The sequence below is a fragment of the Anas platyrhynchos genome, chromosome 2 (genome assembly GCF_047663525.1).
Source record: "Anas platyrhynchos isolate ZD024472 breed Pekin duck chromosome 2, IASCAAS_PekinDuck_T2T, whole genome shotgun sequence".
Lineage (NCBI taxonomy): Eukaryota > Metazoa > Chordata > Aves > Anseriformes > Anatidae > Anas > Anas platyrhynchos.
The window spans coordinates 100,683,855-101,588,657 of record NC_092588.1 but is presented as its reverse complement, the minus strand read 5'-3'; the positions used below and the strand labels follow the sequence as shown (position 1 = coordinate 101,588,657).

Genomic DNA, 904,803 nt, shown 5'->3' with positions numbered 1-904,803 from the left:
TCTAATCAGCCTTTACTAAGCATGATCCTGCCTTAAAGCTGTATAAAAACTAACTTCAAGCTACTTAAGCTTTACATTGCCCTTTTCATCCATTAAACATAGGAGCATAGCCATTATCCTGCCACTGATTCTTGGTGACCATTGTATACATAAGAAGAGCAAAACTGAGAAATCAAAATTCACCACCTTAGCAAAACTAGTAGATGGCTGCCATTTAGCAGTTCAGGTTTTACTCTTTACTCAGATTAAGTTTTTATGCTGGGTTCATCTCCAACTGAGCCAGATGTCACGTAAGTACTTCTTTGCTACAACTAGTTAGTATTGATTAAATTCTGTTGGACAAAGATTGTTTTTCATTGGCAGAGACTGCTGCTCAGATAATACAGCACAGCATTTCTAGATGCTGGACCCGTTTATGACCACATGATATCCTCATACCTCGCTCACACGACTTCTTGTTATGGATTACTTGCTTTGTAGGAACTCAGTACTCCATTACTGATTTTGACACACACAGAGTGTCTATAAAACACACTGAGCTAATGCTGTCTAATATCTCTTACTACATTTTGCCTTACACAGATGGGATTGCTCATATCTCAGCTGAACGCTGTGCTTATGCATAGCAGTAGGTACTTGTCTAAGATGTAGGTGCTAGTTCTTGAGGCTCTGTCAACAGAGTGCTTTCTTTAAACAGCTCTCGGGCACAACTTGCCTTTTTCTTACATGCTATATTCTTCCTGGCAGCCCAGATCTGAACATTTCAGAAAGGCCATGACAGACTTTCTCCTAAAAGATCACCAAGGATTATAATTGCTGGGCAATTACCTGGGACAGGCCAAGAGTTATTCCTGCTCCAGCAGGACTGCAACCCTTATAGCTACCAAAAGTCCTCCGTGCCAGGAGGGGTATGATGTTATGCAACAGCCTGAACTCCATCCTTGTTTCACCCTGGGTGTCCAGATGATCTTCTTTGATTGGGTACAGAATTACTAGAGCATTCACCCAGTTTGACCAAAAGAATTCTAGCCCTTCGGCTCCAATCACTTGCGTGGCCTAATTTTTGCCATTTCACCTAATTGTTTTATATGTAGATATACACTGGTTTGACAGTCCTCCCTGTTAAGTTCATTTTCTTCCACCTGGATTCTCTTCCAGGAGAAATGCTAACCAGCTTCACAGTAGAAGGAGGTTAAATATTAGCATCCTTAGCAGAAAAGATGCGCAGTGATTGCCAAGCATTATTCTACATGGGCAAACATATTACATATTCCTTCCTGCATAAAGCCCATAAATAATCCTAGTTAGAAACCAAGTATTTTTTGATATGTATCTACTTAAAACAAAACAAAACACCACCAACAAAAACAACCTAATTCATAAAACACATTCAATAGTAATGCAAAGGCTGAACCTGTATCCCAACAGGTTGTTCTGTCAGCAATGAAATGATTTAGATCAGCACCTCAGTAGCTTCTTTGATGTCCAGCAAAGGACATCATACTGAGGCTTTGTTTTACACACCAGGACAGTACGGACTGCGAGTCCCTCCCCTCTTCCTAGCTATCTTTCACAACACCTAAAAGAACTTGATATGTTTGAGACTCCCCCATCTAGCATGTATGAGAGGTCTCAACCAGTTCATGGTGTGCATGTAGTCAAATGCTCATACAAAGTAATTATAAGTTTTACTTTCTTAGTAACCTCGTCTGAAAGAGAAAGATAGTGGTCATGTCTATGAGAAAAATCAGGGGTCTACAGCATCGCTGCAACAATGAATCCAGAAAAACGGACCCCAAAGAGTCAGAGCACCAACACCAGACTGATTTGGCTTAACATACACTTACCTTTAATTTCAGCTGATGATTTCTTCTGGAAGGGGCAAAGTGAGAAAATATCTCTAGTTACAGTAGCTGTTTTGGAAGGTGTTCAGAAGAGGATTAATTTCTGATAAGGAGTGGCCAAGTTAATCTTTCACACTGACAGCACTTCTGTATTACTGACCAGACAACTACTCCTGTGCTTACAGACATGCTTTAATGCTGGGCTAGAAGAGGGCCAATGGGAGGCCTTTCTGCTCTTGAAGATTCTGAGGAGGTTCTGAAGATAAGTGTTCAAAAGGTGAATGAATTCATGCTGAAAGGGAACGTTTGTGGTTTTGCTCTGTAGCTGATTCCTGATCTTGTGATCCCACCCCTTCCTCCAAGCTAGCCCAGGTATTCACCTGGTCCTTTGGTAATTGAGTTGAGCTCATTAATCCAGCAGAGTCACCCTCTGTTCTTGCTGGGTTAATTTTCTACTGAGCAGAACTGGGGTCAAACCAACACCTCCCGGTGATACACTAGAGAGAGAGGTGAAATCACTTGGACAGCAAGAAGGGAAATAGTGAGATGACTGCTTTACAGGGCAATTAACCCTGTTAGACCAGTTCAGACTCCTCAAGATACCTCTCCCAGACTGAACAGGAACAGGATCAAGAGCAGGATGAGCAGGAAGAACACACCAAGCCAAAACTGTTGCATACTCAGTAGGGTGGTGAAGATGAGATTGCCACTGCCGCCTGCATCCAGGCCCTGGAAAATTTTTGAAGATGCCAAATACTCAATTGTTCTGGCCTCTCTCTCACCAAAGGTTCCCAAACAAATCATTAGCAATTTACGTTTATCTCAGCACTGGCCCACCACTGAGTAGCAGGCCTGTTTTAACTACGTTGGAGGGAACAGAAGAGTTCATCGGCCACGGTCACTTGGCTGATAAACGGCTCCACAGTAACAGAGGGCTGAATTAACAGATGAAGGCAGATGGGTTTATGGAATGGGGAGGGACTGGGAGAGAGGTTATGTTGAGTGAGCAGAAGGATTGGAATAACATCAACCAAAAATGGGCCAGCATGTTAAGCCATATGTCTCCTCTAAACATTTTTTCTGCTCTTGTTGTTTGATTGTTACAATACTTTATAACTAGCCGTTGTTCTGTTCTGAGACTTTTTTTCTTTGTTGGCAATGCTTCAAACAAGCAATGCCACCACCACTCCATTTTGTGTCAGGTGAACATCTTTTTTTTTTCCTACATACATGTAGAATTACAGCAATATGAACACAGCTGTAGTATGGACAGGCCCAGGGCCACACTCGGGAGTTCTGCAGTGTCATATCCACCTCCCCGTGCAAATACTGTGAGGATAAGTCTGGCATGGGTTCTGCTGCCACTGTCTTGCCTCATTTGTCAATCTATCCCACTAATAAAAGGAAAAGAAGTGGATATGCACTTAAACAACATATTCTTTCCAATCGCAGACAAAAGAACCTACTTTGAAATATCTTCATCACTCAGGACAGATGCTCTGAATTAATACTCAATATTCTGCAACATTTTTTGACAGTCTTTGATATCAGCCATGCCAGGTTTAAACGTCAGTGGCCAGTTATAAAATGCCAGCTTGATTCCACACCCCGAAGCTGGCAGAAATAAACTAAACTGTCTGCTGCTTTAAGGCCTAATTTTTCCACAGCAAAAACATCAGCTTTCTTAATAAACTGTTAATTTGCTGAATGGGAGAAAAGGACAGCAAGAAGACTAAGTCAGTGAGATGCAATGCCTCTCCCAAAGTAGTGCTGTAGTTGTTTATAGTCTGCCTCCCTAGCATCCAGGCGCAGCCATCTGGCTGTTTCCAATTTTCTCTGCTAACACTCCCGTTTGAGTTTGCATTCGGCATGTCCAGTGCCCCAACAAGGCCTTACTTACCGAAGCTGTTGCTGGCCCTGCAGCATTAGCTGCTCCTCCTGGCCTCACGTGCTGCCTGCCCTCCTGGCTGAAGCCTGCCTGCTTCTCCAGCACTGCGGTACCAGGTCTTGCTTGCCATTGCTCTGCCCACTCGTCGAGTTCATCATCTGCCTTTAGATGCTTACACGTCTTCCAATCTCTAGTTACAACCAAGACAAGACACACGAGCAATTCTTGCAATAGCAAAATCCCTGATGTTTGAAAACATAGGTTTTGTTTGTTTGTTTGTTTGTTTGTTTTTCTTTTTTTATTTTTATTTTTTTTCCTTTCTTTAGTTGCATGTATTACAGCAGGGATGTTTGTTAGGCCTAGCAAGCACTCAGCAGTTTTAAGTTTAGAGGTCAGCCTGAAAAAATCCCAAGCAGTGCACTTCTGCTCAGTGATAAGCACAACTACATGCTTTTAGCAGTTTGACTTTGTCTTAGCAGCACATTAGCAATCTTAGTAAAAGCTAATGACTATGAGAAAGCAGCTAAATTACACCTGTACCTAAAATAGATGTGTATGGCATGTTCAGCTGAAAAATACATCATAATGGGAGAAACACCAGGTCTGCTGCATGTACATGACTGCAGTACAAGCCCACAATCTTCTCATGAAAACACGAGAAACAGCAGCAAAAGTTAGGCCTCATTAATTCAGTACGACTTGAATTACACCTGGGATTTCCTTCTCTATTTATGTTGGGCATCTTTAAAGCCTATCAGTTCTCTGAAGCACAGCACAGTAAAAGCTCACAGTCATGACTCCAGTTCACATCTACAGCAAAGTGTAAGAGAATCCCCTCCTTGCCCAGCAGCTTTACCTCCAGCCCCAGACCAGGGAATCAGAGAGGGTTCACTTTTGGCTCACACAGTACTAGCAGAGAAGATTCTCTGTGGGGAACTCAGCAAATGAGCTGTTAATAACACACCAGCCTTGCAATTCAGCTGTATTGTCTCTGCAAAGCTAACGGGAGTAAAAAGCAATAAAAACTGTTTTGACACAGTTGTTAGCAGATGTGACTGACTACACACACAGTTCTGTTGAGTCAGTAGGAGTTACAGACATTACATCCTAGATCTGAACCATGGAGAGCTGGAAGTGGAAGAGGCAGGGACAGAATTTTGAACAAAACATACAAGAGTGGCCAAATTCCCCTGGGTGAGCCACGTGTTTGGGGATTTAGGATTTAGTTCTCAGAGTCCCATAAGTCAGTCCAAGCAGTGCACCAGTGTCTCTACAAATTACCAAGAGGCCTATGAAGAGTCACTGGTCATAATAGCAATACATAGCGGCCCTTCATACTGTGTAGTTGTAAAAGGACTGTTCCCAGGCTTTGTCTTCCCTTCCTTTCCTGTTTACATTTTCCATAAAGAGAAGAACTCGTCTCAAGCTTGATTCCCTCTTCCACATCACCATTCCCTTTTGTGAGAGTAAAGTCAATTGCATCATAGCAAAGTCTGAATGCAGAGGGAAAATGGCATCTGGTGGGAAAAGGAGACTAGATCCATAAATGACATTAGAGGACAAGTGACATGTGAGCAGAATGTTGCAAGGAGCACTGAACACCCAGAGCTTGAGTAAATTCATTAAAATGTTATTCTGTATCTGATATTATCTAGACTTAAAAGCATTTTAATCTGCATTTGAAATGAGTATTATCCTTGCAGGGCCAAATCCTGAATTCTTACACTACTGCATATCCAGAAGAATCCGCTACTGAGACCAGAATCTGTCCATAATTATTATAAAAACAAATCAGTATCAAAGTTCAGCATTACCTTGCTTTAGATAATATCCACCTGGGAACAGATTCTTGATTCCTCTGTGAGCTCTCATTTTAGTGCTGTTGCCCTTCCCAGCTGAGTAATAAACTTCTGTTTTCAATTTTAATATTTGAGATAAGCTGTAAGTAACAACTAACATTTCTTAAATGTTTTTAATATTTTTTAAAGCCTAGAAAAATTCAATTCCATGTCATTAATATCTCCCAGGCTCTGCACTTCAGAGCAGGGATAAGGAAGTAGTTGAAAGGAGGATGTCTGGCCTCAGTATAATCCAATGATTTTCAATAGAGCTTGTACATGTCTGTCCGTAGATGGATTAGCGTTGTGTACATAATCAACATATTTAAAGAAGAGGTAGCAAATAGAGTTTCCACAGTTACCCAGAGCTGTCTGGATAGTGTCTATGTAGACCCAAATTCCTAGTGGACTTCATGAACTCGCTCACCTTTGTTCTGTATCAAAACTCTCTCGGGTGGCACACGTATGTTCTCAGCTGTGGTTTAGTACACCAGTAATTTCTCCTACAGTTGCTCAGACACAATCCAATGGCCAAGAGCACATGTTTTCCAGGTTATAAACTCATGTTCCTTGCTGCCAGTGCAAGTTTCTGCTCCCAAAAAGCCAGGGGAAGCTAATGGGAACAACTTTTCCTGGTAAAACCTGCCAGGGGGATATAATTTCTTTGCCCAGCTGATTAAATCCTATGCCTGACTGACAGAAAGCTACAGTATTCCTCTTAGAAAATGGCTTCTACCAAAAATAACACACTACCAAAAATAAAGCTAACAATGCAACATCCTTTTTGTTCCTAAAGTTAGCTGAGACACCCTGCCTGAGTTCAGGCACTTCTGGGTAATAGTGCAAGAGCCTTAGGACAAGAGTTATTTTTACTGTAGCTACTTTAAATAGTGTGGTGATATATTTAGTTATACTGTACTATACTGTTTAAAGTTACATTCTTTTAAAATAGCCTCTGCAGTAACAAGCTCCCTGTTTTAGAAGGAAAACTGAGTTAAACTTAGCATTCAGTATTTATATAAATCTAATGTTTTATTACAGTATGTACTCTACATCCAGTTATTCTTCTCTCAAATTTCTAGTTTGTTTGATCAAACTGTTTCCAATGATTTTCAGCTTTTATACAAAATTATGATTTCTGACAACTATGACAAATCAAAATGAGCCAATTAAAAACAATCAGGAATACAGAAAGGGAAAGAAAAAATATAATGTCTTGCTGAAGAATTCCATAATGATTTTGGCCAGTACCCAGTACCAATAATAGAATTATTATCTTTGTGTAGCACCATAAAAGATATTGAAATTTAGCTCCCATAGGGAAAATGACTGTTTCACCCATCATTGGAATACAGACGAAGATGCTGCAAGCAGAAGACTGCTGTCTAGTGACCAGGCTGCAACTCCAGATACTTGGAGTCAGGTTCTGGCTCTGTCAGACTTCCTGCATAGCCTTGGGTAAATACTTTAATCTACCTGCTCTGTCTGTTCCTTATGTGTAAAATTGAAAATATTGCTTTACCCAGGGAAATGTCACTAAGCAATAAACCAGAAAGGATTGTGAGAATGTCAGGTCATATGCATGTTATGAACAGTGGGATCATGGACGTGTTTGGACAGACAGAGCAAGGTACAGACTGAAGTGCACTACAACAGAGAAAATGAACATTTTAAGGGTATTAATAAGCTAAAAAATGCAAGTAGTTTTGCAGAACAGACTGAGCCTCTTGCTTTTCAAGGTCTTAAAATGAACAACAAATTATTTGTAGGTAGAAACCAATCTGTAGGCCTAATTCTTCATGCTTTAATCAGTTCCGAAACAATTCAATACCGAAGAGTCTTTTAACTTTCCAGTATTAAGGTAAGAAAATATGAAATATCACAGGAAAAATATTGTTTCATGACTTCTCATAATATTTCCAAGTATCTCTTTGAAGAAAAAAAAAATGACAGACACAAGGTGCAGAATTGTAATCCGACAATGTGTCAATTACTCTTCTCTGTTCTCCAGAGGCAGACCTTTTGTCAGATAACTAGGTAATTCTGATTTCACTGTCCTAAAACTTCTTTATTTATTGGAGTTACTCGAGATATGCCTGCTTGTATCAGAGGACAAGAACAGGCAATAAATAGAAATTATTCAGGGGGAAGTGAGGAATCAAGTTTGGGCTATCCAGCCCCTGTTTTCTATTGCAGTGTATGAGCTCTTTCAATTGACATAGACATACAAATATCAAAAAGCCTCAGACGTAGAAACAGGCAGAAGAACCACTGATAGAGAGACCTGATATTGATCTGAAAGTTTCCAGGTTGTTTTTGTACTGGACAGAGGACAACTACTGCAGCCTCACTACAACACGAATGTTGAACAAAGTGACAGAATTATTTCCTTCTGTTGGGTATGTTGTTGCCAAATAAAAACCTGAGAGTCCTGCAGAAGGATGACTGCTCATAGTGAAGCAACATATCAGTGGAAGAGCATTTATTTCCTTGGCACTTTGAGTTGTACATTATTTTTTTTTTAATAATCGGTCCTGAAGTTATGAATGTTGATTCATAATGTTTGCTCAGTAGTGATTTGTGATTATCATCTATGTGGAAAATACAGGCAGAGAGGATCAGAGCGAAAGGCCAGCTACCCAGGTGTCTGTTTTCTGTCTGTTGTCAGGAGCAGGTATGCAAAAAGAACAGATCAAAAAGGGTAAACAGGAAGTGCAAATCATTACTCTCCATGACAGATATACGATTTCATAGGTTATTTACGTTTGTATAAAAATGCTGAAGTCTCTACGTAGATGTGCTTATTTCCTTTTAATCCAGTCTCTGCAAGTACATGCATCCTTCCTGTGTGGACAGGTGCATTGCCACAATTCCCTTCTTTCAGACATTCTCCTAATGTTTCATGGAGAAGATAAAACATAATCAAGGTCCCACCCAAACGTGCTTTCCTGATATTCCCCTAGAAGAGTACAGAAGAAAGAGTTTCTGTAGAGAATAGCTAAAAACACGTCAGATTCTTGTCTTTCTTTCTATCACAGAATTCCTGTCTCTAAGACAGGATCCCAGAGAGCTTCTAACAGGGAAAGCTCTACAGCAAGGATGGAATAGAACCAAACCAGGAATCACTTGGATTTAGGGGATGTTCTGGACATCAGAAAACATTAGCAGAGCAGGGCCCAGTAGCTGAGCTATTTCTAGGAGACGACGGAAAGGGGGAGAGGGAGAAAACCCTGTCAGTACAATCCTGCTCAATGTAATGCACCGCATTCTGAACAGAAACTTCTACATGTAGCGAGTTATTTTTCAATTTGCCCATGTGTATATGCACTATCTTTTCTTAGCTTAGGAAATTAGGGAAAATACCTCCAATCTTTGAAGTGCCGTTTAACATACAGGAATTATGTTATGCACATGTTCTTCCTAAACAGTTATTCTATGTAATCCATTGTTGTCATTACTACCCAATCTGCTGTGTCTCATAATACTCTCCTAATCAGGAAGTGTCCTATTTTATGACTAATCCACCAGAGATATCTGGAAGTGCTTTCTCTGAAGTACACTTTTTTTCAAATCTTTTTCTCAAAACTGTTTTTAAAGTGTATCAGAATTTAAAATAAATAAGTAAATAAAGAAAGATATGGAACTGAACAAAACTTTAGATTCAAGACCAACTTTTTCAAGGCTATTTTTGCATGGCTTGAAGTCTTATTTTGGTTTACGATGTATGGTTTGTATTACGCCATCTTCGATTACTTCAACACGTGCTCCACAACTTTCATAATGGATTATGAAGATATGTGTTAATGAAGTGGGGAAACTGGAAGCATTTCATTGTATTTAAACATTGGGATTTTGAAAATTTTGATCCTAAAGAAAAAATCTAGGTCTGGTATAAGCTTATTGTTCAATAGCTTAATTTTAAAAAATATATATGTTTTTTGCCCTTATGTGTGGACTAATAATCAGGCCAAAAGTACTACATCTAAACATATGCTGTTAAAGAAAATTAGAATATGGAACACTAATATTTTATTGATTATTGGTCCTCTTTTTATATTGTCTCCTTGATTATATCAAATTGTGGCTACAGCTCAAACATCAGTATGTTTCAACAGGCTTGAAAATTTGAATTCTTTGACTCCCTGGACAATTTATTGCCAGAACCGAGATCACAGTAAAGGATGCCACTGCCATTTCCTACTTGAATATTGATACAGTTCTTGAACTTGACCTGTTCTTCTAGAAAACAAACTAAACAAAGTTAGCAATTGCTCTTTGTAAGAACTGTCCTTGAAAAATAGCTATCATGCAAAGGCAGTGACAGTAGAACAGCTGAGGAAATGGAAAATGTTATAATGAGGGTAGGATGTTTCTCTCTCAACTTTCTATAGACCTTTTGCCAGCAAGAACTTTATTTTTTAAGCAGTCCCTGTTATTGACCCACTCAAGAACACGTCAATTCATCTCAGCAATGAAAGGTAATTGAGAGGAATGCAGTATTCATGATCGTGGGAAAAAACTTTGAGAGCCATAGGTACAGAGCAGCAGGAGCAGTTTCTCAGGCTGTATGAGAAAAGTGTTCAAGCAATCCTATTCACTGCTTGGAAAGACAGCATACTTTTATAGGATCAAGAAGCAACGAGTCAAGAGCACACTGAAATACCTAGTGCATCATACTGTCATTGAGTCTTCTGACCCAGTGATATATGCTGCTGTGTGCACTCCAGAATTTCCTCTAGTACCATATTGTTTTAAATGAGTTAGTTGTGAAATACTGAATGGGTGTCACTGACATTCAATCTGAGCAAAATAACAGCTTTGATGAGTCCTGTAACCACCATTTTCCTCCTGAGCATTCCCTCTGTAGATCCCAACTTTTAAACAGTACAAATGTTATTCTGAGTGGGGACTTTTCATAGTTTAGCATGGGGTGGGGTAGGGGGGGGAATACATGAAAGACAAGAAAAATTCAATGTCAAAAAAGTATGGAGCTTCAGGTGGAAAATGGGGAGTGTATTAGCACTGAAAGGTATTGTCATCTCAAATATCTTAAGTGCAATGCACAGCCACCAGAAGCAGCTGAGACTTTAGTCAAAACCAGTCCAGGAACACAATAAAATCTGGGCACACTCAGGTGTAGGCATGTGAGTTCTGTAAGGAGCAGATTTTAAACAGTTTGCTACTCAGCTGCACATATGGACTAGAAAGCAGACCCATATAACAGCAAGGCACAGTGGGTCCCAAATGCAGTGCACTCTGCTCATGTTTTCTCACCCTGTGGTACTTAAAGGTATGTGCAGATGCACAGCCAGCTATTCAGTCAGTCCAGTGTCTGATAGGATATGAACAGAATATCCTACTAATAGCCAAAATTATGCTTCAAAATTCATTAGAGTATTTCAGGAGCACAGGTGAGGAAATGTGCATTGCAGAGCAGTGGAGCCGTGATAGTGTCACCTCTATGAAAAACTCTGTTAAGCCAGTTGAAATTATGTACCTGTCTCAATTTCTTTTATATTTACCTTTGTATCAAAGATAAGTATAAGCAAGCCAGAAGTAAACAATTGAATCAAAGAACTTAAGCAAGTAAGGATTTCTACAAGCAGACAGCTATTCAGTGAGTTTGCTTGAAAACATTTCAAGAAAACCAGATATTTTAAGTGCAAATTCTGCAAGAATCCCCTCCCTTTACAATGTCTCAGGATGAACACCCTCACATGGAAAAGCTCTGCACTCCCTTGCCAATTAGTTTTGCATTTGCACCACCTCTGGACTATTTCTGCAACAGCATTTTCTTTCCCTGGCCACTTTGAAATATTCTGTCTGCAGAAGTCTATGCTGCAGTCCCACCTTTACAAAGAGAGAATAAGGAAAAAAAAGTTTCAAACTTGCACTCCTAAAGGTAGAAGATCACTTTAGGTATAGTATCATCCTAAAGTGTCCCAGATTCAAATTCAGGAAAAAAAAAAAAAAAAAAAAGGAAGAACCAAGGAGCATTAGAAGGAAAAACACCAAAGGGAAAATCATGTCCACATATATTTTTAAATCAATCCCTTAGTTGGAAGATAGCCCTTAAGAAGGATTCAAGCCAGATCTTTGTCAATTTGTCAGCTTCCAATAACATGGACAAGTAAGCCTCAACAGGAGCTAGCAGCAAATGAGGATATAACCTACTAACATAGTTGTCAGCAAATTTAATAGAACTTTCTCGACCCTCAAGTTAACATGTGGGGTAAGGAAGAAGAGAGATGTTTGGAAACACGTGCTGTTGCCCTTCTGTCAGTTAATCAACTGGGAATGATTAGATTTACTTTCTTAATAGGACAGTGGATCACACCAGAAACCCGTGCCTTCCTCGAATGGCACTCCAGTAAGAAGTAGGCAGGTGGTTTGAGCTCTGTGTACCCTACAAGTCTGACCTGGGAGCAATCTCTCCCCAACACCAGGTTCTGCCATCTTTCAAAACAAGAAAAACTGTCACAACTCCACCCGTGCTGATGTAACACCAAGGTATGCTGTCTGATCTCTTAGACCTTCCTGGCACTTTTAAGTATTTTTGTCTCTTTTCCTATCACAAAAGGAATTGTCTAGGTGTGAGCTGGGTCCAAAGCTTTCTAATTCTTGCTTTGATATATGTTAGCCTAAATTAAACACCCCCAAAATGTAATGCTAAGGTTTCAGCATTTCAGTAGCTGTTTAGGGTTGCATAAGTGAGCATTTCCTACGAAGATACCAGTTAGTACAAGCCCTCTCCGGCTGGATAAACTGGAACAGAGATTCAGAGAATAGTGTTAGCCATCCCACAGCCTTAAGATAATGGATAGCTGTGAGGTGAGGGCAAACAACAGTAATGTGAAGTTTGGTTAGCAGCTCAGACAGTTAAAGTCTCCTTCCTGTAAATGACTGTGCTGAGGCTCACATCATAGCCAAGGTCGTGCAGAAAGTTGGCGGAGCAGTTGGAATTAGAGCCCAGCAGTTCTAATTCTCTAATTCCCCAGAGATGTCATTTTCCTCAGACAATATTTCAACTCAGACAGCTGAAAACTTCTGAAAATATTGCCTATTCTCTTCAAGACAAGAGCCAGACAAGTATTTCCTCCTTTCCCTGCCTCTTCCTTCAGCACATACCATCTCAAAATGTGGAGATTTAGTTCTAGCTTGCAACGTAGTATTTCAAGAGGTTGTAAAATGGTCTTAATAAAAGCAAATCCTACACCAGTTTAGTGGGACAAGTCCTTCATTGATGCCAGTGGTATTGCTGATGTGATTGAGTGGGATTTAGCCCAGTGCAGATGCACTGAAGAACAGCACTGCTACAGCAGCTGGGACTTGAAAACACCACTGAAATGGATAACAAATATAGAAAACTTCCAGGTTTGCACTTGCTTTTCAAAAACAAAACAAACAAATAAAAACACTGCCAGTCCCTTTGGGAGTTTTTAATGTCCTAGTGTTACATTTTTAACACACTAACATTTGTTTTAATGTTAATTGGTTCATTGGAGCCAATGTATACAGTTCTTAATTCTGCTAGTGAAGGATATACACATCATATAGACCCCATCAGTATTTGTTAGTTTGCTCACTAGATTATACAGGGCGTAAGATTTTGTCCCTTATGTAGCTTCATTTAATGGAAGTGCGATTTTCTTCCACCAATCGTAGTACTGACATGTAAAAATAATGAATCATATGACTACTTTAATACATTTGTCATAACATATACTATAACCACTCAGCCAGTTTGTCAGAGAAAATCATACAAACAGCCTATTGAAAGCCTCCAGTAGCTTCTACTATTATTAGCTAGAAAAAAATCCCAAGCTTTATTTAAGTGATTTTCCACAATAAGTCTCCCTCCTTGTCATCGTCAAAGACTTAATCTCAGCTTCTTCATCCTTTATCTCAGCTCTTCAGGAAACAGCCCTGGAATTTGCTTTCAAATTTGCTTACCAGAGAGAAGGACTTTTGTCCTTCCCTTCTTCCTCTTGAAAAGCTATCACACATGACAGTACAGTGTACCACAGTTTGAGGACACTGAAGCACTAAATCAGGGCTCTATCAAATGCAAACTAAATAACTAGGGATGTCAGTAGCTGCTTTGCAAACCCAAAGCATGCGGAGTGTTTTGTATGAGGAACTGGGCACAGATTTGGGATCTCCTGCTCAGATTTGCCCTTGCTCAAGTTTGGCATGGTGCTCAGCACTGCAACAGGAGAGGACTGCCCAGACCCACCCAGCTCCAAGCTGGAGTAACACGAGGTCTGCTGAGTCACTGCAAAATGCCTTTGGAGCACAGACCTTTTGCATCACGTCTTGGTATGTCCAGATTGTTTAGAGCACATGCAGAGCAGATCCCACTCTGTCTGCAGAGGCTAAGCAGATGGACTAGCATTTAGTTTAATCTGGTTTAGACAGCCTTGACTCAGAGCGCAGTATTTGGGGCACGAGGCTAAATGTATTCAGGTACAGCACTAGCTGATAAATGCAGCAGGTAAGTTTTGTCCATACGTCATCAAGAATGAATTCAGCTCTTGAGCAAATGTCTTTCAAAACCCACAAACAAACAAACAAACAAACACCAACATCCATAACAAGACAAATCACAAATATTGCGGTATGCTCTCGAAGCATGGGAAGGTATTCCCATCCTTCTGGGAATCCTAAGACATTTCAAAAACATTTTTATTAAACATAACTGAAGACAGCATAACTCATGGGATACATGAGAAGGCAATGCATGGTTTCAGGATAAAACAGTTGTAGGCACAAGCAAGCTAGGTTATACGTAGCAGCTCCTATAGTACATGGTTAGAAGAAAAATGCAATTTGTGAGCCAGGTTGTTTTCTCAGGGTCTTAAGGGTGGGGTATCTGACAAGCCAAATATTTCCAGTCCTAGCATTTAATTTCAGATCTATGTCCCATCACATCTGTCTCTTGAGAATTTGATAAACTTTAATCCATTTGCCCACACCATACCAAACTGTGTGAGCAAGCACCTGCTGTGTGAAGGGATATGGATTACTTCAGCTAGTGACACCTACAAGTGCAGACAGCTTTGACCACCACATTCGAAGTGCAGACAGCCTGAAAGTATCAGGTCTTCAGTAGTCCCAGAACCTCTTCACAAAATGCCACAGCTACTCCATCCCCAGAGGGAACACAAGATACCAGGCTTTTGTGTAAGCACACCTCTGGACTGCAGTGTGGGAGCCGAACTGCCCTTCCCACCTGGGAAAGGCTCCTCAGGATCACCATAAAAACAACACGTATGCAGCCTTCTGGGAAATAATGGCATTAGGGCCTCCATCCCACTGCAGTACAGGATAAATCAATGGAGACATGTATGAGAATAGCGTTCTAAGCTCTGGATGGGGAACTCTGCTGAGGTTTATGCCTGAATAAGTCTGGATGCAGCCTTAACACTATAAGGTCTATTGTTCCTTACAGCAGTTCAAGTGAGTTTTGCTGCTTGCTGCCTACAGAAAGTGTACAAACGTGAAAGAGCCACGGGTAATCTGTTTTGACAAGAGCTGCTGTAACAAGTCACAAGTTCTTCTCACACCTCTGAGCCACACCAATAGCTCCAGGATAAATATTTTTCAGAGCACTAAGATACAGCCTGCATCTCTGCAGTGCTAGCTACCTTTTAGATTCAAGGATATTTACTGTCCCTCTTTGGGCCAATTGCTATTTTTGAAGCCTCTTGTCTCTGAAAACCTCCTCACGGTCAAATACAGAAGTAGGACGTGCAGCCACTGTAAGACAGATACTGTCCCTGTCATAGATATGTCTGTACTTGCACATTTGGCAGGCATTCTGTTGAAATAGTACTAAATGCAGTGTGATGCCCCAACTTTTTGGCCTATTCCTATAGGAACCCTACTGCAGCTTCTCGATGGATGTGGCATCACATCTGATTTCAATGGGACTGATACTCAGTTTTTTGGAATGGCACCAACCAGCTGAAAAGTGGTGTCTTTTCATTCTAGCAATTTACAAAGTGTTGTTCTTTAAAACAACATTGTGAGAACTTTGTTTCAAGACCACTAGTGATTCTGCATATCCTGTGAGATACTTTCAAGGATTCCTTTCATCTGAGCATGAAAACATGCAACACTCAATACAAAACACAGGTACTGAGACAGACACTTCTCGAAATAGAAGCCGTCTGAAAGAACCACCCACCATTTTAATCGCTTGCAGATGATACATCATGCTATTTCCTTCTTTAGGCAAAATATTCTCATCATTTAGCCTTACCTCCCATATATTACAGATATTTGCAATGCTACTTCATTGCCTGTGATGAGTCTTACAAGTCTCCCTGCAAGCCTACTAGGTGGTAACGAAAATCATCCCACTTAGCTGCATGGAAAGGTGGGATTAGGTATTTCCCTCCTTGGCATCACTTACATAGGTTGGATGGCAGGGGGAGGAAAATGTGTAGTTTAGATAATCAGTAGATTAGGTTCTCGCCTCCATTAGCCTAGCACTATCTTCTATTACCTGTGGCAGATTTGTAGCAGGTATGGAATGGTCCAGTGATTTTTAACAATACATATCATTAACTTGGGACAGATTCATACAGCTAGATCTCACCACTGATTAAAAATGTAGCAGCAGTAAGTGTTGTTTGATTAAGCATACAAGCACAAGGTTAAAGAAGCACATTAGTTTAACCGCCGTTTGATCACTCATTACTGTAATCTTGTTTTCTTCTATGGCATGAGGCTTTGTTTCTGGTCATGTCTAAAAATATGCAACCCCAAAAGCATTGCTTCCTGGAACGAGTACAGCTATGCAAGGCAGTGACCTTTTTGTGGCTTTCACAGCACTGACAGTAGCTGTGAGCTTCCAAGGGCTCTTTTTTTGTAGTTCAGGAACTCCAATTCAGCTGTTAAGTACAAGAGGTTGATTAATAAAAAACATAGGATTTCCATGCATACTTATGCAATTGGTTTGGGGAACTTTTACGCCAGAAGTTGTTTCATAAGAGAAGAGAGATTTATTCTGACATTTGCAGTTATCAGTGGGAACTAAGTGATAGGGTGTGCTGGTTCAGCACTCAGTTGTGTTGAATCTTCTCCTTTTGGGGGATGAAGTAAGAGACTTGATCGCTGGGCTGAGTTGAGAACTGCCATTAGAAAGGTGTCCTTTTCTGGGTGGCAGTAAAGAATGGAACAGACAACTACTTTTTCTACAATATAAAGAATACAACTTATACAATATAAAGAAATACAATTTAAACTGTTACAAAAAGTCTTCATATTTCTCCACTCTCTCCCAAGCACATTTTCATTTTATGAACACTTTTGTTCTAAGCACCAAAGATGATGCCAATATAAAGAACTGCACTTGAGAACAGCAAAGATGGGGAGCAACTGTGCTGACCCAGCCCTCAGGACAAAATACACAAAACTAGCAATGCAAAAGAATAAAGCAGTTCAAAATCAGGAGAAATTTGGCAGGATGAGTAATTTTACCAAGAAATCCAGAAAACTCATTTGGAAGACTACCATGATGCTTTGTGCATGTTGGGCCAGCTCTGCAAGTGGTTCATTGATTTTAACAGAATTAATGATAAATATTAGCCAAGAAACTGTCTTCTTACTTTGATTTAAATAGAAGAATCAAAGAAATTGATCTTGGTTCAGATGCAGACTTCGTAGGATACATCACAGCATTACAGACAATGCAGACCAAAACCTATTTTCAAGAACAGTTAATTGCATTTAAGAGTCACATTTGAAAAAAAATTAGTTATTCAGGAAATTGTTTTTATTGAAAAAGGAAATATTTAAGAAGAAATTTAATAAATTTAAGAAATGTACCCCATTCAAACGGGAACATTTCTGCATGTCACCCTTTTCCTGAAGTAATTCATACATTATCTGTAGAAGAAGATATTGCAACCTGTAAGAAGCTATCCTGTACTTCTGACATCACCCAGGCATGCTGGGAACATGTATATTCTGTTACGATCCTGAGAACTAACACATTGGGACAAACAAGATCTACCTAGCCCTGTCCCTTGTTTTTCAACAGTGGCAGATGCTCAGGCATTTTCCTTTCTGAAGGCATTTCCTGATATTAGTAGAAGAGCTTGATGTCAGACATAAGGACACATTCCCTACTGACTCTCTTCTATCCACCCATGACCAAATCTTTACCACATTCAGTGAGAAAGCTGAAAATTTTCACATCCCACATATGGAAGTAATTCTCTAGCAACCCTGAAGAACCTTCTCCATACTTTTTCTAACAATGGTCTTCTCAGAGAGGGAGTCAAGATCTGCACACAGTCTGCAGGCACACTTCAAATTGGTAGCACAATGTTTGCTCAGTTTGTTCTCACAGCTCATTTCCTATCCATTCCTAACAACTGATTTTTAATATTTTTTTTTGACTGCTTCTGATGGTTCCAGAAAAGTCTCCAGGGAAATACCTGAGCAGTATTTCTCTTGCAATACCAATTCTATAAGGATTTCTTCCTTCTGTTCTACTGTCTTCCTTATCCGAATAAAGCATTAGATGTCAAAAATTTTTGTGCCTGATCATGAGCCCCAACCTTTTGATTTTTGAACTATAGACTTACATATATTTTGATATCTCCTTAGAGCATAGGAGGGGCCCTGAGAGGAAAGGATTCAGTAGGAGATCTAGCCTCCATTTCAAACTGAGTTGCTGCCAGGAGAAGCAAAGTACAAGAGAAACAGGAAAACTAATAGCCTCTCAGACTGCTTACAGCTGTTCTGAGTGGTACAAGTTCCTTGTCCATCTCCCATGCAATAGTGCTGAAGGTAGTTTCAAATAATTCACTTGCCAATGAAACAGATGAGGAACACTCACATGGTCAGTTAAGTCCACATGTGCTGAGCTAGGCCTCTACATGTATTTTAAGATCTTTAAGCATCTCACTTGACCTCCTGCATAGCAGGCCACAGGACTTCATTGAATTACTTCATGTTTGAATTAATCTTTCATTCATTCTTCACTTAAAAATGCCTGACAACAGAATTGACAACAGTAGTTGAAAGGTAACTGCCTGGTATCAAAGACATTCAGAATCAGAAGTCATTCAGCTTCTACTGCTGCTGCTATTTGTCATGCTCTTGTTCACCAGATTGAAGAGCCTTCTAAGCCTAGGTTTGGTTCCTGTTAACTTTTGCTGGGCCAAAGACACTAAGCTCCAGGACTCTTACCATGATTTTTACTTTCTAGGACTTCAACTGCCAGTTCCTTAGCATCCTTTGGAAGGGCATCCTAGGTTTTGACATGCTTGAATGGCAGGAACACCCTTGCCAGCATAGCAGTTGCAGCATAGCAGTTGCTCTATCCTCACTGAATAGTCCTTGGTTTTATTGTTATTTTCCAGGCAAGCTGAAGAAGCTCTTTTGATAGCAGCAGCTGAAACTTGTATTCAGCTGGTTGAGCTTGCCTCACACCCTGCACAGCACCAGGTCCTAAGTCATTACTTCATGGGTTGCTGCATCCTTTTGTCCAGCCAGGTCCCCTGTTCAGTGCTAGCTCTCCAAGATTAGATCAGGGTCATCTAATCCAACAACTGGCCTCTAATGACTGATAACTCATTCCTAGCAAGGACTATGAGATCCAGGCAAACACTTAGCCATATTTTCATAGAGTACTTGCCAGACTTCCATCAGTTTCCAGCTTGGTGACTGCCAGGCCTGATGTCTACTCTTGCCAGCTTTGCTGAACTACATGGCTGGTAGGCCAAGCCTCATCCTCCTGCTGTTCACTGTGGAGAGCCAGAGAAATAAACATCTTCATTCTCCCACTGTAAGACTATTTAAAATGATTTCTAAGTGTCATTAAGCAATAACAAGTAGAAATTTTAAGATACATACACTGGAATAATAATAGTGGATAGAAATAAATCGCATTTTAAAATTCTCTTGAGGACAGCTCTGCAGCCTTCAAAAGCAGCTAGATTAACCACAGGAGAACAATTTTCATAAGTGCTACTAAAGAGAATGATTAAGTTGCCAGTTTGTTTTAATCCCAGTAGAAGTTTAGCAAGACTTTCATAACAAAGTGAACTACACGTTATTTCAATTTTACTAGATTTCTATAAAAATTATACTGAAGCACTTGAATAAGCTTAAGAGGTTTCAGCATGAAGTTCCCTGTAGTGCTAGGCTAGATGCAGACATGATGCTCTAAGGTGATTCAGTCCTGGGGAAAGAATATAAAGGTTTACAGTAGCTATAAGCTTGGTCAAATAGCAATTTGACCTAAACCTGAAGATGAAATTTTTAAGCATATTATTGGAAATTAATACATTTATCAAATGTAGATCTTTTTTATCTGAAAAGTGCCCAAGGTGATAGGAAAGTCTGTTCAGAAATACCATCCATTTTACTAAAAAGAATGGATGACAGTGAGATACATGAAAAGGAATTGGAGTTCAGTTTACAGTTTGCTCATAAGAGGTCATCACAAGCACCAGAAGTACAGCTATGATACACGATCACTTCACAGAAGCGCTGCTGGCTCTGAGCGCCATGAATTGCTCTAGCAGACTGCCTCTATTACAAAAGCCATCTATAGAGATTTACTGAACACAGCTCTTCACATGAATGATTTAAAGCCTTGCGATCATCTGCAGTTAAAAAGAACAAGCCTGCTCTTATCAGAAAGCCTTATCTGCTTCTCTAGTTTTCAGTCAGTCAAAATTTAACACAAGCTAAAACAGCAATTGAAAAATGGTAAGCATTGACTGATGTTGAGCAAGTTGGACAGCAGCAATACATCCTTGAGGACAATATACATCATCACAGGTTTCAGACAGCAGGCAGTGGTCAGGGAGAGGGGCACGTATTAGTGACCTCCTTGAGCTAAAGCATGCAGTAACAGCTCACACCCACAAGGCAGAAGCGAGCCCCTCCCAGGAGGAGGAGAGGCTGTGTTTGCGGGTAAAGTGGCTTTCAGGGTGAGGTTCTTTGTTGCTGTTTTGTACAGAAACACAGAATCACAGAATTGTCTAGGTTGGAAGAGACCTCAAGATCATCGAGTCCAACCTCTGACCTAACACTAACAAGTCCTCCGCTTTAAATAGTTACTATCCTGTTTCCAGTACCTGCATTTCTCACTAGACTGAAGAGTTTCAGCCTTTCCAAAAGTTTGTTTCTTGAAGTCATGAGATAGTAAGAAATATCCTTTTCACTTATAGGGAATGTGAACTCTGATTACAGGACAGGAACCCATAGGTGCAAAATGCTGCAGAGCAAATAAAGACCAGTCTTTCCCTTACTGTGAGAAAAAAACTTTGAGGGCCTGAAAAACTAGTTATCAGCAATTTGTCTTTCATTAAAATATAAATTATATCTTTAAAAAGATTTTCTGAATTAATGGAAAAAAAAATACTTGTACATTTAAAGTGATTGTAGCTCATTTAATCAATCCTCATCACTACCAAAATTCAAATAACCTAGGAAGTGATCTAACTACTTATCACAAAGATTTGTTGTTATTTAAGATGCAACCCAGAAGCCCCAGAGGTATGTCTCCCAAGAGACCTAAGCCCCCTCACCAACCAGTACATTTATAACAATCGACAACAATCTTGCCCAAATAATTTGATTTTTAAACACTCTAAGACAAGCAACATGGCATGCAACCTCATTATGAGCACTGGCATGAAGTATTACTGGTAACCACTCTAAGGAAGACATTATCAAGGGTTGTGAACCAATTGACAAGTGGTGCTCACTATTCATTATGTCTATTACTTGTCAAATGTTGATAATGCCTTCCATGAGAACCCCACCATGGCATACCGCAAGTTTTTCGATTCTACCTACAATTTTCCTAATATTCAGATAGTGAGAGATTTTTAAATTAGGGTATTTTCTCTGTAATTGATACATTAATAATTTAAGTGAATCAGTCAGGGCGACTGGAGCAAACAGGTCAACAAGAAGTCTATGCAACTCAGGCAAACTTTTGGGACTGTAAACTAAGACACAGCTCAACAGAAAGGGGAAGGATGGCCTAGCACTACAGCTCCTCACTCAATCAGCAAATTCCTTCTGATGCCTCCTAGAACCACCTCAGAAATTTCACCTTCATTTACAGCTACCTTGTTCTATTTACAGGCTTTAGTTAAAATTGATCCTAAAACTCTAGAGAAAGTCACACAAGTGATTTTTTTTAAATGCATATGCTCACACAGATATCGATCTGAAAGCCTGACCAACTTTCTTGGCTATGACTCACATTTGTCACTTCAGTCCAGTGCAGAATTCAGAGTTATACTTGCATGCCTTAATTCTGATGCTTCTTCACCTCGAGTAGTAGAAAAAAAAAAAAAAACAAAAAACAAAAAAACTAGTGATAGCACTGGATTTTAAGTAACATGATCGGTGAGAAAAAACCTTTAAGATCAAATGCAAAACAGGATACAGCACAAGTCTAGCAACCAAGACAGGTCAGTCCTGAAAAATTCAACCCCCAGAAGGTGTCTAACCCAAGAGGATCTGAGGCTTCTTGCAGAAATCCACGGGTATTTCAGCAGCAAGGCTGATGCCTTTCATAAAACACCCAGAGGGTTTAGCACTGACCCTGCAAACAGGTTCCTTTGACTTTTTTCTGGCAGCACTTCCAGCCACCTTGACCCAAGCTGCAGCTTAGCAGTACTGGCAAAGAGGGGATGGGGACAGGGGAGCAGCCCATTCCTCCTAAGGAAGCTGCATTGCTGTGCAGTGAGAAGTGCAGAGTCCCAGGGCCAGAAAGAGAGCCTGTGACAGTGGGTTGGGTGCACTGAGCTCTGAGAAGACCCGTGCAGCAGCCTCAGCCAGGATTGTGCTTTACCAATTAACATTTTAGAGCAAAGTAGTTCTGGGAGCTGGGATTGAAACCAAGGCTGCTCGGTGGGTGTCATAATCAAGGGATTAGTCATAACTTCTCACTTGTATTTCCCTCCCACTAGCACCTCTCTCCCTACCTTTCACAAGGGAGAGAAGCAGCTTTTGGAGAAGGGAGAGCTGTGGCTATGATTACTTAGGGACTGCCAGCCAGTTAAGATAAGCAAAGCACCCAAGCTGCAGGATGTGGGGCTCAGCTCTGCACTTAACGTCCTGACGGGTACCTCCAGGTCAAGCAGAATAGTTTTAGCTGGAAGGGCCCTACCCAGATCATGGAGTCCAACCATCAGATTACGTCAGGGCTGACCCAAAATTAAAGCTTATCATCAGGAGCATTATTCAAATGCTTCTTAAACACAGACATGCACAGGGCATCAACCACCTCTCTAGGAAGCTTGTTCCAGTGTCTAACTGCCTTCTCAGTAAATATTTTTTTTCTAACACCTAGTCTGAACCTACCCTGGCGCAGCTTTGAGCCATTCCCACATATTTTAGCATCAGTTACCAGGGAGAAGAGATCAGCAGCTCCTCCATTTTCCCTCCCCAGGACGCTGTAAGAAAGCAATGTAGTCAGTCCTCAAGCTCCTTTTCGCCAAGCTTGACAAACCCCATGTTCTCTACCTCTCCTCATAGGACATGCCTTCCAGCTTTTTGGCCCTCCTCTGGACATATTCAAGTATCTAACAGCTTTTTTTTTTTTTAATTGTGGAGCCCAGAACTGCACACAATACTCCAGGTGAGGCCACACCAGTGCTAAAAAAAATGGGAGAAACCACTTCTTTTGACCAGCCGGCTGTGTTTAATGCACCCCAGTTCAAAGTGGAGCCATGGAAGTCAAAATGCACCAATTTTACACAAATCAGAGTCTTGGGAGGTTGTTGCTGACTGGAAACTCGCCAATATTATTCCACTTTAACAAGTCTGTAATTCCAAGGGTCTTCTCTCATTCTCTTCTTGTAGTTTAATTTTAGTACCTGGAAAAATTATGGAGATTATCCTGGGTGCCATCGAAAGGCACTTAAAGGGTAATGCAATCATAGAACCAGCCAAGATGGTTTCATGAAAGTCCTGGCTCACTAATTTGATATCCTTATGAGATCACCTGCTTAGCAGATAAAGGAATAGCAGTGAAACTTTTTTTCCCCCCCTGCATTTTAGCAAGAGTTTTAATACTGTCACTCACAGCCTTCTCCCAGATAAATTGTCCCATTGAGATGAACAGATGAAAGGGTTGTGAAATATTGAAATAGTCTGCCCAGGGAAGTGGTTGAGTCACCATCCCTGGAGGTCTTCGAAAGATGTGTTAATGTAGAGCTTAGTGACATGGTGTAATGGTGGGCTTGGCAGTGCTAGGTTAAAGGTTGGACTACATAATCTTAGATCTTTCCAGCCTAAATGATTTCAATTCTATGTTCCTCTCCATTTTTGAGAAGCTGGTCCTTAATCCTGGCTAAAAGAAAACAATATTGTGCATAATTGTCAAACTAAGTCAAAGATGGACAGCCTCCCAGTGTTAATCTTGGTGCCTAACATGCAAATAGGAGGTGGCAATCTGCCTGCCTTGCACAGTCAGTAAACCTCAGTCTGCCACATTAATTTGTCATCCATCTACCAGGCTAGCAAAGGTTTTGTGTTCAAGAGCAGGAAGAATCTTCCTTTTCCCTTCTAAAGGAGCATGAATTAAAGATCAAGGTTGTATCCTCTGGGTTTTATTTCTTCTGTGAAAGACCATATTAGGCTTCATCAAATAGACTTATGATGACCTTGTGAAATAATGACCAAAGCTCTCCAATTGCCTTACCAGCAGATGTAGAACAAATGCACAGACAGTGCCCCTATTTACTTAGCAGCATGAGATGAAATTGGTAACAGCAAAAAGTTTAATAGGAGAAAATGAATTTATTTGCATTTTATGAAGTAGAAGCGCACAGTTTGATTCAAAAGAGATCCAGAACTTTTAATCAGCTATCAAAGGGATCATGGGCAATAATCCCCAGGATTTTTCTATTAAAATAAATGGAATATCAAAGTATTGGCAAATAAAGCATTCACAAATATCGTCAGGAGTTGGAAATTATTAATTTTAAAAACAAAGGTAAATGATCCATTTACATGACTTGAGTACTTCTCTTAAGAGTACTTCTTATCCACAAGTGTACCTGGCATAAGAAACAGCCGCAAGTCTTTGAGAATAAAAACTAGACCCTTGGAACACAGAATAAACTCTGGAAGTACCATAATGAACAGCTGAAAGAAAGGAATGAGGCATTACATACATAAAGACCAAAAGGCATTTATTTTCTCCCTTCCTAAAGCCTAACTTGGCCTCCAGGTAAAACAGAATTGCCATGGCCTATCAGAGATGTAGGTAGCCTCACAAAGTCTATGTAGGTGAAGCATGTGTGACTAGCTGGACAACAGCTCATGATATGCAACGTAAAAAAGCTTGTTTTAAAAATAGCTTCTAAACCTCCTTGCAGCTCACCTTTAAGTAGATTTAAAGTCTATTTAAAAAACCTACTGAGTGCATCCCCTGCATGTATGTAATGTATTTCCAAGGTGACGAAAAAATACACTGCCTTCTTCCAGCCCATCTTCTCCAGTCCCATTAAATCATCTGAGAATTTTACTTCAGTAGAATTTCACAGGGACAAAAGTTTAGGAAAGATTAGTTTAGGAAAGCATGCCATTTCTCCATGCCAACTAACCTGGACAGCTTTATTCTGTACTTGACGCTATAGATATATACTTACATATACAGTTTATATCTGTGTTGCTAACTCTTACAGTCTACATGTCCTTAATATTTGCATTTTTATTAAAGCCACAGCTCTTGCTGTGAAAATATCCTCTTTGTTCCTAATATTTTTTCTCCCTTATCTGCAGGAGGGACAAGACGAATATGACTTGAGGTCTGAAACCCAAATTAAGACAAAACCAGGATGGGGAGAAAATGTGTATATTTTTAAAATCACTCATGACTTCTGGAGCTGACTCAGTTTCACAAGTGCTTGATTTAGCAGTACTTTGACAGTCCCATTTCATTTTCACTATCTGAAAGGAAGAGAGGCTTATGAGCCTTTTGGAGTTGAAAAAGATTTCCTGGGAGCGTTTCTTTCCCTGTCAACTCTGGACATTGTGTTTTGTCAGAAAAACACATCTTCCCTTGCCCCAAACACTAGCTTGATCCTTACAGAAACATAGGTTGGTAAGGAACAAACACCAGAGCTCTTTCTGACCCAGCTGCCATCTTCCTCTCCTACCCAGCCCCTGTTCCCAGGACTTCTTGATTTCTGTACCCTTTCTAAGAAAAACAAGATGGGCATTTGCAGCCTGCTGAAAAGCACTCAGACCACTTCCAGATGTTTCCCTGCAAGAAGCATTTATATTTTCTCCCTTGAGTAAGCTCTTACATTACCCACATTGGATGTCCCTCAGTGTTGAGGAGGACACTAAGGGATGCCCTCTCTACCAACACAGAATACTTTAACCCATCAGCATGCCCTTGAGATGCTAAGGGAACAACTTAACTAGCTGAGTTAGTTCTCACTGCAGCTGTGGAGCTGCACAAAGTGAGCAAGGATAACACAAATAAGCTGTATCGGGTTTATGTGGCAAGGGCTTGGTAGCAGAGGGTTGCAGGGGTGGCTTCTGTGAGGAGTCCAGAAGCTGCCCCACGTCAGAAAGAGCCAGTTCCAGCTGGATCCAAAAAAGACCTGCCACTGCCCAGAGCCAAGCCAGTGAGTGATGTTGTTTGCACTTCCGTGAGAGCAGATTTAAGAAAGGGAAAAACTATGCTACAGCAGCTGGTGTTCTGTTAGTTATATGCAATAAGTTATATTAATCTCCCTATGCTGAGTCTGTTTTGCCCATGATGACAGTTGTTGAGTGATCTCCCTGTCCTTATCTCAACCCTTGGGCCGTTCTTGTATTTTCTCCCCCTCTCCCTTTGAGGAGGGGGAGTTCAGCTGCCCAGCTGAGTAAAACCACCACAGAAGCTTAGCCTGAAGCAGCTCCACCAAAACCTGTCTACAATGCTGCTTAATATGGCAGAGAAATAAGGCCCCAGATGCTAGTTTTGCACAAGTTATACAAATAAATTCAGCTGGGATAATTTTTTGCTCCACAAGATACTATATAGGATGTAGCACATCTGATCTGTAATGGTACCTCTGGCTGCTAATACAGTTGCTTCATTAAGGAAAACAAGTTAAAATTTAAAGAGCCCTGAATATCAAATAAGATAAATGAATCCAAGTCAGAGTTGCTTTTACTATTGAACTCCGGGCAGAGACTCATTTCTGTAATACAATGAAAAATATAGTGCAGTGTTGTAGCATCCATGTGCCTTTCACTTATACAAAATAGGTATGCATACAGCTCGCTTCCTGGTGGGCTCTATTTGCTTCTTCCAAGTAGAAGAATATTCTTAAATCATGTAACAGTTATTTCAAACTAAAATATCCCCCCACCCCCAATTTCACAGGAATCAGTACCATAATCCATAGGTATAGCAAGATCACTATTTTGGGGAGGTGGGTTGTCCTACAGTAAGTATCTAGGTAGATAGAGAATATCCAGCAAGACTCAGTGATGCCCATAGAGGGGTGACCTCTTGAGAAGATTGATACTTAGGGGTTAGGGTCTCTGCCAGCACTTCTAAATCACACATTTTCTTTGTTGCATCCATAAGCATCTGCTCGTTCCTGATCACACCACTCAAGAGGGAAGCCTTTTCCCTTCCCAAAGATTAAAGCATGTTGAATTATTCTTTGAAATCTTTTTTATTTATTCATTTTGAAGTCCCTCCTCTACAAACACATTTGCCAATTTCCTTTCATCTTGGCTGAGTACATCTTAAATGATAAGTAGAGCAGAAGACCAAATCTGCTGCTTCAGAATATTCAGTTATTAACAATAATAAAGTAAGACCTATCTGGGGTGACAGCCAAAAGCTAGCAGGTTCTTCTCCCCAAGTCAAAACAAATTGCTCTAAGTTAAGTGTTCCAAAAGCCCAGAGATATTTTGCCCTTTTCCACCAGATTCAAGCACTAAAGAGATTGATTTTAGGGTTCCCCACCTACTCTATGTTTTGATCCTGGTGTGTCTGTGTCCTCTTCAATTTTATTTTTAAAGTGTTGCTATTATCAGCTCTCCTGGGTATAAAGCTAGCCACATTCATGTCTGTGAAGCTGGCATTTTAGTGACAAGGGGGGTTGTGGCAAAGTGGATTTTGAAACACAATTTTAGTAAAAGTTCTTCTTTGCTTTCGTAGATTTCACAGCAAGGTAGAGCTTGCCTGCTTAGAAATATTCTGTTAAAGCCAAGAAATCATACAATCCCCCTCAGTAATTACTACAAATGCACCATAAGAGCCAACAAGTAGTAATTTAAGTTGGTGTCATTTTCCAATTGTGCTATCACTCTAGAATAGTGGGTTTTGAAATTACAATGAGATGTTTTGTCACAAATAAAATACATGTATTCTCTGTCTGGTGGATAGAAATCCAACATTGCACTAGTTGACTAACAGCTTTAGTGTTAGAAGTTTGGGCAGACCCTATACATCAGGCTTCCTCCCCTGCTGCATGGTATAGATGTGCTAATGAGTGTTGTGATTCAGAGGCCTCTCCCACACTACCACTCTGCTTTATCTGTACTTTCCCTGTCCTCCCAACTTTGGAAGGCTAAATTTTGGGAAACTCTAATCTTGTGCTAAAGAGCTTGGCCAGCACGGAGGAGAACAGTACCCCTGTTGAAGGTAACTGCCCTATGGAAAGAAATCCCTCCGTTTTCCAGACACACGGAAATCATACTTAACATTAAAAAACCTCAGTTGAAAAGAAGAAGGACATTTATTTTACTTTAGTATAAAGCTTAACAAAACTGTTCACTGAGTTTAGGTAGATACCCACAGAGAAATTATGAACTACATTGGGGCAAGTATAAGAGAGAAAAGCTGCTTATCAAAGTTGAATGAAATGCCTAACCAATTTGATACTTGGCTGTAAAAATGGGACCAAAGTTACATTCTAGCTCCAGACTGTTCAAATGCAAAACTTTGTCTGGGAAGTGGTTTTTAATATATGGTTTAGAAAGTAATAAACTGATTTTATTATTTACCTAAAGACTGTTAGGACAGATCTAAAACATCATAGCAGTCATATCAACTTACGGATGAAAGAACATCTAGTGTAAGCATCCTTTAAACAAGGACTGCACACTGACTTTTCAAGTACAAGATATACTTCTGCTTTTCCTTTCCTGCGTAACCTGGGTCAGGTATTGCTTATATATAATGTTGAGAAATGCTTCAGTGGGAGGCAGAGGATTCAATCCCTCCTGTTTGATGAGATTTGTTGTCAGAATACCTGGGACTATATCTTGCATGTTGATGCAAGTCCAGTAAAAAAAAAAACCAGTACTTCATTCTCATGTTAGTTTCTACTTTCATGAACTGTATTTTTAAAGAAACACGAAGTGCTGTATTAGGCATATGCAAATAACTCACACTGAGAATTTTCTGGTAATACTGTAATGTGTAAACCTACTACTACAGCACTATTTGCTGGGAAAGTCTCAGGTGATTTGAGGGGGGGGGAAATATTGTTGAGTTTTTTGATCTTCAAAACTGATCTTTTGATCTCTTCAGTAGGTCTGATGAACAAGCAGCAGAAAGAATCTGTTCAGTGTAGTATCTCCCTACTGTAGATTGATAGGTCCAATTGCATTGTAAAATTAAGCATGCACATTAAGATGCCAGACTTAACTGCGTGAATGAGCTGGACACATCCCATTGTGATGCCCCTACTCTTGGCAAAAGGCAGGGCAGACAGATGAGGCAACAGTATTTTTGATGGCCACAGCAAGCCTACCATCTGAGAGGCCTCGCAATGGAAGTACATCAAAGGACTTGGAGCTGCAAGGAAAGCTAAAGGCATTCTCCCTAGAAACTAGGAAGATGTACTGAAGAATCAAGAATCATCACCAAAAAGCTTCAATGAAGAAACTGAATATTACAGTATAAATGGGGTTTCTATTCTTCTACTTTTATATTGATCACCTGTAAAGCACACAAAACTCAAGTATTACTGAAATTTGCCAGAGGTTCTGATGTCTCTAAGATTATTTCACAGCAAACTAATGTCTAAAGATACAACTTAAGAACTTTCCTAATTCAGAACCACAGATGACGCCTACCTGAAAACATGAATGAGAACTAAAGCTATGCAAGTAGAATATGCATCTACTATGGTATAACATACAGATATAGTTCCATGTAAATTTCTACCAGTGCCAGTTGCTACATAAAGATGTTAACAGTCTAATATCCCTTTAAAAGGCGATTTTATAAACAAAGACTGCTTGATGTGATTTCTGCTATTTGTATAAACATCTGTATATTGACTAGATCTCCAAAACTCATCTTCTGTAACATAATAGCTATGTGCTCAGCATCATGAATGAAGTCCGTGCATGTTTTACAAGGCTCTTTAGAAATTACACCTAAAACCAGTTAAACCTAAATGAAAATAGACGGGGAAAATCATATCTCAGCCCAGCAGACAATGGCATATCAATTGCCAGGTAAGTGTTTGTACCTTGTCTAGTTTCACAGGAGCACAATTTCAGAAGGTGGAGGCAGATTCTGTAAAGACCTTTGTAGCCACATGACTTTCTGGAGCCCTTATCCTCTTGACAGAAGACCCTGCTGATGAAAAAGCAGCTACTGCTTTACTGAAACAAAGAGCTATGCGTATAGTCAAAGTTATAGCCTTAGGGAAGTCCTCCAAGAGCATCCCAAGTTGTACCACCACAGTCCTGACACTAGCAAATGCTAAAGTGACCTCAGTTCCACACAAGGGATAAATATTCTTAATTAGCACCTGCACTGTATGATCACCATTAACAGCTAAGCCAGAGTTATTTCTCCAAGTCATCCCTGCTGTGCAATCTAGATGTCACCATCTCTTTCAGATCAAGTCCCTGAGATGCCACCAGTGGAGTGTAGCCTACACTTACAGACGGTTTCAGACTAATCACTCTCGGAGGCTTGTCTGTGGTTCAATGTATTTGCCTGACTTCTCTATTTGTAGACTGCAGTTAAGTGTTTTGAAATGTTTTGATTGTGGCCTGCTCATGTCAGTGTTTACAGGGCTAGACCACAAATGTATTACAGAGAAGAAACAACCCCACAATCCATTTCTACTACCTTTAGGCAGAAAAAACAGAGATCAAGAGATGTCTGGGCTTGCTGCTAATCATGAAGCAACCTGTTTCTTGTTTCTGTATAGAAAGAGCAAGCTGTTCATCTTAGGGCCAGAGACTGACTTCTGAACTCTCTTCATGACCATCACAAACTTTCTGCACCACCTCAGGCAGCTCACTTGTGTCTTTCCATGCCTGAGTGTGCTCAGGAGTAAAATGAGATTTGAAATCCATGCTACTCCCTTTCTGACAAGGGTAGGAAGATATGCCCACAGAAAGCACAGAGCAACAGTTAACACCTCTGGAAGCACATACTTAAACTCAATGAGTACAGCCTGTCCCCTTAGAGTATTTCAAGTTAATACACATCTTGCTCTGCAAAATACACATCTTGCTCTGCAAGATGTAAGTTACTCTGCAAGTATTCCTGAGAAGTTAGCTTTACAAGACACCCATGGCTAGCAAGAAATGGATAGATAATAGATCACTTGTAGAAGGTTACAAAATAAGGCTACATAAAACAGAAAAGCACACCTTGTAGGAAAATCCTGCCTGCAGCAAGGTCTCTAGCACAGTTCAACCTTCAGTTGCAGACCAGGTTCTTAAAAGCTATTACATCCCATTTCAGTGCTCAGATTACAGTTTACTACAGCCTGGGTGGTACGAGTTTGAGATGATCTACAGACATTTAGTGTTTTTAATCTATTCAGAAACAAATATCAACACAGGAGGCACTGTTGCCTGCTTCTGACATATAAACTGGAGTCATCTTTGAAACAGTAAAGTGATTTCATGAAAGTACTCAAGCTAGATTCTTTTAGCTTCATTTAATTCTATTATTTAGATCTCCTTTCACTGTATTACCACACTGAACAATCACCTGCACTAAGTTATCTTTTACAATAGTAATTTCCTAAGTTTGTTTTTAAAGACAGGTTTCTCAACTGAATTCAGAGGAAAGCAGGCTGGCCCTATGTCCCAATTTAATTGTAGTTCTTTTAAATTAGTACTTGAAGATGCAGCTATGAAATTAATAAATCCAGAAATTCATGAAATAACTTTAGGCTCTCCAAAAAACAGCATGAATGATTCATTGCTTTAGTTGAACTACTTACCATCAGCTCAAACCAAAAAAAAATAAAAAATAAAAATAAATGAAGACAGCAGCTGGTACTTTAAAATCTTAAAAAATGCAGAAGAGAAGGCAGCATTTGGTCTCTTGGGAAAGAAACTTAACTGTAGTGTTCCCTCCCTTAAGGATTCAACTTCTAAAACCAAGAACAAGAAAACATATACTCTTCTGGGAATGTCTAACTCCACATTCTTTTGATAAGGCAAGCTTTTTACTTCATTTTGGTTAAACTGGGGAGTTAAAAAAAATCACACATTGCATTTTCACTCTAGTACTTTAAAATTCAGTCTGTAGGTTCAAAGAAGGGAAAGCAATAACTAAATCTTCTAGGATCTTTCAGAATAGAATTTATCATAAAGTTACTAAATAGATACTCAATACCCAAGCAGTTTAAGGCAGAAAAATGGAGCCTGTAAAACCACCAAGAAGCCTATGTAGACTATCACACAAACAAAACCATTTTTCTCCTAGTGAGCCTGAAGCAGACTATCGTTGTAGCTATCCTTTCTACTGACGAACAACTCGGGGGATCCAGTGCTCCTAGGATGCAACACCCATCCCAGTGCACTAACTGCTCACATGACTGGACACAATTTTTTATCCCAGTCAAGAAAGCTTTTACCACTGAAAAGAGATTTGTAGTCTGAGTAAAACAAACAAACAAAAACACTATTTGCACCTTTTTGTTACTTTAAAAGAGAATGAGTGTTAATATATCACAGAATCACAGAATTGTCTAGGTTGAAAGAGACCTCCAAGATCATCTAGTCCAACCTCTGACCTAACACTAACAAGTCCTCCACTAAACCCTATCACTAAGCTCTACATCTAAATGTCTTTTAAAGACCTCCAGGGATGGTGACTCTACCACTTCCCTGGGCAGCCCATTCCAATGCCTCACAACCATCTCAGTAAAGCTCTTACTAATATCCAACCTAAACCTCCCCTGGCACAACTTCAACTCGCTCCCCCTCATCCACCTCACTACAGCCTCCTTTAATATACTTATAAAGAGCGATAAGGTCACCCCTGAGCCTCCTTTTCTCCAGGCTGAACAAACCCAGCTCCCTCAGCCACTCCTTGTAGGATTTGTTCTCCAGACCCCTCACCAGCTTCATCGCCCTTCTCTGGACTCGCTCGAGCACCTCAATGAAAGACTAGTCAAGTGCAGCAGTGGGAGTGGAGAAAGAAAAAAGAAATGTGTAACTGACTGTGATCAAATAATTATAAGAGCTACGGCCGTAGGACCAGCCAAAAATTCGGAGCCCGTGTGCCGTGGTAGCACCGGGTCAATGCCGTGACTCGGATTCGAACCGAGGTTGCTGCGGCCACAACGCAGAGTACTAACCACTATACGATCACGGCATGCTACCGGGGCTCTAATGTACTTCCTTCCTGTCCTTCTTTATAAGGAGTTGGAATACCTAAGTCTGTAGCAGGCTTCAATTAATAGTCCAAAGGAAGAGGTAAAATTTAACTAAAAGTTGTAGGAGATATAAGAGACACAAGAATTTAAAATTCAGGAAAACGAGTTAGTAAGTAACCACTTCTAATTAAGAGTTTTGTATCAAATATTAGAGCTTCATACCTTTGGGGCACAACAACCCCAAGCAGAGCTACAGGCTGGGAGATGAGTGGTTGGAGAGCTGCCAGGCAGAGAAGGACCTGGGAGTGATGGTGGACAGTCGGCTGAATATGAGCCAGCAGTGTGCTCAGGTGGCCAAGAAGGCCAACAGCATCCTGGCTTGTATCAGAAACAGTGTGGCCAGCAGGGCTAGGGAAGTGATTGTCCCCTGTACTCGGCTCTGGTGAGACCACACCTCAAATACTGTGTTCAGTTTTGGGCCCCTCGCTACAAGAAGGACATTGAGGTGCTTGAGCGAGTCCAGAGAAGGGCTGTGAAGCTGGTGAGGGGCCTGGAGAACAAGTCCTATGAGGAGCGGCTGAGGGAGCTGGGCTTGTTCAGCCTGGAGAAGAGGAGGCTCAGGGGTGACCTTATCGCTCTTTATAAGTACATTAAAGGAGGCTGTAGAGAGGTGGGGATTGATAGGGTTTAGTGGAGGACTTGTTAGTGTTAGGCCAAGGTTGGACTAGATGATCTTGGAGGTCTCTTCCAACCTAGATGATTCTGTGATTCCTATCTATATTTATTCTAGTCCTTTCATAGAAAAGGGCTTTTTTTATTAATGAGACTAAGCAACTATAATGAAGTTACATAAACCATTTACACACATTTAGAAGGAGATCAGAAGCCATCAGTTGTTTAGTCCAGTTCTACCCTACTTTGTACTCAAATCCTATTGCATCTGGTCTGTCACTTGGCCATATTTGATAGTTCATAAATAGGCACTTGTTTCTGAAATTGTTGCTTGTATACTAGACCTGGTTACTTTGCTCAGATGCCTCTTAAGGGAAGAGCTAAGAGGAAAGGAGGTGAACACCTTGAAAAACTGTCTGCTTCAGCGAACAGACCAAATCCAGAAGTTAATTAAGACTTCAAAGATCTCTTCTTGTCCAAAGCTTCATATCCTCATTGAAGCTGATAGGGGATTCACACCAAAACACAAAGACTGAGATGAAACCTATTTACTGCCCTATACAAAGGCTTGATGCAAAACTTCGAAGACATCAGAATACAAGCCCAGTTGACCCACCAGTCACTCAGGTACTAACTGCACAGACACCTATTTTGGCTCAGGCAAAAACTCCTTCTCACCCTGATTAACATAATGCAGATATACACAGCTATGGGTGAACCCAAGATCCAAGCAGGGACTTGGTGACACATCTCCAACCTACTCACACACTTATAGGTATGCTGAGCATTCTTGCAGCAAGAAGGAGGATGAACCAGGAGCTGAGGGCATCCATAGTGAGCATGATTACAGAGCCAGGACTCGAGAGTAGTCCCCAGGCCTGCCCGGGACACATGGCCAAAGGCCAAAAGTCACAGCCTGGGCTTAAATGGAGCTCCTAGATCAATGGGCAGAGGTCATCAGGGAGGCCCATACCCCAGTGGAGCTGGTCAAGCCCACTGACACTGACTGGTGCCCTCAAGGCCCTGCATACAGTCATTCTGAATTTGTTTTCTCTCTGTTTCTCTTACTCTTGTTCTTGTATTAATTCTCATTGTCCTCTATCTCAGTCATCTCTTTTAATATATCATCTTCCTACAGAAATTGTTTGATTATCCTTCTCCCTGCTCTCTAAACTCTTTCCAACTCTATATCCTCCTGAGATGGAGGGAGAGCAGGATTTCACATGGTATTCTGGAGACAGATACATTGCAAATTTGTACAAAACATAATTATTGTCTGATGTTTTGTTCTCCAGTTCTAATAATTTGAGAACATTTGGATTTTGGTATTTTAGTCATTAGTGTACACTGAGCTGTCATTTTGATAGGTCTGTTGAAACCGCAGCAACACTCTAAATAATATTAGTCCACAACCCTTTTTATTAATGCATAAAGCAATGATTGTTTTGCTTTCCTTGGCATTGAATTCCCTTTGCCTTTCCTTGCTGAGTTGGACGGTATTTTGAGGTTCTCCTGCTTGTCCTCCCAGCTAGCCCTCATCTCCACTGCCTTGGCTCATTCAGGGTCCCTAGCAAAATGGGTTCCCTGGCTATCCATTCCCCCTTTCAGGCCATAAGATATATCTGCCTTTCATACCACTAAGGCTAGAAGGGACCTCTTGGTAAGCACGTTTGGTAAGACAGTTGCAAGAAGCTCCATGACCTGACTCCCAGCACCACAATCAAGCTCTGCTGTCGGTCTGGTAACAAGGGATGCAGTGGGGACAGGAGTGATGGGGCACAGAACGGGTACAGATGGGAGGGTGTTCATAAAAGGCCATAGTTTCTTTGCTCCTTACTGGATTAATCCATCTCTGGATTGTCACTGTTTCAGCAGAAGTGATGTAGTGAGGTATAGGAAGAGAGGTATAGAAAGGAGACATTTTTGAGCTCTGGTATATATAGCACAAGTCTGTAGGAACTGTTGCCTTCTATTACCCCAGCAGCAATTTTCCTGGAGCAGGGAAAGTGAGGAGCTTGAGGGCTATATAATTCCCAGGATATAATACATACATGCATACATACATCCTTACTCAAGCATTTTAAGTTTAGCTTTAGGCTTTACCCTGGAGTAGGCCTGTTCCACATTTCCCATTCCTATCTTTTTTTTTTCTTTTTCTTTTTTTTTTTCTTTTTTTTTTTCTTTTTCTTTTTCTTTTTCTTTTTCTTTTTCTTTTTCTTTTTCTTTTTCTTTTTCTTTTTCTTTTTCTTTTTCTTTTTCTTTTTCTTTTTCTTTTTCTTTTTCTTTTTTTTTTTCCCCCCCCATTTGCCTGTTTGTTTCAATCCCTGCTTTCACAGATCGGTCTCTGCTGTGTTATCTAACAGACATTTACAAGTTCTGGCTCATGTGGGCAGCCCACCCTCTCCTCCAGGTATCAGTGTGAGGGCACGAGGCCTCCCCTCTGAGCTTTCAAGTCTCCTCTTCCAGCTCTGAATTCACCCAGGGACAGGCCCCCAGCAGCAACAAAACACCCACAGCCTCAGCACCCAGTCATTTCAGTTGTCCTTGCAGTGCTCTAGGCTGTTAGTGCTGCTTTAGGCATTATGCTCATCCTCCACAGGTTTCCCATGTCTTTGAAGGCAGGCATAAGCAAGAGAACATTCCCCTACAGCTCTCATTTGTTCTTGGGCTTCTTGGAGCTTTAATTCCTTTGTCTGGGTCAGCCCGTTTTCCTTCTCAGCCCCAGCAAACAGTCTGCTGAATGCTTTCTTTTCACCACAGGTTGCACAACGCCTGCCCTGTTCAGCACACGTAGTCCCCAAGCAGACTGCAGGCTACAGCTGCCCAGCTACAAACCCTGTAATTTACAATTTGCAGTCAAGCACACTGCCAGGCAACAGAGAAAATATCACGTTACCCCTCGGCCCCCAGAACGCCCAGCATAGCAGAAAAAGAAATATCCCTTCCTTACAAGAAGGCCCACAAAAACTTTGTTAGCTCTTCTTGTCTTCTCTAAGAAAGTCACTGCATAAGATTATTGATTGCGCTGCAGAAGTACGCATGCTGGCATGGCTGGCAGCAGCTAAGCCGAGGTACCCAAAGACCTTCTAGGTATGTGGAGCATTTCTTTTACTCATGTTTAGTGCATGAAAAGTTTGCAGGCAAAAAATTAATAAAATAAAATAATAAAATAAAATAAAATAAAATAAAATAAAATAAAATAAAATAAAATAAAATAAAATAAAATAAAATAAAATAAAATAATAAAATAAAATAAAATAAAATAAAATAAAAGTTTGCATCCGTCAACTACAGCCAAGCAAAACAGTATTGCCAGGAGCAGATCTTACACATGGAGAGTAGAAAGCTGTTTTACTACATTGCCCATAATCATGCTTCTCAGCTGATCCTATCAAAGCACTAGAAAGTGATGTTCATAATGTGAAGAGATATAGAATGGAAACAAGCAAAGAGTCATAGGCTGAAGAAAGATAATGTTAATATGCTCCTGCTCACCTAGCTCTCAGCTAGTGAACTCCTGCCATGAGGATGATCTGGCTGTTCTTTTCCTTAACAGATAATCACTGAAACCTCTCTTTACATGTCATCTATTTCCCAATCCTGGCAATGCTGATTTATTTTTTTTAATAGTTCATATGCTCATACAACAGGATTTATTTACTCTCTTTCAAAAGCTACTTCAGGATGAAGAAGTCATATAGAACTTCAGTCTCCATTATCTTCTATTAATTTATTTCCTTTTTTCCAATTTGTATATCTTGCACCAATGACACATCCTTCACATCACTTCTTTAGCCCTTTTGCCAGAGCAAAATGCTATAGGTATCAGATGCTTTCAATATAAGGGATTTTAAAGGACTTTATTCTAAAAAATGTCTTAGGTATTTAAAATTATGTTTTCCTCTTTCATAAACTACCTGACAGTTAAGCAACATTTCTCTAGTAGTAGAAGGCAGCTACTAGTACTGTTGCAGATCTGGTTTTGCTTTTCTACTCAGAAATTGCAGTATTAGGAGAAGGACTGGAAACATCCACTGTTGTAATTACATTCATTATCAGGAACAATGTCTTTGATGAATTAAATAAATCTTTTCTTTTAAACACAAAATCACCCAAATATCATCCATCTGTTTGAGAGACTGCACTGCAGTTTTCCTCTCTGAGATGACACCTTTTGGTCAGGCATTGTAACTTTTATCTTTGCTGCCCCATAAGCGATATTCTCCTTTGTTGACAGCATTCCTGAATAGCTGAGAAATGGCTTTATGTGCATTGTATAGGCAGCCAACATCAGCAGTACCCACAACAAGAACGGAGAGGGCAATGTTCAAAGACCCGATTGTAGGCAGGGCTTATGAACACAATTTCTACCTACATGTCATCATGTTCATGACAAAGGCTAAAGAAGACACCAAAAAGACAAATCATTCCCTCCATAAGCAGGTTTTATATCATATATGCAGCTGTAATGTAAAATAGTTCCTGGGAATAGAGAAAAAGTAGCCTATGCTGCGACATCCTCCAGACCTTCCTTCTCTATTCTTTGCTGCTGCTGCTCTGTCTCTTCAGTATGGAAGCTCAGTTGCAAGATGGTGCAGAGGAGCAGAGAACAAGATGTACAAGAGCATCCTCTTTATTTACTGCGAAAGAGTAAGGTGCTACCATCCCCGAGGAGCTTAATGTCTTCAGTGACAGATGCCCAAGCAGTAGACATCAGCTCTCAACACATTACCTCTGAACAAACAACCAGGTGGTTATTTCACTGACAGCTTATGTTCATCTCTGTTGTTCATTTGCTGAGTAAGCTGTCAGAAATACAGCCCTCTGATGCTGTGAGCCATGCCAAGTCAGTATAGTCTTGTGCTCTAACGTGAAAGAGAGAGGAAGTATTTTCTTGGTCTTCTCTTTCAGAAAAATATTCTTATTTTACTCTATTCCATAAATATTTCAGAGATGTGCAGGCCAGTTTATGTGCTTAAAACCTATGGAGCTGCAGGACTCATCACATCAGGCACGAAGGTCAGGCTACAATCAGTTGCAGGCAGCTGTTTGCTTGATATGGAGGTAGGCATGAGTGGCTCTGTGCACAGGTATCAGGAGAGAAAAGTAACAGAGCAGAGGCTGCACAGACTGCTGAGAGACCTTACTGCTTTTTTAAACCAAGATTGCTGCTTGGTAACTAAGTTAGCTGGCATTTTCTGTAGGGCTGTGTTTCAGCTAAGGACAGAAACATCCTAGTTTGTGATAAATTAAGCATATTTGATTCAGACAAAAGACAGGCTTGCAACTTCCAGCCTGGATGGCAGGCATTTGCCTTCTAATGTCCCTCCCAAAGTAAAATCTCCTATGTAATTCCAAGCAAATCACCTCACCTACACCCTTTCTTCATCTCCTACCCGCTAAACCGTAACCACACCTGCCTCTTCCTATCACAAAGCGCCCCTGCAATCCCTGATGTGTTTTTTGTGCTTATTGGGCCCCACCTAAAATGCTTTTTAAAAGCACAATGATTTTTAAGTTCTCTGACAAAAGGCCAGGAAATGCTAAATTACTGCTTCTAATTAAAGACCAATTTATAAATGTGTTATTTGGAATTGTGAGCATGTGCAGTTCCATTCCTCAACCTATTAACCTACATTATTAATAAAAGCATGCAATGCCATGGCAACTGGCTGTGAGAACAACAGTGCTAACCAGTAAAACAGGGATGCATGTGTGCATGTATGAATGTGAATATATGTATTTAATGCTGGAGATTAAGTGTCATCAGTAATGGTACGGGGTAATTTGGTAACTAGGTTCTCATTATTTACTTAAAATCATACAAAATTCTATAAAATGTACAAGTACAAAATCAATAAATTCCAATGCTTAGGGAATCAGCCATTTCCTTCAACAAAAGACCCTGTAATGGTTTCACATCCCTTCCCTCACCCTTTTAAGCAATGAGACAGTTTGCCAGGGTGGAACATGATGCCCAGCACAGCATTTTCCTTGGTGACTGATACACTTTGAAGGGGACTTCCACCAGCTCCTATGCACTTGCTATGTATTTGTATTTGCCTTGATGCTGTGGTAAAGTTTATCTGGAAGAAAGCCAGTAGGAGATGTGTGAGGGAAGGGTCTGTGCTCCGTGCCCTGATCTTCTGAGTCTGGAAGGTCCTTTCTGTATAAATCCAATCAGCGGGAACATTGACATTCCTCTTCTGTGCAAACGCAGAGGCATTTCTTCTGTCTCCCACTCCGGTTAAGCTGGAGTGAGCGTGTTTTCAGCCAGCAGCGATACACAGAGGGACACCTACTTAAAAAATCTCCGTGTGGTTTTGAGCTGCTCCTAAGCCACTTAGGGTTCATGGCCTGTGCTCTTAGCCTTCACTGTTCTGAGAAGGATATAGCCCGCATGAGGCCGGAGTGATAAGAGCACAGACTAGCTCATTCAGCAGTGTCCTCGCACTCCCTCCACCAGCGTGAAGCAGCTCATACATCACTGCAAGCAATGGTGATGAGGAGAGTGAACACCTCCTCAGCATCTCAATTTGTCCCATGCACCGAGGAAGGATGCAAGGCTGCAGCTTGAGCAGGATCACATGGATGAGGATTATTTGTAGTTCACTGCAGCATGAAAACCTGGAGAGGTATGCCAAGGATTTTCATATTGCTGATTACTTTTCAATTGAAATGCTGATTTCTTTTCCATCTCTCTCTCCTGGGAAGGATCGGAATACCCCTAAAAAGCAGTATAGTGACACCCCTTCAGACCAGAGACTTCTTACTTATTCCCCAGATCAAGTACAGCATGATCAATTGTATCTTGCAAACATGAATGTTTCCAGGCCTATCCATAATAGTCTTCATGCTCCTCCAATTCTTGTCCTACAGGGATGCAACGTACAAAATTTTGCAATGCACATTATGGAGAAGGAACATTTCACTACTTAAAATGGGAAGGTAGTCCCCAGTTTCTCCAGAACTTGTCAAACATTAACATTTTTTAATGCACACTGTCATGAGCTCAATTCAAAATGGCAGCCTCAAAAACTAAATTTTATATTCAACTACCATGTTTAAAGCTCATTAAGTCAATTTTTCTGTCTATTCTCTTCTATTTTGTAGATCCAGGTACTTTCAATAGAGACATTTGAAGATGTTTTCCCCTTCTGCCTCCCCGCTGCCACAGTTCATAAGTTTTGAGAGTTTTGATGCAGTGGTAAATGGGTGGCATTACAGACCACTGAGAAAATATAGTTTAGCTTCTATTTTACTCAGAAATAACCTGATCTTCAAAAGATATTAAACTGTGACACATGCTTTTCATTCCTGCTACAGAAGCCTTCTGCATAACACTAAGCAAGGCATCTGATCGCCCTGTCCCTTCTCTGTATAAGTATGTCCCTTCCTACTCTGTGATGTTCTCTTGGGCATGGGCTGTGACAGCACCTAGCTCTCTTCTCAGCTAGGTTCTGAGCAGGTCCCCACACCCAGTTAGGAACACACAAAGTTACACGACACCTAAGAGCAAACCCAATAATAATCTGTCACAAACAGAAAACATGCCCCCTTATCCTTCACCATTCAATTGACTGCTCCATACAAAACATTCTTTGACATGGACACACTCAGCCCACCTGCCCTCTTGTAGTAGGGAGGCTATTGCACCACTTTGTGTAAAATAAGTTGTCTTGAGCAGATTTAACACAAGCAGATGCAATTACCTACAGAAAATCTTGCCCACCGATCTGTTAGATATGAAGGTGAAGAAGGTCCCCTCCCTTGCATGTCAGTCTGCACAGATGTGCTCATGTTTTCACATCCAGCTTTGCTGAATTTAGAGAGGCTCCTTGCCTGGACAGGGCCACCCCACAAAGATCTCACTGCAGAATCAAGAGCCAAATTCATGGAGAAATCCAAACAGCAGATTCTTGCATGGGTGAGGCATGGAGGATGAGATGAGGAGTGTGGAAGTGTCTCCACACCCATTTCTTGCACAGGGATGAAATACAAAGAATTGTTTTCACTTGGGATTACTGTTAAATACACACAACTGCTTTGACTATTTAATTTCTGTGCAAGGAACAACTGGAACTGTCAAAAAGGATTAACAGAAGTGGGTAAAAACTGAATTGCCTCCAAGAGAAAGGTTCTCAGACAAAACCATTTTTCTGTAGGTAGTTAAAGAAACCATTAAGACCATGACCTACAGAGTTTCCAAGCTACATTGTTATGCCCTGAATGTACAGTCTGCCCTGGCACAGGTCACGCTGTCTTTTGAGGGAGGTCAGGATAGTTGGTTTGTTCCCCAGGGGCAGCTCCAGATGCCAGTGTGAGGCCCTAAGGGCTGGAGTGTCTGCTAGTAAACCCTGCTGGTCTTCACCAGACAGTGACTCACGGGTTTTGTCTGGCAAAAAGAAAAAAGAGGAGTCTGGTTTTATGCTTTGGAATTGCATACCCTGGCCAAGTGGTTTCCTTAACTGTGCCTGCGTGGGGCTGACACTCAGCAGACACATGTTCTATCATATATGCTATTGAGCTACAGCCAACTCGGTCCCACCACTCAAATCCAGCTCACTTGCTGAGTATATGTTATATCTCAACATCCATGTGTTTAACCACTGGTGCTACTGAGGCATATAAACATGAATTCTCACTAGCAGGGAAGCTGCCAATGCAGAGCGTAGGAACAGAAAAGGGATGTGCAGGCTACGACAGGTAAGAGACTATTTTACCTACAAGACACTGCAGGTACAAGAAGATTGCAAGACCAGTTGCAGTCCCTGCACAGCAAAGCTGGTCAGCAACAGACAGAAGTACCATACAGACATCTCCAAACTAGCTGCTGTCACATACCCTGTATTTATACTAACTTGTTTTGGCAGCATGGTCCTTTATTTTGCCTGATGCACAGGGCTTAAAGGAAGGGACTCGACATGAATACATTTCCACATACGGGGTTGCTCTGACTCTTCCTTATGGATATACCAAGCAAGTTGTCTTTGTGGAAAGTACATTTGCAAAACTACATTACATTTCACCAGTCTTACAATCTAGCAAATGAGAGCTGATGGTAGTTCTCAGCAGCCTGCCTTCCAACCAGAAGTGAAATAATAGCACATCTCAAGTGTTTCAAAAGGAAAACGATGCCTTTTACTAGTGACCGTGTACTCTAAGATGAGTGCTGCTTTGATTTTCCAGAAAAAGAAGGAACTATGAGATGGTTGCAGTCATTTTGTTTTCTGAAATGAGACTTGTCATGGTATTAAGCAGTACACCTGGTAGCAAATGATAACTGGATCAAGTCCTAAAAAAGACACTAATTTTAGAGTGTCATTGTCATGGTTTAAACTAAGAATTGCCACGAAACCAGGTGTCCAGAAATACCAGCTGGGAGAGGAGGAGGAGGAAAGTGTGCGTCGTGCCCAGTTTAAGCCCATAGCGTCAGGCTTTAAAATTAGGACACAAATGAGGGTGAAGACACATAACACTGTAAGATATCAATACTGGTGCTGCATTTATCCAAAGGGAAGTCATTGCAGATTCACATAAAGGTAGGAGGTTCAACTTTGGGACTTGGGCTGATGCTATGACAATAGACTGGACCACAGATTTTCCTTGGACAAGCCAGCTGCGTGCTCCTTTTCTTAAAGCCACACCTGTAAACAAAGATGCTACTTCTCTGACTCAGAGTTTGAGGATAGGGACAGGGATTTTTGCACACATCAGACTTAAAGTCTCAGGGAGAAAGAGCCAGGAGGGTGACACAGGTCTGAGCTGAAGTGACTAAGGATGGGGAGAGGGAACTCGCCACTGCATTGAACATAAATGACGTGGCTTCCAGGAAAAGGGGGAAGCTTGCCAGGGCTGTACTTAAACAGGTGGCTTAAAAACACCATCTGTGATTTCAACTGCCAGTGCTGAACCAGAATGAACTGCCTTTTGGGAGTGTATGAAGATTAAAAGCTGTTTATGATGCTCTGGGACTACGATAGCAAAGATCAGCCAAGACACTTTTCGACCTTTTCTGCACATCAGTTATGCTTTGTTGCTGTGTCACCGAGCTGCGTCACAGGGAAAGGCAGCAGTTGTAACAAAGGTGTTGTCATAGCACCAAGCATTGCAAAACCGGTGGCCTAAGGGTATAAAAGAGGTGGGATTTGAAGAAGGAAGTAATACGTTTTATTACCCAAGTGGGGTAAAGTTGTGGAAGTGGAGCAAAAAGCAGACAAACTTCCAAACACTGAATTCCACAGCAGAGGTCATCCGTCAGAGCCCCCAGGGCTATGAAAATCGTGTGGCAGGACAGGGCTGTGACACAAACTGCACTTTTATGGCCATGGCAGCAAAACCGAGGACAGCCGGTCAGGACTGTTGATTTGCATGACCAACAACACGATCATTTCTCTAAAAGCAGTTGTAAATGAAGGACACAGCTCAAACTGGTGGAAGTCCTTCGCTTTGAGCACAAGAGGCTTTGAACACAGCCTCTGAGAAAGCAGATGTTGCACTGGGGGGGCTCTGTTGAAACTAATAATGACTTTGCAATGAGTTTAGTAGCTGTGCATAAAACCAATCTAATAGAACACATCACATCTAATTAGATTTTCAGACTCTCGTGTATTCTGTGAAAGTCTCCATCTTTTTAATCATTAAGGGCCACATGTCGGAGGACAATTCAGGTGAGAAGGGTATTTCAGGTAGGGGAAAGATGAGTTCTCCCAGCTGGGGCTAAGAAGGTGGGCTTGAAGACAGCTGTATTTTGAAAAAGTTCCTAATGAATTGAAAGGGATGAGATTTCAATCGCCTGCCCCTCGTGCAAGGTTTCATATGAAATGAAGGGAGGTGGGAGCGAAATAATAAAACCCACACACAGCATTAAGGACCATGGTGCAAACACTGAAAGTGTTATTAACCTGTTAACCAAACATGCAGGCTCTCATACAAGTGTCTAAGCCAAGGGAACAAAGTAATTTACCTAATTAAAACCTGAAACTTGACAACTTTTTACTTTCTTGAAAGCCATGAGCGCTCACAGCACCTCATGCTGTTTCAGTAGCTAAATTGCCTCAGGACATAAAAAGCTTTAAAAAAAACACAGGCAGGATAGCTTTGAAATTTTAAGCTGCCCCTATAAAATAAGAACAAAGCAGATGTAAAACAACACATTTCTGCAGCTTTTAATTTCATTTTCTTTTTTTTTTTTTCTTTTTTTTTTTCAGAAAAACTGGAGCAACGTTTGGCTCTCCTTCTTTGTACAGTCCCCCGAAATCCTAAACTGTGTGACATGGAAATTTATGTTTCTTCAGGCCTGCTCTTTTATACAAAGCCTCTAGCATTGCCCAGTTAAGGCTGACTGACACTTTGCATTATAGGACACAGTTGCTTCTGGCTTTGCCAAACATTATCCATTTGGAGTGATACCGCCTCTGCTGAATGTTTGCCGCAGGTTGATTATCTTTAATAATAAATTTAAAAAATAAATTAAAAAAAAATAAAAAATCAGTCAAAATGGTTCATCTGTTTCTAAAGAAAATACTGAAAGAAATACTGGTTTGGGCATCAGAGGAATACAACTTGGGTATATTTTTTTCTTTGAAATGCTAAGGTGACTTGCTATTTTGAAACAGAAAATTGAAGTTTGGCAGGGAGAGCTTTTGAGTCAGGCAAAGAAGAAAACCTGGCCAGGTTTCAGACATAGAGAAAATAACATTTCAGAAGTTCAAATTGCTAAAAATTACACTCCTGACTGAACATGCAGTGCCCCCGCATACAGCCAAGCTGCCCAAGTGCCATCCTGCTGGAGGATTACTTGGGTAAAAGCGGCCTTTCCCGTAAGCCCAAGCTGGCGTGGAGGCAAGCAGTGGAGCGGAGCCCAGGCGCGCTGGGAGCCGGTGGCCGGGGTCCCAGGAGCTGGGAGGAGGGAGCCATCTGGTTCAAACGCAGATAACAAACCCCATCAGGTGGGAAGTGGAGGAGGGTACTAAAATAAGGAGTGAAATAAGGACTAGGAAAGACAAGCCACCGTTTAAAGCAAGGTGGAGAACGAGACAGGAGGTCTAGGAGGCACAGCAGGTCTGTGTGGCGGCAGATTTCTGGCAGAGGAAAGGGAAGGAGATTAGAGCTGAAACTGCACTGAGACTGGGGCTAATGGCAAAGGGAACGAGAGATTAGGACTCAAACAAGTCATTAGTTTTCTGTTGCTGATAATTTAACCGAGTTTGGATGGATTTTCTCAGGGACTGTGATGGATGTGCTACCTCCTGACAAATCTCAGGTCTCTGCTCCAGAAAGCAGGCTTGCAGCAGCCGGACAAAATGCCTGTAGCATCTTCACCGAGTATCATTTGGGTCTGTTTTTGCTACATTGTCAGCAGGTTTATTGCGACCCTGGAGGATAATGCTTTCAAAGCATGTTAAGACTCCCCGGCTATGTTCCTCTGTCCATTTGCAAGGTGTACCAACCATTTGATGTTTTATATTCCTATCATAGGTTATTAAAGGCAAGGACTGTTTTTGGTCACATGCTGAAAGTCAAGTATGAAAAGTCCCATCTCTGGGTTTCTAGGTGCTACTGTAATAAAATGTCTTTGTAATGTACCCATGTTTCTTGTCATTCTGCTCATTTTAAGGTTAAGGTGTGGCAACAAGGCCACGTGCTAACCCCTTCTGGGCACTGATTACCATGAAGATTTATTGCACCACGATTTGTAACTATTTTTTTCCATCTTCCAGCACCACTTTCAGGCAAGATTTGCCCACTAACAGATTTCATACACCACTCATATTTTAGTTTACTTTGACTTTTTCAGAAGTTTGTCCATCCTGCTCTTTAACAGCACAACCAGCCATAGAAGTTGCACTGGGGAAGTCAGCGAAGCACTTTTCATGCCCCATACAAACTGTTCTGTAACTACACTTCTCACTCCACAGAACCTTTTAAAAGGTTTAAACTTCTTAAGCAGACAAGTGGCTCGCTCTTCACCAATACACAATAGCATGAGGTCAACACAACACTTTTGATCTCATGCTGGAGAAACGTGGATTGATTTCTGGGAACGCCTTCAAGCCACGGCGCAAAGTTTTCCTGAAGTCTCATCAAATGATTTATTGCACTGACGCACCCAGCTCGTTAAAACTTGTTCCTCCATCTTTGAGAAAGAGGACCCTTTACTGTTAAATTTATATCTAATAGTTTCATCCCACCTACAGAAGGCCTATATTTTATTCAGTGCAAGAGAATCTCCTTTTAAGTTTTGATGATTACTGAAAAAAAGAGCCAGAGAACTCAGTGTTAATAGGCAAAACGTGTGGTCAAGCACAGAATCTGAAGTCATATGGCCGACATATGACGATTTCTGCCAGGAGTGCAGTGTGGTGTTTTTGTAGGTTGGTTTTAAATGCCTTTGTTTTCTTCATCCCTAAAACCTCTGGCATTTTCATGGGAAAAAATACAAAAATAAAAATAATATGTTACCTGTAGACATGATATCGTCACTTTAGAGACCCTGAGACTACCTAACTAGCAGCTTCTCTCGTCTCAAGTCCATTCATCCAATGAGTTTTTGACACTATTCTGTACTCACTTTAAACAACTTTACATAAAACGACCTTCCTGTCACTGTTTGTTCCCTTCAGACCATTTCAGGTTTTAATAAAGACATACTTCAACAAAATGCATCAGATAGAGGCTTGAGGGTACAAATGTTTAAGGACAGAACAGATTAAAATGAAAAGCCAGAACTCCAGGATGAGCAGATATAGAAAAAAAGGAGTAATATGCCAAATTTTCAGAAAACAGAGCTCGATAGCACAGTTCCCAGGTACCTTTGGGCAATTTCTCAACCTGAAGAAGAAGTTGCTTCCCAGCCACAGACTTCCAGGAAATTAAAATAAAATAAGCTGTTGGTTTATTTTTCTACAAGGGCTCCTGTAGAATAAATATGCCCCCAGTCTGCAGAAAGAAGCATAGAATAACATAGAAGTGCATCCCTTTGGCTCTTGGTGCCATGTGTTACAATGCTCTGCTAAATATAACACCTTCCACATCCACATGGGACAAAGATTATCTACTAGGTGACAGTCAGCAGTCAGCAGGCAGCCATCAGTATCCATCCCTCATTAACACCTTCTAAACAATTGGCCCAGAGGAATATGTATTTTCAAGGCCATTAAAATCTTAAAAACTATGCAAAGGATTAACATCAGGATAGAGCTGAGACTGAAATTAGTGACCTACTGAGGGGAAGGTGCAGCGTGTGGCTGTTCTTCACTCCCTTCACTCCCTGGTGGGGACACCGGGGATAAGGTGGCATTATTGGCATGGGAGATGAGGAAAGAAGTTGAAGAGGAAACTAAAGTGAAACCCACAGGAATTTGGGCTGCATGAAGTATACAGCTGACAGAATTGCTTGTTTTTCAACTCAGGACAATGAAACTCTTCTCCATGTCTTCCAAGTGTAAAAAACTAGCCTGGAATGAGGTGTTCATGGGCAGATGTGCACCATACGTGAATGTGCAACTTACAGAGGCAGGGTGTGCTAGAAATCTCTCTGAAGATCAGAAAGTATTTGCTCTGGTTTTGGTACTTGTCTCTCATTAGCAACATTGGGCTAAAAGAAACAGTAGTCTGTCTAAATCCTGCTCCTAAAGATCTCAAACTAATCTGAACTAAGAAAATTCAATCCTCTCAAATCCTCCTGATGCCATTCATAACCAAGAAATCAGGTCCTGAGGAGGGATGCTATACAAGATAGCCAAAGTCATTAAATAAGATTACCCTGGTGCCTGCTTTATGAACTCTTGTCTTTCATCAGCTTCATTAATATTGTCCTGGCTTGTCTCCCTTGTAGACAAGCTATTTTTCAGGGATAAAAGAAGTAGATTATTTATTGACTGATCTCCACATTTATTTTTGCCATTCACGTATTTTCAAAAGCAGCTGTTTCAGCATGATAACACAAAGAAAAAAAAATCTCTTTCTCCACCCCTGCCCCATCAAATGTGACCACATCTTTGGATCTTCTTAAGTCATTTCTGAAATAAGGTAATAATGAACTCCAGTCACCAGCTAGGGGAGACTAAACAAAATCCCCAGCCAGGTGCAAGGCTTTGCTTCAGTAATTTTTACACTGTAAGAAAAGGTGTACCAGACAGTCACTCTCAATCCCATAATACTTTCTTAACTGAGCTCTACCTCCTCCTGGCCAAATGTCTGGGTAATCACAATCCATAGTCTCTGGTGAAACATACACTTCTCATTACCAAGATTTTGTTAGGATTTTCTTAAACTGTTTGGAGGTTTCAGTCATAAACGTGCACTAGCGGATCAGAGTGACACTTTGCCAGACTCATGAATTAGACCATACATTAGCTTTTTTATTCCAGTGCTGCAGTCACCTGGTATAAGGTTTTCAAGAGGGATATTATTAAGAACTGCTACACAAGTCCCAAATATTTTGTGGTACTGCAGTGCTGTATAATAGCACATTCAAGTTAGGGACACATATGGTATTTTTATTACACGTGGCTAAATGGGCTACTTGAAACAACCAGCCTTCTGCCTTACAACCTTCCCTGCTGCTGAGTAGTATGTCAGCAAGGGTAACAACACAGGAGATGTTTGTCTCTCTTACTCTCAATGCTCTCTGTTCTTCTTCACAGTCAAAACGTCCTCATTCCTTTATCTATATGGGATTAAGCAGAGGATAAGTTACTCCTGCAAAAGTATGAGAGTTTGATCCCACTGATCACCTTCCTCCACCTAGTAGTTGTGATTAATTTCTACATAAAAACTGTTAAGCAAGATAAGTTTCAGTTCTCATAACATTGTTCTAGTCCATCTGTCAGAAAATACCCAGGACTTCCAAAACTCAAGTGCATAAAAATATATATATATATGTCTGGTAATGTTTGTTATATACTCCTTACCCTTACCCCATAGAATTTATAGGCCCATAGGAGACCGAAACCTGAAGATAACCATTACAATAATTTTTTTCTCCACTTTAGAAAAAAACAAATAATGCTACTCCCTTTTTATAATTTTCTGATCATTCCCCAAAATCTCCATGACTTTGCAATTGGCACTAGCCCAGTAAGTTCATCAACCAATTCCCTTAAATCACCATTTTTTTTTTAACTTATTTTATTTTTATTTTTTTGGCTGACATTGAAGTTCATAGACTCTTACTCAGCTCTGTTTGCTACTATGGTGTGACAAATTCAAGTCATCGATTCAGAAAAAGGAGCTCCTCCTCTGCAAAGACCATCCACTTCCTTCAATATTTGACATATAGCTTAGTTCTTCTTGCATTGTAATTAGTGCATGACTTGTACAGCAGTGGTAGAGCAGTGAAGGAAGTGAATCAGTTTTCAATGCCTAGAATCCTTTGGAACATCTTATCCAGATACAACTTTCTGAAATATCTCTGACCAGCTCTTGTAAAACAGTATCCAGGTTCTTTACCATCAATGTCTCCTAAAAATTTTCCAATGGAAAGAATGACTCTCGGTGGTGAATTTAAGTTGGCTAGCAGGTTTAAAAATCCATGAATTACCTTCTGCCAGTTCTTTAGAAGTATTCCAAGGGACACAGATTTATTAACATTGATCTACACGTACTCCAGACATGATCGTGTAACATGCAGATACAGATTATTGATGGCAGTGATGGCTCAACTGCAGAGGAAAATCTACAGTGATGACCAGCGCAAATGCATATTGGAAATTATGGTCCTGAATTAGAACAAGATTTTGAAATGTTCATAATTTGACTGTTTATGGATATCCTGTGTTTAAATGGGAGAACATTAAAATAGTGTATTTAGACTGTAAACACATAGGTCACACACTATGGTGCTGGAAGTCAGGTGAACAGTCAGCTGATGGGCTGGGCTCAAAGTGTTTTAGTAAAGGGTGTTACATTAGGCTGGCAGCCAGTCACAAGTGAGGTTTCCCAGGGCTGAATTTTGGGGCCAGTTCTCTTCTCTTTGGGGCCATGTCCTGGGGCGCATCAGGCACAGCACTGCTAGCCTGTCAAGGGAAGGGATTGTCCCCGTCTACTCTCTGCTGTGTGGCCTCACCTCAAATATTGTGTGTAGCTTTGGGCACCACAACATATGAAAGGCATAAAACTATTAAAGGGCTACAATGATGGTGAGGGGCCTAGAGGTCAAGACGTATGAGGAGCAGCAGAGGTCCCTTGGTTTGCTCAGCCCCGAGCAGAGCAGGCTGAGGGGAGGCCTCATGGCGGCCTGCAGCTCCCTCACGAGGGGAGCGGAGGGGCAGGCGCTGAGCTCTGCTCTCTGGGGACAGCGACAGGACCCGAGGGAATGGCATGGAGCTGGGACAGGGGAGGGTCAGGCTGGGGGTTAGGGAAAGGGTCTGCACCCAGAGGGTGGTCGGGCACTGGGACAGTGAAGTGGCAGTTCCCCAAGGAAGTAGTCATGGCACCGAGCCTGCTGGAGTTTAAGAAGCATTTGGACAACCCTTTCAGGCATAGGGTTTGATTTTTAGGTGTTCGTGTGTGGAGGCAGGAGTTGGACCCAATGATCCTTGTGGATCCCTTCCAACTTGGGATATTCTATGATTCTGTGATAATACTCTAGATCGCTTTGCTTAAAAAAGCAGTGCAACCAAGGTGCACCCCTGCTGGGCGCAAAGTCCATGCAAAAGCCAAGAAGCAGCAGGCACTCTTTCTGAGAATAGACCATGAATGGTAAAGCAGGATATACCCAAGTGTGTGAGCTCAGGCACGAATGCCAGGCTGTCACTGCACTTCTGCATTAATGTTTGTAAATAAGGAGAATCCTAGTAGATGCAAAATGTCCCTAATGGCAGCTGTGTGCATGCAAATTCTCTGCTGCTTTGCATTGTCAGCCTTGTTCTGGTATCTGAGGAAATGCCCAAATCCGTCTTCTGTGATTGCTGTGGCTGTCCTTGGCACAGGGCAGGATGGTGGCTTTTGGCTAGCCTTATTATGAACCTAAAAGCACATGCAACATAAGGCCAGCTTCTTTTGGCTCCTGCTATTCCAACAGGTCATGGAACTGAGAGCTCCTCCCCACCCAAAGATAACGCATCTCCCTCCTGCTCTGCCTGGAGACAGTGATGAGGAGGCAAGTACAGGGTCACAAGTGCTTGTTGCATGAATTTGGATAAATCGCTTAATTCCTTCCCCTTTCCTCCCTCTCCTCTTTCTTCCCCAAATGCTTTAACAGCTATAATTAGGACAGTGTCAGTGGGAAGTGGAAGGCTTAACGTCTTAGCACCATCTTGACATAGGCCAAGTGCTGTTACTTTGATGCCAAAAACCCACAAAAGAATAGCAGCTCAGGGTTAAAAAAAAAAAAAAAAAAAAAAAAAAAAAAAAAAAGACACAAAATATAGTACACTGTAAAACACTGTTCTAAAAGCTATATACTTTGGGAGTTCTTCTTTCTCCTCTGGCACAGCCCTGCCATATAAACTAACTTCATGTCTCAGTCTTATTAGAGTAGGGGCCAGATAAACTAAAGAAATTGTTTCAGAAGCACTGATTTACTAGTATCACCACTGTTCCGGTGCTCTCCTCTAATGCACCAAGGCTTGTGTTGCACCTATTTAAATTACACTTTGATCACTGAGGGTCCTGAATGAAAAGTGACGACAGACATTCACAAACAGCAGCTTCACAGTATTGTGGTTTGTGGGAAAAAAAAAAAAAAAAAAAAGGAAAAAAAAAGTCTTTAATGTTACTGTTTTCTTCTGCAGCTTGTAATAAATTTACTTACTTATATTAAAGTATATAGTATAAAATAAAAGTAAAATATATAATAAAGTAACTAAGTGCATGCTAATGTTAGTATTATAGCCTCTGAAATGCAACCTCTGTACTGACTTCTCATATCTACATCTTCACCTGATTTTTTCCCCTTCTGTTGTTTCATCCTGGACATCCTGTGACATCCTATCATAGCAGACAAGTAGCTCATCTGCCCTATTACCCCCTCTCTTTTCTGCCCATGACAGTATAAGCCATAAGCTATTTGGCTTTTCTTTTCCATTTGGTAGTAGTAAGAGTCCTGGAAGCTGAAGCTTGGTCTAGAAAGCATATTTCTTAACATTCGCGGATTGGCCACTGAGTGAACTGAAAACGCTGCTGCGTAAGGCTCTTCAGAAGTGTAAGGCTCACGTGCATCTCCAGAGGTGCAGCCAGATGACTTGATTCTTCTGTTCTTATTTTGCATGTAAATTTGCCATGACCATGCTACAACACAAATGGTACAAAAGCTAATCTGAGAGCCTCTGGTTTAAATCAGGCCGGTTTGTTTAGGGCCGGGCGCATAACTGTGACATTCCTACATGCCCTGAGGCCTGCAGGACACACACACTGCAGACTATTTTCCCAATTTGTCCAAGGAGCAATGTCAGTTACAGCTGAAAAATCCCATCTCTATGATTCACTGTAGCACAGTGGCTAGCCAGCACTGCATGCAACGCGGAGTTTAATTAACACAGTCCAAAACGCAGTGTGGATTAAACTGGTGGAGCTGTAGTTTTGACCTTAGTGTCTGACCCTTTTCTTTAGCCACAACAAAATGAACAGAGCTGCCTTAGAAAGAGGATAGCAAATATATTTGTAAGCATAAGAATTGGCTCATTTTCCCCCTCCTCCACCGACTCCTGCAAACACAGCCCGACTGTGAAGTCCATCGTGAAATCCTCATGTGCTGCACTCTGGGAAGGGAGTGACGGGAGAACATCCTTTTCATTTCCTAAATTAAAAGCAGCAATTGAATCAGCCCCCACTCAGCATCACCGCTGCCCCGCATAGCGTGTGACCGAGCTGGATGCGTCTAAACAATAGGCCCATACAGATGATTCACAATCATTGCCTGGCTGAGTTGGGATCTGTCTTCTCAGCACCTGCTGCAGCTGAAGCCCCCATCTGTGCTCCCCAGAGAGCTATGACATATTCGTACTTAATGTGCTTGGTGTCATTGCACTTCCTGAGCTCTTGTTTCGTACCAATGAAAGAGAATTTGGGTACGAGAGGGGTGGTGGGAGGGAAGAGGCTCACAAAAACTCATGCACACAAAGAGCATGGGTTTTAATTAGAAAACGGGTCGGGGGCACTGACACTGTGGGCAAACACTTAGTGCAGTGCAGAAGTAATTGGGTGCACAAATCCCTGTTGTTAACAGACTCTTCAGCACCTATTATCCCCAGTGCTGCACAAAAAAAAAAAAAATAAAAAAAAAAAAAATGCGGATCCCATGCTCATGAAAGGGGCTGGAAAGCTTCATTTTCACTTCTCTCCATTCAGGCTCATTGGGTGACAGGGAGGAAAGAAGGACTGGGACCAGAGTATGGGTCCCCCTTCAACCATCCCTTCCCCACTCCCTCTCTCCACTTACCACTCCATCCTCTGCTCCAAATAAAATCGCTTGCTCCTACCAGAACGCGAGCTTATTTTGTTACAGGTCTGTCATATCTTTTGCTGTGTTTATCCCCCCACTGCTATCACTTTGTTATTATAGGTTTCATCGTTCTCAGTCGTTACTACAGCTGTACCCCCAGGCTGTGCTGACAGGTAGGAGGAGGAAGCCTTGTTTCATTTCTCTGCATGTGCAGCTTGCTTACAAATCAAGCCCTAACGTTAGGTGACCACTCTGTGCTGGATATGCAAAAAAAAAAACAGTATTTTCAGAATTTTCAAACGCAGCTTCCCTAATATTTCTAGCTCAGGACCTCTTAACTGCTTTTCAAAAGCAGCTGGGAGGGTCAGTCTTGGTATATTATAACCTGAAATTGAGGGTAGCTGCAAGTATAAGGTGTACACGTTTTAAAATTGCATTCATAGCACTGAAAATGGTATGGTGTAAATGAAGTTATCAGCTACCAGATGTCACTTTCTGTCACCCTTATTCACAGTGAGTGAGCCAAACCCCCAAATTAGGACCTCTCCTATGCTTTGACAGTTCTGCTCTTTCTGTTCTACCAGTACAAATCAGGAGCAACTCCCCCGAGGATGTGAGACAATACCAGCTTCCAGGAGATCAAACATGGATGCAAATGGCATTCTGCATTCACATGATTAAATTCCACATCTCCCCCAGTAGTTTAAATAAATTTTCCCTATGTTTTACCAAAAAGTATATAAAATCCCATTTTATTTTTTTATTTTCTTTCAAATTTAGATCATGGAAGTTAAGTGTCTGCGTCTGCAAGTAGGCATGAAAATGAGTGCCCTGCTTTCTGTCTTCAGCTTGCAATTTTAGAAAGAATAATAAAATCTGTCTGCTCACCCAGGATCTGCTCCACCACCCGCTGAAACACACACAGCAACTTTTTCTTTCCTGTCAGTAAGCCCTTACTCAGCTCCTGTTGCACCTAAGGTCAGGTGGCACACTTGGAAATAATAAGGGATTCCTGAAATTCACAGGGATTGTCACTGGGAGAGTCAGGAGGAAAGCTCAACAGACTGGTCTGCCAGCTCTTTGTCTCAGCATCACAGAGCAGCACCGTGGTGTGTGTAAGGGTGTGAAAGCTCTCATTTACGTTGTTCTGCTCTTTGGTTTTAAGTTATTTATTTATTCTGCAAGCAACTCTTCTTTCCTAGGCTAAGAACGGGAATCCCATAAAAGAGACAACCTACCATCTAGGAAAGAACTGGCTGCAAAATATTCCCCAAACTGCAGAGATGCTCTGTGTAAGAGTATCTTAAGTGTGTACGGCACTAAATTCTGTAAACTGTTGAACTGAGCGCTGCTAACAAACACCCTTCCCAACTCAGCAAACACAACTAGGGCTGGAAATTGTAGCAGAGGCTGTCACAACAAGCTGCAGCGGTTGCTCACAGCTGTGTGGGGAGCGCCAGCTACACTGCAGTGCATGGGCACCCTCGCCTCGTGTGTGGGGCTGTTGTCCCAGCATGAAGTATTCCTTCTTGATTCACTTGCAGACTGCATTACTTCCACAGTACTTCAAGAAAAGCTGAGTTCATGCTATCAATTACATTTTCAAAGCCACTCTGTGTTATTTGAGAGAAGGGCTAAGCACGTAATGCAAAACCACAGAAGTGCTTTTTGGCATTCTTTAATTTAGGAAGAAATGGCTAAACTAATTTAAGGTTGTTGTAGCCATCTTCAGACTGAATTTCATCCCAGGGAAAAATTATTGTTATGTGCCTTTTGAAAAAAAAAAAAAAAAAAAAAAAAGGCTAATTCTAAAAAGCTAAGCTGACCTTCATCAGAAGTAATAGTCACTGTAACACCGTCATTCTGCCAACAGCACACACAGAAGGGAGATGCCTAGTGACTAGAACACAGAAATAGGGAAGCTGGACAATTCACTCAGCCCTTTTTTTCTGCTATTGGCTTATTATTTGGCCTCAGGCAAGTCCAGGGAAGTTAGCAGAAGAATTTTCTTTAGCTTTATTTTCTTTGAAAAAGGTTTTTAAACACCCTCTATGCATGCTCATCTGACCCATCTATAAAACTAAGATGCTAAATACTCACAGAAATCAATTGATTAATCTTTGAAAAACACTTTCTAACCCTTTGGCAAGGTTGTTTGGTGATTGTTGTATATATTAAGTGATATATATGGAAATATAGATATTGATATCTACATATATAGGCATTCTTCTCCCCGAAATATATCCAGGTAAATAATTTATGTCGCTTTTTAAAAGCTTATATGCTTTCATTAATAAAAAAGTAATCCTTTAAGCAAACTTTTATCTACAGGGCCATTTTAAAGCTACATGGGGACAACATAAAAGACAGCACAAAAGACAACTTTGTCATCTCTCAGTGGGTCAGTTCCATAACCACTCTAAACTGCCCCCAGCAAAAAAATTAGTTTCATCCCCTTCCCTAGGATGCGTGTCTTTCTGCATGCACCCTTCTGCCGGCAGTAATGCCTCTGCACCTTGAAACCTCCCTTTTTCTTTTTCCCGTCCCTGCGATGTTTTGCAGCCAGATCTGCTCCTCTGCCTGTTCTTGTAGCTATGTAGTGGCAGCAGTGCTGGGGCTGGCACAAAAGGGAGTCAGAAATGTGTGGTTGGGGTGGCAGCAGGAGCCTTTCCCAGGACAGCAACGTGCCATGAAAGGTACAGCTCCACATCAACCCTATGCCAGCCTCCATCTCCTGTGGTGGCTTTGGGTCTAGGAGAGAGGTTGTGCCCCATAGCACGGGGGATCTGGAGTCTCCAAAATGATATACCAACCATTTTGCAGCCCTCCTCTGCTCACCAGCTTCTGAGCAGTACCAGGTCTGCCTGCCAGCTCTGAGGCAGCCCAGTCCCCATTTCCCTACAGCGCGTGGGAGCTTTCAGCATTACGATGTGAAATCCATCTCCGAGTACAAATACCACATGGAGGAACGGCAACATGAGACGAGTGTAAAAGCTGTCTGTGCTGAGAGCCCAAATACACACACAAGCCTTAATAATACAGATTCAAAAAGTAAAATAAAAATGGCTCATTTTGCCAGACAGATGAAGAAGAACAGTTATCCTGGAAGCATGTGCTTTATTTATAGTAGCAGGTAACATCTCTGAGGACTGCCAAATACCGAGCAGAAAACAACTCAGTGCAGCATGACTGTTAATAAGAAATTTTAACTCTTAGTTGGTCACTTCACCCAGATTCCTTCGCTTCTCCTGTCAAAACAGCAGAGCAAAGCATGCTGACAGCTTCCATAAATAGCAGAGATTTAAATAATTCATCAGCAGGCAAACGGGATGCACATTTATAGAGAATTTGAGCATCTCCCTCGCTAGCTTTTAGAGCCCGAGTTAGCTGAATGCATTTCCTTGTAGGCATCAGTCAGCTCCAACATAAAAGAGAAATACAAGAGCACAAAATCAAAGGGAGTAGTTTTGTCTGGGGTTTTACACAAGGGATCAGAACTTTCCTGATTCTTAAGACTGACTTTGGCAATGACTAAACTTCGTGTTTGCACAATGCAGATAACTGCATTTCTCACTCGAATCGCCTGCCTGCGTATTGAAAGAGTGAAAGGTATTTAAAGCGGGAAAATGGCTTTTCCTGGGGCTTTGGATGCTTACATACACTGCTGAGATGTCAATGACATTCACGAACCACCCCTCAAGTGACAGCTAACCCTGCGGGTGCCTGGGGGTGTGTTATAGCACTGCCATATCCTATCTGTAAAAGCCTCCTGTAAATAAGGTACTTTTGCTGAGGGAAGAAGCACGGCAAAGTGTGGGGACTCCCATGCCAGCATGTGATGTTGATCCAGAAGACCAAAAAGCAGGAGAGTGAACGATGGCAGTAACACGGCTAGGCTGCTTCCAAGACCAAGTCAGTTTGTTGTTCAGCAGTGGCTCAGATGTCTTTACACAGTACCACTTCCCATGTGTTTGTACCAGTCTGAATGCCCACGGCACTTGGTCACTGGGTATCTGGTACCCATCTAGGCCTTATAAAGATCCACAAAATACCATGGATCTGCCTCTTGCAACCACCAGGCTGAGGCCAGGGGTGTGCTGGTCTCCCTGCACTACCGAGGGTGCATGCAGAGGACAGCACCTTGTCCTTCCTAATTTAGGACATACACCCAAGAGATGTAGACCAAATATTTTAGACAGAGGAAGGTTTTGATCCGAGGTCTCCTATATAGGTGGATGTGCTAGCTAGAAACCTGCTAGGTACATGGAGAAGATGCAACGCTGGCTTGTCTTCTGGCCAACTGCTGGGATAAAGCTTGCTCAGAGACCCCTGACTTTCACTCAGGTGGAGCTAGTTGTCTACAGAGAACAAAAGAAAACATATGCTGCAATCCTAGGTTGTACAGGGACCTAAATATCCTCTACAACATGCAGTTGAGCAGAACAGGCTCCACATAAAAAAAACAATTCCAAGAACATAAAAATCCCCCTCGTAAATTAGTGAGCCTAACATCCAGCATAGCCCTCAGACACACACAAATACGTAGGAATCACTGTGGCTTTGCTTGTGCTTAACATTAAGCAAATGCTTTTCTAGACTGGGGACTAAATCTTCCTCTTCCAAACAAACAACGCCATGGCAATTAATATAAACCTAAAAGAAATATAGGGTACAAGATTGGTCATTTCAACAAAATAACCCTACTATCTGAAAGTGAACGCCTGAATATTCAAGAAAAATGAGAGGAGCAGAATGTGCGTTCGCATCGAGAAAATCTATTACTTATTTAGTAGCAAATGCATTAAGGAGATCATCACAAACAGTACTGCTGCCAAGTACTATTAAGAAGCTGTGCATTGAGTCAGGCTGCTCCTCATAATTTATTAAATGAATGCCTCTTTCTTCATTCCAGTGAAGATTGGTTCCTGAGATGGTGATGTTAAGAACGATCGGGTAAATTGTTTTCTGCAGGACAGTTTTCCAAACAGCCATGATTTCTATTTGCTTCTCACGCTGGGGAAACCAGAGCCTGATGTGACACAGTCCCCGTGGGGCTGGCCGCCCTGCAGCACGGCGGCCCCAAGCTCCTCTGCTGGGTGCCGCAGGAGCTGTAACCTTTTCCAGAAAGGCCAGATGATGTGCTGGCTTGCCTCCTGGCTGGCACTGCCACCTCTCTGGAGGCTGGGGACTCCCAGGGAGCATCTTTTCCAACCCAGGTTCATTCAGGTGCACAGCACAGCCCAAGGTCCCCCCACCAAACCCAGAGAAGGCAGCAGTGTCTCTCTCTATCCCACAGCTGATTTCCTTCTGAGTTTTTCTTCTGGTTATCCAGAACATAAGTCAACCAGCTACTCGACACTGCACTGGCACAGGAGTTGCTGCAGCTGCATACAGATGCAGATACTAATAATTTGGGGTGTTTTGACTTTGAAGTCTCACTTCAAATTTCTCCTGTTTAAAAACAAACAGACAAACAAACAAACAAACAAAAAACTTCTAAGCACTGTGATTTTTCCATCTGGATGGCAACATCCAATCTTGGAGCAACTTTTGTAGAAATTTTCTGGAAATTCAAATCTAGGCTTTCACCATTTTATCTTATCCCAGCCCCTTCCTGTGCAACACGCTCAACAAGCAGGTGGATTTTGGGATGACTCTTAATGTTTTGGTAGTTCCACAAACAAACACAATGCATGAAAAGCAAGCTACACTAAGCACAGTGCCCCCATACCAAGGCATTAAAGCATGAGCAGGTAGAGGGAGCTAGCAGGAGCATGGGTTGCCTCAGTGCAGAGGCCATTGCCTGTATGGCCTTGGTGATGAACTTGCTCCTCACCTCGTGAGGATTGCTACAAGACCATGAGAGAGAACCTTGTACCCCTGCTGTGTATTTTACTGGGATAACACTGGAAACATTGGTTATAGAAATCCTCATAGAAATACACTAATTAGCACATTCACATGCACGATTTCGGTTTTCTTCCTTGAAAAATACATTTTTGCTTTTCTGGCACAAAACACACCACAATAAATTATAAACCAGAGATTCAGAGAGCCACGTTATTTCCATGTCTTTGCACATCTAAAAGTCTGACAACAAAATTCTCTAAGAGCAAGGATGTCTTTTTCATTTTTTGTCCCCCAGTTCCTACCCCTCCTTTCATCCTTCCGAAGAAGGTCAATTTTTCATGCACGCCATACAACTGGCTGAGTTGTTTTCATTTTGCATTTCTGAGTTTTCATGATGCTGGCACCTGTGGGAAAAGTTCACTGAATCTGGATAAGAGATAAGGGATCTACCTTGGTGTATTGAAAGAGCACTGGCTGGAAGCTACATTTTGTTTTTCCTTTTTTCCGTTTTTTAAATATAGAACAAAACCTCAGTGGAGACCTAAGACTTGAAAATATTACTGCATGAATGAGGGGAGCAGAGACAAAAGGGTACGTTCAATACTCTCACGCATCTTACATCTTCTCTGAGCAGGGTAAGAGGAAAGGGCTAAGAGGCAAATCTTTCTTTTTGGATGATTTCCTCTAGGAAAATAAAGCTTGGGTTTAAATGAAGAATTTTGAAAGCATCCCCAAAATGGACACAGCAGAAAGACCATCCTGGACATTTACAATAAAATCATAAGTATTTTCTTTTCTCATTAGCAAGCATAAGTATCTTCAAGAAGAGGAGCAGCTGGAGGCCTGTTGGCAGACTGTGATAGATGGAGTTCACGTATGTCTACCTATTGGGAAACCTGTATAATTGTCTGAAGCACCAACCACATTTGCTTTCAAGACTTTTGTGAGTCAGATAACCTCTGCAGAAGCAATTCTAGCTCTGCCAATTGGTCAGAAATAACATGTGAATCTCAGATGAGTTCATCTTTCCCACCTTATTCTCCACTTAAAGAAGTTCCCAGAACCCTTGCTGGTATTGACAATATGATGTTTGTCTTTGAATCTCTTAGAAGAAGAAAAAAAACAAAAACACTTAGCATCTCCCTATGTCACCTGTCCTGTTCCTCACCAACGTACATGTAATAAGCTGCTGTTTCACCTTCCTTTTACTTGTCTTTGGCAACACTAGATTTTTTTTTGTCAAGCTGGACTACAGGCATATGTAAGAGCATAGAATAAATGTTCAAAAAGTTAACTCTGACATTTTCCTAAGAGGATCTGGAATGAACATAAATAATCTGTTGGATGCTTCAGTTGTCATAAACTGTTCAAAAAAAAGTTAAGTCAGAAGAAGTAATTTAAAACAAAAGAAATGAAATAGGCAACTGGAGAATATAAGTGAAATTTGCAGTGCAGCCTATATCTGTGAAGACACTTTCCTGATTATTTTAATGCACTTAAGACTGTTTTGTGATAAAATTCTGAAGTAGTTTATCTCATTAACTTCTCTCAACTTCTGCCTTCCTCCCATGACTATCGACGATAGAACCCCAGGGGTTCTCCCAGACACAGGGCTGTTTGGATCTTTTTGCTATTAAATAAGACTAGGAGCTAGACTGTGAGTTAGACCATGGTAGGATATAGGCTCAAATGCTACCTGGACTCTGTGCTTCAATCATGCTGGCACAGAGGAGGCTATATCTGCACTGGGGCAAGCAGAGACAGAGTGGGTGCTCCTTGTTCTGCTTCCCTGAGCCACTGTTCTGCAAAAGGAAGGCTGTACCAACAGTGCCTTCCTTATTAACGCAATCTATCTCTCCAAAGAAAAAAGGATGTCAAAATGAAAAACAGTCAAGCCAAACCAGATAAGTAGTAAAAATGATGCAGGAGCAAAATGAAATTCCCTGGGAAATGCCAGCTCCTATTAATTGTAGTAATAAACTCAAATTTAAAGAGGCAAAGCAGAAAAATATGCAGTTTTTAGTTTAAGTTTTTGTCCCATAGGAGCTGAAATAATTTGAAGGCTAGAGATAGCCATCACTGCTTCATCACAACATAGCTCCCAGCTTTGGAATGATTAAATCCCAGAATTAAAGCGAGCATTTACTAGACTAAATAAAATCCTGTCAAACCTGATTTCCACAGCTGGATTACATCTTTTTAGCATACAGCAAGACAGTCAAGATTAGCCAAAGACTTTCAGAGAGGAAGTCCACCTAAAATAACCTTTCCTTCATTATCAGGCCTAATCTTACAGAGCTGAATCGTGTCTTTGTCGCAGCTGAAATCCCAGAATAGTTCTACACGTAGGACCCAAATGTTAGCTCCTTATCTCCACCTCAGATGAGCTGCAGGCAACCAGGAAGCAGTTTCACCGCCTGTATTAATCTTTGCAGTACAGAACCTGCTGAAATTTCCCATACAACAGGTCAATATTTACCCAGAGCTGTGCCTAGGGTGACGACGACCTTGCCTTCAAGTGGGAACTCACCCCTGCTACTGCAGAAGGTAAAGAAATGGAAGATGGGAGCTTTTCCTCCCTGCAGTGCCACAGGCTGCTTAGCTTTCATACAGCTGGGTAGTTTTGCTGAGGACTTCCTACCTGTGCTCACAGCTAGTGCTGGTGAACCAGCCATGTAATGGAGGGACTGGAGCAGGTTCTCAGTAGTAACCTCATTTACCTCTGACCTTCGTTTCAGAGCAAATCAGATCTCTCTTTTTTTTTTTTTTTTTTTTTTTTCCTCAGAAAATGCTCACAGGCTCCCTTCAACTCTTGCCAGTTTAATTACACCTTTAATAATTCAGTCAGCAGTTGCTTAATCTTCCTAGTTAAATTATTAAGTAGAAGAGTGAAAGAAATGCACACGTGAGCCCGTGAGGAGGAGTGCTCTAGGAATGCACCAAGGGCTGGGCACACACACAGGGCTTCCCTCTCATCCCCCCTGCCCTTATCTTTTTACCTCTTATTTACACTTTCTGTCATCTTTCTGAATAAAAATTTGGGTGGCCTTCTGACTTGCCCAGTAAACTGCGTGTCTTTTTGTGTGCTGACTGGAAGTGTCAGGTCGCAAACACACCTCAAGGCAAGGCCTCAGAACAAGTAAAGGTATGGTAGGAGCTGGGGAAGGGTGCAAGGACCTCAAGCTTCAGTGGAAGTAAAGGTAAGGGTTTCATACAACAGCGAAAGATGAAGAAGAAAAATCCTTATTAGAAGAAAGTATGGGAAGAGGGAACATCTAATGAATGGCTCAGGGATGTGAGAATAGTGACATAAAGCTGGTAGTTTCACCGAGACAAAGGAATGTGAAAAGCAAGAGGGAGCACGGCTGTGGGGTTATACACAAAACGGCAGAGAGAAAGTAAAGTGGCACTTCTTAATGATCTAATTAGTCATCCTTACTGAAGCTTTCTTTCAGCTGCTAAATTTTGCATATATGCCCCCCATATTGATCCACAGTTCTGGTTATGAGCTAGTGACAAGGTCAGCCACTGTGAAGGAATTTCTGAACGAGGCAATGAAGTAATTAATTTCAGTTAGAGAACTTGTTTAGCCCATAACAGTTCTTAATATTTTAAGGCTATTTTCCCCCACTTAGAAGAATATATGGAGTATGTGTGAATAAGTAATAGCAAAAAAATAAATCTTACCCCTCAAGGAAACTGGTGGGCTAATTAAAGAACTTCTCATATACTGATACAATATTGAAAAGCGAATTAATTACTAAACGTGGCTTTGTGCCGGGTTTAGAAGACTGGTGCATAAACTAATTGCAAAGTATTGCAGCCAGATACACTGCATGGCAAGCAAATCGAAATCGTGCTGGTCAGTGTGGGATACAAAGTCCACAGCTGGTGGTGGTCCACAACGACCAGTCCACATTCTCCTTGCACGACCCTGTGAGATCAACGTGCCCAGGAGATCTCAGCAATTACGACAAGATCTCTGCTTTCCCTGTAGAGTACCAGCACTCGGCACACTCCAGCTGTTCCCTTCCCTTCCCCCCCATGCACATTTCCATACTGCTGCTTTTCTGATAATCCCCTATGGCCTTGGGACTTCCTCTGTAGCTAAAATAAGACATAAAGCCATATTAGTCTCTGCATGATGAGCGATGCATCAGACCTGCACTTCTAGATGCTGCGGCTGTCTTTTCCAGCTGATCAGAAACTGCAAAATTTGGATACACGTGTCTTTTGGCGAGTAAATGGAGGGAGGATCTCCCTCAGCACGAGTGCTTCAGTTGTTATTAGCGCTGTGTATTGTTCCCACCGGAGCTGTGCAGACACAAAGCATTCTTTTGTAGGAGCTGAATCTCACAAAAGCACTATGTCCTTTTCTTTAAAGGAAAATACAAACTGGAAAGAAAAAATCAAAAGCCCCCCCTTCCTCCCCCCACCCCCCCGGAATGCATCTGACTAAAGGCTCTGCTTAAATGACTTCTACAACATCAGAAACATGGAAGAATCAAAATGGTTTTGGTCTATGAAGGTTTCTGGTGAGGAAACTGAGTGAGAGGGTGGCAGAGATTATTAATTCATAGACAACTGCAAATGGGAGGCTTCGTATACATTATGGCAGCACAGCTCTGCTGAAAAAGGTACAGAGAGTCCTCCACTTTTATTGACTATCCTGGGGTCTGAATTTGGACCAAGCTGTTCACCAGTTCTTGAGCTTTGGCTCGGTATGTTGCTTTACTGGAAGAAGACTGAGGAAGAGATCAGGAATTTTGCCAGTAAAGGACTTCAAACCTAAAATGGAAGAAATCTGAGAATACAGCTTAACCTCTGCCCTGTGTGAATTCTTTTATTGCTAAATCTGGAGGGACAATAATCTTGGTATTTCAACCCAGCAGCAGGTCAGCTGGAAACATGGAATCAAGCTTACCCTCATGTATGTTGCTTAGACCAATGAGTTTACCAAAGGTGAAATTAGCCCCAAGGCTTTACACAGAAAATTAGAGGAGGGTACCAAGAAAGTTGGGCTGTATAAAATCAAAGATATTCTTTTAAGAGAGGTGTCCAACAGTTTGCATTTCCATAAACTTTCAGATGGGGAAAGAAGTGATTAGGTTGGGAAATCACGAGGAATGCCAAAGCTACACATATTTTGGCAGTGGGGTAAGCAGCACAGGGAAGTCAGCATGACCAAATTATTATGCAAATTTCTAAATATTCTGGCTCTGCAGAAGGAATTGCCTCGTGGTTGTAGTCCAGGGAAGCAGAGTACCAAGGAGTCCAGCGCAAACAGTTAGGTGGCATTTCCTGCAGCAGAAACAAGACCAAAAATTGCTGCCTGGCCCCTCAAACATTCCCCATGCTTCTGTCACATTTAATTCATGCAAGAACTATGGGACGCTTCAACTAGCTGAAATGTAAAAATTTCAGCTCCACATCCACTTCAGTAAGGGCAGAAAAAGTGTGTAAGGGAGAACTGCTTCCTGCTGCACGCCATTGGAACTTGGCACAGATCCACGAATCTGTACAGTGTGTGTAATTCATGACAGCTTTGGATGTTGGTGGTTTGTGGGAAGCAAAGTGGTGCTGCAAGCTTCAACTGCTAGGACCTGTCCCTGCTCCCTTCTGCCTTCTCAGGTCCTGGGGAGGTCAGACAGCCCAAGCGTCCTCTGAGCACTGGGTATGGCAGGATCTGTCCCTTAGCACTGAGTGGCCACGGTGAGTGGCACAGTCAGGAAAACACACAGGCCACACACAGTCACAAATCTGCTGCAGCTGACTGCATACAGCCAAACCAAGATGTGGTTTGTGCCATTGCCATGAGGCTTCGTACTTGCTGTTTCCCAGCATTCGGGGGAACGACTGTTTTCTACCATGATTTCTCCGAGACTGTCTGTGTAGAGCTGCTGTTAGTGCTTCTGTCCGTGCAGTCCTGAGAGATGGAAGAGATGCTGTTCTGCAATGGGCACACCACACCTGTGGCAGGAGCATGTAGAGCCTCAGCAACAAGCTAAACACGACTATTCCTATTTAGGTCCCTAAGCATGACTATTCCTATTTAGGACCCTTCCAGCTTTTCTCAGAAGCAGGAGTACGTACCAGTGCCAAATGGTCAGCATGTTGAAAACAAGCGTTGCAAGCAATGCAACAGTTAGTGTAAGGTTGACTTCGGGCTTTTCTCTTCATGATGCCCGTGTCTGCATTCTGGTGGCCTTAAGAACATAGGTGGTTTAGGAAAAAAAAAGAAAAAAAAAAAGAAAAAAAAAAAAAGATTTCTGAAAAATTGCTCCATGGGGGAAATTGATATTATCCCCATTCTGTAGATGGAAAAGAGGCACAGATAGATGGAGGCAATTTTCTCCAGTTATTGGCAACATATCCACTACGGACCATGGCTCATGGGAACTTCTTCAGGGAAGATAATCAGAGGTGAAATGTTAATGTCTGTGACTTGAAACTATGGATTTTACTGTTGAACTAGGAGCCTTGTAACTCATATTCTTCTTGTAGCTTTTTCTTCTGCTTGCAGTTTGCACTGTTAATAAGAATTAGTTGTGGTCATGATTAACACTGACTGCATACATGAAAGAGGAATTTCGTTGGGACATAGATACAGAATACACAGAAAAAGGACCCTGCCTGGCAATGCTCTCTGCATCTTTGAATTCAGCAAGGACCTTTTATCTTTTTATTTTTCAACTCCACAGGTTGGACCTTTCATGAACGCCCAGCAAAATACATTTATCACTTGTCATCACTTTTCCAATTCAGCTTTAGCTATGGAAAAAAAAAAAAAAAAAAAGAATCTTGCTTAAAGCCTCAGATTCTCCTTTGTGTTTCTCAGATCCTAATGTGGCTATAAGATCTGTCAAAGATGGATACAGAGTCCTTTTTTCCCTCCTTCATGTGCTATGCTCCTGAAACAGATAAATTTTTTGAAAAATCTTGTTAACAAAGCTAATATCTATGCTCTTGGGAAGATACAGTCATTAAACTGGGGTCATTACACCATCAATAAACTGGAAATAATTAAATTACTTTTGATCAAGACTACCTATTCTCAATCGGTTGCCTGTTGAATCAGATAAACAGTCGTATAACCTAAGCAACAGATTCAGGGATCCCAGCATCTGCCACATCAGCTGGATGAGGCAGATACACTCCGGTGATCTGAAAGCAACATGCATCTCTTTCATCAAAAAGAAAAGGGTAAAAATGATTGCAAATTCTTTTCCTTTATATTTTTCAGCACCAAGTGTTTCAGAGGAAGAATGTTGTCTTAGAGTAGTGATCTAAACCAATTCTTTGCACATTGGTGTTGCTGGTTTTGCTGGTAAATAATCTTTTTTTTTTTTTTTCCAATCAATTTAACCACTTGTGTTCTTTTTTATTATTATTTTTTATTTTTTCTCTAATTAGATAAAAGGTCTTCTATATTGCAGATAAAGAATGCACATTATTCCTGGATGAAAGGAATCTAATCTATGGATGAGATATATTTTACTTCTAGGATTACACTTATTTTTAGATATCATACAGTTAATTCCTGAGGACAGATTCTGCTGTTGCTGTCCAGATGAGTTAGACTCTTATAAATAATCCCACTGAACGGAATGGGCCCTCTTGTAGGATAAGACACTCTTGTACAGAAGAGAAGTGATTGACTTTGGTTCTTGGATGCTGCCTGAAAAAGCTGTGCTGCTTTTAATCCCCTTCTCAAACAAAAGGAGAAAAAAGGAGGAATCGTTTGGAAATAAACCAGATTTTCGGCATATCTGAAAAGCTCTGGATAAAGGCCCTTATGGGCCTATACAAATAAATGTATCTTTGCAGCAGCTTAGTTGATCAAAAACACAAACCTAGCTAGATTAATCCCCACTGCAGGTGATAATTGTTATTATTACCTAACCTGTGACACAGCAGAGCATACAAGAAGCTGATAATTGGCAAATTGCTTCAGTTCCTTCCTTTGCCACTGACTGAGGGGGCAATTTCGAGGAAGTCACTTGCTCTTTCTGCACCTCCATTTGCCACCTCTCAAGAGGGATCGATGCCATTTAGCAGCCAATACAAAATGGAAAGTGATTCATGATGTAGGAGTGCGATTTGCTGTTCCATCCATTTCCACAGCTCCACCATCTATTTCCACGGTGCCACACGCACGAGTACTTTGCAGGTACTCACCCAGCTGCACAACAGAGGTATGTGTCTTGCAACAAATCCTCCTGTACTCTTCATATTACACAGATAGCAACAGCACGCCTCTTACTTCTACATACTTGCCAATAACTGTACCTTCTTGGTCTTCAACCCTGAACTCTGAATAAAGTCCCTCAGTTTCCTCTCTCCATTCCTTTTTTAGAGCATCTTTGTGGTAAATTATTCTGTGCTGGACATCAACCTCTGAGAAGGAGTGATTTGGGGTTAGAGAAATGTCTCAACACCCCCCCAAACTCCTAAAAGATTACATCCTTCATTCGTAACTGACATTATCCAAAGGACTATGGCAGAATTGGACTCAATGGGCTTGGTCAATTTATCACGGTGGGTGTTGGCAACTGATAGGCTTAATTTTGACCTCCTTGATTTCAATAAAAATGCTTTCATGATTTCATTAAGTGTAGCACAACAGCTGTGTGCTTTAGAGCACGTGTCTCTCTGTCACTTGTAATTACAATTTCTCTTAAAAGAAAACCCCTGAACTCAATGGCTTCTTGAACAAGATATCATTTGTCCTATTTAAAAGTGACAGGATTAAATAAAATATCTTTAATTGGGCTAAATCCTAATGTTATTCTTCAGAAAAAAAAAACTTAAATGTTTTCCCTGATTTGATAATAACTGAGTAGGGACAGTAAAGACAAATGAGCAGGAGCTTCAGAACTCAATATACTTAGAATGAACTTTTCCTACAGGGCCAGCCTGTCCATTTTGAGCCTTAAGCTGTATATTACAGCACCTTTAAGAACACCATCCTTTGTATTTAATATTAATCTGAGATTATAAAATGAAACATCCACCTCTCCTACAGCCTGCTCAAAATCCTTAGTTTTATTGGAAATATTTCACATAATATGCTCTAGAACTACACCATATTGGAAAATAGAGCTGTAAACCATGTTGCTAGACAAGCTGATGAGCCTGTGTGACAGGGCTGGGAGTAGAAACAGCATTAGTATACCATGGGAATAGATGTAAAGGCTATGTCAGCTCTGTACGTAGGGAATGATTGTCCTTCCTACAGCATGACATACACACTGCATTTAATGTACATTTTTACTCTTCAGCCTCGTGAGCTGTTTCCTGCATTTAGGACACATAAAGAATTAATCAAGCTTATGTTTGAGACACAGCAGACAGAACATTTCCATATTCTTGTGCAGCAAAAAGAACACCTATAAAGTACAATAATTTTCAGAACCACTTTCTATAGAATCTGTGCCATTTTGTGAAACAAACGGAAACAGACAAGTGCTTGTGTATCTGGATAATCAGAATATACTAAGTATATCCCTAATTTTCAAAATCATAGGATTGCTTTAGAAAGTACAACACAAGAAAATGAGTATACAGGATTGATCAGTTGCCTGATGATTTTTGAAATTTTGACTTTGTCCCACCTCCTTAGAATCAAGAAAACTGCCTTATTAAAAAATAAAAATGTGAAATCTCTGTCAAATATTATAAGCTGGCAACTTCACCAAGGCTTTCGTTTTAAATACGTATATTGTCCTTAACCAGGGAAAACTGAAAGATACTTGAATTTCTTTCAAACACCAAGTGACCAGACTCAGTTTAGTACACTCATCAAATGCAATCTTAGCTTTCAGTTGTAAAGTCAATCCTGTTGGTACCCAGCAGTAGTTTCACATGTATATGCTCTGAATTAACACATACACGTATATATACTTGCATATATCCATATGTACAGGGTTTCATTATTTGTCATCAAATACAGTAATGCATTGGGCCAAATTCTGCCTTGAATTACACTCCACTGTCATGAGCAGAATTGCCTAGGAATATACCTAGGCTAGGTATAGCTTACTTCCTTCTGGTCCCTTCCATTGATTTTCCTTCCATTTGGCTCCATTCTTGAAGTTTTTGGCAGTTTAAGTTAGGCAAATTATCTGGAAACAGCTTGTATTTACTGATGCTTATTCCCTATATAAACTAGACAATGCAGTCATGTAAAGTGAAAGAAGGAGTTTTGTTAATATCTCATTTATTTAAGTGCTAATTAACAAGTTCTAAAGATACAGACACCTGTATCTTTAGACACTCATGTGCTTCCAAAACATTTTGAACTTCTGATGGAGACCACAATCCTCTATTCTGTTCTGAGCAACTATTATTCACTTAAGGACCACATCATTTTAATTCTCTTTCCAATGTGTCTCCTTATGTCCCTAAAAGTTTAAGGCAGCAATACCTTGAGATTCATTGGAATAACTATTATTTGTGTGACTTTTTAGCTGTACAAATAAAATGCCAACTAACTGAATACACCAGGTGTACAGAGGAACAGAATTCAGAAAGCTGTCTGTAATTAAGAGGTGGAAAAAAGAGCTCCACTATCCTGCTAGGGGAACACGATAGGTAAAACTTCAATTTCAAATCAATCACCCAAAGCAAAGAGCAGAAATACATAAGTATACACAAAAGCCCGTGCATTAATTCTCAGTATACATCTAATGTAATTCAGTCAGAACAATGAACCACAGTAGATTAGCCTGTGTCCCATAAAAACTATCATATTTTCCTTTGTACCTAGCAAACCTACTTGCAGATCTTTTACTTATACAATTGCAAATCTCTTAAACCTGATTTTGACTATTTCGTATCTCACGAGTGAATCTTTGGCTTTTGTTTTCTACCTAGAAGAAACCTACACTCCTCTGCCACCTAGTGTTTCAAGTATGTTGTGTGTCTGCCTCCAGCTCTTGCTGGCATAGTGTGTTCTACACTAAATCGAAAATTTCGTATTTAAATAGGAAATTGAAGAGAAACTTGGTTTATCAATCAGTACAGATAATGTAATTCAACCCAGCCAGAGATCACTGTTCCCTCTCTAGATCTTAGTATGATGCAAACTCGTTTAGCAATTTGCATCCTTGTATTTTTGGACATCACACAATCTTCCTCATTCTTCCTATAATTTAAAATAAAATATTTTTCACATAAAATGCTTGTAGCAAAAACCACTATAATCACATATAACGTGTATTTAATCATATTAAATTTTCAGGCAAAAAATGAATGTCTTTTTTCAGTGATATTCCTAAATCAGACAATTTTTAATCTGAATTTAAATTGATTCCAGGATAACTATTTGTAACATCCAGCTTGCTTTTCCTTAGTTTACATTGTTTTGAAAATATCTGCATATATATATTAGCACGATTGCAATTTATGTTTTTCAAAATACCTTATAGCAACTTTCATCTGCAAATGTAAGCACCGTACATTTTAGATCACAAGTTTAACATGAGTCACACCCAAAGAAAATACCAGCAAAATCTGCATATCTTAATTTGGATAAAAATACTCTGGCAACAGATTCTATTGCATATAAGCAGAGTTTATTTCAAGCAACATATTATGCCACGTTTTACGGGAATTTGGGATTTTTTAAAAGAGAAATAGGGGTTTGTATGTCAGTGTTTGTAGAGCTACGCTATGGAAGTAGCTTTTTCTTTGCTCCTCCTGTTTTGAAGAAAATATATTAAATATATATAGACTTATATATATATTAAAAATATATAGACTCTTCTGACTCTCACTGAAGATAATTTATTTCTGGGAAAATTAATGGGTACTGCATCAATTATATATGTATGAATCTCCAATATTTATCTATTTTTTCCTTTAGAGACCATGAATACCAGACATTTTAATGACTTTTTTTCCCACATTACTCAGAAACCACCATGAAACACTATCAAGCAACTCACGCTGTGTGGATTGCATGAAGGCAGTGCTACCATGAGCAGTATGGCTGTGAAATGAATCATTACCCAACTGTGACCCTGCAAGTACCTTAATATGTCTAAGTGCTGGCACAGCCTAACTTCACTCATGTTTCATAAGAACATCTTCACTGATTCACAGATACTGTAAGTCGATAAATGTATGCTCTGTACTGCCGATTATAATTATTACTCCATTAGTGGAAACCACGTCCTCTCTCGTGTTTGGAGATAAAGAAATATATATGTAAATAATATCCCTGTGTGTCTGAGAAATTAACCCATGTCTCTCAACATCACAAGATATTTTTGCTTATTTCTCCACAGTCATTGTCAAAACCATACATGTATATATAAAGGGACTAAGACAGTACTGTATAATTGGTCCTACGCAGACAAAAAAATAAAAGAAAAAACATTCTCCCTAAAATACATAGACACCTTTCCCTTGGAACAGCAGTGTATCAGCTTGGCTAATCTCACCTCCAATATGTCAGTCTTATCCTTTCCAACTCTGGCAAAAGCAAGCCTTCCACTCTGCATCCTGCTTGCCACTTTTTATTGACTTCAGTTCTGACTAAGAAGTGAGAAACAGATAGGACTGGGACAAATCCTGTTTGGACAAATAGAAAAGGACTTACGTTGTTTTCTTGGATACTGTCAACTGCATTGCCTCAATTTATACTTCTCAACATTCATTATTTCGATCGACTATGGAAGACATATAACATCACAGCTAACATCTGTTCCTACTTTCCTGCCAAAACATGGAATACAAAGTGAGGAAAGAAGCGAAGCCTGTCAGCACACACTAGCCCAGGCATAATTTTAAATAGGTTCAGCCATGCTCAAGTGAAGGCTATTCAGGAAAGCGTGGTCCTGCCTCTCCTTCTGCTTTCCTACCCCCTACATTGATAGTTTTCAGACCCTGACACAAGCTAAGCTACAGGGAGCCAATAAAAAATAAACCAGAGAAAACCACTGAATAATTTTTTTATCAGCATAGATTCACAAAACAGGGAAGTGGAGCTGTAGAGGGTCAAATAGGTGACTAACTAAAAGTAATCGTAACCTCTAATGCTAATGGTTTACAACTGGGTGGCTAAAACCAAAGTGTAAACACACAGCCACCTGCTGTGGCTGCAGCACTGAAGTGAGTACCCACGGACAGCAGAGGGCAGAGCTATCCCCACTCCGCAGAGAACACAGGACAGGAGGAAGTCAGGCTGTTCTTCGCAGTTTTCCAAGCACACGTTACTGGGAATGGCTGCAAATAACCAGCTTTGACCCTCATAAAATTTACAGGTTTCCAATCGTTAGATCTCAGTTTTCTACTTCACTCAATGAATCACAGTGATTTCGTGGGGGAGGTGGGGTGAGTGTGGAAGTTTTTCTTTAAAATAGGTTGTTTTGTATCTTGACAACAGAGAGAATAACCTTTGGTGTGGTACCAAAAGATTACATAAAGACCACTCGTAGAACACTGTTTTACTCAAAAACAGAAACGAGTATCTCAAGCAGCAGCATTGTGGAGAGATCCAGGCAGATCTATTATGAGACGTGGAAGTTACCAAATAACTGCACTTTTGCTCAGAAATATCCTCTGTATGTAATCAGCATTGGTTTAAAAGTGTTTTGTTTTTGTTGTTGTTGATATTTTAAGACCAGCAGCCCAGAAAGCAGATTTCTCTAGGAAACTTTATGTACTTTATTTTACATCCATGAATTTTTTTCCTTTGTTAGGAAAAAAAAAAAAAAAAAAAGGTTTTTACAAAACCAGCATATGTTAACATACAAAGTATTCACTGTACTGAATGCAGATATCCAAATCCAATATAGGTTCTCTTTCATTGTTGACTGCTATGGTGTATCACTGAACAGTATTTCCCACTGCATGCTATAGAACAGCACCGTGTGACATAAAACGTGATTTGAGCAGACTTCCCAAAAGTTCATATGTTTTTTCATATCAGCATTGATTAAACAAAACAAGGAAAACATTCTTGAAAAACATGAGCTTTCTCACTGTTAATTTTGAGTAAACCACGACGGACGCTTCCTGGCTCTTTCGATGATCCGCTTGCCTTCATCTTTTTCTGTGGGCTTTTCTCCCTCATATAAGACTACAGTCTCTACAGTAGGAGCATTAAATGGTCCTCCTTCCTTTTTACCCATTTCCTTCCGAATCTGCCGAGTTTCTGCTTTGACCTGTGCGTAACAATGGCCACACAGGACATGCTTCTCTTTCAAGTTTCCACACTCAGGGCAAACATCTATGTTTCTCTAGAAAAAAAAAAGAAAAAAAAGAAAAATGAAAAATAGGAAATTTTACAATCTGAACAACAAAAAATAAACAGGGAGCAATCACAAGCGATTAATAAATATGAAATGAAATACCAGGAAAATTTAATTGCCTTTTCAGAATTTATTATTTTATCCAAAGTCCTTTTTTCAGCAATGTATGGCTGTATCAGATGCTTGCTACTAAAAATAGCCCATGAAGTCAGTATGTAAATCATTATGCCCATTGACATTTGGAAGAATAAAGACCTATCAAGCCATTGAGATGCACAGAAGATATAGCTATTTCCACCTATGGCAGCCATATAGCTAGCATCCACATTTCGTTGATTTGCGCCTAAAGTGTCACCTTTTATTTAACCACAGGCTGCTGTCACACAGGGTGACTGTACGTTACAAAGTATTTTTAAAGTAATGATGTCTTTTAAACTTATTTATAAACAGAGTGAAGAAAGTTTTCTGGAAGTTGTACTGGCCATTATGATCCTCTCAAGTGAGATTATATATGCTGTATATGAGCATGAGGGGACGTGCAAAGGATTCTGTAAGTGAGGTTAAAAATCACAGGCATGAATCACACTCCAGCACGTTTGTTCACCGTTAATCAAATCACTTGCACCGCATACGGCGGGAAGCACGCGTGAAGTTGCCGACTACCTTTATTTTGATGAGATTTGTGGGATTTCTCCGCCTGCAGCGGTTCACCTCGATGGTACGCCGCTTCTTGGGCGCCGCCATCCACAGGATGCTGCCCAAGAGGCCCTCGCTGCCTTCTCCGGGGCCTTCTACTGGCTCGGGGAGACACGCGGGCCCTTGGACAGCTAGAGCTGGCCCTGAATGTCAGAGATCAGAGAATCATGAAGGCTGTGAAGGATCTCCGAGGTTATCTGCTCCAGCCATGCCCCTGCCACCACTGCCACCCACTGACCACGTCCCCAGGCACCACCTCCAGCCTCTCCCTGAGCACCCCCAGGGCCGCTGCCCCCCCTCACCCCCCAGCTCCCTGGGCAGCCCGCCCCAGCGCCTGGCTGCTCTTTCTGACAGGACCCATCTCCCCACCGCCCACCTGCCCCCCCGGGCCCTCCCCCGGCCCCCTCACTCACCCCAGTGCGGCGCGGGCGCCACGGCTCGCAGCAGGCGGCCCCAGCAGCGCCGCAGCAGCCCGCCGAGCCCCAGCAGCGGAGCCGCCATGTTGACTCAGGAGCCAGGCGGGGAAGACTCTCGCGCCGCTGAGCCTGCTGGGAAAGCGAGTGCGGAGAGCGCGTCCCGGCGTAACAACGGCGGGGGACGGGACTACAAGACCCAGCATGCCCTGCGGCCGCCAGCGCGCTGCTGCAGGACTTCAACTCCCGGTGTGCCTCGCGGCGAGGCTCCGCCAATCAGCGCTGCCGCCGGCGGGGCGGGCGGGCGGAGAGCGCTTGCGCAGAAGCGAGCGGGCGGCGGGGGAGCTGAGGGGCTGGCCCCAAGATGGCGGAGCGCGGATACAGCTTCTCCCTCACCACCTTCAGGTGCCCCGCGGGACGGGACGGGGCCGCCGGGAGGGGACGGGGGGGGACAGGAGGGGGCAGGAGGGGACGGCAGCACCGGGGGGGCGGCCGGGAGGGGCAGCGGGCCTCGGCGGGCGGGGGAGGGCCGCGGCCGGGCTTTGCAGAGTCATGGGGGGGGCCGGGGCCTGGGCTTCGGGTGGGCGCGGGGAAGGGGCCGCTGCGCTCCCTGCTCGCTCCGATGGGGCCGGTAGCGAGGATTCTGTGTCCGTGTGGAGGAGATACCAACTGCCTGCGCTGTCCCTCGGTTGGGTGTTTCGTGTCCTGAGAATATTTTAGTTTGCAATAGGTTTTTAAATGTTCTCCTAAAATTGTAAATGTTTTGATTCTGGTACGGGAAACTATTCTTCTCTTCCACTGGTATTTTGTGAGGGAGGAGCTGGAGTTACTGCTGTCACCTACATGTACACAGCGTATGAATAACTACACTGATTATCACATGCTTTGTTTTTCCTATCTCCTCCAGCCATAGAAGTGCATCTCCCTGCATTTTGCTCGTTCATTTACTAAAGCAGCAGTGTCAGAAACGTTGTCAAAATTGTTTGTCCAAAAAGTGACTGGCGCTGCGCTGTCCTCTTCCATAGAGATGGAGCTTGCACCCCATTTTGGAGGAGTTAACTTTAACATCTTGATGCCTGCCGCTCTGTTGAGATGGTTCTGCATCTGTTAGCAGAACAGCGTGGGGCGTTAAAGCAAGATGCAGGAATGCCTGGAGATGGAAGAGGAACTGTTTCCATCTTGTGCCATTGACCTGTGCCGTGCTCATCAGTGAAAGTGAATAGCCATGGTTTGCTTGTACCTTTCAGCGGTGAATGCTGCTGTCTTGAAAACTATTGCAAACCATATGTATAATGCCATGTCAGTGGAAGTTCGTGACATGCTGTGAAGATTCCCCCACCAAGTGAGAAACTTGGGTAAAGTGGTACAGAGTTGAAGAACTGCATTGCAATCAGTGCTTCCCATCCAGGACACGTTAGTTTTTATTGGGGTTGTAAGCAGGTGCTGTGCAAGTATCGCAGTAGCACCACATGGCAATCTTTTAAAAGGATCTGCCTCGTTCTTTTTAATGAATCTCCAGATTTTTTATTTATTTATTTTTAATTATGATTACAGTATGGAGATGCTAGGTGTGAAGAGGTTAAAAAAGAAAGTTGACATCAGATCACTGCAGGAAGTATTTGAGCCTGTTGGAATCATGGTATTTATTGCATTTTGCCTTTTAGTCCTTCTGGGAAACTTGTCCAGATTGAATATGCTTTGGCTGCCGTGGCTGCAGGAGCTCCATCGGTTGGGATTAAAGGTACGTTGAGAACATAACTACATTAGTGAATGGTTCTATCATAAAGAAGGGCAACGTATTGCTCCATTCTAGAAGAAGATTGCTAGGGTGATATTGGGCAGACACAACTGGTAGAAATAAACATCTTCGATTTGGAGTGTTCCTTAAGTAAATAACTCCAGCTGTGTATATATATAGATACTACACGTAAAGTTACTTCAACTGCTCAGTTATTACTACGTGCTTTAGAATCATTAAAATGGGATTATGGGAGCTGTGATTATTCAAAAAGCTGCTGATTATTCAAAACGGGAAATAATATGTTGGGTGGGTTCCTTAAATAGTCTCTGCTTATCACGATTGTAGACTTGAAAGATTTTTTTTAAAGGGAGATGCAAAATTATTTGTTGCAACAAACCTGTTCTGTGCTTCAACTGCTTTTTATAATTTTAGTTTAATATGGAAAAAATCTTGTGTTTTTTTTTTTCTAGCTGCAAATGGAGTGGTGTTGGCAACTGAGAAGAAGCAGAAATCCATCCTTTATGATGAAAGGAGCGTTCACAAAGTAGAACCAATTACCAAACATATAGGTTTAGTGTATAGCGGTATGGGTCCAGATTACAGGTATATAAAAAAAAAAAATTGCTTGGTCATCATTTAGATACGTTTCTCTAAGTGTATAGCATAATATTATGTTGTGTTACACTGTGTATGAAATTTACTTTCTATTTAAGGTTACTATATGAATTTCCTTGGCAAATACACTTATATCTAAAAAATGAATGTGGAATGAATAGCAATGTAATTCAACCTTAGTTTCAATTGAAGTACTTCAGAGATTACCCAGTTGATAAAGATAACCCAATATGATCTATGTTTTCGTACATGGGTTTTATGTCAGATGTGTAATTCCTTAGCATAATATTTATTATGATTTTTCAGTTCTAATTGTAACAAAGAGTTGGATTTTTTGATATAATAATTTTGTCTTTGTTTTTAGAGTACTTGTGCACAGAGCCCGGAAGCTGGCCCAGCAATATTACTTGGTTTATCACGAGCCCATTCCAACAGCTCAGCTAGTACAAAGAATTGCTTCTGTGATGCAGGAATATACACAGTCTGGGTAAGTGGTTCTCTGGAGTTTGGTTAGAAAGATTGGGTTGTTTTGCTGGAGAATGCTCACAGAAAGTGTGTGAGTGGGAGGAGCACTAACAGACTGAGTGAGATAGTCATCGTATCTTGAACACAGGCATACTGACTAGTCAGTCATGATCACAGCTCTGGGTTGTTGGGAGGCCCGTGGGGGAAGGTTAACGCATCCAGTTGGTGTTCACTGAGTAAAATTACAAATTTTATGTGCCAACTGTCAGGCATTTATTGTTGTATTTTATTTTTTTTTCCTGTAGAGGTGTTCGCCCATTTGGTGTATCACTGCTAATATGTGGCTGGAATGAGGGGCGGCCCTATTTATTTCAGTCAGATCCGTCTGTAAGTATCTAACATCTGTAAAGTCTACTATTCTTATATGACATCTAGAACTTTGTATGTGCTTATGAAATACTTTCTGTGATGAGAAGAATGTGGAACAGGAAGAATAGATTCCTTATCCCAATTTCAGGAGTTGTGAAGTAGAATCATTCTTAAGTGTTGGGGTCAAGCCTGGAATTCTGGCCACTGTGCCAAAGGAAATAGAGGAATGTAGGAAGTGGGTACCATCTGTTCATTCTAGGTCTCCGTGTTCTGAACTGCATGAGGAATAGCAGCAGTTTCTGAAAGAGATCACCATCCCTTTTCATCCTTTCCCACCTAAGTAAGTTTATTTACTGGGTTAGAACATTTCAAATAAAATTTACCCTTTGATGCCTCCGAGTTGTAACACTTTACATCAAAATAAAAAAAGGTTGCTCTAGTGATGCTTGATAAGTTTCAGAAATTTGAGCTGTTACATTATGTTAAATGTAAAAAGCAAAATGCAGTTACCTTGTGTAATCATCTTGATTGAAGCATAGAGCTCTTGATGGTCTTTGTGCAATAGGAGAGAATAGGAGTGATGGCTAAATAACATACTAGTAAGGTAGATAAACCAGATGCAAACAAGTTCACATTATTTAGTCTTTAAAAAAAAAAAAAAAAACAAAAAACAATGGGTGAGCCTAAGGAAAGAACTGACTGCTCATGCTCAAGTGTGAGCATATGTTTTTGTTCAAGGAATCCCAAATCAAACTATGCGAAGACCTTACTAAGTCCATCTTTCAAAGCAGTGTGGAAGGATGAAAATAGGTGGGACTCTATACAAATGTTTTATACATTTTCATAGTATGTTTCCATATCAAATTTGTCTGAATGTGACCTAAAGTAATGTCATATATTGTCATAACATCCAATATTTTCATAATTGCTTCTCTTTCTTTTACCAAGTAGTCAAATGTGTTTTTGATTGAGTTACAGAGAACAATTCAATGGATTTGTTGTTTTTACAGGGAGCTTATTTTGCTTGGAAAGCAACAGCAATGGGAAAAAATTATGTCAATGGGAAAACATTCCTTGAGAAAAGGTAATATATTTGATACTTTAAAAAGATACTATCTGTTTTGTTCATATTCCAGGTAAAACAGATGAACCAAAAAAAACATACTTTTAAAATATCAGAACAAAGTTTTAAAGTATTTAAGATGCGATGCTTCTAATTTCCTTATTTAAATATGCACGTGAAATTTTCTTTGTGTAAACTTTTGTGTGTATAATAAAATAATCCACTGCAGAAAACAGAATACTAGCATATTTGCAGAACAAGTAGTGAAATAGATTAACCTTCAAAATCATTATTTGTAAAAATAATTACAAATCTTCAAAAATAATAATTAATATATATAAAAATAATAATTACAAACCTTCAAAATCATTATTTGTAATTTTTAAAATAACAGTATTTTCAAATACTATTTGCATGAAAAATTTAGCAATCTTTGGATTTTTAGAGGCTTACTGTCCCATGGTGAAATACATCATGATCTTTTTACAGATACAACGAAGATTTGGAGCTTGAAGATGCCATTCATACAGCTATCTTAACACTAAAGGTTAGCAAAATAGTTAAGAAACGTGTTTCTTACTGTTATGACATCACTGCTGTGATTCACTGAACTGTATTTCCTTTCACAGGAGAGCTTTGAAGGGCAAATGACAGAAGACAACATTGAAGTTGGCATCTGTAACGAAGCTGGTTTTAGGAGGCTAACTCCAACTGAGGTTAAGGACTACTTGGCTGCAATAGCCTAGTAGGAACCAAGCAAGACTGTGTGAATTCACACAAAGGTCTTTTTAATTTTGGCTCCTTAAATGTTTTTGTTTGCAGTTTTTGCATACTTATTTCTACATGGTTTGTCTGGACAGATTTTTTTAAATATCATGGGTACAAATGCAAGGATCCTAATATTGTAATACACGGAATCTTATTACAGGTAATTCTTTCCCTTGATATATGGAATATTTGTACACAAAATACTGTACAAAATGTAAATGATCACTCAGAAAGATTGAAGAATAAAATTTGAAGGCCACTGTTCTGGGGGAAGGTGTCTGTGTGTCTTTTTAATCATAGTTTATGAACATAAAGATGAGGTTTTGATATCTTTATCACTGAGGAAACAGAATTCTCCACATACTAGCCATCATGAACTGGTATTAGACCTTCTTTTAAACAACTTTTAAATTCTGAGTGAACAAAAGAATTTTTTTCACTGTGGAGTTGTTTTGAATTCTAAGTAACTTCTGAAAATGGGTTGTTCCAATGTAAAAGCTTGTGTACTTTTACAAAGATGCATAACAGTCTTCCATGTGGGGTATAAAACGTGATCCACTTGAACAGCTCTGCTCTTGAGCCTCTAGAATTGTCTTGGTCTTTATGTCTCTCTCTTTTTCTTTTTTTTTTTTTTTTTTTAACTTGGGTAATTTCCATGACCATAGACATGAGATTTTTTCAATCTTGAAATACTGTTAGAAATAATGGAAGCAAATGCTACTGACTGAATGCTAAATGCAGTTACCAGCATCAGTAAAAAAAACAAATAGTATGTACAAGGCAAAATAAGAATATGTAATAATTTATCCCTTGAATTGTGCTGAAGTATATTTCGGCTTGCAAGATAACGAAAGATGCAGCAATGAAAAAAGCACTTAATTTATGCACGGCTACTTTTAAAAGTACAGAACTAGATGCTTGAGTGTTATTTGTGGGTGTACATACAGATAAATTTTTTACATGCTTCATGTCTGTAAGGTTATGTAGAAATGAAAAAACATAAGAGGATAAATATATATGCTTTTTTTTAAAGCAGAAATCTGGTCTGGAGCCATTCAGCAGTTACTGGTAATGAAATGGAAGCTGGGTCAGTCTGCTTCTATGTCAGGCTAATCACATACGGGAGCAGCCTGGCAGGTTAAATGTTAGCCAGCCATTAACCAATGAAGAAAATAAAAAAATATGAGTTAGTCTGCAGAACGTGACGTATAAGCTAATTGATCTGTCCCGTGTTGATGTTATGTTATCATTAGGCAAATAATTTCTGAAGCATGCCATGAATTAAGTTTTATTTCATAATGTTAGAAATAAAAACTATGTACAAATGGTTCCTTTTTTTTTTTTTTTTTTTTTTAAACTCTGAAAACCAATCTGTGCTCTGGTTATTCTTCTTAGAGATAGTGGGCAGCTAGTCAGAACTGGAACTGGAGATTTTATATTGCTAGATTCTTAATTTAGGTTTCCGTAATAATTCAGAAAAGCAGAATGCTACTTCAATATTTATATGCCTTTGGTCAATTTAGTGCTATATGAATATTTAAAGGAGTTTTGTATGTGAAAAAATTGAGTTAGGTACCTCACCAAATGGCTAGCATGAACTGAACTAGTTTAGATGCTCTCCTCTTAAGCAGTTTGAGATAAAGTCAATCATGTTATCTCACTCCCAAGATAGTGATAATGAACGGGGCAAACTTTTTTTTTTTTTTTTGACGGGGAGAGGGGGGTAAATCATATCATTGAACAACTCTCTATAGAATCTCAATTTTGTAGGTGGTGAAGAGATGTGAAAAGCAGGTGTCTTCATCTCTTCCCATGGTTTAATGATTAAAATGTAGTAGCTGATGGAGAGGTGGCTCTTGGTGGAGCCTGGAAGAGCACAATACCCAGTATTACCTTAGCTCAGAAGTGGGGGTTTCTAAGAAACAACCACAGACTGCTGGCTTTTAGTTGAAAGGAATGCTGTTTAAGTTAGGATAAACCTCTCAAATCTCAAATGCTAGTAATTTTATCACTATCTGTGCAATTTTATCACCAAACTTGTGCTCTGAGTAAGGAAAACACTGTCTTTGGGACATTTGCTAATTGGTATAGAAATAATGGGTGGTTTTTGCCCGCTTCCTGCTGTCCCATTAGAACAGGCAAACGGGAATGTTGTGGGTTTAAATTCCCATCTTTTATGGGCCAATACTATAGAGAATGATGGTTTTTACCCGGTTCAGAAATAAGCCCTAAAGTTCTCTGATACACGAGTCCTGAGAGAATCAAGGTTCATGGGACTGTGTAATTGGAAAGAACAGGTTTAACATTTTGACTCTGCGTTATTTGCAGTGCTAGCTATTTCGTGTGTGTGTTAGGCATACAGATGTTGATATTATTGCTGGTGGTGTGATTGGGAGAGGTTTTGTTTCTGACAGCTTAATCCTATGTTGAAGAAAATCATTGTCATTCTCAGATGATTACGCTTACAGAACAGTGACTAAATTTTATCTGTTACTTGAGAACCTTTAAAAAAGAGAGGTCAAGGGGGAGTAGAGTGGACAAAATTCATTAATAAGATGACAAAATGTTATTTGAAAGCTTCGGAGCGCCTCAACCACAACCTTTAGGGGGGTAAACGCCACAACCCGGCCGCGGCGAGGCGGGTGCCGCGGCTGTCCCCGCCCGGCCGCCCCGGGGGAGGCGCGCTGGGGCCGGGCCGAGCCGTGCCACGCCGGGCCGGGCCGTGCCGGGCCGCCTCCTGCCGCCGCCCGGGGGAAGGCTGCGGCCGCCGGGCCGTGAGTAGGGGCTGCGGGCGGCCGGGGGGGCGCGGGGCGGCGAGCAGGGAGCGCCCCGGGGCTGGCGGGGGGGACGCGGGGCCCCGCCGCGATGAGGGGCCGGGGGCAGCGCTGCCCGCGCTCAAGATGGCGGCGCCACCGCCCCGGCGCCGCCCTCACGTGATGGCGGCGGGGGCTGCCGGGGGGCGCCCTCAAATGGCGACCGCCCGAGGGGGCGGCTGTGCCCCAAAAGCTGCAGGGGTAGCCGCGTTTCGTCGATTTTATTTTTTCGTTTAAGAACTTGTCAGCTTCGCCTTGAGCACTGAGAAATTTGTAGAAGTTGCAGCTGCTGTGGTGAGCGCTTACAGCTCCTGCAAAGCTCGTAGCTGCTGTGGTGAGAGGTCCTGAGGGAGCATCTGTGGGGTATTACTAAGGACAAACTGGTGGCAGTAGCTTCCCGCTGAAGGCAAGCATACAAATAACTGCTATTACTGTAATAAATGCAAAACATAAAACACCCAGGGATGTGGCCTATTGCTGCCAGTGCAGGACAGGGTGAGTAGGGAGCACCCCACGCCCCTGCCTGCCCTCAGAGGCAGTTTGGTGCAGGTCAGACCTTCGCCAGTGTGGCTGTTTGAGTCTCAGAGCTTGTCCTGTTTGTTAAGAATCGGGTGAGGATTTCAGATGCAACAGCTAGTAAATTCTTTGCAAAACCACGTGTGGTGTTGTGCCAGCTGGCCGTGCAAGAGCAGGTGGTTAGCAGTGGAGGTACCTTCACAGTGGTGCCGAAGCATTACTGACAGAACTGTGGGTTTCGTGCTCTTACCTGGTAGCCCTGAAGGTGCAATTTTAGGACACTGGGAAGAAAATATATTGCAGTGACGCATGAGAGGTGCATCAGGGAAGTGCTGAAGGAAAAACTCTGCCTTGTAGTGCCCACAAGTTCTGTCTGCATATAATGGCTGCAGAGAGCAAGAGGTGATCGAAGCAAAAGTCCCAGAAGGCATGAGATATATTTAATTTCTACATAAGTGACTCAGAGCCAAAGGTGAGGCAGAGTGCTGTCCTGGCAGTAATAGGAAAAAGATTCACTTTAGGCAGTGAAGGGATTAAAAACTGAACCTGCCTGGTTGGGATTTTGGGGGGAAGGACAGAGTTAAATGGTGTTTTCTGACCCTGAACAGAGTCATTAGGTCACATTGAAAGACCTTATACACTTTGACAAGAAAGGGAAGAGTTTGGTGCTATTAATTACTGAATGAGCCAGTAGGACTTCATAGTAACTGTATTTTAATTGTGCATAATACAAGTGTGATTTACACTTCATTATAAAGCCAGATTCCAAAGCAGTAATGGCAGAGCCTTTAATAGGAGCCAGGCTGCATCCTCGTTTTCATCTGAAGTCTCTGTCTTGCCTTTTAATACCAGGTTACTTCAAAGTGCAGTTTAGGTAAAAAATACTGGCACGTGTGCTAATACTTGGAGTTGTAATGAGAAAGGATTAATTTCAGTCTTCGTAGTGGCAATTACTGCATGTCTTTAAAAAATGGATTTTTTGCTGTGGCGTTTAATTCTACATTTTTGAAATAATTAAGCAATTCCTATAGTTATCCTTAGGAAGATGTACTGAGTAGCGCTGATGGGACAGGAATTAATTTATCTGATACTACACAATAAATCTCTGCTAGAGCTAGAGAACAGAAATTTCCAGATCCTGCTGGCTCTGGAATTATCATAGACTATCCTGAGTTGGAAGGGACCCTTAAGGATCATCAAGTCCAATTATAAATTATAGTTTGTCATGATGCTGTGTAACATTGAAGTTTTGCCAGAGGGTTGCTAGTGGCTCATTCAGGGGATTGCGTAGTGTAAGCTGGAAGTTGGAGAGGATAGAGGTGTGCTACTCAGAATTGTAAAATACAATGGGCATCGTATATACTATGTAAAATACTAGCGGACAGCAGTCTTAGAAAGTCTGTAAGCCCGGTAGCTTCTTATTATAGTGGTAACTGTTGTGTGAGGGAGAGAAAAGATCTGCTTATGCCATTAACCAGATTTCTAATTTTGCTCTGAATGGCAAGATCTGCAAATTAACTTTGAGAGCTGAGATCTCTTTAAGTGGCTCTGATGTGAGGGGAAAGAAATATGATCTTGCAAGGTGTCTGTGGAGACTTGAGTGCTGCTGTTCTTCCTTGCTGAGAACTGAAAACTTAGTTTGAATCCCCAGAGGTGAAGGCAAGGAACTGAATGCTTTGGTGGGATGTGGGTGGAGGTTCCTGATGCTTGTGCTTCAGGGTAGGTGTAGCTGTTGCACTAAACCTACTGCTAAGTAGGTTTACTGTTGCAAAGACCTCTTGATTATGTGTATTCTTAATCATGCCCTAACAGTCTTCTCTTTTGCTTTCATCTGATAGGAATAATGTTTCCAACATGTCTGTGCAGACTCTGCTTTGTGAAAGAATTGCTGTTGCCAAAGAATTGATCAAGAGAGCAGAAGCCCTTTCCAAGTCCCAGAAAAGGAGAATAGAAGGTGGGGCAAAACTCTGTGGCAAACTGAAGGCTGAGTTAAACTTCTTACACAAGGTGGAGGCAGGGAAGGTGGCCGTTAAGGAATCCCATCTGCAGAGTACAAACCTTACCCATCTCGAAGCCATTATCCAGTCAGCAGAGAACCTGGAGGATGTTGTCAGTGTCCTCCATGTCTTTGCTTACGAGGACAGGTTTGGAGACAAACAGACGCTGGTGGTAGATGTTGTTGCAAATGGAGGTCACACGTGGGTGAAAGCCATCGGTCGGAAGGCCGAAGCCCTGCACAACATCTGGCTGGGGAGGGGCCAGTATGGTGACAAAAGTGTCATTGAGCAAGCAGAGGACTTCCTGCAGGCGAGCCATCAGCAGCCAGTGGAGTACAGCAATCCCCACATAATATTTGCCTTCTACAACAGTGTGTCCAGTCCTATGGCAGAGAGACTCAAGGAGATGGGAATATCTGTGCGAGGAGACATTGTGGCTGTGAACTCGCTGGCAGAGCCATCTACAGAAAACCAGCACCTAAGTGCCAGTGAATCAGATGAAGAAGACCTTGAACCCCTGCAGGTGACCAGAGTAGACCGGGAGAATTTGGTGGCCAGCATTGCTTTTCCTACTCAGATCAAAGTGAATGTGTGCAATAGAGTTAACTTGGACATCACTACCTTGATAACCTACGTCTCTGCTCTCAGTTATGGTGGCTGCTACTTCGTCTTCAAAGAAAAAGTGCTAACAGAGCAAGCGGCTCAAGAAAGGAGGGAGAGAGTTCTGCCTCAGCTGGAGGAGTTCATGCAAGGGAAAGAGCTCTTTGCATGTGAATCTGCTGTCAGAGATTTTCAGTCCATCTTGGAAACGCTGGGAGGACCTGGGGAGAAAGAGCGAGCTGCACTGCTCGTTAAAAAAATTAATGTGGTGCCAGATCAGCCATCTGACCGTGCCTTAGGACTAGTGGCTAGTTCAAAAATCAACAGCCGTTCTCTGACCATTTTTGGGACAGGAGACGCTTTAAAAGCCATCACCATGACTGCAAACAGTGGTTTTGTGAGGGCAGCAGCTAACCAAGGTGTCAAGTTCAGTGTTTTTGTGCATCAGCCTAGAGCATTGACAGAAAGCAAAGAAGCTTTTGCCACACCTTTACCAAAGAGCTGCCCACCTGACAATTGACTGAGTCATTAATTAATTAATTGACTAAGTCATTAAAGGAGTTGGTCCCTGAATATTGCAGAGGCTGCAGCGGAGGCATTTGGAGAAACAGAAGAGGCCACACATATATCAGTGAAAACGATAACTGTAGCAGTGGAAGGGTTCCCCAAGGGATTTGCAATATCGTTACTCAATTCTTGTTTGTTTTTTTTGTTCAGCTGGCTGTTAATTTATTTGCTAATGTAATGAGATTTCAGTGAAAATCATCGACTGTCTTACAGTATATTAATTGTATCCATCCTATTAAAAAAAAATCGATTAAAGCACGGTTGCCTTTATTGTTTTTGTCCTCTTTGGAGAGAATAAAGTGAGCACCTTAAATGGACTTCTGACTTTGTGGAACATGTATCTTTTATTTCGCTGGTCCTATTCAGCTGAATTCTTTATTGACTCAGAGGTATCTCGTGTAGAGATTGAGCCCTATAGAAGAGAGAAGCTTTTTAACTGCTGTTATAACTACTGGTTTTACTCAAAGTGTAGAATACATAACATTGTCTTTTCTTTTTTTTTTTTTCTAGGAGAGAATTTCCAGTGTTGTCTTTTTGTGTGCTGTAATGGCAGCATCATCTTTGTTAATAATTTGCCTCAGGTTCCCAGTGGAAAATACTGAGATGTCAGAGTGAACCCCTTGGCCCTGAGCTATACATTTTATCAGGTCAGTGAAAGAGGCCTACTGAATATTTTATAGACTGTTGTCCAACAAGACAGCTTTATTGTGCAGCATACAGTTCAGACAAAGAATGTTCTCTCACCCATTCAGTCTAAACCTCTTTCAGCAACAAGAAATGGCTGCAGGGCAGCCCATGGCCATAGTTTTTGCCTGTCTCTTGCCATCTCCAGTAATCTGGTGTGCTCTGGCACTGCTGTATATGAGTGGCATACCAGCAAAACTTCTGTCTGCTTCTTCCAGTCAAGCTAGTTTGATTGTTAAGGACCAAGAGTATACTTTTGTGGATATGACTCTTGCTGCGGTCTGTTTTCACAATGAATGTAGGAAATGTCACCTGTATCTGCATACTGTGCATCTTTAACTGGAACTTTCTGTATTGCGGAGGGCATTTTACAGGTGTTCAGCTTCACCTGCCCCTTGTTTCAGCCAGGCACTGAGGTAATTCAGGGTTTTAGTTAACTTGTGTGAAACTGGATTTTATTTTTTTGCTCTTTCAGTACCTAGTCTTCTGCCTGCCAATTTCACAGGTATCCCTTGGTGAGTTCTAACAAAGCATCTAGCTTTTTCCTCTACTCTGATGCTGTGTGACAAAACCTAACCACAGGATAGATGACCAAATGTATCTTTTAATTTGCCTGGAAGTTCTGAAGGGAATGGAGGACCAACGCAGTGAAACAATGTAAGTAGTACAATACTTTGCCTGTGCGAGGGAAGTGCAGGTCTACCTTTGTAGCTAACAGCACAAGTTTCGTTGTGCAGGAAGTTAGGGAGATAATACTTTGGCATGGTGCAATGCATTTATTACAGCGATATAAATGACTGGCAAGAAAGGTGCATTTTTGTGCCGTATGTACTCTTATTCTGGGCACCATTCTACTGAAGGAGGTGTGAGAATAGAAGTGGGAGAGGCCATCTGGTGCATATCAAAGGAGCACGTGTCTCAGAAGCGTTCTGTTTGGTATTAGAAGTCCGGAAAGAAGGTACAAGAAACTTGATGAGTAATTTATGAACAATAAATTTCTTTTTGTTTGCAGCTCAGAGCTTTTAGAGCTAAGGCCCCAACAGACAGTTTGGTATTTGTCAAGGATTAACCTGTTTTACAGTTTTACAGGATACGCTTAAAGCTAACTACATGGCATCGGTGCACTCCTGCATGACAGACAATTCATTATGTTTTTAAAAAACTAATCCTTTGAGTTGTTTAAATCATTCCTAAATTGCTTGCAGCCTTCCTACCCGTGGTGATGAAGGTTTTGGACAAGTAAATATGGGAAAGATGATTCCCATATTTAATGGGAATTATCCCTGTCGTGCCTCTAAGAACTGAGTTTCCACTATTTTTTTTTCCATATCCGGTTCAACATTCACGAGTATCCTCTTGGGCACCCTCTAAAAAGTTTTTTCCAAACCTCAAATTTATGTCCTGATGGAGAGGGAGGGCAGAGACCTGTATTTGTACCAGGCAGGAGACCCGGAGGAGGTGCTGCAAAGCAAGTAACCTTTGTATTGCCTAGATGAGAAGCGAGTAGCACTGCTTGCTGCAGTTCTTCGCTGCTGGCTGACTGGTTTTGTGCCAGCATTAAGTGCAACTCTTTAAAAGTTGCTGTATGTGGAGCCATCGTGTGGTGATTTTCTTCATTACCAGTCATTTTTCCCTGCTTAATCAATACCGTATTTATTTTAGAATCAGTTTTCTTTCTCTTACCAATTTCTGCCTGCCATCTGATCAGCATTTTAAGAATCTAGAAATTATACGTGCAATGCTAAGTGACCTGAGGTATTTTTAATTGTTATTTTGTGTCTCCATGCTGCATGGTGCCAAGTTCAGAATGTGGGCTTTATATTTTTTGTATTTCTGCCTTCAGAAGTGTTCTGGCCTATTGGTCAGACAGAGTTGCAATGCCAGAAGACTCTAAGAATTGCTTTATAAGGTGAACCCTGACACTGAATGCTGTTTTGGGGCCAAAATGTGTTTTGACTAATATTTGGTGTATTTTTTTTATTGTTTTCTAAGGTACTGGTGATCGGCATATGCTAAAGGTTAACCGTGTTTCAGTTTGTTTTGTTTAAAGAGCTTCTGTTTAATTTTACAAACAGGGAATTAGAGGTTGGACTCTCCTTAGTTACAACCTTACAAATAAGTGAATAGAAGACACCAAATTATGTTTGAAAATGAGCTTAAAAAAAAAAAAAAAAAAAACAGGAAATCTGGGACTGCTCATTGTTCCTTCCAATATCACACACTGTGTTGTCTACACACCAGGCACTCAAGGGTATGGAGGCTTCTCACTTGTTGCAGTGCTTTTTTTGTTTGTTTGTTTTTCCATGAATTTTTTCAGCTCTAAGCTCCTTAGCAAAGAAAGATTCCTAAACAGTTTCAGAGAAACTTATTCTTCTGGCACTTTTACTTTTTTTTTTTTTTTTTTTTTTCCCATTGTAATTCTCATTCTTTGTATGGTTCTGAAGTCTCTGAGGAGAGCCAGCATCTCTGTTCTGTGCAGCACTCAGCCTGCTCTCTTGGCTCAACAGTAAGAATACCAAACAAGAAATTCTGCAATTGATATCAGGCAGTAGAATATGCATGGATATTATACGAGAAACTAATTGGTAAGGTAATTAAAAATACATTCATGTTTCCAATTTATGTTGTAATCCACGGTTTTATCAGAAGTAAACCTTTGGATGCATCTGTGTGTGTTCAAAATTTGCAGATAAATGGCTTGTTTGTCATTGTACCTGCAAGCCATGAAATCCCTCAAAAATAGTTTTGGGTGTTGTGTAAAAGTATTCTAAGGTACAATAATGGGCTGAAGAAAGTCTTGTTTTTAAACTGTCTCCTTCCACAGATGATGCCTTCAGCAGACTTAAAACAGCCTGCTGAAACCTTCTGGAGCCTGTCTGAAAAAACACTTTCACAATCCTGTTCCTAATTCCTGTACATTTGGTCACAACAGCAATAAAGCAAGAAAAAACAAGCAACAGTTGATTGAAATAAGTTTGAGAGGAGACCTAGGAAATTGCCCTACAATCAATCTCTTTCTTGCTTTCTTTCTCTCTCTCTCACTTTGTGTCACTTTCTTAACAAGGAAAGGACATACAATAATAACAAAGCATGCATTTGCACTGACATTTTTATTTCATATTATTATGCAAGCAAAACAGCACAGGTCAACCGTGATCTAATTAAACTGTTAAAGTAAGCAAGAATTTGATGTGATTCTTGGACCGAAGGCTGTGGATGCTATTTACCAACAAGCTGCGGTTTTAAAAACTGCAGTGAGTTCTGCCCTGTCGTCCAGCTTGCTGCAGGCACTGTGTGTTCTTCAGTGGTGATGTCAACTCTGCACGTAAGTGTGGCTGTTGCTTTTCCATCAGGATTTAATGTTGCAGATTATTCTAGAGTAAAAACAAGAATGGTCAATATAAAACTACTCCAGTGTGTGACAGAACAGCTTGGAACTGTGACTTTGGGGCTTTGCCAATTGTTTATTTTGAACACTGTGGAACTTAAGATTGTTCCTTCATAAACTACTGTGTTTACTAAAGAATGAACAAAACCTTCCTCAAGAGTTCATTGTGCAGAAGATTCTTCTATTTAAAAGACCATTATGTCTAGTCCTAGAGGAGCAAGTAATATTTGATAGTACTATTAAGCACAAGTGCTTGATAGTGTTTTTTATGTGAGGTACTTCACAATCATTTAATGAAGTGTGTGAGGTCTCAGCACTGTACTGTTGGTAATGGTAGTGATGGTTTACAGAGAGCTCAGGAAGTTCTGCCCCAGTGCTTCCTTGTTATGTTTCTGGTAGTAGAGCTGACTAATTTCAAGGATTGCTCCGTTTTCTGAAATCACGGTGGATGTGATTTCTATACCTTCAAATTTTCTTAACATAGGTGTCATCCAAAATGCTGTTGAAGTTAAGTGGGAGAAACACAGCAAAAGCATTTCAAAGGGAATGTTTTCAAGGGAAAAGACATTCAAAAGATGAAGCAGCTGATGTGAACAACAGTAAAGGAATATGGAAGGTTAAGTCAGTGTCAGATCATCTCAGTTGCAAAAGGAAAAACATAGAAATTAGGAAGAGTGGGGGGAAAAGTAAATCTTTGGAGTGCCTGCTTCCACATTCTGTGCCCTGCCGTGAGCTCTGGAGAAACTCTTGGTGGCTCTGAGGGACAAATTGCAGAGCCTTCAGATGTAACGCTCTTGGAGATAATGACAGAACCTGTGCTGGTTTGTAGTCACCAAATTTCTGACTCTTCTTCAGGTTTCTCTCCTATAGGGGATAGTTTGGCCCATCTTTGCAGAGCTGAGGTTCACCAGAATAAGATCTTACTGAATCAGATCACAGGACATTCTAACAGAGAAACTCAACCATATATTTTTTCCATGTTAGAAATGCATTTTTAAGCCAGTGTTGGCCTAATCCACAAGAGCAACCTCTTTCATAAAGAGGGCAGGTGAAACCTCACTTTACATACACCTGTTAAATGCAGTCATACCTAATAACAAAAATTGTCTTAAGGATTCTAGCCTTCCTCTGCCATTACTAGCAATCTACATGTATTCATGTTTTGGAAGAAGAAAAGCAGAAGTTGCTAGATTTCTGGCATGCTAGAGACCCTTTCAGAAATAAACTACAAGGAAAAGCACTATTATTTTTTTTTTAGTACTCCTGTTATTGCAGGAAAGGTAGGAGTGCTGGAGGAACAAAACTAAATGAGATAACAATAGCATGAGAACAATCAAAGATGAAATGGGCCTTACTGGATATTTCAGTGGTTGACTCCTGGGTTGGTTCTTGGCTTGGCTCCACACTTGGGTTAGGGGTAGATTCAGTACCGGGCTCTCCACTCATCTCCCAAGTGTCCTGTTCACCTTCTTGCACTCCAGTGTTCCCGGTTTGCTCCATGCCTTCCTCCTTGTATGGGTCTCTGCTGTAGTCCAGGGGGAGCTCAGTGCTTGGTTGCACGCTGGGATCTCTGCTCTGCTCCACAGTCGTTTCCCCAAGCACAGGGGTAACAGGGGTACCTACAAATAAAAGGAATTCACATGGGTGAGGAGAACTGTGAGAAGGCAAATTACTTCTAGGGTTATCTAAACATGTACATAGTTGCTCTTCTGGATCAGAGATGCCAAGCAGGAGTTGGGGGAGGGAAATAAATGTGGGAATAAATCCACTCCGGAATTTGAATCTCTTTTCAAATTTACAAAGATTGATCTGCCAACGTTTGACTCACCTTGTGCCATTAGCAGGTCAACCAGAATCAGAGCCAGCAGTGCTGGAAGGATTGTCATCTTCAGGGTGGTTTCCTAAAGGATGCGTTGAGCACGAAGATTTGGAGCAAAGCTCAAAGTACCTGGCCAACAGAAAGCCAGCCCTGGGTATTTAAAGGCAAGCCCACACCTCCGTGCAGTTCGGTGTCTTCCTGAAAATAGCACGTTTCAAAAAAAAAAAAATCCAAATTGCATTCTTAAAATGAATTTAGGACCTGTCAGGGAGCGCAATCAGTCAATTCCTTGCTGCAGGGAGAGATAACCTTTATTGCAAGCCGTGACGGACACTGCGGGCTGCGAGGTGGGGCGGGGGTGGCCAAGGCCCCAGACCGCAGTCACACCACCAGTGGTGTCGCTGCCTGCTGCTGGCCAGGCTGGTTCCTCCAGGCACTTGGTCCGGCTGGTTTTCAGTGAAGACCTGCAAAAATCCTTTGATATGACACTTGACAAATTGAATGTGCCTCACGGTAACAGGTGAAAGGTGGAGTGTGACTGGAAACTGTGCAGCTGGCTTCTGTGACTAAGGGCGTAACAGCAGCATTTCTGTGTTAAGGCTGGATGAGTGTTTTCATTGGAAAGCCTTCCTTTTTGTTGTTCAGAGCTTGTGTGTCCGTGCATGTGTGTATCCAGCCTACAATATTTCAGGGAGTATCTTGGCTCAAAAGGTTTGGGCAGAATGAGACAAATCCCCAGGGAGGAGCCAGCTCTTTTGTGTGGTTTAATCAGTGGAGCATGGGCACTGCTCCAATGATACTGAAAGTCCATTGCTGATGCTGAGAAGATTCTCTGTTTGTGTGTGTATACAGATCCTCATGGCCTTCCCCATCCTTCCTCACCACCAACCAGGGGAAATGGGTCATGGCAAGATGCTTCGAGGTAGTGGGGGCTGTAACAAGGTCAGTAGTGCTTCGGTGTCTGCTAGGCAGCAGCAGACCTCAGGCCCATGTGGTCACCCTTCTGTGGTAGATAAAGGATTGTAGGCCTGGCTCTGTATTTTACATTCATACAAGTGAGTGGTATAATTAAAACTAGCAATTCTACAGTAATTAGAAGAATTAGGTTAGTGTCAAATCAATGTAAAGGAATTCAGAATCTGGCTCTTCAAGATTCTTTTTTTTTTTTTTTTCTACTTCCATGATTTCACTTGTTTAATATTGCATCAACTTAGTTTTTCAGCACTGTGTTTCTTTCAAGTTGCTTCCACCTCTAGGGTTTGCCTGAGGCATTATTCTTCTAATCAGGCTTCTTATGGTGCAACAGAAAGATACTTTTTTTTCTTTTTCTTGACGTGAAAAAGAAAAGCTAATGCCCATGAACACCTACAGATACATGGCTGCTGTAAGTTTCTCTTGTGTTGCTACTTTTAATTAAAGGTTGATGTGTAATGTTTTTTATTAAATGTGAGTGGAAGAATTTGTCGAAGACTCGTCCGTAAGAGGAAATAGAATGATGCACAGGTCAGAAATCTACAGATAATTGTCTGTAATTAGCAGGATTACTCAGTATAGATTATGAACCTTTCCTCCACCCACCCCACCAAATGCTTTTCTAACAGAGTTGCCTTCAAGAGCTGGTGGACGTGCTTTTTGTGGAGGAAAAGCAAACGTGACACACATTCTTTTATTCCTACTGCATTATCACTGCGCAAGGAAAGGAGAATTCTCATGTTATTGCCACAGCAGACTTCAAAATTGTTTTGAAACTATTTTTCTTATGGCGAGTGAAATCAAATGCTTAAGCAGAAAGGAAGGCTACTTTCCCAAGGCTCATTTAGCAAAGGTTCCCATCTTGCTCTTCTCCAATCTTTACTGCATAATTATTACAGCTTTTAACAAATTGAAAGAGGTGATTTTAAGCATTTTTAGATAGGGTTGCAGTTAGTTGTTTGTCGGTAGACAGAGTTCAATTCACTGGTTGCTCGCTACTGCCAGTCATGTTACAACTCATTAAGCAGGAATTACAAAAAGTAGTAATCAAACGGTAAATTTTGAGTAGGATTTCTTGCTGTTTTTTTCTGAGGACTAATATGGGTCTTGTCACCATTCAACATCTTTAACTGTGTGAAAGTAAATGCAGTTAATGTTACTGAAAGAATCTGCAAATGAGATGAGATTTCTTAAGAGCAAATAACGTTGAGGACACAACTTAGAGGCATATTGCATTTAGCTGTTTTTTTTTCCAAATGCCCTTATCCATCAGGGCAGAGCCTGCACAGCCTTTCTGGGTATCCTGCTCCAATGTGAGACTGTCCTCACGGTGCAAAAAGTGGTGAAAACTTCCTTATATTCAATCTGAGTCTCCCACATTTTAGCTTGTGCCTGTTGTCTCTTTTCTTCTCACCGGTTACCGCTGTCAAGCCTGTCTGTGTTGTCTTGATTACCTCGATACACACTTGGGAAGTGAGAGAGCATTGGTTGGAGGCTGCTGACTTGAGTGTTTATGTATATAACATGAAGACTTACTCTTACTTTTCCATGGACAGCAGTTTGTGGCCACCTTAGCAAACAGGACGCTAGGCAGGGTGGATCACCACATATTCACTGGTATCCTTTGCTGAACTAGCATAGAAGGCGAAAATGTTGGTCAAAATTTGGGTGTCTGAAACTGCTGCAGAGCATTTAAAACCAAATGTATGTGGTATTTTCATTACTGTGTGAATAACAGGCAAACTCTGATTATTATTATTTTTAAGGTGTTGCAGAATATCTTTTAGGCATAAAACCTACTTTTTTAGGTTTTGGGGATCTTACCAAAGGAGACCATCTGGGAAGCTGATTAATTTACAGAAGTAGACTCGGTGCTAAAGACCTGTGAGGTTGCACAATGCAAGATAGAAACTGCTCTTTCAAAAACAAGCTGTTTTGTTAGCAGCAAGGACCAGATTTTCTGGAAAGGTGAAGGATGCTAAGAGTATTTCATTCTTTTCTTGTGAGCTGAGGGTTGTAAGTGCCCTAGGGCATATTGTGTCAGATATAACTATTTATGATCTGGGAAAAAGGATATGTGGTAGTGTCCCTTCAGGTACTTTATTTGCATTTTGCAAATAGGTTTTCTTTTTCATGGAGTTTAACTTGGGAGAAAAGGAAAACCACAGATTCTGTTTCTTCATTTTAATTCCCCAAGAAGACAAATGAATTTTGTAAACTAATGAGTTTTTATTTTTGCTTTGGTTTGTCAATAAGGCAGATCTTGGCCTTTTCTGGAGAATCTAGGAAAAAAATAGTCTTTTTTTTTTTTTTTTTTTTTTTTTTTTTTTTTTTGCATTTAGATAAGGATAGGCTGAGCTACATATCTGAAGCTCTAAATATAACTGCGTGGAATAATGCTGTATGTGCTGTGCTTCACACCAGAGTTTCAGCACTACTTGGGTCTCAACCACTTCTCTCCAGAAGTCCAGTACAATTTATGAAGGTGAATAAGTTTATCGGACTTCACAGATGGGGATGCTGAAGCATAGGCAAGACTGAATGAAAGATACCTTGCTGCTTCCCATGTCTCTAAATAAATGTCTCCATAGAAAGTATTTATCTTCCTTTTCCAAGAGATATTTAGAAAAAAAAAAAAAGAAAAGCCATGAAGAGAAGGTGAAGGAGGTTACGAGAGAGAAAGATGAGATGTTATGGAAAGTTCAGATACCTGTGGTAGGTCGGAAGGAATTGGTGGTTTGGGCATGTTCTCTTTGTAGGCCGCATGTACGTTTTGATGTAGAATCACTCAGGAATGGCAAAGTTGAAACAGGTTCTGCTGTCCTCACTTGAGCCCTAAGCAAATTTGAGGCCCTCTTTTATGACAGGGAGGGTAAAGAAAATCTGTTACTGTATAATTTATCCACAGACAGCCCTTTCTTCCAGCCCTCATTTGGCCCAAGCCTCACGTTTGTTCCTGGTCACTGTAGGCATTACTTGGGTTGTCTCATTCTCTCCAATATCTTTAAGTGCTTTGGGAATCTGTTTACATTTTCAGCCCTGGTGAGACCTGATGACAGGGATTGGCATGAGCTTGTAATGGAAAACTGAATGAAATGATTGAGACATTAACCCATGATGGCCAGCAGCAAGGCCGAGAGTTGATCTTTGCAGAAGAGCTGTCAGAAGTCACCTGTCTCATGTGTCTTCACTTCTAGAGATACTTAGGGCTGACTTTGACGTCAATACCCAGTGGAATTAGCGGCCGTATTCTTGAGTGTACTTAAGTTGTCCTTGGCATAGGGCCCAAGAGTTGTTGTTTATGGAAAGCAAAAATGGGAGCTTTAGCTTTGTTTGCACATTGTGCTTCTTGAGGACTGCTGACTATTGCTCCATAGGAGTTAGATATAAATGTTTTGAGACAAGTTTTATTTTTTTTTCCTCTAATGTAGATGCAGTCATCTTCCACTTAAAGCAAGCATTGTGTGATGAGAGGAAATGAGCAATACTGGATACATAAAGCCAGAAGTCCACTGTGTAAGGAGAATATCCAGCTGCTCAAATAAGGCAGCTTTAGGCCACTTCAGTGTGTAGAAGAGACTAATCTGATTCTGACATATTTCAGTGATCATCTCCTAAGTGTAGTTTTTGCCACTTCCAAAGAGAATTGTGTGCTATCTATTTAACAACCAGGTACTGAAACACCTTGTCATTAGGTAACATACCTGCATGTAATGTAGTGTTACAAGGTGAATGTAACAAAAATACTATAGTTAAATAAGAGGTAGCTTCAATAAACCTGTGGGAATAGAGAAAAGGGTTTATATCTTGCCTTTTCTGCTTAGTCTCTCACAGAATCACAGAAAGGCAGAGGATGGAAGGCACCTCTGGAAGTCATCAGTTCCAACTGTTCCCCCCTGGAGGTCATCAGTTCCCCCCTGTTCAAGCAGGGCCACCTAGAGCAGGTTGCCCAGGGCCACTGGGCACTCCAGGTGTAACCTAATCAGTGCTGAACAGAGGGGAAGGGTCTCCCTTAACCTGATGTCAGCCCTCCTCCTGATGCACCCAAGGTACTATTAGCCTTCTTTGTGGCAAGGGCATGCTCCGGGCTCACACAGTCAGTCAAAAGCCACTACGTCCTGTCTTTAATGCATTGTCCAATAAGGAAAATGTCTGGAAAGCTAGAAACTGAATATCATCCTAAAATAAAGTCTGAGCAGGTGTTCTAGGATTTACCCATAAATGCAATAAATTTAATATATAATTTATATAATACAAATATACATTTTATATAATATAAGTATAATATTTTTACCTATAAAATAAATACAAAGTAAGGAAAACAAACCTCATTAAAAAAATGCTGTAGCAAAGTGTTAGAAACTTCATGGAAAGATAGCCTCAGGGATAAAGATATTCAGAAGAACTGCAGTTATTAGAAGAGAGCATAATAAAAGCACAGCAAACAGCTGTCCTAATAAGGAGCAATGAGATACTTAAAAGACCTTAAAAAGGGGGGGGGGGGGGGGGGGCGGGGAGAGAAAGTAATCATAGAAAACAGGGAAGCAAAACTGCATGGCTCAAAAATACGGAAAAAAAAAACAAGTAGAGATAAATAAGAATGTGGTAAAGTGGAAGCAGTATGAAGCTGTGTAGCCTTTGCTCTGTAGAAGGCTTCCACCTTTTTCTTAATCACTATACTTTGGATTTGCTACTTATTACAACACAGGCTGAAAGAGTGGAGAAAAACAGAAGACCAAGCACCTGATTCTTCACTTGTAATACTTTTTATTGGGAGTACTCCAGTTTTGACTATTTAAGCAAATTAATATTTATATATTTATTGTATTTAGGATATACGTTTGAATTCTTAGAGCTGAACTGATATAAAAGTCTTTACAGATGCTCCTGTTTCATTGTGAGAAGTGTGGCTTAATAAAGGTTAAATGAGATTAAATTGAGAATTACTTGGAATAAGCCTGTATAAAAATAATAAAACATCATTCAGTCAGCTTACCGAAGAAAACAGAAAAGTTGCTCAAACAACTTGATATCACCCCAAAATCCAATTCTCTTTAATTTGTCTGCATAAGGACAACTTGGCAGTAATTAGTCCAAATGGCAGTCATAATGGCAGTTCTAGGCCAGACACAATAATTCTGTCTCAGAAGAGCCCCTGTGTGGGGTTTGGCAGCACCAGACAGTTCTGCATTGCAGGTTTATGGCTCAGAGGTGCACTTGGAGCTTCCCCCCTAAGCCTCATAGTTTTAGTGGAAACTCTCATGCCAAACCAGCAAGAGCTGGCAGGAAGGTATAAGCCCGCAAAGCAGACATGCAGTTTGCAGTGGTATCCTGCTGGGGAAAGACAGACAAATATGATTACCATCAATTTAGCAGTGTGTTTAGTAGCAGGGTGTTTTTCTTGCATTTATCGATGTGATAATTTCCATGCTTATCTCTGCGTTCTTGTTCCAACACCATGATGTCCTTTCTGCTCTTCCCTTGTGTGTGTATTTCCCTCATCACTGTTTAATAAATGTGTATTTGTCACTTTAGTGGCAAAGGACAGTTTTAGTCTCCTTTCCACTGAGACTTGTCTAAAAGAAGTCAGGAGGGAGGGTGCTCACCTGAACTTTGCCAGGATGGAGTGGATAGAAATATTTTATCTATAAAACTTCAGGCTGTCAGCTTTCTGCCAGAGGGCAAAGATGCTTACTCAGAGATAAAGTGCCCCTACTCAACCTTTGAGATCTTCTGCTTACTAAGCAGCATATTTGACCCTGTAATGTCACGGCTTCCCATGGCCTCTGGGAGCCTTTCTGAAACGGAGTGCATGGTGTAGGGATCTATATACAGAGAAGCAGGTGCCATGGTAGCACAGGTACCAGAGCTTGCCTACTCTGTAAAAGATATTTCAGTATAGTATCTTAATTTCAGCAGGTTCTGAGGAAATGGGAAAACACTCTACAGAGGCACCTCAGATCTTCAGCAGTCATGGAGAACACATCTCTCACTCCAGCAAACGTGGAAGATGCAAAATGCAAAATGGTTTTCTAATTATCTTCTCTTGCTTTTTCAAAATGCTTCAAGTTTCTCTAACTATTCATCATTTTTAAATTTTGTTTGGGAAATTAAGTGGCAGCAATATAAATACAGCACAGCAACATTGCCTGTGAGTATATCACTTGTTTACACGAAAGAGAACAAACAGAAATGTTGCTCAAAATCCTCTGTATGATTTAAAAATGGCTTGTGAGTAGCATAATAAAGTCACAGATTTCATATACATGTTCATATATTCATAAATCTTGTACAAGAGAAGTGCTTTATTAGGTATTGCTTTCCCTTTTCTTTTAGGATTCAATACTACTGTAGCTCATAGAAGCCATATTATCAACTTCAAATAAGAGGAGCTGTGAGAAATGCCAGAGCTTATATTTCCTGCACTCTTTAATCTTATAAGAGCAAAGAAGTCATCTTCTTCCCCTTCTGGAACATTCCTGTTGAGGTACATATCGCATGGGTTCTTTCAGCATTTTGGGTTCCCTGTGGATATTGTTTTGGCACGTGCCTTTGTTCCAGCTTCGTTGTTGGTATCGCTGTTGGTAAGTTTTCCAAGACAACAGCCACTGAGCACAGCAGCTGTCAGATCAAGCAAGAGGGTGGAGGACATTTCAATAAAGAAGTCAATGATGCCTTCTTTTGGGAAGTTTACCAAAATGGCCATGCTGAGGCAGCAACAGTGCTGAGGTCTACCTATTTCACCCTGTATTTGGTCTAGTTTATCATAAGGGTTTCAGTGGGATTGCTGTTACTTTTTCCTGTTTTAAAAGTAGGTAATGGTTATGTCAGTCTTGACTGTGCAAATGCTTTTTGTTGCCGTTTGTCCACAGTCAGTAAAGAGGTGGATTGTAGAGGTAATAAATTTCACTCTCTTTTATCTGGCTTCCTTTTGGGATTGAGATGTTTTCATTTTCTGTGTGGAGCCAGTTGAGTTTTCAGGTGGAACACTTTCCCATTGGAAAATATTAATTTGCCAGCACTGAAACATTCAACATTGTTGAATGTTTCTAGCAAAACATTTGACAGAAGCCAGGGAGGGAGGCTGTGCGGCCCACGTGGCTTCCTACCAGCCTGCAGGCCCTGGGCTCCCTGGAAAGGCCTAAACAAACAGATAACCCACTGCTGATTTACAGCCTTGAGTTCCTGATTGTCCTGGCAAATCCTGGGGCTAAAGAAACAGCCCTGCGTGCGGGGAGTAGGAAAGGCTGGCTTGTTCAGCCTAGCAGATAAAGACCAGGAGATGCCCTGTGTGCCACTCACGAACCCTTACACATCAGGGTGGGTAACTGCCACGCTTGGAGAAGAGACGTTTTAGGTGTTGACACAGACAAAAAGCTTTGAGTACATTTAGACGTGGACAAGAGAAAAGGAGGAGAATTAGCAAGACCTTTCAAGGGGGAGTAGCGATCCAGGAGAACAAATGGCTTTTAAGATGGAATGTGATAGGTGTATGAAAGGGATTATGTGGTCTGATTGGGATAACCGGGGGCTGGATGCAATCATCCAGAAATATCTCTTCTAGGTATATCTCTTGAGATTATTTTTTATTTCACTCTGGAGACATAGCGGGCTGGGGAAAAATGAGTGTTTCAGAACTACTACTTCTTGCAATTTTTACTACTTATGTCCTGTGTTCAAATGATTTCCCTTTGTCCTCATTCTGCCCACAGAGGAAGAGAAATGGAGTTTTCACAGAGGCAGGATAACATTTTACAGCCTGATTTAAACTCCACTGACACACCAGGAAAGGGTTTGCCTCTCTCAGGCTCTTCTTATTCTCCATTGGTTGTTTGTACTTCACAGTGCAAGGCCAGGAACAGAAATAATGTGCAGCATAACCTCTCTCTAGGTGGTTAATACCCATAGGTAATCCTCCACATACCATCTTTCTTTAGGCTCTACTGACGCTTTTCTTATATGTATGTTTTAAGCTGTGGTTATGCAGGTACTTTTAAAATCCCAACATAAATCCACAATGCTGTGAATACGTCTCAGCACAGCCCTTGACTGACTGCTTGTTCCCACCCTGTAACTTTTGCCTTTGTGATGTTTGTGTGGCTATGCAGTCAGACCAGCCAGGGAACTATCCTGCTGAAAAGCAACTCAGACCATACAGGTTGTTTTCTGCTGGATGTTTCCCATCCTGGCTTGTTGTGCAGCTGTGTGAATGCCCAAAGGGAAAGGATAGGAATTACTGTAGGACGGCAGAGGTGTGGAGAAGGCTGGGCTATGCTGTTAGCAGCAAGCTGGCTTTGCCTCATGGCTTTAAAAGCAACTGAGCTGCGATGAAGATCGAGGCAGGCAAAGCAGAAGGGATGACAGAAATGGAGGAAGGGTTCACCTTTCTTTCCCCTGTCAGCAAGGAGCTATTTGTAACTCAAGGTGCTGACTCTCACCGGGGGACGGGAAACTCCAACTCCACGCAGTGAGCCTGCTACTTTACAGCTGTTGTGATCTGTGGCTAAGCAGAGAGGCACTGTTAGCCCCGCAATCTGGATTTCTGTTGAGAAAAAGCATTAAAGGCCATTAAGCATTGCAGAAGAAATATTCTTTGACTTAAAAGTAGGTGTCAGATGATTGGATAGGAAAGCTGTGGTTATCTGCTCCTTTTCTTGGGTCCAGAAACTGAGCCCCTGTAATGAGGCATTTGTCTAATGTAGGTATAAGTGCTTTATAAGAAAATCCATATGGATACTGCTGTGTGTGTGGTGCTGAAAGAGTTAAGAGGAAACTGTCTTCATCTCTGCTCAGCCTAGCAGCACCTAGTTCAAAAGATAAAAGCACCCCTCAGCGTGAACAGGCTGTGAAATGTATTTGAAAATAAATTCTTTAATGCCAATTGTCATTACGAATTTATTTTCAAATACGTTTTGCAGTTTGCTCATGCTGAGAGGTCCTTTTATCTTTGGAACTTCCAGACGGTGGGGCTGAACAAAATAGGTAGCTTTTCTCTTAAATAAAGTGGAAAATATTGGAGCAAGATTATATCTGTCACAGATTATAATATTTATATGTATTTCTCATCAAGCTCAAATTCCCCAGGGACTTTCAGATTCACATGAGGTCTCTGAGTCCTAGGTTTTGTGTCTGGCTATGCAATTGCTTTAATGGAATACTGTGCTGTTTGCATTTGCCATACTGACACGCTGTTCCACTTGGTCACATACATAAAAGATGGTCGAAAGCTTTTTATAAGGATGATTCTTTAGGTAATGCGTTGAGTCAATGTGTCATGGCTCAGCCCTGACATTTAGGTTCAAACTGGGCAGTCCTGGCTATGTCTGTTAGGACTTTTAAGCAAGCTATCAGTTAGGAATTAAGTACTATAGCTAGCTATAACATAACTCTCAGACGTGGAATGTAGTTTTGTAGATTTTCCCTATTTTTACGTTTTTTTGAAAAGTATTAATAGCTTAACATACTTAAAATCCTATGAATCCTGTCCATGTTGAAAAGTTATGAATTTTTCTTTTTCCCTTTTTTCTTCCCCAGAATTGCCAGAGGATACATAAAATTCCAAACGTTTTCAGCAATTTTGTAGAACAAGAGAATACTGAAGCAAAAGATGCTTGCATCATTGGCTTCTAGAGGGCCCCAGCCTAGCTGCTTCACCTGGTTCGTGGACATTGGTGAGAGTACTGGGATCCCCCGTGAAGTCATATCAAATTGGTTTAACTCTTAGATTTTTTTTTTCTTGCAGCTCCTTGGAAAGACTTCCTTGTCTATACATGAACCTGTGCTTTTTGGGCCAAAAGCATGGATACCATCCTAGTTTTACTGAATCTGTTCTTTGCATGGCTAAATGGGAGTTTGTCATATAATTTTCCAAAATTATGATTAAAGAAAATTCTTGAAACTTGAGATATTTGTTGGGAAATATCCATGAATAAGAAAAAAACAAAGGGTCATAAGGACTTCAGGATCTGACTCGTTGACAGGTCATGGTTTTGTGTTAATGGCACCAATGTTTGAGTGGAAATAGACATTTGTCTTGGGCAAACAGGACTGATTAGGCACTATTATTTCTTATCTATCAACAAATTCTTTATAAATGTCACTTTTTATACAATATCATGTGGTAGGAATTATAACACCATTCCTTCAGTACTTTTCATATTATGTTGTATTTTTTAAAAAAATACCAATTTTTTTTTCCTGTGAAAATATACCTACAATAAGATTGGTTCAGCATTTCAGAGTGAAGTCTGCCATATACCTATAACAGTCCAATGAAGAATTTTCTTCTGATTTCTGATACTGTGCTGACTTCTAGAGATGACAACTGTGGAAACCATTTTGGAATCAGGATTGAAGGTTTAGATGTAGTCCTTTTTGGGTGGCTTTAATCACAACTGGCAATTCTATTAGAGTTCTAAAAGTCTGATTTAAATCTCCAGAGAGTGTCCTTTGAAATAATCCCACATTTTTGGTTTCATGAAGTGTTTCCTGAACACAGACACTGTTGTGAAACTCAGGGTTTGGTCTGATAGTACATTCGTAAGCAAATGCAAGTGCTCCCAAAAGGAACAGTCCTGCTTCCAGTTTCCCACCATTGCAAGCATTTTCTAAACCTTCCTTAGAGCAAAGCCATCTGATCCTCTATTGAGATAATTCAGGGAACTGAACAGAGAAGACTGGCAGTGCCAGCAAAGTGGAAGGAGCACATGGGTCAGACATGGAGACAGTAACTGCTGGACAGGGTAGCTGCCAGCCATGAAGTTGCTGTAGCTGCACTATCAAATTGGATGCTCCATCAAGCAAATATAACCAAAGGGTAGGTTTCAGGATAAGATGGTTTTCTTGCTCTTGTTGATTTGCTTTCAACACCATAGATTTGTTGTTTGCATAAAGTTGTCCATTAAAAACCACTGCTCTAGATCAGAGGCCTTGCATCTAGAAAACACAGTTTTCAGTGGCATTCTGGAGGCAAATTCTGTAATTAATATACATATAAAGGAAAAATGTCCTGGTGATATGCTGGGACACTTGTAGTTATTATCTGATGTTATAAGCTGAGGATTTATCCAAAGTAGTGGAGACTTTCAGCCCTTTCCCTTTCAGGTTGATGTGAAACTGTTTTGTCTCTTTTTTTGAGTCTCCAGTTCACTCCCTGTTTAGATCTCCTGAAAGTGCCCAAATTCCACTCTTTATTCTTACTGTTACATTCTTTTTGAAAGACCATCTCATGGATATTTTGGAAAAACTATGTAATGTGAACCAGTTGAATTTTATAATCAAGTCAGAGATGCACTGATATGTCTTTTGTATCCCCCAGCAGATCTCCAGCTTTCTGTTGTCCTGCTCTACCCAGCTGAGTCAACAAGGAATGAGGAGTCTCTAACCAACAAAGAGGACATTATAGCAATAGACTAGTGGGGACCAAGAGATGTGGTGGTAATGATTTTGGAAGTACAACAGCAGAAATTAAGAAAGTGAGTGTGACGAGGACAATAGGGGAGTGAGAGCCCACCCAGGGCAGATGTGGGAATGGACATCCCCGTTAGCCATAGGGAAATAGGAGGATATGAAGAGATAAGGAAGGAATAAAAACCTATCCCCTGACATGTGTTCTCACAGCTAGTGGGAACCATGCAAGGAATAAGGCACAGCTTAACAGCTCTTCTTACAGCTAACAGGGACTATGAAAGGGAAAGCAATCCTATTTTTTTTTTTTTTTCCCAGCAAAAACCTCGTACTCTATTGAATTGGGTATTTCTGGATGTGACAGAATGGAATGCATTTATATCTCTCAGGAACAATGATAATAAAATCCTGAGTGAAAACAATTTAATGAATATGGTATGGGATTTTTCTATGTCAGTGCCCTGCGATTTGTGGGGAAGGGCCCTGAAGGAATGTAGCACACTAGCTTCCCAGAGGGGTGATGTGGGATGGCTATTACTTTTGAAAGCCTTGTTTCCTTGTTTCTTATCGCAAACTTGGTTTAGTCAGAGGTAGGAGTTACCAGCAGAGACGACGACTAAATGGTAAGAATTGCTGTGATTCCTGTCGTAAGATGTGAGTTTCAAGCATTAACAGCAAATGGGTGGGCCTGGGACACAGATAACAGCAGATGTCCTGAGAGAGCCACTGCATACAGTCCTTTCAAATTTTCTCTGTGGGACAGTTGACTCATGCGCATTTACTTTGTTTTGAATAGGAATTTTCTTTTAAAACACTGTGTCATGGAGCTTGTCAAATGGTTAAAATTGTTATTCCTTTGGAGGGAGCCAACTGCATCTAGGCTTGCATCCCAGGCAGGCATGCACAAGTGCATGAGGATTTTAGCCCAAAGCCCTGGTGAAGGGTGGGAGAGTTGTGCAATTCTTTTCCAAGAAAACATGAACACAGAGGCTTATTAAAGATAAATCAGTGTGGGGGAGAAATTTAGGAAGGAACTAAAAACCTTTTTGGTTGCTCAAAAAGAAGCGTGGGCCAGCAGGTCAAGGGAGGTGATTCCTCCTCTCTAGTCCAGCCTTGTGAGACCCCATCTGGAGCACTGCCTTCAGCTCTGGGGCCCCCAGCACAAGAAGAGCATGGTGTAAGGAGTCCAGAGGAGGGCCACAAGGATGATCAGAGGGCTGGAGCACCTCTCCTGTGAAGACAGGCTAAGGGAGTTGGGGTTGTTCAGTTAGGAACTTGGCTCATAGTTCCCTGTCTATTTTTTCTAGTGCTGGAAATTGTGGGGATGTCCTAACCCAAACACTGACTTCTGCATAAGCCTGGAGGTGCTGTTCCAGTGGGCGCCTTTTTATGCCCCTTTCTGTGACTGTGGCCACAGCTGAAGGTCTGTGCCTGTCTGCAGAGAGCACCGATTTGTTCCCAGGAAGCCTGCCCCCTATTCCCAGCTTTCTGTCTGTTCTGCTGCTTGGCATTAAGCAGCTCACTTTTCCTTCTGTTTTCCCTCATGCCCTTTATGCATCTGTCTCTGTATGCCAATTCTGTTGGGACTGGCCCTGTTTCTTTCGATGCGACTGCAGAGCGCCAAGGGCAAGGAGGCATCTGGCTTCAGCTGGGGCTTTTTGGGTCACTGATTCCCAAACTGAGGTATGAGGGCCAGCAAGTAAGTCTGGGAGCTCACTGTAGATGGTCAGCAGATCTCCTTGGCCTCACATCAAAATCCTCAAAATTTGACAGGGCTGATTGCTATTTGCTAAATGGCAGGAAAAAAAAAACAGAGAATAGCTGGTCTAGGTGAATGCTGTCTTTTGGGCAGTAACAACATTAGAAGGCAAAGGCTTGGACTATTAATCTGAAAGAACAATGTATGATTTTCTGATCAGGCATGTACAGCTTTTGTCAGATCCTTCATTACAGTGTCTGTAGTTGCTAAATTTGAACTGTTTACTTTAAATTGGATTATTTTTTCCATTTAAACAAAAGGCACAATTGCTTTCATTCCCCAAAGCCAAACCCTCAAAAATCTGACTCCTTTTCAGGCCACGAAGCAGTATGGATTATTATTACTATTATTTTATTTTCAGCAAAACTCAGTTTTGCTTGCATTCCTGTTCTATTGTGAACTAATGAATTCCTCTCTGGCCATGATAGCAATCTGTAGCCATAGTCTTACAGATGTATTTGCACTGGGGTATTAAACTCTGTCTGTATTAAAGGAAAATCTTCGTTGAAACAGGTTTCTGCCCGAAAAGGTTATTCTCCTTAAGAAATGTAAATTATTCAAAGATGCAGTTTCAGTTTCTAGCAGTCCCACCTGCCATTCAGGAAGTGTCTGTTTTCAGAAGGAATTCCTAAGGGGGAGGAAATTCCCCACAGATTAGGGAGGACTTTTTTGTATAAGACTATTTTGATTTGTATAAGAGACTAACAGGATATTTTTCATGTCACTGGAGAACTTCCAGCTGAATAGATATTTTTCTTTTGGGGCTGCTTAACTTGAAGGCATTCTTGTCCCGAAGTAGAGTTCCCAGGAATTGTCACCACTAAGGCTATTTCTTAATGGTGTAACTTTCCCAAACTTGCATTTAGAAAGCAAGAAAAATGAAAAATCATAAGCTAGAGTAAACCCTCACTTACTCCTGTGCTTGGGACATCCATTAACTTAAATATGCAAATTAAAAAGTAAGGACACAGTTCAGCTCCCGTTAGCTGTAGCAGGTCTGTGGGGCAGATGCTGTTGGTCATGCTGCCCAAAGCCCAGGTCCCCACAGTGTATGTGGTAGTAGGACTGCTGCGCTGTGAGAGCACGTAGAGGCTTCCTCTCTGCTCAGTTTTTCTATCTGAAAACACCTTCCAAATGCATTGGGAAAAAAAAGAAAACAAAACAGTTTAGACTTTGGGAAATACGCTTCAATCAAAATCCAGAAGAGGGAGCCCTCCATCAAAATAAGGCTCTGATCTGGACCATGACCAAGATTCACAGAAGTTTCCACTTTCTCTTCCACCTGCTTATAAATCACTCACTGGAATTTCTAGCCTGTCTGCCTATTATTTAAAGACTAACAGCTCACAGTTCCTAGCTTTAAACAATATCATTCAATAGCTGACATGCATGTGTGAGATTTTTTAAAGCTCTGGCTGGACATATCAGATCTGGAACTTGGTCCCTATAAAAGAAGGGATTCCATTATCCTGCAAGGCAAAACATCTTTTTGTCCCATGCTCTGCTTATTGTAAACCAAGCCCTGACTTTGTCTCAGTGCAAAGCTTTCCTTTGCTTTAAGGAAGCCTGCAGTCATCAGCCTTGTTCCTGCTTTGCTGAAGCCAGGGAAGTTTGATGGAAAGCGTGGGCCCTTTAGGATAACACGCTGTGTTTATTGCAGGAATCTCCTTCAGATCCACAGCACAGGTATTAGCTCTGAGCAAGATCAATCTATAAAGCTGTGCAGCCAAATGACCTTTTTGGATATAGCGTATGCTATTTGTAACGTGTTCTGTGCTTATTTAACTTACCCATGCAGCCCCAAAAGTCCAGAAGTGCTTATTACCTTAGTTGCATCAATTTCCAGCTGCTGAATTTTTGGCACTGAGCTGATATTTTGACACTTGAATAACTGTAGGGTTTACTGCTTGTACTGTCACCCTAGGTGTACTGGAAAAGTTAGAGAAGGTTTTGGGTCCATCTATCTGGTAACCAATAAAAAGTCCTCTGTCACTGGTGTTTCTAGTTGTTTTGTTTGTTTGTTTTGTTTTGTTTTTCCGCTTGATGGGGGTCTCATATTTGGGGTATGAGGTTCATATGCCTCCTGCCCTTTCACTTAGCTGAAGGATATTCTAATAATAATAAAAAATCCTCAGTCAAAAACTAAGGCAAACAGGCTCTCGCTTTCTTATCTCAAATACGTTTTCAGTCCCTTCTGTCCCTTTCCACTGCCTCCCATAGTCCAGGGTAAAATCTAGCTGTCAAAATCCCTTTGGGGCTTATTTTGTAAACAGCTAGGTATAGCTGAGAGCAGCTCCAGGGTTTGTATAATTCTCTCATATTACTGCAGTGCTCCTCCAGACTTGATCCCAGTGTGACTTTAAGGCACGAATTTTGCTTAGGAGTAAATCCCTTTAGCTTTCTCTTGAATAATACTGAGAGAAGATGTGATGGTGACACTGCCCAATAGGACAGGATCGGAGGAAACAGCACCAGGAGGTGATTAGGCAGGAACAAGAGGAACCATGACTGTGGATTCAGTGGCTAAACTCTATTTTACAGAGGCCCTAGACAACTTTGTTCTTCCTCCTTTTCCTCCTCCTTTTTTTTTTTTATTTTTTTTATTTTTTTTTTTTCCCCAGCATGAGTTTGAGTGAAGCATGCAGCTTTTCATATACCTTCCCAGAGTTGTTACTCTGGACTATGTCCTCATTTTAATTTGTCCCTTGATGTACATTTGAATTAATACCACTCAGCGCTGGATAGCCCTTCTAGTCATAGCTATAAAGTGAAATTTATTGATATAGTATACGTTATGTGGAAAAATCTAATTAAAATTAAGGAATCATCTGGGTTCTTGGAAATTAAGCTTTCAATGTATTTGTTACCCTGTATAATCTCTGTGTGGTGAATGCTAGCTGCCAGTGTTTTATGCTTACGCAGTACTTGTACATGCTGTATTGAAGAAGATGCTAAGGTAAGCATATTTAAAGCACAGTATGTGTGTTTCCTTGAGCTAGAAATATGCATGTGTTTTATTTCAGAGCTGTGTGCTGTGATCATCCGTTTTGGAAAAGCCTTCTGAGTATATTTTGAGGATGGCAGGCACTGTGGCTAATTGGGTAAGTTATGGCCATCCTGAGGTCTGTATGTTATCCGTGGGAAGGCAGAAGTGGAAAAGTTACTTTTCTTGTCCCCCTGCCAAAACACAAGGTTAGACAGGCAAATTGCCTTCCCCTTGGGTGTAAGTGCTGGAAGGTGAGATCAGGCTGTCAGATTACTTTCTGTTGGAAGGTGAAACTATATTGGTAAATTAGATACATTCCTGCTGCTGGAAGGAGGGCTTGAGTGGGAACACCAGCACCCCGACCCTGTGTTTCTGCTGGGTATGCTTGCTGCCAGCCAGCAGGTAGATGGACAGTGGACAATGTAAGGGGTTACAAGTAGAGCTCTGCCTTCCAGGCTAGAGCAGCATAATAAGAAAGGCCACGAATCCAATACTTCCACGCTGACATTTGTTTTTTTAATAAAGCACAGTGTAATTAAAAAAGACTCTAAATCAAATCAGTTCTATAACAGAGCTCACGGGATGACTGCAGTTAATGCCCTTAAAATAACCCAGTAATAAATGAAAAAGTCTCCTACTGCCCAAAGACAACCAGTTAACTTCCTTTTATGAAACTGTAGGTCTTTTTATTAGGCTACAAAACTGTTTCAAACAAATGAAAACCAAATGTGTAAAAAAATGTGTTTTTTTTTTTTCTTTAAATTCTCATACCAAAATAGCATAAGCCATAGGGTTCTTGAAGCAAAGATCTGCCTCAGTCTCTCCCACAGGCTGGCTTATGCTTTTGAGAGTGAATACAGGGCGCGTCTATTGAGCAAAGCGCTGCGTTGCTCTGTTAGATAGAGGATCTATACAGGAACTGTACTGGAGAGATTAAGAAGCCATTCAGCAGAGAACTATTCAGAGTAGCGAACCCCGAGATATGCAAGGCATTATGCAACTCAGATTGGCACATGTTGTGTTCTTCAGCCCAAAATAGTTGCTATTGTGGAGACAGCCTATTTTAATATTCACACGCAAAAGCTTTCAACATGTACTGAACCTATGCCCTGTCTTGTAATAGTATTCATTCTGGTGCTAAACAGACATGAAGCCAAAAACAGCCCTGCTATAAATGAGTGCATCTCCTATTGAGATCAATAAGAATTGCACTTGCTTACACCAGGGCTGAATTTTTGCCTATAAATTACAAACAGTTCCACTGTGGATGGAAAAAGTATTAACCTTCTGTGAACATAAACTCGGTGTGTCATCTGTAGGGTTTTACTTTTCAATGATCACTTCCTAACTGGAGAACAATTACATTTCAAGTGGGAAATGTTTTAGTAACAGATCTCTGCGTACCACCTGAACATGCTTATGTCTTGGACTGAGTGAAAACAATTTGTGTGTAATGGCTGCAGTCTAGGCACTTAGGTCTTGAATTTTGATAAGCTCCTTGGAAAGACTTCAGGCCGGGCTGTTTTGGTCAAGAGAGAGCAGTAAGTGAGACTTCAATAAGGCATGCTATTATGTGGAACAAACTTTAATAAGCAAAATACATGCCTTGCTCTATTGTGTGTATCGGAGTCTTGTCTGGTGAGTTGCTGAAGCTTCCCATTGAACACTACCTCATCTGGCTCAAGTTTCGGTCAAAGGATAAATTCCTGCTCATGTGTTTACCTCAACTTGCAGAACGTACATGATGCTGAGACCCATGAAGGTACATAAGTTGTCTTATCTCCCTGTGAAGTGAAGAAGATTCAGGCTCCTGAATGCTTCATCTGAGCCTCACTGAATTTTGTAACTGGCACAAGTTAAGTTACAAACTTTTAAATTTCCCTCTACATCACTACTGCCTGTGAAATTTCTTGCCCTGTGTTTTATGGGCAGAGAGCTCTTGGAGGATGAATAGCCATGGAAATTTCAGAGGAAACCATCTCATTTGTTAAAGGTATCAGGCAACAGTCACACAGAGAGTGAATGGTCCAGAGAAACTTTTCTTTTGCTCCTCATGCTACAAATGTAACAAGCATTGCAAGGTCTATGGCAAAAGCAAGCTGACACACAGAAGATAATGTACTATCTTGAAAATGAGAGTAATTAGAGAACAAAATACTGCATTAGATAAAGAAAAAAGATCTTGAAGTTAAATTGTGTAGAACAATGCGTATCTTTCAGAGGTTACTCACAGATCCTTAATTTGAAATGTTTTCTGAATATTAAGTGCTTAATTGTGCTCAAGTAAGCACCCTCAATACAGTTGCTTCTTAGAATCAGAAGAAGTATAGATTATATATTTCACCTTGTTTTCTATGAAATGATGTATGACATTTGGTCAAATGCATTGTGCTCTCAGGATAAATTATAAAGTACTTAAATGTATTTCATTACACATTATACTTCATCTTCAGGCAAAAATGTGTTTTGTCAAAATATTGATTTGTATTATCAGGGCACGTTGTATAAAATCCAAGACTGAATTTCATTTCAGGAAACTGTGCAATTTGTCTAACCATTCCAAGGAAAAAGGACATCAAATACATATGAGGAACTGTGCTGGTGAAATGAATTTTAATCATGTTTATCATCCTTCCAGATACACTGTACAATGGGATTTGATAAATTTCACTCCCTAGACCTCAGTCTGATCGCTGATGAGATAGGAATGTTACAACGTCCCAGTGGCATCGAGCTGGATTCCTGTTCTTAATAGGGTGCTGATAATATAGACACTGGTAATTTATCTGTTACTTAAGAAAAATTAAATCAGATTCCATGAAAGAAGGCCAACCAAATAAATGAATATAGGTGAGAATTAATGCAAACATATGGAAAATATAAGAAGTGTCTAGAGTTTTTTAAGGACTAATGTAAGTATTTGAAGGATTGTTTTTTTCTTTCTATCTTGTTAAAATTGAGAGTCATGAAACATGGAGCTTTTTTTTTTTTTTTTTTTTTTTTTCCCCCTGCAGATATTCGATGTGACCTTGGGAAAGTTGAATGGGGATTATTCTGCCCTGGAAGGCAATGGACTGCATTCTTCAAATAGAGGCAGACTGAAACCGCATCCTTCCTGTACTTCCCTTCTCTTCACTTGTAAAAAGAGGCATTCCTGCCTCCTTGGGGTGCAGCAAAGCTAAATCACCTGGTATTTGCAAATATTCCAGTATCAAAAAATAGCTTCTGCTTGCATCAAGAGCAAGTGCTTTGCTCTGGCTGTGGGTTACCCACCAGAGGGCAACATCACTCTCACACATAAAAATGATACATACACTACTTGATCCAATACTTGCTGAAAGCAAGAGGAATCTTTGCTTTGGCCTTTAAAGCCCTGTAAAAATGCTGATTTTTTACTATATTTCAGTATTAGCCTTGAAATGAAATGGCGGAGTGTTAGCGCTCCCAGGGTACTGTTGGCAGCTAGCCTAAGAAAAAAAGCTTCAAGACCTTCTAGTACTGGCCAGAAACACAATAGCAGTTTTTATTTTGTTTGCAGCTGATACAGTGCTAATATCCTTAACAGCTGTGATTATCTGTAGTGCTTTGACTGTTGCATGACTTTGGTTAACTTTCATCACTTTCATCTATTTATTTGATATGCAACCCAAGGGTTTTTGAGGTGCATGATATAGGATATGGAAAAGAAAGATGTGTAGTGGATCTTGACCTCAAGGAAGTCAGTGGCATCATTTTCTTTAATTTTCATGAGATCAGGACCCTGCCTGAGCTTTCCTCTAAAGGCTCTGGCTGTCAGGGTCCTGTGGGTACTAGGATACCTTACTGGCCCTGATCAGCTTCTCCTAGAAGCTCTGTCCATGGGCCCAGGAGCCCCATTTCATCTCTAAGCTATGCTGTGAGCATATGTATCTCTGACCTTGCCTTCAGACAGGCCCACTTTGGAGTCCTGTCTCCAGTTCTGCCTCTGGCCCTTGTCTGCTAGAGGGCCCTTGGACCCAGATGATTATTTTGGATTGTTCAGGGCTGTAGATGGGACCCATTGTCATCACCATCCAGCTCTGTGCTGTGTTCAGACCCTGTGGGACTGCACCCTGCAGGCGGAGGCATGGCCTGTGCTGGGTCACCCAGGGCTCCTGGCTCATCCTTATGTGCACAGCTCTGCTTGTTCCACTCCCCGATGCTACCCCTGCAGCAACAGAATTTATGTCCTGTGAGAAATCCCCGATGAGAAATTCAGTCAAATTTTTAGAGCATTAAGAGTGAAGCACGGGGGTGTAATAAATCTTTGCAGGATCACAGGTCTCTGTCATGTAAAAATGTGTAAACCTGAAAATAGAAATGTTTGTACACAGCTTAACCGATTGACAGTGCAGGTCTTGGACCCATAAGAAGCCTGCTTTTAAGATATCCAGATCTACTGAAGAAAATTTTAGTCCTCAGCCTTTCAGAGAACAACTTAAATTTTTAAAAAGAACTATAGAGGTAAAAAAAATAGAGTTCAAAAAAATATCCAAACAATCCCACTACCTTTACCATGCATGGAATTTGGGGAATTGGGTGTCTTTTAAACTAATTTCAACATTTATTGTAGTTTAATTCCTGATATTTGGATGCCTGCAATTAGCCAGATTCTGGAGATGACAGAGTGGTATTTTTTGTTCATTGTGAACCAAAAATGGAAAACCTCAGTCAGTTTTCTATTCAGCTTTCCCCTCCAAGCACTGAAACAACAAACACATAGAAACAGTGGTATGTAAATTTGAGATTCTCTTGGTGGGGTAACGGCACTCCACAGAATACTTATCTGTATTATAGTGTCACGAAGGTTGGAAAAGACCTCCAAGATCGTCTAGTTCAACTGTCCCCCGACCTCCACTATCACCCACTAAACCATGTCCCTAAGCACCATGTTGAACCTTTCCTTGAACACCCCCAGGGACAGTGACACCACCGTTTCCCTGGGTGACCCATTCCAATGCCTGACTGCTCTTTCTGAGAAGAAATGTCTCCTCATTTCTAACGTGAATGTCCACTGGTGCAACTTGAGGCCATTCCCTCTGGTCCTATCACTAGTTACCTGTGAGAAGAGGCCGAACCCCAGCTCCCCACACCTTCCTTTCAGGTAGCTGTAGAGAGCAATGAGGTCTTCCCTGAGCATCCTCTTCCCCAGGCTAAACAACCCCAGTTCCCTCAGCCGCTCCTCATAGGACTTGTGCTCCAGGCCCTTCACCAGCTTCATAGGCCTGCTCTGGACACATACCAGGGCCTCCATGTCCTTCTTGTAGTGAGGGTCCCAAAGCTGAACACAGTACTTGAGGCACAGCCAGACGAGAGCTGAAAACAGGGGTATGATCACCTCCCCGGTCCTGCTGGCTGCACTATTCCTGATACAAGCCAGGATGCCACTGACCTTCTTGGCCACATGGGCACACTGCCAGCTCGTGTTCAGGTGATCATTAACCAACACCCCCAGATCCTTTTCCTCTGCACAGCTTTCCAGCCACTCTGCCCCAAGCCTCTAGTGCTGCATGGGGTTGTTTTGGCCAAAGTGCAGGACCCAGCACTTAGCTATGTTGAACCTCACCCCATTGGCCTCTACCCTTCAATTTAACCTGTCCAGGTCCCTCTGCAGGGCCTTCCTACCCTCCGGCAGATCGCCACTCCCCCCCTAACTTGGTGTCATCTGCAAACTTGCTGAGGGTGCACTCAATTCCCTCATCCAAGTAATCAATAAAGATATGAAAGAGGATGGACCCCAACACCAACCCCTGGGGAACACCATCATGACCGGTTGCCAGCTGGATTTCACTCTGTTCACCACCACTCTCCGGGCCTGGTCATCCAGCCAGCTTTTAACCCAGCAAAGCATGTACCTGTCCAAGCCATGGGCTGCCAGCTTCTCCAGGAGAATACTGTGGGAGACTGTGTCAAAGGCCTTGCTGAAGTCTACGTAGACTACATCCACAGCCTTTCCCTCATCCATCAGGTGGGTCACCCAGTCATAGAAGGAGATGAGGTTGGTCAGGCAGGACTTGCCTTTCATGAACCCATGCTGGCTGGACCTGATTCCCCGGTTGTCCTGCACATGCTGTGTGACAGCAGCAAGTGCATTGAATTGTGTATTGTCTCCCTTTTCTCTAATTTTTGTTTAAGAAACAATACCCTTAGGTTGACTTGGAATTCCTTTTGTATGTTGTTAATACAAGATGTGACTACATACATTAAAAAGTTCTGGACTGAGTAGATGGTAACTTCTTTGTAAGCCTGTGGGTCGTGTATCCCATCGGTGACAGGGAAGGGCTTTGTGGAATTTGGGTGTTTTTCTGGATGATCCCTGCACAGGGATAAAAATAAATAAATAAATAAAAAGCTTTGGTTTTTTTGAGTTGCAATGGGAGAAGTCATTTTTTTGTTAGTTGTAGGGAGAGATTGTCCAGCCCCAAATGGGAACAGCAGCATTTAACAGGAACTTCACTGTAAAATGCCTGAGGTTTGTCTGCTTGGCATAAATAACACTTCTTCCAGATTAAGGATATGTAAGGGGGCAACAGATTTTGTGTGGAAAATCTGAGGAGAAAACAGGGAAACTCAGATGTGGGACTGATAGGTATAACTACATTTAAAGTCCCCACTAGCACAGTCCTCGTGAGCACAGTGGGATCTATCAGCCCGGGTCTGGGAGCAGGATTTGCCCTGTGAGGGAGGAGACAGTGGGTGTGCTTGTACTGCAATACCAGGAGGGTATTGGGTGGCCTACCATCACTGCCAAATTAAGATGAGTGTAACAACCTGTGTGGGATCTTGGGGTAACACAGCCAAGACTTCTGGAATTAGCTATGAGTGCAGTCTATTTTGTCTGAGGGACTGTACTGTATCCCTTTGATGTGACTGTATAAATAACAGGCAAGGCTACTAAAAAGAGATACTCTTTCTCTTCCTTCCAGCAGATACATCTCTAAGGCGGTGCTAATACCTCAGTTATTTAGCTATATTTGGCTGCATAACTTTGAAAGAGTCTTTCAGCAAGGAAGGTGTTATTTATTGCTATACTTAGGGTCGTACCTATAGACACATGCAGGTCCATAGTGCTTTACAGCTTGGATGTTCAGTGAGTAAAGAGGAGAGTCACCGTGCCAGGAGCACTCCTGGTAACTGCTGTGGCAAGTGGAGCAAAGCTTGGGGTTGGGAAGGGAGCAGGAGATCAAGGTACCAAAATCAGAGAATCACAGAATGGCTTGGGTTGGAAAGGACATTTAGGATCATCCAGTTCCAACCCCCCTGCCTTGGTCAGGGACACCTCCCACCAGACCAGGTTACCCAAAGCCCCATCCAGCCTGGCCTTGAACACCACCAGGGATGGGGCACCCACAGCTTCTCTGGGCAACCTGTGCCAGTGCCTCACCACCCTCACAGTAAAGAATTTCTTCTTTGTATTTAAACTAAACCTACTCTCTTTCAGTTTAAAACCATTCCCCCTTGTCCTATCACTACACACCCTTAGAGTCCCTCTCCTGCTGTCTTGCCAGCCCCTTTCAGGCTGCTCTAAGGCCTCCCTGGGGCCTTCTCTTCTCCAGGCTGAACAATCCCAGCTCCCTCAGCCTGATTCATAGGAGAGATGCTCCAGCCCCTTGATCATCTTTGTGGCCCTCCTCATTCTAATACATCCATGTCCTTCTTGTGCTGGGCACCCCAGAGCTCTCACAGTCCCCACAGTACTCCCGGTGAGGTCTCAGGAGGGCAGAGTGGAGGGGGAGAATCGTCTCCCTCAACCTGCTGGCCACACTTCTTTTGAAGCAACTCAGGTTGGCTTTCTGGGCTGCAAGCGCATATTGCCAGCTCAAGTTGTGTTTCTCATCAATCCTTCTCCTTGGGGCTGCTCTCAACCCATTCTTTGCCCAGCCTTGGGTATTCATGCTTGGGATTGCCCCAGCCCAGATGCAGGACCTTGCACTTGGCTTTGCTGAACCTCATGAGGTTTGTGCAGGCCCACCTTTCAGTCCTGTTCAGGTCCCCCTGGATGGCATCCCTTCCCTCCAGCGTGTCGACTGTACCTCATGGCTTGCTTGGTGTCTTCAGCAAACTTGCTGTGGTACACTCAATCCTACTGCATAGCTGCAGTTTAGTAAGATAACAAAGTTGACAGCTTACAATATACTTAATGAAATGGGGTTGCTTCCTCCTTGAAGCACACATGCTGTGGCTCCTGCTGCTTTTCCCTTTACACCTTCCTCCCCAGTTCTGATAGTGGCTCAGTGCTGGTCGGAGAGGATGATGCTCTTCCCCAGGACACTGCCTTTCATTGCCATTTTCCCTCTCTTCCCCATTGCCTATTATGCTCTTCTCATGCAGTGTTAATGTACAAGATGGTGATTCTGGAATGACTTAGCAGAGGCTGCACTGCCTGTTTTATCAATAAACTATTGCTGATGTGGCAGGAACTAATGCAATCACATTGATTTATAAATTGTACTAACACTTCCAGCTGATGCCATAAATCAGTGGATTTTACTCTTTTTTTTTTTTTTTTTTTTTTTTTTTAAACCAGGTTTACACATTTCCTATTGTAAACTTTTTCATGCATTGTTGAGTAGCACGTATGGAATAACTTCTAGTCGACTGTCTCTGATCTCATAGAGCCCATCAAGCACAGACTGAAAGCTCCCAATTTAAAACAAAAGTGCCTTCAAAGTAAGGTCTCTAACCCTCACAGATGGATTAATTCATGGAAATGTTTTTTTTTTTTTAAAGTAATATTTTACAGGAAGGTAGGTATATTTTTCCAGTATATTTAATTGTCAAAGATGTTTTTAGTGAAAACGAGCTCTTGCCATTACTAATGAATAAGGCAGCTGAAATTCCACTATATCCACTGCCTAAGTTAAAGTTCAGTTTCTAAAAGGTTTATGGCAGTAATAGAGTGCAAAGTGTTTCTGAAAATTGTAGAAGGGGTAGAAGAGAGTAAATTTTCTGGCATGCCCGTCTATGGAGAAGTTGTAAATGTATCAGGGGTAAACAAAAACAACCAACCAAAAAAATGGTAATAAGGACAACTGTTTTCTGCTTGTGAAGGTGTTGCTATCCTAAAAATACCACACTAATGTCTCATGCTACTAAGGCTCTCTGTCAGTATTTTGTATAATTGATGTCTGAAAAATGTAAGAGGCTTTCTGGTTGTGATACCCAGAACACAAACCAGCACAGAACCCAATCACAATCCTTAGTTCTCTGGAGTGAAAACCTGTCAGTAAAATGATTTTTCTGAACTTAATGCTGTCAATTAAAGTAAGCACTATCAGCTGTATCATACCTACTTGGTATTTCTGTTGTATGTAGGTGTCCATCATACAGGACTGTTGTGCTCAACTATCTACAGTGGTCAAGTCTGTCTGGCCTAACACATGGATTTCCTTTAATCAATTCTATCTAAATGAGAGCACTAGCTCCTTCCTCAGTATGTTTTTATAAACCACATTTTTTCACTTTCCCATTAGGAGATTGTTTCCAGCAAGTGTTGATAGTATCAGTGAGGTTGTAGTTACGCTCATAAATGAGCAAGTCTTTCTTGTCTGTCTGCTTTTTTTTTTTTTTTTTTCTTGCTTGCTTGCTTTCTTGCTTTCCTGCTTTACTGTAGAGGTTGGCATCATGCAGATATAGGCAGTGAAAATATTTTATACTCTTTTTGCATTTTTGATGTCTTAACTAATAAGTCTCAAAACCATGATTTTTGCACCTGTTCTTTTCTGTTACTTTTGTCTTTTGTTTAGTTGAATGGGCTAATATGTCCAGAGGAAGGATGATATCCTTCCTTTTTCATAAAATCATTCAACCTTATTGCTCCTTTCTAGTTTGTAGGTGATTCTTCAGGTATTTCTGCCTTGAGTCTTCTTCTGCTAACAGTACAGAAATGGTTTCCAAGAAGTTTAGATTAATGTTTTCTGCTTCAGTGTCTGTCTAAGTTTCCTAGTATTTTCTATAGTCTGAAGAATGTAGAAATTTCACCTAGAGGCAAGTGACAGAATGCTAATACATATTGTCAAAAACATTGTTTCAGTACTCAGATTCTCATACGCCATTCTGGATTGCTGTAGGATAGAGCCCAGGGCAGAAAAAAAATACAGATCTCAAGTAAGGCACTGGGGGAGAAGGAAAGAGGAGGGGAAAGAGAGGGGGGAAAGGAAGAAGGAAAGAGATGAAGAAAGAAACTTTCTTTTGGAGTGGCAGCTCCTGAGGCAGCTTGAATAATATTTGAGATAGAAATAGATTTCTATCTCAAATTTCTATTTTCAGTGTGGTAAAATAAGTCTGTGCTAAAATTAATCTGTGAAGAATCAAATCATTTATTATAAAACTTATTAGGCTTTTCATGAATTTTGAATAAATATACTTGTGTTTTTTCAAATAATCTAAAAAAACAAAGATGTGGATGGAAAATGTCCACAGAGTTGGTTCATATTTCCAGAAGGATATCAGTGATATTAATTATGAGGTTTAGTGTTGCTTTGCAACTAACATACTTCTGTAGTTCCTGTAGTCAGGCATGTAAATTATTTGTAACATGTGGATGGAATTTACAGTTTATTGCTATGCTTGATTGTCAGTCTTTAATTCTAATTAAAGCCATTTCAAACAATCAGCAACACCAACATTTTCCCTGATATGAGGAACAATTTTTCTGGGCATCGGATGTTTCTGAAACAGCATTTCTCAAATACATATTATTCTCACATTTTGTTGGGCCAAAGCCTTGGACCTTAAGAACCCCAGATTTTGGGTGTGTTGGCAGTTGAAATTCTGTTGTGCACACAAGGCTTGTTTGTACTTTTTCAGGCTATTTCCTATTTGCTGCACAAATCTTCTATACTTTAGACCCTGCTACTGAAGATATATCAGTGGAGGTACCTGATTCAATTAACTTACGCAGAGGATTTAACTTTCAGCAAAGTATAGTTCTTTTAATTATATTTTTTTTTTATTTGTTTCTCTCTGGGGTTCCTATCATACTGCCTGCTTAAATATGTCCTGTCATTTCATAGTTGATGGGAAGGTAAAACCTAATGTAGAGTTAAACTGGCCAAGCTCTTCTGTAAAGTTTTTTCCTTGCCAGAGCACTCTGTTTCCAGACACTTCACACTTCATAGCCATTGAAAAATGCAGCTTTTTGACAGCCGAGTGGGTAGAAAGTCCATAAATGTGAATGTGTCTGCATGCTGTTGGGCTCCCTGCCTTTTACAGTACTCACGTGCAGTGTGTTGCATATAAACTGGACTGCAGAGCAGGCTATACTGCCTTGCTGCAAGGAAAGCAGGACATCAGGGCCCTTCTTTTGCTCTGTGGCTCCTTTCCCCACCAGCAAGCACCCTGTGTGCCCATGTAGAGAGGCTACATGGTGCTAAGCCCACCGTACTGCTGAACTCTGCTGCGCCCCGTGGGCTTTGCCTTCGACTCTTCCTGTGTTTGCCTGTCTGCCCTTACACCTGCTCAGCACACCGTGTAGTCTGCACACAGTAAACTAAAGCAGCACAACTTCCAGTGTCCTTTATTGTGAGTTTAGCCTTGAGTGCATACAGAAGAGTATGACTCCCAGCAAGGTGAGATGAGAAAGAAGTCTGCAACCTGACAGGACATTACAGCTGGGCTGAACTCATCGCCTTGTGGTGAAGTGGAGGGGTGAGGATGTAATTCTTGTTTGTAATATACAGATATGAGTGTATTGCTCCCTTCCCAAACTGGGTGTGTATTTTGATCTCCAGAACTTTTTTTTTTTTTTTTTTCCTTTCACAGCAGCAGAGATTGGTTCAGTGTTATGCAAAGTTGAGGGGAAAACAAACAATGTAGCATGCATGGTTTGAGGCATAGTTGGAGCTTTAAAACATCTGTGTGCAGAACTTCCACTGCAGTCAGACCTATCTGAATGGCTGGAGCCCTTCTTTGGAAAAAAAAAAAAAATCTCTCTTAAAAATGCTGGCAGTAGAGGTAGGTGTTGCCCATTATTTGCTGCTGAAGCACCTCTGCAGTTTGCATTAGGAGGACATTTACAAGGACCAAGAGGCAAGATGTACACGAGAAAATTGACACCCAAGCAAAGAATAACTATTGCGTTTTGAAGCTTGCAGAGGAACAAGTGTTAGATAAATGCATATGACAAACAGACCCTGTTTGATCTCTCTAAGAAGATTTGACAAGTCAGACACACAGGAGCCATAAATTACCTGTAATGGCAAAAATTACATCAGTTATAACCTTTTAAGCAGTTGTGCCTCATACAGCATCAATTCAGCGATATCAATCTAAGGAGAACCAATCTCTCTATACATATTTCCCTTGTAATATACAGCTACAAGAGTAAGCTGTGTCTGATTTTCATAAGACGTGATAATAATCTAACCATTCTAGGCTCCATACCGCAAACCTGTACTGATAACTAGCTCAGACTCTAACTGATAAACATATTAGGCCAGGAAAACCATTTTTTACTTTGAAAAAGGAATGGGGGTAGGATTGAGATGTCATATTTTAGGGGATTGCATAAGGGAGATTCCCGTAATCAGTCATCAGGCTGTTCAAAGGCAGAGGCTGTGGGGCTAGAGGGGCTGGGCACTGCAGAGCAGCCTGCAGAGCTCTGCCATTTTTGTACCTGGAAGATCACCTGTGCCTTTTCTCTAGAGGATTTCCCTCTTGCAGTCACCTTTGCTTTGGCACCTTGCTTGCGACCAATGTGCTGACCTGTGGCACCCAAGGAGCTGGCTGGTGCAGGGCAGAGCTGCATATGGCACCTATAAAGGCAGGGCCCGACAGCACAGGTCCTGTAGCAAAAACCTCTGGTAGGGGCCTGCTTCTCTGCCTCTCCTAATGGAAGAGCTCGATTTCCCCCAGAGCAGCACATAGGAAAGACTATTTCCACCCTCTCCACAGCCTTTCTTTTGCTCATGTGGTTGCTCTTGGGGGCCAAAGGAGATGCTTCCCACCCTGCTCTCCCTTTCCTGTGCCTGTCCCATTTACGGGGTGTCTCAGCATGGGATAGAAGCGATTTGGCAATCCACGGGGTGAAGACGAGCCTGCCGGCCCTGCAGAGAGGGCTTCTGGTGCCACGGTGGCTTGGAGCATCTCTTTTTAGCTCAATGATCATTTTTATTTGCTTTTGATGACTGTTTGTTACTTTTGTCCTGAACACTGAAATTCTTGCAAGGCCATTTTCCCAGAAACTTCCCCAATGAGCTGAATCATAGTGGGGAAAGCCACAGTGTTTATTTTTTTTCCTCAAAATTAATTTGTTTACACGGTAAGGAAAGTTCTGTTCACAATGCCTTTTTGGGTAGAAAAGAAGGGAAATACACGCTGATTCTAAGAAATTTAAAGCCTTGCTTTCAGCAGGCTAACCACTTCTCCCAGCAGCCAGCCTGGGTGCTGGTGAGCTCCCACACCGCCTCTGACTGGTGCTGCCCAGGCAGCTGGTACCTCCCTCACATGCTACTAATGGCCCATGCTACCAGGATCCTGAAAAAGACATGGGCAGGGGCATTGCTCCTCAGCAGTTATTGCTTCCACATGTGTGTAACTGGCTTAAAAATCACCTGCTGTGTCCCAGCAGCCCTGTTCTCATTTCTATCTCCCTCACAGCCGTTAGCTGGGCCCTTCAGGTGCAGCTGTCCGTGCTGGTGAGGCCAGGGCTGCTCCATGCTGGCCCCCCATGGCCCCACCACAGGGCCCAGCTGAGTCCCTCAGCCACAGGTGGGCTCCTCACAGACAGCAGAGCTCAGCAAGGGCCAAACACTGCCCGGCAGTGAGAAAAGGAGTGCGAGAAGCAGCCCTGCAAGCAGCCAGGGCAGGAGGTGCTCCAGGCACGCAGCAGATCTTGCCCTGCAGCCCCTGGAGAGCCCAGGGTGTGAGGAGGAAGGGGCGGCACAGAGGAGCTGCTGGGTGTGACCGCAGCCCCGCTCCCCAGCCCTGTGCTGAGGTAATGCCAGTGGCCATGCTGCCTTCTGTGGGGGTGAGACTGAGTATGGGGGATCGGGGACGGGAAGTGTTGGGGTTGCATGGGGTTGGCCAGCGCTGCTGTTGGGGTGGGGAGTCTGCAGCAGTCTTTACTCCTAGGGTGTCCCTTGAGGGTCAGGGTTGAGGTGATTCTGGGGGAGAAACAGCTGCCTGGGCTGTAGTTGAGGTGATTAAAGGGAAACTTCCTCTGTTTTTCAGTCTGCAGGGACCCCAAACTGACACACATGCAACAGGCCTGCTTCACCCGAGGGGTACCCCGCAGTGTCCTGGATGCGTGGCTTTGAAAAACTAACATGGCTTGCTGCAATCTCACTGGCTCTGCTGCCACAAACTTGATGAGATGCAATTTTTAGGCCTGTCCTGTGGCCTGGCCTCGTAGCTTTTTGGCAAAGGAGAATTTGGGCCTGTGATTTCTTAGGAGGGTCCAACCCCTTGAGTGTGTAATATGTGGCCAATGCTAGAAAGGGAGAGGGGAGAAATAAGGTAGTCAGAAATAAGGAAGCGCAGGTAGTTTCATAGACTGAATTAGGCTGTTTGCAAACCTGATAAAATTTTACCTGCATTTCAGATTGTGGTTGGCTGGAGACTGAAGAGGAAAGCACTTTATTATTAAAGGTATGGTTGTACTTTTAATCTGGTCAGCACTGCATGTAGAAATCTTGGTCACATCTGCTTGTACCTTATCTGGCTGCTGATGAGGAGGTCAGATAAATGATTCACATCATTGTAGCTGAGAAAGGAGGCTTCAGTACACATTAGGAGGTATACAGTACATGTTAATTTCTCTCTGTCACTAGTGAAAGATATGAAGAGAGCTTGTACTGAACAGAGTGAATTTGATTGTCTCATACATGTCTGTGTAAGCTATTGTAAACATGGCGCCAGTAGCCGCCATTAAACTTTTTCAATGTGAAACAAAATGCATAAGGATATCTTAGGTTTCTTGAAGAAATATGCCCAAAGCATGTGTCTGCCTTCCCCTTCAAAGAAAATTCTGGGGCCTCTGTGCAGCTGCCTCTAGACCTAGAAGCACAGCAGCAATCTCAAAAGCTCTGACAAATTTCATGAGAGCAGTTGCATGTGGAGAGGGGATGTTATGGTTGGTAACTACCTGGCTGTGTCCTACTTGGCTAATTGGGGTGCAAAGGGGTGCAGACTAGCTGGAGTGTGTCCTGCCTCTTGCTGGCAGTAGTATCACGAGGGCAGGTGGTGAAGTTTGGGAGAAGGTCCAAGTCTGTAGGAAACAAAGCTTTGTTCTTTCTACTGCTGTTATGAAACAGCTTTTATTTTCCTCAGTGACTTAGAAAATGGCTTCTTTTTTTTTTTTTTTTAATTTTTAGCAGCACCCATTGTATTGCAGTTTGTGGATGGCGAAGGTCAGGGTTCTGTGATGCTCTTGTGTGTTTGGCTGCCCTTAGTTCTTTTCTTTTGAACTCATCGCGACATGCACCAGCAGTCTCTATATTTCCTGATACAAATGGATGCAACAGTTCATCTTTAGAGTAAATATCACTTATTTTATTAGCAATAATAAAAGCCTTGAATCTTTCACTAGGAAATTTTTTTTGAGTTACCAGAAAACTGAACTCTTGCTACCCCAGAAATTTGAGCCTAGGGAGTTCAGTGGTTAGTATATGACTACTCTAGGGGAACAAAAGGTACCTTTCCAATTAAAGTTAATAGAGGGATAACTTCAGACACACAAAAGGAAAAAAAGACACCTATAAGTCATGGTGAGTTCAAAAGGAAAGAATTAAGGTAGACACACAAAGCATCATGGGAAGTGCTATTCAAGCTACCATGTCAAAAAGGCTGATTAACAGCAGTTCCAAGTCTACCTGATCACCAGGGAGTCTTACTGATAAAAATTATTTCCCCTCCAGAGAGAAGAATCTCCCTGAACTGAACAAATGTGTCACTTTTGAATACGGATTCATGAAAAGGCAGAGAAGGAGAAGAAAAAAAGAATAAAGGTAGGCATTCACCAAAAGATCTGAAATTTGTAACTTGTGACTGTTTATCAGTCTTTAAGTTCTGAATGAAACTGCAAGTCATACGTCAGTGAATGGGATTCAGATCATTAGCTTTGCATTTCTTTTTTTCTTTAAAAGTGGCTGTTTGCAGATAAAATTTGCCAGAGTTGGTTGTAATTGCAATCAGGGAAATCTAATGGCTTTGTTTGATGTGCTGCTTAGACCTTTCAGGCTGTAAGGCTTCTGAGGAGTCTTTTAAAGATATTGATTAAATTCTGGAGTTACTCTGTGCAATTCAGTACTGTGCTGTGTGTAGAAGTCGGACTAGATGAGTGTAATGGTGAATTCTGGACATGAAATTTTTTCAAGTCACTAATAAATTACTTTTTCCTTATTTTATTTCTGTTTTTAACACAACTGTACAGTTAAGTGTTTAAAAAAAAAAAAAAAAGATTTAGCTACTGGAATATCTTTTGGTGAGCATGATGTTATACAAATGCCAGGATTTCTTTCACTTTACCTGAATCTGTAATTTGACATTTGATAATTCTCATGTATGCTTACATGATATTTTGGAGGGAATCCTCTTTGAATTGCCTTTTTATGTTTGAGTAGCTCTCAGTCTCCTGTATACCTGTGGTTTGTTCTTCCGTTTGTGGTGATGTGGAATGGGTTAGAGAAGAGGATTGCCACGGATGCTGGTCAATATGATTGGTCAGATGCAGTCCAAGATGAAAATGTAGGCACGTGAGATATGTTAGGTAGGGTGGTGGTTCAAGAAATAAAGTGAACAGTGTTTGAGATACTTTCTCTAAGCTACCACAGCAGACATGTTTTAGATGTGTCTAATGCTTTGGTGTTAACTGATGAAAGTTAGGAAAAGTTTTGCAATTAATATAGTAAGCTCTGCTGGACTGCAGCAGCCTGTTTGAGATAGACCAGGGATAACAGAAACAGGAGCAGTGGGTTCTTTGGCTGCAGCTGGACAGTCCAGGCTGTGCTATCTGGGCAGAGGTGGGATGACTTTGTGAATTTCAGCCAGTTGTGAGGAGCTTCATAGTGTATGAAAAATAAATTCATGCTGTTCACCTGCAAAATGGAGGCAGAAGGGGTCTTTAAGTAGCATACAGGGACCTGCTAATGAGCAATATTCTCTCTGGTAAGGTGAAATAAAGATTTTGCCTAGATGGCTGTATATTCTAGATGAAATATTGCCCTCAGAGAAACCACTAAGAGTTTTTCCTCTCTTTTGTCTTGCTCAGCATTTTGAAAACCAATGGGTAGTGAGTTTCACACTACAGTTGTGATATTTCATGAAACACAAGTTCTAAAATTGTTCATGTTATTATATTTTTGTAAATTTATTATTAAATATTACTTGTTATTACTTGTGTTCTCATATTTCTTTTTACTTGAAGTATTATGTGCTGCTATTACTAGTGTTCAAATGTTAGAGTGGGCTTTTGTTAGCTCATTTCCTGACTGTGTTGTTCTTAACACCTCTGAGAGCTGTAGAATATGAACTTTTTCATTCAATCTTTCAGCATCTTGTAATTTATCCGTAATGACACTGTAAAAATGCAGAATGATCGAAGTGTATTACAAATTTCTCCTAAAATGTGTTTATACGTATAGAAATATGTGCACCTGTATAAAGGATTAAATTCAATAACATTTATGTATTATACTTCGTTATGCATCATATTATATGGAAGATTTAATTAAAACCTAAGAAAATTTATGTAGAGAGTTAAAAAGTGTGAGTATGTTCAAATAGATACTGCATGCAATTATCTGAGAGATTTGTTTAATCTCTGTAAGTACTTGCTTTTGTCCATCCAAATGAGTTGAGTTTAGTATTTAGCAACAGAAAAGGAAGATCATTGTGATTTTTCTTCATTTGACTGTAGAATGCTGCCACCTGGAAAGCAATTTATATGCTTTAAGTTCATAATTACTAGGCAAGTTACTCAAAAGGGATCTATTCTGTTTCTGTTTATTTCCACTCTTGGTATTGATGTGTTTTTTGAATGGGAATTGGTTATCCTTTGGGAGGAGGAGAGAGCAGTCTCTTTGCATCCAGTGTGAGTACATCCCTGTAGCAAGCTCTAGCTCAGTAAGAGCTTGGATACATCACTGGGCTCTCCATCATTCAGCTGCATGACTGGGGCCCCACAGCAGTCTGGAGACTCCTCTGTTGTTTGTCTGCTCTTTATTAAGAGAGCATTGTAGGCCTATGGTGCTTGTTGGCTTTCATGAAGAAGTCTCTGTCATTGCTCTAGTAAGCAATTTTAAAATGTGAGAGTGTTTTGGGGATTCTGTTTGAAGGAAAATGACAAGCACATTTAGTAAATCAGAGTGTTTGCTTTTTTTTTTTTTTGGCGGATGAGCTGACAGTATGCCTCAAATGTAATTGATTATTGGATGACTTAACATCAGTAATTTCAGCACGGTGTAATATGTTTGACATCATTCTTAAACACATTGTAAGGTGGGAATAGTTTCTGCTGGATGAAGAATTACTACAATAGGAAGAGGTTAGGAGAAGATAGGTTGACTTTAAAGGAAAAATTGCTTTTTGGTGGAGTAAAACTTGCTCTGTTTGTTATTTGCTCTAAAATGTCATTGGTTTCCTCCCCCTGAAAATTTCTGTTCTCAGGAGTTTCCCAACTGGAGAGTTTTTATTCTTACAAAAACAGATTTACTTCTTAACACATTTAATTTCCATCTTTTTCTCTTGAACCTTACAATTAAAGATACCGTTTTAACTTCTCTGTATCACTATAGGTGAATCTGCACCTTTCCTGGTGGGGAGATCCCCACCGGCCCTTGCACCTTCCTGGATTCTGCATTGTCTTCCCTCAATGCAGAAAGGCTTTTGCTAGAAATAATCAGTGTCTTTGTCATTTAGATTTTGTTCTATCAAATTAATTTGCTGTTCTGTTATTTTTATGCACAAACTTGGCCATACCATCATCCATGCTGCTTCTAAAATGTGGACTATCTATCTGTGAATGTATGGCAGCTCTGTTCTTTGTCCCACTGAAGTCTTTCTTGTTATATTCACCTCCACTGAGCTATGTTTAGGGAAACTTGCTGTTGGTGTCCCACAGAAGAGGCAATGTAATTATGCTGGTTGTACACTCAGCATCTCCTCCCAGCTTGAGTTTACCCAGCTGTCTCTTTCACTCCTTGGAGCAGAGATGAGGCTTTCTCATAGATCTGAAAGTTATTTAGGGCAGGTTGTACCTAATGCTCAGAATAATCGATTTGTTAATTATGTTCTGGGGAGCTCACCCTGGGGAAGTGCTTCTTCCCAAGTCTCTAATCAAGGATGTGCTGATGACACAAAGCTGGGACTCGTCAGCATGAAAGGGGGTTGGGATCATGCACAGAATGAGGGCTACAACTGGGATCAAACTAATGAGCACAGAGGATAATGTCGTGCATTTGGGGGCTATTACTGACACCTGCTGCTTGAAGCTGGGAGGTCTGGGAATGACCGAGAAACACTCATGAGCTGACTCAGCTGTGAAGATGTGCAAGAGGTGAATGCAATCCTAGGATGTCTCTGGAACAGTATGTCCAGATAGGGAAATACTACTGACATCATACAGTGTTCATTAATGAGACCTTGTTTAAGACCCTGTGTATGGTTTTCATTAGTATTCGAGACAGATGACCTGAAACTGAAGCTTGCCTAGCCAAGGGTATTGGGATAATCAGGGGAATGGATGGGTGGTTTTACAAGCAAAGGCTAGAAAAAGTAGGCTTGCTTGACTTAGCAAGGGAAAACCTGGGAGCATGTGTGTGTATAGATATATATTTTTCTCTAAATACATCATGGCAGAAAGTAACTTTTTATACTGAAGGCCTGTGTTGGCAGAGGAACAGAGGGGCATAAACTGGCGAGGACTGCGTATAGGTTAGGGTTAAGAAATGAGGTTTTGACTATGAAAGCAGTCAAACTCTGAACAGACACTGCATGGGAGCAGTGGGGGGTGCAAGATGTAGCAGAAGTGAAGATGAAACTCAGTAAGTTTATAAAAGATTATCTAGAGCAAAGCTGCTCCTGGGAGCCAGGGATCAGACTCTGAGCCAGGTGATCATCCTAGGTTTATGGTTGTTATGGCCTGCAGATGTCATTTTTTTTTATTTGCACACATTTCAAAAATACTGTAACAAGTATGTCTCAAATAGGATTCAAACATAGACATCCTAAGTTTTAGTGTCACTTAAAATAGACTTATGGGGGTGTGTTTCGTTAACAGGAAAGTAGGCTTATATCCAATCAAAATTGGGATACCAGTTGTGGTTTACTTCATTGTTTTGCAAAAAATGCCATTTTCTGGAGAAACTTTTTTTTTTCCTCAAGATACACGTATTTAGAGAGTCTATTTGCACTTGAATAATTACTTGCAGATAGCAGGATGTGTTTGTAACTCTGGTTACCTCCCAACAGCAAACAAATTTTCCATCCTTATCTTGATGTGGGGTTTGAAGCAGCTGCTTTTTAAATCATATTAGCTTAGCTTACTGAACTCCACTGAAACTCTGCGTTTCTAAAATTGCGCCATAGGTGTTAAAATGTTTCTATTCAAACCATCCCTGCGTGCTAATTCACTCAGTTGAATTGGTTTGGTTAAATAAAGCTGTTTTTATTACTGACATACGTTTCCAGCCCTTTGAATATCATCCACCATCTGATAGGAGCTAAATAAAAACTACTGAAAAAAATCTGTTGAACAACAAACTTTTTTCAAAAAAAAAAATTCCTCATGATTTATATATTTGTCTAAAACAAACTGCTGGGTTTATCTATATAAGGCTCTAACTCCTCTTAAATAAAGGATGAATAGTGTTGACTTCACTGTTGGACCAATCTCTTGCAAGTGAAAGGAGATTGGGATGCAAGACACTTTCCAGCTACTTCTATCAGAGGACCTAATGAAAGGAGAAAACCATAATAAGAGCCATAAAAATATTCTCCTCCCATGCGCTCTAAAAGGACGAGTTTGGCATTTGATGGGATGCCAATGTGCTGCAAGTGTTGACTGCTGTTCTTTAAAGCCTTATAAAGAAACAAAACTAACAAAAGACACTACAGACAATATTGCAGCAACGAGTGTTTCTTGGATGTCAAACACCCTCCAGCCCACAGCACTTTGATCTCAGGAACAAACCATAAAGAACAAATAGAGTAATTTTTCTTACGTGCTAACATTTAACAGCGAGGTTGACGAACTTCTGGAAAACCAGCATAATGGGCATGCCTTTTCCATTTGTTAAATTGTTTTGACAAGGGCATATTTCATTTAAAGAGGCTGTTTTCTATTCCTTCCCTTTTTGGTCGCTGAAAAAAATAAGAGGAACCAATATAGAACTTCACAGCACAGATCAGCTCACCTTCCATGTGAGCCAAGTGGGAAAAAAAACATCGCTTAAATGCTCTTTTTTGAGGGCTTGGAACAGGGAAGTGAGAGAGGAGTGCATAGACAGCGTAGCAAGGTATTTGTGAGCTTTGGCTCGGCCAGCCTGTTCATTGAAAGCCTCCGTTTCCATTAAACAAGCCAAAGAAAATGTATAAAATACATTAATACACGCTGTATGTGTTAGGGATGGGAGCAGCGGCTTAGAGACTATCAAAACCCCTCTGATGCACTGCTGGAACTAGACACGAGCGCCTGGGGGCCTCCACCGTGCCCAGTCAGTATTTACCAGCCAGAAAAGAGGTGCTGCTTTTACGCTGTCATGTCTCTGCCCTTTCATGTTTCATTAGGAATTGAAACCTCCAGGGAGGAGAGGGTTTCCTCCTGCATTGCCAGTCCATCTACCTCTGCAGCGTGCTGCCACGCTCCCCCAGTCCCTGCTCTTTTCCCTCTTTGTGGGCTTAGGGCTTTGGTCTGCTTGGTAGGCATATAGGCTTTTGGTTAGCTAAAACTCAGGCTCTATTCACATATGCTTCTGAGATTCATTTTGCTAGCATCTCTCTGTCTTCCTAGGCACTAAATGTGTTTTTTTTTCAGGGGTAGAGCAAGAGACTCTGGGAGTTTTGCCTTCTTGAAGCTACAAGTTCCAATTTTGACAGGATTTAGCTGAAGCCTTTCACTGTGAAGAGACGCTGATCTGCACGACTCATAGTGGAAAACCTTAGCTTGTCCAGGGCTTGTCTGCTGTGTCTGAGTGGGTGCTGGCAGTCTCTGGGTGTTAGGGTCCAGGTTTGCCCCACTGATTTCATTCTTTCCCCCGCTCTGCAGTGTAATGTCTGTGTTTTAGCAGCTCTGTGAGAGACCCATCTCTAACTTCAGGTAGACCTTACCTTTTGCCTGAGAGATCCAATCCTCTCCACGTTATGCAGGCGAATTAATCAACCAATTTCTGCTCTCAGTGTTTTCTTTTTGAGAGAAGATGATGACCAAAGCCATTGCTGAGAGATGACTGTATCCTGAGCCTTTTCTTGGGCAGAATCCACCCCCTTGCTGGCAGAAATGCAAGGATCCACCAGTACTTGATTTGAAGCCCTTGTTCAGCTATGCTCTGCATTAAAAATGAAGTTCAAGTTGCCGAATAGATGCCTGTTGGATTTTCTCCTGGCCATTTGCAGAAGGAGGAGTATTTATACTACCCAACTTCAGGCACCTGACATAGGCTAAGGGCTGCTTCTGGATCTGTTTGTGCTGCTGGACAGGGATACTGGCTGCAGCTTGTGCGAGGTCACAGAACTGTAGGGGTTGGAAAGGACCTCCAGAGATCATCGGGTCAATCCCCTGCCAAAGCAGGTTCCTTAGAGCAGGCTGCCCGGGTTGGCGTCCAGATGGGCCTTGAATATCTCCAGAGGAGACTCCACAACCTCCCTGGGCAGCCTGTCCCAGTGTTCCGTCACCCTCACCGTGAAGAAGATCTTCCACGTGTTGGTGCCGAACTCCCTGGGCTCCATTTTGTGGCCACTGCCCCTTGTCCTGTACCCACAAACCACTGAAAAGAGGTTGGCCAAATCCCTCTGTCTCCCACACCTTAGGTGTTTATACACATTGATAAGATCCTCTCTCAGTCTTCTTTTCTCCATGCTGAACAGAGCCAGGTTTCTCAGCCTTTCATCACAGGGAAGATGCTCCATGCCCCATATCAGCTTTGTGGCCCTCCGCTGGACTCTTTCCAGGAGATCCCTGTCTTTCTTGTACCAGGAGCCCAGAACTGGACACAGTACTCCGGGTGAGGCCTGACCAGGGCAGAGTAGAAGGGGAGGATCACCCCTCTTGATCTGCTGGCCACACTCCTTTTAATGCACGCCAGGATCCCGTTAGTCCTCTTGGCCACAAGGGCACAGTGCTGGCTCATGGTCAACTTGTCGTCCACCAGGATGCCCAGGTCCTTCTCCTCAGAGCTCCTCTCCATCAGGTCGTCCCCCAGCCTGTACTGATACTTCGGGTTGTTCCTTCCCAGGTGCAGGACTCTACACTTGCTCTTATTAAATCTCATTTGGTTTCTTCCTGCCCATCTCTACAGCCTGTCTAGGTCTCGCTGAATGGCAGCACAGCCTTCTGGCATGTCAGCCACTCCTCCCAGCTTTGTGTTATTGGTGTACTTGCTGAGGGCAGACACTATTCCCTCATCAAGGTCGTCGATGAAGATGTTGAACAAGACTGGACCCAGCACCGACCCCTGGGGAACACCGCTAATCACAGGCCTCCAGCCAGACTCTGCTCCACCGATCACCACCCTCTGAGCTCGGCCAGTCAGCCAGTTCTCAACCCACCTTGCTGTCCACTCCTCTATTACAGAATCACACAGAATCACAGAATTTCTAGGTTGGAAGAGACCTCAAGATCATCGAGTCTAACCTCTGACCTAATGCTAACAGTCCCCACTAAACCATATCCCTAAGCTCTACATCTAAACATCTTTTAAAGACTTCCAGGGATGGTGACTCCACCACTTCCCTGGGCAGCCTGTTCCAATGTCTAACAACCCTTTCGGTAAAGAAGTTCTTCCTAAGATCCAACCTAAAACTCCCCTGGCGCAACTTAAGCCCGTTCCCCCTCGTCCTGTCACCAGGCACATGGGAGAATAGACCAACCCCCACCTCGCTACAGCCTCCTTTAAGGTATCTGTAGAGAGCAATACGGTCGCCCCTGAGCCTCCTTTTCTCCAGGCTGAACAAGCCCAGCTCCCTCAGCCGCTCCTTGTAGGACTTGTTCTCCAGGCCCCTCACCAGCTTCGTTGCCCTTCTCTGGACCCGCTCAAGCACCTCGATGTCCTTCTTGTAGCGAGGGGCCCAAAACTGAACACAGTACTCGAGGTGCGGCCTCACCAGAGCCGAGTACAGGGGGACGATCACCTCCCTAGCCCTGCTGGTCACACTGTTTCTGATACAAGCCAGGATGCCGTTGGCCTTCTTGGCCACCTGAGCACACTGCTGGCTCATATTCAGCCGACTATCAACCATCACTCCCAGGTCGTTCTCTGCCTGGCAGCTCTCCAACCATTCATCTCCCAGCCTGTAGCTCTGCTTGGGGTTATTGCGCCCCAGGTGCAGGACCCAGCGCTTGGCCTTGTTGAACTTCATGCAGTTGACCTCAGCCCATCAGTGCAGCCTATCCAGATCCTCCTGCAGAGCTTTCCTATCCCACACTTCTTCAGCTTTTCTATCAGGATGTCATGGAAGACAGTATCAAAAGCCTTGCTAAAGTCAAGGTAGATGATGCTCACTGCTCTCCCCCCATCTACCCAGCTGGTGGTGTTACATCTCATTCAGATCCATGAGCAGAACTGTGATCCGCTTCATGCAAAACAAGCCATTCTGCAAAGATTTTGTACTTACAAGGTGTAAGGTAGCAGGGCTAACTCTCCCCAGTTTGGCATACCCTTTCACTTGTATTGTAAAACTTAATTACAAGTGGTTGGACGCTTGCAGTTGCACGTCTGCAGTTGCACATTTTGATGCAAGTGTTTTACCATTCCTGACTTGTTCTGCCTAGGGGAAGTGGTGGCTGATGTGGGAAAAAAAGAAGGTTCTGCTGGAGGCAAAGCTGCTCAAAAGACTTTTTTTTTTTTTTTTTTTCTGACTGCTGAAACTGCTTTCTGTCTCATGGCAGATGATCTCAATGGAGCGCAACATCTGCACACGAACCTCCTACCTTCCATTTCTTATGCAAACAGAGTACCAAAAGGACTGGTTAGGAAACAAATACTAAAAATACCCATAGTTAATTTCCTCTTAAGCTTTGACTTGACATAGCTTTTGGGCAAGTAAAGAGAAATTATGCATAACATGATGAATTTCTTGATTTTTTTTTTTTTTTAATGTGAATGACTGAAATAGTTTCTGGAAATCACTTAAGGCTTCCATAGTTACTACATCAATTGAAATCCCGCCACTCCAGTCCAAGGGACCTAAACTCTATCAGAAAGTCAATTTTGCTTAACGATTTGTCCTGTGGCTTCTTTCCAGAAGGGAGTGTTTTATGGCTTCTTTAAGATTTTCCAGCGTGACTCTTCAGCGGATGTGGAAGCAAGCTGAAGCCTGTGAAACTTCACCTCAGCTGTGTTACTGTGCAGAAAGGTATAGGCTTAACTTCACCTTTAGGCGCAGAACTGGTACGCACAGGTAATGAGCAGGAGGCATGGGTGGCATGGAAAAGTTATTGAGGGAACATTCACAGTCTGACGTGATGTCTGCTGCTGCTCTGGGTGCACCGCCTCTGCCTGGGAAGCCATGCCTTTACCATCACCTCTCCACCTCAGCACCCTCAGCAAGTTTGGGGATGACACCAAGCCCTGTGGTGTGGTTATGGCACTGGTGGGAAGGGATGTCCTCAAGAGGGACCTGGAGAGGTGGGCCTGGGTGAACAACGTGCTTGAACAGCAACAAAGCTGAGTCCAAGGCCCTAAGGCTGGGTCAGGGCAATTTCAAACACAAATACAGGTTGGGTGATAGAGAGCAGTCCTGTGGGGATGGACTTGGTGGTACTGGGGGATCAAAAGCTCCACATGTGCTTGCAGCTCAGAAGGCCAAGTGCTGCATCAACAGCAGCATGGCCAGCAGGTTGAGGGAGGGGGTTGTCCCCTCTGCTCTGCTCTTGTGAGACCCCACCTGGAGCCCTGAGTTCAGCTCTGGGACCCCCGTGGAAGAAGGACATGGACCCTCATGGAGGGTCCAGAGGAGAGCCATAAAAATTACTAAATTTCTGAAGCACCTCTCCTATGAAGAAAGGGTAAGAAGGTTGGGTTCTTTAGCCTAGAGATAAGCAGGCTCCAGGAAGACCTTACAGAGACCTTCCAGTACCTTAAGGGGGCCTACAGGAAAGCTGGGAAGGGACTCTTTGTCAGGGAGTGTAGTGATAGGACAAGGAGCAATGGTTTTAAACTAAAAAAGGGGAAAATTGGATAAGATATTAAGAAGAAAATCTTTACTGAGAGTACAGTGAGGCCCTGGCACAGGTTGCCCGGAGAAGCTGTGGATGCCCCATCCCTGGAGGTGTTCAGGGCCAGGCTGGATGGGGCTTTGGGCAACCATTTTGTATGCAGCTCCCTGGGTGACAGCTCGGCCTTTCCCCCCTGTGGTCACAAGTCTCTTCCCTACACGTTTTCTCCGAGAGGCAGGTCAGCAGCGTGCTGAGCCCTGTGCAGTGGGCTCAGGTACAGATTTGCTGACTACTTTCCTGACAAAAGGCCTCCAGGCCCTGCATGGAGGAGCTGTGGGTAACAGCCATGGGCCATGCAGAAGGCTTTAATTAGGATCATTGCTGCTCGAGTGTCTGTCTTCTTCAAAACACGAGAATTTCTTCATAATACAATTTTAACTTTTGATGTTGTGGGTTTGTAATTCTTGTTTTGGGGAAAATCTTTTTACTGTGGTGTTTTTTTGGTCTCTCTGTATCTGTTTTAACAGCGTGTGCATTACTGGAGACTACTTTTTTCTCCTAGTGAGCACGCTTAACTGTGTGTTAACGTAACAGTCACAAACAGGCAGCACAACTGTGTTCTTTCCCAGTAGGTTTTCCCCAAAATTTTGTGTATGTGCTCTCCAGGAACACGAGTCTTTCCTACAGAACGCGGGCCAACCAAACTTGAACTGATGGGGCCTTTGCAGGTTTAGCATCCTGCTGTCATTGTGCATTGTGGAAAGTCTCCGTTCCTCCAGAGGTTCTTGACAGCTGAGATTGGGATCTTACCTGATGGTGGTTGGCCCGAAGCAACTGAGACATGATAACATTCATTTCTCTGCTTTTCTTCAATATCTGTACCACTGTTCTCAGAGAGACTATAGTACCCTTAGGCTTCAGAAGCACCAGCAAGCAGATTGCTCTGCAGTACAGAAATGGACTTGTTTTCTTCTCCAGACACAAAATTTGACTGTTTCAGTTTGTCCAGATGTTCTTGTGAGTGCCCGAAAATGTATTATTTTGTGTTCACAATTGAGACTCTGATTTCTGAAAGAGCTCACTGATTTGGTAACCTCATTTGGGACTGGCAACGTTAAACTGGATTCAGAGTTGTGCAAAGCCTTGGGCTCGTGCAGCATTTTTAGGGGATTCTGGACGTGCAGTTTGCTAGACCAGGGTGAAATGCCTTTTTGGTGGGGAGCTGTAGCTTATCGTTTTGAACTTGTTGGTTGGTAGTCATGTTGCTCTCTCCAGGGTGTTAGGATCATGAGGATTCTTCCTTAACTGCCTGTCCTGACAGCACGAGAAAAGGGTAAGTCATGCTATCGATGCCTGTGCTGCTTTCTGCCTTCACAGTGGAGGTGCTAGGTGCACACTGTGCCACATGCAAGCCCTGTTGCAAAGGAGGAAACTAAAATAAAGAGGGGCCACATAACTTCTTTCAACAGGAGTGAAGAGACCTTAAGCTGCAGAGTAAGTCTTGCTTTATGACTGAAATTGTGCCTTTTTCCCTAGAATTATTTTCCATACTAGCTGATGAAACTGAAAGGAAGAAGAAGAAAAAAACTACATGTCATTTTGAGCAAAGCCATAGCAAAAAATCTGATTGTCCACTTGCAGGTAGGCCTGTAGGTATTATTTGGCAGGGCATGTGAGTTGTGGTTTCTTCTAGATAAACATCATTTATGGGTACCCTCAGCTGCAGCCAGCATCACAGGCACAGCACCTCCATGGCTTCCCACGGGGAAATACCCTTCCCTTGGAGGAGAGGCACAGGTCAAGCCTGCAGTCTGCCTTCCTACACCTCCTGTAAAACATGGGTTATTCGTGCGTTCTGCGTTTTGTCTGTCTTATCTCTGACTGCAAATACCTCAGGACAGGAATCCGTCTGTGCATGAGGCCTCCGCAGGGTTTCTAGTTGCTCCTGTATTACCGAGAGTAACGATACAGGTCCCACAGAGTGACAGTAGTTACCTTGAAAAGTGACTCTTAAAAAAAACAAAACAAAAAAAAAAAACAACACCAGACTAGCTAAATTGCTGTGAACTCCTGATTTGCTTGGCTGAATTTTGGCACGCTCCAAGGAAGAACAGCATTTCAAGCTCCAAAAATGAGGCACCTCCTCTGCCTCTGGTATAGCACCGTGAAGAGGAAGAACAGGCAGAACTTTCCCTTGCCCCGTATCTTTTTACATCAGCCTTGCTTTGTATCCTTCCCCTGATTTTGGAAAGGCGAGCGTGCCAAATCCTGTTGCAGGTGATGGTTTCTGCTCGCTGTGGGGACCGTGAGCATCCGCAGCCCTTGCAGCTGGAGCTCTGCATAGCGGGGTGTGGAGGGAGCGGTCTGGGGGCAGAACAATGCGGTGTCCCAGCGAAGTGCCACAGTCAGCCTGAGCATAACTTCCCGTGTCAGGAAGGGAGAGCAAGAAAAAAGCGAGAGGCGTTCTAATAAAAGCACTAGCACAGTGAAGATTCTTTTTTTTTTTTCCTTAGAAAGAATCTTTAAAAGTTCTCTCTTTTTTTTTTTCTTTTCTTCCCTTTTTCCTTTCCCCTGTCTGCATTATCGGCTCCCTACCTGCTGTGCCTGTCTCTCTCTCTGTCTGATACCTTCAATATGCATTGCAACTTCTGTCTCCTCCTTTGTTCGCATTAGCAGGACGGGTCTTTCTAGACGAAGGAGAGGAGACCTTTCGCTGGCCTACATATCAAATGATTTCTCACCCTGCGAATGGTGGAGGAGGCAATCCAAATCCCCTGGCTCTGAATCCCTTTCCTTTCTCTGGGCTCGTGCTTGGCAGCAGGGATGGGGTGCTGCTGGCTGTGCTGCCGTGTGCTGCTTGATAGCTGCAGACAAATTCAGGAAGCGATCCGAATCCTGTACGACTTCTTTTATCCCCAGAGGGACTTCCTGCTACGGAAACAATTAGGGTGGCTTTTGTTGCCTTTGGGCTAAGGGGAGGGCTGCTGTCAGGTTATTATTTCCATTGGCGTCTAACAAACGGGTCCCTTAAGATGTCACGCTCCCAGTGGCTTGTGACAAAGCCCGAAGTGAGCAGACTTCCCCGGGGAACGACGAGCCAGCCACCACCACGGGGCCACCACTCGCCTCAGAGCTGCTGCTCTCTCTGCCGTCACAGCGTTCTTAAAAATGAAAATCATTTTGGGCACAGGCTCAGGAGCATCAGAGGATGGGATTGGAGAGGCCGCCCGAGGGACTCGGTCTCTGATGCTCTGCTCTGATCTCTGCCAGCAAATGGCTGCTGCTCTGACCAGGCAGACAGAGGTGGAGGGGCCGTCACCGAAACTTTAAAGCACTGCTGGTGGAGGTGTGCAAACTGCAGAATCAAAAGCATTAATGGCAGCTTGGGTGTTTGTTTATTTAGCCTGAGGATCAAATCAGGCAATTGCGAGAGTAGAGCAGTAGTATAAAATTGAGTGGCCTGTTGTGACTGTGTTCTGGGGAAAACCCGTGTGCTTCAGCATTAAAGGAGGGAAGGTGAAAGTGATCCTTCCCACCTGCCTGTGCTGCGAGACAGAAACTTGGCTCAGCCTTCTGCTTGAAGCAGGGGTGGGAAATGTGCTTGAAGATCTAATTGTGACTCTGGCCAAAGAGGGAGGAGGACGCAGGGAGCTGCAGCGGTATCAAGATTTCAGGCTTCAAAATCAAATGAAATATGTTCAGGAGCAGCATAAAAAAATAATATCAGATCTAGCTATCAAGTGTGCCAGTGTCATAAGACCTTAATAAACAGAAGTTTAGTGCCCTTAATGTTATGGTGGATCATTTCCAAAAGGCTGGCCTGTGTTTGAATTATGCATGTCCTCCAAGCTCAGGGACAATCACAACCAGGATTTGAACCTCTGTAAAGAGGTCTCCCAGGCCTCGGGTGTGGATCCTTTCCACTCCTACAAGGATCTGTTCCATTGCAGTGGTTGGGTAGAGGTTGAGGGAGGATAAACTCAAGCTTTTCTTTGAGTTACACCCAAACCCTCTGAATTGGGGTGCGGACTGTCACGGGATGCTTCCAATTTCTCACTGAAATAGCATTAACTCCTGTCATATCACCAAGGGCCATAGAACAAATGCATCCACAGAATTTAACGCTATTTGTTGACAACATTGCACAGAAAACAGATGCAGAAGACCCGTGCAAACCCAAGGACAGTGTTGCTTTGGCAGGGAGAGTGTAGTCTGAGGCCAACAGTGAATTCTTGCAAGGGAGAACTGAGTGCTGTAGCCGTGTAATAGGTGGAAGAGAAGAGTATAAATCACAGGATAAAAGAACTGCAGTAAAGAATGCTCCTTGTCCCAAAAGTGTTGTGCAGTTGTGCTCCCTCCTAGGATTTATAAACTATTTCAGTATTTATTTTTATTTTTATTTTTATTTATTATTTTTTTGTGTAGAACCTTTCAACAGCCCTCAGTTCTCCGGATCAACTGCTCAAGGGAGAATTGCAAGCACGCACCCAACTGAGCTTGGCTCAAACAGGCACACAGAAGGGGCAAAAGCCTCAGAGTTTGCAACCAGGTTGTGCTCATGAAGGGCATCATGATCACAGCTTGCACTATTTTATCATTTAGGTGGGCATTTTATTCCTAATTAACTTCTGTCAGGAGTTTGCTCCTTGTAACCCACCTGGGTTACCTGAAGTGCTCATGACATTGATCCGCAGATGAGTAATATTGCCTTTTTTTAATTTTAGCAAATTCTGCCATCGAATCTGCACTGATGCTCTGTCATCCTGGTTTTGTGGTGCTGAAGCACAAACACTGGTGGTGGCTGGGCTCCTGTTACAAGTGGAGAGAGCCAGGCTATGCCGTGGTCATGGCTGAAGGAGGAAAATCAGCTTGTGTGATGGCATGAAATACCTGGAAGGACTTGGCAGGCAAGCTGGGACTCTCATTTGTCATTGTGCCATAAGACCCAACAGAGCAGAAAGTGCATTTGTCCTCAGGTATTTGGAGGCACTCTTCTTCTCCATCATCCCTGAAGTTGAGACTGGCTTGTGCTTGGGCCCTTTTTCTATGGTAATGGAAAATGGTGTTTGTCTTAATGACTTAGACGAGGAAAAATTAATCTAACTGTTTCCCAAATAACCAACATATGTTGAAGGTAGGTTCAAGTCAATTCCATCTCTATTCAGATATGGTAGGCTGCTGTTAGCACGCATTGCTGTGGAATGAGGGATACAAATATCTGGGAAACTGTGTTCCTAAAACTTACAAACTATTGAACTGAGCTAGGTTAAACCCCCCCAAACCTGTGGGTGCCAGCACTGGAGCCTCGGGTGTTAGTGGGCTTTAACCAGCATTCTTGGACTTATTCATCCAAGGCACCGGATCAGCACTTTCTTTGTTCTTTTTTTTTTTTTTTTTCTTTTTTCTTTTTTCTTTTTTCTTTTCTTCTGGCTTTCCTTCTTAATTTCTACAACTTCCTAAGAAAGTTGAACCAGTGGAAAGTGCTAACCACTGAGAGGAAAACTTAACAGGTAAATTCCTGAGAAGGATGAGATGGATTATAGCACTACTTATATAAAAGGGGAAAAAAAGAAAACAACAAAAAAAAACCACAAACCCCTCCAAATGAAACCAATTGCTTTCAGAATGAAAATGCAATGCAATGCTCTTCTCTTAGACTTGCCCTCGGTGATTTGCTGATGAAGACTCATGCAGTAGTCAGTGCTTCAACCTAAATTTAAACAATTTTTCCTCAGTGTGGGAAAGATGAAAGTGTGTTTCTGGTTTGTAAATAGCAGTGGAAAAGCTACAGCGTTTTTGTTGCTGAATTTGTATTTTAATTAGAAAGGGCTTTATGGAATTAAAAGAAAGAGTTTTGGAGAAAAGTTTAATTATTTTTAAGGTTTTATGTCTTTTTTATGGAAAAAAAGGATCTGATTATGAAAATGTGTTCTCCTGGTAGTTTATTTTTTTAATATGATGTTTTAGTTTTAAATGGGATTTTTTTTTTTTTTTTTTTAATGAAACTGGTAATTTAAAATCAGGGCATTTTTCTTTTTCTGGGAGGGAGGTTCTTCAAATCCTGATTGCTGTATTTATTTATTATAAAACACTTTCACTTTAAAAGGATGGCATTTCTCCCTTTGCTTCTCTTGAAACGTTTCGGATATTACAGTGATTGGGATCAAAAAAATGCGTAGCAAAGAAACAAAACCTGTTGTCTTAGCTATTGCTCTGTTATCGGGGTCAGTTCCAAAACCTGTGCTAACCTTACTAATTCCTGTCTGCGATGGAGGGAACAACCTCATAGAGGAGAGTGCTTAAAACCACAGAGGATATAGCACTTATGCTGTGGAGGGTATTTTCCTTAAACATGTTTGTAAAGGAAAATTGTGTTTGGTAGCCTTGCTTTCTGTCCTCCAGGGAGTTCTTAAACACTTTAGGGTATTGTCATGGGAAAAACAACAGCAGCAAGTACTTTCTAGGTAGATATCATCTGGATTTACATGTGTTGTTCTCTGTGAGCACTATGACTTCTGGTTAAGAAGGTACTCTGAAAACTGAGAATCTGTTTGAAAATTATTTTTTGTACACCATATTTCTTCATTTTTAAAATTAGGACAATAACACATCCCTGTTTATGATGAGAAAAGCAAGAGGATGGACATCAGTGACCAACAAAGCCACAAACATTCCAATGACCGTGATATTATAGAAGTAATTGGGGAGTGCTGCACCTAGCTGCTAGTGACCTAAAAGACTGAATGAAACTAGGGGGAAAACATGGTTTATTTAAAATACAGTGTGGGAGGGTTTGTCTCCCTAAGCATGGGGAGGTACCTTCCTGTGTTGCTCGTTTCGTTAAGAGTAACACCAACCTTCCAACCATGAGTTTTGGTGAAGAATTAGCTTTCCTGTTGGTAAAGGCAGACCAGAAGTGCTTGTGTTGCCCAGCGAGCAAGGGCAAGAGCTTGTGAAGGGTCTGCATGGCCCATTTTTGGGAGGGGAATGTACAGGAGTAGATTAAGCAGGTCTTTGAGGAGCTCAGGATGGAGTTTAAATTTATCTTCTGTCACATAAGCTGAGTCTTTCAAGTATTTTTTTTTTTCCTCTGCAGAGACAAACTTGTCCGAAGGGAGAATGGTGTAACTTTCTCTCTCATACTTTTGGCCTGTTCTAGTCCAGTAGATGTTTTGATCTTGTGTTTTACATAAGACATAAAATATTGAATTAGCATTTTTGCAATTATTTTCCTAAAAGAAAACCAGTTACTTCTCAAGGAAATACTTGCATTTTCTTTGCTATGGCTCAATTGGCTGCCGTTATTACAGGGAAGTCAAACCAGATGGGGCTGGAGCCCTCATCTGCTTCCACTAAGGCTGACATGGACTTAATGTTGGAGTATAGCTTTGATGACAATCTGAATGGGAACTCGGAGACTGTATTTCAGGGTTTGAAGGCTTCAGCACTGATGGAGCCTTAAACTAGGTGGTTTTGTAATTTGAGATTTGAATTGTTCTCTAGAGCTGCATGAGACCAATAAAGTGTTGTAGATAAAATGAATTTAGCTGACAGATATGCAACATGTGCAATATATTTTTATTATTTCTTTACGAAGGTAAAGCCAAATGCTGAAATCTTTATTCATTTGTGTCTCCGTTCGTACTCAGACTAAACTCCCATTGGCTCTTGCCTGTCTCTTATTCACTGAAATCGGTGGAAATTTATCTCCATAAAGACCGTAGGATGTGATCCACTTTGCCTCAGCCTCGTGGGCCGGCATCACTCGGATTTCCATCATAATGCTGTCACGGAGACACGACAGCTGCAGGAGCAACGCGGCCTTACTGGGAGCACAGATGCGCTGTGGTGTTAGCCTGCGCATCAGCATTGCTCCTATTTTAACAGCATCGCCACTGATGGGTTCTGCAGCTATTACTGTATGGAGATTTTTATAAAATTAACTTTCTGGTTGCATTGTAAGTTGTGGTTTTGCTGCTGACTTGCTGGGTTACATTGGTCCTATCACGTTATCTAGTTTTGATCCTGTTTCTTTTCTCATCCATGTTTAGTTTTCAGACACTATTCTGAATTTCACTTTTTTTTCATTTTTTTCTCAGTGGTTCCTTGATTTGTATGGAGATGAAATAACGCACCTATGTGTTCTGCTCAGTGTTTCAGCCAGTTCTGAGTAATTTGTTTCTGTATTTCATAGCAAGAGCTACAAGTGTCTTGTTATACCAGACACAAGACGTGGAAGCAATGTTGGGCATGCAGGTACCATTTGTTCTTTGGCAGTCTCTTGCATCTTGGTATTCACTTCTGAGGGAATTGTCCACTGATATTCCTAGCACAGTCAAGTGCAAACCTAGATGTTGGAAGATTAATTATTTTCCAATACTTAATATGACTTACCTTTTTTATTTCCTAGAGCTTCCTATGTTGTAATGACCAACCAATGATCGTTGGTGCAACCAACAACCCAACACAGTGCACTAATTGTCTAATGAAGTAAAACTCCTCCCTCCGTTTCCTCCAGTTTGATGCTGCACTTCCACTGCAGTACTATCAAAGCATTTTTGCAAATGTATTTTTCATCTCTCACAGTCACATAAGATTGCTGGATGTTGTGGGATTCCTGCTTGTTTTCACTGGTGGAAAAACAGCGTAAAAAAACAGTACACTTCTTTACTTAGGAAAAAAAAAAAAAGATTTGGATCTTCACGTGAAATGCTATTTTTTTTAACAAGACAAAATTACAATTTGACCAGTTTCATTACAGATGATCAAACAGAGCTGCAAACACAATTTTCAGATTAACATCCATTACAGCGTGAAGTATTCAGTGGCCGCCTTTGCCAAGAGCTGCCCAGAACCTAATTATTCATCATTAAACTGCAGCCTGAAGACACAAAACCAGACCAGGGGTCTGCCGTACACCACTGCTGTACATGCACATCATAAAGCAGAGGCTTGGATCCACGGGGGACTCGGGGCTAGGTTTCTGCTTCCTCCTCGTCATGCAGAATGCCCGGCGATTAAAACGTATCAGATGTTCATGGAGCAGGGCCTCCAGCTTCTTCTGGTCACTTGCTGCCCACCTTGCTCTCCTTAGTCCCACCACTCTGGTGCTGTGAAATTTTCTGCAGCAGCTTTGGCAGGACAGATGGAAAATGCTCCTGAGAGGCAGGAGCTGTGGGGATGAGCTTCCCCTCTCGGCAGGGTAAGGTTTAACTCCCGTCCCCTCACGTGCTACGTGTCTTCCAGATTCACTGCTCTGGGATGCTGTTGCCGCCACCAGGTACCAGGGAAATCATCTAGTAGAAGCTCAAGGGCCTGGAGGAAATAAAGAAGGTAAATATGTGCAAACCGATGCCTCTGCTACTTGACCCGACCCAAGGACAGCTCACCAGTTCCCAGTTATGCCCAGCGCCCCTACATTTTACTGGAATTGATCCCTCATGGTGGGAAACGTGAGAATGTGTTAGGCTTTTCTTCCTCTCAAGGATGGTATGTGATGAATGTGAAATAAGCACAGAAATTAAAACACTTAACTACTCTGTAAGATCACATTCAGTAAGCCTTTAAACTAATCACAGTTCGAAACAGTAATGCCTGGAGCCAAAACAATTGAGTTTAAAGCAACAAGGCAAACCCGCAATACCAACTCCTATCAAGATGTTGAGCCTATATTTGCTTTTTGTTTGCTTTCCCTCCTCTTTAAGCCTTAATTTTCAGTGAAGGCTGTGGAATAGGGCCAAGTAACATGGAGAAACCTATACACTGCTACAAAAATGAATTCAGTAGTGGAGAGAAAAATACCCTGAACTGTTCAGTGCCTCTGCTAGATGGTCGTGGTCCCTGCTGTTACTGTGGGGGTGGTAGGCTGCAAAATTTCATCTCTCCATTTTTTTTCCGTCCTAGCATAAAGACTGAAATTCACCAGTTTCTTTCTTCTGTCATCTTTTCTTTTTGATAAAGTGGGAGAAAATACGAACTCTTTCACCTTTTTATAGCCGCTGCTTTCTTTCTTTTGAGTATTGTATTGCCTTTTTCAGAATTATCTCCTTTCCTTTAAATGGTAGAAGTTTGATTATAACAGCCCAACAAGATTTCCCAGCCAGTGGACCAGGGGCTAGAGACCTACATGCCCTTTTCATTTCAAAAACTGTCAATATCTTCACAACCCAAAAAGGCTTTCAACTTTTCTTTCCTCCTTTTTTTACTTATTTAATTCGGTAAAATGAGCTCCAGAAATTTCTCCCACCATCTCTCTTGCCAAACATACATGTATGTAGGTAAATGAGTGTGACTATGGGTTTTCAACTGCATGCAGCCCTCTTGGAAAGTTTGTGTTTCTTCTCCCATTCATCCCTTTTACAAAAAAAAGAGATGATGGCTCTCTTCCTCACTGCATTATCCTGCTGTGCCCAGCGGGTGGTGGCTGGTTCCTCTTAGGGACTTTTGATTTTTGGGAATCCAACTCAAAATGACATTGGAGGGTCTGGTCATAAAAGACAGGTCCTCAGCCTTACTTGAAACTCATCCTTCTGTATGTGCATCCTCTAGCCTGTGGCTCTCATCAGGGCTGGTGGCTAGGACTGAAGATGAATTTGGCCCCACTGGAACCAGTTGCCTGGTACTCCATTCCCACAGTGCTTTTAAGTGATACCTCTGTTTATGTGGAAGGTGTTGTAGTCCCCCACAGGGTGAAAATACCTTTCACTTCTTACTAGGGTTGTGTCCAAGAAAGGGGTGGAGGATTAAGCATACAGTTCCCACTAGCAGCAATAAGCTCTGGCAAACTGGGGAGCCAGCAGGCTCCTGTAACCCTCAGGATTAAACCCTAGGGGCTTGCTTACATACTGGATACTGGTTTCTGGCCTGGTTCGCAAAGATTGTTGTCCTGGCACGCATTCATGTGAGTCTCTGACAATGCTCAAGGGTGCTAGATGAAGAACTACATGACTCAGTCTCAAAATCATAGTTGCTTTCAAGGTAAGAAGCCAAACCTTTGCTTTTCTGTTGTCAGCAGTAGATCCTTTTTCCTTCTTTTTAAACATAAACTTGCCAATCGAAAGGTAAAGTCAAGCTAAGCAAAAGAGCGTGCATACTTGTTGCTGATGTGAATTGAGCAGGAAATTGATGCAATAGGTGGAAAGACCTTTATTAAGAGCGAAAGACGCTTTTGGAAAGTTTTTCCCATTTTCCAGTATGCTTTAAAAGGAAATTGAAATTCTGACTCTCCTGGCGAAAGGCGAGGAGAGGCTTGGCGTAATTATGTTGGACAGGTTATGTTCCAGGTAAACTTGAGCTGTTCCAGTGACGTTATGTGGTTTGCATCCCTCAGAAAACCTGAATGCAGCACGGTTAGAAAAGGAAATCAGGATCAGGAAATTGCGGGTGGGCATACAGCGTTCAGCAGTAGCTGCCGCTTGTGCCTTGCTCAGTAGCCTGAAAGTTATCTCTGTGCATAACTTGTAGTGCTTTCCTTGCACTGATAGCTCAAAAATCTTGCTCTTCACCGCCGTGCCCGCAGCTGGGGGGCGATGACTGGCTGTGGGAGCGTTCCCCGCTCATTTGGGAGCCAACAAAGCAGGTGAGATGAGTTAGGTTAGAAAGTGTTCCCTGCTTTGCTCCTCGCTGAGCATGCCTGTTTCCATTCCTTTCCCTGATTTTATTTTTTTGGATTGTCTATAAAAGATTGACCTTCCACTCTTTCAAGTGTTCTTGCCATTAGATATAAAGCATATGTATTGGCATCAAAACCGCCGTGCGTGGAATGAAAATTACTGGCAGCTCTTGAAAGGCGCTCTGCGCATGAAAGCCTAATTGTGTGTTGGACAGTGGCGATAGTAAAAAATAATCTCGGCTACTCGCGGTGTAAATCAATGACCTTCACTTCTGTGAGTGCTCACATTGATACCGAGGTTGTCAAGTGCTAAGCCGAGCTGAAACCCTATATTGTGTGAAAACAAAGGTGCACGCCAACACTTGGTGCCAACAAACAGCATGCCCTCAGCGAGGGCGAATTAGGAGGCTGAAGAGGAGATTAGCAGGTTAAGGTGCAAGGGTAAGGGCTTGTCCATGGGAGCAAGGATGGATTGCTACAGTCCTGAAGCCAATAGTTTGCTAAGATGCAGGTTTTTTTCATCTGAAAGGCTTGAGGAATTCCCTTGCTAACCAGAGTATCTGAAAACATCTCCGTCCAATTTCCACGAGATGGAAATGCTTTTAAGACACAAGCGTGAGAAGCGGGGCCAAATGCAGTATCCAGGTAATTGATGACAGAGCCATTGACTTCCATGGAGTTTCCCTTGGGTTTCTGTAACGCTGCAACAAGCAGGACCGATCCCTCACCTACTACTACACTTTGAACACAGTCAAGGGGGCTGCGTCAGGGAGGTGCCGGCAGCGTGCAGGCAGCATGCACCCAAGAACTCTTGCCCTCATCCTGCCTCTGCAGACAAGCCTGTGTGCAGATGCAGCAGTGGAGCAGCTGTTTGGGTAGGGCTGAGCGTGGGGAGAGGGTTAGACTGGCATTGCTGTGCAGACAAGTGCTGTACGGAGTTGGTCCAGTAAATAGAGTGACAGACCCAGTGCAGCGAAAGCCACGTTCACTTCTGTATGTTTGTGTGCTCCCTGCTACTAATGAGAGCTTGCCTACTGCTGTTTGAGAGGTGCTGACAGACGGCTCTGCAAGCTGAACTCCTGTGCTTCCAAGTCACCCCATAGTGCTTCAAACAACAACAACAACAAAAAACCAACACGGGAGGGAAGAAGTACTAATCCAGGAGACCCTCTGCACCCCTCAGCTGTTCACCCCTCTTCTGAGAGCTGAGGTAAGCCCGGTAATTAGCAGCATCGATACCGTGGGCTTTGCAGGGCTGGCGTCTGTCCCCCCAGAAGGCTGGTGACACGCGTTGGCTTGCGCCCCACGTGCTGCTCTTCCCACCAGCGAAGCAGAGGCAGAGAATGGGTGGCCTTGTTGGTGCCTGGGCTCGTCTGAGGGACACAGACGTGGTAGAGTATGCAGCTCACGGACAACAAAATAGTGTTTTCTACAGCAATAATGAATGGGAGGGAAACTCAGGAGGCCGTCAGCTCCAGGTGAGGAGCTCTGGGCTCACTGCTACACATAAAGAAGCATGAGAGCTACCAGCCCTCTGCACTGTCAAATCACCTGTGATTTAGTTTCTTTTGCACCACCGTAGGCCCAGATTGCTGCGGATCTAAACCAGTGAGAAATGGCTCAAGGCCGAAGTCAATTTGGTTTTAAAGTTTCTTCTGCCAAACTTCGTCCCTCAAAGCTTGTTCCTGGAGTTGTACGAAGTTTCGTTTTATTACGGTACGTTTCCCCCTCCATCCCCAAATTGGCGACCGCTTATGTGAATTTTGGCAGGGGACGACTGATCCTTCACACTCAGCCTGTAATTTACAGCTACGTTTGGTTTTACATAATGTACAATTTCAACTTTGTCTAACATTTCTTCATGTATTGCGGAAGACTTTCAGGTTTTATTAAACTGGCATATATAAATTGATTTTCCAGCTGGATGCAGCCACTTGGCAGACTCCGCACATTCTAACTACATATGAGCTAAATTACACACTCTAATAGTGTGTTTGAATTACTTTATGTGCGACGTAGAGTTGCAGGAGCATGTGGCTGTCTCCCAGTGCTTTGCCTAACAAGAGCTTAGCTCCTAGCTGAAGGAGCAGTAACGGAGACAGATACAAACATTTCAATAAAAGAACAAGCAGGCAGTGCCTTTCGCTGAGGGCGATTCTTGCTCATTTGCAGTTGCTGAGAAGAGGTATTACTGTCTCCCCATGGCACAAAGAAGTGTTATTTAAGGCAAGTCAAGGTCTGCAAATTGGCCAGCTGAGTTAGAGGGCTTTATGGAGATGAGGAAGAGTAGAGCTAAACCGGGACACCTTCAGTATCAATGGCATTTCTTGCACAGACAAGCCCACAACTGTTTCAGGACCAAATTCTGGAAAAGTTGAGCATATTTTGTGGATTTCCTCTTCGCTAAAATGGGTCAAGGTGCCAAGCAAGACACCATTCAGCTCCAGTGTGCTTGCTTCCCAATTTTGCCACTTGTGCTCATTGGGAGCAGGCACTAATCCCCATGTAGCCTCACGTTTGTATGAGTCTTTGTAAAGGACCAGGATAGACCTTAATCTCAACCCACTTAACTAAAAATAAGGACTGGGAAGGGTGCTGTGTTGGATGTTTGCTCATTGAAGACAGGTGGATGCTTTCAGTCTGCAGTGAGCCGAAGTGTGCGTGGCCTGAGATTTACAGCGGAGTTTTGAGTTTGAAAAGTCACTTGGTGTTACTTGCATGCTGCCTGGAATACTTGGCTTGTCACAGGTGCTAGCCACTAGAGCCGGCAATTTTTTATGATGTTTGCTTTGCCAGAAAGCTCCAAATACCACTGTCCTGTTCCAGGATGGTGGTTTCAACTTGGTGATGGGTATTTCTGCTTCATAATGGCAGTAGCCCTGCTTTCAGGGTGCTTTTTGGGAAAGTAACTACTGAGGGGCACGCTCGTTCTGCTAGAGGCAGCTCCTGAGGTTGCCCAGGCTGCTGATGGATAAAGACCTCGGAAAGTGGGACTGAGCTGGAGTCACCTACCTGGGGCTTTGTATTTTTTCCCTTGAAAAAGTTTGACTTTGCATCATAAACAATGTCACAGCCTCAAAGTCTTTGTAAAGTCGAATCTGGGGGTTTGAGTCTCTTTTGTGTTGAGACAGTGCAGGTACTTAGTGTCAGGCCGAGATTTCTCTAATGCACGTCCTCCTCTCCTACAAAAGGTGGCAGAAAGGAAAGCAGCACTGTAAGGTTGCCACCAATAATCTTTTAATTCATCAGATACTTGAATTTTACTGGGGAGGAACGTGTTTCCTGATTTCCCGAGGGGCAGAATTAGCGTGAAATTCTGCCGCTGCCCCTCAGCGCTCTGATTTTGTAGCTGTTGCTCCTGTGGAAGTTGCTCCAGGTGTCAATTGTGCTATTTATTTACCACATGGATAAACACATAGCAAGCATTATATCACTTTATTAAGCCAGTAATATCTAAGAGCTTTGTCATATGACATGGTATAAACAATAAATCATACGATCATTGCAGTTATTCTGTATGTCAAGTCTTATTTCTATGTCCCGGGCAGAATGAAGTGCTTCGTACAGTTCTCTTGTTATGTCTTTACGCCTCCTCTGTTGTTATTAATAGGCGGTGTGCCTGGCTGTTCTGCCAGGGAAGGCAACGTGGGGTACATCGGGGGCTCAGGTAAGAGAATCAGAAAGAAATGGCTCAGTTCTTACGTGGTAGCGTGGTATCATGCATTGCTGAGGTCCTCATCCAAGACTTGTTGGGGTAAGTGATTACCTGTAGATAAATTCACAGAGCTAAAAGCATGCTGTATGGCTCCAAACTACGTATTTCAGGCATATCTTGTAAAAAAATAAAATAAATAATGAACCAAAAAAAAAAAAAAAAAAAAAACAACCCACCAACCAACCAAAAAAAAAAACAAAAACACCACCAACAAAACAACAAAAAGGAATATATATATATATATATTTGCCAGCAGCATCTCTCCCTGTTTTGTGTCTGGATGTGTCTGGCTGTTTGGCCAACGGAGAAAGTATGATTGTGTAAATCCTTACATGGCTGGTGCTGCAGTTACTCTGAGTAATCTCAAGCTCATCCCTCCAATCAGTGCGTGGTTCTGGAGTGAAGGAGTGGGCAGGTAGGAGCACTCTGCTGCAGTGTTGAACCAACCTGAGGCTGCTCACAAGACAAGATTTGCCTGAGTGTGTGCCAGGACCGTAAGAGGTACAGATTAGTGCTCAGAAGAGTTTTTCTGTTGCCTTCTCTTACGTCTGTGTGGAGCAGCTGTGGCGAGAAGGAAAGGGAAAGCTGCTCTTAGAGAACCATTTCCTGCCTGAACCTAAAACTGAGATTGCCTGTGCAGTCTTGCAAGCTGAAGGAAAGCAAGAACCACAGTATCTAGTGTGTAGATCTCGTTCGGGTGCTACAGTACTTGTTCCCTAATTCAGGCCGCTCTTTTCTTTGCAAATCATTCAGAAAGACATCCTGTTTTCTGCGGAGCTCTGCCAGACGGCCGGGGGAATGTGATTCAACCTCTGCTTTGTTTGCAGACTACCCGTTCCATCTGCTAGTTGTTTGGTGTTTGTGATGAGTGGTTTGTGGCCTAAATTGCATAAAGTCTTGTTCTTAGCAGGAATGAATCTATACACAGCTATGCTTCTTTTCTTTTTTTTTTTTTCTTCCCCTCTTCAAACAAAGTCTGGCAGATTGTTTTGCTTCCAGTTCTTGATTGGTTGCCTGAATTTTTTGAAGAAGAGAATAATAACCAGTGAGTAGCAGAGAATAATATATGAATGCAGTTGTTTTCCGAATAAAATCATCATTCAAGGAATTTTTATCATAAAGAGAAGGGAGCATGGTAGCATTGGGTAGCTAATATCCATAAAGCATCAGGATAGCATGGCTTTCCTGCAGCCAGCAGCATATCTAGCCTTTATTTCCATGAGGCATGGCTTTATCCCTCCCTTTCCGTGGGGTCTGGCAGCTCTGGACCAGGCAGTCTGAAGGGTAGGAGTTCAGCTATCAGGAGGTGAGTGCAAAGTGCAAGCTTTTTGCTATGGATGGGCAGAAAAAAGAGCAGAAGTTCTGTCCAGTTGTGGTTACAAGCGGATGGGAAGCCCACTCTGAAATACGTTCAGGAGCAGCAGCTTGCCCGCTGCAAGAGGAGGAGGAGGACAGTGAGAGGACAAAGCCCCTTTGGTGAGATGCCCTCGCAGGCAGATGGCACAGGTTTTGCCATCCTCCACGAGTACGGGCACGTTACCTACGGGCTGTGGGCTGGGAACAGGCATGTGGGAGCACTGAAGGTCACATCTGCCCAGCTTTATTCCTAGCCCATGCCCTGCTTCCCCTCCTCTGCTCCTGGCCCCGCATCAGGGTGCCTGGTGCCTGCTGCAGCGCGGTGCAGATCAGAGTGAGCACTGCGAGAGGAAGAACTCGATGTTTACTAATGCCCGATTAAACCATATGCTTGGGATCTCCTCTGGGACTGCAGATGGACCTTTCTGCACGGTAACCTCCCCTCGGGCTTGCAGGTAACGCTGAATTTCATCGCGCTTCGTGCACGGAGCCGCAGAGGCAGAGCCCCTAGAGGGTGCTGACAGCCTGCCTTGCGCAGCGCGCCGAGCTGACCTTAGCATCCCTCGCAGATCTGCGCCCTGCATCGCTCGCCATCCTGAAACTGGACAGCTGGCATCTTGCCCCCAGCTGCGGGCTGCCACCCGGAGAGGTGGAGGGTCGTGTTTTGGGGGAACGACGGGGAGAGCCCCCTTCCTACAGCGCCATGGGTCGGTGGCAAACCTGAGGTGGGCGACAAGTCTGTGCCCAGCCCCAGCTGGCCGGGACTCCATTTCCAAGACCCTGATGCCTGTGCCAGGCTGTGAGCCACACTTCAACACGAGGAGAGCTGGAAAGAGGAGAGGGGAAGACGTCGGGCACCCCATAAGGCTGTCACGCTGGCTCAGCAGTGCCGGGACGTGCAGAGCAGCTGCCAGCGCCCTCAGAGGATTTGCTGCTCCAGGGGACTTCCCGGCAGAAGCCGGGTTGCAAAAGTCTTTGAGGGTTTTCTCATCGAGGCTTTTTAAGAGGAAAAAAAAAATAAATAAAAAATACCGTCGTAGATCAAACACTGTGTCTCACTTCTCCCACACTGTTTATAAAGGGAAGGAGAAGCACAGGAAATGGGCAAACACACATTAATCCCTTCCTGCCAAAATTTCTGTTAGAAAAACGTCTGGGTCTCCTACCTTTACTAGGAGGCTGTTTGGCTGCTTGGCGGGATTGATTTGATGCATTGATTCTATTATGGCAGAGCTTGCAAAGAGTGAAAGAACATGAAATATAGCTCCCTGAAGAGCAGGTTTCTTGGTCAAGAAGGATTCTTACAGACTAGCAGCAGGCTAGTGTGCTAGCAAGTATGCTAAATAAAAGCAGATACCAATCATAAACAATTACATATGTGCTTAAAAATTCTCCTTCTGACATCTTTACATTTGCTGGTAGAAGTCACCTTATGAATATCAGCAGATGAATTATTCTATATGGGTAAGGAGTTGAAAAAGCAAAGGACATCTCACTTTTTCCTTTAACCTTGGGGAGTGGAAAAGATCTGGCGCTCGCATCTCTTTTGAGAATACAGTCCCTGCACGGGAAAAACCTGTACGCAGGGGAAGGCTTCTGAGTGCATCTAAATAACAGGCATATCAATGAAACGCCATACTTTGGCTGGACGATAACCTGAGGATAAATCATACGGCGTGCTGCTTACCCTCAGATTTACGCTGAGCTGTGAATCTGCTCTGCTGGGAAGTTTGTGCAGAGGAACCAAGGCAGAAGTCCGTCTGCCTCATCCATCTGTATAAGCAGAGCTAAACGGCCGGTCTGAAATCTACCATGGGAACGAGGCAGCTTTTGATTTTCGGGCTAGGTGGAGAGCCTCCCTGTTTATTTGTTTGCCATCAGAACTAATATCCTGTAGCCACCCAAATATTCGTTTTGAATATATTTTGTTATGAACGTAAGCCCCTTTCTGTGATGAACACCCTCTTGCGAGTGGTCTGGCTTTTTGAGGAGGTATTAATTTTTCCTACGTAGCTAAGTAGTTCTGCTGCATAGCTTTCAGCCTGCGGTTTGATTGCGAGCTTTCTTCTTTGAATATTCATTATGTGTCTTGGCCATCTAAACATACAGCCTGGTATTGTTTCTGGCTGCTGATCGTGTGACTCAGATTTTTAAAGAGTAGATGGATAATTGGCAAGTAACAAACTTTCAATACAGATTAATCATCCTGGCATCATGGAAAATGCGGGATTCTCAAGGATTTCCAGAAATACCTACTGGCTATATGAATATTCTGAAATAATGAATAGTATTACTCACAGCCAACTGGAGCTTGGCAATCATGACTGCAGAATATTTTTGGATAAGGTTTATGCCTGTTTGTTTTTTGCCGTTCAGCGAGAACAAGTGCTATCACTTCCTACCCCGTGATTAACGCGGTGTTGCCAAACCCTATGATTTTTATCGTAAGTCTCGTGATACTTTGCGTTTTCTCCATAACTTCCCATTCCCAAAGAGGTTTAATTAGGTGAGAGTCTCAGTTTTCATTTCTACAGGAGTAAGTTTCTGCTCCTCAGACTGCGAAGAAGCTTGAAAATATGACCCAAGGGCATCCTAAAGACAGCCACAAAAACCCATAAAAAATAAAAATTAACATAATTTATTTAATTTTTTTTGGTCTCACGGTTTTCAGATAGTTTGTCAAACGTGGTTTTGGAATATGTAGGGATGGGACAACGCTGAGCAAACCTTCCCCTTTCCCTCCCTCAGTGTGAACCGCGTTTCCTTCACAGGGGAAGGCCGCGTCGCTTGTTGTGCTGCTGAGGTGAGCTCGCACAGGCAGCGTTCGGAGCACTCCCCAGCCACCTGTACAGTTAGCTCAACCTAACTGCGATCTGAACACATTTTTTACTTCATGTTATTTTGCTCAGAGGTCAAATTCCTTGGTTCCCAAGCGCAATGAAACCCATTACACGCGGTGCTATTACAAGGCGACCCTCCCTGCGGCCTGAAACAGGAGACACGCTGCCGGCTCAGGATAACCTGCCATGAACAGTAAAAAGTGAAGGCTTGCATGACGAACCCAGGGCAATGTGTGCGAGTGTGCACGCCGCCATAGGAACAATTTTGAGTCACAGAGCAGAGGAGATCCTCAGGCTTTCGCAGCTGATGCTCCTTGAGTGCTCCCGGACGTCCCTCTCATCCCGCTTTTTTTTTTTTTTACTCGGTCCTGCACAAACCAGCCTCGGTTTCCGTGAATGTACCTGCTGTTTGTAAGGATTTCCAATAGGAAAAGTACATACGCTGCTAGGGTAAATAGCGTATAGCTGATGGGTTGTTCAGGCTGTTTGATTAGGGTTTCTCAGAGCTGGCTGAAAAGCAGGATTTCCAGTTTGTGAGGATTTTTTTTTTTTGAGAAATTTGACTTTGGTCCAATTGGTCTGAAAACTTTTTTTTTTTTTTTAATTTCCTATGAACTGAAAAAAATGTGCTCTGGAGACATTGGCAAGGGGTGTCTGATGTGGCGGTGAGGAGAAGGCCGGTCTGATCTTCAGCCTCTCCCCCTCAGCGCCGTCCTGGCCTGCTGCCGAGCCATAACCCCAGTGTCCCTGTCACAGCAGCCCAGGCACTGCTGCCCTTCCTCCTCCTGCCCCTCCATCCTCACCTGGGCTTCACGTTTGCTGGAGGACGTGAAGGGGGCCATCCCAAAACAGAAAATTGGCTACCTGGCCTCTCTGGGACTGGTGGCCACGGAAAGGGGGCAGCGCCCGAGCAGCGGAGGCGGACAGCTCGGCCCTGGCCTTGGGAAGATGTTTTAGCACAGATGAGGCATTTCTTCACTCCCCAAGGCACTTTCTGAGAAAAGCAATGATGAAATGAATGCTACAGCTCGTGTTTATTCTTAACCTGAAGGAGACTCCTGTCTGCTGGGTTTTGGAGCAAGCCTTTTGCTGGTAGGGTGTGATTAAAATGGCTAATGAACAAAGGGGAGTGATTTTGTCCTAGAGCACAAGGCTGGCAAGGGGTCTGGCTAAAGTAAATGTGAAGGGCGCGCATATTTATTGCTCTGACCTGCACCTCTGCTCTGACCTGCGTGACACTTTCTGCCTCCAGCCTCTCCCTTAAACTTGTGAGAAGTTTTCATCCTGATCTGGCTATTGCAGCTGAAGTGTGAAAGGGGAAAAAAAAATGCCAGCAAAAGAAAGGCACCATAAAATAGCCTATAGTGGATGGAAATTAAAGATAAGGAGAGCTACGAGGGACTCTCTGTTGGGACACACGTTGCGCTGAGAGGGCGTTCACAAGGAGGAATGATAACAAGGAGGAGGACACATCTCCTGCACACGTGGGCAGCCAGAGAGCTTTCTGCTCGGCACAGCAAGGAGTGCTGTGTGCTGCAGGCCTCCTGCCAGGCTGCCCTGGGACCAGGCTGCTTTGCCCTCCAACACAGTGGGGCTGGGAGATGAGGGAAAATGGAGTTCCCACTCCCCCTGAGCCTGGTGGCACCACGCGACAGCCACCTTCACACCGGCATGCACGTGGCTGCGTCCTCGCTTGATGAGTCAGGAAATCCTCCCGTGTCCTCCGTGCATAACCTAAAAAAAAAAAAAAAAAAAAAGTGCTGATTTAAGGTCTTTTTTGGATTTGACGGGAGTGTTTGGGAGGTTTCTTTCCAGTCAAAACAAAACAAAAAACCCAAACCGCACTGCCAGATGCTACGCTGCTGGTATATCATAAAAGAAAGCCAGCAGTAATTTTGTCACAGATGCATATGGGACAGGGCTGGTGGAGGCAGGCTGAGGAATCAGAGGCTTCAAAGCGGCCGGGAAGCGGGCCATGCAATAAGCGTATTTTTAATTCGATTAGAGCTGTGTAAAAACCTGAACTTGTATCAACAGAAAGCCTGCAGCCTTCTCCTCCTGATCGGGGACAAAGAGCAGCTTTTAAATAGGAGATGTTGAAAGTTGCTGGCCCGATCTTCTGTGTCCCATGCATCTACCAGGGTGACTCATGGAAGCTGCGGTTCTCGTGATCTGCTCTCCTCCAGGGCTGGCGCTCCCCGTTCAGATGACTCTTTCCATCAGGAGCTGCGGGAGTCCAGAATAAAAAGAATACTGTGGCGCGCTGTGGAAAATGTGCTCAAGCCCAAGAGCCAAAGAGGAAAGGGAAGGGGGGGCTCGCAGCACTTGAATTACCGCTCCCGGGAGACAATGGGACTAAGACGATGACTGGAAAATGTGGCTGAGAAGAGGCGCTGTGATTTTTGTTATGACCACTTTTCGTGATTCGGGTTAGCACATCCTGGAGCTAAGAATTGTACTTTTTTTTTGTGATGGGAAATCAAAAACTTCTGACAAAATCAAAACTTTCTCATGGCAAGTACGTTTGGCAGAATTCACATTTGTGTTAGCAAAAGCAGTAATGTTTCAGTGGGCTTTCTGATCTCTTCTGCTTCCCATATTTAGCCCTGTTTCAAGTGGGACTGAGCATGGGGTGCAGTTGCTACATCTGAAGCTACACTTCTGTAGATGCCTAATTAACCAGTTTGATCAGCTGTCACCGAGCTTTTCTCCGCAGATGTACTCGCCATTCTTTTCGAAAATGTTGCTTTAAAAGTATTAGTTCCCAGGAGGCCGAACGATAATAATAGCACAAGATTTAGAGCGATGACATCTGGTGTCCCTTCCCTTCCCTCTAGCTGGAGTCCTGAGCCCGCATACTTGGCAGCCCCACGCAGCAAGCCAGAAGAGGTCCGGTGCAACAGCTCTGCAAGACTTCCAGGCTTTTGTGTGCGAGCTCCCGTGCTGAAATGTGTAACTTGAGCGCTTGGTGAGCACAACAAAGCTTGTTCTGGAGCTGCATGCTTTCTGGAGCGAGGTGTAGACAGTGTGTAAAAATAGGCCCCTTTATGAGTTCCTGGTCTAGTGGACTTGTTAAAATTATTAACAGGGTGTCCGCCGTGCTGTACCTCTCTGCTTTGTCTGTGGGACAAGCTAGCTCTTGTCAAGCCGTGTGGGATCTAGTCGTTTTCCATAAGCCCCAGCTCAGAAGCTGTGTGGGAGTCTCCAGTCTCATTTGGGAAAACAAATAGTGGCCATCATGGAGATATTCGTGAATGTAGCTCAGATGAGCTTGAAGATGCAGAGCATTTAAAATATTTCCCTTTCTCTGCCCTGCAGGCGCTAGTGGGAAGGTGAGGAGAGCCTTTCTGTGCCGGGTGGCACAAAGTCCACGGACTACAGCGTCGTGTGCCTTGTCCTCGCGGCACCTTCCGTGAATGGTGTGCTGTGGAAAGTGGAGTTTTGATACAGAATCAGGTGCTCGTGTGGGGAAAAACAGGCAACCTATGAAGTACCTTGCTTAGCCACAGTAAGCAATGTGCAATCCAGCCTTTGCTAAAGGTTGCCAACTCTCCGTGTTACCATGTTGACCTTTTTCTTAGGAAATTTATTGTGTCAGGTGTTACAAGCAAGCAGAATCTGCTATGTGCTGTCCCAAAACATCTCTGATAGAGAGGAGGCTGTCCTACAAGCATAGGATGCTACCAATGCTACCCTTTGTACGATTATTCTGTCATCCTCCCAGTCTAAGGTTAAATTTTCCTATTTGACATAGTGCTAGAGCTTCCTAGAGCTTCTTCAGGAGCTTTCTAAAATGCCAAGGAGGAAGTGCCCGTGGTGCATGTAGCACTGAAAACACAAAATGACCGACTCAGTCATTTGGCTCTTGGCCCAAGAGCAGCCTCCACTGAGGGAAGACTCAGATTTCCCTGTGCAGAGAAGGCAGTCAGGGCAAAGCAGATCATTTGCATTGACTGACTGGTATCTGAGTGACTAGGAACATGGGCTGAAATGGCAGGTCGCTCATTTTATAGATGTATAGATTACTTAATTAGTGTAAATAAGTAGTAGCCTTTTAGTATTTTCTCTCTGCTGCACAGAGCAACAATGAAGAACAGAAACATATGGATGACAGGCAAAACATAAAAGAAATGTGAAGTGCCTTGTAAGAGACTGAGTTATTTTTGTCCTTTTAAAGGAAAGAAGAATGATTTCTAGAGTTGTAAGGTTGGAGATTTGTTTTTGGGTCTTTGTGCTTTAGCTGTGGCTCTTATTTGGACCACAAAACTCCTAAGCAAAGAGTGAAAGGCTACCACAGGAATAAAGGTAATGAAAAGTGAAGAGCAGACGTATTTCCTAGGCTTTGTTTCACATCAATTAGTGGTTAAAACTTGGAAAACTTGCTTATCGTTTCCACTTCTTCAACTCACACTGAACATCCTCAAGCTCTCAAAATTCTTTGTAGATAAATTAGGGCACATCTAAATTAACCACGCAGCTATTTCTAACAAGGAAAAGTTCAGGAGTTCAATACAAGTGAGGGGAATTGGGAAGCCACACTGGGAAGACACATTGGCAGCTTGAGAGTCCAAAACGAAAGCTTGATGAGGTGCGAATGTTCCAGGCACTGGGATGGACCCAGAGCCCCCATATTTTGGTGGCAAAAAATACAGGGGCTCTGTGTATGGGTGTTACATGGGGTGAGGTGCCTACACGCACGCGATCCCACACATCACCAGGAAGGATGCAGAGTCGTGACTCGCTCAGCAAAAAATGAACTACGTGACCAGCAGCAAAGCTCAGTGAGTTCCCTCTGCCCTTCCCCTCTTAGGCGAGTTTCCACGTTTTGGGGAGGAAAGGAAAAAGAATAGCTAATTACCTTGCAGGGTTCATTCTGCAGTTGAGAATGGAAATCCCATTTGTATGGGAGCTTGGCACTGGGAGAGCAGAGGATGCAAAGGGGGCTGAAACGCAGCTCTGATGTTTGGCTGGTCTTGATTCAAAACCTGTGAGGGCGGGATGCAGTCATTCAGGTCTTTATTTCTGTTGCTTGCAGGGGAAAAATGATTCGGGCCCAGAGCCCACAGGAGTCCCACAGGAACAGGGCTGCCTCCTGCTACCTCCCCTCTGTCACCCACAGCTGCTCTTTCACACCTCTCTGCTCACTCTGAGCCCTTTTCTGGAGGGAATCTGCTGGAGTCTGCTCAAGGAGCGTTAGACTTTTTTTCCTCGTGCTTGGAGAGCAGGGGCAAAAATAATCAGATTACTGATTTTCGTTCTTTCCCTGGTCCCAGAGAGAGGCTTTCCTCATGATCTCTGCTCCGGGGACGAGGGGAGCCCGGCCGTGGCTCCTTCTGGTGGTGGTCCTGGCCCAGCACCTGCTGAGCACCGTCAGAGGAGCGCTGTGTGGGGACTGGTCTGCACGTGGCCGCCTAGGGACGCAGGGAACCCAGCCACCAAGTTAACTGCTGTTTGAGCACTTCAATTCACACGTTCGACAGTCCTGAAAAGTACAGATACAGCCTCTGTTCCAAGCTGTCCCTTTTTGTGGCAGGTAATTTAATTTCTTCCTGGAGGGACCTACGTTCAGATGATGAAAAGCCTTTGTCTTTGCATGGGGCTGTGTGAGATGGCAGCAGATGAAATCTCCCAGAATCAAAGAAAACATGACCACCAACTAGGTCCAAGTTACCATCCTTTGGATTTCCGTACAGACTGCAGCTGTCCTGCTGGTGCCCTTTCCAAAATCAAAGCCCACAGCTCCGACAGCCAGTTAGCAGGACTACAGCTGCCTCTTGGAGAGGAGTGAAACAAGCTGGCACGAGTTATCTTGCCTTCTCTCAATGGAAAGTTACGTTTTCCTTCTATGACAGCATCCACTTGGGATACTAAAATAACTTGCCAGGGCTTAATTAAGCTTCCACTTCCTTATTGGGAATAGATGATGGTACAGAATGATCGAGATCTGCCCAATGCAAATAAGCAAGTAGGCAGGGGATACGAACCAAGAATCCTCACTCCTAATCCCATCCCCCCAGGCTAATATCAGACGACCCCAATTCACCTGGATGTGCAAGCAGACTCCTGTGGTGGACTGACATTTATTCAGGGACAGAGGCCTAAGGAAAGCTAACTGAAACGCTTTACATCTTGTTTTCTCAGTAGTAGCCTTCCTAAAAAAATATATTGAAGATGATCCCCAAAATTGTTTTTGTAATTTTCTCTCCCAGATTCTTTCTTTTTTTTTAATCAAACAAGTAATTTTTTTTTTATTTATTTCCTTTTGATTCATGCATATAGCATTCCAAGTGTAATCTCCAAGGAGCTGATGTTTTCAGGCAAACCTGTCTATCTGTAGAAAAAGTCTTACGTATAACTCGTCTGTTACATACTTGGCTTTTACAGAACTGTCTCATCACTGAAGTTGGTAGTGTTCCTTTTGATACGCATCAGGACATGTTCTGCCAAGTTGAAGTGGCCCTGAAATAGTGATTTTGTGGAGCTAAGCAGGTGATCACACACTTGTATCGAGGCTACATGTGACTTCCTAAATTGTGAGAATCACGAGACTCCTGAGCTGAACATGAGGGGAACTAAACAATGGAAACTGGGTTTGCTCTGGGTATGGGGAACTGGTTATGTTTTGGGGTAGAAAAGATAAATATGGAGATAGGTGAGCTTGCAACAGCAGCATTTATGTTAAATGAAATCACTCAAACCAGGCCATTTGGTCTTCCCTCTCTCTTTCAATAATAGTAATAGTAATAATAATAATAACAACAACAATAACAATAATAATAATAATAATTCAATGCTATTTTAGCAGAGGCCCTGACTAGAAATGCATTGCAGGCTGCTAGTTTTTAAAATAAATGTGTGTGTGTGTATTTAATGTTAGCATTTTAAAGCTTGACTGTCCTCTGTGTGCTATTTTGTTCCAAAACCTCTAGAATAACACAAAATACAGAGAGTGAGGTGTATGTTCAGGCTGCTGATGAAATAGTTCTGTGTTGGAGTGAGCCTAATTTCTTGCTGAATTAAGAAATTCAGCTGTCAAAAGCTAATGAATTTGTATACTTTTCTGAAGACGAACTGCAACTCAAATAGCAATGTAGTCAGGTCGCTTTGCTGAACATGATTTTCATTTCTCCTAAGTGGTTTCCCTGAGCTGGGCGTCACTACAGGTGAGAAATTTTCATCTTGCCAGGGGATCTTTCCAGTGTATTATATCAGACAAGAATTTGGGTAGCAGTAACATGAACCCTACAAGTTAAGTCCTATATTTCTTTTTGCAGTGCTGTTACTTGGTAGCAAATCAGTATTGAATATATTAAATGTTGAGCATTTAGAGGACTAATTGCCTTCTGATTAGGGTGTAGGACTAAAAGGTAGAAGTCAGCGATGATGCCCTGGGCTCAGCGATTTGCTCAGAAAGCTGCCGTTGTTTTTTAGAATTTACAGCCCAGCATTTATTGGCTTCACCACTTGTGTCTGGACTTTTTGGAGTGTGGGAACTTGGGATCCAATTCTGATACCACCACCCTGTTCAGTGGATGCCAAAGGAAGGTGAAGTGCCTTAAACCTTCCTGCTTTCTGTGCATCGAGCACAGGCTGACGTGGGAGGACCTGTCTCAGGTTGGGATTTACAGACCTGCAGCCTGAGTTCAGCATTTGTGCTGTTCCTTCCTGAAATGGAGGCAAAGTCTTTGTTTGTTTGTTTCTTTGTTTGTTAATGTCTGTTTTAAATAGAGCAGGAACTTCAGCTGGTTCCACCTTCTCACCCTTTCGTATAAGTCAGCAGTGGTTGGGTGTCTAACTCCAGGTGTGTGCGGAGGGGACAGGCACATAAGAAAGCTTAGAAATGGGGCAAAAATGCCATCGTGGATGGACTTGGGAAATCTGTGGTCTAGACATGGGCTTGAATGCCCAGCCTACTGTCTCTGGGTGAGTAAACCCAGAATGGGTGCTTTGCCTCATCTGTGGGTCTGGTTTTAACCTGAGCATGCCTCTGCTTCGTATCTTTAAGATTTGGAAGCTTCTATACCTAAAACATATGAATAATGGATATGGTTTAAGCCAGACCTTCATGAAGTTACTGTAAAGATACTTGTGAGTTTGCGCAGGCCTTGGTGAAGCTCTTGTAAATAATTGCAAAAGCACTCTAGGGTCTTTCTGGTGAAATGTGCTATAGCCATAGTGGGCATCTAAAATACTGATTCTAATAAAAAATCCGTCCTAAATTTTGATGTGCAGCCTATTTTATTACTGGTAAGAAAACAATTGCATGAACTTAATCAAAATAGCATGCAAAACAGGAAGATACAACGGCGCTGTCTGCTTTCAGAGCTGTACTGGTGGTCAAGGTGTCTACAAACTGTGCTTGTGTCTATGGGAACTCGTGCAGCCCCTTACTGAAGCTGTCGCTTTCTTTAGGTCAGACCCAGCTGCTCCTGCTTCTCCCTGAGACCCGCGCTCTCTGGCGCTGGGGTGCTCGATGGTCCCAGTCCCATCGTTCCTCGCCTCACTGCTGCCAAGCAGTTTTCTTCACTGAGGGCATCACACAGCAGAAACACGAGGAGATATTTCCTCAGATCAAATAATACTAATAAAAATAAACAGGAGAGAGTGGCTTTCCACCCAGTGAGAGCTGTTAGGAGGCACTTCGCAAACACGTGCAGAGACGGTCTGTGGTCGGGGAAGCTCGGGAGTAGGCATAGCCAGAAAGAGGAACACAGTTTGGAAGAAAAATCAAGAAAATGTGGGACATGCAAACAGCATTTGCTTTCTTTTAGCTGCTTTAGTGCTGTATGCTGAGACTTTGTCTTGAATTTTTACATGTGTTAGCACCTGCAGAGGCTGACTGGAAGCTTTCCGGGTACACCAGGGACTGGGGAGGGAAGGGTTACCTCAGGTTGAGAAAAAAATGCGGTATTTCTTTTTATTGCATCCTGCTGTATCAAAAATATCTTTGAATTCTTCTGGTTTCTTATTGTCTGTTTAGATCATACACAGCACCCATTGTATGTTCTAACCAGTCTTAATTCTTTGCAAATGTTCAGCCCCACAACTGCCTGTGTTTCCAGTCCCACTGTCATAAAAGCAATTGACTTCATAGGGTTATTATGCATTTGCCTAATTATTGATATTTCTCTCCACCGTATGATGCTAATTTAACTTTTACTTTTTCCATCTTGGATTTATTCCTTGTAAACTTTTTTTTTTTTTTTGTCCTGGCAGCATGTTGGCTTGGGCTCCAAGTATCAAATTTAACTGTGACAGGGTCTCTATTCAATTCCAGAGTTATTTTCCATTCTTTATTTTCCTCAGTATTGACATGGGACACAGTTCCAATAAACAGTTCGTATAGCATAGTATCTCTGACTGCATGTGCATTTCTGCAAGCTTTTTTTTTTTTTTTTCCATCTCTGCCTATATTCCCATATGCAGAAATTGTATTTGTGGGATATTTAGTAATATATCTCTCATAAACCAAATTTTCCTCAGTTTATTGCTCACTGGTTGCACAATTGGTCTTTATTAAAAAAACTCCTAGTTGTTTTTTTTTAAAAAAACATTCTGTGCACCTCACCCTCAGTTATTTTTACTACGTGACCTTGCATAATGAAACCCCTCCAGTACCTCAGATAAATAGCAATGTGCAACTGTTCAACTTCCAGAAGGGTGTTGGGAGATTTAATGCACTAGCTTTGGGATATGCAAACAGCCCTGCTTAGCTGAAAGATAAGATGGCCCAAATAATTCAAAGATAAGGCAAGACAAAAGGGAGGTTCTTACCAGAAACATACGGTTGTGAATAAAACAGAGTGGATTTGGGGAGTTGTTTTTAAATCTGCTACCTAGAAAATTCTGCTTGTGGCGAAACTACAGGGCTTTTAGTCTGCTTGCACAAATACATGAATACATGTGAGCATTAGAGTCATCTGAACGTTTGCACTTGATATGCGCAGTAGCCATCACTAAGGTTTGCCCAGGCTCTGAAATTCACGTTTTCAGGAGCTTGTAAATTCAGGGTCCAGTCCCATAAATGTAAAATTGAGTGTTGCATGTTAAAATTTTGTGTTTTGAAGGGACGCAACTGGTGGTAGAACCCTGTGGTGGACCTCTGCACAGGGATTGGAGAAAGGGGAGTGAGCATCCAAAGCTGGAGTCAAGAATTTCTGCTGAACGCTCTCGCTTTCGCACTTACATCATTTACTCGCTGCTTTTGAAGAAGGGAAAAAAGCCCTGGTAAAAATACAAGCCTGTTCATGAACAATTCATAAATAGAGAAGGGAGGTAATACCTTATATTATTATATAAGTGACACCAAATAATTTGTTCCATCCAGATTTTTTTCCAGCAACATGCTTAACTCAGTTGAATTGCATTTCCTGACATTTAATGGCACACTGAGTAATTTCTGGTATATACATTTAACCAGGAAAAACAGGAAATTCACCTCTATGGAGAAAGCTAACAAAAGACCTGTGTGTTGTGACAAAGTTAAAACTGCAGTAGGAACTTTAACATATTCATTTCCTGGTTTCTTGTTATACATGTATTAATTATGCATCCTTTGCCCACCATTAATTGAAGCCCAAGGCTTTCACAACAGGTGTGTGAAGTTAGGCTCATGTCCTTGTCAGACAGGCAAGGCTCAATTAAATAGTCTGATTTTTCAGAAATGCTGGATAGACTTCAGCTCTCCTTTGCTGAAAAGCTGCACTTTCAGAAATCACATCGTAGGTATTGAGTTTAATTTCCCGAATGGCAGATGGTTTTAAACACTGCAACTGGAGGGGAAAAAAAAAAAAAGTTGGTTGAGGTTATTTTGTGGGAAGAGAATATGCTGCTTTTCTTGGGTTTATTGATGCATCTGTGGTCAATGTGGTAGCAGATCTCTGTGCATGGCTACCTTTATGTGCTTCAGAGATGGGGAAGCCATGGGGGCAACAAGTTAGCGATAAAATAACTTTTTCCTTTGGCAGTTTTTGTGTCTGACTGCTCTCAGGCAGTGATGCAGCATATGGGGTGTAGCCCCTCCAGAGTGAGATTTGATTATTGGGTTTGATTTTTATTTTTATTGTATACGACATTGTGAAAATATTTATCATTCACCCAGTCCCTAGGCTTCATGGCAATGAGCTACACCTGGGCCATCAGGCAGGTCATCGCCAAATCCCCACGAAACATCTCCCAGATTGTTTTCTTGGGGTTTTCTCTGCACATAGTAGCTGTGTGCGTTGTAAAATCAGCGGTCCACAACAGCAGGAATGATTTGTGACTTCTGCTGTACAACCTCAAAGGACTTGCCTTTATGTGAAGGGCTGGTGTTACCCGCTGGTGTTGCTGCATACCTATGGCTTCAAAGGCCAGGATGTTACCAGGCAGACAATGAGGAACCTGTACCCAAGAATTGCTCTGTGAAATAGAGAGAAGAGGTCAAAAAACATATCCTCAGCCATCAATAGCTAAAAAAAAAGGCGCTCTGATGTGCTGATAGCATTCATGAGGCAGACACTGAACAGCCTTTGCCGCTGGCTGCAGCACAGCATGCTCAGTAAAATACGATGAATTCAGTGCTCTCAGGAAATGGTACAGATACCACGAGATTCGAGCAAAACAAAAGCTGTGCTAAACAAAATCATTAAACTAAGTGGTACAAGTTCAAATGGGTCTCAGCTGTTCCTGTCTCAGGGTGGAAGTGCAGAGATTTTTAAGCACTGGGAGAGTGAAATCCTCAAGCAGCACTTTGATACTACTGATACTGTGGCAAGAAAGCAAAGTTGTCTTTCCGTCACTCATGATAAATGTTTGAAAGGAATTGTGTAACAGAGATGGAGTGATCCTGGATTTACTTCGTTGGTTGGTTGGTGGTTTTTTTTTGAAATGTGTTCTCAGCTTCCCTCAAAGGATGCTGAAATGAAATTTGGGCACTTCCTCCTTGTTAAGATGTCACATTGTAGGAATATTTAAAGAGTTGCCTTGGTTGGGCTTACCAAGGGCCATACTTTTTTTCTCTCCAAGGCATAACTCTTGAAGCCATTTCACATTCCTCTGAAGTATGGTCAAAGACAGAGGTGGGAAATGGCAGGTCACTCCTGGTGATGCTGGGGAACCTCTCAGGTTCTTGGCTACACAACTCACCCTAGCACTCCGAAGTGGTCAGGCGTGTGGCCAGGTCATGTGGAGAGGAGCTACAGAGATAATTTTGGACTTACTTCTTAGTATGGGATACTGTCAGTGTCCAGTACCTGTGTCCAAGTGCTTTCACTCCCCAGATCTGCTTCTGCAAGGAGCTGGTGCATTGGTGGTTTTGCCCCGTAGGTGGTAGGGGCACTGTGTGAGTTATGCTGCCCCCAAAAGGAGTCTCCCGTGTCTTTGTGGGCAGATACGGGGTTGCTTGTGATTCCAGGAGACTGGATGGGATCATAGGTGTTTAGTAAGTCTAAGAATGGGGTGAAGATTTTCATCAAATTACTACAAAAAAAGTCACTGTTGTTTCTCTTTTTTTTTCTTAGTCCACCTATGCCTATGTTGTCAAATGAAAGTTAAATAGTGTATATTTTTTAAAGTCAGAGGACTGATGTGCTAGAATCAGTAGAATGGGGTTCAGTAAAAGAAAGGAGTGATTAATAACTACCTAGAAAAAAGCAAGCATTTGATCTGTAGAAAAAGAGTGGGTCATGCAGATGGAATTGAAAGCAGTGAGTATTTTTACACAAACTAAAATGATAGACTTGAGTTATCCACACAGTACTTGATTAAACTAATTAGAAATCCCAGCAGAATCATGATTCTTTATGTTGGTTTGTATTATTGAGAGTATTGCTTGTACTACAGTCATCCATTTTCCCTGTCTGCAAAAATTGCCAATTTTGGAGCAGCATGACTCTTTTAAAAGGATATATAGCAGAGAAATAGTAAAGAGTGAAAACTAGAGCGACAGCTTTGAAGGAAAGAACTAGAAAAATGATCAAAACCAGGCAAGATTCGGTGTGGGGAATGGAAGTCAAAGAGGAGACATGCAAATACCTCCTAAAACAGGAATGAGCGTGCTAGGCAGGGCTAGGACTCAGTTGTTCATCTCAGCTAATGAGGGTAAAAGACATTATTCAACTCTTGGTCAGGGATGGTGTGGCTGTAACAAGCCAAATTCACAATGCTTTCCATGGTGTTGGCAGAGTTGTCCCCATTGCACTTACCAGCAAGTTTTGGGCAGGGAAGGGGAAGGAGGTGCAGAGGAGCCAGAGCTGGGGATTTCCAGTAGCAGCGGACAGGGAAATTAGGAAATATCAAATGAGATTTAAAATACTCTTCCCAAATTCAGTTCCAGGTGACTCCTCTGTTAAGACGTGCCCTCTCTTCTAATACATGTAAAATGTCACGTCCTAAAACATGGCGATGAACAGGCATCGTTGCCCATAGACAAAGTCTGTGCTGGGTTATTATTACATCTTTTCCTTTCAGCCTCGTGGACCCAAGCTAAACCTTCTGACTGCAGCACTTCAGCTGGGTTGAGATGCTCTCTCTTTCCTCCTGTTCCTTTGTTCTCCTTCTCTTCTTTGTTTCAATAAAAGCTACTGCAGCATACGCATATCAAAAACCTGAAAGTTGTCTGGCACTTCAGATCAAGGAAGGGATTCAAATTCACTGCCTCAGGATATATGTCAAGTCACTGCGCTTATCTTGCTCTTATATTACTGACTTTCTAGTTTTCACTGGGGATAGCTTTCTGGTCTTAACTTATTGGCGTTCAAGCCACGAGCAAGAGAAGACAGTGGAGGATAGCACCTCTGTGCACAAATTGGGCAGGGTCCCCTCCTTCCCCTGAGAAAGGAGATGGGGAGCCCTGGGAGGTAAGAGTGAAACTGGGCCAAGTGTCTGCCTGGAAGCAGTAGGCTATTATTATTATTATTATTATTATTATTATTATTATTATTATTATTATTATTATTATTATTATTATCGTCATCATCATCATCATTATTTCTTCTACATGGTGTTATAAATGAGGGATACTGTAGATTCCTTTAAATGACTGCTGAAACCAACAGCAAGAAGAGCACAGGTCAAAGTGTGAGAGTGTGCTGATACCACCACTTCCCAAGAGTTAATTTTTCTGCACACACATAAGGACATTATATGATTTCCACCATTTATTCCTGCAGTCCACAGGGTTATATTTTTAGTCTCTTTCTCAGGAAGAAACGCTGAAAAGTTTTTAGAGCCCCTTTGGAAAACCTAGAAGAACAGAATAATGTAGGATACATCTAAATCCAGCCCACCTTTAGGAAGAGAAATTAATGTTCTAAAAATCCTGCTACCAACCCATCAAAACATCTCGGCTAACAAAATATTTAACCAGACATACTGCTTGCTGAGGGGGTATGCGTGTCTGTGCTTACAGTGTGATTCGGGTCTGGTTGGCAGCAGAGGGCAGGCAGCTGTTTTGGGCCTGGTGTGTATTTTTATATGTATATACATGTATGTAGGCTGCGGGAGATTCCACCTGTATCTGCCTGCAAGCCTGCAATGTTAGCTTTCCTGAGTGGATTTATCGTTAAGGTGTGCTTATATAATTATATGGATAAATTATATGGAAGAATTAAAAGAAAGAGAAAACCCCATAAAAGTGATACAGAAGTGAGGTTTCATGAGATGTTGTAGTATTTTTCTGTCTGTAAAAGACCGAATTCTGGATTTTGGGGGTAAAATACTGTTAAAAGTCTGGAGTTGGAAGTTAGGAGACTTCTGACCCTGCCACGATCTCTCTGTGACACCCTGCACAACTCCTGTTACCTTTCTGCCTCTGTTTCTCCATTTATAAATTGCTTCCTGCTCTGTGTCATATGAACTAGTTCATGCCTGGGCAGTTTTGAACATTAAACACTCTTAAAAATGCCAAGCAGTATTATACAATAATGCCTTTTTTCCTGGTGTGGTGAAGCCAGTGTCTGTTCTCTAATTTGACATCAGGAAGGACCAAAGTACTCGAGGGCTTGGTTTAGAAAAAGATGTGGGGGAAGAAGGAAGGTGAGGCAAGCGGTGGAGAAACACCCTTTAATTGGCATGTCTTAACATGGTGGAAAGCCAAATCTGACCTTAAGTGAGATAACAAGGCTCAAATACAGCAGGCAAACCTAAAAGTTTGTTTCAGAAGCTTTGGTAACAGTGCACCTCCCTGAGGAGTCAGGCACGGTTCCTAGGTTTGCCAGGTCCCACTGCAGAAGTACAGCTAAATGCACCAGCAGTCCCCTGGATGTTGGCCCTATGAGCCGTGACCTGCTAAGGGTTTGTGCCATGTGCCTTCCCCAGGAGATTTTATTGTGTCAGAAAAAAGGCAAGGTTCTCTTGGGCATGTTTGAGAAGAAAACGCTATCTGTGTTATTGTAGGAGTTACAAAGATCACGTAGATATAATAAACAAGAAAGGATCTCGAGGCATATTTTCATCCTTTCAGTTTAAAACGGCGGCAACATCTGTTCAGAAATACCTGACCTGGACTGGCAGAGTAAGCTGAGTACATCTGGGACTGTAAACATATACACACATGTCTTTTATATGTGAAAACACAACAGGTTAAGTTCCCTGGCTCAAGGTGGAAGGGGTTATGACAAGACAGCGGCCTAGAGGGAGTAACTGAGAGAGTGGTGGGTGAAGCACTTCGAAGGTCAAGGCTGAAAGGTTGAACCTCATGCAGTAAAAAAAGGGCAGTGAAGGAAGGTATTTGAAGAGACTGCTTACATTTAGGGTAACAGGCGAAGAAGAAAATGCTTAAGTGTTTCCAACTCTTTACCAGGCAAGAGAAGTTGAAGTTGTGGCTGTCAGGTGAGAAACTGCTGAAGGTCTAGATAGATGAGAGAAATAAATCTGATTTTAGTATTACAAGAGGAATAACAAGAAGATTCGAGGTGCTGGAAACACGCTGACACATTACTGGCCCAGATTAACAGAAAACTGCAGGTGAAAAGGGGAGGAGCCGGGAACCTTCCTGGTACTTAAGCGGGGCTTTGCTTTTGGTCTTGCTAAATTTGGGGCTGACAGTGAGATGACAAAGATGGGAATGCACAATAGCTCTAGAGATGAGGAAACGTGCTTGAACGTTTTAAGGCTGTTGAAATAGATGAAACTTGAGATTACTTGAAGTAGCCACTGGTTTACTGTGTCTTGCTTCAGGAAATGACCAACAGGAGGAAATAGCCAGGCCTAAGTAAATAGAGCAAATGAGAGCACAAGGGAAAATATGGAACTTCAGGCCCGAATGTAATGTGTGAGAAGCTATTTTGAAGGAAGAAAGTTTAATTTGACCCTAACCCAAACCATCTGTGCCGGTCTTTACTTTCACTACTGTTATCTCTGATCAGAGCATACTATCGCAACATTAAATTTCGGGATCCGAATCAAAAGTTCAATTAACGCTGACTTCACATTCTGTGTAATCACTGAAATTCCAGGTTTTTATCTTCACCTGTGTATACATCCTCCCTTCCCCCTCTGCAGACCCAAGCCGTGTGTGCATACCTGGCGGATTTCCATCCACAGGATTCAAATAAATTTTGGCTTGTTTTGCTTTCCTTGCTGTTACCAGACACTGGTTAGGCAGCGTTGCTAAAAGGTCAGCCCTTGCTGCTCTCCAGCTTTGAGAAAGAGGAGTAAATAACGCATCTTCAGCCCAGAATCAGCTGTGACAGGGGTGGCCGGAGCTGGGCAGAGTGACTCTGCTTGCATGCTGAGTAACAAATCTGTTGCTGCATTGAGCAAGAAGTCGTCTATCCATGTTCAGGAGACATTTTCCAGTCACAAACTTGTCACAGGCAGGCATGGGTACCCTTTGTAGATACCACCAGCTGGTTAAAAGCTGGGAGATAGGTGGGACATCTGGTGCCCACCTAGACCTGATGGGACTGCAAAGAGGTGCTACTTCTAGCTCTGATTCTGTACGGCATATCTGGATAGCACAAAGAGCTTCTCTGGGCATTTTTCTGTGCTCTTTGGACTCTGAGACAAGTCTCAAAGCTTCTGAACACCCCAGCCACCATCTTCAGGGGTCTTCTAATATTGTGGTAATACAAAACTCCTTGCCTAATGGTGCCATGGTAAATGAGAAAGATATTCAATGCAGGACTGCTGATAGAGTCAGATAAGCTCTTAACCACAACCATTATACTCATCTTGTACTGAAGTGCTACAGGCCTTGGGAAGTTCTGGGTCAGAAAAGCTCCTGGTACCATCTTCCTCCTGGGTAAGTCTGAAGTTTGTGAAGCCAGATGGAGACACCTTGCTCTTCTATCTCCTGCTTGTTCCATTGTCTTGGAAATCCTGCAAGCAGCAACCCATGCCGAAGTAACCTCTGCCAAGCACTGCTTTCACTAGTGTTGGCCTCCTCTGTAGTCATACTGGCATATCCTCCATCAAAAACCATTTTTCAGAGGATTTGGAAGCATAATCATTCAAAGTTGATAGCTAGGCTGCTGTCTCAGTGGGTTCTCAGTCGCAGTCCTTCACCAGAGCGTCAAGCAGCTTTTCTGGGCAGATTTGTTCTCTGGCACGTAATTTAATAGGTTCATGTTTCTGCACTGTTTGGACATGTGTTCAGCAGAACATGAGGCAGATTTGCCAGTTTAACACAGCCACAGCTTGCCGTGTCACACTACCTTTTGAGAGCACGTCAGCAGGGTCGTGCAGATAGAGCAGTGAGGGGGACGTCAGGTTGCTTTATATTCCCAGCTCTTGCGGCTGCCCTGCTGCATGACTCTATAAAATCACTTCAGTTTCTACTGCCGCTCTATCCATTTGTCTTCCTCGCCCATGGTGCCTGTCAGGCTTCATGCAGTTGTACAGCATCCTGCATCGCGGCTGGTCTTAGTACCTTGGCCAGAACCTCAAAGTCCCCGTGATAAATAACAGTCCTCTGTTATTTGAACAGGAGATAGAAGAGAAGCCTGCAAAGCAATTTTGAAGTGGAACACTGCAAATGTAGGTACAGCCCAGAAGCCATCCTCTCTTGCCTGTGCCATCTTCCTCTGTCATCTGCTCCGAGTGCATCAGGTCCCCTCTGCTTTTCATGGGCCTCTTCTGCCCCCATGCCCTTGTGATAGCCGATTTAAAGCCTGTCCCCTGAAATTTGGCAGAGGGAGCAGAGCTGTAACTCTAAAGTGGCTAGCTCTTGGTTACTGCATCTTTGCTGCTGAAGGGCAGGGAACGTTCTTAAATTGTGGTGTGTCTTTCCTATCTTGTTTTGAAAGAGGTAAAACACTCTCTTACTGTGATTTGCTTTGGTGAAGAGTTTTGTTTCATCCTACTCACTTCTGTGTGCTTGCTTTCTTCAGCCAAAATGCAACACACTTGTTTTTTTGATAAGGTTGAGCAACGTGTTTGCAAACAGCTTCTGCAGATAGGGAGATCTCCCTGCAGCACCTTCCGGATTAAGGTATCGTCATCTCCTTGTTTGTCTTCCTTTGCTTTGTAAGAGTGAAGGATTTTAATGTTTATGATAGATGTTTATTTAACTTCCAAGAAATGAGCAGAACATGGCAGAGAGATGAACCAAGCACGGTCCTCGAGGAGGCCCTTGAGCAGGAATGAAAGCCCAGCCTCACAGAAGGGGCAGCAGTTTGAGATTAAAAGCTCCCACTGGGCACCACTTGTACTGTTCTCCGGCTGAACTGCGAATAGTAGCTTCAGAGTGCAAACTTCTAACGCGGAGAGTGCAGTACAGCTTGCCCATTTGTTCATGCCTCATCTTTTCCCTAGTTCCCTGTTCCTGGTTTCTGAGCACTCTCTGTGGGTTGGGTGTAGCGGAGCACTTTTTTGTGCGTCTTGCAGAACAGGGTGCAGCACCAGGAAGGTTTAGGTGCTGAAACAGCCCAGCCACTACAGTAGTTGAATGCTCTGAGATCGGGAATGGTTTTTAGAACTGTTTGCTTCATTCAAAGTCCAAGGAAATCAATTGGAAGGTTTAACTCATGTTTGTTCAGGCACTCTGACAACAACCTTTTTTCCCCCCATCATTTCCCCTTCTGTCAGCTCTGTCTGGAACATGGGGCTCTGTCCCCACGTAACACCAACTGCAATAAATAAGTGGAGAAACTATTCACACTTCACACGTGAGAATGTGCCCTCATTTTACAGCCCATCTATCAAACATACACATACTCCAGCTTGAGTATGAATGCAGACCAGGAGGATTTATGATCCCAACTCCCTGAACACAGTTTTAATAAGTGCTACTACAAATATTGCAATAATATAATACATCTTAATGTGTTGGAATGCAGTCCTTGGGGGTCTGTGGGCACTTAACAAACCCAGCCCAAATAACTAAAGCCAATGCTTTAATAAAGCAGCTAGAAAGCCTTGGACTGAGAGCATCTAACAGTGCTCGAACTCAGAATTCAGACAGAAATGGTTTGTCGGTTTAGGGTTCTAGAGAAGCTGTTCACAGGTGGACAAACGTGCGCGGAGGTGGAAGCTGTTCCAGCCACGCAGAAGGTAAAGGGATACAGAAGTTTTGGCAGAAAGGACGTGGCTCCCCTTTATCACTTGCCATTTTCAGGAGTAAAGTTCTGTTGAGTGAAGCAGTTACAAGTAGATGGCGAGGACATCTATAAGAGATGCAGTTGTGTTTTATTTATTTTTTTCTTAGTATTATAGCTGAGAAGTGCATCCATGCATCACACAGATGATGATTTGGATAGAAAGCACCCTCTTGGGAACCTCTGCTCCATCGTATGGCAAAGGCATGCCTGCTCCGTGGCACCAGCCAAATTCAAGACTCAGAGGCTCAGCACTCTGGGTCTCCAGTATCGTTCATCTTCGTCAGCAAAAGGAAGATGAAAACAAGTTTCTAGGGTCTTCAGGGCTGAGTGAGGACACCTCTGAGCAGGTCAGGAAGTAGAAATTTTGACTTGTGGTATTTAAAGCATTTGTGCTTGTCTCAGATTGGTACTGAAAGGTCTTAGAAACAGTAAAACAAAAACTATGAAATGCCAGACTATGAAAACATTTTAGGGAGGTTGCTGAGACATTTTATTTTCGTAACCAAAACATTGCACTAGATCCTGATTGATATTTCCAAAAATACCAGTAATAAGGAAATGGAACTGAAACAGTCAATACAAGAAAAACTGAACCCGTATATTGCAATTGGATTTAAATTATTTCAAATTTTAAATTGTTTCAAATTTCCTCTGTCCCCACCCCCACCAAAATCTACATTCCTTTGGTGAGAAAGTTTCCAGTGGAAAACTGATGAACTGCGGTTGCATCTCTTCAGTGTAGGCTCTTGCTCCTGAGTGATGGGATTGTAAGCTGTCCCATCACGGCTTTCCCTCCGAGCTCCACCACACCTTAGGAAAGCTGTCCTGTCAAAAAGGAGGAGGTGATAAAATGTCATTCCTGTTGGGAAGGCTGTTAAAACTCTAAGGCACTTTTACAGGACTTTGAAGAGATTCAGTGAATATTATTTTGTCCCGTACTTGGAAGCATGCATACACAGAAGTTGGTCAAACTGACGGTAACCTCTCTTCATGTGTCAGGGAACACCAGAGGGCTATAAAGCTGCACAGTGTGGAAAATTCAATTCTAGCAGAAATTACATGGGTATAGTCGGCAACACCAGTGAGATTGGACACTCACCAAAATATTAGAAAAACAAGTGACCACAAACCACAGAGAATTCTCAGACCCACAGCACACCAAAAACGCTGTGAAGCAGAATTTATTAAAGCCATACGCTCTTGGATATGAATAAAGTGCATGACTATTTTGAAGACCTTTTAGTACTTCTGGCTTTTTATAGGAAATCAGGCCGAACAAGCCTACATTGGGCTTGCCTGAACACATCCTGATGATGTAGGTCTATGTCTCCCAGCTGAAGGGAGCAGAAAGGGTCCACAGAAGTCAGTAGGGTCTGGAGAACCGGGAGGGGTGCTGAGGTAAGAAAGGATGCTCTGGTGTTACACATACTCACGTGTACTCACTAAGAGCCAGGATCTGTGACTACTCGTGTTTTTCCTGGTGTTGTGGGTCATTTGTGTGCACCAACTGCTCAGCAGCAGGAAAGGTCTCCTGCACTGCTTCCCTCACTGCCAAGCATCAGCGTCCTGTCCAGAGTGAATTGTATGAGAAGAGCACCCCTCTGCCCTGGCCTCTGGCCTCTGCTCCTCACTGTTCTCTCCTGATGAGACCCAGGCTCGTTTCATTTTCCTTTCACTCATTGCACGCCCACTTGCCTCAGCACTCCGCCAGCGGTACGTGATGTGCTGCACCGTGGCTGCTGGCTGTAGCGGGGCTCCGAGCCACGCTGTTGTCCTGGCTCTACGTGTAGGATCTCAGCCTCTCGCTCCCTCTCCCCCCAGCGTGTTTTCAGATGCTGTGGTCTGAAGTAGCAGCCGTGGCTTCCAGATTTGGAGCGAGGAGATTGGAATCATGTGTGTGTGCCTGGCTGGGAGAAGAGGCTTTGCTTTGTATGCCACTGAGCACAGCCCTCCCTGGCTCCTGCAAACAGGCAGCAAGAAGCACAGGCTCCCTTTCCTTGGAAAAGTGCCTCGCTGCAAATGAGCAATGGCTAAAGGTGTCCGCTCTTAACGAACCACCTAAACGTGCATATTCCAACCAGGGCTGTTTGCAGTATTTGTGTAATGGCAAATACAGCCCAGCTCATCCCAAAAGTAGTGTGCCTCTTCCTAAGAGAAAGGGTCAGGGTTGTGGTATTGCAAAGCTTCCCTGTCCTTCCATATGAATGTGCTACACAGGGTCGGGGGAAAGGGAGGATGTTTTTAAAAGGCATTGTTGGATGCACTTTTGGAAGAGGCCTCAAACCTGTCTGTGCAATCGGGGTGGGACAATGGAGAGCTGTGTGGGCAGTGCAGTGCGGCATAGCCTTGCCTTTATTAGCTTGTTAACTGCTGAAAAATCCATCTCAGCGTGGTGTGTGTGACAAAAGGCACAGGAATCACCGATTCTGTGGCTTGTGTTGTGGGTCATCCCAGCTCAATGATCATAACGTGCTTCCATGGTCTGTAACTCCCAATTCTGCAACTGCTGCATCCTGTGGCCATGGAGCTTTGCTAAGGCTTCTCGACAGAATGTTGTGGGCTATCCCATGGCCTTGCTCATAATGTTTCTGCCTCACAGCCTGATTGCCATTGCCGTGGTTGTGGTGTTTCAGTCAAGAATCCGCCTGTTTAGAGTTTTATAAAACTGGAAGAAAAATTCACTGAGGTTAAAGGTGGCAGACAAAACCTGGGGAATTAATTTTTATATCTTCTTATGCCTGAGGTATGCTTAATGCTTATTAGAATCATCTGCAGCCTATTTAAGCAAGGGTTTCTCTGCTTATCCTAGTTTTTTATTCTGGGTGGTGTCTGCAGAAGGAGGATGATTAAGTGGTAGAAACTGGGAAAGCAGTATCTTGGTTTGGGTGTGCTGAAAAAGATTTTCCAAGTACAGGCACCGGGCCAAGTGATATTGCATGAGTTTTGATTTCAATGCTCTGTGTCTGCCTAGGATAAGTGAAAGGCATGTCTTAAGCACTTCTAAATAAATAAATGTCATTTAGGTATGCTGTTGCCACCCTCAAAAACTTTCCAGTGCTTCACTTTGCAATTAGATGTTATCTAAACTTCCCTGCACTTAATATAGAGAATACTTAAGCAACCCGTGAATAATGAAGTATCGTTATTTAGTTGCCTCGGGCAATTGAAAAAAAAAAAAAGTTAGAGGTGGCTGTTGTAGTACAACGGCTGCTATATCTTAGTGAAATAACTTGTCATTATTACAAGCCTTTGCTGAGGTCAGGGAGCAGATACTTCCACTCCTGAGCATACAAGATCAGGAGTTTCAAAAATGAATCATAAGATCGATTTTAAAATAGTGGCATTTTAAAAAGAATGTATTTTCTTTATGTCAGATACTGTGTTTGGAGCCCTCAGATACCACGTTTTCAGGACTTTTCTGCATTTACCAGTACTAGAAACTTCTTTTGAAATTGAAAGCGAGATCTTCATGTAACAAAACAACCTCGGGAGTCAGGGCTTTCTGGAGAACCTCATGCATCTCAGGAATCACTCAGTGATCTGCAGCAGTGGCCAGAAGCACTCAGGACCTCAAAATCCTTTCAGTCCAATAAAACCTGTCAGTGGCTCCATGCAGTAAGTAAAGCCATCGGCCTCATCTGTGGACAGATGGCATGACACAAGGGGGCCTGCGAGTGATCAAACAGCTTTGTCCTCTCTGCTGCTGCGCCACGGGTGAGGGATGGTTCAGCGAGGTGTGGAGGTGTGTTAGCAGCAATGCGAGGTACCCAGCACAGGCACAGCAGATATATGGCATCAGGCATGCTCTGTGTTTTCTGTGAAGGGGTGAAGAAGAGACTGGGCATGGAGGGAGGCAGCCAGCACTCCCCCTGTCAGTGCAGATGCAGGCTTTTGGAGCTCAACAAATGGTTGCTTAGCTCCAGTTGTTTAGTCTGGACTGTGCTCTTCACTGCATGTTCTGGTTAGTTAAACCACATTGAAAACAAGTTTTTCCCTTCAGCATGGCAATTGAGAGTGAAAACCACTGATTTATTATCCCATCTCCTCATCCCTACAAGATGGTTTGATTATAAGAGGCCATAGCAGTTAGTCTTCCTAAATCCCCATAGCTTGTACAAATATCAGTGTTCCTACAGGCTACCATCTAACTTGACAACATGTTTGCTTAAGTGAAATAGACCTAATTTCATATTTGTGAAATGAAAGAGGTTATATATTGTAAAAAGAAATGAACGTGGCAATGGCAAACAGGTTCATGAGCACATTTATTTCCTGAACTGGTAGGTGTCTGCCAATGGCTGTTGTACTTAATCATTCCTCTTTTGATTCTGACCTCATCCGACGGTGGGAGTTGTTTCACCAATGTCTCATATACCTGCTTCTCGGAGTGTCTGGGCATGCTTCTTTCCTCCTGTGTCACCAGAAGATACCTGACTGATCTTTTTGAGAGTGTGGCTGCATGGCGGATACCCAATCGTAGTTACCTTAAAGGCTGCTGATAAAAAGGGAATGCGTGCTGCTTCTAGTAATTTGGTAAGGAGGTTGTCCTCTGTAGGGAGGACAGAGTGAACATTTGAGCTGATGCCCAAAAAAGACAGGCAAGGCTTTCCTTGGAAAGTAGGGTATGGCTTATTAGAGCACAGGCTTTCCTTCAGTTCCTCTAGTTTGGCTAACCTTTTAGGGCTCCCTATCAAAAAGCCAAAGATATGCTGAGGCAAGTTTCATGGGGAATATATCAACAAAATGTTGAGCTTTCAGAACACTGAAAAATAAATTGAGGGCTTATAAATTACACAGAATGAATTATAGTATACTGGAAATGTCAGGAAACCGCATTGCTTTCATTATGTTTTTGTTACAGGATCCTCAAGTTTTCCCAATCAACAGCTAACCTTCAGAACCATTTTATTACCTACATATAAATTCTGGATTGCTTCTATGCAATTCCAATCTGGAAACTACTTATGATATCTAGGGGAAAAACTGTTGAAAAATTTGAAGTTTTATGAAGAGCGAATACTCAATACTTGTCTCCGCCCTGGCCCATGTACTTTTGCATTTGGGATTTCTGTCTCAACACGGTTGAGGTGGAACTGCTGTCAGTTTGTGCTGTGGTAGAGCTACGATAGACTGGTTACAAGAACAAGTTAGGGCACCATCAGATTTTTGGAACCTACAGCCTAAGCCCAGCCTGTGGGGCTCCCTCAAAGGTAAAAGTCAGAAGGGCTTGAGAAAAAGGTTTGTTTCGAGCTCAGTCTTCTGACACCTACACAGCCCACGATACTCGAAACCACACAGCTTAAGGGTATCTCATATTCTGCTTGTGCTCAAACACTTGACAACACGAAAGTTGCCAGGAGAGAGCTCCAGCACTGATGTTTATGGTCCTCAGTCCAAGCATTTGGGTAGGGCTATGGAGAACTCTCCTGGGGAAGTTGCATCAAGGTGATGGATTGAGACGTAGAGATTAGGCAAAACAGGATGCTTGAAACCTAGCCTAGTAAAGGCCAGACAGGATTTGAACTTTAAACAAATGGTTCTCATTTTCTCTCAGTAACTTAAATTTACACATAATCTGGACAGAGTCAGAAATATCTTCCTAAAATATTCTTCCTTTTGGCAGGGTGCTGTCTTCTGAACCTTGTTTTCTTCTTTACATCTTCAGAAACATGATCTGGGAGGGAAGACTTGTAACCGAAGTTCTCCACTGCTGGTATTAATAACAAAAAGCCCGACGCGTAGCCTCTCCAACTCCCACCCGCCTCTGACAGGATCAGGCCCTAACACGGCTTAGAGACAGATGTTCTAGGAAGTCTCAAGTTGCTTAATATTATTTGTTCACACATCCCAGCTGATGCTAAATCTTGTTAGGGAGGTGTTAAATGTCTGAAGACGACAGAGGCACTATCCATTCCCAGAATGAGTCACCAGGACGGGAGAGCTGAGTCCAACTATTACCACCCGCCAGGGCTTCCGAGACTTCCCCCCATGACTCCCCCTTTCTTCATTTTAATGGCGATATTAATTCCATTCCCATGAATTGGAATTTGGACACAATCCTTGATTTTCTTATGACATATTAATAGCAAAATTGGAAAGGCACGGGATTTAAAACAAAATCTGGTTCATGATCATAAATGTATCAAACAAAACTCTTAATTTTTTCTGAAAGGGAAAGAGTTAGTTTATTTCCTAATTTAAAAAAAAATAATAATAATTCTCTGAAAAGGATATGACAACTCCTTGCACACAAAGAAGTGGTTGTGCATGGAGAGCTTAAGACACTTTCCGAATTGCATGTACCTTCCCTGAGGAAAGGGTACCGAATTTGTTTATTCTCCTCACTTTGCAATGGGGAGGCAGAAGTACAGAGGCGAAGAAACTTGTCCATTGTCAGCTGTGGCCAGGCATAAGGCCAAGCAGTCCTGATTTCCAGGCTCTGCTTTAACCTAACAAATAGACTCTAATTCTTCCTCCCTCCCTCTCTCCCTCAGCTGTGTCCATAGTGGTTCTGCTGTCTCCCTCCATGCAACCTCCTTCTCAGGTCTACAGACGTAGCCCAAAGTCCCTGCGGTGCTGTGCATGAGGAGCAGCATGCTGTATGGCTTCCTGGTGCAGAAACTAACAGGGAAACGCCGTTCTCCCTGGCCTCAGCCATGCGCACACATGGTGCGCAGCCCCGCTGAAACCCATTTAATGTGTTTAATATGCATCATCCATGACTTATAGGTTGGATGCAGGAAAAGAAAAACAAAACATCACTGTAAAACAAACTATGATTTCAGAGAGTTGCTGAAAACGAAAAGCAGGAACAGGCACCAGGGATCTTTCAACAAATGTAATTTAAAGAGCTCACTTTCAGCTCTCTGGGCACTTTGACAAGCATTTAGTGGGATTCAAGCAACTACTGAGTAGTAACGGGCAGCTGTCTGTGCAGCAGGGCCATGTTGGGGTGGGAGGGAGCAGGACTGAGCCATGGGGCCTGTGGGGACCCCAGGCCACAGAGTGTACAGCCGGCCGCCTACTGTGGCTTTTGTGAGCTGGGGAAGCGAATGCCCTCCTCAGTGATGGGTCTGATAGCAAAGCTGCCCTCGGCGAGCCAACAGCATGCCGCTTCCAAGGCTGGGGATGACACTGAGGGACTCCAGGCAGCTGAAGTGCCGGAGAAAGTGGGGACGGGGAGGCAGGGCCCAGCTGACAGGACAGAGCAGCTTGGTGAGGGCTGAGGTTCGCCCAGAGCTGCGAGGTTTCTGTCAGCTGCTCCTTCCTTCCCGGAAGGCTGCTGCTTTCTTCGTGAAAACTGTCATTGAAAGTGAAAACTGTCCAACCCACATCTTTGTTTGCCTCCCTTGCAGAGCCAGTGGTTATGCTGGGCTGGCCTTCCTTCTCCTTCTTAGCCCTCACAGCATCAACAGGGGAGATCTTACCATTTGTAGGCTCTGCGTGGCCTGTGTTTCCACCTACCTCCACAAATAGTCCTTCAAAACCGTCATTGAATAAAAATACAATTAGCTTTGATGGGCCAAAGCAGGGTCATCTATAGAAGGCTGCGCAGAGTTATGTCTGGTTTTGAGAATCTCAAAGGACGGCGACCCCACAGCTCCTCCGGGCAGCCTGTCCCAGTGCTCAGTCACCTCCATGTATCAGGTGCTGCCAGGTACATCTCTATTTTCTCCACAGTGTGAGCTATGCAAATGCTGTTACGGATTTTCCTAGGATTGTGTTCTTTGATGGCATAGGGACTGTCCCTCTATATGTCTTGATAGCTGATACCCCCTCACCCTCATCTCTGCTCTGCCAAGTCCGTGTTGTGCATTTTTGGCCCACCTGGGGGTAGAATGGACAGCACTAAATTTTGTCACAGTATAATTATACAATTATACGAGATATGTGATTGTGATATGCACATGGGATAGATACATGATTTTTGATGTATTTTTTTCTTCCTATAGAGATTTGATGTGGCATGTTCAGACAGCAGTGGCTTTTGACTGGCTATGCTTAGTTCCCCCACCTGCTTTTAATGTTTGTGTCATAAACAAGCTTGAAGTTTTTGCCAAAGATTATTTACGTCTCCTAATGGCTCTGAATTTTCTTAGGAGAAAACTGTTCTCCTTCATTATCTGAGTAGTAGGAGAACCAGATGGCGTTGGGTGATAATCAAGATCCTTAGCAAGTAAACTTTGTCAACAAAGAGATCAAATGGTTTATGCCACTGGCTGAACGAGGCCGTTTCCTAGTAAACTGAAGCTCGCTTTCCTCTTTCTGTTGTGCTTAGAAGTGGGCTCGGTGGTGTAAATCTTACTGCAGAGCTCAGCCACCCCATTCTTGGCTCCACCTGGCCCCTCCGGCTGCTGGTACGGAGCAGCTTCCCTTCCCTGCCTCCCCAAGGCAGGAAGCACCCCCACACACCGATCCACTCCCTGAGTTATTTCCCGAGATAGGGATCCTTCCCACCATTCGGGAGGAGCTACGGCTTTTAGGAATGGGCCGGGAGTGCCAAAAAACACCCACTCAGCCAGCCGGCAGGAGAGCTTGGCCGCATCGCCTCCAAGCGCCGTTGGGGTGGGCAGGCGGGAGGGTTTGTGCCAGCACCGTGATCGCATGAGGCACGGCCTCCTGGGGTATCGGCCAGCTGAGGTCAGTGCCTTGCAAATAAAAGGAAAAAAAAAAGATTTCTGTGAGCCAAACCCGAGCTTGGCTGAGTCTGAATTTGACTCCATCTCTGCGTGGGACACAGCCTCGCCAGGCCGAGTGGTGTAACAGTGGGATTTTGCTAAGAGGGATGGTAGTCCTTGCCTTGCTGTGTTGCCTTTGCATTTCTCTGCTTGTACCCTGGCATCACCCCCTAGGTCCGAGGGAATCCTCATTCAGAAGCTGCAACACGTAGAGGTAGAGTGGGCGTAGGTTAAATGATGTTTGGCAGCTTTTTTCCTGATGTGGTATGTAAAGCAGCTCTGCAGTACTGCTGCTTTTGTACTGCTTTCCACTAGGCGAAGGCCTGACCTCTTCACATTTGAAAATAAATGCCCATGGGTGATGGATATGAAGATGTGGGGCACCAAGCAGTGTGGGCAGGGGCAGGAGAGCTCTTCCTGGGCTCGTATCTCCAGTACCGACGCAGGGCAGGTTAAGTTTGTTTTACCCAAAGGCAGATCACCTGCACCCATGTCCAAGAAAGAGCTTAGTTTTTATCCATTACTTTTGGCCCTTCTAATTCAAAGGAGCCATATCCTTTTAAGAAGGTGCTGAGTAGATGAGGAGTATTTTAATGACCCAGAGAACAAGATGAAATTGGCCCAAAGACCTTGTTCAAAACTTGCTGTGAACTTGGGCCTGGCCAGAAGCATGGGGACTGACGTCTTGAGGCTGCTGTGCAGCTAAGTGTTGTTTGTTTTCTGACAAGGAGGGTCAAAATCAGAACATTCTGGGGGACATTACCAGGAGAAGCATGTGCTACAAACAGCGGATCACTTACTTAGTACCAAAGCTGTACAGAAGAGACTTTGAATGACTCAGAAGACAAACTGAGCTCCCTGCCCATGAAAATAGGTATGGGCATGGCTCTCCTAGATACGTAAATTAACTCAGCGGGAGAATACATGCCATGGGGATTGGATGCATGTATGTGCATACATCAAGATATTTAAAGAGACACGACAGATTCTCGCTGTGTACAACATACTGCATGTGGATTATCATTAAAGTGTCATTTCCTGAAAATAATGCTTGTGTGGGATGTTCTGAAAATACATTAAAGTTTATAGCCATATATTAGATGGAATATGTTAAGTATTTTCCTTCGTAGGACATGAGCTAATCAGTGTCAGATTTGTAAGTTTTCCATTGTTTAATTCGCTTAAATAATCATCAGCATATATTGATTTTATGTATGTAAGGTTTGCAGTAACATCTCTTACACTGGCTAAGAAATAAGCTCTGCAATCAAAATACAAAATACACCAGGATAGTTTATGCAAAAAATAAACATTTTTTTTAAAATGGATGAATTAATTCAATTTAATTTCATGTATCAAAAACATCAAACTCTTCCCCTGCAATCTGTAAGCCAAAATCCCTTTGCATGTGGAATTTTAATGGTGGATAAGTACAGATACTGAATAACTCTGAAAAAAAGTGTAACATGAAAAAAATGAGAAAAAGGAAAAAAGTTTGAAATATTTGCTGTGAGTTACTACTTTGTTACTTCACCTGGTTTGTCATGCTTGGTAATGTTACCTTTAGTGCTCACTCCAGCTTTAGCACCAGTGCTTAGATCAAGTAATGGCGTGGAGGATGCGGGTTGTTCGAAGAAGTATCTTTCTTTTACCATAAAAGAGGAAATCAGCTCTGGGGTGATTTCTGCACATTGCAAAGTTGGCTTTGGTTTCCTCTTTAAGAAGGAAGGAGACCCATTAGTGATAGCCCAAAGAAGAAAAATCACGGATGTTCAGAGGCCTGGAAAGCATGACCTCCTGGGGAAAGATGGAAAGGTTTGTGTTTGTTTAGTCTAAAGAGAAGTCTGGGAGAGCCTTCAAGGCTTACCAAGAGCTTCAAGGTATAACAGCCTTCAAGTACATTAAGAGTTGCTCCAGAAGAGGATGGGATTAAAGAGCTGTCTGTGTCCTCTCTGGGCAGTGCAAGAAGTGGTGGCTTCCACTGAGGCAAGTGCAGATTTGTGCTTATGGCCTGGGAGGAGGCACCAGTGCTGGGGTCACTATCTCTCTGGTTCAACTATATGACCTCTTAACATCCTGTTCTTAAAAAAAATTCCTCTTTTTTAAATCCTGATTTTTTTAAAAATTCTGTTAGGGAAGTAAGAGGGGAATGTACCCACAGAAATCCTTACCTGTGTGTTGTGCAGCATTACGATCTCATGCATCTGCTCCCTATTTTAAGGTTTTTGGCCCTGAACATACTCCGGACGCAAAGATAAAAACTAAACTGTAAGTGTGATCTACAAGGCTGTACTAGGAACTGACATTCAGGCACTGTTAAGTACGGATTAAAGCAGGTGAAGATGGGAACAGTGAGCAGAGTGGAGGTGGAAGGGGCAGAAGCCTGCCTGGGGAGAAAGGTTAGGAGGAGTGAAACGGTGCTGATGTCTTCTCTGGGGGAGTAAGGAAGATCAATTTTCTGCAGATTGCAGGGTAACAGGGAGAGCAGGAGGAGTGCAGCCAGGAAGGGCAGGGAGGAAGGTGTGACATTAGGGTGAGTGAAAGAGAACAGAGACACGGGCCCGGCTGTCAGTAGCGGTGGAGGGAAGGGGTCCACTTTTGTTAGGTTAACTGGGAAAGACCGGAGCAGAACAAGAGACAGAATGTAAGGAAGGAAGGAGGAATCCAAGTGAGCACAGCGACTGCAGGAGAGATTAACATAAGCTGTCATGGAGAGGGGGTAACTAGAGAGAACAAAGGAGATGTTTTGTGTTCACCGTGTTTATGGAAGTGTCGGGACTTCCAAGAGCATACGTCAGTAGCCAGAGAGCTGCATGAGCCTTAACAGAGTGGGAGCCTTGTCAAGATGAGATGCCCATGCACACAAGCATGTGATTGTTTGTTTTAACTGAAATGTAGAGAAATACTTTTCATGAGCTAATTCTGACCCAAGTCTGCTTTTGCATTAGCGCTGTGCCTTGTAGCACGCGGTCAGATATTGGCTGTGCCAGACCAAGCAAAGGGACTGCGTTGTCTGTTAATTAATTATTTTCCCCCTGCCTTCATTGATAGATTTCAGAAGATTTATAACGTACCTTTTACCCGTGGCCCGAAGTTCAGCTTGCTGAGGAAACACGAGCCCGCAGAGTAATGGAATCCGCAGCCTAACCCCAACAAAGCGTTTGTTTATAAATAGGAAGAGAATAGCCTAATAACAAGAGGCAGATGTTGAACATCTTGATTCATTTCAAATGTACTCGGTCTAACTCAATGAGCCCAAAGGCAGGCTGCAGTGGACAAGCACGGCTTTATTTTTATCCTAGTGGGTCACATTAAAATATATGTTGTGTTTTCTGCAGCTCGCGAGCTGACTTCGGAACGGTTTGAACAAATTTTGGAGAGAAACTTTCAGGATTGATTGTTAAAACTATTTAATCATATCCTGATTTTCATGATTATTGTTTGTTTAATATTTTAAACTTTCTGCGTATTAAAATCCTCTGGAGTGCCTTGGGGTTTGTTGGTTTGTTGATTATATTACACATAGTTTCTCCACCACCATCCCTATTAAAGGCAGTGTTACAACATCATAAATAGTTGAGTTTTTATATTGTCAGTGGTTTTGGTGACGGCAATTTAAAAATATTCTGAAGTGTTCTTTTTCTGCTTGGCCATGTGTACTCTTTCAGTGCTGTTCGTACACAAATAAACAATTGGGATAATGCTGTAAAGTTATTTTTGAACTGCTGCCTGAGCTTGAAAAAGCTCAATGCACAAAGCTCACCGAGGTGGATGGAAACTTTCCAACATATTTCAGTGAGCTTTGGATCAGGCTGCTGAGCACAGTGCCATTTTCAAAGCCCTTTATATTTTTTTTAACATATTGTAATGGGCAATGTTTACTGAACTTATCTAAGGTTTCCAGTGATTAATATACATTAGCTTCAACGTGTTTTGACTGGCTGATGATTAGGTATCACAGGGCAGTTTCTTAGGGTTTTTTTATTCTGCACTTCACAGCCATTACACAACACTGCTCCAGCTGTCCCAGTGTCCAGATGTTGGCTGTAAAGCTCTCTGAATTTAATATCGCATGCAATCCCCCCTTTTTTTATTATTATTTTTCCCCAAACTGGTTGAAGTCGCAACGTCTGTGTTAGCTCTGTTTTCTTACAAGGACTGTTTTGAGGCACCTATTACTCCAGTGTGGTTTGGAAGGAGCTCAGATTTCATCAAAACCTGCGCACAATCACTCCGTTTGTTTGAAGCTATCTTTCAGATTCAAGGTGAAGGAGCCTCCTCAACGTGCATGATGCGCTCTGTTCCTGCTTTGGCTCCAGACCCTTACTTTGCTGTGTTTCAAGTCTGGCATCCATGCCATGGTTCCTAGGTAATTTTTGCATTGCTAGACAAACACCCCCTGCAAATCTGCTTGGGACCCCATGGAGGAAAGATATTGTCTTTGTTTTAACAAATTCTGTCATGTTAGGGCAAATGATTTCTTCCACTTTTTTTTTTTTTCTTTTCTTTTTTTCTCCCCCAGTTTATGCAGATCCTTTCTGTGATTTCCTCTACGCTTGATTTCGCATGCCTGTAATGGCTGCCAGTTGAGCATCTCAGAGCCCATTCCAGGTGTTAATCTTCACAACTGCTCTGTAAATTAGGCAGGTCTCCTTACCCCCTTTTTGGCCCTCATTTGAAAATTAAGGAAGGGATTGATGTGCGCTTATGAAAGCCTGTGGCAAGAAAAGCCACTTCTTCCTTTCAGGTAGCATTTTGTAACCATACTTGCAAGCTGTTTGCTGAAAAGTGTATCTGTTTGGGAGAAAAGCAGTTAATTGTCCCCAGATATTTGACAAGGCTTTTTGGTGTTGGCAAGGGGCATGTACTTGCAGTCACTGTATACCACTTATTGCTTTGCAAGTCTCTTGAGAGCTCAAAGAGGGTTGAAAAATGTTGCTAATTCCTCTAATCTTTCAGCACAGAGTCAAGATGGGGCATGAAGTATGCCATTCATGGGATACTTGAGCAATATGATTGGCGAATGGGGAGTCCTAGCAGCAGGTACAACATTTTAAACACGCGCTGCCAGAACACAGGCTTTTAAAAAGCATTTCTCCTCACCCTCACCTCAATGTTTGCCACACTGCAGATAGCTTTTCTAATTGTAATAAGTCACAACAGGGCATGCCTTGTTGGGCCATAATCATACTTCTCAGGCTGCTGATAGCACTCCTCCTTCGGGTTCGTGGCTGGCGTACACCCGAGGAGTGCAATTATGGTACAACAATGATTGCCCTGTTGTGCCTTATTATGCAAGCGAGGCACTGAGGCAAGTGTTTGTGTGTGTGCACATGCAGAGACGGAGTACATCTGAGCAGGTCCTTACCAGATAATTAGCAAACTTGCATTAACCCTATCCCAGTGTTTCTTTAATTCAGATGTTTCTATGATAGCTGCCATTTTATCCTACTTGCCAGCTAGCTAGATCCCAGAAAGCCCACCAGGGGCTCCCTATTCCTCTACCTTTTCCCATTTTTAAAATTTTTGTTTTGTTTTAGCATGAATTTGACCTTGAGACATGGGTAGCATCCTGCCAGCCTTGGGGTAGGAGGATGCCCATTCATAAAGGGCACGTAAATCACATCCTGTGCTGGTGAGACGTCTCCTCGCACCAGGTGGAATCAGGAAGGTTTGAGCTGTCCTTTTGTGTCCCTGGTGGCCAATAAGGCCATGTATACCCAGATCCCCAGCAAACGTACCTTGATAGTGCCAGTAACCACAACAGGTCTCGAGAAGTGTCTCTGGCTCTGCTGAGATCCAGACCAGGAGAGCCAAGACCTTATTTCACAGAAATCCTACTTTTTGATGGGTGGACCTGAACCAAGAGCATGAAAATGAAATGCGGCAATTCTACCCAACCCTTAAGCCATCCAGTCCTCTTTAAAACTTTTCTTCTTTTTTCTTTAGATTTAGGAGTATTTCGACACACAGAATATGTAATGTATTCATGACATACAGAAGTGTGATGTACAGCAAGTGATACCCTTCTCCTGAAGTAATGTCTGCAGCAGTGGGCAGAAGGACGTGCCGGGATCAGCACACACTCATTTGTCACTGCAATTTGGGGTTGAGGAAGCTTCTTAAACAAAAGACAGGAAAGACACATTTCTCTCATTTTTCTAGGATTATGCTCTCAGTTTCATAAGTCATAAGAACGGAATGAGTTCTATGATCCACATGTTTTTTTGGAAGACCTCTTCCAACACCGAGGAGTTTTAATTGCAGATGTTGTTAAGATGTCATTTTTAACGGCCTTATGAAAAAGCTCTGCCATTTCCACATTCTTGAGCTTTGAGCAGCGTGCATTCTTCAGCTGCTCAGCAACAACAGCCCGTCCCCCTCGCTCCCGAAGATGCTGAGGATGGGAACGCTCTATCTTCACAGATGAGCTAGTGTTTGTCGCTGCGGCATGGCACGTACCCAACACGCGGGGCTGTAAATTTTCCTTTGGGTGCAGCTTTGCGAGAGCTGGTCACAAGTGAGATTCTGTGAAAGCCGACACAGCGTTCCCTGAGATTACAGGTCGCGAGGCTGGGGTCAGTGTTAGGGCCACAAACATAAGGTGTTTGAGCTAAAAATATTTTATGGCATCTGCCAAAATGGTGAGATTTTCCATATTTGCTGCTGTGTTCGGCTCTTGTAACGGTTACAGAGGATCTTGGCTCCCTCTTTGTCCTCCCTTGATAGCAAAAGTTAATCACTTGCACATGGACTCCCTTGAAAAAAATATGTAATGTTTACTTGTTTTCCTCTTTTGTGTTAAATTTAATTTCCTCTGCTCCTACCATTTCTCTGTGCTGCAGAGCTATTGTTCATTGGGCTATAACACACAGCTGTTTTTTTTATTTCCCCTCAAAACAAGCAATGCCATTCATTTATTTTGGAAAGGCCACTCTTTTATGTCCAAAGACAGAGGATCTGCCCCGATCCCCGCAGCTCTGCTGGATTCCCTCAGTTTCAGTCAAGAGGAGTAAACTTCGAAGAGAGCGAAAATAATAGCGTGGAGCTGCATGGGTGTTACACCTGTAAGCCATTACGGCAGAGGTACAGAAGGAGCAGGGTCTGGGATGCCAGATTCACTTAGCACCACTTTTATATTCACGGGAAACAGGCTTGTGACCTGGTTTGGCTCTTGGGATTTACATCCAGCTGCAGAAAACTACCAGAAGGGACCCTTGAGATGGGAAGATTCCATCATTTTGGCCTGACTGGTGCTGATCTTGGCTGCTTGGTGGCAGCCCAAGAAAGAGATATATGGCATCCCTGTACCCCCATCAATCCCAAAGAAGCCCTCCTGTGACTAGGGCACCCTCAGGAGCCCAGTTTCAGCCTGCCTCTTTCACTCCAGGTGCTGCCAGCAGGTAGGATTCCCCCTGACTTCCTTCTAATTCCCTAATGAGCTGTTTCAAGATGTTTTGTCTCTTCCCAACTGTGTTTGGTGGTGAGGCATCTCTCCAGTTCTTCAAGGACAAGCACCTCCTGTCTACATGGTTTTCATTCCCACTGACTGGATTTCAGGGCTCAGTCTGGCATTCACTCTTCAGGATGGTCTCTTAAAAGAAATCTCTCTCTATCACATATACATCCTCATCAAATTAGTCTCCCCTCCCCTCTGGATCTGTATGCCAACCCTGCTGCTTTGATGTTACAGCACTGAGGAATTTATAAGACATGGTATTTTTTCCCAGCAAGAAAACACGAGCAAACCATCTATTATGATAATTACTGAAACTGATTTACATCTTGTGAAAAGATTAGGCAGCTGCTGCTGCTGCCTTGGAAATGTCCCGTAATAATATCAAACTTCAGGCCTAAGGAGAAGTACAGAAAGGCAGCTTGCAAACCTCTGGATGTGTATCTTTGGATAAGTCTCCGTGGATTTGCTGATAAGGCTGTCCCTGGAAGGATTCTCGCTTCTGGTTGTCTCACCAGGCAGAGGGAATTTCCCCTCTTTGCAGTTGTGCTTCCAGTGAGCTTTGGAATTTAGTAGGACTTGGAGAACGACAACTAGTGAAAAATTAGATTCAGACACAAGTAACATTTCAGCTGGTTTTACAGCATTAGCCAACAAGTCACACTGAGAGCTCTTCCACAAACAAATCTGGAAAGTGTGGTTTCAGATAAAAGTCTGTCTAATGGGGTCTTTCAGCATTTCCTCTTCTCTCTCCCCCAGCTTTTGGAACCTCATCTTGCAGACACATTTATGCAAATAAATAGCTTCACATGCGTAATCTTCTACCACGGTGTAAATCCTGGAAGCATCTTGAACCCCTGCCAATGGAAATTAACGTGAGTTTTGTCTTTGGCTCCAGTTGGTGTGCAAGGACAGCTCAGGTTCATAGTTTGCTTTCTCCTCCTCTGTTTAGATACCTCTCGAGTAAGGTGTATGTAGAGGTGGGTGAAGTATGCAAAACGTTTGGCGCCCATTGGTGTTAAAATTCTGAGGTTTGTTCCAGTATCGGGAGTCCATCAGGGTTCAAAGGATAGCATGAAAATATATCTGGACTATTAAAGTATCACCAACCTGCACTATTATGCATGTAGCAAACTTACTAGTTTGCTCCCCACTGCTACGATCCCTGCTGGTTAAAACCAAGATCCTTGGTTCCAAAACCTCCATCCTTGGAGGCGAAAATGAGCAACATGCCTTTAGTAATTTTGAACACCTCTAAACTGAAGGCAGTGGAAAAGCAGAATGAATTTTCCGTGAGCAAAAAGAGGTAAATTAATCAAATACTTCACTGTATGTATTGCTTACTGTGCAGTGATGCTTAACGGGGATGTCATAACTCAAAGTAGTTTGTCCTCTGTTCTTATAACGGATCAAGAGAGGGCTATGGACATGGATACCTGCCGTAAAGTTTTTATTTCAACACACTTAAAATGCTTATGCCAGTACACAAGTATTACTTGGTGAAAAAAAAAAAAAATAAAAGACTGGCTGTAGGTAGCATTTGGCTGAAGGCAGTGGCTAGTGCCCTGAAGGTCTCTTCCACACCCTCAATCTCCACGAGCAGTTTCTGACCTCGCAGAGGCTCCTGGAGCTGCCGCAGAGCTGCAGAGCACAGCCTAACGTAGATTATCAGCATTACTTGACTTGTTTGCTTAGGAGCTCACTGGCACCAGGTTTTCCCTGATGGCTGCTAGGATCTGTGTGGAAAAGCCCTACAGGATGTAATAGGAATCTATGCAGAAACATTAAGAGGCCCTATTTAAACCGGTCTGAAACCTGTAGAGTTTAATAGAGAGTAATATCCTTTCTATTGTTGTTTTTAACTGTCCTATATAATTCTATATTAAATTCTTGAGAAAGGCTGTAATTCTCTATTAAATTCTTTCAGGCTTTTCCACAAGGGTTCAGTAACATTTTTCATCCTTCCCAGAAGTCAATCACTTCAAGCTGCCAGCCATCTGCACACATCATGCGTACACGCACGTAGGGACGTGTGCTGCTCCTCGGGAGCCCCTCATTGGGGTCAGCTTCACTTCCCCAGCAAGTGAGAGCCTTAGCAGCTCCCTGCAAGCACCCAGTCCCACGGGGAGCATTGTACGCTCATATTCTGGGTCAAAAGTAGCCTTTCTGGGCAGGCCGTGCCGGGATGGAGCCTCTGTGTCTGTCCCCAGCCATGGTGTGAAGGCGGCAGGTCGCTGCCCAGCACCGTCAGCGCGCCCCGTGGGGCCACGTGCGCTCTCACCAGGAGGAGTCCTCTGGGGGGGAAGCAGGAGCACGCTGGCAGGAGGCGAGCAGCCGAGAGCGGCAGTCGAGCAGCAGCTCCAGCTGAGCTGCCTGGCGCACGCGAATTAATCTCCCCCTTTTAAAACGTTCACACGCTGATCTGATTTTGACTGCTGCCTTCACCCAGGCGGCTTTACAGCCCCGTGTGGTTTCAGGGGAAATTCCGACGGCACTTTCGCTGCAGATTCCTGTTATCCCAGCGCTGGCACTGAGACCACCTGATGTGCACGGTATGTTTGTTTATCGTGCTGATACCCTGAGAAGGTCGTTGGCAGTCTGTTCCCTGCTCTTTGGATACATATGCCGCCGCAATCGCTCTGCTCAGTGTGCAGCATGCAGGAAATGTAAAGTTCAGTAAACAAAACAAACACGATTGGTGAATCGGAGAATATTTTCTTCTTCCTCCCGGACTGCAGCATTACTCCCGTGCGGTGGGTGTAAAAGGGCTCTGGAGCAGGAGCACATCTGCAGTTTGGCTCTGGGGCCTCTGCCCTCTTTGGTTTTGTGCTCCTGCATATGGAGCTGAGGAAGGGAAATGCTCCTCTGGTGTGTGAAAGTTGACCACGAGGTGTTCGTCACCAGAGCCTGCAGCTTGGCAGCTCACCCCTTCCCTGGTTAGATGGCACAGCCACGTAGGTCCATTTATTTGGGGTGCGGGAACATTGTGCCATGGCACAGCAGTCCCAAGCTCTGGGGCAACCAGGGAACCTACAAGCCTACAAGCTGGCCGTGCAGCACCCAGGTGTGGTCAGGAGGAGTACACCATGAGCTTCTTAGTTCACTCACCCATCACCAGAGCCCAGGTGGTGATGCTGAAGTGTGCAAGGGAAAGCTCATCATCTCTTTCTGCATGCCAAGAGGCTGGACTCAGCAAGCCAGGCCCTGGTCTGTGAACTCTTTTAATGTCTGGATGTCCAAATCGAAGTGTGTGAGTAACAGTGGATAAATAAAAATGGATGGGTATTTGTATATCTATAAATAAATAGGGCATTATATATGGGCTCGTGTATTGAGCTGTCGATGCGTAGCCATCTGCTGGTTTCGTGCCTGCCGGAGCTGGAGAGTGAAGTACATGAGATATGGAGCAGCTGGGAATACACACACTGAGATACACTTATCAAGCCCCCTGACAGCTATGCGGGAGAAATTCCCATACCTGCGGAGTGCGAATGTCTTGAAATTTGGGGGAGCAAGGAACGGAGCACCAAAGTTAACCCATCGGGAAGTGCTGCTCCAGCAGTGGTGAAAGTCTGTGGTGACTCCGGTAAAATTAATGGAGCTGCAGTAATGCAAAACTGTTGTGAGATCGGCATCAGGCACTTTGCTTTTCTAGGAGATATTAATCAAAGTTTTGACCTTTTCCCTGGGAAGTTTTATTTCTTTTTAACTCTGTCCATAGGGTTACCAGATGTGCGGTGTTACTGGGACTCTCTTAGCTGTGCGAGGCATTCTTGGGGTCCCAGCTGATTTCTGCAACTGGGGTCCTTCCTGATCTCAATAAAACACTGGGATTTCCCAAGGGCTTTCCTGGCCATCACCTCCATCCTAGCAGCACGTCTCTGTGGCCGAGCATGTCTTCTGCTCCTCTAGGACCCTCAAACCCCAGCTGCCTGTCAGCTGAGAGCCTGGGACCGTCATATTGCTGCCTCTGAGGTGGAAAGGTGTGCACTGTGACAGCGGGAACACAGCAGCAAAAACAGCTTCAAGCCTGACATGCTGGGGAAAATGTCTTCGTGCTTGCTTGTGGGCTCTCACAGCAGGGGCAGCCCGAGTACACTGACTGGCAAAAGGGTAAAGAAAAGAACCCGAAAACTCAGCAGAAGCAAAGCTAGTTGGGTAAGAAATCAGGTAGGACTGGGAAGCTAAGGGTAAAAGGAAACACAAATTGTATTGGGGGGGTGTGTGTCACTTTCTCTGCAGAGGTAGGGTAAGATTGGAAACAAATGATCATTTATAGAATTGGTCTGAAATGGCAACACAGGCTTAAAAGTTAAGTCCAGGATCTTCTGGCAAATCAAGGGAGCTGATCTTTGGGCTTGATAGGAGGCTCGGACCGGGAATGTTTGGCGTGATTTAGCATTTCCTAATAAAAGCTCACAGTGCCTGGCATAGCATCCTGCTCTTGTTGAAGCAGCAGTGGGATTTTTAATGAGTGAGTGTTCAAGGAAGTGCTTTAATGTCCTCTTCAAAAAGCAGCCGCTCGTGGATCAGCACTCCTTCACACCCTGCACAGGACCGTATTGCCTTGAGCAGAGCGTGCTGCTTGGCCGCCCCAGAGCAGTGAGCAGAGACCAATGAGCTGTGGCTCGGTCACAGACCTGGGCCTCGTTTCCTTCCCCCTGGGGTCTAGCAGAAACTAAGGACCTCCTGGCCCTTGACGTTAAATAAAATACAAAAATTAGGCCCGGAGGACAACTTCAGCAGCCACCTTTGCCAGCTCCTGGAACCTTCTTTCTTCCAGCTGTGTTTAGTTGTGTATTTTCCTGATGTGCAAGCGGTGGCTGTTGGGGCAGAGCACTCTGAGCCCTGCCAATGCCATGTGCCACCGCAGCCCATGGGTGCTCAGGTGTGTCAAGCAGATGCTGCTGGCACCAGACTTTGTCCCCTCACGTTGCCAACCTGATTCTCCTGAGTCGTGGCTTGACAGCCTGACGTGCTGGGACATAAGCCTGCTTTTCTGAATCATGTGCTGTAGGCTGAGGCTCGGCCCATGTCCCCTGGCCTTGGTTTTATTTGCTCTCTTTTTGCTGGATGTCTTCTCTCTGCAGTTGCCTTTTGCCTTGCCATCCTGGCTTTGTAGCCACGGGTATTCCAGTGCAACCTGGATGTTGCCTCTTGCCCTTATTTTATGTAGCTACTTGACAGCAGGGTAAAATCCATTTGTGCTCTGATCCCAGGTCCTTCGCGTTTTTGTGACAAGCGGGCTGCTGGACCTCCCTCTGATCCCTTTCCCTGCACTGCTCCTTCTCTGGGCCGCACGCAGGGAGCAATCATGCTTCCCCGGCCCTTCAGTCAGTGCTCAGTAGCTATCTAGTCCTTGGCAAAATGCCTCACGTTGGCATGTGATGGTCCACGCTGCCTGATAAACAACATGCTTCTGTCTTCTGTGTCTCTGACATCAATCTCTGGGCTGTCTCTGCTGCTGATGTTACTTTCGCAGGCACCCACAGGAAGATGCATTGCGCTCGAATTCCCTTTTGGCACCGAACTACATGGTTACTGCTGCAGGGCACGGTGGTGGGTGGCAGAGCAGAGTGTGTTGGGTTGTGACCCCCCCATACACTACAGTATCAGCTCCCTGAGCTTGTCACTTGCCCTTGTGCCCTACAGAGGGTCTTCTTCATGGGGGTGGGAGCAGAAATCTGCTGCAAACATTTAGCCTGAGTTACTGACAGTGAAAACCTGCCTTTCAGCACTTCTCCACATTTGTGATTATGGTTTTTTGTAGCTTTTTATTTTATTCTATTTTTTTGTAAGCTGTAGAGTTTGAAAATTACAAATTATGCCTTTGTAGTCCAAATTCTGTTTTCATGAACAGCATGCAGCAGACTTTTTTGGATCACCTCACATGGGACTCCAGGTGTGAAACACGTACCAGTCCCATGAGATAATTCCCAATCTTCTGGGCTGACTGCCAGTCCCCCCGAGGCAGTGTTACTTTTCCCAATTCAGCTGGAAGTGTGGGGTTACATCTGTGAGTTGCTTCATGACATCTGATCAGCCCTGGGATTTGCCTCTGTTGTGTCCTCTGGAAAGAAGCAAAGATGTCCCAGTGGGCAGCAGCTTTGACCCCCAGTGGAGAAATGCCTTGAGGCTGTTCTCAGAGAAGGTTTCTGGGAGGGTGTTTCTGGGGGTGTTGATGGATTCTTAGTCAAAGGCGTTGTGGACACACGCATGGCTCCTAGGTCTTGGTCCAAACCCCACGCAGCAGTTCCCTGTGCTGCTGACATCAGGACAGTCCCTGCTTACCATTACTAGTAAGTTTCCCCAGTGATGCAGTTCTCCATCTACTCTGATTCTACTGCTGCCTGGAGGCTCCTGGTGCATTGTGCCACCTCTGGAAAGACGGCTGCCTATTTCTCTATCCCAGGGCTTCTCTCACAACCCCTGCTCTGGTGGTTTCTTTAATGCTTTCCGGTTTCTTGGGATGTTTTGGTATCATAATCTTGAATTGCGTCTCTGTTGTCAGCTCCTTCTGTAATAGCAGTGTCATTAGTTACAGCCTCGGTGGCTGGGAGTCCCTCTAATGAATGGTTCAGTTTACCCAGCAGGCTGGGTTGGTGCCAGAGGTATTTGTGTCCAGCCAAAGGTACTTGTCTGCTTGCCAGAAGGTACAGTGGAGGCTGTCAGGAGAGCCTCGCTAACTAACACCTTACATCTCGGTTCACTCTTTGGCATCGCTAGCAAGGAATGCTTTTGCCCCAAAGACCCTGTGGAGTACATTTATAGTGACACTGGTTTTCAAACTGTGTAATGGTGCGTGTCTGGCATACCTGAAGTCTTCCTTGTCACTGCTGGGCTGGAAGGCACAGTGGGGATAAAGACATAGCTTTGCTAGCTCTTTCTTCAGAGACTCCGTCATGGATAATGGAGCTCCACATTTCAGCAGGTTCAGGTTGCCAACAGGGATCTGTTTTTAACCTTAGTTTATTCAAGGTGTGTGTCCTTGACATGCATCTGTATATCCAGTGCCTCCCTTTCATGCTGACAACATCTGGCATCAAACTACACTCCTGCCCAAGGCTTGTCCTGTTCCACATACAACTCTTTCTGCAAGCCCCACGGGATAACATCTCCCGCTTGGTGGCTTTCTCACCACAGCCAGAATTCCCCCAATGACCTTTCAGTGGTTTCCCTGTGCACGACTAAGGTGTAGTGATATGCCCTCAGTCAGCTATATTGTCACTTTTCCACACTTTTAGGATTGCATTGCAGCTGATTCTACTTTCCAGCTGGAATCAGATGGGTTGAACAGCACGCTTGCAAATATGGAAAGTTAAACACTTAGCGACCTCCTTCTACAACATGTGCATACTGATGATCTGCAACATCTGCTAAGATCTTGCTACTATCATCAGCAAAGCTCCTAACAGTATACCTACCCAGAAAACGAGAGGATGGCTACTTAAAGGTTGCAGAAGAAATAATACCAGTGATGACATGGACATACAAAATTCAGCATAAGTGAACACAAGGAGAGCAGTGGCTTGTACAGCCCCTTGGAGGTCAGTACTAAGTATGTTTGCGTAGCTAGCAAAACTAGAGCTGGCATGAAATCATAAATTGCCATACACAACCTACAAAGGCATCTCTATTATTATTATTATTATTATTAGTAGTAGTAGTAGTAGTAGTAGTAGTAGAGACAGACAGTAATTTGCTCTTTTTTTTTCTCTCTTTTTTTTTCCCCTTCCCTATGGTAGCAGGTTACCCTTAAAACCTTCTTTGGATTGGTTATTTCCTATTTCTTCCATCTGCCCTTGCTAGCTGGAAGTATTTCTTTGGAGTAGAGGCTTTTTCCTCAATAGTCTCCTTGGGGTACTTGAATCTCATGTTTCACAGAAAACCACAGGTTTCATGAGGGGATCCAGGTTCACGTGTGGATACCATTATTCTCAGTCTGTAATAAAAGTATATTTTCCCTCCTTGCTTTGAGGAAAAAGATTGGTTGGAGGGGGATGAGAGAGGACCACTGTCTTTACATAGCCTCATTTCTCCTGGGGTGAGAGCCTGCTAATGCCCTTCCCAGCTGCCACAGGGCTCTCAGGATGGTTCACGACAGCAGTGTCTCACTTGTGTCTTGTTCCTTTTCAGTAAGGGGATGGTCAGATGCTTTCCTTTCTCTTTCTTACCTTCCAAGATCCACCCTGTGTACAGTTCCTGGTTCAATTCAATCCTTGGTAACTCTTCTTCACAGCTTGAACACTGATATCTGTCTAGAAATTCAGCTCTGTCTCTCCATGCTACCTGCTTGCCTCCTATTCATGTTCTGTGTCATTTAGCTTGAAAACAAACATTTTTATTTGCTATTAGACTTGCTGAAATAACCACTGCCACAATATTTAATATACTTTATTTATGGTAGGAATCTAGAGAGAATTAAAAACATACCAAAGAAAAACAATTGGAATTTACCAAACTCTGTGGCTTTGATAAAGCTTTTCTCTGAAAAATATTATCTGCAATATGTAAAATGAAATAAGCTTTTATTAAAACAATTGATCAGGGAAATGCTAGGCCTGTGGCTAGCATTTTAGTTGAATGGACAGTCTGATTTTCTGGCACTGCCTCTGGCCCCTTCTCTTCCTCACTCCAGATGCTCTCCTCCAGCCTTCAGGAGGGTTGTGACCATCTTGCTGAAACACCAGCTCCCTGCACCCTCTCTGCATCATTGATGGGAAGGAGAGGAGAGGAGAGGAGAGGAGAGGAGAGGAGAGGAGAGGAGAGGAGAGGAGAGGAGAGGAGAGGAGAGGAGAGGAGAGGAGAGGAGAGGAGAGGAGAGGAGAGGAGAGGAGAGGAGAGGAGAGGAGAGGAGAGGAGAGGAGAGGAGAGGAGAGGAGAGGAGAGGAGAGGAGAGGAGAGGAGAGGAGAGGAGAGGAGAGGAGAGGAGAGGAGAGGAGAGGAGAGGAGAGGAAAACCTTATAATCCTATGACATATTCAGCTTTGATACGTGTTCTTGATGCTGAGAGACGTGTAAAACCCACAAATCTTTTCTGTTTCAGCTGTTTGTCACAATAACTCCTGCATAGGCTTTCTGTAGAAATGATCAGTGAAACCCTAAGTCCCCTGAAGTCAACCGGAAAGCTCTTGTTTTCCTGGCTGGCAGAGGGCAACAACACTAGCACAGCTGTGGCAGTGACCCATTTCAGTTTTTTCCTTGTGTATGTTACAGCACTGAATGTAGATTAATTTTTAGTCCATGTTCAGTCCCTTCCAATATATTATTGTTAAATATACAGTATCCGATTATCCTGAGTGCACGATAACTGCAAGTAGAATGGCATTAACTGCTCTAAATGAAAGTAATTTGATAGCTAATTACACAGGAGGGAAATGAACAAACCCCGAGTTAGCTAGAAATAGCTAAAAAGCAGGTATTTTGGATGGATTTAGATATAGAATTTTGCTTGACACAACAATGCATCATCCTGCGTTTATAGCCTGTGTTATAAGAGTATAGCTGGCTGGGGGAAAATTAGCCTCCAAATTCATAATTTCCACTTTAATTATACTTTAGATTGATATTGTTCCTTGGAGTTTGGGGGTTTAGGGTGATTTTTCTGGGACAATCTGAAGGAAACAAACTTCATCTGTAGAAAGGTCATCCTTTATTCAGACACTTGGATAAAGACCCACCTAGAGAATCATTTGATTGTTTTAGCCTTTATTCTGACTGCGTTTCTTGCTTTTGGGATACAAGCATCCTTCATAGCTTATACTAAAATGGTAGTAAGTAACTGGCCCACGTGGGGTCAAGTTTAGTGAGTAGACACGAGTACAGATTTGGGACTTAGCCGTCCTTTGGCCTGGACCACTAAAAGCATTTTCCGTAGTGGGCGAATTGTTAATGTGGAAGTTCCTCAGTGACCAAAACACTGAAGACGTAGCCACTTTGTCACAATGTCTCGATATGGATCCAAATTCACGTTTGCAAGGACACTGGGTGAGCCAAGGCTGCTCATCCCCAGGGCCAGGCAATAACATGGCCGCCCCGGCCTCTCCCCTCAGAGCTCCTGGTCGCCATGCCACCGCCGCAAGCACTGCATTGGCCTGCACTGCCCGTGTTTTTTTGGGGATGGGGAGCTTTATCAAGCATTGGTGTGGACGGGCCCATTGCACTTTTTGTTGGGTCCCTGATGGTTTTTACGCCGTCATCTCAGACTCGTTGGATCTGATGGAAAAAGCTTTGACTGACACATTGTCAGAGCAGGCGCTGGACCGGATCTGCTCTCGTGCTGATTATCATATTGGTGTGAAACTTGACTTCCTTGGAGTTACTCTGGAGTAGCAGCAGCATAATTGAAAGTGGAATCAGCCATCAGAGCTGCCTTTATTCCTCCAGCTGAGGAGAAGTGAGTTATCAGTGTGAACATTTGAATGTGAATGAAGCTGAAGAGATGGAATTCTGTAGCCAAAGGCAGCAGCGAAACGCCTCCGCCAGAGTTTAACACAGGCTGGCGATTCTCTTTTATTCCTAAATTCAATACCGAGGAGGAGTACACCCTGTCACTTAGTGTATAAAATCACAATTAATGTGGGATAATGGTCTTTTAACGGGGAACCCTGTAGAACTGATTTATATCTCATAAAATATTACATTAAATGCTTCTCTTTCTTCTGACTCTTCTGTTGTATTTTCCCCTCCTGCCTGTGTTTTAAATGCAACTCTGCTGCTTGTGTCATGCTTGCACAGACATGCAGGACAATGGAGGCAATGTAGGAAAAGGAGAATTTGGGCAAAACATAGCCATTTTGCAGGGACTGTGATCCTGTTGATGGAGCTCATCATTTCCTATTTGCTACCAGCTTTTAAAGAAAAGTAGTACAGTGAGGGATGGAGGACAAAAGATAAAGAAACAACCTGTGATCTCCCAGTCATTTGCTTGCTCTTTCCTTCTTTCTTTGACAGATACAGGATTAAAACCCCAGTGTCACAAACTCTTGCGATAGCTATTAGAGACCCAGTCTGTGGTTGTTAGACCTGTGAAATCCCACCAAACATGAGGCAGCCAAACAACGTGCAGCAGTAAGTCAGCAGGACCAACTGGATTGAAAGGGATGGCAAAAGCAGCAGCTCATTATTTACCTACCTCCGCATCATCTACATAGGTCCACAAAGGGATTCTGACATTTGGTGCAATGCAAATGTGTATCTAAGTGGAGTGTGTATTTGCTCCAGTTGTAAGGAGAATTTAATCTAATAGCGTATTCACTGGTAATTGAAGGTAGCAACCTGGAATTCTTACCCGTGTCTTTGGTAAGGATTAAGTGGCGGAGGCTTTTGCATTCAGGTGTGCAGTAAAATCAGTCTATGGAGGACAATCCGCTTCTGTCAAATACTATCCGGCAATCAGAGAGAGAGCTTGTTTCAGTCTTGAGTTGTTCTTGTACATCGTTCCGTTTCAAGAAGTCTGGAAAATATAGGCAGAATTTCTCACTGAAATAAACTGGCACAACTCCACTGACTTAAGACGAAGCTACCCCAGTTTGAGCCATGTAAGGATTTAGCCTGTGGTGAAATTCTGTACTGGATTTTTTTTTTCTTTCTTTCTCCAAATACTCCACAAGATGTTCTGGTTTTACAACAGTTACTCGATGCAATATGACATTGGACAGGTTGGAAATTAGGAGAAATTTCTTCTCAGAAAGTGTTTAGGCATTGGAAGGGGTTGCCCAGGGAGGTGTTGAAGTCACCGTCCCAGGGGGTGTTCAAGGAAAGGTTGGATGTGGTGCTTAGGGACATGGTTTAGTGGGTAATACTGGTTGGACCAGATGATCTTGGAGGTCTTTTCCGACTCTAATGATTCTGTGATTCTATGGCATAAAGGAGATATAAAAAGTAGAGTTGATCAGTTGATCAGTTGATGTTGGCTTGCACCCTGCCCAATACAGCAAAGCAGGAGGGTCAAGGAAATTCAGCTATTGAAATGTCAATGCTTTCTCATATGGGTTATACCAAAACACATCTGTCTGTGTATTTTGGGGGGATGCTCCAAAACCTGGTTAATGCTGCTGGCTCTGCCTTTATCAGATATGAAATAATACTTATTTGTTAATAAAACCCTTATTGGATAATAGCTGTAGACACAATGAATTGGTATTTAAAAGTATTGCTCCTCTGTAAAGAAGGATATGTGCATTTAGGAGCAGGAGCTGCATGTCAAAGAACAGGAGCTCTGATGACTCTGTTGTTAAATGGAAATCATGTCCCATTTTAACTTTCCTGTTCAGCTTTAAAGGAATGAACAAATCAAACTGAATTTTGATCTAAATAAATGAGAATCCCAGCTGAGAGAGTTAAACAAATTCCTCCCAGGCCTTTCTAGACAGGATCAAGGCCATCCAACATTCTCCTGGTTCTTCAGACGTGAATATTCACAGCTCTTAGAGATCTTTAGAGATCTTGCTGTGTATGTGCATATGGACATATGTGTTTTGACATTACGAATAGAAAGGGGAAATAGAGCAATATAACTTGATGTGAAACTCAGTTGCAAGGAGGAAGGGACGACACTGCTTCAGGATTTTTTTTTCTCCTCCAGCAGCCAGTATATCGTAGTTGAAATCAAAACCCTACAGCAAACTCCCTGAAGGAAGCAGCATAATAAATAGGTCTTTAAGGTCCTTTCTGAATGACATGGAAAGAATGCCCTTCTCTTTCCCCCCCTCCCTACCCAAGGTAGAATTGGAAAATGATTCTCCACGTAGAGAGATACGTGATCTGCGCTCATGGCAGCAAATGAGAATGCCAGCTGCTGTTTCACCCTATCTCGCACCCCTGCCCTGCTCCCACCTCCCCACCGTCACTCTGACAGCAGTTTCATGCTTTATTTCAGGCTTACTGTTTGAATAATGATAATACGTCTTGCACTCCTGTAGTGTCTTCCATCTGAGGACTACAAAGCGTTTTCACAAACGTTAGCTCTATAGGGGTTCATTCTGCAGTGTGCTAAAGATGATCACAGAGTGGACCTAAAGTCATATAATCACACAGTTGATTATTTACCCCTTGCAAATCTGTGTTATCTACATCCATATCCATCCCAGAACAAAAACAATGTGACTATCTTTATAAGGTACGGTGCATATATGCATGTGTAATGCATAGAACAGAATTCAAAGGAAAACTTAATGTGGTGATCCCAAGAGGAGGAGACCGATCATATTTATTAACTCCCTACTTTACTATGAAAAATGGAAAATAGTATGAATGATATTTGTGCTTCATTATCTAAGACAAGTTTGCATGAGTTCCACCAGGAAATGTTATCCTCTCTACAGCTGGAATTAAAATTTCTGTGGCCTTGATGCAAAGTACCAGGTCAATTCAACCCTGAATTGTATGACACAGGAGAGGTTGAACATGCACCCTTGAAGCGAGGTCCTCTGTATTCTTGGAAAGTTTGGGATTCCTCATCTGAGCTATGCAGCTTGCAGTTCCCATCTAATCTAAACTGCATGTGAAGGGTTTTGTTGTGTTTTCCTGTTATTTTCATGCAGGGTAAGGCCAAATTCTGCCCTTTTTGCTGTTGATAAGCAAATTTTACTACTTGCAGTTCCCATAAACAAATATGAGTCTGCTTGTTATCTTTACCTCCCAAAGCCTCAAGTTTTTGCTGGAAAATTCCAGAACTGGGCTTTTACTAATCAATTGCAGTACTTCTTTTACATCAGCATAACAGGATCTCTCATGGTATGTCAGAATTTTAATTTCTTCTGCCTCCATCTCAGTACAAAAGGAGCTGAATAGAAATGAGAAATAGGCTAGCCAGACATTTTAGAACTCAAATTTAAACAGAGACTTGAGGTGGAAACAAAAATATATAACCCAGCAGCATATTTTTTATTTTATTTTTTTTTTTACAGCTTAGCTCTTGACTCACTTGACCATGTCACTTAGGTCAGGGTTTTTCAAAAGAATTGATGAATTTTGGCTCTCTCCATGTTTAGTGCCCTAATGAAAACTCACCAAACCTAATTTTCATTACCACTGCTCAAGGTTATTGTATGCTCAACAGCCATAACTGGGCACTGTGTTTTGACAAGCACCTGTGCTCACTTAGTCACCTATGTAAAGCCCAGGTAATGCACATCATCCTTAGGGTATCCCACGTATCTTGATCCCTGGAAGTCTTTAAAAGACATTTAGATGTAGAGCTTAGGGATATGGTTTAGTGGGAACTGTTAGTGTTAGGTCAGAGGTTGGACTCGATGACCTTGAGGTCTCTTCCAACCTAGAAATTCTGTGATTCTGTGATTCCTTAAGGGAAAGATCAGTTCCCTAATGAGTTCTGCCATTGTGTGTGTTTGGAGAATGTGCACTTTGCTTGGATTGTTGACCTGTATTTTGTTAGGATCATTGGTGAAAGTTTTCTGGAGAAAGCAGACACAAAAATTGTATTACAGTAAGCCAGCCCTTTTGAAATATTTGAGAGGTCTTAGAAGAGAGAGTCAATGGCCCTACAGCCTGGCGTTCAGCCTGGCATTGCAGATTGATCAGAGGAGGGAGTCCTGGATCCTCAGGAGATGGCAGCATGACTCAGAGGAAGTGCTTTCACAACTGCAGAACTGAGGGACCTGCAGGAGTGCTGGAAGCTTGACCACAACGTGCCCCAGAAGTGATAATTTTCCAGACAGAAGAAGATGCATGTAGATTATTTTCTGCTTTCAAATCCATTTCCTTAAAAGTTTTTTCTTTCGATGTCCTTTTACTTTTAGGGTGATGGCTGTGCCATGTTATGCCTGTGATCGCAGTAGGCCAGTAGCCACAGGGACCTGGATTTGTTCTGCCCTTACAGAGGGCACCACACCCAGATCCCAGTCTAGGAGGGAAAGCATTCCTACCCCAGGGGTCTGGGAGAGGGTGAGGTAAACAGGCAAAAGGGAAAAGGAACAGAGCTTCAGCTAGCCTGTAACCACACAAATCCATAACCAATGATATATAGGACATTGCTATGCTGAAATGGAAAGCTTTTTTAGATGGGTGATCGAAACAGGATTGGTACCCGGGGTTGACACTATGAGACAAGGACATCCCAGTGACCTGCTGTCTGCATTTGTCAAAACCCTTTTTAATTTGTGGGTCTGTCTGTTGATTGAATTCTGCGTGCTTTCTGTTCTCCAAAAAGCAGCTCCCAAAATAAGGCAAAAAATGCCCTCCAGAGTTAGCACTACATCTCTGTTGGCCCAGCCAGGAAAACCATTTTAGGCTTCTCTCCACTGGACTTTAGTTAGCCTAACCTACCTTCCCAGTGCTGTTGTTTGTGACTGCTGCCAGGAAAACAGGTCACAATGAAACATGGGGAAGTCCTAGAGCATGGCTTAAACTTAGACCAAACTGGGATTTCTTTCTTCAAAAAAGTCAGTAGTCCTTTTCAAAAAAGTGGACAAATTTTCATAGAAACTTCTGACTTGGAAACATGTCTTGTGGCCCCGTGGCTCTTAAAAACACCTGCCTGGGATGTGCTCCAGCTGTTCCTCTCCCAACGCTTGCCTCCAGCCATTTCTCATTTGTGGACCTACAGAAAGTTTCCCAGGTAGGCATGAGCCCTGTACAGTTTCCACTAAGCCTGGTGACGGGCTTCCAAAAACCATATTCATTTCATGCAGATGTTCTCCATTTTTTTCCACGCTTTGTACACATCCACAGGTTCATTCTCCCCTGTGCAGGAATCATCCTCTCCCTCCCCTCTGTGTTTGGACAGTGCACAAGGCAGGGTGCTTTGCAGCATTGCAGTTTTCCTAGGAGGACTTTGGTGGGTTCCTCTCCTCTGTGCCAGGGCTTCGGGGGCTACCCTCTGGCTGTCTGAGCCCTGCTGATTTCAGTGGGAGGTGGGAATGCCCTGCACCTTTTCCGAAAAGACACGGAACATCCCCCTGGCGAAGGATATCGAGAAACATGTGCTTTTTACCATTGCAAAATGGTCCAAAATTAGCCTTTAAAAGCCCTAAATTACCACAGTAAGCCAAGGAATTTGCATTTGTAAAGTACATGCCCGAGGTGCAGAACACATTAACAAAATACACAAATAAACAAAGCTGTTCAAAACCAAATGCAATTATACATTCAGGGCAAGGTGCCATGGAAATCCACGTCAATTGTGCACGTATGTTTGAAGGAAACGTTTGGCCCCGAGTCCAAACTGTTTTGTTTCCCCCTTAGGGAAAATATACCAGAAAATATTGCTGCTATTTTGCTGTTTACAAAGTAGCAGTCGCTAAGGAAATGAATGGTTTGAAATGCTTTTGCACTGGACATGCCTGGTGTGCAGAGTGCACATCTGAGAACTGCTTTTTTTTTTTTTTTTTTTTTTTTTTCCTGAGAGATGCGTGCTTGAGTGCACACCTCTGTCTGTGGCCATGCTGAGAGCTGTTGCGTGTGCAAGGAGGATGCCAGCAGGCACAGTGAGGTTATTTAGGTGCTGAATCTCCCATTTCCACACACACCCTTCCAACCCACTCGGGCATTTAGGGGGATACAACACATCTGTGCAACTATGATGTGAAGATATCCATCACCCACCTCTTTGTTGTGGCACTTCTAAAATCCCCAGAAGTTAGTGATGGTGCAAGAACGTTGTAATGATGGGGAATTTCATTTTAGTTATCTTCCCTAGCATCCTGGAAGCTGTCCTCTGGACATGTGTGACCTTGGAGCAGACTCATTTCTCAGATATATGTCCCTATACACCATGGTTGGCTTTGATTCGGGCACAGCTCAGCCACTCGTGACATTTTCCATCGCTGTCGAGCTTTTCCAGCAGGAGTGTGGGGCCTTCCTGAAGGTAATGGAAAAATGAAACTTTCACAGCCCCTGCATGATGTAGAGGAGAATTAACTCCTCTAGAAGAATGGTCTCCAGATTTCTTCAGAGCTGTGACACGAGGCCTGAATCAGATCTCTGAATCTCTCTCACGTTTCTTAACCACACAGCAGCTTTCCAGCTGCTGTTCAATTGCACTTCTCCCTGGGGAAGGAGCAGGCAGGTTTCTGGCCTGGAAACCTGTTAGAAGCGTACTGCAACTGCTGAATTGAGGATATGTGCCCACAAGTTACAACAAACCTGGGCCCAGGACTGCAGTGTTGCACAGTATTTGTTTTTATTTGTGTATCTGCTTCCTGAAACCAAAACATTCAATTTTTAAATTGTGAGAAAGAGTTTTTTTGGTCAATAGCTTAAGAAGTAAAGAAATGGGGAAGGAATGGCTGCTTAGGTTTTTTAAAGAGCCACTGAGGTTTCAGAGCTCTTGCGGTTCGTGGGGTTAATTTTCAAACTGAGGCCTTTGGAAATAAAACAGCTTCCTCATAAAATTTTGAAATTTGGAAGCTGCCATTCTCTGGAGTTTTTAGGGAACTTAGTATATTAAGGTGTTTTACCACTAATATTTCTCCGCAGTGACCACGCCGCCCTATGACAAGGACCTTGAGGTGACAGTGGGGCGTACCAGTTCCCCCCACAACTAAAGGCCAGGGGGTCAGAGAAAGTGCTTTAGTTGCTCGTTTATCCCTTCTGTTTTGTGAGGAGCAAGTTGCTTTAAGCCAGCCCCGCTCAGCCCAAAGCCCTGTTCAGACACGAGAGTCATATCTCACTGATCCAGCGACTCCCAGCTCGCAGCAGCTCTGCCTTACACCGCTGCCTCGTGCCTACGGAATGAATCGCCTGGGCTCACGCCGCTTTGACAGCAAGCTTAAAGCAGCTCAGCAAGTCAGAGTGAGCCTTACTGTGCGAGGGCACGCGGGGTCTGAGCTGCTAAACTTCGGGCCATGCAGCTCAGCATAATTGTGCTCTTTCTCTTTGCAATTCCTCAAACGGGTTGCTTATGTATACGTTTCTCTCTCTATCTGACTAATAAGATTTTTCAAGGCTCAAAAGGCACGCAGCCTTGAAAGAAATCCTTTCTTAGTTGCTTAACAAAGATATGGCTGGATTTTCTGCAGTGGATGTGGGTAGCTGTCACATTAACCTCTGCAACTGTCGTCAGGATTGTGGGCTTATTCTAGAGGAGGGCAGAGAAAAATAAAGCTTTGCCCCTTTCAGAACAGTGCTCGTCTGAAGACAGAGTGAAATGTTAACATTACAGCCAGCGATGTTTGTAAGGCTTAGGGGCTTTTTCACCTAGGAGGGCCTCTCAGCTGATATCATCTTTGTTTCACCTGGAGGAAAAAGAGAGGCGGGAGGCGCAGTGCTGCGGTATGAACCTCACCTCCCCAGGCTGGGACCCAGCCGCGCTCAGGGCTGCGCTTCCCCCCTGCACAGCCCCCGGCGTGGTTACGGGTCATTTCCTCCCGTCTGGGGTCAGGTACACCAGCAGAAATAATCCACCAGATCGTACTGCAAGGCCTGGGTCCTCCCCGGAGACCTGCTGGGATCCCGCAGAGGCAGCGCTTCTGATGAAAGGCAGCAGCGGTCCCCACACTCGCTGCATGTCACCAGCCCCCTCGGTGAAAAAGGTGTATGAAATAAAGCTTTAAGGCTGTGTTGTTCCTGCAGAATCCCGTTGTGTGTTGCTGGTTCTGTCCCAGAAGGAAGCTATTTCTAATGGGCAAAGGTTTGTTCCTATGTGGAAAAGAAAAATGCTGTCTTTGGCGGTGTGAGCACCATTGCCACTGCTGGAGTAAGGGCTTGTAATAGTGGTTAATATTTAAAAGACAATTTTTTTGTTGAATATCAGTGCAAAACCATTCCTTTCTTCTTCACTGGAAACTGCTACAAGAAACTAAATATGTGTTAGTCCTTAAACATGCACGAAATGGGAGTGAAAAGTCTCAGAAGCCAGCCCAAAGCCTGTTTGCCCCAGTGCCAGGACCATGTCTCCTGAAGCTTCAGTTGTAGCTTTTGTTGTAGCACAGCTTGCGGATCTGCAGAATAATAAACTCAGAGATAACAAGCCACCCTTATCCCAGCTTTGAACAGGAGCAGCAGATGCTGACAGTGCTCACCAGCGCCTGGTGCTGATCCGGACTTCTTACATTTCGAGCTTTACCCACATTCAGCCTACCAAGGGGGGATCATCACAAAGCCACACTGCTGAGATCTACCTTGCAAACGGTGCTTAAGACTGAGAATCAGACATACACAGGGCCTACTAAGTTAAGTTAATGCTAGTGGTCTGGAAAGGCAAAAAGAAGGCTAAACTCTCCATCTTTAACCCTATCCTTCAGACCCTACGTCTTCTGCCCTTGGTAGGGAACATTTGTAGTGATTTTGAGGATCCCTGGTAATTTGGGAGCTGTTTGTTAACTCTTTTTACCCAGTCTGGGCTTGCTGATAAAGCATATGCGATAATCTCTACAATTAATGAGTTAATGGCAAATACTCAGGGCAAGAATCTCAAATGCATTAGAGATTTCTATTAATTTTGATTTCCTGCTCTTTGAAGGGTGAGGGAGTAGAGAGACTGCTTCGGCTACTCCCTAATATTTAATCTTAAAAATTTTGGGGGGTTACAAATACTGGCACAAAATGTATTTAATCAGAATACAAACAATACTCTGGTTTCTCTTCAGATCGTATGAATACTGTAATTTTTTTTCCTCTCTACCAAGAATGCGTCTTAGCAGTTTCTTACAAGCAAAATGACAGTGCAGGCACAATGTAATAATTGATCATGTAGAAGACTTTGGAAACTGTTTCTCTTCACAGATATTGTCCTTTTTTAAGCCCTGCGGTATCTGCTTTGTATATTGAAGCCAGGAAGTGCAACTTTCTTTCTCTCCATCTCTCGGTATGCTGAGGGCAGACGTTCAGCTGTGGTCACAAGGGATGGATTGATCCAAAGAGGCCTGTGACATTTCACACCGACTGGAAATGTGCTGCAGTCTCCCTCTGCATGCTTTGCATCATCATTACTCAGTGGATCATGACTCTGCGGGCCATACAGCTCAGCACTGTGAAAGCCTTAAAATTTCCAGTCTATTCCAGTCAATGCAGAGTGTTCCCAGTGTGCCTTCACCTCCCTCTTATAGCCCCAGACATCTCCGTTATTGGCATCTTTGCCCTTATGGCCTTTCTGCAGCCTAAATGTCAGGAAACTCCTCTGTATTTTCTCTTTCTTTCTCTCTTTTTTTTTTTTTTTCCCTTTTCCAACATTTCCCTGTCTTTCGAGGTACGGCCCTGTGTTCCCTGCTGACCCCTCTCAGCATGGCCTTCAGCTCCTGCAGGGAGCTGCGCTCTGCCTTTGTGCAGCCCCTGCACGCGGCGCCCAGGATGTCAGGATGTGCTCGGAGGAGCAGCTCTCTCTTCCCTCCGGAGTTTTGCTGCCCTCCTCAGAATTCTTTCCAGCTCCTTGGGTCTTTCAGGTAATGACATGCCCAGAAATTAAGCCTGCATTCCAGCGTCTGAAATCAAGCTTCTGGTGACTCAACCCAAAACGGCTTTGGTCTGTTTCACTACTGTATTACTCTTTACTGCGTGTCCAATTTGCTGCACGCTATTACTATTAAATCTCTGTTGACATTACTGCTTTCCAGGTTTCTCCCTCCCATTGTGTGACTATTTCCCATCTGGGCTTTTCTCATGTGGGAAATATTCACGCAAATTCAAGACTTCAGCAGAGCTTCCCAGCTGCATTAGGCATTTCACCAATAAATCACTGTTTCCTGTGGAAGAAGAGAAAACTGACTGAAACGGCCTTTCAAATCCCACATGCAGCGATAGCTCACCCTTCCCTATTCCCTTACTCCCAAATCCTGTGTAATGTCACCAGCAAAAATTTAAATAGAAAATTGAATCAGGCAGGATTTCAGGGAGGATTCGAAGTTTCAGCGCTAACAGTTGGCGAGGATCCACACACTACCTCTGAAAGACATTAGAAGGCTAGCTACAAAAACAACGCTGAGTTTGTTTCTGCTGTGTTAACTCAAGGTTATGATCTGCTGTGCAGCCACCAGGATCATTTCCCTGTTTCTTACGCTTTGGGAAGGTGGTGCTATAATTTAATGTTGTTTAGATGTGTTGGAGCTGATTTAGACACCTGGCCTCCCTGCAGCGTAACTACAGGTGATAAGAGGTGCTCAGGAGTGACAACCCTTTCCCGGTTGGGTACAAGACCTGGAACCCTACTGAAAACTGAGCAGTTCCCACAGGACGTTGCTGATCTTACCCCAGCCCCGATTATAAAGGGAGAATATATCATCTGGAGTCCCTCTGTGTCACCAGCAACGACGTAAAGATGGCCAAGCTCGTTCAAACCCATCTAGCCCAGTGCTCTATCCCCAGCAGTGACCCCGAGAAGGCAAGGGTGAGAGCAGGGCAAGCACATTTGATAATTTTTTTCTTTCAGCCTCCATCTATTTTCAGCTCAGGGGATTTCCTGGCCCTGAAGAGGCTTCTCTATTTTTGTAACCCAGGGGATTTCTATTTCAAGCACTTGTCCACTTTCCCCTCAAGCCTACTTAGACTTTTTGCATCCACGCAGCTCTTTGGTAAAAGCTCTACAGAGTCTCTAACTGCTGAGTGAAAAAGTACTTCTCCATGTGGCAAACCTGGCTCTGGCTAACTTCACCTGGTTCTTGTCTTGGAAGAGGCAGTGAGCCATCGCTCACCATCCAGCCACTCCCTCCCACTCTGGATTTTACAGACCTTCATCATACCCCCACCAAATGCAGGCAGAAGAATCTTTTGACTGCTCGGTGATTCCCCATATGAAAGTCATTTCATACATTTGATTGTTCAGGTTTCCTTCCCTTGAATTCCTCTTCCAGTTCAAGTTGAGCACAGTACTGAAAATAAGGGGGAATAAAGGAGCCACACACCGGCACAGTGAGGTTTCCTGGTTTGCTTTTTGTTCATTTTCCAGACATTTTCACTGGCTTGGGCTGCCTTTGGATCAGCTACGCAGATCATTTCAGCTCCATGTGCTGACAACAACGTGCATCAGCCTGTGTTGCAGGAGAACAGAAAGTTGTGCTGGCTGGTCACCGCTGGAATAAAGTGTCTTAGCAATAGATCAGATCTAAGATGTGAGATTGCAGATACGATTCAAACCAGTTCCTGGATTTCTTAGCTAGAGGAATAGCTGTAAACTAAGCAATTCCGAGGGCTTAAGCCCTGGCTTGAGTTCAGTCACTGGCACTGTTCTTCATGTGCTGCTGGGCATGAGTTTGGCCTGCACCAACCTGCCCTCTCCCAGGCAGCTCCTGAGCATGCATCAAGACTTAGCACGGGCCAGGGGTGGTTCCCAAAGCAGTCTGGCTGCAACTCCAGTGCTGCAGGAGCTTTCCTCTGTGACATTTAGAGGATACAAGAAATCAATATGATGAACACAGGCAGGCCGTGCCAGCTGGGCTCAGATCCAGGGAGTGGGCCCTGGCCATAGCTAGAAGCTTCCTTCTAGGGACGCAGCCGTGCAGCCCCACAGCAGCGAGGCCAAAATCTAGGCTGGGTGTGGAGATAGCTAGGTTTGGCCGTGGGGTGCCCGGGGGCCTGTACTAGCATTGGTCATGCTTTGTGTGTTTTGGGGTAACACTGAACTTCTGTCACTAGAGCTTTCCACCTTCCACTTCCCTCGAGCATTCAAAACTGGAGATGATTGATTTATTCTAGATGAGCAGATGTATACTTTTATATCACTTCAGGACACAAAAGGGTCCATGCTGGGGGCAGATGTTGATTTAACTCATTTGGTTGCTAACCCATTTTAGGGAAATCCATATCAAAGCTGCATGGAAAGCAGTCCTGAGTGCTGATTGCTTATGACTGTGAAGAAACCCTATCCATGTACTTTTTGCAGGCAAACACAGCTTGGATGTAGTGAGGTGCAAACCTTCAGTGTTTGCCTCAGAGGTGTGTTACTCCAAAGCATTTCAGCTGTTTTAGCTGTTGTTGCCACTGCCATGCTCCCTTTGCTGATCTACCCTAATGTATTTCCCCTCTCTCCATTGCAGAAGCACCAGCAGCATAAAAACAAATTTCCATTAAAATTTTTTTACCATCTGGGGTAACAAATAATACATAAGGTAACTGTAGTGGAAAGCGATGAGGGACAGGAAGTTTCTCATTTATTGCAGTTAATTTACACTGCGCACCAAGAGCATTTACATGCAGTTAATGCACTGTTGGCAGCGTTCCCCTGTTGTTTGTGTGGATCTTTCATACAGCAACAGGGAGAAGGGAGCATTTGAACAGATAAAAGAAATTAGGCACTGGGAGCAGAGGTTCAGGTGTATGAAAAAAAAACAAAAAAACAAAAAAAAAACAACTTCAAGTGCTGGCAGAGACTGAAATAAAGTCTTCTGGAGGAGGATCACATTGGATGTTTTGTGAAGAGTTGTTTTTATAAAAACTGTTGAAATAATGACCAGATTATTTATGGTTACCAGTTTAGTGAGGGGAGGCCAACATTCCCAGAAAATGATTTGTTTGCTTTAGTCATCAGTCATTTATTTTATAGCTGTAATGTACAAAGAAGCTAAAAGTATGTTAAATACCTAAAATCAAGGACTCAGGAGCTGGGAAATGCCAAAATTATGGTTACTGATTGAAAACATGGATAAAATGGGAAGATTTGGAAGTGGCGGAGGCAGCACATGCTGGGGGAGCAGTAAGAAGTGGGTGTTTCATCCTCAGGTAAAGTGGTGCTTGCCTTTCTACAGCTTTAAAATGTTAGTAAATAATCCACAGACACTTTTGTTAGCCTGAGTCTGAAAAAGACGTCCTTTTATATGAGTACTTGAACAATGAAATCTGGAGACTACCGAAGGAGAGGAAATGCCTCTCTCGTGTCGATTCTACCTGGAAGAGGTGCTGCACAGTTCCCCGTTATCTTTAGACCTTTGCCACGGTCCCAGAAGCCACGGCCTCTCATCATCACGGCCTCTCGGTCCTCCTTTTCCAAGGGGCTGGAGTTCTTGTCCTTATCCGTTTCACTCATCCCCAGTAAACTGCTGGCTGTGTCTGTATTCCCCAGACATATCCCTGGCTACACAGCAGAGCATTTCTTGGAGATGCTGTTACGAGTTACAGAGCACGTTGCCTGACTAGTCTGGTCAGGCTGTGATTTTCCTGATCCTTCCTGTCCCGGGGCTTTTTTTTTTTTTCCTCTGCTCTACCCGATGCTCTGAGCAACACCTATTTCCTGATGATGTCTATCAAGCTCTTATGGATAGCTGAAAGCAGCCAGTCCTAGTTCTCCTTTTCTGAAAGTCACCAGTGTCCTCAACACTCTTGTCCATACATGTTTAATATCTTGTCTGAAGCCTTTCAGGACCAGAAAAAAAATTAAGTCATACAAATTAGGGAAAGAAATTGATTTACGTGAGGAAAAATAATTGGTTTCATTCAGTGATACGTGAAACCTTGTGTTCCCAAAGTAAGGACTGGTTTATGCAAAGGCATTCGCCTGCAGGAAGCTGAATTTGTAGACTACAAAGGCAGGGAACACCTTGTGCTGAGACGATGTGGCAGGACTGGGAACAACGTACGCACCAAGGAGGCCGTGACACTAGTCTTTCTTGTCTGTAGGGGAAAAAGAAGGAAAAAAAATAGCTTTTTTTTTTTTTTTTCTTCTATCTGAGAAGAAAAAAAGAGATTGTGTGGTGCATGAAGAAATGTAGTGTCCTGTAAGGACACTTACTGACCTTACAAGGTTGAAAGCAAACTCTTCTCCTGCCAAAGCTTCGTCTCATTCAGGTCTGGTGTTGCTGTGAAGGTCAGTACACTAAGGTGTAGACGCTATCTGGAGGAGAAGTGCTCACATAGCCTTTGCTGGAGCGGCAGGTCCAGTGCACGGACAGCCAGAGTGGCAGCACGAAGCAGACAGGTTACGATGCATCCCCCAGTGAGAAGCTGTGCAGGGCACAAAGCCCAGCTCCACTTGCAGTCCCAGCGGCTCCTAAATCATGCAGACGTGTCTGGTACTTTCCGTCTCCATCTCTTGGATGACTTCTAGTGATCAGGTACCCTGACATGCTGCACTCAGCAACGTGCCTGCACAGGTGAATGGTGGTTTTGGGGCCAATTTATTTGATCATCATAGGAGTGAAGTTCTTTGTTCTTTCCTTTCCATTCTTTCTGTTTGATCATCTGTTCACTCTGTGGAAGCCAAATGGGCTCTGAAACATAAAGTTAACTTCATTTGCAAGGAGGATCTTAGCTGCAAGGTGTAGCATATCCAGCCTTATGCATTTACAAATTATAACTCAAATTTGTTTACTATGATTAACTTATTTTAAAATCACATTTTTTTTAAAAAATAATACCTTTTGAACAACTTTTTATTTTTTTATTTTTATTTTTTTTTCTTTTTTTTTTCTTTTTTTTTTCTTTTTTTTTTCTTTTTTTTTTTCCAGGCCTTAGGTTCATGTTTTCAGACTTGTCTCTGCAGGCACCGAAGCTACTTTCTCTTTTAATGAAAGCTGAGACTTTCACATAATCACACAACTCCAGAACCTGGAGCTCAGAACAAAACAAACACTAATTAGAATTATGAGAACTGGCAGTGCTGAGAAGGCAAGGTCTTCAAAATGCCTTCTTGTCTCTACTAGCAAAACCTTTCACTTGCTGGATTCAGCTAAAACTAGTCATTCTTCACCCAGATGATCATTTAAATTACACCGAGACAGCTGGAATGGGATGCATAGAGTGGCTGATGGTGGGATATGGATATGGGGATGCAGAAATTAACTGGTGGTGGGATGTGGACATGGGCACTGTTACTGTGCTGGTGGCTGTTCTGTTTCCCTGTCACCCTCCACAGCCCCAAGAGCACAAATGTATCCTTGTGCCTGGGGATGGGCAGAAGGGGAAGTAAGCTTTGACTTAGACTAGAGCAATTCTGGTCTGTAATGTAATTTATCCTGATACTTTCTAAAATAGTCTGGTCCATACTTTCATCCACTTGAAAGAGAACACTCAGACTAAGCCATCAGATACCTTGGAGAGTTTTAGAAAAAGTTTACATGTACTTTTTCACTCTTTGTTGCTTTTTCTGACTTTTGTGTTGCTGACATACTTATAAACTGCAGTCCAGATCTGGATAACTCTTGGGCTAAATACTGTGCTGGCGTATAACAAATACATACTCTGAGGAAATGTCCGTGGAAAGAAGGTGATCACCCACTAGGATAAAGGCTGATCACCCATTGTCCTTAGTCTTCTAGAAACCCTTACCTGTACCCTTAGAAAAGTCACACAGTTGGTTATCCAATTATGCTTCTCTGACCTTCTCTAGTTGTCTAAAATATTTGAAGAAAACAGAAAGAAAAAAAATCTTATTTAAAAATCTAGGCTTATTCAAATGCAGTTTTGTTTCAGCCCAGACTACTTAGAGCATTTGCAGAGTTAATTCTAGGATTTCACCCGTGTTCAGAGGTGCAGCAGATCAGTGGAGACTGATCTGTGGAGTGTTCAGAGACGTGATTATTGATAAAAACCTGTATCCTGCACTACAACTGTTTTTCACAAGTGACACAATTAGAGCTTTTTGTCTTAGAAAGGAAAGAGTGTGATAAATTTGTTAGATTCTCAGTTGAGCCTCTGCAAATATCTCTAGGGGGATATTCCACAGCACAGGAACAGTCCTTCATTGTGTGTTTATGCAGGGTTTATGTCTGATAAATTAATTGAGTCACAGGTGGTAAATGTGATTATCAGTCACTGTCCTATTTATCTCCTATAGTGGTACTAATGTGTCTGCCAGCGTAGCTTTTCTCTCAGTTTCAGAGGCAGCAAGTAAAGGGCTGTGAGCATTTAAAAATACGCATATGTGTATATATATAAATGCACATACATGTGTGTGCGTGTGTATACATGCAAACATATAAAATACATATACCTAAAGCTTTTCAAGGTTTCTCTTATAAAGCTTGAATAATTGGCGATCCTGGCCAGCTTTTATGGAGTCTTCCCAAGACTAAAACACGTGTGGAAAGTCCTGGGATTGCCAATCTCAAAATGTAAGTTCACCTCCTCTTCCTGCGTGCACCCATAGGTGCAGTGTCCCCCCCAGCCCCTGTGCCCCTCGCTTTGTTTTCCGGCCCTGGCCCCACGGAGCGGGTGCCGTCCTCGATCCCGCATCGGGCCCCGGGCGTACATTCCTCCGGAGGCACGGAGTTCCAAACCTTTTTTAGAAAGACCCAGCTTGTAGCTCTTCCAGCTGTAAATACACGATAGATGGATACCAGGCACCTGTTGCCTAATTCCCTGCCAAGTTTTTCGATTTTAAATTGCATTAGATACTTGTTCGGGGGAATCTCGGTAACTTATTAGCTGTCGAATGTGTGGGAAAGCACCGGCCATGTATGGGAATGGCAGAAAGCTGCTTTCCGAGGTATCAGAGAAAAGCAACAGCCACACGCTTTCAGTCTAAGTATGAAGCACCATCTGGTCTTAATTACTGTTGAGGAACGTACGTATATCATGCATGGAAATTATATCCATCAGAGGAAATTCCTTCCAGTCATATACCAGTGTAATTCAACTGGATCCAAGGGGGTTGCTCCAGAGTCACCTGTAACGACGAGCAGAGCCTGGTCTGTCAGCTAACTGCTGTGGCCCTGTGTAAGGAAGAACACACAATAAAAGTACATAGCATAAAGTTAAACTGGCTTTTGCCGAGCTTATACCTTAGCAGGAAAACAGGAATGAAACAGGGACAGGGACATCAGGGAAATACTTCAAAAATAGGTAACTGTCTGAAATGATCACTTGAACTCTTAGGCAAAGTTACAAATATTTGCTGTTCGCATTTTAGTTGTGTCTGTAGGTCTCGGCTGAGAAAGACAACTGTGAGATCCCTGTGTTTCTGCAATGCCCATTGCAGGATCCCCATACCAATGAGCGACATTTAAAAACCTCTGTGGATGGCCAGTATGCAAAGGAAAAATGCAAGATGGAAGTCAGAGGAGCTACAGCTTGCCTTGAATAAAGCTTTTCAAATCAGACCCCATGCTTCTTAAATAATAATCCTTTTAGAAACACTTGTATTTTGCCCTCTCTTGCACAGTTGTTCTGTTTCATTTGTGTGCTCTGATAAAAGCAAGGATACTTGTTTGTGTCCTGTAGTGAAGATGAGAACTAATTTGCATGCTGTACACTTTACATATAATAGTGCAAATATGTGCATATTTTTTTAATTAGTCGATCTGACAAACTCAGTCTGCAGTGTGAACCTTTGCAATTTTCCTCATGGACACAGGGACTTTTCTACTGCTGTATTACTGCAATTGGTACAGCTACCAAAAGCTTATAAGACTAATTCTTCTGCCACTGTAGCTCGCTGCGATATACAAGAAACCACACACAATCTTCCACTTGTTTCTTCCTTGTGTTTTTGTCTGTGGCTGAACATGCTTAACTGCTGTTAAAATCCCTCTGTCATGCTCCAAGAGTGTTTTCTAACTGCTTGCCTAAATCAAATCAGTTATTTTCGGTTTCCTAAAAACAATCTGTTTAATCACTTGATGCCCTGCATACTTCTAATCTATGCAAAGTTGGCATACAGGCCACCTGCAGGCAATGCCAGCTTTGATTAGCCACCGCGGAATCCCAAAGAGATTTCCCCGATCCATGGCTATGTTTATATTTCACAGTAACAAACCACACTTTGCGCGTTATTTATAAATCCTTTTTCCAAACGGACAATATTTCCAACATCTTCCTGTACTGCCTTAGCTGCAACCTATTTGCTAACCCAGTAGTTTGACAGATGAACACTGTGTCATCTTCACCAGTCAAAATAAAGCACGTAGAGCTGGTGCTTGAGGGTAAGTTCCCCTTGCCTCTACTTCTCAGAGATGTGACACGACTTTTGCAGTGTTTTTCATGTTGGAAAAAGTAATCTTTTGTTTTATATCTGTAGCATGGAGTTGGGCAGGAGGAATTCTAGAGGCTAGTCTTGTTTTAGTGTTGTAGCTAGTATGAGATACAGGTATTCCTTCTAGTCTTAAAAGGCTGCTCCACTTGTAAAAAATAAAAAGTCATCTAGTTCCTTACCATCAACACATCATAAAGTGCCATAGGATAAGGGACACTCTTGCTGTAGGTACAAGTCAGCGCTCAGTAGAAATGCCAAAGCCTCAACCTGTAGGTGAATATTTAACTTCTCAGTCGTCTTCATAGCAGTCTCAATGCAGCCTCCCTTTCCCTGTGTTAACTAGCAGCCAAGTACATTTTTGGTCTTTCCCTTCCAATAAGCAATACTGATAGTGTGTTGCTTACTGGCCTTGTCTCTCCCTAAGGAGATCTGAGAAACTGGCATGATCTCTACCATGCTTTCTACCAAATATGATGGTTCTTGAACCTCGCCAGGACTCCATCCCCCATACTTCATTGTGATGCTGGAAGTTGGTTTTGTTCTCCTAAATATATCCATGCATCTTAAAGAAGGCAAAGGTATAAATTATATCCAAATGAGCCTTCCAGTGAACAAAGCCTTGTATGTGGCTTTATTTCAACAAAGTACTTCGTGCAAACAGTAGAGGGGTTCCCAAGGGTTCCCATGAATTTGTGAAGGCAGTCCGTGAGGCAGCTTTGAGCCTTTTTACCCATATTTTTACTATCTGTTCCTGAGCTGACTTTCCCATCATCTCTAATGCTTTGTTTAGCAGAAACCTGACAGAATGGGATGTCCCAGTAAGCATAATTCCTTTTGAATGTTGCATGGATTACTATCCTCCCACAGGGGTGGCTAGCAGCGTTCTGCATCTCACTGTGAATCAACCACCTTCTGCAGTGATGCCCGAGACCTACATCTTGCTGTAAAGAAGGGACTGTAAATGGGAAAATCCTACACATTGTGGGTTTTGGACTTCTGTATCAAACAAGCTGGGATTGTGACAGAAGACTGTCTTGTCCTTGGGGTCATTTCTACCTGCCACCAGGTAAATAAAAAAAAAATATATATTAATTAAAAAAAAAAAGACCAGGTCCCTTCAAAAAAATCCATAAATCTCATTTAAAGGTCTTTCTGCAAATAGTTTGAGATGAGTAACACTTCAAAACTTGCAACTAGCTAGAACTGGTCATCTTCTGAAGTTTACATGCTACATTTTACCCGAGAGGTAGAGGGCAATCCATAGTTCATCCCAGGCATCTAGCCTCTCTCCTCTGGCCACAGAGGTAGGGAAGATTGACTGTGGAAGATGCCAGGGAGAAAATTTCTGTGCAAATTTCCCTTCTCAGGCACTGTTGTTGGACAACTGCTACTATGGAAACTCTTTCCACAGACTGGAATATTTGTCCTTCAAATGGTTGGCTTTGCCAATTTTACAATCCAAGTTAATCATGAACTGTAATTTTAGAAAAATAATTTATACCAAATCCTATTGACTTTTGTCCCTAAGCTACATTGTATTCCAAAAATCAGGCAGTTGGAAAAATACAATAAGTCAAAAAAAAAAAAAAAAAGGATAAGTTAATGAGAAGAAAATGTATACACTTGTTGTATTTATGGTACAAAACATTGCATGGTAACTGATTTCTATTACTGCAAAAGGAATCTATAACCGTGTTAACTGCACTTAGCATATGTTTAATTTCTTAATTCTCTTTTCACTTATGGCATGCTTCAATGCCTAACCTGTGATTTTCCCTTAAATATGGTATGTATTATGGAAAAATTAGGACGTTTACTCTGGAAACTGTGAGTGTTTTGTTTCAGCAATGAAGAGCCCCTTTTTTCCTGTCCCATACAACTCTTGGTTGTATCCAGGACAGGTTATATCCATCTGGAGTCTTTGCTTCTCCTAGCAGAAATTAAAGGGTGAATTTTTATTAAAGGGGAATTTATTTATTTATATGAATATGGTATTTCTAATGATATGGCATCTGCTGGGCCTTTTAATCTTCCTGAGAAAATGCAAAACTGACTGTGCTAACAAAGAATGCAAGTTATCTTTGGTAATGAGTTGAAATATCTACTGCTCAAATTCCAGGTTTCCTTTGATTTATCAATGTCACATTTCACATTAAGGCACCCCACTGTCCATTTTCTTCATTTCCTTTCTAATTGCAGCTACTCGCTCAGCTCGGTAATGTGTACTTGCGCCTTTTTTGAAGTCTTGTTTTCAGTTTATTCAGCTAAATGCAAGAGTAACACGATGGCTAACCTTTCTGATAGCATAGTAGTACAAAAAGCTTTCTTCTTCGTCTTGCAGTTGTGGATCGGTGCTGAAAAGATGGTTTATTGCTGCGCATGGTAAAAAGGGCCGAACTTTATTTCTCTTGTTGTTCTTACATGAATATCTTCCTAGCTAGTAATTGTAGCAATAAAAGTGACATACGAACAACCATGGGAACAGCCAAGCAATGCGTTCATTCAGGGAGGCTTATATAGGCTAAAAATTGGACTGGGACGTGAACGTTATGAACTGATAAAATCACTTGGGCTACAAAGCAATTTTTTTACATTTTTAGAAGTTGTTTTATTTAATGTTTATAATTAATCTGAGGTCTAGTAATCAAGCCCAATGTTTCATCTCTGTAAGGAGAGCACAAGCTGCTTACCTATGCCCATTGGAACCACCCTTACACGATGTATGGAAACATCTTGATAAACAAAGCACACGTGTTTCTTTGATGCCTAACCATGTTCCTCAGAAATAAAGTGGTGGCTCTATATAAGATTCTTAAATGATATGTATGGAAACAAGCTGTTCCATAAGCAGGGTAAGTAATGAAAGCTGGTTTCCTTAAGATTTGTGCTCTTTGTCCTCAAATCCTCAAAGTCAGCTCCTTCTGAGTTTACTGTAACAGTGACTCATCTATTGCGGATACTATTAGAAGCAGGTCAGGGCTTACAGAAACCCATGTTCCTACAGTATGGCATGGCAATGTTTGTTACATCTGTGCAGGAAATTTCTACTTAATCATCCTACATGCAGAACCGGGTAGGATTATTGAAAACCAGAAGAATACAACCCCCTTTTTTCATTACCTGCAGCAGGTAACTGCCAAGCTGGCAAAGTTGATCACATTCACTGTGTGGTCTGCAGAATGCAAAACCTTTGTAGGTTGCTGAGAGGGCAGCCATGAGAAGACATAATAAGAAGTGGGAGGCCAGACATCCATTGTCTTTGAAATTGGTGCATTTCTTTGTTTGGCAATACCAGATTCTTAGCAAAACACCAGAAAGACAGTAAATGAGACTGTTTCTGTATCCAGAGAACTTGTGTTTGGTGATGTCAAGTGTCCAAAGCAGTTACTCCAAGCTCAGGCACACCTCACATCATGCTTCGTTTCCCCGATCCTTGGGCTCCAGCACTTACCTGGAAGATCTGCAGCTCTTATAGCTCTTGTGCAGGTGGATAGTGGGTATATAGAGGGAGAAAACTGGCGAAGATGAGCCTGCTGAGGAGTGCTGCGTCTTCTGTCCATTCTGTGCTCGAGCAATTTGATGTCATGGGATTTCCATATCATGTAATTACTGCTGACTTACACCGAGGGGCTAGGTCGCAGCTGGGCTCCGTGTTGTAACTGGCAATATGCCTTAGATGCAGATGCGTCTAGTCATAGATGTACATAAAGATTCACGGTCTTTAAAAGATCAAGTTAGAAGACCTCTGATGAAATGAGTCTCAGTGAAATTCATAGCAAAAGACATGGAAAGAGTGGAAAGGAAAAAAAGAAGGGGAGCTAAGGAGAGGAACACTGGGTTTTGTAGTGCTTAGTTTTCAGGAGCTCATCCTCTCCAGGACTGTTGTCCTTTCGGGAACAGGACGAATTAGGTTGTGATCACAAGCAGCCCCTGCTGTGAGCAGGCAGCGTGTTTGGAGCTTTCCCCAAGGAAAAAGAGAGGGTGCAGGCAGCTGCCCATCTCGAGAGAGCTTATTCAGAGACACTGGGTGCCATATGAGCCAGGCTACAGAGCCTGAAATCTTTCTCTTCTCGGAGACACCGAACCACTTTCTTTTGAAACTGAAGGAGAGATGCTCCCACAGCCACCCAAGGGCCCTGCCTGTCAGCGTCCCTCGCAGGCACAGCACTCACCTACCAGCAGGACATGGCAGGTGACCACCTCCCCTGCTGCCCAGGTGAGCCCAGCAAGGCAGGCACAAGGAAATTGTGGGGCCCAGCCAGGCACAGACCTGAGTTGTGCACCCAGCTGCTCTCCTCTGGCTTCACAGCTACTATGGAGGCTGAGCAAAAGTGCAGTTTTAAGGAGCAAGCCTGGGTTTAAAACTCAGGACTGAGGGACCCGTAGACTGAGATAGCGGCTGAGCACACCTGCAGACACTGCCTATATTAGGTCTAATCCTAATCCTAATTTCTGTCTTGGCACAACTCTTTCTTCTCTGGCTATGGGAAGAGAAAGAACAACTTGCTTATCAAAACCATGGTCAGACTTGATACTGGCTTGATAGCGGTAAGAGTGTGGGCCAGGCTCACCTGGCTGTTGCAGCTGAAGTAGCACAGGACCAGGAGAGGCTGCAAATGTGTCTGCTGGGAAGCAGGAGGAGAAAAGGAGGTGCTCTTTAGCCATGTTAGAGACAAGTCTTCCCTGTCGTTTCTTCTCTTTCTTTCTCCATTTATTCTTCCTTGTCTGGAGTTGCTGTTCCTCTGGGGAAAATGAGGAAATACTAACGGATGTCTGAGATCTCGTCTCACATCATGTCTCCTCATGTTGCCCTCTCAGTAACACTAATAATGAGTCTGGCCTCAACACCCCATTTATTTCCAGCTCGCACTCCTGTCTCTATTAGTTTTCCCTTGATGACTTTGTGTGTGTTTCCAGAGCACCTAGCAAATGGTCCACAGATCCTGATTACGGCTCTGTGCACTAACTCATTAATAACAGCAGTACTCAGAAGAAATGAGTGTATTAATCAAATATTTTAAAAGCTGCCGATCCACATCTCTGGGTTTCCTGGTGTGTTTTATCCTTCATGTGTCTGGTTTTTAGATTGCTTTCTTTTATGATAGAAACTACCTTTACTTAGCATGTTACCCACTGCCAAGAATGGCACTGACACTAAACAAATAAGTAATAATCTGTAGTCTTGATTAATACCCTATGGTAATAAAAATAAATAATACACTTAGCAGTTTACAAATTCTGGCTGCCAGATGGTTTCTTCTGCCATTGCTGATCTCTTTGTGATCTTTGACATTATATACGTCCCACAAAGTTTGTGTGTGCATCGTTACGTCTTTGCTTTTCAGCTGCTGTTGGCATAAGAATGAAATAACCAAAAGTTTCTGAGTGTTTGTCTAATAAAACAGGGGATCATGAGAATGACCTGAATGCATGGGGGATTTATCATGTGACTCCAAGAAAACATGTTGGACTATTTGTAACTAATATATAAATATTTGAATTACCACTTCTGTCATCTTTTAAAATCTTCAAATTAATAAAAATCACAAGGTATTTTAGGCTTCCCTAAAACAAAAAGGTTTTTTTTCATTGGCAACCTTAATCTACATGAAATTTTCAAGCATTTGTAAAGTCCAAAGGTCCTGAAGTTTTTGAGCTAGGTTATGGTTTACTAAAACAATAAGGGACACTATGGGAAAGTTGATTTTTTAATTCGCCACAATCTGCATTTTTTTAGTTTGTTTGTTTTTAAATCCTGGACTGGAAATGATACAAATTTGCAAATTCTCCCTGTGAAATACAAAAATGTGTGCTCTTTTTCAAGAATATAAATGAAAATTTGTTTTTTGACAAATATTTTGATTAACTAACTAGTATCATACAAATCAACAAGACAGGCTTCACAGGAGTAGCTCATTCATTTCTGGTTAGAAATTATTTTAAAAACACAGAGGTAAGAAAAGCAGCATATTCAAGGAGAACACCTAGAATAATGAGAGAAAGAGATGAAGAAAGAGGAAGGAAACTAAAATCCATAACTGAAGGAAAAACGTATTTAACACCTAAACATATGTGTGCATATAAAAATGTACCATACAAAATGCTTAGTTTTAGGAACTAAATAAAAATTGTTGACGTTTTTCACCTGAAGGAATGTGCAAAAGATGCGAGACCTTGTAACCCAGCTGGCTCCTCTCTGTCTGGGAGGCGAGCTGGTTGGGATGTCGGTGAATAATGGAGTTGGTGCACGGAGCTGAGATTGGCTATGGTGTTGCCCCATCAGTGAGGTCTTCAAAAGATAACCGGGCTGGTTGAAGCCCAAGGGTCTGCTGGTCAGATCCATCTGTCTTCCATTTTTTTGTGATGGTTTTCTCCAGTAAGAATCTTTTTGTTTTTCTTTCTGCTTCCTTACATTTCCTGGAATGAGACATCTCTTAGGATGCAGTGCTCCGAAGTGAATATGCTGATTGTGCACAGATAAACATATGGTGAAATGCAAAGCTGACTGCATGCTGCTAACTGAAACTTACTCTGCTTGGCCAACACTTGACTCATGTCAAAGGGCTTGTGGGCCTCCAAGGAAGCTAAAAAAGGAATTGAATTGTGAGAATACAAAATAGAGGAAAGATACTCTTTCATGTCAGTATTTATTCAGTGTTAGGAAGACATTCCTCCTAGAGAAAGAGACCACTCTGTCCTTGCCTACTGGGGCTCTTTCACGTTCATCTGACGGTCTAAGTACAACAGCCTGTGGAGATTGGACACTGGTATTCTATGGTATAATCTGGTAATCTCCAAATTCCTATGATACACCAAACCTAACACATCTGTACAATACGGATTCATAGCACATGTTAAAGCGCAAAATAAAGTTCCTTGGAAGAAGATTTTTGTATAGTGGCACCTGTAGATTGTTGAGCCAGCAACAAGAGGCTGAGTAACATAAACTTGCCTTTGAAAACATCTTTCATCACAATAAAAATGAGTTTTGATTCAGCCTTTTTTTATCCCTTTATCGTGTGCCATTGAGGTATCACTAAGGGAAGAAGTTTGATTGTATAAACATGCCTATATATTTCAGAATCAAATAAGAGTTAAATTCATTTTGAGTAGAAACTTTTTATGGATCTTAATCAGTCAACAGGTACAGCATCCCATGAGTTAGGTGCCCAACACAGTATCTGAGATGTAATGTCCAATTCATTAATTATCCTTAGGTTGTCATTAGTTCTTAGACGTACATTGAAAAATTAATTTAAATTTGTTTGGACAAATTTTTGGTAGTTGCTAGGTATTTTGCAATAACATCTTTATTTACAGAAGAGTTATGTATTTCTATGCTTCATTTACTTTCTTTTAGAAAAAAATAGCTTTAATGCCAACAAATCAGTAATGATATGCACACAATATGAAAAGGTAGTTCAAAAAGAAAACCAAACCAATAACAGTGAATATTTTTGCTTTAGGAATAGAGGGGAAAATAACATGGAAAATATTACTAGTTCATTATGTAGTTTGTGATCCTGTGAAAGCAGGGCAAATTTTGGGGAAGGAAATATTAATAGCACATGGAGAAAGAAGCACTCTTGTATGGCGAGGGAATACGGAACCTGTTCATTGTGTGAAGTACTCCCATTTACCCAAAGAGAAAGGGCACACCTAAGGACCTTCATCCCTCCATAGCCCTGTCAGAAATCTGTGCCTGGGGCTGCCTGGAAGCCATAATCTGAAGAACAGTGCGCCAGGAGGGCCCACTCATCTCACATTTGCCATCTACAGAGAGCTCGGCTTCTGAGCCACCACTAAGCCAGAGGGTTGGTTTCACTGGGAAAAAAGACAGTATGGTCTCTGGGAGTAGCATACAAAACAGCAGTGAGGTGCATGCTTGCTCTTTTTCAGCAACAAAATGCAGAAGACCGTGACATGAACAGGAAATCCAGGAGCCCTGCTGTCAGCTGACAGGCAGACCCAGGATGAGTTCAGTGGATGCTTGGCTCAGTCACTTACACCAGTTAAGAACATAACCCAAGAGGCATAAAATGAATGAATCAGTCCTCAGTGAATTATTATCCTCTGGAAGTTTTTCTGCATTTCAGAATTGGATACGGCAGTTAAACACACAGGCTTTGGTTCTTTTCTGCCCTGAGGAGCTGAAATAAGATGGAAAATGATGACAGAGCAGGGCAGTCTCAGCCACAGTGTTTTTGATGTTGTTGTTTTGGTGGTGGTGTTTTTTTGAAAAGCAGAGGAGACTGACTCAATACATGTAATACTGAGAGGATGACAGACTCTGCTTCTTTGGCACCTGGGAACTCCTTCTTGAGCCTTCTGTTGTTGTTCTGGTCTGGTAGCAGTCTACACACACTCTGTATGGGTAAAAATGACAAGATGATGTATAGGCACTAGAAGATCAAATTTTAAAGTTCTTTACAATTTTGGGGGTGGTAGTGGCCCCAGCAAAATTTCTTACAGTTAATTCAGGAAATAATTCTACAAAAAGGTTATTGTATTGTAAGAATACGTTTTGTAGTACAGAACAAAACAGATCAAAACCACATAGTACAGACAGAAGCTTACAAAACATTGTGAAAATAATACTCTAAATGAATTTCAGGTCTCATGCTTCATGGATTCGTTTGTGGCAGTGAGTTGCATGTGTTACTTCGGTGGTGTCCTTCATTTGAGGTTCTGTGTGCCTGTGGCTGTACCTGTGAATAATGAAATTGCTGCTGCTGCAGAGATCCTTCATCCTCTGTGGTGAGCATTTCCGTTTCCTATCGCAGGGCAGGTATGATCATGAAAAGGCTAAGAATGGTAATCAATTCTAAGCTCTCCTTTAGGAGAAGGTTCATTGAGCCTTAGTGCAAAACAATCTGGGCAGGACTTGGAAGAGCCAATGAAAAATGTGCAAAAATTGGCTTTGCTTAGATACTGCAGTACAATGTGCCTTGCAAATGCACCCCGTTCTCTGCGTACATCTGCGAGGAGGAGAATGAGGCTGTTCTTCAGATACTTAATGGCACATTTACTGGTGACTCAGATATCCCATGCTGAAGTGCCAGTCATTGATAACTGCCATGGAGAAGACCCAGGACAAGGTGAAACTCTGGTGTCACTTCATATGTATCAGGTGAAATGTAATTGTTTTTTTGTTGCGAAACTCCAATTTGTAAATCAGCTTTGACCCCATCTTAAGTCCTCCCAACTTCATCTCCGTTGTTTTGTCTTAATTTTTATTTCTTCAGCACCTCATTTAGGTCATGAAAGATTTGTATGGTGACTATTTGGAGAAGGTGTAGGAAAGTGTTGGCTGGAGGGAGAGCAGCAAACACTGCTCTCCAGGTCCCAGCCTGACCGGGACGTGACCCCTTTGTGCTTTGCTGTGTTTTTGTTTTTGATTTCAGAAAGTTTTGATGATGGCGTTGTTCAGGAAACAGAGCAGAAAAGCATTGTTTTCCCAGATTATCTCTTCAGATGCACTCCTGAAGTATATTGCTTGGTCCGACTGCAGATCAACCACAAATGCTAAAGCAAATAATACTGTGGGAGCCTGAAAGTGTAAATGCCATTCAGAGTACTCACAGATACTTTGATGTGGGCACTCGCTTTGTACTTCCTGCGTTTTTTAACTCTAAATATAGTTTGGGCAGATCTCTGTGCCATTAAATTACAGCGTATAAATTCTGTGCACCTGATGATTTGGTTGGTACTGTACCATAACTTAGGCCACTAGTACCTACAACAAAGGCATGGATTTGGGAGGATTCACATGTCAAATGCATATGTGGATCGCAAAGGAGTTTGAACCTCCAGGATCCGTTTGTTTGGTTATAGAGAAAGGTACTACCCAGTAATCCACACCTTCAAACTCAAAGAAGTTAAGCACTTGATGTGTGATTTTGAGTCTGGCACATCTGCAACTTGAGCCAATGTGAGAGACTTTTTATGGTAGAGAAGCTATGGATAAAGGAGTGGGAAATGCCTTGTTTTAGGGATATTATTATGCCTTTGTAGTGGAGGAATTGGAAACATTTGCCTTTCCTCATCCTGTACCATTTTCTTCATCTCTGCTGAGCTAGTTAAAAATCAGATTGGAGACCTATTTGTGCAACAAAAAGGATGATATCTAAGAGGTTATTAATAACATATGTGCACCAATTCTTGACATGTTCTTGCCAGCACTACAGTATTCACTAATATCTCCCATAACTTAGGCATTATTCTTTCTTTTTCTCTCTCTGAGGGAACAGTTTCTTTTCTTATTTCATGCACCATGAATATTTATCATCCACATACTTATTTCTTCCTTTTGGCAACCCTCTTTCAAAGTTGCACCAGCCAGATGGATTGGGAAGGTCTTTAAAAATACTGTGCAGGACATATGAAAATTAAAAAATCCATAGCACAAAGACCATGCCAAAGCCTTCCAAAGCCTTCCTTTTTGATTTGGTTAGTTTTGTCTTACTTACCACTTACATGAAAGCAAGAATAAAGCTTGTGTGGAAAATGGATGAGTACTGTTCCAGACTCCGAAAATCCTAGGAAATACCTAGAGCAATATGTGGAAGACCTATAGGTGGTCTTTTAAAAATCATGTGCAGTGTTCTTGAATAAAGCATGGCTGATGGTTTGGTGGGAACGTAGTTTGAAGCAGGGTGTGAAGCAAGGCAATAGCCTTGGAGACAGTCCCTCACAAACAGCAAGGCAACACAGAGGTAGGAGAAGACAGCCACAGTCCCCAGGCAGGGAAAAAATCAGAAGTAGACTCAATGTGTAGAAAACAATGTAGAACATGAAGAAAAACTTTTTGTGAAAGAAGAGAGGAAAGTAAGGGCACAGTGGATGCCCCAACATAAGGAATTTGGTGTAAGTTGCTATAAAATAGAATGCACTTCCTCTGCTTTGCGTTCTTTGCATTTATTATTATTAATAATAATGTTATTAATGTTATTATTATTATTATTATTATTATTATTATTATTATTATTATTATTATTATTATTATTATTATTATTATTATTATTATTATTATTATTATTATTACTGAGTGCCTTCACTGGCCAGCTTCAGCGGTGACTCTTCCTTTTTATTGTAATAACCAGAGAACAGCAGTTAAACACACTGTTCATTACTTCATTGGTTTCCATCAAACCCTCTCACAGTCATCTTGCCTTAGGTATGAAAAATTGTCCCCCATCGAATCCCTCTTTGTCTGGAAGCCGCTCCATATTTCTGACCATCCTCAGCGTCCTTTGTTTACTGGCTCCTTTTCTGAGGTTGTGGAGGGACATGGAGAGGACAGGACAGACAGACTAGCACTGCATTCTGTGTTATGAATATTCAGGGCTATATTGATTTCCTTTATTCCTTTCCTATACTTCCCAATTATTGAGAGGTCAATTAGACCCTCACCTCTTCCAGTAACGATGAAGAAAAGATTTTGTCTGAGTCAAAAAGAAACATGCCAAAACCCAAACCCCCAAAATACAAGCCATGAAAATCTATTGCTTTGATTCTGGAAAAAATATTATGTGTTCAAAACCATGCATCTACTTCCTACAAAGCTGTTACTTCACATCCATTTTCTTGAAAAGAAAAAATAAATAATAATAATAATAAAAAAAAACACAGCAGGGTCTTGAATTAATTAAATAGCATTATGTCAGCAGTGCAAGGGAAAGAGGCTTAACAAGAAGGAGAGGAGAATCTGACACAGAACTTACCACATTAGATGTCTACTTTGTCCACGGGAGACTTGGACAGAAATTAAAGTACCTGTATGGCAGCTAATAATAAAGGATAGATTTCATAGCAGTGGAAATGGGCCCAAACTATTTAGTTCCTAATGTTTCATGGACAGTTTGGATGTAGGTTTTTGGCTCAGGTGTGGTTTGGAACAGTTTCCAGCTTTGGCTTTTTTCTTGTGCTTCAAGGCATTTGGGTTCTATTTTGCTATAGGTTTGGTAGAAATGCATGTACTACAAGGACAAGCAAAATGTGTTTATGTGTATATATATATTGTAAATAATGAAAAATGGATGGTGACCTTACATTCATAGCAAAGATCTCAAAGTATATACCCCATATTTTTTCCTGAGCTACAAAAGTATAATAGTTTCCTCTCCCTCTAAGGAAGGACACGGAAGAAAGCAGTCCCAGTAAATATATAGTACTTCATAAAACTTCCCTAACTTTTTTTTTTTCCTTTTCCTTTATAAAACCATGCATCTTTTATGAAATCTGTAACAATGAAGAGAAAGTACTTTGGTTCATATTATTTATACTGAAAAAGTGTTTGTAATCATTCTGCATTAGGCAAGTATCTTTTCCTATGGCATCTTTGAAAAATTCTGTTCTTCTTGCTACTTACCCCAAAACTGCTGCAAGTCTGTTTCCCAGGAGACACAACACAGTCCAGATTGATGGGTTGTCTTCTGGGATGCAGAGTGCAGAACGTAACCTCTGATGGAGCTTTCCCAGATCCGCAGTCTGGAACCTCAGAATCTCTTCTCATGGACTGAAGTCTTTATCTGTTAGTTAAGAAGCAGCAGAGAGAAGCAAATATGCATTCCCCTCATTAAGGTGAGAGATGGGATGAGTGGGATGAAGAAAGAGCCACAGCATCTGTAGATCTTCTCCTGGGTTGGAAGCTGTTCAAACATCAGTGTTTTGAAGGTGTCAAGATCACCCCTGAATATATTCTTACTCTCCCAAACTATATAAATAGAATAGAAATCTGATACTCTGTTCCCAGTAGTAAAAATGAGATGTGGAGTATGTGCTGGACAGTCAGGGGCATGTGCTTTTATCTGTGTATGTGTGAGTGTGAGAGAGAGAAGAAGAGGGAAACTTAGTCTTCTTCCCTTCAGAAAGATGACCATGATTAGAGATGACCATGTGGACAGAGGGGAGAGGGTGCCCATGTGATCCCTTATTCCTTCATTATCCTCCCTCCCAATAATCAAATATCCACCACAATATCTTCAACAGCCCCATCCCTTCTAATCCCCATTCTCAGCTTCCAAATTCTCTTCCATCTAAGCCCTGATCCATCTTCAAATCTCCTCCTAGATCTCCCATTCCTCCACATATGGAAACCTTCTCTGAATCTGCAGATTTGCACCTAGACACCTCCTAGGCAGATGCTGTAGTCCTCTTGTTGCATCCTGTGCTTGCTTTTTCTCTTCTTGTTGTGGTGATTTCTATAAGCTGAATACCAGTTGAACAGATTAAAAAAAAAAAAAAAAAAAAAAGGAGACAACAGGGACATGCAGAATAAAATATATGTGCTGTATGTAGTTCAGTGTTGTGAAAAATGGCTTCCTCCTCATGGGGCTCGAATTTGCATCCAACATCTGCTAGGCTACTTAGCTCTTCAGTGGACACCGCATCATTGCTGCACTGAAAAGGCTATCTCAGCATAAAAATAGGGCTATCTTAGAGGGATGCTTGTCCAATATTTCTCTGTCCTTTCTGGCAGTCTGCAGCCTGGCACTTTTTGAGCTAGAGGTTAGGTCTGTATCTTCCTGTTTAATAGGTCCTTGTGGACTTCTGTTACTTTGTTTAATTGCATTTTAAAACCCTTTGATATTTTAACCCATAGAGCGCGCTGTGGGAGGAAGATCCACAGTTTATCCTAAGCTCAAAGGCCTCTTCAGCGAGGTGTGCAGATGTGGTCTCCATCATGACACTGCAGCTGAAATGGTGATGAACGAATAAAGTTGAAGCTGAGTGCAGTTCTGGCAATTTGTGGGCCAAGCTGTGGACTATGAAATAAGACTCAGAGGATATAGGGCTGGTAAGTGATGGAATAGCTGTCAAAGGAGAGACACAGGTCACAGTCCTTTATTAAAAAAATTATCCTGTAGCTTACTGTGCTGTCTCCCAGCTACACTCAGCTGACTCCAAAAGCTAGTTGTTGAAGGAAATAAAATATTTCTCTTCCCAAAAAGTAAGGCTGGGAAAAGTAAATGTCAGCCCATGTCTCAAAAAGCTCCTCTCTGGTGGGGTAATGGAGTCCTGCAGCCATATAAGTTCCTTCGTAAAAAATGGTATAAAAGGAACTTTTGTCAGTCGCTAGGAGAATGTATCTGCCTCATCAAACACTGGTGAAGCTAATAAAAAAGGTGGGGTGGGGGTGTGCTGGAATTCCTCAAGAATCCCTACAAATATTTGTTATATTGCATTTCAGATGAATCCCTTTTAAAGTTCCCTGCTTGACCGCCCAGAGCATTTCTGTCCTCTAGCCCCTCAAATAATGGTTCAAATATGAAACTCAGACCTTGAGAGTCCTTTTTTTTTTTTTTCTTTTTTTTTTTTTCCTGAAGGAAAATGTGAAGACAAACAACTGCCTAGGATAAGCTTCTTCTTATCTTCATCTTGTAAAACTCCTCCAGGAAAGCTAATTAGAATATGTAAGACAGGGGAAAGAAGCACCAGAAAAGGAAAGGAAAAAGAGGCCTTGAAACCCACAGGCAGTCAGCGAGGAAAGTCCTGGCCTTTACAGTTCCTGTCGACAGCTGGAGAAGTCTGGAAAAGGTTTCAGAGTGAAATCTGTGTCTCAGTGATTCATTGCTCCGAGGGGAGGTTTAGCAGCACCGGCAGCTGGGCGGGCCCAGCCTCCCCGTGCCCAGGACAGAGCCGGTGGCCTGGTGGCGGCAGGACAGTGCTCCAGGATCGTGGTCTTTCCCAGGGGACAGACCTGGGCCTTAGGCACCCAGACTTCTCCACAAAAAAGATCTCCCTCAGCGGGCCACAGCCCCGTGCTGCACCTACCCCTGACGTGGCTCCCGGAGCTGGCGTCCATGCGGCGGCAGCTGGGAATCGTGGCATGCAGTGACAGCAGAGGGCTGCTGATAGAACCAAAAGGGTTTTTATTATTTTTATTGCTGTCAGCGATACGGTAATAATAGCAGTAAGTGGGCCCTACCCCAGGACGTTTCTGCGTGCAGTGGATGGCTTTTGGTTGAGTTTCCTGACTGGCAATGTGGTGAGGTGGAATTGCGCTGTGACCTGATTTCCAACTGCACCTTAGAAAGCTCAGGTGGATGTAATATATTTGTACTGGTGATTGGTGATAAGGGTTGGTGCTTTTTGAAAATCGTCTTCCTGCAAGGGAGATCCTGGAAGAAGTCACCCCAATTCTCCCTTGGGTGCCTGAGAGCCCCCTGGCACTGTGGACCTCATAAGGGAGGGCACAGAGGTAGGCCTCAATGGACTGATCCCCAGGGAGGATCACTCAGGATCATTCCTTTATCTCATGAGGTCTGCCCCCAAAATTCGAAGCATGTTTATTTTAAAACAAGACATGGAAAGAATATTTTCCCTTTGATCTACCTGCCAGGATCTTGCTCCCAGAGTTTGCTTCTCTCCTGCGAGTGCTGCTGATGTGCAGGACAGCTGAAGTAGGAGGTGTGAACTTGGGCAAGCCACTAATATTGTGGTGCTTCTGTTTTCCCTCTTGTAAAAAAGGCCGTAGCAATCCTTACCTGACTTACAGTGCATTGAGGGGCTTATTATTTGCTGCAGACTTTGAAATCCTTCGCAACCTGGTGCTATCCCATATCACTTCTGTGTATTGTAAGGAAAGTGGAGTGAAGTGCTGATCTTGGTTACCATCTGCTGAATCAATAACAAGCCTTCATTTCACTTTTTTTTTTTTTTTTTTTTTTTACCTTCAAGCCAGCTGACGTTCCTGCAGTGCTCTGTGTATCCCTCTTTTACTTTTCAGCTTTAAAATTTTCCATTTTAGGTCATCCCTTATAATCTCTCCTTTAGCCCATACTCAGTCCAAATGTGCCGAGCCCCCTCCAGTTCCATCAGCTCTGTGCCTTGCCCATTAATTACCGCTGTGGAGCTTGTCAGATGGCTCTGAGAAACTCCCAGCCCTAGCGATGCTGTGCCGTAGCCCCTTGCCTAGCCCAGCAGTAACATCCGTGAAGAATTCCCCTTTGCTAGTGAGCCATGGTGACCTCTTCTTCCTGAAGCCATGCTGGCTATTTTCAGTTAATCTGTGCTTTTCCAAATGTTCTCCCTTTTGACTCCTAAAAGAGTTTCAAAGGCTTTTGCTCACAACTCATGTCAAGCTGACTAGTGTGTAGTTTCCTACCATGTCTCTATAGGTTCACTTTTAAAGTTATGGCATTATGCATTAGTCATACTCCTTTTCCTCAGAGACCTCTCCTGAACTCAGTAAACTTAGGAAAACATCCACCAAAGTCTCTCCAGTTCCTACTGCTACTCTGTTCAGTGTCCTCTGATGTCCTTGGCACCAGAGAGCCAAAACCTGGTCCTGTGGAAGATCCTGGGCACATGCCGCATCCTCACTGCACCCCTGGAGTTCAGAGAGTAAGTCCAGAGGTGCCAGAGAAGCTATTTTGTCTTTGCACAACTGTTTGCACAACCTCAAAGTCTGTCCCAATAATGCTTGAAATAGTTTTTAATATTACTTGCAAGAGCAGCCTCAGGAGAGGTGCTGTAATTTACTATAGACCTTGTACATCTTCAACTATATCTCAAAGCGAAAGTTAAATATCAGTTCCTGAGTAGGACTCCTATGTTGCATTTTCTGTCCAAGTAATTCATTTGCCGTCTTCTTTTGCAATATTCATATTCCTGATGGTGTGAATTCTGTCCTTTGTTGATATAAAAAAAAAAAAAAAAGAGAAAAGAAAAAAAATTGTCCCCTGATATCAGTGTTAGGCAGAGGTTGCTTAATTTCTCTACATTTGCACTTTTCTGTAGCTTGTTGCCAGAATCATCATGAATTTCCTTAGTTTATTACATGTGGTTTTGAAATAATTGCCTTTCCTATGATATTCAGCTTTACACTACTAACTAGTTCTCCCACCCTTCATTCAAGTGTACTTTCTGCATAAGATTTTCATACCAACATCTTCACCTATCTTGGTATTTACATTCTTGTTCTTATAAACAGGCATTTATATTCTGTGAAATATATTTGTTCCAAATATTTTCATATCTAAATTTAATTAATAAATGAGCATATGAAGCAATAAAAATGGAAATGCGCTTATAAAATTTATAGTCATGCACGATGTTTGGAAGAATGCATTTTATTTTTAGGATCAACAGGAGAAATTAAGAGAAGCAGAATGTACAACTGTAGAGACCAATGATGCAAAATGATGTTCAAGGTGTAGTTTTTTGTTTGTTTGTTTGGTTTTTTTACTAACAGATTAGCAAGGGAGCATACAGGTTATTTGAGGAGAAAAGATTTTCCATTCATACTGTAAAAACCTCTTTTTATTGTGTAACATAGATTTAAAAAATCTTCATATAAGTGCTTATAGTACTTCAGAATTTGACAAAAGGCCAGTATTTTCCTGACTAGGTATTAGAGTAGTCTTAGGTCTTCTGGATCTGCCTTCATGTGATTGTCTGGGAATGAGGGGATGCTTAGGAACTTTACCTGTAATCCGTCCCAAAATATTTTTTAGCAGGAAATTTTCTGAAATTATTCCTTCTCTCTGTTCCTTCTGTTTATCTTTCATTATTCCAGTAATGATAGCATGGTCTTTGAGGACTTTCTCTATTTTTGGATGCATTTCTGTACAGCTAGGTGGTTGGCAAAGACAGGATGTTTGTCTTTTTTTGCTTCTGTTTTTGGTAAAAGTCAGTGTGAGTTCAAGGGCAGACTGAACATGTTCTTGGAAGAGAAACCCAGTGAGGATTATTAATACACAGGCACCTCATCTTAATCAAGAACTTCTGAGCTCCAAATAGTTGGAGAGTAGGAGATTACTAATGGGAAGTTTCATATACGCTTGTCTCATTCTTTCTCTTCCCTAAGCATCCATCCAACTACCACAGTTGCAGAGAGCGTTGCGTGTTCAATGGGCCTTTGCTGTGACGTGTTATGTCTTGCTGTCTTTCCTCCAATGCAAAGATGTTTTAATGACACAACATGGATTTGGTTTTACCTGGTAATTGCTCCCCAGCTAGGGGAGCAATTCAGGTACCTGGCAGTGTATTAGATGTCACCAAATTGTTCAGGACATTTGGACAGGGCTGGCAAATGTAATGTATGTCCTCTTCTAAAAGACAGCCTGTCGCAGAGGATCTCAGTAGACCTGTGTCCTTCTGGAGAGGCAGTAAGAGACCAAGAGGGACACCCTAGGGTGCCTAAGATGATGTGATGCAATTGTTTAGGCACTCGAATCTCACCTAGGGCTGGCTGTTCAGGCACTGAGAGTAGTTTAAAAAAAATGTGCTCCCTAAAAGGTGGCGTTTACCCGGTGTGTTTTAGACATGCATCTTAAGATGAGGTGACTCACCCAGTTCCTAAGTCATTCTTTCACATTTCTTGTTAGGGGAAACAGAAGGCTCCCAGATAACTAGCTAGCTTTCCAAAGTTACAGGACATGAGTATGACACACCATTGCTTTTGTCTTCTTTCCATGTCAAATCTGTTAAGAAAAAAAGAAACAAGGATCTGATCTCAAGCCAGGCTCATACATTGTCTTCCTGCTGTGGTTGTCCCAGCTGAGCTGCTCGTGTGATACCCTTTCACTCTTCTGTTAAAATGTGCAGGTGTGAAATCCCACCAGATAGCACCTGTCATTGGAAAATGCTTGCTTTGGCAGCATGTGTAGCCAGTACACTCGCTGAGTCTTTCCCAAAAACATTGAATTTGAACTCTGCTCCAGGGTCCTGCAGGCAGTGATATGTACTCGTATTTATTAAGCTGACTTCTGTGTTAAGTCAGCGTCTCCTTCAAAATTCCCTGTATATATATATATATTCAGAAGAGATTTTTCCTCCCTCTTTTCAGAAGCTGAATGGAGACAAATAATAGAACAGAGACCTTAAAGCACTTCTAATGCACTGCACGCTACCCACAGCCACCTCTTCAATTAAAGTTAGATCTGCTTCTGGATTGTATCCTTATGTGGAGTTCCAGTTTCCAAATCCTCCTTTCAGAGACTCCCTGAACCTGGGATGGTCGCATTTTCTGCTGCTAACCGTTCCAAATTCGCCATCTGGCACTTCTCAGCGCTGGAGAGTGAAGATAGTTGTCAGTAGCAATGCAAATCATTGTTGTTTTGTTAAACTAACCTATAGTACATCCCTTCTTTTTCTCTTGCTTCCAGAGGGTATAAATAATAATGTTTAAAAATGAATAAACACACATGCAAAGACATTTAATATCTCAACCACATTCCAAAGTTCTTGCTCAGGTTTTTCATTCACTTCCTGTGCCAATAAAACTCCAACTGAAGCGAGCATGATTTTGGTAGACTAAAAGTCGAGTAAAATTTGCACAAGAAATCTGGCAGAAATTTGCAACAGCAGCACTGGCGATTTGGTTTAGAATGCTTATTAAAAGTTTATGGATAAGGAAATCTGAAATGACATTTGTGGCTTGGAAAAAATGTCTGTTTTGAGGACTTGGCTTCCCCAAACCCCACCCTGCTTCATTCTCTCTCTCTCGCTGTATAATTATTAATGCTTAAGAATGAAATTCTGAAAATCTTCTCGCATCTGCCACCTCTTACAACAGGAATAAGAAATCTACCTCTGGAAGAATAGTAAATTATCACACAAGGAGCCTTGTAAGTAAGACACACAAGGAGCCTTGCAGCATCTTTGCTTTTAGTCATTCAAATTGATGAGTGGGCTGTTGTATTAATTGCTCGGTTTAATTGAACAGCAGTCACTTTGAACACTGGGTTTGTACACTCCCCTCCTCAGCAATGCTGTTCAGGAAAATTTGTTGAGTATGGGCTCGGTCACCAAGTGCCCATTCAAGGCTGTATTTAGCACCTGTGGGATCCTGCTGCCTGTGACACTGTGAATTAGCGTGATGAGAAGCTGTGGAGCGGTGGAGCTGCCACCCTCTGTCCCCTGGGACTGTCGCTGTGCAAAGTTTTGATCTCCTCCTACCTAACAGGCAAATGAGATCATTTCTTCAGATACGAGCCTTTGTTAATTATTAGCAGAGATATTTTTTTAAAAAATGAAATAACAAAACGTAATCTTGAAGAAGGGAGCACCGTAACTGCCACAGAAGCAGTTAAGGATCTGTCTGGAGATCTTTGAAATTTCCTGTTAGTGGGATTTCCACGCTGATACAATCTAACACTTTTTGGGGACTGTGTACTTCTGTTCTGCCAAGATATCCAAATTATCAATCTCTTGATGATAATATTCATGATACTCAAGCAGACCAGAAAGAGCACTAAAATGGAATTCAATTTAACCATTTCCACTTTATTAGTTCTAAAGTTGCTGATAAATTATCCAGGTGCAGTATATCCTCTCATTATCTTGTTTTGTTTAGAAACACTCCATCCTGCTGTCACATACTGCTGTGTGTGTGGTTTTCTCTTTCTACCTTTTCAGGTAGAAAAAGGGCTGGGTCTCATCCTGACCAAAGGTACACCACTATAAATACAGAGCCCTGCTGTTTGCTTGCTATTACATGGCTCTAGTTTGCACCAATACAAATCCCGGCAGCATCTGAAAGTTTGCATGGAGAATATTTTTCCTGCTGGACAGTGTATTGGCTGGTCTAATTCAGCAGAGTTCCCACAGAGGTGCTGCCCGTGGCTTCACCTGCCCTCGTGCTGGTTCTGTGGAAGACCTGGGTGAGTTTTCTGCTACAATCCTGGTGTACCTGTGCACAACTGATCACTGCAGCTCGGCCATGGTCAAGACCCAAATTCCCGCACCCCAACTTGTCCTCTGATGACATTCCTGCTAATGAAGGGTGGATGTGGCAGACTGCCCTCCTCCTGCACCTCTGCCCCATCCTCTCCCCACCTCCCAAAAGGAAAACCTTTAGAGGGAATACAACAAAAAGCACCGGAGACACAGAGAGACAGAGAGTGCCTGCGGTTCAACAGCACCAAACTAATCTGTCAACAAAATCTCATTACAGTAATACACAGTAAGGCTTTCATTGTCCTACTGAGGCAAGCCCATCCTTGCCCTGCATTGTTTTTCTACCAGAACCATTTTCCCTGATCCCACCACCTCTTTCCTTGTGCTGGATGGTCGCAGCCTCTCCCTGTCCACTTGGGGAGGGGCAGACCCCAAGCTTGGCTCTGACGGGTTTATGGCTCTAGCCAGAAAAGTGGAGTGAAGCAAAGGTTAACTACTCTGGTGGTTTTCGGAGCTGGGTCTGGTGCACATGTTGCTCTCAGCTTTTGTTTGCCTACCTCTCAGTGCTGAGTAATACCCGAAGTTTCATGTCACTGCAGCTACAAGACTTAGTACCTGCCCTTGCAGCTTCAGACCACAAGGTACAGACTGACTGACGACTGGTGAAGGAAAGGATTCGGTTGCTTTTCAGTGACATAATATCTTTGGCACCAAATACATTCTCTATTTCACACTGTCACACATCTTACAAAAAAATGAGTGTTAGGCTCTGTGAAAGCAAATGTCTGCAGCAGAAGATCTTGAAGCTCACAGGAGAACTTTCCCCGCCTGTAAGGAGCCCTGGTCATTGCTTTGTAGGGCAATAACTAGGCAAACACTGCAAGGGAAACATCCAGGGGGGCTGCACAGTCTTCTGAGGGTGAGCTACGTGAATTATTGAGACCAAAAGTACAAGTGATGAGCTGAAGGATTTCTCCCCTTGTTTGCAATTCACACTGACTCTCTGATATCTAATAGGGTGTGGGTTTTGTTTTTTTTTTTTCCCACTGAGAAAAGCCTGTTCTCATTTACAGTTAAAAAAATGTTATATTTTCAAGTCTAGTAAACAATAAAAAGCAATGAGGTGAACAATTCAAATAAGTTAATTTGGCACATCACGCTTGCCATCCAAATGACATTTGAGGAGGAAGGCAAGAAATGAATGAAAATAGAAGCTGTTTTGTTGTCAGGCTGAACAGCTACCTCCTAACCACTTTTGTACAGACTTTAATCCTAAAAAGAATACATGTTCTGATCATGCCATTAAGTATAAGAATGTTTTAAACTTCTATTTCTTGCATTTTGCTTCTACAAAATACGTGAATTCACTATTCAGTTGAAGGTTTATAAATTGGGTTTATGAAAGAGGTAACGATTTTTGAATCTTGTATTACCTAATTGTTAAAGGCAGTCCAAGGTATTGCTAAACATGTCTGAAGCCACAAGTAAAGTTGTTTTTATGTCTGTCCCTTTGGAGAGGTAGACTGACTTGGTTTTAAGACTGAACTGTACAGAAAAACCTGTCTTCACAACTGAGATTTGGATAGACATTTTCCCTTTTTGTTTTGCTGCTGTTGTCTTAAGTTATGTATAGATTTTTTTGTCAAAAAAACAAAGAAACAAACAAATAAAAAAAACTCCTCTGGATCTTGCAATACAAACAAAAGAGCCGAAAGGATGTTGAGATTGACATATTGTGATTTATTCTTGCCTGCCATTCATAATTTTGTATTCTTACTGGCTCATCTGTGAAGATAATATGTTAATGTATTTTAAGATGATTGCCACATAAGCTGAAGGTGTACACACTTATTTATTTGGCTTTTAATGCAAGGGTATGAAAGCTAGGATGCTGCTGAGATACGATGTCAAAGCTGTACCTGGAAGAAACTAGTGCAGACTGAACTTGGCCCAGTTTCCTGTTTTATTGAAACCAGACACCTTTGCAGCATTTAGCTCTCAAACCTGCAGTGCTTCACCCAAGACGTGACCTCGGGAGCTGCTGTCACCCAGGGCATGATATGGGAGGGCGCCCCAGTGGCTGCAACCACAGCAGTGCAGAAATGGTGGGCTTGGTGCAGAGGTCTCGCTCCTGGTGTAATATATAAGGATATTTAACTTGATGGGCTGGGTTAACCTCAAGCAGGGCCAGACTTGAGTCTACATTACTCTGGAAAGTGAGGGATGTGCCCAGGCACACCTTTTGAGGCAGATTAGCACCAAACCCTTTTCAGGCCATGGGAGACGCCTCAACCTCCCAGTGCTGGAGCTGCACAGGGTCTGGGAGGCATCTCCATGGGGCAGAGCTTCCCTCCTGGCACTGCCAAGGGTAAAACAGAGCAGGGGAAGGCAGTGGCCCAATTTGGCTTCCCCCAGCTGCCATATGGTGCCTGGATGACCGTGTCCAGCTGCCGCAAATTAAGGCTGTCCCTAGGCCTCAGACTGCTGGAGGCTGTGCTGGAGCTGGGCAGGACATCAAAGGAGCAGCTCCGACCGACATCTCAGCAGTACTCTGTAAGGCCACTCTGCCAGGGCCTCTGTAGTTAGCTTGGGATGTGCATGGTTGGATGCAACAGAGGTCTCCAATGCCCAGCTGAACTTCTGAGGCTCAACAAATTGTTGGTTGGCTTTCTTATTCCCTCATCTGTTCCAGCTTTCTGTCCTCACCTGTCTCTGGAAATAGATGCTTTCCCTTACCACAGAAAGCAGCTTTTAGATATCTTGGTTTGCCAACGGAAACTGCTACAAGGCAGTCTGCTCTGATGGGATTTTCTTGTCAGGGTTTGGCCCTTCTGTGTTGCCAGTTCCTCCCTTTCCCCTCTGTGAGCAGTGGGAGGACTCATAGGCAGCTGCCACCTGAGCAAGGCCTCCTGTGTACTGGCGGCGTTTTTCAGATAGAGGAGGGTGTAAGATAACTGGTTTGTGAGCTGTTCTGGTTGCTGTGTCTAGAAGCACAGGTTACATGGATCCTGTGCCTACAGTGATACAAATACACTGAGGCAGAGTTAAAATTCCTTGTCAGAGCCATGGAGTAATCACAGGAAAAGTAGCATTTGAGGGAAAGAAGATTTGTATAAAATGTGATCATGTATGGCCTGAAAGCAATCTCTGCAATGGGAAATCAGAGCACAGGACTACAAGAAAGCTGCTTTTCGGAGGACATAGTTCTAATTCCTAGAAGGGATTATTGATGAAACTTTCTATATCCCTGCCCTGTTGTGCCTTGAAAGCCACTCACCCTCTGTGTAACAGTATAGAAGTCTAACATATACCCTAAATGTTGTCTTTAAACCTGAGACAGTTGTCCCACTGTGTAGTATAGATCAAGTAGTCAGGGTTTTGTACACTGTATTTCAATAGAAGGAAGCATTTAAGGGGAAAACAGTAACATGAAACATAGCTTGAGACACCAGGGCCAGTGGGATGGAGGCTTAGATGTATTTATTTAAGTTTCAGATATTGTGTGCAAGATGGGAGATGACAGTAAATAGTTCACAAAACTTTGTGAAAAACTGAGTATTTCAGACACAAAGTCATACATATTATATTTTTCAACCTTTGCACTCTTTGTGAAAGCATTCTTTGTACGTCTTGTACCTCTAAAACACTTAAAGTCTTCCCCAACCAAAACATCTTTTAGCCCTTCCTTATCAGATGCTATAATACTAAGGTGAATTTCACCCTTGTTGGTCAAGACTTCCGTTTCCAAAAGTGCTTCTTTATCTTCTTATTTGTTCTGCTTCCTCTGGCTGAGTTGCTCTGAGGGAGGAAAAAAAAAATCCTTTTTATGGGTTACATTACTTATGCAGCAGGCATGAAACTGCAAACACCTGGTAGAGTTTCCCTTGTGTGAGCTGCAGCCTACCTCAGAGTGCTCTGCAAACATCTGAAACTCATTCTGTGCATCTCAAAGGCCCTCTCCATCACTGATTGAATATTTTTATGAGATTCATTATGGAACAGCTGTGATTGATACTGGTGATCACACAATGGAGGCTATTAATGTTTGAGATGTGGTCACTGTCATCTAGAAGACTAATTATTAAATTAAGGTAAATACAACATATACCCCTATTCTACACGTATTATGCCTGCTCTTGGCAAGTAACATCTGGATGAGGTGATGCTTGCTGTAGGCATGGGGGTGGCTGGAGTATTGGCTCAGAAGGATGTTAATTTTGGCTGGTGAACTGAGAAGTAAAATATCTGAAAGAATTGCTAAATTAGTATCACATTTAAAATAGCTAACCAAGAACTGAATGGACAACAGAATATTTTATGACTGGGCTGGTGCCTTTCTGTGCGTATCTTGATGCATTTCTGTTCAGTACCAGGGAAACCCCAAAATTTCCCCATGTCAAGTAGTCTGCAGTAACTGTGGCATCATCTCAGGCTTGGAAATTCCATACCACTGTCACTATGGAAAATAATGAGGTTTTTAGATGTACCGTGAATGTCTTTTTCATGGATGGAAATCCTGCACAAATTCAGACCTGGCACAAGTACCTACAGAGCTGTGTGTGTGTTTGTACGCCTGTATGTAGCATTGTGTCTATGCACAAAGTGTGTGTGTGCTTGTGCATGAATGTATGTACATACTCCACAACCCATTTTGATTGAATGAGATTGTCACACGAGCAGCATTAAGGAAGCTTATCTTCACTTGGGGAGAATCAGCAAGCGAGCTACTTCATAACTTAAAAATTATCTCTGGGACCTGGAGCCCGGCCACGAGCAGCTGAATGCTGCTAGACATAACAACTGATTCACATGAGGGGCACTCTCTGGCAGTTGCACCCTTTGAAGGAGCCTGTGCCCTCGATCAAAAACGCATGTGGGAAACAGAAAACAAGTAACTTAAACCTTTTCTTGCTGGCTTGCACCGTCAGTAGTTCTTGGTATTTAGTCTCAGTTCTTCATAAATACTATGGTTTGCGTAAGGTTTATATACTAACCAAGAAAAACTCAGCAGAGTCACATGCTGTTTAAACTACTTCATTGATCACAAACTGGCTGTAGAGTAGGGGTCTGAAAATCACCACCATGGCGAGCTTTATTGCTACAGCCCATATCGTGCTTCACAGTATTTCCCATTTAAAAGAAACTTGTCCAGGTTGTTTCATCTCAATGGAATTATGTTGTTTTATACCTGAAGGATCATATGTCCCAACGTAGAACAGAGGACAGAAATGCCTTTTTAATTTTGGCTGCTTTGATCCTTTGTTGATAGTTTTCCTCCAATCTTTTTTCAGTTTAATGAAGTGGATACAGTTAAAAGACTACAATACAAACCCAGAAGTTATTAAAAGGGAAAACAACTACCTTTTATTCACTTTTTTATAGGCAGACTCTGCTTGTCTTCTTGTTTCCTGTATTTTTTGTTCTTAAAAGTCAAGGGCAAGAAGATCTGTAGTCATAAAAACACAGAGGGATTCTTTACTTTGTATCTTGCTAAGAAATAATAAATCAAAAAGATTATTTCTAGCTTTACTGTTTCTACAAGTGGCCAAATTCTCCTTTCAGTTATACCTGAACTGTGGGTGACTGTGTTGAATTTGGTGCTGCTCACTGGTAGAGATGAGAATTTAGCTTGTATTTTATAAATGAATGAAGTATTTTACCAGGTTCTCCTTTTCTTCCTGTGTGAGTCAGTTACACAATCCATTCAGAGACTCGCTCCAGCTGGGACTTTACACAGTAATCCACAGTACTCATATGCCAATCTCAAGTTTATACTAGAAAGAATCTTTAAACAGTTATAAGTTCAACAAAACAGAAATTCAGGGTTCAGTGTCAGAGAATTAATCTTTCTCCAGATGTAACAAAATCTGCTCATCGTAGATGATCTCAGTTTATGCAGCTGAAAACTGCATTTCTTTAAAGTGGAACTATGCTTAAATTTTATATTTGGCTAAATTAAGGATCCAGTCCTTGATATCTCTTTCCTGACATAGCCACACTACCAGAGGTGACTACAACTCAACATATGGAGTTTCTCCAATGTAGGCAAAGCCCAATTATGGCAAGGTTGAGTGGTTATTTGACATTTATATAAGGTACGCATACCCTTAGGTATGGAAAATTATCATTATTTTCAGATGGGAAATACCTGGCAGACTACTGAAGGAAGTCTGTGAGACCCTTTCTTGCACAGCGCAACATTCAGCTTTGTGTTTCACATTTCTAGCAAGCGTGAGTGTTAGAAGACAAACTGTGAGAGAAAAAACATGGCATGCTGCTTCTGTGTGGTTTTTAAACACATGCTGTGCTTCATTCTGTGCATTCTGCAGTGCTTAAAATTTGCAAATTTCTTTTATATAGGCAAATCAAGCTATCAGCATTTGAAAATTTTATGGTAAGGGCCTAGTCATGTCGGCAAGCATACTCTGCATGCGGAGTTGTTCATATTGTGTTCTTAATATCCTAAGTATTTCTTCTGGGCTTCATTATCTCCAAGGCTTTTCTAACATCCTAGAATAATGTAGTCCTAAACGGAGGTTGGGTATGTTATTTTCATTAGCAGTTCTCTGCTGGGACCTTGGAGGAGATGATGAACAGCTGCTGAAGAAAGGCCAGTGGTGCATTGTCTCCTACCACTCGTGCATAAGCAGCTGCGGCCAGCTAGCCAAGCACAGTTTCCAGCTTAGTCATCCACCCTAGTGGAAGTACTGGTGTTAGCACCTTCTAATGTTTTGAGGTACAACTTGAAGAACCTTGTTTTTTTGCTCAACCTTGAAAAAAAATGTTGTTCTTGTACCCTGAAGTCCTAACGAAAGTGGGACTTGGCTGGCCAAAAACAGAGGTCCACCTCTGAAAGCCTCTGTTTTTGCATGGTAGTATCTCATTAATATCACCATGATTCTTGTTTGCAGATGGCTTTGGAAAAGTTGTGAGTGAATTAGAAATGCAAACTGTGTGCAAAGAAAGGACAAGAGAGAGGTGGCCTGAAGGCTGTCCCAAGGACTCATCCTGACAGGTAGGAAGCAGGGCTGCAATCCCGTGCTGCATTTCCAGCACAACTTTATCTGAACTCACCTCCACTTCTCCAGATAAAGAATGTGATATTGCCCCTGCATTTTCCAACCGTACTTCCCAGGAAATCCAGGCTGTGCTTCCAGAACCTTCAGATCTGAGTGTGCACATTTTCTAACATAATTACGTTTCAGAGTTGATTGCTTAAAGTACCTGCGATGAGATCACATCCATAGCAAACGGACAGGGAGAACTTACTTGCTTTTTATCATAGCAACCAGATGCTTGAAAAGAGTTCTCTTTCAGCCATCCTTTCAAAAATCCTACATGATCTCATACATTTGTGTCCCTTCAACTTAGCTGCGTGCTTTTTAACATGTTTCATTTATTTTTATCTTGTAGTATATGATTCAAAGGGAAAAGCAGCACGGAGCAGCTGCAGATAACCTAGTGAGGCCTGATGGCATGCACTGCAGTATACCTCAAAGGGTCTTGTTGAGTTTGAAGTGAGATTCACCCTCCTTGCAGCAGAGATGAAATTCAGTTACCACAAAACCTTCTCTTCGTTCCAGTGGACCTAAGATAAGGATGCCCAGAGTTAAGCATGCAAATCAGCTTTATCCAAAGCCTGAACTTAAGAGAAGATGACTCAGGGAGAAGCGAAGGCGAGTGCATACCAGCACGTATGAAAATTTTGATAGCATCAGTCCAGATTTTTGCTCTAGCTTTCTGTGTTTTCTCTAGTTCTAAAGGGAAGAGCGATGCTGCTTCCATAAGTGTATTTATTTTGTCCTACAGCGTAAGAGTGTACTGGATTCTTTAGGTGAATATTCCCAACACAGCAGTACATCCCATACTGCTGCTGAAATAACAAAACCTAAAAATATGACCAATACCAATGACCAATTTCCACCCCATATTTAAAGGAAAGAGAATTGGTGCTATTTTGTTATTGGTTTTGATCCTTTTTTTTTTTTTTTTTTTTTTTTTTTTTTTTTTTTTAAATCTGAAGGAGCTGAGGATACCTAAATAACATTTCTTTTTCTGCATTTACTTGTACGTGGGTAGTCAGCCAGAGACTGCCACAGATAAAATTCCTCTCATGCTCTCTCTATTGAGTCTTCATTGTAAAAGACATGACGTACTATAGAAAAAGACAGAAATCACATGTAAGTGTGTATATGCACAAATACATTGTATTATGTGCAGTGCAGTAAGTTTAGCACTGGAATTTAAAAGGTGAGTCTGCCTGTCTGTTATTCTAGTCTTCTGCTGGTGTCACTCCTCTGTGACGTCTTGCGATTTGGAGAAGCATCCATTATTTATTTTAATTCCCCCAAGTGGCATGAGGCCCCAGGTATCCAATACATATCATCAGGCCCTGCAGTGAGTATGGAATTGCTAATTTTGGTGTAGTCTCACTTGTTAGCTGTTACGAGAGCAAGAATTGGCTGAACATTTCACAAAGGTTGGGGCTGGTCTTCAAAACATGGGATGCAGTGGTACTGCTGTCTCTATTTTTCTGATGATAAAAGGAGGGCAGGATTAAAATCAACAACAACAACAACAAAAACAATTAAAGGCATGTCCTAATTTGGGACACCGAGCTTCAAGAGCACTTGAAGGGCATCCTTATCTGGACTTGCCAGCCTGCTCAGAGAATGATGGGCTCTCCCACGGAGGGATTCATCAGGTCTGTGTAAGGTGTCGATCCTAGGAAGAGATGAAGGGATGCACTTCAAGTACAAATTTCTCTCCATAGACTATGAAGGGAGCAAGGGAGCAAGGACCAGTAGCTCAAAGCTGAGGTCCCAGGTCAGCTGAGGTGAACTCTTGGGAGTCTAATGTTTGCAATGCTGAAATGAAGACTCCAGTTCTTTCTGGATAGTTTTTTGGATATTGTACTAGATTCAGGTAGCGGTGTTTCATTATATACAAAGTTTGTTATAATAAATACATAAAAGTTTATCACATTGTTTATTAGATAGATACACAGATTTTGCAACCATACATACAATGTTGTATACAGACAGTGAAACATAAAGGCATTTCTGAAAAAATGAAGGACAACTAATGCAGAGCAGAACTATGCTGCTCTTAAATTGAACTTTAGATGTTCTTCAAAAGGATTTTATAAGGAGCAGGTAGAGTTTCATGTTAACCATTTGGGAAAACACTGCTAAGATCTTTATTACTGGCTAGTTTCAGGAACTTACTGAATATAAACCTAGGAATGTCTGTACAGCAATAGGATGGCTACAGTTTTATATCAGTATGTATAAATATTTTTAGTGCCTGTGCATTTATTACTAGTGGTGTCGCTTTTTAAAGACATGAAATTTAATTCTGCTTCCTCTTCTTTGATTCACTTTACAAGTGGTCTACTCAAATAATGGCCTACATAGGTTATGGACAGCTAGTCGAGCAACTGACCAGAAGATTATCTGATTTCTTGACTGGCGCATACTGCTGGCAGTTCTCTCCATGTCCAGAGATCTTTTTGCAGTAATTGTTAATCAGTCACTTACTTTCTGCAGTAGATTGGATTGCAGTCCTTGTTCCTGTGTGATTGAAGACTCCTCAACTTTTGGACAACAGAAGGATAGAATTGCAGCTATTGCTGCTTTACCCAAGGCATTGTTACTTGATTTGTTGGTTGTGGTGTTTTTGCATTTTTTTTTCTTTTTCTTTCTTTTTTTCGTCTTTTTTTTTTTCTTTTTTTTTTTTTCTTTGTTTACCAACAAACATGCGCTCCTGCTGAGTGGGCTGTATGTAGTTCTTCTTATACAACCTGTTGGTTGAGTGAACTCACTCAGCTAATCAATAAGTCTGTTCTGATTGCAATTTATTCTTTCACAAGGAAGAAGGGAAGTAACTGGACAGTGGAGGGGTGATGCTTCCTGTTATACCTCAGATGAGGAGGCACATCTGAAAGAACTTTGAAAGCAAATAACTTTGTGAAGAAGTGAAGAAGTGTTTCCTTTCCCCTCCTGCTCCTCTCTGCTTTCCTGGTAAACTGAAAGTGGAAATGATGGTACTGGTGTGTCTCAAAAACAATCTTAGTGACTCTAACTTAACAACAGAGAAGTGTAACTTAAAGAGAAATAAACACTTAGCTGTATCCTCAGCAACTATCTTCCACCACACCAGTCCAAGTGCTACCTTCAAGTCTGTTATGCTTCAGTTTCTTGCTCCCTTTTATTCCCAAATTATCTCCTTCAGGCGTAGACATAAGATTTATTCCAGCTCTGCCCTTTGTTCAGCCTTTTAAAGAAAATTAAGTAGATTCCATATAACTTTGAGGAAAATATTTCTTACCATCGTTTCAGAAGGATAGCCAGTGTTGTGTTTCCAATCTGGTTTGTTTACTTCAAAATAATTTGAGAGAATATGTCGAAGCCTCTTTAGTCAACGTTGATCTGTTAAAATGCAAAACCACTTTTTTTCTTTTTTTTTTAGAGCTAGTGTAAGCATTAATTTAGTGCTTTGTGGGACAGTTGCGAAGATGCAGGCAGTACTTCTGAGGTTGCCTACAGAATAATCTAAATCTTGGGGAAGTTCACTCAGACCTAAGAATTAGCTGTTCATTTATGACCAAGTGAATTATAGATAGATCCTTCTAAAACTCTTGGTTCGACTTCAAATATCTTTTATCAGGAATCTAGAAACTCTTGCCATTACTGTGCCATTAATAGGAATAACTCTTTTATAGAGTTAAAGGAACAATCAATTAAAAATACCGTTTTCAAGTATTTAGATGAAAGTATTATAACACTCCATAGGTTTAAAGCACACTGAAGAAAACGCTGAGTTCTTTGAATACCAAAACAAGTTTTCTATGCTAATGGTCTTCCTACCTGAAGTGTGTAACATCTCTACTTTGCTGTAACTGGTGATAAAGAGAATTAATACTTAACAAAGGGATTTGTTAATTTGTGTTGTCCAAACAGAGATGACAAAGCTGACATTCTTAAATTATTTATCAATACATGAGGATTTTTAAATTATTAATTAATTTAAAAGTAGCTGTCTGCTGCATTGATTAAGCAAGGCAAAAGCAAAGTCCTTCCCTTGGATCCAAACGAGAGCAGAATTACTGAAGGTACTTGATGTTGCTCTCTTCTACAGTGCTCATCAGTTGCATTGAGTGGGACAAGCTCTATGAGCAAATCGGTAACAGTGAGAGCTCTTAAAATTGGTTTAACATCTGTTATAGCTAAGAGTTGGAAAACTACTCATTTAAAGAGGGGAAGAAGTCAGAGCTGAGACCTAGGACAGGAGAACACAATTCTGCTCTCAGGTCTTCAAGACTTTCTACAAAGTTTACAAACATTGTATGTATGGCTAGTGGGATCTTTCAAAATCCATTGACTTTAAACAAAAAATAAAAATAACTAGTCTTTTTGATGATCACAGTGGGCTATTGAGCTGGCTTTGTATCATCAGAGCACTACTACAAGTTAAAACGTCATCCATGGGAAACAGAAAGTGCTCATTTAGAAATCATTTTCCCTTATAGAAATCTTAGGCTGTAACCTTAAATGCATTTGTATTAACAAAGATGATAAAATAATACAATAAGAGACCTTTTCTTCTCCAGAATTCTCAGAGTAATAAAAAGAACAGTGGGCAAAAGTGCTTTAAATATATTAACATTTTTTTTAACTCTGCAAGCCTTTGTTCTCAAGAAAGAAAACTGCTGTTTCACTTCCCTGAAGCCATTGGTAATATGATGCAAAAACATCAGAGAAAATCTAATCCAAGATAGGTGCAGTCCCCAAGGGAACATGCTCTTCTTTGTTTTATATTTCCATTGGAAATCTGGGAGATTTTGCATGCAAACATCTTATTTCATGGGGCTGCTTCTCAAATTGAGAGATTAAATCTAGCACAGTATAAAGGGCTTTTCAATAAAGTGGGTTGCACAGTCTTCTGTTTACAGAAAATTGATGCATCATCTGATATGTCTGAAATTGCTAACTTCTGTTTCAGTAAAGCTGAAGGAATTTCAACCAGCCCATTATCTAATCAAGAAAAATATTCCCTTAGCATCTTGTCTTAAGGTAGCTGGCTGGCAAGCAGCGTTTGGACTACTATAGATCACGATTCATTACAGCTGCAAAATGGACTGATTTTCTTGGGAAAGTCATATTTGCAGAACTATCCATCATCCACAAAGTGTTCACAAACGCCTCGAAAGGTACAAAACAGCTATTAAATCCTAACTTCATTTTGGTTTTTCTTCCCCCCTCATTTCGTACACCACCAGAATTTAAATATTTAAGGTAAATGATCGTTATTGTCGGGTGAACGCTGACGGAGCTCACTGCAGTAACGACACTCAGTATGAGCCATAGTCGATTTCCCTGTCCTTGGAGCTTTATGGGCCCCCCGTGCCCCTGACATTTCCTGTTATTAACATACCTTGCAGGCACGCAGAGCTCGTGGCCCAGTGTTGAGCCCAGCACCTGGAGCAGGAGGCTGTCCTTGGCCAGCGAGGCATGGTGTGACCCACCAGGGAGACCCATGCCATGTAACACGTCCCCAGGTGGGCATGCCTCACCAGCTCTGCACACTATGGACAACCCCTTGTTGTTCCCTTGGCTGCTTTCAGACAAGTGACGTTATTTAAAACATGAGCCACAAAAACATTTCAGAGTGAGGAACAGAGAGCTAGATGAAAGCTAGAGAAAGCATGGTTGAAAAGTAGGGCAGGTGGCAGTGAGGGTCATGGCCCAGCGCCTTTACAGCTCTAGGACAGCAAGCGTTGACATACTGCATTTCATAAGAAAGCCATGAAAGCTTTAATTAACAATGGTGACCTTTTCTGTGGTTCTTTCCATGAGTAGATCTCCAAGGGCTTCACTAATGAATTAACAAGAAGAGTGCACATCTCTTGAGTTCCCATCCACCCCTCCCACCACTTCTTCCTTCCTCTCCATTCCTCCCTGCCATGCTCTTGTGGAGAAGAGCAGGTCTCATGTGCTTTCAGGGCAGGACTGTTGAATTTCTCCCGAGCCTGGATGAGGCTTCACCATTCTCCGAGGCAAGATAGGGGATATTTTTCTGAATCTAGCTTTATGAAATGTAAGCTGATACCTGATCGCAGAAGGCGTAGTGAGAAGTGCATCCGAAGCAGAATCTTCTACTAAGTATCTTAGGCTAACATTTTCATCTCAAGATTACTTACATAAAAAAGTATATTTCTTGGTGTCCTGGTTTCAGTTAGGACAGTTAATTTACCTCCTAGTTAGGGTAGGTAAATTAACCTAGGTAGGGTGCTATGTTTTGGATTAGGCTGAGAAGAGTGCTGATGACATGCTGATGGTTTAATTGTTGCAGAGCAGTGCTCACACCAAGCCAAGGACATTTCAGCTTCTCGCTCTGTCCTGCCAGCGGGCAGGCTGGGGGTACAGCAAGAGCTGGGAGGGGACAGACCCAGAGCAGCTGACCCAAACTGGCCAGAGGGGTATTCCACACCTTATGGGGTCATGCTGAACAATATATAGGGGTGGCTAGCCAGGGTGGGGGGCTGGACTGCTCGGGGTTAGGCTGGGCATCGGTCAGCGGGTGGTGAGCAATTGCATTGTGCATCACTTGTTTCGTACACATTATTAGTAGTAGTACTATTATCATCATTATTGTTATTATTATTATTGTTATTATTGTTTTTTCTGTCTTAATAAACTGTCTTTATCTCAACTCACAGGCTTCACTTTCCCGTTTCTCTTCCCCATCCCAGAGAGGGAATGGGGAGGGTGAGTGAACGGCTGTGTGGTGTTTAGCTGCCAGCCGGGTTAAACCACAACATTTGGCAGAGGAGGCAATTCATACATGGACTTAGAATTGAGACTTTATATTTAGACTGATATTTGTATTAATCGTCAAAAAAGGGAATTGCAAATTTCTGTGATTTTGACCAATTGTTATTTTGTGTGTTACAGCAGCACCTCTAGGTCCCAAACTGGCACTAAGGCCTTAATGTACGAGGCACATCACAAATATACAACAGGAGATAAGCCCTTCCCGGATGAGTTTCTGAGCTAAGCAGATATATCAAGGTAAAAGGAGCACATGATTATACCTCATGTGCAAGAGAGGGCCAGGTCACCTAGCTGACAATCCACATCTGACTCACACTGCTTCCTTGCTCAGGAGGATGTTTGTTTTCAGCTAACAAGCCATTACTTCTGCTAGCTGTACCATAGGAAAACTACTGAATGCAGCAGAAAAAAGTTAGTTGCATAAAAGCAATTAGAGCTAATGACAGAGACAAGAGCAGGCTGGGAGTGGGTGCCCCGTGCCCTGCCCCTTCTGCACAAGTCATGACTGCTGGGGGGGACAGGAAAAACATCTGAAGATGCATGTAATGTGAGGGGTTTTAGGCATCCATTCAGGTAAATGCCCAAAATCTGGGGAAACAGCTTCAGACCTTGCTCCCATCTGAGCAGGGAATGGAGAAAAACCTGCACTCGGGAAGTCCTCTCTGCCAACTGCTCCTCTGGGGCCAACAGCGGTGAGGGACTTTAGGCTGTCTTCCCCTTGCCAGCAGCCTTGGCAGCCCCTTTCCCAACCCACTGGGAGCTATCGAGGCTTCATTCTCTGAAGGAGAAGGTCAAAGTCGTGTCTTTTTCAGTGCAACACCACCGGTACTTCTGAAAAGTTTAACCCGTCAAAGGATTTCTGTGTAAATAAATGGATACTGGACGCATTTTGGCAGATGGTCTACTTGCGTGCAGTGGGGGATGAGGGGTTAGGAATTGATTACTGCCTAAGATCCTCGTCAGCTCCACTGGCAGCATCATCCAGACCTTGAAACCAGTGTCATGTACTACCCAGCAAGGACAAACTTCGATTTTATTCAACTGAAAATCTTTGCTGAAGGAGATCTGAAGTAGAGGCTTAACCAGTTGTTGTTGGACATCATGGCAAACTGAGGCAAGGTGAGGAGAGGAAACCTCAGGTGTGTCCCTCACTGGCAGGTCCCCGTTTCAGAGACTGCTAAATCAGGGCATTTATTTTGAATTCTTCCTGCCTTTTTTTTTTTTTTTTGGTGAAAGTGTCAGATATAAGGGCGGGCTGTGACCACCTCCTCCACCTCTCACGCTGTGGGGTTTGATCCTGGAAGGAGGTGGAAGGGATGCATGACGAGCTGCCCTGGAGCCAGTCCCTGCCACGAGGAGTCTCCCTCATTGAAGGGGAGGTAGTGCCGGAGGCTGGAAATTCAGGATAAGATAGGAATGGAAGCCCGCAGCTGGGGAGCAGAGGGTAGAGATTACTTTTTTATTATTTTATTTTAAACACATGTATTAATCATGGCTCGAAGCAGGGATGGCAATGGGAAACTGCAGCTGGAAAGGGTAAGGCAGGAGGAGGAGATGATTTTTATTTCAGACATAAATTATGTATTAATTGTGGCATGAAGGAGGGGTCAGTGTGGGAAACTGTAGCATGGGGAGGACAAAAAGGAAAGATGATTTCAATTGCAAGTATATTTATTAAAGCATAACTCAAAACAGGGACTGGGTGGGAATCTGCAGCTGGAAATCATAGGGCAGAGGGAAATATTGCTTTGGGGGGGCATTATTTTAAACACATGAATTAAGTCCTTAGCTCAAAGCAGGCATGAGGGTGGGAATCTGCAGCGTGAGGACGGCGACTTGAGGGAAGAGGGTCTTCGTGCTTCTGCAGGCATGCTCAGGGCCGGTGAGTGATGCTGAACTGATCTTCCCAGAGCCGAAACTTCCCAGAGCTGCTCCCCACGGTGGGCAGCTGAGGTTCCCCAGCCTTTTCCCGGCAGCCATCTCTGCCTGACAGAGGCAGACGTGCCTACGTGACCAGTGAGCGAGGCAGCTGGCTCCAGAGGCTGTTTGCTGCTCAGCGCAGCAAGTTTTGCTCAGTTTTGTGTCCGTACAGTCTTCCCGTGGGGTGGCAGCAGTGTGGGCTGCTGTGGCCCATCTACTTTTCCCTTGTCCTGTGGGCAGCTGTCACCCCACACCACCGTGGTGGGTCCCCATCACTAGTGGTGGTGATGCCTGATCTCCAGGCCATGCGCTTGATCTGCAGGAGCTGCTGAGGTGCAGGCAGGCTGCCGGGGCCAGCTGGGAGAAGGGCTGTGTGCTGAGTGTGCCAGCTCGTGTCTGGGCAGCAGGAACAGTCATTCCCCAGGAATTAGCCTAAAGGAGCTGACTGGCATGTTTTGGAAAGGCGTTCTTCTGGAGAAGGAGGATCCTTGTTGCAAACGGTGCATGACAGTGGTAAGAAGGAGAGTGCTGATCCCATGGAAATGTCACAAAAGCACTACTGCCAATTCATATTCACATATCCTAAAGAAATCAGGCCTTTTCTGAGCTCTGAAGTCATGTCTCTGGCCAGTATGGTTTGTGTTACAGTCCTGAGAAGGAACACTGCAGCTTCCACAGGTTGATGTATATGAGAGCCACTAAACACCGTGGTTTTCCTCAGTGTCATTACAAAACCACCCATACCAAGTAACTTTTCCCTAACAAATCGTGAAGACTGCTTTATTATTGTATTGTACAGTTAGCTTTAGGGATTGTTTCTTTGCTCCAAAGAGTAAAACATACAGAAACATTCGATTCTAGGCTCTGCTTCACGAGCCTTTCATGAGGCACACCAGCACCTGTACCCCTCCTGGCTCTATAAATCATGCCACTGTAGCTGTGATGAGGATTTCTTTTGAAATTCCCACAACTGCAAGCCCTCTTCATGCCTACTGGGTCAGCGTGCACATATTTGTGCACATATGTGTATTATATAAGTAAGATTTCGATCCATAGAAGTGCACTGCTTCCCAGGGCCTAGTGCATTCAGAAAAAGTCACTCCAGAAGGGGATTCAAAGCGCCTGAACCATATGATAGAAAACTCTCTGGTAGGCTCCAGAGCCTTTTGGTGGCTACATCTGGCACATGCTTGTGATGATGCTAAACAATCAAGGAGATGGGAGTTCTTACCGCTTTGTTGGACGATATTTTAATGCTGTGCTCATCTGTTGTACCTAATTTTATATTACACATAATTATCTAGCACTAACTTATGAGCTGCAATTGAGAAATCTTTCAGAAGGTTTAGTGTTAGCCTAGTTTTGGCATTGAGTAGTTGTTGTACTTGAGGTACAGAAGTTTTGAGTTAAGTCTGCCTTGGTACGTGCTGGTTGAAAACACTCTGAAGAGAGACAATAAAAGATCAGTTTTCTTAGTGAAATAACATATCTTTGCTGCTTTTGGGGGGATAAATGGAGTTGATATCTGTCTCTCTCTGTGTCTGCTAGATATCAGTTTGCTCAAATCCTGGTTCTTGGGCTCATTCTTTGCCTGTGTAAGTCCTTGAGCTTGAAGGAGGATGAACCATCCACCATTTTGGGGCAAGGTGCTGTCTAAATTGGTCCGATGCACAGCCCTTGGTCCCATGTCAGTCACCTTCAGAAGCTCATCTTTTCTTTTTCCATCTCACTGAGCATGGGGGACTCAGACAACTTCGTAAACCGGGGATGTGGCAAAAGCCTTGCTGTATCTCAGAGTACTGGAATCCCTGTTGGAAGCTTCAAAGTCTTCCCAGAACACAATGAACACATGAACACAAAACTGTGTTAGTCCAAATTTTTGAAGCTATTTTATATCTTGAGATTCAGTAGGAGTGGCCAGAAGTGATAAACTGTCCCTTATCCTTATCTTTCCTTGTTGGGAAAGGAAAGGAAAGGAAAGGAAAGGAAAGGAAAGGAAAGGAAAGGAAAGGAAAGGAAAGGAAAGGAAAGGAAAGGAAAGGAAAGGAAAGGAAAGGAAAGGAAAGGAAAGGAAAGGAAAGGAAAGGAAAGGAAAGGAAAGGAAAGGAAAGGAAAGGAAAGGAAAGGAAAGGAAAGGAAAGGAAAGGAAAGGAAAGGAAAGGAAAGGAAAGGAACGGAACTACGGTTCCTTGTTATTTTAGGTTTCAACTATAAACTATTGCCTCTCTTTGTAAAGTGAAACAAACAGGAAAAAAATTACTATCTCATTTTAGTTGGGAATGTGTCAGCTGTGAAAACTCAAGAAAATCAGACAGGTACTGCTTGAATTTCAAACCTTAGTAATAGGTAACTGTTGCAGATTCTCTAGTATTACTTACTCTCTGAGTGTTGTTTGGAGATGTTTTGGGGGTGGTTCCTTGCTCGTTCATATGTTCTGTGTAGCTGAGTAAGGATGCTTCTGGTTCATAAGTTTTATTACCCATGACACTTAAGAGAGAAATTTAAAGGGGATGTATTTTCACTTGTGAGTCCATGGTATCTGGTGTTTAGAAGACAGTTCAAACAGCTGGATTTGGCTCAATTCAGCAAATGCCCATATGGGACAGATAAGTAAGTCAACTGCAGCTGAAATAGATACCAACCACTTTGGGGTTGGAAATAATGTTCTTACCCTTCGAAAAAAAAAATATGAGAAATTGTAAAAAAATAATCTTACATCAAACTAAGATGAAAAATCTCAAATATTGTATTTGATCACTCAGAATGTTCAAATCAAAATTTGTGTTGTTGCTGTTACAGATTAATATACATTTTGAAAAGCCATTTTACACCGAAAAGGGTAGTCTTCCTTTAAAAGTATCGACACACATTTTTATAACTTCAAAACTTTTTTCCAAATTTTGTCACATTGAGAAGTTTTCAAAGCCAATCTCTTTTTCCATAAAACATTGACATTTATGTTAATAAATGTGTATTTGCTAATTAAAAAATAAATCCAAAATTCCTAGTAGGCAGTGCTTTCTTAAATTCATATTTTGAAAGTGCTCAGGATGCTAAACTAAAGAGACAGCTCTTCTGGATTTAAGTTTTATTTCTTGGCACTTTAATAGCTTTTCTCTGTAAAAGCAAGCACTTACAATGAATGCTACATCTTTCTCCTGAATTACATTTACCTTCAGTTCTTTTCCCATTTCCAGGTTAGAACTCCAAGCTAAAACATTTTTCTCTTTTGTAAGACAGCAGGCATTGCACAAATATACAATGTGACCTGTGTTATCCCTTCAAGAAACAATGAACCTTTAGCTCTTGGAAGCTAAGTCAGGACACAACATGCAATTTACACCTTCTTAAATCTTCCCTTGGTTCTCTTTATCATCCTTTCTCAGTTCAGTCATGTTATGTGTCAAATCTCCCTGTTCCCCAGGATCTCAGGCTTTGAAGCCTTACTGTCCTCCAGTTCCTGCTTCTGCAGTACGCATCCTCAAACCTTTGCTGATCACGCTCTCTATTTAATACTTCCCTGGGGCTTCAGACTGCCTATTGATAGTTTCTCTTTCAAATCCTCTTCTCTGCTTCTGCTGCATTTCTCTCAAGCTTGAATTCATTTGTGCCTAATATTTTAGATGTGTAAGGAACCAGAGCCTAACCTTTTTAGACGAAGGTAGTTATGTAAAACAATGCTCAGACCGTAAGGAAAGCAAATCACAGTAAAAATTGCATTCAGCCACCTTCCCCAAACTGAAGTATTACAGCTTTGCAGCGTTGTCTAGCTAAGGAGTATACATGAAAACTAGGCTTCCAAATAGTAGTAAGTCTCAGACCAACAAACAACATTAGACATGGGAAATAACGAGGAAGATGAAGCATGCAGTTCTGAAGTGTTAGCAGTGCAAACATTTCTTTCATGGTGATGCTAACAGGCAAAGAACCCTGGAGAGAGTGCGCTGTGAGCATAATGCAAAGCTCGTGTAGGACTAATACACTAAAATCTTAGCTTCCTATCCCCAGAATTGCACAAGGCCAGCACTGTGCTTATCGCCTCTGTATCTCACAGAAGTTTGCCAGATTGCCAGCGCAAACAGCAACACAGGAAAAGCTAGGTGTACACAAGAAACTCTTGGTGTACGTCCAAACAAAAGATGGAATCCAGGGCAAAGAAGCATGAATGTTAATAATCGTGCCAGAGATCCTTTCTTCAAGGCTAATAGTTCAGTAACCTCCTTTGATGTATGACTTGAATATATCACAGCATCTGTGTGCCTCCAGCACCTCCCCTAATGCATGACTGCAGCCAGAATTAATTAGTAAGCAGGAGTGGGAAGGAGCAAATGACCCTGTATGATGCAGATCAGTTTGTTCTTACTGGTAATGCACCACTACCAATAATCAAAGAAGAATTTTAATAAAGCACACATAGCGGCTAGTTCCTGTGGTAGACTTCACGCCCTATAGCCTTTAATTATTCATCTCTATGAACAACAAAACCCAGAGATGCCTAAGGTACTGGACAAATCCCTTGACCTGCTCAGACAAGAGATGAATGTCCATTGGATTCATTCTTCTATTTACCAGTCATTTTCATTACTCCAAATCTAATTAATTTTGTTTGCACCGAGGGATAGTGCTATCCCGCAAGTGATCACATCAGCAGTGCAGGGAATTCAGCTGGGTTTAATCTAAATGGTTTCAGGGGAGTAGTTTGATTTTTCTTGCCCTGCTAGAATTAGCAAAAGCTGAAATGTAAGAAACTTTGCCCACCCTCAGCTACAAGCTCTGCAACCATGAGCTGAGATGTGAAATCAAGTTCTTGGTGCATGGTGCATTTTCTGCCTGTAACCAAGTTTGGTTCACAGTCTGAGAGACAAAAAATAAATAAAAAATCCTCTCTACTGTTTCACAATTTTCGTACTCTGACAATCAGAAATATATCCAACACAGAGAGAAGACAGTTGGAAGGGAAAGGCATTCTTCCTGTCTTGCCCTTAGGATCCTTTGCGTTAGCCCCAGCGATGTTCTGTGGGGACATCAGGTGTCCTCCTCCCTCACCTCACCATAGTTCCTTTTCCTTTTTTTTTTTTTTCCATGCTATCCCATTGCTTTAACTCTGCGATGCATGTAGCTGGCATACCACATCTATTTGTAAGGTATATCGATACCTACTGTTTACCTATAATTGTCTAGGAAGGATTCCCAAGTCTAACATTATAAATACAAAATAAATACAATAATTTACAAATACAAATAATTACAAATAAGGAATAAATACAAAAATCCTTAGTCCATCTACAGTCTTTGGATATATCATAAATGATAACAATAATAACAAAAGCAATGACTCCTAACAATTATATAAAGTCACTTTTGTGCTCAGAAAATATTCCACATTTAATGTTCTGCCTATTTAATCTTTGTGTGATTAGCAAGATTGCTGTGGACCACATTTATATAAGTGGAATCACCACCATGTAGAGGTGAACACGAAAACAACTAAGTTCTCTTCAAGTCCGTTTTTCGAGTCCAAAGCGCACTAAGGTAAAAAACATTTGAGGTCAAAACTATCACTGAAGTAATAAAACTAATCCCCCAAGCTAAACTCAGTGACTCAAGTCAGTGGGGTTATACAGGGGTGAGTTTGGCCCATTATTTTTTAATTGTTTCCAAATGTGCCTCTGCCCAGTGAACTGTGCTGATAAAAAGAAGGGATTCTCATGAACTCGTCAGGCAACATCGACATCCACGGCAGTGCACAACTGTGTCTACTGGTGAAACCTCAGCTCTGTGTCTCCAGAAGTAGAAACATGTACAGGTAGAAGGCTGACCTAGAGGGAATATCTGAACACAAGACGCTGGCCAGAGAGTGGTGTTGCAATCACATGGCAGATCCCAGGATTGCCGTGGAGTGGCCACAGGGCACAGCCAGGTTAGCTCTCTCACCTTTCTTGCCAGCCTTGTTTGGCCCAACAGCCTTCAGAGCTGGGATTGCACCAGAAAGGATGCAGTAGTCCTCATCAGTCCTAACCTGAGTCTGACAACCTCAGACAGCCCTTCTATGAATGTCTGTGGGGCAGAGAGAAAATGCCTGGCTGCGTGCATGCCACATTTTAGGCAAATGGAACAGAAACAGAAGTGATTGTTTTGTTCCAACTAAATGTAATTCCTGGTCCCACAGGTCTCTGAAATGCTCTTCTGATTCTGCAAGCTCTTGCACGTTTTGAAATCCTGTACGCCTAAGTAAGAATGGACATTTTTCTCCCAGAATGCAGACTTTCATACTGGTAAAGAGGAGATAGGCAGATACGATATCAAGTTAGTCTGTTAAGAACACACTGTCGTTAGGTGATTTTTTGGCAGAATTGGTCCCTAATCTTCCCAGAGAATTAGGGGAAGGTGATCAGCTTATTTCTTGAATCTTTTTAGTTGCCTCTCGTGAAGATGGGCCCAACGCTTGCCTTTTTCCAGTGCTTAGGAACCTTCCTTCATCACCATGGCCTTTCAAAGATGACAGGCAACAGCCCTCACGGTGACTTCCACCAGCTCCCTCAGCACCCCTGAATACATCCCCCTTTCATCTGTTGGACTTGTGCACGCCCTGGCTGTATCTTCTGCTCCTGCAGGGAATCCTTCATCCCACAGGCTTTGCTGTGCTGGAAAATGGGAGGCTTGCAGGCACACCTTGCACCTGGGAACTGAGGGAAAGCATTCCTCAGTTTGTAGGTCTGGTTCCTTCCTATTGGTGACTCTCACCACCTGGTAAGTGCTGCTGGCATTTTGCCTCCCGTCTGACCTGGACAAATAGGTTTCCTTTCTAAGGGTGGGAGAGCATTTCATCTCCTGAGTTACAGCACATAACTCTTTGTTTCCCTTCCACTTCTTCAAAATTGCTGTAACGTCACAGCACCTGCATCTTATTTCCTCCCACTTTGGGATACTGGCGGGGTACTTTTCAGCAGCAGCACCCCTAGCCACACACATAGCCACTTCGCCAGCTCATGATTGAATTCTGTTGTCTCTTTCATAACAAAGATGCAGGTTTTGAAAAGAATGATACAGAAATTTCATTCAAAGTTCTTCAATACTTCTGACTAGACTGCAAACAGAGAAAGACGTGTCCTATTTAATCTTTGTGTGATTAGCAAGATTGCTGTGGACCACATTTATATAAGTGGAATCACCACCATGTAGAGGTGAACACGAAAACAACTAAGTTCTCTTCAAGTCCGTTTTTTGAGTCCAAAGCACACTAAAGAAAAAAACATTTGAGGTCAAAACTATCACTGAAGTAATAAAATTAATCCCCCAAGCTAAACTCAGTGACTCAAGTCAGTGGGGTTATACGGGGGAGAGTTTGGTCCACACAACTGCTGTCTTAACTAACCTTCTGTCATGATCTTCCAGAATATTGAAATTGCTGTCCTGACCCAATACCATGTAAGAAAATCATCCTTTTATCTCCAGCACACTTCAGTGTTACTAGTTTTGGTAGTCAGAGCAGCAAAGACCTGCATAAAAGCAAACAAACAAACAAAAATAAAGCTTTATTCTCCCAGCTTGGATCTCTACTCTCTTTAGTATTACAGAATTTCTAGGTTGGAAGAGACCTCAAGATCTTCGAGTCCAACCTCTGACCTAACACTAACAGTCCCCACTAAACCATATCCCTAAGCTCTACATCTAAATGTCTTTTAAAGACTTCCAGGGATGGTGACTCCACCACTTCCCTGGGCAGCCTGTTCCAATGTCTAACAACCCTTTCGGTAAAGAAGTTCTTCCTAAGATCCAACCTAAAACTCCCCTGGTGCAACTTAAGCCCGTTCCCCCTCGTCCTGTCACCAGGCACGTGGGAGAATAGACCAACCCCCACCTCTCTACAGCCTCCTTTGAGGTACCTGTAGAGAGCGATAAGGTCGCCCCTGAGCCTCCTTTTCTCCAGGCTGAACAAGCCCAGCTCCCTCAGCCGCTCCTTGTAGGACTTGTTCTCCAGGCCCCTCACCAGCTTCGTTGCCCTTCTCTGGACCCGCTCAAGCACCTCGATGTCCTTCTTGTAGCGAGGGGCCCAAAACTGAACACAGTACTCGAGGTGTGGCCTCACCAGAGCCGAGTACAGGGGGACAATCACCTCCCTAGCCCTGCTGGCCACACTGCTTCTTATGCAAGCCAGGATGCCGTTGGCCTTCTTGGCCACCTGAGCACACTGCTGGCTCATATTCAGCCGATTGTCCACCATCACTCCCAGGTCCTTCTCAGCCTGGCAGCTCTCCAACCACTCATCTCCCAGCCTGTAGCTCTGCTTGGGGTTATTGCGCCCCAGGTGCAGGACCCAGCACTTGGCCTTGTTGAACTTCATGCAGTTGACCTCAGCCCATCGGTGTAGCCTATCCAGATCCTCCTGCAGAGCTTTCCTACCCTCGAGCAGATCGACACACGCACCTAACTTGGTGTCATCTGCAAACTTATTGAGGGTGCACTCAATGCCCTTGTCCAGATCATTGATGAAGATATTAAAGAGGACCGGCCCCAGCACCAAACCCTGGGGAATGCCACTAGTGACTAGTTTCATCAGGAGTGAAAGTAGTGACTAGTTTCATCAGGAGTATGATACAGCACACAGTCTCATCTCTGCTACCTGTTTCCCAAGTGTAAATGGTCAAAGAATTATGAGCACATTCAAATGGCAGCGTTCTTGGCCAGCATGCATGGAAGTGGCATCACACCTGCAGTTCATCAGATGTATTGAGAAAAAAAAAAAGATCCTAAAGGTAGGAATAAAACATGGAAGAGCTGCTTTGCTGTGAAAACTGGTTCTACAGAAACAAAATACCTGTGTGAGCTCCTGAGCCCATCTGGCTTTAAGGTCTTTAACTCCACAGTCAGGAAGGGAGTGGACCATGGTGTAAACTATATTTCTTTATCTATATTTATATGTGGAGCCATGGAGTGGACTGGCAGGTATCCAGCACAGGTGACTGGAATCCTGTAAGCAAAAAAGTGCTTTTTTGTTTGTTTGTTTGTTTGTTTTTCTTTTGTTTTTACCTGCTACATCATCTCTTTTCCCAGTTGGAGTTAAAAAAACAAACAAACAAACAAACAAAGTCATTGCTTACTCATGTATTTTTATTTCTTCTCTTTCTTTTTTTTTTTTTTTAACATTTGCCTAGTTCTGTTGTGCTCAGGAGACAGACTATGAAACCCAACTTAGCACCGTAGCAACATCAGTTAGAATGAAAAAACACTCATTCCGTCACATTGGAGTTGCAGCTAAAATGCTAAGAGACCAAGAAGTAGCAAGGTAGAAAAAGGCAGTTCTGAACATACACAGGCTTGGGGGGCTGTTGTATGTGGGGAACTGTTTCTGTCCCGTCACTTTTCAGAGCAGAATATCCCCAAATCAATCACCATTATAATGCAATTCACATTACTCAACATTTTATTTTTCTTTCTGACTATGGTTTTCAGTGCGTATTCATTAACTCATGTCCATAAAAGCAATAATAACCAATTTAGGATCTCAGATGAGATTTGAGTAAACATTTGTATTATCTGCAAATTGGTGTTAACACTTATTTACTTCAGACAAAGTCAGGAATAACTGACAATTTCAATCAGAATCAGGCAGTCTGGATCAGGTGTTGGGACATATATAGCCTGATTCCTTTCAAGTATTTCTTCAGTAAACATTACAACCACTAGGTACAGCCTACATTCATCATAAAAGACTCGGGACATGTTTACATGAGGCGCTGGAGCATGTTACTCCTTAGGGAAGAAGACCCAGATGTAGCCCAGCCACCCATTTGGTAACTGAGGGGAGAACAGGCTGAGGACAGCAGCCCCCAGTTGGCCTTCCCGTACTCACTCAGGACAATCCCACCACCACCAGGCCCCAGGAACATTGCAGACCCTCCAACCGACCCATCCTGTGGACCCAGCACAGCACCCCAGAGGATGCCAGGCCCTCTCCTTTCCACACCTCACCCTTGGGGATCAGGGCAGAGGTGATGCCACCTGCTCATGCTCCAGGGGTGGCGTAAATGGGACAGGAAAGGAGGGCTCACACAACCCATGAAACTCAACAGTTTTTTATTGATTGTGGCTCCATTGGCTGTGTGCAAGGTACTGGCATGTTTGACCCCTCTCCACTACTGTTGGGCCCCAGGGCGGCTCCACTTGCAAGCAGCAGTGCGGTAGTGGAGAAGCCCATCCCTGCAGGGACAATTGCCACTGAGGCCAAATGGAAAAGGATGCCAGGCACAGTATGAAGAGGGAGCTGGAGACCCCACAGATCCCCGTGCCCCAGGGGCAGGCATTCTCTCTGGCAAACCAGGGGATCCATCCCCCGGAAGGGGCTCCCAGCACCCCCGTCCATCCTCCTCCTCCAAAACTGGGGCTGCTCTCAGGCCATCGGCCCCAGCTACCAGCACTGCCATGTTTTGGTCACCATGGGACAGTGTCAGAATCACTTTGCCATGGCCTCCTGATGTCACAGTTGCTGCCATTCCTTCCAAGCCCTATAAATAGGGGGACCCTGCGGCCAGACCGTCAGTCGCTGAGCGGCTAGGGCCAGAGCTAGAGAGGAGTTGGTGGAGGCCCAGAGAAGAGAGATTTTATTTTCCTAGAGCTAGGCAAATAATTTATCTTCCATTGAGGAAGAATGAATCCTCCTCCCCTAAAGAAGATGCGGCTCATGGGGAGGAGATCTGTGGTAGAGCCAATGGAAGTGGACACCACTGACGGTGACGTGGAGCCCATGGAGGTGGATCCACATCCAGATGAAGAACAACCAATGGAAGTGGATCCACCTCCATCAGGGCAGGCTGGGCACCACACCATCGTGCATAGCCTGCCTCTGAAGAGACGGCATATTAACATTCACAGGAGCGCTAGGGGCTCTCCATATCCCACCAGACGGCGCGCTCCGCAGAGCCATTGACTGCAAGGCACTTACCATCAGCCGGGAGAGCCCCGAGTCCATTAACATCTCATGGACTCCCAGGTAACATCTGCCTCCTGGCAACTCTTCAAGCCAAAGCTTGGAGGATCCCTCCTTTGCCATCCCCCACTCCAGCACTTCCCAAAGAGCTGCCATCTCCTCTGCGCTGTGCCCTGAGGAAGAGGAGAGGACAGGGACTGGCGTCCTCTGAGCTGCTGCACCAGGGTCAACAGGAGGAGTCTGTCCGACAGCCCGCAGGCTCCTTGGGACCTCCGGGTGGTGCCACAGAAGCGAGAGAGGCAGCTGTTCCTCTGGAGAAGCAGAAGACGTCCCTTCCAACAGGAGGAAGAAGTGCTGGACTTTGGCGCTGAGGTCCAGTGTAGATGCTTCCTTAGGACTCTTTGTCGGGAGTGGGAAATAAAGAGTTCTAAATAACTATACAAAATAATAATAAAAAAAAAAATAAAAAAGCAAAAGCAACCAAGAGTAAAAGCAAACCAGTGTGTGTCTCCCTCTCTTTTTTGGAACTTTGGAGTTTGGTTGTGCTTTCCTGTTTCCCCTTCAGGTCTCCCCAGTACAGGGAACACATTGCCATGTGTCGCAAGGGCCCAGCCCAGGTCCTCAAAGCCGGGGAGATGCCCAGGCACACAGCATCCGTGGGCAAGCTGAGGGACCTGCCTTTGGTCGACATTAACCAAAAAGGGCTTGAGGGAGGGAGAGATGGGGGGACTCACCTGGGTGTTGACTATAGGAGCCTACTGGGAGCGTAGGAGAAGAATATGCACTCAGTGAAAAGATGAGCGGCAGCAGGCCCATGCTGGAGGATGGACAACTCGCAGCTAGGCAAAGGAGAAGGCTCATCCCCGTGAGGGTGCCCAGGCATGGAAGCCGTGCCCTTAGTCTGCGGGGTCTCCATCCTCTCCAGTTTATCCCGAGGTGACTGAGCTTGACAGAATATAACCTGCAGAACTGTCAACCTGTCCTTTACACGTGGTCCACACCAGAGGCCTTCACAAAAAGGCAGGAGTTGAAGGAAGCAAAGAAGCCAAGAATTAGTCAGTATGTCCTCCTGCTGCATCTCTGCAAGCTGTGAAAGCAAAACCCTGGACCCAGCCATGAAAATGGGGTGTTGGGATCACCTGCAACCATGGCAACACATGCACATCAAGCCGACAACAGAAACACCAAGACAACCAACTTAGTTTTTCTTAGTTCAACGGCAGTCTGCACAACTTCTTGGCACGTTGCTTGTAATTTAGTTACTGTACGGGAAACAGAAACACCTCCCTTTCCTCTTTGCCTGATGTTAGGCTCTGAACCTTTCCCCAGTCCTCGAGGTGCATAGGAATCAGTTGATGGTGGCGGACAGAAACCTATGCACAGGTGCCACTTCCCCGTCAGCCCTCCTCCCACCAAGACCTCCCTTGCAGAGGTCAAATCTGTCCTAACCACTTATCTAGAGGCTTGGTTGATCTCCAGCTCGTCTGTCTGCAGGGCCATGGAGAGCCTGTCTTCCTCTTCAGCCACCCATTTGGTAACTGAGGGGAGAACAGGCTGAGGACAGCAGCCCCCAGTTGGCCTTCCCGTACTCACTCAGGACAATCCCACCACCACCAGGCCCCAGGAACATTGCAGACCCTCCAACCGACCCATCCTGTGGACCCAGCACAGCACCCCAGAGGATGCCAGGCCCTCTCCTTTCCACACCTCACCCTTGGGGATCAGGGCAGAGGTGATGCCACCTGCTCATGCTCCAGGGGTGGCGTAAATGGGACAGGAAAGGAGGGCTCACACAACCCATGAAACTCAACAGTTTTTTATTGATTGTGGCTCCATTGGCTGTGTGCAAGGTACTGGCATGTTTGACCCCTCTCCACTACTGTTGGGCCCCAGGGCGGCTCCACTTGCAAGCAGCAGTGCGGTAGTGGAGAAGCCCATCCCTGCAGGGACAATTGCCACTGAGGCCAAATGGAAAAGGATGCCAGGCACAGTATGAAGAGGGAGCTGGAGACCCCACAGATCCCCGTGCCCCAGGGGCAGGCATTCTCTCTGGCAAACCAGGGGATCCATCCCCCGGAAGGGGCTCCCAGCACCCCCGTCCATCCTCCTCCTCCAAAACTGGGGCTGCTCTCAGGCCATCGGCCCCAGCTACCAGCACTGCCATGTTTTGGTCACCATGGGACAGTGTCAGAATCACTTTGCCATGGCCTCCTGATGTCACAGTTGCTGCCATTCCTTCCAAGCCCTATAAATAGGGGGACCCTGCGGCCAGACCGTCAGTCGCTGAGCGGCTAGGGCCAGAGCTAGAGAGGAGTTGGTGGAGGCCCAGAGAAGAGAGATTTTATTTTCCTAGAGCTAGGCAAATAATTTATCTTCCATTGAGGAAGAATGAATCCTCCTCCCCTAAAGAAGATGCGGCTCATGGGGAGGAGATCTGTGGTAGAGCCAATGGAAGTGGACACCACTGACGGTGACGTGGAGCCCATGGAGGTGGATCCACATCCAGATGAAGAACAACCAATGGAAGTGGATCCACCTCCATCAGGGCAGGCTGGGCACCACACCATCGTGCATAGCCTGCCTCTGAAGAGACGGCATATTAACATTCACAGGAGCGCTAGGGGCTCTCCATATCCCACCAGACGGCGCGCTCCGCAGAGCCATTGACTGCAAGGCACTTACCATCAGCCGGGAGAGCCCCGAGTCCATTAACATCTCATGGACTCCCAGGTAACATCTGCCTCCTGGCAACTCTTCAAGCCAAAGCTTGGAGGATCCCTCCTTTGCCATCCCCCACTCCAGCACTTCCCAAAGAGCTGCCATCTCCTCTGCGCTGTGCCCTGAGGAAGAGGAGAGGACAGGGACTGGCGTCCTCTGAGCTGCTGCACCAGGGTCAACAGGAGGAGTCTGTCCGACAGCCCGCAGGCTCCTTGGGACCTCCGGGTGGTGCCACAGAAGCGAGAGAGGCAGCTGTTCCTCTGGAGAAGCAGAAGACGTCCCTTCCAACAGGAGGAAGAAGTGCTGGACTTTGGCGCTGAGGTCCAGTGTAGATGCTTCCTTAGGACTCTTTGTCGGGAGTGGGAAATAAAGAGTTCTAAATAACTATACAAAATAATAATAAAAAAAAAAATAAAAAAGCAAAAGCAACCAAGAGTAAAAGCAAACCAGTGTGTGTCTCCCTCTCTTTTTTGGAACTTTGGAGTTTGGTTGTGCTTTCCTGTTTCCCCTTCAGGTCTCCCCAGTACAGGGAACACATTGCCATGTGTCGCAAGGGCCCAGCCCAGGTCCTCAAAGCCGGGGAGATGCCCAGGCACACAGCATCCGTGGGCAAGCTGAGGGACCTGCCTTTGGTCGACATTAACCAAAAAGGGCTTGAGGGAGGGAGAGATGGGGGGACTCACCTGGGTGTTGACTATAGGAGCCTACTGGGAGCGTAGGAGAAGAATATGCACTCAGTGAAAAGATGAGCGGCAGCAGGCCCATGCTGGAAGATGGACAACTCGCAGCTAGGCAAAGGAGAAGGCTCATCCCCGTGAGGGTGCCCAGGCATGGAAGCCGTGCCCTTAGTCTGCGGGGTCTCCATCCTCTCCAGTTTATCCCGAGGTGACTGAGCTTGACAGAATATAACCTGCAGAACTGTCAACCTGTCCTTTACACGTGGTCCACACCAGAGGCCTTCACAAAAAGGCAGGAGTTGAAGGAAGCAAAGAAGCCAAGAATTAGTCAGTATGTCCTCCTGCTGCATCTCTGCAAGCTGTGAAAGCAAAACCCTGGACCCAGCCATGAAAATGGGGTGTTGGGATCACCTGCAACCATGGCAACACATGCACATCAAGCCGACAACAGAAACACCAAGACAACCAACTTAGTTTTTCTTAGTTCAACAGCAGTCTGCACAACTTCTTGGCACGTTGCTTGTAATTTAGTTACTGTACGGGAAACAGAAACACCTCCCTTTCCTCTTTGCCTGATGTTAGGCTCTGAACCTTTCCCCAGTCCTCGAGGTGCATAGGAATCAGTTGATGGTGGCAGACAGAAACCTATGCACAGGTGCCACTTCCCCGTCAGCTCTTCTCCCTATTGATTGTGTCTCCCTTGTCCTCCATCGGGATTTTGGTCCACTTTGCCCCCTCTCATGGACCACAGCAACTCCACCTGCAGACATATGAGCATCTAGGCAGTAGTGGAGATCCCCCGATCCTCCTGGGACTTACATGTTTTCTCACCATTAAGAATGCTGTAGGGGTTTAAGATGTGTGTGTTTTTAATGGCATTTTTAAGTGTATCCTTTAAAAGGGTAATGTTTTGAAAGCCTGTACCCTATCTTCTGAAAGTCATTCAATTTGGGAGGGGGGGTCACAAACTCCAGTGATAGAGAAAGACCTCCCTGTTGTCACTTCTATTTGTTGTCCAGTGCTCTCTAAATGCCTCACAGCCTCTGCAAGAAAAATTTGGCTGAATTTCAATTGAAATAAAAACGAGAATGTGCTTGTGGTTCCAGGGAATCTGCACTGAACATTGTTGAGTACATTTAAGAGAAAGATCTGTGATAGATATATTACCTGTGGCATTGCCCTCAAAATGCCAGCCTTCTCTCAAATAACTGTGGCAGTAGATATTCACACCTTCCTCACCTTTATGCTATCATTTATGACTTCAAGTTGTTATGCTACTGCAGTGGTAAAACATGGTTAACCATTATTTTTCCTTGCAATCAGAGCAGTTGATTCAGGAATTTTATCCCTCTAATATTGGTCCAGCTGGTTAATAAGTCTAGATTAATTTTATGAAATCTCTGTAGCAACTTGGCCATGCAGGTCCTGAGCAAAGGTCCAGTCCCTTGAGGCAGCTTTCACTGGTGCTGGCTGGGACCAGCAGCCCCCACTCTCTGCTCTGTTTTTCATTTGAGTTCTGTGCTGAGCTCAAGCATAGCTCTGTGAAACAAGGATGCTGAGGTGTCCCAGCTATTTTACTGTATGGACATGAGTCAACTGGTGCATAGGCAGGAAGCCTGCACTGAGATTGTATGCAGGGCTGCAGGCACAGGGAAAATCAGATTTACATCAAAAGCAGACTGAGACCAGGTTCAGCCTTGACTGCATGAGTCCAGTTTTACTGTGTGGCTATCACAGGGTTGTACTGTATGTGTATGCATGAAATGCCTGAGGTCCTTTCATGTTGGCTATTTTGGCCCTGTTCGGGTTCATGAGTTTTTTAAGTAGCTTGTGATGAGAGCTATGCATGCCACTGAATGCTGTCTTATGAGTACAATACATAGAGTTGTCAGTACCTAAGTGAATGTTTTTTACAGTGTTGGGGTAAAACTTGGAAGCCAAAAGTAATGTATTGACTATCAACTTCTCTTGCCTTTGTTAGTGGTACAGAGCAAATGTAAAGACCTAACAGGGGAAAGTGTAGTAGCATTGATACTGATTCCAGATGTTCTGCTAAAAGGTGCTATTTATGAGAGGATATTATTGGGAACAGTCCTGACCTAATACCTAAAGGATTACACTAACTATACACTACACACACACGCTCACATGTATACATACACATTCCCACCAGCAATGTGAGACTTACATAAGTCTGGAAGGACAAAGTGAAAAACAGTGGATCGGTGAAAACGTAATTGTAAAACTGTCTCTCTTCAGGTTTAAAGTAGAAATTTAAAGACTTAGGTTTCCCCACTAGAAGTACCTCAAATTTCCAAAACAACTCTGAGCATTTCTTGGTTCTTATCAAAATTAGTTGAGATAAGATCAGAACCTCAAGCTCAGTTCTCTTCAGTCTACAGATTAGAAAAGCTGAGTTTATCTGAAAGTCTCTATCCAATCTGCAAAACCAAGCTGGATATTGCAAAACTTGTGAAGTTGCATCTAGGGCTTGAAAGAGAATTATTTCAAGAACAGATGCTGTGCTAGTGCTTGGACACCTCCAATTCTAATGCCAAGTGAAGAAAAAAATGAAAATGGAGAGAAAAATTGGAAGTGGAGATAAACATTTTCCAAACCCTGAATGAGATTTGCTCAAATTCTAGGTGAGCTCCAGACTGAGCAGAATCTGCAGAATTCAAATGTAATCAAAACCACAGCATCCATTTTTAGTAGATGGGGAACAAATGAAAATGATTTAAAGACTAGAGGTGAGAAAGATAAAGAAAACCCTGACAAAACAGAACCACGTGGCCTTTTCACTTCCCTATTCCATACATCCATCTCCTTATTAGATATGGGAACAAAAGTGTGCCTGATGCTTTTCAGCAATGTCTCTAAACTAAATTTCTCTTAGAATCCTGTCTAAGACACACTCCATGTGTGTCTGGACTGCCTGCACAGCCCTCATTAAAGAATGCATTTTTTTTCTGAACAGCTTGTACCTATTCACATGTCATAGGATAATCTTCCAATTACCCTGGAATGAGAGTGAAACAATGTTAGGAGATGCCCAGTCTCAAACTGAATCTCAAAGAATTTGGAGATTAAATAGAGAAATTGAAGGATGTGTGTTTCAGATCAATCCTCGTGTATTAAAGAATGTGTTTGTTTTAATTGCAACTTGAATACAGCATCACCTTTTCTAATAGGGAAGCAATTAAACCTTCAGATATGTCAATTAGCTACTGATGGGTTGATTTCCTGTTTGTAAGTGTACTATTAGAGAGTCATATGGCTCTGGAAAGTTTCAAGACTGCTGTCTGGGACTTTTTGCACTTCAGGGACATTTCTTGCAGACATTAAATCCCTGCTTGATTCCTGATCATTAAATATCAGCTAAAGTCCAGGAGTGGAGGAGAACTCCAGGCTTGAAACCAGCAAAACTACAGAAAGTGAGCTGCTACCTCATTATGATCATAGAGTCAATAAAGTCACCTGATGGCAGATTTAGAGGAACTCATTAGGAGATGGAATTTGGTTGTGCAGACAAGCTGCTGTGATTCTGGAACCAGGCCCTTTCATTAAAGGTCTTCAAATAGGTACAAGGCAGAGGGAGGGGAAGCCTGCAGGGCACTTCAGCTGAGGAGCATGGCAGTAAGGATTCTATATGCGTCTAGCCTTCTGAGTTGCATAGCAAAGGAGGTAAGCTCTTAGGTGAGGTTTAAGCAAAAATAAATGTAAAAGGAATTTAATATACCTATATCCCCTTAAAAGTGATACTTTGTAATTCTGACTTGGAGTGCAAGCTATGACATCCAACAAGAATGCAATGCAACAGACCTTTTATTACTCAATCTCTATGTAAATTTACTTAGTTCTCCTTCTTGGATTTTTTTTTTTTTTTTTAAGCATAATTGAATTAATCTGAGTCGAAACAAACCCAAAGCTTTTCTTGTGCCAATCCATTTTTCCTTTGTTTCTCTAGTCTGATTGCTGTAAATGCAAACATCTTGTACCCTGACTGTAATCAGTGTGCTCTGTTCCTGCAGCACTCGGCTTTACCTTAGAAAGGTGAAAAGATGAAGCTCCTACAGAGCACAGGTCTAAGGTACAAAAGTTGTACAGATGTCCTGTAAAGCCAGCTTATAGCAGGAGAAATGCTGTTGTGTAAGCAATGTGCACGCTGGTGCATTGTGCATAGAGAAGTAGAAATAGGTGCTATAGTTTTGAGCCAGAGAAAAAACCACCACTAACGATTCTCTTTCTGGGAATCACCGATGTAGCAAAAGTCTAGCTGTAATGAAAGAGAATAAAGCTCAGGAATTCTTCCACTGTAGATGCTGCAATTTTGGTTACTGTGAACTTAGAAAGAAAGTGAATGGAGGGGCGTAGCTTAATTATAAGAGGTCTCACTGTGGTTAGTTTAAAATCTTGGATACAGTGTAGGGTACTTTTTCTCCCAGCCATCTCTCTGGAATTAAGGAAGGCCAGGAGTGTTCTGGATAATCCCCCCAAAAGCACACAGTCAGTGCTGTATATATTTGAGACTTGCTTTTATTTATTTATTTATTTATTATTTATTTATTTTTTATTAAGTGTAAAAATGTTTAGCATAAAACTTTGTTCAACAGTATTGTGATAGAAAGAAGCACTAATCAAGCTAGCTCTGTTAGTGAGATGGGGGCTTGGAAACAGCAAGCAAATAACAGATTGTTAATGAACCACTGACTAATTTGAAGTGATCGCCAATTCCAGCCCTGCTTAATAAATAAATAAATAAATAAATAAATAGAAACCTGGAGAAAGAAAGTATGCATCTTTTTATGCACTGGAAGCTCAGCCCAACTCAGAACTGCCTCATACTGTGTTTGCTGTAACTGACCTGGCTCTGTGAGCATTTCCAAAGCCACGTTTCTAGAAAATACAGCCTGTGTTTAGCTTATGGCCATGAATATGTAAAGGTCTTTACTCGTGTGTTATTTGTCTGCCATGCTCCTGTGCCTGTGCCTGGCTGTCCAAATCCGAACAAGCAGCCTAGTCTTCCTTTTTGCACTGAATGAAGCCAGCAGGAAGTTTCTTGCAAAAGTTCATTCAAAATGTTAAAAAAGCTCCCTCTGCACTGCTTGCGTGTTTGCTTTTCAGGGGTAGCCTCGTGAACCAGCCTCACACTTTCCTTTATGCTTACTTTTTTCTCATTTGTGTCACTGCAGCACCTTGCTGTCCAAATTGTGGTCTAGATCCACTGTGCTGCAAGTGCTGCAGAAACGTAAAACAGGCAGCCAGCCTCTGCCCCAGAGGGCTTCTGATAATATAATCAAAATACAAGACCAGTGACCACAGATGGACAAGGGTAAGGGAATAACAAGATCATACTGGGGGGTGCTTTCCATGTGCCTGTAAGCTAACCATTTTCAAGTTTTTGGCAAAGGAGAATTTTAATAAGGGATTCAAAGGAGGATAACAGTTGGTTTTATGAATGCACATGCAGGCTCTTCTCAAGCCTGAGGGGCAGCAAGGGAGAAAGCACAAAAGATGCTTGTTGGAAAATTTAACAAATTGATCAATTGAAGCTGGCATCTGGGGCTGACTGATGCTGGGCATTTATATTTTGATAGTGAATAAAAAGTGACAAGTTGGGAGTAAGCCATGAAGGGCTTTGCAAGTTAAGAGAGTCACAATAAGCTTGATGTCCCAGAGGAAAAAGGAATCATTGAAAGCGTTCAAAGATAATGGGTATAGTCAGAACAACAGGCCAGGAAAATGATTTATATAGCTGGGGCCTGAAATGAACAGGGCAAGAGTGCTTTTGTCAGGGCCAGAGAAAAGGGCATTGCGCTAATCAAGAGGAGCGGCAGGACAAGAACTTTCACAGTAAGTAGAGACAATAAAGACTATTGTTTAGAGAGAGAGTGTGGAAATATGATGCGCGCTGAATAGGAACACAGACGGGAGGTTCAGCAAGGAGACGGGATCTCGTGTTTCTGCATGTGAACATCCATGGCTGGAAGTGGTGTTGCTCGCCACGATCACAGATGAAGATAAGGGAGAGAACTGAGAAACATCAAGGTCTTTCAGTCACCCGAAGTGTGACAGCCAGAGACAGGCCAGCTCCCATTTGGGTGGAAGGAGACACATCTGGCATACACTGAGATGGAGCAGGTCTCTGAAACTGTGTTATGGACTTTGTGATCAGTTTGCTTGGATGTATGAGGCTATCCACAGACAACGCATAGAAGTGGAAGACAAGTGAATCTAGTGGAATGCCTAATGACAGCAGGAGAATGGAAAATGCCCTGAGGAAAAGGGCAAGGGCATATGAAGAAAGGAGGGGAGTTCAAGATGAGTCTAGCTGATAGTCTTAGTGACAGTGGCAGTGACAGGAGGGTGAAGTTCGAGTAGAAGTACTGAGATTTAGGTAAGGAGGTGCCATTATGGCTTCTGCAAGGTGCAAGGAGAGGAGAGCACAGTGGGGTAGCCAGAAGGTAGGGGCATAAGAGAGAGCACATAGGGTAGAACCAGAAGGACTGTAAAGTGCATCTTCAGCCTGCTTACAGAGGAAAGAGGTATGAGGTGGAAATTATAGATGTAAGTGAGGTGAAAGGTGGGAGATCTCAGATAGGAGAAGGAACAAGGCATATTTGTAACATGAAGAGGGAGAGAAACCAAATGAGAATGAGAGGTGAAGGAAGGAGGAAGGGAGCAGATAAGGGGAAACGCTGACACTGGAATAAAGGGTAAGATGAGGTCACTGTGACAAGCAAAAGGTCAGCAAGAAAGAATGTTAAACAAAATATCTGATTTTTAAATATATCTTACAGGCTATTTGTGGGAAATGCATCTGGGAATTGGATATCCACAAGAATTTGCCCTGAAGATCTGCTTTGAAGACCTAAGCACAGGCAGTCAAGGGACAAAAGTATAGACAAATAAGACGTGCTAATGGAAGCAGCTCAGTTTTCATCACAGGTTTCTAAAGCAGGACATTTGAAAAGAAAACTACATCTTTTGACAGAGGAAGAAAGAAAATAAAGTTTTGAAGGCATATGTGTTTCTGGGCTTGCACTGACCTACTTCAAAGGTAGAATACCATTGGAGACTGCAGAACCATAAATAAGTGAGTTCATTTTTAATCAGAATAATACTTAATATTGTGTTCACAGTGACATTATATTCTTTACTCATGTGTCTTCATGTTTTGGATTTTGGAATCTCAAGGACATCATGATCTGATTCTTGCTCAAAGTGAGATCTCATTCAATTACTTCTACAACTTGCTTCAGCAGAAAAATCCTGAAAATCCGACAGAAAAAAAAAAAAAAAAAAAAGCAATGTTCTAAAAATAAAATATTTTCCAGGTGCCTACCTGTTTCAAAAACCTTCTGACAAAGTGCTAATGACACCCTGATGAAATTCTGCCTTTTTTCCAAACATCTTGCCTGCCCAGGGAGCCAGGTCTCCAGGACCTCTTGCTCTGTGAGAGCATTTATATGTTGAAAGGGAGGCAGGAGACTCAGGGCTTAGCCTTCCATATTTCATCTAGGTCTGAAAGCACCAGTTTTGCATATCTTCAAATAGTTTTCTTTTCCCTCTTTGGGAGACTTACGATGTTTACTCAAAAGTGAAATTAATTATTTTTCCCCAGCACTTCTGAACATGTTGTGGAACACAAATACCAGCTTTCAAACAGCATAAAACAGAGGAGAAAAATCAACACATGCCTTTCAGTCATTAAGAAACAGTATGAAATGAGACAAGTCTTTCTTGCACATTGTCAAATGTGTGCATTTTGGGGAAAATTTCAGTAAATTAATGAATGCGTTGAATTCACATTAAAACTTCCATTGAACAGTGCTTGTATTGCAATACTTAACAAATGTTGCCTGTGTTATATGGAGCAGAAGAAAATTAGCTGCAGTTTGGGGTGAGGAGAATATATAATTTGATACTGGCAGTGCTTCCCAAGGAATGTTACAGACACTGGATTTGTAATTTTTTTGACTGGATTTAAGGATGAATCAATTGATCAGGACAAGTGGCCCTATTAAAATCACAATTTAATGTTTTATCTTTACAGATCACATTATGTTATGTGGTCTTAAAAACAGATGATACTTTTAAAGAGAATGCTTTCTCTCTAAACTAGGGCTACGGAAAGATACAGAAAAAAATGCTTACTGACAAGGTAAACTACACTGAAATGGGTGTATTTGAGGGATATTAAGAACAGAGATTGAGGTCAATCCTGTAAACGCAGATAGGTAAGGCAGCTGTGTTGGACCCCTCCTGCAGAGTAACAGCTTCAAGTGGCAGTCACCATTAGTAAGTTGATTTGTATTTCATGGGACAAAAGGGTAAGAGTAAGGTATTGGGACAACACCCTGCTGTTACTACAGTAGAGGTATCCTATGCTATAAGAAATCATAATTTTGCATTACTTATGAGTTAAATGGATCCAGGACAAAAAGGTCAAGCAATCTCTTTGTTCCTCTCCAGTTCTACAAATGAAGTTAAAGTGAAGTTTACCATATACATTTATATTATTTATTTATTTTAGGGTAAACTAGTATGTTCTGATCCTAAACAAAACTAATTTCTAAGTAGCCTAGAAAGGCTACTTTAGCTTCTGAAATAAATTCTGTAGAAAGGAGGTCATTGGAAGGGCAACATCATGGAGATGGAAACAGCTTGAGAACCACCGAGAGCATGCAGCATCTCTTCCCAGCATCCCCATTTGCTACATGGAAATCACAATGTGCTGCCTATTATCCATCTGCAACCATCTTCAAATGTGTTGGCACCTAACGTAATAGGACCTTGCCCCAAATACTCACTTCTGCTGCCTTCACAATGGTTTCTGCCATGGCTGAACATCTTTTCTAAGCTGCCTTGTTAAGTCAGAGTGTATATTTGTGATGTATTCCTTAATGTTGAAATGCTTTGGAAAGAGATTTAGGAAATGCTTCTAGTTTTTGGATGTTTACCAACAACCAAAACAGTAAGCACTGTGATGTTTAGCATGTGTGTATAATTGTGACATTGCTCAGCTTTAATAACAGTGTGTGACAACAATTTTGTATTTGAATAAAATAGCACAACTGCACAAATATCTCAATGCTATTTACTGCAGGTTGACACCACCGTGCCATAAAGGTCTTTTTCCTTCCTCGTATGAAGTCAAAACTTCCAAAATTACAATAAGGACCATTTTTCTAGTATACTTTTTTCCTTTCACGAAAATCACAGCATTTCATTCTTCAGGAAATGTAAAAACAGTGTTTTCCTCAGATATACAAGCAGGAACAATGTTTGCCTATCTGTATGCTTTCAGGTTGTTGTTTCTGTGTATATAATGTGATTAACTGACTCTCTTTATTTCTCCAAACAGGACTGCAGTTTTTAAATTGGTCCGGAAATCAGAAAAGAAGCCAAAAAAAAAAAAAAAAAAAAAAAAAAAAGACAAGGAAATGAAGTGAAATGAAGGGAAAAAAGCAAGATGGAAATATATAGAATAGGGGAAAAAAAAGGAAAAAAAAAAAAAAACACCAGATCCTTCTTCTGGAGTAAAAATCCTGTCAGCTGATATAGTTTTCATAGGAAAAACTGGTAGGAATAATATACCAATATATATATGATTAGAGGAACTGTGAATCATACATAATTAAATGAAAGCTAAATTACCAGGCAAAATGGTGTGCTATCTAACTGTTCGCAGGGATCTTAAAGAAATATTGTCTCTGTAGTATGAGTTTAAGTTTTTATATCTACAAGGCTTCAGCTTATCATAAAAACTGATGGATGCATCAAAGAGTGTAGGAGCAAAGATAAAATGGATTAATTGTGTTTTGCAGTTGTAGCAAGCTGCAGTGTAACCTATAGCAAAAGACTGAGTGCCAGTCTGTTGCAAAGTGATGCAAACTCTAAGAGATCTTGGTGAAACTCCATGACACCTGCAATAACACCCAAATAGCATAATCATAACTATTTATTAGGTTATAAGTGCACATTTTTGGCCTTGTGCAAAAGCTTCCATGATGTCAACAGTGTTAACTGTTTTCTGTGTGGAATAAAATGTGAATTATAAAGTATAAATTATAAAGTTTTGACAGTATAGAAAGAAAGATACCTTGATGAGAAAAGGTATTTCTTTTTCGCAGTTTATGTAGACCTAGAGATTCTCTGGGAACAGGAAGAAAAAAAGAACTAAAGTTCCCTGGGACTTTAGTACAACCTTCTTTCCTGTTCACTAATCTTCAGCTTTTACTTCTAACATTGATTGTGCCAAAAGTGGTTTTCTCTTCAACAGAAATAACATTATTTTACTCCCTCTACATCAAAACTTCTAGTGTTTTTTAAGATGTAGCTAGGAGTTCATCAACAGTCAGCTTGGGACCTTATTATGGCATTCATTGAGGAAAATAGTAATTCAGATTTGTATTAACAAAGTTTTTTTCTAGAGTCTCCAAATTGGAAGGCATTTCCAGTATGTGGGAAGATCAAAATACCTTGGAGGAAGGACCACGTGAGTGGTTTTGAGAAGAAGGATAGTAGTAAAGGGATGAAACTTAAGACTAGAAAATGTTCATTTGGGGACTAATAACTAGGATTTTTGCCCCAGGCCAGTAGCTTGTGACTTGGCAACAACTGTGGAAAAAGGCTGATGGATATATGGCTACACCAGTAACATGTCATCCCAATTGCAGCAGTAAGGCATTTCCAGTAGAGATAGAGAACTCATAATAGCGTTGTGTAAGGTGTGAGCAAGAGCCAGCTAGAATTACTCTGTGTGTAGTTGTGTCGTCCCATATTAGGAAACATTAACTGAATCTAGAACAAGTTAAAAAAAAGAGCTCATAGGATGATCTGGGAGTGGCGCGTTTGATGGAAGAGATGAAAGTGGAGCAGACTGGCAAAGCAGAGTCTGGGAGTATGTAATTCTATGGGTAGGGAGGATAAAGAGCAGGTGGGGAAAGCACTGTTTCAGCATTATTCAGGTCAATGTCGGTACAAAAACAAGGGAATAGACCTGGCCACAAATATATCTGTATTAAAAATTAGAAGGTTTTCATGGAATCATAGAGTCATCAGGGTTGGAAAAGACCTCCCAGATCATCTGTTCCAACCATCCTCCTAGCACCAATATTACCCACTAAACCATGTCCCTAAGCACCAATGTCATATGGCATTGAGTAACAGTTGTAAAAACAGAACATCTTGTGGAGTATTTGGAGGGAAAAAAAAAAAAGAATTTTTCCAGTACAGAATTTCACCACAGGCTAAATCCTTACATGGCTCAAACTGGGGTAGCTTCGTCTTAAGACAGTGGAGTTGTGCCAGTTTATTTCAGTGAGAAATTCTGCCTGTTTTTTCCAGACTTCTTGAAACAGAACGATGTACAAGAACAACTCAAGACTGAAACAAGCTCTCTCTGATTGCCGGATAGTATTTGACAGAAGCGGATTGTCCTCCATAGACTGATTTTACTGCACTCCTGAATGCAAGAGCCTCAGCCATTTAATCCTTACCAAAGACACGGGTAAGAATTCCAGGTTGCTACCTTCAATTACCAGTGAATACGCTATTAGATTAAATTCTCCTTACAACTGGAGCAAATACACACTCCACTTAGATACACATTTGCATTGCACCAAATGTCAGAATCCCTTTGTGGACCTATGTAGATGATGCGGAGGTAGGTAAATAATGAGCTGCTGCTTTTGCCATCCCTTTCAATCCAGTTGGTCCTGCTGACTTACTGCTGCACGTTGTTTGACTGCCTCATGTTTGGTGGGATTTTACAGGTCTAACAACCACAGACTGGGTCTCTAATAGCTATCGCAAGAGTTTGTGACACTGGGGTTTTACAATCAGAGTGGTGAAGAACTAGAATGTCTTTCCTGCAGCAGTTTTTAGAGGCAAATAATATAGCTAGTTTTACAGTAAGTGTGGGATAAGTTCTGGGAAGCTTGTGAAGAGGTTCTGGAGGAAAAAAAAAAAAAGTAATTGCTTTTGTTTTGATAAGAATCAAAATGTTCTTAACGTATTGTTGGTTGGTTGAGAACATAAGGTTTTGGACTTAATTGATCAGAAGCTCTCTTTCAGTCTGTTTTTGCATAAATATAACAAAAAACGCTTTTATAAATACATCAACACAAAAAGGAGGACAAAGGAGAATCTCCATCCTTTTCTGGATGCGGGGGGAAACTTAGTTACAAGAGATGAGGAAAAGGTGGAGGTACTCAATGCCTTCTTTGCCTCAGTCTTTAGCGGCAATACCGGTTGTTCTCTGGATACCCAGTACCCTGAGCTGGTGGAAGGGGATGGGGAGCAGGATGTGGCCCTCACCATCCACGAAGAACTGGTTGGTGACCTGCTACGGCACTTGGATGTGCACAAGTCGATGGGGCCGGATGGGATCCACCCAAGGGTACTGAGAGAACTGGCAGAGGTGCTGGCCAAGTCACTATCCATCATTTATCAGCAGTCCTGGCTATCGGGTGAGGTCCCAGCTGACTGGCAGCTAGTGAATGTGACGCCCATCTACAAGAAGGGCCGGAGGGCTGACCCGGGGAACTACAGGCCTGTCAGTTTGACCTCAGTACCAGGGAAGCTCATGGAGCAGATCCTCTTGGGAGTCATCACGTGGCACTTGAAGGGCAAGCAGGCGATCAGGCCCAGTCAGCATGGGTTTATGGAAGGCAGATCCTGCTTGACGAACCTGATCTCCTTCTATGACAAAGTGACGCGCTGGGTGGACGAGGGAAAGGCTGTGGATGTGGTCTACCTTGACTTCAGCAAGGCTTTTGACACCGTCTTCCACAGCATTCTCCTCAAGAAACTGGCTGCTCTTGGCTTGGACTGGCGCACGCTTCGTTGGGTTAGAAACTGGCTGGATAGCCGGGCCCAAAGAGTCGTGGTAAATGGAGTCAAGTCCAGTTGGAGGCCAGTCACTAGTGGCGTCCCCCAGGGCTCGGTGCTGGGGCCGGTCCTCTTTAATATCTTCATCGATGATCTGGACGAGGGCATTGAGTGCACCCTCAGTAAGTTTGCAGATGACACCAAGCTAGGTGCATGTGTCGATCTGCTCAAGGGTAGGAAGGCTCTGCAGGAGGATCTGGATAGGCTACACCGATGGGCTGAGGTCAACTGCATGAAGTTTAACAAGGCCAAGTGCCGGGTCCTGCACCTGGGGCGCAATAACCCCAAGCAGAGCTACAGGCTGGGAGATGAGTGGTTGGAAAGCTGCCAGGCAGAGAAGGACCTGGGAGTGATGGTGGACAATCGGCTGAATATGAGGCAGCAGTGTGCTCAGGTGGCCAAGAAGGCCAACGGCATCCTGGCTTGTATCAGAAACAGCGTGACCAGCAGGGCTAGGGAGGTGATCGTCCCCCTGTACTCGGCTCTGGTGAGGCCGCACCTCGAGTACTGTGTTCAGTTTTGGGCCCCTCGCTACAAGAAGGACATGGAGGTGCTTGAGCGGGTCCAAAGAAGGGCGACGAAGCTGGTGAGGGGCCTGGAGAACAAGTCCTACGAGGAGCGGCTGAGGGAGCTGGGCTTGTTCAGCCTGGAGAAAAGGAGGCTCAGGGGCGACCTTATTGCTGTCTACAGATACCTTAAAGGAGGCTGTAGAGAGGTGGGGGTTGGCCTGTTCTCCCACGTGCCTGGTGACAGGACGAGGGGGAACGGGCTAAAGTTGCGCCAGGGGAGTTTTAGGTTAGATGTTAGGAAGAGCTTCTTTACCGAAAGGGTTGTGAGGCACTGGAACAGGCTGCCCAGGGAGGTGGTGGAGTCACCATCCCTGGAAGTCTTCAAAAGACGTTTAGATGTAGAGCTTAGGGATATGGTTTAGTGGGGACTGTTAGTGTTAGGTTAGAGGTTGGACTCGATGATCTTGAGGTCTCTTCCAACCTAGAAATTCTGTGATTCTGTGAAATATAAATATTTATTTGCATAATATTTATCTGTATAATATAAATATTACGTTTATGTAATTTCTCAGTACAGCACTGAGATATTCACTCCTCATGGTCAAAGACATGGTCATAGAAAATTGTAAAAATGGAAGAGAAGAATGCTGAGACAAAAAGAATGCTACACTTTGAGGAGCTGCTTTTATGTTGTATTAAGAATTAGTTTATTGTTCCAGAAAATTTGTATAATAAAATTTGGCCCTTCAAGCACAAATATATAACTCTTAATTTTTTCCTTCTTTATGATCTTACGTGGGAGACAACCTGACTGTCTCCCAAGTATTACAACAGCAGAATACTAAATGCTAAATTTAGGTAGCAACATTTTGATCCCACTCTTTCCTACAGTATTTCTGGTAAGCCAAGTCAGCCTAGTAACCTAAAAAGCATAAAGTACCCTTTCAAAGGTGCTTCTCTGTATTGCTCTTCAGCACATCCATTTTGGACACTCTTCCACTAGTATAAAGCACAGTGAAAGCCAATGTAACAGTGCCTGTAAGTTAGTCTCTGGTGTGGGAGTTGTAAGAGTGTGAAAGAAGTTGTTAAATACCTTCTTTCCCTCCCCGCCCTTAATGGTCACTGAAATGTGCTTAAATTTTATTTTATTTTTTAAGCTGTTGCTGTTATGATAATATTTTATAAAGCCTCTTTTCTTTTTCTTTTCTCTAAACCTAAATTTTGGACCTATTCTAAATTAACAGTGTCCCTTTGACATTCATGGGATTTACAGGCATGCATGGAGGGAAAATACATCCTTTTGCTGGATTTGAGTCAGGAGGATCCCAGAGGCATATACTGTACTTCTGAATTTCCTTCTGCTTTTCATGACTGTAATTCTTGTGTCCTCTTTTGCATACATAATTGATTAATCTGTATTTTTAAAGGTTTAATACATTTCCTCTTTTTAATCTGGAGCCACACGATTTCATTTTCATTATACTCCCAAGGTCTCTGACTTCTGTTTTTGATTTGCCCGCCCTGTCATCTGTAGGAACAAATTAAAGAGAAAATAACACTTTTGGATTATTGGGATAAAGAGATAATAATACAAGCAGCAAAGAAAAAAAGGGGAATTATATGGAAATTCAAAGATATAGACATGGATTCCCTGAAACAGGAGTGGGGAGATTTAAATTACACATTGTTGTGCCAGTATCTCTCTTGAGCTGCAAGGGAAGAAAAAACATATTTCCACCAGTGCCCTGTGGTCACAGTTCCCACTGGGGACAGCTGAATCCAGGATCCCACAGAATTCCCACTGATGGAGGTCAATCAACAAATTCCTCAGATTCCCTGGCTGTACCTCCCTACCTTTTTAAGGCTTAAGGGAAGATCCATTAAGAGACTTAAGGGCTTTTCAGGTACTTAAGTGTTTCCAGGCATGTGCTGATCTATGTAGACATTGTGGTGTCCTTTGCATCCTCCACTTTCACCCCTATGACACATTTGCAGGGAAGCATGACATTTTTGCCCTGGATCATGACCCACAAAGCCTCTCTAATCAGACTGCTCAACTTGCATATTGCATGGCTGAGCACCCCAAAGCTCTTTATGGAATATGCCTCTGGCAAATCCTGATATCCTTGGTATGGAGAAAATGCTGTTTTTGTGCCTTGACCCTCTCCTGGTGAATTCTCAACCTGTGGGTTTCTGCTCTCGCAGATCACCATGAACCCAGGTATTGAACCTAGCTGGTTCAATAGACCTGGCCTAGTATTTTTCTAGGTTTCGTACCCCACTATGAAAATAAAAATAAATGAAAATAAAAGGAATGAAGTGTGAGTGAAGAGAGATGGGGCATTTTCTTCATCTTCTCATGAGTGTACTATGAGTCAGATTGCAGAGAATCAAATTCAGCACTAGCCAAGATGCATTTTTACTTCTAACTCACAGTAATACTTAAAAGTGTAGATTTGCAGTGACTTACAAGTTCCAGAAAATTCAAACAAAAATGCATTAACAGGAGGACTATGTGTAGTCTCAATAGACATGTAACAATGGTGTTAAGTCATCGCAACTGGCTTAGGTGGCTGACTGTTTGAACTCTATACCCCATGCAAGCCTTGGACAGTCCTTCAGCCTGCATCTTTCCTCACGTCTTAAAGCTGAGAGGAGCAGCCACTCCGAACTACTGCCCTGAGAAGCTCGTCTGGCCAAAGGTGTAATGACCTCCTCCTTCCTCTCTTTTCCTGTTTACCTGCCCTCGGTCTCTGTGACTGGGCACTGAGCAATTGGGAATTAGCTCATTTCCTTCCCCCCCTCCTTAAGGTTGCTTAATTATTATTTCTATTGTGTTTGCACCTTCCTTCTACCTTCTGAAAACATGCTGGTACAATTTTATGTGGGACATCATTAAACATACTGAATACACAATCTTCTTATCAGAACTGTAACTGTCATCACTCAACAAATATCATACAAAAGCAAAATGTGATACCAGAACAGTGATGGTGGAAGAGGAGCTTCAAACATCTGTTCCCAGTGGGAATTTTAGCAGGGGACTAAGGAGGGTGACTGTGTGCTTGCCTAGTTTGTTAAGGTGCTGGTAGTCCTTTTTTTTTCTTTTTTTTTTTTTTTCTTTTTTTTTCCCCTTTTATCTTGGCAATACCAAGTTGCAAACCTCTCTTATTGGTTGATATTTTGAGTGTGATTAGCAGTTCGCAGGATTGAGATGGCCAGGTGGTTAATTGGGATTGACTTGTCTCAACACAGGAGTGAGTCCTGCTTCCTGGCCCAAGGATGAATGAAATATTTTCCCTTTGGATCATTAAATGATGCATCAAGACAGGGCCAGGAGGAGGGAAGAGTTCCTATTTTCCTGATTCATGGAGGGAAGCCTTTTGTTTTGCTTTGTTCCTTTCTCAGCCCCTGTTAAGCTCACAGTCCTTCACCACTGTGGCCTACCCTCTTCAGGCGAAAAGAGTGATATACCCATCCAATACCCAACCAATACTACTGGGTGAGAAGTGGTCATCCTCCCCTTCTCTTCCTGGTGCTGCTCATACATTCATCCAATGACTTCTAAAAGCAAACGTATTGTAGTCATTGGTAGGTAAGCAGGGAGTAGGACATAGTATGATCTGGGATACTGAGGTGGCACACCAGCGTAAATGCATGTAGTGTGTCTGGCTTTATCTTATCTCCCTGTCAAGGTGTGTGAAAGGAATTAATCAGTAATTTGTACTGTCACCAATGCTGTCTGGCCTGTTAGCCAAACTGCTGAGCTTGAGAAGAGAGACACTAACGTAAATGGGCTTTGTTTTATGCATCAAGCTCAACTAATAAAGACATTGGTGTTTTCCTAACATGGATCTATTTTAACTGTTCAGCTGCAAATACACTTGCTGCCTCCAAGGCAGTTTAAAATAGTTCCAAGAACTTCTTCACATTTCTCAAGCAGATTATCAAGTTACAAATATTACATCATCAACAAAAAGTCTCTTTGGCTGACCACTCTGCTAAACCCAGTCAGATTTTGCTACGTAGGCATTTCTGAGTGTCGTGCATGCTCTGCTAGCTCATGTTCTCAGAGACTTTGTAATTCACCATTGCACAACTCGGGGGTTGAATCCTGGAAAAGTTCTTTTCAGTAGTTTTTCCCAAGTCCACCTAAGTGCGCCTGCTTCAGTGCTGGCATCCATCTGACTTCTGTGGTCTTCTGGAGGACAGCTGGTGTTTTTTGCTGGATATCTTCCATTTCTTTCTTATCTAAATGTTGAAGGAATATGATCCCAGCTTTGAAAGAAAAACAAATGATTGCTTAGTCACTTTGGAGGTGAAGGGGGGGAAGGGGGAGGATTCCCATCTTCTTTTGCCTGACTTGAGCTGTCATTAACAAAAGCGGATGCTAGTCTGATGATGATTAAGAAAAAGATTTTTTGAAGGCCAGGCTATAAGCTCCATGTGAAGTCACCGTACATCCTCACACAGGCTAAAAACGAGCAGCTGTTTTTCTGCTGCATCTGAAGAGGTTGAGGAGGGATGTGAGAGGAGTGTTGCACGCACTGCCCAGTTATTGGCCTCAGTAGGTCACCTCGTGTAGGTGCTGTCACCAATGGTTCCTGGGCAGACCAGCAGCATGATATTGTCCACCTGCAACAAAGGAGGCTCTGAGTAACAAAACTTCATAGGATGGTGGCATAACATTATTTTCCATTCAAGACATGATACACCATTAAATGTTTTGTACTGATCTCATTAATTCTCTATTACAATAATTCCTCTTGAGTTTGCACCCCCAAAAAGTTTGTCAAATATATATATTTTTTAATATGCTGTTCGCTGTTTTGACGATATGGAACTTGCTATAGGAAAAAAAAAAAAGGTGTCTTTATATACATATATTTTAAATTAACATGGGGAAGAAAATATTTTTGCAAGCAGATCAGCTTCAGAGTGGTTCCACCAGGCTCTATCCTCCTTTTAGAGATGAACCCCAGTTGATTTAGGGTGGGATGCTTTCATTTCTTGGGGAAATCACGCAAGATTCCTCAACTAAATTTGAAAAATGGTTTCTGTTGCATCTCACTATTTCCATTGAAAAGTTATCCTAATTGAATCAGTTTACCTTTTGAAACATTAATTCAATTAAAAAGGTCTAGTGTTGCCAACAAAACAGAAAAATGCTTTTTTAATGTACAGCGGAAATCAATTATCCAGTATCTGTGGATATAACTGAAAGAATATTATTATAGTTTTCATTTTGTTTTCTTGGGGGGAAGAAAGACTAATTGTTTTTTAAATGAAATGTTAAGTAGTGTAGTTTACCAAGAAGTATAACCACAGACTGGTTTGATGTGTGTTGCACAGCTGGAATTAGAAACACACACAAAAAGAAACAGAAAAAAAAAAAAGAAAAGAAACCACAGAGCTATTAAGCTGAGACAGTAAAGTAACAGCAAAATTGGCCTGGCTTTTCTTTTTCCACTTAAAGATATTATTCACTTGGATAAACAGTATAGTCTTCACAAATAAATAAGCTTAATTTTTTAACAACAACAAAACAAAAATAAAGAAACAGAAGAAGGAAATACAAAAAAAAAAAAACTAAACCAAACAAAAGAGCAAGAACATAGGGATCATTAAGTATGTGATTTCAAACAAAAATGCTGTTAATTAAGGGCAACGCCCAGCAGCAGGAATCTGGGAAAGAGGTTGAAACAAGAAACAAATATCATGTCCTTCAAGTTTAATTAATTTCTTTGGACAATATCCAAATATGCAGGGAAAAAAAAAAAAAAAAAAAAAAAAAAAAAAAAAAGGAACATAAAATAGCCAAAGGAAGAAAAATATTAGAAGCAAGAGTTCCTGAAATTTGAAACAGCAGCATTTACAGAAATGCAAAAACTAGTATGTGTTGTCCTCCTGAAAAGCTATAACTATAACATGAGAGGTTAAGAAAATGAAGTTAAAACTCTGCTGTGTTTAACCAAATGGGCTCTTTCAAAGTGTTTGTAGCAGCTGTGCCATGGCTGCTGCTGCTTCATGCGGCACAAAGGCATTTCATGGCAGAACACTCAGAAAAGTGGTTCCTTCTTGTAGAAAATACATGTTTCTCCCACGCATTTTAGTTGCCTGGGTCATCACTGTCTGCAGCCCTGACCATACCCCCAGCAAGGCTCTTCCCATCAGTTCAGCAATGCCCACAAGTCTGTTTGTAGCTGGAAATGGGACCAATGTAACCTGAGAGCAGTAGCACAGTGAAGTGCCCCTGGCAGAGCAAATCCCTGCCAGGTCTTATGGAAAAAAAACAAAGGCAAAATAAATGAGTCAAAGCAAAAGAATATGCATTACCTTCCCACTGCATTGGCTATTCTTTCTTTCTTTCTTTCTTTCTTTCTTTCTTTCTTTCTTTCTTTCTTTCTTTCTTTCTTTCTCTCTCTCTCTCTCTCTCTCTCTCTCTTTCTCTCTTTCTTTGTTTCTCTCTTTCTCTCTTTCTTTCTTTCTCTCTTTCTCTCTTTCTCTCTTTCTTTCTCTCTTTCTTTCTCTCTCTCTCTCTTTCTCTCTTTCTCTCTTTCTCTCTTTCTTTCTCTCTCTCTCTCTCTCTCTTTCTCTCTTTCTCTCTTTCTCTCTTTCTCTCTTTCTCTCTTTCTTTCTCTCTCTCTCTTTCTCTCTTTCTCTCTTTCTCTCTTTCTCTCTTCCTCTCTTTCTCTCTTTCTCTCTTTCTTTCTCTCTCTCTCTTTCTCTCTCTCTCTCACTCTTTTTCTCTTTCTTTCTTTCTCTCTCTCTTTCTCTCTTTCTGTTTCCAAATATCAGTCTTCCAGTTCTTCATGTATTAGCCTACCTCTCCAACCCATATTCATCCTACAGCTATATCGCATGAAAATGAGCCAACCATGGACTAATGTGTTTCTAACCTTTTTTTTTTTTTTTTTTTTTAACATTTCCTGAGTTTTCCAACCAGATGTCCAGATGTCTGACTCCCTTCCACTCCTGTGCCTTCTCTCTTCCTTCCACCCTTAACACTTTCCATCACTCCCTAATGAATCCCTCCCATCACCAGGCAACTTCCCTATCTCTGCTTGGAGCTGAATTTCCTTGTCTGGCCCCAGCAGCCCTGTTACTCCCCACAAGGTTTTAAGAGCTTTTCCCACTGTGAGAGAAGAGGCAAAGCCTGACAGGGTAGTAAGCAGCCAAAGGTTGGAAAATAAATGGGTTCACACATTCCAGGTGTATCAGTGGTGCTGCAGACTCCAGGAGCAAGGAAAGGGACAGGTAGTGTGAACAGACACAGGAAACTTGTTTACGCCAAGCACTCATGGGACTGACAAAGATCAGTGTCTTAATGGAAGTGGGTTTTCTATAAACACTGAACGGATTCCTACTGAGTGTCCTGTATGGATATTTTGGGCAGAATTGCATTATGCCTATTAAAATATTTATAAAAAGGCAAAAATCTTTTCAAAATACATCTTTTAAGGATGTAAAAAGAGTGGCTTGGATGATTATGGCACTGTATTCTGTTCTAATTGTGGGCAACCATCCCTTGGATAGATTAACTACATAAATGTTGGCTCAATCTGCAAATAGCTCAGGACACAAAATGAGCAGCCAGCCTGGTCATCACCCCTCCGAGGTGCTCCCTGTCTCCTGTGGGACTTAAGGATACTCAGCTTTAAAGGATCATTTGACCAAAAACATTAAGTGCTGGTAATGAGGAAACATGAATGAAAATAGAATTGTCTTGCCCTTAAAAAAATTGTAGCTTGATAGTTGCTCTGAAGAACATTAACCAGATTTTAAGTGTTTATTTGTATTTATTATTGTGCGGTCTAAGAGGGGAATTAAGCGTCTGAATAATGACGTGTTTACATTTTAAAGAACATCCTAACGGTCATATTCCTTCCTCTGCAGAAATGCTTGCAGACTTCTGAAGAAGATATTTGTTTATCTGTGTTGTTTATTGATCTACTGTCTGGCTAATACACCACTTGAGAAGATTCTGAGCCAAATGTACCACTAATGTAAGCAGCAAATGCAATGACATCGAAATCGGTTGTGAGTCTGGCCCTCTGAGTTTACTCATGAAAAAACATTAACTTTACAATGACCGGTCAAAACATATACATTTATTTTAGTTCAAGCCTCTCACTGAAACCAGATTTACACTGAGATAATTTCAGTGAGTTCAGCAGAATTGCTCTGAATGTGCTCTAGGGTGATGAAAACCAAGCATACCTGTTTTTAAAGAGTTCCTCCTAAACTCCAACACGTCAGAGAATAAAAAAATGTTCTCCTTTTTTTTTTTTTTTTTTTTTTTTTCTGTTGTTTATGTTGGGAAGTGAAACTAGAGCAGCCTATTTATCCCAAAGTTCTCCTGGTTTGTACGTACTCATACAATTAGAGAAATTCAAAGTTCTGAGCTCTATAACGGAGAGATCAGGCTTTTTTGGTCAGATGACAAAGAAAATTTTAAAACTTGTTCACAAAGATTAAAGCTGATGCTCCCAAAGCCAGTTTGGGTATTTAGATGTTTACCTTACACTAAAATTAACAAGATTTACTTGTCTAAATACTCTATCTTTGAAAAATTTAACTCTTCAAACACTTACAATTTTTTCCCTAAATCTGGGCTGTGGCCTACCCACAAACACATAAGAAGTCTCCCCAGTGTCAGAGCCAGTTCACGGACTGGAAACCCTGCATATTTGTTCATGTGCAAATGTGAGCCTACGTATGTATATGTTTGAAATTTCAATAACAGATGTAGCATTTTTATACGATAAGAAAAACCTTAGCAAATGATGTGAGAAGGTGGGTGTCAGTCAGGTGGTTTCCTTTACCTACATTTCAAAGGCAATCCATTTGAAATATGATGAAAGGTGGACCATGTCCATCCTGACACTGTTTCAAAAGCTTTTCCCTACCCTGTCTTTAAATAGCAAGAGGGAGATGGAGCTTTCAGAGCAGTCCTTGTATCAAAGGTCGGTATTGTGAAGAAGGATAACATTGTTTCAGAGAAATACATATTTATTTTTCTTGGCAGCCCATTGGTTGTCATCAGGGTTGCTTTGGTGGAAATATTTTTTTTTAATTAAGAGAAAGAAATTGTGAATTTTTCAGCCTTTTGAAAGGTGAGGCAAGGTAAGGTCAGCATTGAAATAGACATAATGGAGTAAGTTTGATGTAGTAAGTGTTATCTTTTAGTTTCATGACTACTGTGTCCAGCAGAGTGGTACTCTGGTCTCAGTTGTACACTAGAGAAATAACTCCAGAAATAAGAAAGAATGAGATTTTGTTGTATGAGTCCCATAGTTCTGCATTCTTTATCAGTGAAAAATATATATATATAAATATATATATATTATATATATATATATTATATTATATATATAAAATATAATATATATATATATTTACATAATTTATATATGTATATATTATATATATATAAATATATATGTGTATATATATATATATTTTTTTTTTTTTCATGTATTTCAGACAAAATTAAGAAAATCACTACAGGTCTGTTGTACAAGCCAGAACATGCTCGGGCATTTCTGATGTTCTGGAAAACAAAACAAACAAACAAAACCAAACATGCACACAATTATGCCCTGTAGAAAGGAAGGTTTTCTCAGCCCGTGAAATGGATCCTAAGTAGAAGCAGCTTCACCAGTGATCTGGGAGTAAGTGCAGGGGAACCTGATGAAGGCACAGATCCATGTGTGTGCCTTCCAGCTCACCACAAAGTCCTCTGTGGGTTTTTCCACAGAAGGGTTTCTCACTCACTTCTGGAGCTTCCAGAGCCACTCTAAGGAGCGGGTTGTTTTGTGTGTTGATCAGGCAGGTAGTGAAGAAGCGTGGGTTGCTTTTTGTCTTGGGTTTTGCAGATAAAATGTAGCTCTGTGTTTTTGTCTTTTCCAATATGGTTAGGAGGGTTGGTTGTCTCCTCTGGCATGCGAGGTTGGGGCCTGGAGGAAGGCCAGCTGGCTGCGGTGCCATCCAGATAAGAGTGCGTTGCTGTTAATAACACGGGGAAAACAATCAGAAGTTATGGTAGGGATAATATCTGCCGCTTTGGAAGGGCGTGTACCTGCCATTTATTACTCACATTCACAGTTCTGGTTAGCTTTCCACTTCTTGCTGGATAGCTGGAATCCAGCTGTAATTGAGAAGGACACTTTTCCTCACATTTATCTGTGCTTACCTTTTCTCCAAAGCAGACCTCATTCCTGTGATTCATGCCTTTATCACCTCCAGACTCACTGCTGCCTCACCCACCCTCACCACGGCTCCATCTCAGATGCATTTGGAAGCTAGCTTGAAAGGCAGGGACCTGCTTGCAGCTGGCCTGTCTTGCTCTGGGCACACGGTGCTGGCACTGGCTTTGGTTTGTGAAGCCCACAGTGTCCTGAGGCTGGCTCCCATCCCCTGCCAAGCGTCAGGAGCAGCCTTCCTGCTGATGCTAGCCCGGGTAAGAGAGGGAGCCACCAGCAGAGCCCAGGGAGGCAGGCCCCTCAGTAAGCCCCTTGCATTTCTGCCAGCCCACGAGGCTCACAATGGCCTCATACAAGCTGGGTAGCAAAATTCATCTCTCTGTATGCTTCATAAAGAGGTGAGTCCTTGTCCTTCCCTGGAGGATAGGCTGCTGTTCTGATTTTTTGCTATTTGGGACACAGGAAGAGTTGCTGCTGGTCTGCCTCTGTACTTCAATCTGTGCTGTTCAAAACTCAGGGTCTGGAGAAGCTGCAGCCTCCTTTTGTTACCACACATCTAAATAGATTTTCAAAAGATAGCAGACCAAATACAGGACCACTTTTTGAAGTCTTTATTTGGCTTTTCTTGCTGAGGGTAGCTTTCTCATTGATGTCTCCCAGACTTAGGCAGTAAAAGACAGAGAGGCAACTGGATAAGGGCTGCAGAATATGGCCCACTGATCTTAGCCCTGGCAGAAGGAGCAGAACACACCAATCAATCACAGTTTGATACCTGGCCTTATAAAAAGCTTACTGGAATATTATGTATAAATGTATAATGCATCTGTGACTCTGAAGCCAAGGCATTTTCTCCCTGTTCCATGGAAATTGCCTGGGTTAGACCGTAAAGATATGCTTCTTTTTGTGTGGTACATAAAGAATATCAATACCAAAAGAATTTATGTATGATCCAAGAAATTTTTAATAAACTGTGTGTTCTCTGTCCATTGCTTCTGTTCTTTATGAATAGATATAAGGAGTGATAAAATTTCATCTAAGATCATACACCAAAGGTGGATTGCTAGCTGTCTGTAACCTCCTTGAGCAGGCTGAGCTCTGGAAGAAGGAGCTTGTAATGGTTTGATATAGTGAGTGATATTAGACTGCTCATATATCAGGGCTCAGCACACCCTCTTATACAACCCAACATGGCAGAACAAATTAATCATGCTTTGGCTGCTAAATGGGATTTGGGGGGCATAACTATAAATTAAGCTTTCCGGCACTCCACTTCAGAACAATTCCTCCTCCACATTGCTCATAAGTCATACCTTTCCCGAGCGCCATGCAACTGAGTGAACCCTGTTCGTTGTCATATTGCACACAAACTTTGGAGGTCTGCTGTGATGGTTGGATGTTTTCTGTTTATTTTTCATTGCTTGTGCTTCTCTTCCCTTCCCGGTATGGAGATGGCAGGTAGGAGCTCGCAGCTCAGCTGTTGGAACAGAAGTCAGCAAGGATTGTTTCTCAGCATTGCGTTACCCCAGTTTCCTGTACAAACAAGGCTCACCATAGGAGGCTCCAGGGTGTCTGAGGAATGATGTTATTATTGTGGTTATCACCTCTGAGCATTAGGCAGGTTTTTCATTTGCACTGAGCTGAAGAATCTCATGTTCCTTGGGTTTCTTCAGGAAGCAGGTATAGAAGACAAGGGACGGGATTGTTTTGCTTGCAGTAGTCTATACTGCTGAGGAGGCTTCATGAGCAGGGTTCCTTTTATGTTATCATAGTAGAAGTATTATATGGGAGGCTTTTATCAGGCAAAGGTGAAGAGGGCAGATGCAGAAGTCAGAGACGAGGTCACTGGCAGCCAGGAAGGAAGCACAGATGGAAGAAAGCACTTCTCAGGGAGCTGCAATGTCAGGGCCCAGGTGGGATTTGTCTCACCAGGCAGCACTGGGGCAGCTGAATGCCTGCGCCTGACCTCCTCCAGTGACTTCCTCGCAGACAGCAAGATGAATCAGCCCTGGGTTTCCAGAGGTTGATTCATCTCCCCTGTCTTAGTCACCTGCTCTAGGAGGGGTGAATCACCATGCAAGGACTGTCAAGGGTGTCCAGATGAGAAGGTTCAAACTGGAGAATGAGCTTTTAGCCTCTTAAAGTGGAGTAGACATGAAGTCTGCTCATAACTGTGAGTGAGGAAGGAGCTCTTCTGAACACAGGCCTGCACTGACCAAAGTTTATCTGTTTAGGTGAAAGAGACAGCATCATGGCTGCAAATTCTCCATAAAGCTCTTGTCTGCTCATCATTTCTTTACTTTCCTGTTTTCCATAAATTAGCTGATCTTATCTAAGCCTGGGACATGGTGTTGGTAGTCTTGAAGTTGTATATGGTGAAGGATGAGCTGTGCTCTCTGTCTATGATCTTGGGATCTTACTACTGCCTTCTGCATATGAATTTCTTCTGCTTTATCTATTTACAAAAATGGAAAGGACCCATCAGCCTTCTTAAATTCACTTGTGCAGTGTCCTCAGACATCCAATTCTTTGCTCAAGTATCCTATATCACATGGGTTTTTGTGCATTCTTATTAATCTCAAACTCTAGACCCCAGAATCATGTGAGCATTGGCTATCATTCTGCTTTAGCCATGTCTTCTCTGCCTTTACAGCTGCAAAGCAAAAGTTGCAAGCCTAGAACAGTTTCAATTTTTACAGCATATCCTTCACTAAGAAACCCTGGCCAAATTGAATAAGCAGAAGGAACTGTAGAGATTTCAGCTGTATTTCGTACTGTGTGCATCATTCACACAACATATCCAGAAAGCTACCTAAAATGAAAGCAGTTTAGATCCCATTTGTGCTCATATTAAATAAGGTTTTGAAAAGTGGCAGACATCTGATTTCCAAACCTAGCCTAATAGTTCAACTAACTCTAATGGTAATTGGAAGAAAAATATAAGGCAGAATAAATTTGACAGGGTAAAATAATAGATCAAGGAAAAGAGAAAAGAATCATCCATCTGCACCATAGATGGTGTAGTATTTTATTGTAGTATTTTGAAAGCTTACGGTGAACATAGGATGGATACCATTTATAGTTTTTGGCATTCTTCCTTTGGATTGTGTAAAACTGTTTTGCTTGCTTAACACTAAATGCATGTAAAATGAATACCTGGAAACAATTTTTGGTGTCTTGGTATTTTTTCTAGTCTGTTTGTCTTATTTTTAATAGCTTATTTTTCACTTTGAGATATTTTGCAAGCTTGCTTTTTCTCTATAGCTATTTGTGGTGGTTCCTTGAACTGAAGATGATAATCATAAAACCATGGTTGGTCTCCACTGCAAAATGTTCTAGTGCCTTTGAAGGGGCATTGGTCTTACTGTGCTGGGTAAACGTACAGATCTTGAAATGATATTTCCAACCTAAAAACTGTAATTCTTCTGATTTTTTTTTTCAAAACTTGTGTTTGGTTTTGTCTTACTGGCTTGAAATGCAAGGCTATATATTATAGCACATCTTACATTGTTTTCCTTGTGTTCTCTTGGTTGGCCAATTGCTGGGCTGTGTCAGTACCATTAACAAGTTAGCACCAGCCAGCAATGTTTGTTCAAGTAAAATTTCACAGGCTTTTTGTTTGCTTGAGCACTACAGGACTGTCCTGGTTTCAGTTAGGACAGAGTTAATCTTCCTCCTAGTAGCTGGTAGGGTGCTATGTTTTGGATTAGGCTGAGAAGAGTGCTGATAACACCCCGATGTTTTAATTGTTGCAGAGCAGTGCTTACACCAAGCCAAGGACGTTTCAGCTTCTCACTCTGTCCTGCCAGCGGGCAGGCTGCGGGTGCAGCATGAGCTGGGAGGGGACAGACCCAGGACAGCTGACCCAAACTGGCCAAAGGGATGTCCCATACCATCTGGGGTCATGCTGAGCAATATATAGGGGTGGCTAGCCGGGGGGAGGGGGCCGGACTGCTCGGGGTTAGGCTGGGCATCGGTCAGCGGGTGGTGAGCAATTGCATTGTGCATCACTTGTTTGTACACATTATTAATAGTAGTACTACTATCATCATTATTGTTATTATTATTATTGTTATTATTATTTTCCTGTCTTAATAAACTGTCTTTATCTCAATTCACGGGCTTCACTTTCCCGTTTCTCTCCCCCACCCCATAGAGGGAATGGGGAGGGTGAGCAAACAGCTGTGTGGTGTTTAGCTGCCGGCCGGGTTAAACCAAAACAAGGACTGAAACCTTTTAGGTTCAAGCAAAATAACACACAGTTCTTCCAATTTATTAGGTAGCTCTCAGATTTTCTTGCCAACAGTTGACAAATTAGATGCCTGTTGACAAAGTGTCATAATTTCATAAGACAAATGCTCCTTTACTTTTTATTTTCCAAATAGCTTCCTTAGGATGAAATGCTGCGAACATACCAAACATTGACATTTACTTTAAGCATGGGGGTAACTCCAGTAAATTCAATTGAATTAGCTGCATTCCCTCATGCCCATCCAAACCCATGGCAAAAATTCCACTGACTTCAGTGCTATGGAGTGAAATCTGGACGGGCTTAGGAAGCAGGATTCTTATTTGACAAAAAAAAAAAAAAAAAAAGTTGCTAAGGCAAAATGTCATTTATGCTTTAATTTAAGACCTACAGGCACATGTGTGTCCCTGGCTGCTGAAGGACATTGAAAACTGCTGGGAAGCTCAGTGATTGTTAGCTTCCACCTGGCACTGGGTTTGACTTCAGAGTGCCAGGGGTTCGGATCACAGCCGGACCAGAGTAGGAGAAGGCAGGTTTTGCACTGTGGGACTCCTCTCCAAACTTCCACGGAAGACTTCTGTGAATTTGTGTGATGAAAGGTAGGAAGATCACAGTCTTTTCTTCCCCAAATATCTGCAGGTTTCTCAGCCTTTCTTTTGTGCCTTTGCTTGCTAGGTCCTAGGAAGAAACAAAGCTTGCTTATCTCACTTTGTGTAACTAGCTAGGTGTAATATTGAAAACTTAAGTTTTTCAGACCAGGGCCTTAAATTTAGACAGAGGGAGCTCAACTTTACTGTATTTTCTATCATCAGCTGTTTTGTGATTAATACGTTTTTTTAAAAAAAGTAGTACCAGAGAACTAAGTATAAGGCTATTTTCAAAAAGAGGGAGCATGTTTCAAGTTCAGAACAGCCAGTTCCTCCCAGGTTCTTGTGAATGTTCTTCATTGCAGGAGAGGAAAAGGGAGGGCTCAAATTGGCTGATGCAAATGATCAGCAAGGGAAAATAACTATAGGAAAGATGAGAGGCTATAAAAGGATTTTTGTATGTGTGCGTGCATACATATTTGTGCATGTAACTGCTCTGTCGTTAACAAGAGCTCTGCACACTGCTGGGCCTCACACCAGCAGCAGCTTGGTCTCTGTGAACATTTGACCACCTTTCTGTTGAATTAACCAAATACAGGTACGCTGGCTGCAGGCGAACAGAAAATCTCTCATCTGGTATAAATTCCGACTGTTCAAGCTTGTTAGCATTTCATGATGTACTAACTTTTTACCAACAGAACAGCCTTATGTTGTTGCGTGGCATTGTTCATCCATTACTAGAAGCTGTAAAGCTAGATTTGCTGTATTTCTGGACTGTCGCCGGATTTGGAGCATGATGCCAGGGTTAAGGGTGGGAGCAGAGTCACCGACAATCCCTCCAAAGTATCACCTGGTGCAATATGTGTGCATTTATTTGATCCAGTTGGGGGGGTGCGCAGCTCAGTGCCTTGTTCACAACAGGACTCAGCCAGCAAGTGGTGCAGACAGATAGATGTGAGACTGAGAGATTAAGAGAGGTAGATATAGATAGATAGATCACATGAGGTCTTGGTGGATGAGAAATTCATTCCTTAGATTCACTAATCCCAGATGTCACCTGTCTAGATATCATCAAATATGTTGCGCTGCATCTTTCTGTAGGGACAAATGTCCATCGAGGACAGATTAAGGCCAGTAAACCAGCTAGATTCCTGACGTGATTTGAGTTTGCACCCAGGTGGCCAGAGAGGATAAACCAGCACTTCCCAGGGATGTCTGAAAGCACATGGAAAGCTAACTAACATACAGACACTACTGTCACGCTTTACGCAGGACAACCTTAACTGGGGATACTACTGTAGTGGTAAAGCATTAAAACTATGAAAAAGATACTCAGAAATGCTCATTAAGTGGTCTCATTGTGCATACGTAGGGCCAAGATTAAATTGCTTAGGAGCCGTTTATCTGTTTTTCCTGTTGCCATTAAGAAAAAGCAAATGAATCCCTTGTATGTTTGTTTGAACTATGACAGTGGGTATCAACTAGCTATTAAAATAATTGTTTAAGAACCTGATGAAAAGTCTGAAGACTGCAAGATTTCTGTGGTATTTGAGAATGCTTTAACTCTAAAATATGGGCTAGTAGATTTAAAGCTTAGGGAAAAACCTAGTCATTTCTTTGGGGAGTGCCTGAATGCCATGTTTCACCTCAGAATGCATATTTCCAACTCACTGCATCAACAGCTGGAAAAAAAAAAAAAAAGACATTTTGATGGATCCTTTATATATATGATATTTCCCACCATGACAGACACAACTGTGCTAGGTAATGTTAAAGTAGGATTGGATATACTAGGAAAACTGTCTTCTTTTTTTCTGATTATTTCATTCAAGGAACCGGGTTAAATTCTGCCAGCAGAAGAATCTCTATAAACTCCATGCCCTGTAGAAGGGCTTGTGACTACACCTTGCAAAATACTGCCAAACCCTTGTACGTGAAGTTCAGCATCTCACTCAGTCAGGAGAGAAGCTGAGACAATTCTCTCTCGAGAGGTCGAAACTATTCCAGATCATTTAAAGGGGATGTTAATGATGATCTAGCTAATTATAACAACCTAAATATCAGCACCATTAGCAATTTCATTTCTTATTATAGCATGGCAAAAAGGAGATAAACAGATTATTTATGCTTGTTCTGAGTGGAATTTTATTATTTTGGTGTCTTTATTGGAAGCAGCCTGTTAGACTCTGCTTTTCCCTGTATGCTTCCTACCTGATAATTAGTATGTAGAGTTTCTTTTAAATAGCAAACATATGAGACTCCCTCTGCTTGTTTACTTGATATGTTTACACTCATATAAACCAAAGTGTCCCCCTCCCCCCCCCCCCAAAAAAAAAAAAAGGTTTAAATTTATTGGAAGAAAACTTGCTTCTTATGAAATCAATGTTCATAATAATGACGTGGTTTAATGCAACTATATATTAAATTAGAGAGGGTAAAAGTATCTTAAACAAAAGTTTATACTTAAAAACTGGAGAGCTCAGGCTTTCTCTATAGCCAGCCCACAAGTATAGAAAATCTTGCAGAAATTAATGCATTTTTGGTCCATGTGTAAACCACACATCGTTGCGTTACTTTTCCTTCAGTAATCACAGCAAAGTTAAAATAAATAAAGAAGAGGTTATCTTTATGTATTTAAGATGGAAAGTGAGTAAAAATATCATTATATCACAAATATCACTTGATCTGTTTGATTTTATTGCAAGACATTCAAACCTAGTGATGGGTATGGTATAAATAGCTAGCTAGATTACTTAGATTAAATAGTCAAAGAAAGGACGGTGGATGAGAGATGATCTGCTGGAGTAGAAAGATAATCCTGATCACAAGGGATCAGTCCCTCTTCCACTGAAATCTAGCAAGATTATGTCCCCCCAAAATTTGTTGACATCCATGTATCAGCTCTATATCCTACTTTAGGCCACGCACCCTTCCCTGTATCCCCAGCTTCTCCTCCTGCAGACTTGGAGGATTTTCTCCTGCTACCACCTCATACCTCTGTTCTTCTTCCACCAGCTATCTCTTGAGACCTCTGTGCTGTGCTAGACAGCCATGCAACATTTTGCAAGGTGTGCAGCCAAGTTCTCTTGAGATAGAATCAGCGTCTGCCCCTCCACTCCCCCTTGTGAAGAAGCTGTAGGCCGTGATGAGGTCCCCACCTCAGCCTTCTGTTTTCCAGGCTGAACAGGCCCAGTGACCTCAGCCATTCCTCGAACATCTTCCCCTCTAGGCCCTTCACCATTTTTGTTGTCCTCCTCTGCACACTCCCCAACAGTTTCATGTCCTTTTCATACTGTGGTGCCCAGAGCTGCACACAGTACTTGAGGTGAGGCTGCACCAGCACCAAATACAGTGGGACAATCCCTTCCCTCAACTGATTAGTGATGCCGTGCTTGATGCACCCCAGGATATGGTTGGCCTTCCTGGCTGCCAGGGCACACTGCTGGCTCATATTCACTTTGCTGTCAGCCACAACCCCCAGATCTCTCTCTGCAGGGCTGCTCTCCAGCGTCTCATCGCCCAGTCTGTATGTATAGCCAGGGTTGCCCCATCCCAGGTACAGGACCCAGCACTTGCTCTTGTTAAACTTCATGTGGCTGGTGATTGCCCAGCTCTCCAATCTGTCCAGATGGATATTGCTTTATGGATATTGCAAAAATGACCAGAAATCAGTGCTATGTCTCCATACTTCAGTACTTCGCCTGTGTTCCCTGAGATCATTGCAGGGAGACCTTGAGAAGGCACAGTAGATGTGCCCATTTCATAGGATTTATTCCAATAGGGTATTTTCTTGGTGTCCAAAAAAAAAAAAAAAAGTAACTGTCTTGATAGTTTTGTCTGCAAGGGGGTGACATTTAACCTGGATAACAAGAAGCAGCAGCTGAGGGTCTGGCTGCCAATGGGGAGGTGGGTGCCAGTGCTTCAAATTTTTTTTGTGTGTGTATAATGGGGGGGAGCCCAAGGGGTAGCGGGTACCAGGAATACAGAAGATGGCAATCTCTGGAGACCAAATGCTCACTGGCATTGGAGAGAAAGTGGAGGGTGGTGCTGCTGGTGGCGCTAAGACCAGCTCTTGGTGTGACCTAATGTCAGGTCTCTTGCATTGCAACTGGTGTTGGCAGGTTACCTGCAGCTAAAGGGGAACATGAGCACACAGCCTATTATTTTCAAGGCATAGTCAGAGAAGAAGTGGGGAAATAAGGCAGACTGAAGAAATGCACTAAGATTGTGCGTGATACAAGTTTTGGCAGAAATGTCCTGTGGCTGTGGCATCTTCTGTCAGAGAGATGGGTTTGGGCACTGACCATTACAGCAGACATTACAGGTCTGCTGTAAGAGCCAGTGCCCATTTGCAGGGAAATAAAATAGACAAGTCTCACAGTTCAGGCAGTTGGAGGGGCAGTCCATATGTGTAGAAAAATCAATGCATTTTGTTAATATATACTTTTTGTTTTGCTGTTGCCTCTTTAAAGTTCGATTCCTCTGAAGCAGACATGAAAGATTTTAAGAAAGGCAACTCCCTCAACAGAGCTGCCCATTTTCATTTTGTTTAGCTGAAGGGTCTTGGATGCTCTAAGCTTCTGTTACGTGCTTCATTGTCAAGGTGTTGAAACATTTACAATACATTTCAAATGGCAAATGTCACCCTCTCTCCTTCATTTTTTATTTTCTGCTTGGCCTGACCACTCAGACAGGCACAGGCAGAAACCTTCGTTGTTTTTTTTCTGTGTTTCTCTGACTTTCACTGCTCAGAAATACATCAGAAGTTTTTTTTTTTTCTTTTTTCTTTTTTTTCCCCTCCATATAAACAGAGCTCAAAGCATTGTAACTGCTCTTTAGTTTTTAAAATTTCTTGACTGTCTTAATTTTGATAGGATTTGATTGTAATGAAAGGGGTTCGTTTGTTTGTTCACATCAGAAATGTGTGCCTTAAATGGAGCTGGTGTGAATCAGAAATTAAAAAAACAAAACAAAACCATCACCACCAAAAACCAACCCTATGAAATATAATTTTATGATATAACAAGATGTCCACACTCCCAGGAAACAGGAAGTTCTTTTTTTCAGAAGTCCAAGAGGGCCATACTGATCTGAAGGGCTGTCCTCAACTTTAAAATCATAGCCCTGTTCAGACATTTTTCTTTCTATTAACAAAATTAGTATCTTAAGTCCATCAATACTGAATTATAATTGGTTTGATAAGCAGATTAATTTGTGTCTTTTATAAAGTAACACCTTGTATGTAAGTTAATTTCCCCTATCACTTTTGAAGACTTTCACTATCCAAACTGAAAAAAAAGTTTGAGGAAAAAAAAAAAACCTGCAACAATATAAAATAGGCAGTACAGAGAAAAGGAAAAAAGGGAACTATGATCTGAAGGAATCATATAGCTCTTAAACTGACCTCTAAAGTGACTAGAGGTTTACCTGAACACCCTCCTGTTTATAAATGTATATTTAAACCAAAACGTCCTCAATGCCATACAGCTATAGCAGTATGATGAGGCAGCTAACAATATACCAGGACTCAAAAAGGAAGTCCTGTGAGATGAAAAAGGTGGAAGAGAGTCAGCTCTTGGTGTCTGTCTTCAGATTCTGCTGTTGCACATGCAGGGCCATGATTTGCCCCTTGGTTCATGGTCAGATCTCTGGCTATGGCATCATGGTGCTGGGCTCTCAGACTGCTGCCCTCTCCATGCCATGATCCCCCCAGTGCCCAGGAGCCAGGTTTGGGGGATCTGCTGGCCCTGGAGTGTGAGGCGGGTCAGAGGACGTGCACCTCTCCCTTGCTGTGGGGGTGTCTAGCTGCTGTGTGTCTGTCCTCAAAGCCAGGGTACTCCCAGCACCGTGAAGTGGGCTCACAAACCAGGATGCCTGGCACAGCTGGGGCTTGAGGCACCCCTGAATTACAGGCATCTCTCCAAAGCTATCTTTCCTCACCCAGAGAACATTTCCAGGTGAAAGCAAAGCAAAACAAAACAACAGGAAATTCAGACACGTGGTGGTGGCCTTTGGGTCAGATAAGATTGCCTTCTCTTGGTTTGTGCCTTTTCGACAGCAATGTGAAGGGAAGCTTCATCAAACGCACAGCGTCAAAGGCTGGTCGTTCATTTTTGGGGAGCGAATGCGCCTGTCTTGGAGCTCTGCTGATTTTTGTGGGACGTGCTTGGGGCAGTCCTAGCTCGGGTACCTTGCTGAATCACATCGGTAACTATCTCTGCTCGGCGCTGTTGCCAGCCAGGTTATGAACAAAGGTGCCTATGAAGTATTTGACATTGTGATGGCAACAACTTAAATATATACATTTTTCCTTGGCCCCGCCTTTGGCTTGATGGAAAATGGCTGTGGAAATGGCTCGTTTATGTTTTCTGAGACTTTTATTTTAGCACCGGGGGAGCGGTTTGCAGCCGAGGTGTCGCTCCCGAAGGAGGGGGACGAGGGGAAGGAGTAAGCCCGGTGCTCTTTTAGGCTTCCCCTGCAGCTGCCGTGCCTGAGGCCGGGAGGAGCTGTGGGCACCGCTGCCACCCTTCCTGCCCCTCCGTCTGGTCCCACAAAAATCGCTGTTTTTAGGTCAAGTCGCTCGGCTTCGGCGAAACTTTGCCTTCAAGCCCCCCGCTCCTCTCAGCCTGCAGCCCACCGGGGAGGGGGGGGGGGCGCGTTTTGCTCCCCCAAATCCTCGCTTTTGGGGCCGGGGGGGGGGGGGAGGAAGAGGTGCAGCTGGGGACGAAGGGCGAGCTGGAGGATGAAGGAGGAGGAAGAGGAGGAGGAGGGGGGTGAGGAGGGGGCCGCCCCGGGGGGGGGCCCGGCGTCGCCCCGCGCTGCCTCCCGGCTGTGGGCGGGCTGTCGCCGCCTTCGGGCCGGGCCGGGGGGATGGCGGCGGGGGGAGGAGGAGGAGGAGGAGGAGGAGGAGGAGGAAGGGGGAGCGGGGGTGTCATGCCGAGAGGGCGCCTCGCAGCCCGCCAGGCCGCGGCCCGACCCGCACCCCGGGGCGCCGCCCCCGGCAGCGCCGCCGCTTCGGGGAGCCCGCCCGGCCCCGTCCCGGCCCCATCCCAGCCCCGTCCCACCCCGATCCCACCCCAGCCCGGCCGAGGGGCGGCGGGGAGGGGAGAGCAGGGAGACGGAGGGAGGAGGGGGGGGAAAGTTTAGCGGAGGGCGCTGAGGAGTAGGGAGCGTCCCGGAGCGGAGCCTTTCCCCTGCTCCGAGGCAGGGGGCAGCGCTGGGAGGAGGAGGAGGAGGAGGAGGAGGAGGAGGAGGAGAAGGGAGGAGGGGGCGGCGTTGGCGCTGCAACATCTGTAAAACTTGGCGGCGAGCAGAGGCGAGGGACAACTTTTCCGACACGTGAGTACCGCGGCGCCCCGCTTTTATTTCCCTCCTCGGCGGCCGCGCCGAGACAAAACAGCGCCGGGGGGGTCGCGACGGGACCGAGGGGTGTCCCCCTGTGTGTGCCCCCCCCCCCCCTCCCCGGGCTGCTGGGTGCGAGGCGGCGGCTTTTTCTTTTTCCCTCTTCTTTTTGCTTCTTTTTCTTTCCCCCCCTCCCCGCCTCCTCCGCTCTTTCCCTCGGAGCGGCTCGCCGATGCCAGCCCGTCACTCAGGCTGGGAGCTGGGCTTGCCAGAGCCCCGCAAAAACCCCAAAAAAGTGCGGGGAGGCGGGCAGGGGGCGAGCCAGCACCCAGCGCACCCCCACACCCCCCCCACATTCCCCCCGCCGCCTCCCCTGCCCGCTACCACCCTTTGGGGGGGGGGGAGACCCCGACCCCCTTCACCCATGGGTGCTGTGGGGTCGTGGGCGGCAGGTTCGTCCCCCATATGGGGCGGCGAGCTCTTTGTTCGCCGGGCTCCAAGCCCCCCTCGCCGCCCCCCGACCCCTTTCCCCTTCCCCCCCCCCCCTCCCCCCCAGACTCAGGGCCCGGGGGGGTCCGGTCCCGAAATGGCTGGCGCTGGGGTGTGCGTGTGTGTGGGGAAACTTTAACGGGGAATAAAGGGGATGAAATGGGGTCGGGGGCGCTGTCACAGCCCGAGGGGCGAGGGGAAGCTGCGTCCCGCCCCGGTGTGTGTGGGGTTTGTGGGTTTTTGTTTTTTTGTGGGGTGTGTTTGGGGTGGGCGCCCCGCGGGGGCTTGGGGGGGTGGAAAGTTAAAGTCAGGGAGGAAAAGTTAAAGTAAAACTTGGGAGGAAAGTGGATGCTCGGCGCTTCCAGGGAGCCCTCAAGCCGGGCCCTTGACACACAATTCCTGTTCCTCCCCGCCAGCTCGCCCGCCGCCGTGCCCACTCCCAAACCCTCACACACCACGTGAAGAGAAAAGGTAAAAGGACCCCCCTACACACCCCCCACCTCCACCCCCCATATATTTTATTTATTTTTTTTAACCCTCTGGTGCATAGTTTTGATCCGGTCCTTTGGGTACAGCGTCCGTGGCCTTCTGCCAGTTTGTATGTAGATATATTTATGTAAAACATTTTCTCTCAGCTCCTTGCCAGCTGTTCCACATTTTCCAGCTGCCACTTCAGTTTGCAATGATGGGCTGTACGGATCTCAGAGAGCCTTTTAGTCAAAGGTACGGATAGCTGTCCACTTGATATACAGTGTCACGTTTTCGAGGCTACTTAACTAGAGGAGCATTGGCTGGCCGTCCACAGCGAAATGCTGGTCGCCGCCGCGCTCCGGCTACTTCCCGCTTGATTTGCAAGGCTCAATAAACGTGATTTTTTAAGCTTCGACGTGCATACTTCGTTTCTTTTGTGCGTGCTGCGGCAAAACTTGGAAGTGGAGTTTCTCCGAGGCCCTGAGATAATGCGGCTAATTAAATTAACAAACGTTTTTCAGAGGGCACCGCTGCCCCCTCTTTCTGCGCGCGCTGCGGGTACCTGTTCTGAAAGCGCTGAAGTCAGCAGAATAGTGAGAAATCAGCAAGTTTGTCCTCCCTCCGTGTTACAAAACTGCTTTTGGTGCTGTGCAAGGTTACGTAGTGAAATCTGCAGGAACTAGCCTTAAGTAGTTTGAATATTTGTGCAATTGCATTGTAATTTGGAAAGGTGCCTCACTGATTGATTCCTATAATTATTTCATTTAGGTCCTTTATTAAAAATTAATGATGATCTGACACTTTCTTAATTACGTATGTCACGATTATTTTGAAGGAAGACGAATGCTGTGTTTTAAAAGTAAAGTAACCTTAAAATGTGAAAATTGCCGTGACCACACCACTGCGTTTCAGCTGAGGAAATATATAGCCAAAGTAATGGTGAATGAGCCTAACAATGTAAACTGTAGGCAGCCTCCTGAGAGTCTGTTTATACAATGAAGCTTTGGGTTTAACTAGCTAGTATGTAAATACTATCAGCCTGGTGTATAGCCCAATTTTAAAAACATAAATAATAGTAACTATGAGAGAAGGCTGCATGAAGGGGGAGGACTATTTCTTTTAAAAGCGGGATTATGTGATTTTGAATGAGTAAGAGGAATGAGTAAGAAGTGTGCTCCCTTAGTGTACGCACACTCTTTCTCTTTTAAGCAGAAGTGGAAGTAAAACTATGGCTTAAGGTGCCTGAATGAATGCACAGTTGCGTTCAGATAATTGCACATGCTTTTCAGTATGACATGCTGTTTTCCAAGGCATTTCTGCGGAAGTACTACAAAACAAAGACATCACCTGCATTTTCCTGCCTAAGTGGAGTAATGTTTTTGGCTTGAGAACGCGTGCAGTGGCCAAGACAGCGTTTACGGCTATAAGTAATCTTCAGCTGTGAAAGGTACATTGTGTATTTTCAAACACAAAAACATTTTGTAACTGAGAAATTAAAGTATTGATCGTTGTAAATCATTTCTGTTTGTTTTGGAGTTGGTGCTAGAGGAACCAAATTGTTAAAGTTTTGAGGTGGAATTTGTTCATCTCGCGGATTACTTATTTTTTTAATTTATTTATTTCTAACGTGATAAATGTGGGCGTTTGATACCCACCCTCAAAAGTTTCAGTTACACTTCCTGCCTCGTTTTTGGGAAGGCTATTTCATTACCTGCACTCTGCAGTGTGTTTGAATTTCATCCTGTGTATTCAAGCAAGGAATGGCATGTTTTTGTGTTGCAGAGTGTTAGTGAAAAGTTAGTCATCTTTGCCAGATAAATAAGGAATCTGATGGTTATTAAAGCAGGATTTATTTGGAGTTATGGAAGGAAGCAGTTTAATGATCAGTGTTGCATGCACTCAGCTATATAGAGACAGTAATGTACAAAGAAAAAGCAGACTTGAAGGAAGAGTGAATCAATGAGTCATGAAATCCTCAGGAAAACCTTAGTAATGGAATGTTAATGCTTTTAGACTATAGTAGATTATCTTAAAAGTCAGACTTTTCTTCTTTATGCAATTGTTGTAAATCCCTAGCTAAAGAATACTTTGAAGAAGGCTTTAGTTTTTCTGGCACTCATATTCTGTAGTCATTCTGATTGTTTTGGAAGATTCAGGAAATTTTCTGCCAACTTGCAGTTAGGCAATTAAAATGCTAAAATGGCTACAGAGGAAGCTTTTTATTCAACAAAAGGTTCAGCTGTAATAATGATTTCAAGTTGTCTTTTAAGCATAGGTTTTATAGACATCCTCCCTTTAGACTTTGTCATTTTTATAAGGCAATTGATTTGTTATACTTTAAAATCAAATAAAATGAGACAGAATAAACAAAAATAGGGCATGGGTGCTGTTGCAAACTTTTCAAGTTCTTTCAGTGTATTTTTCATCTTTACTTTTATTTGATAGGTCTGTGAAATAGAGCTGTAGACTGGCAAAGACTTTAAATGAAATTTCACACTTTGATGATTTTTTTTTAACTTTGATATATTGACAGCAAAAGGAGCTGCAAAGCTTTTATATAACTTGAGCAGTAACGCCAAGCAGCAGTCAAACGTCTCTATGCATTTGTGTTTAACTGCAGAAGAAAAACATGTCCATGGGCAGTAGAGGGTTCTTATCAACTCCCTAATCCCAGATCCCAGCAAACCTTGAGGGCATGCCTCAGATCTTGCTGAAATCATTGTAGACTCTCACAGTTTGCAGATTAAATATGCTATGTGTTCCTGGCTCCAACAACAGTTTTATGAGCTCACTAAGCTTCCTGTTTTAAGATCCTTTTCTGAAGTTTTTAGGAGCTGCTAAAGGCGATGCTGTCTAGGGCAAGTGGTACTTGTTAATTTAGAGACACTTTAGATATTTCATTCTGTCTGTAAAAATAGCCAAAATTGCTATTTCCAAATTGGAAGGCGAGTTACGCTGAAAAAAGAGCCCCTTTAAAGAGTGATTCTGTTGTTTTAATGTGTTTGTCAGTACACAAGGTTACAAAGTTTATGTGAGGCTTGATTTGTTTTATGGGGGCTTGACTTTGACTAGGCCCTTTAGATCGAGACTTCTCCTGTTGTAATTCTAAGCACAGCATAGCTTTTAGTACATAATTTCTGAGCCTCTTTTAACCAATTGTATTTGTAGCAGCTCATTAAACATACCTTTGAAGTTCTTATTCTCCTTTAAGTGTCAAAGAAGGGAAAATGTATTCTGCCAGTGGTGAATTTCAGTGAGTCGGGTAGTTAACCCTGGGATTTGTTGACCCTTAAGAAGGAAGGGTGGGTGTTGCACCTCGCATTCTGGGTCTTGCCTTGTTTCCTAGTTCTGAAAGAGTTAACTCTTATATCTCACTCCCTGTAATCATGTTTATGCATTTGGTGTAATAGTTTTAATTAAAAAGGAAAATACTTATTGTCCAACAACATGTGTCATGTTATTCCCAGGAGAACTTGAGCCAATTTTGTGCTTAAAGGTTATTCAATGAATGAAATTTTGAAAGCCCATTTGTCAAGGTGCTGCGCGGTTTCTGTTAGTTTTCAGCCCCCAAATTCATTGTCTGCATGGCCCAGTCATTAGTCATCAGTGTATTAGTGCTGCCTTCAGGCAATGCTGCCCAGCACTTCTTCACACCATTATAGCTCTAAAAGTGTACTCTGCCGACTTGTAGAATTACCGCTCTGATTTCCGCTTGGCTGGGTCTGAGGTAAGTCCCCTCCCTACCTTCCAGCTCACTCTAATCCCTGCTTTCTTTTAAGGCTGCTTTCTGCGGAGATCTAGGGGAAAACTTTCTTAAAGATTGCCCTGGCATCACACTGTGGTTTTGTTGTGGTGTACGCCGTACATATAAATTGTACCTGCATTACCTTGAAAGCGAATTAAATTGGCTGCTGATCTGAAGAGTTGGTTTGTCTCTCTCTTTAAGAACAAAAAAAGAAACAAGACAGTACATTGATCTTTAAAAATGCTTGCAATAACATCTAGATTGCAACAAGGGACAAACTAATTGGGAGAGAACACATTTGTCTCCTAATAGTTGCTGGGTATCAGAACTGGTAAGATTGGAATCCACTAACCAGAGATCTGGTGGAATAATTTTGTTAGCTGAAGTTGTCACTGTTCTGTCAGTTGTTTTCCTTCCTTTTTTTTCCTTTTTTTTTTTTTTCTTTTTTTTTCCTTCACTGATTACCAAGACCAATAATCCCTTTTTAAAATGATGCTCAAAATGCTGCTGTGTGTTTTTGGTACCTGCTGGTTAGGTTAGGGCTGACAGACCCAACTAACCTTTCAGTGGTTCAAGAAGTGAGCTTCCCCTCAGCAGCGTTTGCTGCTTTGTACGAAATTCTGTTTTCTTTATATACAAATCTGTTAATGTCAAGCAAATCAACTGTGTGTAAAGAGTACTTCATCCAGCTGCTGAGAGAATGAAGCCTTCATTAAATAAGATGTATGAATACCTGAAACCGAATAGTCAGAAACACAGATCGAGTTAGTGTCGCTTCAGTACAATGTCTGCTGTTCTGAACTGCCTGCATTAAAATGAAATCCTAGCACTACCGATTCATAACTAGCAGGGCATGTGGTCTGGTGTGGTTTTCCTTATCTTTTCAAGTCACTATGGATTTTTTTCTTGGAAAATCAGACAGCTGGATAATGCTGTGATTACACGATTCGAACAGGGATAGTGGGTTTTGAAGCAGTTTGTACTGCAGCAGTTCAGAGTTGTGCTGTTGTATTTTGTCAAGGTAAAAAAAAAAAAAACCTTGAAGGAATCATGATACAGTTTTACTGCTACTATGAGACAGGTGTAAAACCTAAAATAAACTGTAAAAGCTGAAGATAAAGTTTTATAAAGTACCTTTCACACTTGAAGTCCTTCTCGGCTGTGCGGAGCTTTCCTTGCTCCTTTTACTTGTGAAAACATCTGTCTTGGGTTAGAACATGAAATTCTGGATCGAGGCATCCCGTAACCTGAAAGTGTGCTGAGCAGATAAATGGGATTCCAGGAGTGGGAATGGTGATCAAAACATGGCGCTTTCAAGAACGTTCTACTCGAGTCCTTTAATCTCGTTTTAAAATGCTAATTGTAAAATACCGGATACAGTCTTTTCTTCTTTCATTTGCATATCATAAGTTGAAAACAGAAGGCACATCTCTGCAATAGCTGTATATTAAATATGTTCTTCCTTGAGCTTAGTTCCTGTATAGATTGACATTGATATATAGGTCTAGTTTTGATTCTAAAGAAACTTTCATCTGTTGGGATTGATGACATAAAGCAAAAAGTGGGAAGAAAATGGTCGCGCCACTGGAATTCACGGTTAGCTTTAGCTCTCAAAATTAGAATATTTGGCATTTTTCTGTGGCAGTTGTAGCGACTTCTTATTTGAAGAACTAAATAAATGATAATGTAAAGCACAGCCATTACAAATGTTTGTAATTTTGCTTTACCAGGTTGTTTGTTGAAATACCAGCAAGAGGGGAAAGTAGAAAGCCTTGTATACCCTCAGCATAAATGTTTCTGGTGCTAATAACAGTATCAGTGCAGGAAGTCATAGGGTTCGTTATCAACACAGCAAGACTTGCTGATTGTCTTCCTCTGGGCACATTCCTGCCCCTTCAAATCTTGAGCATACGAATGCTCTAAATCAGGTTTCATAAAACAAGCGTTTTACAGAAGGAAGTCACTATGCTAATATTTAAGTTTGTTTTGGATTTAGTGCTACTGAATTCCTGAAGAAAAATATGGGCAAAAAGTGAATGTAGACTTAAAGTAAGTATTCAAACTTCCCTACTGCTGCTACAAACAGTCCACAGGAGATTATTCCTCCACGTTAATTCTTTCACAGGTAATCTTATTTTGACATAATTATTAGAGCTTTTCCTGTTCTACAGCTTGAAGCACAAGGGCATGCAGGATTGCAAAACAAGCTTACTCTGAATTTTCTACCAATATTAGTTTAATTGGGCAGGAGTTGTGATTTGTAAAGGGTAAGCGTATTGCTGTTTTTAACATCCTCCCTCTCCTCCCATAGTATATACTTTTCAAGTCTCCAAATCAGTAAGTATGTGGCACTTCCTATTTTTTAAGAAATAAAATTTGTTTTATTTTCTGTGATTAGATGGTTTGTAAGAGAGTCGAAGTTAAAATGAGAAATAGAAAGAATCCTAAGACAATCTGATTAAAGTAAATATTTAGATGCAGTGTTAACAGCATAGTTTGTTTTGTTTGGGTATGGGTCTTTCACTGTAAAGTTCAGTTACTAAATCTAAAGAGTCTTGGATAATGGCTGGATTATAAATTTTAACCTCAGAGGACGTATCAGCTCTGAAATGAAAAGCCACTAAAATTTATTGTAAGTTGTAGCTCAGTAACCCCTCAGCTTTGTGCTGCTTGTCCCCAGACAGCAACTTCTGTGAGGGATGGAGAGAGGGGCTGTTAGGAGTCGGGCAGTTTGACCCAAATCCCACAGTCCTGTTATCCATTACATTCTGTTTCTTCCTGGGTAAGAAACTATGAATCACTGCTTTCCATGTGGAAAGCTGTTTTATTTAGATACAGGCTTTAATCTGTTGAAGTAATAGTAAAAACATTTAATTGGAGTTACACTTAACAGCAAGATAAATACCATAGCAGGAGCAGAGATAATCTACTTGCAGGAGTATGTGGGTGATGTGTATGAAGTGCAGCCGAGGTGCTGCCTCAGTAGAAATTGTCACTCTCATCTTTGCTGATCCTGCTGTATGTGGGCATGTTTTAAATATTTTTTTGTAACTTTTGGCAATTCAGTTTATCTGCACCAGAAAGATGTAAGCAAATGTAATTCCTCTGGAGTCAAGCAATTATTACACTTGATCAGTAGTTCAATGTACTCCATAGAATAATTTCTCACTTAGGATCTTAATCACGAGGATGATAATAGTACTGCTTTGCCTAGCTGATTGCCTTTGTGTTTGTGATCCTGCATTATTGTTGCCACAAGCTATTTAACCTATCAGGAACAGATCAGATCATCATTAACCAGGCTTTAGGTCTAGTTGTTTTTCAGTCTTTATGGGGGAAAGAAATCAAAGGAAAGCAACCCACAGGAAAAGACAGCAGATAGTAATGAATTTGGAAAGATTGTATTAATACATATGGTGCCCTATAACTTGGGGTATTTTTTAATTTCAAGCAACAAATCTGCCTATCTGATCCAATCATTTTGTTTTGTCTCTTTTTCTAATTTTACTTTGCATTTCAAAACAGATTTAGAAGTATGCAGTTCGCAACTAGCGCATTTATAAATCATGCATGTAAATTATACAGAGATAAGTATTGTGAAGTATAAGGCACCTTTTTTTTTTTTCCCCCAATATATTAGTGATTTGATGTATTTTTATTCTTAGTGGTTATAAGACATTTTTTTGCCAATAAGACTTAAGTTTTTGCTTGGTTTGTATCAGTCTTAGTCTCATTGTGACCAGCTGGCTCAACAGGGACGAATCTGCATGAAATTCGCCCAGGAGTAGTTAATGGGGTTTGCAGAGTTCTGACTGAGCTTACAAAGAACTGAGGAAAGATGAAACTAGTTAGAAAACATATAGCATGTAGATTAGTTCCTATAGCTGTTATAAAAATGGTTTGGTGTACCAGGAGGAGGTCAGTGTTGCAACTGGAATATATTTTTGAAAATACCTGAGCACTACTCATGTATTTTTCGGTGAGTGCTGTCAGGGGTAACTTTGGCAGTGCAGCTTTGCCAGCAGGTTTGATGAAGAGCAATGCTGAAATCGAGGTGGGTTTTAGAAGTTGAATGTACCTGAATCAAGCATGTATAATTCAGCGTGAAACAGCTCCTGTATAATAGCATAGAATTGTCTCACGAAAATTTTGCATTTGAATGTGTCTGAACAAGACAGATTTTTTTTTTTTATCCTTAAATAATCCCAAGGAACAGTGTAACTGGTTTTGATAAAATTGATAAAGGGTCCTTTATGGTTGAGAGAGACTGTAATTTCCTGATTGTTCTTCGTGCCTCCACTTGTGTTTTTCACTTTCCTACAGTTGTGCTGTTCAAGATGTGTTGTATCCCCAAAGACTGCTTCCAGTAGTGTGGATCAAAGTAGTACCTATGAACACCCTAAATACCCAGAGCCATTTCTGAAAAATTAAACATGCTATGTTTGCTTGCACGCTGATTGGGGCACTCTGGTTGCTGATAGCAATCAGTCTGAACTTCCCTACTGCTGATGTAATGATGATGAATGCTGTGACACTGCTATTTCAGACAGCTCTTCTCAGCGGATGCAAACCACTTGTTAATGAATTGAATACAACTACAGCAGCTTCAAATGAAACTGGGAAAGGCTTTTTTTTTTTTTTTATGCATTAAAAGATACCTCCTCGAAAACGTACCTAATAAAGGCAGAAGGTTTAAGTTTGCAAGAAACATAACCCATTCTAAGAAGCAAACTGTCAGTTTTTGATTTTGGTTCCTGACAGCTCACAGTGAAGCAGGTATTCTTGTGGAAGTCAGTGAGACTATTTGCATGAATAAAGATGGGCGTGATCTGGTCCTTTAAAACTAATTCAATATAAAAACAATGATCTAAAAAGTAATTCAGAGAGGAAAAGGAGTGCAGAGCTGAAGATTTCTTGTAAAACTGACGTTTATGTTCAGAAAGGGTCACGTTTCCTGCTCTTCTGGGGACAGGGCTGCTCCACTGCTTTCAGTTAGTTGGCATTGTGAGTAAGTGAACAGAGAGATTCCCCCCCCCCCCAGTGTACTAATATGATTATTTTTACTACTGCAAGGCACAGTTTTATGACCAGCATACGTAAGGACCGGAAATTATATCATTTCAAATTGCTTGAAAGATTTTTTTTTTGTTTGAAATACACTGCCAACATATTGCCATTTGCTGATGCTCCTTTTAAAAGAGACAGTTTTCCTTGTGTAACTAAGCTTGTCCCTAAATTTTTCTGCAATTTAACATGTGTCTGTGAAAGTTTACATTTATGATTCAGAAAGAAGAGACACACCTGCAGGCAGGTTGCTGTTTTGAGAGGGATTAGGTCGAAAATGGGGGTCTGGAATTAATTGTGCAGGGGGTTCAGGCTTTAGGGATATTACAAAAGATTCAAGCATGGTTGAATGGGAAAAAGCCATGAATGTTTGCTTTCAGGAAGGAATGTTTATCCTTCTATTTACCTATGAAAGTTCAGACTTTCACCCATATACTGTTATAGCATTTTCTTGCCATTCATATGCACATGGAGATGCTGGATAGCTGACAGAAACTAGCTTTCTGTTTTTTTTTGAATGCGGAGCTCGTTCTTGCAGAAGAGATATATATTGTCTCAGGCCTGGGGGCAGGATCTGGGAAGTCACTGACCCACATGCTGGGAGAGCCATGTACACGATAAAGCAAACCCCATCGTATTCTAATGTGGGGATGACGTCAGGCTGGCCGATTTTAGGAGTGCTTTTTGGTAGGGATTAGTGGCCAGTAGAAATGAATCTTCATGTTGTCCTGGACCTTTTATTTTTTTCTCTTTTTCTTTTGCAGATGACAATTCTCATATGTTGGTACAACTTGTGAGAGAAAATAAAAAACAGCCAAAATTACAGAGAATAATTCTAGAAGAACTGTGTGTCTGGTTTGTGTTTTCAACCTGGGCTTAAGTTTGTGTTCATGGAAAAAAAAAAGATATTTTTTTTCGGGCACCATATTGGTTTCCAGTTGTCTGCTTCCATATCAGACGTGCTTGGCAAAACACCCCAAAACGCTTGCCTTCTATCGTTAGTCCTGCAATCTCCCTGGTTTTTCTGCCTTCTGCAGCCATGCTTATCACCACGTAGCTGATGCAGCGCTGATGGAGCTGCTGGAGTTCTTGCAGATGCCCTTGGACCACGCGCGTGGGTTGGGAGCAGAGGGAAGAAGGCACAGGAGGGAACACCTGCAGCCATCGACTAGTGATGCAGAGTGGGACTGAGCAAGAAAGTTTACTTTTGTGATGCTCTCTCTTCAGTGCTGACATTAATAAAACAGCCTCCTATATGTAAACTCAGCAGACATGAACCAGAACAGGTACCAAGAGCAGATGTTTATATTAGCACATAGCCAATTCTGCAATTTTCTGTCCAAAATTCCACTTCAGCTGCTACTTCAGACCTGCATGCTGCACCATTGTCCACGGTAGGTAGCGTACAGCAGGAAGGTGATAGAGAGTGTTAGGAAATACAGGATTACATCTCCTAGTCGTCTCTGCATTAAAACAAACAAAAAATTAAGGAATGGATGGATGCCTCTCTGGGCAGCCACATGTTGCTCTTGAATTACAGATGATCCAAGGGTGCATTTTAGGAGATTAAAGCGGTGTTACTTTCTTACTGTACCTTTGTGTCTGTCCTATTCTGGGCAGCACTAGGATCAGGTTGTAGCGGAGGCACTGTCCTGCCGTGGTGGAGAGGGGAAGGAGGTGGAGATATGTGTTTCTTGCTCCTATCTGCCCAGACATTGGTGTTTCAGGAGGTGGTGGACTGCCATAGACACCTGTCAGCATTTTCATGGCCTTTGCCCACGTGTTTCATGCCACTCTGCTGGCCTTGTGAAGTGGGGTGCAGTATGTGGCGTCTTCCTTTTTAGCTGAGGAGCGGCTACAATTGTCTCCTTTCATGACTGTTAGCCAAAGACACAGGCTTGGGGACTGAGGACAGAAGAAAATGAGGGAAAAATTCTGCAGCTTCCCCCTCTGAGCTCTCACACAGCCAAACTCATTGATGTAAATGAAAACGCTGCCTCAATAGATGACTTGGCCCTTAGAATGCCAAACAGATGAAAAATAGCCACAACTGGAAATGTATAGCTTTCAAAACTCCTTCAGAGAAAGCCTTGAAATTTGTTCTTTTTCAAGAATATGACGTAACTCAAATGGCAGTAGTCAGAGCACACTGAAGGACTAGCTTGTGCACTGGCTAGAGAATGGGCAGTGGCAGATTTTGAAGCTCATGTGGCCAAGGCTGTGCAGAGAAAACCAGCATGTTCTGGGCTGCATGAGTTGCAAAGCTTGGCAGCAGTGCTAGCTTCTCCTGGTCTCTGCCATCACAAGGCACTGAGAAGTGCAATGTGAATGAAAATTGACCGAAGCTGTGAATGCTTTTGCATAGGGTCTGCAAAGGGAAAGAGGGAGAAAGCATATGAGAAATGTGGAAAGGTCCTCTTTACAAAGCTTGTGTGAGATCTCACCTCAAGGTTTGAGCATTGTTGGGTACAAGTGAGGGGTGATTTGAGTATTGTTAGATCTCTCCGGCTTCGTATTTGAAGACACCTGACATCCCCTTCATGTACCGTGTTCTGTTACAAGTCATTTCTCAGGTCACAATAATATTTACTGCACTTTAACAGGTAGGTCTTGAAAGTACTCTTGAGTGTGTTCTGTCCAGGCAGACAAAGCTCCGTTATGCTTAGTTTTTAGCCAGGGAGAAACTGGAGGGGGAAAAATGCCTTGCCGAAGGGTAGACCAGTAGGTCAGTGGCAGGGAGGCTCTGGTATCTAGTCCAGTTCTTTAGCTGTGTTGCCTAGCTGAATAATGATTCATTTAGTGATTGGGCTCCTCTTTGATCCCTACTGTATAACAATGAGGCTTTGGAGTGTTTTATTGTGCTATTAAAAAGAACTCCTACCAGGGAGGTGGGAAAGGGGAAGGTTTACTAGACAGCTGTGTTTGTGATGAATTGGCTTTGTAGCCTTTTTTTTTTTTTTTGCCTTTTTTTTTTTTTTTTCTTCCCGGACTGTCAGAATTGGGGAAACAGGTTGCTAATGTAATTACACTTCATTATAGTTCAGTTTGTGGCTTGTTTTGAAGCCTTTGTTACTTGAATTTGTTTAAATCTTGTTCTAGAACAGCACAATTTACTTCCATCTTGGACCTGCTTAGCTAACGACTGCAGTGCTGTTTGGAGCTGGAAACGTGCTCTTTAATTTATTACTGATTTTTGTTGTTGTTGGATAGGATCTTGTCCAAAGTACCCCAGCACAAGCACTTCAGCTCTAAGCATGGTGTGTGCTAAATACCAGTTATTGGTGGAAAGCTCACATGGATGGCTTGGTGTGCATCGAGTGAGCGGTCTCGGTGGCCTGGTGAGGCTGCACAAGAAGTTGTGCCATTTGGGATGCTTGTGGGCTTTTTAGGTTTACGTCATGAGTATAAAACCTCTGAGAAGAAGGTGAAGTGATCTGAGGGGTATAAAATGAACGTGTCGCTGGAGATGGCCCTGAGAGGAGTCAGGGAAGGCAGAATAATCAGACAGGCCCCTCTGCAGGGCTTTCCATTTTCAGAGTTTTCATGCGAAGGAAAGTGATCTCATTAGCTGCCACTAGCAATAATATTTGCCTTTCCCTGTGGTTTTCAGGGTGTTGCTCCAATGCACTTTTGTTTGAGTTAGATTTCTGAACAAACAAAATGAGAGATGTTTACACAAGTAGGACAAGGTGTAGAGATAGACAGGATAATTCTTACTGCTTTGTGTTCAGATAGTGTGAATGTTGAAATTTAAATATTTGGCTTCTATAGTCAACATGAATGTCTGTCTGATTTCTTTTGCATTGTTCCAAAGTGCTGTGGACATAGGAGAAAAATACTGGCTTTTTTCCCCTGGGTCCATTAAAACCCTAGAGGCTTGAAAAAAAAAAAAGACCTATCCATCAAGCAGTGTATAGGTTTGTGATGCTGATTCTCTTTAAAGGCAAACATACTTGCGTTTAGTGTTAGCTTTTCCTTGAATTCCTCAGGAATTCATGCATGCAAACCTGATTTGATGAGCAACCAGAAACGTCCTCTGGCCTGCTAACACACTTGTGCTGCAGGCTCTTCTTCAGTTGAGAAGTGTGACGGGTTTGGGGCTAAGCTTTCCGATGGTCCTTAAAGCGTACAACTCTCTTGTTTCATTCAGGTATTAGGACAAGGAGAGCTGAAGTAATGAGAAGTCACCATGGAGGCGCAGTCCCATAGCTCTACCACAACGGAGAAGAAAAAAGTGGAGAATTCCATCGTGAAATGCTCCAGTCGAACAGATGTCAGTGAGAAGGCTGTTGCCTCCAGCACAACTTCCAATGGTGAGTAACAGCAGGGATTTACTAGAAGCCAAACCTACGGTAATTTTATGTTCACTACATTCCTTGTGAATTGAGCGTTTGCACCTGGATTGGTGTTTGTTCTAAGGAAAGGCTAAAGAAAACAAACGGGGGGGGTGGTAATGGAAAAGTGGTAGGACACAATAAGGCCTGTTTTGGCATCAGGCATGGTCTTTTTTCTTCCAGATGTTCTAATTTGAGATGTAAATGTGCAAAGTTATTTATTATAGGAAGTTCCTGTTTTCGGCGTTTTGGAAATTGTCTTGATTAGCCTGGCAGGGTTTGTGAGCGCTTTGTGTTTTACCATTGAAATCTCTTACACTAGTTGGATAATTAGTTAATACAAAAGAGACAGAAGTAGCCCTGTCAAAATTAGTGGCTAAGGGCTTTTGTCTTCTCTTCTTCTTTCACAAATAAACTTGCTCCTCCCAAAGTGCTGCCCCACCTCCCCAGAGTTCTTTAATGGCCAGCAAGAAACCATCAGGCTACGAGCATATCCTCCCATGAGTTCACTTCAAAGTTGTGAATGCACAACTTGTTGATTTGCAAAAATGGAGTAGTTTACTTAATTCTCCACAGAGATTACCTCACTTGACAATTTTACGTATTCTCTGCTTCTCCAGAGAGTGTGTGAGAGCAAGCCCAGCCCTTTCATTGTTCAGTTTAAGAGGGCCAAGTGTATTGGTCTCTGCTAACACTAAACTCCCTTTGCAAGCTAAGAAAAAAAAAAACTGCTTGAAGAACTGCAGGCAGAGTTTGGCCCTATGGTTTTTGGGTAGCTGCAGATGAGCTATTATTTGGTGTTTGGTTGGTTGGTTTGTTTCCAAATAAGTCCAGTAATTGCTACAAATGGAAAATGGCTTTCTGCATATTTTGGAGACCTGGTGGATCCCTGGCAAAATGTTTTCTGTCCACCCTTTCTGCTTCTGTCATGCTCACTCCGATATCTGGTCTTGTCCAGGTCAGTTTCTCACTTCAGTAACTTGAAGAAAGGTTTGTGCTTTCTCAGAGAGCCATCTGTCTCCAACTTGTGTAAAGCAGAAAATCCACGAATCCTCCAGCCATACTAGGGGAGGAATCTCTGTGGGTCAGTAAAAATTAGATGGCACATGTCCCAGCATCCTTCTATGTGAACTGGACTTCAGATTCAAAGCAAACTCAGCACCTGCTGACCTAATAGTTCAAGTTGATCCCCAGGAGAATACAGAAACTTTTGAACAGCTATGGAAAAAGTTGCATCAGTTTTCTAAGGCAGATGAAATTAGATCCTCAGCTGGTGTAAGTCATCATGGATCCATTGCTGTCAATAGAATTACAGAGGTTCACATTAGCTGAAGAGATCCCCATTGTGTTGTGTTTTTTTTTTTTTTTTCAATAATAGGATTTTCCACATTGGCCCAACTTCTCAAACAGATGCACACTTACACACATACACATATTCTTCCATGTGTTGAGGGGCTTGTGCTCAAACTCAATATTGGCACACGTCTCTTGACTGTTTGGGCTAGCTTTAGCAGTATCATCAAATGTTTCAATTAGAGGGCCACAAGTAAAGCCTTCAGGATGTTTTTGCCTAATTCTGACATTTGGTTTACTAAAACCATTTGGTCAAATCATTTTTTCTCTGTTCTACCCATCAGCTTATTGGGAGTTATAAGTTTGTATCTACCTGCTGCATCTGCATGGTGTATTACTGCATGTCAGTGTCATCAAACTCCCAGGAGCTGAAAAGATTCTAGGTCTAATAAATAACTAGAAAATTTTGTCACTGTAATTTTCTCCCGTTAATGGATGGAGATGTTAATGTGGTACACATCCTGGGGCCTAAGCCTGTGTTTGTTAAGGTAGTAACCTCTTACTTTCAGTGGATAAAGGTTCGTCTTCTTGCAAGAGTCTTTTTATACTGGAAGTCACCAGGACCTCCAAGGTCTGGGTTTCTAATCTGCCTTCATGTGTAACTAAGCAAAAAAAATTCAGAGGTACAGGGTTAGGCTTCACAGGGATAAAAATTCCTTCCTGGAGATGAAGAATTTTCTCTTGGTCTAAAGGTTTCATGGAGCATGTACCAAAACAAAATCTACTACCAAAACTTTAGGAATTTAAGCATGAGTTTTACTGTTGCAGTGTTTTAAAGTTTTGCTTCTTGCAGATGTGATTGTCATGATAATAAATTTTGGTTACAAAGAACCAATTTGCATGAGACCTGAGCTTGCATCCCATTTGCATCTTTTGTTCTTAATGCTGGAATGAGTATTACTACAGAAACATCATCAGTTGATACAAGACACCACTCCTACAAAACTTGCAGGTTTTGTTGATTCAGTGCCTGCTTTTTGCAGGGGGCTGTGGTTATGTTAAATTGTTGTGATTTGCATTTGAATGCTCTCTTAAACAAGGTAAGATACCTTTAAAAATAACAGAGAAACAGAATCAACCTTGCTGTCTTTGTCAGGAGACTCTGCTGTGCTTGCAGAGCGACATCTGCCTATCATACCAATGTCACCTTGTAAACATGTCTAATATCAGTGTTTCTCTTTCTGGACAACACATTAATTAGTGAAGTTTGCAGGGTAACATGTACTTGAGTGACAGCTGTCTGAGAGACAGCTCTGCTGTTTTCTGAAATAGCCAGAACTCGGCTCATAAATAAGTTGAAAGCTATTAGTTATGTTTTTTTTTTTTTTTTTTTTTTTTATGAAAAGCTTGCAATTGTGAAAAAGCATACATTAATGACAAAGAAAATACCATTATTTCAACAGTTCCCCAAAGTGGGTAACACACCCAGTAGTAGAAACTATTTTAAAATGAATGCTGGGTGTGGAAACCTTTTAAATCTTACCATGTGCAAACTGGGTACTGAAGAGCCTGCTTCAAGACCTATGTGCAAGGTAAAGGAGGTGGGGAAGGTGAAGTGGAAGGGGAGCTGGTGTTAACCCTAACTCTGCAACGAAAGGTATGAGTCTGGACTTGGGGATGCCCCTCACAAGGCAATAGCTGCCCAGTGGGCTCCAGCAACAAGCAAGCATGGCCAGAGTTTGTTAGCCACTTTTGCTGAGTTACTGTGCCTACTTAATGCAAAAAGATTTCTGCTGCACTCACCTATCCACAAGCTCTTACTCTATCGCTAAGATGCTTGCACTGTGTTAGATAAGGGCCTGCCAGCATTTCCATTATCAACCCTTAATTTCAGGGATTTATAACTAAGCCATTAAAATGTGCTCCAGGCCCAAACATGCGGGGAAGGTCTTAGTGCTGGAGCAAATTAAAACTTCTTTTAAAACACGTGTGATCAAAAAAAATATTAAAAAAACAATAATCATAATTTGTAAAAACAAAAAAATCTTCGGTGCACTCTGATGCCTGGTGGGACTTTGTAATTTGGAACCTCTCTTACTTTGTTTTGAATTTGTCTTTGCAGGCTTTTGATCTTTTCTACTGGGTGCTTCATTTAGTGTATCTCAACCAAACTGCACATGGTTTGCTAGGATGTATTTCTCTGCAAATTTCGTTTCCTCCTTCTTTGTTTGACTGCTATGTTTAGTTGCTGCTAGGGGAAAAAAGGTGAAGAAAACTGCTAACTGAGCTGCTTATTCACAGAAGGCTGCATGAGTAAAACTTTTTGCTAGGGTATAAGATAAGCTTACTCTGTTGAGTGATTTGGTAGCCTCAGACTGATCTGCTTTGGTAAAGTAACAGATAAATACGTTTTTTTATGTCCTGACCACATCACTGGTATCATATGGGAATAACGAGGCTGGGGTCTTGGTCTGCCTTGCTGCCCTGGTGCAGTGCAGTGCAGTCAGGCCTTCTCTTTTTGTGCATGCATCCCTGCCATGATTCATGATTGCAGTGATAGTCTTGGGGCATCAGAAATGGTAAGACCCTGTTCCCTGCAATGTCTGTGCGTGGATTTAGGTCATCATCCTGAAAACTGCTGCATGCACAGAAAGGTTTTCAAGTGGTGCATGGAGCGGCTTTCTGAAGAGAAGTGTATCTCTGAATATGTTCAAGTTAGCTTTACGCTCCCCTCGGGGAGCCTTCGGCTAATAGTGCAGGTCATGAAACCTGTGTTGCTGGACCTCTGTTGGATCATGTGGCACTTCCTGTAACGTTAGGTAATCCTAAGGTTAAAAAGCAGCCTTCAGGCGAACGCTTTCAGCATTGCAGGGATGTGCACGGGGAGCTGCCTTGTGCTGAAGTGTGTCGAGTGCTGACACGGGCAGGTTCGGTCTCGGCTGCTCGTACACGCCTGATCAGCAGCACACCAGGGTGAGAGCAGTGCAGTCAGGTCTTGAGCTCCTCTCCAGCAACTTCTCAAACAACTGCCTTGCTTTGGGCATGGGAATAGCCCCACTGGGCCCAGTGTGGGTATTTGCATGCTTACAGTTAGGCAGCAGCTTTAATGCTGTCCTGGGCTGGCCACCTCAGTGCTCCGCTCTGCTCTGCTTTGTGGGTGAACCAGATTTATTGCTGCAATACATCCTAAGAGGTGTTGACCAAAAAAAAAAACCCTACGCAAACCCAACACAGCCCTTATCTACATGCAATATATTTTTTTCACTGAATCTGCAGTATAGATACAACTGATTATTCATTTTATTTTCTGAAAAGTACAGGGAATTACTGTGCAGGGTGAATTAATGCTTTTACGGGGCAAACCTGTGCTCTGCAGCATTGCTTGGAGAACGTTAGGAGATTTTAATACTGTGTTTAGCCTTGAATTATTTGCTACTTGGCTTGTGAGTTTTGTCAGTGACTAAAATGTTTTCCACTTTTGCACATTTTGACTCGAAACTGATTTTTTTAAAGTTGCCATAGAACAATGAAGTTATTGTATAGGGACTCCTTCAGCGTCTGACAGGCAAGCACTTATTTTCAGTTTGATGTGTTTTGTCTAGTTTTTGACCCGTGAGCTCGTTCCAGTGTAATCTGATATTTCTTATTAACCTATTACTCTGCCTTAGAAAAAAAGCTAATTATAAACGTATGTAGGTTGTGGACTTGACTACCTTTATCAGAATCAGATAGTTATTGAGAACATGCTTTAAAGTGATAGAAAGCAGAAATTATTATCTTAATGATGATGTAACTTAAAACCAAGCTTGATAGATGAATAAATGAGAGGAAGTTCATTCGTCCACTTTGATTCTTTTAGAAGAAGAGCCAGCTTCATCCAAGTCTCTTTTTTTCCTTTTTCCTAATAGTTCTTTCAGGATTGAATGAGGAGAGTATGCGGCAGCCTACAACTCCATAGGAATCACATTTCCTGTTTAAACTTTCAGTTGGTTACCAGTCCTGCTGCTTGCTTTCAAGCTCACCATAAAGTAGGTGTTAATCATAATGCCCATTCGTGGCCCCCTAGCTGGATTGATGTGCTCAGGGTCCTGTTGAGAGGTCAGGGTTCAAAAGAGATTGTTGGGTATCAAGAAACGTTGCCTGTGCTATTTTAGCGGCCTGCAAATTGAGTCCCAGAATGATTATATGAGACCTGATTCCGCACAGCGATCAGGAGATCCCCTCCTCCTCTGCTGGAATCAAAGGGAGCTGAGAGGCCCCACTTGCTTCTCGTTTTCAGGTGAGGGAGGAAACAACAGCTTTTAGTATTAGATATTGGAAGCGACAGTCTCTGGTGTGTAAGTTTCTCTGAGATCTTTTCTTTTTTTTTTTTCAGCAGGACAGATATTCCAAGTAGCTCCCGCCTGTAATGGTGACACATGGTACCATGAAAAGTAAGGGTAGAATAGTTACATCCAGTGGTATCAAACAGTCATGGGAGAGACCTGAACGTAAAAGATTTTGTGCATACTTCTGTTCTAATAATTGCAGCCAGATCCTATGAGAATAACCTCAAAGACGGTACCTATCCTTGGGGAGCGTAAGCTCTCCTGGTGCTTGGGAGTATCACAAGCAAAAGTAGTTGAGGTTGTAATTAAGTGTGGGCTGTGTGTCTTGGTATATTGTAATCTGATGTGAGTAGCTGATTAAATGCGTGTTCATTCAGAGCAGTGCACCCGTGGTCCTTTATGCTTACTAATAAAATTTCAGTCATCAAGTTAGGGTTTGTCGTTGACTGTAATAACTCATTCTGCCTGATGCTATTTTCCAGCGTTGTTCCTCAGCGAGCCAGCCCTACCGGTATCCCGCTCTAAACAAAATGATCTGCAAGTGCAATACAATATTGCTTCATTAATTCTGCAGAGATTTCCCTCCTGTTTTCCCCCCTTCTTTCCCCTCCCTATAGTGGTTAATAGCATAAGGGATATTAAATGTCAATCCCGCTGTATCCCTTTGCAAGTTCCAGAAAGAGATGATTGAGTGGCTTATCCTTGCAATCACTGTAATCAGTAAGTAATGACTTAACATCCTGCTGGATAACACGAGGTGGAATTGGCAGAAAACATTAGTTAGCAGTACAGTCTTGCCACCTGAACAGGGTGGGGGTTAAATTTAGTGAATTATATACTGGGAACGTTTTTTTTTTTTTTTTTTTTTTTTTCTTGAGAGAAAAAAACACCCAACAACGACAAAAAAATCGCAGCACCCAACAACCATGTTACAGTTGTACCTGGGTTGTGAAATAGAGTAATATGACAACGAAAAGGCTCAAAAAGGGTCTCTGCAGTATGGCAGTGGTGCTTGCTTTGCAGGAGCCAAGCACTCCCATCAGACCTGAAAAAATTCGCAAGCCCCAGCACTCGCAAGCCCCAGCACTAGGCTGGGGAGCAACCCAGCTGTTAGGTTTGTAGTAGGAAAAGGGCTGCCGGCAGCTGCAGCCACGGTGGTGGCGTTAGCCTTGCAGGAAAAGGCTTGCTGCTGTTAAGTGCTGGTCTCTGGGGACGACATCCTGCAGGAAAAGGGGGCTCCGGATGACCCCGCTGTATCCAAAAGCACTGCACCTTCCTCCCGGCTGCTGGCAGGGGTGGCAGGCACAAGGGGGTGGCAGGCACACGCGTGCCAGGCGGCTGGGGGTGGTGGGAAGGGCCCAGGAGAAAGAAAAGCAGAAACCCTTTGCCTCCTGAAAGTTTTCCTGGGCTCTGAAAAGAGACCAAACTTGGGAATCTGAGAGTGAAGGAGCAATGTGGCAAAGATCTTCAAGTAAATAAAGAGATTTAAAAAAAATCCTTCTAATTGACTTAAAACCAGGCAACCCCTCTGGCAGGCACAGTATTTGCTGTACAGTTTGAGCTGTGTAAATTAAGGCAATTGAAGTAATTAAATTACTTAACAGGTTTTTAAATGGCATTCATCTTTTCTTTTCTAGATGTTTTCTATTTCATATCTGTCTCCAGTTAAAAGGAAACAATCAGGCGTCAGTGTTGCATTAGATTAAGTTCCTGCTCTGTATGTTTCTGTTTACTTTTTTTTGATTTGTTTTGTTTTTAAGATACAGAACTTCAGCTTCTGCTTACATACAAATGGTTACTAAGTACGTATGCCAGTAAGTGGGAGAACTAAGCTTAGGGTACGGTATGTGACTATGTAAAGGAGGTACTGCATTAAAACTGCATTCTCCGTCTTCTTTCCAAGTCCTATCTCATTATTTTGGGGTGGGGGGGAGGGAGATGCATGCTTCTTCCATCCCAGCTAAGAGGGACTGAGATGGATTTTATTACTTTCTTATTATCTTATTTCCCATTAAATGTCTGTGCCTTTGATGTATATATACTGCAAGTGGTCACAATTTAATTTGCAGATTCTGTGTTTGTTTGTGAGGCTGGCAGCTGAGAAGAATGTTGGCTTACTTGTAGATGTGATCTGGCCCTACTGATGCATGCATATTTCAAGTGTGCAGAGGCACTTTGAAAAAGAGAAGGCTACAGGAAATACTGTTTTTTGTTCAGATGATTTTAAAATATGACTTGTAAGGCTTTAGGGAACAGGTTTTCAAAAAGCAGTTCCTAATCTTCTGCCTGCTATCAGCCGGAGCCTTGCTACACGGGAGCTGCGTGTGCACATTCTTTGCACATGCCAACCACTTAAAATCTGCTTGCTTCCATTCATGTGGTACGACTTGCCGTGCATGTAACAACCGTCCCGCTTTCAGCCGTGTTGTAAATGCAAAAGCTAAAGTCCCGTGTATGCAACGCTTCAATGTATGTCTGGGTATACCAAACTGAGGGGATTTTTCCGTTTTACTGAACAGAATGGATTTGTAGTGATGGGGTTTTTCCTAACATGAGATGCTAAATTACTAGAACTTAAGCAGGTATTATAAATTGCGTGCCTCTCTCTCCCCATCGTGTACTTGCTTTTCTGTTCTTTTCCAGCATAGGGGTTCATACATAACAACAGAGGATTTTGCAGAAAAGTTGCTTCTGGTCCTGACTGCTAGCATTTTTCCCTCCTTGGTGTCTCTCTTTTCGTTCCTTCTTTCTCTCCTTTTTCTTCTCTTTTTTTTTTTTTTTTTTTTTTTTTTATTCTTTCTTTCTTTCTTTCTTCCTTTTAGTTTTCAGAAAGTTGAGTTCCATCCCAATTATTAAATCTTCGGAGACCATTCCCACATGGTTCTGTAAATGGTAGCTTCATCCTGAGTTCTTTCATCTCTTTTCCTGCTCTCCTGGCTTGACAGTTGAAAAGGTCTGACTGTGCCACACAATGGTTTGATTGGTTTCTCTAGGGGAGGCTTTACCCTGCCTCATCATTCGCCAGGCAGGTGGACCAGAAAGTCTCTTGATTCTTTTGTTGCCTCTCAAAGTCCGAGGTCTTTGACTGAATAAATCCTCCGTCATGGGATAATTTGCTAAAAGGAGACTGAAAGATGTGAGAGAAAAGCCTCACTACTTGGGTGCTGAATTAATGAAATAACTGGGCCTTAGAGTTTGCAATTGAAAAATCACCAGGAATGCAATGGGTGGAGACAGACTGCAGAATGCAAGGCTGTTGCTTCCCCGTAATAAACTATGAGAGCTTTAAATGATATTGCTAAATACGCCGGCTCGCCTGGCAGCCTCTGGTTATTTGCATTTGTAGCCCCATTCTGCAGGGGAAGCCCGGGCCGAATAAAAGGCGTTTTGGTGCAGCCTCTAGTTAGTCATTAGATTATTACAAGGGGCCGGGAAGAATTCCATATGACAGAACTAGGGTTGAGTTAACACAGGACGAAAAGTAATTTACAGATAGGCTGTCCTCAGCCATCTTCGTAGACTCTGATAAGGTTTCATTTCAGAATGGATAGGCGACATTTCCACTTACGGGCCCATTCTGCGACACCTGTGATAACAGCTTCTGGATCCTAATTGAAATTGGTTTCAAAATGGATTTTCACTTTTCTCTGTCTGTGGAAAATATTGAATGGACTCAGAGCTGCCACAGAGAATCCCAGACCTTGGAAAATGGAGCAAGAAGCCAGGATCATCTTTCATAACTGTGTCGATGATATGACAGTTTTGTTATCTGTCTTATTAATGAAATCATTGATCACCTGATGAGGGAGATAATAAACTACATTTTGCTGCCGTTCAGGAAGCTCAATTAGATTTTTTTTTGAAAATACGGAAAAGGGGGAAGCCAAACCAAAACAATGAAGTGACAATTTTAAGGTCTATTTACAACTTCTCCTTTGCAGAAGATTTTCAGACAGAAGAAGTCCCCGAGACTGTAAAATGCTGACTGCATCTTGAGCTTATTTAAAGTAGAAAGGAGGAAAGAAAGCCTGGTACTTGTGCTAAGACTTAGTTATTGGTTTTTTGTTTTTAACAAACTGCACTGAGTAAATAACACTTAAGTCGTAGTAAGTGCCATGGAAACTCAGATGAAGTGAGAAACAATGGAGCTCGATTTTAGCTGAAGTGGGATTAGCGAGCGAACGCCCTGAATGCCCTGCCGTGGACAAAGGCCGCCGCTCAGGGCAGCAAATGCTTGCCGGGAGGATGGTTCTCCTGAAAATGATTTCTCCTTTAAATATGGATGTCAGTCTCTAGGCGTCAGAGCCGCTCGGGCATCTTGGAAAAATAAGTTCCTTTCTGTCTGTTTTGTGCTAATGGACTTCAGAGGATTTTTAAACGCGAGCAGAAGTACTAAGTTGCCTGCTTGGGACAAAGCGGGCAGGCTTAGGAAATAAAATCGGGAAGGATTTTGCGATAACGTTGTTTCCCTGTTTATTTTCTAATTATTAGGGAAAGGGGTAAATCTGCTGTTTGTGCTCGGTTGCTCTGGAATGTGCGCTGTGTTCCTTGAGGAAGGTAGGAAGGGCGAGTTTTTCTGAAGAGGGATGCCGGTGACTTCTCATATTTCACTCTGAATTGTATCCTAGGTGTCTCTTCAGCCTCTCTGCTAGCGTGGGTCAATCTAGCCCCCTTTTTAAGCTTGAAAGAGGAGCTCTGATCAAAGGCTTTAATGATGTCACTGATCTCTGGTGATTGATTAGGAACAGAAGTTCTGGAGCATTTTGCATGTCCGCCTTTTCCTTATCACTTCAAATCCATTAGTGCCTGCCCATTAGAGTAGCTTTCAATCAGGGGGAAAGAAAGGCAACAAAAAAACCCCACGTGCTTATATACGTGTGTGTGTGTGTATATATATATATATATGTATATATACTCCTGGTGTGTATGTACATATAAAGAAAAATAATAGTAGAGCTGACAGGGTTCATTGTCTGAGCTACAAATTTATTTTTCTTTAATGTAAAGGGAAACATTTTTTATTGGTCTGTGTTGAAACAAGAAGGTATTTATTAATTGCTAAACTTAGGCATAATTCTCCCCTGCTCTTCTGCAGCAGCTCTAAATTCATATACATGTAGGTCCCTGTCTACAGTGGGTTTTTGGCAGCTTTACCTTCATTTACTATAGTTTACCCAGAGCAGAATCAGGCCCATGCTTTTTATGTCTTTGCTGTGCTGCGATGTACTTTAAGATCCAGTGTGTGTGCCAGTTGCTCAGAGATACTGTTAATTAGAGATTTAAAAATAAATATTTTACATGTACATCTCTTGGAAGTTCAGAGTTAGCCAAAATGTATGCTAAGCTGTTTGAAAGATTAAAAAAAAAGTCTTTCACTCTATGGGAAGAAGGGTCCTCTGGCTGTCAGCTGTGGGAGAGGTTGTGAAATTGTTTTTTCTCCTGTAAGTAAGGGTGGTGTGTGTGAGCAAGTGATGCAGGATGGAGTGTGAAGGGTTTGGATGTGCCTTCACCGTGGCATGGACGAGGAAAACGGGTAGTGTGAAGCAGGAGTCTGTTCCTGAATATCCTGCTTTTAACAGCATATTGTGATTTAAATGAAGAACTTAAAAACTCTGCACAGGCTTTAAAAATCTTGAGTTAATTAATTATTCTGGTAAATTGAAGCTCTCAATATGTAGGATAATTCAAAAATGTTAATGTTATTTTCATGTATCTCTTTTCCCCTTTCTTTTCTGAGAGGTTGGTTCATTTTTTTTCTCCCTCTCTCAAATCTCCTCCGCTCTCTCTTCTACTGTTGTGCATTTCACACCAGGAGATGACAAGTCTTGTGATTGCAGCAGAGGCAATTGAAAGAAAATAAAAAGAGAGTTCTTTTTCTCTGGTGCTGGCCCATGAACATACCGTAAAAATTGGATTAGACACACCTAGAGTTGGGATTGATTGCATCTTGAATGGGAAATTAGAACATCTGAAAAATTCCTTTTTGGATGGAACAGAAGCACAAGAAGGAAAAGTTGGATGGAAACCAGAGAAGAACTGTAAATCACTATTAAAGTTACTTCCTATGGTTTACCATTGGCTGTCAAAGAAAATTGCCTCAGGCTTGTTTATAGCTAATTCCCTCTATAGAAAACTTCAATTTGTGGACTGGCCTCTGAACGGGATTGATAACTCTGTTTATAGACCAGGATGGGTATCTAAAGATAACAGATAATGCAAATGAGCCCTTTTTTGATAAGCCAGGGAAGCAATTATGGATACAACTTGGTTGATGGATTCCAGAGTGCCTTTTCGCAGATTATAGATTTTTTTTTTTTTTTTTTGCATTATACTTCTCTGAGCAGTGTTGGAAAAACAAAATCAAAGTCACTCGAATAGAACTAAGAAGATGGAGCGGTTGATATGGCCAGCTTTCCTGCTACTTGCAAACACGGTGAATCAGATTAAAATATAAACAGGCAGTCCTCAGCCTTCTCTGGAAGAAATATGATTTGATAAAACGTGCATTTAATATTCAATTTACAGTTTCACCCAAAGTGTGTAAACCTAGGTGTCCCATGGGAGTTCACAGCCCACTCCGGATTTAATTCGGATAAAGTGGTCCATGTAAGCGGACCTTCTGGTTTCAAATCTGTATTGCTCCTCAAGGGGAGAAGCACAGAGGCTTGACCCTGTGAGTTGTTCAGTGTCTCCTGGGAAGTTCTCAGCACCTTTAATGATGAAGCCTTTAATCCTGGGGTGCCTGCTGGCTGCAAGGCGCAGGCTCAGAAAGCAATCTTGCTGAGTGGCACCTTCCTCTCTCTGAGCTCCGTGGGTTTTCTGACTTGAAGTGACTGGGAAGCTGCTGCTTCTCCCAGTGGCATTGCTGTGTGAGGTCAGGGCAAGTCTCCTTCTCCGGACCACTGGAGGAAGGCGATCGTGTGCTTTGCTGAGAAGATATTGTGGGGGAAAAGTCCATGGGCAGGTATAAGGGTGAGTGCTCTGGATGGAGGTACAGCAGCAGATGACTCTCAGTTTATTTATTTTTTTAACTCTTTCAGTAGAAGTCTACGCATGAGAAGAAGCTGTACTGTGGAAATTATGTAACTTCAGCAAGTGTTACTTCGATGTATTCTCAGAAAACAGAGAGCAGCAGGATATGGACATCCAAAGTAGCTTTTCCTTACTGCCAAACAGTAAGGAAAACACCCTCTGAAGGTTAAGAGGCAACCACTTTTGAAGTTATGGTTCAGAACAGGGAGCGTGAATTGCAGAATCCCAAGTGAGATACAGATGAGAGAGCCTTAATCCTATAAAAGTCATGGCAAGGTGCATTCATAATCATAATTTAATATTGTTCGTTAGTGTTAAAACTGGCTTTATTTCATTTAGGGCCCCAATCCAAAACTCACTGAAAAACTGAAAGGATTTTTAGCAAGTTTAACTGATTCAAGCTTTAAATATTCAGTCTTATTTGTAGCTTTCCAGTTTCCTTACTCAAGCAAATGTATTTCATATGGTTCGCTTCAGTCGATGTTCTGGGCTCCTGACACCCTTTATTGGTGAACTATAATCTCCATCTCTGGTATAAAACGCAGTCTTGGCAATATTTTTTCTTCTAAAGATGTCTTATTTGAAAGTTCTTCTTTGTGATCAGAAAAAGAGAAAACAGTCTAATTGGATGAGTTAGTTACTATTCAGTTGTAATAATTAAAAATGACTCACTGTAATATTTTAGATTTCAGGAATTTGGTAGGGTACGAGCTTTGTGTCTATCATGAAGTCAGGGACATAACTGCCATCGACTTCCATGGGAGCAGCAGAAAGATGGCAGAAGTGAGCTGTAAGGGATTTTTTTTTTTTTAATATTTAAACAGTCACAAGATGCTGTAAAGCTCATCAGTTTTTCACAGTCGCTTTCAGTAATGGTTCACACCTTTCACTGGAAAACAAAATTGAAACCAGCATAATTTTGCTTACAGAAATACCAAACTTCTAAGCTGTTCCTTAAATCCCCTTTTCAAGATGGGTGTGTGATGAATTATTTCTTATCTTCAGAGACTTTTGGCTGAAGAATTAGAATGGATGTTGTCATCTTTCAAACACAGTGACAGCTACAAGATCACAGTACCTCTGCCAAAAAAACCTACTTATGGTATTCTCCCATGGCACTGGAATCCCCTAGTGGATTTTTCCCAACTTCATTCTCAGCATTCATCCAAAGCAAAGTCAGTGCCATGTTTTCCAAGTATTGGCCAAGGGAAAATATTTACAGTAGGTTGCCTTTCATATTTTCAATTTGATGTGGGTGAGCATCGTCTTTTGATGGTCCCTCTCCCTGAGCTTAAAATGTCTGCTCTGAGACTCTAGTTTGTTTCCTGAGACGATGATAGAGGTTAACATTGCATATATAAGAATGGGAACAATTTAAAAGTTCTGTTCTCAGCTTTGACCACGTTTTTTTTTTTTTTTTTTTGATAGTTCAGAGGATAGGGGGACGTAGGTTAGTTTCACTGCTTACATTTCCAAAGATGCTTTTCTTCAGCCATCTAACTTCAGCCAACTAACTAAAGTGGATTTCACTTTACAGCTTTCATACAATTTTTCTGTGACACTGGAAAAACTTTTTTTTTTCTCTGAGAAATAACTTAGGTATGAAAGATACTGAAACATCACAAATAATGCAAGTATTTTAAGGCACTGTGGTTTATTGCTACATTTATCTTCAAGGCTCAAAACAGATAATGAAATGAAGTCTACTTTAAAAATAAATAAATAAATACATAAAAATATATATAAAAGTGAATGCCATCTGTTACGAAAATATTAACAAATTCCACCAGGTGTTTCGCAAGAAATGCAGAGATACAGAAAGAGTGAAAGAAAAGGAGAAAAGCAGAAAAGAAAGAAAAAGGAAGGACAGAAAGAAAAGCAAGAAAGTAAGAGTTCTGTGCTCTTCTGTGCTGTTCTCATTTAAACATTTTTTAAATGATTGTTTTGGTTGTCATGATCACAGCATGTCTGATTTTTGAAAGATTAAGAACCTGTCAAAAACCAGTAGTTTAGCATTACTAGATGGAAGTCACTATTTTTCATTGGACTGGTACTTCATCTGCAGAAGTCTAAGAGCTTGTATATAGGTGCAGTGCAGTTGATACAGAGTATTTTTTCACTAATTTTCTCAATGAATCTCCAAAAAACAGTTCTATTTTAAACTCCCTAACTATAGTGGAGAAGTTACCTGTTACCTTCCAAGATCTGCAGACTTTTTGGGAAGTGAAGGCAGAACCTTGGCCCCAAGGGATAATAGAGCACAACATGGGCAATGTTTGATGGCTTTTTGCAGTCCTCATAAGCGCAGATCTTGTGCGTGGTCTGGCTATATGCAGTGCTGCATTTTACAGATGCTTCTGGATTTCCAAGGAATTTTGGCTGCTGTGGAAACCAAATCCTTGGCAGTCTGGTTGTGAGAGACCCCTGTCTTGCAGGATTAAACTTATTTTAACATGGAACATACCTAAACAATGAGAAATTTAGGCGATGGGGTGGGGAAAGTTTTTATCCTTATTTTGTTGGATTTATACTTTGCCTTAACAGTAAAGAGAACAGGAAAATTGCTTTTCCTTGGCTTTGTTGGCGGAGTTGCAGAGGGTAGCAGTGTGTATATCTCAAGCTATCGAGCTGTAATTGAAACGGAGAACATTTAGATCTTAGCAGCAGTTAATTCTTCAAAATGTAAAGAGTCCTTGAAGTTAGGTGGATGTTAACTAAAGTAAACACAAGCCATAAAGAGGTATGAAATGACCTCACTGAGAATCTGTTTCCCAGCTTGCTGTCCCTGCAGGTTGTACAGTTCTCTTTCCCCAGCTCTGGAGATCAGGCGGAGACAATTTCCGAGCTGAAAAAGCGAGGCACAGAAATAAAAATGTGCAGATGTTGCAGGCAGAATGGTAACATTGCTCCTTCATCTATTCCCTTCTAGGTAGGTGCAAGCAGTCCAAACTTCCTGTAAAGAGGTTAGTGAAGAGTTGGGAATTGGCTTGTGAGACTGCTACCATGTGAGCCCAATGATACCAGTTTATTTCAAGGAGTGGAAGGAAAGGAGAAGCTAGAAGGAGGTGGAAAGGAAAAAAGAGATTACACTTTACAGTGCTTTCTTTAAACTTTTTTTTTCTTTTTACCTTTTTACTTAAAAAAGTATCTTGTACAAGAGTGTTTTCATATTCTCAGAAGGCTTCTATTCATAAACACTTGTTTTTGTTTCAGTGCTACAGATGCCTGGCAGTGACATACGATGAAAAGGGGACCATGTAAGCAGGGGAAAGGAGGAGGATATTTTACATTTCAGGGTTTAGGAGTGTTATGCTCAGGAAATAAAAAATTAGCAAGCACTTATAGGTGTCTGTTCTTTCCCATTCTTTATTAAAATGCGTATGATGTGGATCAAATGACTTTATTCAGCGCTTAGCATTTCAGCTACCTTGAAATGGGAGACTGCAGGCAGTTGGATAAATACGTTGGAAAGCTGCCCAGTTTTACTACTGCTTATATAAGCTTGCCTGTATGCTCTGGGGAATCCTGTTTTGTTACATGTCACATCAGGATGAGTATCCCTAGTTTCCCTTTAGCTCTGGGATGCCAGAAGTAGATGAGTGGTGGGAGTGATGATGATGGTTGTCCCACTCTCTCCATTTTGGGGTAACAAAAGACCGTCATTAGGGACTTTGGCCAAATCAGGGTGCTACCCCTCTTTGCTTTGCTGTCATCTGAAAATAACACGTGATGTATATTACTCGTGATAAGTAGTTATGGTCGAGTTATAAATTATTCTGAAATTGCCATGTTTTTGGAGTTGCCTAAATGATAATTAAAGCAACTTATTGTGAAGCTGGTATAATTAAGGATGTGTAAACGACTCCTTTATTAGACTGCTTTTTTATCGTGTTTCAAGAAACAAGGCATCACAGCTTGTTTATATGCTGGTATTTTATCTCTGCAGATGTATGTGCAGCCCTCAGCTGTGCTACATTTAAGATTGGATTTGAGGTCTGGTTCTTCCCTCGGTTGGGTAGCTGTTCATGTCAGACGAAAATGCCTGAGAGTTTCACGCTTCAGATATTAGTATTGTAAATTCACCGGTGTGGTAAAGGAGACGGCTTTGAAATCTTTAAGCAGATTCTTTTTTTGTCCTTGTCAATGATACTGGCACGGGGATACATCTGTTTGTGGAGGCTGACCATTTACAGTATGAATGCACATGCAAATTCCTCACTGGACCCTGCAGATGAGCACATGTGGGATATACCTGCATCTGCTCCAACTTACCGCTACATCCTTCTGCTTGGGTTCTCCACCAGGAGAACCACGAAGCCATGTTTTCTTAAGTCTGTACCAGTAAGTAGCAATCTAGCTTCCTTATCTGCTGGCCTAATTTTGGGTCAAAAATTGCTGTTGGCTTGGCAATAAACCCTTGCAACTGGGTACTGCGTGATGATGCTGGTTACTTGCACTTTACAGTGCTCGTTGAGGGTTGGAATGCTCTGAGGACTCCTCTGAGGCTTGGAGTGATGAGGACAATGCATTTTATGCCATGTTTCAGAGTAAAACATAATCTTTTAGGGTATTTGTGATCTGTAGAGGCATTTAAGATGAAGGTCCTCTCATGCAGAGCAAAGAGTAGAGCAGACTCTGTTGAAGGTAGTGTGAAGAGGAGGCTGAGAAGCAGGTTGGATGATGACAGCGGTCACTGAGTTGAGGTGACATGAATCAGCTAGTATGGCTGTACAGAAGTTGCTATGGTTCTTAATTCCTTGCTGTCTCTCCAACTGGTAGCGTCTATTCTTCCCTGAGAAGTCCCTTTTGTTCTTTGCCTGAAACCCACTAAGCTGGGTGGAGAACATTTCATTGTGTTGCATATTCTGAACTGTCCCCAATCCAGCCTTTTACTCTAAAATTAACTTCAAACAGTGCTTGCTTGAAGATAATGACCTAACCTAAAAATCCCAAATCCACATAGTGTATAGTCCTCTTTGGATGCTGACAGGTATTCTGGAATCATTTGCGTGTATGCATGTAGGTAGGACTGGGACGTTGTTATGTAAAATGTCCATTTAAGAATAGATTTCTAGCTTGGTGAAACTTTGAGGAAAATCTTCTTACTTCTTTTCATTGCAGATGTAAAAAGAGATTTGTCTTTCTTGATTTACAGTGTTGAGTTAGAATAAAGTGGCAGGTGTCATTCTGCCAGTGCAGACCCATGCATTCAGAAGTGTTAGTTCATATGGTTTTTGCATATGCCCTGGGAGTTGCTGTTAAGTCAATATTTACTTTTCAGGGAGTAAATGTCAAAGTTGTGTCTGTGCTACTGCTGCCTCAATGAAAGAGTTATTTGCTGTGTCACCAAGCATCCTACAGAGCAGATTCCTGGAGTTTTAGAAGTGTTGTGATTAGGAGCTTATGGTAAGTAGCTGGAAACAAAAAAGGTGTTCTTCAGCAACTCTATATGACTTTCCAGATCATCTATTTACAGTATTTTAGGCAGTGGCTCTCTCAGGCTTCACAAGCAGCTTGTAAGTGCTTCTCCTTTACAGTCTTCAATAGCATCAACGAAGGCATATGTCAATTGGCATCACTGAAATTTTGGTTAGAAATATTATATTTTTTTATTATTTATATTTTGTAGGAGGAGGACAACAGGGGAGAGAGTTCAGTCAAAGACTTTGAAGCTGTCTTAGCAGCCTTTACACGTAGACTACTCTTGGTGTAGTTGGGGTTCCCTCCCAGCAGAAAAGCGGTGGGCTTAGCTGAAGATAATAAAGGTCTGATAGGAGGTAGGATGTATTAGACAAAAGGTTGCAACATGGGCTTGTCTGAATGTTGAATCATATCATATATCATAGAATGTTTTGGGTTGGAAGGGACCTTAAAGGCCATCCAATTCCAACCCCTGCCATGGGCAGGGACACCTCCCACCAGACCAGGTTGCCGAAAGCCCCATCCAGCCTGGCTTTGAGCACCTCCAGGGATGGGGCATCCACAACTCCCTGGCAACCTGTTTACTCTGAAGAAATCTCTAAAAATGCACTTTTGTGTCAGATCACTGTTCCCTTCCCAGGGGAACCCAACAGTGCAGTGTTGGTGCGGATAAGATCTCTAATGGTGGAAGGAGGCAATCTGTGGGTGCAAATGTGTGTTGCAGTAGCACGTTAGCCCTGGGCACACCTACAGTGTGTTTGTGCATAAATGCATCTTTTCTTCCTTGCTTGCTTCCCACAGAATGTGGCCACCACTTCACAAGGCTGTGGGAGGGAAGCTGGTGGTTATGCAGTATTTAACCTCTGACTGCAGTTAGTGGGAAGCTTAAAAGCCTTCTGGGAAAGAGGCTGGAGTGTGAGGCTGCCCACATCTTCTCCCTCAGCCTATAAAGCCAGGTGAAGCATGAACTCTTTGGAAGCTGGAGACTTCTGTGGAGTTTATAGCCTGATTCTGCAGTGTACTAAGGTGAGTGTCTTTCTAATGGGTCTTGACTGAACCCACAGGAGAACAGGAGCAATAGACCCACAGAAACGATGCTACCCGAGTTTTGCATTTTCCTCTTTTCCACTGAAGAAATCAGCGGGGAGAAGCATGTCTTTTAGTGACTGCTGAATATAAGCAATTAGAAGTCATTCAACATTTAGACTAGCTTAAATAGGTTGCACTGTATGTTCTCATTTATTAAGCGTTCCTGCTCTCCTGTGCCTTTGTCTTTGTGCCTGGTGTCTTTGTTCAACGTCTCTCACCAGTTTCATGTATGAACACTTGGTATTAGATCATAGAAGCACAGAATGGCTTGGCTTGGAAGGTTCCCTAAAGATTATTCAATTCCAACCCCCTGCCATGGGCAGGGACACCTCCCACCAGACCAGGCTGCCAAAGGCCCCATCCAGCCTGGCTTTAAACACCTCCAGGGATGGGGCATCCACAGCTTCTCTGGGCAACCTGTGCCAGTGCCTCACCACCTTCATTGTGAAGGATTTCTTTCTTATATCTGACCTAAACCTACATGATTTTTTTTGAGTTTTAAACTGTTACCACTTGTCTTCTCTCCTCAACTCCACTCTACAACCCCGACTTTCTTAGCCTTTCTTCATAGGAGAGGTGCTCCTCTGAATAATGAGCACATGGGCCTCCATTCTGAATGCCTTGGTGCTCCACAGAAACTGGCTGCCATGCAAACCCCTTCTGCACTCCAGCTATGAAACAACTGATTAGAAAGTTTGGATTTTCTCCTTAGCTTGCATTTAATTTAGTTGGATTTTGCATGGAGTGAGAATTATTAGTCTACAGGTGATGCATAACAAAAAACTTAGATAATTCAAACAACACGGCTTGTGCAAACACTTAACACATTGAAATACAGTTAAGCAAAGGATCTAGTAAAGATCAACCAGTCCGTACTTTGGTCATGGCACACCAACCACGCTTTTTTGCATAAATGTGAGTATATTTTTTCTACTTTGTAGATCATGTAACAAAAGGGTAACAGATGAATCTAATAAATATTCCAGCAAGTGCTTTCATGTGCTGTTTACTGTAAAATAAAATTAAAACTTGGAGCATATGTTAGTTTTTCAGGGAAATAGGTTTCTAAAAAAAAGAATGAGGAACACCTCAAAGGCTAGATGTTAGCATTTATATGTACCAAAGAAAATTTTTAACAGACAAAAAAAATATCTGGATTTGCACTTCAGAAATGGCATTGTCTTCATCCAGTTCATAAATGTGAAGCTGAGGTGAAACTACATGGTTAAACTGTGATGTGACAAAGGCAATGTATAACCTCTTTAAAGTCTATATAAATCAAACCTTTAACCTGCTGCCTTTAAAAGGGAATGCCTAGAGGATGCTTTTGTATAACACTTTTTTTTTGTATTCCATTTAAATGTAGATTTTTAAGGCCTTTAGTATAGTGGTGCATCTTTTGCAATGAAATGTTAATCAGGACTCTTTTGTAGCAACTTGGTTGGAAGATAAAATATTTAGTGCCGTTGTATATTGAACCCACATTCCCTATATACACACATGCTATTCCCCTTCCCCCATTCCCTCTCCTCCTTCCTGCTTTTTTTTTTTTTTTTATTCCCATCAGAGTTGTGAGGAATTATTCTAGTTATTATTTGGAGAGCTGACCTGTTCTTTCCATTACTAATAACCTAAGTTGCTTACGTTTCTGGCAGACTGCTGCTAGAGAAGTGTAGGATCTTGTAGTTGGGTGAGTAATTGTCGATTATTCCCTTTTCCTCATTAGCCCTGTATTTCAGAATACAAAACAATGATTATAGAAAGTAAATTTTATTCTATTAACATCACATCATAGTGAGCTTAAGTTGATTTCCTCTGGTGTAATGGGTCAGAGTTTGGTCCAAGATTAATAATTGTTTCACAGAAGTCAGATTTTGTTTGATTTTTACTTTTTGTCAGATCCTTCTTGTTGATTTATTGATTTTTCTCGATTATTTTCTTGATTACTTTGATTTTGTATACTTGGTAGAAGCCATAAGGATAATATAATGATTGTAATGCTAGATTGAGTTAAACAGAGCTTTCCACAAAGCATTAGACTTCACAGTCCATGTATGATTGTCCTTGACTGTAAGGCTTTACTTCAGCTGTGTCTCTAGTGGACCAGTTTCATTTTTGTAAAGAAACATGAAGAAAGAACTTGAAAGCGGTCAGGAGTTGATCTGTCATGGAGTGGCAACGTGGGATTAAGGCATAGGGTCCGTTTTCAGAGGAGTCCAAAGCACAAATTTGGACTGAGGGGGTGAGAGAAGCCAGGAAGACTGTTCAGCATTCTTGCATTGGCAGGCATTTAGCATGGGATTATGCTCTGCTTTGTCTAAACTCTGCTTCCACAGAAATCAGTGAGAGCATGAACAGAGCTGCATCAGTGCATGCAGCCTGATGATCCTTCTTTCCAGCTCAGCAGTGACCACTGTACTGGAAATACTCATGTGTTCATTGTTTCCTCCTTTTTAGCATACATACAGAAAGAAAAAAAAAACAAAACCACAGGGACTTTGGTAAATACTTTGACTCCTTCCCAAACTTCATCTGTTAGGCTTTTATCCTGAGCATAACGCTCTCTTCTCAACTGCCCCAAACTATTCGTTATAGCTGGATGGTACTGTGCAAATACAAACCAAGCTGAATGTTCAAAATCTAAAGACAGATTGTGTCATTATACCTTATTGCATGTAACACACTCCAGAACACAGATACCTCACCTCCTCTGGGGGGATGGTGAAGTTTCAAGTATTCCATTTTGGAAAATGGTGCCACGTTCTGTCAGTCTCATGGCAATGCTATATTACATAGGCAAGTTCAGACTAAAATAATGTCAGGTGTTCCAGTTCTGTATTTAGCAGGGGGCTAGCTTAAATATTTTTTTCCTGATGTCTTTGCCAGTCGCTCTTCCAATTCTTCAGGAGTCACTACAGCGCGAGGAAAAACAGTTTTTGGACTACTCACCCTCCCAAAAGAATCACTTTCATAAAGAACGAACAGGCTGAACAGAATGAACAGTCCATTTCTGTATGGATTTCAGATTTTATTTTATCTTGGTGAGTCCCGAGATTTTGCAAGAATCGACATTCAACAGTTGTGTGAGGAGGAGGTGTCTCTCACTCCATTTCACTGAGAATTTTACTGGGAGGTATGGACTGAATTTCTTCCACTTGATATATTACAGTGCAGCTACAGCTCCATTTGTCAGTGACAAAGTATTTTTAATGATATTTTCTTAGTTTTGTACCAAGGAGTTGGTGTTCAGACCTAAAACCAAAGTAGCGGGCAGTAACCTGTGAGAGCTGAAATAAAGCAGGCAGTGCTGTTACATAAAGGTGCAGTAAGAACCATCCTGTTAGGATACAGTAAAGGTCATGCTAGATGCTAACAGTGAATTCCTGGCATTACCAGGCTACTTCAGATTGGGTTAGCATCTAAATAATGGAATAGCATGCCCGAGGAAGGCTTTTGCTATAAAGAAAGTAATTTTTGTTCATGAAACTTCATGCTAAGAAGCGCTGCAGTCACCAGTCAGTGGCAAGGACATAACAACATGCATTGATCTTGAGCCAGACAAGGAGAGGAGGAAACTCCTTTTCCAGAATGATGCTCCCTGAGACTCCTGGATCAGTGCTGTGTGTGTGTTGCTTCACTGGATGACTCCTCTTGGTGTGCATTGGTTTTCAGGGAGATTGTGAAGAAGTTTTCCATGTTTAGCTCATAGCACTTTGCACGGTGCACCCTTTGGAAATGCTTTCTGGGAACCTCCCTGAGATTATTTGAGCACAAGGTGGGATCCTTAAATTTTTTAAAAGCCGTCGTGATTTGCTCTGGCTGTAATCAGCTCCACCCGGCCTTTCAGTCACTGAGCAGAGCATTACAGAGCCTGTAAATGCTGTTCCCTAATTGCTTCTGAGCAATAAAAGGAACTCTTACACTAGCCAGATCTTTTTAAAAAATTGCTGTTAAATATTAAGCTGTCTTTTATGGTTTAAATGAGGCAGCCTTGTTCTGCAGGGAGCAAGAACTGGGGACCAAACCATTTGCAATCTGAGTCTGATCAACTTGCTATCAGGCTGGACTTTATTCTTCCTGGGTATGTTATTTTTGTCCGTAAAGGGAGGATTATGTATCCAACAGCTTCTATGCTTCCTACATGCTTGAAAGAAGAGTTTGACATACGTGGGGCTCCCTTAACATATGTGTTTAAGGGGGTACCTCGATGTGCCTGTGGCCCATTGATGTCCATGTCCTGCTTCCCTGAGCATTTTGCTTTTCCTCAGGAGCCAGCTATCAGACAAGGGTGCCTACACGAGGGGGGTGCTCCTCAGGCTCTCAGCGTCCCCTGCCTTGAGGTGCACGGTGTGGTGCACTGCCTCTGAGGCAGGTTGTGGGGCTGAGGCCACATCCACCACCTCGTTTGGTGCTGCCTGCCCTTCACAGCCCCTGCCAGAGGCATGGCTCCATCCTGGGCTGTGAGGACTGGGCTGCAGGATTTTGGGAAATGGACTAAGTGGTGGAGTAAGGCTGGTAAGGAAACAAGGAAACTTGGGAATATAGGGTATGGGAAATGACAGCTGGATTGAAAAAAGTGAGGAGGAACTGTTTTGAAACTGGCAATGGGTAGAAGGTACAAAGAGCTGAAAGAGCTACAAATAAGTGATAGATGAGATGCCTAGTAGAAAAAGAGCAAATGGGTGGGGAAAGACAGACAGGAGCTTACAAAAAAAAGAAAAAAAAAAAAGATGAACATGTGAGCATTTTCTTGAAAAAGAGGATATCTGTGGTGACTCACAAGTGAAATATAAAAGTAGAGTAACAGAAATGAGGTTAGAAAGAACCAGAAAATCCCCAGCCATGTGTACACATTCAGAAGACACCTATATCTGAAGGAGGAGGTAAGGATGAAACAGGAGACAACTTATGACAAACCAACCACCATATCCTTAAGCATACTGAGCCCCGGCTTCTAGCCCCATTCTTGCTGCTTCTCTACCTCGCTGGGCTTCATTCTGATTAATGAAGTAATTTAATATGGTGTGTGGAAAAGAGAGCGTTTTTACACCTATAGAGAGAGTGATGTCACGTGTTTTGGTTAGGATGGCAAGAGTTACAAAAATAATCTGCCTGAGTGTTTTAAGTTGGAAGCGATGATGAGATCACAGCTTGAGTTGAAATGCAAACATTCTGCTGAAGCAACCTCATGCATAAGAAGTGGCCTGTAGAAGTTCTTTTCTTTTTTTTTTTTTTTTTTTTTTTTCTTCTTCTTTCTTTCTTAAGGAAGCCAAACAAACCTGAAACAAAAATAACCTCTCCCCCGGATTTTTTTACGAGGCTGTTCGGGCAGGCCCCAGCCGATGACTCTCACGACAGGAAACCTCAGTTTGCAAGTATTTTGAGAGTCACCAGGGTTCTCATTATCCTAAGTCTACAAGTGATGATTGGTGTAGTGTGTAGTGGTAAACATGGATGTACAGCAGCATTTACAAAAACAGCATAAATCAACTGGTGTCGGCTTTTTGGTGGCAGAGTTCCCAGCGGAGTTGCCCAGCAGAGAATTGCAGGAGATTTAACTAGTGCAGAAGGATGTGCTGCAGGGGGGAGAGATAAGGCTGCCTGAGTATGAGGAAAAGGAAAAACAGCATGGCTTGCTGAATTTGCCAGAGTTCAGAACCATGACTGACAGGGGCACAAGATGGGCTGGGTGCTGAAGAAAGTGGGCTGCTGTTTCCATTCTTTAGTATAGTTCTTTAGGTTTCCACAGGTTCATTAAATTTCTTTTTTACCCTGTGTTTTAGGTCTGGTATGTCTGGGTCTTCTCACTAGCCATTTGTTTGTGTTGATGTGGCAAGACTGGCCTTCTCTATTTTTTTCCCCTACTTTTACCTCCTCTTTTCTTCCCTTCCCTTCTAAGTTTTCTCCAGTTTCATTTTGTCCATCATCTGGTCAGGAGATCAGAAGCATTTTGAAGCATCTCTTTGCCAGTTTCCTGTTGTTTTCACCTCTTGTTTGCTCTCATTTTTTTCCCCTCACATGCTCCTTGCAATTTTTCCATTCTCTCTCATTTCCCTTTTCATTTTTTTCAGTTCACCCCATTTAAAATTCTGCCCTCTGCTTCTGAAGCTTTACTCTCTCTGCTACAACCGTCCCAATTTTTGCTTGTGGAGCTGTCCTGCACGATTTTCCTTGTATCTCAACCTGGCTGCTTATCTTCATTTGCTGCTTTGGCAGCCTAACCTTACTTGGTTTCAGCAGTACCTGTCTCTGATGTTTTATTCACTGCTTGATATAATTGGAGCAGAATTTACTACCTTCTGTAGTAAATGAGGCGAAGGAGTCATATTCCTGGAGCTTTCTAGAGCTATTCTCCAGCTCTGTTTTATTTACAGAAATGGGAATTCCAGTTTTCTTCACGTGAGTTAGAGATCTATCAAGGATTCCCTTTTTCTGTGCCCTATATAAGTATGTTTTAGTTTCCAAGGACAATGAGCACTAAATTCACAAAGTGACCCCAAGTCACTGCAGGATGGAGGGAATGAAATGGAGGACATTACTAGTACTTTTTTTCTTTTTAAAAAAAAAAAAAAAAAAGGTAAAGAACCTACATCAGACCTTCCTCCTGTTCATTCACCATTCCCAAATCCTTTATGCAACTGGCAGAATGAGAACTCCTTTATTATATGTCTCTGTTCAAAAAATTGCTTGGGACAAGATAAGGTGATGAATGGATGCCTCAGGGCTCTGATGAAAAGCTATATTTACTTTTTAAAAAAGTCTTCCTATTTAATGAAAAACAGACACCATACTAGACTGAGCATGCCCTCAAGATATGCCAGTGTACACAAAACACAGAAAAATCTGTGAATCACATCGCATAAATGGTTGCAGATACTGGCACTGCAGTTCTTCACAGGCACATGACAGTGATGTTTACAAGCTGTAGGCATTGTGCAGATTCAAATTAAGTTTAGAAATGAATGTGATATAGATTTTATTGTTGCTACATTTGCAGTAAGTAAACTGGATGCATTGGTATCTTGTATTCATATATTGGTAGTGTTTGTCCAAATAAAACTGTTTCTCTTTTTATATACATTTACTTCAATTCCAAGTGCTGATATTAAGATAAGTGAATTTCTTAAAAGAAGTTTTGCTAAGGCTTGTGAGACTTTGATTACTCCCATAGAAACTGGTCAGCAGTTCCGAGGTCCTGTGATCATGACATTGAAATGTCCACAATCTGACCCGTGGCAAAGATGCTTCAAAGTCTGGCATATGTGCAGAGTATATTTAAAGGTACAAGGAAAGATTGTTTTGTCATTGTCATTTCCCTTACCGATAGTCTGCCTGATGTCCCGTTCTCATTGCCATTTATTTTGATGTGCTAATTGGTTGCTGTTTTTCAGAGGAAGCTGACAGGGAAATCTTGAATTCCTTTCCCAGAAGTGTTCTCCTTGTAAGTTGGGAAAAGCTAACAGAAATATCCCGAAATAACACAAATATTTCCACCAAGACCACGTCCAGGTGTGGAGTAGCTTTTCTCTCTCCCTTTGCCACCATCCTGGGTACCGGTACAGGCTAAGTCAACAGGGAAAATGCTACATCCCAGGAAACAATCCAAGATAGGAATGTGACCGATAGAAGAGTTTATCTTACTGCAAGCCAACATTGTCTACTGGTACAGCAAGGACAAGCGTCGTATCGAAGTGAAAGCCCAAGGCGGTGGGCAGAAATGTGTGCTACTGAACAGGGATGTAGCTGCTGTGTGCCTTCTGTGCAGAGCTGGTAGCAAGGATGGGGGCTGTGTGGTTTATAAACAGGAGTGATAGAGAACAAACATGTCATGATTCATAAACTGCTACCACCAGATTCCTTCAGTGTGATGATAAATAATACAGTGTCGTTAACTAAAATGTATGTGAGTCTAAATGATTTATTTTCTGTGGTATAAAGCTTCAGGAGGAGGTCAGAGATGGTGTCCGTGTTCTCCTGCTTCTACAAATGATGGACCAACTCTGCAGTAAAAGGCCAGTCCTTACTCTAATGTACAAAACACAGAGACAGTTTCTCCTGACTGAAACTGGAATATTTTTGGAGAGATCATACTGTGGTGTTCGGAGTACTTTTAGAGACAGCAAAGTTCTTCCTGTTTCAGCTTGCTGAAAGGGAAACTATTTCCCTTTAGTTTTAAACTTCAGGTTCTTCCCACAGCTACCCTCCGTAGCCTGGACTGAAGTATGTGTAAGGAGAACAATCTTCAGGTTTCAGGGCAAAAAGGGGAGTAATGGCATGCATAATGCTAGATGAGTATTTGGTATTTGGCTATTTGTACACAGTAGCATGCCTTTGGGAGGCAGGGGAGCTGAAGACGTTGGTGGAAGTTCAGTGGAATTCCTTGAAATCCTGTAACTATTTCATAATATTTCATAAACTTTTGTAGACAGAACTGCATGTATAGTTTGGATCTCATGTGTTGTCTATCTGTACTCAACATTATGATATGGATGATAGTGATTTCTCCATCCTGAAGTGTATAAAAGATGTGGGATTGTACACTGTCCTTTACAAAACTCCTAAGGAGAATACAGTACCTCTGTGTGTGGCAACTTGAATGTAAGCTGTATTTAAATGGGTTAGCTGTATTTAAATGGACAGGTCTGTAAATATTTTGTTAGTCCATACCAGATTATTTCCAGGAAAAACAGCTGACCAGCTGTACCCTCACTGCTGCTTTGCTGACTGGCCACATAATGACAGCTCCTGCTTGCTTGAGGCTGCTCGAATGCATTAGGAAAAGCTACAAGATACGTATAATTATTTTCTTCTGGGCAGGTAATTTTTGCAGTTCCTGTCATGACATCTTGTGTAAACATTTAGCATGTTAGATTGTAAGTTGACGTAATGATTATGTTCTGACCAACCTCGTAAAAAGTTGGATGTTCCCTGCTGTTATTTCCCTTTGAAATGAATGATTTCTGGGGATGTGAATACTTCTGTGTTTTTTAATGCTCTGAGGCAGCTCTTTGGCATGTCTAAATCAGATATATATCCTTTGGCTGTTGCCTGGATGGTGCTTACAGTGTCAGGCACAAGACTGGCTGAAAATACCTACTTTTAGAGGGTGCACGTTTTGTTTTCACCCAAGGAGGTGGGAGAGTTCTGTAACTGAAAGAATTAACAACGCAGATGTTAAATGAAGAGGTGTAATATTGAACAGATAAAGATAGGTGTTTTGTTTTGTTTTTTTTTCAATGTTTAAGATGTTCTTTCAAATGGAGATCTAACTGGATGATGCTGTTTTACTTTGGCATATGTTAATGGCTGCCCTGAACCCTCGTATGCTCCTGTGCAAGGAGAGATTTAATGGTGCATAATCAACTTTTCCAGATGCTTAACAGTGCAAAGCCTTTGACAATTTGTACAGGAAAGGTATAAAGTGAAACATTTGGATTTTGGATGCAACAACTCCATCTGACTTGATATAAATTGAGGCAAGAGCAGTTGACTTTACATGTAGACTGTTCTGAACTAATGTTGACCCAGTGTATCAAATGAGGATGTGTCAGAATCAAACACACAAGGTCATTCAGAGTAAATGCTGGTCTTAAAGCATTGCATTTGGAGCAATGTTTCTTTTTGCTTTTTAGCTTGCCATAAAGTATGGGCCTAGTTTAATACCATTTTTACTGCCACAACAAAGAAGAATTTTTGACTGCAAAGGCAACTGGAGCTTCAAAGATTGAGTGTTTTGAGTGGGATTCTGACCAGCTACAACTGCTAGGGTCCAGTTTCAGTTCTGCCACTAATAGTGTAACCTCTCCATGTTCGTGTGGACCACTCTAAAATCTGAACTCTGGGGACTGTATGATGCTGCTAGTGTCCTACAGAAATATGCTCTGGAGCAGATTGTCCCTGTCTTACTGGGGAAACCATGAGGTCTTGCAGAAAATATGGTGCTGTTCATGAGGGATCCTCAGCACTGATATTTTCCTATAGAAAGGATGGATCTTTATCCCTCACTGTTAAAGTGAGCTTTATTACTACGTGTACTTTCTCTATCCACAAGCAGCTGACATGACAGTCATGACACTAAAATAATATTCTCCAATTTATTTTTTTTCCTCTTTCTATGCTGGGAAGGGAAAGGACATGAAGCAGAAACAACAGGAAGAAAAAAGAGGGAATTGATGGAGTAGTACCAGTTAAAACTCTTCCTTTCTAAGTTCTGTTCCTATGCTAGTCCAAGTTGCAGTATCATGAGGGGGAGTATTATATGTATTCTAGCCTAGCTGTAGTTTCTTGCTTATTGGCATGCTTCAGGAATGCTAGGAGTATTTTGATTTTATTTTTTTCTCCTTGTTGCTCAATTTCATTCACAAGAACTTCACATTTTTGCAGTTACTACTCATACTTCAAAGAAGTAGCACTTCAAAGTGATGTCCTTATGGATACTGTGGCACCAAACTTTCTCTTCCTCAAATTTTGTCTCTCTGATTCTAAGAAGTGTTCATCTGCTAATGAGGGATGGCTGTCAGGGGCTTTACAGAAGTCCTCTGTTGAACCCTGCCTCCCTCCTCTCTTGCCATCTGAGTTACAACTTCTAAGAAGAGCTTACAAGCAATGATGTGGTTTGGATCCTGAGAGCTAATCAAGGCCAGCAGCCTAGGAACTGCACAGATCTGTTTTCTGTTACTGGATGGTAGTGTCTTTATTCATAGAATCATAGAATGGTTTGGACTGGATGGGACAAAAAGATCACCCATTTCCACCCCCCTGGGACACCTCCCACCAGACCAGGTTGTCCAAAGCCCCATCCAGCCTGGCCTTGAGCACCTCCAGGGATGGGGCACCCACAGCTTCTCTGGGCAACCTGTGCCAGTGCCTCACCACGCTCTGAGTAAACAATTTCTTCATTATATCTTATCTGAACCTACCCGTTTTTAGTTTAAAGTCATTCCCCCTTGTCCTATCACTACACTCCCTGACAGAGTCCCTCCCCAGCTTTCCTGTAGGCCCCCTTTAGGTACTGTCAGGCCACTCCAAGGCCTCCCCGGAGCCTTCTCTTCTCCAGCCTGAACAACCCCAACTCCTTCAGCCTGTCCTCACAGGAGAGATGCTCCAGCCCTCTGACCGTCCTTGTGGCTCTCTGGCTTCAGTCTAACAGGACTGTGTTCTTCTTGTGCTGGGAGCTGAACACAGTGCTGCAGGTGGCGTTTTGCAAAGGCAGAGCAGAGGAGGAGAATCACCTCCCTCAGGTTGGCTTTCTGGGCTGCAAGTGCTTATTGCTGGTTTACGCTGAGTTTCTGATCAGCCACTATTCCCAAATCTTTCTCTTCAGAGTTGCTCTCATCCCATTCTAGGCCCAGCCTGTATTCATGATTGGGGTTGTCCCAGCCCAGGTACAGGACCTTGCACTTGGCCTTGCTGAACCTCATGAGGTTCCACACTGATCTCCACTTGGACACCGAGCCATTGACGGCAGCTCTCTGAGTGTGTCCATCTGGACAATTCCTTACTCACCGTGTTCCATCCATCAAATCCATATCCCTCCAATATAGAGACAAGGATATCATGAGGGACAGTACAGCAGTAGCTGTTCAGATATTTCCAGAACTGAGCTCAAGAAAAACACAAGTGGTTTGGCCAGTAAGGGCTCTTCCAAATGGCTTGCTGTGTGGACACAACTCAGCTGCTTTTCTTACCATCACAGATGTACTTGTGGTCATCTATTTTGAAAGAAATATTATATGGACAAGACCTCTGATTTAAAAGGCTGAGAGTCAAGTCAGTGATGACGTCTGTGGTGTGCAGTTGTGTGCAAGCCTGGTAAGACTGACCTTGTTTATTTGTATCTCTTCTGAGATGGAAGAAACATAGTTTGGTTTGTAGCCTGCCAAGAGATGTATGGTACCCATGAAGAAAAGCTGCTGTTGTGGTGTTTCTGTGTGCAGTGACGTCTGGGCAGCTTGGCCATGGGAAGAGGAAATGTGGGCAAAGGCTGGGACCGTGTGCTTTGTGCTGCTTTCTTGGATGGGTGGGTGGATGGATGGATGGATGGGTGAAAAGGTTGTTAATGAGAGCTTTAGGCTTGTCATTATTTAGTGTGTGCCTTTTGCTGGGAAAATTTGATGCTTTGGCAAAAGTCATTGTGATCGGTGTAGTAGCAACTGTGGAAATACCAGAGTGGGAGGCTTTCAGAGGGCAGTACAGTATTGATGCCAAGCTGTGATAACAAAGGTCTGTGTTAAGATTAGATAAATTGCTGCGGTCCATAGTCTTACACCACAGCCTCTCTTGCCATGCTGTTAGCAGAGCCCAATTAGTATCAAATAACTAGCCTGTCAGAGTTGGGTGGATACGTTAGACCTTTTTGTTCAAAATTACTGGCTTGTAGTTGTTGTTTTGACTGTTCCCAAACTCATTGCTCTGTTTGTACACAGTTGTCACCAACATGATGTTGGATGCCATCACCATGGCGTATTTTTCTCTAGCATGCATAGCTTTTAGAGTTTATTTGTAGAGCATTTCCAGCACCAGCCCAGGTACAGATTTGTCTTCCCCAGCACCCTTTTTGTGTTTTATCTCAGGTTTGTGCTGCCCTTAAAGGCCAGTTCCACATGCGCAGCTTGGTAGCCCATGGGATCAGCTAGGATTTCCATTTTGCTGTGTCACCCCACCCCCATCTTGGGGTTTTCATATAGTGGGTAGCATTCTTGTGCCTATATTTGCATAAGCTGTCCCCAGATCCTGCTATCTCTCTAGATCTCTGTTAGCTCTCATTCACTATCGGATTTCCGCTAGCTGTGTTTATCTTTAATACTCGCATGCTTTAGTTTCTGGAGTAGCTTTTGCACATTTTTTTGATGCAGATTTCTGATGTTTTTAGCATCGGTGTGCAAAACGGACAAATAGCATTAGTAGCAGCAATCTGGACTTTTGCATAGCTGCTGATATGCATGGTCAGATTTACTATTGTATTTGAAACCAAGCTGAGGAGGTTGTGAAGGAAATGAAACCCTTTAGAGCCAGCTGGGGGAGCGGATGGACAATGTTGTTATTTTGGAAGCATGAAAACCTGTGATATTAGGCTTGTTAGCATAGCTTAAAATCACTACAAACTTTTATTTCTGAATTACTTTCTGGCCTTCAGGATGGAAGAAGAAGGGGTGATAGGGCAGTGGGAAGGAATTATTTGCTCTCATGCTAGCTTTTCATATTTTACTCAACAGTGACTTTTTGATGAGGAAAAAAAGGCGAGAAAAAAAGGGGTGGTGAATAAAAGAGAAAAAGTGGAATAAGGAGAAAGGTGGGAAAGTAAGGAGCTTGGAGGGGAAAAGGTAACACAGGTATTCTTCTCAAGTTAAATTCATAGTCTTTGTAAAGTACTTTTGTGCTAGACACAGAGTTCCTCAAATGGTTTCATAAAAATGAACAAATTCTCACAATTTTATGTAAGGCTTTTTTACCTGCTTTTTTAGCTCATAAGAAGCCATTCCGTTCATGCATATGGTTAGAGAAATGATTTCCTATTTGAAATACACATGTTCAATCTACATTAAAAGCAGGAAAAGTTTTGTTGTTGTTAGTTCTCATAGAATCCTTGATATGTTTACTAACAGGAAGAAATGTAACTCCATTTTAAAGAAAAAATAGATGCAAGCCATATGTACTGCGCACGGAAGGAAGCATCTAAAATCTGGTTTGAGTAAAGAACTGTTCTGTGATCTCTTTGTAGAGCTGAAGGGAGAAGTATTTTTTTTGTTAACAACTCCCTCGTCCCAATTTTGCTCTGTGCTTGATTTTCTCTCCAGATTTGTTAGCTGTTAAGGGACGCTAGCAGTTTTTTAAAACTTATTATCTCTCGATGGTAAATACAACTTCCCCCAACTTTGAAATGAAACACTTTGGCAATGCAAGTTAAAATTCAAATTGGTTAAAAAATAAACATATACCAGCTACACTCAAATGCCTGGGAAGTTTTCATGAATCACTAAGGTTATCCTTTGCCTTCTTTACAAACACCCACATGTACTCATTCACGGCAGTTCTTTCACAATTCTGTCCTCCAGCAGTGAGCTGTTTCAAAGCCATCTGAAGTCAAATTCTGCAAGTAAATAAATCTAAAGTTTTTCTCCCACTTCTCATTTCTACCTGTGTTTCTTTGACATGGAAATTGTCCAGACCATGTAAGAAGAAAGACGGGATGTGATTTAATTATTCCACAGCTTTAATAACTTATCTGGGAACAGTGACAATTAATTGTACTGTACAGTTCATCAATCTTCGCTGATCCTGGATTAAAAAAAATGAAAGTGTTCTTGTCAAGATAGGGAGCATGTGCTTTTTCTTCTCCAGGTGATCACTAGCAGTACTACAAAGTCCCCAGTCAGCTAATGCTTCCTTAAGAAGGAAATCCTTAAGACTACAAGTTTTTGCTGCAGTAAAGGCAACGTTAACAATGTAAAGCAAATGAAAGGAAACTGAAGAACCCACTGGAAACAGGTAGCCAGGATTCCCACTGTTCCTAATGCCCTATGAAAGACACCCCCACCTCTGTCTGTATTCCTGTGCTAGCTCAGAGTTTGATGCCAAGAACAATGGGGGAAAATGTGTTTGATTAAATACAGGTTGTAGAGTGGGAGAACCATCAGAGGGGAAAAGGGGATGACAGAGAAAATATCTGGGGGGGGGGGGGGGGGAAAGAAAGGCAGGGGAAAGGAGCCCAGCTCAGTATGCTGGGATTAGGTGGGAACTTGGAGGTAGACATGGGAAATCATCAGGAACAGGGTATGCTGGCTGGTGTATGTGACTGAAGGTTAAGGAAAAGACATTGAGAGAGAAGTTGGGAACAGCTGAGCAAGAACGCTAGCAGTTCCACCTCGCAAGGAACAGGATGGAGACAGGATGGATAGCTGAGACTGCGGCTAACATCTATTGTCAGATATAACGAGTCTGAGATAAGAGGTTTTTGGAAAGGAGTGTGGGTGCAGCAAAAAGGACTGGGATGAGGAGATATTAGTAGGAACAATGCAGCATTTTAGAAAGAACAAGATGAAAGATGGAGCAGCAGAAGTACACTTCAGTGGAAGAAGAAGAAAGTTTGTTCTCACTACAGCAACCTTCTTCAAAGGCTAAGGTGGAATTCAGTATGCAAAATTTGCAGTTATCAGCAAATGTCTGTGAACCTGTGGTGAAATATTCATGTTCTCCTGCCCTAGATGTCCTAGGGTATAACTTACTACTGCTACAGGGCATTTTGTCTGATTGCTTCAAAGGGGTCAGTGGGTTGAATTGGAAGCACCCATTTCTTATGGCTGCCACATTCTGCATTCCATTCAGCTTTCTTTTGTTTTTTTTTTTTTTTTTTTTTTTTTTTTTGTTTACACTATATGAAGCCACATACAAGACATTAAAATATTATTATTTATATCACAAAGTCATGGTAAATGCTCTGAAAACGGTTCTCAGGTTCTTAAACTGAGTACCTGCAATTAGGGACATTAAGTGGGTAGTTTGTGTATGTGATGAATGATACCATCTCTCTACCTCACAGGACCATGGTAAAATACATTCTGTTAATGCTCATGAAGCATGCCAATAGTATTGTGATGAGCACTAAAAGCCCGGAAAGAAATGAGTAATTTTATCTGGAGATCTGGATTGCAATGAAGTGCAGTAAATGAAGCAGAGGGGCCACAGGTTGAACTCTGAGAAGAGAACTAAACATGTGCTGTCCACCCCATGAAGCAGGGCTTCTGTAGAATAAAAACAATATGTAACTTTGTATGCATCTTGAAATAGATGTTAATTATGAACATGACGGTCCACAAGCCACCTTAATTTTGCCATGTCTTAAGGGCTAGATGCTGGGTTCAAATGATGATCCTTCCTGTTACATTAGTGTTCTAATAGCAATATGTGTGCATGTATATGCAAAGCTTGGCAAACACTGTCATAATTCTGTTTTACAAACAGTTGTGGCAAAAATACATACTTACTCTCAAGTCATTACAAGTAAAACATTCCAATTTGGGAAAAGGGAGGATAAATTAAGGGCTTACTGCCCTTAAATGTAGATAGTTGCACTCATGTGATAGATCTTCCTGGGTAGTACTCCTCAGATGAGTGGTTCCAGGACTGAGTCTTTGGTGATTAAGCAGTTCTGGCTGATTTTCTCTGTCCCTCCAAGTGCTGGTATCCCACCGTTCTGCCATGCTGTTGACATTCTGTGTACATTGCCTAATGATTTAGAAATCCCCTCACATTCCATTAAAATTGTAATTACTTACCTCAGTAATGAGACAACTTGCTGGGCATAGGCATTTTATTGGTTTAAGGTGCAATTTGTTCCCTGTTTCCTTTGGGCCCACTCCTGCCGTTGTTTCCTGCTTGTAACTTCCATTGAAGTGAATAGTGGTTTTGTCTTCTGGAGGAGTTGAGGAAAAGGCCCTTTTTGCCTGTAAACCCAACTTCTGCTGTCAAAGTCTAACGTTTCTACAACTGCACTCCTCTTCTATGAAGATGGCTCTGTTCACTCCTGGGTCACGTTTTTAATTGTTAGACTTTATGAAGACTGTACATGTATAGTTTTTCTAATTTCCAGTTTGTGACAGGTTTTATGGCCAGTCTAGCAAAAACAAGGTATAGTCAATCACCATTTTCCTGCCTACGTATTTGTGAGCGGGTGGTAAGTTGGGTGTATGAAAGCATTCCTGTGTATTCCTTCTCAGTGACTGACTGAAACTTGGAAGACAACTGCCTGGTCCTCAGAAGAATCCTCATTTACTTGCAAACAGTGTAGACCTCTTAATCATTCAGATAGTGCCTTAGTGCGCAGCACTGCATGTGAATTTTAGCACATCGGGGTGCTGTAAGTTGGAAGATTTATTCTGGAAATTTTCTGAGTCACATCCCTTAGCAGCACAAAAGCAGCTTGGAGTGGGAATGGGCTTACTTGGGGATTTCCTCCAGGGCATGGCTTTCTGTCTTGATTCTCTGATGTCTAGTAAGGCGCTGGTTCTGATCACAGATTTTTCTTCTGATGGGACGTTTATTGCACCTTGCTCCTTGGATGCTTTCTTGTATGATAAACATAAATCTCTCTGTGAAGATGGTGTTGGAGGGGCTGGTAACAGCATTTCCTCCACCTGTCTGTTGTCTTTTTTTTTTTTTTTTTTTTTTTGTAATTATTTAGTACAGAAACTCCTGACTCACAGTCAAAAATGGTTTTATTTAGCTTTATTTCCTCAGGAGGTTAGGGTAAAGAAGGTAGTGGTGTAGAAGGAGATGGTTACATATTGGAGGAGATGGTTATATTTTAACATGGTTAAAAAAATCTTTCAATGAGGGCATTTGCAATTGAGTGCTGAGAAGAGAACTGGGTACTGACATGGTGTTGTGAATGCGGAGTCAGATGTAACAGGATGAAGTATACATGTATGTTAGTGGCATCTGTTTACATAACTTCTTCAGGCATTTGTATATTTTGTTTCCACTTTAATTTGAGGCTTCAACAAGCTTTGTCTCCGAGACAGTCTTTCAAAACTTAATTTCCCAGAATTTCCCAGCAAAACGGCAAGTTTCATCTTGTTTTGACACAGAATTGTAACTTGAAAATAGGCCCCATTGGCTCATAAGCTTCACTAACATCAGCAAGTCTCTCAGTGATCAGGATTGAGTCTCGGAGTGGAAACAACCTGAAAGCTTCCCTGGGCTTTATGCACGGTGCTTTCTCACAGGACTCTTAATTTTCCTGTGCCCAATGGATTCTGTAGTTATCCTTGTGAACCACAGTTTATGTCATGTGGGTTCATGATGGGACAACTCTGAGTAAAGGCTGAACATCTCTACATAAGGTGTCTGAGATGGTATACGGTAATTTTTTTATGTAAACCAAAGGGTTATAGTTTTTGTAGCCCTTGTTTGTATGGGATACAAACAAGTGTTTGCCCCAATGAGAGGAAATTGCCCTGGATGGAGAGTTTAAAATTTCAAAATGTATTAGATAAAAAGAAACAAATGGAAGGCTTCATGTGTTTGGGGAGATGAATTGCATTCCTGCTGCTTGCTTGATCGGCAGCTAGTTGTAAAAACATACTGATACTATGCTTTGAAAAGCCAGTGAGCAAATGCAGGCCACAGCAGAGAGCTCAGTTCAACAGTTTCTGAAATTATATAGACACCGCTGATTTGTGTCTGTTAGATTGCTGGTTCAAGGCTTTGGTTAATATCAAAAGTAGTGCATGTACTTTGATGTTAACACCCTTTAATGTCCAAGTTTACATCTTTGTTTCCGTGATTTTTGAAGATAAGACCCGAAAGAAAGGGAAGTATGCAGTTCAGTGAAGCTGACAGTGGTAACCTTACTGCTCTGGAAAAGGTTTTTTTAGTCTTAAGAAGGGAGGTGCAACAAGCAAGCCAGATATGTATTCTGCTAGGAGAAGACTGTGGACTGTCAATCTTTTTGCCATGAAAAAATTGTATTTTCTAATGGGAATTTGTTCTTTACATCTAGCCCGTTTTGATGTTACAATTCTGGTACATCTAAAAAGACTAATTGCATTTTGTAGGATATCATCTGCAAATTTTTCTGCCTTAAAACAAAAAATGGCTGTGGCATGGCTGATGATGCCATGAGTAACAGCAGAAGTAACATTAGGTGTTTAGGTTATGGATTATCTTTTGCTATTTTTGCTTTCACAAGGCTTGTAGTAAAACAGGCCCAAACAATGAGATTAAAATGAAAATATTATAATTAATCTTAAAGGTTTGGCAGTTTGATATGAAATATATCTGTATCATAGTTCCAAAAGACACTAGTTGCTCTGTAAAGGGGGCAAAAAAAACCTTATTGGCAAGATGGACCTTATGTCCTGTACTGGAGAAGAAAGAGAACTACTACTTTGAAAGAAAAAAAAAACAATCTTTGAATATTTAGCAGGCTGGAGAACACTGGTAGATCAAGTCCATTTTTATTACTCAGTTTTTCAGGAAGCTTAAGCCATCATTCAGAACTTAAGGTAGCTTAGATGCGTAGAGGGGGACACTGGCAAAATTTCTCTGCTAATGGTACAACAGGCAGGAGAGTTGGATAGTGTAAATCCAAAGTCAGAGTCAGGGCAAAGAACGTTTGAAAGATTGACTTTTTATTGTTTTCCTGTTTTTTGTTTTTTTTTTTTTTTCTCATATTTTTTTCTTCTTTCTGTAGAGGGATGTGGTAAATACTTATTAGTCAACAGTTCTGTATTTGTGGACAAGTTGTGTAAATTGTGGACACCCATTTTACGTAACAGAAGTGGGAGTCATGCTATGTTTTGAAGAATCGGAACATTTAATATATGGTATGATGTAAGGCAGCTTTGTGCTGACTCTTCAGTATATTTCGTCTTCAGATCTAACTGGATCTTTTTGTATATATATACCAAATGGACTTTGTATCTTTCCATGTTTCTCGTGACTATTTGCTCTGTAGGAATACTATTTCTCTTATGAAATTATGGTCCATCAGCATTTTATCAATTTTGTGAGTGAAGAAAGCAAAGTTGTGAGAAATGAAGTGACTTATGGAAGACCAGGGAGAGATCTGAAGAACAGAGGGATCTTCAAACCCAGACTCCAATGTGAATTCTCCCATGAAAATTTTACTTGCGTAAGAACTGAAGGTTCAGTCATGACTGCTAGTGCTGATTCTCCTGTACTTAGAAAAAGTCTGTGGCCCTTTTAGAAATAGTTAAAATTCTTAGTGGTAAATTTGAGGCAGTCTTTTTTTTTTTTTTTTAATCCTTTCCCCTCTTTTTTTCTTCCCTCCCACTTTTTTTTTTTTTTTTTTTTTTTAATAGGCTCTTTTCAATAAAATCCATTTTTCTTGTTAGAATACTTTCTCAACTGGAATGAATCCTTCCTGGCTACAATTCCACATTCTTTCTCAGTACACAGAGGTGATGATACCCTGGGCAGGAGACAGTTGAGGTCTTTTTTGCTTGTTTGTAAATCATAGAATCACTCAGGTTGGAAAAGACCTCTAAGATCATCTATGCCAACCTTTAATCTAGTACTGAAGTCCACCACTAAACCATGCTACTAGGTTCTACATGTGCATGTTTATTGAAGACCTCCGGGGATGGTGACTCAAAATAGTCAAAGTGAATTAAGTTTTCAGGTGGTTCCCTTCTTCTCCAGCCTTTAACCCATAAAAACTGTGTTTATTTTGGTGGGGGGCGGGGAGGAGGGAATGAAACGTAGTTTGTTTATTTTTGTATGAAATGAGTGTTGCCTGAAAATCCAAGTGGCCAACAATAATAAGGAAACAATGAAATCCCCTTTTGCCAGATTGTTTTGGTGCCTTCATCCATGCACATAATTAACAAGTTAAGAAATCTTAACCTGCCATGGCTAGTGTAATAGGAAGAGAGGGTGACGTTTTACTAAAAAATGTTTGGAAACGTTTTGAAGGTATGACTATTATTATGACTTAACTGCCTGATTTCAGGTGTCCATTGCATGATGATAAATGGAAAAACAGAATATTGCTTAAGATAGTTACAAGCATTTAAATAACTACAAGCATTTAAATAAATGCAATTAGATTGTTAAAAGCTTGCAGAAATATCCCAATGTCTTAAAATCTGTTACAGAACATTAAGGTTAGAAAGATCGAGGCAGATGTAGTCAGAAAAGTGAAATCTCAAAAAATGTTCTGTTCATCTCTGGAACTCAACAGAAAACATTAACGATTAGCATAATTTTTTACCTACAAAGCGATCTCTATCCTTTTTTGCCTAGTCAACATGCACCAGTCCTTGGGGCTCCATCTTTTTCTTTTCAGCTGGTGGTAGTATACTTGGTAACTGGGATTTGAAGACTGTAACTCTGTGAGGTAGTATGGCAGCATGCATCTCTGCCACAACTTGTGCATCCTGCACGATGGAGAAAACAGAAGAATGGTGTGAAGAGAAAGAGTTTGGCCTCTGGGAAGGTGCATCACTTTTTAAGGTGTAAGGAGAGGCTTTTATTGAAAGGAGGGAGGTACCTCCATGGTATAGGCAAGGAAGGCAGTCTGTGAACTTTTATACTTACTGCACCTATCTGCTAGGTAAAGAGATGGTTTCAGGTTTGTGGTTTTCTCAAGGATACCAGATTCTTGGGGAGAAACAGTGTAGATAAAAGGAGTATACGACAATTTCTGTGGATTAGTAGCTCTGCAGTTTTTAACTAATGGACTAATGACTAGAAGAACATTCAAAGCATATTCAAATCCTTTGGTTTGCAGGACTTCAGTGTTTTCTGAGGAGTTTTTTTCTTTGTTTTTTTTTTGCATCCTTAGCTATAATTCTTGCATTTGTTGTTCAGCATTCTTCCCCTCCTGAACAGTTTAAACTTCTGATGAGGGTTGTGAAAAGCTCATTTCTGTGTTCCGGTAGTCACCATGCCTGTGTGTGTGCTTGTGCAACAACATCCATGTATCATCCAGAGCTTCTTCTAGAATCAGCTGGATTTTGTGAAATGTAGGGTGTGGCTGAATTTGTGTGTGCACGTGTACATACATACGTGTGTATACCTGTATATATATCTATAGATATCTGTATACCTTTGCACACAAAAAAATGTATATATCATTTTAATCTGAGACCTTGATGAAGTCATTGTTCTCAGCTGTGATTGCAGCTACTGCAAATCAGGGCAGAGTAACCTCTAACATATTTTTAAACAGCTGGTATGCTTCAGAGGCCAGAAGTACAGGGATATTGTGGAAACACTGACTCTTACTGCAACTGTGCAAAAGGATGCAGCAATAAATAAATAAATTTCGCAAGGAAATAGGTGATATCTGCCATCTAAACTGAAGTGTTGTCATGGCTCTGGGTTGTTACAAACTGCTTAGTGACTGGATAGTGATTGCATTTAGCAGTTTGAACCCATATGAGGGAAAAAAAAAAGGAAAGAAATACTAACTTTGTATGCAAAACGCTAATTACAGTAACTTTTATATTCTGTTGCTGCTGAGGTGTATGGCCTGTAGGTGTTAGAAATGGAGATGGTGTACCAAGGGGGGGTTATAACTCCTCTGTCACTATTTTGCTTTTTTTTTTCCTGGCTTCTAAGCATGGCTAATCTAATTTACGTCAGGCTACAAACGGCTTTGTAAAACAGCTTTAAGGCCCGGTGTTGCTGCTGGCTTGGTAGAAAGTGACAGCACCACAGAATATGTCCCCCAGTGTCTACGAGTGAAACGAGGCGGTTACCCTCAGATAGGCATAAACGCACTATTAGATGGTTGAGAAATACATTTTTCCCCCCTAAAACCCTCCTGGGAATTTATTGTAGCGCCTTTGATGTAACTAATTAGCCCGCTCAAAGTAAGCAGTGACTAACAGCCTAATAACGGGCTAATGGAAGGAACTTCATAACGTTTTCAAATCAGGATGCTTTGGAGTGTCTTGCAAGAGGCTGAGGAGCTTTTCCCCGATGAGAAATGGTTGCCAATAGTCAGATCCTGATGTCTGCAGTCGTTTTTCTCTCTATCTGAGACCCCGGTTCTTTGAAGAGGCTAGATGTCAGAGCGGAGCACTAGTCCCAGAGACATTCTGAAAGTGCTAAGTTTGGTTTCAGCCCCCATCATCAGACTTGGAGCAAAGAGTTTGGGGCTGTTACACAGCAACTTGTAGGCTTTGCTGAATTTTGTACGGTGGAACACTTTACAAAAGGGGAAATGAAAAAGTCAGGTTGTTTTTGCAAGAGGTCCTTTTTTTTTTTTTTTTTTTTTTTCCCTAGTGTGAGTTTCTCAGTCCTTAAGTAGCAAAATCAAAACATTAAATGTACTCCACCAAGGAGGGGAAATGTTTTTGCCTACTTTCTGGTCCTGTGAATTTACAATGAGAAATGATATATCTAAGTGTTAATTTTGCCAGTTAATTCTCCCTTCAAATGTCTTCTATTCCTGCATTCTATTCTTTTTACCGTGTTAACAAACATCTCCAAGACATTTCCCACTTGCCCAATAGCCTGCGCAGTGCTGATGCCGGACCTGAGTCCCTCTTGCTCTACTTGCACGAATAGTTTCACCGAATCCCTGGGCTTATGGTGTGAGTAAAGCAAGTAGGATTTGGCCTTGTAGGCCCCACGAAGGTAAACTTAAAAGCTCACCACCTGCTCGATACCTGGGTGCAGGGTTTAGTGTTTCTTCCGCAGCAGCCGATGTCGTCACTAACACCTAAACCAGAGCATCGGGGGCTGCGCTCGCGAGCGGTGTTAAGTATCACTGCAATAATCCACTGTCTGTAATGGGAGAAACACGTAGCACTGAATTTGGGAAGGGAGAAAATGGCTTTCAGCTGTTTTGGTTTAAATTGTTTGTTTTTGTTATTTTAAAGCCTGGGTGGAAATAGGCTGGGAGACAGCTTGTTGAGAAAGGAGGCTCCCATTTCTTTGGGGGCCTGACCCTGCAAGTTGCTGAGGATTGGTGCCTCCGTTAGCTCCACCGAGGCTTGCAGCCCAGCAGGCTGGGGCTCCATGCTGCAGAGGCTCAGGCTGTGTGTACGGACTGGCTGGCCGCTCACCTGAGCGACTCTAGGCAAGCTTGGCCAACAGGATACTGCGGGAATCTGGCTCAGCAGACAGCTTCAGCAGCTTGATCCAAGGTCACTGAAGTTAGTGGGATGGCTTGAGTATCAGGTCAGTAAACACATTCCCAGATGTTGCTCTTTTTTTACTTATTTATTTTTTTCCCCATGCCCTGCAAAATATTGTTGCCTTGCTCGGCAAGATGTTGGGTCAGGGGCAAGGCAGCCCAGCCCTGCCTTCTGCCTTCCTCGTCTGCGTTTTGAGGGGAAGAATCCTGGGACTGACAAAGAGGTTTCCACAGCGCCCTGTGCCTTTGTGTGTATAGGTAGCCCTGTGTTCCTGAAGTAGGATTTCTCATTTTGAATGAGACTTTTGCCATCTGTCTCTAGATTTGATGCTAGGGTTTGGAGAAACAGACTCCCAGTTATATCTGAATTCTATAACTGAATTCTAAGATGCTTTGTACAGTTAGCAACTTCCCCAGCAGTCCTGGGGAAGAGTTACGTGCACGGCTGGAAAACTCTGCGAGCCGTGGTTCAGGTGGTAGAAATGCACCGCTAAGGCAGTGGTGGAGCAGCGTTAGCTGTGTAAAGGCCCATTTGGGTCAGCGGGAGCTCTGCCACTGATCCAGAGGAGTGCAGGATCAGGCTCAGTTTTGGAAGTCATAGAAACTGTGTCCTGGCTTTCTCTTGCATGGAGAAAAGGACTGAATTGAGTTGTGCTGTATGTGCAGGTAGAATGAATATACATATCACTTGTATAAAATAGCAGGGGGTGGAGTATTATGTAAGTATTTTCAGGATTGGGTCCGTAGGCAGTTCTACTTAGTCTCGCTGATAAATCGTTTTTCTTACAGTGAGAGTTAAAGATTTTGTTTAAAAACAAAAGAATATAACAGGTCTCTGGAAACAAACAAAAATTCAGAGAAAAGAGCTGTGTATTTGTATTCCAAAGGTCACAATTCAGTTTCTGGAAAATACTATACATATGGTAATGGAAAAATAACTAAGCTGAAAATCCATTACGAACGGGAGTATAAATCTATACATTTTCAGTGGTGAGCTCAGATAGTGTATGCTATTTATAATAAAAGTCTTGTATAAGGTATGCTTAAGCATTGCAAAGAAGGTAAGTACTGTACTTGTTATCTAACAGATTTTGTAGCCTCTCGTATGGTTGGGCTCTATTTTTAAAAGCGATTATGAACATTGTGCTTCGTATCTGCGTTAGCCTTTCCAGAGCGCGTGCTTCATGTGCAATTGCTCCAAATGCAGGGAAATAACAAACTTGGTGCTCAATTTAAACTACTGTACCCACCCAAACCAAAACTTTGGTTACAACACAGGCTTTTAAAGGCAGGCACAATCCTGCAGATGCATTTCCTACTGCTTTGCTCTTAAGGTGACCAGAAAGTAGTGATCAATGGATGTATGCAAGAAGCTGCACATGCCCATGTCCTAATGAGCTTGGCAATTGCTCTACTATATTATTCCAAGAAAGAAAATAACAGGTCTCAAAAACTTAGATCTTCTTAAACGTGGGGGAAATTGCTTTCTTAGTAGATACCTATTTTATTAAGAATTTAAGTAGTCAATCTCTTTTGCATCCCCCTCCCCCCTGCCTTCTGGTTCACAGCAACCTAAAATGCTACTTTTCTGGGAACGGCTGATATTCTGACTTCAGTTTTGTAATTTAATGATGGAGAGTTTCCTTAGTAAACCAAATTTAGAGTACTAGAATGCTTATCTTATATCCAGACCTTGAACATAAAAGGCATTTTATACCAGCAATTGTTCATTTAATGAGCAATTGCAGAGTGCAGGACGGTTAAGGGATTGAGCTATATGCACCATTATTGCAAGAAGTATTCCGAAATACCAGAAATAGGACGTAAGCTCTGATCAGGGGGACTGTGAGCACAATTACCTTCTTTTCAAATCCTTCTGTGACACTGCGGGAGGAAAAAGGACTTTGAAACTTGAAAGGAAAGAGCTTGCTTTCAACCTCAAAAGCTAGGAGGAAAGGGCTCTGAAATTTGCTCAGTATTCCCAATTCACCATTAGCCTGTTTCTTCCTTTAGCCTCAAGGCATTCTCCGCTTTTTGAAAAGATGTTAAGAAATTCAGTCACAATAGAGAGCCTAGTTTTGAACATGTTTCACTCGGTCCATTGAGGTCTGGTCTTCAGCCTTTGTGTGGGGTGAATTGAGCTGAGCAGCAAGCTGGTTGGGGAGAGGTGAATGAGCAGTCTCTGTGCAGTCACAAATTCTGGCAAAGAAAAGATTACCCTCTCCTTTATTTTACAATATGCATTCCTGTACAATCCTGCTAGTGGCAATATGCGGAGCTGAGCTTGTGCTTAGGTCAACATGGAGCACTTGGTTTATAGCAACTCTTGTTAAGTTTGTCTTGTAATTGAAGCTGCTGTTGACCTTGCTTGGAGACCATTTGTAAAACCGTTTATTTAGCATAAACTGAAATAATAAACCCTCCTTCTCTTAGGCCGATTGTGATAGGGTGACATTAGTTTGATTTAATGATTAGCCGCCTGACCCCTCAGCTAGAGAGAGCTGCTTGAATAGGGAGAGTTCACTAGGAAGCACACAGGAAGAATACTAATGAGCTTGTTAAATTTAGCATGGCACCAACCACTTTTAATTCCTCTAATGGGAGAAGCACTGCCTCTGAGAGAGAGGGAGGGAGACAGGGAGAGGGGGGGGAAAGGCAGAGAGAGAGAGAGAAAAAGAGAGGGAGGAATGTCCACAGCCTGGTAGCCAGAGAATTTTGGTCAAGAGAAGAGCTTGGAGAGCCTGTAAGCCAGGGTCTTTTGGACTGCGTTGTAAGTATGTTGCCTCTTCTCTTACCCAGGTGCAGCGTGCCGGCAGGTTGCTCGTGCGGCAGCAACGCTGCTACCTGCCAGTCGCCTGCAGGAAGGCGGTGGGGAACTTGGCGCAGGGACAGATTTAACCGGACCGGTGATGTGTCCTTTAAGCCGGGGTATCTTTAAAGAGTGCTGGGAGTGATTTTCAGCAGGGTATATCAAGTAGATTTCAACTTTTTTTTTTTTTTTTTTTTATATATATAGTTGCTGATTCTACGAGGTTTAAAATAAAGAAGTGTTGACTTTGTCTCTTGAGGTCTGTGAAACTGTGATAAAAGGAAAGAAGTTAACGTGGGAAGAAAGTTTAATGGAGTTTTGTGCTTGATTGTGGTTTGCACTGCTTTTTAATTTGCTGGGTAAATTAGCTGAACAGCCAGAAGTGCGTTTGCTCAGACACACTGTCCAGTGCGAGCTGTTCTGTTGATTAAATGAGGTAGGTGCTCCTTGGTGCTAAACACTTCTAATAAAAACCGCTTCAGATCATAATAGCCGGACTAAATCGGGTATTTCTGAGTGGATGGGAGAATCTTGAATTAATGCAGTCGTTCCAGACTGGGTGCCTGTAACACGTGTCTCTGGCTCCTAGCTCACAGGGCATACATGAAGAAAGGGAGGCTTATGCAGATTGCTTTGGAGGCCTGATTACTCTCTGCCCCCACCCCAGTCTGTCTCTTCTACCTGCAGAAGGCAGGACGAACAGTGCTGAAGTTGGTGGGCACCCACCAGTAGGAAGCAGGTGGAGATGAGGGAGAATTGGTCCTGTTCACTGTAATTTGTCTTTGCAACATTTTAGTAAATCAGATGTTTCTTTTGACCCTAAAGCAGGCTATTCCTAAATCGTGAGAAGAGGAGTAACAGCCATTGTGTGTTTGGCTGTGAGGAACCTTTGGCAGATGCTGCCAGGGAAGTGGGCTGTTTGCTTACATTTTTGCTATAGAGTCCCACTTGTTGCCATGGTGGACAGTATGTTTCCGTCAATAATTTGGCCCGGTGCAGCTTGTCTGCACTCACTCTAAAACTTGATAGAACAATTCGGCTGAAACAGAACAAGATCAGACAGCTTTCGCCCTTTGGCTCACTGAAGTGGCTCTGGGAGACGAGGCAGAATTATTGCCGGAGAAGTTTCCCCCTCGGTGTAAGCAGGGGGCTTTTCCAAACCTCTCGGCTGTTTGTGTTCTGGAGCGCAGTGATTGTCAAGCCCCCTCATCTGCCCCCTATCCAAAGCAGCTCTGTGGGGTGGAGCGGGAAGTAAATGCTTAGCAAAATGTTTGTCTGTTGAAATTCCATATTATTGCAAAAAAAAAAAAAATCATGTTTACTTTTTAAAAAAAATCTGCATGAAGTTTTATGTGGTGGGCAGAATACAAAACTGCTTGACTTTAACAGCAAGCGGCATTAATTTCATGACAGAGAGAGATGGTTGATACAGAGGAAAAAATGCTATTTTTCTTTTGTTTACTTTTTTTTTTTCTTGAGGAACCAGAAAAAAAAGGGAAAACTTATTAAAGCGAAACACATTTTTTCTTTAGTTTCAAAGTTAGTGAAAGTAGGTTTTGAATTTCATTCAGCAGTTTAAAAAATCGTTCCATACCAGTCCCCAGTACCTTGATTCATGACACATGCGTGTTTTGAGAAGGAAAGAATAAAACTGAAGCCTGAAGACAGGCATGAGCTTCTTGTTGTATTCCAGGATGGCAGTTTTAACAAATATTATCTTTATATGGAAGAGTAAAAGAACTGAAATCCTATCTGATCCTCAGATTGATTATACAGCCACACAAATCACTTTGGCTCTCTGCTTTCCATACCGTGGTAGCACAGGTTAGCTCGCTCTGCTTAAGGGTCTGTCAGGATTTCAAATAGAGTGTAATCCCCTATTTTTACAAGAGTTTACATCTCATCAGTGAAAGTTCACTCTAGGTTGAAATTTAACATAAAAGACTCCAGCTAGAGAGAAACGTGATGGAAAATGTGACTTTGGTTGGGGTGATTTATTTTTTATTTTTCAGTTATACAAGCAGTTTTCTAAAAACCTCATATAAGTTTTAAAGTTTTAGAGGACTGCAAAAGGGAGTCTAACTAAAAACAGCTTTGGTGTAAAAAGTGGAAACCTTAAACCCTGCTAATCCAGAGCAGGGACCAGTGCCTGTGCATATTAATAAAAAATAGAAAAGGGCAAAGGGTTTAAACTCTACAGCGTTGTTGTCTGTTTCTATTAACTCTTTCTCCTCAGACCAATCCGGGAAGCGCTCTGTATGGAGAATTACCGCTGGCTGTTAAAAGAATTCAGTCCCTGGAAGATGCTGATAAGTCAGCAGACCCTGCTTGCTGTAATACCTGGAGATAGAAAAATAATTAAGCGCTCAATAGGCTACACTGCTGGGTTTTGTTGTTGTCCCTACTTTGGAGGAGAGGGGGCAGGGAAATGCCTGGAGAGCACGGCATTAAAAGTAATGGCGTAGCTAGTTTGTGCGTATAATGCGCCAAATTCAACTCCGGGTATCTAATACGCATGGAGCCTGTTTGTAATCTAATTTATATGAAAGCAAATAGGTTGAGTTACGCTGGTGGTGAACTTGTGAGAGTAGGCGCATGGTGAATTGCCTGCTGGTGCCTTTGCTGTTTGAATGAGTGCAGCAGGGCAAGTTGTAAGTAAAAATGTGGCCCTGACCTCAAATATTCTGGCCTCTGACAACTGAGGTGAAATCTTGGCACTGCTGTAAACAACCCTGCTTTGCCTGTTGGTTGTAGGATAAGTGTACCTGAGCTGCGTTTATTTCCTAAGGGTATTGTATTTTCCTTTCCAGTTACCTTTTTGCACCCAGTGTTTAATCTGAGATTCTTAATATACTTTTGAACAACTTTTGATGCTAAGAGTATTTATAAGTATTTCTTCAAGACACACTGGTATATGCCGACACATACAAGGTGGTTTGTAGAGCAAGGCTGTACCTGGAACATGGGATCTGCCAGAATCCAGCCAGCAGTTGTGCACTGGTTTAGAGAAATGTCTGTTTTAATGAAACAATAATACAACTACGGGGGGTGTTTACAGTAGATATTTGTGCAGCTAAGAAAACTCTTCTGGTACATGTAAAGTACACCTGGGAAGCCACATGTGCCTTCTGAGGGGAAGAACCCCTTGGTGTGGTTTTTAGAGGGTATGTGTGGCCCACAGGGGTTGCAGCTCATAGGGAAGCCCAGGTTTGGTTAAACACCCAGCTGTGAGGCAAGGCAGGCCAGTGGATCCATCATCAGAAGGCCATAGGGCCCTTCACAGCAGGCAAAAAGGCTTCAGAGGGAGATGCTGGAGACGAGCAGGTGAAGAGCCGTGGCCTGATGGACATGTGGAGAGGAGGCCTGCAGATACTTCTGCCTTCCCATGCTAAAATGCACACATGCGATATCATAGGCCTAAGGGGTCGTCCAGACTGAGGCTTGGGCTCCACCCTCCTCACTCTTTCATTTTCCCCCTTTTTCACTGAATTTTTTTTAATTTGTGGATATGGGAGTAAGGACAGAGGGTGTGTGCTCCACCATCCTCCACACATGTCCCTGTGGTGGCACTGCCGGAGCAGTTGTCCCCAGTTGTGCCTGCCTTACGCCGCTGATGCTGGATTTTGGGCAATTTTACCCATTTCCTTGTTGCCCACCTTGCCTCTCATCACTAATGACCTTTCTTTAAGGCTCCAGACTCCCACAAAAGCAAGCCTCTGAAGGACTGGAGCAGCGCTGCAGAGCAGCAGTGGGTGGCGAGGTTTGATTTAGGCTCAGCTAGCGGGGTTCATCTTCTGCTGTTTGTGACAAATTGTTTTCTTCCTCCCCATCAGGCAGGCAAAACTTCCAGTCTCCTTGTCCCAGTGGCAAAAAAAATACAGCAAGTCTGTGTCTGTTCTTGCAGGATTGATAGCCCCGCTGGTAAATGCATCAGTGCATGGGTGACGATGATCTACCGCCCAAGAGCCGAGCTGGTGTGCTCGGCCCGTACCCACAGCATCCCTCACAGCCCGGCGTGCGCCGACGGCCACTAACTTGTGCCCCGGCGTTTCGAGCGATGGTGGTGGCGGGGAGAACTTTTTATTTTATTTGCTAAAAATGGACTAAAAGTCTCTCACTCTTTCTGCTCTCTCTCTCTCTTCTTTGGTATTTTTTTCCAGAGGATGAAAGTCCTGGACAGACCTATCACAGAGAGAGAAGGAACGCAATCACAATGCAGCCACAAGGTGGGCAAGGCCTCAGCAAGATCAGTGAAGAGCCTTCAACATCTAGCGAGGAAAGGGCCTCATTAATAAAGAAGGAGATCCATGGATCTATATCGCACCTTCCTGAACCTTCTGTACCTTATCGTGGGACATTGTTTACTATGGACCCCAGAAATGGTTACATGGATCCTCATTACCGTGAGTATTTGCTGCAGATTTGTTTCGGGGAGCAAGGCTGGAAGGCTGTTGAGGCTGTCAAATTGAGTGTCATTTTATTTGTCACATTGCATCGTCCCCGGAGCCAGTTCCTTTGTCTGTCTTAGGGTTGAGGTAAATGTGTTCTGTTTTTTTTTTTCTGTCTCAAGTTAAAAGCAGGGAGCAGTTGCATGGCAGCTCAAAATTAGCACAGGCCACTGCAAAGCAACTTCCACAGGATATATCATCTGTTGCTAATCCTCCTCAATGATCCAGTGCTGCGTTTGCTCCACCCCCTTCATACACGAAGAAAAAAAAGCCTCATTAAAGAAAGCAGAGAAGGAAAATGAAACAGCCCTCAGAGGTCTTTTTTTTTTTTTTTTTTTTTTTTTTTTTTTTTGAAACAATGTTGAAGTGCAGTATTAAGAGCAGAAAGGGAGAAAGGACTGTACCTTGTACAATAAGAATTTGGGGGGTGATTGGAAACTACATTGCTGCTTTTATTGTTTGCTTTTATTATTTTTAAGGATTCACTTTTTCACAAGCATGCAGGCTAATAGGGTAGTTTTGTCATTTTCTTTCCCAGCTATAGTCCCCTGAAGTTGTACAGGGAAAAAAAAGGCAAATGTTTTCAACTTCTGAATTCCTGCTCAGGCATTAATAAAAAAGTAAGAAATTAACTGACACTTGAACACAGATGTGGAATGGATTTATCCACAGGCAAAATGTGAGGGAGTTAAGCAATTTTTTTTCATCTGCTTTTAGTTTTTTTTTTTTAAACAGCAAAAAATCATTTAGTTGTGTAGTAATGAAGTACATCTTGAGGTGTCAAGGCTTGTGCCTTTTGATTATAGATTTATCACCTAGTCAGGATACAGATTTGCCATTTAACCTTCCAGTCTCCAGTTCCAGATGATAGGTTTAAGACCCACAAAGAGGGGCCAGTCTGTGTTGTTTTTTTTTTCCTTCACATCATTCAGAAATTTTAGTGTTTTAAGGCAAAAGGTCATTAGCCAGACGACTGATTAGTGAGGACAGCTGATTAGTGCATGTTTTTTTGCTAAAGAAAGTGCCAGGGATAAAAGCTAATTTTATCCCTTCATTAGTTGGGCTAGCAGCAAAGGGGAATGTTCACTCATCAGGGTGCAGATCAAAGTATGTCTCGCGCAACCTTAAGTCTCACCGACCTCCTTTTTTTTTAAAAAAAAAAAAAAAAAAGAGCCTGATTGTTAATAAGAACGAAGGCATTATGAGAAAACGAACATTTGCTGTCTTTGTAGTCTAGATCAGTATTTAGGGAAAAAGTTTGCAGCGAAGCTTTTCAGCTCTCTTCCAATGTACACACTCTGTTTCTGCACACTGTCCTCTTCTCTCGCTCTTACGCAGCCCTGTTCGAACCCTGGAGGGGAGTTACTCATCCTTCTGCCTGGAAGGGTGTGCAGCAGCACGCTAGTGGCAGACTTGCCTGCCAGAGAAGCGTGGATGTGCAGAGCAGAGTACTGCTCGCAGTCAGCAGCACACAGAAATACAAACTTGCAGATAGGAGACACCAACTGCAGCGTACAGCTTTGAGGATTTGTTAACGCAGACCCCAAGTCTCGCTCAAAAACAAAAGTCCTGTTAGGGAAGCAAATCACTTCTGTGTGTAGGCACTACAGCTGGAAGGAAAGGAAGCATACAACTGCCCGCCCCACCCTGAGCCCCAAACAACCGAACAACAAACCTTATGATAAATTTAGTGATTGTCATTTTGACCATCTGACCAGCTGCTAACTAACCTCTTAAATCTGGATCAAAGTGTCTCTGATACTACTAAAGATTCAGACTGAGGAGTAGGGTCCACCCAGTCAGAATGAGCCTGGGTGGTTTGGGCTTGGTTTATTTTGCTTTCTGTTATTAAATTTGCCTCTTTTGACTGGAGTTCCCAAGACTTGATGTAGCTGCTATGTCTATATTGTGACCAGTAACGTGAGCTAGTTAGGATGTGTGGACTGCTAGGGAAGCATTGATGTCAGAAGTTGAGGGAACAGCATAAGTTACATATAGTGATAGAGAAACAAGTGATGAGTTAACTTTAAATGAACAACAAGATCCTAAAGCAGAAGTCTAAGCCAGAAAAATATCAGATGGGCAGACCCACTTCACTGCTGCTGTAGTGAATTGCTGGGTTTTACTCACTGATTTATAAAATCCCTCAAGCTATTAATGTCATATAAAGAGCCATCATGCTTTTATTTACCTTTAATAGATGTGATACAGAAAGACAACTAAAGAGACAAATGTCTAGCTAGATTTATAGGGAAGCAGACAGGCTTACTGAAATTTTCATAGTAGTTGTATCATTTATATATGTAAGACATGCTTTCATCGAAGTGGTGACAGTATTCAGGCTGACACTTACAGTGGGCCATATGAACAAGGCTGAATAATGTAATCATATCCCAGTCCCACTGTAGCAACAGGTGAGGAACCAGCGAAGCTATTGTTCTTTTCCTTAGTTTCTTGCCAGTTTTCCTGGGCATATGGATAGAAAATACTGTTTTAATTCTCCATAGCTGGGTATGTAAACACTCACAGTAATTCCTTAGTTTCCCTGTGGTTGGAAAATATAGACTCTTCAAGATGCCTAATTTGTGCTTCTATATATACCCACTTTGTATTTAAAAGTGTGGGCAGGCTTCCTGTAACACAGGAAGAGGGAAAATAATTTTTTTTTTTTTTGAAGAAGGACATCTGTATATTTTTATGGCAAGAAAAGAAAAAGAGCATTTAAGTCAATTGTGTGTGGAACGCATGTCTGCTCCAGGAGCTGCAGTTATTAGAAACAACTTGAATGCCTTGCATTTCTACATGTAAATATGCGTGTCTCTGTGTATGTGCGCTGCAGGATTTTCTGTTGTTATAATTTTTTTCCTAATTAAAATGACTGATGTTGTAAACGTTGGAAATAATAGTTACCATATATGTGGAATAAATACCTCATCGAGGGGGAGTTAGCTCTCCTGCAGAGTGTGGGTGGGGAGGATGGTTGTGTTTCAAGTGGACCAGCTTTTCAAACAGCTGGGATGAAACATGCTATGGAGCTGGCGGCCCTTGTGCACCGCCAAAGAGCTCCTCAACTGTTTAGCAACCAAGGATGAGAGAGCGGCCTCGTGCTCAGTCCAGAGACCTCTGTCCTCCCAGAAATAAAAACAAAAACACATCCAGGCCTAAAACAGATATTTTTGTTTTCAGTTATTTTGTCATTGTTATGATTTTCTCAAGCATCAATTAAACACTGGTCACTAAGGATGTTTTTTAAAACTTTTTTCTTTCTGTTTAAAAGCTTTAGAGGAGATGACAAAAATGCTGGGGTTTCCGTTCATATGTTACAGCTTTTCTTTACTGAGGAGAGCAGCATTACTGAGCTTGAGCGTGGATTTTTGCAGTGTTTCTTAAATGGATTGAAAAAAAAAGTGTTTCTCAAACACTGATTATGGTGGTAGTTTGAGCCCCTTGTTAAAGTAAATTCTGTCTCCAGAGGTGGGGCTGAGGCAGGGATAGCAACTTCCTTTTGTTATTCTCTCCCCAATTTTAATTCCCACGCAGATTTATGGCAGTGCTAAGACTGCCTGTCTCACAAGTCATTCCTCATGGAAAAAATGAATCATTCCTGATGTAAACACTTTGATTTAAAACATACTGCTGGTATTCTTCCCTGCGTTTCACAGCTCATCTGAAAGAATTGTTAGTTCCTAATTAGTAAAGCCTGAAGAATTATCTTAAGCAAAAAGCAGTGACAGTTCAGTTGGCTCTGATCTAAAAATTCATATACACAGGAATGGCCCTGGCAGGATTCTTTCTGGTACGTCCCTTCAGCTCAGCGGTTGCACTGAACATAGCTGAAAGCAGGATCTCACCCTGCTTCTTTTCTTTTTTTTTCTTTTTTTTCTTTTTTTTTTTAACAGGGATTTATTCTGCTGGTTTTGAAGCTTCTGTATCTATCTGGGGAAGCGGGAACTGCTTATTGCACATTTCATAGGATTAGCCCTCCAAATGCATTGATTGCCCTCAGTTCCCACCAAATGTGTCTGGACTTGTGCTTTGCAGGGATCATGTCCTCATAACTGCCCCCCTTAGATTCCCCGGTGTTAGTGTCATCTCAAAATCAATTTGCAACACGAACAAAAGACCAAAGCAAGGAAAATAACAGTGCTAGTTCACTAGGTGCACTTGATCATTTACTTGCTTGTTGTTTTAATTCCCCTTAGAAGAATTCCCCTTCCTTCATCTTCCCCATAGAAAAGGAGGGAGAAATATAATAAAAAGGAGATCAGACTGTTTCTACAAATGGTAAGTGGAAACACTGCATTAAAATGCAATAATAAAAAAGCAGTGACTTTACATGGTGGTGTGGCTTGCACTGTGATGGTCATCTGTGTGTGGCTCATTGGATGGTAAGAGCTGTCCAAGCTGCCACCACCAAATGAACTCATGGAGGGGGGGTCCCTTTCTGGGTTGGGGGATGGGGTGGTGGCTGGTGGCCTCTTTTGTCCTCTCCCTGAAACGTTTTGGGCCTCCAGTGGGACAGCCGAGAGCCTTTAGGTTAGTCCCATGGCAGGCACTTTTCTTAGCACACCTCTAGGTTCCCTGCGTCACCGCGTGGTGGTGGCCAGGGACAGCTCTTTACAGCCATTTTCTCCCCCAGCCCTGTTGGAGAGCGGTAGGTGAGTGTCAGTGAGGAATCCTTGCAGAGATTTAGGGCCAGAGTCTTTAAAGACATTTAGGGGCTCTTCAATTTCAGCACGAGGTTAGCCTCTTAAATACCTCTAAAAGTCTGGGTCCTACTTGTTCAACCCTTTCTGCAGCAGTATTTGGAGGAGGGGCATAAGCATTGTAGTAACAAAACTATCCTCTGACAGTGATTTATGGAGTGGTTTCTAAATGTTGTCAAGTAGGGGTTGTTGGAAAAAAAGTTAAAGCATCTAATAAAATTCACAGGGAAGAAAACTCTGGTACAAAAGTGAATGTCAGCTGAGCAACCAAAAAGTTGGTCTTAATGAAAAGAAAATTAGCGTCTTTGCATGAAAGCTTTTGGAAAAAAAATCTAAAATTTAATAGCTTATTTTAATGGCCTCCAACAGAAAGATCTTACTGCTTTCAAAATCAAGCTTAGTGTCAGAGACACCTTCAGTTTGAAATTTTGGAAGGAGCAGCAGACCTCTTGAGCTTAACAGCTACTTGTAAATGGAAAGCTGTTCTGCAGGATGTCTCCCAAGCCTCTCTAGTCATGTTTGAGAAGTTCTGCTCCCTGTAAATACTCCTGCCTATTTCTCCTGAGTCCTGTGGAAGAAGCATGGACTCTTTAGAGCCCTGGAGTAGCTGCCCCTGCTTGCTCCTCTCATTTGGAAGTTACAATTGCACTGAAAAGATTTACAGCTAGAAGTGGCACATAAAAACGTCCTTTTTCTACCTGATTTTCTTTCTCCTCAGCATGAGACTGCAGAACTGCCAATACTTGAAAGGCCTTGAAATGTAATGTAGCTGATAAATTGAAGGGTGATCTTTCTGGCTTTTTGCTTTGATTTAGCTTAAAGTTTAGGTTAGTATTCAAAGATACGTATTTACCGTTTTTTATCTTGTCATTACAATTAGTATTAAATTTAACTGGAAACTACAGGGCATGATCTGGAGAGAGGTGATCCTGTTTGGGCAAAAGGTAGAATAGGATATTTCTTACGACTAATTCTGTTGGACTTAATGTAAAAAATGTCCCGAGGATCAAATTTTCAAAAAGGAAAAAAAAAGTATTTTGTCCTTTTATTGCACCTAAGAGAATGTGACTACTGAGCACTGCTGCGTGTGGAGCCGTCCGAGGACCAGATTGGTTCTGTTAATCTCTTTCATTGGGTTGTTTTAAGAGAATGTGTTTTTTTTTTTGTTTTGTTTTATTTTTTTTTTTGAGAATAAATGCAAAAACACTCACTTCCTCCACAGATTTGATTTGGTTTGTCAGGTGAGGCATTTTTAGATGCTTTACAGTGTGTATTTGTTGTATACTGCCTTCATGGAAGGAGACAGAGTACATTGCTCAGAGCTATAGAATCATAGCTAGGAACTCTGAAAACCAGCCAAGAAATAATGTAATCCATCTCTTTAGCCTCAAGGCGGATCAGCTATCCCTAAATCAGGAGAGAATGAAAAGCTTCTTAAAAGTTGCCGTGTCCCTTGATACATGGACGTTCCTGTCTCTAAGAGTCTTGTCACAAGGTCTGTAGTGGGTTTGGACTGATCTTGTTTCCCTACATGGTAACTTCTATGCATCAGCAGCTGAATGGGGAAAAAAGAAAAACAACAAAACAAAAACATTTGGAAGCCCTAAAACTGAGTTGAAAAAAATATCAAAACAAAATAAAAAACGGTGAGGTTTCCTCTTCAGAGATTTGCTAATGCAAGAATGTTGAGAGTTGTGGTATTTGCCATTGCCGTGTACTCTGGAAAAAAAAAAAAATAAATCCCAAAGCCTGATGCAGAATTGTTGTGCTCATTACTGCCATGACAACAGGCAAGATAATTAGCTTTCTCTTTTTATTTCTTATCAGCGATCTTTCTTGTGACGTTTTTGAGGATTCATAGTGCTAGGGTTTAGCCAAGTATGACAGGTATGTAGAGAACTAGTGGCCAAAGGAAGATATGCATCATCTGTTTCAAAACTTGAAGCATCCCATAATGCCTGAGGTTGCTGTCTGTCAGTCATCTTTTTCTGAATATTCTGTCCTCCAAATGTTTCTCAGCCAAGGATACATGGTTTGAAAAGTAGCCTGTTGGATGTGGCTGCCTAGAGCCTTAAAAAACGTTAGCCAGAACTCATCCCTGTGCAGCTTTTGGTGTCGGATGCCTTACCTGTATCTGTAAGGGGCTCTGTGGCTGCAACAACTTGAGTCCTTGTGGGAAAGCATGGGGGACATCTTAACCAGGTGCTGGTTCATGATTACGAGTCCTTGTATTTTTTGTGATTATGGCTTTCATTGAGAACTGAAGCAGGTTTTCCTGAGTTGATGAGTGTGAGTCTTGTACTTGTTAACCTCTGTGAAGCATCTTACATTGCCAGGAAGACAGTTCACTTGCACTAGTGGTCTTCCATCTGGTCAATGCAATAGAGGGAGTTCAATTACCTAAGCAGAGGTTTCAAGTGCTATTTAATGTCTGAAAGGATTGTAGTTGGTCTGTCTGCCACCCTGTAAAGCTACTGGTCTCCATCTACGTCTGACATCATATCCATTAATTCTGTATAAAAGTCTCAGATAGAGTAGAGGTCTCAGATGGCCTTATGTGTTTGTGTAGGTAGCCGGATCCTCATAGGTGTTGTATATGGGAATTTAAATCAACGTGTCCAAATGTACAAAATAAACATTCAAGTTCAATTCCTTTTTATTCCCATCTCCCCTGCCATAGCCCTGTTTTCATGAAGAAATCTGTAGCAACGATTAAATTGTGGGGTATCTTAACAACCACAGGGTGCCCCTCTGTCACAGTCCCTTGGGGTAATCTCATTATGCCCTCAGTGCTTGTCAGAGTGAGATCGGCATTTGCACCATCATTCTCTGCTTCAACCCTGGATTTGGGGAGAGCAAGTAACTCTGTTAAGAGATTATCAGAGGAGAGCTACAGTGATGGTGAAGGGGCTGGAGGGGAAGACATATGAGGAGCGGCTGAGGTCCCTTGGTTTGCTCATCCCAGAGCAGAGCAGGCTGAGGGGAGGCCTCATGGCAGCCTGCAGCTCCCTCACGAGGGGCAGGCGCTGAGCTCTGCTCTCTGGGGACAGCGACAGGACCCAAGAGAACGGCATGGAGCTGGGACAGGGGAGGGTCAGGCTGGGGGTTAGGGAAAGGTGCTGCACCCAGAGGGTGGTCGGGCACTGGGACAGGCTCCCCAGGGAAGCGGTCATGGCACTGAGCCAGACAGAGTTCAAGAAGCGTTTGCACAATGCTCTCAAGACACACGATTTGATATTTTTATTTTTTTTTTGAGTGGTCCTTTGGGGACCCAGGAGTTGGACTCTATGATACTTGTGGGTCCCTTCCAATTCGGATATTCTTTGATGCTATGCTGCTGCCTCTAGGACCAGAGGAAAACACGGATGTGTGGGCGCTGAAGGATGGTGTCCCAGAGCATGCCTCAGGCAGTGGGCACACTGTGGACCTGCCCTCCCCATGGCACCATCTTGGCCAGGGAGGTTTTAAACAGCAGTGTAGTTCCTATTGACATGGCACGAGTTCAAGATTGTCCTATGGAAGTCTCACAGCACCAGCTGTGGCCTCCTGTTGGGCTCCAGGACCGAACAGGCCTTTGGTTTTAAGATAGTGTAAATGCTTTGGTTGTTGAATGATTTTCAGGACTGCTAGTGGTACAGCTCAATTTCTGTTTATTGAGTTAAGTAGGAGGAAAGGCTTCCTCTTATTCACACCTAGCAACCCAATTAGCTTCCTCTTAGCCTGTTTTTTGGGTAGTTGGCATGGTACTTTTTAAGCTCTTACTAAAGCAGAGCTTAAATTACTTACAACTGGGACCCTTGAGCTGGCTCATTCAGTGCATTTGGAGATCACTGCAGAAACACTTACCCTTTCGATCAAATTTATAGTGGTTACCATTTTTTGTTTGTGATGATATAACTTACAGCCAAGGCAGCAATCACCAGTGTGGGAAACCAGGACTGCACCAAGTATCGGGGTATTTGTAGCTGTGTTTTAAAAGAGCATAGCTTCTGTAATACAATGTGGTCGTTGGCATGCAACGTGGTGGTGTTGTCCACAGCAGCATAAAAGAGAGTACTGGCATGGAAGTGTTTGTGTATGTACAGGTTTGTACTCTGTCTTCATACTTCCTTTTAAAAATGAGTAGTCACTTTGCAAACAACAACAAAGAAAAAACCAACAGGAGCAAGAGAACGTTTTATATTGTCTTTCAGAATTTGTCTTAGTGAGTTTTTGGAGTTCAGCACAGCTCCCTAGATAATGGAATCTCTTTTCAATCTCAATTATGCATGTTTCCTGCTTCACACTGAATAAGGTAGAACAGAGGGTCCCCCATTGTTCCTTCTGTTTTCCCTTTCACATTTCAATGCTGCCCTGAGCCATCGGTTTTCCCAAACAGCCAAACGGCGCTGATCCAGAACCCAGTGAATTCAATGAATCAACAGCTGCTGGCTTCAATGAACTTTGTAATAATTCCCAGTTGCCTTATAGTCTCCTCTTTCATCTTACCTGCTCCTCATGCTAGTTGTAATTTAAAATCATAATTCCCAAGGATCCGTGTTACCATTTCGCAAATGAAGAGCTGAACATTGATATTCCTCTATCTAGAGTCCCCTGTTGAAGTAGCTTATGGTAACAAGCCAAAAGTAATGGCATATGACATACTTTGAAATAAATGGCTGATTATGGTAACAGCTGAGTGTAACACCAAGTGTTGAAGCAAATAACTAATGAGGTAGAATGTGTTGAAATAAATTTCATTCTGGTATGTCACACTCTTGGGTGTAAAGAGGTGCTGCATTTGATTTGTATGTTTTTTTGCCAACCTGCCTGCAGATACAACTGTTGAAAGCCTCCAGCTATGGACTTGAATTCTGTTAGACGTTGTTGCTGAAATGAAATCAGGTTATTTGTATGAATAAGATTTGTTGGATCAAGGCCTGTGTTATGTAGAAACAGTGGCTGCTCACTTTACTGGGATGGACCAGCATGGTACGGTGATAGCAGGCTGTTGGCACCAGTGCCATATTTCATGCTGGATGATATTTGAGTTGGCATCAACACAAGTGAGCTATAGTGCTTTTGACAATAAAATCGGTGCCAGACAACAAAAAACAACATTCATTGCTGCTGTGACAGGAATGGATTTTCGTTTTCTTTTCACTGGAAGGGAGAAGAGGAATGCTGGTCATTATATCACTGGCTAATCATGGAGCTGCCCAATACTTGGGATGTTTGACTTGGGGAAGCTCATAAATGCCTCTACTTTGCCAGAGACCAGCAGTGACCACAGCCTGTGCTTATTTGCACTCTTACAGATTTTCAGTTTTTCTTGATTTGTCAACTTGAGTACAGAAAATTTAAATAAGCTTACAGGGAAATAAAGCCATCTGGAGGAAGCCCCTAATGAATAAAGACTGAAGACCTGATCTGGCTTTGTCTGCTCCCACGGAAAAAATTGCAAAGGCTGGATGAAACCCAAAATGTTGGCCTGTGAAAGTGTTTCTCTGTTCTTGTGGGGAAATGGCACATCTCTTTAAGGAAGATAATTACTTTCCGTGTACATCACAGATTGTAACACAAATCCTACTTTTAGTCGTGTCTTCCATGCTTCTGTGCTTTCTAAACCAGCTTAAACCAGAAAGGCAGGTGGAGGATGTGCTGCTGTAGTGGTACTTCCCATAGGTGTTACTTTTTGTGTGTCTGTCACTCCGAAAGGGTGATCTGTATGGGAGGGTAGGGCATCCTGTGCCTGTGTCCTGGCCAGCCTCCACCTCTAGGATTTGCTCGTAGACTGTGCCATCATGTGAGGCTCTCCTGGGCATACAGGATCCTGCTGGACCAGAAGGGCATAGGCCAGTGCTGCTGAGGCCATGCTTGAAGGCTGGTAAAATGCAAAATCACCCTGTTGTATCCTAAAGGCATCGCAGAGGCCACCCCTTTAAGAGGTGACATATACACAGATAGACCTTGCTGAGGCTACACAAGGCACTGGCACAGTCCCCTGCGGAAGGCAGCCCTCCGAGGCTGCTCTGCTGGCTGCTGAGAAGTGACCACTGTATTTGCTTAGGGAGGCTGGTGCCGGCCTCACATTGCTCTGTGGTTCTGAAGCACAATACCTTGCTGTGGGGATGTGGGTAGGAAGAAATCTTCATATGGATGGGAAGAAGTCTTCAACTTTCCTTTCCTTCTGAGCATGCAGTGCAGCATGGCCACAGGCCAAGCTAATTTGGCAACATGGGCGATAGGTCTTGGCTCCAGAAAATGCTGTGGTCCACTCAATGTTTTCTATAATGTCTTTTTAATTAGCATTCAAACACTATAATTTGTTCCTCTTTTTCTTTTCTTTTTTTTTTTTTTCTACAATCTTTGCATATCTGGGTGTAATAATAAGAGGAAACACATCCAGCCCGGTAGTTTGATGCGGAGTCTGGCTATTTACATGGCTGGTTGAATTCTTCCAGCTGTGATTTCCCAGGAAGCTTCAAAAGCAAAAGGTGCTTTCTCTTTCTTGCTTCCATCCTTCTGCGTAGCACTTCCGTGAGCCTCACCTAACTGCAACTAATGACACCCTTTTATGTTGTCAGTGCAGGGAACTGGGAGGTGCTGCTGACAATGTCCTGTTCAGCCCAGTTATGCTTGGCTTCTTGTTCTTCTGACAGTGCAGTGTGCACAGAAGAAAAGGACTTCAAAACTGGTTTAGAACTGATTGAGCGCAAGAGTGGGAAATTAGGGGTGGGAGCTGTAGCAGCTTTCCTCCTCTGCCCAGCCTTTTTAGGACCCTGGTGACTTATATATTATGGCTCATAGCTATCGGAATAAAATCTGAGGACAACTCTCTGCACACATCTTCGCTCCCTGTAACTGCTTGATGCCTCCTGGAAGTACGTGCCACCAAGCAGGGGCAGTGTGCTTTCCAGGCTGTCGCTGTTTGCAAACTGAAACGCTGGCTCTTGGCATTCCTGGTCAAGTCATAGCCCTATGTGTAAGCCGGTATATACTTTGTGTATGCCTGCATCTCAGGTAGGAAAGCTGCTATTTGACATGAACTGGCCAACTCTTTGTTTTCACCTGGGGTGAATCCGGCATCGTTACAGGATGCTGGACAGGGATATTATAGGATATTTGTGTGTACTATAGGATGTGTGCATGCTCTGCAGTAATTTAGTGTCTTTTTTTTCTGAGGCTTGTTGCTTCCTGGTTATTTTCCTGCCTGTTTTTGTAATGTGATCTTTCATATACTTATGTATTATGAAGCTTTTTGTTTTTTAAGCTATCTCTGATATGCAGCTTTCATATCTTGGCTCCCAGCAACGTTGAACCTCATTGTAAAGTCCCTTCGTGTAAAAGCCATCTAGTTATAACTCTCAAAAAATAAGAGGCTTGTCTCCTGAGGACAGCTCCATATTGCGGGCGGAGTATAATCCTTAACATTGTTTTTTTTGCTTTCAAATAGCTGGGGACAGTGAGTCAAGGAGTGAGAACTCCCTTTGTTTCATGTAGTGTGCGTTGCAGGGAAAGAATGTAACAGAGCAGAAAATGAAGAAAGACATAAAAGAATCTCAGCTCAAGGAGGTCAGATCCATCACAGGCTTAGCGTTGCCTTCAAAGATGCCTGGGACAGGTGGCAGTTCAAGACAATCAGAGGAGAAGCATCCGCTAGCGCTGAGATAAGGGATTCTTGCAGAATCCTGCTATCTGGTCCCAGTTTGCTTTGATGTAACTCTGCTAGAGAAGACTTCTGGGAGCAGGCTACCGCTTCCCTCAGTGATAGGCTGCTGTTGTTCAGCCTTTTAAGGTCTCATTACAGTGGTCCTTGAGGATTAATCCTCTTTAAGGTTTACATGGGAATGGTTTTGTCTGAAGGCCCAGCCAGGGACCTTGGTACCACCTGTACAAAGCATTATTGCATTCTTTCGGTCTATTTTTTTTTTTCTTTTAGAGTGGCTCATATTTAACAGTATTTGACAGAAAGTAAAACCAAACATCTCGCCTTTTTTGCTTCCCTCTTTGGCTATTACTGAGTTTTTGTTGAGCACAGCTTGAGCAGCCCCGTGCAGACATTGAACCATTAGCAGTAAATTGTCAGCTTCCGGTTACTCTACTTAGCCTGCTGCTTTTGGCAGTTTTCCTTTTTCTTCTCTTCTCTTTCCCCTGCCCCCTTTTTTTCCTCCGTAAAGAAGGGAAGTGATGACATTTGGCTTCAGAGTCGGAAATCATCCCATTGCTGTTTTACTCGTGTGCCTGAACTAGCGGGTTTTGCTTTAATGCCATTTTGCTCAGGGAAGAGAGTTCAGGTTATGGCATTGTTGTAAATCATCAGTGGTAATTTATTAAAATAGACTCATCTGCACATACAAAGGTTTGTTTATGGTAAGAAGCATTTGCCTTGTTCTTCAAGGGGCAAACCGTGCTTCCAGTGAAATAGCAGCAGTGCAATAACAAATGTGGGAATCGTGTCCTGTAGTTTGTGATGCAATAGGAAGCAAGCATTTTCCAGCTCCTTGATGTATTTTGTTGTTGGTACAGTTTCCACGTAACTCTTCATTATATATCTGCATCTTGAAGATGGAAAAAAGGCACGCAGCTGCAGTTCCAAACAAAGTGGCATATTACTCTGAACTGGGTTTCTTTCTTCAGTATTGTTCCTTGTTTCCCTAACTCAGGAAGGTGTTGCAGAGTCCACGTGATGTTATGAGACTCAGATGCTGGCTGAGTAAAGGGATGATGAAGGTTCGTGTTGGATAAGTGAAAACAGTGACCTTGACACAGGGGTAAAAGTGAACTTTCTGATCTGAGGGCAGTGAATAGCTTAAGGGATTCATCTCCACTTCACCATACAAGTCCTTAAGTTTAAGTTTCCTGAACTTGTATTAAGCAGCTTGATGGCCTTAATTCAAATTATGGAAGCTGGTTGTATATTGTATTTTATACAAACAAGCAAACAAAAAAGAATTCTAACTAAAAAAATTCAGCAGTATCTGCGAATTGAATCCTTTTGAGGTAAAATAAGGTGTGCCTTGTTGTTGCCTATGGAGTACTTGGTCAATGGTTATGTGGTGATTTTACTTTAAAAAGAAAGCAAAAGAGCGCCTTCACAAGTATTCTGGGTTGTTTTTCAAGTGTTCTGTTTGGAAGTTATGTGGTATGCTGAAATGTGCTTGTAATGCACATATAGCATATTAGTTTTCTTTACATATAAAAATATTATGGGAAACCCTATAGCTAATGCTGGCTATATAAAACTGTATGATTCTGTTATTAGCATATATATGGCTATGACCTTCATACACTTACATTTCCAAACTGCACATAATTTAAGAGTAATGCACATATTTAATTTTTACTGTATTTGTGAAGGTTGTTAAATTCTGCCCATACGAATTGTTTCCCTAATAGCTAATTCGGAGAGAGTGGGAGGATGGGAGAAGCAGAAACTAAGGGGGGTGAAAAAAAAGATTAAATAAAGTAAAGGCAATAAAAAATGTCATGATGTGAGGTGCTGTAGATCCCTTCAAGAAGACCTGTCTTCCAAAGAAATACAGGCAAATTCTTGGCAGCCTAAATTTATACACACAGACACACCTGTCTGATTTATGTATACACATGCTCTCAAGGGCTCTAGCCATAGTTTTGATACATGTATTGAATATGTATATAAATAGAATAATCTATGCTTGCCGTCTTCAAGATGCAAATATTTTGAATAATGTGTTGTTAAATTGCCTCCTCCTTTAACTTCACATTAGAGCTAGTTGTCAGCAAGTTGGACTTTTATAGTACTATTCCGTAGGTTGCTGATGCATTTCTGACTTCATAAAATACAGGGAATGTGAGAACTCTTCTTCCCCAACCCCCATGACAAATGCATGAAAATTGCCAGTTGTAAGTATTTAATTGAATTTAATGGCTTTTGTATAATTTCAGTGTAAGGTGCCATTATCAAGCATCTTTTCAAACTGAAAGTCAACGCTGTGGTTTAACAGCAGTTTGTATTACAGCACACGGTTCTTAAGTGTGTTTCAGGTGGAAAAATGTGCTCGGCTACACCAAGCCAGACTGTGAGCAGCTCTGCAAACAGCCCTTGCTCCTTTGCTTTCCCATCTGAAACACAAATGGCCTGGATGGGATGAAGGGGAGAGACTCAGCTTTTCAGGCAGTGTGATGGGAATTTGGTGCTCCTGTCCAAGGACTCAGCTGCATTGTCTGTAGCGAGGCAGCAAGCGGTCTTCTGGGCTGTAATGCTAACTACTCTGCTTGTCTTTTTCCAGGCTCTAAGGAATAGTGCCTCTTGGAGACAGAGAAGTAAAGTGTCCAACTCTCACACTGTTAGCAAATGTTACCATGGTATATGTACAAATACGAGGATCAGTATTTTCTAAATAACAAAAGTACCTAGCAATCAGTGAGGCTCAGCCATCCTGGAAGTTCATACCATAAAGTTCAACCATTCTTTCATTGTGAGAGGAAAACAATATATGAAGATGGAAAAACAAAACCAAACCAAACCTAAAAAAAACCCACGCAACAGGTTTTCACTGTTACATAAACCAAAAATATGGTAATTGATTTTGCTCAATAGGAGAACAGGCGTGGAAAACATAACTCTTGAAAATGAAGTTTCCAGAAAGTTATAATCAGCTATAAAAATAGAGTTTTGTAAGTCTTTATATAAATCTGCTACAGCAGGTGCTACTAAAAATCTGTGTCTATATAAATATATAGGTGTGTGTATATGTGTATATGCTTATATATATGCATATATATTTATATTACAAATTTCTTTAGGGCTTTAAGCATCTGATTAGCCAAAAAGTTTTCAATGGTAGGGAATTCTGTACTTTATATTAGTCGTAGTGGCATGTTATGTTTTTTATTAGTGAGGAATAAAACTGTGATCGAAGGTGATCTCAGGCTACTGCGTGTGGAACAGACTAAGAGGTGTTCAGAGTAGGTCTTACGTTTACACCATATTGTCTGTGTCAGAGTTTAGGAAGTACTTAACCAATCTGAAAAAGAAAACCAAAGGAAAAAAAGTAGTAACTGTATGTGTATATTAAGCATTTTCATATGTATATGGCATTCAGAAGCAGAGCACTGTCGTTAGCAAATAAAAATTTCTTTCAGAAGTGGCCATAACAGCTTTAGATACCAACGCTGCAAGAAGTAGTTTCTACTCAAAATATCTATTAAACATGATACAATCTGTGAGAACTGCAAGTATTTACTATTTAAATTGTTTCAGTGAATTTTAGTTACCAACTGTTGTGTTGAACGCTTAGTATAGATTCAAATTACATTTCCAAGAGTTTGAAGAGGCAAAAATAAAATGGATGAATTTCCAAGTTGTCTGTCTTCCGAACCTTTTAGGCTCTCCTTGTATGTAATTCCTTTTTCTTTGGTCTTCCTTTTCCACCAACCTCTTCAATTTTTTTCCTTATTTTCTATGAAATATTGTGCACACTCCTTTCCTTTCCAGTCTTAGTTTCATTCATGCCTGAATGGGCTACCTCTTTCCTGACTTCTCTGTATACTTTTCTTCCTGGCCCCAGGTTAAAGCCACATGAGATTTACTTCTCTTGTGTTCGTGCTGTAAGAAGAAAACCTCTTCTTACAACAAGGTCTTACAACAACTTAGGTCACTCTTATGTACAGAAGTACACGGAAGATCCTGTCCTGAGCTCACACATTCTGCAAAGCTTTCCTGGTTGGGAAAATAACAGCATGGCCTGTAAGACATAGCAAGGACCTGAATTGTGGCAGAGCAGAATCAAAATATTCAGGAATCTCTTGACAGGGTTTGGGCACTGAACAGGAGTCAGCTTAGTTCCTCAGTATCTATCCAAGCGCTGACTGCAGCTTAGGAGGAACATACAGGTCTTTGACAGAGGTGGCTAACAGGGCTTTTCCTTGATTTGGGTGGTGCAGCCTGGAACAGTGGGGTCTGGCCTTGGCCACGCAGGTGGGCAGAGCTTGTTCAGAGATGCTAAGGGTCTCATCCCGTGAAGTGCACAAACTGATCACAGAGCTGTTAGGGAAGCAGCCCTTCCCCACCAAAACCAGCTGAAGCCTTTCCGAGTATGTTCAGGATTAGATCTTACAATGTTCTAAAAGCAAGAGAGGAGATGAAGTACTTCTTAAAAATAGCTCAATTAGAAGTGATGCCAAAGTGATTTTAGTCCATTGTCTGTTTTCATTATTTCTTGGTACATACCCTGTTTTAACAAGGTGTAGTTTTGGGGAAAAGAAGGAAAGTAAATCTTTCCATCTGCTCAAGAAAGCAGTTTTCTAAGATATTAAAGGATTTGTTAAACATCATTCTTCGTAAATAAAGTCAATACACAGCTAGTAGTGGGGAATGTTTTCATTGTTGACCCACATTATTTTTCAAAAAATGAAGCAAAACTCCAGGAGTTGATTAAAAGAGGCTTCATGTCATGTGTTCCATATGAAATGCTATTTTTCTCTCCAAAAAGTATGCACAGATCCGTTTCATATTTGTAGCAACTGACAAGTGGAGAGGTTGAGATTTGCTGGAGATCTCCAAGGAAGTTTGTGGCAAAGCCACAAACAAAAATCTTTGTCTAATGTGCTAAGCCCATGCCTTACTAATTAACTAGAAAGACTTTCATGAAAGTGGATTCAAATCTCTGTTCCTAGCCTGGTTTTCAGTTTGGTTATTATTATTTTTTTTAACCCTTCATTTTATAGACACTCTTAAAAAGCCTTTTTACTGGTCATGATTTTTTCACACGAAGCTGTTTAAAACCTGAGGTTGGGCCAATAATTTGATAGTTAATGACTGTTTAGGCTGTAAGCATTGCTACGGGAGCCATGCAGAGTCAAACTACAGCTTGATGCAGCAAAGTAAATCTCTTCATTTTCAGAAGTGCCAAGCACTGAGAAGTTGTAGTGTTTTTTTTTTGTTGTTTTTTTTTTTTTTTTTTGAAAGCTCTTCAAGGCTTTGTAATTTAGAAATGAAGAATGCTTTCTTCAACATTGCTGAATGTCTACTGCATTCCTAGTAAGCTGAATATTTCTGAAGATTTCACTCTTAGAGTTTAACTTTGAGGTCTTTTTTTCTGAAAATCTTGGCCTCAACTTCCCGACTTGAATTTGAATATTTTTCTTCATGTGTATTTTGCCTGTATTCAAGGTGAAAGCAGGCTACGCTGCAATGAATGTGGTTGTTTTTGCTATGTAATGAAAGTGCAGGTGTTGTCAGGTGTGTAGTGAATGCAGCAGGTCTCAGAGGAGCAATTCTCAGCCTTGCCAGCTCTACTCACACCTATATATTAACATGATGACACATTTTCCCTGTTTATTGGAAAAAAAAAGTGTTTGAAAAATACTAACTCCTCCTTTCAGTACATTGGCATCTCTCAGCATTTACTCATATCATTGTATTCCACCAACAGCAGGTTGTTACAAGAAATGTCTTGAAGTTAAGCATCTCCTTAATTGTTGTCCTTAACAAGATTGATGTCCGTAATAGGGTGCATTTACGTATTGAGGCAGGACCTTCGGGTACCCCAACTGGGGAAAAGAGGAGTTTGTGTGGAGAGAGCAGTGCAGGGACCTCACGGGAAATTCCTGAAACGCTCACTTTAATAACCAGTTACAGTCACTAAGTGACAACAGTGGAGTTAACCTGTCTCATGGTTTACATAATGGTTTATATAATCCCAGCATTTATAAACAAGAAAATCAGTGGTTAAGGTGGTCATAAATCTTACATTACCCACACGGTAAATAGGCACATTATTCTTACCAACTTTAAATTACCTTAACTCGACCCCTAGTAACTGATAGTCGAAACTTTCATTTTTGGAGTAGAAAATCTGCTAAACTCAAAGTATTGGTTTGAAAACACCACACTCTGCTTATCTTAGCTGTAATGTCAAAATATGAAGAACTACACAAATATCTTACATGAAAGAGTAATAAATTAGTGTGTTATGCTAAGCACTTAATAAGGATATTATTCCTTAAAACCCTAATTATGAGCCATTGACTATGCATTAAATTTTAACAAAATTTATACAAGTCTGTTATAAACACTTCCCTTTGAATATTTGCTTTCAGATAAAATTAGGAAATGGAGAATATGCACCTTGAAGCATAAGTTTGATAACAATGTAACTGTAAAATCCCATCAGTTTAGGCCTCTGTTAAAGTTTCAAGTATGGGGGGAAGGTCTATTCATGGGTACCTGGTGAGGATAATGTACACATGTTCATTACAGAGAGAAATTTATGTCCATAGCCACTCCTTTCTTTGCTTGAGAATCGCTACGGTTTTGGAAGCAATGCCTTAGCTAGGTACGCTTCTGTCACCAGGCAATGTTAAACAGACTTTTGAAACAAATTATATTTGGAATAGGCAGTTTGGACTAACTTCAGGTGGAGTAAATCTTTCAGGGTATCCCTGGCGTTCTCCAAAATCAGATACCTATGCTATGTCTTTTGCAGGGGTCCTTTTTGTTAGGAAACACTTGGAAAGCAAACGTCTTCCAAGGTGACAGAAGTTCAGCTCAGACTTGAGCTTTGGCAAAGCTTTCGGAGAAGCAAATGCCATGAAGGAAGATCTTTCCCTTCCAAAAGACCCATCTGTTTTGCAGTTAAAGGAGGGTCCCACTATGACAGTAAATCAGTTGATCTCGAGTGCCATATTCCCACACACTGAATGAAGTGGTCTCTGAAGTAACTAGTGCTTGAGCCCACCGAGGCTTTACTGCTGCTGCTAAGCCAACATTTCAAACCACAGCAGTAATTTAACTGAATGTTAAGGAAATGGGTATTTATATATGTACCACGAAGCACAAAAGGTAGGTAATGGCAAGGTTGCGGTATCTCCTGGTTCCTTTCCAAAGGTGATGGTTAGTGAAGGCACTTAGGCACCAAGAAATGTTTATTCTTGATAAAATAGGGCAGGTAGCGTCGTGTTTACTGTCTGCTCATTTGCAGCAATTGCAATATGATATTTTAATTACGGGGAGTCTGTGTACATTATAACATCCATAAGCAGCAGGCATCAAGCAATGCTCCTGATTTTCTTGCCCTCTTTTGTTAGCGCTCTTGCTCAGAAAGAATAAAGGGAAAAAAAGAAAACAAACCTTCATTACAACCCTTCAAGAAGAGCCTGGGAAGGGTATAATGAGCAGTACTGCGCTGATATGTTTTAATAAATATTAGTTTACTGCATACCACAACAGAGAGCAAATACATGCAATTACTTGCAAATTTCTTCAGTGTTTGTACTTATAAATCTCTGCCTAAATCTTCCCAGCTGGGAGTTAGGCTAGTCTTTCTGCTGTGGAAGCAGGGCTTTGTTCTCATGTTCAGTTTCAGCTCAGTCTGGAATAATTCAGAAACGTATTAGATAGATTGCTGCTCCCAAAAGGCATAATGAAATAACCTTCACTCCCAGCCTTAGGGAAATAAGCACACAATCAGGGTTTGGGCAGATTTCTCGATTAAACAAAGAACTAACTGTGCACAAATTGCTCCATAACAATTTGTAAAGAGTCCACTTTATAAATTTCTTGCAGATGTAAAGCTGATATTTTTTAATCAGAATGGCAGGGCTGTTAAAGTCAAAATGTCTTCAACGTTTTCCCTTTGCTCCGTAATTAGTATCAGAAATATTTAGATTTAAAATGGGACTGGTAACACATCCTGGGTTATTTTTAATTTGTTTTTGGGAGTCAATGAAATGTGATGTCAAACCCAAGCTAAAATCTCCACTTAATACGTACAGTGAACTTAATCCATCTGGAATGGATTCAGGATAACTTTGTGCTGTCAATTTTTATTTTGTTTAATTTCATATGGTGTTCAGCAAAGGAATGAAAAGTTATTGCATTTAATGTTGTTGTGACTTAAGGTGTTCTACGGTCAAATTATTCAATAAATCAAAATCAGGCTCTGGCTGTAGCTGCTAAATGTTGTTTAGAATAGGATATTTAGGAGATTTTTAGCAGCTTTCCATCGATTGAACAAGACACGTGTCATGCAAAAAGCATGCAGTGTTTTGATGAATTGATGTATTAGATGGCAAGTCTAGGGACCCAGTAAACAGAACTTCTTATTTTACCGGCCTTTGTTTTTAACTGGAGAGCTTCTGTTGTAAAACAAAATACCACTCAAGTATCATTCTGATGCCTTAGTGCTTGTCTCTGACCCATGCCCTTACCCTCTGAAATCTCCCGACATTTAAAAATATGTACCTATTTTGTACACATTAGTTTGCCACTGATTACCTTATTGTTCAGCTAATTAGATGGTTCTGAGTCCTGCTCGCACCTAATTGTAAGAGGATATTGCTGCTGTTTGTGAAGAATGGCAGAGAGTCTCTGAATGCCCTTTCCTTGAAACATCACAACAGCTCCTTGGGCTTGTCTCCACGTCTCTGGCTCTGGTTCTCTTTCTGCTCTATCCAGATACCAGAGCTGAAATCAGTAGAGCTGCAGCCCCATAACAGAAAGCAGGCCCCTCTCTTTCCTATGTCGCACTGGAGAGGGGCTGCTGCGTGTGTATCAGCATAGCTATCATCAGACACTGATAGGTCCAGTTTCTACAAGCTTAATGTTCAGTTTCAGATTAAAGAGACATGATTTAAAAAACAACAAAAAAAAGGAGCTTTCCTCAAAACATATGCACTTACTTGCCATAAAGCATGCTGCTTTCTAAATAGCTGTAGTTTGCGTCGTACTCAGCCTGCTGCTGCCTGGGCCAGCCCTGGGAGACCAGCGGTGTCTGCAGGCCAGAGAGCTGCTCCTGCAAAACTGTGGCTGAACTTACAGGATGTTTGGTGTTCTCACACAGAACATCGTCTCCTGGAAGTCCTGAGCACTGACAGTAAGTTATGGATTGGGCGGATTATAACCTGGAGGCTCTCTGCACTATTTTACCCTTTGTGGGTAACATACAGACCCAACTGGCCTGATAGCACCTATCCCTTTCAAAGGAAATGTGAGAGACGTAAGCAGGAAGCCTAAAACCTCTTCCTGGACACACTTAGGCTCCAATTCTGTTATTAATTTATAGCTGTGCAAGCTTAGCTGTGGTTTGGGTGCATATTACAAATGGGGAGATAAAATGCATGTATACATTCTTGCTGAAGACTGGACTTCATATACTTCTGCTTAAGTGCTTAGCACACACGCTCACCTTGTGTACTTCAATGTCTAACCTTGTGTGTCAAACATAATAGAAAAATACCAAAATAGGTTCAGGAGGGAGGAGTGCTAGAGCTGCTCATTGTAAAAGGAAACAGTGAAATGGTAACCGGCATCTTGAGCTAAAGAGGAAAAAGAGGCAACTGAATTTACTGGGAGTCATCTTATCTTTTACTCTGCTTCGTGTTTGACAGGACCTTCTGACAGCTTTTACCCATCAAGCAGATATGAAACACTGTTCAAACTACTTATATTCTGATAGCTGAACCCAGGGTTAGGAAATGAACTTTCAGTTATAGTGGACGTTTAATTAAATACAGTGTCGTCCTGCCAATAGAGAACTAGCAATTGCTTGAGGTGCTCTGCTTTTACACTAGAGAATCTGCAGTGGCATGTTGAACAGGAAGGCCCAGCTTGGTTTTCTTTTAAAATTGCATTTAAATGTACACTAGATACACATTCATCACTTTAATCTAAACTCTACTGTAAATTAACATGTATAGCCTCTGAGATCATACACTTTCACAGAAGTACTCTAATGAAACTTGGCAGCTTTCGCCCAGTAACATCATTTGTTCCATTCACTAGCAAAAGCAGACCTCAAACAAGTCAAAACTGTTTTCAGTAATGAGTTCCATTATTTTTCTTTATGTTTTTGGAGTCTCAAAAGCCTCCTGTCCTGTGTCTTTATTTTACAATAATTCAAAAAAGCATGACAAGCCTGCAGCTGTATCAAAGGAAAGCTTTCTTATGTAAGATCCTGAGATGTTTGTCATTTACAGTAACCAAGTGTAGGACTTCAATTAGCCTGAGTGACTTGTCAGTAAGGAAGCTTTCTTCTCACAACTGGTACATTAGCTGCTTGATGTTCACAGATGCTGTTACAAGTAAAGCTGCCTGTCGCGTGGATGATTCAGTTGTAGTCTTTTGCATCCTCGGTGATACTCACGTGACGCTGACTTGAAAGTCAGGTGCTAAAGCTAGCTAATAAATGTAAGGGTTTTGTCTGAATTCACCATTTCTGTTGGCCTCGTGTAAAAGTGCATGCTATATATCGTAGATGTACCACTAAGTCCAGGCTGGTGAATGACTTAGTTACAACCATCTGTTATCAAGCAAAGGATGTGACTGCTCAGTTTTCAGGGTGGGGGGAAGGAGGGGAGAGGTATGAAAATTGGCATTCTGTATTGCTCCTCTGTAAGGGAAAACCAACATAATCCACTTTTAGCTGTCTTAACATATAACAATGGCAGAAAAAGAAAATGATATAGGAAGGACCCATGCGTGCAGCCTAAAAAGTCTGTGTGTTTGGGGGAAGTTACAGCAAAATTTCCATGCAGTTGATCTGTTGCATGAGCGGTGATGTTTGCTGTGGTTGCAGTTTGCTCGTCATCCTGTTTAAATGAAGGATAACCCAATTTATTCAGAAACAAACCATTCCTTTGCAGAGGCTTCAGTTCAGAGTTAACGTCTCTCAGCTCAGAGATCTGTCCTGAACTTGCAAGGAAGTGAGGAAGAGAGAATGGGCTGCTTCACTGCAACTTGGGTCACTTAATTTATACAGATATAGCATTTCTGCTGAAGAGGGTATTGAAAGAAATACTTTAGATCTATCCTGTACCTAACTGCTCTGCTTAATTGTGTAGGTGCCACTAAGGAATAAGAGACATTTGAAATTTCATATTTTCAAGCAAGTTATTTTTCTTTTATTCTGATGACTGTATATCATGTCTATAATTCTATGAATTGTAGTGGCAAGGGAGAGAACGACAGTTCTAGTATATATGTCTTCCTCTTGAAAAATATGACCTGATTCAACAGATGACTTGATGACCTACTGAAGTCTTCCGCAGAAGTCAGTGTTGGTCTGCAAATAATCAATAGGTCAGCTGATAGGTTTCAGTATGTCTCTATGGATTAACCTCATCGTGTCTTCTGGATCTATTCTGATGAGTTATTCAGTTCCAAGTTTTTGGAAGCAGGATCAAATGCCTCAGAGGAGGAGGGAATTTGTCTTAATAATAGTCCTTTGTTTATTAAATACTTCTTTGTGTGTGTATAAGTTCTTGAGTAATCAAGGAAAAAAAAAACAAACAGAACCTTAGTAGAACCGTGCTGATGTGATCTTGGATTTACAGCATGGTTGGCGTTCCCACCAATTAATCCATGTTGCCTAATAGAGCTGTGTTATAGACTAGTTAGAAAGACAGGAGAAGATACAAAGCCCCTCAGTAGAACTGAAAGCGTCTTTCTCATAGCAGAAGAAGAGGAATGTCCGTTCCACTTTCCAACTATTTCAGACTTGGATTGTTTCTGTTCCTATTTGTTTTTCTTTTTTTTTTTTTTCTTCTTGGCTTCTGCTCACTTTGTGCTTTATTTCTGTCAGACCTTTTTCCTTCTCTTTTCATACAGCGTCTGTGCAGCATACTTAGATACTGATTAATGGGAACCCTGACTCAGAACACCTGGCTGCAACGAGCCCTTCATTTAACAGTGGATAAACCAGCAGACTTTAGGGCAAAGAATGCATGTACCTCATTCTGGTGATCAAGTTTAAACAACAATCTCTTATATTCAGCCCCCCATCTAGGGAAAAATTGATAATGTTTGCGCATTTATTGTCAGCTGCTTTCAGCATGGCTCTCTGCAGTGTCCCATGGGTTATATTGATGTGTCTCTTTTTGTCTTCATTCTCCGTGATCCAGAATCCATGGGTAGCTCCCTCCTCCTTTTGTGAAAGAAGCTGAAGATGCCCCACGTGTTTTTTCTGGCTCTACCTGTGTTTAGTTGTTTCCGCATGGAAATCAGAACCAACTTCTTGATGCTGGGCATACCTCAGCTGCCCACATTTCTGTTGCTTTAGACATGTATGTGTATGTCTAGTATTGCAAGGCTTTCATTACGTGGTCTTTTTTTTCTTTTTGTTACTTTTTTTCCTTTCTCCTTATAGAGAAGCTATGGTTGGAAGATCAAGGCTAAGAATTATGATGAACATAGTGAAGGGAGAGCAAGCTTGGTGTGACCGGTGTAAGAAGTTACCTTGAGTTTTCTATTAGGCAATGGTGGGAGTTGGAAGTGTGCAGAGAGCAGTCCAGGACACACAGACACCTTCATTAAGATGGAGTGAATTAGTCCTGCAGGTACTTTGGTCTTTGACTTTTTTTGTCAGTATATTAAAAACACGTTCGACTGACCAAACACTAAACTTTTGGATGGGTAAACTTAGGTGTGAGTCTTCTCATCCAAGTGCCTCGTCTAAGACACATGTAAAGCAGATGTAAATACCCTTAAAGAAACAGAACACCCATGCTGGGGAAGAAATGTGTCAGCATTCCAGATGGCAGTCTTGTCCCTAACCTCTCAGATGCCCATTGTGTATAAGCTGTTCTCCCAGTTTATGGTTCACATTTTGCTAGACTAAGTTTTCTTGTGGAGCCCTTTTTGTATCTAGTTCCACATTCGCTGTAAGTAATAAGGAATTCCGTCTGTGTTCAAGCTTTTATTTCACTAAAATTTTCACTTTAAACTCTTCTTGCAATGAATTCTACTGCACTGTATTGAGCATGCATTTTTTTGGTCCTTTTCTGTAGCTCTTCCCCAAAAGTTTTGAAAACCTCATAGTTTCTGTCCACAGTCTGGACATTTCCTATGGCTGTGTTTGCTTCCACTGTATGTATAGCCATGATTCCTGCTGCCTCTTGCAGGGTCACACCGTTGTCATTTTGTAAGTGCCTTCTTGAAGGATTGTTTCTGCTCTCACCAGCAGATCTGAGGCTTGTTACCTTTGGTACTTTGTTTTGTTTTCCTTCTAGGAGTTGAATTCTAGTCTGGTTTGGTCTAGTCTGCTTTCAGAAAGGCAAATTCTGTTTTTGTAAGTTTTTGTAAGTATTAATCATAGGGTGTTTTTGGAGCATCTTATCTCAAATTAACTATTCTCCTCTAAACCTGCATGTTTAATTCACCTGTCTCAAACCATCAAGAAGTTAATGTAAATCCTTTCCCTCTTATGAAGTTGTTATATCAGGTAGTATCTCTCAGAAGTTTCTTAAGTTTCAGTAGTCCTTACATTTCTGTAGTACAGTTGTGTACTTGCACTTTTTCACACATCTGTCAACTATAAAACATAGCCAATTCTTCTGACCTAGCAATAGTTAACTTTGGCCATAAATATATGTCAGGGTGCTTCTAGCATGACTGCTAGTCAGTGGTTAGGTAATCAGCCATGTACCATGATGCAGCATTCAGGTAAAATTCATTTGCAGTTGGGAATTTGAACACAATGGATGTTCTCCAGGATGTCTTGGGAACAACAGGAATTGTCAGGAAAGGTGTTTGGAGAAAAAAAAAAAAACACACAAACAAACCAAAAAAAACCACCACCTGATAGCAAAAGCAGGCAGAAAATAGCAAAAATAGGCAGAAGTGATGCCTGCCCAATAGCCTCTAGAGAGCAGAGAGGATCCCTGGTGAATGAATGAATTTGGAGAATTTGGCCTTGGCTTCTAGGGGAGGATTGTAGTGCTACAGTGTTGGGAGGAAAGATGGATAGAATAAAGTGGGTGTGAAAAAACAAGGCTAAAACCGGTCCTCTGCATCGAGGAACCCAAGGACTTCTTAATGTCAGTAGGTCTTTTCCTATATCCAGCAGACAAATAAATGACAGAAGACAACAGGAGAGGAAGTGGCCTGATGTACTCTGTAACAGAAAAATATCATATGAAGAATGATAGTAGGTTTCAAAATGTATCATAGGTATCAAAAGGGGCTCTTGAAAGGAACTGTCATTGAACTTGGAGATGGGAGCAGAAGTCTTGGTTTGGTAAGAAACAACTTGGTGGATGCACTGAGACAGCAGTCTGCATGACCATAGTGAAGTGATCGGTGTATCTGTAGTCCCAGCTACCTTTATAGATGTTTTTTCTCAATAAAACATCCATTTAATTTTAGAAGCATGGAGTCTTCTTAGTCTAGCTGACATCACCTTTTAGAATATAGCATGATACAGCTGTTCAGCATGGAAAATCGGATGCAGCTGGTTGGCTTGAAATGAATTTATTCTGAACAGAAAATAAGAATGTTTTTATTGGTGAATGATGGACAGCATGTACACTATACCCTAGCTAAGTATACACAGCTTATCAGATCCGTCTGGAATAATGATAATGGTTATATATATTAAACAAACAAACAAACAAACAAAAGTGTACCAGAAGCATTAGTAACTGTCAGGGCCTGAATCTATACTTCTCTTTAAATAATCTTGCTGAAAGGATATATATTTTTTTCTTTTTCCCTTTCTGTGCTTGTACTCTTAATTGAATGAAAAATTAATTCATGCAAGATGGCAGGGCAGCAACAAAATATATAACTGATTCTGAAGGTAAGATATTTGAAGCAAAATAAATTATTGCTAAGAAATTCAAACCCTGAAGGAGGGATTGAAGAGATGCGAGGATAACTTTGGTTTATGTGGCTGTTGTAGGGTTCTGTCAGCCAAGCCCAAAGTGACAAGTTGTTGACTCAAAAGGCTGTGCAGGAATGTTAAATGGTTATCGTTATTTAATACTTAAGCTCTATTAAGTGACAGACTCTTCTTTACATCTTCAAAACACTTTTCAAGCACGCACTGGTTTGCAAGGCTGGAGGCTGGCCCTTCTTACAGGCGGGCCTCGAGGTCTTAAATCCTGCAATGGAGCTGAGCTGGGGATGGGGGGAAGTTACCAAGGGTTTCTGTACAGATTGATCTCCGCTCTTTGTGGCACAGAGCTGGTTTCAAGTAGGCTGGTTTACTCTGGGGGTCACGGGCTGGTGAGAAGCCCCTTTTTACCTGTGATGACTGAGGACTGCTCATTTAGAAAGCCTGTATGAAGCTGTCAGTGTGAAAGCTAAACAAACAGCTCCTGGGCCCCCACAGGGTAATCCTGCAACTTTAATGCAGGTTAGGAGAAACCTAAAACCCCTTCATTCCAGGGGCCAGGACTGAGTTATGTTTCAGTGTTGGTGTTCACCCTGAGTAAAGGCCGTTCTCTTATTTTCATCTTTTGTTGGGAGCTTCGCCGTTCTTACTAAACAGTGAAAAGAGCACATTTTCTAATGGTCTTTGTTAGTACAAAAAATTATCTGTCATTAATGGTGCTGTTTTGATTTGATAGTGTTTGAGTAATATATAAAAACATACATGTATTTGGAAATCGAAGGTGAAAGTATACCCCTCTTGAAGTCAAAGGCAGCTTCCCCCTGCATACACATGCACGTTCACTTTTAGGGAACTATGACTTCTGGAAATCTATGACTTGTGTACTCTGCTGAGGAGCCTAATTTTAGGCCCTTCTCTTTCTGTCTTGGCTCTAATTATTGTCTATTGCTTTCTCTTAAATTCGGTCACTCCTTTGAGCTCTGTGGAGCATTCTGACTAGTTTTGCTTGCTTTGTTTTGCAGCTAACTTTCAAATTGCAGTAATCTGTTTTACGTTACGTGATTGTTTCAGCTTAGAATATCTCCACCGCACAATTCACGTGCTTTATAATTAAGAAACGATTGTAATGAAAAACCAGATCCAAACAATGAAAGGCAAGGACAAGACTTGATCACATGTCTAGGGAAAAACCAGCAACAACCCAAACCTCACCATATTAAAGCTCTAATTTTTTTCATCTGTTCAGTTCATTGTTTTGATCATCGGATGTTCTTCTTTCCGAACTTGTTTTGCCAATGATACAGTAAAATATTTATGCTTCAAATGTGCTTTGGAGAAACTAGTTTTTGCATCACCTGTGAAACCATTTCTTAGACCTCTCCTAACATCCTTTGCTGCCCCTTTATGCTGGAAGAAGAAAATGTTAGCTCGGCAGAAATCAGCATGAGAATGTAAGACAGTTAAGGTACATTAAAGTCTTTTATAGTCATAAATTCAGAATTTTTCACTTAAAGGGCTTGCATTTTTTATGAATAGATACTTGGTATATAAAAGTGGAATACATTCAGCACACTATGAAAAATATCTTTGTTAAGAAAGAAGGAGTCAGGCTGCTAGAAAATACCCGTAATACTAGGAAAATATCAAATTATGTGACAGTAGTTGCACATTTTTGAAGCATGACCAAATAACATATCACTCGAAGCATTTCCCTACCCTCTTGTTGTTTTTTCCCCCCTGGAACTCAGAGGAAATGGATACTACACACCCACCCATTCACAAAAATCCTGGCGGGGAGCCAGCTTCCCTCTCTCTTCATCTGTGAGCCAAGCTCCAGTCTCCGTTCCCCTTCTCCTTTCTTACTCCTCTTTGCAGTTGCTGCCTGACAGATTTGTACCTATTTCAGCAACAAATGAGCTCTATAAGACCCTCTCACAGAAGTCTCCTGATAGTGCTCATTATCCACACAGATCCTATTCCCCTATGTTTCCAAAAACTTGCATTTTTGCAGGCCTCTGGCTGGTTGCATTTTTTTTTTTTCTTTTTTCTTCTTTTTAGCTGTTATTTTATTTCCCGATTCTCCTTCAAATTTCTGCATGTTCTTGTCTGTCATTTCAAAGTGTCTGTGTTGGCATAAGCTGCTGCCAACAAGTGCGGGGAAAAAAGAAAGTTCAAAAGCCCTTGCACACATCCGTATGCCAGATCTTTGCCAATACCTCTTCCCCAGCTGGTTTGGCAGCAGAAGCAGTACCTGTTATGGCGGCAGCGGCGGCTGCAGCCGCTCCAGATGCTGTGGCTGGAGCGGTGTGGCAGGATTTAAACACACAGTGCAGCACGCATCTGTGCCAGTGCCTCGGGGTTTGAGGCTGAAACTGTCAAATGAAAAACAGTGTGTACCGAATTGTCCCCATAGTAATTCTCAGCTGCTTGGGGAATGTGGATTCTGGATCATGGCCAAACTCACGATATTTTTTTTTTTTTTTTCCATGTTGGGGCTAACACCGCATGAAGAGTCGCTGGGATATTAAATAGAGAACATTGGCTGGAAAAGCTCTTCCCGGCAGACACCTTTATATTTTATTTTATTGGCTGGAAACTCCCTGGCTTGCTTTAGTCTTGAGTCTGCTAAGGGATGGCAAGGCCTGAGCCTCCACAGCTCCACAGGAGGGTGGATGTGTCCGTATATGACAACGAATGCCTAACACAGCCGTGCCCTGCGCTAGGTGCTGGCTCTGCTCGTGGCTGCCCTGTAAATGATGAGGAGTCATCATTGGAGTGTTAGTGTAGCATCCTGCCACAACAGGGCTTATTCCCACTTACCTTCAGGCTGTGGGGTCAGCACAGAGCCTGTGAGTCTCTCAGGTGGTGTGGCTCTGGTTGGTGCTGGTACTTGTGCCCACCGGTGCCCAGCTCGGGTGCTGATGCCCCGCGTGGTGGACTCTGTGCAGACTGCCCCAGCTCCAGGCTCACTGCCTGGGTAAACAGGCCAGGACTGTGGCTGTGAATCCAAATTCTGTATTAGCATGGCTCTGCTGTTGCTGGTTCCTGGAGGCTTTGCCATTTCTGGGCTGAGGGAGCATACCAGGTCTTCTTAATGTGACTTGCTTGTGGGAGACTCAGCTCCCAGTTCTCAGGAGGTCTTCTCCATCCAGAGGTGTCCATATATGTCGGTCACATCTCGTTTGTGCACATGAAGTCTTGGCAGGCTCCATACATGTAGCAAATGCCCCTGGTCCTGGTAGAGGTGCTTTCCTTAAAGAACTGCGCACACACAACAGCACTTAACCAACCTGAAGCAACCTTATCAAGCTTCTTCGCGTGTCAGGCCTCCATCAGGCTCCCTGATTGCTTTTAGGGTCTGGTGTGTGCTTTGCTGGGTTTGTGTAAGCAGGATGAGTAAACTGGCTTCTGAGTCAGACAACCTCAGAGCACATAGAGCTGGTCGGCAGTGCAAACCATTTGTGTCCCATTAACGCAGCTCTTGTTACAGCGTGGTCCTCAGGCTCCTCCTCACCCACCAGCTCAACACGCGGGAACAAGGAGCTTCCTTGTGCTCAGGGTGCAGAGCGTCGAGCCAGAGATCGCTCTCTGCTGCCGTCACGTGCACAGGACAAACACCATCCGCCCCGAGCCAAGTGCTTCAGTTAAGAAAGACCTTAATTGCGGATTACTTACAGAGGGTTTGCTGACCCCCCTCCTTCCCCCCCCCCCCCCCCCCCATTATGCCCTTCTTGGAAAGGGGGAGAGGAGGGAGCTCGAGACTTGTTTTCTCTCCAAGCCTGTGTTTGAAAAGGAGAGTCTCCCTTGGTTTTTTTCTTTTTCAAAAAGCAAATGCTATGCCAAATTTGTAATCAGATACAAATAGGAACGAATGCCAGAAGTGAAGGCAGCCAAAGGGAGCTTTTCATCTTGAGAACTGCTTTCCCACCTGGCCAAAAAGTCCCTGCATGTGCCTGGCACGATGGTTCAGCCCTCCCTGAGTCTCCCAAAAGGGCCTGCCTAGTGCTCAAGTGTTTACCCTGAAATCCATTCAGTCCTGGTTCTTGCCTCACTTTGGCCTTCCCAAAATCTTTCAGATGAGAGGGAACAAAAGGCGTGTACCTCTTGTCATGAGGATTTACATGCCACTTCTGCCTAAAAAGCAACTTACAGCCCGAGCACTCTAGGAAGTGGCTTCGCAGATTTCCATCAGAACAGACCAGCCTTCTGTGTGACGGAGGAGGTGGTAGATGCTGCTCCTTTTGAAACATCTTCTGTTGGTCTCATCTTCCACTGTGCCTCATCACAGGATTGTTCACTGTGTCACAGTTTAAGGTCTGGTGTTGGCAACTGTCTCTGTCGTGGGTTCACCCCCAAGTTCTAACCGTGATGTACAAAGGAATCTACAGGCCTGCTAAAAACAGCTTTCTGGCTTCCACCTGCTTTAACAATTCGGGGCTGTTCAGCAAATTGTGGAGTTCCATTTCAGTGAAAGGAAGAAAATGCTAAATATACTTGTCGCTACTTTATAGCCTTGGTCATGTTTGCACATGAGAAAGGGGCAAGCCCCTCTTAATTGCTCTTGGCCTGCACTGAAAGGCAACTTGTGCCACCATTATCGTAAACATCAGTGAAGTATTGCCATCTCATTTTGACTAATGAGAATATGTCACCAAGAAGAATCTAAGAGCGCAGACTATTGTTGATGCCAGTTGTTCACATTCTGCTATCAAGAAAGCTGCTGAACTCAAGCATGATTGAGAGTCTCTCAAGGATGACCCTGGGCTTGGGCATCAAGTAAGAGGTCATTTTTTTCCAAAGACATGTCACCCCAAGTTAAACACTTGGAAAAGACAAGCCCTGGTGATCTCTCATGGATCTAAACCAGAGATCTGGATTTCTTCAGTGCATGCTTTTTCTGTGTTTCACTCTTTTAAAGTACATTCAGAAGATGTTTACACGAGTTATTGTCTTTAGCTCATTTGAGGTTTTTACTGCTGCAGTATGGGTAGATGAAATGAAACTAATTAGAGACTGCTCAAGTAAAGAATATAGTAGAAGTAAAACTTGCAGAGAAAGATGGGCTGATGGGATTTTCCTGTGTTCCTAGGATTCTTCTCTATACTTGTGGTTTAGAGAATGGGGGATTTCCTTATCTCTGAACTGACTCTTCCAAAAAGCTTGTCCATTTGTGGCAAGAGGGTAAACTAAATCTGGAGGGAAAGCTGTAGTCAGTTGGTTGATGTCTGAGATGGAACTTAGTTTAGCTCTGGCACCTTTGAACCATCAACTCAAAAAAAAATGTGTTATTTGGGTAGGCATAACTTCTTACAGAAGCTGAGATCATTCAGAAATAAAATTCAGTATGTGTCAGTTAAATACCTAGTCAGGCCAGTGCATCTTTTCCTTGTTTCAGCTGATCAAACAGAAGGAAGAATATGATGCGTACGTGCAAGCTATTCTTATTTTGCTATCATCAATAATATATAGAATAAATACATGAAAAAAGGGAATAGGGAATGTTGTTGTCTGTTTTGTAGCTTACAGTTATTCCTACCAAAGATTCTGTAAAAACAATGGATAGGCAGTTTTCAGCTAGTAGCTGAAAGTGCGAGGGAACAAAAAACTGCAAGAGAAAACTGTGGAATGCTGTAAAAAAAAAAAGTTCTATGGAAATGGTCTGTTTCAAGTTGAAGATTGGGGAATGTCATAAACAATAAATTATTTTTTTCCCTTTTGTATTAGAGAAGCCTCGGGCCATAAGCATCTTGAAATAAATGGATTTTTTTTTTTTACCCCTTTGAATGGATCAGAGTTGCTTGAAAAAATCGTATTGTTTGTACATAACCCACAAGAGCAGCAGGGTTTAGATTCCTATTTTTAGCATCCACAAGTTAACCAACTTGGTACGCTGGGAAATCCCCAACTCCTGGCACCTAAAGGTTAATATTATCAGCTCTCCAAGAACTGGTTTAGAAGATATTTTAGTTCCATTAGCTCAGCTTGTGTTATCAGTTGTAATAATAATAGTAAATTTATTGCCTGTATTATCATAGCCCCTCAAAGAAATGGATAAGACTGTTATTTTCTCTAGTTCATGCGGAAACTTAGGGGGTTTTATTTCCACTTTAAACCTAAATTCAGCTGTTCCACTATAATGCTCAGAAAGGATCTTTCTACCTCTCATTTTTTAATAAACAATCCTCAAAAACACAGATTATAGCCTTAAAGCACAATGTAGAAGAATACTCAACCCTTGACAGAGAGGACAAATAATACCCTTTGTACAGGAAGCATCTATTTAGACAAATAAAAATTATTGCTATGTGTGTTTTGCAATTCTGGTATTGACCTGTACAAAAAAAGTTGAAGATAGCCACGGTTAAAACATACAGATTTTAACGCCTCATGATACTGTTTGGAAAAAGGATGTTCTGTCCTGACATCACCAAGTACCTAACTGCTCAAGATCATAATTTGGTGTATATGAGCATGCAAAACATACATACCTGTTTGATGATCCTGTACCAACATGTGTGCTCATGTGTGTTTGTGTTGGCTCTTTTTGTTTGCTCACAGGTTATGAAACCCGGGGCTTTCTCATTTTCCAGCTTTTCTCTGCAGCCACAACAGCTGGAAACATACGTGTGTTGTTTTTTTTTTTTTTTTTTTTTTTAAAAAAAAAAGAAGGCTGAGATTCTTTCTTAGTGACATGATTAAAAAGGCTGGAGCCTTAAGAAAAAAAAAAGGAAAAGAAAAACAAGAATGATGATAAAATCACAAGAACTACATTGAAATTAATGATAAAACTCTCATTGACTTAGTGGGACCTGAGTTTCACCCTGAGTATGTAAATGACTGGAAATTACGTTTTCAGTCTCTACAAGACTGAAGTTGCAGTTGCTTGGGTGTCCTACCATTCATGTCCATACTTCACAATAGTCGATTTACAATCCCATTAACAGTAGTCCTATCTATTCCTTTCCTCTTGATGTGACCATTTGAGTAACTTCAGTGCTCTCATGGCTTGTGAACACTTAGCTCCCAGCTACGTGCCCTCAGGCCCTACTGACAAATTTTCGGAAGGATTTTTAGATTTTAGTTGGTTGGTTTTGCCTGAGGATGTATCTAAGAGAGTCCGAGCAGTCCGTAGTTCACTCTTTAAGGGTGTGCTAAAGCTGTGGAGATAGCATTGGTTGTGCCTTACCAGTGATGCCCAGAACGTGCGGCCTACGGCGCTGGCTTTTTCCTTCCTCCTCCTTTCCTGACTGCTTCTTGGGTCTGAGAGTACGTGGGGAGCTCTTGAGGAGATTGAAAATCTCTGTGCAGTTTTTCCAGAAAGAAAGAGCTTAGTGCTTTGTCTGGCAAGGCGCATTGTTGATGAAACAACTTTCCCTCTTTTCTACGGGCCTCTGCCCTGGCCAATTTAACAACTGGGTTAAATACTGAGAGAGGTGGGGTAACCTTGCCATTGGTAAGGGGAAAAATTTGATTCCATTTGTAGAGCCAAATATGCCAAAGCATAGTACCAAAGCAGCACTGCTTTTCCAGTTTAGCAGGTTTAGCTTATATTATTGGATTGCTACTGAGTTAACTGTGCCACAGCTCACCCAGGGCTGGCAAGGAACATTTTGGGTTTTCTCTCTGTGCCCGTGCAGCCGCGGCGATAGTCATCGGGGGCTTTCAGCCCTGCGGATAATCTCCTCGGGGTTATCATTTACTTACAAACAGACGTGTGAAGTATTTGTGGAAAGGCTTTTGAAGCCCAGTTCCACATGGATGCTGCCGGGGCTGCCGACCGGGCCGTGTTGACACAGGGGCAGAGGATTTCTCTGCCCGGTGTGGTTCTCCTCAAGTGCTAGTATTCTGTGGCTAAACTGTTTGCCTTTCTAATGAAGTGAACTGTTTGTTTGAAATATGTGGTAGAAGGTATTTAAACAGAGACTAAAGTAAACTTTCGGGCTGTTCAAATAAGCCATGCATATCTGGTTTGTGAAGTGAAGGAAAACAATTTGGCTGCAGCTTACCTCTGGGAAGGGCAGTTAGGGGCTGTTTGAATAACAAACTGCGCTGAAGCGGATGTTGCTGCAACCTCTCGCAGCCCTTTGCGATGGCTGCTGCTCATGCAGGCATGCCTCGGGATGTTGCCTCGATGGAGAATTTGAAATTATTGTCATTATTTAAAACGGGGATTTATTCATTAGCTGTGAAAACTTGGGTACATTTATATTTGATTAAAACCATCCCAATTAGACAATGGACTGTTGAGAGCCAACATATGCTATTGCCTTTATAACGTCATTAGTAACCCAGAGTCCCCACTTTGAAATAAGATCGTGCCCAAGTACGCAGACATCTGTTTCTGCCTAGCCAGATGGAGGTCAGAAACATAACTTAAACTGCTAATCCTCATTGTGGAGAGGGGAACAGGAATCTGAGGAAGGTAGTAACAAATGAACTTGGATCCTGCTTCTGGCAAGGCACGAGGTATCAATGGCTGATACAATGCCTGGAACATGCACTGCATAGATCTTGTAATAAGTTTCTGCCTAACCGCAAGCACGAGTTCAGAGAGCAGAGGAGGGCTGGGAGAAGTGATACTTTCTGTGGTTACAGCACTCGAGTTCGTCTCGGAGAACCTTGCTGCTATTCCTGACGCTGCCACGGTTTTGTCTAATGGGACTGTTAGTCAGCTAATACAGAATGCTGCTCAACAATGACTGGCAAAATGGAGATCTTGATCATAGCAAATGCTTTTCGCCCCCTACTGTAGCACAAAACAATTAAAACCAGTCATGTGGGGAGTTCAGGAGCAGAGATTTCCAGCGCTATCCAACAGGGACCATATGTTTCCATCCATCATTTATATTTTTTGGTGAAGAAGAAAGCTCCAAGTTGGTTGGCACTACAATGCTCCATCCTCTGGCATTGTTCACCCATGCATTCTCCTCAGGAATAAGAGTAATCACAACACTTCAGACTCCTTCAGTTCAGCGTAGAGATTAAAACAAACAAAAAGTCCTTATGCTCCCGGAGTGCAATAAATATGCTAGAATTTCAATAGGATCCAAACAAGCAACAATGGTAGCATTAAGAGCTGGCGAACCCTTTGATGTTATTGACCAGAAAAGGACTGCTGTCGTCTCTGTCACGAACATTTAAACTTTTGACCTCCAACCTTTGAGTCAAACAGCTTTTCCATATGGAGTGTTACTATACCTCTCCAAGTGCCACTGCATTTAGTAGAGCATCAAACACTTCACTGGCGGGAAACCGATGCTTAATGTGTTGGAAAAACTCCAAGACTGCCAAGGGGTGTGACTGAGCAGAGCTGTCTCTTCTTCTGCTGAAGGGTAAATGAAGTCCCCGGTGAAGTCCCCCGTTTTCCTGTAGCCAGACTGCACTGAGATGCAGAAGGGAGGACTGCTGCTCGGTGGGCAGGGCACACACATCTCAGTTATTTTTATTACCGCCGTGTGCTTGATGTTAGCCGCAGACCAAAGCCCTGTTTTGGGCAGTGTGCTGCACAGCCACGGAACTGAAAAATTTGCTCTTACAGGCTTGGGAAGTCTTCCTACTCGTGCCTCTTAGAGCTGCAGAGGCCCCGCAGGAGGCAGCAGAGCAGCCTGCTGGCGTCCCATGGCTCAGGCACTGCTCTTGGCGAGGCTCTGGCTGAATGTAAGGGGAAGGGCTTTGCAGCCGTCTTAGCTCTGAGGCCAGGACTGCACAGAGCACGAGAGGCCAAACTGGCTCACACCAGAAGTCTGACATCCGTTCCAAGCAGTGACCAGAAGCAGATGCCCAGGCATTTCTGTAGGAACAGGGCAGGTGGTTCTCCTCCCCTTGCACCCCCAAGTACTCTCCCAACTCCCAGTCACTTGCAGTCCAGGAATTTCCTGGCCTGGAAGTGGTTTCTACATATTTGGACCCCTACTGCATTTCTCTTCTGTGAGTTTCCCCACGTTCCCTTGAGGCCATTGAAATGCCCAGAATCCGTAGCCTCCCGTGGCTGCTGGCAGGGTGGCAGGGAATGGTGGGCTGTCTGCCTGATCCTCATTTGGCTGTCTTTCCCCTCCACTGGCTCTTGGTGTCTCCTAATATCATCCTTGGCTTCTCCTGAAGGATGTAAGGATGAGAATAAAAAGCAGTGACTTCCTCTGCAGTGCTCCCTCACTGCATGGCAGTGCAGAACAGTCCCTTCTCACTCCTCTCACATTTGTGGGGTTGTGGTCCACCTACCTCTACTTTTTTCTCATCTTGTCCCTTAAAAAACAATCTGAAGAACACTGATGTCCATAGGCAGGTAATGTAGCTTTGCTTCTAGTCAGCCTGGACTAAGGCAGGAGAAGACAATGTTGCTATAATCATCTATGTTAGTGACAAAAAGCTCAGTTATGGGCTGGGGCCCTATAGCAGCAAGTACCGTAGGCACAAAATGCAAAGGTGGAGACTCCTGTGAGGAATTTGAACATGCTTGTGTGCTTTTGCTGTGTAGAAAGATCTTTGCGAATGTTGAGGGCTGTTTTGCCCACTATGATATTTGTATGCTTCTGCCTGCTCACATCTGGCTTCTTCCACATTCCCTTTTCTCTCTTTAATGGCACCATTCATCCTCCCTGCTGAGACTGCTCACGCAGTCCCAGCAGTGAGGTGTGTGTGAGCTGGACACGGGCCAGGCAGGAGAGCTCAGGAGATGTGAGTGAATGGATGTGACCCGGCACAGCGTGAAGCTGTGGGTACGACTTCACGAGGAACTTGCCGTGCCTTGTGGAGACAAAAGCCCTATGGTGGGGAAAAGGAAACTGGGAGGAAAGCTGTCTGCGGACAATATCCTCACAGTAATCCAGCAAAAAGCACAATTCTATGTAAAGCTGTTTGGTAATCCTCTGTTTGTATATTAGGAAATTATTAGAAGTTGTCTGTACACAGGAAAACAAACCTAAAACAATCACGAGCAAAACCCAAAAGAGATTTGTAAAGAATGAGCAGTTTTGAGCAATTAAACTATTATTTTTAAGGAATTAAATAATGAGTAGACAGAACATGGTAGGTTTAATTCTCTCGTTTCAGCTCTTAATTACCACTTTTCATTGAACTGTCAGAGTGCTTCACAAAGGACATCTTTGCTAACAGTGACCAGACTGAGGCACAGACAAGGGGCGTAATTTGACTAAGGCCCTTTTCAATAAAAATATTTGCCTTGTGAAGCTTGGCTTGAAAAACTAACACAGATTGGCTTGAATATTGACAATATGACATTCTCAAAAATAGCCTGAGTGAGCGCTTAGGATAGATGTCAATATGGCAAATTAAGGGAACTTGCCTTACTTTCCATCTTCTGTAATGATCTGAAACAAAAAGTACCCAGCATAAAAATGAAATACGTGGCAGAAACTCTCGAAGAAGCTGAGGGGGAACATGAGGGAGCAAGGACGAAGAACACAACTCCAACTGAAGTGTTTAGCAATGTCAAGAAGTAACAAGCAGGAGCCAGTTTCTGCCTTTACTTGGCTTGAGCAGTGCCGATTTCCCCATCAGTCCCCTAGAAATTGTGGTATAGGTTGCTACCACATCACAAAGGTACTGTAGCACAGTGGGAAGATGGAAGATAATGGTACATGAGAATGTGTGTGGAAACACACACCCCTGCTGGAGAGAGAAATTTGCAGAAATAGGTTATTTGGCTCACAAAATTCTAAGACTTCTTCCTCCTGAACAATGTCATGTCAGCCTACATGAAGGCCTGATGCCCTAAAGTGCAGGAGTGATAACTATGTAGCTCTCCCAAACTGGAAGGAACCCAGGGAGCAAAACCAAGTGACTGTGATTAATTTAGATTATGGACATAAAGATTAAAGAATGCAATAAATGTATATTACTGAGTGGCCTGAGAGCACGTGCAATAGCTATCTACTCATCTGCAAGAGCTTGAAGAGTGTAAACACCGCAGAAGGAGAGTAATTGCTTAGGATGGTACAGAAAGAAGCAAAATAATTATGAGTATTTGGATGAATTTAAAAAAAAATCAAGTTGAACAGCAGGGAAAAAAAAGTCTCGCCGAGACTTCATCTGATTGTGCATCCCATAGAATCTGAACTCTTTTAATATCTAAAAATAGACCTAATTGATCTAATTATACTTTTCACTCTCTAATTCCTATCATGCCATAAATTACTCATCAAAGCTGCTAAGTATAACCTGTTCGTAAGTCTTTCACCCTGTGGTCCAGAACCTCAGCTGCTGGAAAGCTGTTTAGCCACAATGATTTGCATCGTGCTGTTCTGATACCCAACTGTTCACAATTTGACCTTTGAAGTAGCTTTTAGGCTTGATTTTGCTACACAGAAGAACGCACACATCTCCAAAGCGTTACCTAAACAAGTAATGTTTTCACACTGACTCCCAGCGTTCTTTTACCAACTTCTAAAAATGTCACCAAAGCTTGTTTAATTACCCAACCGTTCTTTATTCGCTTCCATGTCAAATCAGCAGCATACAGGGATGTTTCTGGAATTTTTCAAGGCTTTACCTTTCTGTTATCTCTCCGTAGCCACATTTATATCTGCATCTTGCACATATCTGTAATCACTATGTTAATACATGTGGCTGACAGCAGGGTGCTCAGATACTTTCCTTGACCAGTGCTGAGCCATAGATAATAACCAAGCTGCTGTATGGCAGCTCATCACTCCCACTGGTCAGGGAGCCCCTGTTCAACCTCTGCTTGGGGTTAGTTTTGAGTTGTGAGCTTTCTCCTTAGCTCTCTTCCGTGTAGATCAGGATTTATTTCTTTTAAAATCTTTCCATTTCCTTAGTTTCCACTTTGCAGCCCTCCTTCAACCACTGAAATTGTACGTTACAGGAATGTGTATGCACGTGTACCTATGTACAAAAGTGTTTGTGTGTAAACGTACAGACATAGAAAAATGTTTGTGTATATACAGCAGTTTTGCGTACAGTTATTTGTTCCCCTTAGAGGAGAGGATGCTGAGGATTGTACGCACATGTAATCAAAGGTGGGAAGCATTCCTGAGCATCAGGATTAAACTCCCTGCCTGAGGCGGTCGAGTTAAACGAGGGTGCTTGTGTTGCTTTCCGTAACTCTGGTGGGGCTGATGTGTAGCTGCAGAGGATGCATTGATGTGCGGTAGCACAAGAAGTTAGGGAGAACAACAGCAAAACAGAAAGCATGTTGCAAGGCAGAAGATAAATTATTTTTTCACTGAGGAGAGTCCATTTGAGGTAATGGAGGGAGGGATTTCTTTTGTCAGTTTCCTGGCAGAAGACAATTTGTCATTTTCTTGTGGAGACCACGTTATTAAGTTTGTTAAGAAACGCTGCATGGGATCCAGAGGTTATGAAAAAGATGAGCTGTGCTGTACCCAGAGCCAGCTGCATGAGATGAAACATTTTCCCTCCAAGTAACTTGGTAACGAGGCCAAGATGTCTCGTCATTGTCTTTTTCCTGAAAGCATGGGCCAATGCACAGATGCTGGCTGTATACGACTTGCTAATGTTCGTGAGGGTTTTCTGAGGTTGCTTATAGGCTGAAGCAGCCAGTGCCGCTTGCTAGGAGGACAGCGCTATTGAGGTGGGCTATTCCTGGTGTATTTCTACCCATCTGCTGTTTGTCCTTGGGGAAACTGTGTCAGGGTGCCTTGATTTTCCTTTGCTGAAAAACGTTTTCCCGGGGGGAGCTGTGGGGCAGCGCTTCTGCTAGGCAGTGCTGCGGGCACCCTGCTCAGCTGGGCAGGAACACAACCACTGCCTGATCAGGGCAGCACTCACGGCCCTTTGATTACCCGTGAATCCATCCCAGTCACAGTGGACACAGTCACTTCTAAGTCACTGGCCTGTGATGAACCACAATTTATATTTTTAGAGGATGTGAGAATCTTGAGTTCACGGTGTTTTGTAGAAGTAGCGTATTTCTTACTCTAGAAGCCTGTCTCTTACTACTTTTTCTTTTTTTTTTTTTTTTTTTTTTTTTTTTCTCTTGAGCAAAGGGTGCGCTGAAGTGAGCTGAATGGACTTGAGGAAGTTTATTTAGTATTCCAGAGAAAAGGCCTGCTTCTCAGACAGCAGAGTTGTGGTGACAGGGGGGAATAATAAGGCATTCAAACTGAAATCAATCCAGCAGCTCTTTAGCCAATACCTGCAGCAAATTTGGCATATTAAAGACCTCTTGGTGCCAGCTGATGAAATCATTTCCAGCCACTTTTCTTCCACCACACAGATAACTGCTCCTCCTTCAAGCGTCTGGCACGATGGTTGTTGTGGAACTACTGAAAACAATAAAACATGTTCCCACAAGGTGTTTAAGTTTACAACCTGAAAAGGGGTAAAGTGGATGCCAAGGATCCCAGTTGCCCTGAAGTCTTCATTTTCAGCTTTGCAAAGGTAGACATTATTTTTTCAGCTGTAACAAGAGGCACAGAGCTGGAGCTGTGTTCTGGTTTGTGAGGTTTGGGCTGGAACTCCTGTGGTTTATATTTAATATCAATCTATGGGTTCAGCAAACAGAAGCAGAGGATAGGGAGGGAATTCTGTTCATTGTTATTAAATACAGACACGTAGAAGGGACAGGGTCTGATTGAAAACTGTGTTTTTCAATGAAAAATGTACACCTACTACATGTTAGCACAATTAACGTGTGGTGTTTCTGAAATTAGAGAGAACTTACCAATTAAAAATTATTTCTCTCCTTTTCCCTCTGTCCGCTTGTAGTTTAACCCATTTATTTGTCTCGTTGTGGTTTTGCCGTGGCTTTTTCTTCTTTGTTTTCCCCTACTTAAAAGCTCATTCTCTGTAAAGTCAGGCAGCGAGTGGTCCCATTCATGTCAACACTACAGTCTCCGCGCTGGAAGTGTGCACGCACCCCCAGATGCAGAAAAGCCTCCTGAGATAACTGGCCGTAGCACATCTGTGGATCAGCCTGCAAATAAGCTGTGCTTCAGATGGCAACCAGCACCGCTGGAGCAGCAACCCCAGTCACCATGGGGAGACTCTTCAAAGTGCACGGAGTTAAGTGCATGCATTACCGTGTGGATGTGGCTCAGTCATTTGTCTTCCTGATTAAAGCCTTTGTATAAGCATAAGTAGAGAGCATAACTCACTCTGGGTTGAAGGAAAACTAAAAAAGTCCCCCAAAGACAGCAGGACATGCTCTTACTGAGCCCTAATGCAAGCTGTAATTAAAAAAAAAAAAAAAAAAAAAGCTTGGCAAAAAAATATTACCCGATTCTTGCCATAAAACCTGGCAATCCCATTAAGTTCAGATCAGTTGAAGCAAATGTGCGTGAAGAAACAGTGGTGCCCCTAGGGACTCTGCAAACCTGAATATTAGAAAACTCCCATCTGGTGATCAGCTTATGAACCAAAGGAAGTGTAGAAATTTGCTGGCAAACTCTTCAAAACTCTTCTGCGTATTGAAAAGACATTAGTGGAGAGGCTATATTTTGCTTGGTATTGTTTCTATTACATCTGGTATGAGATCTTGGTACCACTGAGTTCAGCATCAAAACCCAAATGAATTTTAGTGGGGAGAAGATTTCACCTCAAACGAGGTTACATCTCAGATGCAGTTTTGCACCTGGCTTAGTTCTGGCATGTAATTTGGTGATCTGATCGTTCTGATGACAACTGTGCTAAAACACAACCAGCGCTTCCTGTCCCGTGCTTGAATCCCGTGTTTGCTTGTGCCATGATCTCGCAGCACAGGTGCAGACGTTGGGGCTGCACTGAGTGCGTTCAAGCTGATCCAGGCCTTTTCTACAGTAGTAAATGTTTTCTCAACGTGCTGAGAAATGCAGTCTGTCATTTCAGCAGCCATCCTCCTCAAGGGTTTGGCAAGGATCACAAGGTGCTTGAGTAGACCGGTTAGCTGAGGGCAACCTGTTTTACATGCCTTGCCATGCCAGCAAAGCCCAACTCCGCAAATTTAGCCATCCCCTAACTGAATAAGGCTCATTTGAGAGACTATGGCATCAACAGAAAGATTATCTGTAACATCAGTGAGTTTTGTGGCAGCCTGACCTCTTCAGCATTGTCCCAGGGTGTTGCATACCATCCCTAGGTGGGTTTAAGGAAAGGTTGGACGTGGTGCTTAGGGACACGGTTTAGTGGTGATAGTGGTGGTAGGCAGCAGTTGGACCTAATGAACATGGAGGTCCTTTCCAACCTTAATGATTCTGTGCTTTGAGCCAGTGTGAATGATCTGCCCTTCCACCGGGTCTTGCACTGAGTCACTGCTGGCTGGCTGCTGCATCTCTTCAGACGTCTGTTCAGATGTATTCTTCAGCACCAAGGAACATACACGCCCATCATTTTTCCTAGTTTCTTTCCCTTGATGCTGCAGAGGAGCCATAGGTTGCTGACTTTCAGAGAACAAGTGGAGATGTCTTCTTTCTTTCCTGTATAGGAGTGATTGTAATTTGAGGGAGATGATCCTATTCACTTTCTTTAAGAAGGTAAGAAAGATTCTTGAAGAAGTAAAAAGGCAAGTTTTGCACAACAAAAAGTCAGCATAAATAGACATATTTCCCAGAAAGTCTTGCCACGTTAAAATGGATTGGTTTGCAGCATTTCAGACAGTTGTATCTCCCATTTTGTTTTAAAGAGGCTCTGTTCACTGTGTAGGAGACAGAAGAGCGTCTGAAGGAAGCTTGCAGGAGCAGGCAGCAGAGAATTCAGGAGAAGGCAACAGATACCATGTTCAGCAATATGCAAGGAATGTGTTTTAAGTGTATTTCCAGTACCTTGGCATGTCCTTAAGAGCTCTTGAAAATAGTGAGAGTTAAACACAGAATCGGATACTTCTCCTGAATGGGAGCCGAGGGCTCCAAATAGACAGGCAGCATCTGTCCATCCTGCCTCCTGTGCTGCATGCTTACGTCAGGGAGTCTCTGCAAGGATGTAAGGGTTTCTTGCAGGATTTGTCCAGGAATTCGTAGTTGCCTTTGGATGTCTATAAGAAAGCTGCCTGGCAGATGCTGTGCTAGTCTGCATCTCAGCCAGAATTTTTAAGAAATTGCAAATGGCAATAAATAATTTCCTTAGCAGGATAGGAAGGTTCCTATTTGTTAAGTGTGAGAGCTTTGCTCCTCCAGCTTTAAATGGGAAACATGTAAATGTCTTTGTAGTCAGAGCAGGCTTTTGCACTGAGTTACCCCTGGTTTTGTAAACAGGTAGAGTACCCTGATCAGCAAAGAGTTGGGTAGGTGCAGTTTCAATTCCAACCCGTGAGTAGTCTGACTTGCTCTTTGCTCAGCTACTGCACAAACAGTAGTGCCAGGATGTGCTCTAGTATTCCAGTGGTGGTGCCCTTAATGAAGCAGTTTGCTGTGTGGCATATGAAATATTTAATGGGAAGCTGGCTGGGGCTTGTATTAGTGCTTTGCAGACTTCTTAATACGTGTTTCCATGTACATGCCTGTCAAGCAATTGCATTTTTATGGAGTTTCAGGTGAACTCCAAGCGAAGCCCTAGATGATGGGTGTGTTTGCAGGTCTCTGATGCAAGAGGCTTTCCATGTAAATATTCAACGCTCTTAAAAATTGAGTGGTTTTGGCCTCTCCAAGCTTGTAGTATTCCCTGCTTTCCTCTGTGCGGAGGGCTTACAGAAACATGGCAGGATCTGAATTCCCTCCATAAAACTGACTCCACTGGTTCTGCACATTATTCTCCCTGTCTCCCATTTAGCGCGTTAGTTTGCTGACAGTAGAGTACACAGCACTTAGCAGCTGGTTTGCGGAACCATCAGTCAGGAAATTATATGATAAATAGGAGGTAGCTGGGTTTAGTGGCACTTTATTCTGCTCCAGCAGTTTTAGCCTGACTTTGGAAAAGTCATCATGTGGTTTTTCTTAAGGGTTGCAACAGGAGATGGCTACAGTGTAGTAACTTATTACACATACACTTGAGTTATGATGTTCCCCAGCTGTATTGCTCATGTGTAAATAATAAACGGTGAGATGGGTAATTATGTTGGGTTTTGATATGCAGCTCTGCTCGGTCGGTGCAGGGCCGATGGAGACAGCTCCCTGTGCCGTGATGGAGTACGGCTGCTTCCCAGATGGAAACTGCAAACAAGATGCAACCAAGATATACAAAGGATCTTAATGTGAGAGGACTCGGAAAGGTGTTCCTGGAGATTTATGTCCCATGTGTTCAATACAACTTGTTGGTGCTCTGCGCGGCACCGGCCCTGCAGAGGGGAATACCATTTTTGAGTCATTTAAAGCGCATTCTCTCTTCGCCAGATAGGGGATGATAGATGATCGCGTTCAGCTCCAGCGCTGGCCCTCCGGAGGGTTAAATGGCCTTTCCCTGCATATCTCGGGGGTAGGTGCTCAGCGTGGGGCAGCCTCGGCCGGCTGGGACCCATCCTGCCTGAGATGGAGCAGAGAGGTACACTCAGACACATCTCTTGTTCCCCTTTTCCCATGTACACATTGCTGGCTGGTAAAGAATGCATTTCGTGAGGTGGAAGCAAGCATCCTTCATTCAGACGACAGCTCTGTGCTCGCCAGGCTCTCCGGTTATCCCTGACCCTCTGCTCCTCCCGCTGAAGTCCAGTTTGTGTAGCAGAACTGGACTGAAAGCTGCCATGAGGTCAGGTTCCCGGCTCCCATTAGTAAGCCACAATTATTTTTCATTTCTGGTGCTAAGCCCTGAGTCAGTGCGTGGCAGAAATGTGCTGTGGCTGATTGCACGCTAGCTGATGTTTCACAAAAACAAGCCCTGAAACTGGGCAGGCAATTTCAAATGTTTCCAGACTTCCCTGAAATATTGGAAATATTTCCTCACAATGTACGTGATTTTCCCTTCATCTCCTGTGTTTCTTCCCTGAGGGCCATGATTTTTGTTACTCTAGTTTTTCCTTCCCTCTTCAAAACAATAACAAATCAAACCAACTTTAGACAAATGCCAAGGGAAAAATCCTTTTTTTTTTATTTTTATTTTTTACCATCACTAGTTGGCGTGAGGCAACTGTTTCCATAGATAACATAATATAAGAAGAGGATTACATTTTGATGAATAGGAAAGGCAGCACATACGAAGAGAAGATACCTTAAGAGTCAGCAGGCAAAACTGAAGCAGGCTTGGTTTTACACCGAGTGCATAATTAAAGATTTTTTCTTTCTAGAAGCATTTTAGTAAATCCATGACATGACCTAATGTCTGTACTTGTCAGCTTTTAGTGTCGGATAAACACATGACCTCATCCCGAGTGGCAATCAGGTAATAATTGGGCAGGATCTGTTTGCTCTGTGCCACTGGAGAGGCTCAGCACTTCTCGGGGAGCTGTTTGAGTTTCGTGCACTTGGGATGCAGCCGGGGATGGCACGGGCTGACCCACAGCCTCTGTGCATGCCAGTGACAGAGGTGCTCGTCCACAACCAGGAGGCGATCCCACCGCAGGCGTGGTGGGGAGATGTGGGGTGGGCTTGTGCTCGGCCCCTTGACAAGAGCCCCAGCGGGAGGTGGGGGCGAGCAGGGGCAGCCCAGGCGCATTCCCCCTTTTGTCAACCTGGTCGCTGGGGCTCTCTGGAAGCAGTAGGGAGCGGATTCGTGGCAGCTGCGAGCCCCGTCCTTGGAGGGAACGGGGCAGGGGAGTACGGCAGCTGAGGGTCTCCGGGTCTGCAGCCACAGGGACAAAGCAAGCACTCGTCCTTTCTAAGAGTGGTGTATGTAACAAACCCCTTGTCCTTAGGCAGATTCCTCCTGATGTGTCTGTCTGTCCGTGCGATGCGATTAAGCATCTCCAGTACGGTGTTGCTCCATTGCATTTCCTTCTTAACTTCACTGTCTGATTTACTCCAGATTGTCGTTTCTCAGCAGGCTGATTCAGTTTTTCTTTCCGTTGTAGGACTGTGCACATCTCTGAGGGTATACATTTTTATTGTATTGTGTTCTCTGCCTTCCCTTTTCTTCCTGGGATATATGTTCTTGTTTTAATAAAAAATAAATAAATCAGGAATGCTTATGAAAGGCTTGATGGTCCTTTTGATCTGACACTTCACATATGGGCACATAATTATTTATTAAAGATTTCTTTATGTCCCTTTCCATTTAAGCTATAAAAAGAGAATACTGAAATTAGTAAGTAGATACTCATGCAAATACAGTGGGCCAAACATTCAGACAGACCTGACTGACTGCAGCAGGAAAGCAAAATTCGACCTGTAAGTTTTAGAGCTGTTGGCACACATTTTAACTATCTTTTCCGTTTTGATCAATGCTGTTTCTAAAGAGTCAACGGAGATACTCAGATCTGGGAACCTCGCTTGTTTTTTTCAGATCCGCCTCACCTCTTTCCAGCATTCCACCCTCCTGTGCCAATTGATGCGAGACATCATGAGGGACGCTACCATTACGAACCATCTCCCATTCCTCCTCTGCATGTGTGAGTATTCAGTATTTCCCCTCTGCTTCAGCTGACTGGGCTACCTTGAAGAATGGGCAAGTACGTGAATCTTTGCCATGCTTAAAACTGTGCACCTGGAGCACTTTGCCAGTGTAGCCGAAGAGAGAGATTTACTTTTAGAAAGCATAGAGGGTGTCTGTTTATAAAGCAAAACCAGGCTGGTGCCTGAGGAATTCCTGTTCTGGTAGGTGGCTGGCAAGTGTTACCTATATATTTTGCTGACATTTATTCTGTGTGCTGTTGTTCTATAAATACTAAATTAAAAAGTGCCGAACCCTGTGAAACACAGCCAGGCAAAACATGTATTTTGTCTGGATTAGGCTTGGGATTCTTCATAGCTAAAATTCCCTCTTGTGCCAAAGGTTCTTTTTCCAGTGAATGCTATGAAGCATAATGAAATTTTTGGTAAATTTTCATAGTCCCTGTTGTGTGCACGCACAGGCAATCGGTTGATTGATGGGAATGTCACCCAAACAAAATGGCAAATGTGATAGAGCACATGGTTTACACAAAGATAAAAGAAATGAATACCAGTGATAACATGCATTAGAAAAGGGTGGTAGTGGTGAAATCCTGTAGAAATAAATATTATCTTATTCTATATGTGGAGACAGATATCAGCGTTGCAGAATAAAACAGTTGTGTCCAGAAATCTGCTATATACCATTAAAAATGAAGCTGAAAAGCAAGGCTTAGTACTTTGCTAAAAGGCTTGATATATACATTTAATCATATCTACTAATCACCTCTCATACTGAGAAAATAAAAGAAGAAAAGCACAAGTAATACTTTGAAGAATAATGTGAGTTGTTTAGATGGCAGATTGCTTTGCTATGGCTATTAGTTACAGCTGTGTAATTACATATATGCAGAAGAAAAATGAAGTTGTTTTAAAACAAGTCCTCCTCTGTGAGCAGAATTAATTGATATTAACAATCCTAACTACATGCCCAAGTACACACACAATATTTTACTAACAGTTTTTTTGGATCAGTCTTCTATTACTGAATTGTAATTTTAGAGCAGATTTGCCTGGAGGTAAGTAATAAATCTGTGTTGCAGTCTTCTTGGGCATTAGAGGAAAAGTGGGTATTTATAGAAGGGGAGAGTGCAGAAACTTGTGATTTATTCCTGAGTTCCTCTGATGCATCAGTATCTCCACCGCTGTCAAACACGTTATAAAGTATACTCAAATACACATTTAAATTTGCTGCTAAAAACATTGTAAACTGCAGGAGGCAGGCTCATACAAAGTCATTACGGTCATCCCAGATTTTGCAGTGTATATGAACATTTTGACTAGATGTTTCTTGGCACTTTTTTCCACTGTTTTCAAAGCAGAAGGAAATAACCTGTGGCTGGGAGCTCAGGAAAGGGTACTGCTCCTTCTGAAGCTAATGAGAAATTTGTCTTCAATGTGAGCAAGACCATGGTAGGAAGTCCTAGGAAGCAATTCCTGTGTTGTTGCAAACAAGGGTACCGGTTCCATGGCTTGCCAGAGCAAGGGCAGCAGGCCTGAGCCTGGTCGGCTGGTGAATTAGATCCAAAGTGGATCACTGATGTGTTTTAACTTACATTAGCAGAGGGACTTCTTCCAAAATCTGAGCACCAGCTGTGAGCCTCCACCGAGTCTCCTAATCCCATGCTGTATGGGATCCTGTCTGGCCCCATGATGCACCCGTGGGCAGGGGCTTTTGTGTGGGTACCTCGCATCCGCTGCTTTGGGTGACTATGGGAAATGGGGAGTAACATCTATACTGACAGAGTGCCAGGGTTCCCGTAAGAGCTCCTAAAGACGTTGCCTCCTTTGGAGTTCGGTGGTGCTCCCCTCTGGCGCCGCGCTCGGTTGCAGGGATCAGAGCAGTGAGTCACACACGCCCCATGTCCCGCTACCCCGCCGGCCCTGCCTCGGAGCCCTGACTCAGCCGGGCCCTGCAGAGGCTTGTAAGAGACCAGGAGATCTTAACGCTGTGCCGTATGGCTGCAGGCAGTCGCTTTGCAAACATGCTCTGATATTGGCCCAAGCTCTACGCTGAAAGTTTCCTTGATATTGGCCATTTATTTTTCCATAACCTCCTGTCAATTCTTCTGCTCATTTAGTTTGTGCCACAGTTAAAATGATGAGCTCTAATAGACCCCTGGGCCATTATGGTCAGTGTAATTAAATGTAAATTCACAATTACGCAACTTAAAAAGAAAAAAAAAGTGTGTTGACTCCAAGAGCTTCTTCGTAGGTTCTAAGGTTTCTCATGCTTTAGCAGGTTTCAGGAATATGTTTTAATGGTTGTATGTGAAAGACGCCAACAGTTTTCTTGTGAGTTTTACAGACCCTGGTGAAAGTATCACTTAGGAGTGTTAGATTTGGGATCTTTTGGAACAATTGTTTGCAATGCAGTCCTAATGTCGTAGGAAGGAAGGAAGGAAGGAAGGAAGGAAGGAAGGAAGGAAGGAAGGAAGAAGAAACGAACAAGAGAAGCAGATACGAGAAAATATTTGAGAATTCTGAGAGAAAATGGCTAGAGCAACAGTGAGGATACGTTTACCCACAGTTTCATCAATGACTTCATTGCATGAGTAGTTTTTCTCCTTGGCTTCATAGCACCTTCAGATGTGGAAAAATAAAAAATATAAAAATAAAAAAGCAAAAGAATTGGAATAATTCCAATTATCCAAGCTCCTAGAAATGTGTTCCAGAACCTGTCAAGCCTTAGTGAAATTAGTTAGGAATAATACAAGTGCAGAAAAAATGTGGAGGGGGCCTTGACCACATGATATCTACAACATATGCGCATAGTTTTGAACAGTGGCCAAATCAAAAAAAAAACAAAAAAAAAAAACAAGGGGAGGAATTTTTAAGGTGTTACAGGTCTCTTATGTACATCCAGCTCTAAAGATATGCTCATATTTACATGTATGATTTTTGTAGTTTAATTGCTGATGGGCAAAACTATATCCCAAATTTCACCCTGGAGCCAAATTTTATAACTGAGTTATAAACCCCTAAAGCAGGGGTTTATGTTTATGATAGAATTGCTGACAGATGCTTATGTATACTAGGACTAGCAGGCATTGCTGTAATTATGCTATCGTATCCTATCATTAAAGATTTCAATTGAAAGAGGTTTATAAATTGCTCTTCTTCTTAGATAAACCACCCTACATTAAGGCATCAACGATATGGTGCAGAATTAAATTAAAATCTCATAAAATGAAATATGTTCTGTATTAGCTGTTTGACACTTAATTTGCCTCTGAATGAGTAGAGGAAATCACAAATTAACCTGCCTTTGTTTTTCCAACCATGGCTTATTAGGTGTTAGAACAACTGCAATTACAGACCAATAATAACCCCCAACCCTTATGAATATGTACTGAAATATGTCACTTTGTGTTACCAAAACCTGTTTGTTAGGACTGCTTAGTTATCCTGGAATTTCCACAGTACATCCTTGGTTTATACTTCAGGGAAGACGTATGAAACTTCAGTCGTTCTTTAGCAGCAACATATGAACACTGTAATTGGATCCAGAGCATGTGTTTTCCTATTTTTTTTTTTTTTTTCAAATTCAAGGCATGAATCTTAGTTTTCAAGATATTTCCAGTAAACTGTAATTCAGTTTTACTACTTTTCATTGAACTAGCAAGATAAATTACTTGTTAAATATCATATGATTAAAACATACCAAAAGAAGCATGGCTTTAATAATCCCACTGCTTGTTTTGGTTTCCTTTGTTGTTGCTTTTGTCTAGCTCTTTCTTAATTTTCAAAATTGATTTCTGAAGTCAGGTACTAAAGCAGAAACTGAAGCTAAGCTCATTTTTAGTCCTTGACATTTGCCAGGCCATCCAATAGAGAGAGACCCCTTCTCCAAGTAGTGTCCAGTGATTCAAAATCATGCTGCTGCTGAGGGTATTTGAACATAAATTAATACTTTGAGCATGCTACTTTTTTGTTTTTATTTTTCACTCCTTAGGAGCCAAGTCATAAATTTGCTGTTAGCTAGCTCTTAGTCATCTGATATCTTTGTTGGAATGAGTCGTTAGCAGTGAGCAGAGCAGAATAACAGCATCTCGACTATTTGTATGACAACACAAATGTAAATAGCTTTATAGTGCCACAATTTTAAAAATTCGGCTTAGCCAGGATGAGAGTTTTGTTAATTAGAAAGAGAAGGCTCCAAAGGCAAAGACTAACTTCTGCTCACAGATTTAACTGCAGTGCTTTAAGAAATTAGTTTCTGTGGTCACTCATCCCCACATCTTTAGGGCGCTGTGTTAACAGGTTTCTCCTGATCTGCTTATTACAGAGTTGGGTTGGATGGCCTTTACTCAGACCTGAGGTAGTATTGCCAGGTACCACTTGTGGCTGTGAAGAAAGTCTGGCCCACAGAGGTGAGGCAGGGGACGTTTGCAAAGTGGCAATGTCTGGAATGGCTCCAGAGTGCCTGTGCACGTCCTCAGGGTGGTTAATGGGCATGTTGTAGGAGGCTAGTACAAAGTTAAAGTTTCAGGGCTGAACATACCGCAGGAACCATGCGTGTTCCCAAACGTTCGTCCACTTAGTCTTCATCTCTCTTTCTCTTGCCATACCATTTTCTGTTAGCCCTGGGCTGTGAGTAAGGGAGCGTGAGCAAGGAAATCCAAATGAAAGTGAGCCGATGTTACTGCACGCTCACAGCCAGGAGGAAGCTGCAAGTTAAAGCTGCTGTCTTGTAACTTCCTTGAATCAGCAATACTCCAGGCTCCTTTTTTCTAGTTGCTGATTGAGGCTTGCAGGGATCCAAGTTTGGCAGTCAAAAGCTCCGAAATTACGCACATGCAGATAATTATGCATGTGCCTAGCAGTAATCCCTTGAACAGATATTTTGAACTGCGTGAATGCACCGGCACTAAAACAAAGCATGTGTTCTGTTTGCAGTCAGCTTCAAGTTCATAAAAAGAGAGTCTGATCCTGGATATGTTATTTCATATCTAATTTATACAGACATCAGTTACACAAGGGTGAAAAAGAAAGAAAAGTCAGGCCCAGGCACTTAGCTTTCATCACCCCCTGATTTTGCAGTAAAATGGGGGATGTCCAAATATGAGAAGAGCAAAGCGTTGGCCTTGCAAATTGTCCTTGATGTTGAGAGAAACTGCTTGCTATACGGTTCATAGGACATTTTCCTAACCTTATCACAGATATTTTGATTTTAACCTTATACTTTCTTTCCTAAACTCTTACTTCTTTTAAAAATCTTAGTGTTTTAACCTCCTAAATCTTCTACCTGCCACTTTATCTCAGTGTACCTCTAAGCCAGAGACTTGACCAGGAGCTTCTCAGTTTGTCGGAGGATTCATTGACTCTCTTACAGTGGGAAGGAGAGCCCCAGCCAGTGTGAAAAACATCACTGGCTGAATTGGCTTTAATTACTTTAAGACTTGGAAGAAGTTTTATGGTTTAGCCTGTAGCCATTGAAGAATAAAGGCTGGGAAGATCTTAGGACATGAAAAGATGACAGTAGTTATAATCTTTCCAAAATCATCCATGAAAGCATTTTCTGTAAGCAGGGAGAAATCTTGAATAGGAAGCACCCCAAGAAACCTGTCCCTGGAAGTGGGTAAGGTGCAGCACCAACTTAAGCAGTTAATATCCAAGGACATGGTTACCGCAGGCATTTGAGAAGGAAGCGCTGTGGTCCAGTGTCTTGGTAAGCTTATTTGATTTTAGTTTATGCCATGGATATGCACATCGTAGGCTCTGTAGGCAACACGCATGCCTCTTGGTGACAAAGCGGTGTGCTGATGGTAATTCGTAGAAGTAAAATAGCAGGGTTGGATGCCCATGTGTAATCATCAGGAGTTTTCATTTCAGTGCCAGACCTTTTAAAAATCGGGGAAGAGGAGGCCTGAGTCTAGGCCAGAATTGTGCTCTTTCATGCAGTATGTAGTGTTGCATCATTTAAAATAGTGAATCAGTGTTCTGTTCAGCTGGTACTACTTGTTTAGTAATATTTACCATAAGACTTTCAGATCATAAATTCTCCTTTGCAAGCACACTTGCAGAGCAGCTTCAGAAGCAGACCGTGTTTTTAAAAAGTATCTGAAACTGGGCAAAGTTTGGAAAACACATGATTCTTTGTTTGGTGGCATATACTGAAGGGTGGAAAAAAATTGGTAGCTGCTACTGTTAACATTTGTGATTCTAAAAGCTGGAAGAAAAAAAAATGTGCGTGCATTAAAACAGGGAAATATTTTTGAATGTAGCTGTTTTACATAAATTATTTTACATTGATTTGGTTAGGTAAGCTCTAGTCTAAAGTTTCTGCACATTCCATTGAAGTCTTTACATTTCTCCTGGCTTTCCTTCCTTCTAGAAAAAACAGACAGTATTGAGAAAATAGTATCTTATTTAAAAGATCTTTTATGCTGGCAAATAAATTGTAGATCAAATGAGGATTCATCGCTAAAAATCATCCCCATTTTTAGCAAGCACATTTACATGAAAGCCAACAGAATTGCCTCTAACTGCACCAGATTAAATTTGGTTCACATCATTCATCTGTTTCTGTTGCGGATAATACTTTGTGACATAATCATTTTCTCTGGAGTAGCTAATTGTAATGCCAAGGAACTACAGATTTATAAAGGAGAAACAATAGCGGCAGATAAATATTGCTTTAACAGAGAGTCTTTGTTCTTATACAGTGAGCTTGATTTCAGGATGGCTGGGGAAGTTATAGCAATTGAAACGCGAGGAAAATTTTGGTGAGGCTTTTAATATAGAAGGAAAATCTAGACCTTGTAAAATGCAATGATTTGTTTTGTTAAAAACTGTTTTGTAGAAACTTTCCCCCAAATTTCTATTCATCTCTTGTGTTAAGAAAAAAATGACAACAACAAAAGACATAAACACAGACCTCATCTTTTTCTTTCTCCCTGCCTTTTCCTGCTGTTATCACAAGCTCTCAGAGGCTGTCTGGTGCCCTGACAGCCACCCTATAAAGCCACATGCACAAGTGGGGTTCACCTCGTATTCTTTCGTGCTTCACGGAGAGCCAAAGATGCTAGAGAAACAGCAGTCCCCAGATGTATGAGAAAGGCATGCCTTCACCAGTGGGCTGCTGGCTGACCACCATTCACGATACAGTCACTCGGTAGCAACAACAGCTTGCAGGACAGATCCTGGCATGATGTAAAGGGAGGAAAGAGAGGGGAGATCCTTTGGTGGTCGCTGTATTAAGTACACCTGAAAGGCTGGTTGGCACAGGTTCATCTGGGGGGACCTGAATCCAGTTGAAAGGGATTCTTAGAGTGGTTTGCATGGATTATGGTGCTGAAGAGAAACAGCTTCTAGTTTTATCAGCATTAAGGTATGTATTACCACTGGACAGCAGTGCCACTTGGCTGTTTTACCCCATCTAGGCTGTTAACAACACTTAGACGAATTCCCGGCTGCCAGTGAGAAGTGGTTCCCTAAGGCAGGCTTTCAAACCAGCATAAATTAAGAGCTGATGGAAGCAAAATGAATGGCCACCAAAGTCATGCCTCAGGACACCTTCTTGCGTGTAACATTTTGCTGTAGACTGAGGAATAACTAGGCATGGCTTCGAGCATTTAGGATGCTCCCTGGGTGCGTGTATCTGTACAAGTGTGCACATTTGTGTGCATGTGCATGCGCCCTCTTCATATAATAGGGTGAGTGTCTTTTCTTGGGTTTATTATCATGGACTTGGCCTGAGTTATTTTTGATTTTTACAGTTAAAACTAGTGGAAGGATCTATTCAGAGTCTGAGAAAGATGGAAAATAAGAGGGAAAACATGAACAAAACAAGTAGGAAAAATATTCATGCACAGAACCACAGAGGATGCAAATCAGTGGGTCATTGTCTTAATTTATCATTTAACCAAAAAATGCACAGAATAGCTGCAATACCAGAGTTTTTGCTACTCGAAATTTATATTATCTCATTCTGTTATCAGCTGCAAAGAATGCAAGCTCTAAATATAGTGCACATTCAGAGGCTCCGAGCCTGTGGTTTCTTGGACAAAATTCCTGTGTTCTTTGTGCTGTAGTCAGCAGTATTAGTCGAGTGAGCAGATATTGACTGTGGTATTCACGTGCAGTGAACCAGAAGCAAGCCAACTCTATAGAGGCTGCTGTCAAACTTGTTGCAGTGGCCTGTGAGGTACTGGACTGTGACAGACTCCTTTTTTTTCAGTACAATTCTTCCACTCATGTTAAATCTTGCTTCAAAGAGAACTGAAATGTTACAGTCTTAGCGTTCTTTCTTTCTTTTTTTCTCTTTTTTTGCTTTCTTTTTTTTTTTTAAGTGTAGTGGTGAGATTTCTGTGTTATGAATTGGAAGCCCCTAAAGTGAGAGTAGGTATAAACTGGAAGAAATGTGAGCATTGAGTATGTCTGCAGTGTAGGAGCACAGAGCATCTTCATCGTACTCTCACACAGTTCTTCCCCAACTTGGCTTCTCTCCTCCCCCTACAAAGGCATCACGGCCTATAATCTTGGAGTATGGATTGAATTTAGTTCTGAATTTTTCAGAAAAAAAAGAAAAGGCAGAAATTAAATACCACCTTGCTTCTACCACCCTTCACTCAACCCAGTTTATTATTTATATGCATGTATGTGACCATATTTGTTTGCATATTTGTAACAGAAAACAGAACAACAACAGAAAGCTGTTGTTGATCGTGCTTCTGAGATGTAAGAGACTAAACTAGCTACCCCTTGCATATTCTGTATTATATGATGCATAAATTAAAAAAAAGGACCTTAATTCTACCCGTAGGAATGTGCTCAATAGGTATTTTGTCTGTGTGCCTCAGGGTAGACTGGGCCAACGTTTGTGACTGATTTTATCGATTAATAGAGGAAGTGATTCAAAGAAAACTGTCATGCAGTTTGATTTTTGCTCTTAGGATGGTTTACATGACCAAAGGAAGACTTGGGACTTTCTTTTAGAAGATGCTTTTCATTGAAGCTGGGGCCTATGTACTTGCTATTAAAAACTAGGCAAGGATCTGTTGCGTAAGCCCTTCAAGCATTGAAGCTGTAGGTCTGATCCTGCAGTAGGTTATGGCTGCATTTATAGTTGGCTTTGTAAGGATGTTGGTAAGTTTCTGGAGACCCCGCAAAGGTTAGACACAGAGGCAAAACATCCTGAAGAAATGAACCAGGAATACGTTTCTTCTCAAGGAATGAACTGACCTGTCTTCTCTTGAAAGCATTATTTATAGGGTGCTGTGACCACTGGTGTTAAGGATCAACAGAAAATTAGGGAGTATTTCACATGAGAGAGAATTTCTAAACATATCAGATTTAAGTGGCTATCTCTTTAAAGATACACATCTTTCTGTCCCGCATCTCCTGCTGAAATTCAGCCTAGATTTATCATGGCTTTTTCTCTGGCCTGTGTAAGAAAAGATTGATGGTCTAGTCCAGTTTATAGAGGCCACCAACACAAATAGCCCCATTTAACAACATTGTAGACAGATTTGGTGGGGAGGGCAGGAGCTGTATGACCAGGAGCAATCAGGTGTTCTCAGCTTCACTGTGGAAGCTCCCTATCAGCGTACATCATCAAGACAGTACCGGGAAAGCTTGCAAAGCTGGTCTCTGCCTTGGTTTGCTGTACTCCTTCCGTGAACATCAGGCTTTTCTAGGAACTATGTTTCTACTCCGATCATTAGATTGAATTGTGAAGGTGCAGAGGTAGCAGATGTGTAGGTTGTCCTGCTGGTGCAGCTGTGTCCCACATAGGCCAGTTTGTTCTTTTTGGGGTTTTCATCTGCAGCCATTGCTAGCTGTTGTGTTTAGGGAATTAATAATGATTCCAGCACTTAGATACTGCATGCATGTCAAAGACTTCAAACCTGAACTTACTACTTCTACTACTACTGCCAAAACATTCATTTGCTTTACACTTACTTAATGCTTGTTTTTCACATATTTTCCCCCTATAGCCCCCGTAGAAGTGGTGCTCCCACCCATTTGGGGTTTTTGAGGTTTTTAAAAGATACAGCTTGGCTCAAGGAATGCTTTTTAAACTCCAGTTCTGCACACAAATAAAGCAAGAACTGCAGTGTGAAGTCTTTGTCCCTTGCTTCTTCTGACGGCTATGGTATTCCAGTCATTATACATTCAACATTGGTGAGAACCGACTTGTAGTGCAGATTATGTAGCATCACAATGGCTTTCAATGCCTGCAAGATCAAATAAAGAAACTGGCCCATGTAAGAGAAAACTTCTTAGCCTGACATGAGAACTGAGTATTTTCCCACTCTGATTTGGTTGCACCCCAGCCGGTCCCCACAGCTGGACCTTTGGTACCGGAGTGGAAAATACAGCAAGCAACTGTTGGCAGAATTTCTTTCTTCCCCCTCATAGCTTAGATTTTTCAGCCTTCACCTTTGCTATACATCGTGCTTCACAGAGCTGTGCATTCTGCTGCCCTCGTGGATGTTGGTGCTGATCTTTTGCTTGTCTGGTGTTTGTGGTGGTGCTCGGAGGCAGAGAGAATGCTGTCCCCTGGTTTCCTGATAAGCAATGCTCACAGAGAGCTGAGAAGCAGCTGTGTTTTCAGTGACTCCTTGACTTCCAGTCCTCAGTGCAGCATATACGTGCACATGGTACTGACACTGAGTTAGCAATAAAGAGTAATGCTCTCAAAATGACTCCCCCCCCTCCCCCCCGCCTTGTCCAAATTAGCTGCCATGGATTGATGTGGAGTGGGACGAGTCATGTCTGAAATTGCCCTCTGTATTTTATGCAGACAGTAATTTCTGTACATCCTTGTAATTGTTTTTGCTGCAGGTGGTACTGTTAGGTGAGAAATTCTAGCTGGTGTGCTCTACGTTCAGTAGTAGTGGCCAATCCTTGTGAATATCAATTTTGGGCTGTCTGGTAATGTTAGTACAGAAACGAGAAGCAAATCCTGCCACACCTCAACAGGAATGATTAATGCTGAACCTTTGCATCACTGTTTCTGTTAAGGTTGTGGTCCTTTAAAGTTAGAATTTGTCAAATGTTCCCTTCACAAGCAAATGTTGGTAGCAAGTGCAATATGACAGACAGGTCACCAAATGTGTATTTTATTGTTATCAGCTTGCTTTTGTTTTAAGCAGTTGAGATCTGATTTCAGCATGTATAATTAGAATTGAAGGAAAGTTTTCTTCCTTTCTCTTCCCCAAATCTCATTTTTGTGATGTTGTGGACATGACTTAAAATAGGAGCATGAAACGAAAGCTGAGGGGTTTGGTTTGCTTTATTTATTTATAGTTTGGAAAAAGAATGTTTCTTGCATCACAAAACAGCCTTTGAAGGGGGTGTTCATATGAGGTAATGTGAGAGGCTTTTCAGGTATTTTAAGGGGCTGAAGAATTCCTGCTTTCTGCTGTCTTAGCGGAAGGAGTTAAGGGAAGAAGAGAAGCACAAATTCGCTGAAACAATAGTAAGCGTGACATTCTCAAGTGCTGGGCAGAGAGGGCTTATGGCAGTGAAGGAAATAAATGAGGAGAGAGGTACTTGTAAGTACTCTAAAAGCTTAGTTCTCTAAAAATTTCAAAACACTAAATTAGGGGAGTAATAACCCATTAGTTGGAAATGATGTTTTTAAGAGAGCAGAGTACTTGTGAAATTTAAGTATCAGTTGATTTCAAAGTCTAATTTTATTGTCACCAATCCCACCCATGCCAAGAAAAACTTCCCAAGCATACCACAGGAGCGTTGGTGAGGCTGACACCAGGCTCGCCCTCTTCTTTCTGGTCAGGCGATCCCCTGGCAGGTACAGGAATCTGGTCTTCAGACTGTCAGAGTAGATCCCAAGGAGCAATAAAGTCTTTCCTCAGAGGGTGCACATGGGCAGGAGCAGTGTTTGCGTGCTGGCTGCGTCCTGGTCCCATCTGTGAACAGCAAAAAGATGAATGAGGAGGAGTTGCAGAAAGCATTTCAGCTCTCTTCTTAGCTCCCTACCGTTTGGATGTTCTTTCCCCAGTCACGCATACATGTACATATGTGCGCCTTCTCCTCTGCACATAACAACTTCAAGGATATTTTGTAAAAGACCTTCAGGCATTTTCTGAGTGTTTTTGAACCACTGCGCCATTCACCGGTGTATTTGCTTGGATAGAGGTCTTCTTTGATGAGGTTTTTGTCATGCGCACCCACTGAAGTTTCAGTGTACTCAAGCATTAGAAAAGCCACTATTTGAGCGTCTTTGTTTTCTTTGTTGAGCTGTTTATTTTGCTTTCTTCCCACACAGTTCCCTGGCCTCGCTCTGACAACTGCTTTTCTGCATGAATTACATTCCTCGGGGCCGCAAGTCTCCTAATTCTTCCAGTCGATTTGATTCCTGCCTGTGTGATTAGTCCTCTGCTCCAGCATAGAGTTGGTCTTTGCCAAGCAAACTGCTTGCTAAGTGCCTTTAACATGAAGACCTAACTACATTTTTTAACCTCATTAGTGCGTAGGGCACTGCTTCATTCCGGCTTAATAACATGGCCACTATTGAATCATCACTTGCTCTAAAACAGGTTACAAAAAGGTTACCTAAGTTGTCTGGTTTTCTTTTCATATGACTGTGCTTTTTCTGGGTAACAGTCAGTCTCTTTCAGCACATGTCCAGTTTTAGCTTGGAAGTCCCTCTTGGAAAGGAAACCCATCAGTTCTGTTCAGTCAGATTTGTGATGCTGAAAAATTTTGTCTTTGAATCTTCAAAAGATTTCTGGCACCTATTTGGAAACAGCGAATCTAATGCAACTGTAAGAAAATGTGATTTGGGCAGAAAAGGAAAAGAGGCTTTGGGGGAGCTGATAAAATTCCCCCATTTGTTTCACCTTTGGAGTTACAAAGTTTGGAGTTACATCTTTGGAGTTACATCTTCACCAGTTTAAATGCAGACTTCTCACTATAAGGCTGGATTTACAGCCATGCAGCCGCAGTCTGCGCTGGTTCGCTTTGTCTCACAGGACCAATTTTTAGCTGAACATATCGTCACTGAAATTTAGATTTCAGTTGCAATTGCCTGTAAACTTGAATGGAAAAGATATTCCTGGACTTGAAAATGTTGTAAATAGACTAAAAAAAGAAAAGTTTCCTAAGAAGACAGCGTCACCAGGGAAGCGGGTAAAGAAAAGAGGCACTGGGTCACATGCCACTTGTGATGGTGCATTTGTGCAGTTGCATAGCACAGCCACTCAGAGGGTGAGACTTCATGATTAATGGTGTTTATTCTTGACAGAAGCCTCCTTTATTTATCTGCAATACAGTTTAGTGATTTTATCAGTCACCTGAATGAAAAATATTCAGTCATACCAATATTGCAGTGTAAATTGAGTAGAGTCACTTTTTATTATATCTTTCAGCCTTATCATCTGCACAGTAATTTTCTAGCAGGGGTTTGATATAGAAAGGCTGGATTTAGCTGTACTTGACACAAAGCCTCTTCAATTTCCCCTAAAAGTTCAGGCTACTCTTAGAAATGCGTATAAATATATATATAAAACCCTCTTATCCAAGCAATTTCAGGATTTGAAAGAATAAAGATAAAATGCACAAACCTGGATGTGAGAAATGTTGTTAATGTGAAAACATCTAATAGCTCTGAAGCCACTGGTGAAATGCTTTGCAGTGTTTAAGCTTGTGGCTTACTGCAGTTCTTTTTGCATGGCTACGTAGTCCGACTTTCTTCTAATCAATCATCATCCAACTCCAATCAGCATACAGGCAGAGCCTATCGCTCATCCTGGGTGTAATTTCAGAGTTGAAGACTATAATGGCCACATACAGCACATTAGTCACTGCGATAACAGCTAGTGGCACTCCTGAGGAAGGGGGAGGATGGGGGAGAGGGAGAATAAAATTCTTCTCATTCTCACAGTGCATTAGTGAAATAGGAGCAAATGTTAAACAAATGTTTATTCAATTAGCTGACTTAACAGCATTAAGTGTGAGAAAGCTTCTGACACTCCTTTGACCTGCTGTTTTGCGGGAGGAGAGGAAGGGGAAAGGGAAAGAAGAAAGGGGTAGCAGAATGCAGGCAGGATTTATATATATGCCCGCATGCTCCTGTGATGGTGCCTCTGTGGTTAAACACTTCAAGAGATGGCAGGCCCTGCCTGTAACCAGGAGGAAGCTAAAATTTGAATAGCAAATGAGACCACCTCTAGAGCATCAAAAGCGAATCGCAGAGCATGGAAGTTTGCGGTAGGAATGCAGTTGGTAATTTCACTGTCCGATCTGTTATTAATAACAACAGATAATTAATTAGAATGCTGTAGACCTTTTAGACTTTCCTGCTGCACTTTGCGCTACCACATGAAAAAGCAGTGGTATATTGGAGGTCCATGGCAGTCTCTCGTCTAAGCAACACATTTTCTGAGCTTATTTGAATAACATTTGCTTGGAATGTGAGTCTGTTACATATTTTCAGTCAGAAGTTGTGCATCAAATGTAGCTTTGATAGTTATCCTTGGTGTATTAGTGGCCACAAGTCATTAGACTCGGAACCAGCCGAAGATGGGGGAGGAAGAACGTACCAACACTGAGGCTGTGCTGTGCTGTGTAGATACAGGATCTTATTCTATTTATGGTTCACAGAACTCAGTACGAGCTGCGTGAGGTAAGACAATTCCTTGGTAAGGCTCTACCAGAAGCAAGGAATGGAAATCCCAGCTGGCCAAACCTGGCAAGCATTACTTTTATTGATTGTTTGCATTGCTGTAATGTCCAACAGCTCTGTGCAGGGTCAGCACTCTGTGGAGTGAGTGCTGTGCAAATACAAGGAGCTCGACGAAGACCTCACAGCCAATATGTTTTGGCAAATGAACTCTAGTGAGTCTTAATGTGTGTGAAAGCAAGTTAACGGTGAGATTATCGTTATGTGAGAGTGAGAATATGAAGCCCAAGCTTGACTTGGAGAGACATTGAGAAGACAGTACAGGGTTTTATGTGCATTTTGAAATAAATAAAAAACATAGTATCTGCATACACTTTTTAGGAACACACGAAAAGACTCCAAACCAGCACTTGTGCAGTGAAGAAATGAATATGCTCAGTGGCATCTGAAGCAGCAGTTGCTTACTGTACAGGTGTTAATTTGGGATGAAAGTTATCAGTGTTACAGCTTGACCTTATGTAAACAAAATGTTAAAAATATTAAATAATTGAGTGAATATACACTCTTTTTTACGGTATAAACATCTCTTGAGTGAGTCTACAAACTGATGGTTGGGTTATTTATGAAGTATTGCAGGTAGCAGAGAAAGTAAGTAAAAAGCTGGATCTGCATTGAGGCAGTCCATCAATTGAAAATAAGGAATGCAGTCACTGACTAAGGATTTGGTGTGTTGATTAATGTAGCCAATTTTTAACTGTAACTACATAATGTTAAGACTTCCCAAATAAGGAAAGGCGAACCGGAGTAATATGCTTTTGCTGTGGGTCATCAGCTGGTTGTCTTGCATGATTTCCTGCACCACAAACATTTCTTGTGCAGTCACTTGTATCTTTTTCTGTGCAATAATACATTTTAACTTTATGAGGGAAAAACATTCTGATCTAACCCAAAGTAAGGGTGTTTGTATGTTTTATGAATTTGCATTCCAGAACTGCACCTGTTTTGTAAGATGCTGTCCTTGCCACAGTGAGAAAATATTCATAGCATAGTATCTATTGGTCTGACCTTGTAGACACCAAGCACTTCCTGAGCACTTTGCCACAGTTTTACATCTGGGCAAACAGCTGAAGAGCAAGTGAGCAAACTCGTCAAAGGTGGCAGATAAGTGATGGAACACAGAACAGGGCCTGTGTACTTCAAATCCTGGTCTAGTTGCTTTTATACGTAAGCTACATAGGCACCAACCTATTCATGATTGATATGTGCATGTATGTACTGAACGGAGGGTTACTAGCACATGTATTTCTGTGACTTGCTTCCTCATACTGACTATAGGGCCAGCGTGAATCTAGGAGAAAAAGCAAGCAAAATATTGACCAGTCTTGGAACATGAAAAGAAGTATAGAAAATCAAGGTTCTTTCTCGTATTAGGAGTTGCCATGTTGCCAGGAGCTCTTTCACGTGAAGAGCGTTCTGGCATTTCCATATATTCAATTAACTCGAATTCTTTAAACATTCTAAATCATTTGCTTAGCTGTCCTGATTTCAAGAATGCCGTGCAGCTTGCAAATTCAGTTAGAAGTGCAAGGAGAAAAGGAGCTGTGGAATTGCATTTTAAAAATAGGCAGTGCTGTCCTCACTGTCCTTGTATTGAAGTCAGTGGAAGGTTTTCTGGTGGCTGTCAGGGCAGCAGAATTAGGTCAGCACTTTGTGCTTATGAAAAGTATATTCCCAATCACTTCAGGATTTTATTAATGGAAATCAGTGGACAGTTTCTCATTGATTCTGGTTTATATAGTATTGAACCCTACAATAACAACTAAAGATTTTGAGAAGCAGAATGATTGTTTGACTCATGATTTTCCCATATCATTTTGGTGTACAATTAGTTGCATGAGTCTGATTTATCAAGGATGTACAACCATGAATATGCTTGTAACAGTGAGGAGTAATTTGGTCATTTGGGCTAATCACAACTATTAGAATTGTTCTCACTTGTATTTTCAGGGTCAAGCCTTACTATTTTGGAACTCAGCTTTCTTAATATGATAAGTTTTTACTAGCCAGTTGTTGACTGCTGGTGCAAAATGGTCAGTCTGTACAAATAGTTATGGTATTAAACATGCATAATCATTTGACATGGGAAGTATTACCAAAGGGATTTAGCTATGTGCTTTAAAATAGGACTATTCACCTAACAAGAAAAGTACTTACTGCTATTTCATCTTCCAGGGTCTACTAGAAATAAAAGTGTTAACATGTTTGGGGGCATCCATCAGGAGATTATTTGAGATTAAAAAAAAAAAAAAGGTAAAAAAGAAAAGAATCACAGACAGTTTAATGAGTTCAACATTTTTCAATTCTTCAAGCAGGACTGAATTGAACAGATATCAGAGAAACAGCATGGATATCATTGGTATGAGAGTTATGCCATCAATGCTTGCTCCAGCATTGAATAACGTACTGCTAAATGATTAAATATCGAGGTTTGAACTTTGACACTTTCATAATATAACAAGATGGATGAAAAGGCAATAATAAATTAGGTTATGTTACAATATTTCATCCCACTTCGTTGACAAGCTTTGTTCTGTGAGATAGATTATTGTTCCATCTGTAACCTCAGCTCAGTGTCATATTTACAATGTTATAGTTAAGGATCACTTGCTGTTTTCAATATAAATGTATTTTTCAACAGATTCATAAAAGAGCCATTTAAAAATTTATCAGGACAAAACTTGGCATTAAAATTTGCAGTCCTGGAGTTATAGTTTCCTCTAAAATCAGGAAATGCTTAAATCACCATGATTTTTTTTAAGATAGGTTATGCTTAGAAGAGGTTTTTACCTAAGCACAGCTTAAAGCAATTTGGAAACCATTTGTGACAGATCACCTCTCTAACACCAAACCAACCTCAAAATTTTGATCCAGACTTTCCTGTGACACAGACCTTTGCGGCCATCCTGAGTGGCCTTAAATCTGCTTCCAGGAAACGCTGCTATTTTAGTGCTTTCTGTGACAATCATGGAGGTTGTCACATGTCATGTGTTTGGGCCCACTGTACTTCTCACAGTTGCAGGAGATGCCAAACCAGGGACCATGTGTACTATATTGATATCTTGGCACATTTTAGAGCAGTTCCAGCTCTCCAAAGCAAAGAAAACCAATGTGGGGATCCTGAGGCCACTGAAGGGCCTGAATTGCCTTGAACAGCCTCACGTAGGACCTCCACCCACAGCCATGCACTCAGAAGTGCTTTTTAAGCTCAGCCCAGGGCCCCCAGTCCCTGTCTGAGTCCTGCTGTAGGTGTGCCTGTCTCTGGCCCTGCTCCTGGGTGGGCTGGGGCCTGCTCACAAGGTTCCTGTTCTCCCAGACCCCTCATATCTATGATGCAGTGTGTCTCCAGTCCTGTCTTTGGCCCTCCTTCTGCACCTCTGGATGGGGTTCATCACTTTGCCAGGATTCCAACTGCTGATTATTCCTGCGATCAGCACCTGGCTTGGCTCACCCGGCCCAAATCTGGTGGGACTGAGTGCATTGCCTGTGTCTGGGTTATCCAGGGCTCCTGGCTTGCCTTCTCTTAGGGACAGCTGCCTCTTGCTGCTCCTTGAACTATTCCTGCCACTGGAGTAGTTCAGAAAGGTGGGAGGACAAGTGCAAGTTTGTAGGGAAAACAAGGCTGGGTAGGGAATGCTCTGCAGCTTCTCTAAATGGACATCTGGAGCTAAGATGGCAACTCTTACCTCACCCCACTGCACCAGTGGTGGGAGACAGACAGAGACTGGAAATTATTCTCCTGAATCCTGTCCATTTGGCACTGAGCGGGTGGGGTGGCTGAAGGACCGTGTATGAAGTCAAGAAATTCCATGCTTGCTTACCTGTCTGTAGATTTTTGCCGCTACTCTGTTCATAGCCAGAGAGCAGTATGTCACTTGCCTGAGTGGGCATCTTATTTCTACCAAAGAAAGGAGTAGCATTTCCACTTGAATTTGAAGCATCTGATCTTCTTCACTGAAAACTGATCGAATGCTTATGTACCAAAAGCAACTTAAAGTGTGTTGTATGAGAAGCCCCTGCTCTCACTTACTGTTGATACAAAACATACGTGATCATTTCAGGATGATGCCAGGTAGTGATATTTTGAAATAGGTGTAACTGGCTCATGCTTGCCACATCAGCTTTCAGAATGCCATAATTCTCCTTCTCCAATTCAGAAAGGGTTACACGGGCTGAAAAGGGAATTGCACTTTGCTCAGTTTTTGTGATGGCTGAATTCCAAAGCTTCTGCTGGTTGGTCTCTGTGTGAAGAGTTTCTCCACTGCAGCTGTAAGCAACAGAACAAAATGACACACCAGTTTTATGAATAATAACTGAATTCTTGCTTATAGCTCACCTGTAGTTCAGCAGTGGCCAGAGAAAGTATTAAAAAAAGAAAGTGGCTTCACCCGTTTTGTGATTTATCATGCATCTGATTCCGTTTGCAGCTGCTGAACTTGTGTGACCATGTAAGTTTTTAAGACTCTGCAGGCACCTCCGTAACATTCATCAAGGAAAGTGTCATGACTAATAGGAAAAAATATACCTGCCTCCTTGTACACTGAGCTCACTGCCTCGGCATGCACGTGCCAGTCTCCTGCTGAGTGGTTGAGACTCTCCAGAGCATCAGAGTCTGGACAAGGGGAAGTTGGCAGACTGGAGATGGGTAGGTGGTGCTGTGTTAGGTACAGCAGTTGCGTGTCATTCACAGCATTTTGACATGTTCGTGATGAAAAGGAAGGCAGTCTGGCCAGAAAGAAGCAGACACCTACATAGCCAGCCCTGCTTTCTGCTGCTTCTCTGTCCTGGCTCTGTCCTCTCCCAGCTCCTGGTGCTCCCTCAGGCTCCTCACTGGCAGGGTGGTGTGAGAAGCTGCAAAGTCTGTGACTTAGTGTAAGCACTGCTCTGCAACAACTAAAACATCGGCATTATTCTCAGCCAAAATCCCGATCACAGCACCATACTAGCTACTACGAGGAAAATTAACTCTGTTATTTCTCTTCCTTTTCTGTCCCGTTAAACTGTCTTCATCTCAACCCATGAGTTTTAACTTTTTTTCCCCCCCATTCTCTCCCTGACCCTACTTGGAGTGGGGGGGTGAGCAAATGTCTGTGTGGTGCTGAGCTGCCTGCAAACCACGGCATTCTCTTATACTTCAGGAGTGTAGGTGTAATCAAGGTTATTGAGGATTAGAATAAAATCAGCCTAATGTCAGAAACCTGGGGACCTCTGTCTTCACATAACTGTTCAAACTATCTTAGGTGTTCTATTAAATTTTAGTTGAGTTTGCAGGAGCTGTGGGTGCAGACACAAAGGTCCTGATCTGGAGGAAATCTTTGTGCCCTAAGTGTGCTGCTGAACAGGAAAACCCCTGTGTACGAGAAGATGCAGAGAATTCCTGCCTCCTCGTGGTTTACAAACGAGGCATAAAATGTCAAGCAGTATCTCTGAAAACGAACCTGCCTTTTCTCATGCTGAAGGCTTGTTGTGTCCCGTGGCATGGCCTCAGACCCAAGGCAGAGCACCATTTGCCAGGGCCAGTGATGAACTGCATGTGCAATAAAAATGTTGGGGGAGGAGTGCCACTCACATCTGGAGATGTGATTTGCTTGTCACTGACAGAGCTAGTCCTGGGCTGTAGTATTTGTTATTTACACAGGACAAAAGTCAATCTTTACTGGTATGTGAAGAGGCTGCAACATAAGATCAGATGCTGCACTGGAAAACAACAGCTAAGAGTAAGCACGTTCGGCTGCACCCTTTCTAAAAGTCATATTTTAGTTTGAAGGAGGGAGTTAAACAGTTAAAAAGTTGTCCATGCTAAAGTTTACCATGAAGGGGAAGGAGAAGAAGGGATTTTCCATTTATTGGAAGAAATCAGGAGGGCTCAGACAGCAGGAGCTGAGAGCAGATGAAGGCAGAGGGAAAATGGGACAGTAGGAAAGGAGTGTCTGGAAACGCAAAGGAGTGAGAAAAGCACAGGCTGGAATTGAGCGGAGAAGTTAGCAGCAAGTTAAAATCAGATACTGGAGAGAAGATTAATAAACATCGGAGTCCAGAGCTGGGAATTTTATGTGGAATCTGATGACTCCTTCTTTCTGCCTCCGCTAATACAGCGGTTGTGCCTGCTGCTGATTGATGCTACCCAGATGGGTGTCCTTTCTGCAGCATCCTCAGACACCAGGCACGCGGAGGAGAGGAGGGAGAGGAAGAGGCAGGGCAGAGGAGGAGAGAAGCAGTTGAGTCCCAGTGTCCTTGAATGGCTCCCACTGGGTCTGAAGGGAGAGGCTGACAGCCTGGCTCTTCATCTCGCTCCCGCTGCAGTGGCTGGCTGTTGGCCAGTTGGAGAGCGAATCGCTGAGGATAACACAGACTCGCAGCCTTCTTGCAAAAGCTGTTTAACAGTTTTCTGTTCGATATGCACCAGATAACACCAGGGCTCCTGCTTGCCAGCACTCTTGTTTGGGTTTCGAGCTCTAAGTTTATGCGACACTAGAAGAAATGATTTGTAAAGTGACATTGTGAGCTTCCAAACTCGGTTTCTTTGTTAGACGTGTATCGAATTTGCCATACTACTGCGTTTTCCTCACTGCCGGGATGGGAAATTCACCCTGTAATGTGATATCCAGCTGTGGTATTTTCGCTTCCTACTTTGCCATGAGTTTCAAGGCTCCTGCATTCCACCCTTGGCCTGGCAGGGAACCACAAGACAGCTAATGCTTCATGGCTGCTTGGGTTTCACAATACCAACCAGAGCAAAGCTGTGTTTCCACCAAAGCTGTGTTTCCAAAACACTGACGAATCAAAAGCACGCAGAGAAAAGGTGCTGCGAGGGAAGGGGATGCCTGTTTTGCACCATGGTGGGAAACTGCTCCTGGTTTCTGCTGCTAAGTGCATTTTAAACACGATGGATGGCGAGTGACTGGACTTCTCGTGGGTGCTTTGCCTGGGTGCCAAAGGAGTGATTGCTCTGATGCCTGCTGCTAGCACACCGCCAATGCAGCCCTGTAACAAACGTTGGAGCAGGGGAGGTATTTTCATACGTGGAAGGCTTACCTTGCAAAAAGCCTTGCAAGGGCAAGAAACACACGGAAGCCAAATAAGGAAGGGAAAGGGGGAAGAGGGAGAAAAGCACAACAGGAAAGGTCTTTATTCCCCAGATTTTATGAGCCCTTGTGGATTTTGTTGCAGGGAAACTGGTATCCTGTTCGGAATGCATAACTTTGATCTCTGTCCCATTCATAGGTTAGTGTTTCCAAGCCGATAGCAGAGCAGAATTGGCTCCCATGTAAGATTATGTTCTGTTGGCCTTTTAGGTGATGACAACTATCTCCATTGATCGCGGTGCGTGTATGTTAAAAGAAAAAAAAATACATTTCTTGCTTTATTATTCTTTGTAAGCCAGCAGCATCAAAGGAACAGGCTGCCCTTGCTGCTCTCACAGCTGCTGCCTGTGTCTGTGTTGTATATATGCTAAATTAATTGGAAAAATAGGGACAAAAAGACATTTAGTTCGGGTCAACCAGTTGGACTAGAGCAAATACATGACAGGCTTAATTATTGTCTTTTGCCAAAGAGCAGGTTGGCAAGGGCAGGCACTCCAACCCCTTCTGATGAAATTTGGACTTCTTCCAGTGCCTTTGGAGCCTGGATGCTGTGAGAGGAGGGTCTTCACTCTGAGTCCTGACGCTGCCATACCGTCAGGGTGTGATGGTGGAGAAGGTTACAGCAAGTTTCTTGTCTTTTGTCAGCTGCGAACTCAACATTCAGCCTTGCTCCATCACAGCTTCGTACACGCGGCCTGAGAAGGCAACACAGCTCTCCCTTCGTATGGGTGATGCATTTATTTACTGTTGTCTTGTTAAAGGCATCAGTCTTTGGTGCCAGGCTAAAAGCAAACACATACAGCAGTCTTTGTTCCTTTGCCACCAAGTTTTCAGTAGCTTTTGTGGGAAGGGACATCAACAAAATTGCTCTAAAGGGCTCAGCTGTCTTAATGGCTTTTTTGAGTTTTCTGAAATTATTTCTGTACAGACATTCAATCTTGCACTTTCAGGAAGGGTAAGCTGGCAAATCAAGGGAGTGGGTGCAGTGTAGCTCAAAACTTTCTTTCCAATAGACATGGTCATGAAGACGTAAGTGATTCAGCATCTCAGTATGTCTTCCGTATTACAGCAGTAATTAATATCTGGTATACAGGGTGCATATTTCACACTAATTAAAGCGATTATCTACTAAACTCTACAGAGAAAGGGTATTGAGGGATGTAAAGATTATACTATATATACATGTAAGCTTGTGTTAAAACTGGCCAGAGAAACATTGCTAATAATAAGTACAGAGAAGAATCCATTTCCTTTCCTTTCTCTTGCCAGGCAGTTGAATTTGGTGGAAGTTACTACATGTGCAAGCCAGTTGTTATTTTTTCAAGAGATAAATGTGTTACCTTTAAACTGTTTTTGTTTATCATATAGATAACCTGGCTGTTTTTTTGTTTGTTTTTCTTTCTTCCTTTTGCCTTCCAGGCCTTCTGCCTTATCTAGTAGCCCAACGTATTCAGACCTTCCGTTCATTAGAATTTCCCCGCACAGAAATCCCGCTGCAGCTTCGGAGTCTCCCTTCAGCACTCCTCACCCCTACATTAATCCGTACATGGACTATATCCGCTCCCTGCACAGCAGCCCGTCCCTCTCCATGATCTCGGCAGCACGTGGACTCAGCCCGACAGACGGTGGGTTAAGACAGCCTTCCTGTTTTCTGTCATTGTAGCAACTAAAGTTATATTAATCTTGTCAACATTTTTCCCCCTCATTCAAAGCAGCTTCAGCAGGTTTGTCAGACATATTCATTATGTCATAAATGTTTCAATACTTCATCAGCCTATCATGGCTCATTTGTACATTTCACAAATGTTGAAACTTCAGAAAAAAAAAAAAAAAGCCTTGCCTCATTCAAAATTTAAGCTGGAAGGATGGTGTGTGTCTTGTGACATCTTTTGTTTGTGGAGCTGACCCTGGGTGTGATTTTGATCTTTGAAGAAACCCTGTGCATCTTCAGTGATTTGAGCCACATTATTAATGAGTGCACATCAGTGTAGTGCCATGGAGTTCAAGTGCAAAGGCTTGTTAATTAACACAGTATTTTTCAGTTATGTAAACCATGTATTGATTTGGTATATTTAGTCAATAGTTTTGATTAAAGTTCTGTAGATTTATTTCCATTTACCCTAGCCCAAAGATATGAGACTGAAATAAAAGAGGTGGACAGCACACTTGAAATGTTGATGCTTTAGGTCTTGGTGGGACCACGGCTATTACTGTCCAGGTTTTTTGGGTTTAAGTGAACCTCCACAATAGGTCTTGTAACTATTCTGGCACATTTCCTATTCATTTCAATTGGAATATTGGTGAAGTGAGCAATGAATATAGTTGCACATGGTCTCAGTCTCATTAACAGTAGGTATTTCAATAACAAGGTAAGTAGTTTGACATTTCAAAATTGTAGTATTTGCTGAAGAGAGCTGAAATATAACACACTAGCAAACAAATATGTAGTGAAGATAATTAAACTGTTATTTTGACTATGGAAAAGATGTGCCCACTGTATGCAGAAACTTACCAGAGTTAAACTGCCTTTAGGTGAATTTGAAAAATGAGCAGTGCACCCTATCCAAATGGATAACTAATTAGTCCTCACTTATAAGAACATATACCTTTACAGTTAATCCATTAGTTATGGGCACATATTCTTATGAGAATAAATTTTAATGACCTAGTGTCTGTCAAGTTATACGGCATTCACATAGGGCTTTTCTAGCAGGACTTTGGATGTTGTATGAATCCTCCCTAATTCCACCCTTTTTATTTCAGCACAGCTATTTTCTTTTTTAACTTTGAAACATATGTATTTTGAAGTAACAATTTGGATGTGCAAAGATACATATTTTGACTCAGGGAGCTTTGGAACATTTGATTTGGGATAAACATAATATATCTATAATGTTATGGCATATTTCAAGAAAATTCTTGCAGTGTATATTTGTTCTTTCTTAAAGCTAATATGCAGAATACTTTGCTATCTTTTCTTTAGTAGCCTTCAGAATCACATTCATGCAGAATTTCATTGATACTAAGGTACCTCCAATTGCACATACCAAGAAAGGAAGGAAGGAAACCACCTATCACACTAATGTAGAACATTATCCCTTTGTAAGTTCTTAGTCTCAGGTACGTGGTGCTTACTTCACTTGCATAGGTGTAGGCATATAGTGCCACCCAAATACTCTGGGGTATCTGGCTATCTATCACCCAGCACTCTAGAAAGGCAGAGATCTCCTAGAGGTGTTTTGTCATATTCTTCAGGCCAGCAGTAATCTCTGAAACTCTAGAGCGTTTCATGGTAGAATTCAGTTTCAGATTCTGGCAACTAATTTTAAGTGTCTACAGTACAGAACCCTACCTGTGATATTGGTGTGCTATTTTGCCATTATAGTGCAGTGAGATCTACATAATGCAGTCAGTGAAACCTTAGGAAACTATTCAGCTAACCCAAATATAGGTGCTAATATTTTACTAGCTGAATCTGGAGCTCAGTCATAACTAGTGCTAAGACTCACATGTCTACAAATTAGGTTTCTGGTGTTGGATGAGGTCTGTGGAATATCTTACCTTGCCTCCAGCTGCCACCTCAGAAAGGTAGTTTTCTCCTTTAAGGCTTGCTTCATGTCTGCCAGCCTGGGATATCCAGGGGCTTTCAAATGGCATGAGACATTAAGGTGTGCAAGACACAGGCTTGATGCATTACTGCTCATGCCTTGAGCTTTGGTCACTGACTTTATACACAAATACAGCCTTTCATAAGTACAAGTTAAATGTACTAGGTAAAGCTTTTTTTCATCATTTTTTAAACAATTGCATGTTAGTTCACATTTTCTCTAGGTTTATGACTCATCTCTGATGACTTATTGCAGCCCAGGTGTTGTGTGGCAATGCCTGAAAATATAGTAAATTAATGAAGGCATTAAAGATATTCTAATAAAGCAACATACTTATTGAAAATCTGTTAAATCTGTTCTCTGGCATCCATAGGTTGTCATCAGGTCAGTCAGACAATAAAATGGCTTTTTTTCAGGTGTAGGTTACAGGAATCAGATAGTCCAGATCATGGTTTGGGCACTGCAATGAAAATTTAAAATCCTATGATGTAAAAGGGGGACATGCACATAAAGTGCTGATAACACGATGGACATCATGGCTTAAGTCATATAGCATTTGAAATTTGACAACTTGTAAGTTGTTACTATTCTTCTGAAAGTCATAGCGAGATTTCTCTTGCTACTCTTAATTGCTTTAGGCCAGTTAAATAATTAGGTCAGTGTACTATTGGGCTAAGTCTGTTGTCTTACAAATCAGGGGATGGCCAGGAGCCAAAACAATTCGTAACACAACTAAGAGCAGTTTCACATTTACTACGGGTCTTGCCAGCTGTAATTAATGACTGCCACAGCAGCGGTGATGGTAGTGTCATGTCATGTACCGTGTCACTTCACCTTGCCCAGCAGAGCCAGTGGGCTGGGGATGGACAAGGATTCCTCGGAATAACACGAGTGTTCAAGGCAGGGTTAAGGACTGAACCCACTGTTGCTGGTGTGTGTCAAGCTGAGAGCTCGAACAAAGCTCAGCAATGCCCACAAATGCAGAAGCACAGAAGCAGATGCCTCCTCCTGTAAGAAGGCAGGAGCAAAGCTGAAGCTACCCAGGGATAAACAGGAGAAAATTCAGTGCTGTGGGCCTTCCCGTTTACCCTTCATTTACCCTTCATGCAATACATCATTTAGTAGGCTAATTTTTTATGTTTGAAGAAGGTAGTAAGAAATGATCTTTAAAGAGCACCAGAGCATTTCTCAGCATATGGAACATTTAGTAATGCAATTATGAGCTTGCTATGTGTTCTGCAGCAGTTCATTTTAACGTTTGCAGCCAATGTTATTGTTAGTTAACCCAGACACTTATGTCAGAAAGCTCAGGAAGTATGTTAAGTGTGTCTGGAAAGATATGGTGGTTGCCTACTACTGTAAAACTTTAAAATCGGTGATTCAGGGTGAGTTACTCGTCTTTTGGAATTTGGTCTGAATGTTTTTCTTGCTATTTCACAGAAAATGATGGTGGTTGAAGTAGATTATATTTAATTAAAAAAACAAATTTGTAATTTGGAAAAATAATTTGTAATTTGGAAAAATATAACAACAACCTTTAATTTATCTCAGTTTATTTTCTTATACCATTTCGGTTCCTGTTCAGTATACTTAGATTTTTTTGAATCTTCCCTGAAAATTGGTTGTATTTGACATAACTTCAAGACTATTTTCTTCAGTTCTCTTGGGTAAAAATAAAGGCAGGTGATGCACTTTAGAAATGTGGTTGCCGAATAAACATGCTGTATTTTCCTCTGTTTAGTATAAATGTTGATTATTTGCTTCTGAGGTTTGTATTTGGGATCCAATTCTCTAATGTAAACATAAATTATATTTTTAGTAGTACTATGTAAGTAAGAATATTCAGGTAAGTTAATAAAACACAGAATTGCAGCTTGAAATTCTGTTTCCAGGATTCTTTTTTCAGGATTCAGTTACTGGGATCAAAGAAATGTCTCACTAAATAATAATAATAATAATAATAATAATAATAATAATAATAATAATAATAATAATAATAAACATTTGTGGTGTAGCTTCTGAAGCTAAGGAGCTTTAAGTTCTTTAGGCTAACTGATGGGCTGATGTACCAGCTTCTGGTGAGCAGAGTGTAAGGAAATTTTAGCTGTTTTGCAAGTGGCAGAAGTAGAGAGTAGAGATGAAGTCTGCTCCCCTCAGTTTGCATAGCAAGCCAGAGTAAGAATCAAGAATGGAGCCCAGCTCATTTTGTGATCACTTCAGTACTTCTCATACAAGCCCATGAAATGACCCTGTTCTTACTGTAGCATTTGGAGCCTGCTGAAACGAGATAATACTAAAATGACATGGATTTTTGTGTTTATCTATAGTTGCCCATTAGTTGATAGGACTCTTGAAAACTTCAGGGGAACAGAAAGCTCACACATTATTTTTACAGGAGAGAAAGGCTAACATAAGTGACTATCAGAGGACTGCATCACTCATCACTTACGGGTAGTAGAGCCCATTTTGTCTGTGCTTCTGACTCTGCAAACATGCTTATAAGTCAAGTACATGTATATATGAACTTTGTAGGATGGGATGGCCACGTTCATTGACTTCAGTCTGTCCTCCAAAAAAAAAACAACCAACCAACCCACCCCTGTTCATGGATGGCAAGTATTTGTCCTGAAAGCATGCTTTGTCCTTGTTTACTCCTAAACTTTTATGCAAACTGTCACTGTGAGTGAGAGTCTGAGAAGACCAGAGGTCTTAGAATAGTAGAATCATAGAATGGGTTGGGTTGGAAGGGACCTCAAAGATCACCCAGTTCCAACCCCCCAGCCATGGGAAGGGATGCCACCCACTAGATCAGGTTGGCCAAGGCCCCATCCAGCCTGGCCTTGAACACCTCCAGGGATGGGGTATCCACAGCTCCTCTGGGCAACCAGTTCTAGTGCCTCACTATCCTTACAGTGAAGAATTTCCTCCTAATGTCTAGTTTAAATCTATTCTCTTTTAAAGACCATTCCCCCTTGTCCTATCATTATCTACCCAAGTAAAGAGTCCTTCTCTATCTTCTTTATAAGACCTCTCTAAGTATTGCAAGGTCACAATGAGTTCTCCACGGAGCCTTCTCTTCTCCAGGCTGAACATCCCCAGGTCTCTCAGCCTTTCACCATAAGAGAGGTGTTCCAGCTCTCTGAGCATCGTTTTAGCCTTCCTCTGGATCCCTTCTCTGGCCTTCTGAGTAAGACACTCCAGAAATCTGAATGGTTATGGAAGTTGAGCCACGTTGTTACCTTAGTGATGGATTCCTTTGGGCCAGGGGTGAGGTAAATGAGAAAAAAGCTCTAGGAAGGTTTTCCTGCATGTGGTTAGCTTTTTATGGAATGAAATAAATCGTACTAGTTTCCATTGCTGTCAGCCTGTCACTTTTTGAATCACTTAATAATATAAAAAAAATGAGATCACTGTGCTCATTAATACTTTATGCTTGCTGTTTTTGAATGGTGTCTTTGCAGTATCATTGGTTGAAATACATTGACCAGTAGTGCTTACTGCAGATGTTGCATTACATTAAAAAAATAAACAAGCTGTTTTAATAGCCAGAGAAACCAGAAATGTGATAAAACTTTCCTTTTTGTTTATCTTACGTCATTAACGCTGCTTTTTATGTTGTGTTTTTAGCTCCACATGCTGGCGTCAGTCCAGCTGAATATTATCATCAGATGGCTCTGTTGGCAGGCCAGCGCAGCCCGTATGCAGACATCATTCCTTCAGCTGCCACTGCTGGAGCCGGTGCTCTTCACATGGAATATCTTCATGCCATGGATAGTAAGTGACATTTTCTAGAAATACAGTCCTGCGAAAGGAACCCCATTGTCATTCCTGGTCTGACCCAAAAGGTCTCCACGCAGATAAAGAAGTGGGAGTCAACACAAGTCTCTTCATGAGGCTGGAAGACCTAAGCATTGATTGCCAGATGTACAGAGGTTATATTGAGTCTGAAAGTGAACTATGAAAGAAAGTAGGGAGAGGAACAGGACTGCTCCTGAAAGTAGGTTATACATTTTATTTCCAGCAGGGCTTGAGTGCTTTTGAAAATGTCCTTTTCTATTCACAATCAGTAACTCACTTTCATCGTTAGGGTGAGTATTTCCCCTGATGAGCTCTCTGTTAATAAAAGGTTTATGTCTGTTTTTCCATTAGGAGAGCATGTTCCCCTCCTTTTTAGAGAATGGTAGGCATGCCTACAAGTTGTAGGCATAGGCATCACAGACTTTGATACTGCTTCTAAGGTGAAGCAGGTTGCTGAATTCTTAAGGATCCTGTCTTAGTTTTCCCTAGTATTAAGAACATTCTTTACCCACTTCAGCATCTTTCAGACCTTTAACATATCTCCCTTTCTCTGGCGAAGGAAGAAAAGAGAGCAGACCATTCCCAACTGTTCACTGTTGCTTCTTTTGATCAGCTTGAAAGGTAATGCAGAGTACTCCCCTCTAGTCAGAAGATGTTTGTATGCTTATTGAGATGAACGTTGTTTCTTCCAGAAGGGAGGTAAAAGGCGGTAACAAAAGACAAGCACTGTTGACTCTTGCTTGGTAGTACAGAGCAATGCAATAACACTAGACCGCCTTATTGTCCCACAGCTTTTTTAGATCTTTGTTATTATGTGGTTTCTTCTTACCCGTGTCCCACTGTTGGCTGCATGCCATAGCTGCTGATCCCCAGGAGCGTGGGAGTTGGGAGGTTCACTTCTGGAACAAGTGGGAATATAGGTAGCTACCCCTGCAAAACACACTCCTGGGAGTGTGAAATATTTGACTGCCCAGTGATCTTTACAAGAATCAGGCAAGACAGATCACTGTGGAACTGGGAAGGCAAACAATTTCCATTTTGTTACCTTGATAATGAAGGGTTTTTTAATTCAGTTTCTGTTATCAGTCTCATATCGCACTGGCAGTGTGCACAGGGATTTCACAGTAATGTAAAATACCTTGGATGCATTTGAGGAACATAATAAAACCAAACAAGGAGTATGAAACAGGAATTAATGTGCATGTTTCAGTGCTTGAAAGCTTATGAATTTGATACTTCCTAATTTGGATTTTGAGAGGGGTATGGAAAGATGAGGTACACTGTTTATACAATTAGTGCATATTAATAATAGCTTGCAGAACGGAAATTCTGTTGTGGTAGCAGTTCAGGTAATGTAAATCTTCTGCTGTGTTCCAGTTGCGAGGAAAAATCCCTAGCTTGTGTAAATGGATGTGACTTCATTGAAGTAAAGGGATATTTTGTACTTGCAATTTTTCAGTTCCTATTGGGAGAGTTTCCAAATGCACACAGATAGAAGTTCCTAACCATGTATTTAGCTGCAGACGTGATGGAATGTGCCTGTTCAGTCTATAGGAAGATGGATACCTAGGTGTATGATAGAAAACCTAAGAAAATCAGAAGGCACTGCAGCACTCATACCAATAATGGCATATGCACAAAGGACCTTCTTGTGCGAGTAGAGATTATATATGCTGTAATCTACATAGAATTACAGTTTTTGCATCCCAAGCATATTATCACTTCTTATTTAAGGGGAAGTGTATTGACCTTTGCCCGTAACTTCATCCCATTCATAAAATGTACCTAAACACTAGCTCTAATAAGGATGTTTGCTGTCACCAGCTTTAGCAGCTATGTATTTGAAATGTGCTCTTTAATTTATTTTGTGTTTGTTTTTAAAAATTAAAATCACACATTTGAGATTCATTATAGCGGCAACTTTTCAATTAGGGATTATTTCAGAGTTAAAGACAAAAAATGTGTAACAATATTATGCAAATGGGTTATTTTTAAACAGTAAATAGAGAATTAAAATAAGAACGAATCCTACTAAGGTCACTCAGCTCACCTTCTGTATTTGATGAGAATGTGTTTAGTCAGGCAATAGCTGCTTTTATCTAAATAGAGTATGAAGTTACCCTTTTACTTTGTAAAAACTAATTAAAACTATCTTAACTTGCATGGGTAAAGAGTAAATTAATTGTCATTAAATAAGAATCTGAATGTCCTATCATTCATCATGCTAAAGAAAACCCCTTTCTTCTTTGTCAGAATTTTACATTAGAAAAGAGAACAAAACAATTAGCAGGAAGCCAATATTAAGGCTTTTTTTTTTTTTAAAAAAAAAAAAACAAAACCAAAAAAAAGCAACACAATAAGAATGCCCATGTTTTTCATTTAATAGCTGAGTACAGTGATCAATGCAAAGCAATGTCATTTGTTTGCATCTTTCTTCTTAAGGGTTTATATAGTGATCTTAAAAGTGCTCTTTCACCTTTGCCCAGTCTCGTCAAAGGAAACAGAAGAGATTGGTAGTTTGCTTCATTATCTGCTATCAAATTCTGAGTGAGTTAACTCAAAGACTGCTGCTCATTTATTCCACACAGCAACCAATAGATACAAGCAAGACATTGTTCTTATTTTGTCAAGCAAGTCTGTCTCCTAACTGTGTGCTTATGCAGCACCTAGCACAGTAATCTGGCATCTTTACCCTGTCCTGTAATGTGAATAATAATGCCCACAGTTGTGGATGATATGAGCAAGAGGAGGGTTAATCAGAAACTTAAATGTTGCCCAAGGAGGAAGAAACTTCTTGAAGCTCTAAACTTCACCGCCCGTGAACGTTTTAGTATGTTGTGGGAGAGTAAGGCCAAATTCCTGTATGCTTGATTGGCATGTTTCCTCATCCTCTCACGTGTGGCATGAAAAGTGGACCAGAAAGTTCTTTGTTGTTTATAATGCTTGTCTGCCGCTTTGTCAGCCAAAATCCCTCACCAAGTCTTCCCATCATCTTGCTTGATCTTACGGGGTCAGATATGTTACCTTTAATTATAACATCAAAGTAACCAGGAGAGTAGCTGGAGAACTAGCTGTTGCTATTGACAGTAGCAACAACTGTAATTCATTATTGTGGCTGGAATGATATTGTATGCAAAACCTGTCTTTTAATCACTTACATAATTCTAAAAATCACGTGACTTTTGGGGTTGATGTCTGCATATTTCTTTTGGAGAATCAATTGTACTCTGCTTTTGAATTGTGTTTAGTGGAATAATGGAACCATAGAATAATTCAGGTTGGAAAAGATCTCTCAGATCATCTAGTCCAACATTTAAGGTTGGCAAGCACGTTCCCTGAAGTTTCTAGGTTCACCTCCAATCAGTATTAATATCCTCATTCTGATAAACTTCTGCCTGTGCTCACCCAGAATAGGAGATTTTCCCTTTTCAGAAGCCATTCAGCATTGGCCTCCCCCTTTTGACATTACAGACACTGATAGCAGCCCCGTTGATGTAACGAAGTAGGTTTACCTGAGGACCTATATGAGGAGCTTTGGATTTAGGCTTGCTTGATTCCTGATATTCAACTACATCTGGAGAATGAATGCAGAATAGAAAATACATTCATTTTCCACTTGCACTGACAAGTGTTAGAGCATTTTGGAAACAAAGACAAAATTCATGACAGACTTTCATGAAGTGAAAACAAAGTTTGCACATATTTGAGCAGAAACCAAAAGGAAAAGAAAGAAAAAAGAATGCTTTAACTAAAAACAAAACAAAACAACAAAAAAAAACCACCACACAACACCAAACTTCCATGTTCACAACTTTCAATAGAAACTAATGCCTTGGATGGGTTCAAAGAAATTTGATTTAAAGGGATGGAATAAAACAGGTTTGATGAAGTTTGATTTAGAGGGATGGAATAAATGATACATGTCTGAAGATTGCCTTATAAATGATTAAGTAATGCTAAAAACTTCAACTCAGAAATCAAATTCATGGGCAAATTTGCTGGATGGCATATTCCATTTTTGAAATTTATGATGGAGATAGATATCTGTTATTTTAGAATTGATCTCCACCCCAGGAATAAGATCTTTTCTTCTGACACCTGCTGGGTTTTCTGTTGGCACATTGTAGTCTTTACTATCTGCTACTGGCCTTTTTTTTACTATAATGTCTGCTCCAAAAGGGTGACATTCCTAAACAAATCTTCACTGTCAGCTTACATTTACATGCTTTGCCAAAGCTGATTTTTTTTCAGTGCTTGCACAGAGGTAAATGGATTTTTAGTGAATCACTAGTCCTGCATTTTTTGGTTTTAAAGCATTTTATAAAGAGTGCGGAATGTAATGCTTCAGTGGGAGAATACAGTGCGCAAACATCTCAAATTGCTAAATAAATATTGAAGTGTTTGTGTTTAAAATAAACGCCTGGGCAAGGCTGAAGAGTTTGTCTTAGTAGTCAGAGTAACTTACAAATTGTGATCTATTCCTTTTTATAGTAATAGACTGAGTAAGAATGATGTTATACTAAATGAATGGTTTAGCAAACATTCTGCAGGGTAATGAATGGACAGCTCATGCTGAAGACTTTTTAAGAATGTAAAATCTAATTAAACCATGGAATCTGAAAAAAAAAAAACAAAACAGTAATTCCATTTAATTGTATTTTCCGCGTTGAAAGTTGTGGCCTCCCCTGAAGTGAATCCCCTTCTCCCACTGTCAGATTCTGCAGAGCTCTTGCATGGCCTTGGCTGTGGTTCCTGCTGTGAAGCAGGAATGTCCTCCTGTGTGTAGGGGACTGCTCACCCTTGGAAAACTGGCCCCATCCCAGGTAGATGGAGGGTGCTGGCAAATATGCCCATCTAGGTGGGGCTAGAAATGGGCACTGCCTGGAGGAGAAGAGGAAGCCCCAAGCTGCTGGATGGTGTGGCTGAAGTCTGGGCTCTCTGCAGCCAATGCCCAGCACTTCTCTGGTAGCTGGAAAAGACCTCTCTCTTTGTCACTGCCCACAGATCTCATGCATCTCCCACAGTGCAGGGGACAGGCATGCCCTGGCACAGGGCCTGGAGTAGCCCTGTGATGAGGTGAGGGGTGGGCTGGCTGCTGGTAGCAGCTGGGAGGCAACGGGGAGGTTTCATGAGCATTGGGAGCAGCACTTAGAAGAGCCATGGCATGACTTAGACAAGGGGTGAAGCAGATGGGCTCAGTCCAGAAAATGCAGGAGGAGGACAGAAGTCATTGCGGTTTTTGAGGATCCATGGAGAGCATGAATTTCACTCCTGGGTGATCTGCTGAGGGTGACTGTGCTTCTCTCCAAGATTGTAAGAGCTTTCAACAGTTGTTGGTGATGCTTGCTCAGACCCCTCTGAGGTATGGGCTGGAGTACTGATGAGTTCAGCTGAGTGCTGCTGGCACAGAAAATAGTGGCTTATCAGAGAAGAAGCAAAACCCGGCTGTTGTCTCCTGCTTTTATTGCCTAGTCTAGCTTCAAATGAAAGATGTTCAGTTGTTAGTGTTCTTAGTAACTGCTCTGCTTTTTTGATCAAACCTATGCACCCCCTCTCTAGTTAGATTCAGTATCCATCAAGCCACATTTTGCAGGCTCCTAGCAACTTTCCCAAGTAAGTAGCAAACCCTTTGTAGTTGTATAGATTCAAAACTGCACGTCAGATCCATCATCACATTTGAAACTGCTCAAACAGTGACATCTGTAGAGCACAATGACTCTAGACTTAAATACAGCAATTTAATGAGGTCTTGTCCCCTTCTGAGTATGCCTGTTGCCTCCTTGCTGGCCTGATGAGGTCTGTGCTAGAGGGTTCGCATCAGTGTTCACATAACCACAAATGGTTCCTGTCATACACAACACACCATTGGGATAGTTGGTAATAGATGCTGCTGTGGTAATGGTGCTTGAACAACATCTCACTTCACTGGTCAGCCAGTGTCTGTCAGGTCTTGTCCCCTTTGCTTTCTGCTTAGCCAGGAACACCTGTACTTAAGCCACCCCCTTGTAAAACAGCGATAACAGAGTTTATTCACCTATAAAACACTCAAGTTGTATCCTCAGCTGAGGCAAATTACATTACCCCTACTGACTTCAGAGGAGTTGTTCTAATTTATGCTGGCTGAACAGTCAGCAGATGAGTAGTGGATGAAAGATATAAGTGCAAAGTATTGCTATTTTTGTCTTACCATAGCATGTATCTTTAGTTTCCTTATTAAATACATTGCAGCTTCTTATAGCTGCTGATCGGCATTGGGTTTTATTTTGGCACAAATAAAGCATTTCAGCCTTTGAAAGATATGGAGCACGGTACTAAGAAAATAGCAAGCAGATGCAGTACGATAGCAAGCTTGTAAGAAGGAGATAAAAAGGATTACATAAAGTGTAGTAGATTTAGGAAGAAATAAATGACTATGTCTAAGTTTAAAATGATGAATCAAGACTGGGGATATTCATTGAAAGGCTGAACACTATGGACTCTCATGCATAGAAGGAAAAACAATACAAAACAATGTATCAGCCAGATGCCAAAGAGAATTGACACCCACGTTGGCAGTTGAGGCAAAACTCAGCACATATTAGGAAAAGGACTACAGGCAGAGATCTGATCACACAAGCACAGCTGTAATAAAGTGGCAGCTTTTACTACCAGATAAAAATCTTGGATAGCATGTACAGAGGGAAGGGCAACCCACTCAGATGTGTAAGGAAAGTGTAATGGCAGACTGTAATCCAGCTGTGTCCTGGAAATTGGACTAATTGCAGTCCATTAGGCTGGTTAAAGTTAGGCACATAAATGTAAATAGCCCACTGAAAAGTTGTCCCGAGCACCAAGAGATGAGCAAGAATCAAGAAAAGCAGACCCATAATGGAGGCTTGTGGCCCATTGTTAATTACAAGCAAGTTACAGATGAAGTCAAGGAGTCTGGGAGAAGTAGCTGTAACACAGGCATTAAACCAAAGACCTGCATGACCCTGGCTGTCAGGATTGTTAGGACTCAGTCCTTTACTGCAGGTTAAAGGGATTAAAAAGGTAGAAGCTGCAGTACTGTTACAGGAAATAGTTCAATACACAGCAGGGAGGCTAATTCTCTCTTCAGTTTCAACTGAGATGGAAAATAATTAAATAAGGGGAAGAAATTTAAGGTGATCTATCTTCTGTCAGGACTGCAGATCATTGGTTGATGGTAAAGGTAAAATAGACCAGAAGAAGCAGAGATTTTCAAAGCAGCACAGAGAATTTAGAAATGTAGTACATATTTGTTTAAATGGTATCTGTATGGTTGCCTTCTCTTTACTGTTTTGAAAAGTTTAGTCTTTAGTTCTAAGGAAATCTGGCAATCTGTGGGCCCCTCTGCACCCCAGCACAAGAATATGGGATCCTGGACAAATTCAAATAAAGCCTACTGTTTATCAATCTAATGCCCTGAATGCCAATTTGACTTCTGTTGGTAGAGCTGGCCTTTACAGTGTTTTTTCAGTACTGATTTTTAGTTTTGCATCAAGTATCGCAGCACTACTGTCAACAAAGGAAATGCTGCCACTTCATTTCTACACTGTATTTTACAAGTTTAGCTTTGACTGTATGTATTAAATGATGCGGGTTTGGGTTTGCTGGTAGCCCAGATCTGAACCACTGTCTCATTGCTTGTGGTTGAATTAATGATGTGAATGTCTAAGAAGCCATCAGATTCATAAATCACCAGAAATGAGAGGGATAACTCATAAAAGTCTTTTCCTTTTGTTTAGCAATTTATCATTTTGCTTGCACATTAATAAACAGAGCTCCCCTGAGGTAAGCCACAGGAAGATAGATTTTTCATCCTAATTTTCCTCAATCGTAGCCAGTAGATCACGAGTGGAGAGAGTGGGCTTGTCACAGCATGTTGGTGTCTTGTGACTCCCTCTACCCATCACTGATAAAAAATAAATGCGATTAAGTACCCCGGTGGATAATTATTTGTGTTTACATAACAGGCGCCAGGTTTCCGAGTCCGAGATTGTCAGCTAGACCAAGCCGAAAGCGTACGTTGTCCATATCCCCCCTATCTGATCACAGCTTTGACCTTCAGACCATGATACGGACATCTCCAAATTCCTTGGTCACAATTCTCAATAATTCTCGTAGCAGTTCCTCAGCCAGTGGTTCTTATGGCCACTTATCTGCAAGTGCAATAAGGTAAGAACAGCATTTTCTATGTATATTGTGTATTCTTGTGTATGTCATACACACACACACAGGCACACACAAGTGTGAATGTACACTCACATCTTAAGTAGCCGTTCTGTTTTGTGTATACTTGTACTTTACAGTTTCTATACTGTATGTTCACTAGAGCTTAATTTAAAGTATAAAATACTTTTTTTCTTGCTCAGAAAGGTAACTACAAGGGACATTTTGGCATATTATTATCCAGTGTATGTGTGTGTCTACTCAGGAATCTGTATTCAGAAAAGTCCTAGGATAGGCTTGTGACTTAAGCCACTTGTGCTCTTCTGTTCATAGATATATCTGAGTGAAATGTTCATACATTACAATCATCAGACAGTAAAGCACAGACACACAGTGCTGTTCAATTAAAATGTTTCGCTAGAATTTCTTGATATCCATGATATCCATGCTCAAGTTTTTTCATATGTTAGTTTGTATATTGAAAGATTAGACTTTCTGTGGCTGAATTATCTTTTCTTTTTTTTTTTTTTTCCTACCAAGGAAGTGCTGTTATCATCCAGTATCATCAGAAATGCTGTGATTTTCACTTGGCCACTTCACTTGCATGTGCAAAAAAAGAGCCAAAAATGCTTGTTCTGAAGGCAGATCAGAGTAGAGGCAGGGAGAAACTGTACTGTTTAGGGAGAAAGGAAAGGGAAGCAAACAGCACAGGGAGATGGAACAAAAGCCGGAGTGCCAGAAAAAGGGAGTGGAAGAAAATGAAAAGCAGCATAAAAATGGAGATGCAACTGCAGAACATTCTTGTACGTGTGACACTGCTATATCTTAACTGAGAAAAGTTCCTTTGGTATTCAAAAAATAAAAAAATAAAAGTCCCCCACCTCTCCAAAGTCTCAGAAAATATTGGTTTTGCATTTGTGGCACTCGAACAAAGAGTGCTGCTGGTCCCTGGCTTAAAAGCAACCTCCACCTTCAATTTGCATTGAGGGAAAGGAGCAAGTCCCCACAGCAATTTCTTGAGGTCTAAAAAAAAACATTTTTTGGCAAGGCTCAAACATGCCTTTCCAGCAAAAATGACACACTTAAAACTTCAAAAAGTGGCTATGGGAATTTGCACTGTTGGAGAAAATGGGGCATGCAACTGGTGTGTTGGAAACCATGAGCCTGCCAAACTTTGAAAGTGACAGCACTGTAAATATTTGGTATTAGCATAAGTGCTGTCATGTTTTTTTTTTAAGCACTTCTTTTAAATAGTCATGTTCCATAGCTCTGATGTACTTGAATAGCTGTGTAGTATTTCACAGGTATGATATCATAGCTCTGCAATACAACTCTACAATCTTTGTAACCACAGCCCCAATTACCAAGCTCCCTAATGTGGAATATGATTTATATCAGTAGCTGGCAGCAGTTTTGGACCACATCTGTTAAATATATCTACTGTATGGAGGTGTACTATCCCCACTGTCGTTAAGATGGGATGGCACTTCAATTACTAACCTCCTTTTCCATTGCTTGTAACTTTGATTAAGCAAATAGTGCATGAAAGTTGGCATACTCTCTATGCTGGAGTAAGTCTTCCCTCCTTTTACTCTTCCCCCACAGATGGAAATGATTGCTCTATGTTTTTGACACATCAGATCACAGACATAAGGGCCATACCTGCCAAGCCAGAGTCAGATGAATAGTTTTGCTGAAGGCAGTTGTAGAACTTATGTGCAGAGACTGAGTAAGGAAGGGTGCACCCACTGGTACAATGGGTCTTATGAACTGGTGTCACTGGGGACAAGGCTTGTGCAACTGAGCCTGTGGTTGGCTGAAACTTTCAGCACTCCCTGGTTATACTTTCCAGGCATGCATAATACAAAATTTCACACAATTTTGAATTAATAATTTATTTTTTTTTTAACGAGAGTATGTTAATCATGAAAAGTTGTAAACATATCACTCCATTCTTTCCCTCTTTGAAAGGAGGGAAAGGGAGAGAGAGCTAGCTCTTTTCCCAGCATTGAAACTCACCTCTGTTGATGCCTTTTAACTTCTCTCATGTAAACCTGTCTGCAAAAGAGTTACGCTAAAATAAACAGTGACATAAGGTATTCAACCCAGGCCACATTTCATTGCTTTAATAAATTCCAAGACTAAATAACAACAGAGCTATCAGTAAAACTTCATTTATTGCAGTTCACTGTCTTGTAAATAATGCATTCAGCACAAGAACTGCTGTACTGAATCAAATCATAGGTTCATCCTGTTTAATATCCTGTCTGCAGCAGTGATCAAAATGTAGAAAAAAACTTTTCCTAGTGTAAAATCCCAGCTTCTGGAAACTTGCAGGTAAATCTCGTAGGAGTTACAGCAAGAAAAGGGTATAGTTCAGCTCTGAACACGGAATTCCAAGATAGGAAGGATTTGGATTTTAGGCAATGTCAGTATTGTTAACTTTATTTAACATTACACAGTCCTTCTAGATCTTGTTTCCAATTACTTTTAACTGAGCCCAAATAATTTACGCTTGGCAGCATTTTTTCATGGCAGATGACTATCTAAAGCTGAGTATTTAAAAAAAAAAAGAAACACACACAAAAAACACACACAGAAAAATTCTTAATTTCTCAGAATGACGTTAGGGGAAACCAGACTTTCCTGTACATAGTAAAAGAGCTCTTGCTAGCATTTCTCTGAGAAGCTAAAATTTGTGAGGAAAGTCACCTAGATGCTATAGATACAGTCTTTGCTGTTCCTGAGAGCTTGTCCCATTCAGCCAGTGATAAGCCTTTAAGAGATTTCAATTAGCATGTGTTAAATAGATGTTTACTAAGAATTCAGCGTGTTTCAGCCCAGGGCCCACAGAAAGGAAGGAGGACTTTTCCCTGCAGCTGCAGCTCCTGTTAATCTGCTGCTACCTCCTTGGGAAGCTTGTGGAGGCAAAGCTGTCTGCCCAACCATAACAGCCTTCCTTCCTTGAATGTGAAAAAGAAAGCAGTCTTCAGAGGAAACAGGTGCCAGACCAGGAACTGTCAAGGCTAAGCACACTGAGACAAAATGCTTCCAATAGCTCAAAGAAAGATTACACTAGACGAGAGAAAAAGCTGCAAAATAAGGCATGCAGAAGCCAGTCATTAACGAGAATGAAGGTACTGCCCCCTTGTGATTGTGCATTGATACCATCTTTAATTTTAGGGTTGCACGGTGTTTTTTCACAGGATCTCTGCCTACTTCAGTGCACCAGCTGAGCCACCTCCCTGGATCAGTCAGAGCTGCGGGACTCTCCCTCAGCTGCCTCAGGCAGCTGTAGAAGAGAAGGGAGCATCTTAACCGGGTTATATGCTGCATGGAGAGTGGGCTCTACTCTTGCAACAAAATCCTAGCGTGACACAGGGCAAACTGAACTAGTCAGAAATGACCACCAGGGTCATGTCATACAGTTTCTTTTCTGGAGGCTGAAACTTTGCAAAATTTAATTTTGCAAAGAAGCTGAGTGCTCACAGCCATGGCTTGAAGCTACTGACAGCTATTTTGAAAATTTCATGTGCTGTGTCATGTTAATTAACCCAGGAGATCAGGCCTCCATGTCTGAAATTGGGCAACCGCATTGAGTGGCACTTCTTACCTTAGTCTGTCTTTGATTCATGTGCCTGTGCAAATCGAGTCCTTCCCCTTCACCTCAGAGGGAGGCTGAAAGCATTAATGTTTTGTGAAGTACTTAGATTCTGCGGTGATGAGCACAGTAGAGAAGCTCAGGAGGGTATCAGTAATTATGTATTCACAGAAGGTTTAAATACAGTGGAAAGAAGGCCCATGGGCAATACCCTGGGCAAGGAGAAGAAAAATATCAGTGTTTTTCAATGAAGAATATTGTGCATCTTGTGCCTGAACGAGGTAAGCATCCTGAAGGGGGAAAAAAAGGCGCATGGTCACGTAATTAAAGACCGATGAGTGAGAACAAGAGGGTACGGGCAGGTTAGTTCTGGTATGTTTGATTTTGTAGGCTCAATGCTTTTCCAATCTATTTTTGCAGAGATGCTACTTGTATTAAGAAAGTATCTCCAGGACCTGATTGGTATTTTCATTGGCTAAAAAAAAAAAGGTGCATCCTTTGGCTAAATGATTACATCCTGTGTTTCACACAGCTTTTCAGCCTAGGACCCTCTGTATGAGCACTGTGGGATGTTGAGGGTGAAGCCAAATAAAAGGAGACATTTTGGGCTGTGGTTTTACAGAGACCAGCACGAGAGGCCTCTGGTCCTTGACATGGGTACTACTGCAGCTTGAATAATAAATAATAATAGTTTAGCACAATCCAGATAGGGCTCGACTTGGCGGGCGCTTTGTCATTGTCAGCTGGCAGCATAATGCTGTATCCTGACTACTGGCTGAGTACTTGAAAAGAAGATGTCGCTCCTGCTGACAGCTAATAGTGGATCTCCTTTAGCACACCAGGTAGAGCTTCTACTTTGTGCATTTGAAAACACCTGGTTTAGGTCTCAGCTGGGAAAGATTATGCAGAAAGTAGGCGTATGAAACAGCATCAAATGAGGATAATCCTTCATTTGACATTTACTCATTTGGTTACCTGCCTCAGTCCTGCAGTGCAGCACCCCTGCTATTAATCTTTTGTCAGGATGTACTTACATGTTATATCTGCTACCTGTGACAATTATTAGACTTTGCACTTCACTAGCACTTCTTTTTTGAGAGGCAGCATGGCCTTGCGTGATTATAGCTGGGGTAATCACTTCCCATAATATTAAGAGTACCAATTCAAAACCTTTACAAAAGATTAGCTGGTCTTTAATAAACACAGGAGGTTGGGACTTCATGTTCTGTATGATCTGAAATTCAGAACCTCTGTTATTCTTCCAGTCCCTTAACAGCCCTACAATACCAAATCTACAATTCTCAGAAAATGGGCCAAACTCCCTGTCAGCTACAAACTGTTTAAGTCAGGAGCAGTTCCACCTACTAGAAGAGATTTTCTTATGGTTTATGCAGATATAACTGAGAATACACCACGGCCATCTCATAACATGCTAAAAATCAGTTTCTTATGAGCACAGGAACCCTTTGGGATTTCCTCCAAGGTCTGAAAGAAACTGAAAAAGCACAGCAACACTTTTTTTTTTTTTTTTTCTCCTGGACTCTGCCCCTGCATCCCTGATGTTGTGAGAACAGGAAGGAGAGATTAACACAGTGTGGTTAATTATAGCCAGATACTGGTTGTTCTGGCTCCAATCACTTTGATCTGAAGCTGGACACGAGAGGAATGGCGTTGATGCATTTGCCAAGAGCACTAGAAAGAGAGAGCCAGGTTTGTAGGGAAAGCTTAGGTAGCAGTGGATTAGTATCACCGAGGAAGACACAAGACTGTTTCTGCAAGCAGGTATTGGATTATCAATGATTTCCTCATCTCATAGAAGCTTCTTGTGTGGAGCATTTGTGGTAGAGTACCCGTAATGAGTTAGTACCCTCCTCTCTGAGCTGCTTTACAGCTAGAGACGAGTGACCACGTATTAATTTCTACAGTTGCTCTTTGCAAACACAAAGAGAAAAGTGAAGAGAAACATAGAACCAGACTTAAGACGTATTGAAAGTATATATATATATATATATATATATATATATATATGTATATTATTTATTTATTTTTTTTGCATAAGAAAGTAAAAGTAACTCCAGAAGGGAGCCCAAAAATTCTGACTATGCACTGTATAAAAAAAAGCAAAGAGTATCGTATTATTGGCTGTAAATTATCCAATTTTTGAATTTAACAGAATGTCTTGTAATTATAAGACAGGGAGTCCTCATGTTCTCAGTCTTCACTCTTTTTTCAATATTTTGTACATTCTTATTATGTTTCCTTTTATTCATCTCCTTTCTGAGGCAAATGATTGTTTTGAGTCTGCTCTTTGGAGAGCTCTGGCATTGTCATTTCTGCCGGTACTCTCTGAAACAGTCTCCCTCTACTACATGCAATAATATTACAGAAAAGGATCAGCAATATAAACGTACTATGGTTTTCTGTATTCTGTATCCCATTCTGCTTGCCTTAATGTGTTTTTTACGCAGTTTCATGTTGAGAGAATCTTCATTCCTCTTTTGAATTCTGCACTGGCCTTCGTGAGTTAGCTCAGTTGGCTTACAGACAGTGTATCAATAGTTCAGACTTACCCCTTCAATATCAATATACATCTGGCTGTCGGTGTTGCCCATTCATCTAGCGTACTTGACTCTAAAGATACTTCTTAGTTTTTCACCATACTGCTCAAAATAATTTTGTCAGAGGCAGCTTTTGTTTTTTCATTGCTTACATCCTCTGCCAGATTGTTGACAATTACACTGAAAACAAAAAATGCCATATGAGAATTCATATCTAACTTTTAGTAAAAAAAAAAAAAAAAAAAAAAAGCTTAATTCTTATCTTTGATTTCACTTTTAGATTTTAAGTTCTAAGTATGTGTTTTGAGTATTTATTAAATGTGTGTAAAAGGGCACAATCAGATGCTGCTTAACAAAGTGAATCTTATAATGGACATGTTTAGAGCAGAATGGGTAGAACAGATATATTTGGCAATGTTTTGCAAGAAGCTTTGTTTGATAGGATGTACCAGATAGAAAATTGTGTTATTTCTGTTGGAATTAAAGGTGGTTTGCCATTTTGTTATCACTCTTATTGGGGTCTAAGTGAGACACAAAACTGATTTGAGTGAAAGCATTTCTTGCATCAAAAGGTCTCTTGATAATAGCATGTCGTATGTTGTAAATGAAGGCATAGTTGCAGTTCAGATGGAGTCAAATTCAGACCAGGTGTAACCCCACCAAAACTGTCTCTATTGTAACTAGGCACATGTCACATATGGGCAGCACAGGGCTTTATTCTCTGTGGTCTTGAACCATGTATAGTTAATCTACAGAAAAGAATGTAACGCTCTATCATGCCATAATAGCTTCATTTTATACCCTCTTTCAAGAAGTTTGAATGGCAAGGAAGTGCCACAAAGTGAATAGAAATGAAATTCTTCAGTGTTACGGAAAGTTGCATCTAATTCAGGCCCTGTTGAAATGGAATTCTGCAGCTGGCCTCCTGTAGAAAGCACAGACAGAATGCAGGATGGAGACGTTCAGGGAGATTGTTCTGGAGATCACCTGCATCTTGCATTGGGAAGTGGTAGGTGATTTTCACCACACATAAACACAGTATGGCAAGATCTCTGCCTTCAGAAAGCACATAATGTAAGAAGTCAAGCAAAATAAAGAAATACAGAATATACAGGTGCATGCTGCGTACACATTTAAATGTACAGATAAACATATATACAAGTGTGATTACATATTTACGTACATGTGCCTGTAGATGCGTATACCACAGATCCTGTAATTAAAAGGCATTTTGAAGCAACTTGCTCCAGATCAATTTGGTGTTACTAGAGTTTAAATCTTTAGACAAGGCACTGGATCCAATGCAGTATTAATTACAGGAAAGTTCTGTATGTAAGAAAACTGTGCTGGGGTTTAACACAGAGCTCACTTAATTTTCAGACCCTAAAAACAAGAATTAATTAGCACTTTCCATGTAATTAATGATACCAGCTTCAGAAACAAAAAAATGCTTAGCCATGAATTTAATTTAAAATGATGTTTACCAGAAATGTCATGGGTTTGCACGGAACAAACACAGATGAATTGTGCAAGATACTTTTAATACAAAGCCCATTTAGGATGCTAAGGATTCCTAGACAGGAATATCACAGTTAGGAGGACAAAACTGTCAATTCTGTCTGAGCATATAAGGTTAATCAGGTTCTGTTGCTCTCCGAAACTATTCCATTTTACTCTGGCATCTGGCAATGTATTCATGAAGAAAAAATTCACCTAGCCGAGCAGATAAAACAGAATAGATAATATGGTAAGCTGAAGAGAAAGTACAAACCACAGAGTCTGTTAATTTTAAACTGGTAATGGAAAAGTGAGAAAAGAGGCAACGATGCATGCGAGTTAAATACAATTGTAAAATGATGACTATTATCTGACAGAAGCTGAAAAAGTAGTATAATATATACTGTGCTTTATTAGATACAGGATACATCTCTACAAATTCAGTTAGATGACTTGTCTCTAAGTTAGTGATTTTTAATAAAATATGTCAATATTACAAATGCAGGGGGATATTCGTGAAACCTAGTCACTTCTGAAAAATGTGTTCAGTGCATTTCAAGTTTCATACCTGCCTTTAGGATCATGCCACATATCTGGTTTCATGGTCACAGCTTTATTTTGTTTTCCTCTGTACTTCAGTGATAGGCCATAAAACCAACTGATTAATCATCTGCATTGTCTACTCAAACATCAGTGCTGCCATTTAGAAAGCAGAGAGAAAAGAACAGAATTGAAAGTAAATTCTGTTTTCTGTAAATTCTGTAATTCTTTCTTAGTTATAAAAATGTTGTGCATATTGGAGGCAAAATGCTTCACACAGAGGTGCATTTTTAAAGTCTCCCATCCTGGTTTTGGTTTCCATTCGGTTTCCATTTTACGTCTAGGATATTTCAAGCAGGAAGAATTTCACAAATCTTTTCAAGGCTATGTGGTTCCTGAGTGCGTTGTCACTCCTGTGACCTGAACAATTTGTCAATATAAAGTCTTGCGGGTTGTTTCCATCAGGAGGAGAAGTAGATGACAGGGTTGGAAATTTCTTTTTATTTGCTCCCGTTTGTTTACAGAGAAGGTACATGTGTTCCTGTTCCTGCAAACCTCAAACTTCAGGAGGTGGTTTTCTTACATGATGTTCCTGGCTTCTTCTCATCCAGTTCCTGTCCAAGGAGAACTCATCTTCTGTACCTCTTTTGGGGTCAGGGAATGAGTCTGTCCGGCTAACCATCTACAGCTTTCCACATCTGACTGTGCAGTGTTCCTGGCCGCACATTGCAGATAATGCGTAGTTCCATCAAAAGAGATGCATAAACTTCAGTGTCTGAAGTCAGCTTATACAGATCTGCTTAGCACCCATGGTTCATCTCCAGCCACTCTTTACTTACATCCCATGCTTTGGGCAGTGGCTCATGCAAGTCAGTTTACTGTGGGATGAATGAAGCTACTTACATTAGTCCTTTTAAAAAAAGAGTCTTTGCGCATGTGAAAGCCATCACATTAATGTAATTATGATTTGTATTATGACTTAGTTCAACAACAATTTCTGTGTCTGTAGGGCCTAGGTTTTAGGACAGCACTTCAGGACTCTCTAATGTTGGTCTAATTTCAGCAGTGCTTAAGAGTTATTAGGGATGCTTTCCTGAAAAGTAGCTTGTTACATTTGTTTTATGGGAAGGGTGCTTGTTTGCCCCTCAAGAACATTCATAAGCAATAAAGAAGGACTTTAGGAATACAAATTAAAAACTAAAGGTGAATTCCTGACCTGCAGAGGTTAAAAATTCAGTGAGTCCAGGTGCTCATGCAACATTTATTGGTGGGTTACTGCACCCTGGTTTCTTAGTTTCACTTACAGTGGGCTTCATACAACTCTTAAGGGAGAGTAAGACAAAATAGTCACATTTTTACCTACTTGAGCATAAGCTAGAAGAAGCCATGACGATACCTGATGAAGGTAAGCTAATACCTGATGATCAGCTTTATTCAATATGAAGTCAATCCCCTTAACAAATTACCTCTCTCTTTGTGAACTGAGATCCTTTTAGGAGTGGCTTGGATCATTTGGTTTTCTTTGTGTCAGTAGCTGATGGCAAGAGGAAATGATAGAGGCTACAGAGTACGCTGAGAGCTCCAAGGCTTCTCTGCCAGGAAGGTCCCATGTACCCCCTTGCAGAGCAGTAAGCTCCTTCCCCCGTGAAGTGAGCACTTGTGTTGCACTCGTGTCTTGCAGAGCTGTGTGTGTTCCATGTTGTTTGTGAGGATAGGAAAGCCATCACGACACGGGGAAACTTTCGTGATACAATGCAACTATACTCAGAGTTTTTACAAGATTAGGATCTCTCCCGCAGAGGAGATCCTTTTGCGTCAGCCTGTCCACTTAGGCACACCTATGCAATGTATAGGAAAGAAGGAATTTTTCGTGACTTTGAATTCACAGCTGTTTTGCGGTAAATTCTGCAGCTGTGACCAGAAACTGGACGACCTTGTTAGTAGGACAGCCACAAAGTAGCCACAAAGTTTGGTTTTGATTATAACGTCTGTTTTTCTTCTTCTTGAAGTCAGTTCCTTAAAATTTGATGTGCTCATGTAATTGCAATGTAGTTCACTGCCCTGCTTTACCTCCGGTGAAGGGAGTTTGAGACGTTGCAGAGGAGAAGAGAAAGAGAGAGACAGACTGACAGACAGACACGGAAGCCCACAGTATGGAAAAATAAATGACATCACTGATGGGCTATTCTGTCATTAAATATGAGTTATTGAATATTTAAGTAGAAGTATTACACATTTTTTTTCTAACCCTTACCCCCCATAAAACTCAACAACTAAAAAAATAACCTTCATGTAGTTTACTAGTGGTCTTACAAACATTCATCTTTTCCTTATCTTCCTCTCCTCCTTTGTTAAAAAAAAAAAAGTCTGTAACAGAATTACAAATCAGAATCTCTCTAGTGGTATAGATTTTCTTTCTTAAGTAGATGGAAGAAACAGATTCATAATTCACTTACATTTCTGTGAATCCAAGATGTTTCGGAAATGACTGTTGTTTTGGAAATTGTGAAAGATCGGGGCAGCCATTTTGCACTCTTTTGGCATCTGGCCTTGAAAGTGTTGAGCACCCCACATCTGAACTGCAGCCCCTTGAAGGTATCTTCAAAGAAGCATGAAGCAAACTGAGGTCTCTGAAGTCACTCATCACTTTTTCAAAAAATGGTTGTGGTTTTCACTAGATGTGGTATCGTATCTCTCAAAATCACTACTTGCAGGCCTTGTTTACCACCTCTGAGTATGAACTTTAGGCAGTCACTGAGTGACAGCGTTGCCATATAGCTGCAAATCTAAGCAAACATGGCTAGAAGGGCTGGTGAAGGCCTGATGGTGCCACGGCCCGTCCTTCCTGTTGATTCTGGTCTCCTGACCAGAAAACAGCATGGGGCCATCAAGACAGCACACGGCTGTCGGTCAAGGCTGAGGGATCTCCAAGAGGTCTCAGGGGAGTCTGGGCTACAAAGATGCTATATGTACCTTGTATTCAAGAGTTATTGGACAAAGTGCTTTAAAAACTTTGGGAAGGAGAGGAGAAATCCAGGTCTCCCTTCCCAACAGAGTGCTCTGTGCCAGCAGTGTTTAAGTTTTGGTTTCTTTTTCTTCTTTTTGGCTCACAATATGAACTTTATTGTCGAGCAGCCTGAATGGTTTCTGAAAGGCAGAGAAAGACCTGACGCCTTCTGTTCCTTAAGATCTTTCTGATCTTTTTAGATCAGAAAAATTGGCCAAGTTGCTCAATGACAGCATCTCGCCTAAGGGTGACATTAAACTGAGGCAGGTCATTTTGCCTTATGAAGAGCTCTCCAGAACCAGTTGGAGAGAATTATTTGAAGGCAGCTGTCTGAGATATTTAGGAAATACCCTGGTGCCTGAACTGTTATCACCATTTCCAAGTACTCTTCCTCAGACGTTCTGGCTAGTTGCTACCCTATTTGTCTGCTCCCTCGTGATCTCCTTTTTGTTTCAGTCTGAGGGGTGTGAAGTTTGGAAAGAATGTAAAGTAAGTTACGAGGCTCCATAGGAAAATCCTAGTACCTCAGTCTCAGCCCTGTGCTGTTGGGTACTGGGCAAAAGAAAGATACTAAAGAAATAAGGATTCTTCCTCCTTTCCTCAGCACATCTGTGCATGTGTTTCTCAGTGCATCTGCTGCTGGTGTCATTGTTTTCCAGTAAGAGCCCCTAGCTAAGATAATGTCTGGACAAAAGTCAGAAATGCCTGGCTTAGCATCCTTCTGGAGGCTCCATGTGGTGTTAGAGAAGATGTAAAGAAAAAGGGCATCTCTGTGGGGTAAAATGTATCCTTTTGATGGAAGCCATGTGTATTTATGTACAAAGGAATAACAAATATACTTACTTAACTTTTAAGCTCTTGCACTGTACTGCTGCAAGGCATGTCACTGCAGGCCAGTGAGACTGTCTTCTATATTTGTTAAAGTGGAGCTGCTCTCGTCTTTTAGTTAAAAAGATGTTTTGCCATTGGAGGCATCATCTCTTTTTGTATTGCTCTCTGTGGGGTAGAGAATGCAAAGCAGGAATAACTGACTAAAAATACACTGTTGGCACAGCAGTCGTTCCCCATCTTTGGAGGGACAGAGGCAAGAATATTGCCAAACTCCAGTAAATATATATGAGGTGCATTAAGTGCAAATTGTGTGCACACATCTTGGGGCTCCTACAGTATTTTCTCCTTCTCAGGGCCAAAGGTTCCTCTTCACCATCCAACTTCCTGAGTCCTTATCACTGGCACCGTAACAACCCCCTACTGAGCTAAAAATAAATTCGTATCACAGCGGTACCTCCTGCCCCTCCTGAACTGTTTGGGAGTGATCTCCTGTGCTCTGGATAGGTTAAATGGATAGGTTCCTGGAGAAGAGGAGGCTGAGGGATAGGTTCCTGGAGAAGAGGAGGCTGAGGGGAGACCTCATCGCAGTCTACAACTTCCTCGTAAGGGGGTGTCGAGAGGCAGGAGACCTTTTCTCCATTAACACCAGCGACAGGACCCGCGGGAACGGGGTTAAGCTGAGGCAGGGGAAGTTTAGGCTTGACATCAGGAGGAAGTTCTTCACAGAGAGAGTGGTTGCACACTGGAACAGGCTCCCCAGGGAAGTGGTCACTGCACCGAGCCTGACTGAATTTAAGAACAGATTGGACTGTGCGCTTAGTCACATGGTCTGAACTTTTGGGTAGACCTGTGCGGTGTCAAGAGTTGGACTTGATGATCCTTAAGGGTCCCTTCCAACTCAGGATATTCTATTCTATGATTCTATGAAAAATTAATGTTAGGTGCAGGTGCTCATGTATCTGTATTCACAGAGCTGATAGGCAGGATCTACGCTCAAGGCAGTCATGTCTTGTGGATGAATCCTAAATTTGTCTTTTTACTGTGTAGGATTTGGAGAATATTGGCGAGCTTGTGAACTGGGACTTGCAAAGCTAGGTATTGCTGTGCATGTTTAAACACCTAGAAAGCAAATAATAATAATAATAATAATAATACTGTGTTTCTAAGGGTGGTACATACTTGGAGCTCCAAATGAAATGAGACCACTTATTTTTTCTTTTAAACTGATTCAGCTAAGGAGTGAAAATGTCCTAGGTACTAACTGCTCACAAAGAAATAAAATACTTCATCCAAATTGTTTGCACGTTGTATTTGTTGATCTCAGGATTCGATAGCATCTTCAGGATGGTGCCGTCTACTGTTTAAAGTACACAAGATTAACTCACAGTGTATGTAGCAGGATAGAGGTAGGGATATAGTAAAGAGGCATCGTTTCAGCCTCATGTATGACATTGTAATTGTATGTTTTTTAATGAACAGACCAGGGTAGTTACACTTAGTAATGTTTGTTACTAAAAAGGAAAATGGGTGTTAAATCATTGTGTTCTTTGATGAATGGCTTGTACACTGAAGAATAAATTGAACAAACTGGCATAGAGCTCAGTGAACATGAAATCAGCTATTAGAAGAAAGCTGTGAACAAATTCTGAGCCTGATATGCATCTTTTGATTAATGTCCTATCAATCATCCATAGTGGCTACCTTAGCTAAGTCGTGCTGTAATCATTCATGGTTGCTTACAGGAACACTAGCAGGGACTATAGAGCTGCAATAACTGAATATTATTACTGATTTCTCCCTAACTCTTGCTGTGAACAATTACTGTTTTCACTCCGTTTCTGCCTCCCTTTATTAAAAAGAATACAATGCAAAATGAAAAGAGAGTTCCTCAAAGACCAGTAAAATTCTCCCAGGGTATTCTTAATGATATTCTGTCCTAAATGGGCAAACTATTGTAATGCACAGTTCTCACCAGGAATAATAGTAATGTAATCACATTGAAGCTGTCTCTTTATGGATTGGAGTCAAACAGACAAAATGTATAGTCAGATTAATGAACACAGAATTTCTGTAGAAGTATTACTTAAAATGGTTGAAATGATTTCAGCTCTTTTTGTATCACAATATTTTCATTTAATACACTTAACAGTAACAGCAATTAAGACTTGAGACTGTAAATTTGGATTAAATCCACGCTTTTGACATTAGAAGAAGCCTTGATTATTAAAAGGTATTACGCCTGCACCTCTTTCTTTTAAGACTTGATGTTTTAAATTTGTAGGGGTCTTTTGAACTGATCTTTTTTAAAGAAAAAAAAATCAATTAATACCCTGTTTATTCCTTTTTTTTTTTTTTCTATGGTTATAAGTTATTGGAAAATATTTACAGGAGAATCTCATATTTCTGTGGGTGAAGATTTAGCTCTGTACCATTTATTTTTTAAGTATGACACGAAGAATGCTTTGGCAGTACCCACAAAATAGTTCCTTAGATGGCAGTGTAATTTCCTCCAAAGTCACTGTAGTCTGGGAAATACAGTGAAGTAATGAAGTGATGACAGGTATTAACATGCATAATGGGCTTTAATAGACATTTAATGTTGTTTAACTGGAAGAAGAAGAAGTGCTTTCCCATTGGAATATTTCTACATTGAAACTCATTGATCACCAATTTCAGAGGGGAAAGGTTAATCCATCAGTTTCTGTAACCAAACGGCGCTGATGGAAATTCTTTAGGTGACATTCTGGATGAACTGAGCTTTCCATCTTTGCAAACAAAAGAGTGATATGACAAGTACGGTGTTCAGAACACATTTAACCAATTGATTTTCTCTCCTCTTGTAATAAGATCTAGAGACATATGAAAGAGCGTAGCATGAGCCAAGATTAAAGGAACTGCTTCATACAGGCGAACATAGGGGAACTGCATTATCAATAAAAGTACTATAAAGCATGTAGGCACCCATTCTTTTTCTTTATATAAAGTTTGTTATTGCAATAAATAGCTGTTATTGAACTGCTTGCCTTTTATTTCAGTTTTTCTGAATTTTATTTTACTCAGCTTTCTGTGGTTTTGTGGTAAATGTTAGGAAAAGATGTTATGTTTTGTTATGGTATCATTTTTGTGCTCACTAGTAAATCCAGACCAACTCTGGGTTTAAGAGCTGGATTTATCAGTCTTTGGGGCACAAGGAAAGACATGAGGGGAGGGAGGGACCTGACTTCAATTAATGTAAAACATCAAATATTTTTAAGGTTTTAATCTGTACAGTTCCATACAGTAATGACCCTCATCATTTTCCTTCCTTTTCCCTCCTTTTTCTCCCAAATTCAGCCCTGCTCTGAGTTTCACATACCCTCCTACACCAGTATCCCTCCAGCAAATGCATCAGCAAATTATAAGTCGTCAGCAAACCCTGGGTTCAGCCTTTGGACACAGCCCTCCTCTCATCCATCCTGCTCCAACTTTTCCTACCCAGAGACCTATCCCCGGCATCCCCAGTGTCCTGAACCCTGTCCAGGTCAGCTCTGGGCCTTCTGAGTCCACACAGGTGAGAGACAACAAAAGAAACCTTTGCACCCCAATAATTTAAAAATGAAAAAAATGAATCAAATCACGTTGTCTTGTTGGCAATTAATCACCACTGTCACGGAGACCCTTCGATAACAGTTTTCTTGCAGCTATAGCATTTGCAGTCCTGTTATTATAAATCACAGGCATATACGCAGTGTTCCTGATTGGTAGCATGCCTTTTAGTCCTCATAAATATTTCAGTGTGCTGCAGCGGCTTCTCATTCCAACCTGTCTTTCCTGAGTCAGACAACTTAATACAGGTAGGGAACAGAGAAGGGGAAAAAACACACTGAAACACTTAATGATTTAGAACTTAGCATCTTCACCTCAAAATCATGTTGACTGGCATACCTCTGGACACAGAGACACATTCTGCCATTCAGAATGGGTGTGAGTACAGAGCAGCTCAAAGATTGTACGGAGGTTTGAAGTTTCTTTTTTTTTTTTTTTTTCTCTGCTTTATGCAAAATTGGACTTGGTGGGTTGGGATTAGTCATTTCAGTGAGCAAAGCTGTGTTCTCAAAAGCTGGAGATGTGCAGCAGGGAATCAGGCCCATAATGTGCATGGTTCTTGTTTTGTTTTGTTTTGTTTTGTTTTATTAACTCATGTGTTTTGTTTCCAGATGACTTGGGATAGGTTATTTATCAGTCTGGGAGCTGTTTATCTTCTGGCTAGCTTTTACAAATGCAGAAGCAGAATATACTGCTGTGGGAAGCATATTGATTTTTTGTGGGGTCTGTGCAAGTTCAGATATCTCTAAAAGATCTCTGGATTTCTACAAGATCCATTTGCAGGTGTAGATAACGGTGTTCAGTCTAGCACAGCAAGAGGGAAAACAAGATTCCGGCCTGTTTATGTCAGCGTTAGTTTTGCTGTTGACTTTAGAGAATCCAGGGCTTCATCTAGGATTTTTCAGCAGAGACATTCACGCTTGTGTTCAATTTTCCTCCCTATCCATCACTGTAAGGGAAACACAATAAAAGAGCTGAGATGTTGCATACAGACATGAAGTGGGGAAACTTTTCCTCCAAGTGTAAAAAAAATCATCTTCTCATGTTTATTCTAACTAGTGCATAGTGATTTCGCTTTTCAAAGTTGCCTTTCTGAAGTCATCATTATGTGGAAAATCAAGTCCTTCCTACCCCTCCCTGGCCCGCCAAAAACAGCATTGGTTTGTAGCAAGGAATTACATCAAATGCTCTCCTTCCTGTTCCCTCCCTGCTCCATTACAAGGTTGAGTGATGCAGCTCTTCCACAAGTTAATGCTATGTAATTGAAACACAATGTAATTGCATATCCAGTATAATTAACAGTGTAGCTTCTCCAAATAAAGTTGCTGAGCAGATGCTGCATATTTCTGTTGGGAGCTACATATTTATCACAGTCTAATTTTGTCTTTTTTGGGGAAAAAAAAAAACAACAAAAACAACACAACGCACCAACTGCCCGCAGCAGAACAAACCCACAAGCGAGTCTGCAGTGAGCAGCACTGGAGATCCAATGCACAACAAGCGCTCCAAGATAAAGCCCGATGAGGACCTCCCCAGCCCGGGCGCAGGAAGCGTGCAGGTATGGCCTTCAGCTTACAGTCATCAGCCTTTTTTTCTCACTGCTGGAGTGAAAACACACCTTTCCCCTGTTTTTAGTCCTCCTGCCCTCCTCAGAGCCTTCATCTCGTACACACACACAGCTCATGGTAGCAAGGGACTGAGTACAGGATTAAACCCGAGCAGCGAGGCCTTACTTTGCTACAGAATGAGGGCAGAGAGGAAGGAGGCTGAGGGAGAAGCATCTCTGTTGGTTCACTGAGTGCTCAACCCTCCGTTCTCCACAGAAAAGAGAACCAAAGACATTTGGGTCTTTATTCAGGATGGGATTTCCTTTTGGCAAAAATATTTATGCCACATGGACTTTTAAAGGATCGTAGCACCGAGCTGCTTTGAGGCCTTGTTGCCAGCCTGCAGTCGGCTTGCTACGCTTTCCTTACTGGTTGATGCCGCTGGTTTTAGTAAAGTGACTTGTAATTTACAGTGACGAAAGGCGGGTCAGTGAATCAGCGACTTGATCTTGTGAGAGAATCCATGAAAACATATAAAAGAAGATCCATCTAAATCCCTCAGCAGGGTTGAAATGGAGAAATAGCATGAGTTCATAACCCGAACCGAACGTTTACGTCAATGTCCTACTCTCACCCTGAGCCAGCACAAGCTGGGAGAGGGATTCACTTTGAGGAACTGAAGGTGGAGAATCAAAACCCAAAATTAAATGCTGTCTTTCCCTGCTTAGCCCTTTCATGCACATATTATGGACAAGAAAGGACTGACAAGAGGCCTGAAAATTACAAGTCTATTCTTGGAAAGACTTTTATGTGCAAAACTGTCACCGCACTAGCAATGCAAACACACTTTGGATAACTGGTGATGCGATTTATGTCCAACTGTAGTAGTAAAGACAAATTCCAGTTAATTCAACTATATTAAATAATGTCTTTTTCATTACTACTACTTGTGTATAATTAGGGCAAGTGTGCAAATATAGAGCTGCATAAATACAGGGAAAAGGAAGCAGGCCTTTACAATTTGATTTTAACTGACAAGTGAATGGGTTTTATTTTTTAGAAATTCTCTGTAGTTAATATTTCTGGGGAAGAAAAATACATTTTACACATACAGCTGACACATGGTTTTGGTTTACCAGGCCTGTTTTGAGCTTTTATATTTCGTAAAGCAGAATAACAGGGTGAACTGAGGGTATAATAATCTGTTTCCCCCTACTCTGTCATTCTTTCAATGCAGAAGTAATTCACTTCTCCTCCTCCATTTCAGAATTTCCTCTCTCCTCTCCTTATGCCTGTTTTTTTCTTCTCTCCAGGAACAGCCAGAAGGAATGACCCTGGTAAAGGAGGAAGGGGACAAAGATGAAAGCAAACAGGAGCCTGAAGTGGTCTATGAGACAAACTGCCATTGGGAAGGCTGTTCCCGGGAGTTTGACACGCAGGAACAGCTAGTGCATGTAAGTTAATGGTATTCAGGAACCGGGTTTTAAAACTATGTGACCTTTTTCATGGGGGTCAGGTTCTCTGACCCTGTGCTGAGTCAAGTTTCTTAGCTAACAGCGCTGCAAACTGGAGAGGGGTTTATGAGTTTCTGAGAATAAAGAAAACTCTGAGCCACAGTGCTTGACCTGTTCAGTCAGCTAAAGCTTAGTGTAAAATTCAATAAAGTCTTCAATAGAGATTGTAATGGCTCTGATCCTGTAAGCCAGCAAACGCTATTTTGAGTTAGAGACTTTGATAGTTATTGAGTAATAGTAAGCTGGACATGAATTATTATTAACCTTTAGCCAAGTTTGATTTTTTTCCCCAAAAGGGACTGTAACAGTAGAAATGGGCGAGTGGAGTTCTTCCCCTTCCCTAAGGGTTTGCAGCTTTTTTGTATCAATTTACTGTTCTGTGAAAACTGAATTGGATTATTTGGCTAAATACATAGAGACAGAGTTAGTTCAGTCCTTTTAGCAAAAGCAAACTGTAGGGTTCACTATTTATGCAACCATATTAGCTGTATCTGTCTTGTTTTTTCTTCCCCTCCATTTGCTGAAGGAAATTATTAGTATTTTTTAATATTGTAAGCTAGAAAATGAACCACCAAAATTCAGAATGTAACCTACCAAGTACAATACACCCACCATTTCCAACCACTTAGCTAGGAGCACCTCTTAAATGTCAATGAGCTTATCTAAATACTCTGAAAAAAAAAGGAATTCATAGTACAATTTAGAGAGGACCTTCTTCAGCAAATGATCAGTGTGTCAGAATCATATTTATTGTAGAAAAGTGTTTAATACTTTCCTGGAGATCGTGCAAAATCTGTTACATAATATGGCCAATAGTACTGAAATAACATGTTGAAAACTGTACTTTTCACCACAAATTGAAAAAAAAATAAAAATCAACCACCATATATTTCCAAACACTATGCAAAATGTTAGATTGATGCTGCAAAGCTGACTTCAGTAAATCAATGCCAGCTTTCACTTGCTGTAGTGTGACAGTCTGGTGGTGATGGAAATTATTCATCAAGTATTCAGTTTCTTATTTTTTATTGTTGGTAGTATTAGTAGCAGTAGTGACAGTAACAATAGCAATAATAATAAATTAAAGAATATCATGAACTGAACTAATGGCAAATATGTGGCCTTTTGGGGGGAATTCTTTAGACAGTTTTTATGCAAAAAGTATCCTAACATTTTGATAGGACAAAATGAAATGCGAGGAGTGGACCTTTTAATGTTTTATTATCTTTTTGGGAAGAAATTCCATATGAAAGGCTGCTGCAAAGGGTTGGACACATTTGAAAGATCAAGTGTCGGTCTTGCAATTGATTCTATGCAAACAGACTGATTGACATCATCTGGTGCTGTGCACAGGCCTGATCTTTATATCTGCTCATAATTGTAAGGCTAAGGCTTTATGATGCCTGGAAAACTGTTCTTAATATTCAGAAATGATCCCAGCAATGATGATAAATAATTTACACCAAAATATATGAAATAAAAGAGAAATTCAGAATAAAGGTGCCCTTGGAAATGAAAAAAAAAGGAAGAGGATTTTTTGAAGTTGCAGATACAAAATTTAATTGAATTCCACTGTGCTTTTTACCTAATAGCTAAAGTTTTATAGCTGCAGGTAAATTAAAGTAGGATTGTTATTTAAAAAAAAAAAAAGTGTTGTTTCTAGTGTGTTTTTCATAGCAAATCTGACAGTATTATAAAGGTCAACAGCAAGAATTCTCTAAGAAAATATATTTCCTATGGTTTTGCATGATGGCAACATCTGAAGTGGGTTTCTCCAGCTATAAACACAGGCAGAGGAAAAAAACAACAAAACAAAACCAAAAAAAAACAGGTTTCTGTGATAAAAGGAGTTCTTTTTGGCAGATTTACATATGTTATGGCATTTAAGATTATGAGGCACAACTCCCGACTTGAGACCCTGAAGACAATAGGATCATCATCCTCGTCACAACCATCACATTCAAGTAGCTCAAATCACACCGCCAGAGTCAGCGTGACTCAGTGATGGGGCCCGGCTTTGTGATTTCTTTTGCTGCTCTGGCAGCAGCCTGCTGTGTGGACTTGAGCGAGTTATCTCTGTCCAGAATTGCAAAAGGGCTCGAGACATCTAACTCTGTTTGAAAGGCTGGCCCTGCTCTGTCTCCCTCACGTTTTGTCAGCCCTTGATTGTCGCAGCCCCTTGATGCACACCTGCAGCAGCGCTGGAAATGAAGTCTGGATCTCAGTAGGGCTTCGTGGCAGAGCAGCCCCAGCTTTGCTTAAGTGTGCGGTTCTGGAAGAAAGTGTTAAGTCCCCGAGCAGTGGTTCAGTCCCTGAAAATCTTCCCACTGCTGGGGCTCATGGCCTTGTACCCAAGTACTTGTGGGTAAATCTGAGCAGATGCAAATAGCCATGGCTGCACGTTCCTCTTTGCGCTGAGCTTCTGATGTGGTGTATGCACGTGTACACCTGTGTTAGGCACAGAGAATGTGCCTCTGGTATGAGTACGTCTGTACTCAGTAATACTTACACTGCAGTAGCAGCTGGAAGCCTCGTCAAGCCCAGAGTCGTGTGGTACTCGATGCTGCTCAAATGCAAGGGAAGGAATGGCCTGGTTGTGGGCATTGGGTTGTCTTCACACTGTGATTCCAGGGAGGTGTATGTCAGGCTCTTCAATGCTGACTGGAGGTACCTGAGCTGGCTTGTGTACAGGTAGGCATGTAGCTAGGATCGTGCTATGCTTCCCAGCAGGTTCAGGGCTTTGCAGGATAATAGATACCAACCTTCACATCTTGCAGCAGGGCTCTTCTGCGTTGCCTGTGAGTGCTTTCTGACTTGCTGGCAGACTTGTCAGAGCATCAGTTAGTTGCTCCAGCAGAGACTGAAGTGGGGTTTGAAGTTAGATGCTGGACTGCCACCTGGGACATCAAAAACATGGGTAACTTTCCTGTTTTGTTAATTCTACTGAGGAGTTGTAGTCACCAAGACAGGGGCACCTGGAATAGATGAAGGCAATAAAAGGTTTAAATTGCCCTGGCAAGACTCATTCAAATGACATCTGTCAGCATCCCTGTATTCCCTGACACTCAGTGGAGATGATCTGTGTGAGCAGAGAGCTACAGCCATGTGGTCAGAAGTTGGGTGGCTTCCTGCATGTGATAGAGCACTACGTTGTATCGTGTACATACACCTTCTTGACTAAGGGTAGTCAAGTGAACTGTGAGAGAAACCAAGTGAGCTATGTAGACATTTCCAAAGGATTGCAAGAGAACCCTTTCCTGTCACCCACTCCAAAATTTGTATATTTTATGTGGAAGTATTCACAGCGTCCTTTCACCTGTACAACTGTAGCTCTCTCTTTTTCCAGCTTCTCCCTTTTCTCGGAGGAATAAGGCTACTCTTCATAGCCATGAATGTTTAGTAGGGAATCAGACCCCAAACCTCCCATGGTGCAGAACAGATTGTTGTTGCCCAAGTTTTGCTTCCAAAAGAATCAAAATTTTAGAGGAACTGCAGTGTTGAGGGAAAAGATGGAAGCCTAATTCTAGCTGCTTATTTTGTTTGTTAAAGGGTTGGGTACATTAGAATGAATTCCAGTCCCACTAGGTAGAGTGGAGCTCAGGGCATCCTTTCCTTGATACACAGTGCACACAGCTCACATTATCGGTATCATTACTCCCGTCATGTACAGGGTGAATCCACAAGCACATACGCTTGTATTTTGAAAGAAGTAAATATGGGTTTCCAGTCTTTCTGTCACATGAGGACATCATTATTACCTTTCCGGAAATTGTAGAACCTGATTTACTCTGAAAGCAAGGATAGGTGAATCAGATCCTAGCCATGTCTGCATTGCATAGTGATGTGTAATATGGCATATGTGAAACAGTAAATACAAACATACTTGTGTCTGAATATGTAGTACAGCTTTACAGCAGAAATTGCGGTCTTGGGCACAATTGTCAGCATACACTGGCATTTTTCTGCTTTATTTTCTGTGGTGAATTCCAGCTGTTATTAGTGTAAAATGTGGGCGCTGGTGAAAGTGTGTTTAGGCCTCAAGAGACAATGTTTTCTGACTGAATTTATGAACAGAACCTGTGCTGCTATGAATAAATAACTGAAAAGCTACATAAAAGAATTGTTATTGACCCACCCAGAAGGCTTTGACACCGTAATGATTTTGGTGTGGGAGCTCTTATTTCCAAGCGATACGTGCCACTTAGAATTCAGTGTGGTTAAATTTTCATGATACATACACCAAACGGCAAGGTGTTAAACCATTCACATGCCCTGCCTTATTTATAGTACCCATCCATCCTTTTTTTTTTTTTTTTCCTTTTTCCTCTTACAGTTAATAGAAAGATTCATGATTCTTCATGGTTGTCTATCTAGTGTCTGACAGTACCGACTGCCCTGCTAAAGCAAGTCACTATCTATAATTGATATCCTTCTATGGAATAGGGTACCGGCTGCAATTGAAGGGTTTGGCTGAAAGCTCTTAAATCCTGACAAGTTCTGCCCTTGTTCTGGTTCAGTCGCTGAGCTGCACAGCTGGGATCCGAGGGTTATTTGAACTTGGTGCAAAAGGGGTGCGTGTGTTTCACATTAGCAAATCACAAAGTCGGAGAGCAGCATTAGAGCCGCTGCTGTGGTCGCCTGCCAGGTCGTCTTATTTACATTGCATTGCGCTCCTGTAAAGATTGCTCACATTGCCGTTTGAACATGTGTGTTATGGATTTCTTTCTTTTCTTTCTTCTTATTAAAAAAAAAAAAAAAATCTTATTTATTTTAAAGCATCAGTTTGCTGCTGGGGTCTTTATCATTCAGCTGTTTAATTAATTTCTCTGCCCAGCGAGATATTATAATTGGGCTTAGCTGAGCTCAAGTTTGTTTTAAATATGTGATAAATGCACTTGAGCGCCCAGAAGCTAATAAGATATTGTATATTTTTATAAATCTGCTTTTTGTTGCAGTTTGTCTTTTTTTTTTTTTTTTTTCCCCAGAAATCAGTTTAGAATAAAATATTGCAAAAGGGTTAGACACTAAAGATAAAAGTTTGTTTAAGAAAATTATCCTTCAAGGAAATGACTGAAGTTATTGTTAAATATTAATACAATGGCAATCAGAAAAACGCAGTCCTGCCTATTTCTCATCCCCCTTGCTGTGTAGCCTTGATGATAATTATTTTTTTATTCAAAAACATGCTTGAAGAACTGCAGAGCTATTTTTTGTTAGTGTTTTCTCCTTAATTGTGCAGCAATAAAATTCTCTCATTGTTGTTATATTTGATTAGATGAGATCAAAAAGCCCTAAACTGACAGCGATGGTTTACACTCAGGATTTCATTTGCTGAGTTCTTCCTGCCTTTCTTCCAAGCCCTGGTGACTGAAGCACTCTCCTGGCAATCCCTGGGGCAGTCACTCTAATGCTCTGCCAGCCTCTCCTATTGCACCTCAGCCCCAATGAAAGTTTCTTGTCTTTCTCAGGTACCCATAGTAATCACAATGTGCTGAAGATACCCAGAAGAACCATTTTGAGAGGTTCTCTGAGTTGAGTTTCTGACAGTTTTTACCCTCTGCTTCTCCATAAAACCCAGGCTGTGTCCACAGGCTAGCTCAGCTCAGGTTTTCATGGAATCATAGCATGGTTTGGGTTGTAAGGGACCTTAAAGACCATCTAACTCCACCACTTCTGCCATGGGCAGGTATGCCACTCACTAGATCAGGTTGCCCAGGTCCTCATCCAGCCTGGCCTTGAACACCTCCAGGGATGGGGCATCCACAGCTTCTCTGGGCAACCTGTGCCAGGGCCTCACCACCCTCTGAGTGAATAATTTCCTCCTAACATCTAATCTAAATCTCCTCTCTTTTAGTTTAAAACCATTTCCCCTGTCCTGTCATTGTTTGAACAAAATTTGTTCTCCATCTTTTTTTTATGTTTTGCAGCATCTGTAATGATTTGGGGTGCCCTCATCACCTCGAAACACTGAAAAATGTGTTTGACTGGGAGATGGGGAGCACACTGCTCTCTGAGAGACCAGACCCTTTAGGAGCACGTCATTTTGTAGACCCGTAAATAGGGACACCTAAAGTCAATAGACTTTCGAAACCCTCCCTCATACTGCCCTTGGCTTCTTCCTCAGCTCCTCTCTCATCGGAGAAGGGCAGGTAAGGACTGGAGGGAGTTTCGCCTCTCTACACTAAAAAGGATCCAACTGCACTAAGGGAATAAGCCACTCCTTGAGATGAGAGCAGCTCCCCTGAGTAATAGCTGCAGTGACAGAGCCGTAAATGAACGGGAGAGTCACGCTTTGCCTACCCCTGAGCAGACAATGATGTGGTGCCGTTCACATTTGTGTGGGCAGGCATCTATACCTTGAAGTAGGCAATTACAAACAGCTGCCCCAGAAGGCATTAGCTATTTCTTTTCTCTTGGCTCTGGAGGTATGCTTGCAGCTCCCCATGGTACAGGTGAAGTTCACAATCCAAACGGGCTGTAGTGGCAACATCCCAGTTGCCACGTGAATTTGAATATGTGCTGGGATTTTTTATTATTATTAATATTATAATTCACAGAGGCTGTTTTCAGTGCATTTCCATTATGGTTTTATTTGGTCCTAGTGCAGTAACACAGATGCTTCATCCCGTTCAGAGTCTCATTGTGTGTGACGATGGCAGCCACTGCCCTGAAAGGTTCAGAAATGTTTCCTTTAAATTGAAAAGAGTAAGAAATAGATAAGGACATGAAATCCATTATAGTAATCTTTTTTTTTTTTTTTTTTCCCCTGACAAAAGGAGAATGTTTTACGTACAACAGCAAAGGTTTTTTGGTGGCGGTTTTATTCTATTTCATCTTACTGTTTTTTTTTTTTTTTTCTTTGCGGAGTCTGGACCCTCCCCTGTATTTGGAGAAGCAATGCTGTGTGCAAAAAAAAAAAATAAAATTCTTCGAGTGATACAAGCCCAGGGCTTGGACTGAAGGCTGGGACAATTTTGGGAAGGCAGAGAGCTGCTTTAAGGGCCAGCAAATACCATGCAAAGTTTTTCTTCAGCTTGTGTATCCCCTCAGTGTGTTTGATCTTTGTAGCTATGAGGGAGGAAGGGAGAGGAGAGAGAGGGAGAAGAGATTACACAGCAAAAGTAAATAATTGTGAGAAAGATCTGTACAGAAGTTTGTAGTGAATGTTTAATGTTTAGATTGCAAAATCTCCTCCTTGCTGTCCATTTAAAGGCCAAGTTGTAATTAAGATGCCACCTTACTGTGCTGGGTTATAGGCAGCTGAACCTGCAGCTTTAACATGTGCCAGAACAGTGGCATTTGTGGCCCAGCGGTTCATTACATCCCATCCCAAAGCTAATAAAGCTGATCTCTGCCCCTAAGTGCGTGTTCACTCTCTCTGGGTTTCCACATGGGTATCTAACACAGCCTCGTTGTCCTGAAGGATGTCTTTAACCCCCTATCAGAGGTAACCATGTCAGTGCTGGGGGGGTCTAAGGTTAAATCACCACAGACCGACCTCGCTGCTGTTTTCTCTGTGCTCCGTGGCGCACCAGTAGCCTCCAGGGTCCAACACAATCCCCGCTTGCCTTCCCAGCACATCCCCGCTCCGCACCACTGGCGTGATGCCCTCTGCCTTCCAGCGGTGTTAAAAGCCAGTGCGGCTGCCCTCTGAAGGGATCTCATTTGTTCTGGGCTTGCCCTGAAGGCCAGCTGTGCTTTGGCTGGGGTCCTCTCGAGCACTCCAGCATCAGCAGTTCCCCTACCTAGAGTCTGGCTTTTGATGAATCACAGAGGAGAAGGAAAAAAAAAAAAAAAGTGGGGATTTTTTTTTGATAGAGAAAGGTTTACAAAAAAATAAATCCACCCTAATCTGTGAAGTATTAAGAGGGGATTTAGAGAGAGAAATGTAATCATTTTTTTATATTTTAATTCCTCTGTAATTAGCATTTCTTTCACAGCATTAGGAAAACTTGTTGTTAGTCTGCTGCTGCTATGGCTACTGTTCGTGTGAATTGCCAAAGTCATTGTCTCTGAATTGGTGTCCCTGACAGAGATGGCCATGTAGTTGAAGTAACACTTCCTCCTGGCTGCTGTGGGTAGGGACTGAGCAGTGCTCCTGTGCCCGGGGAGGTTACTGCAGCCTTTGGGATTGAACTCAGAACCAGCAGGCACTTTAATGTGAAGGCCGCGCATGACAGCGAGCAAGGCCTGGTGGCTCTGTGTGGTTTCAGTCACAAAACACTTTTCAGATGGTCTGTGGACATACCCATTTATTTAGTGTTTATTTGCCCTGACAGCTGAGCTAGTGAGCTCCTCCAGGTTAGTGATGTTCCATGGGTGGCTCCCAGTTTTTTGGGGCAGTGTAGGATAAGAAGCTGGCAGCTGAGTCCCAGGGGAGACTGTGCTGCCTGAGTGATGAAGGCACAGACAGAAGCAAAGCTGCAAAGTGAGCTGGTTCTTCAGCTCTTGACTCTGGGTGGCGTATCGTGTAGAAGAGAGGAAACAGAAATCGTAGCCTGCTGCTTTTGCTGCCTGGGAGCTGCAGGGAAGGTTGGACTTGTGCACTGACAGATACCGTTCAGCCCTGTCCAAAGGTAAAGCATATTCCCCTGGACAGAGCTGCCATTTCTGTGCAGGTTTTTCCTGCTGTGCTACTGCTGACCAAGTGATTTGCTGTTATGTAGCTTATGGTGGCGAACCAGTGGAACATCTACAGCAAGCTTCCTGGAGGCCTCTGTTCTGCATGATGTGTTTCTGCACTGCTTTTATCACCCACCTCAAGAAGAGTAGGATTTTATCTTCATATCTTTGTCACAAGTGCCATGTTCTCCCCTCTTAGCCACCCATATTGTACCCAAAATGTTTTGCCCATGGAAACCTGGTGCCTGGAAGAGCTGAAATCCATGAGTGCAGGCACAGCTATTGCATGTGGAAGCTATTGCAGGTGGACATGCAGACAGAAGTGGCAGACCAGCATGTGCAAGTGAAGGCAGGGCTGGGCAATCTGCATACAGGCTCAAGTGTGGATTCTGCATTTGGTTTTGAGGGCTGGGCTGTGTGGATTCATTTTTGCAGCCTCTTTTGCTTGTGTAACCTCTTACTGAAAAAAAAAAAAAAAGAGCATACAAGTCTTTTATCATGGTTAACCAAATTTAATGTTTTTCAGTGGTCAAACTTTCATGTGAGTGTGACTTTTCTTCAATGTGCCTAATCTATAAAATGAATGGGTGGTGTTTTGGTCAGGAGTGGGTCCTCTGGTGGCTTGCACTGTAGGTATGAGGTCTGCCTATGCCATTCTTGCGTGTATCGCAGGGCTGAGATGCTGCAGTTCTCTGTGAGATAAAGTAGTCAAGCTGAAAATGAAACAAAGCTCTAACTGTATCCCTCCTTGTGTTTAGCAGAGATAAACTACAGTGGAGTCTCAGTGCTGCTCCGTTTGGCTTCTGGCAGCAGCTTTAATTGGTAAAATGCAGATTTTTTTTTTGATCAAGAGAGGATTATTCTTGTTATCAGTCTGGAGCATCTTATTTCAAGATGAAAAGACTTTGCTGAATTACAGATGCCAACATTTTTACAAAGCACTTTGGCGATTGACATCTCAAAGAGAAAGTATGATTTATTAGCCTATAATGGCTAACACTGAGCACTGGGCTAGGTCCCACTGATTTGTAAAATTGCTTAATATGAATTGCCTTTTTGTGTAATTCAAGCCCCTGGTTTTTCAAATAAACTTAGAATATAAATTGTATGAAATGTTACATATCTGGAAAGGGAAAAGAGGAATGGGGCTGTGTGGCTAAAAGAAAAGAAAAAGAGAGAGAAGAGAAAGAAAGAAAAGGAAGGAAGGAAAGAAAGAAAGAAGAGGAAAAAAGAGAGAAAGAAAGAAAAAGAAAGACCTACTTCTAAATCCGTCTTGGTGGTGCTTTTTTACAGTAGTTTGGTTGATATGTTGGCAGGGTAAAGATTAATAACAAGCCTTGTCGCTATCAGTACCTGCTTGTCGATTCTCTGTAACAGGGCTGTCTGTTCAGCATGGAAATTATTGATTAAATAAAAATTGCTATTAGATTGTGATGTGATCCATAATCACAAACAATGGTGGACATTCCTCTTTCAGATCCCAAGCCATGCATCAAGTTTTTCCTCGCAGTAATTTATATTGTGCTGACACTCGCACCCATTAGGCTTTTATCCTTTCCTACATGTGTCAAGAAAGCACTAAAAGAAAGAACAGCAGCAGCACAGCGCCAGGTAGGAACTCTCTAAATTTTCGGAGAGAAGCACAGTGTAGCTAAGCCCATCCTTTGCTCCTAGTTAGCACCTTACCCCAGCAGTGGGCAATATCCCTTGAATTCAGGGACCTTTTTCTGAGTGTTTTCAGTGAGAGCAAGTGCTTGCTCCACAAGTATTTGTACATAAAATGCTCACTGCCTCTTTTTGCTTCTGTTAATCCCTTGGCACTGGTTTTGTTTATGATCTTTGTTTAAGGTGCACCCATGTCAGGATGATGTGGAAGGGGGGTACAGCCCAAGAGATGAAATACTTTTTGTTTGTTTTTTAATATTCTGGAGTGTCAAGGACAAACGAGTTTCTGATATTTATTTAGTTCTGATGCTTCCTAATTCGAGGAATTCGGGATCAGAGGGCTTCATTTAAGACTGCGTCACTTTAGGCCGAGTTAATTAAAAAGATAAAATCTCACTCTTCTTTTCCCAGCACATGTGAGCACAGTACCAACTTTCTGCCTCCTGTAAGAGACTTTGTCTCAAACTAGTGGAAACTTAGTCAAGATTTTTTTTCAGAGTTTGGCCATTTATAGGAATTATGCTCACACAGCTTCTCTACCACTTTTTCTCAAAAGTCCTTAAAAATGAATGCAGCAAAACTGGCCAAACCCATCTTGCCTGGCTACGAGGGAGAGACATTTCTGTAGCTCTGAACTGCAGATTGCTGCTAGTTCCTACCAGAACTAGGCAGAAATACTAAAAGAGTTTTGTAGCTCTGTACATGAGCTGAGAATATAGCAGTTTAAAATATTATGGGTACATGGTATTGTGTTTTTTTTTCTTACTGTAATTTTTTTTAAAAGTTAGTAGAGTTAAGGCTTTATCCCCTTCACTGTTATCAGTGCTGATTACTATACTATGTATATTTCTGTATTTCGTTAATGTTGAGACATCTTTTGCACGTCTTTCTTGTGGGTAAAGCATTTCTAATACTGCCACAGACAACCAAGAAAATCCTACCTGCAGTATTTGACAGTTTGCCACATTACACTCAGCCTAAAGAGCATTTAACAATAACCTTAGCTTGCTTCATTATGCGGGGCACAGACAAAGTTTTCAGGCTTGGTCACTGTCACTTAAATCAAGAGACCACTTCATTCTGCAAAGCTGGAGCATGTGCCTTGCACACCTCGCCTCTGGTGCAGCCACTTTCTCTGTGTGGATCAGAGCCAAGGGATTACCAGCCAGGAAATTAATTGCCAAGGGGATTCCGACACTTACGGTTAGTAAAAAAAAAAAAAAGAAAAAAGCCTGAACAAAGAAGTGTGGTTTATATCACACTCTGAAGGCGCCAGGCACTAGCTCAGATAGGTTTTGGATGAGGGAGAGTTGCAAAGTTGCAGGCTTCTCGCTGAGGCTGCCCTTTGGTTTTCTCCTGCAGACTTGGGGGCTTGACTGCCAGCGCAGGTCTTCCCCTTCAAATGGCGCCAGCTTGGTACATGGAAGATGAGATGGATCTTTGAGATAAACCAGACTGTTTAGGATTGATTTTTAGTTACCAGAAGCACCTGTTAAGTTCACTGCGAGTAAATTAAAGTTGGTGTGCGGAATGCAGGACAGACAGAAAATTGGCTTCGGCTCTTTCCTAAGTGTGTTAGGTGATACCGCCTTGTTCTACTATAAGCTCCTACTCAGTTTTCATTCCAGTTGCTCCAACATAGGGCTGTAGTCTGGCTACAACACAGTGCCTGTGGTACGTACAAGAGAATAGAAAATGTTATCCCATGGCACAAGAGAGGTAAATGAATATCAAGGAAAACCAACTTCTAACATATGATAGAGACCTGTGCTAACCCTGACTCTGCTGCGATGTGGCTGGGATGCCCAAGCCTAACAAGGGTGTGAAAGATAAATTCTAAATGGATGTTCAATGGACAAAAGCCAAGGGGGGTCTCAGAGGAGCAATAAACTGTTGTGCATGCCGAAGTTTGTTAGAAATGTTTCGTAGAGATACTAGAAAGGAAGAGCCCCAAATATCTCCTCCAATTGTTGTGATGTCATGGCTGCAACACAGTGCTGCTTGTTACCCACTGATGCATTAATTCTGCCAGCATTTCCTCTGTGATGAAACAAACAGTAAAACATGCATTACCTAGTGAAGATTTTGATAACGCTTATCACTGCCAGAATTTTTCTTTCTAGATTCTGTGAAAAGTGTTGGGTGTTTTTAAGTCACTGTATTCCCAGCTTTCTCAAAGTTTTTTTTTGATGCATTTAATCGTGAAAAGTGGATCAGGCATTATCTCCTAATCTAACCCGCAGCTTTCTTAGATTATATATAAGGAGACATCTCTGTGTATTTGTTGAAATAAATCCCTCTATTCAAGACTGCCTCTCTGCAAACAAAGTATTGATATTTTTATTGTATAGGCAATTTGAATGTGTTCATGCAGTAAGCACAGAGCTCTCAAAAATAATAAAATTAAAAAGACTTACTGATTTACACAGGTAAGTTCCGCTGAGAAGTATATTTTCTTTCATTTCAAGTGTATCAGTGTTAGTTATGCTGTAATCAAAGTATTAAGAGCAGAAGAAAGTGTGTGGTTTTACAAAATCTGGTCCAATATTTTTTCTAAACGAATTTCATACTGTTCAGCAAGTCCTGTCTACTTAGTCTGCTTAGTGTTACTAGCTGTATGTTTAATACACCCTGAGGAGTAGAGTCCATTTAACTGTCTGACATTTACCTTGCTATTCCACCCCATTAGGAGCACAGTCTTTTCCATTAAAAAAAAAAATATATATAGTTTTGTTGTTTTTTGTTTTTGTAAGGGATCAAGTATTTTGCAAATCCTTCTGTGTAGATGGATGACCCACTGTACCAGACTGGGAGTTTGCAAGTCTTCAAAATCTTATTAAAATGATACTTTTTGACTTTTCCTTATTCTGTCTTGCTATACCCTTTCATAGATTTATAAGTTGGCTCATGAGATTAAGTGGTTTGTCTCTGCTAATACAGAATGATATAAAACTGCTATATTGCATGCTAACATTTTAACTCAAAGAGCCTGTTGGTACTAACCTGCTTGCAGCCCATTTCCAAAACTGGGCACTGAAAGGCAGTATAAATTTTAACAGATTTTTGTTATTAAAGCCATACAATTTCTGTAAAATAGCTCTGGCTTTATATATTCATTTTGTGTACTACAGTTCTTGGGATATTTTGCTGGGTTCTTTTTTACTTGCATTTCTTTCTGCTCTAGGCATCTTTACTATTGAGCATTTATTTCTTGGCTCCACCAGTCTGGTCTGGAATGTAAAGGTTAGAAATCTCTTCCCATTTTATTTTCTTGTTAACATGCCCTATTTTAAAGGAAAATGTTATTACTTTGAGCATAGTTTGAACCCGCTGCTCAATAACTAAGTATAAGAGCTGCTAAAGCCCCACTCCTGCAGAGAGCTCAGTGTGGTTGGACCCATTCGACTTTAACAGGCTCTGAGCCCCCATAAGAGCCCATGTGAGCAGAGCAGCTCACAGAATCGAGATCTCATCTCAGCTAGGAGCAATGGCTGGAATTTATCAAAGCCAAACAATACAGGGGGAGAATAGTTAATTTCAGGTTTAATATATACAGCAGGTCTGATTTCCATTGAAGTCAGATGAGTTATGGTGGCAGGAAGGAGGCCTATAGACTTTCGTCTTCTGCAGCAATGTGGGAAAACATCTGAAGTATGTAGTACTTCTACCTCGTGTGCTGATGTGCCTCTTGCAAAACTGAGCTGGCATTTTCCTTCTTCATGCCATTTGCAAATACGATGAAATATTGTAGTGTAATGCTTCTTATGGTGACTTCCTTCTGCAGTGTGCTAGCAGCAGGGCTTTCTATGCCAGTAAGAAAAGCCCAGATTTAGGCTTTTAAGTGTGTTACACTAACACCTGTACTAGTGCAAAGAACTGAGGTGTTTATGTAGACATATATATATATATATATTTAAGGTAAGTCCTGTTTTTCTTGTGTGTTTTTGTTAAAGAGTGCACACAGCTGTGTGTGAGTTCAGGACTGTAACGAAGGAAGTCAGCCATTACTCACATTGGATACTGCCTGTGAGGAAGTTCCAATGTGAGGGTTTTAAACTTGGTTTTCGTGGAAATTCTCTAGCAGTTGCATGCAAAATCAATTTTTATCCCTAAATGCAAAGATCATGAAGCAGAAAATTTTGAACTTGAGCCTCAGGTAGTTTTCTGTCCTCCCATATTCAGTCACTTGCAGAAGGTAACAGGCAGCGTATTTTCTATGCAGCATTCACAGATAATGTGAGACCTGCTGAAGGGTAGGTTTTCAGTTTTTACCTTCTTCCCCATCCAACTGCAGGAAAAACTCTGCCCTTGTTCGTACACTACTGTTTTGACTAGATTGAGAGAGGAATGTGTAACTGATGTCTGGGGGAGCGTGGAGCTCCTCTCTTGTAAGGCTGCAGCAGGAGGAGGCTTTGTGCCTCCCAGCAGTCATGCCACAGAGCTGTTTCCTGAAGGCAGGAATTGTTCTTGCGTCTCACCCTGTAGCATTTGGGTCTGTAGCCAGCTCACAGCCTGTGGGGAGAGCTCATGTGCATGTGTGACAGAGAGAAAAAAGGCAGGGAAAGAATGAAGGAAAGCAGGCAGAACAGGCTGAAGATCATCAGTGCAGGGCTAGGTATAGGACTTGGAAGCAGACCACCTTCTGTCACTGCTGCATTGTAAAGGCCAACAGCAGTCACATCACTTGGTCAGCAGTGGGTTTTAAATCTTTTAGCAAGTGGCCTTTCTTTAGACTCTTCTTCCAGCCCTATCCTTATGAGCCCAGCTTGAATGCTCCTTCATTACTGCAGAGTTTCTCCCTCTTCCCTCTTCTTTTCTCTTTGCTAGTCTGTCTTGAGTCTCTTGGTTTATGCTGCAGGCACCAAATTAACCTAATTTGTATCATATGAACTTTACACCAAAGACGGGTAACTCTTAAATGTGGATGCAATCTGGGGACCTAAATGGTAAGAGCATAAGAAATATAAAGTAAAACTGAGCCAAACAGGGGTATGTTAAATCATTGTTCTTAAAGTGGTTTCTGCAATATCTAAACTCTCGTTGAAGGTGAAGTTTGTAATGGGGTTCTACCTTTAAGGCTGCCTTATCCAAAAGGGATGACCCTGCAGCAAAAGGCTTTCTTTTGCCCAGGTCTTGTAGCTTAGCCATTACACGTTCAGCACAGCTCTGTACCTGTGCAGGCAAACGTGCACAAGGAGAACCACGAAAGATGCTGGAGCTAGTGGAAGATGGAGGAGAGTCGTTCGCACAGCGGGGTGGAGCACGTAATACAGAAAATTGATCACCAGGGAGCACTGTGGTGGAAGCAACCAAGAGGGCAGCCAGAGTAGAAAAGTAATGCACACAGTGGATGGGTTAGGGCAGAGTGGTTGGGAGAAATGCCATGGGCAGACAGCTTGCAGCTGGCCCCTTTTACCCTTGTAGGAGCAGTGGGGATGTCTCTTCTTCCCTATGCCCCAAGTCATCCTCACAGTCATCCTGTAACATCTTTCTTCCCTTCAACAGCAGTTCTCAGGAGAGGAGGGCATAACCTTGGAAGGCAGAGACATAACCATAGCATCCCTGTTGGAGGACAGCTGACTTGAGCACCTGCTTCATGGTTTCTGCTTTCCGTGCATTCACTTCTCTGCCACAGCTCTCTCACGCGGATGCAACTAGCCCTGTCCTTCCACATGTCACAGAGAGAGAGGGGGGGACTTTTTTTTTGGTTCATTAACATCACAAAATATGGAAGCTGTGATACCCTGTTTAAAGTAGGGCAAATGCAAGACAGAGCATCAGTGCTGGAGGAACTTGCAAGGCCTAGTTATCAGCAGCATGTTCTGAAAAATTACTTCCATATACTTGGAAAAAAGAATAAAGAAAGCATGAATTCCTCTAACATGCCAGTTTCACCTATTAACCTCCCAGCTACTAATACAAGAATGCAACTTTCAAGAAAGCGATGGCACTTGATTTTTAGACAGAGTTATGGAAGGCAACATCAGAGAAGAAACAAAGCTGAGAGTCATCAAAGCATCTTTCCTACTGCTGTAAAAGTGGAATGATTAATATCCACGACATTTATGTTGATGTTCTGGCAGAATCTCATTTATTAAATTTTCAGTTTTAGGAAATAAAGATGCAGTTTTTGCCCATTGCTTTACAGCTGCATGCTTTTACACAGGAAATCAAGAGAGAGCTGTAAAACATTGCCCTTGATGGAGCTGCATGTTACTGCTAACAGACTTAACTGTGCCGTATATGTGAATATATGTGTATTAAATGAAACAAGAACAAGATGTGATGTTATTGGGAAAGAATCCTCACAATATCCCATAAGTTCCATTCCCTCCACAAAATATCTAAAAGCCTACCAAAAAGCTGTCCAAAACCTGGAAACATAGACACAGCCTAAGAGAGCTGGTTCTCAGCCTGACGAGCAAGCTCTGTTTTCTCTGCTGGTATTATAGCATATCCATACTGTATAACTACTACATCAGAGATTAAAAGAAGGTCATGCTGTATTACGAACCGCTGCCTTTATTTTTAGGATTAGATAACTTTTCTCTTCTTTTCCTCCCCACTGATTCTCTTTATGTCCTAAGGGCAGATCCTTTCTCTTGGGTCAGGAATGTAATAAGGCAGGTTTTCCTCTCTCCAGGATATTGTGTCTGTCTCACTGTGTTTAAATTGCCACAGAAAGCTCTTCTGAGCAAAATACAGTATTTTCTTTGTACAGGAGCCAACGATTGACGTATCCTTGGGGACTTCTCTGTCTTTAGCATTTAAACATACAAGTTGGATATGTTTAACCTATTGATAGGCAACAGAGACAACTACAGAATTTATTGCAGGAGAACAAAAGGAGAAGCAGAATGAAAACATTTTTTTATTTATTTTTTAACTAGTGGATTGAGAACTTTTGTTGCTGTTGTTAGTGTAGAGAAATGAAGAAAAATAATCAGACCTATATTTTCAGCTGAAACAGGGAGGCGAGAAGAAAACAGTCCTGCTGGGTTTTGTCCTTTGAATTAGCATATTCCTATCTGTTAGTAATACAGCGTCACATTTAGAGAACAAGAGTTCTCCAGGCCCGTGTGTAAGATCCTGCAGCATCTGGAGTCAAAAAATGACTCTTACAAAAGGAGTAGTAAACTTGTAGAAAACTGCACAAAATGCAATTTTTTATTAATTTTTAGTAGTTTGACTTATTAATTTTTAGTAGTTTGACTGCTCTCATTCCTTCTGCATTCCTGGCTTCCAAAGTTAAATAGCCCATGAGACAAGAACAACCACTTTCTGTGTCTTGCCCTGACCCCAGATCTTTAATACATTTTAAAATATGGCTGTAGACCTTGTCTTCCCAGTGGCAGCTGTGCTAGCCAAAGACAGCTGTTGGCCCCAACTGTTTGTTGCATCTCCAATAGACGCATGGTTCCCCTGTCTGTCCTTCATGTAGGAATGCTCCTTCAGACATCGCAGTCAGAATGAGCCATATTAGCCCAAGCCATTCGGACCAAGGTGAATCAGGAATTTATGAGCTGTTGAGGCACTGAAGTTGGATGTGCAGCAACTTCTTCCTAGGGAAAGGTGATGAGCTGCTATGGGGCAGAAGATGTTGTGCTTCCCCACTGTAAGCATTCAGCACCAGCATCTTTTCCTGGGGCAGAATACGTAAGTTGGGAAGACAACATATTTTCCTTCTACATAGCATTATACTCCACACCTGTGTGGAAACGTGGTGCTGGGTGAAAAAAGAGAGATAAAAGTTTGCTTGGTTGAGGTGGAGAGGTTCCTGATGGGCTGTCCAAATAATTTTGTAGTGTAGGCAGCCACCTTTGAATACAGATGTGCAAGATGGGAACCATCTCTCAATCTCCTTTCCCCACTTACCTTTTTTTTCTTACTGTTTCCGTCCTTTCTTCCACCTATTGGTTTCTGTGCTGTCTTTTTCTAGCGCCTGGCATCCCCTTCCATCTACTTCTGCAGGCTGTCTTAAGTTATAAATCATCATTATTTTTCAGTTGATTCAGGCTTCTAATTTTGATCCCTCTCTTTCTTCACTGACTGCTGTTGCCAGTTCTCAAGGGACAGAGACAGGAATCCAGAGCAGCACAGGAATAAATGAGCTTCAAGTGTGAATTCAGCTGCAATGCTGGCTGACGCCTAATTTTTCCTTGCAATTATGTATTAGGTCACATACAAAGAGTTCATATATTAAGTCTGTTAAACTGTGTAAGTTATATTCCCTATTTTCCACATCCTTTGCAACTCTCTGAAATAACGCCTTTTTGACTGAAACTTCTTTTATTTGGTGAGTTGATTATTTTTCTTAATGGAATGAATAAAACCTTTCTAGTCATGCTGGAGTTATAAACACTTGTGCCACATATTTAGTTGTACTATTAAATAAGTCGCACTCCTCTCTCATATGTAATCCCAAAATATCTGACTGCTGACCTGTGGTCTGCCACTAGTCCACATCGAGGTTGACATTCATGACCAAATCTTGGGGGAGAGCAGGGGGCTTCATTTGTTTGTAGTGGAAAACTTTTAAAATTAATTATTGAGGTTGAATGACAAGATCAAACACCGCTGAGTGAGGAGTTCAGTGTGTGTGCAGACACAGTGTTTAGTCCATTCATTATACACAGAGGAAATTGCTGGGCAGTGCTTTAAAGATCCAGCTGATTTTAACTGTGGGTATTGCGTTTCAGCAAAGGTGTCAAGATTGTCAAGGCACTGAGCTGCTTTGGGCCAGATCGGGGGACTGTATAAATTGTCATGTTGCTAATTAGCATTAGTAAATATCTGTCACTAGAGTATTTCTTAAATCTTCTATAAAGTATGCAAGACAGCTGCAAGGACTCTAGTGGAATATGCGTCCAAAGGAAAGGAAGCAGGAGTGGAGATAGTTATCTGAGCTTTTCCACAGGCATGTGCCTATGCAGAAACGCTGAGTTCTTCATGTATAACTATGGCTTTGACTTGGCTTTAGGAACTGAAAGCGGCTTAGGCACTTATGCCACCGTAAGGCTTTAAAGCAGCTTAAGTGCTTCTTCTGTCTTAGGAACTAAAAATGACTTAAATACTTATGCCACCCTAAGGACACAAGGTCAAAAGCATACTCTTGTGGTTGTTTAACCTGGTTGTGTCTGCAAATGATCTTTAGTAGGGGAAGGACAGAAGGGATCCATACCTATTTTCCAGCAGATAAGAGGAAATTAAAATGCATGCATTGTTCTAACAGAGTGTCACAGAGGTTAGCAAGAGACTCGATTGCAGTGATTGGAATGTGTCTGAACAGTCTGCTGGGGATTTCACTCTACAGAGATGCAGTTTTTTTGCCTCCTCACAATGGGATTTCTATTGTTGCAAGGTATTTCCTGCCTCACCAGGACCTCCTTTATACCCTGACTTCTTTACAAAGCTTTTGTCTGTCCATCTTGCCATGGATCATGGAGTTAATCTTTATCGAGATGTTAATGAGATGGTAGGGAGGCCTGGCTGATGTCATCTCTTAGTTGCCTGACTACCTAAAATGGTATCGAGGAGCAGTGATGAGCCGTGGATTGCATCCCTGGGGAGCAGGCAAGCATGGGTACTTGCTTAAGTGCTGCCCTGTCACTTTGCTGAATGATGATGCTCTTTTTACAACTGCTCATCCATCTCAGGAAGCTGTGTGGGTCGAGGACCTCAACAGTATGCATACTGCTCAGGAAGGAGCAGCTACTTTCAGTGGGAATCAGAAATCTAAATACTTCAGTGCATGTAGTTTAGGTTTTACTTTTCCTGAGCCTTAAGTCTCCATCTCTAGTGTGGCTGCAGTAGCAGATACTATTTCCCAAGGTTTGTTGTTAGGAGAGAGAAATTAACAAGTATGAGGCCTTCAGGTGCTTTGTAAATGGTCTCAAGTAACTATCCAAAGAGAAAGAGCGATCTGTACTTACATCTACACAGGGTTAGGGAAGTCTGAATGCTGTTATGCCAGGTCTGGTTAGCTCTGGTGTACTTCGTACTGTTCTGGCCAAGGAGGTGAGCTCTGGCCTAGAAGAGGTGAAGAGCAGGGCTGGGCGGACTGCTGAGGTGGGACAGGATAGCACAGTCCTGGAAGCAGCAATGACGAACATAGGCACAGAGTGACAGGCACAACGCGGGGACTTCCACACCTCGAGCCAAAGCAAGGTAGGAGACCAGGAGCAAGGACTTGGTCATCCTAGCGAAGACCAGAGGGCACCAGTTCATTTAATCCAGCAAGTGAAGGCAGAGAGGAGAGTGTAGTCTGTAGATTACTTGGGGGTGAGCTATGAAGAGAAATAAATACCATGCAGGGACGTAGCTGTTTAAGCTGAAGGGTAGCTTTGGCACAAGAACAAATGAGTATAAATTGGCCGCGAATAAATCGAAGCTAGAAATGAGTTGCTAACCAGCAGAGGAGTGAGTTCCTAGAGCAGCTTTCCACTGGGGACAGAGGGAGCAGAGTACCAGCACAGAAGATGAAGCTTGCTGGGTTCATGAACAGGATTGCACACAGTGGAGCTTGCCATAGCAGGGTGGGCTTGATGACCAGGAAGCCCCCTCCTGTTTCTAACTGTACAAATCTCCATCCCCTCTGCAAAACATGTAAATAGGAGTGTTCCCTGCGGGACCGACAGGTCAGGGACAACTAATCCCCTTCCAAACCAGCCTCAGAGCCGCTGAGTCTGTTAGTGCTGGACACAGTCTCTGCGTATTTCCCCTGTGCAGCTTGAGGGCTCTGCGGCTCCCTCATGCAGCTGCAGGATGAACTGTGTTTACCAGCTGTCCCACTGCAGTGCTTCTTCACAGTTCACTCTTCATTTCCTACGTACCAAAGGCAGCAGCTCTGCTGGTTTGAGGGCTTTTCTTTGGCAGCACAGTTCAGGGGAAGATGGTAGATGTGCTGGAAGATGCTTTAAGTGCTTCTTCTGCTTAAAGCCAGTAGTGAGGTTTAGCGAGGAGCTATTTTATTTAGCACCTCCTTTTTAGTTTTTAAAATACAGGGGAATAACTGAGAGGCTAAAAAAGCCTAAAATTGTCATTGTATAATTGAAATTAGAGCAATTTTTGACAATGCTGATATGATGCCTTCTTACTCAATTTACCAATGTAGCGTGGTCCCTTCCTAGTTTTTTCCTAGTGTATTCTGGGGTAGCGTGTTCAGGGTAGAAAGCAGCATTGCCCATTTTTTTCTGCTTTATCCCTCAAATGACACTTCCTTTTCAGATGTAATCTCAGTTGCAGGTGACAATCACTCTTTTTCTGTTGTTCCAGCTCATTCCACTGGTGTGAAGGACAGGCTTTCCTGCTGCTGTTTGACTACTGTGACAGCACATGCGGCCTTTGTTTATGTATTGAATAACTAACGGTACCAGGCAGTCAACTTGGATATGCTTATACATTGCCTTTATTCTAAAAATGAAACCACATAGCGGAGGGAAGCGAAGCACTAAGATTATTACAGGTCCCACTTCCAATTTCATCTCATTATCTGCTGCAATATGGAGTTACATGCAGCGTGTGCATTGATCGTGTAAGAAAATGTATTTTCCAGCGTGTTCCCTTTTAAAATAGTGTTTATTACTGTGTAAGCATTTATGCTTCCAGAATGATGCAGGTTGTGCTTCCAGATGCCAGTTTTTGGAGCTTCCTCAGCAGAGATGTCACACCAAGTTCAGCCTTAATTTCAATATATCTGTTGGCTTTTTCTTGCTCTGGAATTGAAATCTACCTCAGAGCTTCCTTCTACAAAGCTAGGGCACTCTAAAACCAAAATCAGTGTAGAGGTCAGCTCCCTCTGTTCACCTTGTAGCCAAATGTTAATAGCAGCGTTCTTTAAATAAAAACAGCAAGGACAGACTGAGGTTTGGTAAAAAGCATTGAAATGGCATGAAAGTGACTGGAATTCTGCAAATGATCCCTGTTTAGCAGCTTTTAGAGCTGTATGCAGTGGGATATAGCTACTAGAATACCAGCCTTTAGCAGGGCTTTTTTTTTTTTTTTTCAGGTCAGAAATTCTTAATAGTTTTGAGCTGGTGCTTCAGAGCCTTATATTAGCAAGTCTGACACTAGGGAGTAATATCGTTGGCTTTCATGCGCCTATTTACTGTCATAAGGATTACCAATGTAAGTAAAACTTGCAGGTTTGGGTCTACAAAATTAAAAGAGAATCCTTTTCAAAGCCTGAAACTGCATCAAAATTCAATTTTACCAAGAAAAAAAAATCCTTCTGATCTAGTCCCTGGAATGTGACATTTCATGGGTGTAATAAGGTTACAAACAGATTATAAATTGAAACCCTATAAATCCTTATTGTACTGTACCAAAGCTTCTGCTTTGCATAATACTCTTATTCCTGACTGTTCTTTGTTTTACAAGCTCAAAACTATTCATTCCCTCTCATAATAGAGAACTGGGGAGTCAAAAACACCATGCAAAATCCAAAGGTAATTATCTGAGTCAAAGAACCTGAATGCCACAGTTCACAAACTTCTGAACTTTTCTAATTGCTGTTGTTTGCACAGGGAGACCTCCCCCTTCCTTTAAATGTGTTTTAAATATTGAACACTGTTTTCTGCCAGATTACAATCATTAAAAAAAATCCCAGTACTGTAGATTTAGTACCTGTTTTATCGGTATAGTACTTCCTAGGTGTCCGTAGCAGATGGCCGATCAGTTTTCCAGTCACACCTTGGGTGCGCAAGGGCATTTGAATCTGGCCCTACGCAGTCAGGGTAACAAAGGCAGTTCTTACCTGAGAGCACTGCTGAGTTCTGCTGTTGTCCTCATACTTGTGCTCATTTCATGTGTAGTAAGGCTCTTCTTCCAGACCAGCCTTCGGCTATTCAGATGCTTCTGTAGGTCTGCTAAAACATTGCCCCGCTGCGAAAAGCAATTGAGAGGTTTGGTCAGACAAAAAGCAGCGGAGGTCATGTGAGAGCTATAGAAATTACCCAGATTAGCAGATGATGTAATGAGCTCATTTCTTCTGGGCTTTACCTGAAGGTGAGGATCCTCAGAGGGGTTAAATGAGAACAAGATGGCTTTGCAGGCAAGCCCTCAGAGGCCTCTTGGAGCATCAGTGCAGCAAGCAGGAACAGTGCAAAGAGGGGATTGATTGTAGCAAGAGTAGAGGGAACAGGAAAGGAGTGACAAGGTAAGAGAGCAGAGCAGGTGACTATGGAGTGACACAGTTACACAGTGAAGTGAAGGTGATCACAAGATGCTTGACAGATGAGACAGTGCAGCGATGTACAGAGGTGGATGATTCAGTCATGATCCTGGGTGAGCTTTTTCAGCAGCTGCAGTGAGCCTGGACAGGAGAAGGGATGAGGAAAGGAGCAGCTTGCCCATGAGAAAGGATAGATTTAAAGGATGCTCACACTGAGAAAGGCTACATTTCTGGAGGCAAGGTGCAAGCTCATTTGGAGAGACAAAAAGTGTCCTAAAGAGAATGTCTCTGAAAGAGCATCCACAGTGTGTGTGTCCACCCAGGACAGGTAAAGAGGACTGCTGTTGTGAACTGATTGAACCAGTTCTGAAGATTTTCTATCAAATAGAAAGACTTGTCTTATCCACCCGATTTTATATTATATATCTCTTAGCCATGTAGGTTTAACCAAACAGCTCACAGTCTGTAGTATTTACAGGAAGGAGTGGCCAAGAATGTATTAAGTTTTGCCCCTTTACTTCTTTTTCTTTCAAGCAAGAAGAGCACACTTTAACCTAATTTTAGTGTTCTGGTTCTATTTCACAACGCTGGGCATCTGTACGTGTTTGGTACAGGCATGCGTAATGCAAAGGGACTACGGAGACAGGCATTTGAAACATAAACCCCTGCAGATTACATGCTGTACTTTGTCCAGCACATCTGTTCTGTTCATACACTCTGTGCACCATCAGAAACTTTAAGAAATAATAATAAAGTTTCAGAAAGAGAAAAGAGCAGTCATCTTTTACAGGCAACGCACATGTGTTTGCCATGGGGATGCTGTATAATTCCGAACATAAGTGATTTTATTTGGTTTTCTGATTGTTTTCAGGACCTTAGAAAAGATTGGGATTACCTTTCTTTCTGTTCCAGTATGAACTACTGAGTTTCTGTATGGCTGGCTTTTTCTGCGAGCTACTTATGGAGCTGATACTGATTTCATCTCTGTGCTACGATCATGTATAAAACTCTGGAAGGAGCTTTTCTCATATTCTAATGAAAATAATCACATTTGCTGAGAAATGCAGCCATCTAGTGGCACAGATAAAATGTTGTGGTAGAAAACAGCAATGATGAACTCTATGAGGCAGCATTTTTCAAAGAGACTTTGGGAGGACGAGTCAGGTAGCTCCTGTTGAAATTCCAGCCTTTGTGCACCTTTGAAAGTCCTGCTGTCGGATGCTTTTGTTGTTTTCTGAAGTTGTGCAAAAAAAAATTAAACAGTTATACCTTAATAACTTGAGGTTGGCCTTTGTTCACCCATCTGTTTCTGCTCAGAATCTCAATCAGCGAGAATTAAATCTGTATTTAAATACTCTGCCAAACTGGATCGTGATGAAGGTAACAGAGCAAGCTATTTTTCTGAAAAAGTAAAAAGGTACACAGCCCTGGGCTGACTCTGGATCTGCTCACATAGATTACACTGACCACAAACATGACATGTGCATGAGTGTCAGCAGGCCCAGGGTAGTTGTTCTCAGAGGCTTTCAGGTAGGTCATGCTTCACAATGGCAAAAGCTGGCTTGATGGATGCTTCTGTGCTCAGAGTTTTTAGTTACTGGACTACGTAGGGTTTTGTTTTCCCCACCACAATCTATACACTAAGCCAATACTAAAAGAAAACAGGTAATAAGGGAGTGAGTTAAAAGATTTGATGGAAACTTGGTTTAACAATGGTGTTGATTTTTGAGGTTGGAGGACGTCTTTTTAAAGGCTTGATTTTGTAATCCTTGTTTGTGTTGAGTGGCACTTAAGGCTTCCCTCATCCAAGAAACCATTACTCAATGTGAATCATGTAAGTGGTGCTGTGCATGAGATTATCCAGGACCCATTTAACAGCCTGTGTCCCTGAGGCCTGATCCCAAGCCTGTTGACGTCAGTAGAAATGAATTCATGGGCCTTAGTGGACTTCCAGTGTGATGTGTAATTTAAACCCTGTGTTCTCTTTGGAGTACTGACAATCTTACTTTTTTGGCACCTCAAGATCTCAGTTCACACCTGAGCCTCTGGTCCTCTTTCAATGTAAATTAGCAGTAAGGCCGATGATGAAGTTACATTTCTATTAATCTGTGATCTATCTTCTACCCAAACAGCATATAAACAATGACCATATACATGGTGAGAAGAAAGAGTTTGTGTGCCGATGGCTGGACTGTTCCCGGGAGCAGAAACCATTCAAAGCCCAGTATATGCTGGTGGTCCACATGAGGAGACATACAGGGGAAAAGCCACACAAATGCACTGTGAGTAAAGGGCTCTGGGCTTTGAAAGGGAAGCTGAGGCTATACAGGGAGCAGAACAGCATAGATGCTGCATGTCCTGACCTCTTGTCCACCAGGCATCTACTGGGGAAGAGATTGCTATGTCTGCTTCATTATCCAGCTGGCCCAGATGATAAGAAGTTCAGGAGAGGGGATTCACTGGATAATTTGGCCCATTCTTCAGATTTAGAGAGCAAAAAAGCCCCAGGGGCAATATTACACAGGGCTCAATTTGCTTAATTATTTAAAAGCACTTTCTCTTACAAAGCTACATCTGGGTATTATTGCTGGCCACCAGTCTCCTAGTGATTTTGCAGTGGATTTCTGTCTTAGATGAAGTATGCAAATACTGTCCTCTCCTATAAGAGAAGATTTACATAGTGCTGGAGGCATTTTAACTTGAGATATGATGGATTTTGCAGGGGTAAATTTAAAATCCAAGAAATCAAAACAAAACTAAATTGCGCAAGGTTATAAAGGCTTGGAAAGTTTCTAAACTTTTATAGGTCAGCTTTTACCATTTCTTGCAAGTCCAAATATTAAAATTAATCCAGACTTTTCTTACTTCTTGTCTGCAGTTTGAAGGGTGTACGAAGGCCTACTCCAGACTAGAAAACTTGAAAACGCACTTGAGATCTCACACTGGAGAGAAACCATATGTGTGTGAACACGAAGGCTGCAACAAAGCCTTCTCCAATGCATCCGACAGGGCCAAGCACCAAAACAGGACTCATTCCAATGAGGTAAGTAAACACGGCTTACCAAAAATAATAATAATAAAAAAATCCTGAGTCAAAAAGATCTGCAATGTAGTCATAGCAACTTATTACACAGGATAGACATAGAAATCTTAGCAACCTGAAGGGGATAAGTATTAGACAGCTCTTACCAGCACAATCATCTTAGTGTCACAGGGATCTAAAGAATCTATAGGTCATTTTATTAAGTGTGAGGGAATGGAGGGTAGAAGGGAGGCGAGTCTAAGTATGTGTATTAACCAGGGAAGTGTTTGAAGCTGACTTGCTGTGATCATTTTTCCCTCTGGAGCTCTCTGGGCTCATTCAGCCCCTAGAGCATGTCCTCTTGCCTTGTTGTGTGCTGACATCTGGTGGCTGTCGAGCCACAGCTCTTGCTCGGGGAGGAAAGGAGCTGCAGCCTCTTGCACTCCTCACCACTTCCAGCAGAGCAGGAGCAAAGACTGCGCAGCCAGGCTCCGCAGCATCTTGCAAAGTCCTTTGCAGCAGCTGCTGACAGGTAGCAGCAGAGAAGTCTGCAGAGGCTGGAAAATTTGGGTTGCCATAGAAGTTCTGAGTTATGCATTTTCCCTCTTCCCTGGGCTATTTCACTCTTTCTTTCTATTCTGAAAAGACCTCACAGAGCAGGGATGCAGTGGAGGGAATTTGTTCTTTTCCAGAGAAACTCACTGTGGCAGTCACAGCCATCTCACCAACTCTCAGTGTAACACCTCTGTGTGTTTCCTGTTAGCGCTGACCCCTTTTTATGAGTCGCACCATCTTGGTGCTTTGTCCCTGTTCCTTTTGCCCCATTTCAGGTTACGCAAGTTACATCATATTAATCTCATATCTTGGGGGAGTTCAGTCTCTGCTGATCTCCTGTGACAACGTGACATGCTGGGTGGATGTGAGAGAGGCTGTGGATGTGGTCTACCTTGACTGCAGTAAGGCTTTTGACACCATTTCCCACAGCATTCTCAAGAAACTGTCTGCTCTTGGCTTGGACTGGTGCACGCTTCATTGGGTTAGAAACTGGCTGGATAGCCGGGCCCAAAGAGTCGTGGTAAATGGAGTCAAATCCAGTTGGAGGCCAGTCACTAGTGGCGTCCCCCAGGGCTCGGTGCTGGGGCCGGTCCTCTTTAATATCTTCATCGATGATCTGGATGAGGGGATCGAGAGCACCCTCAGTAAGTTTGCAGATGACACCAAGTTAGGTGCGTGTGTTGGTCTGCTCGAGGGCAGGAAGGCTCTGCAGGAGGATCTGGATAGGCTGCACCGATGGGCTGAGGTCAACTGCATGAAGTTCAACATGGCCAAGTGCCAGGTCCTGCACCTGGGGCACAACAACCCCAAGCAGAGCTACAGGCTGGGAGATGAATGGTTGGAGAGCTGCCAGGCAGAGAAGGACCTGGGAGTGATGGTTGATAGTCGGCTGAATATGAGCCAGCAGTGTGCTCAGGTGGCCAAGAAGGCCAACGGCATCCTGGCTTGTATCAGAAACAGTGTGACCAGCAGGGCTAGGGAGGTGATCGTCCCCCTGTACTCGGCTCTGGTGAGGCCGCACCTCGAGTGCTGTGTTCAATTTTGGGCCCCTCGCTACAAGAAGGACATCGAGGTGCTTGAGCGGGTCCAGAGAAGGGTGACGAAGCTGGTGAGGGGCCTGGAGAACAAGTCCTACGAGGAGCGGCTGAGGGAGCTGGGGTTGTTCAGCCTGGAGAAAAGGAGGCTCAGGGGCGACCTTATTGCTCTCTACAGATTCCTCAAAGGAGGCTGTAGCGAGGTGGGGGTTGGTCTATTCTCCCATGTGTCTAGTGACAGGACGAGGGGGAATGGGCTAAAGTTGCGCCGGGGAGGTTTAAGTTGGATGTTAGGAAAAACTTCTTTACTGAAAGGGTTGTTAGGCACTGGAATGGACTGCCCGGGTAACTGGTCGAGTCACCATCCCTGGAGGTCTTTAAAAGACATTTAGATGTAGAGCTTAGGGATAGGGTTTAGTGGAGGACTGGTTAGTGCTAGGTCAGAGGTTGGACTTGGTGATCTTGGAGGTCTCTTCCAGCCTAGGTGATTCTGTGATTCTGCTTGACCTGTCCCGTATTATGCCTTCACCTTCAGGCTAAATCAGAAAGCTCTAGCAAGGCAGGACATATCTCCACGCTGACTGTATGGTTCTGAAACCACACCAGCTGCATTCATTTTCACGGCAAAATCCTTCTCTAGCTTTCTGTCAGGCCTGTCACAAATGGGCTGGCAGAATCTAGGAGCATTCATCTTGTTACAGTGCCGTGGTCCCTGCAGCATCCCTTGAGTCTCAAGGAAAGCAGAGAGCATTGCACATACCTGAACCTGCCCTGTCCTTAGAGCATGTGGCCTCAGCAGCCTAACAACTACACTGAAGCCCAGCAGCTACTTTGTGTATTGTCACCAATATAGAAAATACAGACAGATGTTCACCAAAGTCTTGCCCATATCTGACTTCCATTTTGTGCACTGTCTGAACCAATCTGTTTGTTGTCTAACAGCAGTTGATGAATAAGATCCTCACAAACTTGCAGACATGCTGCCTGTTGTTTCATGTCAAGCAGTAAGTCACCAAGAAAGGTTATCTATTGCACATCATTTCTGGTAGGTGCAGCAGCAAGGACAATTGAAAAATTCCCTTCACTGTTATTGGGCTAACATCTTAGGCAATGTATACTGATATAGGGCCTGCCGTGAATGCCACTGGAAAGCATCGACCCAATTCAGCACTTCCTCACAGTCCTGTTTTGATTGTAAGTAACCTATCAGCAGATTTAAAAGCAGCTCAGATATCTTGATGAAGATCTGTCATAACCATAAGAGAGCTAGCTGATGTATGCTTCCATAGCATCTTGAGAAAACCTGCCTCAGTAGCTCAGCATCAACTCTACATTACTAACAATTGACATTTTTGCTCCCATTCAAGTCAATGGGAGTTTTTTTCCACTGACGTCAGTGGAAGCAGGCTCAGGCCATAGATAGCTATTAAGAAGCCACATTTGTCAAAGTCTCCCTAGTGCCATGTATAAACAGACAGAAAACCCCTTTAAGGAACTCTGCATGAGGATCTCTTTTTTTCTTGAGGGTTAGTGTAAATAAGACTAAAAATAGTAGTTTCTTGGAAACAATTCAGTAATAAAAGTGAGTGAATGATACTTTGTTTCCCGAGGCAATTAGAGTGTTTAGGAAGGGCTCAACTCTTCCTTTCTAATCCTCTCATAATATAAGAACAAAGAAAGTCTTGGTGAGATTACAAGACAGTACATTTACTTTTCTCCACATTGCTTACTGAAAAAGTGAAATTCATAGACAAAGGAAGCTAGTTTTAAATAAAGTGAGTGATTAGTTATGCTAGTAGCAATAATATTACTATTGAATATATTGATGCAGTGTGAAAATGCTTGTGGAATTGAGTCCTGTGCTTTGACATTTAAACTAGTGATCTGACGGGGCCAAGAAAGGAGTTCTTCCTCAGATACTCCTGCTTGAACAAATGTCCCAACATCTTCTGAAGGGGATTGTTTGCCTCTGTGTACTGCAAACAGGATATCGAACTGCTGAGAGCAATGGACAGGATTCAAAGTTGGGCCAGTCTTCATAAATTCATAAATTGCCATAGCTCTCTTGGCTCTGCTGCTGTGGTAAGTCAAAGCTGTGCCAGTTCGTATCATGTGAGGCTCTGCCCTCTGTAAGCTGTGCAGCATTAATGAGTACCTTCAAAACCAGGGGGAATCAATAGGTTTGACTAGATGCAGTCACTCTAGAGACCATAAATTAGATAACAAATTCACTGTGAAAGTGTAGAACTGTAGCACCAGCTGTGCTCCGAGGAGTTCTTCAGGAGTCCCATATGGAATTAAATCTAATTTAAGTGTTTTTTCCTGGCTTGGCAGAAACCGTATGTTTGCAAGATCCCAGGCTGCACAAAGCGCTACACAGACCCCAGTTCTCTCCGGAAACACGTGAAGACCGTGCATGGCCCGGAGGCACATGTCACCAAGAAGCAGCGGGGAGATATCCACCCGAGGCCTCCGCCACCCAGAGACCCAGGCAGCCACTCTCAGACACGATCACCGGGCCAGCAGACTCAGGGTGCAATTGGAGAGCAGAAGGACCTCAGCAACACTACCTCAAAGCGCGAAGAATGCCTCCAAGTGAAAGCGGTCAAGGCAGAAAAACCAATGGTATGCAATACACCGTGCCATTCCCTTTGTCCTTTCTCTCTTTGTAACAGCTTAATAATCCCTTTATGAAATGCTCAAACCCATAAACTCTAGCTCACAAGGTTGGGTTTTGTGAGGTTTTCCTTTTCGTTTACATTGTAAAATGTTTTTAAAGCCTAAGAAATAGCAAATAAAAAGATTACATCTAGTCTGTGCAATATGCAGTAAGTGCAGTGCTGGCAACTCTCACAATAATTGTTTCTCTTAAAACTCCATCTTCTGGAATCAGCATATTATGAGAAAATCATAGCTTTCATTTTAAAAAGGCAGTTTTTTTCCACTCTCCTGTTTACAGAAGACAGTTAGAGAATGTGAATGCTGCAGGCTCAAAACCAGAGCACAAATAAAACTCAGTTCAAAATACTACAGTGATAATGTTGACAATGGTAACTATGGAGAACCTGGAGAAAGAATCAGATTTTACGGGCTTGAGGTTGTCAAGTCTTAACAAACTGTATCAAACTGCAAACGGGATAAGGTGAATATCTTTAACAGCAGGAAGAGATATTTTGATAATATTTGATCTCTGTTATGATGTGGCCTCTTATGTTAATGTGATATTTAATCTAACTTGACCAAATTAGTCTAATTTAAGTAAATTAAATTGAATTAGTAGTTGAATGTTGAAAGGACCGTATTGCTCTTCTTAGAGCTTCTGGGTAATATTTATTCCATTTTCTGACATGCTAAATTAAATTAAGAAGCTCTTCTTTCATCTGCCTGCATTCTGTGGACCATCTTGTCCACAATGGTTAAAACTAGTAAAGGCAGTCCCTCCATCCTTTTCCATGTCTGGGTCCACAATTCATCTGGATCAACCCTTGGGCACTACACCTATGAGGCCTCCAAAAGCTGCTCATATGGTTAACCTTCGTGCTGTAATTCAAAATGATTACTCACTGAAATACAAGTTACTGCTATGTTGTGCCAAAGGCTTATGCCCAAACGGTGGAATATTAATCCCGAACTCATAAACTTACAAGAACACAGAGTTAACTCCCTGTGAAGTCCCAAGGAGACCCTCTGCTCTCTTTGGTGATAGCTACCTTAGATTACAAAGGAACAAAACCCATTCACCTCTTGCCTAGTTACCTAAATCCATAGCATTATTGAGGTATATTGAGCTGTTGAATATAGATGGTTTCAATATGAATAAAACTTGCGTCAGAGGGATATTAGTTCTGATTACTTGCATAGTGTTTGATATTTCTCACTGAAAAGTATCTTCTAAAAACAATCCTGTGTTTCCTGTTTTTTACTGCATATATGAATTGAGATATGCTTTCTGTTTTTTAACTAATCCGATGTCTTTTCTGTCTAATGCTCTTAAATGTCTTGTTCTAACTTCCTAAGGACAGTGGGTAATAAGGTGAGGGCATTTAAACTTTTCTGCTGTTTTTCTTATTGCAACATTATTTATGTCTTTATTTTATCCTTCTGCCTGTTGTCCAATCATTCATTTATTTAGTAATGTGCAATCCATCAAACTCATTCCCAAATGTAATGTGCTGTGAGCATTTTGCAACACTTGACATGTGAAAAATCTGACTTATATTGGTGAAATGTCTTCAGAAATGTCTTTGAACCTTCCCCTCTAGATGAAATAGGTTTTTTTGCTTTTTTTTTCTTTTTCTTGTTGCACACCTAGAAGTATATGTTTCCCATAATGCTGTTCTTACTTCTGTAGCCTACCTCACTGTGATCTTGACACGTGGCTACAAGAACAAGCTTCTAACCATTAGTGCTCTTCTTCCATATGGCACGGAGCTATTGTCCAGAAGCGTAAGCTCTCTTCTGTGTAATAACAGTTGCTTCTATTCTTGTCACCAAATCTGCCATGGCCAGCATTTGGAAATCAACTTGCTCAGTGTGGCCTCGTAAATTCTAAGTATCATCGTTCAAGTTAGAAATAATAAAATACTTATTGCATCTGAATGGACTCCTCAGGGGCATATGAAACTAGAGTATTGCCATGCCTCTCTGTCTTCATTCACTGATGTTAAAAGAGAGAGCCGTCACTGCTACCTCAGAAATGCTAGCTAGCATTTTTTGGTAAGAGTATTCATAAAAATCACAGGCTGGTCAAAAACAAAACAAAATAAAGCAACAAAAAAAAGCTGAAAAACATTAAATATTAACATGAAACTGTTCTTGGGAGCGAAATAGTAACTGCATGCATAGATTTGTGGTCACAGTGATACAAGCTACAGTAAGATGCTGCTTCCAGAGACTTCTGTCTGTCTTGCTGTCTGTTTTGTTTGTCAGTCTATTTGCCTTAGTATTTCAGTTTGTTAGAGGAATTTTCCCATTCTTTTACAAGAACCTTATGAGTATAAAAAATAAATCAAGCTTGTACTTCCCCAGGAATCCTTCTACATCAGCAGGGAACACTGTTAAGAAAGAAGAAACTATTGCAGCAGATTTATATTCCCATAGATAGCAGGCTGTACTGTGTACTTAGAAGATTCTAATGAAACAAAGGATTTGATTCTGTGGATCATCACCTTCTTGATACAGGGCAGAGATGAAATAATTTAGAGCATGCTGCTAGGGTCCTTCAGGACGCTGATAATATGATACAGTATTTTTGCACTGATGCTCTGTCCCTGTTTTATTACACGCCAACATTTCTGGCCAACCACTGCTTGTAACAATGAGCCTTAAGCTTGGAAAATACTTACGTTCTTTAGCCACAAGTCTAATTAAAAAAAAAAAAAAAGGCAAAAAACAAATTCCAGTGCTGTTGGAATCTTGTTTGTTTGTTTGCTGCAAGCCTAGCTTTGCAAATTAGACCTCATAACGTGGCTGAATTATGATCTGGTTTATTGACCTGCAGTTTCCATTGGGAACAGTGCATACCCAAAACATGAGTATGCATACATGCATGCTCATGAATGGTATGAAGTGATATAATTCCCAATTATGGGAATAACTGACATAAATGGCTCATGTTGATATAATATATACTGTCAGCAAGATATTAAAGTGGATTTTAGTCTCAAGTTTTGCAATGGCATTCATTGCAGTTAAAGTCAGTATTCTAGAAAGCCTCCTAATGAACGACTGCTGTCATCATTTAATGCTAAACTTTTCTTTACATTTGGTATTCTTTGGCTCCATTCAGATACACATTTGTTGCAAGTACCCTGTTAACACTGTCTGCTTAATCCCCACGTTCTTGTGTTTCTTCTTGCACTCCAACAGACATCTCAGCCAAGCCCTGGTGGTCAGTCTACATGCAGCAGCGAACAGTCCCCCATCAGCAACTATTCCAACAATGGGATCGAGCTTACTCTGACCGGTGGCGGTAGTGTAGGAGACCTCAGTGTCATCGATGAAACCCCAATCATGGACTCTACCATTTCCACAGCCACCACAGCACTTGGCTTACAGGCCAGGAGGAATATGACAGGGACCAAATGGATGGAGCAAGTGAAATTCGAAAGGTTGAAACAAGTTAACGGAGTGCTTCCAAGACTGAACCCCGTTCCACCTTCCAAAGCCCCGACCTTGCCGCCTCTCATAGGAAATGGTGAGATTCATGTAATGGGAGCGATAACTCTTTCTGTCCTTAAATTTCTTGGTTGCTATCTCAATCTTGCAGCCTTTGTAAAAGACTAGCACAGTTTATGAAATTCAGAAGCTGTGAGAATAATCCGTAAATTGATCACTTTTTGTTTATCCCCTCGTTACAAGTCCTGCTACCAACCCTGAGGGACGACCGATAGTCCCATGTTTTATAGAAGGGGAGACCAGCAGGAGAGCCATGTATCACATGTGAAATATTCTCTACAGTTAAAGGTTTGGACCTAAGATCAGCATAATCCTGTCTTATTTTTAGGCAAGGCAGATGAATTAAATGTCTACCAGTTCATTGTATGGAATTCTTGCAGACAAAACCTTAAAAAGACGCTCTTTGTGCGCATGCACTGGACTGCCCTTTAAACTGCTTCCACACATACAAGTAATCATATGTACAGATACTACTGCTACTAAAGGGAAATATGCATGAATGGGAGCAAGGTGACCCTGAAGATCCATAGCTGTTTTTGTATGAGCTGGTGCTCGTTGCTAAAACATATGTCCCTGCTGCCTCTACATTGCCTGTGACATACCTGTAGGTTTCTGCTTTCTACCCAGCAATGACTGCCCAGGTTTTCTGAAACACATTCAGTCAGAAAAAAACTATGTAAAATTAAGAAATGCATTCTGTTTACTTAAAAACAAAACAAAACAAGGAAACCAGCAAAGATGTTTTGCAGTTGTTAGGAGTTATTTCAAGAACATTTCAAGAAGTCTTAGAAATGACCTTGAATAGCCTCCAATTTGTATATTTTGCCATTCCATGCAAATGCCTGTTCAATTATATTTTGCCTATAAAAAGCTGTCTTACAAATGTGTCCTTCTGGCACATCAGTCAGCATAGTTGCACTGCAAGCCAGAGGACTACACCAGCTGATGACAGTTTGTGGCTATGGCCTATAAATTTTGTGCTGGGATTCACACTGAAATGTTACCATTGAGTCTCTAAATTAGCTTTTAACCTAAGGACACAGTTTTTATCCCTACTTCTTTCAATAAAGATCACTGCTATGATGATGTAGACATTCCCTCTGTACTCCCCTTACTTCTTTACTGGGTGTTTTCTGTACCAGTTTTGGGGTAATGCCTGTTTGTTTAACTGTGAATTTTGCCCCCAGGTACCCAATCAAACAGCAGCTGCAGTGTCGGAGGATCCATGACTATTCTGCCGAACAGGAACGAACTTTCAAGTACGGACATCACTGTGTTGAACATGCTGAACAGGAGGGACAGCAATACGAGCACAATCAGTTCAGCCTACTTGAGCAGCCGCAGGTCCTCTGGAATCTCACCTTGCTTCTCCAGCCGGAGGTCCAGCGATGCCTCGCAGGCTGAGGGAAGACCACAGAATGTGAGTGTTGCGGACTCGTATGACCCCATCTCGACGGATGCCTCCCGGCGCTCCAGTGAAGCGAGCCAGTGTGATGACCTACCAAGCCTTCTCAGCCTCACCCCGGCCCAGCAATACAGGCTGAAAGCTAAATATGCAGCAGCTACTGGTGGACCCCCACCAACTCCACTGCCTAACATGGAGAGGATGAGCCTCAAAACAAGGATGGCACTCTTGGGTGACTGCAGGGAATCCGGAGTATCTCCCCTGCCTCCAGTGAATGCCCCTCGAAGATGTAGTGATGGTGGGGCAAATGGTTACAGCAGGAGGCATTTTTTGTCTCATGATGCTCTAGGAAATGGGACAAGGAGAGCCAGTGATCCACTAAGAATGGTCTCCGATAACCTCTCTGTCCCTAGAGTCCAGCGTTTCAACAGCCTTAACAGCTTTAACCCTCCTGCTTTGCCTCCATCCATGGAAAAGCGCAACCTCGTTCTGCAGAATTATACCCGTTCTGAGGGTGGCATCTTCCGTGGCTTCAGCTCCCCCTGTCCTCCGAGCATCAGTGAGAACGTCGCCCTGGAGGCTGCTACCATGGAAGCGGGTGGCAGTTTGAATGATGAGGATCTGCTGCCAGATGATGTGGTTCAGTATCTGAATTCCCAGAACCAGGGCATGTACGACCACCTGTTGAATAATGTCCTAGACAGCAACAAAATGCATCACGGCGCAGTGTTAGGAAATAACAATCCCAACAACTTTGACCAAGCCCCTCCAACGAGCAGTCAACCTGCCAGCTCCGAGGCGGACAAGAGCGACTTGCCCATTCAGTGGAATGAAGTAAGCTCAGGAAGTTCTGACTTATCTCCTTCAAAACTGAAATGTGGTCAGCGCTCAGCAGTGCAGCAGACTCGGGCCTTCGGACTGTATAACAATATGATGGTTCAGCAGCAGAACCCGGAGAGAAGCAACGTGGCCCAGCAAAACGGCTATCAGAACCTGATGGAAAACAACGCTTCCTATGGTTTACAGCAGAACACGGTCCTTGGCAGCGGAGCCAGTAATTCTTTCGGCATGCAGCTCAGTAAGCCTTACAGTGAAAGCATCAGCAGGCAACCAATGATTTCTGGGGCAATGGACAATTCCTGTGGCATGGCAATTCAAGGGCAGAAGCTGAGAAGCGGCACCATGCCAGTGAATGGGAACCAGCAAAACTTTGGACATCCCATGGCTTCCAGTGATCAAGCCACCAGTATGGCAAATGGATTGCACAACAGGAATATAATGGAGCAGGAATATTTGCAAAGCCAACCAGTTGGAGATGGAATTCATTACCAGGGAGTCAATCAATCTGATCAGATGATGCTAGGGCAGGTTAGTCCTACCTCACAAAGCAGCCTTTATCAAGGGCCACAGAGTTGTCCGCCGGTATCTCACACCATTGGTAGCCAGCCTTCAGGTTCGTTGGTGTCCAAGAGTTATCAACCATGTGCCAATTACAGTGGCAACAGACGGCAAAATGCATTGAGGAACAACCTGACACAACAGCAAGGACATGTAAGTGATGGCAACCAGACGTACAGGGTAAACACCGTTAAGATGGAGATGCAAGGTCAATCACAGCAGTTCTGCTCTAACATGCAGAATTACTCTGGTCAGTTATATGACCAAACCACGGGCTTTAGCCACCAAGCTATGAAAACAGGTTCTTTCTTTGTTTCAGAAGCTAACTGCCTGCTGCAGGGGACTGATACTGCAAACTCATCCGAGCTTCTTTCCCCGGGGGCTAACCAAGTATCAAGCACAGTTGACAGCCTTGACAACAACAGCCTAGAGGGTGTGCAGATTGATTTTGATGCTATCATAGATGATGGGGACCATGTCAGCTTAATTTCAGGAGCCTTGAGCCCGAGCATCATTCAGAATCTCTCCCGCAATTCCTCACGCCTCACCACTCCCCGAGCGTCTCTTACATTCCCAGCTATGCCCGTAAGCACAACCAACATGGCTATTGGGGACATGAGTTCTTTGTTGACCTCACTTGCAGAAGAAAGCAAGTTTCTTGCTGTTATGCAATAGACATGAAAAACAAAAACAAAACAAAAAAAACCTTTGGAGATAACAGATGAAAAAAGACTCATATTTTTTAGTTGTGTATGTATTTTAGCAATCTCATCTCACCTAAATGGGATGTGTTTCAAGTATATTCCTTTTATGGAATAAGGACTCTGAAAACCCTAAAGTGTTCTAGGGAGAAACTGTCTTCCATTTCAGTTTTGAATCAGTATTGCTACACCCATTCCCCCACCTCTCTCTCGCCTCTCTCTCTTGCTCCCTTTTTGAATGTCTGTACGCTTCCTTTTTCTTTTTTTTTTTTAACTGTAAACCAATGTAAAAGTGTGATGTGCATGTTTTTGTTTTGTTTCTTTATTTTTTTAAAGAAAGATCTGATGAAACGACTTAATTTTCTGTTCCACAAAAGAAACTTGACTTTTTAAACTGTTGCAATTTCTCCCCTATACATATAGGCACAAAATAACCTGGCACAATGTAAAGTGAACATGAAGTGAGGAAATCCCCTCCGGATGCATTGGATACATCACACTGAGGTGGACAAACAATTTAGACATGCACTGCCATGGTACCCCTGAGCTGTAGTTTGAGGAGCACATGAAATATGAGGTTCAAGCAAATAAGAAATTTAAAACCATCAGCCCTTTGATCCCTAGCAAATGTTTAAGGTTTTTGTAAACACGCATATAGATAGATGTCACTGCCTCGCACAATGATACTCAGATTGTGTCGTGTGCGCTTAACCCATTTCAGAGGAGGGAGAGGACCAGAAAGCTATTCTTAGTACAACTCTTTCTTTCTTTTTTTTTTTTTTTTTTTTTTAAATCTTTCTCTTTTTTAAATGACTGGATAGTAAAATTACACGCCTGTTCTGTATTTTGGGTAGTCTGTAATCCCTTCTTTGCACACTACATTGGTGGAGAGATGTTCAGGATCTCATCATGGATTATTTCATATAATGAAATAATGAAACTCCAGTATTCCATGCTGGGAGTTCTTTTTTGTTTGTTGGTTTGTTTTTAAATACAAATTGTTGAAACATAATGTACTGAGCCGCTAGTTCTCATTCGTAGCAGCTATTCCTTTGCCAAAAGAATTGTCTTGTACATCGCTTCTAGCACATACAGCTTCATAGATGGATCATGTGTTTTAAAATAAGTAAATGTCCATTGACATAATACACAGTTACAGCTTCAAAGGCATCGTGGTCTTGGCATGTAAAACCAACAGAAAAATAATAGCCCTGTTCTCAGACTAGCCAAGTAAGTCAAAGTGATTACAAGCAATCTGATAATCTTGAATATTTTTCCAGTGTATCCAGGCCTTTCAAAATTAGAAGATTTAAACTGCCATTAAAAATAGCAAAGAAACAAGCTGAACGGCAAGTTTGTCTGGTAACTCATCAAAACTTAAAAATACCAAACCAGTTGTCTACACTTGGTGAAAGTAATGTGCATTTCACTTTGAGTCAGTGCCTATGCTCAGCTAAACCAGCAAACATTGGACTTAATGCCCTGTGGTCGTGAAGTTATTCCCTGATAAAGGTGGATGGAATTTGCTCTGTGACAGCCATCTCTAGTAGCACTTTTTTATCTGTGTTGTGCCCCTGAGTTGTGCCACCGTGCTCCTGAGTAAATAGGTTGGGATGGAGGACCTGGACAAGAGCAAGGTTTAAATTCACCCATTGCTAGAAGCTGCACTGAAGTCCAGCCCTCACAGTCTTCTCAGTTAAGACCTCATATTTAAATCCTGCTAGGGGATGCAAATGGTGCTGGCACTTACATTCATGGATCTGGTGTATGTAGGGAGTTGTAGACTTATAATGAGGAAGGGTATTTTGGTCTGTTTTGGACTACAGATACCTATTAGCCTGGTCAGAATTAGGAATAGCACCTGAAGGTGACACCTACAGCCTAGAAGGCCGTAGTACTCATTTTTTGACTGGAAAGAAAGGGTAAAATGCCAGTTTGTTCAGGGCATAGAATTTGAGAAATGTGTAGGAATGCAACCTAAGTGAAGCTGTCTGATAACGTAGATTTATTAACAGCTGTTAAAATCAGAGGAAGAAGCTGTAAATCAGAAAGAAAACATCATGGAAATCTAGTGCTGGAACCGTATTTGGGCTTATCACAGCATGTACTAAAAGTGAGCTGGAATGTCAGCGATCAATACAAATAAATAAAAAAAATCCCTCGATATTCTACAACTTTTATCAGCAGTCCACTCCTGTCTTTCTCCATATCTTTGGCAAGGATTTCTTCCCTTATCTGCATTATGAACGTGTATACCTTCCCTCTGTGCTCTTTGCCCATTGCTGGTTCCCCTCGTGACCTTCCTGCCCATCATCAGCTTGGACGGCCCTTCTGTAGAGGTCCCCAGCCTGCAACTGGGAATGGGGCAGAGCTCAGCATGGCAAATGGTTGTTTGGCTGGAGGGGTGCTTCAGCAGCCACATTTTACCTTGCAGCACACACCCCTGCTGAGAAACAGCATTATAGACATTAGGAAAGGCTGTGCTCTCATCAGCTGGAAGTATTTCAGATGGTTCTCGGTAACCAATCGCTGGCTGTTTATTAAGCCATCAATTACATGTTTATAAACAATTTCAACAAGGAGACTTATGACTGGGAGTAGGTGGCTTGGGAGAGAAGCCTTTTATTGTTATAGAGCCAATACATTAAAAAAGAAAACTTTTTTTTTTTTTTTTTTTTAAACTCAATTTTCCAGTTCATAATTGTATTTACTAGTGCAGTTGAAGCTGGGAAGCTATTAACACATGTGATCCATCAGAGCTTAGAAGGATCCATTCCCATTGCTTAGGGCTAAAAGGGATTGTTTGAGTAGCTAATTTGCCTTCCTGGATTTGACAAACCTTTGTCACTCACTTACCCCTGTCTCTGGCCAACAGTGTGTCTTGGCCTAAACCACACGTTCCAGAAAGACATCCAGTTTTCATTTGGAGATGTCAAAGAAACAGAGACTCCACCATATCCCCAGAGAGTTTGTACAAATGCTTTATCATTTTCACCGTAAGCATATGTGCCACTTTTCATATGTAAAGGTATCACTTCTCAGCTTATAGTATCTTCTCGTGCTTTTCTGTTTGATGCTGAAGATGTTGTTTTGATACTTGAGCAGGTATCAATACATCCTAGGCCAGCTATCTTGGGTTTTGGTTTTGTTTTGATAGAGTAGACTGAGAGAGCCTGGCACTATTAGGTTTGAGACCAGTTTTAAGTCGTTAACCACCTTCTGGATGTGTGTTAGTCTGGAGGAAGTCTCACTGACATCACGCTCAGGTTTACTAGCACAGTTCTACTACTCTTCTTCCAGTTACAGAGCTGGAGCTTGCCTTTATGTGTCTGGCACATCAAGTGGCATTACCATGGCAGTTAGAAGCCCACCACTCACCTAGAAAATGCAGATTTTCACTCTTGTTTTTTTTTTGGGGGGGGGTGGGGGATTTTTCCTATTTTTTAAAGCATTACAGTGGGCACAGACTGACTTGAAATCCCCCTTTCTTCTAATAGCTATGTGGGGATCTTCCAGATCCATTACTCTTGGCCTTGGGCACATCCACCTCACTCACATTTTTCCAGGCATTTTTGCTTTCCACAAAGTGGGAGCCACCAGGGAGAGCTCATCTATAAGGAAAGGTATTTTTGCAGAGAAGTCAGTGGGCTTCCAGAGCAGGTTTGCTGGTAAGTACGATGGCCTAGTGCATCCACACAGCAGATAATGTTATTCTCTCCTAGGAGAACGGTCCCAAATGGTACGTGCATTAAAATGCTGGCTTGCTTTCTTGCTTCCAGTCATTCTTCCCTCCCCTCCCTCTCTCGATGAAATGGCCTGTCGGCTCGCCCACACGCGTTGCGCAATGGCTCGCCCTTCTGAACAGCAGTGTTTATATTCTCGCAATGTATGTGCCTTATTTTGTGTTATCTTCTAACAGAGAGGGACCAAGATACGTTGCCAAATTTTCACAAGGAGGCTGTACTCTCTATTCAGCTAATAGCACATACCACTGTTAATAGTGTCTGAAGTGTCTTGTAAACCTCTGGTATCACGTGTTATTGTCCTTGGATTGATAGAACGTCTTCTATTGAAAAGTTACTGTTGTCAGTTCTGCAGATGTGTAACATAAAAATGTGTTTCTTTTTCACTTTTTTTTTTAGTTCTTTTTTTTTTTTTATAAAGCTTGTAATCCTTTTTTTAAAAAAAAAATCTGTAAATACATTTACGTACAGTAGGAATAGTGTTCGGCTGTAACAGGCCTTAGTGGTCTTCATTTGATAAACCTGCAGTTATGATCTGATGTTTCTCGAGCCTTAGGTTGATCTGAAGGGTCTGTAGCACTGTGTACATATAAACTGTACTTCTGCTTTCAGAACCACTTAGCTCTTTTGTAACAAAGAAAAAAATGTTTCTTACAATGTCAATAAAAACACAAAAGCCTTTGTACTTAAGTTCTTAGCTTTCAGCTTTTAAAATATCTCCTTGGGGGAGGGAGTTAGTTTTTAATTTCACTGGAGAGCCTGGTTGCAATCAGTGCATGTATCGGTTCCACTGATGTCCGCTCGGTTTTCTGTTTGTGCTTCCCAGATGATTGCTTCATTTCATTCACATTTTAAAAACCGACGGGGAATCAAAACAGGGCGTTTACCTACCCTTTAAAGAAAAATGGCTGTGGGGGTGCCGGACACAGCAACACATGAAACTACAGTGTCGCACAGATAGATACAATTTTTGAAAGGAGGGGAGGAACCAACCTGGTTAACCCTCCACCACAGGAGAAAGCATTTCAGAGGTCAAACCCACACTGCGTTAGACTCTGTCCTGCTATACTGGGGCTGCATTTTCTTACCTCATTCACCAAGCGTCTCTCCCAAAGGCTCGGCCACCCACAAAGCAGCACAGGGCAGGGGAAGAGATGCTGATGTGGCTGGGTTCGTCTGTACATGGCCACTGTGGTGGATCGTTGGGTGGCCTGCATGTCTTCTTCAAAGCTGGGATTTTGGACAGATTTAGTGAGTGTTACTGTTGAGGGTAGCAGTCATGGGCTTGTACATAGCACACATGCACAGAGAGTGAGATCAAGTTAGCTGGGGCAAAAGCTATAGAAGTTGTGAGGGAAGCTTTGTTTTAATGTGACTGAGCCATTCTCATTTCAAGACTTCTCTTTCAGTTACTGTATCTTGGCAAGACCTGGTCTGGTCCACTCAGTGTGCAGCATCCTGCCTTGGCCTAAATACTTCAACCATTTTTGCGGTAAAGGCATGTATCCGTAAATATTTGTTTTTATTTCATGTTAACTTCCCCTCCCCCCCACATACACTGTTTGGCCATTATTAAGCTTTTGTAATTTAGTACAGAGCTTAAAGTTTGGGAGGGAGAAAGGGCAGCAAGGAGAGGTGTTGCATGTCCAGCTGAGAGGCAAGAGAGACAGGAGAGGCCTCACAGCAGGAGTAGCTGTTCAAAGAGACCTTGTGGCAGGACAGGGGGTTGGTGGTGGCCTCCTCTGATGTTCTACCACCCAAAATCCTCCCAGAGTGTGGTGGTGACTCTCCCCACCAGCATGGTTGGCTGGCACGGTGGGTGCTGTGGTGCTCACAGCTGCCAGCCCCCTGAGGCCTGCTGCCCTGCGGCAGAGGGAGGCAAGCCTCAGATAAGGACATGACGGAGCAGTCAAGGGCTCTGTGCTGACTGCAGGGGTAAGCATGGTGTTTCTGAGCCTGACCAGTCCCCTGTTGACAGCAGCTCTTTGTGAAAACATCATTCAGGCCTGCCTTGTGCTGGCCATTGAGCAGAAGGGCAGCTGACAGCACCTACCAGCCCTTCAGCTGCTCAAGTGGAAGCCCAAGCAGAAGACCTGAATGGTCCAGCCCTGTGCACAACATCCATCAGTCTGACCCACTTGGAGATGAGGGCCTCTCACATCTGACACACTAAACAGTAAAGATGTGCCCGTGCAGGCACAGGAAGAGCTGTGACTTGATATGATACAGCTCGGCGTCATGCCAAGTCCTTGGGAAACCAGGAAATAGCAGGGCAGTCTTGGTTTGTAACATCCAAAATTAGTGGATGCTTTTGACCTTCAGTTAGTCTGTGTTTTGGTGCCAAAGCTGTAAATTAATTAATTGAATTCATTAAACTAGTTTCTTACTTCAGAGGGGCACGTACCCGAGAGAACTGCTGTTTGAAAAGCCTGTGAAGTACTATGGAGATACATGGCACCGAGCAGCAAGGCAGGAAAAAAAACATCCTAAACAGACGATGTGAATTTAATACACCCAAACGCCAAACACAAGGGCAACACAAAAACTGCTGATGGCAATAATACAAAGAGCTGAGACCTGCCTTGGTAGGGGATGGACCAGGGCAGGAGAGCACAGGGAGGGCTGAAGGTGCTGCTGAGGTTACCAGGCTGGCTGTGAGCCATGGCACCATAGGGCAGGCTAATGTCATTTTTTCCTTTCTCAATGTTTGTGGGCTCGACTGTGCAATCTTCATACAGTTTTTTGAAGGGGGGATAATGGGAAGGAGACTGCTTGTTCTCTGCATGCTGAAACACAAGCTATTTGTGTTAGGAACATAGCTTTGTTACATGATTAGTGCAATGGGAGCCCCTAGGCACCACTTCCCAGTACAAACAACCAATAATAATAATAACTCATGCTAAAATTGTTTGCTATTTAACAACCTGGGCCTCTTTCCACCCAGGGAAGCACATAACCCATTTGTGTTTCCACTGCCCTTGTTCCCACTGCCTCCGCCCGTTTTCCCTCTCTGACTTCGGACTGGCCCAGCAGCTCTCCCAGGCAAAATGGAGTGGGTTTGGGCCAGGCAGAAGGAAGAACGGGCACTTGATAGGAACGCTTGCACCCAGTGCCTGCCTGCACAGATGCCTCATGGCCCCGATAAGCCTGCACACAGATGCACCACTAGCCTCGTGCCTGAGACGATGCTGTGTCGTGTCTCGCCGAGCGTGGCAGCGGCACAGTTGGAGCCAGGAGTGGTGGGCAGATCAGATGGGAATGAACCGTAAACAGGATCAGTTCCCGGGGGCTGGCTGAGCTGCTCCAGCCTTTGCCAGCAGCACCAGGATCTCTGTCAGGTCTGTGGGGCTGTCGCTAAGCCACCCTGCTCTACAGAAAAACATTGCTAATGTTCCCACGACCAGAGCAAGACAGAAGAGACAAATAACTTGGACAGCAACATGAAACAGTGGCAAAAATCTGGAAGGCAGAGCAGGAGAGAATAAAAAAACACGAGGGTGGAAAGCTATGTAGTGATCAAAAAGAGCCCCAGATGGATATGAGCTGAGAAAAGGCCAGAGATAGAAATAGCAGTGCTAATTATCCAAGCTGAACGACCACATTGCCACTGTACCTGTGCACTCTCCACCATCCTTGGAGTCCCTGTGCTAGTGACAGGGAGCTGCCAGAGCTGACTGTACAGGAGGCACCACGGGAGATGTGTGTACCTCCCTGTCCTCTCTGGCTGCACCTCTGCTGCTGGAAGATGTCCCACTTCTGCAACATGAGCAGAGAGCCTTATCCAGCCCTCCCAGGCCATAGGAAGAACTCCATGTGCTGGTCTTGCCTTGAGGCAGTTTGGCTTGGAAGACCTATGGCACATCCCACAGGGCTGGAGGGTCACGGCAATGCTTTCATGGGCCAAAGGCTTCATCTGCCTGAAGGGCTGCACCTCAGGCTTGTGCTTGGCTGAGCGTGAAGCCAAGCAGCAGTGGCACTTGTGGTGGCCACACCACGGTGGTGGGGTGGGCCGTGCCACGCTGTTTGACTCACCTGCACTGCACTGCATGCAAGAGATACGGCGGGGTTTGAGTGGCCTTCCTTTAAAAAGAGACCGTGATGGCATGAGGAGCCACTGATGGGCGGAGGAAGAGGGCTGCAGTCCCAGCAGCACGCTTGCCCAGTGCTGAGACAGGTGGATGGGCCTGTGATAAGTCCAGCAGCCCAGCCCTGGTGCAGGGCCCAGAGGAGGAAGCAGCCAGGTGCTGCCTGCTGCAGCCCAGTGAGGACCCATTCTCATGGGTACAGGGAAATCCTCCTTTCTTCTCCTGACCCCAAGATTTTTCCAGCAGGTTATGACTTTTGGCCTCCTCACCTGCGCTGTGTCTCTCACATTCATCACTACCTGGAGGCTCATCATCCAGGGGAAGATAGCAGTGGGGCAGCAGAAAATGCAGGTTTGCAGGGCTGCTGCAGATGGCAGGGTGTTTTCCTCCCACCAACAGTGAAAGTCAAGCTCTCCTTTGTAGTTCCCCTGGGAGAAACAACACAGCCAGTCCTCCAGGGCCGCTTTCTTCTCTCCACATCACCTTGGAGCAAGAAAACTCCCACTGCTGCCCCAGCCGGGAAGTGCTGTCCTCCAGGGCACCAGCACTGGGGCCGTGCCATGCTGCTGTTGTTCCTTTTGCTTCTAAATTTGAGCAGCTTGTGTCCCTCTGCAGCCTGCCGTGCAGCGTCCCCACCCCTGGCACGCCACTTGGCCTCTCTGCAGGCTGCTGGCTGCCCGGGGCTGGTGGCATGGCCCTTCACACCTTCCCCCATCCAGCCCTTTTCCTGCCTCAGATTTCTTTCCCTTCTCAAGGCTGGCCTGTGGCATAGAGGGAAAACAACAACAACAACAAAACAACAAAAACATTTCATGCTGTTTTTTCGCTCCATGGCTGCTCCCCTGGAGATTGCTGCTGTTTTCTCCAAATTACAAGAAGCAGCTAAAACGCTCAAAGCTGTGCAAAGCCGAGCCACACAATTAGGAGGCAGCAATGCCTTTTTCAGCTCTGTGGGGTGCAGTCTTGAACCAGCATAGCACTTCTTGCTTACCTTCACGTCCTGAAACAGCTTGGGTTTCAACCAGCTCCTCACCCGAGCGCTGCTTGGCTCTGGTTCAGCTGGAGCATCAGCAGAGAAGGCGAGGGCTCAGCACCGGCCAGCAAAGTGCTGCCGGGAATCCTCCTCTGCTGGCTGGCTGTGTGCTGCACCTCAAACTGGAGAGAATCAAAAACCCAGCGCTGTTCCCAGTCTGCCCCAGACAGCGTCATTTTTTAAGTACTGGTGCCACTGCAGCGTGTTTGCTGATCATGAGTATTTGGTCAAAGTCTTCTTTCTGGTAAATGCTGGGCCACCGCAGCCAAAACATCAGATTTAGAGGAGACAATACAAACAAAAAGGCTACAAAAAGGCTCTATGGTGTAGAGCCACACAATGCACTCAGCTAAAAGGGGAGCAACCCCATTTCAAATCGAGAGCACCTGTGAAAGCTGCTCACATCCAAGCCAGCTTTTCCTCCTTTGTCCAGTGCCTACCAAATCATTTTTGCAATTGAGGAGGGCTCTGGAAAGAGCACCTGGGACCCTCATTGTGCAGGTGGGCCTCATGTCCTCACCAGCAGCACAGCTGGGCCAAGGGTTGCCTTGCTCTCCTTGGGGCTGGAAACCCCACGGCTCTGACTCAGCTCTGGGAAGGAGGGAAAGGAAAACCTCCCTGCAAGGCAAACAAATGGCAAAAACAAAACTCGGAGTGAGATGGGCCAGCTGCCTCCTGGGAAAGGCCCTGGCTGGCAGGAAGCAGCATGGGATCACCCCGTCCCTATGTCCTAACCCTGTGAGCACCCATGGGGAGTGGGACATGCAGCTGTCAGGGGAGGACAACTACTGCACGATGCAGCAGTGCCGCATTTGCTTGGTTTTGCATGTGCGCTTCCAGCATGCAGCGTCTTTCCATCTTGAATTAACCCTGTTCCAGTATTTCCTGCTCCTCTTCAAGGGCCCAGCAGCAATCCATCTCCCCCTAGATGTGTGCAGTCCCCTGGGCCCTGTCACCGCCCCGGGCACGTCTCTCTGCCCGTGCACCAGCTTGGCACATGGCTTTGGCCATAGCTCCAGGTGAGCGCTGGCTGTTCAGCGTGCATTTCTCTTGGTCCCTGCTGTTGCTCATCCACCCTTGCTGCTGGGGACTTGTTCAGCTCCTGCACTAGTCCCTTGTCCAGGCAAAGCAAGGTGTCATTCACAAACCTGCAGCAGGAAAAAGCTGTCTTTGAGGCCGAGGTCTTCTCAGTGGTTCAGTGCTGCCCCTCTGTGGGAGTCCTGGCTTACTGTGCGGTGCCGTCCTGGCTGCCGAGCCAAAGCCACCCACTGCCCTGCTCCTGCCCGGTGGGCTCAGCTCTGGAGCACTGACCCCCTGCCTCCCCACGGCTGAGAAGTGGGAAAATGCAGGTTACTGGTGTGCTTGTTGCTCTCTCTCCAGCCCCATTTCCAGCCCATACCCAAGACCCTTCACCCAGCTGCACTGTCTATGGGTGTGAGACCTCTTTGGCCTCTACCACCCCCATTCTTTTAGATGTCCCAAAACTAGGCAAAACCCTGTTTTGGAGGAGCATTGGACAGGGAGATGCAAGGGTCTGACAGGGCACGTGAACATTACTTTGCCTTGCCTTTGCCCCTTCCCACTGGGAGAATTGGCACGAGTGAATGAGGCAGTCCCCATCAGCACTATGGCCAGGAGGCATCCGGTAGATACACAGCGGCATCTTGCAGATACTCTAAGTAGCAGCTGGGGATGGAAAGCGAGGAAAAGCACGGTTTTGTCCTGGAAGGAAGGTCGGATGACTGCAATTCCCTGGGCTGGCTTCTGGCCAGCAGAGGAGGTAATGAATAATGCCCACTCGATGTCAAGTAGCAGGAGGAGAGGGTCATCTTCCTGCCTGCTCCCAGCCCAGCACGATGGTGGCATTGCTACTGGTGCAGAGGGCAGAAATGCCATCAGCATGGTCTGCATCTCCTTGCTCAGCCTCATGGCTCTGCCCTCAGAGGCAAACCACCAGCCACAGCCAATTCAGCCTGTGAAAACTGGTGGGACGGCAGCCCAGAGACGTGTGGAGTTTTCCATGGTCAGTTATTGTGCTGGCATGGCCAGGAGCTGCTATTATTAGATGGCATATGAATCACTCACATGAAATGAGTTAGCAGGCTTAGCCTGATCTCGGTTGGCTGCATGTCGTAAAAGCCCCATTTGCAGCCCCAGTGAGAGCTAATGTGAAGGAGGAACCTCATGGGAGAAACCTTCTGCCCAAAGGTCACTTGGCTACTCCCAGCCAAGTGGGAGACACCAGGGTTGGGTGGAGAGATCTGTGCCACTGAGCCTGGATCTCATGGCCTTGGTGGCCAGCCTATGGGGATCTGCATGGCCCTGCAACGGTGACAATGGAGATAGAGATTGGGGCAGGAAAACTACAGCCCTGCTCCTGAACCATCAACATCATGCCAAATGCCATAACGCAAAAAATTAGGGGGATGCAACCTCGTGTGGTGGTCTGACGGGTTTGGTTGACAAGTTGCAGTCTGACAAAATTAAATTTATTTTAATAAAATTAAAGCACTAGTTTTAGCAGGGCTGAACCCTAAGGGCCCATGTGCCTACAGGGAAGGGGGAACCCCAGGGCTGGGAGCTTGCTGGGTGCAGAGCAATAGAGAGATGGGAGGGAGCTGGAAACACATTTGCTTTTCTGGATGGGAAAACACTAACGCCCTTTGATTCCTGCTTTGACTCATTTTAGCCTGGAACTGCAGAAAGGCAGCACAGTCAGTAACAAAATTCACAGGAATGGCAGCTGCTAAACTTTTCCCTTGCTCTCCTCTCAACTAATTTCACCAGTATTGCTCCTCATTTAGGCTCTTGAAAATGAGAGAAAGTCCAGTCCCTGGGTCCTTTCCTATCATCATGAATCAAATGCATTAACAATGATTTTCAAAGCAGAACTGTGCCATGATCTGTCCTTCACCTTGTGCTTTTCCTAGCAAAATTAAATTATCCACTATGTCATCTTTTCACAGGACATGAAATATGATTTTATATGCATTGCAAAATCACACTAAGGTGCATTACGAAGAGCAGTGGAGTACACACCATTTCTTATAGCATAACAAAGGGGCCTTTATTTAATAACGGACTATTACAGCACAGTACAAAGATTTGCTTTGTTCAGTGACTAGAAATTGTTTGCAGATTGTTCTAGCCACCGGGAGTTGACAGTTCACTTAGGAAATCAATTCTTAAAGCAAGAGTGCCTGCATGCCTGCTTGGCTTTGAGTGCTGCAAGCCCAGAGTTTCATGGGGTCTAGCCTAGGTTTCTCTTTCGAAGGACTGAAACAGTGAAACATTTATGGGTATGTTTCTCCATGGAGGAAGCAGAGCCATGGTTTCAGCTGTCAACCCCCCAGGAAAGCTTCCAGCTTCCTAACCAAACTGCTGAAAGCCAGGTACATGAGGTTGCACCATGGAGCAGATTTGTAGGAGCAGCCACCTCAGCAGCTGGGGCTGAGCTGCTTGGGGTTGGCTCCCAGCTCTCTGCAGGCACAAATAATAAATCCTGGTATAGATGATGTAAAGAACAGCGTAAAAGAAGTAGGGTGATGCTACAGGGAGCTAGCAGCTTTTCTGCATTGGAGAGGGCTGTGATTTCCCTTCCTCTGTTGCTGCCAGTTGTTGCCTGCACCTGTCCAGCCATGGGGCACAGGACACGGGGGTTCCTGGAGCCCCACCACATGTACTTGCATCTCCAGCAGGAGATTAACCAGCACAGCTTGTTTCAGTCATGCTGGGCTGGCCAAAAGGTGCCATTTGGCTTGGATGCAGCAGTCCCACAGATGGGGTGTGAGTGAATGAGGAGCAATGTTATTTCCCAGAGAGGGAATGTGGCATGAAGGAACATCCATTCACCTGTGGATGTACCTTGATACCTGTGACCAGCAGCTCCAGCTGGGCATAGGGCAATTACCAGCCTGTTTTCTTATCACGACCCTTCAGAAGCTGTGGTTGTCTTGGTGAGCTTGTAGTGGGGTGAAGGAGTAGGTGCATGCTTGGCCCTTTAGCTCTAAGCCAGGACACTTGATGAACATACCTACCCAAGAAATATCTAAGCCCAGAGCAAAGAGCAATTGTTTTTCATTGTGCTGCTGAGGCCAAGGAACTCAGGTGTCCTGGTTCAGAAGAGGTCCTGAATGCCCACAGCAACTTTGAGGACCTTGAATCCTTAGGTATTTCCAAAATATGGGCCATGAACTTGTGTGCCTACACACATGCATGCACATTTTGTTTGTTTGTCTATTTGTAAGCAAACAAATTCACTCTCACTTTTCTGATGTTTCTGGGAGGAAAACTGAAGGCCCCTGTGGCACCAGCCCCTCTCCATCAGTCAACCACTTACAGCAGGGAGCAGGAATTTGGCACTTGGCCCTGCATTAGCTTTTGGTGCCACTGAGTGGAACCATTTTCAGGAGATGGGAAAATCTTCCTCCTTCTCTGTGCCCTCTTTTGCATTGCTGGACTCTGCACGTGCCACCTCCAGCAGATGCAAGGACAGTGTCAGTAAAAGGGCCAGTTGTGTGCTGGGACAAAGCAGCAAGGCTCTTGCCAAATGCATGGCCCCACGACATCATATGAGCTTTTGTTTGTCTCTCGGTAGTGAGAAAGGGAAAGAAAAAAATGAGGGGAGAAATTTGACTTGGAGCAGCTCCCTCTAGCCATTTATTTACCTTGAGTGCATGCTTCATGCTCTTACTCATGGGTTACAGTCATGGGTGCACATAAGGTCTTGAGAGTCCTTAGCAGTAATCCCTCGACAGAGGAGCTGGCTCCTTGCGTGCTCAAAGCATTTTTGCTTCATTGCTTTTCTCACCAGATAACAACATAAAGTAACATCACTGGTGCTTCTGGCAACTGCTGGACTTCCTTTCCCCACGCGTCACTGATGCACACGTAGCATGGGAAATGCTCCTCTGTTTCAACACACAGCTCAGTGCTAGGCCAGGCGGCCTGGGGTGAGGAGATGTGCAGAGCTGAGCCATCAGGCGCTACAGTGCAGGATGCAGACGGCCGCTGTCCCACTGGAGGGTGCCCCAGTGTCCATGGCACGTGGAAGTGCTCTAGGCTCACAGGTCCACCACTGATGATGAACTCTTTAGGGATATGAAGTTGGGCCTACTTCACTGAAGCCTGCAAAGGAGAGGTGGGAAGGAGAGAGGCCAGGAGCAGGAAAGTAACTGGTGACAATGTGAGTTACATTGGTGTCAGAAAGGCAGTAACTTTAGCCTGCAAACAGGAAAGCAGAGGTACCTGCACTAGTTCAAAACAAACATAGCCTTGGCACCAGAGTGACGTCCCATGGTGACTTTCACAGGCATTTTTCTTAGGCCATTTCCTCTCTGACACTGTACTTCTTGCCTCCTGTCCCACATTGAAGCACATGTTGAAATAAGCCCACATATGCCAATTCACCCCACTCTTACGTGGTTTTATGGTGCTTGCTGATAATGTGCTTACCACAGCTTGGCCCTTCTGTCGCAGACCAAATTGTTCAGTTTGGACACCAGATAAAGGATGGGCTTCATCCAACTTTACAGACCTACACTTGGCCTCTTCGTTGCAGCTCCTTTTACAAGCAGAGAAGAGAAATGGGCAAGATTCGCCTGACCTGTTTTAGACACCAACCTGGGGAGGGGATGACTCATAGCTGTGCCTATATTTCCCCATATTCCCCTCCATAAAGGGAGCATAGCGTGACTAGCTCACATGGAGACATCTATGTTTAGTCAGATGAATCCCACCCAAAGTGGCTGCAGCTGCTGGAGGAACATGAGCTTTCTCATAATCGCTTCCCTTCCCCATAGTTTTGGGGCAGAGGGAATTACTTGAACTGATGAGTCCTTGAAGGATTCCTCGAAAATTGCAAAAATTATGTTTGGAAGGATGTGTGTCTGCTTGCATCAGGTCTAAACATGGTTCAGCAGGCTGTGGAGGTCCCAGGTGAGAGGGCATTCAGAAGGCAAGCCAAGAGTGGCATTATCACACTGCTAGCAGGCATCCTGAAAGTGGAAAAAGCAAAGACAGAAACAGAAGGAGAATCCAGGACAACTCTTGGGTTCAGACAGCTACTAAGTTGGCCACATCCCAAGAGAAACAACTTCCGCTCTGTCCCCTGGCTCCTACCCTTACCTCCGCCTTCCTCCTTTCCCTCTGCTTTCTTCGGTCATTTCCCTCCTGAATAGAAACTTTTGGGAGGCTTATTTCCTTGCACCTGTTTCAGCTGTGATGTAACTGCAGTAATAACTCAACCACTGTTGGATGGAAGGTTACAGCTATTTCTTGGTTCCTTTCTTTTTTATTATTACTTTATGGTTATATTCAGAGATGGGCCCGAACCAGAGTTGCACAAGAGGAGCACTCCCACGGTTTGGGAAGGTCTGGAGCTGGAGTCAGACCCCTCCATCTCAGCTGGCCTTTCTCTTGATAATGTTCTCCAGAACCCCAGGTCTGAAGTTGGAAAAGTTCAAATATAAGTCATAGTGCAACCTCCATAGATGAGGCCAGTCTGTGGTTGTAGTGGGACAAAACAATGTGCAAAGACTTACATTCTGCCATAGCATGTAATATTTTTCTTCAGTTCTTGATGGGAAAGAAAGTCATTAAGAAACATTGGGAAAGCCAGCTGCTGCCTTGCCGTCCAGAAGTAGTAACCGAGATGCTTGACACAGAGATCAAAGTGAATGGCAATAATGTAGGCCTCTGTCCCAGGAGTATTGCCTATGAGGCCTCAGTCCCTCGCTGTATACTTTAAGATCACATGTCTTTTAGTCACAGAGAAAAACACATTTTTTGGATCTGTTGTTCATTGTGACTAGATACTTTCTTTCTAGTCTCCCGGCTGCCAGGGTTGAAGATGAGCCTGTTTTCACAAGCCAATAGGACCTCATGTTCTTCATTGTCTGGTCAACAACATCAATATTGAGCTTGAAGACTTCAGCTATACTGAAGCAGCACAGTCCTCCAAAAGCTTAGCTGGTCTGTGCCATGGGTAAAAGCCAGAAGAGACCAACCAGCTTGTGTATTGTGCACAGGTGATTTTGTCAGGTGATTCAGAGACCATGCTGCAGGAAGATGCAGACCTCCCCCGGGATCAGCAAGTCATCAGGACAGTGGCAGTCCTGGGCAGGATCACAGCCATGTGCCAGGGCCAGAGAGACGTCCTGGACCAGCTCATACCTTCCAAAGGATTTTCCCAATCAATTTCCTGTACTTCACAAGAAGATGAAGAAAAGGCTACAATACCCCACAACGTGCTGCTTCTTTTGTACTGGAGAATAAGAGTCTGTGGCCCAAAACCTTAAAAGTTCAGCACAGTCCCTGTCTCAGCATGGAGCTGCAGCAATAAGGGAAATACAGACTATATATTCCTCTTCAAAGGTGGACTCAGGCATATCTCTGAAGGAGGGTCTCATGCCACAGCTGAATTAGTGTAATTCTGTGTTCCCTCGCTGCAATTCTGTTCTCCAGCATCACAAAGACAAACCAAACGTCTCCCTGGAAAAAAATGACTTGTTTGCACACTTTAAACCTTACATGACAGAAACAATAATTTTCCCAGCCACCAGGGCACTTCAGTGGCTCTCCCTGGCATTCCTATATTCCTGCTAGGAGGTGGACACCAGGTAAGACTGCTGCAGCCCAGGGGTGCTCCTGCCTTCCCACGTCAGGTCATTTGCTCCTGGGTTCCCAGCACCATATGAGCCCTCTCACCCATCTGAACCAGCAGCGATCGTGGAGGTAGTCACCACAATGACCCCGTAATCCTGCTTTCCAAGGCAGAGTCTCCTGTCCTGTAGGTACAGCCTGAACTCCTTGTTCCCAGATGTATTACTTTTCATTTAGCTAAATTAAAACACATTTCCTTGGATTGTGACCATTCAGCCAGGCAATTCCGATCCCTCTGTAACAGTAAACTATCCTCTCCATTATTTACTAGGCTGCAGGTGGACAGACTGAAACACTAGCCCTGCATGGGCTGCCCCCATTCAGCTCAATGGGCTGTTGATGCTGTGCAATAATGACAACTATTTTGGTGTCCAGGGAATCGATTATTTCATAGTTGACTCTTTCAGCTGAAATACTCAGCTCTTCTGAGATTTGGGAGCACATTTGGGATCACTGAAGGAGTAGCATCCTTTCCTCCGCAGCCTGTCTCATCGCTGCATGATAACAGCCTCTCACTGCCTCCCCCTCTCCATTTCCTCTGTATGTGGAAAAGCACAGATAAGAAAGAAAGAGAGAAGGAAAACAGATTCACTTCATTAGTTTATGCTCCGAGTCATGCAATGACAGAGCTGCTGAACTGACATCAACCCCTTCGCTGTCCTCCCCGCCACAGCTGCATCCTACCCTGAGCAGCAAAATGTGGCCAAGTGGGGAAATTGAGGCACAGGAAAAGTGAAAAAAATCGAACTGTCCCCTTCCTGCGAACACACGTGAGCTGCTGCTGTGAGGTTTCCTCTGCAACCCTTCACCCTCTGTGCTGTGTGGCCCTAATGCTCTGCAGCCTGCAGAGCAGATGTCATGCCCTCCACGTCTTCTCCTGCGCCACAGCACAGAGGAGCTCTGTGAATCGGGACAAGAAAACAAACCCGAGCAATCTGCCAGGGGTCAGAGCCTGTTCCTGCTCCCAGGGAAGTATAAGCCACTGGGTCAGGGAGCTTGCCTTCTGTTTGTGACAGTGTGTTTAGCAATCTTCCAGGAAGATCGCTCTGCAATGACCACATCCAAACCATAGCATTAGTAAGAGCATGCAGCTTTACGGAGCAGGCTTTAAAACTGACCACACTGCTGCGGGGATGCATCACACACATGGTGTGGGTGGCTCACCACCTAGCCTCTTATCCCTGGGCTTATTGAATCAGAGGCGGTGTCATGCTGCGGAGGCCACCAGGCCACACACGCGTACCTTTCTGGTGCACGTTGCCTAAATCCTGTTGATCAATGACTTCCTGTACACTTACTGGAAGGCTGTGGGAAGAGGCACATAAAACTCCCTGCACTCATTTAGCCCTTCTGTCAAAGCTGGAGAAGTCCTGGCCTGGCTTCAGCTAGAAAAACATATGAAATATATCAGCTGAGGCCAAGAAGAATGGAAGTGGATGGCCAGCCCGGATATTGCTGCTCTTTTTGCACAAAGGTTTTCTTCCGCAGCGAGTGCGGGTGATCCACCCGAGAGCCCAGGTGCTCCGGCACTCACCAGGTACTGCTCTGATGGGGCAGAAAGTCAGGCTAATGGTAAATCATGTCGGCCCACTATCTATAAGCATAACTCGTCCGTGGTTAGAGTGCTGTGATAGCTGTGAAAAGCACAATTCATTTCCTAGCATTTGCACTTTTTGGTCTTCTCTTCATGGCTTCATCTGGGGCACTCACAATGAAGCCAGCAGAGAGCTGCATAAAGAGTGGAAGAAGGCCTATCTGGCAAAGGATTTCCAGATTTTGAGATCTGGCTTCCTTTCAAATATGAACGGAAAAACAAAAATGTCCACATGCTTCTAAAGGGGGGGCTGATTAAAAACAAACAAACAAACAATGGGATGACTAATGGTTATTGATGGCTTCATTTTTTTGGGACTCAACTTGAAGTACTTTAAAGCAATCCGAGTGCAAGGAGTTAGACTGTGAATGCCTTCTGGAAACCAGGTCCTTTCAAATACGCAAACCTGAGCACACGAAATGGAGACAAACAAACAAACAAATAAATAAATAAATTGCTTATGCATGCAATTTTGAGAGATGACCAGAGCAACTTTCACAGAACCAGACCCCACTAGAAATATGTCATTTATTGTTTCTCTTTCCAGACAGTTTTACTGTTGGGTTATCATATTCACATCAAGCATCATTTGCATGGAAACAACTGCAGGGAACTGCAGAAAAAAGTCATCAGCAATTTCAGTTGTGATTATAAAGTATTCATGGCAGAAATGCCTACATGGATCTAAAAATCAGTTAAATAGTTGGTTATGCTATATTGAAACAAAACATGTTTATGTTTTCCTTTCACTTATAAACTCATGCAATTAAGTTATAGTCTTATTTGGCTAGAAATGGTTGTTAAAAAAAATAAATAAAGAATTGCAAAGCAGACTCTTATTCCACAGCTGGATTAGTTTAAGCATCTGCACTGCTGTAGCGTGGGGATCACCATGCTAGCAAAAAGCCTAAACTGAAGCTAACCTGTAGGGCATGATTTCTAAAGATGTTAAAATGCTGATGGTTGGTACACAACAGGACTTTCACAACAGCTTGGAAGGTTGATGTACAAAGCTATTCATTTAGAAATGTACTTTATAGCAAACCACTTGGCTGTTCAGCCAATTTATGTTTGATAGGCCACAAAAGTCGCCTGTGTTTTTGCTATTGTGAATCTTCACAGTCCCAATAAATTGGTAACTTAAAAACCAAACCAAACCAAACCAAAACAAAAAACCACCACTACTAACAACAACAACAAACAGAAAAAAAAACTCCAAAAAATTTCATCCATGGTATTTTGATGTGTATTCAAAGTATTGAAGCTATTGGTATTAAAGGTATCCCGAGCAGGTAGCAGCATGTAGGAATGATGGTAGTAGGAATGAAGAAGAAAAGTCCCAAGTGATAGAGACCCCTGCTTCTCTGAGCAGGAGCTTGGAGGTGGCAGAAAATACCAGGACCATGTTGGCGGGTGTGAATCTGGCAGCACTGGTGTTGTCAAACACCCAGGTGCCCTGCACTTCAGACCACCAGGCTGGGATCATCCCAGGTGTATTTTCTGGTTGATTTTAAATTAGTAAGTCAAGGCAAGCAGGGAGGAATCTTAAATTCAGTGTGACAAAACCAAGGCAAACTGATCTGGTGAAGAAGTCAAAGAATAAACATTTAATTAATTAATTAATTTATTTATTTATTCAGATCTCCACACATTAATTCTGGGAATGTAGGTAACTGGCAACGGGAAATAAGAGTAAAAATAATACTATGAGCCTGGCTGTGCTGAAAACCCTCCAACACCATGATGCTGTGGTCTCACCAGGCATGGAAGAAGTGTCAAGATGGATGTGTCCTGGCTGCCCTGGGTGCTGATCACTTGAGACTCGCTCAGAGCAGGGGATGCTGATTTTGGGTGATGCTGGTCTCCTATGAGAAACCCGAGAGAGGAAGTATGGGGAGCTCTCAAGATGACTCAGACAAGGAAAAGAAAATTCTGACTCCTTCTTTCAGGAGCCATCTTTCATGCAGGAAAGAAGAAAGTGTGATGGTTACTATAGGTGACTTCAGTTTGAGAAATTCTTGAGGTCCCACTGATCCAGCAATAAAACAGCCTACAGTTTCTAAAATTAGCAAATAATACTTATGCAGCAAAGAAGCAACTGTACATGGAAGGAGATGGCTTTACAATGGACCTCATGGCTGGCCACTGCTGATTCCTGAGTTGGAGGTGGCTGCTTGCATGGGGACTCGTAACCGTGGCCTGATTCTGTATGGACAAAGAGAAGAGATACACAAGTAATGATTAATACACAAGGCTGCTGTAGCAGAGAGGTTTCCCAAAGGTCCTCAAAACTGCAAGCCAAATTAATATGGATGAAAACTCTAAACAGAATAGATTTGAATGAAGAGTGTGCGGGCATACTAAAAATAAAAGAGAAATGAATAGTTAGTCATCCCCACCCTTTCCACAACCATGCTCAGAGCTTAAGCTAAAAACTCATCCAAATTCAGCAGCAATTGGAAATTACTAAATAGATCACTAACAAAGGAAGAATAAGTAAAAAATATTGATGATGTTGTGAAATGCTGAGTTGCAGGGAGGGAAGCTGTAGGCCTCAATAGAAATCATCCTGCAATGGGAACACAAAGAACAAGGAGCACAAAAAATGCACTAAGGACAGAAAAAAAAATGTCCTAGAAAAGATAGACATCAATCATAAAACAGGCAATGTCGATGCTGAAAAGGCTGAAAGAGTTACTTATTAACCCTGTATGGGAAAGGAGCAGCAAGGAGTTTATTTCCTGTGAGAAGTCAAATTGCCTTTCAGTCCATCGATAGGTAAGGACAACAAATTTAGCAGCTCAACCTTCCGCCTGACTGCTGCGCCAAAAGGGGCTCAGGTGGCATCCTGCAAAGAGCTCTGCTTAGAAAACACCAGCTTGCGAAGCGTGACTGGGCTGCAAGTAAGTGGAAACCCCTGGCTTGCCCCTTTGCCCCATGCTGGGAGCAGGACGCAGGAGAAGGGGGGTGCAGCAGAAGTGGGGTGCAGGAGAAACTAGGTGCTGCAGCCTTACAGGAGCATTGGCTGAGGCTCCAAGCTGTGTTTGCCAAAGGGGTGCTAAAAACCTGCCAAGAAGCCACACAATAAAGAGCAAAGCTGCATTTGAGTGAGACACTTTCCGAGATGAGTTTATTCCTGTCATCACAGAGAGGATTCAGAGGAACATGGATTTCAGCGTAGGGGAAGAGGACGGCCCCTCCTAAATCTTTCTCTGTCTAGCAGAGAAAGCCATAACAACAGCTCAAGGAGGCTGACTCAAGCCAGATCAAATGAGAAAGCTGGCACCAAGTGCTAAGAATGAGGGCGAATAAATTACTTAGCAGGGTCGTGGATGGCTCTGTTTCTGGATGTTTTCATTGGTTTTGGTGGGGAAAACATTCATGCCACTAGCTGCAGACAGCCAAGTGCCTCGGCCAGTCTCTCCAGCCTCTCCCACAGAGAAAGATAAAAAGCCCTGCAGAGGATGATTCGCTGTACCTAAATTAAGCATCTTCTTCTAGTTGTCCTCTGGAGGGGCCCACCTCTCTCTCTTTTCCCCAGTGTTTGCAGAGGGAGACCAGGTGTGTGCCAGGTACATGATTTACCTGCCTGTGGCTAGCACAGATGTCCTACCTACTGGCTGCAGACAAACAGTGCAGCAGCCTCACTCCTGAGGTCAGGATTCAGAAATTGGCACAAACGATGCCCGCAGCTATCTGTGCAGATCCAGCAATGATCCATGCAATTCAAACACTAAGCGGAGCACTTCCCCAAAAAAGGTCACCAAAAAACATGGGCTTGAATCCATTTATAAAGTATTTACTGAATATTGTGGACAGGCTGCTAGCTGACTTCCACAGCTGGCTTCCAGCTCACAAATGGCTCACACCACAGAGCCACAGGAATAATCAATACCCACAGTATGTAGGGAAACCCAGTCTTGCAAGCAGGAAGAGTTTTTGCAGCAAAAATCTCAGGCTGGACAGAGCAAGGTCTACTTGCTTTTATTTATATGTGGGTGAGAAAATCTGGGATGTGGATTTGTCCCTGTTTTGCTTTGCTTTCCGTAGTGTACTTTTTTTTTTTTTTTTTTTCTTCCCCTCCCATTAGATCTCTATCAAGAGTGGTCATTTTTCACGATCCCAGCAAACACCTCTATTTCTTCCTTTGAAGAAATTTTCCAAGTTCCTTTTAATTTATTCCATCTGGCTCCTGTTCAAATGCCATTTATCAGCTGGTTCATTCAAAACTGCTTGCTGGGGATGGGTTGCAATCCATCACTGCAGCTGGCAAAGAAGCCACAGGCTTGCAGATTTCTGGCTACCAGCTGCCCAGGTAAAACCTGGCCACCTCTGTGTGCCCACGCATGGCATGCGCCGTGCCGAGCAGCCTGGGGACTGTGGGTCTCTGTGGGCAGCAGGGAGCAGAAGGGAGCCCAGGTACCCATGGTTATGGATGGCTCTCTGAAGTGGACATCTGCACATCACAGTCAGGAGGTGATGTGTTATGTGTTAGGCTTGGAAAGGTGTCCCTGCTCTTTCCTTTCCTCCGGTCTCTGCTTGTAAATCTCCTTTTCCTTGGGTTGCAGTTTAGTAGTGTGAAACACACAACCAGCCAAGGCTAAGGGCTTCATCTCTATGCTAAAGATCTGAACCATTTCTAAACTGGTTCAGTTAAACCACTGAAAACTGCTGTGGGAAATCTACCTCTTCTTCGGCTGAATTCTGATCAGGCTGGCTGATTCCCAGCTACACACAAGTAAGCCCGGTGTAAATCCATGCTAAGAGGCTGCAAATGGAGTTTACTCTGCTTTAGCTGAAGTGGTTTACTAGACTAGAGTGGTTCATTCATGGGAAAAAAAGCAATGCAACCTATTCCTATGCATGCGCAAAGTGCAGAGCTGCAAGACCATTTTGCTTCTCATTCCTGGTCTCTCATTAAGGGCCGTGCGTTGATCATTTATTTATTTCTAATTTAGCAACAGCAGTCCCACGAACTGCCTCCTTGACCTGAGGTGGCTGCCAAATGATTAGTTCAGGACCAGTTTCAGTGCTACTGTAATCCCCTGCACTGGAGAGCTGGAGCAGAAGAAAAGCTGAGCCAACCTGAAACTGGAGCTGTGCGAATGGCGCCAATCTAATTAAGTTATGAAAAACTGTCCCTCTGGAGATGAGTCTCCTGCAGCTCGCAAGCAAAAAGGTGGAGAACATGTGAATCTGGCCACAGGCCTCAGCTGTTGACAACCCAACTTACAAAGCATCTGTACGCATGCCCTTTGGGAAGGAAGATAAGTGGTACTCGGGGGAACCACGCGTTTGTTTAACTCTTTGTTCCGTACCCAGCCAGGCAAGGGGAAAATGTTTCATATTATGCTGAATACCATCTCAGGTTCTGGCAGGATTACTCGTCAATATTATTGCAGCCTCTTCAGTTACAGTGCTTCAGCAATAAAGTAGTTAGACTGGCTTTGAAATACAGAAATTCAGGCAACACAATCACGCTATGAAAGAGCGCTCATTAGCCTTTGGCTGACCTTGAAAAATTGTGTTTCTCTCCAATTCTTCCACAAATTGCCTTTAAGGAGACCTTCTTAGTTCCACCAAGTCACAAGGTTTGACTGTGTGACTCATGTTTTTTAGCCGCTCTCTCACGATCACAAGGCGTACTTGCCTTTTACACACAGCCACAATTGCTACAAGGAGGATATGTAAAAATGCACTGACGGCCTTATTAATAGTGGCATGTTCTTATTTGTTTGGGATTTTTTTTTCCAACCTCAAAAGTTTCATAATGAAATAGTTGGTCTTATAAAGAGTGTCACTCATCAAGTCAAATTTTATGGCTAGGTCACTGTGAGGACTCTGTCAGATTGTGACCGGGCATGATAAAAATCCTGTAGCTGTGGAAGCTGAATTAAGTGTAATCAGACACTTCTGGGGGCATGAGCTGTCTCTCAAAGGGATGCTGCCTCTTGTCTGAGACAAATAGCACCGCTACACATTTCCTCCAAGACCTTGCTGCTGCTGGACACGGGCCACCAAGCACGCTGAACCAGGAGGTCACCCGTGCCTGCATGCAGTGGCCGAAACAGATGCAGGGCTGTAATTCCACCCAAAAGAGGGCAGTGGTGCTCGTGGCCAGGCCGGCAGGCAGGCCAGGCGGGAGTTTGCTCTCCAGCTGCTCGGCTTTCCCAACCAGCTGACAGAAACCCTCCCCAGCTCTTGGCACCGGTGAAGCAGAGCTCTCCCTTTGCCTCTGCTCTCACTTCCTCCCTTTGACTCATTAGCCCTTTTGCCATCATTTCTCTTGAAATTCATGGGAAGAAATCATGCGGATCTGTCAAAGTCCATGCTGTGTGCCCCGGGCCAGGTGCCTCGGTGTCACCTCACCGATCAGTCCCTCGGCTGCCAGCCCGTGCACGCCCTTTGCAGCGGCAGCTCTTGGATGAGCTGAGGCTTGGGCGTAGCTGGGAATGGAAAGTTGGACAGCCTGCAGTTTATGGCAACCAGGCAATATCCAGAAGCTTGATGTCACAGGAAACCACTGATACTGCGAATAATTCAAAGCAATTAGAAAATAATCCCCAATCTGCCAACTTTTCCCCCCTGTGCGAGTGGTTACATGTTTTCAAGCAGCCTGCTTGTCCAGCCCCACAAGCTTACCTTCAGCAGGTGTCGTTTATGAAAAAAAATAATCATCCCTGAGCACCTGCTGCTAACACTTGTGGTTATCATGGTCATCACCCAGGCACAGCAGGCACAAGCATTTCCACAGCCAAAAGCCAGCATGGGTCCCAGTGCCAAGGTGGAGAGAGACACCCACTTTGCTTCCCAGCACCAGAGGTTGCTCAGCCTGGCAGCCTCTGCTGTCTTGAGCTTGTGTAGTTAATGCTGTTTTCTTGGCTCCTATGCTAAAAACACCAGACATAATAGCAGCAGCCAAGGTATTAACAACAAAAACAGCAGCAAAGACAATAGCAACACAAGCGTAGCTCATAAGCTTAGCTTTGTTTAATGGTACAGGATCTGCACAGCCTCTGGGAGCTGGACCCAGAGCAAAAACCGCAGCCAGCTTTCCCTCCTCTGCTGCTTTTGATGGCTGGGAATGACTTTGCTCCAGACCAGCCTTTTACTGCAGGGTGAAGTGAAACAGCCCCAGCGTGGGGCAGCGAACACAGGCCTGGAGGTGTGATTTATGACGCAAATATATTTGTACAGTGTTTCACACAAGAGGTGAGACACAGGACAGGTGGGTAGCATGGCACAGCACCCCTGTGCTGCAGCTCTGCCTCCAGGTAGCTCTCTGTGCCCTTACAGGGTTCCCAGGCAGGCAGGGGTAAGCCTGGATGGACAGACAGATGGGGGTCACTGCACTGAGACAAAGCTGTTGAGTTGTTCTTCAGGCTACATGCTGAATCTGACCCTCCCAGGTCACTCTGGTACCGTCCACTGACAGAGAAACCAATATAGCGGGGTCAGACTGTGCTCTGGCTATAATGTCCTCTATCACAGATGTACCCACCCTGAAATGACCTGATTGCTCTGTGTGTAACCCACTTGTTTCTTCAACATCTGCTAGCACCTGCACAGACAGACTAGGACATTTAAAACCTGACTCTATTCTTGCATTTGAAAACAGACTGTCATCTAAGTAAGGACCAGAGTCTATCACATTCCCTGTTCTTTTCTGAAGCTGCCTGGACACTCTCCCTTCCAAATAAAATCTAAAAACTTAACACCTTTCCAAGAGGGACAACCTACTTGCACCCCTAGAGCATGAGATCACAGAATCACAGAATCACAGAATTTCTAGGTTGGAAGAGACCTCAAGATCATTGAGTCCAACCTCTGACCTAACACTAACAGTCCCCACTAAACCATATCCCTAAGCTCTACATCTAAACGTCTTTTAAAGACTTCCAGGGATGGTGACTCCACCACCTCCCTGGGCAGCCTGTTCCAGTGTCTAACAACCCTTTCAGTAAAGAAGTTCTTTCTAACATCTAACCTAAAACTCCCCTGGCGCAACTTTAGCCCATTCCCCCTCGTCCTGTCACCAGGCACGTGGGAGAATATACCAACCCCCACCTCACTACAGCCTCCTTTAAGGTACCTGTAGAGAGCGATAAGGTCGCCCCTGAGCCTCCTCTTCTCCAGGCTGAACAAGCCCAGCTCCCTCAGCCGCTCCTCGTAGGACTTGTTCTCCAGGCCCCTCACCAGCTTCGTCGCCCTTCTCTGGACCCGCTCAAGCACCTCGATGTCCTTCTTGTAGCGAGGGGCCCAAAACTGAACACAGTACTCGAGGTGCGGCCTCACCAGAGACGAGTACAGGGGGATACTGCCCTTAGTGGAGCATGGTGCAGACCACCAAGCCAGCAAGGTTACTAATATTGTCACCAAGACCAGCAGTCCTGGATCCTGCTGGCTCTGTATTACTCCCAGCTTTGGGTCTGGTGGTGGAGGCATCTCTGCATGATGTTCCTCTGCTTGCCAGTGCCTCTTGTACTTGGTGGCACATACCGGTAGGTGTCTGCAGGTAAAACTCCAGCTTCAAGGGCACCGCAGGCAGAAACCTGTGTGTGCTGTTATTTCTCTGCTATTTGCGTGCATCTGGTTAGATGTCAGACTAACTCTCCACTTCCCTGCAGAGGTGATTGTACCAGAACAAGGACCCTCACAGGCAGTACGATGCAGTGTGGAAAATATGGGCCTTTTTCTCCAGAGGCAGAAAGAAAAATTAATGCTATTGAGTGTTAGGAGAGGATGAGCAATGTCAGTATTACCGCATTTGGGAAAATGCAAACATGAAATTCTTTCCCAGTGAATAGTGACAGTACCGTGCTATGTAGAAATGTGGGGAATTAGGCAGTGTCATCCCATGTGATTTGTACATATTTAAGAGGGAATTAAATCCTTGTGAACCTATCCAGCTTTACAGATGTTGAGGCCTGATTTGGCTTGCTGGTGTGCCAGTTTTACATGGAGGCAACTCCACTGAGACCTGAGGAGTCATTAAACACTGACAGAAGAAAGAGGAGCCTCAGATGCTGCCACCCTATTCACCACGCCAAGGAACAGCAGGCATTTCCCAAACACTTCATCTATTGAGCAACAGTAGCAGCACTGGTGAGGGCCTCCGTGACCTGCTTTGCCCACTGCCATGCCCATGTGCCCAGGGGGACCTCCCTCAGGAGAAAGAAGTTTATCTGCTAACCCTTCTGCTTCTGGCCTCCCTGCAGTATTGGAGGAATGTCAGCATCTGCCAATTGCCATTTGCACATCATCACTGTGCACAGGCTTTAAAGGGGCTTTTGCTGTACCATTTGGTGCCCAGATTTCCATTCGCTCTTAAATTACTGTCATATACTGCAACCACTTTAATACTGGAGCTCATGCAGCACCCTCTTTGCTGAAAGGCTCCCTTTCCGGTACTGTAATTGCGATACACCCCACCGTAATCATTATCACCCCTGTTGAGGGATTGCCTTCCCACTGCATACTGGGCCATGTGTGCTGGCTGAAAGTAGCCCAATGACCTTCCTCCTTGTTTGTGCCAGCAAGAGAAAAGTCCAGGCCCAAGCACCAGGCTTTTAAGCAGGGCGCCACGAAGCCACATGAGGGGTGTGAGCCTCCCCATCTGCGTGCCGCAAGGCTTGCTGCCTCATGCAGACGGAGCCGGGCGTGGAAATGACACGGGGTGCAAAGCACGCTGAGCACCAGGAGCAGCCTTTGAGCGAGCGGCAGGCCGAGCATCCCCTTTCCGCCCCCATCCAGGGAGGAAGGGTGGAGCAGGCTAGACTGGGATGGGAATGCGATCCGTATCGTGCTGCTGCGGGGCTTGCATACCGACCGAGTGAAAACGCATGCAGCCATGTCGGGTCTCCCCCCTCCTCACCCTTCACCGGTAACTTTTGGCTTCAGGGTGGGTGTGGGGACATGAATGTCCGTGTGTGTAAAGCAAAGCGTCTGCACATCGTGTGGAGCAGCCAGGCTTCAGTGGTGATGGGTGCTGGTCCCTATGAGCCCTCTGGCAGCCTCGCAGTACTGCAGCCCGGTGCCCGTGCCGGCCCTTGCCAAGCAGCCCTGCGGTCCTGTCTCCTCTGGGCCTTGGAAGCAAGCCACGGGTGCTGGGAGAAAGGACTGGCTTTCTTTTCTCTTCTTTCTTTTTTTTTGATATTTTCTGACAAACCCACCCAATTTTGCAACATTGCAAAGAGAAGACTTTGCCCGTTGTTTGTTTTGTGTCCTGCTGAGGGGAGGGACAGAAAGAGCTGGGTGAGATAAAACAATGGAAATTAGAGTGGGATGGAGGAGTGTGAAAAACAAGAAGGTTGAGGTTGTGAACAGCGGGACCCAGCTTGGGAGAAAAAAGCCCTTTCATGTATTTAGGCAACATCTTATAGCTGTGCTACGTATGTGTCCAATACCAACCCGCTACGTACCGAAAGCACAAACAGGTCTGGAGTTGTTAACAGAGCCTGCTGGGCGTTTGTAAGCTCCTGGTCAGCCTAAGGATCACCTCACCTTTAGCTAAAGTCTGTCACATACATATTGGTGCCTGTGCAAGCTAAACTGCCTTAAAACAACAAAAACCAGAAACCCAATCCTAAACAACCCTGGGTCTAAGAACAACCGTGGAAATCCCATCAGGTAATCGCGGTGAGCCTGGCACACTCATCAGCTTCTCGGGGCTGCTCCTGGTGCCAGAAGCTCCAGCTCAGCATGCGGTCCCTGGAGAGGGCAGTGGTGCTGGACCCAGAGCTACCAGATCCCTCGCTTGCTTGCCTTGTCTCCCCTTTCGTGCCCTCTTCCACTGTGGAATAATTTGGAGAAGTGGTTGGAGTGCAGCAGAGAACAAAATCAGAGTCTGTGGTGCTTGGCAGCCCCACCTGGGATGGGCAGTTGGGTGCTGAGTACCTTGTCTTTACGAGTCATGTGCACAAGGGGCTCCTGAGGATCCCAGGAGACGCCTATCTATCTCCTTCTAAACAACCCAACCCCCTTTTAAAACAGCACTCTTATTTTCATGTTTTCACAACACCACATTTGCAGGCATGTGATTAGCCCTAATTAATGCTTGTAATCAATGAATGTTTAATCACTGCTGGTGAAAAATGCTGGATAAGTGCAGAGCAGGGCTTGATTGAATGCCACTGGACTAGCTAATGGATCGCTCTATTACTTTTAGATTCTGCTTAAACAGGCAAAATATCTGGGCTGGTGTAAAACAATCCTGCATTGATCTCTGCAGCCAAGTGGGGTCCTTCCAGTAATTAGGAGGGTGGTGACAGGAACAGACTCTGCTGGCTGCAGGACCAGGGGGACTGGAAAGTTTTTTTTATTTTATTTTTAAATCTGAAAGCCATGCAGCAAATAGCAAGAGGACTGGTCAGCTCTTTTGACTTTAAGCTGTAAAAAAATCATTTAGCATTCCCTGATAAGCCCCTTGATTTAAACAGAGAAGCAATTTCTGCTCCCTGGGAGTTCCACTTGAGTAAGTCTGGCCCCAAAATTTCACAGGCTCAAATCTCTGGAACCAAATTCCAGGAAACATTCATATGTGGATGATACATCTGTAACAGATACAAAGGGGAGAGGGGAAGCATTTGGCAATTAGGAGCTGGAATCATTTATAACTCCAGCTGGTACTTCTCTTTTTTCAGGTGAAATGTCTTGAGGGGAGGAGGAGAACCTGTCAGTGGCATGCTTTGCACTATGTCTTGCCTTTTCTCCATATCAAGGCTTGCCTCTATGAACTCTTCCAAACGAGGACAGTTTCACAGGCATGAAGTGGCCCTTGATCGTGCTCTGCTCTGCAGCACCCTGTATGAATGCCATGGAGAAGCATCCTCACTGCACTTCTCCAGATGCACACTAGCACGCATGAGAGCAAACTGTGCAGAGCATAAGGGATCATGCATCAGAGCTGTGTCCCAATTCCTCACCTGGCCACGGCTCCATGGACCCTGCAAAAGCAGGGCCACCCGATGCCAGGCACTCACAGGCACCGATCCCAGCACGACTGGGGAGGGAGAAGAGGACAGTAGGGATACCCAGCATACTGCAAGCTCACTCCCACTGCTGTGACATGGCTGATGCTTCATGATGATCAGTAGGGAATCTTTTTTTATAGAAAGAAAAGGGACTCAAGAAAAGCAAAAGAGGTGTTAGCTATGGGGGACTCATTTTCAGTTTCCTTGTGAATCCAGACAGGCTCCTTGGCACTCAGTTCACAGCTCACCCAGCACTGACTTGCAAGGCTGGGCACTTACAGAAAGCATGGCATGGGCACACACTTCTCAGAGTAGAAGTGAGGTTTCAGCAATCCAGTCCGTTGTCTCTTTAACTTTATGTTCAAATGCTCAGGCCTGTGCTCCAACATAAATACATTGCCTGAGTTTCCCTCCCCCTGCACTGTTCCTCTTGAGCTGTGGAAGATTATGCTCTATAGATAAAAAAAAGTGCTTGTTTCTTTGACAAATGCAAGGCTTAAAGACCACCCTCTGTTCTTGAGCAAAATTAGCTTATCTTTGCCCCAAAAAATGTTGTTACTAAATATGAGCCATCGTTTGTGTGTGGCCTGAATGAGACGCTCAATTCATCTTATTAGAGGTTATCCTTTGAGGAGCTTTAAAAGGAAATGCATTGTTCTTAATTATTCTTATCTCAACAGCTGTATAATTCCTGGTTTTGATTTTAAAAAAAGAATATCCAAAGAAAGATTATACTGAAAGCTGGAGATGGGTCTGAACCCAGATTGCAGGGTTGAACTGCAGCCCTTGTTCTGTGCTAAACTGTCTTCCCCTTGAGAAGGTGTGTGTCCTTCTTTTTGTCTCAAAGTTAAACAAAGTGAATCTGTGCAGAAAATACCAGAAAGTCTTTGAAGGGCAGGCTTTGTGTTTCTTGTCTCTGGTTTTAAACTTGTCCTAATACTGTTATTTCGGCTGTATCAGAAGACAGTGAACAAGACGTGGTGAGGAAATACTACCTTCCTTTGTCATTCCTGCACCTCTGGCTGCCCTGAAAAATGTTGTACATGTTTTCACCAGAAAGGCCCAAACCCAATATTTCTTTTCCATTCAGTGAAAATTCTAAAAAATTTCAAAGCAAATTGAAATTTGAGTGAAATGCACTACCAAGCAAAAAAAGCCGCTTTCTGTTGGTTAAATGTTTGCACAAAAAGTGACATTTGCTGTGATGCTGTACGGTTGTCACAAGCTGCTACCCACTTTGAAGTGGAGCAGCACATAATGGATCAAATTCTCCACAGAGCTTAGTGCCAGAGTTTCAAGTGCTTGGCATCTCGCATTTGGTCCAGCTTCTCTGAAGTGGTCAGCATCCAGCAGCTTCTATTGTGACAGTAAGTGGCAAGATGTTTTGCGAAAGGGCTTAGCTACCAAGCTGCTGATTTTTTTCTGAAAAATCTGGTCCAGGATGGTACTGAAGGCAGTTTCAGCTGGTTTGATTGAACCAGCTGTTGAATCACAGCGGATTCCTTGAACTTCTTATTATAACATGCCTCCACCACGACACACTGTCCCCTCTCCCAGCAGCTAGGTAGCCAGTACCACCACTACCATTTTATCAGAAACAGCAGCCCACTTGTGTGCATTTGGTGCTGGGATGCACAGGGAATACGTGTGTGCCATGAAACGCTGCTGAAAGGACTTGAACCGTAAAACAAACAGGAGCCAATGTGAACCCTGCATGTACCAAGGATGCCTCTGGTTGACATCTTAAACGACCAGCTTGATGGAAAAATCTGTTTCAGCTGGGTTATTTAGTGCTCATCACATCTGAAAATCAGACTGCTTTGGTGCCATGATATGGAACTAGGTGCTGCCTTTGACAAGTACTTGAAACCATTAGCAATTAGACAACCCTAACAGCCTGGCTGTGGAAGCTTTTTGTCCAGTGTAGCAGACCTTAGCCTCACCTTCTCTATACTCCAAATACCAGTGGAAAGATTTAAAATAAGTTAAGCAGCTGCTATGACTGCTTACCATGCTGTGTTCCTTTTGGCCTTGATGTAGGAGGTTGGAGCGAGGATAAACTACCACATTTGCCTCACTGAGCAGCTGCACATCCCGCAGGGGCTCCTTTCAGCCTGGAAGAAGCGCAGCTTCTGCATCCCTTTCCGGTATGTCTTCAGTATCTTAGCCAGGAGGATTTGATCAGCTGGACAGTCAGAGATCTTCTCACAACAAGATGCTTCCCATAGCACATTCAAGAAGTGTTCAGAGATGTGGTAAGCTCTGTGCAAAGAGTATCTTTGGAGGTGGGGCAGCCAAGAGGCCACGCAAGAAAATCAGAGCACTACACATGGTAAGTGGTATGTGGCATGGGCCAGTGGATAGGCACCAAAACATGCCTTAACCAGTTCCTCCTGATGATCACAGGGTGAAACAGCTGCCCAGTTTGCATGGTGCATGACTGTTGCTTGTGTAATTGGCTTGCTGGGCATCCAGAGCACTCTCTTCCCTCACATACAGTGCACAGCACCTCAGTCAAACACCCTGAAGGACTGTTATATTTCCTACATGGCAGTTTCCAAAGAACTAATCTTGAACTGAACATGCTATGAAGAACTTCTGTAAGTGTCCCAGTGCGGATATTGCTGGCTTAATCTCCGGCAGATAGCAGCAAGGGACTGCTAGCCAACACTGGTAGGACAGGAAAGCACAGAGCACATTGTTCAGTTTCTCATACATGCTTGGGGGTAAAAAATATGTTTTTCTTTCCACTAGATCTTAAAATGTCAAGCAGCTATAAAGCATGTTTTTAGATATCTAAATCATAAGGATTTGCTTGTTGCAGTCATTCCTTGGTATATTATCTGCACAGTGATAACATAGAGGATAATAAAACAGCCTGCAGTGGGCACTCTCCATACTGACATCCATACAGCTGTGGCTGCTGCTAAATTCAGCAAGTGATGGTTATTTTGTAAAAATAATGATAAAACAACAACAAACAGCTAACATGAATGTGTTTGTGAAAATCACCTTCTGTCCAACACCCAGCAACTACCCAGCACAGAAATATAATTTCTCTGAAATAGATCCACTCATTAAGTGGTGTTTGATCAGAATACCAGGCTTCACCTGGAATGAAGCACAGCTATTACCAGTGCGGGATTTAGGCCCTCTCTCCTATGGTGTGCATTTCTAATCCCCCAACAGTGACGTTCTTGCTTTTATTTCTCATTAGTGAGAGGCTACGGGAGGACTACAAGATTAATGACTGCAGCATGGCCTCACTCAGTACCTACAGCAACGGCAGCTGTTCCCTCATACAAAAAAATATTTTTCTCTGGGTGCTCATTCTACCTACACCAGCAGTAGAGATAAGGGCATTTACAGTTTCCAAAATCCCTTATCTTTATTTCTAGACATTCTTAGAGAATGTAAGAAACATCATTGCTAGGCATGAAACAAAAAAATGACCCCCCAGCCAAAAGATGCACTACAGCCAGATTTTAAAGAAATAGCAAGGGGGTATGGCAATAGGCCATCTCTTCCAAAGCCAGCTCTGACTGCTATCCAGACACATGCTTCACAAAGAGTGAAACTGCCAAACAGGTATTGATCACAGAGGAATTCTTTTCAAATACTTATTTTCATTTAAAAAGACAAATTCCTGCATCTGAACAGAACCTGACCATTAACGGGAACTTTAAGGCACTGTCCACACAGAAATAACCTTTTGCCCGCACCAGAGAGATCAGACACACACACACACAAAAATAGGTTGACTCATCCAGACGGTAATTCAAAGCAGCAAAATACATTCAATCCTACCCAAAACCCCATCGTGTATTTTCCACGTGGAAAGTAGACGGCTCCCACAGAGAACATCTTGTTGTCCTAAGCACTTCTGAAGTTACACTAGAAAAATCTCTCTTCTACCAAGTCACGCAATATGAACGGGCACATAGCTACTCATCACAAACATACGCTATTTTGTAGAGTTTTCTACATTTACGTAGTTGCTAGGGATACAACTCTGTGGGTCCTCTTGACCTGAGGAACAATTGAGCAATCTCTGTGCACGCACTGATTACAGAAACGGGATGGGGGTGCCTGGTACATCTCATGAGCAAGCTTGTGTCCTACACCATTCAAAGCATGCAGCTGACTTATACCAGTGGCTTGAGCACCAAATGATTTTAAGCCTTATTCTTGTAGTGCAGTCCTGGCAGTGTCTGGTTCAGGCTTCACTGAAGATGTAATCTCGTTCGAGCACCTTTCTCAGGGAAGGTGTGGATGCCCCATCCCTGGAGGTGCTCAAGGCCAGGCTGGATGAGGCTTTGGGCAACCTGGTCTGGTGGGAGGTGTCCCTGCCCATGGCAGAGGGTTGGAACTGGTTGATCTTTAAGGTCCATTCCAACCCAAACTATTTTGTGATTCTGTGATTCTGTGATCTTTGATCTCGTTTTACAAACTTGGGGTGAAGCACTGGGCTGACTCTAAATGTATAAATGTGACCATCCATCGCTCAGCATCCAGAAGTGACAAGAACTCACCCGCTCTGCATCATCCCAATGCTTCTAGCTGCCAAAAGACTCTTTTAACTGGAAAGGAAGGACCGTGCATTTCTGCAGCGAGAGGATCTCTCACATCATAAACACAATGTTGTGAATGTAATTTTACCAGAGGATATAGCTCTATTTCCATTTAAATTAGAGAGGGGTGAAAAAGGTTGGACAAAATAAAACCTGATCTAAATTTCCTCTGAAGTCTTGAGATGGACTTAGCAGAGAATTAGATAGAATGGCCATGTTAAAATAACTCGATCTCATTTGAAAACATCAAAGAAACAGAAACACCACAGGCCACATTTAATAACTGGCTGCCTGAACAGTGAAAGGAAAACTGTGTAAGCACCACCTCATATACCAAATATGCACTGATGTGTGCGAAAAAGGATATTCATGTACTCCACCACCATTTCTCCTCAGGCAGTTGTCCGTTCCCTTGCACAAACCTGGTCTTGTACAGACAGAAAGTAATCAAATCCATTTGTAAGAGCATTTTGGGTACCTAATTTTGAAAACCTATCCCCAGACAATACACTCTGCCCAAAGAGGATTGGTATGCTCTACCAACATGAAAAGCTGTTGCCAGTACTAGTATTCAGGCGGGTTCAATTTTCCATAGGAAGCCTGATTTTAAGTACATTCATTTCTGTGTGTCCAAATGGAAATGCTGACTTCTGCAGGGCAGGTTTTCAGTGCTCTCTTTTTCAAAAGAGCCTTTCAGGGTGTCTCCTGCTTGAGCTCTCTCAGCATCACTCTGTGCAGTTTTGGAAAGGTAAAGCATGTTCCTCAGTCAGGTGTTTTCTCTCTACATCTTATGAAAGGACCCATGATCCTTCTTAAAATGCTTCCTGGCAGAAGGAGCATTGCAGTGAAGTTTCCAGGTAGTGCATGGAGTGACTAAATGAAACCTCTGGGAAGAAGTTCGGCCTGACAGCACCAGGCTCCAGGCTACAGCTGTGCCCTCTGCTAGACCAGATAAGAGCTGCGAAAATGATCTTTGTGCATCTTACCATCCTGTTATCTGTCCACTGTCCTCAGCTGGCTCAGCACTGGGATAAACGTGCTCTGGGGAGCCTGAGGCGGGCTGAATGCTGCCCAGTGGCCCAGCCACCCCACCTCGAGGGATCTGCTGCCTGCCCTGGGCACACAGCAAGGGAAAATGGGTTGGGAGGATGGGTGTGAAGCTGGCTGAGCAGAGCCCAGAGGCTCTGGCCCAAGATTTTGCCAGTCAGCTTTATTACAAACATTTGTGGTGTCCCAACAAGAGCACTTCAAAACACTGGCGCTTGCACCGCAGGCAACAACTGCAGAGTGCGGCACTTATTTATTTATTTATTGCTATTTATTAACTGAAAATGAATCTGTTTCTACACTTTTAAAATTCTTCTGGGGGGTGGAGAAGAGTTGTTAAACTCTACTCCTTGCCCTGTGCAACGGAAGGAGCAGTTTTTCCATGGCTGGGGAGCGAGGAGTGTGCTGAACGGAGGCTCTGCACAGCCACGGTGCCAGCTCTGGCAGACTGTGCCCATCACAGGCTGGCCTTATTTCAAAATCCGGGAGCCGGTTTTAGTGCTCAAGAAAGTAAGGAGCAAGCAGCACAGCTGTGCCACCTGTGCTGCCCTGCACAGCACTGCCAGCACCATGCCTCTTAGCCATGGCCTGCAGCAGCCTTGTCATCCCAGTCCCTGGGAAGGGACCTCTACAGTTTTCCCATTTGATTTCTTACACAGATTTTTCTATAGCCTGCCTCAACAAAGTGCAGTCAGAGCCTCTGATCACTGGGTCATGTCTTCTTCCTGTGCTGTCAGGTTCAGTAGTGGCTTTATTCCCATTTGACAGAGGCCCAGCACGAGCCCCAGGGCCAGCCCGGGAGCTGGGGCCAAAGGGGCAAAGACCAGGCTCCAGCTGCAGGCTGGGATGGAGGTGAGAGGGTCCCAGCATTGTGTTAAGGCACATGAAGGGCAACCTGGAACTGCTAGTGCAAGGCCTTCACAAAGGCCACAAGCAAAAGCTAGACCAGCCAAGCCCTGAAACTAGGAGAGGCAGCTCCCCTGGTGGGTCCCTTTTCAGATTTCATGGCCTTGGATGGTCTGACTGGTCTGTACTCTGGGGAGGGGATAACTAGAAACTTTGTTTTTTAGCAGCAGGGACACCTTTCAGAACAGCTGTGCCCAGAGAGTCCCAAACATCTGCAAAGCTTTTGGGTTCTGCTCCCGTGTTTGCTAGGCAGAGGCAGAATAGTCCATATTTCCCAAACTTCTGTTCTCTTTGAATTATTGCAGTTTTGAAATGCAGTGGTATCATCCATGGGCATTTAGAAGAAAAGCTAAAAATAAATTTAGAAAATAACCCAAGTATTGGGGTGTGTGTGTCTCTGTGTGTGTCTCTAAAAAACCGAGACTCCAATCCTGATCTAAACCAGACTGTTTCTTTCCTTCCCCCCTCCTCCGTGTCTCACTCTCTTATTTAAAGAGAACTGGAAGGGAAAAGACGCCATCAGTCTCTGAGTCTGTAAACCTTTCCCCTCCCTAATATCCGAGACAAGACTTAAAGAAGAACCAGTCTGGAATAGAACATGAAAAACCTTCTGAAAAATGACTAGAGGCCTAATGCTGTCACTGTCCCATGTTTATTTTTCTTTCTTTGATGTCTGATGTCAAAGAGAAAATAATGTCATCTGCTGGAAACTCAAACATGTTTGCATTTTGAGGTAATTAGAATTAATGTTGGAGGGCAAAACTAACACCGCGCCACTCTAGTCTTTCCCATGTGAGGAAAACATTCCGTAATGACTTACATTTAATCTGGGAGCTGGCAGTCAGTCAGCAGCAGCCCGGATTCAGGCAACAGGGTAATGTTACAAAAACCTTTTCTGAAATAAAAAATAAAATAAAATAAAATAAAATAAAATAAAATAAAATAAAATAAAATAAAATAAAATAAAATAAAATAAAATAAAATAAAATAAAATAAATAAAATATTTTTCTGAAATATAATAATAATAATAATAATAATAACAACAACAACAACAACAACAACTATCTATATATGCCCTGGTTTGTAAATGCCAGCAGGGGCCTGCAGCCTGGCTGTTGATCCAGCCCCCAAAGGGTGCAATTCTGCTGAAAACGAGCGGCTGACAAGGGTGTAAATCAGGGAGTTATGGCAGCACTGGTTCAAGACCACCACTGCTTCCTAAGTACTCAGCACCCACAATTGCCACCAGATTTTCTGAAGAGCTTGAGCCCCCATTCAGATCTAAACAAGGGCCAGACTTTTGTAAGTGCTTAGCACGCAGCCTCTTCCCACTGTGACATTAATGGCAACATGCTGAGCCCTTTCGGAAAACGGGTCATACATGTTTGTTTTGGACTGGATCTTGTCACCCTTATACATGTTGAGTAGCATCATACTCAGTGAAGAGTCTTACTTAGCAGTGCCTCTCTGTGTGAGTGGTGTTGTGGAAGGACTTCTTCTTAAAAGACAAACGCAAGCTGTGTTGCTCAATAATACCATGCTGTTCAGGGCTGAGATATTATGGTTATTACTGAACTCTGAAAACCTGGGCTGAACATAACCAAGCTGAACTGAGTAGGTATGGGTTGAAGTTTGGCTCCCGAGAAACTGGGTTTGGTCCTCATGGGGCAAAAAGAAGAAGAAGAAGAAAAAAAAGGTTATTTCTGGACTGAGGAGTTTCATTTGAATTACTCAGCCGTCTTCAGGGGTTAAAAATAGAAAAGAAACCTTTTCCAGTTCAAAGAAAATAAATAGCTACACTTATCTGTGTGGGTAATTAAAAACAGCTGAACTCCAAGAGCCGAAACCTTCCACACAGCTAGTCCTCAGTGAGGAGCAGCTTCCTAGCAACATTTGACATACTAGAAAATAATGGCATTGTTAAAGATTGCTCTGGGGTAAGTGCAATGCTGTGTGCTGCTACACTCAAAGGCAGGTTACTGGCGATAGAGGCCCACAGTGCCTCTGTTGACCTCAACTGTAGCTAGGAGCAGAATAAACGAGGCATTTTCCCTTCTGCAACTGTGCAGAGGCATGTGCCCCGGCCCTTGCCATTGCATGGCCGTTGTCACCATCAGGATGACTGCAGCGTGGTTAACGCACTCATGTGACTGGGCTTGTGCTGCTGTTCTACCTCATGGGTTCCCCGAGACCCGCGGGGACGTCACTGGTTCAGCGCACTGGTTCTGTCATGCACCGTCATCGAGTTCCTCGTTTTCTGCCTTCCTTCACCAGATGGTGTGGTCTGACCGGTCACGCGGTCCGTCGGAGGCACATGAAGCAGAAGTGATGCAGGGTGCTTTCCGCTGGCTGGTCAGAGTCCAGCTCGGTGAGTTTCAGCAGAAGGATGGGACGGGCAGAGAGGAAGAGACAGAGGAGACATTCCCACAGTGAAACTCTGCTTGGCTTTCTGTGGTCACGTCACAGTTCTCCTCATCCCCTCAGACCTCAACTGATTGCCACTTGACAGCCAGAAATCATCTGCAAAGGCAGCAGATCAGCTGGAGGAATCAGCAATGTCTTTCCACACAAAGGACAATGTTTTAAAGGCCTTTCTTCTTCATGTTTCATCCAAGAAGCCTATAGGAAAATGAAATCCCAAACTTTGACTATTATCCAGATCATCAGTCTTTTTAAGCCTGCAAAGCTGAAAGTAGATACCTCATATATTTGCAACATATTTTCTTTATTTAGCCATGGCCAAAAAAGAGTAAAACAATAGCATACTATCCTCTTTAAATTTATATTGGCCCATACAGACAACTCCAAAGACAATTTCCCTAATCTGTGACTGCCTCCCAGGCCTGGACTCTTCCAGGCTGTTTCCCATGTTGACAAGACAAAAGCATCTCTAACAACTGTGCAAGGCATATTCCTGCAAATGTCAAGGCCATACAAATTCCTGGGCCCTGAGTGCTGCCTACACATCAGATGTACTCCAGCCACAGCCAAGCAGGAGGCTAGAGGAGGGCCATGGGATGGCTTTCTTGCTGTTTTCTTCAGCCCCAGCCTTCCCTGCTGCTTCCCATCTTCCCTACTGTTCACCTTCCCCCATTTTGCTCCCCATCTTTCTGAAAAATACCATTTTCCTCCCTATCTTTCTGAATAATACAATTTTTCCTTTCCAATCTTCCAGGCTAGTGACCTGCTTAATACACAGCTACGGGAGGAGCCAAGTTGCTGATCAGGGGATGAAGGGGAAGCATGTGTACACCTTGAACCCAGCAAGGAGCACTTCTACAAGAGCATTTGCCCACTGACTCCAGCCACACATTTTCTGGCAAAGCTGATGACTAGTGGTGGGAAATGGATTGGCAGCAAGCAAGTTCTCACACAGAGGAAAGACAGCACAGGTCCACATTCCCTGGTCTTTTTCTATCTAAATAAAATAAAATAAAATAAAATAAAATAAAATAAAATAAAATAAAATAAAATAAAATAAAATAAAATAAAATAAAATAAAATAAAATAAAATAAAATAAATCCCTCTTCTTTCTTCTTTTCTAAGAGCAGTGCTGCTATCACAGCCTGCCTGCTGCTCACTGCTCCTCCCTCCCTACTTGTTGCCTCCTCATTTCCTCCATTGCTTCTCACCTTTGTTTCCTCCCTGCTATTCCTCATGCTTTTGCTTCCCTGGGCTCCACTTCATTTGCAGCAGCCGGGTTCTGCACAGCAAGGGTACTGTGAGATTAACCAGGTTTGGAAAGTTTGCCTTTGCTGTGCACACATGCTCTGTTTTCTTCCCTCCACTCCCATTGAAGATAAATGTGTCCAAAACTGCTGTGAACTCCTCAGAAAAGAGCTGGCACAAAGCTCCCCAGCCAGAGCAGTGCCATGCCTTTGTCTTGCATAGGAACCCGCACACAGCTTACAACAAACAGAATGGCAACTGCTAATAGAAATAAAAAAAAAAAGTCTCCCCACACAATATGCTAGCACTTTAAAGAAAAAACAAAAACCAAAAAAAAAAAGAAAAAGAGAGAGAAAAAAAAAGATATCACACAAATTACAAGTCTTTCATTGCTTAATGTAGATATATTGTACCCAAAACTCGTTTCACTTCATTTGGTGTGAAGCTGTGGTAAGCCTATTAAAGCTGAAGGAGCTGCATCTGCCTCGAACTGGCGCAAGCCAGATCACGATCAGATCCATTACATCTATTGCTATAATATCATCACCTCCCATATGGTGCCACAACCAGTCCGTATGCTGAACTGAGCACTGCCTAAAATCTGCTCATCCCAAAAGCCTCATTGCTCTTACCCTCTGTTACACCAAGAGAAGATTCCACCACCACCACTCCATACCCAAAGGCACGAACATTGCTACAAAACTGTTTAGAAGTTCAAGTGTGTTACAGAGAATTCATCACTCATCCTCTACTACTGAACACAGGTGCTCAGACCTGCTCTCTGGCAACAAGCAGAGCTAAATTTCCTTAGCTGAGTCTGTGTGGGCTTGGCCCTTTGTAAACTGTACTCTGCAAAGCAGGTCCATCCTCTGTTGCTAATACATTCCTCCCTCTCCTGAAGATTAATGTGAATTTTAAACCTTTGAAGCAAAAGATTTCTTCCTGTGATCTTCTCTTGCAAATAGACACCATGTGGACTTTCCAGTGCTGGTAAATAACAGTTACATCTAATTGCTTTAAAAATGTATCTGTGCAGGTATTCCACCTATTTCACACTTCATGTGAAATGAGTATTCTGGGATCCCGCTGCTTTACTGAAGATGTATTTCTTCCAAGTTCCTCCAGCCTTAGAGTCTTCAGTCCTTATAATCTCTGCAAAGGGAGCACAAACAACAAAGGACCAACACACAAATACATTTATCTGCTCCCAAACCCTCTTTCTCTGGCACTCAACTGACATATGTGGTTTCCAACAAGCAGCATTTATCATTTCAGACTTATCCTCATGTCCTGTCCTATTTTTATCTACTGCCACGGAGCACCTCATTTCCAAACTAAACCTCACCTTGTAATCATTATATGCAAATTTCCTTGGGTGAAATATTTTGTTTGTAGGTTAGTCTCACATAGTGAGCTGCAGCAGATTTATGCTCTTTTCTTCTTAGCACCCATTATAACTGACCTTTCATTTCTCCTTCACTTTGCTTTCCAGATGAGAACTCACCTGACCGTCAGGTGAAATTTCTGATCTAAGAAGAGAGGGATTTCCTGCTGTTTTCTTACGCTTTTTGCTCCACTGGAATTTCCTCATATTTATTCTAGCCAAGTTCCCCACTTTTAAAACATCAAATCTAAATTGGCAATGATCAATATCATCCAGAAGAGTATGTACACTCACTATCTGTATTAACTCCTGCTTTTTCCTTAGGGGTAAACTGAACCTCCCCCAAACTATGCATCAAAAAGAGAGGCTTTAAATAGCAGTCATCTGTGGTATTAATCAAGTTTCTTCTTAAAACCATCCCAGATGTGCCACTCAACCAGCTTATACTGGTTTCTGTAAGAACACCCACTGTTATTATTGTACCAACAGATTTTGCAACTTCCTTAATTTCTTTTAACACATGAAGGTCTTGAGCTAAGATCTTTTGCAGCAATGAGGGTGTGCTAACAGCAGAGGGTTGCATAAATCTGTGCAGCAGGCCAGTGGACAGTGAGGGCTGTAGGTACAGTGTGAATGAGGGCAGGGTTTCTTTAAATACTTTGCAAGCCCTGTAATGTAGCTGATGGTTTTCTTCAGTCTGAAAGCTACTGGAAGCTAGACAGATGAGCAGCAGGATGTGAGCTTGGCCTTACACAGCTACATATGCACGTGAACACGGACTGCGTGAACCCAGAGCACTTGCCTGATTTTTTTTTGTTTTGTTTTGTTGTATTTTTTATTTTGTTGTTGTTGTTTGAGGGACGGGGAGTGTGTCAGGAAACCTGTCAGAAAAGGCAAGCAGATGGGCAGGGATCCACAGCCACTTCATACCAAAGCAGTGCAGAAAAATGGCGTTTGGCAGAGGATGAGGATCCTATAAAAGAGCTCTCCGTCTGGGCCTGAGACTCTTGGGACATTCTGAGCATTTTTTGTTCCACCACCCTCAGGCAGTGGGAAATTACTACCTCTTGTGTGAGCGGAGAGAAAACAACTAGATGGTCCCATTTTAGCATACAGGAGGTAGATGGGTCACCCTGCCGAAGGGCTGCCCTTTATTTATGTTAACAGGCAGGTATTTCCACTCTGGCCATGCTCTGGGGATTCACGGCCTGCTCAGCTGCTACCCTGCATGACCCAAGGAGAATTATGGCAGCACTTCCCTTCATTACAGGTCCCCACATTTATCCCCTGGGTCCCTTGATGAAAGCAGACCCCAGGCTGCTGTCTGTAAGACGACCTGATTCTCCCTGTACGTGGAAGTCCAGCTTTATATTATCATATGTTCTAGGTCTGTTTTGTTTTTTTATTGGATTTGCCACTCTGAAAATTAGAGATTAACCCACTGAAATCGAAGTGGTAAAAGCAAAACCTGAGGAAGGCCCAGCAAAATGACAGCATACTTAGCTGGAAAGCACTCATACTGCAGGCCTTTTTCAGTCATACCCCTTATTACAAACATCATACTCAGCCCTGTGACACTAGAGAAATCCAATAACATTTTCTCATGCAATGGAAACATTTTTGTATAGACTTACTTTTTATTTGGGAACTGGCTATCTGTTACAACCAGCAATTCAAATCTAAGCAATGGAGTAATATTTCAAAAATGATTAGAGCAAAACAAATAATCACATGAATGGTATTATTTTGCAAAACATGCGAGCCTCGGTAATTTGTGGGTTTTGGTCCCTGGTGCTAAAATTGTGCTATGTCTTTAATCAAGCTAATTATGCAAAACTCTCTGAAGGTCACAAAAGGTTCAGGAGGAGGCTTTTTGATGCTGAAACACAGACCAAACACCCATAGTACATTGATCTGATTAGAAACGAAACTCTGTTTTCTTCAGACACATACTGGCTTGAGAGGCCAGTGTGACATGCCAGCATTTATACCTTGTGTACCCTCAGACTGCTTTGCACACCTCTGCAAAAATGAAGTTTCCCCGCCTGCTCTCTAACAGGGATATGGAAATGAGCCTTCTCTTTCCATCACTGTGCCCTCTAAAAACATTACATGAGACTTACAGCATTTATTTATTTTTTGGCAGGCGGCCAGAAGAAAGAAAAAAAAAAATCCTCTTTCAAAAATACCCCTCCCTGTGAATTGGATTATGTTGTAATCCATTCTGGATCTACCCCAGGCCTGCTTGCCTTCTGGGGTAAAATGACAAGGTTTTGGACAGGCTGCAGGGCTGGGCGGAGGGGGTGGACCACCAGGAGTCTATGATACAGCCCACGTTTCTCTCCCACCCCCTCATTTTACAGCCAAGAGGAAAAAACCTGTACACAGAGTGGGCTTTGTCCATCTGCAAAACACACGATCACCCAGGTTGCTGCCGCTCATGAGGTCATGCTGAGGGACAGTGGTGTGGGGCGATGTGGAGGCACTCGTGCCCCACCAGCACTGCTCGGGCTGCCGGCCCATGGTGCGAGGCATCACTGCCCTACCCCACGGCTGCAGCTCTGCAGGGGCTCCTACCCTTGTGCCACCACCGATGCTGTTTAGCTGATAGTTTCCGCGGCTTTTCCCCTGCAAACTGCCACTCTCCTTTATTTCCTTTTTCTTCCTGAGTGGTCTCCACGGCCACTCGCCTCCATCTGACTTTGTGGTGAGCGGGGGATTGCTGGTGTTCTGGAAACCCGATCGCCGCGTCTCTGGCTGCAGTGTAGGGACCAGACCTCTCTTCAACTTAAATTGAGGGCAACTCGATGACAAACTGAAGGGACTTCAGAGAGGGGAAAAAATGATCCAAGGCTTAGATGTGGGCTGAAGGAAAACGAAGGGAATGGGCTTTGCAAATATCTTGGCTGGATGATATCTAATTGGGGTATGATAATTCCCCATAAGTCTTAGGAGGATATAAACACTTAAAAGGCAAAGGAATTGATTAGGACCGGAGAAGGGGGTATAAGTGGAATTAATGAGATGAAACTGAGAGCAGGAAAATTTATGCTTTACAGCAACATCTCCTATTAACGAGATCTACTACAGTGTGGGGTAGGATTCCAAGGAGAAGCAATGGAAACCTTGTTGCTTAAACTGTTTCAGAGAAGACTGGACAAAACACTCAGGAACACACGGTAGGGAACAATTCCACAGTGACAGGAGGATGGAAAAGATGATCTAATAGTAGCTGTTTCCATTTCTAATTCATATGGTGACTTTATATTAGAGGGTCTTTTTTTTTTTTTTTTTTTTTTTTTTTTATTTCAAGCGGACATCCAGTCATCAGTAAAAGATTCCTTCTGGTATTCCATAACAGTCCTATATTTTCCTGCTTCCCAAATCCTGTCTATTACACATATACACAATAGACCCAATGATTTATAGCAGAAACGTCATCCTCCATTCATCCTATTTTGCTGAGTTACTGCAGGGTCTCTGAACAGTGGTTATCTTGTGTGCTGTATGAGCTAAAACATAGCAGCACAGCACAGCAAATTCAGTCAGATGATTCAATACAAATTTCCTGGCTTTGAAAAGTCAAATTTTCAGTCTCATTTGAAAACTATGTCTTTTTCCTATTACCTTTTTTTCACATACACAAGCAGTTTAATAGAATAACACTTAGAAAATCTTTGAAAATAGAGCCTTAGTAGGAGAAAGGCAGAGCCAGGCATTATTCAGTACACAGAGAAAAAAGCAGTTTCTCTGTACTGGAAAAAATCACCACAAGAAAAAGGGAATTTTTGCTGAAGACACATTTACTCCTCTACCATTGACTTTGTAATACATGCTCTTCCAAATGGCATGGACTCTGTTTTTTTTTATTGGTTTACATCCTATACATGAAAGTGGCACACTCTCATTTCAGAAAGAGGAAGCAATAAAGGTTCCCTTAATGTTTACCCTAATAACCCGAGTGATAGCACAGATAGCCTGGGGAGGTCACTGAAGCTGAGTTGCCTGCTAGGAATGGTGTAGATAAAGCCCATCCTGCTTTAGGTGACGGTAGAATAGATGCTTGCTCAAGCTCCTTTCCAGTCATATATATATGATTTTTTTCTTTTAACAGTATCTTCCATCGGTCTATCTACAAGTTTTCCAGACATCTTTCTGCTAACATTTGTGCAGATGCATGTAGGTCAGCTAAATCCAAACATCGGTAGAGCCTAAGGTCAAAACAGATTGTTGAGCTTATCTTGTCCAGTGTTTCTGAACATTTTCCCAACCGTGATCTCATATTACAACAGAACAGAATAATAGGCCCCTTTCCATCTTCTTGCCTGTAAAGAAGGAGCAGCTGAAATCCCATTGGACATCCCAAGACCAGAAGATTGAGAATGAAGGCTGTAGGTCAGCCCCCTAGCAGAGCTGTGTACACCAGCTCCCAGTGCAGATGGGCGCACAGCTGCACGACTGAAGTGTGCAAATGGCAATATGCACAGGCAGGACACAAAGCATGTAAAGAAAGGGACTCAAGGTCTGCTGTCTTCCACATACCAAATTAATTGTTGGTAGAAGGTGACTGATTTTTGTAGACTCTTCCTAATGTGTACTAACGCTGTTCAGAGAGTCATGCTAGCGTATACCACAGCTAACGCTGACTTCATTAGAACTCTCTGGTCAATGAAAGCAATTGTGTGTTGTCTAGTGGTTGGACTGGAAGACAGGAAAAGATTTGATTCAATACTAGCTGTGCTCCTGACTCATAGCTTACCCTCCAAGCAAGTCATTTGACCTTTCTGTAGTTCAGTCAATCTGGCTGGAAAATTGTGCGGGAAGAAGGGAAAAGCAGTATTCTTGCTGAAAACCACAGACGGAATCTGAGCTGAGTTTTCCTAGGTTAAAAAAGAAAGAGACAATATCAGAACGTGAGTCAGATTCCGAACCTCCCTGGCCTTTTCCACTCAGGACGTCTGGTAGTATCATCATTATCATAGCAGAAAATCATTTACTTCAAGTCTTGCTTCTAGCTCAGAAACCAAAAGGAAATACTCGGTACTTGTGCCAGGTACACTCAGCTCCTGAATAGATTGAAGGACTATCTGAACAGATTTAATAACTTTGGACTTCTCTACATGGATCATATTTAAAGGGTATAAATAACCAGAGCAAAAACTGGAACAGAGATGGATTTATATTAATAATATTTTTTTAAAAAATTTTTCTGATGGGAAAATGGAAAAAAGTAGGGACTTAAAAATACCTTTTTTTTTTTTTTTCTTTTTCTTTTTTTTTCCCCTCTGTTATGCTTTCTGTCAGATTTTGTACTATAGAGACCTAAAGAACATTTTCTGGCAAAATACCAAGCTAAATACAACATGGTGTAAGTTCCTAATAATGGAAAGAAAGTTGTGGTGGGAAAGTGTCTAGAGCAGATTTTGTAGACAGAAGGTCCCTGAATTGGCTGCAAAAACAATTTCTTTTTCAGAATGTCTTCCTCATTTTGAAAATATAAATAGCTCTAATTAAGTGCCCCAACCTTTTTCTTTTAGTATGAGTAGGAAGTGGAGCTGTAAAAGATTGATTTTGGCCAGTACTGCCATAAAGTGGTGAAAACAATAACGACCTGTAAGGGAAACTGAAATTCAATGGGGGCTGGATTTGTGGTTCTGAATATCTTGAAAATGTCTCTGTTTTTGTGAGAAACCTCTTCTGGACCCATGAAATCAGACCCCCTCTGGATTTCAGGAACGTTTGAAGTGGAGCAAAAGGACCTCACCCTGACAGATGACTAACGTGGAGAGCTACCATATGAATGGTACTATTGACGACACATCCATGCATACAGCTCTGCTGGATGTACCTCTGCACAGCGGGTTTTGGGGGGGGGGGGGAGAGGCAAAACCCACAAGCACTCTGCAGTGAGGGGATCACATGCAAAATGCTGAAGGTGAGTGAGCCTGTTGGGTTCAGGTGCCGTGCATTTTTGTTTCAGCCCTTAATGAAAACAGAATCTGCTTTCAGTTTGATACCAGGTGAAATATTGTGATGCTTTGATCTGATGGTAGAAATATCTCTAGAAATGAGGCTTTAATATTGTAGCCATCACACTGCTGACTATTTATCAAGGGGTCTACAAAAGACCTGCCGTATGAAAAATGTTTATAAATTTTCACAGATCTAAATGTTCTGCTTAAGTCTTCTGAACTTCTCTTCAGAAGTCTTGAGAAGTAATTAGCTCTCTCTCATCCTAGGTAGAGGGATTATCAGAGATTTTAGGTTAATATGACCCAGCAACTATAATGACAGCATTGCATAATGGGAGATATTAGCAGGGAGGAGCTGGAACATGGAAATGGGTTTTCTCCATCAGATTTTTTATTGTTACAAAATGTGATACAGATAGGAACATTTTTATGAGTCCCAGGGATACCACTTCTCCATCAACATCATTTGAAGACAACAAGTCTCTCAATTTTATTTTCAATTACGTGGTAAAACATGATCAAGAGGCTCCTTGTGGGCTCCTGTGAATTAATCACAATCACTGAACTGTTGCATTAAAAGACATAGAGGACCTAATGGACAATAGAGGTCTGGCAAGGTTTCACAGTAAACAAATCTGAAGTGAAACTTAAGTCTTCTTTGAACTCAGACCTGACCTTGACCTAAGCAGGATTTACATCCAGAAAGTACTCTCTTGGCTTATACACATGAAGTCAGAACTGCACTGCTGGACGTGAAACACTGTGAACTCTGATGCTCTGGAGTAGACCCATGCATCTGTATCACCTGGAAAGTTAAAAATATTTGGACATAGAATTTGATAGGAGTTGTTAACATTGTGGTCATGTCTCATCTGTTAGAGTTCTGAAGAGTTTTAAAAGTTTTGCTTTCAATCTGTGCAGACACTTCATTTTTAAAATTCCCCTCTGTTACTTCTTGTGTGTAGAAGAAAATTTATTTCCCAAATGCTTATTTTTTCTCCTATGATGCAATTGGAGTGGATATATTGTCTCTTTCTCACATGCTTCTATACTGTTAATGCATTACTTTGTGCATTCAGATTATAGTGACATTGTAATTTCAAGGAATTTACAATTTGGTCATAAAATACAAGTGTACCGTGACCACACAACAGGAATAACATTCATGATATAATCCTAAATTTTCTTATTTCCTTCAATCTTATTTATACAGTAATACTGCAAAAATTACCTTACATTGCAACAAGTAAAAGCAACTGAGCCAAGTCCAAAGGGACAGATGCAACAAACAATTTTTCTTTTTTCCCTTGTGTTGAGCTGGTCAAATGCAAGCCAGCTGCACACTAGAGACAACGTATGCATGGCAATTATGTGTGAGCTAAATATGCCCTGATTTCTCCATGAGAAGATACCTTCAGAATAAATAAATCTACTCACACATATGGGGATTTTGCCTTGCTCTCATCTTGAAGGCCAAACATTTAAATGGAGAATTTGCCTTTGGGAGATGGAATAGCCAGGTTAACTTTCATTTTAGCTTAGATGCTCCAGCATCATAATAGTGCTGGCTAAACCACAGGGCAATTAGAAAGGCCCTAAGATGGCCTGTGGGATGCCAAATCTGGTGTCAAACTGTTCTCTGATACACACCTTATACAATAATATGGTGGTTGTTTTCTTCATCTACAGAAGTCTGGAAGAGTTGCGACTTGTTTTTTGCACTTTCCCTTTTTCCAGTTCTCTCTGTGAAAGCATTCTTACTTCTTACCCTGGTAAGATCAGGTGAAAGTTCCTGGGGAAACTTCTTTCCCACTTCTTTATCCTGGAGCTCATCAGGGCTTCTTACTGCCACAAGTTTTTCCCTTCTGTGATTTGTGTTAGTGAATCAAGCTGTCAGGTAATTCTTCTAACTCATCTTTCCAGAGGTCTGCTACAACTATGGTAATATAAGTCATGCTTCAGAACCATGGGGCCCCAAATTGTATGCTTATTTAATTAAATATATTATATACTTAGATATATAAATGAAAGCTTTTATTTTATTTGTCCTTACAATGAACAAAAAAATGGACTAGAATGAGAAAGAAACATGAAAAACATGGCAGATAAAGCAGATGGAAGTTAATTTATATGAAATTTTGTATGGAATGGAAATGCAGCTTATAGTTGTTTATGAGAATCCAGCTCCTGCTATTTGAAATTGTACATACCAATATCTTGGTATATCTAGAAAAATGCTGATTGCTCTTGGCATATTAAGTTTGACATTTTCTAAACCAGTTTATAATAAAATATAATGAATGAAGGACAATCAGATTAGAAGGCCAGTTTGCTCAAGCAAAGCATCAAAATAGCATTGATATGGTAACAGCCTGGCATCTCACAATGTGCCAGGATTAGAGCACAAGGCTGCTTCCAATTGGAAACCACAGTGGGGCAGTTCCTAGTTTCTCTTCCCTATAAACTCTTCCCTATAAAACACCCATTCCTTTCTAGATGATTCATAAGATAATGGATATTCATCCCGTAACTAATCTATCATTTAACATAGGCTTTGTGGCAGCATATGCTGCTCTAATTTGAGAATTTTACTTTGGGAAATAAAAAGAAAACAATTTTCGTGGCAAGCTCTTTTCCTTCCTTCCTTCCTTCCTTCCTTCCTTCCTTCCTTCCTTCCTTCCTTCCTTCCTTCCGTCCTTCCGTCCTTCCGTCCTTCCGTCCTTCCTTCCGTCCTTCCTTCCGTCCTTCCTTCCGTCCTTCCTCTCTCTCTCTCTCTCAAATGGCACAGTTCTGAACTACAGTTTTCACCCCAATGTCTATATACCCAGTGATGGGCATTTTATCATAAATTGTATCAACTGTCCATTTCCAGGAGGTTGACTAAAAAACACTTGAGGAATTGTGTCTCATATCCATTCCTAAAAATGATGCTATCTTCTACCATGCTGCTATTCTCAGCATTTCCTCAAATTGGAGAAATCATCCTCAGAAATCTTGCCTTGGTAAAAAGAAACAATCACATTAAATCCTGGTATCAGAGGGAAGTAATTTTATACATGACCTTGAAGGCTGGATGTGGGCAGAAGTGAAGGGGAGATTCCTAGCTTTCTACACAACCTTGTAACTATACTTGGAAGGTCCCAAGAAATCAGACTGGAAATTTGGGTTGCATTTAATCACACCACTACTGCACTGGTATTTTTAGTGACTTTTTTTTTTTTTTTGATTCTCCAAAATCCCCTGGAGAATCAATACCCTACTGAAGCCCTACAGGTAAACATAGAAGAGAGGATTTCCAGTAATGTTTCAAAAAATGTGTATGAAACAGCTGTCCAGGTGGGACATCCAAAATACCTTGTGCAATGGTACAGCATAAGATATTTGTACTGATAAATTTTAGTCATGATTAATCTCAGATCCCTGTCAATAAAAGATTTATCACGCAATGCTATGTATTTTATATTTGCCTAAGAGTCTCTCCCTTCCACTCTGACCAAAAGAAGTGAAATCAAGATTAATCAGTAAATTACTTTAACCTCGGTAGGGTTTCTCATTAATTCGTGGTTTCTCATTTCCCACATCCCCATCACTGCATAAAACTTCCCCTTTTACAGACATTTCACTGTTTACATGATAAACATACTCCCCGCATTACCCTTCTGGACTTGTATTGCTCAAGCGTGAGAGCTTCAGTACATCCCACTTCCTTACCATCCCCTTGAAACCTTGCTGATGACAGTGCTTGGTGACCACAACAGGCAGTGAGTACTAATATTGCAGTACAGAGAATTTCCCCCATCAATGAAGCATAACATTCAGTTTCTCCAGCTGTTCTCATTCCTGGAAACCTGCTGGAAAAAGCCACTGTGGAGGTAAATGGACTATCTTGGAGCAGAAGCATCACCCACATCTTAAAAGAAGTGACAGAAGAGGATGGGGCTTTTGCCCTGAGAGTGGGCTGTGGCAGCTCCTTTTGCTGCACTGCTGAGATAAAAAAGAAATACTTTAGAGTGTCAATAGTATCTCGAAGCTCACCAAAGGGGAGGCAATTCCTCTGGAGGTTTAGCTGGGACAATTGACTGCCTGCAAGCTTGTGCCTGCACGAAGAGGCTTCACGGCTAAAGCTCAACCCTGCCCTGCTATCCCTGTTTCCCTGCGTGGCTACAGCTCCACAAAATGCCACTTCACATCTGACAGGCACAGCCCTTCCTGAGAGGCAGCCTGCACCCACTGCACAGCGATAAACCCAGATTGCCATTTCTCCCATTGTCACAGGGAAATCTATCAGCAGGGTGGGTATAGGGGTATTTCTGTCTCTTTTTCTTTCTGTCTTAACAGTGTAAAATATTTCAGGCGGCAGCTTCAGAAACCAGACTTCCAGCCTACCTGATATAAGATACGGCACTTTAGAGATTATGTTTGCTTTGGAAAAATGCACTCCACCAAGACAGTTTTACTCCAGGGACTTGCTGAGGCACATATCAGTGCCAGTAATATCTCTATCCCATTAGTACTGCCTATCTAATAAACCTCACCAGCTTCATTATAGGGTTTTTAGTAGCATTCTTCCAGAATTATCTCTGCAAATCAACTGATAATAGCCAGGAGAAAAACACTAAAATTGACCAGCAACTTACATTGTACTCATCATCAGATTCAAGCTATCTGCAAAACCAGAGGCGTTTAAACTGTATTCAAAATTTACCAAGTTAATTTGTATGTTCCTCCCAATTAATTAACTAAACAGTAAGAGCCAGGATCCAGTCTCAGATCCAGGGATACCATCTGTCACAACCTGGCTCGGTCCCATCGTGTAAGGTCACCAGTCTGCTGTGAGTGGGCTCCACCCATGGTGTCCCACCTGCTTCCAACCCAGCCATTTCCGAGGCAAATGGCCTCTCCTTGTGCTTCTCATGGCCCTGGGGCACCTCTGACCCCTCTCTGGAGAGGTGAAACCCTGCAGGGCATCCAGCCCTGCCATGCTGCCTGAGGCTCACACACACTCCTGGGAACTTCAGCTGGGATTTCAGGGGAGCAGTTCCACACTTCAAACTTAACTCCCCCACCAGGACAATGTGATGGAACAAGGACCAGTGTTTCAGCAGAAGAATGTCTGAACCACAGACACGGGTACTCTTGAAAGGAATTGAAAATCACAGCCTTTCTGAAATAGGGTGGAGTCCTTGCTTAGTCACCCCTTCTGTGAACGTAGAGGCTGGGGTGAGCCCATCCTTGTTTTCACACACTCAGGCAGGACTCAGGCATACTCAGCTGCTCTCCTTTGCAGCATCCCCACCGCTGTTTTCTCCCTGCTTTTCTTTGTAAAAAGAAAACATCCCATGGGAACGGCCAGTACCTAGAGTATACTCGGTACCTACCAATACTTGGTGTTCTGAGTCCTAAATTAGCATCTTGATGGCTTCCTATAGCTAGTGCCTGGAAAAGTCACTGAGAACATTTCTGAGGCAGGGCCAACCCAGTAAGCTGGCTTGACGATGTCTACTTATGTGTCTGGGAAGATACAAGATAGAGCCATGCTCTTGGCCCCAAATGTGTGCTAGGTTCTTGAGAAGGTTCACCACTGGGGCACCACCCTGTGGTGTAATGTCACCAAGCCACTGTAGATAAGGATCCCTCTTCCCAGCTGCAAAGCATTGATTAAAGGTTGGCGGAGTGAAGCCCCAGCATTACGGAGCACTAAAGGAAGATCTGACTTTGATTTCACTGGAGTCAGAGCTACAGTCATGGGCTGCAAATGATACAGGGCTGTGTGTACAGATAAATGGGTTTTCTGGATTGTCCTCAGGGCGCTTAGTGCCTTGTAAGATCAGGACACAGATGCTCATGTGGCTTTTGACATCTCCTGAATTACTGTAGTTCTGAAACCTCATTGCAGTTAACTTGATGGAAGTGTTCTAGAAAAAAAACAAAGTAACTATCAAGAGACAAAAGAATGATTTGTGATAAGAAATTAAGAGCAAGTGGCTCACCTACCCACAGAATAATATATTCTTTAGAGGAAAGCAGTCATCTACCTTTTAAATTGTGTAGAATTTAAACATACTTCTGTAAGATGTGTTTGAAAATGGTGTTGAAATGGATATGTTATCAATGTTACATGTGAAAACTATATTTTACAGTGCGTGTTTTTACCAGGTCACCTAAAAACACATAGCCCGTAAGTGTAATCAATAATTAGATCAATATAATCAATATAATCAATAATAAGTGCAAACAATAATTAGAGGTGCAGGTGTACGTGTATGGGCACATGTATTTTTAGTAATAAATTTGAAAAGTGCAAATAACATCTACGAAAAGGAACATTTAGGAGGGATCAAGGAATAGTGAAGGGATTCAAACTCTCTTTAAAGTTAAGAAAATATTTTTTTATCAGTGTACTCTAAATCTGATGGTATAAAGATGGAAGATACAAACTTACCTAGAGAAACTGCATATATTTTTGCCCACACCTACTGAAGAGTAAATGAAATCACAAAATAAATTAAAAATAATTAGGAACTTCAGGTGCCTCCACTTTGCCAAATTTTATTCACTGTAACAGCACCTAGACTTCTGTAGGTAAGTTGTTGAGCCACACAGATAGGTCCTTATAGGGTCTGGTCTGAAGTCAAGCACCTAAAACACACAGTTGGAAATGTTAGATGAAGAAACAGATGTGTGAATTATCTAATTTCCATTGATGTAAATGGGAGTTAAACGCCTAAAGAAGGAATGATCTGCCTCTTTGCTGCAGCCTTGTATTTTAATGGATTCTGCAGAGATTTAAAACTTGCGCCAAAGATTTACAGCTAACAGTATTTTTCACCCAAAATCCCGAACAACTGATGAATAAATAAAAGCCTCTATTGTCATTCAGCATGATACTTCTTTTTTTTCAGCAGTATAATGCTTTTACACTTTCCAAAGGTAGAGCCTAAGCTATAGGATGTTTCTCTCATCTGCTACCTGGGGGAGAGCCGTGTGCGCAGCGTCATGTTTTAATTGAGGCAAGGCTTGGGATTATGCTGACAGGCACAGCATGGTGGAGGGAAGGGGCTGAGCAGTAAAAGTCCATGTGGATCCTTTCTCGGTCTAGACAGGATTTGCTTTTAGGGCCAGAATAAAACTCAGATCAGAAATGAGGCTATCCTTCATCAGCCCACCGTGGATCTGAATATATTTCTACTTGGGATTTTTCCCCTCTCCCGTCAGTCCAGAGGGTCACTTGGACCCCTTTATTCTAAGTTTAGGAATACCAATCTTTTTCATTGGTTTTGAGGATGTGAGAAAAAAATCCTATGGGTTTTGAAGGCTGAAATGAAGCAGAAACCTTTTGCTGCTGGCTGCAATGCAAGTACATAGAGATGGCCTGAAGCCCAAGCCATGCTTTTTTTTTTTTTTTTTTTTTTTTTTCTTTGGGACCTTACAATTTGGGAAACCTAGACAGCCTTGCAGCTCATTAGTTTGGTAATCCCTTTGCTTCAACAACAGAAGCAGAGGGAGATGTGACTCATTTCCCAATCACCACTACCTCTGGCAGCTGAAGACAAATTAGTGCCCAGTTTCTGGGCCAGCAAGTTAGATGTCTGTAAGCTCAGCGACACCAGGCCTGTGCAGTAAAGGTGATGCTACCTGTGTGCGTGCAACAGCCACAGCTTTTCCTTCAAAATTTTCCATCATAAAGTAAAGTGGAGCAAGTTCCCAATTCTACATTTATCAGCAGTCTATAGTTTTCCACCAGCTGCAGTGTCCGGAAAGCCTTAATGTATATAAACAGCTATTGCATTTGAATTGTCTTTTTTTTTTTTTTTTTTTTTTTTTTTTCAGGCAGAAGCATGTTTCTTATTTATCTGAAAACATCCTGTTCAAATTTAAGATTTTGTGTGGTTAGCTGCTGTTCATTTTTATCTGTTCTCAAACCAGTCAGGATGGGAATAATTTCTGATGGGTGACCAATAGTGAAAAAAAAAAGAGGAGAGAAGATGTATGGGGGGTCCTGGGCATGGTGTGGTTGATGTTACAATCTGAATTTGAAATGGGATAACATATGGAAGGTCTACCAGGACTTCTGAGAAAATCAGCTAGCTAGCCTGGGATCTGCAGGACATATGCAGGGCAAATACATCCATGTGTCCTTTTTTGACTATTAGTCATTACTGCGCAGTTTAAAAAGTATGCGTCATGAAATAATCCGGGTAACCTTATGTTCTAGCTGTTATACATGGTGTGCCTTGTGCCTTTCCCTGAATCTATTGTTCAGATTTTTGATCAGACATACACGTACATCAAAACAGCAATTACCTGACTCCTCTTCTGGAAGGTATTTCTACATCTGCATTTCAAGAGGTTTTTGTCTGTAGGTTCGTGCTTCGGGACTACAAGATCCTCAACATTTAGTTGAGCAAAACATTCTGAATCCAAAATCAGGTTCAGGTTTCCTATCATATTTAGATTTATGAACAATTTGCAAACAACTTTGCTGAAATACTATCTACAAACCCTACCTGAGGTAATGGAAGCAGCAGGGCATGCATAATATTTTTGCTTTTGTTTACGTTTCTGTAGTGGTCACTTTTTGTTCTTCAGTTTGCATAGAGTCCCTTCAGCTCACTCTACATCGTGGAGCGTTACCACAAGAAAAATGCTGTGAGAGCTATGCTACATTGCCTTTTGGTTTTTGTACGTATAAATCAACCATAGATCATAAAACACAACCTGTAATAACAATCACCAATATTTAATAAATTTCTGACTAGTTTGAAAACCTGTTCAAATACTTTGTACCACCCACAAAAACATTTGTAATAAATTGCAAGGCAATAAAAATCACATAACACGTAATTACTGGCATTATTGTATCCTTCACTTTTTTGAGGGGGGAGGAGCTGGGCAGAGAGAGGAAGAGGCTGGGTTTGAGGAAAAAAAAAAGGAACTTTTCAGCTGAATTTTATGACCTAATTTGTTATACGATTCTTTAAATAATACACTTTGAGCAGTGCTAAATATGTAAAAGGAGTTTTTCAAACAGATCGCAAGTTCTGTTTCTGAATGAGTCATTTCTGATCAGTAGGATTCTCTTAACAAGGGAGTTACAGCAGAGGGACCAAAACACATTTCCATTGAAACCAGTGGCAAACTCCCGTTGACACCAACACAGGACAGAGGATTGACTTGACAGGCACATTAAAACCAAGAATGGAAAAACTTAGAGAGGTGTTGTTTAAAAAAAATAATAAATCTGAAAGGACTCCTCCAATTCAACTTCCATAGTTTTTGGCACATTTTATCATTCTCCTAGTTTGCACACAGGAATGAGGTGTAAATGTGTAAATGACTTAAATACATACAAACACTAAATCCATGTTTACATTTGCACTAACGTAAGATTCTGCCCTCATATCTATGGTTTGTGGTGAATTTCCAAGAAGTTGGTTTTACCAAGAAGTTGAGTTATTCATTGCTGTAGGGATATTGTGCTTGTGATTCAAAAGAAGTCATTTTACCAACCAAGGAAGAAAACAGAAAATCTATTAAACAAACAAAGAAGCAAAGAAGCAGAACATGGGTTTTCAGGTGAAAATATAGGCTTCTCTGCTTAAAATAAGGACTGAGCTGACTGAATCATAGTATTTTCAAACCACCAAAAGTGATTTAGAAGCATTGACATTTTTGTTACTCTTTGTTTTTAAAGTACCTAGCAAGCCTAATTCCCACGGAAAGTCCCGGGAACTTGGGAACTTGCATGCCTCTGGGAAAGGGACTCAGATTCCTCTGAATATACTACATGTGAGCTTTTAGATGTTTAGCCATTTGAACTAAATTACCTATTTGGTTTTAAAAATATATCAGTTAGGAGCTTTACTCATGATCCTGTCCCAGACTCATTCCTTTTCAAAACCCGATTTTACTCCTTGATATATTCTCTGATAATTATTCCTTTCCTAGGTAAGTATCATAGAATTAAAGCCCTTTAGTTTTGCCAGGAACTCAACTAATGTGATCAACAGCACAATAGGAAAGGTTCAAAACACTGGAAGGGTTGAGAGACAGGCACTGTATAGGCGGTGCCTCAGGAGATGGATACCAGTGCATCTTTCAGATGGCAGCTGCAAGGCAGGGCTCAATGCTTCTGAAAATGTTCTCTGTCTCTCTAACCTGGTCCTGTTTTGCCCAGTGTCAAATACTGATCTTGGCTTTCACCAAGGACACACACCCCTTCATGTCTGGTGATGCTACCATGTAGAAGATAAAAAGAAGTAAAGACCAGGTGCTGAACCTTGTCATGAATGACTTTGTCCCTGGTAGATATCCCAGGATATCTATGGATCTCAGAAAGACTTCCACTTCCTATAGAGACTAAACAGACAGCTCATTTGAAGGGAGGCAAACTGTTTTCACTCCCCTAAAAATAGGATTAAAAAGAACTCGACATGTGGAACTCTGCAGTTTCCTACCTCCTTTTGATTTTTTTTTTTTATTTTTTTCCCATCTAGTGTATTTTCATCTTTAAACAAATGCTTTGAAAAATGCACTTAAAAAAAAAATTGTGCAATTAGAAAAACATTTATTTCAATACTGCTGAAATGCTTTTCCTGTCTAATTTAAAGTCTTGCAGGTGAAAATGTAAGAAAAACAATTTGGGGCATTTTTCACAGGCAGTCACAAGATCCGGTAAGACAAATTGTGGACCAAGGGAGGAGCAGCCTCTGCCAACTGCAGCAGCTGAGTTAGAAAGTTACATTCTTCCACCAAGCCACTTTTCCCATTGTTAACATGTGTACCAAGGCATTTGTGGATGATATGCATGCGCTGCACACAGACAGTCATGGGATTAAACAGAGTCACTCACAGAATACATTAGCCCCAGTTTTAATTGCAAACCTTCCAGCCCTTCTGTCACACCAGAATCTCTTCGGATTTACAAGGATTACAACGAGTAGAAGATGTTATGCAAAGAAATTACAACAAACATCAGCCTCAGCATCTTGGATGCATTCATCTTCTGACAATGAATGCTCTATGCATACACAGGACACAGGACATACACAGGACACTACATGTAGATCATTTAGGGCTCACCAATGAACAAGTGGTGTGGTTGAAGAACCAAGGAAAAAAACTCTGTTGAATGGTATTAATAAAACCATGGAACCACATTTTTAACAAACTGAGACGGAGGAAGCAAACTGGAATTTAGTGTACACTTGAGATGCAAGATTAATGCTCCCAGAGCAAAAATGTTGAGTTCAAATGTCTAAGCCAGTAAAGGCATATTTAGACACCTAAACAAAAATGGCCTGATCTGCTGTGTTGCTGAGCACCTGCACTTCCCAGTGAGATCAGTGGGTTTTGCAGGCTAGCTTTAGGAACACAGGTTTGAAATTTGTGAGTATGAAATGGAATAACAAATGGGGAGTGCAAAAGCTGTGTCAGCAGATGCACTCGTCTTTGCCATAGTAGTGTCCTGCAGATGTTAGAGAGACGAAAGCAATTTTCCACGATAGATGATATGTTCAATATATATACAATTAAAGTAATGGGAAACAAAACGAGAAATGGGGTCACGCTCATCTGCTCTTTTGAAGATGTTTTTTCCATAGAAAGAAGCAGCTGAATGCAACTGTCGTTTAGTTACATCAAAACAACATAACATGTGCGAGCAAGGGAATCCTGGCACGTTAATTGGCAGAGTAGCTGGTAATGTGCTGTGTGCTGGACACCGATGCCTCACTCTCTCCCTCCTCCCCCCCTCCCACTCCCCCTCCATCTTTTTTCCTTCTTAATAAGAAAAGTAAACTCAAGAAAAGGCTTCCAGAAAACAAATAGGCATTGTTCCCTGGATGGTAGATACGTGGGATGTACACAACAGATTTTGTTCCACTGGGTATGGGAAGACGAACAAGTCACCACAGGGTAAGCCAGTATGTTGGATTTACAGCACACAAGCTGCTCTATAGTAATAATCCTTATGCACCCTGCAGGACACTGCAGTAAATGCAAAATACTTCACCTCTCAAAGGACTTGGATGCCTAAAGACACTCTATCTCCATGTGCCTAACCCATACTGAAATCCATGGGAATCTGGCACACAAGAGCTTTTGTAAACATTACTAGCTGTCCACCTGCAACTTTATGTACCTAAAATCCTTTGAAAAACCTGACCCTGGATCTCAGGCAGGTAATGAACCATTTTCATACTCATTTCATTTGATGCACGCAGAGCATGTAGGCCATTAGGAGAACTATTAACTCGCTCACCACTGCCTGTGTTACCGGTCCTTATGGCCCCTGCTGCCGGGGGAGAAGCAGGAGGCTGGTGGGGTGGGTGGAAGGGATCGGCATCCTATTGCTCTTGGCAGTGCAACTCCTCCTCATCCACCTGCATCCCCTCTTTCTGCCAAACTATGAGCCCCAGTCTTTTCCTGGTCCAGTAACATTTCCCAGAGGGCAGGTTGATGGGTAATATAGTAGATTGCAATTCCCTCAAGTTCAGCTCTAAAATCAGTATGCTGCAATTGTACCTAAAGAGGCTTGAGTTTTGAAATTGAGTAGATCCTGCTGAGGTCAGAGGACAGAAGGCCAGTCTAACAGAAGGTTTGAGATATGAACAATAGCTACCTGAGTGCGGTGTGCAGGGTCAACCCTCCTCTTTCTGCGGTAAGACCACCGCTGTGGGAGTTAGGGACCCCTGACTCTTTGCTACTGCTTCTTCTCACTCTACTGCTGGTATAACGCTGATGGTGCTCCCTCTAAGTCTCCTGCTCTCTGAATGGTGGGGAGTATCTGGTGAAACTACTGACACGTAAGCCCACATGATATGACTGGCATGTGTTATTTTCAGGCAGTTGTTAAGGGAAGTCTCAGAAACTGTATTACAAGCTTCAGGACTTTTGTGTAGAAATGACAAATTAGGAGAGCAGTGTGATGGCATTAGGGGATTCACAAGTCTGAAATTAGCTTATTTCCTGTTGCAAATATACTTTGTCCTGATGTTATGCCTCACCCAGCTCTGATACCATTCTTAGACTAACACACTGTAATATATAATAAAATTGTCAATGTTGTATAAATTTGATAGGTGTTAAAGCATTTAGTGCTTATAATTTATACTGTAAACAAGAGCCTTAAAAACTTTGGAAGATGTAAGCTTAAAATTTATCTGTTAGTTTGTGTTTTTAAAGCACTATTGAGTAAACTGATATTGGCCTCTTTTGCATGTGAACTCCATTATACATAGGTCCAGAGTAACTCTATAGACTAAATACATGTAAACAAGAAAAATAATACACCATGACTGAGAAGATACTAAACACATAGAAATAATGGACTTAGAACTGTGGAAACTTTAATTTCTCCTGTAAAAATATGACCTAAGCCTGTATTGTTCTAAGTACACCAAGAAACAACAACACAGAGCTCAAAAAGTAGAAGTATTGCACAGGTTATTTAGGCCTGAGTGTTACTGCTAAGTGCACCTGTGGTCATGAAATGCTTCATTTAATTTGATGGGATGAGAAATCTGAGTATGAGGAGATAGTAGCTCATTAAGGGGCTTACAGTCTTTCTTGTTACCAGAAGAATTTTATCCTTAAGCAGTTTGGCACAGATAAGGAAAAAAAAACACAACTCATCTCGCATCTCTTAAGTCTGCACTTTAGCCACATATCCCTTCCCTCCCTATCTTTGTGAAAGCTGGAAGACCACAGCGTCTGGCAAAATATTTAATGATAATAATACTAAAACATTTCCCACTGACTGAAGGAACTACAGAAGTAACACATAGTGTGTGTAGGCCTCTGTCCAGGAATAATAAACTATAGGTTTCTGTCTGATGGTGAAAAAGAGCTCAGATAGCAGTGAAACAAATACATTTATCCCTGTAAGACTGAAAGATAGCTGTGCTGGGCCAAATATTAAGTGATAATTACTAGGGATAAGCAAACCCTGTGGAGCTGGAGGTTTTGTAAGCAGTTCAGGCTTTTAATGTGTTTTGGAGTTTTATAAAATCCCAGGCTTTGAAAAAAAGAAGTTGGAGGGGGTTGGAAAACTCATAACTCTCCTTTTTCTGTTCGCTCCTACTCCACTTCTTCTGTAGGAAAAATGGTAACAGTGATGTAGGCTGCACAAGAAGGAGGACAGAAGTACCCATGCCCCTTTCAGACTTCCAAGTCTTGGTTGCCTTGCAGAACACTGAGGCAGACACTCCACCTTCCTCACACCTGAGCAGCTCAGGGGGAATCTTTTTCCCTCAGCTGAGCTAGGAGAATGGCTGGCAAACATCAAGGTTTTCAAGCCCCTTGTTTTTTGTTGCACCCATATTGATAATTGGTGCTTCCTTATGAAGACCTTCACTGCTGCAGCCGGTCTACTACATGTGAATCTTTGCTTTCTTTTTTTTTAGGACAAAGAAAGAAAAGTTAAAGAAGCTAAAACAAAATCTAGCTGCCATGGCTTCTGAAAGAGGCTGTCCTGAGTTGTGACTTCTCAGTTCAAGAGGTTTGCATTGCTGATAATACCACACATCTGCAAGAAACTATAATGCTACCTACAAACCCAACAGCAAAGCAGTCTGTGAGCTGCTGCTCAGCTTTCTGAACCCCCAGCAAGGAAAGACAAAAACAAGAGCAGGAGCACAGAAATTGTGCTGGCAGCAGCAGCTGGGAGCAGGGAGTTACTGCTCTCCAGAGATATCCAGCTGTTTCAGCAGACAGCCCCATCACAGCAGCTGCTTTGCCCTCACCCACTGTTACCTAGCTTCAACTTTGCTAAGCTGAGCTGCAAACTCCAATGTTATAGCCCCAGCTTTCTTGCACAGTGGCAAGAGTCAGTGACCTTAAGCTGAAGTGGAGAGGCAAATGATGTGTAAAATTATTGCAAATACACAGATATTTTAGAGAAAAAATGGGCAGCCACAAAAAATAAGTAATCTAAATCATCACTTAGGGAGCTACACAGCCCTTCTTCCTTACAGAATCTCTTTATCTGCTGGGAAGAAAGCAGCCTGCTACTGCAAATGGTGCTTTATTCATTCGGAGAAGAGAAAATGGAAGAAACCCAGGCTTGCTCTGCTACATAAAAGATTTACCACCCATTCTGAAATCCAGCAGTAGCAAAGGCACAGACCAGGGTACTGAAAGACAGCAAAACTCAAGGTATACCACGATAAACAAGCGTAGGCTGTCTTTGCTCTGCCACAACCAAGTCCCTGCTTTTGAAGGACACAACTTCCCTAAACAGCCTAAGAAAGTTTCATGCTATTGGCATGGCTGGAAAGATTTTGCCCGGAGCTGCAGCTGGGTATTTTGGCATCCATACTCCTCCAGCTGTAAACATCCTCCATGTACCCTGCTGGCAGTGTATATTCCTGGGTTCAGTGGCAGAAGCAGCAGACAGGGCTTGGACATAATTCTCTTGCTTAGTTTTTACCATTTGAGCCCTTGCTCTGCTTCAGATTTCTCTGACCCAAAGGGGGATGACTAGGAGTTAGTGACTCATGAAAACAAACCTCTCAAAGAAGAAAAATGTAGCAACTGCCTTATGATAGAGAGAAGACAAAATATCATTACTTCTCCCATCCACAGCAGAAAAAAATGTAAGTCTAGAGATGCAGTAGGGAATATATGGGAATGAGGGCAAAGGACTACAGTTCATGATCACAGAATTGCTTCCTGGGAGAATGGGAAGAGTGGGAGAGCTTTACAGAAATCACAGGACGCAGTTTTAAGTGAGATCCTCTGAAAACATGGGACTTTTCTCCTCTTCATAGGAAGAGTGTCTGGCCACAGCTAGGAACTCATACATTGTTAATTCAGGACTTCCTTCTCTTCACAGCAGCCCAAATTGGCATTTTGCCCCCTTTAAAAGGAAAACAAATCTAATCCTTTTGCAGTTCTGTTCCTCATTTCAAAAGTGTGTGAGTGGGTTTGAAATGAAACAAAATATGTCCCCCTCTTATTAGTAATGCCAAATTGCTGGAACTGATTGGAGGAAGGAGAGATCGGAGGGCACATTGCATGAACTCTGCACAGATTGCATGAAGCAAACCTCTCTCTCTGTAAAACAATGCAGTTCAGGGGCCAGTGAATTGAGCATAAAGCCCTGAGAAAATATCAAGCCAAATACATCACTACAACATTGCTGTTTTCAAAGGAAATGAAAGATGCAATCTATGCATATATCAGACAGCATTTGCTGAAGCCTGCCAGTCTGAATTCTACTCAAACTGGTACAAAGCGGGTGTAGTGGTGTTTGGATCAATGATCTGATGTCAGCAGAAATGAAGTCTGAAACAGCACTAGACTCTAGAAACAAATCTTCTACCACCTCTACCCCGTTTTGCCTTCTTCTCTCCCTGCACATCCCCCCATACCCCCAGGCTGAATCAGAGAACTCAGCTGCATGGTATCTTGTCACTGAAAAGCTAGCTGGAAATGGCTTCTGCTGAGATGTGTTAACCATGGAAACATAGCCCTGTAAGCCCAGCAGTAAAAAAGGAACCTGTAAGCAAAATTCTCCTATCTGAGGTTTTACCTAACACTGTCTGAAAAGGGTGCAGTGTACCAATAATTACGTAGATTGCTTCAGTCATTCTCTGGAGATGTGGCAATGTGCTTGCAGCGCAAGCTAGAGAAGAAAGTCTGGAGGAGGCATCAGTCTGTTTGCATTATGTAGTCATCATACTTGCTGGAGTTGACTTGCAGCATCTGTGAACAGACTTCTCCTAATAAAGAGCTTCTTTAATTGAAGGATAATGAAATCCTACGATTTTATTACCTAGGGTAGAAGTGGTGAGGGAGTGATACTCACGCTGAAGAAGGGTGCATGTTTAAGAAGAGAACAAGGCAACATTTATGGAGAGAAGCAATATAACACACTCTACAGGAAAGCTGGATTTCTAGACAAAGAGTGTTGCATAATCACAGAAACCATGCAAGAGAAAAATGGATTCTGAATACTGAACTGACCATAAGAATTAATAAGGCAAAGATTTTTCCCAATCTCATATGAAGTACTTTGGCTGGGAAATACAGGAATAATTGATAATTGTAAATGATTTTAGGCAGAAGGACACTATAGACAGGTATTGGGGTTGGGATGGAGGTCAGGGAAGTACTTTATTTTACCTGAAGTAAAGAAGAAGAGAGATTCTTAGGTATGTGAGTTACACAATGAAGAGCTCTGGTATCCACATGTAACTGATGAGACAAAAACATTCTCTAATCAGAAACAGCTTTTTTTTTTTTTTTTTGGACATGTGATTTCAGTTTGCAGGAGAAAAATGTCAAGAGAAATATCCCCAACCCTGGGGAAACACATACAAATGTCAACAGCACAGGAGCTGTCCAAAGGAAAAATCAAAACAGTGACAGCCATTAGTGCACAGAACGAGTACATAGATGCAAGATAAAGAAGCCAATGACTCAGGACACAGCCAGACTGAAAATCATGGCTCAGTGTACATACTGTGGGAAGAACATGAAAGGCAGAAATTAACATTCTCAGCCACTGAATACAAGAGCAAAGAGTGTAAGAAATATGTCCCAGTGTACAGCCAGTTGAGAAGGAAGAACAGCTTTCAGCAGATGAAGAGATTGGAAGAGAACTAGAGTTGTCAGGATTTATGGAAAGACTGGGAAAGCTAGTAATAAGGTTGAGTACAGCATTAGGATTTAGAAAAGAAGAGCTCAATTTCATTGCCAGATCCTTCAAAGCTCAAAGGGCTAGCTGAAGTGTTTCAGCCAGCACTAGCAAAAGGCTTATGGCTAGTGAGATAATGGGTCAAAAAACTCTATGGTATAGATTTGGATGACTGTTAGGGATATCAAAAGAGGAGGCAAAAAAAAAAAAATCATAATTAATTGCTATATCCTGCAAGACTTACAGGAACAGGATGAGAATGGGTGAAGGATGAAGATTTTTTTCTGAAGCACCGTTAGTTCTGACTGTGCCTACAGCGCCAGCTTGAAGACGAAAAGTATGTCCATCACTTCATCGCAAGGCTTGCAGAGAAAAGTGGATTATAGTTAGAGTTCCAGCTTCATTTATTGTTAAGATCAGGATTAGGATTTGGGAGAGCAAGGACTGACCAGTTTGGTTTGCTCCTGTGCTTTGCTGCTGTGCTATGACCTCAGTTTGGCTGGTAACGGATTTGACGTGTCAGGTGAGAGCAGCTCTTCCCTGTGGCTGTTTCAGATCACTGGCCAGACTTGATAAAGTCATGCAGAGCTTGGACATTATGCATATGGGCCAGTTGTTAGAGTGTCAAACCAAAGGTCCATCTGGCTCTGAGAATTATTATAAAGAGATGCCTAGAGTATAAAACAGAGTAAGCCTGACTGTACACTCCCAACATTCGGACATGAAATTCATTTTCACGATCTTGTCTAGTCTCACCGTGAGTACATGTAAACCCTCAGTTCCACAGGCTAGGAACATTGTGCCTTAGTTATATGGTCTGCAAAGAACCAACTTTGTCAGCAGTTTTAAACACATCTCTTTATAATTTCATTTGATTAATCTAGTGTTTATATTGGAAAAGACAGTGGCCAAATGATGCCTATTGAATCTGTGAATGATTTTATAAACCATTACCAAACCCTCCCTTGTGTTGTGTCCTGAGAGCTGCCAGGCAGAGAAGGACCTGGGAGTGATGGTGGAAAGTCAGCTGAATATGAGCCAGCAGTGTGCTCAGGTGGCCAAGAAGGCCAACGGCATCCTGGCTTGTATCAGAAACAGTGTGACCAGCAGGGCTAGGGAGGTGATCGTCCCCCTGTACTCGGCTCTGGTGAGGCCGTACCTCAAGTACTGTGTTCAGTTTTGGGCCCCTTGCTACAAGAAGGACATCGAGGTGCTTGAGCGGGTCCAGAGAAGGGTGACGAAGCTGGTGAGGGGCCTGGAGAACAAGTCCTACGGGGAGTGGCTGAGGGAGCTGGGCTTGTTCAGCCTGGAGAAGAGGAGGCTCAGGGGCGACCTTATTGCTCTCTACAGATACCTTAAAGAAGGCTGTAGTGAGGTGGGGGTTGGTCTATTCTCCCACGTGCCTGGTGACAGGACGAGGGGGAATGGGCTAAAGTTGCGCCAGGGGAGTTTTAGGTTAGATGTTAGAAAGAACTTCTTTACCGAAAGGCTTGTTAGGCATTGGAACAGGCTGCCCAGGGAAGTGGTGGAGTCACCATCCCTGGAAGTCTTTAAAAGACGTTTAGATGTAGAGCTTAGGGATATGGTTTAGTGGGGACTGTTTGTGTTAGGTTAGAGGTTGGACTCGATGATCTTGAGGTCTCTTCCAACCTAGAAATTCTGTGATTCTGTGTGATTCTTTCTAGAGTAGAAATGTCTAACTTACTTACATGGCCTTTGTATGACAATTTGTGTGGCCCAGTTCTGCTACATTTTCATCCATAAGCTAATGTGCTACCTCAAATTAGGGTAGAGCTCTTCAGCTCTCCAAAAAGTAGAAAAGTTATGTTGAGTTTGCTTTAGAATAAGCAGATAACATGCTACTGTGAGATCCCATAAGGTCCACCACTGCCAGAGGGCCCGTAGCATTTGCGAGCTGTTAAGGTATGGTTGAGTCAAGGTTTTGAAGGAAGGTTTTGAAAACTGTCTTTCCTGCTTGACTCTGTAAGGTCTGTCTGCATGTACAGAACCAGATGTGGTTCATGGCTGCTCTTAAGGACAGGCTTAGATTTGCTTAGGACCTCAGAAACTAGAAACAGGAGAGGTACAAATTCTGATGTACCCAGCAGGGCCTGCAGATCCATGAAGAGGTCCTTCTGGAATGAGGAGAAACCTATGCCACAAATACCTTCAGTTTCATAAGAATTGCAGAGGAAAAGGTAAGTGGTTAATTTTTATCTCTAAAGGTACATAAACATTAGTAAATGAATAATTCCTGGGCACTGGAAAACACTTCTCTGCAATATCAAACTGCTAGAAACAGTTAATTTTGGCCTGCTCCCAAACAACTCACAGCCATGCTTTGGTAGATAGGACACTGCAGGAAATACTTCCAGTTCCCAGCATGGATTTTGGCATACTTCCTCTGCCATGGCTCCCCAGCAGCATGCTGTGCTTAGCTGGTAGGAGGTGGCAGTGGACACCCCAGTCTGGATGGCCTCAGGGTACCCCTCAAACCACTCAAAGACCTGAAGTATAGAGATCGAGGAAGGGCCATGAAAATCTTGATTGCTTTGCTCTTCACAGGCCTGGCAGCAGCCACACAACAGAGCTCCAGGAGTGCCCATTGGGTTTCCATGCTTCCTGCTGTCAGGGGACAGGGGAAATGTGGATGTGTTTGGGTATCAGATGTCTTACAATGAAGGACAATAAAGAGCACAAAGATTGGTGGCTTGGAGGAGGAGTTTATTAGCCACTGCCTGAAAAAAAAAAAAAGTCTCCCATTAAAACTTCAGCAGATGAAACAGCAACAGTCATGAAGGACATCTTTACCACCTATTGAATGCTCAGGGAGCAGTTGCAGCAACTGGTTAGATGTCTCTGCCTCTAAAGTTCAGCCCTGGCAGGCATTTCTGCTTAGCCAGACATGTGCATGTGGGTTGTTTTAGAAAAAATTGCCCCCTTTCCTGAGCTACTCACCTGCTGCCTGAGGGCACGCTGGCACAGAGCAGCAGCACAGCAAAGGTGTTTCTGGTAAGAGTTGGGATTAGAAAGCAAGAAGCTACTTTCCTTCCTAAACTTTGGAATTTTGAATGAGTAGGTGGAGAATGCAGCTTAAAAATGGGAGTCTGCAATGTAAAATATAAAATGTTTGTTCTGTAAAATGTCTTTGGTTACTTTGACTGCCTTCAGGTTAGGATTGGGATCAGCTCATGGACTGCAATTTACCACAAGAAAATCTAGAGAAAGACACAAGCTTAAATCTTCCAGGTGTTGGTAGAGAAGGATGAAGCAAGTAGTTGTGTATATATGACTTTTTTTTTCCTCTCTAGCCTCTGACTCAGCTCAGAATTAATATTAGGATCAGGTTTTAAGAAACGAAAAATGATAGCACTAGTTCTAGTATCAAATATTGGAATTTCAGATTAATTTTCTTAGGCTGTAAGCAGCTTTTTCAAATGCTTAGTGTTTGTAGGCCAGGGAAAGAAGAAATTTGGAAAGATTTTTATTTCTGAGTCTAGTTATGGTAAGGAAGGAGAGATGAAGTTAGCAGGAAAACTATATTTTTGCCTTAATAGTTTGTGATTTTCTCTTTTGGATTATGGTTAGTAACATGGTTAGGTATACTGATAGAATTTAATTCAGAAAAGTAATGTTAATATTGCTCCTAAATCTTAGAAGCTGTGCCAAAGTCATGTATTCATTTGACAGAAATTATTTAAGTTTTGCTTCTGTAAGAAGGCAAAGCTCCATTTCAGGGTTGCAGCTTAGAGGATGAAAGTCTGAATAGTTTTATGCTTGTACCTTGCAAGTCATAACAGGCAAGATGAGGGACAAGGCTACCAGGAAAAAATAACCAATGAGTAATTTCTGTACTTTTAGAACCTGTCTTTCAGGGCACAGGTAAGACGGAGGAGAAGAAGTCTAGAACTTCAGGGACTTTTCTTGTTCTGGAAACTTGCCAACATGACCAACATGAGGTAAGTAGCCTGCAGGCCAAATAGTTTATGATTAATTTTATAGTCCTTATGAGTTGCAGGTTGTTTAGTCCTAGTCTATTTTAATACAGTCGCGCCTGATGAGGGATAAGAAATTAGTCATAAATCCTTTTTTCTTCCTAACTTCATCCAGAATCTTACCCTCTCAGTGCCTCTAAGATTCAGGAATAAATCTACCTTCAAAATTTTTGCTTCCTAAACCCTGCCCTGGCAGAGAGGCCTGAAAGCCTGACAGGAATCACACTCAAAGTAAGACTTTTGTCTCTGAAAACTACATCAATCATCTTCCCTTCACTGAAAGCTCTGAGTTTTGGTAATAAAGCTAAAGCTAGCATTCCTCAGTCTTAAACCTTGCCCAAATCTGAAGGAAGATCTGTAATTTGCAATAGGCTTAATCTAATGATAAGCCATTTATCTGCACCCTTGAAAGTTTTTTGGGGCTTCCAAGATTTGGGGAAGTAGAATTTTTCTGTAGAGTAAATCACAGTTTCTTATTTTCTGATGCTACCTGTAAACCTAAACTAAATTCTAACATTTAAAACAACTCATATTCAAATCCAAATGAAAAGACATCCTTTCTACTTTCCAGCACAGGAAAACTGCTGTGTTAAGTTTAGCATTCAGCATAACACAGATTGAGTATTATTGGTTGTTATTACAGGACTGCAGATTTTCCATGTTCAAAGACCAAGTGCTAAAGAAGGAACCAGAAGGATCTTTACCTGTTCTTAGCCTCTCTGCTGGCATTAAGGCAATGGTAGCATTTAGGAAAGGGCAAGATTTCAAGCAGGAGACATGGAGGGACAAACTATTTTCTTCATTTCTACAAATGCTCCAGGAAAAGGGTGATGGACAGCTCAGGAAGAGCATGCAGTTTAGTATTCCTGGCCTTTTGTATGTAGAGTAGATTAAGTCTAGGGTTTTGAAGACCAACTGTAGTTTGCTGTAGCTTGCAAGGTAGACAGGATTGTTCCTCTGTTTTGGAATAAGGCTCAGGTCACTATTAGGTATTTAAAATCAGTTTTTCAGGTCAGTATGAGAATCTGGAGAATACGGCAGCATCTGGCCATGCTGCTTCTAGGTTTCTCCTTTGTTTTCAACACAAGAAGATTTTGTCTCCAGATCTCCTCTTTGCCTCACTGGAGAGGAAATGATCCAGCTGTAAAGCTAATTCTTCAGTTCCTCATTTTCTATACCCAGACGTACTCCTAATTATAACTTGCCAACTTATCACAGCCACAAAACTAAGCATTTCTGCCAGCTAGTTTCAGTTTCATTTCTAAACATAATAGCAGAAACTATCCTTACTCATTCAGATTTGCTCCTATGAGTCCATGGGCTAGCACTGAGAATTTTACAGCAGCTAGCCGTAAGCCACAAGTGTTCAGTTTCTGATGTCATCAACAACAAGGCTAACCAATGATCTCTCTTCATTGTGCCATAGACCAAAGATGCCTGCTTAATTCAGGGTCAGATATTGGTTTTGAGGTTAGGTTAAAAGTTAGAACTAGGGTTCAGGTTACTTTTGGGACAGCAAGGACTAACAGGATATTTTCATTGTTGGGCACTGCATGACCTGTAGGACTAGAAGATAGGCTATCAGAGACAAATGGCTTATGATTAATTCTCTTGCTGTTAGGAGTCTCTGGACTATTAACCTTAATTTTAAGGTTAGGGTTCAGAAGATCTGGGTCATCAGAGCTAGATTTATTGCTGGATTCTGCAAAGCCCAGAGGGCTAGGCTGATGGCTTGAACAGGAATGAGCAAATGATTTGTGGTTCAGGGCAGTTAGGGATGACTAGGCCATGGGAATAATGTAGCAAACGGTTCGCACAGATGCCAATTTTGGCCTCAACAAAGATCTGAACTGGTAGAAAACAAGCAAATGATAAGTCACGGTGTCTTTTAAATTTAATTAAGCCACCACCAAAAATGCTTTCTATGAATATATCAGATCAACAAATTCATCAAACTTAATTTCATTCTGTAGGTAATATGATAATAAAATATTGTAAGACTGGAATAATTTATCAGTTCACTAATGATTATTCTGGAGCAATGGATCTGGTTCAAACTCTGGGGAAGAAACAAGCATCTACATCTACAAATACATGAAAGCACATTAGTGTGAAATATTTGGTGTCACTGACACACCAATCCACTAATAGAAGCATTTCAAGAAGACTGATACAAGAAAAGCTGAAGCCAGAAATAACTTTTCATGTGCAGCTCAAAATGCAGCCCTGATAAAGTCACTAACGATGACAATAGCCATTACAGCCAGAAACCAGCATAGAATAAACCTGCAGTCTAATAATCAAGAGAAAGCCTTCAAAGCAAAGTGAAAGGGTTCTACGTAGCAGAATATTGAATAGACTTGCACCCTTAGTAATGGCGCAGTTACTACCAAAATTGTTTTGGGCAACAATGCCCTGTGTTCTTGATGCCAACAGTGGCTTGTGGCACCCGAACTACTGCCAGTTACCTGACCATTTGTCATTGCATTTGACATTTAACTTTGAGTCTAAATATTGTTGTCATGAACCCAGCTACCCAAGTTTTATGCTAAGTACTAAACCTGTCACTAACTAGAGGGATTCAGAAGCACCAGGCGTGTAGTTCACCACAGCACTATTGCTGTAGCCAAAGGTAACAAGAACAGGCTATCCAGTTAATTTCACAATAACAATCACAACCAATTCCCAAGCAAGTACTAGGAGTATCTGAATGCAGACAAGATGAAGCCAGACATCTTTTGATCTGAGAGATATTGGTCAGACCTGAGAAGCAGAGAGATAAAAGCAAAGCCTAGACCAGGAGATGAAAGGGGGAAACCACTGATTTACATTCATGGCCCGTTCGTTTTCTGGGCTCTGCTTCCTCCTAGCTCTCCCTTAGACAATTAACATACAATGATATCACACAGGGGTGGTCCTGAATGGACCCTAAAAACAGTAAGAATATCCCAAAGTTCCTCAGTCTGTTGGGCAGAGAAGGCAGTAGCTCTCAGATGGGGATAGCTCACTTGTGTGGCCTCAAAATGACTACAAGAAAGAGCAGGGAAAGAAGCAATGGAACATTGTCTCTGCTTTTCCTGCTTTCTTTTGCTTGTTTTTCCTACCTGTAAGCTTTCTCTCCTTCTCTGACAGGCACTTGAAGATGCTTTGAGTTCACTTTGAGCTGGTGGTGGCACAAGGATAGCAAACCAACAGGACCAAAGGTTGTGGCTATGGTGAAGATCTCTATGTGCATGCAGATGCTGGATGGCTGCCTACACCTTCCTATGCCTTCCCTTCCTGGTGCATTGTTAAGTTGAGTTGGGCTGAGGGCATGAGCTGTGTCTCCTGTACTGGCAACATGGATTCCTCCTTCAGGGCAAGTTCAAGATCATCAGCTTGAGGCAGGGTGCTAGAACAGAACAGAACAGTTGGAAGGGACCTACGAAGATCATTGAGCCCACTTCAGGGCTAACCAAAAATTAAAGCATATTATTAACAGCTTTATCCAACTACCTCTTGAACGCTGAGAGGCATGGGACATCACCCCATTGAAGTTCTGACCACTGTGCCATGGAAGTTTGCGTACGCAGGGGTTGTGAGGACAGGAGACAACAAGGAGGAGTAGTCCTAGGGCTTTGGGAGTAGAAATACAGAGAAATACAGAGAAACTGATAGGAAGTGACAATGAACCAGGCGCTGGCATGCAAGGGCTGTGAAGTTGGGAGAGGTAGACTAGACAGGTTCTGATCTGCTAGCATTTGAAGATGTCGTATTTATTTGTTAGGAAGATACTTAATTTTTAGAGATGTGTGTTATACTTCAGATGGGGGCACTCAGCATAGAAAGGTTCTGTAGAAGGCCAGAGAGGACGAATGCATGCAGGCAAAGGGAGAGGTAGACAGAAGGGAGGGAGTAACAGGAACAATATTAAGCACTTTGAGGAAGACCGTGCAAAGCTGGCAGATCAGAGCACTTCTCTGAGCAGTGGAGAGAGGCACATTAAAGTTTTCAGAGCTAAAACACTACCTGATTGAGCTCTTGGGAATGCAAAGGTGCCATTAGTTCACCTGTCAGTTCTGTCTGGATATGAAGCCCCAGTACAAACTGCACCAGAGAAAACCACCACCACACTTCCCACTATGCCCAAACAATCAGTAAAAGCTGGTAAAGGCACAGAGAATGATTAGAAGGCTGACAAAATGTATGGACTGGCTTCCATATGTGGAGTGATTAAATAGACTAAGACTCCAGTCTAAGTGACAACATGATAAATGTCTGTAAAATCACAAGTGGCATGAACATGGCAAACAGGAAACAACTACACACTATTTCTTCTGGTATACAAGCTAGAGGGCATCAAATGAAAGGCAGGAAACATTTTTCAAACAAATAAAAAGGTAGATTTCCCCTTTCTTAACTCACAGTAAAGCCAGCTAACTCCTTGCCACAGGATGCTGCGGGATACCACAAGTTAACTTGCGTTTAAACATTCATGAACGAATTCACAGAAGAAAAATCCATCAGAGCTATTAAAAACAAAGGCCCCATCTCTGGCTCAGGAACTACCCGAGCCACAAATTCTTGGAGGCTGAAGAGTGTTTTGAGGAAGTCTCACTACTTTTGCCCTCTTCCCACACCCTTCTTCAGTCATCTGGCCTTGACCATCTTCAGAAATGAGATACTGGGTTAGGGACGGACCTTCAAGCTTGACCCAGCCTATTGCTGTGGGGTAACAGCAAATGCAAGACAGAGGTAGAGAAAAATGCGAATATTTCTGTGGAATAAGTGTAGAAACTCCACATGTTGTGATAAATGGAATCAAGCCCAGAATTTGGGAATTCTGAAAGAGCTTAAGCCATCACTGGAAATAAGATATGCCAGTCACGCAAACAACCATGAAAACACCACGGAACAATAAAGGGAAGCCAGATAGGGTGGAGGCAGGTCCTTCACTAACAGCAATAATTCAACCACATAGTGGGAGTTTCATTTCAAAACCAATATATTTGAACATCTGTGAGACTTATGAGGCTGTAATGGGCTGGCAAGACAGGATTCCTCGTCTCTTCTGTGACTTATGTACTTGTAATGTCTGGCTGCAGAAAATCAGCAAGTACTGGCACAAAGGACATGGCAACAACAAACACATTTTAAAGGCAACATGTAGCAACCTGCGTGGAGCTTGGTGGGAAGAATCCGGGCTGCTGCCTGTCAGAGGAGAGGAGAGGAGAGGAGGTAGCAGGAAAGTCAATATGCACTGGGGGGCTGCTAGATGCAGCTGCAGAACAGTATTTTTGCTCATCTCTCTTCTGCCAGAAGGTTATCAGTACCCTTCTGATGCTCACAAAGCTCATCAGGCTAATACCTAGGCTAATGCATATATGAGTATTTCATATCTGTGCCTTCTTTTGCCATTAATTTCCTTTAGCTTAGAGAATTCTTGAAATCTAGTATTGACTACCCTCCTTACTTCCCCCATACTTTCAAACCAGCTCCACCTCTTCACATGTAGTTAGAGAGATAAACCATACTTTGCCTCCGCCTCTTTTTCTACCAGACAAAGCAAACAAAGCTACTTTTATTTTCTCTTACAAGACAGACATGGGTTCTAGTTCAAATCATCTTATTTCAGCATACAGAACTATGCCTGGTATACCCTACTGGATCTTACCTGTGCCTTTTAAAATAATATTAGGACTTCCCTATTTTTACTGCAGTTATCTTTCCTGATGTAGTTTAGACTTCCATTTTCTAATTCCTAGGCTCCTTCAAATGACATGAACATTTGTTTTCACAATGTAAAACCAAACCTTTTTCCTCCTCACTCATAGGAAAATTGATGAGCTCCTAGCCTAGAGCAGAAATTCCTGGCTTTAGCTCTTTATGTGCATGACCTCACAAATAGTCCAGTCCTCAGTGACATACAATTCTGCATATATGATAACTGGATCCCTCCTTCTTTTGTCAGTGCTTCCCATCTTGAAGTCAAGAGCAAATTTCATTACCATATGGCTAAGTCTGAGCCAGCATCATTTATGAAAACATTCTAGTAGGTAAACCTTGTTTGCAGACTTCTACTTGTGTTCTCTCACCAGCTGTCAGTACTGGTCACTCCATATCTGTGGCCTCTTAAGTACTTATGTTATTTGTATATAATCTGCAAGAGATTTTCAGTGAAGTAGATGCAAACTAAATCCACTGATTATCAAATGCATATATCTAGTTATCCTGGCACGACAAAATTTGGTACACCCTAGCTTCAATTGAATCCTTTCCCCCACAATTTATAATTGTTCTTATCTTTAAAATATAATCTAAATTGCTGCATACTAGGGAGGTAAGCTTAGAAGGTAAGTAAATTCCCCAAATCAGATTTCCTTCCTTTTAGCAGCATTAGATTTGTGCTTTCAATTTACTGGAAATATTAAATACAATTTCAGAGTAATGTGTCATTTACTCTTGTTGGCTACCTGGCACTTGCTGTTTTAAAAACTTATGAAATTACTTTGCATGTGACCTGCAATTTCATGTGCCAGTTCTTTCAGCATTCATAAGTGGATATTATCCAGTCTACTCGCTTTATTGTAGTAAATATTTTGAATTTTGCTTCACCTCATTTTGGTTTCTCCAGATCCTCATTCCTATTTGTCATCTTGCCCATCATCACCTTGGAAATCCAATCACTGATATATTCTTTCTTCTTATAGCATTCCATCTCCCCCTCCCCCTCAAGTCTTTTTTTTTCCCCCTTGTTCTCTTTTTATTTCTATGACTGAAGAACTTGCTACTTGCTTTAGTTTTATTTTCAAGGTACAACTCAGTCTGATTCCTGGCAATTTTCACTTTGTGTCTATATTTACTGACCTCCAAGACATAGTTTTCTTTGCTGGTTGATCCTTTTTTCCATTCCTTGTAAGCTCCACACGTACTCTTAATATCCCCTTTGAGAGGGTTCTTCATGCAGTTAGGGCTAGGGCCATCTTTGATAAGTCTTTTTCCCCCTCCTTGTTGGGATCCAAGTAACAGATAGTTTTATACCTTTGACTTGAGAAATTCCAAACTTTCCCCACATTCAAATCCCTGTATTCCTCATGCCAGTTGACTTCACTAATCAGTTCTCTCAAAATTTATTGTATGAATATTTTGGGGTATATAATGCTACATGGTCCTTTATGCATTTAAAACACTAGTACCACTAACTCCAGTTGCAGCTGCGAATACTCAGCTTTTCTGCAAAACAGACCCTAGAGTCTCTTGTCAGGACCCCAGAAATGAGGAACACACAATTAGTGGCCACCTGTGGAAAAGTGTGATGCCTGGCAAGGCACAGAGACCGAATGGTAAAGGGAAAGGGAGAAAATCTAACTATGTGAGCCAGTATTCAACCATCATAGCTGTATGACTTGGTCTTTTTCATCCCATACCCTCCTTGTTCTATCATTATACATCTCACAATTTTTGTAACAAATGAAGCAAGAATATTAGAGACAATACCTTGCCCCAGTACTCATTCCTGATTCACTCCCAAAGAAGGTTGGTGAGTAAATGCCCTGTGGGGAAAAAAAGAAAAAAAACACAAATTCTGCAATTAAAGATGGTATCAGAGAACAAATTTATGGGATAGGGTAGGGAAATGTAATCATGATGGCAAAGTTCAGAGTGCCTTGGAAATTTTAAAACTTTCAGGTGCTTAAATGTAACTTTAATATGACTCAATATATTTTTTTTTTTCCTGTGTAATTTGGCTTTTATTTTAGATGTTTTTAGAAAGCAAAGTGAAAAAGCAGAAGTTCCATCATGTAACTACTTGTAAGTACTACACTGTCGAGCATATAAATTTTCCACACAGATCTAAGAAATTTAGTTTAATGGAATGGCTTATAGCAATAGGTTGTTGACCTCCCTCCTGGCAGCACTAAAGTAGAATGACACACTCTCTGCTAGCATTTAAGCAGATATTTGCTGACAGCAGAGGAACTGGTATCGCATGTACTGTTCCATGTTCCTTGGCTATTTGTCTATCCCATGACAGCGTTACCCCTCCTTTCTTACCTTCCTTGACACAGCTTTGCCTTAGTTCTCTCTTCCCTGCTGCTGCCTCAGGATCGCAATTTCATTTTTATCATGAAACCTTTCTGCTGGCTGCTCCCAGTATGTCTCTCTCCTTGCCTAACAAACCTGAGTCCTCAGTCTTTTTAAGCATAAAATCATTCTTTTTCTCTCAGTCTTATTGTCTAGAGAGCCTGAATTCCCATTTTATCTTGTAAATCCTCACCTGCTCATTCTTGCCACTCTGTTTTAACTTCCCTTGCCCATCTGACCCATAATGATGCCATTCCTCTCTTTCCTGTGTTCCAACCCATAGGGTACATGCAGGCTTCATACCTACCTTCTCCACAGCTGTTTGCCCTCAAGTCTTCACCGAGCCACTTCCACTTTTTCCTTGCTTCCTGATCTCAACTTCTCTTTAGTACACCTCTACCTCTCCCTCATCTTTCCCCTGTCCAGCTATCTTCTGATCCAGTTGTAATTTCCTGGCTAGTGCTAGGTTCTTCCATTTCAGTATCCATTATCAGTTCCCTTCTTTGCCTCAGTGGTTCCTGATCTCTCCCCATCATTCCACCACCTGGTGAATTGCCACCTTTTTCCAGATAGTTTTAATCTGAAGAACATCTTCTGGCAGTGATTGTGACAAATCAGTTTATGAGTTTGGGATCAAAATATTTATTTCAATCAATTCTAAATGTTTTGCTTATATGCTCAGTGTATGTCTCAATCTGCAGATAGTCCTGGCTATCGGGGGAGGTCCCAGCTGACTGGCGACTAGCAAATGTGACGCCCATCTACAAGAAGGGCCGGAGGGCAGACCCGGGGAACTACAGGCCGGTCAGTTTGACCTCAGTACCAGGGAAGCTCATGGAGCAGATCCTCTTGGGAGTCATCATGCGGCACTTGAAGGGCAAGCAGGCGATCAGGCCCAGCCAGCATGGGTTTATGGAAGGCAGGTCCTGCTTGACGAACCTGATCTCCTTCTACGACAAAGTGACGCGCTGGGTGGATGAGGGAAAGGCTGTGGATGTGGTCTACCTTGACTTCAGCAAGGCTTTTGACACCGTCTCCCACAGCATTCTCCTCAAGAAACTGGCTGCTCTTGGCTTGGACTGGCGCACGCTTCGTTGGGTTAGAAACTGGCTGGATAGCCGGGCCCAAAGAGTTGTGGTGAATGGAGCCAAGTCCAGTTGGAGGCCAGTCACTAGTGGCGTCCCCCAGGGCTCGGTGCTGGGGCCGGTCCTCTTTAACATCTTCATCAATGATCTGGATGACGGCATTGAGTGCACCCTCAGTAAGTTTGCAGATGACACCAAGCTAGGTGCGTGTGTCGATCTGCTCGAGGGTAGGAAGGCTCTGCAGGAGGATCTGGATAGGCTGCACCGATGGGCTGAGGTCAACTGTATGAAGTTCAACAAGGCCAAGTGCCGGGTCCTGCACCTGGGGCGCAATAACCCCAAGCAGAACTACAGGCTGGGAGAGGAATGGTTGGAGAGCTGCCAGGCAGAGAAGGACCTGGGAGTGATGGTGGACAGTCGGATGAATATGAGCCAGCAGTGTGCTCAGGTGGCCAAGAAGGCCAACGGCATCCTGGCTTGTATCAGAAACAGTGTGACCAGCAGGGCTAGGGAGGTGATCGTCCCCCTGTACTCGGCTCTGGTGAGGCCGCACCTCGAGTACTGTGTTCAGTTTTGGGCCCCTCGCTACAAGAAGGACATCGAGGTGCTTGAGCGGGTCCAAAGAAGGGCGACGAAGCTGGTGAGGGGCCTGGAGAGCAAGTCCTATGAGGAGCGGCTGAAGGAGCTGGGCTTGTTCAGCCTGGAGAAGAGGAGGCTCAGGGGTGACCTTATCGCTCTGTATAAGTACATTAAAGGAGGCTGTAGAGAGGTGGGGGTTGGCCTGTTCTCCCATGTGCCTGGTGACAGGACGAGGGGGAATGGGCTAAAGTTATGCCAGGGGAGTTTTAGGTTAGATGTTAGGAAGAATTTCTTTACTGAAAGGGTTGTTAGACACTGGAACGGGCTGCCCAGGGAGGTGGTGGAGTCACCATCCCTGGAAGTCTTCAAAAGACGTTTAGATGTAGAGCTTAGGGATATGGTTTAGTGGGGACTGTTAGTGTTAGGTTAGAGGTTGGACTCGATGATCTTGAGGTCTCTTCCAACCTAGAAATTCTGTGATTCTGTGATTCTGTGATAAGATTCTGATGTTCACTGTTAGATATATGTGATTCAAGTCTTCTACTTCCCTCTTAGGTACGTCTTCCCACTTTTCCTCCCCTCTTTCCCTAAGATGGAAACAGTTCAACCATTTTGCAACACATAAAAAAAATAAATTGTTTGACTTCTCTTACGTGACTCACTACAGTGAAACAAACTTGAACAGAACATCAAGAACGGAAACTTGGAATTCTTCTGAATGTATAGATAAACTAAGATATTGTGAGAAAAAGGGAGGAAAATATTTTGCATGGACAATTTACAAACCCACAGCAATCATAGAAGCTACTCCATGGATACAGATGAACTGAAACAGGGCTGGTTTCTTTGATAACTCTATGTTTCAAATCAAGCAAGTAACCTCATACCAGTTTCTAACACTTTTTTCAGATATGTTTTATTTTTGTATGGGATGTCATAGGGTGATGTCATAGGGTGAGAGGTGACAGATTGCAGCATTACTCAGTCTCATTCATACTTGCCAGCCAGAATTAGCTTCAACAGTGCCACAACCAATATTGGATTTAGTGCCTCTCCAAGACTTAGTTTCCCTTCACATACAGTCTGCCCGTTTTGGCATCACAGGTAGTATGACTTGATAGAAGGAACCGCAGCTTTTGAGGTAGTTCACACTGAGGAGAAAAACAAACAAACAAACAAAACCCCCAAACACCCTAATATTCATATAAAAGTGCTGTGTGCTGCCAGGTTTCAAACAAACCTACTGGTTGCAAGCACTCCATACTGCAAAATGACACTATCCCAGCAGAATGCTGCTTCTGCAGGATCCTGCCATGTCCTAATGAAGACAGTCTGCCAGAGAACAAGATTAGCCATGTCTGAGACCTCGACGGGTCAATTCAATCAAATAAATTCAAAGGCATGTTGGGTGGGTAATTCTGGAGCAGACTATTACTATCACTAATGCAAGCCACACGGCAATATTTCAGTGCCAAGGCTTTCATCTAGTGATAAAACAATGTCTCAGGCATATAACACCAGGACAGACAAAAAACAAAAGCAAAAGTATGTGCGTCATGCCTACACACCCCCACGCACTGCGTGTTGTAATGGTGAGAGTTGTTTCAGAGTGTTAAAATTGAGGGTGAGGGGAGTTTTCATTTTTTATCAGCTTAGTTAGAAGTTAAAATTGTCATTCTGTTTTGAATATATAACTAACCAAGCAGTAACTTAAAACCTCAAGCTCCAAGTACCCTTGGATGGAGACCAAGAAGCCTGAACACTATATCCATGCAGCTCTGATTAGCTAGTTCCATGCTTATACTGAGAACGAGGCATGTTTCAAAATCATTTGAAATGGCTCTTTCAGTGCTGTGCTCTAACATAGGTTAACCATCTGAGAAGTAAAGAGTGCCAGACCGCACTACAAATTTTGTTCAGAAGCAGTGGCTGAGTGGAGGCTTGGTTTGTCTGCTTGGCTTAGACTAAGGCCTGCGAAATGCATCAGGAGGAGCCATCTTCAACCTGGTTTTCAAACATGCCTCCTCCCGTTAGAGGTGGGGTTAATCAAAATAGGGCCAAAGTTTGTTTGCAAGGTTTGTGAACCTTAACAAACCATTTCCTCAACAGACCATCCTGGTCTGAATTTTGAGTTCATAACGAAAACTGAAACCTGGCCGGAGTCTGGTGGTTTGGGATTTGACAGGGAGTATTTCACATGGCCCTAGTTATTGGCTAAAGAAATACAGCGTGACTGTGTCTACAAAAAAAGAACTAAATCCCTGAAAACTGGGTTGGTAAAATAACAACAATTTTATTAGAAAAAAGTGTAATGGGCAATGTCAGACTAAGTACTTTTGTGGTGTTTTTGTGAAAAGCTTGTGCTTAGGATGGATTTGGCACCATTTCAACTGCACTATCCTTTAATTGTGCAGCCCACAGCTTTCACCATAACTACCTGAAGACCTGACTTCTGGCAGTTTGGGGAAATCTTCCAAAAGACTGGCAGTTTGGAGAGATCTTCCAAAAGACTTTTCTTTCTGTGGAAGAAAAGTCAGTACTTTGGGGAAAAAAAAAATAAATAATAATAATAAAAAAACACAACATAAATCTCTGAAAGGTCTGCTAACGCTTCAGGAAGGAAGCGAGCTTTTGACACAACAGCCTGTACATTTCTCTTCTAGCCAGCTCTAGGCTATGTTTGTAAATGATGCTCATGAACTGAAACACAGCTTTTGTCCACAAACAACAACAGGAAAAAATATGCATTAATCTTCATGTCTGACATGAAATACAACTCACAAATAAATGAAATACCAATTTGTCAGTGTGCATAATACACCTTGTAGCTTGCATAACATTGGAGATCATCTCGTGAAAGAAAGTTATGGTTATTGTGGGCTTGGCACTTTTCTAGCTGTTGCTTTATACAGTTCTTCAGAGACAATGAGGCCAATGGACATCATTAGCTCTGATCATTTTGGATTCAGGCTGCTAGCTCTCTAGCTCTGATAAAAGGAGAAAAAAAAATGTATTTCAGACTCTAACCTCTGTTTTGTATTGCTCTTACTCCAGTTTCAGAAGGTACATTGAAACAGATTCTCCCTCTCCTCTGCCAATCATTTAGGAGGTGTACCAAAATCATCCTCATCAAAAGACTGAGTTAAAAAACCACACAACTATATGGCTATGGCCAGCAAAAAGACACAGACTATGAGCCAAATTAACTGATATGAATCAGCATTGGTCTATGGGCTTCACTGAGGTTAGGGACAAAGCACCAGGTGATGATTTGCCCCCGTATTCCGTGCGCTGATGAACACAGATATAATCTGATGTGTAACTTCCCCAAATGAGGATGGGATTTAAGTGCGTAAATCTTTATATGTTATGATGAAATATATCCCCTGAAAAAAATAAGACTTCTATTTTGTGTTTGTGTCATAAAACTTAAAAGAAGTGCAAATTTTAGCTGGGAGGGAACTTTTATGACCTAGTTATAAATCTCCGCAAGGAGCGGTTTGCAATTGAAACACTGACAAACTCTCAAGCAGAACAGTGCAAGTGGGTGCGCCAGTAACATCCCCTCCAAATTTGACTCCAGCACAGTCTGTGTGTCTCATGCCAGCATTTAGAGTCCACAATGAACTAACCAGTACAAAGAGAGGAAAATAGTCATTTCTGAATTACTGTCCCTCTTCAGAAAACAACCGCAAAGACAGGGTAATTTTGTTACTAGAATGTTGTGGTTCATATGTTCTAACGAGAGACTGACAAAGAGAAAGCAGCATATTCCTTCTTGTATATGTAAACAGGAGAAGGGGAGGACTAAGAAATCAGTTACAACAGTACTGGTGTGACAAAAAGAAAGCATTCTGTGTTGTGCTTAGAGACAATTAAATCGATTTTAGGTTCTTCTTTGTCTATTTCATAAGACTATTTCATCATTTTTTCCCCCTCTAGGTCTGCTTCATTGCTACTTAAATCATATTTCTGTTTTTTAATTCCCCCCCCACCCCCCGTTTTTTTATTATAGACATGAAGCTTAATGATTCTCACAAAACCAAACTTAAAAAAAAATATCTCAATGTTAACATCTTTATCACATCCAAGTGTCTTGATCAATGAATCAGTCTCTTTCATAGTTTGTCTCCCGTGCCCTTTCCTGGACAAACTGCTATTAAGACAGAATGTCATTTGTTTTATAATCCCACCAATGGAATTAATGACCATGCTTATTAGTTAGGATTATTGGAATTTCCCATCTTTCTGTTTCATAGTAGCACTCCACCTCTGCTTGCCAATCATAATTATAACTACTGACTCTATCATATTCTGCTTTTTTAAATGAAATAAAATGTTTGGCTTGGCCCGGTGCCAAAAATAGGGTCATTCCCAAACTTGTAATAACATATCCTTAGCTGATGTTTCTTAGTAACATGTGTAAATAGGAAAAAACAGTTGCACTGTGGGGGTTTGGCTTGGCCACGTGTGACTACAGTTAAAGAACATGGGAAGAAAATCAGTGGTCTTTCCACGACAGCCGTCCAGTTCAACAATGAGCATACTGCACAGATACAGAAGTGCAGACATACGTGAAGTTAAGCACTTTTTTGCTCAGCAGCAAACTAGTGCAGTGTGTCTCTTCTGTGCTAGGAACCAGCTGCGCAGCCTCTGGCAGGAGCTGAGATGATGAGCTGAGCCTCCAAGATGAGTCTAGCAAAAACACAGTGAACTCTACCAGAATATTCTTTATGGTACCTTCTGTTTACCTCTGACAACATAATGTTTCTCTTGCAATTAAAGACACTTCTTGGCATTAATGACATTGCAAATGGCTTCTTGGTAGCCTCTCGATAAAAGCAGAATCTAAGTTTCACTATGAAATATGGGCTAAAGTGTGGTCCAGGGTTTGGGTCTTGGATAAGCCAAGACATTTGAGATCAAGGGTTTTGCTCTGACTGCTACAAAAGCGGGCTACTCTTCAGCTTGGCTTAGACTTTGATGCTCCTAGCAACTAAAGTTCAGGAATTTGGGAACTGAGGGTATTCAGGCTCACAGAACAAGTTTGCCCTGTGCTTTGTTGCAGAGTATGATTTTATGAAAACAGAGACTTGGTATGGAAATACAAAGCAGAGAAGCAAATGCATTGAGCATTTCTGAAGGTACCTTAAATTTATTTTTCCTTCTTTGAGTCCCCAGTGACTTCCATTATTCAGATTTCCATTGCTTGTTTCAGATTAAGTGGATTTAATGTAGGCATTCTGCAATGGAAACAGTTGTAACTGAGCACTGCTGGACAAAAAAAAAGAGAAATTACCATCCACACAGAACATTTAATCCAGCAGATAACCCCTAACACTCTGCAGTATGACAGGTCTGGAAGACAGACTTCCCAGCTCTACCCTGGATGGACAAAACCATTCCTGCTGCTGAATCTGCTCACTGGGATCAGCTGCATCTCCCCAGCCTCACAGATCGACCCACCTTCTGGCCTGAGACCTGTCATGGGGGAAAGCTGGAGGCCACATGCTACCTACCGCCTTGCCTCTGGGGGCCAGGCGCCACACAGAGGTATGAGCACATCATTGTGAAATCACTGTGATCAGTCTGAGCTGGAGCTTGGCAATGCTGAAACAAACTAGAAGATAATAGGTTGGCAAAGGAAAAAAACAAAAACAAACAAACAAGAAAAAAACACCAAAAATATATATAAAAAACAAACAAACAAACAAACAAACAAACAAAACACACCTGTAGGCTATCTGGTTTCCTTCCCCTGTCCTGCTAAAGTAGAGTTCTCCTTTTGCCATAGCAAGGAAAATGCTTCTTGCCTTGCCCATGTGCAGAGAGACAATACGCCCCTGATGTGCCCATGAGATTTAAGCAGAGAGACACAGTATACTTTTCTTCATTACAAATTCCTCTTTGACCCTTAACAACTCAAGTGGCTTAATTTAAAGATAATCCGGTGCAACTGAACTTTTTTTTTTTTTTTTTTTTTTTTTTTTTTCCCAAGGACAGATGAGTAGATCACATCCTGGGAGGGATCCTTCATGTGTGGTTTGGTGGTTATGGCAGGAAACTGGCAGACAGTGTTCCTGGGAATTGACATTTGCTGAGATGCTGGTGTGCAGCAACACAGATTTAAGGCAGGTGGAACATGAAGCAACAGCAATCAAAAGCCATGTGCTTGGATTATCATTCCTACTGTGCACAAGGAACAACCTGTACAACCGCTAGGTACAACCTCTCAGCCAGTCCCAGACAGAACAGTGAACATTTTGTTTTTCACATAAGCCCAGCAGAACTTGAACATAACTTGTATAGAAGCAGGTGTGCCTTCTATTTTTCACATACTATAAAGTTTCCCATATGGGAAACTGGAAAGTAAGTCCAGATCTTGGCCCAGGCTGTGGTTGTTGTTTTTTTTTAATCACTCTGCTGGCACAAAGCAATTGCAAAAATGGTTTAGCAGGATATCCAAATATCTCCCTGTTGTAGATCTACCAATGGGAGTTAGTTGGAGATCCGTTTCAGTCAAGGCAAAGCAAGGGTAAGCCTGAGGCCAATCTCATTTTCATGTGCGGCTGATCTGTGTAGAAGAGGTCTGCAATCACTACTGCCAAAGAATCTCAAGATCTCTAAAATTTTTAACATTCTCTCTCCACTCTTTTTTTTTTTTTCCTTACTCTTTCCTATGTCATATCCAAACTTTCTTTTGTTATATTATGGATTCCATATTAGTTATAGTAAAATTGAGATGTCACACAAAACTATGCACTGCACTATCACAACACAAGAAACAGTGGGAATAATTCCCCAAAGCTCACTGGGTTAAAAGCAATAACAACAGCTGGAGTTATCTGAATTTCCCATATTCAGTAGATTCTCTGAAGATGATACATGCTAGTTGGTTTGAACACTATAAATATAGGTACCATGATAACAGAATGGGAATCATTGTAATATTAAATTGACAGCAAAAGATTCAAAGTGAATTGCTACGGATGCCCAGAATAAACTGCAGGTACCCAGTAGCTTGTCAGAATCCATTTTAGCTGATTGCATATCCCCCAAATAAATATGATGTCCTTTCTGAGGCACAGCACTCCTGGCTTTTAGGAGCTGGCAGATATTTTCTTCTTACAAGGCTGGAGCTAGCCACCTGGTCAAAGTCCACCACTATTGGAAGAAACCAGAGCAGGAAAGTGGGAGTGATTTACTGTGACGGTTTATACACGTTTCCTTGCATAGAAGGCTCCTCATACGTACATCATCACATTCCTTCATGTGATGGCCATGCTGCGAGTGCATACACAGCACTTTCAACCAAGAAAAGGATAAAGACCATGTGACAAAGGTTACGAAACGTATCAGTGATGGGGTAATCTTAGGAACTACGACATACATTTGGCACCTTTTGCTTTCATTTGCCACTGTGGGCACTGTAATATGGCCGATTCGTGTTACTGCCTGGAAACTTGGAATTCAAACATGGTTTTAAGGGAACCATGTAACTCTATTATAAGGAGATATTTGCTGTTTAGATAGCTGCTTGGCACTTGACACGGACATCTCTGAAGAGACAGGAATAAAATAAAGCCTCATATGTAGAATATAGGATGAATCAACAGTGATTTCTCTGAGTGCTGTGAAAAGCTGATTTAACCTTGACCAGAGATGCTGGAAAAGAGCCTGTGTGAAATTAAAGAAGCAGAGGGCAGGGCCAAATCCTCAGCTGGTAACACTGTCAGAATTGCACTGAGGTAAATGGTGTTAACTCCCCACTATCAAATGGGACAGTCCATGTTACGTCATCCAAAAAAACGCTTTTAAGTATGAAAAGCCAGCAAGCAAGCTCAACAAGAACAAATGGTTTACAGAGCAGGAAAAGCTCTTATTCATTAAATAAGGGTCAAGCATATGGGCCAGTAAACTTCCCTTCATTTGATCAATTATGTTTTAAAAATCAAAATGAAAACCATTCTTAAGAATATGTCAAACAGTTAAAGCCACAAGAATGTCCCACGGTTGGGTAACAGTAAGGCAGTAAATCAGATCTTTTTGTAGGCCGAGCAAATGCAGGGCAAACAATAACTAAACAGACAATGGCAGCAAAGCTGTGTCCTTTGAACCAGACCCTGTAACAGATATACACTGTGCTTTGCAAAAGCAGTGCAATAGCATGTTGCTCATAGCATACAGAAAGCTAAAACCAAACTTCTTTGGCTTTTTTCCACATTCAGTCCCAAAAAGCCACAAGGAAGTTGAGTTAAGAGGACATCACAACTGCTTTCAAACAGGTCATGGTGCTACGTGAGGTCAACAGTATTGCTGCTGACTTCAGCTGAATCAGGTTTTGGTGTGCTGTTTTTAATTTATCACATTACTGAAGCCATACACTGATATAAATCCACACCAGAGCAAAACTGGAATAACGCTGTAGTTAATCAGGACTAATGAAACAATGGCCCTCTAGGTCAGAAATGCAGCTGTATCTCTGATGTTAGGATTAATACTCACTCAGCTTTGAAATTAGTTAAAGAGTCTCTTGCTATAGATGTCATAGATCACATACAGAGACTAACTAGCACAGCCCTCAGATCAGTGTGATCAGAAAAAAAACGCCACACAAAGAGGTACAATAATTCTGATGATCCACCCACCAAAAGAAATGGCTAAACAGCTAATGTAAAACTTCAGCTTGATGATTGAATGAAGCCTAACAACAAAAATAGCTGCAGATACATAAACCTCTTTCTGCAGTCAAGGTGGTAAAAGAGCAATACATATATATATATATTTGTGAAGAGGAGGAATGACATGTATGTGCCATCTCACTAAAGTCAAGCAAAGCATTCATAAGCTCTGAGCAACCTGCTGAGGATACATTTAAAAACTCCCTGGTTAAATCCCTGCAGGAACAATTACCTACATTCTCAGAAATTGTAAGATATTGAAAATAAAGTCTGCTGAATTAAGCCCGTATTAATCTTGTCCTGAGACACTCTAAAAATCAGTACCAAAGATCCCTGAGGAAAGAAGGAAGTGATGGAATTTTAATGGCTGATGATTTAATTTACAAAAGAGGTTTGATCACTTGCAAGACACAGACAATTTTCCATATAATAGAGACATTACAGAGAATTTAAATCTGATTGAATAGACACCATCTACCCAAGGAACAGACACCAAGCAGAAAGTGTTGATTTATAGTGGGAATTCCTTTCACTAGCTCAGGTGTCCCCTTGCTTCAGCACACTCCATATGGTAATATGGTGGGCATTTTCTCCTGCAGTCACTCTGCCTGGTCCTCTGTTCCCTGTCCTGTGCTCACATCCTAGCATATAAATGAGGTCACTTGTGCAATTCATGTTTGAAATGCTCATAAGTCACTGACTAGCACTCTGCCTCACAACACGTAGTGTGCTCTGCTATGTCCGGGAGAAGCACTGAAGCACATACACCATTTGGAGAATGACAGCAGTTCTCACTGACCTATTCCTGTAAGCATTTGTGTAGCAGTGAGACATATATAAACAAACAAAACAGAACAAAAAATATATAAACATTTCAGCCACTAAGAATTCTGTTCATTTATTTTAAAATGTTTTTGTTTGATGAAGTTACTGTCTTGTTCAAGCACCTCTAAAAGGAACAGGTACTTAGGCAGTGCAGGAAGGGCAGTGACTTATTTATACCAAGACCTCTCAACACCACTGCAGTCACTGTTTGCTCCTCACTAGAACACAAATATTATGCCTATACTGACAGAGAATTTTGGCTGGTTGTTTCAAGCTTTATCAATGTAGAATCATAGAATCACCTAGGTTGGAAAAGACCTTCAAGATTACCAAGTCCAACCACCAACCTGACCTACCAAATCCCACCAGTAAACCACATCCGTTAGTGCCATGTCCATGTGTCTCTTAAATATCTGCAGGGATTAGGACTCCACCACTTCCAATGCTTGTTCACTGTCTGTCTCCATGAAGAAATTTTTCCAAATTTCCTATCTAATCTTTTCCTGACACAATTTGAGACTGTTTCCTTGTGTCCTACCACTTGTTACCTGGGAAAAGAGAAAAACACTCGCCTCACTGCAGTCTCCTGTGAGGTAGCTGTAGAGTGTGATGAGGTTTCCCCTCAGCCCAGTCTTCTCCAGACTAAACAACCCCAGTTCCTTCAACTGCTCCTCATAACCTTTGTTTTCTTTTCCCTTCACCTGCTTCATTGCTCTTTTCTGCACATGCTCAAGCAATTAAATGCCCTTCTTGGAGTAAGGGTCCCAAAACTGAATACAATGTTCAAGGTGCAGTCTCACCATTGCCATGTACAAGGGGACAATCACTTCCCTAGTCCTGCTGGTCACACCATTTCTGATGAATTATCATGTAGCTTAAAGTATTATGTAGCATAATACTTTATCACATATAGACATATATACATATGTTTAATACAACATATAGACATACATATTGTGAATATATAGTAACAATACATAGCATGTACTTTATGTAGCACAATGCTTTCCTTATATAAATTAATTGCATTCTAATTGAAAATGTATTTTAGAAGATTTTTTGTTTGTTTTTAGCTGCAACTAGAACACAGAAATGGAAGATAGTCTGACTTCAGGATGGGTCATATGCTTAGCAAGGCAATAAACAGTTCTATGCTAACTAAAAATAGAGCACACTCCCTTTCATTCTGCAGTCAGAAAGCTTTCAGAGATACATGTACTTGTCTCCCCCTTAGTTTTGCATTAACTGAAATACAGTGTTTTATTAGGAGAGGGTAAGCAAAGAGCATTTAAATCACCACAGTCCTGGGATTTTAGGAAGACACCAGTGAACAGAACCTTGCAGTCTCAGAAAGAGAAATATGATGATTTCAGCAGTTTAAGAAAAACATAGTAACATATAGGTATTGAAAAAATCAGCAAATGACAGCAAACGACAAGAAGAGTTTTTTTTTTTTGTTTTTTTTTTTTTGTTTGTTTTTTTTTTGGCTTAGGATATATGCTTAGATAAAAGACACAATAGTTCCAAAGAACACAAATGAAAAAATCCTGATTCAAGTTCATGAAATGACAGACTATGGGAAAAGCAGGAGAGAATTTGACCTAAAAACCTATTTCTTAGAATATGATTCCTACTCTAAAATTCAAAGAGAAGCCAAAACTAATAAACAATTGGTACAGTGTCGATGTTTATTCATATCAAATCATGATGTGCAAGGCGAAGAATATCAGCAGTTCAAGTTACTGGCTGAACACCCAGTGAGGTATATCAGTTGCTCAAAACATTCACAGGGCACTGAGATGGGTGAGAAAGCCCTCAGTTATTTCCCTCCCTTAAATGCAGGACAAAAGGCGTGTGACTGGATCTCCAGAGTGCACCACTGAAGAGAAGTGGCTTCTTCAGTGTTGATAGCACTGAATGCATGAATGCAGGCATTGCTGTTCAGGTCACAGTTATGCAAACCAACATGAATAGCACATTCACAGTTCTGTTAAACAGCAAAGGAAAAAAAAATAAATCTGTGAGGAATGACAGACAGACAACCATCCTCCAGCCTGACAGCGTCAACCACAACGCCAAGTCAGACCATCCACCCGAGAACAGACCAAAGGTGCCTCAAGCCTGGAAGAAATGATGCGGTGGGGTTTTGCTCACAATCACAAAGGGCAGACACAGCTGCCCCAGCCACCTGTGTGGGATACCAGTGGCACCCCAGCCAGGCACCGGTGTGAAGTGAGGCAGAGAAACTGGTCTGGAGGTGAGGATGAGAAATCAGGTACCGCAGACAGATTTGCACTCTCATGCCCACACCTGCCTCATGCACCCAGTTGAGTCTCTAGGGAGAAGAAGAGAAGTGGCAACTATCAACAGGCTGGGTTTAATAGGAATGGAGGAAACACCATGTAAAACATATAAATATGATCTTTTCACATCTTTACTAAACTCTCAAACAGAAATGTTGAGATCTGAAAAGTGCCTTTAATTTATTTAAGTTTTGATTGAACTACTTGAATATGAGTGTGGAAGTGGCAAAATGCCAGGTGGAATGGGCTTGTCCTTCATGATGTGGTTCTTTTTTGGGGGGATTTACCCAGTCAAATCTGTTTGCTCCTCCAAAGTATCCCTTTTATGAAAAACTAGTCTCAGGTATTGCAACAAGCAATAGCTATGACAGTGAAATAGAAATAAAGTATGCAGTGTCAAATATTACACTAATGACTTGAAGTTGTTGCCATCTGCTTTCTATATCCTGATCAGAGTAAAATGAGTTTAGTGATTGCAGTGCTGTTCCGGCAGCACAGAAATCTCCAAACAAAACAAAGCCAACACCAAACAAAACCAACCAAACAAAAACTACCATCACAAACTGTATCACTCTTTCTGCACTTGGTAGGGAGGTCAAGTATTTAATAGACACTGAAATGATCTAAGGTCACATCCAAACAATCCTCTTCCAAAGCAGGTTGGAGGAACAGCAGAGGGATGATGAGGGAAAATGTACATTAAACACAATTTGGTCTTCGAGTACACAGTTAAGGTTGGTTTTGCTTTGTGTTAGCCAAAGACAACAAAACCCATAGCTGTGTGATAAACCTCTTTTGAGCTAGCTGGACAGAAATGTCCTTTAAATTAATCTAGGGGGAAAAAAACTCCTTCACTTAGCAACAGTCTCTTAGTCCCTCGGCCTTTCTGAAAGCCTATCCCTCCAAAAGAGGTGCCTCTTGTCCTCTCTGTTCCTTCTGGGCTGTCAGCTGGGAATTGTAGCTCTCGGCTAATTTCCAGTATTTGGGTACTGTTTTGTTATACAGCGGGACCAGCTATTCCCACAGGTCCTTCAGAGGGCCACATGCACCGTTATACTTCACTATCCCATGCTGTCAGTGTAAGACTGTCCATGTTCACTACAACGGCAATAAAATTACTTCTGAAAGAAGAATGCATACCCTTCCCACCCCCCACCCCCCGCCCCCATGCTTGGGACCCTAAGCAGAACCTTGTGTCCTGATGGCCAGTCTGTGAGCTGCTGGGCATAGCTTCATGTGAAATTTCAGGGCACACAGCTCCCTGAGCGATCAGATCTGATACCACTTCATTTTGCATCTGCAGAAGTTTAACACATCTCAGATCTTTCCGACAGCACTGGAGTTTTTGCTGATGCTGAGAACATTTTGCTGCTAGTTCATATCCTTTCCTGAGGAAGCACAGAAAGAGAAGCCAAGGCTTTAATTCTTCTAAGCTATTCTTTTTGTTTTTCTTTTGATACCCATTTTTACCCATAGGCATCTTGGTTGCTAGCTGTACTTGCCAGTCCCACAAGCACTTTGTAGCCATTCTCAAAGGAAGCTTCTTCCTCGTCATGTCTAAGTCTTTGCTTGCAAGGAGCTCATTGAATAAAATATGCTCAACTCTAACATCTCCTTACCTTTTCTAATAAGACATACTTCTCCAACCTTCTGCAAGTTTCTAGGGTATGCAGGGTACTACCCACAGCACTGCAACACACGTTGTGCAGTCTGGTTATTGTGGGAGGAGGGCTGTCTGGGTGACCCTCCTTTGGATAATGAAATACCACAACCAAAGCTTAAATACTGTGCTGACAGGAACTTTGTGAATACAAAAGAAAGACTCACAGGTTGGTAAAACCAGCAAGGATCACAAAGAGCACATACTCACACCCTAGGGTGGTATTTGTGCTTGGAAGAACATCTCTTTGCTTCTGTTCCTGCCTTGAGTGAAAAGGGGCAGAAACAAGACTAGAGCAACGATCCACAACTGAAATGTAAAAGTGCTCTACAAGGCAAAGGAGTGGTAGGATAAGCGCTACAATAGACAAGCAAGCTCAGTCAGCACATTGTTGCAGGCAGATGACGTGCCAGCAGAAGAGAACAGCAGTCCCAAGACAATTGTGGCTGGCCCACAACCTCAGTCTATGTCAACTCTGTGGCCTGTAAGCCAAAGGTTTGCTTTTTTTCCCACTCCCTTGCATACCACATGGCATCTCCAGCCTTACACAACTACTGACTTCTCCCTGGATCTTTGGGAGAACAAAACAAAGTCGGGAGCCAGACTCCAGATAGTAGCAGACAGTATGTGAGACGTTTGATCTGAGAACTGAATGGCAAGCATGAAGGCTGCTCTGACTCTGAGGAACTTTCCTGCCTCATTTGACCCAGCTTCCCCAAACACATGACAGCAGTGTGCATCCAAGAACAGAGCAATTTCCTTTTCTGGCCATCCAGGTATTTCTTGCACAGCTGTATAGAAGTCATTCTTTTTTCCTGATGCTCTCAGTCTTTATTGGTCCCTGCAGTAAATGACTGTGGTTCATGCACTTCCTATCTTGCTGGGATTCATCCCATAAGAGGCTGAAGAATCCCTTGTGGAATGTTTTAAAGGAAAAAAACAAAATTCTCCACTGGATTACAGCTCATTGAACCTAGTAGAAGGTACTTAAATGAATGAAAATCATACTTAGACCCAGACTGTTGCAAGATCTTTACTCTAGTTTCTGAGTATAACCTTATGAGTTATGCATCCTCTGATAACAGTTACAGTGTCAAAGCAGGGAGATACACAAATTAATTCCTCTCAGCCAAGAAATCCATCATAATGCTGCTCCTGAAGGATCTCCATATATGCCAATATTTAATCAGCATTGAATTCCTCGGATTAACCAGTCCTGGGCCTCCCTGAAGCACCACAGCCCATCAGAACCAGGTCTTTGGCAAGAACTAGCGACTCAAAACACTGCTTCCTTCCCAGGCACGGAGATTTAGCGAGACTGAGGGGGCAAACCCAGGCTAATGCCTATCTCCGCAAAATACCGGCGAGGTCAGAGATGGAAAAAGGTGCGAGAAAAGTCAACCTCCCCCCTCCCCAGCCCCCCCCGGACGGCAAACAACGGGGGACGAAACGACTTTGGGGGAGCTGCTGGGGACAGTTGGGCCACCAGGGCCGGCGAGGTGCAGATGCTCAGCCCCCTCCCGCAGGCTGCGGGGGTCCCCGCTCCAGGAGAGGGCGCTCCAGCACCGGCTAAAGGCGGGCAGTGCCCGCAATCAGCGCCGCCTGCTAATTAATTAGCGCTGCGCACAGGATCGGGCCCCCCCTCCGGGGAGTCCCAGCGCGCTCCGAGAGGGCAGAGGCAGCCGCCGGGCAGAGAGAGGGGGGAGGCTGCAGTCCGCCAGCAGCTTCCTTCCCTTTTCTCTTTCCTTTTGAACCGTGCAGGCCTGATTCTTTGCCGAAGGGATACGTCCGGCTTCCCCCCGGCTGGAATTTAAGAGTAGTAAGATTTCACGCCCTCTTTTATTCCTGGAGGCTGTGAGTTTCCAGGCTGAATCTCCGGCCATACTGCTGCCGGGATGGATGTGCACGGCCCCTGTGCAGCAAGGAGGCAGCCGGGGGGCTCCTGGGGTGCAGCTCCAAACCCTATCCTTCCACAGCACCCTGGGTGCCAGCTGCATCCCCCACATGCCTGCATCAGGCACTAAGGTGCAAAAGACCCACACGCTCTCCCCAAAACAGTCACCTCCCCCTATCCCCAAAGCTGGTATGTACCAGGAGGGTGGGGAGGGACATCCTTGGGCTCTGGTGGTCAGCAGGTCCTCTGCTTCCAGTGACCTCAGAGCCCCTGAGCGGTACGATCTAGCCCTGGAACTGGGCCTGATGTCAGAGCTGGCCCTGCTCCACACAGGAGGGCCCTCCAGATGTCCCTTCCAAACCAGATAGCTCCACAATCCACAGCACTGTGTAAGTATAGAGAAAGCATCCTTGTTCCCATTTTATGCCGCAGAACAGTAAGGTACAGACAGGTAGGTTAGTTTGGACCAAGTCTTGTAAAGACTCAAAGTTTCAGGTGAAGCCAGCCATTGCAGGACCTGTTCGCTGACAGCCTCAGCAGATCACCACCTTCCTCTTTACACTGCCCTGTTAATCCTTTGCCTTCTTTTAATAGCTCTGTTATCAGGGCGGGTGGGTTATATCAGTTTACATATGGGTTAAACTCCTGGATTCACATACATATGAACATCAACAAACAACGTGGCACTGGTTGATAGGCCAGCTAGAAATGTGTCTCAGTTGAAATACAAAGAAGTTTCTTTCAACGCTTGCAGGCAAAGGATTGTCACTGTTTCTCATTGCAGCTGCTCACTGGTGTGGATCTGCTGCCTCACTGACTCTTTTAAGTCACTCCGTAAAGACAGAACTGCTTTATGCAAGTCCCTGAAGCTTAATCAGCCTGGTTTTATTACAGCCTGCTAAGAGAAATTGCCCTTAGCTAATGACTTGATTGTATAGATGTATTTTTTTTCAAGAATATTCTCCTTGCTAAATCTTTTTAAAGTCATTATCAGTGCTATGAGGGGCCAAATTTAACTCAAAACCAGGTTAAAATATAGTAAGACAGGTTGCTTCTTTTTGTTCCCGCAACTGATTATGTGGTGAGAGGAGACACCAGTTTGACCTAGTGGATGTTGCTACGAACTTGCTCTTTGGACTTCCCGGGAGTCCTTGAATGGGTCACTCACTCTGTGCCACGCTTCAGCCTTCCATCTGCAAAAGCTTCCCTGCCAGGGGCACTGTGAGGATTGCAAGATGCTTGAGGACCGCATCAACGAAGGCCGAATAGGTGCCAAGAACAGATACGTATCTACATATCCAGACAGCTACAGACTTATTGTGACTCAATCAAGTTTAAACATTTTAAGATAAAAGCTGCTATTTCAAGCTTCTTAGGCTCAAGGAAATCCATAATAAAAACAAACCATCAACACAGAAATAACTGGGATTATTCACACTCAAAAGAAGTGAGAAAAATCACTTGTCAAGGTCATTTTTGAGACCTTGACAGACTGAGAAGAAAACCAAAAAATCCAATGTATGAAATCCATGACAGAAAAAAGAAGCAAGATTAAAGATTCTTTCTCCATTACTTATTCAAATGGGGAAAAAAAATCCAATGTTTTATCTCCAGCTGAATACTCTGCAGGCTGAAATACTGAAAATGAAAATGCATTTATACATAGTAGGTCCAAATTTACCGTTTGTAAGATGCCTTGATGAATAGGTCTGAATCACAGATTTGGTCCAGAATGTTTACTCTTCAGGGAAAATTAAGTTAATTTTGAGAGCACTGTCTCCCATTTGCCATATGTTTTCAGAGTGCCAGGAGACAACTCTGTCATGATTTGCCCTTTCTTTTCCAGTTCTGAGACACTGGACTAGATGAAACTGATAAATTACAAGCTTGATACTAGTTTCTAACCCACTGGCTAGAGATTTTCCTTGTAAGTGCTGGCACACAGGAAATTATTTTCTTTAAATATTCTGGAGTGACACTAGTAGAGAGTTTTTATTGAAAGGAAATTCTGATCTGGCAAAAGCACTAGATTGGTCTTGTTTCCTTCCTCCGCTCTTGTTTCAAACTCTTAAATATGCAGTCACATGCACCAACATACTCACCACCATTCACCCATAGCCATGCAACCTCTTACTGCAGAGATGGGCCTGAGCCACAAAATTCTGGTCTGAATTCAAAGTCCAAACACATCTCCCTAATTCTGGGGTTAGAGTTTTGCTCAGCCCCAAGCTTAATACAACTACAGTCACAGAAACCGAAGACAAATTAGCTTCCCTAAGCTAAAGCCCAAGCATATATGGGCTTAATTGGATCCTTATCCCCGTAACTAATAACTAAAGGAGCATGAAACACTTTTACACACTATGTGGAAAATGAGCTCTTCAATTCTACCTTAGCCTTATTAACCAGGTTATATTTTGCATGTCCCTGCCCAACATGGATGAGCGGTACACTTGGAATAATTAATTAGTGTTGTTATTATGCACAAGTTACTTGTTGCAAAGAAGTTGCCTGTGATCTTTCCTGGAGGAGATCTGGTGTCCTCTCACTTCTGCATTTCAGTGAGCCCCTTTGGTCTGAAGCTTCCCCCTACCAGGTTGCTTCACTCCTCTGCGTCAGAGTGCACTCACATGGTATGTAAAGCACGTAGGAACGTAAGTGTGGCGTATTTAAGCAGCAGCAAAAACGTCATGTTTATTTTGCAAGATATGCAGTGTTTCATATGCAAGTCATTAACAAGACATAGATATCAGTGAAGATACAGATATAGATTCACATGTGTATGGTTTTGGAAAATGTTAACACTTTCCTATTCATGGGGTGCTGCAATTTAAATCTAATACCGGAAAAAAGTTAATACATTTTTTAGATATTGCTTGAAGAATGAAAACCTTTGGTGAGCTCTTGGTTTGGTAGCCAGAGCAAAACACTGCTATTCAACACAAGATAATAAAAATACAGTAGTAAGAACCTTCTAACCAACTATAACAATATTTTCATTCCTTTTCATACTATTTCTTTTTAACCTTCTATTTCACTCTTTATTTATGCATTTGATTTCAAATAACATAATTTTCCTTCTTTCTTTCAAAGGAGATCAAAGAGGTTTGTTGTTCAACAGAAGAAATGTTACAGAGATTGCCAGTTACCTTTTGCTGTTGGTACCCATCAACCATAATAAGACACAGAACTGGAAAGGACCATCTGGAACCATCTGTGAGCTGTTCCTCACACTGTGGGCTACTATGAATTAGATGTTTAATCGCAAACAGTGCGTAGAACATCTACTCCACTTGCCACAGGTCATCAAACAGTTCCTATGTAACACAATTAAGAAAGATGATGATTAATAATAAGCATCCAGAACTGTAATGTGCCATAGAAAGAACACAGCATCAAGCATTATCAGCTTCTGAGAACAGGGGAATATCATTGTTTTAAGGTAGAGTGATTTTAAGAAATAAAGCATGAATTTTGCTGCAAGAAGGCAAGAACAAACAAAAAAACAGCCTCAGCCACTCTGACTGAGTCTGACTCTTCCTTACCTCAAACCTTGCAAGCCATTTATCATGGACTATGTGAACCTCCCACTCACTGGAAAGGAGTTCAGGAAGGAAATGTGCATTCATCTCCTTTTCATTTTTCCTCTATAACTATTAGTACTATATAGTACTGTTACTCTAAGCTGAGCTACATTATTTGAAGTTCTGACCCTTAATAATATGTACTGGTGACTTGCATGCACTTGGTTATCTCACTCTCTTACAATGAATACAGACCTCCAACTGTAAAACAGGGATGCCACTGTTAATCTACATCTATATCATGGGAGGGATACAGTTTACAGATTACTTTGAATCATAGTTCATTATGAATAAGTTTTGACAGATGGTCAGGGACAGGCAAAAGCCACTGTCTTACACTTTGGACAGAAATTGCACTGCTCCTGTGCAAGTCCTTTGGAGACAATGCAGTGTTGTGACAGTGGCTGAGGACAGAATTTGGCCACTTGACTTGGCCTCCAGATACCCAGAAATGTCAGGAGATCTATTTTCTAAGGCAGTCATGAAAGAACCCCAAATTTAGCCAGCAGATAACTGATGTAAAACAGCAGGAATAACACTTGGGATAGTCTGCAGTATAATACTGTTTTATTTACAACATGCAAAGTCAGAACATATGTAGACAATCTGAGTTAAGAAACTGAATCTTTTATGCTCAGAAATAGGTTCATTTTTACAGGAAATGTGTCTTGATCCTCAGTGTTATTACAGTTTACTGAATACCTATTAAGTGAGAAACAGACAATCTTTTCCCTTCCCCTCTGACTTTACAAATAGTAAGTGCTACGTAGTTTCATCTTTTGATGCTTTCCAGAGAGATGTCTTTCTGTATGCAGCAAGTCTATGAAGATCTACAAAATCAGGTCCCAGTGGTCATTTGTCCTGCGGTGATTTGCAGTCACCCAGGGGAATAGTACTGTCAGTGGAGAAGGTGAAGGGAGCATAATGAAAGGCACCTTCAGTTTAGCAAGTCTAGCCTACATCCCTTTCTCACCAGTTGTAGGTGACTTTCACCACACAGCCACTGTTTTTCAGTCATCAGATAGGTCTGAAAAAATAGATGTCCATGTGGGAGAAGTACAACTCCAGGCTAACTCACATGATCTGAGTATGTGCTACAAAGATTTAGGGCTGTCATTGCAGTGCACTGGTCTGCTGCCAATGGTCTTGTAAAGAAAACAAAAAGCATTGGAGGCTATGTTAAAACTAGAGATGAAAAAGTGCATCAAAAATGCTGCTGTTTTGTGGGCTAGGCTGGAAGACCACCTTTCTTCCTATTAATTTGTAGTAAGTCTTCCATAAGGAGTGTGACTGCCTCATCTAAAAAGGAAAGGTAATGGTTAATGGTTAATGGACCCTTTTATTGGATGGCTTTAGGGTTTGGGGGGTTGTTATCTTCTAGGGTTAAGGCCAGGCTGAATCCCAGGGAGTTCAGTTAGCCACAATCATAAAACAGAGCATAAAACAACTGTGCTTAAGTGAAAAAGAAAAAAAAAAAAAAAAGACATAAAGTCTGTGTGACTCAGTCTAACTTTTGACGATTTTGACAATTGCTGCTTCTTTGACTTTCCCCTGATCCTCATGGGCTGATCAAGAAAAATGTGGCCTGTGTAAATGGAAGGTATTCCATAAGTACATTGAGCAGAGCCTACAGCATCCCAAAGGAGCTATTCGTCAACCCCAACAGGAATATGCACTGGGAGGCCTTCACTGAATTAAAAACAACAACAAAAAGGAGCTATCCACTTATCTCAGTATTTGGTTATCTCTGATTTCAAGGAGTGCATAGAGAAATGTTAAGCCCTTGCTAGACTTTTTAAAAGAACTCCTAAGCCCAACGTCTTTTTCCCCCCTAAGTACAGGACAGATATCCAACAATTTCTGCATGCACTTTCTTGCATGTAAAGTACATTTTAATTACATTTACATTACATGGGATTTAAATAATTTATTTTTACTGATTCAGAAAAAGCTATTAAAATCTAGATTGAGCAATTCAATATTCCATTGACAGACAGTTTTAAATACCATTGGCATGTACTAGTGTCCATTCTGCCTGAGCTTTAACAGAATTTTTGTAATTAAATTTAAGAGTCTTTAGGGACTATAAAGGGGAAAAAGAAAGTCAGTCAAGGTTCAATTTTACAAAATGCTAAACATTTTTCAAGACAGATTGAGTGTCCTCAGTTTTATCTTAATCCAAATGAAAGTTGACAGTGCTCAGTATCTATCAGAAGTGCTCAGCACTTTGCAGGGTTAAATCCCCCAAGAACAAGCAAACAATAAGCTCTGAATACTGACAAGCTTTTAGAAAACACTCCAACAATGACCTCAACCATGACCTGGAGGGACTATTTCTCATGGGGCCAGAGATAATTCAGCCTCCATGTGAATTCGCACTTCAGACTTTCTTGACCAGAAATGGTCGAGTGGTACAGATTATGAGTTATTGGTCTTAAGTTTCAACACATAAATTACTATCTGTCAGGAAGCAAGAGCTATCAGCTTATTTTATTTAGGAGCTGAACAATGGTAAAAATAAGGGTACTCTTTCTGCTAAGTCACTGTTCTCATGAGACTTACAGCTTCCACTGAGAAGGTCTGGAAGAAGAACCTTACATTTCAAAATGTGCTTGGTTCACCATCAGTAAAGCACATTGACTCCATATGATGTGAGAACTTCTGTACTGTGTTATCACCTGTTCTATGGAGCATGGAAAGAATGGACATGTTATAAATTTCACTTGGAGTTCCACATTCTTTTTTTTGCCTACAGTGAAAAAAGGAGAGACTGAGCAGACAAGTGTTGGAAAATACGTGCACTGAAATTAGACATTATGAAATCATACACAAAGTTATTAAGACTATTTTGAAGCTTCTACAACCAGAAGTGAAACTGAGCATTATGCATGTCACTAACTGAACAACCTTTTTCACTCTAGTTGGGTATAATTAGCTCAGAAGCAAAGGACGATGACTTCTAAAAATCACATCTTTGCTGTGCAGAAAGGCTTTGGCAAAGGTACCTTGCAGGTAGAAATGTGATGGAAAGTTAGGTCAGTGGGATGTAACTGCTGCTTTAGGACTGGTCAAAGACTGAAGAGGATCATTTGTAGAAAGTGTCTATGAGCTGGGAACCTTAATGACAGCAACTGGCTAGAAACTTGGTCTTGCTTATCTTCCAAAGACATTCCATCTATCCCAGTATTAATCCTGTCAGCATCTGATATATACTTGTACATGACCCCTCAAGAGAAAGAACCTATTTTTCTCCAGCCTTCTCCATTTACACAGATACCTCTCATTTAACACTGACACATCCACATCACTTTAACTGGATAGAATATAGAATGGTGGGGCTGCCAGAAGCCAAGTTGCTACACTTATTATACCTTTGTTTATATGATTAAATCCCTCAGAACCTGAACACTACAGTGTATAATGAACTTGCATTATGTCAAATGAAGAGGACAGCCAAGTGACAGAAGGTAGTGGCTTATTATGACACTGCATTATAATGCAGCTCTGGGGAATAAAACTCAGGAGAAATTATTTGGATGGAAAATTTTTGATCACAGGCAAGTTTTTCTTTTCTCCAGTAAAAAGTGTTTATTTTTCCAAACTGGAGCTTATTAGCAAAGGGCAGCTTTGTGAATTTCTTTACTGGAAAAGAAACCCAGGAAAAGTCCCTGCAATTTCTGTCTTGGTAAAAGTGCTGGTGATTCAGAAATGAGATTTGAAACACTTTAAAAATGACATTCTCATATAATAATATTATGAACATTTAGATTAAATAAAAATGATTGAAGTAGGTAGAAAATGCCGTAAACTGTATGTTTTATCCATATACATGTATGTACATATATATTTGAACTTCTAGTCTTTTTTTTTTTTTTTTTTTTAATATTATTATTATTCTTTGTAGCTTGGGAATTAAAAAAAAAAAATCTAACAGCTTTCATTCCTTTCCTTTTCCTTTCAAACCTGAGGTCTCCCATGGACACAGAACATACTTTTCAACCGCAGACTTGTGACAAACAGACAAAATCTGTAAAAAGCTCCAGATATTACTGGGCAGACAAGGATACCAGAAGAAAACTTGCATTATGTAGAGATTCTTCTATTAAAAAGAATCTAAATACACATGAATAAGACTGCATTTTCGAAGTCAAGAAGAGAGAAAATTGTCAAAAGTTAGACTGAGTCACACAGACTTTATGTTTTTTTTCTTAAAGCAAAGAGCAAAGGGTCCTTTGTTCAACAAAAATAAGCAAATAACAATGATTATTTTTGTGCAGAATAGGCAGGATAGAACTTGAGATATAACCCCCAAAATGAACTGAATGTGTTGCTTTAGTTTTCAGTAAAAATGCAGCAGTTGAGTGTAAAGAGAAAGGTTGCAGAGTGAATGCAAAGGAAAATTTTGAAATGGAATGGACATATATGAAGTCAAAACAAAACTGAAAGATCTAAGCATGCTCAAATCAGAAGGTATCTGCCACTCCATTTTTTTTTTTTTAAAGAATTGGCCTATTAAACAGTAAGCCTGGTACCAATCTGTTAGTAAATCTGTCAAGCTGTGGGAGCACAGAATTACTGGCAAATTTTGAACGTGGCAGTGAGATATAACTGAGGGAAGTGTGATTCAGGCAAAAAAGGGCATTTGACTGATCTCAGGAGTAGTTTGAAGAAAGGAATAATTGAGAATATACAGCTACATACCATTGTGTAGAAAACAGGTAAGAAGTGCACAGGGTTTCATCAGAGGTACTTTGTGCTAGAATACACACATCTTTCCTTCCTATTAACACCAATTTACTAGCAGAGTAAGACAGTCTGTGTTTCAGTGAAACATTTGTTATGAGGCTACAACAGAAATTACTAGGAACTTTAAGAGGAAGTGTGTCCTAATGATCAGTGATGTCCCAGAACAAGGTATGGGGAACTTCTGATATTTCCAAATCTTATCCTCTGAGATGAGTAGAACTTCTTTTCTCAGGAACAAAAGATGGAGAATAAGACATTTAAATGAGAGTCTTCAGGAACTCCAGGAGACTATGATACAAAGATGGTTGAAAATGGAATCTGTGAATAGTTAGGACTAACAAAAGATATTAGAAACTAGAAAAAAAAATCATTTAAAAGACAGCTACAGAGGCCAGAAATTATATTTACTATTATATTTCTATTACTGGCAATCTGATCTGTCATCAGAAGAAACTTTAGATGTTACAAACAAAAAATAAATATTCAAGAACAAAGATGCAGATGAGGACTAATAACCAGCTCATCAAGCATTATAAATGCATGGAGTTATAGAACTCTGCCCTGAAAGAGAAGGGACTGAAACGGTCAGTTTAGCAGATGGAGGAGTCATCTATCTCTTACACAGGAGCAAGCATTTCACATCTGACAGCACTGAGCACACAAACACTGAAATGGAAGTATGGGAAGTGCAACCAGAGATGGTGGATCTCACAGACCCATAGTGACAACTGTGCTTAGCACCAATGCCTCTGATAAACTTTGAAGAGCAATCCCTCAACCAGTTTCAAGAAGAGCAGCAATCTGTTTTCAAAGAACAGTCTCAGGACACACCACAAGGGCTACTTTCTCAAAACCGTTCCAAAATGAATGTCAGAGGCTTAAGCCAACAGAAGACACATAGCCCTTGACAAGCTGTAGTAGCCAGGCACCTTAATATGAAAAAAGCAGTCTTAGTTATCTATGACTATACAAGTTAGGCATTGGAATGGGCTGCCCAGGGAAGTGGTGGAGTCACCATCCCTGGACGTCTTTAAAAGATGTTTAGATTTAGAGCTTAGTGATACGGTTTAGTGGAGGACTTGGTAGTGTTAGGTCAGAGGTTGGACTAGATGATCTTGGAGGTCTCTTCCAACCTAGTATACTGTGTCTGGCTGGGATGTTAACTTTCCTTGCAGTGTTTCTCTGCTTACTGCTCTTCTCTTTTATTACAACCATTACGAAGATGCAGTGTTACTGGGGCAGACTCACCAACTCTGCCCTTGCTCATTGGTGTGATGGAATAAGATACAGCATCTGCAGTGCATACACAAGACAAAGAAACTGTGTTTAATTAGCATAAATTGACATACCACCCCAAAACTCACAGGAAGATCCATGTAGACACATGCTTGAAAATTATACCTCATTTCTCTAACTATACAGCACTTCACAAACAAAGATTATATTAGATACAAATACTAGAAAATATTAGATACAAATACTAGAAAAATGTACTTTTTTAAAAACAAACAAACAAACAAAAAAACAATTTAAGTTATATAACGTTCTTTGGTGACCCATTGTATTTTGCAACATGATGCTAACATGCATTCAATTACATCATCATGTTCAAGAATGCAAATACTGGAATGGGTTCATACAGGGGCAAGCTAGGTTCATACAGGGGCTAGGGACACTGAATTTTTATGAACAAGCATGTTAAGACGTTACAGCCAAATTCTAAACTGGACAATTAACTTCTGTCTGCCTATACGTTCCCTGAGAATTGAAATGGATATAGGATTCTGTATTTCTTAGGTAGAACTTTTCTGGCTGTGAATTTAACATTCATGAAAGGTGCCAGAATAATGGCCTGGAGACCAAAGTCCCCTATATGTGCAGAGCAGTGTACATTATGGGCAGAAGCAGTGCAATTTTGCTGCATTCTTCTAGTAACACGGTCCAAACTTGACATGGACAACTTTTTAAGGGTTGTAGAATAGTTTAAGACAGATTGAACTAGAAACTTAGGCAAAATTATATATATATGACAAATAACATGATGTTAAATATCATTCAGACAGCCTTGAGAAGGACTGAAATTTAAACATTATGTCAGCTTGTGGTTAACCTAAGTGGACTATAAGATTAAGCATGATCAGCTGTCATGATGTTAAGTGGTCCTTATCTATAGTAATGTGTATTCTTCTAAATCACCTTTTTTTATAGGTGTTCGTTAGTGATATGATTTTTTTTTTTTTCTCCAAAACCCTTTATTACCTATTAAAACCATAGATTCTGCTGAAAAATTGAACAGCATGCTATTTCTGTGAATATAAACTAGACACAGAGGAATGCAAATAATTGATAAAGGAAGCTAAAAATGTTAATGAAACTCCATGATCAATAGACATTAAGAGCAAAAATAAATACTTCTTGTCCCAACCAGTATATAAATCAGGCAGAAAAGGAACACCTGTAATACATCAGTTCAAATTCTATTCAGAAATTTTCTGTCAGCAATAATGACAGTAAAAGGGCAAATGTATATGATAAATATTTCTGTTCTGTATTTTTCTGTAAAAAGGAAAATGGGAGACTGTGTGCATATTTTATAATGGATTACTTTCTGTTTCAGCAATAACTACAGAAGTTGTTCTCCATAATCTATTTGTGTTAACCATTCTCAGGTCAAATGCATATTTTTTTCCAAGCAATTTTAAAGGTGTTGGCTCCCATGCTCATTTATCACCTTAGTGTTAACTTTTAATATTTATAAAATAAAGAGAGAATTCAGATAAATAGGAAGAAAAAAAAGATTCATTGCATACTGCATGCTTCTTAAAGATTCAGATAAATCAGCTCTTAAGCAGAGTGCTCACAGCTGACAGTGATCTCTAAAGGTGACCTGTCTTACATGCTGACCCAGCTTCCTAAGTTCTGTTCAAGCACAATAACAGGTGTCTTAGTATTGTGGAGAGAATTGCCATACATCTTTCAACAAAGAATACATGCCACATTCACAGGATGTGGCATTTTACTCCAGAGTAAATAAATTAAGAGATTACAGTAAATAAATGAAATGAGCAAGGCTCTTTTGAAGCAAGAGCAAAAGAAAAGAAAGGTTTCAGGTAAAAACAAGAGTGACTTTTCATCAGTGATAAACTGAAGAAGCTCAAACAATTAATATTCCAAAAATAATATTAAGATGCAATTTTAATGACAGTTTCAAAATCCCTATAAGAAGAATAGATATCGTACAGTAATGGCACCTCTAACTAGCAGACAAATCCATGAAAACAGAGTGGCTGGAAGCTGATATTAGATAAATTTAAACTGGACCTAAAATGCATTTGCCTACGAATAATGGCAATTATTCACTCAAGTAATTTATCAAGAACACTATCTGATTGTCCATTTTATTTGATTCAGATTCAACAACTAACCTCGCTGAGAATTTAGGAACTTTTTAGGTTGTTGAACCCGGTCCTTATGATCCTCATGATCAAGAATAGACATATTTGCAAAAGACACGTTGGAGAGATGGGAACACAGGTACTAGTGAGTGAAATTCTACATCTTTTATCATGTAGGAGATGGAATTGGATCATATGAGGTTAAATCTATTCTTCTGCAATTATATCATGTTGTGATGTTTCCTTAAGGAACCCCTCAGTGCACTTAGAAAGCAACACAGACCATCACTGTTATTACACATAAGATGAAACACTGCAAAGTTGAAGATATGAAGTTGAAGAGAGAGAAGTGACTGTTGAGATAGAAATGACTGCTCCCCCCTTCTCCCCCCCTCACTTCTTTTCCCTTTCCCCTGACCCATAACAGATGACAGCTGTTTAACTTGATGTCCCATCTGTATTTCTTTCCTTGATGTAAAAGAGTCACTTGCTCTAGTGAAATAGCTCTCCCTTTCTGGCTAAGAACTTCTTCCCAACTGAACTTTTCTTGAAGAAGGTATATTTTGGCCTCAAAAATCGCTGAAATGTGGAGTTAAAAGTGAAGGGTAGACTCTATCTCTTCCTTGGTCTTAGGCGGTATACAGCAAGGCCAGCAAGACTATAAAGACATTGGTTTCTTAGCAAATCACTAGTTAAATATCCTTCAGAAAAAAAACAACAATGAAAACATTGAAATGGAAACACCCTTGAAATTGGGTTTATCAGCCTTTTTTATTTTATAGATAGGTGGACAGGCAGACAAATATTTATGCTATCCAAAACAAAAGCTGAGTAGAAAATACCTAGTGGAATGTACCAGTGCTAAAATCATCCTATGATGATAGCCTATGTCTGAAGCATTTGAATATGTTTTACTATGGAAGTTGACGTTTTCACTATAATAAATATCACTAATTTATATAATTTATAAAATTATAATATTTTATATATATATATATTTTATTGCAAATGACTTCATCCTATGAGGATCCCCTGGAATGTCCCTGCTTCCAGTTAAAGACATTCTCTTTCATCTCTAAATAGATTACACCTTCAACAGGTGTTCAAAATAGGCAGAGACCTGTAGCCTAATAAAAGAGGGAAAAAAAAAAAGGATGATTGGTCAGACATGGAAACTGTGGGGTGGTAATTATTTTCATATGGCATGCGAGAGATGTTATAGCAGAGCTGACTAAAGCTGAACATGAGTTAGCCAGTCCTCCTGAACAGTGATGTCACCCAATTTTTGCTTTCTCCGGAGTTATGATTAATAAACAGGGAGGATTACTACAGTAACTTACTCTTAGTGGGCAAGGACTGACATCAACAGCAGCTGAGCAAACTGACCAAACTTAGTTGTGTGTCGTCGATTTTTTTTTCACTAGCAATGACTAACAAGGGACAAGCATCTGACAGTACAAAGGGCCCTTGAAACTGCAAGGATGCTTCTGGCGGAACTTTTGAATAACAGCCACCATTTTACTCTTCTGCTTCATTTCACAGTTGAAAGGTGTTTCAGTTAGCCTACAGCTAGCTCTTACCTTTGCTCATGACCTGGACACACGCATGCAAACTCAAAACCAGCCAAAAAATGCCCCACTGCCTTTTCAACATAAAGCTACATGGTCTCCATTTTCTGCCTCATCTGTTGACATAAAACTTTTTTCTTCATTGCTTGTTCTGGAATATCTTTGTAATGCATGTGTCTTTGGAGTATGGATTTTAATAGCAGTGACACAAAGAAACAAGACACAATGTAGAATGCTGAGCCTACCGTTAATCTTGGGGAGAATGCTGTGTTTAATTACATTTTCTTTATCCAAACTGATAGAGACTTATAGAAATCCTGCCTGCTATTTAACCTTTTCAAATTTGCCCTCCCTAAAATTAGACCTGGCCACCTGGAAATATTTACCCATTGAACTGAAATGCTCTTGTGAAAGCACTGCCAGTGTAAATGGAATTCTTACCGCTGTAGAGTAATGGCACTTGCATTGTGCAGCCCTGAGTGTAACCATGAGGTGCCCTGAGAGAAGGTCAGATACTTTGGACTCTATCAAGTTAACTTTTTTATGTGAGGTGGACAGCATTTGTACTGACAATAAAAAGGGCATGACAACAATTTCAACTCCTGTCCTGCAAGCACTAAGGAAACAGTTCCAAATGGGAGCTGCAGAACTTTGACATCACATTGCTAAAAGTTCTGTGGGCTGATACTATTCAGATGTTCCTTTCTGAACATTAATTAAACAAAAGATAGAGTGTACAAGCTAACCGTTTGCTTGTCCAAACACTAATAACACTGTGCTTCTCATTTTCACAAAGACATCTTGTGAGGGAAACAAAGGAATTTTCTAAACCGAATCAGTGAATAATGGTCCCAATGGTACTATCTGCAAGCTCAGCCAGAAGATGAGATGAGGAGTAATACAGATAATGAAATGTTCCATCACAGACCAGTTAACCGTATCATAAACTTTTTCTTTTGGAGGTTTTTAACAGCTTGGAGTGGTTTTACAAGCCCTAAGTAGGTAGGAACACATTTTAGCCAGCAAACAGAAAAGCTTGGGAACAATGGCAGGTTTCCATCTTCCATTTCCATCCTGACTATGGACTTTGGTAGCCCTGGACAAAAAGGCAAGCACTGTGAGCAGACTCCCACCTCATATCATAAGAAAACACATACCTACAATGGAGATTAATCAGTTGATTTCCAAAAAGATTTTTACCTGTCTCATGTATTGTCTGAATACTAGGTATTTGTGCTGCTAGCGATCAGTCATTTTATCCCTTATACTTCACAGTCAGAACACACTTAAGAGACAAATTTAGATTTTGTGCAGTTCTTACTGTATTTTACCTTATTCTTGAATCTCAGAATGTGTTTGGAAATGCTTCTTTCCCCCTCCCTTCCCCCCCCCCCCTCCCCCCGGAGGTATCAGATTTTCACCAGATGCCTAAAATGTCTCACAACATCTGTAACTCCAGTAACAATGTTTGTATCAGTACGTCTAAATAGCTAATTCTATGTGGAGATCTGGTAATGAAATACCAAGCTATCACTTATACAAGCAAGTTATTTCATTTCTGTGAGCTGGAGTGCTCACAGGAAGCTACTAGGGTAGCTTTATATGAAAGAATCACCTCCTGACTTCCACCCTTCTTTCTGATTCAGATGTCATTCTGCAATTCCAGCCTCACCACCCGTTTCTGTTTCCAGACGGTGACATGCAGCAGGCATTCCCATAAACGTTGGGACATCCAGCCATACCTGGCCAATTCAGAACAGCTTCACAGCTAGACAGCAGAGGCAGTCTTTCCCAGTGATTCAGCTTTGAGACTATGAGAAAGCAGTCTAACATATACAAAAGATGTTTTCTTAACTTTTCATCTTAACCAGAGCTTGACGTACTGCTTCAGCATCACTGGCTGAGGAAATGTTTCCAATTGCCTGTGATCAGAGTTAACCAATAATCACTACAATAATACTGAGCTCTGATACTGATTTTCCTCATAAAAACCCTAAACAATATGACTGGAGGTAGGGAAAGGAAGGATTGGGGTTTTGTAAGTGTCTTTTTTTTTTCTTTTTTTTCTTCAGTTCAAACCCAACCTGTGTCAGTTCTGACTAATGTGGTTATTCAAAGAACTAACTTTTGTCTAGGGTAGATTTCCTTTGAAACTGATGTTGAGAGATAGGCTTTTCTGGTGGATGATTCAGGACAGGAACAGTTAGGTCTTGCTCTGAATCACCTTCAGGAGTTTTCTTCTCTCCATGGCATGGAGGCAGGAACCTCACTGCCACATAAGGAAATGAGAAACTCCCTGCAGGGTCCTGCCGGTGGTCCATCTAACCCCCTTTTCTCACGCCAACAGTGGCAACAGCAGATGTTGTTTGGAGAGAAAATGTGAGCCTGGCCACTTTCTGTGGGCCTTTCCCTTCAAACTCCCCAGCATCTGCAATTGTTGTATTAAGGATGTTAAAGGATATGTCCCTGCCTATTCCCTCTGGTAGTTATTTATGGACCTTTTTGAGCCTGCTGATACTGTCTGCCCCCACAGCCTCCTGTGGCAACAAATCCCAGAAGTTCAGTCTCCATTGTGTAAGCACTGTATCTGTTTTAAATCTTCTCCTACTAGTTTCAACGAGTTCCCCCTGGTTCTAGTACTGCAGGATTTGGTGGATAACAGTTCCGCATTCACCTTATCTGCCATCTTCATGACTTTTCTAAACCCCAAGCATACCTTCCCTCAGCCTTCACCTCTCCAAACCAAAGAGTTTCTGTCTTTTAGTTTCTTTTGATTAGGCAGCTGCTCCACAACCGCAGTTATTTTAGTGGCTCTTCTCTAACTCTACTTCTTGAGATGCGGAGACCAGAGCTGCACACAACACCCACCTTGGAGATGCACCAAGGCTTTATATATCAGCAAAATGATGTCTTCTGTCTTGCTCTCAACACCCTTCCTGACAACAGCACACATTTTGTTAGCTGTTTGCACTGCCACTTATCATTAAGTTGATAATTTTGGAGAACCCTCTCTCCCTAGGGTGCAGATACTCCTCAGAAATACTTCCCTGAATGTCACTTCCAGATTGGCTATGTGATGATTTGTATGAAAGGATTACATTTTCTCAGACCAGCTCCCACTCAGAGCAAGACCACAGCAGCAGGCAGCTTTGCCGAGCGTCCCAAGCATTTGTTGGACTGAGAGGATGAACTACCCTCTGCAAACCCAAGAAAGTGGCTGAGGAAGGCTGTCCTGTGGCTCTCCCTGCTGTACCTCTCCTGTGAGCAAGTAGATTACATTAATATTCAAAGCTGTCAATTTGGCTCTGATCAGAGGAGCTAAATTCAGTTTAAGGGGGAAAAAAAAGAATGAGAACTAATCCCAAAAAAATCTGCTTCACGAGAAATATCTGAACACTTCTTTGTTGTTTATATACTTCCTAGATGCTTGGTTACTGTCTCTGAATGGACAGCTTCAAAGGAGCAATTAAAAAATGTGTGCATGGACACACAGACAAGCCCTGTTTGCACACAAAAACTTTATTCTGGGCTACCTTATGTCACCCCTTTTAGCAGGAGTCATCACGAGGGCACAACACCAATAAGCAGACAATGAATAAAGAAAATAACTGTTTATAAGTTCATAGTTGGCATATGAAAGTTATTGAAGAGGAACTGATATTCTAGGCAACTGGCCATCACTGCTGCATGTCAACCCTCTGTTCCCCCAACTGTTACAGGGTGATTTTAACACTCATTCTAAAAGCACTTCTGTGAGACCTCTGAGCTTTGCAGGTACAATTTTTGGCTGTTTGATAAATATGCTTGCACTGTGTTGTTCAATCACGTTGTAATCAGTAGGCAAAAACGTCAGGCAAATAGACATTGAAGTGTCCACATACTCTACCTCCCACCTGCACTGAACTACAAGCATAATATTTCAACCACAAAACGTGAAGTCACATGAGAAAAGTTAGCGGAAGTGGATTACTGAATTAAATCCAGATTTGAGGACCCAATATCTATTCCAAACACTTAGCCTCAGTGCTACCAAGTCAAATCTCAAGTGTTATAACCCCCTGATTTGGGGAAAAATCTGAGATAAATTATCAGAACTTGGGCAGGTTTTTCATTTGAACCTGGGAACTCTGCATCATCTCTGGTGCTTGTTAAAAAGTGTGTGTGTGTACAGCAAAGGGGGGACAACTTAATTACATAAACAAACGATGATGTTATTTTACTCCCCATTTACTTGCCATATTTCACCTCCCCTTACATGAAGTGCTCTCAGAAATTTCCCGAGTTTCCCCAAAAATAATCACAGACAGAACCCCATCTCATCCCTCACAGGTAATGTGTGCCTCTGTTGGTCATGAGTCTGAAGGTGATTATAAATAACCAAAATTAAAACTGGTGCTAGTGATAAGAACACAGCATGATGTTGCTCACTGCATATTACATGCCTTAGCTGGACATCATGTCTAGTGAGGGAGCTTCCGAATTTCATGGTTAACGGCAAAAATGTTGGATCGAGATTCTCAGCAAAGACACAGGTATTTGTGAGTACTTATTCCTGTTAGAGCCCCAGCAAGCCCTCCCATCTGACAGAAGCTCAAAACTGCCTCTCCTAGAAGATCACTAGCGCCTCAGAAAGCAGAACTGGTGGATACTCCAAAAGCACCAAGGAAAGGCAGAACACACTGGGAGAACTGACAACCTGATGAGCTCAGCTGAGCCTCTGCACTCACACGCACCCTGCCTCCACTTATGGCTTTTCATTCAGATCCCAAATCAAACAACAGCAATGACTTGTTTGGTATTTCTGGTCTACGGATCTCAGAACTCCCTGTCAGTTGAATTATTTCAGTTTTAAAGATGGAGAAATGAGGGACTTGTCCTCTTACGCAGAAATCAAGGGCAGACCCAAATAATCCAGACTTGCTAAGTTCCCATCTAATACTCTACTCAGAGAAGAGCTGTAAGCAGTCACGCTTCCCCTTACCATTTTCACCACAGGATGTATTTACTTTTCCACAGTGATTTGTTTCACAGGGGATTCACAATGGACAAAGCAGCAGTAATGCAAAAGATCAACATATTCTCTTTAAGCCCCTTGTTGGTGTCCTCATTGTTTCACTTATGCTGGTTTTCTGCTGGTCACTGTCACAGAGGGAATATCTGCTGATGTGGGACACTGCAGCTTTTCCTAATGGCCTGTGCATGATGACTACCTTGACTGACTACCTGCCGGCATAACATCTTGTTGAGTTCAGCTCAAAGAAAATGGCCAGCTTATGAACTTCATTCAATTCCCTCCCACATGTCAGCAGATTTAGAATTACTCAAAACAGAACAAAATGTATCCCCATCATAGAGGGAGCTAAAGCAAGATGAAATTGGACCTTTGTACAATACAAGAACTGGGACTATTTTTATGAGGACAAGCCAAATAATATATACTCATACATGGAAATTAAAAAAAAAAAAAAAAAGATAGACTTTAGATCAGATTTTCTGCTGACGTAACTCAGTCTCTGAAATCAGGGGAGGTATTCCAGTTTACACTAATGAAGCATATTAACATCCAGCCCTCCTCTTGCAAACACAGTTATAAGTCTTTCTAAAATCCACACACAATTTTACCTTGGGAAGCACATCGGCTGAACAACTTTTGTCTAAGACTTGATTTTTAGTTTCTCTTTCCATCTACTAAAGGTTAATATTAATCTTCAGTATCAAAGCCCCATTCAAATGACTTCTGGTCCCACAGACAGTGTTAACTTCAGTGGCATTGAGATTTGGCTCTAACAGCTAAAAGATAGCAAGAGTCTGTACATACAACATTGTGTATGCTGTGATTAAGTGTAGTAAAAGAAACACAGAACAGAGAATTTGGGATTTGTAAGAGAAATACAGCCATTACCCATTATTCTGCAGCTGGCCCAAATGTATTCTTGATAAAACTCCACTGGCCTAAGTACAATTGCATTAGGAATGATTTTGAGGTATTATTTCTGCAAGTTTTAAAACAGCATACAACTTAATTTTATACAATCTATTTTTCAATAATAGCTTCAACTCACCTATAAATGTTAAATGCTGCTCCAACTTTAGCCATAAATTTTTCACCCAACTTGGAACCAAACCAGATCTGTCATCTGGGGCTCCCTCCCTGTGGGGTTTAAATCATTGGTGTAACTCCAATCATAACCTCTGGAAATATAATATATTTGAAGACAGCATCACTCAAGGTATTTTACACATTACAAAGCTGTTTCTCAAAAAAAAAAAAAAGACAATTGTTCCAGTAATATGCAGAAAATCAGCCTATCAAGTCAACAAGGCAGGACACTAGGTTGTATGAACAGCTTCATTTATACGTAGTTCAACTCCATAGTCTCTATAGGCTCAGAAAAATTCTCTTTATAAATAGATTTTACCCCATGTGCAATGCTTCAAACAAACACCAATCACAGAACATGCGCATATATATATTTTGTGTCATATCATCTCACACTAATATCATCATCAGTGTCACCTGGTTTATGTATTCATATCTCCTGATTTTTATTTTTAAGTGTGAATGACATCACTTATGCTAAAATAACATGGATGTAAAAGTATCCCTTTTAAAGAAACAACTCACTGTTCAGTGATTTGGAAAGCAAAAAGATCAATGACTAGCACAGCAGAGAACACAGGTATAGTTCAGAAAGAAAGCAAACATACTTGCTTTTGTTAGCCAGACTGATTTTATATGAGAACCTCTTAAAACAGAACATTTATACTTATCCTGCCCCCCTGAGAAAAGTATCATCCATTAGTACAAAAAAAGGCAAGAAGTTGAAAGCTATTCTTTACCCCACCCTCTAGACTGAGTTCTTATCCTCAGATGAACTTTATTTTTTGACCAGCTCACTAATGATGATTGAAAACACTGGCCCCTCTAAACAGCACATAAGTATTAGTGTTCACAGCAACAAGAAGACTGGCCTTAATTGGTCCTTTTATATAGAACTAGAAACATAAAACTTCTAAATATAAGTTTCTGGCATATCTTTTGTTGCTATTACAGTAAGATAGGTACAAAAAAGTGAGATTCCTTGTGATTTGCAATGAAATCTGTGCCAGCATGTTTTCTAGTGACTGCTCTTCAAAATCTTGTAAGATAAAATCCACAATCAGGAAAAAAGAGGCAGGTTGCTGATATACTAACTTTTCTCTCCCAGTCCCACTCTTTTAGTTATTTCTGATCCAGCAGGGAAATTAAATATGTCTGTAAGCCATCTAGATAGGCTCAGCATCACTCTTTTATCTGGTCTCAATTCATGGCATTGGAATTGGTGTTAGAAATCCTAACTTCACTAAATGAACAATGATTATCTGGATTCTGAAGCTGCCAGAAAAAAAAAAATCAGGAAAAAAAAAAAAAAGAACTGAAAAATAAAAGAAATACAGCTACAGTTTTTCCCAAAATCCCTTTCTGCCCTTTCTGGAAGGAAGGGGTAAAAATAGAGGCAGCTCATTAATATGGCTTGGCAGTGCTTAATGGCAGCTGGTCTGAAGAGTTAGATCAGTGGGCCTTTCCAGCAGTACTCCCGGACCACTGCCAGCAGGTGTTGCTGTGTTCAACAAAATGAGAAGAAGTGGAGGGGTGGGGAGAAAAATATTTATAAAGAGAGAAATAGGTGTGAAAAAAAATTAGTCACTGAGTAAAGCTTTCATTAGGCCTTTGGTAAAGCTATACGCGAATTCCCCGAGGCAATAAGGAGCATGCTCTGAAATGAATAATGCTTTTCACTTCTCCTAATCTCCTTTCAGAAGTTATCCCGTGCTATAAATCATGTGCACGTTTGCTGTGCTTTGCTCAGTAGCATTCTCTTTTTGTCCTGGACCACACGCTTTCTCCCTGGGAGCCCCCGACTGGCGGCAGTCTGGGGAGAAGCCCCCGCAGGGGCTGGAACCGCAGCAGGGTGAGATGCTTGGTGGGACTGGCACCAGCACCAGCACCAACTGCTGCTGCTGCAAGTGGGCCCTGTGCCGTCCTGTGTCCCAGCAGAAGGTAACTCTGGTACTGGCAGGGCAGTTTTTCCACTCTCTGTAAAACCAGTGCAGTACAAGATCTCTTGCTGAGCGCTTGTCGGCTGCCAAATCACAACAGTCACTGCGCTACCAGTATGTAACTAATTTCAAAGGGGCTTAGGATGCCAGCTAAAACCAAATTCAGTTTGGTCCTGAAAAAAACACAGTTCTGTGCTGGAAAAGTCCTCTGCCACAACTTGGTTTTAGGATCCCCATTAAAGATATTGCCCTATAAATAAGTAGGTATGTGCACACACACTCACTATTTGTTTCTTCAAGCATGCCTCTCTCTCTGTCCTTGAAGGGAAAAAATAAAAATAAAATGTTCTTTGTAACAACTGGAACCACCAATGTCAGGCTGCAGGAAAGCTACTGAAACCTGTTTCAAGAGGCTTCAATCCACAGCACGTTAAAGCCTGAAAACTTATTATATGCATATTAAACCTAGGAAACAAAACAACCTATCTGGTCATATGTTTCCCATTAACTCCTGATTTTTTGCTCATTCTACCAAAGCTGTTGTGTGAATACTGCACATACTTCAGTCTGAATCAGTGCTGCTCTAAGGACTCCCTGGTATCACTGTAAGTTGAAAATTTTAAATCTTTCTTGCCTGATGCAGCCATATTCCAAGACAGATTAAATTTACATTACCAACAGGACATAAAAATACAATTATAAGTACGATTCAGGCCAAAAAAAAAAATCTGAAGGATGGGGATTTTCTGGTAATCAGTGGGTGTTTTGAATGAGTAAAGACTGCATGATCATGCCATTTGTCATAAACGGTACCACATAAAGCTAGCTATTATGTGTGTTTAAGAAAAGAGATTGATTTTGGCTTTACTTTTGACCTTATATATATATTAATTACGTACTACCTAATAGCCATAGTTATTTTTAAGTTTCACTACTATAAACTGAAACGAAAATGCAAGTTGATTTTATTTCACGGGAGTTAAAGTCATACCTAAGAAAAAAAAAAAGAAAAAAAAAAAGAAAAACTGTCATTCATTGTAACTTATTTTTATGTGTCTAAATAGTTTTTAATAGTGACACAATCTGCATGTCAAGGAGCTCTGAGACTCGGACATGAGCAATATAGCTCAGTTTTGGAGAGCTTTAAAACTATCCCTAAGTTAACAGAAGGATAAATTTATACAAAGATTGAGCTAAAAATTATATCCTCTGCAAAAGGATTCTTAATCAAATGCATTTTCCTGAATTTGAAAGTAATCCAAATTTGTAGATAGATTATCTGATAAATCCTCAGCATGATAGAAGACTAAAACGATTTGCTAACTATTAATTAAGTATCTGGCAAATACTGTATTTGAACTAAATCAGTGATATCTACATCTAATAATATCTATATCTAGCTATGCAATAAAACAAGTTGGAGTGTGTCTTCCTGACTCATAATGTTTGCTTTCAGTCTCATTCTAGGTTCTATTCTTTAAATGGATACAGAGATCACCACTACAAGTTGAATTCACGATATTTTGTCATGCTAGACAATTAGGAGTTTCCATTAGATAATTACCAGAAGTATGTCTCATACAGGAAAAACAGTCAATTGCTGATGTAACAGGATTAACCAATCCAGCACACTGATCCGGCCCACTTACTTTTGACAGACACTATATGTGAGTGTACACATGAGAAGTACAGTATAAAGCTTCGCATTATAAGTACCACAAAGAGGAACTTCAGCAGTTCTTAATGCACAATACAGCAGTCTCCTTCTGAGAGTGAGGACTAGAGAGGTAAAACTTTAAACCAGCTTTTTTCTTTTAAAACTAAAACTTTTAATTCATGTGCATGCTGTTGCATATTGTTACGGATATATTGAATGAATGTATATACAGAGCTTTGCAGCTCAGGTAATTTTATGAAAAGAATCTGAACCATCATTTTTATATTTATCCAAACACTATGTATTTTTAGACATGAACATATATATATATATATATATATATAGGTATGTATGTAAGTACTAATGAACTATCTATCTGTGGTACTAGCAGACTCGCTTTTAGAAAACAATGCTTTTTGAAAAGTTATGCTTTAATGTTAAATCTGTCATCACCATGGCATGCAAGTATAATATGCTATACTTATATGTAATAGATTGTCTGTGATAAGTGTACCTGTTATATATGGCAAGCAATGTACACCTCACAACAAGAACCCAAACATACTTATCTGTCTTTTAAACTGAAATATGCCTATCCCTTACTTTTCATCAGACACTGTTGGGATAGGTGCTATATTAGAACTATAAATAACCCCTTTAATTATGTCATCTGTTAGTATATCTAATCATGAATGCATATTTTCAACTGAAATTATTTTTTCATCCAATTAAACTTTTAGTTCTATTTCAAGCTGACTTTCAGACTTCATATAATTACAACAGACTTTGGGCTGTTCATGAGATCCAAGAAATTTAGATGTATTATAGCGAGGTTTGTGTTACAAAGATGTGTTTATAAGAATGGCTGCAGGGTTTATAATGCTGACAGACCCGTAAGTGTAACAGTATATAACAGTATAGCAACTGAGGTCAGTAAAACACAGATGAGGGTGTACTGTGGATGCCTTATAACAGTGAAAGACTTATAAAAGACCTTAATTGAAAAGGACTTGCAATATATAACATTTGTAAAACTTTGGTTGATTGTTCAGTTACTTCTGTATGTTTCATTTAACTATAATCCCATGCCTGTCTCTCAGCCCATGTGTCTGTAATCATCTCATGGAAACTAGAGACCTTACAATGCTTATATTTATAAATTACTCCTTTCCACTAAAATACAATGGTTGACGGTAATATAGTGAAAGTGGAATATTTGCTGGGTAGGAGGTAACCACACCTGAGAAGAAGGCAGAAGTGCGTGAGAGAGAGAGTATGAAAGGAAGGAAAAGAAAGAGGGCTATTACTAAAAAAGGCTCTAAGAAAATTAGCAAAAGTTAGTCTGGTGCAGAAAAACCTCAAGTTAAACTCCATCAGCTTTTAGCGTTCTCATTTTCTGTTACCACATCCAAACATGAGGGAGTTTGCTAGCTTCACCCTTGCTAGGTAAGGAACAGAACAGAGATGCTGCAGAACATAAAGGTGATACGAAGTCATGACAGTAACATAGCAAATGCCTTTCTACTGCTGGGCAAAACCCTTGTCAGTATAAAATACCAAGGATCTACCAACAGTGGCTGAAACTGTTTTTTCAACTATGTTTTATTCGTGATGTCTTATTCTAATATTATGATTGTGTCATTTAAATGAATGAAACAAAAAGTGACTTCTAATAACAATGGGCCAAATGTAGAAGATCTTACTCAGCCTTCACTCAGACAGAATTATTATTGGCATCGATGAGGGATTTGCCTGAGTCAGGAGCAAGTATGATTTGGCCAGATGACATGTAACACTTTCCATCTTCAAAGCATTTTTCAGACATTACTTGATTAACCCCAAACCTAAATATATCTGCCTGAGAACTTCTAGGCACAGACTAGCATAGAAGCAAGGATATTTCTGGTGCCAGGGCAGTACCTTAGCATGTCACAGATATGTGCCGTACCAACTCCGGCTTAGGTTCTCAGTGCCTGACCATGTACTGCAGCTGGAGAGCGGATCATGTATTATATAGCCCTCCAAACAACAGTGTTATTTTGCTCCTGTCAGATCTCTTGCCAGTGTTGATAACCTCCAGCATTTACAAGTGAGTAGAAAAGATCTTTTCTCTTCTACTCAAAGCAGAATAACATTCTGCCCAACAGACTCTCAGCCCCTGCCCTCAGTGCCCTCTTGTTCGCAAGCTATTTAAGATCTCCTGCTATCCCTAACAATACCAGACAGGACAAGAGCAAGGTGCTCATTAATAAAAGGTTTCACTCTTTCCATTCATTCATGTTTCCTCTGTTTAGTTAAGCCAGTGATACTGTTGAAGGAATAAAACAAACAAAAAAAAAAAAAAAAAAAGAAAGAAAGAAAAAAGGGTGGGGGTGGGGGGGAAGATGACGGCCAGGAGGGAGACAGGAGGGTCAAACTGTAAAAAAAAGAGAGTGAATTTACAGGAATTAAAAGAGATTTTAGAAAGGGGGGAGGGCAGAAAACCCGAGTAGTGATATTTGAAGAGAGGTGTGTGTTAGGGGAGCAATGAGCATAAGGAAGCCAGCCTGCCTGTTCCTCCCCCTTCCTAATCATAGCCTTTACTCACAGACAGAACTCCCTCCCTCTCCCATTCACTCACTCACTTTAGGCCAATCCGTCCTCTCCCTCTCTCTCCCTCTCTCTGTGTCTCTCTCCTACTCTGAGACAGAGTCAGAACTCTTCTCCCTGACAGCCACAAACATCTACAGCACTTATTGCATTCAGAGAGGGAACCTGCAAACAAAACTTCACAGAAAACTTTTGGTTCTTGTTCCAGAGAATTTGCTGAAGAGAAGGAAAAACAAACAAACAAACAAACAAACCAAACCAGCCCCAAAAAAACTGTGCGTGAAGGGGGAGGAAAAGCAGGGCCTTTTAAAAAGGGAATCACAACAACTTTTGCTGCCAGGATGCCTTTGCTTTGGAAGAGAGGATTTTTGTTGGTGCTTTGCTGGATTATAGTGAGGAGTTCCCCAACCCCAGGATCCGAGGGGCACAGTTCAGTCACTGACTGTCCATCATGTGCCCTTGCCACGCTCTCGAAGGATGTGCCCAGCTCACAGCCTGAGATGGTGGAAGCAGTAAAGAAGCACATACTGAACATGTTGCACTTGAGGGACAGACCTAATATCACCCAGCCGGTGCCCAAGGCAGCACTTTTAAATGCCATCAAGAAACTCCACGTGGGGAAGGTGGGAGAGGATGGCTATGTGGAAATAGAGGATGATGTTGGAAGAAGAGCTGAAATGAATGAAGTTGTGGAGCAAACCTCAGAAATCATCACTTTTGCGGAATCAGGTGAGTACTTAAAAACAAAACAGTAAAATAGCCTGCTTGCCAGAACTGCAATTAACTTCTTTTCTTCTCCTCAGCAGTACTGTTTTCTCCAAGGTTGTGGGATGAGACCTGGGGGAAGGGAGAAGGAGGAATGGGTTGGGGGGGGGGGGTCTCAGAAGGAATTTGATTTCTCTGACTTAGTCTTGGCTACAGATTACACTTGCTAAGCACAGGCAGCCACACAGGGAGGAAGCTCTTTAACCAATCTCTAGCAGAAAGTCAGGCTGCAAAGGGGTCCTCCAAACTGCTTGTGAAGCCAGAGTACTTGCACTAAAGTAGTGGATCGCAGGGCTGATGGTGAAACAAAAAGGGCTGAAGCCTTTTGGGGACTTTCTAAAGACAGAAAGTGATCTGCAAACTACTTGAGAAACTGCCCTTTCTTGTAAAAAATATAGTGGAAGTTATAAAATCTGCGGAAGCAGCTTTAACTTTTAGAAGCGAGAGGGCATTTTTGTTTTCTAATTTAACACAGCATCTTCGGCAGTAAAGAGTTGCAGGGACTGTCAGATGACTTCAATAGAACTGGACAAGTTGCTGTAGCTGATCCAATTTGTAATGCAGGCTTCTGCATACTGGAAAAAAGATTCTGCTCCTAAACCTCTCCTGCCAAAAAAAATGCACCCTATCAAGGTTGCATTTTGAACTCTTAAAGCACTGTTTTCCCTAACTGTTATGTAGTAAGAGCTAAGAATATTGATATTTTCTAACTAATAGCTTCAGGCTCACATCAACTGCCTATAGGAAACCACTCTAAAGTTGTACTTTACTGTCTTGTTCCTACATGAATAGGACCAGAACTCACTGTAATTCAATGTATATGTATGTGCATATATATCTGTTTGTATGTGCGAGTATATTTATATATGCAACAATGTCAATATCTTGCAATAACTCTATCATCTAACTAACAGCAACTTTTTATGATGCTGTCTAGCCAAAGCATTTTTCCTGTTGCCAAGACGGTTTTAAAAGAATGTCATTGTTTTGTTTGGTACAGCATATGGTAGGCAAAGTATGCAAAGGAACACCAAGCATTTTTGTTTAAAAGTTTGCTGCAGCAGTATAAACAATTAAGACAACACTCAGAGTTTCCAGTCCTGAAAACCTGTTGACTCAGATGTTCTGTTTGCAGGGAAGCCATGCACAAGAAGTGTGCATGCTTTTAAGAGCAGACATTCCTGCTAGCTGTCCGATTTCCAACTGTACAAGGAGCCCTTGCCTTTGGCGTCATTGTCAATACACACATTATCAGTCCCTTCAGTATGCAAGTGCGGGCTCTTCATTTTTTTTCATCCCACCCCCACTTCAGAAAGCAGGCAGATGTCAATGCCAGTGGTCCTGAGAAGCAGGAGGGGATCAACCTTAGTTCAGAAATGAGTTTTTAAATGCAATGAAATCCCTAGGCGATCTACGAGTCGGATTCCCCACCTGGTATTCAGCAGCTCGCTCTGAGCACTGTGAAACACATATGGCATGAACAGTGGTTTCTCTTCACTGTGTGAGTCCCAATCATTTGTAAACACATTATTGTCTCTCCTGAGCTCTGACACAAAGGAATTTGGAATTTGATATATGCCTACTCAGTATGACACCCTCCAATGGCAACTCCTGAAGCCATTGGCTCCTGGGCTCACGTGAGCAGTGAAAATCGTGCCATGGCCCACACACTGGCCAATAGTCCAGCCACTGATCCGCCGCTATAAAATACCCAATACTAGCACGTCACTTACTTTGATTTACATAGCGTTGTCCTACCACTGCTAGCCAAATTGAAGAAGACTTATGCTATGGAGCTGCGGGGCCGCATGCACTGGGCACAAGCTGTGTACTCGTGCAATTTCTTCCCTGCTCTCTCCTCCACCTAAGCCCATCCTGGAAACTGAGGCAGGAGGATTACTCCAGCCCTGCATCCCATATCTGCCAGGTTTTTATTTGGGAGGATGTCTCAGCAACCGAGAAACTGTGTTCCAGCATTTGGGCTTATAACGGAAACGTTGACTCCAGTCTGTGGACTTCCAACTGCTGATACATATATTTTTCACCTGGAGCCGCTCGTAGATGCTAACACTGGTGGATCCACCATGCTTTACAGGTGCCAGTGCTGCAACACATGAATAAACTTCACCTGGGCTCTCTTCCACTCCTGCACCAGCGGTATTGTGTGTCAAATATTAAAGCAATATTATTTTTCCTGTTGAGGAAATTGAGGCAAAAAGAAGGCAAATGACATGCTGGGTAGGAATTAAAAGGAAAAAAAAAAAAAAAAAAGACAGGAACAGAATATAGCCACATGGACAGTCCCCAGCGTTTGGTCTGTAGTAACTGAGAGGAGTATGGATAAGTTTAAAGCACCGAACATGTTACTCTCACAGTCAGGTTAATATTCTTTTTGCTTTTAATGTGAAACTCACTCTGTTTCAAAAGAGAATAGGAAATCAATGAAAATGAATGGAAACATCTCACATTGTATCAAATAAATGTCTATGGAAAGAGAAATAATACTTCAGGCTTTTTGCTCCTTTGGGTATGACTTGACATAAACCAGCCATTCCCTTTACCTTTCAGAAGCCACATTTACTACTTGCCTTCATAAAAAAAACCTAGTATTTCCATCCTTCATCAGCCGTATCCTCAGACATACAATGAAATGGAGTGAATGAACAAACAAGTGCCCTGTGCACGTGGCTCTGGCTTGAGACTGCTCTTTTATAAGAGACCAAAATTCAAGCAAGCATAGGCTACAGACAGTTAGAGGGGAAACTAAATGCAGGGAATATGTTTGAAGCACAGGTGTAGTTACGTCCAGGAAATCAGCAAAATAGTTGGCAGTTAGTTTTCACAGCTAACAAATCCAGGCAAATCTTTGCAAAACTAATGACCATGAGTATTGGGCAAAAGTTTACAAATGCACCCTACTGTCCTTTGGCAGTTTTACAAGTAAAACACGAAAGTGATTTTCTACTTGCATATCAAACTAAGATTACTAACCTCGATTAGTTCTGCTAGGAGGGTAGCTGTGCCAGAACTCTGTGGGTTATTTCAAGGACTTAAAAATTGTCTTTTGAGGAGAGGGATCATATAGATTCATGACGAGAAAATCCAACAGGTTCTGTAACTGAGATAGCGATTGCTCATAAAATATGTTTGGCTACTAACTTGTTCATTATTTTAAGTAGATAGCTTATTAGGCAGATCTGGGATTTTTCCAAGTGAATTTGATCCTGGCAACTAAACTACCAATGAAATGGGTTGCTAACGTCAGCACCCAAGAAGGCAATGGGAATTTCTGGGTAGAAATACTAATCCAAAGGCTTATCATTAGGAGAATTGTCAGAGGGGAAAAAACAAACAGACCAAAAAAAAAAAAACACACACAAAAAAACACAACCAACACACATGCACACAAAACCACAACAAGTGTCACGGCTATTTACACTGCTTTTACCTTTCTGCCTCCCTTCCTACTGAATTCAAGGTGAACTGGCTTGATCAGGTGATACCAACTTTTTTTATAAGCAGATATGTGTATGTACACACTCACACCTTTTCTTAGCATGATGCCTACTCTTATATAGCCAGTCTGGCAGCTCAGGAGGAGGAAAAGGATGGGCCACTTATGACTCTTTAAATCATTTCATCAATTTTCTTTTGAAAGGAAATGGATTTAATGGTATGAATATCTGTGCTGAATAAAGAATGGCCACGAGAGGGCACACTCCAAAGGCTTTTTACTCCGTGCAAGGCAACCTTCCTGCAAGCTTCTATTTTACCTAATTGAATCCTGAATCCCAGAGATCTTTATGCTTATCTGTAGCTTCTCTGAGTGGAGCTCTTGTTTCTCTCTTCTCGGTCATTTAAAAGACAGAGATTCACTGGAGTGGAAGACTGCAAGTTAAAAAAAATGCAGTGGAAGGAAATAGGCAAAGGGGAAAAACATAAAACTGATAAACTGATGGATGCTGGAAGTTCTGGATATCTGGAATCAGAAATGATCATTATTATTTTTTACAAGATACTGAGAAATGTGACCATGAATCATCATCTGAGCTGATTTTCTCACATCTTTTTTTCTAATGCAGTCTCCTTGGCTTTCAGAAAACAAGCCTCTTTCTCCCCGGTTTTGGTGTTGCTTTTTTTTTTTTTTTCTTTCTTTTTCTTTCTCCTTGGCTTTGGCATACTCTATCGAAGATATGAAGTTTAGCAAATGAAAGCAAGTTACTTCCAGAAGAAGAAAGCCATTCTGAATTAATCTGTTTCTTTGTAACAAAATGTGAGAATTCAAGGAGATTGGTTGCTTTGAGAACAATTTGAGAAAGCACACACGAATCTGAGAAGGTGGGAACCAGTTTATAAAAAGATACCTGAGAGACAGAGAGAGGGACAGAAAGTACTGTATGTGTCCCTCTGTGGGTAGTCATGCATTCAGTTTGGTATGCAAATCTAGCTGGAAATATATGGATATGCATTTGTTTGTATGCATGTATAAGCGGATGTATGTCTAGAGACATGGGTATGCCAGAGGAGGCATGCTTATAGACCCATGCAGCTGTACCTGCAACATTGTAATGTGGATAGATTCTTGCTTGTAAGTATGTGCCTTCATGTGCCCTCTTGTGTGCAGGATATACCTACACTGCTCATGTGTACATTCCTGCACAGATTCATGCTGGGCAGTCCTATCCACTTCTATCTATATGAGTGTGAAAAGGCAATCTCATGTCACGCAGCTGAGTTTTGCAAGATGTAATTTTGGACTGAACGTCAGTCTTCTGAAAGTAATTGGAAGTTTTGCTATTCATTTCAGTATACTTGCTATTTGGGCCTTACTGCACAGGAATCAAGTATTGTAATTAAAACAGTGACAGCTTTTGATCCACTTAATTTTAGAACTTAAAGTATTAAAAGTATATTAAAAAAATAATATCTCTTTTGTGAAAGACAAAGACTTGATATTATTTGTATCTTGAAATATGCTATTGGTGCAAGTGACCCTATGCTTTCCTTGAGCTATTTTAGATGTGAATGCAAAACTCAAGTAACAAAAAGAACAAAACAAAACAAAAAACAAACAAACAAAAAACAACAAACACATCCAAACAAACACTTTTTTGTTTCTAAATATTTAAGGCCATGTGGGGGAAGGGCTTTCAATTTGGAAGGAACTCTAGGTTGTGGATGTAAAGTGCTTCTCTCCTGACAAAATGGCAGGGGACAGTCAAGGTTCACCAGAACCGAATTATTTCACATTCTGAGTGACCTTGTCAGTGCCCCTTTGGGTTAATTTTTCAAGAAAAGGTATTTAAATAAGTTTGTTGCTGCTTTTTTATTTTATTTTTCCCCCCTACAAATGCTTGGGAAATATATATTTTTTTTTCTTTTCTCTCACAACAAAAATCCCATTTTGCTGGCAGTAAAGGGGATTTGAACATAGAGATAAGGTGTTTGTTATTTCTGTCATAATTCATCCTCCTTTTTCAAGAGGCAACCGTCACCCAGTCATGGAGCAGAAACAAAACTGTGCAACCCAGATGACCAGTTACATACGTGGGGTGGTGAATAGTTAGAATAAATTGTTTGTCAGTGATCCATAAGCTGAAATGTATTCAAAGAAATAGCCACTGCCTAATCGCAGTAATAACACATTTGTAATAATCAGTCTGCCCAGGGGATAATTGCCAGACGATAACAGTGCTAAATTCACTGAATAAATTCTGCCCTGTGAACAATTCATCTAACTCTAGTGGTCACTCATTAGTAAACATTTTGAGCAATTATCTCTCAATAACCATGCTCTTCTCTTTGCTCTCTTTAGAGGAACCTTTCTAGTAACCTATTTTTTTTTTCTGTCTCCTGGGGAACGGAAATGAGAAGTGAAGAGAAGGATGCTTTTGAATGTAATTACAGATTGGCACGCAGCACAAATTCCCCCAAATCTAAACATAGGCAGTAGTAAAGTTAGCAACTAAAAAAGGAAAAAAAAGCTTGCTTTGTATGGAAAAACAGTTCACTTACAGTATAACGTAAAAATGGTTCAAAATTAAGCAGTGGTGAAGAATGGAAATTTAAAGTAACAGCACCTTCTTACTCAATGAGCATTTCTGAATGGAAAATTTAAATACTGCGTATTAAGAGAAATTAAGAATAAGTCACATGATAAGTCAGGAAGCATAATCACTTTCATTCTGAAAAAAATCAGTCTTAATCGTTTAACAGCATATGGTTGGGGAGGGACGTCATTTTAAGTATGTTAGCATTTTATTAAAAAAAGTAAATAAAAATCCTCTTAACTGCATAGCTTAAGCCCTCTCCGGTATGTGCACATAGCTTGAACTAACGGGGCCTGATCTTGAAGCAGGCCTCAAACTGCAAATCAATGAGCTTTGGCTGCGCAGCTGCAGCCCGGAGGGACCCTGAGCCTCAGGGCCTGGGCCGTGGCAGCCCTCCATGCTTTCCTTTACCAGGCAGTGGGCAGAATCCTTTGCATGAGCCCTTCTGGAGGCAGAGAGCAGGGCACCTGTGTGGGCAGGTTCAGGTTTCTGTCCTAAAAGCGTGTGCGAGCACCACTGAAGAGAAAAACAGATACGAGCAAACTCTCGTGCTGTGTATACCGATGCTATGCTTTCTTTCCATTCAGTAACTCCCTCCATTAAACTTTTTACCATATATGCACTACTTTATAGGGCTTATATTTTTAACCATTTTTCATGGCGTTTGCCGTGTCCCAGTGCTGCTAGAGGGTTCTCTCGGCGTCCCAGCCCTTTTCCTGGAAGGGACTTCTGCCTAGCAGCAAAGCAGAGAAGTGGCCTCTCCAAGGCTGTTGGAAGGGGAGATGAGGAAAACCAATCAAAGGGGGCCAAAGTAATCCCTCGTCTCCTTTCCCAGCCTCTTTCTGCCACGATAACAATCCAGCCTATTGCTGTTGCCGTTTATATGAGCACTGAAGTGATGAAGGCATTGCCACTGTTGTGCTGTGGGTCTTTCCACAGGAGTCAGGCAGGAGGAGCAGGATGATTAGAAATGAAAAAAAGACCCTTGCAAATCAGTTGTGGCAGATGAGAAGTCAGGACAAAGGGATCAACGGAGTGTAATTATGGAAGTGATATTACCCCGAACATGCAGGAATGTCTCCTCTTATAATTTCAGTTAGATGAACAGCATGTATTTCTAAGAGCTTGAACGAGGTTGTTAACTCAGACCAGAAAGGAAAGACTGCTAAATCCCTAAGCAAAACATGGAGAAAATGAAATACAGCAGAATTTTGTCTCGGAAAACCTGAAGAATGTATTTTATCGTAGCACAGAAATTTTTTGGAAATATAAAGATCCTGTTATAAAGTGAATGTGTAATCATCAGAAGCCCGATCCAGAGATCGCAGTTCAATTCTAGCCCAGGCCAAAACCCAATTTCAAAATGAGCTGGTCTGAGCATAATTAACCTTGCAAAGATTGCAGCATTCATATCGTTTGTGCTGGATGATCACAACACACCAATTGTGAATGTGGAGAGAATTCAGAAAAGCTAATTTTTTTTCCTAATATAAAAGAATGCTTTTTATCCCCAGCCTTGCACCATTCCAGTTTCCTTCTAAAAAGGATCTGAGAAAGGGAATGATTTTTTAAATTGTTTTAAAACCTCTTATTAGTTATGTCAGTTTGAGGACTCAGTATTTTGTGTCATGCAGGAATATTAGTCTCATATAAGCTTCCTGCATCTTGTTTAGAAGCTGAATTGACCATTTGTGTGTGAAAATGTAGCTAACATTAATATCCAGTACAATAACAACCTACAGGGAAGCTGTTATAGCTGCATAAGGATGGGTCATATGCTACCTTGCTCTAACTCACTTTTCTCCAGTGAAAAAAAGCAACACAGATGTGCTCCTGTACTTTTGCTTTCTCATATCTTTAGTAATGAGGAAAAAATCAACTTCCACATATACAGGAGCATATGAAAAAACAATTATCAGAGTTCTTGAGATCTTGTTTCTTTCATGTAATATCTGTCAAAAAGAGTGGTTGCATGGGTACACTTCCGGGCCAGTGCATAAAGTAATATGAATATTTACTGTTGGAGATATGTCACTTCATAACTATTTCCAGTTCCCACTGGAATGGAAATAACAGAATGTGAAATACCATGCATTAGCACTTAACAGCTTTAAGTTATTCTGTAACACAGAGCTGCCCAGCTTTTCTGGTCTTAAGGGCCACACAGCTTCTTCCCCAGTCAGGCCAGGGCTGCACACCCCAGCTGCTCTCTTCAGAGCACATGATGGAGCCAGTTTTCCATGTCCATGTCCAGCACTGCTGATCTGCTCATTCACAGGATCCCTCCTAGCACCAGAACTGCTGTCTGTGTCCAGCCTAGTACCTCATGAACATGGTATAAGTTTGTGAGACAGGGTCAGGGGGTTGAATGTGCAGGCTGTATCAGAGGTCCTCACAGGCCTTAGAAGTAACCAGTCTGATAGAGCACGGTCTCTATAACATCCCTACATAGTATGCAGCCAGCCTCTTGGACCAGGTTTCCTTCGGATTGGAAGAATGTCACTGTACACCTCCTCATGCTCTGAAACCCAGGCCAGTGAGGGATTAATACCTATCAACTACCCTCTGCTCCAACATAGCTGGCAGCTTAGCCAGGGTTTCACTTCCAGAATGGAAAAACTGGTGTTAACCTTCAGTCATTATTGAATGACTCTCATTTAAAAAATACTAGAAAAACAGTAACTCTGCCACTCCCCACAGTACTGGTCAGTTTGCTCTGTCTTTTCTATAATCCGCTTCCTTTTTTAAGGTACAGTCCCATGGGTTCACATAGCTCTCTTAGAAATTAATGGAGCTCGCTTTGGAGACAGGCATCAGCAAAGTCTATGAGAAGCAGTTAACACAAACCATGTGTTTTCCTATCTCAGTGACAGTTAAAGTCTACAATTTCACACTCTCACTTAGAGGGAAAACAAAAACAAAACACTGCGCCCTTTGGCCACACTAATTCAGACATGTCTGTCTCTTTGACCTGGGAATGCCACCAGGGAAAGCTGAATGTCAGTGCCAGGACTTCACAGAGGGGGAAAGCAACAGGTAGCTCAAAGGGCAATACAGCCTGTGTACAGAATTTAGAAACCAGGAGTGGTAAGATAGTCAGGGAAGTCATGTTAAGTGGAGTTCAGAGGCAATGGGAAGCAAGGAGGAGACGACCACAAGAGCAGTTTTTCCTGTATGCTTCCTACCACTTCAGTTTTCTTCACCACTCACCCCCTTTTCAGGGTGCAAAATTCTGCTTCCCTGACAAGCAGAACTATTGCACAGAGAACCAGGTCAACAGCTGTGGGTACTTCAAAAATAATATCAGTGACAAACTGGTAATTATGAATATTGTGTCTGTCAACTAAGGTCAGATATCTGTGCATTTCAAATCTGTGACCCCTGGCCTCCATCCTGAGAAAGAACAAAAGATGCCAGTGGGGACTTTTCGTTTGTCAAGAAAATAGAAAAGGACCTCTTTTAAAAAATAATACCCCTTCCCCACAGCAAATTCATTCTCTCTTAACTTTTTCATGCTCCAGTGATCAAATCATTAAACAGCCCTCATTATTCATTCCAACTTCTGCCAGGGATATGAGCTCTGTATCAGAGAAACACCCCCTCACCATCATAATCATCATCATGACATCTCAGCAAGTTGATACAATTATGCCAGAGAACCATCCTCATAATTATACAGTTCTTTAGCACATTTTTTCAGTGTATTCACCATTACTATAATCACAGCGAGTACAGTGTGTTAAATTAAGAACAGGATTTACAGCTAACATCTCACAGGATGAAGTCTGCCTGCTGAAGTTCTGCAATTCTTTACAATAAAGCTCTGCAACCCTCTGAAAGCTTAGGCTTATGTGTTAGTATTTCTTTGTTTTTGAGACAACTGACATTTACAACTCATTTTAAAATGCACATGAAGAATGGTGTTTTACAGAGGGAGAAAGGACAGACCTCATTCCCACCTCATTTCCAAAGAACTCACTCCCCAACCTTAGCTATTAGGCTCAGATTTGAATGTGTATGATACACATAGTCATGGACTGTCGTCACAAACTCATTTCTGCCTTTCAGTCAATAGTGATCACAAAGGCAACTCTAGGAAGTGAACTCTTAGCAGCTACTGATGCTTATTTGCCATGCATTGCATAAATGCATAAATGAACATAAAGATATGATTGCTATAACAAAAAGCTTATAATACGTTACTGGCAGTGTTAAAATATGGTACTGGAAAGCAACAGACAAACAAGTAGTTTTCTAAAGAATTTTCACAAAAGCATCTGAGAAGGGGATTAGGTGAAGAAAGGTTAGAACAGAAGAATCATAAGAATGTAAAGAGCAAAATAGGAAACCTAGGGAACTCCATGTCTGCAATGACAATAAGGTCTCTTTAACAGAATGCAAACTGACATACTAACTAGCTCTTCCTGTCTATTTTCATTTACCAAATCAGGCACACCCAAGAAAACATTGCACTTTGAGATTTCCAAGGAAGGCAGTGAGTTATCAGTGGTGGAACATGCTGAAGTGTGGCTCTTCCTGAAGGTCTCCAAAGCCAACCGGAGCAGGACAAAAGTCACCATCCGCCTGTTTCAACAGCAGCGGCAGCCAAAAGGCAACTCTGAAGGAGCAGAAGATATGGAGGATGGAGGGCTGAAAGGTGAAAGGAGTGAGACTCTGATTTCAGAAAAGGCAGTGGACACCCGAAAGAGCACTTGGCACATCTTTCCTGTCTCCAGCAGTGTCCAGAGACTCCTGGACCAAGGCAAGAATTCTTTGGATGTGCGGATTGCCTGTGACCTGTGCCAAGAGACTGGGGCAAGCCTGGTGCTACTGGGCAAGAAGAAGAAAAAGGAAGATGACGGGGAGGGGAAAGAAAAGGATGCTGGAGAAGTCCCAGGAGAAGAGGAGAAGGAGCAATCACACCGGCCCTTCCTGATGATGATTGCCCGGCACTCAGAGGACCGTCAGCACAGGCGGCGAAGACGAGGCCTGGAGTGTGATGGCAAAGTCAACATCTGCTGTAAGAAGCAGTTCTTTGTCAGCTTCAAAGACATAGGATGGAGTGACTGGATCATTGCACCTACAGGTTATCATGCCAACTACTGCGAAGGAGAGTGCCCCAGCCATATAGCAGGCACATCTGGTTCGTCATTATCTTTCCACTCCACTGTCATCAACCATTACCGCATGCGGGGCCATAGCCCCTTTGCCAACCTCAAGTCATGTTGTGTGCCCACCAAGCTGCGGCCCATGTCCATGCTCTACTATGACGATGGCCAGAACATCATCAAGAAAGATATACAGAATATGATTGTGGAGGAGTGTGGCTGTTCATAGACACGTATGTGCACAAGACTCTTCTTTTTATATTGAGAAGAGAACGTTTTAAAAGCCCAAGAAGAGGAAAGACCTGACACGGTATAAAAGCCTTTTTGAACAAAACAATCATCTGAAATAAAAACAAGAACAAGCAAATGAAAACAAACAAACAAACAACAAAAAAAAAACAAACAACAAAAAAAAACACAACTACACACAAAAAAAAAGAGGGGACAGTAAAAATAATAAATAGAAAAAGACATATTGAGGATCAGAAAAGACTACAGCTATAAAGAGGAAGAAAGCTTCACGATCCCAGGCTTGAATGAGATACGTTTGAATGACGGTATGGGTTGGGGATTTCCCCTTCCTTTCAGTATGCTCCTTATCTTATTAGATAGTATGTTAAGCATTAGCTATTACTAGGGGAAATATGTTCCCTCCCCTAGCTACCCATCAGTTCAAGCCATGGTAGCAGCTCATCTAACCTGCAGCAGTTTGGACAAAGTCCAAAATGTCATTGAAATTCCTTGAAAAGCCATGTGTATGAACACTACATTCACTGGCACTTTCCCCAAAAATTTACCAACGAACTGAGTAGGTGTGTAGTGTTTGTGTGGATATATATGCGGCTATGTATTTATATACATACCTTTATACATACAGACACTACACACTTACATATACTTACATTGGTAAAGAGACAATATTGTGCAGGTGTATACACCTTCATCTTCTGCACTACATTTACAAAAAAAAAAAAAAAGAAAAAAGAAAAAAGAAAAAAGAAAAGAAAAACGAAGAAAAATGGTTAAAAAGAGTGAATGAAAGAATAAAAGTTACATATTGTAAAGGTGCTTACAACGTTAGAACTATGCAACCTAGTTGGTTTGAAACTGTTTACCTGCAAGAGAAAGAAAAAAAAAAGAAAAAAAAAAGAAAGACTTTTTTTTAAATGGAAGTAACTTGTTTAAAAAAAAATCTTCAGTGAGAGATACTTGAAAGGAATATGTTTGTCCAGATACTGGAGCCAAACATTTCTATATTTTGTAAAAAAAAATTTTTAATCGTTTACTATTTGCACTACAATGGTGTCTGACCTGTCTAATCCTTATTTAACAAACATTTGCAAGGGAGGGTGGTTGGGTGTGGGAGGGGTTGAGAGCTGCACTTATTGTGAGCTATACAAGAACTGCTACAGCACACAAAATAGCTATTTTTATTATTATAATTATTATTATTATTTTGTACCTTAAACTGAATAGACACATACACCAAAGACACTTGTGCGAGCCTCTAAAAAGTCTGTTTGTGGTTGGTACCATTCACCTGTAATAAGTTATGGTTTGAATTAAGGGTCAGTGGGTTGATTACATTCAGGCTAGTATATCTGCTAACCAGTTAAATTCAAATTCTTCCCTAAACAGAAAATTGTAATTTGAAGAAAGCCCTCAAAAGCCCTGGGATGTGTATCCAAGGTGCTTGAATCCAAGGTCCATAACTGTACTTGTTTTGCATATACAACACAAGACTTATCCCTGATGCACAGCAACTGTGCATCATTGGGAAACAACTTTATACAAGGGACATACATATATATATGTATATATATTTCTGTATGTATATATGTATGTATACACAAGGTATAAGCACTTCTGGCTTCACTTTAATGTTCTTAAAACAATGAATGTTTGTGTGCAAAGCACAATATATTTAAAGCTTGTTTGTTACTAACAAGCATGAGCGTTCAAAATGATATTTGTGTGAGAAGAACCTAAAGTGCTGGTGTACACTTAGAAAATATTGATGTAAAATTGCAAGCAGCTTTGGGCCATGCCCACCATCACCCCTGCAAATACAAAGAAAATGGCAGTTGGATTTCTGTTTGAAACGCAATCTTAAACAAAAGGCTGGCCATCTCAACCACCACCCTCTAGCACGACAACTCTTAATGGGTTTGCGCGTTACCTGTAAAACCTAATTTTCAGTGTCAACACCTAACCTGAAGGGTCCAACCCATAGGGCATAGGTAGATAGGTTTAAAAAAAAATTCTATCGCTGTTGTATTTAAAAGAATGTTAAAGTTACAATGTGTGTCTTTGGGTAGGGGGAGATGAGAAGAAGGTATGGGAGAAACCTTTAGGCCCTGTTTACACTGAGTTTGATAACCCTGAGCCTGAATCTTCAGACTCTCACAGGTTTGCAGGACCAAGCCCCTGTTAGCTGCCTTCTGACAGGAAGGGCTTCAAAATGTCTCTCACAGAAAGCAGCGCTAACATGGCTCCCCACCTTGCTGAGAGCACAGTCTGTTTAAAAAAAGAAAAAAAAAAGAAAAAAAAAAAAAAGATAGCACAATTTAACCCAGTCACATTGGCTAGGGATAGCGTGTTAGCACCTTCATGGCGAGAACCATGTTTAAGCAGTGTAATCAGGGCCTTCATTTTTTGTCAGCCAAAACTGTTTGTGTGTGTGTGTGCGTTTGCTCTGTGTCTGTGTGTGTGTAGATGTATGTGTGCATGGGAGCGTGTCTGTATATGTATGTATCGATAGAGATTTAAAAAGAAAAAAAGGAAAAAAAGAAAAAAGAAAGAAAAGAAAAAAAAAGCCCTTTTGTCCGTTGAATAGATATCAACATACATGCTTATAGCTAAGTTTTCTATCTAATTTATTTCACAGTATTTAGATTGCATAGTACAGCTAATGGGTTATACATTTATGTACTTTTTATACAATGCATTTTTACAGACTTGTTTGCAGTTTGCAAAAAAAAAAAAAAGATTAAAAAATTGTAACAATTGGGTGAACACTAAATTTGTCACTAAAGTATTCTGTAAAATATCAAGGCTTTCTGATTTAAATTATTGCAGATTTTATTTTATTTTTTTTTTTTAGTATTTTCTTCCTGGGGAAAGGGAGGGATACCAAATGGTAGTGGGGGGGGGGAGAGGGGGGGGGGGGGGGAAGATGCACAAATAATCTATCTTTATAATTTAAACAAATCAAGTTCCTGACCCTGCTTCATTTGAAGCAAGTGGCAGAATTGTTGTTGATTTTTCTAGAAGTAGGGCCAGGCTCTGGAACTGCTGTGGCAGGAACATAGCCTGTGACAGCTAAAGACAGTACCTTTTATTTCACTGAACTTTGGACCTGGACTTAAAATTAGATGCATATTGCCCATCTACCCTTACTTATGTCCACAGGCTCATTGATGTCTACAGATCTCCTTATAAGAGTAGTAAAACTATTTACATGACTAAAGGTAAGGCAGGCTGAACCACAGGTTCCTTGTGCTATAGGCAGTGTGAAGGGAGAGAACAGATTTTGAATGAGTGGCACCATATCCAACAATATTTAATTTAATTGATTGTTCAAAAACGGGCTGCTTGTATCATGGTTGGTCTCAGAATGTAGTGGCAAGGGAAGCAGGTGAGATGGCTCATGTTGGCTAAAATTATTCTCATGTGTGATTAATTAAGAGCATTGGAGTCCTGAAATCCCAGCACCTTCCCAAAAGCGACAATGGCAAAACTCCCATTGACTGTAAGTAGGGTAAGTTTAGGCTCCTGGTTTTCCTGGTCAAAGCTGGCAGAGCCTTTAAAAAGAAGTCTGATACTGAGTTTGATACCAACTTTTATGTGGTGCACAGGGGCTGGCCCTGGAAAACGTGAAACTAGCCTGAGAGAATTTCCAAGTGAGGAAAGAAAAGGGGATTTTTACATGTGGTGAGTGGGTTGCATGATAGGTACATCAAAAACACAAGAAGGTTTTTCAAAGCAAGAAGTAACTGTTCCTAAGCCCTGCTTTTTAGCTTTCATTTGTGTGTTTATACTGTTCACAAATTTTAAAGGTTTCTCCCTCCAATCTCTATATTCAGTCATGGGGTTTTGATTTGTGGTCAGAGTTATTTAAAGCAGGGGGAAATGAAAAACTATATGATAAAATAAAGTAAGAAATCGGGATGTTAATCAAGACTGACTGATTCCAGTAAAACACCCCACCCCTGATAATTTGGTTTAATTAAATCTGCATGCACTTAAAATAGCATTAGAAATTGTTACCATATTTAAACAGTTGTTCAAGGACATGCAGTCTCAAAAAATACTTCTCCCTTCAGGTACTACTATACCAAAAAGAAAAAAAAAAAAGAAAAAGCTTTTAACTACTAACACATTCCTTTCTGTATAACCCATTTCCTTTTTATATTGAAAATGTATTTTCAGTATATATTTGATCACAGAAATGTACTTGTTTAGTACGTCCACAATCTTCTTGTTTCAGAGCTGATGACATTCAGTGGTCTTTCCCCCTCTTCAAGTCAGATGTTCACTGTATCCATGGCCTAAGAAACTGCCAGAAGTGCACATTAAGATGTTTCTTTGGGAGGGCTGAATGTATTTGTATTCTTGGGGTTTAGCAAAAGGAAATGCTAACAGATGCTTATAATTATTCTGCACTTATATGTCACAGCAGAATACAGATCTAGGGCCTGAAACTGCAGAACTGAATGAAATGGGAGTTTTGTCATTGACTTGAATAGAAACAGCCTTTTACCACATTGTTGCAAACTAGGACTCTGTTATAAATACCTACTCTTTTGTATTTAGTTGAGATTCAAGTCATCAGGTTCATATAACTGTGACATCACAAGGCCATGTAGAGGCTAGCAGCAATATCTCTGAATTAGAGAAGTTCAGGCATCTGTAATGTCTATGTGCAAAATGAGAACTTTTATGGACTATAGTTACTCATGGTATAGTGCCTTACTCTGTAAGCAATGCTGTTGATTCCAGAGGGTCTCCTTTCCTAGAAAGTTACCAGTCATCATGAATAAAGTGAGCAGAATCTATTTCTGGAGCGTAGGTAGAAGAGAGGTGATGGAAATTAGTAATTACTTTAAGTTAAACCTCATGTCAATGCTGTGCATCAGTATAAGAATCAGATGCTAACTTTCTGACACTGAAGAACTTTACTCCCCATCTGCTCTCACAGCATTACATGTGGAGTAAAAAGGTTTTCAGTTAGAGTAATGAAAACTGTCATTTGTCCTTTCATGAACAATTATAATCAATGTTTTGATAGGCAGAAACAAACAACACTTCTGGGTTATATAGCTATTTATTTTTTGAGATACAGTGAATCTGTGTTAATTCTCAATGAGTTTCTTTATATTTAAATACTTTCAGAAACAATACATTGACGATGGGTTGAAGATATATATATATATGTATGTATATATACATATTATATATATCTACAATATATATACACACACAACTATATATATATGTATATACATATATATATATATATAAATTATGAAAGCCAAGATATTATGAAGCCTATTTTGTTTTTATCATTTTGTGTTTTGTTGTTGATATTATTATTATTATTGTTATTATTATTATTTTGCATACTACATGCAGTGCTTTAACCAATGTCTGTTTGGCTAATGTAATTAAAGTTGTTAATTTATATGAGTACATTTCAACTATGTCAATGGTTTCTTAATATTTATTGTGTAGAAGGACTGGTATTTTTTTTATTTACATTATGTTTAAAGAGGTAACAGTTTGATATGTTCTCATTTGTTTATATTAGAAGTTATTTATTTTCACGGCATTCCGTCTGGTATTTTGATATTTGGAAGGCATGCTACCTATACTTTGTACAGTTAGTGGGCAGTATTCAGCAGCTCCCGGTAGATTTTTAGGCCCTGTGTTAAATAAAAGACATGTTTGGGATTTCTATTTTAGATCTTTCTTATTGGTTTGCCAGGACCACTCAGTGCACTTACTGCCAGACACCCTGCCTGCGTGACCAATTTATTCCTACTGTATTTACCCAGGACAGAGGACCAAAACCACCTCTAGTGTAAGTCTGGTGACTTCAGTGAAGTTACACCAGAGATGTATTTGGCTCACCGAGAAATTGCTTGTACAAATCAGTGCAAAGAAAGGACAGAAAGCAAGCAAGCAAGCATCTTTGCATTTGAAAGAGGATTTCAACATGTTAAAAATGTTTGGGTCAGCTACTATTTTATTTTACTTTGTTCTTTTTGTTATTTTGCTCTTTCTTATACAACAACAGCAACAACACAAGTGAAATAAATAAAGGGAGTTTCACCAAGCATTGTGTAATCGTCCCTTAATATGCATTCCTGGTTGGGAAATACATGGGACCTGGGGAAATACCAGAAAATACCAGAGATGAAACGTGGGTGCCTCTTTGGATCAAGCAGTGCGATGCCTTTCTGTTTGGTGTCACCATCCTAACTCTGCATTCAGACTCACAGTCCTACATGTAATGCAATTTTAGGTTGTTCCCTTCTTAGGAAACAGAGACAGTATCAATGCCACAGCCCGTGTCAGCTCCCCTCTGCCCGCAGGCTGTTAGGTGTTCAGCTACCATAACCACAATTCCCTTGAATAACCCAGAATCAGATGCTTACCCTGACAAAAAGAGAATTTGCATTACCCAGACAAAATTGCAAAATTGTCAGTTCACATGTACTCATTTATAATCAGTTCACAGGCAGCCACAGTGAGAAATCATCTGAGTACTCTCATATTTGAAATTAAAGCATACTTATGAGGGGTTTTCACCAGTCTTTGCATTCTTAGGGTGATAAATGGACTCCTGCTATATTCCAGTGGGCTGAGAATCAGGAAACAAGAATCTTGAGGTTGATCTTTAAATGGATTACTTGCATGGTGCTTAAGCATGGGCCACCACAGCTATTAGCATGCCTGTTAATAATCAGACATTGAAAGCCATTCTGCAAAGTCTGAAGAAGTGAGTTGCTTTCCTCTAACTGAGAACAAGTTTTCAATAAATCAGTGCAATCATGACTACAGAAAGCTTTTGTTTCAGAGAAAATTAAGACATGACTGAATATTTGCTTTCATTCCTTTGTTATGATCACTATTATTATTATTGCCATCAAGGACAAACCCAACTGGCTTTGGAAGTTGCACTAGCAATAAAATAAAATCATGAGGCCTATTTGATTCAAACCACTAGCTTATTAACCTGCTAAAAATGAAGCTTACACTTCAGGTGTAAAATGGGAAGTTATCCTTTCTCTGGCATGACATGAAGTGCAACACTGGATGGTGTAATCCAGATTTTTTCCATTACACAGCTGTTTGATTTTCTTTTTAGTTTAAGAATGCTATTGAGAACTGTTGCTATTGTATGGGCTTGTTGAAAAGCCCCGGCTCAAAGAACAGTGGAGAGCTAAGAGCTGCCTTTTGCATGAGCTGAACAATCTGTTAAAGCCAAAAAAACCTGCCCTAAACAAATTAGACCATGATAATAATATACTGACAAAGGCAGATAACACCAAATGATTTTATGAAACAGATACACAGATAGTGTCTACTCAGTGTGCATTTCCTACCTTAGAGGTAGATTTTCATGTTGCTACTTGGGTTGTTGAGTTGCTGTGCACTGAGTCTCAGTGCATTTTATGATTGTTTTTCCATGCTTGTCACAGGGCTAACAAAGCCTGTGTTTTGGTAGTCTTCCTGAAATACAACCACAGACTGATTTAAAGTACTGCCAGGGCTCTGGTTCAGTATCCTGTCTTACGTTGCTGATAGAAATATGGCACTGTTATCACTATGGTGATCAAATCCACTGGCTTTCAGATACCTGACACCCAGCTGCTATGACCTCTGGGCCTTTCTTGGTTTCAAAAGAGTTATCTAGTCATCTCAAACACTGTCACCATTTGATCACCTTTCTACTGTCTACTCATCAGCTTTGTTGGAATTACACTGACTGGAAAAACAGTGCAGAAAATCTTCAGCTGCTAGAGCATCCCAAATCCTCTCTGTGGGACAGACTTAACTGAATGGCAAGGTTTCCCTTTCCCTTCCCTTTCCCCTAACACTTAAAGTGGAAGGGTTAGAAGGAAGTTGCACATGAGTTGACACTACCTATGCATCGTTTCCTTAGGAGGGCTGTGAGAGGGAATGGGGTTATTTTGGCTTTGAATAGCAATACTGCAGTTTACAGATGCAGTGGCAAATTCATTGTACACATTACAACACCACATCAGGAAGCAGTATAACAATTATTTTACACATCTGAATCATCCAGTCTCTACTGCACGAGAAAGTTTCTCTGACTTTGAGAAGATAGAAATGTATATCACCACAGTTATGGTCTCCACAATTTCATATAACAGCAGACAAAAACAACACAGCAGCTCTATTCAAACAAGAAAAACATTCAGAGGAAAGTTGGCAGGGCAGAGGTCCCTTGAGGGGCTTTTGAGCAGGCTGCTCCTCCACAAGTTTTGTGTACACAAGAATACCTCTTATAGCTGCATTAGGATGCAGTTTATAGTCCTGGTCTTGATCTTAATGAAGTCAGCAGGGTATTGCAGACCTGGACAGCTTAGCTGAAAGTAAAATGAAGTCCTATTGTTTCAGTAAAATCACTGAGTAAAATCACTTTTATAGTGCAAAGAGTAAGATGGAGATGACATGGACACTGTAATGAGCCGTGTATGAGAGCAATCAGAGTTGCATAACTTTGAAAAAAAGATAACCTAAATTGGGCTAGAGGTAGAAAATTTTCTACGTACAGAATGTAGTTGCACTAGATCTTTCTATGTAAGAAACCCATTTTAAGGTTTAAATCTACTTAGCTCTTCTCAGATAAGCTGTGTGTCTCCCACTTCACTGATAGCACCCTTCCTGGGGTCATGCCAGCCTCAGAAGTAGGGCAATGCAGGAAGAAAATGTGGCACCACATTCAGGCATCATACACTCATTCCTTTTACCACTCTGAGAATGCACGGAATGCCACTAACCTATCTGAAGTCCAGGCAGACAGACTGGTAAATAAGTGACAAATCAAACTATGATTTCTTTTTATTTTTTATTTTTTAATTTCTAACACATGACCCAACCTTCAGAAGCAATTCAGGCCTGTCCCAGCACTGGCAAATTACCTTGGTATGAATCAGGTTCAAATTTGTCACGCTTTCAAATGCATACCTTTTTGTGCAAATCCTACTCCTTTCTCACGCTTTCAGTGGACAGCCTGGTCATTTGCACACAGCTGTTGTGGAGAAATTGGCTCTAGGCTTAGACTCCAAGCCTCACTTCTCCATTCACATTTCCATATCCTAAGAAAATATTCTCAAGCACGGGAGTTTTATACCACCCCCACACGTCTGGGCAGGAAGGAGAGGAATCAGATAAGTTAATTATAACAACTCAGAGACATTCCCTATGAAAAGAAACTCCAGGCCCCCAAAAAAAACCCCAGCACCAGACCTGCCCTGCCAACCACTCAGCATGGTACCAAGAAGGTCTGCAGCACCTGGGGAAGAGCAGAGGGACTGCAGGGAGGGGAAATATATTAATGGGGATGGTTTCAGTTACTCCCGTGCAGTCACTGTCACATCTGATCATGATGAAGAGATGAAATTTTTTGCTATCACGAAGGAACTCTTCAGCAAGCAGCTTCTCCACTTGAGAAACAGCAAACTACTATGTAGAACCTGGCTCAAGAATCTATTACTAAAATATTACTTTGAAACTGTAGCTATACCACACCTATGTCTGTTACAGAATCAACATACTTGTCCATCTTCCTATCTACCTACCTCCACTGCAGCAGAGTCTGATTTCAGGAAGAGAAGCTGTAAAACTCTATGAAAACTTCAAGGAGCTAAAAGGGATTTCAAAGCAGCTTGCAGACTATTTCAGGATACTGTATTAGAGACACAGTATTGAAAGAAAGACCTGAAGAGCTAGTGTGGTGGATCAGCAGGATAAAGTCATATTTAAGTGAGAAAAATAAAAAACAATAGAAACGCCAGCAAATTAATTATACAAACACAATACAGAAAATTAGAAAATAATTTGAGTACTCTACAAAATCCATAATAGCTAAGAATGAGTTAAAAGTTAAAATAAGATAAATGCTGGACCTGTCAATGTGTGCTTTGTTGATGGAAAACCTGTTACATTTCCTTGAAGTGGTCAACAAGGAATAACATTGATATAGTCAGCTTGAATTTTCCAAGTAGTACTTACAAAGACCCTCACTAAAATTTCCTAGAGAAATTAACCCATCACGGGATAAAGAAAGCAACATATACAATTAATAGTTATTGTGAGAAGAGATGAAAGAAATGGAGAGGTGTCATCAGTGTCCAGCTCTGCATTCAGGTATGGGCTATGAAGTTAAAACTCTGAAAAACAGGATGAAAAGTCAGATGACAGAGTTTTCTGACATATGAGGTTAATTAAAATAGACGTGGCTGATTGCAAAAAATTGCTGAAGAACTTCACAAAATAACAAAACAGCAGCTGGAATTCAGCATCGATAAAGATAAAACAAGACAGGTAACACATGACATGTAGGAGAAAACAATCCTGACTTGCATGTACAGAAATGAGCTGTCCCTCAGGTAGGAGATTTGAGTGTTATAACACTGTTTTTATAATCAGTAAGAAAAGCAAAGCGAACACTAGGGATTACTAGGCAAGACAGGGTTTGTTGCTTGTTGGTATACCTAGAAAATGTAGACATGTTTTGGGGTATTGAAAGGGAATGACAGACTTGAGGGTGAAACAAAACCTCCCATTATATAGCTGAAGATACCAGCCAGGCCTCCCTTTTGATTTCTCTCCTCCACGCTGAGAAAGTCCAGCTTACTCAGACTCTCCTCATACATGTCCCTTACAGGGACAGACTGAGGGAGGAAGAATACGACATTATTTTTATGTCACTGTGTTGCTGATCAGCTTGTTGTTGACTCCCCATTAGTTCTGTCACTTTTGTCTCAGTATAAATCCATGCTCCTTCTGGTAGAATGATATGGAGGACTGGGACATGAGCAGACACTGATCCCAGGTGTACAGAGGTCACTCAACACCATAATACAAAAATACAGCAATGCTGCAGCAGATTGGACAGCTTGGATATCCTCCTGATGCAGACAGTTATTTTGAATTCTTTTTAATACATTTTTTTAAAGATCCCTTCCTGTTAAAACACAAAACAGTATAATTCTCATGGCTGAGCAGCTACAGCCTGTGATGATTATCTCCAAGTGTTCTTCAAAGGCCAATCACTATTGCCTTCAAGCTCAAGTTCAAGTCTTTTTTAGTTGCTCAAGCTCCATGCATCCCCAGGGAGACAGCCTGATGGGCTATGAATGGCCAGGTTTTCCCTGCTAAATTCATGCAACAGCAAGAGAGATTTTTGCTGTTTACATAATTATTCCTGGCCTATGCTATCTAAAAAGAAAGGGAAAGCTGAGGGGCAGGAAGGCAAACTAAAACAAAGATGAGGCTAAAAACAAATTTAAAATAGTATTCATGTTATTTCCACATAAGCACAATTGTTTGACAAGATTTTTCTTAGTAGGAAAAGGAGAGAAAATAGACCAAAAATGAGAAGTGGATGTAACTTCAAAGATAGTGGGTAATAAATATTTATAAAATAAGACATGTATCAGCCTGCCACATACACATACACTTTCTACAAAATGATATATGGATGACTAGAGCATGATAAAGAAATGCAAAGTAAAGTAACACTGGGCCTAAATATAGACACATGTAGATTTTTCCAAATGTTGCATTTTCAAGTATATTAAAAAAAAATAAAAAGACAAGGAGGAATGGGAAACAAGAAGTTTTTCTTTTTTTTTTTTTTTTCCTCCCCAAACTAAACACAACTGTTTCACATCTTCATTTTTTTCTTTGTTTCTTCCTTTTTTTTTTTTTTTTAATTTCCCTCAACTTCCAGCCTTTGTTCCTTTGTCTTATAACACGTTGTTATTCTCAATATGACAAAAGTTGTACTTTTTATGCCAAATTGTTTGATACATTTTATAAAAGAAAATGAAAGACAGACCTTTGACTGCAAGGAGATGTGGAAGTTTGCTTGGTGCCATAATGTGCTATATCCACCATTTTCAGTTAACCCCTTCCTCAGCCAGCTGCTGTCTATGAACCTTGATCAACACATTTCCTGCCACAGCAGCCAAACAAACACCATTTCTGCAAAACTGAGAAGTACTGCTTTACATTTCTTAGACACTCCTTTGAGATCAAATTAAGGCTTGCCTGGTGCACTTAGCAGAATGGTGACCAGATCTCTGTGCTATAAAAGTGCCGTGCCTCAAGCCTGGCCCCCAGAGAATGACCTCCAACATGTCTCAGTTTGCATCTGGTAAGAGAAGTAAGGTTTTGCTGTTACCAACACTTCTTTCTCCTGCCATTCTAAGACCAAACTGGAGCCGCATTTTATTCTGTGGTGTATATTTTCCTCAATAAGGTGACTGTGCAGACCTGTGACAAGCTCACAGAATGCAAAGGGCCTGGCAGTGTCACCAAGGGCATGGCTTGAAGAAGACTGGGTGGCACAGAGGCTTTCCAGCATAGCATGGACAGTGGTTGCAGGATCTGATGCTGTGTTTCACCAGCTCAAATCATAACACTCTGTGCACTCAGGGCTAGGTGTTCAGAAAGACAGCTTTTTAACTTATAAAATGAGCAATTCTGCAACGGGAAAAAAAAAAAAACAACTGTCAGACAAATATAGAACCCTGAAATGACATTTTTACACTCCTTTTTTTAAGTAATACTACACTTTAATGTACAGTAGAGCTTAATGACAGTTTTAGAGAGAAAAAGAACAGATTTGATTTTAAAGACTAGGTATAGGCGAAGTGAGTCAGACCTGATCTAAGGGAAACCAGAGGAGATCTGGAGAGGGGATGGAGTTAAGCATGAGGAGTATTTCTGATGTAGGCAATTATAACTGAAATCAGGATATAGCAAACCCCAGAATAACCAAAGGCAGAAATATCTTTCTCTAAAAAGGACATGAAAACAGCTACAACCTGAGCAAAAAGGTACGTAAGCGCAGGCATGGCACACTCCCTGGAGTCCAGACCCAAGCCTGGGTAGTTTCAGCCAGCAAAGAACAGAGGAACTATGAGTCAGATCTGTCTGTTGATGAAATTCCCTGATTTTGGTTTGCTGCGAGGCTGTTCTGGCCCAGGAGTGATTATGTTATCTGTTATGCTAGTGAACCACTGCTCTTTCCCTTCCTGTGGCCGGTTGGTGAATGTGGTGCCATGTTCTGGATTATGATGCTGCTTGGGAAAACATCAAGTGCAGTGCTGTCAAAGTGACGTGTGAGCATGGCACAGCAGAACCCATTTAGAAGGAACAGTGAAGGACTGCCAGAGCAGAATTGGTGAGCCTGTGGTTGTCATGTAGAAAATGAAGAAAGAAGCAGATGACCAGCCTATCCCTGAGCAGCTGGTATCCCTCCCATCCCCCAGCCAGCCACCCCACATTAATTGTCCAGCATGACGCCATATGGTACGGAATACCCCTTTGGCCAGTTTGGGTCACCTGTCCTACTTCTGTCCCCTCCCAGATCCTGCTGCACCCCCAGCCTCCTCGCTGGCAGGGCAGTGTGAGAAGCTGAAAAGTCCTTGACTCAGTGTAAACACTGCCCTGCAACAATTAAAAGAAGTAGGAGACATTTCTTCTCAGAAAGAGTGGTCAGGCATTGGAATGGGTTGCCCAGGGAAGTGGTGGTGTCACTGTCCTTGGGGGTGTTCAAGGAAAAGGTTGGAGCTGGTGCGCAGGGACGTGGTTTAGTGAGTGACACTGGTATCAGGGTGATGGTTGGACCAGATGACCTTGAAGGTCTTTTCCAACCTTAATGATTCTATGTTACACTGATGAGAGGCTAGAGCCTGAGCTGGAAAACATCATGTGGAATGTGTGTAACAAGGTAGATAAGGCTGCAGTTTGCTCGGTCCCTAGGAAAATTACACATAGCTCTATGAGTAGTCTTTGTAAACAAGGTGGCAGTGGTGCATTCCTCAAAGTAATCCTTGAATCCACTAAGAGAGTTGTTAAAATGTAAAGGATTTCTGTGTAAAGCTGCAAAGACACAAAACAAAGCACAGGTGGCCACCAAAAGATAATAGCTAGATGCATACACTGTTTCAACAGCACACATGGCCAAGCTGATATGTAACATCCACTTAATAAAAACAAAAGGATGGCTCAGTAAAAACATTATGGAGAATAACAAGTTCGACATAATTCCTTATGATTAGGAGTATTTGACAGAATTTGCTGGGTTTTGTAACGCCTTTGTATGATTTAGGATAAAAAATGATGGAGATTTCACACAACCAAATCCATGCACACAACCCTTTTGTTTAACCCATGCATGCTGCAAAACCATTCCAGAAAGGAGACATAAAGAAGTATAGCCTGCTTCAAACTGCCTGCACCGCTTCAGTTTCTGATATCAAATGTCCTACTATAGTGGGGCTAAAAAGCTTCCAGTAATTGGCGAAATCACTTCTTTCTATTGAAGTTATTAAACCTGTAACACTTTGAGACAGATTATGTTCTTTAGCTTTCCAATATGCTTACAGTCATTGTACTTTGCATCTCTAAACATGTTTTAGACAGTGCCCATCAAAATACAAAACATCCTTTGACATTAAACTTCCTCTTTGCAGAAACCCTTTCTGGCAGCAGTGCTAACATTTTTCTTTACTTGGACTGCAACAAGCGGTTAGTCAAGGTTCTTGAATGATGACAGTGATGCACAGTATTTGCTGTTCTACATTTTTCATTTTGGTTACGTGACATGTTATTCACTTTTTGACCTAAATTATTATGCAATCTTTCTTTGCGCTATTTAGAAGTTGCCTCATTTCACCTTAAATACCACTAAGCAATGACAGCTGAAATGATTCGTAACATGGTTTGCACTCAATTTCTGGAGTCTACTCATGTAACATACCATGCAAATATGAGATCTTATTATCTGACAAACTACTGTATGCTTGGAAGTAGTCTGAACATCTAGCTCGGACATCTGAAACAACCACGCTTTTTAGGAGACAACAAAGGAGAGAACAATGCTTAGGACAAACATAATATTAATTCAGTATTGACTAAAAGAAGGACTTACAAATATTTTTTTCCTAAAAAATCTACATGCTCTATTTTGTATTTTGTAATAGCGAGATTGCAGGGAAACCGTTGAAAAAGTTTATGTTTGACAGTAAAGTACCCTAATTACACAGTAGAATTTAATCATGTAGCTTGTGAAGATATTTGCAGTAAAAAGGGACACAATTATGAGGCATCTCAATCATCCAAAGGCAGTGGGATGAATCCCACTGTCCTTTCTAAGTCTTTGCACTATGAATTCCCACAAAGCAAGGTAAATGTTTCTCATTACTTTGGCCTTCTTGCCTTAGTTGGCCAAGAGCATTCTTAAACCATTTTGCCACATTTAGCAGCTCCAGGCTCCCTGGGGCCTGTGCTTGGGGCAGAGCCAAAGGCAGCCATGAGCACAGAAGCAGCACAGGCTCCTTGGCATGAGGCTGCACTGAGCCTGTCTGTCCCAGCATGAGGCAATGCTTTTTTCCCCAGGCACGCAGCAGTGATGCAAAAATTCATATATGCTCTTCTAAGACTTGAGCATGGATTGGGGATTGGTACATCAGTCTCCAAGTGGTTTGTGGAGGCAGAAGCCACCACCGGTGGGCTAGCTAGGTTTGGGTTCCTCTGCACTTGTAAAAGGGTCTCCCTTGTGCCTTGGAGAGAAATACTGGGGAGGGGGGAGGAGCCATGTATGAAGCTGAACCCTGAAGAAACTGGTCAGCAGCATGCAAGAGGCTAATGTGTCATGAATGCCCTTGGGAATTGGTTAGCAGTGAACCTGGATGTGATTTGAATTGTGAATGAAAAATCCAGTGTGGTAGCAGTAACCTACTAGATCTCTACAGTTAGGAACAGAAATTCTCTGTGGTTACAAATGCCTCTCTAGGGCTATCTTGAGGCATCGCTGGCATTTGCAAAAGCTGTACCTAATTCTGTAGTCACCCAGACTTCTTGGATGGCTAAATTTTACTGGCTGTCATCTCACAGGAGCCCATACAGGGCCAGAAGCCCCTGAGCTTCTGGCCACACTGAGTTGCCAGGGGCAAAAACTCAACATGGCTTCACAAAATACCTCCTAGCTGTCTTTGCCATGGACAGGATGCAAACATAAAAATTCCTATTAAAATAGCCTCTACTCTATCCCTGTTATTCAGTGGCTAAAAAGCCACTCAGGACATATAATGCATAGGAGCCAAGACTTCATAGCCTGTTCCCGATGGAACTGTTGTCCAAGACAGGGGTTCAAGTAACAGTACAAAATGTGGCTTTTTTTTTTTTTTTCCCCCATAGGTCTCTCGCTCTAACTTATTCAGTGCTTATTACACCCAAAGTAAGACAGTAAAAGGCTGAAAGATCTCATCCTGGATTATCTGAAAGCATGAACATGCTACCAGGTAAAATCTTCTCTGATATTTCTTCAAGAAAAAATGCCAAAAATCTGCCCTAGGGTCTTTCTAGCCACACTATCATTGGTCATTGTTTTATTACTTTGCATAAGCAAAGTTTCACTACATCCAGTAAATATATATGGGGGCAGGGCAACTCAGTTAAATACATAGAATGGTTCCCCCTGTTTCTACATTACTGCAAAAACCCCAGCCTGTGACTCTGAGCAGGGCATGGGCTCTCTTTCAGATGGTATTTAATGTGAGGTTCTCACTGCTCGTTAAGAGAGATCCCCTGGCACTTTCCACAAAAGTAGAGCTATTAACCTCTCTAACCTGACCATATTCCGCTATTCATCAAGTACCATGGGGGAAGAACTCATTTAGTACTGATTCAGAAAAAGAGTGCCACCCACTGAATCAAAAACATCACACTTAGCAGCAGCCTGAGTATATACGTACATAGAAATATGTGTGTTTATAGTATATGTACACATTATGGTGAACAGAAACCAAAGAGTGATCTGACATGGTTATAATTCACTATGTCTCAGACTAATGTGTTACATTGTTCAGTGGCGGAACTGACAAGATGTTACATGATCACATTTACTTACACTAGGCACGTTGTAAGCCAAATACAGAATTTTCCCTGATGTTCATATTTTCAACATTCAGGGAGAAGTCCCTAATCCATGACTGTAGACTTAAATAGGTAGATTTACACCAACAGAAAAATGAAGCCAGGAATTAGGCCCACTTTATTTCTTCCATCCCACAGTTTCCTCTCTACATTGTGGCTGCTAACAATAACTTTCCTGCTTGATATGTTGTTCTTTCTGCCAGCTGCCACCTTAAATTAGGCTCTTGTATGTTGTTTGGTAGTAAGGATCTTTGGGTTCATGTCAGGAGATGCATTTAACACGCTTCTGATACTCCAGTGTAAGCAGCTGTGACATGTAGGCAATTCTGAACATCCACAACCATCACCACCAATTACCTCCTTTATTAGTCTGACCTTGTAGCGGATACCCAGGGAGAATTTCACTGTCAGTCTAAGCATTTCACAGCTTCCTATATTTCATGAATATATACATACATATATATGCTGTATTTCACATTTCGCTTATTTGCTGCTCTCCCAAATACCAGCCTCTTAATTTCAGCTGCTTCAGTAATAGGGAATAAATCACTTTTTTATGGCTGCTGCACCATTTTTCTGGTAACAGCTGTCATATTGTATTAGGCTACATTATACACGATGAAGAACGAGGGAGAGGTGGAGCACGACATACACAGCCTAACAAATTTATTATGCTGTTCGACTGATAGGCCTATTCATCTTTCAACACTGAGAGTACAATAAGTCCTACTAACCCAAACTCACAGCACTCCAGGAAAACATTAAGAATGTAGATTATATACAAATCAGGAAACTCTGATACTGTGTATTCAGCTGGGATAATCTACTCCTTGATAATGGAGCCGATGTATTTTAGGCATCCATTACCCTTAGGATGTTTTTATGAAAAGGCATTTATAATTCAGTTTCCAAGCACAGTGGAAATCTCTATTGAACAATGGGACTGTTTAGCTAGTGGTTATGTTTATAAAGCTCAAACACACTCAGGACTTGTCTACACTGTAGGCTGCGGGGTGATGCAAAGATACCACATCTCGGCTTAGGTAGCTCCTGGCTTCATTGTCCGGTGTGGCCATATCCTGTGCCCTCATTTTGGAAACAGGTGAGTACCCACCAAAAACAATTCAGGAAGTCTCTACAGTACCAGGAGTGCTGCTCTCCTCCTGCCTGAAAAATCATGTTTTGTTCCTGTGCTTTGAAGCATTCACCCACAGTATGAGGTTTCCCTAGTGACGTTTATCATTTCAGCACAGCTGGGCTTCTCTGACACTAAGATATATTTTTAAAAACTGGCAAATGTGAAGGCCTGTTCAAAAGCTCTGACCCCAGAAATGTCAGCAGTTCTTACAGCTATTATGATTACATGCTGAAATTGAATTTTCCAAGTGGAATCCTTCTAAACAAAGAAACAGACGTGTCTATACAGTAAAAAATAAGTAATTGTAATACATAGATTTGCAGTTTTACTACAGATTATTTAGGATATGATAGTTTAGACTACAGAGGATTTCTGTAGGTTTAACAAAGCTTTAAGGAGCTTTTAAAAGAAATCTTCTTCTTCTTCCTTTCCCATGCAAAGCCCCCTATTGTTTCTGTAGTTTCTGGGAATTCCTTAAATCACAGCATTGAGACTCCATACTAAGGAATACACAAATTAAAATCTTTACAATTCTAACTTTTAGCTAATTATCCTTATAGCACCATTCATAGTGTGGAGAATACTGTAAATTGTGTGGTAATGTTAATTATGTGCAAATGGCAATTGTAAAGGTTTTAATAGTGACCTCTGCAACTAGAACCCTTACTGATCATGTCTGTGCTCCTATATGTAATCACATAGTGCTAGCTAAAACACCAACATCTTATCCTGGCTTGTCCCAAAGTCTGTGTAAAACCTGAGGTGGACTCCTGAGGAACAAATTCTTGTTTGTTTGCTTTTCAGAAACCGTTAAATGTCTCCCACCTTCCTTCAGTAAAGAAAAATTTTAGAAGTGTTTTACAGAGCTAAGAAGAAAGATGATTCAATCAAAAATTTATGCACGGTAATCCATGCTGTTTTGAACTTAGAACATTTTCAAAACAGTGCTTGAATGAAGACTTTGGCATATATTTTGGTTCTTATCTGGATATCAGCACCATCGCACCCAATGAATCCTTTTTATATTTCTTGTGTGTTTTGAGACCTATTTGTAACACTTTTAGTCCTTTGCTACTTCAAATGGTTCTGTATTTAACTGCTTTCAACACACATAGTAAATTCAAAGTAAATTTACCAAATATGAACCTCAGATTTTGTGACCTGAAAATGTAGCAGTTTTTTGTAGAAACAGTCCACTGATCTGGGACAATGTGGAAAGATCTATTCTAAAATCCACGATGCACCACAGCACAGATTCTGTGCTTTCTACCCCTGTTACCAAGCTGTGTAGATAGCCAAGATTTTTCTACAAACCATAACTTATTTTTTTTAAAATCACTTATCCACAAACACAAATAATCAAGGGTCACAAAATTTGGGGAACATCTCAAAAGGGCCTTTTCTGGAATGTGGGAGCTAAAGCTCCTGGAAATTTAGATTATTTGGTAAAACTCAGAAGAGCACTGGACACTGCCATTTCTGGTCAGCATTGCCAGCTGCAGTGAGCAATAAACGAGACCATATTTTTTGTTCTCTTCATCTTTGAAATTAAGGTCATGTGAGACGCCTTCTGTGCTAGTGTACGTGCTTGGAGAGTTTGCAGTTACAGCTTGCCACTGTGTAGGGGTGTTACTCCTCACTCCTTCACTGCAGCCATACAAGATCTAGGCACATTTTGTTTTGAAGAGGTTAACTATGGTTGAACCTTATGAAGTGTTTTGAGTGTTAATGGTCTCTGTTCAGCTCTGCATTGCTTTGAAATAGCCCTGCTTATGCATCTGTTTATTTGAACTCAGATTAGCTAATACATTTGTTTATTTTTCCTTAACTAGAGCACTAAAACACTTATTCTATATAGTTTTATTCATTAATTCCTAAGAAACACATTTTTTCAGCATAAGAACTTGGAAAAAGTTGTTCACTTTGAGTGGGAAGAGTAAGATGATTTTATCCACATTTGGATTTTATTGTTTTAAAAGTGGAAGAGAAATGACAAAATGTTGAGACAATTACATATGTGCAAAATTATTTGTTTATTTGATTTTTTAACCTAGTAAGATGCATGAATTTATTTAAATTTTGTTTGGATAAATTTTTCCCTTGACACTATAGCCTATGTATTTTAATTTGGTTTAATGCCTAGATGCTTTGTACAAAGCCAAAAATAAAAATTACATTCTCCAGCTATATCTAAGATGATTGCTAGTTAACCACTTTTTAACCCTTCCATTCTCTGTAAAGAAGCATCATCGATGTCAAAAAGGCTACTCTTATTTCCTTACCTGGAACAGTCTTTATTAGAGCAGAATGAAACTCTTGGGTCAAAACAAATGTTATGTCAAAAAGGATCATACTGATGTTTTCAAAGCAAACTTCCCACTTTCCATTTTGCAATCAGGGCTTCTTATGAAATTTACCTATATTCAGTTTCAATGAATGTTAAAAAGCCTAAACTAAATGTCTTCTGGCCTGAAATGACATTTCTTTCAAATTTGTGTGTTTGTTGCTGTTTGGCAGCAAAACTGACAAATTTTCATTCTGGGTGGACCAAAAGAAATGTTTTTATTGTTGTTGATGTTTTGGTTTGGCCAGCATACAAATACAAATAAATAAATACTTAATACAGCTCTAGTCTTCAGATCAGATAGAAACAACTTTATCAGCAAAACTGTCCTTTCAGTTTTACACACGTAAACAAGTAACTGTATTTGTTTTCACAGTTACTTTATCCTTATGCAAGAGAAAAGGGAGCGAGATTTCCTGTCAAAATAGTAAAACTGAAAAAAAAAAAAAAAGGAAAAAAAAAGAAAGGAAAAGAAAAACAAACCAGTGCAATAGAGCCGCATCTCTCCTGCACGTTGCTCGACACCAGCTGAAATAAAGCTGACTTGAGACTCCACAGAAGCATAGTTTGGAAGCAAGCAAAACAAATTCAATTCTGCAGGAGTAGAGCAACTCTCCCAGACACTGTACTGGGAGGAATCAGGGGAGTTTCAAGGGGCTGTGGGTGGAAAAGAGGATTAGGAAGAGCCAGCGTTACTTGGCCGACCTTTGCTAACTTCCTGACCCCTGTTTTTCACCCCCGGGAGCCGGGCTCTGGCCGTGGGAACAGCACCTGCCTTCCCCAGTCTGTCTCCACAGGGGCTGCTGCTGCTTCAGGGGCGCCTGGGGCCAGGAGTGATGGCAGCCCAGGAAAAAAAAACATGTTGCTCATCTGCCACCTCCTGCAGGCAGCGCATGGACCCTGAGGTGCCCATGCCTGTGGGGTAGGGGCAGAGGTGGGGCAGAAAACAACCAAGGGGAGAGGGCTTAGCTTTGTTGAACAAAGCGCCCAGCCTTGTTCAGCATCTCCTTGGGGGAGATCCCGGCTGGTGGGGTGCCATGGACCATGTTGTGATCCAGTCACCCTGATGAAGTCAGCACAGAAACAGAAGCTGATATCATCTTACCCATGCCCTATGTCCAAAGCTGGTTTTGGGTCAAACAGGTGAATACCAGAGGTTACCCATGCATCTTCTTCAGTCATCCATAGCTACACTATCAGTATTTCCCTTACACTAGAGTTTTTGAACCAGCAGCTACAAGAAACAGAATCTGAATAATATAAATAAACCTAATGTTGGAGACATTCTCTACAGTACTATGTCTCTTTTATGGTAATGCAAAGACTACAGTAAACTACACATGTATTTCAATACATGTGTATGCAATATACAAAAATATGTGTGCTACAGACTGAAAACATAACTCTGGGCCAATAGCTACAACTCCACTGGTTTCTACACAGATTTTCCTGTAAAGCGTCAAGTGTGCACTCTGAGCACACATGCTGGTGTACATGTGTGTGTGTCTAGTCTCCATATTTTTTATGCTTGAATTCCTGTTTAGCGGAAGATCATTTACCCTACAATAGCGATGCACCACATAACATATCAACATAGAGATCATAAAAGACACAGTACCCACGTGCAACACAGGTCAGTGCTATCACCACTAGCAAGCGTTTTGCCCCTACAAGGTTGACTGCAGGCCCATGGCAAAAGCTGAGGAGATTCCTGTTGAAGCAGATATATTCCCTTTCCCTGCTACCTAGTCTTTCCCTCTCTTTGTCTTTTTCTTCCTCTCCCTCCAGTTTTCTCCTTTCTACAGCTAACATTCTCCTTCCTCTGAATAATGCCACTGTTAGACATTTTTCTAAATCTATCATCATGTTTAATCATAACAGAGAATCAAAATAGCAACATCACCATAGTTCTTTTCATATCTGTCTTCTGTAGTGTCTCTCATTACCATTACTTGTACAGAAAGAATAATTATATTTATTTGCTTTTTTTTTTTTTTTTTTTTTTTTCACCAGGTAGCTAGCATAATATTTGTTATGTAGGACAGGAAAGAAAACTTATAAATTTCCAGACATAAGAGAATTAAAAATAATATACAAATCTTACATTCTAATACACATACCCACACATATTTTGTGCATCAAAACACTGCACAAAAATGTTCTAGCAGTGTTAGTTTACATGTTTTCCTAAATACAGAGCAATACATCTCTGCGCTTTCCTAGCCTATGGTCAAATCAAAGTAAATTAAGTTAATGTAAAAGTCAAACCTTCCTTTCTGCCTCTGCATCTAGCTTGGGAACAGAGGAAAAGCAACAGCTTTGGATCCACCATAATGACAGGTGATTGGTGTTCCCTCTCCCATCATCGCTTCAACAAAAGCTCAACCCAATGGCACATCACTTTGAGGACCAAAGTCAAAGACTGCTCAACCCTCAGGAGCTGCAGGCTGAGAAGACAAGGGGAGGAAGCTTGCTTCCACCCCACTTGTGCTGATGGACAAATTGGATCTGGAAAGGATAGGACTGTCTTTTTCCTATATGGAAATATAGAAACGCTCCTAATCCTCTTCTAAAAAGTAAAATACAGTAATACAAATAAGATGTTGTGTTGAGCGTACAGTTCTACAATATTCAGTTCTACATGCAGGTACAGGAATCTGAAGTGGAAAATTATTAATATAGAAAAAAGCTGGACAGATTGATGTCTGCAGATGAGTACAGGTTTTGAGATAAATGGTGAAGCAACTCATTGTCTGAAGAATCAGCAAAGGGAGGGGAAAGAACTGTCTCTCAGAGTATCAGATCTTGGTGGTTACTGCAATACTTTTAGGCAAATAAGATTTGGATCTGTCTAGAGCTATACTAGAAGCAGAAGGAGGAGAGACCTCCTTTCTGATTTTGATCTTGCATCTTGGGATGTGCCCATTTCAATACGTTTTTCACTTGTTACATTTCTTTCCCCACCTGCTGCTTCTTCCCTGTCCCTGGAAGAGCAGAAGCTGGCAGAGATGAGCACTTACTTATAGTCCTGCCTGGTTGTTTAGGGCCTGCTGTGCAAGAGCATAACTTACACAGGCGGTGGTCATACATCTGATCTGGGACTCGTGTTTCCATTGTAGCATATGGCATCTTGACAGAAAAGTGAATCGGGGAGTTCCCAAAGTGAACAGCCCTCAGAGGCAGTTAGGCTAACACCATTAAAGTGAATGCTGTTTTTATGAGCCCTTGGTGAGAAATAAAACTGCAAGCAAGTTGCTGAGATTGTTTTCAAGGAGGCAGCTCCAATAAGGTCTTATATCTTCATTTCAGTAAAAACACAGAAACCTGCTGATTAATTGCAATGTGTTTTTAGAAACTTTGGGATGCTTCAGGTGGCTACAAATAACACTGGAGCTTTAAGCAACAAATGCTTGGATGAGCTCAAACATTCCGGGTTTTCCTGTACTTAATATGTTGCATTTCTATCTTGATATGTAATGTCACAGATGGTAATATTAGTCATGAAAGAACAAAGAAGCCAAGTCCGTGGACAAATTAAGGTGGGGGGTGGGTGGGGGGTGGGGAGCGGGGAGAGAAAGGAAAGAAAGAGAGCAGTGAATGCCTACAGCAAACAAGTTTTATTTTAAAGCTTCTTTATACACACTGAACACCTTCTCAAGATCTATGTGTTGGCAAGAACAGCCATAGAAGGCTGTAAATCCTTAACCTGGCTGGTATCCACTGCAAAAAGTAGAGCAAGTAGTGTGGCGAAAATACTTGGAAATGAATGGATGAACTTAATTTAACAATGGGCAGCTATCCCACAAACTCTCATGCAAGCCGGTGGTGGCTTCCTCTCCCCTTTTATTTTTATTTATTTTTATTTTATTTATTTATATATTTTTAATTAAGTGAACAGCCCTTCTTCAAAAGGGGGATTTAGGAGGTCTGTCTTTATCTTCTTTGAACCTTTCAGATGTCTTATTTTACCATTTGATTACAGTCCCTTTTACCTACGATGAAGGAAAGCTTTCTGATAGATTAAGTTCAGGTATGAAAAGAAAGAACAGTGACTGAAGGCACCATTTGAAAAACAGATTTTAAAGCCCATGGAAGTACATATGCTAGATGGAGTTGTGGGGGAACGTCTTCCAGCTCAGCACATTACACGATCACTACTGATTGCTAAGTTAATTCCACTCCCGTGAACAGAGGAAGTGGAGCTTATGTTAAATGAGGTAGCATACTTCCATGAAAGAAACACACCTCTTGAGTAATTTCTAAAGCCAAATATGCAATCCTATTGAAATAAATTCAGGTGTAGAACAACTGTACTGAGTCATCTAAGTGTTGGGGAACACAGTGAGAAAGACAACATCTGGGCCAAACAGCTGTGGATTGATGCAATTAAAAATTTTTGTGAAAGGAATGAATTCCTTTCATAGAAGGCCAGTTCAGACATGATGAGAAAAAATCACCTATAGTAACTGTAACAGTCTGTCCATAAGGTCAACTGAGAAACGGATGTCCCACATTTCTTTTGTACTTGGTTGACTTTGAGGAAGTTGGAGTATATATGACAACAATTTATGAGAATTTGAAGGTTGAACTATCAAGGAGGAAGGACAGAAAAGGGTGGCTCACAGGTGTGAGTAAGGCAATAGAAATGAAGTAACTCATTTTTAGGCTGAGCAATAGGGAAAAATCCTAACACTGATTTTATTGTGCCATGGAATAGAGTCCTCAAGTGAAGGTATAGATGTCTAATAGTCTGAGATGGAAAATACTACATAATGAGAGTACACTTTCACTGGCAAGGAAACACATAATTTAATAGGTCTTTTCCATGTCTATGATCCTATAACTTGGGGCCATTCCAATGTGTAAGGCAAAAGGAAAGATATACATGAACTTCTGCCTCCTTTATAAAGTACTTGATCTATCTTGGCATATACAGGCACATATAGCGAAGCTATTTTGTTTGAAAGATTTTATTATTCGGAAGGAGATTTGACCATTCTCTAGAGACTGAACAAACATAGCAAAAGCAGAAATAATGGCAAGTGTTACCCTCTCCCTTTAATGTCATTTATTTTATAATCCTGATTTGACAGTCTGCACTGTTGCACCTGGATTCCCTTGAGAAAGAAATAGCAAACTAAGTTGCTCTGCATATGATGGTTTTGTAGTTTCATTCACATTTGTCATATGTCACTCTCACTCTCCAAATCCAATGTTTTTACATAGACCACAAAGTAAAAGATCTGATTTTCATTTACCACTTTATTTTATCCTATATGGAATGGGTAAGATAGAAGCTTAAAGTCACTGCTTCAATAATGTAAGAACCTGAGAATACACTCAAAGATTTACATTTTATTTAAAGTCCAGAGTGTGAATGAACTTTTTCAAAGACACAATATTTTTATTAATATTTAGCAAAGTTATATTTTAAAGAAATAAATTCCATGGGTTTAGATGGTTAGGATGACTACTTTGACTACTTCTGAATGATATGGGGCAGCATAAGTGAGATCTTAGCTTTTCTGCCACAGAATAATACAGTAAAATTAATCTTTGGTCATCTCAAAATATATTGCGATTAAGTAGCATGACATACAAGTGCATTCCAAATGTTTTTATTTTTATTTATTTATTTATTTATTTTTCAACCTGCTGGAAATATAGGCACAAAATTTGACCTTTCCGACATTGACACAGAGGATTCCCTTCCTCCCAAAGTTCCCTCTGGTTGATGTAATCCACACAGTCTGGCTAACAGATATATTTTCCTAGGTCATGAATCATGTCAACTATACTTCAGCAACATGAGGAAAAAGCACAAACTACTGTTTCTGCTCCAGAACTAACGTCAGCCCTTGGACATCAATGTCTATTTCTATTTAGGATTTGTTTCCAGTGAAAGGTAAGATTTGAAAATCTTATTTCTTAAAAGAAGAAAAAGGTAAAATGTGCATAGATAAATATTCTCTTCATGCTAGAGTGCATAGACCATAATAATTTTTGCACATCCCTGGAGTGGAAATGAGAAGATTTTGTTTTGCTTTGTTTCTTCGTTTTTAAATGTGTATATCCAACTAAGGTAGATTATATGAAAATCTATGGGAAAAAAATTAAAATGTGAAAAGAGGGAACAATGTTAAAAATACAAAGTGGTCTTGACCTTCATGTAGTGTTAAAAGTATTTAATGTGTTGATGGGCAGCTGACTACCTATCACATCTTACATTGTAAGAAATGGCTGTCCCAAAATTTATAGTCTTGCAAAAGACTGAATGTAGATATTTAAATAAATTCAAGAAATATTTCTCCTGTAGCTAATTTACAAATACTATGGCAGCTGTGAGGATTAGGTGTTGGAATTAAAAGTGCATGGCATAGTCTTGTTAGGGAAGGTGCTTTTAGAGCATATGAAATACAGTGTTATCTCTTGTGAGGCCTCACTCTAAGTGGTAAAGAAAGTTCAAATGTTGTGTTTTATGACATTGCAGGTTTTGATACACACGATGTCCTAAGGATATCAGTTTTAATGTTGTAGGTTGTTGATATTTTCCTTTTCTTTAACATAGTAACAGAATTTTTACAGAGATCTGAGCCTACTCTTTGAGCATTCGTGTTTGGTCATGTAGAATTCATCCCAAAAGACTGGTTTCACCAAATTAATATGTTAGTTAAACAATAGCCTTAGAATCAGCCAGAGAAACAAAACCAAAAATGTCTCCTTCTTGATTTTTCTTCTGGGAACCATAGAGAAATAACTACTTTGTTTACTCATTAATGTTAAGTCTGTCTGGTGCTGAAGAGAATATGGTTCTTTCTCTTTCCTTTGGCTCTTCTAAGTTTAAAGATTTTTATTTTATTTTATTTTATTTTATTTTATTTTATTTTATTTTATTTTATTTTATTTTATTATTTTATTTTATTTTATTTTATTTTATTTTATTTTATTTTATTTTATTTATTTTATTTATTTTTTACCTGGCCTAAGAGTCACAGCACTAGAGACAGCATTGCATAAACAGCAACACTTCTGTATTTCTTTACAATTTCAGCAGTATGCTGAGGAATGATGGAAAACATCATCTATGAACACATAGACAAGAAACTTCCTGAACTTTGTATCATTTAACAACTCATACCTGCAGTCACAAGATGCAGACAGGTTGCATGATTGTTCTTGTTCACTATTCTAATAGTCTAAGAGGTCAATCGCCAGCCCGCAAAGCTACGCAACAAAGCTCCCTCTGCATGCAATTATTCTGTCGAAGTCTCTGTGTTTATCTACTCTCCTAGCAGACAGTACACACAAAGATAGGACATTTTTTTATATCAAAAGCAGGGCACTTCCTCCTGGAGATAAACCTGACTGGTCAGCTGACTCGGAATGAAAACTGTGTCAGACACTCTGAATGTCCTGACAAGATACCAGATTTCTGAATGGATGTGGCACTGGATGTGGATGAGGTACTGCCCAAAGATTGCAGTGAATTGTATTCTGAGCAGCCATTGCCCTACTGACTGCCCTCTCCTTCTGATACTAAAAATGCTCTGCTGAAGAGGCTCCTTTTTGCCAGCACTTTATCATAGTGTCGGTTTCTGTTCATCCCAACATCACCAGTATGTGGAATTGACACAGGAGAGGGACAAGCTACTGGAAGTAGCTTTGGCAGCAAGCTGGGACCAAGCTGGGATGTGGGCACAAGTTCTTAGCAGTCTGGAATAACAGCTCAAGAGGGGTGTACATCAGCTACTAGACACATAATCTGGATATCTTTTGTCTTTCAGGTATGTCATGGAAACCCTACTGTTCTTTCCTGTAGAGATGAAGAAGCTACAAATGTCAAAGCTTAGTTGTATAATGCTTGAGCCTTCTGACATTTTATTTATATATTTATTTTGTCAACATTACAAGGAGCTACAATATTTTACACCTATCTCCTGTTTGGACAGCTGTTTTTTCTCCTACTAAGAGAAGGAATTGGTTTGGTAGAAATGGAGAGTTGTCTGTCTACAGGAATCAGCATATCTGTGGGCTTGCTGTTTCAATGTTGATCTCTGCTGCTTTATTACAAAGGTGCTAAACAAAACATTGTACATTGTTGACTGCATCATAAGCATTTTGTTTTTCTTTTCTCTTCTCTTTTCTCTTCTCTTTTCTGAACATCAAAGATGAATATCAGACCAAAACATCAGTTTCAAGCTGAACATTAGACCAAAACTAAGCTGAGAAGCTCTAGAAAAATGTTGAGGATTGATCCACAGGGCCTCTCCTCTCCTCTCCTCTCCTCTCCTCTCCTCTCCTCTCCTCTCCTCTCCTCTCCTCTCCTCTCCTCTCCTCTCCTCTCCTCTCCTCTCCTCTCCTCTCCTCTCCTCTCCTCTCCTCTCCTCTCCTCTCCTCTCCTCTCCTCTCCTCTCCTCTCCTCTCCTCTCCTCTCCTCTCCTCTCCTCTCCTCTCCTCTCCTCTCCTCTCCTCTCCTCTCCTCTCCTCTCCTCTCCTCTCCTCTCCTCTCTCTCTCTTTTTTTTTTTTTTTTTTTTTTTTTTTTTTTTATTATTAACTGTGGAAAGAACATCCTAAAGGGACAAAAGAAACAGGGATGGATAATAGCTAATGAATCGTTATAGACAAGATGAAGACAGATGTTTTTCAGAGATGCAAAGCAAAAGGACAAGAGACAACAGTTACACAAGCCAGCAAGTTTTGCCTGGTTTTAAAAAGTAATTCTTCATCATGAGGTGGTGCAGTATGAACCAAGTGCCCAGAGAGCTTGGGGAATCTGTGTCTTTGAGGATATTCCAATGTTACCTGGAGTCATTCTTCAGAAACCATACCTAACTTCCATGTTAGTCCTGCTTTGAAGAGGAGGTTGGACTAGGTGACACCCCAGAGGTCTGTCCAACCTACATTCATTCACTGTTCTCTATGATACTCATAAGAGAAAGGTGAGACTCTGTTTCCCCTGGAGGTGTAACTCTAGGTATGATTCACCCAAGAATTTGAAAAGTTACAAGAGATGACAGCTCCAAGACCTTTTGCAACATGTTCTGTATTTGTCCAACCCCATTATCCCTGGGCCTGTGAGCATAGGGAGAGGTACAGCTAAAAGCACGGCAGGTGATGGAGATCCTCAAAATGTTGTCAGAGGTGTGATAAGCAGACAGGACAGCTTGATATCTGCGCAATGTGCTGAAATTCAACCAAGTGTTTGGGCACAACCTGCTGTGCTTGTGCCCTGTCATGTGGCCATTTGTGTGAGAGAGGGGCTAGCTGTCCTGCAGCCATGGCATCAAACCCTCTTTATGTTTTTTCTTAAGAAGTGATGGGGGCCAAGGAAAACCCACCTGGCTGAGGCTGTCAGCCACAGGAATATTGTTGACAGACCGAGACCAACCTGCCTGCTGAGACTCTCAACAGAGGAGGAAGCAAAAGACACACGTGGTTTCATATGCCTTTGGCTTTTTTTGGACTAACTTGATCCCTGAAGCCTGCAGGAAAGCAGAGCTGAGGAGGCAAACTGCTCCAAAAGTAAATGCCGCCTGGGGACTTGGCTGGGAATTAGACAGACGTGATACTGAGCCAAACTGTAAATCTAAAATTTTGAAATAAAGTTTGGAATTTTCCTCAGAAATCTCGGCCACCAGGAGGTCTGGCTGTAAGGCCAGTGCCAGAAGAGGCAGAAAAAACTGGACTGAACTTCAGCAAGCAAGATATTCCCTGATTGCCAGAGACTGACAGACCTGGCTTCAGCACCTCTCCTTGAACACACTGAAGCAGCTATCAGAAAAAGGCACCTACTGTAAAAAACTCGGGGAGTTTAGTGGGTGGTAAGAGTCTGCTTTTTGCTCAGGCACCTCTTAGGAGTCAGCCAGAAGCAGCATGCTGATCTCAGTAGTAGCAGAGGCTTATACAGTTGAGAAAACAAAGTTGAAAACAAACAGCTGCACAGTGTATTGCAGTAAGGCTTTCACGGCACAGAGATAGTGGGCCATAAACAAGTCCCCCAGTAACTGGAGATTATCCAACAAGGCACAAGGCCTAAAAGGAACTATTTGTTTTTTTACTCTTCATGAGATGAAATGCACACTGCAGGAAAATCCCGTGCAAATCAACATAGCGTCATGGAAACCACGAGACCATCAATAAAAGTAATAAATGGAAAGGGTTATAATAATATATACTTAGCACTTTACATTTTCAAAGTGCTGACAGGACATTAATCCTCAAAATACCCTTGTGAGGGCAAAGGCAGCTTTAACATTTTGAGGTGGGCTTGTGAAAAAAAATTTGGTCTCAGATTGTTCTGACCTGACTTCTGTTCACTAGGATCAAACTATTCTGAGTTAAATTGGGTTAGACTATTTTCACACCAGATAACACGATGCTTCATTGTTTCTCCTCCCCTGAACATGAGAAGCAGAGCCCAGCATCTGCTAGACCACACTCTTATGCCAACACTCTAAAACAGCTTTTAAGGTCAATTCTTCCTCTTAGCTGGGGCCTATGGACCACTGTGTTTACTATCACTGGAGAATTTTATTACATTCAATTACTCAGTTAACCTTTTTCTCCAGTTAAATAACTATATAAGACATAGCTGCCAGTAATTCATATACCAAAATATACAGACTGGCTATTCCCAATGAACAGAGAGAATTGCCTCCAAGACAGCCAGAAAAGGATAACAAGAGAACATAAGTTATATTTTGTAACTTCAAAGGGCTGCTTTTTATCTTCCACAGATTATTTGTTCAACTGCAGTTTTGAATTAGCTTTCCTTCTCCATGTCTAAATGCTCAGGCTGGGGGCAGCGGGTGGGAAGGATGGTCAGTTGTTCAGTTCATTGCATGTTTTTGCTCCTATTTCCAGTTGTTTTCCTTGGGGCTGTTTCTTCTACTACCTCTGTTACTGCTCATTATCTCAATAAGTCAAAATGTCACAAGTGCTGGATACTCCTGTATAGTAGTGCAAGATGGATTTCATTAAAAAAAAAAAATGAAATGAAGTAGATGGTTATTAATAGAACATGTGTCAAAAACACAAAAGCTAAGATTCAAAAAAGGAAGGAAAAGAAAAAAAAGGAGAAATGGAGTCCAAACTAAGATCTTCAAGAGAAATGATTAATGATTAGTCAAAACCAGAACTAGAAGAGGAGATTGGGGGGCTGTGGAGAGAGTGAAGAAGTGGAAGAACAGAGAGAAGAACTAGACCCCTACTTCCTAAATATTTCCAAATAACTAGCAGTTCAGGGGATAGGATATTCAGCTTAACTGTATGATACTTCATATTCTGCTGATCTAACCTTAAAACTGAATGAGCAAGTACTTGAGAAGTATGATTTATAATAATAATTGGGACTGAGTACATTCACTGCTATAAACTGTTAGTAAGAACGCTAACTGTAAGTAACAGGTAACTAAAAAGATTTTAAAAAATAATGCCAGCACAATTTAATTTTACACACAATTTCTGAGTAAACAAGGAGTTGCTTGTAAAGGTCTCAAGCAGAATTTATTAGGAATGTTCTTCAAAAAAATGGTACGATCTAAGCAACGTTCTTCTTCAGAATCATGGACATACAGTGGCTTTCATAAAAATGGGAAACCATAACCTACCCATTAGAAAAAATTTTAAACAGTACATTCCTAGCAGAAACTGCGGAGTGAATATTTGTTGCCAAATTGTGGCACAGGCAGATATTTGGTGGAGACTAATGAGAGCAGGTGCATTTGTGGGCATCTGGGTAGGGAAGAAGGTTCTGAAGTTAAGTTCTGCCAAGTTTTGTTACACTGGGGATTCCCAAATGCATCTGCAACATCTAGAAGATGATTTGATTTCAAATGATTTCAATGATTTGATTTCAAATCATCTATATTGATTGTCTAAAGAGAGGGAAATAGAGCTGAGAAACAACTTCTAAATGTGCAAAATCTTTGAAGATGAAGTCCTCAATATAAGTGAATCACTGCTTTATTTATTGGTGATAATGAAAGGAGGTTAAAAAGGATGTGAAATGACCAACCACTTCATATCACATGATGGGAAATCACCTCAGTGAATATAAGCAAGCAAATTAAACTGTGATGGCCTAAAATTTCCATTCTACTGTCTATTAGATAAAAGGCAATGACAATTTTGTCTGCATGCAGACTGTGGGTACACGATTTCAGGGACCCAAGCAGATCCCAGACAGATAGTAACTACTGCTCTCAGTTCAGCAAACTGTGAGTTCAGAAATTTAAGCTGATATAAATAGTGTGTTTTGCCATCGTAAGCTCTCTCTTCTGCTTATCTTTAGATTTTATGCAGTGCTCATTACAGTGGTATTCCTTCTAGGCTATTCTTCCCACAAAACACTCTTGCCAAACTCCTAATGATCCTGAGTCTTGATATAAAAAAACCTCGTGCAAGACATGATAAACATGAAGGCAATTAGCTACACCACCTGCCCCATTCCACCTACTTTCCTGACGCTGCAGGAGACACCACCACATTAACAACAACTACAAATCTGGATCCAGACCCAGACCAACAAGATGTCCTTCCACAAACTTCCAATTATGTTTATTTTTGGCTAGTGCATAAGACAAACTTCCTTTTTGCATCCCATTAGTTTATCCCAGGAAGTATTTAAAATTAGAAAATGGCAAAGCTTCTCCACAAACTATCAAAGAAAGATGAAAGAAAAAAAAAAACAAACAAACATAAAAATGCATAAATTACAGGAAATCATGTGCCTTTTAAGCCAGATCGGCATAGCGGAAATGTGGACATTCATTTTGAAGAAAGGAATTGTTTTTTTGTGGCAAAACTGAATATATAACTCATGCCTTCTACCAAGTAAACTCTAATCACTCTACATAATACATATGCATATTTGAGGTTGTATGTTGGCCGAGGGCTAGAAAAATATAACCAACCAAAACCAGACATTCCTCATTCCATGATGGAAGTACCTATTTACTGCTCTAAAAGGGAATAATTAAAGAAGATCTCCTTCCTTGAAACTGTTCCCACAAAAAATAATAATAAATATATATATATATATATATATTTATATATTAGCACAGCTAACCAAGTCTTTTGCAAAAGAGTTGAACAAAATAAAAAATATAGGCATATTCAGGTCACACACAGTTAAGACAAATCTGGATCCTCAATATATCACTGGTGGGAAAAATATCACTGTACCTTGAATTCTCATCTACTTATTACCTTCAGTGTAAATACTTCCACTGGTTTATGTTGTACAGATCCAGCATTCAAAGTGCAAAGCTTTAAACATTTGCATACTTTCCCTAATATTGATGAGAATACAGATGACAAGAATTGGGCATGCATATAAGAACCCTGCTAACCAGGAGCCATAGAGAATTGCTTCTGTATCAACAGGTAACTAATAAACCAGACTAACCAGTGTAAAGTTGAGTGACTATTCTACCATGGGCTAGATAACATATTCTGGTTGATTGAATTTTCAATATTTCCTGATGGATCTAGTGAGGGTGGTGTTTGTACTTAGACCTGTATGTCAGAGGACAAGTCAAAGTAATTATGAGGATGTCAACTGTATTATTTAATATGGCATAGGTATCTACTGGAACACAGCCTTGTTGCTTATGTCTGTAATGCCACAGCACTGAAATTAAGGAGGTGGTTAAAAAACTGGGAAACAATGCTCCTATGTATAAGCTTACTTTCATTTCCTAAGCAGGGGAGAAAATTTACTTGCAACATACACTCAAATTTTCAGATTTTTGCAAAGTCTGTATTATATTATTGATTGCTAAAATACTGTAAATGAAAAAACAATGTGTATATGGCATTACTTTTATGGATGCAGTATAAGTCCACTGGAAGAATGTTAATACCAAATTGACTCTCCGGGACACTTTAATTGTTGCATGAAAAATTCTTATTTCCACTTCACTTAGGTTCCTTTCTTAATATGAAATAAGAAGCATTTCTATCAATATTACTAGAAAATAACTGAACTGACACCTAGGTCAAGGCAGCTGGACAGTAGAAAGGAGGATGACTGCTCAGTTCTGCATCACATGAGTTTCCCTTTTGACCTAGGATCTTTGCAGAAATAAAAGAAAAAGTCTGATATTCCCAAATACCTGCAAGCAGACACTGTATCTATAAGAGGGTGAAATAAAGACACCATTCATTGTATTATTATTAGCCAGATCTGAAAAACAGCAAAAATATTCCTAATATTTGTTGTTTAGAGCTGTGTACTCCATTTTGCTTACGTGAACTGTTTATTGCACAATTTATGCTAAACAAAGTGTTCTCCAATTCACAATCCAGCATTTAATAAAAGCAGAGGAAAAATGCAGAAAGTATGTGCCCACCCCTGTTACCACTTTGCATTACACATGAGATAATCTTCAGCTACCATTAAGCATCTGTGCTAGAGCTTAGCAATATTTGGTTTTAAATGTCTAACCTGAATGCAGTCACCAGGAAAGCTGCACAGAGGTTTTGCATCTTTATAAATATGAATGGCTGAAAGGAAAATGTCAACAACAACAACAAAAAATCAAACTCCATGCACTTTCTACAAACTGACATGCTTTTGCAAATGACGTAAATTTTTTGTTCTACAGTGGATAGCAATTTTCTAAACAAAAGGATTACAACAGCCAACTGATTTTTGGTAGTAATATTGAAAACTGACACAGAAGTTTCAGTAAGGGTTTTGCCAGTTGGCAAAATAAAGAAGGGAAACCCCTCCAACAGGCAGCACATGATAGAACTCCTCCCTCCTAAACACACAGAAGCTGTAGCACTTATTTTGCAAATTTCTTCTTTTTTGATCCTTACATTGACGTGGTTTCCACATCTTATATTCAGATTTTTAAACCTTTCCCTTGTTCCAGTGGTATAAAAGCAGAATAATTCTGTTTATATGAGTGGGCATCTAGAAGAGAACCTGGCAGAGAGCATGAACTGAAAATAGCTTGTTTTCCTGATTCATGAGCTCATAACTTATCTCAAACCAGTTACTCAGGGCAAAGCACCCCATACATTCCCCTACGTGCCTCCTGTGTGATGGTTCCCACTAGGTTGCAGCTTCACAGCCAGCCCTGGGAAACTCTCGGGAAGCATCTGGAGCTACATTAGTAGAGCAAAGGGTGGCACTGGTCTGCTTAATTTCAGAAAATGGCAGTGTTGGAATTACAATGTGGTGACAGGACTCATCAGAAGAATTTATTTCCATGCTTTGGGCCTGTGGCCTAATGAATTGGAAAATATTTGCGTATGTCCTCTGCTTAAGCTCTAAATTAAAGTGACATCTTTTTATTAAAAATGCCAGTTTTACAAACTGAAATACATGATATACTATTGCCTGTTTGATAGTACAAACTTCCTTGTAAACCTATGTATCATAATATATTTTTCTTGGCATACGTGGGAATATAAGCTCCCCATAGATTAAATTCTAAGCCCTAAATAGGATATTCAATGCATTGTCTATACTATTTTTATGTAACTCAGCAAATACACTGAACAATGCTGTCAGGCTTATAGCACTGAGATTGTATTGCTGTATTTTTATTTACAATTCCTGAAAAAAAAAAAAAAAAGAAAAAGGAAAAAGCACACAATAACATCCCATGTCTACTGTTTGCTGTCCATTCTTTTAGCTTCCCATTAATGGGGCAGGGATTTAACAACAAGATGGATTGAACTAGGGTTTTCATTCATAGGCATCTTGGAGGAGAGAGGACTTCTTCCCAAGGGAACTTAGAGGCATTTGCATAGAGGCAAACCAAACTCTGTCTATGCATGGTCCCCTCTTCTGACACTACGTCCCTTGGAGGAAAGCTGCAAGAGCTGCAGAGAGTCGTGCCTCAAGGGCCTGTTTCTGCATCTGCTGGACATCTTCCAAAGAGTAATGCTGCTCTGCAGAGTAAATAAATGGTTTGATAACACTCCTGTAGCTTGCCGAGCCAGATAAAGACAGCAAGGAGAGATTTAATTTACACTTCAGTGGTTCATGATTGTGTCCTGCTAATGAAGTGGTCTGATTCAGCTTTTCTGTCTGAAAATATGAAGACTAATAAGTTATGTTACAACAGTATTATTAGGAGTTTCAGGGGTAATATACATATTCTCTGACTTGAGATTTTGCCTGGAGCTATACTAATCTAGTGAAATGGTACAATCCAGTGAGCTCTGCGCTAGAGTGGGCTAAAGAAAAAGTGAAACAATTCATGAAAGATATATTTTAAAATTCCTATTTCCTGAAATAAATTCCATGAAAAGTCTTGCAAAAATCACTTCACAGCATTGAGAGATAATAGGGTGAGTGTTGCTCTCACAAAGAGCAAACTGAGTCTGTACCCCTCAAAAGTCCAAGTATCTGTGTTAATTTTAAAGTGCCTGGCCAAACCTCTGCAGCTTCCTGAGCAAATGAAATTACTTACAGTATGTGCTTTTGGTGCTCATGCAGCTTAACCTGGACATAACATAGCACAGGAATGATAAATCACTGACTGAGAATACTGACACTAGTTTTCTGTGTTTGCTGCATACTACAGGCACTAGGTAGTAAGAAACACACCACACATGTCTCTTGACATGGGAGTACTCTTCCCCTTGTGAGCTGCTTTCCTCCTCCCCTCTGAGGTTGCTTTTTTTTTCTAAACACCTTATATATTGTGTTTCCCTTCCTTCCCCTGCCCACAACAGTTCCCACATACCACTTTAAAGGAGAAGTTTTTATTTCCTTTTGTGCACTATGTGTGGATATGCAGACCCACTCATCTGTTGCTAAATGGTGTTTAAGTCAGTGATGTTATACCAGCATAAAGGTGGTGTGAAAGGGCAGTTTGGCTCTGTGTAGTCTTCATCTGTTCAAGCTCATACTAGCACACTGAGTTCCAAATAATTAGGAGCTCCTCTCCAGCTGGTGTTTTGGTAAAAAAGGTGGTTGAGCAACCCAGTCTGGATTTTCCTACTTCTGAAGATGCCTTGAACATTACATACACTTTCCTAATATGTTTTCAGTGTTGGCTATAGCACAGCAGTGGGTGGAATGACAAATAGGTATTCTTTGGGAATGAATTGCCACTGTCAGGGTTCAGAAGAGTTCAGAGCATTACATTAGTATTTATTTACTGGTGCTTTCCACTGTTTACTGGAATTTTTCCCCTGCCCAATCCGTGCAGCTATACTCAGAGGAGAATTCCCTTTACTTCACTGCCAGAGCTCCCCCTGGGTTTTATCACCCACCGCACACCGCTGCAGGAAATACAGGTACTTGGACTGATATTTTACATATTCAGGTCGCACTCCTGGTCCTGTTGCTGACCTGCTGGGCCCATGTTTCTATGAAGGCTTTTTGGAGACAGCCTGAAGCAAAGTTAATGGGGTGTGTATCACACAACATAAAGTTATGGATGGGATTTATTTATGTATTTATTTTAAACTGACATATTTCTGTTTAATAAGTTGTGAAGCAACAAATGGATAATATGTCAAACTCACCCACTCTCTAGCTCCTCCCTAATACTAAATATACTTTAAAAATGAAAAGGTAATATGAGGGTTGAAACCAATCAATGGAAAACTTAGTGTGCCATCACAGAGGTTTCTGGATATTATAAATCTCTTTCCACTGGACTTTCATCCAGAAATTTGTGTGGTTTCTGTTAATTGCTAGAGCACAATGAAGATTTCTACCTGAATCATCTGAAAGATTATTTTAAAGAATGACTACATTAGCAAGTGTTATCAGCTTCCTGTTCAGACTAAAAAGATTTTATTCTTCTAATTCAACTAACTCAATTTTTTCCCTGTCTTCTTCCTCCTCGTGTCTTCATTCCCTTGGGTTTAACAAATATACAGTAACAATTAATTATGACTCAAACCAAAGAGGTTAACACTGTACTATTAATAAAACCTTTCTGGGGAATTATAAACTACTTCTGAGAGTATATAGGTAGTGATATTTATTCATGTATTATTCATCAGGAGATGATGAGCTGAATAGGGAAGGTTGTATTAGTGTGGATAAATTAAGAACAGATGAATACCTCACCTTAAAAATTAAACTGAATGTAGATTTCCCCCCCCTCCCCTTTGGAGACTTTAAAGTGTTCTTTCCCTCTTCTCTATTCATCTCTTAGTTATTTATATAATTCTTCTAATGCTCCCTCTACATTTCCAAGCTTTGTTCAATTATAGTATTATGTGAAAAAAGTGAAGCTAGAAGTGTCACTAATATCATATTAACTAGAGATTTGCAGAACAAGGAGTATACTGTAAATACTTGTTTAAAACAATTCCCAACATTGCTATTTGCACTTCTATCATTTATCTGCAGGGAAAAGTGACGGTATTTCCTAGCATGTTATTTAGACATAAAGAAATGTCAAAAAACTCTCTTCAAAAACATACAGCATTTCAATTCAGTTGTCCTAAATTGTTATCAATAATTATGTCTTACATAGACCTTCTACATTGCATCTTTGAACATACAGTAAGAACAAACTGCAAGTTAATTCATATTTAAGTATTGAAATGTCACTCTGTAGTTGGTAAAGAACCAATACTATAGTATCACATGAGGACACTACACCACTTAGTTCTGGAAGAATGTATTTAAGAATGCTGTCTCATCCACAGCAATGACAAAATTGTATTAATTTAAATGGTGCCCAGATTTCATCCCCAAAATGTCACTAGTTCTGTACTAAAGCATGGCCTTAACAGGGATCTACTATGCTCATGCTAAACACACAGTCACGCAGAAGAAAAAAACAACTGAACTTCAAAATCCCCAACAGCTGAGATAACCGATTAATTTATTTTTAACAATCCATCAAGTAGTCATGAATTTGCTGTTTCATTTCATTTTAAATAAAATGCCATTAGATCTGTTGAAAAAAGTGGCAAATCTTTTCATCAGTATTAAAATTTTGATGCAAAAAAGGCCCACATTTTCAATAAACATTTCATCAGAGCTGCAACTCTCTGATTAAAATATTTGAAATATTGAGGAGGTTTTGCTTATTCTGAAATAATTAATTTCAGAATGGAACTGGGAATTGTCTGAGTACAAAGTTTTTCCTGTTTCCCAAACAAGTATAACTCTTACACTATAAAGATAAGCTTGCTCACTTGTTGAACTATACATACCTAAAAACCTCTTTTTTTTTCTTTTTTTTTTTTTTTTTTAATTGCGGAGGAGGGGGCAAATTTGGAGGGGGAGGAGAAGAAGATGATGAGGGGAGTAAAAAAGAATTTGTTGTTCTGCTTTTTTGGTATCACGAGTTACTGAAAAAAAAAAAGGAGGTGTTGCCCAATTTTCAGTTCTTGTTTATTTCCTTATTCTTCCCACAAATTAATTCAGCTCAAGAAGCACTGCATTCCCTTATGATGTCCACTTCAAATGTTCTTCAGAAAACTGTGTAACAGTACAACTGTACATAAAGCCTTTTCCTCTCATTTTTAATTTTTAGGGAACAGGTTAAAAAAATATTCAAAATTGATGATTTATATAAAACTAGGATTTTCCAGTATAATTTAATGGGTAAAATATAATCTTAAAACAAAGCCGCCCCCAAAACAAAACAAAACAAACAAAAAATCATATACACATCCCTTTCTGTGACTTGGAATGATTGCAAAGGACAGATGTACTTGGGAGGGGTTTCACAAGTAGTGGAAAAGGTCTCACGTACTACATTTGTTTACACTAACTGTTTAAAACACATAAATCAGACACTCCAAGGCAAGCAAAACAAGTAAAGCACAAATACGTATTTGATACTAATAGTGGAAAGCTAATGTATTTGCAGTAGCCCACAGTAAATGTGGAGAATACAATCTGCAGCAACTTGTGCTGCTCTCCATGTCAGACCTATTTACAATAACTGCTTGCTGCAAAGTTTAGTTATAGAGATCTCAGAAGAGTAAAGAGATGATTAAGAGAGTTAAGCACATGAAGCTGGTTTGCAGTCAGAGAAGGCCACAGAGTTCCTGCAGCCAGACCGAGGCACGTGTAGAGCCTGGGATTCAACACAAGGGAAAAGGTTCTTAAAATAGTATTGGCCCCTTGTAGTATACAAAGTTTGATAAGGACTTAATCACATCTGCAAGGGACAGAGTTGTGCTAAAGAGTGAGTAACAGCATCTGAAAGCAATAAACTCCTTGGAGGATCTTCCAGGTAGTGTCTCTGAAGAGACAGTGCCCTTTGGGAATGGATAACAATAGCCTTTCCCCTGCCCCCAGCAGCCTTTCTAGCACTACCCAGCATAGGAAGAGACACCCAGTGGTGAGAGTGCCTCCATTTCAATGAACAGTGCTCAATTAAGTATTATTTCAAACACAAAGTTTGCTGGTCCATTTCCAAACCCTTTCTCAAACACTAAGCTCTTAGCAGCAAGGACTTCAGTCCCCAGCTATCCAGGAACCCCTTGCCACTCCTGGAAGAGTGACACCAGTACTACAGGGTTGGGTATCTCTTCAGTGCTATGGTTTCTTAGGAACAGAACTCATCCCATGTTTCTCTCCATCCCTTCCAGTACAGGATTCGCTTCCCTTACAGCTGTGAACATGTAATTGATCTCTTACTGTGCTGTTTGTGGAGAAACCAGACAATAATGAATTTGGAAGTCAACTATCAACCTGTTTTATGCAAACACAGGTATTCTTTCCTTCAGAAAGCAGTACAATTTCCTGGTTCCTATCTTCTTGCTCTCTCTCTCACTCCTTCCTCCCTAAAGGATTTTTTTAACCTATATTCCTTCTAGCTACTGAGTCCTCACCTCTCCTAATAGAGCTGCAGCACTGCCATTCTTAGCATGGCACATAGATGATGCACTTTACATGCCTATCTGCTTGTTTTCAACAGTGCTGCAGCTCCAGCACCTTTGATATGGGTGGTAGAGTGCAGCATGCCTGAATCACAGTTGTTCCATGTAAGGCCCACAGAATTTTGTGATGTTCCACATAGGAAAATGTATATGCTACATTTAGCTGTAAGTCAGCATGGTTTAGCTAACCACCAAATTCAGAGGCGAAGCCATTTTTTCATATTTGGCAAAACTTATTTATGTGGTCAGTCAAATGTGTAAGTCAATAAAATAGTGTAGGGAAGGATCTAATTATCTCAGTTAGTGGTTGGATCCATTCTTCTCCCTTTCTGTGGGGAATAGCTTCAACTGAGCTTGAGTGCCCACACTGTGAATAGGAGAGTAGAGGCCTGAAAGTTTTGCACTTTCACAGTATATTCACTACTGACACTCATCAGAGCTTCTGAATTACAGTCTTCATCTGCAGGCTTTTTGGGGTCAGGCTTTATTTCTTTCCATTCATTTCTGGATAGATCATTTGAAATTGTGTAAAATCTTATTTCCCCAGGCAACACAGATAAATCAATACACTCTCCTCTCCCAATATTTTTGTACAATTCAACAATCCTCCACATTTCTATTGTGTGTTTTCACTTGAGAAATAAAAACACTTTTCAGTAATCATGCTGGTAAGCATTATAGTGTAAGTTCTACGGTAACATTAACTGAGGCGTAGCAAAATTAATGGCACATTCAGATTCACAGTGTGTGTTAGGAGGCATTAGACTTGTGTAACTATTGTGGTGTTTGTAGTTCAGCTGAACCAACTTCACACTTTGATACTAAATGTGAGCTTAATTTTGCTTAAACAGCAAAAGACAGCAAAATTTGCACACCATGCTGTTCTGACTAAATGCAGAAAATCTGACAAGAAGTAATACCACTTCTTTACTAGGTACGCATTTAATGGCTAAGCTGTTACAAAAATCTGTGACCCAGGACTATCCTATTCCCTCTTCTCTGAATTCAACATTTCCTAATCCAGCACAGGCCAGATGTAACAAGAGGGAATAAAGAAGTTTGTACTGCTGCTGTACTTGATCTATTTGCATAATGTTAGAGTATGCTAGACAAAATGATCCATTATTCATTGAAAAGGAATTATCCAGTCATTCAATATATGCCAACAGTCAGAGCAAAAATATCAGTATCAAAATTTCCTTAATCCGAATCACTATTAAATTCATTATACTCTGTCACATCTTGACGAAGCTGCATTTAATTTAATGAGCTGTTTCTATCTCCTAAGCAAAGAATTTCAGCGGCAGAAAAACTATAAGAGAACTCAGAAGACCCAAGATGGGTTTTTGAAGGCTCTCATAACCACCCATGCGTACAGTACCATTCACTTTCTGCCATTCATTGACCATTGTTTGTGATATTAAGAGCTTAAAAAGACTGCATGCCTGGGTTCATGTACAAGACAAGATTGTGCTTGTTAATATATAAATGGGTAGCAACTACTTTAACAAGAACAGAGGTGCAATACTACGGTCGCTTATCAATTACCTACTAATTTGCTTCGTAGTTTTCTTAATGTAAACATTGCATAGATTTGCTGGGTTTTCCTGATAAGAAATCACAGCATATTTATCGTTCTCTAGAACTGCATCAGTCAGTCTCTTCCATTGACTTTCTACTCCCAATTATCCCCCAAGTGTTTTTTTTTGTTTGTTTTTTTTTTTTTTTTTTTTTTTTGCTTTCTTACTTTGTGCTTTCTCCCATTTGTCCTCCCCAGAAATCTCAGAAATCTATTTAGTTTACCAGCAATTAAACAGCTGTCCATACATTTATTTGTTGTTGCTGAGCACCCAAAGCAAACCATATGGAGAAAACCCTTAATGAATGCTATGAAAGTGCTATTTACAAAATGACTGCATATTGTCTTGCAGCTTGTTACCACTTTGGAATTCCCCCGGCAATTGCTGCACCTTAGTCAAGTGGCAGAAAGACATTAAAATCCTCTTTTTCCAGGGACATGCACAGAGCACTCCTCATCACTGTCTGTCAGCTGCAGTTTTGGTCTCTGACATACACTGTACAGAATTTAGCAACTGATAGGCTGAAGCCAATCTCTGTGGCCAGAAGAGTTTATGTTCTAATTGCACCAATTCATTCTGATAACACTGAAAATCATACAGGATAGTCAAAGAAGTGTTTAGGATCCAAAGCATTTGTGATCCTGTGATACCCATGCTATAAAAAGGGTCTTATTCACTCCAGAAAAAATGGAATCCAAGCACCACAAGCAGCTTCATGCCATGAGTCACTGAAGTTCCAATGAAGGAGCCCTGTATTTATCTAATTTAGAAAGTGTTTAGTGAGGGAAACTTTATGTTGGCTAAAGAGTAATAAGGGATGGGATTCAGATGCGTAAGGCATTCAGTAATGTTCAAATGCAACGTGTTTTCTGAGACATTGGCAAAGAGCTGGGGGATATAACCCAGGACCTACAGGAAGTATCTATACAGACACTAAATACTTATACTGAGACACCCAGAAACTCATCTTAAAATGTGTAGAATGCTCAGTGATGGAAGGCAGTCAGAAATCAGAAAAGCATTTTGTTTAGATAAGGTGTTTTAGGGCAAACAAATACATGTTTTGTTAAGGAATCTCCCTCCTCCTGTTTCACTGGCTGTAGGGAGGGCTTCACATTGTATGGCCTGGCAGACCAAAGAATTTGTGCTTAGCAGGTTACCAGCTTGGACTCTCTCAAGTTACATAATGGATACAAAAAAGGAGAACCCACTCACTCTGGTCTAGGAGAACTCAAATTACCTTCAGGTTTATGAACACTTCAAAGTCACTTAGTAATTTTGTTTCTGTGGTTTAGAACTAGGTCTGCTGATTCCTTTTAAAGAAGTCTCACCAGACTCACCAAAAACTTACTTTCAAAAGTCAGAACTTTTAATTGTAAAAGAAGTTAATATGTGTCATTGCCAGCATTATCTATTTCAGTTTGTATTAAACAGGAGCAGACAGCTAATCCTTTTTTTGTGTGTGAACTGAGCAAACCCAGGCAAGGCAAGAGAAGGATTCACATGGATATATGTAATAATATCTTACGGGAATAGCAAAGATGCCCAAGCCTAGAATTAGGACTCCATGGAAGGCTGGAGTACAACTTTGGAGCCTGACTAGGAGCAAGTATGAAACAGAGTAGCTGGAACATTTCACAAGGTAACTGGTATCGTGCAGTGGCAAAGAGGAGGAGGATGGACATTAAATGAAACAGATTAAAAAGGACTGCATTCAAATGTACGAGTATTATGCCCACACTGCAGGAGACAGCAGGAGGTAGTGAATCATCCAACATTTAAATCAACACCCCCTTAAAACAAAATGTATTCAGCTCATCGTGGGTATCTCCAGCGGGCTCCAAAAGTTCTGACAATGCGTGGCTTGGGTTACTCACATCTCACTCTGCCCATAAAGCAGCCACCATTTAGTAAGTAACTTGATTCAGAGGCATAGAGAGTTTCTGATGAATCATAACATGCTCAGTATCTCATTTAAGGGCTTTCTGTCACCACTGTAGTGCTAATTTCATGTAGAAGAGGGCTTTCAGGGACAGAATGATGGTGGGGTGAAGTGGTGGTGGGGAGGAGAAGAGAAGTGAAAAATTAAATTGAGGGCCCTGGAAATGGATTGGCGTATGTGCCATACATGCTGAAAACAGCATGTACGTTTTCTGCATTTTTGTTTTTGTTTTTCAAAAGAAGGGAATATTGAAGAGACATCAATAAGATCGTTAAAAACCTGGCAGAATAAACGTGTCAACAAAACTCCTTTTTTTACCCACATTCTATTAAAACACTTTGAAGAATTTCTATGGAAACAGTAGGCTGTTACAATGGGAAATACCCAGCATAGCTGAAAATGTCAATCTTCCTTTCAGCAGTGGACTGGCCATAAATAGAGATTCAGTGCAGCAAAATTGCTATCACTTGGATGCAAAATCTCAAGTACAGCAACATAGGAACACTTAAACTCCAACACAAAGCAGGTGATTGCCTCTGTGAGCAGCAACAGCACCTCATAACAATAAATTATTTAACTACACTATTTTTTATTTCTGAAGAGTGTATTTGGAGGTATCACGATATAGCATCTATTTAGATATACCAGAATAGTCCCTGCTTCTAATATTTTTGCGCTTGGAGATAATGCCTAATTACAGAACAAGAGGGATAGCTCACAGAGAGCCTGTTTTATTTATTTATTTTATAACTGATGACACTCCACATCACACACCATCAGCAGTATTGCCTCTGCCTTATCTACTACCCACTCATGCCTTCTCTTTCACCATACCATATTCAAAGTTATACTTAACTCTTCTAGTGCCTTTTCCAGTGCCCAGAGTAGATGTTCCTGTATGGATTCAAACCCAAAATCTTAAAACTACACTGTGTTCTTTAAAACCCTGCAAACCAAGAAAAAGCTCTTGCTCTTTGCAGAAGGCCCTCAGCTGTGCACACACCCCCTCCCACACTCTTCCCACACACACAGATCCTATGACTGGAATAGCTGCTTCATAAAGCATAAAATATTATGAAGGCTCACTTTAAATCTTAGATCTTTAATCTCACTTAAATCTTTAAATCTCTAAATCATATTAAAATGTCATGGTCACGGTTTGCAATATACGTTTCTGCTGCTTTTCACACACAAAGAAAATAAGCACTCTTTCAATACCCTGCTTGTTTAACAACATATTTTGAAGAGCACATTAGTTCTTATTACAGACATTCTGTTTCAGTAACTCTTTCAGTTAACAACAGGGACTTCAAAATGGTTATGCAAGTAAAGATTATTTTCTATACTTTACAATAAAGAATACAAAAAAACACAGAGACATCATAAACATACTTTCCATGAGAGCTTTTTAATTTTTGCCTCTGAAATCCTGGAGGGCCACCTCTTGCTGATTTTGTAAGCGGTTTTGACAAGTTAGGGTCAAGGAAGTGGTGGCAAGCAGCAACTTGGATAAGATCAGGCAGTGACTCATAGGTGATATATGGGGTAGAAACTACTGGTCTTGACTATCATAATCCTTCTGTGTTAGATTGGTATCACTGCCTCCTTCAGTCATCAAAAAAACATAAATTGCTGTCAAATGATAATAAAAATACATTATTTCTTCCATCTTTCTTATTCCCTAGGAATGAAATGCTTTTCACATATGGAAAATGAAATCTGGAAGGCAATGACATAACGTGAATGAAACGTTGCCCGTTGCTTCTGATTGTTATATGTTGACAAGTCCACTTATTTAAATGTGCCAAAGTAATAACAAGATGGAATTTAAGATAAGCATTCCAGAACATATTATTTAGGAATGCTGTGGGCAGCATGGTGTTTCATGCACTGTGTTGCCTGTATCAGTAATGAGTTCATGACTAAATACGTTTTGGGCATTTGCCAAACTGATGGGATTGTGAAAGACCGAGGATGGCAAGAATGATGGCCTGAAACTACAGAGCCCAGCAATGCAGAAGGTCTTTTCTAGACAAGTAGAGGATTTCTCAGTACTCATCTGTGAATTATGCAATTACAGCCGATTAGCGTCAAACTCATGTGGACACACAGGGACTGAATAAACACCACACAATCACGCTGCGCAGAATAAAACAGTGCTCCACTGCATTAAAGTAGGGCTCCAGCAATGAGAATGACCTATCTACTCTGGAAGTAGCTACCTAATGAACGATATGATTTTTTTATTTTTTTTTCCTTGCACTTTCTCCATTACCTCACACAAAGATTAGCATAGACGTGGGAAAAAAAAAAAAATAAAATCAAAGTCTTGGAATTAAAAGCTTACTTTGGAAAAAACTCCCCAAAATCAGTTGTTTATGAGGAGATAGAACATCCTAATCCTGCAACATCTACCAAAATAAATCTCACAAATGTTACTTCTTTTGTGAACTTTTTGAGAATTCTTCTAGTTGCAACTGGAAACACTGGTTTAATTTTCAAAGGAGCTAGTGTCTTATGCTTGATTTGCAGAGGACAGAGAACTTCTAAGAGAAAATACCTTCCAAAAAACCTGCTTCTTTGCGAATGCTTTGAACTGGGTACCCCACGTATGACTCAATGTCACGCTTTACATAACTAGCCTGCATTTAAAACTTAGGTTGCTTACTGATAGCCACTTGGAACACTGAGATTTTTCTAAGTCTATTCAGTACTGAACCTTAAAACTAGTACAGTCACTCAGTAAAAAAGAAAAAAAAGTCACTTGTTGCAGCTAAGGAATTTGTACCATGCCTAGATTAGGAAATAGAGCAATGATGCTCTTTGAGGTATTTTCTTTTCTTTTATGTTATTTTATTTTATTTTGACTGCATAAAATACTTCATAATGTACAAGAAAGTAAAATCATTAAGACTTCTACCAGAAAAGAAAGAACAACCTGCACAACCTGGTCTAGTGGAAGGCGTCTCTGCCCATGGCAAAGGGGTTGGAATTAGATGATCTTTAAGGTCCCATCAAGGCCAAAGTATGCTACGATTCTATGATTCTATGAAAAAATATGCCATTTTACTATAAATGGCATGAAGTTCTGAAAGGTTCAGATAGAGTAATAAAATTTTGCATTAAACTGAACATCAGATTCCAATTGTTCTGGTAAGCTAACACTTGATGAGTAACCGGTCATCAGTAAGGGAGACGGTTTCACAATTGACAATGCGTTCTCATATCCAGAGTGTACAATCATTAACTTAAGTATAATGGCACCATGAAAATTTGTCCTGGATTCAAATCTCTTTTATTGAAGATTTGAAGAATAAAGATACGGACATAAACATAAATTAATAGATTATTAATCCCCCCAAAACTGATCTGTTTTGAATTCTACTATTTTCTTTGTTGACAGTAAAACATAGGAGTGAGATGGAAACACTGAGCAACAGTACTTGATTATGCTAATAACCTTCATATGGGTAAATGAAAATTAATGAAAAGAAAGATATCAGTGCATAAAGGGGAGAAACAGCAATTGAATGGCTTGGAAAAAATATTTATTTGAAGTACTTAGGACCGAATTCAATTTGAGAGATACTTTTAAGTCATTCTCATGCATCTGAACTAATAGAACCTGCTTTCTACAGATGTATCTCTTTCATTCCCTTGAAGCTGCTCCCTTGTATTAACCCATTTCCCTCCCATTTTCTCATTCACACCCTAGACAGTGTGTCCTATCCATCATAGATGGCACGTCCTGCTGCTTTTCCAGAGTGGTACCAGGGCCTGAAAGCCTTGCCAGACAGTGGTTCCAGTGCCTGCTCCTCCTTCTTCATCCTCACTGTAACTTCTTTCAGGGCTTGCTGCCCAGCTGATCATGCTCACACATCTGCATGGACAGACCCATCTTTGAGACCATTATTCTTCTGCCCAGTCTGGCTAGATGTGACCAGGAGTAAAATATCCAAAAGTGTAGCAGGAAGGTGAAAGATGGGGGAGGAAGAAGTGGAGAGATTTGAAGACTGACAGATACAGACAGACCAGGTAGTTAGTTCTTATCTCCTCAAAAGGATAAGCAAATTAAAATAAAAATCAGAAATCTAGAACAGGAGGGGGTGGGTCAGAAGATGCTGTAATACATATTAATCAGACCACAGTCTTATGGGCAGCCAGCTATAACACAGCAGAGATAAAACACATTTATTAAGCCCTTGTCTCTCATTAAAAAAAAAAAAAAGTGAATATAGGGTAATTTATTTCTATCCAGTTCAATAAGAAGGTATCCACTGTAGCCTAAAAGATAAAATTTAAAATTTAGCTTTCCACAAATCTGCTTTAAGTCACTAATAAAGGATTTCAATATTACTTGAGGATGAAACTGGACTTTTTCTCTGTGTTACTCAAAACCTTTTTCAGATACAGTTTGAGGTAAGGAATATTAATCAGGGTGTAGCTGACGTCATGATTATCACAGGAGATGGGATTTGGTAAGAAACAGTTAATTGGAGTTCAACATGGAACTGGGGCAGGCTCTGAAGTCTCACTGCAATCATGCCTATGCCGTTTATGCATACATATGTGAAAGCTTTGATGGCTGCTTTTTGTTTGGGAAGTGTCCCTTTCATCAGTTAAAGACACTGTGCAGGAATCAATTAAAGCTCAGTGCATTGTTCACCAGAGATGAAATTCTGGCATATAAACCCCTCCAGACTCTCTTAAAAAATCTGGGACCAGTTCTCTCTTCATCTATTAGGTTCATGTCAGGCTTTCCTTCCTTGGTAAACATCCTCAGTGGTGTGCTTAGTAACCCAATAAAAAAGAATAAATCCAGCCTGCTTGCATGAGCATTGGAGAACATGGGAATGTTGGAATGAAAAAACTGAGAGTATAAACTGGGAGTATGAGAAGAGTGGCCACGCAAAATTACCAAAATTCAATTTACCAGATGGTATCTGAAGTAGAAAAGGAGGGAAGGAGAATAGGGAAAAATATTCCCCAAGGAAGCTTTCCTGAAGATCTCATGCTGCAGACAAGAAAATTGCAAAATTCCAGAAGGTCAGTGCAGACTGTTTCTGCCAATAGAAAAGAGAGTATGTGTCCATGGGCAAGGCACATACACTTATACTAAAGCAGGTGTTATGATGGTATTTTCAAAATAATCTACTTCCTCATAAGATAGGTTAAACAATGTGAAAGAAATCCAAACAAACAAGCAGACATTTAAAAGCCTGATTGAAGAGAACAGTAAGTACTCTTCTAAAACTTTTTCAGTCTCCTTTTTATTTGTTCACAGCTAATGGCTTACACCTTATCACATAGGAGCTACTGCTACCTTAAGGGCCATTTATAATTTTACCACAATTTTAATAAAAATAAATAAATCCTCAAATCTCCCAAACCCTTTCAGTTATAATCCAGGGAGGGAAACATTTTTCTTAATGGCACTCAAGTGACTTAGCCAACATTGACTATTTTTATAACACTAGCCCCATTGTTGGTGATAATAAGACTAGGGTAGAAACCTTGGGAGGTAAACCACACATTTATTTGGTATTTAAGATTTATTGTGGTGTTGGCTACTGTGTGATCTTTGTGAAACTCAGGGATGCGAAGTGCAGTGTTTACAAAGACCACGGCCAGCAGCTTGGACATGGTTTCACACTGTTATTTCTGGGAAATGGGATGCTTCTTGCACCCAGGTGTTTGTCTCCTGGTCTTGAAGTCCTGAGAATGTGTTTGGTGTTCAGCTTCCCAGCTTATTTTCTTGGGTTGGATTCAGCATGCTGTAGATGTGGCATTGAATAGATTGCCAGGTATGTTGAGGATAGCCTGTCAAGTCCTGATGATACAATAGCCCCGAGCTGATTTACCTGTGTGTTGGACACAGAACAGGGCAGGTACCCACAAGAGTACCTTGTGACTGCCTCAGGAATAGCCTCTGGGGGTGCAGGAGAGCTGTCAGTCTCTGAAGCCCATTTCATTGGCTAAATTAACTGCTTCTTTGGAATTGAAGCAACAAGGCTGGTGAGCACTCTGGCTTTTGCACCCCATGCCTTGCCCACTTCTCCCTAGCTGCAGAAAATACAGGGCTTGGGGCTGCATGGGACAAGAGAGACAAAGGGGGAACCAGGCCTCCCAACCATCACCTCTATGGTTGCAAAGGAAGAATTAAGGGGTAATAGTATATGAAGTAGAAAAGTTGCACATCCTGCATATTTACTGTTCAGCCTTATGCAAGTCAGGCCTTTTTTTTTTTTTTTTTTTTTTTTTTTTTTTTTTTTTAAATGACCATTACTGTTACTTTTTCCGGGAAGATATTGTCAGCCTTAACTAATAATGGTTGTGGAAAATGTTCTTTATGATTCTTAAACTACAGAAAAGGGAAATGTCTGAAAACTGGTAACAGAAGTCAATGACACAGTTTCTTGTTTTCTGATTTCTCAGACAGCTATCACTTAGGATTTTATTTTCTTAGCCTCTGAAATTTTTTTTAGCCTGAACAGTTCAGCCACTACAGACAAAAAGGGAGAGGAAATATAGGGGGAAAGAGGAAAATTCCACCCTACGAGAAGAAAAAAAATAAAACCACAACAAACTAATTTCCATCTTATAACAGTAAGTTTCTACAGAAGAAGCTAGAAATTAGGAAACTGGACTGAAAAGAGCCCACAGTGAAGTCCTTTGATCAGTACCATTTTATTTTGATTTGGTATAATTACAGTGATTTTAAAATACGATTTTGTGTATGTACAGTAAAAGAAATGTGACTTAGACCTCTTTTCAGGAAAACTCCAAGTTGAGGTAAATTCTGGTTGTACACACACACACATTTCTAGAATGACAGCTTTGTGAAGAATTAACAAGTCTACTTTTCTTGTGAAGAATTGGTAAGCCTAGTAAGAAGCCTAGTAAGTCTATGAACAGATATGAGGCCTTGGGAACTCCTCTCCAAGATGGCTTGAGTCCTATTCTCACCTTGGTATATCCATGTTGCTGAGAAGTACAATTGTTTTTTGGGGATATCTCCAATTAAAGGTGATTTCTTCAAGCTTTCATTAATTCACAACAAACTTAGAAACAATAGAGTTTCATGTGTCTTTTAAATATCTCTTAGTATGGTTTACACAGCTAAAAAGTGAAGCCTGTATGTCTGAATCCTAATCTGCATTTCAAGGTTTATCAGCAAGCTTTTAAGATTCTTAGAATTTCTTAGGCAATCTCAAGGAAGATATTTTCTAAGCGTTATGAAATATAAGTTTGAAAAGCATTTTTTTTTTTTTTTTCTGTATGGGAACATGCTTATGGATTTTACATTAAGGGAAACCAGAAAGCTCTCAACTCCACAGGGATTAATAACCATACAAAATAATAGACTGTCATGTGTATATTATTTACATGGCATAGCAGTTTCCACTGAGACTCCCATCCCAGGAAGAAAGCAGAACAAGTGCAAGTGAAATATTGTAGGAAAGAACACATGGCGACTGAAGAGTAATAATTTCTAAAGCAAGAAAGATAAAAGTTATTAATCAAATTTGCTAGTAAGTCTCCCTTCTCCATCCACTCCAAACTGCACTTGTTGATAAAGTAGTAGCATGTCAGCATAGGGCTTTTGAATTTTATCACCTAATAGGATATAGAAATGGATTTAGAAGAAAGTTTAAAAATGCTTAAGTGAATGCAAGTTTCTCCAATTTACAGCCTCTTCCAGCCTTTCCACATGTGGAAATTCACTTGGAAATTTCCAGAGAGAGAATTTTCACCCTCCTACACATCACCTCTGCTACAGCTCACAGTTCACAGGAATGCAAGGGACTAAATCCTTACCTGACATCAGTAACTGTAGACAGCCCCAAAAGGAGCACACCTACTTACATTTGGGACTGCAGAAACATGTACCCACTCACCCTACTCAGTGAAACAGAGCAGATCAGAACTATGCATATGAGAAAAATGCCTTATGAAAAAGTAGTTTGCAACCCCAGCGTGGCTGGCCATTTGAAGCAGTGGAAAAGTGCTAGGGTTGAATTCTGGCATTATGATTTGTTCACTACTATGCTATGAACTCTTAAGGCAGCCTAAGGAGGAGAATAGAGGAGAGGAGAGGCTCTCTGCTTAGTTTTCCTAGGACAGTAATAATATGAACAAAGGATGCCAACAGAAAATAATTTGCTTCAGGATTATTTTTGCTCATGTACGGTTTTTGTTCTAATACTAATTTTTCCACTTCATTCATTCATAGAATATTCTCCACTGCTTATATACCAGGATCCATCCAACCCCTAAAATGCAAGCTTCAGCTACCTTTTTTTTTTTTTTTTTTCCCTTCTGGGAGATGAATTGACCGTGTTTGTTTTTGATTACTAGTCTGAACTTATTTTATTTAAGTGCAGTCATCTTCTGAATATATCACTCCGTAAATATGTCACACTAGGGTTTCATGTTTACTGTTTTCAATGACTTCCAGATCAAATTTATCCAGTTTGAAACCAAAAAGATAGTATATGTGCTTGGTTTTGGGCTGGGGTTTGTTTTGTTTTGTTTCATTTTGTGTGTGTGGGGGGGGAATGGAGACGGAAGCAAGGTTAACCAGTATTATGCTCTTGGCCATGTCTCTGGAAGTTAGGCTGGCTCATGTCTCCCCTCCATAGCCAGTAACAAAGATGTTGCAACCGGGATTTCACTAACAACTTCGTTTATAACATGAAAGACAGGATAGCATATATTTTGCTCTCTCATAGCCCAGCTGGCACTCCACTGATAAAAGGACTGAAAACTAATGGCAGACTACTCTCGCAAGTGAAACATGCATAGGAAAGTTGTAATACACATAGAGAACAGATCTGTTCACTGAGAACATGCCTTTTTCACACAGTCACTTTTCTAACTGTAGCTACACTTTATACTCCAGGCATAGTTCTGTTTTTGTCTGCTGTGGCACAGCAGATATGAAGCATTTAAAACCTTTTAACAGGACCCAACCTAAGGCTAAATGACAAAACCCTGACAATATAATCCTTAAATTTACATCCCTAGCATTTCAAAAGTTTTGTGACAGAGTAAAACACCTCAGTAAATCAAAATTCTCCCACTGAAAAAAACAAAAACAAAACAACAACAACAAAAAAAAAAAAAAACAGCCATGACTCATCCAGTGGTAAGAGAGGCAGAAATCTCCATGAAGTGGAGATTTTGAACAAAAAAAAGTTTTGAACAATAAAAGTTTTAAAGATGCAATTTTAAAAATACCTCAGCTTCCCTGCTCTATTTGCCCATGACTCTATACTGGAGGAGGAGACAATATATAGGGATTAGTTTCTGAGAAATCTCCCTGTTGATATGCGTGTGTCTTCAGTCTAGGGTGGAGACTACCTTCCCTTTAAAGTGTATTACATTTTTCTTGTGAAGTGAGGCAGTGAAATACCAGGCATCTCAGAGGAAGGCTGCATCTTGCTATAGCAAAGACTCCAAAAAGTGGTTTCTGCAAGAGAATGGAACTGGCACACAACAAGAAAGTCCCTCTATCTACTAAAATAAAAGACATTAGACTTTTAAGGTCCCAGCAGCCACTTTTTTTAGCCAGTCAAAATACCACTAGCACTGCAAGCACACAGGGTTAGTTCACATATGACAGTTACTCTTTTTCAGAGGTAATAATCCCAGAATCTAATTTTACGATTCACCCTGGAGACATGAAACAGAAATCAAACTATCCATATTTTGCAATCATTTTTTGGCATGATACATGTGGTAATTAAAAACCCTTAAATGGAAATTGCTGCCACAATTTGCAGGCTTTCTTAATCCAGCTATGGTATCTGCAGCACCTCCAGGCACCTGTCTTGTTCTCATAACACAAAATCAACAATACCATGGCTGGGTTGGAGGGGGTGTCTGAATGTGATGAGAACTTAGAAAGGAATGCCAGTATGAAAACTTGGCTGGTATTTTTTGCCTTTTGTTTTGTTTTGTTTATTTATCTAACCATTCTTTTACCAGGAAATATCACACGGACAAATGAGTTTTCTTTCACAAAGGCATCCAGGCCAAATAACACTAAATGGTTTTAACAAAAAATTAATTAAAAGAAAAATATTTAAACACTGTAATTCTAAATATGGCCTTCAGCTACATACATGCCAAGCTACAATAATTGCAATGCAATAAATCAGTGTGAGATATATACTAACAAAGTAAAAACCTCATTTTTGCCAGGACAAGTGCAAAGCTCTCTTAAATATTTTGAAACTACTGACTTGAAATGATCAATTATCAACAGACAGCTGCAAAGGTTTTTTGTTTTGTTTTGATGTTTTATTTTCTTTTTAAATGAAATTTAGCTCTCCACTGCTGGAGTTGGACTTTATAACTACCTTTTTTTTTTTTTTTTCATTCTGATTTAAATAGCCCAACGTGTCACTGTCTAGTTTTCAAATTCGCATCCTGTCCTATTGCCCAATTTTCTCTTCCCCATAGTACTCACGTCAAACCTTTCAATGGGAAAAGTGCACAATATCCTCCTGAACTAATTCTTCTTATCAGCTTTTATGAAGATGGAAAAATCCAAACAATGGCATGTATTGTCCTATGAATACAAAAATCAGATATTTTATTTTTTTTTGTACTGAATACCAAACTCTGGTTTACTATTCCAAAGAGAAAATTCATTACGCTATAATTCCTGGATATGTAGTATTCAACACAAGCCATTTTTAATGTATTACCATTCTGGGGAGGTGCTTGAGCACAGCCTGGAAAACACACATGGTAACGAGTCACGTACATCTGCTTTTCCAGAGTAGTGCACTTTTGTATACTGGTGGCACAATTCTCCACCCTGATTCTCCTACCCACTGGAGCATACTAAAGTACAAAATAACAAATCACCCTCTACCTCACACTTTGCCCTCTGAAGGGCTGCTTTTTCATAGAGTTCATATCATTACTGAGGAATATACTCTAATTGTATAATTGCTATGTAATACTAATGCTATTAATGCTATTTAATACTCTCTGCCCTTACACTTCTAGGGAATTTGAACACAACTAAATTCATAAAGCTTAACCTGGCTGGAGAGGGATTGTTGCCAAGTGTTGGTGACAATCAGATTTGTAGTGACATCTACTTTTTTTACGTGCTGACACCAGACTCAGCTCATCTTTCAGACTCTCAGAACTTTCCTCTGTACAATGGCCTCTTCATCCAGCTCCCTTTGGTGACACTGGCCCTGGTCGCACTACTGCTCTCTGTAAGCCTGGAGGAACTTGACAAACTGCAGCAGGCTGGGGAAGCAGCAGCCACTGACCTCCCACCTCTGCAGGTGGGGTGGCTGTGAATCCCAGCATGTGCCTGGTCCTGCAGTGCCAGGTGGTTTGTGCCTGTCTTCAAAGCCTACAGCCCAGTTAGAGGAGAGAGCATTGCCCAGGGCCAACTCTTCTGCTTCTTTATCCCTTGTTTCATTGCCTAGGGCAGGATGCTTGCTGTTGTCCACATTTCACATTATGGTGAACTGGAGCCTGGACTCGGCACAGGCACAAGCCCAAGGCGCTGTGCAACATACCCCTTTGCAGAGATCTTTACCGAAGGTACAGTGGAAGTCAGAGAGTTAAACAGTTAATGTTAATAGCCTTCATGCCAAACTATTTAATGTTTGTTTTAAAACTTCAGCAATATGCGTTCCACAAAAATAAACTTCTGATATTATTCATCTGCTGAATCTGCCTCTATCTTATTTTAAGCAATGGATAACGGATAAGGCATAAAGCAAGTGACAAGCAATTTAACCTTCCTCAGTAGACAAATACTGTTTATCTTATCATGTAAATTATGAAAATAGGCCTAGAGGATTTGGCACACAAAACTCAACACACAACAGTTTGAGTAAAGCCTTAGAAGAAGATAACAGGCAGTCCACCATTAAGACAAGGGGGTGAAGGGTTGTATGACATGTGCTTGAACCACCATTGTGTATCTGAGACAGACTAAAAGAATCTTTAAAATCATTTATTGCTGTATTACTCTAATGTAAAGTAAATATAGAAATCTGAACCTGAAATTGTTTAATTTTGGCGCTTGACATCTCTTTTTTTCAGTAAGTGATGTATGAATTCACCATGAATATTTTTGCAAACCTTCTGACACCACTAGTTTGAATAAAGTGTTATCGATTTCTAATCATGATCAAGAGAGTATATAAAAATGAGAGGTTCAAGACATCATGGAAAGAGGAAAAATCATTTAGAATCTAATCAGTACACGGTGAATAGCACATAAAAGGAATATTGGGTAAAATAGAAGGAAAGAGGGAGGAAGAGCAATTTCTGTGAGATTATAACTGAAAAGATATCCATACTATCTACATATAACTGAGCCAGCATACAGCCCTTGATTAAATTCCTAAAATAACACTGACAACACTGTACTTGTTCCTTCCACTGTCATTATGACAAACAGTCCTGGCACGAACCATGACGGTGAGGCCCACCCTCACCCCTGACCTGTCTTAAGCAAAGCTATGGTACACCTTGCAGGCACTTGACACACTTACATTCTCCATTTCCTTATTTCCAAAATCTGCTGCCTGAACTTGTGCAGCCTTACAAAAGGGCAGCTGCAAGTTTCTCAGCTGTGTAGGCAACACTGAATTTTGCCATCCTGTGGGTTAAGAAAGAATCAGGGCAGAAATACCTCAAGGCACTGACTGGTACTCATGAGCACCAGCAACTGGGATGCAGAGCTACCCCTGATAAAGGTCAGGCAGCTCACTCTCTTACTTGGACCTAGACCATTCAATAAGGACAGAAAGCAACTCACTACCACTGTGAATTTGTTGCCTCCATAAGTCTGCTTTCCTTAAACTAGTGCCTGCATTGCTCAATACTAAAGAAAACCTGCCATCCAGTTTCTTATTATAAGTAGTGAGGCATTGAGCACTGACAGTTGAACATGTTTTGTATTAACTTTAGCCTAACGCCACCACAGATCAAAAAGCCTCCAAGGCCTGTCCGAGACCTTCAAATACAAGAAAATCCCTTGCAGCCACATTCAGCGGGCTGGCAGGAGAAAGGGAAAGGCATGCCTTTTATACAGGAGCCACAGTCACCAAGCAGGGTGCAAGTGGAAGCTAGTTGTAAAGGCAATTACGTTCCTTAGCACTGCCACAAGGCCTGACAGGACAGGGAATGGCTGTCTTGTAGGACTGCTGCAGCAGCCTGTCTGCAACAGGCAGTCATGAAGAAACAGCCCTTGTTGCAGAGATGGACTAGCAGGTAAAATACTCTTTCCATATAGATTAGAGCTCACTGACCAGCTGTGGTGGCCAAGAAGCTGTCATAACGTTATCAGCCAGTGGCTGATACTGGGCATGTAGAGATTTGAAACCACAGGCGGCCCACTTCACTTCCTGCCAGACATTTATTTTGCAATACAACAAACGAAGACAGGCCTTTGCATTGCAAATGCCACATTTCATGAATCTGAGACCACAAAAGCAATTTGGCTAATACTTTCATGTTAGCAGAAGCTTGCTGGTCAAATCACTTTACCTTTAAATAACAGTAGGACAGCAGAGGTCAGAGCAGTGAAGCTGCTGTGAAGGGTTTTTTCAGTCATCCTGAGGTGATCTATGCCAAGCTGCAGACCTGGGCAGGGGTGTGATGGATTCTTCCCAAGCTTCGTCTGTTAGTCTACAACATAAATAAAAGCAGGATGATGTGTGGAAAGCTTCTCTGGTAATCCCTATACCCATATCTCTTACAAAATTCAAATTGGGAATTACCCATAGTTTAAGAAAATTTCACTTCTCCCATACTCATTCAGATTTTGATGTGGTACTGACTTAGAGGAAACCATTGCTGTAAACTATTTTCACAGATGACTAAACCAAAAGGAGATTATCATCACTTCATTTGATGTTGGTAACTAAGTTTTGGAAAATAAAATGAAATAACCCTTTGTTATAGTTTGGAGACTAAGTAAAATCATATATAGTTTCACAACATATGTACTTAAAACTGTAAGATTTCATCTCCTAACCTTTTATTTCAAGAACTATTTATGTAGATATACTGTACCTTGGGCTTTTTGGTAAATGGAATAAAACAAAAAATGAAATGAACACCATGTACAAAAACCATAGTCCACACTGCCTTAACTCTGGTCCTTTACTTGCCTCCTTGCAATTTATTCCAACACTACCAACTTTTACCCGTGAAAGGTCAGCATATGATTTTTTTCAATGTCAGTTGACACATCCAATACAGTACACTGATGGAGCCGGATGAAAAAAAATCCATATACTTATAGGAAAGGGGTGGCACATGAATTAAAAAAGTAATATTGTCTATTTTTCCATAGCTTGTAAATGTTTTAAGTAATCATTATATGTATTTATTTATTTTATTAAAAGGAGCGACATTTTTGTTTTGATTTCCTTGCTCTGATCCCACTTATTACCGCTGTCTTTGAAACTCCACAGACACTGCATTTGTTTTACTGACTGGACATTTCTGAAATAGTACCACTATCAGGTAGATCAGATTGTTGGCAAAAGCTTTGGCACCAAAGAGACTCAACAAATAAATTTCATCACGCTGACCCTGTACTAAACAGCAACTTTATGTGGATAACCTCATGGGAATGGAAGTTGAGAAAGAGCTATTTCAAGGCCGCCAATAACTTAATCTCTGTTTGGTTCATAATGCAAAGCCATTTTTGTTTCCTTTGCTCACTGTGCTAAAGAGTTTTTGGGATGCTGTAATCCTCATAAGGTGGGGAGGGCAGTGTGGGGGGTAGGGCTTTGCAGGAGGGAGAGGAGATCCCACTCAAATTATGCCCCATTTAAAAAAATGAAAAATAAACAAAAAGCCAAGTTTTCATCTTGGAAATTCTCAGCCTCAGTTACATGAGTGCAAAAAGTAACTTTTATTTGAAGAACTAACACTCGCTTCTTTGTTAAGAAAACTTAGGGCACAACCCAGCAGACATGAAGGCTCCTATGTTATCAGCAAACTATTTCCTGGGTATATGTTCACCCTTTCCATGCAGCTTGCTTATTTTTTCAACTCCACCCCCCCCCCCCCCAAAAAAAAAAAAAGAAAAAAAGAAAGAAAAAAAAAGAAAGAAAAAAGGCAGTGCAAACAAACTCTGTAACACCACTGAATGATCTGTGTTTTGCTGCAACAACTACTATATATTGATGTAATGGAAATTTCATAGGTGTCCAGCCTTGCAGAAACAGGATTGGAAAGGTGCCAAGGGGAACCCTAGTGCAGCACTGCTTGTTCTTTCCAAGGTAACAGGGCTCTGCGCCATGCTGCTCGCCATCATCAGAGAATGGGCTGTAAGAGGCAGAGGCAACGTGCACAGCCCAGCAAAATAAAGCGGGTAGAGGAACGCAAACCCCTCACTCCCCTGTTAATGGTTAACCTAACCCCTTACCCACAAACATGTCACCAGTTACTCTGCAAAGCTATCATTGCAAGCCTGAGCACTGCGGAGGAATGAGCTTGAACGATTATATTCTCTGCCCATTTGCCTCTCCTCCTAGTTTTGAGCCTAGATGCTGGTGTGAACTATGTGTGATGGGACTGGGAGAAGGCAGGACTCTCAGATATACCGTGTTCCTTCAAAAGTCCAGAAAGCCAAGGATGGAGAGAGAGCAGCAGGAGAGCCTGGCCGCATGGCTCCGCTGCGGGGACACCCTCAGCAGCTTGCAGTGGCTCTTTCCCACCTGCCCTTCTGTCCCCATTGGTCACCAGGCAGAGCACCCTGCAGTGCCCTGAGCCTCTCACCCCTCTGGCAGGCACATGGGGATGCAGGAGAGATGGGAGGGAAAGAGGGAGGCACAAGGTCAGGTGTGAAGGGTGTAAAAAGGGAACACGAGACACTGTGGGCTGGGGAGGGCTCAGGGGAAGGGAGCCAGGTTGCTGCTGTGGGCAGCTGGGATAAAACTTAGTCATCAGTAATGCATAGTTTATGGGTCAAATGGTTCTGCTACTGGGTTCCTCCTGCTATTCCCCCTTAAAAAACAAAAACAAAAACAAAAACAAAAACAGTTTTGAATGAGCAGCAGCAGCGATGGGAAAGGAAGATTATACATGAGCCTAAATCAATAGCAGATACCACATACACGAAAGTATTCCTTCCTACAATTCTCTGAGTCTCCTCAAGCAATAAGCCAGACAAGGATACAGAAAAAACATAAATCCTGAAGAACAGAGATGCTAGGCCCTGTAATATCATGTGCAGTAGAATGGAGCAGTCTTCACTGCCTAGGGCACTGAGGTGATGCTTGAAAGTAATGCTCTCCGCACCATCCCCCCAAAATTGTGGATCTCTGCCTCCACAGCATTGTCTGGCGGCATGACCCTCTAGCTTGCAATAAGCTCCCCTCTATGCTCCTGCATGAGAATCTCCTTGTATCCTGGGAAAAACAGAGAGAAACACTGCATCTGCAAGACACTGAAGTCTCTTCTGCTGACCAGATTGAGCCTGGTGGTGTAACAGAGCTGAGCTTCTGCTGAGGGGCCAGTCTCAGGAGTCAGTGAGCTGCACAGACCTCTACAGCACGAAGAGTGATATTAATACAAAAAACAGGTGGTGCACAACTTTCTCAGTTGTGCTGTTTTGAATTTTTTTTCTTTCTGAGAAAAATGACGATGACCTCTGTCCCTCTATTACTCTAACTAAATCTTTAGTACAAACTTTTGACTTCTTTTAAAATACAATGCACCTTTTCATGAAGCTGCCCTTGGAAATCAGCCGTACTGAATATTGCTGCATGTATCGAGATACAGTACAGTTTATAGGGTACGTTAGTTTCTAAAGAATTGGAAGGAGAGATGAAGTAGTCTTGTGAGAGGAAGCTTTTTTTTTTTTTTTTTTTTTTTTTTTCAACTAGAGAGTCTATGGATTTCACAGATTTTACTATCAGCAGTGGCTGCCAGCCATGGCATTTCTATCTCATCAAGCCAGAGCTTTAAGCACACCTTTGCATTTCACCAAGTTTTGTCCTTGAGAAAGTCAGGTGTCCATGGCTAGTTGTAGCCAGACATTTAACCAGATACCCTATCCAAATGCACGAAAAACAAAGGGCTGTTGTGATGGGATAAATGCTTCCCTCTGCGGCCAGCATTTGCATTTTCACTCTCTTTGTCTCTCAGTTCATTGCCCTAGTAAGGTGTCTAGCAGCTGACAACAAACAGAACTCAAAATTTAAGAGAGCCTGCAAATGCCAAGTTAGCTTTACTTGCACATTTAGTGAAAGAAGAGCCTAGGCATCTTGCCATAGTAAAGTAGCAGAACAAAACAAAAACAGAGTTTAAAAGTTTATCTGCTGGAAACCTTTTGTAACCTCGACAATGCCTTTGTATTTCAGGGCTTTTTAAGCTGTCCTTGTCAGGCTAGAAAGATCTCTGCACAGTCGAGAAAATACCTCCCTAAGTTTGGTCTCACAAGACCCTGAGATATGATAAGGCTACAAATCCCAGGTTTTAAAGAAACAATGACAACAAAAGACCAAACAAGCAAAAGAACAGAAGATTGGGATCAGGAGATGAGCTATGGGGCAAAATTCCAGTAGTTTACATTTTTCAAATATCAGGAAAAACCTTCAATTGCAAGAATGATTTTCATGTTTGCTTTTTAGCCCCCCTACCTCTCTAAGAGAGCTTTTTTTTTTTTTTTTTTTGCTTTTTTTTTTTTTTCTCCCCCACTTTGGCTTCTCTAGGCAAGGATTTTTCCTCTCTGCTGTTTATCCTTTCACTCAGTCCTCAGTAAAATGTCAGTAAACAATTGTCATTTGGTATCTGTAAAAGATAATGCAGGTGGAAAGGGGAATACTGAAATCCAATACCTCCCTGTAAGAAACCTACTGTATTATCAACACCAGATAAACTTCATCTTCTCTGTTAGAAACCTGACCTTGTAAATACACTTACTAGGGTAATGGTAAGGGAATACCTATCCAACATGTTTGGGTAAGTTATCAGCAGGTTTTCCTAGCAGAAGGCTGAAGCTTTTTGGAAATTAGATAGCTGATCCAACTTTGCAGTGTCACCTTTAAGGAAGGTTTTCTCTGGATCTCAGTATGAAGCGGGTGAGTTTGCAAAGGAGTTATAATGGGTCCCACTCTGAAGTGCTGGGTACAAAGCAGCAACAAGGTCAGTACAGTGCCTTCAGTTTGAACAAAGTAATTTGAAAAAAAAAAGTCACCTTTACTTAGCTTTCTCAGCACATCACATACTCAAGCATTCAGTTTGTCTCTTCAGTTGGAAACTGTCTTTTCTGTTTGGAAGTACATTACCATCAAAACTGCACTTCAGAGTCTAGAGCTTTGAGGTAAATATATTATTATGTGTGAATTTTGTCATGTGTGAATGTGATTTAAAGAACAAGTTAAAGAACCACTTCCACTGATTAAGACCTGGGCAAAATTCCACTAGACCACTAGAAAGCCATATACAGCCATCCTGTATTTTTGTGGTGCATGTTTGCTCATATTCTAGTAAACTTTTCAAGTAAGCTCACCACTTTTTTTTCTTTTTTTCTTATTTATTTATTTATTTTTAACCTGCAAATTCCTTGAAAAGAAAGGAAGTGCTTTTGGAGCAAACCTTGGCAATACATCCTAGCTCTTGCAGTTTCTGTTCTCGAATATATGTTACTCTCATAAATACAGTATCAATAACACTTCACAAATATCTAATGAGTGAAGTGCTGGACTAAAATCTAGCCACTTATCTAAAAAACAAACAAAAAGCAAACACACTCCTTTAAACTTGTTGAGGAAAAATTATCTTCAAAAGACTATTTTTTTTTTTAATTTACCTCAATCACATGAAAAGTCATACTGAAGTCATGAGAACTACCTGCATTAGCATGAAGAGCAAGATTTGGTCCTGAATGACTCAAATAAACTCTCTGCTGTTGACCTAAATTCTACATATAATTCAAGTTGGGCACTAATGCTGTGCTGTTACAACAGAGGCTGTTTTACTTTGCAGAAATGTCTGGACCACAACTATGTAACTACTAGACAACTTTTGCTTTTTACATGCTTTAGAACTTTTCAGGAAGACAACTGTTTAAAAACAAACAAACAAAAAAAATCTTTTTGTTCTAAGGTTTAAATTGCATTGGGGTTCGACTAATTTAAATATAGATCTTTGAGATACTTATCTTGAATACAATAAATGACCACCAGAAAATTACAGGTCTTCTGCTACAATACTACCAAGCCTGAACTGGTGTAAGATCACGATTCACAACATCCATATACAATCCCCAAAATAGCATCCTGAAATATTAAACAGCTTGAAAAAACTTTTCATCTTATATAAATATATATATGAGTCAGATTTTAAAGAGCAGGAGTCAGTCCATTCAAAGCCTGAAAGTAAAAGACCTGTTTCGCAAAGAAGTTTGAAATGTGCCTTGGAGTTCCTCCTGGCCTATTCTACTTGCATAGACATTCTCCCTTGTACCTCTTTTCTACTTCCTGGACATGTTCCTTATATAGTATGACCATACCTTCTTTGCTTTTCTGTAGAGGCTACCTTGAGTAAATGCAAAAAATGACACATCCCAATCAGCTCTAATTTCAATGGTGTGTAATAAAATCTTTGACAGAGGAAAAGTGATAATAAATATTTATCAACCCCTGGTTTTAGTCCCACACCTTTCCCTCACCACTCGTTAAGTGCCAGCTCTGCTGGGGAGCACCTGCAAAATCTAATGAGGGTGGTGTAGACATTACTGCAGTATTGACATTTCTCTCTCATCTGTCCCTAAGACCAGAGGGAAAGTCTGTCTCAAGGAAGACTTCACCTCATTGAAAGACAACAAGGTTAGGAATTCCTTAAAGTGGACATATGTAAGTCCTCAGGGCCTAGAAGGTCGCACCCTAGGTGCTGAGGGAGCTGAGCATGCCATTGCAAGGCCACTCCCAATTATCTTTGAACAGTTATGAAGACTGGGAGAGGTTTGTGAAGACTGGAAGAGAGGAAATGTCACTTCCATCACTGAGAAAGAATCACAGAATTTCACAGAATCACAGAATCACAGAATCACAGAATTTCTAGGTTGGAAGAGACCTCAAGATCATCGAGTCCAACCTCTAACCTAACACTAACAGTCCCCACTAAACCATATCCCTAAGCTCTACATCTAAACGTCTTTTGAAGACTTCCAGGGATGGTGACTCCACCACCTCCCTGGGCAGCCCGTTCCAGTGCCTCACAACCCTTTCAGTAAAGAAATTCTTCCTAACATCCAACCTAAAACTCCCCTGGCATAACTTTAGCCCATTCCCCCTCGTCCTGTCACCAGGCACATGGGAGAACAGGCCAACCCCCACCTCTCTACAGCCTCCTTTAATGTACTTATACAGAGCAATAAGGTCACCCCTGAGCCTCCTCTTCTCTAGGCTGAACAAGCCCAGCTCCTTCAGCCGCTCCTCATAGGACTTGCTCTCCAGGCCCCTCACCAGCTTCGTCGCCCTTCTTTGGACCCGCTCAAGCACCTCGATGTCCTTCTTGTAGCGAGGGGCCCAAAACTGAACACAGTACTCGAGGTGCGGCCTCACCAGAGCCGAGTACAGGGGGACGATCACCTCCCTAGCCCTGCTGGTCACACTGTTTCTGATACAAGCCAGGATGCCGTTGGCCTTCTTGGCCACCTGAGCACACTGCTGGCTCATATTCAGCCGACTGTCCACCATCACTCCCAGGTCCTTCTCTGCCTGGCAGCTCTCCAACCATTCCTCTCCCAGCCTGTAGCTCTGCTTGGGGTTATTGCGCCCCAGGTGCAGGACCTGGCACTTGGCCTTGTTGAACTTCATACAGTTGACCTCAGCCCATCGGTGCAGCCTATCCAGATCCTCCTGCAGAGCCTTCCTACCCTCGAGCAGATCGACACACGCACCTAGCTTGGTGTCATCTGCAAACTTACTGAGGGTGCACTCAATGCCGTCATCCAGATCATTGATGAAGATATTAAAGAGGACCGGCCCCAGCACCGAGCCCTGGGGAACGCCACTAGTGACTGGCCTCCAACTGGACTTGGCTCCATTCACCACAACTCTTTGGGCCCGGCTATCCAGCCAGTTTCTAACCCAACGAAGCGTGCGCCAGTCCAAGCCAAGAGCAGCCAGTTTCTTGAGGAGAATGCTGTGGGAGACGGTGTCAAAAGCCTTGCTGAAGTCAAGGTAGACCACATCCACAGCCTTTCCCTCATCCACCCAGCGCGTCACTTTGTCGTAGAAGGAGATCAGGTTCGTCAAGCAGGACCTGCCTTCCATAAACCCATGCTGACTGGGCCTGATCGCCTGCTTGCCCTGCGAGTGCCGCATGATGACTCCCAAGAGGATCTGCTCCATGAGCTTCCCTGGTACTGAGGTCAAACTGACAGGCCTGTAGTTCCCCGGGTCTGCCCTCCGGCCCTTCTTGTAGATGGGCGTCACATTTGCTAGTCGCCAGTCAGCTGGGACCTCCCCCGATAGCCGGGACTGCTGATAAATGATGGATAGGGGCTTGGCCAGTTCCTCTGCCAGTTCTCTCAGTACCCTTGGGTGGATCCCATCCGGCCCCATCGATTTGTGCACATCCAAGTGCCGTAGCAGGTCACCAACCAGTTCTTCGTGGATAGTGAGGGCTACATCCTGCTCCCCGTCCCCTTCCACCAGCTCAGGGTACTGGGTATCCAGAGAACAACCGGTATTGCCGCTAAAGACTGAGGCAAAGAAGGCATTAAGCACCTCCGCCTTTTCCTCATCTCTTGTAACTAAGTTTCCCCCCGCATCCAGTAAAGGATGGAGATTCTCCCTAGTCCTCCTTTTTGTGTTGATGTATTTATAAAAGCGTTTTTTGTTATCTTTAACAGCAGTAGCCAGATTGAGCTCCAGATGAGCTTTGGCCTTCCTAATCTTGTCCCTGCACAGCCTCGCTACATCCTTATAGTCCTCCTTAGTGGCCTGCCCAATTTTCCAAAGATTATAAACCCTCTTTTTTCTCCTAAGCTCAAGCCACAATTCTCTGTTGAGCCAGGCTGGTCTTCTTCCCCGCTGGCTCATCTTTGGGCACATGGGGACAGACCGCTCCTGCGCCATTAGGATTTGCCTCTTAAAGAGCGCCCAGCCTTTCTGGACCCCTCTGCCCTTCAGAACCGCCTCCCATGGGCGGTTAGTGTCCTAACTAGTGTCCTGAGCAGCCCAAAGTCAGCCCTCCGAAAGTCCAATACAGTGGTTTTACTGGTTCCCTTCCTGGCCCCGCCAAGAATAGTGAACTCCACCATTTCGTGGTCACTCTGCCCAAGACTGTTCCCGACAATCACATCCTCCACCAGTCCTTCTCTGTTTGTGAAGAGAAGGTCTAGCAGGGCACCACCCCTGGTAGGTTCACTAATCAGCTGCGTCAGGAAGCTATCTTCCACTTTCTCCAGAAACCTCCTAGACTGCTTCCTCTGGGCTGAAAAAGAAGACCCAGGGAACTACATGCCAGTCAGATTCACCTCAGTCCCTGGAAATTGATGAAGAAAATCCTCCTGGAAAGTATTTCCAAACACGTGAAAGACACAAAGGTGATCACGAGTAGTTAGTGTGGACTTCCAAAGGGGAAATCACGTTTGATCAACCACATAGACTTTTATAATGAGGTAACCAGCTTGGTGGATAAGGGGAGACCAGCGTATGTCGTCTATGTGAACTTCAAGTAAAGCCTTTGACAGTCTCCCATAACAAAGCTCACAAAGTTCATTTTAGATAAGTAGACTAAAAACTGGCTGAATGGCCAGGCCCAGAGGGTTGTGATCAGTGACACAAAGTCCACCTGGAAGCAAGTCACTAGTGGTATACTCCAGGGGTCGATACTGGGGTCAGTACTGTTCAACATCTTCATTAATGACCCGGAGACTGGGACAGAGTGCACTCACAGCAAGTTCGTAGATGATATGAAATTGTGAAGAGTGACTGACACACCAGAGGGTTGTGCTGCCTTTCAGAGGAACCTTAACAGGTTGAATGAATGGGCTGACATGAATCTCATGAAGTTCAACAGAAGGAAATATGAATTCTTGCATCTGCGAAGGAATAAACCCAGGCAACTGTATATGCTGGGGTATAAACACCTGGAAAGTAGATTTGCTGAGAGGGTCCTGGTGAGCGGGAAGCTGTCCATGCAGGCTGAGGCAACCTTGCAGCAAAGAAAGGCGAGGACATCCTGGGTTACGTGAGAAAAAGAATTGCCAGAATGTTGAGGGAGGTGATCTTTTCTTTATGATTGACACTGGTGAGGCCATATCTGGACTTCTGGACCCAATTCTGTGCTTCCCAGTACGAGAGTGATATATATTGACAAGGGAAAGTGTCCAGTAAGGGTCACTAGGGGGCTGAAGTATCTCTCAAATGAGGAAGGGCAGAGAGCTGTCACTGTGCAGCTTGGAGAAGAGAAGGCTCAAGGGTTATTTTATCAATGTATATACATACCTGAAGGGAAGATGCAAAGAGGATGGAGCCAGGCTCTTTTCAGAGTCCAGTGATTGGACAAGAGGCAATGGGCACAAACTGAAAAATCTGTCATATTAGTGTGTCAGGTACTAGCATTGTTAGCTCATTGGACCCAGGGTTGCCTTTCCCTCCATCTTCCCTTCATCAAATCTTAACTTTTCCGCCTCTGTCAAAATCCCCGTTAGCAATTTCACAAATCTGTGGTACAATACTATGGATTCATATGTATTTGTAGTTACCCAGTACTCTGAACTGCTGAAGGCAACATTCAGAGTATGTGTGTGCATGTGTTCAAGCACTGCTATTTAAAAGAAACCAGCTTCCACTTCTCCATGAAAGGATAAGTTCCCACTGAATTCAAAATGACCCTGCAGGTGAGCAGCATTAAAAAATAACCAGTGAAACGAGCGAAGAGGCTACTTTTATATCTGGATTTCTTCAGACAGCTTTTTAAGAGATCCCAGAGGCAAAGCAACAGAATAAAATATATGCAGCCAGAGGCAGATAATGCATATCTGTTGATAAAGCAGCATTGCAGGACAAAGATTTAAAACTTCCTTCAAAATACCAAGTAGTTAAAAGCCCTTAGTAAGAGCTAAAATAAATTTTAAAAAAAAATCCTAATTATAAAGGCAACACTTAGTATTTTTTGCTTTTCAGCAGTCTTCTTTATAAGGTATCAGTTCTGAGGTATCCTGTCCTCAAGAAGTAATATGTTAAATATTTGCGCCATTTCCTGAATCTTTTACATACCAAGCAATCCACTACTTTTAGATGAAGATCACCATGTATTTTGCACATTGTGTCTTTTGATACACATTCGTCTGGAATTAATACAAAATTATACTAAAAGTATATATTAATATTATTATAACTATTGTCATGTACTTAGAAAAAATAAAAACAAAAGCAAGCACGCACATCCCCCCCCCCCCCAAAAAAAAAAACACAGTTACGGCATATTTCAGTGGTTACATATTTCAATGTCACAGTACAGATTATGAAGAAAAATACAGTGCAAGCCATAGAAGATAATAATAACAACCATAACCAGTAACAAAAATGTAAATATATTTTAAGAGAACCTAAAGAAATGATAATGTGAATGATCTCATATTGCATTGGTCTTCCTCAGTAATAAAGTCAGGAAATAAATGTAGTTCAGTATTTCAACGGTGGGTGGTAAACAGGATGCAAACAGAAGCATCTACAGTCAGCTGTGGGGTTACAATACTGAAGAAGTACAGTCAATAGTTTCAGTTTGATTTATGTGTTTTTCCCTGATCTGTTGTAGAAACATCATGTAATGGTGAATATGTAAGGCTGAAAATCTGTTTTGATGAATTTGGCTATAACATTGGTGTTAGAATACATTCACAGAGACAAATCTATCTGCAGCAGCCCAACCAGATCCATGGCTTTGTTACTTCTTGTAAGGACAGTATGGCTAGTCATGGCAAAGTTCAAATATTCTTTTTCCTCCTAATAATCCATGTAGACTTGCATACCTTAATACCCAGAAATACCACCTGATGAAAGGGACTACCACAAGAGAGACCTTTTGGTACTTTTAATCATAGAATCATAGAACATCCCGAGTTGAAAGGGACCTATAAGGATCATCAAGTCCAACTCCTGCCACTGCACAAGTCTACCCAAAAGTTTAGACCATGTGACTAAGTGCACAGTTGATTGCTTTTTAAATTCAGACAGGCTTGGTGAAGTGACTACTTCACTGGGGAGCCTGTTTCAGTGTGCAACCACTCTCTCGGTGAAGAACCTCTTCCTGATGTCCAGCCTAAACTTCCCTGCCTCAGCTTAACCCCACTCCTGCGGGTCCTGTCACTGGTGTTTACAGATAATAGGTCACCTGCCTCTCCACTCCCCCTTGCGAAGAAGTTGTAGAGCGTGATGAGGTCCCCCTTCAGCCTCCTCTTCTCCAAGCTGAACAGGCCCACTGACATCAGCCTCTCCTCATGTCTTCCCCTTTAGGCCCTTCACCATCTTCATCACCCTCTTTTGGACACTCTCCAACAGTTTAATGTCCTTTTTGTACTGTGGTGCCCAGAACTGCACAGAGTACTAGGTGACTCTTGGTATTGCAGAACTTGTTTGTCTGAACAGGCAGAGTTTCTGGATTCAAAACAGTTCTATGTAGGTTGCTTTCAGTCTTAGAACCCTCTTTTCCCATACTATTAGCATAAGACGTTACGGGTTGACAATCTGGAAAAATGGAGCTGGTGACAAATATTTCAGTGTAACAAGTTTTAAAGGAAAAAAATGGAGCAAATTCACTGAAGCTGAAAAACACTATGGGAACATACTAGTTATCATTAGATTTTCTTAGAAAAAACAGCCTTGGAGTCCCAGCGTGAATCTGTGATCCAAAGCGGTGCAAGGATCAAGGACAGACAATGGTTCGCAGGTGGTTACAGTACTCACCAGGGATATGAGACCTGGCTTCCAGAGCTCCTTTACAAATAGTTGCTCACATCTCACATAAGGCTCTTTAAATAGGACCATCCTGGAGGCACTTGCTCTCACTGCAGCTGCCCCACTTTGCATAAAAAAAATTAGGTGCTGTGGATGAGCTAACACTGGTGGATGAGCTCCCATAGCTGCAAAGAGGAGACTGGGAGTGACCCACCCTGGAATAGCCCTCATGAGACTGCTGGAAGATAGCACAGAGCTGGATATGTGCCCCGAGCACAGGGGTGTTGGCTGGTCTGCGTGTTTGTGCTAGTGCACAAGTACACCCACACTCTCTCTGCAAGATGGAAAACTTTGGAAGTTGTTTTTCCCCCACCACTATGCAATGGGAACATTTTTGATTATACGAAAGTTTTCCCAGAACAGAAAACATATTTTCTACCCAGCTCTCAAAGCTACCACTCCGATGGATAAAACCAGTAGAGCTAAAACTTTTTCCTCATAGCTAAAACAATTTTTGCTGAAATGTATTATTTGTACAAACAGCTCTTACTTCTATGACTAGCCTCAATACAATCTGCAGTACTACATTCCTAAGTAAGAAGTTTTTATGTGTGATGGCCAGAGGAATGGGGACCAATGCGTATATTTTGTATGCACAGCCAGAACCTTGCAACAATCATGTCTTGCAAATAAAACTGATCAAGCATTATTACCTCAATGCTGGTAATTTGTGAATGAAGTTAACAGAAACTCACTTCCACTTCACTGAATATTCCTTACTTTGTAAAGAATTGCCCTGAATTTCTTTCCAGCTTGTTTCTAATCACCCTCACTCACAAAAAATAAATAGTAAATCCTCATTGCTCACTGCTGCTGCTATTACATCAGAAAATGTATATGCTAACTGTTTATATGGTTCAGCAGTGAGGAATACTGAAAAAACTCCTTGCAAGGAGTGATCTTGTGTTGGCAGAAAAATTGACAAGATGACCTAATAGGTCTTTTCCATCTCTAATTTCCCTGAGTCTACTACTCCTGTGGGGAAAAATAACTTGTCAGCAAAATTTTCATAGAAAAAAATATCACAGTTAAAATAGTTACAGAAAATAGCCCATCAACAACTTGAATTAAGATATTCATATATTAATTCTTGACAGTTTTTTAACCCTAACAGAGAAAAACATGTTCCCATATTTTGTACAGCAGTCAAAAATCTCAAATAGCAGTGGAAACCAAATGAGAAAGTTACTAAACATTTATCAAATACACAGGAAATTTAAGAGATTCCATCAAGACTTTGTTCATTTACCCACACAATATAATTTTAATGCCTTCCTAGAAAATAGATATATATTGTAGAAACGTGACAGTTAAAAAATAAAGAAAAAATGTTTGCTGTTTGCACTTCTCATATGCACCATCTTTTTTAGGCTAAGGATAACTTAGCATCACCAATAATAATTCTTACTTTTCCTCAGTTCATATCAATTTTAAAAGGCAAAGCAGCCAAACAGCAGCACATATCTGAAATATTATCTTCAATTCAGACAAACATTTAACCAGGAATTTGCATTCAACAATGCAGAAGGCCCACAAAATGTCTTCCAAAGCTGGGACCTTCCACTAACATCGCTATCACTAACAGTTACATTCAATTTTTCACTTTGTTCTTGATGTGAGGTCAATGAAGATAAGAACAACAAATACACAGCTGAGAACCTACTAAGCATGCTTCATTTGTTATGCACAGAAATTAGAGAGGCAGGGCAGAGGAAATTTGATGATAATTAGGAAGATACATCTTTTCTGTTTTAACAAAGCATTTACTGTATTGAAAAAAAAATCTTACATACTTTGACTCTATCAGTGAAAAAAAATTCTTCACAGCTTAATTCCTACAAAACACTAAAAACTAGTAAGTTTTTGATTTGGTTTAAAATAACACCAACATTCTCCCATGCTTTGTTTTCAAATTTCCACGTACAATTGGCTGAAATAGGAGAAGTCTTAAAATAGCTACAGTATGGTAGTACTCAAAATCTAAAAGGCTTCTACTTCTAAAAGAGTGGATACCTGATCAGAAGTATCCAGAGCTATCATGTATATAGAATATAAAAAGTAAATATGTAAATTATAACACTGAAAAAATTGGCACTGAGTTTTCTTGCATACTACCACACGTGGGAGATAATAGAGCAAAACTCTCCACTGGTGAGGAAGAATAAAAAAAAAATAAATAAAAAATGGAGCTTTGAGATACTGTAGTTTGAAACACAATCCCTGATTCTTCTTAGGAAAACCTGGATAGAGATCTACACTAAATTCTGGAACCACATCTGATTTATGGAGCACAGAATTACATTCAACACTGCCCACAATGACAACAATCCTTGGACATTATTACATCATTACTAGCGAAATGAAATTCCTTTAGGCTAAAGGTATCTTCAGGGAAGTACATGTTGACTGCTCTTACAGTTTTCCAGCTTGTTACCCTTCTACATTCTCACCCCCACCAGGCTTTTCCATCCCACTCTCCTGTCTCCACTACACCTAACTACCACTACAAGGAGGAAATGAGGCTGTGCAGGGACAAAATTAGGAGGGCCAAAGTTCATCTGGAGCTCAATCTGGCTACTGTCGTTAAAGATAACAAAAAATCTTTTTACAAATACATCAACGCAAAAAGGAGGACTAAGGAGAATCTCCATCCTTTACTGGATGCGGGGGGAAACCTTGTTACAAGAGATGAGGAAAAGGCGGAGGTGCTCAATGCCTTCTTTGCCTCAGTCTTTAGCGGCAATACCGGTTGTTCTCTGGATACCCAGTACCCTGAGCTGGTGGAAGGGGATGGGGAGCAGGATGTGGCCCTCACTATCCACGAAGAACTGGTTGGTGACCTGCTACGGCACTTGGATGTGCACAAGTCGATGGGGCCGGATGGGATCCACCCAAGGGTACTGAGAGAACTGGCAGAAGAACTGGCCAAACTGCTTTCCATCATTTATCAACGGTCCTGGCTATTGGTGGAAGTCCCAGTTGACTGGCTGCTAGCAAACGTGACACCCATCTACAAGAAGGGCTGGAGGGCAGACCCGAGGAACTACAGGCCTGTCAGTTTGACCTCAGTACCAGGGAAGCTCATGGAGCAGATCCTCTTGAGAGTCATCATGCGGCACTTGCAGGGCAAGCAGGCGATCAGGCCCAGTCAGCATGGGTTTATGGAAGGCAGGTCCTGCTTGACAAACCTGATCTCCTTCTATGACAAAGTGACGCGCTGGGTGGACGAGGGAAAGGCTGTGGATGTGGTCTACCTTGACTTCAGCAAGGCATTTGACACTGTTTCCCACAGCATTCTCCTCAAGAAACTGGCTGCTCTTGGCTTGGACTGGCGCACGCTTCGTTGGGTTAGAAACTGGCTGGATAGCCGGGCCCAAAGAGTCGTGGTAAATGGAGTCAAATCCAGTTGGAGGGCGGTCACTAGTGGCGTCCCCCAGGGCTCGGTGCTGGGGCCGGTCCTCTTTAATATCTTCATCAATGATCTGGATGAGGGCATTGAGTGCACCCTCAGTAAGTTTGCAGATGACACGAAGTTAGGTGCGTGTGTCAATCTGCTCGAGGGTAGGAAGGCTCTGCAGGAGGGTCTGGATAGGCTGCACCGATGGGCTGAGGTCAACTGCATGAAGTTCAACAAGGCCAAGTGCCGGATCCTGCACCTGGGGCGCAATAACCCCAAGCAGAGCTACAGGCTGGGAGATGAGTGGTTGGAGAGCTGCCAGGCAGAGAAGGACCTGGGAGTGATGGTTGATAGTCGGCTGAATATAAGCCAGCAGTGTGCTCAGGTGGCCAAGAAGGCCAACAGCATCCTGGCTTGTATCAGAAACAGTATGGCCAGCAGGGCTAGGGAAGTGATCGTCCCCCTGTACTCAGCTCTGGTGAGGCTGCACCTCGAGTACTGTGTTCAGTTTTGGGCCCCTCACTACAAGAAGGACATGGAGGTACTCGAGCGAGTCCAGAGAAGGGATGTGAAGCTGGTGAGGGGCCTGGAGAACAAGTCCTACGAGGAGAGGCTGAGGGAGCTGGCCTTGTTCAGCCTGGAGCAGAAGAGGCTCAGGGGTGACCTTATCGCTCTCTACAGATACCTTAAAGGAGGCTGTAGAGAGGTGGGGGTTGGCTTGTTCTCCCATGTGCCTTTTGACAGGATGAGGGGGAATGGGCTTAAGTTGTGCCAGGGGAGTTCTAGGTTGGATGTTAGGAAGAACTTCTTTACTGAAAGGGTTGTGAGGCATTGGAACAGGCTGCCCAGGGAAGTGGTGGAGTCACCATCCCTGGAAGTCTTTAAAAGACGTTTAGATGTAGAGCTTAGGGATATGGTTTAGTGGGGACTGTTTGTGTTAGGTCAGAGGTTGGACTCGATGATCTTGAGGTCTCTTCCAACCTAGAAATTCTGTGATTCTGTGATTCTGTGAAATCTCTTTTTCTGTATGGTAGCAAAAGCTATGGTGTCTGTCTTGGTCCAACCTAATTATGGCCTTAATTGTCTATTATACATGTAATCTCAACTCCATTCAAGTTAAATTCGCCAAGATCCCACAAGGATATTTGAGTCCAACTACTGATATATGCAAGCTATCTCATCCTGTGAACTTGTGAAGTACTGTCATGTCAGTAATGGTCTGACAAGTGGATATTTCTCCTGCATTTATGTGTGTTATGTGTTTTGTTTTTTTTTGTTTTGTTTTGTTTTCTCGCTTGGTTTCTTTTGTTTTGTTGTTGTGTTTTACCATTTTGTAGCTTCAATCTAGATTCTAACCAACTGAATACACAAAGATAATGAAATATGGTACTGTCTGCAAATGTGATTCATTTCCCACAAATGGTTATCAGAGAGCCATATTTCATGACTATGAGATCCTATCTGTGTTTATCCCATAACTGGGGAATTACCATAGCAGTATATCAAAGATAAAGTGGTCACGAGCAGCTTATAAAAAAGTACGTTAGTTACAGGAATCTATTATAGAAACTAGTATATTCCATTATGCACCTGACAGGTAAGTTTCTTGGTTTTCAGTTGGGTATGATTACAATGACTAGCATGTCAAATTAAATTAGGGTTCACAGTAATATACGAGCATTTACAGTCACAATCACCAACATAGCTTCTAACTCTGAGATGATATGAGATAGACTCTCCATAACTACCTCAGTAACATTCACTTGCATACATTCGGAAGTAAAATTTGGTCTGTGCTGTGTTCTGTAACGTTTCAGAGGAGTCATTATGTGTGGAATATACTAAACTATCAGGCAGTTTGTTCTGTAAAAATCCCTTTTGTTTTTACACATGCAGTAATTTCTACAAAAGTATATCCCTTTGAAAGGGTAATCATCCTGGGTATTACACTATTATTTTTGGCATATTATTTTTGTTTTAATGTAAATTATAGAGAAAGCATTATGCATTTTTTCCTGCCTAAATCAGTCATGTCTGCTACACTTACGTAGATCCAAAACTATTGACAGAGGGTGGGTGGAGGAGAGGGAGAGAAAGGGATGACTTGTTTAAAAAATAAAATTAAATTCCAGCATCATTATCATTTTCCTTTCCTTCCTTTGCCTCTCCCTCTCCCTCAACTTAAAACATCCCCTGCCTGCCCCTCAAAAAAAAAACCAAAAAAACAAAAAACCATACATCTGCAGATGCAAACAGGTGTTGCATATTGTTTAAAAAAAAAAGGTAAGTGTAAACTTCAGCCTAGACCTGGAACTGAATTAGCTTTAAATTATACTTCTGGAAACACATCATGTGGTTGGAAACACACCAGGTCTACATCTAAAGAGAGAGAGGCTGCCCCATCCAGGCCTGCATGTACATCCACAATTCCTGAAGGCAAAGGTAGGAACACAATGGCAGATCTTGTTTATGTCTTCAAAACAGCATCAAGTAAAGAGATGAAGGCCCAGTTGGTGGGTAGGTGAAGGAGAGAATTCTCCAAAGAGATGCTGTAGTGTTTGGGATTTTCATGTAAGGTAGGGAATGCCCCACAGAGTGTCAAAGGTATGTAAAACTAGGCAATATTAAGACAAAATTGTTTTCCTCCTCCACATGTAACTCAGGGATTTTCTTAATTGGCAGACATCCCTTTTCCGGTAGAAAGTTAAGTTCCTTAATGTGGATTGGATATCTTTGATCTCATATCTCCACAGAGGAAAAAATAAATAAGTAAATAACAACAGACAACAACATTAGATGGGGGAATGGGGAAAACAGGTAGTCTTTCTTCTGTAAAACACACAAAAAGCCAAACCTCACATTACCTTCAATACTAGCCAAATATACAAAAGTATGTAGAAAAGAGTAAAAATTAATTCATATATTTAAAGCAGTAAGATGTCCAAAAATATATGGGAGCTGTTAATAAAGTATATTATTGCTCAGATACGAGTAACAGGACTTTTGTGATTGTAGTACATTGGACTTCACTGGTTGTAGGCCTTATACTTCGTTATAGTTACAGACTTTTATACTTCCACTGTTGGGAATTAAATATTAAATTATTTTGCATCAGTTAGTATCCCAGAATTATAATATTTTTTCCCACCCTGTCAGAACCTCATGAGGAATTACTTAAATCAGGCCATGAAGACACCACCAGTTAAAAATGTTAAGAATAGATTTGCTGTTACACTGGAAGATTTATTTATTTTTCTTCTAGTGCCTTATTGGTCGTTTGGGGCAGAGTGGCTGGAAAGCTGTGCAAAGGAAAAGGATCTGGGGATGTTGGTTGATGCTCTCCTGAACAAGAGCTGGCAGTCTGCCCAGGTGAACAAGGCCAAAGGCATCCTCGCTTGTATCAGGATTAGTGTAGCCATCAGGGCCAGGGAGGTGATTGTTCCCCTCTACTCTGCTCTGGTGAGGCTGCACCTTGAGTACTGTGTTCAGCTGTGGACCCCTCAGTACAAGAAGGATGTGGAGGCCCTGCAGTGTATCCAGAGAAGGGCTAGGAAGCTGGTGAAGGGCCTGGAACACAAGTGCTATGAGGAGCTGGGATTGTTCAGTCTGGAGAAGAGGAGGCTCATTATTGCTCTCGGCAACTACCTGAAAGGAAGGTGTGGGAAGATGACAGTTGGCCTCTTCTTACAGGTAACTAGAGATAAAACAAGAGGGAATGGTTGCAAGTTGCCCTAGGGGAGAGTTCAGGTCAGAAATTAGGAGACATTTCTTCTCAGAAAGAGTAGTCAGGCATTGGAACGGGTTTCCCGGGGAGGTGGTAACATCACTTTCAAGGAAAAGTTGGATGTGGTGCTTAGGGACATAGTTTACTGGGTGGTATTTGTAGTAGGGTGATGGTTGGACCAGATGATCTTGAAGGTCTTTTCCAACCTTAATGATTCTATGTCACTATCTGGTGACTGACTTTTGTGATAAATCTATGTATGGGAGTCCTAGACCAGGCATTGCAGGACATTGCATAGGGACATTGTCTGCTATGCACACAGGAGAAAATCCTTCTTGTCACACAATGTTCATACATCAATTTCTATACTATTCTAAAGTCAGGGTACCATGTCTCCCCCTATCCATCAGCAGTAAATTGGCTTATGAATTAGTGATGTCCAAAGCTATGTTCACCCATTTGTTGAATACACTTCATGTTACAGAAAGTCGTTTCTAACAAGGCAGTCTCTGACATCATCTAGCTTCTTCAAATGCGGAAAATAAAACAAGCGTGCATTTTGCATTCTGGTGATTTCAAGATGGGACAATCTACAAAAATGTTGCAGCAGCCTGTGCACGCATGTGTTGGGAGTGGTAGGCCAACTCTTTATTTTCTTCTTGAAACACTACCTTTTGTCCATAGCCAGTATTGTTTCAGGAGTGATTTTAATATGTTAAAGATGGTCTTGCAACAAATGTTCTGCCACTTTTTAATTATTTGCACTGGGTTTCAAAGCAGTCATGATGCAATTTACAAGAAAAGAAAACTTCTATAACCATTTGAGAAAGTTTTATCTGTTGCATCATGGACATTTGGAAGTTCAGCTGTACAAGCTTGTATTTTTTGTTTGTTTGTTTGTTTTCCCAAGAAATAATATAATAAAGAAGAAAATTAAAAGGTAAATTTGATTTTGACATTCACAACAGAATGTCAAAATGAAAATCAGCCAAAAACCCAAAGAAGAAAATAAAAGGGGAAAAAGCTATAAGGTATCAACCAGGTGAAAGTCTGCACTATTTGCGGAAGAGTGACTTGTGCTGTGCTGATAGATGTAATCATTGCATAACACAGGTTGATTAATATCACAACATGGCTGACTCAGGGCACATGTCTATCAGCTTATCAGAAACCTAATATGCAATGTTGCTTTTCCAATAAAGGAAGAAGAGCCAAATAAACATGTGACTTAAGGCATACAGAAGTTAAATACAATGTAATGTGGCACAGTTTAAAAAAAAAATAATGCAAAGAAGCAAGTTAGTAACTAAGAGGAAAAAGAATAAAATGATCAGATGAGATAAAAAAGCCCTGTGAAGAGAAGGGAGGATATCATCTGTCCCTATGGGGAGAATGCAATGCACAAGCTACAGGCAGGGAGGCAGGTGTCTGCAATGAGGTGGCCATTGACAGGGAAGTCAGGGAGAGGGCTCCAACCTTCATGTTCAGCCCTGGCTCTTTTGCTCTTACCTGCTGAAATCCCTGTGGGATTTTTGGATTCACAAGCTAGCTGTAAATTCCCTGCTAGCTCCCATGCCTCTGTCCCTGAGAAAGTTCAACAACTTTTCCTCTCAGGTTAATTTTTGTGAACATTTCCACCTTCTTCAGCTCTGCTTCATCTTCTGGACTATTGGAGCAGCTAAAATTGCTTTGGAGCACATTTCTTATCTCTGAACCATTTATTTGCTGTATTTGCAATCTCTACCCTCTAGACCACAGCACGTGGACTTTTTCCTAGTTCACAGGTCAGAGTCTCTTCCCTAACTGAGATGATTAATGTTGCATTAACTGCAGTGCTATTACAGAGAAAGTCTAGATGCCAATGGTGCCAATAGTTAGCACAATGACACTGTAGTACATTGAAACCAAAGGCTTGTAATTAAAACCCACAATCTAGCTGAAAGGAAAGTAAGTTTGGAAAAATAATCTGAGTGTCTATTGAGAGGCAGGAGCAAGATCTCTTTTTAGCCAATTGGCATAGGTGGAACCATAATCTACATTTTTAAATTTATACTAAATACTAATATGACTACTTTAAGGTATATCCAGGGCAGGACCACTATTCTGACAGTGGAGAGTTAAGAGAGATATCAAACAGTTGGACTTGATTATCTTAGATGTCTTTTCCAGCCTAAATGTTACTACGATTTTCAGAGCTCACTGGCTAATGGCCACTACTACCATTGATTCTGGGAGGAGATGGAGGGAAGAAATAAAGTGACACTATACAAGGTGCTAGCTAAGGAAGACAGACCACAACTAAAGCTGGGACATCTAGAGAGGAGACAAGAACAAGAGTTGAATAAGTTATTTACTGAGAAATGAAGTCAAATAAACATAATAGTTTCATCTGGAAGTCTGGGACTATTTTTTTTTTTTTTTTTGGTTGGTTGGGTGCAGTTCATAAAACCAAAGATTGAAAGATGCCTTTTTATCCATTGGTCTACATTGGCCTGATAATCTGAGGATGCTTAAATCTTCAAAGCTTCCCTCTTCCTTAAGATGCAAGAATTTACAAATTTCAAGAAAAAAAGCTTTATTAATTTTAAAAAATAACTATTTTACTAATAGTTATTGAAATTGAAATGATTAGAATGAATGGGCAAATATTACACTGCAGAAGTTTCTGGTTATGATTAATAAATGATATATGTTTTGTTCATGACATACAAGCATGAAGTTTTTCATCAACAAATGTTAAAATTATTTAAAATTACTCAAAATACCCCTAAAATATCTTTGTTGACTTTGAGCCTTACACAAAACCTCAGAATTAAAAGTGAATGTAATATGTATTAAAGGAGCTGAAGGTGATTCAAATCGAGGGGGTTTTACAGTATTCAGAAAGAGTAGTTAGGGCAACATCCAAGTCTTCTGGACTACAGTATAGAACTTTTAAATGGTTTTCTGTTTGTTTTACATTTGAGAGTTTATCATATATCTTATAATACTGATTCAAAGAAATAAGTGATTCAGTATTCACAAACTTCACAAAACTTCAAGCATTAATGTTTGGCTTGCTGCTCCATCTTCCACTTTTATGTGGCAGCTATATTCCAGGTTGTTATGAACAAATACGTTATATTTGACTGAAAATCCTCATAATAAATAAATATACTGGAATAGGATACTGCCCTGTTTTCAAGCCAAGAGGCTAACTTTTATATATTCAGAATTGTGCCTATGATAGCTGTATTAAACAATAGCAATATTTTATTCTGAGTTGTGCTGTATTAAAAGGGCTTCTTAAAATATGTTTTGCCTTCTTTGATGATTGTTTTCTTGCAAAGATAATTCAAACCAGCAAAGGCCCACCCAGTCAGAGCAATAAAAGATCTAGTCCTTGATGAACAATATTTGTAAGCACTCACTACTAATATTAATTAATTTGATAATTTATCCTCTTTTTCTATTCATCAGTTGTCTCCATGTGGTTTAAATATTCATTCTCTATTCAAAACTATTCACAGTGGATTCATTTCATTCCTCTGTGGAGGACCAGCATAAGGCATATGCATCACTTCAATCCTCTGAATAGGGTTCAAGTAAGTCTCAAAGCTCTATATTGTCTTTCTGCTCATGAATAAATTTCACTGTTTGGCTGGATGTAGATTCTTCCTGAATCACTTGTTGCAAGTCACTCTCTGTGCTTCTGCTTTTGCTGTGATGTCTCAGATTGTGGCCCCAAGCCTTCAGTCCCCTAGGTTGGGAAGTTTATTTTTACACTTAGTGGTGCATTCACAGCAACTCCTACATGCTGGACCTACCAGTGATGTTCTGCATCAGTGATTTGAGTCCAGTTTACTGAATAAATACAGACCAGCAGTCTGTGCCTGAATGTGTTTTCCACATGCCCCATAGACTGATCAGACCCACTGCCTCTGGGATATTCAGACATCCTGGACAAACGTCCAAAGTCTTTTCATTTCAATAGGACTTCTGGTGAAAAAACACATACTCAGAGATGTCCAGACGCAGTGTAGGCTTAAGCGTAAACTTGTAGAGGAAGGGATCATCATTTTCTTACACACATAGGGTAACAAGCACAAGAGAGCACACATTTGTGGTTGAATTTCTTATGTCCTGCACTACAAACAGGCAAGCAAAAAATAAGCAGAAAACTCCAACGAGATTAGATAGTTAAAACCTGAACTGAGCTGAATAATTTCAAGTCCAGACTTTGCTCTTTTTGCAAATATTCTGCCACTAAACTATTTTCCTATATTTTATGTACAAAGCAATCTCAAAGGATGAAGTCAATTGCAAGGTTTAAGTGAGTAATTGTAGAAATGCAGGAATATTTTTCCAGCTGTGGCACTGACCAAACATCATTTTCCATGACTTTTTTTCTTTTACAGTTCTGTATCATAATTAAACCAGAGTTGAAGCAAATGCTTTACGCTCTCTAACAAACAAACTTATCAGAATGTTACTTTGAGGGTAGAAGATAAGATAAAAAGGGAGCTTTCATTAAGAACCCAGACAGAGCTTCTTCATTCATCCTCCAAAATTCATTATGTAGATTGGCAAAGAATGAAAGGTAGCTGTGGGAGGAATGAAGAGACATCATTCTTATACAACAAATATGCTGTAGTGATAAGTGATAGAAAATGGTGGTGTACATACTTAAAAGTTCAACTAAGGAAATCCTTTGCCATTCGAAACTGACACAGGTTAGCCTCATCACCTATTAATATTACTGGAAAGTTTTAAAAGATACTGCTCTGAGAACACTATGCCAGATTAGGAACTGGAATTTAAACAAATGTGACCTGCAGAAAAGACAAGGGCATTTCTAACTACCTTTGCCCTTTGCCACTGTGAGCTGTTAAACAGATCCTACAATTCAACAAGGATGCTCAGGAAGCTGGCTTCCACTTGCATTTGAATTATGTATGTGCAGTTCCATGCACACATGCTCAGAAAACAAATAGCAGAGTGCTTCAAACTGCCTGTCCTCAACACACATCTGGGCTGTTTCCCAGCAACATAGAGCAGCTACACTGCTTTCTCTTAAAGCATACTCTCTGAGCCAGAAAAATGAGAAACTAACATGAGAATGATATATTATGTTCAGAAAACACAGCTGGTATGTCCACACCTTACTTCTACCTGATCCTACGTTCTTTGGGCTCTCAAAAATGTTTCCCACAGGCAACAGGGGTTTTGTGTGCAAAAAAAAAGCACAGTACAAAAACACAGTAAACACTAATGTATAGCGATGATGTTCAAAGAGCAGACCTTTGAGAAATGTCATTTCACCTATTTTGTTAAAGCAATTATCTCAGGTTGTTCTACAGAGATGAAAAGAGTCAGTATCTTTTATGTGTAACTGATTATACTTATTGTCAACTTTGAAGTTTGTTCATATTTTGGTTGCTGGTTTTGAAAGTGAAACTTCCCTCACTGAAGCGGAGCTCCTAGCCCTGACTGGGATTTCACTCCGGGAGCATATTTTTTCCCCTGTAGCACAATACTCATTAGTTTATGCTACATAGCCAGAGGAAAGACTTACACATCCTTTAAAATCCCTGTCTTCTCTCAAAAATGCAACAAAAAACTGTGTGGCATTTCAGGAAGCTAATTAAATTAACTGATGGAGAATAGCAGGCACAACTCCTCTGAAATTAATGAAGGTAGCCCTGTTTATCCTGAGATTTAGATTGGCTCCCACTGTCAGCTATCAGTTGATAGTTAGAGCAATTGCAATGACAGCATGAATCATAATGCAAAAAACATGTTACATATTGAATGATAGATGAGTGAATTTCAGGCCAATTCCTACTGGATTGTTCTTTGTAATTCACTCAACGGATCAAAATATCTCCTGACTAGAACCACATGGCTTGCTTTTGAAATTTCAACTACTGAAGTGCGTGAGACATTGTCTCCATGGCCTGTGATAAGGAGGGGCTTCAGTCAGATGGCCACCTGTCATTTCAAATGTCAAATACTGAGTATTTTCTATGTGCTCTCGCTCTCCCATCAGACTCCTTTCCCAGATGCATCAATGTCAGGTTTATTCAACAGAAGGTGTATACAAGAGACATGAGAATTTATAAATTTGCCATGCCATCTCTGCAACTTGCTTTGGGATAAGACAGTAGGTTCCCTATGCTCTACAAGCTTAACAGTCTTCCTAGCTGCTGCCAAGAAAATGGAACTGCAACCTCAGCCAAAGGAGACAGGTCCTAAGGCAGCAAGCCTCTAGGACAAAGCTCTGTTAATACCTGCTTAGTAAAATAAATAAATAAATAAATGCTGATTTGCTTATGACTGACCTCTGGAAAACTGTTAGAAGTAAAAATGGAACTGACAGCCTCCGGAGATTCCACCACAAAGTAGTTCTTCCCACTTTCGATGAGCATAAGCACTGCTATGTAGTACAACAGACAGGAAACTTTTGTATTCCTTTGATCTTTGTCTTGCTTAACTGTTTCAAATTTATCTATTTTTTTGCTTGGATAAATATGCAAAAAGACACACAAAAAAGCCTGTTTTGGTGCCCTACCAGTTCCACAGAATTAATAAAGAATGTTTCCCCTGTTCATTCTGCTAGAGCATGCAAATTCTCTAAGCAATGCCAGAGGTGATATAACAAGATGATGGCACCACATTTCATTCAATGTTTCCCCTCATTATGTGCTTGAGGAGACATTAGGAATCCTGACTTCCATTCCACTTCTCTTAGGTGGTGCTGAATCACAGTCAGCAGCAGCGAAAAAAAAAAGTTGTTTTGGCAATTAAAGCATTTACAGTCTTCTATTTCCTTGCATCAAAATCAAAGTTGCCAGCATACTGTTAGCATTGTTTAAACCACAGAAAGTCCTAATAGTCATTTAAATCATATTATATAGAGCACTAAATTCTTGCTCCTCCTTTTCCATGTCCCAGTTCAAGAGATTTTGATTTGTCTCGCTCTCAAAACTATTTGAAAAAGACTGGAAAGATGAGAAACATAACAGAAATCTTTAGAAAGTTCCATCCATTACACAGAAGCACTCATAATATATTCTTTTCAGGAAGGGTTAGAGTACAGGATATATTTCATGCTTTAAAAAGTAACAGCCAAAAAAGGGGCGGGGGAATGGATCATGCACAGTAACTGTAAAATTATAGCTCTCTTGTTTTGGATCTGGTTGCTAATGTGCTCAAAAAGATCTGTGCTTCATCATATTTTATAGGGAGGATATACAGTATGTGCTCTATGGGGAGCCTATATGAGTCCTAACATTGCTCAAAAGGACAGTTAAATAAATGTCTCCACCAGTCAAGTCACTGAAAAATTTGTATTCCTGCCAGCTTGCTTCCAGCCTCTTTGCATCGATGGATTGTGGTGACAGCAATTATGTCATCCATAAAGTTAAGAAGCTGGGAATCCTTACATCAGCTCTCAGCTTTGCTTTTTTGTCCCTCCTACAGTTATCACTTGTTATTCTCAGCACAACCATATTTTCTAAAAGAGAGACTATGTATTAAAATGTTTGAGTTTCAGCTGCTCTAAAAAGATTTTCATCTTCCTTAATCCCCCAGCATGCCTCATTCAGACTACCACAGGCTGCAAGAGGAGGTGTCGTTTTTTTTTCTTCTTTTGTGTGACCACATACAATACCGCTTAAAACAATTCATCCCATTTGGTGCTTAACTCTTAATATTTTGTTCCCACCTTAGCAAAACACAGGTTGATGCTTGTAACTAGGGTGATTCAGCCAGACATCCAGCTCTATGAATCTATTGTTTTTCAGGCAGTAGAGGGGGCAACTACATATTTTTTTCTGGGTTTATCAGAACATCTTCTATGAGGGATGTCAAGGTGAACAGTTTTCTAAAGCACAGCTTTCTTTTTTATGCTCTTTTCTGGTGCTCCCATCTCAGTGCAGACCTCTGGGAAACTTTGGAAACTCACTTGCCTCTGTTTCCTTCATTTCTCATAATGTCTACAAGGCATATTCAAGAAGGCTACTGGTCCACAGCAGAATCTCTGCAGCTGCTGAGGAGGGAGGAAAAGAAACAATGCTCCAATTATTTTTCAGTGAAAAGCTTTAGTTTTGTGATAAATCCCAGCATATTCCACCTTAAAAAATCACTGGCAAAAATCAGTCTCCTATTGGCAGTGCTGTTGGTAGAAGTCTGTGTCTAATAGATGGGTGATACATTCATGGACAACAGTTTATGATTCTGGCACTGCTGCATTATATGGTTGTCTTGGAATGAGTCATGGTTTTCTCTCTCTCTCTCTCTCTTTTTTTTTTTTTTTCTTCCCCCAAAACATTCCAAATCCACTCAAATACTGAATTCAGCACATCTCTGCTTTTACATCACAAGTCCTTCACAAGGAGTAGGCCCCTGAACTGACTTCTGAGGACACCAACAGCATGTACTATCATTGGGTGACCACTGACAGAGGCTGCTTTAACTAGCAACATGCTGTAGCAAAATTCTCAGTATCATGGGAAACTGTGTCTCGATAGCAAGGCTCTCATCACTGGTCTCCCACTCACAGAAAGGGTAAATCAGGTAAGCTGGCTGCATCAGCCCCGGTTAACTTACACCGCACATAACAGATGAGATGAACAACACACTGTATTCAACAGCAGACCTTGAAGGATCAGGCCCGAATGGCTCCACAGTTGTCTACCACTTAAAATTGTTACTCCTACTGGCAAGTCTCCGAGTAGTGGCAGGAACACTCAAACTGTATCTCCTGATGTTGAACACACACTAGTTAGTTTACTGCTTGATACTAATAAAAGGTTTCCAGAGAAGACTGAATCCTGTGCAGCATGCAGACCTTCCTTGTACCACTTCCAAGAGGGCTTTGCATTCTCTTCACAACTAGCTCCAAGTAATACTTTCTTATTTACCTTGTCAAGGAGAGATGTACAGCAAAGCCAGTATTCCTCCCATCATCTAAGTTGTCTATGATGAACACAACTTCTATATATAAACACAAAAATGAAGAAATATTTCCAAACCATGTTCTGAGTCTATTTTTTCCTTCATTGAGATGTCATTTTTTATCATGCTCTATCCTGAAGTTTAGATAACATTACCCTCCACTTAAGCTACAACATTTGCCAGAATTAACAGACTTTTCACAATAAACTTAAATAATGATGTTGATTAATTAAATCCTATCAAGCAAGAAAACCTGACTATGGGGGACTGATATAAAACCAGCAGTTTGTAATTCAGAGGCTGGATAAAGTTATTAGCATTCTAAGTTTCACCAGGGGAAAATAAATAAATAAATAAATAACAGTTTACATGGTACCTACACTTTTCATAGGGAAAAATGTTCAGATGGAAAATAACACTGTAGCAATTTCAAACAAAAATGGTGTTGTTTATATAAATACTGCTTTGACATTTATGTTTAAAGACAGCTAGATGAAATTATATTTGAATCAAAATGTTGATTTAAAACAAAGCTAGTAAAAAAAAAATATTTTCATCGAGTGTTTTCAGAATTTTGAAAACTTTAAATCTCACGAAATACATGCAAATTTTTGAGTAATTTTTCTGAACAGTGAAAGATTAGGTCTTTAGATTTAAATATGCATAATATTTGGGAAAAATGAAGATTAAATCAATTTATTTATTTTTTTTTTGGTGTGGTTTTAAGCTAATGTCTACATTTATTTAACAGAATTCTTCCCAATAATCCTTTGGGAAGTTTTTAAGTCTTCCCCATCTATACAACGTATTGGAATACTTCACCTAACGTAGTTGTCAACAGTTTGACACAACAACAACAAAAAAGGGAACAGCACATACGCTGATTGAAAATATTAGTCAATCCAATCAGTCCAGTGCAATTGTCAATTATTTATTTTCTATATTGACTACAGTTTTATATGAATTAGCTAACATGAATTTTTTCCCACTAACAATTGATTAACTTTCTGTTTAAAGCATTTTTTATTTATTTTTTTACCTTACTCTAAATCTTTCATGCCAGCAAACAACTGATCATCTTCTCTCCCACAAGTGTGGAATTTTTACTTCTGCATGCTCCACTGAATTTCTCTCTAATATGCTTATGGGGGATATAGGAAAACAACTTGGAGTCTTCAGTTCCAAGATGTTGTATGAGCATTCCTGGACTATGAGTTTAAGGGAGGGGTACCTCTGCTCTTCTGTAATAAAACATTGAACTGTTTTTGATACCTGACCTAGGGATGCAATGTATAGCTGAGAGCCCATGTAGTCATTTTTCATGAACTTTATTCTGATGGAGAATCACAGAATCACAGAATTTCTAGGTTGGAAGAGACCTCAAGATCATCGAGTCCAACCTCTAACCTAATGCTAACAGTCCCCACTAAACCATATCCCTAAGCTCTACATCTAAACGTCTTTTAAAGACTTCCAGGGATGGTGACTCCACCACCTCCCTGGGCAGCCTGTTCCAATGCCTCACAACCCTTTCAGTAAAGAAGTTCTTCCTAACATCCAACCTAAAACTCCCCTGGCACAACTTAAGCCCATTCCCCCTCGTCCTGTCACCAGGCACATGGGAGAACAAGCCAACCCCCACCTCTCTACAGCCTCCTTTAAGGTATCTGTAGAGAGCAATAAGGTCACCCCTGAGCCTCCTCTTCTCCAGGCTGAACAAGCCCAGCTCCCTCAGCCGCTCCTCGTAGGACTTGTTCTCCAAGCCCCTCACCAGCTTTGTCACCCTTCTCTGGACCCGCTCAAGCACCTCGATGTCTTTCTTGTAGTGAGGGGCCCAAAACTGAACACAGTACTCGAGGTGCGGCCTCACCAGAGCCGAGTACAGGGGGACGATCACCTCCCTAGCCCTGCTGGTCACACTGTTTCTGATACAAGCCAGGATGCTGTTGGCCTTCTTGGCCACCTGAGCACACTGCTGGCTTATATTCAGCCGACTATCAACCATCACTCCCAGGTCCTTCTCTGCCTGGCAGCTCTCCAACCACTCATCTCCCAGCCTGTAGCTCTGCTTGGGGTTATTGCGCCCCAGGTGCAGGATCTGGCACTTGGCCTTGTTGAACTTCATGCAGTTGACCTCAGCCCATCGGTGCAGCCTATCCAGATCCTCCTGCAGAGCTTTCCTACCCTCGAGCAGATTGACACACGCACCTAACTTCGTGTCATCTGCAAACTTACTGAGGGTGCACTCAATGCCTTCGTCCAGATCATTGATGAAGATATTAAAGAGGACTGGCCCCAGCACTGAGCCCTGGGGGATGCCACTAGTGACCGGCCTCCAACTGGACTTGACTCCATTTACCACGACTCTTTGGGCCCGGCTATCCAGCCAGTTTCTAACCCAACGAAGCGTGCGCCAGTCCAAGCCAAGAGCAGCCAGTTTCTTGAGGAGAATGCTGTGGGAGACGGTGTCAAAAGCCTTGCTGAAGTCAAGGTAGACCACATCCACAGCCTTTCCCTCATCCACCCAGCGCGTCACTTTGTCGTAGAAGGAGATCAGGTTCGTCAAGCAGGACCTGCCTTCCATAAACCCATGCTGACTGGGCCTGATCGCCTGCTTGCCCTGCGAGTGCCGCATGATGACTCTCAAGAGGATCTGCTCCATGAGCTTCCCTGGTACTGAGGTCAAACTGACAGGCCTGTAGTTTCCTGGGTCTGCCCTCCAGCCCTTCTTGTAGATGGGCGTCACATTTGCTAGCCGCCAGTCAACTGGGACCTCCCCCGATAGCCAGGACTGCTGATAAATGATGGATAGGGGCTTGGCCAGTTCCTCTGCCAGTTCTCTCAGTACCCTTGGGTGGATCCCATCCGGCCCCATCGATTTGTGCACATCCAAGTGCCGTAGCAGGTCACCAACCAGTTCTTCGTGGATAGTGAGGGCCACATCCTGCTCCCCATCCCCTTCCACCAGCTCAGGGTACTGGGTATCCAGAGAACAACCGGTATTGCCGCTAAAGACTGAGGCAAAGAAGGCATTGAGCACCTCCGCCTTTTCCTCATCTCTTGTAACAAGGTTTCCCCCCGCATCCAGTAAAGGATGGAGATTCTCCTTAGTCCTCCTTTTTGTGTTGATGTATTTATAAGAACGTTTTTTGTTATCTTTAACGGCAGTAGCAGTAGAGAACACTTGGATGGTCCTATCAGTTATTTAATACTAAATCTCATGTGTTTTCTCCAGTTTGCTTGCTTTTTAAAATGGCCAGATCCTTTGAGATTTACATATTAGCACACTTTCTAACAAGTATCACCTGTTAAAAACACCCTGTCCTTCTCTTCATCCTTCTGTTGGAAGTCATTATACTCAGGATACTTAGTATAACTAAGGATAGTCAATGTATTAGAGGTATTTTCCTTCCTGGACAGGGCAGGAATGACTTTTGGGTGTCTCAGGCCCCATCATGAAGAGTGTCAGAAGTGAGTCTGGAAGCACTAGGCTAAAGCTTCTTGGTCACTAGAGCTCTGGGAACTTTTAGCCTCCTTACTGTCCTTGTCCCCAGCTGCGCATTCCAGCAGCTGTCCCTGCTGACTTGCATGGAGTCAAACCTCCCACTTCACTGGACACATAGCAGTAGCTCAAATTCCTGCAGAAGTTCACACCCTCCATGGAAGAAAACATTCCTACAGTTTCCTCTAGTGACTTTCTGTAGAGGATACACTTCTGATCTCATTAATCTGTACATTGGACAAAGACCTGCTATCAGCAGAGCTCTGGCAGGCTCTGTATCAATATGTGGTGTTCTAGGCCTGGAATTTTAAAGAGCAGTTGGCATTTCCCATTTCAACAGTGCAAGAGACAAGTGATTTTTTTCAGCAATGATCCATTTGGAAAAGTGGCTTGAATACTTTGGCTACATCCACATCAGGTGTTACAACATTTAGCTTTTGGATGTCCTGAGAGCTACTGGAGCCTCCAGGGCTGCCTCAGGGCCTGTATGGCACCTATATGGTCCAGTGAGGATTGCCATCTGACAAGAGGAAAATGAACACAACTTACAGATGCCTCATTCTTCAACAACAACAACAAAGAGTGCTTCTCTGTGCATGGGATTCTCAGCCGTAAATTCCCAGCCTGGACTCAGGTACCAAAACTAGCCCAGTATTTTCTCACAAAACACGAGATAAATGATATTCTCTTAGGAATAGCCTCTGTAGTATATGGTCTCACTGCTCAACTTGGAGGAGGGAGACATATTTCCAAAAACTGCAAAGTTTGGAGCAGCCAAGTGAGGTCTGTAAATACATGTTATTAGACCTAATGTGCTAATGCTCATTCTTGCCCATTTTATCTGTTATTAAACATTGATTGGCTCAGGAACCTCACTCCAACCTTTCTCATCCATCATTTAAGTATTTGTTACCTGCTGCTTGCACATCTAATTTCAAACCTTCCTCCCCTTTCTCATCCAGTGAGGAGTTAAATATTTTTACAATGTAGAGCTTTTCAAATTCAGTCTGATTCTGCGACTTTGACAAGGTATTCTCCTGGGGACAGGAAAGCCCAGAACAAAATCCCTATCCCAGCCAGGCAGAATAATCTAGAAATATCTCTATCCCTTGCCCCACAGTAGTGTCATTAGGTCCCAACACTGCCCCAGGGAAATCAGAAACATCTCATCCTAGACACTGGCACATTGGAAACAACAACAAAAAATCCCTTTTACCTTCCTCCAATTCACATTATTTTGCCCTTCAGACTTTCAAGCATTTTTCCCATTTGGGCAGCCCCTCTTGAGGCCCAAAGCCTACAGCCCGTATGAACCACCCCGTCAGCACATGGGCTTTGAAGTCGCTTGGCTTCCTGGTGTCAAGAAGAGTAACCCATACATGAATACTTTCAAAAACCAGGGCACTGGAGTCTGCTGCCAGGTTATGGTCAGCTGTTTCCCAAGGGCTTATCATCACTGTGGCTAACTACAAACTAATGAGCAGAATTCACCTCTGACTCAAGTTGCTTAAAGCCTGTGGACTCAAGCCAGAAATAAACTGGAACATTTTTAAAACAGACACATAAATTCAGGAATAAAATGGATTCAGAAGGGCTGACAGAAAGGCAGGATTTATAGAGAGGCTTGAATAAAATCAGTGGTTTAAGGCTCCAACCAAATGTAATTATCTCCTAATGAATACATGCTCTAAGACTAAATGTGTACTATGATACTGTAGCTTGAGAGAGGAAAAACTGTTTTCTTCTGAAGGAACTTAGTTTCCAAACAACAACAACAAATAAAAGCACGCAAGCACCACAAACATTCTCCAAAAGAGGATGTGAAGGGTGAAACGTGACCTGCACCCCTTGGAGGTGAAACGCAGCACACACCACTGTGTCACCTGGACTTCTGACACTCTCTGCATTTATACTTAATCAGCATCAGTCCTGATAAATTATTTACCCTGGAGGAATGTAATGGGACGCCAGTTTGTCTGTACATACGCTCTCATATTCTGCTAGACTAAATAAGCAGGGTTGGGGGCTGGGAATGAGCACTGATTTCTGTCAGTGGGACCCTTTCTACACTCTGTTGGCTCCACTTCATACAGCACTGGCATCCCCCTGTGAAACAAGGCATGTTTGATACACCCTTGACATGAGTCTCCTTAAAAGGGAAGTTCAGGGTAGTATCATGCATCAAAGTATGTTAGACACAACAGGTCTCAGAAACAATAAACTATCACATAGTGAAGTTGAATGAGGAATGGGGTAAGAGATAATGCTTAGCATCCGGAGGAAAACAACAGCATTGATATCCCAGATAACATAATCTCACCTAACCTTACTTTTAAGGACCTGGTTTAAGGCTGTAAAGGTCAATTTTGATCGTAAAAGTACACATTCTCATGCAATCCATTGTCCTCACATTGCAGTTGCATTTATACATGTATAGTTCATTTTAGACAACACAGATAACCTTGCATGCAAAAGATGTTAGTGAATGTTGGAGTGCCTGCAGGGAGCTTGGTTGTAAATTTTGGTTGCTTGCAAAATTGTTTAGTCATAGCTTTAATATAAAATTTAACTTAGATCTTAAAACAGATTTCACTTCTAGAGCCCTTCCAGGCAAAAAGTTGCCATGTAATGCACATGATTTTAGATAGATTTGATGGAAGATAAGACTGCGTATTAAGAGTGATTTACATCTAAAAACAATAATAAAAAAAGACCCACGTACATGTAGACAAAAACAAGTATTAAATAAGAACACAAAGAACAGTCTCCACAGATAAAGCATAGATTAATGGTAGACTCCCTGTTTGCATTTCTTCCATTAGATATTCCATATATACTTTACAAAATAAAAAGCTATTAGGTTATGTGAAAACAATACCAGCTCTCCCCATGACACTTCGGCATAAACAGGAGAAAACATCATGATAAAAGCTGGAAAATTTTTGTTAAAAGGTGGAAATAGACAAAAAGGCCACTTGAACACAGAACCATTTTTGAGTTCCTTGTGACCCATAAAAAATAATCTGGAATCAAAGCAGTTAGGGTCAGAAACCTACCCAAACTTCAAAGGAATTTGGAAAAGCAACAGCAGCAATGCCTTTGAGAGCAGGTTCTTAAAAAGAAAATAATGTGAGCACAATGAAGGCAGAATATCTCTTCACAGTCAAGATAGTATTGTCATCCCTGGGGTACAAGATTACTCTAAGAAGCCATTCCCCTACCTCTTAAAATAGGTTGCAAACAAGCAATTTCTGCTTTTAAGACAAGCCTACTTTAATTCTCTTTGAATATGAGGGGAAAAAAGAAGAAAAATGCTCCACACCTCCTCCTAGCTTTGGACCAACGCTCATCCTTTATCACAATGCCTAGAGAAAACTTTTGGTAGCAGCCTTTTGTTGAAATAAAGGCAGCATCTCCCTGAGGAGCCTGGGAAGAAGAGAAAAGAATTAGCCTGGCTAGAAGAAAGGAATGAAGGTGATGAGATGGAAAACAGAGATGTTGATCTGGACTCAGTACAGGATCAGAGATGGGAGGGAAATATGACTCTAAGTCACCCATCTGCTCTCCTCATTCTGGAACAGAATGAAACTGTACCCAGTCTGCCCAGACACAACTCCTACACGCCTGGGTGAGGAAAGTGTGCAGCATATAGATGACTCCATTGGATTTATTCCATTTCCACTAGGAGAATTTCTGTCTGCCTTGTTAGGGCAGGCCTTGGTTCCCTGAGCAGCATAAAGTCAGTATCTTCCCTGGGGGACTGTGAAACCTTTTCTCCCTGCTGTCTTTGGATTCTCACCATGGACCTAAGAATTATGGCAGCACTGGCAAAAACAATCATTAGAAATATCTGTAAGCTTTTTGTGCTCACTTCACTCAGCATACAGACAGGAGAAGACCAGGTCTCTTGATTGAGAGAGAGAGGCTGTGTAGATTCCTGAGTACAGTTGCCAAAGTAAAACACTTCAATTATGAACAATTCAGATAAGCTAGAGCCATAGACTGTAATGACAACTGAACTACACGTTTCATTTTGTAAATGTTTACTAGCAAAAGACCTTACAATTTTTTGGATCCTGTGCAGTCTGAATATATTGCTTAGGACATGGAAGTCACTCATTCAATGGTATTTCTGTTTGTATTTGTAGTACCACAACAGACAAATCCAGATCTGAATATACACGTCCATATTTATCCCCCACAAATTAAAGATAATTTGGATGAACTGCATATATATATATATATCAGAAAACTGAAAAAATTGTTTCAAAAAGCTTGTTCAAGTTGCTAAAGGATAACGGTCTACTTATCTACTACATCTTTATTTACAAAACCAAGTGCAGAAATCAAAAATTAAGGGTATCATAAATCTTAGACTACTCACAGTCAGAAACAAAACAAAACAAAACAAAAACACAACAACAACAAAACATTCTTCTCAAGAAAGTATTCTCAATTAATGTTTTGGAGTTGATGGTAATATTTTTGTTATCTAGATTTCAATTAATAATTGATTTTAAGTACACTACTAAGTGGGCTTTGTCAGTCAGAAAGCTTTTATGATTTGGGGTTTTATTCCTTTCCTTTTTTTAATAACACACTTAGAAGGGTGGTTTCTTGGTTATGCTGTAATATATTCACTTCAACAGAATCACTTCCAAGGAAAACAACAGCAAAAGTTAAATGACAAAGCTTTACAAAGTGAAGCAGTAAGACCAAAACACTGCAACATAAAGTTGGAAAAAAATTATGAAACTATTCTGCCATGTGATAAATTAAATTATAAATGCACTTTTGTAGTCTGAAACAGAGAAACATTATACATCAAAATTCCAGCATAAAGTTTATACAGTCACTTCTTTGTGTGTGTGTGTGAAAATGTCATATTTTTATTTTCCATATTTTGGAAAAAAAAAAAGATGATTTCCCCTTGTTATAATGTTATTGCCTTCACTGACCTACTTTCAACTTTCTTTCTCATCAATCTCTTTAACATTTTTTACTTTCCCTAATATTTTCCCTCTTATTTTGCCATTGACCAAAAAATGGAAGCAGCAGACAGATGTGACTAGAAAAACTGGGTTCTTAATGCTAGTTGCCTTTACATAAAGGATAAGCATTTTGTATGCAAATTGGGTTAAATCATCCCTTGACAAGGGAATGTAAGCACAGCAGAGGATCTCTGTGCATGTCCAGATCCTTCTCCTATGTGTAATAGGGATATGACTGCTGTACTCCGCAGGGACTTCAAAGCTTCAGCAGTGTGAGTGCAATTAGCATGCACCACTTAGCTGGAGAACTTGCATGTGAGAATGGACACTGCTGCCAAAGACAAGATAAATGCAGCCCCAAGGCAAAGAGGCAAGAAAATCCGAATGGATTTTCTCCCAATCAGCAAGCCTGCCAAAACTAAATGGCTAGTGACTGAGCAAGATATTCCATCATGTCAGCATTTCCTCTTTACTTGCACATGCTGAGGGTCTAGGGCGAGTCACCACTTTACAGCTTGCCTCAGACTAAAAGATTAGGTCTCCACCGGCACTGAGTGGCTGGGTCTCCATCTGCTCCAGCACAACTTGATTTCAGAGGTAGGGCCCCCACCTCCTTCCCTCTACAAATGAGCTTGAGCCCTGCAGTTTTCCCTTAATCCTTTGGTGATCACATTCATATGAAAGATAACCATATTGCTCCAGGGGACAATTCAATTTCCCAATGTGCTTTTATAATAGAGAGTCTCTGTTTTTTAACAGAAACACAGTATGTGCATGCAATAGCACAAAAATACAAATAACCAGTATGACAACACTATCTGATGCCTCTCTGTTACTTATGAATCCTTCTCCTAACCCTCCCCTCATTCTCTACATTAACAAAATTACAGTAATGTCAAAGCCACTAAGTAAAAAGGTTGCATATGCTTGTAGAAAGAATTCTGAGCAGAATCATTTACTCTTGTTAGAAACCATGCATTTTATAGGTTATGCTGCCTTTATTTTTCCACTTGGTTAGAAGTTTATTTTTTATTTTTTTTTAAATGCTAAGTGCAAATACACTGTCATCTAGCAAAAGTAACTTTTCATTGCTTTTGAAGTTTATTTGTCCATATCCTGCCTCCTCATCTTCTGTTTTCTTTCTGGAACATATATCTCCATCAGCAGGAAACACTTCATGTGATGTGTATTTCAAATAGCTCACTCTATGAATCTGTGTTCACCATACTTAACTTCTACAGAACTTCAAAGTAATGTCCCACATTACTTTGAGTAATGTCCCACATTACTTTGAGGAACATTTTATGGTGTCTTTCAGAGCACTGACTTATGTTATATGGTTCAGGCCCTCTTTATTTTCAGCCATGAAAATCAAGAAGAAAGGAGAAGGTGAAGTTAGGAATAAATCATTTGTTGCACTACATACATCTACAGCCATTGTATGCAGCCACTAAATAACCTGCTTGTATGAGTTTCCATGTAAGAATTCCTACAGTTGTCACAGAGACCTTGTGGAAATAGAAGGGGTGATTTTATAATTGCAAATGGAAGGAAACAGGTCCATAGCACAGTATCTCTGTTAGAAAACCCTGATCTGAAGTCTGTGATGTTATAAGTTGGCACCAAAATAGAAACACTCAAGTGATAGAGGAATGGACAAACCACAGGCCACCAGATAGGAAAAAACATGATACCCTAATGTGAGGCCCCACAGGCAAGAGAGAAGATCTGGACTATGTTACCAAAGAGGGGGAAAGAGAGAGAGAAGCAGAGAGAGGAACTACAAATATAAAATGTACAATAGGACCAAAAGCAGAGATAAGGGAACCTATCACACTGTGTTACACTGTCATTTTATTCTTGTACCCAATATATACCAGTTAGTTTAATTATTTCTCCAATACTGAAAACTTACTTATATGCCCATCTATTTGCCCATATATACACTGCAGTGCTTTATCAGTCTGATACAAACCCTATGGCAAAGACTGCTATTGACTGGAAGATGCTTCTGTTCAGACAATGCATTGGTGGACCCAAACACATGCTGGTATCTCTATTTCCTGATTAACTTGTACTTGTTATTGACTCCTCTTTTAATCTCATTCTATTTAATGCCATATCATCAATTTTCTGGTAGCCAGATATTGTCATTATGTGGACCTGTTCTTCCATTAGGTTATAGTAAAACTTAAAGTTGCTGATAGCATATTATTATTATCAATTTTTCCTCTTCAGAGTGAAATTTTCGTAAGGTTTTAAATTCATATTTATTCTAGTGTCATATTAGTTACCTTCCGCCAAAATAGTTTATCTAGGTATTAGTATGACACACACCACAACAGTATCTGGTGTCTTTCAAAATTCAAACATTATTAATATATGTACTTATTCACACAAGTCTTTGTATCTGCAGTGGAGAAATACCACCCCAAATAGCTCCTTCCCTCATTCTGAACTGCAGCCCTCCAAACCTGGCTGCTAAGATATCACTGCTGAAATGCCTGATGATTCTCCTAAGTGGAGAAGGACAAAATCCCTGTGATGTTCTTCTTCACTTGTAAGCAAACCAGTGTTTTAATATATACAGCAAAATCAGGACAGGTACAGTGGCAATCAGGGGCCACTCAACTTCAGCACAAACAGAAATTGGATCTTCATTACACTATACTGACTAACCTGAGAATGAATTCCTGGGAAGCTGGCTTACAGAAAGCTTTGCCAGGAAATCCAAATAATGCTGAATGAAAAACAGGTGGTGAAGTACCATGTGCTTTTGGTGATGAACCCCACCTGTGCTGGTTCTCTGCTCAGCTAAAGGTTGTTCTTGGACCAATGTAAGACAGGACAATGCTGCCTAAAAGCATAGACAGCAAAAATATTGATCAAAGACTGTGAAAGCACAAGTCAGCACTGGAACTAGCCCTTTCAAAATCTGCTGTGTCAGTACAGCTGTCAGCAGTATAAGGTATAAACATATACCTCAAGAAGCCTATCTTCACTTAGGATGATCTTCCAGTTACAGACAAAATCAGTGATGCTGTAGCATTCATGAAAGACAGCGGAGAAACTAATCTCACTTCATCAGACTGATAAAACTTGACAAGAAGGATTTTCCTGTAGTCATAGCTTCTACTGAACTGATTTTGTATGTTGTAGAAAAGAAACTTCTGCAAAGACATGAGAGACCTCCCCAGAAATCATAGATTGGTTTATGCAAAACTTCATCCAGGAAAAACAAACAAACAAACAAACAGTCTTGCTTTTCATCAGAGTGCTTACTTATTTCTCAGAAGACTTTGATAAAGTGAATTAATCTGGGATTTGGAATCTCATGAAAATCCTTGTCTATCCAAAAAAATGTGTCGGTGTTAAAACAGTCCATAGCAGCATCCATAGCACATCATGTGAAAGAGCAAAGCCTGAAAGAATTGCATCTGTCTTTCATGGCAGCAAGTAGGGGTAAGCAACGTTGCATTATATTGTCCCTGCTACATGTTTTGTTTTATGTAACAGAAGAGGACAAGGCATCCGGCAAGCTTGGGATATGTATTTTGAGACTGCCTTTTCCAGACAAGGTGCCAAGCCAAAGGTAGTCAAATAGAATATAACCTTCTGTATTTGTGGCAGTACCCTCGTGGGCCATTCCAAATAAGATCACCTCTACTTTGCAAATAATTTTTCTGCTTCATACTTAAGGAACTTCAAGACAGATTTGAGGACAATGACAGGCCAATCAGCTTTAATTATGTTCTGACAAACTGCTGGCTTAAAGGAAAGCAAAGTACACAGTATATATCTTTGGAAGAGCATGTTTCAGAAAAGATTCTTTATAGGTAGACATTACTATCAATGACTGTAACAATACTGATGAAGATACAGGAATTTGCATCTAGATGAAGAGTCTATCCCTTGGCAGGCTTACGCCACTTAACCAGAATCAGCCTAGAAGAAAAATTTCCAGGGGACTAAAAGCATTAAGGCTGTCGTGTTAGTCATGCTTCTGTGCAGACAAGAGAGTGCACTGTTCTAAATGAAGAAGCATGACAAGGTGACCAAGGGCAGTCTTGCTCTGTGCCAACTTCAAATCCACCGTAACACACAATGAAGTCCACTTACATCAGACTCACTACATAGTCCATGGAAGGGGCAGGATACACCGGTAACCAACTAATCTACTGGGTAGTACATGAGAAAAAGTGCATGTGGACACCTGCCCATCCACTTGTCCCCATTATTCCCCTATGGCATTGTCATTCTCAGCTTCCCTATTACCTAACTTCTGGTAGAAACCAAAACTTCACTCAATGTGTTCAGTTCACATATAACCTCAAACATCTCTTTGGGGGGTGGAGAAAAAGGACTTTGATCTCTGAAAAGGTCATTATACTTTATAGCTTTAAGCATGACATGCAACCTAAGAATGAATCTTTGAACAGACTTTTTGTCCATGGTACCCACAGCTGTCATCTATTATTGTTAATAGAAGTTTAATAGCAATGTTTCACAATCATATCCTTGTAAACAAATAAAAAGGAACAAATGCAGGGTGTTTGGCTTACTTTTGTTTTGTTTGTTTTTGCCTCAAAAATAAGGATTTTCCAATCACATTTTGAGATTCTATACTGTAGCCTGTGTTTTAAAATCATGCAATTCTTTCAGTAGCAGTCAGAACACGTGTAATGAAGAGGACTAGAAAAACTTGGAGTTTCACTATGTGCTACTGACGCAGACAAGCAGGGAACAAACTCTGTAATGGATAAAGAACTTCAATTTCACAAACCTGGCCTCCATCTTCCAAGAGGCATTCCTTAGCAACCACACAGTAAGCCATAAAAGCCACACAACAAACACATCTTTACTGATCAGCTGCTTTATTTTTTTTTTTTTTCTATTGAGTATGCCACATTTTTCAGTTAAAATTCTGGTAGCATACCAAGAAAGACCAGTGTCACTAATCTCTTGACAAAAAGAGCTTACTTTGCAAATAGAGATAGCTTCATAGCACGCATTCACAAAGCAGAACATGGTGAACACATGGTGTTGAACATGCAGTGCTTATGCATCTTTAGCCATGGAAAAATTTCTTCTTCTACAGTTCCAGAAGACAGTCATTTAATTTGTCTGTATTAAATTTCTGGAAAAAGCTTCCCCCATGATAACCATGGTGCTATATCAGTAGGTTACAGATGTTAGAGATGTTAAAGACGTATGGGAGGAAAGTTTTGCAGTTGACAGCAGATAGAGTAAAAATTTAACTAACAAATTAGATACTAGGACACCAGGCTTGTTTGATGGAGAGACAGCTGTCTCAAAACTAACTTGGGCTTTTCTCAGGAAAATGGTGCTTGATTACATGAGAAGGTATAGTAAACAAAGTGATAACATCACCTAGTTGAGGCACTTCACAAAGAGACGACTGGAAATACAGAAAACTTTATCTATGACCTTTCATTGCATAGCAAGATTGCATGTGAGCTGTCAACCTCAGCATGTCAAAAGTCAGGTTCTTTGCACATAGGCAAATCCCCACATAAGAAGAGCACAAAATAAAAAGTATGAATTATGAACAAGGCATTTAAAATACATGTTATTTCTGCTAAAAATCTATGGAGAGAAAATGGGGGGAGGGAATGAGGAGGATGTGTCTTTTTCTCAGTTCTCTCTCTTAACACCAGTAGGGATATCCCTATAATAGAAACACGGATAATTCATTTCAAGCTGCTGATGTTATAGCAAAGGTATGCATTATTTTGCTGCAAATGGCTGTAGACTTCCTCTATTCATATGAAGAAAAGAAAGTGCTACAACACAACCTTTTCTAACTCTTTGCCAGACCATCCACATTACTCAGACTAGCTGGAAAAACATGAGCTACTGACCTGCAAGGACAACAAAACTTCATGAGAATGACAGGACATTTTCAGAGTGTTTCCTCTTCCTACTGTTTTAAGAAGGAAACTGACAAGACTCCTACTCAATATGAACATTAAGGAGTACATGAAAAACACAAAGGCAAATGAAAAAAGATAAGTATAGGGAAAGGGTAACACAAGACTGAAAAACATTAGTGCAGAAGAATGGATAGCAGCATTTTTTTTTTTTTTCTCTAAATACCTCCTTGGTCTCTCAAATCTTGCTTTCACTCATTATCTGTGCTCTCCCACTCTCCTGCTTCTCCATAAGTCCCTCAGACACTAGAGTGAGTATAAAGAAGCCCTTTTGCACTGAGCCATCAAAGTCTTTTCTGCCTTTCTTTTCCAAATCCATTCCAGGACCTCCAGCCCCCTGGATGTGATGATTCCTACTAAAATGAACACCAACACTCTTCTAAATCACCCTTCTTATGAGATATCCCATATAGCTGCAACTTCAGCTTTTAAGACTGAAAAGAAATGGGGACATCCCAAGAAAATCCTCAAATATCTTACTAGTGGTCCTGTGCGATATGAGTTTAATAAAATCTAGCTACAATATTCTCTGCAAATGTACTAAGTTTGCAGCTAAATCTCAGCCTTTGCACTGATTCACATATTCAATGGCTATTCTGGGAGGCCCTGATCTGCTTGGAATAACTCTGCATGTTATCATAGGATTGGATCCCAAGAAACATTGAAATGTATTCCGAGCTGTGGCACAGACACTAACTGGTATCCAAAGCAAATCACCAACTTCTTACTTGATGTGTCTAGGTATATTTTAAATCACTGATTGCCTCCAAACAAAGAGAAGGATTTTTACTTTACATCAGCAAGGACTGTGGTTTTCCAATTTCCAAATAGAGATTCAGAGAAGTAAAATTTCTTTTTAATCAATGATTTATCTGAGGAATGTATTCTCTCTTTCTGCAGGAACAATGATCAGAAATAAGTTCAGTTTCTCCAGTTCACTTAACAGAGGTGTTTGCAACTTATAGACAACAGATTAAGTGCAGACAGATCTTTTCCATTAGTCAAATGTACAATGTGTGTTGTATTAGTTTACTTGTCCTTAGCTTCAAGTCAAAAGAATGTAGAAGAAACCACTTCCATTATAAGTTCTCTCATATGCAAATTCAACTGCTTGTTCAAATATTTGTGAGAACCGTGACCTTGCCAAAAAGTAGAAAGAGGCAAACTCAAAGACTGGCCAAAGAAAATTAATAGAAACTTTCAAACAAAAATGGCCCATCTCCCCCCATTCAATGTTCACACAGTTCCATCTGTTAACTAATGCTGGTAAAGTGATTGGAAGTTTAAAAGTCTCACATTAAGTTAGAGATGGGCACAAATCAAAGCTCTGGAAGGGAACAACCTAAAATTCTCTAATGGTTTGAATTCAAATCTATTTGGCAGCATGGACCCATCTTTGATTTAATGGCTAAGTAACAAATATTTGTCTGGGAGAACATGAACAAACTGCTTCCCGAACATAAAACAGAATCCCTTTGAGATTTTGGACCACACAGTTTTGTTCTTCCTTAATGGACTCCAGTAATTTGAGAAATTACTTTTTATCTCATCAGTAAAATAGAAAGAAGGATGCTTCCAACACACTGAAGTATGCTAAGACTTTTAAATTATTTTATTTTATATTTTTTTTTACAGTATAAAACTTTATGAACATATCCATAAATGTTTGGCAAATTAAACCATTTGGTAGAGGAAGACAGAACACTTCCAAGATACATTCAACTTCAGAATTAACCTTATGGGGCCTAATCTCACTTATCTTTTTATCACATCTGAGTTCTTTAAAAACTATTCCAGATACAGGTTATTAGCTTTTTGTCCTAATGAACTGTTCTTTCTAACCTCTTAAGAAAATTGGGCGTTGCAAATAATAATAGACACTTTTTTTTTAAGGTACTTATGTTTTGTCAAATAAATGTCACCTCATGACACCACTTAGCAGTTTCACATAGCTCGCTCTTAACAAATAGGCAAATGTCAGAAGAGCCTGAGTGAAAAGGGACCTGAACGTCTAAGGAGATACAGATTGACAACCTCTCAAACAAAACACTATCTTCTGTGTTTTCAGATAGGAGATTGGATACTAATATCTAATGTTCTTCATTAACACCAGTATGTTAGACAAAAGTTGCTCTTATGAAATCAACATAACAATCTGATTTTAGTACAGTGGGTGAAATAGACTGCCTGTGTATGATTACACAAAGTCCACTGATAATATAGTAATGAACATAAGTAACTCACAGAAAAAAAAGTTAACATTTATCTAGGTAGAACTATTTACTTAGGTTTGCATTTTGCCTTGCTATGATATTCAAGTTTGTTGTCTATAAAGAATATGTATTTTCTGTCTTAGCTTTGGATTTTTTTCTTATTTTCTGTGTTTAATATTTTAGGTTTTTCCACTTCCTGTGTAGTTTTAGAGTTCAGCTGATTTACAGTTCTGTTTTTATTGTTTGTTTGTATAATTTGGTTGAGGTGTAGATAGCTGTCTTTTTTTTATTGGTTCATTAAATTGGTTGTTCCCATGGTAACTTTTTAGTGCATTTTTTCCTGAGGTTTGAAGGATGCTTTGGGGCTTTTCTGTGGTGGTCTGGTAATCTTCATCAGACTACAACAACATGTCTTTATGTTTTTCCCCACGGTTTGAGTGTCTTTGCTTCTTAACTCTTTGCTGCTTACATAGATCTGGTGGCCTCCTGTACTGTTATTATTATTATACTGGCATTTAAATGAAAGTAAGGGAACATAGGATGTAAAATCCATACAGTAAAAATAGATATATGATTTAAATATAGCCTATGCATAAGTCTTTAATCATTGCCAATTTAAATACAGTCTGCCAGGAGTTCCTGTCTTATGCATAGAAGTATGTGTAATGGTCCCAGTATGTGTTGGGCTTAATTCTGCGTTGAATGCCCCAGCCCTTTTACAACACATGAGCAGCAGAACAACAACTTCAGATGCAAATTGCCTGCCCCAAAAGAATTTATTTAAAATCTTCCAAAAAACATTATAAGTAATAACAGGTACCTCAACATCTCTTCTACAAAGCTCCCTGTCCAGGACAAGAGACCAAATTCCCTGAATGCCATTGCATTCCATCCATGGCAGTGGCCAAGGAGGTCCCTGAGGCTGTTCTGCTTTCATGTGAAAGCTGGGTACTTATGCAGACAGCTGCAAACTTCAAAGAGGCGCAAAACAAGCACGAACCTACTTGCATCCCTTCCCTTCCCTGTCCAAGTACAGTTAGAACTTGTACAAGTATACATATGCTTGTAAAAGTATAACTTGTACAAGAACAAGCACAGTTAGAACTTACAACTCAGAACAGGGCATCAGACTCACTGTGTAATGAAGAGATTTGAAACCATATTAAAAAACCCTCTGTCACAGAGCTCCCAGCTGAAATATGACAACAGTAATGATGTCTGTATTCTGAGGCTGTCTTTTGAAAACCAGTTTGTTAGTTTTGTTAAAACACAGATTGCCTAACCGTGCAAAAGGTGTGCACACACTTCATGTATAGTACATCAGGCAGGGAAAAAAGAACAGACCCATACCCTGGTACAGCTCAGTGCCAGAGAGGTAGTTGTTCAGTTCATTCAGCTAAACAGAAAAAGAAAGCTACACTGAAACAAAGAAAAAAAAAAACTTTATCTTGCTGACTACTGGAAGTGTGTACATGCTCACATTTACTCAGAAAATCCAGACAATTTTTTTGCTTTATTTCCCATGAAATTCAGCTTGCTACTTGCTGGACTGAAGATATCAAGCAATATTTCATGTCAACCTCCTCAGTTCCTTTTATAATGCTAACCGTTTACACAGATTTGTACACCAAGCAATCCTTGGTATGAAAGAAAAGAAAAAAAAAGAGTAAGCTATGAAATACTTTCAGGAAAGATTAGCTTTCTCCACTGAATTCTGTAAGACTTGATTCTAATTGTTCAAAGAAATAATGTTCAAAAATAGTACTGACTGAAAATTTGACATTTTATTTTATAAAGACAATTCTGCTATTATAATTCTTCATATCAATTTGTACCAAAGAAAATGTACAAAAGAAAGAGATCCAAACGCATAATGTGGATTTTTCCTTTAAGAATGTGCAGAAGTTGAGAGGCTAGACAAAGGGTATGTATGATCAGATAAGAGGGGGAAGGGAGATTTTTATACTCAAAAGAGAGAGAATTTTAATCCCTGGGGGAAGTATGCAAATTGTTGTTTTAGCCACAAGTTAAGTAAGTGATTAATAATGGGAGCAGTGCCATGCGCACCATCATTTTTCAGTATCAGAAAGGAAGCAGCTTTGAGATCTGACTCAAGCTATCTGCAGACTCAGGCAGACCTCAATCAGTTAACGCTCTGTTCATATTTGGAAAGTAACATTTACAACCCAAAGAACTACAGGTGGATTTAAGAGATTTCAGTTAGTGAAATCTTTCAGAATTCTGCAGCAGTTTTGGAATAAAGAGGAGAATAACACACAGAAACAACTCTGCCAAGGAATAAACCCATCTAATCCTAGTTTTTTGTGCATGTGGCTTGGTAGATGGAGCTGAGATTGCTTTAGATTAGTCCTGTTCTTTTTGCCTAATCTTTTATTTGGCAGAGATAGATTATGGTAGTGCAATTGCCCTTGTAAAACCTCAAACTTGCAGCCTGTAATAATTTTGAATACTGTATTTGGATGGTTTTAGAGAAATACTATAGAATTTAATGGTGAATGATATCCTCTCCTTAAAAAATATTTGTAGTGTTTCTCAATCATCTCATAGTAAGTGCAATTCTGTGTTAGTCTACAAAGTATTTTAAAATGTAAGCATTATGATTACAGCCAGTAAATTATATAGACTTTTTAGATGAGAGAATCCCATCAGATTTCCATAGTAAAGCATTGATTTCATTCTTACTACCATTCTGTGGGATGTTTCCACAGGGAAAACTTGAGCTAAAGCAGAATCTCTACTATCTTCCTCTTGGCCTCCAGCTACTACAGAGCATAACAATTATAAACTGATAAATCACTTGAATGGTTATGACATCTTCCATTGACTAGGAGGGCAGTGGTACATACACACATGCTGCTGCCAACATTAAATAATGTCAACTGAATTAAGTAAATGATGATTTAACCTCAGCTAAGCTTTTAGGGGCAAACTTCTTTTTCTCTCAAATAGGGGTGATGGTTGTACTTCCTACTTTCAGATCTTTTTACATTTTAGAAGTCCAGTTTATGTATTTTCTGATTTCAGTGAGCATTTTTCCATGCTGAGAGAGAAGAATATTGGAGCTGAGTCCTGTCATTTAGATTTAGGGGGAGAAAAGGCTCCAGTGAGTTTGAAAAATTCTTGAACTCACACTGATCTGTAAACAAGAACAAGTTTCATATGGAACAGATACACAAGTGTGCTTTATTCCAGAATTATTTGCATCCTACAAAGTTTTACATATTTTACAATATTAAGAGCTATTAGTCTTATCCTTCCCTGCTCCCCCCCCAACCCCTTCCCCCAAATAAATTTTCAGTGCTCCAGCAACTGATAGGCACTTTCAGTGGCATAACTGTATTTGTTTAACTATCAGCCTTTGACCCAAAAAGCAATTCTCACCTCTGCCAACACGGTTGCAATAATATTTGGAGAGGCTCACTAGGATATATGGAGTTTGGTCATCCTTTTTCCTCTTTGAGGAGGGAGAAAAAAGAACAGCAGTGTGGGCTGGGAACACAGAGATCATCAGGATGAACACAAGTTCTTGCTAGACTCTGACTAAGTGTAAACAGTCATTTGCTTCCCAACAAAGATGGTGCCACTTCTATTTGCCAGCATGAACCACAGCCATATGCAACCATTACAAAACATATATGAACACCCTCCACCCCATTATTCAAGATCTGCTATTCTTTGCAACAGGTATGATAGTAGCTTTATATCATAACTCCACTTAGTCCACCTTTTTGACACATCATTTGTTTTTTGCCTTTTTTTTTTTTTTTTAATTTGTCCCTGTCTGATTCTATAGGAACCCTAATATATTTGTTACAGTTTTTCTACTGTCATTTATCAGCTAAGAAAGATTAAACATGCGGAAGGAGTAAGAAAGCATAGCTCATACTTCACTCATGAAGAGAGCTAAATTAAGCAAAGAATTTGATTTTCAAAGTACATTTTTTAATAACATCGTTATAATGCACGTCTGCTCAAGAATTATAACTTCATAATGAAAAGAATGCAGAATGGACTTTGAAGCATCTGATTTTCTATGCTGGTGATAAGAAGCAAGCCTGTTTTTCAGTGTATATTCTTTGAGTGGTGAAATTCATAGTAGCCTCAGTCTCTCCCTTCCCTGTACTGTTTGCACATTATAAGCCACAACTAACTACTTAATGGGGTTGTCACTAGCTGGGCCCAGTTTTGCTTTCCATTTAGAACTGGGAAGACCATTTGATTTTAACATAAGAAGCAAACCAGAAAGAGACAGTCACTATATGTTTGAGAATATCAGCATATCTTAGTCTTTAGAAAACAAAATATAAACCTTTGCTTGGCAATACAGTCATGCAGCCAAATATATTTTGTCTTGACAATAAAATATGCTCTGGCTTGAAGGCCAAGAGACCTCTTTATTTCCAAATCATTTAAAACAGTGCTTAGAGAATGTACTTTTTTCTTTGTAACACACTCTGGAAGCATCTCCTGTCCCAAGGTTACCTTTGTTTGTTTTTAAATGTTAAAACTGCATACAGAATGAAATATATTTTTCCTTCAAATTATGCTGACATCCATCTAATTTCTGGGTGGGGCGAAGGGTTGCTGAGATGTCTGAAGAAGCTGAAGAGAGCAGTATTTTGATTCTAAAATGTTTCTAGATAATCTAAAACTTCTCATAACAATTGCATATTTATTCTTTACTATTTGGTTTGTTACTCTTCACTGAATTCTGAAAACAAATCTTTAGCTAAAAGAGTTAATACAAACAAAGAAACAAACAATTTTCAGTAATGTTTATCAGGAAGAGTTATATTCAGCTTCACCTTAAGCAGAGAATAACTTACTACACTTTCACTGAAGTACAACAGATTAACCCATCCTGCCTCACCAAACCAGTGCCCATCTTCCTTTCCATTCCTGTACGTAGTTCTCTCTCACACACAGTTTAGTTTCTTGCTCTCATAGGAAAGGAACTAAAACACATACCACACAGAACAGAATAAACAAAAGGCAAGTCCACAAGACAAAGCCACTAGGACACTGGTTAAAATATTTTCCCATGAATCTAAAAAAGATAACAGTCACTTGCTTATATGTCTCCTTTCATCCCTGAAAGCTTTAAAGTTAATTCATGGTTTCATAACTACAATAAAGTAACCATGCAGAGATTAAAATCAGGGCCTCTTTTTATTTGGATATCAACAGTATGAATCCCACCCAGGTCTTTCTAAAAGCAGCCTTGGCTGACACTCCAAAATGCTTCCTCGAGTTCATCTTCAGCCAAATAAGAAGTGGTCTGGAAAGGATTCATCCTTTTAGTGTACACAGAAGATCCTCGTCTTGGATCTATAAACCGAGTCTTTAAATTCCATTGTAATTACTTTGCAGTCATAAATAGAACAGGCACTATTTGTGGCAACCCAGCTGGCTTTTTAGACAAGGTGCACACATTTTCAAACTTAGCCTTCCAGAAATGAGCTGGGGACAATGACAGAGACCTGAATGTGACAACATCTAAATTCTCAAAAAGGAAGACAGACAAAAACAAAAAGCCAAACAAACAACAACCCCCAAAACAAACAAACAAACAAACAAAACACAAACAAAACACCAAACCAAAGAAGAACAGCATTTCTTAAGATGCAGTAATAGCAAAAAGAATTCTTCTGTATTGAGGAACATTTGCTTAGAAGCTGGATTCCCAGCTGGATTGTTTTTGTTTTCAAGGAAGACGGGGTTGGTGCAAATAAAAAGTTCTGCTACAGTAAAGTGCTTTAAATCATTTAACTCTTAAGACATGATGACTTAATAACAGTTTCACAAATAACTGAACTCTTCACTCCAAATTTAAGAATAAAAAACAAAACACTATTTTCCCCAAGAGACATATTTTTGGACAGACAGTCATAGAAATTTAAGACTACTGCTAGGATGAATGCTTGTTAAAGATTTTACCAAAATTACAAGTTGTTCACAGTCCCTCTGATATCTATAAATGCTTAGCTTCCATGGATGCATATGCAATGGCCACAAGTCCCTCCATTTTTAGCTGGGATACAATTATTTCCATATAGGGTGTCTGCCAGGGTTTCTCCTGACCGACAGCATTAGCTGGCTCTACCACTGAATGGAAAATGCTATTTGACCATCAACAGTGCAGATGTCTGTTTATAAATTTAGTACAAAAGGAATATTCTGTAGGTCTTCCAATGTTCCCAATGTGCCTTGCTGTGCTTTGAAAACTTTAGGAAAAAATACGTCCTAGAATTTTCATATAGTCCACAGGAAAATATCACTGAAAAATACGGATGATTTTTGGTCACGTTGTTTAGTTCAGCATCTGATCCCAAGACTGGACTTAAGTAAATATTGATGAAAAATACTTGTCACTGCCTCCAGTGGTGTCTCTTAACAAAAAAAGGCACTGTTGTCTTTATCCATCATTGTAATCATGTAATCACAGGCCAAGTGTGAATGGGAGTTTTAGAAGAATTGATTTTCTAGGAGAGAAAAATGCATTCAAACTGATTATTAGAAAAAATTCTGACCAAATAGAAAGGTGTGTGTGTGGGGAGAGGGGAGGAAGGGGAACTCATGAATTGCCTAAAAAGTGTTTACAGTTCTATGTGATAACAATATGAATGATCTGTAGAAAACATTAACTACAAGGGAAGCCTGAAAGAACTGGAACTTTCTCTAGACAAAATACAACAGAAGAGACAGTATATGATTTTTAAGTTAAAAAAAAGAAATACTACTGCAAAGGGCAAGCTAGCAATCTGCTTCTCATATCCATAGTGACAAGAAGTGATGGGATTAATGGCAGAAAAGAAGTTTTTTAAATGTTAGTGAAAAATACCCAGGAGTAAGGGCAGTGAAGCTCTGTAATATATTGCCTAGGGGCCTTAAAGAATTACTCTAAGTTTTGGAACAGGTTAAACAAACATCTGTCAGGATTAGCTCATTCTGTCTTGGGGCAGGGAGATAGACTAGGTGATCTCTTCTCCCTTTTAACCCCAAAATTCTGTAATTATTAGCCAAAAACAAAAACAAAAACCAAAACACAATCCCACAGTAAGAACCTGATAATATCTTGGTCTGCTAGCAAACCGAAGACAGTGATTAAAAAAAGCAGTAGTCTACCACTGGACAAAAATGGCAATTTTCTAACAATCTTGCAAAATTTACTTATAATCCTGTGAATCTTTCAACGTGGGTCTTCAATCTGAAAGGAGTGAGATCTGCTTTTATTACAATTTCTTTTTGAAGTAAAATCATAATTTTTCTCAGGAAGAAAAAGAGTCCTCCTCTAAAATTCCTTTTCTTGAGAATGGAGGCTAAAAACTAGAAAGCAATAAAGAGGCATTCCCACAAGGTGTAGAAGACCTATAAGGATACTGCATATGATGAGACTCAGTTCTTTTGGTGCAGATCTGCACTGCGTAATGTCTCATTTGCAGAGCCTGCTGAGTTGCCAGAAACCAAGCTAGAAATACAATCACAGGCTGTAGAGTTATGATGTTATGGGCTGAGAAGAAAGGATTTTCACTGCAGAAAGCGTAACCCCACTAGCTAACTGGTGGGAAGAATTAGGATGGCGTTTGTAAGTGGCATCATGCTGCATCTAGTGTGCATACCATCCTAGGTCAGTTGTGGCTCATGTCTACTGAGGTATGAAAAAAAGTGATGAAGAGGATCGTACATCAGATTTGCTATTCTAAGGTAAATATTTTTTCAACTTTGTTATACATTTTTTCAATTTCAGATCATTATATACTAGTGGAGTTAGGGAATGACTTGACAAAGTCCTGTGCAAGATCCAGGTATAGCTTTCCAACAAAATGTATTTTGCCTGTGAAGCAGAATAGCTCCACCCCCCCAAAAAAAAATAAAAAAAAAAAAAAAAAAAGAAAAGAAAAGGGTACAATGATGTGAGGACTTACCCAACACCTCACAGATGGGAGATGCGAACCTTCCATGTTCTGAACAGATACCTCTCCTCTTGCACCAGCTACATCTGCTATTGCACTAGCTACATCATTTCTCAGATTAAAACCCAAGATAATCTTACTGAGAAGGAGGAACATGTTCCAGCTCTGCATTCTTTGAAATATATGCTCCCATTAACAGCAGCCTTGACAAATCATAATTTTAAAGTCAGCTACATATGCAAATATTTTGGTCACATTTCTAAAAATCTGTGGTTTGGTTCCCTTTCTGCACAAAATAAATACAACCTCTGTGAGAAGGTGCACTCTGGAGTCTCTCACAAGTGCCAGACTAGACCTGTACCCATGCTAGCCCTCTTCCTCACAGTGTCCCTATGAAAGTGCCCCTGCCAGAGTTCAAAGGCATTCCAGAGCGGGCGCTAATGAAAAGCAGCAAAGCCTATGCTGGCTCCTCATCCTCCAGGAAGAAGAGTGGTTACAATGAGTGAGAGAGACAGAGGACTTGTGCCAACCCAAAGGAACGGCAGGGAGCTCGAGAAAAAACACAGAAATGTGGTTTGCAGTTTTTTTGCTTTGTCTTCCTTTCCTTCTCCAGTCGCTCAGCTCAGCCCCCAAGTTTATTGCTTGTAAAATGGCATGAAGAGAATGTAGCTGAACATTTCAGGCCAATTAGTGTCCATTCAGATTAATCCAGAACCCCTGCACACTTACCCGATGGAGTCCTTTAATGGTTTCTTTTCCTCCTTATTCCTAGAGCGAATTCCTGCACCACTGCTTCCCAGGAGAAATATGGGAAGTGATTAATTCAGGATGAACACTGACAAGATTTTTGCCATTCCAGAATAAGCTGAATTAAACCATATTGGACACAGGGTATATTTCATACCTATAAACCAAAACTCTTAATGTTTACAAAATGCTACTTATGCATTAATAATACCACTTAGAGAACACAGTTGTTGTTTTTTTAAAATTATGATACTTTCGTAAAATATTTCAAAACAGCTAATTATGTGAAACACACAGCACCTGTCTCAGATTTGTTGGAGGAATAAAAGCCTATCAGCACCTTAGGGAGGCCACCTGAAATGCAGGTAGCCCTTCCAAAATGTCATCACAGTAACCCTCCACCAACCTTCTGGAGCTATGATGTGAACACAAACAGGATAGGAGGCTCACGTTTGTGTCTCATTCCTGTGCTAAGGCCTCCCTGAATTAAAAAACACAGCTGGTTACAGCATGCAGCTTTCACCAACTGACAGTGCTGGCATCCCTGGATATAACAGAGAAATTTAATGAGGTTTCAATATGTCACGCTAATAGAGCTAAATCAGATCTCCTATGACTGTCAGTGACGTTATCCTACTAACTTCTCACCCTGGACATATAAATGGTTCCTGAAGAACATGACTTATCTGAGCATTAAATTGAACAGGGCTTAAATAACATAATTAAAGATAATATGAATCTACTCATGTTAAATATGCTGAAAGACTTCAGACACTAGAATAAATACAGTCTAATCCCTGGGGAAGGATTAGTGTGATAAAGATGACTACAGTTCCACTGTTTAATTTTTTGTCATGTAGATGCTCCCTGTAGACACTGCAGAGAGATTTTTCTAAAATAGAAAATGAGGTTCTCTTTCTGAAGGCATGCAAATCCAAAGCTTAAGAAAACAAAATGTTATTCAACCTTGTAAAAACAGAAGGCTAAAACTGCCAAATGTGAAATGGTATTGAATAGCATTCACACTCATCCAACTTAATGAGGTTTTGGACTCTAGGTGCCAACTCTAGTGCCTGGGGTGGAAATACACAACCTATGCACTGATTTAATAAATCATAAGTTATAACTTCTGTAATGTGCTTAATATAGTCAAAAGGCTGTAGCTTTTTGAATTATGTACATAAAAACAGGGAAACACATAGGCATCTTCACACAAGTAAGCGAAGTCATGTGTGCTAAAGATTGGATCAAATGTCATCAGAATACAGGATTTGATGATATATTAAGATTTCAGAAATTCACGCAGATCAGATTATTTGCTTAATGGTTCTGAGAAAATGAGGCTTCTTATGTCAAATACTTAGTATTAGCAACTACTAATTGAATAAACTAAATAACTGCTGAGACTACCACGAGAAAAGTGACCAGATGGTGGTGAACTGACAAGCTTTCTGAAGAAAATTAATATAAATATACACCAGTCTTACTAAGCTGTATTGGTTTTGCCATAAAATAAAAATACGGTCTACCTACATTGAAATTAGCAAAGAGAAAAACTTATCTTATAGACAACCGAAAAGCTTCCAGGCAGGGATGCATATATGCAATACATAATGCTCTGTAATAGGATTTATACTGTAAAAATTACAAGTCATTCCTACATACAATGTTTCACTTATGCAATTGGGGAAGTAAGAAATTTGAATTTATATAAATACATGACAAAAATATTTACAATGCTACTAAAAACACCCTATGCCTAGATTATTAATTATCCCTGTCTGACCCTGAACTTATGTAGTCAATGAAATCAGATCTGAGGCCTCACAGTAATGTAGAAATATCAAGATTCATAGAGGAACATCTATATTTGTTTATTTTTAACAAGCACTCTATGTTGATGATGTCAAAACATCCAAACCCAAACTCAATCACCCTAAAAACTGAAGAAAAAATTGAAAGTGGACAAAGACCAAGTTGTAAAATTTTAGTTAAGCAGTCTGTTTCTGAAAACTCAATGAACTTGTGAGGTTGTGATAAAACTAACTTCAGACAGCCACTGTCATAATATTGTAGCTACATTATGCTAAATTTTAAACACACTGTTCTGTGTGAAGGAAAAAAAAAAAAAAAAAAGAATGCTTTACATCTCATTAAGCTAAGGTTATCTTTTTCTTCAAGCCACAAAACTGATTGGAGACAAAAGCAAACAAGCCCAAATACTGGGACAGGCATAGAATATATGCTCATTACATAAATGGCATTGAGAATACCCTTCCTATTCTGCTCTCCTAAAGAATCACTAAAATTTAATTACCTAGACTTATTTCACCATACCTTGCTTCAAGAAATAAAAAAAATGCTAGTAGATATCAGTGACATAAGATATTGCTTCTGTGTTTGTATATAAAATATGCATGTCAAACTCAGACATCAAGTCTTACTTGTGTCTTCATTATTAATTACATAAATGACATTAATTACATAAATGACTTTTTTTTTATATTATATTGAACTTCCATGGCATTTAATCTAAAGTGTACATTCTATGCAGAGTATAATCTATGGTAAACATTCTATAGAGCATATACAAGAAAGAAAAACATTCCCCTGCATTTTTTTTCTAAGAACAATATGTTTTTATAAGTGAAATTGGGGGGGGGGGGGGGGGGGGGTGTGGAACTACCAGAAATTCAGAAATTCTATCCTACTTTTTCCAGCATGAAAGAATGGGAAAGTTTTTGGCATTGTCATGAGGTTACTGGAAATACAGCAGAGGTGAATATGAATAAGTCTTCATTAGGTGACTGCTGCTTTGTGGTCATTACTTGGGAATAGCTCTGCATTATCAAATTATTTTTATTGGCTCTAACTTAAAGATACCTTCTTCAGTTGGTGAAAAAATAATGTTCCTTCTACAGTTCTAAGAACAGCAGCCTAAGGCTGGAATGCTCTAAAGAAACCCAAGCTTTTGTAAAATGATGTCATATGCCAACTGTGCCAGGCAAATGTGTAGTAATAGCTAAAGCATTCTATAATTAAAACAAGTCTCTTGTTAAATGAGACTGAAAGTGATCAAAGCTCTTTTGTCTGCTCAGACACTTGATAGATGTGAAAGGAGTTTTGCTTACGGTGAAGATGGTGCTGTGGTTTCTGTCTCCATCTTAAGTGGTGACAGAGTGCATCCTGAACTATGCCTATTGCTATTAAAAGTAATATCACAAAATGAATGCAACAAATGGGGACTTCAACACAAAATTAGACAGGTATTGTTTGCCTTTGTAAGGCACAGAGTGGAGCTTTAAATGTCTGAAACTATTATTTAAGAGTGGCAAGGCAATAAAGCACAAAGACATGTCAATAGTACTGCCAACAAAAATCTGTCCACTCAGGTTAAAGGGACCTGTCGGTACCCAGTAGTCACTTGGTTATAGTAGGTGGTACACAAGTACTCATTTAAATTGTCATATTTCTAGAATATTTAGTATTTACCAAGAAACATTACATGTGAGGAAATACTTTTAAAACAAATTCTTTCATTGAATCACACTCCTCAGTTAAGAATATTATACTTTAAACTTCATCTTTAAACTTTATACTTCACCTTAATTGACAAAAAAGGTGACATGGCTATCAAGCCCATCATTGTTAAGAAAGTATAATTTCTCATCTAAGTACACTTCCACACAGTTTTTACATGCCAGATTTGTTCTTCCTTCTTGGACTTGCAGAAGTACAAATATAACAGGAGGCAGACTGTCCTAACAATAGCACCAGTCATGTTTGCAAGAGGGACATATCCGGAAATTTTAAATTAATACTTCCTCTCCTAACATTTCCTTTGTACTTGAAAGCAAAACAAAACAAAAACAAACAAACAAAAAACATTACTTAACCCACAGAGCTCAGCACCCTTTTTTTTTTTTTTTTTTTTTTTTAAAAAAAAATCAGTTACCTGACCCAAAGCATCAGGGAACAAGGTTGCATAATCCTAGTAGCAGCATAAGGCTGAAGAGGCAGACAATACAGAAGAAACAGATTCCAACTCAGCATAATGGTTTAAAAGCGGCTGTTTAGTGCTAAGCTCCATCCTAAGCATTTGCTACCCCTGAATTGAAGATGAGCATAGGAAAGATACGAACAGAAACCTACACTGAGTATAAATACATTGAGCAAGTGCGGAGATGGTGAGCCCACACCCAGCAATTCTTACATGCAACCACATAATTCCTTGCAAAAATTGGGACCCTCTTTCAAAGCTAAATTTAGACACCAGGAAGTCCAACTAGTTCTTGGATGGATTACAAGTTTTGCTGCAACAGTCAAACTCTTGCCACCTTTCTCATCCAATACCCAATGAAAATGCAAGAGCAAGCCAATATAAACACTGTTTTTCTAGTATACAACTTTACCTATTGCAAATTAACTTCACAAGTAAAGTGATTTTCATTACACAGCATAACAAAGGTTATTTCAGGTGCAGAGCTTCTAGCTCCAATACTCTAATACAAGAACAACATAAAGCATGAAACATTGTGTAAAATAACATATGTAAGTTCCACTCTTTCTGACCCAAAGAGCACTGTATTTTGAGCTGACTTCTGTAGTAAAGCTAAATGGAGTATTCCACTGCAGTCTCTTTCTGCCTAAGGAAAACAAAATAACTGATTCACAAATTGAACAAGAATTACCCAGAAATACAAAAAATAACCAACCAACCAAAAAAAACCCTTCCAATGTTGACCTACTTATAGCTCATCTGCTAACAGTAAATCATTCAAGGTAGAAACCACAACGTAGATTTTCAGAAATCTTTTTGTTTGACCTGTCTACACTAGAAATCCTTTCCCATGACAAATGACCTGTAATCAGATATGACATCATTTCTCCATTCAAAGCCATCCTTTTTCTCTGACAGTATCAGTGCTATATAAAAATGGACCACACTGTCGAATACCTTTTTACACCTCCTGCCCAAGTCCAGATACTGCTTTGAAAAAAACCAAACCAAAACAAAACAAAAACAAACAGAATATGTGTTTGTGTATAGGAAAATACCAAACCATGCTATGCAGACACACCTTCTGAAAAAAGGCTGTTCAGGGTGTTCCTAGATATACTGTTTTTTTTTCCAGATGTTTTGTGACCACTAATGCAATTAATTCTAGGAGAAATTTGACCTGTCTCTAAAATGCTTCATCACTAAAGGCAAGCATAATGATACCTGGCTTCCTGGATCTTTTCCAGAAAGTTTTCATATTCATCTTTTTCTTATCCCTGTTTTAAAGCATTTCTAGCCAAGAAATATTAAACATCCCACAGTAATGGATTAGTGAACTTCTATTTCTTTTTTTTTTTTTCTTTGCAAATCCTAGTGTAATGTCATTTGATTGAGCTAGTGTTCCTATCATCTCTCCTTAGATTCAACATGGGGACAAGATGGGACTGCAATGCAGCTGCAGAGTTATTTTCTTGTCACGTGATCTATTGTACTGTGAAGTTTTAAGTTGGAATGATCATGAGGGCCTGGCAGCTGTGTCTTCAACTAGCTAGATTTGAGAAGGAGCAAAATAGGTCTTCATCTGGGGGTCTCTGTTCCAACTCTACCATCTATAATAATACCCAATGATGTTTTATCAAAAACAAACAAACAAAAACTTAATTCTAGTAAGATCACTGTGAAATCAGTATTTCTCATAGTATAATGTGTAATGCTTTATTAATGGCACCCTCAGAAAGCCAAAGAAAAAAAATGTATGTAGCCAGATATATATTAAAATAAGCGACAAAATGGAAATATTATATCAAAATGCTTTGCAAGGAAGGAAGAGAAATAGTTTCAACTCTCCATTGGTGTTGTCACAAGGAAGTAAAAAAAAAAAAGGGGGGGGGAGAATTCTTGTTCTGTGCGGCACTGAACAAAACAAAGATGGAGAATAGTTCTAACAAAAGTCAGTGGGAAAGTCACCTAAAACTGAGAGATCCCCAATGGGTTGTGAGACGAGGCTGCTACAGCTCTGTAAACCTCTCCCAGCACAGAACTTCTAAATGTCACTTCTACAGAGGTCATCTGGATATCTCAGTTGCTGTGCCTCTCTCAAGACACCTAGTAAGGGCTCTCCTCTCTTTTGTCTTAACTTGCTATGAAACAATTGGGAATGAAATAAAAGCAGTTTGTCAATTAAGAAATTGGCACCAAGAAATATTAACATGTAAGGAATACTGGTAATGTGCAAAAATTAAAAATTAGAGTTCATCAGTCAGACTCAAATTCACACTTCTTTTCTTTTTGTGACATGTCACCTCCCTAACCAAAAATATCATGATGATACAATGGAAAGTTGATAAAATAACAACAAAGTGTTCAAAAATATCTTCAGGAAATGACTTCAGTACATAAATAAATGTTAACCCCACTACTCAACATGGTGAATTCCCAGCAAAGCTCCATTTGGTGTTGAAGCAGAAACAATCAAAGCATTATCAAGAACTAACATAATTCAGCATAAGTAAAGATGCTCCAGGCCAGTAGTTTATACTGTACTAATTTCATTCAGCATGCAATTCTAGTTTGCTACCAGATAAGTTTTTAGACAAAATTTTACTTCAGTATGTCCACCAGTTATTGGCATATCATAGTTATTAAAACCTCATCTATTTCTACAAACACAGGAAATGAACTGCCTTTTTTTCTTAAAGGAATAAACTACAGAGGTAAAAACATGTTTATTCTGGTACAAGTGTCTGTATTAATAGGGCAATTACAGAACTTCTGAAACAAGGCTGCATTTGAGTAATGTTCTGGAATATCTTTTTCTGGTTAAAAATAATCATAGAGAAACTTGAACAAGTTTTAAAGCTACAGCTTGATCTCCAATCAGTCAAAACATGCTGATTTCTCTCGAAATAGACAATTATGTGCTACTGAAAACTTAATGATAAATATGATTCCAAATATTTCCTTAACTTTTATGTGTCTACTGAATCTAGTCACCTCTAGTCACCTAAGGGTGAAGTTGCACTGCCAAATTATAGAATAGGGAGATGTGTATAGTGATATATTTGTATAATAGAAATTTTTACAAAACTATAAAAACTACTTGCAAGTTATTTTCTCGTGCTCTCCAGTAACCTGCATGCAGACACATAAAGAACAAGTTATTGCTGCATATGCTGTTAGGAAACAAAAGCAACATACTACGTTAAGCCTTGCATTATGAGTGTTCACTGTTTCTACCCCTAACATATTATATATACACACATTTTAACACACTTCTGAAGTACTTCTTTTGTAGTGGAGAGTAGGATCAAACAACAAAAACTGACTTGTTCTTACAGTGGAAAAGAAGGAAAACCTTGCTCTGGAAGCTGTTGTAAACACAAGAGCTAGTAGTTTAATATTCTGGGAGTCGTATCAATTGCCTCTGTGTTTCTATTTACTAAAGAGACATTTTCAGATTGATTGCTCACCTGACTTTTAACTGTCACATTTTAATCAGTGTGGTAGGAGCAGCCTCATTCTCCAAAACAGGCCTCGTGCCTAGCTCAATGGGATACTAATCCATGACTCTGACTCCTGGAAGCTGTAACACACAAGAAATAAATAGTTATAAATAACAATGGATGATCCGAAACACCAGCTCACATCAGTGCCTTGTGTCTACTAGCACTTCTAAATTTTCTACCACCAGCAGAGCTGAAATTGAGCCAGTAATTGTGGGAAATTTTAGAAAAGTATGTCAAACGTAGACAAGATAATAGTGTCTGTCGCCCACCCCCCCCCCCTTTTTTTTTTTTAATAGCATTGTGGGGTTCCATTTTTATTGTCTATCAATGACTTCCAGATTGTTTATTCAGTTCACAAATAAAAATTAAAAGGATTTTGAAAGAGAGTGGTTAGGAAAAGTCATGGAAAACTGGAAAAATACCAGAGGATTTCTTAAAAATGTAAGTTGTATCAAGCTTCAAAATACAAAACTGGAGTAATCCTGACAATAAATATTCAATAAATTTATGAAAATAATCCAAAACACTACGACAATTCCTATTGTCTTGTAAAACAATAAGCAGCCACCCAAGAAGCAAGCCAAAATAGTTTGTTTTATAGCAGTAGGACCTTTTGTGCTATCATTTAAACTGATGGAATGTTCACAGCCAAGTTATTTAATAAGAGGGTTTATAAGATTACTTCAGAAATTTCAAACACTAATTTATGATATTTACACTTGTGGGTTTACTGAAGCCCAGATGGTATTGTATCAGAGTCATACTTAGGGCAGGTTTTATGCTAAGCTTTGCATTAATTCTTATTCAAAGCTTTTAAGAGTTCACCTTTATCTTGTATCAAAACTGGAATTGTGGCACAGTTAGAAAAATGCAATTTTCTTCTTGATTGTACTGAACTGATTGTGTGTTTAATTGAAATTAACTTGGTCTTCTAGTCGAGAATCACCAGGGGAAAAAAAGGTAATGAAACTACGTACAATTTATTTCAACTGCATCATGTCCAGAATTCATGACTTGGAACAATGAACGCAGAGCATGGAATTTGGAACACAAAATGCAGAATGTACAACATGGCATTACTCACACCCTGGCAAGGACTGCTCACAGAAACTAAATACAGTTGGCATTCTTTATCATTCAAAGTGACACAACATTCTTGCAGAGTTCTGGATTCTGGAAATGTGCCTGAATCAATAGGGTGTTTTAATTCGTGATCCTTAACCAAAACCTCTGACAGGTGTTTAAGTGACATAGTGGGAACAATGGGAACTGAGAATGTCATAGGCTGATGACAATTTGTCCTAAAGGTTCATTAATACAGTTGGTATCCCATTTACCTAATTAAAAATGTTTTAAAGGGTCAATAGATATCATAAACAAATCACTGTTTATTAGGAACTCGTACTAATCATTATGTTATCAGGACATACAATGATGAAGAAAAAAACCACACATATATTTCTTTTAATTTAAAGTTCATTCTAAGTTACTTCAACATAAGCAAAACTATTATTCAAACTAGTATAGTATTGTGAAAAAATCTGACACGTTCTTTTCTTCCTCTTCTGGGGCCAGTTTTTTCTTCCCTTGCACTTTGTGCAGAATTTTACAGCTTTGGAGGAGATACCTGCAACACTACCAGAGCTGAATAGCAAAACCACACTGGGAAGTACAAGATGACCAGATGTCTTAACCTAGATTATCTGGTGAATATCGCACACTTGCATTTGTAAACGTTAGCTAGCACATGCTCTTCCATGTCTCTGCTTATCCAGAAAATAACATAGCTGGTAATGTTTCTCTCACCAGCTTCTAAAGCTAAATTAAAGTCCATAAGCCAATAGAAAATCTTTAAAATAGTTATGCTATAAATACAAGTGTTAGTTTTTCATCCACCTTCATTCAGAATGGGTTTGTTTCATACTTTACTATTTTAGGAGAAAAGATAAAAACATTGCAAAACCATCTTTGAACTGTGAAATACATGGTGAAAAACTAATCTTTAGATTATACAAAGGCCGTTAAGCTCCATAAATTGATTAATCTTACAATTGTTTAATATTTTACCATCGTTTTTACAAAAACAAATCAGTTTAGAGGACAGACAACATGAACTGACCCTACATAGTATGGGAAACAGACACTGTTGCCCCAAAAGGCATGGGAAATGGAGAAGAATAGGAAATTTTCTTCTGGTTTTAAAAAATCTTACAGAAGACTACGGTATGTAAGTTCAGGGGAAAGCTGACATAAAACCCGCTCTTGCATCTGAAATTTCATACTATGCCTCACTTTCATTGCAGTGAAAATATAACATTTGGAATGAAAAGTTTACAAGGAAAAAAAAATATCACACCAAATTAGGACATGAAGTGTACAGCGCAAAAGAATTCAGTAGCTTGTGAGACAGATTACTACTACAAGCAGAGCAAAGTCATGCTCTCATCAGACTTTGATTTCTGTGTAGTCTGACTCACCCATTTCTATTCTCAGAGAAGAAACTTGACCACATAGAAATCAATTTGCTTTTCTCATAACAGATACTCTTCAAGATTAAGAAATTCTCTGTTTGCAAGAGGAAGACAGCATGTAGCTGAATCTGCCAAATAAACCAAATTTTATTCAGGAAGTAGATACCTTTTCACAGGAAGGCAACAAAATGTCAGAGACAATAGGAGTACTTACTTGGGAAAAGATAAAGATGTGCTTAAGTGTTTTACTGTACTGAGGCCAGGAATAGGACAAGATGACCTTGCAAAAGATATTACGTAACAGACTTAAGTGACACAGAACAAATACATAAATTAAACCCCACCTTTTCAAAGGTGCAAGACATTAAAAAAATAAAAAAATACTCTGGGCCTATGTTGCAGCTGGAGACAAGAAGGCCTCTGACGGAGATTGAGGTAGTTTGTTGAAAAAAGATCACTTACGTTAATTCTTTGACTAATTGTTACAAAAAAAAAAAAAAAAAAAAGATTAAATGACAGAAATAGATACATATCTCCCAAGGAGCAGGAGCAGATGGAGAGGAGAAATTACAATCAGAACACGAACTTTGGGTGTCATAGCTTGTAATCAACAAGACTCCAGAATGCATGAGAGATTCCTGATCTCAAACCTCCAGAGGCAGACATCAAGGGACGCAAAGAAGAATGTATAGACCAAAAAGTTTCTTAAATCAGTGGAAATACTGATGATGAAAAGTAAAGAAAATGCAATTCCTACATCACTTATTTAGACAAAAGAAAGACAAGCAGAAAAAAAAAAAAAGAAAAAAGAAAAAAAATAATAGAAAGCTAATAGAAACACTTTCTTAGTGTACTTAGGGACACAATGTCAGAATACAGTATTTCATGTAAACAAAGTAATTAGTGGCAAACAAAATGACAAGAACGACTGGATTTAAGAAACAGCTGTATCTGATTTACATGACAAGTGACTTTGTCAAGTCCTTATACTGAATGCATATTGAAGTTCTATAGTGGGCATAGAAAATTACTAATAAAAAGTTTCAAGGGTGTGGGGAGTGTGGAATATAGGCAGCAGTGACATAACTTGTAAGTAAGCAAAAAACCAACTAACCAACCAACTAAAAAACAACAACAACAAAAACAGCAAACCTTAGTAGATGTTTTCTGTCCAGAAGCTAATACAAAACCTGGGCGTCCAGGTAGATGATAGGGCAAGCAGTGTGCCCTCATGGCCAAGAGGGACAATGGGATCCTGGAGTGCATTAAAAGGAGTGTGGTCAGCAGAGCAAGGGAGGTGATCCTCCCTCTCTACTCTGCCCTGGTCAGGCCTCGCCTGGAGTACTGTGTCCAGTTCTGGGCTCCCTAGTACAAAAAGACAGGGATCTCCTGGAAAGAGTCCAGCAGAGGGCCACGAAGATGATACGGGGCATGAAGCATCTTCCCTGTGAGGAAAGGCTGAGAGACCTAGGTCTGTTCAGCCTGGAGAAAGACTGAGAGAGGATCTCATCAATGTGTATAAATACCTGAGGTATGGGAGACAGAGAGATTTGGCCAACCTCTTTTCAGTTGTTTGCGGGGACAGGACAAGGAGTAATGGTCACAAGATAGAGCACAGGAAGTTCCGCACCAACACGCAAAAGAACTTCACAGTGAGGGTGATGGAGCACTGGAACAGGCTGCCCAGGGAGGTTGTGGAGTCTCCTTCTCTGGAGACATTTAAGGCCTGTCTGGATGCCTACCTGGACAGCCTGCTCTAAGGACTTGCTTTGGCAGGGGGGTTGGACCTGATGATCTTTTGAGGTCCCTTCCAACCCCTTCAATTATGTGATTCTGTGAAAAATCTCTGCAGTGCCAGTCCTTGTCTGCATCACACCTGAAACTCCCCAAAGCCTACTTTTTTCAGTTACCCTGTTTTGCTCATTACAGAAAAAAAGATCTCTCATGCTAGAGGAGAGCTCATCCACATACAATGATATTTTGTCTTCTACAGTGAGCAGTCCCACCTGATCCAGAAAGAGATTTTGCAAAACTTTGTCAATAAATCACAGGATGAGCTGTCTCATCCTGGAGAAGTTTCGTCATGATCCCATACATTGCAGGCTAACCTCAGACAGCCCAGTCTAAACCTCTAAGCACAAGAAGTGATCTAGTGATACAGTGACCACTTTCAAAGCATTTTTTTTTTAACTTCTTATTGGAAGTCTAAATACTCTTGTAGGACATATAAATGTCTGATGATTTTTGGATTCCCATCTTTAAGTTATACAAAAAGTGGAGTGTTCTGTTCTGAGACTCAGATACTTTTGTATTCCAAGTCACCATGTCCTCAGGACCCCCTAAGTAATTTTTTTTTTTTTTTAAACATAATTTTCATTGCAATATGGAGACATTCCAACTGCAGTCAAAGGACCAAGTGATGCTACCAGGAGCAGTTCACCTACTTCTACAAAGGTCTTGAAACTGGTTAACCTACTCTGCGAGAAGCCCATAACCAGCTACTTTCCCTGTTTGTTTCAGATCGAAGAATACAGGAATAAAAGCCTCTGCTGTTCATAAACAGCCAGCTTATCATGGCTAAAGCATTCCAGTGTGGCTTTTAAGCTAAATCAGGTGCTTCAACGTTCAGATTCACAGCCTCTGCAAAACACTCTTTAACCTCTTTATTTACATTGTATGTAAATAAAAGGTGGAAAAGCTTTTTTTTTTTTTAAAAAAAAAAAAAAAGGTACAAATGGAGTTTGTTTACAAGTTTTTGTTATCCCCTCGCCACTCCTCCAAGCCACTTTTTTTTATCTCCTGCTCTTAAATATGTAGCATAGTAGGTATCTTAAGGAGAAAAATACTTCAAAACATCATTTTGCTATTGCCTTGGATGAATTTCAAGTCAAGATCAATGCATATCATTCACCAAGCCTTAGATACCTATAAAATCCATGTTTAGCCACGTCAATTTTGACAAAAATCAATTATAATACTTTGCATTTCATGCTAGCAACCTAGAGAACTGGAAACAGCTGTATTCCTCTGTCTTGCAACAGTACACAGAAATCTGCACAGGAGTTATGTGGCTGTTGATTTAGAAAACCACACTGAAGCAATGGTATGAGAGAGTCTGTCAGACCATGGAGTATCCATGAGAGAAACCAAGATACTTCTGCCCAGCAGATGAGTCCATTTCTCAGGGTTTGCTCTAAATCCACTGAGAAAATACTCATGTAAGACAACAGTCCACAGTAGAATAAAATCACTAAAAATAAAATGTTACAAAAGCAATAGAGATTAGAAATTCTACTGTTAGTTTAGTCATTTCAGGGAAAGCTATGTGTACTATAAACTGCTGTTGGAAACCACAGGGAGAGGAGAGGGAGAGGAGAGGGAGAGGAGAGGGAGAGGAGATAGGACTAAACAAAAGTTTTCAAGTGCTGTATGGAAAGACAGTGCTGTTAGTCTGACAGTCTCTGATCAATGAGGGAACAGTAAGGGGACAGAAAGAGGGTGATGTGTAGGGAACTACACAAGTAAAATGACTTTCAGCTACAGCATCACACGTGTTTCTTTACAAGTTCCTAGGCAGTGGCAGGGCCCTTCCAGGCTGCCCTGTGAGGTGCAGCTGGAGATACCCTACACCGGAAAGGGTAAGACACTGCCCAGCAGTAAGGAAAAAAGAGCGAGAAATCATTTTGCCCATTACAGTAATTTCAGTAAGTGCTCTCCCTGTCTCTGTCAAGACCCATGAAAGCTTTTTTCCATCTTATTTTCTCCCACCCATCCTACAGAGTAGGTAAGAGAGAGGCTGGGTGGGCGGCTGGCAGATGGCCAAGGTCAACCCACACCAGTGAGAAGCCATATGCTCTTGTATTGCCTAACATGGTCTTAAAACCATTTTTATGCTTATGCACTGTTACACAAACTACTTGATATCTCTATTTCAAAAGGTGTGCTAAATGATAGAGAATTCAAGCCAAAGTGTTCAGGCAGCATGCACCTTAGGTAGCATTCCTGGAGCAATTTATTTTTTATTGCAATTGTGTGCAAGGCAGCACAACCTGGTCTTTCAAGACTTATTAGTCACTAACAACAGATAAGAAATTAATAAGAAATTAATACACAAACGGGAAGTCTGTGAGCACACATCCCACGGTTACAGAGGCATATGAAGATTAGATTGAGGTAGATGTAAGACAGGGGTCTGTTTCACTAGAACTTAAAATACTCCCTTTCACATGTTTCACTAGAACTTAAAATACTCCTTTTCACATGCTTTAGAATTAAAATTTAGTCAGTAAATGTAAACAGTTTCCTTCAGCAGGCAATGGATTTAATTTCTGCTGAGGCAGAATATAAAGTGGCACTCCAGCTACCAACTTCATTTTAACTTGTGCCAGTGCTGTTTTTCATTTAATTGAAGAACTTCCATCAGTTTGAATGGGCCAGGATCAAGCCCTTGAAAGACTGTACTTTATGAAGCACTACAAGCAATGAAACTTTTCACAGTACTCAACAATTTATTATGAATTTTATTTTTTTTTTTTTTATCATCTCCACCACAAACAGTGAACTCTGTTAATTGTTTCTCAATCTTTTCATGAGTGAAAACAACAAAAGTTAAAAATGTTTTTTTTGTTTTGTTTTGTTTTCATTGTTAAATGGAGGGCAATAATTTAAATTGATCAAACTTTTGAAGACTGATATAAGCAAGCCTTTGCTGAGGGATTGTAAATTAACCTTATTTAAAATTACCACAAAGAAGATGCACAGAATTCAATTTTATTTTATTTTAAAGAGATTTCTAAAAAGAAAAATTAAGTTAATTAAATTATGGTTGTGAATTTTTGACACCTATATATAGCTGCCAGTTAACAGGATTTGCATCCCCTGAATAAATGCCAAGAAAGTGATTCAGTAAACCCACTTATATACAGATTTCCTAAAGAACCATGCAAAAAGCTTTTATTAAAAAAGATTTAAATTGCTCATATCTTAAAATAACTTTAGCACATGATGTAAAATATACTGTAGTCAGTCTAATTTTTTTTGGAATTTCAGAAGGTAATTAAGCCCTCATTCCTGGAACAAGAGCTCTGCTATTATGATTACCAGTGAACTATAAAATTTTCTCATCACAAATTTATACTTTGTCAGAGATCATCCAGGAAATTACCATGAGAGAACAACTGCACATAGGAGAACATTTTTAGTAGGCTGATTAGGCCACCTATATAAAAAGACAATTCTCTACATATGTGCAGGATGATGACTGAATGAGTAACATTAAGGTTTGCTTTGATTTGAACAAAGATGAGAGCTAAGTAAAACTTAAACACAAAACGTAAAATTGCCATGAAATGGAGTTTCAGCACGAAACTTTCACAAATTCAGCTCAGACTAGTCAAAGACCTTTGTTCAGAAATCAATCGATTTTGATTTTCATAGGTTTTTCTGGTGAATAACTCATTCTCATCCATCACTACCCCACAAAGATATAGATGCTAACATTTTTTAACCCTATAGTTGGTAGCTGGGGGAAAGTGAATTTGGCCAGTCAGCTACAATGAAACACAGGTAGTTGTTCTTTACTGAAGGACACATGAATCCACAGCCAGGGCAGCTATCCAGGTGAACTGATAATTACATGATGGTGATTTCAAACTTTGATATTCATTCTTATGCATACTTACGCATATCTATTATGTACAGAAGTACAAATCAGACAATAACTCATGTGATGCGACTTGCTGTATGAAGCGTCCCGGTCACTATTGTAGTCTTTTTTTAATAAGAAATTATTTTGAATAATTTACAGATATTAAAAGTTACAAGACCACAAAAAAAAAAAAAAAAAAGCATAAAGGTGGGAGTTGGGGCTTGCCTGCTGCCCCGCTCCCCCCCATGGAAGTAAGAGTAAGTTTGTGACCCCTCAGAGAAGGGGGAATTGTCCTTGTCCAAGACTGCTATAATCACAAGCAAACGACCCCACAAGCTGTAAGCTGTTGCATAAAAAGGAAACTGCGGTGCTTCAGCCTTGCTTTTCACCTTTCTTACTGAGAACCAGAAGAAAGATTTTTTTTTCATTCTACAAACAACACATTTTTTGTTACACTGATTGAATATCTTTTACTTTCCTGACTCATTTAGACAAATACGTCCCACACATCCAAATTCAAACCTTTGAAATATTTTTTTCCAACTATTTTGATGAAGTAGTTTATCACATAAGGTTTAACAATTAAATTCACAGAATCACAGAATTTCTAGGTTGGAAGAGACCTCAAGATCATCGAGTCCAACCTCTAACCTAACACTAACAGTCCCCACTAAACCAAATTATTTGAGAATCTCATTGCTCAATTCTACCATGCCTTAGTATACAATAATAGAGAAATAAATATTAAAAATCTTGATACTGAAATGTGGTTTGGTTCTCCAATTGAGCAAAGCTAAACTACGAAGTTTAAAAATTGTTAATAGTTTCTACTCTTTCTTCTGTGTATTACCTTAGCCCTTGAGTCTCATCCAACCTCAAATAAAGCTCTTATGGTAGTATTAAGCAAGGTTTTTAAGGGAATTCTCATTTATTTTATTTATATATATATATTTTTTTTTTTTAAGGAAGTGGCAAAAAGCAGATAAAACTTTTACAGACTCAATGTTCTCCCTGTATTTAATTCATCTCCCTTCATCTAAACACACACAAAAAAAAATCACTGCTAACTGACACGTCAGAGCAGAGGGAGGGAAAATTGAAAGCTAAAAATGTTGTAAGCAAGGGCAGTTGTACTTACTAAAACCACTCGAGAGAGCAATGGACTTTGTATGCTACGCTGGAAGGCATGAGATAGATTTTTAACGTTTATATTGGAGCCTGTAGCATTAGGGTCAAGGCAGATGTGCAACCCAAACCTGGGCTAATATTATATTCACTGCACACACTTTAAACAGAAACAAGTGTGCAGCTGCCAGTAAACCTTTAGCTCTGTCTTTTTCTTAGTGAATTTGTTTTACCTCAGCTTCAGCACAACTTGTACAATTTTTTGGTACGGTTTGTTCATTATTTATCTTCCTCATGACCATCTAGACAAATGTAGATATTGTTTCCATAGCTACCATCTGTACATTGCTTAAACTTTCCCCTGATCCAGGCATATATTCCTACAAAAGCTGTTTTCAACAGCTTTGCACTGTCCAGAGTGGCAAATTTTCATTAGACCTCCTAAACTCAGATAACCTAGCTTTCAACATACATTCATGGATTTTTACAGGTCACTGCTTATATAAAATGATGCAATGCTATTAGAGATAGCAAAGCAGGAAAAAAAATATCTTGTGCAAGTTAATCAAGCTTTGTCTACAGCAGACCTCAGAATACGAATGGTTACACATCAGAAATTGATATAGAACAGTGCAGCTGACTCCAGAGAAATACAAATGTCTGACTCAAGAATAAAAGACTGTCTGTCAGTGCATGGAATACCGTATACTTTACTTCTTGAAGATAAAAAGCAAATCCTATGTTAAATGATGTGGTGTACCAGAAAAATCATTGTCTGAAACAAACAGGTACAGAAAGGTCACATCTCCAAACATTTCAAGGTGAGAAGCACAGGAAGCCAATCTTTGTTTGGAAACACGGTAGCATTTATGACACCTAGACTAACTGTTTAATTTCACCTGAGGCAGAAATCCAAATCTACTAAAGTATGACCACAAACCACACAGGATTACAACACATCTAAGAGGTTGTGTCGTAACAAGATTCTATTTTTGAATAAAGTACAAGAAGTAATGAAAGGAACATAAGGGTCCTTTGTATTTTGTTTATATATGTCCTTCAATAGCTTACTAGTTATATCCAGAAACATCATACAAGAATGTAGCAATGCAGGGCACATCATACAGTCAAGACTCAGTTTTATTTGTTGCCAGAAACAAACTCCAAACAATAATGTATTCTTTTTAGTAAATTTTTCATTCACGTAATTATTATATCAATCTCCAAATATCATATTCCAAATAAAACAATTTAAGTTCTCCATTTTCAAACTTTTGCCTTAAAAAAAAAGAAAAAAAAAGTATCCAAAACAGACTTCTGTTAATGCAAGTTGATTATATAACCCCATTCAGAAAGTCATCAGATTTTACCTCTGAATTGAATTTGGCCCATTTTTTTTTTTTTTTTTGCAGCCACTGAAGGCAATTCCACCTCATAAAAACAATATTCTTACCATCAGAGGAGCATTTTCCAGCCTAAATTTAGTCAGTTAATATCCTTTTCTTTCTGGGCCAGCAGTACTCCTTAGTTTAAGTACCCCTTCTCTGACCCTAGCATTCGTATCTGCTACGCACTTATATAGATCTATTATATATTTCCCTCCAGCCTTCAGTTTATGAGGCTAAACAACAAGCTCTCTAGTTTCTCTCCTAAGGCTGCTTTTTGATCCCAACTTCCATTCTAATCAAAACAATTGAGTTCTTGACTATGACAATCTAATAATATTGTAAATTAAGACCAAGATATTAATAAACAGGAGCTTAAATGTAGGCTCCTAAAGCTCCATTTGGGCAGCCAGGAGATTCAGAACTGAAAAATACATAAATAGATCCCAAATTCAATTAAACTTGTTGGGAGGGTCACACTGAATTTTAAAAGGAAACAGCCTTAATGTTACATCCTCATTTTACACCATCTTTATCATAAAAAATAAAAATTGTAATTTATCTTTTTTTAATATATATTACCTTTAATATTGAAAGCATCTTTATTTTTCAAGGATGTGGTGTTATCATAATTTACATGGACAGACTTTCTACAAACTAGGAAAAGAGACAGGAAATGAGGGATGTAATTCCTGCAGTTTATGAACTCTTTACTGCCATGTTTCCAGGCTTTGAGTTAAATCATTGTACCAAGGAGAGGAAAATAAACCAAAACACCCACCACAACAGTGGAAAAACCTTCTATTTAACTCTTTTGCTTTAGCTCTGCATTACACCTCTTCTTCACACCATACTTGAATTCCAACTATTTTCTTGTAACCTTCTTATACATATCGAACCTCACACAGTCAAGAATATCACAGGAACTCTCTGCTAGAGTCACACCTAACCAGCATGAAGACTGCATTGAAGTCCTGAGTCATAGTGTAGTGCAGTCCAACAGAAAACAGGAGAGTATAAGGGTATCTCTCTTTGAAACGTGGTTAGATTTGGGTTTTTCCAAAGTAGCAGATATATAGCATAGCACAGAAATATTTACAGAGAGCAGAAATGCATACCTCCAGCCTCTTCAGCTTATGAAGGGAAAAGATTCAAGACAGCTCTGTGTTGCTTGTCAGGATGTAAACTTGGTATGATGGGAAAAAACAATGGGATATTGTACAGAAGACAAAGACACTAGTAGTATGCTGAATACAATGGAAACAACACAATTGAGGTGATTTCAAGAAAGATATTACTTGCTCACTAGCTTGTTCCTTTGGTTTACCCTGCAAATGACCTTCCAGGAGTCCTTTCTGAGTCACCATATTCTTCTCTGCAACTCACAGGCTGCTTGAGGTGAAGGAGGAACCTAACACAGAGCTGTATCTGTTATAACCCTGTTGAATTTTCTGTCGTTGCTTTAATACCTTAATTGATTTTATTTGAGAACTTGCATTTGCAAGAAGCAACATGGAAAAAAGTAGAGCTCAAAGACAAAAGAAAGGTGAAAGGGAGAAAAAGAAAGGGCAAGGAAACTTTTTAAAACAGTGAGATTAGAAAAAGAAAAACAACAACAACAAAGAGGTGTTGTCTGCCAGGCATTGAAATTAAAACCAAACAGAAGTAAAGCAGATTTTGAGTGCTCTATTATGTTTTGCTAAAAAAAAAAAAAAAAAAAAAAAAAAAAAAAAAGGTTAAACAGGTTTTATTATTAGACAAGTTTTATTATGATTGTAGGAAATTTATTATAGTGGATTTTTTAATTTCAGAAAATCTTAAACTTTTTTTGAAATGAACTCATCTGTTTTCATTTCACAGTGACATCTTTGTTTAGAAAATTGCCAGTGTTTAATTAAAAAGATTTTAAAGGCTTGACAAAACAAAATATTTTGCTTCTTTCTCTCCCCCCAACTCCCCTCTGTCCTCCCCATTTAGCAAAAAAAAAAAAAAAAAAAAAAAAAAAAAAAAACCACCCATGTTAATTTGAATAAAAATACTTCTTAAATTCATCCAAAAAAAAAAAAAAAAAGAAATCAACATTGATTCAAATACAAGGTATAAACTAAAATAAATGTCCTACTAGTAATGAGAAGAGAAGGCTTGCTTTCTTCTTGCAGAATTCTGTAAGTGTTTGGGGAAGGGAACAACTGAAACACTGCATTTTCACAATAGCTTAAATTCAAAGCCACCAAGATGTTTTTGTGTCTAGAAGTCTCTAGAAGCAATCACTTTGATGGCCAAATATTTCCATGTAATGCACACACCCTTTCCTCCTTTCTTTGTTAGGGTTAAGAAAAGTAAGAGACTAGGCAAAACAGTTGCATACACATTTATTTTTTCTTGCACCTCTAACATTTTTACCCATGGTAGTTGCTTTTCATGAGTAACTAGTTCCATCTCACACTGTCTTCCAACTGCCTGAAAGCTAAAGCATTACTTGTATTTGTCACCACAAATTATCCCATCAAGTATTACATAATTGATCATGTACTCAAAATCATGACTGCACTTTTGCCCTTGTCTCACTTGCTTTGTGTCATTCACTGATCTTATGATGTGAATTTCTCAAAGGGTGGGCATAATTTTGTTTTGTAACCCAGAAAATAAAATGGAATGGAAAGCAAATTAAAGTGGTCAACACATTTTATAACATTATATTCTTTTACTACTTTTCTATTTAACGACTAATTTTGTCCATGTACACACCTACATGCTTGAGTTGTGAAATTCAGCAGGAGACTTACATTGCTTGTAGTTCTCCATCAGCTTTAAGACACACCTGCCAACTGCCAGTTAATAATTTCTTATCATTGTGTCCACCTACTTAATTTATAAAATACAGTTATCTAGTACTCACATAAAGCAAGTGTAGGAGACCTTAACTTAAAAGTCTGACACACATGGAAACATCTTTGCCTCTCTCCTCTCTTTCTAAGCTTGAAGATGAATTCAAAGATGAATTTAGTTGTTACTTCCTGATAGGAACAAAGTTTTCCTCCCCCTCTCATTTTGTGATAGAAAGTGGTCTTTTTGAGTACTTGATATCAACTGCTTACCTTGTTAAAACCAAAGACATACACCTTAATCACAGAATCACAGAATTTCTAGGTTAGAAGAGACCTCAAGATCATCAAGTCCAACCTCTGACCTAACACTAACAGTCCCCACTAAACCATATCCCTAAGCTCTACATCTAAACATCTTTTAAAGACCTCCAGGGATGGTGACTCCACCACTTCCCTGGGCAGCCTGTTCCAATGTCCAACAACCCTTTCGGTAAAGAAGTTCTTCCTAACATCCAACCTAAATCATTGATAATTATCAAACCTAACATCCAACCTAATCATTGATAACTTTGCTATATCGTTATGTGAACCTTTAGGGATTTATCTTTTATGTGTATATATGAATATATATGTATATGATATAACCCTAGATATTCTGATGATGATGCACCTTATTTTAGCCAAAAGGACATACTGACCTCTTTCTACATCCGATAAAGGTCCCTTTGCATGCCTTGGCTATAGTTAGTAGCAAGGCAAACATGGAGACAGGATATTCCTTGGGTTACTCTCCATGTTGAAAAGAGAATTTGAGATCCATTCCGATGATGCTCATATTCTCTGGAGCTCTGTTTTATGAGTGATTTTTGCAGCAGTTGTGAAGGATACAGACAGAAGGAATTTGATGTTTTTTTGCTAAATATGGTCAATAGTTCTTGTAACTCTTGCTGCTGTCTGCTGTAGCACGAGAAGCAAACTACTTTGGAAATGTTACAAGCAGGGGTTTCCCCCACCTCCTTGAAAAAAGGAGATACCACACATAAAAGCTTGATTTTGGCTAGGTAATACATATTAACCCCTGGTCTTAAGAGCAAGTGATCTCACTACAAAACACAACAATAACTCATCTCAGTGAATTATCTCATAACATACAGCCAAAACTGCACATGTTCTCACTAAATGTTCTTTGGAACAGGAGGAAAATATATAAATGTGAAATTACTGTGGCCTCTCACTGTTATAAATTAAGGAAAGATATATTTTTGATACACCTAATATTTTTCCCTCTTTCTGAATGATAGTTGAAATGTCTTTCCTTGTCACATTTGAACTAGAAGGTCAGAAATGTGATCCTTTTCCAAGAGGCTCCATGAAAACAGAAAGCTTTGCCATTGGATTTAGAGTGGCCTGGGTAGCATCCTAGATCTAGTCCTGCATGCTATAGTAGCATGCTATATCTAGTCCTATATCTATGTAAATAACTGCTTCTGTTTCACACCTTCTCTTAACTAGCTACCTTAACACCACAGTAAAATAAAAAATAAAAGTAGATTAAAAAACAAACTAAATTTCAGTACATAAAACATTGCTACATAATTCAACCTTCTAAATCACAAACATATCCATTAACTAAAAGTCCACTAATGTAGAAATACATAATTTTATCTATGTTTTGAAGGAGATGAGAAAGATGCAAATAATCAGTGTTTATTTTTCGTATTGCATTAACACCTAGAGGCATCAGTCTTCATCAGAATCTCTTTGTGCAGGTTCTACATATTCACACTGAAAGAAAAGATTATGGCCCAGAATGGGTTACTAAAAAAAAAAAATAAAAAAAAAAAAATAAAAAGAATCAAAGAAGATAAATGCATGGAAATAAGACAATGCTATCTCTGTTGTTGCAATGGAGATATCAGGCTCAGAATGATGCACTGATTTGTACAAAGCTACCCACTTATACAGTGGAAGAGGTAAAAGAATTTTTTTATTTTTTTTTTTATAGACAACGCATTCAAATCTAGTCAATTCTAAAAGCACTTTCTTAATTCTTCCCTCACTTTAAATCAGCTCACTTGCTTTAAATACTTTAAATAATGTTGATATCAACAAACACACGAGAATACAACATCCATTACAACAGTTTTTACAGTTTTTCTTCACTTTTGCTATTACCTTTGTGACTTAGTTTAAAACAACAACACCAAGAAAGTTTGATTTGCTTCTGTCTTTCCTATAGCTGGTAGATATACATTAAGGGTGAAAGTTTTCTCTTATTTGAGATTATTGAGATTACATGCAAGAATAAGAAACTAGGTATTTATGTATCGTCTGTGCATAAAGGAGATTTACCAGTAAATATGCAGCATAACAATTGATAACTCTCTCTTCCCTTTAAATTCAAAGGGTTTAGGCAAACTTGGCAGAAAATTAAAAAAAAAAAAATGGTTATACATGTACTGCCCCTACTCACAGCAAGAGGTAGTCACATTAAACTGCACATGATGAGTTCTGCACACCTGGGCAGTTACACATACATGGTAACATAAATATCCTACAGCATCTTAATTAAAAAAAACTCTTCCCATGCAAGGTCTCTTCTGCTAGGTTGGACTGCCAAATCAGCCAACAACAATCATCTCGGAAAAAGGTATTCAGAAAGGGTCCATACATGGTGGCATACATACCAGTATTCAGAGTACACAAAGGCATTTTTAGTTTACTGGATATGTTATTTTCTGACACTTCCATTTTCCGTTTCAACTACTATTCCTAACAGGATTTGCTGCCACTAACAGCATAAATCAAACACTTTATTTCTTCTTCAGTCAAATTTCAATATCACCATCTTACAATAATTTTAAATATGTTTCTGCTACTTCATCAAGGAATAGCAGTACAATAGCAACACACTGCAGGCATCTCCCAACATAGGAGGTTCAGCTAAGTTTGTTATATCAAAATTACTTTTTCAGCAACAGCATTGCTTATTAACATTAAGCCCTTACAACAACAAATGATGTTTGTCAAATTCAGCCAGTATTTCTCCATTTTGAAAGAGAAACACTTATAAAATAAAGCATCTGCTTAGAAACAGTAACAAAAATACTTAAAAAGAGAGTCATAGGAAATAAGTACACTTAAATAGAAACTAGAAATCATTCAGACACATATACAAAGAAAAAAAGTGCAACAAATAAAAAGGATTTAGTAGATGTAAATTACAACTAATTATTCTTCAAATTCATCAGTTGAAACCCTTTGACCAAATCTTATTTTATTGTCCCTTTGATCAGACCTAGTGCCTGAGAAGTCCAAGCCTGTAGAAGCTAGATCCATGACATATGGCAAAGGCTACACATTTCAAAACCAATTAGCTTCATACCTAACATATCCTCTGCCCCAAACAGGATAGAATTCTTCAGAGAATAATTATTAGACCTCACAACATCTCTATGAGATAAACATTAATATTTCTGATTGTCAGGCAGTAATCAGGCAGACTCTTCATGGTCTTTCTGAATGCCCATTGGCATTCAGAGAATAAACCCTGCAAACTCTATCTGGAAGACTGTCCTTCCGTCCCCTGAAACATTTTTAAGTGTCCCAAATTGTTTAGAATTTAGCTAAACGTTTATATGTGACTTAGTATCAGGGTTTTCTTGTCATAATACTCAATTCAGAAGAAAATTGTTCTGAGTTTTATTGTGAAATGCTGCACAAGTCATTTACTCTTTGTGCCTTATTCCCTACTACATCCAAAGAGAGCTAAGATGGGGGGATAATGGTTTTAACTTGAAAACTTTCAGTGATCCATTTGCAGGTTAATCCCACAAACATTTGTTTGTGCAACTGAGCGGGCAGAGCATTTCTGGGAAGAGGATGAAATAAGCCACAAGACGTAAAAACTTCTCAAGCACTAGTTGCTCCAACATCTCTATAACCATACAACCATATATAGACTAACTTTCTGGGTTCAGAATCAACTTTATCCCAGTAGCTTGTCATGTATGTACATATGGACACAAGAATGATTCACCTTACGGTATTCTATAGCTAAATTTCCATCCAATACTAGAAAGTTCAGTTATTGGCAATGCCTTAACCTCTCTAATAATTTATATTGCATAAACATTTGAACTTGAAGACAGTTTAGATTCTCACTACAATTAGAAACACATTTCCACTTGTCGTGATTATTTTTTTTTGTCTCCATCAGATACAAATTGGTTATCTATTACAGAGGCATCAATAAAAGCTAATGTTACAAAAGAAACACTTACTGAACTAAATGCTAAGCTTATTTTAGTTCGCCATGTACTGAAATTCCCGTTACTAAAACAACAACAACAACAAAAAACAGCAGGTACCATGAAGCAAATTACCATATCTCTCTAATGGTTTTAAGGTATTGGAGCATTTCAGCAAAGTGGCTGGAAAATTCTGTCATATATTAAAGTTGTGTAGCGCTTCCTGACTTCAATAGTTTATAAAGCGTTCTATACATTAGAATTAATTGCTGTTGTTAAAAATGCTATAAACTATTTTTTAAGTATAAAATATATAATCTCAGCCTTAGTGGACTGCAACAAGAATGCTCATGCTAAGTTTTGTATCTAGGAAAGAAAAAAACCCACAACATTCTCTAGAGAAAGGAAATGGCACTCGAGATAGGACTTTTGAAATGTTTGGAGTACTCTAAGAGTAAAGAGCCTAACCCAAATTTTCCAACCCAGACTAAACTGAGAGTCCTAAAACATAAGCACAGAGAAACACAAACTGTACAAACCCCTCATTAACAAGTCCAGAATCAAGCCAGTTTAAGTGATACTCCTGCATTTCTCTGCAGGTTAAACACTTCTCTTTCCAACCTTTCTCTGAATATAGGAGGAAGAATTGTATGAATTCCTGTAGAGAGGTGCTAAGATACATGACATGGAAACATCCTACACCCAGTCCAACTTTGTCTCTCCAAAAATGCTCACACAGAAGAGACCAAAAGTAGGTTCTACACAGAGAGACTGGTTTGCACAAGCTTTTCTGAGAGGTCTTTTTGAAGCTTGTGAGATTCTTTAGGCCCAAGAGCAGATTTATTTATTTTGAATTGCTGTGCATTCCCATGGCTTACAAATTGTAAAGGGAAAGCTTTTGTAAAACTGCTATTGCTACAAAGAGGGGGAAAGCATAGAAGAGAAGGCATACCAGGCTAAACCAAAGGTTTGACTATCCCAATGTCTTTCCTCCAACTGCCCTTAAATTGATGTGAAAATAATATTATTTTTTCTTCACACTGAACATAACTTTCTTTCTACCTACTCTGAATTTAATCTTATATTTTATTCTCCTGTCAGTCTTGTCAGATCCTTCTTCAATTTGGTCTTGTCCTGAATACCTGGAATTACTAAGCACTGCCAGCAAACTGTCACCTCCCTGCTTGCCCCCTTTTACAGGTCAGTTATTTTTTCCCTGCCAGTCTGTCCATGCAAGGCAACTTTCATGAAAAACAGCTAGAGGTGCAACTTATCCAACTCACCCTCCACTGTTGACCTGTCCTTTCACAGACCTAACCTTTCTGTCAGACACTGATTAGCAAGTAGCAGGGCTGTAGCAATAGCAACAGAGTTTTAAAAGGTTCAAAGTAAAACACTCAAAACTTTATCCAGCAGTCTGGCAATCAAATTATATTGCTGTGGTACTCAATGAGCCATACTTCCCCACTTATAAGCAGTAAGTTAAAAAAAAAAAATGGTTTTCAATATAGAGTATACTGGATGAGAACAAAAACATTTTGGAAATGGATTAGGAAAACCTAAATAATCCAATAGGCAATACTATCTTTTCCCCAGAGCATGCTAGAAACAGCCTCTGTTTCTATGTTTGAAATACATGTATCTCCTTGTCCAGCTGCGGTGTTCACTGTTTCACATCCAAGATTTCAACAAAGGGGCAAATTCATCTGATCACCCCTAACAGCGCATCATCTTTTTCTCAGATGCAATGCCTTATCATGTATTTATAGAGAGTGTCTTGCTTCTGATGCTCTTCCAGCATAATCCCTTAGACCAGCACTCCACAGTGATAAGTTTTTACTGTGCTGTTTGTCAAACAGTCCCAGGAGTTGCTCTGGAGTACAGTCCCCACCAGCACCCACTAGCCAGGCTGTCCATTAGCTTGCTGCCAGTAACAGTGCTGGCCCCTAGTCATTCATACTGGTTGGATTCATTAATTACTCCATCTAATTTCTGCTTTTCTTTCCTACTTACTGTGCTTCTTAGCCCTACTAATCTACAAGTTTGCAAGCTGCAAGTTTTCACTTCCCCACCTGCAGTGTTGTCAGGACTTTCTAAGAGTTTGTAATGACATACAGCTTCTGTACACTGATCCGGCAACAACACATTTCCTAAACACAACCTTTCTCTTCCGGAAAGATCTCTCAACTATCTTTCTTTGCCAAAGGATCCTCTGTCCAAAGCTGTAATGAACAGCTTGACTGACCCTCGTCCATTAGGGACAGATGGGTTGCTCACACATTTTCCTAAGAGAGCATAATTACATTTACGACAATTAAAGGTTAACTGACTCAGTAGAAGCACCCTAAAAAAAACCATGCGTGTAAATGATATTTATTTAGACCTGGTCAGCTCACTCTGCCTCTCCAGGAGATGGTGGCAGAGAACTCCTACTAGTAGACCTACAGGGTCAGGAGGGACCACAGGGGCCCACCAGCCCACAGCATATCATGGTCTCAGGGAGACCTTGAGAAGGTCTCTCCTATTCTTATGTTTCATGCATGTAGTCAAAAAAATCTTTTCTGGTATAGAAAAGACACTCATAACTAAAAGTGAATTACTGAAAAAGCTCCCTTTTCATTTCTTCATTACAGAAGTAATGTCAAAAGGTCAAATCCATTTTGGATAACTATGGTTACACACATAGCAATCATCTTTATTAGAAATTACACCAAACCATTGTTTGATAAACATGAGGATGCAGTAAATCCATTCAGTTTTGCTTGGTTATAGAAAGCACCAGCCTATGTCTAAAAAAAAGAAATCAGCATAACTGTCAAGAATGACAAAAACTAGTTCTAAAGACAGTGCTGTTGCCTTCTTCTTAGTCCTTAGTTTTGTTAAATGAAGATATATGTATCTAGACAGATATTACCAAAAAAAAAAAAAGTATGCTGTGGCATGGAGGCAGGTCCATGAGTACATATTTATGGAAGCAGAGAAGTAGTAAAGAGCATCAGCTACCACTAAACACAACTTAATACAGCTTTTGTGTGCCAAGCCACATGATGTAAACCTGCAATCCCTTTTGGTCTGCAAGCACATCTTGTCATGGCAGACATCTTTTTCAGTTATGGACCTTGATATAGCATTTTTAAGTCAATCTTGCAGTTTTAACACACAGACATAAAAATTAACAGTGTCTTGTACTATCCTAACCCATCTATTTCCTCTGCTCTGCTATAGCATGTAAGTATGGTGGGGAAGCTTTATGTGAATATAGACAGGCTGGATATTCTCAAAAGAGGGCCCTGACCTGCAGAGTCCACTCCATCTGGGAATCAGACTGACACAGCTTTAAAACATGACAGAAGTTACGTGTTTTTGGGCATGCCCTCTTCGTCCAAATAAATGAATGGTTCTTTAGCTAGGTTGTCCCAAAAGCCCAGTGGGGATTTTATCCTTCTTAGGAGAACAGCTGTCAAATGAGAAAGGAAGAAAATATTTATCCTTTTTAATTAAGAAAGATAACTATTTCCATTATGTTATGTGGACCTCCCACATGACACAGTGATGGGTGCACTTTTAATAATCTTGGTTAGATAATAGCCAAAAAACAGCAGCAGTGTATACTAGATCAAAACATAAAGAGTAAACTATCTTCTTTTGCAACATTAGCCTTTGAATATGAGAGAGAACAAATCTTAGCAATTAATGACTCAGTATTTAAAATTAAAAGGAAAGAAAAGGAATCATTGCCCAATTTGTTGGCAAACAGCAAAGACTAAGTGAATACCATTTGCTACTGTTTACCGCAATAGGTGGAGTTAGTGTGTTTAAGTTTTTCGTCTTTTTTTCAACTTAATTCTGTCAAATCTTTATAATGTTACTTTGTGAAAGTAGCATTTCTTGGTTTAATTCTTATTCAAGTTCATCATTTGAACAGAGGTTGGAGATTGTTGTAGTTTGTTGAATGGTTCCAATTAAAAGACATACTATGGAGGTTTCAAAATCACAGGCAAACGTCAGTTGGAAAATTCTTCACCCCCCCCCCCCCCCCCGAAATTTAGAATTCAATATTATTTCAAGAGCTGGAAAACCTCTTTTCTGGTTTTCCATTAAAAAAAAAACAACTAAAAGGCAATGAATGGAATCAGAACTGAGAAGGGTAAAGAAAAAGAGAATTATATTTGCCAGGATCACTAGAAGTCTGTTTTAAAGCTAAGTTGCAACAGGAAGGAAGCTTTGATTTCAAACACTGCTTTAAAGTGAAGGATCCTTTCCAAATGCTATTACCAAGCAGATCCTATTGTGATGGTAATGACATGTTGCGTGGGAAGTAGTGGTTTTACTTGGATGCAAAGGGAAAGAACATTGCCATGATTGATGTACCATATGAGGGTCAAACCACATAATCACTAACTCTCACACTGCCCAATTAAGTGGAATTGGGTTGCTGAAGAATTTGAGATTTCTAGAGTTTGTTATTATTTAGTTATAAAGGTGAAAATATTTCAGAAATTAAATCTATTGTCTCTTAAGAAGATGTTACTAATATTTGATTTACTTTTTATTGATGTGCAACAAGCTCCACTAAATTTTTTTTCAGCTACCATATCACAGCCATGCTTTGGGTTAATAAGACCACCCACAAGCTATTTGATAGTTCAGAATGTTCTCAAAAAGTTGCACTAAAAGAAAGTGCAAAGCATCTAATGGTGAAATTCAATTTCATCAGCCCTTAATACTCATATTTCAATGTTCATATGTTGATGGTTAACCACTGTTTTAAGCTCATGTATAAAAAGTCCAACATCTGCTTGGAAAAACACTTTGCAGAAGTAGCAAAAAAAAAAAAAAAAAAAAAAAAAACAAAACAAACCAAAAAAATGAAACAAAACACAGAAACAAGACTTTATTTTTTTTCCCCTTTTCCTTTTTTTTTTTTAAATGAAGGCCATAAATGAACTCATACCCTTGTCAATATATGTTTTAGAACTAGTTCCTGCACTAGTGAAGTCAGAAGGAGACCTTTCGATTTCAATGAATGAAGGAACAAATCCTTCAGCTCTGCTTCAAGCAATCTGCTTCTACTTGGCAAAACACCCAGTTGCATATATGAAGTCAGTACCAATTGAATACATATTTAAAATGCTTTTTCTGAATGGACAGGGCTAGGATTGTGATAAGATAATTAAACTGTAGAAATGGAAGCCTTGTGTATTACAGTGTGCCCATAGGCACACTGGAAGGTAGGCCATATCTCTCTGTTCGCTTTCTCCTTAGGTTAAGGATCTTCCAGGACTAACAGCTTTTTATTTAAGACTGCATCAGTTTTCAACAGCATCAAGAGTAATTCAAAATCTATCATGAAACTACACAAAAAACAGGTGCAGCACAAAAACTTAAAAAGCTAGAAAATGTTCCACTCTTTTCATTTGATAAGGAGATGTTAAATCTGCATGGATATAATTGTAATTTTGACTTTAATGATGCAAAAGCATTTTTTTTTTTTTTTTGATCATCCACAATTTTGTTTGGATTTGACAGAATAGAAGTGTTCCTACTGCTTTATTTCACTTCTCCCATGTCAATCCCTATTTAAAATGAAACATGCTGTAATAATCAATGGCAGGCTTATTACCGTTAACATGTTCAGAATTGCTTTTTTTCCTAATGCAATTCCATTTACATTTGGTAGAAAATTTCTCCCACAACTAGATCATATGGTGCCTAAAATCCATTCAACTTTTACAGCTGCTAGTGTTTTCCCACAATCAATGCATTACACATACACCAGTCTCATGAATAAATCCTCTTTACCCTGAAAGAACTCACATGGAACCTTAACAGTGAGTAAATCAGATTTGAAATCCCATATATGAAATTAATTGCCTTTTACATTTCACTTCATGAGACTCCATTGGCAACAACTTCTGTAGTTTGCCAACATCATTGATCGAATGAATCCAGACCAAATTCGTGCCAGACTCTTTGCTATACAGCACAAAAATCAGGCCCTAGCACTCCTCAAATAATAATACCACACAAGGGTATTTTTTCAGTAGGAATAATGGTTTGTTGGTCTTCAATACTTGGTTCTCTGCCATTGTGGAACTGAATTAAATCAGTCCCAGGTCACAAATAATTGAGTTAGACAGAGTCCGCTCTCAAAGGTTGTTAAAGGACAGCAGGCCAAAGGAGAAAACTTTGGCTCTACTCACTCCCAGCAGTCTTCACTCATGGGAAGCCTAGTTTTGACCAAGCTAGGGCAAGATATTTCAGAGCAACTGGAAATTGGTGCTGTCTTGGAAGAGGTCTGAATTCAGCAAAGTCAGCCTCTGTTATTAATCATGACTAACAGAGCTTTCCAATGAGCATCTGAACAGTTCCTATTCCACAGGGGCTGTTTTTTCATTACCTATCCCAGAAAATCAGTTACAGTTCATTTCATCAGTACTCTATGGCTTTGACTGTATTACAAAAAGTAGTTGCAAACCAGCTGCATGTACAGTATCAAGTTGAAATAACGTTTTCACTCACTTTTTCAAAACACTGGAAGGTCTCCTGCTAATAATACCCCATTCTTTTCTCTGAAAATTAATTCCATGGGTCATTTAATTCAGATCAATGAAAAATTTCTTTCTGAATCAGACAGAATTTCTGTGCGTCTTAAACCACTGATCATTAAAGCCAAGAAATCCAGATTTAATGCTGAATTGATTTTACTTAATCATAACCTTCTGTTGTTGATAATATTGTTGAGATTTCCAGTAAAAAGAGACATTACATCCCAGCTCTGCGATGAATGATGAACTTTAAAGAAACAGATGTTAAATTCAGGTAGGCACCCAAATATTTGGACAAGAATAGGAATATCATTCAGTTTTTAAAGATCTTTTGACTCTACAATTAGTACAAAATAAACAGTTTTCTCTGAAACCTCTAGAATAGTATTGTTTGGAACAGAGTTAGCAATCTTTGAACTAGCCTCCACTTTCAGATCTATAAATTTGAATCCTGTCATAGAGAATAGTTACTAGAAAATGAAGAACTGAAGTTAGCAGCAGTCCTAGTACATTTCCTTACTATTTTCTGACACAAAAAGCTCATGTATGGAGATACTTACATAGAAAGTACTTATGAAAAAGATTCTTCTCAGATTTCTGCTATTTCTAGCCTTCTGTTAAAGTGCCAGGAAAACAGACCACATAAGATTACTTTCATTACTTCTGGTTTAGAAGATAGTTGGAAAAAAAATTAAAATAAAACAGATTTGATTCTAATTTGTAAGCAAGGTTCACAGACAGCCTTATGACAAAAAGTTATATCAGGGTGATTCCAAAAAAGAAAGAGGTGGCATTTCTAAATGAACATAAGTTGTCAAGCCAAGAAAACAAGAAAAAATGAGCTAAGCTCCCACCTCTAAGGTACCAGCTGTATTTCATTTGATACTGGGATAGCCAATAGCTGTGTAAGAGGTTATTTATACTGCAACTCTACCGCTCATTTCCTCTTTGCCTTTCTTCTCCTTACTCTCACCTTACACATATGGATCTGCCATACAAACAGTTAATTCACAGGGGCATGGATGTGTTCTAGACAGTGTCTCCGTGTAATCCCATGTCCTTGTGTGACCCTAGAAGCATCAGATGAGTATAGAGGTTACAGTCTCACACTTGAATATAACCTTCATTTCAGGGCAGAGAGGTGGAACAATATGAAAGAGTCCTAAATCAGTTCTTCAAGGCAGGCTGCATTATCCTGGCAATGGCTAAAACCAGAGCCAGCCCTGAGATTGACAACTCAGAGATCTGCCTGAAAGAGTCCCATGGGATAAGGCCTTAGAGGGAAGAGTGGTTTAAGAGAGTTTATTGATATTCTAGGTTCACCTCCTCCAACCTCAACAACAAGCCATCCTGATGAAAAGGAAGTCTATCAAAAATGCCAGGAGGCCTGCATGGATGAACAAATACAAAAAAGATATACATGAAAAGTATAAAAATGTGTCCAAGCATGCAGATATGGGATTAGAAAAAGCAAAAGTCCACCTGAAGAATCTGGGATATCAAAGTACATACAATTAGCAAAAGGAAGACCAGGGAAAGTGTGGGCCTACTGCTGAATGGGGAGGGAGCCCTGCTGACATTACCTGTTAATGTAACAAAAGCATTTCTGGAATCTTCACCAATTTGCTTTGAAATTTAGTGTCTTCATTTCCTAAGGAATAGGGCTTAACATTATCCAAATACTTGGTTTAACAGAGCTGATATTTACATGGTGCAAAATATGAATTTTGGCTAGCTCACCAGCCATTTCTACACTCCCCAGTACAATTCAAATTATATTATCCAGTAGCTTTGTCCCAGTATCACAATATCTGCATAAGATATTACTCAATTCTGCAAAGACAGATACAGATGGACAGCCATGATAGTATTGTCTGCCTATCATCTTGCTTTTCCTCATATATACACACTCAGGACCCAAAAAGCTATTTGCATTGCCTGCTCAGTTACAAAGACAAACTTTTAAATGGCCTAGCTTTGTGTTTGCATCTAGAGTATCTGAAACAGTGGCAAACTGATACTTGAATGTCAAAACTGGAACTTGACAATGACAAAATAAAACATAAAACTCCCCTTGCCATCTCTCCCCCATTAAAAAAAAAAAACACGCTTTCATAATACTTGCAAATGCTTAATAGCAAGAGTGATAAGAAGGGGATGACATGAATTTGTGGGCTGTATGAGAAAGATTCCTTCTTTCCAAGCTGTGTTGTATAATAGGGGTTTCTAGAGAAGGAACAGTTATATGCATGAGAAAAAGCAGTGAGATGGCAGGGCACTGAAGACTGTATGCTCGTTGTCATAGGCATCCTGATAAGAGTAAAAGCTGAGGAGGAAGAGCATTGAGCTAGGAATAAAAGGAACATGAAATAAGAACAAAGGAAACGTTTTCATTATAGTTTAACAGAAGTTAACATATTTCCTTTTTAGTTCGAAAGAAATCAACAATTTTAAGTCCTGAGGTCATTTACATATGCAAAAGCAAGCAGAGACATATAATACATTGAGTCATTGACCATAGTCTCAGAAAGAAAACAGGAGACTTGATCTGTAAGTCAAACCCTATAGTACAACTTGAGGTACTGTGGAGAGAAGCAAAGTGAGAAAAAGATTCTCTACTCCCTGCATGAAGAAAGCAAGCACTGAACAAGAATTTCTCATGCACTTCACTAGGAAAGTGCTTTCAATTAGAAAGTAGAGAAATAAATATATATAATTATATACTAAATTTGAGAGAACAAACAGAGACAGAAGGGATTGCACCTTAGTTCTGTGCTGTGGCATCAGTCCATCAGCACACAAAGCTCAGGAAAAGAAACTTGCTTTCACTCTCCAGAAGATACCAGGCTGTTCAGCAGAGAGGACAGTGGACTGTGCACAGAGTCCTGTTGCGACAGACGGGACACTGGGAACAAGCGTGGAGAGAAAGGCCACAAATAAAGAAACATGACTTCAAAAACTGAGCAACACAGAAATAATAGGAGATCCAGAAGTTGGGTAGAGAAAGTCAGATAGGGTAAAGAGATAGGAATGCAAGATGAAGGATTACTGCAGAGCAAGGAGAGTGTTCATGCATCACAGAAAGTTTGGATTAATAGAGTTGCCCTCCAGCTGAGTTGGGGAACTGACTGAATGTGTTCATGCTCTGCCAACTCCCTGCACCTCACTGCCAGAATGAGCTATTTTTCTTTTTCTCTAGAAATGCAGGAATTAAATTATGGCTTCTTCCAATCTGAATAGTTCTATCTTTCAGCTCCACAAAGCTGTCAGATGGGCAAGAGACAACGGGCAGAACAATACAACCGAAGTTCCAGAAGAAAAGAACACAACTGGATAAGGCTGAAAACAAACCCAGAAATGTAACTTGATTGTTTGGAACTGGTTACTGTTAATGCACAGCGAATCCCTCCTACTTGTCAGGATATAGAAGACTACTGGGTAACAGATGAGTTCAGTTGGTGACAGCCTCCCTCAACTTTCTACAATAACCATGAGAGTAAAAGGCAGGGTCTTATCCATGTATTGAATATAGACAGCAGGGTTTTCCCTTCGGCTACTGTCCAGTCTGTACCAGCAGTCTGCAAAAGCAGGGGAAAAGGGACTACCTCTTTACAAAGCAGAAACAGCAATGTATCTTCAATGGGAACAAATTGCCATGAAACATATGTCACCAGTTCTGATGGTGGTTGGTACAGACAACCATGGCTGGAAAACATCAGGGGAACAAAAGTAAGCTCCCTGCCTCAGACCACAGTTGAATAGAAGTGAAAGCTGCAAGAAATCAGAGACAGTTGCACTGAAGTTTCCCTTTCTGTGGGAAACAAATGTGCATGAACATTTCCAAGTCCATACCTATCTGTCCAGTTTCCCTCCAGTAACTGTGGGAAAAGAATGTGAAGATTCCTGACTCTGAAGACCACCTTGGGTGAGCCTCATCCTTTTTAGAAAGGATGTAAATCCCAGAAAAGTAGGAGAAAGTCCAGAATGTCTATCTTTGGGCAAGCAAGATGAGCAAGAAAGGTATATATAGGCACTGCATTTTTTTGTTGTTGTTTGTTTGTTTTTTTCCCTGAAACAGGAACCATTTGTCTATTAGCGCATGCTCCAAGCCTTCAAAGACCAAAAATATGTTATTTTTGAAGCCACCTCATTAGGAATACTAATAGATGAAGAAAGACACTTTCTCAAGAGAGATCAGGAAGAAGTAAAAGTCTTCTCAGTGCTAAGACAGGGCACATACGATATGGAATGGCAATAATCTAAATACTTCTCTGATTTCTAGAAGAACAATAAATTAGTATCCAGAAACCAGAAGATATTTTTGCTTCCAGAATTGCATTATGTTATCCTGCTCTTTAAAGAGCATGCTCCACAATGAGAAAAAAAACAAACTGACAGCATTAACTTGCTGAGACATATGAAAAGGCGGCTGAAGGAGCTGGCAGTGCTCTCCTTTTTTCATGGGCATGTTGTAAGCCACAACATTTATGGGGGCATACTCCACACTGGGAGGAGTTCATACACAATGCTGATAGAACTAGAGTAAACCACAGTGTCAAACAGGAGCTAGGATGACAACTTGCCAGTGACTTAGAGGCAGGGGGATGAGGAGGAAACAGTTCTTAGTTTCCCCCAGGTAAATCCATGCTTGTCTTTATTATATAAAGGTCAAAGAAAACCCAGTCTTCATATTGTCACACATCTATGAAGCTAACCTAAAGGAATGCTGGAAAGGAGGTGAGAGACTATTTTTAACTTTGGTTTCATAGAGAAATGCCTTGAGGCCTTACTCATCAGGACAGTGCCAGTTACAATGCTGTAATTAAAACGTAATTCCTTTTTCTGTTTAAAAGAAGGTTCCTCATTCTTTGTTTGAAAGTTAGAGAATACACAGCACAATTCATCCTGTGATCAAAGATTATCAGTAAAAACAGGAATCTGGTTACTTATGTCAGACTTTTCCTTATCCCCATATCGTTTAACAGCAAAATCATATAGAAACTTGACACCTTAGAGCGTGAATATCACCAGATGAGAAGCTTAATACTGGTATCAATGACAAGATCTAGGGCATGAGAAAATTGACGTACAGACTCAACTTACTGCTTTCATTGGGTATTAAAAAGACATAGCCTACCTCCTTTTTCAGGAGTAGAAAGGACCCCACAAAATCTTACCTGTCGTAATCAATGTTTTCTCCAGCTACAAAAATAATTTTAAGAATTTAATTTGGACCTCTGTCCAGAAGGTTAGTTTTCTTTGGGCTTTTCTGGATTTCTCATAAGTATTCCTTTATCTATGTTACTATGTTATATATGTAGAAAGTAAACAAACAAACCCACCCCAACACCTTACTTATCTAATTTTATGGATGTCTTTATCCTTAATATCATTCTAGAGCACCCTTCAAAAAAGTGACATAAATAATGAAAAATTTTCTAGGCACTGCAGAACTTCCCAGAGCACTTTTTTCATTTCCCTACAGGCTAATTTCTTGAAGTCTTTTTCATTAGGAGGGGGCTCCCTGGCAACTGCAAGAACTTTTGAGCCCCCACTTGTGACCCATAATTCACAACTTAATATGGCAAACTGAGAACCATCAAGGCTCAATTTTCATCTCTTTTATCCTCACTCCAATCACTAGCACAATTACCTTGAAGAGAATGGATTTTGGGCTATCATAAAAGTTATAAAGAAAAATTAAAAAAAAAAAAAAAGAGGACTGAACAAAAATATGAAGTCCAATGTAGAAAATGGAAGGGCACATCAGGAATGTAGCCATAATTAGCTTGTGATGAGAGGCAGCACCTGCATAGACACTGCCAGAAAGCTCTAAATTGCTCCATGATTATGGACGGGTAAAGTGGAGCTTGGCCACTCTCTGACCTTCACCCTCTGCCACTTCTCTCTCCCTCTCCCCCCCCTCCCCCCCCCACGTGGTAGGAAAAGGGGAAAAGGTGGTAGGAGCCAACATGCTTGTGCCAGTTGTGCCAGCAGGGAGTTTTCCTGTGATGGGATTAGACATTTGCAGCTGCTCTCCAGACCCTCACTTCTTCCAGGTACAGAAAGAGACCTGGATGGATGCTGGACCTTTAGCCTCATGAATCTAAGTGATTTCTAAATTACCACAACTACACGTTCTTCAGATCAAGAGCAACCTGCTCCTATACTCCTCAGCCTCATCCAAGAGGAATAACCCACCAAGGCGACAACTTTTTTCAGTGTCTCTGCCAGGCTCCAATATCTAGGGTGGGGGGAAGAGGGGAAATCATTTTCTCTCTTTATAGTCTGCACTTTTATGCTTACCACCCTAAGGCATTTTGTCCATTTTACTGACATGTTAATGGTTCAAAAATGTTGATATCCAAAAAAGTTTTTAGCCAATTAATAACCCAAGGTAAAACAATTACAACAGAAAACAAAAACAAATAAACCCAGCTTTGCTTCACTGTGGACTTAAAAGGTTGTACAGAATAACCTTCAAAGTCATTTTCACTTATTTTGGGTTAGGAGAAAAATAAATAAGAAGGGCTGGGCTCAGCCAGCATCTCTGTTGTCCTACCTGGGCACCTTCTGGGTGTTCCCCAGAGACCTAGTGACTACCCTGAATCAGCCTCCCCATGGACCCCAGGTTACCACTCACATGTCTGGTGTTTTTCTCCATGGCCCTGTGAATGATGATTATTCTGCTTTGGCACATAACCAATATGTTGCATAACTGGGAAGAAATCTAGCATGAATCCCCGCACCGCGACGATCATTTTCAAGCAGTGTGGGCTGCCCTCCAGAACAGCAATGTCAATCAAGAAGTAGAAAGATGCTTCCATAAGAAGAAAAGGGGGGGGGGGGGGGGGGTAAGGGAGGGGGGGAGAGATAGAAAAAGTAAAAAAAAAAAAAAAGTTCCTTTATTAAAAGCTTTGATTTTTTTTTTTTTTTTTTTTTTTTTTTTTTTATGCTGTAGGCTCAAAAGCAGAATTTTCGCTAATATCTCAAACAACAAAGAATGTGAAGAATGTTACCATTGTGATTGCAAGAATAGGTACAAAGGACTTGGCACAAGATCCACTTTGTCCAAAGCCAGGATTAATTATCAGAATTAACCTGGAGAGATAAAAAAAAAAGAGCCTGAACAGCCTTGAACTGAGCTTAATGAAAACGTTGTGACATCCTTCTGACAAACCTGCCCTTCAAAAAAAAAAAAAAAAAATCCTACAAATTTAGATGCCATAAAAGAATCTCATCATGGGAAGCCCAGGCCCAAAAATTCTCTAACATACTAACAGCATAGATGGAACCAGTATTTCATCTTAACTGGAATCCAGAGCAGAGCACTTACAGGTATATTTCCTTCACACAGAAAACTGCCCACCAGCCTCTTCTACAGTGCATCTTCAGTTTCTCCATTTCAGAGCATAAGAGAGTTTTTCAGACAGAATTTTCAGGGGTAGATGAGCCAAAGTTTGCACAATGCTCCATTGATCACAACTCAATTCTTCTGTTTTGGAACATTGATTTTTACACTTCCCGGACTCATATGATCAGGTGTCCAAGGCTGCGGTTAGCTTGCTTGAATTGTACTCGACTTCCCTTCATGGAGCAAGTAACTGTGGTTTGCTGACTAAGCCGTTCACTGTTTTTAATCTGCTTTTGTAAAGGAAAGTTCAGTTCCATAGCTCAGCCTTAAATTGTCACGAATGTCAATAGCACAGAAGGAAAAGTCCTTTACTAAATATCCTTCTTTGAATGCCAACTAAATGGACAAACTGCAGCCTTGTCACTAGGAGAAAACACGATAAAAACAGAATTGAGTGTGAAGGGTTGCTGCTTCACAAAATTCTCTCATCTAGTTCCTCCCCTCCCCCTTTTCGTTAATTATTGGATTCACTACTTAGCTAACAAAGAGAGTAAAGAGACTGGAGGCAGCTGCCCTCTGCACAACCCATGTGCCAAGTGCAGCACAGACTTGAGCAATGCCGGCTCACTAAGCTGTTCTGCTGTTGCACATTAGGCCTGGCCAGTAGACACAGCATCTCATGGTTGGAAACCAACCATGACACCTACCCATGACAGGTATAAGCAGTGTCAGAACAACACCCAAAATGTAGGCTGATGATGCCAGTGAATCCTAGAGTGCCTTCTTCTCAGGGTGAGACATTATTCCCTGATAATTGTAAAGCTGCACAGATGTAGTATTTTTATAGTACTTTTCAGCTCAATTTCAGAGCTTAGAGTTTCAAGTATGGAATATGTACACTTGTTAGCAAAGGAAAATATAGACTTCCAAGTAAATGACGCAACCCTGTGAACAAAGGACAACAATCATACTGAAAACATAGTTTCGTGACAGGAATTTAGGGACTAACCTCAGGGAGTTGAGCCCAGAATTCATGACCTTGAACAAGATTTTAAGTTCTCAAAAATCACTTGCATTTGTGAAAACATTCAGTAGTGATGATGGACCCCAAACTTAAGTGAGCCCTTGTAGCTTGTCCAATGGTGGTAATGGTCAGCTTAGGGTCCTGATGTAGGGTAAACTTGACATAAATCACCATATAATTAGCAGCTCTTTCTTTCAGGAGTTGGATTTATTGCTCATTTTTCTACTCTCTCTCACTATTGACAATGGAATATTAGTAGCTGAAGCCACACAGATGCCCACGTAATTCCTTCAGTCATGTTTTAATTCACGAAGCTACAGAAAAAGGCAGTAAAGTGCAACATCTTAACCATATGCTCTGCCCGTTTCTCTTGTTCTTTTCTGCCTCTCAAACTCCTGATAGTTCTTTCAGCTTTATAGCACCAGAGCTCTGCAGCTGCTTTAAACCTGAAACATGTTCCTCCTGTATATACATAATAACCTTATGTATATAATACATAACCTTACCTTGCCACTTCTAAAGAAAAGAAAGAAGTGTTCAGCATTAACCATCTGTTAATGTATTTATCTCTTGCCCTCCTTCAGAAGGTGTCTTGAGCTTGCACCACAGAGGACAAATTGTAGCCACAACAAATGGGAAGATCTTCTTTCACTAGTCTCAACAGCACAGAACTGATCTCAAAGACCTTTACATGCACCGATTCATGAACCCTCCCAGTATGCCTATGCAATGCTATACTGACTATAACGAAGTTGTTTTATCTAACTATAGTTACAATTCAGTGACTTTTATAAATTGACATTCCTTTTTCTCTACTCCAAATATGCACCCTTCATCACTTTAGACACAAGACACATTAAAGGGGTGCAGCATTTTTACTGTTATTATTAATTTGCATAAAGAAAAATAAGTTTAATCTGCTCTGGGAAACTGACATCCATTTGCTTATAAGTAGTAACTTAATTTTGGGTATATAACATTACTTTGGGTATATACCTAGACTAGCTTAACTTTTGCTGGAGAAAATGCTTTCTTTTTCTTTTCTTTAATACATGAAAAAAAAAGAAAAGCTTTCTTTCCTAGTGTTGATGTGGTCCTAGAAAATATTCCAGTAAACAACTTTATTTTAAAGATAGACTAGATATTTGTCTGAGATACTCAATTTAAAAAAAAAAAAAAAAACAAAAACAAACAAACAAAAAAAAAAAAACACCCTTGGACCTCACTTACTTGGAGCAAAGGAGCACAAAAATTCTTACCATGACATAAATCTACCTTGTAGAAATGTTAACTGCCTTGAATAAATTGGCACTCGGGTAATTGAAACCTGAATAAAGGAAAAATAGTCCAGTGTAGACAAACAATAGTCATCCAGACAAGTAAAAAACATAAATCTCAGCAGACAAAATCATACCAAATTTTCAGTGCTACAATTTATATGGCCTTTCACTCATCATGCATTTGGTTTACCTGAATGTAAAAGACAAGCCCACAGGTAGGTAAGTCCCTTACAAGAATAAAAAATTTAGTTTGGAATCAAAGACATTTAAATGTGAGAAATTTGAATTGTGATTTAATCTCTAAAGGAATGAGAATGACTAGTTAAAGATCATAAGGTAGTGTTTAAGTTGTAAATAGAGATTAATTATGAAAGGAAGAATAAACCTCATTTGAACCTAGGACTTATTATAAAGTAAAGCTGACGAATCCCTCACTTAGCAGTAACATTTTCCTAAAGCACATTGGAAAGTCTAACAATATCGACTGACATAGCTGGCAAATCAAGGAATGAGTATAGGTTGTGATGAAACTTGCTAATTCTTAAATACTCAGAACCATCAAAATATACTGGCTAACAAGTGTCAAACACCTGGCAGATAGTTTCTGTTGAGTGTGCTGAAATGCTCCAGCTAAACCTTTAAGCAAACTGCTGAAACAGTGCCAATGGTGCCTGTACTAGCAAGAAGCAGGTAGATCATTCAAACCAAGTTGGGGCTAGTTTCAGTGATTCATGGGATTAAAATTATGAATGAGAAATTTATACCCCAGCAGAAATAGATGTTCGACCTAAGAAAAATTAAACTCATGAAATATCAAGGTGGCTTTTTAGCAATACTACCTCGATATTTTAACCCAGTTAATCAGGAGTCACAGTTCAAAATGCAAACCCTCCCTGAAATGTTAACAATAACCCATTCAGCAATGCTGGAAAAATCTTGTTACTGCGTCAGTGGAGCATTACGTAAGAGTTAGCAATCTGCACTTGGCCAGAAGAATTATTTTTAAAAACCTTAAACTATGAGTTATGATAGAAGGTGAATGGAAACTGAATAATATCTTGCAGAGACCTAAAGTGTGAATGGTGAAACAGTCTAGGAATGAGTGAAAGAGACTGTGCATTGTTTTTTGCAAACCCTGAACTAAGAGCAGCTGAATACAGGGTCTCACTAACTGAAACATCAAAAGTTAGAAAGAAAAGTTATGAACCACAGGAATTGATTTTTTCCTCATCCCTGTCATGAAGAGCAATTTCCTAGGTCCTGATACAACCCTTCACTAACACAACAATCTTTCATTTTTGAGTCTAATGAAAGAACCTGAGCCATTTTTGCCAGTTTTTGTGCTCATGATTAATCAGTTCCATCCTGAAATAACAGGCAACAACCCGAAACTCCTTGGCAGATTTGGGGGGTTGGAACTAAATGAACTTTAAACTCTCTTCCAACCCAAGCTATTCTGTGAAATCTGTGCCCTTTTTTCCAGGGAGAGCTTCTGGAGTGTCAATTTAAAAGAACAACCTCCAATTCCAAAAGTAAAAAGACAAAACAAAACAAAACCTTAAAACCTTCCAAGAACAAAAGAGCGTGGTTTTTTTGTTTGTTTGTTTGTTTGTTTTTCTTTTTTCTCTCCCCCTCCTTTGTATGACTCCTTTATATAAAGCAGTTCACCACAGGTTCAGCATTTGGTTTTTGAACACTGTCTCTCAAATTCAGTGAACTGCAAGGAGGTAATTTGATTTCCAGGTGGTAACACAGTTCATCTGCCACCAGGGCAGATGGAACTCCTGGCTCTTCTTTCCTTCTCTAACCACATATATTCCTTCACTCCTTGATATGAAATGACCACATGAGAACTGGAGATGAGTGAGTCACACTATGATTCTCACCACACAGTGAAACACAGCATGACCCTGCTTTGCAAGAAATCTTGTTTAGGGATGGGTTTAGGGGTGAAAGGGAATTTCAGCCCTGGCAGAGGCAGGGACTGACCAATGACTTGCTGATATTGTTCTGGCAGCGACTCCCCAAGCACAGTAGGTCTGTGAGGAAAATAATATCAAGCTGATCAGTACTGTAAATTGGTGTCCTGTCAGCTTCGTTGGGTTTGCTTGCATCACGTTAGCAGGAGAAGGCCTGCAGATGTTGGCAATTGTCATATTGTATAAGAAGTAAATTGAATATAATTAATAAAGATCTTTAACAGGCAAGCATTTGGATAGCTTCCAGAATTAGTGTTGACTATGCATTTTAAACGTAGGCTTTTGTGTTAATGCCTTCAACTAAAGCTCACATTCTGTGGGGTTTTCCCCCTATATTTGACTTCCTATGTTGTATTCCACAATTGACAAGAGTTTTTTACAAAGTCTCCAGCAGCTAGCCATCCTTTCCTGAAAGCATTAAACACAAGTTACTTAACCACACACCTCTGTTTTTATTTGTAAAGCTTTAATCATGGCCATAAGTAACTAAACACCTGCCAAAAATCCATGGAAAACATGTACGGTCAGGCATTTAGAGTTGCAGTTTTTACAAATGGAATAGAATAAAGTGGGCTTCGGGCTTTATTTGTTTGTTTATTCATACATTCCTTAATGATTATATTTAATGGCTAGAACTTTGGAATTATATTAATTCTTGTGAAAAGCTGCTCATTAATCATAGATTGTTGCATTTGTGCTATATGAAGAAAATATACATTTAATTTTGAAAAAATGTTATCTTGGGATCTATTCCAAATTAAGACATTCAGAAGTCAGACACTCACAAAACGTACATTGCACACCTTCATAAGATAGATGAACTTCAAACATGCCTAAGGTATGAGTTACTCAAACTCTGGAAAAATGTAAGGTCTCTATCAAAACCAAGATCTATCCCCCTACCCTCACATTGTAGGGGAGGTAAAAGCAATACCAATCTAATTTGAGATGGAGTATGTTAGCTGCTGTCGATAAGCTCCAGAGAGACACCACAGTCTCAGGAGACTGTAGGCCTAGAAATATCAAAGGATGACCCATTGCATTTGAATAGTAAACTGATATGTAGCACCACAAAGCCAAACTGCTGATGGTAACGCTGGGTGTGAGGGATCCACCTCAGCTATATACTGCTATACACTATAGCTATATAGCAGCTATATAGAGCTATGTACTCTAGAAACTATGCCCTCAAGTAGATTCTTTAGTAACACAATTTTCAGCTGTGCTGTTCGGGTAGTCATTGTATAACAATATGGTGCTATTTGTATGAACTACCTGTAACAAATAGGCCATCTGTATTGCCTTTCTTCAATAATTTGAACAGGACACTGTTACATTAAATATATATTTTAAGATTAGGGAAATGAGGAATTTAAGGAACCCCAAGAATTCTGACAACATCATGGCATTTCTTGAGCTTTCACAAAAGATAAATCTTTTTGTACTTCCTAAAAAATCATAAACCATTAGAGTTCATGAAAATTTCAAAAATAAAATAAGAGCATGTGATATATACACACAACTGTTTTAAACAAGACTTGTTTTGTTTTATATTCTATCCTGCTGAGTTTAGCTTGATTTCTAAGATGTATATAAAACTTTGACATGACATGCCTGACATTCTTCATATTGTTAAATGTTTTCAGGTTCAGGACTCCAGACAATAGGAACAAATCTAGACTTAAGCTAATTGTTTTAGGTGATTTTTTTTTTTTTTTTTTTTTTTTCGGATATCTCTCCAGCAAACAATGACTTTGTTTTCTTTAGATAGCTTTTTTTTTTTTTTTTTAATCACTTTTTCTCCCATTGGATTAGACGTATAAATTAGTTTGTTGTTACAGCCTTTTCTAAAGATGCTGCTGTTCTCAAATCCCAAACTTAAAAACCCATCATTTTCCACTCAAAAAAAAAAAAAGTCTATAGAAAAAAAAAGCATATTGTCTTCCAAAATTGACTTTCCTTTAGAAATTCATCATTACACAGTAAAGCACTGTTGACAGTGAGATTTCACTTAAGTTTACAATAGACTAGACATGGAGAGCATTGCTGAAGCAGACAAAGTTCTGCTCTTGCTTGGCTGAATGGCTGCTGGGGTACATGTGTGTGAGGGGAGGGAAACAGGCAAGTTAAATTAGTTTATGACCCCAATGGAACATGAGGAAAGAGGAATACTCATCCATCCCCCTACAGTTTACCATTACTCTCAATGAAGTAACTTAAAACCAAGAATGAAATTAGCACCATATTCAACAGGCCCCCTTCACAGACAAGCTTTGGTCTGCAGATGAGAGGCAAGCCTAAATTTACACTGCTTTTGCCTCCCTGAAGTTCTAAGCAGGGAGGAGAGGATACACTGGATTTGAGCCTTCCTGCCCACAAGTGACTTTTCTTCCAGCTTTGCAATGGCTTGCATTTGTGCACCCTCTTGAGTGTGGGTTCTGTGCAAACAAGTCAGCCCTGGGAACTCCTGTCCAACCAAGTCAATAGGAAGAAGAAAGAAGCCAGCTTTTTTTTCTTTTTCTTCTTATTTGCTGAATCCATCAGCTCAATGCAAAATAAATAAATATATAAATAGATAAATAAATAAAACAATTCAGAACAATTGTATTTGGGAATCAAGATTATCTGACATAAAATTAACAAGGAACAAATAAATGTGGTATTTTCCAATGTTATTTTTCCTTCTAGGAAACCTCCCAGACCTGAAGCAAACTTTGTTTTCCTTTAAGGAATCAACTTGCTGACCTGCCATCACCAAATGGCCCTGCACATTATGCTATAATCCCTGTGAGCAGATCAATTATCAACTGGCAGAGAAGTTTTGCAGGCCTCTGCAAAGACACGGGAGCTGGCTCAGTTTCTGGTTGACTCCTTCCTGCTTGAACACAGGGAACATCCCTTCTGATTGAGTGCAGCAGCATCCCTTCTCTTTCTTCGTACTTGTAGTATAAACCATTAGTCTTTTTATGCTCATTATTGCTGTTGAGATCAGTCTATCTCAGAAGCTGACTATTTAACAAAGTTATCACAATCAGAGCCCTTCCTATTATCATTTACTCAGTGCAATCTCTTATATAGGACTATTTTCCTTTGCTTCTGACCTTCAAAAACTGCAAACAATTTAAATATTTACTATGTTCCTTTATGGGCTGAATTATATATTATAGTTCATTTCAATAAGAAGAGGTTGGCTATCTCCAAGATTGCAATTTTTAGAGACAAGTAGAAAAATTGTTTACGTCACTTTTGACAAAACAGAAGTTTAATAAGACTTTTTCCTATAGCTCCACTCAAACTGTAGGCCTTTGAAATATAGTTAGCCATGTAACTATCCCCAAGAAGCTACAGCATACAAGTTCTGTTTAACTAATTTTCTGGATGCCTAACTTGAATGATGATTTTTGAATTATGTAAGTGCTGATCACTTATGGCCACACCTATCCTGAATTGCATAGATCAAGCTAATTTGGAAAAAGAAAACTTGGAAAAGAAATCAGGTCCTGGGCATCTCAAATTTCCTTAAAATTAATGGATACATTTAACTTAATCTCTCTTGCACATCAGTTTCCGGAATGCAATCCTGAGATAACACTTCCTTCTTTTTACTCATATGAACACAATGTTCTTGAAGCAATTTGAAAATGCAGTGGTAAGAATTAAAAACAAATTAACGAACCAAACCCCACATATCTGAGGAAATTCTGAGGAAATTAAAAATTCAGTATTTGAAGTATAGTATGAATGCAGTAAATGAATCAGGTCCACACTGAACAGCAATAAAAATTGTGATTAACTTGTAACCAGGTACTTTATCCATCCCATTACCTGAATAATGCAATGATTCTGCAGAAAAAAAGCATATGACTGTGTGATTGAATAAAACTTTATCAATACAAATATATGAGGGACTGACCTAAATTCATGCTGAGAGCCTCACATGATGGTACTTCCTACTGTCTGAGTACTCAGCCATAGAAGGTTATTAATAGTCTTCGGAAGCAAAAGGAAAAGTTTCTGTACATAATTTACACTGCTGAAATTGGAAGACTCCATGCAAATTTGGATCATCATGCTAAGCAGTGTAAATAACCAAAATCTCTATGCTAATATGACCATGTACTAGTGTCATTACAAGCAAAAAAGTGATACTCAGACTACAAACAGAAAAAGATTTCTCTGCATTTCACCTCCTGTAATTTTTTTAATGTTAAGTTTTAAAGAAATGATGATTCTCACCACTTTTTGAGAAGGAACAGACATCCAACTTTTTCTAGCATTTAGAGTTAAAAAAGAAATTATTTTTTTCAATAGCGATACACACCATCTCAAAATCTTGATAAAAATAATGCAAGAATTTTTCCCAAGGCCAGGGAAGCATCCATTACACATAGACACACGCATCTATATAAAAGTGGACAGTTAGTATTGCTCTGTGTCTGAATGAAAGACCCATCAGCCCATTTTTTACTTCCCTATCGGTACAATTGTGTTGTCCCTAGGCTCATTCATACACCGTATTTCCTATACACAAGGCCCCAAAAGTGTTTATTGTGTTTTATATCCATAGCTATCATATAAAAGTTACACCAATCCATTAACGAAAATTCCTATGGTCTTCACTACAGTGACTTTTGTCTTCACAATGTTTAGACTGTTACTAAAAGATGGAATAGAAAGACTAATATTTTTCTAACTATCTATCTGGGTTGATTCATGGCTTTTGCATGCAATAAAACTATCGATTAATGAACTGAGCTCAATTTTAAACACACTTTTTAGATACACAGAATCAAAATACTAAGTGCAACTGAAATCCAACTTGCCAGAAACTTAATTCAGACTATGTTTCTTATCATCCTTACTGTCACCAGAGCTACCAAATTCAAGAGAAATAGTTCAAGATAACTCCAACTTCCACATGAATGCATTCGGATATTTTGAAGATATAAAAAAAAAAAAAAAAAAAAAAAAAAGCTCTGTGCACTTCTTAATGTAGAGCAGAAAACATTGTTAATGTGTGGTAAGAAGCAGATAGTGTAGTGAAAAGTACAGGTTACAAAGTCTACTAATGTTTATTCCTCAGAGTAACATTTGTGGAACATAAGTGTCAGATTAAAAGAGAAGAGGGAAAAATAAAATGAACAGATGACAAGACAAATAGAGTAATAGAATTCCCTAATAAAACCCTGCCTGACATTCTTAAACAGATGAGAATAAGAAGGGAAACTGTCAAAATACAATCAGGAATGAAAAGTAGGCGGGAAAGGGAATTTGGAAGTCTGGAACACTTGGTAAAAGTTAGAGATGGACTGTAACCAAAAATCTTGATCCAAATACCTCTAAATTTTGGAGGACATTTCAGAGCTTGAACATGATTTGAGTTCTACAGAGTTGCCTTCTCTCCCCTATACCCATCCCCCCCCCCAATACATTTCTAGCCAAACTCTGCTTCCAAGATCTGCAACAGTTTGAGAAAATCTTTGGATTCATGTCCTGAATCTTCCACCCACATCAGCTGAAAAATCTTACATTAATGCAATTGTTGAGAAATAGCGCTGCTAGCCAGGCCTCTATTTTCAGCGGCTCAACCTCCCAGAGCTGTTCTAGGCCACCTTTGTCTAATGGAAATAGTGCATAAGGCTTGACCTGGGCAGCTCAAATGCTTCTGTGCAGTGCACAGAGGGAGGTTTTATTGTAAGCCTCTTTCTACCACTTCAGTCCCTCCTACGCAGCTCAGTAAACAGTTAATTTATATGGTCTGCCAGAAGCACTCCCTCTGGCTTTGTGACACAACATCTAAAATATTGGAAGTGTATGAAAGAGTAGATGCGGCTGTTCCTTAGCATTGCACTGCCTGCTGGCATGAGGACCCTCATTGCCAGCCCTGCATCCCATGGCAGGCTGGGATATACTTAGCTATGTACTGTGCTCATACCTTCCCTCCACTACGTTCCCTGTGCAGCATCCCTGCTTCTGCCAGGTGCCTCTGGAAAAAATTTTTACTTTGGAAGCTGTTTTTGTGCAAAGAGGCTTACAGAAGAGACTAAGGGACATGAAAGGAGGAGGAAAAAAATAAAGGAAGTGTTGAAACAACTGGTTTAGGAACACAGAAAGATTCACTAGCACTATTCCTTGTGCTATATATTCCACATATTTCTTGTGGGGGAAAAAAAAAATCAAATAGTTACTTAGAAAAATGTAAAAGCCAAATCATTTTTCCCTCTCCCAGTTGTGGTGTTTTTGATGCTCTCTGTGTCCTGTGCTTCTGGTGCGTGCTATGGGAAAACTCATACCACTATCTTTCCCTTTTGAGGATGCTGGCAGGGACCCAGAAACACAGATCCTCTGTCAAATCTGCCTGAATCAAGCAAGTGGATCCAAAAGTTACTTGTGAGAATACAATAGAAAATATCTTCACAGATAATGCAACCAAACTAAAAAAGATGAGAAGCAATCTGCTGACTGCCCACCCTCTCTGCAAAAAGCAAGGGGAATCAAAAGGACATCAGAACTTTCTGATGTCCTCTATATGTAGCACCCCTATAGAAAGGTGATCCACAGGAATTGCCATATAAAGTTGACAACCCAACGTGTTTGCTGTCAGGACAGTAGCTTTATATTATCCCTGGCTCTGGGACATTTGCTAAACAGTAATCACTTTGCCTCATTTCAGATACTTATTTGTACCTAATAGGTAAAATAATACCTTATTAGCAGAGTGCCTAGTTCCAATAAATGTCTAATATGGCTATAGGTTTGTGCCTCTACACATAAGAGAAGAAAACAGATTTCTTTCAAATCTGATGATTTTTCTTCCTCCAAGAGAAATAAAAACAAACTTCATTCCAATCTAATGACATGAAAATGTTAAAGAAGTCAATTCTGAGAGGTTTTTTAATATTAATTTGTCCAAAGTTGCCAAATAGATAATTACAGCAGTAATTTTTTATTTTACAATACATTTTAAATTAGATGCATGTTACATCATGTTGAAAAGGGCAATTCTTTTTCCCAAAAAAATGGCCAAGTTCCTTTTTGGCTTTCCTCAGTTTCAACAAGAGTCCCATGAGAGACTTGCAAATGCTCTTCTGCAATATATTCCTGGTAACACAGGTGAGACTTACTGTCCCTGTGAATCCTTTACTATCCTTATGAGAATAGTGTAGGGTTTCCCAAAAAAGATGACTGAAAGATGAAAACAGACTGTTAGTTTCAGCCCAGGAACACTAATTAAAAACTGATAGTTGAAGCCTATGATATTCACAATAAACATAAAGGACCTGGGAATTTGAATAACTTTAGCTTTCTTGACTTTAAAAATCAGTACGAAAAGAGCAAATGACTTGATTCCACTAGCGTTTTATACCAAGAATTCCATTCATATCCATATATGGATAAAGGAGACAGTATGGGAGGGGTGGTATTTTTTTTTGGGGGGGGGGGTTGGGGGAAGGCATGTCTTTAAGTTGTAGAAGAAAAGGACTTTGGAATCTATGTCAGACGAAAGGTAAACAGATTTCATCTACCCCTGCCTCTCTTCTGTATAATATATTGTTCCTTGCAACAGAATTTAAATTAATGTAATGCAAAAGCAAGTTGCAGCTTTGGGATTTAGTTTCCTTTTGGTTTCTTTTATTATTTTTTATTATTACCTTCTGAGTAATTCCTTTTTAGAAAAAAATGTTTTATGAAAACACTGTGGCAGGAACACCAGAATATTTTTTAGATCACTAATGAGATTTTGTCTCATGATTCATGCTGCACAATCCAATTCCAAATTATTGCTTTTTATGTTCAAATATTTTCTTATGTAAGCAGGAATTCATATACTTGTGGCATGGGAAAAGTGTGGTAAATCCTATTCCAATGCAATTCTTTTCACATACAACCTGTCATGTTTAGCTCCCAAGGATTTTAAAATAGCCCAAAGAAAAACAAATGAAATGAAAATAAAGTAAATTCTAAAAGTAGAAAGAAAAATACAGTTTACCACATTCCAAATTAATGTTTATTGGGTACATAATACTTAGGTACAGGTTTTCACAGTTTAATTGATAACAATGTCCAGTACTTAATTTTAAAACTCTAAAGGCAATTCACCAGTCTTCAAAATCCTTCAAAGTAAATATATATTATTTTAGAAATATTAAAAAAGGAAGCTGACAGGACTTTTTCAAGGCTGCACTTTGCTTTCAGACTTGATTCTTGTTGATTCAAGGCTTCTCAGGTTTACCTCAATGCTAAAGCCATTGGCTTCATTAACTGTGTGGGAAAACAGCTGCATTAACCTTAATCAGTGTACACCTAAGCCTCATTCTCTAAATAAACAGCACATTCAGGGAGAACATGCACCACACAGGTGCATCTCAGCAACTCACTGACCAATATGGCTTTGCAGCAAGGGTGGGACTATTCCTCAGCAAGCACAAAAAGGAATTATAACCCCACCCATTACTCCTGTTTCTGTAGTGGAAATGGTTTTCCACAGGAACTCATCCAGCTACTGAACCTAACCCACCAATCCAGCCTCTCTAAAATTCCCTGAAATTCCCCTAAACATTTAATAAGTTTAGAATATGTTTAGCTCAAAATAACAAGCTATTTAATTTGGATTTCATCCCACCTTAAGGCTTGCTTCTTCCACAAGGCCTACCAGACTCTGACAGCCAGTAACACGCAGCCAAGAAGAGATTAATTGAGTGATAACTAATGGTAAATGAGCTCATCCTCCCACTATCCATTTCTACCAATTTGCTTCATCCACATGTTGTTGCTTGTTATTCATTTAGGTTTTAAGCTTTTGGAGGCACAATCACGGTATAGTCTCTAATCAAGTCCAAACTCCAGAATGGGGCTTAAGTGTGGTCCTGCAACATAAACCCTTTGCCCTCCCCATGTTATCATTTGATTATATCATTATGCAACAACTGAAGCTATTAAAACTGTTTAAGAAAACAAAAAAACAACAAAAAGAAACATTTCAAGTCCAATGAAGAAATAGTTCTTATCCCAGCTGACTTGACTCAGCAAGGTGTTACTACAAAGAATAACCACAGGGCTGAAGGGGACAACAAGAGCTCCCTCAGTCTCTTGATCCAGTCAACACTACATCAAAGAATCTACAACAGCTCAAAAGATATATACTTATGCCTCTCTTGACAGATGTTTGTTCAACATTACCACTGAAAATTCATCCACAGTGCCTACAGACATGAAGTTTTCACCACTATATAGTAACTAATCAATATCGTTACTGTCAGTATTTTCTACCATCTCACTTCCATATTTCTCCATGCAGTAGACTCATTTCTCCTTATGCAGACATATTAACAAAAGATTTATTTGCAGCTTGCCATCTTTCAAAGCACATCCTTCCTTAATCTTCTCTGCTTTAGACTAAGCAAACCCTAAAGGAACATAACAGTCCATTATAGGGAGTGTCTTTAGTCATTTGTTTCCCACTGGATCCTCTCCAGTGGGTCCCATAATTTTGGGAGGGCAAGCTCCAAAACTCCAAAAGTACAGTCCTCCAACTTGTTCCTTGCTATGGCATGCCTAGGGCAGTACAAGACTCTGGTCATATCTCTTCCACAAGACATTTTGCTCAAGTATCCCCCTCCACCCCCCATATATTTTTGGCTCATGTTCAATGTTCAGTTTGTAAGCTACAACAGATACAGCAGTCTTATAAAACTGCTGCTGAGCCAGTCCTTGTCCATCATGTTTCTGTAGATGATCAGATATATTTTCTCTTTGGAGACAGGAGCTAAACTTGCCCTAACTGACTTGTGCCATTTTAAAGAGGTATCACCAGTCCATCAAGATAATTTTGAAATCTAATCCAATTCTCCAGCCAAGGATCCCTGTTCTTTCCATCATACTATCACCTACAAATTTAGTGAGGCGCATTCTCTGTTCTCCCAATCCCTGGGGAAAAACACAAGGTTTGACAGAAATTTAGTAATCTCTTTTGAAATATGGTTTTCCAGTCAGTCCTTCCTGTAGAGTCTAACATGACCAGATACTTCCATCTACTGCCATGCCTCTTCATGCTTAAAGCGTCACTGAATTAGGTTGACCTGATTTTCACAAACAACATAGGGAAATACTGTTGCTGCTGCTGCTTCTTTGTTGCTGCAGTTATTATGATGCATGACTCACATTCTTCAAAAGCAACTATTGTTTTTCAGCACTCATTTAAGCAAATACAGCTTAATGGAGATGAATGCATTGTCCTTTAAAAGAAAAATCTTCTCTGAGATTTATTCTCAGCATATCCTGTTCCCTGTGGTTTACATTTTCTTTAAGGTATGCCTAATCTGGGGAAGCTTTTGTAAGTAAGTAACACTTCCTTCCTCACATGCACCTTAAATTGAAGGCCAAAATGAAAAAAAGGTTGAGATTCATCAAAACTATATTCAAGGTCCTGAAATGCAATCTTCTCTATAATACCCAAATGCCTTCTGGAAGTGCAGTAGGTAAACCACTAATGATTCAGGGCATAAAGATACATATATAAAAATTGCTTTCACTTTTTAGAAATCTAAGTAAAGGGAAGTAAAAGGGGGGATTACATCTAATTAAAAATCCATGACTGATATTCTCAAATTAAAATCTGGTTAAGAAAACCTATCATCTTGGATACGCAGCACAACTTTTTGGGCATTTACTCTCATTTGACTTTAATATGCTAGCAAAGTTTACTTCCTCAATGATTCTGGTTTTGCAATAATCAAAGTTAATTTGAAAAGTTATTATAATCCAGATACAGACATATGTCTAAGTAAGCTCAGCACTCCCGTAGTATTATGGGATCTTAAAATTAGGACTGAAAACAGTAGGCCATCTGATTTTACCCCTTCTCACAAAACTGAGAATGTAAAATTCAATAAATATCATATATTTAGATAGAGATTTTAAAGTGGAAAAAAAAAATTGATAGAGAAAAAGAGGTATGGTCATTATTAATCAAATGGGAAACTGACCTCCTCAGTTCAGCATAAGAAAAGCAAATAAATTAGCAGATTACAAGCCCTTTTTAAAATTAGAAATCACTTTTTTTTTTTTTTTTTATATCCCTGTACAACCTGTAGAATATGTAAGCCCACTCCTAACTCTTCAGAATCAGTTTTCTCTGTGATTATATCCCTTTCCACATCTTTTCTGAGAATAAGAAACTGTGAAAAACACAGGTAGTGTATGCTTCTAGAATACAAGAAGACAGAATTTTTCTGTGAACTCCCTGAAAATTACTGTCATCTTTCCGTGGTGGAATACTTTTCCACCCTTAAATCTAACCGGCATAACCTCTATCCAAGTGCCCTGGGGCCCAAGATATGTATTCCAATTTCAGCCCAATTTCACCTGGCGAGTAAATGGTAACAAACATTGCTGGTTGTAACGTCACATACATATCTGTCATTATTCCATTTATTGCATGAGCAAGTGAAGACAGACAAGAAATTAGTAGATGGCTACCATTCATTTCAATCTTCACAAATGAAATCACATTCTCATGACTGTTTCTAGTAAGCTTTCTTTCCTGTCAAATACAAGAGGTGTTACCAAGAAAACATCTTACTCCAGTATCACATTACTGGTCATTTCTAGACAAGCTTCTGTGGTTTCACAAACTAACAGTATCAGACAGTAAGTAGTCCTAAGGTCCTTTTCATTCACTTGCTTTCCCTCGTTAGGGGGAAGACGACAAGGATCTTTCATAGAGGTGCTTTCTTCTAAACTTGTCCTCTTGAATTTAGGCAGTTTAAGGAAACAATGACTGCTGACAACTTCCTTATTACCAGCAATTAATGGCCAGTTTGTTAATTAGTGTCCTGAGGCAAAGTTAATGTAGCATTTCCAGCTAAAACAAAAACAAAAACATAGTCCACATCCAAAAATATTCTGACAGCTCTGTATTATTCACTGTTTTTCTTAACAAGGACGGATTTCCCTGTCCAAATCAGTGGACTGCAAGTGCATATTCTGGGAAAAAAGATCAGCTTCATTAAAATGAAAAAATCATCAATTGGTTGTGATCTTCTTCCTGACCCAAAACATGGAAAGTTCCCAGTGCACTCAGGGGAGAGAGGGGAAAAAAATTTGAAAACTTTTCTCTGCATTTTCAATAAAAACTCTAATCAATACTGGGGGCTTTCCTCACAGGCTGTTTCTTTATGTCAATTAATCAAACAAGAATAATCTATCAACTACTGAAAGTGTCTTAAAGGAGCTAACACCTTAAAATGTAAGAAAAGTAATAGCACAGGACTTGGTTCTAAGAAGTGTTTCTTATTTTGACGCTCCTTACTTACTCATTAGAAAATGATCAACTCACTAAATCTTTAAGAAGGCAAATTAGAAAACCATCGCATACTCATTTCACCACGTATCTGCCTCTAGAAGTGTGGTAAAATCTCCATATTTTCCTCACTGAACCAGCAGAGAGAGACAAGATACCTTCTCTCTAGATAATGGTGCTCTTGGAGTAAGTGTCTATATTGGGCATCAGTATTGTTCTTCAGGATTTCTCAGAGGTGTCCCAATAGGGTGTTGCTCTTGGGACCTCCAGAACAGGAACGAAAATAAATCAAGCCATCCTTAAAAATCACTGCCAGCTGCAAAGGCAACAAAAATCCTCCAGTCACCACATTTGGATTACAAGTCTTTTTAGAAGTGACCTCCATTACCACAATTTCTATATCCTCTATGCTGCTCCTAACATGTCACCATAGTGGTTAACTCAGGGGAAAAAAAAAAAACAAACAACTATCTCTAGCCTCTGCACTTCATGACAGACACCTTAAAGACCATAGATTTCTCTTCAGCTTTCCATAAGGAAAATATCCAAAACTGAAAACCTGCCCATGTGGCTCTTCTACAAGACAGATAATGCCAAGGCAGATGTGCCAGCGACAGTGACTCTGAACAGCTCATAGGGAGGCTTCTGCAGCAGAGGCTGAACTTTCATGCTGCAACAGCTCATTTCATGACTCTCCAGGAAGAGGTGGGCTACAGCCTGCAGCTCTAGTCACTGAAGACATTGCTGAGAACTTATTCTCTAACAACGTGTGATAAAGCTTTACACAGAGTATTATAAATATGAAGTTTTATTTCTTAATAAAGCATAACCAGGCTGATTTAGTTTCAGACCTCACATCAGCCAAACACAACTTTCAGCTGTGAAACTTTTATAAATGTCTGCATTTAATAAAATGTTAAAACTTCTTAAAATAATTCTCTCAAACATGTTAAACCACATGAAATGCAATCAAAGCTGCACCATGTTTTAGAAATTTTACAAGGCTTTTATTGTATAAACTACATTAAGTTTTAATACCAGCAATGATGTACCTACAATAAAAACAAAGCAAAGTACACACACAAAAAAAAAAAAGCTACTTGAGCAGTATCTCCATAAATAGCTGAACCCAGCCATTGGCTAATGGTTGAGCAGCCACTTCCTCCACAAAGAAATTCAGGAAGTATGCTGTCAGAATACTTCAGAGAGTAATCAAGGTTTCATTTGTTTGGTTAATATATTCATTATTGCTGGGAACTGTACTATATGTAAAAGTAGAATAATCAAGAACTATCTTTTACATGTTTTTCTCCCCATTTTTACCTCCTAATGGATTACAAATCACTCTGAAAATATGAATAATGACTTCATAATAAGTTTAAGATAATTTATTTAAGGGCTATGAGAAATTAAAAAAAATATTATTGTTTTAGGACAACTTTGATACTCTGTCTTTGGGGATTGTTGCACATTTGGAAGGAAATCATTGTATTCCAATAATATGTCAAGATTTGGTATTGGTGACATTGTTTCAACACAGTAATTCTACAAACCACTAACCGATAACGGATTTATATAAAAGCAAACAGGGATAACTTGACAGGTTATACATAACATTTATTGGCAAGTCTGTAATCTTAAGAAATCTGGGGCTTTACCAGCACCCCATTCATTGTTGAATGAAAAGTTGTATGAACTTCAGTTATGGCTTATACACAGAGTCTGTGTTAACATCTTATATGTAAACTTGCTGCACTTGCATCAGACAGGCTTAATGCTAGTATCTTAAATGCAAAATTCAACCTCAACACAAGTCTGAAGCTAGAAAAGTCATCTTAAGACATAAGTCTTAAACCAATGCTGACTGTACATTATAAATACTTAGACCATCTGAAAAAATCCTGTTTTAAGCAAACAAATCCAGAAGCATTCTGCACACCCACTGTAACAAGCAGCATCCAAGAAGCATTTAAGTACTGCTTTAATCAGGCATATAATTTTCATTTTAAATGATGTACATCTTACTCAAAAGGACCCTAAAAGTCTTCACAAAAACAAATTGGAAAATGAAGAAATTTTCTATGTAAGAACTTCTGGGGGAGGTTGGAAGAGAGGACAGTCTAGTTCTGCCAAAACCTGCATGAAAATTTCCTAGAAACACACACTAACAGTAAATGAGCTTCTTCCCCTGCCCTGTCACCACTTGAGGAGTAAATATTAGACTGATCAACCAATCTTTATAGTCCTGACATCTAAAAGGATGTTTGAAGCCAGGGCACAAACCCAAGATTATGATTTATTTATTTAAAAAAAAAAAAAAAAAAAAGAAAAAAAAAGGCTGAACCAACACCATCTGAAATCTCCTAAAACACAGCTTGGATAGCTACTTAAACAAAAGTTTAATAGACTTCTATCTTAATCAGCATTATAAAAGAGAAACATAGCACAAAGCCACATAAAAACAGAAGAGGCACGGAAACAATGAAAAGGGTTTAAGTATAGAAGAGAATCTGACTAAAACAGCCCACACTGAAGGACTGAGTTTGTTGAAAATAACTTTGCTATAGAACAGCAATTAGAGGAAGAGACAGACATAATGTGAAAAAGTATTTACAACAGGTCAAGACTTTAGTAGTGTTCCATCAGAAGTAAACAATGATTTGCTGCCTGGGTTCCTTCTTGTTCAGAGATTATGTGTTTTCTACTTCGACACTTCACACCTCTGTACCACAGTATGTCTTTACTGCTATTTGCTAAAAACCAAAACAAAACATGGTTGTGTTTTGTCCTTTGGAGTGCAGAAAAGAAAATACCTTTTCACTTTCAAATGCTTTTATCTTAATATGCGTGGTGTGAACAATACAGCATAGTCATGCAGGCCTATGCCCAGCTGAGTCATCCATCTGAAAGGTGTACTACTCCATGTGAAACAAACAGTCTGCTTTATTGGGATTATATTTTGAGTCATGTGGTGAATGTCTGGATAATGATTCCACCCCAGGCTGCGTGTGGTAGATCTATTCAGGGATTAGAAGGAAAACTCTAGTCAGCTAAGAGGATACACTGAAAAATATAGCCATATCTACTAACTGAGGACTAACTGACCTCCACCTATCTACCCATGCAGCTACCTGCATCAGGAAAGAAAATGAGTAATATATGCTCACTTCCATAATTTTTATTTATTTATTTTTTTAATATTACTGATTGATTCATAGAAAGAGAAACATGGACCAACCACATATAAGGACAAATGAAAAACAAAAAAAAAAATCATTTCAACAGATTTACATTCTTTGGTATGAAATACACCTGGGCTGTCAGCCATATTCTCCTGGTTTCTTTAAATATACCTTTCACTCCCAGAGACCTTGATACAACTCCAGAAGTCTGCCTGAGACCTCCACAGCACCATTTTTAAAATGGCTCTCATTCAGGTGAAGCATAAATTCTCTTCTCCATTCCTGATGGAGAGCTCTCCATAATCACCTTACGAACATACCAAAGGAACCTTTTTCCTTCTGTCATGCTCTAATGGAAATGGATCATGTGTAGTTTTGATAAAGCTGAGCCAAGGCAAAGTTTCTTGGCAATGCTGTTCCCCACACACCCAAGCAGAAAATGTAAGAAAAATAAATAAATGACTTTCCCCCACCCCCCCCAAAAAAAATATTTCAATAAGAAGAAACCAGTGTTAAAGAACACCTTTGCTGCTCTGTGTGGAGGACTGGAGAACCGATGGGAGACAGCATTATTCTCCTAGTCTTTACTAGTCTTTATAAGTGTCAAAAAAGGAAGGCTTAAGAAATTCTAAAATAATTTTAACGAGCAACAGGTGAAAGAGGCAGATAACATGACTGTATTTGTGATAACATATGAGATAACATACCTAAATAAACCATCATGGTGATTGCAATGAAGCCACTTTGCCACTAACACTAAGATGCTGATGTGTTTTCTACCATAGAATTATTTAGATTGGAAAACACCTCCATTTCTAAACGTCTTTTAAATACATTCAGGGATGGTAACTCTACTTCTCTGTGCAGCCTTTTCCAATAACTCACAACCCTCTGAGCAAATAAGTGTTTTTAATACCCAAACCTCACCTCCCCCTGTATAACTCGAGGACATTTCCACATGTCCTATCTCATGTTGCTTGGGAGAAGAGACAGACTGCCACCTCACTACAACCTCCTTTGAAATAGTTGTAGGGAGTACTAAGATCTCCCCTCAGCCTCATTTTTTCTAAATTAAATAATCCCAGTTCCTTCAACCAATCCTCATAAAACTTGTTCTCTAGACCCTTCACAAGCTTGGTTGTACTTCTTTGGGTGTGCTCCAGCACTTTGACATCTATCTTGTAGTGAGGGGCTCAAAACTGAACACAGTATTTGAGGTGGGGCCTCACCAGAGCTGAGCACAGAGGGACAATCACTTTCCTAGTCCCACTGTCTGGCCACACTGTTTCCAATACAAGCCAGGATACTGTTGGTAACCCTTTCAGCCAACTGACCATGCTGCAGGCACACATTCAGCCAACTACCAATCAATACCCCAGCTCCTTTTCCACCAGGCAGTTTTCCAGCTGCTCTTTCTTCAGCCTGTAGCACTGTGTGAGGTTGTTGGGCCCCAGATGCAGGACCCAGCACTTAGTCTTGTTGAGCAAAGGCCAACTGCATGTGGTTCATCGATCCAGCCTATCCAGATCTGTCTGTTGAGCCTTCCTACATTAAAGCAGATTAACACTCATGCCCAAATTGGTGTTGTCTGCAAACTTACTGGGTGCCCTTGATCCTCTTGTCCAGATCATTGTCAAAGATATTAAAGAGAACTGACCCCAGTACCAAAGTCTGTGGGACACCACTTGTGACCAACTGGATTTAACTACATTCACCACAACTCTTCAGGCCTAGTAACTCATCCAGTTCTTTACCCAGCAAAGTGTGCACCCACCCAAACCATGAGCAGCAGATTTCTCCAGAAGAATGCTGTGGGAAACAGTGTCAAAATCTTTACTAAAGTCTAAGTAGACAGCCACAGCCTTTCCCTCATCCACTAATCAAGTCACCTTGCTATAGGTCAGGATAGTCACGCAGGACCGGGTTTTAGTAAAGGCCTGCTGGCTGGCCCTGATCAACTGGTTGCCCTGTATGTACTGCATGATAGCAATCAAGAGGATCAGCTCCATAGCTTCTCCTAGCTCAAAGGTCAGGCTGATAAGACCTGTAGTATCCCAGATCCTCCTTCAGGTCATTCTTATAGATGGATGTCACATTTGCTAGCCACCAATTAAACTGGGGAATCCCCAGGTAGCCAGAACTGCTGATAAATGATGGAAAGTGGCTGAGCATTTCTGCCAACTCCTTCAGCATCATTGGATGGATCCCATCTGGCCCCATAGACTTGTGTACACCTAAGTGTTGTAGCATGTCACTAACCATTTCCTTTTATTATAGGCATTGGAAGCAGAATGAAGACCCCAGTCTTCCAGCTCAGAGGGCTAGGTACCCAGAGAACAACTGGTCTTAGTACTAAAGCCTGAAGCAAGGAAGGCATTAAGTACATCAGACTTTTCCTCATCCTTTGCCACTGTTCCCCCCCAAATCCAGTAATGGATGGGGATTCTACTTTGTCTTCCTTATGTTGCTAATGTATTTATAGAGGTATTTTTTAATTGTTTTTAGTAGCAGTAGCCAGATTAATTTCCAGATGGGCATTGGCCTTTCTAATTTTCTGCCTTCATAGGCTCAAAACATTGTTGTTCTCCTGAGTGGCCTGCCCTTCTTCCAAAGGTCATAAACTCTTTTTCTTCCTGAGCTCTAGCCAAAATTCTCTGTTCAGGCAGGCTGGTCTTCTTCCCCACTACCTCATCTTTTGGCACATGGAGATAGCCTGCACCTAATATATTTTTGTAGACCTGAGTTTAGGACAGCATACCTCCCAGGGAAATGTGTTCATATTACTATTTGCTTATTGGTAGGCATGTACATCCCTGAATTAAAATACTGTTAAAACTGAGATCCTATGTTATATTCTTCACTTCCATAAATGTGCTGAACTTGCCAGAACAAACACTATGTAAGTAAATGAAATTTTTAAAACATCTCCTAGTGTTTTGTTCATATCTGTCAGACCAACATGTACTTTCAGGCACTTGAAAATAGGCCTCTTGTAATAAGATAAGAACATGCAGCTTCCACAAACATCCACACTCATCACTGAGTAGCTTAGATTACCTTAAAATGCAAAGATTTAACATCCATAAACTTAGAGTTTAAATTTAAAGTTTGAGAAGCTGCCTCTGAGCTTTAAAAAGAACAGGAATCTGACATCATGTTCTAAATCATTTCCTCTTAAATAATACCATAAATTAATACTGACTCTCTTCAGATATAAAATTAGGTGATCAGCAAAACATCAAAAGGTGCTCTGCACAACTGGAAAATCCAGCTCTTTTAAATAGCTTATAAACATCCTTTTTACTTTGTTCCTTTTTTCCTTTCAAAAGCACTGCAATAATTTCAAAGATAGTAAAAAAATATAGTAAAAATTAAGTTACACAGTTACTCTTATCTTTTATAAGAAAAAAATCCTTCTGTGGGTTATTATACATATATGAATGCAGAAGTTTCATCGAATAAGCTTGTGGGTATGCTCAGATGTGTTTTATGTCTGGGAAGTTGTAACACCTATTTATAACACACACACACACAAAAAAAAGGCAACTTGTGGAATTCACTTCCTTCAGGAATGTAAAATTACATATCAGGAAAGTACATTCTTGCATCTCATTCTGTCTCCTGGAACACAGCACATCCACCTATTTCACTTGACCACAGAAAGACCTAAGTAGATGTAGTCATAATTTCTTCAAACTGAACTTTAGCTTAATTGCTCTGTAATTAAAAATAAGGACCAATTTTCATTGGTCCTCACTATCAACTTGAGCCCACACTGATACAAAATCCATAGCATCATAATATTTGAAGAAACCATTTTTTGGTTCAACAGTTTTGGCTTGTAAGACTAATTGTGCTGCTCTGCTCAGTTCTGGTGAGACCTCAAAGTTTGAATTGAGTCGAGCTTTCAGAACTATGCTGTATGAGCCATCAATACACGTTATGAGAACAGAAGAATGACTAGCATGAGAAAAGGATGAAGAAACTGGCCTTATTTATTCTGGAGGAGACTAAGGAGAGGAAAGAGGAGCAGAAGCATGATGACAGGCTTCAAATATGTACAAAACAGTTATACAGAGACAATGGTGATCAATGTTTTCCATATGTACTTAGAATAGCTGAGGGAGAATTTTGCTAAATTTGCAGCGAAGGTCCCTAAATATCTGTTTATAATGGTTGCGAAGCACTGGAAAGGCTACCTAGAGAGGATGTAGAAAATTATTTATTGTGAATTTTTATGAGATGTATGACAAATTCCTGAGGAAGTGACCTAGATATGTCAATATTGATTTCAAGTAAGGGATAGGGTGTGGATTTTTATTTTATTTTTTTAAGTAGTCAGCCTGACACATCATGAGCTGTGGTGTTTACCTCAGACCTGGTTACTGCATTTCCAATTCAAAGGGAAGGGAGGGAGGGAGGGGGGGGGGAAGCAAGAAGTTCTGAAGATGTATTAAACTTTTTTTTTTTTTTTTAAATGATTACTCTGTCACCCAAATACTTCTGCTCCAGTGAGCTCCTTTTGAAGAGAGAAAAGTCAGGTAGGATAAGACTAGCAAAAACTATGTCAGGCAAATCTACCAGACAAAGTCACAACAAAAGGAGAAGAGAGCTATAGACAAGGTTAGAAGAGAGCTATAGACAAGGTTAGTTTCCCAAGAGCAACATCTCCTAAGGTCTTTGGGGTAGATCACCAGGGAAACACAGAACACTTGTATGGAGGGCCCCCAAATCCTGAGGTCATTGGCCTACATAGAGATTACAATTATATCAACTGATGATTGATCAAATAATGTGAAATTACAAATATTACCCAAAGGACAATAATGAGCCCCAAACGAACTTAAAAGTTTCATATCTTTATCTCAGCAGCACCATGCTTAGGCTGAAGCCTTGCCTTTAAAGCAATTTTATTTCCACCTACTACTATCAGTGTCATAACATTCACAAGTATCACAAGATAATGTAGTCACTCTGGACTTGAAAAAACAAACTGCAATATGTGTAACAAGTAAGTTTCAATTAAATTCTCCACATAAATACTGCCAGATTAATGAGATACAGTTGTAGGAAGAAAAAATACTGCAGTACCAAAGCATTTCTATGTTCCTGTTAGTTGGGTGCCCTCTCTCAGCAAGTGGCTTTGTTTAAAAGAAGCTTGCAGTTCTTCAGAGGAAGAAATAAAATTCTCTAATATACGTAACTATGATGAACTCTCCTGTAAGGAGAGAGTTCTTCCTGACCACAGTTGGGAGAACAGGGGAAACACTGAGACCGCTTGTTATCATTTTATCTTAGTAGTAATAAACCATGGGCCAACTCCTTCCCTTTCATAAGTTTACTTTACATTTGGTCACTATATAGTATCGTTATAGCAAATACTATAATTACCATATATTGAGAGCAGAAGCAAGTAGCTGTAAGTAGCTCTGTAAAGCCAACTTTTAATGAAATTCAATATGTGAAAATAAAGAAAAGGGTATATGTATAAAGGAATAAACTATCTTTCTGTAGACTTCCAGAAAAACTGTTCCACAGACTGTCCTGTCAGACATCCCCCCCCCCCCCCCCCCCCCCCCAGGAAATCAAGTTTCACTCTTTTTAAATAACTTTACAAAATAAGTACTATTCACTATAGGAGCATTTACTGCTAAAAATGCCAGGACTACATTATTTGGCAAGGAGCCTCATGAAATGTAACAGAGAGTGGCTCAATTTGACCCCAAAATTTCTCACTAACCTGTAGAACTTGTTGCCTAATCATGTTAATTACATGTGCAGTAAAAAAATAAATATTTGAATGAGATGTTCCTGTGACACTGAGAAATTAAATGTAGGGCGAACCATTTATGTTTCTTCTTTATTTGTTATTCTAATGTCAGTCTGTTACTTGGGGAAACAGTCAAAAAAATGAAGTGGATACCACCCACCATTTGATAAAAGTAGATGTTCCAATTCCTGAGCACAACTGTAATATGGAAAATAAAGCAGAACTGAAGTAACTATTACTTTCATAGCACCTTTTATGAAGCTGTCAAAGCAATTAACAAGCATTATTGGTTTCACAACAGCCTGATGAGACACTTAAGTTACAATATTATTTTATCGGAAAGACTTCTAAAGCACAGCAACTAGTGAAATATGCAAATTTTTGTATTGCATTAAAATCATATTTTTACAGGTAGCCTACTTTCAGTCTCCTCTTTTTCACTGCCAGTCTCCCTCCCCCCCCCCCCCCCTTCTTTTTTTTGAATAAAGAATCAACTACAGAGAGCTCATGTACTTCGGTATTGAGTTCTTACAGCTAACCCTAAGCCATACAAATGGCTATGGGTATGAATCAAAGACTACAGAATATATTGAATCAAATACTGCATGAAGTAGTAACCCCTCTAATTCCCCTGGAACACAGCAGGTGATAAATGCCACATTCCAGTGGAATTATCACGTCTCCCTCCTTCCTGCTCAGACACAGCAAAAAGGCAGAGGGGGGTCATCTGAGGTTACAGGAAAGGTATGCAATCAAGAAACCCAGCACCAGCAGAGGATTCCTTTGGTTCTGGAATATAAAGGGAACTTGAGCCATACTCAAATGACCCCTCTAATTCAACTCAATGACATCAGCATAGGCCTTCTCACAGCTGGTTTCTGAAGCCTTCTCTACACAGATAGTTAAGGAATTAAACTTGTTCTTAGAATAACCTGAAAAAGCTATAAAGAAGGCTCCCTGTCATGTGTCAGGCAAATTTCTTCAACTCCTGCATAAGAGGACATATAGCTGTAAGCAAGTCCAAAGCAATGTTACACAGGCCCATCTTATGAACTGCGTATATTTGAAACTTGCCCCTAGAGCCAAACACACTAACTGTAATGAACATAGAATCACAGAACAGTTTAGGTTGGGAGGAACCTTAAAGCTCATCTAGTTCCAACCCCTCTGCCATGGGCAGGAATGCCACCCACTAGACCAGGTGGCCAAAAGCCCCATCAAGCCTGGCCCTGAACACCTCGAGGAGTGGGGCTTCCATAGCTCCTCTCACAACCTCTTCCAGTGCCTCACCACCCTCATAATAAGATTTTCTTCCTTCTAATCTAAATCTACCTTTCTTCTCCTCCCCCCCCCCACCTTTTTTAATATTAAAGCCATTACCCTTTGTCCTATCACTACATCACTACACTCCCTGATAAACGTATTCATGTTTTCACAGCAACAAAACTTAACACCACAAAAGCAAACAGTAAATCTTATTTGTCCTTAATTTGATCTCAGGTGACATAGTTTCCAAGATTCTGGTGGAGAAAGAAAAATTGTTATTGTTTGTATAGTGTTCCTTATGGTAAGTCACTACAGGTTGTCCTCGTATGTCAGATATTCATTTTACAGATACCATATAGGCAAGTTTTCATCCACAGCTGACATGTCATTTATAGCAGTACACATACTTAATATGCTGACAGTTCCTAGCCACGTTACTTTTATTACAATGGGCTTTTCTGAAGAGTCCTGCAAGAGCTTTAGTTTCCCACTAAAGGTCTAGAGCTAGCAGACAAGCAGGCAAAAGCATCACCTCCAAGGTTAGGCCAGAGGTCTTATAGGCCCTTTCTGGCACCATCAGTTGTCAGCCTCTTTGTTTCTTCATTGGGAAATAAGAACCCGATACTGACCATGCTGTTCTCACTCATCCATAAGGGCACTGCACCTCCTAGATTTGCATGATGTACCACGGCAAAGTCCTTGTAAATCCAGGATTTCCCATGACAACTCTCATAGGCCTCACAGATCTACAGCTAACTCTTGTCACCAGTTTCCCTAGTGACAGGTCCTGCTGAACAACACATGACAGCCACCATCCACACCAGGTGGGTCTTTATTGCCATATTATCACCATTGGAGAAAGGCCAGAGCAACTCGTATCCTTCTAGCTCCATTTAATTTCTCCAACTTTCCTCTCACCTTAAATATCAGGCAACAGGCACAGCAGCCATGACACTGCTCTATCTATATATACAGTATTAGGAGCTCTCCATTTCAAATGCTGATCTGGATGGATGCCATACACCCCCTGGAAGCATCTGCATTTGAATTTAAAGGGGTGGGTGAGTGACAGCAAAACTAGCTTCTTCTTCTGACAAGGCTTTGGCAGATCATTGGTTGTCATCAAACCTATTGCATTTCTTGGTCTCTGCCAAGAATTCCACCTACATGCCTGATGGCAATTAATCCTTTGTAGGTGCTAATGAATAAAAGCAGCACGCACACTTTACAGACCTAAAAAGAATATCCCAATCCATATATTAATTCCATAAATAAACTCACATGCACACACAGTTCCCCTCCTTCCCCTATCCACATGCCACTGTGCACCCACACCCAAACTCGTGCTTAGAAAAAAAACAAGCAGCAGTAAGATGATCATCTAACTGAGTGCAAGTAGGATTTTTTCATGAATCATTATCTGTTTTTCCATAACTCATCTACTGCAAAAAGCATTGCTTTATGAATGCAGCCTACATTTGGGATAATGAAGCAGATTCATCTCGTGCCTGAACCTTTCAAAGGTTCAGACATTTCACACACTCTCTCTAACCATGACTTTTCTGTGGTATCCAAAATCATCTGGGATATGACAGTATGACATAACCACACTTCATGCAAATACACCAACAATTTCCATAGAAGAGTAAATGAATGAAATAGGGGCACCATGAGGCTTCAGCACCACAGTACTTCTGAATCAACAAACTGAACATTGCTTTCATGTTTGTGTAATTCTGGGTTTTCTGTTTTCTATCAATTTTAGAAGACAAGGCATAAAAACAATATGAGGAGACACACTGTGTAAAGCTGGTTGAACAGTCCTTATTAGCACTTCCTATCAGGAAAAATCAGTTTTGTCAAAATATGTTATGGGAGTATATTAACTCAAAACTGAATTTTTACATGCAAACGTTGTTTCTTTTTGTTGTTGTTTGTTTTTACATTAATGGTACATACACAAACAATTTAGGTTATAGAGTAAAAAACAAGTAAATTAAATTCTACAAGAACATTTGATTCATCCTGAAAGCAATAGTGTATTTTTTCCCCAAACCTCAGACTACAGTTATATAAGAAGTTCTAGCTCTCAATTTGAGCATAAAATGTTTTTGAAATACGAGAATTTCCCAACCACTTTTACACTATTTATGAATCAATCAGAAGTAAAGTGCTCTGTATCTTAGCATTTCCAGACCAGGTTTCACAGACTCCTAAAGACTTCAGGAACTTTTTTTTTTTTAAATCATCACTCTGTCGATAATACTTTTCTTGGTCTCAATTACAATGGGATTCACTTTTTTCTATTAGCTGAACTGCAGGTCAGAACAGTAAAAACAAAACAAAACAAACTGTGTTACATGCAGTAACATCATGCACTGTACTTACATGGTATTTTTGATAGTGTTCCACTGTACCAGCCACTAGAAAGTCATCTTGTTTGTGAGGTCATTTTACCTTTTGTACTACTTCTATAAAGACAGTAAAGTCAGGGAAGAAGTCTTAAGTATTCCCAGTGCAGATGAGTCCAGTATTCACAAGCAGCTGCAGTATAAAGGACCTCTCCACATTGTCTCCACTGTTTCCATCTGTGAACTCTCCATCACTGTAGCACCTGGGCATCTCTTGCTTTATAATGTGGTTTTATCTGTGTAAGCAGCAGAGATGAGGGAGAAAACTGTTAGACCTCACCCCTGTGAGTCCTTAGCTGTGGCATCCTCTCATTTTAGTTTCCAGAAGAGGTCTTTAAGTTTTATGCCAAAACAACACATTTTATAGTTCATCTGACTGAGCTAGGCAGGGAACCTTTTTTCCATTTTAATTTATTTTCTTCTAGCCTGCAACAGGATCACCGTCCCAGCCCATTCTGAACCATAATACATCCACAAATAGAGCAGGGATCAACAGCAGACATGTTTTTTCTTTTCTTTTTCCTGTTTACAAATTTCTCCTCCAATTTTCACTAGCAGCTGAGTAATTCAGGTCAAAAAATATGGCCATTCTTGTCTCCTCTATCATATTAATATTCATAGTACCAGCTACTTTACAAAACACAGGTGCACACACTTAACATCATCAGCATAACATTGATGCTAAGCATCTGAATGCTCTGAAATGCCCCAACACTTCACCTTGTGTAGCTCATATTTCACTGGCAGGACTTTGCTACCAGAGGAGGCAACAGTGTAATTTCAGGAGTATTGTAACTGTAGTCACTAAATCATTTTGCAAAGGCCTGTTTCTATCACGGGTATTGAAGTACACTTTATCCAAAGGAGGTTTCACTGGAGAAAAACCCAAACTCAGAGGGATGGTTGTTCCTGCAGGTGGATCCCACCTGTGGGACTTGGGTGCTTTGAGAATAGGCCAAGGTTTCAGGTGCTCATGAAGGGCCTGTTCCAGGAAGGGCCTGGCCTAGGTGCTGCTTTTTCTCAGCCGGAAAGGGCTAAAACCTATGTCTTTCTCTGCTCCAACCTTCTAATTATAGCATGCTGCCCCTATGAAGGGCTTTTTTCCACAAATATGCTCAAAGTTGGTAGAAAGGTGGACTATGGTATGGGCAAGAAGGCAGCGCTCTTCTGGCAGAAGGCAGGATGTGGGATCTGTAGCCTGATGGGCAGAACATGCTACTGGGAGGAAGAAAACTGCTTCCTGAAATTAGCCCGGGATAGTTTTCTTTCTGTTCAATGACTCTTTAATGTTAAATACATTAAAAGCTTAGGAGCAAAATGTGAAAACATATGGAGTGAAGAAGTTTAAGCAAATTTACAAAAATAGCCCTACCTCCCTGGAAAGTCTTACAATGTCTTAGAAACTCCTTGGATTTAAATATCCCTTTGGCTTTCATTGTCCCCTAATTTGTTCTAGGCAACTTTTGGGAATATCACTACTCAGAGTACTCTGTTTTATAAGGTTTTGAATATCCCCTGAGTTCCACTTATCTTAAGAATTGCCAAATTATCAAGGTCATCAATGTAATCCTAGTGTTTACAGGAAAACTAAACTTTTAACTGGCATGTCTTACCACTCTGAAGGGAGTTCAGTTACTGCTGGTGTTTCATCTGTAGTCTCCATTCAGAATCCCACAACTATATGACTACATTTTTAATCTCCTGATCTTTCTGAGTTGTAAAAGTTTTCTATTTTCTTCTTCACTGAGTGGTTACTAAAGTGGAAAGATAAAAATAAAACAAAGGCAAAGAAAAACACTAAAGTAATATTTCAGGAAAGTGATTTCTTTCAGAGTATTTTTAATTTTTTACACGATTCAAAATAACTTCACATACAGTAACCACTCAAACCAACTGACTCATCTTCATGTCCACATGCTTTCTTTAAAAACTGAAAATTCTCTCTCTTTCTCCTTTTTTTTTTTTTTTTTTTAAATGTTCAAAACATAACATTTTGCTGGAACAGATGCCTTATTTGAGCAAAGTGCCACATTCTGCAATATTTAAAATGATGTTTTAATTTAACCAAGATGTGACTAATAGTCAATGAGTAGGAAAATGCACCATGCCTGGCTTTTTGTCCAGCACCAGTGACACCATCATGAACCATTCTGATAAGTGATAAGGACTCATGGCTGAACAGTATTTCTTGTTTTCTTAGTTATTGGTTTGGTTATTAACTTTGCTCAAAGGAACTGACCAATACAAAAAATAATGAGGTGAGGCTTGCAACCTTGGGCTAATACTGACTTTTTAATGATTAATTTTTTGTCTTCCTCTTCCATCTTATTTTTATAATCTCCATTGTATCCCTTCTGCTGTTAAATCTTGTGAAAAGCCACCTACTCTAGTAGCTGGAAGAATCCAGACCCCGTTGAAGAACTCACTGCTTTTAAGTCCTTTTTTTTTTTTTTTTTTTTTTTTTCCCAGCAGCAGTACATCTGTCTCTGAAAGGTTTTAAGTGTCTTTGTAACTAATACAAGAACTTCAAAAAGTTTTATTTGTTTTGGCTCAGCTAAAGGCTTTGGTTTCTAGCTGCTTGTTCAATCCTCCTGGAACTGTAAAAATAGATGGGGAATCTCAGGATGTTTCACTATGTTTTTGTCACCTCCCTGTATCCAGCATGAAATTTCACAAGAGCCTTCTTTATAGTAAACTGACATTTCTGTTAATGGATCTACATCTTAGTCGTAGACTTAGCTGTAGACTTATACTGGCCAACTTAGGGGTAATACTCACAAGACATAGGAGAAGGCAAGGAGGAATAACAGACCATACTTATCCCACTTCTGCCATTTTGGCAGAGAGAATTTGGTTACTGTTTTGAGTCTAATCCAAGTACTCAGGATTTCCATAGAGATGACAGTTTTTTGTTTTTGTGTTTTTTTTTTTTTGTTTGTTTGTTTGCCCCCTCCCCCCTCCTCTTCTTGAACTTTATGACCACAATATGGGGTAGGGAATTGGGTCCTAGTGTCTGCTATCCAGAAGCTCTCTAGAGATGTAAAGGTACAATTTAGAAATGGTGGAGGGTTTTTGGTAGCCCTTTTTCCTGCCCAAGTGACAAGACCATAACAGGTTATGCAGTGAGAGACCTTTCAGGTCTCACATGTTGAAGAAGCTGTAAGGAAGAGAGTCAGCACAGCAGTGTCATGAGGTTGCACCACTATTTTGATTTTTCAGCTTCTTTATGAGAAACGTGAAAGTATGACATCTGTTTACAAGAATATAATGTGTAAGCAGCAAGACCCTCAATGCTGACTGAGGGCATAGCTAGACATGTAGGCAAGGGATATAAATAGCAGGGTCTGTGGATTACAAGGACAGAGTGAGCACTGTGGGATGGCAAAGGTCTTTTGCTGCATCCTAGCACATGCAGTCTGCTCCACTGCCAGCTGATGCTGACTCCTGTCTGTACAGCCTTCCAGAAACCCTGCAATTGCAGAAATGCCCAGTCTGTTACCTCAGAGTGAACACATAAGTGATACTCAATGAATTCTCACTGTTCCCATAATTTTGATAATCTAATAACAACTCAGGTTGTTATGGGATTTGGAAGCAGATGATTTCATCTTGAAAAGGCATGTGAAATCCATACAGATGTTTAATATCTCAGCTGAGCGTTTAATATTTGAGCTGAGCGTCAAATCCAATAAATCCTTAGTCCTGAGCAATTAATTCTGTTAGTCCCTAAGAAATGGAGAAAGCAAGAGCTCTTTTACATGCCTCTTTAGTTTCCTAATCCTAATACGTATGCAAATGTTGTACGTCGCTGTACTTATTTTCTGTCAGTATGTTAAAGGAGTCAGTAGCTGATCAAGAGTATCAACAGATTTTCTAAAGGTAGATAGACATTGACCAGTGCTGGAAAAAACTGATGGATTTACCCCAGTTTAGACCAGCTAGGAAACTGAAATTTTATTAAATAATACTCACATTTAGGAGTACTGATGTTGATTCTCACCATAAACCTCTAAGTTGTACATGTATAGTCTGCTTTTACCTGTAGCTAAATTTGTCCTATGAATGCTCTTGTCTAGCACTTGTACTGGCCAGTTCCACACTCATGAATATATCTTGTGGTTTTAATGAGACTGAAATTATCCAGGAAGGAGAAGGTGACCTAGATGATCTGGATACATGGGGTGATGCACTGTGGTGAGGAATATGCGGTGAGGAGAACAACAGAAAAAAGGAAAGACAAAGAAAAATGATCATGTGATTACCTAAATTTAAAGTTACTAAAAGCTACCAGTTTTAGACTAACACTGTTATGTGCCCTCCCATTTATCTGGTCTGGTCTTCATAAGCTCCAAATGCTTATGCCTCCACTGTGTCTTCTGTTAAACAGGACCATAAGTACTGCCAGCTGTTTTACCTTCACTAGTGTCTGTTTTATTGGAGCTTTAAAAGACATAATTACTTAGGCTTATCTCCACCCTCATTTACATCAGTCTTGGATATAATGGCACAGATACTCTAGGAAGTTGTAGGAAAGAACAGAACAGAACAGAACAGTTCAGCTAGAAGGGACCATCAAAGACCATCTAGTCCAACAGCCTGTCTTTTTCAGGGCTAACCAGTATTTAAAACACATTATGCTGGGCACTAAATGTCTAAATGTCTCTTAAACACTGACAGGCACAGGGCATCAACTACGTCTCTAGGAAGCCTGTTCCAGTGCTTGACCACCCTCATATAAATAAATTGTTCCCAGTGCCCAGTCTGAATATCCCCAGTGCATTTCTGTGCCACTCCCATGCATCCTGCCATGGGTGACCAGGAGCAGAGACCGGCCCCTCACTCTGTGCTTCCCCTCCCCAGGGTGCTGCAGAGAGCAGCAAGGTTGCCTCTTGGCCTCCTTTTCTCCAGACTGGAGGACCCGAGTATCCTCAGCCTCTCCTCATAGGACAGGCCTTGCAGCCCCTTTGTCAGCTTTGACACCCTATTGTGGAAGCCAGAACTGTGCCCAGCATTCAAGGTTAGGCTGCACAGATGCTAAATATATCAGGAGGATCACCTCTTTTAACTGGCTGGCTGTGCTGCCTTCAGTGCAACCCAATATGTAGTTTGCCATCCTGGCTGCCAGAGCACACTGCTCATGTTGAGCCTGCTGTCACCAGCATCCCCAGATCTCTTTCTGCAGGGCTGTTCTCCAGACACTCATCTCCCAGTCTGTATTTGTGTCCACCATTACTCTGTCCCACATATATAAGCCGGCATTTTCCTTTGTTCAGTGTCATCAGTTCAGTGTCATTTTCCTTTGTTCAGTGTCATCAGTTCAGTGTCATCAGCAAACCTGCTGAGGATGTACTCCACTCCTGCATCCACTTCTGCCTCCAGATCACTGATAAAAACTGTCAATCCATTTCATCACCCAGCACAAACAAAATCAAACAAATAAATCAGGGTTTTGACTACATCTGCTTGTGATAAGAATTTTCTTTTTACCCTTTTCCAAGGAAGATCTAGATTGTTATGTCAAACGTATTCCTCAACCTGCTGAGAGTTTGAAATGGATGCAGAACAGAACTTAAACATGCTGGATCACATCTAGCTCAGTTCAAAATCTTTAATATTGATACAGTCTACAGGTGAAATTAAATTTATCTCCACAGTGTAGGTGACCTCTAATACTAGTATATTATTTCCTAACACTAAATAGCTGGAGACTGTGAAAGAGCTCAGCATACAAATTACATGTATCCAATCGAGTGATTTTCTTACCACATGTTTATTTTTGTCATTAATAGAATTATCAACAGAAAGTATTAAATCACCAGGTGAGTCACCAGCAGGGAGGTGTGTCAGCATAGGAACTATAAGGTATCTCCTTGTTCAGTCTCATTACCTAGTCACTTTTCCTAAGAGGAATTGAAGAAAATTCTTCCCAGAGGGCAGGAAAACCCCATAATGTCCCAGGATGATGAAGAAAGGAAAGTACATCTTGTGTCATCAGAGCAAGGCAGTCACTGAAGTGCGTTCTGTGAAATGACACAAAAGGGTTTCTCCATAATAAAACACGCAGTGCTGGCTACACAGTGATTAACTCTGTCTCATAGACAGGAAGCAAGAATCACACCCCCTTTTAAAGTATGTTGATAATTTTAAGTGTATCAGATCCTCCTTCCTGTTTACCTCCAGAGCCATGAGAGTAGTCACAGAAGACAGATACAACCCTTATTATGCTGCATTTTTCCCTTCCTTCAAGTAGTAAGAAACTTCCTGGAATTTGCTAAAGGCTTTGTATTAGTCTTATAAATGACAGTACATGGAAAGAGAAGTATTTCCATGCTTTTTACCATATGTGGACACCACTTTGAAATCTGTGGGATTTAATTTCAGTTGTGTAATTGCAAAGATTGTTGCTCAGGGAGACACATGTTCCTGTCCTGGCTTTACTGAGGTCAGCATGGTTCCTCTGAACAGACCTCATTTCAGGACTTAAAAGTGTAATTCAAGACCTGTGGTCCAATTTCCATTTGGCACTGGCAAAATGACACGCCAAGACTAGTCTATGGTTTCAGATCTTATTTCCCTTGTTATCCTAAAATTGGGAAAAGGATTTACTCTCAAAGAAGTCTCTTCATAGTTTGTATAACAGCCGACTTCATTTTAGAAATTTTCAATTCTGAAGGGAGCAGGAGGAGGTGTGCAATCCAAAATTTGAAGCCGGAGTTAAACAAATTTAGGCTGGAAATATGTACAAACATTTACCAAGAAAAGCATATGACCACTGAAGCAATGGATCCTTCTGCATTTTCTGTCTTGAACTGTGGTTCAGATATCTTTCTACAAGATGCAATTGTTCCCAAACCTCCAAACTGACACATTTTACATCAGCATGAAAGCCACTCCGAAGTGAGGAAAACATACACACAGGATACATACACATAGTGTGTGTATCCTCAGGAGACAATGTTACTCCCTGGGTGGGTCAAGGTGATACACACATCTCAAGAAAGTTTTATCAAGGAGCAAATCTAAAATGTAAATTCTAAAATTCCTTGAGAAAGTCCATCAGCAGGGAATTCAGCAGGTCTTACTCAGTACCAAGTCAGAAGTGACTCCCATTGAGGTGGATGTTGAATTTGCTCAATAAGAAATGACTAAGATGTAGAATAAAATGTCAGGTCTCTCTCCGGCTTCCATTACCATTAATGGCAAACTGCATACCATGGAATTCAAATTCCTCTTCTTTCTGGGGTTGATGAGGTGACTCTGGAGTGGAGGCTGAGACTTCACCCCCTGCTACAGAGCCTGGCAGTGAGGCTTCTCCAATCTATTAATCTGCCTAAGCTTTCTTTAGACCTTCATAGTTTGACAGGGAATGGGCAGTGAGATTGTGCCACCACTTCTATTATCCCCAGTTGACCCCAGAAAAAAATAATTTTGGTATTTCTAACTTTCATCTTGACCAGAGATCATGAGGGAAAAAGGCTAAAAATTTCATTATCCGTTCTAATTAAAAAAATCTGAACATAGAGTAAGACCTGTGTTTCAGCATCAGTCCCTTACCTTTGCACTGACTGCCACGACCTTGATGTTAACAGGATCAAAAGCCCCTAAATTTTTAAAATATTCTAAAAGTAGATGATAGAAGGTCAGTTTTTCAGAATGGAACAAGCCCTCAGAATACAACTTTTTTTTTTTTTTTTAAGGAAAGCATACATTTATTTTTGTTAGTTGTTTATATATTTAACATAAATGTTAACCTGAGTTTACATCAGCAGGATGTTCAGAAAAGTCTCCTATACAAGTATTTGAGCAACATTTCATTCAGTTTTCTCAGGAGACAGTATTCTGAAACAAAGAAAGAAAGACAACCTAAAGTTGTCTTTTCTCTATTTAGGGAGATATAGCTATATGCTAACCTCAAAAAGTGGTAACTAATACTCTGAATTTCCTAGTTTTATATAATTATATTTACAAATATATTTTAATATGTTTAATTCCCAACATTTCTAATATCAATAAAAGAATAAATAAAATTTCCCTGTATTTTCTCCAAACAGAAAAGAAAATAACCTTTGGCCTGAGATCAAGCAGAGGAACATTTTGAGCCCCAATGAATATTTTTTTTGTTCAAAGTTCAAGATCGGAAATATAGTGTTATGTAGAGATAATTTTGCTTTCAGAAGAAAAAGTACTGTAACTTTTCTTTCTAATGATACATAGCTGAAAAAAAAAAAACACATGTATTTCTCACTGTAGCAACTAAGTAATCACCACATTTATTTTTTTTTCACCAAAATGCAGTCTATTTTAATTTTTTTGACAATGATAGACAAAGTGCTGTCATACTGATAACAGAACCAGATGAAACATCCAGAAACAAGGAACACAAAGGGATAAATACTGCAATACAGAAAGTTTTTTTGTTTGTTTGTTTGTTTTAGTTTTTGTTTTCTTCTTTCTTTTCATAGTTTTGCTGCTGGAAAAAGATCAGTCTATATTCACACATTGCCTCAGACATGGACCTTAGCTTCTCTCAAAAAATAGAAAACCTTTCCAAAACCTTGGTCTAGGTTCCCAAAGAATGCTAAATAAGAATTGTTCCCACTAAGTGAGCACACTCTGAAAATGTATGTATCAATATGGACCAAATGCACTCATGATCTTTGCTAAGTAGATGCTAGTTGCTAACATCGGAGAAGATCAAACACTCCCATGTAGGGGAATTTTATTCTACAGACTGCAAGAAAAACAGCTGTCCTAACAAAAAGTGTTAGACCTAAGGTGTGGTTCTACCAGGGGGCTGGGATGCCTGGAGAGCCACGTGTGGGTGACAGCACACAGCCACCACTGGAAGCCACTGCCACACAGGAAGACCCATCTCGGAGGAGGGCTTGGGGGACATACAGACTTCAGTCCTGGCCTTTTGTTGAAGAAACACTCTCACACGTGTTTGAATACTGCATCATTTCAGCAGAGAAGGAAAGGCTTCCAAGCTGCACAATTATGCTATTGTAGTCACATGGCGCAGGCCAAATTAGACAGAGTAGCTCTGTTTTCCCGAATCCGGTTTTTATAAGCTACATTCTAGCAGCGCTCCATTACGCTGCTATGCAGAAGTGTCTGACATTGTTTCCATCACAAACAAATCTTTATGCCCTAAATTCATGTTGGACGGAAACTTGGCTTCCAAGGCTTAAACCTAAGAATTACATTTGTTTGTTTAAACAAATTTGAGGGAAAACATACTTGGCCATCTTTGAGTTATATGATGACAAGATGATTTAGATTTCCCATAAAAGATATAATTCTTTTTCCCTCCTCATGCCAAACAATGATGCTTTCTTATAGCTGGACAGTTGTTGGCTAAAAGAACAAACCTATCAAGAAAAGCCAACTCACAGTTATATTGATTAGGGCAGCAGATGCTGAGCACCTCACAGGATGTGGTTCTTTCTTTGGAAGAGTGAAGACAAAGGTTTATCTCCTACATTTATGAGACTGCACTTGCATTTCTCTGATGCTGCTCTGTGTAAAGCTAAATTGAAATTGATTTATTCTGACTGTATTGTGTAATATTGGAATGATTTTATCTTTCTGTGTAAAGCTAAATTGAAATTTATGTATTGTGTACTATTGGAACAATTTTATCTTCTCAAGACAGCACATATTTACAAATGGCTACTGTAATAAGCCATCCTTGAAAGTAAACATCCCAAGGAAGATACAATTGAAACATACAAGAAATGCAACCAAAACTCAGTTTTCCACTTTCTCACAAAACAAATTATCCCTTATCCTTAACCATAGTACTATCAAAAGAAAATGATGGTAACATTCTGTACCCAACACACACACACATACACACAAAGTCAGATCTTTGTGTTAATTCCTTGAAATTATACATATAGTTTTATTCTTACATCTTTGTAGAATAATTGGAAAAGCACTTCATATATTGCTCCAGAAAGTAATTTATCTTGTGGAGAAAATATCATAGTCTAAATATATTCATCTTTTTCACTCTATATTGCAGAAGTAACATCATTTTAGGTTGTTAATGTGTTTATGTGTATAAAACTAATCCCACTAAACTCTGGCACTGAAGTATCACAAAGGAATAGAAAAGTTTGGCAAAAATAGAAATCATTAGGAAAGCTTTCTCTAAAACAAAAGGTTTAACTATCCCTAGCAAACAGTAAATTATCAATCAACTTTTATTATATATTTTATTTCCTATCACATTTCATTCAGTTATGATCCATACTCTACTAGGCTGTACCAAAAAGGAGAATAAACAGGTACCTCATAGAAAAACTACATGCATATTCTTAGAAAAACATACTGGATAATGTTGTATAGATATTTTTTTTAAGATATTTTAGACATTGCCTTTTTGATTGTCTAAAACCTATTTGTACCTTTGTTCTAAATGCTGGGTTAGGAGACAGCAAAAGTATATGTGAATGTTTAAAATTTGAAATATGTTTTATAAATTCTATATATGACCAAAGCCAAGCCAAAGCTCTTATGCTTTATTCAAATCAAACCTACAGTGTACAGGCACAAGACTCCAGACTTCTTGGTAGTCTTGGGTCTTGACTGAGCATTTTCTTGTTTGAGAAGATATTCATAAGACATTCTTTACAACCCCACCAGTCCTACCAGCTAATTGCCTTTTCTAAATTGTCTCTTAAGATTTAATTTCCAGGACTGAATATTTGTTCTTGGCAGCCTCAGAACAACCCAGAAATACACATTAAACAAACCATTACATGCTTAGACACCTGCTACTCTATGGTATACAATTAACAGAGAGTCAAGTCTCAACAAAAGATTTCATTTGTTCATTGTTATGTTTAAGCAAGTGCTTGCCATTTAAAATAAAGCAATTCCGAGCAGTTTCCATTATGGAGTTATCTGTTCTTAATGTCATCATTCATTAGAGCAGTAGTCAGAAGAGGATTTTCCATCTTAACTAGATCATAGTTTACTTTGACATAGTAATTATCTATTATTCCCATGTATACTGTTTGTTTATAGGTTCAGTACCACATTCTTCTTTCTAAACAGTGCTTCAGAAGTAGTGGTAATTGCTCAAGGCAAACAAAGCAATGAGTTAACATGAAGAAATAGACTAGTAGACACTTAAATCCTCATAATTTAAAGACCTACAAGCCAGGCATGAAATTGCTTTTGGACAGAGGAAGGAAATAAAGAAGCTATGTGGTGAGCTAAGAAGCTGACACTGGCCAAGAAAGGACGTCACAAGATGATTGTAAAAGTTTATCCAATTTTTCCAAGCTATCAAACCACTAAGGGTCACTTGGACCTCCAACTAAGATTACAAATATCTCTCACAATTGACTGAGCTTTCCATCCTTCTTCTTGACTTTGGGATTCATGCTCACCCTCTTCCCCTTACAGAAGAGATGCCTTTGCATTTACCATATTACAGTGACAAAGCAACCCTGAACTCAATTTTGATTGCTTCCCAGTGTTACAGCCTTGTAAAGAGCCAGGGAACATGCTCTACTCATCAGCCCAAAACACCGACTCTCATTCTTCCTTGGGACTTTTTCATATTCCACTAATTTATCTGGTTGGCTTCCACTATGAAATGACACAGCACTTCTCAGAACCAGTCTTCAGTTGTTTTCTCTGATCCTCCACCAATAACAACATCCACTTTCAGAAACTGCTTTTCCCCACTACTGCCCACACTTCTTTTCCCTTTTCTCAAAACATTTTGTAGGGTGACTAACTGATCTTTATCATCTTCCCATACTTCACTTTTTATCCATCACAATATCTGATTCCTTACTGCATGCACCAGTTATTGCTTCTTCCTAAGATGTGAAGTCAAAACTGCTGACATCTAGCTCTCTTAAAAAATCTATTTCCCTTTGTCAGTTGAAGTAAAAATGCACATTACATCTTTTAGCACTAGTTAAAGTAATTCATTACAATTTCCTTCTGAAGGGAAATGAGGAGGGTAATCTCTATGTACAAGCATGACAAAGTAACACTTGGAGATGTGACATAATCAGCCCCTAATATTTGCAAGGAAAGGAGGGGCAGAAAGTAAGGCTGTTCCCAGTCAGAACAAATGCACACTGAAACAAGTTCAGAAGTAGTTCACATTGGTCCACCCTCATGCTTCTGTCAGTACCACCTTGATCTAGTCCTCATATAAAAGAAAAGGTTTTAAGTTGAAACTGAAACAGTGAATAGACATCTTAATAAGAAGCATGTGTAAGCACACATGTGCGGAGACACGCACACACACGCACTCACACACACACACAAAGCTTCTTGACAGCAACTGGCACCTGGAGATTCATTTCAGTATTCAGCATCTCAGTTCTCCACAAACATTTAGAGGGAAACAGAATGGGAAACATGAAGTCCCGGGCTCCAGTAAAATCCATGGCAAAACTCCCACTGACCAGCTATCCTCATTCTTCCACTCAACCTCAAGTCAATGCACCTTTTTGTTTATTTTCTTGTTCAAATACTTTCCTCTAACAATATTAACACAGGAAAAATAACTGCTTGTCAGCAGAGCTCTACAGAAATTGGCAGTTTTTGTTTGAAAGTGTTTATGCAAGCTTTGAATTTAGTTTGATTAGAGTAGATTCTAGCCACAGTATTTGGACACAGATCAAGACAGAAATTTCAAATTCTGCCCACAGAACACTCATGTACAGCATTTGAATTGGGCTGAGGTCATTCTGCCTTCATTTTCATGCCTTGAGGTTTATTACCAGAACCAGAAACTTGCAGCAGAATCCAGCTGAAGCCACCTCCTTTCACCTAGTTTCATGACACAATTATCTAACATCAGGAACTACTTTCATGAGTGAGTATATACCAAAAGTTATCACACAATGGTATGGAGCATTTATTTCCTGTTTTAACCCTAAGGAAATGTTATGATAACAAAGTGTCATTACCCCTGAAAGTGTTGTCTTTTACATGATGACCACAGGGTCCATTTTTGGACCAGTTCGACTGAAATTCATCACATCAACAAAAGACTGGTGGGTTGGGTTCTTTCTTCCTTACTCTGTCTGTCTGGGTCATATTCTAAGAAACTATAGAATCATAAAAATTTAATGCCATGTGAAACTGGGTAACAGAAGCTTTGCATAGTTTGTCAGTGCATCTTAACTCTGCAGCTGCTGACAGAATCAAGAGACAGTAGATTTCACAGCAATGCTCATTAGTAGATCTCTGAAAATCAATGGTCTTTTAATTTCCATCACTTCAGAGGAGTCTGCTGGAAAAGAGTCTGTGAGTCCTTCAAGACAATATTTCAAGCTTCAGCCAGTTAAATTCTGAACCCTACTATGAAAGCACAGAACTCAAGCTGGCATGACCAAAATTGGTCTGTGCTGGATATATTCAAAATATATATACATATTCTGAAGATTGACCTCAAAGTCCTCTCATATGCACCAAAATAACTGCCAATACTGTTTCTGATGGTTTCTTAATGTTCTTGTTTCCTTGTCAGTCTCAGTACCTACTTATTTCTATTGTCCCCGCTAGTGTTTCTCTCTGATCTGCATTCCTCCTTGTGTCATAGTGCTAATCAAGTGCCACGCAGTCCTAATAATGATACTATTCATCAATTTATATAACGTGAAAATTATACTAAAATGCTGTTATGTTACCATATCATCTTAGATATTTCATATTAGAGCTCATGTAGCAGCACTTCTGCTTTTTTTTTTTTTTTTTTTTTTTTTGTGACCATGCAGAGGTCATCCCCATCTATTTGAATGGAAAATATGCAGCATTGGTTCATTTGTGCATTCACGTATTTTTGAAGGACAGAGCAGTCTGGTAACCTGGTGAAGACCATTGCCTGTTTGCATACACAGTATCTGGCTAGCGAGTGTTCCTGTAGAACCGTGACTCCACACATAACCACATTCTGTTTGACTTCCCCCCCTCCCTGGTTCTATTTTCCAAATCAAATTTTAAAGGGTTGGATCTGACCTTCTCACCCTGAGAAACAGAGAAAGTGCTCAAGCAGGAATACCTGGCCAGTCACACTATTAAAACAAAAACAATTACTGCCTTATTTAACAAAACAAGCCACAATCTCAAAATGGTAGAGGCCGCCTATTTTGTTAAGGTCTTAATAGCATATTTTGTGGTTCCCTGAGGAATAATTCTCCTTATTCAGAGAAACACTTATTAACCTTCATAATTTATTCGTGGCTTCACTGAACACGCGCATACTGTACCACATGGCCATTAATCCTGGGAATGAACTTATTAATGATGGGTTAACCTTAAAAGGTTCAGTTTAGCTCAGATAACCACCCAGATTTCTGGATGCCTTTTCAAAATGTATCGTATTTTTAAGACGTACTACTGCACTTTTTCCAAAGTCCTTGTTACACAGCTCAGTGTTTCTAGTCAACCCTCCTAGAAGGTCCTCAGTTCCCTCCCACCACATTAGGTGAAGGGTTACCTCAGACATTTGTTAAGAGACACCACAAATAGCTTATTTGACATTCTGGAATAAAACCTTAGCTGTTAGCTAAAAGGTCCTAGGGTAAAGCAGAGTGTAGTTTTTTCCTTATCTTTGTTAACAACTGCATCAAACATACTTGGTGCCTCTCCCCTATAACACTTGATTCAATGATCTTCCTCTGACTGAGTGAGAAGAGCAGTAGTACATCTGACTCCTATAAATTTTGTGTATGACCAGTCTATGCTAAAACCTCATCTAGTTTTAGTGACTTCATCTTCTTATTTTCTGTAACCTGCTTATTCATTTACTTTCCCTGTTCCACCTTGCCTTTTCTGATGCCTTGCATTTTGATGTGAAGTCTCATGTTTGTTTCTTCTGTCCCTGTTACAACAGAATTCTGAACTTGCTCAGGACTGTAAGCACAGCCACTATTAAAAATAATAATATCAACAATTTTATTTTAAATATCAGAGAAATTAATTCTTAATACTAAACATTTCAAACACCCATGTACTGTGAAGCCAGTCTCTTTACTAATACCAACTGTTGTATGGTTTCTGAATAATTCTCATGTTTTTGACTTTTGCTACTACTTTCATCTAGTTGCAACTGAACATGAAGAAGAGCTCCTTAACATATACTATCATTTTCAGAAAATGGAGGAAATCAATGCAAATGGTTCTGACTTACAGGAAATTAATACATCCTAACATGGAGATATGCCTGTGGAAGGAACAGACGTACCACAGTTATGTGAGCAATTACTGCTTGAACCAGAACTAACTTTACAGAAAGCTATAGTTATTTCTAGCCAAATTGAGACTGCCATGGAAGAGGCTGAAATAATTGCTCAAGAAACTATAGACCATGTCCAAGCAGTTCATTCATTAACAGGATGATTACCAAACTCACATAAAAGTGGCAGACAGAATGGTGGTAAATGGAGCACATTTGATACATCTAGAAAGAACCACACCATCTCAACACCCTTTGGTACTTCAAAGTCAGCCTTTGATTTTGAATTTGTACTGTGTATTGCCAACTGCATTGTAAAACAAAACCATGGACTGCAGACAATTAACATATTGAATCATGCATAGGACAAGGATGAGACTGAAGAACCCCATACCTGTGTCTGTATCTACCACATGCAAAGGCATGTGAAGAGATCAGGTGTTCATCTTTTATTAAAAAAAATAAAAAGTGAGCAAACAAAAACACACTAGAGCACCTGGTTTTCAAACCTTTGCTGATTAAAGAGAAAACTTTGAAAACATGACCATATGTAATCAATGTAACAGGCCTGACTAAAGCTGCAGACAGGCTGAAACAGTGGTACTGAAAGATGTGGACTGCCCTGTGCATACCAATAGAGAATTAATGATGAGAACAACTGCTCCACAGGACCTTATCCACATCACTGTAAATAAACACATCCATTACTGGAACACCTCCTGGGAGGGACTGGGAAAGGAGGAGAAGGATGTCTTGTTGCTGACATCTTTGTCTGGTTGGCCAGATAAAAGCAAAAATGATATTTTTGCTAGATGAGCAAAAAGATATTTCTGACTGCCCTCAAGAAGAGAAGGAAGGTGCTAATCTGGCCAGATTGGGAACAGAAGGCTACTGGCTTCTCCTGACAACTTGACTTTGATGTGCACTTGGGCATAGGGCTCACCTACACATACAAGACGAAAGACCCAAAAGGGACCAAACAAGAATGTGCTGCTGTTGGAAGTGAAGCACCTGATTCTATTTAAGGGTCTGAAAGATGTTGTGCTTCCTTGTAGGTTACCCCGGTCAGCATCAAATCAGTGTGAAAGAACAAGTCAAGATATACACATGCTGTGTAACATTCATATGCCTCGGTTAGCTTTCATGTGCATAGTTAAATACAAGTCCTGTAAAACACTTCAATAGCTTGCTCACTGAAACAGTAAGACAGACAATTGCTATCTGTGGTGGGGAAGGCATAACATTCTTCACTTGCTAAAGAATCAGCCCATCTTGCTGAACAGCTCAAAGTACATTATGGAATAGATTTGGAAAATTAGAGGCTACCTAACTTGTGGCAACTGCAGGAAGATTTCCTGATATGTGTGTGATGAGTCCCCTCTGCCTGAGAGAGTTGCAGAGGACACTACTCTGTGTCCCACTGATCTCCAAAGCCAGGTGCCTCCAACTCTTTCAGAAGCTGCTGAAAAAGTTGGCTGGAAGACCTATGGCTTGAAACCAGATTAAAGACCTAGGAAATCTTGTTGCTTGCCAGAGGCACAAGAGCTGCAATACAGTTGGCCCAATTGTATTCATTGTCCCTGACATGGTGTATTAGGACCTTTTGGAACAGCATCAGAGAGCTTACAGTATGCTACTGCTTGTAATAGATTACGCCAGCCAATGCCTAGAAATAAGCTTTCTATCTGCATTAATTTTATAATAGAGCGTCTATAAAATACTCCTGTGTTGCCTAAGTTATGCACCTATAAGGAATACAAGCCTTGTTGTTGTTAGGTAAAAGCTCCAAGAATAAAATAAACAGATGGGCTGGCTTGTTCTTTTTCCTGTATGTTCATTAACACAGACAGCTACAAAAGTGAAAGTAGGAAAACACAAACATTTTCCTAGAGAAGTTCATTTTTAACTGAAAATATGTTTTTAATTATATATTTTTAGTCATCTCTTCGACCATTTAAAAAACATGTGTTCTTTATGTGCTTGGAGATTGGGGGGCATCATTTTCAATAACAATTCTCATTATTTTCCATTGAAAATATAGACAAAATTTTTCTGACAAGCTGTACTACATAAAATGTGTAAAGCCTGCAAATACTCATTTTATTTATATCATGTTAATCACCACCACATTTCTGGAACACCTAAATATAAATGGAACCCTATATTATAATTCCACTAGTTCCTGTCTGTTATTATGTATTCTAATTGCAGAAGAATGTTTTCTGACTGAAAACACTGTGCACCACTGTAATGTAAACATTAAATACAATAAAATAGTAATGGGCTATTGTAGTTTACAGAGCTAAAAATACACAAAGTATCTGCAAAGAACATGTAACAAGATAGGGTCAGGAGTTTGTAATGGTTTTTCACATGTGTTGACTGCAACTCAAAGTTTTGTTAATAACTGCATTAAAATCTAAGTCTCATTTATCACAACTTGCATCCTATGGTAAATGTGAGGAAAGAAATGGTCTTCCACTGACTCGCCCTGCCGGCTGCTGGTACAACAGGGTCATGAGCAAGGCAGGCTAAGCAAACCAAGACTGATGTTTCTATTTATTTACAAAGGATATCTTCCTTCCTCTGGTCTGCCTCCCTCCCTTTTTCACCCCCGCAGTCTAACCCTGCCCTGTCTGGTACGTGGGCATGGTATTTGTCTTCAAAACATAACAAATAGAAGTTAACATTCACCAACTGTGACTTATCTGACAGCTCAGCACTCTGTTTCAAGTAGTTCACCATTGCAACTTGATTTCCACAAAGACCTGCGTCATGCAATGGCATGCTGCCAGGTCATAGGCTGCTCAGTCTCTTGAAAATGGAAATTTGTAAAGTTCACTTAGCATTTTCCTCCTTCTCTTACTGTACTTCATATATTAAGTGAAGAACATGCCAAACAGTATTACTGCAGGGAACAGAGATTCACAGATCAGCAAAACTGACCCTCCTTTTTCAGCATGAAATTTTACTGATCTGTTTTGACTAGAGATTCACCAAATGCCTCTTCTATGAAGATTTTGTCTTTCTAATATTCTTCTCTGGAGTAGAACAAAAATTCTCCTATATGGTTCAGGTGTCAATTACTCCAGTCAAGAGGTAACATCCTCTCCCTCTCTCTAACCAGATTTGTTTCAGACATATTAGGGCATTGGTCCAGATTTCTGCTACGATCAACTACTTCCTGACCTCAGCTGCACCATAGGAACTTATTTTAAACATTTTTTTTTTTCCAATTGTCTTTTGTTTGTTTGTTTTTTAAAGATCCAATATTTTTTGTATGTTTATTATTATTATTATTGTTTGTTTGTTTGTTTGTTTGTTTGTTTTCTTTCCCCCTTTTAGAATTTGGAATAGATCAAGGACTATTTGAAAGTCAAAATGGAGCAATCCATAACAAGTACAACAACAAAAAATAATGAAGAAACATCTTATGTTCCAAAATATGGATTTTCCATTATGGCAAATTTGTCTGCAAGTGTTTCTTGAGAGAGCTAGTAACAGTTTATTTTGTCAAACGTCCACTCATATTTGTAACTATTTCAGGAAGAATAGAAACTTCTTAATCCCTTGGTATAAAGACTGAGTCATCAGAAGCCAAATCCCATACTCTGGGGGCCTTCAAGATCTGCATGGCAACAGTAACTTCCTTTCTTTGTTATTTTGCTCCACATCCAATCTTCCTGCCCCATTACCTCACACTGAAGCGATGCCGGAACCTGTAACTTGCAGGTGCACCCCCAGATGCCTAAGTCCAAAAACAAGAGTATCACATTGAATCTGTGAGGTTGGATTAGTGGGCTAGAGCCCTTTCTTGCTTTCATTGCCTCTGCACCACTCCAGAAACTCAGATTAACTTGAAAAACCCTGGATACGAACATATGATTTGCTCCACCACCTGTGCTAACTGCTCTAATGGGGGGTGTGGGTGGCATTTGAAGAGCCCAAACTACAACACATCTCTTCATAGTCTCCAGAGGATATCACAAGACAGAAACATCACCAAACAACTTGCAGGGTGATACTCTAAGACATGTCTTGTTAGTCTGTTCTTGGGAAACTGAGTTTTACAAGATGGACTTACCTGAGGACCACAGAAAATTCGAATAATGTCCTAGCTCACTACTCTGGTCATCTACAAGTTAAGACCAACCATTTCCTAATTGTATTTTGCTGTTTTCTGCTGTGTGGCGCTGTGTTCATTAATTCTTGTTAGCCTAAGTGATGAATCCCTGTTGGTTACTTCTGTCTTTGTGCCCTACCTACCTACCAGAGGAGATTTCCTCAGCTGAAGTGCAATATTTCCCAGCCTTTGGTCCACACACCACCTGTGTGTGGTTTGGAGTTCTGTCCCATGAAAAAGCAGTCACAAGTTTGGACTCTCCTCCTGCATAACACAAAAATCTTCCCCCGTTGCTGTTAGTCTTTATCTTTGGTAATGGAAGCAAATGTAGGAATCTGCTTTTATCCAAAATTTAATTTCACTGATACCTTTTTCAAAGCACCACATCCTCTCTAATGGAGTGATCATTACTCAGAAGCGAGCAACAGAGCACCCAGCCCTGACTCACTTTCTTAGCTAAACCTTCTTTAGACAGAGAGGGATTGAATAAAACCTCAGTAAAGAACTACAGACATGGCCTACAGTGATTAATTCTCTCCCACATGTACAAGACACAGAGGGTGGTGCCTGACCATAGGTACCAAACCCTTCCCGTTTCTCTCTAGGGCAGGAAATCCTCACCCACATCCTGAAGGAGCAGGGCACCCCCTGCTGACCCTGCACCCAGAAGACAGGAACCTTTCCATATCCTTAAACCCAATAAAAAATAAATAATAATAATAATAATAATAATAATAATAATAATAATAATAATAATAAACAGTGGAAATCATGTTTTGTTTTGTGTTTTGTTTTGTTTTGTTTTGTTTTGTACAGAGTCCCAATTTCATTCTTTAAAGAGAATACATTTCATTTCTCTTCACTCTTCAGAGGGAGTTACTTCTCTCAGCTCAGGAGTTGCCTAAATTGCAAAGAAATGAGATTGCTCTTCTCTATTCTGAGCTTTCCTTCTTACTCATGGCATCTTTGGAGAATTTGTCTGAAGTAACAACAGTTGCAGAGAGAAAATTGGCTTTTATACCATGCTGTTATGCCTTTCCCCTGTTCTTACCATAGCTGAAGAATAGGTCTGATTTCTTGTATCTTTCACCCCTGTGGGACACTGCTGGAGGGAAGAATTACTATTGTTCAGTTCTGATACATCCATGTCCTCAGCTCCAACACCTGCACTGGTTTCTCTCATCAACTAAAGGTAGGTTTGGAAAAAGTGTACAGAAAGGCCATTAATACTTTGGTATTTCTACAGGAACCACAAAAGTGTGAGGGTTTGCCTCTGTCTTGTATTTGTCTGGGGACAATTTAGCTTGAGGACAATAAATGTGGTTCTAAAATCTGAAAGGCTTCACAGACGCCAGATCTCAAATTATTTCAAAGTCTCAAAAACTTTGGAAATCAAGATTCATATTTTAAATCAAACACTTTCAGCTTTCTACCTGGCACATTAAAGACACATGAAGAATCCTAAATCCTATCTTCTACCATTCAAACTCTAGATTTCTCCTCTTTCGGAAATGTCTGAGTAGCAAGCAGAACAGGTGAGGGACGATTACACCCCACAGAAAAAATGTGCACATGAAAAGATATCATAAATCTCTAATCCAATCTGGACAATCTTGATTATAACATCACATTCTCTCTTTTAATATAATGCAATGTAATTCATTTAAATTCATCACATATGCCTAAAATTGAAGGAAAACAGATTCTTCTTTTCTTAGGGGAGGACGTAATTCCAAGTCTTCTACCTTTTTGTGTGTTTTCAGCATCTCTCACAAAGGCATTTAAAATTGCTGTTTTATTTCACAAGATATTTCACAAGGGGTATTTTCCCCCACCCTACATTGCAAAAAAATACAAATGTGTGGAAGCTTTTACTATCAAACCTGTTTTAATAATTCCTTGTTTTATTATTTTTTATTATTATTATTCGAGAGCTGAAAGTTTTGAAGTAGTAGAAACTTCCAGTCTTTTCAATTAAAAATTTCTGTTTAAAAAACTTAAGTAAACTTGGAAAAAAAATGAAAAAAACAAACAAACAATCCTCAGTGCAGAGCAAATATAAACTGAAGCACTGTTAGTTGTTAAGGAATAAAACACTGTTTGAACCATGAGTATGACAGATGGAAAAAGAGATGGCCTCTTTCCTGAAGATCAGTCAGACTAAGGGCTTGTCTGATCTTCTCTGCAAGACAATTTCACATTCTCTGATTAAGAAAGTCTTGTATCCGGTTCTCACATACTTTCTTCTGGGCAATGCATTCTGCTTCAGTCAGTAGGAATACTATTGTCATGATGGTTCATACATAAAAATTTGGATTTGATTAGCTGCTGTTGATTCACTAACCACTTTCAGTACTGAAAGTGACATCAGAAGCTCACCAAGCACCCTGAGAAGACTTGAACTGCTATGTTCAAGGTAGCTTACACCACAGAAAAATAAGGTAGCAACATCTACAGACATTTAACACACAACTGAGCAGCTGCATTAACCTGATCCTGAACATGAGCATCATTTTTACACTCAGATGAATCACATTCAGATCAAATGAGTTCCAATAACCAAGAGTGGAAACAGCAAAGCTGTATGCTCCTGCTCTCAGGTTATCATGGTCTGTGAGGAAAGAGAGGACATTTCCTAGCTAGCTAGCTGTGAAATCTTTAGAAAGCAGTGCTACCTGGCCATTGAAGCCAGGCAGGACCCAGGGGCTTTGCACAACTTTGATAAATGGAGACCATATGTCTTCAATGAGTGGAAGGTGGAGACAGTCCCTTGGCCCACTCTTCAAAGCATTCCCCCTTTCTGACTAGCACTGCTTTGGTCTTGCCTGCGTTCAACTTGAGCCAGCTGCTCTTTATCCAAGAGTTTATTTCCTGAAGGCATTCCAAAATCCTATGGCCAGTGTGAATATAGTGTCAGATTAGACCATCTAATAGCCCTGTCTGCCCTCAAAAACCTCAGAATTGCTGAAGTATTAGCACCTACAAGGCTCAGCTGAGATTACAGCCTGCTGAGATTATGCACAGGAAGGCAGCCCTTGCCTGGAATAGTTTCCATCTGAAATTAATAACGCGAAAGCAAAGGCAATGGGGTTATCCAATGGCTGCAGGATTCCCCCTAGGAATGGTGAAGGCACACCAGGTATGGCCAACTTCTATTCCAGTACTTAACTGCTCCACAAGATCCCTGGTAGAGCTTTGACAGGAGATGAAGGAAGAGAACTTTGCAAAAGGAGAAAAATATTAACCCCAATTTCCAGTTTCTGAATCCAGAAAGTACCTGTCTTAGAACTCTTTTTGGCCTGTAGAAGTTTGTAGTTTTTTAGACTAGACTATTTTAACAACTTAAAGTATTTGCACAAAAATATGTACCGACACCTTGTTTTGTCCAAGACAAAATGAAAATAATGAAGTTTTTATGAAAATAATGCATTTTATGAATACATTATGAATTTTATGATTTTTTATGAAAATAATGCAAGTATATCTAAATATAATCAACCAGAAACATTCTTTTGATCAGATTTATTACCTTCTTCTCTAAGAACCTATTTGTTGGAGATTTATTAATTTATTTATTGCAGGTCAGAAGCTACCAGTACAATCAGCTGGTCTGTTTTCCTAACAGACCTTAAAATCATCTTCAGAAATTTCTCTACTAAGCTCAGTATTCCTGCTCCCTGCTCAAGTTAGAGGGTTTCCCCCAGATCTTTGGCAAATCAGAAATACATTTTTGTGGTCTGTATTAAGTCAATAAGCCACTGGAGACAAAAAAAAATATTATAATAATGATGAAAAAATAGCCCCTGTATTTTAATTCTCATACATTCATTCTACTTGACATAGAATTAAATATCAACCAGTTAGTTAAAACCATAATAATTTAATGTTCACAATGTGCACAGAGTAATATTGATCATTATTGTGTGCAACATTCTTCTGAATTTTAACTCATCAAAACTGAGAATGAGGGAAGTGCTAATGTCAACCTCATGATCATAATCATGAAATCTTTCTAATATATACCTGCTGCTGCTACATCTTTTCATGAGAACTTCTTATTTTGGCCAGTAGAGACCAAGAGTAGCTGTTATACTTCAGTGCAGAGGAAAATCTTCCTGACACAGGAAATACAATAAAGGGTAGTGAATGAGACTTTAAGGTCTTTTGTGTTTGAAAACAGGTCCAGCCATGCTGGCTTTGCCCAATTGGGCATTTTCATGGCTGAAATCCAAGCTGATTACTTCAGGACCACAGATGCATTGGTCCTTGCTAGCACTACCTTTATTTTTTCAAGCTATGGAGCGCACAGTGCAGATATATCCAGGTGGCTCTGAAGCTTAGACTGCAGTCCTGCGGCAGGCATGCAGATAGGCAAGATGGGGAAGGTACTGTCCCTCCCCAGTACCACCCTTTTATTCCTGTTTATAAACACAAGTTCCACATTGTGGAAGAAATTATATATACTTTTGGATTTTGTTTATCCTTGAAAATAATGTGGCTGCACACAAAAAGCAGTGAAATTTTTGGTGTCTGCACCTGCAGAAAAATATTGCTAACCTCTACCAAAAATTCAGTTGGCACTTTTCACCTTTTGCCCCCTTAATGATGAAGTTTTAGGTTTTCAAGCTCTTCTTCCCTTTTACAAGTGATATATATATCATTTTTTCAGATTTTTTTTTCTAATCCCATGAGTCTAAAAATTAGCACTTCAAAAACTGGAAGAACTGGTAACAGTGCTGATTGTTAACCAAAGAATTAAGTCAACATGGCAACAAATGTACAGCAGGAACATTACACATGCCAACAATTTCCACTAGTATATTTACCACAGTGGGAGAGGTTGGGAGCAGAGTCAGCCTGTCTTTGAGAATAAACAGTTTTCAACAGTTTATAATTAGACAGTGCACCAGATAACACATAATGACTGCATATCTTCTATTCCCTTATATTTGGATGAAAATAAATAAATAATTAATTTTGAAATTGTTTTCTAAACAGATAGATTTCCTGTATTACCCCAGCCAATTTGAGAGCCACTATGACTTTTGTTATGTCTAATAATGGCTTTTGGATGGAATTCTGGCTCTCATTTATTTCCTATATATTTGGCATAGATCATAACTCAATATCTTGAGAAAAGTTATTAACTTTATAGAGCAAAATAAATTCATTATGGTGGGTTGATGGTATTAGCCCTCCCTCAGCTGACATTGCTTCACAGTCACTGTTATGGTAAGAGGTGAGACTTCTTGGCTGAAGCTCAGAATGAGAGAAAAGGATGGAACTTGACAAAGTCACAACTGTCATGACTATAAGACACTGTCTGGGGACTTCATGAGATTTATTATGTAATAAACAATTGAGTAATATACATAATTATTCCAAGAAAGGACACAAATCAGCAACAAGAACACATTGTCAGTGAACCCCCTGAAGTATAATCCTTTGTGAAGGCCATAACCATCAGGAATAAATGTACTTTTCTTTTTTTTTCTTCTCCTGCTCTGTCACTCCCATCCCCGACAAACATTTTATCACATCTTTTAAGAAGGGTATGAGAATTCTTAATCCCTTATGAACATTAAATTTATATGTAGACAACAGACTGAACAACAGCAACAACAAAACCTACTTTCAAAGCACCTCAGACTTTGTGAGAAATGTGCACTTAGCTCCTGACTGGTATGACCCAATCCAAATGTTGTAGCACAGCAAAGCTCAGAAAGGGACAAAAATGATGGTGATTGGGTAAAGGAAACATTTGGTTATGAACAACAAAAGGGAGATTTCTGTTCCAGGAGTACAACACAAGACTGGTGTCATCTTGTGTAGGGACAAACCAAGGCTACACAGCACAGAAACGGAGTTTATAACAGGAGATTGGCAACAATTACCCATATCTCAAAACATTTTTCCACCAGGTCCCACAAAGGAACAGTTATACATGATACTTTCCCCTCATTTAATAAAATTTTCAACATATGATTTTTTCATATGATTTTTTCTCTTTATCTCTCCTTCCTCCCCCCATCCAAGTGCTATGATCACTGGAAATAATATTAAAAGTTCAAGACCTGAAAACACTTAAAGCCATGACTAATTTTTACAGTTTAAGAAAATCCAAGATGACATATAATAATTTTATGTATTCATGCAAATGACGCTAAGTATTTTTAGGCCAGCAAAAAACGAATTGTGAGCTTGTATTCTTAAAAGCATGGGGCATTCAGGTCCCAGGTTTTGCTAAGATCAGGAGGGAGTCTCTGAATCACAATCCAGTTTAATCTATGATTGCTTCTTTTTGGAATGTATCAGAAATTTCCTTTTTGCTTTGCTATTAATCAATGTGTGAATCCATGTCCTAAATTTCTAGTGCAAAATTTGCTCCACAACTTAGAGCAACTTAGAGAGCTGCTGAAAGGGACGGACTGCTCTCATAGTCAGAGCTAGGCAATACTTTTCAAAGAAAATATTTTTCAAAAAAAAAGGTAGATTTGCCCACTAAAATATTTCACTCATTATAATGCTTTAATTGACATCTTAACAGCATGTTAAGCTCTTGCACACTGAATGTTTGTTTCATTGCTTTCCTGGCATTTTTTTAACTGAAAATCAATTGTCTTTTAAGTTATTCAAATGCATATTTTTTGGTATTCCATTTTGTATCTTTTCCTCCTCCCCTCCTCACCCCCCCCCCCCCCCCCCCACAGTTTGTTTCATTTGAAATATCTGAGAGTCAAGGTGTCAAGACTGCTAGTGCACTGGAAAATAAGTTATTCAAAGTGGTCTAGCTGTGTCAGTTGAATATTTTGCGAATATTCTGAAGTAAGGACTTTGAGAATTTTGGAAGAGCACAGAAGTGATTCAGCATGCCTGTTTGAAGCACACACTTAGCAGGAGGATTTTCAGTTTGCAGGATCAGGTTGCATACCGGCAGAACCCCGGTGAATCAATGGAACAACTTTGGTAACTGCACACCAATGTAAATGAAAGTCTCTTCAGTGTGACTCTGTATTTTAGGTTTACTTCTAACCAAAGCTAATTTGGGAAACAATAATTAGCCACTTTTCTCTCAAATGTCAAGCCACAACATTTGCTCTTGTTGCCACCAAAACCAAACCAAACCAAACCAAAACAAAACACACACAAAACCCCTCCTAACTATTTGATGTATCTTAAGAAAAAAGCTAGAGATAAAAAAAGAAAAAGCTTCAAAACCACTCTGGGAGGCTGCAGAATGACCTCAAGACCTGGTTTGGTAAATTTATTCCTACCTTTCCTCACAAGAGTCATCCTGTTAACTTCAACAGGACTGTTGGCACAGGCAGACTTATGCCCAAGTGCTCAGAAGATGGAGGGGATGAGCTATTATGAAGTAACTGAAATTTGGGATTTAAAACCCTCACAAAAATGGCTAATGCTTCAAAAAATACCTGCTGCAGCCTCTGAGGGCTGTACTGGCATCCTCAATACCCTATCCTCATCAGAGAGTATCTCTCCTAGCAGTAATCACTCCTGGCAGCAGTAGCATTTCCCACCTTGCTCCCCATTACCACCTGTGTGTTTGTGCTCAAACAGGACCCTGGGCATGCAGTAACAAGCACGATCTTGTAAAGGTAGAGAGAAAGGTTGGCTCTACCTACCCCACTCACATAGCTGGCAGAAGAGCAGGGGGCCATGACACTTTGCAAATTTTGAACCCCATCCCCTCTCTCCATCCTGGGGGAAGCAGGAGAAGAAATGAAGCTCCTGAAGGTGAATCCCATCCCACTTCTCATACAGAACTGAGGTGACAGCAAAGGTTTAGACCTCAAAGCATGGGGCAGGCCTGTCTCTAGGCAGCCCTTTGGACAAGATGCTCCATGGTCTGTAACACAGAAGCTTTCTCTTTACAGAGGACCAACCAGCAGCTTTGTTATTATTTGCAGAAGTATACTAAAATGACAGGATTGGAGGTTGATAGATTCTGCTTATTGCTGGCCAGGGACCTCAGAGTATTTGTACCAAGTGCTACCTCCCTTTAAAAAACACATATAACATTTACCATCAGTTTCCTATTTGTTTATCCACAGTACAAGTCACACAGGGGCAGTATTTCATCTCCCATTTAGAGATGTTACATCCAGGCGCTGAGAGTGTACAGGTCATTTATGAGCATACAGCTCATTTGCAGACCATTTATTACGCCCATTCATCTCACAGCCTCTCGCTGGCGTTGCCAATATAAGATAGCTGCTTTTGCAGTTCTACCAAGTTCCTCATTCCCAACATATCTGAGCATTTCCGTGATATTAATGAACATCTCTTCACAACGCTCCCATGAGGCACATGGATATTATCACCATTTACAGAGGACTTGCCTATGGCTATACAATCCGTGGCAGAGCTGGGAACAAGACCAAGAAATCCGGTGCTTCAGCCCAGTGTGTTAACCACAGTGCTCTTCCTCTGCTCCTTTTTATGAGCTGGACACCTGTTCACTGGTGGAGGACCACCAAACAGCTATCAGATGGTAATAAACTTTTACAGTCACTACAGACCTGAGCTGGATTTGAACCAGCATTTTAGAGGTGCAAAAGCTTTATATATAGCCTGTTATTAGTCCCTTGAGCTAGGTATTCCTCTGGTAGATGGTTTGTTACCCACTGTAAATGTGAGCTTAGGATGCCAGCAGTCTCCAAAAGGAGGTATCATCATGCACTCAACATTATTTAGGTTTGACGGAGAATTCATACGGTGAGAATATGTGCGTGCCTGTATGTGTGTGTGTGAGAGAGTGTTTTTTTCTCCCATGGAAACATTAAAAATCAACCTTAAGGATGTGAGTTTAGTTTAAATGTCAGCTGAAAAACAGCTGCTAAAAAGAGATATAATCTGCAAGCCAAAAAAGCAGGGCTGGAAGGAAGTTGAAATGAGAGATGTTTGGTTCGCTAATGCTCCTGTGTGAGGATAAAAGGGTGAGATGTGGGGAATCTTCTTTGGCACGAGGTCCTGCAAATTGTTCTGGAAGATTCGGGTTAGCAGAATATGATCTCCCCATATGGCAGTTTTGAAAAAGTGGTGAAAGAAGTCCAAGCATATGCAGCAGTGATGTAACAGGGCCAGAGAGGTCAGGCACCTGTGACTTTCTAGCCACATTAAGTTCTTCAGAAGCTGCTTTTTGACTTAGCAGAGCAGAGTTTTCCATCACATATGTGTAAAACATTTCATCCATTACAGGTTTGTTGGCTCTTCTGGATTGATTTTGTTCATGTGTGGGGAAATTTAAGGAAACAAAACAACAACAAAAAAGCTTCTGAAACACATTTATTCTCCTATTTCAAAATTTATCACTCATCCCCTTGAAGCACGAGTCTCCTCTCTTGCATTTGAAATGTCAGCTTTTCAGTATTGTATTTTGTTGTGTTTGCATGCTACTTAGCACAATTAACAAGCAGAGGTGCACGATCTTTCACCTATCAGTAGGTATTTTAGGCAGTGCTACAATACAAGAACAGTAATAAATCACTGCCTACTATCCACTCTAAAACATCACAAAAACAATGTGTGAGCTCTAGCCACAGGCAGAAAAGAAACTGCCTATCCCTCCTCATATCAAAAATGACAGAGCAGAGTTTTCTCCAGATAGCCATAATCCTCAAATAATCCTCACTTGCCACAACAAAAAATAACAGAAAAAAAAACCTCACTGTTCTCACTGTTTCTGCACAGCCATCTCCTTTACCTTTCATTGTGTCTGTAAATGAGGAAAGGAGAGAGTATGGGGGTTCTAAGCAGCTATGTGGGGCTCAGAGGTTATCACAGACCTCAGCTCCTATGCAGGTTCAAGCCATCACCATGAAGAGAGCAGGAATGTAGCCTGTGGAGGAGTCCCAGCAGATCCAGGATTATACCTGAGTCCACAAAGGATGATGCTGTAGTCTCCGGAAAAGGTTCCCAGCAAAAGTCCCTCATCTTCCACCAGCTGGGGTTGCTGTTTAGGGCAACAGCTGGGTAGACACAAACAGTAATACTAAAATACCTTTAAAAAAAAAATAGGATTTCAGCCTTTACATCATGTATACTGCTCCCGTGATAGGTGCAGAAAGAAAGAACCTGACTCCAGTTATCCTGAAGCCTAACCTTCTGAAATTCAACCCCTTGTAAAAGCAAAGATAACACTGATTCCTACTTTTCTGCAACTAGGGATGAAATCATCTTGTGCTGCCTAAACATTCAGCTAGCACATGATATTTCAGCCATCCAGAATGAGCTAGGGTCAGCATGGTTCTTCAGCGTGTTATCTCTTTCCCTCATCATGTTCGTTACTCTGTAATAATACACTTGAGGCCCCATTCAAGACAGAAAATTTTACAAATTAAAGCAACAATTAGTTCATTGTGCAGCACTTCAGAAAGTTGTCAGGCTTTCCACAGCCAAAGCTGTAAAGGCTGGGCTAGCGCTTAGCCCATCCTCAAGTTCTCACCCTCCCGCTAGAAGAAGAGCAGGAAAAATGTGCCAGACTTCATTTGTGCTCCTTCTAGCTTTTGAGCCATCCTGAATTCACCAATCCCTTAGTTTCAGGAACACATTAGAAAAAATATAGTTCTTTTAAATGCAGCATATTACTCCCTTGTTGAATTCCTCACACAATTCCAGCTGTATTTTACCTTGAACTGTATTGCAACATGTTGGAGTAGGTTCCTTAAACCTGTCTAGGCAACATCACAGGTGTTTGGAGAGCTACATTAATCTGCAAGTTTTCACCAAACATGACAACACCCCTTGATGCACTGGCTGCAGCTCACCACTCATGGACCCGTGCAGTCTTCCCCTGCAGCAAACCCAAAAGAAAACCCACATGAGGGTGGGCTGCAACTAACTAGGTGCCTGGCAATGTCATGGGGAGCCACCGTGCAGCCAAGAGACAAGAGTGAATTCCTCAGACTCCCCCACGCAGTGCTGAACCCCACCAGCCACCCCAGCTGGGCAGCACCACAAGGTCTGTGGCAGCGGCCAGAATTAGGGCCATTCTCTGGCATTTGACGTTGTTTGTGACAGCACCCGCAAAGCATCACAAGTGGATACTATCAAGGATTACTATTTGTGTATTAGTGAGTCACAATACGCTAGATTCATAAGAGCCAGATGTCACAGCTGACCCAGACAAGGCACTCAGACAGATCCCACGCGTTTCATGTGTCAGCCTTATATCCATTCATAAAACAGCTCCTTCCCAAAATATAAGTCTTGGGAAAATTTAAGATCATGGTGCAATTCTAAGTCAAGTTTCAATCAAATTCTTAGGTTTATTTTTCCCTTTCTCCTTCTTTTTTTTTTTTTTTTCCTTTCTTGGTCAACAGTGGTTAAAAGAAAGGAGGGGCAGGAAATGATGTCCATCACAGTGGAGGATATAAAAAATGAAAAATATGGGTAGACAGGCTTGGAAAAATAACATTTTTTTTTTCTTTCTCAAAATGTTACAGCTATAGAAACAATCTCCTGGACAAAGTCAGACAGATGTTTTTTTCTTCCACTCCCCCCCCTCCTCCTTCCTTTGGATGGAGTGACTTTCTCAAGAGCACAGCTGAAAAACCTTTGGAAAAAAAAACACACGCAGTCTCAGGCGTTGGAGGTGTCTAGGGCTGAGGATTACAGAAGTTCAAATTGGCTCCCCCTGTCAAAATTACAGCTGCACAAAAGATGGTACAGTGTATCAGCCCAGGGCTCAAAAGGACTTTTTCCGGTTCTCAAGAACGACGCAGGTCTTGAGAAAACGCAGCTGTGCAGAGACCAGACAGGCGGTGCTGGCGGAGCCAGTGCTGCCGCCCGCCCTGAAACCAGTTAGCGAGGATGCCAACCTGCTACGGGGTGCAATTAAAGGTTACCTTCCCCCACACATTTGTCATTTAGGGAAGATTTACTACCAGGGCATACCCTTCATGACTCCTTATAATATGTTTTATTTGTTTTCACACTTTCCTCTTGAGACTTGAAATTTAATATCTATTCCAGCAAGCAGACTTCTTGCTTCCTTGCCCTCTCTGTCTCACTCTCTATCTCCTTCCAGCATATTACCTTTGTCCACTGCCCAGATGAAGTGAGATGATTAAAATTTATGTGCATTGTCACTGAGGTGCTGTTTTAAGCATACAGATGCTTTCTGAGGCTCTTCTGTTCAAATCCACCCCACACTGCTGACCCTGTTAATCTCAAACCGCAGCACTTGTCAGGTGATGACGACTGAGGGGTCCCTGTACAGGCAGCGCTGCAACATGGTTTCACGGCTGTGCGGGTGTTGGTGTAAGATTCCTGCATGCTACACCTGGCTTCTGCAGCATCCACCAGTTGCTTGCAGGTGGAGCAGTTCAGTGGCCTACACACAGCATGGATGTTTTCAGTATGATCTGCCAAATATTTTTGCCTATGTGTTCTAAATGCCGCATTTCCCCTTCTCCCTCCTTCCTTCGAAGTGAAGACAAATTGACTGGTTGTGGAAAGCCAGCTACATAACTGGATTTGCAGCTCCTGATCAGATTTTATGCATAATATCACCTGACTCCTGCACACACTGCTGTTCAATGCATGAGAGTAACACAATCTCCTTCTTGCAAAGGCTTAATACTTCAGCTACAAATCATGCTGTGGTCCTCAGAAACTCTTAAGCAAAGGCAAACGATGTACTTCTATAGGAAAGACAGCCTATTCATTTGACTTTCCCATTTTGATCACAAGACTAATGAAAACCATAACCTAAGAACACAACGATCCTGTTAGATCACCCACAATCTGGTCAAAACTTTTAGTCTGGTTCACCTCTACAACTGCTATTTTTGTATAATAAGCTGTAGATAAATTCTAGATAAATCTCTGTGATTTACAGATACAAGAACACCTGTAAATTTTGGGTTATTCCCTTGAAGACTGCTTAGGTCTAAAAAAACTCGCACTGTGTAAAAATTATCTTGCAAAACTGTCACTATTCTGTGTGTTATATTCTGCCAGCTCTAGAATTGATTAACAACCATTGCCTTCCTTCCTTCCTTCTCACTCAATAGTACCAATTATGCTGCTAAAAAAAATCACCCTCCTCCCCCACTCATCTAATCACATTCTTCTCTTCAAATCCTTCAGTAGGCTTTTCTATACTCGGAGGAAATTTCTCATGCTTCCATGGTAATCTCTGCTTATGCCTATATCCCTGTTCTCCCTTATTTGAGTTCCATGCCCTGTTGCCTAAACTTATTCCCCAGAATCTTTCTGATGTCTTTCACACATTGTTCCTCCCCTTCCAGCTCCTCCTCACAACATAGGGCTACTTCCCATCTCACTGTTCACCAAATGGTCATCACTTTCTCACTCTTTATTCTGGGAGGTATATCAGCCTGAAGACTGCCTGTATAAGTTGTGCATATGCAGAGACGTATATGTGTATAATATTAGACTGCTCTCAGGCTAGATCATTGTCCAGATAACAGATGCATTACCTGAACATCACTTGCTCTGAAATTTAAAACAATGCCTTAGATTACCTGTAACTTGTTGAAAAAAAAAATGCTATGTGCTCAAATTTGTCATCTTCTGTCAAAATTTCTCCTTCAGTGTATGGGTAGTGGCAAAGCATAACCCTACCACTAGAAATACAGTGTAACCTTTGACAAGTCATTTAATTTATCACTCTGGTTTGGTTGCCTCTGTAAAGTAGGCAAAAGTAGTTGTTCTCCAAGGTAGTGGTGATGAAGCTTCTTATCATGACTTTAATTTTGTTCAGTCCATTTATAAATCCCTCTGAGTCTGAACTAGGTCTCGGTATATCAATGTACATTGCCACACACACTGAAACCTCTGATCTTGGTCCATACCAGTGTAACACAAACATATCAACAGAGTCATGAAAATTAGTTAATATTTTTCCAGTGCCCTGAACATGGAAAGCACTGCATAAGTGCCAACAAGGTGTTTTGTTTGCTTTCAGTCAGGGACATTTTGTGGCAGGAGTAACAGTAAAATGTGTTAAACAGATCATTCCCCAGGAATTGTTCAGTCAGATCCCAATATTATTATTGGAGTCAAGTACATGCAATTAAATATATTAAAACATTTACAGTCTTTATTTCAAATTATATATTCTGGATTACTCCCATAACATTCTCAAATTCATACCATTGGGTTTTACAGTAGCTATATTGTGTAAAACGTACATTAAGTAGCCTCCATTATATGATGACAGTATTTTTGATCAGCGATCTTGAGAGCATATTGTAAGTGGCATATGTTTTTCTTTTTTTTCCCCAAAACGATTATCCTCAATAACAAAACTCTTGGAAACACTTGGAGATGAGAGGGATTTTCTACTGCTGCTAACTCATTTCAAAGCCAACTGGAAACGTAGTTTGAAAATTTTCCATTGCACTTTTCCTTTTTGCTTTCTGAAGTGATAGAAAATTAAATGTGATGCTTATTGACCTTATTGATTAGTAACACCCTTTATACCCAGGGACAATGTTTCCAAATTCCCCTACCCCATTTCTTTCAGGCTTTGTGTGTAAATTCAGTCCTCATCGAAGGGAGGAGGGGAAAAATATCATATCAGTGACCTAAGTCAATATAGTAGAAGCATATGTTGTGCTAGCTCCTACTCAAAGCTTTGCCATTACTTTTGATTCCAGTTTGTTATATCATCTCCCATACTGAGTCTTACCTCTTTTCTGACTAGATCAGCAATTATCCCTCAGTAAAAATTAAATAGGAGAGCTATGAAGTTTACCATGTGTCATCTACAAATTAGAAGGATCCCAAACAAAAGGTAGTCATGCTTGATCATGCTTGAGATCAAATTTGAAGAGGGCCAAACACTTTGCTCTTCTCCAGAACCTGCTAATGGGGTCTTAAAGCTCGAAAGGCATTTGAGCAGTGGTATTCAAGAGTGGTCAGTCACCTTGCATAGACCTATACCATGAGTACACACAGAGAAGACTTTTCATAAGCCTATAGGACGAAGCTGGGATAGAAGCACAAATGTCAGATTTCCCATCAATATTTCACATCAGAACAAACCATGCTACCAGCATATTACTACTTCAAACACATAGGAAAGTGCTACCAGATCAAAAGGATCACATTATGCTTTGTTGTAAAGTCACAGATGGTGACTCACAAGCTCGGCACCTCTTTCCTTTATTTCAGCCATTCTAGAGGCAGAAATGGTCTTTTGTGCATTGTAACTCAAACTTCTACACTGGCATTACACATACTGAATGGTGCCCTCTTGCACAACCCTACAAGCTTTACACTGCCTTCTATCTTGTTTTCAATTTCATATAATTTGCCAAACTAAGTGCTTGTGCTGAATAAGGCAGAGATGTAGGAGGAAACAAGCAGCATGAGATCACACAGTTAGAGCCTACATTAATGTGTGTATTCACGGTGCACAAGGGGCCAAACTAGGGCAGGAGCGGCTGATTTAATATTCTGTTTTCTACAGTTATCCAGATAGAAATGGCACTGAATCTATGACAGTTGTTTTAATTCTCAGGATTTGTTTAGGGAAAAGACAGCATATGCTTAGTGTCAAATACTGAGGAGACTGGCACTGTACATGCTTTTCCCAGTATTACAATGATAGGGACTATGGACACAAGAACAAATTATCTCAAGTCAGCTGCTCCTTAGTAACCACCCCTGTGAATGCTATCAACACATTATAGATGTGAGATAGCTTATTATTCCTTCACTTAGGAGTAAACGGCCTTGAATCACCTCACAACGATATAACCAGGGATAGCTATACTTTGTATGCATGGTAGTCTGTTATCCTATGGAAATTTATTTTAATTGAGGATCACAAATAACAGGTTTAAAATCAATTACAGTAAATAAAAATTCATCTTTGATTCAAGAAGAAAGAATTCAGTAACAGTATTTGTGTATGTGTGTGTGTGTAACTAAGTAGCCCCTCTTGTTGGCCATTCCACCCAGATGTATTATCTTCTTAGCCACTTCAGTTAGAGTTAAAAGAAAAATGCTACAATCCTTGTTGACTACCTATGGCTTTATCTACATTGTTTCTTCCATCTTCTTGTAAAAGATATGTCTCCTGTCAAAAAAGACATGAGGCTTTGTGTTTTAATGATGTATATCAATTCCAGTGTTCTTAAAAATGTTAAAATCCAAACTGGTCGAAGACTTCAGAATAGATAAAAAATTTCATGGTAACAGAAGTTTTAGATTCTCTGCTTGTAGAGCCTTCACAGAACTAACAAGTTCCATAAATCTCATCTTAACCAGGATACCCAACCTATCACAAAGCCTAACTTTTTAAAGAGAGATCACATCAATAAAAAAAAACTTTTTATGTTGAATGTGCCTCTGTGTTTTATCTTCCAGCACTACTGCAAAGAGACACTGTTAAAGCATTAAAGATAAGTCAGAAGATAGAATCTTCAGGAATCCACTTATTGAAAGATTAGCAAAGAGGTAAGTTTAATTTTCATCAGCTCCTATTTCTGTAGACTGTTCTAATACAGTTCCTACCCTGCTGCTTACCACAGTTAAGACTGCATCAATATGCCTGTTATAAATGTCATGTTTCCAGTACTTACAGCTCAGCTGTTGGTATTTTCCTTTGGACTAACCATGGAAATTCAAGCCTATAACCTAAAAAGCATGTATAAATGCTCCATTTATTCACACAAAACCTTTACTGCTTTTCTTTACAGAAAGCTTTAGGAACAACAGCTAAAAATGACAGCCTACAACATCAGCTTTAACCACCTGCTACTGCAGGCAGTATAATCCTAAACATGTCAATATATTAGGCTACAATATAGTCCATAAGAAGTGACTGGATATATTTTTAAACTTTCCAATCTCACTCTTTAACAGTAGTGTTTTAAGGTATCTATAATCACTGAAATCATACGATGGCCCACAACAGTTCCAAGAGAGGGTGGTAAAAAAAACAGTCTTTGACTCAACAGCTCTCAGACTAATTTCTGCTGTGGTTGCACTTGTAGCCACAACAAATTCACAGTGGTCACAGTTGCCAGGCACACAAAAGAGCAATAAAAAGTGATTTTTTGCACAGTGGTTGCACAGAAAGTCCCTGGTGGCCACATTTGGGAATTGCTGGTTTAGCAAATACAACTCTTAAATGAGACTGGGATCCTCAGTTCCATTCTTGGTTCAGACCATTTTGTTTGCTATACTCATTTAACTTGCCAGTTCCTTCTTAGATGTAGCACCTCCTTCTATGCAGGCCTGTGGGGTAAGCACTTTCCAATAACAGCTGGATTTGATGGCAAACCTAGACACTACACAAGCAACTGTAGAAAAAGTGCTGCCACCTTCGGAGTTAAATATTTACTAAACTCTGTACAAGGTTTTCCCTCTTCATTTGAAGTCAGCATTTGTATGAAAAGCAGAGCTCTTAGCTGAGTCCAAAATCTGTTTAATTCCAGAACAAGTATGAGCTTTCTACCAGGACTTCACATATGTATTTCAGCACTAACCTACACATCTCTCACTGTGGGATGGAAAAATAAAGAAATAAACCACAGCAGTGTGTCAGCTGGCATCATTTTGGCATCCATCTCAAGAATTTTATGAGGCACAGAACTGATGCCTAAGAGGCTTCTCTAATCCATTAAATGCATGTTCTGAAGTGACCTTTTGCTTCAAGAGAAAACTCACCAATTAAAAAAGTGATCCCCGCCTGCACAGTCCTGGACCTTGTCACTGTGACTCTCACTGCAATGCCATTTAATACCAAATGTGGTGACAGAGTTTATCATTAAAGTCACTTTTCCAGGACTGAGCCATCAATTCATTTCAGCAGTCGCCTTTTCTTATAGAACAAATTATCGCCAAAAATGCAAAGCATTTGCCTCTTCTAGTAACAGATGGTCCTTAGATAACAGAGAACTGAGTCTTATCAATAACACTCTCAGCTACACAGGGAAAAGAAAGCTTCCTGAGCTGCAGCATAAAGTACCATTTACTGCCGCAAGGGAATGCTTGGTGGGGCCGGAGCTCCTACAGCACGCTGACTTGAAACAGGAGATAGAAGACCCTGAGGGGCCAATTCATACAGATTTTTCTAACCTGTGGAATATATTTCTGTGGGGAGAGAGGGAGGAAGAAGTAATGCAACAGTAAAAATTAAAAAGGAGTACTGTAATCTGAAGGGGAGCAAGGGTTTGGCTGATATCAGGAAGGTGAGGGACTGGAGTGTGGTACCCCGGGAGAGACAAGGCTGGAAGAGCAGGGAGCTGAGCCAGGGTATGGGTTGAGTGCAGGATAACAGAAACACTGGAGAAGTAGCAAAGACTCAGGTAAAAGAAGAAACTGCTTTTACCAGCTGCCCCCTAATGAAGGTGCTTGCAATTTCATTCTAAAAAAGGGGAGAATGGGAGGAGGAGTTGGAGGAGGAGGAGTGTGTGCTCTTTCTCATTAAAATCCTTCCTTGCTGCCAGCTACATACCCACGCTCTGTCTCTTTCTTTGCCATAGCTGGGTGGCTTCAATACATAAAGCAAGAGAACCAGCACAGGAAAGCCAGAACCTTTACTTACATCTTGTTTGCAAGGACCATCAGAGCTCTAACCCAACAAATGCCTGCCTATCTACTGACACTTGTAGGGGACAGTAGTCCCAGAGAACATGAGATAGTTCATGGGAGAAATCCAGAAAGTGATGCAGGACCAAGGTGTCAATTTCGTTATACTCTGATCAAGAGCAGCATGTTCCTGAAACCTGCTTATGACTGGAGTATAAATATCAAGAACACCAAGTTAAAACTCAGGCTATGGACTATGCACTGCTGTTCAGAAATCCTTCCTGACACATCCCCCCCAGAATTCATTCAATTTTGTTGCTTCTTTTGGCTTTAAAGGATGACATAATGTACTTACTACTCCATACCACTTTGACATAAAAAATGGGAGGTATTAACACCAGTACCAACAGAATAGCTGCTATTAGTGGGATTTTATCCTTTTTTGTTTGTTTGTTTTTGTACTTTGCTCCCCACAGACTCTTCATTTCCCTTTGAAGATTCCTTCCGTCTTCTCCTGCTTCACACACACATCTACGATCCTTTCTTTAATCTGTGTACCCAGAAAAAGGAAAAGAAAGGTCACTGAGAGGTGTTGAATTAGACAGAAAATATTTGTTTCTTCTTGTGGGAAAGGTCTAGCGTTTTTCAGCTAGCCTAAATAAAGTCTATCAAATATTCTTGTTATAGATGAACTTTTCAGAAGAACTGTGAAGTTTTGTTTTGCTTTTGAGGAGTTATTCTAAATCTACTCTCCTTTAAAAGGAGATTATTCTAAGTCTACACTCCTTTAAAATCAAAGGCACAAGTGGTATCAGAATTATAGTAGGCAATGTCTTAATACCCCCACACCTGAGAAAAATCTAAAGTTCCTGTTAGTTTCTACCTTGCTCCAGTTTCTTTTTCCCTGACTGGCAGAAAGCAGGCTTGGTGCAAGTTTTGCAACATTTCTTACAGTTATGAACTTGCATTTCTTTTATGCAGTGTGTTTTAAAATACACCTGTTCCTAGTAACCTTCTCCATTAAAAATATTTTTTGTTTCTGAGATGGATTCAAAATGGAGGGGAAGTCACCTGTGGAAAATCTCCTCCCATGGCCTTTAAAAAAAAAAAAAAGTCACATTCTGGGTCAGCTGCAGGTTTGTCCCCCAGTTATTTGTGCACAACCTTTGTTGAGCATGGCTGTAACTGATTTTTAGGCACCTGATCCTCTCAACAGAAACTACAGCTCTCATCCAGTGGCCTGAACTTCCCTTTTCATGGGCAATGAGAGGTCTGTCTGGGTCGACTCAACCATATCCCACACAATGAGAGAGAAACCACTGAAATTCTGTGATGGATGTTTATTTTATGTGCCTTTAAAAAGGGGAGCATAAAGACCTGCTTTGTCAGCTACTGAGCCTGCAAGGTGCAGTAGCAGACAACAAAGTCTGAAATACAGGATTCCATAGCACAAAACAGAATGGAAAGTGTCAAGATGTGAAGAGGCGTCTTCTTCCAAGCAGCTAACACTTGCTCAGAAAATCACCAAATTGTCTGGAAACAACAATCAACCCAGTGAGACATGGTGGAGAGGATGAGGTGTATAAACTTTTTAAAATTACTATTCTTTCTGCTATCACTGCTTTGAGCTCTTTCAAAATAAAAAGTTCTTGACTTTTATTCTAAGCAAATTTTGTTCTTTTAAGTCAACAAGCCCTTTGGTTATTTTGGTAATCTCACTCCTGGGAAGAGTTCTCGATACACTGACTTTAAACTGTAGCCAGAGAAGGCTACCTGCACATTGATCAATGGGAAATGCTAAAGAGGGGAGCAGATGCTTAACTTCTTTGACTTCAAATGTGTAGCTAATTAGCTCAGAGGACTGAATCCTGTCTTTGACTACTCCATTACTTAAAATATATTTCTGATAAAACCATTTTTTGTCCATTGGAAACTGTTAAGAAACTAACCTGAAATATGGGAGACTCAAGCTAATTTGCTTTTCAAGTTGACAAGAGGAATGGAAACTAGATCCACTTAAAATAGGCTATAGTCTGATCTTTACATCTTCAGGTGTCCTCAAATCCAAAAGAAAGGAGATATGTTCTAATAGATCAGAATTAAAGCCCGTAAGCCTGAAGAGGGAGACATGCTTATCCATATCCAGAGTCATCATGCGGCACTTGCAGGGCAAGCAGGCAATCAGGCCCAGTCAGCATGGGTTTATGGAAGGCAGATCCTGCTTGACGAACCTGATCTCCTTCTATGACAAAGTGACACGCTGGGTGGACGAGGGAAAGGCTGTGGATGTGGTCTACCTTGACTTCAGCAAGGCATTTCACACCATCTCCCACAACATTCTCCTCAAGAAACTGGCTGCTCTTGACTTGGACTGGCGCACGCTTCATTGGGTTAGAAACTGGCTGGATGGTCGGGCCCAAAGAGTTGTGGTAAATGGAGTCAAGTCCAGTTGGAGGCCGGTCACTAGTGGCGTCCCCCAGGGCTCGGTGCTGGGGTCAGTCCTCTTTAATATCTTCGTCAATGATCTGGACGAGGGCATTGAGTGCACCCTCAGTAAGTTTGCAGATGACACCAAGATAGGTGTGTGTGTCAATCTGCTCGAGGGTAGGAAAGCTCTGCAGGAGGATCTGGATAGGCTGCACCGATGGGCTGAGGTCAACTGCATGAAGTTCAACAAGGCCAAGTGCCGGGTCCTGCACCTGGGGCGCAATAACCCCAAGCAGAGCTACAGGCTGGGAGATGAGTGGTTGGAGAGCTGCCAGGCAGAGAAGGACCTGGGAGTGATGGTGGACAGTCAGCTGAATATGAGCCAGCAGTGTGCTCAGGTGGCCAAGAAGGCCAACAGCATCCTGGCTTGTATCAGAAACAGTGTGACCAGCAGGGCTAGGGAAGTGATTGTCCCCCTGTACTTGGCTCTGGTGAGGCTGCACCTCGAGTACTGTGTTCAGTTTTGGGCCCCTCGCTACAAGAAGGACATCGAGGTACTTGAGTGGGTCCAGAGAAGGGCGACGAAGCTGGTGAGGGGCCTGGAGAACAAGTCCTACGAGGAGCAGCTGAGGGAGCTGGGCTTGTTCAGCCTGGAGAAGAGGAGGCTCAGGGGTGACCTTATCGCTCTCTACAGGTACCTTAAAGGAGGCTGTAGTGAGGTGGGGGTTGGCCTGTTCTCCCACGTGCCTGGTGACAGGACGAGGGGGAATGGGCTTAAGTTACGCCAGGGGAGTTTTAGGTTGGATGTTAGGAAGAACTTCTTTACTGAAAGGGTTGTTAGACACTGGAACAGGCTGCCCAGGGAAGTGGTGGAGTCACCATCCCTGGAGGTCTTTAAAAGACGTTTAGATGTAGAGCTTAGGGATATGGTTTAGTGGGGACTGTTAGTGTTAGGTCAGAGGTTGGACTCGATGATCTTGAGGTCTCTTCCAACCTAGAAATTCTGTGATTCTGTGATATTATTTCCAGTCAGCTAGCTTCCAGATACATTTGTAGGTGGAAATAAGTGCACACACACTGAACTCACTAGCTCCCCTCATACAGGCATGTATCAGCCCACTTCCAGTCACCATATACATGAATTTGTTCCCTTATTTACCGCTGTATCTCTGAGGATAGTTGTTGTGAATTGCACTTTGAAGACCCTGGTTCTTCCCACTCACAGTGCATATAGCCCTGACACTGAACTCCAGGTTGAGGCAAAAGTACCAAGATGCCTAAAAAATTAAAGCTCCCTTGGTGGCTTTAACTCATAGCACTCAGAAGTACAGTTAAAACCGTGGCAGCTAGGAGGATTTAAGTATCCCTGATGACAAGCTGTAAAAAGGGAGGTTACAAAAATTTCTTAGCAATAGTGGAAGTAAATCCATTATTGTCTGGAAGATGCCCAGATACTCCAGAGGAGAAGTAAGGGAAATGTACATATTAAACACATTATAACTTGTAAAACTAAGTAGTATATCTCTCTGTATCTGAAAACAAGCAGCTTGGCCCAAGTGTGGGAAACAGGAGACTTTTAAACTATTGAGAGCAATTTCTCCTGTTATATGATTTTCCTGTATATTTAATCTAATTTTCCTATTATTATGTTCACATTGCACTTGGTAAGGTACCTCGTAATTGAACACATCAGTAGTATATGCTGCATACAGAGCTTTGATTTTCTATCTGCCACATACCATCACTACACTCATTTATCTTATACATCAGTTGAGTCACAAAGGCATGCCAATCTGTAAATCTAGTTTTTTAGCATTTCCGGTTGTGCTATCATTAATAGCAATACACAACCTTGTGTTATCATAACTCCTTCCAAATCAATGGCCAGACCTGACACATTAAATGCAATTTCAAAAGAAAATCAAAAAAAAACCTGACCAACCAAACAAATAAAACAAAATACATGGTTCAGCCACTGAATATCTTCACCATAATGATTAATAGTGTTTAAATCACTTTTAGCAGAGCTTCAGTAATTGATGCACATGCCTGTCCTTAAGAATGTCACATTGTTGCCTTGCAACAGCACTTTTCAGGTACATTCCCCTGGTGCATGACAGAGAGAGTTCAGAGTGATAAACTGGGCTGCTTCTACTAAAAGTCACCTGAAAATATAAAATAAAAGGTAATTTAACTGTAACTCTGAGTAACTACCATTGTCAGACATTACCCACACAATACATAGTTTGGTTTGGTCTACCCACTGAAGGTGGTTCCCCGAGTCCTCTGCTGAAGGTTTTTTTTTTGTTCACCTTTGCAGAACTGATGTTCCTCTGTGCCTTAATAACGTCTCCTAAGACACTAAATATATGACTTATCAGGAGAATAGTGAGAGGGAGGAGAATGTACGTAGGAAGCTCACGTTAAGGCACATGAAAAAATTCCTAAAATTCAGGAGGGAAGAAAGAACAGATGGATTTTTTAGTAAATACTATTGCTTCACATCTTCTTGGCTCCATAAGGGAAAACATTTTCTGCTAATAATAGAAGCACACTGAAAAGGTACCTATTTATCTAAAGGTAAAAAAGGAAGTGTGAGCTATTGGAAAAGGCAACTCAAACTGTGTTTGCCAGAAAACAGCCAGCATATCATACCAGTAGGTTGGGGGTTAATCCAGTGGTAAATACAGGGTATGTGCCTTGGGATAAAGTTTTAAGCAACAGAATATTTAAATGATGAGGTGCAAAACTGGTAACTGCACCTCCAACAACACATTGAGGACAAAGACATTGGTACAGTATTTCCATTTCCAGCTTGGACCTCTGCTTGTTTTTCTGATAAACAAGCCCCATCAAGCTTTTCCACCTTCTTTTTGTTCCCAGACCCATCAGAGCAGCATCTTCTGGCTGGCAGCCTTAAGAAGAACTAAGCAACTATGCATAAAAATTAGTAAGCATCCATGCAAAACCAAATAGCTATTGTGTCTATACATAGTATGGAAGAACTCTGTGCATTTGTTCCATTCTTGTGACTGTTTTGTTGTTTACTTCTTTTTGTGTAACTACACTGCCTATGGCACTGGGACCAGGTTAAGCATGGCATCCTCATTAAGAATGCACTTATATAAGTTTTGATGAACAGGTATTCTGGCCCAGAGATGAGCCAAACTTTTACTTGTAGTATGTTATTGGACCCAAATGCTTAATGATAGGAACACCTCTAAATACTTATCTAATTTTAACAGAAAAAGTAGATAGAGAGCACTACTGCTTGGGGTATTTTGCATTTGCAAAATTTATTATGCAAATGCATAGAGTTCCTGCCAGATATCATGAGCTTCCATGCAGAGCTTTGACTGAGTACCCCTGGAAAAAAGGTTTCTTTCAGGTGAAAATTCAGCCAATGAAATGAATACAGTTCTTATGAGAAGCCCAAAACTCTGCTAGTGTCTGTAGAGAGAGAACCATGTGGTCATCCCAGAGCAAGCAGTAGCTGGAATGGACAGGCATACAGGAGGCTAGCAAGTGAGTGTTATACATATTGCTGCCTGTGGTTGTGAGAGAATTAAAAGCATTTGCTGTGATGACATTTTCATTAACAAGTTTCCACTTTGCTCACAAGGGAATATAAACCAGTCGTCTCCACTGGAAGAATCACATCGTGCAATCAGGAAAACATCAGAAAGGAATAGACATAACATGGGTGAATTTAATTTTAGAAAAACTTGCATAAAGACTGTGGGATATTAATGGAAGAGGCTATTCAAATTCTTTCCCCTTGTTGAATGGAAAAATCATCCTATGATTGTAGGTTTAAGGCTCTGGAGGGGATACATTTATTCCCTGTTCTTCAGCACAATTGATATAACAGGCTCTGATATAATAGACCTGAAACAGTCAGGGAGAAGGCAGTAATGACCTGGCATTGGGCATCTGTGATCTCTGAACACAGGGCGAGGGAAGAGTGATTTACAGCAAAAATGCTGGACTCCAGATCAGGAGCAAAGATGTTGAGAGTTTGATGAGCTACATGGCTTAAGGTGAAGGAATGTTGCTGTTATTGAAATCATTGCTTTAAAAGTAGGCTTTTGATGGCTAAAAGAAGAAATTGCATGTTAATCACATTCATTTTTCAACTGCTTTCTCTAAGGACTCTTCATTAAAAAAAGTTTTTCTCATCCCATAACAGGAGAATTTAATTATGTTCATTTTTACAGTCTAGAAGCTGACACTGGAAATAGATGCTGAAACCCCTCCTATTTGCTCCAAGATGATGTGATTTATTAGAGCATTCTGACTAATGCAAAGCTGCAAGGTGCATTCGTGAAATCTGCTTACTCTGGAGGTTGCATTAAAAAAAAAAAAAAAAAAAAAAAGTGAGAGAAGTTTGGGGGCAGAGTTTTTTCCCTTGGGGGTGGTATGACTAAGAAATGACTAGGAGCCCTAAAGAAGAAATTATAGTAAGCAAAAGAGCATCCTAGGGTATCTGCAAACAACTGGCATAAATGTAACACTTAGTAAGGCAGATGACTAACATACACATCACTAAGCACTTTGTGTGGCATGGCTTTTCAGGTCATCTCGTGGTGTGTAGGCTCACACTCTGGAAATCTCCATGAGAACTACAAAGGTAACTGAAGATGCGCAGGCGGAGGAAGCAATAAAAGTTCAGGAGTAGAATGTGAGGGAGTGATAGTGATATAACTCTAATTGAGTTGGATGAGACATTGCTATCCTAGTGAGCCAAGAAGTTTGTAAGCTCTGAAAGGATAGTGATAGCAGCAAACTTAAATAAAAATCAGAACTTTTATAAGATATAGTAGAGCTGAGGAAGATAACACACTATAGTCATGCTTCAGCACATTGTGCATGATTTATGAACCTGAAAGGATGGCTTGCAGTAACCAAATTATCCTCCTAGTTTATGTGAGTTCAGTGACAAATTATGTATGACTTTAGTTACGGATTTACCACAGCATTTCATCATCCACCTGACCAAAACTGATACTTTCTGATAGGATGTAGAGCATTCACAGTTCCTCATACATAATGTCTTCAAACTCCATATTAGAGGGGAATGAAGAATGTATTTTCAAGCATATGTAATGAAGACTGACTGTGAATCAAAAAAAAAAAAAAAGACACAAACACCCTTCTATATATATATTTTGTTTTCCTGGCCTACTTTTGTACAGGAAGATGCTTTAGAAAGGTGATACTATTTTCCTGACATTTTCATCATCATTTTAACTTTTTCTTGTGTTCAGCTGTTTCAATGGGACATTACCTAGGTTTTAAGCTATAAAACACTGCAAAAACATTGTCTAAATCTGAGCTTGTAAACCAAATTACATAGCAGTTTCAACACCATTTTAAGAACTCCAATACCTAGTTGAAGAAGAAGGATATGATATATACTCCCAATTTCTTGCAGAGAAAGCAGAAGTACTGTTCAGGTGTAGTGGTTTTATGTGGCATGGTTTTGGTAGTGAGGGAGTCGTAGGGGTAGCTTCTGCGAGAAGAATCCAGAAGCTGCCACATGTTAGGTAAGGGCTCCACTGCTGACCAGAGCCAAGCCAATAAGCAGTGTTGTTTGCACCTCTGTGAGAGCATAGTGTTTGCAGAGTAAAACCACCACATCAAGAGAAGAGTATGACTGGGGAGTCCTAGAGAAGTGCAGGTTGAGCAAAGAGGGCTCCCTCCTCCAACTTAATCTACTATATATCATCACTGCCCCTCTAAATACTGCAATTATTACTACGTCAACTTATTATCTATGCCAGGCATGAAATTGGCACAACTGAGTATGATGTCTCTAACTCACAATTAAGCCACTTTAATTTTTTTTTTTTTTTTTTTTTTTTTTTGAGGGATGGAAGCAATGAGCATCTTTCAAAGAACAGTCTCAGCTATACCCAGTAAAACAGTGACAGTCACAGAATGATCTAGGTTGGAAAGGACCTTTAAGATCATCAAGTCCAATCATCAGCATGAGCTACTCAGTCCCACCACTAAGACATATTCCTGGCTGTCACACCCACATGTCTATTAAATATCTGAAGGGATGGGGACTCCACCACTTTCCTGGGCAGCCTATTCCGATATTTGACCACCCTCTCCAGGATGAAATTCTTCTAATTCTTCCTAATGTCCAATCTAAACCTCCTCTGGTGCAACTTGAAGCCATTTCCTCATGTCTTATTACTTCTCACCTGAAAAAAGAGACTGATACCCACCCCACTGTGAACTCCTGTCAGGTACTTGCAGAGAGTGATGAGGTTTCCCCTCAACCTCCTTTTCTCCAGACTAAAAAACTCCAGTTCCCTCAGCCTCTCCTCATAACTCGTATTCTGGTCCTTTGACTAGTTTCATTGCTCTTTGTACATACTTAAGCAACTCAATATCCTTCTTTTAGTGATGGGCCCAAAACCAAACAATATTCAAAATGCAGTCTTACTAGTGCAGAGTACAGAAGCCGTCCTGCTGGCCACATTATTTCTAATACAAGTGAGGGTGCCATTGGCCTTCTTGGCCCCTTGAGCACTCAGCTGGCTCACGTTCAGCTGGCTGTCAGCCAGCACTACCAGGCCTTTTTCCGATGGGCATGTTTCCAGCCACTCTTCCCCAACCCTCCTCTGCTGAATTAAGTTGTAATGACCCAAGTGCAGCACCCAGTAGTCAACCTTGTTGAGTATCATGCAATTGGACTCAGCCCATCAATCTAGACTATCCAAATGCTTCTGCAAAGCCTTCTTACACTCAAGCAGACCAACAGTCCTGCCTAACTTGTTGTGATATGTGAACTTACTGAGGGTACACTCCACCCCCTCATCCAGATAATTGATAAAAATGTTAAAAAAAGAAAAAAAAATGGTCCCAGTACTGAGCCCTGCGGAACAACACTGATGACTGATTGCTAAGTAGATTAACTCCATTTACTATGACTCTTTGAGCCCAGTCATCCAACCAGTTGTCCACCCAACAAACTGTACACCCGTCCAAACCATGAGCAGCCAGTTTCTCCAGGAGAATACTATGGGAGAAAATATAAAACACTTTACTAAAATCAAGGTAATCAATATCCATAGCCTTTCCCTCATTTACTATGTGGGTCACCTTTTCATAGATCAGATTAATCAAGCAGGATGTAACTTTCATAAACCCATGCTGGCTGCTTCTGGTCACTCAATTGCCCTATATGTGCCATGTGATAGTATTCAAGGTGATCTACTCCATGACCTTTCCTAGTGCTGAAGTCAAACTGACATGTCAGTAATTCCCTGGATCCTCCTTCCTGCCCTTCTTGTGGATTGGAGTAACATTTGCTAACCTCCAGTCAACTGGGACCTCCCCAGTTAGCCAGGATTGCTGGTATATTATTGAAACCAGCTTGGTGAACACTTCCATGAGCTCCTTCAGTACCCTTAGATGAATCCCATCCATACTCATAGACTTGTGAATATTCAAAACATGGAGGAGGTCACTTACAGTTTCACCTTGGATTATGAGGTTTTATAGAGACCATCAGCCAGGTCTCTAAATAGGCCAACTCTGGATTTCCAGAGGGATTTGGCAATTTGGCAGTTCCACCAACAACCTTCCTTTGAGAAGGAAAAACTCCATCATTTCATGCTTACTGTGCACAAGGCATACTCCAACCATCACATCACCTGCGAGTCTTAGTTAGGACAGAGAATCTGGTAAAAGATGTCCACAGCCATGTGTAAGTGGGAAAATAAATGATAATAAACTTGATTGAAAGTCATGGTGGTCTAAAACAGACAGCTGACCACACTGCTGAATGGGAGAACAGTAGCTCTAAGGACCCCACCACTAAGTAACAATACAACAGCAAGAAAAGCACCCCCTTTCCTTGGACAAAATGATTACTGTTTCCTCATTTTTTTGTTGGTGTAAAGTTGTGTTTGCTTGTTTTAAATGTTATTCTGGTTCCAAGGGAAAGACTTATTTTTTCAACCCTGGGATGATAATAGTTCCATTTGCCCACCCATTGTCTCTCTTGTCCATTTGTATTACTCTCTTGTCCATTTGTATTATAAACTCTTAAGGAACAGGGACTACTCCTTTCTCTCCAAATATGTATGTAACATCTCCTTCATCCTGTGTCTCCCATTTCAAATGACACCTCCACTGTAAAATACAGTCAAGCAAAGGGAAGTTTAAGAATTGCTCTACAGATACAGATGATTACCAAGGCCAGCCAGGGACAAAATGAGAAGCATAAATCAGGATTTTCTGTTTTCCACTCTTGCTTAGTTCATAAATCCATGAACTTTGCAAGAAGGGAATCAAGACTTCTTTTGACAATATGGCTTTGCTAGTATTCTTTAATCTCCAAATGAAAAAAAAAAATAATGTATTTTGATCAAGTTAAATAAGCAAACAAAAACAACAACAACAAAAAATTCATTTGTAAATATTTTGATCCTATTAAATGGTTGTAGAAATGACCGTGAGTCTCTCCCTTGACTTCTGTGAGCCCTCAGCAAGAGCCCTTATGAACTCAAAACCAGACAGAGCTGAGTGGGGCTGAGGGATGTTTTTTGTACACACATCCTGCTCTGCTTTAGGGATTTGGTTTCTGCTCACAGAGGAAAGAGGGTCCAAGATAAAATAGAAGGGGAGCTCCCTCCCTTCATCTGATTTCAACAGTCAGAGCAATCTGAGAAATATTCTTGTATGAAATAAATCCTATCCTCACTTACACCCATGCAACTAAAGGCAGCATTTGGCTGCAAGACAAGTGTATTTCTTAACTATTTTGAGTGCCATATGCTATATGAGTGCCATATGTTAGCATTTCTTAACTATATATAGCCATTTCAAATGGTATGCAGAGTTAAAGGAGAGAGCACTGCCCCGGTCTCCCCTTCACCTCCCCTCAGATCTCTCCTCCCCCTTCCCTTCCCTTTCCTTTTCTCTTCCTTCTGCACTCCTCCCCGCCTACACTCATCTTTCTTCATCACACTTCCTACTATTTTTTATTTAAAAAAAAAACAAACAGTATTTTGCATTTCTAACAAACCTCCTCCTCCCCCCCCCCTCCCATCTGACATCTGGTTTTATTCCCCCCCTTCCTCCACACAGCATACAGCACGAGTTTCCATTTTCACAAAACTAGGGTGATACGAGGCAGCAGCAGCAAGGGCAGGAGCTCTGTGGCAGGTGCACAAAGTGCTCATGAGCCCTCTGCCCCATCCTCTCCACCCCTGCTCCCACCTTCCTTTTTCTCTGAATCTCTTCAGGGCCTTTCACTTTCTCCCCTGCTTCAAGCAGTTGGTTGAGAGATGCTGCTTCCCACCAAGGCTGGTCCAGTGGGTATTGTCCTCCAGAATACAATGATTTGTTTTATTTTATTTTCTTTCAAACCTCCTTTAATTCCTTTCTTTTTCTTGTGTGGCACCAGATGCTCGCTCATTCCTTTCCAAAATGCAATGCATGGGACAGCCTGATTGCCATAAAAACACCTCAGCTTTGAACCCTACATCCTGCAGGTTAAAACAGCTTCCACCACACATCTCAGATTGTTTGGTCATCTTTAAAAATACAGAGCCCAGCTATTGTGGTATGGTACTTCTCAAAAGATGAGACAAAACATCATCAGGGGCATTTCCCTGCCCACCCAGACTATGTGAACCATCCTCTAGAATCTGTGGTGAAAGAAATGGGACACTTCCACCAGGCTGTCACTTAACAAAACTAACTTTATTATTATTAGGCTGTGATCACTAAAAAAAATGAGAATTATTTTGGCTGTTGCAGTGGCATAAGCACTTGGAAATTTTTGCTCCTTGTAGGCCTCACCTCCACAAATCTATTCATGGAAGCAGCAAGGTGAAAAACGAAATAACAGCACAGGGGAAAAGGCAGGTCCTTGGTGTATCAAAAGTCCCTTCACAGTCCTTGATGAGGAAAGCCAAGAACAATAAATATTATAAGGAAGGAACACTAAGGCAGGATAAAATCCACCACTGTACCATAATCAGTCTGAAACAATGCCAAAAGTTACACTTTCCTTAACACAGGCCAGGATGAGCAGGATTCGAGGGGTGCATAGACCTTTGCACAACAGGATGCCCCCATTTTTATACAAACCGCCCACAAGCTGCTGGTGCCCTGTGGGGTATTGCAGCTCCTGCCTGAAGAACTGAAAACAGAATCCTACCATGACACTGTGTTGCCTCCAGCCCTTTCTTCTGTCAAGCTCCCCTCCTGAGAGGGCTCCATGATGCAAAAAAAAACCATCCTTTATGAGGAATGATGCTGGGATGAGGGAAACGCCACAAAAGGCTGGAACGGAAAACAGCATGGGCTCCTCTTAGCTGCCCCCAATGGTTTTTATAATGTACCATAGAGCAATAATGCCCATCTGAATGTGACATTCCTCTGAGGTCTAACCTCAGTCTGTACCTTTTGAGAACTGTATGAAGTAACTTACGTACTTCATAAAAATATTGTGATTTATGATTTGCACATTTTATTGCTTATAATTATAATCCAACAGTGCCATCCACTGCTTCTCCAAATAATCTTTACTTGGAGTTTCTTTCTGAAGTTATCTTTCATAAGTCACGACACTAAAACTGAACAGTTTTGCTGTGTGTGTGTATATATATATATATATATGGTGTATACGAATGTGGGGCCAGATGTGGAAAAAAAATTGAAAGAGCAAAATAAAAATTGTAATCTGGTGATGTTCATGAGGGATTACCAGAGCTGTCAAACAAAACCTTTTTGTGCTGTAGATAACACCATGTTTCACAGTTAGAAAAAACATACTCCTGAGTCACACAGAGAGCTTGTGTGCATAATTTTATAATACTTCTTGAAATCAATCCAACAAAATAATTTCTTTCAACTCAAAGTTTTCCCCAACTATAATCACCTAGCAGATGAGAACAGAGCACCCCATGCTGTGAAATGCCAATTGATGACCCTCTGTGATCACTATTTTGGATGATAGTATCCAGCACTCCAAAGAACCACAATTAACACTTTTTTTTTTTTTGTGTTCTGTGACTGTTGGAACTCCAGATCTGCTTAATAAAGATCCCTTGAAGAAAGCAGGAAGTGTGTTCCTAGGACACCACTAATGGTATTGCCTTCCCAGCAGGAAACCATAAAAATTTAGCCTGACTTCATTCAAAGCATTGCTATTTTCTTGTATTTTGTATGTGTCTTCATGTTATATTTTGGGTATGTTACATGGGTGTGTATATACATATCACATATAAATGCACATATATGTAGGTATACATATGCAGATACCCACACAAATGCTGACACAAATAATAATACAAACTAGTATTTATCTGCACATATTTTTTTAAGTAGCTCTTTAAAATTTTGCTTCTAGCTCTGCATTTCGAAACTTAAGTAAATTTAGACTGCTTTAAAGATGTAATAAGCTTTGACTCAGTTTTGTTAGAGCTACAAATACTCAGCTTCCCAGAAAATTTTGAACAGAATTTTTGAAATTTTTTTGAAATTTTGAAAATTGGGGGGGGGGATAAGACCTCAAATCTTTTGAACCTTAGCTTCCTTGTTTCTAAAAAGCAGAGAAAATACACAAGTCCATGAGACCTAATGAAATGCATACCCAGGTCTTGAGAGAACTAGCAGTTCTCTTTAGAAGTTGCTATACCACTATCCATCACACTTGAGAAGTTGTGGCAGTCCAGAGAAGTCCCCATTGACTCGAAAAGGGGAAACATAACCCCCCTTTTTAAAAAGGGAAAAAAGAAAGAGCCAGGGAACTACAGGCCAGTCAGTCACACCTCTGTGCCTGACAAGACCACGGAGGCAGACCCTCCTGGAAACAATGCTAAGGCATATGGAAAATAAGGAGGTGATTGGTGACAGCCAACATGGCTTCACTAAGGGAAAACTGTGCCTGATGACTTTGGTGGCCTTCTAAAACAGGGTTTACAACATTCATGGATAGGGGAAGATCCTCTACCTGGGCTTGTGCAAAGCATTTGACACTATCTCACACAATATCCTTGTTTCTAAATTGGAGAGACTTGGATTTGATGGATGGACTACTCGATGGATAAGGAATTGGCTGGATGGTCACACTTAATGAGTTGCTGTCAACAGCTCAATGTCCAAGTGGAGACCAGTGATGAGTGGAGTTCCTCAGGGGTCAGTATTGGGACCAGCACTCTTTTAACAGCTTTGTCAGTGACGTGAACAGTGGGATCGAGTGCACCCTCAGCAAGTTTGCTGATGACATCAAGTTGGGTGTTGTGGAAAACACGCTAGAGGGAAGGGATGCCATCCAGAGGGACCTGGACAGGCTTAAGAGGTGGGCCTTTGTGAACCTCATGAGGTTCAACAAGGCCAAGTGCAAGGTCCTGCATCTGGGTTGGGGCAATCCCAAGTGCAAATACAGGCTGGGTGGAGAATGGACTGAGAGCAGCCCTGAAGAGAAAGACCTGGGGGTGAAAAGCTTGACATGAGCTGGTAATGTGTGTTTGCAGCCCAGAAAACCAAACATATCCTGGACTGCATCAAAAGAAGCATGGCCAGCAGGTTGAGGGAGGTGATTCTCCCTCTCTACCCAACTCTCATGAGACATCATGAGAGACAGCACCACATTCAGCTTTGGGGTCCCCAATATAAGAAGGACAGAGTCGGTGGTGCAGGTCCAGAGGAGTACCATGAGGATGCTCAGAGGGCTGGAACACCTCTCCTGTGAAGACAGGCTGAGAAAAGTTGGGGTTGTTCAGTCTGGAGAAGAGAAGACTCTGGGGAGACTTTATAGCAGCTTTCCAGTACCTAAAGGGGACGTACAAGAAAGCTGGAGAGGGACTTTTTACAAGGCAGTGTAATTACAGGGTAGTAACAGCTTTAAATTCAAAGAGGGGAGGTTTAGATTAGATATAAGGAAGAAATTCTTTACTCAGAGGGTGGTGAGGCCCTGGAACAGGTTGCCCAGAGAATGTATGGATGCCCCATCCCTGGAGGTGTTCAAGGCCAGGCTGGGTGGGGCTTTGGGCAACCTGGTCTGAAGGGAAGTGTCAGGGAGGGAGGGTGTCGTGGCAGGGAGGGTGGAAATAGATAGTCTTAAATGTTCTTTCCAACCCAAATCATTCTATGATTCTGTGGCTCTCTGAATTCATAGAAGAAACCTTCCAAATTAGTGAAAAACTGGATTTAAAGAAAGAAGAAAAAAAAAAAGATTATAATAGATATTTGCACTGCACAAAAGCTCCCAGGCAGGCAACTGCATCTGGAAATGAATCAGCAGCCTTAGCATTAACAGCAGAGAGCTATTGCATACTGATTTATCTAGTCTGCATGGATGCACATGGACATACACAACAGATCAGCTACTTTTAAATATGCATCTTATTCACCACCTTCACATGTGAACCCAAAGCAAACATCCTTGAAATGCATTATCTCCATTATACTTCCTGACACTGAGACCTAGGATGTAAATGTACTATTTTTAATTTGGTTTGCCAACCCATTTCTTAAGAGAATCCAACAGAATTATCTACAATTTAAATTGTCCTCTGGAAGCAACTTATGACCAGAACAGACTTACCAAACCTTGTCCCAGGGAATGAGAAAGAACTTCTGGACATGTGCAACTGGGAGTAAAGTGATTTAGTGGTAGTTTTTATTTTATAACTAAAAGGATCATGTTTATACAAGTATTACTTCTGCCAATACCTCCCACTACAGTAAATTTATCTAACCCTTGAATCATCAATAGCATATGAAAAAACTACAAACATCTATCTGGCCGTTACTGAGCCAAAACGCAGGCATATGGACTGTTGTATATTCTGTCATCAGAAATAAAGCATTGCAGTACGTTCCTTCTATTTATAGTTCAAAGAAATTAAAAAGAAAATTGCAAAACCTTAAGTGTCAGCAAAGGGAGCTACAAAAGCTGCTGGGGCTTACACTTTTCATGACCACAACTTCACCATATGCAGTTAAAAAATAGTAACTCTGATTGACAATATTTATCAGTTCTGTTTATGTGAAGCTAAAAGGAAGACTTGTAATACACTGTAGAATGTCTGATCTGACACTGTGTTGTATACTTGGAGGGAAAACAGTAACAAAATGTGGGCAAGTTCAGTAGCTAAATGCACTTTATGACCGAGAAAACTGCTTCAGAACAAAAGTTCTTTTTTTTTTTTTTTTTTTCTATCATGTGCCAAAGCAACACTCAAAAGACAAAACCTAGCATATTTATGAGAACGGAAAATTTTGGAAAATTATTTCCCAAATACATGTGCATACATATGCACACAGTGAACAACTAATGAAAAACTTTTTCAATCCCAAAAGCCAGGTAGACAAAACAATCTTCCTTTCTTCCTTTTTTGAGTTTTGTCAGTCAGACAACACTCATCATCAGTTGCACAGATCATGACATTATTCAGCTACTTGCAATGAACACAGCAGCAAAATGCTAGGACAGCAGTGGCAGCAGGCACACTAATATAGACAGGAATCCAAGGGTCAGATCCTTAGATGGCCCAAGCTGGAAGGAATCTGTTGATCTGAATAACAAGAAACTGAAAAACGAGCCTGACAAATTTCTACAGACCTTCAAAGATTCATGGAAAACATGGCTGGCAGCGATCTGAAAGCATTATTCAGTACATATTACTGACCAAAGGGAGGATCGGATTTCTCCAACCAAAAGTCATTAGCTATTAAACACAGTGGTTTAGGAACATTCTTCAGATCATTCCTAAAATTTGCCAGAAGTGAGAGGGATGTAATGGGAATGCTGTACTGTCCTTATCTTCTCATCAACATATCCACAGCTTACCACCACACACCAGGATAGATGAAGCTCTGGATCACCTGCTCTCCTGTTCCTCTCTCCCCAAAGCCTTTGAAATAACTGCTTAAGCATGCTCCATCTCCCCCTGGCTCTTGAAGTTATAAACTAATGCAAATCCTTCTATTTTTCATCAACCAGAAGAGCAACAACATCTTGAAGACCACCAACATAGCAAGTTGAGAGCAATGCCAGACAAGTAAAAAGATTAATTTATGTACAAAGAGACTACAACCTATCCATAACAAGACATCCAGTGTGTATCCACAATCAGATCCAGCAAATGAACATTGGTTCAAAAAAAAGGCAAGTGAGAAATTACAGCTCAGAGGAAGAGACAGAAATGGTACCAAGGAAATAACACACCCCTCCCCCCCCAGTATAATGGTATTTTCCTCTTTTTTTTTTTTAATTATTTTTATTTTTACGTTTTTTAATATGTGGGAGAATGCAGTGCAAAACTCAAAATTTGTCAGAGGGGTGGTCCTGGGATCCAGCCTTTATCTTGTGTTGGGTCTACTTCACCTGCAGTGGAAGAAGCAGTCTAGTCCATATTAAGAGCTCAGCCTCTATGTAGACTTTATACAAGCTGAGATAGTTTTTGGCAGAGAAGTCTGTACAGAGCATCCCAATATCTGATTTAAAATGCATCGATGTCAGTCCCTCTGTTAAGAATCACAGTCATGTGACTTAATCTTCCCTAGTACCAAGAATACCATCTCCTCTGTACCAGGAACAGGAAGACAACACAGGGAACAACAAAACAGTTGAAACTCTGAAAATAACCCCTGTAGGGTAATTTTATTCTTCCAATACCCATGCAAGCAAAAAAAAAAACATTGCAGGGCAAACCACATCACAAACCTTGGTGGCAGAGACTTCTGCTTGGAATCCATTATCCAACCCAAGACCTTTGTGATGGTCTTAGATTGGGGAAGACATAACATCACAAGAGAACCATGCTCATCCCCATATATTGTATGACCTCAATCAGTACACATTGCAATTGAAGGCAAATTAAAAAAGATTGGAAGCTTACAGTCTGCCCCAGTACACAGGAATACAAATTTCACAGAACCATTTTCACTCCCCAAGCCTCTTTGTGAATGTTAATCTCTGTTTAGGTCATAAGTGTGTGGTTGGTGTGGGATTTGCAGTGGGTTATCACTGCTGTCCAGCCCATCTTTGGCAGACCTATACTCATTCTGCAGTCTCCACAAAAGCCAGGCAGTATCACCAAGTGATTACACAGTGGCATGAATTCATGACGATGCCTTATGTGATAGCACTATAAAACGATGACTTTATCCTCATTGTTAACCTCTTAGTCCAAAACACATACTTCCTTGTTGCTATGGGAAGACTTTTTTCTATTGTTATTTCTCCAATATTTGTACGGATTTACATCCTGCCCCAACATATTTTTCAGTCTTATAGCTGTCAATGAGGATCAAGTTTAAGCTTCATAACGAAGCTACTGTGCTTGAGCCTGGAAACTACAGGCAACACGTACTTAAGCCCATGCCTGTGAAAGAGAATGACTCTAAATGTGTTTTCTTTTCTTGGTCATTTTTTGAGTACTGTCCTTTAAACCCTGGTAGATACTGCAATTTGTTATTGCTGTGGGAGGGAAATGTTTTCTTTTTGTTGTTGTTGTTGTTGGGTTTTTCTGTATGTTATAAGTGTGCAGCCCTCAGGAGTTAGAGCAGTGGAAAAGGAAGGGCTGCTCCTATTTGCTATCTGAGGAACTACAGAATCAGTGTTGCACGCCAAGTTTTATCATTCTGCAGGGTGATGTTGTAACTTTCTCACACTCAACCATCTTCTAAGGCAGCATTTGTACAGAGAATGGAAAATGAATAACATGCTCTCCCTCAACTTGACAAAGGGCATACACCTGTCCTTAATTTTGATAAGTTTCATGTTTATAAAAACTTCAACAGTAGGAAAATATAATTTCTAAATGAAATACTGTCAGTTAATCATCATGACCATCAGAATCATCAGAAGTAAATTACTGGGGTGGATGTTAGATTTGTTGCTTAGAGTTATAAAGCATACAATAATGGCTGGATCAAACACCAAAGATGGTTTTAATGGTGTGGAGAAAAGGATGATGATATTAAATTGACAAAAGCCTGTTATGCATGAATTTCAAGAAGCTTTCAATGGGAGATAGGGGTAAATCAAGTATTAAAATATGATTTTATGTGAAGAGGACTAGTTTCACATCTAATTTAATGAAAAGAATAAATGCCTTGATATTATGACCTTTTGCATCTACTGTCATGCAGATCCTGCATTATTTGCATAACTACCTTTACTTTTGTGTGCAATCCTACTAAGTTCAGTGGGAATGTTAAGCATGTCTGATTACTGTAGAAGTAGGAGACTCTTCTCCCTCCTTTGAATCTGAACAAAGTTCACATTTAGTGAAAACTAACACCATTGCCTAAGTGATTTGGTTCATTATATGAATCTATAATCAGTTAACATTCATATGAATTATCAGGTGGTATTTTCCAAATTTCTGAGTCATTTAGAAGTTCAAATTCAATTCTATGAAGGAGATTTAGAAGAAGACATGCACTTCCAAGGTTTTTAGTGATTTTAAAACCTGTAAACATTCCAGTTCATCTCAGATGCTTGGTGCATTTCCATCAGCAGAAAGGTCATTAAATAATTGAGAGGTTTGCCTTTTTCTCTATTCCATGCTTAAATTGAGAGAAGAATGAAAATGAGATAATGGGCCTTCCAGTAATAATAAAAATTCTCTTAAATATGTTTAGAAATGCATATGATTAACCAGAAAGAGACACAAAAAATCAGACGTGGTATACTGCAAATCTGTTGTTCTAACCACTATTTTCTGCAATGAAATTTGTAAAAACAAAACAAAACTGACATTTAAAAAAAAAAAAAAAAGAAAAAAAGAAATCCCATTAAACACCTCTGTGAGTTCCACCAATGTTGCTAGAACTTTTTCTGATTTTATCAAAGTAATGTCATTGACATCATTAAGGGGTGGCAGCTGCTCTGAGTTCAAGATTGCAACAGAGCCCCCACTGGAATCTCACTTTGGACCCCACAAAAACATTCCACTGAAAAAGGGGGTTTCCCTTCTGCAACCACAAGACAAATGGCAGAAGAAGAAAGGCTTTACACAGGCAGGACCTACCATCATGTTTCCTGTTTGGGTTGAAAAATCTGGCTTTCTTTTTCACTGTAAGCAGTGACCAACTTTTACATCTATGTTCAATGTCTAGCTTGCATTTTGTAGTGGTAAAAAAGAAGTGAATCAGTGGGAAACAAAGCAAATTTGGTCTTTGGTGTCCTTCTTAACCAGGCTCCTCCTGCAAAAATCAATTCCATACTGCTTTCATTTTCTTAAACTTACCCTGCTTAACCAAGTTTCCTTAGAAATGAGGATCTAAGATACCACACTGTCATCCAGTCATTTTCTCCTATCAGTTGATCCCCAATACATTTTGAATTTCCTGTTCATTTGCAGCCAAGTCTGACACAATGGTAGGTGCAGGCTGAGTGAAAATCAGCACGCAGAGCCAATGTGGGAAAGGTTGCAGAATATACCCTTACCAGACATCAGAGGATATAAGCAGGAGACTTGTAGAAAGGAGGGAGGTGAGATGAAGAATCTTTTAGAGAGAATTCTATAGGAAATGAGGTTCCATGAGCTGTGCTATTCACTTCAAATATGGGAACTGACCTGTCTTTAGTCTCCATATAACTGATGTATATCCTTCTCCTCTGTTCTTTACTATTAGGCATTACTGCTTTGGCTTTTCTTGAATTAACTTAATATTTCTCATGCTATTAAAAACAAGATGCAAGCTACAATGCAGTTGTCTTATTTACATTTAACTAGGAAATCTACCTGGACTCAGTATTTGCAATAACCCTTCTCTCACCTGTTAATACAGCTAATTGCAGTAACTTGGCTTGAAAATGCTGTGTCACCCTAATACTGGGAACAAAAGATACTATAATCAACAGTAGTTTTATAAAAGAAGCTAAGATAATAAGATAAAAGGTAAAGCTAAGCTAAAATAACCTTCAGACATGTCTACACTAAACCCAAGGACAGCAGGGCCAAGCAGATTCTGCTTCTTTACATCCTACAGCAAAGCCAAGCCCCACCAGCGTGTATTGTGTGAACTGGCCCCAAACAGCTCTCTCCTCCCTCACTCCACAGAATGGTTTAAAAAAGAAATATTTAGTGTCCTTTTGATCTTTTGGCTCCTTGCCTTGGCATGCATTATGTCTTCGGCCGGAACCTGGAAGAAACATCTTCTTAATTAATAGCTCAGGAATTATTTCAGACTGCCACCCACCAGGACTGTTTAGCTGGATGGATTGTGTGACCTTTCTGCTGCTTTCCTGTAACGTTGTCCCAGGATACTGCTGTGACCTTTTTGTGACTGTGCCACCAAGCTCTTGCCTACCCTAGGCACCTTCCATCCTATAAAAGGCCTACCTATCCTAAAAAGACCTACCTATCCTAAAAGGCCTATCTATCCTAAAAAGACCTACCTATCCTAAAAAAGACCTATCAGAGCCTTCCACTGCTAAGCTTTTCCATTTTATTAGGACATTTTTATATGTTCTTTTCCCATGCTTCAGACAACAGCAATGCTGCAGTGATGCTGCAATGCCCTATTCCCTCTTGACATACTTTGTGTGTGGTTAGTAAACAGATCCACATTTGAGACCTAACCTACGAACTCTCCCTAGGCCTCCCTTCACAAACTTTGAAACCACTACAACTGTTTCTGCTTCTAGCAAAGTGCTTCTACCTACAACATAATTTATAAGAAGTGCTGTTAACATTTATTTATAGAGTCTGTATACTAACATGCAAGGAGGATTCACAGAGAGATACAAACCAGAAAACAATACCTTGGTGCATAACTTTATGGCTAACACTTTCAAATGAGAAAAAATCTTGACAACTTCTGGGTTTTCTTGGTGTCTAGCAAGAAACATTTATAAGGATCCTCAATTTTTGGAAGGTTTTTGGAACCCGTATGCTGAAACACAAGCCCTTTTAAGGTATTTTTAATGGATCATCCAAAGAATAAGACATCCAAAACAATTAGTCACCCTCAAAAAATCTTGACCATTTATGTAACCTTATTTTTCTAGTTGTGAATAATTGACTGAGCTTGTGAACTCATACAGTCAACTTCATGGCATTTCTTTGTAGGTTCATCTCTTTGTCTGTCACACAACAGCTTGGGAATTCTGCATTTGCTCAATTAAAGATGTTAGAGACTATTCCAGATGCTCCCAGCCAAAGAAAATGAGAATGACAGTAATGGGGAACACAAAGAGCCTTTGTCATTAGCTGTGTGCTTCCACCACTCCCTCTTAGATCAAAGGTTTGGCTGACAACATTCATTAACACTTTCTGAAATAACAGTATCACTCCCTCATCACTTTCCATCCCATCTTCCCAATAGAGCTTATTATGCCATCTCCCCTCTCCCAAATAACGGGAGGAAGGAAATGGAAGGTGAAAACAAATGCAGGCCTTTGCAGGAAAATGTATGGTGTGGGACATGGGTAGCAGCATAAATGACCTGAGCACATGCTTTTATGGGAGCATGATTAGCGATCCTGGTGAAATGGGGGTGAAGAAGGGGAATGAGAAGGGAGAAGGAAGAGGTATGTACAAGGTGTCCATCCTAACAGAAAGGACTAGTGGAGAAGGATGACTCTGGGATGAAAGACCTGGAGGTACAAAACACCTGGAGGTACAAAATGAAATAACACAAATTCATACTGGAAGGAGTTCTGAAAACTTCCTTCAAACTTCACATCAAAATCAACAGTTTAGGACATTTGATACTGAAAGTACTGAAAGAAAGGACCAGAATAAATAATTTCTGGACACAGTATTGCACTTTCATGTTATTGAAAAAAGAAGAAGAAAAAAAAAAAAGGAGAAGAAGAAACATCACATGAGGGCCTACCAAGTGTTTTAAGTTCATTCCATTCTTTTCACCTATCATTCCAGCTACAATGCACATAGCATTGTGAGATTTTTGACTTTGCAGAGTTCTTTCAACAGGGGAATAATTTTCATCTTGGCCACAAGTTTACCACCTTCAACAAAGACAAACCAAGTATATTTGCAGTCTATATTGTTTTACACCCTAGCAGGAGACAGCATTCAGCTTGCTGTTACAGGTTTAGTCTGGGAGAAAGAATTAGAAAACACGTTGTAGAAAACATGGTCACATACTTGACTTTTACATATTTAACAGATGCATTGAAGGAAATGTACCTGAGGGCTACACTACACAGAAGCCTACAGAAAACAAAACAATATGATGGAGCTGATGATTATATGCCCCCAGTGATTATGTTTTCAAAAACTAGAACAGTGTGTACAAGTGAAAAGTTGATTGACAGTCTTGACATTTTGATCGTGGCAGTAAGGAAAACATACAGATGAACTTTCCATAAATACTGTGCAAGCATCTGTTTTGTCCACACAAATCTGATAAGTGTGTGCACAGACGAAGAAACTGCATGCACAAGCTGAACCATGCAATCAGCAGTTTCACAACAAATGGATGGTTTGACCAACATTCTTGGCAGATGAATCAGAGACGTGGGCTTTAAACTTTTGTCTCTCTAGACTAATCCCAGGATGCACTGTGGTTATACAGGTAAGCATAATTTGTAGATTTATAAGTATTTACACATCCGGTACAGTACCCTGAAGAAATATGAATAAGATCTGTCTCTTTAGCACTGCTGGCACTGGAAAGGACAGCATGCAACTTTCCTGAACAGACAGCAATAAAACCAGTAGGTCAGAAAATTTGACGTCCACCTTCTAAGTTACTAATTAGAAACAAAATAACGACCAATTAAAACAACATCATGCTGTTGCTTTAAGATATGCAGAATGTCATTGAAAATCTTCCTAGCTTGAAATGAATACAATGAACTGAACACCAGATTACACTTACCAAGCGTACTCCTTCTTTCAGCTCTAAGTGAAGCCTAAGTTGCCTCCATAGCACAAAATATTGCACTGGCTGTGCAGTGCATTGCAAGGAGAATTGTGCTAGTTTGGGTAAGCCCAACAAGCTTTAATACAATGTCTGTTCAACATGGAGAGAGGAAAAAAAAAAAAAAAAAAGGCTACAGAGAACGCTTTCAATAAGTTTGGTCCAGCATTATATTTTTCTGCCACTCCACAGACATAAAAATAGGTACGGGTGTTTGGGAGTGGTAGGTCGGTCCATCAGAGCACAGGTGTACACTGAAGTAGCAGGCTGCTTCATCTTACACACTCTTCTCAGTCACTGTTCTGCAGGACTAACACCTCTGCTGAACAGTCTGTGCCAGATTATTCCCCTGATGTGTTTCTGGCGGTTTTGATTTTGGCTGGCTTCAATGACCCTCCTTTGCAAGCTTCCCATTCCCCATTTCTTTTTTGCAAACTCTAAATGCATTCAGCTGATTTCCTGCACTCAGAGTTGTTTTCAAATGCTTCAGCCTGTGCATTTCATCTCACACAATTTAAATGAAAATTTTATCTGTAATGAACAGAGGCCTCAGACACATCTACTGCTTTTAAATGGAGTACTGTACTACTAATGCAACTCAAAAATGGGGACTGTGATTTCTAAAGACCTCTGATGTTCCTGGTGCCTGCAGCTGGAGCTCTCTTTACTTCAGCACTCTTGGAAACCAGGTCCACAGTGCCCCAGGTGAAGAAACCGTAGAACTGATGTCCATAATAATAATTATTATTATAATTAATAAAAAAAAAAAAAAAAACAGACTTAAGGCCTCTTCATACAAAGCCAAGCACTCCCAGAGCTGAAGACCCAACATGTTACAAGAGGGAATCACTGGTCTCATGGGCAGCTGAGAGCCTGAACCCTCATTTCTGATGGATTTGAGACTCATGTGGGACTGACTCTGGGTTGCAAGAAAAGACAAGCTCAGACAGCAACACCTCATGTATTGGCAGCCTCTGTGTTAGTAGTGGTTATAATGCAGCCTCTCTTCCTTCCTCCATTAACTGACTACCTATTTGCATATAACTTATGGGACCATAAGCAATTTAGAGATTTCCAAACCCTCTCTTAAACATTTCTGTAATGGTCAAAAGGCTCAGAAATCACAGGGAAAATAGGCAGACGGAAAAAAAAACTGCGGCTGAAAGACCTCAGTTAAAGCTCCAGGCTGCGATTTTGACAGGACATTATGCTTGCACCACATTGAAATGGAAACTGAACACCTCTTCTGAAGCACATAAAACAATTTACAGAAGATGATGAAATCAAAGCAGATAAAAGTTTTTTTTGTTGTTTGTTTGTTTTGTTTTGTGTTTTTATGAGTTTTGTTTCTTTTCAAAGCAGTGTTAGCAATGATTCTACAATGCTGATATGGCTGAAGAATCAAGGAAAGCAATGCTGATTTTAAACTACCATTGCTTTGAGTTATTTTTCCTTAATTTTTCCAGTTGCACTTGTTTGACACATTGGGAAGTGTTCTACTGAAAAAGTAATTTCTGCCATTTAAGTAGCAGTGATTATAACGATGTATTATGAGCCATTTTCACCCTATTCCTTTCAGGCTAAGGAGCAGCTGTAAAGATGTCATGTTTTACAGTGTGAAACTCTGGAATAGAACCCTTCGGCCTTTTGCCCACAGTTGTGTTTACATACGTGGTCAGGCCTGCATCTTTACAATTTCTTCTGCTGATAGCTTATTCAATCCAACCAAGGGGGAAAGCTGAAAACACGTCAGCTGCTTGCTCTGCAGAGCCCGGCGCGTAACCTACAGCTTCAGATTCACATAATAGCTGTAAACAGCCACCGTAGACAGAAACGATTATATAACAAAGTTCATCTAGAGGATGAGTTCAAAAAGAGGGGAAAGGAGGGGAGGTAGCCTAAACTTTCCTTCATAATGGAAAATGAACTCAGAAAAGGTGGAAACTTCACAAGGAGACAAGAAAATATGAAATGAATACCCTTTGGTTTTCTGCCCCAGAACTCATCCTCCCCAGGCTTTGTTCTGTGGAGAGGAAGTAGGAAACAAAAATGAAAATATTTCTGGCATGAACTGAGAGCTAAGAGAAAAGGGGGGTTGGAGGGGGGGGGGGGGGGTTAGTGTGACTGCTAAAATTCCATATTTCCACATCTGCTTTCAATTATACTTATGTCAAGTCATTTTACTATTTGACGAAACCAATCCAAGGAATTAGGTTTTTGTCGGATGCCTTGAAATGTCATTAAGTGCTCAAACACAAACACACACACAAATAAAGTCACGTTTTCCACACGATGCAAACGTGATCACCAGCCTCGAGAGTAGTGGGAGGAGAAAAGTATTACCAGCTTTCAAGCTGCCACTGCCCTGCTCTCTGGCCAGCATTGCTCTCCCAGGCAAGGCCAAGGCCAGGACAAAGTCCCTGGTCCTCTAGAGTGACGGCTGGGAGACCCGTGGTACATGTGCTGGGTGCAGCGAGAGGAGGAAACACGAGAGAAAGCATTGCTCAGATTAAGCTAGGAAGAGGTGGGGGGCAAGTGTCTGTCCGTTTACAAGTTATAATTTTGTCAACGATCCAAATCTGGTTTTAAATTAAATATTAGCAATAAACTCAGAGAGAAAAGATTTCCAAAACACATGACAAAGGAAGTGCTTGGAGCATACGTCTTTTCAACAACTCAACAGCTGTCTCTTTCCTTCCCAGTTATCCCAGCCCTTCTATTTAAGGTTCTCTATACTTTTAAGAGCTGGAGCCCTCTGACTGCTGTTTGTATACTAGCTTCAGAGGAAATCCCCATAGGCCTTCTGTTCCTTTAACACAACCTGAAGTATGGCTGGGGGGGAAGAATGCTCAACAACTTCTTAAAAAAATCAGACCCTGTGGATTTGCAACCCAAAGGTGTACAGCTCAAATAGTCAAAGCTCAAATAGTCACTTAATACAAACAAAAAATAAAGAAAAATCAACCTCTTGTCTCTGATCACTTAATTTGTTACATGTTTTAGAAGGCAGCATTGCTTAATACTCAATACAAGTATGATCTCTCATAATAACAGCTGAAGAAATAAAATCTGCATGTTTCTTTTGGCATTTTCTCATTTCAGAATCTGCAGGCTTGGTGACGTGTTTTCACTCAGCATGCTGATATTACTGGCTTTTCAGTATCTTATCAATGAGGCAGCTGGAGGAATCCATCACTGACACCTACTTGGGCCATAAAAGATAATCCTGGTCCTTAAGTTTTCCTTCCTCTGCTTTACAGACTCTCTCATTCAAACTTTTGCCTGAAATTTTTTTTTTGGCAAAATAATGACAGGAATGGTACCTTTTGCATGACAGTCAATGGTTTACAAAATGAGACCTCTCAGCAGTCAGACAGCTTTCTTTTATACATTTGAGCTCAGCCTATTTTGTTCACCTTGCAAGTATAGGCTGAAAATTTTATTGTATCTATATCACTCATACTCCCAGAGCCAGATGTTCCCTCTCTTCCACAGCAACAGCTACATGTACTACAATACCGATGTATTCAACAAGGCTTTTATTTTTCCTGCCTTTCCACACTGTGACCACTGGCATTTTCCTTCCAATACTCTAAGCAATGCTTCTGAAGATCAAATTTTGACAGACATGGGCTGTGACAGAAAGATTGATGACGACTGCACTGCACGTGGAACAACTGGGTTAACCACAAGCAGTAAAATATGAAGCTTAACACATGATCCTGAAACATATCACGGTGATACTGCCATTGCATCTGCTGTGTAAAGAGTCAGGAATTATTCAAAACCAATTCAGGTTTTAGCAGAAGTCCTAGCAACCTGGTCAACTTCACAAATAAGAGTATAAATCCCCAAGAAACTATCTTATATTGGAAATAAAAAGACCTCATCTTTATTAGTTTTCCTTTATACCTTCTCTAGACTAAGTGGTAAACTTAAAAAACAAAACAAAAACAAACGAACAAACAAACAAACAATACATGGTATGAAATGAAAAATAAGGAGGAAGATATTGCAGTAATATACTATCAAATTTCAATTAGGAATGGCAACATTCAAACAGGATCTAAGACACTTAAAAATGGATAGTGTCAGTAGTTGCTCCTTTTTGGTTGTTGTAACAAGGAGGTGGAAAAGACCCATCCCAGAATACATCCTGCTTCCAGATGCCTCATATACTAGACCAAAACAGTAAAGACTTGAAAGTTACCTATCATTTCTTGAAAAACCTGGCTCCAGATCTAAGCTTGCAATGTGATCTGACCTGCCAGAGACACTCTAAGGTCTTCCAGACAGGCTGGAAATGTTCAGCAAATGTCTTAAAAATGGCACCCCAATGGCATGATTCATACTAGCTCAACAAAGCTCAAGGATTTTCACTAATCAGAAAATATCGAACATCAGAAATCAGTTGCCATGCAACACCCCACCCAGTTTTTCTGAGTGGAAATGTATGGAACAAATATATTTCTTTCCTTTTTGGAACACAACCTTTCACATATCTCATCTCTAATTTTAGTATGTACACTTATTTGTAAATAGTCAGTTAGGCTGCAAAGATTTCAAGACAGAAAAAACATCCGCAGTTCACACACACAAAAGCAAACAAGCAAACAACAAAAAAAAAAATCCAGACACTAGTAGAATTGAAATAAGAAATTGTTTTAATAAAAATTGCAAAAGATATCGGAAGCGGGGGACCAGGAATTACTTAGACACATGGAACAATTGGAAATCATTTACCATACTTGAGATGTTTGTGTGTTGCATAATACTGTCTCTGGTTAGAAATGCTGTTGTTTTTGACTGGAGGAAGAGAGGAGGAGGTAGCAATTTCTAATACGTTCTCACTGATAGTGCTCATGCCGTTTGTCTCTGTTGACTACTGCATAAACAACGATTAAAAGCAAAAGCACAACTTAGGGGTAGATTTGAGACTTCATATCCAAGGTGCCACTAAAAGCTGGGGCTGCAAGTGCCAGCAAACAGAACAACACTCAGAGAAGCTACATCTACACAAAAATGGTAATAAAGCAATACCAGGGGAGGGGGGGATTTTATTTATTTATTTATTTATTTATTATTTAGCCAGGGTCAGAGTTCATAAGCTGAAACCTTGGGTGGAATTATTATCCTTAAGTGTCTATTGGGTAATGTGGCATCAAAGCTTTGTTTGGGACCAAACAAATTGAAGCTTTAAGGAAAAAAAAAAAAAAAAAAAAACTGCTTGTGGGTTGCATTCCTGTAATAATAAAGTCATGACTCACTGAATGACTGACAAAGTTACAAATTAGATGGTGATTTAGTGAGTTATCTCACACCTACCTTGGAATGCAGTCAGGAGGAAGAATGTTTTTAAAGGGACAAAAAAATAGCCGTTGCGTGACTGGAACTAATGGGGACCTAAGTCACAGTAAACATTTGCTGTAAACTCTTCTAAGCTTTGGTACACAATATCACATTCACTTAAGAGTATGTGCAGGGTAGGATGGTTCTGAATTCCCCTTATCACAGAAAAAAAAAAAAAAATAAAAACTGCTCGCAATCTACAGAATAATTTTAACTGCAAAGCTAAAATGCAGTTGGATTCAAGGACACACACAAGTTTTACTATGCTGGAGAAGACTCAATCTTTAGCCAAAATAAAGTGGCATGGCTTCACTATGGTTATTGACAGAAATACTGAACTACTACCTTATTCCATAGAATCATAGAATGGTTTGGGTTGGAAGGGATCTTAAAGACTATCCAGTTTCAACCCCTTTGCCATGGGCAGGGACACCTTCCAGAAACCAGGCTGCCCAAAGCCCCTTCCAACCTGGCCTTGAACACCTCCAGGGATGGGGCATCCACAGCTCCTCTGGACAGCCTGTGCCAGTGCTTCACCACCCTCTGAGTAAAGAATTTCTTCCTTATATCTAATCTAAATATCCCCTCTCTCAGTTTAAAGCCATTACTCCTTGTCCTGTCACTACAATGCCTCGCCAAAAAAGAGTCCCTTGCCAGATGAGGGCACGGTCCATTCCCCTTCTGGGTCACTCCAGTGTAACCCCAAGGGCAGTCCTCTATGGAGACCCAGGCACTGCAGGTGTGCAGCAGCAGGGCATGTGAGCTAAACAAGGCAAACACATGCAGGAAAGCTTTTTACCCTCCTCTTACTTCAAGCTGCTGTTGCCAAACCTAAAGTGTGGTGATAAACAGAGAAGAAAAACAAAGAGGGGGAGAGAATATTAAGATGGGGCTTAAAGAGGACAAATATTTGCACAGGACACAGTTATTATTTTAGAGGTGGCTCAACCCAGGCAGACCCCTAACAGATTGTGCAGTTTCAAGGATCCTGTGCTTTCAAAGCTACTCTTCAGCATGTTAAAAATGAGTGAGTTTGGGTACCAATTTGTCTAGCTTCTAGCCCTGTTAACTAAACTGCAAAATGAAAATGGGCCAGCAGGAGAAATGCTGAAGAGCTGAGAAGAAAGTTTGACAGCAAGATGGAAAATAAAAACCTAAAAATGCAGAGAACGGCTTATTTTTGTAAAATAAACATATTCCCTTGTGCCCATAACATATGGAGACATCAAAGAAACCTGGTGGTTCCCAATCATGTTTTGCAACAATTTTGTGGCTTTGATTATTTATACAAGTGACTTGACTAAATTCACCTTCTATGTTGCTCTCTTTAAGCCACTTAAGTCCCATAAGGGATGAATCTGGTTTTACTCTCTAAGAGAGCAAGCAATTGACAAAAGGGGGAGCAGAGGCTACCAGTGCTGTTCCATGGTCTATAGCAGTATCTGAAACCATTGATCTCATTTACTGCCCTAAAACAACCACCACCATAAACACTGGCAGCCTTCCTGTTGTTACCTGACCTCAATAAGCACATAGGGAAATGCTCTTCTTCATGTTCTTGGTCTTGGCCTCTTTGCTTTGGTTAGACCCTGTGTCCAAGGAAAGCTTCATGTGCATTTCTCAGCATGCACATGAAGCTCCATGTGAGTACTCCAGTAGTACTCACATCTCTCTCATGGGCTGAACACCACAGATGCATTTAACACCTGTGCTTTTTACTTAGGGAATTGGGGGACATTCAGCAACCTGGACCTCCATCATCTCTGCCCAAGGATGGCACGCACTAACTGCTGAACCTTCCTTCCTCTCTTCAAACTCCATGAAACTTGAGTGTTTACCTTACAAGGCAGTCCCACAAGATTTGGTTACCAGACCTACAAGCAAAATATGACTTTTCCAAGTACAGCTATTTTTCCTGAACAGTCAGAATAAAAATGGCATACCGGTGTTCAACAGATACGTTCCTGACTGAACATGCACTCCTGCCTTCTGTCTTAGGCGTCAGGGGTTTCAGAGGTTTTTGATTAACCCTAAAATGTAGAATAATTTGACATAGTGTGAGGTAGTTATTATTCCTGCCTGCCCATTTATTAATTTAATCTGTCCCATAGAAACCTTTAATGTCATCTGCACTTTATACTGAACAGTCATGTGTTCTACATTCTCGGTGCAGTAAAAGGAGGCACACCAGCAGTAAGCAAAGATTAACAGGTATGCTATAAATTTAGACACAAACTCATCCAGCAGCAACAGATTGATGTGCTTATATCCCTGAAAATTTGATTTTATATCCTCCTTAGTAAAACTTCAGGTCTGGAATCTAGTTTCTTTATTCTCACAGTGCTCCTTCTGCCAAATGAAGAGCTGAGGTAGCCTCTCCATCACTTGAATGGTGCCAGTGAATCCAGGGATAGTCTAAGGCTTTATAGGTCGAGCTGAAAACAGAATCCAATTCATAACTTTGTTTGCTGCATCCTAGGCTGTTGCTATGGAAATGAAGGTAAAATCCTGTAATTATAAATTGCTTGCTTTCAACATGGTATCTACTTTTCACTTGCACATGCATTTATTAGTAAAATTGCAGCCAGGCAAAGCCCAAGCCTTAAAATCACACGGCATGTTTGGTATAGGTAGTTACAGATTTTAACATTCCCTTGCTAGTTCAAGTGATAAATGCATCAGAGCAAGTATCTGGAATCCAGACCCTTCTAGCACTTAAAGCTATGTGTACCTGAGGCCAACTCCATTTCAAAGGAAAAATTCAAAACTTCACTCCAGGAGCGAGACCTGAGCTGGGAATCTCCTCTAACCTGAAAGCCTGCAATGTGCCAAGACAAACAAATGCATCTAGTATGAAAATACTGGGTATCCATCAGGGAAAGGAGGGGGAAGAGACATTATTTATCCTTCTCCCTCTGCCATCTGCACTGCTATTAAGTGCATACCAAAGTAGTTAATGCTTTGGGTCTGTTTAGATACAAATGGCACCTCCAACCCTAAATACTGCTAATGAGCAGCACCACTCACCTGGAAAACACTGTTAAATCAACTTTCAGATGGAGACTGCCACACTAATGGAAAATCATACACTCCATAAGTGTTTTTTTTTTCATCTCACGTTCTGCATTGCCTTTCTACACAGAAGCTTCCCTCCAGAACCCATACAATTTTTTGACCCCTCAAAGTTAAAATTCCCTTTTCTGATTGCCATGTCTTGACATCCAAACAAGCAGAATGATGTGAACAAAAGGCAGTCCCATAGTCTGATCTGCTAGAAAAAAAAAAATAAAAAAAAATAGCTGAGATACCCTTAAAAGTTTTTCTTATAAACTAGCAACATGGAAGTTAGTGTTTTCTGTAACTTTAATGTATAACACTACCACAGTAAAACAATTAGCAGCAGTAAATCTGACAAAAGGGTAGAGATGACTGAAGGTATGTGGGTAAGAGATTTAGCAGTGCCAATTTACTGGATTGTCCCCCCTGCAAGAACATGCAGATGAGCAGCAGCTTTGAATTCAACAGAAATCCTCCTGGTTTTCACCAGAAGCTCACATCCAGAGATCCTCGCACAGCTCCTCAGCTAGAGCACATCTTCATGAGGACAAGTGGGACCTGGCCTAAGCTGTGCATGCTCGTTTCAACCAGAGACTTCATACACCAGGTAATTATTCCTACCACCTGGCTATTCTCAGGTGAGATTCTCTGAATTTCTCCTGTGGGAACCTCTGCGCTTTGCTAATCAAAAAATTCACTGGGTCTCCAGTGTCCCAGATGAATGCCTGTCTTTGGAGCTTCTAGAGCAGAAGACCTTTGTCTTGCTGCCATGAAAAAAGAAAAAAAAAAAAAAAAGTTGTTTTCAAAGGCCTTGGTTTCATTCCAGTGAAGAAGAGAAGGCATCTTGTTAATAAAGAAAAAAGGACATACTGAACATTTTAATAAGAATGGCAGGCTGATTTGTCTACTGCAAACCTATCAGCAGCACTTGGGATAAACAGCAAAACTACAGTATTTTTTTTTGTTTACTTCTTTTCCCAATAGCACTAAAAAAACACGTCACAGACAAAGTAAATAGCATTTTTTATTGGGATCTATTGTGAAATAAATACGTAATACAAAGAAAGATACTTGTGTGAAGCATGCCCTTGTAATAAATCAAAAGTGTATGCAATGTTTTGCTTGGTCCAAGAAAGAAGGCAAACTATGTTTTGATCTAATGGAAACTGCAAAGGAAAACACTGCTTATAATAACCCCCTTGGTGACACAGGTTGCTCTGAATACACCAGGGCTGCCAGTCCCCTCCCTGCAACCAGGCAGCACCCAGCTCAGCACCCGCACCCCTGCACCCATTCCCTAGGGCTCTGAAGCAGTGGCTTGAGGAACACTCCCCGCAGGACCTCTCATCCCCTGCATCAAGGAGGCTGCAAAGGGGCTTGTGATCCTGGGCTGCAGGGATCCCTCCAGAACCAAAGCAAATAGAGCTTCATAGCAGATGCCACCCTGCCTGGTACATGCAAAAAGACCTAGAGCTGTGCAGCGGCTGCTGTCGGATCTGAAGGATAAGCTGACTTCTTTGTTTTTCCTTAACATGCTTACACACAGGAACCTGTTCTTGGGTAAATAAAAAAGCCACACAAAAGAGACAGGATGATTTATAAAAAAATCCACACATGGGTTCCTCAAAATATATGTATATACTCCTGTGTATAAATACATGAGAAGTACTCAGGCATTTCAGCAGTATGGTCCATGCAAGTACCTGTATGCGTGTAGATAGGCCACAACCCTACATGTATTTTAAATGATGAAATTTAAAATCTGCCGCTACAGAACAGTGGCCTGAAACATTACACAGATGACGTGAGTTAAGGATGGAGTAACAGCCTTTACACTCAATTTCCTGGCTTTCCTTGGTTTGCGTCACACCCTTAATGTTATTTCAACATTGCATTTTGTCCTCTAAATTAAATGTACAGTAGGTGTTTTGTATTTAATTTCCTTACTGTTTTTTTTCCCCCTCCTAAAGGAAAAAGAATGGAAGAGATTCATGAAAGGTTATAAAACACACATTGTGTACTGGAGAGGCTGGAGTAGCTCTTCTGGAGCCTTTTCATTCTCCTGGGAAAATATGTAATTAGGTAGTTTTTTAACATGTGTATTATGTACTGAATTACATGTATTTATACATTTCTCAAAGGAGTATTGCTTACACAATAGCCTGGAGCAACTCTTTTGGAGCCAGTTGGGTCTATCATGTAATTATGACCCATTTATAGTAAATTTTGTTGTGCCTACGTAGTAGTTTTTTATTTTTATTTAAGATTAATTTCAAGGCTTGTGAAGGGTGCTACAATGACAACCCTGGAGACTGCAGGCTTCTGTTTATTTTACAGAAAAGGAAAACACAGGTAATGAAGGTGTGGACATCCCCAGACTAACCCCTCCAAAGTTTACCTTATTCATGACTGCAGGAACAACTTCCCAAAGTAGAAGGCAAATGATTCAGCTTTCTTAGCAAATTGTTATGGCAGGCTTTGGGATGAGGACAGCCATCCGCCTGGAACTGGACTAATACCAAAAAAAATTATTTCACATAGGCTGCTAAGTATTTGCCATCTGCTAATCTGCAAATTATCTCATTTCATTTTCTTTTCTTATATATGAGGAAAAAAAAAAAAAAAAAAAAAAAAAACAACTTGCAAGCAGATTTCTGTAGGCATTTATGTGTTTTGAAACAGATATAAGCACCAAATATGATTATGAAAAAGAGTATTAGTTATATCTATGTTCTTCTAACATACAGCTTTCTGAGTCCTTAAATTCTTTCTGATGTTTAAAGGTTCTATAGCTTTTTTTTTCCTGGAAAAATATGCATAAATAAAATTATTTTTCTCTTAAAATCATAAACAAACACCCTCCACCCCCCAAATACAGTACAGTTAAAACATGGCTTAATGTGATACTGCCAAGATAACATGGAGACAGCTGTAATGGAAATACATGGATGGATATATACTTAAATTATCTAAAATCCAAGGAAAATGTCTTCCTCTAAATAATAGAAACTGCAGTCATCAAGTAGTAGTAAATGAATAAATTAAAGACTTCTTTACCTAATAGAACTGGAGAAGAAAAAAAGTTGATATTAGATTCCAAATTAGTTTGACACCCCCCCAAAAAAGTTGTTGTTCTTTTAATTTTTAAACAGTCCTTTTTTAACCAAAGTTTCAGAAACGTAAAAGTAATTCTGCTTTTCCCAAGTAAAGTTTTTAAATGGGAAAAAAAGTTGAAAGAGACTTTTAAAATTCTCCCTCTTTTCAATTAAAACATGAGTTGAATTCAGCCCAATAAGTGAAAAGCCATAAAACCTTCCAAAACTCAGTTCTTGGAAAAATTCTTATACATAAAAAAAGCCATCAGCTCAGCCTCCTCAGGAGTAGTCAAGAGCATGATATTTGGCTTCAGCTCCTCTTTTCCTTAACAGGCTGTGGTGGACAGAGTGAGAAGGGAGGCTAATGATGGAGGTCAGTATGAGATTTTATTTTATAATTCTGTCAAAGCAGCGTTTTCAGAGTATAAGTAGAAGTGACACACATCCCTACCTTTCTCTTACTATAGTCCATCACTGAGGTTGCTTTTCTGTTTAGAAAACAGTAACACCCCACAAACAATGGAAAGGCAGGACACATTTCCTATCTTATGCTAGGAGAATATTTCTCAAAAAGTGATCAAAAAGCAGGGAGAACGACTATAATTGATGCACTGCTACACAGATACCACCGTCATTTTATTTTATTTGAAACAAAAAAAAAAAAGTTGTGTTTAGCTATGCATTTTGCCAGTTTAACACTCAGTACAGAAAGTACCTTTGAGCACAGAATACATATTTCAGTGAGTTACAGCTGACTCAAATCAAAGCTATTGAAGTACTATGTGTCAATCTGCTTTCCTGAAGGCTATTTCTGTGCCTCCTTCAGCTTTTTCTCCTCAGCTCATTTTGCAATGAAGAGGTCCAAACCAAGTTTGCATGTACGCAGTTGTTAAGATTTCGGAAAGAGACAAGCTCCTAAAATATCACAAATAAATAGAGGGGCAAGCCTGAAAAGTTTCAGCTCAAAAGGTCAAAGATACAAAAAGGAATTAGTAACAGGAAATAGCAAGTGGGAACAGAAACACAGTTAAGTTTCACAGGTGATGTCATTTAGGAAGACAAATGGCTCAATAAGCAGACTACCAGGTTGAAAAACAGAAGACTAGTGTCCTGGTATCATTGTGCCAGGCTTCCGGTCCCCAAACCCTCAATGCTTCAGCTCCTTTACCTGACAAACGTGCATCATGCTGCTATTCTAGCTGCAGCATAGAAGGAAGTGTGTAATCATGAGCATCATATTTAAAGGTTGTATGAATTTTTAGCAGCAGCAGGAAACCATTTAAAGTTATGAGAAATACCTTATCTCAGTACTGCCATGTTTGAGATATTTCTGATTTCCAATCAGAGGAGCTACTTTTCCCCTTTCAGGTTACATGATTAAAAGTCCAGTTTTGCATCCCTTTCTCACAAAAGGAACCTTATTGTTACGAAAGCCGCAGAGATATGGGGCTTTGACATGAACAGAGAGTTACTTACACAGGCACAAGCAATGCTGGAAATTCCCCCAGACCATTAAAGGACATTATTAACATAGCTATAGTATAATACCAGCATTTTCATTTTCAGCAGAAGGTATTTTTCAGGACAGAAGACCACCACCAGCTTCAGAACATGTCCTTAACCCCATACCAATGCACCTGGTTAGGGATATAGGACCAGAAGGAAACTACACAGCCGTGATGCCTGAGTCTGTGGATACAGGCTCCACACAGCACAGTCCCTCTCATGGACCACAAAAACTATTTCTTGCCCCTGTTGCTTTTGCTGGATGGCAGTTTCAGGACTTCACTATACTGAAGGGTAGAAACCACCCAATTTCCAGTTTAAACCTATTCAGGGCCAAGTTTATGCCCACTTGTTCTTATGCAAATATTGCTCTTGGGCTTAAATAGCTTTTTCCCCTCTCTGGCATTTAGCCCTGGATGTATTTATAGTGTGCTGTCAAATCCTCTCCCAACTCTGTTTTGCTAAACTAAACAAGCCAATCTCTTGTTGTCCCTTCCCATAAGATAGGCTTTCCAGTCTTTTAATAACCTCGCTAAACTTTCCATACATCTTTTCTATCTTGAATTCTACTTTAACAGAGTTATTAAAAAAAATGTGCAATATTTTAAATAAAGTTTCCCAGTATTTTGGACAGTGATACCAGTGTCACTCCTGATATATTTTGCTTCTCTGCAGCTTTGCTGCTCTCTAATAGTCACCATGCCACTACCTAGAATAGGGTGGACAGAATTAGTCTTGGAGCTTTAGCCCTAGATGTGCAAGTAACATGGAAAGTTGAGCATGAAATTAAGAGGGTCTTTCCAGTCCCCTGCAATGCAGTTTCCTAACAGCTCAGAAATGCACTCTCTCACTCACGTGTGCAACAAGTCTCATTTTTATGGCCAGCACTCACCAAGAGACCAGAAAGTGATAGGTTCCACCAAGGTTGACCTTTTCTCCCATGCATTCCTTCCCCAGCCATAACTGGCCACATCTCTGCATCCAGGCATCTGCTTTTGTTTTGAAATGAGAGCAATGCCAAATTGTCTCCAGGTATCAGGCCTGATTCATCCACAGATTTAGACAGAAACCAGCTTGACTTACTGCCTTCTCCTGCTACTACTGCCCTCTTCATGGGGGAACCACCACCCCTGTGCTGGAGGCTGATCAGCCTTTTGCTGCTGTACTGATATTTCAAAGGCTGTACTTGTGTCGCCTGGCCTTCCAGTATGCTTCTCTTCAGCCCACATCTGAGCTGCAGTCGCTTTACCCTGCTCTCAGCTGCTGTGTGCCAAAACAAAACAAAAACAACAAAAAAGGTCAAATAAAATAAAAATCGCACAGCAGTAGGCAGCATGCTGTTTGTGTCTCCCTAACTGGCTGTGACAGCTTTGCAAAACAAGCAGAACAACAGCAGCAGCATGAAACATGCCAATGCAGGCGCCACGTGCTACAGCAGCAGAACAAACCTGAGAGCTACCAATAATCATGCCCCTCTTTGCCTCCTGCACACCAATGCTTGAGGCCCTGCAATATTTCATTATGCTTGCAATTTTATTTTATCCCACCCTAGATGCTGCCCTGAAGCCACAGCCCGATCCAGCAATCTATCGGTGCCAAAATAAGTGCAGCCACCCACATGCTACAGCTCTTAAGTATCTGATGAGCATTTAGCATGAACAAGTATTTCTTCAGGCATCCTCAATCACTAACCTTTTCAGAACATGTGTCAAGTATATGAATGCATTAAAAGGACTCTCTAGATGTGGTTTCTTACTGCTGTTTTCCCTATGGTGCCAACCAAGGATTCTGTGCAAGGAGCTCACTACAATATGCACTGGGTAACAAGATAACATCAGGACAGTTGCCAACCTGTGATTTTGCAGACTATGGTTCTGAGGAGACAGATGAGGCAGACAGCTAATGGTGGACAGGGGATAACATGACAAGAAGTGATAGTGAGGTGTGGCAACATAATAGTTATCAGTAATACAGTCACCCTAGTCCATGGCCCATTTTTCTTCTTCTGTTTCAGCTCACACACTTCGCTTGGACACGTATCCCAGGAGGAGTTTACACAGTACAATTTCTGCAGCATCCGTACCCTGGGTTTTCCATAGATGGACACAGAGGTAGCACATCCCCCATTATCCTTGATGTTTCTCCAGGCAAAGTTTTAGGAGAAAGAGATAGAAGTCCTTCAGAAGCACCTTCCCTTTTCTGAAGAAGTAATCTTCACATTAGACTTAAAACAAACAAATATGAGACCACCAATCTGAGCTGCAATGTGCTTGCAGGCTAAAAATCCTTCCTTGTCTTCCCACTGATTTCTTCCAAAAGCACCCCACCCTCCTCACTCATATATACAGGTCTCTTCCTCAGAATGTAACACCTTTTCCTCCTAAGTATTTAGAAAGCTTTCCCACATTTTAATGGCTCAAGAACAGATTTCCACTAACTTGCTGGTATTCTCAAATTTGCAGCTCCAAAAGCACAGTGAGTGGTCTGCAGAACTGGTCTTGAAAAATATTTTAAGTGTATAAAAGATTAATACACAAAATCAAGGCAGAACTAAAAATATCATTTGTGTCTTGGCTGTGTCCTTCTTACTTTAGCATGGTTGGACTTCTTTAAAGTGTAACTTTAACTTTCAATTACAACATCCCTTTAATGTTTTACCCACGTTTCATCAAGTTGTGTAAACACATAACTCTCATTTTTCTTCTTAGAACACGTGAAACCGTTACATAAGAAATTCAAAGAGCCTGCTGCTCCTGCATCACCAAGTCACCAGCAGTATATGATAAGCAGAGATCATCTTGAAGTCCAAGATTCACTCAGACATTCAAGCAGGACATTAAGCACAGCACTGCATTAGCAGGAACTCTGCATTTCCACAGCACCACAAAGTTGCCCTAGCCCCACTAATACAGGCAAACACAGCTCCTAAGACAGCAGTGATTAATAGAACAGCATCAGCAGCAAGTTATCAATAAAAGTAACACACTGGTGGCTTTCTTAACGCACACCACAGCAAGCAGAACTGTTACGGATGCATGGGACAACGAGGGTAGCTGCTCTCCTCCCCATGTTACAAGCACTAAATGAACACTAAAATGCCACTGTGCTTGGCACATTTTATATGCTCTTAGTGATTACATACAACTCTCCAGACATACACTTTTCCAAATGCAATGCTTACAATTAAATTTAATGATAACAGGTTTGAAGTGAATAAAAAAAATCCATTTTAGGTCAAAGTAATAACAATTTAGGTTCTGAGAGTATGTATTCTGTTACTCAAAAAAAGTGGCGGGCTTCACTATTTACAGTTTAAAAATAAAAAAAAAGACAGACTTCTATGAAAACAGAGCTCAGACTTCTGAGCTAGAGATTATCTTCACTGAACGAACACCTTCCAGAAACAGTAAGCTTAACACACTCAAAGCTGCAGATTCTCCCTTTTGTATAGGGTGTTGTTCGGGTAGGGGAGGTTTTTTAGCCTCTAGTAAATTAATGGAAACATTAGTGAATTGATATGAATGTCTCTCTATATTTTTCCAGTACAACTGAAGTTTATTTGAAGATGCTCTCTAACTTGGTGTAGATACTTGGCAATTATCTACAGGGAGAGCTGAAACATTCTAGAAATGCTTAAGGAATGGATATTTCAAAGACACCTTCAGATCTGAACACTCAGTTCTCTGGCAAAGAACCTTTGAATAAATATTCACAAAAGCTGGGAAACTCAACATTCCAGCATGAACCATTTCCACAAAATCATGACAACAGATTAAAGTTCTGAGACACAAGAATTTCAAATTCATGCACAGGCATCTTTCTTTTCATTCATCCTTCCTCTTAAACAAATAAATAAAGTCTGAGATTCTCTTCCAGTCTCTATTCCAGAAACTGAAACCTTATGGAAAAGAAACTTGCAGCATGCCTACTCCTATGGCTTGAAGTGTAAATTTCCATCTGGGAGAAAGAGATATTTGCTTTTATATTTTCTTAGGGTCAGTAAAAATGAAAGATTAGCCATTAATTTAAGGGTTTTGTCTTATCATGTGTCTGAGTGCATGCCTTATCCTTCCTTGATTAGGTCACAAAAGTAAAAGGCCTCCATGGGATTTCATGGCTTCTCATCACGGGGGAAAATAAATAAATCGAGCCCTAATTCTAAATCAACAATTGCTACTGCTACTCAATCAGGTTTTATGAAAATTTTGTTAGAGAAAAATATTCCTGAAGTAATTTAACACGTTTGCTGGAGAGGTTTCAGATACCTAGTTAAGCTAATTCCTGAGTTTCATTCTGTATTTAATTCTAGACAACAAAACTTTCCAAATTTCTCACTCTTCTATCAAGTCACACTCTCCTCTTGAAAAGATAAAGGGATAAATCATGGCCTCATGGCATGGATTTATTTTTTTTTTTCAGCTCTAGAGATTTAATTGGTTAACCAGAATTAATGGGAGCCAAACTTTCCAGAACATTAGAGATGTTTTCAGCCACAGCATCCACCACTCAGCTTATGGGCATCTCCACTGAGAAGAGCAGACTGAATTCAGGTCCCAGATATTAGGTACATCATATTATGGCACTTGAAATTATGGCCAACAGTTGGGAAACACCTCTCCTTTGAGATGATCAGGTTTGTATAGAGAGTTTCTAAGT

At 41.3% G+C, this 904,803-nt stretch overlaps 5 protein-coding genes, 3 long non-coding RNA genes and 1 other non-coding gene across 23 annotated transcripts; 5 read left to right on the top strand and 4 right to left on the bottom strand.

Moving 5' to 3' along the window:
• Positions 1 to 33,093: 33,093 nt before the first annotated feature.
• Positions 33,094 to 33,165, bottom strand: TRNAH-GUG (transfer RNA histidin (anticodon GUG)). The gene has a single exon. It is a non-coding gene; the product is annotated as a tRNA-His (tRNA).
• Positions 33,166 to 73,719: 40,554 nt separating this feature from the next.
• Positions 73,720 to 75,601, bottom strand: MRPL32 (mitochondrial ribosomal protein L32). Its single transcript, XM_027451338.3, has 3 exons — positions 75,445 to 75,601; positions 74,999 to 75,174; positions 73,720 to 74,323 (listed from the first exon to the last, which is right to left on the bottom strand). The coding sequence occupies exons 1-3, from the start codon at positions 75,530 to 75,532 to the stop codon at positions 74,069 to 74,071; spliced, it is 519 nt and encodes a 172-aa protein (XP_027307139.3). The 5' UTR covers positions 75,533 to 75,601; the 3' UTR covers positions 73,720 to 74,068.
• A 101-nt stretch (positions 75,602 to 75,702) lies between these two features.
• Positions 75,703 to 80,734, top strand: PSMA2 (proteasome 20S subunit alpha 2). Its single transcript, XM_027451337.3, has 8 exons — positions 75,703 to 75,849; positions 77,109 to 77,185; positions 77,656 to 77,788; positions 78,165 to 78,287; positions 78,571 to 78,652; positions 79,645 to 79,718; positions 80,187 to 80,244; positions 80,327 to 80,734. Exons 1-8 carry the CDS (start codon positions 75,809 to 75,811, stop codon positions 80,441 to 80,443), a joined length of 705 nt encoding a protein of 234 aa, XP_027307138.1. The 5' UTR covers positions 75,703 to 75,808; the 3' UTR covers positions 80,444 to 80,734.
• Positions 80,735 to 83,084: 2,350 nt separating this feature from the next.
• On the top strand, positions 83,085 to 87,275 carry C2H7orf25 (chromosome 2 C7orf25 homolog). Of its 4 annotated transcripts, none has more exons than XM_027451336.3 (2): positions 83,085 to 83,239; positions 85,633 to 87,275. In XM_027451336.3, the coding sequence occupies exon 2, from the start codon at positions 85,649 to 85,651 to the stop codon at positions 86,909 to 86,911; it is 1,263 nt and encodes a 420-aa protein (XP_027307137.1). In that variant the 5' UTR covers positions 83,085 to 83,239; positions 85,633 to 85,648; the 3' UTR covers positions 86,912 to 87,275. The 4 variants fall into 4 exon arrangements, with proteins under 4 accessions (XP_027307137.1, XP_012950689.1, XP_038030572.1 ...); XM_013095235.5 differs by lacking the exon at positions 83,085 to 83,239 and adding an exon at positions 83,538 to 83,684; XM_038174644.1 differs by lacking the exon at positions 83,085 to 83,239 and adding an exon at positions 83,554 to 83,572.
• Positions 87,276 to 123,388: 36,113 nt separating this feature from the next.
• LOC106015516 (uncharacterized) lies at positions 123,389 to 142,210 on the top strand. Of its 3 annotated transcripts, XR_005263893.2 has the most exons (5): positions 123,389 to 123,926; positions 124,533 to 124,579; positions 125,848 to 125,937; positions 135,389 to 135,499; positions 141,026 to 142,210. It is a non-coding gene; the product is annotated as an uncharacterized lncRNA (long non-coding RNA). The 3 variants fall into 3 exon arrangements; XR_005263894.2 differs by lacking the exons at positions 135,389 to 135,499; positions 141,026 to 142,210 and adding an exon at positions 126,553 to 127,675 and having other exon boundaries at positions 123,423 to 123,926; XR_003495373.3 differs by lacking the exons at positions 135,389 to 135,499; positions 141,026 to 142,210 and having other exon boundaries at positions 123,442 to 123,926; positions 125,848 to 127,675.
• Positions 142,211 to 299,267: 157,057 nt separating this feature from the next.
• Positions 299,268 to 516,774, top strand: GLI3 (GLI family zinc finger 3). Of its 4 annotated transcripts, none has more exons than XM_005014945.6 (15): positions 299,268 to 299,429; positions 320,678 to 320,840; positions 370,605 to 370,847; positions 418,453 to 418,558; positions 441,753 to 441,958; positions 447,569 to 447,715; positions 455,716 to 455,917; positions 471,279 to 471,495; positions 472,972 to 473,088; positions 474,391 to 474,531; positions 500,182 to 500,331; positions 500,928 to 501,092; positions 504,995 to 505,285; positions 508,529 to 508,856; positions 510,025 to 516,774. In XM_005014945.6, exons 2-15 carry the CDS (start codon positions 320,717 to 320,719, stop codon positions 512,313 to 512,315), a joined length of 4,728 nt encoding a protein of 1,575 aa, XP_005015002.1. In that variant the 5' UTR covers positions 299,268 to 299,429; positions 320,678 to 320,716; the 3' UTR covers positions 512,316 to 516,774. The 4 variants fall into 4 exon arrangements, with proteins under 4 accessions (XP_005015002.1, XP_027307141.1, XP_027307140.1 ...); XM_027451340.3 differs by lacking the exon at positions 299,268 to 299,429 and adding an exon at positions 306,349 to 306,755 and having other exon boundaries at positions 472,975 to 473,088; XM_027451339.3 differs by lacking the exon at positions 299,268 to 299,429 and adding an exon at positions 306,349 to 306,755.
• LOC140001550 (uncharacterized) lies at positions 496,043 to 510,301 on the bottom strand. Its single transcript, XR_011806845.1, has 3 exons — positions 510,199 to 510,301; positions 497,633 to 497,760; positions 496,043 to 496,641 (listed from the first exon to the last, which is right to left on the bottom strand). It is a non-coding gene; the product is annotated as an uncharacterized lncRNA (long non-coding RNA).
• Positions 516,775 to 524,264: 7,490 nt separating the features above from the next.
• Positions 524,265 to 826,850, bottom strand: LOC106015519 (uncharacterized). Of its 6 annotated transcripts, none has more exons than XR_011806844.1 (11): positions 826,571 to 826,850; positions 824,935 to 825,193; positions 764,101 to 764,213; positions 702,786 to 702,926; positions 609,858 to 610,025; positions 589,094 to 589,149; positions 552,589 to 566,620; positions 551,129 to 551,574; positions 549,775 to 549,849; positions 527,329 to 528,693; positions 524,265 to 527,198 (listed from the first exon to the last, which is right to left on the bottom strand). It is a non-coding gene; the product is annotated as an uncharacterized lncRNA (long non-coding RNA). The 6 variants fall into 6 exon arrangements; XR_011806841.1 differs by lacking the exons at positions 524,265 to 527,198; positions 527,329 to 528,693 and adding an exon at positions 531,013 to 532,663 and having other exon boundaries at positions 552,589 to 565,896; positions 566,424 to 566,620; XR_011806842.1 differs by having other exon boundaries at positions 524,265 to 528,693.
• On the top strand, positions 629,681 to 650,548 carry INHBA (inhibin subunit beta A). 2 transcript variants are annotated; one of them, XM_013095239.5, is made up of 3 exons: positions 629,681 to 629,828; positions 632,496 to 633,016; positions 643,553 to 650,548. In XM_013095239.5, the coding sequence occupies exons 2-3, from the start codon at positions 632,629 to 632,631 to the stop codon at positions 644,437 to 644,439; spliced, it is 1,275 nt and encodes a 424-aa protein (XP_012950693.1). In that variant the 5' UTR covers positions 629,681 to 629,828; positions 632,496 to 632,628; the 3' UTR covers positions 644,440 to 650,548. The 2 variants fall into 2 exon arrangements, with proteins under 2 accessions (XP_012950693.1, XP_005015004.1); XM_005014947.6 differs by lacking the exon at positions 629,681 to 629,828 and having other exon boundaries at positions 632,265 to 633,016.
• Positions 826,851 to 904,803: the final 77,953 nt, after the last annotated feature.

Bases quoted from the DNA above. Each gene is read 5' to 3' on its own strand.
- MRPL32 (XM_027451338.3), bottom strand. From the start codon at position 75,532: ATGGCGGCTCCGCTGCTGGGGCTCGGCGGGCTGCTGCGGCGCTGCTGG. The intron at 75,175-75,444 runs GTGAGTGAGGGG...TCTGACATTCAG, and splicing joins GGCGCCCGCGCCGCACTGGG to GGCCAGCTCTAGCTGTCCAA. The intron at 74,324-74,998 runs GTAGTCGGCAAC...TTTTTTTTCTAG, and splicing joins CAAATCTCATCAAAATAAAG to AGAAACATAGATGTTTGCCC.
- INHBA (XM_013095239.5), top strand. From the start codon at position 632,629: ATGCCTTTGCTTTGGAAGAGAGGATTTTTGTTGGTGCTTTGCTGGATT. The intron at 633,017-643,552 runs GTGAGTACTTAA...TTACCAAATCAG, and splicing joins CATCACTTTTGCGGAATCAG to GCACACCCAAGAAAACATTG.
- GLI3 (XM_005014945.6), top strand. From the start codon at position 320,717: ATGGAGGCGCAGTCCCATAGCTCTACCACAACGGAGAAGAAAAAAGTG. The intron at 418,559-441,752 runs GTGAGTATTCAG...TTTGCCTTCCAG, and splicing joins CCCATTCCTCCTCTGCATGT to GCCTTCTGCCTTATCTAGTA. The intron at 447,716-455,715 runs GTAAGTGACATT...TTTACATAACAG, and splicing joins ATATCTTCATGCCATGGATA to GCGCCAGGTTTCCGAGTCCG.
- PSMA2 (XM_027451337.3), top strand. From the start codon at position 75,809: ATGGCGGAGCGCGGATACAGCTTCTCCCTCACCACCTTCAG. The intron at 77,186-77,655 runs GTACGTTGAGAA...TTTTTTTTCTAG, and splicing joins TCCATCGGTTGGGATTAAAG to CTGCAAATGGAGTGGTGTTG. The intron at 79,719-80,186 runs GTAATATATTTG...ATCTTTTTACAG, and splicing joins AAAACATTCCTTGAGAAAAG to ATACAACGAAGATTTGGAGC.
- C2H7orf25 (XM_027451336.3), top strand. From the start codon at position 85,649: ATGTCTGTGCAGACTCTGCTTTGTGAAAGAATTGCTGTTGCCAAAGAA.